Raw genomic sequence first — 1,119,058 nt, 5'->3', positions numbered from 1 at the left:
GCACTTTTATTCCCTGCTGCCAATTTCACCTTTGATAGGACCGTTTGGCTCCTCATGTTATCACAGAGAGCAAAATGGGGTTTCAATGTCACAGCACAAGTGTGAATCCCAAATCCTCAGTGACGGTCAAAACAGTTTATACCGTGACATCACTGTGGATGTTTACAGCAAAGTGGACAATAAGTAGAGTCTATGTGCAGTTATGAGGAGTGTGGTGTATGACTCTTGAAAAGGCATTTTGACTCTAGTGCTGGCCATTTTTTCGATGTTATGATGTATTTTAAAAATAGAATGTGTTTATTTTGGGGGTTTAGCAACACCGTCATTGATGTGCGTTGCTGGTAACTCAACTTAACCACCGACATGACACCCGTGCTTTGCTGACACAACAGTGCAAGTTTTGTCCACTAACAAATGTGCTAATGCTTTTTTTGTCCTGTGAATGCATCGAAACTTAGATAAATTATATCAGTTATACATTAGTCTTCGAAATGTGCACCTCAAACAAATATGATGCTATAGTTTTGGGGTAATTGGAGTCCGTTATTTTGTGTGGATGACAAAATACAAACATATCAAAGTTAGTTTGCAAATGAAGAGTTTACTCCTAAGTACTTTATTGTTGAATGTGATGCAGCTCAGCTGCCATCACAAAATGGACCGGAGTCGCTACTGTGTAATTCTAGGCATGTCCTAATCTCATTAGGCCAATTGCTTTCGAGATTATATTTGCATTTGTTGCTTCATGTTTATTATGAAGCAAAACCATCACGCGCCATGTTTTAAGTGTTGTTGGCTTTTGCTATATTAGGAATGCATAAAAATGGCAATAGAACGAGCCAGTTTATTGTTAAAAAGAATTGGGTGCGTACTTAGCGTAAACAAATTAATTTGGGTTCTGTTTTATTTTTGCAGCCATTTGCATTTTTCTTTCCCAGATTTAGTGCTTATATTTAAAACTTATAGAGAGAAGCTAATGGCTTGGGTTATCTTTTAATTAGATTTTTTTATTGTTTTTCATTCAACCGTGGTTCAAATTATGACTAGATAGAAGGGTTTGGTGGTTGTGGTGGGGGGGGTCACATTTTCATATCGGGAAATTCTGGGAAGTACGCACTGTAGGCATATATGGGGAACGTAATGTCTTAAATGAGTGAATATGAACAGCTCTCTTCAGACCACTTGTTCTCCTACAATAATGTAAATACAAACATCATTATTAAGAGACACACAGAAATGGTCGGGACGTGTATGTTTAACACGTCTTCATTCATGCTGACAGTGGTGTCCAATATAGATTAAATTTTGCTTTCTTGATGACTGTCACAGTCCCGCCTGCACTGAGAAAATGTCCTCCCTTGTGTAGCCATGATCTGTCCCTATTATACACACGTTTGCCCACATTACATTATGTATCAATTTAATGATTAACTACATCATTAGTGACCACTCTTCAGTTATATTTTCATCTTTTTACTACTGAACACATTTAGATTCTTCAGGTGTGGTACTGTGATAGATAGAACAACAGCTCAGTTTTTAGGAAATGAAATGGAATAGATTTATACTGTTTTTTGTCATGCATTAAAAACACATTCTTCTTTTGATAAGTCTTGCCTGATATAAGCAAGCATTAGAATAAAATAAAATTTGGGGGGTTAGATCAATCTAATAATACAGAATGTTTGAAATTGCCCAGGTTCAGTCATCAAAAAATGCCTATGAGAGTCAAAAAAGCCCTGGGAGACATCTATTGATGATTGATAGGGAACATAGAGTGACTTTAAAATTACATGTTCGTGGTCAGGCACAAATGAAGTTATGTGTGCTAGGGCCTACTGGTGATGTGAGTAGTTAAGCTCAATCAGTAAATTGGAAAACCCCCATGATGGCCATGAATGTACCAGAAAGCAAGGCTGCAAAGCTAACAACCACAAATGCAAACATATAAATCAAGCATGAGCTGCATCCAAGCACCTGACCTGGCCTCGACAAAACTCAAACGGAGGTGGAAGATGCAGCAGTGGAAGACAGCAGAGGAGCAGAGAGTCAGACGGGTTCTGCCTTGTTGATCCGGTATGACATTGATAGACAGCAGCTGAAGGAAAGCTGCTAACCATGTTTGGCGTGGTGGTTTTTAAAGGACGTACGTGACTGCCGATCCAAAGTTGACTGAGCACGGATTCAGCAGGCAATCGCCCCAAGTGGTTGTGCCGAAGAAATGTGAAGAGGGAGACTTCCGCATGCAGTATGACTCGCTCCACTTGCCATCTTTTCCACTGGCGTTATTTTCTTCTTGAACCACCCCGTTAATGCCGCCCTAGTTCAGGTTGTCAGAAAAGACGAAATGTCAAAAGAATCCTGTTGGATCACCTCATGTAGCCTTTATATTGAGAAAAAAGATGTTCCATAAAAATGACATTGTTAGTCACTGCTGATTAATTCTGTTATAGTTTATTGCTGCATATCACCTCACGGCTGTTTCTGTCAATGGCAGGATTGTAAAAATAATTTTTGTATAGACTAAAATTTGCTCAGATAGGCTCCTCAAACATAAATGTTACCCAGACTCCCAACTCCAATAAATGAATGTGACCAGATGGAATTATCATTTCACCAATTCAAAAACTATTCCCTCAAAAAAACTCTTGAGACTTTCTGCTTGCTTTTATTCACAGTCTAAGAAAGGGTTTGCTCACTTAACATTGTGAACAAAAACAATATTGAATTCCATTAAATATCAGGCTACAGTAAGTCTGTGGTTTTTATGTGGTATGTGACTCTCTTTATGGGCTTAGCAACTGCTCGATTTCCAAACCAATCATCATCACGCCAATTACAAAAAAAAAAAGAAAAACTAAAAGCTCTTGACAAATGAATCTTAAATTGAGCTTGAGGGCCAGTAAAGTCATTGTGGTAAAAGTTTATACCCTTTGTTGCTGTCCAACTTTCTCTTTGAGTTCCATGTATTTGTCCTCTGCCAAGATAAAGATTATGTTTCACTTCTGTTTAGTAGACAGCCATCTTCCACACAATATCGCATTGTTGTTTTTGTCTGGGTAGGAGTGTTGGGGTGTATAATTCATTTACAGGAACTTAGAGAATTGAGCAGGCTTAGTTGTAGTTTGTGTGACTATTGAACACAAAGAGAGAGGGGGGGTGATTGTCATGTGATGATTCCAATCTCCTTCTTGCTTAATGTCGGCCTCGCATATATGTATCTTCTGACCGTTGCGTTAGAGAACTTAGGTCGGTTGATTTTAGGTTCTTATGATGTAATATATATTGAAATCATTTTCAGAGGACCAATGTGACCGTATCGCATTTATCTCATTGTGCAATTGTCCCTCTATTCATGTGCACACATACTGCAAAAATTTGTCTGCATTGACAGATACACACAAAATGCAAACATTTGTTTTCTCATATGCGCATCTGGCGTTTGTCTCACACACACACACACACACACGCACACACACGCACGCACACACACACACACACACACACACTCCTAATATAATTACCCATCTGTCTATTTGCTTTACTAAATGTACATAATACATATGTCAGTCCATTCACATCCACACATTAAGTACAAATATGTCCATTTACATGTATAATGAGTCATTCATTTATTTAAACTTGCTTTAATTGCAGCAAAAGCAACATAGAAGCATATACTGTACTCCGCTCTCTGTTTTCAGATGGAGCTTTTCATAATTAATCAAAAGCTACTATGTAGGGCTACTTCTTCGGATAACACTGCCTGCAGTGCTACTGTGTTCTCTGAGGACTTACACAATGGCAGGCCAATTGGCAGATTGATGATTTTGGGCCAACACGTAGATGTCAAGTGAGGGGCTGGGGGGGTGAAATTGAGACAGCTCACTACGTGAAATGTGGTTTCTCATTTTTGATGAGCCCTGAGTTGTTGAAGACTAATTAATTCAAGAACAAATGTCCCCAAAGGCTGCAATTAATGATAAACTTATTAGACTTGATGGTTGACGATGCCCATGAGGTCTGGTTCTCATGGCGGTGCCCAAGCTTCTGGTGGTGTTACTCAACCAGCTGTCACTTAAAATAAAATAAAAGAATAATGTGTGAGAGTGCTTGTGCAAGCTTTTAAATTCCATTTTTCAAGACACACAGTCAGCCTTAATGTAATCCCTCCCTCTAGTTCTTTCGCTTGACATTTGACACGTGTGTGCGTTAAGTTGTTATCGACACCGCTGAGGTGAAGGGATATAAATGTAACATATAGACTAAGGGTGCGTGTGCTTTCTAACGAGTCTGTCAAAACTGAAGTCTCAAGAGAATCGACCTCCTCCATGCTGGCTTATAGAGACTGTCAATGCTTAAAGAAATGAGGAGGGATTCAATGACCTCCTTTTTTGTTGTTTTTGCTCACTCTTTCAGTCTGAGAACATTTGCAATTTAGCTCTGAAACGTTCCCCTGAGCTCAGACACCCTGCACAGCCATACTAAGTAGCGTAAATGCATTGAGGGTGTGTGTGTGTGTGTGTGTGTGTGTATTATTTATTTTATTTTTTTGCAATTTCTATCTTTAAAACCAAATGAAAAACTGATGTCTTTTATTTTTCATTTCTATTTACTGCTGCTTTGCCGTATTGTAGTGAGTAGGCCAGGACGATGTGTACTCACGATGTTGCGATGCTAACACTGAATCACAATTGGTTCAATTCTCCAATTCTTATCTCACTTGTCCTGTTTACCCCTGCTGGTCCCCTTGTCTGGTTGCATCAACAACACTTGCAGGATAATATTCAAAATGCTCACTCAGCAAAACTCTTGCAAGATATGTTGAGATCTCAGCAACTTTTGAGATGTTTTGTCTTCTTGCAATATTATTATTGTACTTTCATAAAAGGATCACTACATTTTTTGGTATATAATGACAAATGATTTTTTTTTTTTGGTGTCCAACATAATCATGCAGAAACATTTTAGTAGGGATAGTGCTCAAACAGGTTTTTTTTTACTTTTGCACGTTAATCCTTGCAGCTGACATGCAACCACAGAGTCATCTGGCTTTGAAACTGCAGCCGGAATCCTATTCATGTGTGCACATCTATGCATGTGACATCATCCTCACACTTATGATCTCCTCCTACCAGATCACTCTGGTGGCCTTTCCAGAGGTTTCGCCTTCAATTCCTACCTCCTTGCTGGCTGGCTGGGGGGCTTGGGTCCTATTTTCATTGCTAAATCCTGCTAAATTAGAAGTTCGACTAGTTGTTGGAAAGAGGGATGTGGTTGTGGTAGATTCTACTGCTGCCAGAGTGTGTTAGAGCAATTTATTAGCTTGCTATGCAATACTTGTGTGTGTGGGTGAAAGTGTGTTCCCACCGTTTGGCAGCCTCGCACACTCGATGATTGAGGCACAGCTGCACCACAATTTTAATATGGACTCATAATGGCCATTCAATATGTTGTTTAAATTGATTTTCCAATTTTGCGTGTTATTTATTTATATGTAAGTTGCAAATTAAATGGGTCTGTTTGTTTAGTGTGCCTGTACTTGGAGTTATTTCCAAAATTTTTAAGGTTGTCTTTATTTATACGGTTTATCTGCCACTTTATTATGGACATATTGTGGTTTGTTTTATTCATTGAGTTGGTGGATTTACAAGGATGTAAAAATTGAAATTTTAATGTTAGTCCACGCACAATTATTTAACAAATAATCAGAGAATTTATATTTATGGTGCAAACTACGATTCAGGTGGAACTTTAGTTTATAAAAAAAATAAATAAAAAAAAAAAGGATCCTTTCTACATGCGCTCCACTCCTCCCGTGCACATTTGCTTTCTAGATAAGATTCCATGGCAACCTGCTCATGTCATCATCCATTACACAGTCAAGACAATGAGTCGGGAGTTAAGTGGAAATGAAGGCCACGGCCCATCACATAAACAAGATATATTACATACTTTTCTCCTCCAACTCAACACCTTCTTAGCTCCCCCTCCCTTCTCCCTTCCTTTGTCACAGTGCGTCATGCTGAGGATGACACGAGGCGCCTAAGTGCCACTTCTTGACCCCCCTCCTCGTGTCTTTGCTGCGTCACTTCCCTCAGCCGACACCCGTTCGACCTTCCACATGCGCGAGTCCTCAAATTTTGGTGTAATGTATTTTATTATTATATTGCTGCAAGATGGGATGTTTTTCCACATCCCACACGGTGCCCCTATTATAGGAGCATAGTTTGGGAGTTGCTTTTCCCCCCCCAACTCTTCCTCCCTCCTATGTTTGCACCCCTCGGGTTCGGTGTCATCATCTTTTTATGTCACTTGGGCAGATTGAAACTGGAAAAACGAATTTTGTTGCACTGTATTTGAGACATTTAATTTTCATTCCATTCCATCTTTTGCAGTTTCACATTAAAGGTCATTTTGTTGCTGGTTTGAATATATTGCTCAACAATGTCATTTTCAGTATGAGCAGGACGTTAAATGCAGCTTCTCGGTATTAAACTATAGATTGGTCCCACTGAGTGTATGTTAAAGTTGAAGTCCCAATGATTGTCACACACACATCTGGGTGTGGTGAAATTTGTCCACTGCATTTAACCCATCCCTGTGTGATTTTGATCCATCCCCTGGGGGAGAGGGGAGCAGTGAGCAGCAGCGGTGCCGCGCTCGGGAATCATTTGGTGATCTAACCCCCCAATTCCAACCCATGATGCTGAGTGCCAAGCAGGGAGGCAGTGGGTCCCATTTTTATAGTCTTTGGTATGACCCGGCCGGGGTTTGAATGTTACGAGGTTATTCTGTGTGCTCAGGTTTGCATGTGTGTGTGTGCACATATGCGTGTTTCTAATTAATTACCCCACCTCCCCTCGTATTCAGCTGTGTCACGAAACAAGTCTGATCACAGCTGTAACGGTGAAGCTAAGTCATAAGCTTTACATGCCGCCACCACCTGCTCCGCTCCCGGCTCCCTTCAGCTTTCAGCCGCCAAAAACGGTTGTCAAGGGACGCTGAGGCTGCAAAACGAAATCTGTTTGTTGTGTTTGGCTTGCAAAAAAAAAAAAAAGACCTGAACATGCACGGATATCATTTCCATCAGTCTGTTAACACCTGCAGGTTCTTTTCATATTGGAAGCTTTTAATATGACCACAGAGAAAGGAAACACCTGTAAGTGTGTTCATCTGGTCCCAATGAACAGCTGCTTCTAAAAGCAACTCAGCAATCATGTGGTGTTGTAATGAGGGAGTTTGGGGCAAATGGGACGCATGATTAGTTCGCATTTCTTACAACTAGTTTTTCTGCATAAAATGTGCTGTCAACAAATAGAGTGAGAAATAAGGCCAGACTTGGGGTCAGCGACCGTTTTGAAATTGAGAAGCTACAATTAATGCAAAGGCTACTAGTTTGAACGAATTTGCTCAAATTACATGTAGTAAATTTAAAAGATTTAATAAATGAATAGGAAAAATATTACCAGAAATACATAAAATACAGACTGATGTAATATTTTAGCCAAAACGCATGAAATATTTTTTGGACTAAAATATCATGGTAAAATGTTACAGAAATATAGAAAAATTGAAGAAGTTTTAGTAACTGATGATTCTCTTCTCAACCTCTTTTCATATTATCATCCTCCATCAACCATCCATTTTCTGAACCCCTTTTGTTGTGACATTTTCACATACATTTTCAAATGTATTTCTTTTGATCTGCTTCATTTTCAAAACCATTCCCCATTGTTAGAATTTTATTGTTGTAACCGTACATCTTCATTCAGTTCTCTTTTATTATTTTTTTTTCCTGATTTCTCTTGTAGCAAGGAAAAAGAAGTGATTCAAAGTAGTTTTCTTTGCCACATTTATAACATCCAAGAACCACACTTTTCTTGACAAAAGAACCCACATTTCATACAGGAGTTTTTTTTTTTATTATCTCCAGAGCTTTCAGTTAAGTATACTTTACTTTTGATGACAGCAGTTTAATTTAAATGTTTAGTCCCTCTCAGCATCCAACTAACCTTCACCCAACACAACATTACCAAGCTTCTTTTCTCCCCTGCTTGACATAGGTGAGCTAACTCAACAAAAGAAAGTGTGTAGGTGTGAGTGCGCACACACAGCTTTCCGTCGCGAGCACATATTGTGTGACCACCAGCCACTGTCAGGTTTTATGTTGCCCCAACAGTAACAATAAACATGGGATTTGATGGCTGGGTCCCTTACCCCCATAATTGATGAGTCCAATATTTACTCTGTTACCTGAGTGTTGTAAACATTTATTATTATTCCTTCCCTCTCTACCGAGTGCAAGAGAAGAATAGTGCGGCCTGCAGGGAGCAGCTGTCATTTTGACTAATGACACAAATGAATAAAACCTCGTGATTACTTTAGAAAAAAAGGAATATCCCTACCTTATCCTCGGTTAATATGCATTTTAATTTTTTTGTCAGGTTTATTAAATTCCAGGCCGCCTCCACCACCCAGCCCTTGTGTAATACAATACAGACACAGGCAAGTTCTCAAATATCAAATTTAATTTTCTATTCCCTATACAGGCTGCGTAATCAGGTTGGGGCATTATTGTGTTTTTATTGACATTAGCATTGTTATTATTCTGAACTTTGTAAATATCAGTAACTCAAGTTTGCCTGGCTGCTTATCTAGAAATATATTCATTTTGGTGTACAATAAAATGATATCTCATTATTAGATGTTCTCTGCAGATGCAATGATGCGCATTTTTTTTAATGTAAAAACCCCCCATTTCTAAATTAAATAGACTTCCTGGAGATTTTATGTTGGTTTTATTGTGACACCCTAAGCAGGTGACCTAGCAACCTGCTGTATGCTACACGAGCCTCGAAATAGGATATCAATGAGACACATCCGAATTGCTATTAGACCAAAAGGCACTGTGGCTTGGCACAGGCTTTTAGATCTTCTTGTAGCGAGTGTAATTGGATAAGTCTTCCATCGTGTGCATGTGTTTTCAAATCAGCACATTGCGGTTTGCGAGTCTCCGGAATAAGGCGGAGGCAGCGAAGGGAAGTGTAAAAGCTCTCAGCCAAATCAGGTATTCCAGATGGAGGGATATGGGGAAGATTAATGGTAGAAGTGAGAGAGAGAAACAAAGAGAAAGCAAGAGAGGAGCAACTTATGTGAGGATAGACAGCTGCGTGATGTACAGTAGGCTCTGCTTAGACAAGACGACTGACTCCTCTGTGCAATTAAGTGCACAAAAAGCAGACAACAGAGAATAATATGAAGAAGTAAAGGGCCCCTTTATTTAATGCGCTAATGTAGTGCATACTATTTGTAAAAAGAAATACATTTATCAATATTGGGACACCTGGCATTTATTGCTGCTTATAATGAAGTTGGAGAGTACCTTTCAGAATTTTTAATTGATGCTGGACTTAGATAGATAGAATTTGTTCTGTTGTATCTGTTCATGCTAAAAATAATTTCTGGAGTTCTCCCAGAGTATATTCAAGCATATTTTGATGGACATTTTTTGTACACTGCACTGGAAAATAGACAAAAAATGTAGAGTGGACTCAAAGTTTCAAGGCAACAGACTTTCATATTAAAAAAAAAAAAAAAAAGACGGGCAATTCAAAAGAATATTTAAAGTTTTGGAAGTGTGAAAAATTGCTTTCCTGCTTTTTGAACAAAAAATATATTAGTAAAAGCAACTCAGCAATTTTTGTTGTTGTAATCAACCTGCTTCTTGCCATGAATATCAATATTTTATGATGATGATTTTTTTAAAACGCTTAATTTTCACTGAACCTGTATTAATTTTATCATGAATATCGAGATACACGCAGAAAAAAAAATACTCTATTACACTTTACCACTGTTGCTCTCATGATCAGGGAATGCGTATTTTACAAATGATGGCATTTTTCGGATTGGCTGTTTAATCTGAAACATTTAACGACGTTCACCGGCAATTAAAATTTGAAATTGCTTGAATTGCATTAACTGTGGTGTAAACAATATGAGATAAAACTCCAGCCAACTTGATTCCTTTTGAGAATCTACACTCTAATGTACTTTGGGTATTCCCACAAAGAAGCATGTAAGGTGTCATGCATTTTGTGCTATGGAAGCAGGCAGTTGTGCGTGTCCATTTGTCTTGCTGTCATGTTAATTAGCAAACTGAAGATGAGAGTGAAATTACAAACACCTTGCACTTGGCACACAGGAGAACACACACTTGACATACACCGCCAGACGTAATGATGCAATCGCAAAAACTAATGTTGCATGTTTAACGAGGAAGGCCTCTGTCGGCATTTCCTTCAGCCCAACTCACCCACAAGATAATACTTGCTTCAAGTATGCAATGGTATTTATGTGATCCGAAAGGACAGCATTTAAAAAGAGCAAGCGAAATATTTTTCACGTATAATAAGTAAGCTGAAGTACCTTGAGCAGCGATGAGAATTTTCTCAAAAAGTGATAACTTGAGGAAAAAGGAAATGCAAATTGCTGAGCTGCAGACAACCTTTTACCTTTCCAAGTGACTCTCTTTGAGCATGTTTGAAGGTGAGCACAATTCAAATAAGCTTGCCTACAAGAGTTTTTATCCGAGCATATCTCATGCTCTCTATCCAACTTTAATGTGGCTTATCCTTTCTGATTAGAAGGATACGTGCTCATGAGGCAGCAGGGTTTTGAGGACAGCGTCGACAAAGGGTCTCGGCCTTAACAACAATTCTATAACTCTACTCCACATATCAGTGTAAAACTCATGTTCTGGTATTCCCATGAATGGTGGAGTAAGTGCATTGCTGTTACACATGATGTAGTTATTGATCCAGCAGTTTTGCAATTTGCCCCTTTGGGACAGAAATGTGCGGTGAGGCATGGTCCATGTAATATAAGTAGAGAATTAATTCAAAAAACAAAACGTGTTTTAAAATAATTTTTGGGGGATATTATTGAAACTAAAATGATTGAATGATGAAAAATCAAAATCTCTTACATACAACCCCTTTAAAAAACAATTAAATAAAACTGAAATGATCTCAAAAACTTAATTGGTTAGAAAAAAGTAAAGACGGGTTTTAAATCGGAATCCAAAATATGTTTAAAGGCACAGAAAGCCACCTCAAATTAACATTTGCTCTTGACCAGCCAGCCTGCTTTCATGAAGGACTACAGAAATCCGATAATTATTTTTATCGAGAGCCTCCAATTTGAGGATTTTTGACATTTTAATTTAAACAATGATAATCGATTAGATGCCGATTAATCAATGAATTTAATAAATACTACATTGATGGTGTTTGAACAATGAAAGTATACCTCTTAAAATATTCTTTCATTCTGGCTGGAATTTTACTTGGGATAGTGATTTGTTTACGGCTCTCAGAACACACTTCCCAGTTTGCGTTACCCTTGCTAAATTAGCATCTCACCCTCGTGAGGGTATTTTAAAAGTCACGGACTGCTTAGTTGAGATGTGACAGCCCCCAGCTGGACCGAGTTCTGCAAGGGTGGTCTTGGTGACATTACAGCAAGCGGCGCGTGACAAACCACCGGCACACCAGTCGTGACCCGCGAAATAATCTCCGACAGACGAGGACAAGGGCCAGCTCGACTCGCACTCTCACCTGATGCCCTTTTGGCTTGTCCTCTACCGCTGCTATAGAGTTAGCTAGGCGTAGGTGTGAGATGAACTGCCTGCATCGGCAAAAAGCTTCTTGTCAGGTGATGACAAGTAAATGGCAGGGGAGGAAAAAATTAAACACATCACCCTGAAGTTTTACCTCTCCTGCTGTCAATTAGTCTCAATCAACTGCATCGTTCCTGTTTAGGGATGTTATGACAATCTCGCTCTGTCTTGCCAATCTGTCAAGCTATGATAAACCTACACTATATGGTATCTCAACACTTCTGTCAGCCGTCAACAGCGGGAGCTTCCCCTAATTGTGTTGACACGCCGGACAAAATGGGCACTGAATCCTCTGATCGTGACTTTCAGAGAAACAAATACAATCTCTGACTTGTTCATCAAGACATTTTTTGCTAAAGTGAAAAAGTAATTTTCTGAAAAGTGATTGGCATTTGACGTCTCTCCTCTCGGCTATATTTCACAGAGGTGAAGTGGCGCTTATCAATGGAATGACTAGGCCCCGATGCATTATTAACAGGTGACTGCGCTCTGGCTTACTTGGCTAAAAAGGACTTAAGTGAAGTGGGAAGCAACACTGTCAATCTCAGCCTTCCTCTGAGAGTCAATTAGGAGATAAACAGGGCGACATGTCTTTGGAGATGCGGGGAGACGGCAGATAGGCTCTCCTGCGGATGTCCTGGGGCAAGGTAAACGGGCAGTATATAGCTCTGCTGAAAGCAATGCGCACCCGGGAGGTTACCCATGTTTTTAAGTCTACATGCATCGACTATGCGGTAAATACGATGTTTGCGTGTGTGTGTGTGTGCGTGCGTGCATGCGCGCAAGATGGTCCGCGTGTGCGTGTTGTGAGCTGAATGTCACCCTCATCTGTTCCAAGAGATGTCAATTTGGAGAGCAATGCTCTTGAAATTGATTTCACGTTGCTCTCGTTGCACGTCCTATATACGAGCGTGGGAAACATCTCATGCCTTCGTGTTTGAAAGTCATAATAGTTTCTTCATACAATATAATGAGCTATAGGGAATGTATTTTTTTTTTTTTTGCTAGTCTAACTTTCAGCCCAATTAAGATATGTATGACCTTTAACTGTATACACACACCATTTTATCATGATATTTATTTCTAATATTTATTCAGACAACAAACTCGGGAACCACTGGGGTGTGTAAATATAGGCGACAAATGGTGCCGCGTGATGTCATTGCTGTCAGTACAACAAGAGCGCCACCCATTCCTTTCTGTAAAATAGTGCTGCACATTCCGCTCGAAGGTACCAACCAATTTCCCAATCAACTGCTTGTTCACGATGTGTGACCTATTTAGCGTTAGATCTTGTAAAAGATAAAATAGCAAACATTGGCACTTGTTTGTCGACGCCGTCGCCTCGGGGTGAAAAAGATCCGTTATGCGGTGCCTACGGAGTGTGAAATGCGAGTGGCGTACGAGTGACACTGTCAGCTCATTTTCCCCCACCTTGTCTTCTAAGAGTTGGCTGTCAAGGGTTGGCTGTGGTTGGCTGACCCTGTGGAGGTCATTGTGTGTGGATGGAGAGATGTCTTGAGCAAAAAGGTCCCCCTGCTTACAGCTGTCAGATCCGCCCGAGCGGTGGACACAAGAGCTGTTCCACCCCAAAGACAGCAGACGGATAAGGATGGGCTACCAAGGGGCGGGCGAGGGATGCGCTGTCGGCCTGGCTCAGCACATTTGATGGGTGGCCACACCGAGCTTCTTACCAGGGGTCCCGGCACCCTGGCAGCTTTTTGTTTAACACATTGCTCTTGGCTATTCTTCACTCCTAATGCAGATTCCACGCACGACAGTGCAGAGCACGCAGCCTCAGCAGAGGCCCGGGACGCCGCCTTTGTTGACGTGTCAGTCGCCAACGCAGCGTCTCAGCATGCTTCACCAGTGGCCATGACAGGGGATGCAGAGCCCATGAAGGGGGATTAGTGCTGCACCTATTGTCTGAGGAGCATAGCAGTGTTGGATTCAAGGCTATTCAAATACTGTATTTCTTTTCTTTGGCACTTGACAGGGACGCTCAGTGGCCCCACTCTTGTATCAAAATGTGTAAATGTCATGCCCCCAGCCGAGGCCCTTATTATCTCAGTTGACATGACAAGCAAAGGTAAGATGGTGGATTCTGTTTTTGCTGTCTGCTGGCTGACCTACAGGTTAGGCTCTTTTTTTTTAAATGGGCTAGGTGGGAGCTTGTTCTTGTGTACAAATTATTCTTGACTCAGTTCAAGCTGAAAGGAAAGCGCTTTGACCTAGACATAACCTTCGAAGGTTTTTGGTTGGATTTGATGTTATGAATACTAAATTAAGGGATTTTTCTTTTTGGTTGGTTGTTGGTTTTGTTTTATTGACGCTGTATTATCATTCAAATTTGAAGCTACTTTGCATTTTCCAATATTCCGCTGGATAAAAAAGATAACCAAAAAAAGTCAGCTTCAAATGTATCGTGACAAACGAATTAATACGCCGTTTCTTTTTGATTGTTAAAATAACGCAACTTCTTTCTCTCGTCAAAATAACGTTCAAAATGTTCGTTTTGGTATTTTGATACAGTATGTTTACACCTGCTACCTACTTTCAGTGTATAGTATTTTTTTTAGAAGATGAAAAAAATGGACTGTGTAGTTACAGTTACGCATACAGAATTTTGGGGGAAAAAAGTATATTTTTTTTCATAAATAATTTTTAAGGAGCTAAGAATGGCCACAATTATAGTCTGAAAAGTCTTTGCGATATCATCATTCTGGCACTGCGCTGTTCATATAAACACTCTAAGTGACATGTTCTTTGCGTCATAACAGATCAAGTATGATGAAATTGTCTCATCACTCTTGATTCATAATTTCATACTATAACAAACAATGAGGCATCTGGAATCATTGTGGCGTTTCTATAGAGAAAAACACACGTGCATGTAAACAAATGATGAGATGTTATCATGCCTTTACTAGCATTGCCAAATATCTGGTGTTGATGATACACTGTAAACAAAATTCTTTTGTGAATTGATGTACAATTGCAGACATATGTTGAACATCCTGCTTGAAAATTGTTTTTCCTTTTCTGCTTTGTTTATTAAGACATTCCGCATAAGGTTAGGGTTTAAGTGGGTCAGGGTTAAGTCTAACATTTTATAAGAGAAAATCCGACAAAGTATTAAGCTCACTACCATGTAGTGGCCAAAAAAAAAAAAAACAACTTGCCTACAAGCTATTCCAAACATGCATCCTTCTTTAGGAGGTGAGAGGGAAACAGTGTGGAGCGAAAACCATCTTTGTTTTCCCTCCCCCGTCTTCCCTCTGGTGTTGATGTCAGCGAAAGGTGGGTAAGCGGGTCATGGTTAGCTAGAGTGTGTGTACTGGAGCTTTGACTGGCCTTGATCCCTGTCAGAGCGCCATAATGATGAGGTTTCCTTTCCTTCCAATCGGCTGGAAGTAACGGCCACCGTAAAGGCCTTGATTGCAGCTTCTGCACAACACTGCTCCACATGGCAGAGTGACTCTCTAGCCCCCTTCAATCAGCTGCTGTCTGGCTCACATACAGCTTGCCATCCTCTCACGACGTCTTTGCCGGTACATCACTTGCCGGCCCACCCCTTCTTCTATCACGGCAAGCTCACCGCATATAAATGGAAAAGTGCCCTCTTCACTCAACTAAGAACTAGGGTCTTAAAGTTGAACTTTTAAAGTTCAACTAATGTATTGGTTTTAATTGCTTTGTTGAATCAAACTCACTGTAAACGGGGTACGTTTTTGAATATGGTGTAGTAAGCAATAGACATTTGACAAAATTTCAAAAAGTAGTAAGTCCTGATTAAGTCGATTGACTTTACGTGATCAAAAAAAAGTTGACAAATTCAGATAATTCTTATTTATCCTTATTACAGAACACATGAAGCTTTGTATTTGTAATCAAGAAGACTGCACCATGGAGGCCAGCAGTGAACAAGCTAACGAAATAAAACAAAAAATATTTTATGACATAATAAAATTCATATTGCATACATTATCTGAACGGTTAAAACCAAATGAGCTTAACACATAAAATGGTTGCATTGCAGTTAGAACTTAGCGGCGTGTGTACACACACTAATCACAATTATGCTATCTACTTCGATTAACATGAAGAAATTTACATGTCTACTTTTGTAAATTAGGGTACCAGAGTGATTTTCATCCTGAATGATGTTTATTAATTTTAAATCTGTTTATTTATCCATAAATTCACCAATAAGTTATCAAACTATGTGAATGAAATTAAAACATGATAAATTCACTAAAACTAAAGCAGGCGCGGCTTGTGGTCTGGGAGGATAATATCAGTATGGCTTGGGAGGAATCTGGAAGAGGTGTCCTACTTTGTGTAGGTCACTTCCAATTTTCTGGATAACCATATTTGTTTAGAATCAGGTCCATAATTAAAGAGGAACCAACCCAGGAATTATCACAGTTAATTAGCAAGATGCTGCACAACAAGCTCAGCTCTGATTGAAGCGCACTGGCTGCACGTACCAGAGGATGGCTGCAGCCAAGAGAAACCAGAAGGCTTTGTGAATTGACCAACAAATTACACAATGCCTATTTGGCATCCATGTCAGGAGCAGAAAAATATAGCTCATATTTTGTTCTGTTTGTCGCCGCTCAGGCTTTAAGATAATTTACGGCGATCGAGTGGTAATTTGGTGGCTGTCCAAGTTTAATTTTTTGTTTTCACCCATGCAGGCAGTGGCACACAAAACAAGTCAAAACATGTAACCAACCATTAGCTTCCATGTTTTACTGGCTTTTTGTGTGCATGAATACAGTGAAACGTTTAAAACAGCAAATCTTTTTGAAACTTAGTTGGGGCAAAGGTTAACCTTTATCTCATTACAGAAAAAGTCTATGACTACTTGTTTTATTATGTTTATTATCAATTAACATGAGAGCACTTCATTTACAATGTAAATGTAAATTTTACATCGATGTACTACATTTAGCAATATACGAACATCGTATGTAATTCCCTTGCTATTGTTAGTACCTCTGAAAAATGCATTTTGGCTGGGCATAATTAAAATTAAAAATATATATCCATTACTTTCTAAAGGTGATGACAACATTAATACAATGCTAGTTCTATGAATGCATTAATGTATTTAAGCTGATTTTTACTTTATTTTTTTATATATAATATATATTTTGGAGTTAACAAAACTAACTTTATTTTGTATCCAGGGAAAACACATTTGGAAAAAAAAACAACATTACCAATTATAAATATAAAATTCATTATTCCACATTCTGTATGAATATATTTTAAATGTCAATGTTGCGGGGCCGTTGCCTCTCTTTGGCCCTGTCAAGCGGCTTGTGTCCTTGTGGATTCTTGGAGCATATCATGCAGATTGCCCAGTGGCATACGAGTTTGAAGCGACTTGATGTTTCTGGGAATTGCATCCAAGCAGGGATGCGGCACGAACATGGTTAGAATCTGGACCGATGGATTTTTGCAGGCAGCAGAGTGTGAAATGTACAGAAATTTTTGTGTTAGTATACAGCTGCTTCTGTGTTTGCACCTCCTTGCACCTCCTTACTGTCACACTCAAATTTGACAACTCGACAACTAGAAAGGCATTTTAGAAATTCATTATATATCATGGGATAATATATCCAGCCATACATTTTCTCTAGCACTTATCACAAGGGGCGCGTTGAACAAATCACATTTTGGGAATTTCACATGGACACACACACACACACAGCGAAAAACATTATAATATGAAATATTTTATTTATTTAGCGTGTTGCAGCACAGATAAAAGAAAGTGATTAAAGATTTTGGCAAAACTGTAGCCCTCAGACACTATTAAAATAAAATAGAAAATATTTTCCCATTACTTTTACCTACTTATCTTCATTTAAATGGTATTGAAGTGGAGCTACTCCAGCAGAGCTAATTTGCTGTACGGCCATGTTTTTTTTTTTATTTTATTTTTTAATATAAAACAATTCACTTGTCAATTAGTTTCCCTTTTCTGTTCCCAGAAAAAAAACACGTGTACACACACATACACATGCAGACATAAATAGATAAGATACTAGCGATGGCTGTAAGGTTATGTACTTTAATCCCCTCAGGTGATGAGCATGTGTCAGCAATCGAGGCAAACTCAACCCTCTTTTGTGTTTCTCCATTAAGCTTTCACTGTGCTCCCTGCACGCCCTGCTCTTTGGCTTCTTCCGGGCTCTTTGGGGGAGGAACTTAAAAAGAAAGGAGAAAAAAAATGTTAAGTTGACTAAAGTATTAACGTCAGTCATTCTTTTCCTTTTGATTATAATCTGTAGTGGCTCATGTTACACTCATTAAGGCGGCTGAGGCTTTGGTTGGAATTGGGTTGCGCTGAGTGATGGTTGAGATGTAGGTAGCAGGAGCAGGCTCAAAGCAGTTAAATAAATAAGGAACCACATTTGAAAGAAGAATTGCCAGTAATAATATGACAAACGCACAACAGGACATCCGGTGAATGCTTGTCTCTTCCTGCAGGAAGGTGATGGAAACCATCCTGTCATAATTATTTTTACCGCTGCAATCATTTCTCTGCACACTTTCAGGAATATAAAGAAGCAAATAAGTTACAAGTGTGTCATTGCAGTAAGTACAATGAAGGTACTGCATCTTTGTTTAGCATAGTATAGTCACACTGTGATCAGCTCCTCCAAAATGTTGTCACGTGTTATTTTGCAGCCAATCAAGGTGACAGGAAATTTTAAAGCAATATATTTTTAGATATTAAAAACTACATTGTGTTCATTTAGAAGATCATTCAGATCTGTGTTAATTTTAGATCACTGAACATGGGAAAAGTATACACCTCAAAGCTGACAAAGTTCATCAGAGAGAAAAAAAAAAAAAAGTCATGCGGTCCAACAGAGAATTTTGAGACAGTAGAAAAAGAAAAAAAACATCTACGCTGCAATTGTTGCTCTTGTGAGAAAGGAAGCCTTTATATGGTGGATTTTGGAACTCACAAGAAGGAACAGAACAGAAAGCAGTCTGGGTTTTCAAACCCTCAAGTTAAGTGAAAATGTTCTCAGATGTCTTTACTGCTCTATTATAGCAGATTGATTATCATTGTGTTGAAGCAAAATAAGACATTTATTAAAAAAAATCTGCCTTTACATTGGAATACAACAAATGACATTTTTGCATATTCTATTACATGGACCAACCCAGTAACTGTACATTTTCTATGTACACTGTCAGTTTAAATATGGGGAATTAAAGTTTTTTTTTTTTTAACCGTATTTATCGATTAATCAACCAAATAAGCAATTGATTAATCGATTATTAAAATGATTACTTGCAGTCCTAATTTGTTGTAATGTGAACAGCGTTATTAAACTCTGGTTCGGACTATGTTCAGTTGAGGATCTGCTAGAAAATAACCTTGATGTGATTTGGTCGTGGTCAGAAAGCAATCTGGCCTCAGTCCAATCGCACTGGATGTTTCAGTTTTGTTTTATTTTGGCAAAATGTGCACTTGGTTAACATTTTTGTTTAGCTACTAGACAATCCATACTTTATAATTATTGAGGTTTCACGTTGCGATAATGAGCACTGTGCCTACTCCAAGCCTTTTTCTTGGTTACAGTTTCAGTCTCACATGTTTTGTCGTGACCTATTTTGGCATGATTGGGGAGTTTTTTTAGCATGTGGAAAGAAACTGACCCAGTGGGCAAATGAACACTTCACAAAAATAATATCGTGCTTTGTACCAGAAAAAAAAAAAAATTCTATCTGTAAAAAAACAAAACAAAAACATTTTCCAGGGTTATTTTGTAAATGCATACTGCAAGATTAAATTCTATGCGCCGGATTGCAATCTGTAAATTAAACGAAAATACCCACACAAAATACAACGTGCAGTCCACAATATAGTTCGTATACATATATTTAAATTAAAGCTGCCTTTGGTGCATTGTTACCTCCCCCTCAAAATGTTGATGGCCCCTTTGTGCCTCAGCGGCGCAACACTGAATCTAAAAGAGATGGCAGAAAAGTGTCATCTGACAAATGTGAATTTCTTCCATGTTGTCTGAATCACTTTAATCACCAGCGCAGTTCACACTTTTCACTGTGTACCATTGCTGCATGTCCCCAGTGATCTGGTTGGGATAACTAATTAAAAAAAAAAAAAAACACACACACATAACAATATTATGAGCTGACCTAACGCTTCTCTGGGTGGTGATGAGTGAGGGCAAAGTTATTATTCTTTTGAACTCCTGCAGTGTTGGGGGAAGACGGCACACATTCAAAGCAGCATGACGTTGGCTGTTTGTTTCTTTTGTAATTTTTTAATTCCTGGCCTGCTGATTTATGGCTTGATAAGCTCGTTTAATTGTATTTTTTTCCCAAATAGGGAATAATTTACATATACTTAAAAGGCAGACAGTGCTTTTTCCAAGTCTACTTTTCTTTCCCTCCACTTTTATTTCAGCCAAAGCTTTGCTTCACAATCCACAGAGGATGTGAAATGTTTTACATGCTGAGACGCTTTGACACGTTTTATTTAAATCCAAATACTTTGAAAGTAGAGGCTCAAAAAGGAACACTTTCTCTCATGTGTTCAATGTTTTAAGTCTCGTTCAAAAGCTCGTGTCATCCCGCAAACTGAAAGTCTGGTTTAGACTGGAGCTTTGAGAGAAGAGTAAATAAAACATGTCGAAGGCCAGACGCAAACATGCTTGAATTGAGCCCATTTCATCCAGTTCCCTCAGATTTTGAGTCCTTTGTCATAATTGTGTTTTGTTTTTTTTCCCAAGAAATTATTAATGGTGGGCGCACTTTCAATTTTTTTAAAGCAGAATATATTACGTATATGCATTGTACATCCTTCACCTCTGGCGGTAGTCTCTGCCAAGCTACCTTGTTCACTATTTGTTGCTTTTCCCTGTCAAGCATGAATGTTGGACAGCTCATCCATATCATTAAATCCCCCTTTAAGCAATTTGCTGAAGAAAATCAAATATTTCTATTGCTGATGCTCATATGTGGCATGTCAAGGTGTGAATGCGGGCAAGACAGCATCTCGCTCCCATTGTTCATTTGGGGAGAAAATTGGTCGAGATAGTTGGGTAGGTGATGGAGCTATCGCCCAATTTATTCTCTCAAGTGTCAGTTATGCAGACAAATATGTGCTGGTGCATTTTGGAGCAGTTACAGCCTGTCAACACTGAGAGAGTGCAGCACATTTTGATCAGAATGCAATGGGGCAATCCTTGACTTTTTCCTGTGATGGAAGGACAATGGACACTTGTGGTGGAGCTTATTCCACTAAGTTGGTTAGTCCAGCTAATGGCTATTTAGATGCCGGATAACACGGAGGCGTTTTGCTGAAAGATGCAGAGGCTATCGTGTTTTTATAGTTGCAGCTGCGTTGGAATTTTGAGATAATGTTTTGTACTATGTGTTATTTCCAGTTAAAGTTTGTGTTTGAAAATGCTTTGGCATGAATGCAGGTTTTTTTTTTTTTTTTACCGTCAAGCAGCTGCTGAAGGAGCAACAAGCCGACTTAAATGTGATAGGCTTTATGGCGTCACTCCATCAAAATAAAGTGCCACATCAAAGTGGAACACTTTTGTCTAGTGTTTGCAGAACTCTCACTGGAAATATATAATTAGCTGGCCACACAGGTTTTGGTTTTGGTAATTGTGGTGGATTTTCCCCATTGGTCACATGCTAGGACGAAAGAGTTTCTTGGGAACGTGCATGTACTTGTTTTCTTCTGTGATGCACATTAGAAAGTTGATTCAAGTGAAGCAGATGTTTTTTCATCATCAAGCAATGGCGATAATATGACATTTTATTGTTTTTATAATGAAAGTATTTCTAAAGGTTAGCCAATCCATGTGATAGGATGATTTCCCGGAACTTGCTATCGAGAAATGTTGGCACAATAAATCATACCATCGACCCTCCAAACAATTCAGTCGTTTAAGAACTTGGAATACAAAATATGTATATTTGAAGATGTTTTAAAAGGTGAATAAAAACTGTGCTCTAGAATGGATCACTGCATACTAGCTAAAATAATACAGTCCACACTCAACAGCATTGTAATACAATCTTATCGCCAAAATCTTTTGTCGACTTGAATATGAAGCTGCCAATTGTTAATAATTCAACAATTCAACGTGCATAGTGATCCCTCCACGACTGAAAGCAGTCAGCTCAATTAAAAACAGCCCGCACACAGCAATATTGGCAATATATTGGCTATATCAACATAATGCAATGTGATGAATTGTAAATACACAGAATCAGTTGGATTGAAATAAATGATAATGACACAATTGTAAGAGAAGTAGCACATGTTCATGTGGAAATGCCCTATTTGGTGTATTTTCTTAACTTGAATATGACCAAAAATATACAGAGAGAGGTCTTGTTAAGAGGTTCACATTCATCAAATGAAATGTTAAATGCACATACTTGTTTTCCCTAGTGTATGTAGGAGCGTGTATGATCCTCCAACCTCCACATTTCAATGGTGACCTGTGCACCACGAAGGCCATGGGGGCCCAGGCACACACATGAATCGGCGGTGGCTCGGCACCTACAATGTCACTCCACCCAGCAATTCACACACATTCACACTTGACGAGAACATCTGGTCTCCAGGATGACTCGTGAATGCAGACCTTTTGTACGGCCAGCCTGCTGGTGTTAATGACAAGGGCATTCCTCTGCTCCCATGATGCAAATGACCAGAGTTAGCAAAAGAGAGGTCCGACATTGCTTCTGAGGCTGTAACCTAATCCATTCAGCAGAAGCTGCATGTGTGTATGTGAATAATTGGCTGAAGGAGGTAAGCCTACAAAGGTCTTTGGGGTCAGAGAAGGCGACCATAGCACCCCGACCCATAGGTGCCAAGTTTGGCTTCCTCCCAAAAGTCTACAGGGGTCACAACAATTTCCCCAAGTCAGTAGTGGGTCAGGATCCCACTTCCCTTCTGCATCAGTCACTGGAAGGATGAAGAGGAAAGTTTGAGGAATGGTCCTAGTGGAATCATCCCAAGAACAAGACGTGAAGGGAAAGTTTGCAGTTGTTGGGCTTGAAGTTATGTATGGGGGAAGTCCCAAGTTAAGTCTTTATTTTTCACTCTGGAACAATTCATGTTATTATTCACTTTATAATTGGTGAGACATTCCCTTCCAGGTGTCATTAGCCTTCCTTGCTACTGGCACAGTCCTGCAATGCTTTCCATCAAGTTGCTCTTTAAAGTCAGCGCAACACCTCGCCTCATTTGGCTCCCATCACCGAACAGAGATGCTTCTCACTGGACCTGAAAGTGAATATATTTAGAGTCAAAGAACTGTAGAAAAACACATATTAATAACTTAAGACTCTTACATTGGAATGTATTATTGCTTGTCCCAACCCTGCTTGCCAGTCCTCATAAATTTCATTTGAATTCAAGTGAAATAAAAGAAGCACAGAGCACATTGCACTTCATTTCATTTGGCATGTTGCTTTGACTATGTTCCTAACAAAAATCAACAGCTTCAAACTATAACAGCTAGATTTGAACTTGACCCCTTACTTTCTGGTAAAGTGAAGTTCGGTGCAGAATATTTGAAAGCCATCAATAAGTGAAATTGTCACTATGCCCAGTCAGCATCATAAATAGTTTACTGTTGTTTTTCAGTTGCTATTGGCCCCAATGCAAAGGTGCAAACACCAACCTCCAATCCTGCAATGCTGCAGGCACTGAGAGATGCCTTAAATTAGTCATACTGGTTGCATGCACTATTATTTGTTTCAGTACCAGCTTGTTAATACAAGTTTCACCCCAAAGCTCAAACACAATCCATTGTGAGATGCACTTTTAGAACATATTTAGAAATGATCTCTCTCAAGGACAAACTCATTCAATCATGAAACATATACAAATTGTACAGGCGGTTTAAATAAAGCGAAACACTTCAAAACAAATCAAACCGCCAAGTAACGTTGGTAACAAGCTACAAATGGAGTCAGTGGATTTTCTTGTTTTTGCTGCAAAACTACTAGCCTCATGTAATTGATAGTATATTCTTCTCACATTTTTCTTCTCTTCCACCACTTTTTGAGGTTGGTCCTTCTTTTGGAATGTCACAAAAATGCCGCAAAAGCCAAAAACTTTTATGAGAAGCATATTTCCCCAGAAACATGTTAGTCTACCTCCGGATTCTACAAACTTGTTATGGAAATGATCAAAGGTGGGATCATGGACAAAAGGGCCATAGTTTCCCAGTGATGTCATAGCAACGCCACTGTGTTCCATCAAAACATAAATACTTTGGAAATTCTTTTGTACCACTGTACCCTTTCCAGACCAATAGCTCTGAACAATGAGATCACGCGGATGATTATGGAAGCTCTCTCTGGACCATGGCTTGTAGGATGTGACTACATGAATGTCTTGAAAAGCATACTTTATTTGGGGTGAATAACTTTTTTTTTCCCCCCAGTTGAATCATGCAGATTATACGTGGCATTTAAATTGAACCAAGGGATGAAATAATTTGTCATCGGCTCAATTTTTACTTCACAAAAGCCTGGCATTTGAACTCCGGCATGAAAACTGTGTGTACAGTTCACTGTAGTCATTAATTTGTTCCTTTTTTATTTGGCTTGAGGGGGCTGGAAAGGTAATCGGTCAGCATTCACACTAAATTCCTAAGGCAACTGGCCATTTTTGTATCTCATAAAAGTACTGCAGCTCCATGTGGGAATTCATATGTCCTGAACTTCTGGCCCAAGAGAGCTCAGTCAATGCTTTTTACTTGAACTGCTGTCACCCTGGAGGAGATCGTCCTAAAGACTAATGGAAGATGAAGGAGACAGTGCAGAGTACTGAATCTTACTCTTGTGATGCTCCCTTTTTATTTTATTTCAAAATAGAGTGTACTGAAATACATTTCAACACATGGTTGTTCCAAGAATCTCATAATTGTGAGGCAGATGTGATAGCCAGTATTGCTGCTAGTCAAACATTTTATTCCTAATTTCTATTTCCTAAATGATGCATCTATGCTCTTTAATATATTGCTATTAGAAGATAAAGTTGAAGTGATCCTTAAAACGTCAACAAAATGTTTTTCCCTCATTAAGTCTGTGTCCAATACTCAATTTTGGGAAAAAAACAATGCATTATATACCCGGGAGACTTTTTCATTGCGAAATAAACAGCAGAAGTAAAAGAGAGGCAGCATGTCGTTTCCTCCAATGGTCCATATTGCAGTGACACATTTCAGTGAGCACATGATTAAGTTCACCAGTGAAGGAAAGCGCCACAGCTAACAGGCCTCCCATGTTGTAATCGAGCCTTTGATAAGGGAAGCCATCTTCCTGTGCACCGCTAAGCAGTTACCACATGATTTTATGAGAGCCACGCTCATTTACGAGCGCAATCAGTTGTAACCCAACGCCCCGCAGGATGCCAGTGTTAGCGCCCCTCTTCGTCCTATGATGATGGACTGTCGGTTCAATGGCGTTATTGAAGCTCTAGTGCCTGTCCGGGGAGTAATACATTGATAACAATATCTGCTCATAAAGACGGGCTGGTGTGGAAAAGGTCATTCCCGTTGCTTGCCTGTGCATTATCTCTGACTTCCCCCTCTCCTCCAGCCTCCTACTCTTCTCTCTGTCAACCTCGGTGAATTTCTCCATCTCCCTGGCTTAGGGTGACGAAAGGCTGCCCCTCGGTGTGTAAGGAAGCCGGAATGTCATGTTTAAACTGGAGTTAGAGGTATGTTGACAGCCCAGACAGAGGGAACAGATGGCAGTGTGACATGCCCAAGGACATCTGGCCCGCCGCTGTCTGGACCGCTGCATTTAAAAGCTAACACTTTTTTTCTTTAATGCCCGCACCGCTTTTTCTTTTTGGAGGATTCTTTCAGTCACTTTGCTGCCATCTTTCATTGATGCCTTCACCTCTAACTCTCACCTTTTTAAAACACATTTGCCTTTCTTTCGTGCTATACTGATACAGCGGTTTTCTGTAGTGAGGCCCAGGGGGGGACGAGAGAAGACAAATTGAGGTCGCAATGCAGATTTAACAGATCAAATGTATTTTGTTGTGATGAAGATCATCATTTGAATTTTGTTGAAAGGCATGATACATACTTTCTCTTTTCATGTTTGGCAATTTGTAATACTGCTTCAATCGAATTCATGCAGATAAATGTTTGGATCATGGGTCTTGGATCATGGTCTACGGGTGTACAAAAAAAATCGTAAGTAACGTGTGCCATCACAGATTAGTTGACAACATGGTCGACAACACAATTAGCAGCTTCAGGCTGCTATCCAGTACCCATGGAGTTAGGTGCCATTCTCATTGGTACCCCATCTGTGAATCTGTAAAGTGATACAAATCCCTAATCTGGTCAAGGGAATCAAACCTGCTGCTCTTCAATCACAGCCACGGGCCAACAGTGACATTTGCCAGCTGAAAACAAAACAGAAAAACAATTAGCAGTGCGTCATCAAAGTGAAAAAGATTAATCCTGAGAAAACTACCTCAGTTCATGTAACTGCTTTTGTTCACTCATGGATGGACCCATTTCAACAACACAGCAACACTGCAGCTGAAAAACATACTATCGTTTAAAATGTGGAGTCTTATCACCCAAAAAATAAATTAGTTACTTGTGCTGTACTAAAGGTGACATTATGTGGAGACAGCATTCTCCAAGACGATTCACATTCCAGTTGAATGCGATGTTATCGCTACACTGTGTTTTTACGTCCATGTGTTAGTTCCTGTGAGAAACAGGACCAGTTTTTCACAAGTATCTGAGAACACACTAAAGGTGTCTCTTGTAGTTGCTGCTCTTCTACATCAGGAAACAATGCAATAGAACAAAATATAGATTTGGGATATAAACACACATTCTAAACAAGCATTTGTTTAAATGAAAACCCCAATAGTCACCGACCCCAATTGAGTCAATAACACCAGGAAATGCGATATATAAACTTTACGCTATAATAAACATCCATTCTGTTTCAATCCCTCTGTCATGCTTTTGTCAGTTTCCAATAAAAATGTCCCAGGTACACTTTGCCTCTGAAAGTCAAAAAGTCCTGCCAAGTCGTCCAGCTGACTTTTAATTACCCGTGCAGCCATGCCTGGAAGGCTCTGCATTGCAAATCCCAACTGGGCCAGAACAGTATGCGTGCCATGTCACATCACACAGCAGCTTTGTCTTGCGGCTAATTTCCACCCGGAAGTCAAAAAACAAAGTGGCAGAGATACTAGAAAAAGAGAAGCTATATTTGCTGCCATCTTTTCTGGCTGTTTGTTTTTCGGTCTTGTAACAATGGCTCAAGTCGGAAAGGGCAAAGAACAAAACATTCTCATCTAAGCAGAAAAAGTCACTGTCATGAAGGAGCTTGTTTTTTTTTTTTTAGATATCTCAAAAAGGAAAACTCGCAAAAGTAGCAAAGTCAACAGGTTCATCCAGCTACTATACCCACCTCTCCTTGGTTGCATTTTCAAACTCCTCACAGAAAGTTACACATTTGCATCCATCTCAAGTGAGGTATAGGCAAAGAGAAATTGTGACCTCGTTATAGCGGCAAGTTTGGCCCCTGAGACCCTGACTTGCATCGTTTACGAGCTCGTCACGCCAAGAGAGGTCTGACAAAGTGAGGCGAAGTGAGCAGAAGCCTCCTGAGGTGACTCCGGCAAACAAACACAAACTTGTATTTTAGAGGTCCACCCACTGCACAGCTCAACCCTCACCGCTCTCAAAGCCTGCGTGGTGTTCATTAGCATGTTTTTATTTGTCGACACTGACGCTGTTTGTCATTGCTGTTGCTCGGGCTCTGTGATTATGCCTGTTGTTGTTTTTTTTTCCCCCTGGCAGAGGGTGGTCTGAATATTAACAAGATCACAATGCTCAAGCTGATTAGTATTGAATGCGGTGTCGATGGCAGTTCTCTATCCGGTGCGATGCTGTTGTAAAATTGTGATGAAAGTGAGGGTGAAAGCATGAAGGAGGGCAGCGGGGAGTGAAAACATTCATCTCATCTACAAAGGTTATTTTCTGAATAGTAAGTCTTTCATAAAACCACGTTTTTCCTGAATAGAAATACGCCAAGCCACAAACAGTGGTACATATGGATGTATTTATGTCCCACTTTTGTTCTTGCACGGTTTGTTGTGTAATGTTGAGACTTTAGAATAGCTTATTTTACATCTCCGCTTTTCATGAAAAGTGTTTTTTCCTCCGCAAGAATAGAATTACGAGTAAACCGACGTATTTGCGGTGTATACTCTTCACAAAGCTTATTCCTGCTCAATATGTTCACCACTTCCCAACATAAAGAATGGATTGTTGGCCAAATAAGAAGGGGTAGAATTGCTCACTGGGGAATGATGATTGGAAGTCAAAGTTGGAGTATGCATTGATGCTTTGCTGAGAAATTGTAGTTTGTGAACAACTCCAGAGTTGTTTCTCTAGTCATTCATCACGGGCCCGAGAGATGAAGACTGGCGGAGCAAAGGGCCTGCTTGGTGTCGCCACCACTGAATGAAAGGGAGAACCGATGTTTTCAAACAATAGGTGCCCCAACGTGACGGCATTATATTGTGTTGAATTTGTGGAGGGCAGGATACATTTTTGTATTGTGATACTGTGCGCGTGTGTGTGCGTGCGTGCGTGCGTGTTTTTATGTATGTGTATATATGTATATGTGGCCTTGGATGTCCTCGCTCTACTGAATGTTTTACCATGTGTTTGTGTTGTACTAATTTTATATACGTTTGCCATGCAAATTACATTCTAAGAGTATCTTATTTATTTTTCATGCACAGTGGATATAATGTTCCCTCTAAACTAACACGGCACGCATATTAAAGAGGGGAAAAACACAAGCTTGGAGAATTTGTCCTTACCTGTTTCAGCTGTAAATATTCACTATCGTGATACAAGTAGCTCAAGGTCTTATATTTTCTTCAAAATTATTTCCACTTTGGCTTCAAGCTACTGGTAGTTGTATCACTGTACACACAGATGTATACACAATCCCACTGCAACCATAAATTCCTCACCGGGCCACCCTCTGATCGCCAATTGTCTCCTGTGTCTGCTTTCATGTATGCATAGCCCCATTTTAATATGGCAGCAAGCCCCGAGATCCCAGAGTAACAATAAACTTTACTTTCAACTGTCAGCAGGTCTTAATCACCGGGATTACTGCTGCATTAAATGTTGGATTCACGTTAATGTTCCTGCTGGTAAAGAAAAAAAATAGACCCGGAGAGATAAATATCACCCACCCCTCAACAGAAATGTCTCATTTTCATCACTAGCAAATATGGCTGACTGTGTTTCCATGAATGTGGTCAATGACAATGAAATTCTTTATAAAACTGCTTAAACCACCCCCCAAAAAACAAATTGTTATTTGCTGTCCCGTCAGGCGCCATCTCTGGAGCTCAGCAAGGCAGTTAATGGAGTTTTAGAGGCCTGCAAATGGCACACTGCAGCCTCCATGGCCAAAATGAATTTAATAGCGCTTGATTTATCTAACCAGGAACCGAAATAAGGAAAGTAAAGCAAGACAAGATGAATATTTCTCATTTTATTTTCTCGATATTCTTAACACTCTGCTTTATTGGCCAGAATAATTAAAGTTCCTTTTCAATTAAAATAAATAAATAACATGTTGACTTTTATGTCTTTCATATTGATTAAATTATACATGCTTTTCAATTAAAAATTGAGGATTGTTGTGGTTGTATTTCATGTAATGGTGTTTAGCTGAACCGCTTTAAACCATTTTGATTCTCGCATGTTACATAAAATGAGTTTATTTTTTAAAATACACTTTGTGTCCAACTACAATTATTTAATCTATTTAGAACATTACTTGAACATTAGATAAACATTAGAAAACATTTACAAAACACTGTAGTTGTTTATATTTATGACAGAATAATAAATAATATACATCATAAATTGTTCTAAGATACCTCATTGGCTATATCAATCGTTTAAGCAATATTATTTTATCCATTGGAAGAATAAATATTGACAGTTTTTGTATTGAAGCTTGTTCGATTCTTCTGGTGTACCTAAAGTTGTAGCATATAATGTAATTCCTGTCAAGCTCCTTTTTTTCTGGCACAGTACACGAAATGAACAAAATTGGACAAAAGTCAGTATCATGTATAAATTCAGACCCTACCAAAAAATTGCGCTTAGTAGAGCAGCGTGCCGGTTCAGCTGCTCAATCCATGCTCGACTGCATCCAAAATGTTTTACCATAGCTTAGCCGGGCCCGCTCCCGTCAGTAGCATGCACCCCATTGGCCCTTCGGAGTGCTTTGAGAGCAGTAGTGGATTAGAGGCCTGTGCGTCGTGGCTGTAATGCTTGTGTCACGTTGTGGGAACAGTGGGTAAGAAAATGGGGAGCTTTAAACAATTCAAGCGTCTCCTCAGGGAGGGGAGGTTGGGCCAGCGAGCAAGTCTTCATGCATTTTCATCAACGCCGCTATCATTCCAAGAAAATGCCAGTCAGCTGGATGAATCCATGCAAGAACCAGGGGCAGCCATTTAATTTCACAGCACTGCATGATGTTTGCGTGTTTGCATCCTGGACTATGTTCCGTGTTGCAGCCTCAGTTATGGCAGCTGAAAACAAATCTGAATGGATGGATGATCACACTGCATGCTTGGCATGTCCAAAATGGAAACATATGTGGATTTTCAAGCGGGCCCTCACACAGTTGTCAGATTTTTTTTGTACTTAGATCCTGCAAGGTGATTCCAATATTCTGAGACAGGCACACTCGTCTTTTTAGATGATGAAATTGCCATGAATACTTGTATTACAACAACATGGATACGTGATGGCGGTCTTTATTTTAAATTTCATGGGTATTTAGGTGCTGAGTTGGACTTTTACCGCAAGAGCTGCAGAAGCACAGAGAAGGATGTGAGTCTGAAAGACAACATGAAATTGATGAGAAGAGCAGTGTGAGAGCACGTGTGTACCTGCAGGAGATTGGGAGTGTTTGTCAGTGTTTCCAGTTACTAAGGAGAGAGTGATTTGTTTTGTTTTACCCGTACGCGTGTCATCCAATTGTGTGATTATTTTTTTACACATGAACAATACCTAAATAATGGATAAATACACAACAAAACCATGGTAAATTTAATTGTTTCGAGACATTAGTGACACAAAGCTGTGAATATATATTTTATATATTTTATCTGAAATAATTTTGAAAAATAATTTTAGAACTGGGCACATTTCCAGCAATGTATTTTTAAAATATACAATATAAAATACAAAGCAATCCTTTGTATAGATAAATTATGATAATTAATCACAGTAAATCTTTGAAACTAATCTTGGTCTCGCATGGAGAAAATATTCTGTGAGTTACAGTTATGCATCGCTTACTTTTCTCAATTGACACAGTTCCCTATTTTATTTTTATCTCGCAGCACAGTTACGGAGCAATCACATTTGCAACACATCACTGCACAAACTTGCCATTTAAGTGCTTGTTGTAAAGTTGCCATTACAACACCGTGGCCAGTTGTAAGAGCCATTAAATGTAGCTCTCAAAGTGGGAAGGGAGGGATGCACCCCAAAACTGGGGCAAGGCGCCGCAGCCAATCAAGTCGGAATAGAAGGATGCCGTCTTCCTATCAGGATGCCGTTGCAGGTCGTGCTGACGAATCCCTCCAAATTGTTCACCCCTCCCTACTTATCTCAATGCTGGTCCAGCGTTGCATGGCCGCTTTAGCACAGTGTTGCTCGCACAATCTCTCCTCTCCCTTGAGAAACTATGGCCGACTCCTGAAAGAAAGCCTCTGGTGGCAGCTATTTATAGAGGACGACACACGGGCGCATTTGCATCTGGAGCTTATGAGAGTGAAAATGAGAGGGATGCGTGAAGCATATAGTAATTTTGTGGAAAATGAATTTATTTTAGTTTATCCTGTAACTAAAGTCATTTCGATGCAGGACAAATAAAGAAAGAGAGGATGTCCAGGTTTTCTCTCCTGATGGAAAAACACCTTAAGGGAAAACAGACATACCAAAATTAAATTAAGCTATTTGGTTTCTTCAGTGATAACATTAGTCTGCATCTTTTCAAAGCCCAAACCAGAGCCGATGCATCTAGTCTTTGAAATGCAGACGTTCCTTTTGTGCACTTGTGCTTCTCTTCCCGTAGAAACAGTGCCCACGCAGAGAATAAACGATGTCGATTAAGAGATGAAGGAAAGTGAGAGGGGAAGACACAGCTTAACACAGAGATGTATTTATTATTCAGGTTTGATTTCCAGCAAAGAAAATTGCAAGGAGGAAAACATCAACGCTCACTCTTTGAAGAGGTATGTGTGTGTGATGTGAAGTGTGCACAGCGAGCTTGTTCGATGTGAGATGGAGTGCACTTTTTCCCAGCGCTTACACTGTGTAAATGGCTGCTAAAGTGCAGCAAAAAGGCCTCTCAGACGTGATCACATGCCTGTACCTCGAACTGTCTCTATACATACCAGCGCCGGCCGGGGCTGTGCGGACTCAATAGGCAGCTTGGATTCGACGTCAGTCTATTGCGGAGGCTTTTAGATATACTATTACTTAAATGGGAGTTCAGTACACGCACACGCACACGCACACACACACACACACGTATGTAACGTATGTCACTGTCAAGTCTCATTCTATTGTGTTTTTTACGTGTGTGTGTGCGCGTGTGTGTGCGTGTGTGTCTATATATATATATATATATATATATATATATATATATATATATATATATATATATATATATATATATATATATATATATATATATACGTACATGATAACACATATGTATGTGTTTTTGAAATACCCCATTATTTATGGGTTTATAGCGTCACATGAAATACATTTTGTATTTGATTCATCAATTTAAACACAGGTTTTTTTAAACCAATTTAATTGAGACAATGTGTTTCATCAATGCTCATGCATGTAGTATGTCAAGGAGGTCAATACTGAACACTGATGGAGTGTGAGTTATTGTATACAAGGTTTTCAAATGCGTACATTACTGTTGGTTTTTGTATTTAATTGTGAAGGGTGGGCGGCTTGACATATAAATATGTTAATGCATGTTTACCCCCATTCACCGCAAGGCCACGGGTGGACCGAGTGTGGTGGAGTGAGGTGCAGAGGGTCTTAACAGGGGAGGCAATGAAGTGAGAGAAGCTGGGTGGGGTAAATGTGGGAGGGAGGATGGGCCGGAAAGAGGCAGTGGAGTGTGTGTGTGTGTGTGTGGGGGGGGGGGGTATACATTATTAACTACGACTTCATCACATGTTCCCAGTTTCTTGGGGACTTATTATTCCAAGGCGCTTTAATGAATACAAGAAGAGAGGGCACGGAGAGGGAGTGATGAAGCAAGTGCAGACACCGCCACCAACTGGCTGTCTCCGGTAATGCGCAATAAGGAGGGCACACAATGGCAACAAAAAGTGTGTGTTTGTGTGTGTGTGTGTGTATATGTGTGTGTGTGTGTGTGTGTGTGTGTGTGTGTGTGTGTGTGTGTGTGTGTATATGTGGGTGGGGGAAGATTAGCAGCTGGCGATGTCCCAGTCTGTCACCATGCATATAGATTGGGATTTGCTTTGTCAAGGTCACGTGCCAAGTGCACACCTGAATGTTTGAAACCTTGAACTGTGTGGGCGGGGACAACTTTGGACTCCCGCCGGGAGCAGTTGTTTGATGTTTGCATTAGAATGAGTCTTCATTGCATGCTCTTGTCTGCTGTATGATATATTATTAAGGCACACTCGCAGCTGAATTTCTTTTTATAGAGTGATGAAGTACCGGTTTGCCGTCTCTCACGGTCAGGAGATTAGAATTCAAATCTCTGTGAGGACTTTCCATGTTCTTCAAGTGCTTGTGAGGCTATTCAGTTTATTTTCCATAATACATGTTCAATCACTAATGTTATTTATGCAGTGCAGCGTAGTGAGGAGAGCAATGACCTCCACATTGTAGGGACCAGGCAGCCGTTGCACAGGCGCACGGTGCAACATCGAGTGGTTTCTTCGGGTGCGGAGTAAAGTGGTTCATTTGTGTCACAAGAACAAGGGAGACATGTTCTTTGAATGAATAGACACTTGATCAACTTCCTGAAGATACATTTTGGTCTGGTAATCTTAATTCTGGTCATCCAACATCAAATATGAAAAGCCAAAAGCAAATCAATGCACATCAAAGTTATAGTCTGTACTACAGTTGAATTTTGCTGCAATATATTTTGCTCCATTATATATTGTTTTGCTTCTAATCTTTTATCTTAATGGCAAACGTTTGTTATCCATCCATCCATCCATCTTCTTCCGCTTATCCGGGGTCGGGTCGCGGGGCCAGCAGCTTTAGGAGGGACTCCCAGACTTCCCTCTCCCCAGCCACTTCATCCAGCTCATCCCGGGGGATCCCAAGGCGTTCCCAGGCCAGCTGAGAGACATAGTCTCTCCAGCGCGTCCTGGGTCGTCCCCGGGGTCTCCTACCGGTGGGACATGCCCGGAACACCTCCCCAGGGAGGCGTCCAGGAGGCATCCTGATAAGATGCCCGAGCCACCTCATCTGGCTCTTCTCAACGTGGAGGAGTAGCGACTCTACTCCGAGTCTCTCCCGGATGACCGAGCTTCTTACCCTATCTCTAAGGGAGAGCCCGGACATCCTGCGGAGAAAACTCATTTCGGCCGCTTGTATCCGAGATCTCGTTCTTTCGGTCACGACAACGTTTGTTATTTAACATACAAATACGCGTCTGCATTATACGGAAGATGATTAGGGCCAGTGAAGAAAAAATAAAGGGGGGGTTCCGTAGCATTATTTGTATGGAATGCACATAATTGTAAATAATATGTTGAACTTGATTTGTTTATGCTAATTAGAAAACAAGGCCATATTTTTCAGAAGGATGACAACTAATTAGTGAAAGTAAAATATATTAAATATAATTGCTTCCAATGATTTTGAGACCTTTTCAGATGAGAAAAAAGTAGTTCTCTTATAAAAATAAAATATGGGATCTTTTACCAGTTGGGTTGTTTTCTTTTTATACAGCTTTTTACCTCCTGATGCCACTCGTGATTAGAAACTTTTCCTACATCAGATGTTAGTGAAAGGCGATGTCTTGTCAAAAGGGTTACAGCAGACTTTTTGCAATGGCAGAAAAAGTCTGACAGTCCCTCTCCCACAAATGACCACAGTCTGGCCTGGTCCTCGTCATCTTTATTTTGTAACCCAAAGCCCACGTGCAGCTGCTTTTACAAGCCTTTGATTCCCTCTATTCTCCTCAACCAGGAGGCCAACTGGCGCTGGCGGGCTGCTCCCCATCCTCTCTGATGTGTGACAGCTTAACAGTTTCTCTGCATGGTCAGGAGCGCCAGCGGGCAACTAGCAGGGATTCTGTCGGTGACTACCGGCAGCCGCAATTCATCGGCATGGTTGACCTTGTTTATCACACGGGGTCAGAGGTGACGCATCTCCTAATAGCCGCAGACGGAACACACCGTGGCGGCTAGCGGAAAAGAAAAAGTGGCGTCAGACAAGCACGGCTGTCGCTCCTGATTCCCCAAATGAAAAGAAGGCACACAGCGGTTAAATTGGACTGTGCAACTTTGGGGAGTTGGGAGGCTGCACACCTGTAACATGTCACTCAAAGCTTGTCATCACTAACCTGAGCCATTCATCATTTCTTTGAAATCATTAATCTCAACTCTGGTCATGAGCAACTGGCTACAGATGGGCTCCAGGCCCGTCTTGTTCCACTTGAGTCGTTAGGTCTTCGTATCCAAAGACGCTCACATCTGAGATGACACCTTAAAGCCTGTCGTCGCTCTTGTAAAAGTTCTCTGTCTGGTCCCAGGCTTGTCTATGAAATCTGTGACAAAGGGGTGTATCAGTGGATGCTGCAGGTAATGAAAACCATGATGAGTTTGCACGCTGCTTCTAGCCTCAATCATCTATCATGTCATATGAGACCTGACTGAAGGATCTCATAGAGAAATCAGCAGGTTTTAGTGTGAGCTGCTGTGGCGCTAATCCCCCCCAAGACTTTGTTTTATTACCTCCTCCAGTCCAATAATGATGCTAAGACTCAGAGCTGCCATGGTTTGTCATGCTTCAGCTCCACAGTCAACTTGCATAAGGAGAACAACACTGCATGACTGCGCTTAACTTTCCCATACTAAAAAGATGAAAAGATAACTAGCTTGATAACTAGAAAGAGGAAATAATTATTACCGCAATATATTCTATAGTATTTTTACTTTATTTTCACTATGGGCAGAGGTTGAATCGATTTGTATGACCGGTGCAACTCCCTCAACACACCACAAAACTCAGCTGTTTAGTTCCTTGAATCTTTTTCAAGGTGATCAACTACGTAGCCTTTAAAGATCCAAGAGATAACCGAGACTACCTGTTGCATCATCGTTTGTTGCCTGTTGCATTTGAACACTTGTTGAACTAACACGAATAAATTGTGAACACACGGGAGGGAATGACTCTTCACAGCAGCAGGTGACAGTTTTGTCAACAGTTTTGAAGAGCAGATGATGGATGTCTTCAGATGTATGAACAAACAAGATGTGTAGATCATGGAAAAAAAAATCAAGCGACATAACGCAATGGGTATTGGGTAACATCGTTTTACGCAACAGATGTGGAAAAATGTTTCACTTGAGTCGAATGAATTTGTAAGCTAAATGAAATGTTGTGTTGCCATTTGACTCTACCGAGACACCATATTTAATATACTACATCTTTTTTTTATTATTTAGAGATAATGTTTTCCCTTCTCTTTCTATCTTTTTTGCCATCTTTGTCCTCCATTCCTTTTGTGTGTTGTTTCTGGAATCTCCCCGTGTGGGACAAACAAAGGAACATCTTATCTTAAATATTGTCGGATGTCTGCAGACATTGTAGTTCTCTAAAAACCATGCCTTTTTAGTTTAATGAAACTTCTGTGGAAATGGAAACTCTGACTTGTATTAATTGAGTCACAATTTTGGCAAACTAGTTGATGAGGAGCAGATTATGATATGAATCTGAAAAATCCTCCAAATGATCACTTTGCATGATGTTACGCTAAACAAACACACAAGAGCATGTAGATGCAAACCAAATGTGAGCACAGCAACATGATTTGAAGTTAAAGTGAGCACAACACTGCATGAGATTCCGGATTCTTATTTCTTATGAGATTAAATAATAATGAAACAAACATATTTCTTATTTTAGGAAGCAGGATTTAGCATTCTATGTGCCCAATGATAATTAACAAAAACTGAAGTTGCAGTTTTTGTCAGGGTGGTCGCTTCTTTGTCTAAATTTCCCATGTCACACCAACTCATGCTCTTCAGTTGAGTTTGTAAGAGCGCTACATGAACACACACTCACACATAACATAAACAGTCCCAATTTGGGTTCAACAGTTCACATCGCCACCTTGTGAACTAGCGCTCAACCCCCATCAGCGATGCCTGGACCCTCCTGAGCAAAGGGAGGACTTAAATGAAATAATAAATATGCACGCTATGACTCCCACTTTCCCACTTTGACCCCTCTCAGGACCCGTTAAAGCAAGCAGGAAGAGCCAGTAAGGGGTATGGAGTGCGAGGATGTAAAGGGGAAGAGGTCTGTACATTGCACAGGTGACCCAGGAAATTCCTCATAAAGGAGGAGACCATTGAACTGCATCGATGGGGTTAGGAGAGTGGTGGTAAAAAACATTCAAAACATAAAAGTGGAATTTCCACTAAGCTGATATGAGCTACCCTAAGCTTGGCAGCTGGCAGAGGATGGGGGGGAAAAGCAAGGTGCTGATCCTGTATAAAAACACAAGGGAGGTGAGCTGTAAAATTAGAAAAGCAAGAGAGAATTGTATTTTCATAAACATAAGCTCTGAAGATCCACTAATACTTTGCAATATACGCTTTTTACACAATTGAGTTGGAGGAGGAGCTTGAGCGCCATCCCCTTGATATCTTCTTACATCGTCACTCTTTCACCCACTTCTTGTATATTATCTCAAACAAGTGATAGATGTCCTCTGCTTTTTGATCCTCCAGTGTGTCCTTGACCCAAAACAGGACGCCAAAAGGAGTGACGTCTGCAGGTCCAGATGCTGCGGCCTGTGAAAACACGGCGTGGGCGAGCCCCCGCTCTCTCTAGGCTGGAGTTCAGTGCTGTTATAACATTTGGAGGACAGGCTCGGCCGCTGAGGGTCTGCAGCTGTGGCACATGTGAGGGAGAAGGAGAGTGTAGAAAAGCTTGAAGGAACATTGATAAATGGAAGGATTAAAGGTCATTGTTGAGACTTTGTTGGCTCTATTTGCGTAACCTTTTATGCATACTGTAAATGTATGGTTGTGTGTGTAGATTTGTAGGAGCAACTGGAAGATTGCTGGAATTGAAAATATGCCTGTTATTATAGCAGAAAGGCCTCAGTCACCATAGTGTGAAAATAAATGAGTGTAAAAGCATGGTAGGAATGTACAGAGATTATGATGATATTCTCTGGGTGGAATAGGTTTGAGTTTGACAAGTTTTAGGTTTTGAATGGTTGAAAATGATGAATATATGACAAGCGGGATGGATGGATGGATGGATGGATGGATGGATGGATGGATGGATGGATGGATGGATGGATGGATGGATGGATGGATGGATGGATGGATGGATGGATGGATGGATGGATGGATGGATGGATGGATGGATGGATGGATGGATGGATGGATGGATGGATGGATGGATGGATGGATGGATGGATGGATGGATGGATGGATGGATGGATGGATGGATGGATGGATGGATGGATGGAAAAAAAACTGAGTTGTTTGCGATGACCACTTCAACCTGCTATACATATTTTAATGTTGGTCATTATAGCGGTAGTATTTTTTTAGATAATAATTGATGTAAAAACTTTGAGCACCACTGTTTTAGAATTACTTTAGAATAGGGTGAATTGTACTTATTTTTAATCAGCCTTCCTTAAAGCTTCAACCCTGCGGTGACATTTTAGCATTTATTGGATTGAGTGAACACAAACATCAGAACACCTCAAGTGAATGTTAAAACAAAACTACACTGTTTTAATGTAATCAGTCTGCTAGGTAGACGGACAAACAGTTTGATTACATTTATGGATAACTGTGCTTCACTGTACCTGCCTTTGCCTATAGCCGTCTCCAAAATAGGCTCTCTGGGACATGCTTCAGTACCCCGCGTAGTTTCCAAACAGCCTGGTATGGGGTTGCGAGGGGCATCGTTTGTTTTCGTGTCCCAGCAGGAGGGCAGATGGGTGTCAACCTGGGTCAGGGCATGGCAACGCTTTGTGGGAGTACTTTGACAGAAAGGCGTGGCCTCTCCAGACCCCACAGAATGCCGCTTCGATAAAGCCCAGTCAAACGCCAAACTGTGTTTGTATATCCTTTGTAGAGGACAGCCAAAACAAATATAGTTCAGATTGTTTGTGGTGTACTTTGAAAGGAGTGTCCCTCCATCCATCCAATTTCTTTAGTGCTTGTCCTCATTGGGGTTACGGGTGAACTGCAGCCAATCAGCTTGCTGGGAAAGAGGCAGGGTACACCACTGACTAAACAGCAGTTGTGACGTCAGATATCAAAACATTTTTAGAAAGGGTCATTTTTATTCCTTACATTTTAATGAATGACAAAAAATTGGACTCCAGCACCAAGGATACCTTTCCCAAAACGGAAATTGAGCACCACTAAGGGTTTATCTCTACACGTGCCAGTGAGTTGCCAAAAGGGTTATAATCTTATCTCTTCAATCCGCTATTTGGAATGTTAGTAAAGCAGGCTTAAAATGAGAAGCACAGGGGAAAAGAAAATCATTTACCATTCACGGGCCAAACGGGTTAAGATTTGCTGGAACAGAAAGAGGCTTCCCTCAAATCGTTGGGAGCAGAGAATTATCCGGAATGTCTCGGTCAGAGGAATTAAAGTTCAGACCATTCTAATCATTGTACTGAATAGAGGATGTATTATTTTATTTTTGTACATATTCTCTAAATTGATTGAGGAGACTTCCTCTTTTCTTCCTCAGACATGAAAAAGTGTACAAATATATTGTACATTTTAATGAGTATATCTCCAGAGGTCAGCTTTGTAACAGGACCTGTGATCACCCTCATATATATTTTTATAATTATATATGGCCCACTGTGCTAGTTCAGTCGGCCATAAAAGTATTTTTAATCACTTATGAGCTGTACTATACGACAAATATGACAGATGAGGAAAATCACATGGAACTTGTATCAGGAGAACTAAAAGGATATGAATAATATTCCTTGGGAGGAGAATGATCGCTAAGGATGTAATTAAATCTCATTATTTATGAGGTCTTGGCATTTATGGGGGTTAGATCAAGGCCAGTTTACTCGTCAGCCTTTAGGGGAACATAAGAGAACTTGGCTGAGATGGCTCTGGCAGATGCGACCATGTGTTTAAGTGTGACTTTAAAAAAGCGAATCTGAAATGTTATATTTATTTTCAGGAGGTGGCTATTCCACTATTGTCTCAGCAAGGCTCCTCAGGTAGAATTAAAGTGTGTGCCCGCAAATACGTGGCAAATGATTGGCAGCTCATTAATCATGCCTTCTATATCTGATCTGTTTATTTTTTCTTTAAAATCAAATTACACATAGTAAGTTGGGGCCTGAGCATTTCACAAATTGTTTTATACAGGTGATTCATACTGACAATTTTAACAAATATGACCAAAACAAGAGCAAAATATTAAAGTTCATTATTGGCGCCGATCTAAAGTTTAATAAAAAAGTGGTATGTAGTTTTAATAACATCCTGCTAAATGACAAAGTTGCATTAAGAAGAGAATACTATTCTTGTAAAAGTGAAAGAGGAGACCTTAGTGTCTCAGGCTCCCAGGCAGCATTAGAACTATTTGTCATGCCAAAGTGATGGAGACCCCAAAAAAAAACGATGATTCACTATGACAAGTGCAGTGTTTCAAACCACCTATTTCTGTCCGTCCCTGCCACAGTGTGTGTTTCTTAGTTTGACTGACACTGTCAACCAACACGGCACTGCACAAAATGACACCTGGCAGACGTCTTCCAGCTGGCATCAAAATCATAATCCTGTCACCTTGAGGAAAGTGGATGCAGTGTGAACGTTGCCATAGCAACTGCTAACATTTGGCATGGAGGACCGACATTTTTTTTTTTTTTCCCCTCGCTCTTCCTTTCCAGCGCCTAGTTGAGAATCACTCCAGGCTTTAGGTGCTCTGCCACACTAAGTCAAACATATTGTCCACATGTGCCATGCGAGGATTTGTTCACATAACACATTGGGAGTATTTTGCAGAAATAAAAAGTGTTCAAAAAGCAAATGAGATGTCGGCACCACTTGGCTACAGACTGGCCACAGTTTTACGTACACATGCACAACCCATTGAGATCTATTATGAGTTGTGTCATTAAAGACATCAGGTATTATTATTTATTTATTATTATTATTTAATTGTATTGGACTTCGGGAAAAGAATATTCTCTGGCACCCTTGGAGTGTGCTCACGTATTCCCTTTGTGTCTTTCACAAACTTTTGGTATTTGCCTCTAATTGTGATTCCATTCGCAAGGACAAAAGGAGATAATAGAGAAAAAGATTGGGGTTAATTAGCCCTCATTGCTTGCATTTGTTCATGTTCAAAGCCTCTTTCCCTTTTTTTTTCTTTTACTTTCCATCATCAAGGGGGTTTGTAGACCCACAGTTTAGATCATGCGGAATAGAAATGACGACTCATCTCAAATTCAAAAATGCTTCATCTCCACATTATGGACAATCATCCAATAATGACATTTTACTATGTAGGCCAAGTAGACTTGCATGCATTGAAGACTGAATTGAATGAGACAGGATACAAGAGATTTATTAAGGAAAAAAAAATGCTTTGGCCGAGCACCTGTTTCCTGTACAGTTCAGTGTGATCGTAATATATGCTGTCATCTGTGGGACAGGAATTTTAAACTGCAGAATTCTGCTGGATCTGCTATCCAAAATATAATCGCAATCAAAAACAGTGTGGCGTCACACACAGACACGTGTGATTGAGGTGGAAGGCTGTCTACATTTCCCCGCTTCAGATGTGTGCTCTCCCTGGCTAACATTACATCATTTTTCCATGGAGATCTGCTTGCAGTTCCTTTTAGACTTTTTGACAGTGTGCTTAGATTCCACCAAGCCAGTTTTTGCTTTTGGTGTGTTTCACTTGCTGATTTTGATGGGAATGCTGCAACTTTCTTCTTGTTGATTGAAATTAGAAATTTATTTATTTGGCATTTTTTAAGTTATTATTACTTCTCCTAAATCATTATTCTATTTATTCTAGTGCAAGTTTATTCTCATTTTTTTTTTTGCAAGATTATAACTTATTTTTATTCAAATATTTCTTCTTCTTGGCTCCTACCTGAAGATAAAATCGTTTTGTATTTAATCAAGAACATGTTTGAAAGCGTTGAGACATTCCCATTATATAATCGTGTAGACAAGCTGCAGCTATTGACCTCAAATGGCAACTCTCCAAATAAACAGTATAGGTCAAGGTCTGTCAAAAAAAAAAAAACATTCTGAGACGTTATCTTAAAGAACTTTGCAAGGTTTTGTGTGTGTTTTTTCCCCCTTCTACAGTGTAGGACAAGCGTCCTGATAATTTCTTTTCAGAAAGCGCGTGTGTGATGTAGCCGTTGGCATCAGGTTCAAGGATGAGTCTGTGCAAGGCTCGAGATGCAAATACACCCCATTCTGAGAGGCCAATTATTTCTCGACTCAAAGGCTGCAAGAATGTTCGTCTAATTATGGAGGAGCTCGCTCAGTCGTTCGGCAGGCTGAAAAGCTGCAGCTACTTGAAAACAATTTGCTCCTGTTGAGTACCTAAGTAATTAACGGCGGCCTTAGTATTGAGAGAAAGTTTGTTTTTTTAAGTCATTCAGTTGCTTGTCATGAGCTACTTTGATTCATCACCTCAACTTCAAGAGTGTTTGCAGCCGTAACGCAAGACAAGCTGAATTGTTGCTGAAGGAAACTTTTGAGGGACCTTGAGTGGCTCATCTTCCGTTTGCCGCATCTTAAAAAATGTCATCCTGAAAACAATTGGCTTCCTTCGACATAATGGTAGAAAGATAACAGCTATATTTACTGAAGTGTTTTCATGCATTACCGCACCGCCGATGAAACACAAACATCGATTTGCCTAAATACACAATGCACTGGGAAAACAACCACAGAAAAGAACACATTTACTTACAAAATAAAAGCATGTGACACACAGAAAATCTCTTCTTAATACTTACGCTTCACCTTTTTAGGCTTTCATAAAATTAATGCATTCAGATTGAGTTGGAGAGATCACATGGATGAAATCAGTCAACAATAAAAGTGGAATTTACAACAAATTCAGCATGGACCGTGACTGCAGATTAAGTTTACCTCCTCCTTTGGCCATTTGTAATACAGTTTTCCTTCTCTCGCCTCGAAGCCTGGACAGCCAAAGCAGAAAGGTCATCATCACTACTGACCTGTATCTGCCTTATTGTTGCTGGGTAATAAATGAGGCAAAATTGACCTCAACCGCCATAACAGACAGTCCGATAGCCAAATTGGAGCCACAAAGGAAAAGAAAGGATTACGGTCATATGAGAGGTAAAAAAAAAAAAGCTGCCAGGCACGGGGGGGTTCACAAGGTCATCGCGTTTAAATTCCTCTTGGTTTTTGATGAGGAATGAGGTCATAGCATCGAGATGACTGGCTCCAGAGACTGAGCTGTGGTTTTTCGTCAATATGCCTCTAACCTCCTCCGTGTAAGGGCAAAGACCAGCTCAGCCACAGGTTGCTCTCTGGGATTCATCACAGTTGAAGTGAAGATTGCTGATGAGACATTTGACAAGTTGGTATGGCAACAGCCCAGCGAGTGAAATAAAAGAGTATTGCTCCATAATGGCTTCGAATCGTTCACTGCAGCCTGCTGAATTATGTTCACTTGTGTGTTGTGAAGACATCGGGTCAATCTGATTGGATACGTGTTTTCCTCCGTTGTGTCGGTGCAGAAGTCCAACATTGGCGATCCAATGAGAGATTGAGGCTATTATTACTCAGCTTGCAAGAGGTGTGAAAATATAGGTCAGTGATTATGTGGCAAATATTTAAATACGTTTACTAATTCTTCATTCTAGTTGCTGTGATTCACAAACAGACTACCAGTCCGTCTGATTTGTGAGCTGAACAGGGAAAAGAACTCAAGCATTTGTTGTATCTTCCTGATAGAACATTTTATTCCAGAATAGTTCCTGTCCTTACTGATGCTTAGAGGTAGAATAAGCCCCTGACTTCTCCTCCTGTCTGCTGGGCTGCCCGGAGGGGTTGTATTGATAATATACCAGGCTGCGAGGTTCAATGCATCCCCTGGGCTCTCAGAACCAAATGTAGGAAGAGTCCCCGGACACTCTTTTTGCTCCATAGCCCCACTGCGCAGAAGAAAGGAAGCAGGTACACACACTCAACATGTTGCACACACCTCATTTATTCTCATTGCGAGTCGCCCTACTCTCACTCGCTGCAAGAGCAATGATCACAGGGTGAAAGGATGGACAGTCAGGTTGTCTCCCATCATATGTGATAATCCTGCCAGTGGAGGCAAAGCTCTGCTCTCGCCCCCAATCTTGTTAGGTGGACAGATGGAAGCGAAAGTGACTTCCCGCCATACGGTCTTTCACATTAATATCTTTGCTGCTTGCCTTTATTTGTCACATGCACGTGCACACACACACACATACAGTGAATGACAACCATATGCAGAGCTGTGCTCGTCTACAACCCCCTGCGGTTGGTGTGGTCTTTCGGTGTCAAGACTAAGGTCATTGTTTGAAAGTGATGCAGTTAAGTCTGATCCTTGAAGGTGGGGGTCAAAAACACCATTAAAGTCAGTCAAGTGAGTTTATAGGTGGAAAACTGACTCGTTGAAAGCTAAGTGTGTGTGGTTATAACATCTAGAGATCTAGAGTGAACGAATTAATTAATTATTTCTGGATACGAGCCGGCTGATATTTTTCCACAGAGGAAAGACAATTTGACTGACAAGCATTATGAGTTACAAGCGTGGTCATAGAACAAATTGATAAATTTAGACCTCATCATGGGGACAGGAGGCACTGGTCAGCATGTCTGCCTCACAGTTCAGAGAGTGCGGGTTCGATTCCACCTCTGGCCCTCCCTGTGTGGAGTTTGCATGTTCTCCCCGTGCCTGTGTGGGTTTTCTCCGGGTTTTCTTCCTTACACTCCCCCAAAAAAACATGCATGGCAGGCTGATTTAGCACTCCAAATTGCCCGTAGATGCGAGTGCGTTTGGTGGTTCGTCTCTGTGTGCCCTGTGATTGGCTGGCAACCGGTTCAGGGTGTCCCCCGTCTACTGCCCGATGACGGTTGGGATAGGTTCCAGCACGCCCATGACCCTAGTGGGGACCAAGCGGTACAGAAAATGGATGGATAGATCATAGGGACACATTGAATCCTATTATGAGAAGAATAGCAAAAATTTGAATAATAGACTTTAATAAACTTTATTTAATGATACTATTTTTTGATAGTATACTGCAAGTATGTTTAATGCACATTAATATAGTAAAAATGTTCATGTAAAATATTATGATTATAAACAAATAAATGATAATCAGTGGACTCGATGTCTTACCAAAGATCCCATCGTTTTGTTTACATTTGTCCGCAAATGTGTGCATTAAACAACTATTCAGTAATTATGGTTGGGCCTTATAAATATTTAAATTGAATATTAACAGCTAAACAAAAAAGGCATTCACTTGAATATTTCTCATATATCCTTGCATACATTTGCAATGCATATGGTAGAAAAGCGTTCTTGGTAAATAACCTGAGCTCCTGACTGAGAGAGTCTTGTGGCTCCTCAGCGTGCAAGTGTTTATGTGTTGGTTTATGTGTCAGTACGAAGCGGGACGCCCGCTGAGAGCAAAGATGCTTGTAAAACAGGCAACACATATAATTGAACTGCAGCGGGTGTCACTGAACGTGTCCCTTGGTGAATGCACATAAGGCACACAAATGTCAGCGCAGCCAAGCAGCAGGTTATGTGAAGCCTTAAAAAATACTAACTAGAATAGCACTCAGTGGAGCGCCTGCCTCTGCCAAGATTGAGCTCAACTTAACCAGAGTAATATTTAAAAAAAAAAAAAAAAAAAAAAAAATGAATCAAGTGCAGTGTGTTTGTCACTGCAACTTTATGCAGTATATAGCAATGATTTTTATTCTTCTCCATCCATCCATCCATCCACTCGAAAAGCAAAGGGGGAGGATGAATTTATTTTGCAGAAATGACGGAAAAATATGGAGGTCCAGTTTTTGGCGTTGTCTGTCCATGATGTGTAATGTTGACAGTACAAATCATTCACTTTCCCATGTTGTCATTTAGTTTTGCTCTGTTATTCTGTGACTTCCCTGTCTGCTAATTGTGTCTTTCTTGACAGTATGTTTGTCACCATTTTCTTTAAGTCGGTCTTGGATGCAATCTGCACAAACAGGATTAAAAAAAATAATACCACTGGGTCTAACTTTAAAGCTTCTCCCAAAGGAGAGAAAGAAAAAAATGTGTACTGAGGACTCCCTAAAATAAATTCAAGGACCTTCCTTAATCTCGAACATTCACCCCTCACACAGCTCGCAAGATGGAGAGGTTGGCTTAGGCCCCTAAAACTGGGTCAGGAGGGTCTTGGTTGAAAAAAAATATATATCAGTGGTGAGTTTGTCGGGGTAAAAAGAAAAACTGTAGTTAAAGCGATTTTGGTCCGTGGCTAGGGAGAGTGAGGAGCGAAAAGGTCAGGATGGAACAGTACGGCCCCATTGCTGGGGGACATAATTTTTGGGCAGCATGCCAGGCTCAAAGAACCAGACTGTCAGTCTCTGCTCTGCGCGGCTTTGAGAACCTCAAGGTTGTGGCCTGCACCTCTTCTTCAGACAGGAAGTGGAAACGTTGGCTTGGTCAAAAGGAATTGGATGCTTCTCTGCCATGCAGGTCTATGTCTTAGGGAACTGGTAATTGGTGTCAAGGAAGTACACTGACGTAGTGCATCTCAACTGTTCTATTAAATGTTATTGAAAATTATTCTTCTTGGTTTGCTTTGTGTCACAGTTGCGTTGTCTTGTCACTGTGGGTTTTTATCCATGTTCCCAGACATTTTCATAATTTTTGTTTACTTTGGCTCTTCTGATTTTTGACGATGTCAATCCTTTATTTTACTTTTTTTGTCTCCTTTTTATTAAACTACCAAACAAAAGCACTCATTGCTTGCTTCCCTGCACTTGGTTCCTCAATCATGTTGTAAAATAACAGCATAAGTGCAGAGAAATGTTCCTGCTTGAGAAGGAAAATATTAGTAATCAAAAATATATATATTTCAAGAATAAAATGTGAATTTATCAAAAACATCACTCTCCTTGATAAAAATCAGCAGAATATTTTTGACTCCAAGAGGTAAAACTGCATAACTGAGGCAACTGTGTTTAAACTTTTTATTGCTCCATAGCATTAAAAATCTCATTCCTCCATTGTAAAAGATGCCTTTAAAATAACACAAGTAAAATTGAGTAAATAAAAAAACATTGGCATTGTAAATTGATGTATAAGGGGAGGTTATTTTTTTGCAGTTTGAAATAACTAGTCTGTTCTTGTTTTTGGCACACCAAATTAGTCTGGACATTGTATATTATCTGATAGGTATGTGTACAGAGCCGCTAAACTACTTAACATTAAATACCACTCCTCTCCAAACATAATGCCTTTTTAAACTTCACTGTCCTTCACAAGTTCTATGGTGGTTTGTGAAATATTAATCTTAACATCATTGAAATAGATGAGCTTTTTACTAGCCCACCCATCCATGCTATCAGTGTTTGGGCTGAAGGTCCCAATCATTCAGTGAGCTATACACAAACAATTTTGACGTGATCGCAAAAGCACACCCTTGATCATCTTCATCTGTACTTACTAATGACATTTTAAAGGGAATTGTCCAAACAACCAACGCAACGTCAAGTGTTTCAATTCACTTCCTCGGACTTGCTGGCAAAAAAAAAAAAAAAAAAAAAAAACAAGCATGCAAACACTTTTGCGATGTGCACCCGTTCGCAAAGTTCTATTTAACGTGCAGTATTTGGAACTAAGTGTTCTGCAAGATGTTTGGCTGGCCGTGTTCTCTTCATGGCAATTCACTTACATTCTAAACCTTGTTTAAAAAGTCTGCACTTAATATTCCATAAAACATATTTTGTTGAATGGAGGGGCCACTTGTGTAAACTAGGTAATAAATTATTATAAACATAAATACTCTGACTGCAATTATAAAATAAGTTACTTATCTTTAAAATACAGAAAGAAAACATTTAAAACAGCCAACAAAAATAAGCTCTGTAGTTATCATTCCACAGCTGCATTCTGCGTCAACATTCGTTGTATTCATGGAATATCTGACAAAATAAATAAATAGATAAATAAAATCCTTGCATTGGTATTTTTTGTTTTGTTTTACAGTACCGTGAGATTTAGCTGGACAATGAGTTGGAATAGAGCAATTACAATGTGAGCGGCTGGACGAGTCCACTGTCTTCTGTTATGGGGGATGAAGGCAAAGTTGAGGAGGTTCTGATGGCAGCGTCAAAATTAATCAACGCGATGGCCGTCCCAATTCCCCTGTTGGTCGGACCTGGGGCAATAGGCCACGGTGGGTCTCCATCAGGTGTCCAGAGCTATTAAGAGTCATGAGCCTTATTGGGAGTTTGGCTGGAAGAAAGTCATAGGAGGCAGACTGAGGTCAAAAGGTGAAAGTCTTCAAAACCGGCATTGCCATGGTGACCTCAGAAGTGTCCCATCCTGGCGGCGTAAAGGCTGCGTGAGTGTGGCGCGACTGAGGAGAAGCGGCCAAAGCTGGACAAAGGCCACTTCATGATAAACTGGGAGGTCACTGGCAGGAGATACCTGGACAGACGGAGCCATGGAGGGACAAGGGGACAGGTTGCACATAATGAGAGGATTAGAGATACGAGGAGTCACGCTTTAGAGGTCAGGATGCTCAGCACTGACATCCAACCAAGTATTATTATTACGATACTCTCAATCTTCTTACTTTTGACACTATTTTGCTTACGTGCATTTGAAATTGAGAGGGCAATTTTAACTGGCACGCTTTATGAACGGAAGATCCTCACCTATCATTCTGCGGCACAGACGTCAGAACCTTTCTAAGACTCTTTTATGACACCTTCCACCGAGACAGAGCAGTGAGGCAGCTCCTGCTAACAGCGTTCCAGTACCTGAGAATGAGACCAGCGTCAGGTTGAGATAAGAGTCAGGAGGGCCTGAACCTTCCCGCTATCCTCCTCAGTTACTGGAAATGAGTCAGATATGGTTGTCAAAGCAATGTCAGATGAGATGATTAAATCCCGGCTATGGTTCGCTGAAGGTTATTCCAAATGTCAGGGTAATCAGACAAGATGACACAGTGGCAAGGTGGAATTCTTCCAGACGGATCATTTGGAAGAATGCCTCACATTTGATATCGCATTCGATATCTGTGACATAGCTGCATCATCCACAACTGAAGAACCTAAAAACCTCATGTAGTTAAAAAAAAAAAAAAAATACGATTCACGGTAGAGAAGGTTCAATCTGTCAGTCTAATCAAAGGGGAGTCGTTTAGGATTGTACTTTGAAGAAGAATGATCTTTTTTTTAAGCTGGTGAACAGAGAACAATTTTCTCTGACAGCTCTCTTTCTTTGGCAAATAGCTTTCAGACAAATTAGCTGGGCATCTTCTAATGTTGACCAGGGAAAAAAAGTATGTCTCTGAGGGTGTTCACTGCAGCCTCAGACCCAAGAGAGTTACCAGGGATTGAAATTAACTTCACTTGAAACATCGAGTGTCCTTGAAACGATTTCAAGTGGGCCGTAGGTATCCCTTCAGCACATCCTCTACTATGATTGGACTCCATGAACAGCAGTCTAGTTCATATGAAACGAAAAAAAGGCTTTTTTTGTGATTTAGTACACCTATGAACTGCTTGATGACCGTTGCTATAATTACTATTTCTTCTGAAATCCAACCTAGGCATGTCAATATGAAAAAAAAAAGGTCAAATATTGAATACCCATGGGGGTGAGTGTATTTTCACTGCTCCTCGTCTCCTATTCACTTTGAGCTTATTCTGCCCAGAGAAGGAATCACAGTATTGGCAGTCGTGCATATCTGACATCCATGCAGTCCTCTGTCACTGCTGGGTACATTTAATTGGAGCCTCATTCGTCATCTTCCAGGTCCATCCTCACTTTGATCATGAAGATCGTGGTAACAACGCTCTGCTGTCTCGAAAGCCGGGGGGAGGCTTGCTCATGCACTTCTGGTTTCATCTATCAGCTGAGACAGAAATCTACTCTTTCAGCTCCATATTTTACACTTACATTTAAACAGTAAGGACTGACAGACCTTCAACACCACTCCACGCAACTGCCATGCTGCGTTAAGAGGTCCAACGAACAGATTTACCGTCATGAAGGATAAATGGGGTGGCTGCTATGATAGCTGACGCAATCATAGGCCAAGTGGTACAAAGCAGCTTGAAGGTTATCTGCGGCACATATTCGACTCGACACCCCAATTAACCCTAATTACTTCTCAGACAGATGAAGGTTTCACAGAATCTGAAACTTTTGTCATCACAGTAAAACAAAATAGGGTAGTGGCATATAATTTGGGGTTTAACAAGGAAGTCATTAATGGATCCATTTGGCTCGTTCCTCTTATCTGCCCACACAGGCTGAAGGAGTTTTTATGTGGCTCACAAGCCTGATGACACACCTGGTCAGGGTACTTGCAGGAAAGGGTGCTTGAATGAGGAGGCAGGTGTGGTCAACAACAGACAACCTAAAGACCCTGGCAACAGAATCACTTGGCTGTGTGCCGACATTGGCTTAAATGCTTATTGGTGTGCATGTGTTCATGTGTTTGTGCGTGTACGTTTGTACACCAAAGATGACAACACATTCCCCATGTCTCGGATATTAATATACCGTATTTTCCACACTATAAGGCGCACCTAAAAACCTCCAATTTTCTCAAAAGCCAACAGTGCACCCTATAATCCGGTGCGCCTTATATATGGACCAATATGGACTCGTGGATGAGGACTAATTTATTAAAGTAAGCTTTACGTGTTTATTTTGTGTGTTGTGTGATATTAATGTTTGAGTAACGTTGAGTTATTGATATATTGTTATTGTTTTCACTATTCCGAGTGTTGCTATATTGTGAGTGCATTAACGTTTGAGCCATGTTGAGTTATTTATTCTATGCGCTTTATAATCCGGTGCGCCTTATATATGGACAAAGTTTTTAAATGGACCATTTATTGAAGGTGCGCCGTATAATCCGGTGCGCCTTATAGTGCAGAAAATACGGTAGTCTGAGAAAGGGATCTGCCGGGCGTTCTGAAACCAGGTCTAAATTGTGGTGCAGGTAATAGTAATTTATTGTAGAAGAAAGTTTAAAAGTCACGGTTGGCAGGATATACGTATGCAGTTGGTGCATTTTCATTTTGTTGTCTAATTCAGATTTTTATCCACACGAGAGGCTTGATTCCAAGATGATCATATACAATTTCATTTTTTTGTTGTGCTTTGTGCTGCCATGACATGTATAAAAATGGGCCCAATTGTGAGAACTTTTGGAATTGTGGAAATGTGGTTTGAATCTATCTTGAGTCCCTCCTCAGTCATAATTCTTTTTGTTTGCAAGACATTTTAGACAATTGTATACTTCGGTCTTGGTGGGAAGGCACTTTTTTTTCGTTCCAGTATGATTATGACCAATGCATGAAACTAAATCTTTCACAACAACACAAAAAGGAGGTTATCGTGACTGAAAATTAGGAGAAATATTTTTTTCCATCTTAACAGACTGCTCAGGCATCAGTCTCGCTGCCTTTTGGAATTCAATATGTTGTTTTCTGCAAGCCTTTCAAATACAGTGTCATCGCAATATGCGTCAGACAATCAACTTAAGTCAAACAACATGGAGCCAATATAAACTAAATACAGACGTGGCATTTATAAAAGATCTCAAACGAGATGTACCTCGCAAGTGTATGCTTGGCAAATCTAGTTGGAGGTCAGCCCAGTGACACAAACACTCTATTACTATTATTGATGTTGTGCAAAGTGAGGCTTTTATATAAAATGCACCCAGGCAAAGAAGCATTGAGTGAAACGCTGTGTTTTAACATGTGGCAGCAGGGTGACACACAGCAAGCCAGGCCTAAAGGTTGCATCATCGACAAACTCCAAACACAATCTCAATATGCCTTTCTCTCCTTCCCATCTAATATTGTGCATACAGATTTTGGAATTGATTTCGAAACATCTCACATTTCAAATAAATGCACAAGAAAGGAAGGAGAGGAAACCATGCTAGGCTACTGTTGGTGCTGAGCGGCAGGTGGGCCCAAGCGTCTAGCAGTGACAAGCAGAAGGCAGTGATCAAGGGACTGTGAGGGTTGGGGTTTAGCACATCTAAACCAAGCAGAGACCTGCATTGGGGGACGAAGAGACGGAGGAAGAGGAGGAAGAAGAAGCAGCAGTGACAGCAGCAGAGGTGGAGCCATGGGTAGAGACTGGTCCGGCAGCAAATGGAACGCTTTTTTTCCACATAAACATACAGAAGAAATCAGGAGAGACAAGCACATGCATGCTCGAATAGACTCTCAAGGTTACACCTACTGCAAAAACAGAAAAACACCAGCACGTTTTTTTCATGCTTGCATGAGTTACTAAATCCCATTAATCTGTTGATAACTTGTCTTTTTCGTCTATTCTTATGCAGAATTGACATGGAAAAAATGAGGCAGCGATATTTGGGTATTCACGCCCTCAGTGGTTGTATGATCCGTGGTATGAACACAAGGCTCACACAGTTCATGAGTTTTTACACTCTAGGTGCTAAGTGATAGCCTGTTAAAATATGTGTGAGTTATGAATCATGTAAAACGAGGCCCCGGGAAAAGAGAAGCTCTTGCTCTCATAGGGTCATTTGCTACACAGGCTCATCTGGGCTCTAATTGAATTAAGCAGGCCTCAGGGGGGGCTCGGGCTAACCTGAGCACTAATCTGTGGACCATTTTTTCCTATTAACAACACACTCACCCTCCCCACTCCCAACTCTCTCCTGTGTGCTGGCCCAAAGCATATGCACTTTAAAAGTTCACTCACTAAACCTGCTGCTTTCCTGCAGGGAGGGATCAGTCTGAGAAAGAAAAGAGGATGATATTTGGTGCCCTGTATTAAAATTGGGATTGGCTTGGAGGCTCTTTGAACAAGAAGGTTGTGGGGAAATTAAAACGTTCAACATTCTCACTCAAGTTTGGCTTAAGGTGGACAATGCTTTTTTATGCATTGAGCGATGGTCTTTCCAAAAGTAAAGCTTTAACATCTTGTGCCAGGATTTTCGCAACCTGAGACCAACTAGTAGATTAGATTTCTTAAATCCTGTCCTATCGAATGTATCCTTTACTATTATCGGGCCACCCAGATGGCTAAATTACTCCACTGCATTGGAAACATTATACAATAATAAAGAAACTTCACAGGGATGGTTTCACAGCAAGGCTTTTTTTTACCCCCTCACCTGGTGTCGTCCCATTCCGGACTGAGCCCGGTCAAAGAGCCCCGGGACTCCGAGACAAACTTGTAGACGACTAATAAACAGTCTCGGCACAGCTGCACCAGCCTGCGGCAGCATTGAAGCTCCTGAGGCGAAACCACCTCACTGCTCTTACTGAAGATGCTCTCCCATGATGAACTAGGAACAAACAAATAAACACAGTTTAGTTAACAGCTATTACTTTATTATTTATTTATTATTTTCAGAATTCCAGAAATTACATTTCTGGGACTGTCAGTTTCAAAAAGGTCGGTGACCCCCCCGGTCTACAGTTGAGTATGTATGTACTTTGTGAGCGACTGGAAACCAGTTCAGTGTGTACACTCAGAGGGTCAACTGGGATATGTTCCAGTTCATCCGATAAGTGGGTCGGTCTGACAGGGATGGCCCATTTTGTCACAGCATTCCAGTGCACAAAGCTAGGTTGGTGTGGAAGGCCCAAATCAAAAACAACTTGAATGTAAATTGTGATTTCCACCGACACAATCCCCTATCTTGTGAAAAGTCTGTGCAGGTTCATAAAGTTTGAAAGGGAGACCTTACTCCAAGCCTCTTTTTCCACTTCCAAATATGGTATAATGGACAGCTGTCCCACTACTTTTGTCCAAATAGTTTTTGGAGTATAAGGCCTGTATTTTCACCCCATGCAGATGCAAAGGAAGGCAGGGAGACACAAAAAGAGGAAGGTTGAAATAAATCTGAGTACAGTTAACCCCCTTTAAACCCCGGACATACCCCTGACTGAGAGAGAACTTCGGCAACGGCGCTACACAACCCTGGGTGGTACGTTTGATGTCAGCCTTCTTTCACTCCTTTGGGGGGTGGGAGCTGCCTCTTCTGAAAGGCTTCAAAACTGTTCCATTCCCCACCTCTTAAACAATTTCAAAGCCTGTTGAATTCATCGCCCACAATGCAGCTGGCCTGTTTGAATGTTGCTAAGTCCCTAAGATAAAGTATCAAACAACAGAAGAAGAGCAGGGTGGAGGGGTTGCACTTGGATTTGGAACAGGCTTTTGTGGTGCTCTTCTTTACTGTAGCTACGTGACACCAGGGCCCCCTGGCGAGTCCAACCATGTCGGGACCATGACCTACTGTTTGGAGATGCTGCAAAGACAATATGCACGTAAGCTAGCTGGATCAAGCAAAACATGCTGTGATCACACAAAAGCTCTATGAGAAGCAGCTGGTGGTGGTAGCTGAGGCTAAGCTAATCCTTGTGGGCCGCTGAGTGGAAAAATGTCTTTTGACCATTTTTTTATGATGTCTCACTCCTAGTGATACAGTCAGGGTATTGAATTTGCTTGCTACCTTCCTCGGTCTTGCAAAATCTGTGACGTGGGATACTCTGGTGGAGTTATGATTTTATTTTATTTTTCTGGGGGGGGGATAGAATATCTCAAGGAGTCTGTGAAACAAACAGACAAAAAAAATTTCTTCAGAAAGCGCTGATAGTCACTGTGTGTTCCTTATGAAGGACAGGTGAAAATGTGTAAAAACCTTCTGCAAAAAAAGGAAAATAATTACCGGAATAAACAATATGGAGTTTATTTATTAACTGAAGTCTTTAGCTGTTCTAGAACTCTGAGAAAATCGTGTTTTACAACAATGTTTGTAAACATACCCCAAGTTAGACTCTTTGTGCACCAAGTGTCAAAGTAAACACGTCTTGAGAATTCTCCATTTCATTTTTCACGAGAAGGAGTTGTGAGATCAGCATGTTGTTTAGAAGAGCTAACATGAAGGCAAACCTCTACTGCGTCTACTATATCTGTGCACATCTCGTTTTCCCACTTCACACACAAAGGATATGAACCTGTCCTTGCAGTGACTCTACGCTATGTCAAAGCAACAAAGATGATATAAATATCTTTTAAGAAAAACATTTCAGTAGACCATCAAAGCTCCCGATAAGCTTGAGCAAAGGAAGTAAAAAGCAATCAATCACTCTGTTTCCACATAAAACATTGGATTATTTTTTTTTACGCTCACCTGTGAAAGTCTCCCAAGCCATAGACCTTAATTTGCACTCCATCTCCACAGAGTTCTATGTTTGTTTCATTGCCAGAAGTTTTTTTTTTAAAGGAATACAGTTGGGTTTGCTGAGATTTGTCACTCACCTTCTGCCAGCTTGTGTTGTTCCATAAACAAGTTGGAAAAAAATCGACTGATGCTGCCGTAAATAAAGCTTGAGCATAATAAAGCATAACTATAGCTGTGTATCGGGTGTCATCCGTTCAGCCATGATAACCAACATTGGGGTTCTGAAGCATTTGAATCCAAGGTAACATATACAGACTGGACAAAAGCGGTCCAAGGACTGACCCGGTGGGACCCCACGTCATTGCCATGGGATCAGATTCAAAACTTCCAATGGTTACAAAATAACTCCAAGTAGGACCTGAACTAATTTAGGACAGCTCCAGTCAATCCCACACTGGTTTCCAACCTATTCAACAGTACCAACCTTCTCCACTGATTCCTCAGTTTAGATGGGCAACAGAAAGAGTCGTGGTGTTAGTAACTTCTTTCATTTGGATGGTTGATGGTGTGCTCAGTGTAACTTTCAAAGGCGCATATATTTTTCCGTAACCTTCCCCAGATTTGTGCTTCGACTCAATCCTGTCCATTAAATTTGAGTTGAGTTGTTTGCTATTTGTCAAATTGCAACCAGGAAAGGCAGAAAAGAGATAATGATTGAAAAAAAACCCTCTCTCATCAGTCAAATGTTTGCCCGTAACCCGGAACAAAAGACTCTCCCTTGTGACACCTCATAAGACATTCGGTACCTCTGCACTGGCCGGGCACACTTACCCAGAATTGGAAAAGCAGTTCCAGAGCCCTTGGCCATGACTCCAGAGTAGTCGATTGAAGACACGATTAAAGAGGCGGTACAAGTGAAGGCTTTCCAAATCTGGCTCTTTCCAAATCCGCTGTAGTGCTGAGCGCACATTGGTCCTCACAATGTCCAAAACCTGCGAGGGAAAAAAAAAAAACGGTGAAATATTTTTTCATGTAAACTTTGCAATAACGAAACCTATTGGAGACACTAGTTAAAACGGAGTTGAACAATCAGTCCTTAAGTTGTATGTTCAAGGTGAGAGATATAGAATATACACAGTACATATTTGTGGTGTGTGGGGGTTAATGGAGAAAAAGTACAGCGAAGTAGTGGCGAACATTGGCCAAAACTAATTGCTAGAACCACGTCAATCCTTGACAGAATGTGTCAAAATGTGAGGCGCTCGGTCCACCCTTCCATCTTCCCTTCCAACGTACACCTTTTCTTGTCCTCTCTCTTTCTTCCTTTTTTTTCCCTCCAAATCCTATCACAGAGCAGTGTGGCTTTTTGGACTTTTGATTCCTTGCTCCTCATTACTGACGCGCCTGTCAGATTGTACGCGCATGCATGTGTGTTTGGGACACGATGAGAGAAGATTTGCCTTCAGCAACACGACGCGAGCCAGACATGCTTACAGGCTGTCAGACAAACTGATAGATGAGTACACACACACGCACGCACGCACAGACATGTTTTGGTATGGTAATCAGATGGCAGAGCGGTGGGCGCTTCATTCCTGACCTCTGCCTGCTTCTCATTAGGCTGCTCCACTCCAAATCAAACATCAGCGTCACCGCAAAGCCGAGCACAGTAGGGGAGAAGGCGGCGACTGAGAGATGGCATCATTAGGGGCATGCTTACAGGGTGTCATTTCAAAAGTTGCCCCCTCTTCTAGTTTGTTTACATCCTGTTTCCATTCCTGAATCCCTTAATGGCGAGGTAATGAGCCTGAGCTTGCCTAGGTTTTCATCCCCTCAAATGATTGTAAATGCAAGTTTCATGATGTAAATTTAAAATAAATACTGTTAAAAGCACATCTGTGTACCTTGAAGGTGTGCAATAATTTTGGTAGATACATACCTTTCATTTTTTCAGCCTTTGATTACCTTCAGTCCAATAATCATTCATAAAGAATCATCAAGCATCCTTGTTACCTGGATTGATTGTTTGCTTACCTTCCGTTGTTTTGTGGAGTCCAATTTTACAAGCCAGTAGGAGGCTACCTTTGGTTTATGGTATTTCCAGTTGTCAAGGATCTGTGGACAAAACATTAAAAATATTATTATAATAATAATACATTTTATTCATAAGGCGCCTTTCAAGGCACTCAAGGTCGTCGTACAAACATAAAATAGCATACACAATTTAAAGAAAAACAAAAATGCTAAAAAATATTACATTAAATCATTAATAATATTTAATCAATCAAATGTAATTTGAATTCTGCAGTTTTGCAGCTTGATAATTAACTGAAGCTCATGTGAGAAAATGTGTACCTACTGATCGTAAACTGAAATACATTTCATGTTTAAATATGCATGCTCGGTTGTATTTTTTAAGTATTTATAGAACACAGTACATTTGCTTGCTCTGCTTTTCCTCCCATTGTGAACTGTTTGAGTCTTTTCTGGTTAGCTGTATCCTCATTTGTCACAGTTATGATAATATGTACACAAATTACCCTCAATTAAAACATAAAAACGCACTTGATGTAGTGCACCTTTCAGTGGTTTCAACTGCTACAAAAAAAGCTAATTTTGAGCTTGTGATAAAGGAGGCCATTAGTCTAACATGCTGACATTATGAGTGCAATATGCTTCTCACTTGAAACCATAACAGACATCAAATGCCAAAGACTGTTTTCATTTTAACTGAAGATGTATTCTTTCCTGAGGCTCCGCTGCTCTCATTAGGGTTTGTTAACATTACAGGTGTAGTGCTAATTGTCTAACATTCCCATTTCACAAACACACATACACACACAAATTGTTTATTTCATTGTGAGGACATTGTTTGGGCATACACTGTTGTGTGGTTATAGTACTACTGTATTTTGTGATATTTCTTTCTGGTTGCATGAAACCATACTTGAATAACCTTCATTTTGTGAATTCATAGAATTTGATGTAATCGGGGCTACTGGATGCAGAATGGTGGAGTAAATCTACACTTTTCTGGAGAAGTTGCACAAAAGCAAAAACATCCTTAGAATACACAGTGTTTGTTTGAACATCATTCAACAGTGGCAATTAAAAAATACTCTATACTTGGAGACACTTTTTTCAAATGTGGTTGTTTCCCATCACAAACTTTGTGGGTACATGTCAGAGTGGAAAAAAAATACAAAATGTTTTATTAAAACAGGTTTCGAGTTTTGGAGTTATAAAATTAATACAAGACATTAATAATAAAATTGTTAATTGTAACAAACAATCACTGATATTAACTCACTGCATACCTAGTATCTCCCGGCCTGCTAACCAAAGCTTCCCAAGGAAACAAAGCATTATTGACCCTACAGTTTGACCCTGATAGCGACAATTAAGAGTGGGTGATTTTTTTTTTTTATTGCTTCCATTTATGAATTGTTTTACGGCTATTCTGCTAGTCGGGGTTAAAGAGAGTCCGACGTCCGTCTGTCTTTTGAGCACTATGGGGACTTTGGTGCTGAGCGGACAGCTGGTTCTGAGGACAGCCATGGCTTTTAAAAGCGTCTGAGTCAGAAAATTAGACAGATGGGTGCTTTCATCAGACTCACGGGCATATTCATTGGACTGAGGTGCCGTTGCTTCACATGGAAATTCAAGGTGAAACTCTGCCTTGAATGGGTGACAAAAAGTGTGTGCATGCACGATTGTGTCTCGACTCAATGCTTCTATGCTTTTATTTCTTACAACCTCCGATATAGAAATAAAAATGATTACAAGTTTATGCAGGAGCAAAGTTTGACTATATTAATTGTCATAGCATGTTTCAGAAGTTACAATGGATTAACCCTGAGATGTTGCCAAAGATGTTGAATGGAGCAGCAGAAAATAGCGAGGGGCTACAAACATGTCATTGGGGTCCTGTGAAAGATGATGAGAAGCTAGCCAAGAGAGGAAATTCTATTGTGCGGGGAAGGGAGAGGTTCCACCAAGTTAGGCCATGATGGCTTCACAGAAGGGTCTCTAGCAGAAAAAAGTGGATCTCACATTTGTACCTCTTCACTGCTGCGCTCATTTTGTTCCTTAACACAAATATAAATAGGACCAGAACCCTGTTGCAAATATCATGGTATGATTTAAACTGTAAATATGTAGTAGCAGTTTTTGCAACATCGATGTAAAAAATAAATGACGGAAAGTTCTATTAACAACAAGTTTCAGTCAAGATGTTACACTTCAACTTGACATTTACTCGTACATCCTGTGCATCTTCCCTTCGGCCATAAGTAATTGTTAAAGTTGTACACGTGAAAATATACAAGTAGATGTGGCCCACTTACCTCATCCAGCACGGCCTCTGCCTCCTCCTCTGTTTTTCCAGGAAATCGGATCCTCATTGCAGTGAGCGCAGTTAGTGTTTGCCGTATAAGCTCCGCCTCTTGTTCTTTATTCCTTAGGTTAATTAGTGGATCACCCTAAACACATCCAAGAAGATTTTTTTACAATAAAATAACTGTTTCTATATAATTAAACTGATGACATAATAGCATTTTACATGATAATCATCTTTGCCATAAGTTCCAACTTTACGCTGTTCATTTTTAGCATTAATCCATTTTTTATATTTGATTTGTTGTGTGTTTGTGAGCTTACAATGTGAGAGTGGATAGTGCCCAGGCTGTTACTGTGAGGCACACGATGGGCAGAACCACTGCGGCTTAGCGAATGCGAGCGTAGTGTGGCGGAACTCGGCCGAACGAGGGTCGTGATGACAGGGACGTTAGGGGAGACCCGAGTAGACAGAACCCGCAGTTCATTGGGCGACGATAGGGAAGCGATGGACCGAGGACAGGAGATGGAGCGTCTGATTGGGCCGGAGTGAGTCGGAGAAACTGAAGGTGCCAGATTGGTTTTGATAGGCTTGACCGTTGGTTTCCAATGCATCCGACCTATAAAGACCAGAAAGAAAGGAGACTTGTAGAATATAAATTATATAAATTGTCATTTAGTCACATGGGCTGTCAGCTCCCCAACTACTTACTCTTCTTTTCCTTACTTATATTAGCAGCACGGTCTACTACTAATTGGCCAGTTTTGACAAAAAAATACGATGCCTTGACAAGGACTGACCTTTTTGGGGTGGCAAAATGCAATTTCCTAGTATAAATATGTCCATGTTATTAAGCATTTCACAGACTACATATGTCAAAGCATATGCTGACTCTCTTCATCACCCATGAAACTCCTTCAGCTGCTCTTGTCGTCAGTGTACTTGCATCTTGGCGATATATTTACTATGTGTGTCTGCATCACGTGTTTATGAATGTGTGGCTGCTGAAGAATCCCTGCTTTGAATGCCAAATGAGAGCTTTATGGGGCTTAGTCATCCAGCTCTTTGATGGCTTGGTGTGGAGTGGGTCTTGGCAGGGTTGCTGTCTTGCTCTGTACACACATCCACTCACAAACTCAGTCACAGTCCAAATGTTTCACAGCTTTGTCCGTTATTTCATTGCAAACGCAGTGAGCTCATATAAGGATCCTCTTTTACCCCTACTTGGGTGTTTTTTGTTCTATCCAGCAAGGTCGTCACATGGACAGTGATGAAAGGTGCTGTCTTTACTTGAAATGAATGAAAGTTTAGATGTTATTGAGGCATATACGGTACATATATCAAAAATATGCCCCAAAAACAACTTTACCTGAGCGTTCAGCCAAGTTCTTCTCCTTGCTCCCGAGGTCGTAAGAGACTTTTTTCTCCCTCTTTTCTCCACTTCTACTTCCCCCGTTTGCTTTTCTCCTCTCTTCCTCCTCTTCGTCTGAGGATGAGCAAGAGTTCTCAGCGCTGCTACCACTGGTGAAGTCGGCCAGATAGTCTGGCCGTTGACGGCGTGATGTCTGGCTGCACTCTGGCATGGTGGTCAAGGGCTGGCAGGGATGAACACGTTTAGACATGAGTTGTAGTAAAAAATACATAAAAATAATAATGTAGTGCATAAATATGTATTTGTAACAGTTTAGAAACAATGCAACTCCCCAATGGAATTTGATCGAATTTTCAAGGAAAATAAAGTCACGGAAAAATCCAGAGTTTAAATCCCGGTCGTTAATGATGGAAAGCTACCTCAATAAATCTCACAAAACTTCACAATATTTTGACTGAATGCAGAGCAACTCCATTTCCCAAAATGAAAAATGAAGACTAAAGAACTAGAAATTGATTGTAAATTTCTATAGCTCACCCAATATACAAGAAGCCTTCAAGGTCCCATCTGCCACTAGCTAAACTAAATAAATTCTGCACAAACTTTAACAAAAAAAGGGACATTGATCAAATCATGTCTATCTACCATCCTGAACGGTGACAAATTGATTAATAAAGCATGTCTACATTTGTTAGAGTATTACTATTAGCATGTCAACGCTGCCATACCAACCAAACTAATGGGCAGGATGTGATCAGGAGGGCTTACACAGTCACCGAAGGCTAGTTGTGTGGGTGATTGATGGAGGAGGATGAAGACGGTAAGAGATTAAGCTCACGAGGAGACAATAAAGGGGAAGATAAGAGCATCAGGTTAATAGAGAGAGAAATTAGGAGGAGGGCCCACAGAGAATTAAGTGCGACTGGACTGCGCTTTAAAAACCCGAAGCTATTTAGCGTATCACCATCTGCATTAAAAAAGCAACATGTGTTCAGGTAATACGTCTAAAAAGGTCGAAGCCTTCTAGATGACAATGGCAAAGCTTGGCCTGATATGACTGGGATTTCTCAACAGTGTCTGGACTTATGAACAGCGGCTTTCAATTATTTCCAGATGGATTTGTGAAGCCCTTGGAAGCGGATGAAGCTATGAAAAAGACCATATGGCTTGTCAAGTTGATGTAACCCTAGAAAAACAGATCAATGAAAGCAAGAGAAAGAGGAGAGATGCAGGACTGATGAAGTTGTGGTGGAGTCACATCCAAACTTGGAAAAAGTCTTACACAAGCAAGTGAAAATGAAACTTCACATCCTTTCTGTCTTGTGTCCTTCCTTCTCAAAAATCCTGTCTCCAATCACTATTTCTCACTCTCTATTCTAGCTTTTGGTTCAATTTTCACCAGATGGCGTGTTAGCACGACACCCCATGGAGTAAATTTACCCGTCACATCTCTTTCTTTCCCCGGCTCTGAATGTTCCCCTCCGCACGTTCGGCACCAGCAAAAGTGATGCCATCCAAATGAACTTGGACAACAGTGATTGTGTCTAAACAAGTCCTTATTCTAGCTAATGCGTCACTGAACTGCCCTGTCGAATGAGTGTTCCAGCCAATTTAGCCCTCAAGTGGGGAATGGATGTAGATGTGCGAGGAGGGGAAACGAGTTTGGGTGGGGGGGTGTATGTTGAAAGGAGGTGAGGGAAGCAAGGTGATGGAGGGAGTAATGTGCTGTCAAGGGAAATCTGGGGGGCGTGGAGGGGCATGTGACAGAGAAAGAGGGCGATAGAAAGATAGTGTGGCGAGAAAAAGCGGCGGTCTGACAGCTGTCCCCTCGAGGCACTCGGGTCCTTTCTTTGGGCCATTCCAATTCTTTCCTCTTGAGCCTAACACAGTACTCGGAATCACATCCGCTGTGGGCATTAGATCCACGCACCTGCCTACCATCCCCAACTCCCCATCGTTGTACTTTTACTTGGGGTCCCTGGAGGCAAGTGGCCTCTATTCTCCCTCGTCTTTCCCAGTTTGTACATCTCCTTCTCTCGCTAAAGCACCTTAGGGCCACGTTGCCTTGAGGATTTGCCCATCAGCTTCTCGTCATCCAGTTCGCATTGCTCCAACAGATCCAAGATGTCCTCTTCCTATATGCCGACACACACAAAAAAAACATCAGATAGATGATAAATAAAGGTATGATCTTAATTTCTATGCACAAGAAAAAACATCAAGGATCTAGGAAACATTTAAAAGAAAGTGGATACAGTATAATCAACACATTGGCCTTGTAGAGGAAAAGTGGCCTTAGGGACATTTAGCGCTATGATTATTCTGATAAAGATTAACTTTTAAAAAAGTGGTTCACAACCCTCATGGGTATACTCGGCCTTTTGCCTTTGCAAAGGTGGTTGTGATGTTATTTCACAGTTAAGAGCATGAAAAGATCTCATTTGCCACTCAAAGATTGAAACACGTCAAATTTAAAATGCACTTTCGGGTCTGTTGAAAAGACTTCAGGTTTCTGTTTTGTGTGGGTGTGTGGGTGTGCGTGCGTGCGTGCATGCGTGCATGCGTGTGTGTGAAACTTGTGTGTTTTCTCTAATTATTATGGTTTTTTCTCACGGGCATCATTTGGAAACATATACACCCAATAAACTGTGACTGTTTGGGTACAGTGTGCACACTTCAAAATCTAAAATACAGATTTCAGGTAATTATTGCCAGTATTATTCCACAGAGGAACGATAATGGGTGAACAAAATGGTGAAAGAAAATGCTGCAAGCCTAATATGGGATAATATTCTACAATATTTAGCAGTTTTTATTACAAACATAAAACACCGGGCACAATATTGTGTACACCTGTGCAATCTAAAATTAATTTAAATAATATTTTCTTTCATAGATGGCCATTCGCAGATCAAAATGGTTTGTGTGTTAGAGGGATAACAAAAATAATTTATTATCCTGCATCCAATTCTTACACCAAAAGAGCAAGTGTGCAATTCAATTCTGTTTGGAGCAAACTTTTTTGCTTGTTGAGGTTTGTTGAAAGAGCAGTATTTTATATCTGTTCTTGGCCGCTTCTACCGTGACATTCTCTGCCTTCCACAATCTGGCCTCCACATTGACACAGGACATTAATTTCTCCATTTATTTCCACTATAATAAAACTTGGATTACTGCTGGCGGTTGTATTCCAGCCAGTCAAGTTGTGGCTTCTGCAGTATATAACATGTCATGTCAGGATTTTAAGGGAATTTTTCAAATAATGTAATATAACCTTTCTGTTTCTGTGTTATGGTGTGCTTATGGCCACTAAATTGTTACCTTGGGGAAATGCTGTGTTGTTTCTTCTTCTAAGTTATATCAAAATATAATAAAAAAATATATATTTTTTAAAAAAAACATTTGAGCTACTGGGATTTTAATACTTTCACTTCAAAATTGTAATCCATCAATCCAATCGGTATTGGCCAAAAATGCTACGATGGTAAGGAAAACTTTGACAACAAAAATATTTTTTTTAAGGTGTAATATTCTGATCATGAATATTGGCACAATCACCTTACGGTATGATGGGCTTCTGAAACAACACAAACCCAAAAAAAAGATTCGGAAAAAGACAAAAAGTGATCTAGCAAAACAATTGATTAAGTGATGTGCTGAATATTTGCATCAAGATCAGATATAATTTTTTCTGATTATAACCTTCTAAAATTCACATTTCTCAAGATGTCCCTCCTTACAGCACGGCCTTGTTGTCACATTGTGACACTGTTATCTGACTGCAGAGCCTCATTTGTTCTTCTCAACTCGTCTCCATCCTTTCACACTTTGAACAAGATCGCATCTCTGTGTGTTGACTAAAAGTGCACGTTTCCTCTGCTTGCTCTTGATTGGCATCTGAACAAAAAAAACAAAACTTGAATCTGCTGAGATTCCGCCTTCAAACACAATACCATTGTAAAACACAAAATGTGACGAGCAAGAGGTGGATGTCTCAACAAAAGCTGCAATAGTTGCACATGACATCTCTGTCAAGTCCTTTCAGATTACTTTGTGTGGTGTCAGTCCAACTGTCAGACAAATGCTTTTCACCATTCACTCCCACCGTTAACTATTAGTTATCAACTTTGAAGCCTTTTCACTAACATACAAAAAGGAGGAAACGGGAAGAAAGGGAATCATGATATATGGAACCCAAATTGTGTCTCCCTGGCTTTAAAAGCTTACAGACATACTGCATGGGGATGGAGTGAATTGAAAAAGTGTCAGCTAAAAAAAGGGCAAAGGAAAAACCACAATTTTGACATTACTTGCAGATGACTTTTTCAGAACCCTAACAAAATGTTTGCTTGTGCAATTGCTGTTTGCATATTATGTGTGTGCGTGCGTGCGTGCGTGCGTGCGTGCGTGCGTGCGTGCGTGCGTGCGTGCGTGCGTGCGTGCGTGCGTGCGTGCGTGCGTGCGTGCGTGCGTGCGTGCGTGTGTCTGTGTGTGTCTATGTGTGAGAGCACGCATTTGACAGTCAGTCAGCCACCAAGATACGTGCCTTCATTTGTTTCAGAGGATTATTCATTTCCTTCTGAAGCGAGGCTGCTCGCCCAGCGAGGAAGGTCTGAAAGGCGGAAGAGAGCAGGCTTTCATACTTCTCCAACAGCAGCTTGTCATCTGGGGGGTAAATACGTCTGTTGGCCACAGAGACACATACACAAAGACAGAGAAGAGCACGGATAGTGAGGGTGGAGTGCAGCAAAAGGGAGAAAGAAGGGTCATCAATGCAGGGGAGAAAGAAAGGTGAAAACTGAAAAAGAAACAACTTCTGAAATTCTGAGCAGTTCACAAAGATGTGGGGAAAGAAGGGGGAACAACAAAGATGACAGGAGAGGCTTGCGAGGGCTTATAAAAAACGATGGAGTACAACCATAGGACTCTCAGGTTATAATACATCAGGTGAGCCGGAAAGAAAAGAGCCACAAGAAGTGGAAAACAAATTCATTTCAAGAATACAATGTAAACAAATGAAGAGGCTGAAGAAATGTAAGTAGCACAAAAAAGCAAACAAGTGGAAACCTCAAGATAAGGAACGGTATAAATGTCAGTCACTCTTACTCGCATATCTTCACTGTGACGGGCGCCAAAACCTCAAGACTAAACTAACAGCGCTAAGAGTTTTTGTTAGGCCTGCGGGGATTAGAGAGAATGTATAAACCACAGCCTGCTTATCCTGGGACTGCATCTCACAATGTGTCCGAAATCATCAGTTTAGCCATCAAATCAAAAGCTAATGATTGAGCAAGGATGGCGAGTGTCCATATGTGTCAACTGGAGCTGGTCATAAATACAAGACATCCTGAAAGCAAAAAAGATGTAATATCAACACAGCAACAGGTGTGACAATTTAATATAATGTTTTTTGGAAATTTATCTCCATGAGAGATGCAGGAGGGGCCATGATTTAAAAACAAGGATTCCTTGATTGTCACAGTTTGTACGTAAACCTCTAAATTTTAAGCCCCCGTAGTGCAACTCCAATTTTGTACCAGGACACTGTTTGAATACACCAAAATGTCTCAAATTGCAAATTATCTTCAATTGTCTGTTGATAAATATTTTAAATTTCCTGCAAAAGATGACAAATACCACACACAAAAAAAAGTTGATCTCTTTTAGACATTATTTAAATTGTTGTCTTGTGAATTTCTGTCCATTCATCCGGTGTATTAAACAAATTTAGAAGCATAAACCATAAAGTAAGAACAAAGCTTATAAATAAATGTTGGAACTTCAACTTGGGGCTAATGTGTGCATGCCACATCTTTGAGTAAATTCAGACAAAATTACTTCAACAGAAATTATTTTGTTTTTAGGATCACAGTATCAGTTCTGGCACAATATAATTTTTTTACAGCTCTGTGTTAAAAGGGTATTTAAAAAAAACATTGATCTGGGGGGAGCACAAGTAAAATAAGTATATAAATAAAGTATGAGGAGTCCAGATTTGAAGCATCAAAATATTTAGCAACATTTCATTGAAACCAATATTGCTGGAAGTTAAAGACCGTCAAACATCATTATCAAAAAAACAAACTCAAGCTTTTGTTTAGCTCGTGAAAATGTTGCTAACTGAACAGCCGGTGTGACAGAAAGACACAGAAGCAGAAATGCTTTACAAGGTCCTAAGCTGTACGTACATCATAACTTGTTTTTGAGACTTGTTGAGAGGTGGATCTGATCTATCTATGCGGTAGCTCTTTAGAGCTTGCACATTGTCTTCCAAGGTCTCACCGAGTTAACGGAGAATACAATGCAGGTGCGGGGGAGAACGGATGAATTGCAGCAAGAAAGTAAAGCACACATTGCGTCCTATTTCATGTTGCAAAGCAAAGAAACTTGCTGTTAATGTCGTACGTTTTTTGGCAATTTACATAAAGTTAACTTGTACAAATGCAGTATAATTCTTGTGTCAATGTGTGCATTACCGTTTCTGATTGGTCGCTCTGGTGCAGCATGATTTTTTTTTTTAGAGTAATCTATCGTATTTTCCGGATGATAAGGCACACCTAAAAACCTAAAATTTTCTCAAAAGCCGACAGTGCGCCTTATAGTCCGGTGCGCCTCATACTATATGGACCAAATTCCTAAATTTAAACTGCCCCGAAGCATTGTGTCATGAAATCAATCAAGTGGCCCGTTGAAGACTATGAATCATGAATCAAAAAGACTATGGATTATTATTTTGTGATTATAAAGTAATTTGTTTTGTCTGAAGTTGAAATAAAAAAGATAAAATGGAGAATGATTTGATTTGGATTAAAAATCTGACATGATGCATTAATGGTGCGCCTTATAGTCCAGTGTGCCTTACGTATATAAGGACAAAGTTTTAAAATGGGCTATTCATTGAAGGTGCGCCTTATAGTCTGGTGCGACTTATAGTTCGGAAAATACGGTAATAAATCAGCTGGAGCATATATTAATATTATGGGAGGAAAAGTCCTTGCCTGTAGTTGCCCAGATGTTGTTTTTCGTGCGCCTCCCTGTAGATCTGCTTGCGGACCTGCGCCAGTCGTTCTTTCTAGGAAAGGAGAAAGCCAAAAAGATTCATTCAGGTGCAATTCTGCCTCATAGTATAAGTCACCTATTTTCTTAATATAGGTATTTTTAGTGAAGGGAGGAATAGTTGGCACCAATAACAGTGAGAACTAAGTGGAAATGCGACACCCGAATGCGTACTTCAGACACGTCCCTTTTTAAATATAGGACACTCTTTCATACTACACACTGATTACGGTTGTGGCACATTCAAATGCAAATCCAAGAGGGTGCGAGGCGTGAAGTAATAGTAGCTATAGATGAGGAAAGCGGCCTGATTGAAATCTAATTGAATGGTATACACTTCTCTTGGAAAAATTGGGCTTTCAGTCTATTTGTGTGTGTAATGACCGGTTGTGCATTGAAATGTGATTAAATAATGTCCCTGACAAAACCTTGGAAATCATACTGACAGGTGCCGGTGATGGAACAATCTAGAGTTGGATTTGTGCAATGTGAACATTTTTGAATAGCTTTTAAAATTTGTTTGACCTCAGTTGAACAGCAGATGTTCCATATTAGCATGTGGCCAATAATGTAGAGAAAAACATATGAGGTGTGTCAGGAAAGATTCTTATTGAAAATTCAACTCAGAACTATCAGTTTTCCTCTTCAATGTGGGCCTGCACGTCTTCAAAGAGATGCTGTGGCGTTTATTTATTTTATTTACTGTGAAGGATCCCACAAGACTCTTTTCATGAAGAGAAGGCTCAGAAAAATGCCTTGGACTACGGGGATATTATTTTGAAATTGAAGCATATTTTGAGACACTATGTAGTCCGGCAACTCTTATGAAACATGTAATTCTCAGATTGCTAAATAAAAGCTTTCAACTACTTATAAATGTAAATTAAATCATGGTTTTTTGTAACTTACAAGCTCTTCTCGCCTTCGCTCCAGGGTGTGACGCTGTCGCTCCCAGTCTGATGAAGCAGCCGAGAGTTTCTTTACGGAACCATGCCCATAGAGTCGCCTCTGGGCCTCGGCTTTTTGCTGTGCCAGGTTGCGTTTCTTATCGCTGGCTCTACATCAATGCAAGCAAATACAAACTCAATGCAATGTTGATTTCAAAAACAAATGAAGTATTTGTTCAACAACACAATGGATTGATAGATTGATTGATATACCTTTATTTCGAACATATTTAAAACATGAAAATAGGGTAAAAAATAAAAAACAAAAGTGCCATATCTAAGTCCATGAAACAAACAAATAAACAAAAAAAACAAAACAACAAACTGAAAAAAGAAAAATACACAACAAAGAATGCTCGAAAAATATTTTGCAAGAATAGGCCAAAGATTATTTTTAAACAAATTTCTTTATTTGGAAATCGTTTTTTTCTTTAATAATTATACCTAATTATTATCATATAATTATATATAAATAATATTATATAATTATATTAGCCGTAATCAGTTGAATGGCGAGTCCTAAATTTGCCCACTCAAGATTATGTTATATTTGTTTGTTCTTAGAAAACGTAACTAGAAAGAAAAAAAAAAAGGAAAAAAAAACGAACACCACAATCAACTACGCCACAAAGACGTAAACAAAACCACTTATAGAAGATAAGCATGACCAGACATCTAATTTAAGTAGGCTGTTGCTGTCCGGAAGAAAGGGCAATTCATTTTAGTCAAACGCTGGCCCTTTGAATTGGATATTGAGTGCCGTTAGGGTGGGGACAGAGGTTTATCAATGTCCATGGCCGGCTGGGTCGGAATTGATCACACATTAATACAGTTGGTGTTGCGAGAGCACTTGGGGACCACAAGCAGGAACTGAAGCCTTTACTATATGAGGCAGGATCGAGCGAGTGAGAACAAAGACCACTGTTACGTCAGCACGGACATGAACATGTGGTCAAATGGTAAAGATCTCGTTCACCGCTACCACCACATTTTACATTTCCAACAATTCATGAAATAATCTGCAGTCCCAAAATAAATCATGAGATTATTTTGCTTTAGAGAAAATTTTGATTAGACATGTGTTTGGACCTGTTGAGCTGAGGAAGGAAGTGCTTTCTTTTTCTGTCTTGTGGGATCGCTGCAACCCTCACTTGAGCTAACCCTACTCGATCTATTTCACATGCAATTAATAGTGTGTTTGTGACTTTAGACCTCTAGAGCAAATGATCAATTTATGGGCAAGATCATGACCAGAAGTAGGAATAGAAGGAAACTTCTTCGATTGTCTATGGGGGAAATTAATTTAGCGATTTTTAGCATGTTCTACGTTTGAATCACAGCTTGGACCTTTTGTGTGGCGTTTGTATGTTTTCTTTGGGTTGTCCTGAAGTACTTTGGTTTATTCACACATTCCAAAAACTAATTAAAGACTGTAAATGTTTTTTTGTGTATAAGTTGAACAGTGTGTCCAGTATTAAGCTTGTACATCTAAACCTTCACAACATAAAGTTAGAAATTAGCTTTGCACTTGAAGCAAAATGGATCTGTGTCAGAGAACATTACCTTATGTTGAGTAGTTTCAGAGCGTTGAGCAAAACCCCTCTCTTGACATCAAAATCAATCTTCTGATCCGTCCCAAAGCTTGGGGCTCGATTGATCTGTTAGAGAGAGTCGGAGTGAATATATATTTTTTCTACTTCACCTACTTTTGTCATTGAGGTCATTGTAATCATCATCTTGCTTTTTTTTCTCAAATTAAATTGGCAGGCATTGTAGCAAATTGCAAAGGGCTGGTCTCAAAAGGGAAGAAACTTTTCTTGTGAAGTAAAGCAAGTGTAATGGAAAGGAAAAGAACAGTGCCTTGAAAAAAAATCCCTTCAACATTTCCACATTTTGCCAACTTACAATCAAAAAGTTAAATTTTATTAAATTTGATACTAAAGTGAATACAAATTCACACTACCACAATTTTTAGATTTGCCTAAAATTCTAAAAACTATGGATCACACTGAAATGTCTCTTTTTAGAAAATTACTAAATTATACAATCAAGCAACCCAAACACAATGGCCCAGTTAGATGGCAGAAAGACAAAAGTTTTGTTTCTATTCAAGCTCTCGCTAAATTAATAGCCAGACAAGGAACAAGGCTTTAAAGTGCCGATAGGAAAGAGGCTGACTGGCTGTGATCCCAGAAACGGTTGTCTCGTTACTTCTCTTTATTTCTTAGTTTGATTTCTGGTGTCAAGCTGTCAAGGTAGACTGGCATGGCAGGTCTTGCTGTGCCTTTCTTTGCTCTCGCGCGGTCTTACACTCAGCCTGCCGCACTCGTTTAGTTTCTCCAACTTCACTGCTTCTAACGGTCTTTCAGTGCAGTTCTGCCCACTGTCTGGTTGTGCTACCTTAGTTATGTCTCCTTCTGTATTTCTCTGTTTCCCTTTCCCTGGCAGAGGGAGTCTGTCTGGCCAGTCTGGTTCTAATGAACCCCTGCTGGCTCCCAAAGCCCCCACTCTGATTTCCTTAAATGACTCTGGCAGGATCTTAGAGGAGCCCTTGGTTGCTCCAAGACGCATTCAATAAAAATGTCAGATGAAAAGATTAGACGTTCCTTTTACCTCAGCTTTGATTCCTTTTAGCATCGGCACGGCATCAGTGTAACCAAATATCACTTAGTCGAACAGCAATGTAAGCATGCGGCAAAATGTCTAACTTTTTTACAGGACAGCTTTATCCTCTTATGATAACCTAATTGTCCATGACAACATCAGAGGCTGAGCTTCAAATTGTTAAAATTCCACATACTGTATGTTGTTCTGACATTCTGCACCCAGAGAATAATGACCTTAAGTATCTTGATCTCCACAGTAAGCGAGGTTTAATGCATTCAGTTGTCATATTTATGAATGAAATGTATGACCACACTGAGCTTAGAATCTGGCTGCCTGCACCTGGTTCAAATCCTACCCGAATCATATTACACTACCTACGCCATAACTTAGACTTGCTTCTAGTTGGTCTAAAATGTAATCTACTTTTAGTTGTAGAATTGTCAGGTGCACTGAGATGTGTAAAAGAAAACGGTCAGCTAGAATGTCCAGTATGGTGCAGCGCTGTGATTGCTATTTCAAACTTCTAATAACTACGTTCATAATTTACCCGAGTAACCCTTGTCAGTGATAATGACTTAATCCTTAAAAAGAAAACTATAGTAGACATCGATTTAGCATATGTGCCCTATAAAAACATAGCCACAGTGATGGCTCAACACCAATCAGCTAGCTGCCTTCTTTTCCAAAACAAATCTCCATAAATTCTGTCAGGAAGAGTCGTCAAACAAGTGCAAGGTCTCCTCTTGATTAATCAGCTCGGTAAAATTCCTCCCTCTTATTATTCTAAGCAGTCTGTAAACAACCGCTGCTTTGACAAGGCTCCCTTTCTGCCACGCACAATGGAGGGCATCGGCACGGTCCGACCACTGCCAGAATGAAATGTTTGTTGCAGAGCAAGAGTGGAAGGAAGGAAGGAAGGAAGGAATGAGAGAGATGAAGCAGAAGAGCAACTACACAATAGACAGACATCCTGTTACAGGGACTATTATAAGTCTACACACCCTTATGTAAATTTCTTCCAAATTGACTTGGGCCTCATTCCCAGCTGAAGAAATGTATCCACTTTCTATATCCCGTAAATCATTGTCTTGTTTTAGCCATCTTATCAATCACTGTTGTGTTCTTTCTTACTGTGGTGCCAAGCATACTAGGTTGCTGGTAAAGGTCCTGTGAGTATTCAAATTGATGCTTGACTTGAAATGTTACACTTATCTTCTAAAAAGTCAGCACACACAACGGTCAACTATAAGATATATCAAGATTGTAATATTAATTATAATAGGGACAAAATATATGTTTCTTCCAAACACAGAATACATTCACACATAACGCCGTGTGCTATTTCCTATCTCTGTGCAGTATTTATCTTCTGTATTTATGACGTGCATACACACAGTCATACCTACAATGGCATTGTTACACATGATGATAAATGACTAAATGCTGAGGTGTGTTTTCAAGTGTTCCATATTATAAGGTATGCGCAGCCCTAATTTGATACTTATTCTATGAAATAGTTATCTTAGAGGAAAATGGTTGTGGATAGATGCAGACAGTCCCATACATCATTCTAATTATTCCTTAATAAACCTCTTCATGAGCTACAGCCTGGCTTGTAAGTATCTACTGCCATCTACAGTTTGCCGGGGGGAGAGAAAAAAAAACGCCTCGGAGCCTGGGACAAAATCAATGAGCATTTAAATAAGAATGAACCCCACTAAGTGCAGCAGATTAATCAAAGGCAGAAAGAAAATTAAAAATGGAAGGAGGTATTAAAGGAAGAAAATTAAGAATGTAAAACGGTATGTGTTCACTGTCATTTGTCACCCTTACAGTTCAATAAATTGAATGAGGAGAGCATACTGTAAGTAGCAACTAAATCATTATTGCTATGAAGGTTGGATAATGGGGGCTATGGGAAAGGTTAGAAAATATCTTTAATGCTGCCAAAGCTCTAAATCCTACTTCCAAAAATTCATTGTTACGCTTGTTATGCTGTTCAAATTTACGGCTATAGGAACACAAACCTCATCGTGGATTCACTGCACAGACCAAAAAAAGCTTGATTCCAGTGGCCACAAAAGTAAGAGACTATTGGTTTTGTCCGGGAAATTAACTGCTACATACTAGTTACATTTCAATTGCGGTGCATGTTTGTATATGTTGGGATGTGAACGAGAATAAAACATCCATGTGTGGGTTTTTGTGTACGTGAGTATTGCGGCATCTGTTTACACTTGCCAATGCAGATTAGTTCCCGCAAACACACACATACACATTTGCACTCAAAAGTAAAGGAAGTCTGGATTATGTTGGCTCTGAGGGATGGACGGTTAAACCAAACTCATCTTGAAGCAATCGGCTAGAGCGTACTAAAAGAGAGGAAAGTTGCAGAAAGGGAGGGAGCGAGTGGTTGAATTATCAGCGCCTTTGGGGAAGCTGTCCAGCTGCAGTCTGTCGGTCTGTTGTCGTTATGCCAATTCACACACAACCGCACGCACACACTCACACTGAGACACAAACATCCCATGCCACGGTTGACCTAACCATGCCCGCCTCATTAGTTGCCAATCACTCTGCACAACCCTTCTCGAGCAGCAGGGGGGATAGAAAATGGGAAGGAATGGATGGAGAGATGTAATCACAACCATCAATAATCACGCTGCCTGCACTGCAGCGTGTACTGGCATCTCTGGGGTTCCAGTGACTATAATGAGGCTGGACCTCAATCTATTTGTCTTTTGTGGAGGTTCGCGGACATCTTCTGGAACCTTGCGAAAATGATAAATGATAGCTTATGCTGTGTTTATTCACTGCTTACATGCGGTTTTGCTAGCCCCCTTCAAAATAAGTCCTCATCAACTTGAACAGAGAACACAAATAAAGATGTCCCTAGATTTACCCTAGATAGGATTTGTCATAGACTTGAGTGAATTTTCATTCTTTGTTCCGATGCAACATATAAGACCTTTGAGTTGTTACAAAGACTTTCTCCAAAAATTCCTGCTTTTGGTCTGTCTTTAGTGGGGAAGATATGAGAGGAAGACATGTTCCTTTTCAATCACCGGCCCCCTACATACTCTCAGAAAATGACATGATTTTAAGCTCCAATGCAACAGAAAGGGCTAATTTAATTTGACAGCATCTTCTATGTGATACCATCGAGCACTCAGCTATCCACCTGGCTTTGAGTTTACACAGGTTGGAGTTCCATTTCCTGTCTGCAAGTCTGCATGTCTGACAACCAATTTTGACATTTGAAGGACTAAAAGAGGATGACAGTGTCTGAACGGCGTACCGGGTAAAGCAGCAAGCAGGCGTGGCATGGATAATTCACAATGACACCAACAGTGAAACCTGAGAGGTTACATCTATACAAATTAAAAACAAACCTGGGAAGAGGAGATTGTGTTTCAATTCCCAAAATGCCACATTTTGTAAGTAAAGAAAAGTTGATGATTAGGAGTAGTAAAATGGTTTGAAATTGGTTTAATTAACCTGAGACTTTAGCAAAGTAATCTTCCAATAAATTAAATTCAAGCTTGAGGGCTTGCCGAAGGGCGCAGTTTTCAGAAAGCTTGTCCTTGCCGCCTTTAACATCCCAATTGAATAGCAATGCACATCAACAGGCTACAGATGTAATAAAGTTATTTTCAGACTTGACAGCCTGCGCAGAGAGCATTTAAGAAAGGCTCTTGATTGTCAAAATTGTCCCCTGACTAATCATTTAGAGTTTTGGGGCAATAAATGTCTCTTGCTGTAAATGTTGCATGAAAGAGAAGTAGGTGTATGTGTGAAGGATGTTAATTGATGAACGTTATAGAGAGCTGATCGTCGCACAGGGGGGATCATTACTGCTGGAGTGGAACAACTGCAATCATGGCTTTGTACCGCACACACACACACACACACACACACAGTCACAATGAAACAGTAGCAACACTATCGTGCACCCTTAGTCATGATATATAACCGGGTAACAAAATTATGACTGAAACTGAGTAAAAAAAATAAAGTAAAAGATAATATCTAAGAATTAAATAATACAGTCACTCTTGAATATGCAATATTACATCACAGAATATGTTGGGCCATAAACAGGTCATGTTTTTTCGCGACTTGCTAATAATTTATTGTAATGCCGAGAGAAAGACTTTGTGTGTTCTGATTTAAAGTAAATCAAACATATGATGTAGAATTACAACATCTCCCTTTCAGCATTACGTTTTTGTAAAATTAAGGAATCAATTGTCAGATTTTACTTCCCATCTTAGAATATTGCGACTTGCAATAATAACTTTATTGTGTCTTTATTCAATATTTTTTTTCCAGCATGGCCATGGTAGTCACAAGTCCTACGACTTGGTAAAATCATGTACGTATTAATACTGATTCTCAATTATCCTTTTAGGTGGCGTAATGCCAACAACTTGACAAAAAAATTCCCGAGCATTCGCATGCTTTAGTTCATTTTGGGGGAGCAAGGAATGGAAGTAGGGAGATGGTGGTGGGGGTGTTGCTCAGCCAGGTTTAAGGATTTAGGTCAGCCTTTAACTGACTGGTTGACATGAAAATGGTACGCCACAAATCCTGGAGTGGATTCAGAAATTGAAGCCCACTCTGCAGTGAGTGACACTTGAGATTGATGTTGAATTGGAGGCGTGTTTCTTACTACCATGACCTATATATATTATGTGTATGTCCATATGTTTGTGTGCACAGAAAAGCATGTCTTGCTTTCCGTGCATTTATTCTTATACCTACCTACATCGTACGTGAGTGAATGTGAGTGTGTGCATGCAGTAAACAGTCCTTTAAATGTCCGAGGAAATGTTTTACATTCTAGGGTGTACATGTATACATATTAGAGGCCATGTGGGTGTGTCTCAGCATTTCTGTGCAGCGTGTACAAGCAAATCAGTGTGTGTTTATGCTATTCTGTCAGAGTGAGGCACCGTTGCCCTTTCCACTGCTTGATGGAACAGTGCTTCACTTCAGAAGCTACTGACACTTTGGTGAGACTCCACAGACTGCAGTCCTTTCTGAATCACACACACAGTATCAAATACCTCTTTTGATCGCAGTGTGGCAACTCAATTTTCATCCATTTTCTATAGTGCTTGACCTCATTTGGATTGTGAGTGAGCTGGAGCATCGCCTATATTAACTTTGGGTATATAATCGTTTGGTAGCCAGTCAATAAAGGGGTTTCAAACCGCTTAATCATTTAAATTGTGTGTAGAATCAGAGCCAACAAATATTGATATTAACGTGAAGGAATTTCTTTCAAAGCGGTCAATGACACTGTTCTAGAAAACAATGGAAATGTACCTCCAGGAGCCAAGGTTTGAGCTTGCGGTCCAGGATTATGTCAAAGCCCAGCACCTCAAAGCAGACACTGTCGCTCCCTGGTGGTTGGCCTGGCCTGCACATGCGATATGCGTGCAGCACGTGGGGCTCTGCCACTATTAATGTCTTTACCACCAATTCCTGTCATGACATACAAAAAGATATAGACACAAATGAAGTTGATAGAGCAAAAAAAATCAGTGAAATGTTAATATAGGAATAAAATGTACATACAACAAAGTTATACCATAATAAATAGGTCACATTTTTCAAGTTGAAAGCCACAGACAGAAAGTATTAAAATAATTTGTGAGTTTACAAATGGCTTTTGCTGTCTTGGACTCACACACACACACACACACACACACACACACTTTTTACACAAATCTTTCTCTCTCCAGTTAAGTCCCATGCAGTGTTGCTGCCCCATACAGACTGTTCAGACCACACAGACTGTTGGGTGTAAGAGGGGGTTGCAATGTTCTGGCCTTGGACTGATAAGGCAAAAGCCCCACCGTCTGTCCCACACACAGGTCCATGCAAGTGTCCAAACCACAGGCTGCCCGGTACAAACACCTGCTCCCGCTACACTTTATGCCAGACGACCGTGTGTGTGTGTGCATGTGCGTGCATGTCAGCCACTGAACAATATCACATTCCTGAGTGCATGTTTTGTGTGAATGTGTAGAGCTGCTTTATATGTTTCTCACTAGCATACTTTGTCTAAGGGGAATCAAATGTACTCGTACTTTCAGAGCACCATTACAATACTTGACAAATAGCACAAAAACTTGCAATGGGGTTGAAAGCACTGCATTTTACAAACATGTACTACAGGTACGAGAATATTCTCTGGCTTTCTTATTATGCTCCTTCCAAGAAATAAAAGTGCCTGGTACCTGCTCTGTATGCATCAAAGTGTAAGCACAAAGATGAAAAGCGAAGAATGGTGGGCAGAGAGCAGTAGCAAAGTGCAGCTTCAGATAAAATAGCAGGGGGGGTGGATGAGAGAGCAAGAGAGGTGGAGGACATCTGGCTGAGTCAGTGGGTGACAATTTGGTGTGTCACCAAGGGATGGGAAAAACACAGCATAAAGGTCCAATAGACAAAAATCACATTTTTCTATCTTCGCTTTGCTTACCACTGCATTACATTGAAATATATTTATATAATAACTTCTTTTTCAACAAAGTGACAGTTTTACAAACAAAGAAGGAGGATGTTGATAAAGTAAAACAGTAAGTGGAAAGAAAAGCAAAAGCATAGAGGTGTTTAGATGAGCTGGGAGCAGTGCCAGACTGGGCGAGCTCACCCTCCAGGAATGATATTTTGACCGGGTTCTTCCAGTCAGTTAAACAAGATTCTAAAGCTGACTGAATATCTGTCAAAACACATCTTGTCAAACCTTTGCTGGTCCACTTTCTCTCACAAGGCAGCTTGTGTACTGTATATGTGAGCGTCCGCTTCCAGATGTTAGCAAGCATGTAAAATTTGTAAAAAGTCGGCTAAGCACGTACAGAGACGTCACCCCAGAATTTGGCCACGTCGTAATCATTGCTGCGCAGGAACTCTGTGAACCAACTGATGGATCTTTTGCTGCCTTTGTCCACCGTCTCATCCCGCTCAAAGTTCTCGTTGTGTTTGTTGACTGAGTAGTTTGTAAGATGCATGTAGAGCTGGCTCTGAGGAGATAAGTTTGAAATAGAAGCGTGGCATAGTTTGATAAAAATTTACAATCATAATAACAATGAAAAAGAAAAATTAGGCTAAAAATACTCACCAGTTATTTTTTTCACCACCATCAATTTCATTTTAACGAGTTTAATGTCGTATACATATTAAGGACAGATCATTATCTGAAATATAGTATGCTGATACTCCAACCAGGCAAAGTTAGCATGTCAACCACACCTTCACGCTATGAATTGATCAAAGAAAATTGTTGAAAAGCCCCTCCCTAATCCATAGACGCAATAATATCTAATATAATATAATAGAATCTTCTCTTTGGGATCCTCCCAGAAGGGGGTCACTACAGCGAATCATGTTTCTAACTTGATTGACTAACCTGATTTCTGGATCAGTTTTAACGCCGGATGGCCTTCCTGACGTAACTCGCCCAATTATCCCGCACTGGAGATATCCAGTAGCTGGGCGTGGGGGAGCCTGTCTGGAAAAATGGGGAACAACCCAACTACTCGGCCTTATAAAAGGCAGCAAATAAACTTTCCCTGGCAATGACCAAAATGCGAAAAAAAAGTCACCATTATGATTAATTATTATTTAACTCTGAGTGCATTGATTCTGAGAAAACAGGAGAGTAAATTGACTCACTACAGTTTCAAGCTTCCTGCGAATGTATAAACTTTGTAGCTTCCTGTAGCATCCGGAGTTGTTGAAAATATACAAAGTGCCAGGTCGGAGACTTTTTGTGTATGAGAGCTGCGGCTTTGAGTCAATGCCATATACAGTAAACAAAAGTGAATCAAATAAGAGTGATAAGAGTTATAGAGGCCCATAGCTCTCTGAGAACATGCCTGGGATGCATCCCTGAGTGGCTGCCTATTAGTGGCCTTGTTGCACCCCTCTCTTTATAATGCACCCACGTTCTTCGCTACAAGGTAATAACACTGTGACCGCAGGCCACTCTACCTCCTGATGGCTGTCTGGCAGCCACTCTCTGTGGAATTGGACATCCATCTCCATGGCATGCTTGATTCTATCATGTGTCACAGACTTGGTAAGACAATACGCACTGTGTTGATATGCATCGAGCTTGATAGAAAGAAGTATGTGGGGGTGTTTGTGGATGTGCACAGCACAATAGACTTAGTTGGTGCACAACTAATGGCTCGATATCACAACACGTGTGACATTTAGATGTGTGTAAACGCTGGACCTCTACCTTCTACGAAACTATGTACCGTATTTTCTGGACTATAAGGCGTACCTAAAAACCTAAAAGTCGACAGTGCGCGTTATAGTCCGGTGCGCCTTATATATGGACCAAATTCCTAAATTTTAACTGGCCCGAAGCATTGTATCATGAAATCAATCATAAGTGGCCCGCTGAAGACTATGAATCATGAATCAAAAAGACTGGATCATTATTTTGTGATTATGAAGTAATTTGTTGCGTCTGAAGTTGAAATAAAAAAGATAAAATGGAGAGTGATTTGATTTGGATTAAAAATCTGACATAATGCATATATAAGGACAAAGTTTTAAAATGGGCCATTCATCGAAGGTGCGCCTTATAGTCCGGTGCGCCTTATAGTCCGGAAAATGCGGTAGTTGCATATGTGTGTGTGTGTGTGTGTGTGCGTGTGTGTGTGTGTGTGTAAATGTTGTAGATGTTGGAATAAAATAAAATAAAAGCTGACCAGCGGCGGAGAACGGACAGTATTCGACTGAAGGTTCCCTAATGTGTGTGTGGGCAAATGACTCACCAGGTTGGCCTCACTGGGTGCGTGGTACTTCTCTGTGCCCATGCGCACCAGGCCGTCATTGTAGAGGAAAATGCGAAGCGGGTCACAGGAAGTGACAAGGATGTAGATGCGCAGATCGAACTTGTAGCCCTCCATTAGGAAAGGTTTGTCCAAGTACTCCTGAACAATAAAATGCTCCTGGGCAGGCAGCTTCTCACAGTTACGGATAAGTGAGATCCTGGATAGACAGAAGCCTTTATTAATCCTCTGGGGGGAAATTGGAGTGTCGTCAGCAGAATAATAAAATATGGCAGACAAAAAGATAATTAGAAAAGTGATAGATGATGGCAAAGAAGCGACCGTGAACACTGACTGATGACATTGGCACTGTCGTATGTGTTAGATAAAAATGGAGCTTAACTGTAAACACATTTCACGGCTTTAAACGTAGTATTCATTTAAAATTGCTAATGGTTACAGGCATATAACTCAGATGCAACATTTGGCTATGCCAGTATTTTTAAATTTAGCCCTGAAATTACCCTCCTTATTGCTATTCAAATCAATTGATGCAATCTGTTCCAAGGAAACAAAATAGCTTGTAAAAGTATATTTTTTTAATGTGGAGAACTTTGTGTATTTACATTAAAGTTGCCAAACCTTTAGGTGCAAAAAGATTGGAAGCACGGTGCCCCGGTGGTATTCATATGACCTTCTACTGCTGCATAACCTACCATGAAAATGTTTAAATATGTGCCCTTGCTGTGATTTATGATACGTTTAAGAGCGATGACTTATTTGGCACTGAGCCTTCCAAACTCTTTTTATTAACTGGCCCTTTAAAAAAAATAAAAATAAATCAGTGTTAAAAAAACACATCTGGTTTTGTGGCAACGTCTAAGAACGTAATTATTTGAACAAAGCCTCATCAGAGACCACTGCTGGTGAATGAAGTAAATACGAGCAGGCATTTCTACATTACATTCCTTCTAATTCAATTTCCTTTGGTCTCATGTCACTGGCTTTATATAGTACACAGACGTGAACTGAGTTTTTATGCATGCATTCATGCAGCTGAGTGTGCACGGCATCGTGTGTGTCTGTCCGTGTATATATGTATGTGAGCTGGTGGCTTGAGGGATCATTGTTAAACAGACTCCCAGCGTCACTGAGCTACATCCACATCACCCATAGTTAGAGCCGACCGAGACTAAATTGGTTGCATGGAGAACCTTGAAGGTTCCCTTATGTAAGGAGGGACTATACACACACGACAGAAATTTAAAGACTCAGTTTTGTGATTTTTTTTTTTTTTTTTTTTTTAAAGCGTTGAGGTATCCGAGCAAACCCAATTATTTAATCACATGCACTGTGAACAATGCATAGTGCATCGTGGAGCTGCACTTTTAACCAAATGAAAATCAACAAGTGAGAACTTCCAGTCATTATAAAGTAACCATGTCTTCACTTTCAGATTAGACAGAAATGTGATGTTTTTACTTTCCTCTATCAATCACACCACATTAGTGTTCGCTCCAACCGAAACTGCTGCGTTAAAAAGCAGCGCTTCATCTGCCCACTTATCAGCAGTCTTGAGCTGAACCGAACAGGGACAAGTTGATAGAAGCCTGACCAATAATGTGAGTAGCCCTAAATGGCAGACAGCAACTGATTGATGAAGACAAGGTTAACAGTGTTAGTTAGTCGAGGAGGAGAAGACGACATGATTGATGAGCCAGCGTGTCACATAATCATAGCCCACTCTCCCTTGCCTATTTAATTTGGCACCAGTGAGGCTCTCTTCTTTTTAAGCTTTGTGCACACTTTGATTTTGTTGTATAACTTCACACACACACACACACAATACCTTCGTTTAGTGGGGCGCCAGCAAAATAAATTACGGGGGTAGGTATAACTTAATTTCCTGCTGCGGCATAACATGCAAAAAAACAGAGCTCTAATTTTGTGAGCCTTGTGCTGTTGAGAATTTGAGCTAAGCTCAGCATTTTTTGTATTACAAATGTATGGCAGTATTTCAGTGTTAGCTGTGTTTTATTCTTTAACAAATGAAAACTTTTGAGTAATGCTCGCATCATACTGGACAGGACAAATGAAAAGAGAATTAAAGGAAGAGGTAAGCACACTGATTTATTCGCACTTTCTATGATGAATGCAAGTACCGTAAAATACATATTACATGCAACTCCTGCCAAAAACATGTTTGTAATCACTATAAAAAGGTACAAATTATAAGAGTTAAAACAAAAACTTTGCTGTAACTTTTTTTGCTGACTGAAATGAAGTCATATTTCGAAATCCTATACCTCTATCCAGTGCTCACATTTCAAGATACTAGCTAGATTTGGTTCTCTAAATACTTCATGGCTTTCATTTTCAGAACAGAAAAAAAGAAACAACAGTGAAAGTTGGAGGTTTGCGTTTTCTATCCTTTAATAACCCCGGAGACTTTACGAATGAAAAATGTATTTAATTCTGTAGTCTCCCCATCTTATAACACGAGATGCTTTTGAGTTTCCCCATATTCCGGTCCATTTTCCAGTCTGCTTGGTGTGTGCTGATGGTTCCCCATAAAGGAATCCAATATTCATATTCACAAACCTTCAGGGGAGAAGCTACAGTAAGTGCCAGGGACGAGTGTGTGTGTTTTGTGTGCGCGTGTGTGTGTGTCATCTAGCCACGATAAGCTCTGATTTATGGTGATTGTGACCATGGAGGACAAAAAGGCCAACAATGAGATTTAGCACATCCTCTCAGCCCACATAATCAATCGGAGCCCCGCCATTATGCTATTTCCATGCCGGGGTCAAACACCCCTCTGAGTCTTGTTTTCTTGTGCTTGTCCTTTATTTGCTCCCCCTTTCAACGTTCTCTCTCAGTCACACTGCTCTTGTCTATCTTGTCATTAAATCGTTCTTTTTTGCCGGCTCACAGTCCCCCAATAGGTGCGTTATTTTTTTTTCGATTGTTTTGGAGGACTGGTTCTCGCCTATGACCTACCCGTGACCCATGGCTCCATTGGCTGGTTTGACGATAAAAGTCTTCTGCTTACGTTTCCGCCGCAGCTCCTTGACGTAATTTTGGAACTGCGTGTACTCGGCGGGGAAGATCCATGTTTTGGGTACAAAGCCGTACTCTTGGGATTGGCACTTGATCATTCTGGGTACACAAAAAATAGTTGCACTATATTACAGCGGAAATTCTAGTGTGCATTTATTTTTATTTATTTTCTATGTTCACGAGGATTTTGATGTTAATCTCATGGACGCACTTTTTAAATGCTGAGACTTTGAAGAAAGAAACTTACTTTGACATGTTTCTTGCTAAGCAGTCTTTGCGGCAAATTTCACCCATACCCGGAAAATGGTTAATTCTCTGCAGAGGGACAGACAGACATAATCACATTGTTAAGGCCATTAGACTACTCAATTCCAGCCCGCCCCTTCCGGAAAACGAGCACATTAGAGGCAGCAACCTGAAGTGAGCTTACAATGTTCTGACATTTATGCCCAATTACGAACTTAAAACAAAAAGGTGACGCTGAGACCTTTTGCAACCCTTATTTAGTTTACAATGTTTTTCAGACTTTAAAGGTTGGGGAGGGAAGAGGCAAGCAAAAAAAAAAGATCAATCTCAACTCTGAGGGGCCGAGGTAATTGGTTCTGCATCGTAAGCTCCTGCAGTGACAGCTGAATGAATTGCTTTAAATGTGCCAAAAGCGGGGGTGCGGTGGGTATAAGAAAATCTTTGGGTTTTTTGTATTCTTTGACTAAATGAGCCTGAACAGGGGCGTTAATTAGGCTCGCATGAACTTAAACTTGACAGCAAACTCCCATAGTACATTACTGTTTTGGGGGGAGGGGGCGTAAAAAAGAAAAGAATGCAGTGTAAAAAGAATATGTAATTATTATCCCATTGAGACAGATGTAATTAGGCATTGGGAAGAAATTGCGCAGTTATGCCAAATCTGCAGATCGATGCAGTTTGTGAGAGGAAATCAAAACCAATTGTGGAGGGACTTGACTTTTTTTAACTGAACAACAATCATGTGAAGCACCACAACAAAAAGAGTGATAATAATTTACAGCATATTCTACAGTAAGTACTGTGTGATTCATAAACCACATAGCAATGAACTGTAGTTTGCCCCACAGAAACTTTTCTGCCCACACTATAAGCCAATTGATCATTTAATGATCCAGCTCAACAGAATAAGAGAGGTCAAACGCCATGTTTATCTACCCCTTCTTGTTCGGGCAGGTGACAACAAAAACAAGTCAGTCTTCCTGTCAGCCTATCTCCATCCTAAGATTTCATGTTCCTTTATCGCACGAGATAGTGTGCTCATTTATTTATGTTTTTTTATTTTTCCAGTCAAGTCCCTTCACACACCCCTCAGTTGATTAGTGGCTTGGCTTCCCGTGCAGTCCAAAATTAATTTGAATATTTTGTTGATAACTTATGGGTCACTCCTGGACCAACAAGAATAAATTAAAACAATACCGTGTCAAAAAAAGAGGACTACAATAAAAGGAATAAGGCAGAAAATCATTTAATTAAGTCTCCTAACACGGAGAAAAATATAAAACCGCAGCTTTGCTCCTTCTAAGTGATTACTTCTGGGGTTTCATTGTAAACAAATCTCTTCCAGCTCAACTTAGAGTTGCAAATAATTGTAAAGTTTAATAGCTCTTAATATTTTGCTTGTGATAATTGGTTTTATAGTATTACGTACGTATATGTTTGCTTTACCACTTAATCGATAAATAAAAGTAAAAGTATATTTCTCCTTGTAATAGCTTCAGCCCAGGACCTCCCAGCCCCCATGATGTGCTGAGTTGACAAGGTAGCCATGTGAAGTACCTGATAATTCCTGAGCTCCGCAATTTTCTCATGCTGTACAGCCGAGTCGTTCCAGATGAGATTGGCAGTCTCGTCTTCGTCTCGTGCTTTCAGAAAGTCCATCTCATTGATGACTATGCGAACTAGACATTTACATTGAAATGGAGTAGAATAGACAAAAACGCATTTCAGTAGAGTTTCAATACAAGAATATTTGATGGTTTGTTTGAGGAATATCTAATGAAATAAGACATAAAATGGAGAAAATTGTTTTAGTAAAATGCTTCGACAGAAAGAGCTCCTTCAAGGTGATTGAAAAGATCAATACCTTCCAGCAATGTTTACTCTCTATGAAATGGTTGCACATCAATATATATATTAATGATACTTCCCCAACAAATATATATGAATGATACTTCATTCAAATCCCACAGGAAAGCCAGTAGTATGAGAGATAGGTGGCGAACCCATTTGGACATTAATCCAGCAACTATTCATTATTCAGTGAGTAATGAAAGATTCAGATGCCCAAACAAAATGGCATTTTAATTAATTTCTTGAAACTCAACACAAACCTGATGCCATCTTGCCTAATGTTGCATGATAGCGCTTGAATGGGAAAACTGCGTTTCCAATGTGACTTCATCAATCTGTTCACGCTGGTGGATGTTAACTGTGTTTTGATAACTTTAACCGAGAGCATTTACATCGCAGCGGGGCTGTGCTGACAGTTACCATTAAATTCCAGAAGACCCAGGTTATAATTAATTTGGTCTATGCCGTCTCGCTAAACATGTCCTGAGGCCCGGAGTATACATAAACACTTCTATGTGGCTATAAAGAAAACAACAACACTATCTCTGATCTATTCTATTCCCTAAAATGTTGCTTTTGTTACTCTATCCTGAACATATTGCATAGCTCTTCTCTCAAAAGGGCCAGTGTGAGGATCTCTTCACAGCGAGAAAAATGATTCACAGCTTGAGTCCCATCTACATGCTGGATTCCGACTGCCCCTGATTTCTCCTACACTGCTGCTGACGCCTTAGTTTCAAAGGTTGTAGTTCACCCCTGAGAGCTTTGACGCCACGCAATATAGCCAGCATGTTAGGAGTGCTTACTGCGCTCTTTTAGCTTGTCTCAAAAAACACTGACTGCCACGTTAGATTACCTCAATAAATATTTTTTCTTTTTTGCAAGGATTTCCTCCACACAAGCAGTTTCACCAGGCTGAAACTCGTATCGCTTTCCTTTAAGATGTTATATGTCACTCCAGTTTTGAAACTTTATGCCAAGTAACCCTAAAAATAAACTGTGATCTCCGTGTGTCATCTTCATCATAACATAAAATACAGTAGTAATAAGTCAATTTTAAAAAATTAAAGGTTTATGCCTTAAAAGTTATGAAAATTATACACATACATAGTTGTATGTTATTATTATTATTATTATTATTATTATTATTATTATTATTATTATTATTATTATTATCTTCCCTCTCTAGGACCATCATATACAATATCAAAATAAATTCCATCGATTTTGAGCTAGGTTTTCCAAATGACTCAGGACAGCCTTTTTGGCTTGTGCAAAACCTTAGTATTGGTGTTAAAATTGCAACTTCCCCATTTAACAAAGATCCAATAATTGATTGGGAAAAAGAAGCTTAAGACATTGTAACACAGCTTGAACATACTCAACTTGGGTCTTTTTTTTATAATCTGTCAGAAAATTTTCTTCAACTGTGCCTAAAAAGACTTCAAAGCTCATACAAGGCGTCAGTCTAACTTCGTACCAATCTCGTATTTGGTGCCAGCAACATTGGCACTGATGATACCCTTCTTCTTTTTGGTGTGCACCTTCCTTTTGCCATGGCCATGGTAGGAGCCCACAGATGGCAAGTTCACGGGGGATGCGCCTCGATCCTCTAGAGGTAGAGACAGAACACATCAAAACAAGCCTCCATGATGTTGTCAGCGTGCATAGAAAAAGTGGGCAGGGCGCCTCATTTCTGCAGGGAATTGTACTGGCTGGTGTGGTCCAACATCTCGCATATGTGCTGCACAATAGGGAGAAGGAATGAAATAAATAAGTCAAACTGGGGAATTCTGAAGTGCTGGGAATGGTTCGATAAGTATGAAATCTTATGAATCAAAATGCATATCTTCTCTATGTAGCTTTGTTTCTATGCATGAGAGAACAGCAGTTGTATGTGTGTACGTTTTTTGTACAAAAATCTTTTCAACTCACCTCCGTCATTGGGAGGCGAGGGCATCTCCGATGCTGGAGGTGTGATGAGAGATGCTAAGCTTTCTGCAAGACGAGGCAGGCGGGCCCCGCAGGGTACTCACGGTACCCTCCGAGGACACTCTCACACCAAATAGTTGTCACGGTATTGGGCTGCGTAGACAGTATGGTTCAGAACCAGTGTGCAGATTATCTGAGTATCTTCCAGGTGCCTTCCAGCCGGAGTGTGGGGGAGACTAATGATTGTTGGGATGGGGAAAGGATAGGGGGTGCTCTTTAAAATCTACACAGGGCCATCTTATTTACAGCCCCGTGTGGAAAAATGGTGGTGTATATAAGGATGGATAGGAAGACATGCAAAAGAGAAAAGAAAATCATGGTGTCAGTCAAACACTTCCAGTAATCTCTGTTACATACTAACACACTATATATGACAACCACTAAAACATGAAACAAGAATGGATGTCATAGAACACCACTGAGAAAGCCACTGCTGTTTCTCCCAAAATATTGCGACAGGTTTGAAGATTGCAATAACCGCATGAGTCAAACAATTGTGTGTACAAATAAAACCCAAGTTGTCTGGAAGGAACACACAATGTGCATTGAGAAAAAGACACAGCAAGCCACCATCAAAACCCAACTGTGAAATATAGTATAGTGGAGACTGTCTATGACTGTAGTGTACGTAGTTGTATTTAATTTCCATAAACTCTCATATATTCCCTTTTATTGACATAATGGATTTCCAATTCATTTGCAATTTGCAACAATATAGTTCCTTTATGTCCAATATATATAATTTGTTTTCTCATGAAAACTTCACAAATGTGATCATTCGTAAAATTGTGTTACTTTAGCTCTGTTACTGCAGAAATAAAACCGTCTAAAGCTGTGTGACGACTACTCGACTAAATAGTATTTGGTGGAACCCTAATACAAATTTGTATCTCATGCTTGTGCCAGTTGGATTTCATTGTATAGCTGAGAGGTCATCTCATTCAAGCAGATGGCACTTTCACAGTAGTTTGTAAAATGGACGCTTCAGGCAATGAACAATGTGAGGAATTAACACCAGTCAGCATGCCAAATTCTGTTATTCTTTGGCTAAGGCCTGTGAGTGGGCTGACATGCCATTCTTTTTTTCTTTTCTCAGTTATCAACCATTGTTGAGATGTTCTATCACTTAATTATTCTGTTGGCTCAGAGAGCATTGTGACTTGTGCTCATCCTGTTGGTCCAAATTATTCCATTTGCAGAGACAAGCACAAAGGGCATCCCAAACTGTCCACAGGTGCAAACTACAATGAACTTTCACAATGTTAAAGTAATAGCGTAATGTAGGCCTTGCACCATAACTAATTTCTTATAATCTTTATCTTTAGATATGTACACAAAAAAAAAAAAACAACTAAATTATGTCTTGGAAGAAGATGATAATACGGATCTCTCATTTTGTTGTACGTTGGATGAATTATACGCAAGCTATATCAGTTTTTTTAAACCGAATTTAATATATAAATCATAAAAAAATGAGAAATACAGAGCTCACACGTTTTAAATGCCACAGAAGCTCCACTTACAAAAGATTATTGTCCTCGTTCTGACTTCCATACAGAGACCAACAGTGCCCTCTAGCGGTCAGAATGCCCCTCTTGCAATTTACTGAGCACACATTCTTATCTATTTACACATATAAGAGAATATATATATATATATATATATATATATATTCTCTTATATATACATACACACACACACACACACACCACCTCCTATTGAATCAATGAGTATTCACTGAACAAATTAAAATAGGGAAACGATCAAAGTACATTATTCCATCACTCAGTAGAGGTTTATGTTTTTCTGGTTGTCTTTTTGACCGAGTGGAGCATCGATTCCAGGGAAGGCAGAGACTGGAATGAGTTTAGCAGAGAGTGAAACAACAACAGTCTGAGTGATGAAGTGATGCAAGCTGTGCTGTTGACAAGAATACCCGCCCACCTCCCACCACTGTCCTGGACAGTCAGCAGGGAAGGAACATTGACTCGAGAAAACTACCGGACCTTGGTGTCATGTAGATGCCCTCAGGAACAGGCCTAATGTGACTGCCACATAATACAAGGACCTAAAGAATCGGACAACTGGAACACACAGTCCTCTCTTCGCCGTCAAAGGAAAAGGACAAAATTGCCATACTCGGAGAGCAGAGTAGTAGTAATAATAGTTAGTTAGTTAGTTAGTTGGTTAGTTGGTTAGTTGGTTAGTTGGTTAGTTAGTTAGTTGGTTGGTTGGTTGGTTGGTTGGTTGGTTGGTTGGTTGGTTGGTTAGTTAGTTAGTTAGTTAGTTAGTTAGTTAGTTAGTTAGTTAGTTAGTTAGTTAGTTAGTTAGTTTGTTTGTTTGTTTGTTTGTTTGTTTGTTTGTTTGTTTGTTTGTTTGTTTGTTTGTTTGTTTGTTTGTTTGTTTGTTTGTTTGTTAGTTTGTTAGTTAGTTACAAAGACAGTGAAAACTGTCAATTAAAACATATTAATCTACACCAATATAAATAAGATAAAGTTTACAACTGGCAAAACTGAGAGAGAAAATCTGTCACCAGTTTGCGCAGTTCGTACAATTTATTTGGATAGGCAGGGTCGGGTTATATATATGATCAATGTGCAGTTTCAATATGAATCATTTCAATATGAATTATTCAGATTGGGAGGTATCCCAGAAAATGGGAAAATATAGCAGGTATTATTGCTGTAAGATTAATATTCTGACGTGTCATTGCAGACTACAGCCGCGTAATAATATCAGAGGATATCAACATTGAGCCACTACTACTGTAGTAGAACAGAAAATGATGCAGTAGCTAAATTTGAACAAGAGAGGGAGCAAAAGGACCACAGACATAGAGTACAGTGACAAGAAGCCGGATTCTGAGCTCATGCACACTCTCCGCGACCACACAGACGCTTTATTGTTAAAGGCTGTCACCTCATGCTGCCATGAGCATCACTCCGTGTTCCACAGGCCATGACATATCCATTACAAATAAATGTTTGTTTTACAGGGTGTTGTGACGCTGAGCTGTTTGCTTTGCACGAGATGGGAATTCAATCCCATTGTGTACTGCTGCACCACAGTATTTGTATTGTCTGCAGGATAGATGCTTCATTAAAATTTAAATTTATATAAGGAGTGTGTTAAGATCCGAAACATCATATGGTAGTGGCAAACATTTGTGACTATCAAAAGCAGCTTCATAAAAGGCACCTCAAGAAGCACTGGACAGAAAGTGTTACAGAGAAAAAGCGGGAGTGAAGTAGTCCACCGAGCTCTTTCAGTAGTGCAGTCTCTTCAAGGATGAGCGGGACAGCCCTGAGGGGTTTGTTTAATGTTTTCCTCAACTCACAAGAAATTACATCTCAGCAGTGAGCTTCCAACAAGAGAGACAAAAAATGAGGCTTGGTGAAAACACCACTTAGCTTTGTGTCATGGTACAAACGATGTTCTTCAGTTCACTAGACCTCAGTGTGTGTGTATTCAGAAGCTATTCAATAGGTGCTAGGAATAGACCAAAATCTCTAATGGCCATCCAATTTGGAATATGCCTTAACATTTCATAGGAAAGATGACCCTAAAGAAATGAAAACCTTATCAAACTCTGGACATGTTTTGATTATTTTTCTGTGGCTTTTTCGAAAAGATAAGCTAAACTCAAGAGGTATTAAAAGTGTTCCAATACTTTTGTCCAGCATCACCATAAGTGTTGTCACAATTAAAGTACATGTTTATGGAACAATAGTTAACATGTACACTTGTTTTATTTCCATGATTTCCTAAATTTTGTTATAAATCCAAACACTTCAGACTTCAACATGGAACAAATATAACAGTTTGATCAAAACTTTATTTTTATTGCACATGCTTGACTGAATGCAAACCAAATATTTTTGCTCAAATCAAATAATTATGAATTGTTTACTACCTCTGCAGATGTTAATATGGCCGGGTTTTTTTTGTGGATGTTAATAAACGGGATTTAACAGCTTTAAACTACTTAACCAATTCCCATGACACTTTGCAGAGCAACATGGGCTGGATACATTGATCCGGTTAAAGGTTAACAACCAGAATTTTTTTTTTAATTCTTTTTTCCAGCTTTTCTTTGCTTTCACAATGAATACTGCACATAGTATACTAAAAACAGATGCAGGAGAGGGGAAACTGTCTTAAGATGGTTACAATAAATGTCTAATCACCTCAAATCAAACCATCTCAAATAAAATGCTGAGTTTGTTAGTTATCTTGCAAGAAGAGAGAACTACTGTACTGCACTTTGTGCCTTCTACATACAAGCCAAAACAAGTGTGGGAGCTCTCAGCCCACAAGGCACTGAAATACTCCACCAGACACCTGAATACAATACCATCAACTAGAAATATGGACAAGACGCAAGTTGTTGTTTTTTCTATACTGTAATTTTAAGTAAAGTCTATAAACCAAACAATTAAAATGCAAACTGCATAATTAATAAAGTAAAGCCTGCCACTAAGATTAACCCCACAAAAAACTATTCTGAAGCCTTAGAGCATATTACATAATTCTAAAAATGTAATGACCATGACATGCATGAATAGGCAAATCCCGTTTTAAATGTTTTCAACATTCAGATATAATTTAAAATTCCATCAAAATACAAGCTGCAAGCACAATACTGCAAGAAATTACATAATAGTGAATGCACAACTGAATCAGTTGGAAACGCTCGTCTGCCTAAAAATTCATCAGCACAAATAAATGCCTTTGGACACTTGGAAGTTTCTGCAAAGGAGTCAATAAATCCTACTGCATGGGAGCAAGAGGGAATACAATTATAAAGCACACATAATCTAGGGGGTGGGGGGGTTACAAATATATCCTACGACAGACTGTTTATGTCGTCATGACATGTCTGCAATGCACACGTTATCCTGTAAAGAAATTCTATAAATAAAGAAGGGGGCTCATCTTGCAGTTCACTTTAAGGGTCCTCCCAAGCAAGCTACGAGCTAAGCTAACGAGAACACCGTTAAGGATTGTGCCTGTCACAACAACTACTGAGGGCCATGCCCTTTTATACTCTTTCAAAATAAAAATCCTCACTGTATCTTTCTGTGCACGGGCAATCCGCGTTTCTCCAAATGCAATGCCGCACAACCTTTGCAGGTGCACTGAGAAATAGAGTACTATTTGACTGGTGCGGGTCCGGTTGGGGGTTCTCGTTGTAAGACACAACTAGGCAGTGCTTGCTATCAAACAGCATAGCTGGTACGCCAAAAATGAAGCGTCACTGTTTTCATTTAGCGACCTCACAACGATAAAACTCGCAAATAAATGCTGTGCATCTATCTGATGTTGCAGAAAAGATAACCAGGATGAATAATTAGCTCGGTCTTAATATTTTCTTAAGGAAGAATTGAGGTGCGAAGAAGCTCGTTACCTTATTAATTCCACTCACTGGTAGCGCAGCTCCTTAGCTTGGTTGCGTCCCAACGAATGTGCAGACAAATCGACCGGTACCGAGAGCATTTGCACGTGCGCATCAGTGTTTGTGTTGTGCAGAAAAACACAAAATATTAGTTGACATACACGCGATAAGATAAAAAACAAATCTGTGTCTTGGAAGTCTGCGGTTGTGTGCACTGAGCGCTGGAGCGAATCCATGGGCAAAACCATTCACGGTGAGAATGGGGGTGAAGATACCTGAACTGCTGAAGTTTGACAAACGCAATTTTGCTTTCCCCGGTTAGAAAAAAACGCGTCTTTTAGTTTAAAAATAATTGAAAAATCTTGTCAAGCATGTTTGTTGCAATTTACTAGCGGTGACTATTTTATTACGGGGAGTGTCATCGCTTCGACAGCTAAATGCAAACACTGGAAGCTACCTAGCAACAGTGTCGCTGACCGTGGTACTAGAAATCAAACCTGCTGTCATGGGCGCGTCCTACTCAGAGGTCATTAACGTGTCATTCGCATCTTAACACTATTGTCTCTCTGCAGCCATCGTTAGTTCAACTTACATTGATATTGTGTAACTAATTTCACTTTGTGCCAGGCATATGTATTTTTATTTAAATGTATGTAATTACATACATTCAAAGAACAGTTAAGCAAAGAAGAAGATGTCTATTAGTGTGAATGGCGTTCAAGTGTGACTGTGTGTTTGTCTATTGTGCCCTACTACTGACCGTCAACCAGTCTTTGTATGGATGGATGGGTGGGTAGATGAATGGATGGATGGGTTGATTTGCACAATAATATAGATCATCTTTATTGGTCAAACCAAATATGCTGAAATCATAAGGAATTTGATTTCTCTTTAGGACATGCACAGGTGTCTAAAGTAAAGAGAGTCCTTCAACAAAAGTCTATAACGTGTGCATATTAATGTGTAAAAAATGCAATTTCTGGAGAAATTGCGTGTGAAGGCGAAGACTTTGAATCACTTCTTGGGGAATGATGGCGAATGATGTTGAAATGAGTTGAATTTCTTGAGAAATGTGGAAAATAGAAGTGTAATACTAAATTTTGGAGAATTTGGTTGAATTTCAAATTTGAAGTTTGGAATTTGTGGTAAGTGGGAGGTTGTGGAATAGGTAGGCAAAAGATGAACAGTTGAATGTTGGAACGGGTTGAATCGGTTAAAAAATGTAGACGTGAGAGCAAATGTTGAATCTCCATAGAGAATGAATGGGAATCAAAAGAAAAAGCAATTGCGCCAAAATATTTTGAAATTTGGAACAAAACGAAAATAAATAGCTTCAGGAGGTTCACTTTTGGAGTTAAAATGTTGAAATGGGTTCAATCGGACAAAAAATGCAAAAGTTAGCGACTAATGTAGCTATTTAGGGCAGTTAATGTTGAAATAAGGTCACTTCCGGGGTGATTTGGGTCACTTCCGGTCTATTTGGGTCACTTCCGGTTTGAGTAGAGGCACTTCCGGTCTAGCCGAGGTCACTTCCGGTTTATTTGGGGTCACTTCCGGTTTAAAAAAGTCACTTCCGGTTTAAAAAGGTCACTTCCGGTTTGATTTGGGGTCACTTCCGGTTTACCTAAGGTCACTTCCTGTTTACCTAAGGTCACTTGCGGTTTGATATGGGGCACTTCCGGTACATTCTGGGTTCATTGGGGGCACTTCCGGGTCAATCCAAGATGGCTGCCACACTGGAAGTGTGGGTGAAGGAGGTGAATATGGTAAGCATAAGGTAAACAAAGTGAATAAAGTTGGAATGGGTTGAATCGGTTGAAAAATGTGGAAAAAAGAGTAGAAAAACGAAATTGTAGAGAATTTTTGGTAAGTGGAAAGTTGTGGAATAGGCAGGCAAAGGATGAACAGTTGAATGTTGGAACGGGTTGAATCGGTTAAAAAATGTAGAAGTGAGAGCAAATGTTGAATCCCCATAGAGAATGAATGGGAATTAAAAGAAAAAGCAATTGCGCCAAAATATTTTGAAATTTGGAACAAAACGTAAAAAAACAGCTTCAGGAGGTTCGCTTTTGGGGTTAAAATGTTGAAACGGGTTCAATCGGACAAAAAATGCAAAAGTTAGCGCCTAATGTAGCTATTTATGGCAGTTAATGTTGAAATAAGTTCACTTCCGGGTTGATTTGGGTCATTACGGTCTATTTGGGTCACTTCCGGTCTGATTAGAGGCACTTCCGGTCTAGCTGAGGTCACTTCCGGTTTATTTGGGGTCACTTCCGGTTTAAAAAGGTCACTTCCGGTTTAAAAAGGTCACTTCCGGTTTGATTTGGGGTCACTTCCGGTTTACCTGAGGTCACTTCCTGTTTACCTAAGGTCACTTCCGGTTTTATTTGGGGCACTTCCGGTTCATTCTAGGTTCATTGGGAGCACTTCAGGGTCAATCCAAGATGGCCGCCATACTGGAAGTGGGGGTCAAGGGTTGAATTGTGTAAGCATAGTGGAAGTGGGGGTGAAGGGGTGAATATGGTAAGGATGAGGTGACCAAAGTGAATAAAGTTGGAATGGGTTGAATCGGTTGAAAAATGTAGAAATTAGAGTGGAAAAACGAAATTTTGTAGAATTTGGTGTGAATTTCAAAATTGAAAATTTGGAAATTTTGGTAAGTGGGAAGGTGTGGAATAGGTAGGAAAAAGATGAACAGTTGAAAGTTGGAATGGGTTGAATCGGTCAAAAATTGTAGAAATTAGAGGTGAAAAACGGAATTTTGTGAAATTTTGTCGAAATTTTTAACGTGAAAACGTGAAATTTTTGAATTTGGGAATTTTGGGAATGTCGAGAATCATTCCGAATGTGGTTTGAATGTGCTGAATGAGGTGAATTTAAAAGGGGAATGACGTAAATGTGAAATGTCGAATCTGCCATTGAGAATGAATGGGGAAAAATTTGTCGTAAATTCGCGAATTTTGCGAAATCGGAAAATTTTCGGAACGAGAAAAATGGAAGCGCTCATCTCGTGAATATTTGGAATACGTCAAAAGTGGAACGGAGTGAATCGGATGAATTATGTGGAAGAAGAAGCGGGACAAAAAAGTGTGGAGAATAAAATATAATAATAATAATAATAATAGAGAATGGTGTAGAATAACATATGTGTGAAGGCCATCGCCTTCACACAATACAACAACAGAATTGTGGAAATGATGCAAAGTGGCAGATCTTACAAGGAAATTGTCCTAATTTGGTGAGTGTACTTTAAATAAAGCTGCCACATATTAACCTAACGGCTGGATATAAAATTATTTTAAAAGTATACACGCTTTTCTACCAAACACGAAGGCAGCATTTCACCCGTCAAGTTGGTTCACGCGGCTATTCCTATTCCTACACGACCTGAACGCAGCATATAACGACAGCAGGCAGGGGTAAAAAGTCTGGATCATGTTTTCATTCCAGCGAAGGCCTACTTGAATGCAAACAGACATTTTGTCTAATAAGACGACAGCTGTTTGCAGAGCACATCAATCGGTCTTCTGTTGACAACAAGAGGAAATTGATGTTGTGGCTCAGAGAGCTGGTTGAAATCTGTTAGCTAGCTAACGGAGGAGGAGGAGCTGCTAGCTGGCGAGCTAGCCACACCATCAACCACCATCGTCGCTCGTAGCCAGCTGTGCATCGCGCCCCGTCTTACCGCGATGGGGAACTCAGCAACTGCCAAGAAAGGCAATGAGCAAGAAAGCGGTAAGCATCGTCCACTCAGCGCTGCCTGTAATGGTTGCTGACGTTTTGGTGTTTTTCAACGTTACTGCGCCTGCTGTACTGGAATATTATTCGTGCAATGTGCAGCCTTCTGCAGTTTGTTGTCCAGTGTTAGCTGATGATGCACTGCTCTTATCATTGCAGTCCAGACGGGTACTGTATACCGGTTTAGGCAGGGCATTGGCATGTTTACGTGGTAGATAGTCTCTAGTCGTTTATTTATGCTATACTAATAGGAAAATTGTGGGTAATCATTCTACTTATTCTAATTGTTTTAATTGTGCACCAGTGCATTCAATTAGTACTGTGCAGCCACAGGAATCATCTTGTGTGGTTCCCTCTACAAAATTCATCAATGGGTGAATTTGCATGTTTTTCCCAACCTTTATTGAGTCATAATTTGGATCTTTGCAATTTGCAATGTCACAAACAGTATACCAGAGGTCACCAAGCTTTTTCTAACAGAGCTAGTACGTTCTTCTTGGGTAGGTACTGTTTCATGCTAAGGAAATAAGTTTGTTACACACTACATATTACTATTTTACAACATGCTAAATATGAGTATTAATGTGCAGCACTGTATTTCTGTAAATCTCTGCAAGTGTTTCAAATGATGACTTCTGCAACCTTACTATGAAATGACAATGTCCAAACATTGGTGTACTATTTTTACTCAACTACGTTTTATTTGTTTATTGTGATTTCATAAAACTCACAGCTGTACCTAAATATTGAATTGAAATTACCATATTCTCTGGGTTATAAATCGCTCCGGAGTACAAGTCGCACCAGCACCAAATTCATAAGAAGGAAAGGACATATACTATAAATTTAGAAATTTATTTGATAAAATCCAAAACACTAAGGTGGAAATCGCTGAATTACAGTATCGTTTTTAAATGACAACTACATGGTTAGCAAAAAATTAAGACACGTCTTTTGATGCCTGGTAATCTTATCTTTCATTTGCCATCTATGGAAGCCACACTGCAAGGTCTTATTACAGATAACATAATAACCAAAGTAAATTTAAAGTTCAAGAATTTCTGCTAAGGCTGAACCAGCACTGAAACAAATGAAGATAAATGTATTTCAAGGTTGTTGTTTTTTCCTGCAGGGCCATCACTCACTTAAGTGGTTCAAATTAGTATGTAATAAAACATCATTGTAATAGATCTGTTTAAGCCAATCGTAAGTGCCTTCCACTAAATGTGGCAAAGGGCTGTCGGTTTTCATATATGTATGTTTTCCAAACTAATCCACTCGATTGGACCACGCTTCTGGTCTACAAAGAAAGCAGTGATCTTGACCTGCTTTCTGACTGGCAGTAATCCATGCAGTTTCACAGGCTTCTTCTTGAAAACACCAGTCGGTCCTGTTTGGCAGCTCTGACTGTTGTGTATAAATGATATACTGATACTGTTATGTAAACAACACACACCATCAAAGTATGTTTACATTAAGAATGAGGCCAACAGTGCGGGAGTTGTCTGGAAGGACTTGGCTCAAGGACAGGCTCTCTAAACGCAAGTGTTTCTTGGTGATAAAGGATCACGTAAATAAAAATTGACTTTTTAGCTAAGTTTAAGTTAAGTAGATCGATTTTTTTTTTCTCAGGTGAACTACTCAAGATGTATTTTTCTAATGAAGTTGTATTCAAGTCAGCAATTCAGCATTGAATGAAACTACCTTGCATTTGTACTGCCATATGATAATTTGTCTGTGTTTGCCGATGGGTGTTGGAAAACTGGAAAGATTTTCACATACTTGTATTCCTCTATCAGACAAGTGACCATATTTGGTAACTTGAGTGGGTCTTAAAAAATGGGATTCTAGGCCTCGCAGTGATGCAGTGGATCCATGTGATCCCTCAGAGCCAATCAATGAGGAAAAACAATGAAAGCAATAATAATATTTTATTATTATTATTGTTGTTATTGTGTTTATTTTATTTTTTAAATTATTATATGCTTGATGAAACTACATCTGAAAAAGAAATTACAATAGCCGCAGGAGAAATTATTAATCCCTGAATCTGTGTTAAATTGATCACTTAGCCGTTGGATTCATAAAAAAAATGCTGATGCTGATAATCAGGAACATGCCAAATACTGGCCCCAATAGTCAACCTGGACGATAATTGGTCATTCACTTAAGTCTGACTTGGAGCAAATGATATCAAAATGTACTTTGCAAATTCAGTACGTAGGACTCCGTGTAGCATAAAAAACATGCATGGGGATGATCACTGAAACTAAAGTGCAGTGCTTGAACAGGAAGCTTAACTTTATGTGGTTAGCCAAATGTTGCAGAGTACTTCACTTAATACCGGAAGTTGCTATTTCTCGTTTAGTCCGCTGTCTGGAAAGTGTGTATTTCGCCTGTGAGTCTCTTTTATTACGCATAGAAAAAAAAATCTAAATGGCACAGGGAAAGGATCATTCGTTCGCCAGCCGCTTTTTTCACAGATGTCGTAAAAGTAACCAAGAACAGAGAGGACAAGATTGTGAGATGCAGCACGTCTCTGAATTCACCGTCATGTGGGATAAGTTCAGTAAGTGCTCTGCAGCTCACTTGTCAGAGAAATCCTTTGCAGCATTTCAAGATGCGAGCTGGATCCGTTTTTTCTAAACTTTCTTGCTTGTGTGAGGAGGAAATTTAATTTAGGAGTGGTTCGATTCACAGCTGTTTTTAGATTTTGTTTTGATAATTTTTTCAATTGTTTTACATTTTTGGGTAGGCAATGTTGCAAAGTGTTTTTTTTTTTTTGTGGAAAATGCATTAGAGTGGTATATAAACATTTTTGTTCCAGATCATGGTATCTCGTTTGTCTTCATAACTAACTGTATTATAAATATGGTTGGGGTTTTTTTGTGTCCGCTGTTTCACCTAATGTTTTTTTTTCCAGTGTAATCTGATAAGAGCCCGACCTAATTCAACCTAAATATTAAACACCCTCTTGGCCGAAATATTCAACTGTTGTAATGTGGAAACAATGAAGCAGTAATTGTTCCCACATTATATAAAATACTCTGGATGATATTTTATAATAGTTGTTCCTAGTGACCTTGGGGGGCGGGAAATAGTCTTTTCCGGTCTTGTCAAGTAGGAAATGTACTGTGTTTAGTATCTTCTCTCATATACTGTATGTCATTCCGTTTTGTGTTACATGGAATCCACTTGAATCACAAATGCTGCTGTTTCAGACACTTTATGAATGTTTCTCCTTCTCTTTTTCTTCCTCATCATTTCCATCCATGTGGCTCAATGTTCCTGAAAACACCTTTGGCGATCTTATAGAGACTTTTGGTATGCCCATTTTTCCTCTGAGATATCCTCAGTCACAGAGTGGGATTCCTGGTTTGTTCACTTGAACCTTGTAGATCAAATGTAGTGTGTTACACTCTTGATTGGCAGCGCTTGAGTGACTCTGTGACTCTGGATTTCTCATGTCTGATCTGACCTTTCATAATGTACTTTCAAATGCCTGCGCTCTGCATTTTGTCTCTCTTTCCCAGCCTGCCCCGTTATTATTAACACTCGACTCTTTCCCAAAGAGATGCAGAACAGCTTCACTTTAAATTTGGCCAATCTTTTCAAGCCTACTAAAGCTATTTGCATCACTTAAATTTCCTGTTGAGCTGCTGTGTGGTTTTGCTCAGGGTTTTCTTTTCTTGTTTTGTCGCGTAGTCATTCCTCCTCAGTACCTGAAACGTGCCTGACCTTAAAATGTACTTTACCCTAAATGTTGTTTGATTTTTTTTTTTTTTTTTTAAACTAGCATCGTGTGGAGGTGTTTAATGTCAACATTTTGTTTTTGTGCTGTCTTTTTGTAGTGAAAGAGTTCTTAGCTAAAGCCAAAGAAGATTTTTTAAGAAAATGGGAGTGTCCGCCACAGGTAAGATATAACTTTATCAGATTAACATTTCTCTTGCATCATCAGTCTTAGCTAGCTTGAGAGATAGTACATATCTACTTCCTGATGTGCAAATATCACCATAAATGAATGCAAGCAGATTGGATCATTTGACTAGGGTGTAAAAATGTATGTACCGATCAGTTTATACGTGACTCACACTGTCCTCGAATGTGAGCATTTCATCTCACCCGTTTCTTCAGAGCACAACGTGCCTGGACGACTTCGATAGGTTCAAGACTTTGGGAACTGGCTCATTTGGCCGAGTATTGCTGGTAAAGCATAAAGGAACAAACCAGTTCTACGCCATGAAGGTCTTGGACAAACAAAAAGTAGGTGAATTGATTCCTAAAAACAACTTTGACAGGATCTTGATGCTTTTATTATAATTTCCCATAAAAGGCAATGCTTACAAAGATGTGATAATCATCCCAATGACTAGTTTTGTTTGATATTTTATCATTTCATGATCAATTTGTGGAGTGATGCACAGCCAAAGAGAATTGTAGCAATGGAAATCAACTTTTGCTTTCATGATGTTCATTGCTTCTGTTTGATTTTTGGATCATGCTCCGAAAATATTTGGTTGAATTTCAATAAATTTGCCTTAATGTTTGAGGGACACTGTAAACATTTTGAGTACAGCAATAATTTATTTTATTGGTAAAACGTAACACAGCTGATAGACAACCGAAATAAAATACTAATGAGCTATATGAACTCGAAAAGCAACTGTGGATGGTAGTTTGAGAAGCGATGCAAGTGCAACACGTGTGTGCCAGAAAAAGCAATGTGTGACGTTGCCTCTTGGTGTGGCAGGTGGTGAAATTGAAACAGATAGAACACACACTGAATGAAAAGAGAATACTGCAGGCCGTCTCCTTCCCATTCCTCGTCAGATTGGAGTACGCTTTCAAGGTGGGTGCAAGTGTTTATATAGCCTGCTTGTCTGTGACATTGTTGATGCTATAAGACTGTTAAATAAAACCTTTTGGCACCAACTTTTCTCTCTTTGGTCAACAGGACAACTCAAACCTCTACATGGTAATGGAATACGTGCCGGGCGGAGAGATGTTTTCACACCTCAGACGCATCGGAAGGTTCAGGTGCGGAATTTTGAGAGTAAAGTAAATGAAGAGTTGGGTTGAATGCATTATTCAGGATAAACTCACCCAACTATCTGTCATTCCTTCTTTCAGTGAACACCATGCACGATTTTATGCAGCTCAGATAGTGCTCACCTTTGAGTACCTCCACTCCTTAGACCTCATCTACAGAGACCTGAAGCCCGAAAACCTGCTCATTGATCAACATGGATACATTCAGGTAAGCCATTTCTGGGAATATGAATATTGTTATTCAAGAGCATCATGCACGCTTGCTGTGGACTCCATTGCGTTTCTGTTGTTCCGCCTTAAGGTCACAGACTTTGGCTTTGCCAAAAGAGTAAAAGGCAGAACCTGGACATTGTGTGGAACGCCAGAGTACTTGGCTCCAGAGATCATCCTCAGCAAGGTAAACTGTTTAGAAAACTTTTGTTTGTCAAAAAAACAAGCAATTTGTGATGTTGAGAGGCTTTAAGTTTCTTCACATTTTCAAAATTAAACAGGATCCAACAAGAATAAAAGAGGTCCGATACTTAATCAACAACTAATAGGTTCTATTTTTAAGTTGCACCTGAGTATAAATTGCAAGACCATGGTCCCGCAACTGCAGCCAAACTATGAAATTTGAGTGAAATACGAATACGATCGTTCTATGAGTGATTATTTTCTTCCTCCTCCAGGGCTACAACAAAGCTGTGGACTGGTGGGCACTCGGAGTCCTTATCTATGAGATGGCTGCGGGTTACCCTCCATTTTTTGCTGATCAGCCCATTCAGATCTATGAGAAGATTGTTTCTGGCAAGGTGCAAGAATTGAATATCACATCAACTTGACTATTGTAAAAAAAAAAAAAAAAAAACATCTGTGTTTGACATTCAGAGGTGCTCACTGTGTTCACTCCTGTAGGTACGATTCCCCTCACACTTCAGCTCCGACCTGAAGGATCTGCTGAGAAATTTGCTTCAGGTGGACTTGACAAAGCGATTTGGAAATCTTAAAAATGGCGTTAATGACATCAAAAATCACAAGTGGTTCTCCGCAACAGACTGGATTGCCATTTATGAGAGAAAGGTAAGAAGTTTAATTATCTCCCTCATTTGTTTCATGAAATTAGTATCTATGCATTTTTAGTCAACGTAAACTTCTCTCTTAGGTTGAAGCGCCCTTCTTACCCAAATGCAGAGGACCAGGAGACACAAGCAACTTTGACGACTATGAAGAGGAAGACATTCGTGTGTCACAAACAGAAAAATGTGCAAAAGAGTTTGCTGAATTCTAGTCAGTGGATGAGAGTCCCGTCGGGGCTCACGTGTTTGGGGATATTTGCACTCTCCTGGGAGGTTAAGGTGGAATTGTGTCCAAAACAAATGCTCTGTTCTTTTGTTACACACGGCTGATTCGAGGTCCTTTATGCCATGATCTTATGTGCTGTTCAGAACACAAGCCCGCACACAGGTACATTATGCAGGCACACCCTTGTGACCCACCTCTCAGCTTTAGTCCCCTTGTTTTTCTTGAAATTTCATTTTCAGTTAGGATTTTTATTTTTGCAAATAACATGAATTTCAGAATTATTCCTAAGTGTCACTGTTGATGATACATGGTAGCATCTGATATTGCACGTATTTTCTGTTATTCACCGTCTTGTTGGCTTGTGTAGAAATCTTATGGGAAATGTCTTTCTTATTGGTTTAATTTGAAAATGTGTTATTTGCTAGTGAGCTGAGTTGACACCGAAAGCTGATAAGGCAATCCATCATTGATCTTCATACGCAGCTAAGTTATCGGCGAGACAGATATTTTTTATCATTCGCTAAATTAATTATATAAATGTATATTGAATTTTTGACATAAACATTGGCCAGAAGTACACACATATAGGATTCTTGGGCATTGTCAGCTGGGGAACGGGCCCTAGAAAATTGTATTTTTAAATGGTGAGGTGAAATCTTTTACTGTCTCAGTGAGCAGGCAATAAGTGAAGGCAGACCCTCATACTGACAGCAGTCAACAAAAAAAAAAAATCCTCACAAAAACATGCTTGCAATTGAGCACCCCAAATTGCCCCTAGGTGTGAGTGCGAGTGCGGATGGTTGTTCGTCCCTGCAATCGGCTGGTAACCAGTTCAGGGTGTCCCCCGCCTACTGCCCAATGACTGCTGGAATAGGCTCCAGCACGCCCGCGACCCCCGTGGGGACAAGCGGTATAGACAATGGATGGATGGATGGATATTTTGTGCTGTCCCATTAGTCTAAACACGGTATTTTGATGAATATAGCCATTTTTGCAATATGAATTAAGGAGTGCTCACTCTGTAGGTTCATGTTGTTTCCGATAACTTCTTTTGGCGTCAATAATATGTTGTTGCTGACTGTCAAACAACTCAAGAGGAAAGTTACAAGTTTCAACTTTCCGTACACTTGGAATGTTCATGCTAAAAAAACAAACAAACAAACAAAAAAAAAAACAATGTGCTTCCCTTATCTTCTGTGCCTTTATCTCTACCGAAAAAAAGAGAGAGCGAGAGAGAGAGTGAGCGAGAGGGAGCAAGAGAGACCTGTATGTATACGCTACTCACAAAAGGTTATGGCTTTTGGGTATAATTTTGGGGTCAACCTGAATCACACTCTAACCTTTACAGATGAACATAATTTTTCAACTGTTCAATATTTCAGTACTTTTTGCTGCTCTCCAACAAGGAACCGATTGACGGGTATTTGATCCATGAAAATTTCCAATAACGGTACCATAGGTCAGTTGTTGGGTAAAGTCTTGGGCTCATGATGCCAAAATGTATTTTGGTCAATTTATGGCTCTAACACCAGTTGGACATTTAAAAGTTTCACGGTCACCTGTAATGGTTGATAAATTGAAGGTAATCCTGAAAGTTCTCTCAAAGAGCCAACTATCCCTAGTTTTGTGAGTAGTGTATACTCACATAATCAATGATTTTAGCGCAGGTGCAGAGCGGAGTAAACTCGCTAGAAAATCTCATCGTAACTCAACTCTATGTGACAATGCTGACAAAATTTCAATTGACTGTCAAATGACCAGTCAGGAGCTTCCAATCATTCCTTGAATACTGCACGACTGAAATCGAAATCAGCAACAGGCTTCTTGTGGGTGTTATATTAAGTTGACACCACAGCAGTTTCACGGGACATCATTTTAATGACCGCTGAGACACGATGAGGCTGTCAACTGCAATGGAAATGTTTTTCTTAAATAAGATGGAATTGAACTAATAACATAACTGGGACTGACTGCGTGAACGGCTCAAGGTAGCACTTTTTTTTTTCCCAAACAATCCAAGCAGTCAAGAGCTACCCATGCATTTTGCCGTTTGTTGTAGCTTTGATCATTATACACAAGCACATTTGACAAGATCATTCCACATATAATGTGTATTGTAGGTTAATCATATTGGACGTTGGAATCAAGTTTATCACCCAAAAAAAAACGGCCATATGTGAGGTGATGTGAGCTCAAGGTACATGCCTCAGTGTGATTGGGTTGCTGTTTATTTATTATCATTAACCATTCAACACTTCCAACATTGTCTTCTTTGGGCATATAAATGTGTATTTTTGAATGCAGTTCACTTACGTTTTTTGGGAAATTACAGGATGGCAAAATCATTTTTGACGAGGCAAGACGCCGTTTGTGACATTATTGTTTTTATTATGTTTTTTTTTTTTTTTTTTGCACTGGTCCTTGTTAAAGCAAATAAATGGGCATTGAAGTATTAATATGAAGCTAAGTCTTGCCATTGATGTTATTATAGTGCATCATTTGTAGCATTGTTACAACCATATCCATTTATTGGACATGTCCTGGAACTGTACCTCAGACCGGATGTATTTAATGACAGAAGGGGCTTGTGATTTTCCACACATGCAGAAAAATTCCAAATGCTATAATTTTGAATTTTTCTGAATGTTGAAGAATGAACATTTTGTTCTTTTTGCTTTGGGTTTGAATGCTAATTTTGCTTGAGCATATAATGTCACTGCCATACTTGCTTTGATTGCTTTTTGTATGTTGTATCCGACCCTGTTTTTTGTTATGTATTTGTTATGTTTGTGCAACAGTGTCAAGGTACAGTACCCCCAAGCTGTTCCTATCATTATTATATGGTATTATTTGTTTTATTTTAGAGCAGAATGTATTTTTATTGGTGTGGCATTTTCCTGCATCATCACCACATAACAGCAAATTTTAATTAACCACAAATGCAACAGCAAATCAAACATTCTCATTCTTCTGATTCTGCTAATCATGCGTAGTATTTGCATCTTTGTTCGTCAAGTTGTACACAGTTTTCTTTTTTGCAAATTGTCTAAGATGGTTCATGTCTGTGAAAAACATGAATACAGTTTTGACCACAGTTTGGGGGCAGCAACTCACAATTGTTTCCATAAGCGGCTGTTTATGTCGAACTATTATTCTTCTCATAATTACATGACAAATTATTATCATTAATTATATCTCATCACTGTTGCTGATTTGTAATTTTGAAATTTTTGCCTCTGCAGTGCACACACCTCCCACCAGAGTGACTCAAGTCAACATTGTAGCTATGCAAAGTGTTTCATACCAATGTCTATCCGTTTAACTTTCATGCAGTAACGTGTCTATTAAGCCTTGGAAGTCCTTTGAGAGGTTTGGCTTTGTCTTGCAAGGCAATTTTTCCTCCAGGTCAAACAGTCAGGTGTGGAGAAATGTTATTTTATTTTATTCACACTTTGTTGGAAGAATTTAAATAACTGTCAGCATCTTCCTCACCTTAGTTCGCCAATAAAAAAAAAGTTTTATGATCTGGTGCTCAATGCCCTGGAAAGGTAATTGGTATGTTCATGTCAATTTTATTCTAATCTTATTTCATTTTCAACCTTATGTTTCTTCTGCTCTTAGTTGCTCAAAGCAATGATTCATATTTAAGATCCATTTCAATAAGATAATTTCCCTGAAGACTTATATTGACACGTTTCAGAACTTATTGCACAGCAATGCCTCTCACAACAGTGGGGGAAAAAAACTTTTCCCATTTTAATAATTGCTTTACTTTTATGTGTGTGTGTTTGGCACAAAGGGTTACGCGGAATATTGTTGTGTGTCCATGATAGTTACATAAGGAAAATGTCTGCTAATCAACACCTTGATCTTGAGCATGTTTCAATCCAAACTGCCTGTGTGTCAATCCTGCCACAAACTATTTTTGTGTGAAATCCACAACTCTTTTTAGTGTCATTAAGAACCTGCGTGTAATGATGTTTGTCATATGTGATGTAAACAATGGCACTTTCTCCCTCCGGGCCTCTTCACTCCTGAATAACCAAGTTAGATTTGGTTCTCTCTGTAGTTTGTCACATATGCCAGTATGGGCTCTATATTCTTTGTATTTAGTTTGTGGGACGTTTTGCACATCATTTAAATGGCTGACACGTTTTTCCTCATCTAACTTTATTTGTGTTTGTAAGGGGAATATTATTTGCTGTAGCAGATTTTATGTAACAAAGAATATGTCACAATAAATCCTTTTTATTAGGAAAAAAATGTTGATTTATTGTCACAGTGAGTGCAACAACAAAAAAAAATCAAACCATGAAATAAACTTCACTTCCCATGATTCTCCAGTGACGTGGGCATGGGAAGCTGTGACGATAAGCAGCTAGTTGGCTTTGATTAATTTGTGATATTATCAAATGAATATCTTGCGTTTTTTGCTGGTGAAACACCACGGGGAGTCGGGAACTTTTTGTCGTCACCCGTAAGTTGTTTAACTTGGACGACGCGTTATTGACAAAAAAGGCGTCATTCAAAATGTGTTCGATTTTGTATTAGCAAAGCCAGCTAACTGTCCATGTTAGCTTGATAAATACGAAAAGGCAGTATTTGACTTTCGCTTTCTAGTTATTGTGATCGTCTTATCATTTGAGCTGCGTTGTATTTTGCTATTAAAATTACTCGACACTAATGGAAAAGCGTTAGGGTTTCCGTGTGTCTATTTTATCATTATTTTCAATTCAACCATCATTATGAAATGTGAATTTTAAGGGCGTCATTTTCACACTCTACAGTTGTTCCGATGGTCGAAACTTACATAATAGCAGCTTTGTTAATACTCTTCCCGATCCATTTGCATGTCTTTACTTTTGACATTTATCACCTGAACACTTGTTCCCTTCTCGTTTTTTTTTTTTTTTTATTCTAACAGAAACGTCGAGCAAGACTAAGAAAGGAGGATGTTTATCCTGCCAACCCTACTTTAAGATCAACACACACTAAAAACAATCTGATGAAAATTCATTGCAACGTTACTGATTGTAAGTCCAGTGCATTCATGTTGCTGCGTAATAGTTTATAATTGCTCAATAATGGCTGAATGTCTTTCGCTTCTGCCTGCATACTGTGACAACGAAGTGTGGACTTATTGTTTGAGGCGTATGCAAAATAATTTAAAGTTTGAGAGTACGTAGGGGTTGACTGATATTTCACAATGTATGTATCCTATGTTTTGTTGCAGCCGTCATGGAAGACAAGGCAAATGGTTCTGTTGACACCAAAAGGTACAGTCTCAGATAACTGAGAAGAAAGAGTGCTTGTTTTGTAGTCAGACGTGTGGCTTGACTTGAGTAAATGTAAAAAGTAATTGCTCTGATATTTACAACCTGAGTATTCATTGGAAAATTTCAATACTGTGTATGTAATGCATATTTTAAAACATATTTTTAATGGCACAGAAATTGTCAAATGAACAAAAATATGGAGAGGAAAAAAGCTAATTCAAATATTGCACAACAATATCACTTTATAACAATATTTTTAAATAGCTGTTTTTTAAATAACTAAAGCAAATTCAACCATGAGAAATGGTCTGAGGTGAACTTTGTGTTGGCTTAGACCTGATTTAGGGAAGAGAACCTTTTCTGTATAAACATTTAATACACTAAGATAAAAAACAGCTTTAACCTATAACCAGATTTTTTTTTTACGTAAAATAAGTCTTTCACCCTTCCACCCTGTAAAAAAAATTATGTTTTGCATTTGAACTCTGCTGTGCAAGTCAAGGCACTACTCGATTTTAATTTTCCAGAGCACTCGCAGAGAGTACTGAAACCTTAATTTGTGTACATTTCTGTTTTTTATATTTTGCACAGTTCTGTCTTTAATGATGATTCACTTGTCTGCATGTTTTTCAGAGTATGTTAAGTCTTGAATCTTGTAATGAAAAATATAGTCTCTCTGCAGCCCAGTAGAGAATGGCCAGCTTCCAGATCCAGCCAACTGGGCGGTCGCTGATGTGGTCAATTACTTCAAAGCGACAGGGTTCGAGGAGCAGGCCACAGCATTCCAAGATCAGGTTGAACTTGCCGATCGCCTCCCTTTTGACTTCAAGACAACTAACTTGAGTGGCAATGAAAATAAAATGTCTTCACTTGTTGACAGGAAATCGATGGCAAGTCATTGCTCCTGATGACACGTAATGATGTGTTGACGGGCCTGTCGATAAAGCTGGGCCCAGCCCTAAAGATTTATGAGTATCACGTGAAGCCGCTGCAAACCCAACACCTAAAGAGCAACGCCTGTTAGCACGTCACCAGGAGCTCGATATTCTCCCACCTCAGTGACAATCGACGACTCCCAACCAGCTATCCGTTGGCAGAGACTCCTCTGGCCGTATGGCACCTTAAAACTGGATCAGTTTCACAATGTTTTTTTCGAAGTGTGCAGGACCCCAAACACGGATATGGGGTCTAATGAGCTGTTTAGCTGTTTTTATTTCTGCTGCTTCAGATTTGTATTTTAATTTTTATTCGTCATGTTTTATTTAAGATATGAATTCTTATTGAGGATGGTTTAACATCTAATTTGTTTGTGTAGATTGTGTTATGTTTGTGTGAGTGTCATGAACTTGTGATGGTTTTAAAAATTGTACATAAGATGATATATGATTGAAAACACTTTGATATGGCAGAAATTACAGATGTGGTATTGTTGAATATGTCCTAAGAAAAAGAAAAAAAAGTCACATGCATGCTCTACAATGCGCTGAGTCCATGCCTTGCCACTTGGCTGGAAATATGCAGTTTTATATTTTCCCCAGATACAACAAGACAAACTCAAAAGGTCCTGCTCGGTTCTTTGGAAATAGAAATGTGTGTATAATGATGATGTCCCTACTTGCCTGTGGTGCTTCAACTTGTTTGAAAAAAAAAAAAAGACTAATCAGGTGTGCGTGTGGTTTTGACCTTGTGCAACACTGGATGGAGTTTGAATATTTCACTCAAAGACTTGCAATAAACGGTGCTCTTTTCTCACCAAAGAACAACACGTTTATTAGTGGTTGTTACTGAGACTATAAATCATCAATGCCGCCAGCATATTATGTATTTGTGCTTATGTCTTCACAGCCTGGCGTGCTTCCTACGCAGTGTCCCTGTGATGTTGCCCGAGGGGTTGTCAAGAGGAAGAAGAACCTGTGTCTGTAAAAAAAAATTAAAAAAATCTCAGCTAACGAATTAAATCACAATTGACCACAACCAAACTCACTTACTTCACCCTTATTCTCAATGCCCATTCTTGTCATGTCGATTGTGAAGTAATGTTTGTTGGGCATGATAATCTCAATTTCCTCCACCTGTAAGTGGATACACACATGAGGCGGGAGACAGTGACTGACAGTGATCTTTGGTTTTTTTCTTACAGGCACTTGTGTCTCTATAAAGTGGCAGAACCATGTGATTTCGTCAAAGAAAGGTAATGATAAAACAGCCAGCAATGTATAATGAACACTAAAGGGCAGAGGGCACAAAGAATGTGGAAATAGCAGAAATATTCTTTATTGGTAGTATTGTTATATTTAAAAATTTATTCAAAAGTCTAGGTTCTAAAAGTTTATTTTTGTTTCGTGCTCTATAATTTGTGAAATGTGGCCTTACCTCAGGAGTCCGAGTGAGGACCAGGACTTGTGTATCATAAAGGGTCTTCTGCACAGAAGGCGAGAACTCTCCATGGTCAAAGGGGCCTGCAAACTTCTCAATGATCGTATCTTTGACACATTTCCTATCACAAGAAGGCTGAATTTAGATGACATATCAAAGCAGTACATTGCTTCATGTATGTAATGATCCAGAATTGGATAATTTTATTACCATACAGCATTAAAGTTGACATCTTGAACCTTGTTGTAGCGCCACCTAGCACAGACAGTGGTGCAGAAACACCTGTCCGTGGCCTCTTGCAGTGTGGTAAAGCGGTCACGGAGGAAACCCACAAAACCAGATTGAGTGGTTTTCAGCACCTTCATGTCCTTGAGTCCACCGTGGACCACCGGAATGCCTGAATAGGGGATAGTGAGAGAGTGAGTGAGGGGAGTGCCAATCACAATAATAGGAAATAAAACAGAAAAGTTAATTACCATTGAGATGTTGTTCGATATCGCAGAAGCGGATGGCTTCCGGGCTGTTAATGAAGGCGTGGACATGTTCAACTCCATTCTAAAAGAGGGAAACAAAAATTTTGACTTGATTTGCAAGTTTCTTGATTTTCCATTTTGTTTCACTTTCATGTTTATTACAATGACAAGTGTGCAACTCTCCACCCTCTGTGTTGTCTTTGTGTTAAAATAGTACCCAAGTATACAGCACAATTACTCAACAAACCTTTATTGGTCTGTTGCCATAAAGATTTGTTCATGATTATTCTGAGAACGATGCTCAAATCATTTATCTCAAAAGTTAATCAATGTGGGTTTTTGATAATACCAGAGTTATTCATTGAAAAAAAAGTGGCTTTAGATCGTGATGACAGCAGAATAAAAACACTGAAGAAAACCAATGAGTTAACCATAATTATTTTGTTTCCCTCACCTTTTCCAGCCTTCTCCATGGTGCCTCCTCCATGTAAATTTTGGCCCTCAACACATGGTTGAAAGAAGTCAAGAAATGGTGACAAAGATCCAAAGAAAACTGCTCAATAGTCTTCACCTTAACACAAAACACAATGTGAGGTAGGTCATATTTTTACACAGTACACATTTACTCCCAAAACCACAACCACAAATTAATAATCTGATTTAATATTCTTTGTGGGGACAAAGCGGTAGAGAAAATGGATGGATGCTTGTATAATTGAATAAATACATAATGCCATTAAATACAATGTTACAACAGTATACTACTAGTAAAAGTACAAGACTCAATCAATTCTACATATGTGTTCATTTTTGGGAAAATGTACATTTGGTAGGGTTTGTGGTTACAGGTTCTACCCCCCCATAGAGAAATGGCTCTAGAATGCACCCATAATTTTTTTCAAAGTTCAGTTCTTAAAGTCAGTTTCACCAAGCAACCTGAAATTAGTGTGAATCCGCAAAAGTCAAGAAAGAATGGTGGGTTGCGATGGTTCACCTACCTCCTTCAGTTTGGCCAAGGCATGGACGGTGTTTTTGATAGTGTCAGTAGGTATGATGTCCGAGTTGTCTCCAGTGAGATAATCCTTACGTGACTTGAGAGTGAGCTCCACATCTGCCTTGAGCTCGATGATATCATGTTGGTCCCCCTGTCTCCTGATGCACAGCACCTTCACGGTGTTCTTGCCGTAGCCCGTCCGCACAAATTCAACATTCTGCCACATGTGAACATTGTCATTGAGTCCAGGGATGGTTTCTACCTTGGAAATTGTCTTAGCTTCTTGAAGGTTGCAGGATAGTCTAATGAAAATGTGTATAGAATGGTTACCTGATTGGCAGAACTTGCCATGTTGTCTTCCCTTCAGCTGATCGTCAACCAGTGGCACGGTTTTAGCAAACAAAAAAAACTTGCTTGACAGGGAGAGGAGGTTTTGAAGAGGAGGAGTCTTCATCTTTGCCCCCTGGACATCAGAACATTCTTGAGTTCCTCTTAACTGTCATTCACACACTGCACAAATAAAGTCCCATCCAGAAATGTTGGAACGACGAGGTCAATTCTTTGTTGTTTACTGAAGATATCTGAGTTCCAGATCAAAAAATGAATATCGGACAAAGGTTTAAAATTTCAGATTTCCATCCATTTTCTATACCGCTTGTTCACGGGCGTGCTGGAGCCCACCCCAGTAGGGGACATCCTGAATCGGTTGCAGGGCACACAAAGATGAACCGCTCTCACACTCCCAACTTGGGGCAATTTGGAGTGTCCTACCATGCATGTTTTTTGGGATGTGGGAGGAAACCGGAGTGCCCGGAGAAAGCCCACACAAGCACGGGGAGAACATGCAAACTGCGCTCAGGGCGGGCCGTAGGTGGAATCCAACATGCACCGTCCTAACTGTGAGGCGGCTGTTCTAACCACTGATCCGCCATTTTCAGATTTCATTTCTTGGTATTTACAACTCAACGTGTTACATCACTCCACGTGCTAAAACAAAAGAAGAAAGAGAGCACTTTTTGTTTGGAGTCACCCATTTTTCAAATGACCACATGTTTTCATGTGAATAACATTTATTTTTTGTTGGCATAACCCTTACTTGCAATAAATGCATCAAGCCTGTGACCCTTTGACTGTGGCATTCATTATTAGAAATGCTTTTCCAGACCTTTACTGCAGCCTTTTTCAGTTCTTATTTGTTCTGGGGTTTCCCATATAGAATGAAGTATTGTAAACACCTCCCAAAGTATTATAATTACTACAGAGTCAGCCAAACTTGGGTCATGGGACTCATCCGCTTCAGTTCCCCTTTTGCATTGTGTTGGAGCTGTGCAGTAACCACTTGCAAAATGGTTTTCTCATCGGCCATAGGTGCAGAGGAGGTTTAAATTTGTGTTGCGGGGGGAGTCGACTCTGCTGAAAACCCCAAGAGGTCACAATGGCACCAACATCAAGTATTTTTATGCTTCTGGCCCTCGCTGTGTGTGATGCTGCTATTTCCTGCCAGAATGAAGACGGCCAGCCTGTCGATTGGTGAGGCAATTCATGCATTAATAATATCCTCACTCAGTCTTAATCGATACATTTCTTGTTTTGTATATTCTGAACATTTGAGTATATTTTGTCATGAAACCACTGTCTAATCTGCTGCAGGTTCATCATCTACAAGCTGCCAAAATACAAAATTGGCGAGGTGGGTAGCGGGGTAGACTACATGTACCTGGACCCCTCCTTAGACACCTGGCAACTTAGTAAATTCATGGTTAACACTAGTCAAGGAGCCATCAGCAACACCCTCAACCAGCTTTACAGCAAAGCCATTAACAAGGTGATGTTCTTTTTTTCCTTCATTCTTCTGTATTATACACTCAAGAACCACTTTTACATCTTAGAGGAAGCATTCACTTTTTTTAACAGGGAACTGTAGCTTCTGCTATAAAATGCTAATAATAGCACTTCTTTATACCATTAACACTGTAATGAAATATCTATCTAAATAGACAGGAATGGGACTTTTATATTTCGACATCCTGAAAATGTGCTGTATTTTCTGCAGTCTAGCGGCTTTGTTTATGCCTTCTACAATGATTCACCACCTCTACTCAAATACATGCGAGGATATGGACATACAAAAGGTACAGTAGACAAGAAGCTATGATTTTCTTGGGTGGGTATCCGAGTGGTTGGTGTTAAATAGTCAATGTGAAGAGGAAATTTCTGCAGTACCTTGGATCATTCGGAGGATTATTATGTTTTCCAGACACAGAAATAAGCTTCTAAATTTCGTTCTGGGGTAAAACTGTAAATCATCTATAACGTTTTGAAAAATAGGTTTTTAATTATGGCTGTTCCAGGAGGATTATATAAGACATGACAGCATTGTAGAACTTTTGAAAGAAATTTTGAAATATGTCTTTTGAAAGACATATTGGCTTTGATTACTGATGGTTCAGTTCATTCAAGGTAAATGGCATGCAGTTTTGTAACTGTCAGATTTTCTAACGTTAATGTTTGATTATGTTTTTGTTACCCAAGCTAAATGTTAAGCTATTTGGCTTGTTATCTAACCAACTATAACATCACCTTTTTTTTTTTAACCTCTAAAATTTGTATCCACGAATGCAGCTCTCCGTTTTTCAGTTTTTCCTGAACAGGAATGGGACATTCAAAGTTTTTTTTTTTTCTTGCTTCCAACAGGTGTACTGCTATTTGACTCTTCCCAGGGCTTCTTGCTGTCTCACAGCATTCCCCATTTCCCTTCATTCCCAGAGATGGGATACCTCTACCCATCCTCTGGCAAAGTCAATGGCCAAACAGCTTTGTGTGTTAGCCTCCACTATGACCAATTCGTCCATGTCAGTGAGTGAACACCGAAGAAAGAAAAGACCTTTTGCACGTCATGCTAAACAAGGAATGTACCCCACCTCCACACATACATTCTTAATGTTTTCTATTATCTTATCTGGACATCTAATTAGCCAATATGAATATTTGTTAAAGCTGGTTCTCTTTGATTTTTCCCAATGATAGCACAGCACCTGGTGTATCTTTTCCCACGATTCTACAACTGCTCCGTCCCTCCTGCATTTGCTAGCAAACTGCCTCAATTGGCCCAGTTATGTGCAGGCCAAAGGCCAGAAGCGCCTTCGGACAAGAGAACGGACCAACTCCTTTCTTTACAAGGAGAGAAGTTTTTCACTTTTGCCAAATCCGACCATTTTGTGGATGGTAAGTTACATTTCTTGGTCAGCGTTATGTACACTAATATCAGACAAATGTATCTGTACTATGCTTTGTTTTGTTTTGTTACCAAAACATTGATTTCTGCCTTCCATCCAGACATCTATACTGGCTGGGTGGCGCAGGTCCTAAAAGCGGACTTGATGACTGAGACCTGGCAGAGACCAGACCACGAACTGCCTTCCAATTGCTCCTTGCCCAATCACGTCATGAACATTAAGAGGATCCGTCTTCCCAAATCTGCCCCATTCCATTCCAAGTACGACCACTCCAAGTGGTGCGTGTCGTGGGCTTATGAGAAGCAATTGACCTGCTTGGGAGACCTGAACAGGGAGGTACTTCAAATGTGGCGAGGTGGGGGACTAATGTGCTCCAACAACACATTGATTTACAAGTCTTTTAGACCTGTGGTGGACTGGTACATTGGATGCTGATTTGAAGGCCATCCTTGTATTGTTTTGATTGTTAGGGTCAATGTCTTTGATTGTCTCTAGGAACCATGATCTATGAGCTTTAAGTTAATCAATCTGTCAGGTTCCTACTGTTGTTAATTGATCAATTGATTTTTAATATTTTTTTCAGGGAGGCAAATTCTCTAAATGTCACCTCCTGCATTCATGAAATTATGGTACAATTATAATTTTCTCCAAGACGTGATTCATCAACAATCAATTCACCCAATCGACAATGTACTTTTAAAATGAATAATAAATTATAATTGTGTCTAGGCCCAGTATCGTTATACTGTTTTGTGTTATTTTAGAATCAAATTAATTTGGTGAACCTGCTTCACCCCCATAGTTCAGTTCAGGCCGATGCATTTTTAGAACCTCCTCGCCACTAGGAGTCGTACATGTTCAACAAGGGAGCAAAGTTTGTGATCCGGATGTGAACGGAAGTTGCGGAAGCAGCTTCCGCAGCACGCCAGCATCCACGCGCGTGAAGAATATTCCCCGTCTCCGTAAACATTGCTCGGCCAATATGGATATCACTGAAGTTCCTGTGACGCGGAAAGGCAAAAGCAAGAAAAAGAAGGATACAAATGAAAAGGCGAACAGTGCGGAACAGACAGACAAGATGCAAACCGACGTCGTCGAAGTGAAAGAAGAGAAGACCGAGGCAACCATCGCCTTCCCACCTATGTTCAGTTTGTCTGAAATCAAGAATAAACAGCGAAGACACTTAATGTTTATAAAACACAAGCAAGAGAAAAGAAAGGTAAAGTCTGGGATTGCTACGTGTAAATAAGCATTCAATGAAAAGTCAAAATAAATTGTAATCTCCGACTTCTATGCGAGAAGCATAAAACCTTGAATGTGACTATACATGTCAATTTTCGAATAACACCAAACTAACATTCACAACTTTTCGCTGTTTGTTTACATTCTGTCGTCCTTTTGATTATCTTACCGATGTCAGTGCAAACAATGTTTCTCTTTGTATTTCAGCTAAAGCTCGAGCTGAAGAAGAAGAGGAAAAGACAAGAAAAACTATTGGGTAACAAGGTGAGTTTTCTCAGTTTTGGTATTCATAATAGTGAAATAATTCAGTGGCATTTCAGAGGTGTATAGTTGCTTGAATATTCTTGATACTGGGAAAAGTGTTAGGATTGACAAATTATTTTGATCGTATGTTGGAATGTTGACTATAATTATTAACTTTGTTAAAAGCTTCCACCTTACTTTGACTGGTTGAAATGTTCCACCTCTGAAGTTGTTGAAACTTTCCAAATGATGTGCAAACATTCTTGCTTAGTTAGTTATCTAAAATGCGCCACTAGTATCTGTTTCCACAACCTTGTAAAACAAAGAGCTGAATACTGATTAACCAGTTTGCACCCCCAAAACCTGGTCACTCTCTCCCTCTCGATTAATATTCCCTTGCAAGAGTTGAAAGTTAGACGGCTCTCAAGCACCTCTGTACCACACAGGGTGCTGATGGCTTTCTCCACTTGCAAGTGTAAAATGGGCAAACTCTCTCGTGTGGTTCTTGCATAAAAGGTAGAGTGGGGGAAAACTCATCAAATTGTAAATATATAACAATCAACATGTTATAATAGTAGGTTCATTTATGTTTGGTAGTCATTTAGATTGTTTCACACTCTTTTGAAGGCACCACCTAAACAGGTCCCCAAGACAATAGAAAACCAGAGAGTCTACGACGAAACAACAGTTGACCCGGAAGATGAAGAGGTATAATCATTCGTCATGCTCCCTTTAGTCTTCTCAGGTCATGTGATGAATTTGAGTTCATTTCTGTTATTTTGTTTCTTGTTTAGGTTGCATTTGATGAGGGAACAGATGAATTTTCTGCCTACTTCAACGGCTTAACGAACCCCAAAGTGCTAATCACAACGTCAGACAGACCTAGAGGGGTGAGCCCATTTCTGTCCTTCATGCGAACACTAATTGTGTTTTTCCCAAATTCTGAACGCCATCCCCGTGTTTCTCGTAGAGGACAGTAAAGTTCTGCCACCAGCTGGCAACCGTGATCCCAAACGCGTACGTCTACTACAGAAGAGGCTTGGCTCTCAAGAAAGTTATTCCCCAGTGCGTTGCCAGGGACTTCACGTTCCTTGTCGTCGTCAACGAGGACCGCCAAGTGCCGAGTATCCTTTTGCCGGAGAAGTGTTTGCCGTGTGCTTACGATGCACAATGGATAACACTGTTATGTGATTTCCGCGAATCTTTATTATTCTATTCAAGAGGTTACTGTCACGTTTCTTGCCAGATATTGTTCTGGCATGCATATTCTAATGCTTCACTCATTTTCCAGGTTCATTTGGCTGTTTTATAGCTTTTACAAATGGCGTGGTTAAAAATATATTACGATTTAACGTCATTAGCATACAATGAGGCACCATAATAAAAACAAAACACAAAGTATTTTATGTGCCTTAACTCTAACTCTAAGATGGTTTGGTTCTTTGTCACCTGCCTGAAGGACCCACTGCACACTTCAAGGTCAGCAGTGTTCGACTACGAAAGGAAATGAAGGCAAGTTTATTTTTCAGCATTTCAAGCGGTCATATCGTCTTTATTGCAGAGAGAGTTTCTAGAAATAGTTAAATCTTTTGTGAAATGGCCATGTTGTCCTTTTGCCAACACACGAGTGTGCTGTTGTGCATCTATAGAGACGAGGTAAGGAGCCAACAGAGCATCACCCAGAGGTGATCTTGAACAACTTCACCACACGTTTGGGCCACACCATCGGCCGGATGTTTGCTGCCCTTTTCCCCCAAAAGCCCAATTTTGTGGGTCGCCAAGTGGCCACCTTCCACAACCAAAGAGACTTCATATTTTTCCGATTTCACAGGTGAACGTCCGATGAGCAACTACACACTCTGTCCCTCGATTGGTGTGATTTCATGAACGCTTACCCTCTGATTATTGTGTATCTCAAGATACATCTTCAAAAATGAGAAGAAGGCCGGCATTCAGGAGCTGGGTCCTCGATTCACGCTTAAGCTTCGCTCTCTGCAGAAAGGCACCTTTGATTCCAAGTTTGGCGAGTATGAGTGGGTCCTCAAGGTAAGAGCGCACGTGTTTCATCTTAAAAAGTAGATGTTGGATTCATTATGGCAGTTCTGTGTTTCTATATTTGCACATACTTGACTTGGTCGCAAAGTTCAAAGGCCTCATCACGTGTTTTCCTTTTGTTTGTAGCGCCATGAAATGGATGCCTCCAGGCGCAAATTTCAACTGTGAAAACAAAATCATCTCTCCTCTGGTTATTACGCAAGGACTGATCCGTTGATCCCACAATTGTTTGCTTTTATTCAAAATGACTACATTGTGCTTATCATGGATTTTTTAAACTTATTGGCCAAACTGCTGACGCAGTTACCCGATACAGACAAACAGATGCTCTGCGTTTTCGTCACTCTCACTTGAACGATCATAAATACCGAAATTGGGTTAACTATTTGATGAGTTTTCTGATTGGTTTGTTGCAAAACAAAAACATTTATGAAAAGATAATTTTCAGAGAGCAAGAGGGAAATGTGTGAACATTTATTTTAAGTCAGCAATGGCCACCGCACAACAAGGCATGTTTGGGGGGTATATGGTTAGTTGTTATTTCTTATTACGCACAGAAAGGCCACAATTGACGATGCACACAACATAATGGCGTTTCTGGGTTAGAATCGGCGAAGCAGCAAAAGAATATCAGCGGCATAGAGGCTCACTTTGTTAGTTTTATAGTTGATGTGGGTTTTTTTTAATTTCTGACCTAGGAGTCTTTGATATAACGTCATAATTATCACATTGTGAGTTTACAAATGGGATGTGCAGTGGCATAACAATAGCCGCACAAAGCCTGTTATGTTACCATTGTAATTGAAATGGGTAATTTATTTATAGCCTGGAAATGTTTTCCAAACAAATATTTACTGTAATTATAACTGCACGACAGCGTACGTTCTGACTTGGACACATGTGAAAACAAAGGACTCCCCAACTCCTTATAAGTTGTTAATCATGCATAAAACTTGTCTTGTAAGTACCTGAAGATGTGTACTATTGTTTTTTCAGTTTTTTTTTTTTTTAACAAAGGTTAAGAATATATTTAGTTGCAAATTTCCCTAACACTCTTGAGGTGATTCCAGCCCATCTTCAAGACGCACCACACTCTAAAGACCTGTAGAAAATTTGCAAACGTGAAATCTTAGAAAAGAATTATCAATGTTGTTGAAAATGAAAAAACTGAGCGGGACTCACAGGGCCCAAGGCGTCGCCGTTATAGGAAGGAGCAGACTTTCTGAGGTCTGAACGGGTTATTACTGGAGGACATACCAGTGAGCAGCGGATCGTGCTGGGCGTTCTGGAGACAAAACTGCTGGAGGTCATTCGCGGCCAGGGACACCTGGTGATAACCCAAGATGAGCATTTACTTGATATCTTCAGAACAACCGAATCTATTAAATTCCAAAGTCGATAAAAGCACATTTAGTCGAACCTAAACACTGGAGAAACGCCCTGACTACCATTCGGCGTAGTTTTTACCTTTACTCGGCTCATTCCCGCTTCAAAACGTAGCTGTTGTACAATTTTCTTCATTGCTACGATGGTGGATGACCCCGACATTTTCGTTTTTATTTTATCGGATCGGTTTTAGTTTCTGGAAAATGAGTAAAAGTTAAGTTGCAAAAACTTGTTGACAAGGGAGTGACAAATCCGCTTCCGGTTTTCTGGGAGGTGTGTTTTGTAGTGGCGCCTTCAATGTCATGCAATACTGTTGGATACTGAATACTGAGTTCTGCTAAACAAATCGCTGGAAAAAAAATACGATTCACTAAGATGCTGATTCGATTTGTGTAATATATTATTATTATTTTCACAATGATGGTGTAGTTGAAACAATTCAGAGATTTATTGTAGTTTTTGAAGAGGAATGTATGCGTCGCTATAATTTCAGGCATTTTTGAACGCCACACTTGAACGTGGAAACTACAATAGCTCCCTCTAGTGGCGCAAATTATGACAATTGCACAAAAAATGCAGTGCAACTGAGCTCACCCTTCACTGTATATTAACAAAATAGGAAATAAATTGAGAAACGTGCAGTATTTATTCTTGTTTTGATACACTTGAAACGAGACAAATGTCCTTTTCCTTCAGTTTGTAACAACAACAAGACAGTGGTGGGAAGTACAACTACATTGCTGTTGCCTGTACTTAAATATATTTTTCATATATTTGTACTTAAAGGTATTTATTTTTATTCCCTTTTTTTACGTTTACCCTGAGCATTTGAAAACGCTGTATTAGAAAGTACACTCCTATTTTTCTGTGATTTATAAAATAAGACTAAGGGAAATCAAATCAAAACTTTCCTCACTAATGTGACCTTTTAACAGAAGTATCTTTTAAGTACAAGAGTGTGAACAGTTTTGCTAACTCTGCAACCAGAGCAACCGATGCTGGCACTCTCATAAAAGAATCTCTAGTGTGTGTGGAAAGCCACTCTTATGTCAAGTCAACCAACAAGAGGCCCACGCCTCCGTCGGGTCAAACACATCCTAAAAACTCTGTGTGAGGAGCTCAGTTGTGCATGACTGGCCGGATGAAGATGGAGCTGCCGTGTGAATCTGATAAGAGACCAATCAGTTGCAAGGTATGTTCATAATTGACGAAAGATAAATGATGTCATACTATACTCTGAACACTTCTCCAATGTTTAGTTTGGTTTGTGTGTGTATATGTTCAGTTTGTGGAGCTCCATGTTCTCTACGTACCAGACGATCAATGGAATGTGAAGCTGAATAAAGTTCCTTCAGAAGCCACGGAGAGTTTCATATCTGCAGGCTTCATCAGGTCACATTTTTTGTATTTTGGGGTTTAGGATGGAATCAATAGAAAATAAAATTGAAAAAGTTACGTTACACAAATTTTGCTTGTTTAGGGTTTACCCTGAGGTCACCCTGAAAGCTCTGAGAAGTGAGCTGGGGGAGCTTCTGGGCACAGACAGGAACATGGACAAATTTTCCTTCTTGAAATGCGTGGGCCGAAGCTTGGCTATGGTGAGTGTGTCTGATGTCACATGATGCAAGAGTGGTTACAGGTAAGCGTGTTTGGGGTGTAACGTCATATTTAACCTTTTGCTTTTTTTTGCTGTGTGCCAGGTCAAAAGCAAGCAGGAGAAGGATATAAAAGCCAAAACGTTCGCTCCACCGTATGTATGTAAAACATGATGAGTCATATTCCCATTTATTTATTTATCTATTTATTTATTTATTTATTCATTCATTTTTTAATATATTTTATTTTTTCAATAACCCCTGATTGATATTATTACCTACGCCAAGCACATGGTTGTTTTTTTTTGGTCTTACTACTATTACTACTTGTATTACTACTATTTTTTCTAACTTTGGGTATCCTTAGTAAATATTTGCTAAGAAAAAATAGATTGAAATCTTCTGAAGCAGGAGTCTATAAAGGCTGTAATGCCAACCAAGTTAAAAAAAAAGAGTTAAATAACAATAAAGAAAATCTTGATTTCTTTTCATTCTATTTTATGTTATGACTGTATACATGTTTCCAGGCCGCCCAGCCAGAGCTTTACCTGTTGCCCACAATGGAGAACCAGAGCAGCCTTTCCTCCCATTCGCTCAGCCCAGACACCAGCAGCAGCTCCCCAGACCCGCCAACCTACTACCCCCACAAGACGTGGGGCTCGCCAGCCGAGACAAAAGAGCCTGTGAAGTTCCCCCACATCCCCCAATCTTCCCACCAGCTTGTTCCCTCTTCTAGCTTGGAGGAGGAGGAAGAGCATGATGAAGAGCAGGGTTACAGTTCCTCAGAGGGAGGACATGGTGGGGAGGAAGAAGGTAATAAGATTGAGTGGCATGAGATGGGGGAGCGTGACAAGAGAAAGTCCAACAATCAACCTCAAAATAAAGGTGAGTCAAACATTAGGAGTAAAACAGTAGTCATCAAGTCACAGTAAACATTTGTATTGTTGCTCCCCCAAAAAAAAAAATGTAAAAAGGCGGCTTGGCTCAGGTGAAGGAGCATCCCCAAGAGGAAGAACCAACATGCAGAAAGAAGAAACTTCATCAGCAAGGAAGCAGAGCAGCCAAAGATTCAGGAGCCGTGGAGTCGGTGGAGGATGGAGATTCAGACAGGCAGTGAGCTGAGCCCTCACCTCACTGTACACTGCACTTCTATAGAGATCCATAAACACCTTCTGCTCTTCTATCGTAGTCTCGGAAAATCACGAGATTTGTTCACATTTCAGTCGTTCAGGAGTAAAACAACCAGTGGGGTAAGAAATTCATCTTTTGTTTTGGTCATGCAACTGTATAAAAATTCTTTTTTTTTTTTTCTTTGTTGTTAAGGTGGCAGAAAGCCCAGTTGTGCTATCCCGACCTATCCACTGCACCTCCCCACCACCTGGTTTAGACTTGACCATGACAACCCACAAACCCATTATTTCCGCCGTCATCCCGTCTAATAGTAAGTTGTCGTGTCGGAAAAACATATTAGGTCACATTTGAAAGAGTGTTTGTCTCTTCTAGGAGAAGAACTTATAGAGGAAATCAAGTTGGTGAAGGAGGAAAGGAAACAATTAGAATGGAAAAGACAGGAGTTGCTCAGGAAAGGCAAAGATTTGTTGGCCCAGAACAGGCACCGCAGGAACCAAGGTGGTGGAAAACTTAAGAAGATAACCAAAAGGCAACAAACATGCACAGTCAACTTCTGTTTTGTTCTCTTCCACTGATTTTCAAGCCTGTGACAGCTGGAAAAAAAAGTATTTTGATACCAAGAAGGCCACTGGACCTTTGGAAGATGCGCTGAGGAATGTCAGGCAAGAACTGGAGACATTCTACGACAAGATCCTGCAACAGCTCCATGCCAGAGACAACAGAAGCAAGCCGCAAAAGCAAGGACAAGCCTCTGAAAAGGTACGCTGAAATTGATTGCAACAAACGTTACAATCTATGTAGTACAGTACAGTACATCGTAAATGTAGTTTATTTTGTTACTAAGTTGGCAACACGTGTGTTTAGAATGAGCTCATCATTCAGATCCTGACAGAGACCCACGACATCGACAACCTGAAAAGGATGGTGGAAGATGCCAAGATGAAGCTGGTGACTGAGATAAAGGTAAATCTTCAAGTAAAAAATGCTTCATATAGTGAAACATCAGTGGTCCTTCACTGAATGTTATGTCAACAAATGTTTCCGTAGCTGAGGAAACAGGCTGCCACTGAACTGAGGGCACTGAAGGCGGAGCTGGCCCAGAAGAAGAGTCAGTTAGTCCGTCAGGGGCCTGTGACGTCGCTAAGCTTTGTGAACAGCACTCGAGACAAAACAAAAGTCCAAAACAGCTCCAACTGAGGAGGGCTTTTTTTTAAATTTTATTTTTTACATGGCATAAAAAGTGAACACAGCTGGAATGTTTGACACCAAATGACATTTAGCAAAAAAAAAAAAAAAAAAAAGCAACAATAAAGCCTGCAGTGCAAGTATTCGTCTGAGGACTGAAAATGTTTTACGGCCACAAAGGTTCACATAGTAACAACGCAGCCGCTCGAAATGTCTAGAGCCCGTAAACTTTGGCCCAACTAGCATCCAAAGAGAGCATTCCACATCAATGCGCTCTGCTGCCTAGCAACCGGATCGTCGCTGTAGTCCAAAATGTTGCCATTCCACATGCCCACTCCTCTCAAACCTTTAGATTTCACAAACTCCGTCTTGAGGCAAATACTCTCTGGGTCATCATATCGAACTTGGTGAAACTTTCCTTCTGGGTCCTGCAAAGTGAGGGCAAAAAGCTGAGGTTGACTTTAAGATGAAGGTTTGACCGCTGTTTATAAAGCAGAGTACTAATCGGACAGAAAAAAAAAATCTGGGAATCTGGATTTTCTGTGGCACCATGCTGCCTTTTACTGGTCAATTTTGGTACTACAAAAGACTTTGGAGTTGCAGGAGGAGACTTGCTATTGTTAGTGAAGTTATGGTTATTAGGGTAAGTTATGTCCTCCTGTGTTGAAGTACCTGTAAGAGCAGGTACATGCTCCCCTTGGTCATGTGTGGAGTGGTTTGAAATGAAAACACCTTAAAGCAAAACCAATGCATACCCAGTAATTGAAATAGGGTGCTTTCTGCTTGTCGTCCCACAACCGTCCTGACAACGAGCTGCCGACCTGCGTCATGATCCATCTGTAGGTTTTCTGTTTTCCAGCAGCATCGCTACATGGAGCGCCACGGAACGGCACTTTGGCAATAGAACAGATGCCATCCTGGTGCACGGAAAGATTGTACATTTGCACTTGAAGAGGGCAGTCTTTAGCAAAAGCACCTTCTAAAGTCTAAAACAATGAAATATAATGCTAGGCATTTTTAAATATAAATATATTGCTAAATAATCATTGGGCAACACTAGTTTAATGACTCCTACCTGTGAAAGGTTGAGACAAGGGTAGTCATAGCCGTACCATGGCACACCCATCACTAACTTCTGCGGAGCTATCTTCAAATTTAAATATTGATCATAGGCTGGAGAGAGACAGACGATAATTAATGAGTTAAGTTCAACCTTGACACTCAAGTGCACCACAAACCATTAATAGTTTGGTTAAGGGGGGCGTTGGCCATGGCGATGCAGTCCCCGAGTATTTGGCTCTGTTCGTCGTAGGACATTACAAAAAGCAAATCGCAGGATTCTGCAATGGTGACGTAGTCATAGCAGCGCTTGTCGATACATTGGGGTGACCAGGCAACATCGAAGGACACCTAAAGAACAGAATTTGGTCAGCAGTGGAGGTTACCGGTGTATCACGGGGAACAGTAACATGGTCACCTGAGAACCGGGAATTTCCCTGTGGAAAGCCTCAGTGGTTTCTTTGACCAGGTCTGTTAGGGCATAGTACTCAGACGACCCTTCGTCCACTGCTTGTTCAATGTCGATGTTGATTCCATCCATGAACTGACATTTGGCCAAGTTGACCTTCTCAGTTATCCAATCTGTCCTGTTCTTTTGGTCCACAATGTAAGCGAGCCGAACGTCACCTTTATGAAAGTTGGCGCTAATGAGCACTGAACCGGAATTGCGACTTTACACTGGAAATAAATTGTTAGCTTACTAGCATAATTGCCAAAGGGCCATTCTACTAGTGATGAGAAAATGAAACTTCAAATGTGAACCACTTGTATTTTATGAATCCTTGAGATGACACTGTTGGTTTAAATACAAAGGTTTGAGACATGGCAAGTCAGTGTATTTTACGCCGAATGTTGAACAGAGTGCCAATTAGAAGAGTTAAAAAAAATGCAACAACTGGTTCATGAGGCACATTTGAAGCTTCATTTATCTATCACTGCTTTCTACCAAATTGGGCACATTTGCAGCCCCATGAAATGCAATAAATAGATGTGTGATAAAAAACTGTAAAATATTCCTTTTCTTTTAATCAAGTTAAGTCTATTGCACATTGAACTAATTGCATATTTAATTAATATTAAAAGATTAATTCCTATTTTCAAAATGTATTTTAGGCTAACAATGTGTAAATAAATACCTTTAAGTACGACCCGTGCTCCTTTCGAATGAGCGTGACACATGAGCTCCGCGTCGTATTTCCCAAATGTTGCCACTGTCGTCACCACGCTCCAGTTATATGATTTCCAAGTCTTTCCGCCCACGTCGAACACAAACACCTGAGAGCACACACACCAAAATGTCTTTTGTACAAAATTATTTATATTTATTTATGGATAGTAAATTATGCATATTTAGAACACCTCTTCTGAGTTGAACTTGTTTTCCTCAATCAATACCACGGGATCATCTTTTGGGTGAATCAGGAAGTGAAAGCCCCTCAAAAAGCTGAGTTTTAATGTTTGATATTTATTACGCTTGTATGTAAAAGGGATTTAAAAGTATGGTGGCACAGAGAACTACACATCTGCCTCCTAGTTCTGCAGTTGGGAATTCAAATACCAGCTCAGGCATTCATGTGTAGGGTTTGCATGTTCTCCTTGTGCTAGTATAGATTGTAATGATAATAAGTGGTATAGAAAATGGATGGGTGGAAATTACACAGGTGGCTTTATATCTCCCAAGCCACGCTTATTTTTTTAAAATCTTTTTTTTATATAGCACATTGGGTTATTGAGCTGTTTTATTTTTTTGTTTTTAAATTTGACCTATACAAGCTTCTGCAATTCAGATTATTACCATGCATAGTAATGTATAGCTAGGACGCTTCAAGGGAAAAAAAAAAAATCAAAATCCACGTAATATGCAATTTATTACATATTAGTTACATAATAATTACTTATTGTGAGAACCATTTTGTGACCACGTTTGTGTAACGTTCTCAGGCGTACACCAAGAACTTCCTTTTTTTTTTTTCCTATGCAAAAATTGTGTACAATATTAATCACGCTTGGAAAAATAGACATTAAAACAACATTAACGTTTTGAAAACTGGATGAATATGACATTTTCATACAAACGTTTGATACACTGCTGCGATCAGATTTGATCCGATTTTGATATCGGGAAAAACAACTACGACTAAGTAAATATATCTCATCAAGGCAATGAACAACACCGTTTACAAAGCAGAAAAACTCTCTCTAACGCGCATGTTTTATTCGAACTATTTGTCACGATAGAGGACATCGTAATCTCGCTGTAAGGGATTCTGTGAGGGGATTATCACAGGAATTGATCATTTGATCAGGATATTCTTGAGAGTTTTAAGGGTCCAGCAAAAGTACCTCGAAATCTCTCTTGTCGCGTATCTGATGGCATAATTCGGCTTTCTCACACGGACACGGACAGGCGTCTGCCAAACCCAGCAAGTTTATTGACGATAAAAACACAAGTACGAAGGGTGACATTTTAAATCAAACTTCCGATAAAAGCCGAGACACACTCGGAAGAGTTCGTGCCCTATGGTGGCTGATGAGGGACAAACTTTTATCCAGCGTATTCCTGTACAAAACAAGACTCTTGATAGACAAAAAGTATGTACTATACTTATTTTTTTTTTTAGCCTAACTTTCACCACTTATATGTAAGCCGGCTACAGTTAAATTTTGTCTTAGGAAAACAAAACTGTCACAAGTACATGTTTGTGAGACATAAAACGTCTACACAGCGACATCTTGTGGTCACCACTGGGTAAGATTTTTGCCCAAAAGAGGCTCGCTGATTGGGGAGTTGACGATCCATACGATCTCTTGGAGATTACAGCTGATGGCTGTCAGATTGATGGGCATGCGTGGCGGCGTGCGACTGACGTGATCTGTCTGCCGGTCCAACATGGAGCTCTTGACTCGCTATCTCGATAGGAGCAATTCCGTAAGGTGAGTTTTATATCGGAAGTGTTTTCTGACTCACCATATTGCCATTATAATAGTCTCACTATTTTCACGTTTTAATATTAAAAAGCGTCGTGTGATTAAGAACAAATAATAAATAATACTATTTTTTGCAACCTAATGACGATGGCGGTGCAAGTTAAAAATTGTTTCTAAAACTTCTTTTTTTTTAAATAAACATAGACGGTAAATATTGAACTTCCTGCATGAGAACGTTAAACTCCGGCTACTGCCATGAAAGTAACTGTCTTGTTCTCCGTTCAGAAGTTTGAAGCGTCTTGAAAAATAATTTGTATAAAATGCTCATGCAATTTTTAAAACAATATTTCGTCCCTTAGTTCTACCACAACTCAAGACTTAATCAAGGAGGAGAACCTTAGGGATGACCTGCGGTTCTACTTTATGAGCCCATGTGAGAAGTACCGGGCCCGAAGGCACGTCCCCTGGAAATTGGGGGTGCAGATCCTCAAGATAATCATGATTACCACACAAGTATGTACCTCACATTGCAAAGTGCATGCTCTTAAGAGAATGAGAATATATTTTTTCATCTGTCACTTATAGTTGAATAAGCATACATGATAAATTCACATTAAGGTCCTATGATGTGGTAATAGTGTGTGATGATATACTAAGTGCGCCATATTTGCACATGTGAACCTTGGTCACTTTGCTGCTGACAGTGTTTAAATCATTGCAACATTTCGAGGAAATGGAGGGGACCCGTTTGTTCCGGTGGAACCGAAAGCAAAAATCTTCAGCAGAACTGCAGTTGCTCAGTCAATGTGTTTACAGAGTCAAGTCAAACAATCAAACTTCTTAGGCTGCTGTCCATAGTTTGAACTCATTTAATTGCCAAGTATGGTTTGGTATTAACAACACGATCACTTTGTTGAAATCAACACTTGGTGCGTTTATGCAACAAACAGCTAGTTGGTTGATGGGGCATGCTCCATAATGATGACAATGTGTAGATGGTAAACAAAGACAGCTTCTGGCTAGATTTTTTGCAGACATCTAGGTAATTTAATTCATGTTGTTTGGCTGTGATAGAATTAGAATATTTATTATGACGGTAACTGTAACTATGAAGTGGCTCATGATTTAAAAAAAACAAAAAAGCCCAAATAAAGCCAGTGAAAAATAGAACAGATGTTTTTGCATTGAATTTTGGGGAAAATATTCACCACCAGCAGAATAACATGCTTTTTCTTGTTGTTGTTGCTGTTGTTGTTTTTGTGTGGAATCCCCCAAACTCTGTAGCAGCCTGGAGTTCCCCCCGGGACTTCAGTGTCTCAGCAATATGTGACGTGTCAACCATATTAAGAGGAGAATATTTTGTACTTTCAGCTGGTCTTGTTTGGCCTCAACAACCTGCTTGTGGTGTCCTACAAGGAGGAGAATGCTATGGCCCTGAAAAACCTGTTCCTGAAGGACTACAATGGTGTGGATGAGGATGACTACTGCGTTGCGGTCTACTCGCAACAAAGTGTCTATGACAGCTTGTTTCATGTTATGGATCAGGCAGGTTAAACCAGTCATCATTATTAAAACAGTTGAATGCCAAATGACATTTCAAAGTAGGATAGATGTTTAAAATGATAGTTTGTTTGAGCAAATCTTATGTTTGTGTGCAATTTCACCTGGATCAGTGCATTCATGTGACGCTGTCGGTGTTTACAGTACAGCCAGCTGGGCCGGCTCGCTGTGAGTCCCATCAGTTATGCTGAGGATGAAGGTGGTGGCTTGTTGCCTCTGGTCATCTGCAAGACCCTTTACAGGAGAGGCAGTGTCGAGCCTTCGGAGGAAGCCTATGACATAGATGCCCAGTTGGAGACAGGTGAACATTTCTACTTCAAATCTCAGTGAACAAAGCAAGAAAATAGGTCACACTAAAATGCTCTGTTTTTAATTTAATACCCTTAAAAAATGCAAAATTAGCTTGGCTTGCTTTCAATTGAAAGTTCTAAGAATGAAGAGTTGAGCCTCGATAAATTGCTCTGAGCTGGCAGCTATCAGGTTGTGAAATTTATTGTTATTACTTGCTTCAAGATAAACTGAAACATTACCTCATTTACTTAAATTATCATTTAAACTTGAGATCGATGATGAGCCTTACAAGCAACAAAACTTGCACTCAGAAGACTTGGAGACATTAAAAAAAGCTACTGGTTAGTACTCGATTTTTAATATTGTATCGTGTTTTATTTTATTTATTTCCTCTTTCCCTCAGTTTGCTTATCGCTTGATCCAAAGACCGCATACCAATGGAAAACCAATAATGCGTCCTTTTTCAACCTGGATTTTTACAGGTATTCTATCATGACACCTTTCAGTAGGGACGGGCAAGTATCAATACCAGGTATAGGTATCGGTCCCAATACCAGCCTTATTTCACGGTATCGGTACTTGCGATGTTGACTGATACCAGTATCAGCCGCTCTGTTATACCCGTTTTACAATCAGGAAGTAAAAATAGAAGAACAGAAAATTGCCATTGATTTAATGCATTTTTTAAGGAAAAAGTGCTACATTTATACAATTGTCAGTGATCAGTCATTGTTTTGGAAGGACATTTTTTGTATCAAAAAGTACTATTGGTATCGGTGCTTGGCATCGGTATAATGAACGACTCAAAAATGTAGTACTCGTACTGGTATCAGTCTGAAAAAAATGGTATCGATCATCCCTACTTTATAGTGTGGCACACATTTTTATACCTAAATACATGAAAGTAATCATATCCTCATTTTCAGGTTGGTGGATGTGAAAGTAACGTTCACTTTAAAAGGGATCAACCTGCAAACAGTGCGGTCGCGGGAGATGCCTGACTGTTACTCATTTTCTATCGCGGTATGTATGGCTTCGACTTATTCACTCACTCTCTCTCTCATGAGAAAAAAAAAACTTGAAAGGTATAGCACAAGCATTGCAAAACAAAAAAAATGACTGCAAGAGTTGTCAGCAGAACTTGGTCTGCTGGACATAAGCTGTATAAAATGGATGGATGAAGTTGTGATAGTTAATAATTAACTTTTTTGTAGCAGTTACATGACAGTTGTTAAAGTTGAAATCTAACAATGTTGCTCATAAAGATTTTATAATAGGATAGTTTGACCCTTGAGTGGATTTTTTTTAAATTCCCATAACTGCCAATTGAAAAAAAAGCTTATTCCAAATCCGAACAGATTCTGTTAACCTATTTATATATTATATAAGGTTGCAATTTATAGACAAACATTCAACGGCACAAACTACACTAACTCTCCAAGATTACAATATTGTTTAATTGGTCTTTGCATGTGTTTCCCCCCCCCCCCAGATAATGTTTGATAACCAACGTCACAGTGGAAAGGTCAAACTATTCCTCGACATCGATGCACAGAGTAGTGCATGCCGAGACTGGAAGATATCTGGAACAGGTAATGACGCTGCTGCACAGTTGTCGTAGTTCAAGTTCGATAACACATGAACATTACATACATTGGAGTACTGCGGTTTTTCTGCAGAAGTGTAAACAAACTCTTGCTCTTAAGGAGTTTGACTGTTGTGCACACAGAGGCGGTTTCCTTTGCACTTATCGGTCACAATTGTGGTGCACTCATTTAAGAGATTAATGTTCTCCTCTGCGCTATCTCTGTCTTTCAGCTCAGAAAAACACCCACTATCTCCTGGTGTTCGACGGCTTTGTCATTGTGGTTTGCCTCACGTCGGCTGTGCTGTGCACCCGCTCCATAGTGCTGGCTGTCAGGTTACTTCGGGTCAGCATGTTTATTGGCATACCTTTAAGTTCATATCCGTCGCAATTCAAGCAAACTTGTACATATCATTTCTGTGTGCCCCTGTGCGTTTCAGAGATTCTCCAGGTTCCTCCATGAAAATTACAACCGAAAAGTATGTGAGGATGACCAAGGGGAGTTCCTGAATGGTTGGTACGTGCTGGTCATTGTCAGCGACCTCCTGACCATAGTTGGGTCAATACTGAAGATGCAAATTCAAGCAAAGGTAAACTAAATAGCCTTGAGATGATGCTCAACTTTCACATTTCAAATTTTCCCCTTTTGTGGCCCACAGAGTTTAACCAGCTATGACGTGTGCAGTATATTTCTGGGAACATCAACGTTATTGGTGTGGGTCGGTGTGATCCGCTATCTGGGCTACTTCCAGAAATACAATGTGAGTCTTTAATATTTTGTATGAGCTTTATCTTCACAAGAGCGGAGTAAAAAGTTCCAGGACTGGTATCACAAATGATATTTTTCAAAACCAAACTATATGATTTTATCATAAGAGTGGATCAGAGGATCCATCGTTTGGATTGGAGACACGTGTGATGCCTATCCTGTAATCTTTCTGACATTCTCATATATGGCGCTCTCTTTGTACAAGTTATGCATGCATTTCATTGTTATCTGTAGGTGCTGATTTTGACCATGAAGGCAGCCTTCCCCAAGGTGTTGCGTTTCTGCTGCTGTGCTGGCATGATCTACCTTGGCTACACCTTCTGCGGGTGGATCGTGCTGGGGCCTTACCACGAAAAGGTAAAATGTGTATTATAAACGAGAATGTCTAGCAACCTTCAGAGTCAAACGAAATTAAAACAACTAGGCAAGTAAACCTTCAACTTTTGGCCACTAGATGTCAGTGTTGACTAGTGTACCTTTCCTTCATCGTCCTGAAGACTTAATAATTCTCTGTAACGTCTCTAAACGCTTCCTATTACTGAACATATACAGTACATAGAATAGGGTATTTTAAAATAAGTTTGGATAGAAATTGACAATATTCCTCTGTATTGTTTTTGTTGCACTAAATGTTTTCCCTTTCCATTTCTCCCAGTTTGAAGGCCTGAGCCTGGTGGCAGAGTGTCTGTTTTCCTTGCTGAACGGCGACGACATGTTCACCACCTTTGCCCAGTTGAAGGACAAGAACACGCTGGTTTGGCTCTTCAGTCGGGCGTACCTCTACTCCTTCATTTCACTCTTCATCTACATGGTGCTATCCCTCTTCATCGCCCTCATCACAGACGCTTACGAGACCATTAAGGTATTTCCTTATGAGCTGTCTCTAAAACCTTGCCCTTTAGGAGGTATACATTAACAGTAAACAAATAACCTCCCTCCGTATATCACATTGATGTATTTGGAGTTATTTTTTTTTCACCAGTTTCTTCAAATTAACCTTACTTTACTCTAAAAGCAATAAAAAGCACACTGATTTATTTATTTTTCTTTTACATTTTGGCCTGCCTTTAATCACAGAATTACCAGAAGGATGGATTCCCGCTGACGGACCTGCAAAAGTTCCTCAGAGATCAGAAGGATTTTATATCCTCGGAGGAGAACAGACCGCCAGACCTCTACACCAGCTACTCGTTGTTCTGCTGCTGTGAAAGGTACGTTACATGCATCGTTGGATCAGCGCTTGTGACTGTGCAAACACAGCGGGTTAAGCTATAATCAGTGCTACAATGCTCACTAGCAAAGCAAAAGAAGCTAAGTGAACTGTTGAATTTTGTATGAATGCCAATCATCTGTTATGATATATCTCGCACAATTTAATGACGGCTTCGATTAAGTACTGAGCACCTGAGTTAATAAGAGTAACATTTTGAGGTTCCTCAAATGTGTAGTTTGTATAAAGAAGCCCTTTCCTATGTCGCAATGCATTATTAAATTTGCGCATCACCAAAAACAAACAAAAAAAAAAAACCTCTGAATTGACTAACAAGAACTTTCAAATTTGCTGACCATTGACTCATTACAGCAAACATGAACTGACGGTCGGAAGATATGTGCCTGCTTGACAATTAAAATTATTTTTTGCTTCACAGCTTTTCACTGATTCAAATGTAAACCTGTAAACCATTTTGGTTCCCCATTTTACTGTTTACTCCAGATGCAGTATTTTGCTTATACTTTGTTGCTCCAGCAACAGTTAATTTTCCGAAGGACTTTTTTTCTTTTTTCTTTTTTTCTTCTCATTCCTTTTCAATGAGCCAATCCCTATCATCAGCTAGTGGCAGACTGGAGCGGGGTTCCCTCCACTCTTGGGGTTTGGCGTGGACTCCTCTGCTCTGACAACATTGAAATTTATTTGCTGGCTACACCCAGCAATGGCTAGTTTGAGGCTATGCAGTACACTGGGAATGTCCACCAGCCTGGCTTCACAGCCATGGCTCCGTGCCTCTGAGATAAACACACCATAATTGGCACTCGACTGCAACATTTGAGCTAGGAAAATGAAAACCCAGTGGTTAGCGAGGCAGAGGTTTTAAATTGCAGTTAGCTGAAGAAAATGCTAGCAGTGCATTTAGACAAAGTCATCGCACTAGGTGAGTACAACATAAGACCATTTGAATAATGTCATTATCTTATGAATTTAATTCCAACAGAATCTCTGAAAGTGATGACATTGCACTCATCAGCTGACAAATGATGCCCCTCCCGTTTGAAGCAATCTGGGAAGAGAGCAACAGGAAGAGGACTTCACACGTCTGACACAAACTTGTGACAACTCCTCATTCAGACTCCTGCTGTCATTCAGGAAGGTACACACAGTGCCTAGTGCAATTGAAAGACAATGTGAGCATAAGACTGAACTATGACCTCACACAGTATTTCTTGAAGGTGTGTGTGTGTTTTTTTTTTTTTTTTTTTTAAATACAGTGAGCGTGGTGGACGTAATAAAATTGTATAGGAATATTCCCATACATGCTGGTGCTTTATAGCATAATGTGATGAGCCAATCCCTATCATCATGATGTGATAAAATGAAATTAGCTATTTTTTTTATTACATACTATGAGATGTTGCAAAGGAAAGAAAAAGCTACCTGTCGTCTTTATACATCTCTGTTCAAAAATACATTGATGTTTAATGCACACAAATAAAATGCATTACCAGACTTGAAATTGGCGATCATTTGTGTGAATAGAAGCATATATTTGGTTTTGTAGATTACAATTACACAGGTTGAGCCTCACACAAAAAGCTGCAAGTCAGCCATAAATCCCCCTTGCTAAATTTGACTAGATTTCCTCATTTTAAGGACGCCCTAAATCTGATTTGTGCATTGATTTTGATGTTGACAATTTTTTTTTTATTTTTTTTTTTTTTTTTACATGTAGCACATCTTTAGAACACTTATTTTAATGCTCTAAACTCCCATTTCCCATGTCTGTATATTGCACAAAATACACAGAGGTCAGCCTGGCGGTCGACCTCCGTGAATGTGATTTTGTTGTTTTTTTTATTACGACAGCGACCTCTGCTGGTTCTTATCATTTGTTGCAATCCACTCGGCCTCGAGTAGAAGCATGCAGTAAAACTGTGGAAGCTATTTTTACATGAACGATGCCCTTTGACTTTACTGTTTTAGTAGGTTCTCAGTCTGCCTTTATGATGTTCTTGTTTCAGTTTGTTCATAAATTTAAGCCATGATGACATTTTATTACATAAATGATAAGGCAATACATACACGTTTATTTGCCATGTAGAATAACATTTAATTGTTTTTTCCTCGCTATAAATTGCTGGCATTGATTTCTGACAAATTAAGCAAAATTGTTTAGTTTCCCACAATACTCCTGGTGATCCTTCATGGCACACACCACGGTACCCTGGTCGGGGAATCACGCTTCCAGAACACAAAACAGACCACTTATACTCTACTCCTATTTAACAGGAAATGAAAGTATCATCAGTGGTCACTAAACTAGTAATCATGTCATGCTTGACTCACCCACAAAGTGTATAAGTGTATTTACTGAAGGAATAAACAGAGGATGCTGCTGCACTTGGCATCCCACACGTACTCAGGTTCAGCATTCAGAATCCATAGTTGTCCTGTGCTAGGATTTTGTTTCTAAATGCTGTATGAAGAAAGATTTTCATTTCTTTTGCTCCATAATTCTTATCTTTCGTTGTACTGTGTTACCATAATGAGTGGGGAGACATCAGAATGATATTTGTTAATTGGTTGAGCAATATTGATTTTTAAAAATGTATTTCTTCAAGGGGCGCCAACCAGTTCAGGGTGTCACCTGCCTATTGCCCGATGACAGCTGGGATAGGCTCCAGCATGGCCGCAACCCCTGTGGGAGTAAGCGGTACAGATAATGGATGGATGGATATTCCTTCCAGGATGTATCGGTCTTTTATTTGATTCTGTATGTAATGTGATCCAAATGTAAAACTTGTTTGTTCCTCTCATTTACTAAAATGCATTACATGCGGTTGTTGTCTTTTATTGCTTGCTTGAATAATTTACCACTGTATGAAATTTGCTTTGAGTGCACTTATTCTGAAGAACTGAGTTTTACTCAGTATCTGGCCTTATCATCTACTTTACAGTAAATGACTCAATTTACAAAATGACTGAAGATAAATGAAGGAAGACTTGGGAAAATGTAATCTGACTTGCTTGGTGAGTCACCTCCTTCTGAGCATTGTTTGGTTGATTTGTAGTTTGTTTGCTTATACTTCCCTGCTATGGGGAAACACTAAGTTTCATCTGATGAGCCTATTCCCGAGCAGCATATTGGAGATCCCTCCACTCTGAGGTTTGGTGTGGACTCCACAGCTCTGACAACATTGAAATTAGGGACACACCCAGTGATGGCTGATTAGAGGCTATACAGTCGGAATGTCTCCCCCCAACCCATCCCACAAAGGTTTCTTAAATGTTTAGATACAGCATATCCTCAATTGACTTCAATTTGTTTTCTCCAGAATTCTCTCCTATCTAGCAAACATCCCAGTACTTGTAGCACGTACACAAATGTTAACATTTCAAAATCCTCCTCTTCCTCTTTTTCCTATGCCATTGCAGATGATTCAATTATTTGGAAGGAAATGCTGCCTCGATTACGTTTAGTCATTATTTAATAGTGCAGCCTAATGCAAAAAAATAAATGTCCATCCAGCATCCTATTGGACTAAACAGCTTTGTCATTGGCATGGTCAAGTTTCTCACTAGGAAGTCATTTGCAACGTCTGGCTTTGGAAAATGTCATTTTGATGTTGAAATGAAATTATCATGTTTGCCAAATGTCCTTTTGGGTGAAAATACAATTTGCTGCTGTTCTATGCTCACTTTCTTCAACTTTGCTAACTTGATAAGACAGATGTCTAATCACCATCTAAAAAATAACAGAATTTAAATGAATCTGTTCCCAGGTCAATCTTCTGCCATCATAAAATCTGTATTCAAGACTGCTAAATGGTGCAAATTGGATTGTCCCAAGCATGAATATACATTTAACTGTGCCACAGTGTCTAACATAAGGAAATTACTGGTTGTACTTGGAAGGTGAGTCTCTTTAGATAAAGACCAAACCTACATCCTGGTGTACATTCTGTACATTTTTTATTGTTAGTCAACGTGCGTTTCACTTATATAGCAGAGACGCACTTATCGCAAGTTCCAGTCATCAAATGTTCATTTTGATCATCACACCATCCCACATTACATTTATGTAGCTTTGAAGGTAGATTTGTCCTGATAATTTGGGTCAACTTCAGAGTTGTTATTCACTTGTTGCCAATCAGTCATGGCTTGCTGTGAGTATTTTAGGGTCGTGTTCAGCAAAACAATCACAGATCTTGTAAGTATAATTGAGATTGTTTATTCTTCTAAATTCATCATGTCACTTGCTCCACATATTTTAATGACACATTGTCTATGTAATCCACTTTAAGTGGTTAATTATAATTAAGTATACTTAGCTAAACTTACCTGGGTGAATCTATCCTGTTTTTCCCTAATTCTGAGTAACTCAGTAATCCACATATTACTTAAAGTTTAATTTATGCAGCTTTGTATTTTTTTAAAAACTATTTGATCACTTATTTTTTGAATAATTTTGTTCAACATTTGTTTGTCGTGTCTTGATGGATTCAGTGGCAACTTGGAAACGTGTTACACAATCAAAACGAAATGACGTGAGTCCTGCAGCCATCTCTGCGAGTTTTAATTTAGAATTGGAGACAATTAACTCGGCGTAAGTGCGCGCACGCGCGTTTTGACGGGAGTGTGCGCAGAGGAATTCAGTCATGCTGCTGGCGCACAGCGCACACGCCCTGCTGCGTCATCTGGTCGAAGGCTCACTCACTTCTGGACGCACAATCTCTGTCTTCCCTGATTTCGTTCCACTCGCCGCTGTTGCCTCCCTCCGTCCACGGCTGCGTGGGCGCTTGGCTGGAGGGGCTGGAGGGACCGGAGGGGGGGAAATGGTCGCGTACCCGGAGAGGAACCTTTCCGCTCTCTCGGTGTGGTGACGCAACCATTTACCTGAGGTAAGCACACCTTGCTGAGTTTTTTCACTTTATTTAATGGTCCTGTGTCAACACTGCAATCAAAGCTTCCTTTGTCCCTGTTAACAAGCCGAGTAGAGCAGGTTGTAAAGTTTGGTCGAACTTGTTTGGAGAAAAATGTGCTCTCACGAAAGGTTTATTTTTTCACTTTTTAATCTGTAAGGCTTCAATGAATGCCATGTGAATGCTGGTGTAGTACTCTTTTTCGGAGCTTGGGTGCATTTATTGTATTTATATGTAATGTTTTGACCATGACGTATTGCTAGGACAAACAAAAACCACAAAAATTATATTTTTAAAATTTAATTTACTGGTGTTATTTCACAATAAGTATCTCAGGTTAAAAATTTACAAGTATTATATTTACTCTACTATATAACTCTACACCCTTGGACTGCCATCAGTCACCTATGCACATTTATGGCAAGCCATTTATTCTATATGTTTGATGTCTTAAAGTCAATCTACCTTCCTTATCATCATGTGCAAGGCAATATTGAAACAATTTCCAAACAGCTGTGTGCCAAGCCGTTTGAGCATTTGTTTGCAACCCACTGGCATTTGAAGACTACAAATATGCAAGCATTAATATTTACAGAAAATACTACACCACATTTTAGTGTATATATGATACGTCTCTTAAATTGACAATGCCTGCCAGGGTGGCGTGTGAGTGGGCGAATCTGCATTTGATTGTCTGCATGGGCGTGAACTGTAGCAAGCCCCTGCGTGAGTGCGCCCATTGTGTTTCTCTTTTATTATTCTCCTGGCGTTTAATAAATGGCTGAATAAAGTACATCCGAAACCATGGCTGTGTTTTTCACATGCCATGGTATTACACTAAGGACACTATAGAGTACAGTGGTGCTGTTTCTCAGTTGTTTTTGTTTTTTTTAATTGTAAGCACAGATTTGAGATACAAGCGCACTGTATGGTAGCCGTGAACTCAATCAAACTGACCTCACAACAAGTTTGATAGATTGATTCCAAAAAAAGAGGCTATGGCTATTTAATGCTGATTCTAGTTGAAAATGATATTTGAACACAAACCGTGGAGCAGCACATGTAGACAGACAATATAACAAATCTCATAGACAAAAAAAATGTAACCCCTCATTTTTTTTCATTGTGTTTCTATAATTAATATTATTGTTGTGGTTTTCACTGTCCAATTGAATACCAAATCTTGACCATATTTTGTTTTGTGTAGAAAAAATGGCTCTGCAAAACCTCACGTGCCATTACGATGAGCCCATGAGCTTTTTCTACAACAACAGCGGCGCTGACGACAAATGGGACAAGACCCAGCTCATTCTGGTTCAGGTGGTGGGCTCACTTTTTTGCTTTTTCATCCTGCTCTCCAACGCCATGGTCATCGCTGCTGTCATCACTAACAAGAGGTTCCACTACCCGTTCTACTATCTGCTCTCCAACCTCGCTGCCTCGGACTTCCTGGCGGGCATCGCGTATGTGTACCTCATGTTTAACACGGGTGAGGTCTCACGGAAACTGACAGTGAAAGGATACTTTATCCGCCAAGGTCTTCTGGACATCAGCCTGTCTGCCTCGCTGGCCAACCTGCTGGTCATCGCGCTGGAGCGTTACATCTCTATCATGAACTTTAAAGTGCACAGTAACCTGACAAAGAGGAGGGTGACCTTGCTCATCGTGCTGGTGTGGGGTATCTCCATCCTCATGGGTGCCGTGCCCAGTCTGGGCTGGAATTGCATCTGCAACCTGAATGACTGTTCCCAGCTGGCCCCCGTTTTCAGCAGGAGCTACCTGGTCTTCTGGTCTGTGTCTAACCTGGTCGTGTTTCTGGTCATGGTGGTCATTTACCTGAGGATCTACACCTACGTTAAGAAGAAGACCTCATTGCTTACTCCGCACACCAGTGGCTCCATTAACCGCAAGCGGATGCCTATCAAGCTCATCAAAACTGTCATGGTGGTGCTGGGTAAGTAATTTTCCAAGTAGTTTTGTAATGATTCATACTTTTTTCTACAACGTCAATCTTGTGGGTTTCTAAATAACCTTAGATTACAGGAAATGTAGTCATTGCTGAATAACTTCCTGATAAGAAGGACGCCCAAAATTTTGAGCAACAAGAAACCATTTTTATTATCACATCCACTATTTTTCTTAGATCAAGTTATTTGAACTTAAGCGCTTTACTTTCTCCTGCCTTAGAAGGAGAAATGGTAGATGTCATAACGGTCACATAGGCACAAAAGCAAAATGTTCTTGTTATTCTTGCTGCCCAGAACAATATAGCTGAAGAAACAACACGTTTGTAATGCATCAATAAACAAAGAGGAACATTTTCCTATCCTGTTTCCTGCCTTTCCCTGAACATTTTGCTTCTCTTGTGCATAATCAAAGGGCGATGAGAATATTACTGTATTCAGTGTCTATATTAATTAGTTTTTCTAGGCAGTTAAATTAGTTTTTCTGTACATACAGGTAGCAATTAAGAATCAATTCAAATGAATACTTCTTGTGGGAGATTTTCACATGGGGGTTGCCGGAGGTCACCAATTGTCCTGAACAACCTGAAATGTTCCATTGTTGTAGTTGTTCCTAATCCCACTGTACATCCTTAACATGATGCAACACCAAACCAGGAATTCAGGTGAGGCTGGGACTGGAACATTTGCCTTTTAGGCATGTTTTTATTCATTCACTCCACCCAGATAAAAAAAAAAAAAAAAAACATGTATGGGAGTCTTTCTAGATATCATGTGTCATCTGTTCTTTGTCTACACGCGATCTGTTTGTCCATCCAGAAGGCTCGATTACTGTATGTGTACACGAAGTCGTCCAAACCGCTGTGTAATTATCTGATCCTGCAAGGACTCTGGCTCCTCTGCAAGTGCTATGTGCTGTCCGCTAAACGCACAGCGTGTCCTCATTCAGCCAAGAAAAACAGGAAAACACAAGACAAACATACACAGTGCACATTACCGCTGACTGTGATATGCGTTGCAAGCCTCACAAAGTAGCTTATCGTTTAGAATTTTCGACCCCATTCCTTCAATACATTTCCAGTTCTGGCTTGATATTCATGTAATGTTTTGGTTTCTATCTACTTGTCGAAGTGTAGACAAGGTGAGATTGTGTAAAGTACACAACCAGGGTTCAAGGGTATGATTTATGTTAGGCATTTTAACTGTTAACTCTTACTCCAGTTTGCTGGGCGGAAGTGAAAACTGGATCAACCAGTTCTGAGGCATCTGCATGCAGCTTTTGGGGTCCAGTTAGAATAGGTGATTGTTTTTCAAATGTTGTTGGGTGGGTACAGTAATAGCACAGTAGACATACGGCCTATCTTTACATTGGAGAAAATAAAATAGGTCAGCATAACTAAAAAGGCAAATGGCGATTTTAATCATTCTGTCTAACAATAGTTTTGGATTCTGCTTTGTTCACGCTTCCTCTAACCAGGATACAAGTTGAGTGCTTGTCATTCCTGTGTACTATAAGTGCTGGCAGACAATCGGGATGTGTCTGAGAGTGCCGATGCCTGTTTTTCTAACACATCCCACTTCACATGCTGCTTTTATTTGTCTTATTGTCGCACCAACACAGTTAAGGAATGAGTAAGAGTAAGGCACTGACAGAAAGGAATGAAAGTCTTTATACTATTAAAGACAATCTCAAAGAATGTCCAAATTGTTTAAGCCTTGAGAGAAAAACATGTTTGTTTTGTCAGTAGACTTGCTGAAGGTAAAGACGAATATTGCTGGTGGAGACAAGTTGAAGCTTGTGGTTTCATTTAGAGCCAAAAATCTCTTTACCGGCTCTGTTGTGTGCCCGGACATGTTAGGCTAGAGTTACTCTGCGTGGTTCAGGCGGCCTAATCTTTTTTTTTTTTCCTGTTTTTCAATCTCAAGTGTCACGATTCTGAAGTGCATTATTGCAGCATAGATGCGAGCAAAAAAGATATGGAATGCAATGGGGGGGGGGGGGACGGTTCAACTCACATTATCAGATGTCTTCCAAACGTGGATAAAATTCTAATATGTAACATTTAATAATTGCCATATTTATTTCTGTGTTTATTGTTACTCTCTTGTGTTGTCACTGTAAAAGTATATTGCTATAGATGTGTTAGAATGGAAGACTTGGAAGAGTTATATCAAAAGTCAAAGTCAAAGTCAAAGTCAGCTTTATTGTCAATTTCTCCACATGCCAAAGACACACAAAGAAACCGAAATTTCGTTCCCCCCTATCCCACGGTGACAAGACATGGCTCACAACAGACAAACAAGTAAACAAGTATAACAAAAGCGTGCTGAATACATAATGAATAAATAACACAACAATAAATAAATAAATAAATAAATAAAAAGGAGGAGCAGAAAAAAAAAAAAAGGAGCAAGTGCGCGTACAGCAGACATTCCCGAAAGTAGCGCAACAGTGCCGCACGCTACGCAGAAGGGGGTAGCGAGTTCAGGGCCCTAACAGCCTGGAGAAAGAAGCTGTTGGCGAGTCTGGTGGTGCGGGAGCGCAGCAATGTCATCCTGTTTTAACATTGAGCCAAAGCCGAAAGTCCCAACATCAAACGTTCCGTGTTGAATCCTAGAGAAGACACTTAAGCTACAAATATAAACTGGTTTCACTACTCAAGCAAAATCACGTCATGGAGTACAGCATGGCTAACAAAGCACAGCGCCTCGCAGCTGCTCATGTGCACCTTTACGTAAGCGTTAAATCAACAGCGCCTTGCAGAGTTGAGCCGTCGTGCTTTTATTGTTTGGCCTTTTTAAGCCACCCTTAAAACTGCTGGGTCAAAAATTAGACCAACCCAGGAAGTTGGGTAAATTTGACCCAACAACCCAATTTGTTGCTGACACATTGTACTTGTCACTTTTGAATGTGAAAAGATCAGAAACTTTTACAAAGTCTGTTTACTGAATCAGTTTGTCATCGTAGGAGCTTTTGTGATCTGCTGGACTCCCGGCCTGGTGGTTCTACTGCTGGACGGCCTCAACTGCACCCGCTGCAACGTCATGAAACTAAAGCGCTGGCTTCTGCTCCTGGCTGTACTAAACTCTGTCATGAACCCGTGCATTTACTCCTACAAGGACGAGGAAATGTGGACCACCTTCAAGAACCTCTTGCGATGCATAGGCAACGGTACTCGGCGGCAGCGCTCCACGAGAGCCAACGCCCGACCGCTAAGCTCCACCCAGGACACGGGCAACAGCCAGCCTCCATCCGAAGAGACAAAAAATGGCGATCAGGATATCTTCCAGACCTGAGATTAAGATTATCTTTCCTGAACTTTGACAAATGTCTGTTCAGTTGAAGATGAAAATGCTTCATGAAGATAACGCGTAGACTGGAGTCAACAGTTCTCTTATCTTCAAAGAAAATTTTGTCCGGTGTGGAGCACCAGTGTAAGCTTAAGTGTCAGTCAAAAGCTGAAGGTTTTTTGTTGCGGTGAGAAGACATAACACCCTGTTGGTGTAACAAACACAACACGACACTTGTTTCCACTTGCTGGAATTTCATCATTTTGCAAGTAATCTCTAAAGAGAGATTCCAGTCTTATTTCTGTTTCTGTTAGGTATGGCTGAAAAGAAACACTAAGAAGGTCGCCCTGGTCCATTTTTTTCTATTAAATTCTAGAACGTAAATAATATACCATGTGATGCGACTGTCTTGTTTGCGTCTAGTTGGTCATTATGATGTAGTTTGATATCGTGAGGAGTAGATCGTTTTAAGGACTATGTTCTAACTAGTACTGTTGCTCTGCATTATGTTACATACTGCAAGAAATGAACAATACTGTAAACAGAAGCCACTCTGGCCACTACATTAGGTACACTTGCTATATGCTCATGTGGTGACTGCAAACTACGTACACACATTTTGAAATGATTACCTCTGTCAACCATACATCTGTTACCCAAGGCAAAACATTTGGTATTTGGATCGGTTTCAATTTTACAAGTGCATTTAATCAAATCTCGGGGGATGGATTTCAAATTTATGATAGCTTGCTGCCTCATCTCTCTTTTTTTGTTTCTCCACTTGCAGTCTTTGCCTTTGGCTAAAGATAATAGTCACTCAAACCTACAGCTGCTGATTGAGGCAAACTTGTTCTCCCTGTAGCATTTCCCCACTTCCGCTTCAGTTCTTTTTAATGGCTGCTGCTGCTCTAGTGAAACAAAGGCAAGAGGCTTGTAAAGGGGAAAAAAATGTCATAACACACTGGATTCCTGGTTTGTCACACAATAGTTTACCTGCAGGAAGTAAGGAGGATATGACTGACGTTAGACTACAACACTCCTTCAATGCTCGTGCTATAAATAGCTGATAGGTTTGACACATGTGGCTTTGGCCTGCCGACACTATGTATGACGGTTCAACATTCCCAGACTAACGCTATTTCATGTTTTGTCTTTGACTACTTGTTTATGTATAGTGCATCGCACGGAATGCATGAGCCTTTTTACAAATTACGTTGAGAAAATTGAATTTTATAAAAAGACAAATATGACAACTGCCTTGTTGATTTGTGATGTGTAATGAATGCATTTAAATGAAAAATGGTAACTGAGCGTGACTTGAGATGGGCAAACGGAAGTCTTGAATATACTCAAACTCACCACGCCGCTTTGTCGAAATTGACAAAGCGTACGAAACAACTTGAATAGACAATAACTTTAAAAGTACAACAGAGTCCCTTTAAAATCATTTATTGTAGTGCTCGGTCAATTTTGTGTGACCTTTTGCTTCCACTCTGTGGGGTCCACAAGCTCTTAAATGGGAGCAATACGAACCACCTCCAAATTGAATTTAAACAAATGGCCTAAACCTGTACAGTAAAACGGTTTACTGGACTTCCTTGCAAAGTGCTTATAAGAAATAACTCGCTGTAAAATAGTATAAACCACTTTGTTTAACCCTCTGAACTAAACATGCATCCTCAAAAACCAGCGATTAAAGTTTTTTTGCTTAGTTTACAAGTAAAAAGACCTCATTAATGTGGAGTGGTTTCCATTCACGGGATGCCGCAGGAGAAGAGTAAGGACGGTTCATTCTCAACTTCCAGCACGGCTGTTTGTTGCCACTTGCATTTTTTGCAAAGCCAGAAACATCTACACTACTTCAAAGTGTGTGGTGGCGAGCCTTTTTATTGCCACTGTCCTGTCATTATGTAGTCTCAGAAGGGCAAAAACTGAATTCTGCCCATTTTCTGGGACACTGTGTTTTCATTTGCTGTTAATCTCACGAAAAAGTGCATATTGGTATAAATACATAGATGAAGGAACTCTAAAAGCCTCTCTACTGTGAAGTAAAAGTGCTAACTACAAGGTCACCATGCCTGCCCAGCCCAAAACCACTGAGTAACATAATTTGTAATAATGACCAAGCGTAGTAACGTCACATTTTGCTTCATTTCATCATAATGATGCTCAGAGAACAAGATGAAATAAGCTCTGGTAAGAAAAAGGCTACTCCCACCTTCTACAACATGTAGTGCTACATTATATTTACTATTTACTAAAAGTTAATACAGATGGATGCTTAAGCTTTGTTCTGATTGAAGTTGATTATAGACAACTCACACAAACACACAAACACACTTCATAACTCAAGTTGATGACTGAATGTTGATTGGAGAGCCACTTATTCTGATTGGACAATTGCGGGCGTGAAATAGGTGGGTGCATATGGAGAAGGTCATGCACGCAAACGTAAGGTCACTACCTCAGTCAGTTATCTAATGGTCCATAAAGACTCCAGACTTGACCATGGCTCTGTGGACAGCAGCATCCGTCTTCCTGGCTTTCTTTTTGGTGAGTCCTCACTCTGTGCAGAATTTGTTGGATCAGCACTTTTAATATTGTTTAGTGGATTTTTTATTCGATTGTATACCTTTTCTCACATTCAAACTCGCGCTTAATTGGAGTCAGCACACACCTACTGGCGGTCAATCTCAACTGGATGAAGTCTGCTTTTTTTGCAAATGTCAGCAACGATAGACTTTGGATGAACGGTGTTGAAAATTGATTCATGGTTTTATTGCCTCACGGTAGTTGTCCATTTTCTTTTAAATGAGCAGAGATGGTTCCTTGCCCTATAAAGGTGATGTCTTGCTGTGTCGCACATATAAAATTGTATAAAATTGTTTGCACAGAGTGTTCATTGCTGGCATGATCTGGACAACACAGAGTACGACTGCTGGCCAAGCAACAATCCAAATGATTACAACATGATAAGCTGCGGTGGTATGTGTTATTTATGAATATTATTTTGATGTACCAACTTTTGTCAGAACAAAGTCAGGCAGCCACACACAGTAGAAAGGACTTAAATGCAACAAATAAGCCACATTAAAGGTATGTATTTATCACATGTAGGTCTGGAGATGGCTTGGGTGCAGCGCCCCCCGGAGAAAGTCACCAATGGGGAGGAATTCAATGTTTCGTATACAGTCACAGCCTCAGATTCTTTCTACGACTATGCCGTTAGCAACAAGATTTTCCAGTTCAGGTGAGTGGAACATTTGGAATCTTGAATGTCTGCCGTGCCCAGATTGTTCACATTCATATACACACACGTACACCCTCATGCAGGGGCACACCGCAAAGGTCAGAGATTAGGGTTTTTTTCTCATAGGGAATTTTTGAATGTACGTAGGTTGAATTAACTCGAATGTCTTAAGTCAAGTACAACATGAAGGTGATTGACATGCCAGGTCATAGTTTGTAATATTATTTTAAATGTAAAAAGCAGGTAACCACGGTGAAATGTAAAGTAATAAAATACTTATTTGAATTGGCACTCAGCATTCTGTGGTTTAATGCATTCATGTGAAGGGGGCTGATAGCATTAGTCTCATTGTTTTTTTTATTCTTTTTTAATACAATATTTAATGCAAAGTACTGATTCAGTAGAAATTATAGTATATAAATGAAATGGGTGGACGGATGGACGGATGGATAGATGCATAGATGGATGCATAGATGATGAGAAGCCCAGTCCTTGACATGGTGAAGGAAAGAACTAACCCTTACACTACCTGCACAAGTAATTAGGCTTGATTGATGAAGTTGAGTCAACTCTCAGTCACCAGTCAGTCAGATGTGCTGGGCGCATGTCAACCGAAAGGCCCTGTTACGCCAGACTGCCCACCAAGTCTCAGAGAAGTCTGCCAAATTGCCAAACAGGCAAAACAAGGTTAGCGTGTGGAACTGGCACGAAAATCCAGATGTGCCAGTTTGTATGCTCGTTGCGCCATCTACGACTATCGAGCCTGAGACGTGACCAGGAAGATGATTCAAAGTAATTCACATCGCCTTTCATTTCAATTGTGATGGTTTACAATTACCGGTTTGTGTTGTGACGTTGCAGTCAGAATGAAAGGTGATTGATTGATTGATTGATTGATTGATTGATTGATTGATTGATTGATTGATTGATTGATTGATTGATTGATTCTCCCTTCAAATCCAGTGATGCTGCAGAGGCGAAGAGGTTCTGTCATGAGCATGAGTGTCCATCCAACTGGAACAACGCAAATGAACTCAATTGTTGCGTGCATCACGCCAACATCCACTCGTGTCCTCTGGGTCTCATGGTCAGTGTTGCACAATACAACCTTTAGTGCCAAGTTCAAGATTCAAGAATTTTTATTCGCCATGTTTGGGCGTGCCAAACAAGGAATTTGACTTCAGTACATCACATTTAGGTGACTAACAACACTCAGGATGTGTGAAAAATGACAAGCATTTTCAGACATCCCCTTATCTTAAACTCCCAGGAGGGCAAGGAAAAACTCAAAGTTGTTCTTTTTATTTCACTCATGGAAATTTCAGAGCTGGTAAAATAATCTGTCAGATGCAGCAAAGTTATAAAACATTTATTAAAACATTGAATTGAAATTAAAACTGATTGAAGCTGTTGCTTTACAGAAACAAGGTGGGATCTGTGGGCCGTGGATTCCACATGATGGAAAAATAGTCACTCATACGGTGTCCAAAGCTGGCAAGATAAGCCAGAAGTACTGGACGTCAAAGGTGAGAATTCACGACTGTTTTGATTATATGGGAGAGTTTTTTGCCATTGATACAATTTCCATGCAGGTGGTGCTGATCCACGTGGGCGTCACTTCAGTTATTGCTCATATCAAAATAGGACAAATGCACGCGGCATTGGAATCCAAAGTGCTTGTTGTTAGTGCTCAAGGTCAGTTCTGCATTGTGCTATGTGCTTGCTAATACTTCTGCATTGCAGCCTTGATCAGATAAATGCATATTTACACCAAAGTACAAACCTGATAAACCAACTGGAATGCAATCTCTTACAATGGAATAATCAAGATTCCAGTAATACTGATGATTCAGCTTGTTCATTTACGTCAATGCATCTGAATGTTCCAGTGTGTGGGGATGATGTCTGCGAGTTGGAGGAGAACTGTCTCAACTGTCCTGCAGACTGCGGCATCTGCCCCATGTCCATGGCCATCAAGTTGTCCATAGGTCTCCCTGTTGCACTTTTTAGCGCCGGATTTATCTTAACCATGGTGGTGAGTGTGAATGTGTGTGTCTGAATGACTCCCACACAGATGTTTACACACAGATTTGCAAAGCCTTAATATGTATTTGTCTTCATTTCCTTCCCTGCAGTGGCTTCAGTACCAGAAACAGAAGATGTTTTGGGATGAAAGCTGGATCATTGACTACAAGAGTATAATATTTGGTAAAAATGCCACAAACAAGGTGTAAAAGTGTATAAAATGAGCAAGTAGTTATAACCGAAACTAATTATATTGCAGGCAGAGTGTGCGGTACAGACTTTGGCAGCACAGCCAGCCCCCAGCATGTGAAGAGCACTTCAAATATCAGTCAGTTGACTGACATAACCATATGCACTGGCGTCAACACCTTCTTCAAGCAGGGCTTCATCCAGCCTGGCATCTAGTAAGACAATGAGGATAGCACTCAGTACAGGGTAGACCTCCACCAAAGATGAACCTGGAGCCAGACTGACAGTCACTTGGTAGCGACTGAGTCAGATGGATGTATCACTACACTATCAGTGACCAAGTTAACTTCAAGTGCAACATAGTAATAATAATAATAAAAAAAAAACATACAATTAAATATCAACTCAAAACCAAACCCAACCTCTGTAGGTTATATTGATTTTTTTTTTTTTTTTTTTTGGCTTTTACCAGCTTCACATGGCTCAAGACAGGTTTCTATCATTTGCATTCAGAATGGAAAGCCAAAAGAGAAATTTAATTCCTCAATCTTTTTTATGTAGTTTTATTTTTGGTAACCAATCATCAAAGCGATACCTCTCACCCACACGCCTTTGTACATTGAAGTGGTAATTAAATATGGTTTAATTCATTTTAATGAGGTTTCGTGACAACAATTGAAAAAGAAGCCAGCACCTTTTTTTTTTTTTTTTTTAGCTAATTCAACTTCCTTCTTATTTTACAAAAAAGATACATGTAAAGTTAATCGAAGACTACAAGTTGTCCAAAAATGTGAATGTTTTTTTGTCTATATGTTGGTTGGAAATGATTTTAATGTAGGAGACATTTTTATTCCATGCAAACTGCACTCATGCTTGACAAGTAATCCTATTTTTCCCCAATATTTTCCCATTAGTGATGGCAGAACAGTTGCAGTGAAACACATCCAAAAGAAACACTTTACTCTGTCTAAAGGTATCAGGAAGGAGGTGAAAGAGGTCAGGTGAGGGATATCACCTGTGACATAATGAATCTGGATTTATTTTTCCAATTAGCAACACACAAAAGGTTTATTCATCCCTTTGTAGACAACTGGACCATCCAAATCTCTGCAAGTTCATTGGGGGCTCCATTGAGGTTCCGTATGTGAGCATCATCACGGAACACTGCCCCAAAGGAAGCCTGTCTGATGTCCTACTAAATGATGATATTCCAATCAACTGGGGCTTTAGGTAAGGAACCCTCACATGTATGTCTCCTCAAAAAAGAAACATCAGATGATAATCTATCCGACAATACAACAAAATACCCCCCAAAAAAGACAGATTTCAGAGCAGATAGTGCCCCCGTGGCCCCCACTCTAGCGCCACCAATGTCCAAGAACTGTAACTAATATTTACCTATCTTGTTTTGCGTAAAAAAATAAGCAACTGAAATGCAATCATAGCACAATACACTGCCAACCACAACAGAAATATTTGCAAACTGAGAATTATGTTGATAATGAATACAGCACTTGACACTATATATGTAATGCAATGCTTCACAGACTGTCCTTTGCCACCGACATTGCCCGTGGGATGTCCTACCTGCACCAACACAAGATGTTTCATGGTAGACTTCACTCCAGAAACTGTGTTATTGATGACCGCTGGGTCTGCAAGATCTCCGGTAAAATTGACCACAAACAAAATATAATAGTGTAATATGAGAACTAATTTCATGTTCTTCCTGTCTAGATTACGGTCTTACACTTTATAGAAAGGAGGACTTTGATGCCGTCAGTAATGGGTTCACTTGTGGCGATGTCAACCGCATCTACTGTGCTCCAGAGGTTCTTCTGGGAAGTAGCTCGACTATGACCCCAGCAGCAGACGTCTACAGGTTACTGCTTGACTTTAAGCATGCACTCTGGGTCAACGCTAACCCAACGCTGGGTTCAAAACGGCCCAAGCCAAAGCTAGGCCATTATCAGCAATTTTTTGACAGGTTGTAATGTTGAAATGAGACTTCCATGTAGTTCATAAATAATTTATGATGGAAACATTTGATCATGAATTAGTTCCATTTCCATTATTCTCTACGAATGAAACTGTATTTCCCTTTTCTGTCCTTCTTTTCAGTTATGCCATGATCCTGGTTGAGATAGCTACTCGCTCTGACCTTATTTCAGTGAGTATATGGTGGATCCGTGTTTTTTTCTTTGGATTATGACCTTGATTTTTAATGAGCAGTTGTCTTGATGATAACAGGACCAGACGGAGGGAACCACGATGGACATCATATGGCGTCCTTCTCTACCTGAACTCAAAGCAGGAAAAAACGATGTGGACTGCCCCAGTCAAGAAGACTACTGTGAGGTGTGTTATTGCCTTACACCAGAGCACTCTCACTTTTTTGGAGCTTTGAGTGAAAGTATCAGGAGCCAAATCCATGAAATCAACTGTGCAAGTGTACCTAATGCCGTGTCCTTTGACAACAGAAACTGGTTTAACTCTTTTGCAGCTTATCAAAAAGTGTTGGTCTCACAACCTCACCACAAGGCCCACGTTTGAGCAAGTCAAGAAGATGCTCGACAAGATGAACCCGCATAAAGTCAGCCCTGTGGACATGATGATGAGCCTGGTATGTTACCCTTCACGTTGATGAATAAAATTTCATTTAAATCGGCTAAACATTATGCCATCAATGTTCATAATCTGTAGATGGAGAAGTATAGCAAACATCTGGAAGCTATAGTAGCTGAGAGAACACAGGACCTTCTTCAAGAGAAACAGAAAACTGATCGTTTGTTATACAGTAAGTGCATAAGCATTCCAATCAACCCAAATCACAGACACTCTTCAAGTTCCAACATCATTTCTTACCTCTGTAGGCATGTTACCAAAGCCAATTGCCGATGACCTTCGCCAAGGCCAAACTGCAGAGGCGCAGAGCTTCTCAAATGCTACTGTCTACTTCAGGTTGGTTGTAAATGTTCTATTCGGTGTTTTTTCTCGAGGGAGCTTACTGCATGTACCTATGGTTCTTTGTGACAGTGACATTGTAGGCTTCACCCAACTGTCGGGGGCCAGCACACCCCATCAGGTTGTGAACTTCCTCAACCAGCTCTACACCACCTTTGATGACATAATTGACAATTATGACGTCTACAAAGTGGAGACCATTGGCGACGCTTGTAAGTGATGAATCACCAAAGTATAAAAGAAAAAAACATCTAAAGCACAATGAGGTTGTCATTTGGTAGTAATGTTTTTATATCTTTGACTCGGGATGCACAAATGATCTCCTACTCTACACTTGTCTCTCAAATGTGAGACGTAAATGCAGCATTTGAAAAAATATATCTATAAATAATATTTTCCTTTCTATTCTTTTACTGTCCCTCACAATGGCTGGCTGACCCAGACATGGTGGTCTCAGGGGTTCCCCAAGAAAATGGCATAAATCACGCTGGGGAGATAGCCAGCATGGGCTTGGATCTGGTCAGTGTTTGCCACACGTTCAAGATTCCCCACAAGCCCGACACACAGCTGAAGATACGTGCAGGCATCCACTCGGGTACTTTTTACACGCAACTACCTCTACTGTATTATTGTACAAAATACAAAGCTTATAGTGTGGGTGTTTGTTCTTTCAGGACCTGTCGTAGCTGGTGTGGTTGGTACCAAAATGCCTCGTTACTGCCTATTTGGAGACACCGTCAACACAGCATCGCGGATGGAATCAACAAGTGAAGGTACAGAAGGATTAAGAAGATAAAAAGCTTTTCATATTTGAACCACAAACAGTATTGTTGGATAAGAGAAGCACCTTAAAGGGGACATTTTTTTCCCAAATCACAGTTTAAAACAGTTCCCAGGCATTCTGATGACACGTCTGACCTTTCCATCAAAGGTCTCCAAGGCATGCTATCTCTTGTCTTTAATTATCCTGTTTGAGAGGGTGGGCCAGTCTCATGCAAATAAACTAAACTAAACACCCTGTCCTAATACTGATGGGCCAAAGGTAAGTATGGATTTTATTTACGTGATCAGAGGTGGAAATTGGGGATATAACAGGCAAACTTGCAGCTTCTATTTGCAAAACTGGTCCCCAGAGTGTAGAAACACAGTTTGTCGACTGATCGTCTAAGAACCGCCACAGAAATTGCATACAACTTTGCTCTCCCCACCCCCTTTATTTTAGTTTATCCGGATACAGCAGCTGCATTTACATTGTTCTATGTGCTCAAACAGATGCATGTTTTTTTGTCCTATTTGAAAAAGCTTTGAAGATCCAAGTGAGTGGGGCCACAGCTGACCTGCTTCACATGTTGAAAGGATACATTCTAACCTGCAGAGGGACACTGAATGTGAAGGTAATAAGGGTGCTTGAAATTCTGAATTAAATAAATAAATAAATAAATAAATAAATAAATAAATAAATAAATAAATAAATAAAGTCAAATTTGAAGGTATCAACGTGTCTATTTTGGAAGCAAAAAAAATAGATTTTGTAAATTCATTGTGATGAGATAATAAATGTTGGGTGTGTCCTTCATCTCCTATGCTCGTAATCTTAGAGCCGAGGGGGAGGGGTCTTCTCTATTCACTGATGTTTTAGCTCAGACATGACCTCAGCTGCTTGCTGCATGCTCCCCACCCCTTTCCAGCTTGCCTTCATTAAGAGAATTGCTTTATTTAAAATTCAGAGGTACATACTGCTCATGCATCCTCTCAGAACTTGTCATATTTTTTATTTTATCAGGGCAAAGGTGAGATGAAAACCTGGTGGCTCGAGGCCAAACAAGACAAGTGCGCGGATCCACTGCTTAGCGCATCAGAGTTGACAGGAGGTCCCGCGCCAGTTAGTGACTGAAGCTGGCCAACATTTCGAAGATGTGAACCATGTGCAGTGATGTTGTGTTGTGCAAATAGCTGTGTCAGAAATGATCTACAATTATGCTCATTTAACAAGATGTTCATTATTATAGACTGATTGTGATTTCCTGCACTGCATCATACATTAATGATGAGAGTAATAATATAGACATATGAATATATAGCCTCCTATTTATCTGCTGCATTACTGAACAAGTGTTACCAATGTTGTAGCATTGGTCTCGGTTGCCAGGTTAGTACACTACTACCACGACAAAGTAATTAACACAATGTTGAATTAAAAACTCCTGTTACGTCAGGATTGCAAAATATATGGGATTTTGATTGCTTCTTTTGCAATGGCAAAAATGGTTGAGCTGGTGAATTTGTAGTTCTGTTTTATTGAAGTGAATTAATTTGTGACATGTATAATCCTGTGTACAGCAGTTTAAAAACAGTTTAGATAATGTTGAACACAATTCTACAATTATTTAGTACTTGTATATATGTATGTATGTATGTATGTATGTATGTATGTATGTATGTATGTATGTATGTATGTATGTATGTATGTATGTATGTATGTATGTATGTATGTATGTATGTATGTATGTATGTATGTATGTATGTATGTATGTATGTATTTATTTATTTATTTGTATTTATTTTAACAGCTGTATATCATACATCTTACATACTTTATAACGTTATTGGGGTTCAGAGATATTTTATTACAATAGTCAATTTAGATCTGATGTCCTGTCTTTGTGGTGTGTAGTAGTAGTAATAATAATAATAATAATAATAATAATAATAATAATAATAATAATAATAAAAGACCATTTGTACCATTCAGGGATCCTCGGTTTACGGCAAGTTGTAACGTGTCAGGGTTTTTTTTTATTTTATTTTTTTTAATTGCACAGTTGTTTTTTCACACCAATATATACCTTAAATATGACTTTGGTACCGTGTTGGGCTGTGTGTTCGTGAGATTTACGTAGTCATTCGAGTTACGCCGCTGCCGTGTTACGAGATTTCCGTCGTAACTGAGGATCCTGCATGGTCACACACAATATCGGTCCATTTTCACCTTGGCGTAGTTTATTTGTTCATACACCACCTTGAATTATTTAGAGTCTAAATAATCACGGAAACGTGATTTTAAAATTGTATTTATTTTTATAGTGGCTCTGCTGAAGGCTCAATCCACGAGCCAATCCAAACAGTTGTTGTACGTTGCTAAGCGACATTTCAGCCAATCCGCGTGTTTTATTGCTTTTCGTGCTATTATTTGGAGACACTTTTCTGCTGGGCTGTTGAAGTGTAGCATTGAGCGAGAGAAAATTGGCATTTCGTAAGTATATCACCCTGATTTGATTTGTTTTCTCGCGGTTAAAACATTTATAATAAGCGTCAGATTGAATCAATATCGAATTACGTTTATAAAACGTCGAGAAATTGGGCCAATCGTACCCGACGCGACACCGACACCTGCCCACACGACCTCACTCAAATTACCCTTAAAAGTTACAAATAAACACAACTTGTGATGATTGCCCAAAGATGAGTGGTTACCTCATGTTTGTTCCCTCGTAAAGCACGTCATGGTTATGACACAGTCTGATTCAACAGATTGCGTTGCATTTGTTACCTTTATCGTAGTTTCATCTTTACAAGTTCACGATTGTAAATGAGAATAAACAACATTCAGTTGACTTATAAGGTAAATGTAAAAACTGTACTCTGTGCTGTTGTTTGGATTGCTGTGTATTTATAATACTTCACAGTTTAACATTGTCTTCCTGAAATATGAATTAACCTACAGTGACCCCCTCGCTGTGAATTATTGAGCAATTGTAGAGATTTTGTTTTCCAGAAAGGACACCTGACAAATATAATTGACAGATGAAACGAAGCTTTAGTGAGTGGGAATTATTGAGTGTGTTGTTGTGCAGATAAGTCACCATACTGCCTGTCTGGGATTAGCCTTATCAGCTAAACAAAAGAGCATTGAGATAAGATGCTTCTCCCAACCTGCGAGTTGTTAAATCGTTCACCTGCATTGACAATGCTCTCAAAAACAATTTAAAAATTGCTTTCCTATGTGATTTTGATTGCTTCTTTTGCAATGGCAAAAATGGTTGAGCTGGTGAATTTGTAGTTCTGTTTTATCCCTCCTGACCACCAGACGCAGTGCTTCAATCTCTGGATTGTCACTCTTGTGATCATCTTGACTAGCTGTAAGTTAGAATCATCAAATTGTGTAGTAATTTTTTTTTTGCATGAAACTACTGTTGAATTTATGAGCTCTGGTAAATTCTGTATGACAGTATGAAGCTTTCAAACTAAAGTTAACATCAAACAGCAGCTTTTGAAGTCTTTGTTGCATTGTTTTACATATATTGTATTGTTTTACATAAATTTGTGTCACTAAATGCAATTTACAAGACGTGAAAAGAAGAAGTTTGTTTCCACGCTACTGTCATGGATTACGATGCGTCATAATCAGCCCACCAATAAATTAATGTGGATCAGTCACCTCGATTGTGTCAACCGCTTTCATGTGCTTCTTTTCTAGCCAAAAGCCAATTATAGGCTGTTAAGTCTATTATTAGCCTGTGTGTGCGTCTACATTTGCCAGCAGTAACCTCAATTGCTTCAACAATGGAACTTATCACGGAAACAATATATGTTCTGTAATGTTCTGTAAACCAGTTTTGTTCAGATCTATAAACAGCTTTTAATTTTCTCAGACAAAATAATGATCACAGGAAACTGTTTAAATTATTTTAAGTACCAATTCAAGCTATTCTGAAACTTGCTTCGCATGCACGCTATGTATCTAACAGACATTGTTTCTTCAGATGTCAATGACGTTTGCAGCAGCCCTGTCAGATGTCAAACACCTTCCTTGATGGGCCAATTGGACCAGTCACCGTTGCCTCTGCACAGAAAGTCCCAAATGTTTACGAACTTCTGCACTGAGCACAACGTGCCAGAATGTGTAACACATATCAATCAGGTTGGTGACATCTGATCGAGATGAGCAAAAAGACTGTGCATTGGGATTAGCTTCTTACATTTTCACCAATTGTTGTATAGCAGTGTAAGATTATTTTGGCTTCCTCCATTTCACAGGAGTTGTTATCACTGGGACTTCCACCAGTGTGGGCGCAGTCGGGCAGCAGCACGGACGTGAACATCGTCTTGGTACTCAACTGCATGTACGACCTGCTTCAGCTGCATCGCAGAGACCTCCAAACCGTGGAGAACATGGAGATGGAGCAGTTGAAATCCAGCAATAATGTGGACTCACTGCAGCTCACCATCACGCGGTTAAAGGTGATTCTTAAACCTAAAATAGGTCCCCGCCTACTCTCTGCTGGTGGTTTAGCGTAGTAGCACGCCTCGAGCTCTACACCTCCCAATGAAAAAAAAAAAAAAATTCATCAAACTACAAAACACATCCTTGACATTGACTGTTTTAACTCACAAAATTTGTGCTTATTGCTTTATTTTTGGATATCCTAATTATTTATGTCAACTGTTCATGTTTTTGAATGGAATTCTCAATTCCATATGTTGAAGCGTCACTATTCATGTCTGTTCTTCTGAAGTGCACACACTTTTGCCAAAAACTGTGCTAGGACTGTATTTAACCATGTTAGAATTCACAACTTTGCTTTCAATTTACTCTCTTAATGCTATGTTGTTTTTATAGGAGCAGCTTGAAGTTGCCAAAAGAGAAAACACCGGGCTTCATGAGCGGGAACGACAGCTCCAGCTGAAAGTGAAGACTTTGCAGAATGGCTTGAAAAACGACAAGGAAGAGGTGCTTTAAGACTCGACATATGCAGCCGTCTGAACAAAACACAACGCTCAAGTCTTGTAAATCCCTTCTGTAGTGTATTTGCTACCAGTTATGCAGCACCGAATGTAAAAGCCAGAAAGTACATTACAAGTCACATGGCAAATCACACCTGTTGACCACGTCCAACTTGTATGTTCCAGATTCACAAGCTGCAGAACATCGTCTCCAGTCGGGCCAGCCAGTACAATCACGAGACGAAGAGGAAAGAGAGGGAGTTTAACAAACTGAAAGAGAGACTCAATCAGCTCCTGGTAGACAAAAAGGAGAAGAGACTTGGTTAGATATCTTCATTTGCACCATCACTGTGTAAATAAGCAATGTGCAGAATATGACGTTGTGTCGCTTTTAGCTATTGATGTATCAAACAAACTCGAAAGAACTGATGGCAGGCGGAGCCTTTGGAAGACCGAGAAGACGCAAGCAAAGTAAGTTGCATTGTTAACACCAGACAACCAGTCAAATATCTTGCATTTGATGAGTTGTGTGGTTCACTGCAGGCACGAGGGGGAGATGTACAAAACTCTGCTAAAGGACTACGAGAGCAGGCAGCGGGATCTACTGCTAGAAAATGCTGAATTGAGAAAGGTTTTGAAGCAGATGAAAAATGAAATGATGGGCATTCTCACTTCCAGGAGGTCAACTGACAAAGGTGACAAACAGGACAATGGTACTTTAGAAGTAAGTAAAAAAAAATGTAACTTTATTTTTATGGCACTTTTCACAACAAAGAATGATGATAATAATACAAACAATGAAAGCAGTATATTAAAGAAACTAATTATTGATACTACCACCTATACATAATTGTTCTTTATTGTACGTGAGTCTGGAATGAATCCCCACAATTAACTGGTACACTGTCTAATGAGCACTAAACTGGATTGACGGAAGAGCATGGTTTTGTTTCTACAGGTGGACTCAGATGTGGAAGAAGGGATTGATTCCTGTCAGGAGAGTGTGGAGCCGTTTAGTATTCAGACCCGGGAGAAGCTGACCAACAGTGTTGGACGTCAGTGGAGAAGACTAAAGAACCACATGGAGAGACTGGACAGCCGAGGTAGTTGCAGTCTTCTTGACTGTTTTAACAAAGTTCCTAGTTGGGCACTGTAAACGCTGACTTCAAGCAAGCCAAAAGCAAAGGCATCAGTATCAAAAGTGACTTCATCAGAATCTGACCATGAAAATGCAGCTCCCCTTCTTTGCATACTGTTTTTCTTTAAAATAGAGAGGCTGTTAAAAGATTTGGGTTCAAGTAGCACAACTGAGCATCTTTTGTCATTGGCTTCGACAGATTACAGCGAAGACATTGATAATGGTCCTCAGGAAACATCAAATGAAATGGACAAACTAAGACTTGTGGTTCGGCAGTGTAAAGACTACATTCAGGAACAGCAGCACCTCCTGCAGGTAAGACATGACACTGTGTGTTGCGGGATTGTCAAACGCTCTCTGTAATTGTTTCCTCTGGTAGCAAAAACTCGGCGCTTACTGTGTGGAGTCGTCTATGCTGAGCGACTGTCACATGTTCCAAGAGAAGGATAGTCTCCGAGACGAGTGGAAGAACTTGGAGGACCAAAAGAAGAACTTTGAGAGGGAGAGGAGGAATTTCACAGAGGCAGCAATTCGACTGAGTCAAGAGGTGATTACAAGAAGTGGCACCAAAATGCATATTGATGTTGAATCATGCTGAGCACGTTTATTTATCTTGTGCTCTCAGAGAAAGACTTTTGAGGAAGATCGTGCCATGTGGCTCAAACAACAGATTTTAAACTTGAGCCCTTTTGCTGACTCCAAGAAACCACAGAGGTCAAAGTCGCAATGCGCCTTTCAGATATGTGAGTTTCTTTTGTATTCACTGCACATGTTGCTGATTACTCTGGTGTGCATGTGGTGTGTGCGTATGTATATGTATGTACGTATACGAGTACGTGTATGAATGTATGCATATATATTTATATGTACGTATATGTTTATGTACGTATATGCATAGGTACGTATAGGTGTATATTTATATGCATGGATAAAACCAAAAATTTGATGGTATATAATATTTGGAACTTTGATTTTCCAAAATCATTGTCACCCCTGCTATGCTCACCTTTTCAAATGGGACCAATAAGGCAATTTCATAGTGAGAGTCAATATTTTTTCCTGATCTCTTCATTAGCTGAAACAGAATCCAGTAGAGCATTGCTTCCAGAAAGGTCCAGCACCTCCCCCACCCTTGGACACGCACCAAGTGTAGCATCCTCCACATCAGACCTGCTTCACACACTAAGCTTCATTTGTGAAAACAGGTAAACCTGATGCAGATTTTAATATTGGATGGTAGAATCTCCCCAAGTGAGTGGCTTGTGATGGTCGATGGTCTGACTTTCAGCTCGACCAAACCCAAGAAAAGTGAAGATACGGGTGACACCAGCTTCTTAGCGGCGAAGCACAAATGGTGGATCAGCGGTGGCGACCATAGCAACCTCGCGCTCTCATGGGAGCATGGCTCAATCTGAGAAGTTAATCAATAAAGATCAATTACAATGTTCACTCACTGACTCGTGTCAGTGAGTGAACATTGTAGGTGAGTCTCTTAGCTACAATGAATTCCAAAGTATTTACTCCTAGGGGAACATGTATGTATGTACGTGTACGTGCGTGTATTGATTTCAAAGGAATTTTGTAGGACTTGGTTAGCTTTTTTCCCCACATTCAGATTATTCCTGTATAGATTTTATAGAGAAATGTTTTCTTTTGTAATTGTACTAAGTTCATTTTGTTTTTCCTTTTTTAATCACTTCACTGGTTTCTTTTATATTATATTATTGAAATGACACTCGTTAACACAGAATTCTTTCTTGGACTGTGCACCTCCTTGGGAGTCAGGGCTTTGATATCCTAACACAAAAGTACAAAAGAAAACACTTCACTGGTTTCTTTTATATCAAACAAATTGTTTTAGGTTCTTTACCTGACATGTTTCGGCGGTTTCTTCCGCCTTCATCAAAGTCAAAGTCAGCTTTATTGTCAATTTCTCCACATGCCAAAGACACACAAAGAAACCGAAATTTCGTTCCCCCCTATCCCACGGTGACAAGACATGGGTCACAACACACAAACAAGTAAACAAGTATAACAAAAGCGTGCTGAATAAATAATGTATAAATAACACAACAATAAATAAATAAGAGGAGCAGAAAAAAAAGGAGCAAGTGCGCGTACAGCAGACATTCCCGAAAATAGCGCAACAGTGCCGCACGCTACGCAGAAGGGGGTAGCGAGTTCAGGGCCCTAACAGCCTGGAGAAAGAAGCTGTTGGCGAGTCTGGTGGTGCGGGAGCGCAGGCTCCTGTACCTCTTCCCAGAGGGCAGAAGGTCAAACAAAGAGTGAGCCGGGTGACTCACATCTCTGGCAATCGAGGTTGCCTTGCGGGCGAGATGGGAGGTGTAAATGTCCTTCAGGGAGGGGAGCGAAGCACCAATAATCTTACCAGCCGTATTCACTATGCGCTGCAGGGCCTTCAAGTTCTGTTCAGTGCAGTTACCACCCCAGACAGCGATGCAACTGGTGAGGACGCTCTCAATGGTGCCACGGTAGAATGTAGACAGGACTGCCTGAGGAGCACGTGCACGCCTGAGCTTCCGCAGGAAGTACAAGCGGCGCTGATCTTTCTTTGCCAGTAACGAGGTGTTTGCGGACCAGGAGAGGTCCTCACTGATGTGCACCCCCAGGAACTTGGTGCAGCTCACCCTCTCCACCACAGCACCGTCGATGATCAGCGGCAGGTGTGTTGTGTGACCCTTCCGGAAGTCAATGATTTCCTTGGTCTTATTGACGTTCAGCAGGAGGTTGTTGTCCCTGCACCACGTGGTCAGAAGGTCAACTTCCGACCTGTACCGAGTCTCGCCCTTCGTGATGAGACCCACCAGAGTCGTGTCGTCAGCAAACTTCACTATGCGGTTGTCGCTGTAGGTCGCAGTGCAGTCATGCGTCAGCAGGGTGAAGAGCAATGGACTGAGCACGCAGCCCTGGGGGGCCCCCGTGCTCAGCGTGATGCTGGCGGAGATTTTGTCGCCAACACGCACCACCTGAGGCCTCTGACAGAGGAAGTCCAGTAGCCAGTTGCAGAGGGAGGTACTGAGGCCCAGCTCGTCGAGTTTGCAGATGAGTCGCCAATCCTTCCTCCGGTAGACCGCCAAGGAGCATTGTCTCATATTTGTACACATAAGTCTTACCGGCAGCAAAGTCAGGGGCTAAAAAAAGTCAACATCAATGCATGCAATAAATGTTTTGGAGATGACAGGCATGACCTATTGTTTGTGAAAATTGTCAAACTTACTGAAGTTATGCTGACAGGCTAAAAGGAATAGAACACAAATGCACAATTAATTATATAGTTAATCAAAATTTACTATTGGTCTAGAAATGCAACAACAACAAAAAGTGTTAATATTAAATTTGGAAACAAAATAGAAATTAAATATACTAGGAAACTCTGAGTTAGAACATCCCCTGGTACAATGATAAAATATAAAAAAGAAATAACAGCATTCTTAAAAGAGAATGGAGAATCCACTGCTTAGCGCATCAGAGTTGACAGGAGGTCCCGCCGGGCCAGTTAGTGACTGAAGCTGGCCAACATTTCGAAGATGTGAACCATGTGCAGTGATGTTGTGTTGTGCAAATAGCTGTGTCAGAAATGCTCTACAATTATGCTCATTTAACAAGATGTTCATTATTGTAGACTGATTGTGATTTCCTGCACTGCATCATACATTAATGATGAGAGTAATTATATAGACATATGAATATATAGCCTCCTATTTATCTGCTGCGTTACTGAACAAGTGTTACCAATGTTGTAGCATTGGTCTCGGTTGCCAGGTTAGTGCACTACTACCACGACAAAGTAATTAACACAATGTTGAATTAAAAACTCCTGTTACGTCAGGATTGCAAAATATTTATTGAAGTGAATTAATTTGTGACATGTATAATCCTGTGTACAGCAATTTAAAAACAGTTTAGATAATGTTGAACACAATTCTACAATTATTTAGTACTTATGTATGTATGGATGGATGGATGGATGTATTTATTTATGTTTTTATTTATTTTAACAGCTGTATATCTTTATAACGTTATTGGGGGGTTCAGAAATATTTTATTACAATAGTCAATTTAGATCTGATGTCCTGTCTTTGTGGTGTGTAGTAGTAGTAATAATAATAATAGTAATAATAATAATAACAATAATAATAATAATAATAGTAAAAGACCATTTGTACCATTCAGGGATCCTCGGTTTACGGCAAGTTGTAACGTGTCAGGTTTTTTTTTTATTTTATTTTATTTAATTGCACAGTTGTTTTTTCCCACACCTGCTCGACGCCTCTCACCGTGGGCAACTCCAGAGTGGAAGAGAGTCCAGCCCCTCTCGAGAGGGCTTGTACCGGAGCTCAAACTGTGCGTGGAGGCTAGTCCGACTGTATCTAGTCGGAATTGTTCTGCCTCGCACACCAGCTCGGGCTCCTTTCCAGCCAGAGAGGTGACATTCCGTGTCCCAAGAGCCAGCTTCTGCAGCCGGGGATCAGACCGCCAAGGTCCCTGCCTTTGGCTGCCGCCCAGCTCACATTGCACCCGACCCCTTCGGCCCCTCCCACAGGTGGTGAGCCCACGGGAAGGGGGACCCACGTTTCCTTTTCGGGCTATGCCCGGCCGGTCCCCATGGGCGAAGGCCCGGCCACCGGACGCTCGCCTTCGAGCCCCGCCTCCAGGCCTGGCTCCAGAGGGAGGCCCTGGTGACCCGCGTCCGGGCGAGGGAAAACTAAGTCCATTTGTGTTTTTCGTCATACGGGGCTTGGGTGAGCCGTGCTTTGTCTGACCCCTCACCTAGGACCCGTTTGCCATGGGTGACCCTACCAGGGGCATGAAGCCCCCGACAACATGGCTCCTAGGATCATAGGGGCACGCAAACCCCTCCACCACGATAAGGTGACGACTCACGGAGGGGGTTTCTGTGTTGTTGTCCAGGGCATACCGGTGTTTGAATTGTTCCGTCAGCCGCTGTAGTTCATCGTTGTTGAGTTTGTTGGTTGTGCAGCGTATCCGTTCTTTGACCAGAGTCATCCGCACTCTTCTGATAATCCTTTCCGCGTTCCTGGTCGGGATTGGGTTCTTGATTGTCAGGCTGGCCGGCGTTACCTCTTCGTCTCGGCAGCGTAGATTGAACCTCGGGCGGTTCCTGTAGCGGGCTCGTTTTTTCGTCAGCATGCAAATCATGCAATAAATCATAGGGAGGAACTTCATCACAAGAAAAATAGAACACAAGAAGGAGTGTGAGAAGGAGACGGACGGCAACAAGACAAACAAGAGCAATAAAACTACAAGCAGAACAGGAGCACAAGTCAGCCATAACCGATCACTGTAAAAGAGAAAAGCACATCATGGACTGGGAAAAGGCCAGAGTCATCCGCACTGAAGAAAATAAACATCAGCGTTGCATCAGGGAGGCCATTGAGATCCGCAAGCGGGGCCCGAGGACCATCAACAGGGATGAGGGAGCCTATATGCTCTCTACAACCTGGAACAGCATTCCGGAGAGGCAAATGGACAGCAGAGGGCGTGGCTTACCTGTCAAATCTGACAGGTGAGCCACGCCTTCATCCATCAGCTGATAAAGACTGACGCGTCACTATCACATCTGTGACACTCTGATGAAGGCGGAAGAAACCGCCGAAACATGTCAGGTAAAGAACCTAAAACAATTTGTTTGATATAAAAGAAACCAGTGAAGTGTTTTCTTTTGTACTTTTGTGTTAGGATTTTACTTGGACTGTGCACCTTTTTCTTTTTCATTTCAAAAAGAAAGTTTATATGGTGGCTCAAAAGCTGATAGCGGCTAGTTGGATTCTCGGGGACCAATTCAAGATGAAGAAACTGCAGCTCAACCTCCTTGAAGACACTGCCAGGACAATCGAGGGCACCTCCGACATCCATTTTTTTTCATTGATTTTCATATTATGTATTACTTGTGCCCTCTCTGCATCCATTACAACCTGGTGATCCTGAAAGGGGGATCCTTCCATCTGTGGTCCCTTCTCAAGGTTTCTCATTTTCCCCTAGCAGGGTTTTTTTTTTAGTTTTTCCTTGCCCTTTTGGAAGCTTAAGATCAGGGGATGCTTTGAGAATAATTGTCAATTTTGGCTATGTGAAGCCCTTTGAGACTGTTTGTGATTTAGGGCTATACAAATAAACTTGACTTGACTATATCAAGCGGATGCTGATGTTGCAGATTTCCGGAGTGGAATGTAGATATAATGATTATTTTATGTTTCATTTAGTCCAATTAAGGATTGAACACCCTCGACTTGCTAACTTTTTTTTTTAACACTATTTTTCATCATCAGATATTTGACTAAAAATATGTGGGGTTAAAAAGCTATGCAAGTTTCAAAGCAATGGCTAACAAAATGTCTATGGCTAAGATATAGATATCATAAGAGTACATCGGAAACTAAATTAGGAAAAAATAAGATATGCTTTGAGAACACGTGATCAGGTTGTTTCACCCAAAATGGATGCAAAAGGAAAAGTCAACCATAAGACTGCAGCATTTTATTTTTTTCATTTTGGGTGAAACAACCTGCTGCAGTCTTATGGTTGACTTTTCCTTTTGCATCCAGTGATTGGCACTAATTGGTATACATGAATGAGGTATTTATTAGTTTATATAGTTATATCATTTATATTGTTTTTTTGAATTAACTTCTAACCCTGAGCCTAGTTAAGTCAAAGTCAAAGTCCCAATGATCATCGTCACACACACATCTGGGTGTGGTGAAATTTGTCCTCTGCATTTAACCCATCCCCATTTGATTTTAATCCATCCCCTGGGGGAGAGGGGAGCAGTGAGCAGCAGCGGTGCCGCGCTCGGGAATCATTTGGTGATCTAACCCCCCAATTCCAACCCTTAATGCTGAGTGCCAAGCAGGGAGGCAATGGGTCCCATTTTTATAGTCTTTGGTATGACCCGGCCGGGGTTTGAACCCACAACCTTCCAGTTTTGAAATACAAATGGTCGTCATTAAATAACAATGAAATAAGTACTTGTGAATTTAGATGCTACATAATACCAGGCAGGATATGATACCCCTTGTAGTGTGATTTCCTTTTTGTAAAATGTGTGCAGTGTTTTCTTCAGACTATCTTCATACCTTGTTTTGTATTACATGTCTTGTTTGGTATTAATTCAGCTCATTGTTGAAAGAGTTAGATATTGCATTTATGAAACCATGTTTGCAATTGAATAACTCCACAGCAGCAAGATCGTTTTGAGATGCAGTTTATTTAATATTACATTTAAAACTTCGAGACGAAGTGAGAGACTAAAGATTTTTATGCGCACTGAGTGCAGCTGCAAGCAAGGTGGGCTTGGGTTGTCTCCCTCCTATCCACGCTGTAGTTGTAGAAGTCCTGGGGGATCCTGCTGCGGTCTGTGTACACAAGATGAGAACATTATGAGAAAATGCTTTATTCTTCTGCGGCTTCATCATTTGTTAAGTACTCACCAGATGGCTGACAGTGGAATCCAACGGTGACGGTTGTGGTCTTGACCGGGGAGCAGCCATCCAGACAACGCAGTACAGGCTCAACAGAGAAACATCTGCTCTCCTGACCCTGGACATTTATAAGCTTGTCCAGCTGCACAGACTTAAGCTTCATGCGACACTCTGGAAAGAAGTGAAAGTTCCAAAGTAAGGCAAATTCCTTTCTTTCCAATGGAATGTTTTATGTATTGTATCTTACGTGTGGTGTCCTGGCAGCTTTCGGCTGGCAGAACCCAGGAATGAGCAAAGCTGGTGGGGTTCTTTGTCACACGTCCGTTGGAATTGCGGTATTCCTGTCTTCGCTCCCCATCAGCCTTTCCACAAAGTCCACAAGTCTGTCCCTTAATCCAGTCCACAACTTTAATCTGCATGGAAACATGGAATGAAGCATTCAATCACCTGGAAAACAAATCTGGTGATCATCAATTAAAGGTGAACCTTTTAAGAGTTTTACCTTCCAAGAATCCTTGTTATAGAATACTTCCTGCAGTCCCATGCCTGGGGCGTAGACAGAGATGCCATCTTCATTCGGTCTGATCACAATCTTGGCTGAAAAAAAAAAAAAATGTCTTTGTGTTGAAAGGACTTTTACAGCAGTGTGACATGACACATTTAAGGGTAATGATGGTGAGTAACCTGTTGGGTGCTGATACGGCAGATTGCTGGTGGGCACCTCTCTTCCGTTAACCTTCACGACCACTTCGCTGTCCTTCAGGTACAGGTCGATATCACTGAAAAGGTAGAGTCATGTTTTTTTTTATTTTTTGCATTATGATCGAAGTTCGACGTCTTCTTGTTTCAACTTACATGTCAGCGATTTTAACGTTAATGTGGTTGCGCACATTGTCATCTTTCCTCAGCAAGACCATGAACTTCATCTCCTCACTGCAGTCCTGAGCCAGAACTTGGTAGCAATACTGAGGCATCTCAATCTTGAACGTCCTGTCGTTGAAGGTGGTCACCGTGTCTCCGCTCAAGCTACATTCAGCTGGAACAGAAGAAGAAAACAGTTGAGTGCATAATGAATTAATTGCGGCTCAAGTGTTTTAGTTGCTGTCTACTACCTGCGCCAGCCTTGGAGACCAAATAACGGACTTTATCAGCCAGGTCATCAAAAGGTGTGAGTCCCGTTATCTCCTCCAGCGGCAGAGCAAGGGGGAGACGCCAAGCCAGTTTATAGATGCTGCGCTGTAAGCAGAATCGTCAAATGGTTAGGAATGGTCTTTTGAAACAAGTCCAGAACTGTATTGTTCATACTCTTGGTGTCTTGAAGATCAGATCCAAGGTTCTTTCAGATGTGGCAGCCACTGTGAATGACAACTGCTTGACGCTGTTCTCGTCCTTTTCTCGAATGAAGCTGTCCATTACGTAATCAGGAATGTATTCATATGCTCTGTGTTGGAAGATTTGAGTACCGTTAACACAACATTCAGCTGTTGTGTTGCAATTGAGCTTGCGTACCTCTTGGCATAGCGTTGGAATTTAGATGGTAGTTCATTCCATGTCATTCTGAGGCGAGCTGCTGGGCTTGGACCAAGAAGACCGGTTTCAGCGGTGACTGTCATGTCATACTCTTTGCATGCCTCACCCCAAGACAGTTTGGCCTTTTGAGACACATAGATAGATATCATGTAGCAGTTGATGAAGATTTTTGAATTGGAAAGGTGGGAATGCTAGGTAAATTGTCTCTCACTGTGACTTTGTGCTTGCTGAGCACAACACCATCAGCGCAGAACCTCCAGTTGTTCTCAGCAGCCAGGGTAGCCAGGATAATCTGAAGTCGAGCATTAGCCTTGTCTGCGTAGCCAGTGATTTGGTATCCCTGGAGCTTGCCGTCGGTCCTCACAGCTTGCAGGATGACAACAAAGGCAGGAGCGGTGTCACTGCCGAGGAATTTGTTCTAGAAGAAGAAAAACAAAAGATTAGCCAAAAGATTTGAATGAAGTATGATCGATCGTTACGGTCGAAAAGATCTAGTTGCAACCGTGTTGTAGACGGCCTCAAAGCTGGAGGCGCTGCTTCTGCTCTTCTGAGAAAATCCATTATCTTGGGACTGCAACAACATGAGAATGTAAAAATGAATTCTGCACCTTCATCAACGTGACCAAGCACCATGCGAACATACCTTCTTGTGGTTCCTCTCGAAGGTGCGCTTGAGGTTAACTCGCTGCAAAGAAGATAATTCAGAGACTCTGTAGTTGTCCGCCCAAACCAAAAAGTCTGTTTTGGGATACTTACTGCCGAGACGTGACGACTGGAACGGGAGGAACTAGAGCTTGCGCTGAAGAGGGATTCCAGACTAGACGCAGAGCTGCTTCGAGTAAACCCGCTGTGTCTGCTGTTCCTTCTGCTGGTGCTGTGGACGTTGTGTTTCCTGCCGTGGCGGCGGCTTCTGCCGCTGCTGCTGCTGTCGTCGCTGCGGCTGCTGTCGTCGCTGCGGCTGCTGCTGCCGCTGCTGCCGCTGCTGCGACTGTTTCTGCTGCTGCTGCTGCTACTGGATCTGCTATCGGATCTGCTGTTGCTGCTGCTGCTCTTTGAAGATGAGGAGGACTTGCTTGAAGAAGAGGAGGAAGACGTGCCATTCAGAATTTTTTGGAGCCTCATCAAGACTGGTTTTCCAGCATCGGTGTCGTCATCTTCAATCAGACTGATCTTCTTGATGATCTTCTCTGCGGCCTTTGGTCCAACTTGAACCAGCATCTCCAGTCTTTCAATGGATTCCTCTTCATCTGAGATGAACATGAAATGAGTTCATTTTTTCCAAATCCATTCTTTTTGAGAATTCTTTCACTTACTGCGCTTGACTGACAGTGAGGCAGAATGTTTTCCAGCCAATCTGTACAACATAATGTCCCTGATAAACCCAGCATTGGCCGTGGCAACCTTGACACAGCCCTTCAGTCCAGTTCCGTAAGCTTGGAAGCAGTACTTTTTCGAAAATGCACGGCTTCTGAAGGGTCTGAAATCTTCCATGTCATCTGGAAGGACCTCTGAAGATGCACGCTATTGAAAGGAAGACAGACAGGTAAATGGTAGTCTGTTTCAGTAGATGCGTGTTCCTGTCTGGTATTTGAAAGCTTACCACGTTATCAGACCAAGGGGATGTGTTTGAGGTGAGGATCTCCCTTGAGTCTGGTCTCACGTAGTCGGTAGGAATAAGCGGAGTCCTTCTGGCATTAGGAATATCTTCAACGTTTCTCACCACAGCAATGCTCTCAACCCTGTCAAAGGATCACAATCTTGGTTCTGTCAAATTGAAGACTGGACTGTGTTTAAAATGAAAGTCAATTCTTACTCGACAGCCACAATCTCTTCAGGTGCAGGAACAGGGAGAGCCGCAAATTTAAATTGACCCTCGTTGATGTCGAGTCTGGTTGAAATGGAGGCTGGTACAATGGCGTCGATCTTGGCTCTTGAGTAGACAGTAGCCTGGAGAATTTCGGTGTTCACTCCGATCACGGCAAACACGTTTGCAACAACGCTAGAAGGAGAAGACGCAATTCAAATGTGATGATTGATCCAAAGGATGACTGACGTTTGACTTCATTGTCAGATTGGTATGAACCTTGGTTTGATTTCAGCCATCAACTCAATCTTGGTCTTCAGGAGCTGGCGGAACTGGATGGGCTCCGGCAGAGCTGGAGTTACGGTTGCCCTCACTGCAAAAAAGTCATTTTGTTTTTTTCTCTTGGGTTGTAACTTCATCATCGACATCAACAGAAGTCGAGTTTGAAAGGTAGTACATACGTTTGAAAGAGGCAGCAGCCACAGCAGCAGTGTACAGGCTGAGCTCCATTGGGAATCCAGCAGTTGTTGGCATGATGCGCCTCACTTCGGTTGCCAGCACGGGCTTAGCCGCGCGGAAAGAAACACCTGACAGCAGAGATTTGATAGCATCCCGACCAAGCTCCTGAACATACGGTCCATTGGCCAGCTGGGCAGAAAGAATGCATCTCAATGCAAAGTCATTCATTGTAAGTCATTTGAGACTCGGTTCACTACTTACCGCGGTAGCCTGTTTAACCAATTCCTGGTTGATGTCGGCAAAAGCAATTTCTTGTCCGAAGAACCTGACATAGACGGAGGCCAGTGGCTTGCTGTTGGGCATGGCCCTCCAGTCAACCAGCTGTTGCAGCCAAAATAAAACCCAACTTAGGACAGATCTTCATTGTATGGTATCTATACTATCTGAACGATATTGACGGCTTACAGCTTTGATGACACGCTTCATTTTAGTGATTCTGTTCACATCATCAGCCAAGGCATGGTTTTTCAGAAGAGCCTCCTGGAGTCCCTCAGTTCTTACTCCAACCTAGCAAATTGTCAATACTGTCAATCTGAATTTTTATTCTAGTCATTCACATTTTAGAATATTACTTCAAGAACATCAGCAGCAGCTCCAGCAATGTAGGCACTGGTCTTAGCCACAATGGTTCTCGGCAAAACGGTGGCAGCATCATTGATGTAGAAAGTACTGGCAACAGCTCCAAGCATCCAGGGGTCTGGGTAAATGCGTTTAGTTAGCAGCAATAAGCAAATTGTTGGCACATAAAATACTGTATGGCGCTTACTGCTGTAAAATCCCATCTGAATGGCCCTGCTGAAGCGGAAGCTCAGTCTGTCCAGTTTCCTGCCCAAAATTTTGACTCCGACGTTGCAAGCAGAGGCGCTGTAATAGAATTGCTAACATTAGTTTGTGCAAGACAAATCACATCATGTGTGTCTCGAGACGGCTTTTACATGGCAGCGTGGTTGGGGGCGGTGCTTCTGGTCAGGGACTTCATGTGAGAGTAGGTGAAGCTGGCCACTTGCAAGTTTTCCTCCATCTTCACAAGGTTAGCGAGACTTGTCACCAAGCCCACCGGAGGTCGGGTCTCGAAGATAACGATGCACGAAAGCATGCGGAGCTCAGGGTGAAGAGACTTGTCCATGTAGAGCTGAAGAGCCAGTTCCTGGACCTAATTTAGGGTCGGGAGGTTTAAGTGGTTAGTTTGGATAATGACAAAACCTCCAGAGATGACCTCAGCGCAGGAATGTATGTGTTTGAAGCGTTGCAGATATACCATGCGTGGTTCCTTCTTGGCGATGTTCCTCAATGCCATGATTGCTTCAGCGTGAACTCTGGTGGGTAGGCTTTTAGCTGGCGTGCCATGAATGGGAAGGACCTTGGTGATTGGCTTCAGGCTCATTGGATGCCCAGCGTTACTCAACACCTTCAAAATGGAAATGATTTGCCATTTGTCGCTCTTGGAGATAGCCTCCGTAAGACGGTCGTGGATGGGCTGTTTGAGAAAAGGACAGGATTGATTTATCCCTCATTTGGAAATAGAATTAACCAGACCAAAAAAAAAATGCTAGGTCATTTCACCTTGACCAGCTCAACAGGGCAGACAGTTCTGTTGGAACAATATTTTGAAATCATGGTACCATAGCCGAGCCATACAATCTCAGTCAGAGCTGGGTTCTTCCTGATTTTGATGTTGTCTCTCAAGCTCTGGAAGAAAGCAGATCTTGGAATGTTTCTTATTCAATCAAAACACAACATTACGAGTGTGGGGGGCGGTTTTACTCACCTGGTACATCTCAATGACTTCATCGCTGGCGGTCACCATATGAACAGAGGCAATCAAAGCTTGAGCAACCTCATAAAGTCTGAGTTCATCAGACTCAAATTTCTGAATGATGAATCTCAGAGCAACAGGAGTTCCAACGGAAGGAAGCGCGTCCAAGATCCACTGCCTGGAAGATAATCATAGGTCAATTCCCGTTTGCCTTTTTTATTTTTATTATTTATTCAAATGTACCTGTATTCAGGTTTTGTCTTGTGCTGGCTCCAGAGCATTTGGATATCTTCAAGTTTGGCCATACGAAGGAGTTGAATGAGCTCCAAAAATTTGAGAGGGGCATCGTCATGGACCCTCTCGACATTGTTAGTGACGAGATGGTTCAGAACCTCGGCGATCTATAAAGAAATGAATGCACATGCTAGGAATCCAATTTCTCCTTGTAGACTTTGTTGATCTCCCCCAAATGTTTAATGACGTACCTGAGCTTGAAGGTTGGTGATTTTCACAAGCTGAAGGGGTGTTTGCAGCATCTCTCTGGAGAACTCGTACTGGAGGGATCCACGTTGACGATACTCGGTTTTCACGGGCACGATGGGACTATTCTGGACCTCGACGAAAACCAAACGTTGCCTTGGGAAGAGTGAGATTAAAAAAAAAAAATTATTCACTGCTTGGTAGTTTTCTATTTTTTTGATAAAGATCTTTTTTTTTCATACTTGGTCTCCATCTGAGCAGCTCCATTCATCTCTTTGAAAGGCGTGAACTCAATCAGCTCATTGACAGATGCTTCCATGATCATGACACCATTGGGAACGGACTTCAGAACATAGTTGTATGCAGCTCCTCCTTTGAAGTTCTTGGAATCCTGGAGGACAAATAGTTCCTTAGCACATCACCGTATTTCTCTACCTATAGTTATTATAAAGATTGATTATAGTTACCCGCTGACACTTGTCACACGTCTCAGTGTAGGCCAACCCGATGTCTCGCTGGATCCTTTCCTGACATTGACTCAGATCCCTGGTCTTTGTCAGGAGGATGCGTTCAGCCTTTTCATCTTCATTGATGGCATAGAAAGTCTTGCACACACCCTGAGCTCCGGCCTTGGAACAAAAAAAGGCATTTTATAATCTGCTGTGATATGAGACATAAGCAACGTAAGTATGTTTACCTCCTGCATCTCGTAGACATTTGTTGTCTTTTTCACGTTGAGTTGCAGGACGTTCAGGATACCTCTGTAGATGTTCAGCACCATAACTGGGACTCCTTCGGGTGCAAACATCTTGCCGACAACACCGTTGGAGTACTCAAACTTGATGGGGATCATAAGCTGAGGCGCCAGGACTGAAGTCAGCTTGGCGGCCGGCGTGAAAGCATCCTTGGGCCAAACACCGCTGTACTCGAAGAACTCGGGTTCAGCAAGCTGCAGTTTCAGACACAGGGGTAAACCGTTCTGCTTTTCTCTCGAAGGTATTGCTTGACTATCACACTGCTCGATTGTACTTCACCTTCAGCATGAACATGTTCTGGTCAGTGGCGCTGATCAAGACTTTGCTGCTCACTTTAAGTCCAGCTCTCGCCAATCCTTCCTCCGGTAGACCGCCAAGGAGCATTGTCTCATATTTGTACACATAGGTCTTACCGGCAGCAAAGTCAGGGGCTAAAAAAAGTCAACATCAATGCATGCAATAAATGTTTTGGAGATGACAGGCATGACCTATTGTTTGTGAAAATTGTCAAACTTACCGAAGTTATGCTGACAGGCTAAAAGGAATAGAACACAAATGCACAATTAATTATATAGTTAATCAAAATTTACTATTGGTCTAGAAATGCAACAAAAAAAAAGTGTTAATATTAAATTTGGAAACAAAATAGAAATTAAATATACTAAGAAACTCTGAGTTAGAACATCCCCTGATACAATGATAAAATATAAAAAAGAAATAACAGCATTCTTAAAAGAGAATGGAGAATAGGAATCAGACTTACCCGCAAGGGCCAGAGTCAGGGCAAGCACAACCACTCTCATGGCTGATGGGTCGTACTGATCTGCACTCACAAGTAGCCTTTTATAGCAAAAAATTGTGCTGGTCAGCTATTTACTTGGTCAAAGTCAAGCATCATTTGTAAATATTTGCTGTCTTCTTGATAATGTGCCATCAGAAGAAAATGCCGCATTCATCCTTCCATCTGTTATCTGAACCGCTTATCCTCACGAGTGTCGCGGGGCACAAATAATAATTATAGTTACATTTATTCATGCCCAAGCTGAATTTTGATTAAAGCTCAATCTTATTTATTAGACATCAATTATCGTCTTCACAGATTAGATGTATAACGTATAATTCAATCTAATTATACATTATACTTTTTTAATTGTTTTTATTGTATTTTGTTTTGCTAAATAATTCTCTCAATTTGTTTATTTTTTAATAGCGTATGAATAGACGAATTGTGTCAGTTTTAATTTGATTATTAATATAATTTTTGCTTTACACACAAATACACAAACTCAAAAGATTTTTTGTCTATTATTTAAAGCAATGTAAAAAAAAATAAAAAATCCAACAGCTCCCTAAACAGGGATAATTTATGACAGAGGCGTAAGAACATATTGTAACCTTTGCATTCATTGGATGATAACATGAGTTTGATGAACCAAATGGAATTAAGCACCACTCTTTATTTGATTTAACTAAAAATATTGTCTTCACACTGAGGTTTTATTAATGAATTTGTAGTAGTAGTCTTAACAAATTAAAATGTGTCTATCATGTCTGTGTCACATAGTTAAAATTTGGTTTCAAAGTTCACACCAACAGGGCACAATGACTATGGTTGTTTGCTCGCTTTATTTGATTGTGGTCAGTGTGACCGTGGGTGACATGACATTTCAACAATTGTCAAAGTAGTGCACAAGATACAGTATTTAAAAAAAGACAAACTTTGACCAGGAGAATCTCTCATATTATTTTTCCTTATAAAGTTTAATTTACCACTTGTTGCGAGGCAGCAGTTGATTCATTTGTAGTCAAATTTACTTTAAAACTTGGGGAAGTACACATGCAAAAAGGTTCGGGAGATTAAGCAGGAATAGAAATTTAGACAAATAAGCAAATAAAGCAATACGTCTATGCACATTCTCAGTCATCCAGGTCATGATAATCTGTAAAGGTTGTGTCAAAGTAACTCAACAAGGGGAGTCGGATTGTCTTGATTCAACCTTTGCTTAACTCACTAAAGAAATCATACACAATATCAATTGCAACACAAATGCATTAGTAAAAATAGTAAGCCAACACGTTAGAGTTGTTATTGTGCTTTGCTATACAATACATTAGTTTGTAAACCTTTCATATGTGGCTTTGTAGACAGACATAGTATAAAATTAAAATTTTAATGAGAATTATACAAATGTTTAACAGCATGTAATATCACACAGATGTTCACCTTGAGATTTAAAAATAGTTTCAATAAATGCAAACAAGCAAAATATAAATCAAATAATTCAGATCCTATTTTCAGTTTTTGGTGCAAGATATGTCTGTCCTTCACTGTGTGATTTTTATTTAGTTTTTTGCCTTGAGATTTATTAAATTTGCAGTCTGTGATTACTGAATCACGTTAACAAGAGTGATAATAACCAACAAACCAACTTACATAATGTTTGATTCAAACTTCAATATATTAATCGCTTAAAATAAAGTGTGTTATTTGTACCATAAAACCACATTAATGGCACTTACTACATAATGTCAGTATACAATGGTGATTTTTCTGCATGTCTTTTTCTTGTGTACTGTTCAAAGGTGGCACAGTGCTCCACTGGTTAACACGTCCACCTTCGAGTGCTCAGGTGGTGGATTCGATTCCACCTCCGGCCCTCCATGTGTGGAATTTGTTCAAGCTGTCCCCTGCCTACTGTCCGATGATGGCTGGGTGGCTCCAGCACCCCCGTGACCCCCGTCAGGACAGGATGGATGGATGGATGGACGGACTCTACATACATTTAATACAGACTGTACATTCACATGTACGTTAACAAGAGTGCTTACAATGATAACATTGACAGTGATAATAACCAACAAATCAACTTACATAATGTTTGATTCAAACTTCAATATATTAATCGCTTAAAATAAAGTGTGTTATTTGTACCATGAAACCACATTAATGGCACTTACTACATAATGTAAAGAATCTGTTTGCTTGTTGGTAGTGGTGGTTTGTTTATACTATTTATGCTCTTGTATGAGATAAAATATGTTTTGCTCAATGTCTTGAAGACTTCAGATACCTCAAGAATAATAATTTGAGGTTCGGACTTGAACACAGTCACCATGAGCTTGGACATAATGTTAAGGATATCACTCCAGAAAGAATAAATCCTTGGGCGTGTTTCAAAACAGTGTTGGGAAAATTTATTTTCTACACTAACTTCTTCAAAGTTCAGTTCACAACTTTAAAAATGAACTTTTTCATTTCATAGTTCATAAATGGAATTTTATTAACTAATTTCATTGTTCCAAAAATGAAAAGTTTTTTTTCTGCCTCCAAAAAATAAAAAGATTGCTGCAAGCTGTTAAATGCATGTTGGTCTTTTCTCATTGTTTTCACCCATGATTTTTCCCTAATGAATTGGCCTGTTATTAGGAACACCTAAAAATGGCGGTGTACCTAATGGAGTGTCCGAGTGATGTCACAGATCAACCAGCCAATCAGAAAGTGGGGGTGAGGGCGGGTGTGGCACTTTTCACTTAAACCAGGGGTGTCGACCTCCAGTCCTCGAGGGGCCGCGTTCCAATATGTTTTCCAAGTTACCCTCGTTAAGCGCACCTGCGTGAAAAGTTTTAGCCACTTTCACGTTCCACAGAAGCTAAAACTTTTCACGCAGGTGCACTTAACGAGGGAATCTTGGAAAACATGTTGGAATGCGGCCCAAAGGACTAGAGCTTGACACCTGTGACCTTTGACCATGATAGTTCCCTAATAAAGTGGCCTGTTACTAGGATCACTTGAAAATGGCAGTGTACCTAATGGAGTGTCCGTGTGATTCCCTCGTTAAGTCCACCTGCGTGAAAAGTTTTAGCTCCTTCAGAACGTGAAAATGACCAAAAACTTTTCGCGCAGGTGTGTTTAACGAGGGTAATTTGGAAAACATATTGGAACGCGGCCCCGAGGACTAGAGCTTGACACTTGTGACCTTTGACCATGATAGTTCCCTAATAAAGTGGCCTGTTATTAGGTACACTTGAAAATGGCGGTGTACCTAATGGAGTGTCCGTGTGATTCCCTCGTTAAGCGCACCTGCGTGAAAAGTTTTAGCTCCTGCGGAACGTGAAAGTGGCTAAAACTTTTCACGCAGGTGCGCTTAACGAGGGTAACTTGGAAAACATGTTGGAATGCGGCCCCCGAAGACTGGAGTGCTTAAGTGTTAACCTTGTAGATCAGCTTGACACCCCTGATGTAAAACTGACAAATAACTCGTATTCAAATCAGATGAGTAAAAACTGGTCAAATATAAAAAAATAATAATAATTAAAAAAAAAAAAAGGTATTATTAAAAGTGAAGACAATTTGGAATTCTAGTAATGACACAAATTTGATGCACAATTAGTCTTGGCGGGCCACATAAAATGATGTGCTGGGTCGTATCTGGCCCCCGGGCCTTATGTGTGACACGTGATATAGAGGATACATCTTATTAATTAGTATGTAATCTGTCCTCTGTCAAATGGGCCACGTGTAGCACTGTAATGAATAACGTTTGTATTGTTCAAAAACAGCACATGACATGAATTCCACACATCACACAGGTCTGCGTGTTTAAAAGTTTACACTTTATTGTGATTGGAAGTAATGGTGTTGATGGAAATAAACATTAGACTGATTAAGCGCACTGAGGGGTGCAACGGCAGGCTATGTGGGCTTCGGTTGTTTCTCTCAGATCCACGCTCTTGGAGAAAATGCTATCAGCACGGTTCAGACGGGTATCTGCAACAGAATAAAGGTTGTCAGCAGTCGATTCGGAATTTTAGCGCACCATCTTGTGCGCATTTTGTAGACTCACCAGCAGGCAGGCAGTGGAAGCCAATGGAGACGGTAGTGGTTCTCAGCGGCACGCAACCAGCCAAGCAACGCAGCACAGGCTCTACAGAGTAGCACTTCGACTCTTGGCCGTGGACGACCATCTGCTTCTCCAGCTTCACTGACTCAAGCTTCATGTAACACTCTGGAAGAGGTTGGCACGCAATTGTTAGTAGTTGGTTAGTGGACAAGTCAGACGTAATGGCTTTACCTGAGTTGTCCCGGCAGCTCTCAGCAGGCAGAACCCAGGAATGAGCATAGCTGACTGCGTTCTTGGCCAGGCGAGTATTAGGTGTGCGGAACTCCTGTCTGATCTCCCCATCGGCCTTTCCGCAGATTCCAGCCATCTGTCCTCTCATCCAGTCCACAACTCTAACCTAGACAAATGAACAGCAGCGTTAGCTTCTTTGTCGCTACACTTGACTTTGAACCAATTACCTTCTGGACGTTGACGTCAAAATACACTTCCTGAAGACCTTGACTTTGGGCGGTGAGAGAGATGCCCTCATCGCTCTTTCTGATCTGAATGTCAGCTGAAATAAACCGATTGTTCGTTAAGCGTTCACTTGCAATGTTTGAAGGATGGTATCAAGAGGAAGAAAAAGAAAGCAAACCTGTAGGATGATGGTATGGCAGTCTATTGACAGGGATTTCTTCTTTGTTAACCCTCACCATGGGAACACGGTCCTTTTGATACAGCTCCACATCACTGTTGAAAAACAAATGAGACTCTTTGGCTTTCTGTGTCACTTTTTGGTGACATGAATACTCCCTTACATATCTGCGATCTTCACAATGAGCATGTTCTGATCGTGTTCTTGGTCTCTCTTCAGCAGAACAATGAATTTAGCCTCGTTGGTGCTATCCTGAGCCAAAACCAGAGAGCAGGAGTGAGGCAACTCTGCCTTGAACTTCCTGTTGTTGAACGTGACCACTGTGTCCTTGATGACTTTGCACTCAGCTGGACAGAATAAAATAAAAAATATATAAATAAATATAAATATATATAATATAATATATAATATAAAAATATATAAATAATGTTAAAAAAACAGTTTTGGCTGAATTTTATGTTTAAGATTTTTTTTTCTTTTTTTTTTTTCATTTCTTTGCAGATTGGTTGATATTAATCAGTAACATCCAGTTCAATTTTGTTTTCAATTAGAAAGAGAATGTTTTTACCTGCATTGGCCTTGCCGACCATGTAGGCAATACTGTCAACCCAGCTGTCCTGGTACAGCTGCAGCTCTGATGCAGTTTTTCCAATGGGCAGAGAAATGGGGAGACGCATGTCTTCTTTGTAGATAGTCCTCTGTAAATATAAGAAATATTGTGATATGCAATCTAAGTGAGAAGGATAAAGCATGATTTTTTTTTTTTTTTTTTACCGATGGTGTTTTGAAGACAATGTTCAGGCTTTGCTCTGAAACAACCGCCACTGTCAGTTTAAGCTCATTTGAAGGATTCCTGTCCCTCATCTGTTCAATTCCAGTCAGAAGAGCGTATCTTGAAATGTACTCAGACACCCTGTACATGATCCTTAAAAACAGCAACAAAACACGATCATGTGATTCCACCATAAACAAATATATTTGAAATATGTAAGCAGGCAGTGACTCTTACTGCTTTGCATAGTACTTCATGTTGCTTGGAAGTTTCTCCCAAGTCAGCTTCATACGGAATGCTGGCTGTTTGTCAACAATGCCGGCCTCAGCCTTGAACTCAGTCTTGTATTGTTTGCACTCAATACCCCAGGCAATCTTGGCCTAAAAATGTTATAGCCACAGTTAGCACTAGATCAAAGTCATGGATGAATACTATAAACAATGTTGAACTGTTACCATCAGCTTGTGGTTGCTCAGCTTCACACCATCAGCACAGATTCTCCAGTTGTTCTTCTCAGCCAGGTTGACAAGAATGATCTGCAGTCTGGAAGTTGCTTTGTCGAAGTAAGCTGCAATCTGGTATCCTTGTTCCTTGTGGTCGGCTCTCACGGCACGGATAAGGATGGTCACAGATGGGGTGACTTTACGAGAGAGGTACATATCCTAAAAAAAAAAAAAAAAACATTTAAGAATGATTTTTCCCAAATGAATGCATGTGACTAGTATTGGAATGTGACTCACCTTATTGTAGATGTCCTCAAAACTCTGGGCACTGCTCTTGCTATCCTGACGAGTTGAAGAAGGCGCATGCTGCAAACAAGAAAAGGAGAAATTTAATTAGATCAAGGAATATGTTTTTTTTATGTGCAACAGAAATTACCTTGTGGATGTGGTTCTTGATGAAATTCATGTTGTAACGATGGTGCTGAAGTGGTGAAATATAAGTTAATTTTTTTTCAAGACTTGATGTGGTGTCTTTAGTATTTTGTGGCTCACCTTTGACTTAGACTTGGACCGAGAGCTGCTGCTGCTGCTGCTGCTGCTACGGCTGCTGCTGCTGTCGCTACGGCTGTTCCTGCTGCTGCTGCTGCCGCTGCTACTGGATCTGCTGTTGGAGGATTTGCTGGATCTGCTGCTGCTGGAGGATTTTCTAGAGGCTTTCTGTAACCTGGATGTCTTGGAATTGGGGTCAAGAGTGTCAGCCACCTGGCTCGTTCTTCGAGAGGAACTTGAAGAGCTCTTGGAGGAGCTAGAATCGCTTGAGCGGCTGGAAGAACGGGAGCTGCTGGAGCTGGAGGAAGTGAGGTTCTTCAGACCAGGAGCAAGGATCTTCTTCAGTTTCAACAGGACATTCCTGTCCTCAGGGGTCTCGTCATCTTGACTCAGTTCAATGACTTTGATGATTTTTTCTGCTGCTTTCTCTCCAACCTGAATCTCAATTTCAACCTTCTCGATTTCTGGTCCAGAAACTAGAACCAAAGACAGATTTTTTTTATATAACCGCCATTTATACCATTATTTATTCCAGTGACTTCATCCATCTCACTTGCCTGGTGTAACCTCAACAAAAGCTGAATGTTTCCCAATCACATGATACAGTGGAACGTCTCGAATGAAAGCCGCGCTGCGAGATTCCATCACAACGCATGCCTTGATTCCAAAGGTTTCCATTTTTTCACACAGCGTTTTCTCAAAGATCTTAAAGAGTTTGTTCGTTTTGCCAGATGGGTCTATGACAAGCTCAGATGGCATTGACTGAAACAACATAACAGAAGGAACAATATAACTTTGCAAAAAGGTTGGGCAACACAGTCGACTGGAACTCAAACTCACCTTGTCATCATTCATAGAGGACGCCATCCTGGGATACATGGATGAGCTCGTTTGGGACTGTGGTGAATAGTCGGCTGGAATCATTGGCGTTATCTTAGCAGCGGCAAGATCTTCCACATTTCGTGCAACGGCATAAGTGTCAATACTGTGGGGATGCAGAAAATATGAAAAAATTGCAAACATAATGTCACGAGAAGATGCCAGAAAAATGTACGTACAGTACAGATGCAATCTTATTGACTCCTGGAACAGGAAGGAAGTCAAACTTGAAGTTGCCCTTGATCATGTCGAGTCTTGCTTCCATTTTTGCTGGGACAATAGTGTGAATTTTGCTTCTTGAAACCACGACTGCTTGGGCCATGGGCGTATTCACACCCATGACTGCATAAGTATGCATGGAAACACTGCAAACCACAGAAATATAAAAAAAAAATTATGTTAGTGGCATTCGGTATGGAGTTGTTTAGGTTTTTGTAGATTGATAAACAGGTGAACTCAAGTATCAGTTCACCTCGGAGTAAATGTAGCCTTCATGCTGATGTCAGATTTAAGAAGTTGGGAAGGACGGAAGTCCTGACCTATAGGTGGTGACACAGTGGCTTGGACTGTGGAAAAGAGACAGGGTCAAACGATGTCAATTAATTTTCACATCAATGTTATTTAAGCAGAGGTCCAGCTTACGTTCAACGGCGGCAGTCATCACAGAAGAAGTATAGAAACTGAGTTCCATTGGCAGACCGACGGTAGTGGGCAGGATGCGACGAACCTCAGCAACCAGCAGTGGCTGAGCATAGTTAAATTTCACACCAGCCAGCACCTGATCCAAAGCCCTCCTTCCGTAAGCCTGAACTTCAGGTCCGGTGACAAGCTGTGGACAAAATATGAGACCAAGACTTGAGGCTTTGTGTTTCAACCATCTTGCAATAGTTGAAGACACGTACCGCGGTTATCTGATCGATGAATGGTTTGTCAATGTTGGCAAAGGCAATCTCCTGTCCGAAAAACTTCACATGTGCCGAGGCAAGGGGCTTCTTTGAAGGCTGGGCCCTCCATTCAGCAATCTGGGGATGGGATGCATAAACATAAATGGATGCCATAGAGAAGAGAAATATCAAATACAAAATCACATATGAACTTACAGCCTTGAGAACTCTTTTCATCTTGGTGATCCTATCCATGTCGTCAGGAAGATCTCCGACCTTCAGAAGGGCTTCCTGGATTCCCTCAGTTCTCACTCCAATCTGAAATATTGCACAGGTGAATATTCTTGATGAGAAATGCTTTGATTTGTCTTCATACCTCAATGACATCAGCATAAGCTCCTGCCAAATAGGAGCGAGTTTTGGCCAGGATGGATCTTGGCAAAACTGTTGCAGCATCGTTCACATAGAAGGCACTGGCAGCAGCACCAACCATCCAGGGGTCTGTAGAAACAAGGTGGGAACCATCAACTGACCAATCTTATACCTCTTCATGTCTATATTGATATTTTGTCAAGGTCTTACTGTAATAGCCATCAACAAGGAGAGCTCTGCTATAGCGATAGCTCAATCTGTTAAGTTTGGGGCTGAGGATTCTCACAGCAACATTGCAGGCTGCAGCACTGCAAATGGAAGAAAATGTATCAATAAGTCAGTGACATCAATGAACCGTAACTGCTTCGAAGATACTTACACAGAGACAAAATCGGGAGTGGTAGATCTTGTCATTGCCTTCATGTAAGAGTAGACCAAGCTGGACACTTGGAGGTTTTCTTCTTTCAAGAGTGCGTCAGCAAGCGTAGTCACCAGACCCATGGGTAGTTTGGTCTCAAACAGAACAATGGCGGCGACCATACGGAGCTCTGGGTGAAGAGCTCTATCCATAAACAGCTGAACGGCAACATCCTGGACCTGAAGCAGAAAATCACAACATGTAACAAAATGGCTTCCAAGAATTGTAGTTATTGGAATCAGAGCATCAATTTTCACCATTTTTGGCTCTCTCTTTGCAATATTCCTCAGGGCCAGAACACCTTCGATCTGAACTTCCAGTGGCAGATTAGCAGCAGCGCTCCCAAAGTTAGGTAAGACCTTCAAGATTGGCTTGAGGCTGCTAGGATGTCCTGCATTGCCCAGAACTTTGAGAGTGAGAATTATTTCTTTAACATCCCCCTTGGAAACAGCCTTGGTAGTCCAGTCGTGGATAGGCTGTGGAGGAAAATAAAAACATAATGTTACTACTATAACAGATTCAGTTGTACAAAAGCTAAAGGACAAAGCCATCATACCCTGACCAAATCCACTGGGCAATTCGGGTTCTCCACGCAGTATTTCCAAACCAGGCTGCCATAGCCCAAATCAGCAACTTCTCTCAAAACCGGACTTTCCATAACCTTTTGGTGTTCGGCAAACTCCTAAAATGAGTCAATACATAGAAATATGTCACAAGTTTTGATTCTTTTTTTTGTCGCCATGACAATTTGACTTGCCTGGAGGAGTTTGAGGGCTTCCGTGTCAGCAGTCACCGTGTGGACGGCTGCCACCAAAGACCGAGTTGCTTCAGCAAAGGTAATCTCACCAGCAATGAATTTTTCCTTGATGAACCTCAGTGTAACATGAGTCCCAATGGCAGGGATAGTATTCAGGATCCATTCTCTGAAAGTGAGGAATACCATCTAAGTTATTATTTGGGTCAAGAGTGATTTTTTATTTTTTTTTTAATCAAGCTTGCAATTACCTATGAGCCGTACGCGATTTGAACTGCGACCAGAGGGCCTCGATACTCTCGTACTTGGCCAAACGCAACAACTGGATGAGCTCGATGAACTTCAAAGGTGCATCTTCATGGACTTTGACCACATTGTTGCTCACCAGGTGGTTCAGAATCTCAACAATCTGTTAACCAAAAAAGGTGAAGTGGTGAAAATGAAAATGGTTTGGAGTAATCATTGAAGTACCTGAGCCTCAGCATTGGTAATCCTCAGAAGCTGGATGGGTGTCTGAAGCAGCTCACTGCCAAACTCATACTGCAGGCTACCACGTTGGAGATATTCGCCTTTGATGGGCTCCACTGGAGATTTCTGGATCTCCTCGAATTTCAACCATTGCCTGAGGACCGACACTGTTTATTGAATGACCTCTCTTTTTGTGAGACACCTTTAAAAAAAAAAAATGGAGCACATACTTAGCCTCCATCTGGGCAGCACCGTTCAGGAAGTTCATGGGAGAGAAGTGAATCAGCTCAACCGAGGACACCTCCAGGATTAGAGCACCTGTTTCTGATGGTTTCATGACATAGTCGTATGCTGCAGTTCCCATCAGGGCTTTGCCTCTCTACATAAAAAACAAGAAAAAGATGTTAAGATGCTATCAAACATCACAATGTGGGTGACAAGTGACAATCGGCGCCTACCGTTTTACACTCAGGACATTTCTCAGTGTAAGCCGTGCCGATATCCTTGATAATTCTCTCCTGGCAGTGGTCCAGGTCCTTGGTCTTGGTCAAAAAGAATCGCTCAGCCTTGGCATCCTCGGTGATCACGTACTGGGTCTTGCACACGCCTTGTACGCCGGGCTATTCCACCACAATCAAAACATACATGTCAGCTAAATTTGCAATTGTTATAATGAAAGAGATTAGTCGTACCTCCTGAAGCTCGTAGACGTTTGTCGTCTTCTTGATGTTCATTTGGAGCATGTTGAGGATTCCCCTCACAATGTTCAGCACAGAGGCAGAGACGCCAGCCGGGGCAAAGATTTTTCCTACGACGCCATTAGCATACTCAAATTTGAGCGGTGTCATGAGTTGAGCTGATAGAGCCGAGGTGAGCTTGTTGGCTGGAATGAAATCATCCTTGGGCCAGATACCGCTGTACTCAAACAGTTCTGGATCCAGGAGCTACGAGGGAAAGAGAACGAGTAGTCATTATTTGAACATCCATCTGAAAATGTCTTTCTGCTGTCACAAGAATGATCGCTACCTTCAATATGAAATTGTCAGCGCTCAATGCACTGATAAGAACTTTGGTCCTTATTTTGGATCCTGCACGAGCCAAACCCTCCTCGGGAAGTCCGCCCAAAAGAATTGCTTCATATTTGTAGCTGTATGTCTTTCCAACGGCAAACTCTGGAGCTGCAACAAGACACAGTTAATTTGAGTATGAATCAAAAACATTGACTTTTTTTTTTGTAAGAATTTACTCACCAACTTTGACCTGATCGGCAGCTGAATGAATAGTGAAAATAGGAATAAAGAGTTATTTTACATTCAAAATCCACCAGAAATTGTAAAACAATGTAAAAGCAAGAAGACATACCCACGAGGGCCACAGCCAAGGCAAGCACGAGCACCCTCATAGCGATGGATGTGACTGATCCATGTCAGATGCTTCTTTATAAAGGCACTTCGCTGTTGGGCAAATGCCCAAAAATCAAGTATGATTAACCAGGCATCTCTTTGTCAATGGTGTTATCTTGCCCCGGCCATAGCGGTTAGGTAAACAAAAAATAATAGATGTCACAAATAAAACAAGTCAACCCAACCTGACTTTTGCCTTTTGAAGTTCTCTTATTCCGGTTGCCATCACTGTGTTTTTGATTCTTTGCTTTAGTTTGAAATAATATTCACCTAGAAGTGGCAATAAGATGGCTTGAAGCAAGCACTTTACATTTTTTGTGTTTTCTATGTTCATTGACTTCTGTGTTTTGTGACATATTTTTCTTCTGCAAGTAAAAGTAAAACAAACATTTTCAGAAAAATAACTCTTAAATGTGAAGATTTTATAAAACTGTTAAGAATTGATTTTTTTCCCACCATTAACACAATTTATTGTTAAATTTTTGCATCACAGTTTTTTATTTTTATTTTAGTTGTATTTATAATGGAAAACAACACCGATCCTATTGCAATGCTGAGGTCATGTTTAAAGCAAAATTACAGTAAAATAAAATGATCATTACTGTAGTAGCAGTTTGGAGGAGTGTAAAAATGTACCGCATCAGAATATTAGTCACACCTTTAATAAAATGGAAGTTCAGTTGTAAACCACTGCAAACTGAAATCACACAAATAAACACATTGCGGTTTGAGCACCTAAAATCTCTCAATTTACTTTTTGACCATATCCATCAATAATTGTGGCTCACGTGTAATTTTCTCATCCCTTGACTTTTTGAATATTATCATTTAAAAAAGCAAATTACAATTAGACATGAGGAATTTATTGTGAGGAATAAACACGCAACTGTGGAAGGCCGGTTTCACTAATAGGTTTTAATGTCATTCCAACCTGACCTAAAATGTTGTCACAAACTCCTCCATGACCTGTAAACTTTCCAGTGCCAAAAATCAAAGATAACTTCACTGCTTTTCCTAATACCTCATTACTACTTACAATAAATATTTTCTCATGTTATGCCAGCAGCGGCTTCATGGCGAAATCTGCGGCCCCTCCCATCTGATGTGTGTGTGACATAGTATAATCACAAACAAAAAATTGACAGACATTTTACCAGCTGGAATGGAGTGTGGAATGAGTTCACAGGGGCCCCTGACAAACATCAATTTTAGTTTCATGAGCCCACCTTTAGTGTTTCAGTGCGTTTCTTATTATTTTGTTTAGTTTGAAATTATTTATTCATCTGTGGGTGACAATCAAATGGCTCGAAAAGTGTTCAATATGTTCTTTAAATTCTGCGTGTTGGAACATTAGCTGCCACAATTCCCTCCCCACACAAAAAAAATTGAAAGATTTCAAAATTTATTTAGAATTGTTTATATAAATAGGTTTAATTGTAAATACACAACCCCAAACACGTAAATATCATTGTTAATTCGTTTGACATTACCCTAACAGAAACGACCCACAAATGGTATCTTTTGATAGTGGGGTAAAAATATATGATGATGATGTTAGAACTTTATATACCCCACAGTGGGGAAATTTACTTGACATAGCAGCGTACAAGAGTGCAAGAATACGCTGCTGTGACAAGTAAATTTCCCCGATGTGGGATAAATAAAGTTCCATCATCATCATAAATCAAAGGTTGGGTGCTGGGTTTGCTTTCTCTCAGGCAAATATCTCCGATTATTTAGGCTTTAATGCCCTCTTGTGGCTTCTCAGGGCTTAGAGGGCATGAAAATATGTCAGTCCGTAAAGCGCTTTTACAGAAACAGCTGGAGCACTCTATAAAGTTGTTTCATTTTTGATACTGCTGAACCACAATTCAAAAGCAATTTCTGGTTTTCAAGTGCTAAGTTGCATTACGTTTTTAATTTTATTACATTTTTGTCTTTATTTTATATTTCTTTCATTGACAGGGAGGCAGTACCAACAATTTTCTCCTTGGGAGTAGTTAGTGCTTATGAATTTAAAATTTAGAATGTTGAAGCCCAAAACCGCCATCAAGTTCAAGCACAATGACACTGAAGCATCAGTCTCGAAATCATTAAATGACCAGTGTTAAAGGGTTAAAAAAAAAATTGCAAAACAATATTATGTAAAATAAGTCCCCAGTGAAGGTGTGGGTACAAAATGTACGGCAAATCACTGTTCTGGACTGATGAGACATTATAGACAGATGAGCATCCCACTACATCAGGCATAAAAATAACAGGTAGATTTCCCCAGTTCCAATTCTAATCCATTCTCACACCCTCATGCTGAGCAGCAATCTACAAATGCAAGCTCCCTGTTAAACTTTGGGTCTCATGCGACCGCATCGATAAAAAGATAAGAAAATAATGCCTAAGCATCCACCTTTAAGACTTAAAATACAATTCTAAAAGTACAAAAACAAATGTATTCACATAAAAAAAAATTGGACACCATTCCTGATTCAAATTTTGCTTTAAAATGGCATCAACTGACACTTCCCATTTTGCCAAACAGTGCACTGTAACCAAAAAAGATATAAAAAAAATTCCTTCTGAGCACCACAAGTTCTCTTCAACGTGCTTAAAGTGCTTACGTGTTCGCCGGCAGTTCATACAGAGTATTGACGTCTCTACCTGAAGAGCATTTACTGCAACAGCAAGTAGCTGTTAAAGCTAAGGGCTACTCAGCCTCCAACTATGCAGAGAAGATCATTTTGGCACTGTGACATCCACCGGTGAAACCACAAGCTCCAAATGTAGTTTCATCCTGTCTCTTGAAAAGGCCTGCCGAGCGTTTCCACACTTGTCAGTGAGACAGGCGGCGTCGAGTTTCCAGTTGAGGCCTTTGGGTCCTGCAGGGACAGGTATTGCAATATAACATTGGAAGTGTTGAGACCTTTCAGTCCTCCAGAGACAGGTATTGCAATGTAACATTGGAAGTGTTGTCCAATTCCTACTGTCAGTTTCAGGTCCGGAAAGTTTTGTCCAAAAATAGTCACGTTGACCACTCCAGAGGTATTACAATTTAAAATTCGACCAGGAATCTCTCTCAAAGATCCAAAGAAACTTGTTCAAATCAGCTGCAAGTCATGTGGGACTTCAGTTGAGTGAACCTCTGAAGGTTAAACCCCAGAAGTCTGTTTTGCTTTGTCTGTGGCTTATTTGTGACGCACAACAGAATAGCACATAGCGGTGATGTAACGATAACCCAAAAACAGGAACTAACACATACCTGAGCTTTTATCTGCACATTATCTTTAGGTAGAGTTTCTGGAGGTCCAGATGGCTTCCTCTCTTTGGTGTCGTGGTCTTTTGGATGTTCGGACTGAGAGTCTGTGCCTTTAGTTTTTTTACTTTTGGCGTCAACCTGTGACAGCAAAACACCAGTGGCACCTCTTCGCTCCTCCTCTGCCTCTGCATAGTTGTCAGAGTCAGAGTCCGTTTGAGGATCGGCCTCGTCCCCCTGCCCTGCCTCGACGCGTCTCGCACACCTTCTCCCATCTACGTGGGAGGACGCGGCGGTGCGCAAAGTCTCCACAAACACCCGAGCTGGCCCTTCTCTGGCATTGTTAGGCCGGGACCTGCATAACTGATTCCTGTGCAATGGCGCTTCATTTGAATCGCGTCGTGGACGAGGCTGCGCCATGTCCCCTGCTTCCATGTGGCCACGGTCCTCGATTTCTTGGAGACGAGGCTGCTCCGGTGGCGGTATGGCGGGATCCCTTCTGTCACGGCGTAGAGGTGCAGTGATGCCGTACTGGAAAACTGCCTGCACACTTCCATACATGAATACCTAAAAAGAACAATTTGTCTTTTAGTAACCTTGATTTTTCTTGACTTGATGACCTTCTCCGACTGCAATACTTGGAGGACAATGCACGACTCGACATGCTAACGATTCAAGTGACTTTACCACAATGGCAAGCACAATCGTGAGGAGAACAGGAATCTGTAGGGTGATCGGAAGATCTTTGAGGAGCGCTCTCAGAAACTCGCTGATCCCCAGGCCGACGTGCTTCAGTGGCTCTGTGATGAAGGTGGTGATCGTAACCGAGATTGCCTTCACAGAAGGAAATGTTCACATAACTCCACTGCGACTTAGTCATTTCTCTTTTCACCCACTTTAAGCACTTGTTAAAGTAGTGAACTTACTAAAAAGCAATATTTTAATCATTCCGCAAAAAATGCATGTTAGATTTACTAAATATCTGAAATCACTGATGAGTGTGAAAGGCTGTTTGTCGACTTGTATCTTGAGAATGAGGATTTGCCCCACCTCTTGCTCAAAGTCCACCGAGATATGACTCAGCTGACCCGCAGGCAGAATGACGTCAATAGTTGCTGATATTTCTTATCCGTATTCAATGTTATTTGGCGGCACGTACCTTGGTGGGAGGTACTAACAGAACAGGATTGACCATGAGGACTTCATAGTATCTCTTGCAAGGGTCATCCTGCAGAGTTAACGTGCTTCTGAACCACTCTGCAAGGATGCAAAGCAAGTTATTTCTTTTAATCTGCATCATCACATGAATTGTATCTATACTTCTTGTAAGTAGCGTGTGCCGTTGTTTCAACATACCTTTCAAACTATCGCGCCAGTCAATCGTCTTTACTCCAGTGCATTTGTCGTTGATGCTATTCATCGTCGCAATGTTCCTTTGGTGCTCAGCAAAAGCAATCTGACAAAAACAAAGTCTTAAAACCAGTGTCTCGAAAGGAAGTCTATGTTTCAAGTATCCCAACTCACCTTGTACAGATATAACCAATTCCAGACAACACTGACAAAGAAGCAGATGGCGAACAGGCGTTTGAACTGCACTAGCCAGGAGATGCAAGACCACAGCTGAGTGCAGATGATGACCGTGAAAACCAAAACACATAGGGCCAACTAGCAGAAAACATAGGAAAGAAAGAAAACATGCATCGTCATGACAAAATGTCAATAGATTGGCAGTTTGATCATTTTAATAACCGATCGGTCAATCTGACTTATAAAACAAAGTTATGATTTGCATTCCTGTATATAAAATTGGATATTATTTCAAATTTTGAGTGTAGAAAATACACGTCTTCAGGACCTCCCCCTTTCTTACCTTCAAAAGTGTGTCCAGCTCGACACCAAAGGTATCTTCAAAGCGCCACTTCCAAGCCTCGTAGTCATGTCGTCGAAGGTCCACTAGTAGCTGACTGATGGCGTGGTCCAGAGCGCCTGATCTGCAGCCGTCTTCCCCATCAAGAAAGGTCTGAATCTCGGCCATGGCTTGGCCGGACAGTCGAATTGTGGCATCGTAGTTTACGGAGTCTTGGGGCTGTACAAGTGTGTGTGGGGAGGGAGGGGGGCAGAAGGTTTCTTTCTATCTCTTCCAGTTCAGTGTCAAATATATTGTCAGGTAAATGCTATTGTAACATCCTCGTACAGAGAGGATGACATACATACAAGATTGTGGCATCAGTACATATGTATTACATACTGGACTTAGACTTTTGAGAATGCCTGATCTACAATAACTATGATAACATACGTACGTGGCTGACTGTAGAAGTGAATTATGAAAACATATTAAATTGACAACATTTCGAAGCACGTTGACACTACACCAACAACAAGCAAAGACAACGTACCTCTTCAATTCTTTGTATGTCCTTCAGGAGTCTGCTCAGGAGTCTTTTAAAAACAGGATTACATGTGGCCTGCTGCAGGTTGCGTCTCATACTAGTCATTTGGGCTTCAACCTGAAGAGAAGCAAAATGCAAATACTGTTTCTGTACACAGCGTTTCTATAAAAGTATGCAACCACTCACCTGAGTTTGTAAATCAGACAACTGTTGGTTGCAGACCTTCAGTTCACCTTGCCCCCAGTCGTCGGGCCCTTTTCTTGAGATTGGGACATCTAAATCCCTTACTGGTTTCTACGAAGAATGTGGTTAAATAAATTGATATCAGCAAGCAGTCCATCATATTTCATTTGCATTTATAGACATAAAGATAGCAATTATTTAGTCAGGTAGGAATATTAATGAATATCTCTACCTCAGCGGGCTTCCTCATGGTTTTAGTGGAAGCGTCGTAGTTGAGCAAGTCGTATGGGTCAACCCAGTCCTCATCCAGCTGTTGACCAGAGGCCAGAATCAGGTAACCGAACAGGACGACAAGGAGCATCGTGACGACTCTATCACTTCACGGCCACCTCTCAATCTAGTTAAATGCTGCTAGTCACGATTATTGCTGAGATAACGCATTTAGTTTCCTGGGCAGGGGAATTCTGGAGTGGACGTGTCGCGTATTTATTGCGTCGTCAACAACTGTCGCGTATTTACTGAGTCATCGTGTACACGCAAAGCATTCACGGAAGTGAGCGCACTAGTATCCAAATCATACGTCAGACGGCCGCCATCTTTTGACAGTAACGCGTTGGAGTAGTAGTAACTCACAGCTGTTATGTTGGTTCATATGTCATGATTGCGTGATGTTAACACTAGTTATTAAATATTTTTAAGAACTTCAATTCATATATTTAAATGTTTGTAAACTAAAAATGGTCAGTTTCACGTAATATGTGGTGTCAAACGCTGTTCACATGTTACACAAAGTTCAGTATTCCACAATCACATCAAAACCAATTTATTGCAAATATGTCTATCTTATTTACAAAAAATAATGGCTACATTTCTTAATGACAGACCTTTTCCACTTTCTGCAATTGAGAGTTCAGACAAACCACTGTTCTTAGAAAAGCAAACACATTTTACTACTCCCATGCCTCCAAAACAATATTTGATTACAGCTCTTTCAATCAAACAGAAAAAAAAAATATTCATGGACCTAGTTCTCATTTATGTTCCTTTTCGCCCTTTATTTGTCTTCCACCCTTTTTTGTTACCTTTTGCCTGTTTTCCTTTTCCTTTGCCACCCTTTGTTTTCTGTTCTTTCCTTTGCATCCCACGCATATCTTTCTTCATGCGACTGTCCACCACTCTGAAGACGCCTTTGACGCCAGCAGGCCGCTTCACTTTCCTCCCAGCTCCCTTTTTGGCCACGACATACGTCACTTCTCGCTTCTCTTTTCCCACGCCGGCTTTCTTGTAGATACTGATAGAAATAATATCAACGAGAAGACAATTAGCCAAATGGGCATTGTTGCATTTATCCCATATGGTGAAAAACCAAACCTCTTAAGCTGAGCCATCTTCTCCCTCTCAGAAATGTCCACTGTGTTCACAACTGCCTCTGCTTTCTTCTTAGCCTGCTCCATCTTCTTCAGCATCTGATGAGAAAAAAAACAAATGTTTTTTACAAACTACAACAACAAAAATGTGTAGTGATGCCAAAGACCCAATTCACTTGATCTTACCCTCCTCTTCTTCCTGGCCTTGGCCTCAGCGACTTTCTTTATTGGCCGGGCGTTGATCTCCTTCCACTTCTGTTTATACTCCTCCACCATCTCCGTGGTGACCGGCACTGGCTTCTTCCTGTGTTTGACCTCGTCTTTCAGGAACCATTCAGGTACCTCCCAAGGCTGGTCAGAGGATGCAAATCTGCAAAAGCATGAACTTGTGCTGTTTTCCTCCACTCCTTTCATCTTTACTTTTATATAACAATACAAGAACCTCACACAAATATTGTTGTCATTAAATTATTATTATTTTTTTTTTAATTACAATTTTAGCATTGTTTTGTCATACTGCACAGACTGTATACAACCGTCTTATTGGCCGTTTGTATTTGGCGTAACCACGCACCTGTGGAAGGAGTTGTCCACCAGGTCTTTGGTTTTCTTCCGAGATGTGGCAATCTGACAACCAAGGGCAAGGCCTTCAGCATCCAAAATGCGTGCTTTCTTACCTTAGTGGGCAGAGCACAATAACACATGTAAAGTGAAAAGCAATTAACCAGAATCAGATTCTTCACACATTTCCTAAAGGCGTATTTTACTCACTGGTCCTTTCCACTCGAACGACCTGGAAGTCGTCGTCATCGTCGTCATCCAGACCTTTCCCAGTGGCACCCTTTGCCTGCTTCAACTTCTTAATGTGTCTAGAAGAAGCAGTCAACTTGTTCTTATTTATTAATACCTTGATTATAAATGTAATGTTATTGCTTATTTATGTAAAACATGCCATCCCTCTGCAACACTAGCACCATTTTAGTATGGTAAAATTGAAATCAATTTAATTACTCTTCATCATCGCTGTCATCTGAGTCGCTGTCACTGTCTTCCACAGCTTCTTTTGAAGGCTCCACCTCTTCCTCGACTATTGGAGCAGCCTCCTCCTCCTCCTCCTCCTCCTCCTCCTTCTTTTCCTCTACTTCTTCCGCTTTCCTCTTTATGCCTTTTCCTTTAAAAGAAAAAAAAAGAAATATTGCAATAACAGATTATTGTCAAAATTAGATCAAAGCTATTTTTCCAAGGTCAAATTTAACACTTTCATTTTCAAAACATTTCACGATTTCCAAAATGTTACAATATGCCTTTTTTCAATGTTACAAGTTCATGAACATAACGTCAATTATAATCAGGTGCATAAATAATTTCAAATTGCTGTCAGATTTTAGGAAGACAAACTTTTTTAACATCTGTTTGATTAAATTAATGTTCATTAAAGAAATAAGTATAATATTTTAAGAAATTTTGTGTCATTTTTCAAACGCGTATTGCACTTGAAAAAAAGCACCACTGCTGGTTAATGGTTTTCCTTATTCACAGATAAAAAAATGCTAGTTACAATTTAAAGTTCTTTATCCAAAATACAAGCATGAGCCAAATACAAACTAGCACTTTTATGATTCTTTCTCAATGTTACCTAGTTGCTGGTTTTGGAGCCACTGTGCCTGTCTGATCTCACTTTCAGCATCTCCTTCCATCTCAATCTCAGAAAAAATATCCTACAAAACCACACAAATCACATGGCTCATCTACAGGTGGAAAAGAAAGGGTCATTTGATGGATTGCCTTGTGAGGTAAACGCATGGTGACACCTTGCTGAACCACAAATTGGTTTGACGCTCTCTCTTCTCATCTTTTTCTTCAAGTTCCACCAGTAAGCCACCCTCTTCTTTGTCGTCATCCACCTCCTCTTCCTCAGCGAACGTCACTCTGAAGACAGGCAAACTGTACATTAGCCTACATCGGATTTTCATCATTTCTATAAGCATCATGATTCAAAACAGGCAGAATGAAATTGGACAATTTATTGCAGACAAGCTCCACTTTGCTCAAATCGCTCACTCACTTCTTTTTTTTTTTCTCCAGCTCCTTCTGTCTAAGTTCCACTTCCTCCATGTCATCGTCGTCCAAGTCAGAGGCCAGGGACATGTTATCTGCTTGGTCCTCATCTTCATCGGAGAGCGAGAAGTCATCCTCCCCCTCTGCTAGCGAGTCTGCTGCTTGCATGTCCCCCTTGGAAATATCAGCCAGCGCCTGATAGGTGGGAGGAAAGAAGAACTTTCTCAACCAGTGATCAGCCAACCACCAAAGGGCAAGCAGATGGTTAAGACTTAATTTAGGCACATACGTAAATATTAAGCAAGCACACGCTGCTAAGTTAGGATAACAGATAAAATGTGTGTCCATCCATGTCTGTATGTGTGCGCATGTTAGTGCCCTCACTTGTTTCTTCTTGATGGTGGCGAGGGAGAACATGCTGACGTCCTCATTGTCAGCAATGGAGACACCTGGCAGATCCATTTTGAGCTCCACCCTCTCCCTCTGCTTTCTGCGCTCTTTCAGCAACTTCCTCTTCTTCCTGACAGCACAAATACTCAAATATTATAATCAAACAGAATTCAATGCTTCCATCAGTGGAGAGAAATCTCCTGTCAAAGTATTCCTCCGCTTATCTGTGGAAATTCGCTAGTTGAGGCAGTTTGCTGTAGAATTGTATTTTAAGCTAGTCTGGGAAATTTTCTTTTAGCACCAGGACTTATTCAGCAGTGGTCCAGCAGGTAGTAAGTAAAGGGAAAAGCTACCGAGTTTGATACGCACTTCTGAAATTAATTTGATTCAACAAGAAACCAGATAAATGTCAATGTGTAAGACATTATTTCTATATTAGGATGAGAGCATTTAACCAAGAGTCGTACCTCTTGAGATCCGCCACCTCCTCTGCTTTCAGCTCAGCTAGTTTATTCTCAATTTCCTCTTCTTCATCACCCTCCTCCTCCTCCCCTTTCTCTTTCTTCTTCTTTGGCTCGCCATCCGAATCGTCTCCCTCTTCATCAGAGCTTAGCCTAACGAAGAAAGAGAAACGATTGGCATTCAACACGCTCGGGCAGAAACGGTGCACCATCGTGGCAGTTTGTACTTGATGTCCTGGTCAAGCTTCTTGGCCTCATCCTTCAATTGCTTGGCCAGGTATCTCCTCAGCTTGGTCCTCCAGTTCAGCAACGTGCTGGGTTTGAACAATGGAAAATGTCAGTACCTTGGAGCTTGTAAATAATGGCACTCGGGGATAGGAACGTTTTTACCGAAGTTCTTTGCGGCCCAAAACTTTTATGTCACGACAACACTCCTTTATCTCATCTGTGGTGGAGCTGTGAGCCTCCAAGATTGGGTTGTCAAAAGTAATCTACAATAAAGAACGGAGTAAAATATGATCATTTTAAAAATAATGCTTAACATTGTTTTGCAGAAGCTCAAAGTGCGCAGCTAAAACTGTAGCTTGACTCCTTACCTCACTGGCTTTGGCCAAAAAGTCCACAGGGTTTTCAGCTTTAACAAAAGCCATCACAGTGTAACTGTGGAAAAGTGTCAGGTCGCCATCACTGTATCCCTCTGCCTGAGGCACAAGAAGACCATCTGGGTCAGTAGAAGACTTCTACAGGCATTAGAGCCATGGAGTTTTGCATTGTGTATTAAATGTTCTAAAAGCTATGTGGTTGTTTTAAATACACAACATAATTTTGATAGACCCACCCCCATACAGCAATCAGATACACATTTATGCTCACAAAAAAAAAAAAAAAAATTAAGTCTTGTAAACACAAAAATGCTTGGACACATTCTTTTCCACTCTAGGTCCTGTTTTTTTTGTCCCGATTCGCCCCACACATACCGTACCTTTGGCTTCTTTTCCACAACAAGTTCTCTCACAGTTTTGGCCTGCACCTCCACCTCTTTGAATGCATATTTGGGGTCAAAGAACTTGGGGTCAATTTTGTCTGGAGCTAGAAAACCTGTGTATAAATGCATAGAATGATTAGTTTACCATTACAAATGCAGATGTTATTGCGGTGCAAATCTGCTACTGACCCTGGCAAATAACAAATATCTCAGCTGACTCATTCCTAGATGCTTGGGGCTTGGTGGCTTGAACCTTCTTGAAGAACTGCTGGAAGATCCAGAGTAGAGGCTGGTAGTCTTTAGAGCGGAATACCTTTGTGACAAAAGTGCCCCCTTTTGTCAAGAACTCAGCGGCCAGTTTCAAGGCCATGAGAGTCAAGTGGGCTAGTAGTAAAAGAACACAAATGGCATTAGAGAGGTTGGCTGACACAATAACTAATTACTCTTATGAAGTAATTTGCCTAACATTGCTGATTTAGACAAGTGTCACATACCCTGGGAGAATGCATCGTGCTGCCAGTTGGCTCCTACATTTGGAGCGCCATCGTTTAGCACAACGTCAACCTTCCAGGTATGTAGTTCCTTTTTGAGGGCCTGCATGGAGGTAATAAAATTATCCAAATGGAGGTAGAACAATTTGATGATGATGATGACATCGTCCAGCGTTCAACATTTCACCTTCCAGGCAAGACTTACCTGTCTGCATTTCTCAGTGGTGATGTCTTCTTGAAGGGTCACTACATTGGGGATGGGCTTGATAGGCACCAGGTCAACACCTGCAAGGAGCATATGTACACTTGAAAAAAAAATATTCTAATTTACTAGGTCATGGTAGAAGTGCACTCACCAATAACAAGGCTAGAAATAGGCATAAATTTGGACGCCACTTGCAACCTGTAAAGACATGTCACGTCAGCAAAACCAGTCTATATTATCATGACATTTCTCGTTTTGTTTTTAAATGTTTCCCATACACGTTATGGACTTGATGATTTATAACACATTATTTAAAATTGGACTTTCAACTTTTATATTCTTCAATCTACAATCCACAAAGATGAATTGAAATCACATCAGGTGAGGTGACTAACCATCCTCCAGGGGCAGCGCATAGATCCACCAAAGCTCTAGCTTTCTGTAGAAACTGGTATTTACGGTTAAGTTGGATGAGTTTGAATGACGAACGAGAACGATAACCTGAAAAGGACAAGACAAATAGGAATTAGGTACCATGTTACATTTGGCAGTCTTTGTCGCTGGCTAGCATGGCAGAAGTGCTATTGCTAAAATAAAAATGAAATATTATATAAGCTTGTTTCGCTACCTGTTTCTTTGGCTAAGTGGTAGAATTTATCTTTTCTGGTCTTTCCAACTTTGAGTTTCTTCCCCATAGTTGTGGTTTTAGCGTGTTTACGCTTGAATTTAACACAGATATCACTTCCAAGAAGGAAAAAAAGTCACAAGCATATAATGAAAACAACACGTGTGAGATTCGGTGCGCACACATTGTACGTCACGCGTTACGTCTTCTTCGTCTGCTGCTGAAGAGCCGCGCTGACGCATTACAGCGCCACTTGCTGGCTTTACCTGCTTACTGCATCAACACTTAAAGTACAAAATATTGTCCTCTTATTTTGTACGTACTGATACGTGGGTCAAGAAGACACTGGTATAAGTATATTTAACTTTAAAAACAAAAAATGAATACATATTACTACGACAAGGTTGAAAAAGAATTCATTTAAAATGCATTGAAGATAAAAATTAAAATAACTTACACGCAGCCCTGTGATATGTTTCTTTTTATTCATGATTCTTTTCACCAGCAACCTATAATGGCTGCTGACTTTCCGTAGGAAATGTCTTAAACCGCACCAGCTGCACAGGAGCTGTCAGAAGGGCCTGTTTCTGGATCGAGTGTTAATCAGTCCCAGGACAGAGAAGGCACTTGCTGCTGCTGTGACCAAACTGATGGCCCCAATAGCTCTTGTAGCCTGCCAACACAAAAAAGAAGGCAGAGCAAAGGGAGGCTAAGAGAAACCTGTTACCACAAAAGTCAGCTTTTCTATTTACAAACTGTCTGCATTAGAAACAGTGGAGATGCAAAAATATCTCAGGACATTCCTCATAATTACTTACGTCCAACATTAATAATAGGACACCATTTTCAAGTGCAACGGCTACATGTCCCAATCCTTATATCTAAAAATGCTGAGGACAAGCACGACAGGAGATGGGTGGCTCGAGTATAGTAAGTCACCTGTTCAGAGACTCCCTCTCCATAGCGCAGCAAGGTGACAAAGTGCTCGCAGTTGCTCCCCAATAGGTCGTAGGACACCTCCTGACCAATCAGGACTTGTGCTCGCTGGATGATCTCACAGACTGGTAGGGGTGTGTGGTTGTGGTCGTACTTATTGTTGACACGATACGAGTCACTTCCCACCACCTCCTTCAGCAGCTGCATGCGGACCACTGCCTTGCGGCTGAAGACGGACTTCACGCTGGACATGGCGGCCGCCTGGCTTTCATCTGGAGACAAGCGCCAATGCAGTGATAATGAGAGAGAAAAAATGACAGTCTGCAGAGTGTTCAAATCACACTTTTGATATTAGGGGTGAATTCTTCATGCAGTTATTTTTCTCGATCTAGTTAAACTGTGCCAGTAGCTCTAATTTTGTGTCTGCTTAGTGTGTGTGGTCACAGATTAGCACTGACCAACAGGAGTCAAGTTGATGATATAGCCATCTCCCAGGTAGAGCGCCCAATGCTGATAGGCTGGTCTGAAGATCTCAATGAGGTCCCCTGGTTGGGGGTCGCCAGAGGGATCAGCAGGGTCATTAGAGGCCATCTACACACAAAATGTAGATAGTTGTGTATTTGTACTTGAAACACAGTGCTTTAAAAACGTTTGATGCCATTGATAGAACTGTTCAAATACATCTCAGTAAATATGAATATTGAAGAAAATGTCATTTCTATTTAAAAATATAGATATAAAATACAATGGAATTATTAAACACTGAGTAGTTTCCAGGTTTTAATTTTGAGGACATAGCTATAAAGACAGTCTCAAATTCACCATCTCAAGAAATTACAACTCTAAGTCAGAAACGATAAAAAAAGATTTGTACAAAATATAGAAATTAAATACGTAGTTATTGGTTTCTGAAAAGTATTTTTCCATTGTGATGAATCCTAATTTATTACAATGCACCTGTAAATAGTTGGTGAAGATGTTTCAAATCACGTTCAAAGACGTGATTTCGTGTGAATTGCAACTTACACTAGAGCTTTGTTGTTGTCTATCCATCCCACAACATGCTTCCACAAGTTCTGATGAGGGGAAAAAAATGAATACGTCAGTCAACTGTCATCTGATGCTCCAAAAATATATTCAAGTGCCGGTAAGAAAATATTATGTTGATAGTTGTTTCAACAATTTTACAGTGAGTATTTCATGACATACAGGGAATATAAAAAGTCTACACACCCCTGTTGAAATGTACGGTATGTATAGAATTCTTGTGGTCATGAATGATAAAACCAAACACAATGTTTTCACAGCCTTATCAAGATCTTCACCGAAATGTAATTAAGGAACATATCTAGTGGTGGCCCAAGTATAATGGGCTTCTAAGAAATAGTGGGCAGAGAATGCTAGATGGGGTTGCACACCATGTAAAGGTCACTCGTACATAGCCTACACACCACACAATACCACTCAGCTCTCACACATACAAACAAACAGACACACACAATTCACACAACTCGCTGCTACAATAGCACTGACACAATGCGGAAGCTGACAGAAAAATACTTTGAGTCCATTTTATGTTTCAAGAAAAACACTTCCATATGCAAAAGAAGAAAAATTGTTAACTTCAGGGTGGATGATGCTGACACCTTTACAGGGGAGCAGGTTCATTGCTAATGAATATGTGATGATGAAACCTTGATGACGGGAGAAAGACACGTCATTTTGCTGAATGGCATTAGTGGCATCAAAACACCCTATAATTCATATCTCCCATCACAAATGACAATAAAAAGAAAATATTTAATATAAACAGTAAATCAATCAAATAAATCAACAGTGGAGTTTCCCAAATATTGGCCCAAAATGAGCCTGTTCGGACTGACCTCTATTAGGCACAAAGTTTCTTGCCAATAAATATTGTGAATCGTGTTTGTTGTAAGAAAAACATATTTGTAGTATTCCTAATTATTAATTCATGTGCAGAGGAACATTTTTCTAATTAGTCTTTTGAGCTGGAAAATTTGGGACACCCTGCTGTCACAGTGGCATACAGTTGAAGAACACAACAGGAGGAATACTTACTCAAACACAAGCAGTTTTTTCTTTCTCACCATTTTAATTCTCCATAATAAGTCCAAAAATGACCATAAAATAAAACCAAGCAGAAAGAGTAAACAGAAAGGGATTAATTCCAAGTTCTTGTGATAACAAGTTTGAAGTTAGTTGAAGTCCCAAAGCCAAAAGAGAAGCTGGACGTGTGTGTTCAGTGTCTCTGACAGATGACTGTACTATAGGTCCCACACACTCACAAAGACACATAGAAAAAACACAAACGCGAGTACAAAGAGGCGTTTCCTCTCCTAGTGCCCTCTCGAGCACCCAATAAAAGCAAAATGGATTTTGAATGACATCCAGGAGAAAAAGTGTATTGAAATCTTTGAGGGAGTTGAAAACATGAATAAAACATTTTCTTGCACTTAATATGGGTTTTCTGTTCAGCAGTTTTGTGCCATCTTTGAACGGAAATTATGCAAAAGCACATTTTTGTTTGCTTCAGCACCTTTGTAGTTGAGGAGTAGATCTTTTACAGTATATATGTGCATTTGAGTATTACTATTGTGTGCATAAATAAACAAAACATACATGCACATCTTGTTAGGGAGGTGCGCTGTGTTTGTGGCGATCCAGCAACGCTGATGAAAAATTGTATGGCATAGCAATCTACAAATTTTGGAGACAGACTTTTGGTTGTAGTTTTCAATATAGAAACCTATTTATTTGTAACTACCCACTAATACAGTTAAGTGCAATTATTAAACAGAAAAAAATAGTAATACGATACGTGTTGGCATCATTCAGGTGAGCCATTCCATTATTAAACTGTTGTCATAACCTCTGGCTCCTCCCCCTTAAGGGACATAGAGGGGGTCGGATGAAATTCTTTGCTCTGATTGGCTATTACCACCGTGTCGTTTTACTATGTAGCGCTGACTGTTGTGTCAAGTTAATTTAGCACGACAAAAATCGGAAAATCTTTGTTAGATGTTTCACAATAATTCTGTGTGTGACATAATTCAAATTACAATAATTTAGTGGCAGGGAGAACATATTTCATAAAGTACTGTGCAGTAAATTAATTTTACGTTTTGTAATATTTGTAAATAATTTTTGACTTTTTTTTTGTAGTGAAAGCACGCGCCTCAAGCTCAATTACTTTTATTTTGAACATTCTTCTTCTATTTCCGGAAAAAATAAATTACAACGAGTGAAGATAACCGAAGGTTAACGATTGGCAGCAAGTGTGATCTAATGCACGCAGGGATTAACAACACTGTCATAGAGGAGCAATTTGTGTGTTTATTTTGAGAAGACGGCCCTGGCTGTTTTAGGACTGTGGTAATAACATCATTAACGCAAAGTTCGCTACATTAATGTTTTGATGACTGCTCGTTGTTTGCAGCAGCGAGCTAGCAACTAACTGGCTAGCTAGTCCAGGTACGAAGGTGTCAGATTATCTAAACCTTTTTAATCCATTCATTCAATTAATTGATGCTTAAGACGCCAAAATATTGTGGTTTGATCATCCGATTTCAATTGATGAAGTTTGCATGAGCTGATCTTGTTTACATCTACTGGGTCTCCCCTTGGTAACCGATCTAAATAAAGTAACAAGTCGCTCTCATTCTCAACGTGGGTTAGCGTCATGCATGCTCTGAATACTGTATTCACTAAAATGTAAGAGTTGGATTACACACGTAACACAATAGATCGATCTCACGTTGCTATCCAATCTTACTGTTATTGTGTACTCACTTTGACCTTTTTGTGACCACTGTGATTTTCCAGTCACAATGGCCGTGGCCCCAACACTTCGACGCACCGATTCTGCCAGAGGAGAGTTTTCCCCACTGAAACACTTTGTGGTGGCCAAGAAAACCATAAGTGACCTTTTTGAGCAGCTTCTAAATTACGTGACAGAGGCTTGCGAGTTTGTGGAAGGTAGGATGGGTCATCTGCCAATTTAAGTCCCTCCAAAAACTAACGGTCAATCAGTTCTGACATTAGTATATAGCCTTGTGGAACACCACCAGTCTATTTAAATGGTGTCCTCAATTTTTGATGGGAGTTCCAGTCCTAAAATGCATGTTACAAATCTATACTAATGCAGCTGTAAAGTCATATTTACTATAATTATATGTATGAAAAACAGTTGTAGGTCACCAATCCAAAACAAGCAAATGAAAAATAGTAAATATTGTTGTAAACAAGCAAGCCCCCGTGGGCCACATGACATTGTTATGCGTACCACCTTATCCTGAGGGGCAGTGGAGGGGTCTATTTGTGGTATGGTACTTATTTGTTGACCACACACTCAGCTATCAATTGCTGCTTGCGTTTGTTGGAGTGAATGCCAGGGTTTGAGCATACAAAAAGTTCATGTATATAAAAAAAAAAAAAAATACCAGTAATGAAATTAATCGATTAATTACATCAGTGTTGTCTTTTCTAAGGTGATTGTATTCTCAACAGTGTTTATTTTGTTGTGCACTTTCCATTCCTGTGCACTTTGGGATTAAATCATTTTAAGAATGGCAGCGGTATTCATCCAAAGATTTTTTTTTGTTTTTGTTTTGATCTGTATTAGATAACATTTTTATATGTTAAACCTGTTGATATGTTGTCATTGATCTTATCATATAGTGTAGGACATTGTTGCAACATTCTTATTCTAGATTATAACCCTAGATTACTTTTGTGTCAATATTGTTTGTTGCTTGTTGAACAGAAACATGCAGCGATAAAGCGATGGGGAAAATAGCAAGTCTGGATCAAAAATTGGAGATCCAGGCTTATGCAGATAAACTTGCTATCATCAAGGAGGTGCTGGCTCGCAGACACATGAAAGTGGCATTTTTTGGAAGGTAAACACAAATGGGACTATAAATCTTGTCATTTTATGGATATCTCACAAAGATTTTTTTGTTTTGATGTTTATATTCAAGAGAAATTTTGCTTTTTACTTTTAATCCTTAAATACTTGGTGTGACTGTGTTGCAATACCTCTTGTAAGTTAAATTTTTAGAACCCATTTTTTGGAGATTCACAGAAACATGCCTGAAGCATTTCTCACTAGCGTGAATAAGGTCCATTTGTTGTCAATCGTTTGCTTGTAGGACAAGTAACGGTAAAAGCACAGTGGTTAACGCTATGCTGAGGGACCGCGTGCTACCCAGTGGTATCGGTCACACCACTAACTGCTTCCTGAGTGTGGAGGGGACTGATGAGGATAAGGCCTACCTCAAAACTGAGGGCTCGGAGGAGGAGAAAAGTATCAAGGTCAGTAGTTATGGTATTTTATTCCCAAACATTTAAATGCACCTAATCAAAAAAAAATCATCTGAATTATGTTTCTTCACAGAAATGGGACAAATGTTCCAAAAGTCTACAGCTACCTTAGTTTCCTCACACATTCCAAAATACGCATGTCAGAAATATGTTGAAAGTTTTCTTTGAACCATTAAATTTTCATCACGCAAAGAGGATCCCAGTTCTTATAGTAAATGTCTTGAATGTGTGTTTGCAAAATCTGCAGACCGTAAACCAGCTGGCTCACGCCCTGCACATGGATGAGAGTTTGGATGCCGGTTGTCTCGTTCGTGTATTTTGGCCAAAGACCAAGTGTGCCCTCCTTCGGGATGACCTGGTGCTGGTAGACAGGTAGACAATAATACAGAATGCAATTTTTTCACCATTTAAAACTGATTAAAATGCATGCAAAATGAGTTCATGTTTTATAAATTTGTTCTTTGCCCTATTAAATAACTGCTGTGACATTCACCAGCCCGGGCACAGATGTCACATCAGAGTTGGACAGTTGGATAGACAAGTTTTGCTTGGATGCTGATGTCTTTGTGCTGGTTGCCAACTCTGAATCCACGCTCATGAACACGGTAATGACACCTTTGCTGCGGTCTTATTATGAATACCTAATTTGCTGGAGAAAATTACCCGATAGGCAAACTGGAGGGGGTCAAGCAGGGGGCCCGTGACCGATCAAACCTGCAGTAGAACCTGTTTAGCTGGTTAGCAAGCCTTGGGCTCTCCACAGGACGGGGGGTTCGTTTCTTGAAGCCCGTGATGCTCTGCAGACCTTTCCACACTGTTGAGGGATCAGGATTGGCAGAGAGGTGTCTCTCCAGGCTCTCCCCGTAACACCTCCTGGCTTTCCTGACCTTTCGGTTCAGTGTGTTTCTGGTCTGCTTGAACAGGTTCCGGTCACCGCTCCTGTAGGCCTCCTCCTTGACTTTGCGCAGCCTCCTGAGGTTCGGTGTAAACCAAGGTTTGTCGTTGTTGTACGTGCAGAAGGTCTTAGTCTGCACACACAGATCCTCACAAAAACTGATGTATGATGTGACAGTGTCAGTGAGTTCATGCAGGTCTGAAGTTGCAGCTTCAAAAACCTGCCTTGACTCCACTGTCCACTTCCTCACAGTCCTCACCACAGGCTTAGAAGTTTTTAGTTTTTGTCTGTAGGCCGGGATCAGATGAACTAGACAATGGTCCGAGAGTCCTAAAGCTGCTCGAGCCACAGAGTGGTATGCATCCTTAATTACGGTGTAGCAGTGGTCCAGTGTCTGTGCCCCTCTGGTGGGACACATTATGTGCTGTCTGTATCTGGGGAGTTCGTGTGCGAGGTTTGCCCTGTTAAGATCACCCAGAACAATGATTAGTGAATTTGCTTCTCAGAATATAAATGTTGTATAATGTATTTGATCCAAACATCTAGGAGAAGCACTTTTTCCACAAAGTCAACGAACGGTTGTCAAAGCCCAACATCTTCATTCTCAACAATCGCTGGGATGCTTCGGCCAATGAACCGGAATACATGGAAGATGTGAGTTGGGACACACAGATTGCTAAGTGTACAGTATTTGACTCACAGTACTAAGGTTGTGGGTTCCAATCCAGGCTCTTTTCTTCCCGCTCTTATGCTCCAGGTGAGAAAGCAGCACACAGATCGTTGCGTGAACTTCCTCGTGGAAGAGCTGAAGGTCGTGGACCATGAGCAGGCACCCAACCGCATTTTCTTCATCTCCGCCAAAGAGGTGCTAAACTCCCGTATGCAGCGGGCGCAGGGCATGCCCGAGACAGGTAACCAGGAGAGAGTGATTGATTCCTCTTTATTTTTTTTATTTACACATCCACCGCTTTTTTTTTTTTTCCTGATCTGCTTTTCGGTTCAATTAACATCTTGACTGAGTGCGAAAGTCAGACTGGTCGCCACACAATCACTCAGTAATTTTGAATGGCGATTGCATCATTCTATTCACCAGGTGCTGCCCTGGCTGAGGGCTTCCAGGAGAGACTCAAAGAGTTCCAGAACTTTGAAAGGAGGTTTGAGGTGTGTATGCATGATTTTTAGTTTTACCTCAGCATCGTAGCAGAAGATAAAAATTGATATTCTGCTCAAAGTGGGAAGCTGCCGTTGTGAAAAGGTCCAGCTGGTGTAGTGAAGTCGAAGGTGGTCACTCTCAGGAATTAAGACGGAACCGGTGTCATTTCCCAGCATCTTAACATGAGTCCCTGTTAGCTTCTTCTATCAGGCACCTCTTCAAACAGGCCCCCATGATCTTCTTCTAGAAGCAGCCACTGTGCTTTTTCCATCAAAATGCGTCTTCATTGTTGAAGTCTAGATTCACTAAGGCGAGGGCATTTACTTTGCATTTGGATATGTTTCTGTTTTTAATATTTCAAAATTGATTTTGCCCCTTATTGAGTTGTTTTTACAGAACAAGTAGCTTATTTGATTTTGGATCATATAATGTGAAAGCTACATAGTCAAACACCTCAAAAGCATCACACACACTAAAAATCCCACTGTATTATGTTGACCACATTTTTTATGTCCCTTTTCATTTACTGTATGTTTGTATTCATTTATAATTTTGCTGATGCTTCACCGCCACCTTACTGTGACTTTTGATTAGTTGGGGGCCTCGGGATGTGAGATGCACACTCTGCTGCTGTCGTTGACACGCTTTCATTTGCCTCTTTTGTTTTAAGTTAAAAAGCAGCAGATGTGCGTCTCATCCTCTTTTCACCCTCCATCATCAGCCCCGACAAATGTCACAGTAACGCACGCGTGTGTTATGGCCTCGCAGGAGTGTATCTCGCAGTCAGCAGTGAAAACAAAGTTTGAGCAGCACACTATCAGGGCCAAGCAGATCACAGAAAAAGTCCAGTGCATCATGGATGCCATCAACATCGAAGCCGCAGAGAAGAGGTGAGTCGCACGTGTCACGTGGATTTTCAAGCTGTGGCTTGCGAGAAATGTGAGGAGGAGGTAGGAGTTGTCCGATTTTGCCTTTCCACTCCAAGACGAGTGTCTGAAATGGCTGCCTGTTGCACGGGGATTTAGAGTAGCAGCACTGGAGGAAAGGGAATATCTAAAAGACCGGCTGGACTTTGTGAAGAATCAGCTCAGACTGCTGATTGACGACATCAATAAGAAGATCAAGGCCATCAGTGAGGATGTGGAGTCAAAGGTAAAATGCGTTTAAAGTCCTTTTTCAACATGAATGACTGTTTCTATAAACATTCCTGGTTGTGGGAAGATGTGCTGTGTTGACTTTGTTCTCCTTTGAGGTGTCCAACGCCATGAGTGAAGAAATCTGCCGTCTTCACGTGATTGTGGAAGAGTTCCATGCGGACTTCCACCCATCGCCCCACGTCCTCAAGCTCTATAAGTCTGTAAGTAGAAGCGCTGTGTTTTTCTTCCTCTCAGTACTCTGGTTTTAAATGAATGGCAATTTTTTTTTCAATGCCAGGATTTGCTGTCTCATGTGGAAGAGGGGATGGGCAAGAACCTGGCTTTCCGCTGCTCAGATGCCGTCAACGCCTCCGTCCAGTCGACTCAGAGGTTTATGACAGGTAGTTAAACCCCTACATATTTGTGGCTCAGCATTTGCAAAATTTGCAAGTATGTAACAGACAGATGGTGCCCCCGCCCACTCTGTGTCCTCTCCCATCTCCAGAGAGTATGCTCCCTTTGCTGCCCTCTGCCAACCAGAGCCAAATCCACATGCTGATGCCCAACAGGAAGCTGGACCTGAGTTACGACCTCAACTGTGCCTCGCTGTGTAGTGACTTCCAGGAGGACATTGAGTTTCGCTTTTCCTTTGGCTGGACGGCGCTAGTGCACCGTTTCCTGGGATCAGTCAATGCCGAGAGAGCCCTCAAATTGGTGGACCAGAAATTGCAGGTATGGCCTAGAGCGATGATTCAGTAGAATTATACGTTGATACCCAATTTTGTTTTAAAATCACTGCAGATATTTTCTCAGACTGTAAAAGGTTTACAGTGGAAATAAATAAGGTGATCAGAGTGTATCTGACATTCATGCTCACGAATATCACTTCCATGTCCATCAGGCATCTCTACCTGCACTGCCCTCGGCCACAACGCCCTCCTCGGGACCCCCGTCCACTGTCGCGCTACCCAACCACGGGACGGCCGTCATGAGCCAGGAAGACCTGATGGTCGCCATGGCAACCAACGCAGCATCCCTCACCTCCCGTACATCTATGAGCGCTATTGTCGTTGGAGGAGTGGTATGTCCTTTCGGAAAAAAAGTTTTATATGGATCTAAACTGTGAGCCCCCATTTTACCTCAAATTAGTTTCATAATACTATTGTGTTATCTGCGTGTTAAGGTATGGAAGACAGTGGGGTGGAGGCTGATCGGCATGATGGCCTCCCTCTACGGTTTGCTGTACCTGTACGAGCGCCTGACGTGGACCACCAAGGCCAAGGAACGCACCCTGAAACGCCAGTTTGTGGATTACGCCACAGACAAGCTGCAGCTCATCGTCAGCTTCACCAGCACCAACTGTAGCCACCAAGTGCAGCAGTAAGTGACTGCACACAGTGGTTATCAAATGTCTACACGCTGGTTTAAATGATAGCTTTTTGTGGCGTAAAAAATTGAGAGCACAATAATCATGTCAATGCTCTTTCCATCATTAATGTGATGGAAAGTTGGAACAAAAAAACTGAAGGACCCACCGAATTAGTAGAATTAAACAAGCGTTCTCTGCGTTACCAGGGAGATGGCGACCACCTTCGCTCGGCTCTGTCATCTGGTGGAGCAGACCCAGGAGGAACTCGAGGCAGAAATTCGCCGACTGAGCGCCAACATTAATCAGCTGGAAAGCGTCCAACTGCGCTCCAAGAGGTTGCGGTAAGTCTGTAACAATGTATCATTAGAAAATTAATCAAGTCATAAAGTTGATTATTTACAAGAAAAAAAAAAAAAAAAAAGACTTTCCACGCCGGAAAACATTTGTTTTTTCTTATTCCGCTAAAAGAACATATCCTTAATATGACCTTACACTCCTAATGCAAACAATATTTTTGTAGCTATAACATTGCCCCCCCTTGTTAATTCACTGTGTTGTGTGTGACCTTCAGGCACAAAGCTAGTGAGATGGAAAAACTGTTGGAGACATTTACAAAGCAGTACCTGCAGCCTCAACAATAAAGACAATCCTCCCAACTTTCTTCTTCCACTGAAAGGCACAAACAATCCAAGAGCAAAAGCATTTTTTTGAATCCTTACAGCCATATCTATGATTCTGTTGTCTATTTTTTTAGTTCCATTATGAATTGATTAATATTGAGAGTAAACTACTAATTTGTCATGAACTTGTCCACTCCATGTAATGTCATGAAATACTAACCATCTAACTAATGGGGTGCTATATTTGTATACTAATGTACTTCACACTGTGAATACGACTTTTTTTTTTTTTCGGGGGGGGGGGGAGGGCAAACCTTTGTGAAACTAATTTGTTGTGTCTGTCAGACTGTACATGCATTTTAGCAAGACAAATACATTTACTAATGAAACATATTTGTGGTCTTTTGTTTTTAGGATCCATGTCAATAAATCTGCACAAAAATGAACACAAAACAACTTCCATCTCACCGCACATAACATATACTGTTGTTTGCCGCCTCTTTTCACAGCATTAGTCAAACGTTTTTTGTCAAAAGCGTTTTTTTTATTGATGACAATAACTCATGGCAACATATCACCAAGCCACTGTACAAATACCAAAAACAAAAAAAGATCTGGTGTGAAAGACTATAAAAATTATTCTATTTGATTATTTCACACACTAGCACTGTAAAAGAATTATCATGGCACCGAGTCCCTGGTCATTACTGGCTGAGGCGAGGAAACAGGAAATAAAGCAAGGTAGAGTCAAAAAGGCAGTGCATCATTTGTGATAGTGCGGTGGACATGGTGGTTAAATGGCACTGTCTGCATGTGTATGTCCTGTTGAATAACTCCAAAATTACAATGTATGTTGGCACTGAGGTTGACACGTGTAGAAAACGACAGCATTGTTTAGGCCGTGGGTCCGATCAAACAAAATGTTGAGAACATACAAAACATTCATACAAAAGTATGAAATTAAATCAAAGCAGCACCTTTTGTTGTTTTCATGCGTACAGTTGTGTGCTCCGATGGTTGTTGGCTTTCTTAATAATCACAGGCAAGGGGAAAAAATGAGTCCATTTGTTCAGAAAAGTCTAATTTCATTTAAGATAAAGTCCAGGTGGAAGTAAAGCCAAAAAGGAAATTGACTAGGGTCATTTTACTCTCCTGATATTTTCTTGGTGCTATCACCGTCGGCGTAAATGAGCTGGTGAATTTAGCTGTGCTAGTAAATTAGTTACATTACAACCAAATTGAATAATTGACCTCAAATGCCCAACACCCACAAAGTGCAACCAAAGCAAGTAATTTTGATAACCATAGAAAAGGTAATGGAATAAATTGCGCCATCAGAAAGGGTATGACTGCTAATGATTAGCATGAAGCTGTTCGTGTTCCATCATATTCAACAAAATTTGACTTGTAGTTTAAAAAAAAAAATCAAATGGAAACGACTTGAGCGACTGTGAAGGTTTCACCGCGAGACATTCATTTGTTTTAGAGGCGCTGGGGTGAAAGGCTGTTTTGTGCTAAGCTAGGCTAATTGGCTACAAGTTAACGGCCATACCATGTCCTTCCCAAAAACAATTCTTTCAAACCAGTGATTCCCGAAATGTCTCGCAAGATATCAAAACATATTTAAATGTATCTTTGTTCAACTATTTGAGCCAGCAACATACTATATAGCAGAATAAGAAGGTGAAATGACGCTGCATGCCCACTTTTTATGACAGTGTTGTTTGGTAAAGCGCCCCAAAAAAAATTTCAGATGTTAAATGTGTACCTAGGTTTAATAAATGTTGGGAAACACTGCTTTAATCTGTTAGCTAGTTAGCACTCTGCACCAAATGACAATTCAGGGTCCATGAAAATGAGTTTTTAGCACGCACACAGACACACACACTTACATATATCTGACACAGCTCAGAGATTCCCAAGATTAATATTCTGTTCAAATCAATGCAGCGATCCTCAACGTGTGGCAGACAACAATCACTGCCTCAGTACAACTCAGTTGTATTTAACTTAGAATGATTCTTATTAGGAACACAACCTCTGTTAATAATGGTCGCGATGGCGGTATTAGCAAAGTATTGTTTTTTTACATGGTAGTGTAAAAAAAACTTTTGAGAACCACTGCATTTATTTTAAGAAAAAGGTGGCTATAGAATCCTTATACGTCTATGGACTGAACCTTGGAGCAGAGTATTGTACCAAAAAGTTGAAGAACTCGAATGATTCTGCACAGGCTCGTGTTTGTCGACATTAAGTGCGCCTTAGTGTTCACAAGTATAACCGTGCGCTTCAAGTGGAAAAGTACAAGTGTCTCGATTCAAGATTTTTGTTTTGTGGTGACGATGCAAGTTGATGTAAGGCAGAGTGTCTAATGTTTGGACACAGGCACCTGAGATGACACATGATAGGTCTAGCAACTCAACATCAAGTTTCTGTTTATTATTCCTCTTGTTTTCCCCCCACAAGACAGAAGTGCTTCTCAACTCGTGGCTTAAAAATTAAAATGAAACCTATTGATATGAAATTCAAATATGCATTAGGTATGAACAATTTTAATTACATTCAAGATAAATAACATGGGATTTTTAACTATTATTAAAACGGACACAAAGTCAAGAGTTAATTTAAAGTATTAACTCTTGACTTTTTTCCGATTTTTTCCGATCTAATCGAAGCAGCAGCCTGTAGTGATAGGAACAACAAAATGCTCTTCTAGAAGATGGCTAACCTGACTAACATGTGACCTGTTGTCATTCAACTATGTTGTTGCACTAACAGGAGTAGATTTCACTCAGAATTTGAGGTTGTGACTTGTAAATGTAAAACCAGAGGGAGACCAGTTGAGAAGCCCTGCTGTAGAGGAGCCACGAGGAAGCAAAAAAAAAAAAAAGGAGGAACATTTGTGTAAATCAGGGGTGAGGAACCTCTTTCCTATTATAATCCTCTGAGGGTCATAGCAAATTTGATAAAATGATGCCGCCATGATGTTTATTATAAGCATTTGAGGGTTTAATTTTCTATTTTAGTAGTCCCTCTGAGGTTGTTGCCTTAGCCAGGTTGCCCAGCCCTGTTGGAAGTGGAGTCACATGTGCTCAGTTGTTGAATTGCAGTTTGAGTGCATTCCTAGGGTTTCTCTTCAACATGTTGTCCACTAGCAGTAGTAACAGTTCACAAAGTTGTATTTTTTTTTTGGTGAAGAAACTAAACAAAGCACAGAAAGTGTTCAAAGTTTTTTTTTTGTTTGGCCCGTGACTTCAGGTCCATGCAGTTCACACCAGGACAGTTCCTTCATTTGCTTTCTTTGAAAAAGTCAAAAAGAGTCAGTGTAGTCCTTTGGTGGTGGTGGTGGTCCACATCACTGTGTGCTCCACAGGGAAAGCTTTCCCCGCACACACAATCTAACTAGGATGATATTCCTCAACTGTGGCTGTGTGTGGACTTGAGTGACAAAAGCACCATTTCCTGGAGCAGGCTTTCTCAAACTATGCATTGAGTTGGAATTGTCAGAAAGAATGCTGAAAGCGGTGTTACTTTTTTTTTTTTAATATTCGGTTACGATCCAGTAAGTTCTTTTTCGTGTTTATTTTTTGTGCAGTACTCTTTCAGCTTTGCTCCCGTCACATTGTTTTCCCTTGCTCTATAAAACTGAGTTGAGACTATCGTGAATCGAGATTTTCGTCCTACTGCAGCTCTGGTTCGTGTGTCAACTCTTATATAGCTGACACTTAAATGTGATCGCAGTACTCTCCACAATTATTCAAGTGCACCAAAAGATACTAAATCTGTTATGGCTGGTTTATTGGCAATTCCCACCCCTACTATACTGTGCCTTCATGTTATGGCAATAAATTATTTTAAATGTTGACAATGTTTGGGAAAGCCTGTTCCTGAATCTGGACACCTAATTTAGGATCCACCTGAGCTCTCCATCGACAAAATTGCAAACTCCTTCTAAACATGCGTGACGAGCAGAGGTCCTCTTCCTCGAAACATTTGCAGAGGGGCACACGTGATGCCCGCTGCAACTGATTATCGTGTTTTCTAGGGAGTGCGTCTTTCTGCCACATGGCTGTGTCGTAATGGGAATAAGTAAAAAGCAAACACGAAAGCCTAAAGTGATTAAGAAAAAAAATTGGGAAATTAAAAGTAGAAAAAAATATATATGCATATATGATGCATATATATGTACACACGCGCGCACACACACAATGCTATACATATATACTGTCTTTTTATATATAAATTTACACGCATACTTATAGAATTAGATGTTTTAGTCATTCATCCCTTGACTATTTTTGATTGGACTGCTTGGAAATTTTCAGGTTGCTGTGTAGGGGGAACAAAAAGTATAAAGAATTTAGAGGGCTGACACCATGTATACTCCCTTCAGCTCCAGCCCTCCTGAATGAGTCATGTTACGGTGTGTGTGTGTGTATGTGTGTGTGTGAGTGCGTGTGTGTGTGTTGGGTGGTCAGGCGCTGATGAAGAACAGCCCAGAGGAGGTTGGCTTTTAGTTCCAGATCCGGAGGAAACTGTCCCAGGAGCCGGTGCCCACAGCCATGCCGTCCTCCGTCACGCCCAAGCAGCTCACCCTGTTGTCGTGGCCTGCGAGCACACCTGCGTGAACGGAAGTGGGGAGTCAAACACAAACAGGAGGCACCTTACTCGCAAGTTGCTTATTGTGAAGACACGCATCCATTTTCCGGTCACTCGCTGCCATCTTGTGACACCATCGTGATATTACACAGAGCATTACACTCGTTTCGCCCATAATAATTAGGCAGCACATTTTATAGTATCTAAACTTGGTATGCTAGATATAAATATACAGCGTGATTAACTGCCCTTACTCTGCATGTCAGATTGATATTCATTTGTTCATTCTGTTGGTCCGACCAATAAGGCCTCACGTACCCGCCCGTTCGCCTTTCAGAGTGTCCCAGACGTTGCAGTTGAAGTCGTCGTAGCCGGCCAGCAGCAGGCGGCCGCTCTTGGAGAACGCCACGGATGTGATGCCGCAGATGATGTTGTCATGGCTGTACATCATCAGCTCCTGGTCGGCACGCAGGTCAAACAACCTGCAGGTGGCGTCATCTGAGCCTGTGCCGAAGGCATTGCCATTGGGGAAAAACTACAGTGGGGAAAAAAGGAAAACAAAATGGTCATTCTGGTAAAGCAAGTATTGCAACTATAATACACCCAGCTTTATAAATACACAATTTAGAAATCTTAAACCTAAATCAGAAATAACTGAACCATTGAGTTGTGAATTTCCGACACTAACGCGTGTGCGTGACTCACAGTGACAGCGTTGATGTCAGAAACATGGCCAGTGAAAGACTGCCTACACATGGCGTCACGAATGTCCCACAGCTTGGAGGTGGCGTCACAGGCTCCAGACACAAAGGTCTTGTAGTCCGGGCTGAGCGACAAGCTCATCACATCACCCGTGTGGCCGGAGAAGGTTGTGGCCTGCTGGCCCGTCTCTATGTCCCACAATGCGCTGGAAGGGAGAGGAGTGCTCATGATGACAATTAAGCACTGTGCAGTGACTAAAGCAATCTTCTCAAGAGGTATGAAATGGGTGAATCTTTATAGTGGATCCAACTATTTATATTTATAAATTGAATTTGACATTTGGTGCCGCTCACTGTTAATTTATGTGACAGCTCATCACACTGTATGGGCTGAACAATTGTTAAAATTAAACATACGACATACAGATCGTACATAATACATATCGTTTCTCTGTTTTGCTCGGAGCCTCATTCCTACGGCGATGACCCACAACCAGAACACAAATCGTAAAGCGCCCGAGTCTATCATCAACCTAAATAAGACAGTAGTGAAGTCCTAGCTACACGACACATTTGCATTGAAACACTTTTTCACATTGTCTATTGGTATCATTTTATAGTATGGATATATATACATTTAGTATAAACAGTAAATGATGCACTATATTTACAGCAACTCTAATTCAATTCTCAATTGTATGATTTCCCTTTTATTTCACTTTGTAGCTGGAAGCTAATATATGTAGTATATATTTAGGTTAATCCCTTGATGCCTTAATTTCTCTCATGAAAATCTGTCTAGCTATAAATAATGCAAGGCAAGAGATATGGCAGCTTCATCCACAAGATGTTGGGGAATTACCAAGCACTTTGTAACATGCAATGCGGAGCGGGAGTGTTTTACCGCACACCATATTTGGCTGTTTTGCGCGCCCTTCCATTAACAGTCGATTTGCGAGTTGAACTTTAGAAAGAAGATGCACACTCACCAGGTGGTATCTCCAGAGCTGGTCAGTATCTGGTTGTCATCCAAGAAACGACAACAGGACAAATACCCTGAAAGAAGACAGATTCATGAATCACTTACAGGAATTATTTGACCTAACCCATGATTACATTGCTATTACTACACTTAGGTGAACAATGTGTGTATAATTATGTGCAAAATAAATCCAAAGACCCAGTGTGTTAACATTTCTGTGGTCTGGCTTGCTCATCAGACAACATATCAGTAATTCAGGAAGGGTTTCTAGCTGACCTCAAATCAGGATACTGTAATTTCTTTTGACCCTAGATCAGATCAGATTGACTGATTTCTAACACTACTACACAAGGCAATTGTTATACCCCACCTGTATGACCCGGTAGCTCCCGGGTGACACGCACACTGCCCTCGCGGGTCTTCAGGCTGTATATGGAGCAGATGTTGTCCAGGCCACCACAGGCCACATAGTTCCCAGAGGGAGCATAGGCGCACGTCATCACCCAGGAAGAGCGCAGTGGGATGGCATGCATCTGCGGATACCAATCGCAATTTTAATATCAACACCCGCCGAGAAGTTATTGAAGGCGCAAACTATTCGAGGTAGTTTAAGGGTGCTCCAGATTCGAAGAACGGTTTACTGCCACGGGAGAGTTTTCTGACCTTATTTGTGGTGTAACTGTCCCAGATGATTAGCTTTCCATCTTGCGAGGCACTGACGAGAAGCCTGGAAAAGAATCGAGAGAAAAAAAGATGAGGCAAGGTGTGGATGTATCGTAGGAACATTGTACTACGGTGCATGCTTGTGGTGCTTTCAAAGCGATGACAGGCAGCCACCGTGCGTGCTCTGTGTAGATAAATTGAAGATCTACTAATAGAAGACATGAAATCTCCCTTCTTGCTCAGTCTCGTATTGCTCTGCTTCGTGTACGGTAATATTCGGAAGCATGTATTGTCAAGTGAGAGGTGGGGGAAACCTTGATGTGTGAGGGAAAAACAAAGCAACTGCAAATATGAGAAATCTCAAGGAGAAAGAAAATGAGAATGGCCAGGAGAGAACGGGAGGAGACAGAGCGATGCCTAAGTAGCGCAAATGCGGAAACACCCCGACCGACCGCATGTTTCCTGCTCTCTAGGGACAGGAAGCAGGGAGGCACCAAGCACAAATGTCAGTAGCTGTGTACAAAATAAACTCCCCTGCTGTATCACACAGAGGGTGTGCACATGCTGGTTAAATTGTCATTGCACCCATTCAAGTGATGTTAAAAATAGTTAGTACATTTTCTTTCATAAAAAGGTTGTGGAATTCCCCCGGAATGCACATCACATAAATAGAAAGCCACTGGAGGGACTGCATGCATATGTAAAAAAAGAACCATCCTTGGTGCAACTGTTAAAAACGCAGTTTGAACCTTTTTTTTTTGTGTAGCTAATGCGAGTATGCAGCCATAGTGACCATCTCTGAATCATTCAAGTATTCCAATAGTACTCAAACTGCATCTTTAAGGTGATATTAAACAAGCAGTGTTTAATGCCGCTGTCTGTACACTGCAAATATCATCCATGTCATCGTAATGGGAGGGTAAGTTCGTGCCAATACGCAATAAGTAGAAGTGCCGGTGCCAGTGTCATTCATTCCTAATGGTATTAGTCATATTAGTAGAAGTAGTGGTGGTAGCAGCTGTATCGAGCCCCACACCTGGGACTGCCGTCACTGGCCCGGTGCATTGCATTAGGAGACAGACGGACAGAGAGAAAGATTTAAAACACATAAAATATTGATACACATCGAAACTTGATTACACACCCAATATATCCATGTAATATACTAAAGTTAAAATGGACTGTGCATACACACAAAGCTAATATTTGCTCTGTCTGAGGAAGAACTACATTACCTGGAGTCACTCCCCCAGTGCATTGCATAGATCTTGGCCAGGTGCCCCCTGAGAGTGCGCCGCGTCCGCATCTGTATCCGGCCCACTGAGTCCAGACCAGCTGTGATCTGCCAAAACACAGGAAGGAGTGTCAGTGCTTACATGCACATATCACAACACACACCACTGGATAGTAGAAGTAGTGCGTGTTTCTGTTCACTAAAAGAAGAAAAAAAAATGTTTACCACAAGTCAGACATTGTCAGACAGCAGAATCGCCCAAGTCATTTTTCAATATTTTGGGAAGGCGGCAAAAAATTCAGTTTTTAACATTTACAGTACCAAAATTATTACTGATATTAATACATTGGCTAAACATACAGCATGAGTGATTTTTTTTTTCTAGACTGCCCCTTACCTGTGACAAAGTAGAGTCACTGCACGCTTTTCTGGCATCCTGCAATGAACAAACAAAAATGACATTTTAAACAGCAACACGTGCAAAAAAGGGGGGGAGACAAACATGTGGCATGCGTCACTGTCTCACCCAAAAGTGTTTTTGCGTCACAGCTTACAGTGAGCCGACAGTCGCTCACGTGTGATGATCGCACATGCGCGTCAACTCGACACAATGTTGTCTTACCCGGATCTGATTGCGTAGCTGATCTGCCTCCTGCCGCAACTGTTCCAGCTCACTCATCGTGCCTCAGATGTGTTCAGGTCACAGCCCACACCAAATGCTGACTGAGCGAGGAATATGCACGTGACTGAATGCACGCACTCTGGCGTACACACTCGCGCGCACACACACACTAACACACGCACACCCTCACACTCTCGCTTGTTGACACCTGCAAGAAAAAGAAGAGTGAAACGTAATTAAATTCAGCACACAGATGGGAAGTTACAAACACTTCCATCAAACAAATGCACTGTATCCTGTTTTGGGAGCAGCAAAGGGTGGAGCTCGGCTGAGGCCGAGAGGGGGGTCTGGCTCTTCAAACACCCCCAGCGTGGTTCAAAAAGGCCATCTGTGCCACACTGACCTTTAACACACACTGAACGTTTTTGTTGTCGCATTGTATTGGCATATCCAAGATTGCCGGCAACATCCTAAGCCCTTTGACATGATTTGTAAAAGTAGGCATTTTTCAGCCCATTTGCATCAAACTGAACATTGCCAATCTGGCAAATTTTCTCTGTCTCACAGTTGTAGCAGAGGTGGTGCGACGCCTGTGTGGAAGGATGGAAAAATGAATTGGTTGTCTCCGTTTATGAGGCCTTATACTGTTTGTGCCATGGCTAGTTACATCATGAAGCAGAATTATGCAAAAACTATCTAAATGATTTCCAGTAAACTTGATGGGTGAAGACGAGCCATTAAATTAGGAGTGTACAACTGGATTTGGTCCAAATACAGATAGTTGTGAATAGGCTAGGATGGAGCTCGGTCTTCTTTTAGTTTCACTATTTCTAGTGTCAGTCTACTCATCTTTATGTGGTTTTACCTTGGGGAGCCCGAATATAGGTCACGCAGCACTTAGTGCCCCACCTACTACAAGACAACTCTGAGATTAAATTTTCAGTTCCTCTTTCTATAATTTAATAATTACAGTCTTTCCCTTCTTGGCCTTCTTTGCAGGAAATCAAGCAAATGTCAAGAGAGGGTGGAAGTTTGTTGCTTTGGATTCAAAATGTTAGCTCTGAGAGGAGCCAAGTTTTTGTCACACAAGATGCATTTGAAGATCCATAACTTGCTCTTTGAGAGTATGAGCGGCTTTTCTCAGCTCAAGAGGTATCAGACTGTAATGACGCATCAGTGTGGCCAAGCAATGAAATTGTTTCAGCTGTCCAGGAAAGACGTCACACGGTACACTGGCTGACGCAACTCCCCTGAAGAGAGGCTCTCGCCGCAAACCTGTGACGCGCAATCCCTCAATGAATGTCATACAAAGTAACATTTTAGGCACAAACACCTTGCAGTGACATGAAATGACCAGACAAGGAACTCAACCAACATAAGTGAAAATCTCATTTTGACCAGCATAGTACAAGTCAACAGAGGTGTGGCTATGGAACTGTCATTTTTTTTTTTTTTTTTTTTTTTTTTTTTAGCAAGTAGCTGCCAGCCACAGGGAATAGTGCTGCTTGACAGAACTAAAAGGCCTTCTCGGCCCCATGATGGTGTGGCCACTGGCCAGTGTCAGTCCATCCAGCCAAGCACTCACTAAGACTAATATTTAAATAAACACAATGGCTGCAATGTGCACACAGGTCTTTGGAAGCTTCGTTGAAATGCACTTGTACAAATAATATAATTCATTCGTGACTCACAAGAAACAGAGCAATAATATGGATACTACAGTAAAAATAATGTAAATAAAGACTATAATGGTCTTAAGTGGTAGGGGGGAGTCGTGTTGGCCTACCTGAAAGAGTTCAGAGAACCAAAGTTCATGAACCCGTTTAGATTTTGAGCGAACGGTGTATTTCTTCCAGATGAACGTTTTTGTGCTCATTCTGGTGCCTGCGAAAGGCTTTTGGATGACCGTTCATTCTTCTTCTTGGAGAAAACCCGGCTCATCGCACTTTAAACCAGCTATCACTTTAAACACTTTCCTTGGCATCTCATGACATCAATGTCTCAGTGGTTTGTTTGAGAACGAAAGTGAACCACAGAATCATGAAAAACCTGAAGACTCGCCAGGCAGGTCAAGGGATAAAGTTCTGCCAAAATTTGAAGCGGGGATAGGTTATAAAACAAAAGCATCCCTAGCTTTGAACATTAAGGAGCGCAATTTAAGCCATCATCTAAAAATGCAAAAAAGTATGGCACAGATGTGATCCTACCAAGACACGTCGCATCCACCTCAACTGACAGCAAGGGAGATGAGGGACGCAATCGAACATTACACTGGTTGAAACCTACCGCATACCTAGAGTATTTATGCAGAACAGAAACACGGCAAAGAGGCAGTAGAACTCGGGGTTTCAAAGGCACTGTGGAAGAGGTAATTACGTAAAAGGTAATTACGGCCACCTAGTGGCACCACCTGATATTTGCTTTCCTGAAAATAGTAGGTGCGGTAGACGGCAATTAATTGTTGCACGCCGACTGCTAGAGCAGAAGGGCTTACTGTTTTAAACAGGTAGTCAAGTTCAAATAAACTCTTTACAATATGTCCTCAAAGAAGTCTAGCACAACTGCTTTACAGCGTTTGTTCTATTATTCATAACAAGATTGGATGGTCCAAAAACATATTCTTGAATTTTGCGAGCGATTCTTTTCCTCAGAAGCAACATCAGGTTCTTTGTGTCTGGCCCAACTCCTTAGTAGCATTTCACAAATGGCAAAGGATGAGTCAGTAAAAACTGGTGACACGAGTACAAATAAATCAGATGTATACAGATATTTTCAAATAACATATTCGTGACTAGTTCAGACAGCCAGAGAATGAAAGAAATGCTTGGTGTGCTACCAGAGAGTAAATTTTCCGGTATGGCGGGTTCCCATTTCTCATAAGCCATTATATGCTTGTATACTTTTCGGCACGTAAAGTCAACACACCTTCTATATTGCTTAAAATCACTGTATATTTAATTGAAATAGAAAGTGTATCTATTTATTTAGCCATTTGTTTTAATTTCATTTCATGTTCTTTATTTAATTTGGGGTACAAGACCATGCATGCCGATTAATCGTCTTAAAAACAAATGGAATATGATAGTGTCACATGAAGTAAAGATTAACAGTGACTTGATTTATTACTTTTGTAAAATATTTTATCAGAGGAAGTTTGTTTTGCGGTAATGATTTTTTTCCCAATGGCAGCATGAATGTCTTAAATGAAGCAGGCACATACTGTGCGTGTTGATCAATTTATCCTGTCATTATTGTTATCCAACAACATGATTGCCATTTGGATTATCAATGCACATGCATGCAGAGCATTGATTGGCAGGGATGCAAAGACAACGGACATGCGTGGGTCACATACCTATTTTATGATTGGAACAGCGTGCAAATCCACAGCAGCCGGCATACGCACAATGTGGAAATTCTGGATCTGAAATGTGATGAAAAAAACTGAAAATTGTGGCTAGTTACCTGGCTGCGGCATTTCAGGGAGAGAAATTTAATGAACTGTGAATTCTGCTGTTGATACCCAGAACATACAGGTAAAGATGAAATTTGTTGATGCTGGCACGAGTTCACAGTATGCACAGTGTGTACATTTACTGTAGAAGTATTTAGCACAAATATAGTGAAAATGTGAATATTTACTTCAAAAGACTATTGAAAAATTGTGTGCCTAAAAGCTCTTCTGGTGATGAAAATTGTCATCTGTGTCAGGGTTGGAAAAGGGCGGAGAAGACTTCACCAGGTCTTATTTCATCATTAAGCAGGGAAAGTAACAAAAAACAAATAATCAGCGGACGGCAACTAAGTATATAGGCGTGCGGAAGCTTATGAACTGCTTAGACCCTTGGGAATTTGATCGATGCAAGCAGCTAGTAATTGATCAAAGCATTTGTCATGTTTAATCTACTACAAGGTGTGTCACAAAAGAGATAAAAGATGAGAGATAATTAAATTTTCTAAGTAGAAGTGATGTATGTGCTGGCAGACAAACACACTATTAACTACTACTACAAAATAGCCTGCAGATAGTCGGTAAAGTTTGTTAAATACATAAATATTACACTACTAATAGATTTTGTGCTCAAAGAATTGAATAATGTATAAACATTTGATGATGAAAAACACTTTCATTTAGTAGTTTGTGTTTAGATTTAGTTATGAGACTATTTTCTGTGAGTCTTGAAAAGTGTTTACATATAGTTATAAAACAATTTTCTCTGGAAAATTTATCTGGAAAGGTCAATCAGAAAGCTCTAAAATGACTGGCACTCAGGAGGGTCTCTTTTTTTTTTTTAATGGCAGGCACTGAAAGAGTTCATGTGTGGCTAGAACGAATTAATGGAGTTTCTATTCATTTCAATGGAGAAGAATGATTTGACAAGTGTTTTGCACCTGAGCGAGGTCACGGAACAAATTCAACTTGTAACTCAAAGCACCCCTGCACATGCTTTTTTTTTTCTTTGCCGGTTGTCCACAACCCACTTGTTGAGAATAGCAAAACAATTCAGAACGATAAACTGCGCCCTCAGAGCACAGTTATTGAATTTCTCCATTGAGCAACTAGTCAAAAATTTGAAAACTGCTGATCAAGGGAACCATAAACAGCATTCGAATAAAGGATCTTTCTGTACTAATGCATCAATCAAAATTAATCATTAGAAGTTAATAATCCGTGCAGTACATTGTTTTTTTCCGCTTTTTTTTTTTTTTTTTTTGCAATGACACAAAACGAAAAATCTCCGCCACGCTAGCAGTGGCCGTTTTTATGGATGAAGGCGGCCTCGGCGGTATATTGAACAGATATGGATAAGAAAAGGGACGCGAGGTGTTAAGGTAGTAGAAAAGAAAATCTGGTATGTGTCACTAGCACAAAATGATCAGTACGTGTCTACTGTTGAGTTTTAGTTCCACAAGAGTGTCATTTGACAGGCAAGAATTGGGCCGCCTGGAAGGTAGTAGACGATCGTCAATTCGCCCAAAAACATACGTACACAGTATACGTGTAGTTAAAAGCCGCTTTGTTTCGTTTTATGACAAAATGAAAGTATTGCGTCCAAAAAGCAGGAAATAAGCACGGCGTTCCGAGACAATCGAGACATCACGTCCTTACCTGAAAAACGCCTTTTTCTTCCCTCCTATCGTCTTGGCCGTTCTTTAATGTCCGCGTCACGCGATGATCATAGTTCCAGCTGTGAGGGGGGGGGGGAAAAATGCGAAGAATGTCGGTTTGAACAAATTTCAGAGGTTTTCCGACTCCCGTGCTGGTGCCGCTGTGGTCAGATTTGTCAAATTTTTCTCCAAGCAAGCTAATCACCACACCCATGAAAGTGGGAACATGGCAACAGTCTATGCCGAAGGGGTACCGTTGGGTTGAATTGTATGTCGGGATATTCCTAAATAAAAATTACAGATTATTAATCGAAATTACTCGCAATCATTCGAGTAATTACTCCTTCAACGTGGTGTAATTTCTTAAAAATCAATTCTTATAGGGCAGGAAAATAGCTTGACAAATACAAGCATACCCTATTCGCAAATGGTACAGTCTGTCAGTTCCACTAGTGAAAAGGGAAGCGGCCAGGATACGGGAAACAAATATTAAATCTACTAAACTGGTTTTAACACGGACTCACGTTTAAGCACGGATTTATTTAAATACCGAGCGTTTGCTAAAATCATTGACTCAATCAGAGTTGAAAAAAGTGCGATACCTTTTCTTTCAATGATCAAAATTGTCCCAAAAGACTCAAAATATAAGCAACAAATCGGCCCAGTGTGCAACAGTGATAAGCAATAACTGATTTTTAGAGATGGAATGACTAAAACAAGTTATCTGCCGTAATACATCTGTCACCCCAAACAAATTCAGGTTCAGAAGATATTTGGTCAAATACTTGGATTGGCCTGTGCTCTGAGACATCTGTGCCAAATTTCACAATGGCACATCACGGCTGAACTGTATCTGGTTCATTGAAAAGGATCCCTTTCCATTAGGATGAATTTTTAATGGGGCCAATGAAAGGGAGCAGTGCAGTAGGCTTTTCCATATCTCTGCGCGAGCTATAATCAATTGGAGGAAGATGAAAGTTGCCCAGCGTTTGGTTTCCTTTCGAAGTGGCATGGGGTCAGATTAAGTCTAATTAAATTCACACTCAGCAGTAGTTTAGGTGTGTCAAAATGATTTGTCTCCAAGCACGTAATGATTCAAAATAGTGAGATACCATGTTGTTTGTTTGTTATATATATATATGCTTTAATTCTACAGACATTAATGATTAATTATGGTTACATAACAAAATGCAATAAAAATGTATTATCCCCAAATATTGATGATCACTAATTCTGAGCCTGTGGGCATGCACAATGATGAAACCAAGCAAAGCAGAATCCTTTTAAGACTATTTTCCCATCATTTCATTCCACTCAATCAGGCCTGAAGTTGCACAACATAAGAATGATGTATGTGATGCAATCACAGTTTGCCAGTAAAACAATTATTGTGGTGCAACAGCCTTGCATATTTCTCACTCAAAAATAATCCAAGGAAAAAAATAAAGCACAGATGAACTCTTCTGCTGTTATTTATTTATCACTGGTGAAAGGTGTATGGATTTATCAACCAGATGCGATTCAGAGTCAGTCTTAAGGCACATTTTTGCCCAATCAGGTCCCCCGGTCCATTGCTTGGCAACCAAAAGGGGAGGGGGCAGATTGTAACTATAAAAATAGAACAGCAATAGCTCTATGCTGAGAAAAAAAGGAAAGACACACATGTTGGTTAGGGTATAAATAGAATCTGGGAGCCTGGACAGGTTATGTTGTACAGTAGCTCATTTGTCTTGACATAATATATGACAGAATGAAGCAGAGTAACGGTGTAGGATTTGAATATGTGGCAGTTTTAGGATTCTGGATGAAATAATATGATTTGACTTTACAACCCTTCCTATTTATTAAGCAAAAACTGAGAAAGGCTTTGGGTGAATGAGTATAATGTACTTCCTCTTATTGTATTGTATAGTGGTTTGTATGAAGGCAAATTATTTAGTCATCTCATACAATGAATTTGAATGCATCCCACCAATCAATGTGGACAGTCATGTAAGCATTCTGTTATGTATTTAAAAATACTCTGTGACTAAAAGATAAAAAATATAATTATAAAAACCAAATACGCAAGCTATTCAGCTGCAAAGATTGGACAGAATTTTGAATGAGTACTAAATTCATTTTTTGAAAATTTTATTAGAGATGTTGTCCCACGTGCGGTGCCAGACCCAAATGACCGGCATTTAATAATTTCACAGTATCAAAAGCAATTAAAAGGTGTAGCAACAGCAGGACCTTAAAAGGCTTTATCAGGGCTGTCTTATCCACCAGACATCGCCCGGGGAGGCTGGCCGTTGCCACGGCAACCCTCACAAATGGCTACTGACGTCAAGAAGGTAGGAGAAATATCAGGGAGAGCCAGAGCTTCTATGCATAATGGATTATTGAGAGGGGGGGGGGGGGGGGGGGGAGAGAGAACTTGTCTTGAAGAGTGTGGAGTGACTTAAAATACGCACGTGCTTGACTCACTGCTTCTTTCTGAGGTAAATTAAGGTTGACAGTTTAAAGCATTAACTTGTTGGCTGGCAAACATGAAATGAACCATATTCATTCAAGCACTGTGGCGCACGTTATAATTCCGAGAATAAGGAATCCTTCGAGCCGCCAGTAAGTACATAATTGTAAACACTGCAAATTATGTGCAACATGAATTTGTGGAACGGTAACTACAGTTAAGATGCTTTAGAAATAGTTTAAATTTTTTTTATTCAACTATTATTATTCTAAACTTGGAAATCCAGGCATAAATATTATTGCTGTTGTTTTGCTATACAATGCTCAAGAATACATTGCACCAAAAGTTTGAATTTTTTGACAACACACTATACATCCATGGCTCCAGCACCACTTAACATGGTAGACTTGGACAAGATATGCTTGCTTATGCAGAAGCATGTTATGTGTTGCATAAAATAAATAAATAAATAAAAATACAGACTAAACTAAAATAAATAAAGTTTTGCGTTTGAGTGATTGCATACGTAAACATGCATGAGTATGGATGAGTGCTGAAGAGAGAACTGAAGTGCAGTACAGGACATGGACCAATATTAAGACAGCATTGACATCATTGTCTTTTGCATTCATTGCCATTTACTTCCTTGTTATTGTCAGAACTCAAGCTACTGATTGCGTAAACACCCGCTTGCCCTAACGCGGTCAGGCCAAAAAAAAAAAAAAAAAATCCACAATTTATTCTACCGAGCGAGTTCACAATGCCCATTCATTCAGGTTTCGATTCGACAGTTTACTGTATGTTGTCTCCCTTTGACAGCTTCTTGTCTAATCTCAGTTCTATTGTTGGCACACGGGAGACTGTCCGAGTAAAGGTTTAGTGAAGTGCCCTCATCATTTCTGTGATAATGTCGCTCGTGATGTGTTGGAATTACAAGATTGGCGAGCTGGATGCCAATTGTGGTGTCAGGGTCGCTGTTTGCAGAAGGCCCAACAGAAGAAAGAAAATGTATAAGTGTTTAATGTCTATCCAACAATAAATATATTTAGGTTATCCAAATAATAGTATGCATATCATACACTTGGAAAGGGATAAATGCAAAGTGAAAGAAAAACATATGGAGGGATTCTCCTGTCTTTGCTAAATCATTCATGTCAAAGCACCGAAGAATTGTCAAGTGAATGTTTTGTGGGGAATTTCCAACACTTCTGCTATCACAGTTGCAACAAACGACATTAAACATGAATCAACATGCTCTTATGTTTCCACAGAAGTGAATCACAATTAGGAAGGAAGTATTGAGCAACGCAGATGTAATCATGTCACCCTCTTCAAATAGCTCTTGCTACGTATGGCTACACCACAATGTGGCTATATTATCATTCATTCATGATTTTGATCTCATTGTTTGACTTGACCTTTGAATCTAGCACAAGTTCAAAACATGACAAGTATGATCAGTAAGGACAGATATTCATCCATCTTGGTAGATTTGTACCATATACTTTTCTGACTCGCAATAATTATATGTATCTTGTACGTGAAGCTATAAATGGAAAAAAAAACAGCACAGAATTAACAAGAAATAAAACAATAATGAGGTTTCCTACCTACTGCATGAAGAACCGCACAGGAAGAGGGTGTTTTCTGTGTAGCTCCTTAATGGGGTGGACTCGAAAGCGTGCTGTGGTTTTGGTTCTTTCTTTTGCCGACCTGTGGAGGCTTCAGGGAGGAGCAGTAAATGGAGAGTGAGTGAGAGAGGCAGAGCTAGAGTATGAGGCTGCTGAGTGAGAGAGTGAGTGAGCATATGGGAGGCACCACAGATGGGAGATGGAGTAATATTTTTGTTAAAGGCACAGTGTTTTGCTTTTGAAATTTGTCGTGCTTCTGCATTAATGAAGCAATTCCCTAATCCCTAATTCAATTTGATGGTTCAAATGTCATTATTATTATTGCCTTAAATTATTTGACTTTTGAGGGAATCTTGAATGAAGCACTTCTGGAAAAAAAACTCATACCAATGCAGGCTTTTTTTTCCTGTTAGAACTTGCGAGAGGATTTTGCAGTACAGCAATGATGGTGCGGTGGTAGTTAAAAAAAGTATTTCAAATTTTTCAAATCTAAAATAAAACATTTGTGTTGACTTAATGCAGTGATGAGAAATTGTGACTGTATAAATATTATATTTTTAACAAACTTTTTCCTTGTTAGCAATCTTGTCATCTTGATTATTCCATATTATAGCAAATCATGATGATTATGTCCATGTCCACTTACCACTCTATTTTTTGGCGTATTGTGTAAGCGTGTACAATAAAATGTTTAAATATTTTGGTGTCAACTGGCAAAGCTATTGTTTACCCAAGGTTACGGAACGAAACTAACAAATTAGACCTGCATAGAATTGTTTGAAAATGATCATGCCAACATTTTAGGAGTGACGAGTCAATAACTACGATGATACTCATGTACTGTACACTTTTATTTTCTATGCGATAGAAACTAATAACATAACCCATTCCATTGTTTCTGCCAGAAAAGGTTGATTTTTTTGTATTTTAATAGAATTAAGTATCTGATACATTCAACTTGATTTCTAAGTGCTTATACAAAACTGCTAAATCAATTTCATTAATTAAACACCTTCGTCAGGGTTGGAAAGTGTTAAACTTTGAACTCCTGATACATATCTAACCCCTTCTGTGCAATCTATGAGCATATTTTTCCCATAAGTGTTTATAAAGTTGACCTTTTCTAATTCACAGACGCGATATCAAGGGATGATGTCGTGATATTCATTGCTGAACAGGTGTCACTCAAACTTGATTCCTTGTGCAAGAGGAAGATCCTTGCTGTAGTTGATGGTGCAGGTTGAGCGCCTCATGTACTGCTTCCAGGAGTCGCTTCCGGACTCTCTGCCTCCTCCTGTGTGTTTCTCTCCACCGAAGGCGCCTCCGATTTCAGCACCGCTCGTTGGAATGTTGACATTCACGATGCCACAGTCGGACCCTTTCGGGCCGAGCCAGCGGAAAATCCGCCCGAGATCTTTGGTAAAGATGCTGCTGGACAGGCCCTGCTTCACCTCGTTGTTCCACGCAAATGCCTCCTCCTCGGTTTTGAACTTGAGCACGTAGAGAATGGGGACAAACGTTTCGGTGTGGACGATCGAAGCGTCATGAGCCAGTCCGGTGATGATGGTGGGCTCCACATAGTTTCCAGGACGGTCCATCACTTTCCCTCCGCAGACGATTGTGCCGCCTTGCTGCTTGGCCTTCTCAATTGCTGACAGATACTGCTCCACCGCTTGTTTGGTGTGCAGAGGCCCATAGAGGGTGGCGGGATCCCACGGATCTCCAATGCGAACTTGCTTGTAGGCTTTGGTGATCCTCTCAATCACTGCGTCATGGACGCTCTCGTGCAGCATTAACCTTCTCGTGGTAGTGCAGCGTTGGCCAGCGGTTCCAACAGAAGCGAACACCGCAGAGGGGACGACCAAATTAAGATCGGCGTCCTCAAACACAATGATGGCGTTGTTCCCGCCGAGCTCCAGTAGCTTACGGCCGAACCGTTCTTGGACCATCATGCCCACCATCTTACCAACGTGCGTGCTACCAGTGAAAGACAACAGATCCACACGCTCGTCTTTGGCCATGGCTGTGCCAATATCAGCCCCTCCGCAGGTCATGGAGCAGATGGCACCTGGGAGGTTGTTCTGCTCCAGCACCTCAGCTACGATCTTTGTTACAGCCACGCTTGTAAGAGGTGTGGATGGCGCTCCTTTCCACAGGCAAACATTGCCACACGTTAGAGCAAGGGCGTTGTTCCAGCCATAAACGGCCACAGGAAAGTTGAAGGCAGTGATGATACCAACGAGACCAACTGGGTTCCACTGTTCGATCAGGGCATGGCCTGGTCTTTCTGATGGCAGGACGGGCCCACCAATCATTCTTGACAGACCAACAGCGTAATCACACACATCAACATATTCCTGAACTTCTCCCACCCCTTCAACATAGATTTTTCCCATTTCTAGAGATACTAAGCTCCCGAGAACCTTGATTTTCTTTCTCAGCCCATCTCCAATCTGCCTGACGATCTCCCCCCTTTTTGGAGCAGGAATATCAGCCCACAACTTCCAGGCTTCCTTTGACTTCTGGACAGTTTCTTCATACTCCCCCATCGTAGCTTGGGTTACTCTGGCAATTGGCTGATTGTTGGCAGGGCAGTAGGAGGTGATAACTTCACCACTGCCTCCCCAGCTGCCATTGTAAACACCGGGGTTGTCTTCAGAGAGACCCAGCTCCTTCAGCCAAGCGTATTTGGGTTGGCTAATAAGAAGACCTGACATGGCTGCTGATTGGTGAACAAATGGCAATTTATTCTTCAAGAAGAGCCTGCTGTATCGGGCAATGGTCAAGTTGAGGCAGTGCTGCATGAGTGCTGCAAAAAGTAACAACAATAAAAATGCATGATTAAACAGGTCGTTTGCAAACAACCACAACTTCTTCACATATTGCACACTTAAATGAAATTGTGATAGTTTTTTCAATGATTTTCTTTGGAGGTAGCTCAAACATCATGAAATCGATCATTAGCTAAGTTTATATTAGTAAAATTTGTGCAATTTTAACAGATTTCACAACTTTTAAAGTCCAAAAAGTGCGTGCTCGTCATGTGACCTCTTTCTAATTCTGTTTTCTACAAGTGTCATGGTCGCCAGGTCCGTGCCACGCTATCGAATCGACCGTGGCTCAAGGTCTTGCCTTTAAAGTTCAGTGACAAACATAGACGTGTAACTATGCAGTAGCGACTCGTTTAAATTTCCCCTCCAATTTCGTACATTTTTTAAAACGAGCACCTTGCAGCTTTTTCACTTACTTTGCTGTGTAGTACGCAGAGCCACGTCCGCTATCGAGCATGGAGCTGTATCGTCGCGTGATTTATTCGTCACCACCTTCCGCGGTTGAGCTGCTCTCTCATTGGACGATACCTATGACGCACAAGTGGCGCCCTCTTCGTTACGGATCAATGCTAACTACTGCGGCTCTTTTGTTGTGATTAGCCGGGTAGCGGTTGTGATTCTGCAATAATAGCGCACATTATCACATAAACGCTCTGCTGTGGAACATTACAAGATGAGCGGCGGAGTGTACGGGGGTGGTGAGTGGTATTAAACGTCCTAAAAAGGCGTTGCGTTCCCGTATTGTCCCTTTGTAGTTTTGTGCATAGTCGGCTAACTGCGCTAGCCAGGCTACGTGTTAGCCGTACGGTTGGTTATTTATTACATCGTATCAGATGCATGAATTTTGAAGATTTGCGTTTACATTTAGTTATTTACGCCAATATGTTTATTTTTGTAGCAGTTCCACACCGTTAAGATCACCTTGAATTGTACCGTTTTAGCGCAATGAAATGAATGAAAGTGGGCAGGACGAAACGTAGAAACGTATCTAAAACAGTAGTTGCTAATGTAATGAGACTACGCGTTAAATAACATAATGGTTTTTGGGCATTTACAATTATTTTTTTAATTACTAGATTTAGCTTTAGAAAAAATGCTGTTGCAATCAGCATGATCACAAATTTCATTCATTATAATCTAATGTATATAGTAATGTATGTTTGTATTTTGTAGGTCGAATTATATTTGGTAATTTGAGAAGATGGTTTAATGTAAAATTGTAACTATCTTTTTATTGTTGTAAACTTGACAACAATTGTAGAAATGAACACGCAGATTTTCAATGTCACATTGATTTTGACAAAGCATTAATACTAACTGAGTATACTCCCTATGGAAAGCTACCTTTGCTTGACTGTCAGTGGTGTGTGTGCGTACATATGTATATATTTTAACTCAGTAGGTTAAAGAAAAATATTAATTCTGAAGGGAAACTACAGTATTGCTATCTTTTCCACAGATGAGGTTGGAGCTTTGGTGTTCGACATTGGCTCATACACGGTCAGAGCTGGCTACGCAGGAGAAGATTGTCCAAAGGTAAGAAGACCTCTCAAATAACTTGATTCAACGTGCCCCCCCCCCCCCCCCCCCCCCCCCCCCTCCTTTGATTCTTCATCATTTCTCTGGGGTATGTTGATGATGTCAAGAAATTAAGTTAGTTGTGGACGACTTGCTTGTTTTTGATTTTTATGAATGGTCAACCTCCAATCTGTTACGGACATGTCAGTGCTAATATAAAAGAGTTACATGAGAAAAAAGCTGATTATGCTCTGGCAGTGAGAAATGAGACAGTATTGCATACAGTCTACTGAAATCTTGAAACCTAAAGGAGTTTATGATTTTTTCTTCTCTTTCCAAGGCCGACTTCCCCACGGTGATCGGTGTGACCCTTGACCGTGAGGATGGCACCACTCCCATGGAGACGGATGGCGACAAAGGCAAGCAGAGTGGCACCACTTATTACATCGACACCAACCAGCTGAGGGTCCCGAGGGAGAGCATGGAGGTCATGTCTCCACTCAAGAATGGCATGAGTGAGTTTTTTTTTTTTTTTTACATGCATGCCGCTTTTACGAATGTTAAAAATAATATGTGGGTGAGGCATATCTGTAAATGTGAGTGACCTTCACAGTACAGCTCTCTTATTATCACGGTAAAAAAAATTTGTAGCGGCTTTATCACCTGTTCCTTAAATCAGGTGCGTGATATGACAGGAATCCAGCTAAGCTGCAGCAGTCAAGAATTATAGAGCCCACAAATAAAAAGTATGCCGACCCAGCTGATGATGCTCATCAGGATGAGGATGAAAGTATTTCAAGGCCATTGTGACACCAATCTTAATTGCAGAAAAGCGGCAGTGTGGGACCGTAGCCTCCCTTAGAGGGCTGGCCTGGAACATTGGTGCACGCAGCTCAAATTATGATCTAAAAAAAACTCACCGCTGCTCTATTTTTCACGACGGAACTGATCTAGTGGCGGTGATGAAACAATCCTGGTTTTTGTTCGTAGCTGTCCTTGAATTTTGTCATTAGTATTTTGTTATAGCTCGGTTTGAACAGAGACAAAGGAAAAAATGTGGCAAGCTTTTGTGATCCACATAAAAGGACGAGGTGTCCCTGACCCTTTTTGTTTTATTTTGTGCCACCAACATAGTTGAAGACTGGGACAGTTTCCAAGCCATTTTGGATCACACCTACAGGATGCACTTCAAGTCAGAACCAAGCCTGCATCCCGTACTTATGTCTGAAGCATCAGTAAGTTAGTCTCTCTACAAAGAATCAATGACAATGTTTTTTTCTCTTGTCAAATGATGTTTATTTTTTTCCTGTCTATAGTGGAACACACGAGCAAAACGAGAGAAACTGACCGAATTGATGTTTGAACACTATAACATTCCTGCCTTCTTTCTTTGCAAATCAGCCGTACTGTCCGCGTATCCTTTCTGCACTTCCTTTTAAATAATACTGCTAATAATGTACTCAGCATTGTGTGAAGGTTGCATGCTCTGCTAGTTCTTGTATGAGGATTCTGTGTGTGGTCCGGCTTCCTCCATATTCCAAAAACATGCACATTAGGTTCATTGAAGAGTCTAAATCGTCCTTCGCTTTGAATGGTTCTGTGAGCCTTTTGATTGGTTGACAACCAGGACATGATGTACCCTTGTGTTGCTACAATTCCTTTACTCTGAGAAGCTTTGCCAACGGCCGGTCGACGGGCTTGGTCCTGGACAGCGGAGCCACACACACCACAGCCATACCGGTGCATGATGGCTATGTCCTCCAGCAAGGTAACTCATAATCATTCCTTTTATTTTTTTTTTCACAGATTAATTTCATTTGATTCAAGTTTGACCTGTAAACATGGAAAATGTGAGCACAAATCACAACACCAATTGTATTATTATTTTTTTATTTTTTTTATTTTTATTTTATAGTTCCCCTGTGCTGCGTAGTGTTAATGCAACTTTCATTTTCTGTGACAGGCATTGTCAAGTCACCCCTGGCTGGAGACTTCATGAGCATGCAGTGTCGAGAACTCTTCCAAGAGTTAAATGTTGAAATAATTCCACCTTACATGATTTCATCAAAGGTGAACCTCCCATTTCTCATTTTTGGGTTTGACGCTCTTGACGTACGTAATGTTAATGATCAGATACGCAGTGGTTCACTTTTCTAAACTCTTATGTACATTTCAATCACTTTGAAATAAGGAATCAAATGTACATGCACAATCTTAAGTAGAAATTTACATCACTATCATGACAGGATGCAGTGCGAGAGGGGTCGCCGGCCAGCTGGAAGAAAAAGGAGAAACTACCTCAAGTCACCCGCTCATGGCACAATTATATGTGCAATGTCAGTACTAGCCGCAAACCAAGACACAATTCTATGCTATGTACTTATACAGCATGTATCATTTTTGTGATTACAGTGTGTCATCCAAGATTTCCAGGCATCCGTGCTACAGGTGTCTGATTCGCCATACGACGAACAGTAAGAAAGTCCAATTTTTCACCATCATGTTTATTTTTCCACGTAGACAATAATGTTTTATTTTTAAGGGAAATGTGTTGTTACTAATAATTAGTTGGTCATAATGTAGAGCGACAATCATGCGTTACCATCTTCTTCCTTCAGGGTTGCTGCCCAGATGCCGACAGTGCACTATGAGCTTCCCAATGGCTACAACTGTGACTTTGGAGCGGAGAGGTTGAAAATACCCGAGGGCCTTTTTGATCCCTCTAACGCCAAGGTAGGCTTGACCTCTTTTTGCAGTATATGGAGCATGTTAATCAGTGAACGCCACACTGCTGTAAAGGTTTTGGGTGGACTAACAATGTCTCATGATCCACTACCAGGGCTTGTCGGGAAACACGATGTTAGGAGTCGGCCACGTGGTGACAACCAGCGTGGGAATGTGCGACATTGACATTCGGCCGGTGAATATCAACAGTTGCTAAGGCAGTGACTGTGATCATGCTTATTGGTGCTCTAAAACCTTAAGATGACATTTGTGGTTAAAAATCACTCGTTGAGGCTGGTCTTTGTTTTCCGTGCCAGGGTCTGTATGGCAGCGTAGTGGTGACGGGAGGAAACACGCTCATTCAGGGCTTCACTGACCGACTCAACAGAGAGCTGTCCCAGAAAACGCCACCGGTATGATCTCAGCTGCCTCTTCTATTGTCTTTTGGAGAAAGAGTTTTAGTTCAAAACAATAAACGGACATGTTTTTTTACTTACAGAGCATGCGACTGAAGCTTATAGCCAACAACACAACAGTCGAGCGCAGGTTCAGCGCTTGGATCGGAGGCTCCATCCTTGCATCACTTGTAAGCTCGCGCAAAATGCTACTAACATTTCTGAGTAGCCTCACCAAATAATTCCCTTGTCTTCCAGGGAACCTTCCAGCAAATGTGGATCTCCAAACAAGAGTATGAGGAGGGAGGAAAGCAGTGCGTGGACAGAAAGTGCCCTTGATTGATGAAAAAAAAACAAATCTCATTTTGTATTTTTTTTTTTAAGCAGTTTGTCCACATACCATGTTTGTGAATGTGTTGTAGCAGCATACACATTCACAATTAAGTCTATCACTTTGTTGAAGTGAAATTAAATTTCTTTGCCATAATATTCAGTGTGCTGCCTTATCTTCAAGTGGGAAGTGGTTCACAAAACCCTGACGGCAACTAAATTTGCATTTTTAAATTTTTTTATAATAGCAATACTTATGAGGTACCCATGAAAGTGTTTTGTTAGAAAGTATGTGGTGCATAAACTGTACAAAGAGAAATAACTCATCATTGACAAAGGCTTCGTTTCCCAAGTTGGAGTTTCAACTCATTAAAATTATTTGTTTATTATTGTTCAGTGGGTCCAACTTATTGAGATCTTAGAAACACATAAAAAGAAGTCACAAATGCACAATAATAGTTTATAGTACATGATCATAGTTGTGATGTTTTGACAACAGTTTCCATATCTACAAGGAAGTGATTGACAGCGACTTGTATAGGACAAGAATGAAGTGAACGTTTTCATGAAGCCGGAACTTTCATCTGGGGGAACCTTTCTTGAAGTTGGGCCAGCTTTTTCTTCTCCATATTTCCTTTCCTGTACTTCGCCCTTAAGTACTTTTCAATGCGTAATCTACAAAACAACGGGGACATTTAATGTACAACACGCAGTTTTCCAACAAGACGCTGCCTGTGTATCGTATCCTACCTGATGTGTGGTTCAACAAACTTGGGCGTGTAAAACTTCTTTCTCTTGTATCTTTTATTCATATACCAAGGAATGGCATACTCTTTGAATCGATACCTAGATCAAGGGGGGAAAAAGGTTAAGCTGAGCGAAGGAACATCAACACTTTGTTGGAAAATTTAAATGTGTTAATGTACAAGTGCTCACCAATAGGTATATCCAAACAAGTTCCTCCTCCAGGCCCCTGGTCTACCCTTCTCTTGGCCCGTTTGGAGCAAACGCAGTGAAGTCTCTCTCTCGGTCACCACAGTCTCTAACCTGATCATTGACCGCTCAATCTGGGTAAAACAAGAAAATATATTATCAAAAAGATCATGCCTGTGATTTTTGAAGAGGCCATTCTAGCATGGTAACAACCTTCCGTAGTCTCTCCGGACTCGGCATAGGAACCCTTTGCCTTTTTGCTTCCTGCTCAAGTGTGAGCAGCATGTTCTTTTCTTTCAACAGCACATACCTGAAAAAAGATAAACGCTTTAAACCCTGTCCCTCCCAAAAACAAATTTTCATCAAATTTAATCTATGCAATATTACCAGAGTTTGTGCAAGTCCTCATTGCTCTTGGTTCTCAGTTGCTTGGCAGTCCATGGTGCACCTGTGACATGATGAGCCCCAAAAAATAAACAGTAATGAGGAATAAAAATGGTTTACCATCTGAAAGTGCTTCTGTTTTACCTGATTTCACCTTGCTTTCTCCCCAGTTCTCAGGAAGGTCAAAGAACTCATCCAGTCCCCTTCTGTAGATACTTGTGTGCAAGGCGTGAGACTGAACCAAAGAGGTGCTGTGTCTGTTCCAGCACTGGGCAACAAGGGATAACTTTTGCCTGATGGAAGCAAATCATGTTTAGTTTACCTTCTCGTGCAGCCCATAAATGAAACATATGGCTGTTTGATATTTAAGTTTAATCACACTCATTTCAACCTGCCATGTGCCTTGAGGTCAGAAGAAAAATCTTGGGTTAGCCCTAAGCTAATGATGAACCAGCACAAATTCGTATACATAAAACAGATAATTACCTGCAAAGATAAGGATTGAGATTCATCAAATTAGCAGAACATTGTTGAATATTTATCTGCGACGACAATCGACAAACATTCTGCAGCTGTTTGCAAAGACTCAAAATACGACCTGAGGAGGAGGACGTCGCCATCTTTGCGACACATACGTCATCCTCACTTTACCCAGCATGCATTTCTGTATAATTTTATTTTAATACATATATCTATTGTGCATGAGGGTAAATATTGTTAAAGAGGGTCATTCTACTATTATAAACAACGCTGAGGTACTGTAAAATTAAAATAAATTTTAAGACCAGCTAAAAGTATTTGCCCCTACCAATTATGGCGGTTCTCGCTTCATGCCGACCAACAGCCAATCACAGCTCGTTTTGTTGGGTCGCCATCCCACAGTAGCCATGGTGGGAATGAGTCTACTCAGGTCTGCTGCTGCTATCGCAGCCAGACTGAGTCCACTGAAATCTGGAAATGCGGCGACAAATTTACTCGCTCGAACAATACCGCGGACAGATAAGGGTAGGTGACACTACGACTGAGTCTACCGTAGGAATTTTGTAAGAGAAAATTGAAGTTCCTTCTTGTGACCTTGCTAAAGGTTTTGTTAGCATGCTAATGATAGCTCGCTGATACAGTTTGCATTGCAGGAAATATGAACACTTAATCAACTACATATTTATTATTTACGTAAATGCACCTGAAACCTTTCTGTGGCCTTAAATGATGACATGATATGTCGAAGTTTTCTAAATCTGTAAAACTGCACCAATTACATTACAAAAAATACCTCTTAAAAAAAAAACTAAACAAATCAAAATTTCAAACATTGTTGGAGCTCACTTTACTATTCCCCCCACATCCACTCATCAATTTTCTAAAGTTCCTACATTACTTAAACTATTGTGTTTTTTAGTGGCTGTCCGTTGGGGAGGTCATGGCAAGAACCTGTTCGTCATCAAACCAACTGAATTCTATGACAAGAGATTTCTACGTCTGTTGGTGAGTCTAGAGGAGGCATTTTATCCTTTTTAAAAAAAAAAAAAAAAAAAAAAAAATTAAAACACTTTACAGGATCATTAATAATAGGTCCCTGGCATTTTTGCACCAAAATACACACAGGGTAAATAATCTCAGTACGTAGTAAGTTTGCAAATGTTCAGTTACCATGATGACCAAAGCGAAGCTAGAACATGCAACGAAGTGTTTAATGTTGATAAAATGGGAACTTTTAAATTCATACTTATACTAAAGACAACAACGGACTCTTTCTGCTTTTCCACCCAGCGTTTCTACATCCTGCTGACTGGTATTCCAGTGGCTATCATTATCACATCAGTGAATCTCTTCATCGGTGAGTGAGTGATCCAACACCTTGAATTCAGCTCAACTTTGATTCTGAACTTCAATTATGCGTCCTCTTGTTGTGAAGGTGAAGCGGAGCTGGTGGAAACCCCTGAGGGTTATGAACCTGAGTACTGGGAATACTACAAGGTATGTATCTGCTTCCCCGACATAATCAATCATATTGATCAACATTTTTTTTACTAAATATTTGAATCAGAGATCCAAATTAATCAGAATGAAAATCAGTTATTAATATTACTACCACAAGATGGCACCAAAGCCCACTAAGTAGAAAAGCAAATATCCTTGCTTTATTTCAAAATCAAATAATCTCTATATCCTTTATGTTTAAGGTTAGTGTAAGATGAGTATGATATGATGATAACATATTCTTGCATGAATATATTAATGTTTAGATGCCAATTATATGTAGATTTTTGCTATTTGTGACAGCGCCGTGACTGTTAATCATTAAATTATTACAAGAGAAAGCTGCAATAATCCATTCAATCAAAATTTTGCAGCACCCCATCACTAGGTGGATTGCTCGGAATGTGTATGACTCTCCGGTGAAGGACTATGAAAAAATGATGGCTCTAATCCAAATAGAAAAAGAGAAGGCAGACATGAGGTAAGTGGAAGCACTATTTTGTCTTTTACTGTTTCTCAATATTTTGCTCTTTTGAAAGTAGCTATTTGTCTTTTTTTTTTTATCCCATGAATTTTCACTGTATTGTCAATGACTGTTCATTGGGTGAATATTCTGTCTGTGGTCAATAGGCTGGCACAGCTTGAGGTGCGCAAACACATGAGAGCGAGAGGTGATGGCCCCTGGTACCAGATGGAGACCCTCAATAAGGATCTCATCGACTCCAGTCCCAAGGCAACACCCGATAACTGAACCAGACTGTTGTCAGTACACTGTGCTGATCTGGTCCACTATTTGTACATTTTTTTCCCCCACTTCACGCTTAAATAAAATATCTATGTGTACCTTTTGTGTGTTAAAATGGTTTCATTATAGCTTCATTGATTTATGAGGACTAAAACCACATCTGGGCCAAAACAAGATTTCTCGTCATCATGCCGAGATTTAAAGTCATCATGATGAGAGCAACTATTGATTATAGTGACTATTGAACGTTCCCCTATGTTTACAACAATGACATTTTGCATTCCAAATCATTCAATGCCTTGTTTAGAAACACATTGGAATTTAAACATGACAAATGTCATAAACCACAGACGTAAAACCGGTTGAGATTGAGAAATTGAGCGATAATCCTGTCCATCTATTGTTGTAATAACACGGATGGCCACTACGGGGCAGGGTCGAGCTGCATGAATTTATCGGCGTACAAAACAGTATTACCTTTATTTATGTCGTTTGCAAAATATTGTTTTTAGTAGATTGATTTATAGTTTACACAGATGGAGTGATAGTGTTTTTATCCTTGCACCGTGTAAATCGCATCCTTCCAGGGTTGGTGGTCACGCGGTGTCGTAGTAAGCGTGGGCGTCTGCACGAATCACCTCCAGACGTGGGAGTGGCTCCTGTGCAGAAATGTTCCCACGCGATGCTATGTCACGCTGGAAAACAAACATACGTTGAAGCCTCCGTGTCTTTAGCATATAATTCCGCCTCCTATATGATTTTGGTCATTTACAGTATCAGCATCACGCCCCCGCCGCCGCTGTTCTCTTTCACCCTCTCTCCAATGGCCGGAGGAATGTAGTCTTGGTTGGCCACTTTAAAAATAGCACATCTCGCCTCTGAGAGCGCGCGGCTCCGGTGGCTGCCCTGCACTGTGCTGCGAGGAGTGGGGATGCCAACATGGCTACAGACCTCGGCGAATTGCTGGTCCCCTACATGCCTACCATCAGAGTGCCCAAGACCGGAGACAGAGTATTCAAAAGCGAGTGCGCCTTCTCCTTCGACTCCCCGGTAGGTGTGCGCTTTATTCCGTGGGGAGGTAAAGGTGAACCTGGAACGTATTTATTATTGAAGCTAAATGGATGTTTACATGTGAGGAGATGAAGACAGGTGAATGGATCCGGAGGGGTTTTCCTTGTCTTTGTCAGGCCGCACATGAGCGCATCAGGCCCCGTTGCGGACTGGTGCAATCTAGCCGCACCTGCTTAGTTGCCGTTTTAGTTGAGATTCATCAATTTGATCTAAATTGTATTCAATTAAACAGCAACCTAATCTGAAGTTAAGGTGTATCACGCAAATTTGTTATTGGTGAAAAACACTTGTAGGCCATCAATATAAAACAGCCATATATATTTTTTTTTAAGTATGGAGGTATTTGTGCGCTTTTATCACGTGATTACATATTCTACCAATTTTGTGGAACAACTTCAATATCTCTAGTCAAATGTTGGGTAAAGGCCAACCTGTATCGATCAGTGTTATGATGATACTGAAATTGATAGCTCACGATGAGACTGATGGATACAGATGAGGTTCTCATCTGTATAATGTAAAACCTGTGGCCCTTGCATAGAGCCTTGGGGAACACTACCGGTAGCTATCGCCTCAGTTTACAACATTCAGATTCTGCAAAAATGACCTGTTACTTGAATTTCTCAGAAGGAGCCACAGTCTTCCAATGAATTTGGTACAAAACACTTCCAAAGCCGTAAATATAAAATAATGTAATGCAAAGGAAACCGGTAAGTAAATGAGCATGCCTTTTTGTGCCGTATGACAGGGTATTCCATTCTTAAACTCCAGACAAGACTGAACATCCTTTTTATTTTTTCCCAATAATTTTCAATGAGCGTAGAGTACTACCTGTCCTCCGAAAAAACATCCTTGACGACAACACGTTCAAAGCTCGCTCAACTGTTTTTAAAGGTGACTCAGCTGTCTGGAGTTCATCATGTTAGCTCGAGGATGGCTTTATTTTTAGCCTTGCGCTGTTCAAGCTCATATGTCACTTTAGGCCACTTAAAGGTTTATCACACTGGTCCTTTACTTGTTTCACATTTGGGATATTTTGGAGTTTTTTTTTTTTTTTGATTGGAGAAAACAGTATGAGGATAAATGACGGTGTTTTAAAAACATACTTGAATATGAGTGACAGCTAATTGTAGACTTGTCTACAGGGATATGATATGTATTTCTATATATTTTAAAGTTGAATGATTTTATATTTTATGCATCCACAAGACTGAGAGAAACATGAGAGATTTACACACTTCTATAAATTAAATTATTTTCCCCCACCGTCAAGCAAGAAAATGTAGTCAAATAATTTTGTCTGCTGATGTCTCATTACTTTTTCCCTCCTTTTGTGTGTTTGTGTGTGAATGTGAATGTGCAGGAATCTGAGGGAGGCCTGTATGTGTGCATGAACACATTCCTGGGCTTTGGACGAGAACACGTGGAGAGACACTATCGCAAAACAGGCCAGAGTGTTTACATGCACCTCAAGCGACACATCAAGGAAGTGAGTATATTCCTTGTGAGTCAAAGGTCATCCAAATTTCTGCTGTCCATACGACCCTTTTGTCACTGCTTCATCAATATAATGTTGATAAAAAAAAAAACAAAGCAAATGGTGGTTGTTTTTAAAGTGCTTTATAAATACAGTTGAGTTGACTTAAGATGCTCATTAGTGAAGTATTGCATATTTTTATAATTTAGCATTGTTTTGCTATCTCAACCTAGATTAACTCAAAAGTTACAGTAGTTGAAAATTAAATGTTAATGAAGATGAAATGGTGAGTGGAGAATGTTTAATTTTAGTTGGGCGATTTTTATTTTATTTTATTGCATATTATAAATATGTTACATTTGACCTGAAAGGTCACTGACTTCATAGAGTCCAATGTTGAATTCTGGGATCGTTGATGTTGCATGTGTTAATAATTGTAAAAATCTAATTGCTCTTATTGGCCTTGGACCCAAACTGAACCTTCTCATCCCGTGTTTCTCTTGACGAGTCTATAGTGGGCACCAGGGGTCTAAGCTTCCGCTGTTTTTTCTCACTGGCTCTAATTGCTCCCAGATAAGCTGTGCTTTGTAAAGAGCTGCTATTTTCATGCCTGGATGTGGAAACAGAAACAGCTGTTCACATTCTGCAGGCTCCCATGTCTGCTTTTTTTTTTTCTCCTCTCATGATTACTTTTTTTGTCACAAGTGTGTCAGCATTCTCTTGGTTTGTTTGTGTCCATCCTGTTTAATGAACCGACCAACACGTTAACATGTCTTGGCCTGATGTAAAACAAACTGGTGCCTCTTTTAATTCACGCATTGAGGGTCAGACCTATGCAACCAATAAAACAAAACAACTGTGGACCACCTATATTCAAAAACAATGGGCCTGCCTGTCATTGTGCACAGGAGGAAATGGAGTTGAATAAAAAAAATAAAAATGAATAAAGTTCGAGAGGAAAATATATAAGAAAGAACAGGACATCTAATGTCTATTATTTCTATATTAGTAAGAGTGTTTGACCATTTTTTTATGCATGGCATAGGGGTTTTCCCCTAAGCTTGTAAACTGACCTCACCCCCGGACAGGCCAGCATCTATTTCCAACTACAAAGTAACAGTGTCAAAATCTAAGATCTTTAGCAAACAATACTACCTCACATGTTGATTTAATGAAGTGTGTGATATAATAGTTATTTGTTCTTTTCCCCCCTCAGAAATCCACAGGAGCTGCAGGAGGTGCAATTCCCAGGCGACGGAATGGAAAAGTATTTTTAGGTAAGTTGTATTTGTGTTACAAGCTTTGCTTGAGGAATCTCGGTCGTTAGGTCATGAAGCACAACATCAACACAACTCGGAATTTATAATTATTCAACCAGCTTTGATATATCAGAGCACTGCAATATCATCAATGTCACCGTTACTCATTATGAACTGATGAGCATTTCCTTTCATTCCATATACAGAAATATGAAATGATGATTTAAGAGAGAAAGATAATTTAAAGATCTTTAGTTAACCAATTGAAGGATTCCTTCACACTGAGTAATTTAACTGACCTGATGAGTGGTTTTCATATCTGCTTCATAGTCAAGAGGTTCTGGGTTTGAATCTAGGCTCCGGCCTTCCTGTGTGTAGCTCTGTGTGGCTCCGTGTTTTGCAGATAGTTTGGCTTCACCTTTCATTCCAAAAACAAAAATGTTAATTTTATTATTATTATTATTATTATTATTATTATTAAATGATCAAATATGTGATCAATTTACTAAAATACAACAGCAGGATATGTACTGTATGTTAACAGTCTATGGTTAATTTTTGTACATTATTATTATTATTATTATTACTATTATTATTATTAAATGATCAAATATGTCATCAATTTACTAAAATACAACAGCAGGTTATGTACTGTATGTTTACAGTCTATGGTTAATTTTTTGTATATTATTATTATTATTTATTATTATTATTATTATTAAATGATCAAATATGTGATCTATTTACTAAAATACAACAGCAGGTTATGTACTGTATGTTTACAGTCCATGGTATCATAGCTGAAAATATTTTTGTTCCACCACACATTTGCTATAATTTCAGTGGTCTGATCAGAAGTGCCAGTGAAGTCATTGTTTGTCGCTGAAGGCGTGAGATATTTGCCCTAATCAGACTCCTCCTCTCCCTCTCGCATTCTAAATATAGGCCGTTTATGTGAGGTTAGTAACTGTTCTAAATCAAAGTGCCACATGCGCAGCCATTGCTAAAGGGTAGTAGGTTTACAGTGGGGCCGCCTCGTGTCTCTTGCTAGTTCTTCAGCTGCCGCCACCTGTCAACCCACCCTTCCTCCCCCTCGAGGCTGACACACTTCTATTGCCGCTATGACGTTGCTTGGCAAAGACCCTGAGTCTAGCCCCCCCTCATCCTCTCCGCTGGAGGAGGAATTCCTTCCATTCAGCCCAAAGGCCTCGATGTTGACTGACATCTTAAGTTCTTGTACGCTCATCAGCGCCCTCACAAATAGTCATTCTTTGCTCATCCTCCTTTAAGTATTAATGTTGTCATCCAGTTTATTTACGTATGTATGGTAATGACCTGCCCCATACCAGTCCTCTGAGCCAATCCATCCTTTTGTTGCTTCTCTGAGAAGTTTCCATGATCTCGTTGGCCATGAGTCATTACACAACTTTAGGCTGCTCTGTGGTGAAAGGTGAAAATGTTAAGAACAAAATCACTGTATGATTTAAAGGGTGACTAAAGCAGATTGACTGAACATTTGCTTCCTCCTTTTTGAAGATTTAGAGCTAAACCGGGATTTTAACGGTGAGGACTATGAGTACGAGGACGAGGCCAAGCTTGTAATATTTCCAGACCACTTTGAGATCGCCTTACCAAATATTGAGGAGTTACCCGCTCTGGTCAGTGAGTTTGGTGTGTTTTGCATGCATGTCAACAAGAAGGGTGCACTCAGTAGATACCCCCCCCCCTCCCCACACTCACACACACATACTCATCGAGTGTCCATTCTAAAATGTACACACTGTTATTGTATTACAATCTTTATAGGCTGCCTTGTGTGGCACATACTCTTGGTGGCCATAATATTTGGTACACCCGCTCTGTGCTTACGCATCCAATACAAGCGTAGTAGAAAGAATTTTGCCTTTGCAGATTTCATTTTAAATGTTTTGAATGACGGCTTTTAAAAAGGTGTACCACAAGGTCTGTTTTGTTTCTTTTCATGCATGGTAAATAAATTATGATTTCCCTTTAATTTGAATGTCTTGCATGTTTTGGTTCTTGGTCCAAATCATTTGTTTTTGCTGCTTTTATCCTTCAAGACATCTTTTTTTTGTGTGCTTTCATGTTTTGCTATTTCTCACTGGAGCAAAATCTCAAAATGAAAAATCAGCTGATGTGTGACTGGGCGTCACCTCTCTTCCGATCCATCCAGGTAACCATCGCCTGTGATGCAGTGCTCAATGCGCCGTCAGCCTACAAAAAACAAGAGCCAGAATCCTGGGAGGAGGAGATCCAAGTATCCAGACACGCCAGAATCCTCAGACAGCTGGACAACGGAGTCAGAATCCCCCCCAGGTAGGACAACCATCAAGTCACATTGAGGGACTGATGGGATCTTCTCGATCTTCATTTGAGCCCTCATATTTTCCAAAATGTTGCCTTTTTTCTTTTTTTTTTTTTTATCGGGAAGAATATAAGTATCGTGAATCAGAATTGACGTTTCATGAAGCCCCACCTGAGAAGTAAATGAAGAAGTTTGGCTATGATGAAGGTCTCAATAGAGTGCTACTAAAGTCATGACATGGTTGTTTATTCCAAGATGAAAATGTGAATTTTAGAAAATGGAAGGATGGATGGATAGATATTGATGTACTTTTCTGCCAGTTTGAATTTACAGAGGGCTTTTATTCGCAAGTTTTTTTTTTTAACAACCATGTCTCCGCTTAATTAAATGGCAACACAACAGTGACCGTATTGTTGTTCCCTGCTGGCAGTGGCTGGAAGTGTCAGAAGTGCGAGATGAGAGAGAACCTGTGGCTGAACCTGACGGATGGCACCATTCTCTGCGGGAAGTGGTTCTTTGATGGCAGCGGTGGGAACGGCCACGCTCTGGACCACTACAAAGAGACCAAACACCCGCTGGCTGTCAAACTGGACACCATCACCCCAGATGGAGCAGGTTTGATCTCTCATCCAATCCAGAAGAAAGCTTGTCTGTCATCTCGTGTGAAGCAAACCGTTTTTAATGTCTATTAGGTGAATGTTTGTTAAACGTTTTACATCAAGGTCTAGCTAAAAAATTATTAAGCGCTCGTAAAGTAACACCATCATGACCATCATTAAAATACAGTCGTGCAGTAGGACCAAGTGTTCATTGAAAATGATTCATATTTAAAAAGTGCATTATACTATTTTACCCCATTCAAAAGTGGGTAACTTTTTTCATTGTCTGAAAAAAAAAAAAGAAAGAAAAATCCCACCAATTTACTCTTCTGTAATGCAGCACTGACACAGAATGGCAGAGATGAAATCAATTTTGTATTTTATTTGATGTTGTACGAGTTTGGAAATTCCACCATCTTGACTAAGAAAACTCCTGGTTTCAGATGTTTATTCGTTTGAGGAAGAGGAAGCCGTGTTAGACCCACAATTATCGGATCACCTCTCCCACTTTGGAATAGACATGCTACAGATGCAAAAAAAAGTAAGTCATGGTTGTGATACACGTCACATTTTGTCCGCATTTGAAAAGTCCTGAAATGTGGTGCCTTCACTGCCCCCTCAGACAGAGAATGGCCACCACACAGACAATAATGCCCGGCCACGCGTCAGCGAGTGGGAAGTGATCCAAGAGTCGGGCATGAAACTGAAAGCGGTGTACGGTTCCGGTTACACGGGCATCAAAAACCTCGGCAACAGCTGCTACCTTAGCACAGTCCTGCAGGTTCTCTTCAGCATCCCAGACTTCCAGAGGATGTGAGTTGCCTCCAAACAAGAAGTGTGTTATTGTTGTGGATTCTTCAAAGTCGAACACAATCCAGACACTGGCCCAAGTTGTTTCGTTGAAATTAGAAATGGTATTTATCATATATTTGGGTCTATAGGTATGTTGGGAACCTTCAGAGGATATTTGACTATTCACCTCTCGACCCCACACAGGACTTTGCCACACAAATGTAAGTGACTGCAGTTTTTTTAGAATTAACAGGATGGATAAATCAAAAATTGAAATGAAAAACAAATACATTGCAAAACTCTAATATTAGGCTCATCAAATTGAAGCCGTTGGATGCATTCAAATACAAAACGGGGGCGTGACACTGGTTAAATTGAGTTCAGATGTTATATACCACAATTAAACACAAATTGATTTTCTGACAAGTGAAGACATCATGTAAAAATAGAACAAAGAGTAATTTTATGCTGTTCTATTTTGAACTGTGTTTTTGTCCAACAGGGCTAAAGTGGGCCATGGGCTCCTCTCAGGCCAATACTCCAAACCACCCATGAAATCTGAACTCATTGAACAGGTGATGAAAGAAGAATACAAGGTATTAAACCGGGTATGTTCAGCTCCACAACTAGCATACTACTAGCCAATGTCAGCCAACAAAGCAGCAAAACACTTTGACAGAAATGCTATGTAAGATATGTGTCAACGAGTCTCTTTAGCAATTCATGCAGTTTAATTTTTGCCACACAAAGATGGACAAACGATTTCATGCTTTTAAGAATGTGCTGGGACTGTCTTTCTCTCGCTCTGAAAATAGCTGTTGGCCACCATGCCACATTTGCAGCTCCAAGCGCTTCTGTAGACAGCTGTCACGGTTCCACTTGCACCTTATTTTATTTTGCTTTATTTATTTTGTTTTTTTTTGTTTCTGTCATTGCGCTGTTCCTTCTCTTTCTACTTGCTAGCTCCCTGCTTCCATTGTGTCCTCTTTTGACATGGAAGACAAAGTTGAGCCAGTACTGTGTCGTAGAAACACTTTTAGAACACTTGTTACAAGTGTTTTTAACAATCTTTCCACTTTTGCACACTTATTATTTTACCTTATCTTTCCAAACACATTTTTCTTGGCTGTCAGAATGTGAAAAAACATTTAATCATTATAAAAGCCAGTGAGCCGGGAAGTGAATTTGAATTTGAAGTGAATTTCGGCATTGGCCATTCAAATGTAAAATTACTATTCATCTTTTTTTTGAACATCTTTTGAACATCACTTCTGCCAGTTAGCACTTCTCTTATTAATGTGATTGCTCATTTCAAATGACCCCCATTTCTGAGCGCAACCAATCAGGATTGGCGTGTGGTCTTGTTCAGTCACTGCGTCTAAATGCTGATTTTTTTTTTTTTTTCTTCCAGCACCAACAGAAAGGCATCTCCCCCCGGATGCTGAAGTCTCTGGTTAGCCGGGGACATCCAGAGTTTTCCTCCAACAGGCAACAAGACGCACAAGAATTCTTCCTGCATATGATCAACTTGGTGGAGGTGAGTTGCATTTAATCTCCGCGTTAACCTATTGCTGATAAATACTCTCAAGATCAAAACAGACCTTCCCTGTAGTAATTCATAATTATCAGTAGTGAAGTTAATAAACTGAAAGACATGAACGCCATTGTCACCAACTGTATATCTGCAGAGAAACAGCACGAGCTCAGAGAATCCAAGCGATGCCTTCCGTTTCCTGATGGAGGAGCGAGTCCAGTGCTGCCAGTCACGCCGGGTTCGATACACTCAGCGGGTGGACTACTGCATCCAGCTGCCAGCCCCCGTCGAGGCCGCAACCAATCGAGGTAAATTCTAGATTCATAGGGCCCAGAATTAAAGTATTACATTGGTGTCTTTAGATCCAATGTTTAATTTGTTCCACTACCATGCTCATAACTCAAAATACTCACGCCTGTTGGTATTGTCAAATTACCTGTCTATGGGTGTTGCTGCAACCTTTTTGTTCCGATATCAGTATTTACAGTATTATCAGACAGTTTTAAAGCTGCTAAAATTTTTCTTTTGGTACTACCAGAGGAGCTGTTGGCATACGAGGCCAAGCGGAGGGAAGCCGAGGAGAACATGCGAGCCCCCCCTGAGCCGGTGAGGGCTCGCATCCCTTTCACCGCCTGCCTGCAGGCCTTCACTGAGCCTGAGAACGTGCCAGACTTCTGGAGTTCGGCGCTGCAGGCAAAGTCAGCCGGAGTCAAGTAAGCTACCGGCGTAATATTTCTATCTTCGATTTAATATGCTTTAATTTCCTGTCATTTTTCCCCCCCCCCAAGAACATCCCGCTTTGCCTCATTTCCCGAATATCTGGCAGTCCAAATAAAGAAGTTCACATTTGGAGTTGACTGGGTGCCCAAGAAACTAGGTAACTGTTTGAAGGTTTATTTGTTCACACTAACGTATTTAGGACCAGATTTGCATGAGGATGAACTTTCACTGAAGTCTTAAGGACTTACCGTTGTGTACAATAGCAATGTTCTAATGCGGTGATTCCTTGCGAGTGGGTAAAGTTAGATATGTGTGCTGTGGAAAATTAATCATTTTCACCCATTTGGTCTGAAAAATGTTTTATTTACTCCAAACAATTTATCTATGTCCTGCCAGTGACAGGCCGAACAATTAAATGCATTGTGTAAATCGTCCAACAGAGGGCAGCACTAAGCTATGAGTCTGCACATCATACTGAGGAATTGAGGAGATACTTAGATATTTGGTTCGATTTAAGAATATAAGAAATATGTAACATCAGAAAAACAAGATGCGCTTATGGTTAGCATATTAAGTCAAAAAGTTCCTTTATGGACTTGGAATGTTGTTCTTGTGCTTGTGTGGGTTTTTTCTTCAGGTAATCTGGTTTACTCCCACATCCCCAAAATATTTTAGGTTCATTTGAGACTCTAAATTGTCCATAAATTGGTGGGAAAGTGAGAAAATGCAAAGTCTATCTATGTCACAGGGTCGACTCTGCCTCTCACCAAAAGTCAGCTAATCAACAAAAGCAGTCTAACATTTTTAAAAAAATCACCTGTATTTACCATTATCAACAAGAAAGATGGTTTTATTTATAATTAAAACAATTCAACTTTGTGTGTAGATTTGGGCATTGACGTACCAGACTTCCTGGATCTGAGCCGTCTGAGGGCCACAGGGCTGCAATCAGGTGAAGAGGAGCTTCCTGACCTCATGCCGCCCATTGTGCTGCCTGAAGACACCAGAGGTATTCAAATACACATATTGTATACATTATGTTTGATGCCACTACTCTTCTTGAATTTGATAAACGATTAGTCATCAATTAATCGATTGCACATCTTGTGAGAACATCAAGTTTCGTTGGCGTTTTAAGGCTTATTTTCAGAGGAAATTTTGGTTGACCTCGTTCCACTATGGAGGTTCTATTGTGTTTTCGCATCACTTGCAATAATCTGCTCAAAGGCATAGTTGCTGTTGCCTGCTGTATGATTAGATTTTTTTGGGGCAAAATATTTGCGCACTGTCGGTTTCCAGATTGACGCTGCTTTATCTGCTTGCAAACGTGCCCCCGATGCTTTCCACGGGTTGTGATTTTAATAACGGTATTGTTCCTGGAGTCGCTCGAAAAGTTCAGCCACATCTCCCGCTCAACGTCCAAATAAATATTTTAGAAGGCACAGCGTGTTGAGAATGTTCTCACTCGCTGAACACTATCTCCAAGAAGGAGCAGTGAAAACGTGCAGCAGCTTGTCTTTTGTGTACAAAATCATATGCTGCACAAGTTTGCGTTCATGTTTTGTTTGACAGCAACACATTCATTTAAAAGGACCAAATCATAAAAAAAACTGCAATATAATTTTTTATTCTATTTTATTCTGAACTGACATACCAAATAGTGCTTGTCAAATAGTGAGCCCACTACTTGGCTTATTTCATTTATTTAGTTCTGTACAAATCAACCTTTCATAAAGATACCCCACAAAATGATGCACTCCTTTTGGAGCTTCACTCTCTCTCTTTTTCCACAGAATTTTGTTAATGTGGTTTGAGCAATGAGACAAGAAATAGTTTAGAGAGAACAAAATGTTCTTTTTCAGCACTTTGGCTGACTTATTTAATCCCCATTTGTATGATGACTTATGTCTGCTGCAAATGATCCACTGGCCCCATTGTCCTCATGCTGGCACGAGCAGTGATTAATCATGTTGACCCTACTGTCTCTCCCGCTCCCCGAGACTTTCGCGCCTCATTGAGCGCAAATGTTTGCCTTATAACCTGTTTTATACACATTTCTTCCTGGTAATGGCCAATTAAAACTAGCAGTGAGGTGAAGTATTTTTTTTCTATATTTTCCCAATAATAAATGTATTAATGTAATAAGACAAAAGTTACTGCAGGTGATCACATCGATGTCAGTGAAGAAGGGCAAACTTGATGTTTTTGACTTTATTGTTTTCATTGTATTGTCCTAAATCAATCTCAGCATTAGAATATTAATGGTAGCTAGTTAATTAGGCTGTGATAGTAGCATTGCAAGCTGTGCAGCATTGTTTTCATATTCATTTATTCAAGCCATGTATTTGTAATCACTTGATCAACAAAGGCATGCAAGCGCATACGTATACGGAAACGGTGTGTGATTCATCCTTTTCCCCTCTGTTCCAGATAACTCCATGAGCTCCTTAGATTGTGAGTAAATTGCCTCGCCTCTCATTAACACGAACACACAATGAGCCAAAGCACTGAGCATGCATGCCTGAGCAAGTGCACAACACTTTTGTTTTTTTGTTTGCGTACGTGCTCCATGATGGATCGTTGCGCGCTGAAGAAACATCCCCGGGGCTCATTGTCTTCCGGTCTTTTTGCTTAATGAGGCCCAAAGAGAGAGAGAGAGTGAGCGAAAGAGAGAGAGGCCGGTTGCTATGACGCCAGCAACTGTGAATGAGCAACCGTATGTGTGTGTGTGTTGTAAGTTATTGATGGCGGCACTCCGTTGTGTCCCTTAGCTCCGGAAATAGATGAGGCAGCAGTAATGCAGCTGGCAGAGATGGGCTTCCCGCTAGAAGCCTGCAGAAAGGCCGTCTACTATACTGGCAACATGGGTCCCGAGATGGCTTTCAACTGGATCATAGCCCATATGGAGGAGCCTGGTAAGAATCTTGGTTATTGCACTCAAAGTGGTGAATAATTGCAAACATGAAGCTCTGCAAAATTTCAACAAGACAAACTTTGTGTAGTACAATTGTGATCACTTTACTCAAAAATGTTAGTCATTTTAAAAAGTACATTTCGAAAAGCAATCATTTTTGGACCCAATTAATCAAAATTAGATCATTTCCTACGACCTTGCAAGAACAGCAAACTCCCATCTGTGCATTTTGTCAGACTTTCATTCATTTGAATTTAAATGAAGTGACACCAGAGGTTACATATCATAATTTCATAGCCTTTCTATAGCCAGTAAATGTCAAAGTTGCTCTTTTTTTGGGGGTGGGGGGGAAAGTGTCACCACAGTTCTGCCAAAAGCACTTGTGCTGCAACTGTGTCAGCTCTTCCACCTCCTCCAGAATTCAGGCGTGAGGAAGAAACACACAGAGACAAGGCACGTTTATTGGTATGGGGCCTTTTAAACTCAAAGGTAATTCAAAGTGAGAGACGAGTCAAATCTTCGCCGGATCAGGACAGCTTTTGTGTACTCTGCTTGTTTATCGGGGCGTGTGTGTCCGTGACAACACCATCAAGTCTGTCAGTGCTTTTGCAGCCGTGATGTTCCTGCGAGGCCTGAAGTTAAGTCACTTTTATTACCTTTGGTGCAGGGTAAAAGGCCTCAAGAGTGTGCAGAAATGAGAACAGCCTCTTGCTTTTAAAGTTGAAAGGAAAGCGATGCAAAATGGTCTGCTTAAAGACTAAACAATGTCATTGGAGGTGGTGTAATATATTTGGGGATAATTTGCGGGTTTAAGATGCGACTGTGGCCAGGTTGACCCGTTTTCAACTATCTTGTATTTTCAATTGTTTTGGAGAAATCAACAAATAACAAACTACTCTTGTTACGCCTCTTTCTGCTCTGCAGTCCAGACACAGCTAAAATTAGTGCTGTGTCATTTTGCGGGGGTATTTTTACGGCAGACATCAATTTTAAGTACAGAACTATAAAAGAAGTGCCAATGTTTGCGTCATTCCTGGCTTCCTTCAATCTCAATTGCCTACAAAAAGTAATGAGCGGAGAAGCCCCAAGGTACTTTGAGTGGAGCTTGGTAATCTTTTCAACCAAAACAAGTTTTGGCGATTGAATCACACGGGAATCGTTCGTAATGACAAAATAATAATGACAAAAATGATTGCAGATTTGGAAAGTATTTGTCCTTATCTTTAATCAGACGCATTACTCTATAAAAACTTGACTTAGTTACTATTCATCACTATGACCTATTGCTACTAAAAATTAAATTATGAAGGTATTTTTGACCATTATTTCATTCTATGAGGATATATTGACAAAATCAATGGAACATCCTCATCAAAATCTATGATTTGATGCAGATTTGTATTTTTTTTTGCCAAGCCAAAAACCCGGCTACCATGTGTACATTGTAATCAATGCTGTGAAATATGCACGTTAAGGCAGAAGGGTTTCATCAGAAGTTGAGTGGAAACGAGCAGTTTAACAGCCATTTAACTACTCTTGCAAACATGAGCCATTTATTTATTCACCTCTTACGTTTTCTGGCAGCTCGACAACACGTTGAGTGGCTACGGAAAGCAAGCGAAACAGGGAGATAAAGGCATTAGCGGGTAGATAAGGAGTTTGCCTTTTTCTTTTATGGCAGCAAGATTAATGAAGGCTGTTTATGGCCCTTCGTAATTACAGTTGCAGTGTCCTTGCTGAAGGGCCACTTCACTTTGATTTTAGTCTTGTGCACAAATGCCACATACATAAAGAAAGAAATAATTCACTTTTGCGTTTGAAGATGCTTTATTTACAAGTTCATTAATGTACACACTGTACTGAAGTATTCGGACTCTATATTGTGCTACCATGCTTCCTTTATATTGCATTTATTTGTTTTTGCTAATTTGCATATTTTTTAAATGATCATTTTTGATGGGGTTTTACACTATCTTGACTTACGAGTGTCTCCCAACTTGACTTAAGCCGTGAACCCTACTTGTGCTCACCAAATCATCGACTTCTCATTTTCTCCAGACTTTGCCGAGCCTCTCACGTTGCCCTCCATGTTGGGTCAGGACCCTTTCAGCAGTGCAGATAGTCCCATGGGCGCCACCCCGCTGGACAACTCTCCCCCCGAGGAGAGCATTGCCATCCTCACTTCAATGGGCTTCCCTCGCTCTCACACCATCCAGGCGCTCAAAGCCACGGTCAGTCAGGTGTCCACTTTCACATGCAAATGCAATCTAATTTTCTCATTTAAAAGTACTACTTGGCACCAACTTGTGACAAGGGATTATGTTGAAGTGAATTGAGGAGCTTTAGCCAGTGCTTTGCTACCATCTTGTGGTATCTATGGCGGTAATGAACATTTTTGGAGGCGCACCAATTACTTGCAGCAGGCCAACTGGCTCGAGGATGTCATATTTTTTTGGCAGTATGTCAAACTCATTTCAAATGGGGTTTAAAAATATACAGTATGCGTGTGTTATTAGAAGCTATTAGCGAGCAGGCTAACAAATAAGTTGATTTAAGCAGGACAAGAAATAGAGTGTTACCTTTAAAGCGTTCGACTTTGGAGGTTCTTCTATAATAATAATAATAATAGTAGTGGGGTTGTTATTAAAGCACGGAAATAGAGCCAAAGCATACTGGACTTGTTTGGCTTCTTGCGCTCCCAGTATGAGCGCACAAATAAACACATATTGCTTTTAATTAATGTGAAGCTGGAGGGGGGCTCTCGCCACTGAGGTTATTATTAGCCCTAAATAAGGAGGAGGTACTTTTTTTTCTTTTTTTTCTTCCCTCAGCCTCAATGACCTGACTAAGCCATCTAACACTTCTCCCTCATGCACTTCGTGGATGCACATCTCCAGGAATCATGGGTCTATTTTGGATCCCTTAAAAACACCCTCATGAGTGCCACTGCAAATATTTAGAGTGGGTCCATTTTGTAAGGGGTCTACCTGAAAATGGGTGGAAGAAACCCATTTCATTTGATCATGCCTTTGATGATAACGCCTTAGAATGTTAATGCTTAGTATTGTGGTTTGAGTTTACACTGCTGAGAAATTGCACGCCATCATAATGTGATATTCGAGTTTGATAACATATATTGAGCTAAAATTGTACAATTAGATGTCAGTGATTAGCATGCCTCCTTTACATGTTAAAAAAAAGTAAGTAGAGGTATTTTAAATGTATTATTTGTGTTTTTATTTTGAAGAATAACAACCTTGAAAGAGCGCTGGACTGGATCTTCACCCACCCAGAGGAGGAGGAGAGCGACGCCCTTTCCAACATGGCTGACACGGAGCCCAATGACAACGCTTTCTCCAATGCAAACTCACACAGCGACTCCACATTGTCTCCAGACAGGGACACGTCGGGACCACGTGTCAAAGACGGACCGGGACGTGAGTCGATGACTTTCTTTGGTCTCCATTCATTTTGTATGAAAAATATTTTGCACACGTCTGGAATTAGCTAAATATACCTTCGCATTCATATTATGGAGTATACCAAGTGAACTAATGGAAGTAGTTGTGTGTGCCTTTGCTTTTTGCTTCCATTTATTGCAATGCGTGTCAAATTTTCTCACCTCAGGTTATGAGCTCTTCGCCGTCATCAGTCACATGGGAGCATCCACAATGTCTGGACACTATGTTTGTCACATTAAAAAAGAAGGCCGGTAAGTTCAGAGATCATACAGTTTTTCAAATATATTTGTAGTTATTATTTTATTTGGATTTACTTTTCAAAATAAGACCCTATCCGTTTTTTTTTTACCAGTCTTCTACGGCTAATGGCTTTGCAATTATTTGAAACTCTTATTTCTTAACTTATAATAATTTATTATCGCTCTTTGCTATCTGATCAAAATAATGAAAGGAGACTTTAATGCTCACAATCTGGATTTTATCTACAAGACTCCGCTTCAGAGGTAACGATTCACTGTGTTTGGAAAAGGTTAACCAATCGTTGAGGCACAACAAAGTTCCATCTGTGACGAAAAAAAAAAAAATAGTCCACCTAAGATATTGTCATAATATGATGACACGTATCCCTCTCTCCCCAGGTGGGTGATCTACAACGACCACAAAGTGTGTTTATCAGAAAGGCCTCCAAAAGACTTGGGCTACATCTACTTTTACCATCGACTATCAAGCAGTTAAGGTGATCATCCATCATCTCCCTTTAAACCAATGAACCACAATCATCCACCTGGGAGAATGGCTCCCAACAGTACCCACAACCTCAGTGGTAACCATGGAACCACCACCTCACACCATCTACCCGCCTTAACCATGAGGTCAGTGAGGAGCAACTCTGTTCACAAAGGGAAAGTCATGTGCTCTTATACTAGCGTTTTGTTCTGTTGAGTTTCAATGTGCTTGTTGTTGTCTACAGTCACAACAGAGGGACATGTGCAATGTTTGGTGCCCAAAACGCAATGCAACATCTCATCCCACTGGTACCTCTGCTTTCAGATAATGTCAGTATTTTCCAAAAGGTACATTTTGTATATGTAAAGATACTGCCAGAGCTTTAACGTCAACACGTTTTGAGATGTCAAAAATGTGCAATTAGATCATTTCTTTAGTTTATTTCGGAATCGGAATATACAGTGTATTTTTTCCCCCGACTTTGAAATTGATATATATTCAGACACTGGACAAAGAATTCCTTCTTTGTAGATTTATAATAGCTCAACGCTAACCCAATTTAATTTGCTATTGTATCACGTTTAGTAACAAAAACTCAGCACTGTAAGAGTTTTCAAAATTGAAGTATTTTTCACCACTGAAAGCACTTTTTTGTAACAAAAATATTTTGCACCCCAAACACAAGCAGAGTCGGAAGTGAATGTAAAATAAAATATCAGCTCCAGTCCAAGAGAGAAACTATAAGTGATGTTGAGCTCCTTGCAACGCCACTTTAGGTCCTTTGTAACGGATTAAGCCAATGCCACTGCAGTACACAAAAAAGATATTTGATTCATCTATGCATATCATCATCAGTGTTTATGTCGAAAGACATATGCAGTACAACCAAACCTACTGGATTGTATAGACCTGAATGTAAAAATTCAAACAATAACTCAAAACATCTGTTGGCTTTAATACGCTCAAGGTAAGACTCGAAAAGATTGGACGCCCTATACCAAAACGGTTTGTAATTACCTATTGATGCCACAAGGTGGCAGCAAAGCATGATTCATGTAAAAAAAAAAACTCCTCAACTAACTCCGATGGTAATTTTCCAGGCTGAACCATGATTATGTGGGGGTTCACTATACACCGACCGTATTTCCTCCGCTTGAGTTTGACTTTCCGATTTTCCAGGAATTTGTGGGGGAGCATACAGTCATTTTTTTTCTCACCGTTTTTTTCAAGATTTTGCAAGATTTGTTAAAAAAAAAAGTGTTGTCCTTGGCCCCCTCAAGGAAAGTGTCTCATCCTTAAAGCGAGTTCTGCTGATTTTTAGCCTCCAGTCATATTCAAAACTTGATATTCATATTTCCCAAGAGGAAAGCCAATTATCACAATATCAGTCAGTATAGCATCTCAGGTTACTGACATCTCTCCTTCAGGGCCAATATAAGATTTCAGCAGTGCTTCCCTTCAATAAAGCCGTGCCTACAAAGTCCATGAGCAAGTTTAAATGCAGTCCATCTCAACGTAAAAATCTGGGTAATTCCCCCGGCAGTGAGGAACTGATCAAGCATCTCTATGCAAGTCTGGCATTTCCCACTCACTGTGTCATATGGTTGGTTGTCACGTGGATCAGTGGCCGCCCGGTGACGTCATCTCCAAGGTGTCGAGTGATGAATGTCTTCTTAGCTTCTGTCGTCATGTAATATTCTGTTAATCTCCAAGCAGCCGATTATGTTAACGTGCGTGTACATTCTGTCTGAGCTTTCCCTTCCAGCTGTTGTTCAAAATAGGGTTTAGTTCATCTCCACTGTTAGCATGTGCACTAATCATTTTAGTTATTTGCATTGTAAGATTATACTTTACTGGGCTTTCTTTTCATGTAACTAAATGTTCAAGTGGTTCTCTGTTGCCTTTTTTTTGGAAACAGATTTGTGCCAATTCAGTTTTCCTTAAGAGATTGTTTTACCTTGACTTTTGAAATGTATGCATTTATCCAGATATGGCTTAGCCGTATGTGAATAGTCATGCCAATATGTTCATTGGCACTATTTACTTACGATGTTTGGGTAATTTAATAAACAACACTTTGTCCACTCTTGTCCTTTGTTGGCCAGTGTTTGACATAAATTTGCATGAAAACAAGTGAGTTGAATATTGATCAACTCTCACCCCAATCGCTTATTTGCAATTTTTTCTTCAAGAACACAAAGGCACATCCGTATGGAATTTGTATCACAACAGTTTATTTTGAAAAGATTACTTTCATAATGTTCATTTTAAAGGTTCTAATGCGGTCATTGTGATTATACAGGGAGAGTAATATGCATTACAGTGTTGAACTAAATGGATTGTTTAAAGCGTATTATTGATTAAAGCGTATCATTTCAATGTCCTTCATACATGTCAGATGCATAGCTCAACAAAATACAAAAATGACTTTTGTACACTTCAGTGAAGTAAAAAATACCGATAAGTCTTACAAACCCCAACCATTTATACCTTTGACAAAAACTTAGAAGAACTTGAAAGATGTTGAGGCACATTTATAGTTTTATTTTGATAATCATAAGGCAAGATAATGATTATTGAATTAAATCTAGCCCAATAATTTGGTGACTAATTCATCACATGGGTAAATGGGTCAGTGAGATAAAATGGTTGTGAAATTGAATCAATTTTGCAACAATATCAAATTGCACATCTAATGGTAATGAAAGGAGGACAAAAAAAATAAAGGATTTGGATTCATACCCAAATGAAATATTTGGGCCAAATTGCAAGAGTTTACTTATTAATTAATAATCATGAATAATTTCAAGGATTAAAACATATTTGAGGAGATACTATGTCGCTCTAATGGTTGGGGTTCGTAAAAAACTACCAGTAGTCAAGTCATACGGTAATTCTAAAATTCCCTAACAACACATCTGTGATGTAATAACATACTAGTGAGCTTCATAGTGTTTTGTTTTGTTCACTAGCTGTTTCATTCTAACCAAAGCATTTTACAGTATATAGATGTATGTATATGCACTTTTTTGTCAAGGGTGCAGTTTTTAAATTGCAAACATATCTCAATGAAATGTCATATATGCTGTTACTCGGACTAAAAGAAAGCAGTTCCACGTTGCCCATGCATACAAACTCAATGTAAAAGAATCCGGCATGCGCTCAAGCTCGTTTTGTTTCTCAGGAGCATGCTTTATGATAATTCACCTGAGAGGCTTCAACGAGTCGCTTCTACCGACACTCAATGCAATACAGTATGCCATCGAAGGTTTCTTTAAAAAAATAATTTCTTCATTTCAAGCAAAAACAGTAGAGGCCTGCAAACCTCTATCAGAAAACTAGATTTAGGATTTTGTACATTTGGAAACCGACATCATTGTTTTAGTTTTGATACACAGTTGCATGAACAGGTGGTGTTTCTAAATGACTACTGTCTATTGAAGAAAAAAAAGTTATTTGGAGGCTTGTACCGGTCCTGCTTTGTCCAACAAGCCTGGCGGTCGTGTGGGCACCTGGCAATGTCAGCATTTAGGACAGTGTGGAGGAGGCCAGTGAAAACAAACAGATCTGGTGGCCAGCTGTGACGCAGAGGCACAAAAGACTCATCCAAAGCCATTCTGCCATGTGGCCTCATTTAAGTGTAACATTGAAGTAACAAGGACAGTGGGTGGAAAAAAAACATGACAAAATATTTTTGGGGGATCATAAAACCCTCTCTGGTGGTCTCGCCTGACCATCATTTTTTTTTCTTCACACACAAACTACTTTCCGCACCTGACTTGTTTTGGCTGTATATGCTGTAGCAGCATGCACAGAATATATGGCGTGTCCTCAAGTTAGTAAAGTCAGAATTGAAATACTTTAAAATAGTTTTATTAAAACCACCTCAGCACTAATAAATAAATAGATAAATAAATAAATAAATAACATTGGCAATTACACGAAAGCCCACGGCATCATGGGAAAAATATGTTGCAATATGGGGAAAAAAGTTTTAGCTTTTAGTCTATGTTATACCAATACGCTTGAATGGCTTTATCAAATACGTTCAGAGAACTTTATCAATCTACTCCAATGACTTTATCTGTATGTTCAAAAGACTATTATTACGTACGTTCAAACGCAGCTGCACAACAAAACTAGTTTAAGTGAATTTGCAGGATGTAGAAAAAATGTTCACTCAACATTGGCAGTGAGGGCTGGCGTCGCTGCATCAAAAAAAAGTAAAGTTAAACATTTTAAGAAGCAAAACAGATATTTAGGTTTTAATTTTTAGTTCAATGTTGAGCAAAGAAGCTGGTGCGAGCAAAAAAAAACAAAACACAGGCGTCACTTTTTACTGCCATGAAAGTTAACTGATGTTATTATTACAATGTTATTAGTGAAATTTCCTGTTCTTTGACAAAAGGTAGCCCGCATGATTTCAAACAGAAAATCAGCAGTACGGTTGTGACGTAATTCTGATATTTTTGGTGCAAACAAGGACAAAGATGACACTGCCATGTAACACAACGTGGCACTACAAAATAAATTGTGTTGCGTTTATCTTCCGATTTGGGTTTATCTCCTGTCGTTGTCTCGCACCGATTTCCTAATGAAATCCTTGTCCTTATTCAACCCACGACCACACTGCTGTATGATTGGAAAGAATAATAACTGGGCTCTGGCTTCCCCTGATACTAGCATTCTTAGCATTTTTCTAAGGTCTGATAAACATGAAATATGACCTTTTGCATAGAATCAGACGTCCACATCTTCAGCTTGGCAGGGTCGCTGCCACGCCTGTTAAATAGCCAAGTGTTGGGCTAAACGTAAAGGAAGGCAGATGGAAGGTTATTATTTAGTCCATTTGATTGAAAATAAAAGTCACAGAGTGACTTTCAAACAATAGTGCTGCAGAGGACATGGAATGTCGGGTATATGACTTTTCTGGATTCATAACCATGCTATTTTTTTTAACTAAAATGATTCCCACCAAGCAGTTCCACCTCCAAACCTAAACCTGAACTGCACTGCTTGGAAAGGTTGGATGATGCCTGAAGATAAAGACAAAGTTTAAAGGTTTAGAAGCTGAAACACAGAATTTTTTTTCCTCCAAATTTGATGCTCAGCAGAAAAGTTCTTAGGATCATCATTACATTAAATTGAGCAAAGATTAAAAAAAAAAAAAAAAAAAAGTTTCAGGCAAATGAGAAAGACAGAATCCAAGTCAGAAGATAGCAATAAATCAAAGAAAGTGAAACTGGTCTGGTAATATAATATATAGGATCCAATGGCTTAGTGTTTTTGTGTTGCCATAAAAATAGTATCAATAAATCTTGTCGGCATGCTTTTGAGTAAGGCTTAACACAACCTGGCTTGCACATTCCACTTGGACTGAGGAGGTTACCGGTTTGTCTCAAGTGCAAAAAGGGAAACATTTTGAAAAGTCATGCGGGAGCATTATTCCAAGCCGGCAAGAGAAATGTGAACTTCAGGATATATGGTGCAGTTGTTTTCATTTGCTCACTGAATCCACCCGTGAGTCTTTCTGAGCGAAAGCTTTGTTTTCCCAAAATCTCGTCAGTTGTGTGCAAACAGCAAACTGTACATGACGTTCCTTCTGTGAGATCACTCCCGGTTCAGCTCTGTTCCAATGACTGAGCCCGTTTTTAATTGACAAAATTCTCTAAGGCATTGCTCGTACAATCTTCGCCCACCCTTGTGCTCTTCGGGGTGCTGTGCAAATCCGTCACAAAGCAGTCACTTGGAAGAACCTGTCCTCAGAACAGCTCCAAGTTAATTGGGGTGGACGACGTGCATAAAAAGAAACGGAAAATCTCCAGCCTTACATCTGATGCATTCTGATGTGTCCGCTTTGGGCTTTGAGCTACTGGCTAGACGAAAGAGGAGGAACTGCAGTTGTCACTACCTTACTATTCCTCATATGTCTAAGTTAAAGGCTTTCATGAGAAGATCCAGGTCACCGATGTTTGCAGCCTGGAAGAGTTCAGGCTGGTCCATCATGGACAAAGCTATCCTGAGAGCGGCCCAGATGTTTCCGGACATGACCTGGTGGGACTGCTGTCGACTCTGGCTTTTCCGTTGAAGGCTGAGGGCCGTCAGGAAGTTGCTGGCCGCTTCTCTGGGGAAATAAATGCATTCACTCTAGTTTAATTGGGCTGTCTCAACATGATGACGTTTGATTCTCCAAGCCATAACGTGGTCAATATTATCTGCGTCTATGTTTTTATTGTTCTGTTGGGCTGGACCTTCAGTGTGGTCACTCCTGAGTCTGTGTTGTGTTTTTAATAACGATCTGAACATATAGTCGATGAGTGTGGTCATATTTGATTACTTCTATAGAAGTTGTCTCATTTGAACTCCCCCCAACCCCCCGAAATAGTAATTGCACTCACTCACCTGTGTGCTCCGAGGTTAATGCAGCTGATTCCCAGGTTATAGCGAGACCTGATAAATCCTGGCTGCAGCTCCAAAGCTCTTGTATACGCCTCCACCGCCTCCTCGCTTCGGTCTCCATTTGCCAGAGTGGCCCCTAGCCGGTTCCACAGCAAGTAATCCTGGGTCAAATAAAAATCTTTTAAGCTCTTAGAACTGAATTATCTGCTTTGCAACAAAATAAGTGGCCTGTTTTTTTGCGATGAAAAAGTGACAAAATGTGAACTTCAGCTCCTGGCTCAACTAACAAGGGTAATTTAAGGAGAGCTCAGTTACATCACTCAGGGTGTCCTTGTGCTTGTTTGCCACCTGGAGGCACGCACACACACACACGCACACACACACATGTATGCATGCAGAGGTCATGGTCAACGGCAGTACAGGGGCCCTTTATCTAAGGTTGAGCCTTGCAGTGGGGATATAATTATCTTCCTTTGTGTTCAGTTAGTTTTGCAGCAGGGGGGCAGATATTACCAAGTCAAATTTGGGAGGTTGGATTTAACGGTGAGTAATGTTCATGCCGACCTGGGACATGGTAGGGGAGGACAGATGCTCATTTGCATCAAGGGGATACAGAGACATCGATAAAGTTTGCGAATCGTCACACACATTGATGTTTTTGTCTCTGTTTTAGTATGTGAATGAGAGATGAACACTTTGTGTCACATGCTGTAAGAATTATGCTGATTTAATGCTTTGATGACATCTTCACCTTTGTGTGAACATGACATTTTACCTTTGCATGTGTATGTGTACAAAAGTGAGAGAGGAGTTCTCTCTATAGATGCTTCTGTGCAAATCATTTTCTTTTGTAGTTTGAAGGTCAGCTTTTCAAATATCTGCTTCCATGTTTGCGAGAGTCTCTCTGAAAATGTTCACTTTCTAAATGGAAATACTCAGCTTCTTTCCGTCTAATCTCTGGCATCATCTTGATGCCCTGATATTCTAACAACATTTGAAAACAAAACAAAAAATGTGTGACTGTAGAGGGGGTGCTTTGAATACATTGTTGACTACCGTATTTTCCACACTATAAGGCGCACCGTATTATAAGGCGCACCTTCAATGAATGGCCCATTTTAAAACTTTGTCCATATATAAGATATATACATTTGACGTGCAGGCCGGACTTTGGACACGCCTGCTGTAGTGGCTCAATATTGATCCACATATAAGGCGCACCTGATTATAAGGCGCACCGTCGACTTTCTACAATATTGAAGGTTTTTAGGTGCGCCTTAAAGTGCAAAAAATACGGTAATACTAAACCTTACAAATAAATTCCAATAATGTATTCTGAGTGGAGACATTGAATTTAACATAAAAAGCCAAATATGGGCTAGAGTAGCACCTATCTAAAGTCACATTTCTGTCTTTCCTCAAGTGACTGAGTTTGTGTAGCGGCAATACCTCAGGCCGCACTGACAAGGCCCTGTTGAAAGCATCCACCGCCTTGTTGAACTCGCTGCTGAGGTTGTAAAGCACCCCGAGGCCCGTCTGCAAGTCCGGGTCAACGGTGTCCGAGTTGTGCTGGACTGCCTCCAAGAAGAGTTCCTTGACCTCGGGTAGCACGGAGCTGTGGTCATGTTTACATCAGCGTTAGGGCGGCAGTGACAGTGTTGTTGGAAGAAAACAAATAATCCCTTCTTGTCATTGAAGGTCATTTTTTTTCCCAGATGAGGTCGGGCATTACAAATGCTTGGGAGATGGAGTGGATAATTGCCAAGAGCGGTTAACCAGCAGGGTTAAAGGAGAAAGATGGAGTGAGCAGAAGAAAAAAGAGAATAGGGAAGATTCCACATGGATTAGCGGGAACATCACAGTAATTGGGAGGTACCTGTATCTCTTCACTTTGACTAGATGATTAATGATTTGATAGAGTGTTTCTTTTCCTCGGGAGAAGAATTAAGCCTTTTTTTATCTGATGTTCAAAGCTTAAAACCTTCATTTTAAAAGCTTACGATAGAAGCGTCTCCCCCTAAAGCAGGGATTGAGAGTGGTCTGGCGAAGAGGGCACACTTGTCAAGATAGTGAAAGAATGCCAGCACCAGCCCTGGCTCACAGAGCTGGCGAGTTCTAGTGCTTTGAAGCACTTAATGAATGTCAGAGTAAAATAAATGAGCTTGTAGAACACGTGATAAAAAAAAAAACATTAAAAAGTGAACCTACACTCCAAAACATAACAGCCCATCATTTTGTTTACCTTTCATGCCTGCCAACGTTGGGCGCATGGGACATCCTGCGCTGGGAGTTTGGGGATCCCGCAAGTTGGTTTTTGCCTTTCAGGAGGTGTTTGTATTTCGGATTGTGCCGCAGCCAGCGGAGCAAAGCCTCGCAGGCTTCGTAACGCATACCCGTGTTGGTCAGACTCACCGCCAAGGCCATGAGGGCCGTGAGATTGTTGGGGTGGAGCTCCAAACACCTGAATGAAGACAGGAAGCGGGTGAAATTGCATGCGTAGATCTATTTTTGGATTAGCGTGCATAGAAAGTGTTGTTGTTTGTGACAGAGTAAAACAGATAAAGCAGAGTTGTTTTGGATGTACGTCATGGATTAGTTTAGAATAAGAGAGAAGCCAAAACTAAGATTTAGCAAGATAAACTCATGTGCCAGTCTTAATCTCTGTTAATCTCATAGTAAATTATTTCCCCCCAGTGTGTTAAAGGTGAGGGTTACATAAAATTGAAGTCAGAACACTCAAATCCCCTTGCACACAAATTATCTTTTTTTTTTAATAATAAGTACAGAAACAAATTTAATTGCTTTGAAGTAAATTTAAAAATGTACAAACAGAATAATTATTTTATGTGTAGCATCCAAAGTGCTGCCAGTGGGGGCTCCAACAGGACTAAAGCCAGGTAAAATATCTAATCTGACTTCATACCAAAATATTGCGCAGACAGATGGCAGTTGTTATGTAACAACACAATGTGGACTGAAGCGACTCATATTTGACTAATAACTGTCTGCGAGATTAAGTGCAAAAACAGTCTCTTGAGTAATCACGTTTACTTGGGAAAGTAAAATTTTTTTGGTGTTCGATTGCAAAGAAAAGTTTACACTGAATGAAATATTTGAACTGTGTTGCTAATTTTACTTCGACACTATTAACAGATGCATCGTTTATTTTATTTCTTTCTTTATTTGTTTATTTATTTACCTCTGTAGAGAGACAATCGCTGCCTGCTCATTCTCATTTTCGGCCTGAGTGGTCCCGAGCACTTGCCAAGCCTGCAGAGAAGCAATAAGGAGAGAATATAATAATGAGGAGAACCCTAAAGTCTACCAATACTTTGTCATTCTGCCCCAAAAACCTTGATTATAGATACAAACTTTGAATATGTGCTATACAGTATTCAGTAAGTTTCCCAAATAAACACTAGAGGGCAGACTGATTAATTTTAAATCCATAAAGTGAGATTATAAAATTCTCTCTGTAAAACCTCATGTTATAACCAGTTAATACTAAAACTAATCTCTGCGCATGTCTTTTTTTTTTTTTTTTTTGGTCCTGCTGTCTTAAATAAGGAGAGAAATAATTTCTCAGAGGTTTTAGGAGTGAGGCAACGAGCGACTAAGCACCCCAGGTGGAATTTTGGAATCGTATTAGTTCCATACACAGAGGGATTATCCTTCCTCTGTAAAAATTGGCACATTTCTGTATATTCTTGGGGATACCAAAAGGGCTTTATGCAAAGGCTTTGCTCTTTCAACCTGCAAAGAGGTCACTCCTAACTGTATGAAAAGATGAAGGCGAATAAAATGAAATGACCAAAGATTTTCCTCACTGGTCAAATGGAAATTGTCAGTACAGGCAAGTACCCGTATTTTCTGGACTATAAGGCGCACCGGACTATAAGGCGCACCTTCAATGAAGGGCCCGTTTTAAAACTTTGTCCTTATATAAGGCGCACCGGACTATAAGGCGCACCATTAATGCATCATGTAAGATTTTTAATCCAAATCAAATCATTCTCCATTTTATCTTTTTTATTTCAACTTCAGACTTAACAAATTACTTTATAATCACAAAATAATGACCCATAGTCTAGATTCATGATTCATAGACTTCAGTGGGCCACTTATGATTGATTTCATGACATAATAGTTCAGGCCAGTTTAAATTTAGGAATTTGGTCCATATATAAGGCGCACCGGACTATAAGGCGCAGTCGGCTTTTGAGAAAATTTTAAGTTTTTTTTTGGTGCGCCTTATAGTCCAGAAAATATGGTAGGCCTTTTTGTTACAGTAAACAATTCAAGAAGGTGGAGGAAATTCTAGGCAATCAGCGTTCAAGCCCGTGTCCTCTGAGAACAAAATCTGCCTCGCACAGCTGGTTGCCACTGAGGCATTTTTGTCTTTATGGTTTCTCTCAGCACGAGTCGGAGCTTTTTGTTCGCACTTGCCACAGTCCAGTTGACCTGTGCAATCATCATTGTAAAGCATAAATATGATAGATTATTTCATTATTTCTCAAAATCGTTCAGCCTCAATGCGTGTTTTCATGACTGCATTCACCTCGGAATCGTGAGGGTCTTGCAAGACAGCTGCTTCCAGCATAAGCACCGCATTTGGCAAGTCTCCTTCTCGAGACTTCTTCAACCCCTCATCAAACGCATTAGGCAAGTCCTTATAAGGATTATCCGTGTGGAAGTAGTAACCCTGTCAGCAAAAACAACAACAACAAAAAAAACACAACAGAAAACAAGTTCAGTGGTGACGTCAGTGGCCCTCGGATGCAAGGAATCGATCGTTAACACTTGGCGGACTGGGCTCCCTGAGGTTTTTTCCCCCCGTTCTCTTTAAATGTTAAACTTTGAATTATCCAACTGTGATTACCCCAGCGTGTTTACGGCTGCCTCAGAGCAAGATGACTTTGAAAGAACTTGCTCTGCGCTGGGATCAATCAAGAGGTCCCGCAAGTCGGCTCTCTAAAGACTTCCCCGTATGGGAAGGTCAACTCATGGGTGATGAGCTGTGCCGAGAAACATATTCGCTTGTATTATTTATACCACACAGATGCTCAGGTGGCATTTTGGAATATACAGCATAATGATTGGATTGAGGAACACAGTAAAATTCAGTTGTGTAAACTTCTGTTGAAAACTTTAGCCCACAGAAATCACAGACAAGAAGAAATCACTTTTTTACTTATGACCCTAATCTTTCATTGCTGATTAGAAAAGTTGATATAGTTCTACCATTTCATAGTGAGGCATGCCGCATCAATTTTCAGTCCAAATGTGAGGTTACAAATATGTTTCTTTTACCTTGTCAAAGACTGCACAAATATTCCAAAGGATAGCAAAAGGTGATGTTTACAAATTATGCAGCACAGTTTTTTTTTTCTACTCTGTTTTTCCCTGAAACTTCAAGTCTCAAATGTTGACTTGTGTGTAAAGGAAAGCACACACAGGTTAAGAAACATTGTAGTGAGGTGATTTGAAAATCAGAAACGGAAAGTTGAGGTTCTGCAAGCCAAGGTAATGGATCTATTCAACACAAACAATTTCCATGAATAAATTCCAATGTGTTTCTCTTCAAACAGAAGCAAACAGAAGTTTGTGTTGAATAGACGGCATAAAAAATAGAATCATTTTGGACCCACTTTGCACAAACTTATATTGTTATGAATTGTGTGCATACTTTATTGCACACTTAATTGCTTGCGCAAATGCTGATGATTATATTAATATCGCAATAAATGCGAAAACCTCTCGTGGAAAATTCCTCACTGCTTTGTTTAATCTGTCAGTATTATTAATAAAAAATGTCATATTTCCTACACTTATTGATCTGAGCCTGACTACAAATCAGAGACAATATTGACCTTCTCATGAGGAGAGACCGTGGAGGGAATCTGGGCTTGCTCATTCTCCGTCAGCCAGTTTCGCCGAGCCAGTTCCTCCCACTCTGCTTGCATCTTATCCCAGAACTCCGTATCCGACTACGGAAACAGCGAGGGAGGGGGGGAGGAATGGGAGATCAGGATGAAGCAAAGGGGGAGGAGTCAAGGAAGGGAGAGAAACAGAGGTGAAAGAATGACTAGTGCACATGACATAATTTCAAGTGACATTTGCGTTTCACTTTCGCTGACCAAATACCGAAAGGTTGCAATGGATGAAATATGTAATACGTGTTCACTTGCTTCTTCTACAGAGCACGTTCGTGTCTTTTGGTTTATGTGGGCGCTCCATTCATCACACTGTCCATGATTCTTGGCCAAGCTGGAATGAATGATGCCAATCAGAGTGGAACAACCGTCTGCGTCTCACTTATGGGCTCGTCCATTGTCAGAAACACACGAGATGAAAGATGGGGCCAAAGTCCTCTCTTTCATGTCTGTGACTGTGTCTACTGACAATCTAGACGGGATCACGGTCGAGATCATAGGTCTTCTCATCTCCTCTCTTCAGAGGCTGCCGAATGACACCAAGGCCATTGTGGCTCCTGACGAGCAAGCCACGGCAGGTAATTGGCGGCTGCTGACACTCCAAGCCAAATTGCCTCAAGGTGATTGTCATGGTTGCCACTTCCTGAGGGCCCTTTTCACATATCACATTTCAAATATGATCTGATTGGAGCCACACCGTGCGGATATCGCACATCTAAATTCTCTACAAATTAAAACAATTCTCAAGTATCTTGCTGAAATGTCTATGACATGCTTCCATCCCTTTTTTTTTTTTTTGCACATTCCTAAAATCGGTTTGTTGTGATGTGGTTTTCCAATCCAAAATGATCAAGCCAATGTTGGGTTATTTATACCCAGTGCATTGGGTTAAGGATTTGACTCAGCAAGATTTTGATCCAACAGTTTTTACCCTTTCCTGAGTCTACCTAGCTATTTTCTAATTGGGATGGGCTATGTCCAGGTTATCTGGACACTGGCCGGGAATCAAACCCACCACCTCTCGTTTACACAAATTCTGCTTAAGAAAGAAACGCCATCTGATGTATAGATTATCCATCACCACACTCCAACAAATGCTTCTAAAATATTACACAGAGAGGAGTGTTTTTCCCCCCAATTTTTAAAAAATTAAATAATTCTGTGCTTGCCAGTTTAATTATGTGAAACAAGGCGAGGCAATTTACAACCCATGTAGTATTGAAGAGAGCTGTTATGAATACAAATGTTACGTGGGAATGAACAGCAGGATGCATGTTTGATATAAAAATGAATGGGCCATGACATAAATGCATGTTGACAACACCGATGCTGACAATGTCAACGTGTAGAGAGCTTATGCAAAGCCAAACAAATGTTTGCCTCAAGGGTAATTTACAAGCAGTCATTCAGGATTGCACATGAGGGAATAGTTGTAAATGATGATTATGAATTCCAGATAAAATAAGAAGCATAGTGTACATATGAGCAGTAGACATTAAAGGCTGTAAAAGCTAGACGAGTATACTTTTAGAAAAAAAAAAAAAGGAATGAAAGGGGTGAGCCATCTTGACCCTACATCACCGAAAGTTTAATTACTTATCAGTGACACAAGAAACCTCACCCCCAGCGTTTCCAGAGCCGGGCCGCCCTGGCCTTTCAATGCTAACAAGCCCCCCGACAGCTCTGCCCGGCCAGTCCTTGCTCAGCCGGACCAAAATAGAAAGCCGGCGACCCGATAATGGAATAACACACATTTATCGGACATAGTGCCCCGCTTGTATTTTGCTAGAATGCAATTACCCATGATGTGAATGTCTGTGATAACACATAGTTCAGCACATGCAGTTTTTTGGTTCTGTCGGCTTAAATAAAAGGCAAGTTACTAGGGCAGCAACTTCCATCAGGCTCTTTGTCAGCAAAGATTGATGTTCAATTTGATTTACAGTTAGAATTCATTGATTGGAGTGAGATGCAGCCATTGCAAATAATTACAATAAAATACAATGAAAAATTCGTTGAACTTTTTCAAAATTAGACACATAATTGTACTATAAATGAGCCTACAAATTACTGCAGGATAAATTTTCAGCTGTGCAATAAAAATTAGGAATATCACATCCATCTCTCAGACAGATTTAACTGTCTTGCAGGCTGTAATTGGTGGTGCAGTCCAATTGCTTTTAGTTATCCAGAGATAATAATCGAAGAGTCATTCCACCAGAATAGAAGGAACTTTTATTATATATTAGATTTCCCAAAACCTTTTAGGGGGGCGTAAAGCCATTAACATTTGAGAGCGCACCAGTGTCTGTTTGCACAAAAGCTAACCACCAAATTGCTGCCAATCATTTTGACCAAAACTTTGCTCTCATTGAACTGTTTTAACCTAAATTGAAAGAAGCCAGTTAAGAGGGTAACTGCATTATTTCTCCCCATTTATATGTGGATTGAGAGCAAAATCTAACAAACAACTCACTCAGCATCTGATAAAAACAAGAAGGCATCGGGCTGATGTCGCAGAAGATAATAGGTAATAATAGAGTGCGCACATCCTGCTGTTGTTTTAATCAAGGAAATGCCATGCTGCAGAAAACCGAGTCTATGTTTTATTTCCACTCAGGGAGTCCTATTTCTTATTCATCACAACCAAAACAAGTCCCAATTTATTCTGCATTATCCAAGCGAAGCATAACAATACCATATGGCCAAAGTAATTGAAACTGTCCTAATGTCACATGAAGAGTCACAAACCCACCGAGAAAATGTTTCATCATATTCCTTTAAAGCCGTTTTTCCATTCCTCATTTCATCCTCTTATCTGTAAAGCCGTAAAAGGCTACATTTACTATCATCAGTGGCAATTTAGCAAAATGGATGAAATTTGGGCCGCTTTCACGTCGACTCCCTCTGAGGGTTCTACTTTTTTTGTCTACCTTATCAAATGGAATAGCAGAAAGCCTACATGCTGGATTGACATCCTCTTGGTGTTACGCTAGTTGTGTCCCTATTGTGTATATACAGCAACTGAGATGATCTGATTGTGGATATTGATGAAATATGAACCTCAAATGGCTGACCACTGGCATGAAAATTCATCCTCAATGGAAGACTGCGCTCATTCCAAGCCGGGAGGTTATGTTACTGATCGATGAGTCGTGCTCTAAAGCACATCTATCTCCAAATCTCTTCGCTAACCTGCCCTGCAGCTGATCCCAAGACAAATATTTTGAGGGCTTACGGCTTACACAACCTGTGACATCAGGGCTAATTTTAGGATGGAACCCCCCAAGTGGGCGCATGCGGTGCTCTTCTACTGCTCCTCACACTTTCTGACCATTTTTGCTGTCCTTGCTCTATTATTCATCAGCAAAGTATAAAACAACATGTAGTCTTTGGTTCAAGAAAGACTACATGTTCTAGTTCCAGAAGGAATTAGAAAAATCCTGAAAAGAATTTGTACGACTCAGGCTGACATGACCTTGAAAAATGGCAAAGTCAAACTCAATGTGCACACATAAGTGACATGAGCAGATTTGATGTGAATTGATTTATGTTTTGGGAAGTGGTTTGTACATCTGCCTCACAGTTCTGAGGTTTGGGTTCGATTGTCCATTCCGGACATCTTACCATGCTTGCGTGGTATTACTCTGGCTTCCTCCCACATCTTTTACATACCTTGATAGCATGTTTGGATTTAGCCATGTGACTCCATTAGACATAGAAGTACTTTCTGTACCTCCCCCAAGGCTGAGCGACAATCTGCCTACCTCCACAGCAGCCTTGGCTCGCTCAAACTCTTCTTCTAGAGACTGATGTCTGGAAAGGAGGGCGCTGCCCCACCGCTGATCCTTGGTTAGACGAGCCTGTCACGCACACAAATGCACAATTCATTGGACAGGATATACGTATATGCAGAAACGCAGTTCATTAATCATCCACATACAGCCCATTATGCACACACACACAATCAGCCAGAGGGAGACAGGCAGGGAGAGTGTGCAGGGGTCAGCCTTCTCTGCTTTCTCAGGGACGAGTGAATATCTCCTCCTCAACAAAGCTTCTGACATGCTTTAGCTCAATCACTCGTGTCAGCATCTCAGCCCAACCCTCGCCATGCTATACTCAGCCAACCTTTCTGGGGTTCAACCCCAACCCGCCCCGCCGTCCACTTTTGTGCACCTGCACATGCAATCCAACACCTCACAATATGCTGACGGCCGCACAGGTGTAACTTCAAACATCCTGTAACTAAATTTAACACAGACCCGGTCAGCAAAACTTCAGTTATATCTATACATTAGTCCAGGGTAGGTTAAACGATTTCACAATAAGGAGTGTGATTTATTGCAATGACTATATAGACTCAACAGAATAAAACGTTAGGTCATCAAATCTATTCCAGACACTGAAGAACTAACGGGCCCATGTGGAGTGAGTGATGTCCCCTTGAATGGGTAGCATAATCTCAGTATTGATGGATGGATGGATAAAAGTAGACTTAAAATTGCCTTTTTTCTTTTATGCTTCTTTATGAAACTCATATATGTACAATACGTTCACTTAGTCAAGGAAAATTCTCCCCAAAAACCTATAAACACATTTGTGCCCATATCGAGGGCAACTCATTTATGGATGAAATGACTCTTCATCATCCTGGAAAACACTTGATTATTCCAGGGGTTGATTTTTCCATAGACTGGTTTTGCAAACTACACACAAAACAAATCTTCAGTTTTTGCACGAGTATTTTGGATACCTACAAAATAGCAGGAGACTGCTCCTGTCTGTGAACTGTGCAACTTTTGAGCCCAAATATTTGGAATGTTTGTCTGTGAATAACTTCCATCCATCCTATCTTTACTACTAAATCAATTATTAATAGGGGTAGTGAAAAGGTGAAATATGTTTAGCTAGCTCAGTGAGATCAACACTAATGCGCTCAGAGTAAGACGGCTCAATAATTCATAGGCGATTAATCCAATAATGGCATCAGAAATAAGACCCCAACGCAGACCTGTAGACATCCAGCCAGCAAGAAAGCGCTTCACATTTGGACCATGTAGCACTACCAAAGACCAAAAGCACCACCTGTCAGCTTCAAGTCAAGCCACTCATTTTGGAAGTCAAATTTCATGACATGGTGCGATGCTGTTTTGGCGGTGCAAATGTTTTAGTCTTTCCATATGAAATGAAAGGATGCATAGGGAGGCTTACATGTCTTCCACTAATATACTGCCTGTTGAGCTGAAATGGAAGAATTGTAGGTGTTAGGACAAATGACGGCAAAACAATCACACACAACTTGAAGGGTTAACATGCAATAGTGGTTTGTTCCAGGGTATAATGTATGTTAATGTAATATTTTCTGTATTACTTTTAAATGATATCGACATCAAATGCAGAGAGTGTATACAATAAAGATGATTACTCCCAATTTGTAATCACACAGACCGAGCACTTACTTGAGATGCAAGGGCAGACTCGGGTTCTGCTTTGGTGTTTGCTTCCACGCAGTTTTTATTCAAAGGCTCTAATTGGGTTTTAGAGTCAATGGACCTGGAAAAGTGACGGAAATTAGCACTAACAATCCAAGTTTTTATTGGACATTATACTAAATCTGTACAACACTGATTCTAAAGAAATATAAACATATACAATAGTATATAATACGCATATAAAAAGACAACAGATCCACATTTAAGTGACAATTTTTTAGACTGAGTCCTAAAATGAAAAGGGCGCCTGTTCAAGGACAACAGAACGGAAGGGATATGCAGCAAAGTCCTGAACAAATTGAAGACAGTCTAATGAAATTTTGTTGAGACAGCTGAAGAGCAAGTCTGGAACAGTAAAAGAATGTATTAACCATGGCAAGGCCTGATCCAATATGAGCCCAAGATTTCTTAAGATGTGGTGCATATTTTTTGAAAATGACCCTAAATTGATGGCAACCTGAGGAATTAATTCTGAGGTCTACTGCTTGCAAGTGGTATGATTTGCTGATGTCATCTCTGAAAAGGAGCATGTGAAGCGCAAAGAAGATGGGCCCTTAAATTGACCCCTGTGGAACACCACAGAAAAGGGAGACAGACTCCGACTTGCCTAAGAATTCTGAACACTGCCTACACTATTTTGACACATGACGTGGTATGTATCTGTGCAGGACAGTGCTTACCATAGAAATTCATTTGAAGAGTTTTTTGATGAACGCCGTCTCTCCAATTTCCACTTCCTGTTACCGTTTCTCTCAGGGTTGGGGTTCAACTCTTCCCATTTATCCAACGGTGAACCAATGATAGCTGCACTCAAAGATAAGAGTTAACGAATTGGCATAGGAGGTGTCTAAAATAAAGTTGTTGTTTGAAATAATGTATTTTTGGACTCTCAAACTACTAAGGGTCTGAAAGGTTAAACAAAGTGGAAAAACTGACAATTAGTACTGAGAGTGCTCTAAAAATAACATCTATTGGCAGTTCAGACATATTTTCTTTTTTTGAAACATCAGGGAAATACTTGCTGCCATGAATTATTCACTTCACTGCTGTTTAACATACAGCCTAATTAGTTCCCAATGAACATTCCATTCCGCTGAAAGTGTTTTGACAGTTTCTTCATAATATTTGCACAGTGTCCATACCAGAGTCCAGTGATGCTCTCTCTGTTGTCCGCATGCTCTGTTCCAGCTCCACCTGGATCAGCTCTGTCTCTGCGTTTTTTTTCCTGTGCGGGCTTTTTTGCTTGTCGCTACGGGATGCACGAGGACTCTTCTTGTCTTTGTTGTTTCTCTGCTCGCTTGGCTCGCTGAGATCCAGTAGGTCCAATGTTGACGAGAGAACTGCCAAGACAGCACTTTTTATTGGAGCTTTCACGCTGTGTAAATCTAAATTTGTTTGGCAGTTTTATCATTTCAAAACCTGGCTTCAATTGGAGTGTGATGCCCAGATGGGATAAAAAAAAAAAAAGTAATTTTAATTTCATATTTTCCCATGATAGCAAGTAAATTGGCCATTAAAACAGTTGCAAAATAAATCATAGTAATGTATCTTATTATCAACAGACACATTTTAATGTCAGTTGAGGAAACCTTTTAGTAAAAACAAATTCTCTCACCCATTAAATTCCTTTTTTTTTGTTAATAATATTTCTCATTTGAAAAATTTCTTTCAGATGAAAGACTATGTTGGTCTGAAAAAAATGTGGGTGATTCAGTATCTAATATATGGGCCTTTTTAAAAAAAAAAAATCCAAATACATATGTGAAGCCAATAAAGAGGAGCATCTTTCTACTTAATGGACTTTTATGATGCATTTTATGACTTCAGGATAGAAGGCCAACAACATCAGTGTGTGATTCCTTGTCTTGTCTTCTTTCTATTTTAAATTTACTGCAACCTTTTCTAACACAATTAGACACGTTACAGTTTAATAAAAAATAATCGCCAATACCCGAGATAAAAAGACGTAAAAATCACACAGTGGTAGTTTTTAATTTCTTTTACAATTTTCTGAATAGCTATATCCTACTGTTTTGTTTCATCAGTGCCATTCACATACACTCTTAATGGTTTCTCCTGATTGCCGCTAATTTTTCTATACACTGGGTGGTAGCTATTAAAACTCACATTTGTAGAACCTCAGTCAAAATCGTGAGCCACTCTGTGATTCTTTGCCCCATGTAAGAAGAGCTCAAAGCTGTAGAAAAATGACGAGATAATTGGCGTACTGCTGTTTCATGATAACCAGCTGAGAGCGTTTGTTGACTGAAATCTAAGCGTAATCAGAGCTTGTCGCCCGTGACTTGTGCTATTTAGATGACAAGCGCAATTACAAATATGGGAGGGTAGGGTGCACTCAAGGAAAGAGCTTTCCTGAAGAGGTTTTAGTATCAAAAAGAAACAAAAAGGCATTCAAAATGTTTTGACATGGTTGAGTTTACATTCATAAGACTGGCAAGACAATTGCTCAGATTGTGAGGTTTTATCTATACATGGGATTTTTTTAAGCTGCTTGGAAGGATGTTTTGTGGTTAACATAATACCATATGTTCCGGACTATAAGGCGCACCTAAAAACCTAAAATTTTCTCAAAAGCCGACAGTGCGCTTTATATAAAGACCAAATTCCTAAATTTAAGCTGGCCCGAAACATTGTGTCATGAAATCAATCATATGTGGCCCGCTGAAGACTATGAATCATGAATCAAAAAGACTATGGATCATTATTTTGTGATTATAAAGTAATTTGTTGCGTTTGAAGTTGAAATAAAAAAGATAAAATGGAGAATGATTTGATTTGAATTAAAAATCTGACATGATGCATTAATGGTGCGTCTTATAGTCCGGCGCGCCTTATATAAGGACAAAGTTTTTGAATGGGCCATTCATTGAAGGTGTGCCTTATAGTCTGGTGTGCCTTATAGTCCGGAAAATACGGTACATAAAATAAAATGTGTTATGTGTTAGTATGACTACATATTTATTGATTTTAAAAAGTTGATTTACAAAAATTGGGTTTCTTTATTTCCTTTTTTCCCCCCGTGGAATTTTTTGGGAAAATATGGCAGCTGGTTTAATTAGACCAGCATAAATTTGCTCTTTTATTTAAATTTTTTCTTGCTTGTATTATGAGAGACAGACTTTCATAAGCTCTGAGCTGCAAGGTTTCAGGCATGCAAATGTGTCTGGGCATCCCTGCTTTGAATTTCCACCCCAAGCCTAGACAAAAGTATGCACAGACCTCCTGACTACCCAGAAATGAACTGAACTAAATCCAATAGAGAACGATGACAACTATTTTTTTTGTCAAACAGCAATACAAGTCTTGACATAATGAATTTAGTTTTATTGAATTATGGTCTGCTCTTACGCTAATACCACATACGCATGACATCTGAAGCAGGAAAGTGCTGACAAGAGGACAGAATATATGAGGGTGAGTATCATGGAGAGAGGATAAAGGATGATGAGAAGCTTCTCTTGAATAAATCACTTTAAGGAAACAGACATGCACAGCATTCAGGAGCTTTGTTTATATGACATTGGCTCCTCCCAGGACAAGATGACTGTCCATCCATCTATCTCTTGCTCATGCTTGCAGTTAAGATGAAGCCAATTTTTGTGCGGCTGACTGAGCAAAGAGCTGACTGCAATCTGGATCGAGCGCAGACACTAACTTGAACGATGCATGACAGTCAGCTTCATGAACCACTACGTAATCAGTGACCCATGAAGCTAAACTTGAAATTTCTCCAGCACCTATAAAAGGAAAAAAAGAAACACGCAAGAGATCCGCTTGTGGATTTGCATACATATATCTGAGCTTGTAATTAAAATTCTGCATTGCTTTTCTTCGCTTGCTTACTCCTGCTCAGCATTATTCACTGCTTCTTCAGTCCATCACTTTGTGTGACAGGTTGACAAAGGATCACACCTAAATCCAATCCACTGGCACATATCAAAACTGTGGGAGGATGCCAGTTTTGCATAATAGGATAGAAAACAGTTTGGTGCCCAAGATCTTTTTAAATCCATGAAAAAATACTTTACAATCTACTGTCCATTCTATGTGCACTATTGATATTAGAAAAAAAAAAGTATTCCTGACAGGAGCTACATCACGTTGCTGCTTTTTAAAAAATTATATTTTGTGCATGACACATTTAAATAGTTGGTTAATTTCATTTGGACACCCCTGATAAGTGTTGTTTTATTATTATTTTTTCCAAAAAATAAATAAAAATGAATGTTGTGTGTTGTACCTGCTGTGTTGGAAGTAACTGGGCGAGAAAGCCCATCACACTTGGTCTCGCAGAGAAAATCGTCAATGGATGGACTCAGTAGCGGGCGACTTTCTTGTTGCTCACTCACCAACTGGAAGGACAAAACAAAAACAGGCTAAAGAATCAACTGCTGTGACGAGAAGCGGAAAGTAATTTAATATTTCATCGTAAATTGTTCTGGAACATTTCTTTGAATTTTTTTTACAGGAACTGGTATTCAAAGCTAATACAATATTAATATTTTATTCGAAGCCATTTTTGCACTCATATTAATTTATTCAGGTTGAAATTATTTTTATTGATTCTGATGAATGAGTAGTTTACCACAAACAGAATCTTGCCTTTAGGAAAAAATCTGTTGAATAATACAAGAGTTTAATATCGTTACATTGTTGCAAGAAAAGTAATGAAAACCTTTAATCACAGTTCACTACTGTTTGACCTCAAATCTGTTTGTTGTATAAAAACAAAGCAACAAAGAGGAAGAAGCAGCAGTACAAGAATTAAGTAGAAGAAAATGTCAAGAGGAGATTTTAGCAATTACTCTAAAAGCAACATGGAAGGGAAATTAATCTAATCACTCTTAAATGAAAAAAGTTAGAGAGAAACTGAGGTTCAAATGTAAATCTTCACTCCTGAAATTCACAAAAATATAAATAACAGTCTCTGGATATTTTTTGTGTTGTAAAAGTCAACATTCGCCAATCTCCAATCAGCTTTTAACGACACGTATTATGCACACACTAGTTGCCCCTAAGAGCCAAACGAGCTTGGCTTTATCAGAGCCGCTGGATGTGCCCCAAACAAGAACCCAACATTGCTCCTCTCTCTTCCTAAACCATATAAATGCAAATCATTTTTTTTCCCACCAGTCTTGTAGAATCGTTCCAATGCTTTGGACGCTCCAAGGCTGAATCGGCGCCTCATAATTTGGAAGCTAAGAGACAATTGTGTCCTGGAGGAAAGGTAAGCAGCATTGGTGTCTAGCATTGTGTGTTTGGCAGCAAGGAAATTTGACATTTGCTGTGTTGATGCCCTCAGGGCTGCATTTGAATGTGGAATTTTAATTAAATGGGTGGCCGTTTTTACATGACACCTAATATTGTGAATCTTGACAATTAGTTTTATGCACATTTGAAGAGCGAGCTTTTGGTGCTTGGAAAATTCCAATATGATTATTTTTTGTGCTGCAAACCTGCTAAGCCAGCACAAGTAATTTCACTTTGTGCTGTGTTAGAACAAAACTTTTATTTTGCGGGATGTCTCATGTGCAAATTGTGATGCAATTAACAAAGGGTTGTTGTGCTCCATGTTTATTGACTGACTAAAAGTTTGTTTGGCTATGTTTAATTGAATGTGACTGCAGGTTAGGCTATTAATAATTGAATATTGACCTTTTACGAAAACAGTGAGTCATTCCAAAGCGTATCAGGCTTAATTAAATGTGATCGTAGCAAGAATAATCCAACGGCTACATTATAATGAGTGGGTAGTATTAATGTGGTAGGCCAAGTTTTTCCAGTGAAGCTTTTTTTGTTAAAGAAAATAAATGGAGCGGGGGGGAAAAAAACATCAGTAGAACTCTAATTGTCTTTATGTGTGGTAATAATTGCTCAGAGGTATGGCTCCCCAAGCTGTGGTCTATTTATGCTGGTTAATTTAAACTCGCTGTGAATCTGAGCTGGTTGTTAGCTCTTTGACAGTAGCAGTAGGTAAAATAAGCAGTTGTAAATAAACAACTAAATGAGGTGTGTTGCCAGTGATGACAGAACTACTTTTGCTGGACCCTCCATTATTTTATTTTTTTTGCTCCCCCACCCCTTTCTTTTTTGTCCCCTGGTAATGTAAATACGTTTGTATATGTCGGTTTGCCTGCTGTCAGAGTGATGTTTACAGTGTTGTGACTGTTTGAAGGTCAGCAAAAGAGCCTCATGCAGACATTTCCATTCTCACCATCAGTTTTGATTTGGACAATATTGAGATGTTGACAGATGCTACAGTTTCTATCTACAGTATGTGATGCAGGACCTATCAGTCTCCATGGCTGTCTGGGGAAAAAAAAAAAAAATAGTACCGGTCATTCCCTCTAGCTATACATCTGGAAAATGAGGAGAGAAGTTTGTCCATATTAGTCTGGGGAGTTCTTTTGTGCACAAGTTTCATACAAACACCAATTAAAAGTTGTAAGCACCCCACTATCGCTACATGGAGATTAGTATTTACTATTGTTGCATTTTCATGGTGTATGTCTTTGTGTCTCTATGCAAAGCAATTAGTCGACAAGAACTTTAAGGAGTGATCTAGTAAATTATGTAATGGCAAACTTCTACTAATTGAATCGCTCGGGCTTTACTCAAGAGATCCTTTTAGATGTTGCTGTCAAGGGAATGGCATGAACTTTGTCAGATCCTTCAAGGTGAGCTTGGAATAGGTTACATAAAAGGAAACTTCAGTAAAGACGTAAAGCTATTGGGTGGAACTTGGAGGCTTTTACAGCCGGTTTCATTCAGTTGTTTTATCTTTAGCTTGTATTTAATAATTCAGTCTTTAGAATGGCTTAAAATCGGTCATCTTTAAACTCCAGTGGGTTGTAGCCAATCCTGATTATTCATTTTATGCCTTAATACAACTTAATGGGATTTAGTTTTCACTTTATATTCATTTTTCATATATTTTTTTTTTTTTTAAACCAGCTTTGGAATGAATTATCTGTTTGAGACTGAAAAGGCCTCGGTAGTAACACAGCTCAGCTGGCGGTCCGGATACCTGCTGGTGTGACCTTTTTAGATGTCTGTTGGCCTAGTTCGTATATTATTGATATACATCGTGCAAACAATTCTCCAAAGCCTTAACTCTTGGAGGAATTCATTTCGGGGGAAAAAATGCCTTGAATGTTGCAGAGTTTGACCATGTTAAGGATTCTTAATGACGTGTATCATAACAATTCGATTCTTCTACCCCTTCTTCTTTTCATTTTTATGTGTTTGTGTACCTCACATAAGGGAGTGCTTTAATTATGAAATAGTATTGACATATCTTTTTATTTTGTTGCAATTCCCGCAGGCTTGGATCTGTGTGCACCATTTAAGGAGAGGAGAATCGTGATTAGCTTCTTCGCTAATCACGATTCTCAGCTAATCGATGCTTGTCACTTGTGATCAAATGTTTGAGTGGTATATTAATGTTTTTGTGACCTGTAAAGCCATATAATGGTTGTAATGTAACATTTCATGTGAGACAGTTTATGTAACCTTGCCGCCAAATTTAATGACGTGTTTTTTCTCAAATACAAGCAAAGGCTTTCTGGGAGGTTGTGTCCGAGGATCTCACCCCTGACTCAGTAAAATCCAGCGAGATCTACACAGTAATGCGCTTTTCAAATAGACTTGACTTGACCTGACATGTGGCGCGAGGAGCCTTAGCCTGTCACTTAGCTTCTGTCATTTGTTAAGTGACATCACACCAGGACACGATGCCCTTTCAAAATGAAACATTGGAACGTCATCATTATTTTTTCAGACATTTGTAAGAAAAAAATATTTAGTGGATCTCGCATGCATTCCTATTGTGTATTGGTGTGTGTCTGTGGTGTGTGCGTTTTAAAGACCTTTAAAAAAAAATTGCACCGCCAAGCCAAGAAGAAATACAAACAACGTAATTGTTTTTTCGTGCTAGCCTTGGTTCAAGTTTAAATTATTAACCAACTGCTCTCTGACACACAATACTGTCTTGAAACAACTGCTTCATTCAGCATGAATGGGAAACTAAGCAAAGGCGGTATACTGCATTGTATATAAAAAGAGACATATTTGGTTTGAAAGGTTTTGCACAAATTGTCATTTAAGAATAATTTACTTTTCCATATTTTTCAACCAATTCAAACCATTCAAACAAAACAATCACTTGGGACATTTACACTTTAACATACTTATGTTGTCAAAGTATTTTGCAATATGTTATAACTTTTTGCATTTTTATCAATTCTCATTAGACCTGAATAATAATTTATTTCCCATTTGGTAGCATACCAACTGCTGGCATGTAAACATTTTAGGCTTCAGTGGTGACACCCAAAGCAATCGAATGAGATTTATGCATCCTTCAGCAACAATGCAGAGCCATATGTTAATCTTTTTCTCTTGAGTAGCATCATTATCTTGGTTGTGACAGCTGATCAATGAAAAATTACATTAGGAAATCAATTGACTATAAATCAGGTTATTGAATCAGACAGAAATACAAGATGACATGAAGCAGCGTGCAAACTTTTTTTTTTTTTAAACAATCAGGGAGAGAAGCAGCAGGATACAATGAGCCCCGTCAGTACAGGTGTATGTGTGTGTGTGTGTTCGCGAAGACTTTTTGATGCACTTCTCATGAGATGTTAAAAGTTAATGAGGAGGTTTATCAGACTTGATTAGCGAGATGAAATGCATCTTGACCCCGTTGGTAATCCCTCCTGGAAACAGGCTAAGAAGATATTGACATAAAGGACTGCAGCATTTTTTTGTTCGAGATGCCTAAATTTAGTACCGGAGACTTCAGAATAAAAACCAGTGATGCGGCTTATTTGCATATTTTCCAAAACCATGTTTACTGTTCAGTTTTCATAGAAAAATATGAGTAATCGATGAGTCAGCAATTTTGCATGAGAAGGCACCCGGAATGAGCTAAAAATATTCATGACGTCATCAATTAATCTAAGTCCACGTGATTATCATCACCTTAACGATGACTACAACAGACCAGAAGTCATTCAACCTTCTACATGGAGGAGAATACAAGAATTTAACCTTAAAATTATTAAGTAGAGATCCTCAGCACCAGCATCTAAATCACAACAATCATTTTTTTTTTTTTGCATCCGTACAACCAACACAGGAGTACAATTCACTCAGAGCGCATGTTCTGAAATGGTTCTGCCCACCTTGGTAGTCACCGTGAGGAGGGGCTTGCCTTCTGAAGACGCCTTACTTGGTATCTCCTTCAGGACCATGGCAACAGTCTTATCTGCAGCCCTAGAGTCTTTGCCCTACAACAGTGAAATCAACAATGACTTGTGTCAGGACAGTTCAGGTTTGACAACTCAATGCATCGCCCTCATCCGGGGCATCTTACATATAAGACTTTATCTTATGATGATGGAAATACCAGAGCGCGTGAGACGCTCCACAGGAACGAGACATCCACAAGACTATGACGATGAAAAGTCGCTGCACAATGTGTTGACTTGAGACTGTGATAAGCGTGATTATCCACACCAGTACTTAACACCACTATGATGGCAACGTATCACATGGCGATAACTGATTTTGTATTGACAGATGACACTGCATGGCTTTGGGGTGTGTGTGTGTGATGTTGGCAAGCACTCCATATGATAATAAGCCTCCATGTTTACACATCAGCCAGTGACGCTTCATACCAAAAGAAAGCAGTGCAGTAAAGAGCAGACGGCTCCTTTGGATTGCTCACTTAGGACTTATATTATGTTGGATAAACTCAAATTTTCCGACACTAAATATTGGCTCAACAAACAATATGTTCCGCTAATCAGTAAAGTAACAAATCGCCATTCTTATGGGAGCATTATCAATGCCCCGGCTTCACAACAACCTATTTAGAAAGGAGCAAATGTGATAGCTGCCAAGGCCACCTTGCATAACTGTAGAAGTTTCAAGTGTAAGTCGTGAAATTGATTTTGGCTGCTTATATACCACAATTTCCACCTGAACTTTTTAATCACAGTACCTCGGGTACTCCTTGACATTGAATTTGCCCACAGCAAGAAGCTGCCTCTATTGGCGCGGTCGCAGTTAGACTCACAGATGTTCACTGGAGCTACAAACTTCTGCAGGCCATTAAATTTGATCACCAAACAGGGACAAAGCCCTTTTTTGAAGTGACTTTAAGCAGAAAGCCCTAGTGGGATCATCCTAAAAAAAAAAAAACAACTTTAGAGCCCGAGTTTGACTTGTGAGATACTATGTATTTGTGCCATTCTTCCATGAGTCCAATGCCGTTCGCTGTTGTGCTGTTTTTGTGACCTTAACAATAACCTGAGTTGTCCCCATGAAGGATGCAAGCTTATCCAGTGAGAAGGGATTAGTCCAGCCTTCATCACGAAGGGCTGAAATCTTTGTCCCTGGTGTATTACTTTCTTACTTCCCTCCCTTTAAAACGTAATAACAGATGGAGGCAACTGCGTTTACTAAATTTGTGAAATTCAGTTGTATTTAACTTGCAACTTTGTTTGTTTTCAAATATTTATTTAGGTACAATTTTTATTAAACTTTCATGTGCAGAAATTTTTAATCAAATCATCATTTGAGAACTTTTTTTTAATTCTCCCACGTTTAAGTGTAAAGTGCATAATGTCATAGTGGCTTGCAGTAATATTAAACAAGTTTTTGGTTTCACACTTTTAAGGTTACAGATAGGCATAAATAAGTTTGATGTTTGCACAAACTACAACATAAAATGTTGTGCAGTTAGTCTCCTTAAATCCAATGCGGTATCTCATTGACTGTTAAATATGTGTGTAGCTTGTCTATCTGCTTGCTGCACAGACGATGAACCTTCCTGATTTATTCATGCAAGCTCTGCGAGCCTCACTCGGGCACAGCTGCAGTTGTTTGCTGGCTGTGCAGATGCAGCATTTATGTATTTTTGCATCCACATCCCTGCGATCAATGCCCCATCTGTGCCCTCCACTGTCTGTGACCTCACTCTTTGAAGCCAAGGGAGACTGCAGGAGGCAAGGGGTCAAAGTTCGAACAGGAGTACAGGGAGAGGCATCAAAAAAGAGGCACACTGCATTATCCTGGCATCAGATGAAGCCTAAGGAAAACATTTGGTAACTAACAACTTTAGTTATATTTTCAATTTACATGTACACACTGATGTTGGGAAATCATTTTTTCCCCCTCATTCTAAAGTCATTTTTTATGCATCAGTGGTGGGTTGTTAGAGCCAGCAAGGCTATCAAAACCAATGACATTTACAACTTGTAAATGTCTAATTTATTCTATGAAAGTGTTGCTAACGATCTCGTCTCTTTATTTCATTGGATTTTACTTGATTGCAGTTCTCACACAATTTAATGTACCGCATTTTCCGCACTATAAGGCGCACCGGATTATAAGGCGCACCTTCAATGAATGGCCCATTTTAAAACTTTGTCCATATATAAGGCGCACTGGATTATAAGGCGCATAGAATAAATAACTCAACGTTGCTCAAACGTTAACGCAATCACAATATAGCAACACTCGAAATAGTGAAAACAGTAACAATATATCAATAACTCAACGTTGCTCAAACGTTAATATCACACAACACACAAACACGTAAAGCTTACTTTAATAAATTAGTACTCATCCACAAATCCATATTGGTCCATATATAAGGCGCACCGAATTATAAGGCGCACTGCTATGAAGAAAATTTGAGGATTTTAGGTGCGCCTTATAGTGCGGAAAATACAGTATTTTTTTAAACAAGTGTTACAAGAACTGTCCATCCATCCATCCATTTTGTATACCGCTTGTTCAATATGACTATTTTCAATGCTGTAGCAGTGTCACTCCGATTATCTGGCCAATTCTATTTTTGATCATCATGACACCGTAAATGTATATATCTAGCCTTTTTGCAAAAACACAAGTAACTACTAAAACACGGCAAATAAAAATGATTCAGATTCTTCTGCTCAGCAGACAGAAAGCTAGAAGAGTGGTACTCGAATAGTCACTCATTAGGGCGAGAGTGTTTCCAATTAAACACACACTCTCGCTGTGTGAGTCTTATACAGTATTACAGCCAATAATTGACATCCAGCAGGGCTTCGGGATAAGCCTTGCTGATATTTATAAATGTTGTCTTCATTTTATTGCAGTCATTTCATATCCAATGAAACCACTAATGAGATTTTTTTTTTTTTTTTTTTTTTTCCTCACTGTGACATTTCCTGCCACTGTTAATTGCCTTTCATGAACTTGATGAGGATCGCGTCTTGCAATGAATGGAGAATCTTGGTGGCACGCGTAATGTGTGAGTGAAAATTACACCCTGACCTGGTGTTGAGGAGTGATATAATGAGGATTTGCTGCGTTTGCGACACGGCTCATACATCACTGTCACGAAGGGTTGGCCCGTGCTGAGACGAGTTTCGAAGGGAGGCTGTCGACAAATTAAGAAAATTTATTTCTTTGCCAATGATTGGCAAATGCCAATCATGTGTCATACTAGCCTGACGTAATTTCTCACTAAAACAAGCATCTGCTACAATTTTACACGAGCTTATTGCTGACTAAATACAGCAGCCTGAGTTTGAAAAGCTCACATTATTCATGATCCCAACTGTTTTTGTCATGAGCAACATTCTTTTGTACTTAAAGCGCAAATGACCTCATTTCATTGTAGCTGTTCTAGCATTTCATTGTGATCCTCCCATCTGTGCACATAATTGCAAGCGTGAGACATAGCATGATGGGTTCGTTGCTCTTCGCTAATCAGTTCCTTTTGAATCTTATTTAATCTGTAAAGCCCGTAGCTCACTGAGCCGTGGGTGTTTGCACATGTAGTGATTGTTGGTATTTTGTCAGGGTTCCTAAAATGTTGCAAACTGTCAGTTTTTCTTGATGCAAAGAAATTTTGGATGTGTTCAAATTTTCTGTTAGCCAGCTTGTGTTTTATGTGCATTTAAAGTGTTTCTTTTTCTTCTTCTAATCATTATTATTATTATGGGTTGATTTCATTTTATAGTTGAGACAGTTACTGTTATGAAATATAGATATGCAAGTCAAATGAACATGGCAATATTCATAACCCCTCCTCACTAATCATAAAGCTAAGAGTTTATTTTTATTTTTGTATACTTTTAATTTGAATAATTGCTATAAGTGCCCGCGACCCCCGTGGGGACTAAGCGGTTCAGAAGATGGATGGATAATTGCTATAAGTCAAAGCTACAGAAAATATTGCCTGATGCTTTGGACATCCTACCAGTCAACTCGCTACTCATGAAGTATGTACCAGTGACTCATTAAATAATTAATCCTTACCAATGTGTCTGATGACCCGGTAATTAAAAATAAATTAAATGACGGTCACAGTAGTGAGCTTACCGAGGATGTTGCATTTATAACTCCATAAATAAAAACTAATCGGCTTTCTCGCTATGTTTTCAATCTATGTATTCATTTATTTATTTCGGTGCCTGAGGGTTGTGTTCAAGTGAATCATTCCACTCATAAATTGCTTGGACTGTAGCACTGTACTTATCTTCAGGTTACCAGGGTGTTTGCTTGGCAGGGAGCTTTCTTTTATGCCAACAAACACCTGGTTTACACAAAAGGTTTCAGTGGTATTTTATATGCTTTTTATTATTATTAGAAATGATTAGAACATTTTCAGGCACTGGCATTAATTCAGGAGGGCTTACAATATATGCAGTGCTCAGAGTGAATATGGGAAATACCACAAGCAAAAGTGACTAACTTGTAATATTCATTATTTCAACATGAACAACAATGACAGTGGACCTAAAGGATCAGAAATGGAATCTTGAATTGAAAGTACTTTTATTTTAATAGGACCGCAGTAACTTGGTCTTTGGAAACAGCAATGAAAGTCTGGCTTGTTGGGAAAGAAAAACTATTATCTAACCCCACACACTTTACCACATAGAGCTTATGCCGCTTATCTTTATATTGAGCACACATTCATTAACTGAGGAATAATTAAGCGCAATTTCATCCACCACACAAGTTCTAATTGTCCCCCTATTAGATTTAGAAGGAGAAAAATTACACACACAATTTCCTATGAGCCTTGTTTCAGCACAGCAGTTTGTGATTTGGGTAGATGGCGACAAAAGGACCCTTGCGGTGTTCAGGCGGCTGTTTTGTGGGCCAGCTGAGCAAATACGTACAAACAGATATTAGGGGAGGGGGGGGGGGGGGAGGCTCTGATTCCCACTGTGTGCCAAACTAAAATGGCCAAACAGCCAGTTTGGGTTTGTAGTGGCATCTTGCTGAGCAGTTTGTTTGCCAGAGCGTGTTGCCACTGTTGTCATTGCATTTCCGAGGTGATTGCTTTTTGAAGTTTAATGATAATTTAACATCTCTGAACACTGAAAATTGAAGACAGTATCACTTTAGGCATGCATTAGTAGTTCTTCCTTGACATAACAGTGGCCCATGAGGCCAAAACTCCTCCAGCATTATATAGCACATCACAAATACAACTACTGATATTATCAAGCACAAAACTTGGTTGCTCTACTTTTAATTAATTTGATTCCCTAACTTAACACTCGGAAACGTTCCAACCTTGATGGGAAAATTATGTTTGGAATCTGTGTAGACCTCAGAGACATACACTGAAACGCGAAACACCGGGCGCGTCTCATTAAATATTAACATGGGATCACAGAGCATGTAAAAAGCATGTCAGTTTCAACTTGTACTGGACACACACTCGCCTTAGGGCAACTGGCATCCTACACCAGGTGATGTATGTTTCATTCATGAATATGGATACACTGGTATCCAGTGGCTGAAAAGAATTGGTGGACTATAGCTAGGAAGTGTTGACATCAGTGTAGGATGTAGCCCGCAGTGTTAAACACAGTGTTGGCTCCTCCCCCCCTCCCACTTGTGTTACTCCTGTGGATAGCTTTTGACTAATGATTTTTTAAAAATTTTTGTTAATGAGGTTGTTATTTGGTAGGATTTTGCTGATGTTTCCACTCTGCTTACTTGCGCATTTATTTGCAGTGCATAATTTAGTTCTAATTATGACCATGTATTTTTGTGTCTTGTTACGAAATCAAAGTATCTGGCTTATTTCGGAGTGCACTGCACATGCGATTCCACCAGTCAGCTAGAAATGCATTTTATCATCGATGTCAGTCTTAGTGGGTAATCAATGGCGGACACATAAATCAAGCTTTCGATTACAGTAGGAGTAACAGATGTTTTGGTGAGCGTCCATATGGTTTGAATTTGCATGTTTGAGTTGCATTTCATTTGGCTCCCTTGTCTCTGATTGTGACACGTTGGAGGCGGGTGTTAACGTGCTCTCGCGGCCTCTCCAAGGGTCGAGCGATACCCTTTGCGGTGTGTGCAGCTCTTTTCAACAGCCTCTCGTCTCACCTCGCTTCCTCTCAAGCTCCATGGAACCTCTTGAGACTTCTGAGCTATTAGATAACATGGCGCCAAATGATAGCCTTGTTTTTCTGCTCATTTTTTGTGTCTTTTCTACTTGTAATAGAATTGGAGCAGTGAAAAGTGTTCAATTCAAGGTAAACTTGTAAACATGCAGGATTAGATGAACTATTATTAGCAGCAAGGTCAGACTGAAACAAGCAATTACAGTATAGTGAGACCATATAGAAATGTTGGACTCTTGTATTGTTCCATTTTCCAAAGCCACCGTAATTGCAACTGCATGTAATCAATAACAGAAAAGAAATATAAACACTAAACAAACCTTACTTTGCTCAGTTTGTCAATAAATGTCACTTTTCACAAATAAAACTGGACTCTTTAAAAGAAAATAAGACCATAACTGTCGTGGAGAGGCAGAGAGATATTTCTTCATTATGACAGTGACTATTTCAGGTCTTGTTGCTTTCAGGGTTTTGTAAATAACTCAAGGGATGAATTCCAAAGGGAAGGAGAAGCCAATTCAATCTATTACACCCTTCAGCTATAGCTTCATCAAAAGGTCACATTTTTTAATGGGGGAAATACTTTTTCATGGCCTCTTCAGTTCCAGATTTATGTAGTTGACTCTTACAGCAGATTAAAAGAAGCTGATTTAGCCCTTGATGAGGTTCTCTTACTATTCACATCATAAAGAATGAAGCAATCCTGTTATGATGCAAAATGAATATGTAGCATTCAATATCAAAGCTGCATGTTGAATTGTTAATGCCCTTAAAACATTTTCTAACCATACAGCCAAGTAACATTTTAATGTTTCTAACTTTCAGACACAAAACTAAAATAAGATAACACAAAGACATAACAGGACTCATTTATGTCAGTTTGTGCCAGTCATTAGCTTTTATTTTTTTGCATTAAATTTAATTTGTGGCTCTATGCTTGACAAAAAAAGCAAAACTTGTATGCCGTTAATCCTTCAGATGCTCATTTTAGTCTCGAGATATTTTGGATAGACTCCAAATTGTTTGGCGCTTCGGAGGATCCAGTATAAAGCTGGAGATTTTTTTTTTGTACTGACATCTTGTTTAATTTTCCCCACTGTGTATAAGCCAAATCTCATCCTCCTTTCTCCCGGACAGCACACACACTTGTTCAGTTTGAGTGACTTCAAGAGCTTAAAGGGGAGACCATGATGGCCTGGCACAGAGGAAATGAAAGCCAATGGAGGGTGGCCGCTAACACCGAGGTGGAATTCCACTTCAGCCACCTTCCTCTTTACTAACTCGTCACCTCTTGACAGAACAAAAGCTGTCTCCCGGCTCCCGTGGCCAATTTCCTCTTTGCCCATTACCTTCCCATTAAGGAAAACTGGCAAGCAAGGACACAAAGGCCCTCTTGCAGCCTGCCCGAGTCATTACTTACACTATAGCCATGTTGCCCGCAGCTTGGCCTGCAGCCGCTAATGATGAGGGATGGCAGCAAAAGCAAGAAGATCTCCTCCGAGCACGAAGCGAGCGTAACCTGATTACTAGCGACTTGCTCGGAAAACGGCAATACATTCTCACTTTCCTTTCTCACTCCCAGTTTCCTGCCGCTGCCCTCCATGCAGGACATCTTCGGATGACTTTATAACTGTGCTTGGTAAGCAGCCGTTGCAAATTACGCCTTTCTTACCCCTTGTGTGTTTCGCCTCTCGTTTTGATTTAATCACCCTCTCGCACCAAGGGATGCGGATCTAGCCTCCATTCAATTACAAAGACATTAGCCGCAGTGTGCCGTCGGGGATTATAACTGAGAAGTGGACAGCACTAACCATTTAAAACACCAGTCCGTATTACGCAATTTTGGAGTTGGTAGCTTGTCTCAAAGCGATCGTTGAGTTGACTTCAAGCAGAAAATGTGCCTTTTATCATTTGGATAGGCACCTAAAAATTCACTCCAAGATTTTTTCGTTTGCTTGATCTCAAGAGTCCTGTTGTACTAAAATAGATTGTAAGCTATTTATGGCACGACAGAAGGAGAGAGGGGAGAAAAGTGATGGCGTCTTCTAGACAACCAGGAGTTAATAAAATGCTGTCGTTATTTTTTTTTTTTCCTTCCGTAGCCTCGATTTACAAAGATGGACATCGACTATTATAAGACATCAATTACTGTAAACCTTGAGTGCACTCATACAAGCATTTTATGACAGATTATTATTGATATAAAAACATCCTTTTTTTTAGCCATGACAAATGATGACTTCAATGCCAAACACATATGCGCGCCTAGACACACAAATAAACACACACACCAAGTAATCAGGTTCTCAGACACCAGCCCATGAGGCATTTTTTTTTTTTCCTTGGGTGACTGGCCAATTAAGAGCTTTGGAAGCGTCAGCAGCAAGGAGAGCGAAATAGGAGCAGGATGAGGAAGGGTGTTGTCAAGTCGCTATGAACAAGGATCAGAGTGAATCTATAAATCTTAAATTATTGCCATTACAGCCAATGGAGTTTCTGTTGAGATTTTCTATCATAAGTTGATAGGCATTTTCAAGACTCCACTGAGACTTCAAAATGGTAAAGTTTATTGATACTGTAAAACATGTTATGCCTCCTGTGTTATCTGTCATTTTGATGCAATATTAACCAGGTTAAATTGTTGAAAAATAGTTGGAGAACAAATTAATGAATGCTCAATTGTCCGACGAGTGTTGTAAAGCTCAAATTCAAAGAAGAAACTGGTCAGCCCTGAAGGTCTGCCCATGCAGATCCATTTTCGCCTATTAAATTTCTTAGCTCATTGTTTTATTTACTACATCGCTCAGAAGAGTTTAGGTTTAGGAAGATGATGTAACCAACTCTTGTGGGTTTTTTTCTTCTATGAAGATTTAAAGGCTTTTCAATATCATATTTCTAACCCAAAGTTATTTGTTAGTGTCTGTTCCATGTGGGTCGGTTGCCTCAATTTCTTATGATTTAATTTCTGCAGTAGATAAACAAAATCTAATTCCAACAATTTATGTAGAATATGATGCAATACACACTATTAATATATTTTAGCCCCGATGTTTGATTGTCATGTTGGAAATGCTTTTATAACTGCATAATGGGTGTGAGGTTTTTTTTTTTTTCCTTCAGACATGCATTGCTAAGCATATCACTGAAAATCCTAGGTCAAGTGTAGGTCTCCTGAAATGATGTTCCACTTGCCCGCCTTGATTAAAACCATGCGCACTGCCTCTCTTGGAGCCTTGACACTCAACTCCTCCTCCATGCTGTTGTATCAGCCTGCCTCTTGTTCACCAATCCTTCGCTGGGGCGGATCGGCAGCCCCACAGGCCTAACGAGATGGGCTGCTAGTGAGGGCTTATTGTTCCAAGATCCTCTCTCATGCCGAGAGAGGAAATTAACACTCTCTCTCGATTCATTTCGCAAAAAAGACCGAAGGGTGTAACGGTTTGGGCGAAAGCAATTACTGTGGAATCTCGGAATTTGACGGGAGGTTGAACAGTTTTCATAAGTAAAGACTTCAGGACACCCCATAAGAGCTCTGGACATGAGGAAATAAAATATTCTGATAAAAGGAGATGTAATAACGGATGGATGCCCCAAAAAAAATCCACTTACCAACACTGATATTAGATGAATATTTTGTGTGAGATTGAAGTACATATAAGAGCAAAGGATCCTATTCAGTGGCCATTTGCTGGCATTACCGAAATTAATATCATTTGTCATAAATGTTTTTGTTCAGCAAAAATTCCAAGGAGCTGTCAAAATCCTAAATGAACATGCGTAATTTACAGCATCGCTTCCCCGGGGGACCGTTATGAAGCAATCATGCACTTAGCAAATCATTTGTACTTGTAAAAGCTTTTACTGGATGTGCTCTGTGAAACCAGTCAAAGCGAGAGTTTTACTTTATCCACATGACCTCTCGTGTCATAAAAATGCTGACACGTGCATTTTCTTGTAAAGCAAGAAATGACATTGTCCCCTTCCACAGTGTGCCCAACCTTCATAAACCATCTCGAGTTACATGTCTTTGAAAAGTCATTACAGCAGATGCCGGCTTCACGAACAATTTTCCATCCAATGTGTCATCCAACTATTATTTTCAGTCATCGTTATTCTGTGTAATAGCTCAGATCAAACCGTCCTTTTATTTCTGATGATGTTTACACTTAGTTGCATATCTCTTTTGCCTGTTTACTGCACAACGATGTGGAATTCAATGCATGGCTAAAGATAGGCATGTCAATCAGGGCGGTTCGTGACGATAAAAGCCGATGATGCATCTGTGCTGCTTTACATCTGATGAAAAGGATGCATATGCACCCATCTATCTTTGTGTGCATTTTAGTGGGAAAAAAAAATACACGCAGATTTATGCATTTGGCGTAGGGGCTGAATTCATTGTAGATTTGAACTGAATTAATTAGTAGACCTGAAAAGTGCTTCAATAGATTTTCATCAAACCAACTTGGGTGGCTGTTGCCAGTGCAAGTGAAAATTAGGTGTGAAATTATAACCACAACAAAAAGACGTGCAGCCTTACTTGTGCTGTGAATGGTAACTGTAACTTCCGTGAAATGTCGCATTTAATTGGAACGCGAAGAGCCACTTTGAATAGCAGCAAACTAAGTTGTCTGTGTTCACACCCAGAATGGCGCACGCACCCCTTTTTGGAATAGGCCTTCTTGCGTGCATCTTCGAAATCGCCAACAGCCAGTCAGTCTAACACGCCACAGATTTATGTCCCGTGCTCCGCCAGATTTGGTCAAATAGTGCCCTCGGTCTATCTAAACAAAATCAGCAGCACTGAATGTGATGCCTATACTTTTAAACGGATCACATAGACTTAGGAATCAAAATACCTTCACTATCAACAGTGAAGTGCTAACTATACATAAATAAATGTGACGGCCGGGTTGAGCGAGTTCCGCTCTATTCCTATCTCCTCCTTTAAACTCAATAATTCTTCCAACTGCCAATGGGTTAGGCTGTCCAGATATATTTTACTGCATGTAAAAATGAGGGATCAAAAAGTATCTGTGGCAGGATTTCCTTCTTGAGCCATTTATCTGAGGAAGCCTAATGTGCTGATAGGACAGCTCTCACTAAGCCAAACACAGCTACAGCAGCTTTCTGAGACACCAGGAGACTCCACAATGAGAAACATAGACACCAACTAGCATGTTCTCAATATTGCACCGAATTCCTTTTAAAGACCTGCGGTGTTGTCACTTATCACTAATCCACACCGCTGCTGTTCCCAAAAATATGACATTTGTCTAATCTGCTATCATTAAGATTTAATCTGCTTCAATTTGTTCCTTTGTTCTCTGAATGGAGGCTCATATCCACTGAGGCAGTCCTCATTTCAAAATCCCAGAGTTAAAGTTTTCAAAGCGAATCTTTTTGAAATGTGATCTATTTGTCATAAGGTTAGTGCTGCATAATTGAACCTGCTACGCTCGTACGATGTCATTCAGCTGAACATACTGAAAAGCATGTGAACGACCCATCAAATGTTAAACGTTCAGCAGCGTGAATGAAATTCAGCACGACCATTTTCTCACGCCAGGTCACTTGAGTCTCACGCGGTGCACACACGCCAGAGTCTCCTTTTCAGAATAAATCTCCATACTGAGGAGCCATCAAAGGGCAATTTCTCCACTGATCATCCACAGTGCCACTATATGTATGTGTGTGTGTATCATGGGTGCCCCTCATACATGATTAGATGCAAGTGGTGGTGCTGATTACACAAGGAGCTTCCAAGGTGCAGATAGTCACGTCTTCTAGCTTAGTTTATTAGCATCTCTCAGTGCTGCCAGCCTGCGACTGGATGCTTTTTGAAAACTTCATGAGGCAAAAAAAAAAAAAAATGCTGAGAGGATCGCAATACAATCATGGAAATGCTAATGGTTTGTAGATTTTTTTTTTTTTTAGGCCCACTTGTAGTGATTGAAGTCTGAGCTGATAGTCATAACAGTACAAGAATGCATTAGCTCGCTATTCAAAGTATTGAGCCTTTCGGATTTGCATTTCTACAATGAGAATGATGCTATGTAACATTGAACGGGGGGGGGGGGGGGGACTTGGAACATGTTGCTCATTATGCATGTATGAGTTGCAGATGGGAATTTAACTATAGACATTTACATAAGTCAAATCTGCCATCTATATATCTTTAATAGATGAGCAACAATTTTAGTGGAATTGTTTGAAATTGGAAATATTGGAAATAGTCATATACTCGAACTGTCATCAATGAGTCAGTCCGTCATGCGTCATCAGGTTAGTACACAAATTTAGGAATTTTTAGAATGTTATGGAAAACTCGTCAGTTTGACTCTCTAACTTTTGAATTCCATTTTCATCACTATATAAAAACATTGAAACAACACAAGAGAAGCATCATCCAAGCGTTTCATGACATAGTTCCTTTTTGAATCTAAAGCGGCGATTGTGCCACTGAAGCGCTAAGGAGTCATAGATCACACTCCAATTTTCCCCTCAAGTTCTTCACTCTGCAAAGGCGAGGCACTGTAGCGTGAAAGGAAGTCATTTTTCAGTCACTACACAAAGCTTGAGATCGGGTGTGGGCTGGACAAAAGTCTTGGGACAGCCCTTAATTCTTTCTGAATATTTGGACAAGTCCCTCTAGTTTTGAGAAGGCTATTTTCTATTCCGGCATGACCGCACCCAAGGCACAAAGCAAGGTAGATTACTCTGACTGGATGAGTTTGGCTTTGAACGACCAGAGAGCACTGACCTCAATCCCATTAAGCACCCATGGGATGAACGACAACAGATTGGGAGAACAAAACGGAAAATGCGTGCGATAATTTGTCGTATGTTGTTTTTAGGTCAAACATTCCAACATTACTCCTTATATATCTATTTCTTGCCACACCATCATTAAAACCTGACCTTTTCTATGGAAGTCGGTCTTCCCACCCTAGGGGTACTGTACAGTATATGATGTCTTCGAGATCAACTTTAATTGACATGCGAGCGTTCCTGAGGTTAGGGCGGCATGAGAGCGAGGAGCAGGAAATGGAATGTGAAAAGCAGAAAGGCTTGAGTGCTTCTGCTCAAGGTTGAGCATGCCTCTTCACCAGTTTGGATGACAACAATGACAAAGGAGATGGATCTTGTTCTTCCCTTAACAGTGCCAAGCCTGGATGATGCTAAAAAAAGGCTCAAAGTGAATGTTGGTGACTTTTAGATGTACTGACAACTTTGAATGAGTGGCATTTTACTGACTATACTAGTGAGTGTTCTTTATGACCTTTTTTATAAGATTTTTGGGGGGTATATTCATACTGTGGCTAATCCAGACATTTTTTGCTTCTTAAGGTCTTAAATTTTTGTCCTCACCTTAACTAAGGGGCCCAAACACGCACAAAAAAAAAAGCTTCACCAGCCCAAAATAGCAACAAACTGTGGTATCTGTTATTCAACTGAGACATCACTTGGGTAGCAAAGCTCTTAATGGCACACAAGCCTCAGTGCAGTGATACAAACAGTGTCATGGACACGCAGACACTCATTGCCTCTGGCATTGATGGATTACACACAGAAGGGAATGAATTGGAAGATACAAAAGAACAATGTTTGGCTTGTCACACCTTTAAACAATGTGATGGGTCTGTGGTTTTTGGTGACCCTGTTTTTTTTTGTGATCCCAGGAACCTTGTCACATTTGACCAAATGACAAAAGCTACCCTTGCATGGTCATTGACATGTTTGTTCCATTTATTATTATTATCAAATAGTTCCTGTGCCCACGTCAACGATTTTGCAGAATATTCAACTATTGGCTAATCACCAGAACACAATGCTGTTGTTAGTTAATGCAAATTTGTGCAATTCTGCTTACCTTTTGAGTTTGACATCATAGTCCCTGAAGTCCATCTCTTTATATTGGCCGAGCCTAGTTGCAAAGTTATAGACTGAGAAACTGGATTTGAGGTGGTACTGTTAATTTAGTTACAATTTCAAAGTAAATTTTTCATACTATAACCCCTATTAGCATCTATTCCTTTTGCCACATATCATGTGTAGATTTTAAGATACTTAGCCAAATTCAGGAAATGTGATCTCCTTGTAACAAGACATCTTTGAACACTCAGGTTTTTTTTCTGTTGCACTTTTGTTATGCATGCAAGCATTTCTAACATTTGTCATGCGCGATTAGTTGCAGTGATTTTTTTGTGGTTAATTTTATTTGCCATATTGCTAATAATAATCAGAATAATCTTATTAAGAAGATGCAAGGAATTTATTCTGGTGTAGTTTGAACTGCTCTAATCCATTAACACACAAACCATAGTGGCACATTTGGTTTATGCAGTCTGACTGGTTGTGGCACAGGCTAGACACAACCACCAACAGCTCAAACTTGGCATGCCCTTTGACCCTTTCATCAGCAGGCTGGTGACCATGCTGTCTTATAGGTAAATATGAATCACACGTCTGTGTCTTCTCTCATTAGTTCTAATTGTGTGAGCATGACTGCTTGTGGGCAAACAGATGCACGGATGCATTTAGAAAATGTGATCTTTACTTGTGAGCCGTGCCTATAAACACATAATATAAACTTTGAGTTGGATCACAGCCTGCGGGATGGCTCCAGGAGAGCGATCGTGTCTTGGTTGCGAAACCTGCCTGCCTTTGCGTCCGCTCAGCTGGTGTACCCTTGAACTCAGCATACATACCATCTGCACGCCACAATCCACCCCGCAGGCCAGCCCTCAACTTTTGCCAGGGAATTCATTACCCGTATGGTATTTGGATTCGTGAGGCGCCTGGCCGTCACTCACGGAGTGATGCACGCAAGCATCCCAAACAGCCGCTAACATAAACGTTGTTTGGAAATGCACAAAGGTTGCTTTTCGAGCGCTGTCTCACAACAGCAATTGCTTACTGTGTTGAATTCATCTGACCAGACAGTTCTCATCAATTCCCCCATATGCAATATCACAACCTCACATCTCTGACTCTGCGCTTCCTATCTGACTTTCACACGGCCCCCCCGGGGAGGTGTGACTGACAGTTCGAACAGGCTGGATTGGAACAACAGCTGCTGTGAATTTGTTTTGGCAAAACATGGTCGATTGTCACACTGATTTAGCTAAAGTGTTAAGCGGCATATGTTCTTTAACCTAGTCAGCATTGAGCAATATCGACGCGGCAAACAACTCAATAGAAAAATTTCTTTCACGTGTGCGCCTTCATGATATGAAAGCTGCCTTTTGTTGCCATTAATTGCACGACTGCATATACACATACTATGCATTGTTTTTTTGTTTTTTTTTACAGAGTATCTTCTTCCGTTTGTATGACAAGCACATAGAAAGAAAAGACCTTTTGTCTGGAGGTGCAATGTTAGGAGTCGGCATATCAAAAGATGAGCCTTGCTCAAGGCGCATAAAGCAGATTCTCTCAGCAAAAAAGCTGGGCCGAGTCGACCTCAGCTGAGAAGAAGACAAAGGTGATGTTTTCAAAGCAGGTTTTTGAATGTGTGAATCTGATCCAGTTCTCTTACTGCAATTTTTGCGCTCGACGATAAATTAAATGTGCATTTGTTAACAAATAAAGTATTATCCCTCACTGTTTAGTTTAGCAAGCAGAAAATGAATTCAGTATGTGCTGAGTTAATCCTGAATCTTCTCATCCTAATTTTTGGTTTTTCGCCTAACGGGAAGTTGTGAACTGAATGAATAAAAAGTAAGTCAGCCCCTTCTAGCAGGTTCATTGTCAGGGCAAAATTCAGATAAAGGTTCAGAGGTCTGACGAGAAAGGTTGTAACTGTATCCGGGAGACTTTAAATCATAAAATAATGTATTTTCTTGACAGTTGAAAATAATAGTCCCTCTTGTTCACCCTTTAAATAGCAAGTCTCCTTTTAGAACATCTAGTCGGAATTCAGTGTGAAAAAAAAGAAACGTGAAAATCTCTTGGTTTGTGGTGGGCGGAGCTAACTTTAACTCCAAAGTGTGTTGAACAAGTCAAACCGTTGGAAAATAACTTTCTGTGGACTATCACAACCACAGATTGACAGTCTCATCTGTCTGACCATTCACGTAAACACAATACAGACATCTTGTGTTCCACAGGGTTCAATTCTGGAACTGCTGCTGTTTTCATTGAATCTGCTGTCCTTGGATTCCATTTTACGGAAACATGGCATTTTCTACCCTTTTTTTCTTCCCAAATTGCACTCTTTGCAGTTTGGTGCCTACCCATTAACGGCAAGACAACTCAATCCTTGCACACAGACTGCTCTTTTGACTGCACTCCAAAATATGTGGTGTGATTATAGTTCAACTCATATAATCACATCCGTTTACCTTCTTTAATGTCTTTGTTGTGTAGCTATCAAAACGAAGAAAAATATATAAATATATGTTCGAGTTCCCTCCCTCTTAGTAATAAAATCTCCACAAGTTGATAAGATTCACCCAGTGGCTATAAATGTCAGCACCAAATCTTACACCCTTGAACTTCCATCCCCGTGAATCCAAGTTAAGGACTTTCTGTGTTATCGTGAGCACATTATCATTCAAACTACCACTGTGGAAAAGGAAGTCTGTTTATCTGTGAAAAGCTGTTGGAGGAAAAAGGATGAGTGCTTTCATAACAAGGTGCGACAACATGATTTTTATGCCATATTAGACAAGCAATCATTTTCCCCAAGAGATAAAGTACAGTATATGACGATCCTGTTCACATCTGCCACACTGAAGCACATATTTGTTTATCAAGTGCTCTCGTCAGCAATCTTCGGAGGACCAAATACATGGCGCCTCAACTTGAGCGCTGAGACTCCTGGTTTCTGGAGCAAATTAATTCCCTGCTGAAGAATGACTGTTATGAATGGCTTGGGAAGAAGAGAGAGATAGATGGGCCACCTATTCTTTTGCACGGCCTTCTGCTCCGAGTTACAAAGATGCTGAGGCGTGTCCTACTTTTGTGAGGGGAAAAAATGGGGCTTTGTACAGTAACTCTGGGGACTTGCCATGTGGGGCTCGCAGGGCTGCTGTGTTCACGCGCTTGGAAACAAGACAGAGGGAATCTACTATGGGTCAAATTGATTTATCACCAGTGCATTTGAGTCTTTTTAATTTATTACACGGAGTCTCAATTGCAGGCAGAAGAGGGGGGTGCTGTGTTGAGAAAATCTATAAACGGACATTTTTTTAGTTAAAAATTAGATTAGTCACAAATTGTGTTGCGTTAACTTTTAGCTACATAAAGAAAGCAGATAACAATGGATATAGTTCGGAATTTTTCTTTTTGGGGCAGGGGTCTTTAATGTAAGACTGAAATTCTGAATTTTACAAGAATTTGGATCTTCAGACCAGCATTTGTATTGGTTTCAGTTAAAATAAACGCAAGTACTGTAATTTCACTTGGTATGTTTGGCAAAGTACAATCTGAACCCTGGTTCACACTAAACAAGTAAAATGAGACAACAAAGCTTTTTAAAATGACATTTCAGAAGCTGTTTATGACATCTCAGCTGGTAAAAATTGCTAATAAAAACAGCTTACAGACGATGTCTCCTACTTACGTTGCGGATGACAACACAAAATCCTCCAGGCTGATTATGTGGAAATTCTTCTCATATCCAGGAATGCTTTTTAATAACAATGTGGGGAACAACGCTAAGTCTTTGTCTGCAGAGTAAATGTGTTTGTTGTATCTTCCATGTTTGTGTCAGACTTGTCATGGCTTTTGGTACTAAAACAACTGAGTCAGAGGATACGTCTCCCTTACAAACAAGCAGCTACCACATTACTCAATCATTTTATGCGTTTTTCCGTTTTGTTTCATTTTTATTTTATTTTAATTTGCTTCATTTTTGCCATAAATTCACAAAACTAACCTGCTGTAACTTGACCTAATTTGTCATGATGAGGCCTGCTCCATTTTAGAAATCTAGTGTGAAGTTACGTATAATACATTGACAAAAGTATTGGGACACCTGACTATATAGGCAGGAAATTAAAAATTTAATAAACTCAGGATTACAAAGTCTTCCACACATCTAGTGACAGTTCCTTCTTTTTTACCATCTCTGAGAGAAGCTCTGCCTGTGGAGCTTTCGTTCCAGTCGGGGAGCACCTGATTTCTCTCATTATTCTGGCTCCTGAACTAGGCAGGCCTATTAAATAGCTTTTAATCAAGACCACGGTTCATTACGTCAAGGAGACTTTAAGCTGACTCGATAAAAATAGCTTGCCAGACCTCAGTCCACGCACCTTTAGTTGTCCAGCTCAGCCGTAGTAGAATTCTTGATGGAAATGTCTTCCTTCATATGACAGTAAGTGAAGGGGTCTCAGTAAAGAAAGAAAACTTAGTTGGTGGACTATGCAAATGAATCCTTTTTAATGATGAAAGGCACAGGCTTGCTAAATCCTCCACTGAAGCACTTGATCAACATTTGTGTCAAGCATTAGGTTACTGACTATTATTTCAACTAGATAGACAAACAGTCAAAAGTAAGACCATATATATACACTATATAATAAATATAGATTAAGAATTAGATCCAGCCTAATGTGCGACTCTCAAAACAAATAATTCCTCTTGTTCAGAAAACATTACATTTTCCCATTTACCATCTAAATACGAATTGTTTTTAAACTAGAGTCTGTAGAGACTTGATCCACTTCTGATCAGTGATAAACTCCCCCAAGATCTTCCCTGCGGGGACTTGCATTATGGCAATCAAATTATGTAATCATGTTCTGCTTAACAGAGCAAACAACCAAAGGCCTTGTAGTATCTCTTCCATTAATCCAATATCTATTTTGCGCCCATAATAGAACCACTCTCGTAATTAAATTTACTCTAAATATAAATACTGTGGGGGGAAAACCATAACAAAAATTACACCGCAAACTGTAAAGTCACGATTTGTCAGACCAAGAATGATGACACAATCCAGTACTTACTAAAAAGGTACACCAGATTGCTTAATTTTTTTGCAGTTTTTTTTCTTCTTAAAGTTACTTAGGGTATGCTGTCACATTTCTTGTCCGGGATATTTTTACGCCAGAGGAAAGATGAGCGAAACAGAAGTCTGCAGTCTAGAATTGTTTTCCGATCAAGCTCTGCTCACAATTCTATTGTTTGCCTGCCAAGTTGTCACGAGTCTAACCTGAGATATAGCCAAGACATTCGATCCACCTGATATTATATTATCATGTTCGGATTCACAGAGACACTGCAACCGCAATTGTGTACAGTCGAAGCATCCGCCATCCTTGTGCAGACATTCAGAATTAGACGGTCGAAAATGAAATATGATGACTAGGACTGGCTTCCTTACAGAATGCAATAAAACACTCTGACAGACAGTGATGGTAAGACGGATTTCCATGTCGAGAAGGAAATCTGATATCTCTTGTTAAGAGTAACTGACTTATGGCGCACTGCTCTTTAAAGTACAGCAAAGTAAGTTCATTAAGACACAGGTCTCATTTGGCAATGAATAATGACAAAAGCTCACTTTGGGTTTTACTTTGTGGTTGCCATTTGCAGTTGTGGAGTACTGAGAACTGTGTCTAACATTTTTCATTAAAATTTTTTACTGTGATCATTACTATTGGAGTCCAGACTTGCATGAGAAATCGGGTTGCCTTATTGTGGGCACAGAAGTAAATGCTCAGTAATATGTGATACAAGTGAAAGGAGAATTTTTCCTACTACTTCTAAAAGCCAATGTCACATGCTTCTGTAAAACGCCATCAACAGCACACAATTTTGCGTAAACTTCTCCAAAGTCCACACAGTTCACATTATTCTTATACTCATCCGTAATATGTACACAATTGATAGTCCAATGGAACAATATCAAAATCAAACATAATGCATGCGATTGCAAACATGAAAAAAAGATCTATTTCATCAAATGAAGTAGCTGCTTTACGTTTAAAGAATTTGCTAAATACATTTTATCTTAACGGTATGGGAAAGGAAACTAAAAATATCAGAGCACATGACATGAATTAAAACATCAGATGGATATGTGGAACATTTGGTTACATCCCATTCGTCACAAAACAAGGATTTCATTTGGGCTGTTACAAATAAGTCTCCAAAAATCAGACGTGAGCTGTCGAGCGCCTTTTCATGCATTTTCAATGAACACTGCATGCTTGAGTAATACGTCATAAAATATTCAAGTTTGGTCTTTAATGCTCTTGAATGACTGGAGTGTTTTATTACGTAATGAGAGCGCAAAGTATCTTTTTTACTTTGCAAACTTGCATCAAAAATAGACCACACCACCAGAAGCTGAATTTCAAACTTAAAAAATATATTAATAATATGAAAAAAAAAGGTTACACTACAGCATTTTCCCACCACTATTCAGTCTGCAATGGTGATGTAATAAATTATTCTGCTGTCTGCAAATTGACGTCCGATTGGGTGACGTCACGCGGGTAGCTTGCATGTTGGAAAATCGTGGTGTGATTCCCACTTGCATGTTGGAAAATCGGAGTGTGATTCCCACTTGGCAGAGGTGTTGACACGTGACATGCACCTGCATCTTCCTTGAGCTCCCTTGTGTATGTTGTCTGCGTTTGTGCGTTTGTTTGTGCGTGCGTGCGCGCGTGCATGCACGCACGAATGTGTGTGTTTCTTCAATCCATCATAATTTGGCTCCGGTATCATTAAAAACATGTTTTCAGTTTATGACGGTCTCAACATGCGAGGTTTCGAATTACAAACGGGTCTGTTTATGACAAGTGTTTTAATAGGAAAATATTGACTATAAATATGACGTTGGCGGCATTTCGATTCGTTTGGAACTTGGTCGGATGACATATAATTTTGCCAACAGCAAATTTTCCATGACTCAAATCAAACTAAAAATGAATGTAAGGCAAACCATGATAATAATAGCACAAGTAATAAAAGCGGCTCTTACCTGTAAATGCCCCTGGTACATATTGAGGCGTCACGGATGTCTCCGTCACTGACTGTCGGGACTTGTTCCAGACTTCTCGAGGCTCAAAGTAGAATTGATGACATTGGGGTCAAGTAAAAGGACGAGGATGGTGATGAGGCAGGAAACAGACCGCTCAGGTGTTCAATGTGACACTTTGAATAAGCAGCAGCTCCGCCCGGCCACTTGAAACTCGCCCGGTCGTCCCTCCCTCTCTCTCGCACTGGGCGCTCACGCCGCAGCCTCAAAATAAGTCATCCTGATCGCTCTTCTCTCTCTCTCTCTTCTTAGTTCATTGCTCTCTCTCGCTCTCCTCATCTCTTCGTCATCGTCGAGTCTGCTGTGTGAACGCTGTCCCGGGGTCGCTTGTCTTCTTATAGCGCGCTCCTCCTCATCCTGGTTCGGATGCGCTCCCTCCGAGGCAGCCCTGTGGTGGGTGCCTCCCTCCCTGCTGACGTATGAGCGCCTCTCTCACGCCATCAGTAATGCCTCCTTAAAAGTTCTATATTCATACATTTGAATTGTCAAAACCCTTTTTTTTTTTTTAAGAATTCCATGTACATAGTACAAATATTTTCTAGCTTATATCTGGTGCTCGAAATAAGAAGGCCAAACTTTATGGGTTATTTTTCTTCCAGGCTTTATCCACAAGTGTAAAAGACTCCATTTGTTTTTGTGTTTCACCAATTTTAATTTAGCTGGAAAAAAACTATTTGGGGAGCAAAATAATACCATGACATGTAAACAAAGCAGCTTGAAACTACATGGCAGGGACTTTTTAAATATCTGAAGGCAATTTAGAAAGTATAATCACCAAGAACACAATGGTACCACACTTCAGCGTAATGGACTGAAATCTTGCAGTGCAAGTAAAAATGACTAAATGAAGTGGAGGTTTGCAACATCCTTGTGAATGACCATTTCAATTACAGTGGAGCTCAACTATTCTGTTTTGAGCAACTGGCGTTCCATTAGAAGGCCTGTAAGACTTTTCTTTATATTATCTCCTGACGATGCATCCGCAACGTTGCTCAGGCGAAGCCTTGCAAAGAAGCTCATTATCGGCATGTTGACGAACGTTTCTAATTTTAACTTGTGGCGTAGCATGCATTATGTTGTTCCTTGTGCAAAATAAAACCCAAGCACCATTCAGTTACCTGGGACACTTGAAGAGTCACAAGAGGTATGATTCATGATAATTATGATAAATATTTGATGATTAGGCATGACATTCGCATAGAAGCATAATGGCAATATGGTTGATGAATTCATGATGCACCTCCACATCATTTTATTCATTTGGATGGCAGGTGGCAGTGCCCATTAGTGAAATTGATTTTCAGAGACAAATCTGTGATGGTACACGTAATACAGAGTAAAAATGATGAATGAAGGTAGTGGTTCAAAATAGACAGGGGTGGTATATTTGGCAAGGCCATTAAGCGGACATAGACCACATGTCTATCTGACAAAGCGTGTGATTAAAAATTAAGATTTTAATTTTATACCATGCCTCTCATCCCCTGGCCATAATGGGATGTGATGTTTCAAAAATATCATAAGTGACATGGCCTTCTCAGAAAGAATGTGCATAATATCAGGGTTGAACACTTCCACATGTTCTCATTAAACACATTGTTCATACATTCATTATTTAGAGTTCCGGTACATATTGATTACCGTATTTTACGAACTATAAGGCGCACCTAAAAACCTAAAATTTTCTCAAACGCCAACAGTGCGCCTTATAGTCCAGTGCGCCTTATATATGGACCAAATTCCTAAATTTAAACTGGCCCGAAGCATTGTGCCATGATAGCAATCATAAGTGGCCCGCTGAAGACTATGAATCATGAATCGAAAAGACTCTGGATCATTATTTTGTGATTATAAAGTAATTTGTTGCATCTGAAGTTGAAATAAAAAAGATAAAATGGAGAATGATTTGATTTGGATTAAAAATCTGGCATAATGCATTAATGGTGCGCCTTATAGTCCGGTGCGCCTTATATAAGGACAAAGTTTTAAAATTGGCCATTCATTGAAGGTGCGCCTTATAGTCCGGAAAATACGGTATGTATAACTAGTTTTGAACAATCAAGTCAAGTACAGTGGGCCAAATCTGGTAGTGGGTCTTTATTTTAACACCTGTGTTCTTGTGAAAATAAAATAAACTGAAATAAAATAAAATCCTACCACAAAAAATAACTGTTCAGAAAAATGGCATAATCTGTAGGTACGAAAATGATCAATGCGTCCCAATTATCGTGATGTGTGTAGCCAAGTTGAGCTACTCATCCACCCGAGTTGGTTGCATCTTTGAGTGAATGTTTACATGATCTCACGGTGTACTGCATATTTGATGGACGGCTAGGACTGACTTCCCTTTACCCGCGAGACATGTGCGGAACACAGTTGAAGTATACGTATCCGAAAGCTGACTTGGCAAAAGGTTGACAGATAGTTTGAATGATTTAGCACTAGCGGGACCTTTCAATGGAGTATCAGTGTCTGCGGGCATCCGACTCCATGTCAGAGTTTGATTAAAGCCTCTTGGTTAACAATGATGCATTGAACAGCATGGAATAATCTCACCAGGCATCTTTTTTTCTCTCCCCCCAAGGCTGAATATCATGAGCTTGTGCACTAAAACCACCAAAACACCACGATTGAACTTCTATGGTGTTGTTGTACTAAAACAGGTCAAAGCCAAATCTCCTAATTTTGGAGGAGATTGTTCTGAGACTAAACTAAGAGAGTGATTCATCAAAACGACACGCGGGCCATCCGTCAAGCGGCTGCTGCTCCCTTTCCGTTATAATTAAAACTGTCTGAATGTGATGTCATCTAATATTGAACATTCTTGTTTTACATGTACAATAAAACACATTGTCAGCGGTTTAGTGGTTGCTGACTGACTAGTCAGTTATTCAGCACAGTCGTTCATATCTTTTGACGGAACCTGTGAACGTTTCCAAACAGTGAGGCTTCATACGTACATCGAGCAAAAATCTAATCAGTGACAAAGAAAAAGAGAAAATTTAAAAAAAATGACACAAATAATTCCCCTGCATGTAATCTGCTTTACTTTAGATAACCTTTTTTTTTTTTTTTTGCTTGAGTTATATCAGTCGTATTTTTTTGCAATTCAAGAAGTTTGATGCTTTTTTTTTTATTCCATATATAAATAAATGTTTTTGTTTGAAATATTATCAGCAAATAAATTCTTTGGATTTATTTGAATCTCAAAGTTTACAAGGTCACTATTGTTCATAAAAACTTTTGAGGTTAAAATCGGCTCCTTTTAGTGGCCCGGATTATGGATGAGGGCAACATTAAGTCAGTCATCCATAATATGAACTATTTCATATTATTTTACCATTTTTGTTTTGTTGTAGACACTGGAACAATTCAGTCTGTTGTCCACACACTGAAAGTGCACTTCTGCATGCACACAGTCCATTATGATGTATGGATTGTTCCGATGAAAATTGCTTTTACCATCCTGCTAGGCTCTTGTATATTTTGCAGCCAAGGCAGTAATGCTTCCATACGCCTTCTCATTAAGTCAGCCTCCCCCGTTCAGCTCTGATTCCTTCCATGACAGGGGATAATAGTGTCCTGAAAATAGTGCCCACCCTACCCATCACTGCTAATGTTGGCAATCACGAGGCCTAAATGTTTAATGTCCACATGACGTGTTGACAAAGGAAGGTCCGTCTAGTTGTTCTGCCTTTTTTTATTACTGCTGTTGTCTGTGCACGACAAGGGATTCATAATTCATATTTCTCAAATATTCCCTCAGATGTATGCAGAAATCTGGTTCATCTGCACTGCAAACACATAAATGTAATGCTGACTGAAGTGCTCCAGATTAACCCGAGCTTGCATTAATTACATAAAAAGTATTTGAGCATTTCCCAGTAAAGACAGGATTTCCACAATCAAGGCTTCTTTGATTAGCGCTACCTACTGATGATTGCTGACAGGCTGTTTAGAATGCAAATATAAGTGCATGCTGGCTGACAAAAGGTTTTTGCAGCCACATGTTCATCAGACTGACCCTCTGGTCGCTCTTCTTTTATCCGTGCACTTTATTACATGTGGCAGGGTCAATTAGTGCACCAGCAGAGGTTATGAATATCAAATGAAGCATTCTCAAAACATACGTTGGTAAATTGACATTTTCTTTTAAAAATGTCACAAAAAATGAATTTCTGTATTTCTCTATGAATATGACGGTTGGCCTGATAATTACATGGACACTTAATGGACCATTTGAATGTTTCCAATTGTTCACCTTTCTTGAATGTTCCAACAGGATCTATCATGTCCATCATACCAATGAGTATGGAAAGCGATGAGTCATCTGCTCATTTGAGCGCTCACTTTGTTGCTCTCTCGCTTGGCCAGTTTGGCAGACGTGGAATCTTCATTACAAAGGCATAGTGAAATGCTAGTACGGTGGCGAGTGTGTGGCCAGAGGGTGGTTAATTTCTGTGCGTGTTGATAATTATCTCAGTTTTCTAACAATCCTAATTAGACATCCCGTTCGCCACAAGGCGTCCACTTACTCAACCGTCTCTACAGGAAGTCCTTTTGGGGCTTACAAATGTTATTGCCAAATGTCTGGAGAAATAACAGTGGTGATTCAAAAGCACAAGTCCGACCGGCAAATAGGGACCTTGAAAGTATTTACTAAGTACCAAATCAAATAACAGATATTCAGTTGCCCTCCAGGAATGAGCACGGGGTTTCTTCTTATTGGTATTTTCATAGAGAGGCGCAAGCAGAAATGGGTGTTTGCGCCGTTGTGGGACTAAACATGACTCCCGGCCAATCCAAGTGGCTCCCTTTACAGGAGAGGCACATAATCAACATGACGTAAGCCCAACAGGACGCGCTGGAGTCCCTGCAGATCGGTATACACAAAGTACATTTTTAAGATCTCCACTTATGGATGATATCATGTTGATCACTGTGAAGTGAGTGGAGATCATATTTAACTCCTGATCATTCATCTGTGCGTGATCGCCAGATAGGCCCCACGCTGTCAGGATGAAGTGCGTGTCTCATGTTAGAAGCAAATGATACACTGATATTCTTAGATTTGCCCTGCATGACAAAAAACGATTTCACTTGCCTCATGAAAGGTGAGTCATCATTGCTTTCCTGCTGTGTAAATCCTATCAAAGCGGATTGAATTCCCTATTCGTGTGCGTGTGTTTGTGGCACAGAGATGGTACGATCTTCTCTCACTGCTGCTTTGCTGTCGCTGGTGACAGCCAGTAACCCCTTTATGACCTCTCTCCAAACAACAGGACAGTGATATAATTAGTCGGATAGGCTTACGGAACAGTGGTGCTCATCATGTGGATTGTTTGCTAGATGATGTTGCTTCTGTCTTTGCATTCCATTCTGCAGTCATTTAGGGATTCATGGAAATTTCATTGATCGGGCATTCTAACACCACTTGAACATTTTTATGATTCTCATAGCATTGGCAGCAGATAGCAGAGGAAAAATAAAGAAACAGTAAAAGCAAACATAAATACATTGGAAACTAACTGTACAGTGTGATACACTGGGGACAAAAAAAGTTTAAAGAAGCTTAAGTAGTATGGAAGGCTAGATGGATGATTGATTTATTTGTTCACTACTCTTGATGCGAGGCTTTGTTATAAGTGATGAAATGGATTATGATCATGTTGTATTGTGGCAGGTGTCAAACTTGTTTTCCTGATCAGTATCAACCCTAATGAGGGTTTTTTTTTTGTAGAAATTTTCAAATAGATTCATCAAAAACAATGAAGAGGAAAAAAAAAAAACATCTGGCACCAACTGCCAAGTTTGTCTCAGACTTTTCTTTTGTACAGACTTCATTAATTAGATTTGGCAGCATTTAGTCTTGACAGCCAGTCCATTAAAGTCACCTTTCGCCGATGGCTGAGACTTCACATCATTGATTTTGGGGGAAAGCCTTGTAATCTTATCAAGGTTCACACCTCGGGGGTCGCTCGGAGTTACTTTATCTTTTCATCTTGGAACGTGACTTGAGTGGCAGGGATGAATTACCTGGAGCCGATGTCAAGGTTTGTCAACAGGGACAACGTTTCATCAACATGTCAGCATCGATCGGAGCGGCCTCCAAGTAATGAACAAGCAAAAGCTTACAGGAACATAACATCATTTATTCTATTTTACAAGCGCGCTTTGTTCTATAACAAGACGGTAACTCCTCCAATCATTAGTTTTCCTTCGATGTTTGGGATCATGGTGCACGTTTCGGGCCATTTGCGCTGTAAATTAGTCAGGGATCTTGTCTGACCCAACTGTGCACTTTCCTTCAGATTGACAATTGACAAGAGGGATTATAATAGTTTGTATATACTGCCTGCCTCTATTTAAGGGACCAAAGGCCTTATAAGCCAATTTGAACTAGCTTTGATTTTTTTCAGATCTAAAACAACAGATGGTTGGGGATAATACAGCTTTAAAAATCTACTCACTTTTATCTAGTGAAATCGCGGCAATGATGGATGTGCAATGTCCTATTTTATTTTTTTATTTTATTTTAAGTGTTGATGCATTCCCACAGGGCTGTTTTAGAGTCATCAAAATTGCCAGTAGTGCCAACAGAACAAGTGTGAATTTTATTTCAAGTTATCTGTATTTTCACTAAAAGTGATTTAAAATGTGTTTTTCCCATGGCTCTATTTAGTTTATGTAAAACAAACATGATTGTTATTATAATTAATATTAGAATGAGCAACACTACATTTTAACAATAAGAACAACAATTACAAACAAAACAATTACTTCTCTGAGGGAAGAATCCATTTGGAGGATTACGTCCTCGCTAGCAACAAAAGTAATTTGTGCAAGCGTTATCATAATTCCTTATCTGCAAACATATATTGTTTCAATGCAGGCTTCCCCAACTCATTCAAATTTGCATTTAAATTGCCAAAACAAGGTCATAGTCGCTTGCCGTTGGGTTAATCCAGGTTAGGTTAACACTGCATGGATTTTGGATTTTTGTACCACATGTATCTCAAGGTCTTCATGGTTAAAAAAAAAAATAGAGGTGTTTATATTTTCAAAGCACTTGAACAACATTTCTCGGAAGTGATCTATTTTTAGAACAGGTCTGTAAGTTACTTGTGGTGCTTGGCGACTATGCCTCATAAAAACAACCCAAGCCGAGCCCAGAATCTTTTGACTGACAAGAAGACATGAAAACCACATGTACAACGTGCTTGCTGTCTTATCAATTATGACGTAGGATGTGAAATTGCAATTATCCTCAAAGCTTTCCACATTTTTTAACCCATAATTTAGTCAACCCTGTGGGATAATAGAACAGAGGAGACAGAACCACTTTAATTGCAAATGGCCAATTAGGAGCCAAATGTCTCATCCCTGAATGTGGACATTAGTGTTCTTTTTTTTGTTGTGTACATTGGCGAATGTCTCATCATCAACTTGGGGTAAAGCAAAGGTGACATTTCTCATTAGGGCAATGACACTTATCTATCACTCACTCACTCACTCACTCACTCACTCACTCACTCACTCACTCACTCACTCACTCACTCACTCACTCACTCACTCACTCACTCACTCACTCACTCACTCACTCACTCACTCACTCACTCACTCACTCACTCACTCACTCACTCACTCTGTGCTTATTCTTTTGTACAGCTGTTTTCATTCATTTTACAGAACAAAAGGAAAACATGGGTTGGAGGAAGATGCTGTTATATTTTATTCAAACTTTTTTTCCCAGGAACAAATATACTTGGTCAATGTACAAACTTCCCTACATTTTCTCAAAAATCTTAAACACTCATTCAAAAAGTCTAATTACATTTACAAAACTAGACTCTTCCTGAGAAACTACATCACTGCATCCAAACAGACCTTTCACAACAAAAGTGTGATCAAATTTAGTGAGTGGGTTCAATACACTGCGAATTTGGTTCAGACAATATATTTTTTTTGTTTATTAGCTGGTGGGAAATACTATAGGAGTTTAAAGGTATAGATATTAGTTCTCTAGCTCCCCTTGCTGTAAGTAGCCAAGTGGTGCACTTCATAGGATTTCCTCAGCTTCATTTTCTCTTGGAAATAGTCATGCCCACCTACAGTCATTTTCAAAAACACATCAGCAGGTCAAATCATAAGTCTTGCGTATTTTTAATTCACTATCAATATTTACGTAAAAGTGTGGTTTGTAGCCTTTATATTTACTATATAAAATGTATGAACAATGCAACTATCAGTGTCTATGATTCTACATTATCAGCATTTGTCGGTTAGGATGTTTATAACCTTTCATGTGAGGTTTGTGTTTCATAATTTCCAAGTGGGTTGGATCAAATGTTCTCAAAGTTTTGGTTTCCCACCCCAGCTTTAGATATTATTGCAAATTGCAAATAAAAGTGTCCATAGTTCAATTATTTTGATACCTAATGAGGAGATCTGATCAATTTGAAATTCCTTAAATAGTCTGTGTCCTACAAAGGCCTCAAGGTTACTTCTTTTCTGTAGGAGAAGCGGGTGAGTTTCACCTCATGCTTCATCCTCTCCCTGCCCAGCAGCAGGCGGTACAAAGACACGAGGTACTTAGCCAGCACTAATGTGCAGGTTACCTCCACCAGCAGAAGCGTGACATACACGAGCGCCTGAGATTTGCACCGCCATGCTGCTTTTGTGTCCTCGTATGATAACAAACTGGGTGAGCTCTCGAGATGGGGCTGTATGGGACAGGTGAAAACGAGCGGGGGTGTGGATTTAGGAAGGGGTGTTGTCTTCTGAGTGGTGGTCAGCTGGGTTGTGGGTGTACTTGTGGTCGTTGTTGATTGTGTCGTTGCGATTGTGGGTGATGTAGTTGCTGCCGGTGTAATAATGGGTGTTGTCAAAATGGTTGTGGGTGATGTGGTTGGGGCTGTAGTTGCTGCCGGTGTAATAATGGGTGTTGTTGTCAAAATGGTTGTGGGTGAAGCTTTTGACATTGTGCTTGTTTGTAGAGTTGTGATGGCTGGCGTAGTGGTAGCTGGTGTGGTTGTAGTTATCATTGTTGTGGGCGTGGTTGCTGGCAATGTTACAGTAGGTGTAGCTGTTGTTATTAAAATGGTTGTAGTTGTTTGTAGAGTTGACGTCGCAGTGCTAGCTAGTGCGGTTGTGATCGCAATGGTTGTCTGTACGGTTGTTACGTGTGCACTTGTTGTAACTGATGTAGTCGGGATGGTCGCTGGTGCTGTTTGCTGCGTTGTTGTTTTCAAGTCAGTCGTCGTTTCTTCAGCTTTAGTTGTGGTAGGTGAAGGTGTAGTTGATGTAGGCGTGGGTGGGCAAGTAGTAGTTGCAATTGCTGTTGTGGTGGGAGTGGTTCGTTGTAGAGTTGTGAGAACAGTCGTAGGCAACGTAGTGGTTGTGAACGCAAGAGTAGGGCATATAAATTGCTCCTCTACCAATGACTTGATCTCCTGTTCTTTTAGATCTTCTGGATACCGACAGACAACTGGCTTAAGAACGATTGCAGAGTTTGCTTTTATCCAGTGATGGAGGGATTTAAGGTTGCAGTCACAATTCCAGGGGTTGTCATGGAGATAAACTTTACTGAGACGTGTTAAAGGTTCAAAAATATCCCGAGGGAGTGTTTCAAGATTGTTGCCCGACATGTCCAGGGAGGTCAGCGTCGGAATCTTTTCAAAAACATCTGAACCCAAAGAGTCTATCTTGTTGTTTCGGATATTCAAAGTGGTGAGTCTCTGGAGTCCTTCAAAGTAGTCAGCCGAGAGAGTAACAAAGTGATTGTTGGATAGATCGAGCTTGGAAAGCCTACTCAAAGGACTGAGAATTGCTTTTGGCAGGTCGCTCAGTTCGTTTTGAGCGAAACTTAAATCTGTCATTTTGGTTAGTTCACCAAAAAGTACAGGTGGAAGACTTGATAATTTATTGTTGAACACGGTCAATGTTTTGAGATTTGGGAAACCGACGAAGAATTCTTCTGGAAAATTTGTAAAGAGATTGTCCTCCAAGGCAATCTTTGTGAGTTTGTCTTTATATGGAAACTGATTGGCTGATAACGCTGTTAATTTGTTGCTTTTCAAAGAAATTTCTTTTAAATTTGGTAAATTATGAAAAATGTCTTCTGGAAGAGCAGTTAGTTGATTTTCATAAAGCCGCAACGTGGCCAGTTTGCTTAGCTTGGAGAACAAGTCGGTTGTTACAGCAGTGAGGCGATTTTTAGCCAGATGGAGTACCATGAGGTTCTCAAGGCTATCAAAAGTCCCATCTTCAATGGCTGCAATCTCATTTCCATGTAAATGGAGCTCTCTTACCTTTTTGAGACCATCAAACAACCCTCGCTCAAGATTACGGAGCTTGTTTGACTTTAGAATAATTTTCTCCAAGTTGCTAAGGCCTGCAAAGACTCCTACAGGAATGGACGTCAGAGGCGTGTTGGAAATCTCAATGTCCTTCATATTCACCAGACCTTCAAAAGCTCCCGGCTCAATAGCGGAGATGTTTGTGTTCATGAAATCCACCATTTCCAAGTGGGGGTTTTCCACAAAGGCTCCTTTGGGGATTGTTTTGAGGTTGCTGTTCAAAAAGACGACTTTGATCACACCTGGGCTTAGACTGCGAGGGATTTCTGTTGCAGCCTTAAGGACTACTTGGTCTTGAGTCAATAAGGAATCCAAAATTGAAAAGAGAAAAAAAAGGATGACGTGTTGATTCTCCATGCTTATTTACTAGAACATAAAGAAAGATTTTGTAACTACATTGACAACCTCATCAAACTTAAATACTATAAAAGGCAAATACTTCGCCTACCTGAATATTTTCCGCGAAAAGATGCTGAACGAAGGAAATGCACACAGATGCGGTCTTAGAAATTCTTGTCTATCAATGTTGCCAGTGACCCTCAAGGGTGCGGCCCAACACGTTCCTGTGACTGGAGATAAGGGCGTAGAAGGAAGTTGTTTTTTTCAAACTAATTACAGCACAGGGCTGCAGCATAAAAAAAAGGTTATATTGTGACTTTTGTCAAATCAAATCGATAGTATTGAGGTACATTATATTACTCCAGAATTGTAGGACAAATTGGGCAACATCTTTTTAAATTGGCCCATATCAATATACTAAACCATTTATTTGAATGTTTTCAATAAAACACAAGAAATTGTCATACAATTTTATTCGTCCATCTCAGCCTGCAATAAAACATTTTATTTGCATTTCCCACAACCCTGTTACATTGCTGGATAAAATCATTTTCTAAATTTATGAAAGATACATTTTATCCAAATATTGATTTTAGTATTATTCTTACAGTGACAGGGGCGCAAGCAACAAATGCTAACATACATTTGCCATTTTTTTCTAAAGAGTACATGCAAGTTGTTAGTTGCTATGCCAACAAGCTTTCAGTAGCTATAGAAAAAACATAATTGTATAATAAAAAATAAAGTCGTTGCTATTATTTTCCTGATACCAGTAATGTTTGTTTGAATGACACACTCCATTGTTACGCTTGAAGGAATTGAATTCTAGTTCAATATGCTCCCAGAATAATAAATAACACAGGGGTGATTGTTTCAAAACAGCGCTTTACTTTCAGTGCATAACATTTCTCCAAACATGGAAGTATTTCTTCCTTTCAAATGTAAAAAAACTGCAGAAGCATATTTCATTCACTTCAAATGTGTTAAAATTTGTATGCTGAGTATAAATGTAGTTAGGCGGTACCAGCAGCAGATGTCAGTGTTGCAGTAATGAACAGTCAGTGAGATAAATACAGCAGTAAAACCTTTAAAACCACAAACATGTGTTCTCCTTTACAGTTAGATTTGTGATGTAACAACACGGTTCAATATTTGTGAATGAATATGACCTTTTGATGTTTCATAACTGTTCAGGACTATGCATCAAATATGAAAATGTGAAGGCTCCTTAGGTGCTAGCTCATGGCCATCATAGATACTATTCTTGATTTTGATGCATTTATATTTGTATATTGTACATTGTGTATATATTATGTGTATCAGAGTAAGAAAATCCTTTACCAACCTGCAATTATTTTTTTATTGATTGTTTTCTTTGTCCTAAATGGGTGTTTCATACACATTTCATCTAGAGCACAGAGTTCCTGCTCCTGTGGCCTATATGTGCCCGTCCTTTCTTGTTCCTCTTCCAGCATAGACAGCCAATGATGGCAGCACTTATAATGGCCGTAGCAATGACTGCGGATACAATGAGGATGATGGAAGTATGGTTTGGAACGTGACCTTCCTCTCCCTGTCCGCTGCTTGTGACTTCATACTTTGAGGGAGAAGTTGTCTTGACGACAGGTGAATTTGGTTTGCTTCTCCTCTCTGTTGAGGTCATCGGTGTCTGCTGCGTGGAACTCAGCCCCAAGTTCTCTTCTGTCAACCATCTTATCATCATTTTATTCAGATTAAGGGGTGTGTCACACACCACGAGTGTGTGGTTGGCCTTGGATGGGTGCTTTTTCAGCCACTTGCTCAGAGGCAGAATGTCCTTGTCACACCTCCAGGGGTTCTGCTCAAGACGTAGCTCATCTGCCACTGAAATGGCATCTAGATCTCGCTGTGGCAGGTTTGCAAGGGTGTTATTTCTTAGGTCAATCTCTCCCAGGTGACTTAGACCTTGGAGGAAACCAACAGGCAGAGGATTGATGAAATTGTTCTCCAGAGAAATGTTTACCAGGCTGGGGAGACCTTGGAATGTCCCGGCTTGTAATGTTTTCAGCAGATTGGTGTGAAGTGATACTTCACCGAGGTGTTCCAACCCTCGGAAGGCTCCGGTAGATACGTCGCTGATCCGGTTGTGACTGAGCACCAGGAGACGCAACTGAGTGAGATTTTTAAAGGTGTCGTCTTCGATACGACTCAGTTTGTTGTCGTAGAGCCACAACTCTTGCAAGGCCATGGGACCAAAAACCCCTGGACCAAAGCTTTCCAGCTGGTTTTCATACAAGGAGATCTGGGCTAGCAGGGGAATGTGCAAGAAGAGACCTTGTGGAAGTGTCCTCAGTTGGTTGTTGGAGAGGAACAGCTTTGTGAGTTTTGGGGTTTTGGAGAATAAGTCATGTTGGAGATGAGTAATACGATTGTCCTGCAGGGAAAGTTCCTCCAAGTTTCCCAGGTCATCGAAACTTCCACTGGGTATTTCTTGGAGGACATTTTTATTTAGTCGAAGATATTTCAGCTTGGAAAGACCTTTGAATGTCCCGCTCGATAACTGACTGATATTATTTCTCGAGAGCAACAGGTACTCCAGCTCAGTAAGCGGATGAAAAGTTTCCATGGGTATCAAGCTCAGTTGATTCTGAGTAAGATCAAGAGCCGTGAGAACTTTGATCTGGGAGAACCACTTTGGACGCAGTGCCACTAGCTTGTTTGTATTCAGATTCAAAGTCTCAAGTGTCTGAAGATTTTGAAACAAGGCTTCTGGTAGATCTTTCAATTCTAATCCAGTCATTTTTAAGGCCGTTAAGTTCACAAGGGAATCAAACGTGCCAGGTTGAATCTCCTCCAAAACGGTGTCATCAATACCAAGCCGTGTTGTGTGAGTGACAGAAGAAAGGTCCTCTGCTTTCAAAGAGCTGATGTTGCATTTTGAGAGGTAAAGAGACGTTGTGGATGACGGCAAAGGAGGAATTTTTGAGATACCGATGCATAACGCTTCGACTCCTTTGCATTGGCATCCAATTGGACACGCCCAAACAGCAATGTTGAAGGAGCAGAGAAATAGGAGCACTAGTAAGAGGAGAGGACGACCCATTATGTTCCTACAAAAAAGACAGAAATGTTGGATTATCTGCATTTTTTAATGTATCCACCAATGCTACTCATGAGATTCTCTTTAATTAGGACGTTTAAACACTGAATTGTCAAAAAAGCCGATTTCTTTGGTCAATCATTTTTGGAATTGTTGTGAACATAAAATGGTTGCACACTATATAATCCCAGACCTGCAAATCATTGGTTGTGACTTTGATGACTGTTTTGACAGAAAGTCTCCAAACTGTTGTTCACAGGAACCGATTTCATCATATAAATCAATTTCATCATGTTCTCACAATCGGCGGGTGAGACAATCAATGTCTTTCATGGTCAAGGAAAGATATGCCAACATTAAATGCTGACTCAGTGGTAGACTGTGATTCCTATTCCCAACCACGAAATGCAGTGTTAATAATATTTATTTTTCTTCTTTCTTTCTTCTGCATTTAATTCTTTTGTTGTGCTCCCATGAGCAACCCCGCAATTTTATAGTACATTGTCCAAGTAGTTTCCTTGTTTTCTTTTTAAGCGGAAGACTGGTGAGACAAGCATAACATCTCCTTTCAAAAAAAGCTACATTTTATAATCAGGCTACTGGACAAAAAAAAAAAGTTCCTGCATGGGTGTGATGGATGGGAGCGTGTGCCAAAAGTGGCTGAAGCATATCTACTCTAGCATGAAGTGCTTTGATTTGTTTTATTTCCTGTATGACTTTTTAACAGTCTATTAATATGTATGTAACGGAAAAAACAAACTCATTGATCTCATTGTGTAGAGATTTAGTAATAATTCATCTTTTCACATCAGAACGTGTTACTTTTTAAGAGCGAGCTTATTCATTTGGAATAGTTTCGGCAAGTATGTAACACACACAAATGTATTTCTTACCTTGGATGGTTAGTAGATGATTGAACACACACGGGGAGTTTGGCGTTATCTCCGATGCGCACACTGCTTTCCTCTTAAGCTTGTGAAATTCTTCGCTAAAAATGTCACACTGTCACATTTTCCTGGTTTTCATCATCATATGAATTCCTCCTTCTGTCAGTTTTCTTTGGTCCTCTTATGAAATCTGTAGCTGGTCATCATCGTCCTAGTTTGCAAAACTGTCCTGAATGTTTCTGCTGCAGGTTTTTGTTAAATGAGGGCAATTGGGTAAGGGGGGGGGGTGAGAGTCCCCACCCTCTGTGGCGTCAGAACTGGTTTGAATGCACATCTCGAGGCCTTGGAGAATCCATGTGGTTGTAATTATTGAATGTTTGCAACAACTGTGTGTGAGAATAGTTTTCTTCTAGGAAACAGATGCTGCATTTAAGATTGAGGTAATGTGAAGAGGAAATGTAGTTTGTTATTTGAAAAGAAATTGTTGTGTGTATGACATTGTTGTCTCATGTAATGGCTCTTTCCTTTTATGGAATGCCCAGATGCTCTACATTTCAATGCAAGGAAATGCCCTTTGTACTAGATTAAACAGCACATTCATAGCATCCTTAGAATGTAGAATTTGTAATAACAACATGACGTGTCCATTTTTGTGGCTGCAATGTGGAAATATAACATTTGGTCCACAGTAAATCATCAGGGGAGGCTGGATGGTATGTTTGAAGCTAAACAAACTGCCTCTTTACCACAAAATCCAGATAGTGAGGGTGGAACCACATAACGCACAGACCCTATCGGTCAACACACTACATATAGGAAAATGTTTCTAAAGTCACTATGGGGTGAAATTCAGAAATGAGTTGTGATAATTTGTGAAATTTGCATCCTCTTATCACATTAACTTTACACGTTGTGATACTTTATACTACAAGAGTGTATTAGTGCCACAATAATACAATAGAAATTATAACAGTACAATAGGAATACATTTTTATCACAAGAAAAAAGCCCAGCACACAGCTAGTGTACCATATTAAATAGGAATGAAAGGATTCCCTTTGATTGGTCATGTTAAATTTAGCTGTGACAACTCCCACTGTTGCAGGTCTCCCTCTCCTCGATCCAACGACTTGCACTCGTCCAACATTACTACAATTGGGTCTCCATGTGGATTTATTCCATACGGCACAAAACACACAAGGCATTTTTTAAACACTTCTGAAAATTTAAAAAAAAAATCACTTTATATCCAGGATCATGCTGCGTGCATTACTTTTATGTATGTAATTCTCAATTCTAATTATTCGAAAACTGAACCTGTAAGATGTCAGTGGTAAAAATTACCAAACGTACTTTTTGAAAAAATATTGTTGCTTAAAAGTGATTTATTAATGTCTGTCTCAATGTAAAAACCTCAGTGGCCGGACATTCTGTAGAACAAGTTCTACTAAGTGATGCTCAGAGGGCTTACAAAAATAAAAAACGCCTTACTTGATTGTTCTGAAATTATTGTACTTTTTCCCTCTAAAACTCACATCCCATGAGTCACTGTTATTTTGCAATCTTTCCGCTTGTTTTCAACTGCACCATTTCCTGTGTGTATGTGTGTGTGTGTGTGTGTGTGTGTGTGTGTGTGTGCGCGCGCGTGCGCGTGTGTGTGTGCGTGTGTGCGTGTGTCTGTGTGTGTGTTATGGGAGCTGGTTTATACCTCCTGTTGTGTAAAACCAGCCTACTGGAAAGTCCTAATCACCCGTTGTCATGGCAACGAACTTGGGAGCAGCTCACTAACTCATCCTCCTATTGTTAGTGGTTTGTTTTAAAGTTATGGAATTTGTGGCATCTGCAGTCATTATGTAAAAGTTGAAATATTTTCAAAGACCATAGCTAATGGGCTTGATTGTTTTTCTGGAAACTATCTCATACCACTGCTGCACTTACACAGCCGTTATCATCATTAGAAATTATGTTTAAAAAAAAAAACGAGTTGGCGCTTTGGCTTTTTGCTTGCCTGTAAGTTTCTATTGGGAGAAATCCGCTCTCTGTCTTTCTCATTGAAAGAGGAAGTGTGATAGTCATATCATAGCCAGAAATGCACTGTAAAACCTCCGAGAGCAGCTTTTTTCATATCACTAGTACACACACCCACACACACACACACATGCATGGACACACACATATACCATAAGGTCACTAATAATAGCAAAGCTACATAAATTACAAGGGTGAACATACACAACTGACTATATTTGCACATTTATTTTCTGCAATGTAAACATTACAGACAGGACAAATATATATATATATTGGAAAGACCTTTGAGTATCTCCCCCTAAAATTGGTCTTATTTAGTAATACAAATGTGAGGCTTTACAAATACAGAGGGAAAAAAATACATATGCATTGCTGGCTATAATTTTAAGCTGCAGTATAGTAAAAGAACAAGATGTGAATAAAGCATATTGAATTAATTATTAATATTTTTTAAAGCTACTATTACGTATGACCCCTTAAATGCGTGCAAATTGTTCCTTTATCTCGTTTGCCCTCTTGCAAAGAAGATGCATAGCATACATGTTAGCAAGGATGAGAAACACGCCTGCGGCCACAAGAAGGATATGAGAAAACATGAGGAAGCCTGCCAAGACTGCTTTTGAGGGCAAAAACCACACATACACCCAACCACTGTGATAGTTGTGGTGGACAAAGTCATGTCCCTCTTCGACAACTATGATGTCATGAAATGGTGGCGAAATGTCGTAGGTGGAGGAAATCTCATCTGGTTTGACATTTGGTCGGGGTGAGGAAGCTGCTTCGGTAGCTGTTGGAGTTGTCCAAGATGACTCTTGAGTTGTTTCCTGTGTCCGAGTGCAACTCGGAGTGACCGTTGTCATGTTGCAATTGTTCAGTTCCTCATCATGTAAAGAGTCAAGGGTACGGAGTATTTGGTATTGCGGACTGTGACACATGACATCGTCACTTTCAAGAACCGCGTGCTTATTATGTTTTATCCATTTTACCAAAGCTTTGATGCTGCAGGTACAGTCCCACGGGTTGGCACTCAAGATGACTGTTACAACTGTATTGGACTTGAAAATATCTTCTGGGAGGTTTTTCAGTTGGTTGCCATGCAAATCCAACATCGTGAGTTGTTCAAGCTCCTGAAATATATTTTTGGGTAGATTCTTGAGGGTGTTGTTATTGAGGAGTAATATTTCCAGTTTGTTTAATCTGGAAAAATGTTTGGGATGCAGCTGTTGAAGGTTGTTCGATTTCAGCGAGAGCTTCTGAAGTTCAGGAAGACAGCAAAACAGATCTGGAGGCAAGTCACTTAGCCTGTCGTTAAAATGAAGGTTTAGGGTCTGCAGCCCAGACATGTTGCTAAATAGATTTCCAGGCACTGTGATGAGATTCGTGTCATATAGGTAAAATTCTGGCATTTCAGGCATGTGACCCATCAACTCATCCGGAAGTGACAAAAGTGGATTATTGTAAATAGTCAGTTTAAAAAGTTTGGGCATGTTGTAGAAGCTCCTCTCAGGGATATATTGAAGTTTGTTTGAAGATAAAGTGAGATTCTTCAACTTCTTCAGTGGCCAGAATACCTCCGGAGGAATAGTGGCTATCTTGTTGGAGTGAATTTGGAGATACTGAAGGTTCACTAGTCCATCAAACATTCCAGGTTCTAACTTCTTCAATTGATTTTTATGAATACTGAGCTGGTTAAGTTTGATCAAGGAGCGAAAGGTAGTAGGGGAGAGAGTTGTTAAGTAATTATTGCCAATGTCTAAGATTTCAAGGTTTACCAGTTTGCTGAAAGCTTCTGAAGGAACACTGGACAATTTGTTGTAACTCAAATCTAGATATTCCAAAGCAACAAGTTCTTCAAACATGTCGGCAGTAATTGCCTCCAGTTGGTTTCTATCTAAATAAAGTTCCTCCAGAGCGACAAGTGGGCTAAAAACTCTCGCATGAAGTGTTGAAAGATCGTTGCGTGTCAGCATGAGAGACTTGAGCTGTGGAACAAAATGGAAAGCCTGGGGATGGATCGTATGGAGGTGACTATAGACTAGACTGAAACGTGTCATCAGCTTCATTTTCTTCAAGCTCTGCTCCCTTATGACGTGCATGTTTGTTTTGAACAAATTCAGTTTGTAGGTATGAATGGGCAGCTGTGTCGGTGTATCCGTAATGGTATCACCTATGCACGTGACGAAGCCGTTGGAAAGACACTTGCAGAGGCTCGGGCAGGCTGCATTGCTGGTGAAGAAAGTCAGCATGGAGAGGAATAATATCCACATCAATTCTGCACAGAAACGTGTTAGTATGGTTATTAATGTGATTCCATTTGTGTTGTATTCAAGCAGGACAATAGTAAAAACCATCAGATCTTTTGTTTTTTCAAATAACGACATCAAACATTCCACTCACCTGATAAAAAATAATCCATCTTCTCCAATGGTATTATTTATATCGTTATTAAGCCCAAATTGATTTGGAGCACTACATAAGCACAACTATTGGTGTCCCTGTCCAAAAGTCCAAAGTTAGGAGTCCTCTTCAATGTGTTGTCAGTGATAACCAGTCAAGAGTGGCACGCAGGAATGCTAGATCATTTCCCTGTACTAATACTGACCGGTGACGCAACATAATGTAGCTCAGCTATCTGAGCTGACAATGATATCGTTACCAACAGCAATATGAAAAAAAATTACAATTATACCGTATTGACCTGAATATAAGACGACCCTGATTATAAGACGACCCCCTGTTTTTGAAGACTCAAGTTTGAATAAAGACTTTTTGAACACCAAATTAAATTTTTATACAGAAAATAATTACAGTACATCTGAAACAAATGATTATAACAATACATTTGAGAAGAAGCATGTTATTTTGCCTCATTCAAATCATGCAAAAATTGTCTATCACATTTTAATATCTTTGTGCTACCGCTATTTTTCTTTTTCTTCTTCGTGACAGGGGTTCGCTTTGTCCTGGGGACTTAAGTTCAACATTCGCTTTAAAGATATCTGGCGCCATCTAGCGTTGTGAATGGGTATAATGTCTTGACCCCGAATGTAAGACGACCCCCACTTTTTCAGTCTTATTTCAATGCAAAAATACCGTCTTATATTTGGGCCAATACGGTACTTTCTACTGGACTACTGCTACAAGCAATAATGTTCCTGCACGAACTTTGGTGTGTTATTAACTGTTGTATAATAGTGTCTGCGGCCTCTCCCTGCCTAACTGGTACCAGGCTGTAATGACACACGGTATGTGTTCAGTTCTCACACACACGAGGATACTCCCAGATTCCAAAGAGTTCGTTGGAGAGTCCCATGTTTTATGGCGTTGGTTGCTAAACTTTCTCCTGCTCAAATATGTGAAAGCTGTTTTTTGACACCTGGTAACAACAGAAAAATATTACGTTGTTATTTTTAGTTACTTTGTATTTCATATGGCCACATGATAAAATGCTGTGCAATTAAGATTACTAGCTTTATTTTTTACAGCGTATTTTATAGTCCATTACTAGTCAAACTAGTTAATCCACTACCGTTCAAAAGTTTGGGGTCACTTAGAAATGTCCTTATTTTTTAAATAAAATTGCTATTTTTTTCAATGAGGATAATACTAAACTAATCAGAAATACAGTCTATACATTGTTAATGTAATAAATAATGATTCTAGCTGCAAACATCTGGTTTTTAATGCATGACACCTCATGGTCCGTTGCTTGCTAATTATGTTAAAAAGCTAATGGAGCATTACAAAATCCTTAAACCCTTGTGCAAATATGTTCATTTTCATGGAAAACATTAAATTGTGTGGGTGACCCCAAACTTTTGAATGGTAGTGTATATTGCTTTTTTGCAAGGAGAAATCACGTAGCTATGGCCATTCATTATGTTATTCATTTTGAATTTAGTTACCAAATAAATTGATCCTTGTCCTGAAAATAAATCTAAACACATTATGCTGTATTGTTTTTATTTATCGGCATTTATGTTTTTTTAAAAATGCAAATTACCAGATTTTAAGGGGACAGCTATGTTTTCAGTCTGCTTTTGCCGAGCCCGCCACTGTTCACGCTGGTGTGTGGGATTGAGGTCTTTTCACAACAGCTCTCCCATTATTCCGGCAAAGCCCAGTGACTCAGCTATGTCACGCTCTTCTAAAACCTCACTGCACATGAATTCACCTGTCACTGTGGAGGCTACACTACATGTCGGATCCCTTTTACTCAAACACACAGGTCCAGTGTTTCCAAAAGCTTGACCCTGTTTCATAGTTCAAGTCCGAAGATTCTCATTAAAATATATTATGTCCTTTCTGTGTCACATAAGATCTCTTAAATCATACAAAACACATCTTTACATTGACATTTTATTATTTTTTTTAAAAGGAACAATCTATTTCTATTACAATGCTTTCTGGCAATGTACAAAAAATGTTATGCTCCATTTTGCCACAAGAGAGCAACATGAAGACACACTAAAGCGGGAGGCAAATAACTGGTCTTAAACCGGCGGTCGCTTGATGGGAGCACCTCGAAGCGACGATTTCTTGAGGACGCAGATTAATCATGATGTTGAAATAAACAGTATTCACATAAGTGATGTTGTGGGTTCTTAAGGCTATGCTGGGCGTTGCAGCAAGATTTCACATCGATCCTGATTTCCGTGGAGTCCCATGTCACACACAGTACTTCCAGAAACAAGCTGCAGACAAAAGAGAATTTGTGAACTTAAACGGGACATGACTAAACTTAAATCTAGAAGCAAGCATGCAAATGAATTCAGAGATATCAAAGGTGACCTACGTTCACCCCTCTTCCTTGTTATTGGTTTGTCTACTAAATTAGCTGCGATTTCCTTCTCCAGTTCCAGATCGTCCCTCAGTGACTCCAACTTAAAGAAGAAACTGGTATTAGATCAGTAAGACTTTTCAAACTGACCACATTTGTTATTGAATCTTTACCTCTTCTAAATCAGCCAATTTATCCACCAATTCAAGCCCTAGCAACAAGAAAAAAAAAAAAAACCTCAACATCCCATTGGTTTAATTTCCTTAATTTTTTTTCATTTGCAAATGTCTCACCTGGAGCGTCATTCTTTTCAAGAGGAACTAGACTTTTGTGGAGAAGCAGCGATAGAATTTTACTCTGGATATCTATGTCATCTTTTGGATTCAAAACATGGTTACCTGTAGACAAAAAGAAGCATGGAAGACAACAAACCAAATCATCATCTGACCCGTTGCATTTCAAACACTGAATCAGAAACTCAATGAACATACCTGCATTAAATAAGTTCCTTCCTTGCACATCTATCACACCCTGCAGGAGTAACAAACTCAGAAGTCCCAAGATGTAGTTGACAACTCTAACCCTATCCATGACACTCAATAGCTGGTCCCAGATGCTTCGCTGTGTGAACTCCTCAAGCCGACGATTCTCTTCCTTGGGTCCATCCCTTCGATATATGTATCGTTTCCGAGCCAGGGGGCGGAGCCAGTCAGCCACTTACGTATTAAATCAATAACCTGTCACTGTTTGTGTCGTCAGTAGTCGACCATTTCACTGGGGCTATTTTGTAGCTGACGGAAATATGACGTTATAGGCAAGGCCAGTAACTCTATATCACTGTGACATCAACAAATCAGGCTTAGAGAGCAAGTCATTAATCAGCTTGATGGTTATGAGAGAACTGAATTACATTTTTTGGCACTTGCAGGTCTTTTTTCTTTTATATTAATTAATTCCTTGAGTAGCTTCATAGGATTGTGTTGGTACAAGGAAGCCGGGCTAAGTAAATTGATTCTTTCCCAAAGTGCATTATCGCAAAAGATGAGCTCCACAGTCTTGGCTACGAGACTCATTTGGAGGTGAGGGAGCATTTATCATGGCGGCCGAGCCAACTAACCAGCGTCTCACTATATCACTATAGTTTGTGCGTCAATGAAGCGCTGCCAGAAAGCAGGTATCGTGCGGGCGTGGTGTTAAGGAAATGAGCTGGCAGGCATCAGATGAATTTGGCTGGCCAGGCTATCATAAAAGTTCCTCCGTGCCTTTCAATCGAGGCCCTGTTGACGTCTTACATCTCTCGTCCAAGCACTTTTTTTTTTTTTTTTGCGAATCCATCACTTAAGTTCTTCTGCTACTGAATTTGAATGTGGCACTGGGACGCAATGAAGAGTGAAGTGCTGTTGAGCTAAATTTAAGGTCAGAGCTGGCTCTTTGGGATTGAATTACCAAAGCTTGTGCTGTGAAAAACTTTCATTTGCGATGAACTCAGGATGCGGTTGGTCTGATCCAATTATTGATTGATGGAGTCAAATGCTGTTTGTATTGTCCTTTAGTGTATTAGACTAAACTGTTGTCATTGAGATCCACAGTGGTCTTGGGGTTGGTCTTAAAACCACTTTCAGGGGTTTTGTTCTTATCTCAGATTTGGACATCGAGAAATGAAGATTTATTCTCAAGGCCAAAACAGTTGCAGGCTGTTCTTTTCCCACGCGTTTCTTAAATAGACAACAAGCATTCATTTAATAAGTAACTATAACAATTAGATTTCATAGTGTTGAACATTAAAACTAAAATAAAGCAGACTTATCAACAAAAATAGCATTTAATTCCTGGGCCTTCAGATTGAATTTTTGGGTCGGATTGAATTTTACAAAGTACAGAAAGAAGCCACAAAAGCTTTGGAAGGATGTTTGGACTTATGATTGACAAAAGTGATGGAAAGGTCAAAGTATGAAGAAAATCTATGCTCATGAACAAATATCTTTCCTTCATTGCAGTTCAAGTCATTATAGCGATCATCTTGGCTTTCTGCTTTTTTTTTTTTTTTTGCACTTACAGCAATTGGCCAGTCAAAGGCAGTGTGGAATGGCACGCAAGCGTTCATAATAGCAGTAAGGTCATTTATGAGTAACCATGATTATATTTTATTTTTATATTTTATTAAAAAACATTTATCAGCTTGGGCGGCTCGGTGGCACACTGGGTAGCACGTCCGCCTCACAGTTAGGAGGGTGCGGGTTCAATTCCACCTCCGGCCCTCCCTGTGTGGAGTTTGCATGTTCTCCCCGGGCCCGCGTGGGTTTTCTCCGGGCACTCCGGTTTCCTCCCACATTCCAAAAACATGTTTGGTAGGCCGATTGAAGACTCCAAATTGTCCCTAGGTGAGAGTGTGAGTGCGATTGGTTGTCTGTCTCTGTGTGCCCTGCGATTGGCTGGCAACCAGTTCAGGGTGTCCCCCGCCTACTGCCCGATGACGGCTGGGATAGGCTCCAGCACGCCCGCGACCCCCGTGGGGACTAAGCAGTTCAGAAAATGGATGGATGGATTTATCAGCTTCATGTTTCTTTTCTCTTGCACTGCTTCAAATACATGCACATATGGATGGTAAAAAAAATTATAGTCTATGTGTGGATAAAAGACAAAAACAAGAAATGAAATATTTCAGAAAGTGGGGGGACAGATTGGTGCTGCTACAAGGACAAAACTCGTAACTTCCAAGTTCGTCTTGCAAAACGTGTCCGCAGCAATCTGCACATAGTACTATTTATACAAGTTATCCCTTTCACACAGAAGCTCATTTGTGAAATATGTACACCAGACCTCAGCGTAGGCCATAGAAGTGGGGGACAGTTATGAGAAAACTGCAGCAATGCTGGCATCATTCTGGTTTTAATCAGTTTATTGAGCACTAATGAAAATGGCCTAGGTCATGTTGGCCTAAATACTTGTTCATGTCAACGTAAAATAATTCCAACCACTGCATGAATAAGAATTGGCACTGTCTGTATTATTGATTGTCTTGTAAATGGGACCTAATGGTAGTGTTATTATTAATATGACTGATAGGCTGTTGGGCACTTCAAGAAACGTAATGGCCGACACTAGAGGGAGTCGTTCCATTAGCATTGTGGTCAGCATGGTGTGGTGTGTAATGATTCCGTGTGTTGTGCATATGTGAGCTTTTCTCTACTGTCTCCTCGTGCATGTGTGTTTATATTCTAAATTTAGGGGCAAAGTCCAGTCCGTAAAATATTATTCATGTGGATCATCTGGATCGCTGCGGGGAGGTGCGTTTTCTTTCAATTCGTGGTGCGTCTACAGACGGTTCAGCGCCACAGCGCCTAGTCAAAAGTACAATTTATAAGGAGGGTTATGACGGAAGTCAAAACGTAGCTCTTCAAAGTAAAAATAATATAATAACCAGCTGTTTAAATCTTTGTTGTGAAATCACGTCTTGACCAAAGCCAAATTTATGAGACAGTTATATTTAAGTGCATGGAAAGACTAACCTTTATAAGGAGGATTTAGTACGTCCTGACACTTCGTTACTTTATTGCGACATGTGAAACCAGAAATTGTGGCAACGCACAGTTGAAATTGGTAGGCGTGGGACAAGAAAGAGATGCTTGTCAAACACGCTAACCGCGGCAGGGTTGTTACCATCGAGAAAGAGAGAGAGAGAGAGAAAAAAAAGTGAGAGAGCGAGAGGGTGGCCACCGAAACCAATCAGGGACCGTCCAGCACCTGAACCGTCCATTGGGTTTATGAGTTAAGGCGATCAATCAGCCGGTCGGCGGTTGAAACATTGATAAAAACGCAATTTACACTCATCGGCTCCTTACTGGTGACAACATGGCTGAGTGTAACGTCAGCATCGACCATGAGAAACTACCTGGAGTGAAAGAGGGTAACGTCCAGAACACACTTGTCACGTCTAAACATATTTACACAGGTAGTACAGACGATGCTAATGCTAAAAGTTAGCAAACACAGGTGTTTTCTACTGCGGTTCTTTTTACGCTTAGCATAGATAGCTAGCAGATGCTAGCACCTTTGGCTCAAATCTGAGCTCTAACTAGTATTTAGTCGAGTCGTCCTGTATCATTTAACGTGTCTGCGTTAAGGAATGCTACCTGTCACGTAGGAAGTTTGGGATGGGGGAAAATGTTTGAACTGTGGGAAGGAGTATTGTGTCTTCAAGTTGAAAAATGATTTATATGAGACCTGTATCATTTGATTTTTTATAACTAGTGGAATTGCACTATAAGCAACAAAAATCAGGGGCTCGACACTTTTAACAAGTTTCATACAATTGTTAATATTCAACTGATTTTCAAAAGACGCGTGCTAAACTCAGCAAGGTTCAAAGTAATCAATTCATAATGATTATGTTTGACTGATGTTTGATTGTTGGTTGTAAGTTTGTATAAAGAGGGTGACTTTCATTTTGAAATTAAAGCCATTCGAATACAGCACTGGCCCCAGTCCTGATCTCACCTGACCCAGGTGAGGTGGCTTGTTGAGAGGGGAGCTATATGGCAATTTGGGATGTTGCGGATGTGGCAAGCAGCAGCTGCTCACTTGGATGTTTGTTATTCTGGTCACAGAGACAAGCATGGCTTAGTCTGCAGAGGGACGTTGACAAAAAATGCAGGCGAAAGGATCCGGTTCACTCGTAATGTGGTTCAAATCGCTTCTTAACATCCACACCAAGCAACAGTTGTCTTTTGTGACTTTGACTTGTAATGCCAATCAAATACGACAATAATTATGCTATTTTTAGGTGCACTATTCAACTGTGTGCTCCTGGTCTGCATAGATTTATCAGCAAAAATGCATTGTGGGTGTCCTGGTTAAGAAGATTAAGCATATGGTAGGAACAAGTTAATCGAATCCCACCATGCCCGTTGAGTCACTAAGGGCTTTGATCATTCAAGCATCCACCAAAGCAGGAGGTGAAAATGTTGGTGACATATGTTGCCTTTGTTTGGTGTCAATACAGGTTGCTTTTTGTGTTTTAGTACAATCGATGTTCCAGGGTTGACGAAAAATCTGAGCTTTTGCCGTACCACTTTTTTGGAACCAGATGGTTGCAGAATCTAAAAATGGTGCTGCCAAGGTATCTTTGAGCCAAGGCACTGCCCCCACATCACCAGTTTATGAAATGCAGCACTAATTGCGTAGCAGTTTTATATATTGTCATGTCTCCTTGAATGTCTGCATCTGTATTATATGGTTTTGTGTTTGTGGTGAGCATCGCTAAATGAACAGCAGAGTTTAAGACGAATTGTTGAAAAATGCAAAAAGAAAAACAGTTTAGGGTGACTTAAGTTGCTGTCAATGAACATTGCATGTTGTATTATTCTCATTCTTGGTATATTGACTGTGAGAGATGTCAGACGGGTGGCATTTCGGTATAAAACACTGCTTAACTTGAGAACACTCTCTTTTAAAGCAGAACTCCTGCTCCTGGATGTTTCCACAATAAATACCGCCAGCAAAAACACTCAAAATTTCAAGCCTGAAATGAAAACTGAGCTGCTGCCGTTTTTAGGCACAACAGACTTATTCTAAGTATAAGCTTGTAAAATGGGGAAGCCACGGAGAGGAAACCACACTGTTACTTTTTAAAATTTGAGATGCAAATAAGCCAAAAGACAGCTAGCTGCCGGGCAGCTTTTCTTTTTTTTTCTTTTTTATGCCTGGAAGGAACGTCGTCTTCAGCAGTAAGGAAAAAAATAGTATGTTTACCTTAGGTCAGTTCCAATGCAGCAGTAGTGTAGCATTACTGTTCTTTTTGTCACCTGAAGCAAAACAAAACACTTGTGGAGCTTAAAGTTGTCAACAAAGGTGTTTTTATGGGACATTGTCCAAATTTTCCAACTGTTCCAATACGTTTGAAATTTAGTGGTTCTATTCTTTTATTTGTGACACTGTACAGAGATATTATAAAAGAATGTACACAAACACACACACACATGCGCACACGCACAGAGTTTAGTTGTCTAACATTGTTCTTTTTCTCCCAGTGTGCAGAGACTTTGCTGTGTTGGAAGACCACTGTCTCGCCTACAACCTCCAGGAACAAGAGAGTAAGCAACTTTTTTCATTCGTTCTCCTGTTTGCTCATCCAACTGTGAACAACAACAAAAAAAATCATTCTCTGGCTCTAAATTGTTAACCAGGAAGCTAAGCTACTTTGGTCTCCCTCTTCTGTTTAAACACTCACTTCCTGCACTTCCCATCAAGACATAACGTCACTTGACTATTTTCGAAAAGCCGCCCGGCAACAATCCTAGGCCACCCTTGTGTTTTCTTTCCAAAACGATGACCGATGTATTTAAAGTATGACAGCGCAAATAGAGATTTTTCTTTGGACATAGTGTCAAGCCAAACTGGGTAAACTACAATAAGCCTTGGTTGCTGCGGGAAGAGTGCTCAAAGGAGCATTTTCAGTGGTTTATGAGGTTTGTTGTATTCATTCATGATTATTGTCACTGTGAGTGCAATTCAATATTTCTTTTTACCCATATGAAAATAGTGCACCCTACATTTAAACTGCTGGGCCTGAATCAATTTAGTGCCTGTTAGGGATGCACTACAATTAATCAATCACTCCAGGTCAGTTCTGAATTTTGCCCAAAATCTATCTACCGAAGCGCGGAGCAAACATATTTGACACAGACATTAACAAACCTGGGAACAACTTTAAATTCTGAGAAAAGAAATTAAGCAGAAGGGACTTCCCAATTTTAAGACTCTTTCACATTTCTGGTCAATGTGACACTGTTGCTGTTTCAGATGATAAGGTTCGGCCTTGACCAAATAGCCCACACTATTGTATCGCGTTCTCACCAAGCTTGTGCGAAAACAGCCCGAGTAAAGAGCGAGAAGCCAGAAGGCCATACGTCACACAGCAGTTTTGTTTGCGTCTGTAGGTGCACCTGTCTCTCTTCAAGGTCTTAGATGTGACAGAGATTTGAGTCACGGGCTCCTCGACTCAACGTTTTCAAATATTTCATGCATTATGTGCTGTGAATAATTGATCAGATGGGAAGGGGAAAAAAAACAACTTGATCAATACCTGATAATCATTTGCTCAATTTTCAGGAGCAGTGACTCATCATGCTTGTTTGACCTCGGCAGCCCGCGAGCTGCCTTATGTAGCCTTGCGCGAGTAAATTGCGAGATGTAATTTGGGGCCGTTCACAAGGAAGCTGGCTACAAGATGGATCGTCAGGTGAAATAGATCTGAGTGAAGGAGTTGAGTGATGCCATCCACGCTTGCCGAGCGCTACGAGTGCGTCAGGCAGTAAGATTTATCTTCTGTTATGGCCGCAAAGTGCATTCCGCTAACCTTGGAATGGCACCGGGACCGCAAGCATTCATTTCTCAAGTGTCTTTTGAGTTTATCACCAGAGAATGACGTGTCCGTCTCCTGGCCGTTTATCTTCTTCCCAACAGGCAATCCAAACAATACAAGCCGAGGATCAGTAAATATGTCTCGTACCATTCGTTGTGTGACGATGCCACTTTTTCAGAGTGTGTCATGTGTGTTGCAGTTGAGAGCCACTTGGCGTCCAACGTCCACAAGAGCCGGCTGGTGCAGCAGGACCTGCAGGTGGCCAAGAAGCTGCAGGAGGAGGAGGATGAGATTGCGAAGGTCGTGATCAAGAAGCAGCACGTTGCCATGTGGGTGTCTCTCACACGATGACACACTCAGCCTTGTTTACATTTAAACCAGCACCTGCGTTTACCAGTGTGGTACGTTTTGGTAGCCTACATACGTAGCTTGCAATTTGTTAGGTACACAAGCTTGAGTTCCCAAATCGTGGTAAAATGATTTTCATTTCATTTTCAATTTTCATGTAATTGATATTTAATTGCGCCAGTCAGTTTTACATCTTGTTTTCTGGCTATAAATGGCACGTTAGTTTAAGTTTTGGCTCAGTTAAAAACTACCAAGTGGGTGTGAGCGATGTGGCACGACTCAGCAAGTACCAATTGCGGGTTTGTCCTCAGGTTTTGCAGCAGCGCCCCACCTAGCGTTGGTGTCATTTGGACAGCCCGGGACCACATTTGGCCTTTTGCCATTTCACACTGCCTCACCTACAAGGAGTAAAAATCACACTGCGCTCTGCATTCTAATGGGACAAACTGAGTCATAGTTCGGTGCTGTCACGAAAAACAGGTCCTTGCCTTGTGAGTAGAAGAGCAGTATGACGGACTTGTTTACGTCCGCTCACCAACACGTAATAAGAATTTTCGAAACATTTGGTGTGCATTCCTGGACTAGTTACTAACTCCCTGCCTACCCTCCCTAAATGCACCTCCCTTTTGTTAGCGCAGAATGTTTAGAACACAGTATATACCTGCAGGAGATTGTTGTGAACTTCTCTGGAACACAAAGTTCACAGAACACATAAACCAACCACACATACAGACAGTATGCAATCTGGAGACTGTACTGCGAAGCAAGATGGACATGGGCCAATTGTCTTATTTCACTTACTAAGGTGACATTGTCCTCTCTCTCTCTCCTCCCTGCGCTCACACACCAACTCGCGCAAAACACCAGAGAGCGCCAAGATAACGAAATTGCCCACGAAATTCAGGATCAACTGGTTCGACAGGCTGAGCAACAACGACGACAGCAGGAGGAGAAGGATGCGGTAAGGAGGTGCACGCATGCATGCACGTACACACACAAACACACACACATGCACAAGTTAGACTTTCATGCCTCACCTGTTTGTTAAAAAAAAAAAGCATTCCCCATAGCATACTTTTGAAGCTTCTCAAGTTTGCACCATATTAAGCTGCCTTTAAAATTTTGACAGATGTCATTTATGATGCAGAAAAGGATCAAAAATTTGAAAATGAAATGACAACGTCAACAAAAACAACATGACAAATTTGATGAAAGAAAATGAAAGAGGAGATATTGATTTTATATTTAGTGAATGAGAGGTGGCCACATGTGCCTTCCTTAAACCTGTGGACACCCTGTATGTCAGAGGACGTCATTAAGATCCAATGATTTATAAAAATAAAAAATAAATAAAAGGAGTACCATTCATTCCCCTCTGCAACTTTATTGTGGCCTGTGTGTGTTTGCAGGCTATTGCTCGTAAGATCCATGAGAAGGAGATGAAAGAGGAACGGCGACGACAGAAACACCAGGATGAAGAATACTATGAGGATCCAGGAGGTGAGGAGAGAATACAGCTGCTTTGTATTTTCCAAGTATTAGTCTGGACTGTCAGTTAACACGTGTTATTCAGAGAAACATGAAAAAGAAAGTCGAGAATTAAAATTGCAGCAACCCACTTGCGCGGCAGATATGTGAATTACATAACTGTGAAACAAGCATTGGCACGAAGCAAATTCGATGACTTAGAAGTTTCCCTTTTTAGAATGTGAAACTTTGATGTTGCCAAATAGTGGAATCAAGTTACAAATTTTTTGAGAATGGGAAAATTTTCCATACAAAAAGTAAAAGTAAAAGTAGCATGCATGTTGCTTGTGCTAAAACTCCCCTGCAGGCTCACTGTAGTCTGGAATGTGTTTAGTAACACATTAGACAATTCTATGGATGACACTGTAATGCTAGGAAACAGAAGCGTATCCAAGGAAACAAGTTCTTATTTTTATCCTAATCCAGGAGATTAGTGTTGTACACAACAACCCAGCATGTGGTGAGACAGTCTCTGAAGTCAGTCAATGGAGTGGGAAGAATAGTGAGCGCCTAATAACGGGGGAGGGGTGGGAGGGAAGTGAACGCTTTGACCTTTTTGGCTCACACTCAGGCACTTTTTATCAGCAGAATTATTTTTGTTCATAGTCAGCAATGTCCTGTTCATCAACCTAACAAAAAAGAGGTTCTGAGTTGTGGGCTTTGCGGCTTCAAGGTGCTTCTTGCCTTCTAGTTTATTTATTTATTTTTTTTATTCTGTTGTACCTCGCATCACCATTATTGAGCACCTCCAATATGTATTACTTTATATTTTAAAGTACATTATTACTTCCTACTTAGTCATTTGAACGTTATTAGTCATATTAGAATATTACTGTCTGTGATTTGTAATATGATGCACTACTACGGTCAACACCAGTGATGCTGACTTAATGACGGACATCTATTTCCGACCAACGGTGGTAGTATACGGTAAATAGAAATAGAATACTTAATGGACCAAAAAGTGGATTTACCAGGACCTGGCTGAAATTCATGTTACAGACTGTAAAGGATGAAATAATATTCGTAATACCTTAAAAGTGGAAGGTACTGCAATTGCCGTTCTAGCATCATGTCAGTCCTCAGTTAAATTGACCTCCTTTTTAAGCCATTCGTTCTTGTGATAATGTGGTTTTTGTGAGCTTTGATGTTTATTTTTTGGGGGTGGGGTGCACATTTTCACTGCCTTCATCGCCTCTTTGTATTTGAGATTACTAACCACCACCATGTTGTTTACACCTGTTTCTGCCTTGGCAGGTGCGGCCATTACGTTACTAACAGAAATTCATATTTTATTACTGTGACTTTTCGCATTTCCATGCTGCCATGAAACATCATTATTTTTTTTATTTTTTTATTGTCTTCTTCCAAAATTCCCTCATCTCCTCCCGCTCAGTTGTGAGACAGCCGCTTGACCTGGACAAGCCTACACGTCACACATCTGGCTCCCCAGGCCCTTATGATGTGCATTCTCCAGTGACATCCCAACGTGATCATTCGCCAGATTATAATTCGGTAGAGCCACAAAGGAGCAGGCACCCGAAACAGGATCCGCCCAGCCGTTCTAGGTACCCCGAGCATCTCCCGGTAGCGGAGGACGGTCGGGGAAGACATGCAGATCACCTGTTGTCCCCCAAAGGCAAGAGTAGGGACAGGTACCCTGATTATGAACCTGTAGAATCTAGAAGAGCACGTGACATAATGGGAGAGGACCCTGATAGAGCGATGAGAAGAAAGGAGAGGCCGGCTCATCCTCCACTGAGTCCCAAGGGCTGGGACAGAGAGAGGGACACGAGACATGACAGAGATGTAGAGCAGGAGCATTATTTGAGAAAACACCAAAGGTCAGACAGGGAGCAGGAAATGAGAACGACAAAAGGCGGAAGAGACGGGGAGCGCTCCAGAGATCGAGGACATGATCAGGACAGGCCTGAAGTGAGAGACAAGCAGACGCACAAAGGCAAGGACGGACAACGAGCAAGGGCCAGGAGCAGGGAAAGGGCGCTTGACGATGATTTAATTGAGCTGAGGGGGGACAGAGTATCCCGGGAGGAAAATGAGGACGACGCAGAGGGGATGAGGAGGGCCAGGGGCCGCCAGCAGGTTCAATCGGGCCCCGATGATGTGTTTGAAGAGCACAGGAACAACAAAGGGAGAGGTGACAACAGGGAGTTGTGGGAACCTTCCGGCAAGCGTACGCCCTCCAGCGGCGAGACAGGTACCACCCTGAGCCCCCCGTCAAGGTTCTCTGGAAATTCGCTTTGGTGTGCTGTTCGCTGTTTGATGCTTTGGCAATCGCAGGTGGAGGGCTGATCAAACCAAGGTCATCGATTTTGATTTTGTGATTTGATGGCTTGGAGTGATTGTATGTGCTTCTTTTGTGCTGTGGTGTCATCTCCCTTTTATTGTGATCATTTTAACATTGCTGAAAATTAGGTGGGTGAATCTAGGTTTGTGGAGAAAATAATATAGCCAAACCTTTCTAGGGGAAATGCAAGACTGTGATTTGCTAAAAGAACCTCAGGGCTGCACGGCAAATTGCCTATTCTGTGTCATCACAAAAATAAAATGCCGAGTATGAGCACACACTGAAGCTGCCCTTAAAGGTACTTTTATAGCTGCATAGTCTGCAATCAATCTTTTTTGTTTTCATCAAAGTGATCGTCTTTGGTTTAACAATCAGTTATTGACATTTTCTACCTCTCTCGTAGCTCAAATGATCAGATAATTTATATTTAGATCAAGCTAGTACTGTGCTGTTTTTAATAACCATTTATGTTCACTTACACAGGTCGAATTGTGCTCAAAGGGAGTGGAGCATTTGTAGAAGGGGAGTACGGAGTCGGCGAGGCCACCAGGGACCTGACCAAGCTGGATCTGCGTGAGCAGGAACTCAAGGACTTGGAAGTGGCCAGAAGAATGCAGGAGGAAGAAGTCAAGGTGAATGTGTGAATAAATACAACACAGAGCAGCCACATGATTGGAACACTTTGTATTTGGGAGTGTACTTTGCGTACTGGACTATATCTGCAAGATCACTATCTTGTGCAAGTGGTCATAATGTTGCAGGAGATCAGTTTATGTATAAATCAAGCATCACTCGCAAGCTGTACATGTACACAACACTATTACAGTGGAGAAGGCTTCATTCCCATTAAACTGCCAGGCAATGCGGAGGGATCCTAAAACTGTCTCCTGTGCGGACTCGAGACGTTCGTGATAAACAACGACATCATCAGCCAATGATTCAGTATTTGACACATTTTACTATGTGTAATATTTATCTTCGTTGTTTTTATCTCCCAGTTTGCAGAGGTAGCACTTAACCCCCTGTGTTCAGGCATGATTTTTCACCCAGATATTTGTCCCGTTTTGAATACTTTAAAAAACAAAAAAAAAAACCACACACATTGTGATCTGTTGGGTAGTAATTATAGAAATATAGCGTATAGCTGTATACGTCTATATCTGTTCATTTAATGATAGCAAATGTTTTTATCTGTTTCAGGCAAGCAAGAGCCATGTGCGTGCAGCCCAAGTTGCACAAGATGAGGTGTGCGGGGGTCAATATTTTTCTTGTCTTTTCATGGCCTGTAATATTGTTCAGCAAACGTTCCATTACAAAATGATGAATCACATCTCCCCCATTTCAAGAGTGTTGAAAATTGATTTATTTCTTCTCAACGAACGGGCTGATAGTATTTTTCCCTGTAAAAGAAAACATCACTGTTTTAACTGTGGCAGGAGATTGCCCGGCTGCTAATGGAACAAGAGAAGAGGGAGTACAGAAAACATCGAGAGCGGGAGAAGGACCGGGAGGAGAAGGAACGAGAAAGGGAGAAGGAGCGCTTGGCAATGGAGAAGATGGCGGTGGACAGGAGGCGAGCAGAAGGGGACTACAGGGTACGTTGCAAGCGAAGCAAATACTTTTCCGTTGAATTAGGTTTGCAAGCTTGCGGTATTGAATCTTATTAGATCCTGTAGGCGTACCTACTGAATGGCCATTGACTGTATTTGGTTTCCAGTCAAATTCCGAGGATGTTGTGCGACCTCGAACCCGAGATGAGCATCATGAGCACCAGAAGCAAAGGAACCACCACAAGCCTTCCAGGTAACGAAGCACTTCTTCACCCAGCCAAGAAGACGAAATGTCATTTAAAATTTTTGTGTGTGTGGTTTATAATATTATTGCCATTGGCTGTCAATGTTACCACCACAGGCCGCCTCATCCTCGCACCCACGAGTATGAGAACGCAAACCCGGGTTACGGATACGGTGACCATGCTGCTCCCCAACGGGCACCCACCAGACCCGAAGCGGCGCACAAAGGTCCTTTGTTGCCTTCACTTAACACACAAAATGCAGCATAATACTAAATTTCATCAAACCTAGACATCTTACGAGGCATGAGCTCAATGAGAAATTTTAACTGCATAAATGTGGTGTAGTGTGATAATGACCCAAGAGGAGGAAATTGTTGTCCCCCCCCCCAAGTTTCAATATATTCAAGTGCAATGCATGGACTGCCTTAAGAAGCCTTTAGCAAAGTTTTTTTCCTTTGCAGTTTTTTTATGTTATATACAGAAGGTCTTCAATTTATGGCAATTACTTTCATATGGCCTCGACGTGACCCCAAGACGGAATGAGTCAGTCTATCACTTACCTTTGCCAGCTCAATAACAAAGTCCTATGAAAAACACTTCCAGGCCATAAATGTGAAACAATCAAATTAAGGGCAGCGGAAATCGAGCATTTCACCACCGGATGGTTTTTAAAATAAAGAAATACATGCGCTGTGTCCCAAAAATATTCCAGGAAAACATAGTTTGACAATAAGAGTAAATTTTTGCAATGGAATTGTGTGAGCTTCCAGGTATCGCTCTTCTCACTTTAATCAAACCGCTCTTGACTGGCACACATTACGAGCAAGAAAAGCAGTCGGGAGAAATGATGCCAGTTGTAATAAAAGAAAAATGATTTCTGGAACAACTTCAACGCCAGTTATGTGCGTCTTCTGATGGATGTCGTCTACTTTTACAGGTGCCTATTACAAGCGGTGACTCAGGCTCCAGACAGGCCGTCAGTCCTCCTCTGTCTTTGTCGTCTCCTCTATTTATCCTTTTGTCTTCAACCATTCACACTCTGCAGACCAAAAGCCTTGGGACAATCTAATGAGTTGGCAATGGATTTTTTTTTTTAATTGGTCAGCATCCCTGCCATCCCACCGAGAAGAAAAAGTGCTGGAATCTCACTCTTTTCAAACCCTCCTCTTTTTTTTTTTTATATTTATTTTTTATTTTACGGTGTTTGTAAATTTAAATTCTCAAGCAGCCTCACCTCATGTAGTCACTCCCAAAATACCTTGCGGTCAATACAGAGGCTGCGTTAACGGCGACATGTCATCCATCACAAGGGCTCCAAGCCTCTGACCCGCGCTACTCGTCAGCTTGCTTTCCCTGACATTGTATTTTGTTTATAAACGGGACGTGCCTGCTCAGTCCGATGTGGCCTCAACATTTGGCAGCCGCTTCCTCCACCTTAAAAGCTGTCGTCGCCATATCGTGCAACAAAAACGCAAAAGAGCCTTTTTCATTTATTTTTTCAATAATCAAGATGCTGGTAGTTGTCCTTTCACTCATCCACCAACCTTAAAGTTGACGCACTGCAGAGGTGCTGACTGTATAGGATGTCATTGGCAATTTGGCACTTACAATTCCCCCCCTCCTCCAATCGACCTTACACTGATAGCCACCGGATAATATTCAGAATGACTCAATGTTCCTTCTTGCAAGCTTAATGAACGATTTAAAGCACTACATGTCTTTCAAGTGCCACGTTAAATAAATGGGTGGGGAACTGATGGCCGGCCATTAGGCCCGCTGTAGGGGTCGAAAACTTGATCAAACCGTTACGTAGCACGCAATTTTTTATGAAACATCACGCTCGGTGATTTAGTGAGATTTGATTTTTGCATCACGTTTGATTTTGCAAGTCTATCATGGCACTCTGATGGCTATATGAAATGGCCTTTAATAAGAATCACCCAACTAAACGCTGAACCTGCCTAATCATCATTTTGGGCTTAAAAGAAACACCAGTAAGATTGAATGTGTGATTAGTGTGTCAATATTTATTTTTTTCCATGTTACAACCAAATTGGCCAAGAATGGGAACAAAAACATAATTTTTCATCTTTTATTTATATCCAGTTTAAAAAGGGAGGCCTTTAAGGTCATCTACAGGTCTTTCCTCTGTTTATTTGGTTGGAAGCACACTTGAAACAAGGGAAATCCATCCAAACAAAAACACATATCCATTGTCAAAGGGACATTCTTCCTTGTTTTTTTGCTGGTCCATGTTCTGATCTTTTCATATTGAATAAGTAGAGCGTGCAGTAACCTAATTTCTTTTTTGGGGGAGAAAGATACCACCCTCCCTCTTGTATCATCAATTTTGTCATGTGTGAATCGGTGGTGTGCATTTGTAATGTGCGTAGTTGCTATTCTCAGAATGGGTTATGTGCCATATTTGTCATTTTCCAAGCACTTGTAAGTGGGCCTCCAAAATCTAGTGGTTGGTGAGAGCACCACCTTGTGGGCTGGTTGAGTACGTTGATTTGTTGATCTCTGAACTTAGACTGGGACAAATGTTGAAAACTGCTCAGGATGTGTACGTACTGGTGTTGCTTGGCGTGTTGTATATTCGACTCGTGTCCAATATTGAGCAGGTTATTTTCTGCTTTTTTTTTGTGTTATTTCGTTTTTATAGCTTATATGCAATCTCTTAAATCAACATGTGCTGGAACATGCTGTAAATGTTTTTTTTATTATTATTATTTTTAATTTACGTTACAATGAAATGATTTATTTTACTTATTTCATCTCAAATTGTAATAAAGCAACTTTCGGAGTCAGTGACGAGTTGTTTTAGCCCTTCACTTAACAAGTATGACAACTAAAACAGATGTTAATGTTTCATTCTAACCTCTCCTTAGGATCTAAGGAAATCTGAATGGCAAATAAAACCGAAAATATTGACACATTTGCATTTTGAGACAAATTCTGTGTCTTTTATATTGTTTCATGTGTCTCCAGCGTGTCTGTCTGCCCCTCTCCTAGTCAACACGAAATGGATGTGAAACCAGTTGGTGGGAAAAACCTGTTTTTAAATACATGCAGACCTTCAGGTGTGTGCATACGCAAATACAAACCGCAATTATGCTGTAAAAGTGATCACGGTTTCTGAGTTTGAGCTGCGGGTGCATCACAACGGATTAGAACATGGTAGTAAAGCTCATAGCTGTAGCTCAGTTCCAAAAGTGAAACAGAAAGATTCACGTAATACCGGAAAATACTTTTGTATTTAAATTTTAAAATTTCCTCAATTTTTATTTATCACTCATGTCTCGAACATTTATTTCGGCACCAGAGCAATAGTCCTGAATGCAATCAATTTCCAGAATAAAAATGGATTGATTATGGGTATATGTTCCAGACCTCTACGGGCTAATGAAAAGAAAAAACTACTATCCATTAAATGCATTAACATGATTAAAACACTTACCCGATTCCCTTGACCTTTTGTCACTCTTGCTCTCTGGAAATGAGAGCCTTGTAGGGAAGTTTACCATAAAACTAACAAAAGAATCAAACATTGTAATTATATTTAATGCACGCAATATTCAACCAACTCATTGTTTCATCAAACCAAAATCTGCTATGAATCTGCTAATATGAACGTAAAACTCTTGATTACGCTAATTATAAACCTTAACACAAGGCAAAGACGTTCTCAACTTTGTGGGAACAAGAAATACCGAAGTGATGATATCCGATACTCTATTAAACTTAATAGGCGTTCTCCTCGATGTTAATTACGCTTCATCTCCAGTATACCTCAAATAATTCTAAATTTCAACTTGCTTGTATCCTAAAACACATTAAAGATCACTTTAAACTCCGTAATGTAGTGTGAGTTTGCTATAATATCTTGTCAATATAAACATCTCGCATGCACATGTTAGGTACGCCAGTACAATCACAAGATCAGTGAAGACCTGCTTCACAAATGTTAAAAATAAAACATGCAATATTACAATGCCAACTTTTGCAAATTTTATATTAATAATGGAGTTATATCCAAGCTTCTTATTGATTGACAAGGAAGACGAACAAAATAAATACTACATTTAACATCTATTAAACTAAAAATAGCGAAACTGCCCTATATTTTAGTGTTGCTCAACTTCCTACATGAGCTTCCTGGGAGTATTTTAAATGTAATTATTTGGCTATTACTGTTCGACTGAATAGAAGTGTTAGCAGTCGTTTGGGAAAAGCTCAAACTGATATTAAAACGTTACCTTTTTTTTTTTTAAAATACTAAATTAAAATGGATCATTTTCAGATAAGTGAACAACAACAAACCCATTCTAAAAACAAAGTAAATTACAAACTAACAATAAAAATCCCAAACTCTTAAGTCTGCTCTTTAATTAACAACATTGTCACAAAATCAGGCCTCTGTAAAAGGAAAAGGTTACACCCATCATCATCATCATTAAGTTGAGCTGGTTCACCAACATACCACACATACTCACGAGCGGTTTGCATGTGGCAACACCACAACCATACCCACTGTGCCCTTATGTATGTCACCACTGAAGCGCTAGCTTAGATTTTCAAACAAGGAAAATATTTGGTCAGAGTAGTCCATTTCGATGTACTTGGCAATCATTGCATCCCAACCTGAAAGCTTCTGTTTGTTTACAAACAACCAAAAATCCACTTTTTCTGCAGGCTTGGATGCACGTTGCACACACGACCAGAAACAATGACTGAAATGTTACAGGCGATAAATTCCCAGGCAAAGTTTCTAGCGGTGCGGGCAACAGAACAGCTGTGAAAACTACCTGTGGACACAAAACAAATACACAAAGGTTAGAATGTCAAATCATCTAACTCTATCGAGGGCTCTCCGACACTCACCTGATGACCGAGAAGAAGTCGGTAGACAGACAGACGGTCGGCGGTGAGTGCTTTTCACTCGTGTGTCTCACCTTGGCAGCTCAGGTGCGAGTGCAGCTGTCTATCAACTCGAGCATGCCATGTTGAGACACGACAGATGACACACCCACTGGAGGTGCACCCCCCCCTTTCCTGTCCTTGTCTTTCACGCCATCCAGAAATTATGTAAATGCACTTTGAAAAGAAAAGAAAAAATTGCTCTGTGTACTTACTAGATGCCTTTAATTTGATGCAAGTTTTTTTTTTCTTCAGCTATGAGGTGCAAAAAAGACCTGAGGCACCTCACTTCAGGAAGAACCGGTAAGGAGTCAGGGAGGTCACAAGGAAATCATTTAAGCCAGTTCAAGCTTAAATGTCAAAGAACCGTTCACACGTGCTCAGTTTCAAGATTTTACTCTTTAAACACAGTTTTTCAACCCCTCATAGTGGGCCACACCCTTCCGCAGACATGAATAAATTGGATTTATCTCACTTTTTTTCCCCCAGAATAGATCCAGGAAGTGTTTTCATTTTGGATGTAGCCAAAAAAAAAAAAACCTGATCTCCTTGGGAGTCTTCAAAAGCAAGATGTGCCGTTTAGCCAGGGGGCACTTAGCTCACCGTGCCTGATGTAGGAATGATATCTGACTGGTTGGAGCAGCAGGCAAGCCAAAATGCACAGGGAGTCAACCTTGGATGCATGACAAGACAATTAAAGTGCTTTGTTTAAGCTTGCACAAAGGACGGTGCAGCCTCATTTATTTTTAGGGCTAGGCCATCGATCCCATGCTAGACTTTCAATGGCATGATGAAAGTTTGAAGATGACAATAAGACCATGTTCTTTTAAATTATTCAGCCTTTTAGGACTACAGATTGATAATCTTTGTACCAAAGCAAGAAAAAAAAACAAATGATACAATTGTGGACATTTTAATTGTTTTCTACCGCGGAAACGGGTCGAACATAACGTTCCCAAAAAACAGAAAATGTTGCAAACGGCACAATCCATCAAATTGGTGCCTTTTGCATTTTCAGGAAATTAAATGTAAACTGTAATTTATTATTATTACTCAGGAAAAATCCATGTTGATCTGGTTTCATATTGAAAAACAATTTTTAAGAAATGTATGTAAACTACCTTGAACACTCAAAAAGGAGAATTTGTTGCCTGCCCCCATATACAAAACCACCATGAAATATCATTACATTGTGACAGAAGTGAGGAACACGTCTTCATTCCATGACTGTCTGCCAACATCTATGGCTAGAGACAATTCATCAAATCAACAAAAAGCAGGACATCACAAAGACAAACATATCACCCCAGCTTTAACTGTAGGCCTTCATGGTGAGAGTCCTTGTACTGAGGTCCGCCACAACATAAATTTAGGTGAAAGGCCTGGTACTGAGGTCTACCACAACATAAATGTATGTATTTACTTCTTTTTGCCATTATACATTATGTTAAACCCCCCCCCCACCCCCTACTTCAACATATAATATTCTACAAGTCACATGGTCCACAGGAAGTTGCAATATTCAAGGCAAAAAATAACTCGTTTTCCTGTAAATATGATGATATTTGAATATTTCAACTGTAGGCGTGGATGCTATTTAAAACATACTGTAGTGAATGCTGCGAGGACTCTATAGTTTTCAATTTTTTCAGACAAACAGGAATCCCAAGTTTTCTTGGCAATGGGTACTGTTTTCTGACATACTAGACACCCTAGACGTTTCTCAGAGTAGACTGTGCTTTAAAAAAAAATGTGTACAGTATTTAAAGACACGCATGGAAAATGGAAGGTTTTTGTGATTTTTTTAAAACATTTTTATGAATTAATGTGACCTCCGATAACCTCCCCAACTCAACTAGGAACAAATAAATATCTTAAAAAGGAAAGTAGGACAGGTGTACACTCTTATGCAAACCCATTAGGTCATCCCTTTGTTTTACATCCCGTCTAGAAAAGATTTCTGGTCTCGTTTTTTTTTTTTTTTTATATTACAAAAGCCTGGCCTTTGAACAGGGGTGTGTAGACTTTTGATCTCAATTTATTTTCTTGTGCTGTATATCAACCATCATCTTCTTTAAGATTACAAAGGAACCAGATCCGGTTCTGCAAAATATAAATAATATTCCCGATTAACGCTGATAATTCTCAGTTTTGATTGATGCTATCAGAAAGGGAGAGTAATTTAAGGCAGGAAGTGATCTGGACTAACAAGAGCAACAATCAGGACCTACCTGTCTTTGCACTTTTCTTAACACACGCTAGAGGGCGTCGTCCTGACATGCTCTCTTGCTCAACCTGTTTGCAGGAGCGGTTGTCTCACTTAAGAGGTGGAGCAGGATTAAAACAAAAATGTTAATCAAGTTTGTTTAGTCTGTCTCGGGTTTCACATCAATAATCCTTTAGTCATGGTGTCATACGTTATTATTGTTCTTGTGCCATAGTCCAGCAAATACATATTTTTCTAATGAGCCTTGTTTTTTTTTTTACAATGAAAGATATTTCAGATTAAATAAAATCATTGAGTCCTAAAAGTGAAAGCAAATCCAAACATCCATTTTCTGTACCGCTTTGTCCCCCCGGGGGTCGCGGGTGTGCTGGAGCCTATCCCAGCTGTCATCAGACAGTAGGTGGAGGACACCCTGAACCGGTTGCCAGCCAATCGCAGGGCACACAGAGACGAACAACCATCCGCACTCACTCCTACAGGCGATTTGCACGATCAGCTTACCATGCTTGTTTTTGGGAAGTGGGAGGAAACCGGAGTGCCTGGAGAAAACTCACGCAGGCACGGGGAGAACATGCAAACTCCACACAGGGAGGGGCAGAGGCCGACTCAAACCCGCACCCTCTGAACTGTGAGGCGGGCATGCTAACCAGTGCCCTGCCGTGAAAGCAAATGTTTTTTTCGTAATTAAAGTTCAAAAGAAAAAAATCTGAAAAATGAAAGTTTCAAATGGTCTTTTGCTGATGAAAAAATAAATTTAAATGTTTTTGTTTTAAAAAAAATCACAAAAACAGAATAAAATAGTTTTTTGCAACTTCTCTTTTAAATAAAATAAACATAGATATTTTAATCCGATTATGTGCTGTTTTTTTTTCTCCAAAAAACCCCACACGCACACTGTAATACAGTTCAACTTTTGTGTGAGGTTTGCCCTCTGAATGACATTCTAGTTAAAGATCAGATCTGATTTTATCGTTATTCTGTGAACCTTTGATTTTTCTTCATTTCATGTAAACCCTTATCTTAGCTCCTTGATATACAATGCATTTAGGTTTTTTTGTTCTTTTCCTCTTAGCTGAGAACAAGCATTTTTGTGTCACATGTTGGAGATTTCATCAGAAATAAAATTCACATGCTAAAAATGAATTGGTTTAAATTAGACTATTACATTAAAAACAGGAGGTGTACACACTTAACGATAAGGTTTTTTTTCATTATTTTTTTCTTTTCCTGCAGAAATAATGTTGATGATGAGCACATTTTTTGCAATATAATCATATAACAAGACTGAACATAAACACACATATATATTCTAGAGCCTAGAATTCCATTTTCTTGGTCAAATGTGGTGAAAATAAATAATGTGTATGACAGAGGAGCATCTTTTAGTTTGAAGCTTATTGCAGGAAAGGGTGGAAGCTGATGCAATCTTAGCAAATTTAGTCTGTTTACAAACTGGCATCCCCTTCTCCAAACATGCTCAAATGGTTTGCTTTAATTATCTGTGTGACAAGAATACAAAGTTAATTCTTGTAAAAAAAATTTTTGCAGTACACGACAGAGGATAAGAAGCATAATTGAGTATTTTCACCATCAATTATTTAGTGGATTTATTAGACCTCCTACTCTATTATTTGTTTTGGTGGTGACCCATGATATGATATGATATGATATGATATATGATATGATATGATATGATTGATATGATATGATATGATATGATATGATATATGATATGATATACATGCCAAATGTACGTTTGCACCTCCTTTTTTAAAAAAAATCTGATTGATTAAAGAAACAGTCCAATTTCTTCTTTGCTTTGAATAACATCAGCAGAACTGATTGTGAAGGCTCGGGATAGTTTACATTGTCATGGTAGCGTAAAGAGGCTAAAATCTGATGGAAAAATAAAATGTATCAAAAGCAGCGAGCCAAAAGGAATTTTATGATACAAATATTAAAATGTAAATTTTAGTTGTAGGTCTGAAGAGAAGGCCTTGTTGGGCCCTCATTGACAAATACGCAATATACATATGTCGTGTTGGGTCAAATGTGTGTCAAAGTTCAACACATTCAAATGTGTTGTTTTCATCACTCATCAGATAAAGAAAAGGACTTCCCATCAGATGGAGACCTCTCGTGCGTCACCAATGGCATAAATAGAGGCTACAGCACACAGCATGACAACACTCTGAACAAGCATCCACACTAACATCAACAAAGTTTTCCAATTAGAGTAGAATTTTTTTTGTTTTCTTTTTGCATCCTGCTTACTCTTCTCTCTCTGGATGCCATGGCCAGCTCACCGATGCAGCTGCTCGGCTTCATCCTGGCACTGATTGGAGCGTTATCCACAGTGACCGCCACCATCATGGTGGAGTGGAAGATGCACGGCCATTCGCATCGCATCTACGAAGGCCTGTGGATGACCTGCAGTGTCGGCCACAGGACCACTTGTGAATTTCACAACTCCCTCATCAAATTGTCAGGTAAGTAACACTGATATTTGACACACAATGTATATTTTAGTCAATTCATTGATTTATGCCCACTACCAGATCAGGTCCAGATAACTAGGGGAATTCTGCTGTTGAGTCTCTTCCTGTCAGCCGTGGCGTTGATGGTCTCCACGATCGGAATGAAATGCACCCGCTTTATGGAAGGCAGGGCCAACGCCAAAGGCGCAGTGGCTCGGATTGGAGGAATTATGTTAATGGCAGCAGGTATGACTTACCATCCTTATTTTGCTGTTTTGTCTCAAAAATATGCTGCAGAAGTGAAGCGAGTTATGTCATTCTTAATTGCAAAGGAGTCTCATCGGGCTTCACAGTTCTCAACAATCAATGAGATCCTTTTTTCAACCAGGGTCTAATTAATAGTCGTACAGATTTTTCGATAGACCAAAGGTCAGGGGGTGAGGCAAGACAAGTCAAGTTGCATACTATGTGTAATCTAAGCAAACGAGAAAGTGAAGAACTAGGTCTTCAGTTAAGATATACACATTTCTTGAGGAAGCCGCTTTTGAGGGTAAAGTAATATAAAGTATCGGAGGCAGATTTTTAATATCTGAGAGACCCCCAAAAAATGACGAAAATTCTTGCTTTGTGTTCTTACTGCTGTTACAATATGTGATGTTTAAGAATGATTCTTCCCTCATTGATCTGCACGGAGAATATTTGGGGCTGACAATCGTAATGACTACTAACATAAGCCAAATAACCATAAAGTGAAATCATCATTTCCATTCTCAGTATTTCATTATACATGGCAAATTATGGACCTATATATATGTGGCTCACACGTCAAACACCAATACCCTCATGTTGGGCAAGACATTAGTGTGTCAGTTATTAGAGGCTATGGATAAAGCTGTTAAATAAATAAGAATGATAAATAAATTATAATAAAAATCTGCCACTGCAGCTCTGCTTACTTTAGGGCTTACTTGATGTGTTGCTGGAAATAGCTGAGAAACTGTTATGTAAATATGAGTTGTCACAATTTAGCACAGCTCACCTAAAATAATAATTAAAAGGTAGAAAATAACATTTGATATATTACTGTATGTACACGTTGATTTCTCACCAGGTTTCAATTTGAACTGATGTCAATTGGTAAAACTTAGAAATGTTTGATACCACTTTTTTTTGAGAATGAGTACTCATATCTATGTGTGCTGATATCAACTAGTATCTCATAAATACCCCCCAATATGGCAGTTTTCATAAAAATGGCATAAAAATAATGGCAATATTTAATTTCTAATACCTGATTGTAACAAGGCCACAAAAGGGCAGCCAACTGATATCAAGACAGGCTAGTACCATCCCGAGAAATTTATTTTTGGGAGACAGAAGTCAACAAACATTGCGTCCAACTTTATGGAGAATTTTTTTTTTCAATCTGCCACTCTTCAATAGAAATTTAACAATGCCTTTTTTTATTCCTGTTTTCTGTTATCAACACCTTTCATTTTTTTTTATTCCTGTTTGTCACTAGATGTTGAATTTTGACTCAAAGGGACAAATGGGTGACATTCACTGTGTACGTATTGTGCAGGGTTAATGACGTTCATCATAACCACCCTGTATGTCAAGAAGGTCGTAGCCGACTTCCATCATGCTCATCACCTCCACAGGTAACCCAGTTCTCCAGAATGGATTCTGTTTTAAAATGGTGCTTCAATTCACTTATCTTTTGTGTAGCTTTGAGTTTGGTAATGCCGTGTTTGTGAGTTGGGCCGGTGGCTTCCTCACGACATTCGGCGGAGCGTTCCTGACCTGTCAGAGGTGCTCGAGGTCATCGTCATCCAGGTCTATAAGTTCCAACGCCATGCTGCAAAGCAGCAAGTCCAACAGCAACTATGTTTAGTCACCAGGGAGTATCCACAATAATGGGCGTTGTCGACTGATAAATTGCTGTAAGCCTACGTTGTCCTCAAACGACTCGTACTGACTTTGCACTGGCGTTGTGCAAAGTGGAACCTCCAAAGTTGAACAAGCTACATTTTCTCATATATGCCTCAAAAGTCAAACTTTCATCATGTGGCAGTTCAGAAACTTCAGACATAAAGTGGAACAATGAGAATGGGGAGTAGTTTTACTTTTAGTATTATAATTATAGTGCTTAATGTCGGATCACAATCACACAACAGATGACGTTCAAATTTGGAGGTTCTGCTGATTCTCATAAATAGTTAAATGTACTCGCTTGTAGAATTCTTTTTTGTATATCTTGTTTTTATAGTACTATAGTCGAGTTTGTGTACAGTATTTTATAAGAAAAATAAAAAGTATGTTTATCTTTAGTTTGAGTTTACTTACAGTGGAGTGTAATTTATTGGCAAAGGGAGTGGTGGTTTCCGGATAAGATGTCCCTGCACTTCTGGGGATAGAACGGAGCAATTAGCATGTGACAAAACGCAATCAGATTGGAGAGCGTGATTAGACCATGCTAGGGGGAAATGAAATGTTCTCCTCTGCGGAAATTCAACACTAATCTCTCATTCCTTCCTGCTTTGAAATGAAATGAAAAGACATTCTGTATAAAATTGTCAGCTTGCTCCTGTGTTGTTTATATATATTTTTTTTACTTGTGGATATTTTATGTATGCAAATAATTTGTTTTGGACAATATTAAGTAACTTGGTATAGAATTGTAGTTTGAATACTTAATGATAACAAATGTATAAGACTTACATAAGAGCGTTTAATAGAAATGTCTGCAATCAAGAAGCACTCTGTAATTACCTGAAAAGTATCTGAAATGAATTAAATTAATTACCTGAAAGTATCTGGGCAAGTTGTCGTGACTTGTGAGTAAACACTGCAGCTCGCAAATGCCTCCAAGCGGCTTGTAAGTAGTAGGTACATGGAAAATGCCAGAGCAATCTGCTTGGACTCCCCCTTCTTTTGTTTGTTTCTTTTGTTTGTTTGGTTTGGTTTGTTTGTTTGTTTTGTTTGTGTTTTTTTGTTTGTTGTGTGTAAGTAAGTAGTATGACCTTTCACTAATCTTCTGCGGGATTAAAAATACAATTGTAGAATTTGGCAAATAGTAAAGCTATATAGGATTCCTTGTAAACTCAAGTGACTTTTTGTACTATATATAAGCCTATATTTTACGAGCCAAAAAGTGTCAAAATATTTCATTGTTGTAAACTTTACAATATATTTATCTACATTATATTTTGTCTTACTAAAGCTTTCTACATTTTTTTGTATTAAAAATCAATTAATCAATTGAATATAATTAATGTCATTTAAGATCCCCGTACAAGTGATAAAAAAAAAAGAAAATTTTTCATTCACAGAGGCCGATGATTGTGTGAATGCTGAAAAAAAAATACTTGTACTAAGTGCAAACTACCACAAGAGAGAGACAATGTACTTCAAATAGAAGTATGAAGATTTGGTGTAAAGGTCTAGAAAAAGGTGGGGTAAAATAGTCACACAAGATAGTTTATTGTTTGTTGAGAATTATATTAATATTAATATATTAAAACAATTACTATGATTTGTGCTGTTAAACTGACTGTTTTGCAAGTGTTACTTTCTATAAATACTGCGTTATTATTTTGGGAGGCACTCAAGACTTGCTGAAGACCCCCAGTGGAGGAGAGAAGTGGGCTGTGATTGTTGTCCATTCATTTGAAGGAGGAGGAGGAGGAGCAGGAGGAGTCACCGGAACCAGACGAGGGGGCCCGGCCACTACAAAAAAAAAAAAAAAAAAGTGTGTCCCTGAAGGAAAGAACCTTACGCTCATCGTCCTCCGCCCCAGCATGCCGCGTGACACCTCCAGAGTCTTTAAATGGACAAGTCAAGGTTGACAGCCTTGTGTTGACTGACACTTCCGATCTCACTCGCAATCAGGATGGACGCCAGCTTCTTAGTCGTCTTCTCCGCTGTCCTGCTCACTTCCGTCCCGCTGTCTTCGTCCTCCTTGGAGCCTTACGACCTGTTATACACGGACGCTTTGCGGGCGTTCAACAGCGGCGACTATGACAGCGTGGTGCGCACCATGGAGAAAGCGCTCAGCAGCTACACCACAGTGAAACGCTCCAGAGTCCGCTGCCGGCTGAGATGTCAAGACCAGCATCCGTTCTCGGACACCGTCTCCGACCTGGCCTTTTTTGATGTGGTGCTGCGCAGAGCGTCGTGCATGGACGATTGCATCGAGCAAGACATCGGCGTGCAGTCAATGCATAAAATCAGCGAGGATGTCGTGGAGGACTTCCGCAGGCGGTCCCCTTACAACTATCTCCAACTGGCTTATGTCAAGGTAGGAACGGATGGTGGGGGTTGTAAAGCAGTCTTGAAAGGACACCATTGTTGTCTCCTCAGCAGGGGTTAGTTTGTGCCCCTGCTGCTTGGCTCCTAATCCTTCAACATCATCATGAGTTACTGCCAGGTGATGTGATGTGAAGTTGCAGGGAGGTGATTGGACTTTACTCTGCTGGGATAAACACAATCAGAAGCACTAACTTTTAAATTTAAAACCCAAGTGATAGTGGTACCAAATGCACTGACTGCCACTTTACAGGAAACATTCACATTGCACACATGCAAGGTGCATGACAATACGGTGATCCCTCGCTACTTCGCGTTTCGTTTATCGCTGCTTCACGACATCGCACATTTTTTTTTCGCAAAATTTAAAAACAATTTGAAAGTCAAAATAAAACTTCTAAATTGAGGAAACATGTGTCTAACCTTTAGGACAATGTACTATTGCTCCAAATGTTCCTTTACATTCCTTTAGAAGTCCGTCCTCGCGTGTTAGCACGATCGTGAATTAGTATCTTTCCGCTAACTCGTTAACCTGCCCAGTACTTCTAGTTGGTGACCGTACTTCACGGATTTCACTTATCGCGGGTGGTTTTTGGTATCCACGATAAATGAGGGATTACTGTACATGCACAATCCAAGGAGGGTACCGGGTTCAAATTTTGACCTTTTCTTTTTTTTAATTCAATTCATGAGGACTCTGGAGATTCGAAAAAAACTAAAATGGCCCCAATAGAAAAAAAGGCTTCCCACCCGTGTGCTGGTTGTACCTAATCAAGTATCCAATGTGTACAGACTTGTATCATTTTCTACATTAAATCCAGAAACATCTTGAAGGTATCATGTTGAACATACTGTTTTGATTAATGGTACAGAAAATACACCATAAATGTCCAGTCAGGACACAGCAGGGTTTCATATACTTTACCAGCACAAGAGCCAAAACATGCTCCCAAGACTATGAGCAACCACGACATAAAATTTCATAATTGATGACAACAAACATAAATCAAAAATCCTTCAGCCAAGAGTTTAGATGACAGCTTGATGTAGGAATAAAATTGTATTCTAATTATGCAAATGTTGCATAAAAAAAGTCACCTGATTTCTTCACATCTTTTCTTTCAACTTCTTTTAATTTTTTTTTTAAGCTTTGTCTGCAGATTCCTTTCCCTCTGTGTATCTCGAATTTATCGTCGTGCCAAAAGTGTGTACGCGCAGGTGTTTTTGTCCAGAATGCTTCACCGCAAGTTGTGTCATCGCATTGGACGTTGAGGTTATTTGTTCTGCATTCTTCACATTTCCTGAGCTTTATTTCCCCATGAGATCCATCTATTTGGTTGGGATGTTGTTAATCACTTTGTGTGGGAACAATCCAACGTAAGAGGAGTAAGTCACTTGGTTGTAACTTGAAATGCAGACCTTACGAGTCTGAACATTGTGTCAAACTCAGCAAGGGCAGCTGACTTTTACATCATTGTGAGGTAGCTGTACAAGCAATCTGAATCTTGAAGACATGTCACAGACATGAATGTGGTTTCCCCATGAAGTAGCTGAACATTGCTTGACAATAGGAGCAGGTGAAAAGTCAATTATGAGCAGATTTGTAGCTATTTATAGATGGCTACAATATACGATTTTTACAATGATGTCATTCCAAAGTATCGTATTTTCCGGACTATAAGGCACACCTAAAAACCTAAAATTTTCTCAAAGGCCGACCGTCCGCCTTATAGTCCGGTGCACCTTATATATGGACCAAATTCCTAAATTTAAACTGGCCCGAAGCAATGTGTCATGAAATCAATCATAAGTTGCCCACTGAAGACTATGAATCATGAATCAAAATGACTATGGATCATTATTTTGTGATTATAAAGTAATTTGTTGCATCTGAAGTTGAAATAAAAAAGATAAAATAGAGAATGATTTGATTTGGATTAAAAATCTGACATGATGCATTAATGGTGCACTTTATAGTCAGGTGCGCCTTACATAAGGACAAAGTTTTAAAATGGGTCCTTCATTGAAGGTGCGCCTTATAGTCCGGAAAATACGGTACCGTTGTTTTTCAGTTTTACATAAAACTGCTTCAAAATATTAGTTAAAAAAAATCAATGAATCATTTTAATTGATTATTATCACCAATATTGTATGCCAATGGAAATATTTAGTCATTATTACCAGCTTTATCCGTCGTCATTTTGTTTGTGGTATCTAATAGTTTGCAAATAAGTCTTAACCACAGACTCAGGCTGTCCACTTTCCACATTGTCGTCTACTTAGTGCTCAGATGAGATGCTGGCGGCAGCTCCTTAAAGGGGAGCAGAGAGCCAGTCGTCTGACGGAGTAGCTCCGCACGCCCGCTGATGACACACAACTTCCATGCTCACATTTGGTGGGAAGTTGTTCGACCCCAAGCTGTCTGGTTTGGACATTTCCTTTTGAATCGGCAGACATTGATTCATTCCTTAAGTGCTGATCTCGCTTCAACATCATTTTTTAGATGTGCTTTTAAACTCACGTGTACTTTAGTGGCACTCAGTGGTATTTGTGAAAATAAATAAGATTCCTGCAGCATTCCGCCTTTACACGTCTTGTGTCAGTACAATGTGGCCTTTCGGACCCTTTTTGAAGAGGCTCCCACAGGCTCCGGACTGTTCCACTCGCTCAGTGCTGCGTATGTTCCAATCTTTTAGTGCTCGCAAATATTTTATTTTCCTGTTGTGGTCTGTTTGCTTTGCTTTAAAAAAAGAGTGGCAGACTGTGGCAGCGACTGGGCTTGAACCTCGGGGCCCCCACGGGTTTCTGGGACTGACCGCGGAGTGATCAAAGGGCCCAAGCGTCACTGCTCCTGATTTTATCAGCAACTGCTGGGCTCGCAATCAAACACTGCTGATTATTGTTCTTAGTTTCAGTCGATCCAAATGTGAGAGGTCATTCAATGAGTTGGATATACACAAATATTTGTGCAAAGTAATTGAGACATTGATGAATTAATTTCAGTTTAGGAGATTGCATTCTCTGCTTTAGGTTTTCATTGTGTGATCCAAACACAAGGCTGTGCAATTGATTGAAATTCGATTACAATTATTACACTCAATTTACTTGTTTTGGAAAATGAATGATTGTGATTTCAATTATTACTAAAATAATAATGATTAATATATTTTCATAATCCAGCAGCTCTACTAAAATTCTCTTGTTTCAACCTACTGTGGAATTTATTTACTGTGAAGCTTGCTGGTGTTTAGACTCATCATGTGATTCATTCATGACGTGCTCAGGTTGAATGTTTTGACTTAATTGCAGCACAACAGGGAGGTTAAAGCTAGAGGCAACATGGAAAATGGAACTCTCCACGTGTGATCGACTGCTGTATTTCATTCTTCTTGCAGTCCATTCATTTATTTATTTTAATAAACTAAATCTAAGAAAATAAATTAATTATGAGAGGATCTTTCTGCCCAGACAGCCAGACATTGTGGAACTTGGCCGTGCCAAAGGTCTCCTGCATGACTGGACTTGAGCTGGTAGCACCCGGTAGGAATGTACGCGCCCACTGCGGCGCAGTTCACCGATATTGTTCATTGAATGCCTGCCGATTAATGAGGTAATGAGGAGGAGTCTGTTGGCTAGGTGAGCTTAATGTGAGTCAGGAGGTTCAAAAAGAAGAATCGTTTGGATTCCATTTCTTTTCAAGCCATAAAAATGCATTTACAATCCAAACTCAAAAGCAGTCGTTAACGGAATAGCTTAACATTCCGTAATTGACTGCACATAGCAGCTGGCCATGCAGGTTTTACACAGTATATAAATTTCCATGTGTGGGGTGTGTCTCCACACGTACACACAGATGTTTCTCATGGGTGTATTGCGCTATGATTGAGGTAATAATCGGTCTGACCAAAAAACTTTTTCCTTACTTGTCTTGAATGATTTATCGATGACTGTCCACAAGTAGACAAGGAAAGCACTGCTACCTGTCTTATCTCCTTAACCTGAAATGAAAACAAATGCCTAAAATCTACGTAATAAACATTCAGGAGATGTCAAACCCGTTGTAAGAAATATTACAAATGCACTGTGTATGTTCTGTCATTTGTTTCACTTGTTATCACACAAGACATCGCTTAAACAACAGTATGTTGTTGTAAATTATACAAGTATTTGCCCAGTGGTGACAAGCTATCAGTTTCTTAGAGCAGCCTGTTTTGCCTTTTTGACCCCACAGTTCATTTGACCCTGTTTGTTTGTGCATTGCTATGTATTCCTAAGATAGTATGTGTCCGAGGTTCAAGAATCTTTTGGGCCCTAAAGTAGATCCCTGAGGCCAAACAGGTAGCATGGCACCTTATTTAGAGGACAGAAGAGTGCTTAACTTGATCCTTGGCCACGACTGACCCTGCTGGGTCTCCACATCTGCTTCAAATCTCATGACGTTAGACACCAGGAGCCATTAACAAAGCCGCTTGTCCTTCAGGAATAGTGAAGAGAAAGTGGAATGTGCTTATTTCAACTGCAGCTCACGTCATCTCCAGGCCAATGAGGAATCCTTCCCAGTTAGCTCATGGCTTTCCAAAAATGCTAGCCTCAGCACCGCTTCACTTTTATGGAGTTCTCAATAAAACACAGTAGCTTTTATCGGCCAAACTGCTTCTACGGCGATTAAAATGATAATCAATTCTTCAAAACGACCTTACTAAAACGCCTGGAGATCGCCAAAAGTAGCTCCAACACGTGGTTTTAGATCTGCTGGCCTCTGGAGACTGTGGGATTCCATCATCAGGCACTCCATCCAAAGATTCATTGCTGTTAAAGTTCCAAGCACTGCAAGATGAAGTTTAATATATCAAGGAAGAAAGTGAAGTCACCTTTGCATCATCTCCTGGTTCCCCAAACTCATTTGAACGACAAACTGAACGGAGTAAAAAGTGAGACAGACGAATTACTCAAGATGGAAAATCCTTGACAAGTTTTTGCTTCATTATCGTTCCTGAAGTCCAAACAAATTTATCACGATGTGGTTAGGGATGTTCGCTGGACAAAATTTTTTCAAGTCTTGCTAATGCACTCAAGACACGGGTAGAAATATCTTAACATGTCATGGCAAACTTTGCATTTTAAAGTTAATGAATAGAAGTTAATCTTTTGGTCCCCTTTCTTAAAATAGTGTTTTAATTTTCAGAATTGCGTAACAGTTTTGCAGCAACAGTCCATTTGAGCATCAATTTCATGCAGTGTCTGACTGGGTATAACTCAAAAGATCTCAGACTATAAAATTGTCACCATCAATTCAATTCAGACTAAAAAAATGTCATTACCTCAGAAAAAATATGCACAACATTGAACCTGAATTTCTATTTCCAAGTTAAAGGCCCATTTATAATGTAAATTGCCAACTGGATGTTGGAACAGAATTCTGCTCATGCTTTGGCCAGCTTCACTGTTTATGATACATTCTACTTGCATGTTTACTTCAGAGTTCAGAGTTGGATGTATAATATAAGAGACCTTCACTGAAAGTAAACTTTTTGGGGGTAAATAACCTCGGACGTGATACTTCAAGTCGACGTCTTACCTCACATGTTTCCATTAAAAGGAAGAAGACATTCATCTTCTACAATGTACACACTGAGCAAATTGTCGTTGCACACATGTTGCTATCATAAGCACTTGTCTGACATGGCCAATTCTCGAGACTAGTCGAGATCTTAGTGACTGAGTGGTATCCAATCTCACACTTCAGGAATGGAAACAGGTTTAAATTTTATAAATTCCATTTTGACAACAGTATTTTTCCTCTGGTTGGCTTTTCTTTTTTAAGAAGATTGTTATCAGGATCATTATAAATATTGAAAGAACCATTTAAACAAGCTTGACAAGTTTAAAAATGGATCTTGGCAAGCCCAGCTATGGCTTGACATTGAAAGTAAAACATTAGTAACTCAACCCTTGTTAACCCCAAAAAGACATTTTAAATTCCCAATGTAATACTAAGCATTAAAAATTCAAATTTTGTGGCCCTTTTGTGGATTTTATTACCTTAGAGCCCATAACATCTGTCAAGCATCATCAATAACTGCCATTCAGTAGCAAGTTATTTATTTTTCTCAAGCTGCTGCGCCTCCGTTGAAGTCCTCTGCACCCCCAAGAGAGGCTCACCTCTTTGAAAACTGCTGACCCAGTAGAGTCAACATTGACCCCCCGCACGCCCTCCCAGATCTTACAAATATAGCTGCTGTTGAAAACCTCACTGGCAAAGCAGCTTCTCTTCAATGAACTAATTTCCCCAGTTTCCGTCAACCTCCTCACGAGAGTTAACAGTCTTCCATGTCGACATTTTATTGCTAATGTAATAAAAATCCACAAACTCTAAATATCTCCTTTTATGCCTCTTTACTGGGAAAACCCAAACTCAAGAAAGCTCAACTTTTTTTTTAATAGTCTAAATAAAGTTGCACGGAGTAACTCAAGTGGTTTTAGTTAATTATAGGTGTGACGGTGAATGAGAACTTGCATGCTTGTAGCACGTGTTTGCTTCTTGATTCAATTTAAATACTTCTCAGACATTGTAAACTACATAATCCCCCTATACATAAACATAACCATGTAACATTAAGACTCAAATCCACTGGGCAATAGTTTAGAAGAAGAACTTCTGTTACAAATTACAAAGGGGCTACACCTACTTATTAACGGGAAGCCTTGCAAGGGGCTCACCTTGTGGGCTGGTTACCAAGCAACGGGGACACAAACAAGGCTAATAAGAGGGATGTATTTCTGTATGATTTACAGTATCTTCTCATCTGTTAGAAATTTTGTCTTGGATTGGGATGGGATTGAGATCTTGTCATTAAATTAATATTAGATAGGACCTTCTGAGACTAAAGCGTCACATCAGATGTTGGGCATTAAACAGAATCGACAGGTCATGGTCTGACCCTTCATTTTTTAATCTTTGATTTAAAAAAAAAAAATTCATTCAAACAGCTTTTACAACACAGTATGATTAACTTTCTCGCTGTAATTTTCTCTTTAGGAACTTCATCTTCACTCCCATGTGGGTCTTCACTAAAGACAGCCAAGAATAACGTGCTGTTGGGTGCCGCCGTGTGGTTTTCTGTGATGTGCTGGCATGTCGTTTGCACTTTCATGTTTTCCCACGTGCTGCTTACTTATGTACAGTACAGCCCGGGTGTGGGTTTTGGTCAAGACGTTCATGTTTTAGTCGGCTGTCAGCTTGTTGGAGGCCTCAGCTCACACTGTACGTGCAGTGCCAGAGGCATAGCCAAGAGGTTCTGTCATGGGACACAGGCTTAGTGTCATCTCAATTGTAGGGTGATCTCATTTGAGTTTGCAGAGCAACAGGAGAAATTAAAGGCAAAATTGACTTGACACACATTCTGCCGCCTTATCCAATCAACAATTTTCCAGTGTCGCTCAATCATATTTGACAACCGTTTATAGTTAGATCACCGTACCATTTGGTTTTGATGTTTCTCAGAATATTCTTTTTAATTGAATATGCTTTTTAATGACTGAATCCCATCTCGCCTTGTCAGATTCTTTTTCAAGTAAAGATTGCAAATCATTCCGCTGTGTAACATGAGGTCAATGAAAAAGCATACTGATCATAAATGTTTAAGGATGTGAGGTTTTTTTTTTGTCAGTGTGAGTACATCAGTGTGGTATTATTAATAGAGCAGAACAAAATTCAAACCGTGGGTATCCACAAGTAGACTTCATCAGCTATTTAAAGTCATGACTCACACAATGACAATGCTGTTTTCCACTTTTGTCATTTTTTTTTTTTTTTTAAAAACCCTCTGTAATTTTCATCTTGTTTCTAGCTAATACGTCGTAAACGCAGTACCACGCATTGAAGATGACAATTTTTCCTGGCAGCAAAGTCTGCTAACAACCCAAACAAAAACTTCTGCGGTTATTCATCTCAAGGAGTAAATGGAGACAGCAGTTGTGATTGGGAAGCTGTGCGGTTTGACGCTTTCCGATATAGGAACATATGCTGGCTTTTCAATTTGGCTCAGTGGGAGGCTGAAGGGAGGATATGAGCTCACCAGGGAGTTTGATCCCATCCTTTTGTTTCAATACAGGATGATGGCATAATAGAAGAAATTAATCTCATTTAACTAGCGGCCACCTGGTTTTATTTTCAATGGCGGTGTTCATTTTTAAAAAAGGAGAGCTTTGTTTTGATACGTCTGGTGGTGTTTTTCCTCGCCAGATTGTTGGGGATTTCCTCTCGTACCCTGGAGACTTCCTGTTATCTAAGCCATGACTCAGTGACTGAAAAGATTTCTTCCACTAGTCTTTTTTTTTTTCTCCGCCTCTGATTTCTACATTTGATTGATTTTTGGCAAACAATCTTATCTAACCCTGCTTCAAGTGTTTGTCTTATGATACACTGAGCTGCAAATCCCTCCTGTAACTTTAGCAGCTGTGGGTTGACTCAAATTCTATAGTATTTTAAATTAACGACGTGCACTTGACTCCTGCTATGGGAAGAAAAAGTTGAGTGACTACGATAAAGATGATTCCTGTATAGCAAGAAAATCGAGAAAGTTATTTTTTCCAAGAACCACTTAAGAGAGGCCATAAGACAAGCCTGAACTATAGAGAGACGGTTTTAGTATACCAACTCATATTAGTTTTTGGGTCTACCGTATTTTCCGGACTATAAGGCGCACTGGACTATAAGGCGCACCTTCAATGAATGGCCCATTTTAAAACGTTGTCCTTATATAAGGCGCATCGGACCATAAGGCACACCATTAATGCATCATGGCAGATTTTTAATCCAAGTCAAATCATTCTCCATTTTATCTTTTTTATTTCAACTTCAGACGCAACAAATTACTTTATAATCACGAAATAATGATCCATAGTCTTTTTGATTCATGATTCATAGTCTTCAGCGGGCCACTTATGATTGATTTCATGACACAATGCTTCGGGCCAGTTTAAATTTAGGAATTTGGCCCATATATAAGGCGCATTAGGTGCGCCTTATAGTCCAGAAAATACGGTAATTTGGCTTTGTGGAATATTTCAATAATGCAAGAAGCAGTTGTAGGCTCCTGTGAAAACTAAACTGTGGTGTAGACATTCCAGTTGATGTCAGCTGACATATTACAAACTGCCCCCTTGTGATATGATGTCAGATCTGAATTCGGGCCCGAATCAATCTGACTATTTTCCTTGACAAGTTAAACCAAAGACCAAACACCCCTTGGGCACTCTACCTCCACTTTTGGGTTTAATTACAACAATTTCATGGCAACAGTTTTCTCACTTATGTCACACACGAGTTCTCCAAAGACTGATTAACATGAGGACACGTTGTAAAGTTGAGCGAGGGCAACCGAGTGAGATATAGGCCAATTGTGCCCGAGGGCCTCTCGTCAAAACAGCTGGGTTGGGTGAACTTTGACCTTGCTGGCCTACACTTGTTAACATTTGTCATCCCCCCCCCCCCTCCCAGAAAGATTTGTCAGTGATTTTCCTTAACAAAAACAAAGCTAGGTTGTGTAGGCACAATGGTAATTCGCACCTCTGATTTTTTTTCATTCAAGACATAGTAAGAGTGTCCGCAGTTTCCTAGTAGTGTCTGGATTTGACATTTATGTCTAATTTTTAGAATGACTCTTTAAGTCACCACCCTGTAACCTCTTAAAGCTGTAACCACTTTGACCCCAGTGCCATGTCGAGTTGGTACCATAAAGTAAAAAAAGTGGAATTAGTTCCAGCTGGTTTCTATTTCTTTATGTGCTCGGCTATTTCCCCACAGTAGTACAATGAGTAAAATTTTTGGTAATTCCCATGGCCTCTGAAGTAGCCATTTTTACTGGCAGCTGGCATTCATTCCTGCCAAAGTCAAAGCCTTGACATTACATGGAGCAAAGTGTCAGAGCTGCCAGACCGAATGTTCTGGATTCTTGGAAGAGCAGATACAACAGAACACATACCGTAGCTTGTGTTGTGTTATTTGGCTGTCGAGAAGCAGAACCATGGCGCAATACTGCCGAGGTTTGCTGAAAATCTAGAGCCAAGATTTAACAGCATCTGCGCCGTTGCTCAAGTGTTGGAGCTGGTCATTGTTCATTCTTCTCGTGGTGTCTTTTAAACACGTGTTCATGCATGTGTGCAAAGATCAAAAAAGAAATGAAACAACAACAGAAGGGAATCCCATGCAGGTGAGACAACAACAAGCAATATGTGAGCATTTATCCTCTGACCCCCATACATCATTTCCTTCTTCTCTACAGCTCAAGTTGTTCTCACTCTGACTTCTGTGTAACCTCAACAACAGAGAGCAGCACATGTTTTTATTTCCCAAGCAGCTCTTAAGAGACGAGGCTGGTATTTTGAACGTATAGTAGAATGGGTGCTGATTTTATTGCCTGCGGTCATGCTGGGCCACGGGAGAAACTATTGCCAGGTGGTTCGTTTCTACCATGCTGGCTGAGAGAAATTGATGGATATCTCGGTCTGAAATTTTCAGGATTGGCTCAGGGGAAGGCATGACACTCCAGTCAGTCTTTCACGTATACAGAAACATTTATTCCACATGGAGTCAGCTGCAAGTAATGGTTTTGAGTTTATGTCGGAATGAATCATGCGCTATTGCGCAGTCACTTGGCAGTCCGCTCAGTCTGTCAGACTTTGCTTGGGATTTTAGTAGTTCTTCTTTATTTAATTTAATGGCTCACTTAGAATCAACCAACCGTAACAAAGCATAAAGGGAAAAAATAGGCAATAATAGGAACACTTAAACCTTACCCCAAGAGTCATTCAAGGTTCATTATTTAGACGAAAAAGTTACATTGTGTTACTGCTTTCTTAATATTTCCAAGTGTCAATTTCAAATAATAATGAAAAAGTGTCTGCTAACTTAGCAAAATTAGTGTGATATTATGCTTGGGCTTCTATGAATGTTCTGAACTCCATGCCAGTATTCTACCGGGTGGCTGATGGTTACCCGAAGGAGCCACGCTGGATGAACACCTTATGTCATCTTGTTCTTCTTCAGGCCACAAACTCGTGGATATGCCTAGATAATGCTACAATTGACACCACACGAGTTTACGTCTGGGACAGTGGTGAAAAAAAAAAACGTTTTCGTATGACATGTGCTCCAACGGGCATAACAACCAGGGAAAAACTGTCAACCATTTCCAAACTACAATAAACTCAGGATAGAAAGTCATAGGTCCTAAAATGGCAATGTGTAATGTCAACAATTTAGAGCACGTAGTGCCACATCCGTATGAGCCTCTCATGGGTGGCCGTGCAAGATTGACTGCGAAAGGATATGGAATCTGAAAAATGTTATCATCAATGAAGCAAACATTGTGAAGTAGTCCGTTTTGGCTCTGGATTCATCTCTGCATCAGGAATAAATCCAAATCTGGAATGAGTAGGCTGTGTGGTTTTTAAGAGCTCATTTTCTCTAAATAGTTCAATCACTGAAACAAAGTCTTGTATTCTGTTTTTAATTCAGCATGAAATATAAGCGGCCATTCATAGTGTTTGGCCATTGTGCCTCCGTCAGTAGAAACATGAGCATTTTATTTACTGCCAGGTCCAAGTGTTTTTGTGTGCCTCATGTGTTGTGATTTAAAAAAGAAGTCATAACGTATCTTATAAATTCATACGTAATCAAACACCTAAACTAAGCTGTTTCCTAAGATTACCTAATCTAGACAACATTACCTAATCTGAAAGATGTCTTGAGAATGCGAGGCATGCCGGGTGCTGAGAAATCTCACTAAAGGGTCACCTGCATGCCACTTATTACGACCCACCCCCAACCCTATACAAAAATACCCTCACACATTCCCTTCATGTTCAAACGCTCTCAAGTCAACCACAGAAGAAGGATGTAGACAAACTGGTGATCAAGAAATTAAGGTTTTAAAATTTTCAAAAATCCTGCAGTTTAAGTAATGGCTCAGGTTGACTATCAGCCACTTCAGAAAACTATTTGCAGCCCTACACAGTGTGTGACCGTTCCATTGGGTTCAACTGCATTATTTGGTGTGTGGCTCAAGTATGCGTATTTGTGTGCCCGAATTCCTGTTAGCATGCTGTGTGTCAAGGAAGCTACTTTTGTGTAATGCGACAGCAGCAACAGGAGACACGTTCATGAAAAGACCAAACCGAGACCTTTTAGAGGCCCCTGATGAGGCTAAAAACAATCTTTACCTGTTGACCAATCCGTAAATTTCAGATAGTTGCTATTATTTCTGTGTGACAAAGTCAATATGTTAACTGAAGTCGTTAAACTAGGCTTACGACTATTAATACTTTTAAAGACGATTTCCCACGTGGTAATTAACCTCTTTGTGAGAAACAGCTCACCTCACATTAGTATGTGCGTTTCTATAGATTTATATCCACTCACTCTCACGCCAGCTGCAAAGCATGTTACTTTATGACCCCAAACTAAGAACTCCCTGAGTTTGTGTAAAACTCGAGACATCTCAACCTCCCCCTTGACAGCACTCCCAAATATTATTATGACTGAAGTGTTCAACTCTTTAAATCAGTTTTTTTTTTTTTTACTGTCTCATCCAAACAAGCTATGCTTGAACATGACGTGCCCTCCTTTCTCACTGTTCACTGTTTGACCCTAAACTCTTCTCTGTTTTTACACAACATACTCTAACATTGTTTTCTGAATTGATGGCACAATATTATTTAAAGTTAAGTCAGTGAATGTGGAGGTCAGTCTTAAAACAATTATGGATTTACTCTGAAATTACAAGGAAATAAGCAAAATAATCAAATTTACTGGTGGACTGATCCTATCATCTCCCGCAGTCTGAGGAGCAAATTAAAAAATAATGAAAATAAGCAACATGCATTTTTTATATTGCTTTGATAGTTGTGAGGGATTTCAAAAAGACAAACATAATAATAATAATAATAATAATAATAATAATTAATCATCATCATCATAATCATAATACAAAATACTGTATATGTATTCTCAGTTTTTTTTTTTTTTTTTTTGAGTAGATGGAAAAACACTATTTTGTGTCCAATGCAAATTAGTCTAAATGTGAGCATTGGTGGAATTTTCTTCCATTTGGTATCTTCACAGACAAGCACTATTAGAAACAGGCGCTTCCGCCGTTGTGGGTGTGAACACAGCCAACTTATTTCCTGGCCATTTGCTTTAAATACCGGAGTTCATTCAGGAGATCAACGTATGCAAAGTATTTTTGTAGGAAACTGTAAGATCTCCACTTGTGAATAGGCTTCACGACTCGTTCGCCTCTCGTATTAGCATTTTCTCTTTGTTGGTCACCTCAATGGTTCGGGGTTTTCCAAAGATACAGTGTAGTCCCCAAATTTTAATGCCGTAGAAACAGAAGAAATAGAATAAGTCATGTCAACTAATGTCTGACTTCTTCCCTAGCAAGCTCGCTAGTTTACCATCTGACATTGGCCACAACAATGTTGAGTTTCTATTTGTGTTTGGGGCGTGGGGGCCGCAGTGGGTGAGAGCTGCAACTGTATGAATGCTGGCATTGTCTGCACATTGACTGACCCCACACACACATTGGCAGTGTCGTTTTTGCTCCTGGTTGCGTGCATTTGTCTACTTAAGAATGAACATTGACACACTATCGTACTGGTGTGGCTTGCGGATAGGCTTAGTAAGTCCTCACTCATGTGAGACTTGTGACCTCGATCTGGGAGACCAGTGCTCATTGTCTCTGGTGCTTTTTGGTGAAAACAAAAAGGGCCTTAGTTTCCTGACGTTAACCTTTATGCCTTTTTCCTTCTCTTCTGTAGACAGTTTGAGACATACAATATACATAATGTCTTACCTCCAACAAAACCGTAGTATTGATTTAGTTTGAGCAAAGGGTGGAAAAAATGTGAATTACCCTAAATGTCAAACTTTTCTTTATGTTTAGCTCAATAGAAGTTCCTGTTTGCAAATATTTGCGGGTTTTCATGCGTGGGCAACAGTATAGACCTTTGACAAACACATTCAAGGTGACAACTGTGTGTGTCGTACTATTTTCATTTCCAGTCTAGGAACAGACACCTTTATGCGAAAGGAAACAGTTGTAGACCAGCAAATAAGAAAATAGACGCCAGGCTAACCGATTCTGTTTTTAGTACTTTGGAGAAAAAGAGTGTGCGTTACAATTTTCTAGGAGAGAATGTGAGAAGTTTGGAGGGGGGTGGAAGACATTATGGCCTATTTTCCACCCTGTCTGCATTTCTTTAAACATTCACACACCTTTTTGAGGTTTCCAACACAAAGCTGCCCTTTAAGGTTCGCAACCTGGCCAGGAAGCTCAATCAGACATGGTTAAGACTCTGATGCTTGACTAGGGCTACAGTAGCTGATGTGGTGTCAGTTTGCTTTGGGAAAGAGTAACATTTTCTCCCAGAGTGAGAACTCCCTCGCTGTTGAAATGAGCTGTCACTGGAGATGGAAAGGAAGCGGCCATTTCCCCCTACTCCAAATGATGTCAGCGACAAGGCAGACATGGCTGAAACAATTGTCTTATTTAAAGAGGCTTGACGCAGATTGGCTCAGAATGGTTGTGAACTAATATTTGGGATCATGTTCAAGTATATTACACGAACAAAAGTATTGACACATTTTTTTCTACTGACCGCTTCAAACTGGTCTTGGAAAAGACTTGAGCCTGTGGGATACTTTTGTCCATTTATCCCGAACATTTGTCAGATGTCCTGGCTCACACTGTCATAGCCCATCTTGAAATTGTTTAATGTGGTTGAAGTCAGGGTTCTTAAGTTCTTACCAAATGCGTCCAAGCTTTGATTTATAGTCTTTGCTTTGTACAATGGAGCAGAAGCTTCTCACTAAAAAATATAATCATATAGTTGTAAAGTATTTAAAATGTATTTTGGCGAAGGTTTGAAAAACACATTTTATTTCCTTTGATTAGTTTCTTACTTTTAAGGTTGGGTACTATGTATTTGTATAGTTTTGTTCTTACAATCAGGCGGGTGCTTTTGGTGTCTTTTTGTAGAAGCTCATTTAGAAGTTAAGAGTGACTCATCACCTCATCTATCATCATCATCATTATCATCTTTTCATGGACAGTGAGTCATAAAGGCTCTTCGGCTATGCTATTAGGACGGATTGTTCATTCGTGTTTGGCTAATGGTGACTAATTACCATCTAAATTCATTTATAAAGTCCCTCCGGTTTGTTTTGTATCCACCAATAAGTTCAATCTCAACATATAGTGCATGCTTTTCATTTTTTTTCCCCCTTAATAAAAGCCAGACGTTCTTGCGTCTGTTGTCTGACACATAATTCATTGGACAGCTTGTACGTAGGCTTGTCTGCCAACCAGGGATTCAAAGGAAGGCTAAACGATTGAACCCACTGATGGAAGGAGCGTGGGCTCGCCATGGCCTCGTGTGTCTTCCCGAGCTCATGAAAGAGGCTTTCTGGTGGCGGCGGCAGCGGTGAGGCCTTTTCCAGAAATTCCTTAGGCATGACCTTATAGGAGGAACGCTGTGGTCCAGGGTGGGGACAAGACGTACAGAAAGAGGCCACTGTGCGGAGCTGTCAGTGGTAATGGAGAGATTAGAGGAAAAGGCGGTGTGATGGGAGGACACGTGGGCTGCGTTCACCCATGACATCACCAACAGGTTTTTTTTTTCCCCCTCCCCATGTGCATAGAATCTGTTTACTCACGTGGATGGAAGACATATGTTCACGTTGATATAGTAGTAGAAGAAAAACAACCGGCGTGTTTGGCCTGAGATTAGAGGAGATGTCTACATAATTGGAGTAAATCCAAGAGATGTTAGTAAAGAAAGCATGCATGAAAGCAGTTCAAATGTGCTTTATATTTTCCATTCTTGAAGCAAGGGCTAAAGTGCTCATTGTGTGCATTCAAAATGTGAGACAGTGAAGCATTCAGCAGCCATTTAGACAAACGTTCCTTTCGTATGACCTTCATACCACATACTGCTGCCAAGTATTTGTGCCAAGCATAGCTGCTACTGTACTGCCCTGCAACATTAAACCACATGAAACCTGAGTTAATGATGTCAAACATTTACGTGTCTTTTCATTTAAAAAAAAAAAAAAAAAAAAACAGATCTCAGTCACCAGACAAAATGGGCCTCAGTGGTAGAAACCAAACAAAGACTCCATTCTAATATTGAGTTTCATACAGGTGTGCAATATCATTCAAATTGTGGCTTAAGTATTTTTTTACGTTGAGAACTAATGCCTGTTCGACTTGACCCAAATAAAATAGGTTAAAAATTGTTAGACCTAGTAGATGAATTAAAGAGAAGTTTTTTTCCCTGTAAAACTAAAAATATGTTTTCCTGGCATAACAATAGACAAAGGTTTGAACAGGATAATTGATAATGCTAATAATCAGAGCGATGAAAAGGTTTGCACCCATACAATTTGTGGTTTGGGGTGTGCCTCCAACCTAAAACTTCAACTTTGTTTTCCACGCCTTGTTGCACGAATTGATAAAGCCTTCTCGGATGAGATGTGAAATATCTTCAAGGACAACCAAAACATTCAATTCAATCTACTTTGCTTTGTGTTGCCTTCTGGTACAAGAAGCTGCTTTAATATTGTACCATATACTGTAATTATCAGTTTAAAAAAACAACAACTTAAAAGTCCCTGCCCCCTCTTTCACTTTCTAATCCTAAATGTCACCTGCTGTTGTCTATAAAAGTTGGAATGTGTGAACTTCAAATACATCTACAGTCAGAGTTCAGCCTCCAGCCATACACTGGTATTATGTCATTCACATGCCTATTTGGAGGTTAGCACCTAGTGACAATTTCTCCTCATCGTGGCCCTATCAGATTAGCAAATATTAGTATAGCTGCATGAAATCCCTTATAAAAGAGCAAATATTTTTCCCTTTATAACAACCCAAGTAGCTCCAAATGTTTTGTTCAGCTGCTGATTGGTTGGGATTTACTTGCTGTATTTTGTCTGTTTATAAATTGGTTTAAGTGTTTGTTTAAAATGGCATCCTGCTACTTGGGAGCAAAAGTTGCATGCTAAGCTCTCAGTAAATATTTAGTTTTGCTACAGAGTAATGGTCTAAATAATTTTGGTTTTATCTCCTAAATGCTTCTGTCTAACAATTTGTTCAAAAACGGGTGTCTGCATCTGCACTAATAAGCAGGTTTGCTGCTGCAATGTGAACATTCTTCGGTAGAACATTCCTCAAAGGCTGAATCAACCTACTCTCTGGCCTTATAAACCATCATGAGCCGAGCTCACAGATGTTTTCTGCTATATTGCATGTAATATTTCCATAGGATTGTAGACCAGGGGTATCAAATTCATTTTTGTTGCCGGAAAATTGTAGTTATGATTTCCCTCATGGGGCCAATAATGACTTAAATAGAAATGGATGGGCCACTCATCACATACACACAACATAATCCAGTACAAAAAAGTTCAACAATGTAAATGTTTTTATTTATTTTATTTTTTTAAAGTGGGATTGTAACAAACATCATTGTAATATCTCACTGTTATTAAAAGAGAAGGCAATTTACAGTCTTGGTATTTTAACAAGAAACATTGAGTTGACACACATTATTTGCCTTTGCGGGCCACATAAAATGATCTGGCCCCCGGGCCTCAGGCTTGAGTTCTACTTAAAAGGTTTGATTTAAATCTAAAAGTTATGCTGGTGGCATTTGATTGGCTTGTAGATTATTCCCTTCCTGCAAAAGCACAGGCATTGCGTGCATTTTCTATATCGCTAATCTTTGTCAGGATCAGGGCAGAAGCTGGCGTCTTTCCCTGTTGAATCCACCTTGGGCTGATTGCCACTTAGTTACAGTTGCATTGATACCACAGCACCTGCCTGACAGTCAAGATACTGGAATTATCATCATAAAAATAGTCATCATGAGTTGTTAATAAATGAACCGGCTGTAGGCCTGCGAGTAATGACTTCTTGGCGTTAAGCAGACAAGTGCTGTGCCAGGAATATGCTAATGTGTTTAGACCTGTCCCAGAATGTCTGAGATACTGTTCAGGACAAAATGTGATATGCTTTAATCTTCACGTCTCATTCTGATGTGTTGCATCACATATAAAAGTTATGCTGGTGGCATTTGATTGGCCTGTACAAGTTCTGAACCCTTGATCTAACAGATTCAGAATTTTGCATCCATGGTTTTGGTTGCAATGTGATCATCAGGTCATTGGTGTTAGTCCAGATGTGTTTGTATAGCTCTGAGTTAAGCGGGAGCACCGTGGAGTTTGGCAGAACAGTTGTCCCACATCAAGAGTTTGTTTATCATCTGATGCAGGGCGGTCCGGCACTTCTGGCACAGGTTGACGTTTTTGGAGGGGAGCAAACTGAGAACTAAGTGGAACCTCTTGGTACTCCTTTCAAATTTAGGTAAAGGAAAAAAGTATGCTCAAAGTTTTGTTTTCATTTATTAGTGGAATCCTTCGTAACATAAAAATTATTTTCCAATTTGAAAGATCTGCTACTTTTATAACTGTTCCTCCTTGAAGTGTTCTTGTGACGATGTGACATTCCGTTCTACAACCACAAACAAATAGCCAAACCAAATCTCCAGTCTAGCACCATAAGCCTCCAGAATTACTGTCTCTTGAATACCATGCATTCCAAACATAATTTCTGCCCAAAAGTAAGCTCCAATATCAGATATGAGAATTGGTCCTTAGCCTTAAGCCAGGTGGTCTTTGAGGAGTTTAGGAAGAAGAGGTGAGTAACCTCCTCACTTGTGTCTTTATCACATGTAGGGAAATGATCTCTGTTTTGTCTCCAGGGCTCTGCGCAAAACATGTAAACAGATGACTAGATAGTGGTGTCGGGTTATGGAGTCATCAGGCTTGCAGCAACGCACCAAAGGCTGTTTTCTTGAGGTTTAAAAACTGCGAGGAGGATCTTATCTGTTCGTCCTGCACCTTTGATGGTACATCAACAAGCTCCCTTAAGGCCGGGAATGCAGCTGACACCATCTTGAGCCTTTCAAGGCCGACCGACCGAGCATATCCAACCGAGGTTTTATTTCCCACAGTCATCAATAAGAGCTTGAATGTCTGTGGGGAGAATGTTAAGTACTTTACTCAACTGTCACTCCACATAAATTACAAAGACCTTTTACTTTTGTACACAAAACTATTAGACTCCTGTGGATTTCTTACCAATGTAGTTTTGAACCATCCTGTTATTTTGATTTGAGCTCAGCTGTCAGATGAGCAGATGAGAAAATAGTCAATCTGTTTTAGGTTTGCACCTGTCATCAACTTGAAGGATTTAAACAGATGGAATTAGGTGTCCCTGCAATGGAGCCAAACTGTTAGTGTGCTCAATCATGTCTGCTTCTGTCCATGTGTAATCTTTTATATGATGACAGAATCTAATGTTTTAACATGATTAAAAAAATTAATTAGGTCAAAATTTTTCTCGTTTGTCAAGTCACTGGGGACAATGTCGCAGGGTGGTTCAACGTGTTTAAAATCAGGTTCCATTGATTTTTATTTGTTGACATTTTTAGGGTCTAAATCTGGTCCCCATGACTAATATAACTTCAAGCTTGGCATTAGATAAATGTACATTGTTTAAATTTTTAAGAGATGAAATATCCCCTCAAGCTCTAAGATTCTAATAAATCTATTCGGATCAGACTGGGTGTTACAGATTTACTCTCTGCTGGGAGCAGATGTTTTGCGTTGCCATAAAATTTAAGTGTAGGCCTGTTTTACAATTGCAATGAGGCGGAAAAAATACATCGTACCATTTTTTTCAGCGACGGACTAAAACAGATGCCAAGAAAAATGTTTGTGTTTGTCGCAGAGATGGTCGCCATGTCTGTTTCTCTTTACAGTTTAAAAAAAAGGTGCTGCTCAATGACAACATACTTTTTCATGGAATGACAAACTGTTTTCTGTTTTCCTCCAGCTGAAGCAGCCTGACAAAGCAGCGGCTGCAGCCCATACCTACTTCCAGGCCAATCCAGAACATGTGGAGATGAGTCAGAACCTGGAGCAGTACAAAGATCGACAGGGGGTCAAAAAAGAACACTTTGTTGACCGTGAAGCTCGGCCTCACCAGGTAATGGAGAAGATAGATTGATCATTTTTTTTCCCCTCCAATTCGTCGGGGAGTATCTATCGTAAACAAAGACCCCTTTATTATGAGTATAGTGAACCCTGAATATTTCCAATTCAGCTTTTGCTAATTTGCCTCCTCAGATTTTCTTTTGTGTGTGCGCTCAGGCAAATGAAATAACAATAGTGCTTCGGCGCCATGTTGTAGTATCTTGGTGCCAAGGAACTGTTGAAGTAAGTTGAGTATCCTCATTAGGACAAAAGTAGTCCTTTGCCACCATTTTGTGGCATCTATAGGCAATTAGAAACACTTTGTTATGGAAAATGGAACACTCTAAAGTGAGTGCAGTGGAAAAGCACGTCGCTACATGTATATTTGCTTTGTGGTTGCACATATTGGCTAATTTCACTTATTGCAACACTTGGCTAGCTGTCACTGTGATTCCTGATCATTGTTTTTCTTCTTCACGCTTCACATAAAGAGAAAAGTAGGTGGAGGTATGAAAGGCTCTTTATGTTACTGGCCGTTCAATGACTGGAAACTCCTTTAGTGCCGTTTGTGGTTAAGTTCTGCACACTTATTGCATTGCTCCACTGAGAATCTTTTAGCCTCTCTTACACCACTGTTTTTTGTTTCTTGTCATATGTTCTACCTCAGCTACAAGCTACTCAAATCTGTCATTCAAACTGGTTTCAATTGCTTTTACTCTCCAACTCACCTTGCCAGTGTAAACAGATCTTCTCTGAGCCATTACATGCTACATTATTATTTTAAAACAGTGCTTATTTCTGTCTGCTTTGGCTTACTTCCCCCCAAAACTCTGTTTCTGATCATTTAAAATGGGTAAACGTGTTTTTATTACGTACCGTTTTTCTGTTTTCTTTCATTGCAGCAATCCTTTAATGGAGCTATGAACTTGTACGAACAAGGCGACTACGCGGAGGCCAGCCGTCTCTTCGAGGAGGCGCTAGTGGAGTACTACAAAGCCGACATGGATTGCCGAGCCTTGTGTCAGGGGCCACATGAATTTGAGGGCCACAGTCACCTTGATTACCCTTACAGCCTCTATGAAGTTATTTCAGGTAGCCACCAACGCCTGCACAGCATTTATTTCAAACTTTTCAAATTAGATTTTGGCCATAGGTTGTTTCATTGTCACGATTTTTGTCTTCACCAAATAAAAACTGATATCCTTTTGAAATGGTAAACACACACAGACCTGCTGAACCATTCCGGATGTCTACTCTAGATGAAATTGAAAAGTGTTTTCCTTTTATGACATCCTGCAACGTCAGTGGCCGGATGTCATCTTCGAAGACAAATTGTGTTTACAATAGTGGTTTTATAAATTTGTTTGTCCCTTAGACAGCAGTTTCCAAAGCGATGAGTCTTTATCTACCATGAAAGCAGTAAAACTTGAGTTGGAACTGAAAGCATTTTTTTTTTTTTTTTTATCAACCTATCGTGACTGTTCTGTTTGGCCCTAAGCCTGAGCAAGGCTATGTCGTGCTGAAAGAGACCCGGGAGGCTCAGACGAGGCCAAACAACGCTCTTTGTGCTCACTGGGTGATCAAATCTGCCTGGCAGTGGCTTGGCTCTGAATGTCATTTGGCGTCGAGTCAAAGGGCGAAAGACAGTAATGTGATCTCAGTGCTCTGCACAACGCACTCTATTTGCATAATGAAAATTACATTTCAAAGTTTGGAATAATATTGAATTAGAAAATATACACTTCAAGGGCGCAGCACTAAAGCACATTCGAATGAGATCCATCGCATTTTGTTAAAAGGCTAAGCAGACTTGGTCATCTTTCTTTTGAGTTTGTCTGTGTTTGATTCTCTCAATTTATCGGCCGTTTTGGTTGACAGTGTAAAACACCCCTGCATACAATACAGCTACAGTTTGAGAGCTATCAAAACACGCTGCTTGTAAAAAATATAATCAGAGCGAAAAGTCGCTGGGTGTTGTTTGTGTTGAGAGCAATCAGTGGAAAAGTTGGTGGCTTGTGTGCAGTAGCGCCTGCTTAATCACTGGCGAGCGTTTCTTGTTTTGAATACGAGGCCCTAAACAACGGCTAATTAACGTTGGATAGGCTTTGTTTGACTTATAATCAGAAGATTATTTTCAATTCCACTCTTGGAGGAAGACGATGTTTATTTTATGGTGTGATTTTGGATTGTAATATTGTGCAATCTGGTCTTGAAATTTTGAGAAAGACAGATTTTTTATTTATTTTTGTTGTTGTGACTCAGAAAGTGAGGTTCTTAATAATTGCTGCACGTTTTTTGGACACGGCTTCTGAGACTGAACAGACCGCAACAAAGGGGAGGAAATTAGTGTTGCAGATGTGCTGGGGTGATGTCAGTGATCATTCACAACACGGAAGGCAACGGGCCGCTGCGCTGCTTTTCCTCTCAGGTCTTAACCTGAGGAAGTGATATAGTTGCTATCTTCCCAAAAAGGTCAAGAAGCAAGTTTGCCATCACCACACTCAGTAACTCTCTTTGTCAAGACAGGAATCTTATGAAAGTGCAGCTCAAGTTGTGGCCAGTTATGTTTACCTTCACTAAATGCGCTACATGACCGACTAACTGGCTTCCATCCAAGTTGTCTCATTCCCATGCTATTATCTGTTTTACCCTTTTTATCTTCACCTCCCACTCCTCAAACATATCAAATGCCTCCTGGCCAATTTCATTGAGGGTGATGACTCTGTTTTTCAGAGTATCAAGCTCAGTTTTCCATTGTGAATGTAAACAAGCAATTAATCATTTTGGGCTTGTGTGTTTTATGAGATGTGCTGACATCACATAGATGATCTCAGCAGTGTTAATGGCTGTGGGGGGAACTTAATTAACCAAAGGACCACCCGGCAGTGTCACTTGCAACTGTGATGGAAACACCATAATATTTGTTGACGTTTTTTTCCATTGTCGAGACTGATTCCAGTTATTTTGTTATTACAGACCACTTCACTCAGGTACTGCACTGCAAGCATGAGTGCGTCAGAGATCTCGCTACCCGGCCAGGCCGCTTGTCACCTATGGAAAACTACTTGCCACTGCACTATGACTACCTCCAGTTTGCCTACTACAACAGTGAGTCCTTTAGCTTTCTCTATACAAAAAGGCAATTATTATTGTTGTTGAACTGGCTAAAAAACCCAAGATGCCACATCTGACATCAGTGCGAGAATAAGGTTGACCTTATTAAATTTGGGTACACCAGAAAGATGCTTTCAAGATTTTTTTTTTTTTATCCTCCTACATGTGTAGTTTGTCCCTGAGCCAAATTTAATGGCCTATGTAAATTTGTTTCACCTCTTCTAGAAATATCAAATAGTTTATGAAATGTTTGAAGGGGTTTAATAAAATCACTGTAATGAATTAAAATATATATATTTTGTTTTATAATGCATTCAGTTACATAAGCAATGAAATCTCTCACACAAGAGTCAAACTGTATCTATAATGTAAGTGCATTACGTGCACCACTTAGTGTGTTTTGTTTTAGCTTTTTAATCAGCTTATTAAAGCCCAACCTATTAATTACTTAATAACCAAGCAAGAGGCTTATTATCATGCCCAGCGAATGTCTTGCACTCAGCGTTGTCTTATTGTTCCCCAGCATGGGTGGAATTGTATTTAAAGTCCCAATGATCATCGTCACACACACATCTGGGTGTGGTGAAATTTGTCCTCTGCATTTAACCCATGTTATTTTGATCCATCCCCTGGGGGGGAGGGGAGAGGGGAGCAGTGAGCAGCAGCGGTGCCGCGCTCGGGAATCATTTGGTGATCTAACCCCCCAATTCCAACCCTTAATGCTGAGTGCCAAGCAGGGAGGCAATGGGTCCCATTTTTATAGTCTTTGGTATGACCCGGCCGGGGTTTGAATCCACGACCTTCCAGTCTCAGGGCGGACACTCTACTACTAGGCTACTGAGCTGGCCTTTTACTTTTTTTTTCTTTTACTATTTCTTATTCTTACTTTTATTTCTGTATCCGCACAAAGGTGGAAATGGGCGTTTGCGGCGTTATGGGAATGAACACAGCTGGGTTTTTCTTGATTAATGAAATTGGCTCCTCTCATTAACATTAAATTCAGCGTACGACAGACACGTCTACATGGTGGAAGTAGACATGAGTCTATGCAGATCTGTGCACGTCTGCCAAACTCAGAATCTTTTTGTCTGTGCCTTGATCACCAAAATCGTGTTTCACCACTTGTGTCATAACTGTCATGCTTTTAGCTGGTCCAAGTTTTAAATGTCAAGTATGACGGGGCGTATAATAGAAAACACCCTGGAACACCCAGTGCGGCATAACACTTGACACAATTAGCAAATACGTTAATGCTGACTTGCCACTGTTAGGTTACGGATTCTAGTTATTGATCTGACTCCAAATTGCGATCAACACTTAACACATAAATTGCTATGTCCTAATCCACACACTGGCGCACCTAACAATTTTGCGAGTTCGTTCTGTCAAAGAGAAGACCAGTAGATCAATCAGACCAAATTTACCAATTATTTATTCCTGACAAAGCGCACTAATACAGGCCTGGGTCCCGGGTCCCTCACACTAAAACTCGTGCGTTTTTGTGACCACCAAAAGACGACACATTCTTCCGGGTTGCCCAGTTTTAAAGAAACACAATATGAATATTAAAGCATGCAAAATATTGTGAGATGATTGGTCGATGGCCATCTCCTCCCCGGTCCAGGTGTCGCTGAGGTCAGACAGTTGGGTTTTTCCCTCGAAGGCCGGTCTCATAGACGTGCTGTTGTTCTTGTTCCTAACCGACCTTGAGATGGTCTCCTCCGGTACTCCCTATCCGGGCCTATTCCACAACACTTTGAAGAAAACAAGTTCATGCAGTTTGTCTGCACATTCCTCGCCCCCCACCAATCCACACGAGCACTCTAATACTAGATATTAATATGATTATAAGTTTAACGCAACCTTAAAACATATGTTTGCAAACTGCCGAAAGCACATTTTCCTTTATTCCCTCTCATGACCTCATTTATGAGGTCATCACCCGTTACTTTAGCAAACAGCTACCAGCGCGCTGTCGATCCTTCCTTCCCCCCGCTGCTCATGTTGAGTCACCAGGGCATATTGGCCCATCGGTGGCAACGGGCCGACGGTTTTCTCGATCAACCGGACAGTGAGTGACCTAATACATGGAATACAACAACAATCGCGTAAAATCATAATTGTAATAAAAATAGCTACAGCAACAAGCACAGACATGATGAGGCCTTTCCAGCTTCCGAACGTTTTCATCCAATCAGACCAAATATCGGTGTGTACGCCTGAATGATCTTTCATCTTTTTGTTCAGTGTCCTTAGTCCTTCCAACGCCCTGGTCAGTCGGCCTCCTGGTGCCGTGTTGTTTGGGATGAAAGTACAACATGCATCACCAAACATTCCACACACACCATGTTCCTTAGCCAATAGCATGTCCAACGCAATTCTATTTTGGAACGCCATTAACGACGTTGCAGCCAATTGTTCATGAACTGCGGCAAATGATTCAGCTGTATAATTACCCAGTCGTTGGACATTGTAATGAACGTAATTAATACGGTCTACATTTTTACTGGGGGTGATCCATAGGAAGATACTTTCGAATCCCGAGGACACTTGATTAACGAGTTTATACTTATCTGGCACACCCCGGGGCACTCCTATAGTGTCAATATATGTTGGATGGTCGTCGCTCAACCACGGGGGCAAAATGTCTCTTTTGGCTTGCTTCAGGAGCCCCGCCAGTGGGGACTCCAGGTTCCAATTGAGATTCTGTATTTCAATGGGGACAACCACCACAGGCATTATCAACGACACGAGGGCACAGATACCTGATGCATTCTTCGGCAAGCGATCCTATAATTTGTCATCTCCACACCACAACCAGATGTCACTGGTCTTCCTCTGCTCCTTCCATCATTGCTGGGTGAATTCTGGCATGTCCTGTTAAAGCTTGAAAGCAAGTGAATTTGGAAAAAAAATTTGTATATCACAATTACAAATTGAAACCTACTCACCCATTTCTATTTTACCACTCTCCCCCTTTGACACATTCACCCAATGTGTCATTACGTATCAAAAGGAACCTGCAAAGCGTCCCCTCTCATCACCACACTCATTGTAGCCAGGCCCGCGGAACCTCTAGTTACCATCTGGGCCCCGGGACCATCACCCCAAGTCCTTGAAACTTGACTGTCCACCACACACACTCGGCAACACAAACAAAAATCATCGCACTCCTGTCAGTGAGCTTATAGCCCGGCTGACAGCGGACATTTGTACACACAAAAACAGACATCAAGTATCAAAATTAAAACAGTCATAAAATGAATCCTGGCGCCCGCGGATCATGTCCTGAAAACCACGTCATCAACAAGTTCATCATAAAAACCAAAAGGGCAAGGGTTAACATATTCTTGTAAATCCAACACAAACTTTCCACGAATGCAATCGACAACCTGCAAGAATGAAAACAAGTTACGCAAGCAACGCGCAATCCGTTCCTTGGCTGGTGGCTGATGCTGCAAAAAAAAAAATAAAAAATCAAGTCACACAGAAAAACAAAGCAGAGCGTGCTATTGTCGCAAACACGTTCAAGCGTCAAACAATTGGTCACTGTCCACCTAGTCCGTCACCCCGTCGGGTGAGCTCAAAGTCGTCACACGTCAAATCGTCCAAAGTCTTGCTGTTCGATACTAGTTCTGTCTTGTCTGACCATATCACTGAAATGGGCCTTCTCCATCACATCGTTTTGTTGTCGATGGTGCCCCTGATTTGATCATTGAGCCATGGTTCCGGTCAGAACTCATCACTTACCAGTTCCAGACCCTCCAGTCTGTACCACCCCTTCAGGTGAGAGGAATTTTATCCTCAATTGCAAACACATCACCCCAACTTCAGACCTCTCTGGCCAATCATATTGCGCACACACAGTCATAGATGATCACATGCGCACGCACCCATCCACACACTCGCAGACACACACATCCGTCTCTATCACTCAGCTCTCCTCCCACACTAAGCAAAGTTAGTATGTTAGTGTGCAGGCAAACATTGACTCCTAATAGTAACTCTTCACATTTGGACATACTTGTCAACATGACCTATTGTAAAATCTCCAATTCAATTTTCCATAAACTCGCCCATCAGATTCATCTCAAATTGTCATATATGTCTATCTGGGGGGAGACGACTGTGGGACCCGCGTGTCAGGGGAGCCTCCATAACCTCAGATTGCTCCTACAAACTCGATCTCTATTAATTGTCCTAATTAAATTCAATAAAGATGGGTCCGACTATTCCCTCTGGATTTTTACATCATCATTTGGCTCTCCCCCTTTTTCCTGTTGTCTAGCTCAAATATGTTTCTCAGTCTGCTTCTCTTTATTGCCCCTCTTGGCGAGTCTAACTCGCCCCTTTTTCTCTTCCTAAAAATCCTGCCTGTCACACCATTCAGCACCTCTCCCTAGAATGGGCAGTTTTTAATGTAATTTACGTCATTGCTGTCCAGATCTTCTATCCTCAATCTCCCTTGCTGTCAATCCCTGTTAAAATGCCAAAATGCCCCTGTTCCTCTTGACCGAATCCACTTTAGTCCAAATGTCCTATTCTAAAATGTATCTAACTCGACTTCTACTTCTTAAGCCTGACGAGCCAAAATATCAGATCTCGCTCTTGTTTCTTACCGTTTTAGCTTATTTGTTTTATCCAAATCTGTTCAATCTCTGACTATGATGCTTTTCTCTGTAGCTCTACGCATTATTCAATTTTTATCAAATCTCCTCAGTTCTGTCAAACTCAGTGCACAATGAAGCTCCTGTCCACCTTGACCCGAGCTCCACCCAGTTTGGTAACGCCACAGCAAGGAGTGCGATTTGGCCGTCGGACACTTCCAACACCCCTGCGTCCCAGAGGCCACACAGAGTGTCTTCCATGCCTTGGTCCGCCTCTTTCGGCCAACGATATTGAGGCCGTTTGATAGGCTGCGTCTCATCCATTTGGAGATCAATAGGGGCCACCGAATGACAAAACCCGACATCAAATGGACCCTGGGACCAAAGTGTGTCGGGCAAGGCCGCCAGCATTACTTCAGCGTCCTCATGATCAGTTAACTCCCTACCGTGTGTGCGGGACACCATAATCTCCTCCAGCAATCCTGTGTCTGCCATGGGTTGTTTAATTTGGTATGCATTCTGAGACTCAGACCAGTACAAATTAGGAATGTGAGTTTTCCGCCAATCAGTCTGTTGCAACAACTGCTTGACCATTGAGCCCAATTGTCTGGCCTCGTGTCCTGGGGCAAGAGCCAGCGAAATGTGTGGCACCCCTTTCTCTGTCATTTTGAACCACTGCATTTGTTCATATGTCAATTCAGTTGCCGCTGCGACTCCCTCTTTACCAATCAAAATGCACGATGAAGTTAAATCCCACATGTGCCCTTCAATTTCTTCAAACAAATCCCGATATACATCATCACTTTTTCGGTCATAAAATAGAGTGCAATGCAAAGGATCAACAGGTGGGTGGTATGGCGCCAGTGAGCAGATCCAGGCTTCCACAGTAGGTAGGTCGAGAACACACCGCCACCAGCAGGGGTCTCTGGCTCCAGCCTGGCCCAGTAGATGGTTGCAGTTTCTGCTTCTGCCGGTAGGGGCGCCATCAGCCACTGACCATGTTGTTGTAGCTGCTGTGAGCACTGGATGCTGATGCCATCTGGAAATTGAATAATCACTCCCTTTGGCCCACACAGAATTCTGGCTTGAACGGCTGACAGCAAGTCCCTTCCCATCAAATTGATCGGAGTGTCTGTGGAATGGATGTATTTGTACCACAGTCTACACCCTGTCCGGGTGATCACAGTTTCAAGTGGTTTGGTAAAAGGCAGAGTACGTGGTTGTCCCGAGAAGCCGACTAAAGTTGTTGTTTTCTTTGACAGTGAGGATACAGGAAGGGCAGTGTTTATTGATGAATAAGTTGCTCCTGTGTCCACCAGCATCTTCACAGGTTTTTCTTTCCACTGTCACATGAAGCATTGGCTCCGCCGGGCCACTGCTTTCCTGGCTCCCTGGGCAGCCCTATTCAAATTGTCCACACCAGAGATCATCATGTTGGTAGTACTGACCTCCGTGCGTTTGTGGGCGGGTGGCTCCGCGCGGTCGATACTGTGGGCATTCTTTTGCCCAGTGGTCGGTTTCGCCGCAGATGAAACATGCGTTGGGCGAATGGGGTTTGTATGCTGCCCTCCCCGGGTAAGCAGGTGCACTCCCTCTGTATCCGCCCCGGAACTGGCCCCTTCCGCGCCCCACCACCTGAAGAGCCTGTGACATTTGCATTTCCTTTTTCTGTGATTTAGACTGTTTAGCTTCACCATGCATTTTTGCCAACTGTAATTTCAACAACTGTTTAGATAATGCGTCTGTCTCGTTTTCAACTTTAGCTTGTGACTCAGTGAACATTCTGCAGTGATGCAAAAGATGACGTTTAAATCGTTCTTCGGCACAAACCAGAATGTCAGGATCTGACATTAGCTGCTTCTTCACATCTGGCGGAAGTCCATCCAGCAGCGCCGTTCGGAAGAGCACCTCTGCCTCGTGCGTGAGAGCCGGATGTCGACCTGTGGTTTCAATCCAACTCTCCACACATGTTACATAATGTTGTGCAGGTGACATTTTCACATCATAAGGAAACATAGTGGGGGCCAGATCGGTGGGTTGTGGGAAAGTCAATTTAATGTTTTCAAACAGGGGCGCTGCTACTTGTGGCAAGGGCACCTCCCTCCCCAGTCTCGCTGTGCCTGCTGCTTCCTCAGTTGCCTGCAGTTGCACCAGGGAGCATGCTCCTGCCAACATCTGGCGCATGTCACCGAGTGTACAGCTCTGCCCACTCATCAGAGCCAAAAATTTGTTCAGCCACACCTTGCCTCCTCTGTGAAGTGGGGGCATATTTTCCATTATCGTGGTCACATCACGGAGCACCATGGGCTCGTAGTGCTGACCGCCCGATGTGGTCACCAGCGGACACATCAATTCATTTTTCTGCACCTCGGCCTGTGTCATCTGTCCCTGACCACTCCGCAAATTATATTTTCTCCGTGTCTCTCTCTCTCTCTCTCTCTCTCTCTCTCTCTCTCTCTCTCTCTCTCTGTTGCCCATTTTAACATCTGCGCTTCCTGTCTACGCTGCTCATCGGCTTGATCAATTTTCTTTTTTAGCTCCTCATTCTCGGCAGTAAGTCTATGCCAGCTTTCTCCTTTTGTCACATTGGACGGTTGAGGGCTCGGACCGGGGGTGGAGGTGTCCACGCGGGATGTGTCCACGCGGGATGTGTCCCCCTCCCGGGCCCGTCGCCTCTCTTTATTTACTGCTTGTTCAATCAACTGTACAATACTCTGATCCGCCCTTTCGCCTTCGCCCTCGACATCCACTACCATCCTACCACCCAACGTCACCACGGGATCCATTACTCCGGGGTCGCCGTACGGCGGCGGTCCAACATAGCTCACTCCGAGTTTCGGGGCACTCGGGTGTGTCACATCATGCAAAGATGGATAAATGCCCTTGTATTCATTTCTTTCCTTGTCTATTTTCACCGCTTTCTCTACCCTTCTTTCTCATGCTCTTGTTAGCCTGCCATTGTCCAAATCAAAAATGTTTTTTTTCTTTTAACTGTCTTTCTTTTGAACCTCTAAATCGCTCGTGTTGCTAACCTAACCTAACCTTAAAGAAAGGACAAACAGATTACTCCCAATAGCTCCTCATTATTTACGAGTTAGCCCCCCCTTTCTTGAACATTCTCTGATCCATGCCGTCTTCCTCCTCACACTGTGTGGATGCAGCACACAGGGTGTGCACATAAACGCACACACCGAGCGCGCACACAACCGCACGTACACACACACACACACACACACGCATACGCACGCACGCACGCACGCACGCACAATCCATCTCTCATGTAGCTTCTTTGCCACTTTCTATCGGTCAATACCACTCACAATTTGCGCTTCCACATCAGCATATACATTCCTTCAATCTCACTGCTTCAAACATTCACTGAGAAACTCACACTGTCCCTGCCTCGCCCGGGCTATAGCACCCCCCGTGCGAGAGGGTCGCGGCATCAATGTTGACTGGTTACAGGCTGGCCATTTCCTGCAACAATCATGATGCCGGCCCACCGCCCGCGCGAGCATAGCACAGGCCCACGCGTACAGCCCAGACCCGCGACTACGCGCGAGTGCAGGCTCGCCCATCAGTCTCAACCTCTCAAAGGGCAGGCCAACTTTGCTGTTGCGCCCTTCATCATGTTCACATTCGACATCTTTCAATGTCTTCTACACAACATTTGTTGTCTCTTATTCTCATCCTATCAAGCCACCGTTCTAGTAACTTTCTGTCACACACCTTATTTTCTCTACTGCCACACCTTGCTCATCTTAGTTTCTCTAACCAACTTAACTTAAACACACCATTCTTCCATAGAACAAACATCACTCACACACACTCATATACACACCCACTCATGAGGATCCTCTGCGCGCACACTCTCTCTCCCCCCAATTTGGTTCATTTTGGATGTTTTAGCGGTCTGATCTCTCACAGGAGGAACTGTTACCACCGGATATTTTTTGAGGAGGCCTCACTTCCCCTCGGGGATCTCTTTATTAACCCCAGCTATTTGAATACGATCGTCACCGCACCCTTGTCCGCCACGACGAAGCACTAGGTCCCTGACCTATCAGTAGTACGCGTAAGTCCCTGACTTTACCGTACACGTTACACACGTAAGTTCCAAACTTATTCACCGTATGTATCTTAACTTCATGCACACCTTATTTGATCTGAACGACAGTCTCCTCTTAAATTTCCTCTTTCAATTTGCAGCATTTCGACTTATAGTAGGTATTCTGCTTACCTTATCGGTGATGAGCTCAGGGTTTAGGAAACGTCGTACCAGCTCAACGTTGTGCGCTTATTCCAAACGGTTCGCCGACCGGGAGACAGTGTCCCTGACACTGTCCGGTGTCTTGGCTAAAGACCACGAGTTGTCAATTACCCTTCTCTTGACATCACGTCCGCGGTCACCAAGAAATTGTTAGGTTACGGATTCTAGTTATTGATCTGACTCCAAATTGCGATCAACACTTAACACATAAATTGCTATGTCCTAATCCACACACTGGCGCACCTAACAATTTTGCGAGTTCGTTCTGTCAAAGAGAAGACCAGTAGATCAATCAGACCAAATTTACCAATTATTTATTCCTGACAAAGCGCACTAATACAGGCCTGGGTCCCGGGTCCCTCACACTAAAACTCGTGCGTTTTTGTGACCACCAAAAGACGACACATTCTTCCGGGTTGCCCAGTTTTAAAGAAACACAATATGAATATTAAAGCATGCAAAATATTGTGAGATGATTGGTCGATGGCCATCTCCTCCCCGGTCCAGGTGTCGCTGAGGTCAGACAGTTGGGTTTTTCCCTCGAAGGCCGGTCTCATAGACGTGCTGTTGTTCTTGTTCCTAACCGACCTTGAGATGGTCTCCTCCGGTACTCCCTATCCGGGCCTATTCCACAACACTTTGAAGAAAACAAGTTCATGCAGTTTGTCTGCACATTCCTCGCCCCCCACCAATCCACACGAGCACTCTAATACTAGATATTAATATGATTATAAGTTTAACGCAACCTTAAAACATATGTTTGCAAACTGCCGAAAGCACATTTTCCTTTACCACGTACTTATTAATGAATCTGTAACACTATTTTAAATTTGGTCGCTACACATCACATTAGATCACAAGTGTCCAACTCAAGGCCCGGGGGCCCAGATACGACCCGCCACATCATTTTATGTGGCCCGCGAAGACAAATTGTGCATCAAATTTGTGTGTCATTACTAGAATTACAAATTGTCTTTTTTTTATTTTTTATATTTGACCAGTTTTTACTCGTCTGATTTGAAAACGAGTTATTTGTCAGTTTGTTTTGTAGCTTTTACTGTATAATATGAGGTGCTCATACATTTATTTGGGTTGACAGTCATAATGGCCCTCCAAAAGAAGCTATGACTACATTGCAGCCCGCGAAAAAAATGAGTTTGACACCCCTGCATTAGATGCTTACTCATTTGATGTAAAAATGCAATAAGAAGAAGCAAAAAAAAGCAAAAGCCAAATAGTTACTTTTCCATTATAGTAATAAAGTCACTCAACAACTCCGTGGCTTGCTTTACACCCCACACTGGCTCTATGTTTGCCATCACTCGGCAGCCTCTTGTGTTTTCATTCCCTTGGTGAAACCTTCTGCGAGGTTTTTCTGACCGACTGATCTCATATTTCCCGTCTGTTACTGAGGCGAGAAGGCACAACAGCAGATGCACCGTGTCAACCCAGACAGGAAGCCTCTGGTTAACCTCACGCCTTTACAAGCTTGGAAAGAATGTGATCGTGAGCGCACTGATGAGCAGAAGGTGCAAGTCTTTGTGGTCTAACGTCAGCGTGACTTGACTCTGCGGTCAAGTGCCCTTTGGTTCACTCTCTCAAGCACTGATGGTTTGGAAATGTCAATCAGCTGGAGTCAACATGGATTTCCTCTCCTATTAATGAGGGATCCAGCATAGATTTTTCCAAAACAGTTCTTGCTGTTTCTGTCTTTGCAGTGGGAAAAGTGGAAGAGGCGCTGCAGTGTGCACTCACGTACCTTTTATTCCACGAGGGGGATGAGTTCATGACGGACAATGTTGACTTCTACGCAGAGCTGCTGGGATACAGCGGTGCACCACGAGAGGTCAGATTCTGTTGTGTCATTGTATGATGGATTCGTGCCTACGCAGTTCAGTTCAGTCATAAACTGTTTTTTTTTAACTTCATAAGAAATACAACTGCATGTACTGTAACCAACTGAAGATTTATTTTAACAAAAAGTATAATAATCCTAACCACTTAGATGGACTACTGTATTAAAATCCAATTCATCTTCTCTACAATGTGCTGCATAACGAAAATTTTAATAGTTAATGATTATATAAACAGTCATTGAGTTTTAGCAATGTAGATCAGCAAAATTACTTGGACCTGTTTTTTCCTGGTTGAGTCACACATTTATGACTACTTGTTGCTAGGCAGAATTCCACTGGGCTTTTTTTAATGACAGACAAGGGGCTGCCCTTGGTCTGAGAGCCAGCAGGAATAGGAAGTGATACAGACACACACTTGGGAAATTGTTCCCCTAAAAATATTTTAACTACAGCCAGACATAGAGTTTTTTTATTGCCTCACTACTTTGTATTTGATATTGTTTATTATTAAATTTCACAATTAACAAACAGCGCCGGCTCCCGGATCTGGTTAGGCACTGTCCCATTTGTCATAAATGCAGATTTGACAAGTCGGGGTACAAATATGGAAAAGCTAGATTAGCTTCAACATGATATGGCAGAGATTGGCATCCAGTCAGTTTTCCACACAGCTTAACAGCAAAACACCTGCAAACGCTTCCTGTTTTTCTTCAAATCAAACTGCAGACAAATGTTGGCACACAAGGACTCAGCCATGTGCTTCTTTCCGAACTGAATTAAAGGCTCAGAGCAGTGCTTCAGGTTTTGAATTAAATACAGGTCTGACCATCTGATCTGGGATGTGGGCATTGAAATCAGATCCTCAGCAGTGGAGAGCCAGACCTCAAAGGAAAAGTGTGGATATGAGGACGAGGGAGATGACAGCAGTCAGGAGTGCATTAGTTGTATTTCTTGGACCGGGTTTGTACTAACCATCTGGCAGTAGTTTCCTTTTTAGATTTTGTTTTTCACTTGTGTCGTAGATTTTTCTTCCAGCTGGAAGAATTTGCCATTTTTGTATATCAATGAAATTAAGACAACATATTTCTGGCTCACAGTAGAGAAGCATCCGATTCCATGTCCTCAACAATTAGAGGCCAAATGTAAGCATAATATACATTCAGCTTTTATTCATTTCACCACTTCTGATTTAAAACTGATGAGCTGCTTCAGTAAGTCAAATTATGTCTCCTTTAAGTCAAAATTATGCAATATTCTTTTCCTAGAAAGCTTGCTTCTATTAGTGTGCATGCATGAGTGCGTACATGGCTGTCATTGTTATATTCTGCAAAGTCCTTCCAGTCACAAAGTCCCAAAACCAGAGACCCCCTTTCCAGCCTCAGGGAGGTCCCCTTCAAGGCTCAAGATGTCGATGCCAGGCCTGAGTTGCCTCCCTTTCACATAATGCTGCCTTTCAGGCTTTTACCATTAGGGGGAAAGTTAGAGTCAAACCCGCAGACGTCCCTGGCAAAATAAAAGAGCTACTTCTATGAAAATTTAAAATAGCTTCAAAGAAGAAAGCTTCTGGTTGCCCTTGTTTCATGCTAGTTACCATGGTTGTTTTAATCAACTTGAGAAAGTTCATCTCCAGGAGAAAATATGCCAAACTTATTTGTGAATCTCACAAATGGTATCAGCCGGCCGGCCGGCTTCCCTGCTGGTGCAGCATGTGTGTGTAAAGAGCAAAAGCAAACAGTCTTCCTCCTTTAAGTCTCCACCCTGTCGCAATCCGCATGAATGAAAAGTCAACATCAGCAGCCGGGGAAGCAGCATGATGCTCTTCTTTCTTACAGGGTGGAAATCCCGTCAGAAAATAGGAATAAAATAGATGCTGATAAGAAAGTTTTCCCTATAATGACATCACTGATGTGTGTGTCCGCAGGAGGCTGCGAGGTACCTGAGGAGGCACAAACAAGAGCTGGAGCTTCTTCTGATTGGAAGTAAAACCATGGGAGTGGACTTCATTGAAGGGGTATGCAACTGCTTGCAACATCAAACACATGAAAGAAAACTAGAATTATTTGTTTTGGGTGTTCAGAGTTGCCATCAAATGCAAAGAGCACGTATATGTGAACGGGCAGGGCTTTTTTTTGTATACAAAGAAGTCATGCACGTATTATCCCTGCTAGAACTGACTCAGACTAGGCTGGCAGGTTTCTGGCACGAGCAACAGCAATCTTTGCTTTTTTTTAAGTGAAAGGCGACACCTGCTGGTCGTTCTAACTTTTAATGAAAAGAAGTTTATAATTTTATCGTTCTCATAATTAACACTTATTGGTCATTGCAGAATTACTGGAGAAGTTCAGGTGGGAGAGCTGACTCCACCAGGTAGTTACTTGTTTACATCTTATTCTATAATGCTTGCTTATGGTCACAATATTAGGTACACCTGCACAATCTAAAAGATGTTACTTGAATGGATGATAGTGACAAATATTTAACCAATAATTGATTAATTTTCTTGTTATATTACCAGTTACTTGTAAAGTTACATATTTACATATTAGACATTTATTTACATAATATATTTATTACAAAAATATTTCAATTACAATATAATAGTATATACATATGATAGCTTTATAGTAAACAATATTTTTTTTATCCATTTTATAAATATTAACATTTTGTTAAAAAATATTAAAAATGTTGATGTGTGATTCAACATAAAATTTAACTTGCGGTTCTTGTGCAGTATTCCCTCTGGCACGGACGGTGAGATGGAGTATGTTCACGTCACACAGAAGAAGAATGTCAGTGTGGCCCCATCACAGCAACTTCAAGAAGGTCACATTTCTCTTCACATATTTTCCAGCCTGTAATGATGAGCTTTTGACAAAAATAGCTCGGTGCTGTGTGCAGGTGGGTCGTTGTTGCACGACGGTGTGAAGCTTGTGCACAACTCGGCCGACATGAACGGGACTCAGCGAGTGTTGCTGGATGAAGTTTTAAACGAAGACGAATGCTCAGAGCTCCGACAGCTGGCGCAGGTAAGGACTCAAGAACAGGGGCGGAGCTATGTGGTGGCCAGTGGTGGCCCCATGATTAACGCTGGATAATTAGTTCCGTCTTCCTAACATTTCCACACAGATTTTTGGGTCACAAGCAAAAATATTATGAACTATTTCACTATATGATGTGGGCAGCAAGATGTAAATGGATGTTGTAACTTTTCTGTCTTTTAGACGGTCACACTGGCTGGCGACGGCTACAACGGCAGGCAGTCTCCTCACACCCCCAATGAGAAGTTCGAAGGAGCCACGGTGCTCAAAACCCTGCAGGTACATATACGGCACTGAAACACAATTGAAATTCAGCCTTCGCCATCATTGAAGAGTTCATTACCGCATGTCTTCTTTCAGTATGGCCACGAGGGCAGGGTGCCCATGAATAGTGCCCGCCTCTTCTACGACTCCAGCGAGCGAGTAAGAAACATTGTTGCGTCCTACTTCAAGCTCAACTCCACTCTGCACTTTTCCTACACTCACCTGGTGTGCCGCACGGCCATTGAAGGTGAGTCGTTTTCAACATATGAGAAATTGAAAAAATGGTTGCTCTCCAGAAAAGCCTGCTTACAAAAATGCTAATTGGTTCAGAGCTACTTTTAATGGGTTGTAGAAAAAAACATTTGGGTCTCGTCACTATAGCCAATGTCATTTTTAAACCCGAGGAAAGGCTGTACATGTTTTTGCGTCGGATTTTGACAGGTCAGCAGGACCTCAGGAATGACCTGAGCCATCCCATCCATGGTGACAACTGTCTGCTGGACCCCGAGGCCAATGAATGCTGGAAAGAGCCCCCCGCGTACACACATAGGGACTACAGGTTAGTCTTGTCACCACAATAAAATTCTCACTTCAGTACTATAGCTGCATAAAGTATTTTGGTATCGGTACTAAAACATTACCATGACTGAGATATCCATTAAAGCAGTGTGTGTGACTCTAGCATTGTCTGTTTCTTTCAGTGCACTATTATACCTTAATGGAGACTTTGAAGGCGGCGAGTTCATCTTTACGCAGATGGACGCCAAAACAGTTACTGTAAGTTGATTTCCGTTTTCCAAAAATATCCAGGGATATAATACCCACCTATAAAAAGCCTGAATAAATGACAGCCATTGAAATACATTGTGGGATTTTTTTTTTTTTTCCCATCACACCCAAAATAAAGAAATAATATAAATCACTAATAAATATTGTATTGCGTTTTCCCCCCAAAAATGTTAATTTCATGTTGCAATGTAAGGCAAACATTTTGAGTGTTTTGTCATTGTTTTCTTGCGCCTCCTCTCTAGGCAACAGTGAAGCCGAAGTGTGGCAGGATGGTGGCGTTCTCCTCCGGCGGGGAGAATCCACACGGCGTCAAAGCCGTCACTAATGGGCGAAGGTGTGCTGTGGCTCTGTGGTTCACCTTGGACCCGCACTTCAGGGAAATGGTATGTACATCTTTCTTTTTTGAAATTCTTTTCCTTGTATGTACATGTTCTGCTCAAGAATTTGACATATCCAAAGAGAAAGCTGTTCCGCTTGCTTTGCTTCCTGAAAGGAGACAGACACTGATTGTGCGCTTGTTGATTATGCAGGAGAGACTGCAGGCAGATGAGGTGATCCAATCCTTGGTCACGAAGTCCGTGTTGACTCAGGGCCTCGACATCAACCCCAAAGATGAATTGTAGTTGTAGCCTCCACCTCATCCGTTTGTCGATGACAGTTATTTATTGTGGAATTTATCTTGGAATCAGAAACAGATTTATTTTTGTACTATTGTAATTGCAGGTTTGGGAATATTTGTGGGTGGGTTTTTTTTTTTTTTTTGTGAGTCTGCACACCAATTGCTGGAGTGTGTTCTTGCTGTTTGTTTGTCTTCTTCTATGTCTCACTGATCTGTGAAAGTGTCAAAGGGGAGAATTTTTTTTCTGCTCCAGGTTGTTACTTTTGAGTTCAACATATTGGTTTTAAGGAGGAGAAACACTATGTGGAGTACATCATTACATCAAAAGTTACTTACTTATAGGTCGGTAATACTTGACAAGTTGTCGGTACTTCCCATGTCCAAAATAGTTTTGTTTTGTATTATTTCCATGCCAATAATTGTTGTCCTCAAAGTAGACAGTGCACTGTTTTCTCTTTTAGATTGTTTTATCTAGCACTATTTTAAAGAGATGTGTTTTGAATATTTATAATAATCATGCACTCGGTACTTCAATCTGTCAATTTTGGGGAAATGTATCAGTATTTTATGTCGTCTTTTTAATTTATATTTTAAGACGTTGACAGCTGCTGTCTGCGTTTGTTATGGGAAGCTTTTTTGTCTTAAAAGATCAATTTTTCCTGTTTCAAGGAATTTGATGTTTTAGGTTTTTATTGATATACAGGTGATAAGACAGAGTCATGCACTGTAAATTCAATGGGGAGGGGGGGGGATTTATCTATTGTCTGTTCTGCAGAGATTCAGAGCTTTAATCCGAACGGGTGAGGTTCTACACTTTTGTTTTCACTGATATTTAATGATGAAATGCACAAAACTGTATGTTTTCGGGACCTAATAAATTATAGACAGTTAGGGTAGATGGGCGTTTTTTTCTCTCACATGCAGAATCACGTTATTGTGCTTCAACACAAACCATAAATTGCTCCGATAGATTCACATACAATATAGTCAGTGATGTGTTTGTGAATACAAGATGTCAACATGTCACCTTTTTAAGATGCACAGCATTGTTGTTTTGTCCAAGTTGAAAATGTAATGCAGAGAGGTCACTGTGGTGAATGTGCTTTGGGAAAATAGCAGAGCAAAACCAGAACGTATGAAAAAAAATCTCCAAGAGAGCAAGAGCATACATTTAAAATGTAAATTGAATTTTCCATGATGAGCCACGTATAATCCTTTTTGTGAACATCCCAGCAATTTACGTACAAACAAATCTTTTGTAAGACCAAAGTATTGAAATCCATATCATTCATTTTGCTGGAGAGGAAAAACAAGCAGGAGGGTCGCACCAAATATATGGGCTCGGATAATAGATCATGACATATATTTAAAAAAAAAAACAACTAAGTATGGTGCTTCAGAAGTGACAGGTCATCTGATCCGTGAATCGGAACGTATTGGTGTCGCTGGCCGTGCACAGCAGGTCACGCATGCGCCGCGCCCGCCGTTCCTCCAGGACAAACCTGCGTGACCGCTCCCGAGCCGCCCGTTGCTCCGCCTTCTTCTCCGCCCGCTTGCGAGTCAGCCACCTGAGGGAACACGTGCAGGTTAAGTGTGTGTCTATGTATGCGAAAAAGACGGTGATGATCTCACAGTTTGAAGGCACGTTCGCACTCCTCCCGGCTGTGTAGGAAATAACCGCTGTCCTCCTCCAACCTCTTCAGGTGTACCAACTGCCTCTCTCGCTGTTGCTGCTCATGTTTCCTTTGCAGCCACAGCCGGAAGGCATCCTCTGGTTCACTAGAGTCCTTCTGCAGCAAAAAAAACACATTTTTTAACAAAGTTCTAGCGAGACTTTTAAATTGCTCCTGACCGGGCGTTATTGCGTTTTGTCTCCCTCTTGTGGTGATTACCTGTGAATTCATCCTTTCCATTTCCTGTGCTTTGTGGATTCTCTTCTCCTGCAGCAGCTGCTCTCTCTTCCTCACGAGCCACGCTTTGAAAGCCAGCTCGTTCTCCTGTCTCTTCTGCTCCGCATCCTCCAGCTTCCTCTGCTCGGCCTGACACCATTCAGTACATGAATTCAAATGCACTTTAAATCAATCCTGAAATGTCACGTAAAATTGACAAAGCCAAAAACTAAAGATTTTTGCTATAATTATAATTAGTGTGGTTACCTCTCTGGCCATTTTCTCCTTCCTCTCCTGGACCTTTTGCAGCAGTTCCTTCTGCTGAGGTGAGAGCTTGAACGTGGCCTGGGAGGGCGTCCCATTGGCCGACTGCACCCGCCTCTTAATTCCTCTCCTCTGGACTCCTCTTTGGCTGTGACAGGCCGAGCTGGGCCTTGCCGGAGGTCGGGGTGCCCGTAGGCGATCGGAAGAAGTTCCAGCTGGGGTACGAGGTGCGGGGACGGAAGTAGGACTCTTCCTGGGGTTCCCTATGTGCTCTGGTGCAATTGGAGGAAGGAGGCCTTGATGTTCCACCTCTTTGAGGCTGACAAGGTCAAACCTGCCATCTTTTTCCACAAGGACCCTACCCTCCTTGGGACATTCGTCTCTCTTCCAACCATGATGCTCCTCTCGAGGGGAGAGTTTCAGCTCAGACAGCCTCCCTGAAACTTCCATCTCCGTGTCGCTGGCCTCTCCGGGGTCATGCTCCAACTGCAGCGGAGGCACCACCAAGGTAACCAGCGTCTCTTTAAACTGAAGCCGTCGTCTTCGGCTCAAATTCGGAGCTTCCTGATCCTGCAGCTCCTTGTTGGCTTGTTGGATTTTCTCCATGATGTACTTCTCCTCATCTGTCCGTTGCGGTGGCGTATGAAAAGCCTTGCTGGAGCCGTCTCCGTCTGGATCGTACTCAAGTGGGTCCATTGGTGAGGGCCACCTTTCTTCATCGTCCGCCTCCTCCCCCGAATTGCTGATTTTGTCCTTTGCTTTATGTTTTTTCTCATCCTCAGCCAGTTCTTTGTCAATGTCCGCTTCAATGTCCTCGTAGTCAGGAGCCTGTGTGGTGGAAATATGCATGTAGCGCAGGAGTGGGCAAGGTTCTCTGCAACAGCTCCCTTGATTCAATTCATTATCCCAGAACAGGGACAGAAATGAAACAGACTTGGAGTGCAAGCTAAAAAGCACGCCTATGTGCCGGCCATGTTGGAAGGGGCAACATTCCCATTAAATGCAATGTTTGTACCAATGTGGTGGAGTTAGTATAGGGATTGGAAAGCAAGGACATTAGCTTAGCATCTCCGTAACCGCAAAAGAAATTAGTCGTGTCTATCTATATGGCTGTTTCTTCTCCCAATTATTCTTTTAAATCTGGGTTTCTCTGTATTACAAATTGTATAACTTTAGTTGTTCCACTGTTTTCCGTTGGCACGGCAGTGATGCAATGTGTGTCAAATGTGCTCATGAATATTGCAGCACAGTGAAAGGAAGATATTACTGTAGTACAGTATGTCAGCACCTGGGTTTCACTTACTTGCTCTTCGCTCCGACTTTCCTCACTGATCAGCCAGTCCAGATCCTTCTCAAAGTCATCCTCATACACCTCCTGAGATTTTGTGCAAACCACCTCACTCATGATCTGCCAGGGAAAGCGATAAGATGCATTTCATTTTTTGTATGTATTATCTATTTTAAAAGGAAAATCAAATAACCAGTGGTTTTCCTAGTTTTAACCTCTCCCATCATTTAACATCTGCTTCCAAATGAAATATACAATGACCAAAAGACACAAGACTAATACTTATAGGTGTATAAATATCTGACATACATGTTAGTAGTTTAAAAAGTTTGAAGATTTTTTTGCGGATTGAAATTTGAAATACATTTTAGAGAAATAAAACCACAACAGAAACCATTGCTAGGCATTATTTTGTAATCATACAGTTTTTTCCAGGATAACATTTTCATTTAATTATTTATACGGTTTCATTGTTTGGTTTATTACTGCTTAAAGAAAATCTGCTTTTTCTTGGTTAAACAAGCATTGAGTCAGCCGTATCTAAAATACAAAACAAATGTTCATTGATTTATATCCTGAATTAAATTAGTATGAAAATGACACAACATTAATAACGTATTTGACAAACAATTTAACATACAATTATGCTATCTTGGTCAGACAATTAACCAGAATTGCTGCAAACAGTATTGAAGCCTGTTTAACATTTTATTTCTAATAGCTTTGCTTCGTTTGAATTCAATGAACAACAGGCTATTAAAAGTTCACCCGTGGGCCTTCTAAGGATTTCACGCGAAATCCAATCAATTCAAAAGAAATGTTTGTCAACTCACCATCGGTTTGTGCGTTAATTGTCCTGAGGAGTGAAAACGTGAAACATGCAAACGTGCAGCCTATCCCACCTCACCATCTAAGTGTGTCACATACAGACACTGAGCCTGTCAGTCTGCTGGGCGACACTTGTCAACATAATCTCTTGCCGTCTACAACCCTAAAAGCATTAGCTGTCCCGTCGCCATAGAGACTGACAACATTTACACTCACGCATGCGCACAGACGACAATAATAGCCCACTTGCTTGAGCCGTCTCCACAAGGAAACGGTCTCTAAATTTGTAATATGTCTAGAGTTTGGGGAATTTTATGACTTGTAATATATGTAGAGTTTGGGGAATTTTATGGCATAATTGAATAATAAAGTTCGGAAATTGAATAATAAAGTTCGGAGTGTTTTAAATGGTGTTCAAAACCCAACCAAAAGTACAGTACATATATAGATATTCAAGGCAAAAATTGGTCCATACAAAATATCAAAATTAAAGATATCAATTAAACTAGTCCAGGTAAATGCATTCATTATACTCAATATTTTAAAACATTAAAAATAAAACAAGGACATTCCTTGCGTGAACGCAATGTAAACTGGGACTTTTAGTTCGCCTACAGGCGAAGGCTGCGCTTTAAGTGGCTGTGTAAACTACATTACCCAAGATGCCCCTCTCACTAACGCGGAAGTATACGCTACCTGACGTCTGTCAAACTGTTATCAGGAATACGCAAGTTGTGATAGTGTTTTGTTACTTAGTGCGTGCATAGTAACGCGCCCAAAAGTCGAGTACGGACGTGTGAAAATGGCCACTCTAGTATTCGTTAAGAATACAACAAAGGTTACGACGAGGCAATGTTTTATTTCAAATTTAAAGGGGCTTTTGAGAGCCGGAGAGTGCCATTCGTCTCGTTCGCCGCGAATTAGTTCATGGTCGTCCAGGACTACTGGCGTACGGTTCATGTCCCAAGGGACCGCAGGCAGAACGTCAGCCGGCGGACGGAGCAGCAGACGGGGAGCTCTGGCGCTGAGCGGGGCTGCTGCAGTCACTGCAACCGCTGCAGTCGCTGGCTTATTGGCCAACGTCAACCACTTCCAGCGGGCTGAGATGGCGACTGTGGTACCACGAGCTGCAGAGGAGGACAAGAACCAGGAGCAGGGGGACATCTTGGAGAGGTGTCGGGGATTCATGTCTCCTCCGGTCACTGACGTCGCCGTGCTGCAGGCGAGGAAAGGCGAGATGTGCACCAGGATGGAGATGCTCATCATGGAGACGCAGGCAGAGTTCTGCAAAGCTTTGGAGGCGGTGGACGGTGGGACGTTCACGGTGGATCGTTGGGAAAGAAAAGAAGGTGGGAGTCACTGTTGGATGATGAAGAGCACTCACTATTTTTGTATATATGTTTGTTTATTATTAGGCCACTGTTAAATTTTCTGATTGTCACATTTCCTACATTTTCCGCATCAGCTTTACAGCATACTACAGACAATTTCTGTAGCAGTTCTCCCTTTCTTGTGTTGTGTTTTAGGTGGTGGTGGGATCAGCTGCGTGATGCAGGATGGCGAAGTGTTTGAGAAAGCCGGAGTCAATGTGTCGGTGGTGTTCGGAAACTTGACTGAAGAGGCGGCCAAGCAGATGAGGAGCAGGGGCAAGGTCCTCAAAGGGAAAGACGGTAAGCATCGTCGGTTCACCATTATTTGGCAAATATTTGAACATTTCTGAGTGTCTAGCGAGAAGAAATACATAGAAGTTCGGGCAAAAGTAAAATAAAGTTAAAGTACTTGAAGTCTGACAGGCATGGAGAACATGAAAATGATATGTGATTTGTTTTTCTCAGGCAAGCTGCCATTCTGTGCTATGGGCGTGAGCTCCGTGATCCACCCCAAGAACCCGCACATCCCCACCGTGCACTTCAACTATAGATATTTCGAGATTGAGGAGGAAGACGGTAAGGGTGCCATTGTCTGCTCTTTGACGTCAGCAACCGTGTCTTCGTGTCTGTGACTCCATTCAGCTCATGAAAGAATCATCACCCTTGTATCCTCCCGCCCGTGCATGCATGTTGTAGGCTCCAAACAGTGGTGGTTTGGTGGCGGCACAGACCTGACTCCAATCTACGTCAATAAAGAAGATGCATTTCACTTCCATAACACACTAAAGGAGGCCTGTGACAAGCACCACTCGCAATACTACCCCGACTTCAAGAAATGGTACAAAGAGATGCACGTCTGAGGGTGTGATGTCATCTCCGGGGATGCACAGGGTGTTCCTTGACTGCATGATGCTGATAAGACAACAGTGTAGGAAAAGACCGTTATGAACGTGGCTATCTCATACACTTCAATGGGCGGCTCTTGTCGAGTAACATCAATATTTCATGGCCATTTTATTTTGAGCACTTCTGAAATAGAATGAGATACAAAAACAAGAGCTGCATCAAGAATGTCAAATCTCAATACGATATAGTCCTATTATTTCATGGTTCACTTGCCTTTACCATCTTGCCAATGTCTGGTCTTCCAGGTGTGACAGATACTTCTACGTCCGCCACAGAGGAGAGACTCGAGGCATCGGGGGGATCTTCTTCGACGACTTGGACGGCCCCAGTCAGGAGGAGGCTTTCGGTTTCGTCAAGAGCTGCGCTCGCACTGTGGTCCCCTGCTACCTGCCCATAGTTTACAAACATCTCCATGATCCTTTCACCGATGAGGAAAAGGACTGGCAGCAAGTGCGACGAGGAAGGTGAGCGTGTTGTGGGTCCCGTGGTGTTTGAGCCCAGTGAGTCAGTTTTAGGACCACCTGGAAAAGAAAGAAGATAAAATTATTATATTAATATTTTTAGGTTGAAAAGGTTCAAGTAATATGTTTGTAATTTTGCATTTTCAAGATAAAAAAATCTATAGTTTTTAGATTAACAAAATAACATTGTAAGGATAGTCATATTTTTATGACAACATTTATATATTTTTTTTAGATTAAAAGAATAAAGTCTAATTCTCAAGATAAGTATTTCTGCTTCAGGTACGTGGAATTCAACTTGGTGTACGACAGGGGAGTGAAGTTCGGCTTAGCCACGCCGGGATCCCGAATTGAGAGCATCCTCATGTCCCTTCCCCTCACCGCCAGGTAAACGGCGCAGCAGCGTCAAAACCACCGACCGTGTCGCTGGTGTCGCTCAGTTGACCGATTCAACCTTCCTCATCAGGTGGGAGTACATGCACGAGCCCGCCGTCGGAACCCGAGAGGCCGAGATGCTGGAGGTGTTACGAAACCCAAAAGAGTGGCTGTGAGTCATTACATGTCAACATGGACACAACATCCATGTTGTGTGCTTGGTAACAGTGCTGTTTCCACAGGAGGTTCCTTGACATCACTCCAAATTGACACATCCCTTTGTGTTGCGCTAAATAGCTCACCTTACTTGAAGCCTTTTTCTTTTTTACGTATATAATATCCCGTATGCGCCTCACGTACAATAAGTGCATTTCCTTAGTATGAATGTGTCAATATTTTAAGTTTCACTTGTTTTTCTGGTCTTTGGCTGATTACTCAATATTTGGCTTCTTTAACCGTCAGATAAATATTTACCGTTGGGATCATGTTGCGTGCAAAGTTGGAAGGTCGATGCCCAAGGACAAATATTACAAATCTCACATTTAGCTGCTTGTTTGAAATAATTTAAACTAGAGGACGCAATTTCTGAGAATTTGCGTGTGAAGGCGAAGACGGTGAATAAAATACCTGGGGAATGTTATGGAAGATCAGTAGGCATAAACTAAATATAATTTATAGGTGGAACGGTTTGAATCTGTCAAAATATAGAAATTAGAAGGGTAAAATTAAATTTTATAAAAGAATTGTCTAAATTTTAAAGGTGAAAATGTGAATTTTTTTTAAACTTGGCAATTTTAGGAATGTTGAAAATCCTCACCAATGTGAATTGAATGAGCTGAATTATGTGAATTTCAAATGGGAATAATGTAAATGTGCCATTAAGAATGAATGGTGAAAATTTGGTTGAAAATATAAACATAAATGGTTTGCATAAAAGGTACAAGGTTATAGTTTGAAGTTGACTTTTTTTTTATTACAAACCATTTCACACATTTTTACATAATAATAAAGACTTCTTATAGGTTCCCTTACATTTTGTATTTCCTCATTTTAGCTAAGGCATTGTGTAACCTGTGTGAGTTTAATAAACACAACTCACTTCAAGGTTATATAAAGTCGTGAGTGCTGAGTTTCATAGGTCAATTCACTTTTAAGAAAATAAAAGTAATCAGTGCTCAGTGTGTAAATATATTTTAGAATAAATTGCATTTCATGTATGTGACAAAATTGCATAAGTGTGCCTGGGTCTAACAACTATTGTTCAGTCAGGGGTGTCATACTCAGTTATGGTTTGACTGAAAACCATATAAATATAATTACCACAATTTTATTTCAAATTCATATTTACATCTGCATTTATTATTTTTATTTATAAAAAAACAAATTTGATTTTGAAATAAGTCGAGCAAAAATTTTAGTGGACTGTTAAATTAAAAGAAGGGATTTGGCAAAATTAATTCCTTGACTAGCCATTTTTTTTACTTTATCAATCAAGAAAAACAATTCCAGTTAGCATGAAAATAACACTATTTTTTTAATTGGCTGCATAAAACAAATGAATCTTGAGTTTGACACCCATGATTGAAACTCTTTCCTTACATTCAGGCGAACATTTTAGCCTTAAGGCAAATTCCTCTCAATGGACCATTGTGTGATCACAACAGGCGGAAAAAAAAAGAACATAACTTTGACCTTCAAATTGACAAAGTCCAAAAACTTTCTGAAGAGCTCATTGTGAGCTTTGATACAAGTGCCTTCATTTAGTTCTCAGCTACATTAGTATCAATACAAAGCAACCTTACTTTAATTTGACACAGACCGTATATACAGTAAGTGAAACCTCTACTTAGGAACTTAATTCACTCTGTGATTGTGTTGTAAAATTAATGGTCCTTTTGAATCAGATGTGTTGCAACAGGAAGAAATAGAAAACATGCAGGACACCGCCCTCGAGGACCGGAGTTGCCTACCCATGGTCTCAAGACAATAAGAAAATGGGTAAACGCACACACGTCACGTCAGCACACACGCTCTGATAGGAAAGTCGAATTTGTTCAAAAGAAGAGGCAAAACAAATTTGAGACGCCAATTCGTATCTCGGAATGTTCTCAAGTATAGTCATTCCTAAGCAGAGGTTACACTATATTTTTATACATACACATATACATTACACATGCTTGACATGGTCCATTGTGGCATTAAATACGCAATCTTCCGTGAGATGCTTTTCCCCAAAGCCTCATTTTCTGGGCGCCTTCAACCTACGAGGGAGGCTTTGGGCACAAGGAAGATTTTCACAGTTGAGTGTAGCTTCAAAACAACTCGTCAAAAGCGGAACAAGGTGGGTCAACAACACATAACAGGCAAGTTGTATATGACAAACAGATTCCTTAAAAACTGCACAAAACATAATTATGAACTGTATGGGAAGCCATGAGAACATTTTTTGCATATCTTTGCTGCCCAAAGATTATGATTCCAAACAAACGCTCAAATGGCTTTCCATCAACACCCACACGTGGAATTGTGATGCTGCATGTACAAATGAGCTCAAGCTGCTGCTTTCCTGATGAGCGCGGCTTCATTGAGTCGATGAAGTCTCCCGTTTTGCTCTCTCTGAACCGTGCCACCAAAGTAGTAGTGTGAAATATTTGGCAAAGTAAAGCACGGATGAGTCTCATAGCATTGAGAAAAATCCTTATGTGTGACAATTCCAAAAACTTTTTTCCTACTTTGTCCAGGTGATCGGTTGGACTTGCATGACAGCACGGATTTGCTGCATTCCCTTGCTTGGCGGTCCTCCCCAGAGGTTAGTGCAAATGTCGAGTGCTGGCAGACTGTGCACGGTGATGAGACGGCGGTGCGTTTACTTCCTGCGGTTTCCGCTGGTGTTGATGATGTCCTCGTACTGCGGCGGGGGCTCCGTCTCCACGCGGATGTCGGTATGGCCCACCGCCTCCTCGTACGACGGCGGACGGTCGGCGGCGCTCCCTCGAATGGACGCCGCCTCCGAGCCCGGGTAGCCCAAGGGGCTGCTGTGGACGCTGAGTTCTGACTGGTCGCCGTGGTGATAATCCCGCCCCCAGTGGTCCGTGGACACCACTGACAGGACATGGTCATGGTGAGAGTGGACCAGGCTAGGGCTGGGCTGCGTGCGCTTGCGGGAGTGACAGCAAAACACGACGACGGCCACGGCCACCACGATGAACACCACCGTCAGCAGCGGCACGATCAGATAGAGGGAATGCACGCCGCCCACCACCGACTCCAGACCTCCAGAAGGGCTGCTCTCGCGCACGTACTCCTCCCAGAATCGCCTCTGTCCACAATCACAACAGGAGGAATTTACAATTTATTCATCAGACGTTATTGGGTGTTTATTCAATTCGAGGGAACACAAGGTGACAGAAATTCAAAGAGGTTAATGCAACATGTGTCACTTCTTAAATACTTTGCGTCTGAATCACTACAGCACAATATAGGAGACAACAATCCCCTCAAGTGACGTCACGTAACCAACACAACTGTGTGCGTGACGTAACTCACCAGCTGCCAACAATAGTTGAGAGCAAAAACAAGCCCCCCACCCCCCCACATGCACCTGGTTGTTCTTCCTACTGACATTAATCTCTTCCTGGAAAAACACATGCACATTCAAACAGTATGAATGGTGGTGTTGGATTCCATCTCATGTGAAGGTGCTTAATTGCAGATCAGGGTTCAGACATTTCCAGTAGAGCTGCTGTATTTGTTGATATGCAACTATATTAGGAATTTGTAGAAAACCATTTAAAATAATTATTTGTATATTATTTTTAATACATATTGTTAGTCTGTTATATTCTGTATTATCATATTTTTATTTCAAAAGTGTTTATCAAATTGGTAGCCCTTTGCGCTGATGCATGAAATCTTTCATAAAGGTTGGTGACCCCTGTTATGAAAGAAGACAAAAATACTAATTTTACCACATAGGCCAAAAAAATAGCAAAATCAGAGAAATTACAAATTTTTCCCAAACTATGTCAGGCATTTTGTGTCCTACTTTCTCACTTGAGAGTGACTATATCGGGAGGAGGCACTGTAGTTCGGATGGGAAGCGACATCAACATCATCAAATCTCACCGTTTTCTCGTCGTTTTCAAAAGCCTCACGGGCCTCCTCGTAGGTGCAGATCTCCTCGCGGCACTCCCGTTGAATGTTGCCCTGTTTCATCTCTTCCAGGAGGTAGTTGGCCCTGGGCAGCCGCCGCAGCACCGAGTGCGCCGCGTCCGCCGGCAGGAACACTGGGGTCACGGTGGGAGGGAGAGAGCCGGAAAACTTTAGAATTTGTGAGAAAATGCAAGTCGGGGAAAAAGCGGCGGTTGGGAAAAGACGACCCGGCGAGAGGCAACAGAGGGGAAGAGAACGAGAACAAATTAAGCAAAGAAAGTGTTTTCATAGAAAGAAGAGTGGGGCTCACATAGAACAAAAAGAGGAAGAGGGACACGGTTGCTGACGGAAACAAAGCCTATCCGGTGCCCACTTTTTTTTTTTTGCATACTAACAAAAGCATCTTTACATTTGGGCATCCTGCCATCTTGGGTTAAACTGTTAGGAGGAACTTGATGTGATAGCACTGCTCTGTTTCTCACATCTTGATAAAAACACCACATGCTTTGCCCGGTGTGTTACTTTTTAAACAAGTAATGACAACCATGTGACTTCAAGCTATGATCTCAAAACAAACTCATGATACATAAATGTCATGAGAGGGAGTAGGAGATCTATGTATTGAATGAAAACAACAACAACAACCAGAAAGAACCAGCAGTATGTTTGAAAACTGACACATTAGAAAATAAAAAGACACAAAGAAGGGGGATCAAAGAAAATATAAAATATGGAATTGTGGGGATTAAAAGCAGAGTGTAAAACAAGAGCAAACTTACCACTCCCCATGCTTCCTGTCAGTCTCCCCCGGGTGATTTATCTGCAAAAAAGTAAACACATTTTTAACTTGCTGATAATCGTCAGACAATAATTAACTGTGCCTCCCAAGAAAAATAACATTCTCTAACTCTTTGGCATATTTTTATTCTCCACAAAGTCATTTAAACTAGATTAGGTGACCCTGAAGTAGTTTGTTGCAACCGATACAACAAATAGCAAATTAAAGTAACCCGCAATCCTAAAGAGGACAATCGATTTGTACAATGGATAAAATAATGATACTGTAAAATAATTTCGATAAAAGCAACGTCACAGTCAGCCTGGTGAGACATCTCTCGTCCCAGTGTGAGTGACCAATGGCGGCTACTGTCCACGCTTACTCATGGGCGGTTTCTGGGAATCGCACAAAACAGCCACTAGCAGCAGGATTACGAAAACAAAAGCCTCCCGTAATGCGACTACAACTACATCACGTTTTCTTTTAAAGTTGGCACTGAAAAAATCTGATAGGCTAAGCGCCGTTACATGCTGTCGGTGTCGTCCCCAATTCTGCATCGCAAAGCGGGGTTGAAGCTAGTTTGCGCCCCGTACGTGACAACCAACTGGGGGATGATTTCGGAAGCGTCAACGATTCAAAAAGTCAATACCCGTTATTCGCAAACTGGTTCTTTTGTCAATAAATATTACGCGAGTACAACAGACCGACTCGCTTACCTTCTCCGCTCCCCAGAATGCGCATTTACGATTGCCTCATCTCCGCTGCGGCCCCCCCAGCCCGACTGTTGCTATGCTCACTGCGCATGCGCACAATTGTATGCGCTCAAGAGAACAAGACTCGGCTCATTAAAGTGACAGAAAGGAGACTAAAAAATAAAAACGCGGACAATATAACGACTGTCAGTTGTATCCATGTAAACGCCCATGTGAAAAACAGTAATTTACATAAGAAAAAATAATTAAGACAAATCGAATAAACAAAACAAAAAACATCAACAGAAGCGGTGCATCTTAAGAGACACACTGCAAAATTAAATCAAAAGACTATTTGAAATAAATGCATACAATTTCACAGAATATTGATGGGGAGCAATTCTGCCCCTGAGTAGGACCACACTCAATAATAGACTTTTTATTAAATGAAGTGTGTGTTCGTCAGTTTAACATAAAAGCAATCGTTTGAAAAGCTTTTTAAAAGCCAAACTCTTGCAATGGTGTGTTGTTTTTTTCTTGCACTGAGCAATTTGGTACTTTGGCTGCTTTATATGATGCTTACAGTGCTTGCTGATTGACTGAAGTAGCATTCACAAAGTGGGATGATTATTGGCAATATTCAGCCCGTTTTCGCTGAAAAACCTCAAGCATCTTATCAGCGTGATTGGGGTGCAATAACTTTATAAGTGCCGCCTTGGCTCGTGAGTGAACGATTCGTTCAAGAGACCGAATCCTTTCAGTCAACGAGAGTGAACGAATCACTTCCTAAAGTGATTCGTTCATTTTTCAGTTCATATGACTTCAACCAGTAGGTGTCGGTAATGCGCATTGAAGCTGGTGCCACCTCGCCGTAAAAAAACGAAGAAGAAAATGACGTACCTTCCCGTTCACGAACGAGTCGTGAATTGCATTTCCTGTTCACCAACTGAACGGATTTGTGTGTGAACGAGTCAGTGAGTGAGTTATTTGCATTTCCAGTTCATCGCGAGAACGGATCAGTGAGGGAACAAGTCCTGACTTTCCCGTTCACGAACGAGTCAATGGGTGAACTGCCTTCCTTCCCGTGCATCAACGGATCAGTCAGTGAACGTGTTGCGGCTCCCTCCTGGCGTGAACTATGTAAGCCAGAATGTAGATTTACGGTTTGCGAAGGAAACAGCACTTCTTTTAAGCACGTTTTCTCCAGGCTAACGGCTAACTTTATTGCATGAAGGGTTGCGCCGTTATGCAAAAACGGGGAGATCATGCTTCTCTTTGGGTAATCTTTATTTCATAACGCTTATAGTAGTTTTTAATTAACGTGTATGCTTATATACGCCTAAATATTGTTATCCGATATATCTACTGCAATTTCACATTAAATTGCTGGTTTGAAATTTACTATTAATATATTTTTTAAATAAATATTTATGTTGTTACTTGTCTGTTGTTTTATTCCTTGTTTTTATATTCGCCAATTAAAACAAAACATTTGGTTAATGTCTGCTTTTATATGACAATATGTGTTTTACGTTTATGAGTTGGTGTCCCCCAAAATAAGAAACGTCGGCATAACGGATTTTTTTTTCAACCTTTTATTCAAACACAAACACATTTGGTATAATAACACCATCAACTACAATCCAACAAATACAAAATTAAAACATCAATGTCAGATTGTTGTAATACACTGAGTGCCAAAAGTCCCAATGATCGTGAGCAGCAGGGGGGGCCCCATTTCAACCCCTTACACTGAGTGCCAAGCAGGGAAGAAATGGGTACCATTGTTATAGTCACTGGTATGACTCGGCAGGGGTTTGAACCCACAACCTCCCAATCTCAGGGCGGACACTCTCCTCTTAGGCCACTGAGCTGGTAAACACTTGTATCGTAGTATAACACTTGTAGTGGTTTTTAAATAACGCCTAAATATTGTTATCCAATATATCTACTGCAATTTCACATTAGATTGCTGGTTTGAAATTTGCTTTTAATATTATTATTTTTAATACAAAAACATTTATGTTAAAACTTGTCTGGCGTCTTATTCCTTGTTTTTATATTCGCTAATTAAAACATAAAAATCTGACATTTGGTTAACTGCTTTATATGACAATATGTGTAGGTACACTAAACGAGGTTAAAAAAAAGAGAATAAATAAATAAAGGGTTAATTGCACAACAAAAGCATATCCTCGCACCAATGTTTCTTTATTCGCCAATTAAAACATAAAAATCAGCTTAATCATGCTTTATATGACAATATGTGTAGGTACACTACACAAGGTTTTAAAAAAAAGAATAAATAAATAAAGGCTTAATTGCACAACAAAAGAACATCAAGATAAATTCTCGCACCTGGGATCGAACCAAGTTCTTGCCGAGCAAGAGATCGAGTCACTAACCAGTCGGCTAATTCAACTGGTAGTATACAATCGCTTGCACTGTTTTGTACTACTAATGTGCATTCGAGTTCCCAAGTGAACTGAATCTTTAGAATCGGTTCACTCAAAATATTTGTTCAAAAGAATCGTTCACCAAATCGTTCGCTACACTTTCTTATTTATTTAATATTATTTTTTTTACCTCGTGTAGTGTACCAAAATATCCCATAATTATCTGCCTAAATAATTGTGACTAATTTAAAACTATTCTACTTGTTAATACCTACAAAATAACATATTCTAACCGGAGATTGCATTGACCTAATTTTCACATGGTCCTTGTTTACATTTTGCATTTGACACTGACAGCTGTCAAGTGCCACGTTAGGGCTCTTCTTGTGTAAGTTTTATTTATTATGAGTTTTCTTTTGTAAGTTTAACTTTGGGTACTTCGAAAGTGTCATTTTAAATTGTACTTTGCTAGGTGTTCGTGTACACAACATGTTGTGATGACATCTGCTGTGGAGTCTTCATCTAGTCGCTTGTGAGCTGCTCCATAAAACCATACATGTTCCATAGCCTGAGAGCCAGGCTTCCATAGGGTAGCGGTTAGTGCTCTGGGCTGTTACCCCAGTGACCTGGGTTCGAATCTCAGTGGGACCCAAAAATATTTTCACTGATCTAGTATTCTTGTGAGCTGGTCCATAAAACCATACATGTTCCATGGCCTGAGAGCAAGGCTTCCATAGGGTAGTGGTTAGTGCTCTGGGCTTTCACCCCAGTGACCCGGGTTCGAATCTCAGCGGGACCAAAAATCATAGATTATCATAAAAAATTTGCAACACAGTTGCTAGTGTAACCATATAACGATACACTTCCTTCGAGCTAGGGTTAGGTTTAAAGTTAGGGTTAGAGCTAGGGTTAGAGCTAAGGCTAGGGTTAGGGGTAGGGTTAGAGCTTGGGCTAGGGCTAGGGTTAGGGTTGGGTTTAGAGCTAGGGTTAGGGTTAGAGCTTGGTTTAGGGTTAGAGCTAGGGTTAGGGTTTGAGCTAGGGTTAGCGGTAGGGTTAGGGTTAGAGTTAGTGCGAGGGTTAGGGTTAGAGCTAGGGTTAGGGCTAGGGTTAGGGTTTGAGCTAGGGTTAGGGCTAGGGTGGAGCGGTAGGGTTAGGGTTAGAGTTAGAGCTAGGGTTAGAGTTAGTGTGAGGGTTAGGGTTAGAGCTAGGGTTAGGGTTAGCGGTAGGGTTAGGGTTAGAGTTAGCGGTAGGGTTAGGGTTAGAGTTAGAGCTAGGGTTAGGGTTAGGGCTAGGGTTAGGGTTTGAGCTAGGGTTAGGGTTAGAGTTAGAACTAGGGTTAGAGTTAGTGTGAGGGTTAGGGTTAGAGCTAGGGTTAGGGTTTGAGCTAGGGTTAGCGGTAGGGTTAGGGTTAGAGTTAGCGGTAGGGTTAGAGTTAGTGCGAGGATTAGGGTTAGAGCTAGGGTTAGGGTTAGAGGTAGGGTTAGCGGTAGGGTTAGGGTTAGAGTTAGAGCTAGGGTTAGAGTTAGTGCGAGGGTTAGGGTTAGAGCTAGGGTTAGGGTTAGAGCTAGGGTTAGGGTTAGAGCTAGGGTTAGGGTTTGAGCTAGGGTTAGCGGTAGGGTTAGGGTTAGAGTTAGAGCTAGGGTTAGAGTTAGTGCGAGGGTTAGGGTTAGAGCTAGGGTTAGGGTTAGAGCTAGGGTTAGGGTTTGAGCTACGGTTAGGGCTAGGGTTAGCGGTAGGGTTAGGGTTAGAGTTAGAGCTAGGGTTAGAGTTAGTGCGAGGGTTAGGGTTAGAGCTAGGGTTAGGGTTAGAGCTAGGGTTAGGGTTTGAGCTAGGGTTAGCGGTAGGGTTAGGGTTAGAGTTAGAGCTAGGGTTAGGGTTAGAGCTAGGCTTAGGGTTAGGGTTAGAGTTAGAGCTAGGGTTAGGGTTAGAGCTAGGGTTAGGGTTAGAATTAGAGTGAGGGTTAGGGTTAGAGCTAGGGTTAGGGTTAGAGCTAGGCTTAGGGTTAGAGTTAGAGCTAGGGTTAGGGTTTGAGCTAGGGTTAGCGGTAGGGTTAGGGTTAGAGTTAGAGCTAGGGTTAGAGTTAGTGCGAGGGTTAGGGTTAGAGCTAGGGTTAGGGTTAGAGCTAGGGTTAGGGTTAGAGCTAGGGTGAGGGTTGGGGTTAGCGTTAGGGTTAGGGTTTGAGCTAGGGTTAGGGTTAGAGTTAGAGCTAGGGTTAGAGTTAGTGTGAGGGTTAGGGTTAGGGTTAGAGCTAGGGTTAGGGTTTGAGCTAGGGTTAGCGGTAGGGTTAGGGTTAGAGTTAGAGCTAGGGTTAGAGTTAGTGCGAGGGTTAGGGTTAGAGCTAGGGTTAGGGTTAGAGCTAGGGTTAGGGTTTGAGCTAGGGTTAGCGGTAGGGTTAGGGTTAGAGTTAGAGCTAGGGTTAGAGTTAGTGCGAGGGTTAGGGTTAGAGCTAGGGTTAGGGTTAGAGCTAGGGTTAGAGCTAGGGTTAGGGTTAGAGCTAGGGTTAGGGCTAGGGTTAGCGGTAGGGTTAGGGTTAGAGTTAGAGCTAGGGTTAGAGTTAGTGCGAGGGTTAGGGTTAGAGCTAGGGTTAGGGTTAGGGTTAGAACTAGGGTTAGGGTTTGAGCTAGGGTTAGCGGTAGGGTTAGGGTTAGAGTTAGAGCTAGGGTTAGAGTTAGTGCGAGGGTTAGGGTTAGAGCTAGGGTTAGGGTTAGAGCTAGGGTTAGGGTTTGAGCTAGGGCTAGGGTTAGCGGTAGGGTTAGGGTTAGAGTTAGAGCTAGGGTTAGAGTTAGTGCGAGGGTTAGGGTTAGAGCTAGGGTTAGGGTTAGAGCTAGGCTTAGGGTTAGGGTTAGAGTTAGAGCTAGGGTTAGGGTTAGAGCTAGGGTTAGGGTTAGAATTAGAGTGAGGGTTAGGGTTAGAGCTAGGGTTAGGGTTAGAGCTAGGCTTAGGGTTAGAGTTAGAGCTAGGGTTAGGGTTAGAGCTAGGGTTAGGGTTAGTGCGAGGGTTAGGGTTAGAGCTGGGCTTAGGGTTAGAGTTAGAGCGAGGGTTAGGGTTAGAGCTAGGGTTAGGGTTAGAGCTAGGGTTAGAATTAGAGTGAGGGTTAGCGCTAGAGTTCGAGCTAGGGTTAGGGTTAGAGCTCTTTTTTTTTTTTTTTTTTTTTTTTTTTTTTTTTTTTTTTTTTCCCAAAAAAAAACTACCATACACGGTAGTTTTTTTTTTAAACTACCATTTATGGTAGTTTTTTTTAAACTACCATGTATGGTATTTTTATTTTATTTTTTTTTCCCCCCCCAAAAAAACTAACATACATGGTAGTTTTTTTTTAAACTACCATTTATGGTAGTTTTTTTTAAACTACCATGTATGGCAGTTTTTTTTTTCTCAAAAAAAAAAAAAAAAGAAAACGCTTTATTTTCAAGAAAAAAACTACCATACACGGTAGTTTTTTTTAAACTACCATTTATGGTAGTTTTTTTTTAAACTACCATGTATGGTAGTTTTTTTTTTTAAAAATAAAGCGTTTTCTTTTTTTTTTTTTCTCCCCAAAAAAACTACCATACATGGTAGTTTAAAAAAAAACTACCGTGTATGGTATTTAAAAAAAAAAAAAAAAAAAAAAAAAAAAAACTACCATACACGGTAGTTTAAAAAAAAACTACCGTGTATGGTAGGTTTAAAAAAAAAAAAAAAAAAAAAAAAAAAAAAAAACGAGCTCTAACCCTAACCCTAGCTCTAACTCTAGCCCTAACCCTAACACTCACTCTAATTCTAACCCTAACCCTAGCTTTAACCCTAACCCTAGCTCAAACCCTAACCCTCGCTCTAACTCTAACCCTAACCCTAAGCCTAGCTCTAACCCTAACCCTCGCACTAACTCTAACCCTAACCCTAGCGCTAACCCTAACCCTAGCTCTGACTCTAACCCTAACCCTAAGCGTAGTTCTAACCCTAACCCTAGCTCTAACCCTAACCCTCACTCTAATTCTAACCCTAGCTCTAACCCTAACCCTAGTTCTAACTCTAACCCTAACCCTAACCCTAGCTCTAACCCTAACCCTCGCTCTAACTCTAACCCTAAGCCTAGCTCTAACCCTAGCTCTAACCCTAACCCTCGCACTAACTCTAACCCTAGCTCTAACTCTAACCCTAGCCCTAACCCTAGCTCAAACCCTAACCCTAGCTCTAACCCTAACCCTCGCACTAACTCTAACCCTAGCTCTAACTCTAACCCTAATCCTACCGCTAACCCTAGCCCTAACCCTAGCTCTAACCCCAACCCTAACCCTAGCTCTAACCCTAACCCTAGCTCTAACCCTAACCCAAGCTCTAACCCTAGCTCTAACCCTAACCCTAGCTCTAACCTTAACCCTACCCTAACCCTAGCTCAAGCTCTAACCCTAACCCTAGCTCTAACCCTAACCCTCGCACTAACTCTAACCCTAGCTCTAACTGTAACCCTAACCCTACCGCTAACCCTAGCCCTAACCCTAACCCCAACCCTAACCCTAGCTCTAACCCTAGCTCTAACCCTAACCCTAGCTCTAACCTTAACCCTACCCTAACCCTAGCTCTAACCCTAGCTCAAGCTCTAACCCTAACCCCAACCCAAGCTCTAACACCAACTCTACCTCTAACCCTAACCCAAGCTCTAACCCTAACCCCAACCCTAGCTCTAACCCTAACCCTAGCTCTAACCCTACCTCTAACCCTAGCTCTAACCCTAACCCTACCCCTAGCTCTAACCCTACCTCTAACCCTAACCCAAGCTCTAACCCTAACACCAACCCAACCTCTAACCCTAACACCAACCCTACCTCTAACCCTAACCCCAACCCTAGCTCTAACCCTAACCCTAGCTCTAACTCTAGCCCTAACCCTAGCTCTAACACCAACCCTACCTCAAGCTCTAACCCTAACCCCAACCCTAGCTCTAACCCTAACCCTAGCTCTAACCCTACGTCTAACCCATAACTACCATTAAATGGTAGTTTAAAAAAAAAACTACCGTGTATGGTAGGTTTAAAAAAAAAAAAAAAAAAAAAAAAAACGAGCTCTAACCCTAACCCTAGCTCTAACTCTAGCCCTAACCCTAACCCTCACTCTAATTCTAACCCTAACCCTAGCTCTAACCCTAACCCTAGCTCTAACTCTAACCCTAACCCTAAGCCTAGCTCTAACCCTAACCCTAGCTCTAACCCTAACCCTCGCACTAACTCTAACCCTAGCTCTAACTCTAACCCTAACCCTACCGCTAACCCTAGCCCTAGCTCAAACCCTAACCCTAGCTCTAACCCTAACCCTAGCTCTAACCCTAACCCTCGCACTAACCCTAACCCTAGCTCTAACCCTAACCCTCGCACTAACTCTAACCCTAGCTCTAACTCTAACCCTAACCCTACCGCTAACCCTAGCTCAAACCCTAACCCTAGCTCTAACCCTAACCCTAGCTCTAACCCTAACCCTCGCACTAACTCTAACCCTAGCTCTAACTCTAACCCTAACCCTACCGCTAACCCTAGCCCTAACCCTAGCTCAAACCCTAACCCTAGCTCTAACCCTAGCTCTAACCCTAACCCTAGCTCTAACCCTAACCCTCGCACTAACTCTAACCCTAGCTCTAACTCTAACCCTAACCCTACCGCTAACCCTAGCTCAAACCCTAACCCTAGCTCTAACCCTAACCCTAGCTCTAACCCTAACCCTCACACTAACTCTAACCCTAGCTCTAACTCTAACCCTAACCCTAGCTCAAACCCTAACCCTAGCCCTAACCCTAGCTCTAACCCTAACCCTCGCACTAACTCTAACCCTAGCTCTAACTCTAACCCTACCGCTAACCCTAGCTCAAACCCTAACCCTAGCTCTAACCTTAACCCTCACACTAACTCTAACCCTAGCTCTAACTCTAACCCTAACCCTACCGCTCCACCCTAGCCCTAACCCTAGCTCAAACCCTAACCCTAGCCCTAACCCTCGCACTAACTCTAACCCTAACCCTACCGCTAACCCTAGCTCAAACCCTAACCCTAGCTCTAACCCTAACCCTAGCTCTAACCCTAAACCAAGCTCTAACCCTAACCCTAGCTCTAAACCCAACCCTAACCCTAACCCTAGCTCTAACCCTAAACCAAGCTCTAACCCTAACCCTAGCTCTAAACCCAACCCTAACCCTAGCTCTAACCCTAACCCTAGCCCTAGCCCTAGCCCTAGCCCTAACCCTAGCTCTAACCCTACCCCTAACCCAAGCCCTAACCCTACCCCTAACCCCAACCCCAACCCTAACCCTAGCACTAACCCTAACTTTAAACCTAACCCTAGCTCGAAGGAAGTGTATCGTTATATGGTTACACTAGCAACTGTGTTGCAAATTTTCTATGATAATCTATGATTTTTGGTCCCGCTGAGATTCGAACCCGGGTCACTGGGGTGAAAGCCCAGAGCACTAACCACTACCCTATGGAAGCCTTGCTCTCAGGCCATGGAACATGTATGGTTTTATGGAACAGCTCACAAGAATACTAGATCAGTGAAAATATTTTTGGTCGCACTGAGATTCGAACCCAGGTCGCTGGGGCGAAAGCCCAGAGGACTAACCACTACCCTATGGAAGCCTTGCTCTCAGTACATGGAACATGTATGGTTTTATGGAGCAGCTCACAAGAAGACTAGATCCGTGAAAATTTTTTTGGGTCCCACTGAGATTCGAACCCAGGTCACTGGGGTGACAGCCCAGAGCACTAACCGCTACCCTATGGAAGCCTTGCTCTCAGGCCATGGAACATGTATGTTTTTATGGAGCAGCTCACAAGCGACTAGATCAGTGAAAATTTTTTGGGTCGCACTGAGATTCAAACCCAGGTCGCTGGGGTGAAAGCCCAGAGGACTAACCACTGCCTTGCTCTCAGTACATGGAACATGTTTGGTTTTATGGTTACACGAGCAAATGTGTTGCAAATTTTCTATGCTAAAACATTTTGGGCTCCCACTGAGATTCGAACCCAGGTCGCTAGGGTGAAAGCCCAGAGCACTAACCACTACCCTATGGAAGCCTTGCTCTCTTGCACATCGCTCGTACAAAACAGTGCATTACAGACTGCAGGGCGAAATAGCCGACTGGTTAGTGATTCGGGCTCTTGCTCGGCAATAGCTTGGTTCGATCCCAGGTGCAAGGAAATGCTTTTGTTGTCCAATTAACCCTCTAAGTATTCTCTCTTTTTTTTTTAACCTCGTGTAGTGTACCTACACATATTGTCATATAAAGCAGTTAACCAAATGTCTGATTTTTATGTTTTAATTGGCGAATATAAAACCAAGGAATAAGACGCCAGACAAGTTTTAACATAAATGTTTATTAAAAATAATAATATTAAAAGCAAATTTCAAACCAGCAATCTAATGTGAAATTGCAGTAGATATATTGGATAACAATATTTAGGTGTATATAGGTATACACGTTATTTAAAAACGACTATAAGTGTTATACTACGATACAAGTGTTTACCAGCTCAGTGGCCTAAGAGGAGAGTGTCCGCCCTGAGATTGGGAGGTTGTGGGTTCAAACCCCTGCCGAGTCATACCAGTGACTATAACAATGGTACCCATTTCTTCCCTGCTTGGCACTCAGTGTAAGGGGTTGAAATGGGGCCCCCCCTGCTGCTCACGATCATTGGGACTTTTGGCACTCAGTGTCAAGTGGCCCACACTTTCGTGGGGTTAAACTGCACTCCCCACTTGAGGCGCTTGGACAAAAGGACTTGAACTGGACTTCACTCAGTGATCATGACTGGTTTTTCTTCCTTGTCTTTGTTTTATTTTTGATTATCTTCACCCAAACACACCCAAACAGCCAAACACAGCCAAACACAGATAGATGGTCAAACTCTAAACCATAATTAAGCAATATAACCCAAAATCAAATACTTAATTTTTAAATACTAAGTCAGGATGACTTAGCCAAACAGCTTTCAACCCTACACACAAACATTTTGCCCGATTTCTTTTTTAGCTTTTACTTTTTAAAATACACCACATAATTTACCACAATTTCACTATAATGTGTAGCATAACCATGACCCATATCAATTTTACAATTAATAAGCAGCACATCCACATATGAATTTCCAAAGCCACCCAGATGTGAGCTGTAGCCCCATATTCAAATGTCCAAAGGTTCACCGGCTCCTTCTTTTGTTTCGTTTACCAAGCTTTCCGCTGCAGTCCTGCCCTTTGGAAATGCTGCCTTGTCCAAATCATAGCAGGGTACCGTGAGCTCCAACACTCTCCCTCTTAATTAACCCCACCTGGTGCTCTCAACAGCCTGCCTCCTTCTGTGTGGCTGAGACACACCCAGGCAGAGAGGGTGCGGCTTGCAACTCATCTCAATACTCAGTGTCGAGAAAAATGTGTGCGTTGCCGTTGTCGACATTACCGTGTGTTTACTTGATTGTTTTTTGTCTGGTGTATTGCTTAGTTGTGTGTGTTATTGAAGTATTAAAAAAAAAAAAACGGATCAATGTGTGTGTGTGGGGGGAGGACGATTCGTTTGAACGAATGTTTTGAGTGAACAGATTCTAAAGATTCAGTTCACTTACCAGAACTGGAATGCACATCACTACACCCCAGCTCGACTGTTGCTATGCACACTGCGCATGCGCACAACTGTATGCGCTCAAGAGAACAAGACTCGGCTCATCAAAGTGACAGAAAGGAGACGCTGACAATATAACGACCGTCAGTTGTATTCATGTAAACGTTAATGTGAAAAAAAGTAAATCTCATAAGAAAAAAGAAATCAGAAAAATCTAATAAACAAAACAAAAAACATCAAACATTTATATTTAACAGAAGCGGTGCATTTTGAGAGACACTGCAAAATTAAATCAAAAGACTATTTGGAATAAATTCATACAACTTCACAGAATATTGTCTACAAAACCCCTGATGGGGAGCAATTCTGCCCCTGAATAGGACCACACCCAATAATAGACTTTTTATTAAATTAAGTCAATCATTAGAAAAGCGTTTTAGAAGATAAACTCTGAATTGGCCCTCATTAACTTCGCCGGTTTACTTAATGTTGACTTTATACGTGTGGTATGACATTGACGATACCATTGGGTAATTTCAATTTTATGATAATTTATGCTCTATTACACCACATCACTTATACCAACAAATCAATCAGAATTAGTATTATTATTCAAATTTCGTATTATCTTTATGGCTTAGTGCATAACACATGATATCTAGTAGGTATAGTATAGTGTTTAAGTCATCTAAGCTAATTACAGCAACCAATATAGGAGAAGAGCAGGTATGTCATGAAATATGGTTACCACGGCAACCACAGTCAGTCACAGTCAGTGGAATTTTGACAAGTGGTCTAGAGTCTGGCTCTATATGTCTAAGTGTCAGTGCACTTTCCTTTCTGAAAGTCTATTTCAGGAAAATTAGCCAAGCCCTTCGGCAGGTCGGTAATATCACCTTGAAAAAAATTGATATTGTTTTGAAATTTGATGAGACACAACAATGACAGTTTTTAACATTTCTAAACACAATGTAGTAAAAATGTCCATCTTATTATGTTTACAGCCAACCTAGGCCCCTCTCAACAACCTCTATAAATACACTGCCCCACATCTCACCTTTGCTTTTCCCCTTTCACATTAACTAACTACTGAGCTGTGGCTCTTTATTGACTGCTGCGGAAAAGCCAAGAGTTGCTAGTTTGCACCCTAACGATATATCTTTTGCTTAATGTTCTGTGTCAGTCAAAGGAAATGGAAATGGGATTCTTTCCCAGCAGTGACAATTTGGACCAACCACAAACAAGTGTAGACAAATGTATGATAGCATCCTGTCTATGTGTGGTTTGGTTATGCAATTACAGATTTTCTTTTATAACGCAATTTCCAGTCTTCCCCAAAACAAATTAATCGCAGATCACATAGCTAACATTTTCAATCCAGCTGTAATAGGCTGTTGTACAATCGACGGGCCATCAATCAAAATCACATCATTATTCCTTCATAAATTTTAATGTCTTGGGTGATAAACAAGTCAGCATTAATATTTCACAACACTGAAATAGCTACTATGTTATGGGACTTTAATGGTGGAAAGGGCTTTGGAATTATTTATCTATCCACAAGCCCTTAAACAGGGGTGTGCAGACTTTTTATAGCCCGTGTGAGGTGGGCACTAGGACCTAGCGGGGGCACCGCGCATGTTATTTCAGCGCTTTCATTCTCCTCAGTCAGGAACAGAAGCGGCACGGGAGTCCTCCGGAGTTGGAACAGCAGCGACTGAGCATCTTCCCATCACAACAAACTGTATAGAGGGCGTAACACCCCGAGTTAAACTCGTTTATGTGCTCCAAGTGAACACGGCGAGCACCCTTGTGCTCTTTTTGAATGACCCAAAGACACCTTTAGGTATGTCTTCATCCGTGAGCGGGACAGAGGAGGTGCGCGTGTCGGCGTTGACGCCCCTGAAGTTGGTGGGGCTGCTTTGCGTCTTCCTCGCCTTGTGCCTGGACGCGGGTGCCGTGTTGAGCCCGGCGTGGGTCACGGCGGACGATCAGTACTACCTATCCCTCTGGGACTCCTGTTGGAAGCCCGTCAGCTCGGCGGAGTGGTCCTGCAATAGCACGCTGGCCACGGGTGAGAAGCACATTAAAAACACTTGGTTGTTTTAAAGAAAGTGAAATCAATGCGCTATTCATATTTAAATGATGCAAGAGTGCAAGGATAACAAAGAGACTGGAAAATGTGCAGATGGTTTTCTGGGGTGGTGACAATTAGGGAAGATCGGCCATGAGAGACTTGAAATAATTTTCCAGTTAATTTAAATTGTTTGCACATGAAAGATGAAAGAGAAGAGTGAACAATAGACTGCTCACGTGGGAAATAAACTTTTTTTTTTTAATAGAGTGAAATCAAAGTCTGGTGAGAGTGGGACACCTTTCTATTTAAATGTAGGCTAAGCTTTTCTTTAAATATTTGTCTTGGAAATGATGTGGGAATTTATCAGCGCCATGGAGCGCTCCAGCTGGGGTTTCATTTGGCCTATTGTTACTCGCAAAATGAGCCTTTTGTGCGTCTCCTCACTGGCCCACAAGCGAGGGCAACTCCGAGTCTGAGGACTCCCCCGAGAGATCCAGATGCCTGGAGATTAGTAACCTGGGAAACAAGTGCAGCGCTGTAGAAATGCCCATTTTCCCACTGTTAAGGAAGCCACGATATGGAGCTGTCACTTGAAATTCAATGCGTGAAGGGATGGCCCAGCATGTTAGAATGGTACTTGTCAGGTTTTATCAGGTCTGTAGTGTGGCTATCTATATCATTTACAGGATGCAGCTGTAAAACTAACTTCTTATTAAAGGCAGGCTGTGCTGTTTAGAACTAGAGCGGTCAAAATTAATCAGTTCATCGACAACCAATTGATTATCAAATTAATCACCTTATATTTTGATAATCGCCATTTTTGACTACTGATTGCCCAAACCTTCTGATTTTAGACATTTGCAAACTTCTGCCTTTACAATGGAAACAATGACCATCAATCATTCCTGTCTGCTATTGTTGATCTGTTGTTTAGTTTTTTTTTTTTTATCACTAAGTAATATAAAATAAATAAAAATAATTGCTTAATAAACGGTAATTGGGAAAAATATGTTAATACACTAATGCAAATATAATACCCTATGTAGAAGCAAATCTTGGCTTGTTTGTCTTTAAATATATTGAAATACATAAATATATAAATATATATTGAAATTATGAACAAAAAAGAATGTAATGTTTTTCCTTTGTTATAAAATCTGGCTGATCGTTCTGTGTTGGAATCAAAACTGGAACTCAAGTTAGCTTGGTTAGAAAAATAAATTTACTGATGTCGTTTATGCCAGAAACGGGGTAATTCAAATTCTAATTTAATTCCAACTTATTGTGTTCATATTTGGAGGTTGTACTGTGTCCAAACGTATCTGGAATTCTTTTCAATAGTTTTTGCTTATGTTTGGACTTTTGAGGCGAGCCATGAACAATGTCTTTGTTCCCCTGACAAACTGTTGTCTTCCTGTTGAAGAGTTGACTAACTGTGGGTCAGGCAGGCCACCACCTTTCTCTTCTCCGGTGCAGACAAGTGCTCTATGGTGCCATATAAAGACATGTAGCCTCCGCATACCAACAACAAAGTCAACCGGCCATTTCCTCTGGCTGCCGAACATCCACCGGATTATTATATATACATACTATATATATATATATATATATATATATATATATATATATATATATATATATATATATATATTATATTTTTATATATTTATATATTTTTATATATGGATAATACATACATATGGACTAAATATAAATAAATAGATACATATAAAATATATACATACTTATACGTATATACACACACATATATATATGGACTAAATATAAATAAATAGATACATATAAAATATATTCATACTTATATGTATTTACACATATACATACATACATACATACACACACACACACACATATGTATACATAAATACATACATACATACATATAAAAAAATCAGAAGTACTTAATCGAATGTTTGCCCACGCCTGCTTTAGACACAAGGAGGAATGTGTGACGCTCATGTAAGCGAGTACTGTGTGTGTGAGGATATCAAGTGGGTGTGACCTGAGCGAATGAATGTGGATATGATGTGTGAGCAGGTCCAGCGTGTCATTGTTTTGCTTCTGTATTTGGGAGATTGCATTATCGCAGCTATCTAGAAGGGATAAGGGTTCAGTGTGTGCTGCTTTGCTTAAATGAACAACTTCCTGTTTATTGTGTGGTTTGCATGTGTGTGTGCGTGTGTGCGTGTGTGTGTGACAGTCAGACTTGAGGCTCTTCAATAACACGCATCTTTGCCTGTTTTTGTAAGAAAAACACTAAATTGGCGCCCAAGAGGACTTTTTGCCTATAAGTCAATGCTCTGATTGGCTCTTGAGTGGAGTATCTCCTTTTGCATCTGTCATCAGACCAGCTATAGATTAATGCTTTGGCACTTTCCCACTTGTCAAGCCTTTAAGCACTCGAGCTCTTGCTGTGTGGTTCTGTTCCAAATCCGAAATGAGAGCATCCTGCACACTGATAAGGCTTTCGCTTGACGTTGCAGTCTGAAGACATGATGGAGCTGTAGGCACCAAACTGACCCAGAGAGGAGGATGCTTGAGATGAGCAAAAGTATTGGGACAACTGGCAGGAATTGGAAGATTGACAATTTACTGCTATGTGTGTTGTTTTTAATCTTTTTTATACAATGTATTACTTTTTTTTGCTTAGCCTCAAATTTATTTTGAGTGTAATTCCAATATCACTCACTAGATGGCAAATAATTTAAGATCAGCCTAGTTTTCGCTGGCAATTATTAAAGGTGAAATTCTCATTAATCCCACTTTGTACACCTATAAAAAGTGATGGCTGTTCATTTTATAAATTCATGGGTGGATGTTTTCCTTTTATACCATAATGTCATCAACATTTTCAGTAAAAATACTCCAAAACCAAACAGCTTCAGCGCATAAGAATAGAGTTTCAATAACTTCATATTGCACCTTTCAAGAAAGCCGAGGATGCTTTTAAATGGAATAGACAACTAAACTATAAATAGCAAGACAGCACTTCTTGCTAAAAAAAAACCCTGCAATAAATAATTTACAACTGTTCCTTAACTCTGTTCATATAATTCAGAGGGTCATAACACCTCAGGGTCGAGCCACTTAGACCTTTACAGTGATAGGGCTGCTCCATCTGTAGTGGGGCCTCATGTTATTGTAAACCAGAGGGAACGATTGCTCTGCTTTTTGTGGGCTTACATCCTGTGGTGACAAGGTCCATTATAAACATAAAATCCTGAACCATATTTGGTCAGAAGTAGTTAGTGTTTGTTTATATTTCAGCTGCTTGGCCCCCGGTTCCCCTCCGACAAGAGTGGGAACTCCTTAAGCAGCTTACGTTCCATCAATTTGCTGGTGGAGTTTTTTTTTAATCATTTTCTGCCTGAGAAGAACAGATATATTCTTTGGAACAACTCCCCGACTTCCATAGCAAACAATGAAAGTTGCTATCAAGTCTTTCATGAGGCTTGCAAGACACTTTGGCTTCCTGCACCTGTTTACATGCAGCTCTTCTCTTTCTGCAATGCAGGCCAAGGCTGTTATCGGAGTCTTCCTCTACAGTTAACAAGCCATGGATAATTAGGCCTGTAAAGCAGCACCTAGTGGACACTTTGCCTCTATAACATGGCCAACATACTATATATACTTAAAGGCAACAGCATTGGAAACACTACTTAACGCGACTACTGTGTGGTTTTATTTCAAGTCATTTGAGGATGTTTTTCTTTTACTGAAGTGATACATAAACAAGCACTTGAGAGTTTATTGAATATTTATCCCCTGGCAAAGGTCGTCTCCTCATCTCAAACTAACATTTTTGTTTTTCACAAACAAGCATCAAGTGAAGGCTTCAGTGACAACACTCAAAATGTCCCTGCCTGGCAACAAGCCATCTTTGCTTTTCACACAGAACCCAGCCAACAGGGATATTGCACTACTTGGATAATTAGATGGATAATTACACAACTTTGTGTGTCGAGTGTGTCCAAAATTCACAGACAAACTCTGTCCTGGCTTTGCTCGTACTTTTGACAGGCAGAATATTAACAGGCGACCTCATGTCCGGTGAGATTGTTTCCCATTTAGAAAGGACAGGAAGCGGGAGTGAAATGTCAGGTTATCTTCCCCTCCCTGAAAAAAATGCTGAGAATGCTGCTGAGCTGGCATCTGTCAACTGGGATGGATACTCATTATCCGAGTCACCTCAAAGATACTTTTTTTTTTCTTTCTTTGCCGCCCATATTGGCGTCCTGCACCGAAGCGGTAAAAGTAGTACGTTGACATTCTCGTTATAACCACAAATAGTTTTATCAAAGCTGTGGTTATGAATAAGCGGGCGGAGTCATTTCACTTTAGTGTGATACTCCTTCTTACTTGATGTGATCTCCGTGTGCCTCACCTCTCTTGATCCAACCCGTTTCTCTCATATCCTTGTGCAGACTGGCAGATCGCCACGCTGGCCTTGCTGTTGGGAGGAGCTGCACTCACTATGCTCTCCTTCCTGGTGGCCCTTGCGGCCTTGTGCTGCAGTTCCAGGAGTCGCTGCTACAAGCCGGTGGCTATCATGCTCTTCTCTGCAGGTACTGGAATGTGGAAAAATGTGGAAAAAAAAGCACGACAAAAAGTCATTTTGTGACAAATAAATAAATTATGTGACCTGTGTGTTGTCATGTAAATAATGGCGCTTTCCCACTTACCTTTGAAGTGGTCCTCCAGACATGCAGCCTTGTCTTGTTCCCCATCAAGTTCATCGAGGCGGTCACTCTGAGGGTGTACCACGAGTTCAACTGGGGCTACGGCCTGGGCTGGGGATCCACCATCTTCTCCTTCGGAGGGGCCATACTCTATTGCCTCAATTCCAGGAACTATGAAGACTACTATTAGAACACGGAAGAAGAGGAACATGATGCCGGCTTGAACTTTGGTCACACAGCATGACTACGGGGCTGAATAACAGCAAAAACAAAATATTTGAAACACAGCCTAGGGCTCCAGACTGCACCTAAATGACGATGATGGCATTTTGCCTCTAAAATTTAAGACAGTGCATTTTTGCATTTGCTCGCAGGTGTGTGTCCAATAAATTGATTTATTTTTTATTCTTGAAAAAAAATCTATGTATATATACATACATACATACACACACATATTAAAAGAAAAAATTAATTAAATAAAAAAAAATATATATATATATTAAAAGCTCAGCGGTCTGGAGCCCTGTAGTCAGATGCATGAGAATCGTGTTAATTACAAAGAATATATACTGACACATTCCATCTTTGTGATTTTGAATAAACGGTGGGGGGAAAGAATCCAGAATCTGACATAGGGTAGATAGCATCACTCAGGTACACTACATGGTGTGATTCTATCTATCTTGTTTGTGATAAGTTCCTTCCTTAAACTGTTTCCACAAGACCACTAATTCGAACTGAAGCACCAAGTCCAACTCCTGATTGATAAACTGAGTAAGAAGTGTGAGTGGCTATTTTTTGTCTACATAGTGTTTGTTTCCTTCCCCTGGAACGCCAATAAGAATTAGGTGGGCAATCTGTGCAGAACAGATGGATCCATTGACCCCATGTGAAGATGAATGTGTGGATTGAATCAACCAATCAGAGCCAAGATGGGAAAATACAAGCAGAAAATCAACTCAATTCCCTAATCAGGGAAGTAATGACTGCAGGAAGGAAAATGTCCTATTGAGATGACATCCTGCGGACGTGACAAATAAAAGGGAGCCTTAGTCAAAACACGGCACTCCCAAGGAAACGTTACATTCCTTTTGGTCTTCTCACAAACTGTTCGGCAGCATATCCTTATGACGGTGGTGTATTTGAACATATCAAAATCTGAACCGGTGGGAAGGAAGATGATCATGCGTGCAGGATTTTCCAATTACGCACCTCCTCATGTGATGCCGTTGGTCAAAGGGGATCATTGTAGTTAGTGTACTGTCGTAGTGTACTGTGTATAGCTGTTGATCTATGATGCACTGCTACTGTATATGAGATGCTTTGAGCAATGCTCCATTCCGTGCATGACCATTATGTAAATGAGCAATAAACTGGAAAACTATGCTTACAATGGGAGGCTTTCCATGAGGATTAATGATCATGTTGAAGTTGACAAACATAAAGAAAATGTTGCTTTAACATAAGCAGTTTGATGGGACTGCAGATAAAAAAAAAAAAAGGATTTTTTGGGGGGTCTGATTTCAATCATACAAGGTTAATTTCCCAAATACAAAACATGATACAAAAATTCGCTTTATTCCTATTGTCCATTTATTATATTCTTGTTGATCCACATGGAAAGCAACCTATTGTCAGTGCTGGATATGTCATTATTTTCCAGTGCGAAGCAGATGACAGTTATTTAAAAAATAAAACATTTTTGCCGCTGTGACATTTGTGACTTGACCTTGTGCAACATAGTTTGTTTTAAGTAAGTTTCTTGTTGTGTTCCCGAGTCAAGTCACATAGCATCCGCTCCTTTTATTAAGTACAGCAAGTTGAGGCATTTGCACAGGAAATCGACATCTTTTCTTTACCACGTATACAAGGCGACATAATATGCATAAAAGTACCGGGAATATACTTGAATGCATGTACTTTAGTGTTCTTTTTTTCCCCCCCCCAGCTCTAACGCAGAGCTAAATACAGTGTAAAGTCTACATTTGCATGAGTCAGACCTTTTATAACATTGCTTCCATTATTCCATTGTCATCGAGAGAGAAATCGAGACGATTCCTGGATTTAAGAGCATTCTGAGTTTGGGAATGGATCCGGTTGTGTAAACAGGGCAGTCCCTCTTTTCGTGTGGAATGTTTGCAGGTAAACCGCAACCTCATGTCACTCCTCATTTGCTTTGACCTTTCAGAACAGCCACTGCCGCAGTCTGAGTTTGTAGGTCCTTTTTTTTGTTTTGTTATTAGCCATAGGAATCGCCATCTCCCCTGAAAAACAGTTTTTAAAATCAAAGTGCACAGGAGTAGCAGATAAAAGCAGGACGAGTGAGTGGGGAGGTATGATGGCTCTTCCTCAGCAGGTAAAAGGGTCTTAAATATTTTATGATTGAGGTGGGATCCTCTGGCCAGGCGCAAAAAAAAACCAAAAAAAAAACTTAAAACCCTGCAGATTCTAGAGGGGTGGACCAAAGGATTGACAGGGGATGTGATGCGGACGGAGCACGGCCTTAAGCTCAGGTGTAACGTGGCATCTCGCACTGTTCACAGCGGTTGAGAGCAGGGTGGTTGAGGAACGTGCAGCTGTCGCAGCTCCACTGGGCACCTTCAAAGTCCTCGTCCCTCTGTGGCCCCGGCACTGGTTTGGGGCAGTGGTCCCCTTTGGACGCGTAGAGACACATCAGTCAAGTGCTGCGTTACAGCATATGTGTGTGTGTCTATTTTAAAATGTAAATATTATATAGATATTGAATGCACTGAACCTCGCTCACCTTTCTTTTCTGGTTTGGGTGGCACCACTGGGCCAGGCTGAATGTTGTCATAGAAGTTGTTCATCGCTTGTGGATCGAACTTCCCTGTGGCGTGAGAAGATTTCCAAGAAAAGTTTGTATGCATTCTTTATCATACACAAACATCACAAGTCATGTGACATGTTGAAACAAGTCTTGGGTATTTTAAATAGGGACATCTATCGAGATCAGGTACAGGCAAGCTTTTACCTCAAGGGCCGTTACAGGTTTTCTTTTTTGAAGACATGTATCAGGCCCCAAGTTAGCAGCATCATATTTTGCTCTCCAACATATCAGTGAAGGTCGTTTCAATTGGACAGAAGGGGAAATAATATGAATAAATGATGTTGAAATAAAAAATGACTGCCTGCGAGGGAATTAATACTAGGAAATATATGAAGGAAACTCATTAATCATATTTAGGTGGGCTGTTCCTCACACAAAACAGCTGTTATTTCTACATCATGGGGTTACGAGAGTACGGAGGGAGTGGTGACGCACAGCAGCCACATGCTGGTCACTGACCCAGTAAGCAATCACCAGACTAATTCTGATCATCGAAACACTTTAGTACGCTGAAGCTTCGTCCATCACACAGTTGTACGCTTCAGGGCTTGGCTGTTTAAACGTCAACGCTTTCAAATTAATCAGTGTTGTTGTTCAGGGTTATGGGGACTTTTGCACATATTGTTTTGTGTCGCTGTGCACGTGTGCACGTACCTCTGGACTGCAGCAAATCTGTCTCCTTCAGGGTGCAGTCGATATCAATCTGAAGCTGTCTGTTAAGACTTCGCAATCGAGTCATCTCCTCAGGCTGCGGCAGATAATGCAAAGACAGGAGCACAAATAGAAATAAATTATACTGAAACATTCCGTCTCCATATCACGGAAGCTCCTCGACAAAAGAATAAGGTTGGCAAGCACTCACTCTGGGGATAAAGCTGGTCGAGCTGACTCGTCGGAAGCGTCTTTGTAGAGCGTCGTATTCCATGTTGTTGACGTCCGACTTGAGCTGCTCTAGTTTTTGCCTCTCGAGCAGTAGCTCCTTCAGAAGGCGTTCCATCCTGGCTCGTTGGTGGAGCAAGAGAGCTGGAGGTAAACAATTTGATGAGAAGGCGATAATGAAGTGGAGGGACAGGAAAAAAATGTGTTAAACCATCCGACGCCATCTATTCAATCATCTAGTTCTATTGCTTCATCTTTTATACAGCTGAGCTAACTAATACCTGCAAGTCCCATACCTTGAGTGTAGGCATAGTCATCTGAGCCTGAGCTCGAAGGTCGCGGCATTTGTTGCAAATGACAAGCTATGTTCCCTGGTAGAGCCGAGATGGGGAGGATGGGCGGCGGGGCGGCGCTGCTGGCCCCGAGGTCCACGATGTTGAGCAAAGATTCCGCATCTGCCACGGGAGGCGAGCCGGGTGGTCGCTGGGCCTGTCCCCCGGGGGAGACTTTGATTTTGAAGGTGTAGGCCGACTGGCCCGGCTGAGGTGAGGAGCTTGGACGGGGCCTTACTGGGCCATGATGCGGCAGGTATATCCCGGGGTGGAAAGGTGATGCCGCCGCAGGTACGGTCATTGACACGCCCCTCGAAGGGGAGCCGGGTGATGTACTGGTGGCCATATAAAGTGCGCCCTGGGGGTGGGGGGTGTGCACGGGGGAGTTGCTGCGAGGCCGTGGGCCCTCCAGAGTAATCTCAATCTGGTTCTTAAGGGAGCTTTTCGGGTGATAAGGTCTGTAAACGGGAGTCTGCGGCTGGTGATGGTAGGGCATGCTGGGAAGAGTTGGCGAGGTAATGGGGTGGAAGACATATTGCTGGTGCTGGGATGTCGGCTGGGGCTGGGGCTGATGCTGAGGGGAGCCGTAAGGCGAGCCATAATTAGGAGACTGGTGATAAACAGACGTGCCCGAGGACGACCACGGCGACGGCTGCGGGCTTTGGGAGGGTGAAGGTCTAATATAAAGGGTGGTATTGCTGCTATTAGCATAGTGCCCAGGGGTTATCTGCAAAGCCTGCGGGGCATTGGGTATACTTTGCGAAAGCGTGACTGTGATAGGGTTCATAGTATACCGTGAGACCGGGGAGAAGGTAGGAGACATACCCTGAATTGTCGGTGGAGGAGTGGGAGTGCTGGCTGAACGGCTGTGGTCATTGATGAAAAAAGGATTGTAACTCGGGGAAGGGGCCATCGTGGCAGGTGCCGACATCGGCTCAGGATAACTGGGTCTCTGGGGGTCAATGTGACTGTCACTCGTGCTGTGGGCAAGAGAGCGCCCCGCTCCGCCATTTGTTTTGCTTGCTTCTGAGCCCGGGTAGCCCAAGCTTATGTGGAGCATGTGATTTCGACCCAGGCGCCCCTCCTCCGGACTGTGATGGAACTCTCCATAGAGGTATCGATTACTCTCCTGGGCCAGCAGGTGGCAGCAGAGATCAATGTTATTGTTGTTCTAAAACAGACAGCACAATTTCAACCACGTGTTAGAATCTGCATCAATGTTTACTACAGCGGGGTACTTATGAAACATTTTCCTCCTATTATTTTAATAACCCAACAAATGCATCACCAAACTAATATTAGAGGGTGATGTGCAACTCATAGGTATTGGAATATTTACTGCATGGCCAATAGTTGATACTAATTCCAATAGTAACTCCACCCTTGTATTTCGTCAAGAGAGTGCAGATACTCCTGTTTGTAAAATAACAAATGACTAATGGTAACTGCCTCCTATTAACAATAAAACATCATCCTTGTAATGCCACCTATTATTCCCAGCAATGCCACCTATTATTCCCATGTGGCACACTCACTGGCCAGTAACTTAGGTACGGCTGCAAAATCTAATGAGGTCTTGTATCTTTGAGATAAAGCAAATTCAGAAGTGTAAACCAGTTATTTTAGAAACACCCCTCAGTGTGATGCAATGGAGTTCTACCCAGCTGTTCATGCAAATGATAATATACGTAATGAAAGTCTTTCTCTGATAGTGTCAATGAAAAAATAGCATTGCCATCTTTACAAAGGCAACTTAGTATAAAGGTGTCCCTTAACATGCTCCAAAGCTGGTTTGCTTCATTGTTTCATTTGCACAAAGCCTTGATGGAGCATGAAAAACGAGTCAGTCCTTGATCAGAACGTAAAACACGCAAGGGATCCATGCAGTCAAAACGTGCCAAGCCTGCCGAGACAGGAACATAATGTAAGCATAGTATTACTTCCGTGTTGTCACTCCCCGGTGTTCACACTTGTGGATTTATTTCTGTGCAATTTGTGCTTCTGCACATGCACGTGTTTTTGTCTTTTGCCAATGTAAACATACCGTATCTGATGTGTTATTTGAAATGCACATGGGAGAAAAATAGTCCCCCCACCAAAATTAGCTTGAAATTTTGCAGGTGAAACTAATGAAGTGTTCAATGAGGCCATGCCGTCCGGAATTATGGAAAGATGCCAAATTAGAATGATCAAAGTTGAGGGAGAAATTGACATGGCACCAAAAAAAAAAAAAAAAAAAAAAAAAAAAAAAAAAAAAAGCTAAATCAAGAAAAATGGGCAGGGATACGTGACTTGTTCACTTGTGCAGGGTGTAGGCATGTACCTGCAGAAGGCATTGCGACACCACTCCTTCTGGGATCTCGGGGAAGCGCTGCTTGAGGTCCTGCAGGATGTGATAATCAAGCTGAGAGCCCCCCTGCGCCATCCTCACCCAAAACACCCGCCAAGCCACGGATCCCACAGCCGCAGACACTCAAATGGCCAATATCCTCTCATCCCCTAAGGAGGCTAAAAAGGGGAACAAAAGACAAACGCTGTCACTGGGAGTGCGCGCAGACATCATATTAAAACGAAATGCCTGTCAAATGTTGGGCCAGAGTCAGTGAGTCAGCTGAGACTGTGCAGATCAGACAACTTAGAAAGCCAAAAAGCAGGTCTTAAATTATTTCACTCTCGAAAAGGAGTGGTTTACACATGATCACACAATTCTAATAAATTGTACCTAAAGTCAGCTTGTTTATCGTTTCACTTACTCTGTTGCACCAAGACACATGCCACGGCTTGCTAACTAGCTAGTGATCAACACAAATAAAAGTGCGATACAAAATCCCCACGCATGTGATCATCTTCCTGCAACAAGCGAAAACGTAAAATGCATCGTTTTTCCTCAGCAGTCAAAGCATGACGAATGAGCTTTGCCCACTTCTTGTCTTGGTTTCGTGCTAACGCCCCGAATGCTACCACTCGCTCGGTGTGTTGCTCAGCTGTCAAACGATCGGCTTGTTGATAAACTGGCTAAGCTACAAGCTAATAGTAGCCAGCGCTAGCTAGTGATTACATCGTGAAACTTACCATTTTTAGAGAGGTTCTCTAATATGTCAAAACATGGCATGAGTTTCGAGGGCAGTTGTGGTGTCTTGAAAAGAGTGCCTCTGGTGTTGTCAAAAATTAGAGGATGCAATACAACTTGTAGTTTCACATTCCACTAGGCCCGTGCCACTGGACTGCATTGCACGCGAGGACACTATCCTCTCGCGATAACTGATTTTCCCGGACCAGGAAGTTGTTCAAAATGCTCGTTGTCAAGTGTACGCATGCGTGACATTTGACAAGCACAGTCGTTGCTTGTTCAAAGTGATAAAGTGATGGGAGCAAGTCAAAGATGTGCAAATAACAAGTGGATCAAGTTTCATGTCGTAACATTCAATTTTCAAGCATCCCAAGTTATTGTGTGTGATTGTGCTTGGTAATAAGAGTTTTCTGCGATTTTAGGAGATACCTGTTGAGCGGCTGAACTGTTCTGCTTAAATTGAGCTGAGCCGGATAAATACATTTTTCACCTGTCACAGAAATATTTATATTCCAAAAAATCCATTGTTTCTTATCTCTGGTGGTTTGCCAGCTCAAATCAAGAACCGTTCCAAAATGTTTTTTTTGTGGTTGAAAAACACAATAACCAGAAAACACTATTGTGTAATCTGTTCCGATAAAACAAACATTTTTTATATATATTGACAAACGTAACACACTGAATACATGCAATTAGCATTAAAAAGGTGGATATTTTTATTACTTGGTGATGACCAAGCCTTCCATCAATTACTATAAAACGCAAAACATTTTATAGTGTTTGATTCCTCTTTCTTACTGTAACATGCACAAATGTTTATTAACACGTCTGGTGTGTCCATCCCTATAAGAACCTATATCCCTATAGGTTGGCTGCACCCCCCAAAAAATGCTGTTGGTGTTCTCCTCCAGCAGCTGAGAGGAAGATCCCAGTCTGACTCAGTTTAACTGTCCTTCCAGTGCTGATCAGTTTCCACAGCTGTGCTGCTATTTAAAGCCGCAGCCTCCCTAATGCCCCACACGACTCCAAACAGTGGAAGACGGAGCCAAGCGTGAACTTTTATATACACCAGGGAAAACCTCAAGAGAAAAACCTTCTGCCTGTCAGTCAGTGCATTGAATTTAAATAACACCATTATAGAATACATTAACGAATATAATTCATGTTCTCACTGTTGCGTTTTTGTGATTTCCCTAAGTACACATTAGCTGGAGCTTTGACCGGCTGGGGTTCCCCAGACCACAACATTTTAATGAACGGAATGAATGAACCAATAGGAATGTTTAGCTCATGTATCTCACCATGAGATTTTAATGAGGTTCATGGTTCAAATCTGGGCTATGACATTGCAGCAGTGGTTGCATTTTGTCACTGGTTTTCTTTGGGGCCTCCAGCTTCCTCCAACATTAAAAAAAAAAACATCCATGAGAGATTGACTGATGATTTTTGGGTCAATATTGCTTCTGTCACCATATAGTAGAAAATAACAATAATATTTACATTAGGGCAGGCAGGCTGGTGTTCCTCTCAACTGATTAATGAGGAATCCTGGATGGAGCAGGCCAAGTGGGAGATAGTGGTGCTTGAGGGTCAAATTTTCCACAATGGTGTATTCAAAACACAACAAGCCACAATGAAGTGAATTTGTAATAGTCTTTTGGGGCAATTAAGGCAATATTCCAATATTCCTAAAAATCCGTTTATGTGGACTTTGGGTATATTTGCATAAGTTACTGGGGTCACTTGGAAAGGATGTCACTGCTTCTTAAGCATATATGGAATCCTATAAAAAACGTAATGAAATCTATGTGGCTAAAGATAATGATGCGTAGTGTCAGTGACGTCAGGAATACATTCATTTCCTATGTTAATTGATGTGATTATTTAACTTTTTAACCGTGAACCAAATATGAACAACATATAACGTAAGGACGCATGTTCATCTATTTTGTATTTTAGGCTCGACGTATTTTTACAGCTGCGAGCGCAGACCATCCGGACAAGCGTCTTCCGCGTGCACGCGCGCGCAACAGCTGAAGCGGGACCGAGCGTGGAATGCGTGTCCACGAGAAAGTCACCAACTTTTTTATGGAAAGCGCACGTCACCAACAGCGACCGCCATTCCTCTTTGCACCACCAGACTGGACGCCTTTGGCTCCACACGAGCGTGTTCTGGGGATTATTTATTTAATTTTCTTCTTGAAAAGAAAAACACCCACTAGAGGTAATTACCTTATTTTATCTTATTCCAAGTGTGTTGCAAGCTACATGTGGGACATTTATTTGAGCAATTACGGTAAATATGTTATTCAGCTACTTTTATGTTATTACTGAGAGGAATAAAATTCAAAAGTTGTGTAAATTTGAAAAAAAAGGCCAATTATTCATAATCAAGTCTCAGTAAAAAACATTTTAGCTTGTTGTTGTACTTGTTTTGCATTAGAGCTATTGTAGAGTTCTGCTACAATAAGTTATTTTCTCAATTCAAAATAATACATGTTTGAGTGTACACAAGTGGATGCTATACAAAATCAAAATATTTGACCCTGTATAGGACAATGAGTAATATTGATAGCTCACAAATGGATTCCATAGGCCTCACAATATTGATAACCATATGAATGACCTTATCCAATCAGTGATTATAATTTAAAAAATATATATTTTTATTTATAAATCTGTCCAACTGCTTGGAATATATACAATAGTGCTTTAAAAATTTAGGCTCTAACTTTACGGTCACAATGGTTTTCTGTTTATGTTGAATCTTACCACATAAAGTATTTAAGTGCACCTTTAAACAGTGACAGTTTTAGCGTTGGCTGATTAACTGTCCTCAATCATGGTGTTGTTTGGCCCTTTGTCTGGTCATTTTGTCAAAGGCCTGTGGGCCGACGTGGAGGCCATTGTGAACTCTGCGCAACTGCCTATCTCTCATCAGAAATAGCCATGATCACATGTCTCCCCCCCCAACTCCTAAAATGTGCTATAAATAGCAGCCAGCACCACGGTACTATTGAAGTCTTCCCCAACATACTGCGGAATAGTGCATTTGCTAAAATGGTGGTGAAGTCATGAAAAAATATGCTCCATGATAAATCCTGGAACACAAATACGATTATAGACAAAATGAAATACCTTATATTTTGAAGTCCTTACCGTTTTTGTCCTTTTGTTATGCAGCTCAAATTAAAACCAACTTGCCACTTTGATTTAAACATGGCTGAGGTGGCGCAGGTTGAAGCAGTGGTCAAAACAGAAGATGTCCCAAGTAAAAAGGAACATGTGAGCAACGCAGATGAGAAGACAAAGGAGGCACCTGATGCACAGAAGAAAAAGTCTGGTGAGACACACGTGAACGGCGTGGAACACAAGGGGAAAGATAAAACTAGTGTCGATAAGAATAGAAGAAAGAAAACCACAAAGGTTGTTGAGGAGGAAGCGCCACTTGACGCAACGGAAGAGAAGAATATTTCTGATGTTATGCTCAAAAAAGAGGTGAGGCGGCCGGAGAAGTTATCACCGTTTACATTAACCAATCACTTACTAGCTTCTCATCTTTTCACTGTTAAATGACAGAGACTGCTCCAAACCAGAAAACCCGTAGCCAGAAGCTATGTGCCCAACACGAACAAAGACAAGAATGACGTGACAGGAAAGTTTGAAGCAATGCAGAAGGCCAGAGAGGAGCGCAGCAGGCAGAGGAACAAAAATGAGCAGCAGAAGAGAAAGGACCAGTACATCAAGGAGAGGGAGTGGAACCGCAGGAAGCAGCAGGTCAAAGCCGATTAAGCCCACTAACCTGCGAGTGTGCCCCGCATGGTGTGATGGATGAGGCACGGCCCACCAACCACTCTCCGTGAGACCCTGCAACATATAACACATGCTTTCTCTTAACATTGTAATGTGTTTCCATTTTAGTTTGATGACAATAATCGTACAGGGTGTCCTAAAAGTCACCATACACTTGCTATTTCTCATGTCGGTCTGAATATTATGTAACAAAAAAGAAAAAGGGGAAGTGTATTGTGCCTTGTGGGACACCCATTATGGTATGAGTTTTGAACACACACAGAGTGCATGATGAATTGCTCAGATCTTGAGTACAATCCATATCACAATTGTTAAAAAAAAAAAAAAATCCAGGCATCCATTTTCTATAGCGCTCATCCTCATTCACATTCACTTAGCTAGAGCCGGACTAGCAAATGCATGGATAATTTCTGGCATAATAAATGTGCATATGATGATGAATAAGAATTTTCTAGACTCAAAATTAAAATCCCAAAGATTAGGATGTCCAGTTGAGACAAACTGTGCCCGAGAAGTACAATGGTGAAATAGAAACATTAATACACTGGGATTATTAGTGATACTCGAGCAGAACTAAAGTCCAAGTCCCCTGCCCTTGACTAACTGGCCTCACTGCACACACATAGTATGCTCATCTGCTCTCCATGCAACAGCCCAATCAAAATCCAACCTGCAGGTCACATGACCCACTTATTATCAGGGATTAGGCCTATGTTCTTGCAGAGCATGGTGGCTCCCGAGCGATCGAGGAGATGATCCCGTCTAAAGTGTAAACACTCACTCCTTCTCCAACTGACACTTTATAGATAAAAGAACTTCTTGCTTCCAGCGATGAGGAGGAAGAGGTGAAGCCGGCAAAAGTGGAGAAATCCTACGTCCCCAAAATCACAGGTGAGCCACTTGACTACCAAAAGAAGTGGAAGGTGAAAGATATGAGTTTGTGTTGTTGAATCCTCAGGTAGTGTGAAGGGGAAGTTTGCCGAAATGGAGAAGCAGAGGCAAGAGGGGGAGAGGAAGAAGATGGAAGGTGAGAGAAGAAGGAGGGAAACTCAAGACAACTTGGAAAAAGACAAAATCAAAAGAGAATTGGCCAAGAAGGCAGCTGAGGTAAGTACGAATACGATTCAAATTAAAAACATGACTCAGCTACAATAAAAAGCAAATGGATTTTCAGTAAAAGCAAATTAAATATTTGTGGGTATTTATACCTTCAGAAAGTCTGCAGACGTTATGTAATGGTGCCAGACAGGTGATTACAAGCCATTGAGCATAGCTATCCTTTTTTTCCTCTCATTATCACCTACAGTTTGTTTCTTCATTTTTTTTTCAAAAGGCACCCAAAATAATTTTTAGGACGTTAAAGGACAGGCTTGAGATTGCTCTTCACATGGACTGTTTTGTCTCTCCAATTTTAGCGTGCCCTATTATTGTCTCGTGTTTGTCCTGCTTAGAGTTGACCTGGTCATTGAGAAACAAGCTGCCAGGTGTAGACAGCATATGACTGGCAACTGTTTCCCACACCTCCTGGTGAGCGTAGACCTCCTCAATGTGCCACCAAAATTAGACTGCGTTATCTGTAACAGACGTTCATGCTGACACAAACGCAAACGGCCACAGAGTGACATTCTTAGCCTTGCAACTGGCAATAGACCTGGTGAAAATTCAGGCAAGCACATTTCGAGATTTGAATTTCCTCCAACGTTGCTGACAGAAAAAATGTGGAATTACAGGAAGGAGATGACAGCATCTTGGTTTGTGTGGTTCCCACCAAGCCATCACGAGCTCCAGGCAGAATCAAAGTGAACTTTGAGGATATGGAGAAGAATCGAGAAGAGGAGTTGAAGAAGTCAGCGGAGGAAGAGAAGAAGAGACGCTATGATGAAAACAGACGATCTTTCAGGGAGGCCAAGCGACGCTCCATTGTCCCTGAGGTCGGAACATGAAAACAAATTCATATGCAAGCTTTATTTTTACAGCTAGCATTGAATCCTCCTTTTATTTCTGATAGGATGAAGAGGAGACCGCAGAGAAGGTGCAGGTGACTCCAGGAAAGTTGAAAATGACGTTTGAGGAACTGGAGAAGGAAAGGCAGGAGCAGAGAAAAAAGCAAGCTGAGGAGAAAGCCAAACGTCGCCTCCAACAAGAGAAGAAAGCTTTTGAGGAGGCCCGACTGGGATTGGTAAATGTTTCCAAATGAATTCACTTTTTTTTTTTTTGGCCTGAGCGATTGTTTCAAGATCTCGTAAGTGGGTGTGCCTAATGTTGTGACCAGTTAGTAACCCTGTTAGTAATCCTGCGTCTTTCCAGGATGAAGATGAGGAAGGCACTCAAACAACATCCCCGGACGACAAGGAAGACTTCCGACCCGGAAAACTGAGGTTGAGCTTTGAAGAACTTGAGAGGCAACGAGTCGAGGAGGAGCGCAAGAAGGCAGAGGAAGAAGCCAAAAGACGAATGGAGGAGGAAAGAAGAGCTTTTGCTGAAGCCAGAAAGAGCATGGTAAATATTGATTGATAGAGTACTGTAGAGTAATCAATTAAAAAATATGTCCCAATACTTTTGTCCATCAGTTGTAGACTAAAGACTTGTGTTGTCACACAGCTTGTCGACGAAGACGACGAGGCTCTGATGGCCTTACTGAACCTGGAGGGCAGCGAACCTGGAAAGATCTGCGCCAGTTTTGAGGAGCTGGAGCGCCAGAGAAGAGAGGAAGAGCAGAAGAAGGCGGAGGAGGAGGCCAAGAAGAGATTGGAAGAGGAGAAGAGGCTCTTTGCCGAAGCACGCAAAAGCATGGTAAGTCCTCACCACCAAAGACTCCAACTGTTTTGAATCCGTCTCACTTTCTCTATTTTCTTAATGTGTGTAGGTTTTGGATGACGAGGGTGATTTATTGAGGACGGAATCGCAGGAGGCGCTACACCCAGGGAAACTGGAGATGAACTTTGAGGAGCTGCTGAAGGAGAAGGAGGAAGCCGAAAGGAGACGCAAGGCAGATGAGCGCAAACAGAAACTGGAGAAGGAGAAGCAGGAGTTTGAACAGCTACGGCAAGAGATGGGCGAGGTTAACCGCTATGAGAGTTGGAAATATACTACATATTTTTCCCCCCGTCCCAATACTTTCGTCCAAACAAGACTTCCTTTCTCTATTTCACAGGAAGAAGTGAATGAAAGTTCCAACATTGTAAATAATGAGTACGAAGAGTTGACCAAACTCAAGAGGACGGGCTCCATCCAAGCCAAGAACCTCAAGTCCAAGTTTGAGAAGATCAAGCAGTTGACTGAAGAGGAGATTCAGAAAAAGATTGACATGGAAAGAGCTCGGAGGAAGGCTGCCGATGATGAAATTAAAGAGAGAGAAGCTGAACGCTTCCAAGAGGTATGATCTGAAATACCATAGCTTGCTACAAATTATGGTTGTGTGAGGTCACCAAAACCTCGTACAGAGATGGAGACAATTGTCCCATTTGCTGTTTTTAGGAGGATGACGAAAGCCAAATGACTTCGGCGAGAGGTGAGGAGTCTCCGTTCAAACAGAAGGTGGACATGCGAGCTAGGTTTGAACAAATGGCCAAAGCTAGAGAGGATGAGGAGAAAAGGAGGATAGAGGAGCAGAAGCTACAGAGAATGCAGTTTGAACAACAGGAGATCGACGCTGCCCTCCAAAAGGTACCTTTGCAGGAAGTCTTCGCGGGCTACATAAAATGATGTGGCGGGCCGTATCTGGTCCCCAGGCCTTGAATTTGACAAAAATTTTCATCCACTTGTAGAAAAAGGACGACGACGTCGAGGACGAGGCAAGCATCGTCAACGGCTCCTACGAGGACGACGAAGATCAAGCCAGGTCGGGCGCTCCATGGTTTAAGAAACCTCTTAAAAACCAGTCTGTGGTGGACTCGGAGCCCGTCCGCTTCACCGTTAAGATCACCGGAGAGCCAAAGCCGGAGGTAACCTGGTGGTTTGAAGGCGAGATGCTCCAAGACTGCGAAGACTATCAGTACATCGAGAGAGGGGAGACGTACTGCCTCTACCTGCCCGAGACCTTCCCCGAAGACGAGGGCGAGTATATGTGCAAGGCGGTGAACAGCCGAGGCACTGCGGCGAGCACCTGCATCCTCACGATAGAAAGTAAGAGCACCCTGGTGTGACCGACCGCATGCCTGCATGAAACATCTAAGCGGACTGCATGCTCCTCTTCTTCGGTAAATGAGCCACAGGTAACAGCGCCTCTGTCTTTCTTTTACAGCTTATGACTACTGAGGTTCTTCCGACTGCTGGGAAATTTCCCTGTTGTCAATTTCATTTGTCCCTCAAGAGGGAAGCAAGTGGAAGTATGCTCGGCATTCCTAAGGGAGGCATACACAGAAAATACATAGAGGCAGAATGTTTACTTGTCAATTGGTTGTAAAGTTGAACTTAATAATGAAGGGCGTGACCTGTGCCAAAACAATAACGAGATTTTTGTTTAGTCGCATACAGGTTTGCAATTTGACATGAATCTTCTGCCATGATTTCAAATCATTTAATCAATCATGTGGATGTAACTTTTTGTTTTTCAACATACCAGCAAATGTTGTTGTGATGCTCACCTGAAGTGACACTGACATGGTATAACTTTCTTTCGTTTAATTTAAAACTTAATTTGAATACATCATACTAAATCAATTTTTTGAGCTTTTAGCCATGTCAAAATGTAAAGTGAAGAGCCACTCCCATTTTGCCCCTGCCAAAAAAAAAAAAAAAAAAAAAAAAAAAAACCCACGACCATTTACACAGAGCAGCTGTCCCTGCAACTTGATTTTGGTGCATCAAATAAATATGACAATATTTTTCCACGTACCATCTGCAATGCAATTAGATCACCATTGTGCCAAAGGTAACATATAGTCATATAAAAGGTGAAAAAAAAAGGTCAAACACCTAAAATAACATGATACAGTAGTGAGTCTCTTGACAACGGCTCTGTCATATTGTAAAAAAACAAAAACTGAGCATCATCATTTTAATTAAAATTGTTTGATTATGTAATCATCCTCTGAAATGCCCTTTTGTTCTTTTAAGTTATTTTTACTTGTATTGCTCTTGTTACATTTGATATGCAGTTGTGCTGGACGGTAGTTAACTATTTCATGGTGTGACAAAGAAAGCATAGGCTTGTGTTCTTATTTGTCATACATTTTAGGAGAAAATGTTTTAATAAAATGATGAATAATAGCTGCACTTGGTGTCCTTTATTACATGGACAAGGCCTGCAGACTTGGTGTGTGCATTTTACCTTTAGACAAGCGCTGGAGATCCACACCTAAAATTAAAAATACAGCATCAATGAGATTTTTCAAGATGCACACAAAAAGTACAGCAATCTACAGTAACACATTTAATGTTTTTTATATGTTGGGCATTCTGTGTGGCTTTGGATCTAAGTAAAATCACTTTTTTCACCTAAGATTAAAAAAATAAAAATGAAAATGTATTGGCGGGTGTTAAATAAAGCACTTAATATCTTATTTTTTTTGCAGGTGTATCAATGCGACCACACTGATTTTCATTTACAAGATATGGCTGCTGCCTTGTTTGTATCATCACCATGGTAACGTGCGTGGGCGCGCTTTAACCGGACGGAGCAGGATTGCGCTCGCTTAAAAGCAAAACAGCATTTATTTTAGTATTGGAATACATTACATAATAATGTAATTCTTATACTCACACTTATATATAATATTTGAACATTTTTAATTTTTCAAATTTCGGAAAAGCAAAGCGCAGCAGAGCCAACAAGGACGCGCACGTACTAAAACGTAACACGTATGCCTACGTCATCACAAGACCCCGCCCTCTCGCGACTTATCCAAATACTGTTTATGTACTGTATGTTTTTTATTTTGGTTTTAAAGAGTTATTTCGTGGATGTTTTCTCTATTCTAGTAAAATACGTTCACTCGTGCGTGCGCGTGCGTGATTTAGCAGATCACACTGGCAGTGAACGCTAAGCAAGTCGGCCGCTTCTTGTGTGCTAGATCGTTGCAAAGCTGGCTCAGTTTTCTCCACAGCGATGGTCATTTGTGTGGAGGAGGTGTCCGCGTCCCTCGTGCGGGAATATCTGAGCAGAAAGGTACGTTGAATGACGAGTTGAGAGGGAGAAAAACATTCTAGTCTGTGCTCGCCTTTCCCCTTTTCTATCTCGAGAGCAGACTGCAAGCTTTGATCACGCACCCAAAAATGGAAGGCTTCAAAAATTTCGTGTCGCTTGATCATCCTACACATGCATGCTACAAATGTCAAACATTTTCAGAAATTTCCAGTTAACAAAGGCAAACACCATCGGATAATATCTTGATGCTCACCTGTAATCAACGTGCAGGGACTCAAGAAGACGATCGCGTGCATGGATGAAGAGCGTCCACGCACACAGTCCAGCATCAACAACAGATCCCACTTGAGACAAGTTCTGCACATTGAGGATCTGTACAGAGCAAATAAGGTCAAGATCTTCAAAAATTTCCACACAGCACATATTACACATTTATGTACTATCTTTACCTTCTAATAACATTCATGTTACTATAGGCTCGGAGTTCACCTTTGAGGACTTTACTGGAAATCATTGTCAAGCATCACATTGAAGGTCACAAAGATGACCCGATAGCCTGTGAAGGCAATGACAGTCTTCTTCCTGCAAAAACTCCGTCGCAGATGAACGAAAGCAACTCAGATCACAGCACAGCGTCTTTTGTTTCTGGTGATCACATCAAATTAAGGTAGTCAATAAATAAGTTTATGACTAAGTTATATTGTTTTCCCAAAAACTAAACGGAATGTCCCTCACAGGTCACATGACAAGGAAGCATCCTCACCTCCACGGGTGGTATTGTCACTTGATAGACAGGGAATTATTAACCACAGTGCAACTCGGACGTGGTTGAATGCCTCAGTAGATGAAACCCACCAGTGTAAGATGACGTCTCAACATGATCACGATCGCCTTACTGAAGCTGTAAACAACTCTCCCATTAATGAAGTCAGTCAAAGGAGCCGACCCAGTCGGGTTCGACGCGGTATCTTGGCGGGACCGATATCTAGCACCCTTCAGGTACAAACCTGGTTGGCGCTTCTAAGAAAGACACCTTGAATCATCTCACTGTCGTGTTTCAGGAGTCAACCAAACAACGGCAGAGTCGAAAAGTTGTTACCCCTCAGCTGCCGTTCAGGAGAGAAGAGGAGCCCAGACAGTCTTGGGATGGACTGTCAGGGAAGAGTTTCCAACAAAAAGTCCTGAAAAAATCCCAAAGTGATGCTACAGAGGGAGTGAAGAGCTTGGAGGGAGAGGGAGAAGGCAGATATGACAGAAAAATGTAAAGCCCTTTTATTTAATTGAACGTCAAACTATTTTTGTGCTCATGATTCCGTGTCCTCTCTTGTAGAGTGAAGTCTAAGACGCAGCCAAACGTGAGAGATTTGTCTGAGTTGGTGTTAGGTAAGTTTTTGTTTTAATCTTTTTCAGGGGCAGCACGTGTCTCACAGATGAAAGGTTCTGGGTTTGACGGCTTTGTGTGTGGAATTGATTTAATTTCTCCAATATATTGCAATTTGAATGGATGAATCTTCTTGAGACACCTTTTGATCTGACATAGCTGAGGATGCGTTTGATTTATTTTGTTCAGATGACATTGATGACGAACTGCCAGAATTCCCCAAAATTTCCATCAAGAACACAGCAACTGCAGCGAGCAGCCACACAGTCCGTCCAATGGACCAACACACCGCCTCGGTTGTTGTTGATTTACACCATGGGGGGGTTCAAATAAAGACCAAAGATATATTTATTTTTGCTTTTGCTGTACCCAGGAATTGAAATCAATTCTCCTTGGCTCAAGTCTGAAATGTTTCACCGTCGAATGGCGAAATCAGGGCTTTGCGTTCTCCGACACGCATGACTTGAGATATGGAGTGGTGCAGAAAAAGGTAGCTGTAATTTATTACTTCAGGGGTGTCAAACTCGTTTTTCTCGTGGGCCGCATCGTACTCATAATTTCCCTCGGAGGGCTATTATGATTGTCAACGTCTTCTATATACAGTATAGGCTACAAAACAAACTGATGAATAACCAGTTTTAAAATCAGGTCAAATATTTAAAAAAAACATATGGTAATAAAAATTGCAAGCAAAAACAAGCAATTTTAGTAATGACACAAAGTGCAAAATTTGTTTTCGTGGGCCACATAAAATGATGTGATGGGCCTTATCTGGGCCCCGGGCCTTCAGTTTGACACCTATGTAGTACTTTAACTGTCACAAAAATATATTTTTTCTGTGCGCTTAATATGTCATGTGTTTATTTCCTAGGGTGGTCCTTGTGGGGTTCTAGCTTCCATCCAAGCTTTCGTTTTAAAGAAACTTCTCTTTGAAAACATAGACAGTAGTTACACAAGACTTCAGTATGTTGTACTTTCCTTCCATATGTTGCATTATTCACTATTGCACATCATATTACGTCTAAATCAAGCTTTTCCGTGCTTCTTCACTTTGTAGCCACTTGACCTCCATACACAACTTTTGTTCTCAGGCGTTTAAGGCCAACAAATGCAACCAGAAGAAAATGTCTGGTTTTAGCCGTGGCTGAAGTTCTGTGGAGGGCCGGCGACGAGAAACAAGCCACAGTAGCAATGTAAGAGTTTTGAATCCTCTTTAATTGCAGCCTGTGCCTTCTTTCCAGTATTGCAAATGATGATATACGTGTTCAATAAACTTACATTCTCTTTTGTTTTAAAACAGAAACTCGGGAAGAATGCTTTTCACTCCAAGCGGACATTACAAATCTGAAGGAGTGCTTGAAAAGGTATAAACATGTTTGTGAACATCTCATTAAGTACAAATTGTGGAACCTTTTAAGTTCAACAAAATGCAAGGCTAGAAATAATTATCTCAGATGTTTTGCTCATCAATTGAGTAGTAATGTACACATTTTGACTAATATTTTGATTCTTTCATTCTTGCTTGTTTTAGATAAACTGTTTCACAGTGGACAGCATTAAAAACCTGCATTCGCTACTGGAGCAAAACATTGAGCAGGTGGGTGAGCTCCTGTGTTGTCTCCTAATAAAAATAGACATTATTACCTCCAAATATGGCCGCTCATTTTAGGAACAGGCAAATAAGAAAAACATTAACTTTGTGGGCAGTCTCAACTTCAAATAATATATGCTAATGTACCTTTACTGCTCTGTATCATTTATCCAGTTTGAGACAGGGGAGTTGGGATGTCTACTGCTGACCATATCTGCCGTCCTGTCTCGATCTATTGATAAGTATGGAACATAAAAAGACAATTTTCAATAAAACAAAGTAGACAAATCACTGGTTTTTTTTTGTTTGTTTTTTAAATAAAGACTGAAAGAAGATATGGACGTGGCCACCACCGCGCTCATTGGCGCTCATGGCTACTGCACTCAAGTATGCAAACAATATACTTTTTTTTTTTTTTCAAACAAAGTTGCATATACTTCTGTATTTTTTTTTTTCAAACATGGTGCTGTAATACTTTGTTTATCCCATTACCTTTTGTATTTGTGTCGACCAGGAGCTTGTCAACCTTCTGCTGGTGGGACGAGCAGTTTCAAACGTCTTTGACGGCAATGTGGAGCTGGACTCGGGCAACGGCAACTCTACGCTGCTCAAGGGCATTAAATCTCACTGCAATATTGGCCTTCTGTCTCTGTTCGAACATTATAACATCTTTAAGGTGAGACACATTTTTTCCATTTTTTCACAGTTACAAACACAAGTACTTAACATTATAATAATAAAAAAAAAGCCATTTGATAATCGTACATCCGACCACTTTCTCTTTTTTGAGCTTCAGATATAAAACTCAAAGCCTACCATAATTGTCTTCAAAGAAAAATGTGAATGTGTTCCTGTTATTATTGCCTCGACGCAATCAAGCAGAGAACGATGCCAAAATGCATTTTGCGATAACTTCAGATAATTGTAATCAAGACTGTGATTGCTGTAATGTTCCCTTAAAAGGTTGCCTAAGGGCAGCCCTTTTGAAGTACTCATCTTTTTAACAGTCTGTTTAATTTCTTTTAGGTTGGAGACTTTCTGAAGAACCCCCTTTTCCCCATTTGGGTTGTGTGCAGTGAAAGCCACTTCAGTGTGCTGTTTGGCCTGCAGGAGGAGCTGTTGACAAGTCAGGATAAAAGTGCAGAGTTCGACCTGTACTATTATGACGGCTTGGCCAATCAGCAGGAAGAGATCCGCCTCACTGTCTGTGAGTCAACTTTTTTTTCCAATTCTTGGTGTAATTAAAATGTATGTTTTAGTAAAAAAAAAAAAAAAAAATCACAACATTTTAATTTTTTTTTAGCTGTCGGCAAATCAGATTTGAGCTGTCAAGATGCTGATTTAATTCCTCCCTTGGAACTCTGCATTCGAACAAGGTGAGCCTGTTTGCTTTTAAAGCAGTTTTTAAAATTAGTGAGATACAATTGCCATCATGAATGAAGTAACATAGTTGATCAAATAGACTACAGTAGCAATGATTGTCGGCTTCAGTTTAGTAGCGGTGGAATCATCGAAAGCTCCAAAATAGTAGATTGTGGAACTATAGGCAGAATCTAATTTGCATATTTTGTCGTTTTCAGGTGGAAAGATGCATTTGTGAGTTGGAATGACACAGAGCCAATTCTATGAATCCGTGGATGATTTTATAATACTTTTCTAAAATGATAAGTATCAGTACATTTCTTATCTATTTTTTCTCAGCATACATTCTAAGTTTGACACGTTGATGCCTGTACTTTTTCCCTCACTCAATGCGGAATGCTGATGGTTATGATTCATCATATGACTATAGCTCAAATACTTGATGTGGTTGATTAGAAGACGCCTTAAAAAACATTTTTTTTTTTTCAAGCATTATTGACATTCAGGATACAAATGCGTATTCATAATCACATTTTTTATATTTATTAAAAAAGCATAGTATATTAAAAAACAAATACACATTTTATTTTGTTCCATTTTTATTATTATTTAAATAATTGATTTACCACAGAGGCCTTTAGCTCGTCAACACGCCCAGATAGTTGTTTATATTTTTTAATCGAGGTGAGATGCATTCTACTTCTTAGACTAGTTGGTAAAAAAAAAAAAAAATCACATCTTAATGTTTAATATTTTTCACTGTCTTAATGTACGAATGTACTGAATCGAGGACAGAGAACAAAAGTGAAGTGTTCTAGAATGATGATGTTCTGACTTATCTTTATTTTTATTTCACTCATCTGGAATGTATACTGTAATAAAATGATTTATTCACATAATGATGCTTATGCATTTCCATTCTTGCTCTATCTCCCAAAATAATACATTAAAAAAACAATATCCAAATGCAATTGGGAATTATTCTTCAATGAGAGTGTTTCGCATACAGTTATAGCTAAATATAAAATATTATACAGTAGATGAGTCACTGTTTAAAATCCTTGCAACGCACACCTACCAGACACCTACACAAGCTAATGTGATATGAAGAGCTGTATCAGGAATTCACCCTTTTCATAATTCTCATTCTTGATTGACACGACCAGAGAAAGTAGAATACGTCAAAATGTATGACTATATTTACTGTAATGCAGAGCATCATGCAGATTGTCTATATTTTTCTTCCTTATTGTTGACGTTCTGTCTCCCTCTAGTGGTTATTGTTTTTGACTAGCTTTTGGGTGCGTTGTAGCTGTTAAGTGACTTTTTTTCCCTCGGGCGTTGTGGCATGTTTAGTGACAAAAAAACAGATTCAATTAGGGTTCTTAATAATTTTCAAGACATGCATTTTAAATATCCATCACAATTATTGATAAGGAAGAATCATTCAAATGTACCGTCCAGACAAAATAAAATAACAAAATGCAATATATTTAATAGAACTCTTGCACTGATTCTCATTAGATTGCACAAGTGCTCCTAAGTGGCATTGTGAAGTCATTTTCAACATTTGGGGGAAATAATTTCCAAAGAGAATTAACTGACTATGCACAGATGCTGACTGCGTGTGTCATGGTGGGGTATTCAGGGGGTGGTGTGAAGAACTTGTACCAACACCTCCAGCTCTTGGGATCAAAGGCAGTGGCACAGCTGGCACATACATGCATGCATGTTTTTTTTCTTCTCAGTACTTCACTAGTGCATTTGAAATGACAAAAGCTGCTTCTCATCTATTTTCATGAAAAAATAAGACATCTTATTTGAAACAGATAGTAATGTTGAGTGATAGTATGTTATTGGTGAGTCACAGACGTTTTTTGTGCTATGAGTTATTGAGAAAATGCTGTATATCAATGAAGATGCTATAATGACTTTACAGCCATCAAAGCTGTAATGTGATTGCTATAAATAAAGCTGACATGCTCGAAGGAAGCCTTGGGCACTATTAAATTGGATTAAAATGTTCAGCTTTGCCAAAGAATTTCTGGTGCATATTACAGGGAGTGGAATATACGTCATAAGGAGCCATGTTTAGGTTTGAGGTCATGCTAGTCATAATCTTGCCAGAAACGTTGGCGTGGGAAGTGTTTTAGTGAGAGCCAAAAAGGTTGACCAAATTACAAATGTTTATATGCTATGGAAGCCACTTGACGATGAGGTTTAATTCATGAGGAGATGCTTTTACAAATTGAAATTGTCTCACACTCAACACCTGCACACATGCATCCAAGGGGTGGGACTGATACCTGATTTAGTTCCAGGCCATAGAGACTACACACAAAAAAAAAACTGGATTAATCAGCGATTTATAGAAGTTTGATTTTGAAAAACAGGTTCATCCAACTGTCCCTCAATAAACACGTCAGACCGATATCTCAAAGTAAAGCCACAAGCTCGCAAAAAAATCAATAAAAAAATTCTCTCAAGAGCCTTGATACAGAATAAGCCAACAACTTCCAAGCAAACAGAGCTGCAGTTAAAGGACAATATCAGCACTCCTTGAAATAGTATCAATGAACCAAAATACTGAAAACCTTGTGAAGACTTGCAGAAAAAGTTTGACCTCTGACATTGCCAACAAAGTGTATATAACAAAGTATTGATATAAACTTTTGATATTGATCAAATACTTATATACACATTCACATATACATACATACACGTATATGTGAAGATGTATATACTATGTATACACATATATATATGTATACAAGTATAGGCGTACGTATATGCGTATAGTATACCGTATTTTCCGCACTATAAGGCGCACCAGATTATAAGGCGCACCTTCAAAGAATGACCCATTTTAAAACTTTGTCCACATATAAAGCGCACTGGATTATAAGGCGCATAGAATAAATAACTCAACGTTGCTCAAACGTGAATGCAATCACAATATATAACACTCGAAATAGTGAAAACAATAACAATATATCAATAACTCAACGTTGCTCAAACGTTAATATCACACAACACACAAAATAAACACGTAAAGCTTACTTTAATATGTTAGTCCTCATCCACGAATCCGTATTGGTCCATATATAAGGCACACCGGATTATAAGGCGCACTGTCGGCTTTTGAGAAAATTGGAGGTTTTTAGGTGCGCCTTATAGTGCGGAAAATACGGTATATAGATATATATCAATCACAAAAATAAGCTGTCTTGAATGAAATGACATGCATGCTTTTAGAGCATTGGAAGTCCAAGGAGCAAAATGCATGAGTAAATCAATGAAAAAATGTTGGTGCGAGGGGTGAGCAAGGGGGATAAAGATTTGGTGTAGCATGGTGCAGGCTGACAGGAAGCAAATGGTTTCTGCGGACAATTTATTGCGGTGGTATTTCTCAGTGGTAGCAGAGGAGGTTTGGTGCTTGTGTGTAATTGTGTTACAGCCCTCCCACATGCCGTCCCAAGCGCATCTTCTGTCTCCTCTCTCAATCTAGGCTGTTTGTCTCCAGATAAGCGATATCCTCTTCAGATTACCGACGTGCATCCGTGCCCCGGCCACCCAGAGGCGAAAGGGATCCCGAATGTGTCCCCCTGAGGAGCATGCTGTATTTTTAGCTGGCTAATCCTTTTATAGCTGGAGCGGAAGCCACCGCCACTGCTTGCCTATGGTTCAAGTAATTATCACGTGTCAGGGAAAAGCTTTGATGGAGATTAAAGTTGGGGAATATAGTTAAAACTTTGCCAATTGATGCACTGCACAATGGTGGAAAAATAATACCGTATTTTCCGGACTATAAGGCGCACCTAAAAACCTAAAATTTTCTCAAAAGCCGACAGTGTGCCTTATAGTCCGGTGCACCTTATATATGGACCAAATTCCTAAAATTAAACTGGCCCGAAGCATTGTTTCATGAAATCAATCATAAGTGGCCCGCTGAAGACTATGAATCATGAATCAAAAAGACTATGGATCATTATTTTGTGATTATAAAGTAATTTATTGCGTCTAAAGTTGAAATAAAAAAGATAAAATGGAGAATGATTTGATTTGGATTAACAATCTGACATGATGCATTAATGGTGCGCCTTATAGTCCGGTGCGCCTTATATAAGGACAAAGTTTTAAAATGGGCCATTCATTGAAGGTGCACCTTATAGTCCGGAAAATACGGTACTCCTGGAAATGATTATTACATTTTGATGCTATATTGTACATTAGATGTACTAGTGCGTCTTGAGCAAGGGTTCTCAAACTTTTTGCACCAATTTCCAAGTAAAGTGGTGTAAAAGTTCTGTTTATCAAAAACAAAACATTTAATATTTTTGAAGCTAGGCTTACATTACAGTTTGAACTTTAACACCTAAATCAACGGAAAAAAACTGTAAATAATGATCTGATTAAAACACATTTATATTAAACAAAAAAATAATCTTTGAGGACAGGCACTATATAGAAAATGGAAAAATTTTAAATAAACTGTAACTTCAAAAAGCCATTAAAACACACCTGCATGAGAAGTGAGCTGCTGTTATCTTTGGCTAAGCCTGTTTCTTTCTCACTTTCTGTCAGTACCCAGAGGAAAATCCTATTTGCTAAATATTTTTGTTGTGAACTCCCCCCACCCATTAAATTGCCGCTAACTGTTCCCGAGGCGCGGCTCTGAAGACAGGACAGATGGATGGGATGGACAACGGCAGATCCTGTTTTCCTGCTTTTGTCGAATTTTGTCACAATGAGATACTGTGAGGACATTGTCTAAATTCCCTACTGAGATGGTCTCTTTTAGATTTGGATTGAACGCGCAAGCCTTGCTCTGTTCAACTTTCGGGAAGCTTTGAAAACAAACATGCAGGATTTCGGATGAGTGGAAATGAGCAATTTTCACATTTGGCACAAATTGAAGAAATCCACTTCCAGTTTTTTCTTTCTTTCTAGGTTTGTTTTGATAGTTGTCAGATTTAAACTGTGTAATGCTAGACTCATGCCAGTAATTGCAGGACTCTGATGAGTGAGAAGAAACATGTTCAGATTTTCATCATCCTAAATCAAAACAATATCTGAATGAGATACACAAAAAAAGTGCAGTGGAATAGTTCACCTCAGGTTCGTTGTTTGAAAATATTTTTTCCCGGTGTATTATATAGGCAATGTTGTACTTAAATTTTATACAAAAGGAAAAAATACGTTCAACAATAGACGCCATGTGAGGTGAGACAGGAATCTCCACCGACCATGATGTTACCAGATAACATTGTGATCTGTAGTGAGAGTAGGAACCAGGTGGAAGGAAATCTAGAGAGGTGGACGTATGCCCTGAAAAGGAGGGGAATGAAGATTAACCAAAAGAAGACAGAATACGTGTGTAAATGAGAGGGATCCAAGTGGAATGGTGAGGCTAGAGGGAGTAGAGATCCAGAAGGTAAATTATTTTAAGTACTTAGGGTCAACAGTCCAGAGCAATGGAAAGTGTGGAAAAGAGGTGAAGAAGTGCATCCAAGCAGGGTGGAACGGAAAAGTATTAGGGGTGATGTGTGATCAAAGAGTATCGGCAAAAATTTAAGGGAAAAGTGGATAAGACAGAAGGCAGAGATGGAGGTAGCGGAGATGAAGATGCTGAGATTCTCTTTGGGAATGACGTGGTTGGATAAGATCAGGAACGAGTGCATCAGAGGGACAGGGCGTGTTAGGTGTTTCGGAGATAAAGCCAGACTGGGTTGGTTCGGACATGTTCAGAGGAGGGATAGTGAATCTATTGGTAGAAGGATGCTGAGGATAGAACCACCCGGCATGAGGTCAAGAGGAGATTTATGGATGAAGTGAAAGAGGATGAAGTTAGTTAGGATTCACAGGATTGGGTGAGATGGAAACAGATGGTTCGCTGTGGCGACCCCTGAGGGGAAAAAACGAAAGGAAAAGATGAAGAAGAAGATTTTTGTTGGAAAAAAGATTTGAAATGATTTATTGTGGTGTTATATTTTAATATTACATAACTAGATATTTGAACATGGGTGTGTAAACTTTTATATCCGCTGTTTATCTTGGTACAACATTGGATTGAGATGTCCAGCCAAGTTGCAGATTTATCAATCAATAAAGATTGGGTGTCTTAATATTTCAGAATACGCCAACAACGTGTTTGCTCCTTTTCAAAGAGTTTCCTTATCCAAGTTTCAGCACAAGCCGTATTGCTCAACCACGTTTAATCTCAACAAGTTCAGAGTGGCTGACATCGAGTACTGCAATCTCTGCCAACGATAACAACACATCTGCTAACACGTTTGCAATGATGCAGTGGTTCTGTTTTGGGTAACGCCTTATCCGGCAGATTCCTGGAAAAGCAAAAGTCTTGCATTGTGATCATGTTTAAAGGTTGCACACTAACACTGCTGAGCCGAGATCTCTTATTGAGATCTATGTAAATGGCTTAAAATACAACATGCTCTTTGTAGAATTTTTAATTTCATCTAGATTTCATTTGAAGAGAATCTCAATGCATTGTTTATGCTCTGCTTCAATAGTCTTTATTGTTCAATAGTGCAGTGTTATCAATTTTGTTGTCATTCTCCAGGTTCTCATAGTGAGCAATCACTCAAGTGCCAAATAAAAAGTGATGAAGAGAAGAGTATGACAAATGATACAAGGCAGAATTATAGTAACAATAATAGGGGATTTCAGTCATAAGCAGAAAGGAAAAACCTTTCTCTTTGCCATCATAAGCAAAATAATTCAACTCTGGTGGAAAATGTATACAGCACACACCTTCCTAATATGTCAAATATTAAATTAATATAACACATAATAATTAATATTGCAGTCAATGTGCTAGTATATGAAATACTGAGGAAAAAAAATCCATGTGAAATTATTCAACATGTCAAATAGCATTTATGGTAATGTCAAGTAGTAGTAGCAAAATAAAAACATTAGCAGTAGCAAAAGAAAACATTATTAACAGCAACAATGTTCGGGTATATTTGAAGGCACTTTCTTGGCAAAACGTTCCTCCACCATGTTGGGACCTGGCGGGAAAAGAATACAATCTATTCAAGTACTTCTAAATATGCAGTCGCACATTTCATCCTTGGTCTTTCTCGGCAGAGGATTGTTTATGACTAATTTCATTCACAAAAGATGAGTCAAACGCACATTATTTAAAAATGTGATATACGTTTATACAAATTTGTACAGAAGAATGTGGAGGGCACCTCATTACGTGATTCATCAAAAAGATGTGTCAGCCCTCTCAATTTGCTCATCACAGTTCCATTACACAAGAGAAACATTTTTGAAAAATAAAATAAAAAAGTGAAGTACTGAGTGGATGAAGTCTGTTAAAGCAATCACTCAGCAGTGGCTCCTAATTGCATCCTCTGAGAGCACTTAATTGAGTCACGACGGATTGAGGACCAGACTGCAGTCATCACACATGGCTTCAAAAAAAAAGAACTGACCAGATTCTGATTTATTCTTCTTGCTCCCAAGCTTTTGGGTGAGAGGCATAGTGTCCTTGAGCAAGGCACAAAATCCTTTTTAAAAGCTGCTCCTTTTCTGTTCCAGTGTATGCTACTCGGATTGGTTAAATGCAGGGGACACACACATTGTGAAAATGTACAATGTGTAAAATAAAACTGAGATGCAAGGAATTTTTAAGTGGCAGCACAGTGGTCTAAGTTTAACATGTCTGACGTCAGAGCTGACGTCTTGGGATGGAATCTCTGCCTTCCTGAGTGGCGTTTACATGTTCTCCTATTGCTTAGTTGGGTTTCCTCCAAGTACTCATTCAGGCTTCCTCTCATATTCCCAAATAATGCCTGTTAGGTTAATTTAAAGTTCAAGTCAGTCTATCGGATTGAGTGTAATTGTGTGTGAATGGTCACAAATCACTCACTAATAAAAGTTAAATTGACGAAGAGAAAATTTGATTGATCACTTGATTCTCTTATAATTGACCTCATTATGTAAGACAATAAAATTGGCTGTTTTAACTTACATATCTAGGATTGTGCGCAGAGTGGACTCATTGCTAATCGTGTCAGCAATCTGGCGCATCTTTTATAATCTGAAAAAAAAAGGGACAAAGGTCATGAGTAAAGAGCACATTTATAGCTACGATATACATATATAGTATATATATATATTAAAATACATTAAAATAGAATAAAATTAAATTAAAAATTTCAATACATATAAAAATATGCAATAATAATTACACAAAATATCAATCTGACATCAATAATCTGATATTATTGATATTTTATCACATGTAGTTTAGAATTATTTAATCTATTAATCAAGATGTGATTGTCTCTAAGGACGACACAGTATTTACTGTATGTATTGTTCATATTAAATGAATAAATTTGGGAAACACATTCTAATAATGTGTTGGGAGTTTAAAAGGCTGATTTATATTGCGGCCTGTGGTTTTGGTTGCAATTTTACAGAAAAAAAAACAAGTTAACCAACATTGTTTCTTTTTTTAGATGAGGCAAAAAAAGACAGGAATACATACATGCTGGTCTTGAGCAATCTCTTGTGTTGTGATAAAGTCTGTCAAAATGTGTTCTACATTCCGATGAGAACTTGACTGGTCCTGCTTGATAGAAAAGGTCTCATCAGCCAAAACAAATCAAGCTTCTGAGCCTCATAATTTATTTTTATTACAAAAACTAAAAGGCTCACATTCCAAGCTAGGGTGACTCTCTTCACTCACAGGAAAAAAAAAGTGGCACTAACAGCTTAGGTGAATGAAAAAATCGAGTCGACATTTACAATCGAAATTCCATTTGAGATTACGGATTTTCACACCACTAATGAAGTCTATCCAGGTCCTGAGACAAATAATCATCTTAACCTCGTGTCGCTGTTCACTTAAATCGCTCAGCTTTAGACCATGTGCCGTTTTTCTACATCGCTGCCTTGTAAGCCTCAACCCCACAGCAGCTCGATTATTTTTTTTTTCCTTAATCAGTTTGTTGGCTTAGAGAGGAATACAAATTATTTCTTAAATGCTCCAGGCTATTCTTGCATGAGAAAAGAGCCATGTACGCGCCGCTTGATCTGTGTGCCAAACAAAATAACCTTACAATGTTTTAAAAGGCAGCTGTGTGCTTTAATCAAGCATGGAATCAAACTATTTGGTTCTTACCTGTGAAGTGCTGAATGAACTTGTGTTTCATGTTTAGATCTCGGGGAACAATTTCTGGAAAGAAAATTTGAATTTATTACTTCATTTATCACTGTCTACTTTATCACAGCTGAAGCTGTGGCGAAATGTGCAATATAAATACACTTGTTTTGTATTGTTTTATTGGACTGAAGTCAGATGTTTTCACTGCCACAGCGGCGCGCCCTCCTTCATTCAGATCTTTCATTCTAATTCAAACAGAGGACAATGGTAAGGTCTAACCACCTGAATGGGTATTAAAAAAAAAAAAAAATACGCCAGGTAACTCCAAGCCTAGTGTAGATGCTTCACTACCCCCCAAAAACGGCTATGGTCCCACCCAAACTCTTATGTTGCCTATCGATCATATCAGGGACACATGGGATTTTTTTTTCCAGTGTTGATATTTCACTGGGTGTTGACTCTTGAACTCCCAAGACCTGTTGTAATTTTGCACAGTGGACACATTAGAGTAATCCACAAAATTTTATGAGTCACCCGTGACTCCTCACTGACCCACCACGTGTCTGGATTTTGGCCAAGGGGTCGCTCAAGTTCATTGGGGAAGGTGAAAGGATTGACCTTTTCAGCTTTGAAATTTGGGGATTAATTCATTAAAGTAAGAATGGAGAATGTGGAGTAATCTGTTAAAATCTGTTGTGAAATATTGTTCATCTTGAATATGAATATCAGACGCTATTAAGACTAGACACCACAACCGTCTGTATAAGCAGGTCTCTTATAACACACAGTACATGCTAACAGGCTAAAGAGCTTACTGTATGGGAATTTAATACTCATCAGAATAAGTCCGTCCAAGTAGGCATGTGGCCTAACAACTAGACTCAGCCCCGGACCCAAGAACACACTGTACGGGAGTGTGGATTAAACATATGGCAACCACAGTTAATTTCTTTTTATTCGGCAGTAAACTTGCTCTAGATTGATTTCAATAATGAAGACAAGCAAACATTTAAAATGAAAATACTTTACATGTAAGTGAGGAACCGTCTGTAAACTTGCTCTAGATTTATTTCAATAATGAACACAAAATATAAAATGAAAATGCTGTCCAAGCAAGTGAGGGACTGTTACAGCATAGAGTAAAAACAATAGCACAGTCACAATTAATTTGTGATATTATAATGCAAAAGTGATTCATGTCGGAGTTGCACCTCAAGCATTTCACGCACTTGATACAAGTGTAAAATGTTAAGCCCAGTAAAACCCTTTGATTGGCAAAAGCTAATCTTTTGTTTGGGTTGCCGGAAAGGGATATTGTGCCTACGAATAATACGCTTCTGAAGAAGCCAGGTCAATCTTACGGGACTGGGAAAAAAATTATGGGCTATTCTGTGTATCCGCAACCCAAGGTTCATTATTTGAATCTTAAGCTGAATCAAGACTTTTTGAGTCGGAATCTCCATTAGCCTGGATCCTATGAGCGCTCAAGCTGGCCGCTGTTACGTACACAAAGCGAATTAGCAGACGCAAAGCAAACAGAATAGAATCCGATGTATCTCTAAATGCTTACGGACTTTAATTCGTGGTACCACCAGAGACACAGCATACTAAATATATTCACTTACTCACAAATCACTTTAACAAATGATCCAAAGTAACCTGAGTCCATCAAATGCAGACTTTATTTCCATTACTTATTATTAATTTTTGAAAGAAGGGGAAAAAAATCATATGATTTTGATGTTTGCTAATCTGAAGACATATTAGGCGAAGTGATGCGGACTCTTCATGTCGCACTAAAGAAGGAGTTGAATGGTGAAGGTCTTAACGCTCTATCTACTGGTTTTCCTCAAATGGACAAAAACTTTAGACAAGGACAAACCAATATTAAAGTCTTAAGTCACATGCTACTGCCAAGACTGGCTAGATCCTTACAGTGGATTACTTTCCATCAAGGCAATGCAACTTCATCTAATCACATTACTGTTTGATTTCTCTTTGCCCTCTCAATGTGTTCAAAACATCTATCATTGCGTGACCACTGTACTTTGGTAGCGTCTCACGCATCATTTGCTGATATGCTTTATTTTGTATCCTCAAAAGATAAATTCCATCCACCCACTGGTCTGAGAAAGGTGCTTTTCCGATTGCACAGGCTGATGTGAGACTGGGCTGAGAAACACCTCTCCAACATGAGAAGACTCACTGGCATGTTGAGGAGAATCTCAGCAGCAGGCAAAGTGGATTATTTCCATTTAATCAGGTCCTACTGCACATACTTTACCGTTGAGGATTTACCATCGTCTCTCAGGGGATATTCGTCTATGGTTGTAATTTATATTTTGAAATGTCTACTCGATCATCCAAGCATTCAATATTACGGTGTTTCACAGCGACGTTAAATTAGCTTAGCAATTAGCATGGCTTCTTCTTTATTTCCCTGTGTAATTACTTCTCATAATCCCTTAGTGAGACCAATATTTTTCAAATCTATATCTTGTTCGCGGTCATGGTGTCGAAGATTACTGACTAACATCAAAGTGTGTATGAAGCAGTGAAGCATACAGTGGCATCAAGAATCAAAATCACTTTTCTAAAAAATTGGCAAAGACATTTAGATCCAAATGGTATGAGTTTGCTTTGGAATATCAAATGCCTAAAATGGAAGTGCTTTTATATAGCAGGTGCTTTGAGGCTAAGACTCCAAGCTTGAAACATTTTCAGAGAAAATTGTACTGGATTTCAAACCCTGCTTGCGGGGGTTCCAAATGTGTACATTAGGTTCTATAAAGACTTTAAATTGTGAATTTGAGAATGGATAATTCTTTCTTTAAGTACCCCGAACCAGTTCAGGGTATACATAACACCTATCATCCAAATGAGAGATAGACGCCACGATCCAAAATCAGTGTGATTGATAAAAAATATACAGGTTGGTTTTAATAAAATAAAAGATAATGCTATAATAGTATTTTTGGGGTGTGTGCAAACACTCCCTTTTTTTTTGGGGTGTCATAACAGAGGTCAACAGTCTTTTTGTCATCGTGGAGCGATGGTCACCATTCATGCTTTTGGATTCCTCAATGAATCATTAAATGAGTCATTCATGTTTGGCACAGTGACGCCTCTCCTTGGTGAATTTAGTCTTCCTATCTTTGCTCTCTGCAGCCATCCATCACTAAAGCACAACTGGAATGGGGCTAAAATTTTCCACTTACAGCGAGTGGAAAGTTAGGCTATGCAAACAAAAATATTTTTTGGGCTTCAAGTGCAACGGATCAATTCTATCATGTATTGTACAGTACAAGAGATGTTATCCATGTCCAATAATACGCAAGCTTCCAAATAAGTCAAACTTACTCAGACTTTTAAAACTAAGTCGGACAATTCAGACGCCGACAATGACAGATGTCTCCCACGCTAAAATGACGGATTATGCTTTGATCATCACATGCTAAAAATAAATCTTATCAGCTTACCTATGAGTTTACTGTTATCCAGCCTGGGAACGTACAGAGGCTTTTCACGGGGGGACAACCTCAAGTCTTGAAGGGACGTGAAGAGTTCCCCACTGCAACGCCTGGAAATGTGTTTGTTCCATTGCTGTCTGTATCTGATCACCTGTAGGATTAAATCCAACAGGGCTCTTCTCTCCTGCTTGACCTCCTTGTTGTCCACACATTGGCCGGAGGTGATGAGCAGAAGGAGGAAAGTCAAGAGTATGTGCCATTTCCTCTCCACCTGCATGACTAACAAACCAACAAAAACAAGTCCATTGAAAACTAAAGGCAAACAATTCTATCTCATGATTGAATCCAGAAAATGTTGACTTAAAATGTGCAAAACTTGCATGCTTGTTAGAGTGTTGCAAAGAGAAACAAGTGTTACACTTACTACAGTGTTGAGTGGACACAGCTGACTTCCTCGAATAAACTTGGTCCTGGTTGCAGCGAGCTCGATCTTCTTGTTCAACACCAGCTTTGGAGCAATATTCTCCCGTCTCTATTTATATGTGGAGCAGTCGGCTTCTTGGGGGTAATACAATCGATTTCGTGTGGGTGGCAAAGCAAGGTTGACATCCTTGGTGCCGTTTCATCCCGCGGCGTTCGCTCACTTGGGCACGCTGCGCCCCTCCTTTGCGCACAGCGCAACTTACTTAACTCATGCACATGTTTTTTTTTTTTTTTACCCCAAAAGCATCCCATGCATGAATGTCTTATGATGCCACGATATTAATATTTCAACTCGAGAAAGTAAGCAATCCAGAGCCAAACACCCGCTAAAACAAGTTGCGGTTGTTTTCTTTTTCTTTTCCCAGAGGAAGAAAGTTGGACGTCGTCCCGAGCAGTACGCGTGATGCTTCACGGGCTCGTCAACATGTGGGATGTTTTTGCACCCGTGTCAGAGGTCTGGTGACCGCCTTACCAGAATTGTTTTTTTCCCTCCCTGGCGGCGTACCCTTGTTTCATCGATTTAATGATATGATCAGGAATCGCTGGAATAAATAATCCGTTGATGCCCTTCTCTTGTATTCCCCGTTGTATTGTAAAGACAAAATAAATGAGGAATGGCCGTGTTAGTTCACTTTTCTTCACTTGCTTCGAGGTAAATTGCTGCTGACTCACCTGTTGCTTACCAGCGTCTACAAAATTCACATCACACATAATAAAAATAAGAACCAACTATCTGCTGTATACAGTCGGAATAAATAGACACAAATACAAATGCTACTACGTATTTCAATGAAATATGATAATTGGGAGAAACATGCTTTTAGTTTTATTGCTTTTGCATATTTTCTGGGGATTTAAGCAAAACTTATACTGTATTTCAAAATAATCAAGGACAAAGTACAAAATAAGGCAAACGGGGCCATGATCTTAATTCCCTCCATTACGGGTTTTTTATTTGTCTGTGTTTATTTTATTTTATTTTATTTTAATTTAGTTCAATTTTAGAACATAACTATATTTTGTTAATTACGTTTTGGACAAGATCGATTGAATAAGCATTTCATGATATAATTACGATACAACGTCATGGATGTTTTTGTTTATTTGTTTGTTTAAAAAAAAAAAAAAAACTTTTTTGTTAGAGGCGCCACATTGAAATATTACATTCCGGTTCAGTAGGTGGCAGTGTGACGCCTTTACGCTCGTTGCAAAACCTAAACTCACGTTCTGACATTGTTTTCCGTTTCCATGGCAACCAACTTCATCTCGAGGTACGTGTTTTGACGATTGACTTTATAAAATAACGTCATACCTAATTGTTATTTTTTTTACCACAAATTACACTTAAAGTGATGTAATCAATCATTTTTCATTAATTAATTTCCTTTGCGTGGATGATCGTAGTTACTCTTAAATGTAATTAAGCAACCATTGCGGGTGTTTATACTCAAGTTTGGATGAAATTGGCGATCATAGTCATTTTCAGTGTTAATAAAAATAATTACATTGGAATTCAGGGGAATTTAGCAGCGCTCGTGGTGTAAAATGGATAAAATCACACGTCATTAGTTATTTGCGTAATAAAACATGAGCTCAGAGTGGATGCGTCATGATAGTGACCTAAGTACGGCAATTGAAGGGGCGGCGATCAAAATTAATATTGTGAGTTTTTTTCTTCTGCACATTCTACAATTAACATCCATGCTGGTGTAGAAAGAAGAAAACATGGCGAAATAAATTAATCCCATTTGACCATCCATCATGGGCGGGGATTTGAATCACCGCACTCGCATGATGTGCAAAAAATAGAGGTGAGGTTGCATTGCAAGTAAGTGATGAAAAATGTTTTTGTTTTTTTTCATACATTACGTACATCTGGTTAGGGTAGTAGTCTCTCAGTTTGTAAGGGCTCAACTGTTAGCATTGCTCAGGAGTCAAAGGAATGAGGATTACTGCCACCATGTTTAACTTGTTTCACTCAGATTGTGCACAGGGGTAAAACTCAAGGCAAAGGTTCAAATTAAATGTGGTATAGCAAATAATGTGTTTACTTCTATATTTCTCTCTTAAAATCTGCACCAAAATTTAAGAAATTTCATCACATATGTCAATATATTCCAAGCAGTTTTGGAAGTTATGAAAATCCTTACTAAAAATGAACAAGAAATTAGCATTTCTTTGACTTATAATCTCAAAATAATAGTCTTTTGTGTATTTCTAATACTATGGAATGAATTGTTTACATTTATATGTTTTCATTCGCAACAGTTATCTGAGAGAAACGCAACTACGAGTTTGACACCCCTGCCTGCTTACATTCAAATGTGGCCTGTGTGAACATAGACTCATAATATAACTATTGTTATATATTATTCATATATCTAAAAAAGAGTGTAAATCAAATTGTCCCTCTAGGGAACAATTAAATGTTGTTGTGTTCACATCACAGTTTTTAATTGCTTTTTTACAGCTTCCACCCACAGGAGACTTGACTAAGAGTTATCCCACCTCTGTTCCAAAAAAGAAATGTCACAAAGGTAAAAGTTCCCAGCGGTCACAGTAGTTAAGCTAACGTATTATTAAAATTTTTACTCCAAGTTCCACCTAAAATTGTTGTTCTATGTACCAATATCATGATCAACATTAAAATACAGTAGCATAGACGGCCTAAGTGTTCATGTCTTTTTTTTTATCCCCCACTAATGACTTAATTACCTTCCCAGGACATACAACGAGCTGTGGGCAGAGGCCCAAGTGGAGTTGAGTCGTCTTTTAGTCGATGAAGTTCCCCCTCAGCCTATTCCGCCAGAAAAGGACAGAGTATTATTCTTCCAGAGAGTGGCCATGCTGTACGTGCGCTATCTGCAGATTTTCAGACAACTAGAGAAGGTCTACGATCAGGTGGTGCAGCCTCAGAAGAGGCGACTTATTCTGTATACCCTCGAAAGTGTAATGGGTCGAGTCTTAGAGTTGAGGAATGAAATGGTGGAAAAAGAGTTATGCGAGTATCATTACATGGATGATGTCCTACACGACCTAAAGCTCACACCTGTAAGTTGGAGTCCTGACAACTAGATTTAATAAAATCAAGTTGATTTGACTCCTGCCAACACTTCTCTCACCAGGCTGATCTTGAGATTCCCATCCCGCACTATTTTTTGAGTGAACGCAGCCAAGCAACTGAAGAGAACGCAACAATGCTTACAAATATCCTTCAAGCAGTGGAGACAACTGGAATGCAAAAAGTCAGTGAGACGTCTTACTGATGGTGGGCTGATACCGGGTTTATTTTTGGGGATCATGGAGACTGATAATATAAGCCGCTGATACTTAAGATTTAGCATTGTGTTAAATTAAATTGTATTTATCAAAAGTACTTTAAGTCTCGGTACTTGGTATCGTAAGTACATAAAGAGTGAATTGTACTTGAAAAAAAAAAACTGGTATCGAACATCATTCAAAAATACATTAGACTGCACAAGTGTATCTAATGAAAGCTCGTATTGTGTATTTTTCCACGGGCATATTAGCGTGCAATAAAGGGCATGAGTCAAGATGAGGCCATCCGAATTATTCAAGTGGCAGAGAGGGCACGCCAAGGTCGCCTGAGGGCCGCCTTGAATGAAGCCAGTCGCAGATTGAGCAAGATACCCATGGCTGAGGCGCCCGAGCCCGCTGACATGGACCGAGCTGCAATCCGCATCCAGAAGGTTCTTTGTTGTCAATAATCCCCCAAATGTTTTTCTTTAGTTTCACCAATTTTGTTGATTTTAATTTGAAGGTTTGGAGGGGCTATGTAGAGAGGAAGAAAACAAAGGCTGCTCGCATTGAAGATATGACTTTTCTGGGAATGGTAATTGAAGTTGTGCAAATTCTACTTTATTCACAAAACTGCTGTCTGTTATTTTATATTGCAAACTTTTCTGTCAGATCCCACATCCAAAATACCAGGCACCATGTGAGGCCATAATCACTGCCCGAGCCAACGAAATGGCCATCCGACAGAGGCAGAAGGAACATCAGGATGATTACCAAAAGGCTGTGATGGAAATCACAAGCCAATTGATTGAGGTGGAGGGTCAAGACATAGGCAATAACCTGAAGGAACAAATCAGGCAGTGGTTTATTGAATGTCGGTCAGTTGGACACAAAGCTCTTGTTTTGATTTGTGTTTAAATTGTTGAGCAACTTATTCAAGGTATTTCTTTTTTTTTCAGTAACCTAACTGGAGTATTCCCAGACTTTCCAGATGAGGATGAGGGAGGATCAGCCATACTTTTTGCTGAAAAGGATTATCAGCTGGTAAGACACATTTAGAAAAGTTGATTTACAGGCATGATGTTTGTTGTTTTAAATTTTTTTTTTAGGTAGTGAAAGAAATGGAAGAAAATGAAGAGGATGACAAAAATAAAAAAGGAAAGGGCAATGACAAGAAAGATGCAAAAAAATCCAAGGAGAAGGATGCGGTAAAATTCATTCGTCTCTTGAATTGATGAAATGGGAATAATTACCGTCCAACAAACTAAATCCATCATGTAATATGAATGATCACACAGGAAGAAGAGGATGGCTTGGTGATGTTACCATCGGCTTTTTTGGCAGATTTGGAAATGTGCAATAAAACCTATGCCGGTAATTCAACTTTAAGCCGTTAAGCCGAGACAATCGCTCACAATGGGAGTTTCTCCACAGATTTCTGGGAAACCCGCACCGAATCTCGAAATTTTAACCAGCGGCACGAGGTGGAGCTGATCAAGGAGGAGAAAAGGGTGGACATTTTGTCAGAGATTCGGATAAAGGTGATGATTTAGGGATGTAAAAGATAAGTTAAAGAAAAGTCAGTATGCCAACATCAATATTGTTTTCTTTCTCAGGTGGATGAGGATATGAGACAGGAACTGGCAGACTGGAGGCTTGCTGTTGAAAAAACCCCAGCTAAAGTTTACAAAAAAGTGTGTATTGTGTTGAGTAAAGACAAAAACAAAATCTATGCTTCAGCGATACTTGGCCGCTTTGCTTGAATTCCCGTCAACTGTGTCACTATTTGCAGAAAAAAGCTGGCAAGCGTGATAAGAAGAAAAAGAAAAAAGGGGAAAAAGATTTGACACCCGATAGGTGAGACATATTTGCAATGTATTTTGGCGCCAGTTAGTGGAATAACAATACACTCATTGGATATGAAAAGCCTACAATATTTAAGATGTTTTTTTTTTTTTACTTTTAGAAGTTATAGGTCACATCAATAGTGGATTAAATTAATATTGGTCTCTTGATTTTTACTTCAGCTCTAGAAAAGATTAAATTGAATCAATTGGGTACAAATTATAGGTCACATTAATAGTAGATTAAAAACAAATAAATAAATAAATAAATAAATAAATAAATAAATAAATAAATAAATAAATAAATAAATAAATAAATAATCTTGGTCTCTTTTATTCATATTGCACAAATCTTGTATCTGAACAAGGGTGTGTAGACTTTTTCTATCTTCTGCAGTTAACTCATGTCTTGTAGGACTCTTGCATCTCTATGTCAAGAGATGGTGGAGGAGGGTTTGTTGAGGCAAGTCAAACCTGTGCAAATGCAGGACTACATTGGTAAGTCATGGCAATTATTTTTCTCCAATAAATAAAACTTGATTTATCCTTTATTATGTGGATTTTTTTTTTTTTATATGGTTCTTGGAGTGGCTCTAATTCGGTCGACCTAATGTGACCAATGAGTGTATTTTTATTATTTTACAGTAATGTGCTGCCCTCTTCTGGTGTGAGTTGATAACTCCAAGCTCATGCTGATCAGAAGATACAGAGTAATCAATTTCTTTTTTTTTTTTTTTTTAAGGTGACTTCAACTATCTTGGAACCACACTGAGACGGAATGACATCGAACCCATGCCTTCAATGGCGGACGTGCGACAAATCGTATCTCTCTATGGAATTCTACCTTTAGGTAAGACAGAATAGAAACAAATTGTTTAGAGTGATCATGAGTTGTTTATCATTTGCAGGTTCTCAGGTAGTCCACCAGAAGGCCCCCTTTATAAAGGCCATTCTACTAGCCGGCCCACCAGGAGTTGGTAAGAAGATGTTGGTCCATGCAGTCTGCCAGGAGACTGGCGCCACCCTATTTGACCTTTCCCCTCTCAACATTGCTGGGAAGTATCCCGGTAAGAGTGGCCTGACAATGATGCTCCATTTGGTGTTTAAGGTTTGCTTACATTTCAAGTTACCAACACTCCTTAAATGGTCATGACAAAGAAAAAAAATGCTAATTCTTACATGATCATTCACAGGTCGCAAGATTGATGCAGCCTGCAGTCATATTGATTGATGGTGCAGAGAAAATGTTCTACAAGAAAGTTCCCAAGGAGGAAAAGGCGGTATGTCTGAATATGTATATAAAAAAAAAAAAAAAACGCATATAATTTCATCAATCTTTTCTAACTAAAAATGCTCCACACATGTCCAGTTAGAACCGAAACGCTTGAAGAAAGATTTGCCCAAAGCACTCAAGCTGATCAAAGAAGAAGATCGTGTTCTTGTCATAGGAACAAGTAAAGATCCCATAAGTGCGGACATCAAGTCCATGTGTAAGATGTACACAAAGGTTATCCTCATCCCAAGGCCGGACTACGGATCCAGATTCAGTAAGAAAAGACACACTAACGCTGAACTCGAACAAGTTTGTATTAAAATGAATGTATTACAGTTTTGTGGAAGCAGCTGATCGAAAAACACGGAGGGAAGATAACGTCAGCGTTGGACCTCAGCTCCTTGTCAAAAATTTCGGATGGCTACACCCCGGGTTTCATGATCCAGGCAATCCAGCAAGTTATTACCAAGAGACGACTCCTTCTGCAAGATAAGAGGCCTTTGACCGCTATTGAATTTGTGGCACCATTAGCCAAGTTCACACCCGTGTTTCAGGATCAGGAAGAAGCCTTAAAAGTACTTTTTTTTAAATTTCATGCAACGATTATCAAGATATTATTTGAGAAAATATAAAGCAACTTTAATTGTATTTGTGTGTACGCTTGTGTGTCCAGAAATGGTATGCAAAGACTCCCTTGGGAAAGAAGCGAGCTAAGGCGGCTGCAGAAAGGGAAGAAGCACTGCAGGCGCTAAATAAAACGAAAGCTGCCCCGAAGAAAGGAAAAGGAAAAGGAAAAGGAAAGAAATAATTTACAATGTCAAGAAATGTGTTTTAACATGTATGACTGATTATAAAATATATTATTTGAAGTAAACTGCGATGTTTTACAAGTTTAATCAGTTTTTTTTCTGAAAGGTGCAACTTAGATTTACCACAAGAGGGCGACAAAAACGCTTGTAGCTAGTGGCAATTATCCTTTTTAGCACCAATTAAGACAGAAAATAAAATCATTTTGAAGGTTGGTCAGAATAAGAACAAACTATCTTTTTTTTGGAGAGGTGAAATGAATGGTTAGTGTTTTAACTAGTTGTCATCTTGTAGGCTGTGCTGTAATTAGACGTGCGGGACTGTTGACAAGGCTTTAGTCAAGGACATCTAATGTTATTCTGCATGATGCAGCTGCCTGAGTATGGCATACTGCAAAGTATGTTATTACACCCACCTACAGGAAATGACTTTTAGGCCAGCTTAACAATTGAGTTGAAATATTTTTTGAATATATCGGCAAGTGACGATATTACAGTTGCTATGTTAAAGGAAATGTTACATGTGAGTCTTTGAAGGATTTGTTTGTAGTCTTTTTCTGTTACATAATTCTGGACCTCTACTTTCTATTCAAAAATAAAACAAATTTCTCACTTAACAAAATGAACCTTTGTGATAAATGACGCAATGGAACTTTGGAAAGCGAGAGCGGTTTGTAGGCCACCATTCCACCCTTGCTGACGACAAGTTGTTTTTTTGTGCCGCCGCAGGACTGCGTGGAGATTACCGTGTCGATAGAGTTTCACTGGATTAAGGAGTGCTCAGTTCCACATGGGGCTGTCTATCAAGCCCAGCAAACACAATGCTGGGCCGTCCTGTGTTTGTGTTCTGTCTGCTTGTCTAAATTAGGAAACACATTTAAATCGGTTGTACATCTTACTTTTTAATTAGATGTCTGTTGAGGTGCTATTATCTTTAGTTTGAACATCATTCAAAGGTAATCTTGTTTATCCTATGGAAACCATGCAAAGCATGTGGAAGTGTTTTTTGGGAATGATGACCCAGTGAAATGTGAGAGCTCATTATTGCCCAATCTCTTCATGACCTTTCAACTGTGACGGTGGAGGAGGTTCCCCGAATGACGGCACACGTGAACATTACGGTCAATGACATGTTGCTTAACGAGCAGATTTAAACAGTCTTCATTCCTATTCAATTGAGTTCATAATGGAGATTACCATTCCTTATGAAATTGAGGTGAATGCTTATAAAATGCTGTCAGTAAAATTCCAGAGAACAAAATAAAATAAATGTGGCAAACTGTAAACATTTCAGCTAGCATGTTCGCCCTTCAGTCAAAAGTTCTGGGTTCAAATCTCTGCTCAGAGTTTGTATGCTCGGCCAGTACTTTAAATTTCCTCTTCCCATATACCCAGAAATTACATCAAATTGAAAAATAGAAGAATTTAAGTGGTACAAAATGAATAGATGTATACAAGTCGAGCGAGATGTCAGAAGACTATCATAAATTTCTCGGCCTGTTATCTCATCAATATTGCAACATTTTATTTGATTGCGCTGATTCTATTGATGCATTCTGCTTCACACGATTGAAGCTATCTTTGCCCGCATACTGACAGAGAGCTATTTGGAGGTCAGTATGTGGGGAGGGATGTGTCAGCTGTTCACTAAATCGCTCCATCACAGCAGCAAGAGGAAAAAAAAAGTACCGGAGGCTGTCTCCTTCGGGGGAGTGCGACTCATATTCCCAATGTATGCATGCTGACTTGTTAATATAGTAAGCTTTGTTGAAAAGGATGTTTGTATTTTTGTTGTGATGGTGTTATTTTATGCATTTAAGAAAAATAGATTTTGTTTTCCACCATGCCCAGCCAGTGTAAGGATGGATTTCTTTTAGACTACATCTGAGTTAAAGGTGCGTACACTACTGGTGTTTTGTTTCTTGGCATGTGTCTTGATCTGTTTTGTGGATGGCTATTTGTGAATTATATATTGGGCGTATGACATTTGTTTGGCCTAAATGTTAAGTTGAGCTATATTAAATTTGAATCCAGTGGTTTGTCAAGATGCTGTCCGAGTTATTCTGCAGCTGAAGCTATTTAGAGAGTCTTGTAAACATCTTTGTTTTACTGATATTTGTATAGGCTCCAACTTCTTAGATTTGATATCAATCTATTCTCAATTTTTTTTAGCTTGCCTTTCTCATTTGAGTGTGGTAGAGACAGCATCGCAGCTGAGTCTATATTGGTGGTGATGAGCTAAGTCAAGCGAGGTGACAGAGATTAAACTCCTCGTCACTACAGGGGAGGTCGAGCATACCACCGTTGGGATCCACCGTATGGTAGTGATGCCATGTTTACTGACTTTTACACGGCCATCTTGGATTTTGTAACACTTTCTTAGCTGAGTTGATACCATCATAAGATGCTTTTGAGACATCCCCATTTCAAAAAGTTATGATTGTCTATTGAATAATATTTCTTCTTCTATCGGTAGCTGTTTTACCGTTAGAAAAGTATAGAGGCCAAACATGATTTTAGTCTATATATTAACTGCAAGCACAAACAGACAATGCACATGCAAATGGAAAAATACTATATGTGATCTTGCTGACAGGATGGACAATATTGTCATGTGTGCTTGAATACTGAAATTCATTTTTAGAAACACTTCTACAGCATTGCAGTTTCCAACTTTGCAAACTACAAAGCAAACGATACGATATAACATTTATGGGTGACTCGACTGAGATCCGAAAATAGCCGTCTTGCAAGTGAATGGCTTTGAGCCCAGGTTTCCCCTTTAAGTTTGGTCAATATTACCAAAATGTAAATCAGACTCAAGCATGATTATTTTTGCTAAAGGTTCTGTACTGGATCTAATCAAAGTACATCATGCAAATCAGATGTTCATCATTGCCAATAAAGAACTCCAGAAATAATTTCTATTGTGTAGTACAATTCAGGATAATTTGTTCATTAAAACATGGTAGCTAATTCAGCAAACAGCTAAAGGCAAACATACAATCAATGTGCAGTAGCACATATAAGTTCCCCGTCATCCAAAGACTTACCTTTAGCTCATGTGTTTCCATTTCTGGACTGAAAGGTTTCAATCAATCCGAAGCAAGAAGTATGGCAGACAATATCCCTGGAGGAATAGTAGCAGCCGCAAGTAAGTTCTTCACTTGATTCAATTGCCCATATTGATTGCTGAGTGCATACACAAACCTTTTTGTCTTCATGGTTCAGAGAACCGTCTGCAGGTGGTTAGAGGCTTGGAGGATGTACAAGTGTCGGAATGTGAGAGCTGCTCCTTTGAGGTGACCCTCAACTTGTCATACATTGAGGGAGTGTGGACCAGGGATGGGATGCGGCTCAAGTCCAAGCCCAACTGCCGCATCAGCACACACGGGAAATCGCATTCCCTCGTTTTAAACAGAGTGGCGTTGGCAGATGTGGGCTTGATCTCTTTCCAGGCAAATGGCATTCAGACCTCTGGGAGACTCACGGTTAGAGGTAGGCTTGGAAAACCAGCTAAGACCTTGAGAGTCCAAAACAAGTTCAAGATTCAGGTTTCATTGAGACTGTCTAATGGAACATGGAGCATTCATGAAAACGTAATTGTTCTAACTTGTTTATTTAATTTCCTACCAGCTAGGGACATCTATATTGTCCAGGAACTTCAGGATGTTGATACTATGGAGCGTCAATCAGTCAGCTTCATGTGTGAAGTAAACCAAGTGGATGTAGATGGTCGGTGGTACAGAGATGACTGTAGGATCAGACCTGGGGACAACATCAAGATCAGACATCAGGGTGAATGAGCTACATAATTTACATAATGTAAACATATTTGTTTAAATGTCCTGGATGAAGGCATAATGGTATTCTATCTGTTCTGAAACTGGTTTCAGGTAAAACCCACACTCTGTCTTTTAAGTCAGTCAGACCAGAACACGCTGGAGAGATCCGATTCACTGCGGAACGTGTCTCGTCTTACGCAACTCTTACAGTAAAAGGTGAGTCTAAAAAATGTTACCATTACGTTATAGGGATTTAATTTAATTGTTTGTGTACCTGTGTATGTGCAAATCAAATGGTCACAAACTGTCATGGTACATTTTGCATTATAGATTTACTAAGCAGATTGGCTGACTTATTTATACAGAAGTCTAAGGACAAAACACACAAAAAAAAATAAAACCAAAAATTCTCAAGGTTTTAGAACCATTGCATTTTCTTCTGATTTTCAGAGCTGCCAGTCCAAATAGTACGTCCCTTGAGAGTCAAGATAGCCATGTATCACCACAGAGGCCTGCTGGAGTGCCAAGTTTCTCGAGCTAACGCACAAGTCAAATGGTACAAGAACACAAAGGAGCTCGTGTCCAGCAAAAAGTACCAACTGGTCAGCCAAGACGTTTACAGACAGCTTACCATTGATGACGTCTGCTCGTCAGATGAAGACACCTACACTTGTGACGCAGGAGATGACAAAACCAGTTGTCAGCTTCTAGTTGAGGGTGAGATATATGCTTGCACTCCATACACAAAATAACAGAAATCCTAAAACACAATTTATGAGTCACTAATAGAAGTGTGCTGCATGTTATGACTGTCCATGCAGAGCAGGCTATGAGCATCGTTCGGGGCATGAGCTCAGTGGAAGTGACAGAACCTGAGTCAGCGCTTTTTCAAGTGGAAACCAGCTTGAAGTCAGGAAGACCGCCCAGATGGACCTTGAAAGGGAATGTGTTGGAGCCCAGCGAAAACGTGGATATCTATAGAGAGGGTACCATCCACAGCCTCTGTCTCATTTCCACAGACAGCTCCATGTCGGGGCCTGTGGTTTTTGTCGCTGGCAAGAGCCGTTCTTCTGCGGAACTTACGGTAAAAGGTGGGTGAACCATCCCTCCCCCAAGTCCATCCCCCTCTGTGATCATTCAAAGGGTGTAGGTATCGCTTTCAGTCAGTGAAGTATCTCTCCCCGTAGAGCGGCCCCTCCAAGTTGTCCGCAATTTGGAAGATGTGGACGCCAAGGAGAACAGCTCTGTGACTCTGAGCTGTGAGTTTGCCCCCTCCCCCAGAGTGGTGAGGTGGTTTAAAGGTCGTACAGCTCTGAAGACTTCAAACAAGTACAGCATGAGGAGAGATAGGAAACGTGCAGAGCTGACAATCCATGGCTTGGTCGGGATGGATGCAGGGCAGTATCGCTGCACGGCGGGGGGTACACAGAGTGCGGCACATGTTAAGGTCGAAGGTATGTAGGCTAAATATGATTCATCGAGCTCAGACCTGATCTATATTTGCCACTTGTATTGGATTCACTTTCTTTTTTTTTGTCATAGTGCGAAAACTAAAGCTGGTCAAACACCTTGAACCAGTGGAACTTGAAGAAGACGGTGTTGCCAGTTTCGCTTGTGAGCTCAACTATGTGGTTGCCAACGTAGAGTGGCTCCTCAACAATGTCCGCCTCTATTCCAATGCCATAAACAGGATCCAACACATGGGTACCATGCACAGCCTCTTCATTAAGAAGCTGAGACCCCAGAACAGCAGAATCACCTTTAAAGCTGGTCTTCTTTCCGAGACAACAACTTTAAAAGTCAAAGGTCAGCTAAAATAAGAAGTCTTCTGATATTTATTCCAGAGAAATTTCCCATCAATTCCAAAATCATGTTTTCTATTGCCTTTAGAGCGCCCTGCGGTCTTCCTAAGACCTCTGGAAGATGCAGTTGGGGAAGAACAAGGGGAAGTCTGCCTCCAGTGTGAAATTTCCAAAGAATCTGTAGTCCCAGTCTGGAGAAAGAATGGCATTGTCCTGACACCTGATGATAAACATGAGTTGTGCCAGTATGGGAGGTCCATGGCACTGATTATTCACTGCTTGAGTAAAGATGACGCTGGACAGTACACCTGTGACCTTGGCACCAGCCAGACCAAGGCTAAAGTTACTGTTCATGGTTGGTTGAAGAGAAGTCCAAATTAAATATACCTGGACACTGCAAATTCAAATGCTCTTTATCTGATCTATTTACAGATTTACACATCACTATCATCCAGCGCTTGAAGACAACCTCCATATTGGAGGGTGAAAGCTGCACTTTTGCATGTCAACTTTCTCACGTTCTTAGTGATGAGCCTTTCTGGACCATTAACGGTCAAGTGGTTGTCTCCAATGGCCACTTCCAGATCATCAACAATGGGCGCAAGTACAAGTTGAGGATTAAAGATGCAGTTTTGTCCGACGCTGGAGAAGTGATCTTTGCGATTAATGACTTAAGCTGCAGGACCATGCTCTTTGTCCAAGGTGAACATCCAGTTTTAGAATCAATGAAAGATTAATTTGCCCTAATATGTTGGATGTACTGTGATTTTAGAAAGGCCAGTGCACATTTTTAGGGATCTGCTGAATGTCAAGACTGTGCCAGGTGAGGATGCCGAGCTGAGTTGTGAGATCACCAAACCAGAGGTCAGCATCCACTGGCTGAAAAATGGCCATCAAATCAGGCAGAGTCACAAATACAAGATGAGTGTGGAAAAGAACCTGGCAAAGCTGATAGTCAAGAACACCACGATCAGAGATTCAGGAGAGTACTGCTGTCAGGCTGATGGGGTTGCCTCCCGTGCCAAGCTAGAGGTCCGGGGTAAGTACTTGAGAAAAATGTCGGTCTGGATTATCACATTTTTCTTCAAGAAGATTCAGGAAAGATCATTGAGAGAAAACAACAACATACTACAAGTTCTAAAATGTGTATCATTCCAGAATTGCAGCACTCATTTGCACGAGAGTTAAAGGACAGCCAAGCAGAGGAAAAAGCTAAAGTGACTTTGGAGTGCGAGACCAGACAGCCAGCCAAGCGAGTGACCTGGTTGAAGGGCATGATGGAGCTGAGATCTAGTAGGAAGTATGTCATGAGGCAGAAGGGTGTGGTGCTGTCACTCACCATCACTTTTTTGGAGAAGTCGGACACAGATATCTACACGTGTGATGTTGGAACCATGCAGAGTCGTGCACAGCTGACTGTGCAGGGTGAGGAAAACCTTGGATACTCATTCAGTTAATTCTTCTCTGTTAACATGGCATTCCTTGTCCATTTTATATGTCAGGCCAGAGGGTGGTGATCCTGGAAGAACTTGAGGACATAGAGTGCCTTGAAGGGGACACGGTCACATTCAAGTGTCAAATCTGTCCCAGTGACTACACGGTGGTGAAGTGGTACCTGGATGAGACTCTCCTCTACAATAATCAGCTTAATGAAATTCAAATGCTAGCGGGAGGATACCACACGCTGACATTTAGACAGCTAGCGCGCAAAGACACCGGTACCATTTCATTTTCAGCCGGTGATAAACGATCGTATGCGTCACTGTTGGTCAGAGGTAAGGTTTTGTCTTTGTTTCTTATTTTCTATTTCCATTTCATTCCGTCTTTAGTTGCTTTGACTTGTTCACATTGCCAGAGAGACGTCCAACCATTTGTAAAGCGCTCGAGGACTGTGAGGCGATTGAAGGAGGGGGCCTAGTTTTATCCTGTGTGACCTCAAAGCCTTGTCACATCCTGTGGTACAAAGATTGTTGCTTGATGTGGAACTCGTCAAGGTATTACGCAACTCGTTCAGGATGTGAGGCTCGGCTGGCGATTCGGGAGGTCTGCCAAGGTGATGCTGGGGTGTATGAGTGCAGTGCTGGATCTGTTTCAACGAGGGCTGTTGTAACCGTCAAAGGTATCAAGGGGGATTCTCCAACAAAATATTGTCAAACAATATTTTGCCTTACACTTCGACTCATGTTGCTATCTCCTTTTAGCGATCCCAGCTGAGTTCACAAAGCCTCTTCAGAACGTAGAGTCCCGAGAGGGTGAGACTGCGACCCTGACTTGTGAGTACTCTCTGCCGGGAGTCCAGTTCCAGTGGAGAAAAGGCATTGAGAGCCTCAGGCCTGGAGACAAGTATGTGATGAAACAGAAACAGACTGTCATTTCACTCATAATCCGATCTCTGAAGCCAGAGGACTCTGGGGAATACACTTGTCAGTGCAGAGGCCACCACACAACAGCAAGGCTCAAAGTCCAAGGTGAAGCCATGTCACTCATCTTGTTCTTCATAGGGTTAGGGTTATTCAAAATTGACCATTACTTTCTTTTCCTTATTTGTCTCTTGCTTTCCAGACATTCCGATTACATTCATCCAGCATCTGAAGAACATACATGCCGAGGAAGGGAACAATGTCATATTGCGATGTGAACTCTCCAAATCTGGAATACCGATAGAATGGATGAGAAGCCAAGAAGTGCTGAAGAACGGGGTGAAGTACCAGATGAGAAGATGGGAGACAACACTAGAACTTTTGATCTGGAAAGCTGTTCCTGAAGACAGTGGGTTTTACAAATGTGTGTGTGCTGATCAGGTGACATCCGCCACAGTCAAAATCAAAGGTAGCAAGTATTTCTATCACCAAAGTAACTTATAATCGTGATTTATCGGTGCTAAATATTCCTGAACTCTCCTCAGCTCTCCCGCTGACCTTCAAGCAGAAACTGCGCAATGTAACCTTTGAGGAGGGAAACACAGCAATTTTACGGTGTGAGATTTCCAAAGCATCTGCTTTTGTGGAGTGGCAAAAGGGAGGGGATGAGCTCATCAAGAATGGCGACAAATATCACATTCGCCAAAGGGACACGCTGATTGAACTGAGGATCCTGGATGTGACGCCGGAAGATAGCGATATCTACACGTGCATTTGCGGGAACGTGGAGACCACAGCGACCCTCACTGTGAACGGTACAGTAGTTGTAGTAAAAAGTATCAACATTCATTATTCGTACATTTTAAAGACATTTTCTGCTGTTATGTGTTAATGTTTAGTGAAGATACTCATAATTCCATGTTGCTTTTCAGCGCTCCCAATCACCTTCAAGCAGAAGCTGAAGAACCTTCAAGTGGAAGAAGGACACAACATCACGCTCTCTTGTGAGATCTCGAAGCCTGGCGTCGCAGTGGAGTGGAGGCTGGCTGGTGAGCTTCTAGAAGATGGAGAGAAATTCCAGATGAAGCAGAGAGGCTCCATGCTGGAGCTGACCATCAGCGATGCCTTGCCGGAGGACAGCGGCGTCTACACTTGTGTCTGCAGAGACCAGAAGACCAAGGCCACAGTTAAAGTCATTGGTATGTTACGTAAAATACAAAAGGTGTTGTGACTAGTTTGAAACACGTTTTTGAGTTTAAGTATGGTCTTAAGTGCATAATGCAGAACACCCTAAAATTTTATAGATTGAAATGTGAGAGCATCTCCAGATATTTGAATCAAATGCAGTTTTTTGTCGATGTAGCAGATCATCTTTCATCAGAGCTTTATTAACTATATGCCACGAACTGGAACATCTTCTTTGTTCTTTGAAGCTGTTCCCGCCACGTTTAAAGGAAGTCTGAAAAACCAGGAGGCAGAGGAGGGCAATAGCGTGACGCTCCGCTGCGAAGTGTCTAAAACAGATGCCCTGGTAGAGTGGCAGAAAGACGGGAAGGTTCTGTCTGAGGAGATGTCGGGACGAAAGTATCACTTGAAACTTGAAAGGAAAACAGCTGAGTTGACAATTGTGAACGTTCAAGAGGAAGATGCCGGGAGGTACAGCTGTATTACCGGAGATGAAAAAACTACGGCAGAGCTAAAAGTAAAACGTAAGTAAAATAGGATAGTTAAAATATATTGCTAGGAAATTTCAGTGTAAATGACTTAAATATTTTCCGCCAATCAGCACTTCCTGTCACATTCAAACGTGAGCTCAAGAATTTGGAGGTAAAGGAAGGTGACAGTGGGCTTTTCTGCTGCGAGCTCTCCAAACCTGGAGCTCCGGTGGAGTGGCGGAGAGGTCGTGTGCTTCTGAGCAGTGGAAGCAAGTATGAGATGAAGCAGGAAGGACCTTACACAAAGATGATTGTCAACAACGTGCAAGATGGAGACGCTGGCAAATACATTTGCAAAACCAAGGATACCCAATCAACTGCAGTGCTGTCAGTCCTGGGTGAGTTGGCATTTGAAAACATATTGCTTTACCGTATTTTCCGCACTATAAGGCGCACTGGATTATAAAGCGCACCTTCAACGAATAGCCCATTTTGAAACCTTGTCCATATATAAGGCGGACCTTCAATGAATGGCCCATTTTAAAACTTTGTCCATATATAAGATACATATATTCGACCCAAGGCCGGACTTTGGACACGCCTGCTGTAGTGGCTCAATATTGGTCCATATATAAGGCGCACCTGATTATAAGGCGCACTGTCGGCTTTTGAGAAAATTGGAGGTTTTTAGGTGCGCCTTATAGTGCGGAAAATACGGAACCTTTGGTAACTCCAATAAATATCATTTTCACTGATATAGAGGGCCCAAAATTCCTGTCCTCAGTGATTTTCATTCCTTTATTTTCCTGCCTGACAGGTTTACCACCACGTTTCACGCTCATGCTCGCCAACCAGGAGGTGATTGAAGGCAACAGTGTGTTTCTTCGCTGTGAGCTGAACAAACCTGCCCAGTCAGTGGAGTGGAGGAGAGGAGGGCTGGTGTTGAGGCAAGGAAATAAGTACCAGATGAGGAAGAAAGATTTACAGCTGGAAATGACTATTAATGAAGTCACACTCGAGGACGCTGGTGATTACGCCTGTATTTGTGGCGAAGAAACTACGACAGCTTTTCTTTCAGTGAATGGTCAGTACAAAAAGGATACTACCAAGAATAATAATCATAACGAAATATAATTGAAATAATATTCCCTCTAGAACGACCTGTCAAATTCCTCCGTGAACTGAGTAATATTGAAGTGCAAGAGGGCAACGGGGTAACACTTAGCTGCCAGCTCTCCAAAGCAGGGCTCACTGCTCAGTGGATGAAGGGAGACAATGAGATAATCAACGATGAACGGTATCAACTCAAGCAGAGAGGCTCTACACTGGAGCTGATCATCAGAAAGAGTCAGCCTGAAGATAGTGGCGTTTATAGCTGCATTTGCGAAGATATTAAAAGTACTGCTACGATTATAATCACTGGTGAGACTTACATGCATTTTACTGCATTAGCTGAATCACAAATTATTCCATTATTATTATATTTTTATATTTCCTGTTGTAGTCAATAAGTGTACATCCCTCTACAGCAATTCCAGTGACGTTCAAGCAAAAGTTGAAAGACCAAGAAACAGTGGAGGAGAGTAGTTTGATACTCCACTGCGAGCTCTCCAAACAAGGAGTCCCAGTTGAGTGGAGAAAGGATGCTCACCTCCTGGTGGAGGGAGACAAATATCAGATGAAGCAAGAAGGCAGGGTGTGTGAGATGCTGATCACGGATCTAACGCTTAAAGATACTGGCGAATATAGCTGCTCCGTTGGAACAGCTGTGACTTCGGCTGATATCAAAGTAAGAGGTAGGCTTCCCTCAAGAGAACCAGAAGAATCAGAGTTGCTAGTTTATCCAATTAAATGACCTGTCACAATCATAAATCTGATTTTTTTCCCCCCAGTTCTTCCTATTACATTTAAGCAAGAAGTTCAGAATTTGGAGCTTAAAGAAGGTGACAGTGGAGTGTTTTGTTGTGAACTGTCCAAACCTGGAGCTCCAGTGGACTGGAGGAAAGGAAGAGTGATCTTGAAGCCCGGCTACAAATACGAAATGAAACAGGACGGGAGTCTCACCAAACTGTTTGTCAACAATGTAGAAGAGAGTGATGCTGGGAAGTACACTTGCAAGACGAAGGACAGCCAATCCACTGCTGAGCTCATTGTGAAAGGTGGATGATTACTCACATTACCAATAATAAACCCAGCTGTCCGATCCAAATGTTCACAATGACATGTATTTCCAGCACCTCCCATCACATTCAAAACCAAGTTAAAGAACCTGCAAGTGGAGGAGGAAAACAGCATGACGTTGACATGCGAATTATCCAAACCTGGTCTTTCTGTTGAATGGAGGAAAGGCCAGGAGCTGTTGAAAAATAATTTCAAGTATCAGATAAGAAATCGAAATGGCATGATGGAGCTGACCATCAAAAATACTCAACTGGAGGACAGTGGAGTCTACAGCTGTAGCTATGGCGATAGCAAGACCGTAGCCAACATCACTGTCACCCGTAAGCCACGATTGCCAAAGTCTGTGTGTTTCAAAATCGTACAAATTTTCTCTATTCCACATCCACAGCTATTCCCCTCACCTTTAAGATGGGTTTAAAGAACCAGGAGGCCGCTGAGGGAGGCAACGTGACCCTACGATGTGAACTGTCCAGGACGGGGGTATCTGTCCAGTGGTGGAAGGGAGAGGACCAGCTCTCTCCAGGTGGGAGGTATCAGATGACTCTCAAGGAGACCATAGCTGAGATGAGCATCAGAAACGTCCAGCCAGAGGACGTTGGGGAGTACAGTTGTGTCTTTGGCGAGCAGAAGACGACGGCGGAAGTGAACGTTAGAGGTATTCGTTGCTTTTTGTTTGTTTCTTCAGAATCTCATACCTGGGAGCAGTGCAATTGTTTCCATAGTTTGTCTTGCCAAGTAGAATATATTTTTCTCCATGCTAGCGGCAGCATCAGTGTTCTTTGAGAAGGAACTGGAGAGCCAAGCGGTGATGGAGGGCAAATCGGTGTTGCTGTCATGTGAAGTGTCCAGTGCTAATGTCCCTGTCACTTGGAAGAAGGACAACATTGCCATTAAAGAAGGGGAACGAGTAATTATTACAAAAACAGGACCTACACATATGCTGGAGATCAAGCAGCTGAACCTGGAAGATGCTGGCGAATACTGTTGCATCACCAGGGGCAAGAAGACCACCGCTAAGTTGGTTGTGAGGGGTATGTGGTAACGCAAGAATCTCCTCCTATGTTTGCCTTCTCCATTGCTACAAAGGTGTTCTTTCTCCTGCACAGAGCGAGTGCGAATAGTTACAGAACTTAAAGACATCACCGTGACTGCCGGGGAGGACGCCATGTTTGTGTGCGAGCTTAGCCACGCCAATGTGAATGAGGGTGTGTGGTGGCTGGGCTCCAGTCCACTGCAGAGGAACGAAATGAACCAGATGACATACCAAGGTCGCACACATCGACTTGTCCTCACCATGACAACACCTGAGGAAACAGGCATTGTGGCATTTGTGGTCGGGGAGGAAAAGACATCGGCAAGTCTTCTTGTGGTGCCAAAGCCCAAAGGTATGGAGAGATGTAGCTATGTGAAGATTTGTTGATCTAAAGAGATGTTTTCATTTTCAGTTTTGTTTGAGGAGAAGCCTCAAGATGTTCAAATCTTGGAAGGAGAAATTGCTACTTTGTCCTGCACAACTTCTGACTTCACCACCCCTGTTACCTGGAGGCGCAACCACATCCCTCTTCGAAATGGCGATAAATTTGAGATACGAAGGGAGGGAAAAGTCAATTTACTGATCATCCATGCAGTGGAACCAATGGATGCTGGAGTTTACTCTTGTGATACAGGCGACGCACAAGCCAGTGCCAAGCTTACTGTGAGAGGTAATATAGGAAGTAGTGTGCTTTACGAAGAGAAGGTTGTGTCCATTTGTGCCTCTTTGCTTCTCCAGAGCTCCCACCATTCTTCCAGGAAGAGTTGCAAAATGTTGAGACTGAGGAGGGAAGCTCAGCAGTCCTTTACTGTGAACTCTCCAAATTGGGGCTGCCGGTACAATGGAAGAAGAACAGGTTGCCACTTAGGGCTGGCAGGAAGTACGAGATGAAGCAAGATGGCTGCTTCCTCCAGCTTCATATCAAGGAGCTTAAACTTGAGGACAGTGGTAGCTACACGTGTCAAGCAGGAAATGTAGAAACTACTGCAACTGTTACAGTCAAAGGTAAGGTCAAGGTCATATTGCAATTGAGGACATGCACTATATAGACAAAAGCATCATTATATTAATATTTTGGTAACGTGATGTCCATTATTGCCCAGAGCTACCGCCATTCTTCAAGAAAGATTTGAGAAATGTGCGGATGGATGAGGGAGGTTCAGTTACCTTGAGCTGTGAGCTGTCTAAACCTAGTGCGCCAGTGCAGTGGAAGAAGAACCAGCTGCCTCTGAGGGCTAATAGGAATTATGAGATGAAGCAAGATGGCTGTCTTCTCCAGCTTAGCATTGTGGACCTTAAACCTGAAGACAGTGGCAGCTACTCATGTCACGTAGGAAGTGTAGAATCATCTGCAACTTTAACAGTGAAAGGTAAGTACAGTGTCTTCTTATATTCTCTTCACAGTCCTATTCTCATCCTTGAATATTTTTTTTCCTAGAACTTCCGCCATTTTTCAAAGTAAACTTACAGAATGTAAAGGCTGAGGAGGGAGGTATTGTCTCCCTGCGCTGTCAGGTATCGAAGCCAGACACGGCAATACAATGGAAGAAGAATAAGTTGCCATTAAGAGCCAGCAACAAGTATGAGATGAAGCAGGAGGGTTGCCTCCTCCAGCTTGACATCAAGGAGGTCAAACCTGAAGACAGTGGAAGTTACACATGTCAAGCAGGAAGTACAGAGACCACTGCAACCGTGTCAGTAAAAGGTACTGTTCTTGTACCTTTAAAACTTCATTGCTCCAAAAGATGATACAGTCCCCTTAACCAAATGCTGTGATGAATTTCCCCAGAGCTGCCTCCATTTTTCGTTACAAAGTTACAAAATATTGAGGTGGAGGAGGAAGGTTCGATCGTACTGTCCTGTGAGTTGTCCAAACCTGGAGCGTCAGTGCAATGGACGAAAAATAGGCTGCCTCTCAGGGGCAACAGGAAATATGAAATAAAACAAGATGGATGCGTCGTTCAGCTCAAAATCAATGACCTCAAACCTGAGGATGGTGGGACCTACATATGTGAAACAGGAAACGCAGAGACTGTTGCAACTGTTTCTGTAAAAGGTAACGTCCACTTGACAATTTTGTGAGCTCATATCCCTAAGCATATTTGTATCGTCCTTTTCTAGAAATCCCAGTCGCATTCAAAGCTGACTTGCAAAGTACGGAGGCAGAGGAAGGAGATACAGCGGTCCTATCCTGTGAGCTGTCTAAACCTGGATTGGCGGTGCAATGGAAAAAGAACAAGTTACCTCTGAGGGCAAATAGGAAGTATGTGATCAAACAAGATGGCTGCCTTCATCAGCTTAACATTATGGACCTTAATTCTGAAGATAGTGGTACCTACACATGTCAAGCAGGAAGTACAGAGAGTTCTGCAGCTGTGACTGTGAAGGGTATGTATTTTTCTGCAATATACAGTTAGTTCTCATGAAGTTTAATCAATGATCTGCCCAATAGAGTTCCCATTATTCTTCAAAGAAGAACTAGTAAGTGTGGAGACAGAGGAGGGCGGCTCACTATCTCTGCGCTGTGAACTGTCCAAACCTGGAGTGCCAGTGCAATGGAAAAAGAACCGACTGCCTCTGAAGGCCAACAGGAAGTTTCAGATGAAACAAGATGGAAGCCTCCTGCAGCTCAACATCAGTGACCTCAAGCCTGAGGATGGTGGAAGCTATATATGCCAAGCTGGCAGTGTAGAAACCATTGCAACGGTGTCTGTAAGAGGTGCGTCCATTTCAGGAAAAACATTTTATATCACCCTAATTGTGTATAATGATGTTTTACTAAACCTCCTCTAGAACGCCCGGTTTCATTCAAAGTTGAGTTGCAAAGTATGGAGCTAGAGGAAGGATTAACAGCTGTCCTGTCCTGTGAGGCGTCCAAACCTGGAGTGGGAGTGCAATGGAAAAAGAACAAACAACTTCTGAGGGACAACAAGAAGTATGAGATGAGACAAAATGGTTGCCTTATCCAACTCACCATCAAGGACCTCAAATCTGAAGACAGCGGAAGCTATACATGTCATGCAGGAAGTGCAGAGACTTCTGCAACTGTAGCTGTCAGAGGTAATTTCTCATTTTTAGACACAGAATCATCGACATATTAAGTTAAATTTGTCAAAGACTTTATATATTCAACATAAATTTCTCCTGTTCTGTTTATAACCCAAACATCTAAGTACGATCAATTATACGCCCATTTTTTTTTAGAACTCCCATTATTCTTCAAAGAAAAATTAGAAAATGTGGAGACAGAGGAGGGAGGTTCAATCTCTCTATGTTGTGAGCTGTCTAAACCTGGAATGCCAGTGCAATGGAAGAAGAACAAAGTGACTCTGAGGGCCAACAGAACGTATGAAATGAAACAAGATGGCTGCCTCCTCCAACTCAACATCAAGGACCTCAAAATTGAGGACAGTGGTAGTTATTCGTGTCATGCTGGAAGTGCCGAGACTGCAGCAACATTGTCAGTGAAAGGTGTGTATCTATTTTAGCGTTTGGTTGGTTCACTCATAGCATGTTACCAAATCTCGCCAGTCATCTTCTTACCATCTTTTGAAATTTAATTTCCCCAGAGCTGCCACTGAGGTTTGTGACAGACCTACAAAGTATAGAGGTAGACGAGGGCGTCTCAATCTCTCTGAAATGCGAGCTGTCTAAATCTGGATTGCCAGCGCAATGGAAGAAGAACAAGCTACCTCTTAGGGCCAACAAGAAGTATGAGATGGAGCAAGATGGCTGCCTTCTCCAGCTCAACATCAAGGAGCTCAAACCCGAGGATAGTGGTAGCTACACGTGTCAAGCAGGGGGTGCAGAAACCACAGCAACTGTTTTTGTCAAAGGTGTGTGTATAAACAAATTCTATAGTACCATTCTCATTTAAGTTATTGTATTGGATCTGAATTGATTGGGCAGGTGAGTATGTTATTTAAAATTTTGATGACTTCTTTTCCTAATACCTTCTAGAATTACCTTGCGTTTTCAAGAAAGAATTACAAAACACAGAGACAAAAGAGGGAGCTACAGTCGTTTTGTGCTGCGAACTGTCCACACTTGGGGTGTCAGTACAATGGAAAAAAAACAGAATGCCACTAAGAGCAAGCAGGAAGTATTCGATGAACCAAGATGGCAGTTTGCTGGAACTTCATATCAAGGAGCTAACTTCAGAAGACAGTGGAATTTATTCGTGTCAAGCAAGAAGTGCCGAGACCTCTGCAATGGTGTCTGTAAAAGGTTGGTACATCTACTGTGTATGTATAAAATAAATGTACAGCAACAGGATGTAGTAATCTGGTATATTTTCCCTCACCTTGAAACTCCTCACTCTAGCATCTGAGACCATTTTGCCAGATGAGGAACCTCCCATGATATTACCTCAAACAAGGAGTACCACTTCCAAACCTGAGAATGTGAATCTTCCCGATGTTCACCCAATCCCTCCAGAACCCAAGAAAAGGACATTGCGCAAAGCATCAATCACCACTTTAGAATCTGATTCAGAGCCCATGTTTAACATAAAACAGCCCGTTCAGTCTTTGCAAATACAAACTAAAGACCAGAAGGAGATCCAGACTGAAATACCTGACAAGAAAGACTTTGAAAATGCTCAGGATTCATCCAAACCTGAGAGTGTGAATCTTCCCATAGTTCACCCAATCCCTCCAGAACCCAAGAAAAGAACATTGCGCAAAGCATCAATCTCCACTTTAGAATCTGATTCAGAGCCCATGTATAACATAAAACAGCCCATTCAGTCTTTGCAAATACAAACTAAAGACCAGAAGGAGATCCAGACTGAAATACCTGACAAGAAAGACTTTGAAAATGCTCAGGATTCATCCAAACCTGAGAGTGTGAATCTTCCCATAGTTCACCCAATCCCTCCAGAACCCAAGAAAAGGACATTGCGCAAAGCATCAATCACCACTTTAGAATCTGATTCAGAGCCCATGTTTAACATAAAACAGCCCGTTCAGTCTTTGCAAATAGAAACTAAAGACCAGAAGGAGATCCAGACTGAAATACCTGTCAAGACAGACTTTGAAAATGTTCAGGGTTCATCCAAACCTGAGAGTGTGAACCTTCCTATAGTTCACCCAATCCCTCCAGAACCCCAAAAAAGGCGCAAAGCATCAATTACTGCTTTAGACCGGGATACAGAGCCCATGTTTAATATAAAACAGCCCACTCAGTCTTTGCAAATAGAAACTAAAGACCAGAAGGGGATCCAGACTGAAAAATCTATAGACACCGACTTTGAAAATGCTCAGAATTCATCCAAACCTGAGAATCTGAATCCTCCCATTGCTCACCCAATCCCTCCAGAACCCAAGACGAGGACACTGCGCAAAGCATCTATCACTGCTTTAGAACGGGATGCAGAGCCGATGTTGAACATAAAAAAGCCCATTCAGTCTTTGCAAATAGAAACTAAAGACCAGAAGGAGATCAAAATGGAAAAATCCATCAAGACAGATTTTGAAAAAGCTCAGGATTCAAACCAACAGAAGGACAAAACGGAGGTTTACAAAGGACCAGCAATGTTAGTTGAGAAGGAGCTTCTGATTGAAAATGTTGAGACAGAGAAAATGCAACCAGCAAAGCAACAAATTAGGCCAGAAGTGAGTCAGCCAGGCATGATTCCTGAAGACAAGCTAAAAGAAAAACCTTGCGAAAAAGTCGGAGAAGTTGAAAAACTGGATGACCACTCAGAGACAACATTGTGGAAGAGACTCGAGAAGGAGAAAAAGGATGTAAAACCATCAGTAACATCCATTGGAAGCAAAATATTACAAGAAGCAACGTCTACTATTAAGGATGGTGAAGTGGGGAAGGCAGAAGAGGTTGTGAAACCCCCTTTGAGGTCAAAAGTAAAAGCAGCAGGAGAAAGAGAACCAACGGAATATGTCAGAAAAGAATCTGAAGATCTCATTATACAGTCATCAAATGCTACAGTCAATGATTCTAGCGAAGGAAATACAGAGAGAATTCCCATAAAACAAATCAAGACCATAGAGAGAGTAGAGGAGCAAGTGCCATCAATAAATCAGCTGGAGAGTCAATCTGTAAAAAGAAAAGAGCCGCCTCAAGAGATAACGACTGAAATATTTCTCCCAAGGCCACCTGTTAGGTCAAAAAGTAAAACAAGGACACCGATGGAAAAGCAAACGTCAAGAGACGCTGAGACAGATCAAGATGAACAACCGGTGACAACATCCAGAGAACAACGACTAAAAGAGAGAGCAGCATCTATGAAAGATGAAGAATCAAGACTTGAGATGAAACAGTCAGTACTTGCAGATGCTGATCTGGTAGAGACGTCGGTTGTCCCCAAACAGCTGATTAAACATCCAGTAAGACCGATGAGAAAAGAACCTGAAACGGACAAAGAAATAGCTGCCGGATCTTTGGAAAGGAAGGACGAACAAGAAGAAGTGCGAATGACAGAAGAAATTCCTCTCCTCTACATCTCTGAAGATGAAACTTTCTCAGAAGCTTTGACCGAGATCCCACCTGACCACAGCATAGTTCAACCTGCTGGCTTCTTTGAAGAACCATCACCTCAACCTTACACCGCGCCTACCATTCTGGTTCTCCAGAAGACAGTCCAGGATACTACAACGATTTACATGAGTGCTGAAGATGAACCACAAATGCAAGAGACTAATGGCAAGATCCAGATTCCCTTCAAAGACTACAATACCGACAAAGATACACGACCAGTGTTGAAAGAGGTCTTTGGGAACCAGTGTGTAGATGTTGATGGTACCATCAGTCTCGTGTGTACTGTAGAAGGACAGTACGAGAGCGTGCGTTGGCTTAAAAATGGTCAACCAATCAGTAATGACGAACGACATCGTATTAAGACGGCAGAGGGAGGGGTATGCTCTCTTGTTATCACTGAACTGACCCTTAGTGACGGTGGCATCTACACTTGTGAGGTGGTCAATAAGTTTGGTACTACGTCCTACAACGGAAACATAACGGTGGTTGCACCCCAACAACCTGCTCAAACACTCCACAGGCAAGTGCATCCACCTCTTGCCGCAATTACTCCACTGCAGTTGGCTTCACTGAAGCCGGAGGAAAAAACACAGATTCAAGATCAACCAACTTCAGGGACTGATCCTGATAACTATGTCGAGAATATAGACGTCTCTTTGTGGGAAGCTTACAACCTGACAGAGCAGCAGATTCCGTTGAGCCTTCACGAGAGGAGAACATCGTCTCTCATCGCCACCAGCTCGAGTGAGTAATACTCTACGTGTAGTTTATCCTGAACACATTTTTAGTTTTCTGCATTGAATTGTCTTTTTGTAACAGTGTCAAGTCCATCTGATTATGACACTGCACCAGATGTGATGGAACCTGTGGAAATTAAGACCTCAAGGTAATGAAGCAGAGGTTTTGTTATTTCAGGTGTGTCTAATCCCAGTTCAGGACTCTGCCGCAGTGGCTTATCAACCAAGCTATCGGGTAAACAAGTGCTAGCTTGTTTATCAGTCGCTTGATTAGAAGCAATTGAAGCCAAACTGTGGCTGGGATTCAAATTTCTGGACCTGGATTTGACACATCTTATTTATTTTCATTGTTACAACTTGGTGTTTCATGTATATCGCTACAGGGAGCTTCCTAAGGTATCAGACCAAAAGCCTCCAAAGGATTTGGATCAACACTTTTTACAAGTCAAAGGTCAGCAGTGATCCTACTAGACCTAGTTTGTTCCAGGTTTTTATCAATTATTACTTTGGTATCACTCTCATTTATAGGCACTAAAGAGGAACAGATGAGAACCCCATCTCCTAAACACCATAGAGCCCACACACCTTTAGCCAGCACTGTCTCTGGATCAGAATCTGAAGGGGAAGAGGATCACCACGAGGTTTGGGCTTTCAATGGCTAAAGTGCAATTGTCCATTTTATTGCTAAACCTCTAACTTTTTAATTCCTTTAGACATTTGAAATGTATGTGGCCCGAGCAGACTGCAACCCAAACAGTGGAAGCAAAGACAGTTTTTTACTGAAGGAGGGTCAGTTCGTCGAGGTCCTAGACTCCGTCCATCCAGGCAAATGGCTCGTAAGAACCAAACCCACCAAAACCAATCCTGCTCGACAAGGATGGGTGTGTCCAGCCTACCTGGAGAAAAAGAGAAAGGTTAGATGTTCATTCTAGCTGTTTGTAAAATGAAGAGCTAATGAAGAGAAATGAGAGCACTGTTATGTTTTGTTTGTGTTTTAACAGGAGGCCTTCACACAATTGCGGGCACCTCAAGAGGATCTAGATGAGATTGGTACCACAGGAGAAGAGTATAGAAGGGCTTTGAGGTTTGTTCACATTACAGAGCACTGTTCGAATTGTCTATTACTAACTAAAATTTTGTTTTCTTCAGCCAACTGATCCAAGGTCTGATTGATGGTGAAGAGGAGTTTGTCAAAGAGATGAAGATGTTTATTTCTCATCCATTAAATTATTTGGACTCAAGTCGCCATGTTCCCATCAATATCATCAACCAGAAAGATATCATTTTCAGAAATATAAAGGACATAGTCCTTCTTCATGAAAAGTATGCAACATTTAGAGAAATGTTGTACATTTTAACAATAGACAGCAGATTTTGATATGAGCTACGGTTTCAGGTCTATTCTCCCTGGACTGAGAGAGTGTACAACAGACGATGATGTCGCCATGCATTTGATCCATCACGTTGAAGATCTTGAAGAGTATGTTCACTACATGTTCGGGCAATCACAAGCAGAGGCTTGCATTGCTGATAAAGCTACCCAACAATATCTCAAAGTAAGATTGTCCAATGATAATCTATCTGAGTAAACAATGTAACAGACGACAAATTTTAAGGGCATTTCTTGCTATTCTGTTTTACAGGAGCTTCCAGGCTCTGGTAGACCTGAAGCTCCAGTCATAGATACTTTGACCTTCCTCCAAAGACCAGTTGAAAGGATTCAGACATATCAAGCATTGCTGAAGGTCAATGATGAATAATTTATACCTTTTCAAACATTGCATAATTGTCCACAAGGTGTCAACTCGGATTTGAATTTCCCTTCAGGAGTTAATTAAGAACAAGGCTAAAAGTGGTCAGAGTTGCTGTCTGTTGGAGGATGCCTACTCCCTTGTGTCCTGTCTACCCTGGAGATCTGACAACCTGCACCAAGTCTCCCTCATTGAAAACTACCCCGCCCCTTTGACTGCCTTGGGCGAGCCTGTGCGGCAGGTTAGATCAACCACATCTTGGAGATTTCTCTCTAGGAAGTAAGAGTTGTGAATGAGAAACATGTTGGTATTTCTGTTTTTCTCCAAGGGAGCCTTCACAGTATGGGATGAATCTCCAGAAACAAAAAAGACCTCCAGAGGGCATCAGAGACAAATCTTCCTATTCAAGGAATGCATTGTCCTGTGCAAACTAAAAAGAGATGCCAATAAGAACTGTGATACGTTCACCTTCAAGAATAAAATGAAGGTAAATAAAATATCCATTGGTGGACGCTTGTTGATATAAATATTCATGTTCACATTTTGTCTCTATCAACCTCAGTTGAATGATGTAGAGCTAAAGGAAACAATGGGAAGTGATGAGAAGACTTGGGAGCTTTGGCATGAGCACAGGGGCTCAGTGCGGAGATATACTCTGCAGGGCCGCTCACCACTGGTGAAACTTTCCTGGCTGAAAGATCTGAAGGAGCTTCAGCAACGAGCCATCCTGCCCACTAACAGTAGGTCTTCCATGTGCCAAATCTCAATTTTTAAATATGTTTATCTAAATGTCTTTGTTTATGTCTATCAATCAATTAGACCCCCCTGTGTTTACATCACTACTGTCGGACAACACGGCAAAGATCGGACAGACCGTCAAACTGTGTTGCAAGGTTACGGGATTGCCTAAGCCTGTGATCACTTGGCTCAAAGGTCAGAATAATAAGAAAAAAATGACTCGCACTGCATCGGTTGACACGATGTCTTCTCCTCAGATGGGCTTGTGTTGGAGGATGATCCTCGGCACATTATCACAGCAGATAAGTCAGGCGCGTGCATTTTGATCTTGGACAGTTTGACCACTGAAGACTCTGGACAATATGTGTGCTATGCTACCAGCAGCATGGGCAGCACTGGTACTATGGCTACCATTGTCGTGCAGGGTGAGTCTCGTATCGAGTCTCAATATCATTCGAATGACACTTTGTATTTTCAACCTACAAAAGCTTTACTGTTTCATCCACCAGCGCCACCCAGATTTGTTAGTCGTCTGGAAAGTACTTGTCTGATTGAGAGTGAAGACATTCACTTCACTTGTTCCACTCGTACCACTCCTTTGCCCAGAATCAGGTCAGTATGCATTTTTCCCCCCAAAATCTCTGATACAAAGCATTTTTATCCCACTACAAATTACAAGCCAAATAATAAGATTTCCAGAATTCCTTCAACTCTCTTATATTGCACATTGAAGGCAATCAAGTCAAGTTAAGTCAAGTCAAGTCAAGTTTATTTGTATAGCCCTAAATCACAAGCAGTCTCAAAGGGCTTCACATAGACAAACAATTGACAATTATTCTCAAAGCATCCCCTGATCTTAAGCTACCAAAAGGGCAAGGAAAAACTCAAAAAAACCCTACCAGGGGAAAAATGAGAAACCTTGAGAAGGGACCACAGATGGAAGGATCCCCCTTTCAGGATCACCAGGCTGCAATGGATGCAGAGAGGGCACATAAAATACGTAATATGAAAATCAATGAAAAAGTGGATGTCCAAGTCAGAGCGAAGAGCTGTCGGAGGTGCCCTCGATTGAATCAGCTTTTTAACCTTTGCAGGTGGATGAAGGATGGCAAAGAGTTGACTGACAAGCAAAAATATTCAGTCTTGAATGACTCCCGAAGTGGAATATTGTCTCTAACAGTCATCAGTGCAACCGAGGCAGACATTGGACTGTATGAGTGTGAGGTATGATGAACTCATATGTACGACGTCAATAAATCGTCACTGATGCTTGCTCCTTGAAGACATCGGAACATTTATTTCACTGCAGCTTTCGAATGAGTTTGGTTGTGTCAAATGCAAGGCCGGACTGTGCCCCTCCTATGTCGCCCCGAATGAATCTGAGAGTGACCAGGCACAAGACTTACCTCCTAAAGGTAGGACAGTTCGAGCTATACAAGGTAATTATGCTTTACAGAACAAAGCGGTCATTAGGGGACTTTTTTAGGGACATACTTTCATTTCTTCTACATGGAGGAAGTAAGCACATGCCATCGTTCACCACAGTTCATGTCTGTTCCCATTATAATGCCACTTGACAGTCCTGTGGGACAATTCATCCATTCTGTCAGACATTTACTTACTTTTCCTTTCATCCACTTCACTTGCCTACATCTGGAGTTGGGTCACCTAGGTAGGATACCAATTGCAGTTTAGTAAGCAAAACACGGATGAAAGAGAAATCGTCATTTATATTCATTCATCTGTTTTTCACTGTGAGTTATTGTCAATAGATTGAGGTCACACTTACCGTACGTAAATAAATTCAACCAGTTGAGAGTTGTTGGAGATACTATTTATGCTAACAAAACAAAAACTATGACTATACAGAGGAACTGCGAGCTAGACTACAAAATAAAAAAATCAATTTGTTTGTATGTAAAAAAGTCTGTTAAATTTGTGCCTCTGACAATGTAAATTGTTTTTACTAGTATGTATTATCAACTCATGTACGTTCTTAAAGATTGTGTTCCACTGTTTTTCCTGTATTTTACCATTTCATTCTCTATAACCTTCATGATTTCCATCTTCCCCCTACTCGTCCAAAAGCAGAGGTTTCCTCATGCGGACCGCTCCATGTAAGTCATCATTGTCACGATAACATATAACCCGATCAGTGTTTCCCGTTTTTTCCCTTCCCGTCAACGCATGCCCAGCTAACTCTTCGTCACCACAAATACAAGATGGCCATGTGCTGGGCAGATTTTCTTATACAGGAGTGGGCACATGTCTTATTGATGTGGTGGATACTTTACTGTAGTTTCACTAAAGCCTGAAGCCAGCAGGTAAGACACGGTTGTGTTTTCTGTGTCATCTCAGGTAATGTACGTTTTACTCATGACTGTTAAATCATTCCAGTCATTAACAGAATGTTATTTTGCATTTTTTCTAGATGCAGACTCAGAGGACTGGTCATCTGCTTTTGTGAAGAAATGGCTGCAAACAGATTTTACTCCCTCCTCGGTTGCTCAGTTACCATCCATTCATGAACAGTGAGCATTTCATTAATACAAATGAAAATGTCATTTAAATTTTGGGGGGTAAGAGAAGAGATTATGTATGTAGGATTAGGGTTCGAACACCCACTTAATTATCTCATTCATTGCCATTGGATGTCAAAGATCCATTTTAACTGGGGTGGCAGAACACTTGAACAATTAAAACACTAACCTCTTAATTGATTTTTGCTCTCCAGATCTGAGTCTAGTCTTGCAGAAGTTACTCAGCTAGCAGGAACGGATCAGCCAGCACAACAGCAGCCTGCGTATTACTTGGAGGAAGAAGAAGAGGAAATTTATATCTCAGAGCAAATGCAGGAAATTACAGATGGTAATCCTTTTCTTCTGTATTAATAAAATAAAGAATCACTCTTTTATAACTTATTTGCTGTCCTGTTCAGTTGCTCCCTTCATCCAAGTACCTCCTGAAGACGTTTGTGTTGAACCAGGACAATCAGCCACATTTACCGCCATCATTACTGGAAGGCCAATACCGCAGATACAGTGGTACAAGGTAAGGAGTCCTGTATGAGTGAAGCAAAAGATTCACTAAGAAGTTTAGTTCTTTGTATTTTTGATTCATTTGCTTTATTGGAACCCTTTTGTTTTTACTTGCATTGTAATGATGTCAAATGGGGCTTACAATAAGAAAGATTAGTGTTGTCACAGTTGTTTGGGTGTTGAGGTTTGATCCACTTTTTATTCTGAAGGACGGCGAAGAACTTAGAGCCAGTGACAATGTGGAGATTGTCCAGCATGCCGCCCGCTGCTCAGTGACCATAGTATGCCCAGAAAGTCAAGACAGCGGCATTTACACCTGCTTGTCTTACAATGAATCTGGCCACGTGTCATGTCAAGCTCAGCTCTTAGTGGAGGAAGGTGAGACAATAGATCATTCCAATTCTTGGTACTGTGAGGAAAAGTAAATATTTTCAGTTATTTAATGGTACCGCTGTTTCTTTTTAGGTTCATTAGGGTCTCAGGAGAGAGAGGTGGAGTTGGGGAAGAGAAGGAAGCTATTCACCGTATATGATGTCGGTGAAGAAATTGGAAGGTGAGTCTATATTGTTCTGCTTCATCTCTGTTGAGATTCATCTAAGTTTTTTTTATCCCTAGGGGAACATTTGGGGTAGTGAAGCGTGTGATCCACAGAGGGACAAGCGAAGTTTTTGCTGCCAAATTCTTACCACTGCGAAGTAGCACCCGCACCCGGGCCTTCCAGGAGAGGGATTTGCTCTCCCGTCTGGCACATCCAAGGGTGGCTTGCCTACTGGACTTCTTCTGCACCCGGCGCACACTGGTGCTCATTACGGAAATGTATCCCTTTTTAAAAAAAATACGATAAACCCGTTTTGGCCTAGCAGATAAACTTCTTTAACAACTCACTAGCTGCTGTTCTCATGGCCTTGTAGACCATTTGTTACTCAGAGGGTTAGTCTCGGAGAAAGAGGTAAGAGATGTTTTTCTTCTTTCAAATTCTCTTACAATGTATATTGTCCTTGTGAATTTTGCTATAATTACATTATTTGTGATTCCAGGTCCAGTCATATATTCAGCAAATTCTTGAAGGTGTTGGACATATTCACAGCATGAACATTTTGCATCTGGACATTAAAGTGAGATTTTGGCTCAATTACAAAACTGGCAAAAATTGATACAATATTCATGCTGATTTATGTATAACCCCTCAGCCAGAGAATATCCTGATGGTATATCCACCCAGAGATGAAATCAAGATCTGTGACTTTGGCTTCTGCCAGGAAGTAGACACATCCAGACATCAGTACAGCATGTTTGGTACGCCGGAGTTTGTTGCACCCGAAATTGTTCATCAAGAACCTGTCAGTGCGGGCACAGATATTTGGTGAGTCGAAATCCAAATTTGACATTACAATAAAAAAATCACAATATTTTAGCTGTGTGTTGTGTGACAAAAGAGAATTTCTATTTGTAACAGGTCAGTGGGTGTGATGGCGTATTTATGGTAAGTCTCACCAGGCAACAAACAGAACTACACATCTATCCATTATCGTAAACACATTTTTTTTGCTATTCCTTTCTTTGCTAGTCTATTATGTCGTTGCCCCTTCGTGGGTGAAACGGACCGTGCTACACTACTGAGAGTGGGAGAAGGGACCTTAAACTGGGATGCCCCCGATGTCATGAGTAGAAGTCCTGAGGCCCGGGCCTTTCTTCGCTATCTTCTTCAACCAGACCCTGAGTAAGCCTTGTTCCATTCTTTCTTCTATCACTGTGCAAAATATTTTAATTCCTGTCTACACTGTATAGGAAGCGGCCATCTGCCTTTGAGTGTTTGAGCCATGAATGGCTCCAGGTAAGACCTAAACTGTTCTGCAGTTTTTCAACTTGAAAATGAAAATCAACCAAAATTTAACTGTGATCAGGATGAAAATGCAGGGGAAGACACGGATGAAATCAACACAAAGGGTTTAAAGGTTTTCATCTCAAAAAGAAAATGGCAGGTGAGTTATGAATAATTCACGAAACTTGTGGAAATATGAAATTCTGCGATTTGTCTTCAGCTTTGTCTTTTGCTTCTTTGCCCCCAGCGTTCCTTGACTTGTGTTGGTTCCGTGCTCACCTTAAGGCCAATTCCGGAACTCCTAGATGCTCCTCTCAGATATACCGCGGTGACTGTTCCCCGGGAACACCAGGAGAACAGCAGCACCTCTGTGAGCAGTGGTTCATCATCCGAGTACGATGAGGCTGACTCTTGGGACTTCTTCCAGCACTGCAGCCCAACTGAAGAGGAAGAGGAAGAAACAGAAGATGACTATGACCCCTTGAGCGAGCGAGCACGGATCCCGAAACCCTTTACCGAACTTCATCAAGGTCTATATGAGGAGGAAGACGTGACATTTGGGGAGGAGGATGATGATGACGAACTGGTCGGTCGGAGGAGCATGCTAGAACGGAGTGTAAGCAGGCAGTCCGCTGCGTCATCAGATGTTTCGTACCTCCAAACTCCTCAGAATGAAAGAAGGTTCAACAAGGGCAGTAGTCCGTCTCTCAACCTTTCCGATGGTGACGAAGGTTCAGGGAGCGATGCGGGCCGAATCCCTCGAGGCAGCGTGATCCGTAGCACTTTCTACAGTTCATCTCATCAGCTTTCACCCATGTCTGCCAGACACATGACATTACGAGACAAGTTTCAGGCCAAGAAGCAGGAAAGAGGTCGCAAGCCACTCCGGAGGAGCATGTCGGGGCGCCTCAATGAACCTCTCATAGAATACGTGGAGGATGACATGGAAGTCAACCGAAGCCAGAGACGGGGTTCCACCCAGCCAACCATGCACAAATCTACTTCCTTTGACGGCAGCGTGACCCGTACCAATCCTCCACCCCAGAGAAGGAGCAGGTCTCTCGATGAGTACTCTCGGCGATCTCCCAGCTCACCCAAGCCCTCAAAGTCAGGTGACGAAGAAGGTACTCAAAGTATGAAGGAGGATTTCACAGACGATGAAGTGAGAGGAAGGAAACTGCTGGTGGTTCCGAAACCTCGGAGACCCATAAGAAGGAGGGGTTCAACTGTTCCTGCACAGGGCACCGCCGCATCGGGCGGTAGATCTGCTCCATTAAACCTCCTTGTGGGTAACAGAATCAGCCACGGGACGGATCATGAGCAATCAGAGGGTGACGCCTTCACTGGTTCCCAGGGCTCCTTGGCTGAATCGTTTATTTTGGAACACGGTGGTTCCGAGTCCTCCAGTAGACTTGGTTCATATGAGGAGCTCAGAGGGAGGTACAGATCAGAAGAGAGCGAAGGGTATGATGACCCAAGGGAGCCTATGATTTCATCATCCTCTCGGTCATTTCAAGAACTCAAACCCAGAGGCCAGTTTCCCCAAGCTCCACCACGTAACCGTACCCGCTCCAACCCCAACATATGTCGCTTGCAGATGTCATCAACACCTAGTCCGAGTCCTAGCCTCTCCTCTCTCCAGGCTCCTGAAAGACCTCCCAGGGCAAAAGATAAGAAAGAAAGCCACGGCCTGCAAAGACATGCATCTGCACCAGCTCTCGAACTTCAGCCACCTGCAGGAAAATCCCCAAAGCTGGGCCTCCTGAATATCTTTCGAAGGCAATCCTGGGCTAGCCATTCCTACTCGCAACTGGATAGCGCAGAGTTAGGACCAACACTTGGAGAGATCATGAAGCCAGATACACCTACCATGTCGCTCAGAAAGAAAATGAGAGCTTCAGCGTCAAGTTTGACCAAGCTGTTTTCGAGATCATCCAGTAAAGAAGATCTAAGTAAACGAGGTGAACTATTTTCTTTTATTGCTACACTGGTGGCCGATTAAAGAACTTTATTTCAATGTTACAGGGCCAATTGTTAAGGGCTCAATGCAACCTGAAAGGGAGCATGGCCTTGAGAGTCCAAAAAAGAGGACCTCCAAGCGTTTGCCAACTTTCAAGATACCAGCATTCAAAAAATCAAAGGGTATCAAATTAGCCTTATGTAATTTGTCTGTTGCTCACAAAACACTCTTGATAATTTTGCTATATTTCATTTTATTAGATCTTCTAGTCCGTCCCAACAAGGCTGATGTGTTTCATTTGGACGGAGGTGGAGTACTGCTGGTGTGGAAGCCTGTTCAGTCTAGTGACCCGGTTAAATACTGTGTGCAGTACTGTACAGATGGTTGGTTCCCAGTCGAAACACATCTTTTGTAGGCTACATCATGTCGTCTTCTAAAAGAATGCTACATTGCTCCTCAGGTGGCGACTGGACAGTCCTCTCAGAAGATGTGACTGATAGCAGCTATGTGGCAAAGGATCTCCCCAGAGGACCTTCTTATGTTTTCAGGGTCGGCTGCATCACTAAAACAGGAGCAGGACCTTTCAGCGATGCTTCCGCCCCAGTTGTTATAGCAACTCACCATGAAGGTGAGGGCAAGAAACTTTCAAAAGAACCCTTCATCGAGTGATGCATTTTCTGTTGTTGCACAGATGCAAACATTCCTCTCATCCAGACTGAGTGCCTTGGTTCAAAGGTGGCTGGCTCAGAAGGTCAAGCAACACAGAGGAATTACAACTTCCTCTCAGAGATCAACAGGTTAGGCTTTTAGGAAGTTCTTGAAGCTTGCATTAGAAAAAAGCTACGTCCTTGTGCTCCATGCCAGATTATTTCTTGTTATCTTGGCCTCAGGGGTCGTTTCAGCGTGGTCAACTTATGTCGTGATGCTGAGACCAGCCAAGTGTTTGCTGCCAAGATCACACCTTACCGGGTGGAGCAGAGACAGTTGGTCCTGAGGGAATATCAACTCTTGAGGAGGCTTCACCATCCCCACCTGGTAAAACTGCACAGTGCTTACATCACTTCCTGCTACCTGGTGCTGGTGGAAGAGCTCTGTCCTGGCAAAGAGTTGCTCTACAACCTAGCTGCGAGGTGAGAGATGTTTGAAACCACCACAGCACTAAAAAGTACGAACACAGTGGGCCAGTATTGAAATGTCTCCTCGTTTTGATTCAAACGATCATCACATTAGAAAGCTTTGCAGGATTCTGGTAACGATCCTGATCATCAAGGACCAGAGTTAGACACCATGCCGTAGTGAGTTTATATTTCTTGTTGGCCACCGCACTGACAACCTTCCAGCTCCGCCCCTGACCGTCTTTACCGCCATGGTTTGAAGTTCCTTGTGCCAATCTAAGCTGTGTTACATATTTGTTGTTTTGCAGAGATGTGTATTCAGAGGCTAATGTGGCGGAGCTGCTTGGTCAAATTCTGAGTGCAGTCGACTACCTTCACGGCCGGCGAGTGGTCCACTTAGACCTCAAGTCTGACAACATGCTAGTAGACGACGGAAACCACCTGAAGATTGTTGACTTTGGCTCGGCTCTGTCTTTCACACCTGGTCAGCCTCTCCACACTGAGCATCTGCAGGGTCTGTCGGAGAGTAAAGGTGACTATGAGTCCATGGTTTGACCTTGTGTCGTGTTGTTAATTCTCTAATATACTAAACCTTTGACTGTCATGGCCTTCAACAGAGCACCGCAGCAAAGGTACACTTTCTTTACTGGAGGCTGGATGGATGGATGAGTGGCAATAACATCCATAAGCACAACAACCAATTTTCTCATCATTTTGTTTCCAGTATTCCTTACTGATTTAAATTTTAAATAACCCACAATGTATCATGCACGTGAACTTGCCAGTGCCAATAACTGCACAATATTTTATGAACACCATCATGTTTCTGTCTGTTTTGTCAGTTTATATTGTCCTCCCTAAAGCTCCGGAAATCCTAGAGGGCCAAGGTGTTGGGCCTGAGACTGATGTTTGGGCCATCGGAGTTCTCTTGTTTATTATGTAAGCACATAAATAAACTCACCGTTTGGAATAGTTTGTCTTCTTCTTCCTTGACGTTTGTAATTGCTGTCTGGCAGGTTGAGTGCTGACAGCCCATTTCATGCAGAACTGAGCTGGGAACAAGACAAAAACATCAAGAAAGGGAAAATCCAGTTTGGACGATGTTATCCCGGTTTATCCGAAGGAGCCCTGAACTTGATGAAGAGCAGCCTGAATAACAAATCCTGGTGAGCATCTCAGCGAGAGACAATGAATGTCTGGATTCTTAAAAGACAAAAAAATACATCTTTGGCATTGAATGAGTTTTAATCCAGATATCGAGATTTGGGTTGTCTCAATGGATTTTTATTTTTAAGGGCAAGACCCACGGCGGCAGAGTGTCTCCAGAATCCTTGGCTACGTGCCCATCGTGCTCCCCACCGATCACGCCACTCCAAGGTGTGCTTCTCTACTGATAAACTCAAAGCGTACCTCATACAGAAGGAAGAGAAGAGAGACCAAGTACGCACCAAGCTTCAGGGTCCTTTCTTCCAGTAGTGAACCAACTGAGAAAAACAATGGAAGGGTACAGCATGGTGTTAACAAAGTTGTGTGTCAATCAGTTGTTCTTTGAGGAAACTGTGATGCGTCTTAAAAAGCTGCGTATCCCTTTATTTTAGCATTGCGGCAAGAGTGTTCTATGTGGTTTGGTTCTGGTTTAAACGCAAACATATCAGGGATAATGTTCAGTGAGCTAATTTGGACATCATGTTTCTCTGTGCATGTCACATCTGAATTCAAATATAACATTGTTCAACTTTTTGTTTTCACGTGTAAATGAGAATTTATTTTTAGGTTGGATATCTGAGTCGTAATTTATTGTGTCAACCACCGGCTTGGATGAGTTTTCGGATGACGGGTGAAATAAATGGAATTAGATTGACCAGTAATTGCCATCATGTTATTTATCCAACTTTACTTTTAATCTTTTTCTTCTGGGCATAAAAGACAACATTTCTCCAGCACAGACTTTATTGTTTGCTGTGTTTACAGGCAATGACAAAGATGGACTTTGCGATGCAGACGAATTTCCTGTTTGTTTTTTTTAGGATTTTGTCTCTTGAACCTTTTGGATTTCCTGTACACAGAGAAAAAGAGATTTAGATTTTAGTGGAAGCATTTGAAAATCAGAAGATTCAATATGCATTTTGACTCACATCATTAAGGATGGCCTTCAGCTCATCGTAAGCTCGTTCTAAGTCGTCGTTTATGATGACGACGTCAAACACTCCTGGCTCCTTACCTGACGAGAAATAATTCTTGGTATCTCTTCAATTTTGAGCTTTCAAAACCTGTCTAAACTTACTGAGCTCCATGTCGATGCGAGCTGCCTCCAGACGTTTTTGTAAACTGTCCTCGGACTCTGTCTGTCGGTCTCTCAGGCGCTTTTCCTAAAAAATAAAAAATTATTATATATCAGAATATACAGGTCTATCTAATATTGTGGACACAAAATTGATCATTTACCAGAATCTCCATCGATGGAGGCTGGATGGAGATGTAGATGGGGTTCAGGTCCGTCTCTTTAATCCTGCGCACACCTTGGATGTCCACATCCAGGATGCAGATGAGATTCTTGGCCCGCACATCTTCTATGGCAGCTTTACTATCAAACACATACACACACTTGTTTACATGAAGTGAGCAAGCTAAGAGGATCGCCGCACTGATCTGAGCCGCTAACACTTTCTGCGCCTACCTCGCAATAAGAAGGTGAGATTGAATGTGACACACACACACACTTGTGTCGGAGCATCATGGGGTTAAAGCTCCATCTGTCTCGAGATGTTTAATATCCTCTTGATCCTCTTGAACCACGTGGAATAGTTTTAAATGGCACTCTGTGTTAAAGTTGGCTATTTATAGGATGGTTGACGAGATAGGAACACATTGACACTGGTCGGAAATAACGACCGTATTTTCCGTATTAAAAGCCGCACCTCAATATAAACCCCCCCAGCTCAAATGATGGGAAAATCATTTTTGCAATATTATAAAAATCATGAAAAATTCATATATAAGCCAGTTCAAAGGTTGGGCATAAAAACACAGTTTATCGTACGAAAATTACGATAAATTCAAATAGTTGATTGGTGTACTTAAGATTTTTTTCAGGTAACCTACAGGTATTCTGATTCTGTAAAACGGAGTTTTACTTTTTTAAGTTGAAGTCAGCTGACTTGATTTTCAGAGATGACGGATCGGATGTTTACCTTGTTCCGTAGAGGTTTCCAGAAAACTCGGCGTTCTCAATAAAGTCGCCGCGTTGGATTCCCTCCTGCATAGCCTCTCGAGTGGTGTAATGATAATCTGCGTGAAGGGATCATATATAGATTAAAACCGGCACAATGGAAACACATGGGACATGTTCCATGCAATCTGACGGCTTCTATATGAACATCACGCGTGTTTCTTTGTTCCCTAAAGAAACACCTATCACAAAACACTCAATCATTAGCATGAGAGGAAATTATGACGTACCAAGAAAACTTCAAGAAATGAAGATATATTGATCTTTCCTTTAATGCTAATGATTGTTTGCAGGTTGTTTACACACTATTGCAGTTTTTTGTGGACAATCCTCCACAAAACAGGACGGGACAAGAGGAGACACTACGGAGGCATCACGGTGGGCTATTTTCAAAAGCGTTTTACTCCAAAGTGTACTTATGTTTTAAACGTGATTCCCAAAATATTCCTCTCTTTTATTTTTCATATCCAAAGAGCGCTTCCTATATATCCAAAGAGAGCGTTCCAGGGTGATGAAAGTAACCCCCGTCACTCTGCCTTAAGATTTACGCGTATGGAATCACACCAACGGTCACCTTCATGTGTGGTGTCTGATTCATTTGGACACAAAAATGACGTGTCTAAGTCTTCTGAGGAAAAGACGTCTGCTACGGGCAGTAAAGTAGCCCCCAGAAGCATGGGGAGTGCGTTGAGGCCTACGGAGAAAGCAGAACAGGAACACACCCGCACACACACACATGCACAGGTTTATCCCGGTCTAGAGGAAGGGAAACAGTGTGAGGTAACGGACAAAACCGTTTTTGCAGTTCACTTGGGAGTAAGAAATAATGCAGGAGTCCTGAGGTAAGCTGGGAGAGGTGGAAAGTTCTATTTTTTTTTTTAAATTAGGTGCAAATTTGTGTCCAGGGTTGTTACTACAGTTCAGGTGCTAAAACATTCACCATGCCACAGATGTGATCCCTGACTCAGCAGTACCTTTGCCGTTTTCCTCTCCAGGGCGAGGGTTCCTTGTTGTGTCTGTGTGGAGATCAGCAAATCATTAATAATATCATTTTTTCTATTGCAATTGATGCAAATGATAGATTCTTTTGGTTGACTTTCATGCAATCAAGATGGAATTGTACCTAAGTGTGGAAGGAAAATTTGTGTACATGTCCTGTAATTGACAAATGTTCTTTGCAATAGAAAAAAAAATCAAAGACCATCAGATAGAGAAAAACCTAATACATTTTTTCCTCCACTGGTTTGAAGCTAACTGGAAGAGTTTGTCCCACTTACGTGACACGCTGAATCCAAACACTCCTTCGTGGTCATTCATGAGCCTTTTCATCAATGTGCTCTTGCCCGCTCCAGATGGGCCACTTAGCACCACAGGTCTCGGTCCTGACATTGTCTAACAGAAACACACACACACACACACACACACACGAGTGATGAGTGATCAACATAAGTACGTACGTACGTACATACGTATGTACATGGGACTTTACTGTACTCCATTTGCAACTGAAATGTTACTAAACCGGAAGTCCTGTTAAGTTATCTGTGCTAATCTTTTGATCCCTGCTGCTTCTCTTATCCACCTCACCGCCACACACGCATTAAGACAGACGGACAAACACACATTTACGTACACACTAGTTTCAAAGTGTTTGTGTAAATTTTTTTCATTAAACAACACTAAATATAAATGTAGTTGATTAAGTTTTTTTTTTTCTCCTCGTTTTCTCTTATATTAATAATTGTTCACATCTCACTTGGAAGTGGCCATCCAATCAGAAACTGGATTTTCTTTTCGCATTCACTCCCACACACTTATTAATGGCTATATATTAAACATATAAATTATTTCTATAATAGGCATTCTATATCTTATCCTAACAAATATAGTACAAATACACATAATATCATTAGTTTAACTTATTCCAAAATTGACAGTTCCCCAAATGAGTTCATTTTAAGGTATTTTGCTTACCTTTCTGGACTCTTGAGGAGACACGGAGTGGAGCACACAGTCAAGCGTGATGTTGACTGAGGCATTCGCTGATCAGCTCACTGTCAACCTCAATTACTGCCGTCTCCTCGACGCAACATCCGCGGACCAATCACACGTCTGCATGCTGGGCCGGCTTGTTTATATCAAGTCAATCCACACCTGAAAAGGACTACAGGTTTGGTGTATTGACAGTTGACATACATTTATTTACATATTGGGAAGTGGGACTGTAATCTCTGTAAAGAACTAATCTGATATGATATAAATATGAATTGTTGTTACCTGTGTAATCTTTCCATGTAAAAGCACAGAATTGCACAAGCGAGGCTCCTTTGGTTCCACTTGAGCCATGCCTGGGCTCGACCCGGCTAATCCTACAGCGACCTATTTCTTTAAGGTCGACACATTGACTCATCACAAGAGTGAGCCTTTCATAATGCACTGGGAAGCCCCGCTTTTTTTTTTTTGGGTCACAACTTTTATTATAGTAACATTGACTAAAGACAAAAAGTGAGGAGGTTGTATGAGAAGGAGTCAAACAAACATTTAAAACAAACTCTGTACAGTATAGGTTGTTCTAATCAACATCATATACAAACACTGATCCAAACACAAAACTATATACATGTGCTTAACAAGAAAACAGACAAAAAATTGTTATAAAATCGATAAATATTGTCCCAAGTAGAGTTATTCGGGTGTTTCCACCAAACAGGAATTCACAATAGTTCATGTTAAAATGTCGCTTTGGAGCTGTTCTCCAAATAGTCAGTGGATTATTATTATGTTTTTTTTTTTTTTTTGAGTGGATCTGCTGACTAAAAATTAGGTCCAAGATGAGGTGAGATTGGGAAGAGGGTGGGAGTCAGGCCAGCTGCTCACAAGTCCACCCCTTTATGACAGGGCTTGGCGTCACAGATAGACCCTCCGCAAGTCGCCGGGCGAGGTGATGGTGTTGCACTGAGGGCACAATTTCTTTGCTCCCTAATGAAGAAAATGACACCATTCAAAATGTTACATGGGATATCATTTTCTTTAGGGGGGGGGGGGGGGGGGGGGGCATAAAGGAAACATACCAGTGTTCGGAGCCAACACTCCTCACAGTGAACATGCCAGCATTGGATGGAAGTCAGTGGGGTTGAATAAGTGTCCTGGAGGATGACACGCAGGTCAAAAGTTTGGATTTGTAATAGCCAAGCTCGCCACTAGATGTCCACAAATAACCTACTCTTCTGCGATTCAACTTGATTGTTGTTGAGGAATTTGCTATGATAATGAAGACAGGTATCATTCACACATTGGCTAATTATTACATCTCAGGGATTTACTAAATGAAAGAAAAAATATATCTCAAATTTATCATTCTATGTACTTTTAAGATTTTTCCAAAAATATTTAATATAAATATATTAAAATTGTAATTTGGGGTCTAACGTTCAATTAAAATATTTTATTCATTTTATTTTTGGAATAAACAAAAAAACAAAAATAATTCATTTTGTTGGTCAGTGACAAAACATAATAATAGTAATAATAATAATAATAATAATGCATCTGATTTATAATTTGAACTAAATTAAATGTAAAGAAAACCTCTTTGGAATTGAGAAAAAGCATTTGAGATACAAACACATGGATAAAAATGAAGACGTACACTCACCATGCAGATGAGGCATTTAAATCTGTCTCCTTTACACAACTGTTTTTCCAGATCCCGTATCCGAGATTTAAGAGCATCCAGGGATGTCAACGCAGAGTCTTCAGGGAGTCTTCACACAGACACAGGAAAGAAGAAAGACTGCAAGTTAGAAGTTGTTTGTAGTAAATGGAAGACATATGAAATTATTAGCTGGGCAACATGTACGGTGAATATGAAATTTAGCAGCAATCACATTGATTGGATGTCATTTATCATAAAATGAGTATTGGCTGAGGGGAGACTGAGATTTGGGAATTTGCATTAATATTAAACGAGCCGACAGAGTTTGCTGTTGATCTTTCTTTTTTAATGAAAAAAAAACTGGATTGCCGCATATAATGGGTTGACGGTCGGCAGGATCATATAGGTCACTCTTGGTGGTCTTTCAATACATACTGTATGCAACAACTTCAACAGGATTTGTAAAATTTTATGCAAAAAAGAAAAAAGCTGTGTCACTTACATGTCGATGTCATTGTTTTTGCAGGTTTTGGGAAGAACAGCTGTGCTTGCATCGATTTTATCTCCACTGCTGGTGGACGGACTCTCTACACAGACATGAATCAACACAAACATACTTTTTGAGAAGCAGTTAATCACCTGTAGTTCTAATAATTCTTATGACCTCCTTGTACCTTCATTTGACCATTTGGAAATTTCCCGGTGTACTCCAGAATCGGGCAATGTTCCACCACTGCTGCATAACAATAATTAAACATAATGCTCAGCGGCAACAATTGTTACAAAGCGATCTTGAGATTTAAAGAAACATACTTAGCTGTCGTCTCCTTGTTGTTTTCCCCGGAACACATGATTACATCTGTCTCTGTGTATCTAAAGTGAAAGCTAAGGATAAAGAGCTCAAAATGTAGAAAAACATTGTGTGAATGCAAATTTATAAATCTACCAAGGATTTATTTAGATTTCTACTTTAATAGGATTAACAACAAAAAAAATCGTCAGGGAATTCACATAAAATAAAAAGCAAGGGAGTTGCGGCCAATGAAAGATAAAAACTAGTTTAAGATGTAAGGGATACTGGACTCGGCCGTACTCTAAGGTGTCGTCTCCATCCACGTCGAGGTCTGCATCGCTGTCCCGACCTTCTTTAGACGTGCTGCTCACCAACATTGAACCTGAGGAGCAATTTTCACAATAATAGGGATGCAAATACAAATAAAATGTCGACAAATATAAAAATATTGCACAAGCCAAAATTGATTTTAAATTGGTGTCAATTTTTCAAGCATCCTTATTTTTTTTTTGCCTTGTGACATGTTTGCATGTCAGAGTCCCGTCATTGCGTGGACGCTTAACCTTCAAGGCATGCTCTTCTTCTGTAATGTGTATTGAAAAGTTCAGTGCTTTTCCAACAACTGCCACTCTGTCATGTTATTACCGTCCAATGCACAGCATGGCACGCACGCACCGGCAAATACAAACACAAACGTACCTTTGAACCCTCCGACGAGCGACATCATCTGTATCTTCCGCCTTTCGTTCCACTCATCCTCTGATGGTGTTGTGTCTGCAGGGACCTCCTAGACAAATACACACATAAAGACGAGCACATTTACACACACGCTAGGATGATTGTCTTTCGGCTTCTTGTAGCCTCTGGCGGCGTTTTCATAACAAGTGAAGTGTTTTCACATGAATACACGTTGACATGACAGTGATGCTGATGCCGCATGGATGCGCTGATATTTGTATCTCTCCAATGATAATAAAAATGTCACAATGTATGGTTTCATCTGTCTTTTACTTGATAGGGGGGGTAAAAAAAAAAGATCAACTCAACCGTACCTGACCCTCGTCTGGTTTCCTCCGCTTCATTTTGCTGATCCTGACTGAGGAGACAAGACAAAGACAAAGTTGAAGCTATAGCGACTGTTATTGGTTCTGATTCATATTCATATTTGATTAATTTCATGCACGATATTTGGTTGTTTTTCTGATTTAGGTAAGTTTTCACATTATTTAATTTTATATTAAAAAACAACAAAGCCATTTAAACTTTTTTTTTTTTTTTTTACAGCCTTCTATTGTGTCGTTCAAAGTTAGAAAAAAAATTAAACAGATATAGTAAATAATCAATGTGAATTTAAAATGAGGTACATGGTCATAGATGTCCACAGTTTGAGGAAGGAATATAAAATAAAATGTTAATCATCTTTAAAATTGAATCATTGACAGAAAAAAAGATCAAGACTTTATCAAAATTTTAGAAACATCTAAAACTCCCATATACTGTTACAAGCACTGAATTTAAACACGATCCAAATAAAACTGTGACCTGTGTTCTGGATCTAAAAAAAAATATCCTACAGACAGAAGATGCAACATAAGTAAATCCTTCCCTTGTGGACACTATCAACAATTACATAACATAAAGATACTGAAGCAAATTACATACAGTAAGAGCATGCCAAAAATCCCAGAGACTAAAATCACTGTGTGTCACTGCACCTCCACTTTCCCCTGTGATATAAAAGTTAACATGGCAGAACAACAGCAGCCCCTCCTTCCCCATTGGGACCACACTGACTGTGGATTGCAAGCAAGGGACATTAGCTTTTAGGACCTCCTTAATTTCTGCATGACAGTGGCTCTGACAGTGGGGTGACGGAGGCTGGTGCTACGCACACACAAGTACAGCCACACACACATTGGGGCCAGTGGCCGTGACCCCGAGCGCCACCATGCCAGGAAATATAATGAGGGTTAAAGAGGCAAGTCGTAGATGAGGCAGAGCTCATCAAATGGGAAAGAAGAAGAGAGAAGGAAAGTGAGAGGTTGATTAATCAACACAAGACACTCACACACATAGGCTCAAACACACTCTTCTTCCCCCTGACGTGTATTTAGAAGCTCATTATGGCATCCTGTTATAAGGCCAATAAAGGCTAACAGACCTAGACAGCATTGGCAGTTTGAAGAGTCAGCTCCAAGCTGGAAAAAAAAAGCTTGGCAATTCTTTGATGTGAGAATTATTCTTTTAAATCGTTTATTATCACTGTTTTGGAAATACATGTTATGGCTCATAAAGCACATCTATATATGTTTTGCTGGCAGATTATGAAAATGTGTTGCTTCTGAAACACCAATTTACGTTGTTTTTTTTTAAATTGTATTTGAAATTTTCTTCATACACTGTGTGACAATAAATCACACACACAATTCAATTTCATTTTATACGGATGTACATAAAAATGCCCCAAGGAACTATTTTAAGGTCAATTATTTCTTATGATGTATTAAATGTATATTATTGTTAATGACTGCTGGCAAAGATGCTTTTAGTAGTAGCTCATTAATTATATTTTTAAAAAGTATATACATAACAGAATATGTATTTCTGGTGTCTTTTTAGCATTATATGTACATATATATTTATATATCTATACGTGTATATATACACATTTATACACACACACACATATATGTGCATATAAGTATACATACGTATATATACATTAAGTTGTATATTGTACATTAAATGTAACTTTTTTTGTAAAAAAAAAAAAAAAAAAAAAAAAATCAAATGTATTTTCCAATTTACATCTGCATTGTGTCTTACCAGCTTGTGTGCAGTCTAGGTGGGCTCCTGTGCTGTGTGGGCGTAATGGGGCAGATTTGACGTAGCACCTGCACCAGCAGAGGTCGTCGACTGTTAACATATCAAGAGGTCAAAGTTGAAAGGTTAATAACTCCTCTGCTCGTGTGGGCGCTAGGCCAGTGTAGGGGGTGGCGGTAGGGGCGGGCGCGTGTGGAGAAAAGGGCTGATGTGTGCACGCAACGCAACACGACACAATGGCCACAACTAAAAGGGGAAGACTGCTAAAGCCAAGTAAGTTTCCCTCCACTCACGACTCACTTTTTATTGTCAGACTGAGTCAGCAGCAATGGAAGAAAATATTTGCTTTTGTAAGCATGCATCAGCTTACCGTTTAGTCGTGTGTGTCTGTTGGCCCGCACACGCAGAAAAGTCTGTATCAAAGAAAAATAACATGTCATACTACATGACTGGAAATTATAGTTATTTGTAATAAAACCCCTTTACTGTATGGTTTTTGATTTTTTTTTTTTGCACATCATGGCCTATTTTTACTTTTGTATAAAAAATGATATAACCCTGTTATGAATTTGGACTAAATGAAACATGCATAGTCACAAACCGGTAATCTTAATAAGAGAGGAAGTGAGAGCACATTGTGACATCTGCATTTGATTTCTTCCATTTCCTAACAGTTACTCTGTTCGGAGCTAACTGGTACCGCCGATGAACATATTATTTGTGAGTGTTGGCTGCGGCGTGTGATCAACTCTGAGCTCATAAAACTGCTGAGTCACTGGCACCACATCAAGACCGGCAACAATGTTTATGATGTCGCTAACTACTAGCTGAGCCACCTTTTTTTTCTTTTTTTTTTTTTTGCATTAATGATGAACAGAACATTTGGAGGCAATGCCAGTAAAATCAATGAACCCTCTTGGCTGCACACTCTCTGGCCACATTACATACTCTTGAATGTAATGAGTTCTAATACTAATAAATAAATAAAAAATATGCCTTTATGAAGCAATAATGGCAGATATTACAGTGCTTAAAGTTGAGTTTATAATTTTATTTACTTATTTATTTACTTATTTCTTTTGGGTTACCTTTACCTGGTAACGGTCAGAATGGATGTCATCAGCCGGTCGAGGAGGTGAGCTCGGATGACCTCCTTCGCGTTTGATATGCAGAGAGAATGAAAGAGACTAAAAAGAAAAGAAGAGACACGGGAGCGTTGAGGAGTATCAGATTCAATGCAAATCATGACGGTATCGTATATTTATGTTACCTTTGGCGTCCTCATGAGGTGGTCGTGCTGCACCGAAGTGACACTTGTGAGAAGAAAGGTAAATAATACATGAGCACCCATGCAAATAAACAATATACAAACAAATCCAGCATTCTGGAAAAACAAACGCAATATGGTTCTATAAACATCAACTCGTGAACAGCCAGCTGTATCTTGTGGAAATTTGCATGTGCTCTAAGCGGGTGTATAACCTGCTTTCAAATCTTTTCACTCAATCTTTCTCACACACACAGGGACACACGTACATTACACGGTCTTTATATTTATCTACACACAGACACACACACAGACACATGCAGCGTCCCTGTGGGCCAAGTCCAATTTGAAACCATTACTGTCCACCAAGTGGTCTTTAAGCAGATTTGGACTGTAATGTCTTTATTGGAGAGATCCTTCTTATGGTCAAAGCAGCAGTGTGTTTCTTTCTGTGTGTGCATAAGCGAGCATGTTAGCCTCCAAGCATCTATTAGTGGGACATTATTTGCCCGCTGTATGATTTGTCGCCTGGAGGCTGAAGTCTGCAAAATGAAATATGTAGGTAACAATGAGGAGGCCTGTAAACATTGCACATAGAAGATGGGACATACCAATTGAGGAAAGTGCTGGGGTGTGGAGACTATAGATTATTGTTTGGTTTAATTATCAGGATAACAGAGGAGAATGAAGATAATGGAATTTGGATGGGTATGTCATAAACAAAATGGCAACACTTTTTTTTTTTTTTTTATAGTGCTACCTGATTTGAATCTGGCTGAGTTTGGCTAATTCCTGCTCCATATGTTCTTGCAGCTCCCCTGGTCGCAGAACGCTCTGACACACTGGACACACTGGAGCTCCGGCGTCGTAGAGCACCTTCACTTTGCCACCTGCATATATTAGAGAGGTTAATTTAGAGCCAAAATACTCTTTTTATGAACATCCTCTTCCTCAAGACGGCTTCACGTGAATGGAGAAATAATTACTGCTTTATAAATTTACTCATCCAGGAATACTGACAGATACAAAACTAAAATATTAGTTAAAAAAAAATACTAAAGCATTTTTAAAGTGTATGTTGTAAATCTAATCTAATTATTGATGAGTGTTTGGCAGGAAATTGAACTAAATAATAAATAAATAAATACATAAATAAATAAATACATAAATAAATAAATAAATAAATAAATAAATAAATAAATAAATAAAACTAAATCACATTATTATTTATTCAGGTCAAATATTTTTTATAGGATAATATATTTCATTTTATAGTTCACTGAATATACGTCAAAATATTACGGATATTTGTTACGAAGTTCAGACAGAGATAGTTCCCCTGTGTGGTTGTGTGTGTTCTGTAGACCGATGTATCCTATTGACAGATAGTGGCGGAGAGAGTGAAACGGACACACACACACACACACACACACACAAACCTGCCGTCAGTGTGTCGACATCATAGGCTGTCAATAGGAACATTACCCAGGAGGACCACTCGGCCCATTGGGCCCCACTGATGGATTACTGCCATAAGCAGCCAGCTGGGATCCCAAGGAGCTCCACTATATCAAGATTTTACCTAGTAGATGAGGTGATTTACTCCTGAAAGCCATCAATCACCGGGCGCTAGTAGGCAAGACGTAGCTAATTTGCCGTCTCAGTACAGAGCCAATGTTTATAGTTTTTACACTAGATTATAAAAGGGCGGGTTTGGACAGTTTTGTGGAGAGGAAGCAGCAGATTATCACTTTTGTCCGAATAAAATGTGTTAGTAAGCGGCCAACCTACACGGCTAAATAGGACAAAATGGCCTCTAAATAAAACATGGAGTGGAAAATAGAAAGTGGTGTCCTTGGGAGAGTGACGGTTCTCCTTGCGTCCCCGCCTTCCCCCATCACACCTTTTTTGCATCCCCTTGTGGAAGCCTAAATGACTTTTCCCGACACGCATCGAACGTTCCTGCGCTCCGCCGCTCGGAACATGTCGGCATCAGTAAACAATGAAATCTCGGTGCTGAAATTGAATTTATAACCACATTACCTGCGCAGATAACGTCTCTGAATGGCGCCGCGATAAGAGCAATGGGATTTGATTTTCGGGGTGTTTTATTGGTCCACTTTTGGGATTCGGCTCCCCAAAGCCCCTCCGACCGCATCCTTCACCTCTGATCCACACCAGCATCAGATTAAACGTGCGTGTTTGCCGAGTCGTTGCCCGTACGTTAAGTGACAGTAGCCGATTCACGACCATCATTCTTTTTTTCCAACCCCCTTGCCCACATAAACGCTGTCAGTTTCAGTCAGACTCAGACCCTTTTCAGCCTGGGGGGTCTCAGACACACAACGGGGGGCTGTAAAACTGACTTGCCGGGCTTGTAAACCGTTCCCTCACTACAGCAACCAGCTCGGATGGATTGTTGGCGCGTTGTTGTTGGGTCCTGCCCAGTTTGAAGGGCCCATCATCTAATGGATTCACCGCCTTAGTGTCTCTGATTGTTTCCTTTCTCTCTACCGAGAGGTGTCTCGCCAGTTTAGAACCTCCTTTTTTGGCTGTCTAGGATGCAGTGTGTCCTTCATTTGTTCACCTCAAGTGTCATGCCTATAAACGTCATGTGCATCACAATGAAAAGTCCTAATTTTTCCGATGTGTTTGTAGCACCTCATAGAATTAAGTGCGTCGTTAAAGCAAAGCTGCATTCCAGGGTGATTTCAAGTCGAACATAAGCAAAACCATGGAGTGTTTGCTAGTGATAGATGAATTAGCACAATGCAGAAAGTGCAATCAACTGATTAATTGAGTTTTAAATTGCATGTCAATTGTATGGAACCAATGGTTGCGTAGTATTGGAGTCTGTAAATTGTGGCTGATGACATTCCCATAAACGTTGCCTGGATGGAAATTTGAAATTGAGTTTTCCGGAATGCTAGATCAACTGGCCAAGTCTCAGATCAGTGACATTATAAAATGAAGTTAATCTTTGATCCCATATTTTTCTCCCCTTGTGAAACTAAACAGCTTCATAATGTCCAAGTACTCAGCCCTGCAGCAACAAGATCAAAATCCCACAAAAAAAGAAATCCTCAAAACATCACGTACCCTCCCCTGAGGGCCTCGGTAATGGCCGATGCCAGCGCCCATATGACGGCTGCCACTTCAGCAAATGCAGATGGAGCAGAGATGCCTAACGTGACCTTTAGTGAATGCCACATCACATCAGGCCGGGATGTCACCCGTTGACATTATGCTAGGGCATGAAAAGGCTGTTCTACATTGTGACGAACAACCCTCGCCCCACCGGCCCCTTCCCAGCCATTCCTCCTGGCTACAAACCTGTGGACGCGATATAATTTTGATTGACGTGACGTCGAACAGACGGCTTTGAATGGCAGGAGACACGCAAGCAAGGAAAGACACCGCGCTTACGTTGCGCAAGCTAGCTTTTTCACTGGCGATAAACTGCTGAGACAAGTCAGTCAGAGCGGCACCGTGATCCCAATCATCAAACAATTCCTTTAAGCACATCAGAAAAAAAATCTATAAAAGCAGTAACAAGCACACAGACTCTATATAAGCAGTAGGCATGCTGTGATTTGGGTGGAGGGTGTTCAATTAGCGCCTGATGTCGAACTCTGGACCGGTTGGTGAATAGGCAAGTCCTTGGCACACTTTCAGAGGAGACCAAGGCCTATAAAAGCCACTGGCTCCTGCAGCACCTGTGCCACACCCTACGAGACCGCCTGCTTCCAATTTAAAAGCATCACGCAGGATATTAGTCAGGACTTTTTGCCGTCTGTGAGGCAGAGCTAAGCTCTACACAGAAGGGGGAGGGGGGAGCACGCAGGCCGCCATTTGTTTTTTATTGGGGAAATAATGGCCTATTGAGAAGTTTGGAATTTAATGAGCAACATAATGAGCCCTGTAGTAACACATCTGCTAGCAGCTCAGTCATTTCTGCTACTTTCAAAGCTGCTTTGAAACACAACGTCCACTTGCCTTTGACGCGGTATTTATCGAGATATCCCTGTTCCGTTAATTGCGCAACAGTGCTGTTTCGAGAACAAAGGAGAAGAATTTTTTTCTCCCCAAGGCTTGACCCCAGATTGTCTCTTTCTGTCCAATCTGATTTCAGCATCCTTCAAAAAGATCCCTCCGACCGAACAATCTATTGCATTTAACGTGTTAAAGACACTTGCCACAACCACGGCGACCTTTGCCCCTTACGTAAATCAATGCCTCGTTAGATCGCTAATGATCATTCATTGACTAATAAGATCTGTATCAACCCCTTGTAGGGCATTGATTGGCCTTTGCCCTCGCTACTTCTTTGCCGAACCGCCACATGTGATGGCAGCTGCAAGTCCTCGGGAATCAGATGATGAAAAAGCTCCTGGTGGGAATGGAGAGGAATCCTAAACCTCAAATGAACTCATTCTGAGGCACCTCAGGCAAAATCCCTTTTTCTCTCCTGACCTACAGATCAATGGACATAACCTCTCTGACCACGGGTCAATCAGCACACAACCTCAAATTTATCTCAGTTTCCCTCTCGCCCTTCCTCTCTCTCATCTTCTCCATTAGTCACCACAATTGTTCAATCAGCTGCGGGTGTGGCCCGGCATGCATGAGTCCAATCAAGTCGTTGATGGAGAGCGGACCGGGTAGCCGCTAAACTCTGCGGCCACGTTTGCCTTCCCGGTACTGGAGGGCGAAGGATCGAACCCTGCCTGTGCACTGTTCCGGCCAATCAATCTGGCCCTCATTGAGATGCATGGCTCAATGATCTGTGATAGTGAATTACAGATTGGCGAGAGCGAGTGCAAGTCAGGAGCTGTCCTTGGCCATTTGCAGTGATATAAAGCTACTTATGTGCTCACTCACAGTAGCTTGAAGACTTTACCTCAGATTTAAAAATATTAGAATAATGACCAGACAACTGAAACTAATGGGAATCAGTCACTAATTAGTAAATAAATAAATGAAATTGCCAATATGACATTGATCTCCGATATTCTTACATAACCTTGTCTCAGGACAACATTGAAGGTCAAAAAGAGCAGTTTTGAAGTGACTGGCTAGTCTAGAGAACCAGATACAGACTTTAGGTGCATCTGAGTCATGCATCAAATTTTTTCATTCTTCTTTTTTTCCCAGCATGAGATGCAATGACGCTCTTACTAGAGGCAATAAAATGCCAAATTCCACCTTTCACCAATCCATTTGCCGTGTCGTCAGTCTGACGGGATCAAAAAAGGAAGAGAAAAGAGAAAGAGCAGTTCACCGGTGGCTTGTCACTCATTGTGATGTCATCCACCGGCACTCGCTCGGAAATAAACTGTCACATTGGATCACAGTAGCAATTCTCGAATCTGTCTCAACACAATCAGATAGCATGTTTTCTTTGAGCTAAAATAAAGTTGAGATTCTCCCTGCCTACCTTTCCTTCATTCTTCCTTCAGTGTACCATTCCTTAACCCAACTTTCCAACAAAAGTAAAGTTTAGATTGAGTTTACGTGTGAAATGCCCGAATGTAGAACCACTACCCGAACAAAACCTTGCTTTCCCCCTCTGACACAAAGCTAGCCAGCCCTCATCCATGAAGTGCAGGTGATGACATCAGATATTAAGACGCAACACTCCACAGGTGAGTTAAAAGCTCTTTAAAACCACCAGCATACTCCAAAAAAGCAAATAAAACCATCTTAGCTTTTGTAAAGGGCACGTGACCACAAAATGACCCGCATCCGTCTCTCAGAACTTTTCAGAATTGCAGAACAACGTCATTTTCAACGGCTGCACCGAAAGACATTATTAGACATAAGCTGCTACTTATCTCCTCCCCCGCCCGCCACTTCACCAGATAACATCTGATACTGTCCAAAAACATAGTGAACTTCTGTTGGTACCTCAAGAGAACATGCACCTGGCACCTGTGTTTGGGTTTGTCACACTTCCTAAAGGATCCTATTGCGTCTGTCTGGATGATCAAACACATGATGGGTCTTATCTTCACTAAGACTCTGTAAAATAAATTTAACAGGAAGTGGTTAAGAGTCATGTGGAGGATGAGATGACCTGATATTACCTCAAATATATGATATAATGGCAGTTACTATTTCTATATGATATTTTGTATGTTATGTTATATTTTCTTTCTTTTGTATTTGTAAATATGTATATATATATTTATACTTTCTTTCTTTTGTATTGGCCTGCCTGGGGACTACAGAAAAAAACTGTAGCTATAAATCCAGCATATTGACTTTTTTAAAAAAAAAAATATTGTGATGTTCCTTAATGTGCATTGTCACTAATCAAATAAATTAAAAATACATAATATTAAACAAATAATATCAACTAAATAATAAATGTATACTGTATTTTACTTTATTTAGTTAAATAAGCAGAACAAAATGGGCACTATTTGCATTGAAACAATCCACACTGTGTGCATCCCATAATCATTCAATGATTGATTCGTAATTTCACTAATAGAGTTACGGCTGAGACAATAGGATGTGTGAAACGGACTCTGCGCTGTGACCCAGCCCGGCGGCCTCACAGCAGGCCTGCCAAGCTTCTGCCTGTGTGGTCCATGGGGACAATTAGCACAATCTCCATACTAATGGCAAGCTTGTCATGGACACTGCTGAGACTATGAGTGTGTGTGCATGTGTGTGTGTGTGTGCATATGCGCATATCTTTCAATGTAAATATGCATACTCTCTGATGTGCGTCGGTGCACCGAGTTCCTGTGTATGAATTTATATGAGTGGTCAGTCAGCAGTATTTTAGCCAAGTGAGCAACACTCTCCCTTCCCCTCCACCCTGTTGGCTTGCAGCTCCAACCCTGATGCCTGGCCACTCATTAGCACCATAATAAAGAGTTGAGACGACACATAAAAGGTTATATACTGCTGGACGGCTGTTTTCCTACCAATTATAAAGCATTTGATTTATGGCCCAGACTCAATGCTATTCTCTCAGGAAGAATGGGGGGATGGATTGTTGATAGCCTTTACACGACGGGGTCGATCCTGGTCAACTTTGACCTTTAAGGCAGGAGGGGTGATTTGAGGATGTGACATTTAGGGGTGCTTAGCCCACAGTTAGAATGTCAAGCAAACTGCTGTGTTACAATTAGTGCATTGATAAAATAATCATACTGTACTTAAAGGTACATTTTGAAAATGGAAATAGTTTTGCATAATGCAAAATTATTAAGCAGCATTTAACAATTCTGAAATAACCATAAATATCAAGTGTTAATAAAATGTAAATATTCAATGTATTTCATTTGTGTTTTCTGTTTGTTAGTCTGATTTACCCTGTGAGTCCGAGTGCTAAAATCTGATTTATGTTTATATCTACATTTTTGGATTGTTTCTTTCAATTGTTTAGATGACCTAAAACGAACTTTTCCTTGTGTCAAATTTGAAGAGTTCTGTTCAAATATCATTTTCTACACATATACGTACATCTTGACATGCCACTTCATTTTTTTTGATAAAATACTTTTTTTTTTTTTCAAAATGCAAACAATGGCTTAAAGTCACAGACTGATTGTTCACTGGAGGAGGTAAAGCCATCAAGCTTGGCATGCCTTTTTGACACACTTGTCTTTTGTCAAGCTTCTCTACAGCTGGAAGACTCACAAAAAAAAAAAAAGCACAAGTGACATGCTGTAATGAGGTCTGTCTGTGACACAAAGTGAAGACACTCTCGAACACACACACACTGACACACACGGAGCGAGCAGCATGTGTTTAACCTCAACGTTTGCCCTCTCTGACATGTCGATGGGCCCGACACTGATTTGTTGGGCTCGGGGGACGATGCGAAGGATGTTGTGTGCGTGCGGCGTGCCACTTCTGAGGAACACGCGATTCGATCTCCAGAAATCCCCTTTTCACCGCTACCTACTTCCTATGCATGCATGCACATCGTATGTGCGGCGGACCTTTTGATGCCAGATGGGAAGCAGCTGCAATGCAGTTGATCAGGTACTTGGACAGAGAGCTGGAAAGCGGGAGAAAAGAGAGAGAAGAAAAAGGAAAGGCAGCCCATGTTAAAACGAGGGTGTTGTTTTAAAGACCCCTGGGTCGTGGACTCATTATGACCACCACCCCGCCTCCGTCTCTGCCGAGCCCATCACAGCGAGACACGGAAGCAGATGCAGTGACGACAAGATGTGTTATGACTCGTGATGATCTAACAGGTGCTGATGGTCACCACAAAAAGACCTCAGTGCACACAAACACACATAAACACACACACGTGTCCCCCTGCTACTGTAAAAGCCTCCTTCTAGACTTATAGAGATCCTGTCTGCCTCCGGCAAGCCGTGTGGTCCACATCCGGACACACACACTTTTGGATAACACAATCAAGACGCCAAATGCCTGCAGTAACATTCATAAAGAAAGAAAATATGAACAGTTGCTTGTGCTCAGCCTTTCAAAATATATAGTGAGGGAAACCTGACTCAAGAAAATGAAGGCCATGCAAGGCCATTAAAAAGTTTATTACAGCAGAACCTTTCACGAGGCATCAAATAAAGTTGGTCAACCTCTGATTTGCTATGATATGGAAACATTTCCAAAATAAAATGCCAAACTGTTTTATTGTTTTAATCTATCATATGACAAAAAATTACAAAATTAGTTGCTGTACAACAGAGCGCTTTTGCTAACATGACAGAGCGCTTCCCAATCAGAGTGATCATACAATAAAAACTAAAAGAATTACAAAAAAAAAAGTTTGCCCAAAAAGTTGCACACTGTGCGACCACACAATTGGCCGGGTCTAAATCCAAATACATGACAAGTAAAATTCCATTCTCCCACTCACTGGCCCTGATGGAAAGGATGAAGGGAAGGAGAAGGGGGGAAAAAAGCACTGAAGAGTTCCCCCTCCTGCCAAGATGAAAGCCTCTTTTACTTGGGAGAACATTAGGAGAACAAACTACCATCACTACAGGAGGGGAAACAGTCAACACATCAAACACAAGCAAGCATTAATATTGTAATTCTTGCTCCTGGAGCGTTTGAAACGCACAAGAAGACTACCAGTGTGGTCAGCCACAAACGCTGCTTGAAAAACCACTTTTGGCTATGTGCAAGCTTTTGTTTTGCCCTTAAGCAGAATCCAACAATCTTGTTTGCATTCAGAGTAGTGACATAGCAACAAGGCAAACTCAGCCATACCTTAAATAAGCATTGGCTTGGGTGTTGCGTGGAGTGCAGATGAGGAGGTGAGTGCATCCAGGGAATACGAGATGTATATGCATGAGAATTGAGTGGCTGCTATCGATCCCCTTGCGGTCCGCCAGTGGGATGTAAACACCGTGTCTTTCAACGGGAAGCTTCAGTCAATACGAGCGGACAGTCGACGACAAAACGCTTCTTTTTAGCACGAACTATGGAGCTTGCATTTATATGTCAAGAAGCCAAACTCATTTTTTAGATTGACAAACAAGCATGCATTGAGAGTGCATGACAATTATGGGTGGATTTTGAGACTCTTAATACCTCAAGCTGGCTTTGTTCACTATGGAAAACTTGACATTCTCAAGATGAAGTCAAGAGAAGATGCGCACACACACACACACACACACACGCGCGAACACACTTTTGGGCTCGTTTAAGCTGTCATGTCTGCAGCCAGCTTAAGGTATCAAGCTTCACCGTGACCAATGATTAAATCTACGGGACAAATCCAACATGGAACTACGTGATATTGATTCTGTTTTCAATGAGACAAAACACCTCTTTTCTATTAACCTTCTAAAAAAAAATTGTTCTGAACTCAGGCATTTTGTTTTAATAGATGCTTAGCTAGTCCAATACTTGGAGTTATTGTTATATCACTCAAGGTCTATCTGTGACATACAAATGAATGATTATTTCTTTTTTTTTTTTTTTAATCTGGGTGTTATTTCTTAAATTTGTCATATTTTATGTAAACTAGGGGTGATATTAAATTTCAATAGATTTAAAAAAAAAAAAATCCTCAAATTTTCATTTTGACAACTTTTGTACGTGATTGAGAACACAAAATGTTTTTGTGTGTTGCAAGTATGGAAAAAGTCAGTTTATATTAAACATAGTCTCTAAAATCTCCTAAGAAAATGAAACTTAAGTAACATTTGCTTTGCGGTAAGCTTCAGTGCTCTAACAAAAGTGCTGTCAAGTTTGATGTCGCGTTTTTCTGGGTTGGTAAATTTTGAACATCTGGGAAAAGAATGACAACTGTTACAAGTATTTAACGTACAAACATATACTAAATTGTTGAGTTTAAGTTTCTTAATAGTTTTGTATGTACAAAGCCTTTAAACATTTGACTCTCAAACAGCTTTGGCACCCTAACGACACGCCTAACCCGTCAGACCTGGCCACTGACTTCCAGTTTCCCTACTTTTGTTCCCGGTAAAGGGCCATTTGGGTTCCAACTCGGCCCGGCAGCAGAGAGCATCTCCCTGAGGAAAATAAGCACGACTCGCTCGGCTGCAAGCATCTGCCCTTTGAAAGGCTGCGAGACTGTTTGAACAGCTGTCGGCGCACGCCAAGCATCTCAGACCTTAACTGATAAAACTGAGGAAACTCTGGAAGGGAAAAATCAACAGAGGGAAGTCACTGGCAGGGCAGATGGAGGTGTCCTGCCACCCTGATGCACTGGCCAGATGAGAAGATTCATCCTTGCCAGATGTGGACACTGACCAGAGACGTCTGCAATATTTGGTATGGAATGCAATATATTATATATAATTATGTTTTGGTCGTCTTCCCTGCATGATCTGGAGAGGTCATACTAACTATATAAACTTACATAAATGCAACACAGCTTTTCAGATAAAGAACATTAGTCAAACATGGTGGCAATAACTTTATATTCTGGGGCTGCTTTGGTATTCCAGCACCTGGACAAATTGTTCTAATTGATGAAACTGTAATTCTGTTGTTTACCAGAAAGTCTCAAAGGAGAATATTAAGTCATCAGACCTCTAGTTGAAGCAAGTCCCGAGCAAGTCTAGTTGAAAAAAGCAACATGAAGGTTTTTGGAGGGGCCTCGTCAAAATCGTCCTTCAAAAAAAGGTTTACTTGGGTTATCTTTGTCCATTGTTTACATTTGATGATATTAAACATTAAAGTGGGACCGTAAATGTATCGAAGAGTAACTGTGGAAATAATTGTCTATTGCAATGGGATTCCTCCTAAAAATAAAGCAGTTCGATGGTTCTTTTTCCGTCTTGGATACAAGCAAGAAACATTGCCAATGAGACGAATCGGGCCAATGAGGAAAAGTTTGACTCGCTCGTATATAGCTTGTTCTGGTTTGCATGTCGAGGGTTTGTCTAGTCTGGAACCTGCGCATTTTCCCAGCCCGGGAAATTTCCAGGCTTAACACTTAAGACTTGAGGTCCTGAAGTGACTGTCTGTTAGTCAGTCAAGAGGAACAAGTGCATGTCAGACTTGAAGCAAGTGCTGGGAGCTCAATTGCATTAAAGCTCTTAAGTTTGCCTTCACTCCAGACTAATTGGATCAAGTTGGAAAAGCAGATTCTAATTTTTGTCCGCCGCCAAACTTGCACCCACCCCTCCTTTCCCTTCCATCTTTTGTCCTTGTCAACATTCAGGTAAACGAGATTCCCCAAAACCAGGAGGTGAGCGGATGGCGCATGCACGGCTGCACCGAGCAAACACTGTCAAGCAGGCAGACACGCCTCTCGCGCCAGCACGCCGGCTGCCATCGCTTCGCGTTCCCCTTTCCCGTCCTTATTAAAATTCCATATTGAGATTCCTTCCCGCCGCTCCGCCTCCCAGGCCCTGTCACTCAACACAAGATCGGCAAGTTTCAACAAAAAGACGCATACATGCAAAAACTTTTCTTAAGACAACTTGTTCCTGCTCCTTGTCCTTTGTGTGGGATGAAAGTTTCCTTTAGGTGTATGTGTACCCCTCACGCCCTCAAACCCCCTCCTTCTGCCCCCCTCTCTTTTTTTTTCCCATTGTCATTATTTTGATAGTGTCCCCTCTGATCTGACGAGCCTTTGGATGCTCTCTTCCTTCTGTCTTTCTGTGTACACTTTGAAGTGTCAGACGCTCCCCGTGGCGGCCGCCGCCGAGGAGGGTTTGATTTCCCATCATGCCTAGCATTGTACCCCCCTCCTCACCCTGACTCCCTCGAGTTTCTACCTCTCCCTCCGTTGTTCGGTGCCCCCGCGTGGTTGGGCAATTATCCCCGGGAGTAATGAGGAGCGTCTCTTCCTTCCCCTGCATACTGACTGACACCTCTCCCACTCATTTGTCAACAAATCAGACGTCTGGTGTGGGCGGTCATATTTGCACTGAGGGTTTTTTGCGCGTGGAAACTCGGGTTGATGCGCTTTACTCTCTCTCGCACTTTCTCCCTCTCTCATTTTCTCCATCCTCCTCCATCCCTTCCTCTATCTCTGCCACCTCGTTATCGCTGACAGGATGTCATTCCTTTTCCGACGCGCACTCCTCCGACGTCTGCCCGCCATACGGTCTTGTGTATCTCGGCTGCTCAAGGAAAGTCTGACTACCAATAGGCCTAATGGTCATATGTGGCTAATGATCACTGAGCTAAACAAGTGCAGCTGTTCACATGATTTGTGTCAAAGTTGTTCACATGCAGGCGTAGAGAGCAAAAGGGAAAATAAAAGCAGATACACCGTGTGGGCAAACAGGACGATTAATTAATCAATCAATCAGGTATTAGCTTGGGCTTCTTAACTTAATTATTCATATTACTGTGGCATTTCGGAAAATGTTCGAACAGTTTTTATTTTTCTATCCCAGCTTTGCTGTGACCCAACGTACCACCGAAAATCCACACAAACGATGTGTGGATGACTTTGGTGTGGATGAATGGATGTTCAAACACCTTTGGAAAGAACTAGAAATGAAATTATGAGCCACACAGACCAACTACAATATTTTGAAGAAAGTCTTTCCAGAGCAGTAAAAGTGCAAGCCAAAAAAGAGGGGGGAGACTAGCTACAAAATTTATTTTATATAAACTTCCATATTTGTCATGAAAAGTGTCCAAATATGTTTTTCTTTTCATTGCTGTCCAATAATAAGCACCTCGTACCTTCAAATTTGTTTTTTATCCATCCTCCTATCTACTTTCTTGAGTGCTTACTTGTCCTCATTAGGGTCATGGTGAGCTGGAGCATGTCGGCGGGGTGAGAGGCGGTGTGTGTGTGTTTTATGCATATATATATATATATATATATATATATATATATATATATATATATATATACAAACAATTAACCACAGAAAATGTGGAGACATATACTATAATGTAAAAATACGTACAAATTTTCTCTTTTGAACTGAATCATCAACTCGACCCATCAAATACAGCAAAATCTCTAAAGCTGTCCAACGAGAGATAGAGATGCATAAATCGTGTGATTGTATACTCACTGTGCTCTCTGCGCTCCTCCGGGCTGGATGATGCCTCACCATCGGAAAGCAGGCCAGACATGGAGAACAGCTTCCTCGCCGAATCTTCTCCACTTTTGATGGAGCCTCCGGGAGAGCCAAAGTCAAAGTCTTTACCCTCCGCCTCCGAGAAGCAACTTTTCAGCCTCTTTGCGGGCGTGAAGGCCGAGTGGTAACCGATCGACTCCCTCTCGTCGTGCGGTGATGAGAAAGGCCGAAAGGCGCCGCCGACCCCGCTGTGGTGGAGCATGCCCAGGGTGGAGCAGTCCAGGTTGGGTGGGGTGAACTGGGGGTGCAGGTGCAGCAGGGAGGCCGGGAAGTCTCGGCCAGGAAAGGGGCCTGACACCGGTCCCTGGCGCTGATACATGGAGGCGAAGGTGTAGGACGCCGAGGGGAAGGGCAGGTGGAGGTCTTTCTCCACCGAAACGGGGATCCCAAAGGGCCTGGGAGCCTGGCAGGGGACGGACGCATCTCGACCAGCCTCAGCGGTGGAGGCGAGGACCATGAGAGCGGGGGAAGCGAGGGGAGCTGGCATGTAGGAGGAGCTGTCCATCTTGAAGGGGCGATGGAGGTCCATTCACCTCCTTGTGAGCGAAGCTGTATGTGAAGGAATAAACAAGAGAGTTCTTGATGCAAAGTGAAAAGGCTGAGAAATAATATAAAGACTTTTAATTTACAGCCTCTAAAATTCATACATCACTGTAATATTAAATTCAGTAATTAATTAAGTAACGTTTTGCTGGAAATGTGGGTGCAATTCTTTTACAATCAGTTTTAGATTTATTTTAAAGGGGTGCAAATTGCTATTTAAATGTTTATTTAAATAAATGTGAATACATTTAGCAGGATATGCGATTAAGAAAACGGATGAATGGATATATTTTGTGTAAAAATGTACATTTAATAAAATAACACTCTGATTCCGAAAACACTACATTTAATACTGCAGTATGATCAAATAGATTTTACAAAGATTATATGATGGCAAACATTTAAAATTATAATATTGAGTGGATGATTATACAATTTCATAAGATTTTTTTTCAGTTTTTGATGTAAAGTATACTTTAAAAGAAGCTGCTCAACATCGTTTTTATATAATCTAATCAAACTAAACAATAATAGTTAAACTGTATAATCAGAAAAATCAGAAATCAGAAAACCTTTATTGTCATTCTACATAATCCATAAAATTGAAATGCATCTACTTCATTAAATGAGAACAGGTGGTGTATGAAAACATTGAAATAAAACTTTATTGGTCTTTCGCAAATAAACTAGTTGAAAGTTTTTGAACCAATCAGACTTAATTGACAAGCGCAAACTTCACATGGTGCATATTGGAACTGCACAAAAAAAGCTTTTTATTTGTTGCGCTATATAAATCATAAAACAAACTGTAAATTAAATACGCAGCAGTTTTTCAAGAAGTTGACACCTTTACAACTGAATGCGCAAACGTTTTACGCGCACAACTAACGCGCCGTTTAAACACTCAATATCGCCAATTGAACGCAATTAAACCAACTTAAGCGGTAATGCACGGAGACGCACACTCACTGTGATGAACTCGGGGGGGGGGACGATCTGTACTCCACTCAACTTCCAACACTTCCCGAACGCGACACTTTCCACGGGCGAGCGCAGTGAAGAACGTGGAAGCGTCCTCCTTGCTCGCTCCACACTCCAGGATGCTCCTGCAAGACTTCCCCGGTGGCCGTAGATGTGACCGGGATGAGTACACCAGTGGGCCGGCTGAGTGTCTGCCCGTGTCTCCCTCCTCGGTGTGTGTGACACCCCCTCCTCCCCTCTCTGCTTCTTTTCCAGCCCCTCTTTCCACCACGTACCCCCCACCACCCCACCTCGCGCCCTCCTCGGACACTTTCAATTTCTCCCCTCATGCTAAAGACAAGTCAAGCAAATCAGAACATTATTGTCAATATCATTGAAATTTAGTCACAAAATAACATCCCCTGGTACTTTTCATATGGAAATGGTTTGGGACCACATGCAGAGAGCCAAAAGAGCTTAATATTTGCAATAATTATGGGAAGTGTGGCATGGAGGAATTTGTCTTTAACAGGAAGTAATAAATGATTTTTCTTTTTTTTAAGTAGATTGCAATAAAGAGCCTATATCGGATTTGATAGATTGTCTATTTCGGCACTATATCAAGTAAGTAGCACGGTGGGCTAGTGATTAACATATTTGTCTCGCAGAATGGTATTGACACACATCGGGTGCAACTTTGCATAAACATCCAAATAACTGTTCACGTCAAAGAAAATGCCCCTAAAATAAAGAGAGGAAAAACAATGTTATTTATTTTATGGTCTATGCCCCATGCAGCATGATACAATGTGCCGTGAAAGATTATCAGGTGTGCCACAGAAAATTATCTAATTTTGCCTAATTAGTTTGAAAATATATATTTATTATAAATAATGTTGCATCTGTTGATCCATTTCAACGTAGGACAGTTAAATGCTAAGTTGGTGTGTAAACTGAGTGGGAATCTTTTTTTTTTTTCAAGTTTTATGCACTAAGGGTGTGTTGCTTTGGTAGATGCTATTGATCAGTATCTCGCACAGGTGACAGGCTCACATCGATAGGTTATATCTAACCTATTCGTTTACACTACAGTCGCAATCCCCGAAGATTCAGTGTGGGATGGCCCATAAGCCTTAAAAGAAAGTTTTAGGGGGATTTGAGATGACGCATTCACGTGAAGGTGATTCCTTTCTCCGAAGCTGATATCATTTGAATAGCCTTTGTCATCATACAATATTTGTGATATATGATTGTCAAGTCAAGTCAAGTTGACTTGACTTGATATATGATTGAAGAGATCATGCTTTGGCACCATCTTACAGCGTCTTAGCAGCAGCTATGTTGAACTGAGTTGATGAGCTTTGTTTAGACAAAAGTAGTGCTCTACTGCCATCTTATGGTATCTATAGGCAATTATAAAAAATATGCAGTGGGCATGTCTGACATTTGCAGATTTTGCTATTAGCAGCATGGCTCTGTCCCTGTAACACTTAATTAACAGATGAGATAACAGTTATCTTAGGTTCTATTTCTTCTTCTACTGCTTTCTATTAGTCTGCATGACCTGTGGCACCAAGATGCCTTCCGTAGGTCAGTTTTGGTACTACAACAGACAGATGAGGAGGCTTGTGATTGTCTATGGCGATGGTTATGTTCACACAATATAAGACCAGTCATAAAACAATTAGTTAAACTTGCTATTAGTACAAACGGCTTCAGGAGATCAAATAAATGTTGTACTCAGAGGTTTAACCCAGTCAACAAGTGCAGGTATGACTTGGTGTCAGTGTATCTGTGCTGATGGAGTCATCCGTTCCTCTGTGACGCTCTGAGGCAGCACAGTCTGCAGCCTGTCGGGTGACTGACACTCTAGAACATTCCCATTTGATGAGAGACAATGCACACCGACGGTATTATTTGTCAAACGTAATCTGCTTTCAACAGCAGCACGTTACAGACGCTTGTAATAGCGACATAATTCATATCCGATTCCAAGCAAATTGTCAGAAAGCACGGCTGTGAGCGCCGCAAATCAGCCCAAATCACTCTTAATTTGTTTTTATTGGTATTGGTATTGCTTAAAGACTTTTTGAAATAATGTAATTGAAATAATTCTTTATTCCCTCGAGCCAATCCAGGGGCTTTACACTGCTAATCTAATGTGACACGCAATTTCCGTCTCTCAGACGATTGCTTCCCCTCAGGTCCCTGTCTTTAATGAACAGCCATTTGGCTGTGAGCCTGCACTGTGACTGTGTGTGTGTGTGTGCGTGTGTGTGTGTGTGCCTGTGTGTGTATGTGTGAGTGTGTGAGATCAGTGGGCAAGTTCTGAGACGGGAAATGAGTGAATGGGGAATACATGCGCCCATGTGAAAAGTCTGACCAGTGAGAATAAACCGGATTGTTGCTATATAAAAATAAATGGTTCTCATAAGTTTTCTCACCGCAATGTTGTGTTCACATGGCAAACTTCCCCATGCATGGTCATCATCACACCTCATGACAGCTGCAGGCATGCAGCAGGTGCAGCCCTTAAAAAGGGCCACATAAAACCAGACGGACCCAGACCGACCACCCTGGCCTCCGAGCAACATGTAACATGTCTGTCTGCGACAAGACAAGGTCATCACACATTGTTTGGGGGGGTTAGTCAGTGTGAGTGAAAATTCCTATGCAGGACTGAATTAGGTTTAAAGTAGGTGCCAATTTCTTCATATGAGGGTTTTTTGTCACAGCCTCATCTGCTGGACCTGATGGGTGACTGCACCCCTTGGTTCAATTAGGAGACGAAAGTAAAAGGGAAATTTTGGGGATATTCCACGATGAACGTTTCCAGATTTTTCCCAAAATATGAAAGGTTCTCTCGTAAACAAGTTTAGTTTTTGTTTTTGCTCATTTAAGCAACAGTGAGACTGTGAAATAAACACAAGCAGTGATGCAAAGTGACACTTTGTTGTCAAATTATCATCTCCAACAATTTTATGCTAACGAGAATTTTTTTTAACACACAAAAAAAACCCCAATACTATTTCAATACTGTTAGTATTATTTTCAATCCTTTGTTTTTGTTTCAATGCCAGTCATTCAAAATCTAAAGCTAACCGTAACATGAAAACGGTTGCGAAAAAGTTTGGTGGCCGACGCACATTTTATACTGTAAATTTTGTAAGTATCCTTTTACATTGCAATTGAGTTATTCTTTGCAGCATTATTAATTTTTGCAATTGGAATGCTTTGATTTTTACGAAGTTACCACAGAACTATGGCCACGAAAGATTCAGAATATGAACTATTAAGTCAAATCCATTATATATACTGCATTACATACATTTTAGAAAAATTGTATATTAATATACGGGGCCATTATTGGTTCTAGCAGAGCCATCACATGGCTCATGGTGTCTTGACATGGCAACCACTCGTACAGACTTAGCGCAGGACCCCGCACAACGGTCGCATTGTAGTGACTTCCCGCTAACCAACCAAGGTCCTCTATCACAACGCGGCCTCTCTTCATCCATTTTTTGCACTTGGCAGAAATAACAAGCGGGAGACACGAGTGAGCAAACATGGCTGGAGTGTCCTCATTTGCAAGCTGATGAACGGGCATACGTCTTCCTCCATGTCGTGGTGGGTGCGCGGTGGATGATGCTTGTGTGTCCTGCAGCTAGGCCCACTGAAGTGTTAATGATGTCTCCGCTCCCTCAGCCAGGTTATGGCACAGGGGCCGTCAGCCGCCGTGGGTAAACTGCGAGGCTCCCAGAATAAATTGCCACCCGGAGCCACGCAGGTTGGTCAGCCAGCCAATTACAGGCCTGCCCACTCAACTGAGAATGATGGGAAGCGATGTTAATTGTACGTCTTCATTTTCTGGCAGGAGGTGAGTCACTTGGCTGTCTTGGTGACTGTCACAAGCACGCACACACGCCGTCACAATTCGTGCGACTTGAGCTCGGAGTTGTCTGTCGTCGTCTTTGTTTCATTATGTCTACTTCAGTCGCACCCAACGGTCAAGTTGTGCGTTTGTTTGTGTGTGTGATCCAGACGTGGTAGAATGTCCACACATAACCTTTGTTATTTTTTTTCCCCCAAGAGTTCCACAGCTTTATGTCAAGACACAAACTGCATTTTAGGTCAGTGAAATATGACTTTTTGGAAAAATACAGAAAAAATGAATGCCAAATTTAAATTTTGGGATTTGAATAAAATCATTGAATATTGTTGCAAGCACATCATATGTGAAGATGGCAGTGAACTCACAACATATGTATGTCACACATTACCTTATTTTCCGGACTATAAGGCACACCTAAAAACCTTAAATTTTCTCAAAAGTCGACAGTGCGCCTTATAGTCCGGTGCGCATTATATATGGGCCAAATTCCTAAATTTAAACTGGCCCGAAGGATTGTGTCATGAAATCAATCATAAGTGGCCCACTGAAGACTATGAATCATGAATCAAAAAGACTATGGATCATTAGTCTTTTGTGATTATAAAGTAATTTGTTGCGTCTGAAGTTGAAATAAAAAAGATAAAATGGAGAATGATTTGATTTGGATTAGAAATCTGACATGATGCATTAATGGTGCGCCTTATAGTCCGGCGCGCCTTATACGTATAAGGACAAAGTTTTAAAATGGGCCATTTGTTGAAGGTGCGCCTTATAGTCCGGTGCGCATTATAGTCCGGAAAATACGGTAGTTGCCATAACAATTTCTTCGTATTATTTTTGGGGAAGTTGACAAATACTTTTACATACAGACCAACGCCTATTCATGCAAACTAACACGGAAGGTAAGATTCAAAATCCAACACTGCTTGACGAGTCTCTTAACATACTCATGTAATTATTCTCATAAGCACTAAATAGTCTTTAGTATTATTTTCTTTTCTTTTTTTCTCTTTCTAACTCACTCATCCCCACTTAATGCATCAGAGGCTGGAGTCAATGTAGCTGTAATTATTTCCACAGACCAATTAGTGATAATTGCCACTTGCTACAGGACCCTCAATCTTTTATCACTGCTGATTGCCTTCAAATTTACTCTTTGCTCTCTCATAAAAAGTGAAATATATGCAAATAAAAGCTTTGTTAAGCAAGCTCCCTTCCGCTTGTGTTTACCAGACTGCGGTAGGAGGAAATTTCCGAAGAGTTCTTTCAGTGTGTCAACATTGAGACTGTCTATATGGTAGCAGTGCTGTGGGAGTGGGGGGAGGGGGGGGGGTCTAGTGGTCTACTTTATTAACATAGGGAGAGCCTGAGCCAGAGCGGCAAGAGAGGCCATCGACCAGACAGCTCCAAGATGGAGTAGAGGGCTACGTGTGAGAGATGAGTTGTCGAACATGTGACAACGTGTGTGTCTATGTGTGTGCGTGTGTGTGACAGCTCCCCAAAGCGGCCAGCCAGCGTGAATGTGAGGAGGAATACAGAGAGGTGCATTATGGTCTCAATCATTGATCGCTTCCTCCCAAGGGAGCCGCTGACTGCCCCCTTCGCTGCACAAAAGCCCGTATCCAACCTTCCACATTCACAACACACACACAGATGGGCTTGTATTGTTTTCATGTATGTACTCCACTTAAAGTCTAGAACAGTGACAGGATGTATTCGCAAATCAACGCACATCAACAAAACACTGCCCAGCGCCAAACATCACACCATATCCCTCCCCTCGCTCATTCCACTTCCTCCCAGCCAGTCGGCCGGCCGGGGTCGTCGTCCTCGCTGCTCTTTCACCGCCACAAGGCTGACACTAATGTGACACTCTGGAAAATAATTACCAACAAACGCACTGCTGACTGCAAACAGCTCGCTCCCCTCAGTGGACTGTCACCAGTCATTAGTCTGAGCCCTGAGAGAGAACCGGGCCATGGGGAAGAGGGGGTGGACCATGGCAAAGACTATACCATGTAGAGGGGGTGAAATGAAGTGGAGCACAAGAGCCTTGACAGGTGTATTAGGAATGACCTTTTTTTTTTTTATACTTGTAAAACATGCAGAAACAAAAAACGCAGCTGTTGCACTCGGGCTGCCTTCAACATTGGCCTCCTGTGGTTGTTTACATCATAATAACAATAGTGAAAGCCACCAGATCCACTTTATCAAAATCAATACTGAAGACAAGAGACTCAAGAAAAACCTCTCCAGGTAAGCAAAAAAAAAAGTAAAACGAGGACAATTTGTTTGAAGTAGCAACAATTTCAACACAATTATCCAAATGCTGCAGGGTGCATCAATTCTGTGACCCCCCCTCCCTTCTTTCTTCCTGGAGACTTTAATTTGAGTTGCCCTGAGGGCTTCACTCGTGTCGGTGAGAGATTAACATTTTTAGAGCTCCCACAACGGCCAATATTAAAATGTCTTAATACATCTGCCCGGCTAGTTTGATTGCTAACTTAACCCCTGACTCTTGAGCAAAAAAGCAGCCTGTTCTCTGAAGTACTGTCAGCAGGCAAGGGTCTAATTCTTCTATGATTCCGGCTAATGAGCTGGTAATAGGTCTCCGCTTTGAGATGAGGAAGATATTACAATGTAGAGGAGGAGGGCAAAGGGACGGAGGGTTGTCATTGCTCAATAATGGAGGCACGAGGTTTAATCTGTGAGCTAGAGCTTGTGTGAGTTTGCTTTCCTGCCCACTGAAATTCTCAGCCAATACTCCGTAAAGGGCTTTGCTTGTTTTGACGTTATTTAAACAAAAGTATTGGGACACTTGATTCTTATAACTACATAAGGTGAAACTGAAGAAAAAATGGAATTTGAACAGTTTCCCTTCTCCTTGCTGATGCCTTCCTTTTATATTTTTATTGTAATTTTGAAGTATGAATGGGACATTCCAATTCATTTTAAATATGCCTGATGGGGTTCAGGATCCACATAGAAATCCTCCAACCAATCCAAAGGAGCCAATGTCACTATGCTGGAAACATTGAATAGCAAAAATTGTAAAATCCTTCTAGGTGGCGCTATTAAAATATAAATATATAATAAATAAAGGAATAAATAAATAATCATAAATATATTAAAATAAGGGGGTCTTCAGCGGTATAGACCCAACAGTTTGAGTTTTTCTATAACTGCTGCTCTTTCATTTTTATATTTTGTTGACAATATATTTGCCCTGTGGCACCATGCTGCCTCTCACAGGTCAGTCTTGGTATTACAACAAAAATGATTTGGGGGAGTGACCTTTGCACATTTTTATTTTTCGTCATTATATGTCGAGTCCTTCACAATTAAACAAGGGGTGCACGTATCTCACACTTAAATCAATAAACCCAGTTTTTACCAGTTCCAATAAAATCCTTATGTTGCAGTTTCAACAGATGGAGCACATTGAGATACCTTCTCTCTTTTTTTAGGTCAAAACAGCAAGAGTGCAAAAAGTCAAGACGTTTGCGAGAAACTGTATGCGTGTCATCCAGCCAATGGCTTTATCCAGCCTTATCCTGAAGCATGAAACCACAGTGCATGACACCCTTCTATGCTCTGCACAGATACGCCGATTCACTGTTAGCACAGAGATTTGACAAGCCAGACTGCACTCACTCACCAGTGCGGGTCAAACGGATGACTGTCACAATCTTTTTTTCTCTTGTCTAGTCTGTCACTGACATTCTTTTGCTCTTTCCCTCAAAGTTTGACAATTTAATACAAATTCAACAGTGACAAAAGAATACATGAGAGTAAGAGTGAAAGAAGAGACATCCGAAAGGGAATCGTCTTTACGGAACGATACACATGGATGGATGCTTGCGATGTGACAGCGAATAAAATCATTGTTATTCCTAAATGTAAACTTTCACGTCCAATAGTGAGTTTTGTACTTTTGGTGAAAATGGACATCAATTCAAGCTTCATATTTTTTGTTGCATGACATCAACTAGTGCCTAATATTCTCTTTGTCTTTACTACTCTTACAGTGTCACCTCTATCAATCTCTAAGCCTCTCGAGACCTTCTCCCCGCAGCTTGTGGTTTTCCGTGTGTCAAATGTCTAACCACAACCCCCCCCCCCCCAATCCCCCTTGTAGTCTATTGGTGTTCAGTCAGGTAAAGGTCTCATAGTTGTGCACTGTGAGTGGCCTCTGTTCAAACAGATCAATAGACACTGGCACGTCCCCGCACCAACTAAGGGAAAACAATTAAAATCTATCGATCCTATGCCAGGCTCTTTGATGAATATGCATGTGTCCTTGACCTTCCCTGAAAAGGGGAGAAGGGAGACGGATAGACTGACAGACCGGTGAGAGCATTCACCCTACTCGCTCATAATGTAAACAAAAGGGTGTGACTAGAGGTATGATTACGAAAGAAACCCAAAAATGATATTACATATTATTATCAAGCTGCCTTGTCCATAGTCACATCCAACATAACCTCGAGCTCGCGTCAGGCAAATCGGCTCATTGTGAACCAGTTGCTCTTTTATGAGCCCATTTTAGGCGCCGATTGCTCTTTCGAGAACATGGACGGGGTGCTGCGACAACAGCTGTCCCCTGGAGCCTACCTCTTTTCTAATTACAGACTTGTGACATGCACATGGAGACGTCTCCGTGTTAGCACATCACTGTGCCTGTCCTGACACATCCCTCGGTCACAAGAGCAGAGCGGCTGCAGGGGACAGCCCTGCCCTGTCCCCCGTCACCGGGGATTAGCATTAGCATGCTAACAGAAACCCCCCGGAGGGAGAGCCGTGCTAAGGGTCAGGATCACAACTGTCAACAGCCTGCTTTAATTAGCCGAGCTTGGTTATCAAGGCTGATATTAAAGAGCTGCTGAACGGGAAAACAAACAGGCTTAGAAGGTAAATTATCACTTTAACCTTTTATTGGAGGGGAAGAAATAAACAGCTGTATATAAAACTATGATTGCAGCCCTCTCGTTTGAAGCAATCCATCATTCATCACTCATGCACTCCTTTACATCAGTGTGTTGCTTTTATATTGTGTGTGCATGTACTATGTGTGTGTGAGCATGTCACACTGGCCGCCCCCTAACTTGACAGTATCAATGTGGCATTGTCATAGGCTCGCAGACAAGGTGAGAAGCAAAGCGGGTGAGAGGTAGAGTGTATTGTCACTCAGACAGTGCATTACCCAGCTGTTCTGTGGCTGTCTACTTTTTCCTTTAGCAGCATAATGGGAGCGTCACAGACCCCAAGACAGTTGGAGTCTCACTATTCAAGCTGAGAGACCACATCTGCACACAAACACACATACTGACTGCCTAGTCCTGTCCTGACCTACAATGACTGTCAGTGGCAACCTGGGGGTCGGCAAGCGTGACTGTCACACACTGGTCTCCGAGCATTTACCTGCTGACAGGTTTGCAATTAGTCAGAGGAATGTTGTTACTGCGAGAAAGGAGGAGGACAGGCATGAGGGGGGGTCAGTTTAAATGGAGAGTGAGAGGTGGGTAGATAAAGAGGGGAGAAGGTTTGTTTGGGGGTGGCGGGTGCAAGTGAGGGGAGATGTGGAGACAGCAGCAATGGAGAGTGAGAGGTGAGTGGCTGGAGGAAGGAAACAAGTGGAAGTAGGCGTGAAAGATTTCATCATGGAATCTATCAGATGTTAAGGCCATGACACATTTATGGAGTGGTACAAGCTGACTTAACAGAATCCTGCAAAGTTAGGATGATTTCAAGTCTGTAGCATGTCCACCATATAGTAGGAAACACAGCTACTGTATTTGTAACTTTATTGTTGGGGGGAAATTTAAAATTTTAAACATATAATGCTTAATTTTGATGACTATCTACAGTAACACACATGCAAGTCACCGGTGAGATCATAATTAAGGTGCAGACATACTAACGTCTTGAACCGCGTAAAGAAATTCATTTCAGCACCATGGACAGCTCATGGCTACTGCTCTATGACCTGCAGTGCTTTTGAATCCGGATTTGCTCAATCAGCGTGAAGATTTGGGGAGAAATAACGGTGGCTGGTCTTTCCTGTGACATGGCTATATAAAAGCCACCTCTACTCTTGGTGGATGGAACTCATCACCATCCTCTAATGACGTCTCTCCCTTTCTCTACAAGCAAGTAACCGTCCCCTCCTCGGCTTTCATTCCCCATCTCGCTCTGTGTGCGAGTGTGCTCTCGGACTGATAAGAGAGTAGCCCGGGCTCCTCTCCTGGCCCGAAGGGAGTGACAGAGCGTGACCGAAACTGTAGTCCCAAACCAAACACAAGTGGAAATTGGTCTATGGAGCAGGATCAATAGTGAATTAGCCAGTGCGCTGCTTCTACGGGCTGCTCACTCAGCTCCGAGCCGATGATCCATTAAAAAGGCCATGAGTGGTTCCAAGAGTGGCCTCTACAGCTTTGTGTGAGCTACTCACAAAGTACCAAGGAACTGAGGAAGTCCTGACAACTTCACAAGCTGATATTTTGGAATGGGCCATACATAGGTTGATATAAATAGGGTATCATTTTAGTAAGCTTTTAAAAAGTGTGACTACAATGATCAAATTATGAAATGACAAATGATCACTGATATCTCCCGATCTGATCCAGATGATTAAATTAATGGTTAAAGTCTATCAGGGATGTCCTCTAGCAAGGCACTTAACCATACACTCCATATAGGTTCCATTTTAAAAGCTGAATAAACAAATTGTGCTTGACCTTAGCGCTGCCGCCGTACTTGTAGTGTGTGACTAATCGTATTCTTCTTAGAGACATACGGGAGTGAGAGGGGCAGTGGTTAGGGAGTTCCTCATGTCTTAAGATGTGATGTATTCTCTAGTGTTGAGATCTTCTCTCTGGTGCAGGTGTGAGAGCTCAACTAAACTAACCCCACTCTCCGTCCCGACTCCAGGTGTGTGTGTTTGCGTGTGTGTGTGGTGATTAATGAGCAGCAGGCCCTGATGGATTGTCCTGATCAGAGAAGGGACAGTGAACTCTAGACACACACACACGTACACGCAAAGCATGAGGGTATAGATTGCTAAGGAATGCAAGATCACATGTAAACACACAGATCTAAATGGAAACACGTGCAAACTCAAGCATCCACATACGTGCAGACATGCATGAAGTATACGCCCACATATATATTCACACTTGCTGCAGACACACATGCAGCTCAGTCCATTATATTAAGAAGCGTCATCTCAAGCACCACTCTCCACCTGCTCCCCCCCACACACACACACATTCACACACACTGACTTGCACACCTGGTCTAGCAGAAAGAGCACAAGTGACCCCCGTGGGCCGGCACCATCATCATCTCATCTCTCTTTTGAAAGTTGTAATCAAGAGATGAAAGGTATCTGGGTAGCTGCAGGTGAGGCGCACACACACACATCTATACACACACACACACACGTGCATGCAAGGTCAAACTGGTTTGTGGGTTCAGACGTTGGGTCACTGTCATGACTATTGCGTTGCACTTTGCCATGTCGATTGTTTGACTGAGTTCTTAAGGAGATTTACGTCGACTGAGCCGGGGCTCGCTAGGCTCCGGTGCATCACATTTTGAATGTCCCATTTTGCAACGCAAACACATGCAAAAGTATGGATGTACACACACGAATACACCCCCCCCCACCGGTCCCGCACCGAGCAGACTGATAAGGCTTGCTTATCGGAAAAGAAAGGGGAGGGGGGAAGTTGAGGGGTCGCCGTGTGATAATGGCTTTCACCAAATCCCTCCTCTGTCACAGATTAAAATGCCTTGCTTGGAGAGCATTAGGAATCTCTCTTTTCATCTGTCTCCCCTTTTTTTTTTTCTCGTCACTGTGCCGCCGAGTGCCATCGGATTTCTGAGCCAATCTATTGTTACAGGCCTGCCACACATACAAGGAGAAGTCAACCTCAATCTGATAGGCCATTGTCTTATTCTCCCCATCGCTGATTCCTGCTCATGGTATTGATCGTGACGCTGCACCCCCCCACACACACACACATCGTCCTGTGTGAAGGAGTGAGTTTGTCTGCGAACGGATATTTGAACTTGAGTCAATCCGTTTAATCCAAACAACATATATTAAACATGAAAAATAAGCATACTATAATAAGCTACAGAAAAAAGACGGATGAAAAAAAATATCTTGAAAAGTTTACTCTGATAAAAAATATTGCAGTCTAAAGAATAATTTCTGGAAAAAAAAATTATTCGGCAGAGATTTGCACTGTACTGAATACCGTTCAAGTTGTCTTCGTAGAGGCCGATTCTTGGTGTAGCTCTCATTACACTGTGTGGGTATACCTAATAAAGTGACCGGTGAGTGCCACTACTCTACCACTAGTGCTTCCTTCTACCCTTTTTCCTCCCCTCCGCCATGCCTCACAGGTCCGTCTGTCAGCCCTCTATAATTATGAGGAGTGAGAGTAATGTGTTGCAGTATGAATAGGATTGTCGGCCTGATTGTGATGTATCGGCTTTCATTACCATGTCCAGGGCTGTGGCCTTCGCCATGTAGGAAATCCTATTTAGGCCCTAATTTAGGAGCCTCCCCCCGACCGTCCCGCCTGATAGCAATCACGCACAGTAATTGTGTGCTGGGGCAAATGACAAGAGTGGAGACTCAGACGTGGAGGGAGGGGGAGGATGGAGGGTCCTGACAATGATATATCTGCATAGTTTTATACTCAAGTTATTCTGTGCCCAATATTTTTGTTTGCCATGCACTTGGGTGGTTTGTCCGTACGATAATAATTTAGGGGCCATGTACGACTTTGATGTGACGTTATGATGGACAATGTCTCAACAATAGCACTAATTGGTAGGAGGGATTGCACTAACTCAATAATTATGATTTATGGGATAATCTGTTGGGAATATCTCATTATTCCCTGATTTGACAACATCATGTCGCCAGCCCTGGAGCAATCAATATTTACACATTTCCCATGTCCAAGTATCAAAATATTTCATTAGTTCCTGTTTAGGCGGCACTTATTTTCTGTGATAACATTGAAGTAGGTCTGACTCTACTTATCGGCGAGGAGATAATCAACGTCTAATTGACTCATTTAAATACTGTTTGCCTGCAGGAAGGCCTTTGCGTTAAATGTTTGATTGCCCTCTTATTATCTGTCATTAATCCCCTCTGCTCTTAATAAGGACTTTATGGGGCTTTTTTTCTGGTGGGGGGGGTTTATCTACCTCAATAGTCACTTTGCATAATTAAGTAGAATATTCAAAAATATGGAAAGGAAGAGGCACTCAGGATTTGACTAATGGTCTTTGTGGCAAAGAATTCCAATTATGGGCAAGCTTTTGCATTTTATGTTCTGAATCGGGTCATGATTCATTAGTTTGGGTCAATGTGGGTTGAAGCCGTTGGCTCTTTTGTCTATTTTTTTTATACGACACCTCCACCACGATATTGGTATTATTATTTTTTTTACACCTGTTGTGTTTGAGAATCGAGGGACATCCGCACTTCACCGTGCGCTTTGGAAGATATACTGCACAGCAAACTTTAGCCATCCGTTACAAAGTGTCAACGAGGCCGACAGGGTGAGACAAAAACTTGTCTGTGTTTATTGCTATTATTTTAGATTCCTGTAGACTGAGCTCTGCCCTAATCTCTGTTGGGAACTTACTGGGCGAGCATGACAAATGGGCGGCAGAGACTCAGGCAAGCGTTGGCTCCTTGGAGAGGCTCAGGATGGAAGTCTCACTAAGCTCAGTTCACCCTGGATTGTCTTGGCTATGGCCGACACTAACTCCACAAGTAGAGAGGCTACAAGCAAATAAGTAGAAGTCCCTATAAATTCCTTGCAAGGGTATGCCACATATCATTTGCTATACCAAAACAATCCAAGATCCAAGACAGGAGTGGTATAAAAAATACAAAACATAAAAATAACTATTTGCTGACTTGCCTCATGTTGCTCATTGCTACAAGCTAGCGCCAATAATTTATTTTTAACCTTTTGGATTAAGTTTGAAACAACAAACAAGAGTCTATTTGTTACCTTGTCCTGGAGGACAGAAAATGCATGTAAAATTTCAGGCCATATTTAATCGTGGAATGGTGTTTACATGTAATTATATTTCTTCTTTTTGAACACAGGCAACAGTGACTTTATGGTTAGCGCATCTGCCTCACAGTTGAGGGCGTTTGGGTTCTCCTGTGATTTTCTGGGTACTCTGGTAAATTCAGGTAGGCTTTAAATCACCCAAATAAGTCCAATGATTAGAAAGTAGTTACTGGATATAATTCTGAATATTTGTATTTCATTAGATGGTACACTTAATGAAGTGGCCCGTGTGTGACACACAAAAAGCCTTTCCTATTTCCAATTTGCCCTAACAATCCAGGTCAGATCGACGAGTTGACGCCTTGCCAGCTCTACTTTAGTCTACGGCATGAATACGAGCACATATAAATGACTTCAGTATAATGGGGTGGTCGTGTGGATGTACTCTGAGCCATGACAGTGACAGCGCATGGGAATAGAACGCATGGAAGCCTGCAAACACCTCTCCATCCCCTTTGTGCTCTATGCTCCTCTGCGCCCCGCTGCCTCTCAGCCACGGGATCAGCTGCAGACGCTAATGAAACGTCAGTCAGGTAATTGAGGTTCTGGCGGTGGCGGGCCAACCAGGGCGATGACACGAGAACGCCGACAGAACCCAGCGATACTCCCCGCCCCCCCCATGGTGGCTGCTCCGGAAGCAGCAGGGTGTAAAATATTGGGTTTAAGCTGACTTTTCTCCATCTCTTCCTTTTTGGGCACAATATTGTTAACCACATGTTGCACTAGCAGTGGCGGAGTCAAAGGTTAAAATATTTTGTTATGGCGCCTCAGAGTGATGTTGCCAGATCTGTCGCTTACTGACCTGCACGGTGAGTTATGGGTAATGTTTAATTCTCTTGCCGTGACAGCTGTGAATCCACATGGCAAATTGGATTTCTTACTCTTTGTTGAGATTGTGTTTGAGCAGGTAAGGAGATGAATGAAAGACATTGGCTGCACCGCTCGGCTGAGGTCCGTCATATTTGACGCTCTCGCTCACAAATCAAGTTTCTTTCTGACTGTCGTCGCTTGACCTCAGGTGGAGCTGTTTTATCCGAGTGGGTAATCACACGTCTGAACTAGGCGGGATGCTTTGTGACACCTTTGCTGACTTCATCACGTAGTACATGCAATCATTGAAAAGTCAGATATGTGGACAAGGTGAATAACGTATAGTTCACAATTGTTTTTGACCACCGGCTTGAAATATGCTTGGTTGCCCTAGGTGCCAGACCAGATAATTAAATTCTTGATGTTGTTTGATTTTTCTGGGATTTGATTCAACATTTTCAGTCATCCCTGATATGTAACATGTACAGAATAATTCTCAGCATTTTATGATTTTGGAAGGTTGGTAAAATTTTCGGTTGTTTTTTTTGAGGACCTTCTGAGTTAACCTTAGCACGCCTCCCTCCAAGAAAAAAAAACATTCGAGCTCTGCCAGTGTTTTGTCACCCAAATTAATATATCATGTCAAATGAAATAAAATAAATCATCCATGTTGTTTAATTGTTTTTATCTAATGATCAAAATTAGATCAACGCGGTATGTGTTTCCATCCATAACAATGTAGGTGAGTTTGAAGGACAACGGTTGACCTGAGAATAGAAATGGGGAATAGGAAGTCTCGATTTAGTCCAGTCTCTGTCCTCCATTCCTACACTACACTCAGCTCTTCCTCCCCAAGGCTTTAACGGAAAAGAGGGACAGTGAGGTTAATGCTTGGCTGTAAGCACTGCTTAGTACTAGTGATTGGGTTGCAGAACTTCCCCCACAAGCAAGCAAAAAAAAAAAAAAATCCAGTGCAAATGACTTCCACTGTCCAACCCTGTGGGCACTTGTGATTTTCAACTCCTCTTCTTCCCACCCTTTGCTATAGCTTTGCGTCCCACAGAGGTCATAGGTGAATTTGATGTGATGATTAAAAGTTTTCCCCCTCAAGGTGACCTCAATACCGGTGGAGGTGACAGTCAAAGTCGGTGACGTGAAGATGAGAGACGGACATGTGGGTGACAATTTTTTCAGGGCGCATACATGCACTACACAGGATGCTCGGGTTATGCCCCGCCCCCTTTTGTTGCAATCAATGATTGTATGTGACATGATAGGTATAAAGTGGCGAACCTCGGCAAGGAAGCATCGACAATCTAATCATTGTCACATCAATGATTACCACAAGGCGTGATGCATTTGAAGAGGCCTCTATCACATCTGCAATTACCTGCCTCTTCCTACATTAAGCCCGTCGCTACACGGGCTCCCTCCTAACTGCATGTTCAATCACTCGTACCGGCGCCAGCCTATCGGTACGGCCGAGCGACCCCTTCCGCCCGACACTGACGTATGCTCGCGATTAGCTTGGATACAGTTCAATTATGATAAACAACCCGTGCACCTCTTAGGCCGTGATTAAAGCTTTCAGCTGGGCCTTGATAAAGAGCTCTCATCAACACCACGTACCACACGCCACACTTTTCACGTCGGTGTTGCGAAACACACCGAAAAACCCGCATCGAGATCTTCTTTATCATTCACACGCGACTGGTGAAGCAATACGCACTGGCGCCCTCCGAGTTTTAATTTAGCCTATAGTATTTATTAATAATCTCCACCTTCTCAAAGTCTAACTTACACGATACACCCGCCGCCTCGGCCGTATGACTTAAGATAGGTTTAGATATTGAGAGATAAGAGGGAGAGCGGTTTTGATGAATAGATGAGCAGTGATGAAGAGGAGATATCAGAAAGAGAGGAGCATTAATCCAGCATCGGGCCGTGGCAATGGAGCTTGGGGGGGGGGGGGGGGGGGAAAGGAGGGGGCAAAAGAAAGATAGCCTCTTGGCTGTGTTCTGTCAAGGGAGAAATTACACATTTACGGAGGTTTTTTCAAGCAACGACGGGCACCATAGATCAAACCGCTGGATTTATGAGCCAATTTTCAACATGAAATATAGACACAGAGAATCAATTTTACCCATGTTTACTTGCCTTCTTTTTTCTTTCTTTCTCTCTAAATCAAATGACACACGAGACAAGAGTTTGGAACCCTAATAGCGTGGAAATCCAATTTAACTACATTATTGGGTGTTGTTAAAAGGAAAAGTGATCGAACAAAATTCATCAAAATTATTACAATTGTTAGTTATTTACATTTTACTCAATGCCTCAATTTCTTTGGAACACACAAAATCACTGGGTTAAGAATTTGACAGATCCAGGACGTTTTTGAGATTGTTTTGTACAAAAACTGGGTTATTTTGTAGAAAACAACCCAAGATGTTAATTTGACCCAACTTCCAATTTTTTAACCCAAACTGGTTGTTTTTGACACAACAGAGTGAATTGGAGTTTACACTATATAAATCCGAAAATCCAAAATTATATTTTAACAAACTATTCAGTAAGACTAATATTTTTTTCAAAAAGAAATTACAAGTTAAAGCACTTGACACTTTTACTGTGTTTTAAGACTGACGTTGAAGCATTTCCCAGCATTCACGGGACCCCAGTTAACAATATTGGTGTGTATGTAATTAAACATACGCAGTGATCTCCACTTCCGGGCCAACATGTTAACAATTTGCATAGAAATGATGTCAACATAGGTTAAATGACACCATTGACACGCAATTAGCGGAATTATCAGGAGGGAAACTAATTACATCCCAATGACTGTGCCAACACACTGATGGCTGCTTAATTATGGTGGTAATGAAGTCTTTAGTTGTCACTTAACGTAAATGACACATAAAGCAAAGGAGTCATGCATCTACATTCTCCCTGGCAAATGTGTATTCAGATGTAATTTTCCTAACATTAAAGTCTCTGACAAGGGTGCCTGGAATGTTTAAAAAAAATAACAGGGGTACAAGCAACTGAAAAAACACAATGAGGTTTATTGAACATTAACTCAAGACTCATCAAGGTCACCCGAGGACAAACAAGAAAAACAAGTCCACGGTGATGAAACAGAGCTCATCAGAGTATACAAACATCTCCGCTCAACATTGCCACGTTATTAGAACACAAAAAAAAGGGTGTCTCGAGAGCTTTGCGGATTGTGGTCTTCTTACTCCAGAGCCGTCTCTTTCATTCCCATTCATTTCAATTACAAAGTCATCCCCATCTTCTTCCCCATGTTTCGATTAGCTCAACCTGGCAATTTACAGTTGATCTTGCTCTCATCTAAGGCGGAACATTGGCGAAAGTAGGTAGAAGAGCAGTAATGGAATGAAATGTCACTCAGATGTTGCCTTTGTCCCAATGATGGTGAGCAGACTGAGCCTGGATGGTTCAGGCGAGTGCCATTTAGTAGTAGTTGAGAAGATGCGTTTGTGACTGTAGGTGTGTGTGTGTGTTTGTTTGTGCGCTTGCGTGTGGCATCTTGCCGCGTCTCTCGCATGTTCACCGGTCACATTTTCTTAAGGCGGGCCCTCATTCCCGTCCCCACCTTGTCCCAGTCTACATCAGGGTTTCTTCACCTTCTTCACTGATGAAGAACTGGATGCTGATTCTCTCCGCTTGCGCTGGAATGCGATAAATGGTACAACGACGTCAAGACCAATTCAGGAGTAACTCCACTTAACTCCCTCTCAAATTGTAAGATTCCATTTTCCTTGAATGACCATTGTCGTTATTGTGCCTTTTTCCACAAAGGACTTTCTTCAAGCTTCTTCTGATTGGCTTATTAGACAGAGTTGACAAGGCTGAGAATTTATCTTCATATGAGGGAAAAACAATGGTGGGGACAGTGTTTTTTTGTAAAAACAGATTGTTCTATTTAAAATTAAATACAATGTATTTCCTCATACCGATATATATAGATCACGTACATACGTATATACATACGTGTATATATGTACGTATATATATGCACGTGTATATACGTACACATATACATATACATATATACACACACATATACATATATATATATATAAAAATATAGAAAACTGTGTATATACGTATATATGTATATGTATACGTATGTATGTATATATATATATTTATATATACGTATACACTATATATATATAAAACTGTGTATATACGTACATATATACATGTATATATGTACACATATATGCACATAGTATACACTACATACCTGTATATATTTTTGTATACCCATTTGTGTTTAAACATATATTCATATGCATATGTACTATATATATTTTCTCTATATATATATACACATACACTATACACAACCTTTGACCCATATTATTTAAGAGACAATACATTTTAAATTAGTTGATTTAAAAAATATATATATTGACCCAGTGGAAATGACAAGATCAGCGATAAAGCATGTACACAACATAAAACATGATTACCTACCCCCGGATGTCAATTACTGTTGACAGACAGCAAACTCACCGAGTTGGGGGTCAGTGGAGCTCCCACCACATCAATGATCTGCTCCTTGGCTTCAACCTTGATGTCATCAGTGCCAGGCCACACTTGGCCTTCACCCACCGGAGTGGAAGCGGTCATGCTGTTGGTGGCAGCGGGTTCTACGCTTTGCAGTGTAGACGTGGCCATAATCCCGCACGCTCCTCCATTTCCGACCTTCAGCAGAGCTTCGTAGCGGTGTCGCAGCATCTGTTGTTCGTACTCACAATTGCTGTGTGCCTGCTTCAGCTCATAGAGGAGCACCAGATCGCTTCGCAGCTCGTTGAACATCTGCACAATTTCTTCTGTCGGCATTGGGTTGAGATCTTGGGTACAAAAACAACAATGTTAAAAAGATCAAATTAATTTAAAGATGAGGTAAAAACGGGTCAAAATTGGCTCAATCAATTGAACAAATATTTAAAGACATTTATAATGCAAATGGTTAGTGCACCACAAACCTACAAAGTTGAGATATAATGATCAAAATTGGCTCAATCAATTGAACAAATATTTAAAGACATTTATAATGTAAATGGTTAGTGCACCACAAACCTACAAAGTTGAGATCTAATGATCCTATAAATGTATTAATTGCCAACAAAAGGCAAACTTCCATGCGGTGTGTCTGTAATGGGAGGAAAAAAACTCACACTCACCCACTCCTTGATCCACCAGAATCTGCTCAATTGCCTTGATCTTCTTCTGGCCCACCGAGCCTGGCAGTTTCATCTTTAAATAACACAAAAACACAGCGTGTGAGCGAGACACACACACAAATATATGATTGAAGGTAGGCAAGGCGTATGATGAGAAATAAATAAGGCTCTTTAATTCATATGAAATGCACTTCAGCGGGCCAGATCAAAATGTTTTCATTCACTGATCTCTGTCTGACTGATTAGCAGGAGGAAAACTTCACTCCATACTTCATCAGTCTTGGAAGATGAATAAGGCTCCAACCATTGCTCTTACAAATACCAATACTAACATGTCAGCAGCAAAATTAATCATTGCGGTGCTAATGAGGGATAGGAAGCAGAAGTTAAAACGTTCTGGCTGGAGTGTCTTGTTGATGTTAAAACTTAAATAAACTGGTACAACGTTTAGGTGTTTGGTTCCTGAAAGGTGATGCAAGGATTCTGCTTGATGTCAGCAATATGTTGGAAGCAGGTGAAATACTATAAAAAATAAATGTGTTGGAGTAGTGGTACTTACCCTCTGGCTGCGCAGAGAAACTCCAGAAGATTTAAAATCTGGAAATTTGATGCCTGCTGTCTCTGGAACAGCCTAAAGTAAAAAAAAAAAAAAGTGAGTTTTATTGACAGTGTCAGAGAGGTTTAAGATACAATAATAAAAATTGAACCACATTTAAGATGATTATGTTAATGCTTGAGTGCTTACAGGTTTTTCCGTTTCTCTTTTTTGTGGAAGCTTCTTTTTGGAAACTCTCTTTTCGGCACGTCTCAACTCTGTGGTTGTGTCGGCCGCTTTTATGAGCTTCTGCAGATCTTGAGCGTTTCTCTCCCGCTCCTTCTTCCGCGTTTCAATCTTTCTCAACTCTTGGATCAGATATTCTTCTTCTGCCACCTGTAGGCAAAACAACAGAAGCACAAGTGACTTTAGCAGAGCGGACAAACTTAGAGAAATTCTCCTCCAGAACACTTTCTTTTCATTTTTTAACATTTTGCCAAAAACAAGCTATATATTATGTAAATTTGATAAAATGATTTTGCTTAGTGTGCAATTGCACAACTTAAATAGTGTACTATAACAATTAACGAATTATAGAAAAGCAAGGTTTCTCACTTGTTCAGGGGTACGATTAAAGAGTTTGTCCAGTTGCTCTTTGCGTCGCCTTTCATGACCAGCATCAAAGATGTAGATCTTGGGGTCAGTCCCTGAAGGCGCACGGACCTTGGTCAGCTTCCCGCAAATACCATAGTAGCGCTCTTTGAGATCTTCTACAGACCGTTTCTGCAAGTATGGACAGAGAACTTTGTTATTACTGAGAATAAAATGAGTACTTGTTGGCTCTAATTCTGTAATCTTTAATGTACAATAATGCGATGAAGGAAGGGTTGCTTACTCTGTACTGCTGGTGATCATAGCGGTCATGAACTACTATAAAACGCAGGTCAAAGCGTTTGCAAAGGTCAAACAGGTGGTCCGTCTCCGCTTTGGTCCAGCTGTCATCGTGGAGATGCAGCTGGTATTCCTGCTCCGAGTACACAGGTACCTGTACTGTCTGTTCGGGAAAAACAGGAATATGGTGAGAATGTATACATATTAGAAAGAAATGTCTTCTGGCCACAGGGAGTTCTCAATTAGCACCTTGTTGAAGCGAGCAAAAGGATAGTCTTTGCCTTCTTCTGCCACCCGTCGCCAGTGGTGGAATATGGCACCATCCCTTCGAGCAGGATTACTGAAGGACATCCACTTCCAGGGACGAACCTTTTTACAGCCCAATTTGGCTTTAACTGTTCTGTAACCCTGGGTGGTGTCACTGGGAAGTAGTGGGGGCGCATCCCTGCAGAATGTCAAAACCAAACACTTTTATTATTTTATATATACAAAAAAAATGATGTGTGTAAGGAATAAGAGAATGAAAATAGTTAAAATGTTAGGATTTTGTTATGGTGGGAATTCAAAAGTGTCATGAAATTAAGTAGTGTGGACTAATTGAATCCAACAATGGACACATGACACATAAAGCACTCATTGAATGTTAATTCAATCTTAAACAGGACAAACAAACACTTAACTGAAAAAGACATACTTTTTATCAGAATACAGCAGCGCATAGACCTCTCTGTGCATTCCCTCTGGCCTCTTGAAGGTCAATGTTTCAGTTGTTTTCTTGGACTTTTTCTGGTATGGATAAAGAAATTGATTACCTATCAACCAACCACACCTTTCACATATGGACTCTTCTTACAACTTCTTACTAGTTGTAATAAGTACTGTTTAACGCTCACCTTGTCGGAATTGATGAGGTCTTTCTTGCTGATCGGGCCATCGTTATCCCCTCCCGTCAACTCCAAAATGTCCCTCACATCAGCACCGGTAGCCATGATGCTAAGCTATATACTGACGCTCCACTCAACTCCTAAATATAGCGTATTCATGTACCAGCGCTTTTTTATTGACGTCTACAGAACGCGTTGCGCGGCGCAAACTAAGGCTAACGCTGTCATTTCTGCTGTCTGTTTCCACAGAATCGCACAGGACCACGATGTGCACGAGACCTATTTTGTTAAGTGATTTAGTAGATGGAGTTAAGATGAAGGTTTATCGTAACGATTACAATTATTTGGTTTTATATCCTTTGCTATTGTTCTGGTTAGCTAACAGATAGCTTGTATTATTTCCGGCTCCCTCGCCGGCGTCTTCTTCGTTGTCTAACATAGGTCGCGATTATACGAAATGGCGCCACCAACAGGAATGGATGGCTTTATGTACCTACGGTGCGCAGCGAATAAATATGTGTACTGCTTTTCTAATTGTAGCGTCTGGAGCTCTGATTTTGTTCTAAATTCAATCAATTGTCTGGTACCAAAAATTGAAATATAGGTGGATCACACATAGCCCATTTTCGCTTGCAAGTGATAAAATTAATATAAAACATATTACTGAAGCCGTCCCACCCTCTACTGTTCATTCATTTGAAGCGCAATTTAGTCAAGTATGTTTTATAAACAGTGGCAAAACTATTCCGGAAGTGTGTTTGACACTAAATAAAAGATTGCAAATATATCGTTGAAATACTATTTCGAAAATATTTTATATTATATTTTTCATGAAACTGACATGCATTCATATATTTTGCTATCAAAATAATTGCACAAAAAACGTTTAACAAACACACTCGTCGCAATTATTCAGGAAATCCGAGGTCAGCTGATGTTGAGACAAAATATGAAGTACAAGTACTTTTATTTTGAAAGGAATGAACGTAAGTTTGTAGTGCTTTAAAATTTGAAACATCTACATCCGCCCCTCACGAATTTTTTCTCCGCCATTTTCAGACCGTCTTGCGCACTCTTCCGCTTGGTCAACTGCAGTCTGCGTGCTTATTTTTAAGAGAAGAACGCATTCATCATTTGCAATCAACCTATCGTCAAACACCATGTCCAACGAGCAGAGCGAAAATACTTCGGACACGGCTGTGGAGCAGCAGCAACTGCAGCAGCAGCAGTCGCCGCCGCAACAAGGGTAAGGTCCACGCTTCAACCCTTTCCTTTGTTAGCCCTAGCTAAGCTAACTAGCTAGCTCGGTGGCATACACGATTGTGACGATTTTGGAACATCATGGAAACATCATGCTAAATAGAAGTTTTTCGTAGATGTTGACAGTGACGGCATCCAAGTAAATGTTATTTTTAATGAACTCGGTCTGCCTTATTCCTGGTTTTATCGGTATTTATTTGCTCGCTAGGGACGCGCGGCCATTTTACTTTGAACTGCTGATCGACTCCGCGTCAGCAACCTGTAAAATGAAATATCAAAGTTTTAAATTATGTTTTTATTTAAATAACAATTGTGCATCTTTCACGCTGATGTAACTTGAATACAGTCGTTTTGATCACTTGGTTTCATAGTAGTGATCATCCCCCTGTTGTAGCATGTCTTAATCAACCGCCATTGCCTCTTAACTAAAATGTAGGTTGACATAAACTACTTAAGTAATGGATTATATATGTTTTTCTTTCTTTCTCCCTTTCAGAGACATGAACGGGAAGGTCAAACAAGAGGCCAATACGAGCCGGAAGGAGAGGCCCCAGAAGAGAGGTGGAGGTGGACGCTTTGAACCCTACGGAAGTGTGAACAAGAGATACCGAGTTTTTGTTAGCAACATCCCCTATGATGTGAAATGGCAAGCCCTTAAAGACCTGATGAAAGAAAAAGGTAAGTTTTCTGGATTATGAGGTTTATTCAGTCCACATGATTGAAGTGGAGTGTGGTAGTTTCGGGTCTTTGATTGGACTACTTGAGTTGGGATTTTTCAGTTGCACATGCTCTTTGGAGAAATTGTGTTGTTTGGAATAATGTAGTTTTGTGGTCAGCTAATGATTTGCAGTAGGTTTGCACGGAGGCTGTCGGTCAGACAGAATGACCATTTCTATTTGATATATATATATATCTATTTAATTTGTCCAAAAAAAAAAGTCCAGTGGTTTTTGAGAAGTCTGTTTAATTCCTGATGCCGTATTACAAATAATAGTCTACGGCATGTGCTAAATGAGATGATTTTAACTTCAATGACTTGCATTACAGATAATCTGTCTTGCTCTCATTTGGCAATAAAACTTCACCCCTACATAATGTGAAAAGTTTTTAGACGGGGCTGGGAAATCCCCTTTCCAATGTACATGATGAATTTTGGTCTAGTCTACCATTGTGAGTTTTCCACAATCCTTGTCTTTTAAAAAAAATAATAATAATTCAAAGTAATTCAGCATCTCTGAGCTTGTAAAAGCATATTTTATAATGCCTATAGAGGACCCTTTAGGAAGGGCTAACTGGTATTTATCTGACTGTGGAGTTAAATCTCATTTTCTTCTTTTAGGTGTGTCCTTGACAAGCAAAATGTTTTCTCAGCAGGTCTCCATGTTGTGCCAATCGAAGACGTGTGTTGGGATTGTTTGGGGTACAGGTCTACAAAATGAAACAACTTCTTACGTCACACTGTCCTTGTCTTTAGAGGTTTGGTCCATATTGTTGACTAGGCGCCGTATCAGGAGTGAAGGCTGTGGTCGATGCTCAATCTAAATTGTACTTTATAAAACGGTGCATTAAGAAATCACCTTTTCTCACTCTTGTGCTCATAAATATCATCGCTGTAACCGAGGTTATGGTAGTAGGCTATTTTCCATAGGATTAGACAGACTCAGCTGTTTGATATTCATGCATTGACCGGAGGTTTATGATGGTGTCTCTGCACACAGGTTAGCAATGAAGCGAGTCATGGTTTTGAACAGGGTTTGAATACTCTCTAAAACAATTTGTCAATCTCCAAGTAGGTGTTTTATTTCCAAATGGGAAGACTTATGGCAAAACTTTGCATAGCCAGAGTCCTTTGGTCTGGTGCTTTGGGAGAATCCTTTAAAAGGACAGGACAGGGCTAAGGAGTACATTTTTGGTTAAGAAAAAGTTTGCTTTTTGTAGACCTGTACCATATTGTGCTGCGACAGAGGTGCTGGAGGAAGGCTCGACCGGGACTGCCGGTGTGAGCTCGCCGGCCACCTTTCTTGTTTCTACTCTAAACCCCAATTGTTCTCTCGGCTTCTCTCCCTTGGTGTGTGTCGTCTGGGATCTGATTTGTAGTGGGTGAGGTAACGTACGTGGAACACTTAATGGACGCAGAAGGCAAATCAAGGGTAAGTGCAAATACATACAAATACACCATTTTTGAACTATCCTTGACAAACTTGTGTTTGTCAGCTGTAGTCTCTTTTTATCGTTGGGCGATTGTCAGACTCCGAAACGTGATGGAGTGGATGAGATTGTGACATGTCGGAGACATGTCCTTTGTGTCCTTGACGTGAGGTCATTTTTGGGTTGATGCTCTATAAGGACTTCAGCTTTCTCCGATGTGAGATAGTCCTAGTCACACACAAGCGTACCTATTTGGTTGCTGGAATTTCTTCTAATGAGTCTGCAAGTGGCGGTCGAAGGTTCCTAATGATGGTTGTGTAATCCCAAAATATTTTTCCAAAGTAGAATCTCTTTGCTGGAATAGTAACCTCCAATATCTCTGTATTGAGGAATCCAATTTCTTTGTGAATTTCCTCTTTTGGATGTTGGAAAGACAAAAATAAGCACAGTTTTGTGTTATTGCCGAGAGTTTTGTTACGTAATTGAATAGTTGTGGCACCTGTTGTGGCCGAGGATTTAAGCCTGTGGTCATGTATGTTTTGATGTGCATGATCTTTACTTTGTGTTTAGTAAAAAGGCCTTGTGAAATCTAGTTACGATTTTTCTAACTTGAATCCACTTTTTCATTCTGGGTTGTTCCGTGGTCTTCAATCAACAAAGGGTTGTGCGTAAGTAACGTTTTTTTTTTTTTTTTAACTTAAATCACTGTCATTTCAATACTGTACTTTGTATGACATTGCCATAACCGATTGTTTCTGGTTTGCTAGTGTGGTTGAGTTCAGGACTGAGGAGCTCATGAGGAAAGCAGTGGAGAAGGTCAACAAGTACAACCTCAATGGCCGTCCCCTGAAAGTGAAAGATGTAATCCACCGAAACGATTCATGTGATTAATCTCCCTCTCCCCCCTCTCCCAAATGCTCACCAATGATTATTTTTGCCTAGGACCCTGACGGTATGATTGCTCAGAGGGAAATCAACAGGTCACAAGGGGTTGGAGGCCCCCACGGTGGAATGGGTGGAATGGATCGCATGAATATGGAGAGAATGGGCCCCGGACCGAATGGCCCCATGATAAACATCCCTCCTAGCCTGATGAACAACCCGACTATACCCATCGAGGTCATCCATGGCCTGCAATCGGGCAGAATTGGCAACACAGTCTTCGTCGCAAATGTGAGACTTTTTAATATTATGGTGATGAAAACTAGGAATGTATGGAAAATTGAATGCTATGTCTGTTTCTTCAGCTGGACTACAAAGTGGGTTGGAAGAAGCTGAAGGAGGTGTTCGGCATGGCTGGCATAGTGGTGAGGGCTGACATCCTTGAGGACAAAGACGGAAAGAGCAGAGGGATGGGCACCGTGACCTTCGACATGCCCATCGAAGCGGTTCAAGCTGTGTGTATCCTTACAAAATGACCACTTCTCATTTAGTAGTCGGAATCTTTTTGGGGAAAATCTCAAAGACTTCCGGTCGACGACTTTCCCTTAACGACTTTGCAGCCATGTTGAATGGACAGCTGTTGTTCAACCGAATCATGCACGTCAAATTGGTATGTTGCCCACGTACCCCGACAGGACATCTTATTTGCGTTTATGATTTAATAATTTTTTCTCTTTTTTAGGATGAGAAGTCCATCCCCAAAGATTTTGGGCCACCCGACAGAAGTGTATCTCTTCCACGTAAGCAAACAAATGCACCACAGTAGCATTCTTAATTTCTGTCATACCTGTGAAACCAAAAAAAAATCATCAAATCTGATGTCACTTTTTTTATTCCATTCCAGGTGGGCTGAGTGGTGTTGGTTTGGGTTTGGGGCCTGGTGGGCAGCCTATTGATGCTACCCAACTGAACAGAGGCGGCGGAGGAATGGGCAACATGGGCATCGGAGGTTATTAATTACTGCCAAGTTCTTCTTTAAAAGAGAGCAAGGCTACATCCGGATACTCATTGTTCCCCTGTCTTCTCACTTAGGAATGGATGGAATGGGCTTTGGCAACATGGCGAACCGTATGGGAGGTGTGTCCCAGAACCGAAATATTTCTTCACAGGATTTTATGATGTTCATGTTCCAGGACTTGTGTGCTCTTGTGTGGTCTGAGATTTAGGAATGGACAACTTTGGAGGAGGAGTGAACAACATGGATCGCTTTGGCTCTGCTGGAATGGGCAGAATGAACGGTAAGCAGATTTGATAGATGGAACTCTTTAACTGTAAGGCTTGCTTGAGATCCAATTGTTGCATCTCTTGCGATTTTAGAGATGGACCGAGGCATCGGTGGTGGGTTTGACCGGGAGTTTGGTCGAAATGAAATGGGCATGGCACGCAATAATTTTGGAGATTCCTTTGATAGAGGTATGGGCTGATGTTCTCTGAATGACTTACAAAAAGCCGTACCAGACTGCTCATGGAAGTCTTTTCTATTTTGACTCTTCCATATCTAGGAAATTCCATGGGTATGGACCGCATGAATTCTGGGATGGACCGTCTAGGAACAAACATGGATCGCATTGGAGGGATGGATCGGATGGGCATGGATAGGATTGACCGGGTGCCTGACCTGGATAGGATGGGTTCTGGCTTTGACCGCCTGGGTTCCGGAATGGACCGACTGGGGCCCAATATCGACAGGCTCGGAGGTGGCCTCGACCGTATGAGCTCCAGTCTGGATCGACTCGGCCCAACTGGTTTCGACCGCTTGGGCCCATCCAATTTGGATCGCATGGGCTCTAATCTGGAATTTGGCACCCCTATGAGCATGGATCGCATGGGCAACACCGGGCTTGACAGGATGTCCAGCAATTTTGACCGCATGGGCTCTACTGGAGGTCTCGATCGCTTTCAGTCTGGTGGCCTCGATCGTATGAACTCTGGAATGGACCGGATGGGGTCCGGCAATGTTGGCGGTCAGTTTGATCGTTCTTCTGATTTGGATCGTGGCTTCGGTGGAAATTCCTTTGGAGCTGGAGCGGGAGGCTCTGGAAGTGGAGTGGGAAATATCCGAAAGGGATGCCAGATTTTTGTCCGCAATGTACGTTTCTCATCTTGTGGAGGGTTAGTGCTACTACGGAGACTTATTCATATGATTAACTTTGGCATTTTCTTTTGCAGCTGCCATTTGACTTCACATGGAAGATGCTGAAGGATACCTTCAATACGTGTGGTAAGGTTGATAATGGTCAACCACATCATTGTTTATAATTCGTTGCATATTTAATCTGATTTTTTTTCCTTTGCATTTCTTTGCAGGCATGGTGCAGTATGCTGATATCAAGATGGAGAATGGCAAGTCCAAGGGCTGTGGTGTGGTTCGCTTTGACAACCCTGAGACCGCTGATCGTGCTTGCCGTACCATGAATGGCTATCGTCTGAATGGAAGAGAAATCGATGTTAGAATTGACCGAAATGCATAGATTGTTCTAACTATTGTCTAAATATGCCACACACTCTTTTCATATTCTCTTGGTTTGGCATTTGTTATTGTGATATTGTTTTAGTGGACTGTTTTTAGTTTGCAAAAGATGTTTTTAGTTTGTTAAAGCCATTTTTTTCTGCCATGCTTACTTTGACCACTTTGTATTTCAAGGTGTTTTGATAATAAACTCAAACCATTAATCTTTGACTGTTTTTCTCTTTGCTTTTCACACATGAGGATAAGCAGTACAGATTGACGGAGGTTCATTTTTAGCCAAGTATGGTTGACTTGTGTATTTTGTGATATTGCTACACAAAGTTTGGTCATTTTTTAATGGCTGTAGAAATCCAACTCATGCACGCATTCATACCTATGTTTACCTAGTTTAGAAATTTGCATTTGGAATCTGGGTGAGTTGGAGAAATGTCACGCCAACACCGCGCAGGGCGATTGGAAGTTCCAAACCACGCCCCCAGGCCAGGTTAGCCAATGAAAAGAGAAGCTCCTCCCCAAATTGCGTGACCGCTCTACTCGATACCGGAAGAAGGTCAACGGTCCCCAGATTCAAGATGGCGGCCCCCTTGTGTCAGTGTTATCAGGTGAGGGTTTGGGGCATTTGGCGTTCAATGGACACTTGTAACTCAAAAGTATTGCCGGATCTTCGTTATTGTGACTTATATAGGTCGTGTGCATCTGTTAACCGGTTTACCTGTCGCTTGTATTATTTTTTCTTCGATTAAGAGGCTGTGTGGATCGTAACTAGAATGTCAACTCATCTCGCTACTTGTTCCGCCGTCATTGTACCATACTGTAGTCAAAATACACTACGGACAAAACTGACTAAACTGTGAAATTAACACAAATTCATGTTCTAAACTATTATGAAATGTAACATGTGCTCCAATGCACTATTACGATGCATATTTATCATGCGATCAGTGTTGTATAAATAAAATTTTGGCTATTGTCATCAGGTATGTTTGAAAAAATACTCTTTGGCATTCCCTTCATCCTTCCTGCTGCTGCACAACAGAGCAAATGTCTTCAGAATACGGAGCGTTCTCACAAGGACTTCGCAGGTAGGAGTCCCCAAATGACACGTGCAGCCTCCAACAAGACTGCACAACTGTCCTGCTGTCTTATATTTATTTAATTCCTGTGTTATGTCTCTACTATATCTATAGGTCCCTCAGTCCTCACTTCTCCAGGCTCGATATTTGTCAGGGGAGAGAGGCGGAGGAAGAAAAGGCTTCTTCGGTGAATTCCTGGATAACTTGAAGCAGGAGATGAGCAAAAACAAGGAAATGAAAGAAAACATAAAAAAGTTCCGGGACGAGGCAAAAAAACTTGAAGAGTCTGAAGCATTGAGGCAAGCGCGTCGGAAATATGTTAGTATCTGACCACTTATTGCATATGTGCCCATTTATGTCATCCATTTGGTAAAACATTATAATTTTCCTAGAAAACAATTGAGTCAGAAACAGTAAAGACTTCTGAAGTTTTCAAAAAGAAGTTGGGGACCCTCTCAGACACAGTGAAGGAGGTAAACGTCAAAAGCATCTCAGTCACTCCGTTTATCTTCTTACAATTAATATTTGGTTCAAGTTGACTGTTTTATTTGTGTGTGTGTGTGTTTTTGGGTGAGTAGGGGCTAGAGGAGGTCAGTCGGTCAGAAATTGGAAAGAAAATCAAAGAGGGAATGGAAGAGGCTGCCAAGACGGCAAAGACATCAGCAGAGAGCGTCTCTAAGAGTGGAGAGATGTTGGGAAAGACCGGCGCATTCAAAGCTATATCACAGGTTTGAATCTGGTGATGCTCTGAGAACATCTACAAATGTTGAGAATTTCACCAGTTACTTTGTGGACATGTTTTCAGGGTATGGAGAGTGTAAAGAAAGAGATCGGTGATCTGGGCCACACTGGTCCATACCGGCCCCCTCCTCGGCTCAGGAAGAGGACGGAATTTTCCTCTAAGGGGTCATCAGATGGCAACAAGGTCTTTGAAGCCAATGAGTACGTGAGTGAGTGGCCCACCTGCTTTGCTCTCATGCTGAGAGGGGCCACGTTCTCCTCTCCAGACCAGCGTGTTGAATTAAACACAGTGACAAGATTCCTTTTTTCTTGTTTTTTTGTTTTTTAGGGAAGCCATGGGTATGGTGCTTCACAAGGACTCCAAATGGTACCAGCAGTGGAAGGACTTTAAAGACAATAATGCAGTCTTCAATAGTAAGTGGGAAAAAAATTGTTTTTGTGATTAAAAAAAACAAGCAAGACCAAGATAAATCATTGCAACAGGCAATAACTATTTTGAATGCCTTGGAAATTCTTCTGTACTCTTCTCCTGACATACTTTTTAGCAATGAGATTGTACAAGCTCTTTGCAAGCCACGCTGAAGGACGTGACTACAAAAATGTCAGGAACGACTAGAAGAGCAGAACTTTATCTGGGGTTTAATCAAAGGCACTTTAATTGATGTCTGAAGTATCCCAGTTTAATTTGACTTATCTTTGGAAAAATGTAATTTCCTTTCAAGTGAGTTATAGATCACATTCATGGTGGAAAAGATTATAAAAGGATTTTTCTTGGTCTAATTTTGTATTTTTTTTTTGCAAAACCTGGCATTTGAAGAGGAACTATGGGAAGCCCCATTTTTACGTTTAACCTGATTCATACATTTACAATTATACGCTCATCTTTTCTCTCTTCAGGGTTCTTTGAAATGAAGATGAAGTATGACGAAAGTGACAACGCTTTCATCAGAGCATCGCGGGCAGTCACTGACAAAATGACCGACCTCATAGGTGTGTGAGACTCATTCAAGCCGATAAAGAAAAAACAACAGTAGAACTGCTGATTAAAAAAAAAATAATAATAATAATCTTATTGTTAAAGTTTGCATTATTCAGTAATTTTAGTCAAATGTACATATTGACCATGTGTTGAGCCAGTCTGCTGTTGTTTTTGCTTCTAAATGCTTTATTGTGTTCCACCATCACCCACATCCAGGCGGACTTTTCTCCAAGACGGAAATGTCTGAGGTACTGACGGAAATCTTGAAGTCGGACCCATCCTTTGACAAAGATTCTTTCCTCAAGCAGTGCGAGCATGACATCATCCCTAATGTTCTCGAGGTACGCAGCAAACGGCGAAGGCGTGATTGTGGAGTTTTGTTTCAATTCAGTCAAACACACAAATCTTGTTCTTTGTTCATGCAGGCGATGATCAGAGGGGAACTGGAGGTGTTGAAGGACTGGTGTTATGAAGCGGTAAAATCTTTCTCTTACACACATGGTGGTCATGAATGTTAAGTTTTGCTTTAACTTTTGTTTTTTTTTGTTTTTTTCCCCCCCCCCATCACATGCAGACATACAGCCAACTAGCACACCCGATCCAACAAGCCAAGGCCATGGGATTTCAATTCCACTCAAAGATCCTGGACATCGACAGCATTGATGTGAGGTTCTGCCAACATTTCACCAAATTTAGAAGATGTGAAACAAACAGCAGCTTGCAGGGAAGCCATCCCTAATGGCGGCCCCCAAATCTCTGACAGATGGTTGACTCACTTTACTCACTGTGTATGTGTGTGTCGTCTTCTACAGCTGGCCATGGGGAAGATGATGGATCAGGGTCCCGTATTGATCATCACCTTCCAAGCTCAGTTAGTGATGGTAATACGAAATACCAAAGGAGAAGTAGTGGAAGGTGACCCTGTAAGTGACACACACACAAAATATCACACACACCTTTTTTTCAAGGTCAGACGATACATATTATTATATTTAATGTAAATTATTTGTAATTTTGACATGACTATTACTACATTTGGTGCCAAATGATAAATGTGTACTCACAGGGGACATAAATTGGCCAATTGTGACACTTTTAGCCGCAGTTATTTATACCCGTAACCCGCAACAACAACTACTTCATGAGCTGTAAATCAGCTCAATTGTCTATTCTAGTGCCTCAGGGACATGCGGTGCTTTTATGGAGCTCAGAGCATCCATTAAAAAAAAAAAAAAAAAAAAGACTCCCTCTCACAATTCATCACATATTGAACGTCTCACATTGGGGATGTTTATCATCCTCAACAGGGTTCACATCAGGCCAATTATTCTGAGCAAAAGGAATGGATTGGATTGAGAGTCGTAATTATATTTTATTATATTGTTTGCAATAAACAATCTAATATTGCGCCCCTCGTGTTGTATAATCACTCAGATCATCCGGGGATACCTAATAATGTTCCGTCCCATTCTCGTTTTCTCTCTTGCTAGGATAAAGTTCTGAGGATGATGTATGTGTGGGCCCTCTGTCGAGACCAAGAGGAGCTTAACCCGCATGCTGCCTGGAGACTACTTGACATCTCTGCCTCAAGCACCGAACAGATCCTTTAAGACTCTTTGACATCTGCAGAAGCAACACTCGCCCACCCGGAGGAGTGAACATTCTCTATCTGAACACTGTGTAATCAAATGGGGGGCAAACCGAGAGCCAGCTCACTGCAGAAATTGTTTCTGCTTCATTATGGTGTTTTTTTTACATCTCACACAAGGGGGCGGTAGAGTACCAATACTGCTCATGCACCTGAAACCAAGTCTGAAAGAGTCAGTTCAGGTAATGTGTGGAAACCAATACAAAAAAAAAAAATGCCACAATTTTTTCCCCAATCATATTTGTTATTCCCCATTATGACTGGGTATCTCACCCCGATTCCTTGTTAATCATCCATTGCCATTGTCAAACTGTCAAAAAATCCATATTTATTCTGAAAAATAAATATAAGCCCCCGCCCCTTACACACACACACGCACGCACACTAGTAGATATTTTTGGAAATAAATGTCATGTTGATAAGAATCAAATGTACAGTCCAAGCAATTTTTACGGTTTCCTTCCTGGGTGTTAACAATGTCTGCACACAAGTCATTATTTTTAGATTAAAATTCAGTCTAAATTGTGAAAGCTGATGTGTTTCTTCCTTTAGACCTAAATGCTGAGTTGCAGTGTGAAGTCATTAAAACACCACCAAACATTCATAATTGTCCTTGGCAGGAAATAGTGATCAGTGTCAACATATTTTTAAATGATTTCCTTTTTGCTTTAAATGAAGTTTATATTAGAATTAGCTCGACCCCTGAGTGCCTTCGTTCTATAACATTAATCGGATGGAATTTGTACTAGAATGTTTTGCTCAATGTGATTGCTTTAATGAAAAACCTTGAGTGTTTTGTTATTAGATGTATGTCAGCAATTCAAAAAAACTCTTCGTTGCAGTCAGTACATAAAGATTATACAAGGAGAGTTTCTGGGAAAAACTATATAACTCAAATTCTAATTACCTATTTTGTGGACTTAATTTTTTTAAATCAACTTTGTGGACTAAACAGCATTCTTTTTTTTTTTAAACCATGGTAGAGTATTTATTCAGTCCCTTGGATCAGTAATTTTAATATGACTGGAAAAAATAACGTTAGATTAGAAATAAAATTCAATAAGTGATGTGTAACTGTTTCAATGTTAAGCATAATCTCACCTGTGTAAATATCTACTGTACCTCTCAGTGCTATATAGTCAAAGATTGCGTGTTTGTATTCACGGAAGAGTGCGTTAAGATGAGACCTGACCCCCCCCCCCCAAGGAAAAGAGCTGCTCTTTATTCAAACTGTGAGGCTGTGCATCTCAGCTGAGTTCAGGTGCACATGGATGGCTCACATAGTTCATGGCTTGAGGCAGCTATCTGACAGCCAGGTCCCAACGGTAGCCAGAAGAGCACGATGCAACGTTGCATACATTTGCACATGTTCCATTGATTACAGAAGCCTTGAGTGTGAGTTTTTGAGGAGGAGGCCTTCAAACGTGCTTGTGTGGGTGGAGGACCAGCATCTCCCCCGCTCCTGAGACCGGCCCTTCATGATGGATCCTCCTTGTTGCTGAGGTGTGCTGAGGTTGCATCTTCAATGTCGTGCTCATCGCTCTAAATGCCTCCCCCCCCCCCAACCTAACTCGACCACCACAATCTCTACTCGGTGATATTCACAGGAGCAACCCCGGAGGATGCACACACTGGAGATTGGTCAACTTGATCTGATTAGAGATGCACTGAACAAGAAAGTAGCTGACACAAATGTGTGTGTGTTTGTGTGTGTGTGTGTGTGTGTGTGTGTATACCAGCAGTCTCCCTGTTTTTTGTACGTATAATTAGAAGGTTTTTAAAAATGTAAAGAGGAGCTGGATTTAGCTGAGTGATGCAAATGGAATAATGTGGTCCCCACTCATGATGGTGGCCTGTAAGACAATCGGGGCTTTGCATACATGACTCCATGGAGGGTTGGCCCTGGGTCGTGTCCCATGGAAGTGGGACACAAGTGTCACGTTGACTATCTCACTTGACGGCTGAGTGCAAACGTCATGCTGAGGCTTGGAATCTAAGTTGGCAGATGCAAGCAGGGATGACAGGCTGAGTGACACCAGCTTGGAAAATACAAAATGCAAAGGGAAAAAATGCACCATCAAACATATTGAAGCTTCAGTATGGAAGAAAGTACTTTGAATGTGAAAAGCTCCACTTGTGACATTTTGTGCCGTGTCCCTAACAATTGTTATAGTCATTTTCTATCCCAAATAATACTTAATACATGTTTTAAGCAGCTGCCCTCATTTTCATCTGCTGTCATTTTTGTCTGCTCCCATGACACTTGGCCTCCTTTGGGACAATCTAACTGAGATTGAAGCTCCTTTTTTTTTATATGTCCTCATTATCTCTCCTTTGCCCAAAACAAAAAGTCTTTTGCATCGACCGTTACCGATAATGAGAATTTATTTGGCGTAGTTCAAGTGAACACAAACTGCTACAATGATTCTGATAGACGGGAAGTTTTGGAAAGAGCTTGATGAAGGTCACAGATGTACGCGTGGGCGTTTTTTTTTTTTTTTTTTATTACGCGTGGGTGCTCTATCTGACCCAGATTTGGCAGTGCACAGAGGCCCTGTGCCAACATGACTCACACACACGAACACACACATGAACACACACACCAGAAAAAGTGCACTTCTGTCAAAGCACTGGGCCAGGATGGAATTTCTGTATTTTCTCATGGGAGTGTCTTTTCTTGACGAGGCTGCTCCTTTTGGTGTCACAAAGAGGCCAAAGTGTTAATCCTTTCATGTTTGCTGATCTTGCATTATGACGGTGTCATGTCATGCACAGCAGGGGGTTTCAGATCTAAAAAAGTTTTTGTGCAACCTTAGGTAATTTTTTTCATTTATTTTATTTTTTTTTTTTTTACATTGTGTGCTTTGCCTTCAGAGTTCAGTAATTCCCAACTTGGTAGACGACACTATTGTCATCACAGGGAAATAGGCTTACCAAATATGTCCCAAATTAAAAAAAAAAAAAAAAATCATCAATCAATTATAGTGATGTAGAGGCAGAATGAATAATTAACTCATCCACCTGTTGCTATTCAGACCAAGTCATGGCTTTGTGTTCAATCAGATTTCACACAGTCAGTAAAAAACTAAATTAAATTAATGCAAGATCAGCATTATTTCAGTCCTTTTTATTTCATTTGTTTGCTGGTGTGCCATGAGATTTTTGTAATAAAATTCATTAGATCGAGAAACACTGCAGCATGTGAAGCTTTTCCCTTCATTTGCTGAGACTCTTATTTTATTTTACCAAAGCTTATCTGTGTCATCTTTTTCATAAAGCCTTCCGTTGTTATTGCAAGTGTAACCATGTTCACCATCTAATAATATTCAATAGCTGGTTGTTTTTCATGGAAAGTCATATGTTCTTATCTCAGAGGTCCCATAAGATCTGCCAGTGATATCAGAGAGAAGGTTATTAACAGAAACAACCTCATTTTTAATAAAAAATGCCGCGGAACGAGAGAAGAGGCAGATCCAATAGAAGAACCTCAGCATTGCAGACAAGTGGCAAAGCTTGCATTTAATTTATGCAGGGCTGGAGGTGGTGCTCATGCAGTAATAGGCTCTGAGTGTACTCTGATCCACACCGTGTCTGTCCCACCATGCACGTCCACGGGCTGCTGAGACGTGGAAGACGTGCTGCGACTCCCAGGAATCACATTACAGTGCAAATGTTGGATGATGGCTCCTACGGTACGTGTGTCACTGTGTGTGGCTTTGCATGCTTTGAAGCAGACAGACTGCTCACTACACAGGTCATCAAATTGTCACATCTCGGTGGGGTCTTTTATTCACATTTGACATCCAATTTTCCACCATGATTGCTGTCACAAAGACACAAGCAGTAATCATGTATGGTGGTCTCTATAATAAATAAACTACATATGCATTGAATATGTGGAGAAAGCATAGTTGTGTGCAAATTAGGCAACAACAACAAACAATATTCACAGACGCACTTCATTTCTACACTACTAGTTTGCAGTGTCACTACTAGCTTCACTTCACTAACCCCTCCCGTGCATGAGTAGAATTTTCCTTCTTTTGGTATTTGGTATCTTCCTTCTTTTGGACAAATGAAATTACAAAATGGATGTTTGCGCCGTTGTGGGTGTGAAGACAGCCCGACATTTGGTGTCTTAAACATTCTAGTGGTACAAGATAGGGCCACAGGGATATCTTTAATCAGATTGAATCAATAAGACAAAAAATTATTATTATTATTATTATTATTAGTAGTAGTAGTAGTAGTATTCCGTAATTCTACAGAATGGTAACTTTTTTTCTTTTTGACCATTTAAAATATATTTTTTCCCCCGAGGGACACAATTTACCTAAATTTCACTCCCATTATCGTCACTCCTGTCTATCTTAAATCAAATCCTCTCTCCAAACTCGTGACGCCATCAGCTTGCTCATTCTAATTGCAGGGAGCAGATCCTTTATGAGAAAAGTGATTCTGCTGAGAGGAGGCAAAACAATGGATGCAAATGCTGTTTCTATTGATCGGCTTCTGTCTCTGCTCCCCCCAAGCAGTTGGGGTTGTGTTTACCTTTCCCGTCCAGAGGTCTGATATGTCGTAAGATTTAGTGGCCCTAGTGCCCATATTAGCCACAGCAGGAGAACTCTGAGTACACCGGCATGATGGGAGCATGGCTGGCTGTAAATACACATGGAGCTCCTCTGCAGACACACTGCTTCATAAGTCGCCTGGAAGAGTGTCAAACAAGGCCATTAACTTTTTGGCCCACAGTTGGGCCCACACAGGCGGACAGAGAAAAATAGGGAGAGACATTTATCATGTATATAAGAGCTCTAACAAAAAAAGGTCCTGGTCCTTTGTTGACTTCTGATTGAGTACTACAAGCCAGTACTGGTCTTTGCTGAACATTGTGTAATCCTTAGCGGAGGTCTCGACTCCTGTGTGCAAATGAGACAGCTGACCTGAACCACAATGGCGTTTAATCCATAGGCCAGAATCAAGTTGGGACTTGGAGGGCCTAAGGATAAGCCGGGTGGGTTACAGGTTATATCCTGCTGCTCTACTTAGCTCTCTGCTCGCTACCGCCTATCAATAAGCCTAATGATGATGAAGGCACTGTTAGATTAACGTTCCACGCTAGTACCAAGTCCTATCGGTCACTGGGGCTTGTGTGCATTAGCATAAAGAAAATTGTTGTTAATCATGAAAAAGGAATGTTCTGGGAGTCTCCTGAGAAATTACAGGTCAGAGTGCAAATCTACAGATTTGTGTTGGGACTGATTAGTTCCCCCTTAACTCTGATCGTGTTCGCACATCAGTTTGACAGGTAGTGTAGATGAGCTTGCGAATGAATAGTTCCTTCCTCTCATCAATAGTTATTAAGGTCAGGGTCAGAATGGTAGAGGAGGTAAGTTGATTCATGAATGGAGGCAGAAGGCGGAACGAGAATAAGGACAAGGGGGGGAAAGATGAGGACTCATAACATGGATGAATAAAAACTGAGCTGGGAACATTAGAGATGAGAGTGAGGGCAAAGTAACCACGGCAAGTGTGCAGTGCTGTAAATAGCAGCGGGGGAGGAGTCATTAAAAAAATTGCATTTATTCCCAAGGGGCAGCATGGTTGGGTAGTTTTGGATTTGAACCTTTGCTCTTTTCTTCTACACTAATGTTCTCCCTGTGCTTGTGTGGGTTTGCTTTCTTTTGCATATAAAAGCAAGTGAAGAATCTAAATTGTCTATAAATGTGAGTGCCAATAAGCGTTTGTCTATACGTCCCCTACTTTGATGAGGTTGACCCCGCTTCTCACATGAAGTCAGCTGGGATAACCTACAGCTCACCTATGCCGCTCATGAGAAAAAGCAAAATGCAGCAAATCATAATAAACAAACAGCAATAATTCTAATAAATAAATAAATCGCTGCAGACAACTGCTTTAGCAGAGAAAATAATCATAAATTTTTATCTTATGCCATTTATGCCCTTAATAAAATTCTACATCTTGTGCAGTAATCATTAAACAGCATCTTTTCATTAAGCGTCATTAAGCTACGCAGGAATTTTGATGACCTGTGATAAGCAGCAGTTAAGTACTCCTGAAATGAGCTTGAAACGAGTCTATACTTTTTCCACTAAAGTTTGCTTGATCCCATGATTTTTGTATTATAAAAAGGACGTTTAAAGGTCACAATAAAAATGAAAAATCCACACAGAAAAAAAAAAAAAAAAAAACAGGTAGGGATATGGGTGTGTACCGATACCAAGTACACCAGCCATATTTCAAGGTATTGGTACTTAAGTCAGCGGCCGATAAATTAAAGTATTGTGATTTCTGGAATGTAAGCCGCACCTGAATATAAGCCGCACCAGCTAAAATTAGGAGAGAATCCTGTTCTGTTCATATATAAGCCATACTGGACTATAAGTCACAGGTGTTTTAATGTTTAATTTTTTTTGGGGGGGGCAAATTTATGAATCAAATGTATCAGTACTTGGTACGTATCAATATTAGTGACTATTCGAGAATTGAGTACTGGTATCGGTCTGAAAAAAAAAAGACATATCAAACATCCCTAATTACAAATAATATGTTATTGGCTGTGTTTGACAATCATTCAGAATTGTTTTTTTTTTTAATAAATATGTGTTGATTATAGTATATGGCAGCTCTTATGTATATCAAGACTTTTTTTTAATACTTTTGTTGTGTCCAAAACCTCGTTGCTACCCCGCAAAGCCTGGTAACAAAAGTTACAACACACTTGAATGTTCTTCAACGTTCAACGTTTCCTTTCTTACAATCCCCTACCGAATTACACTAATGTCGAACTGACACATTTAATCCACTGCACAGTCCTCTCGAGAATCCCTGCTAGGCTAATCATGCTTCAAGGAATAATTGCAGTCATTTTAAAGCGATGCATGAATGGTACTTGATAATGTGACTTCATTGTCCCCACAGACTTTTATTTCCCGGTGAACCTCCGCATCCTACTTAGCGGCAAAGTCTCCATTAGAGCCCCTTAATTCCTGTTTATATTATTCTACTCGCGTTGGCATTATCACACTAGCTGTATTATTGTGATTAAGTTGCAAAATGTGATTATATAGTCAGCAAGCATTAGCGATATACGTGTCAAGAGTCAGTCTGCCAATTACATCCATCCATCCATAGAGACAAAGATATGTTTACCAAGAAACGGCTTGTGGGTCCATAAAGGGCGTGACACAATCGGGCCTGTGACGGATTGTACCTGACCCGCCTGCCGGACTAAATAGAGGCATTAGCGGTTCTATTGCCGAGGCTTACTGGCCTATGAAATGTGCAGCAAGGCAATGTCCTGGGCCTCGGCACAGAGTGATGAATGGCTTATATTCCTGTGTAAAGCATATTAAAGTCAAATGGCATGATGGATAGAGGCCAGGAGACAGCAATGGAGGGAGGAAGTAAGATGAGGGGGGGAGATTAAGGAGGGAGGTGAGGGGTCTTTTTGATAAAATATGCAAAGAGCGGAAATTAAAACCTGAGATGAAAATATCTAAAAGTGGTCACTCATCTCTGTTTTTGCATTTCTACAGCAAGCTGATGAAGAGGCAATTTTGAATTTTTAATGTGTTCCCTTCAGGCTTCAACACAACGTCTGGCGCTTGTAAGCCTCCCACCCTTCGCGGAAACTTAACGCAGTTTGAGTGGGCTCCCAAAGACAACATTTTCATTCTACCTCATAAATTGACGAATAACTGAGCATTATGTTGAGCTGAGTTGTGAACGGATAGAATATGTCACTTTTTTTCACGTTTGTGTTGGCTTGCTCTCTTTTATGATGCAATGTTGATGGCTGAACAAAATATGCTGATGTCAGCAATATGCATTTTGTTATTTTTGTTTAAAATTAGTGTTTTGTTGCTGATATCATGATGATATTATATTTCAAATACAGGGTAGTATTGTCAAAAGAATGATTTGCTTCCAAAAAAGTTCAATGCCTTGTCAAATTCTGATGACCTCATGTCTGTCCACAGCGAATTTCTATTTGTGCATGCATTTTTAACTGTTATAAGGTGTTTAACTTTGAGCTAACAAGACAAAGAGGGAACAATTAAATGCTTTTCCCATCCGAGTCCACCTCGTTCAGCTTGTAGCAAAGCGCCAGGGAAATAAAAAGCTTTCCTCTCAATGACCCTGACAGCAGAGGACACACATGTACACTCAAAAAAGGAAAACCGGCACAGAGGGAGTTCAGTCCTGCAAAGGTTTGCATTCATGTGCACACGGCACAGACAAATGTACTGATTCAGCTCGGCATCCCCTGCAGAATTAATTGAATGTTAGACTAACCTAAACCTTCAATTGGAGGACTGACACTATACAATTCAGCAAGGTTTCTCTGTGCTCCATCAGCCGAAACCTTGCACAGTAAATTACACACACGCACGCACAAAACACACACACGGAATGGACAAAGACCTACAAGGTCAGTGGTGACAAACCAGCTCGAATCCCCAGCAGGTTTTGATGACTTTCACGTACAGTCAGCTCACTTTGCCTCAATCACGTTGAAGGCCAATGCGTTGTTCTCTTCATGTTTTTCTCGTGATCCATTTGCCAGCTCTCACCAAGGGATGGATTACAGCCTTCAGGGATATGGAGCCTCAGGGAAGAGTGAGGAGATTTCAAGCTTCCAGTGCCCCCCACTCCCTCCACATACTACATAAAACACACTCACGTCCATGCATGTCCGTGTTCATTCATGTAATCATGCCTATGTGTGTATGCAACCACTTGCTACCAGTCAAAATCGTACTGCAACACCTTTCTGAAAATGTACTACCGTATTTTCCGCACTATAAGACGCACCTAAAAACCTCAAATTTTCTCAAAAGCCGACAGTGCGCCTTATTATCCGGTGCGCCTTATGAATGGACCAATATTGAGCCACTACAGCAGGCGTGTCCAAATATATGGACATATATATATATGGACAAAGTTTTTAAATGGGCCATTCATTGAAGGTGCGCCTTAAAATCCGGCGCGCCTTATTGTGCGGAAAATATGGTACACATGGTTATTGTACGTATAATGGATCTACAAATTTGTAGGTGTGATGCATTTTAATAGCACACTTCTTTGGTGAGGATCTGATGACCAGGTTAGTGTTAGAATATATATACATATATTTTACAAAAATTAAATTAAATATATTTGATGACGTATTATTTTTATAAAGTATCCCTATTTTAAAACACATTGATGCATCAAAAGGATATCGTGATTCATGTAAGCACACACAAAAAATCTTTGGCAGAAAGGTAAATGGTGTTTTGTCATTGTTGTATTGGCTGGAAAGGGTAATGATGTCAGGTTCTCTCATAGGACAACGGTGCTCTTTACGGAAGACAAGCCCTTGCGAGCCCGAGGGCCCGCCATAACGACACCCCCTTAGATCTCATTATCAGGCTTATTGATTGGTTATGCCCCCTCCACTACTACACACACACACATTCAAATTGGCAAAAGACAAATGTTTGGATGCAGGATAAAACACAAACACATAAAAAGACATACATCATAAATATATGCTATAAGGTTAATAAGCTGGGAAATGTTATTCAACAAATAAGATTAGGGTCTAAATGGAACCTCTTACAGAAAACAATCTCATGGAGACACACATTATCTGTGATGTAATTTTAAATACACACACACACACACACACACGCTTAGAGTCGTTCTACTCATACCCTCAAGAGCATTTCTAGTCCCTAATGTGCTGCCAATTTGTTCCAAGAGGAAATTGCTTTAATTAAAAGTACCATGTTATTAGATGTAAGTTCATTTGGGTGCTTTAAGGTTTGACGCCCACACGCACAATCACGTTCATCACAAACTTCCTGGATTGTGTTTGCCTGCACAGATGGAAGGCATGAGATTGAAAATGATTTACGTGTTTTTATCTTTTAATTAAAAGACAAATGTAAAAATAACAACCCCTGCAAACAGGGAAAAACTTATCAGTTATTTCTTTTGCTAAAGTGGAGGTCGTACCTCACGATCCAAAAGGCCACCGTCCTAAATCTAATCAAGGCTACACCACATGCTCGACTGGTCCTCCTTGTAATTGTCTCCCGCCTGGGAACGCATAAACAATTTCCCAGCACCGAGCCACTGTACCTGGAACCCATACTAGGTGATCGTGCCAGCAGCGACTGGCGTCACGAGGAAGCACGGCAGCAGGCGGCACAGATTGCACAGATGTCATTACGTCTCCCGCAGGAACAGGGACAGAAGAGGAGAGGAGAGTACAAATGGTTTGAAAGTTTTGGTTAAACCAAAATATCATCAGAGAGCAGAAATTTGTAGATTGTCTGCTGAGCAGGTATTAAATGATGAGTCAGGTCACAATGGCATCGGTAACCTTTATACTTGGCCCTTGCAAGATTGCACATTAACACTTTGTAATTAATTGATTTTTTGTAACAGGCATAAAAAAGAACTTTTTATTAGATTTTTTTTAATTCTCCCCAATGCACAGCAGAAGCTCAATGGAGACCTGCAGAAATTTTACAACAGTCTAGTGTGGTCTGAAGCGTGCCAATAGACATTTCAAGGACACACAGGGGTGTTAACACTGCACAATAATACATCTAGTAGGTCTATTAAATGTCATTTTACGGTAGCGAACGAGCACCAACGTATTAATGGTGCGTCTGAATAGAACAATTTGGAGATATTTACAGATTGTGGTGTCCCAATCAGGTTTTGCATTTTGTGATGATTGTGCACATCGCTGGACTGACGTCTTATCTGTCTTGCGCTTGCCACAACATTAAACCTTTGCCCTTCCAATCACTAAAACTGCATTAAAAGTTTAGATGGGGGGAAAAGTGCGGGTTTTTTTTTTGCTACATTAACATCCAGTATCAAAATGTGTATTTATAATAAACTATTTTCTTTATCATCTTTGACACAAGATTAAAATTTGGTTCAGCAGTAGCGCAGTTTCCTTTCTATAGTCGAATAAAATAAAGCCATTTTGAAAGGTCTAATTTGCATTGTATCTCATTAATATCAATGCACCTGATGATCTTGCATAAGGAGAAAAATCACCAGCTTTTGGGTGTCATTAATTTCTAGCATTGTTACAAGCAGGTAGAAAAAAAATCCTAACCTTGATTGGATGCTGACTCGATGTGGGTGTGGCTTGAAACAAGCGGCTGCTTTTTTGCAGGGAGTCTCCAGTCTGTGCAAAAGCACCGCTGAGCAGCAGCAAGAGAGGCGGAGGCGGAGGAGGTGGGATAGGAGGTGGAGGAGGACAGTAACAGCATCACAAAGTTTGAGGCTGCCGCTGAGGAACCTCGCGTAGCATCAGGTTTGTGCAGCAATTTATGTTCTGTTTAAAAGGTTTGCTTATTGGATGGATCTCAGTTTTATTAGGCTGATTGATTAAAAACAAAGTTGCATTTTTTGCAATGTGAGCTTTGCTTCAGCTCAGCATGCCATATAATTTTGCTTGCGGACCAACCTTTATATGTGTGTACTGTATAAAAGTATAAGATTACAATATATGCATGAAGTTTTGAACCAAAGTTTATGGTTTGAAAAAAAAAAGGAAAATTGAAAAAAAAAACATTTCACGGCACACCATCAAGCAAAAATGAATGAATGAATAAACAAACAAACAAATAAATAAATAAATAAATAAATAAATAAATAAATAAATAAATAAATCTACCTTATTCCATCTATTTCAATAGGAATTAATTATTATGCCTGACAATATAATTAGCTGGGATGAATGGATAAGCAAAGATATGTTTCTTACTGTAGTTTTTAAATACTATAATAGTTTTTCTCTTACAGCAAAATATGCGTTGCAATGTGTTTTAGAAAGTACTGTCCAAAATTCATTCTTTGAAAAAAAAAAAAAAATAATTATTTAATTTGATATTTCTTAACCTAACATCTTGCCAGTATTTCAACCACACCTGATTACTTGAATTTATTTGCAACCTTGTCGGCAACATCATGATGCTGCTTGTGTAGAATCCCTATTTCGCCAGGAGCAAGACACCTTGAGGTTATTGAATTTCCCAGCCGGAAAGATTCTTTATTATTTTGCAGGAAGCTCTGTTGTGGCTCATTAGGATTGAACATGTTCCTCATCAGTCATCCATTTGCATGACTCTTCAATTAAAAAGTGTTACTAAGAAAAGTGAGTCTCACTTTTCTATTCATCATCATGTCACAGTTTTGAAAATCAATGCGTATGATATCATGAACTAAATCACATGATTATAGGTGTGCAAGGCCAGGAAATCAGGGCCTTGCGTGAATAATTAAATAGCTGAATAATTGCCATCTTGCTAATGGTAATTAGCATTTGTTACATGACTTCACTGATGTCACATAACGGTATCTCATCACATATTTTATTTGTGTTCTGTGGGAACAACTAGTACTGGAGCTCAGTTGAATCTTGGGACCTTCTCTGCCTCTTCTTCTTGCTTCTAATTATGCTCAATCTCTTCCAGTCGACCTCAGTGCTGCCTGGCATGTTGTGGCGCATTGTGGTACTACACTGAAAGTGCGTAACTCTACATCCAGACTTCTCTGTACACTATAATAATAACCATAAAAACAATTTTGAGAATCGGCAATACAAAGGGTCAAAAGAGGTGAACCGTGATATGATGAGGGAACACTTTACTGTGAGCGTAAATAAGAGAAGTCATTACTGCCCCCCCTTGGAAGTATTTTTTTTCATGGTCCGACCCTATAGGCAACATATATACAGTAGTCGGGGGGTACTTTGCCTTCCATGTGCACTCTCAGCTTACCATTGGTGGTAACTAGAAAACAACAGCCGAGGTAATGCTGATCTCCGGGAAGCGCTCGCCAACGTGTCCCGTAATGACTTGTAACTGGAGGAGAGTGGCCGCAGAAAATAAAAACCATGGTGGGTTTGCCTCGCAAGCCCACCTGAGGTTTACCAGGAGGATGTACAATGAAAAAAAAAGCACATTAGTGAATCAGCACACACACTGTGCTACATCCTGTCTGCATTATTAGCTGCCATATCATTTATTCTTCATCGCCCACCAAGGCGGCATCTTCCTGATGCTGTCAGGTCTTTCTTAAAGACACCAAATTGTCTTTGGCTCCTTGTTTTGACAGCCGTAATTTAAATGCTATAATACGCTTCAGTTCTAAAACGGCTTTTTAAAGTGGCTCTGTGGGGAAAATGACCCGTATGTCTATATATTTTTTCATATCTCAGTTTATTACCCCTGAAATAATAGCAATGTCACACTGAGTGTAATTCAATTTGGCTGTATGTAATGTGGCTGTGTAGCACACAAGGTCATAAACAACCCATTTGGTGTCATTTAAAGACACCCCCCGCCAACAAGCCAGTCTCCCACCCTTCATGCTTAGCTCCCAGGGAGAGTCTATTAACTGGGATAACAAAAAAAAAAAACCTGAGGACATGTGTCAATGAAAAGTGCTGATGGTCCGCAAAGTGTGCAGATAATCTTTCCCATTTTTTCCAGCCCAGATGTGTTTGGCCTCTTGCGGTGCACGAGGCTTTCCAACCCAGCGCCCCCAATCTCTGCTCGGCCGTAAACTCAATAATGTAATCAGCTACACAGACGGCCTTCACTTCAGCAAGGTGATATGTCCGTGTCTTTGTTATGTCTTTTCTTAAGCGCTTCTTACAAGTCCAACTGGTGACTTCTTTTGTCACAAGGTGATCAGGGCAGGTAGCGGGGTCTTGCTGAGCTTTTATGGGTGAAATTAGCGATTTACCACCAAAGTGCATTTCATGGACTCGATTTACATAAGCAGTTTAGATGCCAAATTTGTGACAGTGTTTCCCATTATTTATTGAACTAAGATTAATAAGCTTAAGCTTAAACTTAAGCCTATTGAGCTATTCATGCTTGTTAGTTTATTGCTTTCACCTGGTCTCTTGTGTCAACCAATCAGCTCCCTCCAGCCACATGTGTCCAGGTGTATGTCATTGTGTCATCACTGCTAGTATTTAATACCTTGGGCTCTTTCGGCCATTTTTGGTGTTGCTGTCATGCAACGCTCTTCATGTTATGCTTATTTTTGTCTTGAGTTCAGTTCATTCTGACTTTTGCCGTTACTTTGAAACCTGCTTTTAAAAAAGCCTTAATTTTCTTTTCACAAGTCTACACACTTTAGTTACCCTTTTTGTTCTTTTGAAAGTAATTCTTCATTGAAATTGAAATTGCTCCCTGGTCTTGCCTTCCTGCTTCCTTGTACTTGAATCCACCCTTTTCCTCCATGCTCCTTCGCACAAAGCCAGCAGTGTGACAGAAGGCAACCGTTTTATTTATTTGATTAGAATGGCTGGTAAACAAAACCGGCAACCCACCCCAAGTCAACTCGAGAAAAATCTCATGGCATACACCAAATAAAAACATCACAGCAAACAAGAGAGGACCACTTCACTTGAAATTTCATTTTGTTTCCTCCCCCAAAGAGAATTGATAATAAAACAACCACTATCAATAATAGAATCAGAGTTGCAAACTTCTTATCAATCCTCACCTCTTCTTTCATCAGACCCAAAAAACATTGTTCCACTTCTCGACTAATCATCTGCATTCTCGGGAATTCGGCCACAAAAAAAGTTCCTGCTGAGTGTTGTGTTGTGTGGGGAGAACATGTAATCTCGAGTATATGGCCTCGGTCGTGGACCGGAATGATGGGTTGGCACCGCGTCCGTTCTGTCCCGGTAGGTTTGATAGACGGGCTGCCTGATGGAAGGGAAGTGCTGTTTTCAGATTTTAAGAGTGCTGACAACTCCATATTGCAGCGCTTCTCATCTTCCTTTACTTTTATTTTCCTCTCCTCCTTGCTTGTTCTCCCCATTCCAGAAAATAAATTTGATATTTTTACATTTTGGAAAATTCACAATGATTCTTAGCTGTGAAAAAATACCGAAAGAATATTTACCAATATTCAACTCATGCAAATGTTAGATCTATTTCTGCTTGACCTGTTTGTTACCAGTTGTGGACCTGTCCGAGTCCTCCTCTTATGAATATTTCATGTGTTGGATTTGTGAATTAAATATAGGATGTAGGTGGGGGTGATTGGTCTGACGTTTATTAACTCTGACTGGAGGGACCGGGGGCTTTAGAGAGTAGGGTGATAAGGGCAATTTTATAAAGCGACTCAAGTGACAACACTGCAGAGTGTTGAGAGGGACTGGATGGAAGTGATGGTCAGATATGACGCACATGATTGAAGTGTGCCGCAATTGCTGGTGGACAAGAGTGATAAAGTGACTGTGTCTGTGGGTTTTTTTGATTGCTGTAAATTTCCCAGCAAATTTGAGAGTTTGGAAGTAATTTGACAGATATGTCGAAATCTGGTTTACAATCGTCTCTCTACAAAAGCCAATGACAGATATTTTTTAGAAAGGCTTATATATCCCAATATAGCATTTCCCCTTCAAATCGCATGAAACAAATTACAATTTTTTACAAATTACAGGAAACCAATTTTCTAAGGTTTCTTACATTTTCATTCCTCTACTAAGTATATTATACTTAGAGAAATTGCATCTTCCTGGGAAAACATCAATATGAATTCCCAATTGTCAAACAGATACAAGATGGCGGTTGGTACTGGTATTGACTATAACCTTGAGTACCGATTCGTTGAAATACCCCAAAACTTCAAATTATTATTTTTTATTTTTAAAAACAGCATATCTGTTGTGGTGATGCAGGGATATCAAATGATTATTGACCAGTGACCGAGTCAACCCGTATCTAAGGACGTCAGATTTAAACTGGGGCTTCATGCTGTCAGGGACAGTGACATAAACAACCAGAGGAGATGACACGACGAGCCGGAGGCCACGTCTGGAAATCCGATCCTGCTTGACGTCTTCGAAGAAGCACACACACACACGGACACATCCACACCATACACACGACACGACGCTGACATCCCCGCCCGACCTCTGTATTCAAATCGGCCTTATTTAATGCGTCAGAAACGTACAAAACGAGCTGTGATGTGAAATCTTGAGAACTGTGAATAGTAAAATGGAAGTAACCTTGAAAGCCTTTAAAATTGCTGATAGAGGAAATAGACTTCATGTTCTTTTGAGCGGTGGCTAAAATGATAGATGGTGGGGCAGGTTCCCAGATGGAATTGCTTGCTGTTGTTGAGAATCACAAAGAGCTTGTTCTTTTCCCCTTGCTCCTTCATCTGTGTACACTTCCATTTGTCTTGCCCTCAATAGCGCTCGCTCATTTGTCTGCTTTGCCACAATGTCAAGTTAGTTTCTCCGTGAGCTGATTGGAACGCTTTCCAACAGGAGCGGACCACTTTTTCTCTTTACTAGTCGCCATTTATCACCCTGATGAGGGTAAAGTGTTGGGGGAGTACATTTTTATTTTATTTTTTTTACATGACCTCATATAGAGCACGCGTCGATATAAAGTGGAACCCAAAAGCTCAAAACACACCAAAAATTATGAACTAATTAATAATTAATTATGAACATAATAGCTGCTTCCTACTTGAACGAGTGCCATCTGAAGTGTTAATTCAAAATGGTCTGCCTTTTCTTTGGTAACATTTAGTTTTAAAAGGTCAGCAGTCTTAAGTGCTCCTCATTTGCATGCACACAGGCTGAAAGAACATTTCGCTCGCCCTCCGAGTGTCTGTTTGTCTTTCTACGGGCATCTCGCACGCAAATGCCCTCCTTCTGCTGCTTGTCCAAGCGCAACCTTACGACTGTGAGGAGAGGGAGAAACAATAGAGGATTTAATTGTCAAACTTTATCATCCTTATTGTAGCTAGCGCCTGTCTGCCAGGCGAATTACGACGCGTGAGGAGACGTCTGGCGGTGAGCTAAGAGTGCAAAGAGAAATGACTCCTCAGACACTTGGTCTAAAAATATCTCAGAGGCTGGACTTTTCTTTTTCAATGTGCATACTTGCGGGTTAATTTATAGACCTTGGACTTTTATTTTATTTTTACTCCCTCTGTTTTTCTTTTGTGCTCAAGGTGACCTACATGCTAACTTGTTCATTAGCAGCACTCCACAGGTAGCAGCTCGGTCCCTTAGGTGATGAATGAACTCAAGGACTCATGAATAGTCACATCAAGTCAATATCAATGACACGTTTATGTCAAGCAGTACAGTTCAGTTTGGATACGGCGGTGATGTGTTTACTGTTTCCGTCAACGGCAATGGTTAACAGGGCCGCCTCACAGTTCAGAAGTGCAGGGTTTGATTCCAATTTAATTAATGCAAGCATAATGTCTAGTCGGGTTATAAATAACAAATGACAGTTTCAACACCAGTGAGTCAGTGTGCCCTTCTTAAATGAATACGTCACAGACACATAGGTGTACCTAATGAAATGACTTGCAGTTGTAATGCCAACCAATAAATCAAAATAAAGATTTAGCCTTTTGCTCAAGGGCACGTCAGCATTGTACAAAATGACAACTTTGTTTATAAGACAACCAACCCAACCCATCCCATCATAGTAATAACGTCCTTGAAAGGACTTCTAAGGTTTTATAACCTATTTTTGGCTTTTTCTTACTCAGACACACGGGAACACACACACACTGGCACCGTTGTATCTTTCCTTCCCGGCTTCCAGACTCAGTCAGTACAACAAGCACCCTGGAGACAACCACAGATCGGAAACATTGACAGACAGATTGGTTAGTGGGCGAAAAAAAACAAACAAACAGAAAAAAACCATATCACTTCCCCCGCTAATCAATCACCGTGGCAACATGTGTCCTCCCTATCCATCACCTCCTCTATTCATCTTCATAAATTCATTGTTCATCACACACAACGGGTGTGTCACGTGTCTTCAGTGATTTGAAACCCAGTCAGTCACAAGAGATGAGTGATTTTAGATTATTGATGAGGCTCCACTTTGTCTCCCCTCCTGTCACCGTTCGAGATGAATGAGGGTACCCAATGCGTGTCCGTGTAACCGTGCACTGACAAACGAGGCTTGATGTAATCCCATCCCGGTGACTATAATCACTATTCATTTCAGCTAATGTGGCCATCATCAGCTTCATTACCTGGTAGGTGTGCACAGATGGGGCAACATCACTGTCACTTATTACTTATTAAGGCTACTAATGAAAGCAATATGGTGGAAGGATGAAACGAAGCAGGTGTGACTTAACGTTATTGCTGCCATGTTCGTTACAATTCGACTTGTAATTCGTTGCTGACATCTCAGAAAAAAAAACTCAATTCATAAATATATATGTACATTTTCTTTCAGGTGTCGAGTAAATTGGAGCTGCACTAACTGCTGACGTCATGTCGGCAAAGGACGTCACCTCGAGCAGATTCTAAAGACGATTGGACTCGTTTTAAATGAAAGAATTTCACACCTTTGACAGACTCACACTGGCTATTTTCTACCTCCTGTTGCTTTGCCATTAGACAGATTTTTTTTTTCCATGTGTGTGTTTAGTGCTCATCCCTAAGGAAAATGGTGAGAAGAACTCCTCGGAACACTTGACGTCTCAAACCCACTTATCGCTCTTTATTCTTGCTACGCAGACTTTTTTGTAACACACTGTTTGCTATTTTTGCATTATTTGTCCACCAAGCAAGACTGTAGAAAAAAGCATTGGTGACCTGACGCCCTTACACCGTTCTGGTCAGCTCTTCCTGTTTCTTAATTAGCACCGTACCAGCTCCCGGAACATTGACCTTGGCTTGCCGTGACATCCTGTCTTCTCTGATTATTTCCTTAAAAATAATATTGCCCCAAGGCGGTCACTGCTGTGCAATTTCCCTCATAAATAGTCTGGCTTAATCTAAGTGTGTGGCTCGTTGTCACATCAGATTAGGAGCACAGTTGGCAGTTGAAACGGCACCGGAGGAAAACAATCTGGAAATAGCTCAAAGCGAAACACGATATTTGGTTTAAACACCAAATAAAAGTTAGACCACAATCAGTCGCTCATGAACACCTTCCCTTCCTTCTCCTCACCTCCTATCAACACACACACCATCCAGTCGGTGTGCAAACCCTGCCTCCGGGCCCCGTGGAGGATGAGCGATGGGCCCACGCTCGACTACGAGTTGCTGCTGTCCCCGGCCAGCTCTCCCCTCCCCGGCGGCGCTGGCGGCGGTGGCAGCAGCAGCCCACCGCTGGCCTTGGTCGGGGTGGACGCCGAGCAGCGCACGGCTTTGGCCTTTGTGGGCCTCCTTATGCTCTTCCTGGTCTTCCTGCTGGTCAGGTGCTTCAGGATCCTGCTGGACCCCTACAGTCGCATGCCCGCATCATCCTGGACTGACCACAAGGAGGGGCTGGAAAGGGGTCAGTTTGATTACGCGCTGGTGTAAAAGGGGTTCAAGAAGGGTAACATTGCACATGGATACAATCTTTCAGAAGCTTTGAAATCTACACGTGGACAATGAATCATATTGTGAACACACTCAAGGGGTATTTTTTTGTAAATGTTCGTGTAAAGTCCTGGTTTTAGATGTGGTAGTGTAAATATGAGGCGTATCATGACTGCACTCATACAGACCAGCAGGACCACAAAAAGCCAAAATAATGAAGCTGCCTTAATCTGACCTGTTGTGCTATCTTGACAGCACACAGCACAGCATCACGTGAGCAAAATAGAAATACACGAATCCGTTATCGTCATATTCACACATTTATTGCAGGGTCTTTCAAACGCGGGATAGTAAGAGAATGTAAAACAGCGAAATGGAACAATAGTTATGAAAATCTATGAAGATTTACCGTAAATTTCGGACTATAAACCGCGACTTTTTTCGCGAATTTTTAACCCGGAATAATGAGTTTTAGCTGGTGTGGCTTATAGTCCGGTGCGGCTTATAGACGAAAAATTACGGTATGTGAAATGTCATGCCATGTGAAAGCGCTCCAAATTTTCAAGTTAATTAAAGTCAAGGAAAGAGCAAATCAGAAATTTTAAACAGATCATTTTAAAAAAAAATCTATCATGTAAATTCGATACGATTCAAGGATGTAACGATTCGATTCAAAAACGATTCAAAAACGATTTTGTCATTCAACCGTTTTTTTTGAACACCTTTAATACGTACGTAGACACAATTTTTTCCACTCAAGCTGCTTCCCCTCCACTTTGAAAGCTGCTGATCTAAGGTTTACATTTGGAAAGCTGACATCAGAACGTGCCACTAACACACAGGCAAAAATGGCGAGTTTACACTTAAGCAAAGGGCCCTTTAATTAATCACAGCCATTACAAAGCATCCATTAGTTATGTGCTCATCAAGGATTGCACATGCTCACATTTTTTTTTTTTTTGTGCTGATGGCATTTATAAACGTTGATCCCTTGAGTAGCACTGCAACTTCAGATGCTTTTTCAAGCCACAGCAGGTAGTTTGTGTCTCCGTCAATTCTTCTCAGTGTCGTGTGTTTTTGTGTCTATAACTTGACAAGCCATATTGATCCAATATATACAGATATAATCTCTTACTGCAACTTTAGTTAATCATTTTATTTGCCTGACAAGTGTGGTAATGAAGCTAAAGCAACCTTTAGGTAAAATACGGCTTTATTTTTCTAATCTTGACTCAAGTTTGAGAGTCTCCTTTTTGCTATCTTCTCGTCCTTCCTGATTATGTAAAACTGCACTGTCGATATTTGAAAGGAGTGACTCAGCCGTGTCTTTGAGGGAGGCAAAGCTGATTGCTTTTCTTTGTCTTTCTGTTTTGTAATAACATCTTTTTCAAACTTTTTTGCTTTGGTTTTGATACACTGAGTATGATCGGTCAAAAGGAATAATTAAAAAAAAATCTTCTTCATTTGAGTATGTGCTGTTCATTTTGTGCCATAATTACAACCCCCAAAAATATGTGCAGTTTATATCAACCTGGTTGATAGTCGCTCAAATTTTATCCATTCATTTTCTATCCTGAAATGGGAAAAGATAGCCAGGAAGAAACACTTAAAAATCCAACCCACAATACTTTATTGCAAATTGTCACTGGACAGACAGAAGTTTACAATATAAGGTGTTCTCACCAAATTCCAACGACAGAGTGTCTTTGTCTTTCCACATAAACGAGGATCAGAATATTAAAATCAATGTTGTTTATTGATCTTTGACAAATAAACGTGCTGTGTACGGGATGATTGTCACGTTAGCGTTCTCTTTAAAAAGGCCAAGTTGTTCTGGCAAATTAGCACATCATAATTCAGTGCATGTGGGCGATGATGGCACTATTCAAGTTTGGCACTGAAATGTCAAAAAACAAACAAACAAAACAACGAATAAGAGACACAAGGACACTATTAAGATACAAAGTCTTACAAAGGTTTCCAGGTTAGAAATAGACAAAATGGTTATGTGTGATAAACATGGCCCGGGCTGTCGGCCCAGTGTGGCAACTTTGAATGCTCAAAACATTTAGCACCATTATGAGCCGAGCTGGAGGTGGTCAACTTTGCATTGACGCTTATCCAAAAGACTGTGATCCCCTTATGCTGACATCAGAATGTTGATCTAGTTAAATCTCTGAGACTTCCTATGAGAACAACAAATCGATAGCATTAAAAGGCCTTCAATCTACAGTTTACTTTGGCTGTTGACATTAAAAAAAAAAATTAAAATGCTTAAAATTATAGAATATCAAGAAGCATAGTTGATACGTTTTTTTTTCAGCACTGAGACAAAAAAAACACAACAATAATAAAGCCTGGCACAAAATTAATAACAAATGTCACTTTTTGCAATCCAGATTCAAGACTGCGTTTCTTTGTACAGCAGACGGGATTATCGATAGCACCTTTTTTTTTCTTTCTAGAGAGAAAAAAAAAATCTGAGAAATGAAGAGTATGACCTGATGGATTTTTTTTTTTTGCATGTATACATTGAGACTGTAATCCTTATATTTTAATTTACAGCTTGTCAAGACTGGTACTTTTTGGTGCTGTAGTGTAAACACGCCTTGGCCCAGATTAAGATCACTATTCTGGTCAGGTGACATCAGTTGACATCTATCCACCTTAAAATCCCTTGAAAGGGAAGTAATACAAAAATGACCTGAACCAGGTTCTTTGGGAAAAAGCTGCTTCGTGTAGAATTCCCTGCTCGTGACGATAGCACCCTCTTTGGTTTGCATGTCAGCATCGCACTGAGATAACAAGCGCTAATTCCACATTTGGTGAACCTGAAATGTTGCGTTACAGTTGCAAAGGGCCTCATGACATGACACAAAACAGTAGCATGAAGTGAGATGGTTTGAAATGAATATCCCAGAGAGGTGCCATGAAGATGCCTCATTCCTTGTCAGTCATCACTGGATTAAACTTCAACTGCAGAAAGACACCTATGGCAACTCTCAGCACTTTTATTTTCCTCATCATAAATCCCCTTTTTTGTGCATTTTTTTTTTTTTTTTTTGCCTGCCTACAAAAGTGCTTCATGGACTTGTGTGCCATTATATCCTTTACAAGTGCACCTCAATAAACTGGAATAGAAAATTGGAATGCTTTATTTATTTCATTAGTTCAATTCAGAATGTTAATGTCATATATTACTCAGCTCTCTTTTGTAATATACTCAAGATGGGAGTTTGCTTTTTTTTTTTGGTGTGCGATTCAATTCACGTTATGAATTGAAATATTTAAATAAATGACATTTCATTCATATTCCAGTTTATTGAGATGCTCCTGTATTAGGGGGGGCTTTACGCACCTTGCTGTGATCTGCTCCACAGGAGTGCTAATTGTGGAAGAGAAGAATGGACACAAGTATAATTATGGTAAAAAAAAAAAAAGGGAAATCTAAATCACACAAAACACAAAATAACATGAACAGTAACAAAGTGGTGGTAGAGTTAGGCTGATTGCCGTAGTCTTTCATAGCCCTTGGTTAACCCTCTTCTGGATACAAGGGCGGGTTAAAACGCAAAGGTTCAGGCTTTGAAGGGGGGGGGGGTCAGTCCCGGGGCGGGGCTTGCGAGGGCATTCAGTGCAGATGGATGTGAAGCTTAATGCGCAGGGCGTCCCCAATCTCCCCTTGTAGGTAGTCCTTGTCATGCTGCTCCTCCAGCTGGTTTCGTCTCCGGGGCCCGAACAGGGGCAGGCTGGCGATGTCGAGTCGGTAGGACCCGGCGGGAGGTGGCCTCTTGCCCAGCCTCAGCACGCTCTTTCCGTCGCGGCGCTCCAGCAGGCGGAAGTGTTCGTTGGCGTTGCCGTGTGTGATGACGTAACGCACGTGGTGCTCCAGCGGCTGCAGGGCGGGCAGCAGCTCCAGCAGAGGTTCCTTGTTGAGGAGCGAGGCCAGTGAAAGGTTCATGGGGATGGCGGATTCCGTGTCCACGCTGGCCAGACTCACTGGCTCCTGTAATGGATCGCAAATTCAATTTGATGTCATCATCGTGTACAGACTGTAGGACAAATCACCATGACCTCGCCTAATCTTGATGATAGCGGAAAAAGCAGAGCCTTGAGACCCTAGCCTACAACTGAATGATTATTGATGTGATTAGATTTGTGAGTTATAGCAACGAATGAGGCGATTTAAGCAGCCTCACCAGCAGCTGAGCCCCACTCAAAGTCCTGGTTTATTTCTGTCTTGCTCGTCAAAATTGTCAGGCAAGAAAACAAACAATTGCTAGGAATCGAATTGCTGGGAAGCAGCTTTTAAAAATAACAAAATCTCAGTTTGTACCTTTAGAATTAGCAAAAGTCCACTTGCCTTATCCACCACCCAATATTTCTACTTGATTTATTTTTGAAGTACCGTATTTCCCACACTATAAGGCGCACCGGATTATAAGGCGCACCTTCAATGAATGGCCCATTTTAAAACTTTGTCCATATATAAGATATATACATTTGGTCCGCGGGCCAGACTTTGGACACGCCTGCTGTAGTGGCTCAATATTGGTCCATATATAAGGCGCACCTGATTATAAGGCGCGCTGTCGGCTTTTGAGAAAATTGGAGGTTTTTAGGTGCGCCTTATAGTGCGTAAAATACGGTAAATATATTTGACAGCACAACTCAAAAGGTCAGCAGTGGTCATCCACATTCTATCTGTATTCCATCAATAGTCTTGCTAGAGGACTTACATGATCGAGCTCATTTTCATTTGCGTTGCGTTTGTGTCGTCCGTTCTTTCCTCCTCCGTTGATCTTACACTCGTAGCAGGCCTCAGGAGACAGACTGTCATCGTCCTCGCCTTCCACGCCCAATTGGCTTGGGAAGCCTGAGCCTGATATACAGTGACTGCAAAACACAGACAACATGTTCAAAAATATGACAACTGTGTCCAACAATAGAGGTTCTCCTTATAACTCACCCTTGTCCAGCCCTGTAGAAACCTCCAGGGCATCCACACAAGTATCCTCCATCTGTGTTGGAGCAGCCGTACGAACACGGATTGCCTCCCGCGGCGCACTCGTTCACATCTTGGCAGCCGCCAGCAGACGTTTCAAAGTCAAAACCGGAGGGGCACACGCATTTGTAGCTGCCCAACGTGTTATAGCAGGAAGCCGAGCCGCACATTGAGCCCGACTGGCATTCGTTTTCATCTGCATAGAAATGGACAGAATAGTCATCATTCTAAGAACAAGACGTAAAGACGTAAAGAATCCGACTCACCGACACATTGGTTCCACTGGTAGTGCTGCACGTAACCTTGAGGACAGCCGCAGCGGAAACCTCCCATCATGTTCTGGCAGCCATGTTGACAACGGTGGTTACTGCTACATTCGTCCACATCTGACAACCCGGAAGAGTGTTTTAAGGTTTTGACACATCAAAACATATTATCCTGGTTTGGTCCCCATGTCTCACTTACCCTCACACTCCACGCCTGTGCTGTCCAAGGAGAAGCCTTTAGCACACTCACAGTTGAAGCTACCAGGAGTGTTGACACAAGAAGCCTGAGAACCGCACGCAGTGTTCTGACCCATGCACTCGTTGTTGTCTGAAAAGTCAGAATTGTTTAATTCGATGCTCACAAAGACGATTAACACTGAGTGGACGCGATCTCCCACCCACCAATGCAGGCTGTTTGATGCTGAGTGAAGCCAGGAGGACACTTGCAAGTGAAGCCCCCAATGGTGTTGACACAAAGGAACTGGCAGTTGTGTTGCTTGGTGGAACACTCATCCAGATCTTAGCAATAGAGAAGAAACGTTGCATTAAAGCCATCCGGGACTTGGAATCTCGTGTAAAAATGATCATTTCCCACCATTTCGTTTATGTCATACATTGAAAATACGGTTTGCCTGCGTTAAATTCCTGAAAAATACCAACTGGAAATGTTTTGGGGGGGATTTTGTTCAAATCATAAAACTGAATTTATGTCAGTGTGGGAATTTTGACTCCCACTCACTAAAAGATGTTTTTATGGATGGATGAATAATTTAAGACGTTTCCCTCTTTCAAAAATGTGTTATTGTCATAAAATGACATGAAATTTTTTTTATCCAGATTCCAGAATTATTTTTTATACTGTCCATAAATCTGGTCATCGCATAGTGAACTTTATTAGAAAAATAACTGACAATAAATAAAATAAAATCTTGCTTCATGACAAACTGAACTGATAGTAGTTCATAATTTTTAGAGATTCTCAGAGGGAAAATAAAAAAAAATTATCCGTATGCTAGTCTTTGTACCTTTGCAGGTCTTTCCGTCAGGCTGCAGGCTGTATCCTCTTGGACAGGAACACAGGTAGCTACCCTCCGTGTTTTTACAGATAAAGTTACACGGCTTGGGAGAGAGTGAGCACTCATCCGTGTCTGTAACCAAATAAAACATAAACGAGGTTTAGGAAACAGGAAAGCTAAAGCATCCCCCAAACCACAAACGGTTTATTCTAGAAAGAATCAACCTTACCGACACATGAGGTAGCGGTAAAGTCGGTCTTGTATCCGACGTTGCAATGGCATCGGTAGGATCCGATAGTGTTGATGCACTGACCGTTTTGACAAAGATTAGGCATCACCTGGCACTCGTTGATATCTGGATACAAATTGAAAAATTCAGCTTTGGTTTCCTTCGGCAAGATCGTTCAGTGCTCGGCTACTCACCCCTGCCATCCGTGGTGTACCCGGGCCCAAGAGGGCACATCTTCTTGTACTGGACGGTGCCAGGCAGCGGACAGAGCTCACACTGCGAGCCCCAGCCTCGACCCGTGTTGCAGCAGCACTCGGATTTGGTCACGCTGTTCCTGTTGGTGGATGACTGCTGGCACATGGTTTGCAAGGCTTCCATGTAACAGAAGCCCTTGCGGTTGTCTGGGGGAAAAAAAATACGAATGACTCGTGCTTTTTGTGGCTTTCAAGTCAATTTAATTACGATTACAGCGTATTCCAGTAGGTAATCAATGTCTTACCGATACACTCAGTTCCAGTGGAGCTGGGCTCGAAGCCATCGTTGCACTCGCAGCGGTAACTTCCCACAGTGTTGACGCAACGGCCGTTCTTACAAATGCCAGGCTTGGCTCTGCATTCATTCAAGTCTGCAAGTACACAGACAAGGGACATGTCTCATTTCATAGTCTCCCAATGTGAATATGACGCACTTGATGTTTGAAGCATGTTTACTCACCCATACATCCCTCTCCATCAGGCCGGCGCTGCATGCCAACCGGGCAAATACACATGAAGGTTCCGATGAGGTTCTTACACGTCATACCCTTGGACTCACAGTCATCCAAACCCTCTGAGCACTCATCCTGGTCTGGACATTGACAAAAGGCCGATAGGTAATTAATCAACCATGTTTTTGAAATAAGTACATTTTTGACAATCTTACCTCGACACATGCGCTGGTCATCTCGCAGCACGTAGCCGGTAGGGCACATGCACTCGTAGGAGCCAAAGGTGTTCACGCAGCGGAAGGCACATAGCAGAGGATTCTTGGAGCACTCGTTGATGTCTGCAGATCGAAACGAACAACGGAGGATTTCAGTTTAAAGCAAATCAGAAGATATCGTCATCATGATCGTGGACGGCTGACCTTCACATGTCATCATCGGTCCGGGTTCAAAGCCCTCTTGGCAAGAACATTCAAAACCTCCCACCACATTGGTGCAAGTTCCGTTTCCACACGGGTTTCCAATGGAGCACTCGTCCGTGTCTGTGGAGGATAAGCGTGGCGACAATTCAATACAGTTTCAGTTGCGCTTTATTTGGCATGGAATCAGATTTGGTTCATATAAGTAGATATTCAAATTAGACGTAATGCTTCACTTACCAACACAATTAACTCCAGTGTAGTCCAGGTTGTATCCAAAGGGGCATTCACAGCGGAATGAACCATCCGTGTTGATGCAGATGCCATTCTGGCAAATGCCCGGGTTATCCAAACATTCGTTCATATCTAAAGGAAGGAAAAAAGCCATCTCTTATAGACATATATGTTCCCTTATTTTTTTAATTGAGTCCTCTGACGTTTCACGCACCCTGGCGAGCACCACCACCAGGTCCGGGCAGCGCTCCGTGGCCGTAGGGACACAAAGCGTTGAAAGCAGCTGGAAAACACATAGGAAAAGGTCAGTTTCATTATTTTACAAATGTCATCATGCACATAAATTCATTAAGCTTCGTCACGTATTTCCTAAGGTTACTTAGAAAAACAAATCTACAATGTTTGGTATTGTCTAACCTTCACATCCAAGCTGCTTTGAAAAAAAAAAATGCAAAATAGCATTTCAGTGCAAACACCATGAGGATCTTGTCAAATGTAAAATCTGGTTTACGTAATTTTGGACTATGAGAGCACATAATTTGAATATGTTACACACCTTCAGTCTCTTGGGGACACAGCTCGCAGGGAAGCCCCCAGCCTTCTCCAGGCATCTTACTGCAGCAGCACTTGGCTTTGGTGGTGTTGAAAGCTTTTGGGACAGAACACTTTCCTACCTCGAATTTGGTGAAACAGAAACTCTCTCGGGTGTCTGTTGGAAAAGAGAATAGAATGACTAGATTGTTCCTTGATAAAATAAACAATTGTGCATATTTTTTAATCTAGCAATGACAAGGTCCATTTGTCCATTTTTAAAAATCAATCTGCCAACCCCTGAGCTCCGCCCACTAATGACAACGACGAGTGTCTCACCATAGCAGCGCCGCTTGTTGTCAGAAAGCTCAAAGCCCGGTTCGCAGGTACACTGAAAGCTCCCGGGGGTGTTGGTACAGGTGCCATCCTGGCACAGGTTTGGTTCCACCTCACACTCGTTGATATCTGGAAAGTCGGATTTAAGATTATTTTGTGCCCTTTACTAAGTGTCCATGCACTGCGTCTTACCAATGCACTGGTCATTCTGCACCTCATAACCCGGAGGGCAAATACATCTGAAGGATCCATCCAAATTCTGACAAGTTCCCGGGGAACACGTTCCAGGCAAACTCACGCACTCGTTAATATCTGTAAGGGGAGGAAAAATGTGTTTGAAGATGATAATGTTACAAACTGCATTAAACTCATGACTTACCGACACAGTTTTTCCCATCAGGTGTATTCTCGTAACCTTCGTGGCAGAAGCATTGGAAGGAACCTATGCCGTTGATGCATTGGCCATTTCTGCACACTTGACCCTGCAGGGCGCTGCACTCATCGATGTCTGCCAGGTGAACAGTTAACATTAGACTTTGATAACTATTCCACATATTTTAGTTTTGCTAAATCAGCTGAGTGCAAAATGAGGGCGTCCATATTCAACCGTGTCAATGATTCCATACCCATGCAGTCATTATTGTGGGTGAGCTCGAAGCCAGGGAAGCACAGGCAGTTGTAGGACCCCACGGTATTTTTACAGGTCCCGTTGCCGCACGGCTGTCGATCACACTCATCAATGTCTAAAAATACACAAAATGTTAAACTGAGCAGAAGGAAAATAAAACCGTCAGCCATGGATCGTCCTTCTCACCCATGCACATGGTCTGGTCTGCCGTGGCCTTGAAGCCGTTGTGGCAGAGACAGCGGTAGCTGCCTTGGGTGTCGATACACTCTCCGTGGCTGCACACATTAGGAATCTCCTGGCACTCGTTGCGGTCTGACACAATGACGAATAGGATGAGATGAGTTATGTCATATTGAGGGATGAGCATGGGGACAATGGTAGAAGAAAAGGCAAAAAAAAAGAAATGTTATATTTGAACAATTGTGAGAATTTCCTTTTAATCAATGAACATAATCAAAGACTGACCCAAGCAGGCCCCAGTGGGGGACAATTTGAATCCCGGTGAACACTCGCAGCGATAACTGCCGGGAATGTTGATACACTTGGCGTTGCGTTGGCACAGGTTGTCCCCGCTGTTACACTCATCAATATCTGCGCGGGACATCGATAAAACATCAAACACAGGTTCCATTTGACTGCCGGTTATTTTATAAGGGGTTTACCTTCGCAAATGAGCAGGATGTTGTTGTAGCTGAAGCCCATCGGACATTCACAACGGAAGCTCCCTATTTGGTTGATACATACGCCATTGGCACAGATGCCAGGAATCTCCCGGCACTCATCGATATCTGCATAGGAAGAATAGATGGATGTCAACGCATTTGATTATAAGACATTTTTGACATTCAACAATACGACAAAGTGACGGCGCACAATGATGACCTCACCGATTGGCTTGCCGGTATGGATGTCAATAATGAAGCCAGGGGCCTGGTTACCACAAAGTAACTGATACTCAGCTGAAACACAAAAGGACAGAAATGTATTATTATTCTTTCCCAGTGAGGCGTTTTTATTGACTGGGTGACACTCACAGGTAGCAGGAGTTGGGCAGGCTTCACACGGCTTGTTCCAGGCCTTGCCGACGTTGTAGGCACAGCAGCACATCTTCTTGGTCATGTTGAAGGACAGCTCGTTCTCGCACGTGTCGTTGAAGTTGCGGTAGCACACGCTTTTCCTCATGTCTGGATTTCACGTACGGAGCGGAATCAGCATCAAAGTTCCGTTCCAAAAAAATAAAAATCTTATCCTGCTTACCCATGCAATTGTTGCCTCCATTGACTTGCATGTACTCAGGAGGACACACGCATGTGTAGTTGCCCAAAGTGTTGTAGCAGGTACCGGGTCCACAGATCCCAATGTGGGTGGTGCATTCATCGATGTCTACATATTTACAAAGGAGTTAGTAGAATTACTATAAATAAGAAACACATTGCTGTCGTTATTGGTTATGATTTTTCTTACCCTCACAGATGCGTGTCTCCTCGTTGAGATAATAACCTGCTGGGCACTCACACTGGAAGCTACCAAAGGTGTTGACGCAATTTCCACCCTGGCAGAGGCCTGGAAGCTCCTGGCACTCATCGATATCTAGAGAAAGAACCCAAATACGTTATTGTAGTTCCGGTAGAGCTACGAGACCTGAATGGTTTACCTTCTAGAATGACAGTAATGGGGTTGGGTCTGAAGCCTTCCCCTCCGGGACAAAGAGTCCGATATTCAGCTGATGACAGAACAAAGATGGTTATTTACGGATAAAATCCAGATTGGCTAAATGGGAGATCGGGTTGTCGTGCATACTAGAGTTGGGGGCAGGGCATAGTTCGCAAGGGTTGCCCCAGGCGCCTCTGAGCGAGCAGCAACAGGAAGCTCTGGTCACACCCACTCCGATCTCAGCGCTGCAGGAGATCCCGCCGTCGCCCCGCGTGAGGATGTCCAGGAAGCAGTTCCCCACACGAGTATCTGAGTAAGCCATAATATGTCAAAAATACGTATAACGAATATCGCTTAGCATATCTTACTCATTGAATTAGTCTATTATAATATTCTGCCTCACCTACACAACCAACACCGGTAGGATTGAGCTCAAAGTCAGGTGGGCAGTTACAAAGGTAACTTCCTGGCGTGTTCACACACAGCCCGTTGATGCAGTTTACCGGGTCAGCACACTCATTGCTGTCTGTGGAACACAGTGGCACAAATAAGATTCTTTGTGTGCAATCTCAATTTGAGATTAAAAAACAACAACAACAAAAACGCCCTGACGCTCACCTGTGCAGTTTCCTCCACTACGGTCCAGTTCATAACCATCATCGCAGACACAGCGGAACATCCCCGGAAGATTCTGACACGTTCCAAACACGCAAATGTTCTGGAAATTACACTCGTCGATATCTGCGGTAAAACATTTGGGAAAAAATCTTTAGATGAATGTAAACCAAATAAAGTGGGTCAAGTTGGCAGATGTGCGTACCTTGACAGGCTTTGCTGTCTTCTGTCGGGGTGAAGCCCATCTCACACTCGCAGCGGTATCCTCCGGGAGCATTCAGGCACTGGCCGTTTTCACAAAGGTTGACATTGTCTGCGCACTCGTCCATGTCTGAGGCCCAATAAGGTGGCGCACAATTAGTGACAACAACTTTGAGAAGTTGGACAACCACATTTTGGAGTCTTACCAGAGCAGGAAAAGCCGTCCCCATTGAAGCCCTCCTTGCACGTGCATCTGTAGGATCCCGGCGTATTGAGACAATCCGCGTTGGGGTTGCAGTTGTGGTCCTCTGCCGAGCACTCATCCTCATCTAACACAAAGATCAATCACTTTTCATGCCAATATAAATGTGACCAGATTTAGATGAAACTAGAAATATACTCACCAATGCACTTAATGCCATCTCCAGCCCAGCCGTCCCGACAACGACACTTGAAGCTTCCGGGAACGTTGATGCATGCGGCGTGCATGTCGCAGTTATGAGCGCCGATCTCACATTCATCAATATCTGAAAAATATATTCAATATTTATACTCGTATGTGTGTGTGTGTGTGTGTGTGTGTGTGTGTGCGTGAGTGTGTGTGCATACCTGTGCATCCGGTTGATCCCTTCTTGACAAAGTACCCAAGCTGACAGTGACAAATGAAGGAACCTTTGGTGTTCTCACAATCACCGTGGAGACAGATGTTGGGGTTCAAATCACACTCGTTCACATCTGTGTGTGTATAAACGGACACAAAAAAAACATGTGTGATTCTGGCACAGAAAAGATGACTAAAATAGAACCACAGCCTGAGAAACATTTTTCTTCTTCTCACCGATGCAGGTCCTCATGTCCATAGAAGCCATAAAGCCGTCATAGCACAGGCAGCGGTATTCCCCTGGAATGTTTGTACACTGGCCTCCATCGCAGATGTCTGGCGTCTCCTCACACTCATCAATGTCTAACCAAAACACGAGAGAGTTTAAAAATCTTCAAATAATGTTGCCGGGTTTGCGTTTGTTTACCTGAACACGTCCTGAGGTCAGGCATGAGGGCGTAGCCTTCGCTGCAGCTGCACTCGTAGCTGCCTTCGGAGTTGGTGCAGTGGGTCTCACAGCCTCCGTTCATGATGGTGCACTCGTCAATATCTAAATTATCGATTAGATATAAATTGCCGGCGTGCTCAGGGAATGTTTACCATATTGCAGACAGGTGCGCACTCACCAACGCAGCCCTGTCGGTCTGGTGTGGCCTGGTAGCCGGTGTCACATGAACACTGGTAAGTTCCCGGCATGTTGACGCACTGGCCGTTCTTACATAAATTGTCACTCAGCTGGCACTCATTCACATCTGTTGAGGAAAAAAAAATTGTGTTATAGTATTTGGGACTTCACAATCCACAGTTGGTTGGTGTAACTTAACAGAGATTGTTTCTTTAACCAATCAGATCTCAAATTTGTTGCCAAAACTTCAACGAGCTGGCCTCCGATGACATTGGCGTTTTTCCCGTTCCCTGATTGGTTGCTCAGGGGAAAACGTGTTACAGCCCACTTTGACTAGCAAAACGTGTCACGATATTATTACGATTAATCGTCAGCATGTCCCTCTGGTGTAGCTAAATAAGATAAACATAAACTCAGAAATCTTAAAAACAAACTTGTCCATTATTCTAATTTGGTTACCAATTCAACACACTGGCATGTTGTGAGTTAAACTGAATGCAATTGGAAGAAAACGTTATATTTATTTTATTTTGTTATTACGATATTGAAATCTACACCTGAAATACAAACATCGTGAATCAGTACTGAGCTTTATTACTCCCAGTCAAGGTCGATAATGTTTTCATTGTTTGTTTTTGTATTCTGGCCGTAAAAAAACTTCTCAACTGATTTCCACTAAGATGCCAAGAAACAAGATTGTAAAATGTTGCTATAAATTCAGAATAATTTGCAACATTGTCCTTAAAGTCCCCCTAGATGATCGTCTACTAAATCTCGTAAAAATACTTTACTTATTTTACAAGATACAAGATTGGATTTCATTAAATTGGGTTGGTGTCATAATATTGCTGTAATGATGTGATGGCCTCCGAAGTGATTTTTTTTTTTTTTTCATAGAGTAGCAAATCCGCTTCAGCACTATGTCTGACGCGTTCCGTACCTTCACAAGCCGATCCATCGGAGCTGAGCGTGTGTCCCGGGGGACATTCACACTCGTAACTGCCTTCAGTGTTGAGACAAGTCCCGCCGCGACACAGCAGGGGGTTTCGCTCGCACTCGTCAAAGTCTGCCGGCCACCGGGAAGACAAAAGGGATTGAAGTGAAGGATGAAAATGGGAGAGGTGACATACTGTTTTCTTAATGTGCGCCACTTACCCATACAGTTCTTCATCATCATGAAGCCGCTCTCATAACCTTCGAAGCATTCACACTCAAAGCTGCCGGGAGTGTTGACACATGTACCATGACCGCACAGATCCGGGGAGATGCGACACTCGTCGATGTCTAACGTACAAAAACGGGATCAAGAGGAGCTGAATAACTTCCTTCCGATAATATATTCATTCTTTTGTCTTCGTGTACCTGTGCAGTTTCTCTCCTCGGCCGTCAGAGCAAAACCGCTGTTGCAGCGACACTTGAAACTTCCGATGGTGTTCCGGCATGTTCCGTGAGTACACAGACCATTGAAGACCTTACATTCATTCACATCTGGGGAAAAATGTCAATATTTTAGCATAGAATAAAACAGTTGTGTCTGGCGTAAACGATTTTCGTGACTATGGTTCTCGATCTACCTTTGTAGAAGGGCCTGCCAGTCAAGATGTCCCTGTTGGCAAAACCGTGTCCTCTTGGACAGATGGCCTTGTACTCAGGTGAGCTGGGTTTGGGGCACTCTTCACAGTCCACACCCCAGGCGGCGCCCACAGAGCAGCAACACATGTCCACTCGGTACCGTCCGGGCAATGGTTCGCCACACTCGTCCTCGTGCCACTTCATGTAGCACTGCTCGCTGCGCATATCTTACGAAAAAATGCGGATGTTAGGATTTTAGCGAGAAGGTTCTTGTGTCATGATTTGTCTTACCCACGCACGTGCGCCCGGTACTGTCCAAAGTGAGACCCTCGGCACACTCGCAGCGGAAGGAGCCTTGTGTGTTCACACAGCGGCCATTGGTACACACTCCGGGGAACACCTCACACTCGTTAATGTCTACAGAGAAGAAAATCGAGATGCGTTTAAGTACATGGAGGTTATTTGATTATCCACTAATTGGGTGGTCTTACCTTCACAGACGAGGCCCTTCATGCGAGCGAATCCTCGTGAACAGGCCGTGTCTAACAACATATATGAGAAATTTAGCTTGATATAGCTCAGCATTAATTTGAGTTTCTTCTTCATCGTATTGACTGACCGATCTCGCAGGGTTCGCAGGGGCTTCCCCAGGCTGCTCCTAATGTAGAGCAGCACTCGGACTTGAGCGTGGCCCCGTTGATGTTCACCTCACAGCGGTTGTCTTGGATGGTCAGCCAACAAGTACTCTTCATGCTATCTGTGGGGGCAAAGCGGTCAAAACATGAAGCACATGTGAAGATTTTTATATTGCTTTTTGTATTTTGAGCAGCCAAAATATAATCGATGGACCCACCCAAACAGCAAACCACAATTTAATTTCCACTTAAGCTTTCCGGTTGAGTGATGAGCCCTCAAATTAAAAACAGATATGAACTAAAGGCGGCAGCATTTATAGCTCTCTGACAGTGGCAGCTTTTGCAAATCTTGGGATTTATTCGATGCCTAATTATACCTTCCACTTCCAGCAGCGGCAAGCAATTTTCCAAAAGTAACAAACTACCAAACAACCAAAGACTATTAATAGCAGAGAAAATGTAGTGCATGTCAACTTGTAGCTTTGGCTGACTGTATAATGTAAATTAATATGTGCAGCTGAACCAAGACCATGCATGCAAATACATATCCAATAAATCATCTTACAGAACTCTAGGGTGTATACTAGGAGTCTTACCAAAAAATAAAATCAACACTATTATACTCTATAAAACTGATTAATGGATAAAACAAATAAAAGTTGAGAATGATGTATCACTTTTTGTCATTTTTTAAATAAAATAAAATAAATAAAAATAAAATCAACACTATTATACTGCATAAAACTAATTAATGGATAAAACAAAAATAATTTGAGAATGATGTATCACTTTTTTTCTTTTTTTTTCCATATACACTGTTTTTTTTATTAATCTGTCCATTTCAAAAATAAGTAAAATGTGCCCACCCCGGTTTTAAAGTGCAGGACCTCATAGCGGTAGGATTGCTTACCCACGCAGATGGTGTTGGTAGAGTCCAGCTTGCTCCCATGGGTGCACTCACAGTTGAAGGATCCGATCACATTGCGACAGACCCCGTTGACACACGGACTGGACTCGCATTCATTGATATCTGGAACACAAACACGCAAAACTTAAGTTAGGGATGAAGTCGACATATTTACAACAAAAACTAGGTCACCTCATTTTGACCTTTTGTCATAAACAGATGTGTGTGTGTGTTGGTGGGTGTCTTCACCTTCACATGTCTCTGAGTCTGGCTTGAAGACAAAACCTTTCGGGCAGGAACATGTGTATGACCCAGGCGTGTTTCTGCACAGGCCATTGTCACATAGCTGTCGGTTGACCAGGCACTCATTGATGTCTGAAAAAAAGTAATGATGATCACATATTAAGAATATGCTATATTGTTTTAGATGTTATTTTGTTTGAGAAGGAGAGAATGTAGTACTGATAATTTGCATAAGGTCATTTCCATCGTCTTCACACCCTTCCAACATCATTTTATTTGATATACTACTATTGCATCTCATTTGAAGATGACGTTGATGATTTGAGCATTAAAATTCATACTCAGTTTTGAAAAAATACACACTAAGTCTTCTAAAAAGTCTCACTTTGACATGTTATGATGTATTAAAAAAAAAAAAAAAAAAAAAGACTCACCAACGCAGTTTTTGCCGCTGGTGTCTGACTCATAGCCGATATTACAGATGCAGCGATAACTTCCTCTTAGATTCTCACAAATGCCGTTTTGACAAATGTCCGGATCCAGGGCGCACTCATTAATGTCTGGAAGCAAGTTGATCATTTTTTTTAAGGTTACAGAAGCAGCAGCATGTTTTTTTTTAGCAAGACTGATGACCGTCTCACTGACCTCTGCCATCAGCTGTGATACCAATGCCACTGCTGCACACGGCCTGAAACTCAGCTGAAAAAGCACACGGACAGTTGAAATTGACAGTCTCGTTAATGAAAAAAAAAAAAAAAAACAGAAGCCCACTTGAGAATTCTACCTGAATTCCGGGAGGGACAGGGGTTACAGGGTTCTCCAAATCCATGTTCAGCGTTGGCACAACAGCACTCGGACTTTGTCACGGCTCCTGGGAAGGGCCGCGAGCACGTGCCCATCTTTATGGCTCCGTAACAAGTGGTCCTCATGTGCGTATCCACGCACACTCTTCCATCGACATCAATAGCCAGGCCCGGTGGGCACTCACAACGGAAGGAACCCTCAGAGTTGATGCAACGGCCGTTCATGCAAATTCCAGGGGTCAGACACTCATCGATGTCTAAAGGAGAGAGGGAAGGAATCAATATGCATTTTGTTCTGTATCAACCTGAGTCTTAGAATTTATTAAATTTTTAAACCTACCTGTGCAGTAGCGTCCATTTGGCGCGAGGGCAAAGCCAGGCTTGCAGATACACTTAAAGCTGCCATCCTCATTGATGCACATGCCATTCAGACACATGTTGGTGGTGGCACATTCATCATGATCTGGATTGGGAGGAGACCACAAAGCTTAAATTAAGAAGACAAGGAACTAGCTTTGACTATTTTCCTTTCCTTAATTTGAACATACTGATATTTTCCAGATCATAATATAATATGAGCAGTGCATCTCCTTACCAATGCAATTTTTGCCATCAGGTGTGAGTTCAAATCCAGCATTGCAGATACACTGGAAGCTTCCCTCGGTGTTGACGCAGCGGCCATTACGACACTTCACCCCGTTGACAATACACTCGTCAATATCTTGACACAAGAAATAAAATTATTAACGTGTTTAAAGTTGAATTAAGATATTTTCTTCCTGACATACCAATACAAGCTTGCTTGGTGGGTGTGCCCTGGAAGCCATCATGACACTTGCAGTGATATGAGCCGGGTGTGTTGACGCAGTCGCCGTTGATGCATGGATTACTCACACATTCATCAACATCTGCAATGAAAAGACAAAACAAACTGATTTGCAGTTGATTCTACTTCCTGATGCTGCAGGTAAGTTAAGTTAGAGAAACTGACAGAAGGTGGCAGTACAATGCCGTGGTGTGAACATGATGCATGCGATGGCGTGTGGGCATGTTACTCACCAATGCATTCCCCTCGTACATCCTGCTTGTAGCCCATGTTGCACTCGCAACGATAGCTTGGGGGTTTGGGAATGCAGCGGCCATTCAGACACAGATTGGTAAAGTGCTTGCAGATGTCAGTGGTGTCGTTCACAGTCACGGTGCCTAATCAGAAAAAAAACAGAAGAAGAAATGCAATGTTAAAAATGATTGAGCTGGATGAATAGTTTATTTTTCTTAATAGTATTATTATTGTTACCACTCCAACTCACCTATTTGATGATGGGTCATAAGTCCCCCTCCGTTCCCTCCAAAGCTTCCTCCATTGCCGCCAAAGCCACCTCCATTCCCTCCAAAACCTCCACCGTTTCCGCCGAAGCTTCCGCCGTTACCTCCGAAAGCGCCTCCGCCATTCCCCCCATTGCCATTGGGAATACTGGGAAACTTGGGTCCGTAGCCATTATTGTTAGGGAAGTATCCGTTGGGGTAGCCGTTGGGGAGGCCATGTCCCTGAGGAATCCCCACTATACATAAACGACGGAACTCGTCTATGGGATAGAGAAGAGAGAGGGTGAATATAATATGTGGATTTGTTGTTAAAACAAACACACACAATTCCCTTTTTGGGCTACACTTTTCATTTTAAGTAGAATGTAAAGGATATTATTGTTAATGTGTGTGTTTCTACCCACCAGAGCCCCTCACTGGGCACATCTCGGGAATCTGTCCCAACGCCCAGCAGCGACCGGTGTCACAGCAACATTGCATCTTGGTGTATTGGCCATTCAACTCAGCAGCACATCGGCCGTTAGCCAGTGCAGAAAAACACGTACCCGCACGCTGGTCTGCAGTAGGAATGAACATATAAACAATTTCATCAAATTATGTTTTTAGTATACCGTAAATTTCGGACTATAAGCCACGACTTTTTTCGCAAATTTTGAACTCGGAATCACGAGTTTTAGCTGGTGCGGCTTATAGTCCAGTGCGGCTTATAGTCCGAAAATTATGTGAATTACTTGGATAGTGTGAATAAAAGTGACACTGAGGTGAAGCAAAACAAATTTTAGACACAGCTTGTAATTTTAAACAGGAGTGTTTAACAGGAAGAATGACTTAATGACCTCAGCCCTTTGCTGGTTATGATTCCAGGTGTCTAAAAGTATGTCTGGAGTGTACGAAAAAAACGACATCAATAGCGGGTGTGGTCAGAGATTTAACAGACTGCATACTTCAATTAGAAGGGCCACTATGTTGTTAAACCTCAGCTAATAAAATAAACTTTTTTTTCCGCCCCAGCCATGCCACTGTATGACACGTTAAAAGTTTCCAGGTAATAGCTGCTCTGAGCTAACTGCCAGCAACCAAGTGCTCCAAAAAAGAAGACGGTTTTTATTTGTAACAGTCTGACGGGTTGAGGTCATTGGGCCAAGAGTTTAAAGAGCAAGTAGGGAGGGGATAGCAGGCAATTCGTGGAAATCTCTCGATTTACAAGAAAGCAATGTTCATACTGTACATCTCGTGTCGACTAAAGGAGAAGAAGAAAAAGTTAGGCATTATCGAAGGAGGGGGAAGGGTACAGGTTAGGGGCCCTCATGTCGATTATCTCACTAATGAGCCAACATTCTGGAATTAATCAGTTCCATGTGGAGCAATTCTTGCCAATTAGATCAGAACATTAGTGAGGCTCTGCAGCGTGTGGGAAGATTTGAATTCCACACACACACACACACACACACACACACGAGCATTTGATACAGATATGCATTCCCGTTGCTTTCATCATACGTACAAAGTCCGACACATGTGAGTTAAAACCTGTTAACATCCCACAGGACAAAGCGAGCCGGGCGACTCGGATGGGATTTGCTGAGGAAGATGACGAAGACTTTTAATTGGAAGCAGACGGCGGTTTGCATTGCGCCACGACGCCAGCATATGCTTTCATTTCATGAGAGGTGTTTATAGAGCCTAACTGACTGGACGGATCTTTTTTCCCCGGCTTCCACAGTGTGACAGGGCATTAGGCTCTGATTACTGTCACGCCCTCCCGCCAGACCCTCGCTGGCCTCGTCTATCAAGGCATCCATGCCAGACGTCCAGTCAGTTTGCCTTCTTATCGTAGCCATGAATTCTCGAATTGGCTTTTTTATACGGTGAAACAAATGGTTGGGTATACATATCGGTAGAAGATACGATTTTGAAATTTAAGAAGTGTTTTGTTCAAGCAGGGGTTGAATTAAACCCAATTTGGAAGTGGGACCTGAGAATACAGACTTTAGATATCAATTGGATACGAAGGCGGTTCTGGCTTCCTTTATCAGTCTCCTCCACGTCTTGTCTGGTCCAATTTGGAATTGGGACAAAGGTCTAGGAGGAATGTACGGGGGTTGAGTCTGGCACCTATTTCATTTGTTCTTATTCTGTTTTTTCCCTTCAGACTGATTGAGAGGCCTTCAGACATATCAGCCATCCTTAATTATTTTATCTAAATTTTTTTAGGGGTGGTGGGTTGATTTGAAAAAGAAAACATAGGTTCAAATTAAGGTCGGGTGACTTCACCTTGTGACCAAGCTCAAGCAGACATCTCCGAGGCTTTGTTTCATGGCCCTATGCTTCCACTTAGGCGAGATAGCTACTCCATACTTGACTGTTGGAAGGCTAGTTGTTGCTGGGCATGACAATGCTCCAATGTAAGCATCACATTTTCAAAGTTTGGTGAGGGGAAAAAAATAAAAAATAGCCTCCATGAGGGAGCCAATCTCAAGCCTGGCAGACAAGCGTTATTGCGCAACACTAGTCTTGCTGCAAAAAGACTGCAGACGCCTCTCTACGTCTGGTCAAAGACAGGCGTTTATTTTTTTTGTATATTCCTGACAATGTTTATAAATTATATTCTGACATCTCTGGCTCCAGTGAAAATTTGTGGTATTGTAAACTGCTTTTGATTTCCATTCCTCTCTAACGTGTTTTCACTCTAATTGGTTTAAATCTGATAGCTTAAAGCTCCTACATTAGATATATGTCTGTATCGATAAAACACTAAGTCAATATATCATTTTGATCAGGATCTGGATAAAAATAGGGAGGCTTGTAAATAAACATTTTCTGTTCTCGTGTTCCCAGCTTTTGCAGTACATGACACGCATGAAGTATTTTCCAACCTGGACTTAATGTTCTGAAGTTAACACCTGGTTATGTTTGCTATGATAGACTTTAAGAATACATTAACACCTGGTAATGTTTGATGGGGCGCATCAGTGAGGTATGCTGTGTATCTCTGTCCCACCATGTGTAAATGAATGCTGTGGAAGCCAAAGTGTGTTTGTCCGCAGGCCAGGCTGACTCATGGCATGCCCGTTCGGATGCGCCAGCCAATGATCCAACGGGAATGTTGCGCGGGCATCTGGTGACACTCACCCACGCATCTGGAACCATCTGTGCTGGACATGTATCCTCGTGGGCAGGTGCACACGTAACTTCCAGCCGTGTTGGTGCACTCGCCTCCATCGCACACGCCAGGTATGGTGCTGCATTCGTCAATGTCTGAAATATATTGTGGAGTGAATTTCTTTTGTTTTCCAAAAATGCTAAAAAAAAAAAAAAATATGCTGTTAGGGCCTAATAGCATAGTTAGCAAATTGATAGGCTAAAAGGATAATACTTTGGATTGTCAATTATAACCACTTGAGAATAAAAGAATTTGCTCATACAAAAAAATCACATTTGTCACATTAATTCAAACAACATGACAGTATTTAAATTTAACAATCAATTTAATTTAATTTAATTTAATTTAAACAACCAATTCAAAAATAAAATAATAGTGGGATAAGCACAGAGTATGAAAAAATTCAAATAAAATTTTAATAATTTTGTTTTAATTTCTATTAAATAATAAAACTGCACCTGACTAGTCAGCGAATCTTACACACACTTTTGAGCTGAGTTTAAATTTAGGCTGCGGCCTTCCCCGTGTGGAGTTTGCATCTTCTTCCCATATCATGCATGTTTTTTTTTTTCTCACTACTTTGGGCCCCTCCCACATTCCAAAACACATACCTGAAAATTCTAAATTATCCGTAGGGTGAATTGTTACTTGTCTATATGTGTCCTGTAATTCTGGGTGTACCTCGCTTCTCGCCTAAAATCAGTTGAGATACCCTCGTCAGGATAAGACGAACAGAGATTGGAATGGAAAACATTTTATAGTGACATGTCTGAGACAGCATTAATCCAGACTATCATCTTAATCTTCATAAAGGCAGAATTAATTCCATTCAGGACAATTCGACTCATTCCACACCACATTTCCATATTGCTCAGCAGAACCAAATAATCACTCACTTATTCAAGTCAACAATCAGTGCATGATATCATCCAAGCAATTATGTCTTTATTCTTCAAGAGGGATTAGAGCTGCAAACACAAGCCTCTTCCAATATACAGCTGCTAATTCAATTATGTTCTATATAGCGGGAGAGAAGAACTCAATAAACCCCAAATGAAATGGCAATGACCTCTGAGAGTACCAAAGGGGGCCCACCTATGTGCGCTATGCTTTATGACACCACATTAAATGACTGTTATTCACTTGGGCTTGGATTTGAAGAGTTCTCGTGAGGGGGAAGCCCAAAGTGAAGTTCCACGCTGTATCAGATTTTTATGATGTGTGCCACTTATTTATATGCATGTGCAATTACTGTAGCGCTGTGGGGCATAATTACAGCTTAAGTGCCCGTGCGGTTCATATGGCCTGCGTCTGTATGTGCTTTCCCGTCGGTGCATTTTGCAAGGACTATTTACTGTAATCTACAAAAGTGGGGAAAAGTGCCAAAGTAAACCTAAATAATGAATTAAACCACCAAAGCATGAACGAGACTCCTCATCACACTGCAACATTTAAGACGATTGAATGCTTCGAAATTTGTGAGAAACTTTAAGATAAGGCTTTTTTTTTTCCCAGCGTGATTTTGTCCAACTGTGTAAAGCAAGAGGGACATGCCAGAGTAGTTTCAATGCCGTATAACTCTTACTTGAGTACCAGTAACTATTTTTCCTGCTCTATTCACCTCACAAACTGTCTAAAAAAAAAAAACATTTTAGAACTTTGAAGATTGGAAACTGTTAGCCACTAAATCACAGGTGTCAAACTCAAGGCCGGGGGGCAGATACGGCCCGCCACATCATTTTATGTGGCCCGTGAAGACAAATTGTGCATCAAATTCGTGTGTCATTACTAGAATTGCAAATTATCTTCACTTTTAATAATATCTTTTTTTTTATATATATTTGACCAGTTTTTACTCATCTGATTTGAAAATGAGTTATTTCTCAGTTTGTTTTGTAGCTTTTATTGTATATAATATAAGGTGCTCATACATTTATTTGGGTTGACAGTCATAATGGCCGTCCGAAAGAAGCTATGACTCCAATGTGGCCCGCGAAAAAAAATGAGTTTGACACCCCTGCTGTAGGTGTAATGTGTATGTATGTACAAATGTAAGTAAAGCATGTAAGCGAAAACCTTTATTTAACCATTACGCCTCGATTCATCTAATCTAAATACCTAGGCAGTAAGGAATCTGAGAGTGACGGGAGTGTGTAACTTAAACATTCCGAAAGTGTTCCTTTGTTGGGAAAGCAACAGCTGGTTGGCAGCCAAAAGACTGTACTTACGGCGGGGAAAATGGAAGGGCAAGTTTTCCAAAAAGAACAGACTCAAGTAAAAGCAGACCATAAAAACCAGGTGCCATGTTGAGCCAAAAACAATCAGACACCCACATCTTACATCTTAACTGCACTTTATCTAAATTGCCTCAAAACCTCAGTCAGGCTCTCAGCTTGTGCTAAGAAAAGCAGAAATGTGATGATTTGACCTCGAAGGACTCATGCTGATTATTTCTACTCAGATCATAAAGATCCTGGTAGTGCCTGTCACATTTTAATTTTCTTTTCTTTTCTTTTTATTTTTTATTATTATTATTTTATTTTTATTATTTTATTAAGAATTTGACAACTACTGTATTTCATACAGTATAAGACACTTTTTTTTATGTGGGAGAAAGCCGGAGAGAAGCCGCAAATTCCACACAGGTAGGCTGGATCTGAGATTCCAATTGGCAACCTCAGAACTATGAACCAGATATGCTAACAATCATATTATTCATATTTTTAAATGTGTTGATAATTTTCAATTTGCCATGCAGAAAGAAACATTTGATTAAACATTCCCAATTATAAAAGTGATCCTATAAAGCAGAGGTGTCAAACTCAAGGCCCGGGGGCCGGATCCGGCCCGCCAAATTATTTTATGTGGCCCTCAAAGGCAACTCATGTGTCAACTCAATGTTTCTTGTAAAAATAGAGAAATTAAAAAAGATCTTCGAATGAGATATTGCAAAGAAAAAATTTAAAACTCCACTGTGAAATTAAATTAGAAAACTTTTTCTGTGATAATATACATAAGATATTCAGTAATGGCCCCACGAGGAAAAGCATAACTACGATGTGGCCCGCAACAAAAAATGAGTTTGACATCCCTGCTATAAAGGCTCGACTTACCTTCACATTTGTGGCTCTTTTCACTTTGACGGTGGCCAGCGGGACATTTGCACTCATAGGATCCCACCGTGTTGATGCAGTTACCTCCAGCACAAAGACCTGGTATAGCTTGACACTCGTCCACATCTACCAGCAAACAAGATCAAAACTAGTCAGAACAAGGCTAAACTTTCAAACACATCCAGAATGTGATTCAGGTGGCCATTTTGTCAGACTTTTTAATGGCTTATTAAAAGATTTTGCAATCGAAGTGTTAGCACAATGAGCCGTAGCTTCCAGCGAGATGAGCTCGTTTGAGCAGGAAATAGTTTTAATAAATGTAAAGTTAGTTTTCCCAGAATTCAAAGTGAGTCACATTTTCCCAGTATTGCTGATATGTCAGTAGGCGGGCTCCTTGGGAAATGAGTGTAACGGCACACATACACGTTTTTCATAAAACTGATTTATTTCCCCCTCGATGTTCTTCAGAATCCAAAAAGGGCACGTGTAGTGGAGAGACTGTTTTCAATCTCCTGAACACATTCAACCTCTGCTCCACTTGAACACAACGCTGTCTGCTCTTCTGTGCGAGACACAAAGTAAGCATGGAGCCAGCCGCCAACACCACATTTGGATTCATGGTCACGTGCACTTTGTAGAAGTTCCAGCAAGAAGTCACTCAAGGCTCTGCTGATTTGGTGACTTCAGCATATGTATTAGGGGGCAATAAATACGGATCTGTTTAACCTACAGCAAGATTTTGCCAAAGTTTGTGTGTAATTCTGGGCGGGCTGAGTCGTTCTAAAATTTGATTCCCGTCTGATGATCTCTATGAGACATTAGATTTCCAACCTTGAGTCAAAACCTCAATGTTGAAAATATCTATGGTTACAATAACTATAATAACGGACAGATTGTACGTTTCCCAAGATTTACGCATCCAGCCTGCTGAACACAATTAAACGGGCCTCCGACTTGTTGACAATACCCTGGAGATGCTGCTGGGCATTAAGTGGAGGTGATGACACATAATGAGTAATGTAAGGAACATCTGACCTTGGCAGGCTCCGGTGCGGATGTTGGGGATGAAGCCTCGTCTGCACGGGTGCGGCTGGGCGGGGCACTGCTCGCACGGGTGTCCCCAGGCTCGGCCAATGGTGGCGCAGCAAAGTGTCTTGGTGCACACGATTCCGCTGAGCTGGCCTTGACACAACTGGTTTTTCACCTGCGTGAAACACGGCCCTGTCCTGTAATCTGTTGTGGCGAGAGCAGAACCAGTCGGTTAATCGGGGACATTCGATTGAATCATGATAACACTCTGAGTCAGTCCGCTGACCACATCTGGTTCTGCAAAAGAGGATTATTTTACGAGTTTGAGTCATTGATATTTGGCAGAGCATCACAGCATGGTTTCAATCGAATGACTCATTGAAGTTGAAACTAATTCTCACTTTTATTGTTTTAAACTACTTCGGATCAGGTGCGGACATAAAAATAGAAGCATTTACAAGTAGCGGCTTTCACCAAGATTTAACAAGAACAATATTGGCGCTGGTAGATTAAGACCAGTTAGCCACTGTCACGCGTGGCTAAATAACATTCCATCGTCGTTTCCAATCTAGAATCGAACAGTGGTCGCATCTATTTAAATAACAACAACCTGTCACCGTGGCCGCATGATGTCCAGCCATTTAAATGTCACAATGGGGCAATTGAGTTCATTCGAGTCATGACAACACACTCACACGCTCCATTCGACAAATGTCAGACACGTGTGCGTGCGTATCTGTCCGACAGGAAGACGAGTCAGACGACAACATCAACAGTGGAGATAAAGTGCATTAAGACAAAGTGATCTCAGACGCAAACCATTTTTAAACCCTTGAAAGGAAAAAATTGCAACCGGGCAGCCAGATAAAACACAACCTACATTTTAAAACAACTGCTTTGACACAGTAGATAGCAAAGCGAGACTGCACGGTCGGCAGTTTGGCTAGTCAAACTACTACTCCGGTGTGACCCACAGAATGAGATGAAGCGATAAATCAGCGTGGCGTCCTGTTGGAGTCAACACACTGATTGCCCGTAGCAGCTCCTGGTGCTACATGAAAAGTGGTCACATATGTGAGAAACGTACAGAAAGAAAAGAAAAGTAGGTCAAAGTGAACATGGCTCCTGCAATGTTTTATTTTTCATCCACCTGTCTTGATTTAGTCCACTTTGGGAATTCCTGCCTTTCCCATTGGCCTCTATTTAATCTTCCCAAAGCTTTTTTATTCCATTGTGCTTGTTGTTACAAGGCTTTAGTAGGATTTCATTTAAAAATTATTCACTGATATTAATGTAAGCCATTTATCCATGTTCTTTAATGGTTATCCTGGTCCAAGGGCATGCAAAGCAGAAAATCACAGACTGCAATTAGCTTTAGAAAATAGCTATTTTATTTGAGACCCCCAACCATGGTATTATTTTGAAAGTGGGTTTGTTCATAGAAAATAACAGGGGGACTATTTTCACTGGTAGATTCATACACTGAAAGCCAAATATGCTAATTGGTAACAGATAATAGCTAAACATCAGATGACAATAATATCATCGTAATGAAGCCAAGGGGATAAAAAAGAAACTAAACCTTGAGTTGTCTCAGAATCTCACCATTGATGACATCAGTGTTTAATAACTTGCTCAAGGACATTTCCAACCACTCCTTCTTTTAAACTAAGCCACTTGTCTCCTCAGTTATTAGTGGAATAAAATGATGAAAAAGTGAAGAAAAGAAGCAAGTTTGTGCCTTATATGTTAGCGTGGTAGGTCAGGGACACATTTATGAAGCGCATCGCAATCCCATCTGGACGTATGTTAATTCAGCGGACGCTTAGAAGAATGAGCTCAGGCATTTCAGGACATGAGAGAAATCCAACATGGGGAAGCAATTTTGTCTCGTTTGCGTTTTGTTAGTCTAAAATACTCTCCAGACTTTCTCTCATCAGTTTCGAACATCCATGAGGTTTTTATTTAACACTTTCTCACAAAATGCCATTTCTAAACAACCCCAAAGTTTGCTTCAGGCAGCTGTTGCTATATTGGTGAACTTTGACCTAGATTACTTTGGCTGAATTAGCCAACCAGTCATAGCTGGTGATATTAATCTGATATGATCTTTTACATACATCCAGAAGATGTGCGTGCTTGCGAAAGCCAGTGGCTCGAATGTTTTGATGGATGTTGGCGCAAAGCAAGATAAAACTATCTCAAGGTTGAAGTGAGAAAAAAATCATTCTGTCTGGAACTAAAATCTTGAGCAGCACTTTCCCAGCAATGCTGTCCAGTTGTGGGATCGTAAAGACTGACTAGGGCACTGACCCAAGCAGTTGGAGGAAGAAAAAGAGAAGCAGTGAGAGAAAAAGAGGGGAAAATGTCCATATCAGACTCATTAATAATGCCAGAGACATTTCTAAAACTCCCGAGAGGTGAATTGTAATGATACAAAACTAAAAAAAAATTGATGAATTGAATTGTAATGAAGGCATTATCATTCATACAGACGTGGCAAAGAAAGGTCAATAAGTCAGATGGATTTCAAACCGGAGACTTTGTACAGCTGGTAATTTGATTTTAGCCCAAATGTAATGTAACACGCCTGTTTTGTGCATATGTGTGTGTCCCACATCTTGCAATCTGATTGCATCATTTTGTTTCTTCCCACTGACAAACAACTCCAATGTGCACATGTATTTGCATATGTGTGTCTTTTGTATATTTCTTCCAACCACAACACGGTTTCTGGGTCTTATCACGGCCATTATAAACAGGCCTGAACGATCTCCGTTGCTTACATGAAGTGTAATGTTGTGTGCTAAAGTGAAGCTCAGATGAGAGAAGCCGTCAACGGTGCACTGAACTCAAACAGGAAACATGGATCAACACAAACGCTAATCGGCCCTTTCATCTAGTCAATGTTCGCATTGTATACTGTACTTTGAAACAAGAAATGGCATTGTGTCTGTAAATGGAGCTATTGTGCAGGGAAAAAAATATCCATCTCTGCTTTGACGTTTATTTTATTTTTAACGTGCCCTCACAATGGCACCAAGTCAAGGAACATAAACATGGCAACACTATTGATAACAGGCAAGCGTCCATTATTCAGTGTGTTTTCTTTTTGAGAAAACTGCCTCATTTTACATTTGATTGGAATTAATTAGATATTTAGCCTAGACATTCCATCGCCATGACTTCTGTAAATGTTTGGTTATTGTCATTTTCTTTGATGGATAACAGCAATTGGTATCACATCATAGTGCAGTTTTATATACGCCATGTAAATGATGAAAAAAATCTCTGAGGCATGTTCAAGGCTATTCACAGTTGTCACATATTGAAACTCTGAGCTCTAAAACTCACCTTACAAAGAAAATATTTAAATATGCTTACATTTTCCCTGAGCGTCTCCAAAACAGCTCTTTCAGGAAAAGTATCTACAAATCGACAAATTTACCGTTCCCACATTAGTCACACACATTTGGTGAGAATTTTATACTTGTATTGAATCAAACTTTACGAGAGAATGGTATTTTATATGACATTGTGTTTTATGACTTGTCTAAAGCGATGAAAGTTGACAGAATGTGATTTATTCGGTTTTCCTTGTGAGTGCAGCTTCTTTTTTTTTTTTTTGCGACAATTGTACATTCATGTCGTTTAAAATTGAGTCCCTGGAAATAAATAGGTAGAGATGTGAAATAAAATCCCATTAAGATCTCATAATTTGAGTGATAGCCCAGAAGTGATGCAAAATATTTGGAAAACCCTTTAACGGGGAAATTAGCATTGCTTTTGTTTTGGTTCTCGTCGATTTTGTTGATATACCCAATTTTGTGTTTACCTTACATGCATCAATGAGAGTAATGGGGAGTCGGTCGTAAAAGTCCAATTCTTTCAGTGGGACTTTTGGGCACCAAAAACACACAAGCAAAGACTTTACAATGTTGCCCTCCAATATGAAGGGTGCTTGCTTCCACTCAGTTTTGTGGACACAGCTGGGGAGGCCATTTTTATTTGTGCCTCTCTTCCTTCCCTTCCTCCCTCCTTCCTTCTTTTCTCCCCTTCCTTACATCAGGAAATGTCCACGAGCACTACGCAGTCAGTCCTGTGGGAAGGGGCAGAATTATTTTTTGCCAGATGTCTTTAAGGCTCCTTCCAATATACTCAACTCCCTAAATGTGTTTTGCAAGAAAACACAACCATGCTGTTTCACGGGGGGGGTGAAAAAAGTGGAATGCCAAAGACACAAAAGGTAGACATGATGAAGTGGTAACACAAGTTGGTGGAAACACAATAAACGAAACAGGACAAGCGAAAAGGAGGGCAAATGGCGAGGGGAGCTAACTAAAACAAACGTCTGGCTGTGTGGAAGAATTTACACATAGATGTGTGCAAAAAGGAAGAAAGAAAAGATGGAAGAGGAGAACACCTTTTGGTCACGGCAGAAAGACAATGAATGAAAATATCTGTGACTAAACCAAGACTTTAGTAATGGCTCCATCACGAAAACTTGGATTGGCTAAAAAGGCAATAGCGGGATTCTCTTAAAGCTAAATGGAACGGAACCACTCCTAAATCCTGCACTCTTTTTATGAATCTCAAAATGACTATTACGAAAAGGGTAATTAAAGCAACCCAAGTTAGCGGTTGACTTTTGCACAATAAAATCTTCCCACAATCTACTTGAGGATGACTGCCCAGCCCTTCCGACCGAAAATGCTGAAACATCTCACGGGTTCCCACTCCTGTTGCCTTTCATGTCGCGAAAGACTCCATCCATCCATCCCTCCCTCTCCCTCCATCACTTGCAGCCACATGCTTCCACTCAAAGCGCAGGAGACAAACAGCCTCTGTCTGTTTGCGCCACATGAAGTCATCTGCCTCAGAATGCTAACCAGGCACTGAAGTCATCATTTCTAGAATAAATCTAGGCTGATAAGTCCACTACACATGACCACTTTAAAGTCTTGAACTGATTTGGGAAGGAAAAAAAAGGACATAAAAGCTTCTAAGTGCTTGGTGTCTCTTCCAGCTATTACTCCCTGTTAAGCACTTGATGTCAAAGTTTTTTTCCCTGGAGTCTGTTTACAAAAACAAAAGTAAACACGTGTTTACCGAAGTCTTTTCAAATATTATTATACAAATGTATTCATTCATTCATTTCCAATTCTTTAACATTCAACAATTATTTCTTGTGAGATTTTTTTACGCACTTCCATTAAATCTATTTTTTTTTATTTATTGCTGTCATTTTTCTTCACAAAGTAGAAAATAAATACAACAAATATTCAATAAATAAAATGAAAAATAAATTGACTTATGAGCTAAATTTTTTTGGGTGATCACGCTCCCGACTCACCTCTCTCGCACCCAGGGCCGGTGAATCCATACACACAGGCACATCTGTTGGGGCCGATGCAGCGTCCACCATTTTGGCAGCCATTTTCACACACAGCTTTAAAAAGAATATAGACTTGTCATTATATGACTCACTGAGCAGTATACTCTAATATTCTATTGAGCAGGTTTCATAATAAAGAATAAAAAACCCATCAAATTAGATGTGCAGGGGTTCCTAATATTATGGACAGTGAGTGTAAATGTAGATCGTTTGTCTTTATACTCACGTTGACCACAGTGGTTGCCCGTGAAGCCTTTCGGGCAGCTGCAGGAATCCTCAGCACAACTGCCTCCGTTCATGCACCTGACATTGCATGACTGAACTGTAAAAGGAAATAGAAAAAAAATTGTATGATGAAAGCATATTCTTTTCAACTAAGTGAACATTTTGTGAGTCAGTCATGTTTTTAAACCCTCCCAAAAAAAATGGTAAATTACCCAATGAAGGTTTTGCATAAAAAAAAAATATCGTATAAATATGAAAAATATATTTTAAAATATTTTTAAATTATGACAAAAGAAATGGGTTAATTGTATGATAAGCTATTGTATCCCTCCAGGTATAAAATTGTTCAATGAACCCTCTGAACTCAAATGGTATGTCAAGAATTCGGGAAGGGGGGCGGGGGGGTCTCAAGAAATCCAGAATGAAACAGTTTCTTTCTGCAATTTCTGCAGCCGATGTATTTTTCTTTTCTTAGTATCATTTAACATTATAGTTACACTGTTTCTAATTCACATGAAGAGTTTTTTTTTTCTTTAACAGGGAAAACATGGATGCCTTCGGGCTACATTCTACCAAGCAGACCAGAAGTCAGCAATAAGAAGATCCTACTGCATCCAGCAGTTACTAAGGAATTTACACCAGGAGGGAGGATGACTTGTGTAGTTAAAAAAAAAAATGGGAGAAGGCATTGATATTGATCATTACCAAAGAAGCACTGCTGAATTTCAAAAATGTTGATGATCCCTACTATGCTAAACTTTAAAAAAATTCATTCTCTTCAATGCTACCTTCCGCCTTTTATGTTGGCTTAACTGGATGACAGCCGGTTGTCCTTTAGTCCTCACATGTTTGCTTTCCTTTCTTTCTCCACATTCCAGCAGTCACCCTCATGCTTTCAAAATCCTAATCGCAAGTTCAACATTAATTTCCTCTTTCTCTCTCCACATGTATCGTCTTTTTTTCCCACCATCTGTTTATGTCTCTTGCTTCAACATTTCTGGCTTGCCGAGGCCTTGCAGCAGCAGAAGGGAAGTGGCCGGGCATCTCCAGCCGACATCACCCCACCCCTCCTTGGTTTAATGAGATCTTCCGCAAAGAGTCTGCCAAGTCCAGGTATTGCAAGCCATCCACTCGTCGGACCAGACTGAAACCAAATATGCTAAAGCTTGTAAGAAAAGGTGTGATTCCCTGTCAACAAAGCTCTCAGGACTTCTTGTATTTATTTTTTTAGGAAGAGCCCTCACGTGCAAAACACTTGGCAAAAGCTTCTTCGGTCTGGTTTGTGTCTCGTGACAACAAGGCGATAAATTAAAGCAAACAGCGTCAGACTGGGGCTGGCTGCCTTTTTAGTTGAGTGTGCAATTGTCTTTTTCTTTTTTGCGGTTCAGCTCATCTCAAGGGAGACTAAGTCAGGTTTTCCTCTCATGGTAGGAACACCAGCCATGTTGAAGGCATTGATGTCCAAGGTCTATTGACTTATCTCAGGCCAAGATGTGCAACATGAAACATGATGGCACGAAGAGATAACAAATTGTGTGGAAAATTGTTCTGATGTGCGCCAACTGCTAAGTGTTGGGTAAGATCTAAGACCCAGTCTCGATCTTTACCAGGATGTGGAACTGATCTTTTTTTCCAATATAAACATGACTTGCGAGATGGCGTCTGAGAGAGCTGGCGCATGTGTCATGTTTTTGTTGTCATAGGAGCTGGAAGGGAGGAGTACAAAGAGGAGCGGGAAGAAGCAAACAAGCCCATTTGGCGACAAGAGAAGATGATCTCACTGGCTAACTTTGCACCTCCTCCTCCTCGTGCCTTTGCATCTTTTGCAGGTTGAGAGAGAGAAGGAGTGAGGCGGTTCACCCCAATGACCCCGTGTGCTTGGAAAGTTGCACGTGCACAGCAAGGGGCTGTTGGGGGATGTGCATACGTGTTAAGGTCTTTGCTGTGGAGCACCACAATGCACCTCTGTCTTCGAGCAAGCGTTGTCGCTCAGCTGCTCACATCTGGGTGCTTTTTACGAGAGGCTGCGAAACACAGGAAGTCAACTTCGTGTGTGTGTGTGTGTGCGTGTGTCTGTGTGATGGAAAACTAGCTTTATTGCTGTTTTGCACTTTGATTAGCACAGCACACAGAAACTGGTGACGAGGCAGAATACATTTTTAGATTGTATACTGTTCATCGGTACTTTAAGATGAATGTTGTCAAAATGCTAATTGTTTCGGGGTTTTTTTGTCATCATACTAAGACAAATTAGTCTTGCTGACTGTTTCCAAAACTGCTTTTTGTGTTTTTTTTATTTGTGTTGACAGTGTTGTCTTTCGCTCGGACGGCAACACCCCTACATTACCGTAATGTCTGTCACCTGCTCCATCTTATTGTATCATTTATTTAAGCCCTGCCCGTGTGTTTCTCCTTGTCGGTGTCTACTGTTGTCTCCCGTCTGTGCCTGCGCCTGCTGTTCCTGTTCTGCTCGTCCAGTTTCCCCCCAGTCTTGCGTGGAGGCTCACGGTCAGATTCTGGACTTCTATTTGCCTGTCTGCTGGCTGTGAGTCTCTGTCCCGTCTATGTCTTTGTTTGCCCACTTCCCTTCCTTTCAATAAACGCTGGTCCAAGCTGCATTTGGTCGCCCTGCTCCACTCATTTCATGACATTATCATGATGATCCCTGGTTGCACTCAGCCCATATAAAAAATACACCATTGGCAGTAATTGGTACCAGTATGTAAGCCATAATAAATGCAAATAGCTATTTTAATGTTAAAACTTTTAGGAAGAGATTTGGCCACACTTTTGATAGTGATCCTGGGCCTTCTCTCAATCCACAAATGTTCCTCTGGACAAATTGGCTAACATTGTCTTTAGCTTGACCACTAAGTATCATTCAAACTGCTTGATAAGATAATATGACCATGCTACACAGACCACGACCACAGACAAATTCAATTGGCTCCCATCGTACCGACATCTCTGTATTTTCCCCTTGGCTCGCCGCAATGCCAATAAAATGGCTCCATAAATCACAGCGCAGGCACCGCGAGGACTCACTATGAGTGAGTGACAGTTCAGTGAAGCTCTTCTAAGCTTTCATTTATCTTTCTGCGCCCTTTGACCAATTCTGGAACATGACTTCATAGCGCTTGCCAAAAGCACTGACGCTGCAAAGAGATCAGTGCGCATCCTGCTGTACAGGTCAGAGGTTACCCCCACCCCATCCTCCACGGCCTTCCTCTTCAGGGGACATCACCTTTACTTTCCAACTCATTGTGTGTGTTTCCAGCTAGCTTTTTTTTTTTTTTTTTTTTGAATTAACGTAATATAAGATTCAACGCACATCCATGTTGGGCGTTTGCGTGTTTGACACGGAATGTAAGCATGTGTGTGTCTGGCAAGAGGCCAGGAATGACTGATGAGCTGATTTTGGCCTACTAAAGCAGCGAGGCTGAACACATTGCACGCATCCACACGAGTTAAAGTATTTGCTAACACCCTTCTCATTTCACTATGACTTGAATCCTGAATTAATTCCCTTAAGACTATTTTGACTCCATGTACGTAGCTCACCACATACATCTACTCCGCAACTGGAATTGATCAACTGAAGTGCTGGCGAGAGACTCACACGATAGGAGCAATGTGTCCAGTGGGAAATAAAATCTAGGGTTAAAAAGAGTCTTATTGTATAAGTAGCTGGGTCGGTTTGAATTGCATGAATAAAAATCCTGGGAAAATTCGTTTCTAAAACGGAATACCGTATTGGCCCGAATATAAGACGGTGGGGTTTTTTTTGCATTGAAATAAGTCTAGACATTATACCCATTCACAACGCAAGATGGCGTCAGATATCTTTAAAACGAATTCTGAACTTAACTCCCCAGGCCAAAGCGAACCCCAGTCACGAAGAATGAAAATAAAAATAGCAGTAGCACGAAGAAGAAAAATTAAAAAATAGCAGTAAGAAAGATAACAGAAAATGGAAAAACCAGAAGCCATTCATTTACAAATGTGATTGTACTTTAGTTTACATATTTCAATGTTCAGATATGTGATGGACAGTTTTTGCATGATTTGAATTAGGCAAAATAACATGCTTTTTCTCTTAAATATATTGTTATAATCATTTGTTTCAGATGTACTGTAATTATTTTCTGTAGAAACATTAAATTTTGTGTTCAAAAAGTCTTTTTTCAAAGTTGAGTCATGAAAAAGAGGGGGTCGTCTTATAATCAGGGTTGTCTTATATTTGGGCCATTACGGTAAAAGATAAATAAAAATCCCAGAATGCATTTGGCTCACATGTTGGAAAATACCAAACACTGAATTCAATTAGGGAGGGTAAGAATCATCTGATTGGTGTACTTTTCACGGGCTGGTGTTTCTTAGTGTTTTTGTGATAAGTGGGAGGTCAACTCACCTCCTCCTCCTGCTCCACAGCTGGAAGAGAGCTGCCCGTTTGAACAGGTGCACATGTTGGGTCTGGAACAGAAGCCATCCCCGCAGGAGTTCCTGCAAATTGCTATTGGGTCAAAAAGACAAAGGGTGAGTCTTTTTGAAACTTTTAAGCAAAGCAGCAAAATAGAAATGTTATTTTCTTCTCGTGGAACTTACGGACAATGCACTGATTCCCGCCTGGCAGAGTTTTCCACCCAGGGCAGCAGTATGAATGGAAACGAGAACCACAAACGTTTGGTCTGAAACACAAAAATAAAAAAAAAGGCATATTTTGAGAGAATCCTTGAAACAATTGATTGGACTAGCCAAACAAAAAAAAAAAATTCAATCTGAATGTGCTCAATTGACAGATGTAACAGTCATCGTAGCCTATGGAGCGTTTGATTGGTCTCGGCCACAAGCTTTCCTCTCAGGAAACAGCTAAACCGCATTTGCAAATGACTGACATTACTCACACACACACATTGAGGCTTTACAAACCAATAAGAGGAGGACTCTTTATCATACATATCATAAAAATCTCCCTCATGCATCAACTTTAAAACCCAATTCCAGTCGGAATACAGAAGTAAATGCAGCGTAGCAATCTGAAAAGATTCCGGCAGTGTGGTTGTACTAATGATATGTGCAGTCGTGTTTTGTGAAGCATGTGACGGATAATGTGTACATTTCTAGTAATACAGTTTAGATTGAAACCTTTCCTGTCTGTTAACATCATCCCTATAAAAGCGTATCTTGCAAATATTTATATAGAGCTAAAGTCAATAGTGGTGACATCATCACAATGACTTTTAGAGCGTTTGGCTGAGTTTTTACAAGTTACTTCATCTAAACTGACCATTTGTGTTTATTGTGAAAATGGTGGTGAGGAGTGAGGTTGAAGTTCTTTCTTTTTCAACAATAAAAAATAAACGCTTCTATGACTCTTTCCAAGCTCATTTAAGCTGTTTTATTTATGATTTGGGAGCTGAGATGATAGATAAATAAATCACATTGTGTAGGATAAATGAATCAATTTGCTTATTCTCCTTCCACAGAAAACTTTCGAAAACCCGACCTTTAATATTCGGAAAGGGTCTGCTAAATCTTAAAGTTTTTTTCTCCGTATCAAGTCCAAATGTGCTTCTCAAGTTCCACTTATATGTGAAACGATGTGACAATGACAGGTGGGAAATTGTGGTAGGACAAACAGATGGACGGTCCAGAAGAAGAATTTACATCGCGGTAAAAAGGAGAACCTTAGAATCTATGAATTCTTCAGTAAAATTAGCAAAACTAAAATTAAAATGACCAATTAATTAAAATTAACATCAAAATTAAAATTGAAATTAAAACCGTACGAAAGTGTGAAGACTAAAATTAAAATTAAGATTACCAATAAGAAAGTGTGAAGACCTACACAGCGACACGGATCGGGCTGGGGGTAGGACATGACGGTGGGAAAGGAAAAGGAACAGGGGATAAGAGGGAGGGAAAGCAAAACAAGTTAATGTTGAGAAGAGGAGGAAGCCGCAGGAGGAGTGGAAAACTAAGATAGGGAAAGGAGAGGCCAGGGCAGAGTCTTGGTGATGGGTCAACTTTCTGGGGCACAAACTAAACATTCTGTTAGGGTTCAAAAATACCTCAGCAATGCATTCCACCGCTTAATGAGCGGCTGATTTCATCCCTCCTCTGGTTTCAGCAGAGTGCTGAAACTCTTCCACTGTTACAGTTAGGCAAGGAGGATGTTAATATATGACGGATTATATGCGGCTGAGCCTGAGGTGTTCACGTTTGTTATTCTTCCTCTGCCCCTCGATCCAAGTCTTTCCTGTAGGTCAGCGCCTGCTCTCTCAAGAGCTTTAGCCGACCGACTCCAGTCTAACAGAATGAAAGACAGACATGAAGAAAAAAACTTCAAACCACCAGGGGGTTTCCTCAATATTGAAATGTCCCACTGTTCTCAGGGCTCAATCTAAAGGAGATTAGCTCTTGTGCGTCCACGTTGTGACCTTTGCAGCTGCCTCCAGGCCCGTAAATCGCTCGTTAACTGCCGTTAATGGTAATAAAAAGAAAATGGCCGCCACCTCATCCAAGAGAAAATGGGAAGCGTTGATGACGCACGGAACACTAATTCGAATAAACTTAAGCTGAGCGGCTCTCTTTTGCCGAGACAAGCTACGTGTGGATTATTACGATGCTGATCAGACAGCATGATTTTTGCAGAGGTGCGCTTGAGGCTGGCAACAATAAAAGGCAACTCGAACACAGGGTGGTCTTTTATTGCACCTATGCAATATTTATGTTGCCGAATCAGCATCTCAGAATGCCACATCTGAGAGGTGGATGGATTATCTCAGCAATGAAGTGCTCACTAATAAACATTTACCAACTGCCTCATTATGCAAACTGCTGATTGCAGAATGTTTTGCTCGTGACAATATGGACGATCTAGCAAAAAAAAAAAAGAGTCCTTTATTTTATGGTCCACTGATTGCTGTTCTGGTTGTAAACGTCGACTGGTTCTGATCTTCAACAACCATCGTTCTCTGGTCTCGTGAAGCACCGATGAAGTTCCTGTGAGTTTCCAGCAAACTGTTACAGAATTAGAAAGTGCAACGTCAACACAGCCTGAGGGTCGGTCAACTCATGCAGGAATCCAAAGGGTCAAAGATTAAAGTAGTTAAGAGCAGCCCGTTCGTTCGACCGGCAATGAAAGGGCCTACATGGAGAATGAGCACAGACAGTTTCCATGAAAACAAAGAAGAGCAGAAGTTTAGGTCAGGTGCTTGTGTAGACTGTGTCTGTTAGGGTCAAAGATCAAAAGTCATCAGTCTGGTATTTGGAGCAAGTATAGCTGCCTCAAGCAAGACTTGTGAGGAGGTTTGAGAAATGTATAAAAAAATCTAAGAAGTAAAAAAATAAGACTCCAATTAGGCCCAACCCTAATTGGACTAGTTTTCAAATCGTCTCCCTTCGGCAAGGTTTGGTAAAGCTGGGTTGAGTTTACAAGATGGTTGCCAAGTGTGAAGTGGAATTTTGCGTCGCTAGCATAAAAACTGAGTTTTAAAGAGAAAATGTGGCACTTTTTTTATGAGCTTTTTTGGTCTACGTTGAAGGTAATTGCGGTAAAGCTGTAAATCCTTCGCTATGTGTAATATTGATCAAGAAATAGCTACCGTGTGTATTCCAGACGTGAGTTTATTCTTTTCACATGTGCGGTGACATCACTGTTCTAACTATGGGACATCAGCATGGAGTTCTCGTTCCGGCTTTTTGATATTGAGCAGTCTGAGCCAGAACTTTCAAGGTTATGTGATGATTTTATGGATATAGAATTTCTCTAAGCAGCAAATAACATATCCTGTTATTATAATAATTATCATCATTTAATCTCACTGATGCGAGTAACCGGTTTTGTTTGGCATGTTTTATTACAAGAGACAGATTGTGAATTAATTGTTGACAAAAAAAAAAATTATAAAACATTTACTGCACACCGTTGTGCTGACGCTGACTCAATCAGGAGCCGACCCCAGCAGGGAAACTTTATTTGACTCTGCAGGGGATACAAATGTGCTGCCTGGCAACCACGTTTCAAACGTAGAAAAACATAAGGGACATTATCAGAATGTGACTGGCCAATTGGAAATGTCTGAACCAAACCAGTAAATAGATAGAAAGATGATAGTGAGAAAACTTAGCAAGGCCTGATTGGATAATGGAGCCAAAAAAATGGCAACAAAAAAACCTCAGCGTGTTGTTTCAGGCATACTCAATTTCCGTGGCCAGTTTTTCGGTGTAATTGGAGTCTTTAAGGTTTGCGCCATCGTTTAAGATTCCATCCACAGTCTGCAATGGTTCTGCTCGGATTTAATGGCTTCAATCAGCCCTATTTACCATCATCACTAATTTAACAATAAAATATATGAAATCTTTCCTTGACATTATAAACGATCCGTTGTTGTTTTTTACGATGCATGCGAGGCAGCATTCAACTTTTAAACATGTTCAGCCTTTCCCACAAGCAAAAATCTTACTTCAATTAAAGCCTTCAAGGCAGCAAGCCAAAAGTCTGATCAGATACAAAGCTGAACGGACTGATACCAAACAGCAGTGTGTTGTGGGAAGCTTGTGAGTCACAACTAGTCAGCATCAGCACTAGCGGCCATACCAGGGACAGATTTGTGGATATAGAATTCTCGCCAGCAAATAAACACTGCACGTTAGCCCAAGGCCGGCATAATGGCCATCATTACGCTAACCACCCTCTATCCGCCACACGCACAGTTACTGACAGTTAGTTGTGAATGGTGCAACGCATTTGGATGCATTGCAGGGTCTTGAATGTATCACATATCGTTACACTTTGAGCTGAATCGCTGATCTTCACTAGTTTTCCCTACCACGCTGTTCAAAGTTCCCCAAACATGGAAAAAAAAATTGGTTACAGAAACAGTGGAAGGATAAAAAAACTTTGGCTCAGAAATCTTGGATCCTAATTTTTGTGGGACAGTTTTGCAAAGTGCATAAAAGTGAATCCTGACTCAAACATAACAGAACAACCGTTGACTTCACAAATGTTCTTTTGGATGAATGGACACAAAAAAAAAAAAAAATCCACACATTTAAATGTCCTAGAATATAGAATGTCATTTCCTTCAGCTATTAAAACCAGGTGTGCCAATACTTTGTCAAATTTTCTCAAAATGTAGCTCACACTTCACATTTTAAATTATTAAAAAATAGTTTTCAGCCAAACTGTAATGGAAAATAAAATAGACATGTATTTGCTTTGGCCAGCTCTCGTAACTTCAGCTCCTGGGGAAAGTAAAAAGTCTGCAGGTTATAGATGCCAGCTAACATTAAAATTAACAGTTGAATTTCATGTCCCAAAAAAACTTTGTGGGGGTACATTGTAGACTTTTTATTCCTGGGAAATATCTGCAGTTAATTCATTCAGCACATTAAAAAAAAACAAAAAAAAATCCTTGCAGGAGACTTTCATCCCAATCACTGCTAAGTCTCCACATGTTCACGTTTTGTATCGGAAAATTCCTCAGCCTTTGATTGTTCTCATTGTTCTCTTAAAAAAAACATTTGATTTGATTAATATGAAATTGCACAATCGCTTCCCTTTGTTTCTAATCACTCAATAGACAAACAGATTATTCCTTTGTAATGTCATATATTAGATTTGGGTACTAGAATACCCCTTCAAATGTTAACCAATAAAATGTTGAGATATTTTCAAGAAACATAACCCAGGTGATGAACAGTTCAAAACAAAGTCAGCCATTTCAAACACACTCATTTATACTTTCTTACAGCATTCCCGTTTGAGAAATATTAAACAAGCAATATGTCAATCCTAGTTCCTAGGTCGGTTCATCGTCGGTGAAACAATCGTCCCTTTTTATTGGTCCTTCGAGTAATAGGACTACCTCATTTCCTCTGACTTGCTTAGCACAAGGGCAACCATATGCCATGATTGGAATAACCGATTTTGACAACGGGGCCCAACAAAACATGCCTTGTTTTTTTTTTTTTTTCTCTTCGATGTGTAGTAGCAAAATATAGTATTGCCCCGCTCCACAAAGTAAGAGTTTGAATATGACGGCGTGGTGGGGGTCGAGAGCTCATATGACCTTTTAGGTTCATTACACTGACAATCAAATAGAGTTTGAAAACATGCATACATACAAGTACATGGTACAGCCAAGAGAAATATAGAAAAAAATGTAGGTCAATGCTTGCCCACCCACTTTTTTCATCTTATAAGCATTACACATGAGAATCTGGGTCAGATCATCATCATCATCACCACATGGGATGTATAGAAGGCTGCTTTTCCCCGATCTTTTCCCATGAAATGTCAATTTGCTGTAAATACACGTGGTGAGTTCAGCACGCCAGGCAGCTTGTTAAGGTCAAACATGTGCTGTTTGTGTGTGTGTGGGGGGGGGACAATGCACTAGTATTCCACAAGCATAATTTGATATAAGGCGGTCTGGCCTCTCACCAGAAAGCGCAGCAGTTGAAAGGGCGCTGCCAGGAAATCAGAGGGGGTATAAAGTCATTTATGGGTTTAAGCCTCACCAGATACAATGGTTCCACAAAGGTCTCAAGTATGCGAAACTGGAGTGGATGCACTTTTCCATTCTTCTGCTAATGAAGCTGTTTTAAGAGAATGTTCCACATTACCGTAGTGAAACAAAAAAATGGCTTTACAATGGCTATTTAAGTCAGAATTTGAGTTTTAAGAAATAGTGACAAGCTGAGAATCATTGGCCACACCCCATTGTGTTAAAATTGTCACTGTTGTGGTGATGTCATCACACACCTATCTAATGGTGCAACTTGCATCTCCAAACAGACAAAATTGTGCCTACCCTCTCAGTGTCTCCTGGCCACGGCGTCGAACCCGTTGAGCTTCTCTCTGGTCCGTGGTGGCCGTGAAGCGGCTAGCCTGGACCGGTCCATTCCCATTGGCAGTCTGACCGTACGCCACCTGGACTGGCGCAAGGCACAGCGCCACCCATCCCAGTAGCACCTGGGCCAGCTTCCCTGATCCCATTGGTCCGGCCGGCGATCCCTCCGAATGAAACACAAGCCTTTTACGATTCCTTCTCAGACTCTGCGGTCACTGTTTGAACCCAGGCTGAGTAGAACAATCTAGACCTGGATCCAGACCAAGTCCTGGTGTGCACTCCAAAGTCAGGACTGTAAAGAAAACAGAATTGAGATAAAAGTTAAGAAAAACAGAAAACAGACATTTATTCAGCATGTCTCCCACATTGACATACTTTGTGTTTTATTATTAATTACTTGGCCCATTTCGACCGCATAGAGGGCGCCAAAGAGTTGTTGGGCTTAAGCTAAAAACCACCGCTGACCTAAACTTTGTTCCTCAAAAAATAGTATATGTCAGACCATTCAATAGTTGAGGACAAATTACTCGCCCTATACCGATTATGTTCATTATGTAATTGAGATAAGCGGCAATATTTCGAATCATTCCATTTTGTATGAGCTGACCTCATACAAGAGCTATATCGACTTTCCATTTGTGATTTTTTGGGGGTACGTTACAGTTGAAAAACACCCATCCCATGTTCCGACTGGATTGGACAGCCTTGAGGTTTATTTTCTCTTCACCACCTCATTATAGACCACAGTTTGAAGAAAGAACTGTGGGGCCCTGGTCAGACTCTACCAACCACAGGATACACAGTGTAAATAAGACTGGACAAAGATATCTGACACACTTGAGGAAAAAAAAAAATGTTTTTGTGAGAATGATGAGCAGTCAAAGATGATGACATGACAATATTTGGCTGTGATGAAAGAATGCGTGCCAATCAGTATGTGTGTGTGCGTGTGTGTGTGTGTCGCTGCATTGTACTACTTTTCCACTGAGGTAAAATGAGCTCCTTGTAATAAGTGAGTCGGGCAGCATGGCGGCACAAAAGATTCTTGTGCTTGATCCATTATAGTACATAGCGGCTGATCAGAGCACATAACATCGAAATAAAACTGGGTCAAGCGTTTTGTTATATATTTTAAATCCATACCAGCGTGACAAAATCTGCAAAAGTGCTTAAGCAGAACAAGAGACTAAAACCAAACCAAAACATAGCTGCAGCATATCTCAGCTGATTTGGGGCAAGATGCTAGGTATACCTAGGACTGGTCGCAAGCCAATGTCAGAGCACACATAGACGAACAATCTTTCACATTTACAACAATATAATCTAGATTAAAAATCATCAATGAAACTAACAATCATGTTTTTTATATTATTAGTAGAAGTCAGACCATCGAAGAGCATGCAGACGCTACACTGAGATTCGAACATAAAAGTTCACAACTGTGAGGCAAAAGTGCTAACCACTTGTCCACTGTGCTGCCTTTTCATGCATCATGCCAAAAATAATGAAAGATTTAGTATGCTCCAAATTAAGAATATTTGCTGGAGTGAAAAAAACAAATACAAAAAGTGAATCTGTTCCTCACCAATTTTTTTTCCAAACAAACAATCCCTAACTAAGAATATGCAACCGTATAAAAATCAAAACTATAATTTTTCATGCCCAAGTCGGATGCATACAGTATATTTCACACCACAAAGCTGCAGCAGTGGGTCCTCGCAGAAACTTTATGAATGGAAATAAACGCATCAGCCTCTGCGCGCTTCATTAAACGTGACGTGAACCAAAAGTGCCACAAATACTAAAGCGTCAAGAATCAAGCGAAAACGACATAGTATTTTTTTCTAAATACGCACAAGGCAATGAAAAACGATGCCAAACTTTTGCACCAATTTGCCGCATCTCCTCCGTGAACGAGTTAATCTGCCGTGAAACGCACACTGGGTCTCTAACAATAGTCACCCGCTCGAAGTCATTGAATAAGTCACATTACACTCTTGTCATGAGACTATTATTAAGCATGCTCGCAATACCTTGGAACAATTGGAGTGCCTTGCGTCGAGCAGCCCGCTGTTGGAATTAAGAGGCAGGAATATATGCGCACCAAGGATGGAATATTCAACTACTGTAGGCTTGTGAGTGGGGGGAAAATAGAGGAGAAAAGTTAAGGAATTGCCCCGATTGGGATAAGGGGAGGGGAGTTTAAAAAAAGGAGGGGGTGAGGGGGGGTAGTAACGGTCTACAGGACAAACCCACATTCCTCAAGAAGACTCCTGGAGTTGTTCTAACAGAGGCCAGCAGCGCTCAAACGTCACTATCATCCCTCCTCCGGGGCAACAGGACCCTACACATGTGATAAGATGCATTTGCATTCACATCTGCTTGTGGAAAAAGAGCACACTTTATCAACAAAAGAAGGTGAAGGGGGTCATAATGGAGTTCGATCTGGCTTTGACAGTGCATAAATATACTCCAAGGCAGAGAAAATGTTAGTTTAAACGCTCACATTGCAGCAGTTCTATATCTGTTTATACAGGAGGTCCACTTACAAAGTATATTTGCTTGTTAAAAATCTACAGGTGAAGTTTACATTAAGTGCTTAGTTGATTATTTTGGGTTCCAATTTGGCGGCTCTTGCTGTCATTGATTGTTTTAATTCAATTCTGTCTTGGGTTGCATTAACTTGTGGTGTAATTTCACTGTTGGCCACAAGATGGTGACACTGTGTGCATTTGAAAGTACACTGAAAGCAGCAAGAATGCTGACGGTTTGTCAATATCAGACTAATTTGTGATGATTTACAAATTGCTGGGCAACAATTATACGCAGATTTGCATTATTTGCAGGAGATGGGGACGGTCAACTCTGTAATCCAAATGAACTCAAGTATGCAGACCTTGTGATTGACACATCCTTGTGCTTTGTTGCCACAAGTGCTGATAGGAAGTTAGCACCGAAAGGGGAGAGACCATCTGGTCGGTAAATTGGTGGGGACAGCTGAGCGCATCTTAAAAGCGCTGATGTCAGCACTATTTGTCTAAAACAACTTGATCAATCCAACGTCATACAATTTTGCCTTCAGGGAGGTACTGATTTAGCAATATGTTTATTATTGTGGTTGCCCTTATGCTAAAAGAACACCCAGATGTTTCATATAATCATATGTCAACAGGTAAAAGAGAAACCGCAAAGAGTCTCTAGATGATGAACATGAATTCCAACATCTGCCGTGGCCTTCAATTTAGTCGGCTCATATGACCACAGATCATTTTGAGGAATATTTTCCATCCATCTGGGAATCTTTGAGCCACTGACAAGGAGATCCGTAGCCAGTTACTCACCTCAACATAGCTTTACATCTTGATAAAACCACTAACAAGTGTTGCGCTATCACGTCTCTCTTAATGCAAGTCAGTTTAGTCAAAGATGTTAAGCACATAAAGGGGCACTAAATTCTGTAATGGTGATACATTTTTGTTTAATTATTTTCTCCAGTGCCTTATGACAAACCCAAGAAGGGCAAGGATGTTTTTGTTGTTGGCGCAATAAATAAAAAAAGAAAAAACAGCATTAAGTCAGGAAAGTTACGTAATTACAACCATAAAACATTTGGTCTCAGCGGGAGTCAGTATGATCTAAATCCAACAAGCGGAAAGCAGTGCAATTAGATTTCCGGAGATACGTTTTATTGTCAGGATGTGCTTGAGGTTTGTCTTTGAAACGTGACACATGTTGTTAATCAGTAAATACGTAGTCGATTTGGTTGCCATCAAGTGATTCAAATGATGATGAAACGTACATTGAGATTATCATAAAATACGGTAAATTATTGGTATTAAATAAGCAAATCATTTTTTAGATAATTTAAGAAATCAATCTGTAACCAAGATCGTAAATCAATATATATATATAGTATATAGTATATATGTATATAATAAATGTTCATTTATTGGTCCCTCAAAAGAATACCGTGATATGAAATAATATGTGGATTTTCTGAAAGCTGTACATAACTAGTGAACACGTTTTGACAACAGACAGCAGGATGGGCCTTCAAGATTCCTTGAAGAGCAACTGTGGCATGTTGCAGAAGCTCTTGTAGAACTCAAACTGACATCAGGCGCATACTTTTACCAGGTTCTCCCTTTGACCCCCCCTTGTCTCCCTTTTTCCCAGCACACACATTTGTTTACACGTATGTAAACACTCACACGCACAGGCACACCATATGTCGACGGAGAGTAAAGTCTCCCTCAGCCACCAAAAAGCGGCAACGTTTTTTTTTTTTCCCCTATTGGAGTCAAATGGAAATTTTATTTCCATTGCATTCAAGTGAAGAGGTTGAGCAAACACGCAACTTGAGCATGTGCTAGCAAGACAAGTTGCTATTGTCAGCTTTAATTGGGTTATTCCATTAAAGATGGTATTAGTCACACTTGTTTTGGGCGTTGTGATGTCTAGTCATTGACAAAAGCGAGCTGTTTTTTTGTACTCACAGCAGACTGTATAGTTGATACGTTGCCCGAGAGAACAAAATAAGAAGCTTGTTTGTTGGTGTTGCCCACGTCATAAGATAATTGAAAAGTTTTGGTGGGGGGTAAATAAATCATGTGCTCTCATGGATGCCCATAAAGGCTCTTGTCAAATTTAGGAGGATTGGCAACGATGCGTGTTTGTCGCTGTGGTGACAAAAAAAACTCCCAAAACTAAGGAAAACGTACAGAGCCAACACATCGGTCACATTTTAAGAGCTATTTTTAAAAATACAATATGTATTTTCTTTACTCCGGGTCAAACCAGTGCCATTTCAAACAAACTCGGTTGACATTCACAGACTGTCAAGCTGTTGAGAAGGCTGATTTATACATTTCTGTATCCATGTGCAGAAAGGTTTATATATTTAGAACCTGGAATTTTGCTATAAAAACTTTCCGCTGCAAACATTTTTCCATTTGTGCCTGGCAACACCACGTGACTTCCTGATTGGCTATTGCTTTGTTTCAGGGAATTCCTAAATTATTGCATATTTTGTGGTAAAATGTGTCTTTGAGTATATACAACGATCTGTTTTTTTACACTATTAACTGCATGTTGCATTTTTGTAGTCATGCTGACAGGCGAGAGACCACCAGAGGCTTGTGGAGATTTCCAGAATGTTTTTGGCCCATCAAGGGATAAAAGCTTACTGCCAAATTCACTTCCACCAAAGTTTCTCAGCAGGAGAAGATTAATGACCAGGATTAGTCATACTGTACTGCTTGCCCAGTGGGGTGAACCAGTGCATATGTAGGTCACATTAGCCCAAAAACCATGCAGGTGAAAAAAAAAGGCAAATCAGTGAATGCAAATGGGAATTGATGATTACTGTTTGTTTCAAAGTACTTAAACCTAATCCGGTTTATTTTTCGTGAGACACCTGCCAAGTGATTTTAGGTGAGAGGCATGGTACACCCCTGGACTGGTTGCCAGCCAATCCAAAGACAAATAAGCATTCATACTCTAATTCACATCTGTGGACAATAAAGAATCTTCAATTGACCTATCGTGCATGTTTTGAAATGTGGCGGGGGGGGGGGGGGGGGGGGGGCGTGAGTATACAAGAAAACCCACCCAAGAATAGTGAGAAAACAAAAAGGCCCAGAGATCCCACACCCAAACCACTAAACACAAAAGCGTCATTCCAACCACCAAGTCACGACACATCATGCAATCGAGGAGTTGCCAGACATGGGTACAGTTAATCAATTAAATGAAGGTTTCGCCTTTTCTTTGATTTTTGAAGCATTCCACGCTGAGATTTATTGTGATTTCTTTTACAAGTCTTCCATTTTGTGATCATGCATTTTATATTTCCGGGGTCTTAGCATGGTTAACAAGGTGGAGTCAATGTATTTGTTTTTCATGGAAGCTTTTCCTGTATAAATAGTTTATCCTAAAATCATGGAATATTTAAACATCATGATATGAAGTCAGCACATTGCGATTTTGAGTCATGCTTATCCAGTCACACTATTTGTGGTCATTCCTACTTTTCACATTGCGATTATAAATGATGCTAACTGTTAGCTTATCTGGTCACAAAATTTTTTACCTACTTTTTAGTGAGCAAAAGTATTAAGACCAATTTTTTAATATTTGTTGGCCTGTGACTTCACCAGACTGTTTGAATGCTGTTCCAGGTCAACCTCTTTCAGTTTTTGTTTGTTTCTGGCAACTTCTCCCTTCAGTGTTGATTTGATTGTACTGTTTGGAGGAAGTTATCGAATTTAGTCTGATTATCGTTGTGTGTGTGTGCTCCTTTAGTGACTGCAGTGTCACCCTACACATATGTTTTCAAAGGTAAAGTTGGAAAAGACCTTTTTGAAGCATTCGAAACATGAGTCACCTTTGCTTTACACCCTCAGTCACCATCATGTCATCATCATTAGATTTTATTGTCCTGCTTATGTCTACTGGTTTTATCTCCCATGCCTCTGTATTTCTTTCCATTATTTGCCTAAAGCACAGACATTCGTTGCCTCACCAAACCCGTTCACCAACGCTTGGCTCTGTCAAGAACGGACGGGCTTCGTGCAGCTGTGGAGTCTAAGTGATGCAGTAAGACTGGAATGCAGAACTTCAAAGTAGAACGAGAGTGCAGACAAAGAATGGCGGGGTTCGGGGGGCGGGCGGATGCGAATATGTGATCTCATAAAACAGTGCGCAAACACATGCATTGGTACGTCGAAGTCCCCTGGCTGCTTTGTGGCGAAGAGATGCTCATGCACGTAATGTGCTTCCCCAGTGATATTGTAAATTTGACCACAGGGAAGTGAATGTGAAAACGTACACAAGAGTGATGGAGGCTCATGAGTCCGACATGACCCAAGACTGAGATGAGTGGAAAAGTTTCTGGAGCAGATTTTTGACTTAAGTAAGCCTTGTTGCTTAAAAAGAGAAAGAGGTCGAAAGCGGTCAGATGAGAAATAAGGCAAAAAAAAGTGATGTAGCGATATGCCAAGAGAGCGGAAAGAATCCACCGAGTGCTTGCTAACAGTTTGAGGGCCTAATGGCTTTCAGATGTGCCTTTTTTTTTTCTTTTTGACATTTTCAAAGGCGCATAAAACATTCCCTCAAAGAGGAATCCAAACAACGGATGGAATTGACGGTGTGAACATTTAACAAGGAAATGTTGCTCATGTTAAGAGCCTTAAGTATTTGACATTAACGGGTTTGTTTCAGTATTTGAAAATCTTTTATTTCTTGGGTTCTGTAGACTTTGATGTCTTTCTTTTGGGGCGAGCTGGGTGCAACCGAGCTGGGTGGGGGTGGTGCTCTCCCGTATTTCCTGTCCAGACCTTGGGGGTGCTGGGACTTGGAAGGGGTGAGGTCATCTTTTGCTCCATATGTATGTAAAGTTGACTCAAGCAAGAGAGAGAGAGATTTTGCCACATGCATATCACATCTGTCGGACAGCAGATAAGCTTTAACATGCATTTTGTATTATATTAAAGTGGTGTTGGACTTTTAATGTAGTCCCACAATATCTGCTTGGAAATCCCTTGCCTACTTTAACACAATATATTTCGACATTTCAACTCAGATTAGTTTTTCAATCAATGTTTAAATTTCTAATTTAACCTCCTAATTGGTAAATTTCTATTCACTTGGAATACCTTTGTTTAAACTTTAACACAGAGCCAGACATTTAAAGTCAAAACTCAAATACAAACATTTTACTCACAATAAATTGTATCGGAAGTCCTAATTTACTTGACAACCAGTTTTAATTAAATTATTTAGTTACCCTTTGAAGTGACACCAAGTAAGAGCATTTATATTTATTTTTAATTATGGGTTCAAAGTCAAATTCTTTCAAACTTGATCATCATTAAGAGTTTAAATGTCAGTTTACAATTTGCCTTTGCAGTTAATTTGTAAGATTTTGCAAAACCAATCAATCAATCAATCAAATATTTGATTGATTGATTGATTGATTGATTGATTGATTGATTGATTGATTGATTGATTGATTGATTGATTGATTGATTGATTGACTCATTCATTATTCTGTAGTTTTGTTTTTGTTTTTTTGTCTCAGACATTTCCTCGCAGTCCATTTCGGTACATGGCAGTCAAAGCCAAACTAAACAACAGCTGATTCCCTCGAAGCAATCGGAAATTAAAAGCATCCCAAACCATTTTGTGATGTCTACCTCACTTCGTCTGACATCAATGACAATGCATTTTTGTGCATGTGTGTGTGTGTGTGTGTGAGAGAGAGTTGGAAAAGTCACAAAAAGATTTTATGAGTATTAAAAGTCTAGTAAAGCAGGTGCACTTGGGACAAATGGAAGAACAGGATGTGCGGCGGACAGATACCCCGCTGCCTAGCCTGATCCGCTCGTGGTGATCATTACAGGTTCGGATAACAGATGCTGAGATCTTCAGAACATCTTCTTAACCTACCTGCCTATCGGCATTCCAGTCACTTTTTCATGTCTCTCTTTGACTCCTCCCACTCACACCTCTGTATTTGAGATGGCAGCTGTTCTCATAGGAAATAGGAAGCAGGAAAAAATGTTGGAGTTTTGTCTTCTCAAGCAAAGCTGTGATTTTGTGAAGCAATTAAACACAAACAAAAAAAACAAATCCAAAAAGCTGCTTGATTCTCGCTAGCTCAGTGATGGGAAACTGGATTTACTTCTTGCTATCCATACAAACAAATCCTGTTGTTCCTTGCAACTGTCTACGACACATTTGTTTAGGGTCAAACATCGAATGGCGTAAGGTTCGCATGTGCCCGGAGGCGTTCAGCAATGGACCACCCAAGAGTCTTAGACAAAACAAAAAAGGGAAGGCGTTTTGTCTGGAGCGGGACATATGTAGTGTCAAGAGTGGAGATCTAAAAGACTTGATGAGTCAATTTTCACACTCTGAATTGTTAATATACACAAATACTTATTTGTACACAAACCACACACAATGCTGCGCGATAATAGTTTACAATAATAAGTTCATAATAATAGATCCTTTACTCAAGCTATGTGATAGCGGCAAAGCTCCTGGAAATAAATTTTGATGACAAATGAGAGAAGGCCTCACACGTCGAATTGGACTTTGGTGTCAATTTTAACACAGTGATGAACAAATGGCCTGAGCACAATCACAAGCACTCACCAACTTAATTTTTTACATTTGTTCCATGATTTATATTTTTGTCATATTGTCATGTTTACTCTAATCTGAACCGTTCCTGATGTTGTACACGGCAGAGTTGAGTGACATTATTGGCGGCATTAAAAAGCTAGATTAAAGTACGTGTGTGTGTTTGGGGGGAAAGGAAATATTGTTTAACAGAAAGCTGGTGCTGTAGCAGTCCAGCTGTGGGGTGTGCCAGCAAGACCCGAATGAGTCAATATTTGTTATTGTGCTTTGAGTGTCTTCTTTGATAGCTCGCATGAACTCCTCAGGCGTCCTCTGAGGTCACCCAGATGCCACATCATCATCTTTAAGATCTTTGCCCTCACACCCTTAATATTACGTCAGCTCGGTCATGCATTTATCGTGACTTCTTCTGAAGTGGCTTTAAAACGAAATGTCTTAGCATTGATGACTTTTATGGTTCTACTGGGGAAACCTTTCTGTCACGTTGTCTTCGGCATCTGCTGCTTGTTGGAGGCTGGCATGTAACTGTGAACATCCCCCGCGCTGTTTGTTGTGTTTCACTCAATTGTTCTTCTCAATTCTGAGTCAGTGAATCAAGTCAAGCGGAGGAACTGTTAGAAATATGAAGCAGACCCCGAATAAAACATAAAAGAAGACTAGCCGCCTCTTTTCATTCAACACTCACTCAAGGCTGACATTTTCTTTGTGACTAAGCGTGATTTTACTCCCAAAAGAGGAATCTCAACATAGTTCAACATAAAACATTGTATGGGAATTGGATAAACTTCTCTGTAATCAGACAACTGGCCTCAGGAATGCAACTCCCACTGTCAGTTTCCACTCCAGCCGTCCGTCTTTGTTACGGTCATTCCAAAATGCTCGTCATGTGATTTACAGCTGCAGGCTCTGCTGATGTAGGGCAAATTCCTCAGCGGCATCAGTCAACTTTCATATACACACACCGGGAGCTGGAAGAAATGGGTGGTTGATGATTAGATTCTGCAATTAGGATGAAGCTGCTATAAGGAGAAAAAAAAAAAGCTGAGTAAGCGAATGTATTTGAAGTATCAATTATGTGGTTTGGATGTTGATGCCTGTCTTAGACAAGACTTGAGCTATGTTCACATTCTGAAGCCAGGCTCTGGTTGTACCACTCAAGCAGGCAGAACAGGAAGCTATTGCAACCCCACCCTCTTGCGAACATATATTATAACGTGTAGCGGGAAACACAATATAATGGTACATTCCCAGCTGTCAATGCTAGTGACAGATAAGGCTGCTCAGTGACCATTGCAATCGTGAGCGGCCATTATGTAGCGTGTTGGCAGCACGTGAAATAATGCCGCAGATTTGGGAAGTTCGCCATCATCAGACAGAGAGGTGAGGCTTAATGTCTGAACGCCAGGTGGAAGATCTGCTCATAGTCTTTCATTTAGGCACATTTTGCTGAACATTCCCCAACAAGTCAGTGCGATCATTTGTAAAAATATACTCCTTCAACCCGCCCTTTCCCTTGCCGAGCCAAAGAGTCAGCCAAATATGATGCAGTCCGAGATTAGACTCTAATGGCGGCACGATAATGATAATCATTACTTGAAATGACGATGACAGATGTTGATGGTGTACGTAATTCGATGATGTCAGACAAAGACAATGACAAGATTTGGTGGTGGTCAGAGGAGTTAGGTGGAGGGGGCACGCGTTTCCACCTGTAAAGCGACCCGACACACAGCTGGGATGAAGGAGAACCGCAGACGGGCTCATTGAAGGGTAGCGCTATGGATGAGCTTTAATTTGGTCTTTTTATTTATCTATCACTAGTATGTCTGTAGCTTTGTTCTCTGTGAAGACAAGATGCAGAACATGTGGAAAAACTTTCCAAAACCCTTTGAAATGCTGGCATGAGCAACTTTGGCTGCTCCCTCTTGTAAATATCTAATCAGAGTCATTCATTTCCTGTCCTGAGGTTCGACTCTATCAGTCTGATTAAGGGTGCATTAATAAGAATATGGAAGTATCTCACGTTGATGACTTCATGGATCACATTGAATTGTGTGTTTTAATAAAAAAAAATTACAATGAAGCATGAGAATAATGATTTTTATACCCGTGGAAAATCCACTGTGTTCTCATCGGCATTCATTTGGGAGTTGTATGAAAAATTGGCCAAAATAACCAAAACTTACACGCAGTTGGGGTATGTTAATAATAAAAAAGTTGTCACCACTGTTCGAGCTAGAGGAGGGGCCGCAGGGGCACTGGTCCTCCCCCCCTGCAATATTCTTCAACCCTTCACCTCTAGATGCCAGGACAGATAATTAACTTAGGGGTGTTTTTTTTTTTTTTTTTTTTCAATAGTTCTTTTACAATTAATCAATATGAATATTTAATTATTTTAGAATCTTTACTAGCATTTTTGGGAGAATTTTTTGGGTTTGTTGATTTTGCTGGTTGGTTGGTTGGTTGGTTGGTTGCTTGGTTGGTTGGTTGGTCGGTCGGTCGGTTAGTTAGTTCCAATCAAGCAAATGCCAGTTGATCCACGTGAAATCTACTTTACTTTTTACCGTATGACCTCAGAGTCTTCAAATACTTTCAGGGTGAAGCCATGAGATATTTCATAGCTCCCGCCTGACTTGAAGTTTACCCAGGTTGTAAACATGTGCATGAGGGAGGCTTAGTTGCTGACTTTTGACTTGATAATCAAAAGTCTTCACTTGCAGTATAACAGTGTTTGCATTTTCTGCTCCCCTACCAAGGATGAGAATTTGCCTTTGACCAAGTACACAAACACATGTCTACCGCCACACAATGTGAGCGGACCTCACAGCTGGTTGTTGCATGAGGCAACTTCTTTTGTTGCTTCCCCAGCAGGAATCTATCTAACAACTATTATTATCTTGGCGCACCTAAAAAAAAATACCTCCAGGAAATAACTTTTGCAGTTGTCGGTAGGGAAAACATGTGGGGCTTGCAGGAATTCAATGGAAAATGAAAGTGAATGCATGCAAGGAAGCTAATTAAAACCATATTTTGCAATAGTCTGCTACATATTTTTATAATATTGGATGGAATACATTTTGAATTTAGTTCAACTGTAAATTAAGTTAAATGTGTACCTCTGGATAAGAATCAAATATGTCCTGTTATTACTCCAGTGTGGATTCTCATCATGCATCAACATCTGGCGCCCCCTACTGCTAGAAATTGATAGTTATGCTCAGAAAGGAGGCCAAAGAAAGAGCGACCCAGTTACTCCGACAAGCAAAATTTTTACTGTACGCCTCCAGTTATTGTGAAAGCCTGATCTTGGATATTGTGTGTTAAGAAGAGGGGGGACTGTTGTCTTAACTTAGAGCTGGAGAGTTCACCGACTCCTCACTTGAGGGTCTGCAGGAGCGTTGATGCCAAGCACAACAGACAAAAGAAAGAGGAATAACAGCAAAGCCGGCGGAAGAGTGCAGAGGAATGAAGAAGAGGGGAAAAGAAGGCGCATCCACGTGAGGGCTTGCCAAGTTTTGGCAGCTGCTGGGAGCCCAGAAAGCACCTGGCAGAGTGAGGAAGAGGATGCCGAGAAGCATCACAGGGAAGATGGGGGTCAACAACTCCATGCTTGCAAGGTTATAATGAGAAAACCAGGTACAGGAAAAGCATTGTGTGTCAGTTAAAAATACACTGCATGTACAAAAAAAAAATGGATTTAAATGGGCCAATATATATGAAAACACATTTGTGGGTGTAAAAAAGCTAAACGACTTTGAGTGAGTTGAGTTTTGTCAGGGAAAAAAAATGCACAAATGATTTATTGCAATGGAAAATTTAATGTTTTTAAGAGTCTTGATTGACACTAATCTAGAGTGATGGGCATTTTAGGGTAAGAAGAGAGATGGAGGTGATGCAGTTATGTTTAGTGCCGACAAATTGTGTCGGTGCTCTAATCTGCACTTGCTTCAGTTGGTCTACAGTTCTCCATGTTCCCTAAAAATGAGGCCATCTGGCTGACTGAATCTACAAAATGAGCAGGTTTTTCCATGAATGTTTTTTTTTCTCTCCCCGCTTCTCTGACGAGGGGAGCGCATTCCAAGATGACAATAGCTGCATTCATGAGGCTCAAATAGTGAAAGAATGCTTTGGAAAGCATGAGACATCATTTTCACACATGGCTTGACCACCTCAAAGTCCAAATTTGGACACCATTGAAACCTTTCCAATGGGAAGGCTTTACAAAGTGGTCCGATTCTCTCACCATCGAGACAAGAGCCACCCGTTCGTTTTCGAGAATTAATTTGTTTTATTCCTCAGCAGCAGCTCAGGAGCTGGAGGACACCACCCCTGTGTAGTCAGCCAGCTGCTTTCCTGAACTTATTTCCCACCTCCCCGGCCATGTTGTTATTGGCAGAGTGGAGCAGACGACCGCAAACTAGGGGCCTCCATGCTCGCTGGTGCCGTAAGGGCCATGGGCTGCGAGTGGATGGACAGTACATGCCATCACTCAAAATGAAATATTGAGGCCGTTCCATAGCTTGCCATGATACGTGAGTGCTAACACTTCCAGAGTTCTCCTCTAGCACCACCTTGAGGAACATGTCATCTTCTTGGTAGCAACAAATATATGTCACAATCAGAGATGAGAAATCCAGGTAAAGAGAGTAAAATGACCGCCACAGATGTTTCCACTCAAGCAGGTCAAGGAGCATGTGCAGTTTACTTGCTGGTTAAGCATTTGTTCCTAAAGCTAAACTGGACCAGTTCTGGACCAGGGTTTCCCATCTCTAGGCAAAATTAATGGAATCATCTAGGAAGCGTTCTGCATTTTGATGGTTGGGTGAACAGTAAGTAGCCTGTTGTTTTGTTTTTGTTGGTTTTTTTTTTCCAGCACTGTAAACAAAGTGTAAAACCACATGAAAATAGCAAAACAGGAAGGATTCAACAAAGAAAGTACAAGGTGGAGGTACAGAAATACATTTTTATGGGCCCTATTTTTGCATGAACTTTGCACTTGGGTGGAGTTTTCTTTCTTTTGGTATTTTTATAAATGGGTGCAGTTAGAAAGGGGCATCTGCGCTATTGTGGGAGTGAGCACAGCCAACTTGTTTCATGGCCAATGGCTTATTGTGACTGCTCTGAGTCCACTATGATGTGATTTGCTTTTATTTTGCATAGGGTTGGGCGTGTCTTCCTGTCTTTCAGCATATGAACTCTGGTTGCTGTGTCACTGGGTGACTTTTGGTCAGATTTATGCATATAAGGATTTTGCCACTTTGACATTTAAACCAACTACCTGCAACAGAAAATTGCAACACCCTAAATGTCTTTTAAGATACAACATTGTTAAGCTCTACATAATGTATTCCATGACTTTTTTTTTAATTGAAGCACAAACAACATGGTGTCAAGGAAGAAGTAGATTGCCGAGGGCACTGTAGGTATAATACAAAGAGGAAACGGCAATGTTATTCTGTATGCAGCAGGTCTAAAACAAAAACAAAAATGTGCAGTTTTTGTGTCTATGTACAAACAACTTTTGCTGAACACATTATTGCCATTCAAGCTAGCAAAAGCAATGGCCTTGTAGGATATCTGCTTTAAAAAGAAAACTTATTTGGCTTTACAGCACTTACGCACATTTTTTTGGAGACTGGCTGTCTAGCAGGAAACAAACTCACTTGACTGTCTCAACAATTATTTAGCACTTACTTAGGCAACTCACACCCACATGCCCGTCAAAGTCAGAGTAAACCTCTAGGCCAATCTTTTGAATAAGCTATCATACAGAAGTGGGGCATTCACTGGTTTATGGGTGTGGGAATGTATTGATTCTACGCTGATTCAATCATTTACTTCATCATTATTATAGCTTATAAATTCCTTTTAAATTGTGCCAGAAAGTGCTGGATAGTCTATTTTAACCTAAAAAAAAAAAAAGCTTCTACGAAGTGACCTGCTTTTATTCCAGACAGCCCACATTCCTTCTCTGGCGTTATTACCGTAACACACAGTGTCACTGTTTCCTTTCCGTCTTGGAAATGAATGATCTTGCCTGAAATTAGGCTGGTTACATATTGAAAAGGCTGTATTCATTTAATTAATTTTCAACAGTAGTTATGCGTTACTTTAGGGTTTGTATGAAGATTATCTGAGAAAATCCCGAGAATGCTCTTTTTAGCTGCATTAAATCTTCTTAATTGCTTACGAGACCTGTCACATTCTCACAATTTTGAGAATTCCCACCTGCTACCGCAAATAAATCATTCCATCTCTCTTATCATTCTGCATGTGTCATGTGTTGCGTTTGTCTCAAGGTTCACACGTCAAGAGATAGACAAGCCTCACTTGGGGGGGGGGGGGGGGGGGGGGGCATTTTTGAGTTCGAGTCAACAATTTGTAAATAAGACAGTGAGTACCCTGGGAAGTGTTGATCCCCTCTGTTTGGTAGACTCACACACATCTACAGTTACTCTGACTGACTATGTTTCTCAGGCACTTTGACTGGGTTCAAGATGGTAGCAGTCACGATGAATAGACAGGTGCGCCTCAATAAATTAGAACAGTGATTCTCAAAGTGTGGTAAGGGTATCACACGTGTTTAGAATGGCTCCCTCTAGTGGTACGCGAGGAATCACCAAAATACTAAATGTATAGTTCAGTTGTGTTTAGCTTTTAAGTGCAATATATTTTCATTTAGTATTTTACAACTTTTTTATTTTCAAACATGTATTGGGTGTTCTAATATCATAGAAAAGTTCATTTATTTCAGTAGTTCGATTCAAAAAACAGCACAGAATGAAATGTTTTTGTTTCATCATTATTATAGGTTATTGCAAACACCCAAGAAAATCATCATCTCAAGAGTATAAGACAAGAAAAAAATCTTTTTAATCAGAAATTAGGTAGCAACTGGCTTTTGGAAAAGTATTTTCACATTTGTATGTCTTAATAAAATCTTACTTCAAACGTTGGGTGCACATTTAATTAAGGTTTTATGATGGAAATTCTTTATGAGCTCGGGGTATTTTTTGTGCATTTGTGTTTTAATCACACTATATTTAGGATTCCAGAACTAAATTTGTAGTCAATTGTGTCACACGGTGCTCGGAAGATTGAACAAAAATAGCAGATAGTGTATATCCTGTTTTGTGTTATGGTGCTGCAGGGAAGGAAAAGGTTTGTATCGCTTATCTACATTCTGGGCAGAATGTTCCTCTTGTGTTTTTTTTTTTTTTTTCTATTGTTAGAATATGACTGGTATGAAAAGCAGCATCATGTGAGCACAGTTTGAAATCTTATCGGTCTAACCACAAACTGATGAAGGATATCAATGTCAGTTAAATACCCGAACATGTGCAGTTTTAAAGTGACAAACAAATATTATGGTAGTCCAATGGTAAATATCACTGAGGCAAATCATGAAATAAATTGCTTGGATGTCTGTCAGGAACAATTTGGGATTATATTTTCAGTTGTCAAGCATTGCTAACTGTATTGGTTTACAATGGCATTCCATTCTGGCGCCAACGTGACCCAAATTTTTATGCAAGAATGTCAATAATGTACCTAATGCATTTTCATTTTTTTATTGCATATTAAGTCTATAAAAAGAAAAGTATGATGTAATCAAATGAAAAACCTTAAGTATAAATGACATGCTGGGACTGTAAAAAGTAAACAGACTACCCACTTTAAATGTAAACTCTTAATGTCAATCATTTAAAACTGAGCATTGTTATTCTTGTTTTTTTTTTGTTTGTTTTTTTTTTTTTGCGACCATTATGTTCCTCTTATCGCCTCCTCCAGTGGCTGAATTGTACTTCCCGATGACGCCCCCCACCCCCCAACGATGTGACGCTGTTGACGTTTTAGCTCCGCCCCTGGCTGGAGCAAGCCGCGTCTGAAGGCTCCTCCTGTGTCAATTTGACGCTCTGCGCTTGTCATCTTCCTCACAGCAGCGCGAGCAGGTGAGACATTTTGCGTTTTATCGTTAGCTTTTCAATGCATTTCATAAAATACGCATGCTCGTTTTAAAATAACAAAACGAAAGAAGCAAAAAGGCGTGATTGTTTACATGGCTTTGTGTGTGTGCGTCGTACCTGTGTGGGTGGGTGGGGGCGATTCTGATTTTTTCTAGCGTTCTTGACATTTTTCATAATTAATATTAGCATGTAATGTCCTTTCAATACAATATAATTGGTGTGTGTGATATGGGGGATGTATAGTGGGGATTCCCTGCATCATCAACGCGTCAATCAATCAATGTGACTGTCAGAATCTATTACAACTCAACTCACCAGCATGTGCGTGCCTTCATTTTTGGTTTTTTGCGAAAGACTAATGCTGAGTGTGATGTAAGCAGATTAAGCGTATGATCGACATCTGCTTAAACGGGGTCACATGTCATTTCCCTCCTCCAGGATGGAAGCCCTGCTAAATGAGTGGCTGTGGCAGGACAGGTACTGGCTGCCCCCTGGCATCCACTGGCAGGACATGGATACGAGTGAAGGTCACTATCCGAAACCCAGAGATCTCGTCTACACCTTGCCGGTGGCCTTTGCTTTCATAGCCTTGAGATATGTTTTTGAGAGGTGAGTGCTTGGATTTGACTTTTTTTTTTTCAGCACAGTCCAATCTGCAGACATTCCTATATATGCACCTGTTAGTTAGCTTTGGGTTAGCATCTTCATAATTGCACCCTTCAACAAAAAGTCGATACATGTTAGGGTTTATGGGAATAGCTCACACACCCACAAAAAAAAAAAAAATATTGAAGATGCGTCATGATCAATGTAAAGACAAATTATTTGATGCAGCTCTTCTATTGGATCCCATTAAATGCGGTGTTGCGGTCGCTAGGTGTATAATTATGGGGGTGTCGAGTTCTTCCTTCCTCTTGTGCCCGTCACGCTGGCTGGTTTGCTGCATTAGAGTGAGAGTGGTTCGGGGGGTGTTCTTCAGACGTGTAGGGGGGTAGGCTTAACATCGTGAGTAGACACTTTTAGCTGCTGACTGCATGTTCTGCTCTAAAAGCATCTGACCATATGAAACATAAAGTGGGTGCAGTGTTAAGTCAGTAAAAGCTGAGGTTGTGGGTTTTTTTTCTTCTGCAGATGCTTAAATCAATCGTGGCTAATTGTTCTGTGCTGATCCACCGCAAGCTTATATCCCCAGTTGTGCTAATTACACAATTCCCAGTGGAGCAAGAAACAACAAAGGCAGACAATGCCGTGGTGATGACAAGAGGGAATTTGATGACATAATGAACTTTGAGAAAATTCTATACTTTTCAATCCCTGTGTTTACATAGTAGGGCTTATAAAGGTGATGAATTTTTTAAGGAGCTGTAACATTTAGCTTGCGAGTCATTCAGCAAAATATTAAAAAAAAAAAAAGCTTTTGAAAGAGGATTACAATTGACAATGACGACCGTTCTCAGCGGCATGTCAAATATTTCTAGTTAGTGCCATTTCACTGCTTATAGACGAAGTGTTTAACAAGCAAGGGAAATAACAGACGGATCATTTTAAGGTCTCAAATGCGCTCTCAGCGTCATAACTACTGTTGTGCGAGAATTATAGACTATTAAATAGAAGATCCGGAGTCACCATGACGACGGTGAAGAAGCTATTCTCTGATTCTTCTGGCTGCACAGAGAGGCTGAAATCTGCTTAGAGACATCTATGATGATGATAAAATGTTGGGAATAAAAACAAAATACAATTTCATTTATTTATAAATTAGGTTGTAAATGTAGATCATTGCATGTTGTAGTGTTTTTAGGTCCACACAACTGTGTAACAAAGCACACGCTGTCTAATTGGGTGGTATTTTCTTTTGGTATTTTCATAGACTTAATAGAAAATATAATAGAAAGGGTCGTTTGCGCCATAGTGGGAGTGAAAATAGGCCAATGGAAGAGATTCCTCCCATTACCTTTAAATTCCGAAGCAGAAACAAACTAGGTGGAGTCTATGCTCAAAAAGGTTTACGAGGAACTGCAAGCCGGTGGATGATATGTAGTTGACCAAGGTGATCTGCACCTCTACATCTTTTTTCAAAGTACAGTGGTTCAGGAAAAGGTTATGGCGCACACTCGACTGGTTCGGCTGGCTGACAGCTTGTCAACAATAAGTCAACAGTGACAGCAAGCTAGCGTAGTGACGTGACGATCAACAGATATGAAGCCTGTTTGACATGCCTTATCTCAGAGAGCATTTTATCGACCTTAACACTGAGCATTAGTACAATCCCTCGTTTACTCCAGATTGTCATGTGCCCATTTTGTATTGGCATGTATCAGCATATGCCTTCATAGTTTTTGCAGTGCCTCAGTACATGTATGCTGATAATTAGCATGATGGGTGAATATAATAAACTTGAGTTAATTGCTTTATGTGTGTGTGTGTGGTGGTGGGATCGCCCGGCCTTTTTCCGACCTCTTGATCCCGTCTGCTTGTTTCAGGATGATTATTTCGGAGATAGTGTTACACGCACGGGACGTAATCAAGATCTCTTGTGAATACAACAACATTGTTCTTTTTCTTCCACGTCACCGTGCGGGACATACGCATGCGGATCAAGTGTCGACTTGATGCCGTATCGGCAAAGACAAAGTCACAATGTGTCGCAAGGGAGCAGCATAATGGCCGATCGGGTTGCCGCTACAAGTTACAAGTTGATGTGGTGTCGCGTTGAACAGCTGTTGATGGCTTTAATATTGAATGTGGTTGAGTAATTTATCCCATTGGATTCTCTTTCTGTCTTCAACAGGGTTGTGGCTGTCCCCTTAAGTAAACATTTAGGTGTGAAGGACCGGATTAGGATTCAAGCCGCCCCTATTGCAAAACTGGAGAACTTCTACAAACAGAACAACCGTCAGCCGTCACAAGTACGTGATTGTTTTTTGTTTGTTTGATTCAGATAGCGAGCTCGTGCAAAAGGGCAAAGGCAGCTAAATGGGATGTTCCGATTGACCTTTACGCTCTAAATTGGATTCTCGGAAAGGTCACGGTGGGAATTAATTTGGTGGTGTGTTTTACTTAGCGCTGCTGCATCATAATAGCCTCGGAGGTTCCTTGCTTCACCAGCTCTAGAAAATGGTTTGTGAGCATTTTGTCTATGGACATTGATTTCCATGACCAGGCCTCAGCCATGCCATGGAAAACTACTACGTCACGAAATATCATCTGCAAATATCCACTTTCACCTCAAAGCAATTAAATTCCACGTGAAGCTCATTTTGCCATTCATACAACAAAATGAATCATGGCTTCCTGCGAGGATGCCAACTTTTTGTTCAATATTTCACAATTAGTATCTAAATAGTAAATTGAGATCGTCATTATTTTTGTATCCATACTTTCTGTGATATTTTTCTTTGGTGGTAAGAATTAAGAAACACTGAATTAAAGAATGTAATCATTATTAATATACTGAATTAATAATAGAAATACTTTAAGTATGTCCACTGTCTTGTTTATACAGATAAAAAAAATTTGACCTGGTGGAAAATGATCAAATGGATAAACATGCTAAGCACTTCTATATATTATTCTAAAGCTATCTATTGTTTTTTTTTAAATATTGTATGTGAGGCGAGATTGTGTAACAACTGGCGGTTGCACTGCAACCTTTTTTTGATGACTACTTGGCACCTGTTTCACAACAAGGAACTGTCTGAAAAGGTTCCCGTGAGACGAGCCATGATGACTGCCGTGCCGCCACAGCTTTGCTATAACTTCTAGAATGATTTTGGTGGACTTACAGAACATAAAGCCTAAAAAATGTCAGTAAACAAACACAGTTTAAAAAAAATAATAACTTTACAGAGCTTTTTATTACTGTAAAATTGGCGTCGTTAAACCGAGACTATTTTTTCCTTCATCATTGGTGAACAGACGAGTTTTAGACAGGTTCATCATACCTTGGCCCTCATCTTTAGTTTCGTCTGATGTTTTGTCATCAGCGTACATGTGTAGACAAGTTGGGTTTTGCGCCCATTAAATTTGTTTGTGCGCACTTTAGTCGCATGCTTGCAAATACAGGAAACCACAGCAGGTTGAATAAACACCACGAGCTAATTTGCATTTCTTTAAAAAAAAAATGCCGACTGAAATGTCAGCCAGCAAGATTGGACAAATGCTTCCTCTTACGCAGAGAGAGCCTGCAGCGGTTGTTTGAATGCTATCTTTGTCTTTCCCTTAGAATGAATTGGCGAGCCTGGGAAAGCTTTGTGGACTTTCCCAGTCAAAAATCCAAAGCTGGTTCAGGCACAGAAGAAACCAGGACCGACCCACCAACACTAAGAAGTTCTGCGAGGCCTCGTGAGTCTCAAACAAACTATTATGTGCAAAACCGCCACAAGGCAAAATCATAACAATTCTGACAATGTCTGAAAACTTTGGTTTCCTTTTCATGTGTTGCAGTTGGCGCTTTGTCTTCTACCTCGCAGCGTTCGCAGCAGGGCTTGGCTCTTTGCTCCATGTAAGTCTGTTTATTTTTCATCATCATTCAAAATAAACAATAGTACTTGTTCATTTTAATATGGTCTAATTTATGTGATTTCCACTTAGCTAACATAAATAATATACAGTATTGTTGAACTGTATTAAAACTGATGTCAAGACTAAGGTCATGTTTTTCATGATCTTCCAGGCTCCATGGTTTTGGGATCCCAGAGAGTGTTGGCAGGGTTTTCCTAAGCAGGTAAGAAAGTAAAGTGAGATTATGAAACAGATTTCCCTGCATTTTATTATTTCTCCTAGTCATCCCTTTTAGTTGGTTTTTTTTTTATGCGATTTATTTTTTCTATAAATTTTGTTGGACTGCTTTGACTCAGAACAGGATTGTGAATGCAGAAAATCACCATTTTTAAAAATAGTATTACCACTTTTGTATGAACCCAATACTTCAGTAAAATACTATTATCTAAAAGGAAAAAATATTTTTTAGAGTACGTATTACTTTGCTTGACGTATCTGACATTTGGCAAGTAATTTTGTAGAATTTAATTTACTAAAGTATTGGAAGTAGAATATAATCATGGGAAAAGTGTTGTGTCAAATTTATTTACATTTTATTTTATTTACATAGTTTGCGTAGTAGTGAAAAGTGTTATGTTAAATGAATTTTCTTTTATATAAATGGTTTACGTAGTACTGTAGTTGAAGATGTGTGTTGGTGCATACGCCGAGTTAGCTTCACTATTACGTGACGTTGACATCTCTTATCCTCAAGCCGAGCAGAACGACAGAGAGGAAGAGACAGACACGCACGCACACACACAAACAGTGCACCCATATAAATACTTGCTAAATACCTGCCTATCATTTTCATGACCTCTTGTATCGGTATCCGAATTGCATCAGTGCTGGCAGGACTATTCTTCTGCCTTATTTTGTAGTAATGAGTCATCAGAGTTCATTTTATTCAGTAGTGAAAGCAATGAATAGGACAAAGTCAAGCACATTATGTGATAATTGTATTTAAGCAGTGATGTCAATGAACAAATTTTCAAAACCACCGCCCACCTACTCACGCTAGCACCAGTTTGGAAAGCTATTAACTCGGATGACAGTTAGGCATGCCTGCAAGTCGGCATTCCTTTTACGAAGCCAAACTTCCCTTTAGGGTTCATAGCCTCAAACTGACATCAACAATAGTTCCTGGCTGAATGGTGTGTTGCTATGTTCCCGCTCATATCGTTGCCGCTTTTCCTTTCTGGGGTTCTGTGGGCTTCCTTTCATTGTCTTGAGTGCTGCACGGTTTGCAAGAGGTGTTTTCATTCCAAGGCTCTTTTGGAGATTTAAGAGCAGGTTGGAATGTAGCATATATCATACACATGATAACGTATAATTGGCTTTTTCAGGTTGTCACCAGTGCCCATAGCTGGTATTACACCTTTGAAATGGGCTTCTATCTCTCCCTCCTTCTCTGTGTCTCTGTGGACGTGAAACGAAAAGTAAGTGGATATACTAAATATAATCACACGCTCTAATTGTGCACATACTTAGTCAAAGTAGCAAAAAACACTTTTTACATCTGCTGTAAATGTGTCATTTAATATTCTAAGATGGATAATACCGGAGTGGCATCTGTGTAAATCTTCCACACGCTGCATAATCTTTTCAATATGCATGTGCTTCAGGATTTCAAGGAGCAGGTCATTCATCACATCGCCACCATATTTCTCATCGGTTTCTCCTACTGCGCCAACTACGTGAGGATCGGCACGCTTGTGATGCTGGTGCACGACTCGTCTGACTTCCTGCTCGAGGTACAACTTCCGTTTATTTGTTTTTTAAAGGAGGCACGTGAATGAGGCTTGTTTTGATTGGCCATGCATTATCTTTTCTAAATATAACTTTTTATGGTGATGTTACCTACCTAAATGTCTGATTTAACCGTAAACAAAAGACCTGAAAGCTTCATAATACTAAACTACTAATAGATTTTTTGTTTCATTAACCTTTTTCACAACAATTGTTTTATACTAATTACAAAGACGGGTGATACCATTTTTTTTTTTTAGTCGGCCAAGATGCTTCACTACGCTAAGTGGACAAAGACATGTGACTCGCTGTTTGTCGTCTTTTCTCTGGTCTTCCTGATTACACGGCTGGTAGTGTTTCCTTGCAGGTAGGTCAGCGTCGTGTTACTTTGTTTTTGGAGTACGGCGCTGCCTTGGGACTGAGTTGCCATTATGCAAAACGGTTTGTTTTCCCAGAATCATCCACACAACATTGGTGTTATCGCTCGACTTCTTCGAGCCCTTTTTTGGTTATTACTTCTTCAACGCTCTCCTGTTAGTGCTGCAAGCTCTGCACATCTTCTGGGCCTACCTTATCGTGCGGATGATCTGCAAGTTTATGTTCAAGGGAAAGGTGAGACCGTGTTTGGTTAAGTTTGTGTGTATTCATTACCATATCAATTTGCAATGATTATAAATGAACAATAATTGCTCAATTTTTGTTTACAGGTGGAGCGGGATGAGCGTAGTGATGAGGAGAGCGAGGCGGACGAGGAAGAGGAACCTGAGGAAGAAGACGAGAGCAACTGGGAGCAGAGGAAGGGTGCCATCAACTCTAAACTGGCGTCGCTAGCAAACAACTGTGTGCTCAACAACCTGACCAACCAGAGGAATCTCAACAGCAGATTACCCAAAGCCAGATAGAGTCCGGAGTTTGGCATTATGGACAAATGTACCTTACAACGGTCCATTGATGATTTCACATCACCGTCAGCCTGCGTTTTGCTTTTCGTCATTCGACAAAAAGAGGTAGCACAAAAAAAAAAAGCACAAATGATTGTAAATCTAAACACCCAGCGTCACTTTGGAAGGAAACGCCATCACTCGTCGTCGTGTCACCGTTCATTTTATATTTATGATGTTTTTTGTCAATGTTTTGTACATGAGATATTTTAATTGATCTGTTACAATGGTGTTTCCCACCCTTTATTGAGCCAAGGCTTTCCATTTTTATAGTACAAATATCTTGCACACACCGCCAAAAAAAATGCCACAAAAGGTCTGAATACTGAAATATAATCCCGTCTCAATTGATTTACTCTGTGTGAAATATGGGCCTGTTAAATTGAACACAAAGTTGATACACTCGAAGGAAGCCATGATTTAATCTAGTGTATGGATGGCTACAGGTTTATCGTACTTTCTGGGAAATTTGTTATTTAACTGCTCCAGCAGCTTTGTTGTTCATATTCAACTACATTAAGGAGAAAAACTATTCTTCCAATAATGCAACTTTTATTTCCAGGGTGACTCTACTTTGTACAAATGTGTTGCAAGAACATCATGTGACAAGGTATAAACTTTTTTTTTGTGACAGCAAGTGATCGGGTGACGCCCCAAAATATCACAACAGAAATCTAACGCCCCCTGGCGGATAATGAAGAACATATCCTTGTATATATTCCCTCCCAATGTCAAAATATTGACATTCCTTTTAAGAGTACATAATCCTATTAGTTTTGCTGTTACTTTAAAAATCATATGACATTTTCTGTTGTGATTTTCTGTACAGCACTTTTGGTTTATGCCTTAGCTTTACTGTTTTTACACTACCCTAGGATTAACTTTACAAACTGTGACTGGAAGTGAATCCAGCTGATCATTGTATGTACACTAATGGGCATTACTGAAAATCTACAGAGGTAAACATCTGGACTCTTTAAGAGCAAAATAGTTGATCAAATACCATCATGAGTATGAATTTGGGGTTACCAGCAGTATAGAACAGAGAACCCAAGTGTGCTTGATCATCATGGTAAACAACAATATGGAACACTTAAAGGGCTGAACCATGATTCATTCTATGCCATAGAATCTATGGTCATATTTCTTTTTCATTAAAAGTGGCTAGAAACCTCCCTGCAAAGATTTCGATCATGTTTTCAGATGTCATGGATATTTCATTGCTTTCATTACTCACATTCATGTTAGCACTTTAATTGTGACACACCCTCTGAGTGGAACAGGACATGGTATGGCATTCTCTACTTTGATGCAAGTGTCCACATAAGGGTCAAACAAAACCATATTGGGGAGTGCTTTGTTAGACTTTTTCTCACACAACAGGAAGATCTGGCCATTAGCTGTGCTGCAGCCGCAGAAGAACTTTTTCTCCAGCCATTCCTCCTGCACAACAGTCCACTCATCCGTCTCCACGTCAAAACGCAACGCTTGCCCTCCGAACAGATAGATGGCGCCATTGAGTTCAGTGGCAACCAGGTCATATCTAAGGAATGGTGCAGATTATCCCCCAATGGATTATTGCTGGAAAGACCATGCCTAAAAAAATGGACTCACCGTGGAAAGGGGGAATAAGAGACGACATCCCAGTGGTTCTTCCTGGTGTCGTACCGCTGTATTCCACCAAACGCCTCTCCATTTTCATCCAGCCCACACGCAACATAGATACACTGGCCCAGAGTGGCTACGGCTGCCCTTTCCACCGCCCGGTCCATGTGGCTGACGCTTTCCCAAGCCTCGTCTGACTCAAGAATCAGTCTTTCAACATCAGCCACCAGCCCTTCATCCATGCTGCCCCCCAAGACATACAGAGTGGAATCCAGCGCAATGGAGCAGTGACTGTGCCTGGACTTCTGCAAAGCAGGGCCATCCGACCACCGCTGGATCCTACAGTCGTATCTTCTGACCCAGTCCACGCTGAACCAGAGCACGTCACGGAAGTAGCCACCTGTCACAACAACACTGTCTCCTACATATAATGAGGGAATACATCAAAATGTCAGATCTCTCTAAAGGATTATTTTCAGGCTGTCACTATCGAATATTTTAAAAATAGGTCATCAATATTGCGACCGACCATTACCTACTGCTGCTACCGAGTATTGTGTAAGGTTCTTCCTCTGCAGTGGTGCACAGTTTTGCCATCTTCCAGTGAGTGGCTGAAACTGATAGGACGCCTGTTGTTCCTGATCATGAGGTCCTCCCACTACAAAAAGAGTTTCTTTGGTCCTTTGCAGGGACCTCCCCATTAACCAGGAAATTGGGAAATGTTCATTCAGCATGCAGATGAGTTTGGTTCTCGGGTTAGAACTGTTTGTCATCGTGTCCAAAAGTTTAGAGATGAATGTCAATGATAGAGACTCGGGCCTCACCAGCTCAATGAGCTCCAGGAAGTGTTCCTCTCTTTTTTTATCAAATGACACCCAGCGTAGGGCCGCCTCTAGTGCCAAATCCTCTCTATGGATGGCAAGGTCATCGCTGGCGAGGAGGTGTGCCACGGTCTCCTTAGGCAAAAACAGGAAGTCCTCTTCCGAGACAACATCAGAGAAGTGTGTGAGAGCAACCTGCCTTGCTGCATTGAAGAGTTGAGCACAGCCTCGTTGCCAAGCATAAGCCATCATTCCCAAACAATTGCAGAGGTGGAGCTCACGTTCAAGGAACTTGCAGCACAGCAGCTTGGCTTGCTCCAGCTGGAGGAAATCCGCAGTCTCAAGGATCCCCAAAACATTTTCCCTGTCCAGAGTGAGAATGGAAGTCTGGCTATGGTGCATTAACACTTTGAAATACTGCAAGCGGAGTCCTCTAAGCTTTATTTTCCTTTTCGTGCTTTCAATACCGCAGCCAAAAAAGAGAGCCCGGAAGTATGGGCTATGAAGTGCAAGGTGACGACGGTTGACGTAAAATGACTCTTCATCCACTTGAAGCATGACATCAGGCTGTAAAATGGAGTCATCTTCTTCCTGTTGGTTTGTCCGCTCGGACAGAACGCTGTTTTTTCTGCAGGCCATGTCACAACAAACAGCGGAGCCTAATGACCTTTGGGTTACAGCCTACCCACTGGTGATATTAATAGACTCCTTGACATCCTCGTGACTAACTGCTGGTCCAGTGTAACATGGAGAAATAGTTTGAAATCAAATCCTGAATCATAAACATAGTCTGCTTTATTTTATTTAGCAAATGGAATTAGCAGGTTTTAAATTTAATTATAATACTGTTGTTCACTCCCAAACAGAGCAATGAAAATATGTCCAACGTATCTGTTTCATCAGGGTTCACACAGTTTGCCCAGTGTGGTATGAATTTATATAGTAGATTACGTCACAGAAGTTGTATAATCACAAATAATATTTATTCGGATATAAACAGGGCAGTAATAAAGTTTTAGAAAAGAAAAGAAAAAATAAATCTAATAAATCGGTATTCAAACTCTGACGTCAGTCCCTCCATTTTGTGCGCAACACAATTTGATTGGCGGAGCCTCGTTGAGGTCAAAGTTTGACTTCCGGGATCCAAAACCAACATGGCGGTAAGTTCGTGCAATTTTCATTTTCATTCAAATTCCATACACTTTATATAATCAACCTCCACACAAACATTCACGAGTGGCATGCTGTCTTCTCTTACTATCTTTTGAGATGTACATCAAGTGTTTCTTTGAGGGTTTTAGTCATTTTACAAGCTGCTAATTCATATGCCCGCTTCAGGTAGCCTGGTGCTAAACTACCATTAAGTTGTGTGCTGCACGCTACAAAATAACATCATTCCACCGTGCTTGTTAGGATAAAGAAAAGAAGAAGAAGGAAAGTATCTTTGACTTGTCTAAGTACATCGACAAGCCAATTCGGGTTAAGTTTCAAGGAGGACGAGAAGGTGGGTACATCCATGTCCCATCGATATGGCGTGATAAAACAAATTGGATTTATTTATGGGTTCCTTTCCAGCGAGTGGTGTCCTTAAAGGGTTCGACCCTCTATTGAACCTTGTATTGGACGGTACCATCGAGTATATGCGTGGTGAGTTGTGTATTTATATTTCTTTGTCTTGATGAGATGTATTCTGATTGCCCATAACATTAAGGACACCTGCTGGGAGTTTTTGTTTAATGTAAAATATGTGCTTTGGCACTAACTCTATCATTCTTTGATACTAAAATTACAATCTTATCAATGAACATTGTTGAAGCTGACATCTGAAGTGATTTGGTCAGTATTTTTTCCTCGTGCATTTATTTTGAACATGTCTGTCCAGATCCTGATGACCAGCTCAAACTGACAGAAGACACCAGGCAACTGGGTCTGGTGGTCTGCAGGGGGACCTCAGTGGTGCTCATTTGTCCACAGGATGGCATGGAAGCTATTCCAAATCCTTTCATACAGCAGCAGGATGGCTAACAAAGCACTTATTGTGCACATCAGAATATTTTGAAAGTATTTTTTATGTTTTTCATTTTAAACTCTTAGTAGCTGTCACTTTTTCTTTTTTTTTTAATATGTAACTTGGTCAGCTAAAAAAAACTTGCAAGCGCTTCACTCTGCCATGTGTGAATTTCAGTTGAGGCTTGGATAGTATCGGTGTTTTCATTGTCAAGAATCATCAACCCATTGGTTAGCATTTGTTCTTGGTTTTGATAAAAAAAATAAAGCTTGTTTGAGTTTTGTATTTACATGTTGTTTATGAACTTTTATTATTCGGCGAAACCTTATTGAGTAATTCAAGTAAATATATGCTCACTAATTTAGATTAACCTCTGAAAACATGATGTACCATACTGATCAATTTATCAATAAATTATATATATATATATATATATATATATATATATATATATATATATATATATATATATACACACACACGCACACACACACGCCTAACTTTGAACATAGCCATAAATCTTTAGATGGAAACACCTTGTTCTTATGAGACTACCTCCTATTGTTTATTTGGCTGAATACATTGCAAAGACGATCCCGTGTACACACCAGCAAAGACTCCTTTTGGGATTAACTGCTTTGAGCAAAAAGTTGGGCTGATGGGTGCAACTCCGCAAGCAACCCGACGCTCTTGTTGGGCCCGTACATTTAATACTAAACAATGTGCGAACAGATTCAACAATTTGACCACTGTGAACTTTTCCTGGTGATGTGATCCTGCATGGAAAAAGAATTCCAGCCTTCATAGCTCCTCCTCTTTGTCCAGTCAGCGTGTCCATGGAGCACATAGCTGCAGGTTTTCCACACACAGGGAGAACAAGGAGGCTCTTCAGAACAGCTTTAAGTTATCCTTATAGATGTTGACATGAGGTTTTTTTTTTGTGCAGATAATGCAGGGTGTGACTTTGAACAAAGTGCACGTTTAAGCCCGGAGAAGGATCTATGTCGTTGGGAGGAGAACGTAAAAGGGATTTGGGATGAAGCATCACTTTGCTAAAGTAAACGGAAAAAGGTGAGTTACCTGTGGGACACGCCCCCCTGCTCAGGTGAAACAAATAGCATCTCTTTCACAGCTTTCACCATTCACTCACATCTTGTCGTGTGAGATGTTGTAAATGTCACATGGCCAAGGAATGAGGGAATGAGGCGACGAGGGTGAGGTTTTTTTTTTTTACTGTAGTATTTTATACACATCCACAAAGTCATTGCAGCAGATTTCTTTTTTTTTGGTATTTTCTTGATTGCTGATGTGCCAGTCTCAATATGTACAGTGTGTATTGTTATTGACAGCTTTGGATTTCACCTGCCATGTGAATAGCCCGCTGTTGTAAATCCAACAAGGACATGGCGAATGATGGAGGAGGTTCGTGGTCTGCTCCAGGACCCTCACCTGCTCCCTCCAGCACCGGCTGCCATAGAAGTGCCCTCATAATCTGCCTCATCTTCTTCCTTGCCGTTGGAGTTTTTGTTGGATTGCTGATCGGTGATGATTTTCTTTCATACCAACATTTCATACAACGATTTTTTTTTTTTTTATGTCTTCATTTGTTGTGTTCTGTTTGAATGTGTGTGCAGCGTATCTGATACAGGAGCAGCATTACTTCATGGAGACAGTTGAGCTGAAGGGTCTCAAGCATGAGCCATCGTTACAGGATCCAAACTCAGGCTTCTCCTTAGTACTGACATCTGTGCTAATTTCAAAGGTACACTGTAAAAAAAATTTAAAAAACACGTTGTGGTTTGGGTGCTGAACAGGAATTTTCACATTAGCAAAATGTAAAAGATTTTGTTGAATTGCACAATGTAAAATTTTACCTCACTTAACTTTTTTTTTTTTGCTAAATTGTTCCTATTTACTTTCACAGATCAGAAATATTTTTGCTTCCTCGTCAGTATCACATCACTATGTTGACTGTAACATTATTGCCTTTGGGTAAGTTCATCAACAAAAAAAAATCACAATCTTTTCTTATTGTCGAGAGATGGGAATGTTGCATTTCCCCCTATTTTTTTTCCCTTCTCAGTAACACGAACGGTAACGTGATGGCAACATTAAGACTGGTCTTCACGGTCTCCAAATTCCAGCAGTATTCCGAGAACTTCATTCAGGACCTGCTGAGGGCAGGGTTCACCTTGGTGATGCAGGGCAATCCGCTGGAGGTCCCTGAGTTTGGAGACATCAACGCTATCGTCTTACTAGGTTGGAAACAATAGTCGACTGTTAGCTCTCTGAAACATCTCACGTGGATTTAATCCTTCTACTTTATACTCAGGTGCCAGTGGGAAATCATTTTACAGTATTGGAGATGATACACTGGGTAATGGTGAGTTCACATATATGATGTTAGCATTTCTGTAACCAAATGCATACTCATTGATGATGCAAGACACCAATTTTTATCCAAGTACAGATTTAATCCAAAGTGATGAATTCAAGGTTTAAGACAAACTCTGATTGATTTAAGTGGTGCGGTCACATACAGAGTCTGTCCTCCGATTCTCTTAGACAGTTGTCCCGAAAGAGCCTTCACGTGTGACAATGGCGAGTGTATCACCAAATTGAACCCAGAGTGCGACTTTGTATCGGATTGTGCAGATGGGTCTGATGAAGCTCGTTGTGGTAAACCGCTCTTTTCTTTCCCTCTATTTGTTGTTGTTGTTGTTATTGTTGGTGATGTTGATGAAATCTTATTTTTACCTTTTAGACTGTGGCATGCGAAGCGCCACGGGGAATCGTATCGTGGGTGGCGAAGATGCCCGACAAGGAGAGTTGCCATGGCAGGTCAGTCTCAGGCTGAATGGACAGCACACGTGCGGCGCCTCCATCGTTAACCAAAAGTGGCTGGTCAGTGCCGCTCACTGCTTCGAAACGTAGGTGCTTCAACTACTTCAGCCTAGTAAAAAAAAAAAAAAATTGACCTGCTTGTTTCTAGAAGCACTTGAAAAAAATATCCTCCGCTTTATTTTGTAGTGCCAAGAACCCCAAAGAGTGGACAGCCCTAGTGGGAGCCAGTCTGATGAGCGGGGAAGAATCAGAGTCCAAAACAATGAATATCAAAACAGTGACGGTGTCTCCGGACTACAACCACATAACCACCGACATGGACGTGGCCGTGCTGGAACTGGAGAGTCCTCTCACCTTCAGCCCATACGTCCAACCTGCCTGCCTGCCAGCCCCATCTCACGTCTTCGCTCCCGGTCAGAAATGCGTGGTGTCGGGATGGGGAGCTCTGCACCAGTATAGTTGTGAGTCACGCAGCAGGGCTCCACCTTTGCAACATTTGTGATGTCGAAAAATGCTCTCAACTGTCTTTCAGATGAGATGCCTTCCACACTGCAGAAGGCCTTGGTGAAAATCATCGACTCCAAGGTGTGCGATAAACTGCCTGTGTATAAAGGCTCGATCTCTTCCAACATGATGTGTGCTGGATTCCTGCAGGGCAAGGTGGATTCCTGCCAGGTCGGTGCTTGTGAAGAATGTTTTTTTTTTCCTTCATTTCTACAACGCAGCTTTTTTTGGTTAGCTGAAACTGGACTAAGACGACTTTTTGTCTTTTATTTCCAGGGTGATTCCGGGGGGCCTTTGGTGTGCGAGGGGGCACCAGGGAGGTTTTTCCTGGCAGGGGTGGTGAGTTGGGGCGTTGGCTGTGCCCAGATCTACAGGCCTGGGGTTTACTCGCGGGTCACCAAGCTCCAGAGGTGGATTCTTAGTCAAGTGAACCCCAGCTTGGTTCATTATTCGCCCAAGCATGAGCTCACTCTGCCGGTCACTGCTCCAGCCGTAAGTGCTTCTATTTCTGCAGTCGCCATGGATGTGGAATACGCCCCAATGCTTCCTGGTACCGACCAAATGAACAATAGCAAATGTTTCATGCTTTATTGTTTTATTTCTAAACACACTTCTATCATGCCTTCTAGTCTCACACTGCAGTGGAAGCTTCCAATGCAGTCCCACTTCCTGTATCGACAAGTTAAATCCAGAATGCGACGGCATCCCCGACTGCCCAAACCAGGCTGATGAAAGAAATTGCGGTCTGTTGAAATATTTCAAGCGGACTGAGTTACGGGAAAGCAGCTAAGGTGATTTTAATTTGACTTTTCAGACTGCGGTGAGCGTCCCGCGTTGGGCGGCAATCGGATTGTGGGCGGCGTCACGGCTCGCAGAGGGGAGTGGCCTTGGATCGGCAGCCTTCAGTACCAGAGACTCCACCATTGCGGCGCTACTCTCGTTCACAGCAAATGGTTACTGACTGCCGCGCACTGCTTCAAAAGGTGAGAAATTTGCATAGTACACTGCACTTTTGTGAAGGAATATGGATTAATCACAAAATAATTGGTTTAATTAATTAATTAACCAATTAATTAGACACATTTCGTCACACTTGTCACACTTATGATGAACTGTACTTGGCTCCTCACAGGGGATAAAGAATGTAAGACCGTATATTCAAAGTCTAAATGTGTTGCTGTACCATTTGTGTTCAAATTTCAGTTCCTTAAAGCGTTATACTTTACATGTTAGCATTAGCATTACCTTTGTAGATGTAATATTTGGAATACAGCTCTTGCAATGGATCTTAATTGATTCTGTAAAAGTTTACAAAAACAAAACAATATAGATTTTGTACTGTTCATATAAAACAAAGTGAAAGACCAAATGGAGTATCATTATTTTTGTTGAGGCTGGACTTTTGTTGTAAATTTGATTAGATTGTTCAGGTCTTCCTAATAGTATACAAAGATGGTATGCACTTTGACTAACTTTATCTCCCACCCACAGTGATAGAAGCCCCGTCCACTGGGCAGTGAGCTTGGGCTCTGTGCTGCGCTCCGGTGTGGGAGCCGTGATCATCCCCATCCAGAGGGTCATCATCCACCCAGATTTTAATGGCACCAGTATGGACCACGATGTGGCCCTGTTAGAGCTGCTCATCCCGGCCCCCATGTCACACACCATCCAGTCCGTCTGTCTCCCTTCCCCAGCGCACCGCTTCTTGCAAGACGCTGAGTGCTACATCTCAGGATGGGGATCCATCAGGGAAGGGGGTAAGAAAACATTTTCACCATTAAGTCTTGTCACAACGATATGAACACGCAACTTTCAGTCTCAACAAAATGGCAAATTTCTCATGACGTCTTTCTGTGACTCCTCCAGTCTCTTGATTGAATTATTTTTCAACTTTATTGCTGTGCAAAAGACCTTCACATATGCTTCTTACTTGGAAGGTTCACCCACCAACCTGCTGCAAAAAGCACCGGTGAGCACCATTGAGCAGGAAGACTGCCGGCAGTCGTACGGAGACAACCTGACTCCTCATATGATGTGTGCTGGTTACATGGAAGGAGGCAGGGACACTTGTTTGGTAAGATATTTACCTCAAAGGCCTTCTTATAACGTGTGTAATAAAATCATTGTACGTTCAAAACGATTCTTCATCCAGGGAGACTCCGGGGGTCCTCTAACCTGTCGCGAAGGCTTCGGCCAATGGTTCGTCGCCGGGGTAACCAGCTGGGGACACGGATGTGGACGAGTAGGTTTTCCGGGGATTTACACCCGAGTGACTTCTGTACGGAATTGGATCTCATCATACTTGCCTTTCTGAAGCGAGTGAGGCAAAAATACAGCAGTGGACGTGATGACATTTTTGATCAGGTCAGGTCGCTTTACTTGTTGTTACATCAATCTCAGTCACAGCAGTATTGACTTGCGTGGCCTTGGTCACGGGTGCTGTTTTTATGCAATCGTCTCAACTTCATTGGGCCATTCTCTCTTTTAACATGTGCTGAAGATCCGAGGCTAATCTTCAACTATTGCTCACAGACAGTAGTAGGAAAGCAAACTATCGTGTTTGAATGTCTTTATTTAAATCCAACCCAAACTGAGACGCAGACTTGCTGACCACTTTGCTGCCCATTGCAGCAAACGTGATCCTCAGTAATAAAAAAAAAAAAAAAAAAAAGGTTTATATAGTTCTCGTACCCACTGCAGCTTAAAGCAGAGCCTGCCGGAACAAGCCAGCTACTGTAGGGAGGGAGGAGATAGTGTGACAGCTGGAAAGCCAGACAAAACTGGGTTTTGTTCTCCGAGTTTGGAGGCCTGCGAACCTTGGTGCTTCTTAAACTAAAAATTCTATGACTTGAATGACTACGTATCTTCCAAATGTTTATGATACTGTAGCCCAGCAGAACGTTTAATGAAACAATCATCCAATGTTAAGCTCACAGTTTTCTTGGCCTACGATGACCAGCCACAATTTTCTATTACAAAATGAATGTAATCCATATAGAGCCTATTTTCTTCCCACCCCCCCAAAAAAAATTGTTGCAACGCCACACAATAACAGGACTGGTATTTGTATGTGTTCTTATATGATTCCTATTTATTTTGAGAAACCTAAATGACACACGCCAACCTCAATGCGGTTGTGCTGAATAGTATGTCAAGTCAATCATGGCTACTTATCACGCACACGTACCCTTTACAGAAATATTGGGACACATACATGGTCCGGCGCAAAACTTCTTTTCAACCACAATACCAGCATATGAAAAACATACCATTAAAAAAAAAAACATTTACTGAATTGACGTTGTCCACACTGCTATGGCTGCAGTCGGCAAACTGTGCCAGCCTGCTAGAGGCATTGGTAGCGGAGAAAAAAAAGAAGTTGTGACGGTACAGCATCCATGAGGAACATCTCGTGACCTCAGACTCCATAGGTGAGCAGTGGTCAAAGGGGGGAAGGAAGAAAAAAATGAATAGGGAAAGGATGCCCTTTCACATGCGAGCTCTTTCCTTCTGTAGTCTGGAGTTATACGTTCGGGAAACGGTATTCCAAGCGTCCATATACCGGTCCATGCACATGGCGATGCATTTCTGTAAGAAAAAAATAAGACAAATGTATTTAGAGGAGCATGACAATTAGAATGTTTTTAAATATAAGTGTGTGAAAAATGACTAACTCCTAATAAACTTTGCATGATGTGAACATACCTGCTCTGAGTTGTCCAATGTACTTCCAGGTTTTCCTATACATTTCTTGAAGCATTTATCTGTCATTCTCTGAAATTCACAGGAAAAAAGTCACGATCATTAATCATGCAAGCACATTTTGCTGACAAAAATAACGTGATATGTAACAAAAGAATGGTTGCTGGACGATTTTACAAAATATGATGTCTTGGATGAGCTAGCTTTAGCTTTCATTGCTTTTACCTGCAGCAGCTCCTGTGCGTTTGCCACCGCGATTTGGACTTTAACCTGCTCCATGATCGTGCCGGTGTCCATTTTACCACCAGCCCCACCTGCTGAAAAGTCCGAACCGAAGCTCTCCATCGCTGGAAAAACTGTTTAATATTTTAGTCGTTAAAAGTCCGCCAGGAAACACACGTGCAGGACAGCTACTGTGAGTTTAGCTAAGATCCCGGTGCCCTTGACAGCAACGGAAGCCGGTTGGCGTCTTTTCCGGTAAGATTGCGTCAGCGATGGGAATTGTAGTTTTTGATGGATGTGTAACACATGAGGCCACTAGGTGGAAACGTAAAACAGAGGGACGGTAGCGTACACACTGATCCGTTTTTTTTTTTTTACTTCAATAACACACACAACTAAGCAATACACCTCACAATACACCAGACAAGAAAACAATCAAGTAAACACACGGTAATGTCTACAACTGCAACGCACACATTTTTCTCTTTATTACAACATCCTGTGGAAACAACTCATATACATCAAACACTACAACTACACATCTCACAAGCCAAACATACAGTAAACATGCTATCTATTACTCGTATAAACATTATGTCCCAGTGATCGTGAGCAGTAGGGGGGGCCCCATTTCAACCCCTTACACTGAGTGCCAAGCAGGGAAGAAATGGGTACCATTGTTATAGTCACTGGTATGACTCGGCAGGGGTTTGAACCCACCACCTCCCAATCTCAGGGCGGACACTCTCCTCTTAGGCCACTGAGCTGGTAAACTCTTGTATCGTAGTGTAACACTTATAGTCGTTTTTAAATAACGTGTATACCTATATACACCTAAATATTGTTATCCAATATATCTACTGCAATTTCACATTAGATTGCTCGTTTGAAATTTGCTTTTAATATTATTATTTTTAATGTTAAAACTTGTCTGGCGTCTTATTCCTTGTTTTTATATTCGCCAATTAAAACATAAAAATCAGACATTTGGTCAACTGCGTTATATGACAATATGTGTAGGGACACTACACGAGGTTTAAAAAAAAAAGAGAATAAATAAAGGGTTAATTGCACAACGAAAGAATATCCTCGCACCTGGGATCGAACCAAGCATTTGCCGAGAAAGAGCCCGAGTTCGAAAGTGTCATTTTAAATTGTACTTTGCTAGGTGTTCGTGTACACAACGTGTTGTGATGACATCTGCTGTGGAGTCTTCACTGGGCTAGTCGCTTGTGAGCTGCTCCATAAAACCATACATGTTCCATAGCCTGAAAGCAAGGCTTCCATAGGGTAGTGGTTAGTACTCTGGGCTTTCACCCCAGCGACCTGGATTCGAATCTCAACGGGATGAAAAAAAATTTCACTTTAGTCTTTTTGTGATCTGCTCCATAAAACCATACATGTTCCATGGCCTGAGAGCAAGGCTTCCATAGGGTAGTGGTTAGTGCTTTCGGCTTTCCCCCCAGCAACCTGGGTTCGAATCTCAGTGCGACCACAAAACTTTTCACTGATCTAGTCGCTTGTGAGCTGCTCCATAAAACCATACATGTTCGATAGCCTGAGAGCAAGGTTTCCATAGGGTAGTGGTTAGTGCTCTGGGCTTTCACCCCAGCGACCTGGATTCGAATCTCAGTGGGACCAAAAAAATGTTCACTTATCCAGTCTTTTTGTGAGCTGCTCCATAAAACCGTACATGTTCCATGGCCTGAGAGCAACGCTTCCATAGGGTAGTGGTTAGTCCTCTGGGCTTTCGCCCCAGCGACCCGGGTTCGAATCTCGGTGGGATCAAAAAAATTTTCATTGATCTAGTCGCTTGTGAGCTGCTCCATAAAACCATACATGTTCCATGTACTGAGAGCAAGGCTTCCATAGGGTAGTGGTTAGTCCTCTGGGCTTTCACCCCAGCGACCCGGGTTTGAATCTCAGTGGGACCAAAAAAATATAACGATACACTTCCTTCGAGCTAGGGTTAGGTTTAAAGTTAGGGTTAGAGCTAGTGTTAGGGTTAGAGCTTGGGTTTGAGCTAGGGTTAGAGCTAGGGTTAGGGTTAGTGCTAGGGTTAGGGTTTGAGCTAGGGTTAGAGCTTGGGTTAGGGTTAGAGCAAGGGTTAGGGTAGGGTTAGAGCTAGGGTTAGGGTTAGAGCTAGGGTTAGGGTAGGGTTAGAGCTAGGGTTAGGGTTAGAGCTAGGGTTAGGGTAGGGTTAGGGTTAGAGCTTGGGTTAGGGTTAGAGCTCGGGTTAGGGTAGGGTTAGGGTTAGAGCTAGGGTTAGAGCTTGGGTTAGGGTTAGAGCTAGGGTTAGGGTTAGAGCTAGGGTTAGAGCTAGGGTTAGAGCTTGGGCTAGGGTTAGAGCTAGGGTTAGGGTAGGGTTAGGGTTAGAGCTAGGGTTAGGGTTAGAGCTAGGGTGAGGGTTGGGGTTAGCGGTAGGGTTAGAGTTAGAGCTAGGGTTAGAGTTAGTGCGAGGGTTAGGGTTAGAGCTAGGGTTAGGGTTTGAGCTAGGGTTAGGGCTGGGGTTAGCGGTAGGGTTAGGGCTAGAGCTAAGGTTAGAGTTAGTGCGAGGGTTAGGGTGAGAGCTAGGGTTAGGGTTTGAGCTAGGGTTAGGGCTAGGGTTAGAGTTAGAGCTAGGGTTAGTGCGAGGGTTAGGGTTAGAGCTAGGCTTAGGGTTAGGGTTAGAGCGAGGGTTAGGGTTAGAGCTAGGGTTAGGGTTAGAGCTTGGGTTAGGGTAGGGTTAGGGTTAGAGCTAGGGTTAGAGCTAGGGTTAGAGCTTGGGTTAGGGTTAGAGCTAGGGTTAGGGTAGGGTTAGGGTAGGGTTAGGGTTAGAGCTAGGGTTAGAGCTAGGGCTAGAGCTTGGGCTAGGGTTAGAGCTAGGGTTAGGGTTAGAGATAGGGTTAGGGTTAGAGCTAGGGTGAGGGTTGGGGTTAGCGGTAGGGTTAGGGTTAGAGTTAGAGCTACGGTTAGAGTTAGTGCGAGGGTTAGAGCTAGGGTGAGGGTTGGGGTTAGAGCTAGGGTTAGGGTTAGAGCTAGGGTTAGGGTTTGAGCTAGGGTTAGGGCTGGGGTTAGCGGTAGGGTTAGGGTTAGTGCGAGGGTTAGGGTTAGAGCTAGGGTTAGGGTTAGAGCTAGGGTTAGAGCTTGGGTTAGGGTTAGAGCTAGGGTTAGGGTAGGGTTAGAGCTAGGGTTAGAGCTAGGGTTAGAGCTTGGGCTAGGGTTAGAGCTAGGGTTAGGGTAGGGTTAGAGATAGGGTTAGGGTTAGAGCTAGGGTGAGGGTTGGGGTTAGCGGTAGGGTTAGGGTTAGAGTTAGAGCTACGGTTAGAGTTAGTGCGAGGGTTAGGGTTAGAGCTAGGGTGAGGGTTGGGGTTAGAGCTAGGGTTAGGGTTAGAGCTAGGGTTAGGGTTTGAGCTAGGGTTAGGGCTGGGGTTAGCGGTAGGGTTAGGGTTAGAGTTAGTGCGAGGGTTAGGGTTAGAGCTAGGGTTAGGGTTAGTGCTAGGGTTAGGGTTTGAGCTAGGGTTAGGGCTAGGGTTAGAGTTAGAGCTAGGGTTAGAGTTAGTGCGAGGGTTAGGGTTAGAGCTAGGGTTAGGGTTAGAGCTAGGCTTAGGGTTAGGGTTAGAGCGAGGGTTAGGGTTAGAGCTAGGGTTAGGGTTAGAGCTAGGGTTAGAATTAGAGTGACGGTTAGGGTTAGAGCTAGGGTAAGGGTTAGAACTAGGCTTAGGGTTAGGGTTAGAGCTAGGGTTAGGGTTAGAGTTAGGGTTAGAGTTAGTGCGAGGGTTAGGGTTAGAGCTAGGTTTAGGGTTAGGGTTAGAGTTAGAGCGAGGGTTAGGGGTTGAGCTAGGGTTAGAGCTAGGGTTAGGGTTAGAATTAGAGTGAAGGTTAGGGCTAGAGTTAGAGCTAGGGTTAGGGTTAGAGCTCTTTTTTTTTTTTTTTTTTTTTTTCCAAAAAAAAACCTACCATACACGGTAGTTTTTTTTTAAACTACCATTTAATGGTAGTTTTTTTTAAACTACCATTTAATGGTAGTTTTTTTTTTACACGGTAGTTTTTTTTAAACTACCATTTATGGTAGTTTTTTTTTTTAAACTACCATTTATGGTAGTTTTTTTTTAAACTACCATGTATGGTAGTTTTTTTAGAGGAGAAAAGAAAAAAAAAAGAAAACGCTTTATTTTAAAAAAAAAAAACTACCATACATGGTAGTTTAAAAAAAACTACCATAAATGGTAGTTTAAAAAAAAAACTACCATGTATGGTAGTTTTTTTTTTGGAAAAAAAAAAAAAAACTGCCATACATGGTAGTTTAAAAAAAAAAACTACCGTGTATGGTAGTTTTTTTGGGGGGGGGGGGGGGGGGAATTAAAAATACCATACATGGTAGTTTAAAAAAAAACTACCATTAAATGGTAGTTTAAAAAACAAACTACCGTATGGTAGTTTTTTTTTTACACGGTAGTTTTTTTTTTAACTACCATTTATGGTAGTTTTTTTTTTAAACTACCATGTATGGTAGTTTTGTAGTTTTTTTAAAAAAAAATAAAGCGTTTTCTTTTTGGTAGTTTAAAAAAAAACTACCATAAATGGTAGTTTAAAAAAAACTACCCTGTATGGTAGTTTGTTTTTTTTTTGAAAAAAAAAAAAGAGCTCTAACTCTAACCCTAACCCTAAGCATAGCTCTAATCCTAACCCTAGCTCTAACCCTAACCCTCGCTCTAATCCTAACCCTAGCTCTAACCCTAACCCTCGCACTAACTCTAACCCTAGCTCTAACTCTAACCCTAACCCTAGCTCAAACCCTAACCCTAGCTCTAACCCTAACCCTAGCTCTAACCCTAACCCTCGCACTAACTCTAACCCTAGCTCTAACTCTAACCCTAACCCTACCGCTAACCCTAGCCCTAACCCTAGCTCTAACCCTAACCCTACCCTAACCTGAGCTCTAACCCTAGCTCTAACCCTAAACCAAGCTCCAACCCTAACCCTAGCTCTAACCCCAACCCTAACTCTAGCTCTAACCCTAGCTCTAACCCTACCCTAAATCTAACCCTAACCCTACCCTAACCCTAGCTCTAACCCTAGCTCTAACCCTACCTCTAACCCTAACCCTAGCTCTAACCCTAGCTCTATCCCTAGCTCTAACCCTACCTCTAACCCTAACCCAAGCGCTAACCCTAGCGCTAACCCTAACCCTAGCTCTAACCCAAGCTCTAACCCTAACACCAACCCTACCTCTAACCCTAACCCAAGCTCTAACCCTAACCCCAACCCTAGCTCTAACCCTAGCTCTAAGCCTAACCCTAACCCTAGCTCTAACCCTAACACTAACCCTAACCCTAGCTCTAACCCTAACCCTAGCTCTAACCCTAGCTCTAACCCTAGCCCTAACCCTACCTCTAACCCTAACCCAAGCGCTAACCCTAGCTCTAACCCTAACCCTAGCTCTAACCCTAACTCTAACCCAAGCTCTAACCCTAACACCAACCCTACCTCTAACCCTAACCCCAACCCTAGCTCTAACCCTAGCTCTAACCCTAACCATAACCCTAGCCCTAACCCTAGCCTTAGCTCTAACCCTAGCTCTAACCCTAACACTAACCCTAACCCTAACCCTAGCTCTAACCCTTACTCTAACCCAAGCTCTAACCCAAGCTCTAACCCTACCTCTAACCTTAACCCAAGCTCTAACCTAAGCCTAACCCTAACCCTAGCCCTAACCCTAGCCTTAGCTCTAACCCTAGCTCTAACCCTAACACTAACCCTAGCTCTAACCCCAACCCTCACCCTAGCTCTAACCCTTGCTCTAACCCTAACCCAAGCGCTAACCCTAGCTCTAACCCTAACCCTAGCCCTAGCTCTAACCCTAACCCAAGCTCTAACCCTAACCCTAGCTCTAACCCAAGCTCTAACCCTACCTCTAACCCTAACCCTAGCTCTAACCCTAACCCTAACCCTAGCTCTAACCCTAACCCTAGCTCAAACTTTAAACCTAACCCTAGCTCGAAGGAAGTGTATGGTTACACTAGCAACTGTGTTGCAAATTTTCTATGATAATCTATGATTCTTTGGTCCCACTGAGATTCGAACCCGGGTCGCTGGGGTGAAAGCCCAGAGCACTAACCACTACCCTATGGAAGCCTTGCTCTCAGACCATGGAACATGTATGGTTTTATGGAGCAGCTCACAAGCGACTAGATAAGTGAAAATTTTTTTGGTCCCACTGAGATTCGAACCCAGGTCGCTGGGATGAAAGCCCAGAGCATTAACCACTACCCTATGGAAGCCTTGCTCTCAGGCCATCGAACATGTATGGTTTTATGGAGCAGCTCACAAGCGACTAGATCAGTGAAAATATTTGTGGCCGCACTGAGATTCGAACCCAGGTCGCTGGGGTGAAAGCCCAGAGCACTAACCACTACCCTATGGAAGCCTTGCTCTCAGGCCATGGAACATGTATGGTTTTATGGAGCAGCTCACAAAAAGACAAATTTTTTTTGGTCCCACTGAGATTCGAATTCTTTTGTTGTGCAATTAACCCTTTATTTATTTATTCTCACTTTTTTTTTTAAACCTCGTGTAGTGTCCCTACCCATATTGTCATATAAAGCAGTTAACCAAATGTCTGATTTTTATGTTTTAATTGGCAAATATAAAAACAAGGAATAAGACGCCAGACAAGTTTTAACATAAATGTTTATTAAAAATAATAATATTAAAAGCAAATTTCAAACCAGCAATCTAATGTGAAATTGCAGTAGATATATTGGATAACAATATTTAGGCGTATTTAGGTATACACGTTATTTAAAAACGACTATAAGTGTTATACTACGATACAAGTGTTTACCAGCTCAGTGGCCTGAGAGGAGAGTGTCCGCCCTGAGATTGGGAGGTGGTGGGTTCAAACCCCTGCCGAGTCATACCAGTGACTATAACAATGGTACCCATTTCTTCCCTGCTTGGCACTCAGTGTAAGGGGTTGAAATGGGGCCCCCCCTGCTGCTCACGATCATTGGGACTTTTGGCACTCAGTGTAAGAAGTAAGGTTTCAAAAGAGGCTTTTATTTTGAAAATGACCACGTACAGTAAGTTTTCAATTTTGAAAATGACCATGTATTGTAATAAGTAGGGCTTTATTTTGAAAATGTAATAATATAAATAAACTCTGTTTTGTAATTTTTAAATAAAAGCCTTACAATACATAGTATTTTTTTCTTACAAATGAACTATTAAGGTTAGGACACAAAGCTGGAAGTTACATCAGTAATAGTCTAGGTTAAATTAAAAACATGCACAACCACATACATGAATTGTGATCTTTTTCCCTCAAGTGTGAACAAACAACAAAGCAAAACACATTTGCATATGTGCTGAAAAAGACCATGTGGTCGCCATCTTTTTTCTCTCGTGCACTGACCTGTCAGATCTAAACCAACCTTCTTCTCCTTTTTGAATCGCTTTTTTCACACTAGCCACTAAGTGGCGTGGCATGATGACTCTTTTAGCTTACCCTGGAAACTCATTAAGTCGTTCATCTGCTGTACCACTTATCCTCGCGCGGATCGTGGGTGTGCTCTATTGTAAGTAATATGCAAAGTATTTTTCTTCCTAATGCCTGTCTCAAATGCATACAGCATCGTCGTAAAACTAAAAGTGAAAGCAACTGAAATAGAAAGCCACTGGAGCCTCAGCATTGTTTTTAGTCTCGAGTCCTGACCATGAGATTGACCCCCCTCCCGCGCCCTCCTTATGTTTCAGACAGTATGACCTCACTGAGCAGACCACCTGCCTTGGCTGAGAAAATAAGTGTACAGTGAGTGTGCAGGCCAACAATAGAGTGACGGTTACTCTCATCTAAACATGGTCACTAAGGGAATTGTTGCATTGCTGTAGGCAATGAGGAAAAACCATGGGGGTCTGATTAGTGGTGTGCCTGCCTCCGAGTAATTAATGACCAGTTGCACAGTGGACACACATGCACACACCCCTAAAACACACATGGACACAGTTTGGCTTCAAGCCATAAGACTGTGTGGACAGGATGGGGGTGAGAAGGGGTTAAAGTGCATCAAAATAAATTAACCCTAGATTACGATCATGAGTTCATTAAATCGTCTTAAATTCTTAATCTGCTTTGAGCACACTTGTGTGCATGAAAACATTTGGCCCTGTCAGATGAGAGGAAGGTGCAAAGCAGCACTGACAACGATGGGAAAATGTAAGTTGAAAGATAAAGAGATGCATATTTTTTTCAGTTGCCGCAAGCAAGATAGATACATTTAGGCTAAGATTTGGAATTAGTATATTGAAACCTCTTGAGGAAAAAAAACATGCTGGCTTCCTTTTTATTTGCTCATACATAAAGCGGAGAAGCAGCAGCAGCTTTTTAATCTCCCCAAAAAAGCAGCTGCTGAGTGTCAGCAGGCTGCAGGATGAAACCTGAGTAGCAGCAACAGCAGCAGATCTTGTAGTGTTAGAAGATTAGCTGATAGCTGTTCTGGGGAAGGCCCACCACCCCCACACCACGACCTTAAATGTGACAATACAGCAAGTCTGAATTGACCTGAATCAGTGCATTTTGTTATATATTATTATTTATGTATTTATTTTTTAAATTATGCTTTGCTTTGATACAGCCATGCTATGCCTGAGACTGTCAGGTTGAAATGTAAATATTGACTTAATTACCCTGTCAGACATGTTAGGACATGCTCACACTTCTTCCTCCTTTCCGTCGAGCTTTCATCCATCAGACTTATCAACACCAAAAGAAAAGAATCTTAAATTACCGATTTATCCGAATCATAGGCAGGAACAGTAACATTATTTAGGGTTCCTTTTTGTTTCGATTTATGCTGTGGTGCAATTTGTTGCTTGCTGTAATTTTCTATTTATTTGGATTTCTTGTGTTTTTGTTCATTTCTATTTGTACTACAGTAGTATGGCAGTATTACACTGCATAAACATTGCTTGGGGAGTTAAAAATGTCACCCGTATGATTGCTGAAGGTTTTATTACATGAGGAAAGCGTGTTTTGAATTTAAGTGGGAAGTCAACTGGCATCACAGAACAAAATGTCTTTTGAGATTGTCTGACACAGTCAACAACTATGTATCCCAGCACTTGCTTATAAACTACTTTAATGATGGCCTTGGATTGTTGCAGTATGTGTAAAAGTGACAACCGTGACCTTACATGTTGATAGGCAATTCTTTATAGAAATTTACACTATTAAAAGCAGCCTCTAAAAGTACGTGCATGTTGATGCTGCATCCACCTTAACATGACGGCCGCCTTGGAACTTTCACAGAGCTCGCAAGCATTTCAATTGTTCGGAGAATGCGAGGAATTCTGCCTGAGAAACAATCTCATGGTTCACAGCGGTGCTTGAACTTGCCATCATATGATCATTAAAGACTTCTGGTTATGTGGAGCTGGCACAAGAGCAAGGACAAGGTTAATCCCGGACATGCTGATAGTTAGGAATTCCAGAGAGTTATGGCGACGGACAGGCGGACGGTGGGAGGGAGGTTACTGATTTCATAGCAAGTTTTTTAGTTTGTTCAAATGATCAGGTTTTTGTGAGGTTAAAAAGGAAACCGGGGGAAACTACAGTAATCTCTCGTTTATCGCGTATAAGTGGTTCCAAAAACCACCCGCGATAAGTGAAATCCGTGAAGTACGGCCACCAACAAGTACTGGGCAGGCTAACGAGTTAGCGGAAAGATAATAATTTGCAATCATGCTAACATGCGAAAACGGACTTCTAAAGGAATGTAAATGAATATTTAGAGCAATACTACATTGTCCTAAAGGTTAAACACATGTTTCCTCAATTTAGAAGTTTTATTTTGACTTTTAAATGTTTTTTTAATTTGGAAAAAATATCCACGATGTAGTGAATCCGCGATAAACGAAACGCGAAGTAGCGAGGGATCACTTTATTGCAAGTGTCGTAATCCACCATTAATGTGGGCCATAATCTATAAACCCTAAATCTAATTTAAAACCCTACTCTGAAACCCTAAACTTAGTTTGCAACCCTACTTCAAAACCATAACCCCAGTTTGAAACCATATCTGATGAAACTATCCCAGCTCACGCCAATCGCTGGGCACACAGAGACCAAAAATCATCCACACCGTCACTGAGCGCTAACTAATCCCATACTGATCCCACTCAGTTATTGTTTAACATTAGACTCGCCATGACACTTGCTAGCCGGAAGCTATACTGCATTGAGTTTGTTTAGTGTACCTAATTCAGTGGCCCTGTGGGGGTTGTGAAGAGTGGAGCACAGAATAATAGGCATCTCGATTCTTGAATGTGATTGGTCAAAAGCTCCAAAGAGGGGAGGAGCTAAAAAACACCGCAGACTGCTGCTGTGCGCTCCTCCTTTTTCTCTTCATTTATTCAACGCTTGCTGTGGTGGATACTGACTAGCTCCCTAACTTTTTCTCCTCTCCGAAACTTTCGTCGGGTTTGTGACAAATGGCTGACAAGCATTCCGACTTTTTAACTCACAGATTAGTCTTAAACTGGGAAAGCTGGTTTGCTTGAATAGCGATCAAAAGAACACGAAGAACTTTTGCGTGGAGTCGTGAAAGTCGACACTAAAAATCCGGAGACGCGTCGCGGCCATCTGTTTAAAGGTAAGTTTGTGTCCACGAAGTGTTTACTTGACTTTCCTGCATGCTTGACAAGTTGTATCGTCCGCACACGCACACATTCCCGTCCTTATGAGCGGAATTTCATTTTGGGGGGGTTGCACAAAACCCAATTGGATTTCACGCCGAGTCCGTCCACGCAAAGCCCGCACAGTCCAGTGAAATTCAAAAGACGACTTAATGTGATCCGGCGTGGAACAAAAGATAGAATGGAGGCGAGTGAAGCGCTCGGTGCCATGCAGAGTTTATTACTACTTTACGACTTTCGGGTTGGTTTGTAATTACAACGAGCAGAAATGGGTTTAAAATTGTCAAAATGGGCCAGTTTTTGAAGACTGCTTGCATAAGAATGTCACTCTTAAAGCGGTGGTTTGAAAGGTTCTTTTGTAGTAGTCTTGCCGTTTGACTTATTGTTCGCATGTGTCACAATTTCATGACTCACCAAGTAAACTAACCAAAATAAACATTTGTAATTATCACCAAACAGTGTTATTTTACTACATCAATTATTTTAAAGAGAACTACACATTTATTCTATTCTATGTTTACTTTTGGTGGCTGAATATAATGATTGGGAGCAGCACAGTGGAATAGATGGTTTGATGATTTTAGAATGTATCACATTCAAAAGTCAGCTGGAACAGGCTCCAGATCACTCACAATACTAATGAGCATAAGCGTAATATAAATAGAAAATGGATGGATTATTATTTCTTGATTAAGATGACAATTTTTTGTGATTAACATGCATTCCTGAACAGAAAAAGTTGAATGTTATTCTTGAGAGTAGTGCAGTGGGTATGTGTAATAGCTATCCGCCTCACAATTTGAACAAGAGTTTGAATCGCTACTCCATATTTCCCGTGTGGCAATGAAAGATATTTGCAGAGCAACACTGAAAGGTGTATCGGGATACCAGTATTGTTAATATTGTGACCGATGTTGTTAAAAATGATCGGATCTTATGCTTGATTGATGAAAAGGTGAATTAAGTTTGAAAATTCATCAGAGTGGGGGAAAAGGTGAAGAGCTCACTGAAACTGAGAAGGTCTGAGAAGGCCTACAGTGATGACATGATATGACATGACAGGTGGCCTCATACATTTTTACTGAACAACCTTTGGGAAACCCTGGTGCTTCTACATTTTTAGAAGAACATACGTTAATGCAACATACCTGTAAAATTATGGTCCTGAAAAAGGTGGGGCAAAAAAAGATACCTTGGAGTCTAATAATTAGCCCAGTTATTGGACTGCTCTGTGAAAGGAGAGGAATTGACGGCCATCTATTTCTGACAGGTTTTGAAACACTGCCTGCAGTTCCACAGCCAGCAGGGTAATTTATTGGCTGTCACAGTGGCTGGATTTCACTCGCAGCCTTGAAATGTTTATAGGGGTGGAAAAATGTGATATAAGGAGGCACACCGGTGTCATTACTAACAAGTGTGTGTGTGTAGGCTAGTTGTATGGGCATTCTCCAGGGTTTATTGATATTGCCTGTGGAAGCGTGCTGTCGGCTTACCTTTTAACTCCTTAAAGTCTAAAGTTCATTTCCGTAACTACGCATCAGAGTTTTATCACTGCCCAACAAACTGTTGTTGGCAACTACCCTGTTTAGTCAGGAAGGAAAGGGAGTGTTTCTCCCATCAATAAATAAATATAATAAAACTGGACACTGTTGTAAACCAAGGCCCTTGTGTGCTAATTTCTTCTTTTTTTGTTTCTTGCCAGCTTGAAATTCAAAATGTCCGTCACTAGCCACGAAAACCGAAAGTCTCGCTCCAGTTCCGGCTCTATGAACATCCAACTGTTCCACAAGACGTCACATGCCGACAGCCTCTTGACACAGCTCAACTTACTTCGCAAGCGTAAAGTCTTCACAGATGTCGTCCTGAAAGCCGGAAACCAGGCCTTCCCCTGCCACCGGGCCGTCCTGGCATCCTGCAGTCGATACTTTGAGGCCATGTTCAGTGGTGGACTGAGGGAGAGCCGTGACGCCGAAGTCAACTTCCACGATTCTCTCCATCCGGAGGTGCTGGAACTGCTGCTCGACTACGCCTACTCGGCCCGAATCATCATCAATGAGGAAAATGCAGAGTCCCTGCTCGAGGCCGGAGATATGCTTCAGTTCCATGACATCAGAGATGCGGCGTCGGAGTTTCTAGAAAAGAATCTCCATCAGTCCAACTGTCTGGGGATGATGTTGCTGTCAGACGCCCACCAGTGCCAGAGACTGTACGAGCTGTCGTGGAGCATGTGTCTGGGAAATTTCGCGACCCTTTACAAAACCGAGGACTTCCTGAACCTTCCCAGAGACAAAGTGCACGAGCTGATCCTCAGCGAAGAGCTGGAGGTAGAGGACGAGAGCCTGGTGTACGAAGCTGTCATTGATTGGGTCAAGGCCGACATGGAGCAGAGACACAGCGAACTGCCAGAGTTACTGCGCTGTGTCCGTCTGGCGCTTCTACCCGAGACGTACCTCCTCAACAACGTGGCTTCAGAAGAGCTGGTCATGTGTCACAAGGTGGGCCGAGAGATTGTCGAAGACGCCGTGCGGTGCAAGATGAGGATCCTCCAGAACGATGGCATCGTGACGGGATTCTGCGCCCGGCCCCGAAAGGTTAGCCAGGCCTTGTTGCTGCTTGGAGGACAAACCTTCATGTGCGACAAAGTCTATGTGATTGACAACAAGACCAAAGAGATCACGCCCAAAACTGACATCCCGAGTCCCAGAAAGGAATGCAGCGCCTGTGCCATCGGTTGTAAGGTAAGCACGTCGTTAAAGATACCTGAACATCTGAGACCTTGAAGAATGGTCCTTGAAGTCCGGTTCCTTGTGTTGCAGGTATATGTCACTGGAGGGCGTGGCTCTGAGAACGGGGCCTCCAAAGATGTCTGGACCTATGACACATTGCATGATGAGTGGTCCAAAGCGGCACCCATGCTAGTTGCCAGATTCGGACATGGCTCAGCAGAGTTGGACCACATACTTTATGTTGTGGGAGGACACACTTCTCTTGCAGGATCCTTTCCCGCCTCCCCGTCAGTGTCACTAAAACAGGTGGAGCAGTATGACCCACAGACCAACAAATGGACGCTGGTGGCTCCGCTCAGAGAAGGCGTGAGCAACGCCGCTGTTGTCGGTGCTAAAAACAAGCTGTTTGCCTTCGGAGGAACCAGCGTCAACAGAGACAAATATCCCAAGGTTCAGTGCTTTGACCCTTGCCAGAACCGATGGTCTGTTCCAGCGGCGTGTCCGCAGCTTTGGCGCTACACGGCAGCGGCGGTGGTCGGAAACCATGTCGTCGTGATCGGGGGCGACACTGAATTCTCGGCCAGCTCGGCGTACCGCTTCAACAGCGAGACGTACCAGTGGTCGAAGTTTGGCGACGTGACTGCCAAACGAATCAGCTGTCATGCCGTGGCATCGGGAAACAGACTATACGTGGTCGGGGGGTACTTTGGGGCTCAGAGATGCAAGACCCTAGACTGCTATGATCCATCTTCAGACTCTTGGGACAGCGTGACCAGCGTTCCTTACTCACTCATTCCCACGGCCTTCGTCAGTACATGGAAGTATCTGTCGGCCTAGAAACGCACGAGTGCGTTAAGCCTCCTACGGTGAGTAATTCTAGCCTCCGGAACACCTCGCACCGGCTCAGGTGAATGTCAGTTTGAGCCGGACTAGGCCGGTTTCCAAGCCTGCACTCATGCCAGTGTTGCTACTGGTTACAGTTACACATTATCTAGCCACTGTGGTGACCGGGTGTTGGATAAACACGCCGGTCTGCAGAGCTGGAGGAATGTCAACGCGTTGCTAATTACAGAGCAGAGCGCCGCAACACAGGACCTCTGTCATTGGATCGGGCCTCTAGTCGTAGTGCCAGGTTGATGAATGAGACCGTGCCATCAAGTCAGGAGTCAGCAGCGTCCAGAGATCTGCAGTTAAGATGAGCACAATGTTTAGGGCGTAGAGATCCAACCACAGTGGGTGAAAATCTGTGATACCGAGGTATTACGTTATGTTGAAAAATATGGAAAAAAAGGTTCTCCAAATAAGAGACAAAGTGTGCTCGCTTCAAGTTGAACTGATATTTTGAACAAAGACGAGCATTGTATTTTCTAACGCCACAATGTTCAAACTATACAATTTTGTCTGAGAGGTTGAAAGGGAAGTCAAGTCAAAAAAAAATCTTTACGGCGAGGGAAAACTGAGCAACTCGCCAAAGTCACATTCAAAAGTCTGCCGTTTGTTTTTATTGTTGGTTGGCGGTTTGTTTTTATTGATCATTTTCGTCGAACGTAAACTCGGGGTGGGGTTTTCGAATGACGACGAGAGTCGTTCAGCTGCACGCGTGTGCACTTAACGTTTATGTGCTGTTGATTCATTGGTTTTGAGGGATTGCTTTATTTTGATCACAGCCCGTAATTTTTTCTATCCCTCTTTTTTAACTAAAATACAGTTTCTTTTATGTGCGTAAAGAAGCTTTGATCTCTATAAGTGCAGTGTATAGAATGTGAATAACAATTCCCTCAGTGTTGTGCCTTTCCTATAGGCATGTTATTTTCACTTTGACAGATCGTTTTTGGGGACTTGACAAAAACCACATTTTTTTTTTTAGTCCGGTAAACAACATTGTAACTTCCCTATGGGCGTGATGTGCAATGCCAAGACGATTACGTATAGCTGAGGGCGTCTGCTGTCCACAGCTGGTTGGGGTATGAGCTGGGGGAGGGGCAGAGCAAGGACCACTGCATCTGTGGCACGCATTTTGGTTTTTGGGGACATGGTTGGAGACAGACAGGCTGGCTTAGGAAAGATCAAGGCACCGCATCCCTCTGCAGTTACCGTGGCGACCGCCCCCAATGCCTTTGTTTAATTACAGCAGAGAAGGGGTAAGAAGAAGCCGTGATCTGCAGAGGCAGGAGAATAGTAGTTGTCTTTTTTATCTTGTGGCATCAAAATAAAATAAAACTCCACGCACATGCAGAGTTGCAAGTGCAGCGCAAGACCAGAAGAAGCAAAGCTATATTTTGCCCATTTTGGCAGCCGAAACTAATGCCTGCCTAAAAATACTTAGCTCCAGAGGCTGTCAACTTTCAGCTGGGGTCAGAGAGGCAAAATAATAGTGTGCGTGTGTTTCATTTCATGTTTATGGCAGGGTTGAAAACCTCCACTCAGCTGTTTTTGCCGATCAATTTTCCTCCCCCTCACTCTCACATATGTACGCAGAGATGGTGACGCACAGAAATATACACAGCTGCATTGCTGACATTGCCTGTCCTGAAAAATAAGCCATCCAACCTTCCTCTAATTTGGGAGGAATGAAGGTGTGGCTTGCATTCTTAATAGTAAAGATGTGTGAATGCTGCTTGTAGTTAGTTGGTGAGAATAGTTAAGAAATAGCGCCTAAACGTCTATGCTACATATGTATTCGAATAGCACTAAATGCAACAATGTTGCAGTCTTTTGTTTTGGCTCCAAAACGTTTGTTGTGTCATTTCCATCCAACTGTTTGTCGCCATTAGTGCGTCAAGTGAGCTGGAGCCTCTCAAAGCTGACTTTTGGCACATTTAAATGATTTTAGAACCTCACAGCGTGTTTCGGGAATGTAGGTGGGAGGCCGCGTCCCTGGAGACAACTGACGCAAACAAGGAGAGTACTATTCAAAACAGGAAGTTGACTGTCAACAAGCCAGAAACGCTAACAACTATGGCACCATGCTGACCAATGTTTGAAGGAAAATAGACAGCAGTAACTGTAGATTATTTTTTTGAAGAGGAGCCTGAGGTTAGTCTTGTGAAAAAATAAAGTATTACAAAGGCAAAATGATTGCATACTCTTGCTTAAGGCGCCGTGAGGGTGGGACAACTAAAGAGCAGATTTGAACTACAAGCTGGACTGGGAATAAGCAAACATTTAAAAATTAGTCTCAAAGTGGTACTTCATGAAAAACAACACTGTAAATGTTGAAACTGGCCATCTGAAAAAACAAGACGTTTGGAAGAGTTCAGCGTGCGCATGAGTCATAACCAAAACAAACTATGGAGGAGGACTATGTTGCCTTCAGGAAAGTTCACATTTACCATACAATGCTGAAGTCACATCTTCAACTAGTTTTTTTTTTTGTACAATCTCAATTTGTGCCTTTGAGCAGACAGGGTGGAACCAGACCTCTGTGCGTAAAGTTCAACACAATGCCCCCCGCCCTTGAAACCAGTCAAGTGCGACAACCTCACAAATGACTGTTATCTATGCTTCGGCCTTTTGTCTCTTGACCATACGCCCGCCCCTCCTCATCACTCCCCACTCATCGCCTCTCGTCACATCAAAATCACAAACATAAGCGCCACTCTAACGGCTTCAACCGAAGCCGTGTGATGGACTACACCTGGCGGGGCCAGGGGTCGCCCAGGGGGAGTCGTCGGCGAGCTCGTGGCGTCCCGAGACAGCTGCTGTAAAACGGAAAGGTCACAGTGGGATCAGGGAGGAGTGCCGAGGCCCCCCGTTCACTCAATACTAATGTTTTATTAATGCCGCGTCGCGAGTGCCACCAGGAGCCCAAAGTGAATGAGGCTTTTATAATTGCATCTGTGTACCTCACGCCACCCAGCTTCCACACGCACACAGTTATTAGCACGTGCACACACACACACACACACACACACACACACACACACACTTGGTGTCCAGTCGTCCCTTGAGTGCTGATTTGCATAATTCTAATGGACTTTTTATGAGGCTTTTCTCTGTGCTGTAAGTTAAGAGAAAGCAGAGAAGATGCTTCCAATGGCTGAATAATCGGCCGCGCTAATTTGATTAGGCCCTCAAAAAGCAACGAGCCATCATAGAGTTCCAGAGGCCTCTTTGGGGAAGCCAGCTGGCATGAGCCAAAGTGTGTCTGTGTCTGGTAATTAATCTTGAATTACGTAATATTGGCGCCTATGAAGTGCTACCCAAGTGGCACGTTTGGAGTTACACAGGCCCTCTTTTGTTCCAGTCTTTTACCTCAAAAGATGCCCCATTCTGCTCTGCAGCTGCACCAAGAAGCTGCTCCCGCCACTTTTATACAGCACAAACAATGCTAATGATTCACGTGAAGGTCAATACAGTGGAATGCAGGTCATTAGTAAACGTGGCACGCTGGACACGGACGGGAGGCACACAGAATAAAGATATGGTGGCCGTGTGAGGAATTGGGAAGACGCAGCTGTTATCTTAATAAATATGGAGATGCGGTGTCATTATATGCACATGCTATTTGCTGGATAAATACGAGTTGTACGTTAGGTAATTGTTGGGGATTACTTCATATTGTCCATAGATGTCAGGGTGAATGGTTGTGCCCTGTGATTGGCTGGCCAGCAATATGTACCCTAAGTGAGCTGTGACGGGTTCCAGGTCACTCGAGACTTTAATCAAGACGAATGCTATAGGAAACTTTTTGGGTGTTTCTGATTGGCTAACACGGTCTTGCCAATGAAACTTGTTGCTTTGGCGTAAATGTTCCTGTCTGACTCTGTTCTACACAGAGAACATACAAATGACACACAGGAGACCCTGAGTCCAGATTCAAACCCAGAACATTTTGACTGTGAGGCAGACATGGTAACCGCTAGGACTTAAACCATGCTAGAAAAAAATTAAATGCCGTCCAAACGTTCTAAAGGAGTGCTTAAACGCACATGTAGATGCACATGCAGTCCCTACAAAGCCTTTAACAGTTTCTACAAGCAATGTTTTTTCCTCTGAATTAGGCTTGAACTACTTCCCATAATAAGCCTAAGAAGTTAGGTAATGCTTTTAATTCTAATTAGCTTTCTATTTAGGAGGGTTCACGGGGGCCATTCCGAGGATCGCGGCACTGATACACACTCTGGCATGTTTTTAGTGTGTAGTGTTTGTTGTTTTTTAGACCAGAAAATAAGATAAGATTGAATATAGTACACAAGTAATGACTCTGATAAAACTCCAATTATTACTCAGTAAAGAATTTAGAATCGAAAACAGACATAAGACCATGTCGACATTGTTAGGCCAGACAGCTAGACGGTGAAAGCTGAGTATAAAAAAGCAATGAAGCTTATTATTAAAAAGTAATGATGGCCGTCACTCAGTAAAGTACAAACAAGTGGGAGCAGCTTTGTCATCATTCCCACTTGAGAAAGATTAAAGACGTTGAAGCACTCGACAAGCGCAGGCATTAACCTGTGCACCGGCAGACAGTGGTTACTTAAGTAGATTATTCCGCTAACTGTACTTGAGTATTTTCCACGTTTCTACGCTATCAGCACTTTCTAATCTTTATGAGGCTTTCACACTGGATGTGCTTTGCATGGCATTTATCGAAGGGATGATGGCGACCCAGCTCAAGCTTGCCATATTGCTCACTGGTTGCTAGGCGACCGAACAGTAAGTGGCCTGGTGCCTCGACATTAGAACATGGCAATATGAATTTGTCACCCCTAAAAAGCCATAGTTAATCCCAGGCTCATCTCTGAGCAGCAATGTGTGAACAGCAGTAGCATTATAGCATGGTTTAGCTACTCGGTCTTCATCAGCCAAACAAAGCGACCACAGTCAAACAGGTCGAGATGAGAGAGCAAGCGCTCATCCGCTGACAAACGACGATAATTAGGGGTAAACATTGCGTTCCTCCCTCTGAATATCCAGTGGAACATTCCATGCTAACTGCAGGGCACTCAACTATCTGCGGTGGCAGCTGGAGATCAGAGATGCCAAATATTTAACAAGAGTTGTCAAAATGGTGCTCAACTGCTGCAGGAATGTTAACACGCTTCCAAGAGGGAGGCCTTCGTGCTTTGGCCAGTTGCAGCAGATCATTTTCACAGAACATCATTACTGCCTCCAAGGACTGCGTTAGCAGGATTGTGTAAAAATCCATTTGATTTTGGAGACACGTGCAGATCTACTTTTTTTTTTTACGTATTATTGACAATTTCTAGCAATTTGCTGATTTTCAAAAATAGGTTCTAGGTCCCAACGGCCCTCAACAGGATAAACGGTCCAGAAAATGACAGATTACGTTTCATTGTTCTTGGCATTCCACATGCCTTGACACCGCCAATCTTCATGTTTTTTAAAGTCGGTACTATGATTCTTCTACGAGATTCCATATGGATGATGTAAGCCACTGCTGATCACTCACTGGCAAAGCAGATTATCATAGTACGGATAATTCAATGTCAAGGAAGTATGTTGAAGTGATAAATCTGAGAAAAAAAAGCTTTGTTGGCGAGGAGTTTAGCCGGGCGACTTAATCGCACATTCCTTGAGGGAAGCGGGTCGGTGGCGCCGTAGACGCTACGCCTTAGCTAAGCCGTATAGAATGTCTCTTTGACAAGCTGTCGGGAGACCTGGAGGCCTCGGCGCATTCTTGTGTGGTCATGTACCCTCGCTGGGTCGTCACCGGACCGGAACATTAATCTCCTTCTTTCACCTTCTCTCCACAGCAACGAGGATGAAGGGCCCGTGTGTGTTCCCCGCTGGCGTTCCCGCTATCGTCAACATTGGACTGGCTCGATTCCTGGAAAGTGAAGACTGAAAGAGCGTCTTCATCGCCTCCTACCCACCGGATGTGTTTACCCAGAACATCTTGTGTGACTTTCCCATGTAGCCCCTAAGCCGGTGCGGTTGCCATGCGCTCTTTGGAACACGTCAAGCACAGCCGGGGGAGGCCCAGGGGGCAGAAAGCTCCGTAACTTAACGCCTGATGTTTGACTGAAGTCCTGCAACATTTAGCCAAAAGCAAGTCTTTCCTTCCTCCTCTTCCTCGTCACACTGGGCTTTCCCTCAGGTGTACAGTAACGTATCGAGCTGCTGACTGACCATTGAAACTCCATCGAGTGTACAAGCTCTATTTTTAAACATTGGACTTGGTCTTCCCTCAAGTTTAGCCAGCTTTAAATTGTATCTTCCTCCTGACATGAAAATACAAACTGGCAAAGCCCCATTACAGCTGAAGAAGTTACTTATTTTTGTGTGTGTCTCAGGGTTATGTATATTTTTTTACTGCATGAAGAGGCGCCATGAACTGTACTCGCTCCAGATTGGTGACCTCTTTATTGTCTGTTTTTAACAATGCTCTCTTCTTTGTGTGAATGTACAAGTTTCATGACAAAGGTTTTCTAGGTGACATCTGCAGTGTTTTTTCCCACCTGAAAGTTCTAAAGCGTGCTTCTTAAAAGTGACAAAACCTGACTAGTAAAACTTTGCGACATTTCCATTGACAGATGTGTACCGAGTTATTTATAGCTACTGTATCATGTTTTTGTTTTTCATTGGAGCATTTTAAATAGACTGACAAATAGTTTTTATATTTTCTTAATAAGTGATCATTTCTTTTTGATTTGCACAGTTTGTATGAGCTCTCTTCGTGGTCTTAACTTTATTAGTCTTAACCTTTTTGAATCAAGCTAACTTAAGTTGATCAGACATGCTGAAAGACTGTCTGTTACTTCTCTTCCTCTTAAATGTCAATAAAGTAATATCCTGTTCAAAGCAGCATCTATTTTGTCTGTGTTGTCTGTTTTCCAGGGGATGCTTGGAATTACGCAGCGCAAACAAAATATGCTCCACACATATTCAGACAATTAGTTTCCATCGTGGATTTGAAATAAACCACTCTAAATGTGAGCTTGTTATTTTAAGAGAAAGAATATATGAAATTCTCTCCAGTTCAAATGGTTTTCAAGTTGTGCACAAGGCGGTATGAATATTAAATGGAAATTTTCTGTGCGCTGTTAAAACATGCTCTAAATATTTAAACAGCAACGGAAATGCAACTCACTTAAAAAGGCGCCGATATGTTCTACCCAATGGAATGTGAATTCACAAAGTTTAAGGCTTATAACTGGAACGGTGTGATGCAAGTTAAATGTTTTTCAAGATTGGCGCTATTAATTGGATGTAAACAAGTGGCGGCTCCAGAAATCCCCCAGTGAGGCGAGGCTGTGGCACTCAGTGAAACATGTGGACACGTCTGCATGGATCAATGTTGCAAACTCATTTTCCAAGGATGTTGCAAAAGGCGGCTCAGCTCTATTTGTTGCTAAAATGATGTTATTGTATGAAAAATGTTATAAGTGGAACATTACATAGATTTAGTGTTCGGTTAATTATGCCAAATTCACAATTGCAAGAGGGTGTGCACACTTATGCAACTAAATTATATTTAATACATCTCTAAATTAGGATTTTCAAATATATTTCTACATAAATGGTGGGAAAAGCTAACTAAGGAAAATCTTTGACAAAAAAATGTTTGCTACATCAGAAAAAAAAAGTCATTTGAACAGGGGTGTGTAAACTTTTTACAATCAGTATTGGTGTTATGTAATGAAAAGTTTGCTTTTCAGATTGCTAAACGTTTCCAAATCAATTTTAAAGGTAGCTAAATTCATTGCTGGGTTGCTAGGGCTGTCCAAAAAGTTGCCAAACCTAGCTAATAAAGTACAAACTTGGCATCAACAGGTGCAACCACTCATCAAAGCTTCATTTATGGATTCTTAAAGACAATGCAGAAGAAGATGAAACACGGCTGTTTGAAAAGAAGACTGGGGGGTATAGTTGGCGGTCAGCGGGTACACAACTGAAGGTCCACTCAATGGCTCCTATTGTAATGCAAAATGCGCAAAGGCGAGCAATTTCAAACGCAACGCGCCGACAACGCCATTAACCGACGTGAAGAAATTTTTCATTTGAACGTCGGCTGCAGACAAAAGAACATCAGAGGCCGCCAAAACAAAAAACAGATTAGGCGAGGGGGGACTAACTGCCGAAACAATCTGTGCATATGGAGGGGGATTTTGTGCATGTATAAGGTGGGAGGAGCGTTGTTTGGACTTCTTGTTAAAGGAAGCATTGAGGTGGAACGGACAGAGACTTTTGCACATCCAAATATTGGTGTGTGTCTGCTGGCCTGAGACCCCCAGCTGGGGCCCCCCGCCTGTCTCGCAAAGACACAAAGACGCCTCTTGATGAGGCTACAATCAACGTCCCTTTGCAGTCCCTAGAGGGGAGAAGGGGGGGGGGGGTGTCATGGGACGCGTCCGCCATTGATCAATGTGCACCTTCTGGCCAAAAGCAGATTGGGTGTCTGATGTCTTCTAACTTTGAGGCAACAGTAGTTCAATCTGTTTGCTGACAAGAAGGTCAAGCAAAATATGGAAATTTGGGCCCATGGTGGAATATTTATTTTTCTGGATAGTTTCTAACTATAGTGGAACATCTAAGATTAAACACAAGTTTTAAATCAAGCAAGGCCAATTTTGTGGCTATATTATGACATTTGTGGAACGTTTTTTTTTTTTTTAATTTTGTTTTGTCTAACCTTAAATGGACGTCGAGCGTATTATTAAAAGCACATGGCCCGGGCACGTGTGTGGTAAGACCACAAGTGGTACAGTATAGAATCGGCTCCACTCGCCTGAGTTTGTTGTGGTCGATTTTCCATTTCAGGAAATTGCAAAAACCACTCCGCATTGAATGCATCGGTTGGAACTAGACTCAACAACGACATGAATGGAGGAGATTCTGGCTCGAAGAACAAATAATATTACTGCCGTACTGAGAAGCTAAGCTAAAGTACAGTACGGTTTAGCCAAAATTTCAAATATCAGAATCGGAATTAATCCGCTGTGCTGCTGACGTAGGATATTAAATCCTAAACTTTTGTTTAAAAACTGCAGCAAGACAAATCCCATCAACACAATCAATACCACCGATCATCATTAGACAATCATTTTAAAAGACTAAAAAGCTTAAGGGCAATTATCCTCTTCCTAATGACACATTATAACAGGATGACCCTGAACCGTACTGAGAGCCGCACTGCAGAAGGATATTTCTGAGCCAACATTTGCTCAAATTTACTCCCCCCACCCCCACCCCCCTGTGCTGAGGTCTCCCAGTGGAGTCATGAGGAGCAAACAGAGTGAGACAGACAGACTGTCAGCAGTGCAACCGCTGGAGCAAAAGAAGACTACTTGTCTTGTGTCTGCTGTGCATGCGTGCCACAAAGCCATTGAGTGTGAAAAAAGGGTCCAGTTGTTGAAATGTTTCTAGGATCAAAACATGCCTCTTAGCAAAAGTCAAAAACAAATGCTAAACCAAATGTTACTATTTTAGTGTATAATGGTCTTTTCATTGCACATTAAAGCATCTTAAATGGATTTTTGTGGATAGTTTCCTACAAGACTGGAACGTCAAAGGATAAATGCGATGGGGGAGTAGCCTTTATCTTTCGTGAAAACATTTTTTTTTTTTGTCCATGCAATTGAATGGGCATCTATAATTCATGGCTTTTCACTATTTGTGGTCCAGCGTGGTCCCTATCTGCCAATATAAAAAACGCTGACTTTGACAATGAGAGATGATGGTGCTTCATTATTTTTCCAAATATGTACTCATAATTGGTGTTAGAATCTCAGTAAACAAAGAAAATCTTTTTTTTTTTTCTTAACACATATTGTAGATTTTTTTTGTTAATTTTTAAGCATCAAACTGTTGGTATATAACCATTTTTTATTTAGTTAGCCCAATTTAAAATTCAAAGTTGCATGTTAAAAGGCATATTTTTCAACTCCTATTTTTACTTTTATTATTACATTTCCTTGCACAATAGATTCATTAGCCAGCAGTCTAAAGCTGGGAGGGGGCGAGAGGCCCCCGGTGAATTGTGACTCCAAAATGCAAATCGCAACTATTTTCACATTTGCCTTCCGATTCAAATCCCACTGAGTAAAATCTCTATTGTTGCAACAACAAACAATTTGATGAATGTGGGTCATCCTTTTGTCTTCCCTCCAGGTGGGAGGACCATCACTGGATGAGAACATGCGAGCACACAAAAGCTCCCATCCACATAAAACAGCTGATGAGCAACAAACGCGAGTTGGTGGACATTCCCGGCGAGGCCGACATACTTTGATTTATGCGCTTTGTTTACAAGACTCCGTTTCTCTTCCCCACAAAGCCCTTTGTTACGCTCACACTTTGCTGGCTTAATCGACACTTCCGCTTATTCTCATTAATAAAACATAGCGACACGCTCCCAGCCGGGGTGGAAGAGCGCAATAGTCGGATTTGATATGTTGCCTGAGGTGACACGCGCACATGCATTTGAATACAAACACACGTTCCGTCAATCAAAGGAAGCTCGGCTTTTGCCACTTGCAGTTAATAAAACTTCACAAGTGTGACGCAACCCCCACCGACACGCCAAACTGAATTTTCCAGATAACACGGAGTGTGTGTGTGTGAGCATGTGTCATCATGTCCGGTTGACCACCTCAGATGGGATGTGACACAGGATGAATAATACAATAGAGAGACATCCGTATGTGTCCACAGCATCTGCTCCTGTCTGGGGGGGGTTGACGTGTGCCCCACCCCACAAACCACATTCACAAACTAATGAAGCTGACACGTGCTGGATTAGACATACAAACACACTCGGGGGGGCAATTGGAGGGTCTGACCTTTAGGGTTTTACAGCCCTCTCTTTCTCAATTTATGATGAGAATAACATTTCAAGATAAAAATGGTAACTTCAATTCTCTGGAAAGTTTGTGTCCAACTTGAATAAAACTGCAACATAACGTCTCCAAAATGTGCATTCTATCTCTTTCATATGGGAACAAGAATCTGAGCTATAAGAATATATGGCCTCTGGCAAAATAAGAAATTTAACGGAGGTCTAAGACCTTTGGCGCTCGGCTTACTCTGCTTTTGATATTCTAAATGAAAACGAAAAAGATGAAGGCTCAGCTGAGGCTTGATCCAAACAATGAATGATTTATGGGTTGGAAAGCAGTCTGGGAGCGGGGCAAAGGTTTGTTGCTATTTCTGATCTAGCCGACGCCACCTCTGTTGTCTAAGTCCTGACGGACTGACAAAGGAATGATGGAATCAAAAAAGAAGAAATAGAAAAGTATGGGGAGGAGAAGGAAACGGATGCAGCCGGCAACAATGGAGCCGTCTGGCTCGGTGGTGGAACAGGTTTTTCCAAGGCCGCGGTGCTTTTCATGGGACTTGGTGACACATAATTGAGTCAATCTACTTGATCCACACCTAAAAGCGGCAGAAGATGACCAATAGATTCAAACGTGAGTCACCATTCATTTAGCTTCTCCTTAGTGGACTCGACGTCATGAAGGAGCGCTGACTCAGCAAGTTACACAGTACGAATCACGAGTGACAGCTGAATATATTTTCGAGCAAATACCTCTCTGACAGTGTTAGTCAGGTAGCAGCGGATTAAAAAAACACCCAGAACCTGGAGTCGGTGTGAGATTTACAATAATTTGGCACTTGGATAACAAACTGGAATTTAGGGGGAACATAATTCTTCGGATTTATGCTTCTTGGCTCTGAAAAGTAGCCAGCAAATGTGGAAAGACATACTCTGGAAAATTTGCTATGAGAGTGTAAAGGTGAGAAACTGGATATTTATACTAAAACATTTACTGTTTCCATGACAACTTACTTTTAGAGCATAAAATATTTCAGCCTAAAATCGCGCCATTTCCAGGCAGTCTGAAATGTCTTCAACTTAGCGGTTGGCTAGGGTGGTTGTCTCCTAAAATGAAGGTTGCGAGTCGGCCCGCCAGGTTCCCGTTGACTATTTTGAAATATTAGCCACTGTATTGGAAACAATGCGAGGTGAATTTAGACATTTCTTTCCTTCAATACATTCAACGTTTTGGTTCTTATGAATGTGCATTTCTGATTTTGTGCTCACCACAATTTCAAAACCAATTCTACAAAACAAATGTGGATCGTAAACATGGCGGCCAGTTGCCAGTCACGTGGAACAAAAGGTACGATCCAATACAGACGTAAATCAGGAAATAAAAGCTGAAATGTTGCTCCTTGGTGGCAAAACCAAACGTTTTCAGTCTACAAAAGCCTTTATAAGGAACTCACAGCTGGCCTGGGAACACCTCAGTAACGCCAAAGGCACCCCCGCTAAGACGGCTGCCCCGTGACTTGGAGCGGAGTGGATGAAAAAGGATGGATGGATGGATGGATAAAGGCGTACTGTACTGAATTGTACCCAACCTGACTGCCGAGTGAAAAGTGCTCTTTTTGTTCTTTGGTTTGGTCCTTCCTCCTCCCCTTAATAAAGCAACAAGAGAGTCATTGAGCATTGCCAGCGCTGCTTCTAAATCAGAGTGCGCTTTCAGTCCTCCCGAACGGGTCCGCATCCACCGTGGCACAAAAGAAGGAAGTGCCGAGGAGGCTGCGCACAGTCACGCTCACTGTTTGTCCAGTTTACTGCTCAATTTGGATCTTTATGGTTTTGGCGTCCTGTTTACACTCTGTTCTTCTTTAGCCAACAAAAAAAATAAAAGGCAGCAACAAAAGCGTGCCTTCGGGTTCAGAACCTAAGCATAAGCACCTGCACCTTAAGCGTCACTCTCGTAAAAAGAATAAGTCCTCCTCGCCGAGGGCACCTTTGATTGCAGCGAGTAAATAAAAAATGCATCAGCTTTACTTCCCCGCAGGCCTTTTCTTCTCTTTTGCTCCACATGCATTCCTCCCAAAAAGTGACACACACACAAATGTGACACAAAAACATTGCACAAATGCCGCTTCTTTTAGGGTCCTTTCCCAACACTAGCTTGCCCCCATCTTCAGTTTCTCACTTGGGGAAGATTTTCCACACACAATGCCAGCAGGCTATTTGACTTGGCACCACTTATGTGTTTGGCTTTCAATACCAAAAATGTGTGTATGAGAGTCGTTTTGGAAAACGCCACATAGACCTCCCACACAGAGTGGTGAAACACAGATGGAAAATGCTTCAAACTGCCGACAGCCGGCTTAACCAGACAACACGGTGGTTGCGCTAATTGTTTTAGAGCTTTGACAGCAGTCAACAGTTACTTACCAAAATGAATTGAAAAGACGCTCAAGGTTTTCATGCTTCCAGAAATGTCAGTCGTCCACCATTTGCATAGCGTAGGGTGGAAAGACAAATCAAAAACATGAGGATCCTTTTTTCTTTGTTATTGAAAGGCCATGATGATATCATAAATCATTTAAATCTTAAATAAACCGAATTGTAGCACTTTGGAGGGATTATAAACTAAAGCGCGGAATCACGTTTATCAACAACAATCATCTTTGTTATTTCTTCCCTTTTGCCCGGCTTCTTTCGTAGATACGACATAAAAGATAAGCAAAGAACTTCAATCATGCCGACTTGAACTAAGAATCAATGAACCAGACCACACTGTCATAAAACGAGACACATTAACGTGTAACACCGATTGAACCATAAAAAAAAAAAAAGAAGTGGTTGTATGTCAAAAGACTCTGGCTAAGAAGAATGAGGTTACATAAGGAGTGTCTCCGAAGGTTGCTTATCTTTGTGGCATCACCTTGGATTTTAGAGGAGAGGACACATTGTGCACGCTCGGAAGAAAAGCCAGCTTTGTGTTTGAGTGTGGCAACAACCCTGAGATAAAACATCCATCCAGAACATTCCTTCATAACCTAGCTTGATCAATTAGTCAAGAATGCTCAGCCTGGGGCCAAAATAAACATGAGTGATAAAGCACATCTGTCAGAAGGTAATACATTTGGATTTTTTTCATAAACAAAGCGGTGGGTGGAACGTTTTCTCCCAAGGCGCTTTATCTCTTCACTCCACAATCTTCGATTTTGAGGTATCATCGAAAGTGCTTCATCGGCCTAATTTTTATTTAAGTATTTTTTTATTTTTATAAGGTATGTCAATGAGTCCATTAACATGATCAGATATTTATACAGTGCAGGTGTGGGTTGAATTTTGGGACGCTAACCTGGGGTCATCAAGTGCGACCTTGGGAATTATGACTTCAATTCTGGAATTCAAATGATTAGAAAATGTCTCCTCCAAGAGCTGCTCTAATCTCATTAGATCAAATTGCAATTAAGATTGTTTTGTATCCTATTACATATATATGGACTTTGGATCCTAAAGAAATTCAAAATCCAGCTTCTTATTTTTCAGATGCTAATTTGACAGCCTTGGTGTCTGACAACTCTTGTATTTGTACTAATAAGTAAGATAATGATCGTTATGTTTTGCTACGGAGTCAAACTAAAGAATACTTCAAAAAACAGACTCCTAAAAGCTAAGAAACCAAATTAAAACCAAGTGTAGGCCAAAAAAATGAGATGTGTGTGTGTTTTTGAGGCCTTCAGGGAGGTTTTGCGTGTACACGTGTCTCTGTGGAGCATCTGTTTGTTTAACTTTGCGGCCAGAGGAGGATCAGGCGTGGAATAACTCCCAGTTTGCCGTATGACATTAAATTCCTCGGAATCCTATAGTGGTTTTCTGGGAAGGTTTGATGTGAGGAGGTAAGGCTGCCCTGAGGGTCCAAATACTTCCGATTGTGGAGAGAGTGTCATGCCTGAAAATATAATTTCAAGTTGGGCCAGATGCTGGTTGTTTTTACACCACCTGAAAAAATACTCAGGTCTCCAAGTATCACCACTAGGATCAGGAATAAAATACAGTAGCGTAGTTGGTTTTATTCCTAAAAAAAATATTTAATATTATTGTAGATTCAGAAGCATATTTTTCTTATTAATCTGGTCTAAGTAAATGAAGCTCCTCCGCTAATTTTAAAATAGCTTCTTAGCTATAAAATGCAGAAGATAGCACCAAAGCAATAGTTTTATATTTGACATAGTTCACTGTATTGCATAAATACAGGATGTTTTCTCAAGTAAATGTTGAACAGGTAAGGCAAGACAAAAGTGCATACCTGGACTCAAAAGATTCCAACATGAGGAGAAATCATTTCTTTGGGCATCATGTCTTTGTGCAATTACTGTGATTGCTTTGCCAGTTGCTTTCTTGAAAGAAGGAGCGGCCTAAACAATGGTTAAGAGAAAAATGTGAGATGAAGCAAGCAGATATATTCTCACCAAAAACATCACTTACTGTTTATGCTTTTTTTTTTTTTTTTTTTTTCTTATTTTTCCACTTGCATAATGGTTGAAAATCTTGTAATGTCATTAGGTTCCCCTTCAGCGAAACGTTTCAACCCATCCTTCCGTTTAAGGCCATCACATGAAAGGCTTAGTGTGTTTTGTTATTTAGTGAACTATTTAGCTGGACGTCGCCTGAGCGTAGAGACGTGGAGACTGGACGTAATGGTCCAAACAGCCCGAGAGAGACAGCAAGGAATTTGCTGCTTCCCTTAAGGGAGGAAACAGCCTGGAATAATGATAGTTGGGAGGAGACGAGAGGAAAGCCACTAATCATAGCAGACAATACAAAACATTATAATGAAAAAAAATAAAACAAGCCATTGCTAGTTACTTAACATTGTTGGGGAAAACAAGACCAACACAACAACACAAGTGTTCCAGCACTTTTTTTTGGTTTTAATACTAAAACTTGTCTAAGGCAGCAGTCAGTGTCCATAATTCTAAACTCTTGCAGTGAATAAAACAAAACAAAAAATACAAAAACTCTTTTGTTGTGCACTACTAGCGCCATTAGACAGCTGTTGGTAAATAGAAACTCACAATCATAATAAAAATAAGCCTGATAAGAATCATTCGTTTTCCCCTTCAAGTATGCTACTATTCAAAGTGACTAGTGTAAAAATTGGCAGAGGAAATACAATTATTCACACATAAAGATCCCGAAATGAGAATTGGGAAGAAAAAAAAAGTGTGTTGTTGGTGAGCAACTGTACAGTGATGCGACTGATTGGCTTAACAGTTAAAAAAAAGGTCAGCGTTTAAGACTTGCAAGACAACTTCAGTGCTTTTTTTTCCTGCCCTCATGGAAAAAGTCATCTTATGTCATGTGAGTACCTGTGGCCTTCTTGTACCAAAAAAAATAAAATAAAATATGTTGGCCTTCAAATGTCTGTATGATTTCATTGCGTCATAGAATAAAAGTCATATTCATTACAGTCTGTTTTCGAGATCATTTAAAAGGAATTTGTACCAAAGTGTACCGTCAAATATATTAAGCTGCACAATATAAGCTTTGTTCAAACTTCATTTTGGTTTGTTTGTCTACTTCACGGCAACAAACCAGTTTCCTCTATTGACTTCAACATATGTTTGTTGGCCACTAATTTTATTCAAGAGAAGACAGATGGCACACGGCAACAACTGTGGATATAATATTGCAAATCCAGACTAAGACACGGTAAGTCTATAATGTGTTTACTTGTATTTCTAGACATGTAGCCTCAAATGTTATAACAGCGCCATGATGACTAATTTGCCCGACCAATGAGGGACAAGCAGCTAGGAGAACCTGGTAAGTCACACATCGTACTTTTATTGGGTAGCATTTCCATGCCGTTGAGCCCAAATCCGTAATTTATTTGTTATTTTCTAACTCATTGCTTTCTTCCACGCTTTTGTAACTGTCACTTTCACGAAAAATAGGGCCAGGTTTTAAAACATTTTGGGCTTCACTGGATGTTTTATGTGGCAAGATTGAACAACCACTGCCAAGCCAGTCGTCCTTGCCAGTAGACATTTGTTAGCCGAACCATCAACAATGCTGATGATGGATGTCGAAAAAAAAATACTGCTTGATCAGCAGTTTTAGAGAGCGCTCGCACACTGATCGGCCTCAGATGATTTCTGTTTTTTGGCAAATGTAAAATTGCGTTTTTAGAGAACAGTAAGAGAGCAAACTACTTGAGCGAGAGTCAGTGTGAACATCTCTTTGGTTGCGTGAAACAAGTGGATTATTGCTAGATCCTCTTAGCGACACATCACCAAAAATGGCGGCGATCGGACAGGTGCACCTAAACTTCAATGCTACATGAACACAAAACAAATTAAATCACTTTTTACATTATTAAAAACAAAAGTGGTTCGTCCGACCGTCTTAACGCAATATCAAATAAAGTCTGTACCTAACATAAAAATGAGAACCAAAGCGCATGTACACAAATCGACAAAATATACACAAATAGTACCTATGAAGGGATTCAGAGACATTTTCGGATTGCCGTGGGATGAACATCTCCACGGTTCCTCAGTCACATTCGAGACTGACATCAGCTTTCTGCCACGTCATCAGCAATGAGTCACGTTTGGTACCTTGGGCTTGAAATAAATGTGTCATGTTCCAACATATATCTAATAGATGATATAGATGTGACCCCATTGTGACAGAATAATGATCAGCGGGCCAAGACATGAACGTGTGATTCCGTCCCTGCGTCAAAGAAGAGGAAGCGCAAAAGTGGGAGGAAATGAGGAATGTGTTCAAACAGCTTCAAGCTTGTCCGCAGTAATGACCTTCAGGCTTTGTCCTGCGAGTCTCAGCATGACAGTACAGTACAGAAAAGTAGTTGTCCTTAAAGCGGCAGGCCCTAAATATTAATCACTGTCATGGCAATAAGGTATATATTATATATTATGATTTGATGTCGGTTCAGATGTCTTCGGAACAGTTTTAAAAGGGGCTTTTACTTATGAAATTGATTGACAGGTGATTAGGTCAGGGTGTGCCGCACGAGTCAGATGGGTTGGGCTCTCTATACAGAACAAAAAAAAAAAAAAGGGATAAATAGGGGAAAGAATGCATATTTTAAGAAATGAATTCCAAATGAGTCAAGGTGTGGTGAACAGCTAATTTCTGGGCCTGTCCAAGCTGGAAAACAGCACCTGACTGCAAATAAAAGACTCCATGAACGCATAATTAAAGACAGATGTAAGTAAATTATCCAGAGTAGGAATCTGACATCTGTACAAACCGTTAAAAAAAAAAAAAAGAGCCAGAAAGGCTCATTCAAGAGTCAGGAATGGAATATTTACACTGTGCAAATGAACCATCAGGCAGACGGCGTTCCATCACTTCGGACTTCCTGCTTGGCGCCTCCCTTCTTCGACGCTTCGGCACCGAGCTGTCTCGTCTTCAAATCGCTGGCTGCCGTCTTTGGATCGGTGTAAAAAGTAGACAACCGGTTTTAAAATGGAGTTTCAGCTGAGTTTAGAAGAAGATGACGTCTTCCTTGTTGAGGTCTTCTGTGTTGATGTTGTAGGGCGGCGGCGGCGAAGGGAGCGGCACGCTGTGGCCGAGGCCCTGCACGAGCACGTGGGGGTTCGGGCCGAGACCTTGCGGCTGCACCTGGGCAAGGAAGTGGGGCGACGCGGTGGAATGCGAGTGGGGCGCGATGGCGGGAGTCTGCACAGAAGACTGCAGAGAGGGTTTGGCAGGCGGCACGGGGGGCTTCTGGATAGTTCCTGGTTGGCTGCCGCTAATCCCGGTGGATTGAGAATCCGGTCCGAAAGCATCCAAAGGGTTTTGCTGATGATCTAATGGTTTGATTTGACAAAGGTAATAATTAGAGTTGATATTCAGAGGACTTTGTCTACTGCCATCATCAGACTATAACGCGCCGTGGAGCAGCAAAATGGCCATCCCACAAGAGGAACACAGTTTTCCTCAATTTTTGTATTATAGTGGAGTACAAAATATTTCAAGTCGTTCATTCCTTAACGATTTTTTTTTTAAATTGGCTGGTAATAGCGTTAGAGTGTTCAAATGTGGATGTCAGACTGTGTAGAATGTGATACTGAAAGATGTTTACACAGGGAGAGGCTGGGAGAAGAACAAAGATGGGTGGGGTCGGTGCATGCGTGTGTGAACTTCATTCGGCTATGTTTGTGTGTGTGTACCTCCAAGATGATGGAAGGAGGGAGGGAGAGGAGACACAGACAGCGGTGCTTGCTGGTGGGGGCTGACCGAGCACTTAGCTTTGAAGGTGCTGTCGTCACGCGCCGAGAGCTTGAGGGGGAGAATCTGCTTCATGTCCACTGAGGCTGAGGGAGAAGATTAAGAGGGTCGTTTCATTGTGAAATTGGATTCAAACACTAAATTGGAGCAGCTTAGTTTCTCTCATTATTTGATAAACCACAGGACCGACCCAATTCGGAGCACTAACGTGATTCTAACGAGCCACTTATTTGATAATGAGCTCTGACACAGTTTGGTTATCTCTCTTACAAGCAATGGAAGAATTTTTTTTTTTTTTTTTTATGTAACCAAAGCAATTCATTTGAAATATATAAAAACTATGACGGGCTGTAAATCAAAAATGGCTTGCCGAGTAATTAAGAACAAAACAACAAAAAACACTTAAGATCTCAACAAAGCATCTCTATGTGCAGATGATGTTGGCACATTTTGTCTCTAAATCAAATCAGGCGCTGTCTGCAACGTAATTCTCCAAATTGCTTTTCATTTTCTTTCCCTTTTGATGTTTTTGTCCCTTCTTTCCACATCTTTTAGTGTAATTACTATAACAGCAAACATTACGCCCAGACAGGACTTGTTGTAACGCTGCAGTGGAGCACAGTGTCTCTATTTATCTGCAGACTTGGAATCAAAAGCAAATTTTCTGAAGCCATGTCTGGCGAAACTGGGCACAGGAACAAAAATCTATGATGTACTAGCAAACCGGCAAAATAAACATTGCTTGATTAATTATTTAGTGGGTCTCTTCACAAAGACCTTGCAGGTGTTCCTCATGTTGTGACTGGCAATCACATACAGTATGAAGAGGGAATTTCATTTTGTATGGATAGATGGGTTGCATTTTTTTTTTTCTTTTCTTCAAGAGTCAGGTCCTTTAGATGTGTGCGTACTTAAGTTGCTTCGGACACTTTTATTACGGGAAGACGAGCGTGTCCCAAAATAAACCTCATATTTCACCGACCTTCTGGGAAAAAGCCTGTGAGAATGTTAACGTCCTTCCAGAGAGCCTGGCTGACATAAGCAGGTTCCCGCGGCAAATTCCTTATCAGGAGATGTCCTGTGGCTCACCTTGCCACGTGCTGATTGCATCAAAATGGCGCTTGGCTGCTTACCAGTGCTGTCAGTGCGCTGCGAGGCTTTTCCGCCTTTCACTCCTTTGCCTTTGCCGCTGCTGAGGGCGGCCAGCTTGGTGGGGATCTGCTGCTGCACCCCCACTAGTTTGTGCTGCTGGTTGGTGGTGCTGAAGAGATGCAGTGGCACCTCCGTCTTCAGCGGCAGGGTGGAGGAGCTGGCGTCTCGTCGCAACGGCACCTCGGGCCGTTCCGAGTAGTCGGCCGGCGCCACCGACATGCTGCCACGCACCAGGGACTTCGGGGGCAGGGGTTTGTCTGAGAGGCCGGGAGAGCTGCTGAGGCCAGAAGATAAGAGGAGCTCCCCATTTAGACTGCCGGACATGGGCGCCACCTGGAAGGGAAATGAGAGGATACAATTTAAAAAAAATACCAAACAGTCAAATGGGGGGGGGGGATTTCTCCCCATCTGTGGTTAAGTTCTGTTAGAAAGCAGAGGCGCTTGAGAGCAGACATGACACACGTGTATTGTAAAGCGTCTGCGTGGCTCGGTGCCATCAGTGAAACGCAATCTGGAAAGCAGAAGGCGCATTTATGGGCCGCGGAGAGAATCAGAAACACATGCTGCTCTTTCTGCTGAGCGCACACTCGGCTAAGTTTGCCGCTCGAGCTTTTGATGTGTTCTTAAGACGCTCAAGGAGGACACGCACAAATGGACAATCGCCCAAAATGAGAGAACACAATACCCTTAATGGTCTCTGTGTACATAGAGGCGTGTCGGCCTAAAAAGGCCGTTTAGACACGCAGGGGGAACATGTAAATATCTGCCGGGACAAACAGTCCATTGTACACTGAACTACAAGAGAGAGTGAAAGGTGATCTGCACATGACAACTTTATCGTCTAATCTACATTGACCTCCGGCAAAAGAGAAAACAACCTCCTTCCACTATATTTACTATCTGTGTTATTACAGTAGAAGCTCTCATGACTTTGTGTTTGCAGTTTAAATGACTTTTTTAGTCCCGTAGGAAATACCCATTGTTTTATTTTCTCATTAGGGTCGCAGGTGAGCAAGCATAAATCTCAGCTGACTGTTTTGGGATTTTGAGAGGAAGCCAGAGAATCCAATGAAAATCCACAGAAGCAAAAGGGAGAACATGAAAACTCTAAAGGAAGGGCAGAGATGAAACTAACGCCAAACCTCAGAAACCAAAAACCTCAGAACTGTACAGGCAGTTTTTGAAGTAACACTTTGTATGGAACTACAGTCAAGTCTATAAAAATTGGGACATTGGCACAATTCTCATTTGATTGACTCGAAATGGTAATAGTAAGTAATAGAAATAAAAATCTTCTTTGTGAAAAGTGCTTTGACAACTTTTGTTGAGCCGGATAAAATTATTTTGATATTAACAGTAACTGGCAGATTTGTTTATTCTTATATTAAATTTTCCGCAGAGCTTGAGTCCTTTGATGGTGTTTTGCACGGTGACATAAAAATATTTCCTGTTAGTTTAGAATATCCATTGCATCTTTGCAATATTAAATGTTTGGCTGAACCACAGACAAACTTTTATTGCACCTAAATTGATGACCTCCACATGGAAAATTCAGTTTCTTTGTTGTGATTTGTGTCTTTTGCTTTTTGATTTTCTTTCTTTTATACTGATTCCAGTCAGTTTTTGTGCAGTCAAACACACATTGCCCAAAAATGGTTACTAAATAATAGTCACTATAAAAAAAACGTCACTGCCAGTGGCTAAAGGCCAAATAAATGTCGAAGTGTTTTAAACGGGCCGTTTTACAGAGCAAATGTGGGCACCCGAATATGTCAGACTGACACCGACCGGCGTTAATGTCAACCTCAGCTTTTTAAATGTGACGCAAAGGGCACAGCATGAAGAACGATGGAGAATACATCCTGTGGAGATAGGGAACACTCGAAGAGTCTTTTACAGGGCGAGGAGGGCAAATCCAATAGACTGTGACTGTGTCTGGAGCCCAGCTCAAACAGCTGAGCATGATGGGAAGCCCTGAGGCACAGAGAGGCCCTTCAGTGGGAAAAGTCGGCAAAAGTCCCTTGTTCCAGACTGCTCCCTCCTTCTTCTTTGCCTCCATCAGTCTTCCCCCAATGAACACTAGCTCGTCTTAACACATAGACCTTCCATTGTTCCCTCTACAAGGTGACTGGCACGGAGCAGAAGAGGCGGCAGGTTTCCAGAGCAGGAAACTGCGCGGAAGCAAGGGGAAACATAAACAGCCCTGACTGACAGCGCACAAACAATTAGCACTGGCGCTCTTCCAGAGGGTTCTGCTAATGACAGGCTTGCGCTAGCTAATTATACAGCCGGGTTCCTCTCATCCTGAAAACCGCTCGGATACTCCCAAATCACGCGGAGCCCGACGAGTGGCCTCGGCTAACACTCCACAATGGATTCTCTTGAGGAGGGTGAAGGTGGCTGACCTGCACTAGGTGATCTGAGGTAACATGATCACCTGAGAATAAGCTGCCGGGCGAGCCATGGCTGAGTATAACCGTGTAAATATGGGCACAAAACTGAATCATACTAGCATTCAAGCATGTATGATGTTCACAAATAGTCAATTTAATCAAAACATTCGGTTCTCTTGTGTCTGTGCAGTTGGTAAGTTACCACAAAGACCTTGCCCTCGCTCAGAATTTGCTCGCGGCTGATTGTTGAGGAAAGCAGTCAGGTATGTAGGTAGGTGGAGGTGGTGAGATTACTCATGGGGCTTTTTCAGCCTACAGGATACACACTCAAGTAACATCATACAACAGCCTGGAGACAAGAGTTGACCGTGATTGAATTTATAATTCCAAAGTGTAAAATGCAAAACTATAGGTCATTGTTTAACACGTGACCTTGGGCTATTGTTGTGTTTATGAGCACAAGCGCTTATAGAATTTCTCCAGCAGCAAAGCATATATTTACTAGGTTACATTTGTGCCCCCGAGAGTCACATTATCCACCTATGATCACATATAACATGTCTCAAGAGATTTTTGAAGGCGTGAACGGTGATCATTTTGATACCATTGTATTGCAAGCAAATACTTTCACAAGGCCATTTGTTGTTGTTATGTAAATGTACCCTTAGGTTCCAAAGGATTTCTACTGTACTGTTATATGAGCTGCCATGAAACATTTTCAGGCGTTGCACAATCTACACATGCTGGGTTATGAGCCAACGGAAAACTTGTCTGTATCCAAGGCCGTCCTAATCAAAAGGGCCTACCCTGATCCGATGAGATAACGCATGAAACAAGTTCCTCTGAAGTCTTCACATGTTGCGACTCGCTAGGTCCTCCCTCACCCTTACATATACTCGACTTCAGAGCTACACAAACACGCGCAGAGGCGTGCCTTTATGAGGTCTAATTATAGCGCTACGCTTTGCTGATGACTCCTAATGTTTGGTGGTTGACAATAAATGGCTGCTGATATCAAGCTGGCCTGGAGCCTGGAACACAAAACCAGGGTCGTGGCCCATGAAAAGGCTGTTGAATGTGTTTTTGATGAAGCCAGGGTGTGTCGGGAGTGAGGGGGAGACAAACCACTTGTAAATTTCCCATTGAAGCAACCGAGAAAGTCCCACGGCGCAGCCAGCGAGATACAGTACAAACCCCGATGTGCGTGTGTACAAAACACACAACATATGCGGAATGACAACAAATAGTGCGGGGATGATGTCAGTGGGCGCCAAGTGCTGACATGGCCATGTATCTCTGGCTCCAAGTCTCATCTTGCAGTATAATCTCACAAACAAACAAATGGCACGTTTGTGCACACGGCTGGCTGTTTCACTCAAAAGTCATGGCTTGTAATTACAAGGTTGCTGACTCATCACAGGTCCATCCAGGACAACTATCCTTCTCACGATCGCATGCCATGCTTGGAAAGACGTACAACCCTCCATCACTAAAAGGATGAAAAGAGCGATCGTGTAGTACAGAAACTTTACCGTTTAGTCACTTGACTCGAGCTTCTTTCCACAGCACCAGGCATGAAATGCAGCCAAAGCTTTCCATGAAACTAACAAAGTCGAACATTGTTGTGTAAGAAAGGAAAGAGGATGGCAGTGTGGAAATAGAGGCAGAGAAAGATTTACGTAAAACATGGAAAGAGACCTGCACTAAGTAGGTAGATTACTGTCTTGGGCTGAAGTAGTTAGAAATGTGCACATTTATGATTACACAATGCTGCAGGGTTGGAAACAACAATCTTTTCGACTAGCAGGATTTGTTTTTCTTCAAGACATTAATTTTCCCAAGTCTGTATATATAATTGGTTAATAATTTACAATTATTTGAGATTGACTAAATTTTAACAGCATGATTATTACTACTATTATTATTTTATTAGTTGCGGGTCTCCACAATATAACATGGGATACGTTTTATGAAGATTCAGTTTAAGACCAACGTAAGAGAGTTTTTCATTGGTCCACTCGGACATGTTGTGCAATTTCATTGGTCAGATGTGACAAAACCTTTGGTAACTATATTGGCGGCATGAGGCTTGTTTGTAAAAATCCATAAACTCACCGCATCACATTTAAAGCCGCAGGGTTCAAAGCGTGGGGAAAATAATTGCAGGTTTTAGTCCGGAAATTATGGTAGTTGAAATGGAGCCGCAGTCCATTTCATGATATTACTTTAAAAATTGTGGTGTATCATGTATGGATTAAAATATGCCCTTGAGCTCATACTTGTCAGAATTTGTGAAAAATATTCCTCTGAAGTTACTTTAGTCGTTTGCCCAAGACCACAACACACCTCAGTACTGTCACCACATCAAAACGTTTATAAATATGAACACCAGGGGTCACAGTTTTTCTGTTGCGTGTTCGCACCTCAATGGTTTTCCTCTTGATCTTCTTCTGGTGTTCCAGGCGTTCCTTCTCTTTCTCTACTGCCCGAGTGGACTCTCTGAGCCTCTCCAGGTCTTGTTGGTACGTCTCCCTTTGCCTCTCCAACTCCACCCTCTCTTCTGCCAGCCGCTCCTGTCTCCAATTTTTCAATGGTTAAGGTCCAAGTCACACAAACATCACAACTGTCAGGTAGGTCTGACCACTGTACCTCCAGCCGCCTGCATTCCTCCTCCCTTTGCCGCAACCTGGCCTCTGTGGCCTCCACAAGCTGGCGGTGCTTCCCTCGCTCCTTCTCCCAGCGCTGCTGTTCCTGGCGATGTTGAGACTGCAGTTTGTGGAAGCTGGCGAGCTCCTCTCGCTGCAGGGCCAGCGTGCGCTGCTTCTCCTGCTCCAGGAGCACGTTCCCGCGGTGGCGCCCAGGCAGTGAGGCGCGCTCCGTTAGTGAGACACGTTGCAGCTCAATGTGGCTGTCCTGCTGAGCTATGATGGCCTGGCCGTGCAGACACAAGAAAATTGATACTTTGTTCCCATAATAACGTTCAAAATGCGACAACCATTTTGAAGCCTGAAATGTTATCAACATTGGATTCACCTGGGTCTAAGTTTATATATATATATATATATATATATATATATATATATATATATATATATATATATATATATATATATATATATATATATATATATATATATATATATATATATATATATATATATATATATATATATATATATATATATATATATATTATTTGTTTATTTTTATTCTTATTTATATATTTTCATCCTTATTATTTTTTTTATAATTTATTTATATATTTTTTAATGACGCCACAGTATCAGAGCAGTTATTAGTTTAACAACGGGTTAAATATTGTGGTTGTCGTTTCTTGACGTGTAGAACGAAACGACATTACCAAGAAGTGTTTCTCATATACTGCGGTGCAGTTCTACACACTGCAAAGTACAATTACAAAATGACATATGGATTAATAATGATGTGCGAGTATCGGATTTCATTTGATTCTTCACGTGGTGTGCCGGTCTATACGCACACGCCTTCATTAGTCGACATTTGACTCTGTAAAGCTGATGTGCAAATATAAACAAAACATAATGAGCGGAGCAAGGCAAGGCATCACATTACCTGCAGACTGTAGAGCCTTTGGGAAAGCATTAATACTTTGTCAAAGAACTGGAATGGGGAAAAAGAGAAGGGTGTTATAAATACGACACGTACAATCAGAATAACAACATCCACAGGCTCATTTACAGGAATACACCCGATCCTGCAATGTTATACAAAAGCAAGTAACAGATTAAAGAGGTAGCACAAACCTCTGCCTCAGGGAAAGAATTGGACCAGATCCGGTTCCATCTTGCCGGTGTGTTGCAAGTCTCATCAACCTGGGCAACGCCAGATAAAACATTTTTTTTTGTTGTGCAAATACCTCGAAATAATCTACTGAAATCACCAAGAAATTACTATATGGCAGACAGTGACAACTTTTTTATACAACTGGTCATCCTCAAGGAGTGTATTTATTTATCTGCTCATTGTTTATATGAAGTCTACCATTTAAATGTTTGTCTGATGACGGCTTGTATGTCTGCGACAGTAACTATCAATACAAGAAAATCTCAAGGCCTGTTTGTTTGTACATGAAGCAAATAAATCATCCCAAGGTTTTCACGCTGTGTGATTTTTGTTGTGTTTCAAGTGCGTTTTTGTGCGTCAGACCTACCGTCTGCTCCAGAGTTTGGCTGCCACAAAGATCTTTGAGCTGAGGGTCAGAGCTGGCCCGCTGGCTTCGGTCTCTGTTTCTGGACTCGCCAGTAAAGTTCTTCTTCAAATTGCCATCTGGCAAAGGAACACCCAGCCACAGACACAAACAATGACACAAAAATAACAGTGAGACCAAACAGACCAGAAAACAGATACATTAACAACCACAAAATGCAAACAAGGACAACAAATGGAGACGTGTCATACTATGATTGTGAATATCATGCTTATTTAAATTTACCATAAATAATTTCAAACAGCAAAAGAAAGACAAAACCATTTTATTAATAATTCACAAGTTATGCATCGCACAAAAAAACACAAGCCATTAGATAGGAGGTTCCCTCAAGGCATGAAGTATACCAGACTCACTCTTAGTGAGGATGGTGGGGTTGCTGTCGTAGCCCCCAAAGGTGCCTGCTCTCCTGGGCAGGAGTCCAGAGCTGCTCCCTTCATCTTGTTGTGATGACAGATTGTCACCCCTCACTCCAGACTGGAGCAAATTCTGGAGGTTTTCCACTAAATTGGTAAAGAAAGCAAGTTATAATTCACATGCTACCACAACAACAACAACCCCACACTCAAGGAATTGAAGTGTGTATTTTGTTGACTCAATGCTATGAAGACTTCCGTCCTACCCTCAGTGATGGCTCCTTTGAGCAAGGTCTCCCCCTGCTGCAGATCCGAGGCATCACCTCGTAAAAGAAGCTTGGGGCGGGAAGCTGTGTCCTCCAGACCTACAACAGACTCTGCCATGTCTGCAAAAAGTTGGAGCTTCTCAGAGAGTGCCTGGACAATCACGGCATCCTTCTGGCTCAGACGTTCTAAAGTGGGGAAAAAGATCATTCCATCAACGCCGAACTGTAAAAAGGCAAGTGCAGACGTCAGTACCTTGAAATTCTTTCAACCTTGAAGCTCGAGCTTCCTCCTCTTCACTGAAGAGCCTCTCCTCTGTATGAGGACAGCTAAGAGCAACAGGACAGAAGCCGTTAATTGTCGTTCTCGGAATATTCTTCATCTACATTGTAATGCACGGCAGCTACCTTTCGACAGCTTGCCGTATTTGTGTCATCCAAGTGTTTCTTTCTTCCTTGGAGGTGGTGTGGATCTCATACATTTCCGGCTCATTAGAGGAAGCACAGATCAGAAACATGGCTCTCTCAGCATGGGCCACCTCCCGAACTATTAACTTCTGAAGGGAGATGACTGATGGCTTGTTGTCCTAGAGGGAAGAAAATAAGATAAGAAAGAAGAATGAATCAGGCAACATCTAACAGTGTTCTTTGACCTCAGTCTGTGAGGGAAATTAAGACAACCTCAGGTGCTAATGCGGCACCAAGTCAACATAAATCTTAATTGAATTAAGTAAACTAATAATTACTCACCACCGCTGCAAATACATATCGCTGATCCTTCTCTTGTAGCAGCAGGAGCACATCAGAAAGGAGAACTGCAAGAATATCTGTGAGGACCAAATAACAGAAAGGTTACTTCTTCAAAATGTAGTTTTAGTTTTTGCAGCACAGTCCTTACCTTTGAGTCTGCCAGAGGCAGCTTTCCAGTTGACAGTACCCTCGTGCAGAAGACGTCTTCGACCCTGCGCCAAGTCTTCGCGGCGAAACACTCGGCCATCTTTGATTTTGCCCAGTGCTTTTGGCTCCATTTTGCCGTGGATGTCACGAAGGCGACACGTCTTCTCGTGCAGATTAACCAAAGCGTCCACTTGGGCAATAGTGTATTTAATTAAGCTTAGTGCGCGGTTCAGCTCTGTGTGTTCTTCAGTCCCCTCTGAGAGAGAAAAAAAAAAGATTCAAAAGAATTTCAATGAACATGGAAGTGTTTTTGCTCAATAAGCGTACGGGAGATTTAGTAGGCACAAAATGAACACTGCAGGACCTTGAGTGCTGTGCAGAATACGCTCGACTAGTGCCGGGTACTTGGTAATGCGCTGTGTCACCAACAGAATACATTCAGGCACTCCCAGCCTCCGCACGATGGACAGGTTGTTGATTTTCTGAGACAACAGTCAAAGTACAAAACGGAACAAAGACGAATTGGTAAAAAGATGCTTGCTGGTCTCACCCGTACGATGCTATGGAATCTTTTGTTTGTTTGCATTTGTTCTTTGTAGTAGTTGACAGCTTCGGTGTGGTGACTGCAGAAATCACCGTAGCTGTCCTTCATCTTCTCACCTACATCCCCTGAAAACTACACGATACAAAATACATGACTAAAGTACAAAAGAAAAACTTGCTAAGTTGGTTATTTGTGTTTACCTTTTCCTTACCTGGGCAATGAGTATGTCTGCTATTCTGTCCACCGTGTAGTTGCACTCAGTGGGCGAAACAATGCTTTCTCGCCTGCGTTCTCTGAGACAGGATAAGAAATGCGTGTGGAGCTCGAGGAGGGTTTCCACGCGTGGGAAGAGGCATTCAAGTCTGCTGGAATCCATCTGGAGGTTATCCTTCAACTCTCGGATGTAAACACGGAGCATTATCTTCAGTGTCCGTACGTGGTGCATTTCCGTCTGCATCAGTTCTGTTGAACGTAGATTGCAATCACTCAAAGTTTTTTTTGTTTGTTTTTAAATGTTATCAGACTTTGTTTTGACGTGTGCCGATTGACACTCCATATGGTTTATATCCAGGCCCAATTCACGGGGACAAACATGACAATGAGAAATATTTATTTGCAAAAACTAGTTCTCATCTAAATTAACTTTCAAGTTGCGAGTATATCCAGAAGCCTACATTGTTATTGTAATGATCTAATAGTAATATGTTTTGTTTGGTTTAAAAGGCAACGTTAAACAAAGAGCATCCATACAAATGTACTAACTAACCATATATGACATCTTGCCTCTTCACGGCCTCTTTAGAGTGTCTCTTAACAAACTGTTGGTCAACCGCCAAACTCCAAGACTCTGCTTCCAGATCTTGAGCATCACACTCCAGATCAGCTCGCACTGCAGCATAGTGAGCTTCTGAAAAAAAAACGAAGGAGCAAACCATATAACAAATTTCATACTGCTTACAAGTCACCTCAAGTGTACTGCTATCTGGCAAGCGTTGGCGAGATTATTAATTAGACTAAACAGAAAGAAGTAAAACACTCGAATACGATAAATTAGAATATTGAATGACTCTCAGGAGGACGCTCGTTCCAAAAGTTCAGCTTTCTAATTGTAAAGGTCACGTAGGACTTCATTAAACACACATCTTTAAAAGAAAAAATTGACAAAACCAATATCTACTATACTCAGCTTGGAATAAGGTGGACGTGCAACAAACTGACATAAATTAAACAAAATGTCTAATTGAGTCACCTTACCTTCTACTATGATAGACTCCGTAGTAGATGCAACGAGTGAGATTGCGTCATCATTGCAGCGCTTCAGGCGAAGAGTGTCCGTTTCATCCATCTCCCCGAGGAGAGATCTAGGGTTAAAAAGAATATATATAGTTTATATTGTGTGTTACAATTCATACTCTAATATTGTCTCTTTAGCGCCATCCATACAATTCCTGGTCTCCTTCACTTAAAGGCCTTTCAGAAAATATGTACAAGCCAAAATAAAATAAGAGACTGAGGTACTGGCCCCGAGCTGCTGTGATGGCGTAGGCTGGGGCCGGGGTTGAAAGCAGGAGTTCCAGAAGAGGCGATGTTATGTGTTCCAATCAGTTGGTTACTTGATCCCCGAGGGATGATGGTCATGCCAAGGGAGCTGAGAAAAGCCGCATGGCCATTGAGGATCTGTGGTGACTGTTCCTGCTCTCTCTGGCGCTCTTTTGCTGCTGAGGAACAAGCGGGACAATGGTGAGAGAAGTGGAAGAAATGACAAGATAGTAGGTTTAGCCCATCTGAGACTCTGGTAAGATTTATTTTGTTTTAAAATTGTCAGGTGGTGTCTCGCGGTGTTCCTCCTCCTCAACCCATCAAGCAGAGGCAAATGGCTGTCCCACACTGAGCCTTGAAAATGAACTGAATCATGCCTACCAAGATAAGGCGATCCAGACGGGCCTGTTCTTGATAAAGAATCTCTCTGTTTGGGAATAAAAAGACAGAATGTGTTATTTTTAAGGCCATTTCATCAAACACTTATTAGGTAATAAAATGATTACTTTGGCTGTCTGTTAAATATTCTGAGTGTGACCGTCATTGTCTTTGTCCATCCATCCATCCATTTTCTGAACCGCTTAGTCCCCACGGGGGTCGCGGACGTGCTGGAGCCTATCCCAGCCGTCATCGGGCAGTAGGCGGGGGACACCCTGAACTGGTTGCCAGCCAATCGCAGGGCACACAGAGACAGACAACCAATCGCACTCACACTCACACCTAGGGACAATTTGGAGTCTTCAATCGGCCTACCAAGCATGTTTTTGGAATGTGGGAGGAAACCGGAGTGCCCGGAGAAAACCCACGCGGGCCCGGGGAGAACATGCAAACTCCACACTGTCTTTGTACTTTTTTAAATTCGATTCTGTGCATCAAAATTTTGCTTGGTCATTTTGAGCAGTGTTTTAAAAAAGAAAAAAAGGGAGGGGATGCTTGGGGCAACTTCACTCTACTCCATGTTCCAGTGGAGTGTTTACCTTGTTCTTGATGCTGGTGCACTCACTGAGCAGAGACTTGCAGCTCCTGTGAACATTCACAGCACAATCTGAAAAAAACAGTATCCAATTGTCAATTTGAGTTCATATGCAGCGGACAGTACTGTTTTATCCTCAGTTGAATGAAGCAACAATGTTATTTACTCCATATTTACTATATTGAATTGGAATGCTTAAGTTTCACATAAACCATAAATGTTTTCACTCAACTTCTAATCATGTATTCCGTTAAAAATCCAACTGAGATGAGTGCATCTTTTTTTTTAATCAACATTCCAGTAAAAGTAATGTTCAGTAGGACGTGGAAAAAAAAACACACAAAAGGTACAGCAAGACAAAGTCCCCTTACTACTCAGCAACAACAAATCCAATCATTGCTATGCAACCTGTGACTCCGGCAAAGTAAAGACGGGTGACATGGCCGAGGCGCACACACAAATTCCCAACTATTAAAATTAAGTTGAACATATCATATATTGCTGCCGGGAAGTGGTGCACAAGTCAAACAAAAAAAGCTTAAAACACAAACACACATGGCCCCACTGGCGGGCGGTAAAGATGGAAATAAACACTGTCCAACCTGCTTACACATACATACAGTAGAGAAGAAAAGCCTGAAGCAGAATCATCACATTGTTTAAATGTGCTCGCATAGCCGTGTCAAAGGAAGCATTCCTGTCAAACACAAGAGTAATACTAGCAACTTCCACTACGAGAAAGGCTTCTGAACAATGTGGCTCCCTTCTGTGTGCCACAATGAAAACAAAACTAAACTTGGTTTATATTAAAAGCAAGCATGCTGTGACAGCAGCACATATTGGACTGTTTTCATTTACAATTTTAGCTTCAAACCGCACCAAAACCTTCTATTTTTGTTTCTCCAAATTGCTACTGAAATCCTGTTTCTTTGGTAACTTATGAACATTTTGTGCTAAATGAAAAGTCAACAGTAACTGGCTTCTGAATAAGGCTCAGAAGCAGAGTCATGACCTTTTTTTTCTAAATTGGTCCGGCATTACTCAGCTGGCACACTGCAAGACAGGCCATAAAAGTAAATCAGCGATGATTATGAGCATGACAATTAAGACTACTGCTTTGGCTCAGACATCAGAGAAGATTTTCTTTTTACCTGTAACGGAGAATTTCAATAGTAATCCAGCAGTAAAAAAACAAAAATAAAAACACAAGTCGTCGTTCAGTCCACCATAGCAGTCTTACTCAAAGCTCAAACACACTAATGAAACCAGTCAGTCAATAATAGCAAAGGCCACTGTTTAAAAAAAAAAAAAAAAGATAAGAAGACCTTGACAGGCAAGCAGATCTTCACAAACTATCAAGTCATTCATTCAGCGTCATCAGTGAAGAGCCCAAACGCAAGCTAAATCCTTTCAGGAAACAGAGCCGATGGTACGCAAACTGCAATGACAAGAATTCTGTTTGGTAGAGGTAAAAGATTAGCCAAAGATAAACAAGGACGGGGTGTTTTTCTGATTGCTGATATCACAGCTCTTATCAGCACTCTAACCACCTCAAAGTCTGGCAATTGCATGCTCAGAGATTCCCCACGCAGGAAACACAGCTGGCTAAGAAGAAAGATTGTAGCGGTACGTCGAAAAAGTGATCCTGCAAGAAAACATGCTCCAAGGTGTAGCACCGATGAATGCAAGAAAAAGGTGCTGTGCAAAACAAGGTATTATGGCTGATGAGGGTTCTGTTCTGCTCTGATGGACCTGCCAAGCACAATCAGAACCATGTGACCCACTCCGTAAGACAGCCAAAAAATGTCCCCCCTTATTTCATTCCAGTGGGTCACTGGAGGAGCGTAAGGGCAGCAACCTGCTCTGGTTGAGGAATGAGAACAATTTTGACACACCAGGAAACATGTTCAGCACGTCAGGGATTAGGTGGTCCAATAATCACAAATGACTACATTTCTAATCTTACATTCATTCCTGTCCGAGTCAATCAGTCACATTAGCACAGCATGGACCAAGGAAAATTAGAGACAAATTAAGAATGAATGGGAATTAGGAAGTCAATGTTGCTTTTTGCCTCCATCTCAGTGGTTCCAAAAATAGTGTAATAAAAAGAACAGGTGAGGGGAGTTTCTCCATTTCACCCAATTGAATAAAATTTTAATAATAATAGTGAAATTATTATCTATTTAGCACAAGTAACCTTGTTAATCAGTACGTAACAGAACAATCAAATGCTCTTCCACTACCACTGCACATTATAAATCATCATTTATTTATATAGCGCTCTACAAAAACATACCACATTGGAAATAATACAAACATAATAACAATCCCTCCACATTTTAATCATAATTTAACAGATCACATACAAACATTTTTCGACTTTTTTGTTACAAAACGCTCTCACGTAGCTTTAATACACTAAGAAACTATAAGTCACCTGTTGAGCCATCGGCTAAAACCCACAAAGTTGCACCTATATGACGTTTAGGTTTAATTTTGAAAAAGCACCACCATTAATGCCATTATCGGAATATATAAACCGAGTGCTATTTGACGTGAACTACATTTGCTTTACATTTTAAAGCGCTTTTGGTGCACGCTAACTTGCTAGCATCAAGATGCTATCGTTAGCTAGCCATACTAGACGCGAAACGACTAACTGTGATTTCCAACCAATAAATAAATAAACTTTGGTTCATCTAGTTAATGCAAACACAATGCGAACATAAAGGAAAAAAAATATCGCCTGTAGTTAGCATAAGGCTAAGTAGCTAACAACTTAAGTGCCTACAAAAGTCCACTGAAGGAAACAACGGGAATGATCCACCTGATCCCGCTACAGGAGCCGCTTCTTACCGTTATTAGCAGCGAAACTGCGGTTTGGTTCGGATGCTTACGCCGGAAACAACAACAGCGGATCGGTTGGAGAAGCACATCATTGACGTGGATGGTAGCGTTGTTTTTGGTTGTTTTTGTTTTGTTCCACTTTAGTTAGCGGCTCTCTCGAGTGGGAACAATCTGTGGCATACAAACGGTGCATTCCACAGGCTCAATCCCCGCACGGCCACTTGGCTCCAATTAAAGGGACACTACACTTGTTTGTTTTCGACTGAGCACACCAAAAGTAAAACGATTAATAATTTCCAATCGCATTTAATGGGCGATTAATCAATCATATGGATTAATTTAGGTCAAATTAACTGTGTGCACATTTGAACTTTCATTGCATCTCCAGACTTGCAGACTTGTGGTTTTCTGTTAGTTTTGTTGATACATACTGTATAAAGTTAAGGAGTGTGGTTCTTGATCTTTTTAAATCTTTAAGAAAACTTCTATGAAGTGCAAAGTACTTCCAAACATTTTGGGTTTACTACAGGTGGAATTCCAGGATGAAAAAAATGTTTAACCACAGCAAAAATAGATAATCAATAACTTGTACCTTCCGCCATCTTGTGGATCAGCACTTAATTGTTCTAAATGTCAGTATAAGTCGTTGGCATAAATAGATGACCAAAAATACTGTACATTTTGTGGAAAATAGATACAAAAAAAATTGGACCAATCAAGTGAAATTGCATAATTTCCTACAGCATGAGCTTTTGTTGACTCCTAAAATAGACTTCATTAGTTACAGCACAATATATTGAGATTGAATAGAAAATCTCAGCTTTGATTGATACCCAAGTTAAGGTTGTTTCGGTGGGCGTGGCTAGGATGAACTAATTTCCCTCAACATTCTTATGAACCTTGCCAAGCAACAAACAGAAACCTGAAGTTACCAGGAAAGAGAATCTAACTGATTATGTGGATCTCGGTTGCTAGTAACAATGAAGCAAAACATACTTAGATCATAATTCCACAGCTCTCATCACTACGTGAACGCCCTCCATGAGTTACACACTTCTTTCGTTATTCATTGCCACTTTTATCAGCGACGAGGAAGTACATAGTGTTGAAATGCCCTTTGCAGGCGGTCTGCTTGTTGTGGCTGCTTACACACAACGCATGAGCTCACATAATGCTGTAAAATATAAAGAACCAAACTATGTAGAAGCAGAAAGTGCTAAATATGCACTGTAGGTTTTAGGTAATCAAGAATTCAGCGCTGATGGATGAGATGACCCGCCCAAACAGAATCAAGCCTTGCGCAATGCAAAGCAGTGGAACAAAATACAGATGCACCGCTGCAGATGATGTTCTTGGAAACACTTCTCAAATATGGGAGGAAAGACACGAAACAGCAACAGTGGTTGCTTTCCAGAACATTAAGCAAAGCCTTAGTGAGGATGACGGCAGATGAATTATCTGTAATCATCTGCTCCGAGATCAGTGCCAAAAAATATGACATAAGCTTGTATTCACTCCACTTCAATTTCAGAGGAAAGTCAACCTTCATGTTTTCTTTTGTTCTGGTCAAGCTTGTGCAGGTTGCTTCATGCGATTGTTTTGGTGAGCAGGTGCGCAAGCCAAAAGTTTGCATGTGAGCGGAGCACCTGCGTTTCAGGTGTGTGTGCGTGTGTGAGAGAGAGAGACAAGCGTGAATGGCGTGCGTGCACCCGCCGTGTACTCACTCATGCACTGCAAGCTGTGATTCTTCTGCAGAGTCTTGCCGCACAGAGAGCAGCTGGCACAGCTGGAAAAAGTGCCCAGCACTAAAAGATGCCCGTTGCTCTGACTGAACTCGCTTTTCTTGGCCTCCTTCCCCTTCTCCTTACCCCTTTGCTGCTCTTTCTCTCGGTTCTTACCCTGCGGGGACACAAGGGTGGTTGGGTTAAGCATCATTGGGGAAAAAGTGTGCCGCACTTTTGGTTCAATTGATCCAGAAACATGATCGCTATTTTGAGAAAACAATGCGATAGCACTTTTAAAAATGTAAATTTTTTTGGGGGGGACATTTGTCAATTCCACAATGAGCCCAGGATCTAGGAAAGGTAATTATTTACTTAGTGAGTAATGGGATTATAATCGTAAAATATCATTTCTAGTTATATGAAGTTATTTTTGAAAAAATATTAAACATATAAATAAATATTATCTAAAATGTCTGCCTACCTTATCTTTATTGAAGGAGCCAGTCACCCTGTTCCTCAATGAGCTGAGCGTCCTCTTTACCTTGGTTCCTTTTTCTACCTTTTCACTTCGGTCATCCTCTTCTTCATTCCTGGTGGATGAAGAAGAACAGTCACCTCACAAACATCAACTCACATCGTATGCAATTTGCTGACTATAATATTTATTGAGTGGCGGATATAATTATTTAATCACACAAATTTGTTCACTATGGCTCCACTTTTTAATGCTTATTGTAGGTTAATTAAAATAATGTAAATTATTTCTCCCACTGTTGTTACAATAAGATGCAGCAGAGGTCACTGTTGTGCGTAGTTTTAAAATGATTTTTTTTAGATAAACTGGGCTTTGTATATTCATAATAAAAGTTCAACTACTACTCCTACAATGAAGTTTAAAACAGTGGAAAATAAGAAGCACACAAATAATTGCATCTAGCTCCATGTCTGCCTTATCAAACTGTAATAAAGCAGCATGATGAAAGGAACTTACTCTTTAGAGAGGAACTCGTACCACGTTACATTTTCTGAGTCCTTGACATTGGATTTGTTGTTCCTCCGCTTGGCTCTGCGGAACATAATATTTTATCATGAGGAGCCTATTGGTGAACATGTCAGTAGGGATGGCAAACACAAAACATGCGGAATACCGTGATCGTCTTTTGATGGTCAAGGATGGGTAAAATTTCATAAGAGCAACTTTGATTGGTCGTCAAAACAGCAGATTCATAATGTGCAATGAGCAAAACAGAACGCAAGAGATTGCAGGTATGAATGTGTTGGAGATTATTGTGTGACATCATTTCCTCACATAAAGCATTTCCTCAAATAGTGGCTCTTAGTCACAGGTTGTGTTTTTCTCTTCAGGGAAATACAAATCAATGTTTTTTTCACACATTGCAGATTTCTGGGACAAAGCAATAGATGCCTTCCATTTAAAAAAATAAAATAAAAAATCCGCAATGTTGCAAGGTGAAGCACAAAAATGAAATATACCCTTAGCCACTATATGAGCAAATATGGCATTTCTGTAGTGTGACAACCTGGTGACATGCACACACACAAAGTGCCCGAGAACTGGTCCCACACTGCTTCCTTGCTCCTCGTTTCGAGCAGCGGCCTGTTTACTTACCCGTGGTACAACTTTAGCTCCTGCAGAACTTTCTGTACCATCAGCCTAAGACAAACAAGACATTGGGGCTGAGTTGGAGCAAAGCAAAGCAAAGAAAAGGAAAGCAACACACGACACACACACATATACACACACACATACCATCTAAGGGGATGGTGGGAGAGAGGACAGTAGTGGGAGGAGGAGGTTGCAAGCACATGACATGGAGCAGAGATGTCAGCAGAGAATGGGGAAAGCCCCTCGCTGATGTGTTCTGTGGGAGGAGCTGTCTGTTTGTATGAGAACATAACAAGTCGCACATGCAGGGGACACTGTGTGCACTTGTGCACATCAGCACTCAATCACAACACAAGTGCATATGCATTATCTACCTTTAGTATTGCAACTCCAAGATCAGTGGTGACTTGAGTTAATGGGACATTTGGACTTGTGTGTGTGTGTGTATGTCTTTTGGGATGGTTGAGGATAAGCGCTATATGAGAAATAGCTAGATGGATGACGTGTAGGTTGAATGAACCATGGGAGACAATGTTGGTCTTTTCCTGACAGTGTACAGTATCAGTTACTCCCGCGGGATCAGAGCAGAAAACCAGAAGAGTCGTCTTTTCAAGCTTCGTTAAGCCCGAGCAGATGGAGTCATGTAGTCATGAACTGTAAAGCTCTCTGACCTCACTCGAGAGGGTTTAAGCACACTTCAGTGACGCCGGTGTCGACTTACATATGGCTCTGCCCCTCATTGGAGTGGAGGTGTTCCTCAGGGTCAAACTCCTCGGCTACACGAGAGGAAGAGAGAACGGCATGATTGGCTTATTTTATGGCTGCTAGATTGGTTGGACCTCATTTTGCAAACCCACCTCCTGCTGCCCTCGCTGCCTCTTTGGAGGTCTGCACAATTCGAGAGACGTGCGCTGCACGAGAACATTCGTCCGTGGCGAGGATGTCCGCTCGGGAATACACTTGCTTTCCGGGAACACCATCAGTCTAAAAAAATTTGCAAACATAAACGGCGATAGATCTGAGTTGCGGATTTATGCACGCTTAAGGTGTCTCTTGAAAAAGCTTTTCCCAAGAAACACAGTCACACAGATTCAGACTCTGTACCTTGGTAACGAGACAGGAGAGCCTCTCTTTGAGACCGTCTGTTTCATCCAGTGGACAGTTTTCAGTTTTCTGCTCGTTGGACTGGAAGACCTCATTGTGCTCTGCTTCGTCCTCATCTCCATCGCTGTCCAAGGGCATCGTGTCGAGACTCAATCTGACAAAGTATTGACACATTCACTCTAACATATATTTGATTAATAAAGTATAGATAATAAATAAAAATAAATAAATAAATAAATATATAAATAAATATAAAAACTCAATCTAACGAAGTATATACACACACTCACTATAACTCATATTTGATTGATAAATTATAGATAATAAATGATGATCCATACCTCTTTCCCAGGTTGATGGGTGCAACGGGGACACCCCAGCTGTGTCTTCGTGAGGTCGACATGGATCTCACTAAATTAGGAAAACTGTCAACCTCAAGATCTCCATTTAAATGCACTGTGTTTCCCTGGTTACACGATCCTGTTTCAGTGGGCGTTGTTTCCATCGATCCCAACAGTCCGTCCAGATCAATGGTCAGGCTAAGAGAGACCCCCGAGGAGTCGTGGCTGTCAATCACACAGCTTGGGAAGACGTTGGGGCTCAGCTTGGTGACCACGAGGTTGCCGGGCGCTTCCTCGGATGAGGCTAGCTCAGTCAGATTGGGCACTGTGGTCAGGGAGTTCAGGTCTGGACTGATGGCTTTCAAAGGCTCGTCAAGATTCACCTCCAGGTCTCTGAAGTAGTCCGAGTCCCAAAGGGAAGAGCCGAGGCCTTGCAGGTTGTCCGCGCTGCTGCTTACCTCCACACCTTTCACCTCAGAGTCACTCACTACAAAGGATGCATCCTGCAAAAATGAATTTCATAGATAAGATTTTTGTCCACACCCTCAGTATTAAATATAAAATACCTGATCCTCATTGGTGCCCCCAAAAAAGACATCTTCTGTGATGGAGGGCGGCGATGGAGAGGGTGAAGATGTTCCCCTCGGTAGCTGAACATGCTGTTGTCCGCTTGAATGTCCACTCGCTTGTTTAGCAGCATGTCCACTTGTTTGTTCGATTGGCTCGCTATATGACTTGCACTCAGAGGCTGAAAAATAATGGACATAAATAGATAGATAGGATCATATAGCCACTTTGCCTGTCAATCATACTAATGACCATTAATAAATTTATATTGTTTTGATAGAGCTTATATATTAATGGATGGATAAAAGGTGGCCAGCCTTTTTTTTTTTTTTTGAGCCTGAAGACTTTGTATGGGCGTCATGTCTCGGTTACCATGGCGACTCCGGCCACACCGTCAGCAGAGGGAAATGCTACAGTTCTGACAGCTTACGTAAGTCTTATTTCATAAGAGCGTTTCCTGTGAAGCCGAGACTAAGACTAAGCCGGTCTGGCTCCAAACTTCTTGAATGTAGCTGACCGGCCTGTTTATTTTCTCCTCAAAAGGTCATATAACACTTAATAATGTGGAAAAAAAACGGAAAGATGCTCATGTCAAATACAGTAAATGACATATTGAAGTTGAGAGGCTGTTTAGCTAATGCGGTTTGTAGTTTCTATTTGGTGTTTACACACCATGTATCTTTTTTTTCACATGAATACATATATATTTTAATTAATTTTTGTAGTTTGTATTTTTTCTCAAAATAGTTTGCTTTTTCAATTATTATTAAAAATGTATTCTGTTTTTCTTTCATTACGGTTTTATTTGTACAAAAATAAAACATGTTCTGGTAATACGCTTTTTTTTCTTTTGCTTGTAAACGCAAATTCTTCTCATAATATATAAGCTATTTTAATTTATTTTATATTATTTTTTTCAGTGCAGTAACAAATGGAAAAAAACGATAATCACAGAAAACACAAGCTAACCAATCAATCTACAACTGCCACAGAAATTCACTTTGCACTGCACTTTGTTACATTAATATTGACTTCATCATCCGTACTGTCTTTTTTTGTCCCCGTGTGCTATTAATGTACAGTAACTTAATCAGAGCAAACTTCATTATATAAAATCTAATGCAGACTTCACAACAAACCCGAAACATGGCAGCCAGAAAGACGCCGCCATGTAAACACAGTAGCAGACACATTGACAGTGTACTGTACATCGACTCTAATTTCTATAAGACTAAATCACAAGCATTTATAAACATGGAAGCTTGCAAAAGGCCTTTTATGGTTGCCCATGCGTAATGGATAACACATCACACCGCGATCTATCCGTGTGTGTGCGTGTGTGTGTGTGTGTGGGTGAGTGTGGGTGTGTGTGTGTGGGCTTGTTATTGTCGGCGGAGTCTCCACCGCACTGGAAGTGATCTGCTGCTGAATTCAATGTCATCAATAATAAATCACTTTTACAAAGTCTCCTGAGACAACACATTGAATGGTGGATTCTGCCATTTAACTTTTACAAGTTTATCTAGTTTATCTTTTGTATAAACTTAAGCAGTTTTGCTCATACTATGTTGTTGTGAGTTGGAAACTGAGGCTTTCATGTTAATGTTTAAGGTAGCAACAAATAAGAGCAAAAAAATAACGAAAAATAAATCAAAATCGACAATTAATCAATTGATGTTATACAGTAGTGAAAGCAAAAGAACAAAAGGGGAATAACAGGCGGAATGTTCATTGGTGTGTGAAGCAGCATGGCAATCACAAGAGGAACTTGATGGTCATCATATGATTAAAACGTGATCACTTGATAGTTACCTGCACCAATGACTTTTATTTAAATTCAAGTACAAACATCCTGATGAATCACAGATTTATGCAGCCATTGAGCACAAATTTAAAAATACGCATCGTCAGGGAATGGGGCCCATTGTGAACACAAGATGATGTATGGAAAATACTGTAGTTAGGAACTGTTTTGTTTAAGTGTGTGTTGTTGTTTTTTTAATTAAAAGTTTTTGGGGGATAGCAATAGAATCTTGAACATTGTGATCAGACATATTTTGAACAAGCCACATGCAAGTCTGCGTGCACGCTCACAGTCAAGCAACTTAGGATCATATTTTATATCATAATGCCTTCAAATTTGACATCCATCACGATAATGCAGACTCATTTTTGTCAAAAGACACATTTTAGTTATGTTTTCCTTAGGAGAACCTTTATGACTGTGAACCCAAAGAAATGTATGATCACCTAATATACATATAACAACAAATTGATGAATAATTAGTTTTGAAATCAAGGGGCAGTAAAAACAGTTTTTTAATATCTTTACATTTATGTTGACAACATAAAAAATGCTTTTAATTTCAGAAAGTTTTTGAAAGATTTCTTTTTGCGACCACATAAAAGGATGTGGTGGGCCAGATCAGGCCCCCGGGCCCTGAGTTTGATACACTATATGCTATCATGGTTAATGTCAAAGTGGCTGACATTTTCAACTCTGGTTGTGGGTGTGTGTACGTGTGAGATGCATCATAAAATTAAGAGCGAGGCTTTCAAAACAGCTTCAAAGCACACCTCACATTTCCTGTTTGCTTCTAAGCAGCCATATTGCTGTGATGGTAACATATAGCAACAATGACATGCATTTGATTTGTTTTTGTGAAAGAAGTGTGTTTGCATGCTTCATTGATGCCAATTGATTGTATTTCCCTCAACACAGTCCACAAAAGCAAAATAGTCAAGAAAAGGGATCAAAGTTGGGACACATACCTCTCTTGAGGGAGAAGCGCTTCATCCATTGCTTGGAGATGGATGGCCAGGAGTTGTTGAGCGGAGTGTCTGCCATGTGAGCGATGCGCTGTGGAGGTCAGCAGGAACTGTGGCACGCTGCGGCTGTGAAAGAGGAGGATGAAGTAGAAGAAGACGAGAAGGAGGAGTGAGCGTGAGGGGAGGAGGAGATCATGAGGGGTTTTGCTGCTGCTCAGGGATTGCCTCAAAGTAACTAACTAACACACAGAAATAACCATAACAAAACAAAACAAAAAATACCCACTGCTGTTGAGTAATAAATGAAGCACATAAAAGTCTTGACTTTTAAAAAAAATCATAAACAATGAAGCTCCCAACCCACAGTTTGTAAACCCTGTTGCATTTCAGTGCCTTTAACTCCAAAGAAGATTTAGGGTGTTTCTTTAGACTAAAAAAAATAAATAAATAAATTTAAAAAAAGACATTCCAACTTTAAAGATGACAGTTTTAGTAAAAGACAAAAGAAAAAAGGAAGTGAGCATTCTGAGAGGTTATAGAGCAGTCTATTCTGTACAAGGGGAAAAAAAAACATTGTTGGTATCTTTTCAACAAAGCTGTGCTTATCGGATATATTTTTAAACTGGCAAATAAATGGTCACCACCTTTCTTGTGTAATAATCAGGATGAGTGTCAAGTTGAGTAGGTAGCACATCAAGTGGAAAAAGTCTTAGCACTTTCCCACCAAAACATCATTCTCACATACACGACTCCAAATTTTAATTACTCCAAACACAGAAATGGACACAGAATAACTCGCACTTACTTAATTCTAGATGTCTTCTGAATTTGTCCTCACACTGACTGACGTTGACCGGCAGCAGAGACTGAGTGCAGTTTCCTCTTTGTGTCGCTCTGCACTGAAACACAACAAATTGTCTTCAATGCATGCATGCATGCGCACACACGCATGCACACACACGATCACGTCTGACATACAACTTGCGGCTTTATGCACATCCGCTTGTGCAATATTTTTTGCAAGATAGACTACATTGTGTACAAATTAAACTACAGTGCACTACTACTACTGAAGTAGTTTTGAAATTCAAAAAGGACCTGCCTACTACCCAAAGAATCCTGGGGTAGGCTTCAGCATGCCCGTTGTGCTGATGAAGTGGTTTGGAAAATGTAAGCATGGATATTTGGTCATAATGCCCTGTTCATTCTTTGAGCTAGCCAAGAGGTTAATTATTAATATCAATAACAATAATTGTTATCAGTAAGCATGAAAAGTGTTACTGTGTAGTTGTCTACATACTTGGCTTTTCTGGGATCAAAATATTGTCGCTTTGAAATTATGGGAGTGTCAATTATGCGCAGACTTATATAAAAAACAATAAGCAAAAGTATCATTCGATTAAAGCCTTTGGATTAATATGCACTGAATTTTATAATGTAAACAAAACTACACATGCTTATGTGTTCAAAATGCCTTTTAGAGCATCTTATGAAGAAATTGACGATGACAGCTGCATAAAAAAACGCAACCTTTTTCCTATGATAAATTGACATCTCTGCCAAGAAGTGAGAGGAAAGACATTCTCCAATAATTTTATTCATAATTTTAATATAAACAGTTAATTGTTGAATAATTTACACACAGCAAGATTTGTATTTTCATATCATTGCAACATTTTCTGTACATGTCACTACTTGGCTCTCCTTTTGAAACCATAGAAAAAATAAATTGTCAAGCGTTTCATTTAGTCATGGCACATTTTTTGTCTTTTTTTTTTTTTTTGATCCTGTACAATATGCATCGTGTAATTCTGAGTGTGTGTGTGTGTGTGTGTGTGTGTGTGTTGATAAATGCGATACATAAAGATAATGGCACATTTGGATCCAGTGTGAGGGATGAAGCGATCTGGGTTTTGGACAACATACGCACACATACACTGACAACAGGAACGTATATGCGACCCCCCCTCCCCCCAAAAAAAGAACACATCAGCATGAACAAAAGACAAACAACCTGCTCGATGACAACACAGCATGGCGGCCACTACAAGCGACTGTATGTGCACCGGAGACAACACGCTAAACTAAAAGTACTACTGTGTGAAACTGGAGCAGACCACTGGACAGACACCCATCTGTCCATAACTAATAAGATAAATATGAAATATCATCTCACCACTCATCAGCAGTACTTTTTTGTTTTCCATATTCATTCATCGCCTGAAGAAGAAACTTGGGGACTGGGGAGGGGGAAAAAAAAAATGGTGGTTGAACCATCTTTATAGCTTATTTCATCACACGTCTTGGATGTGCAGTGGTCTCGTCCAGTTTACACATTATTTAGCCCCAATAAAATAAAAACAACACAAACTAAACGCGCCTCAGTGATGCGTTTGGGCCTGTCGGGCTCACATTGGGAAGAACATGCATGGGGTTGATTGAAAGTCGGTCAAAGGTCGAGCGGTGTGTGTTTTCACAGGCTGATTTCCTGTGTTGTGTAAGTGGGCTGTGTCATCATCATCAACAACAGAAAATATCCTCTCAATTTAGAAAACAACAAAAAAGGAAGTTATATATACACAATAACAAATTCATAATGTACAAGAGTAGTAAAAGTTTACAGTAAGAAACAAAAAAGGTCATTGTTTGCCCTCCCTACTTTGGCTAAAAAAATAAAATAAAACAATCAACAGCTCTCTAATAGGTAATACTTATTTCTTTAAAACAACGAGAAAGAATACATACAACAAATGCTTTGTTCTCAACCCAAACTGAAATATGAGCAGGTTTGTAAAATCAACGCAGGGATTTTTCAATTGGGACACTTTCAATGGGAATTAATGGGAAAATTTACAGGAAGTGGAAACCTGCCGGGGCTTTTCTGTAGCGGGAATGTGTGTGCGTGTGGATGTACAGTGTGTGTAAACATACACACATGCACAATACACATCCATACAGTATTAGGCTCATAACAACCGGTATGAATCCGTAAATCTGATTTGAAAATTTAAAAAAAAAGTGAGTTGTAGCATATGAAATCAAATCAGCCTGAATAGAACCGCATCATTTCACTTTAAAATGAACCGTCCTTAAATTGTATCACCCCCAACTATGAATGACTCTTCTACGCAAATACTAATTTTTAAAATATTGCCTAATTCCCAGTTAATTCCCATTAATCCTCACAAAAAATGTCTGAGCGAACATTCTCACTAAACTAAGTTCCAAAAGTTTCTCATGTCACTTGCTAACCTCTTTGAAAGGAAGCTATTTTTTTTTTTCCTTGTAAGGTCATGAACAGAGCAAAGTTCCCTAAATTAAGTGCTTTCAATTTCCGGGCAAAAGAGAAGGGGGATCCACTGCTATTTACAGTTATGAGTTACTTAATCAGCTTATTTTTCTGAATGTTGGGATGCACTTCAGCAAGAATGGAAATTTTCACATTGGGACATGTTTGAAGGGTACTGGCATTTCTTTTCTTTTAAAGGTCACATGAAGAAGCTATACGCTGGTATGCATCATTCCTTTTTCCATGCATGAAGCAATCTTAGCAGAGCAGGCAAAAGTTCCATTTGTGGTAAAAAGAATAATCCTAAATGATGATATTATCTCATTAAACTGATTAATTTACACAGAACTGGATTAGAAAATCATATTTCTTGGGGTATTCTTTTCATATTTGGAGGTCCTCTCGAGGTTTTTACTGGATTCAAAGCAAGGCACTACTGTATTGGTGGGTTGGTTTGCTTTGCAATGCTCCCATCCAGCCACTAGAGGTCAGTCAAAGCCACTTGACTTTAGAGTGAGCTTCGGGTTTTCCTGATTGTCTCCAAAATCAGAGAGGATGGGGAAAAGATGGGATCATCTGTGGGTCGAGGGGCTTTTAACGTCTATATTTGCAAGGATGCTTTGTATTTTTTCTTCAGTCACAACTGATATAAAAGGTAGCTAAGGTGTATCTCTTCTTCTGAGCATCATCAGGTCGCCTCCCTGAGACTAAAACTAGGTTACAATTGAAATTTTGTTCATCTGTTTTGAGTTTGCATGCCACACAAGATTGTCCCAGTCCTGCTTGATTTAACCCAAAAGGGAGAAAGTTCATTAGGGGGCAGGGGCGGGGGGGATTTGGTGCTGCCTACTTGTTCTCCTTTAAAACCAGCCCGCATCCGCACAAAGTTAATATTCTCGATTTTCACAGTAGAACACTCAGAACACATTGGACAAAAAAAAATAAAACACAACAAGTCCATTGAGATGTCCCTCTGGATCCTACTTAGAGAAGCGCCTTTCCTGTCCCAATGGATGGGAGAATTATTTCCGACCTCACAAAGATCCAAAAATTCCCTCAGAGGTTTCATTTTATCTGTTTTAGTGTCCCAATACTTTGGTCCATGGTAAATTTCTAGGGAAAGAGGACTTAAATAAGGAGCTTTGGGGTGGGGCAACGTAACTGAATGGAAAGACCCCAAAAATGTGTATAAGGCAGGAAGCAGACAGAAGGAGGCCACACATGTGAGCAGTGTTAGAAAAAATTGGCTGTCGGGCGAGCGTCTGGTGTGATTCCTCTGTGTGCACTGAGGTAGACTCCGGCCAAGACAACAACAAACACAACAACGATGATGAGAAACGACAAACAAGGAGTCCGGCATCGCTCCATCCTCACACACCTATTTTTTTTTTTTTAACGCTCCACTCGGATGCTAACCGCTTCATCTTAACAAAATAAATATCTACAAGTATCTTGATGAGGAATTGCATATGCCACGAGAGCTGTCCAAGCCGTTTTCACTTTTTCTTACTGGCCAGCTCGGGAGCCGCTTGTGTTCACAGTGACTTGCAAGGTGTTGTAAAGCCAAACAGCGCTGCAGTGATTTCCAACCGCTACACCTAATTTCAATTAATTGGGGTTAGAATGACTTAGGAAATATAATCTTTGATCATCTCTCCTCCATTAGATGGCAGAAGCGACACATAACCTGTGTATCAACCTGTTGCTATTCATACAACAAAGTCATCCTTATTTCAGTATACAGTATTTTTAAGTGATTTTTAAGTGTGTGTGTGTGTGTGTGGGGGGGGGGGGGTCCTAATTAGTCCACCATGCTACTGTCATGCATCAAATCCTTTTTTTTTTTCTCTCAACATCAAATATAACAGTCCAAGATTCATCTCAGCTCTCTACATGACCCCGATGATGGTTCGCAACTCCAAGTTGGAGAAGGCACTGGTATAAAACAGAAGGGCTTCCAAAAGATTGGGACAAGCTTGCCCAACGCTACCGGGCCCAAGTTGTCGGGTGGCACACTCATAGACTGATATGGGTGATAATGCTCCTTAAAAGGGTGAAGTGATCAAATAAATTAAAAAAAAATAATGTTGAGTAGAAGCTATGGGCTTTAGCGGAAGGCAGGAGAGGAACACGAGTAAATTGCTACGACACTGTCAGACCTGAGTGGACTTGTGATGCTTTTCCACTGCTTGGCTCTACTCGCCTCCGCTGGGTTTTCTACTGCGGCAGATAAGCTTCAGCGTCCCTTTTTTTCTTTCTCCCTTTTTTTCCAGAGGAGACTGAGGACACGCTGCAGCAAAGTGGAAACTGTGGAGTATAATACAGCAGTGTCTGTAGCTAAGGCACTGCAATGGGGTAAGCAGAGGTTAACCCTCAAAAATCCTCAACCAATGAGCAAGCAGCAGCGCTTTACGTTACCGGCGCTAGGAAAGCATCAAGCGGGAGCCCGGGCAGTGGAAAAAGGCGCCGTAGACAACCACAATGCATACTGCTGGATATCTTTGGGATTTTCACAATCGGGGCAGTGTTGCTTAACCTAGTGGGGAAGTTGCTGAATTACAGTTTCAATAATATTTTAGATCAAATTCTAAGCCAGCATTGAGTGATGTTGCAATTGGAAAAACACAAAGTGGAGAAAACTGATGTGTCTACACCGCCTGCTGGAACTTTGTGGCCGTTGCTTGCGAGGTGGGAAGGGAACAAGCGGGTGGAAAGGATCGGGGAAGTGTTAGAAGCAAGGAGAAACATGCGGAGGCAAACCCAACGCGGCTGTCATCTCACTGACACTGGAGTTTGTAGATTCTGACAAGTTCTGCTCGTTAAGTGGACAAGGAGGATCGAAAACCATCTCAGGACCTTCCTACATGACAAGTGTTGCCATTAAAAGGGAAGTACATTCATCGGGCCGCCCTCGGACTGAAATCCGATCAGATGTCATGTGACCTCATCCAAGCGTTTTGTGTGTGTTTTATCGTTGTAAAAAAAAAAAAAAAAAGTCTCATCTTCATACAGACAGAAGGTCCAGGGGGGGGTTGCTTAATAACAAGAAAGGGAGGAAAAAAGAGAAATGATTCAGTGGGTTGAAGTAATTTCCCATCTAGGTGGTCACAATAGGAGAGGAGAGAGCACTGATGGCAGATTAGTGAGAGATCTGGGGCTATAAAAATAAAAACATTTCAAGGAAAAACATTGGCAAAAAAATAAAATCTAGATACTAACAAAGCTTTTGATGAAAAATATTACAAATATGAACTATATACAAAAACATCAATGTCATATATTATATATATAAAATGTTGGTACTTTCATACCAATATTCCATATATACTATATATATTATATAAATTCATATATTTCTATACCTAGTAAAATATATCAAAGCAGCAGCTATTGGTCAGTCTGAGGAACTCCTTTGTCCAATTCTTAACTGTTTAAATATCCTTCAGCCATATAAGTGAGGACACAGATAGAAAAGAGAGAAAACGAAGATAAAAGCAAATAAATTAAAACTATTCACCCGATGAATATGTGTGTTGTTTTGGAATTCTGCAGAGCCGGAAAGGAAAAAAAAAAAAAAAACAAAGCAAAACAAACGCAAAAACGACCCAACGTTCCTCTATGATCAGATGTTTGTTCTATGATTGTGTCATCCCACCGTTTCCAAGCTAGACATGAAATTGTCGTCAAAAGGAACACGAGCGCAGAGAGACACGTCTCTTTCTGTATAGGCCACATATCCAAAGGCCACTATCTGAGTAAAAAGACGGAGTCAGGAGAAGAAACGTAAATGCAAAGAAACGCCCCGTGGAAGGCGGAGCCACGTCTTTCAAGAGGTTGAGCAGAAGAGCAGCCTTGTGGTTGTCTAAGGTTCCTTGTGTTCACAGTCCCCCCACCCCCTCCATGGAAACGACAGCAAGAAACAAAAAGACGACACCAGAAAGACCCATGTGCTGTTTGCATCCTTTGCTAGCCTGTGTTTGTTTGGCAGTCATGAGGAAGAAAAAGTCCTGAGAACTGTGTATGTGTGTTGTTGAGAAGGTCTTCTCCAAGAATAAGAAAAGGATTCCCGGAGGATTGCGGGAGAAAAGAAGGAAAGTTGGGCCAGTTCAACAAGTTCTTTCGGGACAAGAGAAAATGTTAGGAAGGGCTGGATCGGGGCAACGATAAGATTCGTCCGTTTTTCTTGCCGCCGTTCATGTGTGTGTAGGGGACGTGCTCCTCATAGTTCCCCCTCAGGGCCACAGAGGGCCCGCTGTCCCTGCCTAAGCCCTCCTCTCTCTGGGAGTACGAGGACGGGTCCAGGGGGATGCTCTCCATGTTGTCCAGGTCCAAATCAAATTCCTCGCTCTCGGGGACTTTGTTTTCCTCACTGTAGAAGAAGGAGACCTCCTGAAAAGACGGGTGCAGGTCCTCCCGCAGCATCTCGATGATCTCGTGGAACATCGGACGCATTTTAGGGTTGTACTGCCAGCACATCTGCATTAAGTTGTGCCTGCGTGATTGAAACAGGAAACTCGCTAATGAGAAAGCTGCATGACGCAAAAATCAACAAGAGCTGCAGCTAATAATAATAAACACAACTCACATTCTTTCGGGACAGTTGTCCGGGCGGTCCAGGTATCCTCCGTCCATGACAAATTTGAGAACTTGCTCATTGGACAGACCCTGGTACGGCTGCTCCGCTAGCGTGTTGATCTCCCACAGCACAACGCCGAACGACCTGCGAGAGCAAGAAAAAGGCCTCAGAATGCATCGATGGGAGCTGTGAGATGTGCGCGTGGGTGGGCCCGCTCGCCTACCAGCAGTCCGAGTGGGCAGTGAAGACTCCGTCCTTCAGAGACTCCGGAGCCATCCACCTGACGGGAAGCAGACCCTTCCCTCCTTTACGGTAGTAGTCAGTCTCGTAGATGTCTCGCGTCATACCAAAGTCTGAGATGGACGGAAAGGTGGAAATTGAGCGCAGTGAGCTATTAGGTAATGTAACAGTCACATTATTAGGTACACCTGGATATCCAATACAATACAACTGAAGTTTTGTTGCCTTATTTAGATGCGTAGACAATTTCGGTTTAAATAGAAAAAAAAAAATGTGCATCAGTACCTCCAATCTTGACGGTGAAATCATCCGCTACCATGCAGTTTCTGGCTGCCAGGTCCCTGTGCACAAACTTCTTGGCGTTGAGGTAGGCCATGCCGTCTGCGATTTCCGCAGCCATCTGGATCATCTCCTTCAGGGTAGGTGGAGGACGGCCGGTCGGGTTGTTCTGACACGCATACACAGGAATCCGATTTTTTACCGATGTGGTGGACTGTTTGTATCGGCTAATCGTTTGCAAACAGTGCCAACCTCAGAGTCTGGCCTGAGACCTCGCAGATAGCTCTTGAGATCACCGTGTGTCATTAGCTCCATCACCACGAGGGTGGGCTGACCCTTGGACACAACACCTAAGAGGCGTACCTATTTTTCAAAAAAACAAATCATAAAAAAAAAATCACATATTAAAAACAACTCTTCAATCATGAACCTCGGACCTGATTATCTGAGCCAACAGTAGTAAAGATATAGAAGAACGTCAGGACATATGGCAAGGCAGTAAAACCGCTATTACAAGTGGGAATGTTTGTTTTGCAAGTCAAACTGTGAGTCAGTATGGTAGCGTCAACACAACAAGCCAGTCATGAATCTCTGAGGAATGAGTGCTTATGCTGGTCGGAAAGCGTGGGGGTTATTACCACATGGTGACAGCTGAAGGCCTTCATGACGGACGCCTCGTTGAGGAACTCAATTCTCTCTCGCAGGCTGGCCGATTCGTTGACCGTCTTGACGGCCACGCGGGTGTCCGGGTCACCTTTGACGATGTCCTTGGCGATTCCTTCGTAGACCATGCCGAAGGAGCCCTGGCCCAGTTCCCCGAGCACTGTGATCTTCTCCCGCGGTACTTCCCACTCATCCGGAACATAAACTACACAAAATGGTGGAGTTGTGAGGACCCATCTAACCCAGTTTGTTATGATGCTTCTTACCGTCATTGGCACTGAGGTACTCCGGGTTTGAGGAGGCAATGAGAGGTCCAGTTGGGCCTTCTGTCTGCCTGTAACAGATCCAAACACAGCAGTGTCACACACTGAGAGTTTTTTTGGAGATGTTGCGCAACACTGCCTCAATGAACAGCATGTCCTAAGGTCCTAAAGCTACTGCAACACTTACTTTTTCTTAAAGACCACAAAGACGGCCCCTCCCACGATCAACAGCAGGATGAAGCAGATGATTGGGCCGATGACGACCCCAATTATACCCGGATCCTCTGTAAATCACATACAAGGCTTTGGTCAGGTCAAAGCAACTGAAGGCAAATTTCGGCTAATAAAAGTTTTGCTCTCTGGGGCAGTAAAATAGTCACATAAAATGAACCCATTCAAATAATTTAGTGGGTTACATTTCACCCAATCTCCGGTCAAGAGCAAATTTCACATCATAGTATTTCACCTTAACGCGGATATACAGAAAATCAATAAAAGCATTTCGGAACATCCCCAGTGCATGGCAGGATTTTAATTCAGCCTTACTGTTGGGCATGACGAAGTAGGCGGTTTCTGTGAAAGAGCCGTTTCCTGCCAAGGAGGTGGCGCGGACCCTCACGCTGTAGTTCCCAGGGTGTACGAGCGACAGCTTGGTACCGCCGGACTTGAGGTACGCGGGCCGAGAAACGCAAGCTGTGTGGACCTAGAGTAACAAAAAGTCAGGAAATTAAAATATGTACGGTTGTGTGGTGAGGTTTTATCGGTGCAGCACATCTTTTAATTTCATCACGGGCCACCATTGTGTAAAAAAAATAAAAACAATAATAATTTTACAGGTGTGAGATGCATTGCAGTGTGCAGTGCAGGTGAGATGCCTATCCATTGCTTTGCCTGCATTCTAGTCTTCCTTCCTGCCTCTGTCGCTATGGTAACAGCAGCGACTGGCTCCTGCACTCACGCGGTGGCACCATGAATAGCAATGCAAGTAGAATTCACACATTTACGCCACACAAATAAATATATGCAATCCTGCGGTTTTATGAACAAATATTTTTTTGTTCCTGCCTCTGCTTGGAGGATTTTCTAGTTCTTGCTATCTGCGGGGCATTGTAACACAAGATAGGCCCGGTGGTACTGACCTCGGTCTCCCCAACCTTGCGGTAAAAGACTTCATAGAGGATGATGAGACCGTTTGGAGAGACGGGAGCCTTCCACTTAATAAACACAGAGGCAGGCTCGCCGTTCATTAACTCGTGGGACACCAGGCTTGGGATGTCATCTGCTTTCTCTGTCAGACCATGAAGAAGAAAACAGATTATATTCCTTGCATGCTTTGGAAGCCGCCTGCTGATCATGTCTGTAAAACGGCTTGTTTGTATTTAAACGAAGATGGATTCACCTTCCGGCATGGTTCTCGCACTGATGTAAGTCGCCATGCTGCAGCGCTTGAGGTCTGTGGGATGGTTGCAAGCCATGATCTCAATCTTATAACTGGTAAAGTGTTGCAGATTGGAGATGACGGTTGATTCTTTCGAAAAGACTTTCAGTTCAACCTGTGCAAAATTCAAGGGTGACCATTATTACAAAGTCACTTTATTTTCTTTAGCAAACAGTGAAAGGCAGCGTTTGAGACCTTAGCTCCCTCTTCGTCCTCGTCTTTCGATGTGCCTTTAGAACCGTTAGGAACACTGGCGAGTGTTGGAAGAAGGAAAGGCATTTCGGTGGCGTTGGCCACGCCCACTGAACGTCGCCGACGAGCAGGTCTGGGAGAAAGAAAAAAAAACAGACAGAGCACTTACAAACTACCTCCACTAGGTGGTATTCATGAGCCAACATCCACTTCCCGACTGAACCCTTTGAGCAAGACCTTTTCGCAGCGGTGGACTGACTTCTACTAAAGCATCATTGACTATTCTGTACTTTTCTTGCCAAGAGTTCAGAGCTGCAAGGTTGAGTTAAAAGCTGCTCAAGTGGGAGAAAAACATCCTGCATCGCCTTGCGTGATGAAAAAGGGAAACACGGAGAGGTCTTTGCGCACCGTGTTGCATGACACTGACCTATTACAGTCCCGCTGAGGTGTGTGTTAGCTTCACTGACTGTGTGTGTCCGAATAGCCGTTTGCATGACTGCACGCCTGACTGGCGTGAATGATAATGGCCGCACTAATCATCTCCGTAGGGAATCCGCAATGGAGTGTGTGTGTGTGTTTCAAGTGGATGGGTTCGATGCACTTGGGCCTTCAAAATCAGCACCTCCCACCTACTGTCCGACCCGGAACAAAAAAGTCCACACTGTCAACACTTGTGAAATGTACCTGCTCTCAAACACTTCATTGTGCAGGTAGTTCTCAAAGGTCTTGCGATACTCAATCTCCTCTTGTTCCTTCTTGAGCTGGATGTCCGTCTTGGGGCAAGCGCAACACTTGACCCCTATGTTGGGCTCGTCCGTGTGGTTCCACTTCTGCTCGCCGTCGCTATCCAAGTGGGTCGGGGTCCGGGACGGCAGCTTCATTCCTGTCCAAGGACCGAAGATGTTTAGAAGAGTGGAAAAAAACTAAACGGATTTGTCAAGAAATGCCAACGTGGTCGGATAGCGACCTTGCAGACAGTAGTCGAACTTGTAGAGGTCGCTGTCCTCGGGTTGCTTGCGGCAGATGACCCGGTAGTGGGTGATGTTGCCGTTGGGATTGGTGGGAGGCTTCCACTTGAGGATGATTTGGGAGGAGGAGTTGGAGGAGGAGATGGGATCCAGAGGGACTGACGGCTCTGAGGAAGATTGATGGAGACAAATGTTAGGGCACGACATTCTAGAAACGTCCGGCTCGATCAGTCATTGATTTTTTTTTGCCCCTCTGTTATTGCTGTACAAAGGTAACCTGCCGGGTTTTTGTCCACTAACGTCACTATGGAGCAATGATTTGAATGAGTCAGTCTTTTGTTTGCACATTTGTGTGCAAATGACGATAGTGGCATTTCTGCCAAGTGTTCCACTCGGTTCGACTGATCAGCAGTCGGCCGTGGACACAGTAGCCGTTAAAATGTTGCAAGAAAACATCCTGCTACAACGAGAGATGTTGCGCAATCACAATTCCTGATCATTTTGACTCATTTTCAAGTCAGCATTTTTTTTTGTTGTGCTTGAAGTTCACTCATCGATTTCAAATTTGTGCGTAGCTCGAAAGTAACTCACTGGCGGCATCGGTGCGGACATAGATGATCTCACTCTTGGCCCCGTGAACCTGGTGCTCGTCAGATGCGGACAGTTGGGTTTTCACCATGATGGCGTACTGGGTCCACGGCTTGAGGGGTCGGATCAAATGACCCGGCTCGCTCTGCTCCTTGTTGTCGGGAACGCGGGCTGGCGGGTCAACGTCGGCGATCACCCAGCTGTTAGAACCGCACGCGTCTTGCCCGTCGAACTCTGTCACGTTCTTATACGGCCTACAAGACACGAGGAAGCAACATGACGGAAACGTCCTTCGCGAATGATCAAAATTAGCTTTGTGTCAGATGCTTACGCTTCTTTGTAGAGAACCATAAAGCCCAACAAGTCTCTGAAATCTAACGGCCAAAATGGCTCCCACTTGACTAAAATCTTGTTTGACGCCGCTTTGATGAACGTGAATTTCAGCAGCTTGGTTTCACCTGGAAGAGATAAAGCAGCATGTATCTTTGATTTAAAAAACTAAGAAATTCCTAATTCGTGACATATTTCTGCGTGTATCTGCACAAACACGGCCTAATAAAAAAAATCCTGCAAACTCACAGGAGGCTTGGTCCCCATTGGTGCGCACTGCAATGTCATTTTTCTGGTTGCGCTTGATGGTGCCAGTCACCTCCTCCATTTTACTGATTTCGGACATGCACAGTTTAGAGTTATAGTGGAAGAAAGTGCGGCCGCGTTGGATGGTCAGGTTATGCTTGGACCAGTCCCACAGCTCACGCAGATTTTGGTTGTCCAGTGCATAGAAGGCATAAATGCTGGAAAAGATGCACAGATGGATGAGTTACAGTGGAGGGAGGTGGGGAGGAAAAAACCGGGAAGACTTACTCTCCCTCGAGATGCTCCCCCCTGATGGTGTGTAGTTTACGGAGGAAGAAGAGGGACACAAGAGCGTAGGCTCTGCGAACCGTTAGGTAGCCTGTGATCTCCTCAATCTGGCCCAAACTAGCTTCCAGCTCAGCCGCTATGTTATCTGCAGAGTCAAAAAAAAAAGATGGCGATCAGCCACTGAGCTCCTAAACAATATTTTTTAAAACCAGTGAAATTGTGTACTCACGCCCGCCGCGAATCTTGATGATCATGTTGCCTTGGAGAACGGTACAGCCTTTCAAAGCCTGGGCGGAGGTGACGGAGTCGATGGTTTTATTCCCCACGCAAAGTTTGGGACAAAGGCCTGCGCACGGCGAGCATGTCAACCTGCGTAGAGTGAGAGGAGCGTCAATAAAAACATCAGCATCCTAATGAGGGCAGCACTTACTGACATGATAGCGCTCGATAGCGATCAATATGGACAAGCAAGGACGTTTTGTGCATTTCCTCCAAAATGGATTACTGTGCTCGATACTTTTCAGAGCTGCCATTTGGGCATTTAGGCCACAATTATTGCAAAAGGAGGACCAGACTAAAAATGAAATGTTGAGAGAAAAATGTGGGCAATGTTTCAGTCTGGAACAAATCAATTCGAACTACCTCCTATGGGAAAATAGTTTTGTGAAGCTAACTAAAATGTTAGCCAGTGTTGTACCTCAAAAGTTCTATTTTGGTATCCATTCCTAACTTTTGATTAAAACGAATCTATTAGCATACCATTGCCGAGCTGAACTGCGCTTTTGTTTTAGAAAAGGAATGGAATGACAGTCAACGTGACTGGATTAGTGTTAGCATAATTTTTTTTTTTTTTAAATGTTGCGCCTGAGGTCGACAAAACAACTAAGCTGTTTTTTGAACACTGAAAGCAAAAACCACAAATGCCCAAAGTGTGCAGACTGATTGGACATAGAATGGGAGATGACCAAACGGAATGAAGCAGGAATGTGTTGGAAGCGGCAATGACACAGCACTTCCATCACAACAAGGCCCAGAGTGTACAGAGCTATTCAAAGCACCTTTTTTTTTAACTGCCTGTAAAAGACAGAAATGTTCCATCTTTAATAATATGGAATAGGTAGTAGTAGTAGTTTACATGTCCACTTTAATTTAAAATACATTTCAAATGTGCAATTATACTGAAAACATTTTCCACTTAAATTGCATAGAAAACCGTGCAGGTGATTTTGTCATTAATCCCTCTCTGTTCTTTATTCAGCATTCAGATTTTTGTTAATATTTCTTTTTTAAATATTTCATTAATACTTTGCTGCAGTTGTGCTTTCTAAGCAAAGCTGAGTTGATGTATTAGTGAAGCTGTGTTTATTTTTTTCTCACATAAGTATGTCATTAAAAGATGGTTAAATAATTCACTATAAATTAGAATAAAAACAGCAATGTGAAGAATTTATTTTAAAAAAATCCTTCATTTCCTGTATTTAATTTATTAAATAATTGGTTAATTGAATTATTGTAGTAAGCAAAATCTACAATTTGCTTTTAAAAACTATTTGAATTTTTGACAAATTATTAGTTAATTTAATTTTTAATTTTTTTTAAATTCAACTTTTTTAACTTCATTCAGTCATGAGTGACATGGCCCTTATGTCCATTAAAAAAATCACAGGGCAGAGGTTAGTTGAACAAGATATAACCAAAATACACCGAACAAAATGATTAATTAATATGGTAAATATTTAAAGGTCAATATACCGCATGAGACTGTTTTGGTTTTCTTGAACAGTGAAGGATACAGGAGTGATGCTCCTCATCCTCCACACACACAAACACAAACACATATGGATGCAGAAACAAAACAAAGTGAGACACAATCTCAAGTCCCCAACGGACATTTAGTTTCACTGAGATGTGCGAGCGACGTTCTCTCACTGCAGACACGTCCTTCCGTACGTAATCACATACACGCGCATGCCTTGGGAAAGGAGGTCTTCATAATGCCTCCTTTCAGGAAACCCATTCACAAAAGGCAAGCTTCATCGAAGGACACACACACACACACGCGCGTGCGTGCATGCATGCACAACCGCACAGAGGATAACGTTTCATTCACAAATGAGCTCTCTCAAAAGAAACATAATCCTGCTCTTTAATTCTGACTAAACACTTGACAGCTTTACCTCTAAAGTTCTGCCTCGAATCGAAACTGCAGTATTTTAAACTTCTACCACCAGACTGCAATCTCCAGTAATGACCTTTGCTCTTATAAATGTAACAAGTCTCGCCATAAAAATGAGAGATGCTGCTTACGGCGAACAAAGGATGCTAAGGGCTTTTTAAGGAATGTGGACGCTAATTGCCATTTAATATTATGTTCATGCAAATGTTATTAGCAAGTCATTTCCCTGGGAAGCACACAGAAGAAGACAAAATTCAATGGGACGATGGAAGTCATGTGGGGATCATCCCCGAGTGGCTCAAATGGCCCATTATAGTTTCATGAATCCTTAAAAAAGGAATTTCCACCACTGTTTCCGCTCATGACTTATTAGTAAGTGGAAACACTATGTAATAATTGCGACTAAACAACGGTAGGAGGCCAATCTCCGGTATTTTCTTCCACCCTCCCCTTTCCACACGGAAAATCATATATTCAGCTCCTTCAGAAGTAACGCTCTAGTTGCGATGTAGAAAGAGAAAACGTTTTGGCCCGTCGTAGTGAAAAACACAGACACACAGGCAGACAGCAAGCTCGGGCCGGAGAGCGCCTCTTAAAGGGCCAGTGTTTATCTGTCCGGTTGAACCCGGTGACTTGGGCAACGGTGTCTGGTGGAAGCATCTGGAAAAGTGCATGCAGGTCTGGCGGAAGCAGATGATTTCAATGTTATTTTTCAATTGCACTGGTTGACTTTTATCGAGCGAGTGCTGGAGGTGTACGAGCAACGGAGCTCTAAAAAAGAAGTAAGAGAAAAAAGCAGGGAAGCATTTAAAGCAGTCAGCGCAATTGCGCGGTCTCAAAAACGTTTGGCCAACTGTTCCGGTGTCATGCTAGTCAGGAAGAATCGCCAGTGGCCATAAGGATGACGGGTAGCCTGCGTTAAGTCATGTTTAATGCTGTCATTTTGGTTGCTTTCTTCTCCCTGTTTTCCCGACCGCTATTGACCAATTTTTTTTTTTGTGAACAAAGCACTCTGACTGGATTCTTCCGTGACTGGTGTTGTGGATTTGGGTCACACGGGTTTGTGCTGGTCTCCACAAAAAAAAAGCAGAGGGAGGATAAGAAGCCAACCGTAAAATGTGTACATTATATTGAAAAAAATATAACATTTTTGTCATAAAAAAAGGGGACAGGAATAAAACGGTATAATAAAGTAAGAGGGACTCTTAATGCAAAATAAATCGCCCACTCTCCTACACACATGGTGAAAAAAGTCATTATAGGGGGTTTGAAATGTCCTTAGCAGTTTTCATTGGCCGTACTAAAAGCTCAGAGTGTTTTGTTTTCATTCAGCAAATAAAAATGTTTATGTCAACACACAACTGTGGAAAATTGTAGAAGTGCTTGCACATGGGTAATATCTTTAATTATTTAGCCACATGATAGAGATACAACACAAATACAAAGCGCTGTCCTTTGAATTCCCCTCTTCCATCTCTCCTCCTTTTCCACACCCCACTTATTTCTCTGCACGGACAAAAAAAATAAATAAAATCACTTCTCTTCCCACTAAAGACTCATCTTGGCCTGCCACTTGCTGCATGTCAAATTTTCCGAGCCACAAAGGGACAACTGGAGGACTTTACCCAATATGTTTTCGTATTCCTCTCCAAACCTGTGTGAATGTTTTGGAACAATTCTCCTCTTTTAGTGGCTATTCCAAATAGAAAATCCACTGATGTGCTCTTCAAAACATGCAGAATAACTAATGTCAGATCTTTTTAACGATGCAATTTGCCTATGCGCTCACTTTTCTCCAAAGAATGTACAATAAATTGGACTACATCTGCATCGCTTATGCTGACCACAGCAACCGTCAACTCTGATTAAATCCAAAATAATGAAGAAAAAAAATAATAATAATGTCAACCCTTTATACTTTTGCTTCACATGAAATAATCACACTTAAGCCGCCTAAGTGAACTGGTTCCAAGTCATTGAGTAATCTTTCAAACAGGAAATTAATCAGTTATTGGCAGCAAAATGACTCTGGCAGCTTCCAAAGTAAGCAAAGCTTGGCCAAAAACTACAAATGTTAACACGAGGTAATTTACATTTACTAGCTAGTTGAGAGACTTTTAACTACTTTAACTGGGAGTGGTTACTTTCACTACATGCTCACATTAAAAACAACTTGTCACTGTTAGAAGATCTCATTTACACGTGTGATTGATTCCCAATGATGATTATGTTGGTAATGGTGCGTTTATGGCGGCAATAATTTGAAGTTAAAGTGACAAACTTTTGGTTATGGCTTTTGCCAACTCTGCGGCCATCATGTCACCCTAATTAAGATGACACAATATTCAATATTTAAAAAAAAATACTACTAAACACTTCCAGACAGAATAAAAATCACTGGAAATAATTGGCGGTATTATACGTAATTAGCTGTCTGAAGTAAAGATTGGTGGAGAGGCAAACATGAGGGTGATGATTTGGCCTTTACTTTTTTGACATTATTAAATTTCCTTATAATGATTTCGAGTAAACGCTCCACAAAATTAAGGGGGGGGATCGGCCTTTGTGTTTGATCAGCTTCTAAATGTCATCACTGCTTGTGTGCGAATGGGAGGGAGTGTGGCACCTGCATGAGTTGCTGGTGTTGGGCAACTGATATCATGTGCCAGTCGCCACTATCAATAAAGTTGATGGTGGCGTGTGCATGCGTGCGTGTGTGTGTGTGTGTCACACATACATGGAGGAGTTTATAGGGGTGTATCCAGAAGGACACTCTTGAATGCAGGCGCCATTGTGGATGACGTATTCATAGCAACCAGAGTCCCGGCCCGGGTTCAACCTCTTGGTCTCCTTGCATTGGTTGTGGAGCGCCTGTGAGGAGCAGCAAATATTGTTCATCTGGAAGGAAGTGCATCAGGGCTACATGGGTGAGATAGCAACAACCAACCTGACAGAAGGAGAAGCTGACACATCGCCATCCCCGAAAGACGTAGTATCCAGGGGGGCATTTTTCCAGACAGGTGTTGCCGTGCTGGAGGTTCCTGCAGGCCACACAGCTGCTGGCATTCCCGGGCTCCGAGCAGCTGCCCAAGCACTGGTCGTGGCAGCATTGGCCCTGGAGGTTACATGCGCCGTGCTTACAGCGGTCCAGGCACACTAAAAAGAAGCAGAGGGGGAGAAAGAAAAAAGTGGTTGGACACTCGTAAGATTGAGTTTTGTATCTGCACTGCACTCAGATATTATGGTTACCAAAAATGTCCCAAATGTATTACACGCTAAAACTAATTATTTGGACCAGCTACAATTTGCATGCAAACATGCAATTGAATGACCACTAGATTGCTCACAGCCTTGGGTGTGCATGCAGCGCCATGGAGACAACTTTAATTGCCAATGGCCTGAACATTATATGTCATCGGCTTGTGTCAAGTTTCATTTGACCTATCGGGAAACGGCGTTTGGTCCGAGAGCCAACGTGTCAATGTGATTGGATTAGCCTTCAGGTTCAACCAGTGCCCTGTAATGATCTAATAAACGGGCGGTCATTGCCTCATCTGCGGATCAATCCAGACTCATTACATCTCATACTGGCCGCTGACCTTTCTACCAAATGTGCATACTGACTGGCTGGGAACAAAATAAGGATGCTAAGGAAATGACAACAAGGGAAGCAAGGCTCCATTTTATTCAGGTAACAAAGCACCAACAATAAACTTGGCAAAGTTTTGGAACTTTACATATCAGCATTCATTTATTGTTCCTACAAGACGCTTAACATTTGTTGCTGGTACTTTTGAGTTTGGACAAAGAAGTCATGAAAAATGTCTACACTTCCAAGATCTAAGTCATATCAAGAGAATAATATTTGCTGTTAGATGCTGTGCAAAGAAAAACTCTGCCTCTAAGGCCCAGGGATGGTCCCAACTTTCAATATTTTTATCTTCAGAAAAGAATGGAGGTAAAAGTCAAAAGAGAAGAAACAAATCCAACAATTTGTCAGTTTAATTTTTGTTTTGTTTCTACTCCCCGTTTCCATTTTCCATTTCCCCTTGGCTTGCTAAACTTGGACGTTAGCCAGTTTTGACTGGGACAAAGGATTGAATCATAACTGACTGGTGTGGTTCATTTCAGCACTACTCAGGTGAAAAGATCGTGGTTGACCTTTGAGGTCACAATTCATCCTATAGAATTTGAAAACATTTGAACAAAAAAAAAGCTTGTTTAGGAGTGCGTAACACAGTAAATGAGCTATAGCACAATAGTGGCAGTGTATGCTCGCGAGCCTCTGTGGGATGCCAACTCATTGTGGCTCACATGAGCACTCATTGCCAAAGATACAGTTAGGACTCCCCCCCCCCCTCCCCTCCCTCTACCACACGGGAGGGCTGCCTGTTGTGCTGCCTGTGCAAAAGCAAAGGACAGATGGGGTCATGGCAGGGGAGAGAAGGCTAGAGTAAAAAAACAACAATGAGAAAAGGAATGGGTGGCGAAGCGGAACCACGGAGCGTCTGCTGAAGTTTAAAGCAGGGGTCGCTGCATTTTTTTTTTCTCTTCCTCAGCTACAAAAGCCGCAACTTGTGCTAGACTGAGAAAAATGCTGCGCCCTCCCCGTCCCTACTGTCTGCAGTACTTGTGTACAAGCTGCGTTTCGCAATCCGGCTCCAGTTGGGACTCCATGCCGGAGTACTGCTCGAGCCCTAGATCCACCCTCAGTCTTAGCCAATGTGTTTGCTGGATGGGGGAGGCAGCTATTCAATGGCCCCTTCCATGTCAGGCAGGAGAGACGCCCAGGGTTAACCCTGGCCTTGCTCTGGCAGGCAGGGGGCAGCGGAGTCAACAAGCTTGCAGAGACCCCCGCCGCTCATGAGCAATTCAAACGTTACAAGACTCGGTTTTCCTTCGAATTCATTCATGTAAGGTCATGAAATGTGTTGTCGTCTCCTGCGATATGTTAAAATCTAGACCCACCACGCACTCCTGCCGAGCTACACAAGCTCGCTGCTATGCCAAACATGCTCCGTTCAATTCAACTCGCTCATTCATTCCGGGCCTCCTCCTCTCTGCCACAGCCTTACCCTGCACCACTATCTAACTCTCTATCTGCCTGCCTTTCTAGGCCAGTCAACCCCTCCCACTTTCATTCATACGCCTCGTTTTGTTTTTATGCTGCCTCGGATGGGGGATGGAGCGGAGAGGGAACGGATGGGTGAATGCTTTCGCAACACTGAAGTAGGGATTTCCAAGGGGAGCTTTGTTGCTCATTATGGTAAACAAACATACACGTGTAAATCTGGGTGTCACGCGCTAATTTATCCACGTGCAATTCCAGTAAAGGTTTTAAACTCAAAGCTTGATCAAAGGTTTATGGTGTTTACCTTTCATCAGGCTGGCGGCAGTAAAGAGCCCCGGCTGCTCAGTCAACAGAACATGGGAAAGGCCGGACAGCCAATAGCAAGCGGCCACACACGGCAACACTTCCTGCTCTTAACATATAAAACCGCCCCTTTAATTGGCAGTGTTGTCTGCAGGCGAAGAGCTGGGAACAATAACTAACACGTTTTTGCCCAAGAGCCATTTACTCTGGAAAACACAAGCAAATGGCTGTCCGCATACACAAAGCTGCTGGATTCACGTTGACTATATTTGGCCACGGTGGGAGTCCTAAGCTTTAAAAGCTTTGCTATAAATGCTTTGGAGACTTGATGTAAGATGTTCGCCGGGAGAGTGCGGAGAGAGACGGTGTAAACAAAAACATCTCAGGGAGGGGGGAGCGGGGTATACCCTCCTTGCCGAGTCTATAGAAGCATTATCAAACAAAATAAGACTCGAACAAGCGCCTCTCTTGAATAACTAGTGCTTAGCATTCCCCCAAAAATTACAGTTACACCCACGCTCCACTTTCTTACGCACAACTCCCAAACACGTGTCAGTCAGATGTCATCCTATTTGTCAGCAAGTTTAACCACTATCTATGTATCATCTAGTTTATTGTCCCTAGACCAAAACAACCACATTCCCTGCATGGAGAGCCTCGCCTGCATTCAAATGGAAAAGCGCGACTCTTTTCCCAGCGTAGCGGCCACTCCCTCGCTCAGGGTTATTGACACACAAAGAGTGACTATTATGCAAGCGACCTTCCAAACAAGGCGTCCTAAGTGGTTCACGAATGGTGTGTGTCAAAGTTTCAATCTGTTTGAGCAGTAAAGCAAAGAAAAACAGTTGTGTAGGAAATACAAAGGGAATTTGATGAGTTACAATATTCTTGATTCTTGCTTTTTTGTTTAATTGAACTGTGCGGAATTAATTTATTATGCTGAATTATTTCGACATTCAACATTACCACATTTATCTGTCACATTAATCCAAAAACCACTGCAGGCAGTATCAGAAGAAAAAATGTTCACATTAGGAATAAAAAGCCCTTCATGGATGTATTTAGTTATGAATAGTTTCGTTTTTCGCTTTTATATTTGGCACACAATTCGTCCGCATAACTGCATTCATGCCGCGACCTGCCGAGTTGTTAACCTTCGTGAACACTAGCGACTCATTTCTCTGCGTTGATGCTAAATCTTCCCGTTACGTACGCCGTGTCATTTGTATAATGGAAAGCAGCAACATTTGGCTCACAAGTTTAACCTCAAGCCAATGTGCAAACAATAGCGCACACTTCAAAAGGCAGATCGGTCTGACCTGGTGAAATAAACCGTGTGTGATAAGAGACGCTATCAAAGTGAGGTGCAGCTTAATGGAGCGTGGCTTTTTGCTTGGCTTTGTCTGTGTGTTCATTGATTTCCTTTTCTGTGTCTTCCTGCACACTGGTCGGCCCCGCCGGCCCATCTTGTTACCATGGAGATGATTCCAGACACAGACTGTCTGCAGTAATTAGCTATCTGCTCTCAACCTGCATTTGCTTAGATTTCCCCCTCGTCATAATGTTCGTCTTGAAAGCATCCCAAAGCTCTCTACTCCTTTAGCGTGCTGTATTTCCTTCACTCGCATCCTCCCCCTCCCTCTTGACCAACCTCCCACCGCCCCGCTCAGCTGTAGTGTCTTGCCGCAGGTGACAAATCTGCTCTTCCAGAAAACCACAGCCGCTAGATCTCATTACAGACGCTAAGGGTAGAGGTAAAATCGATGTGCCGCAATGATGGCCCTCCTCGCCACTCCCTTATTCTCCTCGACCCCGACACACATTTGTCGTTGCTAACCCGCCCTCGTCATTTCTTTCCAAAACTCCCAACCTCCCGTAGAAGTGCAATCAACACCATATTTTGTCTCACAAGAAAACAGAAAAGGGAATTTCGGAATACCGAGATGTAAAGATTAACGCTCACTCCTTCTGACCTTCTTGGCCAAGTATTGTAAACAATTGCGCCAATATCTCATTACACTATCGTAAAAGTAGTCCGATGAAGCTATTTTGAGTGAAAGAAGCTGGTCTGAAAGAACCTGCAATGCAGCGCCTAGCTGATCTATTTTATATTCACAACACCATACCGAGCAGATTTACAGAGGGAAACATAAACTGACGCGCATGTGCGTTTATGAACACTGAGCTGAGCAGGTGATGCTGAGAGACTGTAGTGTTGGAACCATTAAGGAGTTGCAGAACGGAACATAAAAAGCCTGTGAATGATGGGATAATCCCAAAGAGAGCAATCAAACTTTCCTCAAAAGGAAAAAAAAAACGGATTCCCAAGCATTCGAGCAGACAGATTTGTCTCCTTCCTCCATTCACCTCCAGGAAGTTCTCAGGAAGGCCGTTTATTGTCAGAGGCAGGAGGGAAACTTACCGCCATAACACAGAGAAACAATAACAAAAGGTGCTGTATATATTTCACATGTGACGCTTGAGAATCTTTGTTTTGGGCTATAGCAGGAAACCACACACTCACACACCCTTAACCTGTGACCCCAAGACCACCACGGTAAGCCCTAAGGCCAAGAACATTCATGCCTTGTAAAGCATTTAAAGCGTCACTTGAAATGGGGGAGACATTTTGGTGATCTGGAAAAATCGAGAGAATTTGGCTTCGTTGTTCTAAGTTTGACATCCCTAACCCGTATCATAGTCATAGTTTGCCTCAAAGGGCCATTAAAATTGTCAACCCAAATAAATGTATGAACGTCTCATATTGTATACATAGTATAGGCTACATAACAAACTGCTGAATAAGTAGTTTTCAAAACAGAAACTAATAAAAATTGTTAAAATATTTAAAAATGAAATATTGAAATCAAATATTTAGAATTAAAAATTATTTTAAAAAAATGAATGGTAACAAAAATTGCTAACAATATCTCTATTTTTTAAAAGGGAAAATAATTTGAAATTGACATGAATTCGATGCACAATTTGTGTGGCGGGCCGTATCGGGTCCCCGAGCCTTGCCTTTGACAGCTGTGTTCTAGATCAACCCTCAAACAAATGGTAATATAGTTGAACCCCAAGTCTAGCTTAATAATTTTGTGGACAGAAAACACAGCAAGGTTCTCTTTGTTGTTAATTTGACAGGACGGATGTGGCTGCAGGATGCCGACTCGTGCCATGCTGCCATTCCGCCCCTCAAACAAGCCTTTGTTGATCATGCTAATGCAGCGTGCGCTGATCTAAAACCCTTCCCTAATTAAAATCTTAATTCCAATAACTGTCGGACTAAGGAGATTTGCCGCAAGCACAATGTATGAACTGCCAACAGAGAGTAAAAGGGAGATGTTTGTCTCCTTTGCGGTGCATAAACAGCAAGGCTGCACTTGACGGATTTCAGCACCTCTCTCTCTTGCCGTCACATTGAGAGCACAATGATGCCTCTATGAAAGACAGACGGTCAGTGATGCAGGGCAGAGGTGATTCACAAGAGAATACAGAAGTATTGAGCTTGAGGGTAGGGAGAGGGTGAGGAACCTCGGGGGAGAGGGACGAGGGCAGCAATAATTGCGCAGATCAGGCTTATCAATCTGATGTCCCATCTCGCATTGCAAAGTATTAATAACACTGATCACTGTTTATTAAACAATTATTTTTGTTTATTTGGTATTGTTTAGTGATTAAGAAACAACAGCTCAGGAATATCGCGCTGGAAGGATTGCTGGTCATTGTTTTCCAAAGTAAAAGCAGATGTTTGCAAATGTCTTATTAGGATTAAAGACAAAAGATAAATCAGTCTGATTTGATGAAAGACTTAAGAAATCAGATCATTCTTACTTTTGAGAGCCTGAAATCAGAAGATTTGGAGAATCTTTAGTTAGAAATGATTCGACAATTACACGATTAGTAAGATACGAGTCGATTAATTGCTGTGTGGTCGATTAATGGATTAGTCATTTTGACATCTGCTTAAAAATTAATTTTCTCAAACGTGCGCCTTATAATCAGGTGCGCTAACAAAGTTAGCCTTATCTGCTGTGCTGGTTTGTTTCCGTTAATTTTGCAATAATGCCCCTTCGAACACTTTGAGTTCAACTAGCGACAACATCGGCAAAGTTACCAGCACACAATGAGTCAGTAATGCCTTGCTAACACAATTCAGCTTCCAATACTTAACAGTCATAGCAGGAGTTGCTGTAAAAAATGTAACCAGTGTCTTCTTTTCATCCTCTTCCAACTTCATGTTTTTGTCCAAGTGGGTTAATAAAAATTAAAAACAGATGAAAACAGACACCCTCGTGTGTCTCGATGAACGAAGTGCAATTTTAGTGTGAGAGGCAATGGTGGATAATGTGGACTTTGGAAGGCGACGGGGTTAGCAGCGGGCCGGGCCCTCAATCAGCCTTCGTGCCAGACTCGGGCACATGGCATCCCCCCGGGGGCCTGATTGAAAAACAAACCCCGGCTGAGGGATTTACGCAGCGGGGTGACTGCTGGAGGAGAAGAGTCCGAGCACAAAGGACAACCCGGTTGTACTGGTGTGTGTGTGTGTGTGTACATACATAATACATGGACACGGGGACATTGGGACAATAGACTTAAGGAACACAGCACATGCGTAAGGAACGGGGGGGGTGGGGGGGTCAGGAGAGTGAAGAGGTCTTGCTTATCCTTTAGGGCTCAGGCGTCAACAGGCACGCAACGTCGATGGAAGCCTAGCTAGCTGTGTGGCGTACAAAGAAAAAGCCGTTCATTGAAACACAGTAGCCAAAGGTTAAGCAGGACCTTTTGCCTCGAGGCAAGCTTTTCCTTACTGTGATGTTTCCAACAATTTCGAATATTTTATATTCCCTACGAAGAGAATATTGGAATTTTCCGAAAGTTACCCCGACAGGTGTTGAAAAACGATTCAGGTGGGATGGATGACGTTTGAGGTTGGGTTGTTTTATTTAGCGCACCATTTGTATCGCAGATGTCATTCATCGCCACACCGCATTGAACAGCCGCAGGTAAACAGCCGTGCGCGTGTGTGTGTGTGTGTGTGTCTGTGTAATAAGATTTGAAAAAGTCCAAATGAGGTTGAAATCGAATCAGTGTGGACAAGAGAGGCCGGGTGGCCCCGGGGGAGAGCAGTTAACAGGAGACGACGGTAAACAGGTAGATGTGATGGATACTATCAGCAGTCGCGGCGGGTGGCCGAGAGGCTTCGTGACATTTCCGAACGTCACTGCTTTTGTTTTTCAATGGCTGTATTTTTATACGAGCGCAAAGATTTGCAGTTCTCTCCTACATGGTGAACACCTGCAGAAGTACTAGCAAGGATTTTTTAATCACAGTGCGCTTGATCATTTTTACACCTTTTGTCAATGTTGAAAACAATATGTGGCAAATTAGCGACTGATATTTGAGATCTTAATCGAAGTCCGCGATTATTTTTAATTCGCTTCAAGACTTCAATGGCAATGTTAACTCATTCATTGCCATGGATCGTCTATAGCCGTCAACGGGAGTGAACGACTTAAAGAGTCTCCTTGCATTTTTCTTGGACGGGTTTTATGACGGCAACCGCAAATTGATCTTAAGATAATCAGTGGCTGCTTGATTGATTGTGTTTGACTTTAGAGGTTTTAACACGAGGTTGTTTAACTTTCATTTTTTTTCTAACCTTGATCGTAAATTCAACATGTGTTCAACTTCAAGTATTTCTAAACCACTAGGCTGAAGCAGGTGGAAAAAAAAAAAACGATCACTCGGCTAATAAAAGCAGATCCCGTCCTGTATTCAACCCCGGTAATTAAACTCCAACTCCGAATTTATAGCCTCGAGTGCCAGACAGTGCCCTCTTCCATGTAAATGTTCTGGCAAAGGAAACTGAGAGAGGAGTGTGGATTTTTTTTTTTTTTTTTAAACAAATAAAACCTCTGATAATGTTAACCCTTCAACTACGGATAACACCTCCTTCCAATAAAAGACACACCTGCGTCTCCGCACTCCTTTTAGCCGCAAGCCTTTTCGGCCAATTAGGGAACACTCGTCTCTTTGCGGCGTCTACATGGATTAACTGAAAAGACATCCATCTGGACATTTACATTCTTGCAAAGAACACAACACGTGAATTGGTATCGCAATCGTGGTCACACACAAGAACGTCTAATATATTTCAGTTTTTTTTTTTTTTTGGACATGGCTTGATGATTTGTGATCTCAATTCTTCCGCCAAGATAATTAATATAAACCTCCACAGGGATAGTCGGCATTGTGAGTCCAGTATGTGTGGTTGACGTGCATCAAAATCTTTTTTAGTTGCAACAATGCCATCACAAGACTCGAGTCAGGCCCTGGAGAGAGCAGGCATGAGAAATATTAGCTTGGCTGGACGTCATTCTGTCTGGTGATGCACGGACACACACACACACACACACTTGTAAGGGAATAGCTTGCTTAGCTCATAGCCTATTTAAGGGCTCAGCTTCGATGCCATTCACTGTCATCTCCGATCCATATTAGGAGGTGCAAACATGACATTCCGACCGAGTGCCGCTTCCTAAAACAATTAGTCATACGGAGAGACCCTTCGTTAGAATTGAATTCCACTAGCGTCGTAAAATTCATCGATTAATCGACAACTTTTTTCATAATCGAGTAATTGTTAATCAAGTTTTGTAGTTTGTAACCATTTCACACATGTAAAAACACAACAGGATGTTTTTCAAACATCTTAGACATGATTAAATAAAAATCATTAGCTTGGGATTTTTTTTTTAAATATGTCAATTATCTATTGAAGAAGCTATTGAAGAGTTTTAGATAAATAATGACTTGGTATTTTCTGCCATGTATTACTGTACATATTAACATCCAATAAAAACGTCTGGTCTACTATTCGCCCAGGGTCTTTCCTCATTTTGGCTAAAAATATTTGACCAATTTTTTCTTGCAAGACAAGAAAATTGAATGCAATCAAATCCAAAGTTTAGTTTGCTTCTACAGCATAATCATTTTATCACAATATTGCTTCTCCTACGTTCAGTCCTTTCCAATGACCCACATTGAAAGTAGTAAGTCAAAGACTTACATGTGAAATGTGTGTCTTAAGCAAACACAAAAGCTGAAAATCATACTTTTTGTCAGCAAGCTTAAGCTCTATGTTCATTGGTTAGGACCAATCACATGGATCGGAGCTCCCTGCGCACCAATCACAGGAAGCCAGAGCAAATGCAGCCATCTTTAGTAACAGGAGCCAGGGCTGACAAGTTTGGTCTATCATTTTGAGGCCCAGAAATTCCTGCATGTCTGCATACCACAGCGTGCGAGGGGAAGGACAGGGGGGGAGAAAGAGCAAAAGAAAGAGAGAGCACAAAGTGAAGGGACAGATGGGGGGAGAAAAAAAAGGGGGAAAGTGCAAAAAAGGGAGGATCATTCCCAGAAGGTGGAGCCACGGGGAAGAGAAATGGAGCCGCGAAAAAAAAAAAGACAATGACGGGCATTTCATTCTTCATCTTCCTGTTTAGTGTGACCCGTTCTTCCAGACGGCTGGACGCTCCAAGTTTGTTGGTGCGCTAATTAGCAGCGCCATCTCCTCATAAGGGCAACGGGATGTCAAAGGCAGTACAGGGGAAGGCTTCACTACCACCATGACTGCAGCCTTGTCCTGTGCTACGAGCGCAGCTCGAGAACTGCAACCACCATTTTTACTGCAGTCTTATAACTGTCACAGCTCCCCTACCCTCCGCGCACATACACATGGATGCATTTAGGAAAGTATTTATCACTGCACCTTTTATATCTGTCTTCCAACTTGTTGAGAGAGGGGGTGGAGGAGATGTCACAAGCGGCAGCCAGTGGAATTTGTAGAATTTATGATTTGACATTAGTTTTCAGCCATGGGAGCACTCCGGTAGAGGGAGAGCATGCGGCTGGCTGCCTCCTCAAACCTCTCAAGTGCTAGTTTACATTCACAATATATGCAGTCAAGGCTCGACCGACAGAAAATGATGAAGAAGGTACTTCTTCAAGTGGACGCTTCATCAAAGAGGTGCAGCAGAGAGACCAAAGGTTCCAATTGGAAAAAGAAAATGGACATTTTTCTTCAGTGGTACAACGGAGCACATCTAACATACGTTTTATATTGGTCCATCGCTTATGTCGCAATTCTAATGTGCCGGGCGCTACGCTAACACTGAATCAATAATGAATGATGGTTAATAAATGGTAACCGCAATGATTATTGTTACTTTGTGGTTAATGTTTAGATCGTGTGTAAATACATCGCTGCTAGAGGACAATGGATTTGAACAACACTGCATTACAATGTAAAATCGAACAGAGTACAATCATTGAAAACTGGTGGCGCTTTAAAATCATTTTTAATATCTGTAGATATTAATGTTTGATTTTCTTTTTACTGTATTTATTTTATCGTGCTTTATTTATCTTAGTGTTCTCTAAAATATGCGGGTTTTTTTTAAAATAAATTGCAAATTGATTTGAAAAAAAAATCTAATTTATTTTCCATGCATATATACCGGATATATAGTATACTTTTTTATATGAAATAAAATGACACCTCTTTTCTATTAAAACACTATTTTTATGTCTTAGTATCAACAGCAATTATATTTTAATTATCATGACTCAACAAAAAAAAAATCAAATTTTCTATGGGAAAATAAATCAGAATGAGGAGCATAATAATAATAATAATAATAATAATAAATATATACATAAAAAAAGTAAGACTGATTCTTTGTGAATTGATGCCATAAATGTAAGCCAAAGGCAGACAAGTCAGCAGACTTAAAAATAAATAACACATTTGAAATAAACTACTGGGGTTACAAGGACACATGGTGAGGTTGTTATTTTTATGATATAGACGGCAGTGAAATCTGGCATGTTTTGTGTGTTTTAGTTATATATTGCTGCATAAATATGATTTGCTGTCATCATTAGTTATCAGCAGGTCTAACCTTGAATGAAGACATTATTTCTTCCAGTCTGTCAAAACACACACACACACGCATACACACACACGCTTCAGTGGTGCAAACGAAGGTCCCATTCTCCTTCTAACACTTCTCGGTATCTGTCCTTCCCACCACCCGCATCCCAAAATGCATGAGACAAATAAGGATTGAAATGAACAGAATTGTCGGTGTGTAGCATTAGAGCCAAGGGTGAATGACTCAGTGTACTGCGAATTCTATTTATTCCTTAGACATATTCCGAGTAGGCCTGAGCTCCTTGATAAGTGCTAAGTGAGAAAAACATGTTCAATGGTTCAAGGGGAAGAAGCGTTTCTTGGACATGACTTTCATTGAAGTGAGTTGGGTTTGGAAAGAGAAGTGTGGAAAAAAAAATTCCGGCTTGGATGGAACTTCAAATAAGGAGAGGTCACATGAGGATTCAATTGAGGAAAATCAAATTTAGAAATGTCGATTTCCAGCGCTGCCTTTTGAGTGCTCACGTAAGATTTTAGTTTATGCTGGGTTGTTAAGGAATTAGGTTTACAATGTTAAAAAAAAAAAGAAAGAAAGAAGAGACGATTCCATCCATCTTGTTAAAAATGATACGAGTAGTAAATTCACCGATGCACGTTTTTCCGCGCATGTTGTGCCGATGTCGAAGCCGGAAGGAGGTGGTCATCTGATCCGACCAAACACCTGAAAAACAATCCCCTTCACTTGATCGGCGGGAGTCTCGTGTTATATTCCTTTCCAACACACAAACGCCATCTCTCCCCTCATCAAATGTGAATAGTTGGATTTTCAGACAACTTCAGGGTTTGGGTGAAGCTAGATCCCCGGGGTCAACGTTTCCGCCGGCGCGTTTTGTGAATGGGCTCCTGCAAACGAGTTGTCTTTCCTTTCACCGTCTCTCATAGCATGTAAGTAATATCCCAGCGCCTTGCTCTCTCTCGCTCTCTCTCTGCCCATTAGCCTCCCCCCAGGGCCCAGTTGTACAGCTCAGCAGTAGGATGTGCTCTGGACAAAGGCAGGAAGTAATGAGGAAGTCCTCTCAGACAGCCCACGCCATAGCAGGCACTTGGCTGCCGACAAGCTTTTTCCTGAACAGCTCAGACATTTACACAGATGAACAGAGAAGCGTGTGAACATAAATAAACCATCACTGGCGTGAACGTAGGAAAACAAACGACGGCGCTCGTTAGGGAACGATATTTAACGTCCGTCTCCAGATGTAGCGTGTGCCAAACGGGTGTCACTTCAAAACCAAGGCGGCTTTCCCTCTTGTTCCGACACTTTGTATCCTCAGATGCTCTCATCCTCTCGACACGATAGGCTACTTAGATGGCCGCAAGCGGCCAATCGTCTGTCAGGATAGTGGGCAGCGGCGTCAGCGAGAGTGCTCTACTTCAGCTTGTGTGAACGTTTGTGTTCCACTTGGCTCAGTGTGCCAGTGTGGAGCGCTGCTCTCCGTGTCTACGCACACGTACACTGAGCAGGATGTGGAAGTGCCAGTCCATTGATGAGCTGGAGGAGAGTTTTCCAGAACCCCTGAGGGTTAGAGTGGGCGGGGTGCAAACTACACTCCAACAAGGATGCGCCTACATAAATCGATGTCGGCTTATCAAAGTTCATTGAGAGTTTTTGTCTGCATGGAGACAATTTGACAATAAAGTGTTTCATGTTTGTGAGTAGTTGTTGTTTGTCTTTTCAGCTGCTTGCGCTTGGTGGCAATGTGTGGGTGTGTAGTCGCTGCATCCGTGGAAGCCAAAGTTCAAAGTTTATTTTTGCTTTGCTCAAACCTGAAACAACCCCCGTCCTGGCCCCAAGTCTTTTTTCCACAATGTCCGGCTAGTTTAATTTGATAGCAGCGAACACTTAATGAGGTGCCACATTGAAGATAAGTTTCATTACCAAAGGTGAATGCCAGCAGAGGCCATCCAGAACACAAAAGGAAAAATTGAACTGCAATATATCAGTCCGTGGAGAGGTCAGAATAAGGAGTTGCAAATTTGGCTAACCGAAGCATCCTCGCTTTGTCACATCTCAGCAGTTTTTGAACCAGACAAAACAGCCCAAAAAAACAGATTGCCAGAATGTGGTTAGCGGCTATTAAGGGCACTGCGATTTTTTTTCATTAATGGACTCCGAGTACTTCCTGCGCTGCTCCGTTGCCGTTCGCTCGATATGAGCAGCTTGTTGTGAACAAAAGAATTTTGACTTGGCTTTTCTGTGTCTGTTGTCACAGCTATTTTACTGCCAACTAAGACTCTAAATTAGGAATCTGAGACAAATTATTCCCAATATAATTGATCGCATTGTTACCTTTCAATTCGATGTTGACCTGGATCAAAAAAGAAATTGTGGTTGACTGTGGTAAATCATATATAAGCTATGAACTAGCCTTGTTTGTTGTGACAACACTGGATAAAATATGAACCAAAATCTTTCAAGACAAAACTGTATCATTAATCAGACACTCGAAAAGCCAGCTTCCACGAAATTACAGGAGGGATGCAAAAGTACTTCTTTAAATGAACAGTGTGAACTTCTAGGCTAACACTTTCTATTAGCTTCATGTGAGTATGTGGAGAGCTTCTTCGGGTCGGATTCAAGAGACCATCTTGACAGAGTGTCACTTTGAAGAGGGTGACTGTGTGTGTGTGTGCGAGAGAGAGAGAGAGAGAGAGTGCGGCTGTGAGTGATGGAAAACAATCACAGCGGGCAACAAAGCACGTAGGCACAGACAAAGTTCACTTTGACCTGTAACACATTCTCTCCTCCTGCTTGTGCGTGTGTTATTGAGTTGTGCAAGCAGAACATGTTGTGCCAGGCTTTAGCAACACACAAAGTTTGATCCAAACAGCAGTCTGACTGTGATGTCTTATCTCGGAGTAATTTGTTCATTCATCTGTTGGTGTGTATCTATCGTCAGTCCAGTAGTACACTGGCAGCAAATCCTGTTTACATAGCCCAATTATTCTGTGAGCCTTCCACGAAATGTATACATAGAAATCAGTCAAATTACACATGGCAACCATTACTAAAATCAAATTTATCTAACCTAACTCTCGTTCCAAATTAAATTTTTGGATTCACAGTGATGTATTTACACAGTACGCCGTGGTTTTTCTGCATGTGCAAGATCAGAGGAACGTAGGCTCTCCCCGTTTCTCACCTAAGGCAACTTAAAACACTGTAAAAAAAAAAAAAAAAAAAAAACAACCCCACATTTTCCACCCTCACAAACTTTAATGTTGCATCTAATGTTCATCTGTCCTGCACCTGTGCGCAGTAAAATAAAACGTTTTCAAAGCGACTGAGGCGAAACGGCGGCACTTGAGAATGACACACAACGTTTGTTTCATTTAACGCAAACACCTCAAATGTGTGTGTAAGTTATTATCACTCTCCCTCTCGCATACATTGTGCCCTTCCTTACATCGTGTTCTCAAAATGGCTCCAGCTTTGACTACGCCGGTGTCTATCCATCACACGACGCCCATCATACCTCCTCTCCCGGCCAATCCGAGGCAAAGGAGACATGAACGCACATGCACAGACATTTCTTGACGTACCATAAACACGCTTGTGTTTATCAGTCGACATTCGCCCCTCTTAACCGCCATCCTTCCCTTCTCCTTCAGTCGTCACGGCTATTTGTTTTTAAAACCCATTTGAGTTCGACATGTAAACTGTCTACACAGTAACGACGCAGGAGGCGCACGCGCAGACACAAGGTCACTTCCTGTATTGCTTCCTCTCCAGAACCTTCTGAAAGGAGAGCGAAGAAGCCAACGTAAATGCGGGCCGCGACAGTTGAAGTTCAAGTATAAACACGGCCGCGGTCGTTACGCTTTGAACACCAAACTCTCCGTCAGACACAGAGGCGGACGAGAGAAAAAAAACAACACAAGCTATAATCGCTCTCCAAAAATAATAAGCATTCTCTCCGAGCGTCTTACAATAGACGCCATTCTCTGTGTTTATGGTAGGAGAGGAAAGACTGACTGGCCAGGCCGGACCTCTGGCGGGCCGACGGGCAGCAGCGAGGAGAAAAGCCGCAGTTCTTTTTTGGACTAAAGGCAGAAAAGAAAATACCAACAAACATGTGTACTATACTGTTTATGCGCACTAGCCTTTCCCGCTGTCCTCTTCTCCTATAATGCCTACCTTGGACTGCGCAGTTCCCTGACTCAACAATAAGGCCTGAGTCATTTGGGACTTCAAGAAGATCGCCAGCCTGTAATTATGAATCACTTCCTCTGACACACATGCTCCAGTTAAAGAATGCTAATCAGAGGGCTTTTTTTTTTTTTGGGCCGTGGATATCAGGAATAATGAAAATCAAGATTTCGATATTTGGAGTTTCACTTACTTCTCTGGCAGTGGTTCTGGGACCAGCATCTTCCCCTGAAGTGGCCGTTGATGGTATTCTGCGGACAAATGATCTGACCTTGCGCCGTGCCGGGACACACGTCGCCGCACTCACGGTCGTTCTTGTTCTCCACGATGTAATTGTCTTCGACCGAGTCCAGGATCTTGGACCAGTCCAGAGTGGCCAGGTAACAAAGATCTGGGTTCTTCTCAATCCTCACAGCCCCTCTGGTGATGTTCATGAGGCTGTGAAGGCCCACCTCCTTCAGTTGCAGCATCTCGTAAATCACCAGGGCATAGTTGAAGAAGAGGTTGTTGCCACGGATCACCGTCAGATTCGGGAAGAGATCGGTGATGGAATCGAGGCCGTAGACCCGGAAGAGAAGCATGTAATCGGTCACCACTTGCAGTTTGGGGAAACTGAGGCCTCGAAAGTCCTCGGTTTTGGTCTTGAACATAAGCAGGATCTTCAGGTGGCCTTCAATGATGGTGCAGTTCTCCAGTGACTGGAGGTTGGTCACATTGTTGCGGATGTCTTTGCTTTGACAAACTGCAAAAACAGAAATGACACGAGTTACCATTTTTGTTGCAGGTTCCAAGAACTGGCATAACATTTATTTTTGTTTAACGACCATGTGATCTTTTCTTGAAAGAGATCTCGTATTACGCAACGGGAAATCTTAAGTTGGTCTTATCAGAGAACATTAATGATCGCTCATAATTCACTGTATTAGAACTGTAGTGTGGAGAAAAAAAATCTTGATCAAACATCGACATTCACAAACTCATTATCAAGACATGCTGTTTTTTTTAAAATACTTTAATGGGATGGGAGTCGTTGCGTTGTTTCAATGACAGCCAGAATTATAGTGATGCCCGGGAGGGTCGTGCCATCAGCAAGGCCGCAGCTCATAAATTATTATCATAAAAATTTAAAATTTATTTGTCACTGATCAGCACACAAATTTGCTTCACGGCATCTTAAATTAAGTATGGCAAAACTATAAGGCATTAAAATTCAATGGTGCACATTTTGTCCAGTGAAAAAAATATTACTGTATGACATGAATCTGAATGACACAGCAGCCATGAGAGGGTTAACTGAAGCGTAGCCCGGAAGCTAAATGCTTATCCACGCTTATTCATATTTTCTTTCAGCTGTAGTGTACTCACACCGACACACAAACCCACATTTGTTTTGACAAACGCATCGCGTTAGAGGAGGAGCAATTTCATTAGCAGTCGTTACTGCACTTAGGGAGATGCACGGAAGCTGCTGTTTCTTCACTTTTCCAAAATCATAAATAAAAAATTAGCTTCAAAAACAGCAGCAAAAAAAAAAATTAAAATCTTCCACTTTACACAAAACTTTATTTAAAAAAAAATAAATCACGAAAAACATAAAAACAGTCGGAACTGTACAGCTTGTAGTTGTGGCTCACATTATTCGTCATGAGGAAGCTACCTATTAACTTCCCATTCTGTTAATGGTTAGCCAAACAAACATGTCAACAGCCCAAGTACAAACTTTGACCGGCAGCATATAAATGGACTGGTTTAAGAGACTTCGAAATGGATTGGAGCCAGCAAAGCCCGTAATCACTCGACTGTCAAATAAAAGCAGGTTGTTTACAACAACAACATGCTGCCATGACTCATTTCAGACTTGTATTTTGTCACTGTGCAGAAAGTTCAAAGTTAGACCTCAAAAAGTTACAGCACTTTCTGGTAGCTACGAAATGGGAGCAGCCATGGTTATGAGTGACCTCTTTTGTCATCTGGGGGTGCATGTGAATGGAGGAAATGTATAAAATGTGCAAAAAGCTCTGTGATGTCCGCCTTGCAAGTTGGCCTCTTGCCCTGTGCTGGACCGCCTTGTCCCTCTGGGTTGCCAGGTCAGAAATCATCCAGTCATGTTTTGACAGTAAAACCTAACTATTCATGACTCAAAAATACTGCAATATTTCTCGTAAAAGTCAAATGATTCAAAGGACTGAGTAAGTCACAACTCCCTTGCGTCCCTTTTCCTGAAGACTTTTAAAACTTGAAAAAAAATCTATCCTTTTAGTCTTTTGACTGAATCCAATTTGTAGTTCTATATTTCAAAGAGTATCTTCTATACAAGGTGTCTGTGCTTCGACTTAAGTACGAGTAGTTCTACCCCGTCGGTTTATTTATAGTTCCAAACAACACTAGTAATCCTAAACCACACGCGCCTTGGTCAGATGCTTACTGCAAAAGGAAGCAAAAGACACAGAAAAACAAAACCACTTCCTTGCAGCAGTTGGCGTTATTCCCAGCGATAATGGCAACATTACACCTCGGTGCACCTCCTGCCTTATCACCCAGACACATCAAACAGGCCTTGGGTCCAAGCACTCGCTGTCAGCCTGCAGCAGCTAATTGGATACCCGTTGAGCAACACAACAAGCAACTGCACAACATCTGCAGGGCCAGAGTGAAAAACACCCTGTGCCTCAAAGTGGTCTTCAAAACACACCATGGCTCAATGCAGGAAGGAATATGAGGCAGATCTACATTTGAGGAATATTTTTTGGGCCATGGTACTGCTGGGGTGTGCCACAAAATGAAGTTTTGTTTGTGAGTAACAGGAGAAAGAGATAACACACATTCTATAAATTGATTTAGGCATTATCCCCTTATGTGAGACAAGATTACCCTGCCGTTGTTGTTAGTCAATTAGAAAGGCCAGAAGTGAAAGACATTATCAAGTGCTTACATTTAAATGAACAATAATTACAAATATAAAAAAAAAAAAAATGGGGTGTGATCAATCAGATCCAACAGATGGAGCTGCAGTGAATAAACTGTATGGTTGTTGTCCACTGTAATTTGCACGACTGCCACCTACAGGATGGGAGTGAAACCAATCCGATGAGCAAGTCAACTTTACATTGAAATGAATGTACATAGTAACTTGATGTAATTTCCCATTTTTCTTATTTAAACCTACTTGTCACGAGTACTGTATTGGTATTAATTCCACAGTGATGCTGTCTGATGTTTTTATTAACCAATTCCAAGAAGTAGTTGAAGTAGTCTACAAACTATTTCGAGACTTTCTAAAACGGTAATTGGCATGAAAAAAGTTTTTTTTTTTTGTTTCACACAAGAGTGAGGAAGACATTGAGTGGTGGAGGAGAAGGGTGGCTGGCAAAAGGGGAAAAGAGCAGGAGAAACTAGGAGGGGGCCCTGAGAGGACTGGAGGGGGCCCGGAGAGGAGTGAACGGGGTGAAAGTGTAACTCGAGCCCGAGCAGGAACGCAGTATGACGTAAGGGACCTACAGGACGGTTGGTGATCACATGCATGAATGGAGGGCCGCTGTGGATCACCGTTACATGAGCGTCGATGAATGCGGGCACACAAACGGCCTCACAGAGGGCACAAGGGGAGGGGAGGGGGGGTGGGGAGCTTGTCAGCTAACTTACCGGACCTAAATGGTCAAATTGAATATGCGTTCCAAATGTAAAACAGACATACGCACTTTTTCTTACCCCGCTTGCAAACGCTGTCATTTTACAGCCATTTTTAAACGTGTCGCTAATCTGTTTGGATTGCACAGGCTCAGAAAATAGAAGCAAAGATGCAAAACATAAAAAAAAAAAAGTACTGCTAGCATGAACTCATGCTGTTATTCCCCGATGAACTCCGGTAACCCCGTTACGTGCAGGTGGAGAAGCATGCAGTGGTGGGTGGGCGTTTGGTTTGTTGGACAGTGACCGTGACCCCCTTTATCGCCCACCCTCCCACTGAGACCGCTCTCACTGGCCACACAAGAGCTCTTAATTACAATAACAACCCAATCAGCCTCTAATGAGCCTTGGGGATGGGGAGGGGCTGGGGGGGGGGGGCACAGAGACACGGACGGGGCTTGTTTTGCCGTAGAGAATGGACTAACAGAACAGAGGAGTGCAGACTGGAACATACTGTACCACACTGCAGACCTCCAGGAGAGATTTGCGCAACTGGCCCGGATGTAAGGGAAATGAATTTCACGGACGTACAGAGGCGACCCGAAATAACCCAAACCTACCTTTTGTATTTAAATCCGTCTACAAGTGTATCTTATGTTCTTTGGCTTAATTCAATGAGCCCCCACAGGTGCAGCCTAGCGGGGTGTAGCTGCAATTTCAGACAGATTCTTCTCTTATTTTTAAACTTGTGCGCCCTACTGAGAATTTAATCTGCAAGCAACACAGTAGTTTGGCTGGCAGAGAGAAAGTAGATCCAGGCAGTTTTACAGGGTAAGACCGGAGTCTTCTGCGGCCCGAGTTCACCTCGGCCTCTCACAAGCAAAGGGCAGCCCACATGTTAGCTTAGTGTGAAACCAGACCTGTGTAGCATGAAACCAGGTGGCTGTCTAACTCTGGACTGTGACAAGTTTCCTCTCCCTGACATCTTGGCCGCATGTTGTCTCACATGAGGTGATCTGCTGATTATAGATTTGCCCACAGCGCAGTCGCCGAACTAACCCCGGGAGAAAAAAATATGTGGCAGCGGTTCTGAGCTGCCCGGCGGCAGAAAAATGCTCGTTTGTTAATATAGCTGTGGAAAGTCTTGAGACGTTAAGCCAGCTGCCAATGCGAGCCATGCCAAGTTGCGGCTTTCGCAGTGTAAAGTGATGCTAAGAAATTGCATGGGAGGCATTTTGATCAACACCTACCAACTTGCATTTCCAAAACAAAGATCTGAGAACCAAAATAACAGAAACGGGTTCCAGAGGTCTAAGAGGCTCGTATGGCTCGAGGAAATTTGTTCCGCAAACAGAAAATAAAACACGGCAATGGCACAAGGTGGATGTGGATCCCCGCCAAGGATGCAATACTCATTTGGAGCAGCACCAACTTGTACACCTTCATTCAAACCAACCTTGAAGGCAGACAAAAGGAAATAATGGGTGAATTTCCCGGCTTTTTTGCAAATCCGTGCAGAAATGAAAATGAGTTTGTGATTGAGTTGTACATATGAGGACATGGCAAGAAGGGGAGGACTGAGAAGGTTGAGAGGGAGTTTGTGGGTCGGAGCACCTGTTCCTCCGCTGGCCAGGCCTGCTATTGGGCAGCATGACAAGCGGAGCTGACCCAGCCTATTTATAAACAAATGTCGGGTCCCGTTACAGCCCGTGGCACGGGGCCAGGCTGTGGCAGATTGAAGCGGGTAAAAAAGAGCAACATTCGGACCCCCGTGCCAAAAGGGAGTGAGGCCCAAACCAAATCGCACTGCTGGTGACTTTGGCTCAAGTGCTTCTTTCTACCTTCTGAGTCTAAAGATGTCAGACTAAAGTGAGTAATGAGGGGAGTGCGAGGGGGTGATGAGTCATCAAAACTTGTTTTTAAAAACAATGACTCACTATTTTCTTGGTTCAGGTTGACCCTTGGAATGGAGGTTGGTACTGATGACCCCAACAGGTTACCTAATAGGAACTGATCCAGCAAAAATCCCAAATGTTCAATTTGTGCCTCTTATAACCAAATTGAATAGCAACACTGCTCCGCAATAACAAAAAAAGATCATTTCAAGTCTTGAATTTGTATCCTAAGACTTAATCGTGGTTTGACAAAACACTTTTTATGAGCAGTATTGGGTTTGGGTCAGGATGTTAGGGTTGACATTTTTCTTTGGGGAGTCGGCTGCAATAGTGGTATGATTTGCTTTTGTCCTAGGCTAAATATGCCGCTGTAAATTGCTTGGTTAACACGGAGTATATAATCACTCAATCACACGTCTTTGTTGGCAATGGAATACGAGTTGTGAGTAGAAAACAAAAACAAAATAGCACCATTAAAAAAAAAAACATGAAAGCGTAAATGGCGCTTTTTGTTAAATTGATTACACACATACGTATTTACGGCTAAAAATTCTGCAATTTCATTATCACGCCTAGATGAGCTGCCGCCGAAATACGAACCTGCAAAGGATTTACTGATCTAAAATCTCATGTGGCGAATCTAAATGAACCGGATAACCTGGAGGAAACAAGGCTCAAGTGACGTAAAGTAATTCAAGATGTGGTCAGGAATCTGTGCTTAAATTGTTCTGAAAGCTATTATTGAAGAAAAAAAAATTGCTTGCTACACAGACATCATTCCACATTTTTTTTCAACAATCTCATTAAGCAGCTTTATTTGATTGCCTGTTTCTTGGTATGCTGCACTGTGTCCTACGTTTGTTCTGACACTGAGAAGACGAAGAATTCAATCCATATGTGCGGCAGATAGGTTGGTCATTGTCTTTGCGTCCGAGGTTTTATTTTCCTCGCTTCGCGGATCCTCGTTCCGTTTTTTTTCTGTCTATCTTCCGCACACGCTTCAAACCCTCACAATGAGAAGTCTAGGCATGGCGGAAGACTTTGTCTTCCGTTAGCTTGATGTCACAACATGTGAGTGGAAAGACACTGTTTGCTGTTTATTTGAGCTCGCCCGTGGAAAAAAACAGAATTGGACTGCTTGTCGCGCTGCAAACCAAAGACAGAAAAATCCCAAAAATTCCGCCTCCGCTAGACGAAACGGCCAAACCAGGTGGTGCTTGACATGTTGGGGGGGAGAGCAACATTCCTGACATATTCAACACATTTGGAGAAGAAACTGGAAAAGGTAATCAACTATGGGCGAGACTGTGCTTGGAATACAGTGAAAGGAGCAGACAACACGAACACACAAATCGACACGCATGTGTGTGTGTATTACTCACGCAGTGTGAGTAATACAGAAAACATCTGATGTTCTTTTCATCTTCCCACGTTAGCAAGCGGAGCGCGCGGCGCAGTCTTGGTGTGGTGAACCTCGGCCCGAGAGGGAGGCCGTCGGGCCCCAGTTGGCCTGCTTGACTTGCAGCCACACGGCAGCAGCTGCACGGTCAGGCCACACCAACGCTCCGAGCCGCAAACCAGAGCGACATGACTCGGAGCTACGCCTGCTTGCCTGATCGCTATGTCCTATTAGCTTCTTCCGTCCTATTATATGGTTTATGAACCTGTCCGTCTACTTACCCAATGGTGTCGACATTTAAAAAGGGGAATTAATATCACGGATGGGCTCTTAAACTTTAATGTAGTTTGCATTTGAAGTAAACGTTGATATGAATACAAAAAATGGCTACAGTAAGGTGTGATGGGACAGCTAATGCTAAATGCTAACATGCCATATCCTGTGTTGTAAATGTATAAGTGACATAATTCAAAATGTATTTGAATCTATAACTGCAATTCTACTAGCCTTGAGCTACAAACTGGAAAAAAAAAACGCAAACTAGCAAAATAGTTACAATCACACCAGCATATTTTTATGCTCTTTCATTAGTTAGTAAGTGTGAGACATTTCTGTTCTCTTGGGATTCCGCATGTAATAAAAACTGAAAAAAGTTCCCAAAGCAAGACGAGATGTGAAAAGAACACCAACATAAGATGACATTAGCGGCATGCAGTTTATGTTCGGGTGTGTTGTCTTAGTTAGAGTAGAAGGACGAGGCAAAAACATGTTCCTCCATTTTCCCATGAATAATGCATTCGACCAAACAAAACAAAAAATATTTATTTATACAGGTAGGTGCATATATATTTGAAACTGATCCAAATTAGGATTGTAGACCTTTACTCAAACCGCAAAGAATGAGACAAGGAATAAGACAAAATGGACTGGGAAGGGGAAGAAGAAGAAAGGTAGAAAAAAACTTTGGAAGCCACGAGGGCTAAGGAAGAAAATGGACAAATGGAGAGAGAAAAGAGGGAGCCAGTGAGGGGATAGCGTAGCGGGCAGAGGGATTGAGAGCCCAAGGGCCAGGTCAGTTTAATGGCCCGTTTGTCTGTGCTGATCAACCACCAACTCTCACCGGTTGCAGCCGGAAAATCACACGCACGCGCGCACACACACGAGCCGCTCTTTCCATATCTCTTCGTCCCGCTACCTTTTCCATTGCGCACCCGTTGCACAATCTACACTATACCTTTATACTATCTTTACCCCTGACCGAGAAGTCCCTGGAGTGGAGGGTGTGTAAATGAAATCCATTCATTATCCGTAAGATATGGTTTAATACGGAGCTGATAAACGCTAAGTGAATTAGAAACGTTTGATGCAGGGGAGGAAAGTGAGTGCAATTGACTTGCCGTGTCTCCATTCATTCACAATTAGCATCTCGCATTGCCTTGACTCGTCCTTAAATAATCTTTCTTCAGAGCAGGTCACGGCCGAAGCGTCTGATCTGGTGACCGGTTAAACATTACAGCGGCTAGAGGCATGTGACAAAAACACACATGCCGACTAAGACGTTAGAACATCTAAATTGATGCTTTGGCAAATACCATTCGCGAAAATCGTTTTATTAATTTTCTCGTAAAATATTTGCTTGTGATAGGTAGAAATGGTCCAAATAATTCCAAGTTCCAATTTCGGGTCGGTATTGGTGATTTATATATATCATGTGGAAATTAATAGTTGATTTGATTAAACAAAGTAACACGTTAGCCTAATAACATTGATAGCTAAGTCATTTTAAAACATTTATGGACAACAAGAGAATATGCTATGCGTAAATTCACGCTCTGAGGGTATATTGGTCCATGCTTGTGTGGTAGGTCGTTTTTTTTTATAGTTCTAAGAAAGTCTGGAGGCTAAGTACTGTTTTTGGGCTAAGTGCAGTAAAACAAGGAACATTCTTAGTTCCTAGAACAGCGCCTTGAGGAAAAATCTTATCCCTCCTTCTTCAGGGATGTTACTTAGTGAGCAGAAGAGGATTCCAGAGTGACGTTAACTGTAAATTGGTGGAAGGCACAAGAAAACGCCGCACTGTACACTTTGTTTTTCACCATGTAAAATGATCACCGTGAACCCCAAGTGCTGTTAAATCATAAATGTGGCAAAAGTTATTTTACACGCATGCACACCAAAAAATTATAACTTTGCCTCGCGTCAGCGTGTATGAAAATTGTATTAATATTTGAACTGGCTACCACATGCGCTCTTGAATGTTGTGCATGTAATGTGCCAAATACAATGCTCCCTTTTGAAAGGCACGGTGATGGAGTTTAAGAGGTTGTGGTTTGAAGTAGCATTTAAATGGAGGTGTCACTATCATTTTTGGCCCAAAATGCTTTCCATAGTTAAAGCAGTGTTAGTATACATAACTCAAGGCGAGTCGTTTGTCATTACAGTATGTTAAATATTCCGAGGTTAATCGGGATAAAGCATGCGAAACTTCGGCACGGCATTTTCAGTCACCTTGGCAACCCATCTGAAAGGCTAGTTCACAAGGACACAAACACACCCTCGGCCCCAACTGACACGCACGTCGTCCGCGAGGACATTAACAAACAAACACACGCAGAGATGAGGTGCTACATAATCAGAAAGCCCGTGGAAGCGAGCGCGACTGTGGGTCAGGTGCAGGTGGTGTACGTGGTCGCCGTCACTTGGGTCCAGATGGTGCAAAAAGGGCAGAAACAAAAAAAATAAAAATAAAGGGGGGGTGATAAGAAGTGTGAACCAGGATTGAAAGAGAAGTGGTGTATGTGCGTTGTGCGGGCTGGCTGTATCTGCAGTGTGAAAGAAAAACAAATCAGAGGATAACAATGAACTCTCTTACCCCCATCAGCAGAAGGGGGGGGTGGGTGAGGGACGACGTGGCATGGGCGTGGTGAGAGGGGGAATAACACATTTACAATGAGGGCAGAAAGACACTGCAAGATCAATATTTAACCTGCGCCAGCATTTTATGAGCAGACCTGTTACAGATACTGTGTCAGGCATGTCATGGAAAAAAACGCGCACCATGATAGCAAAGCGGAAACGTGTCATGATCGCAGTACCGGATTCGGAATGTGGCTCTGTCCTGGGGACTTGGTATAATAATAGCAGCTGGAGCGTCCCCAAAGACAATTGATGAGCATTACGTATTTGATTTGGTTACAATACAGAGCTGTGTAAATCCATCCAATTAACCAATACGATTGTTTACACTTAACCGATTGTCTCCTAAACTAAAACGAGATGAAGAGCTTTATATATCCCCCTCTATTTAATAAAAGTCAAACTCCCAGATTTTCGTTGTTCTGGTCAAAACACAATGTTCTGATTAACGTTTAGTTTATGGAATATGAATTAAACAGGCATAATCCACCTGTTTTTACCCATCTCATGATGCGGCCATTTTGCTACTTGCTGTCGACTGAAAATGACATCACAGTCGCCAGGTGGCAAAATGGCCGCCAACTGAGATGGAGAAAAATGGGTGATTTTTGCTGCTTACTTCATATCCCACGAACACAATATTAATCAGAATGCGTTTTTTAGACTAGTGGTGGCACATACAACATATTACTGGAGAGAAACTTTGGGGTTTGACTTCCCTGTAAAGGACAAAAACAGCAGTATTACACCATAAATCATTGCAACATAAGTCTAACGTCACAGTTAAGTCAGTATTTACGGGAAGGGTAATATTTATGATCATGGGAGGATTTATAGGTAACGCCATCAGAAAATTCATTCTTGTCAAAATAAAGTGGAAGCGCGCAAGTGTGAGCATGTTGATGTGTTGGCAGTTTGTCATTGGGTTGTGTGTCAGACGACCACTTCTCAGTCATATGACAGTCCTCAAAATAAATTGAATGCATCAGGTTCAGTTACATGGCATCCAGAACACAGTCAACAAAAACACACACATTTATTTTTGACACTATTTAAAAATGTCTTTTCTTTGTTTTTCGCATGAGGTATTTTCATTTTTTGTTTTTACGTGTAATTTAAAGTTTAGCTTTTGGGGAAAACCTAACCTAACCCTTAATTCATAAAGATTACTAAATATCAGGGATGGATGAATATCAATACATAGTCGAGTACTTGCAAAGTATGGCAATACCAGCCACCGATGGGTAAAGCAAAACGCTTTTCTAGCTGGCTAAAAGAAATGCTACTTGCTATGTGAAGAGTTTGGTTATGTGTGGGGACGAAAAGAGACGTGACTTGTGTACAGTACACTGGTACTTAAACTTACGAGCTCTAAATGGAAGAAAAGGTTTGACTTGGAAATTACTCACATTAGGACAAAGCCACAGTCTAAGTGTCTGGTCCTGCAACGGCCTCAAAGGGATTCTTTGGCTCATCCGCACATACCAGCGTTGGCTCTTGGATTTAACAGCGGAAAGCCACCAACGGTTTCAATAGGGCCAAAGTGAACGGCAACGAGGACTATCGAATCGGATTGTTGCGGCGTGGCGTAACGGCGCACTCTCTTCGCCTGCATGCGCAATTCCCCGCCCCCCCCACTCCGACGCAGACCACATTTCTGTGCAGTGAGCAGGGGTTTACATAAACAGCCATGGCTTCTCCGTTGAGGAATGAAAGTCGGGGCCCGATGGCATCAGATAAGGTCTGAATTAAAACAAACAGGGCCGCTGTTAAAGACACGTGTACGTGTTGTGACCGCCGCCTCCATTCACAGTTTGACGTGATGCCGGGAAGGACACTCGGGAATCCTTTCATGTGAGCGCTCTGAAGGCAGAAATGGCAAGATAGTGACAAATCAGAAGCCCATCTTAAACATTTCCCTTGCCATTTCCACGGGTGGTCCGAAGAGCGGGAACTGTACTCGAGTGCACATTATTCACATTCTTTCACGATCATGCTATTTTGTTTAAAACTCAGTCCCAAAGACATCTGCTGTTTCCCATATTGAAGTGGAAGTTAAAGTAAAAAATGGTGTTTGAATTCCATCTTGCTTCTTGTATTGCCATTGGCAGTCTGTGATAAACTGCTCACAAACAAGGAAACAAATTGCCAAATTAGTTGAAGTTGAAAAGGGAACTTGGTCAGATAAGAGCAGTGGCGGAAGCGTTTAAGAAAGAACCCCGACTTCCTTTCGGGCAGGGGTCGCCACCATGGTGCTTGCTAACACCAGGTCGCTTTCAAGCCCACCAACCTTTTCTAAAAATAGCTCACCAGTAAAGGGACATTGTGATTTCCGAGGAATGATATAAAATGATCATTTTATATTATTTACATATCGATTACTTTGATACCTTGTTATTAAATTATAATGGTCCAGAAAGTGAACATATGGAAGAGTTGCTACTCGTCTCGGGCTCGATTAAAGCAGTCTGACCTTTAAGGGGGCTCGGCTATGTACGTTTCGCTGTTAGGCGGTTCCTACAAATTTGGCTGCGGCTCTGCGACATGGTACACACTGTTCCCGTGCATAACTGCCTCTTCCAAACACACACGCAGTTCACATACGTTGGCTGGAAGTGAACCGATCGAGAGCTTTGGAGATGAGATCCAGCAGACGGCAGCGAGTGACGGGGGTGCATACTGATTGGCGTGCACACAACACGCACACACGCTGACAATAGCACAGGCATGGTGGGCCACTTCAAACGCATTCCACAACGTGCACGGCATTGCCGGAAAATGCCACTGTGCTCTTCAGCACCGACAAACACAAGCGCTCGGAGGGGACCGTCTTCCTTAAATGTGTGTTTTCAACCAGCTTGGTGTTAGCAAAAAAAAAATAAAATCAAAATTCAACTTCCTTATTGTCGCTACTGCTTCCACACTCCAGCTTCCACACTCCAGCTTCCTCATTTAGAAACCAGCCACAGCCAGTATAAACTAATGTTATTAACCAACACCAATGGGCTAATAACCACTGGTGGTTTGGTTTTGTTAGGATCAAAGCGACGTAAACGCACCACGGGAGGGGCCGTTTGAAAATATTCATTCATAATTGGACTGGGCACAAAAGAGGACCATTTGGGTATTCCCCCAATTTTTTCCTCTGATTTTTAAGAACTGATAGAAGAAAAAATCTGACAGTCTAATTTTGAGCTGTGTCGATATTTGAAGAACATTGCCTAGTAATCATCTTTGTTAGATATTGAATTCATTATCCCAAGTTGTCATCACCCGGTTTATTTAAAAAAACAAAAAACAATGGGCTTTTGACGAGATGGTCTTTGGAGGATTTTTCTTTGACCAAATCAAAATGACTGTATCAAGAAGCCAAACCAAAAACACCCACATAATAAAAGCTGTTGACATAAATTGACAATACGGAGATTCGCATTGTAGTCAAAGTCCAATTTGTCATAGCGAGAAGTGCGCATCGACATAGTCTGTCTTTGCGAGGTAGAGCAATGTTGATCCCGTCACTTGTTTTTCCTCAACAGATAAGACCTCAACGAATATTTCATTGATTGACAGCCGTCACGGCGAGAGCTGTCTGCCTTTGCTATGCAAGCGGACAGAGGCGGTTACAGAAAGTCAGGCGGTGGAAAACATACGTAACATCACATGCATAAATACACACTGGCTGAGGGGAACAAGAAGGGGGCCAGGCTCCGGGTTGCACAACTTGTTTTTCACAAGTTCGGCCAGGAGACAGCTCAGCAGTTACTTCAGAAAACCGTTTGCTGATAACTATGACAAACAAGCCCATCGAAATCTATTAAAAACAGCCTGCAAAAAAAACAAAAAAAAAAAAAACATCTTTACGACATTATCTAGGACCCGGGCTCATCGACGCCGTGACGTGGTGAATTTATCAATTCGGCTTCTCCTTATACCAAGAGTGACGTTGAGCTACCAGAAGGAAGCATTCTTAGAACGGCATATTCCGAGTATTTTGGTTGTTGACCCCCGCACCCGCTTAAGCGTCAACATCTCAAGAGTGCCAAATATGGTCACTAAGCGGAGAATTGAGTAAATAAGGCGCCAGAAGCAGCCAATGGCATGTACCCCGCTCCCCTAGAGGGACACACAGAAAGAGAAAGAAAGAATGAGGAAGGAGGGGTACAAGTAGCCCGCCCGGTCTCATAAGACCCCTTTCAGGGGCCTCTGCGCTGTCTGCATACATGACCTGTGTGGAGTGTCCACAGCATTTGCTTTGAACCTGGCCAGAGGAAGCAGCCATTTTAAGAAATGCAGGGCACGGTCTCAATCGCAACACTTGGCTGAAACAGGCACGCACTTGTCACATTATTGTGGTTCGCTTTAACTGTACGTGTGAGCTTTAGGTTCGCGTCAATTTGTTGTGGACTTGCGCAACACCCTTTGGAAACTATCTCTAATGAGGCACTTTCTAACTTGGAATATTACAAACACGTTAATAAACTAAATATAAAGAAAATAATCAAATATACTATAAATATTCAAAATTAATAGACAGAGGACTGTTTGACTTGCCAGGCAATTCTATACACAAGTAGAACCTTGGAGGAATTGCTACAAAAATAATCACATTATGATGAAGACATTCAATTTGATAACAGAATTTTCGATGATCAAAGCAAGCCTTTGATGGGAATTTACCAATATTAAGCAACACATCAATGTTAAATCCGTTTTATAGATTCAGCAGCGCCAATTCTTAATTGCAGTTGTCCCCAGGCACTTAACATTTGGTGCATGTTTACAATCGAGCTTTCAGGATAAATACAGTTAGTCTAAATTGAATAACTGTTACTATTTCAAAAAAATGTATACCAATTTGCTTTCTAAAAACTGTTTTTTTCTCCACGTACTGTTGATGATTTTCAGTCATCGAGGCCATGGTAACCAAAGACTGAATTGAGAGGAATTTACTTCTTGTTTGCTGATTTTTTTTCCTCAAAAATGTGTAAATATGACTTTAATTGCGCTATCACGCCAGTTCAACAAACAAGAGTTCATTAAATTTTCTTGATTCAACTATATCTGGATGATTTCGAAGATAGACAGACATAAAGAAAACAATATTTAGCAAGACAATTAGTATCTTTTTAAATCAACACCGTCACAGTAAATTAAAAATGACTTTGAAAATTATGCTATTAGCCCAACAATTGATATTTTGTCATTATAAATTGTGTTGAGTAACAATTTTATGTATATGTATTGATGGCATGCCAAGAGAATTTGAACATGAGGTTCGTTCCATGTTCTTTATGAAAGAACATCAAGGTGTCACGTGTGTAATTTTTTTTTTTTTTTTAGATCCACCAAATAGGTTGAGAAATAGCTGTAGCACGTTACACCACATTCACAGAAAGGTTGTTATCGCCGCACGGTTCAGATTAGAAATCGTTTTACTCCGATCAACTCCTCACCCTCAAATTCATTGATAAAAACAACACATGTCCTCGGTGGTTTGCGGGAGAGGGGGGGTTGTTCCCCGCCCAAGTGTTTTCATCCTAGGATGGTGGATAATCCGCCGCTTCTCGTGCGTAATGTGTTTACGTCGTGGCTGTTGCGGGAGCGTGCATGCGCGCGCGTCGCCATGGAAGGGCCTAGCTGCAGCGCACGCAGGCCCGCATCTTGCTACTCCCACTTCGAACCCGTCGGAGCGGCCCACCGCAGGGAGGACGCTTCGACGCGACCGCCTTAGCGGGGACAACAGACCGCGTGGGTGGAGTGGCGCGTCCGTGTCGTATTTCTCCGAAGGTTTACGCAAGAATAGCAATTATTGGCGCGCAGCCACGCGCAACATAGGGGGGAAACAAACATAACCTTTTGCGCATGCGCCATGCATATCAACACGGCTTGATCAATGTCGATAGAATGCAGTAAGTCTATAATCGCTGTAAAACATTCGTCGTGTAATAAAATTAGATATCATAAGATGATTGTTTTTAAACATTTCTGGTATTTTTAAATAAAACTACTTTATATTTTTCAAACATACTTTATGATTATTCTATCGCCGTTTCAATTTTATTAGGAAGCCAACTATTTTTTTTAAATTATGGTTCACTTATTTTAAACGGAAGTACATTATTTCGATTTTTTACACGTCTATTAAAATTAAGTCACATTTCGGAAATGGACAATCTAATAAAATACTAAAGCACAAAAAGAGCGTGTACTTACTTTCTCCCTTAATAAGTCCAGGCTGGCATATGATGCAAACGATCCACAGCACAAGTTGTGCACCCAGTTCAAGCGTCCACCGCCTCATTTTGACGCGTCAAACTCAAAAACTTCAATGTGGACACCTCAAAAAAAAAAAAAAAAAACCTTAACCGATCACTTCAACCAAGGGCCCACTCGGCCCGGTAATAAACGGATACCCCCTGGTCCGAAGTCGTGGTGCGTTCCCTAAAAACGGTGCTTTATGCTTCTGGTGACAAACGTTTGTGTCGAAATGTTCATTTTCCATAAGTGAAGGCGACAGTCCACCGTCATGTGCTCTCCTCAAGATCCTTTATTCTATGAATCGCAAGAAATAAAGTCCTTCCACGGGCGTAGAGAGCACATTCCAGCGAGATCAAACTTCCTTTGGGCAGTTACGTGCAGGAAAAACGTGCCTGGATGTGGAGCTGCGACTATCCCGTGAACTCCTTCACCCCCTCTGAGGCAGCAGCAGCCAACGCCGTAAAAAAATAAAACGTCCAAGACGGCGCTGGGAGCAGGGAGAGGGGGGAGGGGGTCTCTAAAAGGGCAAACGTGGAAGCTAATTGTCTCTAGTTCCACTTGGAAAAGAATGACGGCGACGTGTAGCCTAGAGTGGGGAAAAAGTCGTACCACGCTGCCCGTTTCCTTTCCTTAGATTAGCCGATGGAAGGGAGGAAGGAAGGAGGAGGTCGAGAAGGAGGAGCGGTGTAGCTAAAGCTAGCTAGCTAGCCAGCTAATCCAAAACAAACCAGCTTTCCGCGTCGGCGCCGGAGTTGCAGTAGAAAGAAAACACGTCGAACGCGCGTCTCGATTTCGGCGCTGATCACAGACAAAATGAGAAAAAGGAAAAATAGTTTAGAATACAAAAAAATAAAAAGACGGGTTAGATGTAAAAGTTCCCGTCTGTGGCTGTGGTTGGTTTTCTCTCCGTCAGGTTGCCCCTCTTTCCGTGTCTCCTTGCTCGAGGATCTCGCCCAGTAAACAACTCCTGCCACTCACTCCAGCTGGGCCAAACGCGAGGGAGGTCCTCAAAACGCGGAACGGACTCTGTTCCCTGAATGGGGCTGAGCCGCAGTTCGGATCTGGAGCGTCTGAATCGGAGGGAATAACTCCGGTGGTCTTTTGTCAAGAAGCAAAACAAATACGAGGATCTTTTTTTTTTTTTTTTTTTTTTTTTATAAGGTGGCAGAGTAATTTGCGGTGGAATTAATTTTAAAAGTGTCAAGCATTTTGAGTTACATGAAGCACTCTACAAATTAAAGTTTGGCTGATTAGTTGATATAGATGCCGGTGGCAAAGTACTATTTTTGTCCAAATAAAGCTCACTTCAACTTACCTGCATTTACTTTGGCAAAATAGCGCACCACTTTCTAGATGAAGCTCCTCGACTCACTTCAATGTTGTTGTTTTTTGTCACCAAAATGTCCCCAAATGGTAGCAAAATACTCTATTGGTTGAAATAACATGCTTCAACACACCTCAACATAGCGTCACAAGATTGCGGCAAAATTGCTTTTGTCTAAAAGTTCTTCAACTCCCACTAACATTGTTCCTTGGCACCAAAATACCACAAGTTGATGGAAAAGCACTACTTTTGCCTAAAGGTTCTTCAACTCCCTTTAACACAGTCTCTTAGTCATAGTCATCTTTCAACTAGTTTATAGCCAGTTGTTGATGTCCTGCCAAGTAGAAGAATAAAAGTGACAAATAAAACATCCCCCTATTTTTTGTGCTATGATTGCTTCTAGATTGTGGACAAAACAAATTGGCAGTACAAACATTGCCTGCCGCCTTGGCCTTGCAGCCAGGAAATGGAACACCTGCCTGAAGCCAGGAAGGTGCACACTATGTTCCTTTTAGATTTGCATAGCAAATATTCAATTGTAATGAAACCTGTCCTAGCCAAGAAGCTTATGTCATCACAACAAAACCAAATTTTCCTTTCTGACGCGCTGGGCCAATCAGGTGAACCTACCGTATTTTCCGGACTATAAGTCGCTCCGGAGTATAAGTCGCACCAGCCATAAAATGCCCCAAAAAGTGAAATAAAACATATATAAGTCGCTCCGGAGTATAAGTCGCATTTTGGGGGCAATTTATTCGACAAAATCCCACACCAAAAACAGTCATGAACGAGCAACAACAGGCTAAACGATAGCAACAACAGGCTAAACGATAGGTATGCTAACGTGACAAACACAAACAAAGAGCTAAGAACGGGCCTGACGTAACATATAGAGTGATTAAGGACAACTATTGCATGAATAACATGTTTATAAATCCATCAGTGTCACTCCAATTCATTAAATAGCAACAACAGGCTAAACAATAGGTATGCTAACGTGACAAACTCAAACAAAGAGCTGAGAACGGGCCTGACGTAACATATAGAGTGATTAAGGACAACTATTACATGAATAACATGTTTATAAAACCATCGGTGTCACTCCAATTCATTAAATAGCAACAACAGGTTAAACGATAGGTATGCTAACGTGACAAACACAAACAAAGAGCTGAGAACGGGCCTGACGTAACATATAGAGTGATTAAGGACAACTATTACATGAATAACATGTTTATAAAACCATCGGTGTCACTCCAATTCATTAAATCCATCGATCGTTCTTTGTCAACAATGGGTGCGCACGGCTGAGGGCGCTTGCGCTTCAAAATATTCCACAGGCTCATATAACGATAGATAAACTATATTTTAAATAACTATAATACAAGCCAATAATATTATCAAACCATCCGTGCACTTTAATTCCATTAAATCCATCGATCAAATTCCTCGTCCTTTGTCAACATCGCCGCGCGTGCGCCCTGACGTCAGCCTCGTCTTTATTCCACAGATCTACTATATAACTATATTGTAGCGTTAACAAAGTACAAGGATCGACGTAGGTTTGGTAAACGGCTCTTTATTAAACAAAACAAACTTCCAAGCGTGTGGCGGCGTGGACTTCCAGACAGACCGGGCGTGCGTAATGGCCATGTCCGAGCCCCGCGCACCGTTCGCGGACAGCCACTCGGCCGAGCGTCGGCCCCCGACTCAGTAGAGACCGGGCGTGCGTAAAAGCCATAATAGTTTTTCAAACCTTCTATGTCACTCCAAATCCTTAATTCCTTCAAACTCTTTGTCCTCCGTGTCACTTAGAAATGATCACCGCTAATGATGGTAGTCCTTGTGTGGGCACGTTTGTATGTAAACAACCGGCGCGCCGCGCTACTGACGTCACTTGAAATAGTAATCCATTGGTACATCACGGTTCTCCAAACTTTCTTTCTGCTGCTCGATTACTGTTTTCAGCTGCATATTTTACAACTTGAAGTTTGTAACCTGCAAAATATGAGTTTCTTTTTGGTGCCATTTTTCTTAAGCCCACCCAGTTGATGAGTCACGGCCAACGGTAAAATTTAGAGCGCCCTCATCCAGTTTCGTCTGAAAATATAATTTTTTTTGGTTGTTTTATCAAATTCAAAGTCTGCTTTATCGTCGATATATTTTTTTATATACTAAGACACACAAAGAGATAGAAATTACATTTCCACTATCCCTCGGTGAGATAGTACACATATGCATACAAGCAACACAAAAAAAACCAAGAAGGCACTAACAATGAATAAATAAGAGTATTGAATAAATGATAAATAAACAAATAATAATAAATAATAATAATAAATATAAGAGGAGCAAAAATGGAGCAAGTGTACATACAGCAGACAGTGGACTTGGATATGGTGCTTTAAAGTGTTAATTGCTTTATTTGATGTTTTCTCTATTTTTTATGTTTTGAATATGTTCAAGATAAAGAAATAAAAGCATGTGAAGTGATCAACTATACTAAAAATAACATGGGAAGTGGTCAACTATACTTGTAAGTGATGTCTTAATGATCAAGTAAAAATTTGTGAAAAAAAAAACATATATAAGTCGCTCCTGAGTATAAGTCGCCCCCCCACCCAAACTATGAAAAAAACCGCGACTTATAGTCCGGAAATTACGGTACGTAAGAATCGATGTGAAAATATGAACAGAACATCGACTCCTTCCCACTCACATAGTAGGGGTGCTGTTTGTGTGCACGGATGGTTACACGCTGGCCTCGGCCCGCCGAGAGCTTGTGGAGCGGGGCTTGTTGTTTATCTGAGGAATGTTGTTACCCAGTGAACAGAGTAAATGAGGTCTTAGAGAGATTAAATGTCACGGGTCTGAAGGACTAAGGCCAATGGAATCTAGTCAAAACACATCGCTTTACGCTCACCGTGCTGTCTGACGCCTACACTCAGATACACACGGCTCTTCTTTGCACGATACACAGGTACTACTTGCAATCAAATAACTTGGAGGAGATTAATCCACTGCAATGCTCTCTTGGAGGTGGCTCTAAAAATAAACGCATTCAGTAGATTGGATTTTCGGTCCAACTGAATATTTTGTCTTCAAGGCAAGTCGAATGTGTCTATGAAAGTTCAACATCAGAGCAAACGGGATTATGTACAGTTAGCGGTTAGCTTGTTTGATTCACAGTGGCGAGGTTCTGGGTTCGAGTCTCAGCATCGAGATTGCATGTTCGATGACTGAGAATTTTTTTTTTTTGCCTTGGTTGACGTGGAAGGCTCAGGAATGAGGTCAGAAGTAGTGTTAGGCTAATAAGGGTGAGCTACAACATGTCCGACAAAGATGATCCTAAACAGACAAAGTTCTTCTGGATTATCCTCTTCAAAGGTCTCCCTTGTTTAAGTGCTTTACATCGCCAGCTTCCTGTATAGGTACATCGTCAACAGATCTCTTCGAGCTGCATACTGTATACGACCCCCACAAAAAAAAAAAAAAAAGAATGACTGTGAAATGATCCTCTTAGCGCGTGTGTTATTTATTGGTTTTGACCCCTCGGTAAACTAATCACATTGTAGAATTTGACCCCTGATCTTAAAGCCTTAAAGATTAGTGACCTAGGTGTATTATAGCTTAAGTATAAGCCCCCCTTCAAGGCAAGAAGTGTTCTGATGTTTCCGATAACAATAAAGACAGCTTTGTAAAAATCCTGTCAGTTGACCAATTTACTGTGTGGCTGTAAGTGCCGAAAATATTTTAAATACTGATTAAACAAATTATACTCTTGTGTTTCTATAATTGCAACAACGGGAAAGACACAGAAATGGTACACATGTCAAAAATAACACTGTAGCTGTCTGCTATTTTGTGAATACAAACTGGCTGCCTCCTCCGGGCATTTGAACTCGCATATCCCCCTGGTGTATTGCAACAACATAATGAGGCTCTCCCCCAGTGGCATTAACTATAAAAACAGCGTGAGTGACAAGGAGAAAAGAGTGACATTTGTTTAAATTTAAAAAAATAATAAAAAAATAATAATAATGAAAAGAAACTCGCAAATATAGTTTTCATGGAAAAGGCATACTAAGCAATAGGACAAAAAAAATCCTCATCAAAAAATGGAATTAGAATCTCCTGAAAAGATAACAGATGAATGAAATTAATTGATTTTCAACACAATAATAAAATATAATATCACAATTACAAATAAAATACATTTAAATGAATGAAGAAATATATACAATGACAGATAGAGTATATTGGAAGTGATAACATTAAACATTGGTGTGAAAGTTGATAGCACTAACGTGACAAACACGACTATCTCAACACAGAAGCTCGTTTGGGACCTGTCGTTTCTTTTGGCCGCGTACTTTGTGTCAATGCTGACAAGTGCATTGTGCAGCCGCTTCCATGATAAAGTCACGAGATGTACAGCAGAGTTTTTTTCAAAAGTAGGGCCTGTTCTATCTCTGTCACTCTTCTGCATGTCGTGTGTCCCCTGTCTGCACGCACACACACACAGTAACGTTCTCGACACACACACTCACACAACAGTACTGTCAAGGTCATCTTTTTGACCTCTTTATGAAAACATAAACCAAACGACCCGTGGTGGCTCGTCAGGCGATGGCGCCAGGGCGCCGCCCTAGCGACCAGCCAAGTTATTGTACATAAATATTGATTAAAATTAAATAATAAAATTAATATTTTTAAGAAAACACTGATAAATATATGATTAACACAAACAAAATAAATCGATACATTTGTAAAATGCTCAGTGGCTCCTCATGCAATACACACCTATTGAGCATTGTGGTGCCAGTAACGATTAATCGACTAAAGCCAACATTTTTTCCTGTCTGGCCCCAGTGGCTCTTTCTTTCAACTGGAACTTGCCCCAACCAATATGGCCGCCAAAACTACTTGGCAGCCATATTGGTTGTGGCTCAGCCAGGATCCTATAGTTTATCTAGTGAAGTAACTTCCAAATATTTTAAGAGGACAACCCAGGCCACATGGCAAGAACAGATATTGTAGATTTATGGACTTAATCGTAGCTGCCTCACCCATACAGTTTTGATGATTCTCCTAAAAAGAATAATATTTTATTTTGACTCCTTCATTTTTAACATTAATTCTCAGGGATGAGAATTCCGCCGGCTGTTCTTTCTCACACGCTGATAGGAGCTCCCCGAGGCCAAGTACTGAAGGGCCAAGAGATCCGTTTTTATCACAACTAAGGACATGGCCCAGCCAGCTAGAACCTCAACGTCCTTCCTCGCCGGGAGGATATGTCAGTGACAGCTTTATCCATGTATTGTCACAGCGACGCATTGGAGGCGGCGTGAATACACACGGTCAAGGTCAAATCAATGTCGCTGGTTCCTCAGAGGCGCTGACTTGGGGTGGAGGCAGAGGAAGGTAAACACCATGTATGTGTGTGCTGCGTTACATCAAACCTTTCCCCACTCAGTGGCAAAACAAGGACACACTTGTTTGGTTGCTTCCTTTCACACGCATGCACACGCTCCTATGGTGATTTTGCATTAGGCGGGCAATCCCCCCCCCCCCGCCTCAAACCCATAAGATGGGGCTATGGTAACTTTTTATAAATTCACTGATTTGCAATAGTTCATTTTTCAGCTTGACGTGACCTGTTTGCTAGCTCTCCCTGGCTTTTCTCCGCTATTAAATTCTTATAAATTATCATTATTGGTAGATGTAATTCAATTCGTTCCGTGACACTGAGCACGCTCGTAACTCAAAAGACACGTATTAAATCAAATCATCTTTCTCCAGTGAAGTAAATGGAAATTCCATTAATCTGTTCCGGCCTTGGAAAAAACACCAAAATACCTGCGTGGATTTTCTCTGGCAACTCTAGTGAGGTAATAGAAAATATATAAAAAGAGCTGCAAAGTTAGAAAACTACAAAAGATGAATGATGGTTTATGTCTTTCTCCTGGCTTTATGTGAAATTGTAAAAGGTCACTCTGAGAGCATGTAATGAAAAAAAAAATCCCATGATTCCTATGCCACACTGACATCCCTGACCTCGGCCGTGCCCTCTCTGAAATGTGACGTGCTCCAGTGATCTCAAAAGAAACGTTATTAAGCTATTTTATGAGGGTCAATCATATTTCATTGCAGCAAAACTTTATGCTCGCAGAAAGGTTTTCAAAAGGGCGCATCGCTCACGTCAGACGTGACCTTCATTTGCGCTTTTTTTAACTTACTTGCTTATTCACACTTTATTTAATAATAGAGACACACAAAATGAGACCAAGTGCAAGAAATAATCACTTAAATGTAGACTAAATTATCTTTAGCATGGATTACCGATCTGAATCTTAAGGGCTTGTCAGCTGTTTGACAAACGGCCTCCAGTTCATGTTTGTGTATGCGAGTGCGACCTGTTCTTTTCCGTAGCGGAGGATCCCAAGTGCGGGAAATCCAAGTGTGCATCAAGTCCTTTTTCCAGCCACACTATTTCAACTTCCTGCTTCTGCTGACTTTACGACAACCTTGCTCCGTGACCCCGCTCCTTCATCGGATCCTGAAACTTCCCACAACGAACATAATAAATCGAGTGTTTGTTGACATTCTCACACAGAGTGGGAAGCTGTGGATGGAAGCAAAGTTCACCGTGGGGTCCGGAAGGCCGCAGACAATTATTTCCCAATAGAATTGAATGGAAAGAAATACAGGGTCAAACAGGTGCCATTGTCTTTTGTTCTTTATGCTTTGAGTAATATTTTAAATAATGACGTCACTCACTTGGCAAGGTCTAAATGTGTGATCAATCTAGCATGTGGCTCTGGGTAATCTGAAAAGTACAAGCAGTAAAGAAAATGAATGACTTCATAGACATTGGAAATGTAAAGGTTCTAGCCAGGTGTTTTGCATACATAAAAGAAAGAAGAAAAAAAAAAAGAGTAGCTGTAAGCAGTATTTGTGACGCTCATGCTGTTTTTCGGACCAGCTCAGCTCTACTCTGGTCTGAGGTTTGGGGCAGTCAGTTTTCCACATCAAAATAGGACCGCAGGAAACGACAAAAACCATGGCGCATTCAACTCACCGCACCGAATGAAAGGTCCTGGAAAAAAACAACAATAGAGGCCAAGTTTTTTGTAGTTTAAGTAAGGAGGAAATATCAAGAAGTATAACAAATATTATTGTATGTCCGTAGTTTGGTCAGCGGTGCATTCTAAAAATGTTCAAAATCTAAAATCTGTTCAAGGAAGACTATTTGGAAGAAATAGAGGGATGACCTGTCCTGTTAGCCGATGTTTCGGAAATGCTCCAAGATGCCACAAGATGGTGCCAGAGCGCTTCGTAATCAGGAAAGTAGTACAGTAATTGGGAAAAGAAAGTATGCTGAAGGGATATTTTGACTGAAAGGCGAGTGTGGTAGGTCAGAGATGAAAAATCAATCTAATACTTAAACCAATCAAAACAAAACAAAGCATTTTCAAGAAAATAAAAACAACAGGATAATCAACAAAAGTAAAAACTGACTAGAATGAAAGGGGCTGAAATGGAGTCATTTTATTTTAATTATTTTCTATATGTGTACAAGTGAGTTATGTTATATGACAGAAAAAAAATAAACTTGTACAACTACAGTATTCGCAGAAGATTACTTGACATCTTTAAACAATATATAATTTATCTTTATGTCTCTATAAATTTCTGGGACATCACATTGAGACTTTAAAGTTGCTTGTGACCTTGGAGAACTTTCTCTTTCTATTTTAAATCAAAATGTAAGATTTTTTTTTTTATTTTACACTTGATGAAAATCATGGACCATCTGGTTGGCCTTGACATTCCATTTCCGTGGAGCAAACATCAGACGAATGACGTTGAAGCTCCCCTTGAAAAAAACCTTGGCCACAAAGATCCTCACAAATAACAGCCCGGGAGCCAAGGATGTGGCCCTTTTTATAAACACACAGACACACACACACACACACACACACACACACACACACACACACACGCACACACACACGAAAATACACTAATATATTTTATTCAAAAAAGGATTGAAACCAACCTGTTATTCCTGTAAAATGCATTTTTTGTAAATTTAATCCAATAAAAACTTCACTTTTTTTTTGTTTATAGGCACCAATAGAGTATTTAATTTTCCCACATTTTTTATGACGCCTTTTATCAAGTTTTGCACAAAAACTCCAACTAAATTTTGAGTATACTACTATATCCATCCATCCATCCATTTTCTGAACCGCTTAGTCCCCACGGGGGTCGCGGGCGTGCTGGAGCCTATCCCAGCCGTCATCGGGCAGTAGGCGGGGGACACCCTGAACTGGTTGCCAGCCAATCGCAGGGCACACAGAGACAGACAACCAATCGCACTCACACTCACACCTAGGGACAATTTGGAGTCTTCAATCGGCCTACCAAGCATGTTTTTGGAATGTGGGAGGAAACCGGAGTGCCCGGAGAAAACCCACGCGGGCCCGGGGAGAACATGCAAACTCCACACAGGGAGGGCCGGAGGTGGAATCGAACCCGCACCCTCCTAACTGTGAGGCGGACGTGCTACCCAGTGCACCACCGAGCCGCCCTATACTACTATATATTTTTTATATTTATATTATATTTAAATATAAAAATATTTGCATGTTTTTGATCATACTCTATTTTTATATCTATGTTAAATTTAAATATAAAAAATATATATTTATTTATTACACTATATTTTTAGATTTACATGATATCTACAGAGGAATATGAGCATTCCACAAACGGAATACATATGCAATCTTTTTTTATTTTTCCCACAAGCTTTTATTACCTTTTTTTTTCCAAAACCTTATCAAGTATTTGGCATAGATTCTTGATAAAACTTCAAGGAGTGTTTCTTCAACGTCCCAACAATTCCTTTAAGGCCAACTACAAAGAAACATGATCTTATTTTCCCAGCTTGAAGCCTGGTTAGAGGACCCCGTCCACCCTCCCGCTGGGAAAGTCCCAATCACTACAAGGTGAAGGAGCAAAAAAAAAATAAAAGTACCAAATTAAACCTCTCAGCGGTGCCCCGTGAGCTCCATGTATCAAACATGTCGGCTTTGCCCTCTCTGGGGACTTTTTGAGCAACGCAATAGTGGCTGACAAATAGGTTCAGCGTATTAACCCTTGTGTTGACACCGGCTGAGAACACAACATGGTGTGGGGGGGGGGGGGGGGGGGGGGACTTATGGCTCAGGTCTTAGGAGTGCAGTAAACATACGTGTACACTCAGGCATTACACAATCACACCTTTTTTTTGTCCGGTGGTGTCATGGCAGCCATCGTAAAGAAGCCTCTGCAGTAACAATGTTACTGTAACATCTGTACTGAGCCCTCATTAAGGTGCAACGGTTGAGGACAAGCCACAGACACAATACAACCACCCACACACACACACACACACACACACACACACACACACACACACACACACACACACACACACACACACACAGACGCACATTCAGCACATAGCGTCGAGGGAAAGCATAACTGGGAAATGAAAACAAAAACAGCACCTGTGGAGATGAGACATGGAAGAAGGGCGCCCTAGTTTGCCCCACAAGTTCTACCACGACGTGTCTGTTGAAATGCTGCTTTGGTGCTTTGCTCAAGGGCACCGCGAGAATCCATGGGAAGTAATCAGTTATCCCACCAGCACTTCCAAGCTCTAACCATCCAGTTCCAGAGCCGACTCCAAATCATTAACTGTGATGCCGGGACAACTGGACCAAGCCAGGTATTTATTTCAGGAAGTCTTGAACCTGCAGCTGTGTGCCACACTAGAATCTTACCAGCAACAAATCCAACTTTTATATTTTGGTCTGCGCCGGGTCTCGAATTAACAACCTCAAGCCAAGTTCTTGGAGGATGAGCCACCACTGCAAAACATTCAGTTGCTCATGGGCACCTCAGAACTGTTCTGGAAGTCAACAGAACTTTCTTGCTACCAGTGCCAGATTCCTTCTGGTCTCTGAGCCAGGTCCTTAAGGAAGAGTGACTATGGCAGGTGTGTGTGTGTGTGTGTGTTTGCACATTAACTGCAGGCTTTTATACCCAAATTCAGTCATTAACATTCTACAGTGTGTGAAACTTGAATGAAATTGAGTGAAATGAAAACTACATTTACTCTCTTGTAAAGTAAAGGGCGTTGTGAGGAAACAATCCCAGTCTCTGTTGGAATCCCAAATTGTGAGTGAGGCCAAAAACGAAATTAAAACGACCGGCGACATGGGCAGCTCCCCTCTTGCTTAACAATGTGTCGCGGGATAAAACTTATTAGATTAGATGAATACTCAAAAGGGCACACGGTCCACACTAAGGAGCTACAGGCCCTCGAATAGAACGATAAGTAGAAAGCAAGTTATGTTACACGATGACTAATGCCCACCATTAAAATGACAGCCTTCTCAAGTATTGGATTTCATTACATCAGGACGTGTGTATATTTAAACAATGCAGTGCCGTCATTTATTAAATATCACTTGGCTATTTGTTACCACCATAATAAATAAGGATATCTTCTCAGAAGATGGCTCGGATTATAGGGACTACAAATTTAGGAAGCGCAATTATGTTGTACAAATAAGGGCACGGAACAAGAGGCAAAATTGAATGGTTATCAAGAATAAGGTTATGATATAATTAGAGAATTAAGTCACTGGCAGACTATGAGATGCTTTAAAAATGCTTCAAGAAAAAAAAAGTGATAAGCGTTATGATACTTTAAATTGCTTTCTTGCAGTAGTATTAGTGTTTTGGATTATACTTACAATATTGTAAAATAACCGATTATTCGGTCTAGTCAGCGAATAAATAGCTGAATTTAGGAATTAAAGAATTTAAATTAAATAAAAAAAAATGAAATACATTTATGTCACAATAATGTTACTACCAAAAAATAAAATATGGAAAATAATCTTTAAAATTAAACAAAAAAAACGTTATTTATTGGATAAATTAATTGCAACCAAAAGTTTGTTCATCCATTCAATAATTGTTAAAACACTTAAGAGTTGCATAAATTTCTTGTAATATTTTGTCTTGATCATATTTGATTATCATTTTAGTAGTATTGTCAATACCTTTTTTATTACTGTACTCTACTTTGCAATTTTGGAAGTGAGAAGACAAGACGTAAGCATGACGCATGTCAAATGACTCGCTGAATCAAAGAGGTGATGCAGGGGCATCCCTGACTGTGTGGCCAAAATAAGGAGTGTGTTGGAGCTAATGGGATGACCTGAATGTTGATGATGATCCTCTGCAGTCACACCATCTCTTTGGGCCTTCATAGCTGGGCTCCTCGCAGGAAAAACACCCTCCGGGGTTCTTAAAATACACGGTGAGAGGTCCAAGTCGAGGCCCAGCCAAGCGTGAGGTAAGTGAGGAGGAGAGGAGGGGGGCTCACTGCAAGCCTGGACAAGCTACAGTCAAGTCACACAGTCCTGATGACACTGACAACAGGAAGGGAAGCAGGAATGTTCACCTTCTGGAAGCTTTTCCAGCACGTTATGCCTGCAAAGAAAAAAAAAGCGTGGTTTTTCCTGCCTCTTAAAAGGGAACAAAGCGCACATGTGCTTTGTGGGCCAGCTGCCTTTATTTAGCCATACCTCAAGCCTCAGATCACTTCCAAATGAGAGTTTGGTTTGGGATGCGTGGTGGAGGTCACTGAGGTTATTTATCTGTCATTAGTCAGAGACCACGCCTGACGTATGCCGGCCGCCATACTTATTGTGATGCACAAACAATGCACTCAAGATGTGACATCATTCTGAAGAGAGATTCACTCACACAACCTGAGAGGAGCACTCATGTAATAAACCAGCAATAATATATACATGGACTGACATACTGTATAAACCGTAATCCACTTAAAATGTGTAGCAAAATGTCAGCTTTTAAAAAGATTACTAGTTTGGTCTGCCACAAAAAAAAAAAAGTTAGGGGTCCCCCCTCCTCTCGCTCTGCCAGTGGTAAGGACTGATTATTGGCTTGGGCTGATTTTAAAATCTGACTGCCCTTAAGCGCATTTGAAAGGCTGAACTTTAATCAGAAGTTATGGCAGGTATGTGTTTCAATTGTTAATTCTTCAAAACTGCCATAATGACATATGACTGGTTTTTATTTTCACTTCTCAAAAAAATTGCAATTCTTTTTTCCAATTGTGTTTTACAAGTGATGTAAATAGTGCGAAAAAGAAAGACATGTATAACAAATCCTGGCAATCAAGTAAGGGTGTGTAGACTTTTTATATTCACTGAATGTGTGTCTATGTAATGTGTTCGAGCCAATCGCTTCTGCTTGTTGAAAAATGATGATGGCAGAGCAAAAGAATTGTATTACCACTGCTCCATCTGCTGGATGTGGTGACTCAATGCCTGACCAACCTGCACATCTTGTTTAAATAATCAACAAAATGAAACGGGTTCTTCGTCTGCCAACATCTCACCTTATTATAAGTGTCCATGTACGATGCCTGTTAGTAGACATGATGATGAGAATGAACATCCAACCATACTGTAGCCCTATGGGCCTATTGATGATTGCTTTCGAGCAACAAATACAGAAGTTAGACTTCAAGTCTACTAAAAGGGAGCGCTTGACCTGAGGTGATATTACATTGCATCACCCATACAGATCTATGGAGAACTTTGAAGTCTTTGGAGGGGGGGGGGCTTCATCATCTGAGCCTGGGGAAGAGTCTGATGAAGAGAATCATGCTGATAAAGGTGAAGGAGACCAGGATGAGCATGAGCCACAGGAGCCAGTTGACTGACTTCTTGGCGTGCTGCTCCAGACGCTCCGACTCTGTTTTCAGCTTCTCAAAGTTGACGTCAGCTTGATGCATCGACTGGCCCAAAGTCTGCAAGATGGAAGGGAAGGAACACACCATTCAGTGAGCCACCCATCGGCACTGTTTGTCAAGAGCAACCCAGTAGCTGGATAATAGTATTTCTGAACTATTAATTTGAAATAATGTTTTTATTTAATGAATGAATAGAAATTTTGATAGAATGTTTTTACGTTTGATTGATTGGGTAATCGAAAAATAAACTGAACCCACTTTAGATTAGAGGCCAGATTGTTGTTCTCAGCGTAAGAAAATAGTTACTTGTGTTGTACTGCCCCCTAGTGTCAGAAGCAGATACTGAATAATTCACTACTTTGCTTAATGTACCTGATTGTCCTGCTTGATGATGCTCTGTGCAGCCAGAGTGTTGTTTTTCAAGTTCCTGGCAAGGTTGAGCATGTCCTCAGCGATCTTCTCCTGCAGGTTGTGCTGGTGCTGCAAGATGGCGTCCAGCTCAGCAGCCGACTGCTGCTCGTCCAGAGGCACACCTCTGAGGCACAAGCAAACGTTGAGTTTCTCTTTTTCATTCTAATGGGGCTGATCTAAAACTGTAGAAGCCTAATGAAATCATTTACCTTCTGTTTCTTAAATCAGTTTCTGTGGAAACATAACAGCGATGTGTAAGGGGGTGTTTTATAATCAAAATAGTGTTTAAAGTAATTCAGTTGATATAACATAAATGTGAAGCTGAATTTCATTTGAAATTAAGACTTACCTTTGAGTGAAAGGCCCTGTAATGACAAAGAGGTCATAATAGTGGCCGTGTTAGAAGATCAATCCCAACAAAAAACAAAATGGTGGACAGACAGGAACATTACCCACTACATAGTCGTTCCTACCGTGCCAAGCAGCTCATCTCTCATTTCTCCCGTACATCGGGCCTTGGTCTGCATGTGAACAGTTTTAGTCGCAGCCATCCTCTCGTTGGCTATTGTGGGTGTTCGTCCCGGAGCGAGGAATTGATTAGCTAGAGCCTTTTCCGTTGGGGATGACTGTGAAGCAGAACAGAAGAGTCATGAATTCTGAATATGGATGGAGTAAAAAAAAAAAAAAGCAGACAGCCATTTCGAGAGGTGAAAGGGTGATAAATTTGTGGAACGGTGTCACTGACCAGCTTCTCTGCTTCTAGAAGGCCTTTGAGAAAATCCACCTTTCTTGTGTATTCTGTGAGCACCTCTGGAGTGGGTTTGCTGAGTAAACAATATTGATAAAAAGAACAATATTTGTTAAATATTGAAAGACTCCTGTAAATATTTGAGGAAAACAATGAGCATTTAAATGTGCAAATTAACATGATTTATAATGAATAAATCAGACTGCAATATGATTATGTTACCTCATGCTTTTTCTCATAGCCACCAACATCTCTTCCAAGGCACCAACATACTGAGAACAAACAGCAATTAATAGACTTTTATTTATATTTGTGTGTGGAGGTGTACCTAATAACATGTCCAATTAGTGTATGCAATTGTGATAGAAATGTGCTTTATTCTAATATTATGAACAGGAATGACAACTGGAAAAAGATGCCTTGAGTACGGAATTATTTAGGTATACACCACCAGAGGGGTGAGGGGTTACAAGTAAAAGTAAGGGGATAAATTAATAACCAGAAGTGAAAGGTTGCTCAAGTCCAATGGCATTGATGACAGTGACGACGTGGCTAGCAGAGGCTAAAAGCTAACGACATGCTAAATTTTGCAAACGACAGCGTAAAACAAAGCACAAAATATTTTCTTTCTCCGCCCCTTGTTGTGTGACTTTACCTTCTCCAACCTCCATTCAGTCTCGCCCCGTTTTTCCGAAGCCATTGACTCACAGCGAGACAATAACCGGACGAAGTTGATTTCTAATCTGGAAGACATGGTAGAAGGCAACTGGGCGTCGCGCTAAAATGACGTCACACATATGCGTCGTCGTCAACCTTTCTTAAACAGGTGTACTGTAAAATGTAAACACGATTCAACAATCATGTAATACATGATCAAATTTAAATATAATAATAATACATATCAATATAAATTATAATATATAAAATATATTTGATTGTTGTGTAAGCTGTTTTGTCATGTTCATTTAATCTGTATTTAGTATTGATATGCACCATACCATTATAACATCTTCCCATTTAGTGTGAAAGAGAGGTGTCTGCCAAGGGTAAATAGTTTTTATTTACATTAATTTTTATTAACATTTAAAAAATACTGTAACTAGCCTTGTGTATAAATAAATAAGCCTTATGTATAAATCTGGTCCAGAGGGTTCGCTGCTTCTACTTACCTCAGCTAAACGTGAAAGTTGATGGTAGTTGACTAAATATGCAAACTTGATTGCTGGTCTGTGTGTCTGGTGACAGTCTCCACCTAATAATCAGTTTTTTTTTTTATATATAGTGCAATGACAACTAACCCAATCAAAACATACAACAGCACTGGCAGATGTTACAAGCATCATGTTCTGTATTTTCATGTTAATACTAATAACCGTTACACTTGATGCCATTCAGTCTCAACCATACACTCTCTGTTAACAAACATCATTCAACAGCAGTCAGAGAGGAACATTAGTATTAAAACAAAGTTGGCCAATGCAACATTGCGGCAGAACATTTCTCATTCTCAAGTGGACCAACGTATATTGTAGAAAAGTGAAGTCAAAGATACCATGGCGTGGTTCTTTCCCCTTGGCGTGGTTTGTGTTTTTTTTTCCTTTTCCATTTTAAAGACAAAAGTGGCATGTGCTGCTCACGTCTCCTGTTGCTACATGAGGGCAACAACTTCCTATCTGATGTTTGTTGTCCAGCAGTTCGAGTAGACGATGTGACAAACACCTGAACAATCGGTCACAACGTGAACACAATTCCAGAATTTGTACAAAGCAAAATGCACAACTTTAAACAAAACAGGTGAGGAACCTTTTTCCCTTTCGGGCCCATTCAAAGAACATGGAGAGGCAACCATTCACAATCAGCCGGTACATTATCTGTGACTCCTTATTGGGGCTTTCTTTCCTTTTTTTTTTTTTTTTTAATAATGTCTTATATGGGACCTGCTGTGTTGTTGTTGTTGTTTTTTTAAAATGTGCTATAAAGATGGCAAAAATGTTTAAGTATTAGGAGCATTTGTTTGTTAAATGTTTTCTGGCTTTTAATTATGTTTTTAGAATTGCACACTCAAGTTCTCTTGTGGAAAATTATTCCCCACACCTGCATTAACAAAACAATAAAAACAGAAGTTTTGTATTATTAAGGCACAAACTAGTATATTTCAGTGAACATGTTGGCTTCACTTTTTCATTCGGAGAACTACGAAATGACAAAGTGCAACAGGGAGCTTAAATTAGCACAAATGATTAAGGGAGGGGTGGGGGCAAAGACATTTGCTCGTCCACCATTAGGAAGCTACACAACTTCTGTCCTGGCTGAACTATAAGTACACAAAAAAAAAAGTTACAAAAAGGTGCATGGCAACATGTCCAGTTGTGTTTACTGTAAATTAGTCTCCACAGGTTTGTAATCTGTGTAACTCCCAAATCAACAAAGTTCTCCTCCTGCCTCAGACATGTCCATGTAAAGTATGTGTGGGTCAGAAGAGTGACTATGGTCCTCCAAGACTGGCGTCTTGTTGCTCCGGTGGCGAGGACACTACCGCCGTGGAGAGGGATGAGGAAGAGGAGGAAGCGGAAGGCGGGCAGGAGGAAAAATGGGTCAACAGGTCACACTCGGGCCTGTCGAAGTAGAGCGACTGAGTGCTGTCTTTTCTGCGGCCTGGTTGCTCCCTTCTTCTCACCAAATGATGAAAAGAACGCTTTTCGTGTGGGCAGGAAGCCCGTCTTGGACCCGAGCTCGCGGGCTGGGCGAGGACACCAGGAGGCAGTTTCACCGTGTCCGGGATGACTGGATTGCGACGTTGAAGCTGGTGCCTGCAGGTAGCGTTGGAGGATTCGGACATTGAGGAGGAGCTGGACACAGAAGAGGAGGAGCCAGAAGGGTTGATTTCTCGTAGACAAACACGTCCACCAGGGAATGATGATCTCTGTGCCAGGGGGGATGGCTTGGCTGGGTGCACTGGCCTGCAGCTCCTCTGCTGAGGGCCAACTCCTACCGGAAAAGAGGGAAGACTGAGAATAAAGAAGGATTCTTTAAAAATACTTGCTACAACATGAGATATAATGACATCAAGGGTGCTCAGGATCATGCAATCAATCATGGTTCATGCAAAGGCTCATTATGGAAAATATTTGACATGCAAAGCAGTTTATTATTGGACAAAATCTATTATCAGACGCTTTATTAGGTACATCAACATTAAAATAAATACAATATAAATAAAAATACCACACACTTATAATACAATACATATTTTCTCAAAATAATTGAGCAAGTGATGCAGCCAAAGTAGTACTATGGCCAAGCGGAACAGGAAAAATATGATCACACAAAGTCATACAGGACAAACAGGGGGAATCTGTAGTATATATTTTTTTCACATTGAAAGTGGGAATATTAGTAAAATGATCTGTGGGGGAAAAAAAAGTCATCCCTCTCCGGCCCTATCTCGTAACTTGATTTTTTTAGAAAGCACCACACCGAAGAAGAATAACCCATCAGAGAGAGGCAGAAAGCCACCACACACAAGCAAAACTTTCCTCATCATGTTGGAGGAGATGCAAAGATAGCGGAACAAACAAGAAGCTTCAAAATATGGGTACTATTAATACAGACACATTTCTCCATTGCATTATTTTCCTGGGAGAAATCTTTGCATGTTTGTTTTGTGCCAGACATGCATACACACAAACAAATGCTGGTGGGCGAACCTGCTTTGCTATAGAGCAGACGGCACCGCTCCCATCACCATCACTGGTCCAGACCTGCACCAAAAAAGACAGGAAGGGCCCACCCCAGCGGCCCAGAGGTCTGGTCAGAAACCCAGAGGCAAGAGAGAGGGAGCGAGAGAGAGAGAGAGCAAGAGAGACTTGACAGGACAGAAGAACTCGACGCTGACAAAGAACTAACCTTCGAGCTCAGAGTTTTGTGCAGAAGAACGCTGCTGCTCTTCCAAGAGGCTTTCAGAACTCAATGAGGCTTCTGAGTCCAAGTTCTCCTGATCTGAACCGGGCTGCTCCATCTCTGGTAACCGACAGGCCAGATCCTCTCTGGAAAAGAATTCACACGTTAAAGAATCTAAGGACACACAAAGACTGAAAAAAGCCATGGGCCGATATCACTAAGAGGGAGCTTCTGGTGTTTTCTGTCACCATCCAGCTGTCGCAGAATCATATTTGAAGTGGTCACACGTAGCAGGACAATAGGGCTCTTAAAATGTTCTTCCTCCATTTGACTGTATATATAAAGTCTCAAAAGTGATCTTAACAGTGATAAAAAAATCGAGCAAAAATAAAGCTTACTTCTCCTGTTTGATGGACTTGATACGTTCCACCAAGTTCTTCTCAGCCTCCGAGTCCGAGTCTAAAGGCTCGTTCTCTGGGACAGCTTGGAGGTCTGTACTCGCCTTTTCGTGCACCTGTCAGAGCAACACGGCACAATTATTCAACAAATATTCAAACCAACTCAGCACACAGTATGGCCTGCTAAGTATAATTCAGCCAAATGAGCATTTGTAGAGTCCTGGTGGAAAAAAAGATCAATATTAAATGAACTTTTTTTTTCTTGAACATGCATAAAGTCAACCAACCACATGGTACCATGACCCAAATGTGAAACAGAGATACTGAAATAATGTTAGTAAAGAAACACGCCGGTTCCTACATTCCTACATAATAAACTTACAACCAATCAAAACCACCAGAACACATGCACCTTTTAAGAAAGATGAGAGAAGATGAACAATATGCAAGCAACCCCTTCCAGAGCTTTAAGGAGTGCTATAACATGCATGACAGTCCATCCATCAACTTCGGCAAGGCACAGCAACGTCACAACGACTACAATCCTTTCCCTCATAGAGCAGCAACGGCACCTTAGGACAACCAACTACCAGAAACATGCAAACTACAACCAGTTAGTATGGAAGAGGAGGATTCTGGAGTGGGGTGAGTTGAAAGCAGATGACTAAGAAAAAAGCGGGCGGAACGTCACCCGCATCTATCATGCTGTGCTTTAGCATGGCAAACAAAGTAGCGTACCACACGGCTACGTCTGCTAGATCTACTTGACCGGGAGAACTGGATGATACGTACCACCACTCCTTTGTAAGGAGCTGAGAACCTGAGGGGTAAATGCCAGCACTAAGGAGAGACAGGGAACATGACCTTTATTAAGCATACACCCGTGGAACAGCGGTACCCGGTGTTCTTTGAGAGTCAAAAGGGTGACTAATTAGTTGGGGAGATGTTAACACTCTTTTTCAGAATACACGGAAGGTAAAAGGGCATTGAGATTAAGTTTCATCGCCTCACCGTGTTCTTTCTCTTGAGTTTGAGCTGGTTGACAGCCAGAGCCTCGGCGTACTCCAGCTGCTCGATCTCCTCCATCTTTTCATTGTAGCGTCTAATCTGCTCACTGATCAGCATCTCCACACACCTTTGAGGAAACAGCAAAGAGCATGTGGGTGAGCTCAAACCATATTAAAAAGAAATCTTCCGTGTATCGTGGTCTTACGTGGTGGTCTTGGCGACGTCTTTCATGCTAAGAAGTGGGTCAGCGCCATCTGGGCAGCGGAGGATGCACGGTGCAAAAACGATAGCCAGGGAGTTTGGAGACATGCGGTTGTGAGCCTCCTCTTTGCAAACCCTGCAAAGACATGTGGAAAAAGATCAATATGTAGATGACCTCAAAAACAGTTTCAAACAAATGATGGGAGTGAATTTAGACCTGACGAGGTGGAAGACAAGCCTCTCCAGTGTGTTGAAGTTTGCTGTTGGAAGCTCCTCCAGCACTTTGTAGATGGCGTAGAGCTGCTCCTGCTTATCTGGCAGCTCTGAATTAAAAATAAGGCAATGAAACGGTATCCTGTAATAAACGTGTACCAGCGATATACATTTGGCCACAAATGGACAACTCATTACATCCTACTTTTTCATAAATTTTATTGTGGGCATCAGAGAACTGAAATGGTAGTAAAATGGTCATCCCCCTTCTCACCTACTGCATGCAGGAACTCATTATAATGTATGAAGGTCATCAGTGGGTCGGGCAGTTCCCTCAGCCACTGTTTCACCAGGCCTGTAACTGTGTGAATGGGGTAGTCTTCAAGGCACACGAGGTGGGGATCTTAAAAAAGAAAAGACGAATTCAAGCTAACACCACTTTTCTTATCGCATATTTTTATTAGCACCACAGTTGCACAGCGTGAAAGTCACTTTACCGTTCTCCAGCCGCTGGTGCAGCTCTTTCATGCGGTTAGCTGACCCAGATTTGCGGTAGATGCCTTCCGTATAGAGGCCCTGCATCTCCACGTGCTCCAGCATCATCTCCAGAACCATGGGAACTGGGTTCTTCTCACTCACCAGGAGACCCACACGCACCCCAAAGTGCTGACCGCCAGACTCCTCGTCACTCTGTTGGAGTCACCCCGACATTTGATTAAAGCCCAGCCCCCACTTCACCCCAAGCTCCTCCCTATTTTGAAACAAACCTTTTTGGCGCAGAACGTGGAGCAGTCGGTGACTATTTTACACAGGCACTTTTTGTGGCACACCATCTTACAATCTATAAAAAAGAATTCATTTTAGTTTTGTTACTCTGCAAGATTTCCTACAATTAATTATAAATGAATACTCACAGCTACACATGTAGGCTTTCTCCATCCCCCAGATATAAGAAGTACACTGGTCACATGACTGCATGATGTTGACCTGATAGTTGACGAACACGTGATCCAAGGGACTCTCCATCTTTCGAGACAAATAGAACCTCAATAACAAATCATGTCACATAACAAAACGGATGCACAACTTTGTAGACTTACGCTTTTATCTTTCTTCCGTCGCTTCTTCCGAGCTTTCGCGGGCTGAAATAAAATCCCAATGAGTCAATAAGACAATACGGGTGAGGGCAAAGTTTGCGTTTTATCACCTTGGTGGGCTCGGCTTCCTCTTTCTTCATCTCCCCTCTGATGAAGCCATCCAGCACTGACTGAAAGAGGTTGACGACGAGCTGGACTTCCCCTTTTTGCTTGTCACCGGCCAAGTGGATGACTTTGTTCTGGTAGCCTGTCATCAGACCTTTGTAGCCGATTGTTGGTTTCTAGTTGGGATGAACAGGAGAGCCGTTGAGGAAGACAAAAGGTGGTGAGGGGAAAAATAATAACGACTTACGGGGAGAGAATACATGGCTTTAATAGTCTCTCTGAACTGCATTGTAGCTGTTACAAAGATGGCCTCTGTGGCCGACAACGATTTCCCCCTGGAGCGGAAATCGTTGACCTAAAAAGGAGGCACAAACAAAACAGAACATATTTTAGTAATAATACGCAGTAAATTCCAAATGAAGCAAGCGTCATTTATTTTTATTTTTTTTGTACCTGGTTCCCTAGAAACTCATCAAGGTGCCGCAGCTCATTGGCGTTGGTGATCTCTCGATCCAGCGAGGCGTTCCACTGCTCAGAAACGCGCGTGGCACGGCTAATCTTGATGGTGGGGTTACGGCCCAAACTTTTATTGGCACGATCTCCTTGGGACTGGGAGACAGGTCTCGGCGAGTATCCATACGTTGGGGCTAAACGATGGAAAGAATGTTGATATATTTGTCGTTATAGAAAGCGATCAATTGTGTGTTGAAAAGATCCCGTCTAAATTCTCAAGCTCAATCCGGGACTCTTGGAGAAAACCTCATCTGTTTTCACTAGGCCTGCTGCTAAAATGGTCAATGTTTTCTCAGAAAGCAAGCAGGAGGATTAGTTAAGACCCCACGAAGAATAATGATAATACATCTGTGTTTTCTTTCTCACTTCATGAAGTGTGAGTGAAGTGAATGGCAGCGGTCCGGCAGAAAGACGACTCAAAAATCAGTGGAAATATATTTGAAGCCCCAGAAATTTTTGAACACGTCTGCATGACGTTATTATTATTTTTTTTTATCAACACAAGGCTGCTTTATGAGAATAACCACAGAACCGCAAATTGAATTTATTGTGGCGGAGAAAATGTCCTTGCTGCCGAGTCCAATATGCCACTTGTTAGTAAATTTAAAGACCTTGTGAAGTGACTTTCGAGATAATTGCTGAAAATGTGGAAAATCTGCAAACTATGTAGTTGCACAAGATACAGTTAAGCTATTTTACTGATTATTAGGAGCTTGGCTTTAACGGCGCTGTCAATGTGCTGTAATATCTATCATCTTCATTTGCCACATTTGTAGCAAACGACCTTGTAAAGTCTCACGTCTGATAAAAAAAAAATGACAAAGAAGATGAAAATGATGGAGACTTGCAAATAAATCATTTACCTTCTCCTCCTATTGACTTTTCGTTGAGAACCTGCGCAAATGTCAAGTCTCCATTGTCGGGGGTATGAGGCTCCTTGTGTGGTCGCTTTTTCAAGATCTTGCTGAAGAAACCACCGGGCCTAAAGGATTGACATCAGATTCTTTGTTAGAAATGCCTTTGTGTGCTTAGCGAGGATTTCCAGTTACCTGTCTGGCGTGGACGGGGTGGAGAGAGTTGAGTCCTCCTGGGTTCTCCTCCTGATGGAGCTTCCTTTCGAGCTCTCTGGAGACAAAATAATCTGTGGAACAGGACAAAGAAGATTTCAAAAGCTATAGAGAGGAACATACTTGTAGAATTATTTGAAAATACCTCTCTGGTTAAAAGAGCACCGGCGCCCTCGGAAGACGGAGACAAACTATCAAATGAGGAGGAGGCTGTCTGACTTCTGCAAATGAAGAAAAAAAAAAGCTTAATATGTTATGGAGACATTTTATATAACACGTCGCAACGTCAGCAAACGTACAGCGGCTGCTTGGACCTTCTCTCTTCTTTATTGTGAGTCGGAGGCGAATGTTCCCCATCAACGCTCTTTCCCTTCAACTTCTCCGACTTGGCTTTGATTGGTCCGTGGCTGCGCTGCAGGCTCAAAGCTGCGCCGTCCGCCACGGTTTTCTCATGCGGAGAGTCAGCTGGTTGAAGTGCCAAAGTAGTTGGACGAACGACGTCGGACTTTGAAGACATTTTGGTGTCCTTCTTCCCCGCTTTTTCTTCCTTCATCTTCCACGGCACGAAGGTATACTGATCGAGCTCCTTGCTGTCGCCCCGTTCTCTCTGCCTTGACGCGTCGGGCGTTTTGCTCTTTGGAGGTGATGTTTGTTCCACACTAGTCGCTGAGGTTGAAGCGGCTCGTAAAGTCTCTCTCTGGTTGTGCTCCAACCCCCTCCTTCTCCTCTGCTCTCTCTTCTCTTGATTTTTCAATACCTGTTTTTTGGCTACGGGATGGACAAGTTTCTGTTCCGCATTGGAGGTGGTATTGCTGGAGGTCTGTTCCGAATCAGAAGAAATGGAGACCCCAGTGGATGACAAAGTTTGTTTTGTATCCTCCTCCTTTTCATCTGGCTGGGGACCAGCCTCAGCCAAAGTACCGTTGGTCTCCAAACCAGACCTGAGAGGTAGGTGGTCACAATTGCTTGGTTGTGTCTCGGGTAGCCAGTCGTCGTCGTCCTCACCCTGTTCCTCTTCTGTGTGGGAGCTTGATGCCACCTCCTCCCCATCGTCCTCTCCTCTGTCCTCATCCAGCATCTCCTCTGTGACCAGTTCTATATCTGGATCCTCTCTGGTTTGAGGCTCCTTTGCTGGTTTCTCCCCTCCCTGTTCTATTTCTTTGACCTGGGTTGCTTCCAACGCCGCCTTAGCTTCCAGTGCTTTTACGATTGCCTCCTCCTCCTCTTTTTTCCTCCTCGTTTCCTCCTCTTCAGCCTTTCTTCTTTCCTCCTCTTTCTCCATTCTTAACCTCATTTCCTCTTCTTCCTGTCGCCTCCGTTCCTCCTCTTCCTCCCGGCGCCTCCTTTCCTCTTCTGCCTTTTTTAATTCTTCTTCTTTTCTGCGGCGATCCTCACGCATAGAGTGGCATCTGGAATAATGACGTTACAATGTTTGATTCATGTTTCCTCCAGAAAGTGAAATGAGTATCCCTTACCTCCTTCGTGCCGAGTGCCCCCTGACAAGGGCTTGTATCTTGGTGGCACCTTGTCTTTGGCGATGATATGTTGATCTTTGTCGGTGCCCCCTCCAGACGGCCTGGATTAGAGTGGCAGCCCGCCGCCTTTGTTCCTCTTTGCAGTACCGACGCCATGAACGCTAACAGGAAGAACAAATCAGGGTTACAATTAGATTTTTTATTATGGTTATTTTTATTTTTTTTTATTTACCTGGATAACGACGGCCGACTGTTTCATGTCCAGAAACTCCTTCCTCTGCAGGCGAGCTCTGAACCAGCGCTGCAAGAAGATGATCTTGCGCATCACATCCTTGTGCAGAGTGTCCTGCAGCTGTTGACGCTCGAGTTCTTTCAAAAACACCTGAACAGATAGCAAAAAAATAATAATTTGCACGCATAGTATATTTTAAACAAACAAGCAGGCAAAGATGAACTCAACACGTACCTTTGTTTTGCCTATCTGGTACGTGGTGTGATCCAAGCCCATCTTCTTGTCAAGCAAAGCAGAAATGTCTTCCTTACAAGCAGTGGAGTTCTTTGGAAGCAAAACCCTGAACTGCTCTAAGAATTCCTACGGATGACAAGACAGACATTTATGAAGATACTATTTTACAAACATTGTCAAGACACGCCTGACAAAAAGGAAACTTGACGTTACCTGGAATGTGTATTTAGCTCCATAGCCAGACCTCCTGATTCGAACGGTTTCCAGCATTCCGGTGTAACGTAGCTGCTGGAGCACCAAGGCCTCATCGAGATACATCTCCTTCTGCTCATATGCAAGCAGAGGAGGGAAGGGACAATAAAGGATATATAGGCATTAAGGGTGTGGATTGATTGAGAAATATAAAGATTTCAGTGAAAGACTCAGCCATAATAGAAATGGCGGATTTTAACAATAGGATTTGAATGTTACCACAATTAATTTGTTGTACCTTTTCGGCATTGGAGCGGATACAGCGGATGAAGAAAGGCTCTGCTCTGTTCAGAGTCTCCAAGAGTTTGGTCAGAGATGTCTATTAGAGAAAAAAAAATATATATATATATTTTAATTTGGATGCCTTAGATTGACTTTGCGCGCACAATATTACCTGGAACTGAGCACTGATGCTGGGGGGCTTCTTCTTTTTGTGCAGATGGAGAAGCGACTTGGTGGTGCGGTCATGTAAGGTTAAGCTTACAATGAACTTCAGGGAGCGAGAATCCAACAGGTTCTGCGCAGTGAGAGAAAACGTTTTCTCAAAAATCGTGATCAAAGCTAAAAGACTCAAGTCAGTTTTTTCTTTTCTACCTTGGGGATGATCTGTTTCTGTTTAGTTCCTTTGTTTTTCCTGCGGAAAAAGTCAACAGAAGATTTAAGGATGAGAGCAAGAGGTGCGGAGTGGGAGTGACTGGAGTCAGGTTAGTAGAAACTCCATGCGCTCTCAAGTCAGTGATGAAATGCAGGCTTGCACCTGACGGGATTAATAAGAGCTGGAATGGATGAATGCAAGAATGATAGCAAGGGAGAAGATGTCGTTAGTTCCCAGCGACAGATGGGATGTCAAATTTACCCTCGGCATACACAGACAGACATGCTGGCTTGCTACCGGTGCTACATATGCACAACGTTTTCATCTTCAGTGTCAGGTTTCTAGAACTGACTTGACATGCTGAAGGGCCTCTGCTTCTCACATGCCTTTTGATGATTATCCATGCCGTTTATGCAACCTTCACACTATCTGAGATCAAACAGGATGCTTGTTGACGTTTTGATGTTTGTATTATGCAGTCTATTTTCCTGAGCTGACTGCACTGAGTTTGGCGAGCTGCGACACCACCCAGTCTGTCTGCAGACTCACTGGAGGACGTGTCGAGGGAAGCGGAGACGACCCCAGGACTGCAGAAGCTTGCGGGGGTCCTCAGAATCCAGCTGCAAGTTCTTAATGGAGCTGATCATCTGCGCATGCATGTCTCTGATCACACGACACACACAAAGATACACAGTGTGGACGAGGGGAAATGGGAAAGCCAGGTAAAAGAAAAAAAAATGGATGACAACCCAAAAAAACCAACCCAGATTGGACACCTCAGAGGAAAACACACCAACAGTTACCCAAGATAGGAACACGCAGGGCAGGATAGTTGGGGGTCTGACAAACTCTGCTCATCCGTGAAGAATAACTCACAGACAGCATACTCCCACTGTCCATGTTTATTTACAAGGAGAGCACAAAGCATACTGAACCACCCAACCATGTTGCCATATCCCCTTTTACGAACACACACACACACAAAGAACCAAGAGGGAATGGAGCTCGGTGGGGTATAATTCACACCCATGTTGCTGTAAATGTGCTGGTAGTCAACATGCATATGGCCGCCTAACCGGTTCCATGCTGGAGGGACTGTAAGTTATTTGTGCTGATTCAATCCAAATGATTGGGCTCACTGCTGAATTGTGAGGTTAATTAACACTGAGACTTATCGCACAGCTGGTTCATGCAGGATTTTTCTATACTTACCCATGCGTGAGCATAAAAGCAGGAGACAGGCAGGAATGGAATGGGCAACCTAAAAATCTGACTAGATGGTGAACCTAACCTCTTCGATGTTGCAATGACAGATCAGAACAGGCCTGACTGATTTAATCAGTTACAATGAACTGTGAAGATCTGAAACCCAGATGTAAAATATAAAATAACAAAAAATATAAATTTAATAAAATAATAATAATATGAAATATAAAATAATAAAATATTCCATAAAATATTCCACATTTTGTTTCTTATATTATATTAATATTATTAATATTATGTGTAAGAAGGAATACACTGGCAATAACAATGATGTTGGAGGAAAATTTGCTATACTACCTTTCATATTCTTTCATTATGGCTTCTAATGCATTTTAGTAATTTATTTGGCTTTTGAAATGAAAGCAAATTCAGAGAAGGAAACAAACCAGTCTATCTATTGCCCAACATGCGCGTTTGCTTTCCTTCCTGCCCGTCTGCCTGCTTGGCATCACGCGTTCAACCACTTCTCCTGTCCACTCTTCCTTCACTTACTTTTTATTCTCATAGCTAGCAAAGATGTCTTCGAAGGCCTCTAGAGGGCGCTCCTCTGAGTGATCAAAGTAGAAATCGAGCATAGAAGCTCTTCTGCGGAAGGGAGAGGAGAAAGCCACACACACACTGGTCACCAAAAGGTGTCGAGAGGGAAAGGAGAGGGCGGGTTTGTGAAATGGTTCCTCTTCAGTTCTTCCCATAGCAGAGAGTAAATAAAAAGGCAACATACAGCATCAAACAGAAACAATGCTTTCATGAAGGCTGAATTTTGTTGTATGCTCAGGGATACTTTTGACTCTGAAGGGGGGGGGGGGAAAAGGCAAAGACCCTAACGCCACATCCGCAGTTAGTTACTCAGCTGTCCCCCATAGGGAAAAGATTGGACAGTTAGAAAACCAGTTTGACCACAACCAAAAAGGTGATATGATCATACTCCGTTTGTAATTTGAATAATGGTACATCTGTCCTTACTTGTACATTCGCTCTATTGGAGCGTTGGCCCGCTGAATCTCTCCCAAAGGAGTTCTGGAGGTTGGACGCACAACGCCTGCAACAAAGAAGGGGGAGGGGACGGAAAAAAAAAAAAAATACAGGTGGATGAAAGCCTTGTGACTGCAGCAATTTTGCTTCTTCTAAACTTCATTTAATCCGTTAATCCAGTTTAAAAGGTTTGTACGTCAGTGGGCTAACAATGGCACCAGAGTAGTGCAGAGGATTGCGCATTTGGAGGAAAATGTCAGAAATCTGCTCGGGTCTCACGTTTGTGGCTTTAATATATTCTCTATGTGCTGACCCCAACGGCTTAGTGGAGAATTCTAAAGCTTTGTGCATGAGTTGTTTAAAGGTCTACAACACGGCTAACGTGCAACGCTTTTCTTCCTCTGTAGGAATGACAATGTTTTGATTGCAATTCAGATCCACTGATTATTTCAGACCAAAGCTACCTGATAGTTACACCACACCTACCTGCAGTTTTGGCGGCCCACGAGCGCCCGGCTTCATTGAAGGCAGCCATGCCTCTGATGGTGGCGCGCAAGATGCCCCAACGAAACATGGCCACGGGGTCCATGCCGATGAGCTGCCGCACGTACGCTCGGTCGCTGCTCCGCAATAACGCCACAATGTCCGGACGCATGTGATCTGTGTTTTTTTCACGGAAATCCTGCGAGTCAAAGATAAAAATATCCTCAATATCAAGAAATTGGTGAGTTACTGGGTGATTTTTCCGCCTTACCTTGATCTGATATTTGACTTTCCCAGCAAAGTGTTGAATGACGAAAGCAGGCTCCATGACAGGTGTGGACAGAAAGTATTTATTCCCCTGATGCTGCTGCTTGAATTTGGCTAATAGTGTCTCATCTGTGGCATGGGGGAAGCTGGAGTGCAGAAAATAAGTGAGGAAGTGAAACAAGTAGATGACACCAAACAAAAGCAATGTTGTCTTCCTTACTTGCTCTCCTCATCCAGCAGGTAAAGCAGGCCGGTGGGCTTCTTGCTGATTAAATGGATGCAGCCCACATTGTCTTTGTAGTCAATGTTATGCCAAGTGATCCCCTCTGCTTGGTATTCCTCCTGCAGAATAAAACAATTCCAGATAACAGTTCTTAAAGAACCAATTCATTCATTCATTCACTTAAAATTGTGTGTTTCAGTCAATGTGATAATAAAACAAAAATCCGCCACTCACCTGCTCCAGATTGAATATATGGTTATTGAAATAATACTGCAGCTGCTCATTTGCATAATTGATGCAAAACTGTTCAAAGCTGTTGGTCTCAAAGTCTTCAAAGCCAAATATGTCCAGAACACCGATGGACAAGCGCTACGGAAAAGATACAAGGTCAAGACTGCACCGCTCATTTGGAGTGTGTTTTGTATCTCACCGGGACCGACACCTCCATGTCTTTTTTGTTAAGCAGGGCGTGATTAATGCGTAGGACAATCCAGTCAAATAAGGCGCTGTATAGCGATTTGGCCATGGAGTCTCTGGCTGTGATCGCCTGAGGTGACAAGAACGCAAAGAAAGAACAATGAGAGGTTGTCTGTGGTTCCTTCGGAAGTCAATCTCAAACAAATAAGATGCCCCATCAGATACCTCCGAGTGGCTATAGGAGAGAATCAGCTTGTCATTGACTGTCACCGTTTTCCGCTTTGTCAGCGCTTCAACCAGCAGCTCCTCTTTGACCTGAGGGAGACCACCATGTTGAGTGCTTGCACACAGCTGACCAAACATAATCCCCAAACACACACTAGGGTTACCTTCAGAAGGTCAGAGAGAGTGGCCAAGACCTCCGGCGGCCCCACCTCCAAGCCCTCGTCTCGCCCATTTGACTTTCTCTGGTAGGTCACGTTGCCGAGGTACAAGATGGCCGAAAGCACGGAAAAAATCCTGCGATACAGACACTTGATATCAAATACACAATGTGATACATGACCCTTGATACTTGACTCGATGTAGCTTTTGTGAAATTGAAAAGGAAAAGGTTTTGAGGAGTCGTAAGAATAAATCCAGAACAAAACCGACTATTAAACTGCACCATAACGCTGAGCAGACACTTACTGTTTCTTGGTAGCTGGAAGGAACCCAACCATCTCCATGGCCTGCTGTAGCCTTTCAAAGTCATGATGCAGGTCCTCCTCATCTTCAATCTTAAAGTTTTCCTACGGAGAACAGACAGAAGGGGAGTGTGAAAACACAAAGGTGTTGCTAGAAACCGGTTTTAATGTAATTATATGGTTGGGATGAAATTCCTTTTCTTCCTACCTGCTTGAGGTAGAAGTAGTCTTCAGGTGGCAACAACTTGAACTCTTTCCTTTCCTCCTCGGAAGCTCCCAACAACAGGTAGTAAAACACGTGGTAGTTTCTAGAACACAACACATCGTCGATGAAGGTCCGACATCATGAAGCTTGTTTACAAAAAGGCCGCAAAGGTCAGACTGAGGGAGGGAAAGCAGTCAAGACCCTGTGTGTCCTCACCTCTCGTTCTTCTCTCTGGAGACTAGACGCGACTTCTCCAGAAGATACTTCTCCACAACGGCACTGCATGAAAGACAGAAGATTGGTGAGAAAGACAATTTACATGAATCATTTTACACTAAAGGTCACTGTGTGTTTAAGTCATGTAAGAATGGACTCGTAAAAAAAAAAAAAAGGAGGAGACGTCAGGGGGGATGGTTGAAGCAATTACCCTTCCGATTGGATTATAGATCATAATTACTTTGTGGCATAAATGGAAAATGCCTTGATGGGATTGAAGGCAATTTATCACGTCTTCAACAAAAAGTGAATGGGCAAGGTGTGTGGGCTGATGTCAGAATGTTGTCTAAAGCGTTTTCCCATTCTTGCATGATTGCATTGACATCTGTTGTCAGATGTTTTGAGCAGCCCACTGTAAATGAGGAAGTGACGTGTACACCCAAACTTTGGTGGTGCGCCTTAACCGGAGGCTGAGGTCTGAGAAAAAAGAAGTAGCTGATAGTGGCTGGAAGTTTAAGCCCCCACACAAGCACTTGTAAAAAATAAAAATAAAAAAAAGAGAATGCACATGACCGTTCAAAGGGGATGTAATTAATTACTCACCCTCTCACCACTCCGGTTTCCAGGTAGTTAACCTGGATGAATTTACCAAAACGGCTGGAGTTATTATTGTGGGCTGTCTTGGCGTTTCCAAAGGCCTGAGAAAAGAGAAAAAAAACCCACAAGAATTAGTTCAAGGAAGGTGACATTATTTTGAAATCCCCCAAAAGTCAAGTCCCTGAAACAACCATAGCAGAAGTTTGCATCACTGCGTCCGATTCAAAACCTCATTATACTCAATCGTATGGAATTTCAAACCATAAATGAAAATGCGAGTATTAAAAGAATGTCTGGCTCACATTAAATCACTGCCACCAAAGATACTCCATAGAGCAGGGGTTACATCTTGTTTTGAAACAGCAGCCCAGACCACTGACGTGGGTGGTATCATGTTCACGGCACTCTGTGTGTGTGTGTGTGTGTGTGTGTGTGTGTGTGTGTGTGTGCGTCGCGGGGGCCAAGCATCTGCAACTCATTGCCCCCACTCTCCATCTGCCTCCTTCAAAATCTTATCACTCATTTCCCCTGTTCAGTCTGTGCGAGTGTGTGGATGTGTGTGTACGTGTGTGTGCATTATAGGTCAGTTGTGATAAATGAAAATGGAAGTGCCACCAATGTCAGCCTGATGTGGCTCGAGCAAAATGAACCCAGCCATCGGGAATCACTGAGGGGGCCTCTGGTTTCAAGCACTGATATGGTAACCGAATAGCACTCTCTCTCGCTGTCTTTTTTATTTAATGATGCTCACATGGTTACAGATACACACACAAGTACAACAAAAGGCCACGGAGAGGGAAGTCGACTCTGTGCATGTTAAATAGGAACCACATTGTGTGCTCCCAAGCAGGGGCAGGCTTAATTTGTTACAGTGGTGTCTTCCTTTAGAGTCCATAGATTAAACTGGTGACCCATTTCTGTTGTTTCAGTCATTTTGCATTCACAAAAATCACAATTTCAACTACAGGTGAGATTTATCGCCAAATTGTGCGTTTTTTTCTTGACTCTGATTTCTTTCCATTGACCCAATTCTGGATTTTGTGTTAATATGCCCAGTTTGCTAGGCTTCTTGGCAGAGTAACCAAATATGTATGGAAACGAATGCCATAATCAAGCCTTGATCTTATCAAAGTCAAAGTCAGCTTTATTGTCAATTTCTCCACATGCCAAAGACACACAAAGAAACCGAAATTTCGTTCCCCCCTATCCCACGTGGACAAGACATGGCTCACAACAGACAAACAAGGAAACAAGTATAACAAAAGCGTGCTGAATAAATAATGAATAAATAACACAACAATAAATAAAAGAGAGGAGCAGAAAAAAAAAAAAGTGGATTAAAATCAGATATGATGACTCATATCGACCAGTGGCACCAGACAGACTGGAATTTCTCAAATGAAATGTGACAATGAGAGACTTTCTTGCAATATTCTGAATGTGGCTAATTAGTTGCGTTTGTGCACAAAAGAAGCAAATTCTTGTACTGTATAATAGTTGAATTCTACAGACTGTACTATCACTCCCATTTGAATATTCTTTTAAAGCCACATTTATTTCACTTGAGAATATCTTTTATCACAGAGCTATTCAGATTGACCTGATCTGGCAACCTTGGAGGCAAGTGCGCAAAACCCTGGGAAAGCTCAGCAAACTGGAGGCCTCAGTGCCGCCCAGTGAATACTAAACATGTCACAGCATCATCACAGCAGGCAAACATGCCCATGAGGGGGAGCTGTGATTGGCTCCTAGGCACAGCAGGTATGAGGAAGTAAATTGACACATTGTCAAAACCACGTTGAACTTTACGAGTGGGATTGACATTTTTAACAAAATTACAGTTTCAGACTTTAAGGGAAAAAAACAACAGAAACACCAAACACAGTGTTGGTATGCATACGCGAGGTTGTCTTGTGTTCTGTGAGCCGGATTTTTTTTGGGTGCCAGCTATCCAGTACATTTCCACTTGAGCGCAGCCAAAGTGACCAGAATGAAGGCTCACATCCCGACTGAGCCACACACGAAGTTCTTGGAATTCAAACTAGGGGAGCTCTTCCACAAACACTTTGTAATTTATTTCTCTTGCACAACAATCAGCCCAACTTTTATAAAGTCACTCAAATAAGTCAAGTTTAAGATGCAAAAGGAGGTTTGAGCAATTTAGACAATGGCTGAATATTAAGCCTTATTATTTGTAACCCTGGGGGAGTATTGCATCCTCTCAAGTGTGACCTTTAACGCTCAAGCTTGATTTAAGCAGCTCGGGGATTGCTGCCAAGGTTGTGACACTCACACCTCTCTGCAGACTGCATTGTCCAAGTGTCACCGATTCCCCCATTCACAAAGCATCGGCAGGCTCTAATGGCAAAAGCGGGCCAAATCATGTGGTCAGTCTCGTTTCCTTTCATTTGAACGGATAATCTCTTCAAATGCCAGTTTAACTTTACATGCAAGTATTGCAGTATGTAAATAAACGGTCACGCAAAGCTGAATAGCTACGAGTAGAAAGCTACTTTGGAAAAATCTGCTTTGTTGGGGGTCATAGTCATTTTTTGTTTTGTCTCCAAATATAAAAATGGCACTTCAGCAATTCCACACTGTTGGCTTATAAGCCACATATGCATCATGCGTAAAATGCTGAGTGGTGTGACCGCTGATAAGTGACTGGCCAGCTGAGCCTTAGCTACAGTGAACAAGGGCACTTATCAAGATGGCCTCGCTTGAACATAATAATGCAGAAATGTTTCCAACTGAATTATTTTTGGGTTTTTATCCATCACTGTTTTGGGGAGAAATTATATGCATGAAAAGTATTTGTGATATCGGTACTTGGTATCAGCATCAAGAATCGAGTATCGAATATCACCACCTGCAATCACAGGTACTTCTCTGTCCTGTGCCTTCAGATGGTTTGGGTTTTCCCCAAAAAAAAAAAACTGAATGAAGTTTTCAAGGCCTAGTTTTGGTCCTCTTGTGGTGTATCGTTTTACCAGAAGAGCCATTTCAAGCAACCCCACCCATGTCTTCTTGCGTGGGCACCACATCAATCTTCAGCTTATGCTGTGGTCAAAGTACCACAAATAGGTCCCGAAGATTATTGCAGCATGTTGCTCCATGTAAGCTGGGTTGCTACAAGAACTAACTTGTCCCGCACGTCACCTTGTTTCTTAATACAGCGATTGCATTGTTTTTCTCGTGTATGGCTCAAGTGACGTGTCAGCCTAAAACTAAATAAAGCCAGTTATTTCCATTCCTATTCTCAATCCCACCCAGCCAGCTCAAAGAAAGATAGGAATAAGTGAAACACATAAAGTAACTCGAAGATAAACAATGGATCTGCAGACAGAATGGCCGGCCAGCTTCTCCACTTCACTTCCTGAACCGTATAATACAATACTCTGGTCTATCCACACCCCCGTAAGGGTCCTGGCAAAAGCTAAGGAGAACTACTGCCGTAACTTCCCATGTTGTCGTCGCTTCCTGTTAAATAAGGTTCCGGATGATAGGAACTCCCCGTGAAGTTATGTCTGAGTCTTATGGCAAGGGCTGCATGAAGGAAGCATGACTAAATTTATGATGCAGATTCTTCAGTTAATCTTTATGGAACAGCTGACCTGTCTTATTTGTGTCCTCCAATGATGTGAAAAAGGGGCGGAGCTTTAATGTGCTTTAAAGGAGACCAGTCGGACCAGTTCGAAAAGATATACAGTGCTCATTGAGTGTGAGTCAAAAGAGCAGTTTAGAAGGTTCCGAGAAGACCATATTCATCAAATGAATGAAGAAAAGAAAGATTAAAATTTGCCGTTGACCAGTATTGGAGCTCGGCATGTAAAAGCAAACAGCACCAAAGTCGGACGGCTGCTTTGCAAAGTTCTTTCAGCTTCGAGGCCATTGAGTCCAGCGGCACATATAATGATCTCACCTCCTCAAAATGTGACCCGGGTCTGTAGAGCAAGCCAGCTCCCCCTTGTAGCTGCAGGGTAGACACGTAAAACGCTCTTTGCATTTTCAACAAATCTAATCGGATCAGTATCAAGTACAAAAACGTACTTGAGGAAGGTTGGAGGTTCTTTTGCAGCAATAAACCTGCTGAAAGAAACTCTCGGTCTCTTTAAATCTCAATTCCAAGTTGTCATCCTAGTTGAGTGGGGAGAAACTGCAGGGAACGTACTTAAAGGAGTTATTGCTTCCTCTGTAAAGAGTCTTCAGGTTCCCGTTAGCTGTGTTATTAGTTTGCTACAAAAGCTGCGAGATGGTGTCAAAGTCGACGTTCTTTTTTCCAAATAAATCTCTTCTTGGTAGAGCATGTGGAGAAACGTCAAAAGCACTCCACTTCTGGGTGAGAGGGAACTATTCATGTCATGTTGCTGCAGTTGTTCACGAGCCAGGATGATTGACAAAACTGGAACCCGATCTCACAAAGCTCCAGCCCGTCTCCTTGTCTCCCTTTGCAACCACAGATCTGGACAGGACTGAAACAAGACTGCATTCTGGGAACGCAACGGCGGCCAATGGCAGCGGAACTCTGCTGATGGAAGGGAAAAATTTCTCCATCGGACTGACGCACATTAAGGGACCGAGGCTAAACTTACTCGGCTGCATCTTAAAGTCGCAGCACTTTTTTTTTTTTTTTTGCGAGTGCCTTTTGAGTGCTGAGTCAAGAAGGTCAAGGGACAAAAGTCATGAGGCGAATGACAGATGGCTGACTCGTGCCTTTAAGCGACCTCTCTTTTTTTTTTTCGTATTTACTTCTTTTCTCCAATTGTATTGCGGTGTAATTCACTTAACTTACTTTTACAGCTCTGGCCTTCTCTTCCACATTCCACACATGGCTTTTCTGGATAAAGGAGTATTTTTAGCTCCGTTCCTGCGCGATATAAAACTGAAAATATGTGGCGATTTACTTTCAGCTTAGCACTAAGAGCATTTTGAGAATCACAATGCTGGATTGGACTGAATGAAATAAAGTCGTGTTGAACTGAAGTCAGACGTTTGAGTCCCATCTGTCCTCAGATTTTTTTTTTTTTAACTCTACTTCTGTGCTTCTAAAATAAACATTCATCCGGATCGCTGGGCTCAAAGGAAGCTCAAACTATATTGGGATCCATTAACATACACGCACAACACCGTTTATAGCGCAACAAAAGTCCACAATAAAGAAAAACGCAGCAAAAGTTTCATCACTGTAGCGCTAAACAATGACTACTTTGTGAATGCTGACAATTATTTCAAAATCTTCTATCATTAACATTGACTAAGACTGTTTCTTATTATAGGCAGGGGGAAAAAAATATACAAAATAAAGCCTACATATTCTTCGCCAAGTAGATAAAACGGAATAATAATAGGGCAGTCCTTTTTTGTAAAAGCAGAGACAGATGTTTACAAATGTCTTCTTGCCTTACAGATTTATTCAGAGAATTTGTTCATTTGACTCCAACAGAAATAGAGGACAGAGTCACGTGAGGGGTTAAAAAAAGAAGAAGCATTCCAATTTTTTTTTTTTTTGCAGAGGGAGGCCATAGTTTTCATGGTAAAGCATTTAATGCTCCACGCCAGTGATCATATGTCCGTCCGGCCCGTAGCTGCAGCTTGAAAAGACATTTCCTTCTTTTTCAGTGGGGGGATTTTCTAACCAGCGTAACCATCAAACTAAACATAATTATTATACCATCAAATCATCTAAAACACAAGTAGTCTTATTCCATCTTAGGTTTCAGTCTGCAATGGAAGCAAGTGTGACTTTGGAGGAAGCATGTTTTTGACAATAAATGAATGAGAGCGATTCAAGCCCGTGTGTGACATAAGGCTTCCTTACGCTTGATGAGGCAAACAGATGAGCAGATCTTCCTTCATGACAGTCTTTCTCTACCTACCGAGTGAGTGATGCACAGCCAGCGTGTCGTGCTCTTACCTCCAAGACTGGTCCGGCGCCAAGTATGGTCCTCTCCACACCGCTGGCGTATCCTTTCTGGCTGAGTGCAGTCAGACAGTGGATGAGAAAGTTGGTGCTTTGAGTCTTGCCCGAGCCGCTTTCTCCGGAGATGACAATACACTGGTTGACCTTCTTCCTGAGCATGGCATAGTAAGCCACGTCGGCAATGGCGAAAATGTGCGGCTCCAGTTTGCCCAGTTGGTGGTTTTCGTAGAGTTTGACATATTTGGGGTTGTAGATGGGTAGAAACTTGAAGGGGTTGATGGCAATGAGTATGCTGCCTGCGTAGGTGTAGATTTTTTTCTTGTAGAAGCGTGTGCGCAGATTATTTAGGATGCTGTCCTCGTTGAGTTTGGGGAGGTTGCAGAGGTCGGCAAAGTCATCCTGTGGAGGTGGGAGGAAGCCCCTGGCGGCGAGCCGCTGTGCCTCCTGCTCTTTGGACAGCGGTGGGAGGTGGACATAATGGATAGAGCCGTCATTGTTCCTCTCCTGGATCGCAAACAGAAGATACAAGTCTTTACTTTTCGAGATTTTCAGAACTCTCTGAATAATTTCTCGAATTATTTAAATACGATTCGTTGAATGCCCATTACGATTTTCCATGTACCAACACATTGATTTGTCAAAATTGTCGTTGAGATCATGGTGCAATAAATGTGCATGAGGACAACTCCATGAGAGACCTGAAGTAAGAAGTAAAAGCCGAGGCTCTGCGGGTGCTGCTCCTGGGCTTTCCGAGGCCACAGCAGGAACCTCTGCACTGGAAGATCTCCGGCCTCCAGCACCCACTCTTCCCCTCCACTCTCCTTCACCTCTGCCAGCACATACAGGCGGCCAGGGTCCAGCCCCAGTGCCACGGCAGCGTCCGAGATCACAGAAGCTGCTGTAGCATCCTTCTGCACTCTGATTGGTTAAGAAAAAATAATTAATTGTGTGAAGGGGGGAAATGACTGATGACATTTATGACGGTAGTCCACCTCAGGTTGCAGCAGGTGGATGACTCAGCAGCGAGCCGCGGGTAGATCTGGAGCAGGTACGAGCGCCCGTTGTGATCGTTGGTGCTCGTCAGCAGACCTCCTCCCCCCTTAACTCCGCCCGCACTCGTTGCCATGGCAGCGCTGCCATCTCTGACATTCATCCTGAGTCAGGGGGAGTTGCCTCAGCATGCCGCAGCCACCGCCTCCTTCTCGCTACAAAGCACCTGCAAGAAAATAAATCACACTGTAATCAACAATAATTTACACAGTGACATACACGTCGTCGACCGAAAATGATTATCATTATTAGATGAAAGTAATATGTTCCTTTTGGTAGAGCTATTACAATTTAATTAATTTAATTTAGTTTTATCTTATCATATAAAATATTGGTGTGTGATCGCATCTAATTGACAATGCCTGTTTTTTTTTTTTAGATGCTAAAAATACACATTACAGATGACACTTTAACCTCAGTTCCTGCTGCTGATGCAGCAAACAAGTCACTGAAGTGAGCTACTGCACAAAAGCAACCGTGAAACAACACACAAGCAAAACCCCAAAATGGCGCAATGACGCCACAATATCGGTACTCATTTTGGTGGCCGGAATAAAAATGAAGCCTAATTTTACCACAGCAATTACGATTAAGCATCTTCTGGCAACACAATGACTAAAAATGAGGTCCTGTTTTGGAATTATTAAATTATGCTTGTCCAAACAAAATCTACCAAGCGTTTAATCAGAACAAAATGACCCCGATAAAGCCCACCCAAAAAATACTGCATGGCTACATCACTGTCATGTTTTCTTTAAGGGCACCATTTGTCAAGTGTACCCTATATAGTTCAAGAGCCATAGCACAAATTTAGCATGACAGCAGCTGGGTAGAGTCTTGCGATGTATCGTGTAGCATGACCCCCGTATTAATAATGAATGCTTGGTAAACTGTAAGCCACCCTTGGGGAAACAGGAAACTGCTTTAAATCACAGCCCTGTGAGATATGGCGGGCCGACTACGCCGCTTGAGTAACCCGAGATCCATCCGGTAAGTACAAGGACTGATAGTTTATCACTTTTCCCCATCTGAAGAGAGACTGTTTATTTTGTCAACCTGAAAAACAAGATGTTATAAACCAAGAGAAAAATGATACCGTAAATAGATGGGAGTCATTCACTTTCCAATGATTGATCGCAATCTTACTAGCGTTTCTAAAAATATTCTAAGCAGCTGTTGGATCACTTCTGTATATACAGAATTTGCTTAATTCAGGGAAATATATTTTTAGCTCTTTCGCTGACCTAATGTGATGTGCAGTTTTTAAATATTAATAACGATTGCAGCTCGTGCGGAAAGTTTTAAGAGTAGACTTTTAACAAGTAGTGATAGGTCTTGGACACGCATCAACAGATTGTGTAATTGATTATTGGGAGCATTAGACCCAAAATAGAATTTTACGGTCACGAGATTTTGCATTTTTCCAGGCCACAAGTCAGTCGCATGCAAGCTTTTTCCAAATAATAAGGCATGCAAAACTGCAGAGACCACAAAAGACAGCATAAGCATTATGCTCCATTACGAGATCAGACTGTTTTGAAGACATTACTTTAGCTCCGGGCTGCTTCCTCGATTAGACTCCAAAAAGTATTAAAGTTGAATCAATATCCGACAAATTGTACTATTTGGTTGATACAAGAACACTCAAATGACCATAAAAGTCAGGAGACAAAAAAAAACGACAACAAATATTTTCAAGTGAAACCAAAAAGAGAGACAACCCTTTGGGACAATCAAGAGCGCCTTTGAGATAATACGGCCTCCTCCCTGCAAAGGAGATCCTCCGCGAGGATACCCAGCATTCCACAGATAAGACCCCCGGGTTGTCTGCTTGGCCGGGCTTAGCTCGTCTTTTTAGCTGCTTACGACGGGATGGGGAAAGACATCGGAGTGCGGGACTACAGCTCAGACAGGGACTCTTCAGCTGCTTACTGTGAGCTTTAACCTCTAAGAAGCTCCTTAGATCAGACATATTCAAGGGGGTCCCCTGGACTCATCAACCTTTTCCAACCTGCACTTGAGAGTTTAATCTTGAAACAATGTCTGTGTTAATATTAAAATAAATATAAATAACAAGCGGTACAGATAATGGATTGATGGTTGGATAAATAAATGTATTTATTTATTAATTTAAAAAAATCATAAATAATAAAAATAAACACATTAATTAATAAAAAAATAATATTAAATAATTTCACAAGTTTTTTTTGTGGTTAAACTGAAAAAGACCAATCCTCATGACAAACCTGCCATATGTACACAATAAAAGGGACTGCCACAGGAAATGAAGGAAACTTGGAACGACCCCATATTTGGCGGTGAAGCCGAACCGGGTGACTCATTGGCACATATGTAATAAGATGAATAGCTCTTGTTCTAATTCATTCCACATAAACAAAATGGATATTTATAAAGGAGTTCATAGTCACCCATTGAAGTGTAAGAACGCCTTAGCTGTTTTATTCTTAGTTTGAGTTCCAGACACCACAATGAGAACGTAAAACGGGTCCACTCAAGACTACGAGTGAAGCCGGAGACACCATCAGCTGACTGTATGATGTGGCAGGAAGTGAATGACCCAGTGACAGAGAGTCAATGAACGGAACGCTCGCTCTCTTTCTCACCACCGAGCCCCGCCCCATACCCGCTCCCCTTGCCCTCATAAATTAAATTCAGTGATGAAGCAAGCCATGATGTCAACAGTGTATATGTGCAGGAAGATACAGTGACTCCCTGGATTCCATTTGCTTTGGCGAGTAAATGTCATGAGTCAGCGCAGAGCTCCTTCGATGTTGCTAAGAGGCATTGCCATAGCAGTGGAGACTCGAAATGCCCAAAGTCGGACATTATTTACTCAACAGCTTACAACAACAAAACTCCAGTTAGCTTGTGTAACAGTGCAACACTATTACAGCGATTTAAATGTAACACAATATTTTGATAATTGTCCAGAGATCTTCCTCCACCCCTTCCGGTGTCAGTCTGCAACCCAAAGCTTATTTCTTCTCCCTGGGGAAAGTGGAACTCCAGCCACTCAAGTATCCTCCAGCATTAGAATTCTCACTAACATGACCTAATGGATATGAGAGGGGCTGGCCCGTTGCCAACACTCAGCTGCATTGTCTACTCGGCACAAAGAGACAGAAGCAAAGGAAGTCAAGATTCAATATGTGTGTGTTTTGGCCTTTACGTCTTGTCTGTACTCTTGGGGATTTATAAACCCGTGCAGGTCTGGCGATGGTGAGCGATTGCACCTCATGCCTGCTGAGTGGTGCTAATCAGCCTGGAGGGCTTGTGCAGTGCACATGCATCCAAAATGGCTGTCTGCCATGTGTGCTATCCCCCCCCCCAAAAAAAACGCAGTCCTTTGTTTAATCAGAACGATACCTCTTGCAGGGAATCAACCAGCCAGCAGACCCCGACTGGGCTCCTAATCACAAATGCAGATATGGAACCCAGTGAAGAATGAGTCAAGGGTAAAGGGCACTTTGAGCTCATACCCTTCCCCCCAGTCTAAAAAAAAAAAAAACACAAGAGATGAGGAGCATCTGCTGCCTGCATCGAAAGGAGACAAGGAGCCTTTGACTTGTTGATATAACCGCATTCAGTCGTCACTGAAGCTCAAAGTTCCTGCAAGAGAAGTCCCGTGATCAGTCTTTTGTTTGGATGGCAGCAGCTATGACAGCGAGACAAACACTGCGACACAATTCCATTACAGCATGTACTGCGCCAACTATGTACACAACGAAAACAAACCGGACAGGTGTGTTGACAGTTCGTGTAAACAAGATGAACAACTTTAAATCCGCCATTGTTGCGATACAAAGTATTCTGAATGAGCCTATTTGTTTTCACACGGATGTCGGACATGTTTTCTTTTTTAACAAACAATTCTACACACAATTGCATGTGAAATTAAGCAAGCAATTGCATGGTAGATTTTTTTTTTTTTTTTTTTTAACTCAGGGAAGTAAAATTACCAGACCGGCAACAGACAGTGCTAATCAATGGAAATACAGTTATCTCAGGGGGCCTGCATTGATCTGCCACTCCCATTGTCACGTGTCGAAGTCAAGTATTGACAAACTAAAGCCGGCCGTGCCATCAGACAGCCCTCGAGGGGGGAGAGGAAAAATATGACCCCCTTATCACACACGTTGGTTGAAAACATCCAAAGGTAGTTTGACCTTGAGGCAATCTAACGTCAGCTTTATGAACTTCCACTTGCTGTACATTTCGCAGCAGGGCACAAAGCCTAACGCCACCTTTGCTTTTTATGCATCTGTTCCCCCCCCCCTTCTTCAGGTCTTCCACTTTCTACCACAAAATCAGCTTCTCTTTTAGCTCCTTCAGCCCCGCCCCCCCCTTTTCTCCCCACCACAGATCATTTGGCACCATTTCTTCTAACTCACTCCAGATGCCAGTTTGCACTAAAGCGAGCGGAGGAGCCTTGAATTGAATGTTTTCTCCCCCAAAAAGCAGCTTTGTTGTTTTAATTTTCTACATGGTCTCGACATTGGCCAACAAGAAAATATCGAATATTAATGCTTACAAGTAAATTCTGACCATATTAGGTCTGTCTTTCATTCACACGTCAAAGGCGACATTTTCAATCACCACGATGAGCCAAAACCGTGAAATCAAAGCAGTAGCATGACGTACAAGAATCCGAGGAGACCTTAGCATGTTGGACTTAATGGCATCCAGAAGGCACGGTGTGGTTGCTTTGGAATTCCATGTCGGCTGCTGGTGATGTGATGATGAAACTTTTCCAAGTCACTCTAGTTGAATGGAAAGACTACAAAATTGAAATTACGAATAGAGTCATTAGAACGCCTTTAAAGGCTCGTGTGGTAAATATTGACGTGACACCACTTCCATCCGGTCCCGCTCGACAAAGAAACAGGATCCCAGAAGAAATGAGGAGCACCTGCAGGCCCAACTCAGGAAAAGCGGGAAAAGGAAGAGGATTATTGTACTGCCTCACTCGTGCGGGCTATTATACATTTAAAAACACTTCCGACACACAATGTGCTGGTCACAGCATGCAAAGTCTGCATCAACTGTAAGATGCAGAAGTTTGATTTCAACACAATACAAAAAAAAGCCAGTAAATTGTTTCATAAGAATAACGATAAATGAATTGTGTTTTTGATTTTAGTCGCACAAGCAACAAAACAAATCAATGAGTCTGCTACTTGATTTCAATGTGGTTGCCTCCTGCACACATTGCTCACATCTTGTCACCAGTCTCTCTCAGCTAAGCCAGACATCCTGTAGACTTTCTGACAAATGAGTTATTCATCAGTGACCTGAGACTACACAGTAAAAAAAAAAAAAAACAGCAAAGACAAACAGAACAGAGTCCAATGGAAGCCGAACCTCTGTTCCTATTCCATCTCTTGAAAAAACCTCCGCTGATCTCACCTATATTTTCCCCCCCATCTGTGCTTTCTGTCTGCTCTTGTGTTTGGTCACCCTCCACAGCCCGTCAGGCATTCATAAAGAAAAACAAAGACGGTTCAAATTTTGAACACCCGTCCAACAAAAGGTCTTTAAAAACAAACATGGGAATCGAATCACCTTCCTTCTCGGGGGAGTTTAATGCAAACCAGGTCCTCGATTTTAGCTATTAGTTGAACCGACAAATTATGTCACGTCTACGGTTCGACGACAGAGAGGTGAAGCTCGACACGAATGTTATCATCTCATTGGAGTTGGAAACCTGCATCCCTGATAAATCATTACAGTGCGGGGAAAAGAGCAATCCTAGCCCGAGGGTGGTCCCCCCCTGCCCGCCTGCCTCTCTGCTCATAATCCTGAGCCAAGGGACAAGATCAATGACAGCAACGAGGGTGGAGGGGGGGATGGAACAACTCTCACCGCAGCCATGTTTGGTACAGTACGCCATGTTTCCACCAAGTGGTGAAGTTCATCATATTTTGGAAGATTTAGGGTTAATTAAAGATAGTCGCAAAGGCGGTTGTATCCGTGTGAAACTGCTTAAATGGTATGTTAGTCATCCGGTGCTTACAACATGGACAGTGAAGAGGCTTGAGGACATTCCAAGCTCCGCTGGTTGCCATAACAGTCTCTTCCTGTTTGAATCATTTGAAATCATCCAAAATACAAAAATTCAACAGCTCCAGCCACGACCAAAAACGATTACGAAAAAGAAAACAATTATTTCGCTTACGTTCCATTTTGGCATTTGTGTCTTTTACTGTAGAGCAAGTTTAATAAAAACATAGTGTATTAAAGAACCAATTGGCACATTTGATCCGAAATACTTTATGAAATCCAAATGTTGGCCGTCTTAAAGTGGTTCCATTTTGTGTTCCATTACACAGACAGACCAGTTTCACTTCTCTGGAAAGTTTTTTTTTTTTCCTATCTCTGCTTAGATTACCACCGTGCCCGTAATCACCGTCTAAACAAGCCGCCGTGGGAAGATCGGCGTGATCGCGATCATCTTGACCTGATGTGTGCTAAAGCGAGTGAAGAACGAGGCGCTCTAAGTAGGCCATCGTCAAACAGTCGGCCTTTTTCCTCACTTCCACCCTATCATTACAGCCGAGTCTATTTATAAAGCCCATAAATTTGGTTGGCCGCACTGACGGCGCCAAGTTACCAAGGAGTTTGAGGAATTGATGACTTTACAGCCTCAGCAATCTCCCTCATCATCTTCATGCAGTCATTTTTGCTCTCCATCTGCTCCAGTGTATAAAGAAGAACAGGTCATGGCACCCTCTCCATTTACGTTTTTTTTTTTTATGCAAAGTGAAAGGCCTTTTCTTCCATAGAAGAAAGGCGGACCCTGGAGTGCACACAAAAGCGCACACCGGTGGCACATTTCTCCTCCCCGACCTCCATTTTTCCGTTCATCTGCTCAACACATTTTTGGTACAGCGTCAACAAGCGTCATTATTTATGAATCACACTCGATGACCTATTAGAGTTCTGTTGAAGAAGAAATATTGGATTGAAATTATCAACACATGAGATTTGGGATGATGTCTTCTGCTGATGCGCAGCGTGAGGTCGAACAAGAAAATCCCTGCGAGGAGACGGTTTGTATTGCTGTAATCCAAATATCTTCCTCATGAGCACATTGGCAAAAAAAGAGAAAATAAAAACACGTCGCAACACGCCAAACATATTTGGCCAAGTTCCTTCCCTTCACTTTGTGAGGTAAAAATAATCTTTATCGTCATGTCGCTTTTGTTCTGCCAACTTCTTTTGTATTCATCCCAGACAAAAAAAAAATATTTACCTGAACCAGAAAAGTCAAACACCACAATGCATCACTTTCTTCTAATGATGAGGATTGTGTTTTCGTCAACGAGGCTAACCTACAAAAAGCTTAGCCCAGCACAGCAGCTGAACAAAAGCGAGAAAACCCGCTGTTAAGGGACCAATTAGAAATCACAGTGCGGCTGCTAACCCGCTCTGCCGTCCTTGTTCGGACAAAAAGCTTGATGTAGTGACTAAAAACAATTAATCAAAACCGCCGATGTCTCAAAGTCTTTTGTTGTCGTGTTAACTTCACGTTTTGCTTACAAAAGCGGAAGAGTCACTTCCATGTGTATTTCTGGCACCTATTTTTTTTTCAACATGGCAGTCAGCAAAGCGTGCCCAATCAGCTGATCCTGCGCATACACTGAGCATAAGCATATTCAGAAACCAGTGACAAGTGACCCAATTTCCTCAATTGAACTAGCCAATGTTTCATGTTTTGGACCATATCCGACATCCCAAACAGTCCGAGCTTAACACTCAAGGGAAAACACAAAGCTATTGGTTTGATATATAACATCAATGATATGCCAGGGGGAAGGAAATATACACGAGTCAGTTCAAATCATGTGAAGAAGCTCAGCATATCTGTGGCTTCTGACCCATTATCTAGTCATCCACAGCAAGACAGAATTGTATCCACCAGGATGTGAGGACCAACTGCGAGCGCCCTCCCCCCATCTCTTCGGCAGCCCACCCTCGACCATTTCTGCAGCCAGAAGCCACCATTAATAGCAGCGCACCATATGGGCTCTTTTCGATTCAAGACATGACAAAATAGCTGTTTGGTGGACTGCCCGAGTGAAAAGAAGCGCTTTAAAGATATGGTGTGGAAAGAGGAAAGGCTGCTTGAAATCGCAAAGGTTAGAATGTGTTGCAATGCGAGTCTTCAGTGGGGGTGGAGCAATTGATAGATTTTTTTACAAGCAAAATGTCTAGTGCGTGAGGAATGAGATTCTCATGCAGGGGAACCTCCAAAGTCTTATACAGTAATCGTTTCTATAAAGCTAATTAGATGCTACTTACGTTAGCATTGTGATAAAAATGGTTGCAGCCTGACCCTATTTGTAATCAGTTCATTTTCTATTCTGTGGCTATTCTTACACTGCCAGCACTGATGATTTGTGAGTCAAATATTTTCCAAAGAATTAGCCCATGTCAGGCGTTCCATCTTAAGAAAACCCTTTAATTACGACAACCTTCATTTTTAAATCTTGTGTGAGCTTAGCAACCCCAAATCAAGCCTACAAATACATGTGAAAACGCTATTTTGGACAAGACTAAATCAAAGCAATGGAAAAGACATTGTGAGATGCTCTAGCAAAGCAAGGAGCATTATGTGTGTGTGTAATTGTAATGTTCCTGCTTATGATTTCTTTTTTCCACCATCAGGACATTAGTCATCATAAGAGTACTTGGTCCTGCAGCTTGCAATATATTGAACCATTTGTTTTGGCCTGTTCTGCTTCTTAGAATCAAAGGCGTTTGTGGGGAATTGCAACTGTTTCACCCTGAATGCAAATAAAGAACCTGGGATAAAGGTAGTGTAAGCAGGGGAAGGGTAATCATTTCACATCTCAGTGGAAATGACTTTTAAATCAATCGAAACATGAGCATGGTTCAACTGAGTCATGTTAAGACACTTTTAAGCCTAGGCATGAATATCAATGCCAGCAGTTTAACCACTTTCTTTTCATTTAGAACACATGGAGCATAACCATGACTAGTGCACATCAATAATAAATGTCTTCTGACACAATAAAATGAATCAAAGCCTGAAAATAGCTTGAGAGCAAATCCATCAATTCTTTTGGACATGGTAAAGAAAAATTGGGATTTTTATTCACCCAAAATCGCCCAATGCTTCAAGTGCCATAGAAATTGAATGGATAAATATTGTGTTTCTTCTATGAACACTGAAGTGGTTTAAATATTCAGATATTTAGTGCAAAATGGTGATCTTTGATCATCTATCTAGGGCCAAGATGTTTAAATGAAAGGTAAAGCAATCACACTGTCTTTCAGGATCATTTCTTTCTCTGTGACACTTTCATGTGGAGGTGTGGCGTGAGATTTTTACCAAGTGTGCAAGGTTGGGAAACACTTTATCGGTGTGTTAGTCATTTTTATTTGGAGAGGGGGGAAAGTCTGGGAACGTTGATGAGCAACAAGTTGAGACAGACAACTCATGCAAACATTACAAAGATGCTAGCATTCGTGTCAGTCGACAAACAAGTTATTTCTCTTGACACTTTTAACAAAGTTAACAAACCTTCACAGGAGCCAGTTCACTCTCATAGGCTGCATTTATTACTTCCCTTCTCTGCTCTTGTCACTACACTAACCGAGAGCCATTGGGAAATATCCATATGCTTCCAAATTATTCCGTGTGTAGCTGTCTTAAAAAAAAACTTTTGTCCCAAACAATGTGTCACACCGAGCTAATATGGAATAAAACATGAACGTACCTTTTTTCGCTGCTTGTTCCATTGTGTTGCTCTTCACAGTAGCTCCCACTAATAAAGCTAAGCTACTGATAAAAATAAAAAAGCAGCGACCAACTTGCTGGTATATCCGTGTCTTGTTTGTATGAGGATTGCTTCAAACCTGTCTTGGCAGTCTAGAAGGAGGGGGGCTAACAACACCGGAGACGGACAAAGATGCGACAACGAGAATCAAACCGGCGCGGAAACCAAAAATAAAATGACGGACAAAAAAAAGTAGCTTCCTCGTACGCCTTAGTGAAACAAAGAAGAGGCGTCCCTTGGCTAAAAAGGTGTTCAAAAGCACATTTGACGCAGGGAAAATGAACTGCTTACTGGCCGGCTAACCAGCTAGCCTGTCGCCACTTCCTATCTTTTCTGCCTTAATAACAGCAGCCAGGCTGAAAGAAGCCGCGGAAGGGGGGAAAAAAAAAAAAGTTGAGTGAAAAAAAAAAGGTTGCCTTCAACGAGGGCGCGCTGTTGCATTCAAAAGTACTTTTCTGGGACAACAGTGCCCCCTACAGTATTTGCATTGGTGGTGCGGGATATAAGTAACTGGTATGAGTAACAGCGCCCCCTTTAGCTTTAAAATAGAAAGTGTCGAATTTTACACGCAAGTTATGAAACGTATTTTTGTGCAGTTGTTTGATATTTGGATCGAGGTCGATGTACCGAAATGCTCGTGATAAAAATTATTTTCAAACAATAACTAGTACAAAAACCAATAAACGAACTAAAAATGAATATTTAATCACTCTCCACAATTGATCTTTAATTACTGTTAAAAGTACATCCACATTTTGTATAACAGTATTTTGTTTTTTTCAGCACCGCATTGCTTATTTGATGGAGATACACATTTTTTATTTTCAAGCAAAACATTGTAATTCTACTTTCTGTCCACAAGATGTCGACTTCTTCACGCTGATAGATATTACACGTCACTGTGTCATTTGAATGAGTCAGCTGCATTGTCCACCAACATAACCACACTGGCCAACAACTTACACAAACATCACAGAAGTTTTTTTTTTTTTTTTTTTTTGTAAGCCTGCTGAGATTCTGCAGATTTGTCAAATGATGCAGTATAATTTACAAAATAGACTGAGCCACTACACCCTAACCTTGAATGCACTGCTTTTATGGAACAAAAAAAATGAGTGTAGCACCAAAAACATTTTTGCACACTTCTCAGCCTGATATGAATGACTGGCACGTTGAAGACACAGGTAGAGGTTGAGGTGACTTTTGTGGTTGAAGTGCTGTCTGAAGTTATACGTTGAGAATGAGGGCGTTTTCAACCGTCAACAGGGTGTTGTTCGCACATCGTTGCAGTTGCTTGTTTGTTTTCCTCATTCCATTTCCACCACCAGCCTCAACGCAGAACTGTTATGACATTTAGAGTAAAGCACTTGCAATATCATAGTATCATTATCGTACTTTGGTTTATATTTACCAAAAACTTCATATACCTGCACAATTTAACAATTGCCGCTGCTTAGTAATGAGAAGTTTGTCAAAATATTGGGGGAAAAAATGCAATTTAAAATGTAAAAGATGCACGTCATGATGTGTCGAGTGAATTCAGATGTCATTTTTGTTTTAAAACTCAAAAAAGCAGAACTGATATCCAAAGTAAAAGACTTTCATGGGCGAGGCCCATGAATGTCATGCCTCATTAGCTACAAATGTAGGTCAAATAAGTATGTCATTCGCTTCACATACCGTAGCGATGGTGAGGAAGTGCATTCTTGCTTTGCAATGTATCTCAATTGTCTTTCACAACGACAGAAAAAAAGACAAAAGAACATCTATGAAAGGTTAAGATGGACAATAACAAGCTTGAGCTTTGGGTCAGCGTGAGGGTGAATTATGGCTGATAGCAGCTCTTGAATGAATTATGTCACTTCAACCTCATGGTGTAAATCCAACCTTGCAGACCTCCACTAAGGCCCAGGAGTGCTCAGCATGTTTATGATTTAACTGGGGAAAAATTTGTGAAATGTCAGGTGATACCGTTCAGCTGCTGTAGGTAGAAGTCGCACCTTTCATGCAAGCATACCCTAACGGCAATAAGAGGTGAAAAAAAAAGAAAAGATGAATCGATCTGCACCTTTATTTGGATCAGCACTAAAATCTAATAGCTTCTTCCTTGTCCCATTCACCACCCCTCTAAAAAAGTACGATTCTAAAATGCAATTGGACATAAAATAAAGGGCAGACTGTTGCACTCCAGTGCTGTAGGTGGCAGTAATGTACATTAAAAAAAGTGAAATAAAATACCACAAATACACAAGTATTTTTTTCACAGCAGTATATTAATAGTCCAATTGGCCCTGAAGCAAGCAGACTGCAATGATCAAACCAAAAATAAACAAACAACTCACACATTTATTTAAAGCTTCAGTAAAATGTAAAGTTTACTAAGTAATTATAATATAATCAATTGTCAGCTTTTTGTATGACGAATACACGTTAAGGGAGGTCAAATAATAATTGGTGACGAGAGAGCTCATGACAATCCAATCCAATTCCATAATGTTAATGGTTTCAACTTTATTGCTTGTTTTTGAATGTAATAAAATAACAAGTTTGAATGTTGCACTTGTTCAAAAAGTGTGCACCTTTCATCACCTTCATCATATGGTGCAAGAAATGTGGTGGCAATCTGTGTTGCATATCGCACGCGTGTGATGGGTGTGAACGCTTTCTGGGTTACTTCCCCATCAAAGATGGGCTGAAAAAAACAGTAGTCAGCGGCAAGTGCATCTCATGCACTCTGCATCATCATCAGAAACAGCCACAGTAAGTACTCATTGGCATTGCACTCTTTTTTTCTGTCTAATAATTATTTGTGATTCATTATTAAATAGCATAAAATCCACTTTTTATTTCATTTTGATTGAATAGATTTTGATTTATGAAATAACCCGTTTGTATTCAGAGAGATATCATTTTCTCAAGTTTCGTGAGGATCAATAAAAGCTTTTGGTGCCCTCAGACAAAAATTTGAGAAATTGATTTTAGGCTGAGCGATACAGATTTCCGAGAAAAGAGATGGTATTAATTCTCAAGATTTGATACTGCAGATTTATTTTTGTTTTTCTGCCGACACTTTGTACTTGCATTTAATTTGCTTTAGGAGAAATGGTTCAAATGCATCCTGCTGCGATTTAAATACCCTCAGCATCTGCTTCTGGTCCATACTGTGTTCACCACATGAGTGAGGCATTTAAATGATGCCTTTTAAATTGGCAAACCTCCAGTGAGGAAGTAGATGGCACGTTTGATCGCGCCAGAATTATTTGCAGTTCAAATTAAATGATTATTAAATCAAGGTTTTATTGATATTGAAAGTAATGGCTGCATAATTAAAATGATATATTCTTTATGCTTTGTAAGACTATTTTTTTCCAACCTTTCAGATTATAAAAGAGAAATATATGGAGTTGGTATGCATCCTCTAAACTCTGCAATGCAATTAAAAGATACTGAATGCATATTTTCATCAAAAGGGACATGCTCAATACATATATTTACATAACCCTGCAAACTAACCCAAACTTACTTGAATAATTCAGTAAAAGTCAGATATACTTACAATGTGTAGCTTCCTGGTAAACACAACTGAACTTATGTAAGTTAATTAAAGTTTTTACGATTGTTGTAGTTTGTCAATATACTCAAAGTATACTCAAATGACTGAATAAGCCTATTTAAGAAAAATGTAGAGGTACTGTGACTATACACGTATCTTAAAATGACTTTAAAAAAACACAAGTATTTTGGAACATATTTGTTTCTTATTGAGAAAAAAATTATATATGCTCTGCATATAGACTATCCTGCATAACCTTCTCCTTTTCTTTTTTCTTCTTCTTTGTCTTATTATATTTGTCGTCTTCTCGTCTTCTTTTCTTCTTCTTCTGAGCGATTTGATCGTGGTGGGATATTGTAATGTTTGCTAGTGCCCTCTAGCGGCGGGAACATAAAGCACACAAAGCATAAGTCAAGGCACTCGTATTTCAAGGTATCACTGTGATTAATACATGAATTATGATCAGGGTGTAAAAAGTAGACTGTAAGCACGTTTTTGCTATTTTTCCGTTTGAAATAACCGTAAATTCGGCTTGCCCTCTTCCTGCAGTGATGTTTATTTTGCTCTCTGTCTTGTCAGGTGTGTGTTGTCCAGTTTCAAATTCACCCCCCGGCAGCTAAACCCAACCTGGTTCTGGTCCTCATCCTCCCATCTGAGAAGCAGCCATGGATCTTTCCATCTCCCTCAGCACCTCATCCTCCTGCCCTCACTTGTATCATTCATCCATTACTTTCCTTGGCAACGACTCCCTCACGAACATCTCCGATATCAACCACGTGATCCTGCGTCATTACAACCACACGGGCCGTCTGAGGAACAGAACGATTTCAAATTCTCAGAACATCAGCGTCACCATGATCATCTTCCTCATTGTAAGCATTCTCATCATCCTGGAGAATTCTCTGGTGTTGGTGGCTGTCATTTCTCGCATCTGCCGCAGTTGGCGTTGGGTGTACGTGTGCATTGCCAACATCACCCTCAGTGACCTTCTAACCGGTGTGGCCTACCTGGTTAACATCTGCATGTCCGGTAGTCGGACTTTCCAGTTGACGCCTGCGCTTTGGCTTTTCCGTGAGGGCTTGCTGTTTGTCGCCCTGGCCGCATCGATTTTTAGTTTGTTATTAATTGCAGTGGAGCGTTACGTGACGATAATGACGCCACTGCCTCAGAAGTCAACCAGGAGCACCTACTACAGGATTTACGGCCTGGTGGCCCTCTGCTGGGTTTTGGCTCTGGTGATTGGCTTCCTTCCCTTATTGGGCTGGAACTGTGTGTGCAGTCTCGAGGGATGCTCCACCCTCCTCCCACTCTACTCCAAGACCTACATCTTGTTCTCCCTCATCATCTTCATCATCATCCTCCTGGCTATCGGCATGCTCTACGGCGCCATCTACAGTCACGTACACAAAAGCGCGCAGCAGCGATGCCGCAAGCGCTCCCTCGCTCTGCTTAAAACAGTCATCACCATCGTGGGGGTCTTCATGCTCTGCTGGGGGCCGCTATTCCTGCTGCTGCTGGTGGACTTCTTCTGCAAGTCCCGGCAGTGCGCGCCGCTCTTCAGCGCCGATGTCTTCATCTCCCTGGCTGTCCTCAATTCAGGCCTCAATCCTATCATCTACGCGCTGGGCAGCGGCGACATGAGGAGAGCAATGGCTAAGCTCCTGTGTCACTGCTGCTTGAAGGCCGGCCTGTGTCGCCCCGAGCAGTTGACCTCCAAGGAGACCAGCAGCACCTCGGAGAGCAGGCAGGATAACCTAAGGAACAATTTGAACAAGATCAGGAACCTGAGCATCGCCTCGCCTCCACTAACTCTGAAAAAGTCTCGTAAGGCGTCGAAGAAATGGAGGTTGAGCTCCACCAGCAGCTGCCTTTCGGTTTCGAGTGGTTAGACCACAATGTGTGCCCCTCCCATGTAAACAGGACCTGAGAGACGTGCTACACTTAAGTAGTAACTATTTCCTCCGATTTTTTATTTGGCATCATGTAAACACAACGTCAAACTCTTAATTAGATCTGTATATTTTCCTAATATGTTTTATAAGAAAATTATATTTTTATACCTTCATATATGTACAAAAACATGCTGTATTTGCATTTTTTTGCCTTCAAAGTTAATAAATATTCCACAATATTCAGTAACAGGACCTGAGAGAGGTGCTATACCTAAGTAGTAACTATTTCCCCAGATTTTTTTATTTGGCATCATGTAAACACAACATCAAACTCTTAATTATATCTGTATATTTTCCTAATATGTTTTCTAAGAGAATAATATTTTTATACCTTCATGTATGTACAAAAACATGCTGTATTTGCATTTTTTTGCCTTCAAAGTTAATAAATATTCCACAATATTCAGTATGCTACCGCTTCCTTTTCTCTAAAGGGGAATATGTCATTGAAACCTTGACAGGCTCCATAAGACTCAAAATGATTCATGAACGTGAGATCCCATTAACATCAAGTCCACAAAGTCAAGTTTTAAATAATACCTTCAAGGTGTCATCGTTCACATCAATCTCAAACTGTTCAATGTTAATCAAAAGTGAGCTTTATTGGCTGTTCATGCATTAGAGCACAGACCTCCACCAAGGCAAACAGATTAAAAATGAAGACATACCTCCCAAAATTTTTTTGTCATTGACTGTGTGTGACTTCCTTTCTGCCCTTCCCCTGAATTCCTTCAACTTTGCAGTTGAGGGCAAGGATAAGCGTCGCTCATCCCGACGCTGGCATCAATCCAGCCCTCTCAGCGACATGATGAAACAGCAACTGCAAATTCCAGCCGTTATTAACAGCGCGCTCACACACATTTGTTCGATCCCGTTTGACATTTCACCGGCTCGTCACCAATTCTCACGCTCTCTCTCTGCTACAACAACGAGGGGCCTTTCTGTACTCCAATTGAAGCACGACGGGTTAATGATGGTTGCGTGCAGACGTAATTACCTCGCTGGCTTCGCCTCCAGGTGTTAAGCAGACAGCCGTCTCGTATGAAGTCTACAGAGGCCTGGAGGTTGACATGGCAGCAGAATGACATCACCCATTTGCTTCAAAAGGGAACAAAAAAATATATAATTTTATTTTATTATTATTATTTTCATTTTCATTTTCAATTTCAATTTTTTTATTTTATTTTATTTTATTTTATTTTGTTTTATTTTATATTATTTTATTTTATTATTTTTATTATTTTTATTTTATCTTATTTTATACTTACTGCAGACATTGAGGGTCACCACACAAGTTCCCTGACATGGTCCCTACAACCTTGAGCCGAGATCTATACACCTCTGAAGGAGAATGAACCAACTATGGATTGCCGCAAGTCAAGTCTCTTTATCTGGAGGGAGCAGAGAGACGAGATAAAGTGTGTTCTTTGTTTGTCCGAGCTGCGGCGTCTCATCAAACCTCAAACTGTCACAGCTCTCCTCCTGTTGGGATTTACCTTGCTGGCCACTTGCTAGCTTGGCAATTTTCTTTTATTAAATGACAGCGGTCTTCGGCATGACTTGAGATTCCCTTGATGCCTTTTTATGTTGGTGTCCTGTTTGCACCAAATGAAATGGGGCATCTGTAGTTGCTCGAAACAAGTACTCGAGTACCAGACCAGGAAAAGTTGGAAGCTACGTTGCAGACTCATTTATCAGTAAGTACATGGGCTGGGTTAAAAAAAAAAAAACGGCGTAATCATGCTCCATTACGAGAGATTAACGATACAGATGAAAGCCGCCCCACCAATCACAGATCGTCATTCCTCCGGTGCAAATCTTCCGACGTGCACGTGGGAAAAAAAGTCTGAGCGAGCGGGAATTATTATTTCACAACACAGACACAACAACCAGGTTATCTGTCGTGTTTTTCCCGTGTTCTGTTCATGTTTATGCGTCCTGACTGTGCAAATGTTTTTTTTCCAATTATAGCCAATCAGTCAAAGATCCCTCATGGGATTCTGACATCATTTAAAGGCCAATAAGGTCAAAGAAAAAAAAAAAAAGGCATACTTGGTCCACGTCCATATGAAAGGAAATCGAACATCTGCCTACAAGAGCTTTTTCTTCTTGCTTTGTTTGTTTCCAATGAGAACCTGATTGAGGAATCTCTCGTGAGTTGACCCAATCCGGCTGTGTCCTTTCAGTAGAACTGAAAGGTCGGCTGCCGTGCTCGCCAAAGCGTCTCGAGAGGAGTATTTGAGAAAAGTGCTTTTCTTTCCGCATGATTTATGACCTCATCAACATTTTTCTAACCCTTTTCGCTCCATTCAAGACAGGATAATAGTGGCCTGAAGTATTGTTGCGCAACAGAGGCTAACAATTTAGTACTTCGCACAACTTTTGAAGTTGTGCATAATGAGCACATGCCAAATTTAATTCCTGTTATACGGCATTTGCGAGGGAACAGGACAGGACATATTTTATTTGATGATGTGGAATGTGCTGTTAGAGCATCTCGCATTGGATTCTTAATAAGGGGATTAGTTGATATGTATTGTGAAACTTGTATGGACACATGCGGAGGAGGTTGGGAGTGACACGGCCTCCACTTTGGAATGTGAACAAGAGGGACTACTTTCTACCACTTTTGTCTTTGTATCGAAGCACTTGATGTAAACTACAGTATTGGCCAGCCACAAATGTGGTTTGAGGATGGTACCAGAGTCACCGTTGACGTCTTGTCCGGACCGCCGGTGCTGAGATGTCGACGTCTGAAATACAAAAATGAAGATGCACTTAACCAGCCTGGCCTTAAGTCTCGGACAAATGTTAACCTGGGTTACACCAACACGCGAAAACGGACTTCTAAAGGAATGTAAATGAACATTTGGAGCAATACTACATTGTCCTATAGGTTAGACCTCAATTTAGAAGTTTAATTTTGACTTTTAAATGTTTTTTTAACTTGGAAAAAAAATCCGCGATGTAGTGAAGCCGCGATAAACGAAAACGCGAAATAGCAGGGATCACTGTACTGTTCAGTCGATGGAAAGGAGTTAAGTGAAGTTTCCGGAATGCTTCATTCGATACTCCATATTCAGTTTAAAGCTTGTCCTCATTTAGTCGTAGTTGAGCTGGCGCTTTCCCCTGCAGACTGGGTGCCAGCCAATGGCGGTTATTAACTTTATTGTTTCATAAAAATATCAATCAGAAGTTCCAACATGCTGAAAATTGCTCTTGGCATCCTAAAATGTTTTTTTTGGAGGACAATTACCGTGGAAATCTCTACGAAGGCTGGATGTCGGCCATTTTTACTGACTGTGCCTTGTTAAAATACTGTACTCGAATGCTCTTCCTTCCTTTTTTTCGCTTTTTTCCCCTTTTGTGTGTGCAAGCGCGAGCGTTCAGGCATGAGATTCCGAATGAGGATGCAGCTGTTCGCTGAGAATATCTTTGCAGTGATCTGGAGCCCAGCAGGGGACATATTAAGCGAAATAACACAGACGAGCATTATTTTACAAGGCACAACTGGAGGACACAGATTGGCTTGGATTTTCATTCCCACACCATTTAAAGCTCATTAGGTGAGAACAGATATAAGAGCCTGACCCCCCCCAAGATGCTGATTGAACAGAAGAACAGAAGACGAGAGACTCAATAAAGCAACCCCATATGGTGAAATCTGGTCAGCCTTTGAAGGCCTGAAGATGAAACGGCCTGTGACATCACCTCAGAGACCAAAAGGAGAAAACCACGGGTGTGCATGTGTGTGTTTGCATGAAAACAAGAGGCCTCTTGTCGACATGTTTTTGATGACACAGAGAGGAAATTTAAAAGGCACGCACGGAAAACAAGCTTTTGTTTATTTCCTCGGCTCTTTAGTGGATTCACTTTTTCGGACACAAAGCTCCCCGCATTTGCTATTAAATGTCTTTTTCCTCACGATAAAGCTTCACAGACTAGCTCATAACCTGTATTGGCAATTGCCCCGCCCCCTTTAAACAATCTACTGAATAAAAACAATGACATTTTTTTTCCTTCCGAAAACATTCTGACTTTATTTCATATAGTTTCAAATGCAACACTGATACTAAATACAATTCAACATGGCTGTCAGACTTAGCTGTCAATCTTAGTGATGCTTTCCAGACAAATTCAAATGACACTAACGTAAAATGGATGGAATTATATTTTTAATTTTTCAATGCACTGAGCATTCATGTTGTCCTCAGGCTGGTCATAATGTTGGTTAATACATCACAGCATGTCATGGCAACCTCTGAAGTCATCGTAACATCAGCAGTTCAATTTGATTTTAATATCAATTATGATCAACTTTGTTTTTACGTCACTACACTATCATAGAACTTTTGCAAATCCAACCAGGCCTATTCTGTCCCTGGAGGCATCAGATCAATCTGTTTGGCTGCTTCCAAATTGCTAAATGATCTTTGGGCAATGCCATGACATCATTGCTTTCCCAGCCATAATCTCGTCCTTAATCTTAATAACTCGTTTGTGATGATGCTACCTCAGCGACCGACGCCGTTGTGCCGTCGCCATGATAAAAGATAATAACATCTCAGGCACACTGCATGGGGAGGCAGGATAAGCACATATTCATCTTTACTGCTAATGACTTTTCAGTTTCCTGCGGGTTATAAAATCAAGATGGGGTCCTTTCCATCGGCGGCGGCGACTTATCTCACGAGCCGAGCGGAAACAGCGGAGATGCGTTTCCCCGGCCAGTCGTGATGGACTGTTGGGTGGCATGAATTACAAAGACATCGCAGACATTCCGTTTGAATTACCTCGCCATGATTTCAGTCTGTGCCTTTGACGTTTTGGAACAGGGTGATTCTAAAACCACCTCAAAAAACGAATACATAGGTTTTTGTGATTAATCCGTTCCATAAAGCCTGACTGAAACTAAACAGTGTGAAAACTAAAGCTGAATTATTTTACAAAAAAATGCCATGGGTGACTGCATTTTAATGTGATAATATTCACACAAGCAGATGCTACCTATCAAGCAACAAAATGTTCATCTCATGAAACATTCATAGCTGTGACAGTCATCTGCAGCTGCAACAGCCTTGTGAACACTTGTGGGCCCCGCTGCTGTCATCATGGGCCCGATCAGTGCCAAAAAACTTGTGACGGAGTGCGATGTGATGGTTGGGAACTCCAAACACTGATTGTCTGGCTCGTCAGATGCTGGTGAGGTCACTCGAAATTAGGCTCCACTCCTGTTCCTGCTGAACTGAGCCAGTTTTGAGGTGAAACACTGATACCAGTTCAGTAGGCACGGGAGGGCACAGCCCGCACAGCGCTTTGGTGCTGCCAATGTTACACTTGCTAGGATTGGATAAGATTTAAATAATGCAGTCAAATATTGAACAATAAAAAACAACCAACATGAGAAAAGTGCTTTTTATTGTCCGCTCTGTTACATGAATGCTGAAGCACTGACAAGATTTTGTTGCATTGGTTGGCAGGAGTGCCCTACCCATATTAATTTAATTAGTTTGAAATTTTCACAAAAAACAACCAAAACTCACTTTTGGCACAAGTAAAAATGGTGTAAAAGAAAAAATAAACAACTTTTTTTGCGATAAATGAATAACCCCGAACGTCAAATAAATAATAAGTGAGTATTTATTCAAAAGCAGGGTTTGAAATTTTTACACCAAAAAATGTTAAACAAAAAATAAACAACTTCTGGGAAAAATAAATAGCCTAAAAAGTTGTGCCAAATAATATCAATAAATTATTTATTTATTCGACCCAATCTTTTGGGTTAAATGGATAACACAAAAAAAAGTCGGGTCAACTTGACCCAAGTGCAATCACTTTCTTTTTTAAAATTCCAATTTCCCTTTTTAATACCACAACTATCACATCACGATTATAGAAACTCATTCATTCATAATATTAAAAACATAATGCAATATAGTGAACAATGATTCGCACATTCACCCCACAGAGGTTGCAATAAAACAAATATAATTTTAGCGGTACATAGGTATAATAATATAATCTCTCATGGCAGGACAGTGGTTGAAATTCACCGAGATATCTTAACCACCGCCATGTCCTCGACTGATTCCTTTCTTTTGACATTTTGGTAGGATGACAACATCTCAGTATTCCTTTCAACGTGAACTGCCATGTCAGGTTACATGTAATACTGGAAATATCATCAAGTATTGATTTTCTAAAGCCAGGCAGAATGCAGGAACAATGGCTCCACGGATGAAGCAACTGTCTCAGGTTGACCTTTTTATTGTTTATCACTGTGAGCCAATGCTATCAGCGTTACCCAACATTCCACCAACATTACGACATATGTTCTTGTGGTAGAGCGGAGCGGATTTTTAAGCCTCGAGCAGCTGGCGGCAAAGATGCCTTACGGGGTGGAGGGGGGGTCGAGTAACCGTATCGATTTTAGCACAAGAAAAGAAAACATCGAAATCAAAGGAGCCTTCGCTAAAGTTCTAGGCTCTCAAGTGCACGAAATAATTGATGAGCCCGTGGATACGATGCTAAAACTCTGACAGCCTCGATGTGATTGAATTAAATAACTAATGCAATCTTTTTTTTTCCCCTAATCTTTCTTTATATTTGCTCGCCTGATTGAATTATCGCAGAATTGGAACATGCCGGTATCCTGTTCATTGGAGACTTGCGTGTGGCAACTTAATACTGGCACAGCTGCCCAGAGACATCCGTCTCGCAGGAACATAAACATGCCCAGACAAGTCCAACGATCAGTACCACATTCCTCCAACCGTGAAAGCATTTGTCTTTTTTTTTTTTCTTCTATCCATCATCCTGAAAACGTGTGATGATTTTTTTGGGTCAGATTTATGCAGAAACGCTGTGCAGTCACATTTAAATCAAGTCCAGTTCCGACTTTGGATCACTTCCTTCCTTTGGTCTCACTCCACCTCCTTCCTCCTCCTGACTTCATATCTGAGATCATCAAGTTCTTTCCATTCAGTGGAACAAATCCTCTGAGTCGAATCAACTATTTCACCTCAGGCACTGAACTTAGCCACTGTGAACAACACATAGCAGGGATCAATGCTCACCAATTAGCTAAGCTCTGTGCCTTTAGCAAGTGGCTGCTTGGGCCTCACACGACATTCTTCAAATTCTTTTCACAAGTCAAAATAGTCCCGCTTTTTTTTTTGATTGAACATATATTAATGGGACGCAACATTAGGTACATCTGCACAAGCAAAGAGCTGTATCGAAAAGTCTGCCATAAATCAAATTCTTACAGTGCAATGGCATTTGTGAAGCCAAGTTTATAATACTCAACTCCAGTCCTGTAGGTGGCAGTACTGCATCATCACGAGAGCTCGTATATTTCGTTCCAACGGAAATGATTAATGCATGAATGTAATTTTTGGCATTTCTGAAGACTTTTTCATACAGCTCGTGTTGGCTTGTGCAGGTGTAGCTAACTTTTCCGTGCCACCTAACCAAATGGTCCTCGTCCACTGAGCCGTGAGAGAGTGGAAATCCCTGGCAATGTGATTTTTATTTGTCTTTCTGCATCAAATCACGATGCCAGGAACCCTCCCCACCACGGCCGTTCCGTCTGCTGTCGATCCTCCTGAGCTTCTCGTGCTCCATCCAACAGCTGTGACCTGGAAAACAGACACAGGAGACAGCTCGGACTTTGCTTGAAAGTGGATCTGGTGATTTCATGTGAGGGGAAAAGTAGTAGGAGCAGGAAGTTACATCATGTTGGATCGTGCACAGGAAGCCACCTGCTCAGATTGAAATCTAAACCAAAATAACTGAGAAAATTAAACATGAAATACAAGTCACGGATGGCCAAATTTTTATATATTTAATATTGGAATTTAACTATAGAAGGGTTTATGAAACCATTGTGTTCCACTTTAAAAGTTCCGCTTCATGGTTGACCCCATTTTAAGAGCGTTGACATTTTGGGAAGAGCCAGTAAGAGCAGGCATAGAAAATTCCATCTTTTAACATAACATCCTGTGAGTAAGATTAGAGAATGTGTTATGATAAGTTGTTTATTTAGTTTTGAGAGAAAATTCCCCCGGCCCACCCTGCTCAAGCGAGGTATTAACAGTCGGTGATAAGCAGACCCATATCCAGTTTTCAGGATTGCGGGCTGATGAGGGGGTAAAATAGGGACTTAGGAATTTGGCCAAAATAAAAATAAGATAATGTCAAGTATTTGCAATGCATCATCTTTCCATATGTATATATATGTATATATATATATATATATATATATATATATATATATATATATATATATATACGGAATTTTCGGGAGTCCAAATGATCACACATGGATGATCACATTATATATCTTATATATTATATATAAGTCTTTGGTATTGTTTTTAAAATTTAAAATGACACAACAAATATTAGTTAAGGTTGGACCTGGAAACGTATTAAAATATTTTGAGCCTAATTATCTACTCGTCGATTCTGTTGAATGACTCAATAGCAGTCGTTTGAAACGCAAGTTCAAAGTGTGAATAACAGATCTAATCTAAAAGTGCTGTCGTTAAAGCCTTGTGAAATAATGATAATTGAACTGAACGTTAATTTAGAAGCCATAACTCAACTGTTGACTGAGTACCTGCGGCTACATTAGAACACAAAAAAAAGGTTAAGTGTGTATGTGTGCGTGTTGAAACTAATAAGAAAAAGATTGCATTTGAACAAAGGGAGTTGTTCTGTCGTTTCACGTCTGTAATTTAAATGTTGGTTTGCTGAGTGTGAACGCTTGATTGTGGTAAGCGTGATGGCCGACGTTATAAATTATATTCACGACCACGTTGTTTAAAATATGATTGACTATTTCTGTCTATGGATTAAAGCGATATATTGGAGTAAACCATTTCAAAAACCGTCAATTCTAACCATAATAATTGCTTCATAATTTTAAAGCGTGGGCCTGACAACAGCGGTGCTTTGGTTTCAAATAAATGGCAGAAAAATTACATTTAATTTGATTGTAATCAAACTAAAATATTTTTTTCAGAATGTATATCTGTGGTCAAATGAAATGTTCACATTTTGCCGTTCTATTTATAAACTTCAAGACAGGTTTCTATTTGGTCTCAGTAAAGTAATTTGCATTCTAATGGAACCTGAAGTTGGCATGAAGTGTGAATAAATGACGTGATTTGAGGAAGTGCAGCCAGTGCAAAATAGAGTCAATCTAACATGTGTGGTGACAAGCGGCTTTAAAACATGTCAAAAATGGACCTAATCCATCTAAGTGTGGTAGTGTGTGGCTTTCTTTGCACTCCAATGACTTCCCTTTATTTATTTCCGCCTCCTTAAATGACAACTAGCAACTTTCTCAAGTAATTTAACACCTCGGCCTCAATTTTGTTGATCAGCAAGCGATTATTTCAAAGATACGTATTTAATAAAAGGGTGGCTTGCGTCAATGTGGGTGTGAACACATCTGACTCCCTTCTTAATCAAAACAACTCATTTCAATACATTTAAATGTCTCGTATGGAAATATTTCTGTGTAGTAAAGATGCACTGCCGCTGCAGATATGACAACTGACAACGTAAGTGGGTACCCAGAGCCTCTTCGATTGACGTCACCGGGCATGTCACACTGCTCTAAGTACGCTATGTCAGCTTGGTCTCGCAAGTGTTGAGATGGAAGGAAAATAAAAAGGCCTTGTTCAAACCTGCCCGGATAATAAAAAGTGTGAACGCGTCAAAAGCTGTAAAAAAAAAAAGCCTGGAGTTTAACACCTGTGGTTTAATGTTTTTGTTTTTACACTTAAGAAATGATATGCTGCAAAAATAAAGACAAGAAAGTTATAATGTCTAAAAAATAAAATTCCTACTATTGAGACAAATCTGAGCGAGAACATAAAACATAACGTTCAATATTGACAACAAGTTTTAAGATATTACAAAAACGTAATCACATAACCCTAACCCTAACCCTAATCCTCCTTCCAGGGTCCTTTCGTCAAATCTTATGTCCACTGCACATTACAATAATCATTAATAAATGTGCCCTTCTGTAGACAACATTATGAGATCTCGCCTCATTATTTAAAAAGACGTTGCCCAGTTTTACAAGACAATTGTGTTACATCGTCATTACAGTTGTTTTGGAGAGTCACGACTTCATTATTTAGCTCATTAGCTCTCCCGGCCTGCATTCACATGAGACTGATGAAGGGAGCAGCCATTTTCACATTAACAATAATCCACTTTGCCATGACTTAATGCAATTTGCCCTTCGTGTCATTTCATGCAAAAATCGAAGAATAAGCCATTGTGAGCCTAAGCGGATTTGAGTCGGCTTTGTGGATTTTGTCGGAAAAAGTAGCCCCCCCCATAGCTCAATCATCTTTTCCGGTCTCACCTTTCGTTTTAAGAACAATGACGATATGAAAAAAAATGATCCGGCTTTAGTGCTCGGATAGAAATCGATGATGATGCACTCGAGGAAGAGGCAGCGATGCACTGAAGCTTGCTATGAGCTTATCTCCTTGCAAATCTGATCGCGGTGGATGGATCGGCTATTAGCTAATGGCTCGAACCCGAGAAGGCCGAGAAGGCAGGCCACTGGGGAAGAAGGAGCGAGAAAGAAGGATGAAAGAGATTATGTTTGTTTGTTTGCAAGTCGTTTTAGGTGACGTAAGAATGCAGGAAAGCAACAACAGCATCTATCACCGAGTTCATCCCAGGACAGCTGGACATCATTTTTTGGAAGGCGTCCGTGGAAATTTATGTCAAAAATGTGTTTGATGCGGCGCAGTTCTTCCACACCAAACTCTTCCAAGCATTCCTTTGTTTAAAGCAACCACATCATTTCACTAGCTTAATACACAATGGGAAAAGTCATAAAATAGCTATAGTGATAGCTAATGAATCGCAGCTATGTTACCGTATTAAACGATGGCTACTTGCACGCCAATGGTGGAGCAACACATGTAGACAATTCAATAATATTCACATACATATATTCTTTATCCTCTGCAAAAAAGGGACTAATATCTTATACTGCCCCTCCAATTGAATTGAAGCAAAAATGATGGCAAACATGTTTTATTTTATTTTTTTTACATTCTATTTAATTGTCATAAGTGTATGTTTTTAATAAAGCACTGTACTTTATTACAGAGTGCTATTTTTTAGTTTTGGGGGAGGTTAAAAATCGATAAACAGCATTATATTAAAGTATCAAAAATATCAGTGGTAGTTTTACTACTATTTTTGGAATTTCTTGTAACAACTTGATATTTATGCATTTACGCACACCCTGTCCAATATGATGAAGATAATCAATTTTTGTTTGCCAAAAGTCCTCAGGTTAAATATATACCTACAAAAAAGTGAGACAGAAGCGATCGAATGTTGAGATCATTTGTGTTCATGGCGTACTACGTAAGTGAGGAAGTCAAGGGCGCGTCACATTGTGACCTCGGTGGCCGACACACAGGCTCCCTCCCTCCCACTCCAAGCATGCCATCTCTCCACAAACTGAGGCTTGTTCCCCCCCCCCCCCCCCCCCCCCCCCACACACACACACACATGGCTCCAATTGGCCACCACCACTGCTGTCTGCCGCTCCCACAAAAACAAAACAAAAACAGCTCGGCTTAGCTCGACAAACCTGATTATGACATTAGCAAACGGATGTTTGATGCGGCCTTTGCAAGCAGGAAGACTTTTTTTTTTTAATCATTCCTCTTCATATAAATGTGAGCCACATTGAAAAGGTGTCGCTCCCGCAGTGACGAGGCGAGCTGTTTACGATTTGGTTGCTTGTAAAAAGTAAATATGCACCAGTTGGGGTCTATCAAAGGCCCCTTCATTTGGATCTTGGCTCCTAAGGCTGTTGGATGAGTACTGTAATTGCTTTTGCCTCTGATTAAAATTCTCCACAGAGGACGCTCAGGAGGATTGGAAAGTCCCGCAAACCCAAAACTTTATCACTGTTATGTCACCCTGGGATCGGGATTTTACTAGTGTCCTTGAAGACACAATTCACTTTTACAAGAATGAAGAAAAGAAAATACAAAAAGAGCTTTTATCATATTGTGAAACATAACTACAAATTCAAAATGGAGGACCTTTTTGAGAAATTGGAAATAACAACCCAGACTAAACTTAGCCCCTCCCCTTACTTAAGAAAGCTTATCTTTCAATCAGCACGACAATAAACCAATTAAAATTTTTGACCAATTGCCCTGATGATTCTTTTATCATCATCTGCAGCCCGCTACCCACCCAGAATGATTCCACTTTTGGATCCTGACTCACTGACTCCTGACCCCCCCCCCCGATCGAAGGACAGAAAGAGAAAACGTGAAAAAGGCCATAAACAACAAAGCGGTGGGTGGAATCATGCAGGTGCATTGGCCAAGGAACACATGAAGCTCAACTTGATTGATGACAAGCAAATTAGCGGCCCTAATAACAAGCATGTGTCTTCACTCTCCTTGAGACAACGCCCTCGTCCACATCTGCAACATTAACACACTTTTAAGAATTTTTTTTTTTTTTTTAGGCCAAAAATCACACACTAGCAAAACAGTGCAACATGATCCTAATATGCCTTCCAGGATGAATTATTGCTCGAGTCAAAACGGCTTAGTGATTTGAAATAATAAAAACGTCAGACTGATTATCATTTGTTTTCCAGTTTAATGGGTCTTCCTTGTGCAATGGGACCCTTTCACATGGGAACAACAGTGATTTCATAGCAGAGCCAGATACAGCCTTGGAGTGTGCTCAAATATTTCAAGTATTTGTTTAAGCGGGAAAAAAAAAAGAAAAGGTTCTGTGCAATTGACTTTTTGAGTTTGGCAAAGTAAAACTCCTTTCACAAAACGAAAAATAAAGATGACACAAATGATGATGCAGGTGTAAGGTGCACGTCAGTGGAGTTAAAGTACAATTTTGATTGTTGACATGAATTAATTGGATTTTTCTAAATTACAAAGTGTTGGCTATGCTTATACGGTTGGGCACTGAAATATACAACATTTAATATTGTTACATTATAGTATTGATTTCTGGTTCCAAATGTGTTAATTACATTTATGTCAGTGAAATAAAATAGCATTCGTGAACAAAATAAACTTGGCTGTAAACTTCTTTTATTTATGTGCTACATATTAACAATTCATCACTCATTGGGATATATTACAGGACCATTTAACTTTTGCATCCTTTTATCACACGTCTAATTAGAATATTTTTATTCATAATATTCCTTACAATTCCTTATCATTATATTTTGTTGTGAGCCGTTTTGATGATTGGTGTGGAGAAATGAAAGTGCCACATAGTGAGCCATGCTGAACTCCGACCAAAGCTCACCTTAAATGGCTGCAGGCAACTTTACATTACTAACATGCCTAGTGTTATGTGATTTTTTTTTTCCATTTCATTTTGAGGGTTCACAAAAGGACATTTTTTCCTTCCGCGTCATCACAAGTCAAGACGTGACTTTTACAACTCGAGATTCCAACAGTAAGCCTTGTGTTTGCATGAACCCGACGCCACTGCTTTGACAAGACATTTTTGAAGTCAATTAAATAGACACACCCGAAGTAAGAAGCAAAAGGTCACTTACCGTGCGAGCGGGTCGCTCCACTTTGGATTTCAGCTACAGATGTGTACCAAGCGGACCCTTGAGCGTCTCACTAACCTTCCCGACTATCTCTGATGACAGACGAGTGCCACTTGACATCCAGGAGTTCAAGTCAAGCTCCACATGTTTTGTCCAGTTCCTCCAGAACGCTCCCCCCAAAAATAATAATAAAAATGTTCTCCTCCCCAGCCCCCCTTGTTGCCATATTCTGTAGGGAGGGGAGTTTGCTGTCATCTCATAGAGTTCTGAAGTGGCGTCAAAGCACACAGAAGCAGCCGGTTGGGAAGTGAACAGTGCCTGTCTGCCACGGGTGTCATCCGCCTCCCTGTGCCTCACTCTCTCCTCCCTTCAAGCCTGATGAATTTCACGCACACGCATGCGCACACGCACACGCACACACACACACACAGCCAGAGTGAGACTTTCAAGCACTCGCCCCAAGAGAACCACTGGCCATATGAGAGTCTGGAGGCGTATTCCTCCCTCCTTGCCTGCCTATCCTCTTTCATTCCACTCCCTTGTTGTTGTTTTTTTTTTTTCCCCCACTGTCTCCACTGAGACACCTTTATTGTGGCAATTGCATTAGCCTCCACTGAGCCAGCAGCAGTGGCTAATGCAATGTTGACTCTCACGCTCTCTCTCGCTGGCTGTCTTTGTCTCTCTTCCACCTTATCTCTCTCTCAGTGTCTGTCACTTTGACATCCACATGCCCACCTTGCTTTTTTTTCCCTGCGGCCAGTCGCGCCTTAAAGGGCTAGTTTTTTTGTTTTGTTGCAAATCTCCTTGAGGGAGCGCTTGATCACGTTTCAGCAGCATGATTCGACTCGACTAATGGCTCGCGCTATTGATTCAAACAACATAAAACGGATACATGCAAAGCAATTTTCAACCTCTTAACCGATTTGTAAAAATCCGAGAAACACAAAGAAGCTCTACGGGCTTGCTTTTCAAGCATCTCTTTGTTTTTGCAGATAGAAAGGGGCGAACAGCATTTAACATTTCACAAACTGAAATAGACTCCATGGAGACGATCGAAGAGCGCAAAGTACAGAGTAGGACTGCCAAATTCCCAAATACCATAAACTAGACATTCCCTGGCACAAAAGTGATGATGCGGCACTTTTTACGCCAAGTGCCTATTGAAATATAGCCCGGGCCTATACGTTAAACTGTACGTGTTAAACAAACGGTTAAGTGACAACACATTGAAGAACATGATGCAAAACATCGCAATGTGTCAAGACCATGGAAGAAATATCCACCCACATGTGATGACACTTGATTCCAATGTGCATACAATCATTGTTAATAATGCAATAAAATGTGATTTGTGAGCTATCACATTAGTATGTGACAGTAAAATCGGGCTGTCAACAAACACAGCAGAGTGTGTGTCAGTGTTTTATCAGTTTGGGACTTGGCCTTTAAATTTGAACATCTTGGAGAGTCACAGAGGGGCCCAATGGAGGGAATGTCTTATATGAGATATTAGTCACTCTGAAGTTTCCTTAAAACTAGTCAGAATTTTCTACTGTACTGTTTGGATGGCAGTGAAAGCCTTGGGTATGTAAAATAATTCATACGGCTGAAAAAAAAAAAATTCTGACTAAATTTAAGAATTTTATTTTGTAATATTAAAGCTACCTAAGTGCTGGTGTCCATTTTTTGCACCACTGGATTCAACAGCGGCAGAATATGACGGCGGCGTTGGGGCTGCGCTCGAAACACGGCAGCCGGTGGCTCCAACTGTTCCCTACCGTAAATCCAAAATGATTAGAGGACAGGAGTGAAGATTAGAGCGTATTTCAACCACCATTACATGGCCAGACATAACATTCATTAATTAAACTCTTGTGCTCTCGTTGAATCAAGATAATATCTTACAAAAGCAGTTTGGAACAGCAGAAGTGCAGCCCCTGCAATGTTCCCCGGGGGCTTTCATAACTCACCGCCGTCCGTTCTTTTTCGTGTCTCGTATTCTTTCGCTGGGTTTGTTTTGTGCGCCAATAGCAAAGAAGGCTGAATGAGTTTCTGCTTATAAAATGAAGGTGAGTGGGGAGGTGTGGGGGGATTCTTACGGGAGGTCGTAGTGACTTCTAAGAGAATTTCCAGCCTCTCTCTTTTGGCTGCTGATTAGCGGGAAGTTTGTAGTATTTACTTGGAATAAAATGATGCCTGCCTGCCATCATGTCATTTATTCCCTCTGCCAAGGAAGATTATGTTGATCTGGCGCCGCTTTGTTTGTCTGCTGGCAGGATAGCGCAAAAGGCGACGCTTTACATGAAACTCAGCAGAGGGATGGTGTTGAATTACATCGAGTAAGCCAAAGACGACTGACTCCATTAGCTCCTTATTGTTAGCCTAATAGCATAATTGCCATTCTTGAACATGTATTGAATGGAAACATGGCCAGTGGTTGGGAAAACCCATGACAGGTTGCTAAGTGACCCATGTTTTCAGAACAGATGTTAATATCATTGCTCTAGAGTGGATATCACAAATCTTCGCCGGGAGATGCACTAAAAACTGTCAGAAATGTATTTAACTGCAGCTGCAGTATATTATTGCTGATGTAGTTTGCAGTGCTGGTTTTTAATATTTTGTCTGTCGAGTGTCAGTGAGTTTAAAATAACATTGGACCAAGGCACACACACACACCTGAAGGAGGAACACCCAAAAATGTGGAAAAATTTGTTCATTTTCTTAAAGTACTACCTATTTATTCCATTACTGTACTAAAGTACAGGTTTATAGATTGCAGTTTCTCTTATTTAAAAACATTTGACAACAATTTTGCTGGTGTTATTTGGAAAGATGGAACGGATTAATGGCATTTCCATTCATTTCAATGGAGATAGATGATTTGAGACATGTTGTGAGCAAACTGCATGTTCATGAAACAAATTAAACTTGAAATAAAGAAAACTTTCAACCAACTGCTAAATCTAGTGGGGCGCTTGACAGCATTGATGGCCACAATTTTGGACTAAAGTGGCCAAACTGCCTGTTTGCATGCAGGTTGCCTCTTCCAGGGTGGGCCTAAGAAGGAGCCTGCGGGCACGCCATGCAGAGTTCCGGGAAAAGAAGAAGCCTACGCACAGATGGGTGCGGGAACACACACACACACATCGTTGTGCACAAATTGGCACGTGCTTTCCACACAAGCTTTTCATTGCTGGGGCATTCAATGCAAATCTACACAACAATGAGACTGGCACAGGTTTGATGTGATACTAGCTTGAAACCAACCACTTGTACTCACATGGCTTATACAAATGAGTTCCAGAGGTTTGATGGCATGTGGCAGATGCCCAGTTTTCCTACCCACATCCTGTTTCCACACTGAACCACAGCTCGCCTCCTCCCACTTGGCAGCAGTGTAACTGTTGAGGAGAAAACAGAGAGGTGAGACCTCCAGACATTTTCTTGTTTTGCTTATACAGAAAACATTAATTTACTGTTTTTCGGAACTATTGTGGTACATATTATTAACACATTACCAAGGGACGTTGCCAATTAGAGGCCTAGTATGCATGTCACAGTGTGTTAAGCTTTTTGGAAAGCCATGAAAAACTTTGCTGTTTGTATTAGGAGGTTGTGGTGGAAACTAAACAAGTGTGGAATTTTATCATTGCAGATGACCCCAATTTGGGGTCGGTAAGACATGAAATTTTTTTAAGAGGATGGAGAAAAAAATTAGCCACTGAAGACTAAGACTTTTGAAGTAAGCCGTAAAATCCGTCTATTCTGTCTGTTCTGTTGTGTGTTGCCTTGATTAAAAACAAAAATACATGAGCAATTATTTTTCGAAACTTGAAAGAGTGTGATTCCGATCTAGGACAAAAACATTTTATTTTAATGCAGATGCAACTACAAATCAATCCATAGTCAAACAGCAACCGGGGATTATTTTTGGGCTACAGTGCACACTTCTGCCACCTACAGGACTGGAGTGGGACACTACTGGCTAGCTTGAAATTTATCGAGCGCTGCGCTCTATTCTCATAGGAAATGCTGGCCTATCCTGATTTTTGTGCAGGCGCAAGACTCACTGTCAATGTTTGCTAATATGGCAGATGACCTTGAAAGCATTATTGCGTTATCATTATTAAATTATATCATATCAAATTAAAATTAAAACATGATATCGTGAGGGAACACTGCACACGCGTCGAGATCCATCACCAGGTTTAGTCCGTGGCAACACGACAAGCAGAGGCGAAACTAACGACATTTACAAAGGCCCAGTTCAATTTCATTGTGTCAGTGAGCCAAGGAGGCCCTCGAGGCCTTGCCAATGTTATTCATTACACCTGCGCTTTTCATTCTATTACATTATACAAGTCTTGTTGCAGGAGCCGGCATCCTTTTAAAAATAAATAAATAAATACATGAATAAATAAATCTCTAAATGCTACCATACTTTAAGTTCCAGAGGGTCGGAAAAGACTGTGGTCAACATGAAGAAAATTAACGACAAACACAAAGGGAAAAAAAAATTAATATATTAATGTGATGCAGCACAGATTTGTACGTGATAACGACATCTGGCAGCGGGCAAGCTCCGGGAGGGTGAATAAAAGATGAAGGATAAAAATAATGCAAGTTAACAGACGAATAGTGAACAAGGAAAAAGGGGCTATAGGGAAGGGATACCTCAGGGGAGTAAATGAACTCTTCCCCCCTCTTGTGCCACATCTGGATAACACACACACATCAACATAGAGCATCAAACGGAAGCGTGGAGAAGAAGGGCCAGAGGGCAGGTGGCATGGCGACTTTTAGATGTGCACTCACAAGACGCTTGATTTCGTACACTGGTGGAAGTCAACGTAAGAACAGATACATTTTGGAGACGATTGATCTCCGTATTTGGATTAGGCCATGTTACGATTTACATTATGCGTTTGAGACCTTGGCACGATTACAGTATTGCAAATATTACATTGGGGTCGGCAACTAAAGCACGCCCCCTGAGGGCAACCATAACAACAATTTCCCCCATGATGAAAACATGTTTGGCATGTTGGCCTAAACATTTATGACTTCTTTTTCACATGCCTCCTTAATTTAGTAGCAGTGTGACCTCTCCAGCAAACAAAATGTATGACATAACTGTGAGCTGTCACTTCTGACAAAGGGCATAACCACCTGAGGCTCTTCTGATTACAATGTCAATGCAGCAGACCAAATCCAATAAAAACAAATTCTGCTGTTGAGATGACATTAATCAACATTGTCTTACGCCTACTGATAAATGATGGAATATGTCACAAACATGTGGAACGGACATGGGTTGGGTCTTGTGCGTGTGCGTGTGTGCGTGAATTGTAGTGGTAGGAAGTGACAAAGTACAAATACTTTGTAAGCGACTCCCTTGAACTGAGCCGTCCCATATTGAATCGACCTGAGTCAAACCGATTCGAATCGTTCAAATCGATTTTTCATCTCACATATGAAAACTACATCAAATCATCTTTTGAGGAGCGAAGCAGACCCCTAATATACACATAATAAATTAATCATTTCTAATTCTAATTTTAATAATTATTACGTAATTTTTAGGACTATAAAAACGAATTTGCCTTTAAATACAGTAGATACAGTTTGTGACGGTTTTGAACTTCCCTCTTGTCTTTCCTCATACTTTCTCCACTTCCTGTATGTCAGAGCAGATAACATTAGCAGTGTATGCGGTCTGGAAGATGCAGACTATTTCCTGGTACAAGGGAACCTTTGAAAGTGAACACAATCTGTCCCTCTAATTTGCTAAGGACAATTTCTTGTGGTGGTGGTGGTGGGGGGGACTACATTGTCGATTTAAATGAGAGATGAAATAGGGTGAGTCAATTTTACAGAAATGCATCGCCTCTCTTATCACAAATTCTTCTCTCTCCTCTTTCTCATACATCTGGCCAATATTTATATTCATAACAAGAGGGAATGATATTAAATAAGTGAGGCAGTGCTATAAGGCGGCTGCCTCCTATAATAAACTTCCAGCGGGCTGGATGGATTGCAGACACCTCCACCAGCCTGCAGCGCTCTGCTCAGCATCATCAGCATCATCATCTTTGGGCTGGATTCTTTTCTCACCAATTTATATGACTCTATTTTTCTTGTGGAACTGTTGTATATATGAATATGGCGAGAAGGAATGGCTGTCATACAAACACTATTGTATGATGGAGTTATTTTATATTATGGCTAGCCTAGCAGATTTGATTAGCATGCGCTGGTGGATAACATGCAATCTAATGAAAAGTTAGCTTAGCGTAGCATAATGACTGAAAACAGATGGAAGTGCTTGTCAAAAACCTCTCCAAATAGCACAAGTGAAGCCCAAAAGAGTACATGCCAAAAGTAGTCATGGCGCACATCCTGACATTAAGCTCCCAAATACATTAAGCCCCCTTCATAATTTGCAGCCATGCGAACTAACCAAAGATTGGCAGGCAATCAGTGAGCAATCAAGCCAATCAAGGCTGCAAACAAGCAAAAACAAACAGCAGGAGGGTGAGCGATGGCAAGACGGCGCTCCCGTCGGCCCCGCCTGACCTCGGGATGTGGCGGCCCCCCATGACAAATAAGCTCAATCACACTCAGCGCACTTCCTACATCCTACTCCTCAACAAACGCTTCTATTCTCTCAATCCAGCTCCCATTTTTCTCCTCCCTCCCCCCCCCTTCCAGTCCATCTGCCCGGGCAGGCAGGAGGCATCGTGGGAGTTTTAATTGCCTTGCATTTCCATGAAGCCAACTTCATTACATTAGTCGCTGCGGCCCACGCTGCATACTTGTAACCTGCTGCAATGTGTTGTCTTTATTTACACGCTCAGTTAGGGAGGGGGGGGGGGGGGGGCGTCATCACTAGGGCCAGTGTGAGGGAAAAGGTCAAAGGGAGCATAGATGTCCATTGTCAGTGGGCTGGGACGTGGGGGGACACACGCTAAAGATTCCAAAGGCTGGGATCAGAACTTATAATTTAGTTAAAGGCAAGGAAATATCTGAGTTTGCACAATCCGGTTACTTATTTCTGCTATTTTCGTCTGTTTGATATTCTGTGATTTTAAATATGAATCAGAAGTTGCAATGGTTTTTCAATAAATATTAGTTTTTGGCTACCCATTACTTTTGTTTCCGTGCATTTCTAATTCTACAGGGCTAGCATGTTACTTCACCGCAAATCAACATGACAAGAATCTTCCTCACCACAGCCTCATTTTTGTCTTCCTGTCATCCCATTGCTCCATATGTACTAAACACACTCTTACGCATGTACCACATGTGTCCATTCATGAATTTACTCCACTAGATGTACAGTTCACAACCCGGTCCTGACAGTCAGGCATTACGTGCGCTCCTCTTTCGCAAGTTCCCACTCGGCCGCTCTTGCACAAATCCTCTCGCCATTGTTATCAAAGACGATACAGTTTGTACTCCGACTTATGCAATGGAATAAAAAGGAGGAAAGAAAAGACTATTTCCAGAGGGGAGAGCTATTTTGAAATGTAATAGCGGTTAAGAGAGACAATAGCGGTAGATGTGGAAAAGAACCGGCCGCAATGAGCGAATGTCTGTGGAAGTAAATATGAAGGCAGAGGAGGCACGCCAATGTCCTCAGAGCATATTAACGAAACTTAATGGACAGACTGGCTCCAGGAGACCTCGCCATCCATTATCTGGCTGTTGCCCCGCGCAACCAGATAGCCTTTTTTGGCTTGTCATACGCTATCTTCTATTTTTCTCCTTGTCTTATTTCCACCGGCCATACTGTAATGAATCGCTAAATCAATTGGCTGCTTTACGTAAAGTAGTGGACCCCAGGACACAGTGTAAAAAGACGGAGAGAGATTACTAGAAGTGAAAAGCTGAAAATGACGTTCATGTCTGGAAATCACATCATTTTCTTATTTACCAGGACACAGCATTGAATTTGAATATAATGTCTTATACTATGAGAAATAGTAATAGCTGCACATTGGCTAAAACTTGCATATCTTTCTGTTATGACAAATTTCTGACAAGAATTGGTGAAAGTGTTGATGCAATCGATTATGTAATTTCCTCACTATTTAGAGAAACGCGTAAGATGTCCTGAGGGATACGCTGTGGTTGACAATAAAATCGGATTGGATGACTAACTAGAGTCACTTATGTCACACATTTATCCATGAAGAAAGTTAGGACAGGTTGCAGCTATCTGCTCATCAACAAGGGAATTAAATGGACTAAGCATTGCTTCTTGCATTATATCTTCAGGATTGCGTCACATGATGTGTTTTGGCACAAGTGGTGAGAAAATGACAAAACCCTTAGAGAATTTAAGGGAGGATTTAATTTTTTTTTTAAAAATGAATGGGCGGCGTGTTTACTTAAAACAGGAGTGGCCCTGAAAAATGATTGCTTACTGCTCAGTGGCTAATCTCTCATTAATCTGCAGCATTTACCCACGCCTGATCAGCATTTCTCAATTGTGCAAAATTATTACAAGTGACAGTTTCAACGTGCGCCCCAAATTGGTTTTGTGCTTTGTTGACCGCCTCCCCTCTCACCAACCTGCATGGATTACTCATACAACAGGAAACCGTGACGCCAAGCTCCATTAAGTGGGATGGAAGGACATCATATCAGCATTAATCTTCCACTTAGCAGAGCAGCCTGAGGACAGACAGAGAGATGGAGAAGGAGAAAATGTGATTCTCAGCTCTTCCCAACCGGACTCGGGCTTTTGACTTTTATGACTTTCTCGCTAGGCTATAAAACATGTGAAGGTCTCGTCGGGTCACGAACAAATTCACTTTGGTGTTCTCGTGAACTTTGATCAAGATCAGGCCAGATTGTGTGCACTCTGTGCACCAAGCGGCGCGTATCACCGTTCCTACTTTTCTCCCTGCAATTGCCATCAAGTGGTTTCATTTGATTGGATAAACTAAGATCTCTGCCTTTGAGGCCAGGAGACAATCGGAGAATTTGGTTTAGTTTGCAGGAAATACAAGGGGAATCTTTGTATACAGATAAATTATATCTGACATTTAATGCACCACCAGGCCAAACTGGCAACATCAGCAAGAATGTGACCGTACAGAAGTTTCCTTGTTGCTGTGTTCGCACAGTTCCACAAAAAAAAAAAAAAAAACATTGCAACATTTATTGTACAAAACAGCCTGTCTCTGTAGTCTGGTTAAAACAAATGGGAAAAACTGGTTAGCCCCCCCAAAAAACAAAATGTGAACTGAAAATGAACTGATGACCTTCCCTACTGAATTTTCCACTGTACTGGATGGATTTGTCTTAATAAAAATGACGCTATAACCGTATTTATTTATTCTTGCTGTTACAAATTATGCTTGTTTCCGAAACGTGGAGAACGGAGAAATAACATTCACCGAAGGAGGAAATAACATTCACATCATTCAGCCTATTATTAAACTGGCTATATTGACACAAATACAAAATGAAATCACTCACAAGTGTTCAGGTGTTCACAGGTGTTCACACAAAACCTGCTCCAGCGCCGGATGTTACTGATTTGGGAGAAACCCGTGATGGTACACACCAACACAAGAAAAACCCAGATAGTAAAGTAATTGAACTGTATAAAAACAGGTTTTTTTCCTTGCAGTTAAAAAAAACAAAGTATTATCGCAGTTTAAACTCGGCCACCCGACGCAGTGCTTTCGTTTGTCATTAGCAGTGCACTAGCGCCCCTTAGTGGCAAATGTATAGTAACAGAGCAGCGGATTGGGGCTGTCCTAGATATGCCTGACGAGCTTTCGCTAAAATTCCTTTTTAATTTAAATAGGAAATAAATCCTCGTTTTAATTTTGTTTGTATCTCTTTTCATCAAGATTATTTCCATTGTACAGAATTATTGGACAATCCTTAAATTAGAACATGTAATTTACCATGCCTGATTAAAATTGACCGACTGTCAGTGACTGGGTACGCTGCGAGCTGTCAGACAGCAAGCAGGGACGGCGGACCACAATATTTCATTCTCATCAGTGATCCGATTGCAATCGCCAACATGTTCGAAGAGGCTAGCGAAGTGTTCGATAACATGTTTAAATCTTCATTTCCCCTCACCTTCATTGTATTTATCCCAGCGGTGCTCATCCTGGTGTCACCGCTCCATGCCGAAGCCGCACATGAGTTCACGGTATATCGCATGCAGCAGTATGACCTGCAGGGACAGCCCTACGGTAAGTCCCGCAATGCCTTTGACGGTCAGTTACCCTCTTGAAATGTCCTATTTTTGGACACGAAAACTACAACGATCAGAAACTAATCGTAGCCTTCAGTTGATGTTCGATCTCGTATCAATGTTGCTTAGAAATCACGGCATGGAATGGGTTTGCATATGTTAGCTTGTGGCTAATGTAGCTCGCGATGCTACTAGGCTAGTTGTCAGCAACTTTTAAAAAATGAATGTCGTTGAATGACTTCATTTAACAGAATTTTCTCATAAAGACAACAGACGAATGTTCTTCATTATGTAAACCGAAAGCACGTCATCTTCTCAGGGTTTCAATCTTGGCTAGCTTTCCTGTGTGGAGTTTGCATGATTTTACCTCTGCTTTCATGTTTATCAAGATCTAGACACGCCCTGTGGAAGGTGGATGGATGAGAATGTGAAACTGATCCTCATTTAGATCAGCTGAATTTGCACAGGAGGTGCATTTGTAAATTTTGCTATGTCAATTTGGGAGCAAGCCAAAGAACCTGAAGACAAACCACACAAGCATGAGAGAAACTCTACACAGTGCTGAGATTTGAACCCTGACCTTCAGAACTGTGAAGCAGTCGTGTTAACCATTAGTGGTGGTGTGTTTTTAATAAGACTGAACAGTAACAACTAAACATGTCTGCGGCATTCCTCAGGTACCAGAAACGCTATCCTGAACACCGAAGCTCGTACTGTGGAGGCGGAGGTGTTAAGTCGTCGCTGTGTCATCATGCGGCTAGCAGATTTCTCCTATGACAAGTATCAGAAAGCCTTACGCCAGTCTGCAGGGGCCGTGGTCATCATCCTGCCCCAAAACATGTCCACTATGCCCCAGGACATAGTGCAGGTACTCAGAATTTTGATGCCGATTGCAAAATTGACACACCATTGGTTTCACTTCTCCATTTTTAGGAACATTGCATTAGTTGTGACTAATTAAGATTTGTCATTTGTCTCTTCCAAATGTAACATTTTTGGTAGCAATTCATGGAGCTGGAGCCGGAGATGTTGTCCACAGAGACCATCGTCCCCGTCTACTTTGCCATGGAGGATGACGAGCTGCTGTCCATTTACACTCAAACCCTGACCTCCTCCTCCTCCCAGGGAGCCTTGTCTGCAGCGGAAGGTAAAAAGACTCACAGTTGAGGTTTTGACATTTTGAATTGCCCTTGAACATAAAAACGACACCACGGTCAATTCAATACGTCAAGCAGTCCTTGTTGTTGTCATTCTGTAGTATTGGTGCATACGGCCACTGCTAATGGCTTCCAAATGGTCACCAGTGGTGCTCAGAGCAAAGCCATGAGTGACTGGGCCATCACCAGTCTGGAGGTGAGTGACTGATTTCACACGAGTCTGCCTCGATTTTCATCACTCATCAATTAATAAGGTAATATAATTTTTCAGGGACGCCTGACTGGTGTCGGAGGAGAGGACCTACCCACAATCGTGTTGGTGGCTCATTACGACTCCTTTGGAGTTGCTCCGGTATGGCGGCCATTTTTTTCGGGGGAGAACCTGTAATATTGTAATAAGGATAATCATACCGGTTTGTATTGCGCGTCCAGTGGCTGTCATATGGCGCCGACTCAAATGGAAGCGGGGTGTCCATGTTACTGGAGCTGGCCCGTCTCTTCTCCAAACTTTACACTTATAAGAGGACGCATGCTGGGTGAGCACATGTTCAAGCAGATTAAATATACTCCAAGGTCATTTTATTAGGCACACCTGCACTGTCAAGCACTAGAAATTTTTCATATTTACCATTTGTTTAATTTTCAGATACAACTTGCTGTTCTTTGTTTCTGGTGGGGGCAAGTTCAACTACCAGGGCACCAAACGCTGGCTCGAAGACAATCTGGACCACACAGGTCCATTCCTCCGTCAACTTTTCTTATTTTCGAAACTTCCTGGCTTACATCTATTTTTCTCTGCAGACTCAAGTCTTCTCCAAGACAACGTTGCTTTTGTGTTGTGTCTCGATACTTTGGGTAACGGAGACGCTTTGCACCTGCACGTGTCCAAACCTCCCAAAGAGGGAACTCCTCAGTATGCTTTGCTCAAGGAGCTGGAAATGGTGAGATGTTTCTCACGTTGCCTTAATGAAAGCGCTAATGCACGTTGACGGTTAGCGAACAAGTGCACAGCAAGATAATCCTACAATTTTGACCACCCGCTTCGACTCCCAGGTGGCGGCCAGCCAGTACCCAGGGATGAAGTTCTCCATGGTCCACAAGAAAATCAACCTGGCCGACGACATGCTGGCGTGGGAGCACGAGCGCTTCGGGATCCGCCGCTTGCCAGCCTTCACGCTCTCGCACCTGCCCTCGCACCGCCTGGCGCAACGCTCCAGCATCATGGACGTGCGGTCAGTGTCCCCCTCCCCTCGCTACGGAGCGGGAGAGCCCCCTGCTGGGTGGGTTCACTACTGCACAAATTCTATGTGAACACAATGTGAAGTTGGCACATTTGCTCACTGCCTCCGTTTTACTTGCCCTTCACATTGTGGACATTGTCTTACTGTGCGTTCCAGGCCACACGTAGACATTGAGAAGCTCAGCAGGAACACAAAGGTGGTGGCTGAGGCTCTAGCCCGAGTCATTTACAACCTCACTGAAAAGGTGAGACTCCTCTAAATGAGTCATCGTTTTACGAGTGAATGTTTTTGTAGCCTGTCAAGTCACTGGTGGCTTTTTATGTCCTCTCAGGGAGCCCCCAGCGACTTGCACATCTTCACCGAACAAATGGTGAGCTAATCGCTACTCCGCATGATAAAAATGATTTCTTTTTTTGGGTTCTGGATGTATATGACGTGTTCATACTTTCCGTCCAGCAGGTACAAGAGGAACACCTGTCCGCCATGGTGGACTGGCTGACAGCACAGCCGCGGGCCGCCCAGCTGGTGGACAAGGACAGCAGCGTGGTGTCCACCTTGGAGTACCACCTGGGACGCTACCTCAAGGACGTCAAGAAACATTACGTCAAAGCAGACAAGCGGTAAACATGACCATGTGATTTCTGTCTTAAATAATATTGATTCTGATGTTTAGTTCTTTCACACACAGTGATTTTTAATGTAAAAATATATTTGTGTCTTCCAGGGATCCAGAGTTTGTCTTCTACGACCAGCTCAAGCAGACCATGAATGCTTACAGGTGATTGTTTGATACCAAGGAAAATTGAATCAAGTGTAATAAAAATGATTTACTCACAAAACTAATGTTCTCCATAATTTTGTTTTGGACGGTCCTCCCGATTAGAGTCAAGCCGGCCATCTTTGACTTGTTGCTGGCCGTCTGCATCGCTGCCTACCTTGGCGCCATGTATCTTGCCATCCAAGTAAGCCCCATCCATATTGAAATCTGAAATCAATGAAAGCTAGAAATATGAATTGACGTGTTTTTTTTCCCCTCCAAACAGAATTTTGGAGTTTTATACAGCATGGCACGAAGAGTCACCCAACCCAAAGTGAAGGCCCACTAAAGCCAACCGAGACAACCTTCCAACCCCCATAAACCCGTTTCTTGTTTTTGACACTCTCTCAGGGTGCTTTTCAAAGCCGCCCCAGTCATTCCCATCATCCTCTGCCATACGACTATGTGGTCACTTCCTGTGCTCGCTGCCTACTTGAAATTTGCATGCAGACAGAAGTAGTTTCATCCCCCCCACACACACACACCCCACGCTCGTCTTCACCAATGCACTGATGTCACTGGCAGCTGGAGGGACGCAAATCTGTCTTACTGTAAAATATTTTTTTTTCTATTCTTCAGAACCTCTTTGAAATAATAAGCAATCTTTTTAAGTGAAACAACTTTTAATAGGTTGGATGTTTTTACTTTATCCACCTCATAATATGTGGGCCACATGGTTGGCTTACGAGCCAGTAATGGGAAAAATGTTAATGATTGAAAAGTACCAGAAAGTCCCGACTAATTACTTGGCACTAACTAAATCATTCACTTTTGAATCCAAACAAGCCATGTATTAAAAACAGAAGCCCAAGTGAAGTATTGTTAACCAATCAAGTTAATGTGTAGTAGTATGTAGGTAACCTTTAATGTTAAAGCAAGATGTTCACTCTACTTTGTCCCACTTTAAAAGAAAAGTAAGATATAGTAGAGCTTAGTTGAAATGGAACCCTGAAAAGTGATTCTAATCACGTGTGTGTGCATGTATGTGACTTAATGTGTCTTATTCTGACCTTCCCAATGTCCTGTGTTTGAACGCAGCAAAAGGCAAAAGCCTCAAGTCCATTTTCTTGTCTAATCACACCTTTGTGTGTAAAAGTACATCTGCAACTTGATAAATTACATTTTTTTTTGTTATCACTATGTTGCCATGACCTTTTGCTGATTGCGGCTAACTTCTAAGTTCACACGTGGAAAGTGGGCACAAGCACACAAAGTGGGAGGCTGGGGTTTTAGTCTTAAATGCACCGCTGACTGCTGAAAAGCTAAATCTTGAGTTTTTTTTTTTTTTTTTTAAACTGTGACCTACAAGTGTGGTTTTTTTTGCGTGTTTGTTTCTGCATGACTTGTTCTTTCACAAATCAAAAGCCCCACTTTCATGACAATTAATTTATTGAACATTGGTGGAACTTGAATAATGATCTTTGCAAAAAAGAAAAAAAGTGATTAAAAAAATAAATGATGAAATAACGTGTTGTTTTTCTACTGACTAAGACGAAAAAAATCGAGATGAAAAGGTACATATTGATATGAACTATTTCTTTTTAAATATTAAGCATTTTAGAGTATGTTACCAAATTAGGCTTTAAAGCCTGAATTGGACATTTAAATGAAGGTAGTACTTCAACTTTAATTACAATTTATTGGTCATTGGTGCACCCAAATAATCTTCGCAAAATAAATGACTAAATAACTGAGTTTTTTTTTCTTACTTGACACCTTTTTATTTTAGGGAATAAACCAAAAAACAAATTAGAATGCTCTATAAAAGAGAAAGTGGTTGCATTGCGGGCAATTAAGTTTTCCATGGTCTGTGTATCAGTCATCCAAAAATGAATGATTAAAATACAATGTTTCATCCCAACATCATAAAAGGCTCTTAAAAATACCCTAATTCACCCTTCCCTTTTCTACTATCGATCTAACTAAAAAACATTAAAAATGCTAATAAATTACAGTGCAATTATTTTTTTTTTTGTAAAACAACAAAGACCTTGCATGGCTTTCAGCCTGACATGCAACCTTCCCATTTCTGATTAGTCATTATTACAAGTGGACATTTTGGCACAATCAAAGCTTTGATTTCAATCAGTTGGAGTCAAAAGAAAAAGAAATCACCGCTGCTCGGGTACCGAATACATTATCCGCCTTTTCCTTCCCGTCAACCATTTTCTGTGCCGCATATCTCGACTTAGTGGACGAACATTAAGTGTTTTGGACTCTCATAACCACTTTCACTTGATTGAATGTATCTACTGTATAGGAACAAAAATAATAATAAAAAAAAAAAAATCCTGTAATCAATCATTTCAAGTAGTTATGTCACTTCCTGGGCTAATTCCTTCAAGGAGTTGTTAACTGTTTTACTAGTTGAATTAATTACATGCACAAAACAAAACCCCAAAATATGTATAAGCTAATACTGCCACAAGATGCCTCACATATTTCTAACACTGCAGCCTGAGAAGCTGACATGTCAGTTACAGAATATGACACAGTAGTGTCAACTTGAGAAAAGGATGAGGTGACATGGTGGTTGTATCTAGACAGTGGATTCGAGAGAACAAAAAAAAATAAGTCAGCTTTCTCTGGTCCCTCTTGTATCTGATTACATCAGACTGTCCAACAAAAGACAGGAAAGAATAATACAATACAATAAAATAATAGAATAAGAACAGTGTGCTCAGAGGGAAAAAAAGAGAGAAATTAAACAGCAGCAGTTCAAATATCCCCCCCCCCCCAAAAAATACTAAAACACTGACTACTCACCCAAAATTTGGGAGATATTTGGCTTTCGGGTAAAATTTTGGGTTGAACTTAAAATGCATGAGAACCTCTACAGGTTAACTTCATTTGCTTTTCTCTAGCAGGACATTGGGATAGTAAAATTCACATTTAAGATTTCACCTAGAAGCCGAATACTCCCCAAACGTTTTGAGTAGCGTACGTGGAATGATGGAGACAAGGTAAGATGACAACAAAGTGTGCGCCCCGTTCCAGCACTACAAACATGCTGAGTTTTCAAAACAAGAGCCCAAAGTTGATCGACAAGGTCGGAGGTACCGAGGCACCTTTTTTTTTTTTTTTTTTCCTTCCTACTCTGTATTGTGTGCAAATTGCATGCAGGAGCGTTCACTCCTTTCCAAAGAAAAAATGGGATTACATAGCGAGAAGATCCCGCGTTAGTTATAAAAACAAATCCATTGCATGTTCCCAAAATCATTCCAATGTCATGCGTTCCTGAATACGTGTGCATACTTTTGTTTTCTTAAATAATATTGATTCTGAGTTTCAGTTCTTCTGTGGGTCCCTTTCACACACACGAAAAAAATTCAACGATTTAAAAACCCCAAGTCAATCACTTCCAGCTAGTTGCCGTCATTAAAGCAGCAGTCAGCTTGTTGGCCTTCATATCAGTGCAACACACACACATGCACACACACATTGATGGAGAGAGAGGGTGGGGGGGTTAACAAGTTAAATTGAGGTGAAGTGTTGTAAAAAGAACAAGCTGCATCCATTCGCTCGCCGTTCATTCACTACTCTCACACACTACTAATGATGCTAATGGAGGCAGGAGGCCACGGTGGACCTGTGTGATGAGAGTGAAATCAATAAGCGAGGTTTTGGATGAGGGGATACATGTGACACCTCCTACAGTCTGTTTCTCACTGCTTCAACGAGATAACATTCACAGTGCTTGAATAAAAACAACATGGAAATACTTTAAAATGTTTTGTGTGTGCATGTGTATTAGGAGGCGGTGGTGTTCCTCCTTCCTGGTGGGGGCGCCGCAGCTCTGTTCATAAATGCTTCTCCTTAGCGATGCCGTTCTGAACGTGCTTCCTGTGGGTACAGAGTAGCGGAAGAGAGTTGGCAAAAGATGATATCGGAGATTCAAGGCTATCCAGATAAAAGGGGAAGTCGACTTAATAGTTTTGATGATAAAATTATCGAGGCTAGTCCAAATAGGGTATTGTGAAACGTAGCCGAGATGCTAACAGCAGTGACAAATTTGTGCGGAATGAACCTAAACTAACACAGTTACAGTAAATATTTGTACTAATTTCAAGGCCATAAATATCAACTGAATAACAAACATTACGTACCGTGTCACAGCACAGATTTAACTTCTTTGAAAATAAAACACCACCATTGGACCGTAGTAACAGCTCACAATAATTTTACTTTTGAGTGCAAAAGTCAAAGGTAGAAGATAATGGAGTCAAAGTATGATATATATTGTGATAACAGAATATACGCACACTTTTTTTTTTCCTGTTTAAAGCTCACCAAGTTATCATGTATAGATTGTATGACACTGCACACATGCATCTTTATGATGCCACAATTGATCAGTTGTGAGACTTTTGTGGTCAAGGTCCACATTTGACTTTTAAAATGAGTAGATAAACCTGGACATATATGTCAAATACCTTTTGTCCTTTTCTAATACTCATTTCCTGCTCATCCATAATTAATCAAAAATACGATACATACAATAGAAGCGCATGTGTTTTCTAAGAGGTCAAGTGCAAAGTATCGACTCACCCCTCGTCAGAGTTGTGATGTCCAGCATCATCATCGCGGTGATCACCGCCGTGATTCATGGCCGCCGCCGCCGCCTGAGGCTTTCGGAGCAGGCCCGCTGCTGCATTGGCGCCTTCCTCCTCCTCGTACTCCCGGACGTCATTCACCTCCTTCACCTTCAGCACTTTCACTACGAAGATGACGATGAACTGGTGGTGGGAAAATAACGAGACTCAAATTATTTCCAGGCCCACCTGGCATTGGTGAACATTTTGCTGTACTAGTTGTGCCTGGTCGAGTGGCATGTGACGTTGACCAGTCCGGGTGTGAGTGTCTTGGTGTGAGCTGTGGTCGACAACAGCTTTTGAGTAAGTGTGTTCATGTGCTGCTGTAAAGTGTCAGGGCAAGTGTGAATCATTTTAATACAGACGAGGGTATGACGTACCGTAAACTAAAAACTCGTGAAGAAAAATTCAATCATTATAAATCACAGATTTCCATTTAAGGACCGTAGGTATTTGTGTGTGCTCTTACCAAGAACCAGTAGATGTTCATGAGCAGCAAAGCGAGGAGCAGAGTGTTGAAGAAGAAGTAGAATGGAATGTTGGGGACTGACACGCAGGTGGCATACAGTACTTTCAGGGGAAACCAGTACAGGCGGAACCAGAACCTGAGGGACAAAGAGGTCTGGAATTAAACAAACGATACGATCCCCGACAAATTTAGACCAAATTATTCTGTGATGGTATTGCAGGGCAAAGTGTAAAATGATCATACCAACTGTTAACATATTAGCAATAACTGCAATATCCACGATGACATTGTAGGTTGACCCCAAACTTGTTAGATACCTACCATGTGATGCTGAAGCTAACCGAGCCCATATTGGCGAGCACGTCGTTCAGCAGGTAGTAGCCGCCTCCTCGGGATTTCAGGTAGATGTTGAGCTTGGTGAACTCCAGCTGGATGTCGTTGATGTCATGCAGGAACAACACCAGGATGCCCACATTGTGGTACCTAGCAAGATTCACAAATTTTTTTGTGACTGCACATGAACACGTCAAATCGTAATGGCAACAAAACACTACCTGAAGGCGTAGGAGAAGCAGATAAGTGCCAAGGTGATGATGTGATGCACCACCATGACAGCAGAGTCCTTCCTCCAGGCGTCCATGTAGACAGTGGCATAGATGGAGTGACCGTAGAAGCTGCCCTGGATCAGGTAGGCAATGGCAATGTCGATAGGCACTGGCATTCCACTCTTCCAGTCTGGAAAAATGGAAGAGGAGGGATCAAATTCTGAAGCTAGCTCCAGCTTACCCGCGACCGGAAATGGATGTATGGATAGACACTTGTGTGTTTTGGTCGATACTGCCAACAGATATTACTGTCACGTAATCTCTGTGCCCCGAGAGAGTGATTTCAATCACATCCGCGTAATAAAAAGGGATTTAGGTGGAATCCCGACAAGCAGCTCTGCCCACTGTGAACACTGCGGCGGCGGTTGTCACACTAGCTCAACATCTGCCAACTACAATGGAGGTAATACGATCAGCGTGCTTCAAGTGCATTGATGACAAATCTCCCGCATACCAGGATTGGAAATGACGTACATGTGGTACGAATGTTTATGAAGAAAAAAAAAACCAATAGTTTAATTCAGTCAACTTTAGCATAACATTCAAATTACTATTACCGTATTTTCCGGACTATAAGGCGCACCTTCAATGAATGGCCCATTTTAAAACTTTGTCCTTATATAAGGCACACCGGACTATAAGGCGCACAATTAATGCATCATGTCAGATTTTTAATTTAAATCAAATCATTCTCCATTTTATCTTTTTTATTTCAATTTCAGACGCAACAATTTTATAATCACAAAATAATGATCCATAGTCTTTTTGATTCATGATTCATAGTCTTCAGTGGGCCACTTTTGATTGATTTCATGACACAATGCTTCGGGCCAGTTTAAATGTAGGAATTTGGTCCATATATAAGGCGCACTCGACTATAAGGCGCACTATCAGCTTTTGAGAAAATTTTAGATTTTTAGGTGCGCCTTATAGTCCGGAAAATACGGTAATTAAAATCATATGCGCTAAAATTGCGGGCCTGTAGCATTTACGGTATACAATCGTGTAGTCAGTCTAGTTTGCACACTCAATAGTTAATAAATAAGATAATCAGGTTCTGACAAAATCATGATCACGATTAAAATTTGATTAACTGTGTTGCCATGGGGGAAACCCATTGTGGTGAGGTCTGGCCATTGTGCTTGAAATTTAACTGACCTTTGTCTCTCAATCCATCTATGGGCGTAGTACCCGTATATTTCACACAAAACACAGTGCAGCCCTAATTTAATCATGTACAGGCAAAATGGTGTTATTTGTATAAGAAGGCAGCAAAGTGGCAACAGGCCAGGCTACTTGCTGCTGCTTCATCCACGCAAAACGTCTGCAGCTTCAGCAACCTGTCGGGGGCAGACGGACGGCTGGCCGCCCACAGGCCTCTCCTACCCTGTTTATGTGGCCCACCAATACTGCTCCCGGGCAAAAGATGGAAATAATGATGTTGCCGCTGAGATATGCAAGCTTTTTTTTTTTCATGCTGGTCAAATACTGGAAAACTGTCTTGACTTTGCTACCTCGAGCACTTACGTAAGAGACGGGGCTCAGTAACATTGCGATTAAATATGCATTCTCTCTGTGCAACTCTAAACTGAATTTGACTCTTCACTAGAAACACCTTTGGAGTCTAAAGAGATACGATACTAGAGCGCCGAGAACAATCCGTTTAATCGCTTCAATTTAGGTTCAGATTAGCAATGTAAATACAGAACCCAGTTCTCCAAACACTTCTCGACTTACTGTAGAAGACAGACGGTGGGTTGTCGAAAAAGGGGTAGGAGGTGAAGAAGAGCAGGTAGGTGCTGTAGGACCACGACATGGTGTAGAAGACCAGCTTCCACGCGCTCTCCGGCATCTTGGCGGCATCTTTGGGCAGCAAGCTGCACCACTGTGCCAGAGGCTGCAGAGAACATCAGACATTGTTTTTAACATCAACATTGAAGTAATGATTCAATTCAATCTAATGCACATTCGTCCATTTTTAAAGCCACATGTCTCACTGAGAAGCAGAAATAGAGGAAGTGGAGGCGAGGCCTGCTGACATCCTGATGTAGCGTGATAGAAAGGCACCACCTCCTCGCTGGCGGGGACAGTGACCTCCTTCCCACTTACCAACATTACAACCTCCCCTGTAGATTTTCTTTCCGGAGAACTTCATAACGATCCTCGCGTAGATGACGAAAGCTCACTCAGAGTGTGACAGCATAAGAGTCAGGATGTTTATTGAGTGTTTTAACTCAAAGACAGTTTTGTGACAGCCTCTTAAATAATATTCCAGCTGGCTCATGCCTCAGTCCATCTGCTTTAGTTGTTGGCAAAAAAGTCAACAGGATATGATTCATTTGATAAGGCTCTGATTATACCCGGACAATGACTACATGTAAATAAACCATGCATCCTCTGAAGGTCACAAGCAAAGGATTCCGTTATTCACGTCACATTCAATTCCGAAAGATGAAATGGAACGTCTGGGTGTGTTGAATTTTGAAATGAATGATATGAAATACTGTAGATTTGGCGATTGCGTGACCCCGCAAGTGTGAAGTAAGACGAGAAAGGAAGCCGACAGGCCTGTTTACGACATTCTTCGAGTCGTGCGGTTGTGACAAACAGGAATCAAAAAAATGTAAGAAAAAAAACAATTGCATGCAGAGAGCACGTGACTCATTGGCATGCGTGCTTCAGAAGAAGCGGACGGAAGACTCGAGCACATCTGTCAGCCCCCCCTTCCTTCACTCTCAGCCCAACTCCAGGGTTCCTTCTTCCCTCTTAGTCCGCCCCCCCTGCCTGCGACATTTATTTATAGAAGCCAGCTGTCAGCATGCCCCCTCAGTCGTGCTCTACATCGCTCCAAACCCCCCCGACACAAAACCCAGCATGCTCTCTGAAGCCGGTGCTGAAACACAAATAAATTGCGATTTTTATTTTCCTCCCCTCAATATTGCAATTTAATATAAGTTCAAGGGTTTCCTCCCATTTTTTTAACACAACCAATAAATGTATATTATTACAATAAATACTATTAACTATATTATTATGTAAAACATTTTATCAACTTATTTAAGACCTTGACCTGGAGTCTTTTACGCGCTCACTACAACAACGCCGCTAAACGAGTGCCATTTATGACAGTAGATGAAGGACACTGAGATAATCCCACTGGACCTGTGTCACATAAGTGGCCATGATCGGACCTTTGACCGATCAACCCTCTCAGAAAGACCCTCATTGGATTTCATATAACAGTCCTTCTTGAACTCTATCAACCAGGTGAGGTGACTCAACTTGAGTCAGACTTAGGTTAGTAATTTTATGATTTTGGGACTTGCTTGGCTAAAACTTTTGAAAGACTAGATTTGGACTCGGTACTCAAGTGTCACAGAGGGAGCTCTAAAGATGATTACATTTTGATTCAATGCTCAAAGATTGAGTTTTAAAAATAACATTATAAATAACAAAAAATAACATTAATCTTCATCTGACACTATTCAACCAATAGACAGGGAAGCTAGGCTAATTAGCCTCCATAGCTTAGCTCACCAACAGCTGGTCAAACATTCAGCAATAAATATGATGCATTATTAATTATGTCTTATTTTTTTTTTGAAGAGGAGGAAACTGAAGAGGAAAAAATGTGAATTTTGTGTGAAGGAGACCTAATGACAAGTGGTTCCCTTGGCTCATGCTTCCACTTCTTCCTCATTCTTTGTCATTTCCTTTCGTTCTCTGCTGGCATGTGGCTGCTCTAATTACTGAACCTTCTATGTTCTTACAGGAAGTGGAAGTGATGAGAGATGATAGAGTATGGACGGACTTCATTGGCCTCTTGTATAAGGAGATAAAGTCAACCCATAAATCAGTTTGACATATTTTATTCAGAAATGATCGTCATAAATCTGCATTTTGGCTAGAAGGATGTTTCCTGTTCTATTTGTTTCCGTTTTGTTTTCTTTGTAGAGTGCAATCAAAGGGTTTGACCTGAATTTGCCCTTGGCTATCAACATACGTCCAAAATTCAAACAAAGATTAGCAAATAAAGTGATGAAAGAGAACTGCATGTATTGTGAGGTTGAAACTGCACACTGAGTTTGTGTTGCTTTACCTTGTGCATGTCACAAGGAGGAGTAATTTTAATTCATTAATAGTATTTTTATTATTATTTTCCTTTCTCTTTTGGTATTCATTTCACATTGAATGCAGTGACAGATGGATGCTCTTTGCGGGGGAAAAAGCATTTAACAGAATGGATGGAAAGATAATGACCGGAGAAAGAAAAGTTGGCCCCGTTCCTGAGCTAGACCATAAGAATAATGATAGTTCAGCACCATTAACTCTTTGCTCACCTTCCTCTTCAAGGTAAAGGGAAAAGCCTAACAAGAAATAAAACAATAACAAAGGCGCATGAATAAAATGTGATGATGGGAAAAATCGGTAATTACGATCTTTTGCTTCTCAATCGCAGCCACTCAGACACACGCTACGCTCTCTGGGTCATTTAAGTTAAATCATCCATTCTATGCTCACTGGAGCCACTAAGTTGCAGCGGTCCGTTGAGCATCTCAAGATGGGTCAGCTGCATTTTTTTTTTTTTTTTTTTTTTTTTATGAGACTAAACAATAAAGAATTGGACCTGCATGAATGACCTCAGGATGATGATCATGTTGGTGAAAAATGTAGAGGTAAAAACAGACGAGGAAACATGAGGTAATCAAACACGTGGATTCGTTTAAATGCACAGCTCGGTCGGTCGAAACGGAGAAATGAACGCTTGTTTCAAGGGATGGGAAAAAAGTGGGATCCTTTGGAAAAATAGGTTCAACAGCGCGGACACGTTTCCATTCCATCAAACAGCAAAGAGCCTCTTCATGCACAAAGTAATGAGGACGGCTAAATGAAGCTGGCCTAACCCGGGATCAAACCTGTTTCCTTTCTGCCAAGTCCCATCCTGCCAAGAAAACTCGCATTTCTCAGAGGGGGCCGCTACGACACTACCAAAATGCTGATTATCAAACACAAGCTTGATTTAAATACACTTTGTGTTGATTTAGTTAAGGATCTTCTGTCACGACACAACCTCGCCCATTAGATGTATTTTTTTAAATCACTAAACCCTAATTTTGGGATTGTGAAATGAATCTAAAAAAAGAAAATCATTCAACAGTGTCCATCTTGTGGAATAGAATCAACACGTCTTATGGGATATCAGACACGGCTGACTCAGCTGCATTTTGGCTACACAACTGTCAGAGGTTAGCGCCAAAATAGAGTGGAAGAGGAACCTAACTGCTTTTTCTGATCATGTAGTGTCAAGTTTTTGGAAACGAGGCTTGTGTATGACTTACATCCTGAATTAATTTACTCTCAAGTTTCTCAATCCTATGTAATGCCGCAACTTTATAAGTCAAGTCAAGTCAAGTTTATTTATATAGCCCAAAATCACAAGCAGTCTCAAAGGGCTTCACATATACAAAACAAATGGACAATTATTCTCAAAGCATCCCCTGATCTGAAGCTCCCAATAATAGTATATAATAGTTTCAACTCTTGCATTGTAAAATGGAAGAACTAATTCAATATTGACAATTGAGTCGTGTGTGTCTGGGTGCTAATGTAGTACAATCATGTGCGCTTCATTAATTTTAGCACTTAAATATATAATCCCTTAATTGGTATGACAAATGTAGAAAGGAACAAATTGTGCACAATAATTGAATTGAACCCTTCATTAAAAGCAACATTTACGTCATTCCCGACTCATTTTTAAACGACTCCGTCTCGCTAGCCTATTAGCGAGACATACGGCTGTCATTCATAATGCAGTGGTCGTGCCACAGATAGCTTGGGGAGAAAAGAGGCATTAGTGTGTGTCTTCCACAGACAATGGAGTCATTCAAGAACAACAAAGCTCTCTGAAGAACACACTTTAAAGTGGGTTAAATGTACTGTACGTTGTGGCTCATTTTTTTAATGGGGTTAATGAATGTCACAACGGCTAGCGGTTAGCGTGTCCAGCTGTCACAGTTCTGAATTTCATAGAGTTTGCCCATTCTATTATTATAGTACTAGTTTTGCTATCAAAATGAAAATGTTTTGTTCAGTATTGGCCATGAAACACTTGTCAAGCTGTTCCAATTAGAGAAAGGCCATTCATGTAAGAATCTAAATGGAAGTGTCCAAGCAGATTGGGTCCCTGGCCAGCGCTAATGCTATTAACGCTGCTTAGGAGGGAGGTCACATGACACTACAGCTGTGTGCAAATGTGTGTGTGTGTCACGTGTGTGTTTCCAATAACCCCGCTTCTCTATTAGCTGAACAAGATTTACACAGGCTGATGATTATATACAGTAGCTGTCACATTGCAACTAGTCCGACACCTCTCTTGCAGCAATTATTAAAAAAAAATTGCCCTGTCATGCTGCCTTATTTTCACATCAGTGTGTGAATTAAAAGAAAGGCACTCCAGAGATAAGTGTGAAAAATCCAAAGCTGCTGTTGAGTGTGCACGATATAATTTCAATGTGATTAAAAAAATAAGCACCGTAATGAACAGTAAACTAATACTTGACCTTCACTGCGTGTTCTTGATTTCTCCGACATTAAATGTAGTGTTCAATCAATGTAACTATTTTCTAGTATCGTGCGGGATAACACATATTGAATAATGCATGATGGTTATGGAATCAATTAGCGGATTAAAAATTCTGTTGATTGCGTGGATTGTTGATGTATCGCATCCTGAAGCGATGGAGACAAAATAGAGTGCACTGCTTGGCTGCAACTAGCAGAAAAAGTTGTCGATTCAGGATAAGTAATTTGCTCACTAAAATTCATGTTTATATTTAATAAAATTTTCTTGAAATAATTATATGTAGCGAAATCCAATACACCTTTATATTAACTTTACTATAAAATATATTTAGTATTTATATTGGGAAAAAAATAACTCAATAGGTTGCTAATTTCCCTAAAAGTCACCAGAAGAAATCCTTGACCCTTGACCTTTTGGACAATTTCCTACTAACAATAAATGCTAAAAATGGAGCTATAACATGAATAGTTACCTCAAGTCAGGGGACAAATGACTAAAAATCCATCAAAATATACATGTAAATCTGTAAAATAAATCATGATACACGGAGCCAGAATGAAGTTGAAATTCCACTGACTGCTGCAGTAATGGAGTGGCCTGATTGCAAACTTGTAGTGAGTAGGGTTAAATAAGGGCAACAGAAAGGGAAAATCAGTTAGCGGCTGGCCACAGGAACTCTGGGATGGTCAAGGCCGCATGGCGCATTCCAGCTGCCCAAAAGAGTGCGGGACCATTACAGTAAGCAAACAATGGTGATTCATGAGACTGCATTGTGGAGGGGGGAAAATATGGCTGCTTAGTGATTCACCACGTTGGCAAGCCTGCAGTCACTCTTCCTTGGTTTTTTCCTTTATTCAAACACCTTCTTGCTGAATTGGATTCGCAAAGATACCAAGGCAGATTTTAAAATGCCTGTTGTACAATATGTAGTCCACACATGGTCATCGGTGTTTCTAGCCATCTGCTAAAAGATTTATTTTTTTTCCCTCCTCATCAACGAGGCAACACTATGGCACTTGAGCCGGCAAGCTCGTCGCTTGCTCACTGTTTGCTGTTAAGTGCTGAGTAGGTGGTGCTCGCTCGGTAAGTGGGCCGTAAGAGCTGTTTGTTGTTTGTTGATGTGCATCGCAAGCGAGAGTGACAACGCAGGTACGGGAATTTTAAAACAGCTTTCGGGAAGAATCTACAGTTTCGGGTTGGCACTTGTGTTTTCTTCGCTAAAGTGGAACAATTAATCTTATGACTAACCTATCTATGAAATCAAAATGTCTGTATTATAAATTTATTGTTTGTGTTTATTTAAAAAAAAAAACATATTAAATCACAATATTAAAGAGGGGAGTAGAACACAATTAGATTATTTTTCCATTTTGTTCAGCCCAAGTCCAAAATCAGATGGGATAGACTCCAACTCACTTTCAACGCTAATGAGGACAAGCACTACAGAAAATTAAAGGATGGAAGATACGCTGAAGCACCCAAAAAAAAAAAACTGCTGTTGCAACAAAAGATGCATTCACATGAAAACATTTTCATTATTGGACTTCCAAATCTAATTTAGCCATTTTATTTCTATCACTTGAATGACATTGCCCTCAGTGGTTCCAATCACTTGATAGAAAGTCTATACACATCTATAGAAGATCCTATATGGATACAATTCAAAGAGAGGAGATGAAGTCGACACCCGACGGCGGATACGCTGTCGGACAAGGATCGCATGTCACGTGCTGTTTAGGTTGATGGAATTAAATGACAGTATCACTGGCAATACATGCAACTAACAATAGCTGAACTTCATTCAAGGGTCGGAATTCCAAGACGTCCACCTGAGTGAGCACTTTTGGCCCAACGGACAAGCACTTTCCCTGACCGCAATTCAAGTGTCAGGTTTCTCCTTGCGGCTCTAATGCAATATCAATGAGTCGGACGAGAAAGGCGGATCGTGTATCTTGCGGTCGAGGAAACTTGCTCAACGCTTTCACTTTGAGGTCCAGGGAGGCATGTTCGTTGCTCTTGGGCTCTGCTCGGGGAGATAAGCGCTGCGGCGCTGGTAAAGCGCACTGCAGAGTTTGCAGTTCAGCGTACAACAACACGTGTGCGAGTCTTGGCTGATATTTACGAGAGCGGTTATTAACTGCCGTACTGCTGCTGCTGCTGATAGATTTCGACCCACGCATGCTTTGGTTGCCACTACATGCGTTAATAATGCGCTAGCCTGCACATGATGACAGTTGCATGGTGCTCGAGTGATTCTTGGACCACCAACATGGGCTGGCCTGAGTATGCACGCTATTGTGTTAATGATTGGTCGTTGTCTGCTGACTCAGCAGCGGGCCTTACTTCTGGCCTCTGTTCCTTCCGCTCTCTACTCTCTCTTCCCTCTTCTGACCGTGCTTCTGTGTGAACAAACATCCTCTCTCAATGCTTTCATTAACAGGGGAATAGGAAATACAGTGGATATCAGTGGTTGCAAAAGTCTACACACCCCTGTCCAACTCCCAGGATTTTATGGTATTAAAAAAAATAATAAGAGCAATTATTTTATAACTTTTTTTTCAACTATTAACAGCATACGTAGAAATCGCATACCATAGTATATCAAACTATCAGTCTGCAATTCGAACCCAGTGACACCAGCTCAAAAGTGGCTTAGCGGCTTACTGTTTGCTTAGTTTAGGCTTTAGAACAACAAACCATCTGTAAAAGTCAAACCCTAGGGGCTGTCCATATTTGGGTTTGAGGGAGTGTGCTTACAGTAATACTGAATCATTTATAGATTGACATCTATATTTGATTGGGTAGTGGAAGCCAATTTGCCTCTAGGGTGCAACTGGTACCCCACCGGGCTTGGGATGCGACTTACTGAGGCTAGCAGTCACAACCATGCCCGCATTTTGACGTGTACACAGAAATTGGTAAATTAAGGGTCAATAGTTCAAATTAGTTTGTCTCGCTTCGGTTCCTTTTAAAAATTTATCGATTGACTGTTAATTTTTCCTCAACAGTCATCAAGGAGATTCAGTCTCACAACCATTTCCTAATAAAAACACAAGAGTGCCACAATTGTTCTGTCACTCTTTGAGATCCCATTACTGAAGTCTTTATAACGGCAACGGCACATTTAATATTTCCCAGTTAATTGATTACCAATTTTGCCCACTGACAGAAACACTTAATTCTGGCCAAAAGCGGGCTCAACGATTTCCCTAGAATCACAGCTCATGGAGATTCTGTACTTATATAATTGAATCATTACTGACATGTTAATAAAAGGTGACTTAATATAGTTTCAATCAAACAATTTCTTCAGCCCAGCGTCAATTTAAGTGCGGTTGGAATCATCTGACAACCCACAGCAGACTTCCAGAACCTCACAGCAATACTTTGGCTGCATTAGCCTCGAGCGCACAAACTAACACAGAGCCAATCCTACATATTAGGCATGCCCGACATAATCAAAAGCACAATGATTCATTCCTACAAACATTGTTTTGCATCATTTATGGAAGCACATAAAATGTAAAACAGTCACGGCTTTCTCTGGTCACATCTGGAGTTTTGCATGAAGCCCCAAGCTAGGAGTTTTGCATCATTCATAGCATCTAATACAAATGCAATCGGCCAGAGGCCACAATGAGAAGGGTAAAAGCAACAGGATGAAGCCACAGAAAGTGTGGGGGGAGGGGGGGGGGGCAAGAGAAGCAGCCATCGAGCCTTTTTACCTAAGTGCGCATATCCTTAAGCACCTGACCTCAACAAGGGCGCCAACTCAATGGCAAAAAAAAAAACAACCACCGCTTAAAAGCAGTCAGTGAGTGAAATTGCGAAATTGAGAATGTTCTTAAGTGTGATGCAACATTTCTGCTTAGTGGTAATCCATTTGAAAACTTATTTGTGCATGCTGTGTGGCGGTTGTGTTAGCCAAAAATAGACGTTGAGTGATAATGCTAACTTTATTTATCTATGGAGCACTTAAAGAAATAACCACGGCTGTAAAATAGTGTTAAGGGTGCTATAAATAAGATACATTTTCTATGTGTGAAATCTAGGTATGGGCCTTTGAATAGACCGGTGCTGGGTCAGCTAGCCTAAACACTATTGCAAGCATTGACCTACATTTCACTGGCTTATCTGGAGACCTCAAGAATGGCAAGTTTCTTTTCAGCTATTAACATTACTATTATTTTCAACACTTCAGGTGTAAAAATAACACCCACATACGTGGACTGACCAATAGACCGACCAATTGAAAAATACTGTTAGCATTCGGATTCTTGTTTAAAAACATTCCTTTATTCTCTGATGACTTGCGTTCCAATTGCACAGACCATTTATAAAAATCAGAATAAAACATTATTTGCATAATAACTTGGAAGACAATAACAGAAACATGCTAACCGATGCAAAGATGGACAAAGTAATTGGTCAGCTATTGATTAACTTAATGTTAAGGGTGATAACATCTAAAAACTCATCACCATGACAGCAACGGACACAATCACACCGGGGTCAGAGGATCCATAATTTACAAGTGGGAGGATTAATTTGAACAGAAGCAGATCAACCAAACCTTTGCTTCTGACCATATGGCCAATACACTCAGTGGACACTTTATTAGGTACACTAACACAATCCGTTCATCCAGTTCCTATAGTGTTTTTTTTCATTAGGCTGATTGTGGGTGAGCTGAAGCCGATCCTAGCTGATTGGCCAATAGATGCTATGAATAAAACTATGGACACCAAAAGAGTCTTCAATGTGATTGCATTTGCAAGGCCTGCTTTTAGGGTTTGATGTGCACACTTCCTATTGTCATTTTGTGACTGTGAGCACATCCATTTGTATTATTTCCAGCCAACACTTGCTCTCCTCTCTGCTCACACCTGTTGTGTCTTTCTTGCCTATGGGGAGCAATTAATACCTCAATTATGGATGCTGCGGAATGGGTTGGAGGTCGTGCATGTGTCTCACCTACCTTGAACAGACATTCTGTCAGCCCTCGCCTGATTTGCGTCCACAAAAAGGCGCAAAAGAAGAATAGGGCAATCTCGGTCCAGGTGATGTATGCGTGATCAAGGAGAGTCCGTGTTGTGAGCTCCAGCCCACACTGGCTACAGTCTCTCCACGATTTCAGCATGACGTGAGAGGCTCGGCTGACGAGCTCCAAATATCCCGGCATGGGCTCGACATCCCCGGTCTGAGCGCCCATCATAGCGCGGCGCTTCGGAGCGGGGGGGGAAAGAACAAAAATAGAAAAATAACAAAAAGCACTGGGAAAGGGGGGGTGGGTACTCCAAATGAGGGATGAAGAGATCCCTCTCGCGTCCGGGCCGTGTGGCTAATCCACTAACAAGCTTGCTAGCTGTCTTAAAATAAAAATAAAAAAAAGCTTGATCTGACACCCCGCTGTCTCGCTCCGGTCGCTTTATTCTTTGTTGTCCATATTTTACAGCATGTGCCCGCTCATTCTCCGCCCGGGATAATTTCTTAAAGGGTCTCGGCAAAAACACGAGCGACAATCATTGTAAAAATGTTAACGGGAGCCATGGAGCACAGCGTGCATGTTTCCTCTCACCATCACCATCGTCATCATCATTCCGCTGCGCACGCGGCCAATTCACCGGCAAAAGCGCGGCGTGTAGCTGGCTAGCTGTCGAGCTAACTTCAAATGACTCCACAGCAGAGAGATCTGCATTGGCAGTGGATCCCGAGCCGGCTAAGTCACTCCGATCGCCAAATAAATGTCAAGTGAGCTTCATAAATCGTAGCGGTGTGGCCGAGACAACACGCGACTATTGTGCCGTTCAGCTACGTCACGTCTCAACCCTTGCCCTTTATTCCGCTAAAACGGATCTTTTAAATTTAAAGACAAAAAACGACAAATAAATAGGAATACCCCAACTTAACCGATGGTCGACCTTAAAATGTGAAGCATCTCCACGGTTGATGTACGACGCTTGAAGGACGACAGCCACGTTTATTCAAAAAAGGAGGTAATAAAAAAAAAACTCAGGGTGGAGGCGAGGCTCGTGACGTAGACCTTTTATCTACATGCTGTGAAAACACAGCAACACGTTTAAAAAAATAAATCCGGCAGCACGTCCTCCTATAAATACAAGCTTTCATCCGCCCCTTCCCCCCCCTAAAAAAAAATCCGTTAAACACACGTGACCTTTTATTAACGTTACCATGGAATGTTACGACAAAGTGACTTTAATCACAAATGTTTTACGCAAGTGCATAAAACGTACGCATAATGAGATCTAAAGGCATCCAAGTGTGCTGTGATTTAAACAATGCTTATTGATGTGGTTGTGGTTTGCAGTGGTGTTCTTATTAAGAGCAGTTTTCCAACATTGTTGTACCAGCTCAATGGCTAAAATCAGATAACCCAACCAAATAAAGTACAGCTCTTACCCCACATCCCTAAATCCCTACCAACATCACTGCAAACTGCAATTCCAATATAAATAATACTTAATACCTCCCTTCAGTGACCAATTGCTATCTTTAGAAGACTTTAATATGTTGGATGACCAGTTATTGTATGTAGAAATAATACAGGGATTTCCACTCGTCTGGGGGGGTTTCATTTCAACACATTGTCTTCATATAAAACATCAAAATAAGGTTTTCAGATTAATCACATGGGGGAAAGTAGAAAGTTAACTTGAGGACCATCGAGAGCCATTATGCTGTGGCGGTGGGCGCATACTGCATTGCTAGCCTGTCAAACTCATTCTCCTGCGGGGGGGGGGGGGGGGGGGGGTAACAAGGGAAAAAAGAAAGTTAAGCAACAGCTGTGCATAGCATGAATTGTTAGGTAATGTGTGGATAATCCAATGTTTATGTACATCTGCGCTATTGTGCAACTATATGTGTGACAAAGGCCAAAGACTTGGAGTACCCTTTGGCAGGGCTCCCGGAACACCTGCCGCACTAAAAAACAAAAAAAAAGTCTCCCCGATCTGCTCAGAACATGGTGGAGAGCTCTTTTATATTTCGGCATGATAATTTAAAAAATTTGTTTAGATGTAAAAAAAAAATTGGCGTGTGTGTACTACAATCTGAGTGCTAATAAGACAAAACAGTAGGTCACCTTGGACAAATAGACTTTGAGGAACAGATGGGCCCGGTGTGCATCTTTGAGTTGAGAGAGGTACCGATTGGTCACCTGGGGACAAATTTGATAAAGTTGAAGATGATATGACAAAAAAAATGGGCTATTAATATAACACTGGTGTAATTTGCAATAATGCAACAAAGTGAAATATTTTCAAAGGTTTTGGTTACCTCATTAGGCTTTAGGAATCAAAATAGTCACAATACACATGCCAATATACTTAGATACATCTCTCGTACTGGCTCTCAAATGATTGTGCTAGTGTACCTAATGAAGTGTCCGGTAAGTATTGCACAAAGCTTTAACCTTGTAAAAGATGTAATCAGTAATTATCTCAGTGTAGCAATGGTCATTACTATCTAGTCTTTATCTTGTGAATGTTTGTAAGAGTGCAAAGCACGGACGCAGCACTAAAAACAAAGATATGATTAGACAACGCCTTGTATGGTAGGAAGAAAATACCATCGGGGGAAAATGCACGGCTAAATGTTCCTGGAAGAAAATGACACAATGATGTAACCAAAACGGAGGGAACCCATTCAGAGTATAAGTGAGCATGTGTTCATCAATAGGAAATGACAAAACGTGTGCCTGGTTTAGAGCTTAAGGTCCAAAGTCTAACCTCTGGGGCTTTTCCGAGGTGCTGAGTCAGCACAACCAGGTTGATCAACGTCTCAGGGTGGCTGCTGTCCTGTTAATGAGGATTAACACAAAAAAAAAAAAGCCACATTGTGCGATTAGTATTCTACCAGGAAAGTGATTGCATTGCATTTTGCTCCGTTTAGTGCAACATAACACTGCAAAATATTAACCACTGAGGTAATAACCTCCATCAACATCTGCCAGTCATGGCATCATAAACCCGGAGTCTTATTTATTATTACCATACAGCACAATTATTGCATGAACCAATTAATAAAGGTCTTATCCAGGGTTTACAATCAAAGGTAACTTGACCTGAAATGTCAACCACAAATGGGCAATTGTGCATCCTTAACAATGTCCATTAGTCAACTTGCCACTGGAATTAATGAAAAACTATTTGACGCCCTCTGCTGATCGGATGGCTACATAACCTTTTGAACACATAACTATGGGAGGGGAATCTTTTTTCAAGAAACTAAAGTCTAACAAACGTAGCATTTCCATCTCACTTTGTCGAGAGCTTCCTGTAGCACTCCCTCGGCCTCCTCCCACTTGTTCTGCGCCATGTAGCAGGCTGCCTGCCCATTGAGAAGCAGCACCGTCGAGGAGTACTTGTCGGACATCTCCTGGAAAATGTAGTAGGCGTCTTGTAGCTTCTCTCCACCCTGGGAAAACACAAGAGGGGCATCAACAATGTGCGAGTAAAAGTGTGAACGCGCACTGTGGGATTTATCTGCTTACCACAGCCAAATTAACCCAAGCGGTGGCGAGCTGGGTTAGCGTTGCATCCTCATCTTGTTCCAGCATCTTCTTCAGCTCCTTCCTGCCAGAGAATAAAGGCATGATTAGAGGAAGTAGTAATCTAACATTCAAGGATGCCTGCAAAAGCTACAAGTCATTGCTGGCCATTGCTCTCTTTAACGAGTTCTATCACTTCTTACCTTGCTAAGTCAACACGATCCAGACTCAGCAGCACCTGAATTGTCATGGCCATGCTGAAAAGCAAACAAGTGTTATTAATTCGATTTAATATTCTGAAATTAAACAGAAATTTATGCAAAATTTATTTTTCATGTAAAATATATTTTATTACTTGATTGCATCAAGTGCAAACTTAATGAATCTGGCAACGAGAAAGTATGTTTTTAATCCCTACTTACCACTCCAGGCTTTCTCCTTGATGCAGAGTCCTGAGAGCAGCATCAGTGTTCGCCGCATGGTGGTAGATAGAAGCAGCCATGAGGAGGAACGTGGTGTTGGCAGCATCCACGCTTTTTGCCATTTTCTTGTCCAGATCATCCACTATTGCATCCCTGCAGTGGAAACAGCATTTAATTTTTCAACATCTTGCACTTCAATCACTAAATTATCAGTTTTCTGTTACACTTTTGGCAAACAATAATTAACTTCAATTAAAAGTGGATAGACTCATAATGTATAATCCCTCTAGGATGTGAATAAACAGTTTTTACATAATATTTACCGTTTGCTTTCACTTGAGAGATACTCAGCAAACATCCTGACAGCTTGGAGCTCAGGAGCAGAGTTAGCCTTGATGTCATCCATGACAACTGCATACTTTCTCTATCAAACACAATATGAACGGTTAACATCACTAAGCTTATCGATATTGATTGTCACACAACAAATACGCTACTCACCTGGGCAATGTATGCTCTGTACAAGAACGTGTCCCTTTCCGTCTCTTTCTCTGGTGTTGAATTCTACAGTAGAAAAAAATTAAGGCAGTTTAATCTTTTCAATTGAACACCCCCGTTTTACAGTTTGCATTTTAGTTGCTAATGTTCGGTTCGATTAGGTTGACCAGAGAGGATTCCTAAGGCGCAATTGATCGTACGTTATACTGTTAAACCATTCACAAAACATGACCTACCTTCAATTTTTGAGATTCGTTGATACATTGTTGATAACTGCCGATGTAAAAGGCATTTTTCACATCGAAAAGCTCGTCAACATCAGTCTGTTGCGCCGCCATGTTGAAAACAACAGTGCTTCCTGACACGTCGCTTAATGACGTCATTTCCTTCCCGTGAATGTGCGTGTAGGATGGCGTTTGAACAATTAAATATCTTGTACCATGATATTATTATTATAATTTGCATATTCAATTTAAATTAAATAGCCAAATAAAAAAATCTAACTATATCAATTTTAAAAAAATGATTCCTCGTGTCGCGCGTTGAACTTTTTCTTTCAGTAATGTAACCAACCAGTAGAGGGCAGGCTAAATCAATTTTAACACCATCTCTTTAACACTACGTCAGTCACCTTAATGCTGATGAGTGACATTTGAATGTGGGCGATCTGTTTTTCTTGAAATTGTCCCTTTTCGTCGCAAACGTTTTTCTTCACTGCATATTTTGAAAAAGACAAGACTGGTTGATACGATATATCCTTCCACTTGCTGTTACTTTACAATTACGTTTCACTAAAAGCTGTCATGAGCCTAAGCTATAATAGCCAATCAGTGATTTAAAAGAAACTGGGAAAAAACACTTATACACATACACACACAAAACGTCCAAGACTAAGACACCACCAAAAATATGGGTGCTGCACTTAACATTAAACTTTGCCATCAAGTACGGGGCCGCAAAATATCATCCTGCAGGCCGCAACTGGCCCCTGGGCCATGAGTTTGAAACCACTGGTCAATAGACACAGAGGTCTACAGTATAATTGACAATTTTACTGAGGTACAGTTCAGAGTCTGTTTATTTTTTTTTTTACTTTTATATAATTAAAAGAGTTAGAGCTGAACTTCTGTTAAATACTGTGAGTACTTTGCCACCTCTGATTATAGAAACTAACAATGGAAAGGACATAACTTGTTACTGTACACTTGGGTGGTGATGACATTCTGATTGGTGGAATGTCGTTAAGTGAGACCATGTCACAGTTGGCAGCTATTCTTTGACCGCCAGGGATGGCGCTAAGGGGGAGCTAGAGCTCCGTCAACCTCCATATATATCAGTCCAGCCCCTCTTCAGCCCCGAGAGGATAACAACCCTGAGGTTGCCCTGTTGGTTGCACAGAACATTTTCTACCCAAATAAATGCTTAAATATGCTTCAATTAAAATGATTTGCACGTAAGAATTAAGCAAAAATGGTGCCTTTGGGGTTGTTAAAGATTAAATGCACAAATACTGTAAAAGTTAAATACAACTGAAAGTACTTTGGTAGTAATTCCTTCCAGTGACACAAAATATTAAAAATATATATGATGAATAAGAAGGGTAGTTATGGTTATTCCCATGAAGGGAAAAGCCCCTTTGGGTTCCTGCTCATTGTTCCCTTTGCCCCGTTTCCTTTGGGAAATTTCCAGCCTTGGGACCCGGATAATTGCTGGAAACCTCCAAGGGGGCAGGGAATCAGCTTGACCGTCAATGCTCCTTTCTTTTGGGCCTGATTGGGCCATGCAAGCGGCTTTGTTGAGCCTCTATTGGCCCAAAACCACATCAATCTGCCCATTTCCAGGTCTCCCCTCAAGTTTGAAACTTTTTTTTTTTTTTTTTCAAGCAGGAATCGGGTTACAACTAAACGAGCTCTGGCAACCGAGCTCATTCGCGGCCGAGGGAAGAAAACACTCTTTGAATAATTCACGCATCTGTGCTTGGCACACGATTATACAGAGAGCAAGACAAGGAGCACCCGAGACGACGTCAAAGCGAGAGGCAACAAGAAAAAGACGGGGAAACATGCTGTGAAACACCGTTCCCCGCCTCGCCGGGAGGGATGAAGACCAGATCTTGATAGAGACCTTAGATAAGTTTGTCTTGTGTCCCACTGACCGCTCCTGTGTGGAGAGAGCAAGGTGAGCCCCTCTCGTCTCGAGCATTTAATGGTCGAGCGCCTTTTAATGAAACATGAAAAGCCTTGGCTTTGTTGGTTGGGGTCGTCAAAAGTCATCCGCTGTCAAATAAAGCCCACCCTTGACACGGTCGAACAATTTAAACAGGGGAGTTGTTGTGTTTCGTGATTTTTTTTTTAATGGTCGTTTCTAAGCATGTAAGCCAAGTGCGACTGAAAGTGTCACTCATGTTTTACTGCACTCCAGACGCGAAGGTCATGTTCGACTGTAGAGATGCAAACATTTACGCTCCATTGATTGCACGCCAAAACCTCCCAAGGAAAAAAAAAATATGAATACTGAAAAAGCTTCCGCGTTAGTTTGTATTTTGATTGAGCCGAGCTCTGACGTCATAGTTGCGAGTCCAAAACTTTTAAGGATGACAGTCAAGCTTTAGTTCAAGCGTTAGTAGTTCACTTCAAGCTTTATTCTTCTTCAAATTTTGTTTCATTGTGTCATTTACCACTTTCGCACCAGTCCTTTAGTTTCAACGTGTTTCAAATTAATCTGTATCGAACTATGAGGTGAAAGTTGCATTCGCAATTCGCATCACGTCCAGTCGTTGTTGTGTGGTGAGAGCCAAGCATTCATTAATTCTTGTCCTTTTCAATTTGTTTTTACGCAAAAACATTTCTGGAGTAGATGAAAGCATTTTTCCTTCGTTTGCATTGCATAAGCTTTCATAGACTTCAAAGAATTTATGTTTGGCAAGATCTTGGTGAAGGACTCAAAGTGATCAGATGAGAAAATGTCGTCACAATGCTCAGAGGCATCTTTGCGGAACTACAACATATTGTTCCAAATTCAATATTTTTATTTTCCTTTGGGCTGCTCATTTTTCAGCATTTGCATGTAATTTCGGAAGGAGTTGCATATCCAAGGGAGATTCTAAGATTTGTTTATGTTCACAGCTCAGAACGGCTAATAAGTGTGTGGTAGTCTTGATATATAGGTTTAGATAGAGAGAGCTGTTTTTTGTATTATTGGGAAATAAACAAACTGCCATTAACTATTTATTTTTGTTGACTTTGAGCTTGATGATCGGCCGACTTTCTTATATTAGTTGTTTATCAAAACCGAACATCACGTCATTGTCGAATGGTTTGTCGTATTTCACGTTTAGCACAAGCTTGGAGCAGACAATAGATGAGTCAGACTGTCTAAATTGAATAGCACAGAGAAAAGATGCATATTTTGTATTGCACAAGGACATTGTTTCACGTTGCGAGGCGCTCACAGGAAGTGGAGGAAATGCAGAAAAAGAGCCGTTTTGGAAAAACACAAACCCTCACTGCAGTCGCAAGCTGGTAAATTTACTGCGTGTCTACTAAGACTAAAAGGCTGAGACATGTGTTTTGGAAACACTGATATGTTTTGTAACACATTGCAGTGTTTACAATGTAAAGCTTTGCTCCAGAACAAGGCTCAAGTGTGGATGAATGACTGCACTGTGCAGCCTCAGGGGTGCAGCCCACGATATCTTGCGCAGCCTACACAGACATATTTGATGAATGATGACTTAAAATTGAGGTTTAGGATTTTTGTTTTACTGGCATCAGAGGTTGAAAGAGCAAGGAGAGTTCTCTTGAAGTTTGGCAGGCTTTCTTTTCTCAGGCTTTATTTGCTGTAATGGCCAAGAAGCCACAAGGTGGAACACAATGTTATGAAAGTTCGAGAAACGTGTTTCAGCATCTGAAAATAATGACTTAAATATGAGTCAACAATTTCAAAGCAGTCACGGGGGGAGAAATGCCCAAAATCGTGTTCCAATCCTCTAGTTTTAGTTTTGTTTTGAGGGTTCATTTAATTGCTAAGCTTCGGCAGAACATCTAATCAATCGATATTTAGGAATTGATTGTTGATTGAACAAGTCTTGGAACATCCATGATTTTATTTTTTTTTCCCATGCTGCTTTTGTTAACTGAAGGAAAATGGAATGCACTTCTAGACTGCAACCAGTAGAGGCGCTGTTGTTTCAGTGTCAACAACTAAGTTATTGTGAAAAGAAACCCAAGACATAATTGAAATTGCAGTGAGGGATTCTCCCGTTCCATTAAGTTCCTAATCGTAAAACAGCCACGAGAAAGCGGACGATACTTGAATCGACCTCTATCGTGAGTACCGATCCTTTGAAATAAAGCATCCGATACTTTTATTGGTACTCGCCTATCCCTAAACATTATAAGCATGATCTAATGAAAGGGCTTTGAGCTGTTAGCTTGTGTGTTTTTTTGTTTGTTTAGTTTTCATAAGCCAATGTTGTTACTTAATTAAAGGGACCATGCTATAATAAAATAGTGTCAAGTTTCCCATTACTCCATGACACTTTAAATTGATAAAAGCAGAGTAGAGTTCAGCAGAAGTGAATTTAATATGTTTATTTTAGATTTCATCCATGGTCGCTTTTAATGAGCTTTTTCTTTACCGATATTAATCTTAGATTTGTGCTCATGGTTGAGGCATAACATCACTCCGGAAAGACGATAAATAATGACGTGCAATAATGAGCCATTAAGTCTAAACAGAAGCCGCTTGGTGGCTCTTCTCTGAATCATAGAGTCTCCCCTCCGAGCATCTTTAGGAACAAGACAATAAAGTCACACCACCATACTGTCCCCATGTGGTGTTGTTATTATCATTAAAAGCAAAAGCGTGAAAGTGCAGCGCAAGTAACACTTGAGAAATTGTCGTTTTAGCAAGTACAATCCAAGATAACTTATTGACCGGACAAGTTGAGGTGTCTGACCCAGTTTAACCAGCTTGCAAAGTTCAGCAGCTGGCTCCCAGTTTCCTTGGAAACTCATAATACGCCCTCACACCAACAGCCGTTGCATTGTTTGGAAAAGAACGAGCAAGAGATGGCGGGCAGTCGGTCCTCCATCACGCCGCCCTGCTCGGTTAGACAAAAGTATCAAAATGACGCCCTGGCTCGTGTTCAAACATGACCTCTTGTAAGATAGTTTTCACAACAGTGGTGTTTTAATGAGATGGTTCTACTGGTTCTAGCTGTCCCCAGTGACGCAGCAGGAGTGTTAACAGAAGCCATCATTTCCATTTATTTGCTCGTCACAGCCATTTTAAACTAACAATTGATTATTTATTTTAAGTGAGTCTTTTGTATCGGCTGGTTTGCATATCTTTTAATCAAGACATTGTTTAATTCCGATAAAACCGCTGCCATGAAAATATCCACTTTAATCCCTTTGAAGGGATTTGTTTGGCAGCCAATCACAGCAATCGTTATCGGGGGTGTCGACTGATCTAGTCATCGGTTTGAAACTTTGAAAAGTGATATTTTTCTAATTTCATGGCTGTAGGACAGCAAATCCAGCTGTCTTGTTGGTTTTATGTCAAGGCACTTAAGGACAAGTTTCCTGAATGGATTATCCAAGGTGTAATTATCAGTAAATCTCTTTTTGTAATGATATTTTCTCATGGCTTTGAATACCAATGTCTTTTTACTCCATGAAATCTTTCTTCCAAGGAGAAATGATATTCCAACAGTCATTTGAACAAATAAACATTTATTGCCTGATTTAAACCGAAGAAAAATAGTGGCGCTCATAAAAGCAGTGCAGCCTGAGGCTCTGAGTTTAGCCCTGATATGTTCAAATTTAAAAGAATGCTAGCATAATAATAATTTCACTTAAACTTACCAGTGCACGCCATCATGCTTGATGTTTAATCTGAATTTGCACCTTTTGTCAGATCAAAAATGTGAGTATATCACAATCGATTAATCATGCCAGTGGCTGATTTATACAGATTGAAGAGGCATAACAGCAGTGTGACCTTTCTGTCCCGCTCGTGTAAAAGCACTCCTTGCTTTTCTATTAACCAACTTAACAAATTAGTCTGTGTGGGCTGGAGGTGAGGTAAAATTAGTCATTATGTGACTGGCTTCTACAGTGGCCTTAATTAAAATGTCAATGGCCCCGAACATCAATCATTACTCCAGCACCGGTATGAATTCAATTAATTGTAGAGCGGCCATTTTTGGCCTATTGTAATGTCAATAACGTGTTATTCGAATTTGCTAGTCAAAGAAGAGAGAATGTGTTTAGAACAAATTAGCCCAGAGTGTGCGTTTTAAAAGCAAGGACAAATGTCAGCGCGTGTTGTTTTGACCCTCGGCTATTGCTGTTTATTATACACCATATGCATATTAGTCATTTTTATTGCGTGTTTGCATTTTTTTTGGATCAACCTGTTGCAGTGGACCTTACTCGCCCTTGGCTCTATTTTGGATCGCCTGTCTGAATTATTAACCAGGGGAGCCATTATATGGCTTTGTTTTAATTATTAATTGATCACAGAAATGTGTCAGATGGCGAAAAACGGGGGTCTGGCGGTGATTAAGAGGTTGGCGGGTGGTAGAGAAGACTTGACAGACGGCGTGGGAAGATGAGAAAGAGGCGCGTGCTGCATTCAAAATGATGCATGTGCTTTTCATGAATGTTGCACGCATGTTTAGCATTTAGCCTCCGCGGGGGAAACCTGTGACAAAAGTTGACGAGATGAAATTTCAAGCTGCTTTTTATTCTCACGTCCTGCTGCCGGCGACGCTCATTTGAGTGCTGAACACAAAGTACGGATGCACCTTTTATATAACTAGCACAATTGTTTATTGTTTCTCTCCGAGGCGAGGGGGGGAGGGATTATGTCATGCAGCTGGGGCCGAATCTTCCGGATGGAAGTTTTTCCTCATTCGGGATTTCTCAGTTGAACCTTAATCACGGTCAAACATTCAGGCTCGCTCTCAGCGCTTCGAATCATTATAGCTACTTATCCCTCTGAGTAATCCATCGATTTGAATTCAAAAGTTTAGCCGAGTTGGCTCTTCATTCAATAGAGCCGAAATGTCCATTTTTACGATTCATTCAACTCAAGCTGTAATCCATAACCATTCAACGTCATTGTCCTATTCCTTAATTATATTTTCGACTATCTTTAAGTAACACTTGCCTGACTCACTGGACGCTGGGTAAATTTACTTGGCAGACTATGAAGAAAATTAACAATCAATCTTCAAGCAATTAATTTAAATGGGGTGGGTGAATCGCTCTGATTTCTTGTTTCGTTGCCAGTGTGTATTGAGCGCCATAATGTCGCCCTTGTGGATGGAGCTCAGGCGTCTATAAAATTATTCTTAAAACAGCAAATTAGTTGATATTGAATTAAATGCGGCATTGCGGGTTAGTCGTACACTCGCATTGTTTTCCTGAAAAATCGACATCACAATCAGCAAAATTCTTTTGTTCATATAATGCGATGCCCTTTTCTTCTTAGAAATCAATCGAGCTGCCAACAATTCATTTATTACCTCATGTTTTCCGAGCCAGCCCCCGTCGAAGCGTTTCCCCGAGGGTTTTGATATTTAAATTTAATAATCAACATGGAAATATTGCGCCTTCGCAAAAAGCCTGCCTCAGCTCTCCCCGTTGATTGCAATTGAGCGTCGGGTGAGTTTGTTGACATTCTGCTATTTTGTATTTATAATGCTGTCGGCGCCAATGTTTCGTAATGTTTTCCAAAAGATGCCCAACAAAGGGAGGAGTGATTTTATTTTGATACACCTGGGGATGAGAAAACAAGATTTCAGATGACCTTAATATGCTGAATTTATCCGTTAGCGGGGGAAAAAAACGGTTGCTGTCAGCAGCCGGTTATCAGCTTGTTTGTGTTTATGGAGTGCATAATTCTGAAATGATTTATGACTCTTGAGGATGTTGTAGCAGTAAATCCCGCTTAATACAATATTCCCTGTTTCAAGGACTGATGTCTCTTTCGTTCAGGGTCACGGCGCCCTGATCCACGTGACTAGACTTCTCCGAGTTCCCCCAAGAGCGTGCGAGTCGTGACATTTTCTGCTGCCATCAACCAAATCGCTCGTAGCACCAAAACGTCATGGAAAGTCCTTCGATCCCTTGTTTGTCGTGGCAAGAGGGAAAACCTTTATTTATTTTGTCCTCATGCTGGTCGGTTTTGAGCTGCCCTTTTGTCACCTCTGGAGATGTCTGAATGACAAGCAAGCACGTCTGACGTAAATAGAAGATGCCTGTTTGAAAATCTGAGCTTTTTTTTTTTTTTTTATTGTTGCTTTTTGGTTTTCCCCTTTCTTGTCTTGCCTCACTTAACCGGTAAGCCCGGCTTTTCTCACAGCCTTATCTGTACGGGGGCCATGACCTGGTTTTTCTGCACTATCACAAAACAACCTTCCTCACGTGGGAGGAGCTCAGGTATCACTTCCGTGACGTTGTCCACAAAAGCTAAGGAAAATTTTTGTTTGTATAATGTGAAGAAATCATGGGGACCGTTTGCTCATCTACTGCATCGAGTTTCATCACAGTGTAGACAATGTGGATACAATGGAGACCAGGGACATAATGGTTGCTCTGTAGCAACATTATGGGGACGCTGTGGAGATCTTGTGGCGACGCCGTCGAGATAAAGTGTAAACATTATTAGGACACTGTTGAGCCATTGTGATGGCATAATGGAGACTGGAGCTCTTGTTGGGACTTTGTTGATACACTTTTCGGGGACATCGTGGATAGGATGTCTGAATTTGGTCTTAGGCATGCTGCAGTAAGTCACCAGAAAAGCCTTTTCATCATTCTGAGCGCTTGTCCCATGAGGGATTGTTGTTTTTTTTTCCTCCCCCATGACGTCTTCATATTATCTTGCCATAGGGTGATAGATGAAAGGACGTGAAAGCCATATTGGATGCAACCTGACATATAACACTCTTAGGTTGTAAGTGTTTGTATTTGTGGCTATGAAAGTGCCTCCCTTCCTCATCCTTTTTCATTTTCCTCATCAACAACCTACACCAAGTTGACACTTTAGGTGATGGCGGTCCCCGGCGAAGACTCTTTAAACGTGAATCTTGTGCAAACATGATCCATTATCGTGCTTTCGGACACGGTGAGTCATCTTCCCCGATAAGGTTCGTACTTAGTCTAAGTGTGCCGAATAAGCGAAGAAGAGTGACGGTGACTTTATCACATATAATGAAAGCAATTTTTTTTTTTTTCTTTTTGTTAGTCACCGCATGAGCTTCCTCCTTGTGTGTTTCACACACATTGCATCAGTGTAGGATATCCGGTAACAAGTGCTGTCTGATGCAGAGGTGCTTGATGATCTTTGAACACCACATACAAAGAGAAAGGAGAGATTTGAAAATTGATTCAGCTCAGCGGGAGACTGTATATGAATGACCCCCTCATTCAACACATCATGCTGGCTGAGAATTGATATGTCGCACCTGACCCCACCGGCAATACCGTTCAAGCCTTCCTGTAGCTATCTCCCCCCCCCCCCCCCCCCACCCCTCCCTCCCACCTCCCTTCGTGCCTTCTTCCCTGGGAAGCATCCTCCGACACTCTCCAAGGAGTCTTATTGATATTCTTGGAGAGGCATTGCAGTGAGAGATAGGGAATGAAAGTCAAACTGAAGCGGTACCTTCTAGTACGAACCATGTGAGTTAGAAACACACACGCTCATTTTGTAATATGAGTCATGGACGGAGGATTTGCCCGTCGTACAAACATGGAGGCTTTCGAATGACATTATTGTGTATGATTCCAATATTGCTGCTTCCATCCACAAAATATTATTTCGCATGTCACGGATGTATCAGGCATATTTAGATCTGAGCCTGTTCTACATTTTGGGCCCCAGGGAGGCCGAGGATGTTTCTTGCGCTTCTTTGCCTTTGCTGCTTGTCTTTGGCGTTGCACGCAAAGCTGCAACACTTTGCCTCAGTGCCTTGCTTCGAAGGATTTCCTGTCAAGTTCAGGATTTTCTGATGTGAGCACAAGCTTGTAACTCATTTTAGCCATATCTGGAATTGCGAAATACTGGGCAGATGTTGTAGTGCTCGCTGCTGCCATCTAGCGGCAGTGTATCTGAAATGCACGCACATTTCCGAATTTTGGACCGCAACACAAAAACGAAATGTTGAGCGTTTGTTGCGGGACCGCTACTTGCTGTCGACTGAAGTTAACGTCAACGAGCTAACCTTGCGAACACTATTGTTTACCTCACTTTACCGGGTTTGGTCATGTGACGTAAAATTGTTAGCTTTGTAACGTCATGTGGTGGTATGATTATTGTCCAGATCCTGAAAATAAATTTATTTTGTGTCCAACTGAAGTCAGTATCACACTTCCACATACAGTAGAATTTCCACCACACCTTTGTTTTGTTCATTCTCTTTTCGTGCTAACATTGAAAAGCCCTTGGGGGAAAAAGTCTTTTTGGTTGCCTATTTATTTTCGTGTACTATCCGCAGAGATTTGTGAGGGTTATAGAAGGAGTTCACAGGGAAACACATTCATTTTGTTTTTCACAAACAAAATGTACAAACCTTGAAGGGCTGACCGGCTGTACGCTTTTGAGTCGCAGCTGCCTGGATGATGAGTGCTGCAGACTCATTTGATTTGGGAGATGGCGAGGAAAGGGAGGGGAGGGGCGAGTACTGTGGATGCTGGCAGACACACTGACCCTCACAATTTCCCGAGCCTGGCTATTTTTGAGCTGCCGCCGTGTGTACCATCGCTGAAGTCACATCATACATAAATCAGGCAATAGAGAAAGAGTGACGCGTATGTCTCCCGCTAAGTCTCAGGCCTCGGAGTGCGGCGAGGAGATGAGACGTCCACATGCATTATGATTCCTTCTTCTCTAACTAGCTTGTAGGCCATGAGCCAGAAGGTGGCGGGGTCTCATTTGAAAGCTGTCACCGCTCATTATCTTATAAAGACGAAAGATTTTTGGCCGGGCACTTTATGCGGCGTGTTATTTGCCTCACTCTCACACTGCAATTGTCAAGATCAATTTCTGGCACGGAACACAGTTCCGATTTTCTTCGCTATGATCGCGTTTCTATTCAGGGATTTTTTTTTGAGGACTTTGAGGGAAATTATTGAGAAGCTGCTTTTCAAAATATTTTTGATTTTATTATTATTTAATAATTTATGTTAGTTTCAGATGGCACCATTATTCTCTACTAATTCTGTGTTTTTAAATGTTTTAGTGAACTTAGAAAACTCTTTTGTTCTGCATATTTTTATAACAGCAAGGTTAAAACGACATGTTCTTGTTACTTCGAGCCATCTCAATTGTGCCTTTGCATCAGTCAGACTTTATTCAGCAGAAACACACTTTCCGTTGCCAACCGTTTGCTAAAAACACAACATTCATTATCCAAGGTTCTTGGCGCTTATTTAAAAACAAAAGATGAATTATCGGAGGAAATCAACATGTTCTGCACTTCTGTGCACTAAAAAAAACAACTTATAATTTGATTTTCGATGAAAGTTGAGTATTAAACTGCACTATAACCTTTACAAAGGAATTTACTCATCTAAAAAAACTTACGAATCACATTTTAGAAAATGTAGTAACCATTTTTCTTTCTCATCTCGTCTAGAGTCAACCATGGACTCTTTCAGCACAAAAAGCTTGGCCCTCCAGGCACAAAAGAAACTAATGAGCAAGATGGCTACCAAGAGCATGGCTAACCTTTTCATCGACGACACCAGCAGCGAAGTGTTGGACGAGCTCTACCGGGTCACTAAGGAGTACACTCGCAACCGTAAAGAGTCCCAGAAGATCATCAAGAACCTGATCAAGATGGTTGTGAAGTTGGGCGTGCTTTATAGGAACAATCAGTTCAGTGGTGAGGAGTTGATCCTTGTGGAGAACTTCAGGTGAGTTAGAAATGCATTTATGAGTCTGGGTCACCATTTTGGTTATTGAACAGGGACGATACAAAATGTACGGCCAAGCAGAAGCAGCAAAAAAAATACCCGAACATGGAAATGGTTTATTGTGCAATCAGTTATGACAAAAGAGCCAATTTTTCCAGACGTAATCTTGACCCGGTCTTGAACTGGTCTTTTGAGACCTTATCAAAATCTGCAAGCCACTAGCGATACCCCAGTGGATTTATCTGTAAATAGAGCAGGAAAAGCACCGATAGCATGTTCTGTGTTGCCGTTTTTGTAAATTGCACAAATTTAACAGAAAGCCAAAGATAACAGTTCTGTCAACTGCCACAGTGTAAATTTTCATCTGTATACTTATTTGTTTATTTTATTTTGTGTGAAAGGATGTTAAGCCTTGCCAAAGAATGGATTGTGCTGTTTTTGCCTGACTTCATCATTTAATCAAACAGGAAACCATACCCCCTACCCAAAATGTAATCAACTGTTTGTGCAGCAAGTCAGGACACCTAAAGATATCTAATTGTTCCCGTGCTATATCGCTATTTTTATTTTTTTTAAGTACACTTGTTCCATGTGGGAAAGTAGAGCCACGGTTTCAGATGCACTTTTGCTGTGAAAAATTAACTTCTTCATGCAGAAGCTGCTGTTGGACTAGCTAAATCTAGACACGGAGGCAGAATAAATCCTATTGGATTCCAAAGTTCGATCAAGAAAAGAACAAGGCAGCACTTTCTATTTATAACCAAGTGAAGTGCCTGTGTCAGGACCGGAGACTGACAGCCAAGTCTTGTCTTGCCGTCTCACAGGAAGAAAGTCCACACTCTGGCCATGACGGCGGTCAGTTTCCACCAAATCGACTTCACCTTTGACCGCCGTGTCATGAGCGCCTTGTTGAACGACTGCCGCGAACTGCTGCACCAGGCCATCAAACGTCACCTGACGGCCAAGAGCCACTCGCGCGTCAACCACGTCTTCAATCATTTTGCCGACTGCGACTTCCTGGCCGCTCTCTACGGGCCCTCCGAGGTTTATCGAGCTCACCTGCAAAGGATCTGCAGCGGCGTCAACAAGATGCTCGACGAGGGAAACCTTTGACCTCTGCTTGAGTCCCCTCCCATCTTTAAAGGATATTTTGAGTTCAAGGTGACAATCGTGAACTTTTCTCCACGTATTTGGTGTTTTTATGTGTGCCTCAAAAATTATCATAACACTGAAGTGCTCTTTTTTTAACCCTGTCTTTATATTTTTTTTCTCTTTTGCTTTTTTTTGTCTCAAAGCAAACAAATCCCATACAAGTGAATGTAAAACAAAACCGTATAGAAACCTTCCAACTCGTTCCAAGGGCACAATGCTTGAGAAGTGAATCCCTAAACAGGCAGTTTTATCTTAGTAAACAATGACTTGCAGTGGAAACAAATGTCTTTACCATTTCCAAATAGACAGAAAAGCTTTTTTATATATATATTTTTAAACTACTATTGCACTCAAGCCTGAATAAGCGCTGTACTGTACTTTTTTTTCCTGCATCGATGCAACTATGTGAACCAGAGCAGATTAATCCTGCTTAGCTTGCATTTCAAATATCTAAACATCTTAACGTCATAGTGAGGCTGGGCTTTTTGTTCCAAAGTCATCAATAAAGCTGCTGCTTTTTTAATATATATTTTTTTTATATAACAGTCTGGTTCCTCGCCAGCACAACAACGAAGTATTTGGGTCATAAGGGACCTGGAATTTAGGTGTTTATCGGTGTTTATGTTGTCTATGGGCTGACTCGCATGTTTTTAAGTGAGTCAACACTAAGCGACTCCATGACGACACTATCTTCACTTTTGCTACCTGCGTTGGCTAATGTAAAATCATAATAATAACAAAAGGCAAAATTCTTGTTAATCAATTTTAATGAGTCTAAATAAAGGTGAATACTACTTACTTTTTCCAAAACAATATTCTCTTAACGGTCGTAGCTAAACACAAATTCTCCTGTCAGACTGATTTGCTAACCATGCTAAATTTGCATGTTTGTTGAATGCTCTCAAGGCATACTGTTAAAAAAATAATTAAAAAAATCATAAATGAGTGACGAACTGCTCTCTGGCTGAAAACACGTATTTCATCCAATGTATGATGAGGCTTGCTAGTGTACCATTTTGCTAACTGTGCTAAAAGTGCATTTCTTTTGGTTGGTTGCTATAGAAACATACTAGCAGTTTTATGTGGGGTGTTTGATCTGAAGTGCACAGATGTAATCATGAATTGTGGCGACAAGCACTTAGCTTAAAAGCAAACCTAGAAATTGTTTGCTAGCTTAGCAAAATAGCAAACGATAACGGCAACCTGATCCAATTATGACATATTTTTGGCTAGCTTAGCAAAATAGCTAACGATAACGGCAACCTGATCCAATTATGACATATTTTTGGTCCCCAATCTACATTTAGCAATACAGGTGGAAAAAGTGAAGAAGTAGTGGTCTGACGCATGTCGTCATGGCATCATAGCGACAGCGCCGCATGATATCTGATGCGAAGCTTGGAAGCATGCAGCCTAATGAAGATAATGGACCCGCCACGATTCCAAAGAAATGAGCCGAGAGGAAAGCTGCGTGATGAAAAGGCTGGTTGAAAAAAAAAAAAAAAGAATTGAGGCTATAAGGCTGCATGTAAAGATTAGCCGCTCAACACTGCGCCTGATTGTACTGCTTCACTGTAATTATAGCTCAGCACTCTGGGCTTGTTGAAATGGCCTTAGCACCAGCCACTCCATTTCCACAAACGGCGGCCTCGCCTCCAACTCTGTTGTTTGCGCAGCACGTCACATAATGCAGTCAAAGGACATTTGTTGTTTGTCTTGCACAAAGGAGCTTCGGCTATTCCGTAACAGCCCGTCTTTGTTTTTCCATCAACCCAGTCTGTACATGAGATTGCTCTCCTCGCCTCGGCCTAATTTCGTATTCCACGTGTGAGCATGTGCGTGCGTACCTGTGACAGAATTGGAAATTGAGCCGTGTAATAAGCGCCCTACGTTTTCCCAGATAGGATTGCGGAAACTTTAACTTCCTTCTAACTCAGCCGCTCTCCCGAAGAGGAGGAGGAGAAGTCGAAGCGCTGCTGTTATTTGGCACGTCGTCTCTTCCCGGGAAAGCGTTCACAAAACAGTATGCACTTGATTATCATAACACTCAATGATGAAGACGTGCGGGACTTGAATTTTCAGCTCTTCTTTTTTTTATTGAGGCCATCTCAGGGTTCTCTGTTTATCAAACCAGGATGGAAATGACGTATTTTACTGAAGCTCTTCTAGATGCATTTTTACTGCTCTTGTGAACTGTTTTTAATTGTATAATATTTTTTGTGTGTTCTTGTATTGTATCCAAACACGGCAAATATATTACTTTTCTTAACTCTGACTTTTCTTTTTGAAATCAACATGCAAAGGCGGAAGCCTAGATTCAAACCCCAACCATAGAACAGTGAGGCAGATGTGCTATCCACTACTCCACCGTGTTGCTAATCAAGTTTCCGTCATTAATATGTTGGAACGTTTCCACCCAAATCAAGGCGCTAATCGGACAGTCTGACCTGGATTTAGTCACTAAAATCCCCCCCTCTCGTTTCCCCTTCCCCTCCCACTCCCAGCATTGTGAGGAAGCCATGAAAATAAACACAAACCCATCTGACTCACAAGCAATTCAAGTTTAGGTCATTTCTTTCCACTTCCTTCAGGGCCCACGCAGCAGTAGATTGCAAGCACAGGAAATTAGTCAGTCAGACACTTGCTTCTGTTTCTGGGATATTTAAATTAATCACTGCACCACGTTTATGAATGCAGTGTGAAGTTTAATCTGTCATTGACACGCTATGGACTACGGAGAGATAATTTGGCCCGTAGCGTGTCTGAAGATGGTCCCAGCGGCTCGTTTTGAAAGACTTTCGGCTGGTCCCAGCGCCCAATTATCCTCTAATGGTCATTATCTCTGCTTGTGCGTTTTGCGGCGACTCCACTCTCGGCTTCTGTTGGCTGTCAACTGACTTGAGGGAGCTTCTCTTCCGTCACGTCTCATTGTTTCGCCATGTACTTCTTCCTCTTGATTTTTTTTTTTTTTTTAACCTTACAGTGAAGCCAAAAAAAGCTTAAGCGTCCTGACACGCCTTCTTTTATTTAGCTGCTAAGCCAAAAGGCAACATTTGCTTTGGGGACTTGTTTGCAAATGTGATTTCCGACTGTGTCTTTCCATAGCCAATATTTTTTCCAGCACATTTTTCTTGAACCCTGTCGTCAAAAGAAAAAAAACTTTAGAGCAAAATTCCAAAAAGTGTACTAACACGCAAGTCACAAACTAATCTTTTTGGAATCGATTAATCGGCATTGCAAAGCAAATCCTCAGAGTATGCTTGAAAAAGATTTCAATATTTACATCTCGCCATACTTGTGCAATATTTATGCTAAGTTTGCTAATAATGACTGCAGCTTACTGTCCATGATACGGTTTAATGTTGTCTGCGTAACCATGTAAAGATGTTTCGCCATTATCCAACTTTTTATTCAACATTTATCATTTTCTTCCTTGCCCCTTGACAAAGTGACTTTTTGTAGAATTTTTTTCCCCTAAATCCAAATGTCAACCATACATAAACCCTTTCCTCACACAGCTAGCGGTTATTAAAAATGTAGAAAACTCTGTTCGGCATTTTAGACTCGATAAGCAGCGAGAGAGAAGGCATTACGCTTTGGAGGTAACAAACCTCCGCTGGGGCGTAATTATCATTCCCCATAATGAAGTGACTGCAGTGAAGCTGCCCCGCATCCTTCGAAAGAGAACGCTGATAAAGACGAGGCCTGCGGAGGATCCATTAGCATCCCTGCCTGTGTTACTGGCGCATCTTTTTCATTTAGGAATTCCTCACCTGAACAAAACAGCATTTGTAATATCATGCCCCTCTGCGGGATCAAGGATGACATCCCCGGCTTGCTTGTTTGGCTGCGTGCACACACAAAAACAGAGCCGCTAGTGTGGGACAAACCGAGCAGGATTTTCACGCCGCATCCCCGAGAGGATAGTTGATTTTGGCATACCGCCGCAAAGTCGGAGCAGCTGTCAATCTGAGTGCAAACAAAAAGCTGCATGTTTTGAGTTGTGGGTGGTGCAAAAACAAACCAGAGGCCATTGTGTTGGAAACCAGACCTTTTGGAAACAAAAGTTTTTTTTATCCTAAGAAGAATCCTGCTGCTAGTTACTACATACATATACCCCAATGCCATAGGAAACCTTTTGTGAAAAAAAAACTACTAGCACAAAAAAGTGAATTTTTATTACGACAGCAAAATATTTTGTCACTTTAGTGTGTATTACTTATTTACATGTTTAAAAAAAAATTACTTTATAAGAGTAAAATGTTAAAATTGTGTACTTGAGAAGCATAAAATGATAGCTATAAAGTTAAAAAATATTTAAAATAAATACTATTTAAAATAAATGAATATATAGTTTTTGAGATGTATTTAATTCACTGTTTTTTTCCACAGACCAGAAATAGTACTCATACCACACTTTGAGAATTATTACTCTAAAATACATATTTTTTTCCAATTCTTGAAAAAAAGAAAAGCCTATTCCACCATTAATGCTTTTTGCTCCCCAAAAATGCAGACCTCAAACGAACAGACATATGATAATACATTCCAATCATATCAGCACTTTTAATTGGCCCTAAGCTAAGGTAGGGAGTAGTAAATGTTTTATGATAGCCTATTTGCTTTATTGCCGCTCCAGTCCCCAGTAGGTTTGCACATTCTCTCAGTGATAGAACATCATATTATTCAAATTATTCTGCCGACCCCCAAGCTACGACTCGCGGACCCCCATGGGTGCAGGGACCTCGGTTTTAGGACCGCTGTTGTAAAAGCAGCACCCGTTTGCTTCCACAGTTCTAGATTGGCTTTTATCACCAATTACAATTCCCTTTAGGCCCAATGACTGTAAATGACGCAGCGGGGAAGGATTTTTTTTTCTTCAGGGCTCGTCCTACAATTGTGAAATGCTAATTAGCTCAAATCGAAATGGACAACAGTAAACTTTCTTTTTGTTTAGCAGCTGTGAACTTTAGTGCGATTGTGCGGTGTGTCTGAAATGGACTGTATCCATTTGCCAATGTAGGGAATTGAACCCGTGCTTTTAGGTTGCAGGCCACATTCTTAACCACTTACGCACAGCGGCCTCAGTTGATACAATGTCGGCCAGAAGATGAGTCGAACGCGCTGCACCAAATATGAAATGCGATAAAAATGAAGTTTAATTTAACGTGGAACATTTTGTCACTATTTGATGTCGTCCGCTTATAGCCTCTTTTTTTTTTTGGTCCTCGTTTGTACTTCATTTCTATGCAAATCCCGATGTCAAGGCTGACATCTCAGTCGGTGCAGCCAGGCTTTCTCCGAAATTCTTTTTTTCCAGGCTGTTGGGTGCTGACCTCCTGTGCACTTTCCAAATGTTCCTCAACAGCGACCCAAAGAAGGTGAGCTGCCCCTGCAGAGTCAACGTGAGCGCTGCTCATTTATGTATTACGTTGCTTTTGTAGTCGCTCCACATCATTTCTCATCCCGTATGCTTAAAGGTGCTCTCTCCCCTCTGGCAAGCACAGCGACGGCAATCTGCTTGCAACTTAAAAGTCTTTGAAAACTCCTTTTTTTTTTTCTTTTCTTCCTCCACGCTCTCCCTCTCTTTCTTTTTTGGTGTCCCCCACGTCTTTGGCTTTACCTCTCTCCAGTGAGTCCTCAGAGAGAACCTGACTGACGTGTTCAAAAATGAAAAGCGCGGCAGGGATGAGGAGGGGAGTCGTGGTGGGGGGGGGGATCCCAAATGCAAACAACACTAAAATATTTGAGGGGACAGCAAAGACACTACGTGAGTGTGTGTGTCTTTGTGAATGCAGTACCGAGCCGAGGAGGATTATCAACAGTGCCACACTGGACACGTTAGGGAAGACAGCATCTGTTCAATTCCATTTTTAATGCTGCAAAACAGAACTTTTGTGTTCCTTGTGTTGCCTGAGCCAAAGCCAGCGGTGTAACCCACTGAGGCCATCCAGCCGTCACCAACGGCTTCTTTAATAAATGTTAAATGGACTTCAAAATGGCTACCATCTTCAGCCTTTTAAATCCGTGAAGGTAAAAGAATTTTTTGGGGCCACAAATTTAGTGAGTCTGCCCCATGAATTTGTCCAAATATGAAAAGGCTGCATTGATTTGTCATGAGGGAGAGAAAAAAAAAAAGTCTTTGAAGCTCTGCTTGTGAGCTCATTAAAAGTTTTACGGTGCATCAAGGGGAGACTATTTCATATCTGTGTGGTTTCCCCGCTGTCATATTTTTTGTGTTATGTCGCTTTATAAAATGTCAATGTCACATCATGGATCTCTTCGTGTCATCACAACATAGCAATATAAAAAAATATATATATTCCTTTCACTTCTTTCCAAGTTCACCGAGGTGCTCGCTCACACTGTGACTAAAAGGCATTTTTCACACCAAATGTAGTCAGACATGCTACCTTTGCCCTTCAAAGCTTTGCTTGTGTAAAGTTTTTTTTTTTTTTCCCACAGTGCCCTTGTCTGCTTAGCCCTCTCTCGACCTCCCTCCGTCTGCTCACAGGAAGTCGAGGAAGAATCTTTTTGCAGTTGCACCAACACACATGCGACGCTGCCTCGAGGAGAAAGTGGACAAGGTGACGACGACAAAGCTCCAGTGTTCCCAAGCTCCTGCTGGGAACTGAAAGGTATATTATGGTCGGTCATAACAATTGGGGCTTGTGCATAAAAGCAGAGCAGGAATTTTGCACACTTTTTGCAGATGTTTATTTGATCGTGGCCTAAAGACACATTCTTTATTTATTTTTCTAATTTAAAAAAAATCACTTAAAAGTGGCATTGTTACCGAAAATGATCCCTGTTCACAAAGATAAAAAATAAATAAATAAATAAATATAATTAAAATTAAATAAATAAACAACTAATATTTATGCCTGTCCAGTAGTAGGCGACAGTGACATGCTGATTCCTCTGGATTATAAAAAAATATATATGAACAAAAAAATAAATGATTAGCCTATATTTCAATTTGACCTTTAAAACGTCTCTAACTCCAAATTTAATGTTTGAAAAATTTGGTTTCAAAGCTTTTAATTATGCTTCCCTGAAAAATATTTAACGAAAGGTCAAGTTCACTGTAATAATTTCCCCTGCTCTTTTATTTAATGTTAAAATTAAAATGTATAAAATGACCAACATGTGTGCTATTAAAACCACATAAAAATTCATTTTCTGAGCCACTAATCCAGATGAGTCACAAGCCAAACTTTTTCCACTGTGTCATTAAGGTGTGTAGAAATTTGTGAGGAAAAAAAACAATTATCCCATTTTGGGATAAGATGAATATAACTTGTAAAAGTGTGTGAATACATTGCAGATACACTGAGACACCTGATATCAAATATTTACATTTTCACGCTGGAAAACACAATAACAAAACCGATAAAGTTTTCAAAATTTGTTTCAGTTTGAAAGCTTTATTGTGTCAACGGCCCGCTCAGTCACATACATTTACATAATAGAAGGACGGGAGGCAATGTGAGTTACTAGTGGGGCTGCTCAGCCAACCTGAAATGAACTGCAAGTGAGACAGCTACCTATTATTCCCATGATTGTGTCTTTCGCCACTCTGTTATTTATGGACCTCATCCAAGAGGCTCGCTGATTGGAGGAAAATAGAGCCTTTTAAGAGACATAAATTCAAGGTCTTTAAAAAGAGCAATAAATATAAAGTGCTGTGCAAAAAAAGTCTTTGGCCATCACTAGCTTTCTTGTTTTACTGACGAGTCATTTTGACACATAGCATGACTTATACAATTACCAATAATATCCAAAACCCAGGGGGGGGTACGACAAAAGCCTTTCAACAAAAGCCAACTCTAGCTCACCAGTGACCTTAATGAGGAAAAGCACTAAAGAAAATGGATGGAGGGAACTTTTTAACTGATGTTTATATTGAGTGCTGACTTCATTCAGGGCAGTTTTGTTCTCAAGTTTGGTTTCAGTGGTTCCTTCCAGATACATACTCGACCTTGGCTTGCAGGTTTTTCAAGATATATCGATATTTTATTGTACAAAAGTACTGTAAAAACTCATCAATCTAAACCATTGGTGTCAAACTCAAGGCATGGGGGCCAGATATGGACCGCCACATCATTTTATGTTGCCCGCAAAGACAAATTGTGCATCAAATTCGTGTGTCATTACTAGAATTGCAAATTGTGTTCACTTTTAATATCTTTTTTTTTAAATATTTGACCAGTTTTTACTTGTCTGATTTGAAAACGAGTTATTTGTCGGTTTGTTTTGTAGCTTTTACTGTATATAATATGAGGTGCTCATACATTTATTTGGGTTGACAGTCATAAAAAAAAGAAGCTATGACTACAATGCAGCCCGCGAAAAAAATAAGTTTGACACCCCTGAATTCTAAGCCATTTGTGTCAAACTCAAGGCATGAGGACCAGATACAGGCCGCCATATCATTTTTTTGTGGCCCGCGAAAACAAATTGTGTATCGACTACAAATTGTCTTCACTTAAAAAAATTGCGATATTGCTAGCAATCATTTTAAAATATTTGAATAATTTTTACTAGTCTGATTTCAAAGCTAGTTATTCATCAGTTCGTTCTATTAGTCTATAGTGTGTATAAAATAAGATACATTGATATTGGCCCTCCGAGGGAAACTACGGCTACGATGCGGCTGTGTCAAAAATGAGTTTGACACCCCTGAATTAAAACGCAACCACAATTTTTACTATACTGCGGCATCGTTGTTATTATTAATGATCCGTCCTAATTTTAACTTGTTTATCGATGTGCTATGCATTGCATCAATAATAGAGTAGCTGTCTCATCTTGTCTCCCTCCACCCTCAACCACAATCATAAAACAATTTTGCTTCACTATTGAGGAAAAGTGACCATTATTATAGTTGACAAATTAAAGCAGAATTTATGCTACAACTTCTGTATTAAATCTTATAATATTCATTTTATGCTTTTTCATTCACGACAGAGCATCCTGATAATTACACAGAGGCAGACTTTGTGCACAGTCTGCATGCCGTGCAGAGCAAGAAAGCTCCACAGGATTAAGAGAAGCCGCTCTATTACTCTTTATTGTTTTTTGATCCAGACTAGTGGTCCTTACTGGCCGACAGCAGTCTGTCGACATGTAGGCGGGAATCTTCTTAGCTTGCAGATTATACGGTACCGCTCCTGAGCTGATATCCCCCTCCCCTTCATGTACCTGTGCATGTCAGAGGAGTGTCAGCATATCAACAGGGCATTGTCAGAAGAATACATTGGAGTGCTGAGTCGAGGAATGACGTGCTCTTTGAGATGCTCGTTGCTGAGTGACAGCAAAACTGCTGCTGTCTTTCCATGAGAGCGGGAGGGACCCCGAGCATCCGCATGAATCGCGAGGAGGGTACCTGGGAGGCATCCCCGGACTTGTCAAATACGAGAAATCTCATCCAAGCTGCCAAGATTTACTACACGAGCTGAAAATAGCACTTGTCTGCATTATTGGAACAAATGAAAGTTGCTTTGCAGAAGAAAAAAAAAAAAGGGGGGCGGGGGGTGTACGGGTTAATGTGACAGTTTTTCCCACTCTGCAGCTGGGCAGCTTATAGTTTCTGTCAAACTGCTGATGCCTGATGTTGTAGCTTACAATTATTTGCCCTTTTTCCACCTCTCGCATCCCTCCCCTAAAACCTCCTCTTAGCCAAAGCAGCATTTAATTGTGGAAGGGCTGAGCCGGGGGTAAGGAGTAATCAGATGAGGATGCAGGCAGGGGGAGTCACGTGGGCACATACCGGCTAACCAGGGATTAATAACACTGGCATCTTGATTGGAGTTCAGCTGCTCTCTCTCCTGGAAGCCGGAGGGTGGGTGGCGGCGGCCGGCTTACGAAAAGCTGAGGGAAAAGAGGAGACGAACGGGACAGTTGCGATGACAGGATAAAGGACTGACAGTGGAGAGATGAGGGCAGTGAGTTAGAATTGTGAGAGGGAGTGGGAGGAAGAAAGAGTGGGAATTGGAGGCAGTGCAGTGCGCTGCAGAGCAAAAAGGGGGGGGTGCTGGGAAGAGAGAGCGAGCGAGAGAGCTGTAGAGACGAGAAACCTCTGCTGTTGTGAGCCAGTGAGTCGCTGGAGGGCTGGAAGAGGAGACGCAGGTTCAAAAGCCGGCTTGAGAGGCTCCAGAGACACGAGTGAGGGAGAGAAGGTAGAAAGGAGGAGGCAGGGTGATGAGATCAAAACCACAAAACGAGGCTCGGATGATTTGAGAATGAGTTGCAAGTAGGAGAAAATTGGATAAAAGTTGAAGAGAAAAAAAAAGGGCAGGAGCGGGAAGACGTGACAGATTGAGGAGATACTGCCGAAGTTGATGGCAAAAGTGGGAGGAGATTTATGGCAAAAGAGAAGGAAGCTCTCGCCGTCTCAGGAGTCCGTCCTCCCCGTGTTTCTCGTGGACATCATCCATCAGCATGTTCTCTGACAGCAGGGCTCCGGTGGCCAAGGAGCACAGAGCCTTCAAGACTCATGCTCCTCACTTCATCCCGTGGCTGCGCAACAGTCTCAAGTCCCAGCAAAGCGCTGACCTGGGGCTCAACGGGCCCTACAAATCCAACCCCGAGCTCCATGACAACCTGACCCCTCTGGAGAGAACCAAAGGGATCGGAATCTTCTCCATCCCGGGCAAGAACAAGGCGAAGAAGAGCGAGCTGCGTTGCAATGGCGTGGGAATGGCCAGGATGCTGCCTGTGGTGTTGAGGGGCCACCATATCTTGGGCAAGCAGAAGGACGGCAGTCCTGCAAAGTCCAAACAGTCCTCAGACGTGGAACTAGATCCCATTAGCCACCCGAGCCTCGGGGACACTCCCATGTCCGGCTCCCCGGTCGCTAAATACGGGCCTCACGAGGGAACCCCCCCGGTTCCTACTCCAGCTCTTCTAATCGAAGGTTCAAACTCTAAGGTTGGCGTCTGCTTGGAAGAGAGCCGGGAGGACGTTTGGGACTACACCAGCCACGTTATTCATCAGAGAGATCTGCAGTCATCCGTCTGGCTGAGTTCAAACCCTCAGGGATCATCAAAAGATGGACAGCGTGGCTTCAGATCTAGTTTCAGCTACATCAGGAGGAACTGTCAGAGCCAAAGAGACCTCAGTATGCTTCGAGAAACACCTGTGGAAGGCGCTAATGGAGTCATCTTTTCCAATGATGCTCCTTACAAAGGTTTGGGCTTTACCACCACTCTGCGAGGTCCAGGGAAACACGGCAAACGTATTCCGGGATTGGCCACCAGCCAGACCAGGTGGGTCCGGCACAAACCAAAGAGCGAGGAGGAACCACCCAGGATGGACTGTAATAGAAAAACGGTTCGGAACCAGCTCAAGCGGGTGGTGGATAACCTGGAGCATGTTCTGACTGCACTGAGGGATGTTCAGGAGGAAATGAAAGAGGTAAAGAGATTTTGTTTTCATTCTGCGCAAGTGCTTCGGGGTTTGCCTCTCAGGTATTTCCTGTATGGAGTTGGCAGGTTCTTCTCCTGTTTTTTTTTCCTCCCACATGGCATGAAAGTACGTCAGATTCATTGCAGACTTGATATCAGAGGTGTCAAACTTCTTTATGTCGCAGGGCCACATTGTTGTTTTAGTTGCCCTCAGAGCTCCTTTGTGACCACTCACCCGAAACCTCAATAAGTGGTAGAGAAGATGAATGGATGGATATTTTAGAGTTTCATCCATAGCCTGGAATCCACTTAAACTCCTGTCTGGGAGTTGATAAATCAGTTAATAAGGAGTTTATACCTTGCTTTCCCATTTATTTACTGTTTATTTCTTTACATCCAATTTGATTGTTTTAAGATGTTTGTCAAATGTTTGTCTTAATTGTCACCTTAAATTTAAATAGCTTCTTATTCACACTAAAACCATAACTGTGAAGGTAAAATGCTGAATAGTTCCTATCCATCTAGAAAGAGAGAAATAGGTGGAAGTGCTGCTAAGCCATCTAGTGGTGAATTGTGTTATTGCAACTTAAAACTGGCGTGGTAGAGAAAGCGTTTTTGTTCGGTAGCTCATTACGTAACTATGTAGCCTTTGTGAAAAAAGTAAGGGTCCTCATGTGGATCCTTGCGGGACCTCTAGTATCAATTTCTCTGGCCGTCTCTCATGGGGCCCCCCTGAGAACTCCAGCCTGCAACATTCCTGTCTTTAGAAATCTTTTTTATGACTTTGCATACTCAAACTGTACGCCTTCAGCAGAATTAAATATGCATGAGGGAGTCAGCATTTGGGTTGGGTGCATCCAACACATTCTGCAAATTATTCCCACTCTTGCTCACACTCCCATTTTTCGTGTCCTAGTGCAGTGTTTGCTCTCAAGTCATACGTAATTTTTTATTTTTTTTTTATTTTTTAATGAGATGAGAGTCACGCCTCATTTGCCACACGTGTTCACGGGCTTCCCGAAATGATGCGTTGTGACAGTAAGCGAAACGTCCACCTGCTTCTCTGTCTTCCTCCTGTGCCCCATCATCATCATCTCTTATCCTCCAAACTCTTCTTCCTCCTGGACAGATGTTGTTCAAAGCTCAGTTGGACCGCTTTTCACTATCCATTTATTCTCGTGCCCACCTCACGTTTCACATTATCCGCATTTCATCCGCATCCAACCGGTCAGTGATAAAGCTCAGGCATTAACCTTGTCATCCGAGGTCGGAAGGAAACTCTTGTGTTGAAACATCACCGAGCAGGTTGGCGACGTTTATGGAAGACGGAAAAAAAAATCCCCAATTTTCGTAAACGAGACAATACATGAAAGGCAGAAAAAGCACGGAAGAGCTTTTGTCATATTTTTGTATTTCAAAGACCTGTTATATCATTCTGTTGCGTTCTGTTTGATTTAGGAACCAATTACTGGTAGAATTCTAATGATCACACAGTTGCTTTTAAGTTAAACCCAGTTGACAGCTGTTACAAACAGTAGAGCAAAAGTAGAAAGACGATGTTTTGCTACGACGTTTACCGGATTACTGTCTGATCATTAGCATAACAGTCATGTCGACTGACAGGCTCCAGAGTTGTCGCAAATTAACATTGTGTATCTTAAACCAAATTTGCTACTTAACTTTTAAACTAGCTATTCCAGTACTTGTATTTTCACTCATCGTGACAGCACTTCATTTATTCGGTACACTCTGTCGCTAAGGTTGAATAATTAATTGGATTCAAATCGAAAACAAATCGTAGAATTTTCAATAACAACAAAAAACTTAATTTCGGTGGGATGGTAGGCTTTATTTTTTTCAGATAAGATTTTTTTCTGTTCAGTACATGCGTAGGAAGTGCTGTCCCCATTTTTACATATTTTATTTTTCATGAAAAATGGAAGTAAATTTTTTTGTTTAATTTCACACTTAATGGAGAGCAACACACAACGACAGTCAATTTTCCATAATGTGTCAAAAATTAATTCTCGTACATAACTTCAGTTTTCCATAATGTGTCAAAAATTGATTCGAGTACATAACTAACAAATTTCCTGCAATATTAATTGACCATATCGGGAATCATTCAAAGCGCATCATTAATCGCCGCTTGTGCAAAACGAATCCAAAATGTTAGAACGTGCTATGCGGTTCCTTGCCACCACAACAATGATTGTTTATAATCAACACACTTGGGAGGAGCAGTAGCAACAACAACAACAGCACTAAATCAGCGTCCTGCACTCTTTTATCTCTTGTGATTCCTGACATTATAACAAGCTGCTAGCCCTGCGTCACATCCACACAAACATGCACTCTGCACTTCAAAGAAAAACCAAACGCCTCCGCCACAAAGCTAGATGAGGGGGGGGGGGGGGGGGTGGAAAACAGGTCATCCTTTGACATCAACAAGGATAGGTTTTTTGGAACATATAAAAAAAAAATTGTAATAATAAAAAAAAAAGAAATAATTCTGTTTCAACTCAGGATTTATCCATGCACAGGTGGAGGGAGAGGTCAAATATTTTCCCTGGAGTAATTTTCTCCCATCATAACAACTGTCGTAATTTTACGCTAGTGTGTGTGTGTTGTGTGTGTGTTGGTGCCAAACAAAAACACTAGATCCATGACTGCTGCATATAAATAAATATACATGGTCTGCTGTTTGCAATCGTTATCTTACTTCCTGTCAAATCTTGTATTTGCCTCCCAACCTTTATTGCGGCAAAGCACATATTTTACATTAAAAAAAAAAATCTCATGCCACTCTTTCGACCGTATTAAATTGGATTATTTGCTGTGGTACAGTAATTTACTACATGTCTATGCAGGAGAAATTAGAATGTAATCAAATTAACTTCACACGACAGTAAAATAAAAACTGCAGTGTTATTCTGTACTTGCAAGGGGGAAAAAACTGCACAATTGATTTTCATAATTGCATATTGACTTTCCCCTTTATAAATGTCAAACATCAAACGTCCTACAATTGAATGTTCTGCGGCTTTATCTGTTTATGAAATTAAATGTTGACCAACTTGAGAAAAAAGTTTATTGAATTTTTTTTTTCTTCACTCAACCCTGTGTGTTGTTGTTCAGGTGGTGCATCAGATCGACTATCTGACCTCCTGCATCGACTTGGATGAAGAAGAGCAGCATCAAGCAGCAGGAGGCGAGAGCTGTTCCTCTTCTGGCTCCAACGAAGTGACGGTGATAAGAGCCCATCCGAGGCCCTCGGTGTCACGAGATCACCGAGGAACCACCTACACCCTGAAAAGAGACCATCCAAGTGGGAGGAGATCACCTCCAGTTGAGTTGCCATGCCAACTGAGCACAGAGTTGACCAGAGCGCTTCGATTTGGAAGTTCTCCGCGACGCGGAGGGTTGCTAACGGTCAATAATTCGGATTCTTCCGTTCAGCCGCAACCCACGTTGTCGCCTCAGAGAAGTCTCCTCGTCCGACCACCCACGCCCGGACTCTCTCCGCTGACAGTCAACCTCCCGAAATCTCCTCCATCCTCCCCGGGAGGCTCGTCATCTGTCATGATCAGCCCCATCTCCCCGGTGTCCCCAAAATGTCTTCCGACCGCCGTGCTCGGCCCATCTGTCATTATCGAGCCGCCGCGGAACGACCACCCGGCGACCGTGCGCTTCTGTCTGTCTGCGACTTCTCGACACCCGTCCGCCAGCTGCCCGCCCGCAGACTCTGAGACGCCGACCCACGCCGACAGAGAGAGGCGAGCGTCTTCGGCGGGGCCGCCTCTCGCGGGAGCCGCCAAACCGCCGCCATCTGGGCAAGGCCGCAGAGGTCGCAAACCTCCACCTTACCCTCACAACAGACTCTCAGACCCCGCCAAGACATCGCAGGATCCCCGCAAAGCTCCTCCGTACCCTGAAAAAAGAAAACTGCTTTCAACCACCGTGTGAGACTGCGGCCCCTCCAAGGCCAAGTATGTCATTCAATTTTATTTATATGTAGCACTTTTCTCAGAAACTTCTTCACAAAAGTTGTGTTTTCAAATCACACGTCTTAAACACTATCTTAATTTATGAGCTTGATTTATTGCACAACTACACTCATAACTCGAATATGTCGTATCTCAAATCAATTTTCCCATTGAAATGAAAGAAAGCCGGCGGCCATCTTACGTTGCCACTAGCTAACTTGAAAGCATTGATATCTCTGCGACGTTTTCATGATATTTTCTGTCTCTACGGCAGACATATCATCATGTATGACCTTGGGTGAGAAGCACCACATGCACCTTTCATCTGTAAGAATGTTATTTTAATTTTTGGGAGAATCTAATCAGTATATACTGCCTTTAACGTGTCTTACATGCTTGGTCACTCCAAAGTCAAATAAACCCCATGATGCATTTTGCTGACACAAATGATTTTTAGTTTCTGTTATGCTCAACCTAATCATATATATACGTATATACGTATATATATTTTTTTTTAACCAAAAGTCTTCAAGCTTAAGCTAATATATAGATAGTAATTATGAATCTCCGTAGGTTATTTTAATGAAAATTAGCAGACAGCAGATGTTATGGTACCTTAACAAGCATTTGAGACAGTCTAGTGATGTATCTTTTTTTTTTTGTGACGAAAAGTGAAAAGAAATTGCAATAGTCACAATGTGAGCAGGCCAAGGCAATAATTTCTCAATCATTTCTACTCAACAGGAGCGTTTGAAGGCCGGGCCGTAATGAGTTGAGTCGGAGCAGGTTTCCAAGGTGACAGACGTCAATGTGGGGTGAGTAAGGAAAGAACAGCTTGTCTACAAATCTTCTTGGTCCTTAGACTCAACACACACAGGCCATCATAACATCTGTCTGCTTTAATGTTCTGGTAACAAGAGCCCCTGTGCAGATGCTCGCTGTGCACCCACAGATTGCACTTTTTGGGCTTGATGATCCCAAAGTGTAGCTTCTAAATTGCATCTTCACTCTAACAGATTGCAGTCTCTTTTGCTTGTCATGTGACGCTTGAAATGTGCAAAAGTGGTGGAGACCGCTGTATTTAAAAGCTGATTGTGTGCTTTAGCTCTCACTAGTGGTTTCAGAATGGAACATTTTGGAGAGCGGCACAAGCGCAACAAATTGAAGCGATGGAATTGGAAGAGGCAAACAGAGTTACAGCGGGAAAAAAAAGACTAATTCTGTAATTTGAATAATAAATAAATAATAATAAATAATTAAATGAAACAATAAATAAATAAATATGCTAAATTCCTCTATTTACATCTACTCCTCCGAGTATACACTTATTTAAATCAGCTTTTGTTTGTCCCCATTCTTTACATCAGCAACTCTTAAAGGAGACCAGAAAAGGGTCCAATTAGAGAATTTAAAGGAGTGCCGTAATTGCAAAAATGACAAGCAACAACTCCTGAGCGCATTACGACCTTGGGGGGTTGCATAAATGCCACCCGGCCTTGGGATATAATGGGAACTAATTGCAGCTCAGACTACTTTGGCTCAGTGGAGCACAAAAGTACATGTAGCAAGGGGGGGGGGGGGTGATAAATCGTATCTAGGGCTGATAAGACTAGAGCGGAGTGTAACAGCTCTGAGCTGACAGGGTCAACGTACCCTCGACAGGGGGCAGCTGGCCATCGGTTGAGTCCTTCAAAGACCCCTGGTGTTAGAAAAATCCTATTGCCTTTGCTGCCTATGGTTTGACTGACCCGGGCCACAATCTCCATCTGTTCCCTTCTAAATATCGGGAGATGCAAAGTAGAAAAGGGGGGTGGGTGGAGTCGTGGGCAGGTGTGTGTTAGAGGAGACTGGAATGCAGTTCTTGTTCATTACAGCACAGCAACGCCATGTTTTATTCATTGAGGTCACTCAAACGCGAGGTGTTTGTGTGGTTTATTTTGAGCAGGTTCTTAAAAAAAAAAAAAAAAAGATAAGATTGCTTGGTGACTTGAGCATCACTTAAGCCTGTTTGGTCATGCTGAAGAAGATAGTGGGTTTGCCAACGACAAAACACCATCTGGGATTTAGAGTTTGAAGTAAAAAGGAAACTAACAATAGTATAAATAAAACACCATTTGGTAGATTCATAGTTTAAGTCTATGGAAATTATCTGTTATGAATGGATATCATCTGCTGGGGGATTCATCCAAACTAAAAATGATTTTTAAAATATTATTCGTAAAAAAACTAGGGAATATTCAGCACCAGAACTCAAAGTCAAAGTCAAAGTCTGCTTTATTGTCAATTTCTTCACATGCCAAGACATACAAAGAGATCGAAATTACGTTCCCACTATCCCACGGTGACAAGACATAGTTCACAATGTACATACAAGTAAACAACACAAGAAAATAAAACAAGAAGGCGCAAACAATGAATAAATAAGAGTGATGAATAAATAATAAATAAACAAATAATACAATAAATAAGTACAGGACGCTACGCAGAAGGGGGAAGAGAGTTCAGGATCCTAACAGCCTGGAGAATGAAGCTGTTGGTGAGTCTGGCGGTGCGGGAGCGCAGGCTCCTGTACCTCTTCCCAGAGGGCAGAAGATCAAGATCGTGGGATAGTGGGAACGTAATTTCGATCTCTTTGTGTGTCTTGGCATGTGAAGAAATTGACAATAAAGCAGACTTTGACTTTGCAACCATTTGTTCGATGCACAGGTTGAAAACAGCACAGTGACGCATTATCATTCCAAACTGTTAATAGTTGTTTTTTGGGTGGTCGGTACGTGGCATTAGCATGAGTCGATATATTTAAACCGTAACTTGAATTGGTAGTCTCTTTATTGAATTGGTTGCCTCAGACCCATTTGTGGTTATCGCTTCTCGGCCTTTTGGCTAAGATCAAGTGTAGTATCTGTTCTTATCAGTTTAATATCTGATACGTCCTCTATCCGGGGACCATTTATTAAATTGATTTTTGGAACAGGGAGATGGAATAGGGGCTTGCTCCGTCCACTCCACGCATCGACCTGGTATTGCAGTACCTCCAGGAACGGTGCACCCCCCTCTCCTGGTCAAATCAAGAGTAGTATTCTTCGGAAAGTCGCTGCAACCCGTTGTCCTCATTCTCACAGGTTAAAGCAGTAAGTAATGTCTTAGGGATTTGATTTAAGTCCATGACGACTCGACTTGAGAGGCAGCAAGAATTTACGTAGCCGTTCTAAAATATAATTAAAGTGTGTTTCTTTGCTTGAGATTTTCCTATCATTGTTCCAGGAATTTTTAGTACAATTCTTATTCTCAATTTTTTAAGAAAATTTCATTTTCAAAACTGGTTCAGAAAAAGAAATAGGTATATTTTTCTGCGGTAATGTTGGAGATTTTCAATAAATACAAATTCATACCGTTTTAGGGTTCTCAGGTGAAAAGAGGCAATGCATGATGGGCATGTTTTTACTTCATTTATTATGGTTTATTATGGTTGGTGCCATCACCACTAGATGACGACTCTAAGAAAAAGGAGGTGAACAGAGGCAGTAGAAACAGAAGCAAAGTATGATAATAATGTTTTTTAATAAATTTTTTACGTAATTAATAATGCTTTGGTTTTGTAATGACTAAAGGTACTATGTTAACAGTTCTATGAATGCTGTCTCGTCCACTGGATATGTGTGCTCACACATTTGTAGCAAATTAGCCTCTGACTGAAGATAGTGTGTGCGGTAAAGACTTCGGCCCCGGCGACTTGTACAACTCATACTTACCTGGCAGGGGAGACACCATGATCAAGAAGGTGGTTCACCCAGGGTGAGGCTCAGCCATTGCACTCCGGTTGTGCTGACCCCTGCGAATTCCCCAAATGTGGGAATCTCGACTGCATAATTTCTGGTAGTGGGGGACTGCGTTCGCGCTCTCCCCTGATTTTCTTGTGTAATACAAAATCATGGCAGAAGTGTGCTTACGCGAAACTTAAAACTACAGTGACGGGACACACTGAGCGTTTTGGAGCATTAACTGTGCTTTTACTTGCCGAGTTTCATTAAACAAATTAGTAAGTGCAAAATAAAATGAAATAACTACGTTCCCGACTTGTTACATGATACGAACGTATGTTTTTGTAAAAATAAAAATAATAGACCTTGATATAACTTCCACATAACCTGCTTTCTGGAATACCCCCACAGATCATTTTCCGTTCTCAATTTACCTACACTATAAAGAAAAACTAATGGCCAAAAGGTACGTGGACCCAGACAACTGATTTTACTTGCAGTACTCACACTAAAAAAAAAAAATAGTCGCCCAATCGATAGGCGACGCTGACACTGGGGTCATCGTGTACCCACAATCCTTTGCGCTGACATCGTTTACAACGACGAACTACATTTCTAAACACCAAATACTTGTTTGAACTATACGTCTTGGTTAGGCGTTAGGTCATCCTAAATATAGCCAATATAGCAAGGTCTATTATTTTTATTTTTTTTTTAAAATTGTTGTTACAACATGAGTGTGACACCGCCTGCTAATTTGGTGAGACCAGCAATGGGATGGCCTGTTTCGACGTCTTTAGGTAGTTTACTCTTGTTTCTCTTCAAATCGTTTAAATCTTTCGCCTTTTACTAAAGATTTCCGTGGGGAGGAACAACAAGAGTCTATCTCAATTTTTTGATGCTCTGCGAAAGCGGAGCCTCCTCTCTCTGTCTAAAAGTATATATAATCGCAATGGCTACCTGCCCAAGCCCACCTGTGTGAAAAGTTTTGGCTCCTGCAGGACTTGAAAATGACCAAAATCTTTTCACGCAGGTGCGCTTAACGAGGGAATCACACGGACACTCCATTAGGTACACCGCCATTTTCAAGTGTACCTAATAACAGTCCACTTTTAGGGAAATATCATGGTCAAAGGTGTCAAGCTCTCAATCTTGGAAAATATGTTGGAATGATATTGGTCATTTTCAAGTTCTGCTGGAGCTAAAACTTTTCACGCAGGTGCTCTTAACGAGAGAATCACACGGACACTCCATTAGGTACACCGCCATTTTTCAAGTTCCCTCGTTATGTGCACCCGCGTAAAAAGTTTTAGCTCCTGCAGACCATGAAAAGACCAAAAACTTTTCACGCAGGTGCGCTTACGCAGTTTAGCGTCATGAATAAAGCGAAAATATGTACATTTATAATGTAAGTGAAAACCCACACAAGCGCAGGATTGCGAACCTTGTTGAATTAAAATCCACAAAGAAGTATTCGGGCTGCACTTTAACGGAAAAAAAAATACAATGAGAATATTAGATGAGGATAATCTTACATTATAAATGGAATGAATACAAACACGTCATAAATTCCGAAGAAAATGTTCTAATTAATCTCTAATTAATGATTATAAGCATGCACAGATTAGCGAACAAGGAGGCACAATACTGTCTCCTATCTGCAGTTTGTAGGTACTACATTGATCATTACGTTAATAATTCATATTTAACTTTCCGATTGCTTTAAGTATGTATACTATTTATATTAAAGTTTTTTGGTTGGGGAATTAAATATGAGGTTTTAAGCACAGTAAAAATATTTTTCCACATATTCAGGAAAACATACCTATTCGCTGTTTATGTGTTCGGCTACTATAAAGGAAAATCCTTTGTTGCATGTTAATGCCAAGCAATTTAATTAGAATGTCAACAGCACATTTATTTTAGTTGCCCTCTACATTGCACCACTTTAGGGGGGGGCATTTAATTTGGAACGCTGCACAGTTTGAGGCAAATGAGTAGAAGCGAGCTTTTTTTAGCGCAGCCAATCCGCCGCTTTGACCTTTGACTCTTAACTCCAAAGTCAAGTTGAGCTCATCAAAAGTGGAACATGAAAGCATTTACAACATCTCATGACAGCCTTTATCAGATGGCTGCCGAGATATTATGGAGGAAGCAAGAGCAGAGCGGCGAACCAGCTGGCGAACAAAGTCGTGCCTGCCCAGCAGCAACATCATGAGTGGACTTTTATAGCACGCCATCACAATCTGCCTTGCTTCTTGCCAGCATGGATTGTATTTAGAACAAAAAAAAAAGGGATTTTTATATTCTGTTCATGGAGCAGGGGGGTGTTAGAAGTGCAAAAGAGTGGCGATGTCAACATAAAGGCCGCCTGGAGTATCATAAAAAGGACACGAGTGAAGTGATACCGAGATACAGAGCGCTCGAAAAGCTTTGATGCTTTTATTACACCGAGGATGCCTCGTGGGTGTCATGCCTGTAGTCAACATCAACTGGTCAAGTACGACGGGTCAATGTGACATTTATTAGATGTATTTAAACATCTTTCGGTTTCAATCGAGATGAGTTGCTTGCTGTAGGCTTAACATCAAATGAATTAATCCCTCCTGACGTTTCTATAGAATGCATGAGACTACAGAGTCGTATAAATTCCCACGTGTACTGCAGGATTTAGTCCATCCCCCTGCAAAGCCGTTCCCGCATGAAATGAAGAGGCAACAATGAAAAGCTCTTTATCTCATGTATCCCGGGACGATACATGCTAATGGAGCAAAATGCATTTTAGAAACATTTATTTTAATAGAGTCGTGTTTGCTGAGCAAGCGTTCCGCGTTGTTGCATCAGAGTAGAGATTAAATTAAGATTATTTGTGTGTAAAATGAGGTTATCTTGGGCATGACAAAAAGATTTGACAGTGCTTCACTCGCAGGCATAATTTTCATGAAAAATTGAATTCACAATAATTCAACCAGTGTGTTTATAGCGTTTAATGAGCTGAGGCACTTATTTTACGTTGGGAAAATCTGATGGCATTCCAAAAGATTTCACAAAATATACAACAGTGTAATGGACTCATCTGAATTCACTTGCATGTTTAGTTAATTTTGAAATATGGCCTTGTTTAGTTGAACATGCTCTGTTTTGGTTAAAATGCTCCTTGGCTCAATAGAGGTTAAAAAATGCTGCACTTGACTACTGTGCACTAAAACGATTGAGAATCATTGATCTAGTCATGAAAATTCTGAACATTTTTCATGCATTGACTGAGAAATGGATCAAAAAGCTTACTTTTTCAAAGAAGGTGAACTGATCTTGAGTTGTAGCAGCACATCAAAAACAGTTGTCAAACGTCAAAACAAATCAAGATGATGTCCCCCCCCCCCCCCCATCTGTGGGCTCAAACGGCAAACAACAAAGGGTAAACATAAGAATATTATATTTTTGCACATGTGAGCGTGCAACAATAGCCATTATCGCAATAACTTGTTCAATTATTTTTGTTCATGCACAGTGAAGGAAAAACATTTGTCATAAGTCACTTCAACTCATGAATGTGTGAGGTTCACCAACATAAAAAAAAAGAGAATTTTCAGTGTCAGCTCAAATTTATTGGATCAGAAATTACAAGTGTAGAAAAAAAGCCTCTTTGTTAAAAAAAAAAAAAAAAAAAAAAACCCAGAATCAACATCTTATTTGTTTCCCCAGCTATCACCTAGATGTGTTGGGACCACCGAGGATCCCTTGACCGATGGCAAAAACAAAAGTCCCAACCAAAATCGTTTCCTCAACCCACACGGACGGCCGCTCCAGCGAGAGAGGACACAGAAAGTAAACAAGGTATACACCCATCACAACTGTGTTTTTTTTTTTTATCTTAATTTGTATTCACCAAACAAGCGAGGGATGAGGATTTATGGAAATGTTGCCTCTGGGGGTAAAAGAAGCATCAGATTAGAGAACATGATGGTGTCTTGCTTCAGGACAAACAGCACCCAAAAATATTAAAAATGAAGAGAGAAGAAAAATAGTCGTGTAAAAACTAAAAAGGATCTTGTTGGTTTTATTTATCATCAAATGTTATGTAGTTGTCGTCATCCTCGACGCAGAGTGACGTCCGAGCACCGAGTTCTCACAGCTCTGTGTGTCTCGTGTATCCGATCGCCATCACCTTGGCCAGTTGAGACTTGAACTTTCCTTCTGTGTGGGTAACTGGGAGTCACAAGGGACAGATTAGAAATAGAAAAGTGGGTCAGATGTTCCTAGCAAGTCAGTGTCCTTATATTGCAGTTCATCCATCACAGAATTTGAAACAATCCTTTTTTACGGGTTTTTCAAATCATATTTACTGTGATGACCTCACATGGGAGGGAGCGGGGCTCAATGATCAGACTTACACACAAGCTGCTGTCGACCACAGCTCACATGCAGACACTCACGTATTTAAATATTTGCAGGAAGTGGCCATCCCGAAACAGATCAGACTTTTTTTAATTACCTGACATTATGGACAGCACATAATCCAAAAATGAAATGAATATGAATGTAGTCTGGCCACGAGAGGTAGAGGTGACCTAGACACAACAAGCACTGGGAGATGCTAAAAGCTCACCTGCAGACTCTTGAACGGTGAATTCCTCTGGATTTAGATTCGTGTCACTCTGTCCTGCTGCGACTGCCACCTGCGACTGGAAATACAAAAACACACGAATATGATTGAAAGAATGGTTAGAAGGTTAAACAACAAGGTCAAGGGAATGCTGTGTACTCATTTGGTAAGATTATTTCTTTGTTTGTGTGTGAAGCAGGTGGAGGGAACGCCAAGAGAATGTCCTTATTGGTGCAAGGAGGCGTGGCCACAACAATCACTCAGGAAGCCGGTCCAAATCTTTCCCTCCATGAAACCCAAATGAAGTTTCAACCTTTTTTCCCCTCATTTCCCCTCAGCCAGATTTCAATTTTTTGTTTGGGCTGTACGGTAGCTACAACCGAGGGAGATAAAACAGGTTTCCATGGAGACAAGTGGTGAAAGATAAGTCACAAAATGAAACAATAAATCAAAGAGAAAGCAAAAAGGTGGTGGTGATAATGTGCGTCATTCAATTCGCCTCAGCAATGTAAGGCCAAGTAATTGGTGGCTTCGTCTTATCGCGCCTCAGAAATTAATTACAAAAAACATGGTGGCTTACAAATAGTGAATCTCAGGTTACAAACGGAATCTGTTTACCTGCATATCATTTAGCTTTTTTTTGTACAGTCCACATTAATGAAAATATCTTGCTGTGTTAAAATAAAATAAAATTGTAAGGCAGTGTCAATCAACTTTAGCATTAAAGTGTACTTTCTTTCTAGATATTGTGAGCTGTATGAAAAGCAAAAACATCCTGAGCCTTGTTGTACTGCCAAGCCGGAGGCATCCTTATTTACGAACTACACCAAGTAATATAAAAGAAAAAAGGTTTGTCCTCTGTGACGCTTTGCTTTGATTACGTGACGTTTATGCCGACTCTGTACTTTCCAGACCTCCTCAGAGTGTGGGGAAGCACTTTGATCAGCACAATGCTGGGGGTGCATACGGAGAACATAATAGCGAGTCGAAACTGTCACCGGGGCTTGTGTCTTTTGCGATGGCGCTGAACTGGTGTCAGCTTTTTGCTGTCCAACACCAGTGCAGTGCCAACTGATCACTCGGTGTCAGGAGAAACGCTGAGGAAGCGCAAACTTCAGAATGTAACTATAACATTCGCCAGGTGGTGGTGCACTTTGGCATATCATTTCAGAGGATTTATATTTGTGGACTTAAAGGTGAAGTCAACCTCACCAATTTTTCTTGTACTGAGTCATGACTGGTTGTGATCTGACACCCAGCAATTGTGATGTCATTTTTAATCGACAGCAAGTGGCAAAATGGCAGCATCGTGAGATGGATATCAGTGCAAAGGAAATTTTGGGGTTGACTTCACCTTTTAAGAGCCAATATTGATGACACAAAATGGTTTATTTATACTTACCAATGCATTTGCATATTCAAGTTTGGTTCCCTTCAACTCCATTTTGAATGTGGTGAAAAACAAGTATGATTTCCCTGTGGGCCTTTGTGGAGAAAACAAACTGATTAGTTGTCATGCATATTAATTAATTTGCATACATTCATTCCTTTAACTAGGGATGGACATTGTAATCGATTAATTGATCGTTATTTAGTCGCCCATGTGGAATTGTTTGGTGATTAATGGTATCTTGATGGCAAAATGAAGCGCACTACTTTGAAGACTAAAGTTGAATGACTTGTCTCTAAGGCCTACATCAAACAGACTTACATTTTAACTTCTGAGGGTTTCCTGCCTCTATTAACCAGGACATAGCATGCGACCAACTACTTTGGTGCTCGCTATTGACCTTATTACCTGCATCATTGGAGGAGGTAACATTTTTTACCAGTGACTTTGTATGGAAGTGAAAGGACATATGACATTACTGCCACCTAGAGGACAATCACTGTATGCTACCGTTGCTTGTTTCTTAATTTTTCCAATTACAACTAAATTCCTAATACAATGCATCGAGTGCATACGTGTGCGCGTGTTGGTCTCACCTCCACACAGAGCAGGAAAAAAGCTTGTTGTCTTCACTAAGGCCCATAGTCATGAGCCAGTTCTAGAAACAAAGCATAACATAACTCAACATTATAGAAAATCAGTCTGTTGTCTGGAATTGACCACAATGAACGCGCCCTCACTTGGACACATGTGGTACTACATTTGCAATGTTGTGCATGTTGCAATGCAGGTGCCACCCCTGCTGTCACAGATAACATTCCACATTCTGACAGCAAGTGACAAACCGCAAGCGTGTCTTGGTGATTTATTTTGCAGGAAAGGTGTTGTGACACGAACCTCATTGGTTCCTCCTTGTGCACTGGAAGAGAACGAGCATTCGTACCCCCTCTGAAAAAAACAAATGAATGTTAACATGCATTCAGCTACATTTTTAGGTGTGTTTATGCTCAGTACTACAACGTGAGTAGGCCTCATATATTTTGGGGCAAATATCAAATGATACACATGACAAAAATAGCATCTCGATTTGATTTTGGTTAAAGAGTGGAGAAAATTAAAACTTGCACTTAATTTTGGTTTCTTGTTCAACCGTTTTGTGCCATTATTTAATGGTAATTTTTATGCACCGAGGGAAAAAAATACACTGATTATTTTGTTTTCTTCAAACAGTTTTGTATATATATATATTTTTTATAAAGCGCATATTGATTCCTATTTCTCAGCCAATGAATGGCAGCCAGCAACGTGTCCGTCGTTCACAGGCTATGGCGTCATCAAAAAGCGACACAATCTCGTCTGATACCGCGTTCATGTAGAAAAAGAAAAATCGAAACTTGTAAACGCCGACTTTAAAACATTCCAGTTGAAAGAAAAAAACATGCCTGAAACGCTTGATGGGGGCGTTATTTAGCATCATAAAACACATTAAAGTATCATGCAGAAAACTAGCCAAGATGTATGCATATTAACACAAACGTCCGTGCTTTCTGGAATGCAACACTTCCCTTACGTTAAGCAAACCAATCAAGAAAACTGCACGACGTCTAATAAATGCCTTGTGCACAGTAGCTGTTGTCACGTGGCGGCGACAACACAAGGAAATTGGCATCGTTTCAAATGACATTTTAATAAACATTACAGCAAGATAATTTTTCAAGCAAATGGACGCTTTGCGATGAAGTCAGTCTTAAACATACATACAATGGACTCGGTGAAGGTGTACAACGTTCCTCCCGGTCTCACGTCAAACTCCACCGTTTTCGTTTGTTCGTCGGAAGCCTGAACCAGATGACGTGCCAGGAGCACCATGAACAGAAGAAAAGCAGTTAAGTGAGTAACCCGAAACTTCATTGTCGTTGCCATCTTTAAGTGTATATTTAGACAGTGATAGAGAAACTAGTTAGTCCATGTTATGAGTGGCTTCTTCTGTTGTTTCTCGTAAGCGGCTGGTAAAGTCTTTTGCTGCGCATTGTCGCCACCTATTGATTAGAAATGTGAACTGCATTTGTCTTTTTTCAGTCCCTTTGTCAGTGGTGTCAAAACTAGTTTTTAATCGCGGGCCTGGGAACCCAAATGTTTGATGGCCTCGCATTTTATTTATTTTTTTACAAGTGAAGGCAATTTGCAATTTGGGTATTTTAATGCGAAAACATGAAGCCTATACAGTTGCAAAAGGTAGAAGCTATAGTACCTGTAGGAAGCACAGGGAGAACATGCAAACTCAACACAGTCTGGAGCCAAATTGTGAACCGCAAACCTCAGAACTGTGAGCCAGACATGCTAACCCCGCGGTCACTGTCTGAATAACATTTGTCTCCAAACAAGACTAAGTTATGCCAACTTATATGTAACATTGTTTGCTGTACTAATACTGCACTCACATGTTTGCACAGTAAAGCAAAACAAGAGACAAAAATAAACGCTGTCCTGTCACCATTCGGGCATCTCAGCAAGTGTGTGTATTTTTACACATATGTCTTTAGAGCCATAAAGCATCCTCCCAGCAAAGTGTGACAGATGAACATATGTTTGGCCCGAATCGACAAACATCAACATGGTCTGGCAGCCATGTGTGAAAGATGTAAATGCAGCAGGAAAAAAAAAAATGTCTGTACAGAAAAGTGGCCTCCTCAAATGCTCAGCTGGTGCCTCTCTGTCCATCACACCTCATGGACCAAAATATAACAATAAAAGAAGTCATTGGGCAGAGACCTCCACTTATAAATGTATGAAATAAAAAGTGAAAAGCAACAGTTTGCATATCTATCTATCTATCTATCTATCTATCTATCTATCTATCTATCTATCTATCTATCTATCTATCTATCTATCTATCTATCTATCTATCTATCTATCATAGACAAAATCTGATTTTTTTTAGGTTAGACGAGCTAAAAATGAAACTGCGCTCTGGTATGTTGCCTTAAATCATTTTTTGTGCTATGTTTTTCACACAGAGGCTTTTTGGAGAAAACACCAAGGTCAGTGGGCACAGGTTCTATTTTAAACAGGGAACAACAACATGTCAGGCCACTGACATGAATAAGTGGTCCATGCGAATGGTTTCCTCTCGCAGGATGTAGTAGGCAGGGAAATATATTTGTTCATTCGCTGCACACTAGCTTCTTCTCACGACTGCAAACAAACCATTTGGCTTGGGCAAATACATGCAGTTCTTTCAGACGGAGCAACAGAGCCTTTCACTAATGACGCTCATTTCCCAGACTTTGAGCACACACTTGGGGATGTGAACCAAATGTCAGCATGTCTGTGTGGTTATGTGTCAGCACATTCAGCTACTTAAATAGTTGTAAACAGCATCAGAGAAAGGAAACTTTTCATTTACAGTCGTGACTGACCAACCATCCATCTTCTAAAGACTATATAGCTTATTCTCACTCTGGTCGTCTCCCTGGACTGGTTGCCAGCCAATCACGTATAGAAATTAAAATTCAAAAGCGGCACAAAACTGCTGAACCAACGTTACAAGGATTAATTTTCTAAATTTTTTCCACACAAATCAACTCACTTGTAATTTTAATATTATTGAGGTTTGTTCTGCATATCCTTCCAAATGCCCCCCCCCCCAAAAAAAAATATTAGGCCTACTCACATTGTATAGGGCCGTATTCGCAATTTGGCATCGGTAATTTTGAATTGAAATATATTTGCATTTTTTTTCTTTTCCCGCGATTTTTGTGTGTGCAATTTTTCCCTTATTTTCGCGAAAGATGAAGAATTTTTCTCTCATAGTGGTGAGTTGTTAAATAACAAATCACGAACGATAAGGAAACCATTGTGAACCGTTTTCATTGCATGTTAATTAAAATAAATGTTTATTGCTGCATGTACAAGTTGATATTAATATCCGCCTCCAAACACATTTATATTTCAATTTTCATAATCTGTAAAGAGTTCATTTTGGCTTTAGCGATGATTATCTGATTTCGACTCCTATCAGCATTAACTTTAACAACATCTCATTCATGTCAGATCTCCTTGTCTATTTTATCTGCATCTGCTTTTGCAAGCAAATTTCCCTCCTCAGGTACAGTGAGGATTTCCAAAATTGTTGCGTCATCGTTGGCTCTGACACTTGTTGACTGCGAGGCTCTCGCACACGTCAAGATAAGAACAGTGTGCTGACGTACATATTTCAATGCTGCCTTCCTTCTTGGCTTGCGGCTCTGTGAAATGTCTCTCCCTCTTGCCATATGGGGTGGAGAAGGAATGCTGACGGGCAGCTCTGTTCGTCTCGCACGCCCCGCAGGCCTAACACGACGACCTGCCCTCAGCAAATAGTCGCTTGAGGGGAAAAAGAGGAGGAGGAGAAGGCTGTGTCCAAGTCTTTTCCGATTCACCCTTCCACAAGGAGTTCAATCGTGGTCCACTCAGGCCCAGAAGTATTTGGGCAATGACAGAATTTTTACTATTTTGCCTTAATCATTGTATGGTGGCACACAGCTTTTCTGCAAGCAGAATTCTGACCGAATAATCAGGACATGAGCAAATCAAAGCAATATAGGAAAACCTGCTAAATTAGCGAATAAAAACAAAAGATAAAAAATGACATTATGTGGTGAATAAAAACTAAAGAAAAAAATCACATTATGTGGTTTTTCAAATTATCAGATACTTAATTGGAAAAATTGGTACAAGTTATCTATCATGCGTGGAAAATTATTGCTGAAAGGTGAACAATGAAATTTTATTTATGAGGGATTGCGCAATCTGTGGTGAATTTTAAATATGTCTGTTATGCTGGGACTTCTTAAAATGAAGAGGACGGCAGAATGGCACACTGTTAAATTCTTTATTAAATACATAGGAACAGTTCATACATTAAAAAGCACTTTTATAAATACACACTTGTCAGGGTAAAAAAAGACATCTTAATACATCCAATATTTTTTTTTTTTAACACAGCACTTGCATTTTCTTTGCTATTCCATTCTAATCCGTTTGAGTTTTATTTCTTACACCATAGAAAACATCCTCAGAAAAAAACAAATAATTTAAAATTTCACCGCAACATTTTTAAAGAACTAGTTCAGCAGCAGGACGTGCCATTGTGCTGTCACTCAGGTCAGCTCCTGTTAAACAAGAAATTCGTCTTTTAATAGTTCATGTTGGAATGTCTACAATATTTTCCTCAAGTAAACAAAAAGCAACTCACTTTGCAATCCTGCAGTTTGTCGCTTGCACGTAGCTTCCCGTGTAGCGGATGTCACACTTGGCCACGTTGTTGGAGAAATCCGACTCCTCGACGAGTTTATAGGGGTTCACAGTCACCTGAGGGAAAAATGTAGAAACATTGAGCATAAGAAATTTCATGGGTCGTTTTCCATTTGCGTTACTTGGAGCGTGTAGTTTCCAGGTGGAACATCAGTGATATCAATCCACTGGCAGTCGATGTTGGCGTGATAGGTGTCAAAGCAACCAGGACTAAGCCCCTGATGTTGGTTAAAAGAAATACAGATTAGTTTCATCCATGATTGATTATGACATGCTTCTAATTCCTCTTCAAGCGGACCTGTGTGTGAGCCGTGCAGGCAAATCGTCTCCGCACACCACGTTCACATGACGTGTCCTCCAGGCAGAAACTAGCTTTGTGGCCCTCGGCCACTTTGCGTCCATTGGAGGTATCCAGCAGGTCATAGTTACTAAAAGCCTCCATGCTATGGTAGTGCCTGCAGCAGGAAGACGGAATAAACATACAATGCACAATATGGGAATGAATTAAATGAGCAGTGAAGTTACCGATGGCAGCTGTGCCATTCCCACTGGTGTCTGGGTTTCTTTGGGAGGAAGTCCACTGTTCCTTGGTTCTTCACACGCTGGGGGAATCTGAGAAGAACCCTGTAATCCAGGTCTCTCACACTCGGGTGGTACGCAGACCTGCATGTCGTAAAATGTCAGTAGATGCGACTTAATTTCAAATATGATGCAATGCATAATATTTTATGCTTTGGCGGTTTTGCGTGCTGCATTCATCTCCTTTGTTTTACTTGGCAAGGAAATGTTTGGCGTGTGCCAGCTGGTGTGCCACTCAGCCGCCAAGTGGGCAACAGGCCAGCACACATCCTAATGTTGCGCAACTCAAAGGGGACACCATGTTTCCTCCCTTTCATACGCATCAGCAGCATTAAATTGGATGAAATGATCCAAGGTGGTAAAGTGCCAGAAGTGATGCGGTTCATCCTTGGTTTCATCAGAACATAACATATTTTTTTTACATGTGTTTGAGGATTTTGTTATGGCCCAATGAAACCAAAGTTGGACTTTTTAACCATAATTCCAAAAGTTGTGTTTTGGTGCAAACACAGAAATGGTCAACACCAATACTACGTAGAAGTGTTGTGGAAGCAGCATCTACTGTGGCTGTTTTTTTTTTTTCTTCCCCCAGATGGACCTGAGATCTAGGTGGAGGGAATTATGAACCGTTCCGAATAGCAGTCAGGATTAGCACAAATCTTTTAGGCTGCCTTTTATTTGGAATGTGATTAGTGAATTTGGAAAACAGCCACATCCCAGTTGAGAGGGTGTGCACACTTATGCAACAACACGCTCTCAATTTTTTATTTTTAAAAGATTTTCAAAGATTCATTGCTGAACTTATAGGTCACATTGTTTGGAACCATTTGAAATTATTTATCTTGGCCTCTTTTTTTTAATATAAAAAAATATGGTATTTGAATAGGGGTGTGTAAACTTTATATAACTGCTATGTTCTTCTCATCTCACAAATCATAATATATAATATAAATATAGTGTACCTGGATAGGCAGTTCTCCTCAGCAGCACAGTGGAGTGCAAACATTTGCACTCGCTGGATGTATGACGCAGCTTGGATGTAGTACGGGTCAGGAATCAAGTCTGGGAGACCTGTGGAAGAAAAATACATGTGAAGTACAGTAGAATCTCTACTTAATTAATCAAGTCTGTTAATGTTCCTGCATGTTCTCCGGCTACTTCTGCTTCTTCTGACATTCAGAAACATGCATGTTCGTTCACTGAAGAATAAATTGTCCCATGATTTATTGTGCTCAATGCGTCGTACCGTTATGGAAGAAGTTGGTATTGTGGCCCGGTCCTGGTTGAACCGGTCGTGCAGGGACCCTGTTCCTTTGGTCCGGAGGGTAAACGTTGTAGAAAACGGAGTTCCTATGCTGGGTGCCGTTTGGATCCCGCCTTGGCTCGGTCGCGTTGGTGCGGATCGGATCGTTCCTCTGTTGAGTGTAATGTACCTCGACTACGTTTCTGGACAGTATCACCGGGGCTTCAGTGGCTTCTGGTTCTGCTCTCTGCTGTGTGTTTGGAGCTCTTTCATCATTATTGGCCATCGTGGGGCGAGGCCTCGGGTTTGAGGTTTGGGGTCTGTGCGTAAGATCCAAAGACGGCTGCGTGGTTGCACCGGTGTTGCCGGAAGAGGAGCTTGGTCCTCCACCGGAGAACTCCTGATTGGTAAAGGCCACTCTGCTGCTGGGTGACCACGCTTGGTCCCTTGGGATTAAATTCTGATCTGCATCGGCAGCGTTCACCTGACCCAGATTTCCGGGTGTTCTTCTCGACGGAGGCGGGAGTTGACCTCGGTTCATGGTGGTCAACAGGACCTGGGTTCGGCCCCTGGACTGCGCAGGGGCTCGGTACTGCGTCCCCGTGCTCAGCAAGCTGTAGACCCTGCCGTTGTTCTCCCACTCGAACCTGTGCTTCCACGGGTTGAGTCGTGCGCGCGAAGGATGGCGATGCTGCGCGTTACTCAGGCGCACCACAACATCCAGGAGGCAAAGGAGCAGAAAGGCAAATTTCTTCATCTCAAACTTCTTCTGTTGACTTCGATGAGGTCCAGTACAGTGCTGCACAAACCTGTAAGTGGCAGTGGGCTGCAATAGGCTCCTGTTATAAACACACAAGCCATTCTGTCACAGGTCCGTGACACATTTTGGGCAAATGTTTGTCTTGAGACTATTATGAGTCACTTGACAGCACACAGTCAACAAGCGCAGACCTCCGCTAAGGAGGGTCAGTGATTTAGAACAGGGGGTAGGCAAAGTTTTTTTGCTCAATGAAGGGCCCCATTTTTAAAAGTAACAAATGAGCCTGGTTAATGGAAAAGGTTTAAAACATATATATATTTTTAAATAAATAAACGTCAAAGCCAAATAATTTATCTTAATTATTTAATTATTAATTTATTATTTATAATTAATGTATTCATAGTTATGTAACCACTAACCTAATCTAAAATATTTTTGGTGTATTTTGCTAATATGTTTAATTGTATTATTTACAATAACCAAACCTTTTATGGATTCGATATGTAGCGTCGCCAAAAGAAATAAATTAAGAAAAAAAGGATGCTGACACATCCTGTACATGTTTTGGATGTGATGAAGAGAAAGTGCAGGGCAATAAGAAACGGGCAACATCACAAGCAGTGTTGTTTTTTGGCAGGTGGCCGCAAAGGAGAACTTGTTAAGTGTGGTTTAATAGTTTGCTGTTGGTCAATGCGTCACTCATTAACGTTTGTGTGGTACATTTGCGCCCCCTTGTGGAGTTACTATGTATATAAGAGATGGAGGTTGGAGAGAATATAACTGGCTCTTTTTTATCAGTTCTTGCATTCTTATTTGTTTATCATTCACTTTAAAGTCCACTCCAGTGTGTCTTTCGTGTGTGCGCGTGTGTGAAAGTGTGTTTGTTTTGGTGGTGGGGAGGATGGCGTCAAAGGGGTTTCTCAAACAAGGCATTCATTCAAACTCGGACAACCACTGATCAGAAGCAGGCAGGCAGGGACTGGAGCAGAATCAAGAGGGGAAGGGGAAGTAGGGAGGCCAAGACTGTCATGGAGAAGATCGGTCAGAGTAAAGTCAAGAAAAACAGACAAACATGGGCCCAGAGGAAGAAATATTAAAATCCGAATCCGTCGGACCAGTCTTAAATAGTTGGTTGTAGTTGCCATATTTTATAAACCTCCTCAATGTGTGAATTTTAATAAATAATACAATAGTTGGGCACAAGTGAAAATGTCTTGATACATCTCCAAATACTGTTATATAGCTTTTTTTTTTAGAAACGTCCAAAAATCTTTACTGACTTTGATGGCAAATAGCTCGAGCGTGTCTTCAACAAGCTACAATGGGATGTTTCCACCACATGGTGGCAGTAGACGCCCACAAAAATCAATAACAGCGTTCATATTGCTAGACAATACAAGACTGTATCAATAATTGTTTTTACTACTCTCGCTGTTGCTTGGCGTTTTCGAAGAGATTACTAAATGTAGCAATTTAACATTAATTAATTTAATTAATTCAGCGTTTATTTAGTTTGTTATTCACTGCATTGTTCTGGCCACTTTGTCGTATATTCTGATATGATTAGTAGTTAGTAGTGGTCATCAATTCATCACTAACATTAGAATAATATAATTAAGGTGGAAGTTAAGTTGGAGCCTATTCCTGTTGAGTTAGGTAGAGCAGTTGTGGACACCCTGGACCAACTCATTCACTAATTAATCTTTGTGACTTTGAGAAGCCAAAAAAGGCCTAGACCTCCAGGGTCCTTTTTTCCACCAGCACCACAAAAGCATGTCTAAATATAGAAACACATGGTGTCAAGCACTCACAGCCTCTAAACAATTTGTAAATATAAATCCACTAAGTTTGAGCAATGCAGATACTCTAGCAGGATTGAATCACAAGGTCCAGACCGACAGTGGTCTTGTGGAAGTCTGGAACCACATGAGCACGATTCCTCCGCTATGTCGGAATGCTTCTCATAGTCCCGTATTGTACTCACCCTTAGCTCTCATAACCTCTTGGCTGACGTGACGTTTCCCGGCACGTATCACGCAGGGCAATGTGATGCCGTCAATGAGTGAGCCTCAAACTCACTCTGGGGATTGAAAGGTCATGCTTTTGAAAAGGCCAAATGGAAACTAAATTAATTCCTAATCATTCTGAAGGTCAGACTACAATCTTGTTCTGAACATGTTTTAATAGATCTTTCGTTTCAAATACGGTGTGCGGACTTCTTGCATTGATTTTTATTCCCAGTTTCACAATAAAATAAAATAAAATAAGATAAAATAAATGCTTCCAATCCCCATTCTTTGAATAGTAAACACAGTTTAAAAGATTAATGCGGCTCTTTATAAATGTGCTTTCATCCACTCACTAGTGTAACAAGGAAAGTCTGTTCAGGAAAAAAAAACGTCTAGACAGAATTTGTTTTCACTGTAAAGCAGCTTGGGATAATGTAGCCATTGTGCTCACATTCTCCTCCCGTTAGTTTTAGTAGCTATTCTACTCACAGGAGCACACGCAGATGACTGACACCATAGACTGCGACCTTGATGACTCTTTAACATGGTTTACGTGTACTTGATGAGGGGATTTTAAATGTGAGCGTGTGCTCGTCTGCAGGTTTGACTCACTCACACCGCTGTCACTTTTAGCACCGGGAAGCCAAGCCAGCGCCTTTTCCGACCACGTCCACCTGTTAGGTCGTCACAACAATCTCCTTGTCACTCCCGTTTCCACAAGACATTTATATGTCACATTGCGCAAAGCCGCAGCTGATGTCAAGAATACTGTTTCAATAATAAGTGACGACAATAAACAGATAAATGACACCTATTTGAGGTGAACTGCAGCATTGATTCCGTACAAGGTGACGTTAGCGATGGGAAGTTGTGCCATAGTCGCAACTTTAACACTGGCATGAAAATAGGAGTTTAGAACATAATAAATGTATAGATAGATGTCCACTAATTAAATTACCACCTTGCAATGACTCATAATGAAAATACAGACCATGTATGAGGGGCTATGTTGACCTTAGAGTAGAAAAAAAAAAAAAAAGTAGTCTATTTTTATAATATGAACAATGTCAACACGTGTCTTATAACCTCACGTGTTGGCAATCAGCTGGTAATATGCTAAATCTCGTTGTGACTCACGCCGGCATTCCACTCGAGGTTAAACACGGTGGTATTTAAAAGCGGGTGTGAAAAAGATTTATCCAAGGCAACGAAGTGAGTAGGTGAAGCTCTCAAAACATACTAGGAGTCAATGTGCTGGAAAGGAAAACAGTGACAACTTTATTTCAGCTAGCTGTGCTATGAAGGTCTAGCTATAATCGGGATAAACAAATGGCACCGATTCTACAAGCCATGAGAGAAGTAGGACAGAGTTAAAATCACCTTTTAATAATTCTCCTGAGGATGAAATGACTGTATGCGGACCTACTGCAGTGTATTGTTTTGATGCCATCAGGTCAGAGGTCGGGAAGTACACTATCAATCTGGAATGACTTCTCTAATAGACATATTAGGAAAATTATTAGAAACTTTTGTAGAGGCAGTCTGAAAGTTATAGTGAAAATGAAAAAAAAGACAATTTTAGGCATTATTTGTTGACGCAAAAAAAAAAAAAGATTAGGATTAGTGCTGTAGAAGCTAAAAAGATGACTCAGATGCTTGATGTTCATAGCCAACGTGAATACATTTTTATTGATGGAAGAAGAATGTGATTAACTTGCAAAGGGTCCAGTGTAAATTTCAGATCGGTTCAACCATGACTTTGACCAAACAAAAGCAAACAAAAATTATGATAAGTTAAAACATTTATGTATAAAAAAAATAATTAAAGAAATCCTTGGCGCTATATACAAGTATTTGTGCAGCACTGAAGTGCGCTTTCTTGATGCTGCAAGAAAACAGAAAAACAAAATGTTAGACAGTTGGTCATGTAAAAACAGCTTTTAAATTGTTTCCTCAATCTTCTTCATCCACCATAAAAGATAGTCCTAGTCTCACCTATAAACGATTAAGCAGGTTGTTCTGAATGTCCTCATACACTTGGTTGTAGATGTCTTCTTTGCTTTTCAAGCCATCCAGATACTCTGTGAAACAAAGAAAACCTTCCGTTAAAAATATAACTTCAACGAGTTGTGAAATACTGGTGATTTTTTATAATTTTTTACTAAATGTACCAATATCTAAGCAGCTGTCTTCCATTTCCCTGCGGTGCTTGAGGTACATCGGCCAAACGTGGCCGTCAAACAGGCCAGGAGGATCTGGGATCGTGTATTGTCTTGTACTGAAAACAAGGAAGACATTTTGTTTGACAGGGTACATTTATCAGGACAGGACGTTTGACCTACAATTGCGTTGTAGTTGAAATTTCAGGAAAACAAATTACCTTCTCCTTTTCTTGCATTCTTCATAAGGAATGGTGATGCAATAACACTTGTCAAAAACATCCAGCAGCCTTCTGCAGGGGCACACGTGAGAAGGCGATTAGATGCGTGCACGTGAGCATGCGTCTGCACTGCTTATCGTTGCTTTTATAGTGAATAGCCTTTCCCTCTAACCGCTTATCTCTAGCTGCAGGAGCACACATAGTACACTCGATGTGCATAGATAGGTCACATGACTTCAGTCATGGTCTTCACGTCCCTAAATAACCCCAAGGTCAGCTCGGGTAAATAAACATAGCACTTCTATTTGAATATTTTTTATCAGGATAAAAATATAAAAATAAGAAGCAAACCACAAATAGGTTATCTCATCTTGACTGCACTTACGGATCATTGTAGAGCAGGAAGCCCTCCACAATCAGAATGTGGATCTGCTCATCTGGGTTGGCAACGTCGGAGGAAGCCGACAACGGGACACCGTGCGAGCGGGCAAACTTCACTGGATTCTCTATCCAGCCTTTGACGGTGTTGATCATGGCATCCATATCCAAAGCTGTGATCACTGCGGAGCAACATTACAGAAACAGAAAGGGCAGAACATTAGCAAAGACAAAACAAGAATTGTGGAGTAAACGTAATTATTTTGGCAATGTCCAAATGAGGGGACTCTTTTTGAGGTTTAAAAGAGGGGCTGGCGGTCTTCAGTGAGGTCTTACCATCCCATTGTCTAAAGCCGTCCTCCCCGACTTCTATCTGATCAGGTTTCTGAAATAACAGTCACCAATAAAACATTGCTGCAACTTCACAGCCATCTAAACACGCGAAGAGGGTTGGGAACAGTAAGAGAGATGAAGAAGATGTTTTGGGCCATTAAGTTAATTGCGCACACTGTTCCTCCACTATATTGTGAGTTCATCATGTTGTAGTGAATACAGGCAAGTTTGTTTTAATATTTGTTGTTACTATACTAAAATAATGGAGAGGGTAAAAAAAAAATATATATATATATATATATATATATATATATATATATATATATATATATATATATATATATATATATATATATATATATATATATATATATATATATATAAAAATAAAGTAAACTATCTGGAAGATGTGTTGGTTCTGCAACATATTCCCGCGATAAATGAAGTATGGCTGAAGCATTTACAAAGATAAGCAGATGTTGGCATGGCTATGAGGTGGGTGGGGGGATGAACATATCCTTTTTTTTCATTAGATTTCATACAACAACACTAAATAAACTTCTGCTTCCTAAAACTCACCTTGAAAAAGTCATCCTGATGCACCACACAGCAGTTAGGCAACGTCTTCATCAACTTATCAGTCAAGGTGGTTTTGCCACCATTTGTGACTCTGCATAACAGAAGAAAATGTACAACCATGTAAAACTTGGTAATGGTTGTTGGTAGTGCAGGACAAAAAGTGGGAAGATGTGACTAAACCTTGAGCGGGACATTTGAATTGTGAGTTATCTAAAATATGGAGGGAGATTCAAACAACCTTTGACCAAAATTGTAAAGGGCAGTAAACTTTCATTTTCCTTTCATGCATGTGTTTCATCATCTTTGAGAGATCTTTTATGAAAAATAATTTTAGAAGTGGCCCCAAACTTTTGGGTAGTAGAGTTTCCATTCAGTCATTGGACTACATTTACTTATGATAAAATAATTTTTCAACGACATTGAGTTGTAAATGTAAACATGGCGCCACGTGTTCTACGACTACGACCACAACTACTATTAGACAATGCAAGACTGCTAAAATATATTCAAAGCACAAATGTTTTTAGTAAACGTAAATACAAATACGTTTCCGCCATGTCAAATGATAAATGTCGATAGGTCTGAGCCGTTCAGTCAAAGTTAGTGTTTTGAATCTCCCTCCATTTTGGGGTGAAATCTCGCGATAACATTTGAAACATGCCGCTCATTTCAACGTGATGAACCATAGATGCTGGACGTGAATTTAAACGGGGCAGAGTTTGAACCAAATATACGTCATATTTTGGTAATGTAAGCGAGACATAAATAAGTTAATTTAATGATCAAATTAACAAATAAAGTTGGCAATACAATTCCAAAGACTTACCCGCCAATTCCTATTACGTATTTCATCTTTTCGTCTCTTCTCAGATGTCCTCAAATGAAGAAAATCAAATCTTGTTGTTTTCAAACAAACCCCAAAATACTGTTATATTTTTTTCCTTCTTTAGGTTAGACGTTCTATCCCTAATCTTACTACTTCATTGAAGTTGAGCCTGAGCCGCTTCAATTTATATCGTCTTGAATATGCGTGACGTCACAGCTGACGTCGATGAGCTTGCGCCTGATTTTCCTAGTGGAGATACGTCAGTGCACCTCGGCCAATCAGGTGATCCTGAGCCGTAACCTCCAGCCAATCAAAACCAGCGAATTGTCATGCATTTCCATATTTCTTTACACCTGTTTATATCCATCATTCTTGGTCAGTCCTGTAATATTCCTCTCCATTGGGTCCCTATAGTGACACTGATGTAACAGCAGTGTGGAAAACTCCCGTTAAATAAGTCAAAAAGTTGTGTTTAATTGTTTCATTATTTCATTATTAATTATCAGTCATGTAATACACTTTATTTAGCTTTAAAAGATCACTTTTTGGACCCAGTCAAACACTTGAGTAACTTATTATTTTTTGTGATTAAATCGAAATTAAATATAGTAAAATATTAGCACTTACAAATTATATCAAAATAATTTAATTATTTTATCATGACCAGTTATACATCAGCTTGAATATCTTATTACTTATTACTTGTTACATGAACTGTAACTTTATGAAGTATGTGCTATAAAGTCAGGTGATGATAAATGTGGTAAAAATTGTTTGTTTGTTTTTCCTTGTCAATATTCCTAAGCCAACTAAGTCCTTAAGCAAATAAAATGGCAGCTCACTCTAATGAGGATAGTATAATCATTTAATTTGTAAAAAAAAAAAAAATCTTTAGAATTGCCATAGTAATCCAAGGTAATTCTGAAATATTTTATAAAATTGACAGAAAGAGGTAAAAATAAAAGGGAGTACAGGACAAAGAATAACATTTGACACATTTCTCTTCACTTTTAGCTTTTACCTCTCACCTATGAACACCATGTTTCTATTTGTGTCTGTGTCTGAGTGTGAATTCTGTCACACTCATGAGGGTCAAGGGTCAGCTGTTGGAGGGCGTCTCCCTCATAAGTATGCTGGAGAGAAGTGTGTGATATGTGTCTCATGTTACCATGTGATATCACATGCATCCGTCTTATCTAAGAAAAAAACTCATTTTGAAGTCCCAAATCAAATTTCCCCTAGTAACACCTCATTTCATGGTATATTCACTCAATAAAATTCACTTTTTATGTTGAAAAAATGAAGTAAAATACCAAATGGATTTTAGGGAGGGACTATTTATTCAGTTCTATTCACAAAGCAGATATACGTATTTATTCAACTATGAACAACAAAAAAAACAACACGTATTGCAATCAAAATACACACACAAAAAAAAAAGCCAGTGTCTGTCTGTATATTGTGCTTTTATGGTCAAAAGGACAATCATTTTGGAAAGTTCATGTTTGTCTACATGTCATAGAGATAACAGAGTTTTGCTACATATGACAAGTCTATATGACTAATTGTCATATTTTGTTATTTTTATCAATGAGTTCAAGATCAGGCACTCAAATAAAAAAAAATCCAAATGTTTGAAAGTGATGGAGCAATAATGCAGCACTCATAGAAAAATAATGTTGTCCTGCTAGCATAACTATTGCATCAATGGAAGACAAGAGAGAGGGAGAGCAAAAAGAAAACAACGCCTCGCCATAAAAAGGGAAAAAATAGTCGATGTTGAACTGACAAAATACAATTATGTTGAACAGGTTGAAATAAAATGATGAAGTCTACTTTTTGTGTATGTGCATTCCTCTTAGAATCTACTCTAGCAAGAGGACCTTTTAGTTTGTTTAGAAAAATAAAACCGTGCAAAACGTGTACGTAGCTTTGAAAAGTAGTGCAAAATGTACAGTATGCAAAATACAGCAAAACTAAGTGATACCTAAACTAATCATATATTTTACATTTAATCTTATTGTATGATAAACATGCTATAAAGAAGAAAGGAATCACTAATTCATTCATGTCTTCAAATTAAGATTATTCTCTTTTCAGTGATATCTGTTTATATTTTAGCAAGATTATTCAAAACAAAAGTGGTTTGCCCGAGTGTCATTCTATGTCGTTATTTGAAGCCAAAAAGGAGGAAATAGTTACAAAATAGGAATGCAGTAATTTTATATGAGCATGTGCAAATAGTTCTCATATTTCTGCATTTTAAACTCAAGAGACAGAGGCACATGGTTTAAGTATAGATGGAGATCAGGGAGAACAACCTTGTCGGTTTTAGCATAATGGACAATGACATTTTCAAACTAAAAAACTTGAAAAGGCTTTATGATATAACAGCATGGAGCAAAATCAAAAACATTCTAGTGCAGTATTTACATCAAAAATAGCTTCGGGATGAGAAACATTCCTTCATTTGTTCCAACATTAAAGTGCAAGCGTAAAGTCCATGGAACAACAAACTCCTTTGCACAAATGTTCAATTTGTGAATGAACCCTCTCATCAAAAGAGAGGAAAAAAATGTGATGTTGCACTTGCAGCTGTATCGTGATCAAAAAATGATGAGTCCACAAAGAAGCGTGTGTCGTCCTTGAGGCTTCCGTGAATAGATTGATGCTCCAAGTGGCACACTGCAGCAAAAGAAACTGCAGGTGAATTAAAAACAAACCAAGAAATATTTTACTGCATAGTATGAATGAGCAACCTTGCTCTATTTTATTTATTTTATTTTTTATTATATTGCTCTAATGGCACTTAATGTCAGAATTACAAAGTGTGAGATAATTAAATTTGTTGACTCAGCATAAGTATAGATGTGATTGACATGCACAATTTAATTTAATGCAAAATTTTTAAAAATTTAAAAAACTCTTCCTTAATGAGAATAATAATGCTTTAAAGTGTATTATTGTTTGTTTGAATTGCTGTAGAACCTCATTGCAGCATTCTTATTTGGCCCCTTAAATGCAAAATATTAGAAACACTTCCTAGCACAGTTTTAGTTAAATTAGTAACACTGATTGTTTTGAGCAAAGTGTATTTTTTTAGATAGATACAGCTGATACACGTATATCGAATATTATATTGCGCGTGATCGGTCATACCTATTTAATCGGCGAAGTCTTCCCTTTTTATAATCCTTGCTCTACAATCATTGACTTTGGCCTGGAAAGAGAAAAAAATGCAGTGAGGATATTTTAATATGGTTAATTGTTGGCCCTCAGTAACACTTTGGACCAGTACCTCTCTGACTTTTTGTTGACCGGTTCCTTTTGCTCCACCTGCTGCTTTTGCTCTTGTTCCATTCTACACACATTAAAACTGAGCTGAAGTAATAGGGAGACACAAAATTATGATTCAAAACTCACCTTTCTCTGCGGGCTTTAATCCTCTCTTCGTCAAACCTGCAATGAATACAAATGTTTTATATTTTTAGTTAATTTTCAGCAATTACAAAAAAAAAGGTTTGTTTACAATATGGCCGACAGACCTACGCCTGATTTGAACTTACTGTAAAACACATTCTGGGACATGTACGTGCTCCATAGGGACCATTAGGGCCAATTCATCCAGGCTGTGAACATACTGGATCTTATTCATGAACTTCACACTGTAAATGGCAGCAAGTGGATGATATCGTCAATACAATAAAGGAATATAAAATATATGGTTTGGTATACATTTAACTTCTGGGTCTTACCTGATAAAGGGCCTGGATATTGCCAGTACAGTGCGTATGAACCAAGTAGGATGAGCAATGACCAGAGACTTCAAATTCTTCCTCAACCTGGCGTCAAAACACAGAAAAAAAATCGGACATAAAAAAAATATAAACAATAATACGTAGTAATTTTCCCCTTTGTGTAGATCAACAAGGTAACAAAAATATTGCTTTGCAAAAATATGGATGCTGAGATTTTTTTTTCCCACCTTCTGTCAATCATCTGGTAGCATTTCTTGAGCCAGCTAATTCCAGGCATTTTACTCCTGGGTGTGGCTCCGTTCATGTAGATGATCAGGTAGTCTTCAGCTACCAGCATCTCCAGACTGCTCACCACGTACCTGGAGGAGTAAGAGAGTATACTTCGTTATATTGATCAGCGACGATTACTATGATAAATAAATACTGAATAACCCGTAGACTCACAGGAAGAGGTTCTCCATGATGTAATGGTATTCTGGGATGCTGCTGTCAGGCAGGTAGCATGCAGAGAATACGATGATAGCATTCAGGCCCTCCCCAAAATAACCTGAGGAGAGAGTTTGAATTTTGTGACGACATAAATATTTTGAACGCAAAGTTGATGATTCACCTCCATGGGTGATGACTTTTTGGTACGGTCGGATGATCTGCATGTCGATTCTGTGCTCTTGTTCTCCGATGATCACCGTCCTCCACAGGCGTCCATTGTTGGGGTTTCCCTCCTCGTCTAAGTCTCCCGTACCACCAGTTGAACCTGCTTTGGCCGAGGCCACTGGAGTGTCATCTGGAATGACACAGTGATGTTTATTATTTATTGCTAATGGCTCCACCCAAAGAGGAAATCCTCTTACCTTCCCACTCCAGGTCATTGCCATTGGTGATGAACTCCAGTGAGTCCGTCTCATCCGGCGTATCCATGTCGTCCACGTTGATGTCCAGGTCGTCGGGCGTGTCCAGAAAGTCATCTGACAGCAGAGACCCCTCGCTTTTATCCAAGGACAGATTCATCTCCGGGGCAACCAGGGTACGCCGTGTACGACGCGAGGACGCCACGCCAGCGCCACCTCCAGGTGGGCTCACATTCAGGGAGTTGGGAGGAGCTAAGAAGTGAAGAGGGGAGATGATGCAACTTCGTTCCAAAAAATCAAGAGGTCCTCAATGATATTTGTCTTACAGGTTCTGTTGTCTGTGAGGCCACAAGAGGAGTCCATGTCTCCGTACTCGGGTAAGAGTCTGAGTGACAAATGACAGATCATTCATGTTAATAATGAGTAGTAAAATAAAATTAAATTAAATTAAATTAAATTAAATTAAATTAAATTAAATTAAATTAAATTAAATTAAATTAAATTAAATTGTTGAATAAAACTGAGCATTAAAACCTTGGCAATTGGGAGATTTTGATTGCATTAATTCTCAGTAAACTGTGGCGATGTACCTATACAAGATGTATCTTGTGACTGTATGCAAATCCTGTTCAACACTGTTGAGAAAACACTATAATAACCTCACACCAGAAGCATCACACAAAAGATGATTCCAATCAGTATAATGTCCAATGGGCCATTTAAAACAATAGCTTTGCCACTAATCCATTTTAACACTGAAAATGGCAGCCCAAAGAATAGGACGGCAATTAACATCTCTCCGTAGACAGATGAAGATTACGAGGCTGCCAGGCAACATGAGGCAGAGCAGAGGAGGAAACAGGAGAACAGAAAATGCGGGTGAGGGCACGATATGCTTTGTTTGTGTACCGTGAGTTTGCAGAACCAACCGAAGCATTTCATCATTTGTACACACAAAGCATATTATGAAGACAAACACAAAGTGCAAGTGATACAGGGAGCTACACTGCAGTGTGTTTTCCCAGCTGACGTGCTCTTAGAACGTCTCCACATGTGCTGCTGCATTCCTGCGTATGCTTTATCATCTCTTCTGCAGGAAAATAACCAGCACCCCCCGCCGAGTCACAGATAAACAACCTGAGACTCTCCCTCAAGGACCCTCACTTAAAAAAAACAGCCACCAATATGAATATGAAGCAAAGCTTACCTTACAAAAAATGAGGTCAAACCAATATTTGGGCTATACACGTGTCTTTATCTTCCTCAATATTCTTATTCATCCCCCTGTCTTCCCTTCATTGGTTTCACCCAGAGCATCTTTCAGAGGCCACGTTAGCAGAGCTTCTGCTGCAGCTTATATTCCTCCTCCTCTTTTTCTTCACCAGCAAAAACCTGACACCATTTCAGCAAACGGCGATATTGTGTTTTGGAATCGGTGACTGCCGCTGCATCACATGACCATTCCCCACGCCATTCACAAAGAGAGTGCCGCACCTGCTCTCTGCTTGAGGGAGGAGGGAGGAGGAGCACGCTGTGTCATCATCATTTCACAGTCAGACGGGTTTACATTTTTTGTATGATCACAACATTAGGTGTTCCATCGCAATTAAGAGTTATTATTTATTTACATTTGTCTGTTGCTTGTAATCTTATATAATCGAAGGTTTTGGTGTGAGAGTGAGAAAGCAGACCTTGTTCCTCTCTCGTTGATATGCTATCAGTTTTTTTGCATGACAAAACAAGATGTCTGTGGTTGGGGGGAGGGAGCAGGGGGTGGGGGGTGCCGGCTGTATGGGGAAAGGAGGAAAAGGAGCCAAGCTCCACCAGCCATCAGGTTGGATTTGGACTTTCTCCTTGCGTACATATTCTCAAAAGTGCTTGTTTTGTCTCTTGTCTACTAAAGGGTTCATATTTTTCCCTTGATATTGGAAATGAGTAAACTTGACTGCAACACAAGATCAGAAGATGTGATGTCAAGCCGTAAAGGTAAATCCCAGTTTTGATATTTTCAGATCTTTTTTTGCTGGTGATTGTTTCCTCACATTCATTCACATGCTTAAACCTTGAATGATGTCTCTTTTAAACTAAGATTGGGCTTGTTGTAGAATTGCTATTTAGCGATACATGTTGAAAATGCTTCTCAGTTTAAGCCATTGCCTTTTATGTTGATAGATACAATTTAATAGCCATTAAGAACATGCTGGAATAACAACAAAGCTCATTGTGTCATATTGTTTAGAACCACTTGGTGTGAAAGTAGCCTGCGAGTCGACAAACGTGGGTCCAAATGTCAACATACGGAATAAGTGAGAGGATTCTAACCAGTACAAAAGTAGCTGCTTTATCTCACCTAGGGAAGTCTTCATCTTGCCACTCGTCTTTCACTTCCATGTTGTCCATTCTTAGAGTCGCTTCTGTGGTGCCCATCCCTCAGCGAGGAGAGCAGGGGCCTGACACATATTTGTCAAAACAAAAACTGTGATTCAATGTTAAAAATGGAAAAAGGAAAAAGTTTTCTTTTCGGGAGTGGATTCAATCCAACCACGCACCACTTGAGGGTGATATTTTGGGGTTGAAAGCACCATGGGTCACACTGTTCTTCCATACCCCTGCACACTGGATATCATCATGTGAGAGGCATGTGATGAAGCCTATTTTTGTGGATCAAGTCTGATATTATACAAAATTCCTCCTCCTGAGTGCAACTCAAGAGGCTATTTTTGAGAATGATGTGCACGGTTTTATGCATTTTCGCAGTAAGAATTGATGCAGAATATTACACCCACTGAAAAAAAATATTTTTGTTGATGCTGGATTTGAGAGTGAAGATTAAGATTTATGTAGTATTTATTATCTGGAGACAAAATATTAGGTATACGTGCACAATATGATACAGTAATCGAGTATGCTTTGTTGCTAAGTAAGCTAACCAAAATAGCAATACCTCCCAAAGCTGCAAACTAAAACCACAACAATAAATGAAATGATTTGAGGTTAGAATCTCAGCAAAGAACACATTGTGTTTTTGATACAGTCAAGGTTAGCAAACAACATTTTAAGGATGTCTGCATGGAGCAAAGGGCATGCAATAGATAGAAATAGAAATTCAACTCAAATGTTGTGGCGAAAACTGCACATTATAATCATAAACAGTGAGATGGCCTGATTGCATTTCAAGGGTGACCCAGAATAGTTGAATTTCATTTGATGTCAGCTCAGCATCTGGAATGATGTCAATGACTGTACTCACATGAGATGATGGCGATCTCCCTCAAATTCTTCAGATGGTCTATCTGTGTGCTGTATTTCTCCTTCTTCTCCTCACTCACAGGAGCAAAGAAATTGTGTTGACCCTCCAAACTGACACAAATGCATATGTCTTCTCCTCCCCTACTTCACATGCATACATACACTCACGCACAGACACACAGATAGTGTCCTCAATGTCAGTCGCTAGCCAGCAGCAGGTGCTTGAGGACAGGGGGCACCTCTGTGCTGGAACCCCCACCCTCCTCGTTTCCTTTCCTTCGCCTCTGTCCACCTTTGTTGGGAAAAGACTGGCCGTGAAGAGCAAGCTGACAGGCTGTCTCTTAGCCCTGATGTCCGCACCGAATTTCTTCAGTCAGAGCGCATCGGCTGTAGCATCATCATCACTTCTCCCATACAGTCCCTTTTTCCTAATCCGGTTTTTATTGCCTATCTGGATTCCTCAATGGGAAAATCTTTTTTTAATCCTGCTGCAACTTGGGGAAACGAAGTACTGATGATTCCTGGAATAATCCTGCGGCTGTTGTCAGTGGTTCTCGGTGTAGCCAGTGTTCCCTGGCAACAGCATCCCTTTTCTCCCCTCCCACCCATGTCTCTTTCACACCCACCGCCCCATCTCTCAAATCCCCTCTACATGCATCCATTATTCAAGATTTTTGCTTCAAAGGTACTCAGCCAATCAGGTCACTTCTGGACCGATTGCATCTGACTGTGAAGTCCGTCCATCCTCAACTTTAACCCCCTAACCTTGGGTGTAAGGAACATATAAAGACAGACAACTATTTACTCACACTATCAACTTCAGGTTACTGAACCCACGTTGCTTTCCGCCGCACCATTGATATGGAATTTTTTCTAAATATTATTAATTTTACAGTATATTGTCAAGAATATGGTATCACGTTCGTATAATAAAATATGGAATATTTTTATTATTTGTATTATACTTAATATTTGCAGGCAGAAATAACGTTGTCGTTTCGGTGTTACGTTCAACTCCATTCGGAGGGGGAACTGTCTTGTGTTCTGTGTTTCAGTGACTCTTTGATGACTGGCACCACTGTACTGTACCGGAGAAGCCAAGATGGCTGCAAGCAATTATTTTGGCTTTACGCATGCAACCGGTCCCCAGTACAGGTAATTCAAATGATGCAAGCTCGCGTGAAACTAATATCGGAGTTATTATAACAGGTCGTCGTCGTGATTCGAGTTGTTTGTTGAAGTTTCCACTTGCGACGCTCTGCTGACACAAGCTATCTTCAGCTGCTAAGCTAAGCTGCGTAGGGCTAGCCGAGTTCATGTGCCTGCTTCCCTGCCATCAAGCATGCTGACTTGATTAAATGTCACATTGAAAAAAATCCAAAATGTCAATCCGATAAAGTCACTTGTTGACGGGAAAGAAGCGAATTAGTGGCTAAATTGGTGAGACCTGACTTCACCGGAGAGTTAAAACAGTGTTGGAGTAATAATGAACACGATAACGACACGGCAGCTGTGGATTTCTGTTCTTTGTGTTTGACCACGTAAATGCTGATGAAAGTAATTAATTTGAGGTCAGTGCGGCTCAGTCAGCCATGTAATGTTCCAACAATAGATGAGGATTGCAGGATCCATTATGAGCTCTTCCCTGATGACTGTGCCTGCTTTACATTTTTTATTAAAGCCATTAATTACAATGAAGACGATTTGTTGAAATGTGTTCTGATTATAGTTCAATTACCTTCCACTTTAAAGTGTCTGCTTGATTTTCCTCACTTTTCTCAATGGGCCATTCAAACCTACTGAGTACTGAGGAACTAGAAAATGGATGGATGGAGGACTGAAGTAAATATTGCAAAGTCGTGACCCATGTGTTTCTCTCAGTACCCAGCCTCCCCCGGTATACTCGCATCCCTCAACGGTCACCTACAGCGTCCAGCAGGCTCCCGCTGTGCTTCATGCCGTCACCGCCTCTTACGCGCCGGCCACAGTGCAGGCAGCCCAGCCTGTCGTCAGCGCTCCCTACACCGGCTATCAGACCCAACAGCCCCTTCCAGATTACACCTACAGGCCGCCGGCCCCCCCGGTAGCCCCGGCAGCCCCGATTCCCACCACCACGCCACAAACGTATCAGGTTTACGCCAACACGGTAAGTGCTGTTTCCTGCATTGCTTTGTGTCTGTCCTTTAAGGCTTTAGGTAGTTATCTTTTGACAGATGGTAAATCTTATGTCATTAACTTTCATATTGAAATCTTATTTCTAGCAAAACAACTACAACTATGCCCGCCCTGCTGTTGTGACCACCTATGACAATAAACAGTACTACCAGACAAGTATTGTTTCAGCCCAGAGCGGTGCAACTGACAATTACTACCAGACCGGTGAGACATTTATGCACTTGAAAGGAGCTCACTTAGATTTTTGAAATGTTCATATTCACACTCTTGTTAATGCAATTTTAAGTCACATGATACACGGTGGTCAAAATTTTGACAGGAAGTCCCGGAAGATCCACTGGGCGTATCCGATGTCCCATCGCCCTTCTCACTGCCCCCTTTGCTCTTTCAGTCGGAGTGAAGAGCGCTTATACTCCAGCCCCCACCACTGTGTACAGCCACCCGCCTCCTCCCCAGAGGCAGGTAACAACGCTGACGCCAAGCAGCTCGGTATCCACCAGCTACAACATCTACCCGGTGTCCAGCAGCGCACAGCAACCGCAAACACCGATTTCGTCCTACACCCTCGGCTCCACCTTCAGTTCGCCCACTTCAGTCGCCTCCTACTCAGGTAAGAAACGACCCTCATTGGACAAGGTTAAAATGAAAACATGACTGATTATTTTCTTAATTTTTAATCTGCAAAAAAGAAGATTTTGGCGAATGTGATTGGCAACTCACTTTCTATGTCAGGCTTTCTCCAGGTTCAGTTTAAGCTTCTGGTGAAGTAAATGTTGATTTAGTGCCTTCTAAAATTCATTCTTGTGCTTCTTGCTTACCCTCAGGCCTCAGCTACCCTAGCTATGACTCAACTGGCTACACCTGCTCATCCGCCACCTCTTATTATCAGTCGGCCCAGCAGACTTTGTCCCAACCTCAGCAGCCGCAGCAGCAGCCGCCGCCGCCGCCTCCGCCCCCACCCCGCCAGCCTCCAAAACCGCAGCCATCCAAGCAACTGACAAGCGCTTCCTGGAGCAATCCCGGCAGCAACATGGCGACGAGCTCTGTGGGGAGCGCCTACAAAAAGCCCACATTTCAACAGAACAAGCTGCAGAGGCCCAGAGGCCCTCCCAAGCAGCCCCAGCTTCATTACTGTGACATTTGTAAAATAAGCTGTGCAGGTCCTCAGGTGAGATACTCAAATGCCACTTCTTTTGGGAAAAATAAATAAATAAATAATAATAATTTTAATGCATGTAAGTTTAAATGCGTGTGAGCGGTAAAACTATTTTATTTTATACAGTCTGTATCACAGATTTTTTTTTGGGGTAGGGATTCACTGCATTTTTTTTATTTTCATTGATGATGGTCTTGCGCTAAGTTTCTTTTTTTTTTTTTCCCCCCCAACCCCCTGATCTTATTGAATCAGACATACCGGGAGCACCTGGAGGGCCAGAAACATAAGAAAAAAGAAGCTGCTCTGAAAACTGGCGGTCAGACAGCAGCCTGCAATGGGCCCAGAGGAGTCCGTACTCATTTACGATGCGAGTTGTGTGACGTCTCGTGCAATGGGGTGGATGCCTACGCTGCACACATCCGTGGCTCCAAACACCAGAAGGTTGGTGCAGCTTTACAATTCTTTGAGTATTTGTTGTTTTGTTCTAATTCTGTCTTTGTAAAGGTGGTAAAACTGCACACTAAGCTCGGCAAGCCAATCCCATCCACTGAGCCTGTGTTGGTGAACCCCGCAGCAGTCGTAACAACATCGACGGCTGCCTCCACCGCTGACGTGGCCTCTGTCACAAGCACTTCAACGACGAGCGCTGCACCTAAACCAGCTGTAAACACTGCCGCTAAAACAGCATCAGCAGTCAAGAAACTAGTTCCATCCAAAACAGTTTTCACTTGTAAGTTGTGATGCCATTTGGCATTTATTATGAGTCTGTGTTCTTTTCGGTTGCTCTTATGGTCAAATTCCATCATTCCATCCTTACAGCCAGTAAACCAGCCAGTGCTCCTGCAACTGCAGCGCCCCCTGTGGCGACAGCAGCAAAAGTAGAGCAGAGCATGAAACAAGTGCCAGAGGAGGATTGCATCAAGGCTGTGGGCCAGGGGGACATCCAGCCAATTGGCCATGACTATGTGGAGAAGGTGAGTGGGGAAAATCACTGTAATCTTTGCTTGTAAATGGTTGCTGGGGTTTTTTCTGCAGCAATTAACTATCAATATGTTTTTCAGGTGCTTAACGGTGATGGCAAAGTAATTCGCTTCCACTGTAAGTTATGCGAGTGCAGCTTCAATGACCCAAATGCTAAAGACATGCACTTGAAGGGAAGAAGGCACAGACTACAGTACAAGGTAGCAAAGTTACGAGTTGCATTTTGAAAATAATTCCTTACATGTCTTTAATGGTCTTTTTGCTCTCTTTCCACAGCGGAAAGTGAACCCGGAGCTCCCAGTGGAGATCAAACCTAGTAACCGAACCAGAAAGCTGCAGGAGAGCAAACTGAAGAAGGAGAAGACGCTGATGAGACAGCAAGATGATGAGCAGCACTGGCACATGGAGAGGAGGTTAGGATGGTTCTTCAAATTAGTCTGTGATTGGGAATATTGAGATCTGTGTCATGTTTTTCGCTCACAGTCCTCCCCGCTTGTGTAGGCGATATGAGGAGGACATGTACTGGAGAAGAATGGAGGATGAGCAAATGTACTGGGGGGAGCAGAGACGCAGGATGGCTCCTCCACCACTCATGAGCCACCCTGGTATGCCAGTGCCCCCTTTGCTGGTGAGTTTAGTTATTGCAACGCTTTCTTTCACTTTGCCATATCGATAAGCTTTATTTTCGCCCCATCGTGTAAGTCGTGCGTGCGGCGGCCCGACTCACCTGACGACCGCCTTGTGATGGCCAAACATGCCACCATTTACCCGGGGGAGGAAGAGCTGCAGGCTGTTCAGAGGATCGTCTCCCACTCTGAGCGAGCCCTGAAGTTGGTATCAGACAATCTGCTTGAGAAGAACAGCACGACTGCTGATACTGAGAGCGGGGACTTGAAAAGGTATGAATGTGGACACAATTTCAGGTTATGGGGTCCACGCTGATGGTATTGAAGTGAATATTATGTCAACAAAATAAAAGTGTACAAAATTGCAGAAATCCAAAGGACTTTCAGTCTAATGAGGTTTTGCCTTTGTCGTTCTCTGGATAGCACTGCGAGCGCAGCCCGGCTCTTAAGAGGTGTGATGCGGGTGGGCATCCTCGCCAAAGGCTTACTACTTCGGGGCGACACGAACGTTCAACTCATCCTGCTCACTTCTAAAAAACCCACCGTCTCTTTACTCAAGAACATTGCCAAGCAGTTGCCCAAGGAACTGGCGGTAAGAAAATGGCACGCATGTATCACCGCACTTCATGTGTGACACCTCTGAACATGGATCCTGACATGAAGGAGAAAATGTTCACCCTAGCCTCCATTTTTGCAGGATGACGTTTTTTTTCTGTTGTCAGGTGCCTTAGCATTTCAAAATAATTATAGCATTATATTTTTCAGGTTTTGTCATCAACATTGTGCCAAAGCAGCGAGATCGTCAAAAATAAGCTTTGTTTACTGTCCTGCTTCTTTCAGAATGGGTTCCTCTCTTATCCCAGAGTGGTATTTATCTCTCACACCAAGTAACGAAATGTATCGACTGTATACGAATCTCTAAATTGAGCCACCTCTTGGCTTAAGAGAGAAACCCAGGTTCTGTCTGAATGTCCGTCAGGAGACAGAAAGTGGGGAAACGACGACTTGAATGTTAAAAAGATACCCGTCATGCTGTATGTGTAATGTTTAATCCACTGATCTTTAGATGCACTGCCTGGTTATGACACCTGAATCCTACAGAGCAAGAGATGGGGTTGCATAAAGTGTTCACGTCCCTCCCCTAAATATTATTTTTCAACTATATTGTCAACTGTATTTGCAGTAGTCTTGGAAAAAATAATAATATTAATTGCCCCCTACTTTTGCCTTATAAGGCGCATTGCCCCCCACATATTTACCCCACCTCCTCTGTAGTGAGTAATTCTAAGTGTCCTTTGAACCGGCAGACATTTTCTGAAGATCAGTATGAGGTGCAGGCTCACCCAGAGGAGGCCAGCGTCGTCATATTATCGAGCAAGGAGCCCATAATGCAGGTGACCGTTTCTCTCACCTCGCCGCTCATGAGGGACGACCCTGCTGCCGAGAAGGACATGCAGGCAGGAGGAAAAGCGGCTGAGAAAGGTTAGAGAAGCCAAAGCTTTCAGTAGCGGAGAAGCACATGTTGGCGCTGTGTCTAATACACTTACAGTATATGCCCCGCCCACTTTTGCACCCACTAGTCGCCCCCAAATTTGAGCTGGATTGGATGTGATTTACTTTTGTTTTAACTCGGAAACCCTAAAACAGAAAGAACCCCCATACTAATTTATCCCAATATTTTATATTTCCTCCTTTTTTTTCCCCCCCCTTACAGCCACACTAAGCCCCTCCCAAATGTTTTGTTTAATTTCCACATCACGAGACTCAAAAGCCGGGCTCTCCGACCTTTCTGTGCCACGAGGGTGTATGTTTTGTGATCCGAGCACCCGGATACACAAGATCAAGAAACCGCCTGGATTGAGGATCACTGTTCAGAAATAGTCGGGGAGGGGGAGAAGAGTATGAACTCTGAAATTGACAAAAGTATTGGGCCACGCTTTGAATTCAGGCCTTTCAGTCAATTTACATGACAGAACAGAGATGTGAGTTCAAAAAGAGACAAAATACCCACTCGCACTTCAAAATGTGACAAAATGACAACCAAAATCATATTAATGGGATGTCCGTGGCCAAATATTTCTGTCCATTGTGAGCAGTATTTCTAGTTTGGTGGCATTACTGCGTTTTAACCGTGAGACGAGCTTTATTGAGGTGACTTTTTCATTGTTTTCCTCCAGCTGTCATAATGTTGCGTTCTGAGCCAAAAGGAGCTTGAGTGTTTTCCTCACAATTATCTGAATTCTTTCAATCACCACATTTGGACATCAGTCAAGAAAGCCTTTACCTTTGCTGCCCCTCCCATCGGGCATTGTTATGAATGCCAAAATGACGGTGGTGCAAACATTCCTGCTCCAAATACTCAGCATTTCTTTGCTTGTTTCTCATTGAGAATGCATGGTGGTGATGTTTTCTATGGCTTGCCATCATCCATTTTCTGTTGCTGATCAGGTATAGGTAATTGTTTATCGGCTGACCTAGTCGTAGCACTGAGCATGGGGAAATGAACGTGGCTCATATTTAATGAGCTTTGTGGAGCAGCAACACAGATTAGTGGCGTAGATTACACTTTTTTTTTTTTTTTTTAAAAAAGAAAAGGTGCCTTCAATTTGTCATCAAGCTCTATTCATCATATCCTTCCTACTCACCAAACACTTAGCATGTTCTTCTTTTCTTACAACCGACTATTTTATTATTACTAATTGTGTCCATTGATTTCCCCAATATTTTTGTTTCGTCTCACATAAAGGCATGAATGGAGGAAAGCATCCTCGCTCTCGTAACTTTCTTTATAAAAAGCAGGGAAGACACAGGAAGATCAAACGCTGTACGAGGCGTGACACCAATTTTTCATGACATCTGTGCCTTTGTTTTAAAATTGTCTGGAGATGAATAATCGGGAGACACCGCCATCTACAAACGCACTTTTCAAGTTCTAAGGACGATTAAAGTGCATGTTTCAATTGTGTCATTTTTCAGAGGCAGAAAAAGTTTGTCTGCATCGTATGAAATGACAAAAACATTGAAATGTTAAAAGTGCATCTAATTTTTGATAAACGCTTTCACGATGTGCTGTACTGGGCTGACGACAATATGAATCGTGCCTAAGTCCCATTTAAAGAACCAATGTGTCGGACATGAGGGGAAACAATTCTGGCAATATTCTTAATCGAATCAATTGACATCCAATCCATGAAATGTCATCAATTCTGTCACTTTCAGTCATTACCTTTATTAGAATCTATTGTGCATCATACTGAGATCTTTGCCTAATATTTCGCCCTCCCTCTCCTTTATCTAAAGGCCAAGTAAATAATAGTGATTCCTTTCAATGTGATCTTCATTTTCACCACTAGATGTCACTAAATCCTTCACATTGGTCCTTCAAAGTTTCCCAGAATTTTCTCCAGAAATGTTGAAGTTTTTGTTTGTTTGTTTGTTTGTTTGTTTGTTTGTTTGTTTGTTTGCATGTACCTTTTTGTTGTTCTTTTCTTTCTCTCACCCAGAAAAAAAGCATAAGACAGTGTAGCTTCTTCTTTGACTTTTATACTTTCTGACCCACCTTCTGTTTCTCTCTCACTAACTAAATGAAGTAAGCACATTTTAAAGGAGCGGAAAGACAATTGGGTCATGCGTGATAAATGCTTCCACTACACATTTGATTTATCAACAAAACACCTACTGCTTGCGGTTTATTTATTGCCATCATCGAGTGTTTTTATTTTCTCTGTCAGATGATGCTGAGAATGACCCACCCGATCCTCTGAATAAGAAAACATGTTTAGAACACTTGGCCGCACTTCGTCATGCCAAATGGTTTCAGGTAAAAGTTTTGCATGCATCTTAAGTGGCATTTTTACTCTATCGGTTTTGTGGATGTAATCAGCTCATCTCTGTGAATGCTTCCACTGAAGGCTCGTGCCAATGGACTGCAGTCCTGTGTCATCGTCATTCGAGTCTTAAGAGATTTATGTCAGCGGGTGCCCGTCTGGGGGAAGGTTCCAAGCTGGGTAAGTAGGTTTCTATGTAAAAAAAATAAAGTTAATAAAGATTAGCTTGTTTTTTGCGGATGAGCAATAATCTCCATTCCTGGTCCATATTAATTTATTCATTCATTCATTTATTAATTAATTATTATCCTGTTGTTTTAGGCAATTGAGCTGTTGGTGGAGAAAGTCATCAGCAGTGCGACAGGCCCGCTTAGCCCAGGAGAAGCCTTACGCAGGGTGTTGGAGTCCATGGCCACGGGAATTCTGCTACCAGGTACAGGGTTCTTTGTTCACGCCATATATTTTTTTAAACAGTTGGGTCTTTAATTTGGTTTCCTCCCCTTTTCTCAGATGGGTCAGGGTTGTTGGACCCTTGCGAGAAACATCCAACAGATGTCTTGGAGAGAATGGATCTTCAAGACAGGGAGGACGTAACTGCCAGCGCACAGGTAAGCTATGAAAATGTCCTCCCAAGGATGCTTATGATTGACAAGCAATCCTGATGACCTCGTTTCCTTCACTCCAGCACGCGCTACGGCTGCTGGCCTTCCGTCAGATTCACCAGGTCCTTGGCATGGATTCCATGCTCGCGACCAAGGCCGCCGTTCGCAACCGTAAACGCCTACGGGACGTTAGCGACACGAGCGAAGGCGAGGGGGAAGGCGAAGTCAAAAAGGAAAAGAAGGAAGAGGCCGTGAGTGCTTGACATCCAGAAGGACAGCTCGCCAGTTTAGTATCAGCTCAAATGTCACCATTTTACAAAAAACAGAACTAAATCGAGTCGAAAAGGGTGACTTCTTGAAAAAAACTGTCTAAAAATGGCGACTCCTTTTCCCCTCATGATTATTACGCACCCATGTATAGAGATGTTAGACGAGTGTGAACAGTAAAAAGCTATAGAGTGACTGATTGCATCATTCCATTTCATTTTAACTGCAGCAATGTTGAGTCACAGTTGACAAACCACAGCTGCCAACCCCTTTAAAAAACAAAAACAGACAATATTTGGAGGAAACATGAACATGGAAATTAAATATTTAAGGGAAAGCGGTAAATAGAACCTAACGAATCAGTGGGACATCCAGATGAAGACTGTCTTTGAGAACTGCCATGTTGCACTCTCAGTTGTCCGCAAAGCGACGACGAAATGCCTAAGAAGGGAACTTTACTGAACTATCAGTAATAAGCAGAAGAGATGACTGAATTTTGTGGTTTGAGCTTTTGTGCCTGCATGACGGTGCAGGCTGCAGTACACTGAAGACAGGAGGAAGAAATATGACATCCTAAGGGGTGATTGCGCAACACTTTTCTTTAGAAGTTCTCACGGAGTGCTTTTGTCTAAAGTGCAACTGTTTTTAGTTTGAAACTACGGAATATGTTACTGTTGTTTTTTTTTGGACCATAATTTTAGTCATGTTATCTAAATTGAGTTTGTGTTGTCTATGGTTTTATGCCATTGTAAATAAAAAAAAAAGATGTGGAGTAGAAGCTCCAAATTCCATGTGACTATTTGCGTCATATGTCAGGAGAAACACATTTAAGCAAAGATTGAGGAAGTGCTGTGACAGAAACACTGGAATGCGTCTTTGGCCACTTGTGATGGACAATATCGCTACACAATGAGATGAAATGCTGCAAAACATTTTATTCCTGAACAAGCTGTCTGTCCACATCAGGTAATGTAACATTTAGAAACATATATATAAAAAAATCTGACTCTTACTGGTAATTAATTTTCCCTTTTTGTCAGGTATTGAACATATCTTCCAAACTTTCTGACCTGCTCATGGCAAAGGTAGCTGCTTCTTTTTATTTGCATGCTGTGAACAAAATATCCAATCCAAAGTAGCCTAATCGTCAATATATTTGAAAAAGTTGAATATTTCTAGCTCTTGACATCAGAGTTGTGCCAACACTTCCAGATGAGCTGGACCACCGGTACTCAATGTGTTGCCAAGGTTGACCACAGGAAACCCAAACCTGGGGAGCTGTTGTATCACAAAGGAGACATTCTCACTATTGTTGCCATGACTACGGTAAAAAAAAAGTCCTAATCAAGTTTTGTAGTCAAACTTAGAAACCCTCCGCCTATATTTTCTTACAGAGTAAGAAACGCTACAAGGCCAAACACAATTCCACTGGAGACGAGGGGATCATAAATGTCGCCGACGTGCGGGAAAGAGAAGCTCTTCGAGTGGATCCAAGCCTCAGCCTCATGCCGTACGTAAGCCGCTGTGTGGGATGCAACAGAGTGACACATTTCTTTCTCACAGGGGAATTCTTGTAAGCCCTTGCGGGAATCATTCAAGAAGTTTATCATGTCATGTCATGATCCTTCCTCTATTGTTAAAACCTTAAATCTGATCTTTTGGAGTTGCGGCCAGTCCTAGATTGAAAGGTCAAATTCAAATGTAGGGGCTTTTTCCAGCAACTTGGAACCAGAGGAAGAAAGTCACACGACTTGAATCAGCCTTAAGTCTTAAATACCATCCATCTGTCCTCCATTAGATGGTTTCACGGGAAGATTTCGGGCGCAGAGGCAGTTCGCAAGCTGCAACCAGCTCAGGACGGCCTGTTCCTGGTGCGCGAGTCAATCCGACACCCTGGCGACTACGTGCTGTGCGTCAGCGCCTGCGGGGAAGTCATGCACTACCGAGTGATGTATCAAGACGGCAAAGTGACTATTGACAACAAGCAGCACTTTTACAACCTCATTGACATGATTGAGGTAGACACTTTTATTTCATTTCCTTATTTGTATTCATGCTATTTTTTTATTTTATTATTTTTATTTTATTTCATTTTATTTTTATTGATGCTACTTTATTTTTGTTTATTCCACAAATGGATGATAAAGAACCAGCACCTAAAAAATTTTCAATATTACTAACATCAACATGGTGTGGTCGCCCATTATTTGACCATCTTACGTAATGAGGCTTATTTCTAACCTCAAAATGAGGAACACAAAACAGCGGAGCCTAAAGAGGAATATTACAATGTGATTTTCATGCGCTGCACGTGAATCACCTTTTGACAGTGTTTTGTTTCCCTCTTCACAGTTCTACTCAAAAAACAAGGGTGCCCTTGCTCAAACACTACTGAAGCCGAAACCAAAACACGGAGCAAAGTCAGCCGAGATGGAGCTGACAAAAGGTAGTGAGGATTATTTGGAATTTATTTTCCAAGTCATCACATGTCTGTCCACTTTGTAGCTGGATGGCTGCTGGACATCAGCGCACTGAAGCTGGGCCACACCATTGGGGAGGGGGAGTTTGGCGGTGAGTTTCTCTTATTCAGATAAAGCCATTTGTAATCCCAATTCATTTCTTGAATTTTCCTAATTATTCAGATATTGAGAGTTTGCTAATTAAATTCTTTATATGTCCTCCAGCTGTGTTCGAAGGTGAATATTTGCACCAGAAGGTGGCGGTAAAGACCATTAAGTGTGATGTCACAGCTCAGGCTTTCCTGCAGGAGACCACAGTGATGACGTGAGACATCCATTCTTATTCCAATCAAACACTTCCAACTTCATATTAAATTCACAGGAGTGTATTCATAACCACATGGAAATTCCTTCTTGTCTTAATTTGCCTCCTAGGAAGCTCCAACATAAAAACTTGGTACGCTTGCTGGGAGTCATTTTGCACAAAGGCCTTCTTATTGTCACAGAGCTCATGACTAAGGTATATGAATAATTACCAGCATGTAGAATAATGACTCTTACCAGATAATTTGTGTTGCAGGGAAATCTGTCAAACTTTCTGAGGACAAGAGGACGTTCACACATTAGCTCCGTGCAGCTACTTCGCTTTGCACTGTAAGTTGTGCCTGTGTGCAAAGATGCCTTTTAAAAGTCGTTTTATATACGGTGCGTGTGCAGCGACGTGTGTCAGGGAATGGAGTACCTGGAATCCAAGAAGCTGGTCCACAGAGACCTGGCGGCTCGCAACATCCTGATCTCTGACGACGACGTGGCTAAGGTTGGCGACTTCGGGCTGACTCGGGCGGCCTCGAGGGTGTCGGATAAGCAATGTGCCAAACTGCCCGTCCGCTGGAGTGCCCCTGAAGCTCTGACGAAACAGGTTACTGACTCCAGTATTATAAATACATAGTTATACTAGTAAACAGATTCCTGTAGAAAAACTAAAGCATCTTAAATACATTTCCATTTTTCCGAATGTGTAGAAATACTCCACAAAATCAGATGTTTGGAGTTATGGAGTTCTTCTCTGGGAAATCTTCTCCTATGGCCGTCAACCATACCCAAAGATGGTATAATTTGTAATAAACACAATATTTCACTTTTCCTCTACACACAAATGTATTAACTGAACAGATGATTACTATTTGTCAACATTATATTGTACCGTATTTTAGTCTTTAATTTCTTTGGGTCTCCAATCAGGCCAATACCCCCTTGACCCCTTATTGCCTTTGTAAATTTATTTAACTTATCAAAGTGCTTAAAGAATGATTCCTCTCCTCCATGTGTGTCTTTGATGCGGCAGGCTTTGAAGGAAGTGACTGAGCGAGTGGAGGGTGGCTATCGTATGGAGGCACCGCGGGACTGTCTCCCCGCTGTTTACGCCCTCATGACCCTTTGCTGGGCCAAGGAACCTCGCAGAAGGCCCGCTTTCCATAAAATGAGGGAGAAATTAGAAGAAGAGATGGCCAAACGCAGCCCGGGTTACGAGTCGTTACATCAAAGTGGAGTCGGGCGTGCAACTGGATGTGGAGGTGGATATGCCAATCACAGTGTTTAATTTGCATCTATTGGATGGTTCTCACCCACTTAAGACTTCTTTATGAATATTTTGGACGACAGAACATTCAAGCTTAAGGTACACCTACAAATGAGATCCGAAATATTAGATGAGTGCATGTAATGAAATGTTATTTGGAGCAATTTCACTTGAGGAGTCAGCAGAAAATGAAGTCGCGTCTTTTGCTGGATTGTTGTCACATCGGATGAGCGCATTGAGGAGATTTAAGTCAGCGTAAGCTCGGTATTTGTCTCCGTCCCGCGAGACGAGAACCCAAATTGAAGCTTGAGCCTCATCGCCAAATGAACCAGCGTACAGCATTGCTTCAATCTGCTCCCTGGTTTTTTTTTTCTTTTTTTTTTTTTTCTCAAGACCCATAATGGGGATGAGCTGCAATTTCCTCCACAAGGATTTACTGCAAAACCAAATGTAGAAAATGATGATAATAATAATAATAGAAGATTGGATGGGGTTGCGTGAAGGATTTACTTTTGCTTGCCGTGTACTGGGCTGTGTTTTTGTGTCACAGGACACACTGGTGCTTTTATCCCATTGGCCATATGTTAATCGGGCATCTAATACCTTCCAAGGTGGGCTTTCTGTTTGACTGACAGACAACAAGCTGTTTAATGGCCATTAAGTCACGGAGAGCATTGAAACCTTTTCACTAGCACTTAATTTCCTTCACAGTCCATTTTTATCGCTATTTATCTGTTATTAGAGCATTTCAAAATCCATCAATCACTTATTGTGCATTTTAAAAATTATTTTGTACTTTCCAAGTAATGATTATTTACTATGTGACATACTATTTATTAGATTTTAAAGTTTCAAATCCGCATGTGCACTCATTTGAATCATTTTGTTTCCACTGACCGGATATACAGTAGGTGGCTTTTAACTTGAGTCGTTTAGATCGTTTGAGTGGAGCAGTTGCATAGATTACCTGTCAACTAGCCACAATCCCGCTAAGAACTTGTGTGTTTAGCCTTTTAGTGCCAATAATTAGGTCGTGCTCAAGCTTGAGATGCTGAATTTATTCGGCAATGATTCTATTTCTATTTGAAAGCACTTGGTAAATAAATAAGTTGCAATTAATTCCGTATTCAGTATCAAAAACATGTTTTTACCAATTGTTATGAAGTGGTCTTGGTATTCCGACAGTATTCATAATAACAAAGACCAAAATTCAGTATTATGAAAATAGTGAGGAATTTCCCAAAAGAAAAAAAAAGTATTCTCCTCATTATACAACAAGTCTTGATATTACAAGAAAAGTTACATTAGGAAAGTTGTATAAGACTTCATTATATATAAAAAAAAGTCTTGATATTTCAAGAAAAGTTACATTAGCTAAGTTGTATAAGAATTTCATACACCAATTAATAAAACAATATGATTCTTTGGTTATATCAAAACAATTGATGTCGTAACAGTTAGACCAAAAAAAAAAGTAATTTAATATATGAATAAAAATACAATGCAACTTATTAAATACAGTACTATGTAGATAATTGAATGGGCCATTTTGTACAGGAAAAAATTAGCCCCTAGAGGTCAAGGAGTTTAAGAACATCTGATTCAAAGAAGCGTTCTTTGCTTTTCAGTACATTATGCGTGTCTTATGTTAAAAGCAGTGCATCTTTGCTGTTTAGTACATTATGCATGTCTTAAAAGCATCACATGAACATCACCTTCGCTACCTCACTCTTCCCTCCTCTTCCTTGGTGCGCCATCTCCACACAACCTGTCTGTGCACCACTCGGGGTAAGCTGACACTGCGCATTTACACGTTAGCTGCTTTTACCTTTAATAGGATCAGGGCGTCTTAAGTTGTCATTTGATAAAACCAAGCAGCTTGAAAACTACACTGCTGCCCCCTTAACCAATTTATGCGCGGGATAACAGGCAAATAGTTGAACAGTAGAAGGGCAGAGATTTGCAAGAGCAAAATTGAAGCAGGATAATCGCCGCAATCTTGTTGCGACTAAGAGAGTTGAAGTTTAACTTGTAAATATTGTGGTTCGTTCTTTATTGGTGAATGGAAGACTGTGTTGAGAAAATGTCCCCTTGAAGAGGGAGATACAAAAATGTTCAAGTTTTTTTTTTGACACATTTTTGTATGTTAACAACACAAGACAGTTAAACATCCTCTGAAAGAAATTGGTTGAATTTTTTTTTTTTAATCAAAATTTCACTCTGCTCCAAAGGTAAGCAAACAGAAACCAAAAACAAAATGTAAAACTGTTTTGCCTGTAATCGGTTAATTAATCAATTTGCAATTTTATTCTACCAAATAATCAGTGGGGCTTATAATCTTCGTAAACATTTGAAAATAAACAATGCAGCAACACTTGTAGACAGACAATGGCAAAATACCCACAGGCATGTTTTCTTTATCCACTTACAGAGTTGCTTAGTTCTGAAACACTTTGTGAATCATGTCTATATTCTAAAAACCATGGTGGTATGGTGAAAACGCGAGAAGAACAATTAAATCATGAACTTGTAATGGACCAGAACTTTTAAGCAACTGATTAAACACAAATGGTGTGGCAACGTATGAAGACAGATAATTAAAAAAAATAATTAAAACAACTTTTTGATTTTGTTATTCAGCCTCAACTTGTTTTCCGTCTCAAGAAAGACCGACAACAGGCTACTTTTATTATGACCGTGCCAAGGTCACAAGAGTTCAGAACATTCAAAGCAAACTTCTCTGATCCCAATATGTGTTGTCGGGCGTAGAAAACAAATCCTTAATGAGGTTAACGGAAAGTACATCATACACAGGAGGATGCTTTTAACTCACTTGTTGATCTAACTTAATAAAGACAATCACAAACACCGTCTTTCTCACTTGGCACCATCCATAGTTTTTACTTTAACATTTGTCCGGCCGTCCGAGTAACCACGGAGACAGTCACCCCTCGTAAATGTTCTCTCTTTAACTTTATCTTTAGATTTGTTTGAGGTCACAGGAAATCTCTTTAGTGTCTTTAGAGTCGTGGCTGATTTCTAGGACACTAAGCTGGCATCAGCTTCTTCAACTCTGTGTCCTCCCCTTGTTTAAAGCAGACACTTTTTACTAAGGCATCATATAGGCCAGGCTGCATGCAGTCTGGAACCAAACTGGGTGGCCCCTTGAACTGGGTGACCCCAAAAAAATGTGAGGGAAATTATAATTGTTTTCTCTACTACAGTGGGTAGATTTTTCTTGACTACAGATTCACCGTACTGTGGAGATTTTTTAATTTTTTTTCCCATTTTTGTTTTTAAACTTTGGGTTTAGAATTCTCTAATCAAATATTCATATCACAAGCCCACCGAGGTACTGACTATGGAATTGACCACACATACCTGACTGCCATCATTCAGGAGGATCTCGGCACGTCTTTCTGAATAGACGTCGTGAAATACGTCACGTCTTCTGAATAGACGTCGTCGTTAAATACGTCACTGAAGAGCTTAGATAGAAAATACAGTCTTCCATGTTGAAATCTGAAAAGCTCTCAGGTCGGCTGCTTTAAGATTACCGGCTGTTCTCCGGGGTTTAAACTAAATATGGCGAAGCTGACGTGAGCCACTATCTGGCCCAAATTGGGAACAGAGGAAAGACAGGAAACACACTTGACAATTAAGGATTACATTTTTTTTAACAGAATTGACACAATTGAAAGGGGAATTTTAAAGTCATTGTAGTGATACAAAATATCATCAAAGAATTTAAAACAATATGTTACTTAGATTCTATTTTGTTGTATCAATACAAGTGTTCTAATGTCAAAGTTTCCTTTCCCTCGCCGTTTAACACAATGACGTCCGGTTGTGCCAAGTGAAAACTTTCATCGTATCTTTTGTCCCAAAGACAAAGAATTTCTCCAAAGAAAGTCTTCATTAGGCAAGGCCTCGTCCCGTGGCCGTGAATGAAATTGACATTTAATAGAATTAGTTGAGCAGAAAACAGCTGCCAATCACTCTTAAAGGGGAAGGATTCCAATTAATAACCCCTCCTCGTTAATCCCCTTGTTTCACCTCCCACCAGCCTTGTCCACCTCTCGTCTCCTCCTCCCACCTCTCCTTTGCGTTTTCTCTGCAGTGCACGCTGACTGAACTCCACTCCCAAAACTTTTTTTCGCACTCGACTACGAGCGTCTGGCTGATTTGCATGTTACATATATATATATATGTATTTTTTTTTCTCAAAAGGAATGCAAGGTGAATACAGGCTACAGAGTGAGAGTGCACGGTGGATCCCGGAGGAGAGGAGCATCAGTAACTGAGCAACACGTTTACTTGTAACAGCAGGTAAGCGCTCATGGGATTCATTTGGACTGTTACTTTTTTTCTCGCCTCTTAGCTTCTAGTGAGCATGCAAGGACATATCATTAGAGTATTTCGTGAGTGTACTTTCATTCTGATCACATATTTAGTTGAGAAATGTATTTATATTTTATTATTTGCTCCTTAACTACTGTACTGTACTGTTCTGCCAGACCACTGGGAAGCATAATTGCTTTTAATGAAAAAAATTGTAAAAGAAAAAAAAGAAATACATACATCATTTTGATATCAGGTATGCAAAGCAAAAGCGACCATTTTTTTCAAATTTTGAATAATATTTTAATCAAATATATACACATTTTTAAGTATATTTTAACTAATTCAAAATATTTAAATACATCAAATGAAGTCTGTAAAATAAAATGAAACATCAACACTTTATTGCAGATAGTTTGTATTCAATGCTACACAAATATGTGTGAAATGTTAGTAAAAACAATTTTAAAAAGTTCTTTTAAAGCAAACAAAATACTGCCAATTTATTCATGTATAAAAAATGAAATTGATAGTATTCAAGTACATACCAATTTATACAGCAAAATAGTTTTAAGAAGTTATAGGTTATAGAATAAAGCCTAAAACTTTGATGGCGGGATGATGGATGATAGATTAGATTAAATTGCATTAGGAAATCTACAATTTTTGCCAGAATCTGCTCTGACAACACTTAAAAAAGAATGATTAATAGATACTCATAAAATATGCAAAAGTTATATTCATAATATTATATTACGCTAAGTAAAATATCGGTCTAAATAAAAGACGTATGGATGGACATTTGAGAATTACTCTCCTGTGTGTAACAACACCATTGTTTCTAATTCAGTTTGGTGGGACATTCTCAATATTAGATTGTGTAGGTGGACAGATTTCTGGCTGCAGTCGCTTCAATTTATAAGCTAAAAGTCACCGGTGAGGAGTTTGTGTCCTCTTAATGGGCCAAACTTTGAAAGTAGAGGGGATAGACTTTAGGACCCCCCGCCACAGCTAAGCGGGTTTAGACGCACGTCAGGCTTCCTTCGAGGTAACGAGGTGATCTCTGACCTTCCTATTTGCACGGCGTCGCTCAATTAGGCCTCCTCCCCTCTGGCCGCAGGAGCCGCTGAGGGGCCCACACGCTCGGATGCATTTATCACTGGATACCATGAGCATGGTGGACGACAGCTGCCTCTCGCCTAGCAACTTCCACGACCTGGCCAAAGGTGGAGGCGTCACGGTGGGGGGCCACGTCCACAGCATCGACGTCATTCTGGGATTCAGTAAAGACCAGGATTCCCTGCTCGGCCCCGCTGGGGTCCCGGGGCCTCAGAAGGTGGACGTTGAGGACTTGGTGAATTCCGGGAAGCAGCTCGAGTCCCACCCGTCCTTCAGTGGTCACCTTGGGCCACTTCAGGATGATAGCTCAGAGCAACAGCACCAGTTTCAGGGTGAGTAGAGTTTCACACAGTGTGGAGCGTATCAGACGCTCACTGAGACAGGAAGTCAGTCTTTACTGCTTGTTGTAATTGAATATATTTTTTAAAACCAAAGGATGACTTCAAACTCCCTGAAAAAACATCACCAATGTTGACACTGGGCAGATTTTAAGTCAATGTGTTTCGTCGAGTTAGCATGTCCAGAGCATTGCAATAAATGAGCTGTGTGGGGTGAGATTGCGAGATAAATCACAGAACAAGATGGTATTGGGGCTTTATGACCCTGAAGTCCAATCCCATCTCCCTGTGGAATTCCCCCCTAATCTTGTGTTGAGCACAGATTAGAATGGACGGGTCGTCGTTCTGTTGTCATCGTGATGTTATGTTGACATCTAATCTGAAGCTGTCTTCACATTTGACAGGTGGTTGATGACTTTGTGGCGCAGACATGACAAATATTAATTTCCCAAGAATTTAAGAGGAATACATACATATGAACGATGATCAGAATTCTAATTCAAGCTTTATCCACCATTGTTTTTAAAAATATGTTTTTCCTCAGTGACGGGTTTGTTGTCCAGTTGAACAGGTGGCGGTTTCATCTGTGATGCAAAGGCCGTTCTAACCAATCAGAAGACACTATAGCAACCAATGTTATTTGGTACTTTAGGCAAAATAAATGCCAAGGTCAAACAATTTAAGTGAACATGTATGTCTGACTCGTCCTGATTGTGCGCCTCCAATTCAGTCCTGTGGGTGGCAGTAAAGTGCATTATTTTCACTGACGCCTAGCCGAAGCTTCATCTGCTGGTTCACTGCCCATTTGGCTGCAATGCAAGCAAATCGTAACGTAATTCACCCCTTGATTGCGTATCTATCCCGAGTGCCCCCAAAAATTAATTAGCAATTGCTTATGTAGTTTTTGCTCGCCAACCCACTTTGCTGAACAAACTAAACTACCAAACAGTACTAAAAGAAAATATAGGTGACCATTTGGAAAGAATGCCCACCCATGGAGGCGATATCGCTTGATTTTATGTAACTGTGCTGTGATGTTGTTGCACTCCACACCTGTAGGTGGCAGTAATCTGCATTGCTAAGTGGAAGCAAACTGCCACACTCAACAAGCTTACATTTAAGTATATTCATACAAAAAGTTACGAATAATTTTAAAAATGATCAACAAAATAATGTATCTTTTATGCTACCCAAAGAGTATTTAGACGTAAATTGCACATTTTCAAAACTAGTCCATGAGGCCAGTTGCAATGACATCACTTCTTTATACAGTATGTAACTGTCCCATCAAGTCAGGCCACTTCCCCTTGGATGAGCAACTTTTCCCAAGTTGGGTGTCATTTGCCCCCGCCCCAGAACTCCCCACTTGCCCTCCCTTGTGTGCTGGCTGCTAAACAGTGGGCACCCTTCAGACTCGCGGCTGTGATGGGCTGACAGGCACAAGAGCTGGTCGCTGAACCACACCCGACCTCAGGCCTTTGTCCCAGCTCGGCCTTTGTCATGGCTGCTTAATGAGAGCTCGATAAAGCAAGCTCCGCATCCAGCATTGTCGCCGGGCGCGCTCCAGCTCGCCACTTGAAAGAGCACCACGACCCCTCCTTTATGTGCCATCGGCGCGTCTCATTCACCGAAAAACAAGCCGGCTGCTACATGGCCCACTCGTTTGCTCTTTCCAAACAATGATGTCATACAGGCTACCAAGTGGAACGTTGGAAATGAATGCAATCAACAGTTTTACATTCGATATAGCAATGTGACAAGTGGCCACCATCTTTGCAGAAGTCTCATTGTGACCTAAATTGAGCGGCCAATTCAACTGTAGATGGGGGAGGAGCATTTTTTGAATATTTTCACACAATTATTTCAGTATATGTGAAGAGAAACTGACGTTTAAAACAAGCAAAAAATAAGCGTCTCTGTGCTCCTGTTTTGGTTAGCAACTGAATTCATATGACCTCTTTGATGCTCGGCTATGAACTGAGACTGTCTGTCTGTAACGACACCGACTTTTTTTCAAGTCTTGCTGCAGTGTGATAATAGTTTGCTTCCCGACTACTCCCGAGGTGCTCTTGAGCAAGGCCCGTGTTCTGCTTCTGTGTCTGACACTGCAATTTACACCCATCAGTGTTGTTGAAAGTATTTCCAGTAGAATGTGAGATAATTCTGTTTCATAATCTTGTATGTACAATGTTTACAATCCAGGCCGCAGCATTTCATTTCGTTACTTCAGGAGCAGATAAAGAGTGGAAACATGTTTAACAAATCCGATTAGCAGTGTTTACGAGCCTCATTGAGGTTGAGAGGATTGATGGCTTCACTCATGTTCAGTAGCTTAATGATGCATGTGTCCAACTAATGGCCGCTTGTTCGGAATGTGCACATTACTTTCTTTAGTTCTACTAGATGTGTATTTATGTAAATGTTAGTTACACTCGGCAAACAAAACTAGCAATTTAGCAAACTCGCAAAACACAAATGTATATGAAAACAATATAAAAATATGGTCATATACTGTATAAAAACATATTCTATGTACTATATATTATGCTGCCCCCTGGTGGCCAGGCCTATGAAAAATAAAGTAGTTATCCTTGTGTTTTTGTGCAGATGCCGACCTGTTTACCAACAAGTGCGATGAGGAACTGAGAAAGAGCGTCGAGAGCGATGAAGGCAAGTCACCCGAGCCGTGCAAGGACAATCAGCCCAAGAAGAAGCACCGACGCAACCGCACCACCTTCACCACCTACCAGCTGCACGAGCTGGAGCGTGCCTTCGAGAAGTCCCATTACCCTGACGTGTACAGCCGCGAGGAGCTGGCCATGAAGGTCAACCTACCTGAAGTTCGGGTTCAGGTAGGATCAGTCTTCCTCAATTCAAACTTTATAACGTCCGGTTAAGCGCAAATTCTTCCACTGATTTACATATAATATATATGTAAATCAGTCCCAACTCATTACTGACCTGAAAAATCACTACTTTTAATTTACAAATAGCAACTAGCAGGAATAGATGTACCTGTAGTTCTATAATAATAGTTTTCAAATATTTTCAGCCGGGGACCCATGTTCATGTATGTATTATTAAAACCTGACCTGGGATCCTAACCCTGAGCATCATGCCAACAAGTCTTCGGCCTTGCTTGCCAAGTCAAGTGATTACACCAGATAATTGCAAGTCGCAGCGTGTGTGTGTCCAAACATACTAGCCCTTAAGAGATTCCAGTGTCTCCAGTTGCTCTGATCCTATCACATCGAGACGTCATATCCGAGTCGGCATATTCTGACAACAGTAGACTGATAATTAAAATCCAACTGGAAAATAATTCTAGACTGTTGGGGAGAAATTAATACAATGTCTTCAATCTCCAGGTGTGGTTTCAGAACCGAAGAGCCAAATGGAGACGTCAAGAGAAAATGGACGCCAGCACCATGAAGCTCCACGACGCGCCGATGTTGTCTTTCAATCGATCGGCGCCGGTCCACACCGCCATGGGACCCATGAGTAACTCCCTCCCATTGGACCCTTGGCTGACCTCCCCCTTGTCCAGCGCCACGTCGGTCCACAGCATCCCGGGCTTCATAGGCCCGGCTCAGGGCCTTCAGCCCAACTACCCCGGCCACGGCTTCCTCAATTCCAGCCCTCATCCGTCCATGGGTCAGGGAATGCAGAGTATGGCGGCGCCGCCCCCTTACCAGTGTCCGGCGCCGTACCCCGACAAGTTTCCGCTGGAGGACATGGACCAGCGCAGCTCAAGTATTGCTGCACTGAGGATGAAAGCCAAGGAACACATCCAGTCCATGGATAAAACCTGGCTACCCATGTGATTTACTCCGTGGCTCCTCACAATGCTGACATGATGGCAGGGACCTTACCCACAATGCAAAGGAAAATGATTCTAAACTGAGGATCGAGGGACTTTCTTTTTACACTTTTCTTATTTCTCTCTCTCTCTTTTTTTTTTTTTTTTTTTACATCTCTAGGACATCAAGTGGATGAGTGATGTGTTTTGAAACTGCCCTTTTTGAATGTGCGGCCATACTTTCCATAACCATTTATCCATCTTCAATACGTCATAGGTTATCTACTATGTCATATTTCTGCTGGTTGTTTCTTACTTTTACCACCTTGCTTTCCTTTGTTCCTAAAGTGTTTTTTTTTAATCAAATTAAATCAAATTTCCTATTTGTGAATAGGCTAATTGGAGTGTAAAGTACAAAAGAGTATTAGGGCCGCACTGAGAAGACTAGTTCTGCTGAAAATTTTGGACATTGACTAAATTATCAAGATCAAAATTTAAAATACTTTTTTCCCCCACTTAATATTACAACTTTTACTTCTCATACATTTCAATGTTGTTTCTGTGAAACTACAAATATACATCTTAAAAAAATATACCTTTTTCCCCTCATAAAATTATTCAAATAAAAATTCTCTTTATTGGAATTTTTGGAGGATTTTGGCTTTTTCATAACCCCTCCCCCACATTAAAAAAATCTCATGTAATTCAATTTTTGTTTCTCGAAAAAGCTCATTTCAATCTCAGTTTAACAATTTAATTGTCATAAAATAAATTACAAATGTATGCCTTTTTCAAACTCATTTTATTTTCCGTGTGCTCTGATACTCTTTTATAGGTTTATCTCGAGGACGGTTTAAAAGTTTTTTTTTTTTTTTAACTCTAACTTTTACAGTTGAGGAAGATACCCATACTTTTATGGTCCTGGCAAAGGCCCACCAATTACTTGTAAGTTGAATCATGAGTGTAGGTGGTACCAAGAGTGGCAGAAATAGATCACTAGTGTAACTAAGTACATTTAAACCAGCAGGTCAAGGCTGGCAAAAAAAATACCCTTCATAAAAAAAAAAAAAAAAATTGACTGTAAAGCCAATAATTGCTCAAAGGGCAGCAATCTGAGGTAAGACGGCACCTTCTAAGTGCGAATATACCAAAAAATAATCATGCACAGTTGCTTTGTTGGTGTGCTGTCATGCTTTAACGAGGGAGGGACGGAATGTAGCAAGTTATAAAGAAAAAAAAAACAATTGTTTTGCTTCATTTCTTGTGCTTGAGTGGCTTTTGGAGGAGAAAGCCTGTTGGCAGCTCAGTGTTGGGTGGCTGAGCGTACGTGCGGGGTAGCACCGTGTGATGCGTCACCCTGCATAGTTCAGCCTTTGTTGAGCACAATTGATCCAAGTGCGTTGTCTTTGTCTGCACTTGCTGGATGGGCGTCGGGGGGGTGGGGGGGGGGTCTCGGGCAGAACTAAATAGGCCCTTGTAACCATTTGTGTTTCTTTCTCAATCAAAGGAGGGGAGGCATCGATCGGAGCTGCTATGATAAGCGGTGACACTATATTGGTCTCGTCCATCTGTCCTTGAGTTCGTCACTGAAGTAAAGACGCTCGAATTTAATGGTCGGAATATATCGATCAATCAGCTGCTCATTTCTGCTTTGTAAAGTGTTATTTTTTTTGTAATGCGGGTTGTTATTTAGACATCTGATTGGACCTCAAACTGTGGACAAATGTGGATTACCTTGCACAAATAGAGCTTTCAACATGCGTGATTTGGGACTATGAATAAGCCAAAGGTTATGAACGAAACTGCACTAGATGTTTTTTTTTTTTTTTTTTTCAAATGGCACAGGGTTTCTTTATTTAACCCTGTGATGCTGTTTCTAGAAATACATGTCGTAGAATTAGTCATGTCTTTCCTTTTGTCTGGAACATGGAGGTGTGTATTCCGGAAAGATGTGAACCAAGATCTACTGGAAATAAATATAGTTTGATAGAGCATGTGTCACTGCTTTCTCACTTTCATGTTGACCCATGTGCCCATTCCCACCGTTTTTTTTTTCTTCTTCCCCCTTTCAGCCCAGTAAGTCTAAAGAGCAATCCAAGATTACAAGAGAATAATCGTTATCATCTGACATACATGCGCAGAGACGTTTTTCTTTCTTTTTCCTTGTGCTTGTCACTTGTGCTCCAACTCCCTCTGTGTGTCTCTCTTTTTTTTCTCCCCTCCACCCCTCCCAATCCTCCATAGATGGCAGAGTGCCAGCCCGTTAGGAAGATGAGACTCCAATCAATCAGGGCTTCCCAGGGGGGCCTCTGACCACAGGGCCCAGCTCCCTAATTGCCCCCAAGCAAGCCAGCGAACGGGCGAGCAGGCAAGGAGGACTGCAGGCTGAGCCGCTGCGACACATGTTGGCGTATGAGGTGCATCACTTTCTTGGACAGATGGACGGACATATGCACGTACGTAGGCGCGTGGATAAACAGGAAGAGGATAATGTTGACATGTTTCTGTTAACATCTCGCAGAAGTTACACAAGGGCTAGTTATTGCGTTGATTAGCTGTAAAGGCATTTTCCACAAGTGCTGCTTGTTTTGCTTAAAAGGGTAAAAGTTGTGTCGTTATAATTTGTTTAGCTGAGAGAGAGAGAGAGCGAGAGAGAGAGAGAGATATGTTGGGGGGGGGCTGCTCATCGGAATTAATGATGGAGAAAATCCCCCAATTAGAGCGTTTTCCTGTGTTGCAGGATGAGTTCAGCGCGGGGTCCTTTGACAGGCCCGGGGATTAGTACCCAGGCCGAACCGAGCCGGGCCAGGCCTGAACGGGCACCGACTAGCCGGACAACTTGGCACTGCTCAGTTGGGGCCCGCTCGGGGCCGTGGTCCCAGCCAGGGGCTGAGGTAGGCATGCGTTGAGCCGCAGTTAGTAGCACAAAGGAAAGCATGGGAAAAGAGCAACAACACTAAAAAGGAATTACATCCGATTTAACCCTTACATATAATGCTGTTCGGGTCAAATCGGACCTGATTTGACAGCAAGGAAAAAAAAAACATGAGTGTGGTTCTGACCCTAAAATACACAAAAAGGCAATTATTTAAAACAACATTGTTTTACATATGCGACTTTAAAGTTTGTGCAGCGCTGAAGAAGGTGCTGAGTTCTGAGAACTGTCTGTGTTTCCACCACAGTTGCACAAGTATGCAACTGTTGCTCTGTTGACCTCTCCAAAAGAGGTCACAGGGTGCATTAACATAGACACAAGTACTAGTAGCGTCTGAGACCTTATTTGAGGATGATCAAATGTCAGCCAGGCTATTAATATATTTTAAAAAAAGATTTGTCGTTCATAATTTGATGTAGGCAGTTATGATCATATTCTTGGTCAAAACATTGTATAGAATATAAAAAAACAGTAGCTATGTAAGGGTTAAAAAAAAAGTTTTTTTTCTTGCTTCCATTGCATTCATTATTAGCTGTTGCATCAATCACAGGCATCTTGCTCCTTCCTCCAAAACAATAACTAATCCGATCTGCACAATGGCGCTGATGAGAGAATCAATTTATTGGCTTCTTGAGTCTTCCCATGCGCAAACTGACTTTGACTGGCCATTAGCGAATGACTTTTTCAACACAAAGTAGCTTTTGCAGGGTTACACAATGACACAGATGATGTATCCGGCCTTCTGTCACAACAACTAAGGCTCTGGTGAGGAGATTTCTTTTGACCTTGACGATGCACGTGCGAGGAACAACATAAGGCCTGCAAGGTTACATCGGCCACCATATGGCACATAGGCATACACTAGCTGGTCACTACATTAGGTACAATAATGTCAACATTAAAAATAATGTTGAACTTACCTCTAAAATCTCAAAAAGTTTGAATTATGTTGTATTGTTTTTACTGTAAACACAAAGCATTAGCCGTTGCGACTTATTGCCAGTTTATTATAATAATTCAATTTTCACACTTTCCAGTCTAAATGTGAAGTTGATGGCAATTAGAGTTAAATCTTGTTGACTAAAATGTAAATAGGACAGCCACAAACTAATCCCCACAATGCACAACAGTCCTTGTGTCCATCAAGAACAACAGTCGCTAATTACTAATTGATTAATTGTGCAATCCATTATTTCACTCCGCTGCCCGAGCAGATCTGAAAAGGCCGCGGCTGGAGTTAACAGTCTTATTGGGAAGACGTGTTCCTCGCTGAGGATAATAAGGGAAAATAGCGGAATTAATTGGGTTTGATTAAGAGAGCTTTTCAATGGGACAGCTTTTTCGCATGACATAATTATAGGTCACTGGGGGGAGTTGAAGGTGTTGGGAGGGGGGTATTTGCTGGTTGGCGCCAGTGTTGCCTGGGTGTGTCTATGAGTGAGTGGGACAGACAGAGAGGAGGAGGTGCATCATTCACACTTGTGGATCTGTGTGCATTTTCTATAGGCGCACTCACCATAAAACATATAGTGAAGTTCATTGGGTCAATTTGGGGGGGTCGTTGTGCAATTATTATCAGTGCCACCACTCAAGGTGCAGTCATATGTGTATGTATCAGAGTTGAGTATAGTAACATATTGCATTTATTCTGCCGAGTGACTTTTTGTGATAATTTAGTAGTTGGCTGAGTAATTTTAATGGAACATACTTTTCATTCCATTATACCTTTATTTTCATTTTACTGGCTGATGTAACTCAAGTTATAATAGCATTGGGATTGTTTTATTCATTTTCACTTGATACAAAATAGAATTAACATTATACAGAGGCATCTTTTTATCATGAAACATCAACCAGACGCTCCTCTAATAACTATAATAGGATGTGGATCTTGAGAACTAATCACTCTTGTGGAAACCACATAATGGAGACAGTTAGGTTAGCACGCCACCTATGTGTAGATAAGAGAAACGACATGCTCACCTTTGAAAGAAAACACTCATGAGAAATTACTGGGAGAAAATGCGCATAAATGCATGTAATCTGATTACAGAACACTAAACGGAAAATATTTGCAAGAGTAAATTTTAAATGCAATGGTAGTGTTAATGGTATGAAACACACACAGCTTTTACCTTCATACAAAGTTTTGTATTATTACGCAACAGTGGCCAGTGCTGTGACAGGAAACTGTGACTAACATACACAGACAACATATTATGCTTTATAAGCGACAGAGTTGAAAAACAAATTCGATAGTTTATGGAAAATAACTTTATGGAACGTACATGGATGTTCCCGGAAGTAACACACTTCCGTGTTTACGTCACGTGGGTAATATCCCATAATGCAACTGCGCGTATCTCGCCGCACTTGTTGACATACAGTTCTGTACTGTATATCTTCCGCATTTGGATTTTCCGAGGTAATATTTGTCTTTTGGTTGGTAGTATCGAAGTGTAACTAGGTCTAGAATGGTTAAATGGTTAGCTAATTGCTGTATTTAAGCTAAGGTCAGCATGAATATTTTTGCTATTGTTACACTTGCCTCTACCATAACGATCTATTGTAGTGTATGTCTAAACATGGGCGTTTCTCACGTTAAGATAAAGACATGTTTTCACCGCGCGTCACGTGACCCGATTTAGTGATCGGCAAACAAATACATGTATAACACTGATGCGATCTAACAATTCCTAGGTTTTTCTTGAACTTCAAAATGGATCCACAATATGAATTCCGTCTACTGCGCCAAATCAACCATCAAAATGACAAGAGTCCTGCTGTGAGTTTCCTTGCATTTATTCCACTTGATTGAGTGACAATTACTGCACTTTTCACACATCCCTTATATACTGTTTACAGAAACCTGCTGCTTCTCCAATATTGTCACCCAGTAAGCTCGGAGACAGGTTCATTCCCACTCGAGCAGGAGCCAACTGGGACATCAACTTCCACAGGCTCGGTGTATGTACATACTCTGCTACAAAACTACAAATCAGAATCATGAGAGTGTAGCAGCATGTTTCGTTTATAGGGTATTGGTTGGTTTTTATTAAAAAAGCAAATTCATAAGTTGTAATCAATGATGAGTGTCTTTGGTTTTCAAATAGGAAAATGAAAAGTCAGCAAATCAAAACAAGAAAGCCAAGGAACCATCTTCCGATATTGTTAAAGGTGAATATGATTTTCTCTTTTCTATATGCTATAGCAAACAATTCCAAACCTCAATTTTCCTTAGATTACATTGAATATTAAATATTGAAATAGCAAGATATCTGACCTTCTAATTTGTTTCCACTTGCAGTTAATTTTCCCATAAGAAATATTAGACATAGAAATACATTGTACTAGGTACTTATTGTGTTTTTACAATGTGTTTAGCATAAATACAGTTGATGGCTGTCGATTTCTGTTTGTATCAAATTCTAATTGTGTGTGCTTTTAGCAGATGGTTTGACGTACACTACTCTGCTGAAAAATGAGCTCCTGGGAGCAGGAATCGAAAAGATCCAGGACCCTCAGACGGAAGACAGTCATTTGCAATTATTGACACCTGAAAAACAAAGACTCTTCACTGTATGATTATTTTAAATTAATTAAAAAAAAAGAAAGGAAATATGAACACTTGTCATACACTAAAGAGAAACCTTCCTCCTATGTTTTTTTTTTTTGCAGTACACACTTGAGCTCAAAAGAGGATCACCAGCCAGTGAAACTAACATCTCTCCATACTCATTGTCACCCGTCAGTAACAAAAGGTAAATGTCTTTATTTTGTTTCAAATGTAACATTTTAAGTTGTAGCTTCCCTGGAGGCTTCAACATTTCCGACTTTCCTTCTTGCAGTCAGAAACTGCTGCGATCGCCTAGAAAGCCAACCAGAAAAATTCCTAAAATCCCTTTCAAAGTTTTGGATGCACCGGAGCTCCAGGATGACTTTTACCTTAATTTGGTGGACTGGTCGTCTCTTAATGTGCTCAGCGTTGGCTTGGGAACGTGCGTCTACTTGTGGAGTGCCTGTACCAGCCAGGTATACCTGCCATTCAATTATCGCTATCACCATAATGTGTAACTTTTGTTGTGGTTCTCTTCGTGACGTTATCAATGTATTCATTATTTTTTGCATTGTTTTTTTTCCTTAGGTAACAAGGCTGTGTGATCTATCCGTGGAGGGGGACTCGGTCACATCAGTCGGATGGTCTGAAAGGGTAAGTGCTTACTTGGGTGGGTGGAGAAGAGTGGATGAGTTGGGAATGTTTTGCTAAAAGGATTCTTCGTATGCTAAGGGCAACCTGGTAGCGGTGGGGACTCAGAAGGGCTACGTTCAGATTTGGGATGCTGGCGGCGGGAAGAAACTCTCCACCCTGGAAGGACACTCAGCCAGAGTCGGTTAGAATGTTTGCAGTAAAATGAAATGATAAGGGGTGTACGAAGGCTGGACAATAACACTTTTGATTTAAATGAGGGTAACCTTTACTTTATTCAACTGGCCACTGTCGGGAATTATTTTAATAACGGGTATACATTGAGTCAATGGAGTAGTTGTCACTGACTTGGTGTCTGTGCTCAGGAGCGCTAGCATGGAATGCCGACCAACTTTCCTCGGGCAGCCGCGATCGCATGATTCTTCAGAGGGACATTCGAACTCCTCCACTTCAGTCAGAGAGACGGCTGCAGGGACACAGGCAGGAAGTGTGCGGCTTGAAGTGGAGCACCGACCATCAGCTGCTCGCTTCGGGCGGCAACGACAACAAGGTCTTTGTTTACTACGTCACTTTTGACAAATGCTGGTTTATTTATATCATCTATTTTATATATACAGAATATCATTTTAATATACTGTAATTATCGAGAGTGAGAAGTCCATTCTGTATCTCTGCCACATATTATCGCTCAGCCTGAGCATTCGCTCACTCAATGCTTCATTTCAGTTGCTGGTTTGGAATCACTCCTCACTGAGCCCAGCACAAGCTTACACAAATCATCTGGCTGCAGTGAAGGCCATCGCCTGGTCACCGCACCAGCATGGCCTACTGGCCTCTGGGGGCGGCACGGCTGACCGTTGTATTCGTTTCTGGAATACGCTGACATCGCAGCCGCTGCAGTGTGTGGACACGGGCTCACAGGTCTGCAACCTGGCGTGGTCCAAGCATACAAATGAGCTGGTAAGTGACTCCGGATATTAGGTTTTTTTTTGTTTGTTTGAAATTAGTTGAAGTTAAGGAATTATATTATCAATTTCAAACAAATAATTGTTATCTAGCATGCTTTATTCATTTTCGAGTAACTGTCCAACGTGAATTGTCAGGTCAGTCAAAAAGTACATTTATAATTAATTAATTATAATAGGAATTCAAATTATTTTCTTCTCCTAGGTAAGCACTCATGGCTACTCTCAAAACCAGATCTTGGTGTGGAAATATCCAGCGCTCACTCAAGTAGCCAAACTCACTGGGCACACCTACAGAGTTCTCTACCTCGTTAGTTCTTTTTATTCTGTTCTTAATATGACTTTTGATGTATATCATTTATGTCATTTTATCAAAGTTTATTAATGTTTTTTTCTTGTGAAATGTCAGGCGATGTCCCCGGACGGTGAAGCGATTGTTACGGGAGCTGGAGATGAAACGTTACGCTTTTGGAACGTGTTCAGTAAAACAAGATCCACAAAGGTTGGTGAAGCTTGTGGAACAGATTATCTTCCTATCCGACAGATTATTCACTTATTCATTGTTCATTTTCTTTCAGGAATCTGTGTCGGTACTTAATCTGTTTACCAGGATTCGGTGACATTGAACAACGAAGCGTGATTATCATTGCTACGTTTCTGCAACTTAATTATTATTATTCAGGCAAGCTAGGTTTTGTAGATGTAGTTCAAGAAAAGACCATGTATCATAATGAAAGGCTTTATATTTTATTTTCTAAGTGTATATTGTTGGTATTGAGTTGTTTTCACAATTGTGAATCAAAGAGGGAACTTTTTGATTTTGTAAACACTAGTCTACTTTATTTAACGCACTTGAAATATGACATTGCTTGACGTTAACACTTATCATGGTTTCTGCAGTTTGAGCGTTAATGTTCCCAAGTTGCTGGTCTGAGTTCAGTTTGTCTAATGCTGTGCATTTAAATCATTACCACATAGTTGACTCTATGTAGTAAATTAATAAAATATATATGATTCACAGTATCTAGTGGGGCCTTTTCAAGCTGCAATTTAATGAAATGCAATGAAAATTTTAATTGCATAAGAATTATTTCAAAAATGCTACATTGCCAGCTTAGTGTGTTTGAAGCAAAATGGTATATGGTGGCCTAATCTCTTATTTTTTTAAATTTTGTTATTCATTTATACAAATGAAACTGATAATATACTATGTAGACACAGTACTTACATACAATATTTTAGGTACATTAGGTAAATTATTAAATATTAAATTAAGTAAATAAAAACCAATAAACGAATTTAAAAAAAGCTAAATTAAAGCAACAAATATGACATTATGAATATTACACGGTTGCCGTATGTGGCCCAAGGAAAGAGAGTGTTTTATTATTTTTAACACTATTGCTAAAATTATTAATAAAAGTGAAATAAACTAATCGATTCATAGGTTGTAAACTAAAATGCTCTTCAATAAAGTTGTTAATAAAAGTGAGGATAGGCGGGGCATTCTAGTCACGTGACCACAACGTTTCCCCGTCTGTTGACGGGCGGGAAATTAGAAGTCCAGGGAGTGTTTTGTATATTGTCTACGAACGTTCTAACGCCACAGTCAACCAGTTTAGTACAACAAGTAACTACGAATAACTAGTCGATAGTTAGTTTATGTATCCAGCTAGCTAGTTAGCTAGCTAGCGAGAATTCCATTTCGACGTCAAGCAGGATGGCGGCCAAACAGCTTGTGCGGGATTTGAAACTTTGGACGACAGAGTTCAATCTTTCCCCGGAGAGTCTGCCGCCTGACAACTATCTTAAAACGTCAGTGTCATTATTGTGTTATTATTGCTTATTGTCACAGGCTAACGGATGTAAACACAACACCGCTTAACCATTATGCTAATTGTTTCCCCTCCAGGCTGTGTGTTGGGAGAAGAGCTTCCATTTGGAAGTATATCATCAACCACGTTTTCCAACAAAGGTTTGTCTTAAACATTTAAAGTGGTCACCGATGTTGCTGTTATATGCAGGGTAGACCTAAAATATGTGTAAACGTTTTTTCAATTTCATTTATTACAATTATACATAGGTATACACTAGGTAATGAACTTTTTCTTTTTTGTATGACAGCAATGCACTTTCATAGTTTACAACTGAACTCTAACGTTTTTGTCCTTTCTAGAACTGTGAAGCTCAGGCGAGGCAATCTTCAGTGGTATCCTTTTGTTTCTGAATAACTTCTTGACTGTGTCACTATATTGACCACTAGATGTTATTTGTGTTATATTTTTAACGTAATCTACTTATGAGAATGACTTTTTGTCAGCAACAGGACTGAAACCCTAAATCTCCTATAGCATATTTGTTGTTTGGATATTTTTTCTTTGACAATATCAACAAGGTACAAAGTTCTTCAAGATAAAGAGGTACTAGGTTACAATATATTTAAAAACTCCATTTGTTGTTATTGCCGAAAGACCAATTCAAAAGTTCATTTCCATGTTTTGCATGCTCAGGCAAAGCAGCGCGAGTGTCTGAGCGTGGCCACTCAAAAGAGCGAGCTTCAGAAGAAGATTGAGCAGCTCAAAAGTGACATTGGTCATCTGGACTCTGACATCAGAGCAACTGAGGAACAACTAGCCACACAAGGTCAGTACATTACAACAACACCAAAGTGTATCTCGGTGTGAAGAACTTAAGTTTGTCATTCTTGCTTTTTTTCTTACCCCTTCTTTCACAGAGCGGGCCAGCAGTTCCATCAAGGCTCAGGTGGAGGACTGTCAACAAAGGAATTTGCTTCTCCAGGCCTTCAAGCAGAAGTGCACGTCACATCGCAAGATGCTGTTAAGTGACATTCAAGAGATCAATGTCTACTGTCAGGCTCTGGACCAGATGGCCAAGTAAGGCAGAAACAGCCTTCAGAATCATGGCGTCTTTGAAAGATTAATTTTCATTACTCTACATTGCAGGAAAGCAGAAGTTGATGTGCTGTTTGAGGATCAGCTTTCCAGCTACTGTGATGTTGATGCGCTCCTCTTCAAAGCTCCAGTGGAGGCACAAGTCTTGGTAAGAACCGATGAACAAGTCATTATTTGTTCAAAATTGATTTAGGAATTTAAGATAAAAAAAAAATCTAAATAAGACGTTTCTGCTTGTTAATGAATAACATTTTCCTCTTATACTATTGCTGGTCCAATAAAGATTGACCCAAGTTTGGGAAAATCAGATTTACATAGAAACAACAACTAAAAGCAGTCTATTAATAGTTTCTGCTTATTGATGTTCTTTTTTAACTGTTTTTATATAGCCTGGCAACATATCAACTAATGGCATCATGTCTTTCACTAGAGTTACGTGAGAAAACTGCGTGACGACCGGGTCCATTTTTATCAGTCTTTACAAGAGAGTGAATTGAAAACGTCAGACTGTGGACGGTAGGAGCCTCACGTTTTATTGCTCATAAAAAATTCTGTATTTCCAACTGCTTTTTACGACTTGGTTAATTTTTTTTTTTTCTTCTCGTCCCAGTATGACTAGCGAGCAAAGGACGGCTGTGTTTCAGGACTGGTTAAGTGCTGTGGAGGTTGGTCTTTTAAAATGATGCAATACGTTATTATGTAAAAATGTTAACATTAAACCAAATAAGTTTCTGTTTATTTTATGTGTAGAACCTGGTGGATGTTTACCCCCCAAATCACATCCTCGCTTCATTGCAACATTTGGCCACCGAAAAGCAGAAGGCATTGGAGGCGAGCGTGTGCTCTCTGGATGTTACTCAGAACGCAAAAACTCTTGGGTAGGAAAAGCAAGAAGTTCATTTGAAAGTGTTTTCTGTTGTGGATTCATTGTTTTGTTTTTATTATAGGATGGATTATGAAAGGAATCAACTCCTGGACTTATTGGCAAAAGAGGATGACGACTTGCCGTCTGTTGAGGGACTCTTACAGGTTGTTCTTACAAACACATGATTAATCCAGTGTTTGTTTTTATTTTTTACATCTGCAACAAATTACATTACGAGCACTGTAGCTATTGTGGTAGCAAACTAAAACAAGCAGCAGGTTTGGCAGATCTTGAACAATTCTTCAAACAATACAAAAAGATCTACCTGGTGTGTTAACGTAGATATCTTCACGTATTGTCTATTTATATGATTGCAGGCTGCATGGCAAGAAGTAAAGGAGCGTTCTGATGAATTATCCCAGTGTCGCTCCAGAGTTACGCAACTTCAGAACCAGCTGGTGGCTTGTAGGAAGCAAGCTGAACAGAATTTGGCGTGCTTCGACGACGACCACCACAATGACCCATTGGCACTGTAAGTTCTGTATGCAGAATTCTTCTCAAACCACCACAGTGGCCAAGTTAAGTGAATGTTCATTTTTCTGGTTATTTTATATAGGTCAGTTTTAGATTTGGAGCTCGAGTGTGTGATGAAGGCTGCAGCCAGGGATCATATTAAAAAATGGTGGATCGAACTTGACCAGCATGCCCGAAGTCAGCAGGAGGCGCACAGCAATCTTTGCATTCAGTGGCAGAACATTGTGGACGTCAGCAAACTAGTGGTGAGCCTTGCTGGGCAACATTGTGTTTTGCCCTGTTGGATATCACTCAACTTGTGTTGCTGCATCTGCTCAGGTACTCAGACAGGAACAGATTAGAGGTCTGGTCAAGGAGATTTCATCAACTAAAACGGAATTGATCCAGATGCACAATGAGGTGTCTTCTCCATCTTTGATGCCTCGCTTTACATCATCCAAATTTTCAAAAATTCATCAGTGATCAATCTGACTGTCTTTGTTTCAGCTACAGGACTTTGTAAAGGGCAAGGTGGTGCCACAGTGCCATGATGTCGCCAGTGCTGCCGACAGTATGAGGAACTCCATCTCAAAGGAGGTTAAACAGATGGGCACTGTTTCGATTCAAGCTCTGGACCGGAGGACTGTTGATGGGTAAGAACATGTACATAACATGCATCGTTTGGAAATTTGTGAAGCGTCCACACAGAAAGGCCCTAGCGCAAAGATTCTGATTCCTCAGAATTGTGAGGCAAACGTGCTGAACACTAGACTGCTGCATTCAAATTCTCTGGATATTTCTCACTTCAGAATGCAGAGAATTCCGACATCATGGCTGTCCATCAATCGGTTGCAGTCGCCAACCTTCAGCAGCCTCTGTCAGAGCATGCCGTTCCCGCTCTACAGGGTGAGTGTATAAATCACTTTCAGCTGTTGTGACCAAAGTGCGGCCAACGTTTTGTTCTCAAGCAGCACAGCGTTTTGTCGTTTGGAGTCACAAGTCAGCAGTTAACAATATGACGGAAAAAGAAAAACTTGTGGTGTCGTGGCCCCGCCACTAGTTTGTCTCGAGTGCTGAATGTCGAATTCATTTGGCTGCACAGATGAACATACACAGACCCCCCCAAACCAGAAGACACTTTTTCTCTAATTCCATTTCATCATTTTTAATGAAGGCTCCTGAAGAGTTGTGCGCCCAGGTGTACCGCAACAAGCTCGAGTGGCGGTTTCTCTCTCTGTTACTACAACTTTACTCTACCACCCTGCGGAAATCCAAGGAGGAGGTGGCGCAGCTGCTTGTATCTGATCACAAAGGTAATCGAGCATTGATAGTTTTCTTGAGGCGTGTACAGTTCACGCGAAAATACTTCTTAACTGCATTCTAATGATTCTTTGCTGTCTTGTATTTTTAAGTCTTGCTGGCCAGAGTCAAAGAGGAAGATGAAAAACTGCTGGAGTCGTTGGTACCAAGGGCCAGGATTCTTGTGCAAAAATGCGCAAAAGGTTTTTCTAATGTAGAGAAAGTTCAAATGGCCATCAGTGACTGGTGAGACGCATTGCTAGACACTTACTGAATACTCCGGAAAAGAAACTTAGATTTGTTTTCTGCAATTATTTCACAGTTCAGTAAATGAATATAGACTGACAGAGAAACTGTTTAATGGGGAAACACGGTTAAAATCATTTAGAATGATTAACTGCTTTAGGCTGTAACTTGATTCATCGTGGAGTGAAGTGTTTGATTTAAAAATCAATGTATGAATCATAATAATATGCATTTCTTGGCATTGTATTTTGTCATTGCGTGTGTTTGCTGCATTTGATAGTTAACTTATTTGTTTGTCTTTGTGTGGGTTCACACCCGTAGGTGGGATCAGCCGGCTCAGCATGTCCTACCTGATGTCCGTAAAGGAGGATTGACTTTTCGGCAGTGGCTGGATAGGTGGAAACTAGCTGCCGAAGTCTAGATGAGACGAGTAAACCTGTACAAGTGGCAAAACTGGCTTTTGTTACATTCGATTTGTTTAATTGTTGAAAGTTCTGCTATGTGGTAAAAATAATAACACAATGATCGTTTTATCTTGTCTTTCTTGGAATGAATAAAGTGGACTTGCTGTTTTGTGGGCCATTTCAAACGTTTATTATTCAGGCATACGAAGTTTATTATTGCTGCTTATTGTAAACTACCGGTCAATGTGTGATCGGGTTATTGATAAACATGATAGTTGTGCTTTTAAATATAATGTATACGCTGTGATTTCTCATGAAGCAACACTGCTCCTTTGTAGCAGTGTAGGGGGAGTGGAGCTTTCTCATTCTTGTGAATTCAGCTCCTCCCATCGTTGCGCATGCGCAATAGAGTTCTTCACTCCCTTTTTTTTTCTCACTTGACTCTGGCTTCCGGACGCCGAAAAACAGCGCTGCCGCCGAATTTAAAGAGACAGGCAATAGTTATTTTAAACACGATAAACGGCAACCATTGTCCCTCAGCTTTCTTCCTCTCCTCAAATGCGTCTTGACTCCGCTCGTTCCATTCGACGATGTTTCGCCAAAGTCAGGTTGAGTAGCAGCCTGTCCGTCATCTGCCTCCACTCGATTGGATTTTCCGTTTGTTAGCGCCGTGCCGAGTGAGACTGTCCGAGCCAGGCAAAGTAGGACTGCTTGGCTCGCTGGTGGCAGGCTGGCTCCCCGACCGAGGGGGCGCTTTGTCGGCTAGCCAACCCGCCGAAGCGACACTGAAGCTTCCCTCGCAAGTTGGGCTCCAGCAGCCTCCCGTCGCCGGGCTCATGGCGAAGATCCAGGCGCACAGCACGGCGAAACAAATCAACCAAATTCAAGACAAGCCTTTCGTTATAACACAAAAGCAAGTGCAGCAGCAGCAGCAACAACAGCAGCAGCAGCACTTCCAGAAGCTCAAGGTAAGAAGACAACAGAAAAGGGGGAGGAAAAGTCCCCTCAGAGTCACAACCATTTTGTTTTATTACACCGGGCTTGCCTTGTTTGAGACATCGAACGTCGAGACGAGTGAGAGCGTTGTTGGCTCAGCCCACGGAGCTCACTGGCCTATGAAAAGTAATTCGTTTCTCAACATTGAGATTTAAGCGTCGATGTGGGAAGTGTATTTATTTTATATGAAAGGGCGTCACAAGTGACAGCCGAGTGACACAGTTTGCGCTACTTTCTCATTTCACTGTCATTGGCGGCCACAGAGCAAATGTGAACTCGAGAGAGAAAAAAAAAAAAAAAAAGCTCGCTTGTGGGAAGTTCCTCCGTGTTCCCTTTTTCAACCACCCTGAACAAAGTGGAGGACGTCAGTCAGGCTAGCCGAGAAAGGCTACCCTACTTGATTAGCAGCTTCTTAACACGTTTATTCGTATCGCAGTGTTCGCATTTTCCCCCCTCACCGTGAGGTGGTTAAAATGGGCGACGAATAAATCTCGAGTGGCAAAATGTGCATGCGTGTGTAGGTGTTCGAGGAGTTATTATCGTCATTTGCCTGGCTAATGCTAACACGAGTAACCCTGCAAAGATCTCCGACAATGCTTTGTTTGAACATACACAATTTGATCGTAACCTAATCCCAAACTTGCTCTTAGCGAATCCAAAAAGACACCAAGCAGTGAACAAAAGCCTTCTGGCGTGTTTTGGTAGCCACGCATTCATTCATTCATTTATTTATTTATTTACTTGCTGTACACCGCGTACATCTGTTTACTTCAGTATTTCTTCATAAAGATTTTGCATTGGAGCGTGAAAATAAATGTCGTGTTCGAAACATTTAACAAGTACCATTGCTGAAATTCCGCTGTGCATTTGTGTGCGTTAGCGTACAATTTGTCGCGGTCATTTGTTTATTGAGCTAAATACGAAGCGTACGCTGTTGAGCTGCAGCAGAGCTGATTCAGCATCCTGCTTCGTTTGTTATTTGACCATTCAAAAATGCCTCTGTGGTCTGCTTAATACTTCAAATGTTCTCGACGTGTGTTGCAGGTTGAAGATGCCTTGTCATACCTGGACCAGGTTAAAATACGTTTTGCAAACGACCCTGGCATATACAACAAGTTTCTCGACATCATGAAAGAGTTCAAGTCACAGAGGTATCAACTTAAAATGCAAGGACAAGATTATGTTTGTCTGCAAGACTTTATTGAGATGCTTAAATTTGAGTTACCTCAACATGTAAGCATTTTTCTATCACTGATTTGCGTGATCTTTTTTTCTTACCTATGTTCTCTTCTGCAGCATTGACACTCCAGGAGTAATAAACAGAGTGTCACAACTTTTCCATGGACACCCCGACCTAGTATTGGGCTTCAATGCCTTTCTCCCGCCGGGGTATCGGATAGAGGTCCCAAAAAATGGAATTGCGTTCCTTCAGTCACCTTTCTCCACACAGGTGAGAAACACGTATGACTCACTTTCACACAGCATTCCCGGTAAATTAGCCCTCCATAGGCTATAATTAGATGTGTGGCCACGTCAGTGGGACAGTGACAATCGGTTTCTACACAAGTGGTGTGTTTAGTGAGAGTTAGCCAAACTCACTTTCTTTCTGCACAAAAAATAAATTGGTCTGGACCGCCCGGGTCCTCTGCCGCAACTTGGCCTGGTTCAAAACCAACCGTGCACTCAAATTTGTTCATTTGCTGTGACGTATTCGTCGTGAGCAACGTCACTTTGACACCCGGCAGGTACAATAGTTTGTTTGATTCAGCATTAAACTCAGTGTTAAAGGTTTGACCAGAAGTACTTAGCCATTAAAACCCCAGCAGCTGACAACACTGGAAGTATTTATTTCAAAATGTTTTTTTTTTTTCCCCCTTGTCCACTCTTTGCTGATTGGTTCATTTCACTGTCCGTTTGCTCGGGTTTGCCCTTCCTCAGAAATGTGCTTGATTAGACTGTGACGAGACTCAATCGCCTTGAGTCTGGATTTGCAGGCTAAGTGAGTCCATCCATCCATTCATTTTTTTCTATGGCTTATCCTCTTCAAAGTTACGGGGTTCTAAACTGGTTGCCAGTCAGTCACTCGTTAGAGACAGACACTAATTTGTAACTGAACCTGCAAGTAAATCAAACAAATTTATCAATATAACATGACTGCTATGGACAGTGAGTTGTGGGTCCTGAACTTCATACGCATTGAAAAACAAAACATTTATGAAAAAAGTTGGAACATATTCAAACACGTACAGATTTTCTAACTGGTTCTAACTGTTGAGTATGTCCGCAAGTTTTTTTTTTTTTTTAATTTCCTCAAATTCATGCTGCACATGTTTGTCTGTTTATGAGCATACTCCAACATACAAAATGCCAAACAGCCTTACCTCAATAGACCCCTGGGACTTGCTGTAAATAAATAAATCTCTATATTCAGAAATGCCATCACCATCTTGATATTTTTCATTCATCACTGAATTTGTTTGATTTCATATCAGATTTGCAGTGGGACTTCCACATGTAAACATGGGCATTCTCTGATCCAATAGACTGAACATATGAATTTTTTTTTTCTTCTCCATTTATTCCAGCAAACATTTGCTTTCATACTCTCCAGAAAGTTGCAGAGGCAAACTCCTTGTATCTTTGGGATTCATTTTATTCTCTGTTTTGTACTGCCTGCTCGTCTTTGACTTGTGAAGGACATTTTAGGCTCTTGAGCTGCTCAGTGAACCAATTGGGTTGTTTGCCGTGGTGAGACTGCATTGGTGGCATTTTTTAGAGAATAGTTGAAACCACTGATGTCGAAAAGTACGCTCTAAGTCGTGAAAAAAAGCAGTAAGGCTAAATGTTAATTCTCAACCACATGATAGGGCTCTTTATCCGCAACCATAATAACATAACACATTGTTTGGTTCATTATAATAATGAATTGGCTTTTTGGTGACAAAACAAGCATGATGGTTGTACCTACTAACTAAGTTGATTAAATGACATTGGCACTTTGACTTGAATTTGTCTTCTATTCAGGTGTCGCCAGGCCAACAGGGGAAGATTGTCACTGCCTCCACTATGACGTCGACCTCCGGTGTCGCGTCCGCCACCACCTCTGAAGCCGGACCAGCTCACCCCGGTGACTCGAAGCCGTCCTCGGCAGAGTCCCTTTCCTCCTCGACTTCTTCAGCCGGGCCCCCGGAAAATCCCAGCAGACTGTCGCTTCCGTTGGCAAGCAGAGAGAGTCAGAATCAGGCCGCCACCTCGTCAGGGTCCCCGCCCGCCTCAGAGACCAGCCCAGTGGAGTTTGACAGTGCCATCAGCTACGTAAATAAGATAAAAAACCGCTTTTTGGACCACCCAGAGATCTACAGAGCCTTCCTAGAGATTCTTCACACGTATCAGGTACCACTGTTTGAGAGCTGTTTGAGTTGCTAGTCATGGCTATGCCGTGGCCTTTTCCTCTATCGCTCTAATGCCTATTGTGATAATACTTTGACTACCTTCCATCTCCCAGAAGGAGCAACTGGAGGTAAAGGAAAGCCGGGGCAGTCGAGGTACCAGCGGGATGACTGAAGACGAAGTCTTTTCCAAAGTTGCCAGTCTTTTTAAGGGACAAGAAGACCTCCTGGCTGAGTTTGGTCAATTCTTGCCTGATGCCAAGAGATCGCTGGTCAGTAGAGGCCCTCCCTTACTTTGCAAAATGTCATGCTGATAAGCTTATCGTAAAAATGAGTTTCGCCGGTAGCATTCATATTGTAGTGCATTGACATCCAGCCCAGTGAGACATGATCCAATGTGTTATCAATAGTTCACCGGAAACTCGCTGACGGGAGCAAAAGAGCAGTTGAAAAGGCCAGAGGATGACGACCTGTTAACCAAACAGAACAAAAAGAGGCCCAGACCCATACTCCTGCCGCACATGTCTCCGCTACTCAAGGTAGTGCACTGGAGTAGTTGATTACTTTTTGAATGTCAATCAATGTATGTCCGTCCTTAAGAGTATTTCAACATGACTGGTTTTCCCCATTTAAGAAAAAAATGAAGTATTCCTGTACCAAAGACCAATCCATCGCTTCTGTTGGCAAACATGGAGTCCTGCGAGAGTTCTCCTTTTTTGATAAGGTGAGAAATCTTCCATGGCAGATAAGCGCTGTGTTATGGCACATGGCCTATAATGTTGCTGTCGATGTAATTTTCCCCTCAGGTTCGCCGCCTGTTTAAAAGCCAGGAAGTGTATGAGAACTTCCTGCGCTGCATTGCCTTGTTCAACCAGGAGGTGGTATCGGGAGCTGAGCTACTCCAGCTCGTCACTCCTTTCCTGGGGTGAGTAGGGACTGGAAAATAACCCGTGTAGGGCAATCTACTTCAGAAATGTCATGTATCCCTCCATTAATCTATGTTGAAAGTGTCTAGGTATGTTGTAGAATGAAACACTACATGTTAAATGCTGAAACACAATTTGCCACAGCTCATCATACATGATGCACAAAATGAGATGATATTTTTTTCTCTATTTGCTGCGGTCTCAAACCTGAAATTTTAAATCTAAGATTTCACTCATTGACTTCTAGTGTTCTGTGAACAAACAGTAGAAGTAAACATTGTCCGATATTTGTCACTCACCATTGAATCCAAATGCTTTCCAGGAAGTTTCCTGAAGTGTACACACAGTTCAAATCCTTTTTGGGAGACAAAGAGCTCTCTCATGCCATGTCGGGGCTGTCAGATCGCTACATGGAGGGAGGAGGAGGCAGGGAAGTAGATTATGCCTCTTGCAAACGCCTGGGCTCCAGCTACAGAGCGCTGCCCAAGACCTACCAGCAGCCTAAATGCAGCGGGCGCACGGCCTTATGCAAAGAGGTGTGTCCGATGTTACAACATCATGTAATTGACAGATAAAGGCACGGTATCCACAAACCACTCTCTTCATAGCGAAAGCTGCCACTGATCCTTTGTACCGATGTGTTTAGGTGTTAAATGACACCTGGGTGTCATTCCCCTCCTGGTCAGAGGACTCCACCTTCGTCAGCTCCAAAAAGACTCCTTATGAGGAGCAGCTGCACCGTTGTGAGGATGAAAGATTTGAGGTACTACAGTGATGGTCTTAATTTTGAATCGTGGGAACCCTTACAGATGATTATGAAGTGTAAACTATTTACATGCACAGGCAACGCTGGTTCTCGGTGGTCAGGGCTCTAGTGGCTATCACAAAAATTTTAGATGAATGCATTCTCTCCTCTAAAATGTTTGACAATTCAATACGTTCATTTCTAAATTGCCCCATTAGTTGGATGTTGTTCTGGAAACCAACCTGGCCACCATCCGAGTGCTGGAGAGCGTACAGAAGAAGCTGTCGCGCCTCTCGCCCGAGGACCAGGATCGCTTCCGGCTAGACGACTGCCTGGGCGGCACCTCTGAGGTCATTCAGCGCCGCGCCGTGTACCGAATCTATGGCGACAAGGCTCCCGAGATCATCGAGGGGCTGAAGAGGAGTCCGGCCACGGCAGTACCCGTGGTGCTCAAGAGGTCAGAGATGCTTTTTTTTCCACGTCTTCATTCCTACATATAATCGAAACAGCTGTGTGGAAAAATCATTTTGCAGTCAATGATCACAGCATCTCAGTCATGTACCTTATACTGTAGCAGTACTGAAATTGATACTCAGTTTTGATTGGTCCTTTAGGAAAGCTATTCCATGGCAGTCAACAACATACAATATATTGAACCTGCATTGTGGTTAATAGGTTGAAAGCCAAGGAAGAAGAGTGGAGAGAGGCCCAGCAGGGTTTCAACAAGATCTGGAGGGAGCAGTATGAGAAGGCCTACCTCAAGTCCCTGGACCACCAAGGAGTCAACTTCAAACAAAATGACATGAAGGCTCTGCGCTCAAAGAGTCTCCTCAATGAGATAGAAAGTGTCTATGATGAGGTAAATCATTTGTTTCTGCTACGGGTATAATACATGAAACATGTTAATGTTTGTTTCATGTCTATTACTTCCATTCACAGTGCTTTCAGAGGCCATTAGCATAATTTTCCTCAAAGTGATTTTGAAATTTTGTATGGGTATTTTTGTGTGTGTGTGAACCATTTGAAGCAGCTGCTATTTGTTTGACCAAACAGAGAATCCCATCCCTAGAGACCACTGGTTCCTTCATCTTTGCATAATCGGCACAGAACAGAGAAGAATAGAATGAGTCTTTTCCGATTGTCATAATGTCCCGCTTTTTAACAGCAAATGGACTGTGGCAGCACACAGAAATAATGATAAACCGCAAATAAACTTCTCTTTCCTTACACTTCTGCTGTACGACATAGCTTCACAAAATGCTAATTGAAGGACAAATATTTCTGTGAGGCTGTTTGCGGCATATTTAAAGCTCTTCTTGGCGCTTGTGTTTTAGCGACAGGAACAGAGCACAGAAGAGGGCGGTGTTGGCCAGCAGGCTCGCAACGGCTCCGGCGCAGCATCGGCCAGCGAGCCTCACATGGTGTTTACGTATGAGGACAAGCAAGTCTTGGAGGATGCCGCCGCGCTCATCATCTACCACGTCAAACGCCAGCCCACCATTCACAAAGACGACAAGGACCACATCAAGCGCATCATCCAGCACTTTGTGCCCGACCTGTTCTTCTCGCGCCGCGGTGAGCTCAGCGACACGGAGGATTGGACTGATGAGGAGGCGGAGCCAGAGGAGGGAGGAGAACGAGGAGTGAGCGCAGCAGCAGCAACAACGGCACCACCACCACCACCGACAACAACAACAGGAGTGAATGCCAATACTTCTGATGGAGCAGAAGCAACGGCAACGAATAGTCCGTCTCAACCTCAACCAGCCCAAGGTCAGGGGCCGGCCCAAAGCCAGCAGCAACTAAACAATGAATCCAGAAGGAGGCGCTGCAGCCCACCCCAACCACCAGAGAGCGAGGCTTGCAGTACTCCTGGTAGCACCAGCCAAACGGTGACCACAACCACCACATCTATCCCCGGAGGCACGCCTATGGAGACCAGTTCAGGCGCCACTGCTGAGAAGGTAGACCTGCGTGACCCTGAAGCAGAGCACCAGAAGGAGCTGGACGACGTCTACAACCTGTTCTACGTCAACAACAACTGGTACTTCTTCCTGCGGCTGCACCAGACTCTGTGCTCGCGATTGCTGCGAGTGTATCGACAGGCCGAGCGGCAGCTGCTGGAGCACCGCGCCGAGCAGAGCAGGGAGCGGCTGCTCGTGGCCGAAGGCAGGCGGGAAAAGGCATGCGACCTCGCCATGGAGCTGCGCCTCAAACAGCCAAGTAGGTTGCATGGATAAATCACTTGGATTTAAAAAATGCGCCGATGTCATACGTGTTATGTTTGTGTGTGCGTGCAGGTGAGGTGGAGTTAGAAGAGTACTATCCAGCCTTCCTGGACATGGTGCGCAGCCTGCTGGACGGCAACCTTGACTCGACTCAATACGAGGACACACTGCGAGAGATGTTCACCATTCACGCTTACATCGGCTTCACCATCGACAAGGTCATCCACAACATCATCCGGCAGGTCGGCCCCCGTCACGCTGCACTATTAACACCGATGTGATGCTCCTCAAGTCCTAACTTAAACTTTTGGCGTGACTCTAGCTCCAGCACCTGGTGAGCGACGAGGTGTGTCTGCAGGTGGTGGATCTGTATCTGGCCGAGAGGAAGAGGGGGGCTGCCGGGGGAAACCTCACTTCTCAGTGCGTGCGAGCCGCCTGGGAGACGAGCTACCAGTGGAAGGCTGAGAGAGCCATGGCTGAGGAGAACTGTTTCAAGGTCAGAGTTCATCTGAATGTAATAAATTGTTGAATATGTGCTCAATGTTTATATTTTATAGAATTGTTTTAAATTTTTATATCTGCCTTTTATTTCATCAGGTGATGTTTATTCAAAACAAAGGTCAAGTGACAATGACTATTGAGCTGCAGGACACTGAGGAGGCCCAGGCTGATGACCCCTTAGACATTCAGGTAAATTCAGTAGATAATAGTTTCAAACATCAAATTGTGTGATTGGTCCAATTAACATTTATGTCATTTCAGTGCTTGTCCAGCTACATGGAGCAATTTGTTGGAACTGAGTCTAGTCTGTGTTCACAAGCAGACGGCTACTTTTTTAAACCGGTCTTTCTTCCACGGTAAGCGAGTTCAACTCACGCCTGTTTTGTACTCAGTGAAATGTATTACACAATCTGTTCCTCTATGGCTGATTTTGCATGCATTTGTTTTATCTTTGTTTGATATTGTCGCCTATGCTCGTTACTCCCCTTTAGTGCCATAATGCCTTGAAACTGTTCTGGTGTTGACTTGCCCATATAATAATGCGCGTTGCTCTTGTATAGGAACCTTCGTCGTTTCCGGCGTTGGCAAGTGCGTCAGGTGGAGGCGATGCGCTGCCGGCGAGAGTGGCACCGGCAACTGGGTGTGGAGAACGCCGGCAGCCTGGACTGTCGCTTCAAGCTTAACACTCACAAGATGGTGTTTGTGATGAACTCCGAGGACTACATGTACCGCAGAGGAGCGCTGGTCAAGGCCAGGAAGGTACGCTTTTGATGTGATCTTCTAACTGGGCGCACACGGCAATGCGTATATACATTTTATTGTCTGTGTGAACCAAGGCCGAAATAACACACAACTACTATTTGAGATGGGACTGCTTTTAACCATGCTGCCCGTCTTTCCTTTTCCCAGTCTCAGCACCAAGTGGCGGCAAACCAGCACGAGCGCTTGGCCAAGTGGCACCGGGGCTGGCGGGCAGAGCACGTGACGCCCTCGGCCGAGCGCAGCGTGCACAAGTGGCTGATGGGAGAGGACGAGGAGGACATGATCCCCTGCAAGACCACCTGCCTGTCCACGGAGCTCAAGGGCCAGGCAGTTAACAGATACCGCGTTCATTACAGCGGTAGCAAAGCCCCCGCCTCGCCTTAAGAGGACATTCGCGCGCATCTCCCCGCGCACACACAGCTGGTTACATGCATGGACATCCCTACACTAAACAGTGCAGTACTTGTGTACCTTCACCTTTCATGTTCACTCCCTCGTGCAGAGTGAGCGTGTTGGAAGAGCAAGTCATACACGAGTGTGGACTTAGGGGAGGCCACAACTGCCCCCCCATCCTTTTCACTCAGCATCAGCAGTATCATCTGGCACTAAAAGTCAACACGATTTGACCACATAATGGAAATAGTTTCAGAAATGTGAATGTCTGTTTTATTTTCTTTCTTTCTTTCTTTTTTTCTTTTTTTAAATGAAAGTCTTGTGTAGTTTTTAGCTTGTAAAGCCAAATAGCCTTCTGCTTGTTGGTGGATTTAATGCGCGTGTCTACAAAGGAGATCATGGTATAAACGCGTGTATGTATGTTTGTGTAACCTGTACTTCATTCTGACAAGTATGTGCATATGTATTTTTTCTATATACACCATTTGAAGATCATGTGGTTCTTTACAGTGTTTGCTGTTGGCCAACTCTTGATGTTTGCATCAATTACTTTACCCCACATTTTGTATCGTAGCTAAACACATTATAAGAGGGCCACTAAACACATTATAAGCGGGCCAACAAAGAGTCCTACAAGTTGATTGGTTTAATACTGAAGAAATTATGTATCATAATCTTGATTTCACTGAATGTTTTCTTTGTGGTTGGTTCCCCCCCCCCCCCCCCCCCCAGCCCCCCCATCCATTTTTCATTTTGCATACTGACATTGAAAATAAAAGCAAAAATATCAGTGTTAAAATAGAATGTATAACATTTATCCTGTATCAGTTATCATAAAATAAACAACCTAGTTGTGACCTTCTTAGATGTTGATGGTGGACACATCTCGTCTGAAGCACAATTTAATTAAGTCAATACAAATCTCTATGGTAGTGATTCGTTAACATTTGCTGCTGCCTGAGCTTCTTGGCTTGTGGTGGAATTTATTCTCCCTATGCTTGTGTTGGCTTCCTCCCACTTTCGAAATAACATACAAGCTTGGTTAATTGTCTCTAGATGTGGTGTGTATGAATGTTTTTTTTTTTTTTTTTTTTGTCTACATGTTTCCTGCGACCAGTTCAAGCTAAACTCTCGTCCACAGTTTATTGAGATTAGTTGCTCACCCCTGAAGCCTATGAGGATTGAGGACAAGTCGTATAGAAAATAGATGGATAGAAAATGTCCTAATTTTCTAATGAGTCATTTGATTGAGGACGAGCCTTATAGAAAATAGCTAGATAGATGTCCTAATTCTGGAGTCGTTCAAGAGAATTACGCCTTACTTACACACGCGCGCATATATATATATATATATATATATATATATATATATATATATATATATATATATATATATATATATATATATATATATATTATATTATATATATATATATATATATATATATATATATATATATATATATATATATATATATATATAATTGAATATAAAAATAAATACGTTTAATTGTTACAGTTTTTCTGCCAGGTTAATTAGCCCGTTTATTAAATTATTAATTAAATGATGTAACAGTTCGCAATTTGTTTGGCGCATGCGCAAAGGACTCTTATGTAACCGATTTTACTCAAGGATAGCGGACTCTACCAAGATTTTCTCAACTAACTTTTTAATTTGGAGTCATGAGGAGTTAATGTGTTTCATTGTTCCGTGTGCAGTAAAGTGGTAAGTTATTATTCGCCGAATAACATGCATACAACAAATAGTACCTCATGAGCCAGCGAGGTTTGTACTACGGGCGTTAATGTTAATGCTAGCGTTGCTAATTACACAATTACTTTGTGTGTGTACCGTTTCTATTGTACTTTCATCGAGTTGCGCTTGTTGTTGCTTGTGCGTAAGAAAGCGTCACTGCAATAGCTTTGTCCATTTATACTAAAGCAGTAATAAACAATTAGAACGCTAATTGGGTAAAGACTGGTCAACTGGTCGTAAATTCAAAAGGCTGCCCCCAAGTGGCACAGAAGCTAACTGCAAGTTAAGCCCGGCGCTCGAATTGCCATGAGGAAAGTTAAATTGTGTCTCCAATTTTACATTGAAAGTCATATTATGTTTCTTTTAAGCGTTGCTGAGTTGTGTAATTTGTATATTTTGGTTTTGGGTGGTAAACGTCTTTGATTGGAATTACACTTATAATACATGTACTTGACTGATGCGGAACCTTTCTCCTTTCCGACGTTTTGCCGGAACTTTATAACAGACGTACGGCGGTGTTGCTTCTTTCACGTATAAACAAAATTCAACCACTGGTAAACACAAACGCGTGATAATCTTATCATTTTTATTTTTATTTTTTTGTTTTTATGTTTTTCTTAAAAAATACGCATTTTGTTTTAAAAACAAATAAAAGCAAAACAGATCTCGCAAAGCATGCTGGGACTAGAAAACTGGTAAATTTATCTACATCTAAACTATTTTAAATCGTCTTAACCAGTCTTGAATTTTTCTCTAATTTGTCGTTTTACTTGTCGTAGTGTAGTGCAATTGGACAAAAGTACACACTCGGTTGCCCTCTGGGTACAAATGGTACCCTCGCAGATGACTTCCCGCCGCGGCCCATGATTGAGTTAAGACTATACTTTCAGGGATCATTTCTATAGTTTTTAACTTGAGAAATGTTTTTCTAAAGTGACGGTTTTGCTAACTACGATGACGAGACTTGATGTTCCTTCCTGAGCGTGAAGCTGGCGTAGGATAATGATTTATCATATGTCCTTCACCTTTGATGAACGTTCTTTACTTCCTTGTGGAGTATTGAGGGAAGGAACATGATCAGAGTAGTTCTTATCAAGATGTTAAAACAAATTGCCATCTAATATGCAGGTAATTACTGCATTGTTTCAATCGCGACGTTGTGGCGTTGTTAGTCGGTAACAGCGTCAGCTTCCTTTGTGACAAGAATAGTTTAATATTTATAACCTACATTAACATATACTGTGCTAAGTACACGAATTAACAACCTTCTTTGTAAACGCGGCTCATAATACTTGCCGTTAGTTTCTGTGCCACTTGAAGACAACCTTCTGATGCTTAGTAATTGATGCATTACCAAAGTTCGATGGATCATTCAATGGCTAAAAGTTTCTTGTATCCTCTCATCAGTTAAAAGAAGGATCTTAGAACCAATACCTTTTTCTCGGCTGGAGGTCTGTCTGTCTTTGTAAAGAATACATCCGATCGTTGTATCCCCAAAACATTTTTTTCCACTCCTCAAAGCATAATTGACAGGTCTGTCTTTATAAAGAATTACTCCAATTGCTGTTATATATTTCTCGAAAACCAAAAATTGACATTTATATTCTGATGAGTGGTCAATTTTATTGAAAATGTAACTAGATACCGTTAGATGAATCTGCTGAACGTAGTTAGTGGCAGATGATGGTAGTTTTGTTTCCACAGTACTAGGAAGCTCCGCTTTCGCAGAGCATCAAAAAATTGAGATAGACTCTTGTTGTTCCTCCCCACGGAAATCTTTAGTAAAAGGCGAAAGATTTATACGATCTGAAGAGAAACAAGAGTGAACTGAGAATCCAGGTCCAAACGAGCCACCCCATTGCTGGTCTCACCAAATTAACGGGCGGTCTCACGCTCAAATTACAGCAACCATTCCTTCTAATACAAACAAGAGACATTCGTAGATTTCCTATACTTAGAAGGACTCAACCTAAATAGACAGTTTAAACGAGTATTTTGTGTTCATTAATGTGTTTTTTCCTATAAACATAGTTGGCGCATAGGATTGTGGGTATCTGATTCACGACGTTGGCGCTCGTTATTTCAAACAGCGTCACCTATCGATTGGGCGACTATTCTGAGTGTGAGTATTGAACGTAAAAACAGTTGTATGTCTTGGTCCGTGTACTTTTGGTATGAGAGAACGGGAGATGGTCCGATTTCCGTATTCTATTTTCAAATTTGTAATTTCATATTTTTATTCAACACAAATCGGGAAACAAAATACGATCGTAATTTCTCAAATGAGTGTTAATAAATGCTGGCATAGATTGGAGTGCAATTCACCTCCACTGCGATGGTGGCGTTCGAGGGTTAATGTAATTTGCCACAGCAGGAAATAGGAAGCAGTTTGGCGAAGTCGGCCGCGTGTTTTTTTGCGGCGTGTTTTTTTTTTTTTTTTTTTTTTTTTGTCGTCAAAATGTTCATCAAACAGCTATTGTGCTTTCGGTTCCGAAATGTATCCAAACATCAGATTGTTTTTGGCGAATGACTAATTCGTTTGGTTGGTCATTAAAAGCTATTCCCATCAGGAGCTCAGTTCATCGTTATTCTATTGGGTCAACGTGAACCACGTGACACTAAACCTACGCGAACACACGAAAATCTGCAACCATTTGTTCGATGCACAGGTTGAAAACAGCACAGTGACGCATTATCATTCCAAACTGTTAATAGTTGTTGTTTGGGTGGTCGGTATGTGGCATTAGCATGAGTCGATATATTTAAACCGTAACTTGAATTGGTAGTCTTTTTATTGAAGTGGTTGCCTCAGACCTATTTCGTGTTATCGCTTCTCGGCCTTTTGGCTAAGATCAAGTGTAGTATCTGTTCTTATCAGTTTAATATCTGATACGTCCCCTATCCGGGGACCATATATTAAATTGATTTTTGGAACAGGGAGATGGAATAGGGGCTTGCTCCGTCCACTCCACGCATCGACCTGGTATTGCAGTACCTCCAGGAACGGTGCACCCCCCCTCTACTGGTTAAATCAGGAGTTGTCTACTCCGACAGCCGTTGCAATCTGGTTAGATTTAAGTCGATGACGGCTCCATTTAAGCGGCAATAAATTCTTTGCGTTTCTTTGCTTCAGATTTGCCGTCGTTGTTCCAGGAATTTTTAGTACAATTGTTATTCTCAAGTTTTTAAGAAAATGTCATTTTCAAAACTTGCTCAGAAAAAGAAATAGATATATTTTTCTGCGGTAATGTTGGAGATTTTCAATAGATACAAATTCATACCGTTTTAGGGTTCTCAGGTGAAAAGAGGCAATGCACGATGGGCATGTTTTTACTTCATTTATTATGGTTTATTATGGTTGCTGCCATCACCACTAGATGGCGACTCTGAGAAAAAGGAGGTGAACAAAGGCGTGGAGGCAATAGAAACAGAAGCAAAGTATGATGGTAATGTTTTTTAATCTATTTTTTTACGTAATTAATAATGCTTTGGTTTTGTAATGACTAAAGGTACTATGTTAACAGTTCTATGAATGCTGTCTCGTCCACTGAATATGTGTGCTCACACATTTGTAGCAAATTAGCCTCTGACTGAAGATGGTGTGCGCGGTAAAGACCTCGGCCCCGGCGACTTGTACAACTCATACTTACCTGGCAGGGGAGACACCATGATCAAGAAGGTGGTTCACCCAGGGTGAGGCTCAGCCATTGCACTTCGGTTGTGCTGACCTCTGCGAATTCCCCAAATGTGGGAATCTCGACTGCATAATTTGTGGTAGTGGGGGACTGCGTTCGCGCTCTCCCCTGATCAAAATGTGAATGGTAACCAAGTCATGATCAACAATTGTGTTTCAGCCAAATCAAAACGTGTCGTTGTGAGTCCAGGCTTGCTCTGCTGCTCATAGAGTTTGGTTCCAACTCTCTTCCCGGACCTGTTTGTTTGCATTGTGCACGTTCTCCACTCTGGTTTCCTTCCATTTCCCCAAAACATGCATGATAGGCCCATTGAGCGCTCCAAATTGCGCGTAGGTGCGAGTGCGGACGTTTTTTCGTCTCTGTGTGCCCTGCGATTGGCTGGCAAACGTTTCAAGGTGTCCCCCGCCTACTGCCCGATGACTGCTGGGATTGGCTCCAGCACGCCCGCGACCCCCCGTGGGGACAAGCGGTACAGAAAATGGATCGATGGACAATTCGTCATCAGTGCTCACGGCCGGTGGATGAACTGAAACGTGTCAACAATGTAAAGTTGATTGTTTGGCTACTATAGGCATTTTTAAAAGCCTCATGATGTTATTTTTCAATGACGTCGACGCTCAATCTAATCTAACATAGTCCTTTACTAGTCGTGGTGTAGTGAATTTGGACAGAGGTTGCCCTCTGGGTAAAAATGCTACTCTCGCAGATAGATGACTTCCCGCCGCCGCCCGTGATGGAGTTAAGACTATACTCTCAGGGATCATTTCTATAGTTCTTAACTTGAGGAATGCTTTTCTGAAGTTACGGTCTGGCTAACTGCGATGACGAGAATTGATGTTCCTTCCCGAGCGTGAAGCTGGCGGAGAATAATGATATTACCATAGATTTTCCGCTCTTGATGAACGTTCTTTGCTTCCTCGTGGAGCATTGAGGGAGGGAACATGGTCAGAGTAGTACTTTAAAGTTGGTTAAAACAAAACGTAAGCCATGTGTAATGATGTGCTCCTAATGTTTCTCCCGACGTGATTTTAACCGTGTTGTTGAATTCAAATAACAATGGCAGCAACCTGTCATGTTTTTTTGAAGTCCTTATACCTCGTAACTATAGTTTACATGGTGTTGGATTTTGTCCACCGTTTAAGGAGCGCGCGATCTGCGCCTCACGGCAAAAGCCATTGCCAATCACCTGTTATCCAATTTACTCACTGCGTGCTCGTTTGATTTCTTCAGATTTAGGAAATTGCTAGGACACTGAAGCAGAAATTAGACTTACACAGGTTGGTTGAGTTCAATCACAATTCTTGTTCAGAAAGTTCTGTTTTCAGGAAAGTACAATACAGCGCTGGGCCTTTCAAGAGCAGAAAGTCTCCATTCAGAAAAGGCAATGTTCAAGGTTCTTTGATCAGCTTATATTCTTCAGTTGCACATTGTGGGCCGAGATTGATGAGTCTTTGGGGTGGGGCAAGTTCGCCATGGGAGTGGGTGCTGGTTATGGGCGATTCGGTGTGTGTGGGGGGCTGTTGTCTTCCATCCCGTCTTTCGGCCTTGGCGATCATCTTTGGCCGAGTCCTTGGCTGGCTCCCTCTGGCACCTGCTGGTTTTATCTCCACGTGACCTTCCTGTGAACATTCTTCACCAATCTTGGACATACACTGGCGTACCTCATTCTTTCGATTTTGTCATTTTGTACGAAATTATGTTAGCTTTTGGCTGTGACACCATTAATCTATTGCTGTTCCCTGACTATGTAAAGTTTGTTCTTTTGATACTTCATGTCTTTGCTTACGTCATTATATTCTTAGTTTAATCATGCTTCCAACCATATCTTTTCTTTGTTAGGCAAAATATTTCCCTCTGTGCAGAGCGTTCAGTAGTAATCAAAAACTGGCGTCTCGCATTAGTCAAAACATAAGATACAATCAAGTACTGAACGGTCAAGACGACTCTGGCCGTGTCCATGATTTAGAGAAAAACATCAGGCATGCATTACACAGTTCCTTAAGGGTCATTAAGCTATTTAGGCAATATATCCAAAGTCATTTGTTATTTCAAAGTGCTCAGAAATATATATATCAGATCATAAAGTTATAAAAACCTTTCTCATTACCACTTATCAAAAATGTCTAGTTATGTCTTCTTTATTGATTTGGTGTGTAGGTATAATTATATGCTTAAAATGTTTCTTTTATTTATTTAATATGTGAATATACTTGTCTGCTTATGTACTTTATTCAATGAGGTTTGAGCATATCTGTTTTTGTATTTCGACCCCATTCCTTTGTACTATGTGTCCTCTCTGCATCCATTGCAGCCTGGTCATCCTAGAAGAGGGACCCTCCCATCTGTGGTCTCTTCTCAAGGTTTCTCATTTCCCCTAGCTGGAGTTTTGAGTTTTTCCTTGCCCTCTTGGGAGTTTAAGATCAGGGGATGTTTGAGAATATCTGCCATTTTTCACATGTCCTGAGTATTGTTGTTAGTCACCTAAATGTTGAACAGAGGCTGTGATTTACCAAAGTCAAATTCCTTGTTTGGCCCGCTCAAACATGGCGAATAAAAACTCTTGAATTAGTACTCTTGAATTCTTGAATTCAACGGCTTAATTTTTTACAACTTCAACATCGACACATTATACTGTGCTAAAAAGACGACTTTAACTTTTAACTTGACTTAACCATCTTTTAAATGCTGGTTATACTTGCAGTTAGCTTCCGTGCCACAGGAGGGCAACTTTTTGATTCTTAGTAATTAATTTCCCCTCTGTTAGGGCCTAACAGGTCACTTAGGTGGGGTGAAGTCCCACTTAGTAAGGAAGGAAGTAATATTTCAAAAAATGTATTTTATTAAATTTTTGCCTTTGCACTTTAGTGTATGATCCTGTATTTACTCTTGCAAATGTGGATTTTCCTGGATTGGCCTTTCTAAACCTGTTTTGTTAAAGTGTATATGCCGTTACACCGCTAGATGGCAGCAGCATTGATTTCCGCGCCTGACCACAAAAAGAAACAAGAATCACGTGACGCGCAGGAAAAGAACCAATGCATGTTGGGAATTACAGATGTATGTTGTTTTTGTTGTTGTTGTTCCTATTTACATTGATATGGTCAATGACTAAAGGTACTAAGTTAACAGGTCGACGAATGCTGTCTCATCCACTGAGTATGTGTGCTCATACTTTTGTAGGAAATTAGCCTCTGACTGAAGATGGTGTGCGCCGTAAAGACTTGGGCCCCGGCGACGTGTACAACTCATACTTACCTGGCAGGGGAGATACCATGATCAAGAAGGTGGTTCACCCAGGGTGAGGCTCAGCCATTGCACTCCGGTTGTGCTGACCCCTGCGAATTCCCCAAATGTGGGAATCTCGACTGCATAATTTCTGGTAGTGGGGGACTGCGTTCGCGCTCTCCCCTGATCTTACTGTTTAATGCAAAAGTAGATATGACAGAAAAAACGGTGCTTACACGAAGCTTAAATTTGCTTTGACATGATACTTTGTGTACTTTGGAACGTTAACTGATTTCTGCCACTGTGCATTTACTTGCCGAACTTCACTAAACAAATTAGTAAGTGCAAAATAAAATGTAGTAACTACGTTCCCGAGTCGTTACATGATACGAACGTACTGATGCATTACTGGTAAGCTATTCCCACCAGGAGCTCAGTTCATCGTTATTCTATTGGGTCAACGTGAACCACGTGACACTAAACCTACGCGAACACACGAAAATCTGCAACCATTTGCTCGATGCACAGGCTGAAAACAGCACAGTGACGCATTATCATTCCAAACTGTTAATAGTTGTTGTTTGAGTGGTCGGTATGTGGCATTAGCATGAGTCGATATATTTAAACCGTAACTTGAATTGGTAGTCTCTTTATTGAAGTGGTTGCCTCAAACCCATCAGTGGTTATCGCTTCTCGGCCTTTTGGCTAAGATCAAGTGTAGTATCTGTTCTTATCAGTTTAATATCTGATACGTCCCCTATCCGGGGACCATATATTAAATTGATTTTTGGAACAGGGAGATGGAATAGGGGCTTGCTCCGTCCACTCCACGCATCGACCTGGTATTGCAGTACCTCCAGGAACGGTGCACCCCCCTCTACTGGTCAAATCAAGATAAGTAAATTTCAGAAAGCCGTTGCGATCCGCTAGCTTCATTCCCGCAGGATGAAAAAGTAAGCCATGTCTTGTTGGGGTTTGATTTAGGTTCATGACGGCTCGACTTGAGCGGCAGCAAGAATTTACGTAGCCCTTGTAAAATATAATTAAAATGTGTTTCTTTGTTTGAGATTTTCCTATCATTGTTCCACGAATTTTTAATACAATTTTTATTTTCATTTTTTTAAGAAAATGTCAGTTTCAAAACTTGTTCAGAAAAAGAAATATATATATTTTCTCTGCGGTAATGTTGGAGATTTTCAATAAATACAAATTCATACCGTTTTAGGGTTCTCGGGTGAAAAGAGGCAATGCATGATGGGCATGTTTTTACTTCATTTATTATGGTTTATTATGGTTGCTGCCATCACCACTAGTTGGCGACTCTAAGAAAAAGGAGGTGAACAAAGGCGTGGAGGCAGTAGAAAAAGAAGCAAAGTATGATGGTAATATTTTTTAATCTATTTTTTTAAGTAATTAATAATGCTTTGGTTTTGTAATGACTAAAGGTACTATGTTAACAGTTCTATGAATGCTGTCTCATCCACTGAATATGTGTGCTCACACATTTGTTTCAAATTTGCCTCTGACTGAAGATGGTGTGCGCCGTAAAGACGTCGACCCCGGCGACTTGTGCAACTCATACTTACCTGGCAGGGGAGATACCATGATCAAGAAGGTGGTTCACCCAGGGTGAGGCCCAGCCATTGCACTCCGGTTGTGCTGACCCCTGCGAATTCTCCAAATGTGGGAATCTCGACTGCATAATTTCTGGTAGTGGGGGACTGCGTTCGCGCTCTCCCCTGATATTTCTGTGTAATACAGTAACATGGCAGAAGGGCGCTTAAATGATGCTTAAATTTACAGCGACGGGACACACTGAGCGCTGTTTTCTGTAAATGTGCATTTACTTGCCGAACTTCATTAAACACATTAGTAAGTTCAAAATAAAATGTAATAATTACGTCCCCGACTTGTTACATGATACGAACGTATTGATGCATTACTGGTAAACTATTCCCATCTGGAGCTCATTTCATCGTTATTCTATTGGGTCAACGTGAACCACGTGACACTAAACCTACGTGAACACACGAAAATCTGCAACCATTTGTTCGAGGCACAGGTTGAAAACAGCACAGTGACGCATTATCATTCCAAACTGTTAATAGTTGTTTTTTGGGTGGTCGGTACGTGGCATTAGCATGAGTCGATATATTTAAACCGTAACTTGAATTGGTAGTCTCTTTATTGAAGTGGTTGCCTGAGACCGGCTTCTGCTTATCGCTTCTCGGCCTTTTGGCTAAGATCAAGTGTAGTATCTGTTCTTATCAGTTTAATATCTGATACGTCCCCTATCCGGGGACCAAATATTAAATTGATTTTTGGAGCAGGGAGATGGAATAGGGGCTTGCTCCGTCCACTCCACGCATCGACCTGGTATTGCAGTATCTCCAGGAACGGTGCACCCCCCTCTACTGGTCAAATTAATATTATAAATCCTCATTAAGCCATTGCAACCCGTTAGTTTCAATCTAACGGGATAAAACAGTTTAGACATGTCTTGTTAGAGTTTGATTTAAGTTCATGACGGCTCGACTTGAGCGGCAGCAAGAATTTACGTAGCCCTTGTAAATTATAATTAAAATGTGTTTCTTTGCTTGAGATTTTCCTATCGTTGTTCCAGGAATTTTTAGTACAATTCTTATTCTCAAATTTTTAAGAAAATGTCATTTTCAAAACTTGTTCAGAAAAAGAAATACATATTTTTTTCTGCGGTAATGTTGGAGATTTTCAATAAATACACATTCATACCGTTTTAAGGTTATCAGGTGAAAAGAGTCAACGCATGATGGGCATGTTTTTACTTCATTTATTATGGTTGCTGCCATCACCACTAGTTAGCGACTCTAAGAAAAAGGAGGTGAACAAAGGCGTGGAGGCAGTAGAAACAGAAGCAAAGTATGATGGTAATGTTTTTTAATCTATTTTGTACGTAATTAATAATGCTTTGGTTTTGTAATGACTAAAGGTACTATGTTAACAGTTCTATGAATGCTGTCTCATCCAGTGAATATGTGTGCTCACACATTTGTAGCGAATTAGCCTCTGACTGAAGATGGTGTGCGCGGTAAAGACTTGGGCCCCGGCGACTTGTACAACTCATACTTACCTGGCAGGGGAGATACCATGATCAAGAAGGTGGTTCACCCAGGGTGAGGCTCAGCCATTGCACTCCGGTTGTGCTGACTCCAGCGAATTCCCCAAATGTGGGAATCTCGACTGCATAATTTATGCTCGTGGGGGACTGCGTTCGCGCTCTCCCCTGTTTTACCTGTGTAATACAACAACATGATAGATGGACGCTTTCAGCGACGGGACGCACTGAGCGCTTTGGAGCATTAACTGTTTTCTGGATATGTCCATTTACTTGCCTAACTTCATTAAACAAATTAGCAAAATAAAATGTAGTAAGTAACTACGTTACCGACTCGTTACATGATACGAACGTATTGATACATTACTGGTAAACTATTCCCATCAGGAGCTCATTTCATCGTTATTCTATTGGGTCAACGTGAACCACGTGACACTAAACCTACGCTAACACACGAAACTCTGCAACCATTTGTTCAATGCACAGGTTGAAAACAGCACAGTGACGCATTATCATTCCAAACTGTTAATAGTTGTTGTTTGGGTGGTCGATATATGATACAAAATCATGGCAGAAGTGTGCTTACACGAAGCTTAAATTTGCAGCGACGGGACACACTAAGCGTTTTGGAGCCTTAACTGTGCATGTAGTTGCCGGACAAATTCGTAAGTGCAAAATAAAAATAAAATAGCTACGTTCCCGACTTGTTGCATGACACGAACGTATGTTTTTGTAAAAATAAAAATAATAGACCTTGATATAACTTTCACATGACCTGCTTTCTGGAATACCCCCACGCATCATTTCCCGTTCTCAGTTTACCTACACTATAAAGAAAAACTAATGGCCAAAAGGTACGTGAACCCAGATACACAACTGATTTTACTTGCAGTACTCACACTAAAAAAATAGTCGCCCAATCGACAGGCGACGCTGTCATAAAAAAAAAAAAAAAGTACTTACGTCATCGTGTACCCACAATCCTTTGCGCTGACATCGTTTACGACGACGAACTACATTTCTAAACACCAAATACTTATTTGAACTATACGTCTTGGTTAGGCGTTAGGTCATCCTAAATATAGCCAGTATATCAAGGTGTATCAATTTTATTTAAAAAATATATATATTGTTACAACATGAGTGTGACACCGCCTGCTAACTTGGTGAGACCAGCAATGGGGTGGCCCGTGTCGACGCTTTCAGTTAGTTCACTCTTGTTTCTCTTCAGATCGTATAAATCTTTCGCCTTTTACTAAAGATTTCCGTGGGGAGGAACAACAAGAGTCTATCTCAATTTTTTGATGCTCTGCGAAAGCGGAGCTTCCTCTTTTTGTCTAAAAATACTATTCAATCGTAATGGCCACCTGCCCAATTTGAACGCTGTGCGACTCGTTTATCTACGCAGCTTCTATTCAGGTGGTACCAATTTGAATCATTCAAACATTTGGTCAACTGCTTTATGTGACTGTATGTTTTACGTTGTTATATGAGTTGGTGTCCCCCAAAATAACACATATCGGCATAAGGGATTACTTTTTCAATCTTTTATTCAAACACATTCGGTATAGTAACACCATCAACTACAATCCAATCAATGTTGGAATGATTTTAGCTCCTGCAGAACTTGAAAATGACCAAAATCATTCCAACATATTTTCCAAGATTGAGAGCTTAACACCTTTGATTTTTGACCATGATATTTCCCTAAAAGTGATAACAATTTACACTTGAAAATGGCGGTATACCTAATGGAGTGTCTGTGTGATTCCCTCGTCAAGCGCACCTGCGTTAAAAGATTTTGGCCATTTGAAGTTCTGCAGGAGCGAAAACTTTTCACGCAGGTGCGCTTAACGAGGGAACCACACGGACACTCCATTAGGTACACCGCCATTTTCAAGTGTAGCTAATAACAGGCCACTTTATTAGGGAAATATCATGACTCAAGAATTGTCTCTGTGCAACGGTGTGGTGTTTCTTAACAACTGAATTGAAAATGAGTCCACGGAAGCACTGCAACGGCCGCAGAATTTTTGAAAGAACAATTCATTTTAGGATGAACTATCGATACAAATATTTTCATTTGATTGATGGCAATGGCGTTAACCACTCGACCAGAGCCTGCTCGGAAACAAAAGGAGATTTGGTCATATTGATAGGGTATCCTCCATCCAAACATGTTGGGTGTTCAAAGTTTCAACGGATAGTCCGAAGCAACCCTTTCCACAGTAGTCACCATGACAGGCGACCACCTGGTGGCGTCAGTGTGCCGAGCGCCGTTGGACGATCAGGAGAAGAAGATTTGAATCGACGGAGGGGACGTCAGGGCTTTAGGTCAATTGAAGACATGTGTGCTCGCTCAAGGGGAGTTATCATATGCAGGTGCGCGTGGCGGCGGACGGTTTCTCAGGTAAGCGAGCATGCTAGCAAATGTTTGTCGTCTCCTGCCGTTTTTCACGACGGACGCCGTGTTTGTTGCACGATTGGCACGCTCTGTTGCCTTTTCTCACAAGCCTTTTTTTGTTTGATTTGTTTGTCGCAGGATTGTCGTACTCTCGTGACTCGGCCACGTCACGTCCACCGCGACGGTGGGCCTGGAGGTAAATCGTAGGCCGCAGGCCATTTAGCCCGTGAGCAAATGTTTGCAGTTTCTTACGATGCCATTTATTATTTCTTGCAGGATTTTCGCTGTCTAGGGAGTGCTTGAGGTTTGAGCACGGCACGCCACAATCGACTTTGCGTCGCGTCGTTGCGCGTTTTGGTGGTATTTTAAATTTCTTTCGCGGGTTTTTTTTTTTTTTTTTAATGCTGGCCCGCATTTTTTCATTCGTTTGTTCGTAAATGACGCCGCCGATAAACGCGTGTTTGTCTGACTATAGGAAATGTTAGTTTGACTCGGGTCAACTAAACCATTTTTTAATTATTTTATATTATGCGTGTCATGCAAACTGGTGAATGTAACGAATATGTTACGTCATGTCCAAATCGGACCAAAGCCATTCAAAGATGGCGCCCGCCCGCTCTCGTTCCGTTACGCAACAAACATTTGCGCGGGTTATTTTCTCCCGTTTTGGACGCCGCCAACCTGGATCATCTGTCCTATGTGAGGTGAGTTGTAGATGATGAAATTAAAACATGAATTATAAACTTGAATAATTCTCATAATTTACTACAATGTAATGATATATTTTTTCAAATGTAAAACTCTACTTCGAATATCTAAAATTAAAATATTAACTATAATTTTGATAAATTATCATAACTTACTACAATATGATATTTTTTTTTTAATGGAAAACTCCTAGTATGTATAATTGTTGGTAAAAAAAAATCATGCCATTGGCACTCTACTCAATGTCTATTTTTGTTGCAATAATTTGCTTGTCTTTTGTCGCACTAAAAAAGGCCGCCCAGCCAGCATCCTTCTATACAAAGCAAGCAGGAGGCTCTTGAGGAGCCCTTTCAGTGATGTTGAGGACACTGAGGAAGAGTAGTCCTAAATCGGGTGAAAAACCTGTTTTTGTCAAGTGTCAGCTTCCCAACACACAATGGTTGTCGAGTTTTAGCTTCCCAGCACACAATTAATGGCTGTCTGTGTTATTGTAGGCTGCAAGAGGAGCCGGATGGGATAAGTAATTCCACATGAAAAGGCGCAATGGCCTATCCAAGGGCGCAATGGCCTATCCAAAGACGCCATGGCCTATCCAAAGGAGCCATGGCCTATCCAAAGGAGCCATGGCCTATCCAAAGGAGCCATGGCCTATCCAAAGGAGCCATGGCCTATCCAAAGGAGCCATGGCCTATCCAAAGGAGCCATGGCCTATCCAAAGGAGCCATGGCCTATCCAAAGGAGCCATGCCACATCCATAGGAGCAATGCCACATCCATAGGAGCCATAGCCTATCCATAGGACCAATGACCTGTCCAAAGGAGCAATGACCTGTCCAAAGGAGCAATGACCTGTCCAAAGGAGCAATGCCATATCCAAAGGAGCAATGCCATATCCAAAGGAGCAATGCCATATCCAAAGGAGCAATGCCATATCCAAAGGAGCAATGCCATATCCAAAGGAGCAATGCCATATCCAAAGGAGCAATGCTATATCAAGTCAAGAATCAAGCAGTGCGCTGCAAAAGGCGACGTGTGCCGATTATGTGCCCAGGAGGGGGCAGTGTAGTTGCCTTTGGTTATGGGTGCACGACGGAAAGGTTGCAGGTGTGGCCAGTGTTTGGGGGTCTGGCGGTTGGTCTTGCTTAAGAGGTTGTGGCTTATCTGGATCCAGTGGTGTCTTGCGCTTGGTTGCCATTGACGGCTCGCTTGGGGGAGGACGTGGTGACTTGGATGGAGACAAAACTGAACTTTGACGCAGAGCCCAATGTCCAAGCTTGCCATATGACTTGTACCATTTTGTCTTTTTCTAACCTGCCACTGTCGTACTTGCTGCGTTCTTTGTTCTCCCCCATCGGTGTAGGGCGGCGTTGGAGCGAGCCGATCCCGAATGTCCAATTTTGCAATTTGACATTTTCTTTTTCTAACCTACCACTGTTGCACTTCATCTAAGCCTAACCTACCACCACTGTGGTACTTGCGTTCTTTGTTCTCCCCTAGGTGTTGGAGCGAGACAGTCACATTGTGTGTCTTTTTCTAACCTACCACTGTCGTGCTCGATCGAAGCCTAACCTACCACTGTGCGTCCTTTGTTCTCTAGGTGTAGGGGGCGGTGTTTGGGCGAGCCGGTCCACGAGGAAGACGTAATGATGCGAGCAGCGCCCAACTCATTGCATGTTCTGCCATTTGCAGGCCGGAAGCAAAAGGGGGGGTGGCGCACGGCCCGATCCGACCCGGCGACGATCACCAAAAACAGCTAGTCCCTGTGATCAAGTAAGCAAGTGACCGACGACTTGGGGTGCTCTTTGAGTTTCTAACATGTTTCTGTTTCTGCAGATGGCGACTGGGACGTGACACAATCTGATCAGAAGTGGACTGACTGCTGTGGCATTGATCTGAAGTCGCCGAGATCTGAGGGAGACCTGCTTCCCTGGAGGCGTCGACCTGCGCAGCTTGAACGTGTGAAATGGATTTTTTAAATTTTTTTTTAAATTACACCAGCGGTGTCCCAATGTCTGCTTGAGGGCTGCATACTGAAACAAATTCAGAATTCTTTGACACCAATTCATTAAATCAATCACGAAATGTTGCCATTGACATTTTGCGCTACAAAGCAGTGTTGCGTTCATTCGTGTGGTGTGTAGATCAAGTTGCCCAGAGGCTGCCATTTGGACACCAATGGTGACATGTGTGTAGGGCTGCACGTGTATTGGAAAACTGCCATATGGTGGTCTAGGTTATTGACATGCACTTTAAGACAGCAAAGATTTGTTTTTTCGTATCTCAAATGAAACGTGTCTTCTTGCCTAACTATTTGTAATGAGTTAAGACGATAAGTCATTGATGTAAGTTAAAGTTAACTAATCTAACTGATCTCATTGCGATCAAATAGTTAACCTCCATCCAAGAATTTTGCACAACTTGCCTCAATGCAGTGGTCTGGCCCAATACTGCCATATCATTGATTTTCCAAAATGTTGTGCAGCCCTCATTGAGTGCCAAACGCGCAGCGACGGCAAGCGCAAGCGACCGCGCAGCGACGGCATGCGCAAGCGACCGCGCAGCGACGGCATGCGCAAGCGACCGCGCAGCGACGGCAAGCGCAAGCGACCGCGCAGCGACGGCAAGCGACCGCGCAAGCGACCGCGCAAGCGACCGCGCAAGCGACCGCGCAAGCGACCGCGCAAGCGACCGCGCAAGCGACCGCGCAAGCGAGACTTTTGTGCTTGTCTTGCAAGGTGGAAGAGACGATGTATGAAACGAAGAGCCGGTGGACGGAGGCCACCAGACCCGCGATTGGTGAGCGGGTTGCAAAGGAACGAATCACCCAAAGAAAGCAGTCGCCAAGTGTTGAAGAGGAGACCGATGCATGACTGGCCAAGGCTGGCCAGAGGCGGTGACATGGCAATCCAATATGCAACGCACATGTTTTTAATTTGATTTCCTTATTTGTCTGCCGTTCAGGGTTGCCGGGGCGGCCGACGGGACGAGCGCCAGCCTGCACCGAGAGGGACTGGGCTGCACCCACAAGACCAGGGAGGGGGCAGGTAATGAGTACGTTGACAGAAGTGAGCCGCATGCAACTGAGTGCCGTTTGTCTTTATGCACTTGTGCGAGGCGGAAGACGAGTCCAACACCGGCCGGAGCAGACCCGGACCTTGGCCCGTGACGAGCGGCCCACACGAGACTGATGGGTGCAGATGCAGCCAGCGTTTCGGGGGGAGTATGACTTGGTTTTTTTCTTTTGAGCTTTCCCTACCCCTGTCTGTTTGAATAGGGTAACTAGTAGCACGCACAGGCATTTGGGTTGCTGTGACCCTCTAGATACGAATTGGCAAAGTAGACACCCCCTCCCTCCCTCCCTCCCCCTCCCTCTCTCTCTCTCGCTCTCTTTCTCCAATGCGCCCGGCAGTACCTGCATGGCCTGGTGCACTCAGGGTGGAACGTGGCTATACCTTGCCCTTTGTGGAATACCAGGGTATAATGTCTGCCAGTCTGGGTCCCAGTGTCGTCGACGGTGTCGAGGACAAGGAGATTCTCCGTGACGCTCTCCGTGACGTCACGTTTTCCTCTTTTTTTTTTTTCTCCTCTCGGGGCCAAGCCAGCTCTACTCAGGGGGAACTGGCCGGTTGCGCTTAAGTGCGCACCAAAGCCTCTTCTCATCTCCTCTCGCTTTCTCCCTCGCTCTCTCCCTCCCTCCCTCCCTCCCTTTTTGTAAGGGGTTAAACATTTCATAACCCGCATCGCTCCAATGCGGGAGGGCCGTATGAGACATGTGCCAGCCCGTGCGTGCCGCTAGTTACCTGATTCAAACTTACCTTAGTCAAGGTTTGGGGGGAATGCTAGTGAAAATGTTCCCCTTGCCAAAACCACCACAATATGTCTGCCTTTCAGGATTGCTGGGCGCAGTGGATCAGACGAGTGCCTGCACAGAAAGGGACTGGACAGGACCGCGAGACCAGAGGGTAATAATAAAAAACTTTATTTGTAGAGCACCTTTCATACAAGAAATGCAGCTCAAAGCACTTTACAACAAAGAAATAAATTATAAATATTGAATTCTTCATATAGGAACAGACATAAAAAAACAAAAACATTCATGTACGCATACGCAATTAATAAAGGGAGTTTAAAATAGGAGCAAGCTTTAATAGACAGGTACTGAGTACGTCCACAGAAGTAAACCGCATGCCACAGAGTGCCGTTTTTCTTTTCGCAGTGGCACGAGGCGGAGGATGAGTCCAAACGTCGAATACCGGCCGGGGGGGGGAGCCGACCTTCGCCCGTGATGAGCGGCCGACACGAGGCGGACGGGTGCGGATGCGGCGAGGGCAAAGCGCCCAGCCAGCATTTAAGGAGAGTATGACTGTTTTTCCTTTTGTGCTTTCATTCTTTCCCTCCCTCCACTTTTTCACTGGGTGTGCACACTGGCCGTCTGCATGAGGCCTCTCTCTTTCCCAGCGCTGCGTCATTTTGCAATATTGTTTTTATTATTGTGTTTTTTTTTAAATACATGAAGTGAACTCTTTGTACTGTAATTGTGTGTGCATGTACCTCTGAACCTGAATTAAACTGTGAACTGAATTCAAGTGGTCCATTTTAAACATTGGCATCGTGCATACAAACTGGAATCATTTGAGACGTTCTCAATGACGAGACATTTGTAAAGTTAGTCTCAAACCAAATTGTCTTGTTAAATATGCCTTTTATTTTTTTTTAACTACACAAAGAAAAGCTGCATGCATTCTAAATTGTTGACAAAAGCCAAGTAGCCAGACACCCATGGATGCAAACTACAAGCGTACAAACGGTGTCTGTTGCGATCAATAAGTCATCTTTGGCAACCCTGCTTTGAAATGGCCACCGAACTCAGAATCTTGCAGAATGTTGGTACATTTTTCTGTATGAGTTAAAGCTGGTATTTTAATCTAGTCAGCCATTTTTTGGTTTGTTTTGAATCATGCATCGTGTGGGCGTTCTTGTGAATAAAATCAACAGTTTTCTTCCTGTTGGTGGTCTTGTAAATAAAGTCAACTTTGGTGTCAGTCATCATTCGCGATGAGCCTCAATTGAAGCTGCATCTCTTGAATGTGAAACTTCTTGCATGTTTTGTTGCAGGGCTGGACGTCCCCATTGGCTGTCTGACTACAAAGAAGGCTGTTTCTGTACAGTCCAGGTTGTTGCTGAGGTCAATTGAATTTATAAATATAGCGTGTAACGTTTAGGACCTTGGCTTTCAATTCGAAGCACAGTTTCTTAACTACACGGCCAGCCTCGGTACATGTACTGGGTGGTACCACCCAGTTCAGAGTAAAGTAAAGGCCAGAGTGGTCGTCTTAATACCAGCATCCTCATGAAATTGACCATGTCAGACAGGCTAGATCAGGGGTGTCAAACTCATTTTGTTTCGCGGGCCGCATTGTTATCATAGCTTCTGTCGGAGGGCCATTATGACTGTCAACCCAAATGTACGAGCACCTCATATTATATACAGTAAAAGCTACAAAACAAATTGACAAATCATTTTCAAATCAGATGAGTAAAAAAAAAAAAAGATATTAATAGTGAAGACCATTTGCAAATCTGGTAATGACACACGAATTTGATGCACAGTTAGTCTTCGCGGGCCACATAAAATGAAGTGGCGGGCCGTATCTGCCCCCCCCCCGGGCCCTGAGTTTGACACCTGTCGGCTAAATGAATTCCAAGTGCTACCACTGGGTGGCAGCATATTTGCCTCAAGCTGTCTGGTGCTGGGTCAATGCGATGCGTCTTTCGTTGTTTTGCCCAAAGCAACCTAATACACAATATTTGCCTCAAGCTGTCTGACGCTCCATTGAACTGTATGCAATAATTTTTAACTTGAAACAACTACATTACAAATGATAGGCGCCCTAATGAGACAGCTGGGTCAATGTTACCCGTCTTTTGCGGTTTGTTTTGCCCAAAGCAACCTAACAAATACGCATAGGTACTGCCGCTATCTCGCCAATGTGCATGTCTCTAAAATGTACAAAGCAAATTCATTTGCATAGTAAACTTCCAAACCACATGCTAAAAAATATTCATGTGATGCAGAAAGTCTTCTTCTGTAGCTTGCTAAGATTTGCCAATTTGAGCAATGCCGTATCTGAACCCGACGCTGGGGGTTGCCCGTCCATGTGCCTAATCGCTCGGCCATTGATACATCAGCAATGCTTCTTTTTATGTCTCCTCATGTCCTCAGCACTGCAAACCTTTGTGCCGGTACACCATATGAAGTAAATGACGGAATGTTTTTTTTTTTTTACACCTCCTCTAATGTGTATCAACCATACCAGATGGTGTTTTAGAACAGCCTAGAATAGTAAATTACAAAAGGTAAAAAAAAAAAAAAAAACTTGTAAAGTCCTAAAAAGTTATTAATCGCTGTAAGTGGGAAGTACAGGTAAATGTCTGTCTATTCATAGCTATGGCTTTGTGGAATATCGCAGCGCGGCGTGTGCGGTAGGTGGCGCAGGCGGCGTGTAGCGCAGGCGGCGTAGAGCGCAGGCGGCGTGGAGCGCAGGCGGCGTGGAGCGCAGGCGGCGCAAGCAGCATGGGGCGCAAGCAGCAAGGGTGGGGAATCGAACCCTGGATCTCAGGTGTTCAAGCGCAGCGACGGAGCCACTCGCCAAGCGTGGCGAGCTCGGCAGTGACCCCGCTTTCACTTCGAGTCATTCTTACACGTTTAGTATTGCGCTCCGCGCGCGATGGGTAAGTACAAAAGGGAGCTGACGGCCGCCAGCTGCCAGGTCACACTGGCCGACCGGTTAGTGACACGGCCTCATACCCCGTACAATGCTGGTTCGATCCCAGTGGTGGGAGCGTTCTCCAGCCCACTTTTGTAAGTGTCTGAATGCATGCATATAGACTGCATGTCTACGCATTTATTTATGTGTAAATACCCAGTGCGGCCCCGCCCGCAAGTGGGCGGAGCGATCCAGCGGGCCCCGCCCCCACCGGGATGGCCCCGCCCCTGGCCCCGCCCCCATCGAAATGGCCCCGCCCCCTGCCCTACAAAAAGACAGTAGGGTAGGGGGCGGGGCGAAGCCCCGCCCCCTGCCCTACAAAAGACAATTGAAAGTGTATTGAAAGACAGTAGGGTAGGGGGCGGGGCGAAGCCCCGCCCCCTGCCCTACTAAATGACAGTAGGGTAGGGGGCGGGGCGAAGCCCCGCCCCCTGCCCTACAAAAAGACAGTAGGGTAGGGGGCGGGGCGAAGCCCCGCCCCCTGCCCTACAAAAGACAATTGAAAGTGTATTGAAAGACAGTAGGGTAGGGGGCGGGGCGAAGCCCCGCCCCCTACCCTACTGTCTTTCAATACACTATTAAAAGACAGTAGGGTAGGGGGCGGGGCTTCGCCCCGCCCCCTACCCTACTGTCTTTTAATAGTGCTTAATTCAATACACTATAAAAAGACAGTAGGGTAGGGGGCGGGGCTTCGCCCCGCCCCCTACCCTACTGTCTTTTAATAGTGTATTGAAAGACAGTAGGGTAGGGGGCGGGGCGAAGCCCCGCCCCCTACCCTACTGTACACTTTCAATACACTTTCAATTGCCTTTTGTAGGGCAGGGGGCGGGGCTTCGCCCCGCCCCCTACCCTACTGTCTTTTTGTAGGGCAGGGGGCGGGGCGTCGCCCCGCCCCCTACCCTACTGTCTTTTTGTAGGGCAGGGGGCGGGGCGTCGCCCCGCCCCCTACCCTACTGTCATTTAGTAGGGCAGGGGGCGGGGCTTCGCCCCGCCCCCTGCCCTACTGTCTTTTTGTAGGGCAGGGGGCGGGGCCATTTCGATGGGGGCGGGGCCAGGGGCGGGGCCATCCCGGTGGGGGCGGGGCCCGCTGGATCGCTCCGCCCACTTGCGGGCGGGGCCGCACTGGGTATTTACACATAAATAAATGCGTAGACATGCAGTCTATATGCATGTATTCAGACACTTACAAAAGTGGGCTGGAGAACGCTCCCACCACTGGGATCGAACCAGCATTGTACGGGGTATGAGGCCGTGTCACTAACCGGTCGGCCAGTGTGACCTGGCAGCTGGCGGCCGTCAGCTCCCTTTTGTACTTACCCATCGCGCGCGGAGCGCAATACTAAACGTGTAAGAATGACTCGAAGTGAAAGCGGGGTCACTGCCGAGCTCGCCACGCTTGGCGAGTGGCTCCGTCGCTGCGCTTGAACACCTGAGATCCAGGGTTCGATTCCCCACCCTTGCTGCTTGCGCCCCATGCTGCTTGCGCCGCCTGCGCTCCACGCCGCCTGCGCTCTACGCCGCCTGCGCTACACGCCGCCTGCGCCACCTACCGCACACGCCGCGCTGCGATATTCCACAAAGCCATAGCTATGAATAGACAGACATTTACCTGTACTTCCCACTTACAGCGATTAATAACTTTTTAGGACTTTACAAGTTTTTTTTTTTTTTTTTACCTTTTGTAATTTACTATTCTAGGCTGTTCTAAAACACCATCTGGTATGGTTGATACACATTAGAGGAGGTGTAAAAAAAAAAAACATTCCGTCATTTACTTCATATGGTGTACCGGCACAAAGGTTTGCAGTGCTGAGGACATGAGGAGACATAAAAAGAAGCATTGCTGATGTATCAATGGCCGAGCGATTAGGCACATGGACGGGCAACCCCCAGTCTCGGGTCCGGATACGTCATTGCTCAAATTGGCAAATCATAGCAAGCTACAGAAGACTTTCTGCATCACATGAATTATTTTAGCGTGTGGTTTAGAAGTGTATTATACAAATGAACTTGTTTGCTTTGTACTTTTGAGAGACATGCACATTGTCGAGATGGCGGCAGTGCTTATGTGTATTTGTTAGGTTGCTTTGGGCAGAACAAACCGCAAAAGACGGGTCACATTGACCCAGCTGTCTAATTGGGGCGCCTATCATTTGTCATCATCATCATCATCAGGTGTCTTGCCTGGAAAAGGCATTGACGGCCACGGCCCTCCAGTGTTCTGTCATCCAAAGAATTGAATGTCTTTCCATGGCTTTCTGTCCGAGCAGTGCCCATACTGGGCGGCTGTCCTGACCATTGTACCTAAGGGTATCCTCTGCTCAGCACGACGAAGTCCAAAACCAGTAACAAAGATACTCTCTGGCTGCCTTCAAATTTCATCCACCACCTGCTTCCCGTGGCTTCATCGTGACCCTGACAAGGGGGGGGGGGGGGCTTAATGGGTACTCAGTCTAGCCCAAGGACCTCCCATAGGCTAGCGGAGGGAAGGAGCGCCTTACACTTCCTTTGTCAAAGCAAGCTCTGACCCGCCACCCAACCATTTGTAACGTACTTAATTAAAATGATTAAAATTGTTAAAAATGATCACGTAGAGTTACATAGAGCATCAGACAGGTTGAGGCAAATATCTAGCATGTGGTCTATCATGCAAATGAGTGTTTTGTACTTTTAACACACATGCACATTGGCAGTACTTCTTTATTTCTTAGGTTGTTTTGGGCAAAACAACGAAAGGTGCATCGCATTGAGCCAGCATCAGACAGGTTGAGGCAAATATGCTGCTACTCAGTGGCAGCACTTGGAATTCATCTAGCCTTTCTGATATGGTCAATTTCATAAGGATGCCGGTATGAATAAGACCACTCTGGCCTTTACTTTACTCTGAACTGGGTGCTACCACCCAGTACATGTGCCCAGGCTGGCCGTGTAGTTACGAAACTCTGCTTTGAATTGAAAGCTAAGGTCCCGGAAGTTACACGCTATGTTTATAAATTCAATTGACTAGCAGCAACCTGGACTGTACAGCAACAGCCTTTTTTGTAGTCAGACAGCCAATGAAGACATCAAGCCCTGTAATAAAACATGCAAGTTTCACATTCAAGAGAAGCAACATCGATTGAGGCACATCGCGAATGATGACTGACACCAAAGTTGACTTTATTTACAAGACCACCAACAGGAAGCAAACACCACAGTTGATTTTATTCACAAGAATGCCCGCATGATGCATGACGATTCAAAAGAAACCAAAAAAAAACGGCTCTGACTACATTAAAATAACAGCTTTTATTCATACAGAAAAATGTACCAACATTCTGCAAGATTCTGAGTTTGGTGGCCATTTTAAAGCAGGGTTGCCAAAGATGACTTACTGATCGCAACAGAGACTGTACGCTTGTCGTTTGCATCTATGGGTGTCTGGCTACTTGGCTTTTGTCAACAATTTAGAATGCATCCAGCTTTTCTTTGTGTAGTTAAAATAAATAAAGAGCCTGACACTGCATATTTAACAAGTCAATTTTGTTTCAGCCTAACTTTACAATTGTCTTGTCATTGAGAATGTCTGAAATGATTCCAGTTCGTATGCAAGATAGACTGCCAATGCCAATGTTTAAAATGGACCACTTGAATTCAGTTCAGTTTAATTGCAGTTCAGTGGTACATAGACACACACAATTACAGTACAAACAGTTCATTTCATGATTTAAAAAAAACAACAACAGTAAAACAACAATATTGCAAAATGACGCAGCGCTGAGAGAGAAAGAAAGAGGCATCATGCAGACAGCCAGTGTGCACACCCAGTGAAAAAGTGGAGGGAGGGAGGGAAAGAAAGAAAGGACAAAAGAACCAACGAAGTCATACTCTCCTTAAACGCTGGCTGGGCGCTTTGCCCTCGCCGCATCCGCACCCGTCCGTCTCGTGTCGGCCGCTCATCACGGGCGAAGGTCGGCCGATGGTTGGCTCCTCCCCGCCCGGCCGGTATTCGACGTTTGGACTCATCCTCCGCCTCGTGCCACTGCAAAAAGAAAAATGGCACTCTGTTGCATGCGGTTCACTTCTGTGGACGTACTCATTACCTGTCTATTAAAGCTTGCTACCATTTTAAGCTCCCTTTATTAATTGCGTAGGCATACATGAATGTTTGTTTTCTTTTTGTCTGTTCCTATATGAAGAATTCAATGCTTATAATTTCTTTCTTTGTTGTAAAGTGCTTTGAGCTGCATTTCTTGTATGAAAGGTGCTCTACAAATAAAGTTTTTTATTATTACCCTCTGGTCTCGCGGTCCTGCCCAGTCCCTCTCTGTGCAGGGACTCGTCCGATCCACTGCCCCAGCAATCCTGAAAGGCAGACATTGTGGTGGTTTCGGCAAGGGGAAAATTTCCACTAGCCCCATCCGCTGCCAGCTGAAAGGCAGAAAAATAAGGAAATCAAATTAAAACCAACAAGTGTGTACACTACGCTTGCCGATTGGATTGCCATGTCACCGCCTCTGGCCAGCCTTGGCCAGTCATGCATCGGTCTCCTCTTCAACACTTGGCGACTGCTTTCTTTGGGTGATTCGTTCCTTTGCAACCCGCTCACCAATCGCGGGTCTGGTGGCCTCCGTCCACCGGCTCTTCGTTTCATACATCGTCTCTTCCACCTTGCAAGACAAGCACAAAAGTCTCGCTTGCGCGGTCGCTTGCGCGGTCGCTTGCGCGGTCGCTTGCGCGGTCGCTTGCGCGGTCGCTTGCGCGGTCGCTTGCGCGGTCGCTTGCGCGGTCGCTTGCCGTCGCTGCGCGGTCGCTTGCGCTTGCCGTCGCTGCGCGGTCGCTTGCGCATGCCGTCGCTGCGCGGTCGCTTGCGCTTGCCGTCGCTGCGCGTTTGGCACTCAATGAGGGCTGCACAACATTTTGGAAAATCAATGATATGGCAGTATTGGGCCAGACCACTGCATTGAGGCAAGTTGTGCAAAATTCTTGGATGGAGGTTAACTATTTGATCGCAATGAGATCAGTTAGATTAGTTAACTTTAACTTACATCAATGACTTATCGTCTTAACTCATTACAAATAGTTAGGCAAGAAGACACGTTTCATTTGAGATACGAAAAAACAAATCTTTGCTGTCTTAAAGTGCATGTCAATAACCTAGACCACCATATGGCAGTTTTCCAATACACGTGCAGCCCTACACACATGTCACCATTGGTGTCCAAATGGCAGCCTCTGGGCAACTTGATCTACACACCACACGAATGAACGCAACACTGCTTTGTAGCGCAAAATGTCAATGGCAACATTTCGTGATTGATTTAATGAATTGGTGTCAAAGAATTCTGAATTTGTTTCAGTATGCAGCCCTCAAGCAGACATTGGGACACCGCTGGTGTAATTTAAAAAAAAATTAAAAAAATCCATTTCACACGTTCAAGCTGCGCAGGTCGACGCCTCCAGGGAAGCAGGTCTCCCTCAGATCTCGGCGACTTCAGATCAATGCCACAGCAGTCAGTCCACTTCTGATCAGATTGTGTCACGTCCCAGTCGCCATCTGCAGAAACAGAAACATGTTAGAAACTCAAAGAGCACCCCAAGTCGTCGGTCACTTGCTTACTTGATCACAGGGACTAGCTGTTTTTGGTGATCGTCGCCGGGTCGGATCGGGCCGTGCGCCACCCCCCCTTTTGCTTCCGGCCTGCAAATGGCAGAACATGCAATGAGTTGGGCGCTGCTCGCATCATTACGTCTTCCTCGTGGACCGGCTCGCCCAAACACCGCCCCCTACACCTAGAGAACAAAGGACGCACAGTGGTAGGTTAGGCTTCGATCGAGCACGACAGTGGTAGGTTAGAAAAAGACACACAATGTGACTGTCTCGCTCCAACACCTAGGGGAGAACAAAGAACGCAAGTACCACAGTGGTGGTAGGTTAGGCTTAGATGAAGTGCAACAGTGGTAGGTTAGAAAAAGAAAATGTCAAATTGCAAAATTGGACATTCGGGATCGGCTCGCTCCAACGCCGCCCTACACCGATGGGGGAGAACAAAGAACGCAGCAAGTACGACAGTGGCAGGTTAGAAAAAGACAAAATGGTACAAGTCATATGGCAAGCTTGGACATTGGGCTCTGCGTCAAAGTTCAGTTTTGTCTCCATCCAAGTCACCACGTCCTCCCCCAAGCGAGCCGTCAATGGCAACCAAGCGCAAGACACCGCTGGATCCAGATAAGCCACAACCTCTTAAGCAAGACCAACCGCCAGACCCCCAAACACTGGCCACACCTGCAACCTTTCCGTCGTGCACCCATAACCAAAGGCAACTACACTGCCCCCTCCTGGGCACATAATCGGCACACGTCACCTTTTGCAGCGCACTGCTTGATTCTTGACTTGATATAGCATTGCTCCTTTGGATATGGCATTGCTCCTTTGGATATGGCATTGCTCCTTTGGATATGGCATTGCTCCTTTGGATATGGCATTGCTCCTTTGGATATGGCATTGCTCCTTTGGATATGGCATTGCTCCTTTGGATATGGCATTGCTCCTTTGGATATGGCATTGCTCCTTTGGACAGGTCATTGCTCCTTTGGACAGGTCATTGCTCCTTTGGACAGGTCATTGGTCCTATGGATAGGCTATGGCTCCTATGGATGTGGCATTGCTCCTATGGATGTGGCATGGCTCCTTTGGATAGGCCATGGCTCCTTTGGATAGGCCATGGCTCCTTTGGATAGGCCATGGCTCCTTTGGATAGGCCATGGCTCCTTTGGATAGGCCATGGCTCCTTTGGATAGGCCATGGCTCCTTTGGATAGGCCATGGCTCCTTTGGATAGGCCATGGCGTCTTTGGATAGGCCATTGCGCCCTTGGATAGGCCATTGCGCCTTTTCATGTGGAATTACTTATCCCATCCGGCTCCTCTTGCAGCCTACAATAACACAGACAGCCATTAATTGTGTGCTGGGAAGCTAAAACTCGACAACCATTGTGTGTTGGGAAGCTGACACTTGACAAAAACAGGTTTTTCACCCGATTTAGGACTACTCTTCCTCAGTGTCCTCAACATCACTGAAAGGGCTCCTCAAGAGCCTCCTGCTTGCTTTGTATAGAAGGATGCTGGCTGGGCGGCCTTTTTTAGTGCGACAAAAGACAAGCAAATTATTGCAACAAAAATAGACATTGAGTAGAGTGCCAATGGCATGATTTTTTTTTACCAACAATTATACATACTAGGAGTTTTCCATTAAAAAAAAAATATCATATTGTAGTAAGTTATGATAATTTATCAAAATTATAGTTAATATTTTAATTTTAGATATTCGAAGTAGAGTTTTACATTTGAAAAAATATATCATTACATTGTAGTAAATTATGAGAATTATTCAAGTTTATAATTCATGTTTTAATTTCATCATCTACAACTCACCTCACATAGGACAGATGATCCAGGTTGGCGGCGTCCAAAACGGGAGAAAATAACCCGCGCAAATGTTTGTTGCGTAACGGAACGAGAGCGGGCGGGCGCCATCTTTGAATGGCTTTGGTCCGATTTGGACATGACGTAACATATTCGTTACATTCACCAGTTTGCATGACACGCATAATATAAAATAATTAAAAAATGGTTTAGTTGACCCGAGTCAAACTAACATTTCCTATAGTCAGACAAACACGCGTTTATCGGCGGCGTCATTTACGAACAAACGAATGAAAAAATGCGGGCCAGCATTAAAAAAAAAAAAAAAAACCCGCGAAAGAAATTTAAAATACCACCAAAACGCGCAACGACGCGACGCAAAGTCGATTGTGGCGTGCCGTGCTCAAACCTCAAGCACTCCCTAGACAGCGAAAATCCTGCAAGAAATAATAAATGGCATCGTAAGAAACTGCAAACATTTGCTCACGGGCTAAATGGCCTGCGGCCTACGATTTACCTCCAGGCCCACCGTCGCGGTGGACGTGACGTGGCCGAGTCACGAGAGTACGACAATCCTGCGACAAACAAATCAAACAAAAAAAGGCTTGTGAGAAAAGGCAACAGAGCGTGCCAATCGTGCAACAAACACGGCGTCCGTCGTGAAAAACGGCAGGAGACGACAAACATTTGCTAGCATGCTCGCTTACCTGAGAAACCGTCCGCCGCCACGCGCACCTGCATATGATAACTCCCCTTGAGCGAGCACACATGTCTTCAATTGACCTAAAGCCCTGACGTCCCCTCCGTCGATTCAAATCTTCTTCTCCTGATCGTCCAACGGCGCTCGGCACACTGACGCCACCAGGTGGTCGCCTGTCATGGTGACTACTGTGGAAAGGGTTGCTTCGGACTATCCGTTGAAACTTTGAACACCCAACATGTTTGGATGGAGGATACCCTATCAATATGACCAAATCTCCTTTTGTTTCCGAGCAGGCTCTGGTCGAGTGGTTAACGCCATTGCCATCAATCAAATGAAAATATTTGTATCGATAGTTCATCCTAAAATGAATTGTTCTTTCAAAAATTCTGCGGCCGTTGCAGTGCTTCCGTGGACTCATTTTCAATTCAGTTGTTAAGAAACACCACACCGTTGCACAGAGACAATTCTTGAGTCATGATATTTCCCTAATAAAGTGGCCTGTTATTAGCTACACTTGAAAATGGCGGTGTACCTAATGGAGTGTCCGTGTGGTTCCCTCGTTAAGCGCACCTGCGTGAAAAGTTTTCGCTCCTGCAGAACTTCAAATGGCCAAAATCTTTTAACGCAGGTGCGCTTGACGAGGGAATCACACAGACACTCCATTAGGTATACCGCCATTTTCAAGTGTAAATTGTTATCACTTTTAGGGAAATATCATGGTCAAAAATCAAAGGTGTTAAGCTCTCAATCTTGGAAAATATGTTGGAATGATTTTGGTCATTTTCAAGTTCTGCAGGAGCTAAAATCATTCCAACATTGATTGGATTGTAGTTGATGGTGTTACTATACCGAATGTGTTTGAATAAAAGATTGAAAAAGTAATCCCTTATGCCGATATGTGTTATTTTGGGGGACACCAACTCATATAACAACGTAAAACATACAGTCACATAAAGCAGTTGACCAAATGTTTGAATGATTCAAATTGGTACCACCTGAATAGAAGCTGCGTAGATAAACGAGTCGCACAGCGTTCAAATTGGGCAGGTGGCCATTACGATTGAATAGTATTTTTAGACAAAAAGAGGAAGCTCCGCTTTCGCAGAGCATCAAAAAATTGAGATAGACTCTTGTTGTTCCTCCCCACGGAAATCTTTAGTAAAAGGCGAAAGATTTATACGATCTGAAGAGAAACAAGAGTGAACTAACTGAAAGCGTCGACACGGGCCACCCCATTGCTGGTCTCACCAAGTTAGCAGGCGGTGTCACACTCATGTTGTAACAATATATATATTTTTTAAATAAAATTGATACACCTTGATATATTGGCTATATTTAGGATGACCTAACGCCTAACCAAGACGTATAGTTCAAATAAGTATTTGGTGTTTAGAAATGTAGTTCGTCGTCGTAAACGATGTCAGCGCAAAGGATTGTGGGTACACGATGACGTAAGTACTTTTTTTTTTTTTTTATGACAGCGTCGCCTGTCGATTGGGCGACTATTTTTTTAGTGTGAGTACTGCAAGTAAAATCAGTTGTGTATCTGGGTTCACGTACCTTTTGGCCATTAGTTTTTCTTTATAGTGTAGGTAAACTGAGAACGGGAAATGATGCGTGGGGGTATTCCAGAAAGCAGGTCATGTGAAAGTTATATCAAGGTCTATTATTTTTATTTTTACAAAAACATACGTTCGTGTCATGCAACAAGTCGGGAACGTAGCTATTTTATTTTTATTTTGCACTTACGAATTTGTCCGGCAACTACATGCACAGTTAAGGCTCCAAAACGCTTAGTGTGTCCCGTCGCTGCAAATTTAAGCTTCGTGTAAGCACACTTCTGCCATGATTTTGTATCATATATCGACCACCCAAACAACAACTATTAACAGTTTGGAATGATAATGCGTCACTGTGCTGTTTTCAACCTGTGCATTGAACAAATGGTTGCAGAGTTTCGTGTGTTAGCGTAGGTTTAGTGTCACGTGGTTCACGTTGACCCAATAGAATAACGATGAAATGAGCTCCTGATGGGAATAGTTTACCAGTAATGTATCAATACGTTCGTATCATGTAACGAGTCGGTAACGTAGTTACTTACTACATTTTATTTTGCTAATTTGTTTAATGAAGTTAGGCAAGTAAATGGACATATCCAGAAAACAGTTAATGCTCCAAAGCGCTCAGTGCGTCCCGTCGCTGAAAGCGTCCATCTGTCATGTTGTTGTATTACACAGGTAAATCAGGGGAGAGCGCGAACGCAGTCCCCCACGAGCATAAATTATGCAGTCGAGATTCCCACATTTGGGGAATTCGCAGGAGTCAGCACAACCGGAGTGCAATGGCTGAGCCTCACCCTGGGTGAACCACCTTCTTGATCATGGTATCTCCCCTGCCAGGTAAGTATGAGTTGTACAAGTCGCCGGGGCCCAAGTCTTTACCGCGCACACCATCTTCAGTCAGAGGCTAATTCGCTACAAATGTGTGAGCACACATATTCACTAGATGAGACAGCATTCATAGAACTGTTAACATAGTACCTTTAGTCATTACAAAACCAAAGCATTATTAATTACGTACAAAATAGATTAAAAAACATTACCATCATACTTTGCTTCTGTTTCTACTGCCTCCACGCCTTTGTTCACCTCCTTTTTCTTAGAGACGCTAACTAGTGGTGATGGCAGCAACCATAATAAATGAAGTAAAAACATGCCCATCATGCGTTGACTCTTTTCACCTGATAACCTTAAAACGGTATGAATGTGTATTTATTGAAAATCTCCAACATTACCGCAGAAAAAAATATGTATTTCTTTTTCTGAACAAGTTTTGAAAATGACATTTTCTTAAAAATTTGAGAATAAGAATTGTACTAAAAATTCCTGGAACAACGATAGGAAAATCTCAAGCAAAGAAACACATTTTAATTATAATTTACAAGGGCTACGTAAATTCTTGCTGCCGCTCAAGTCGAGCCGTCATGAACTTAAACTCCAACAAGACATGTCTAAACTGTTTTATCCCGTTAGATTGAAACTAACGGGTTGCAATGGCTTAATGAGGATTTATAATATTAATTTGACCAGTAGAGGGGGGTGCACCGTTCCTGGAGATACTGCAATACCAGGTCGATGCGTGGAGTGGACGGAGCAAGCCCCTATTCCATCTCCCTGCTCCAAAAATCAATTTAATATATGGTCCCCGGATAGGGGACGTATCAGATATTAAACTGATAAGAACAGATACTACACTTGATCTTAGCCAAAAGGCCGAGAAGCGATAACACGAAATAGGTCTCAGGCAACCACTTCAATAAAGAGAATACCAATTCAAGTTACGGTTTAAATATATCGACTCATGCTAATGCCACGTACCGACCACCCAAAAAACAACTATTAACAGTTTGGAATGATAATGCGTCACTGTGCTGTTTTCAACCTGTGCCTCGAACAAATGGTTGCAGATTTTCGTGTGTTCACGTAGGTTTAGTGTCACGTGGTTCACGTTGACCCAATAGAATAACGATGAAATGAGCTCCAGATGGGAATAGTTTACCAGTAATGCATCAATACGTTCGTATCATGTAACAAGTCGGGGACGTAATTATTACATTTTATTTTGAACTTACTAATGTGTTTAATTAAGTTCGGCAAGTAAATGCACATTTACAGAAAACAGTTAATGCTCCAAAGCGCTCAGTGTGTCCCGTCGCTGTAAATTTGAGCATCATTTAAGCGCCCTTCTGTCATGTTACTGTATTACACAGAAATATCAGGGGAGAGCGCGAACGCAGTCCCCCACTACCATAAATTATGCAGTCGAGATTCCCACATTTGGAGAATTCGCAGGGGTCAGCACAACCGGAGTGCAATGGCTGGGCCTCACCCTGGGTGAACCACCTTCTTGATCATGGTATCTCCCCTGCCAGGTAAGTATGAGTTGCATGAGTCGCCGGGGTCGACGTCTTTACGGCGCACACCATCTTCAGTCAGAGGCAAATTTGAAACAAATGTGTGAGCACACATATTCAGTGGATGAGACAGCATTCATAGAACTGTTAACATAGTACCTTTAGTCATTACAAAACCAAAGCATTATTAATTACTTAAAAAAATAGATTAAAAAACATTACCATCATACTTTGCTTCTTTTTCTACTGCCTCCACGCCTTTGTTCACCTCCTTTTTCTTAGAGTCGCCAACTAGTGGTGATGGCAGCAACCATAATAAACCATAATAAATGAAGTAAAAACATGCCCATCATGCATTGCCTCTTTTCACCCGAGAACCCTAAAACGGTATGAATTTGTATTTATTGAAAATCTCCAACATTACCGCAGAGAAAATATATATATTTCTTTTTCTGAACAAGTTTTGAAACTGACATTTTCTTAAAAAATTGAAAATAAAAATTGTATTAAAAATTCCTGGAACAATGATAGGAAAATCTCAAGCAAAGAAACACATTTTAATTATATTTTACAAGGGCTACGTAAATGCTTGCTGCCGCTCAAGTCGAGCCGTCCTGAACTTAGATCAAACCCCAACAAGACATGGCTTACTTTTTCATCCTGCGGGAATCAAGATAACGGATTGCAACGGATTTCTGAAAATAGCTTGTCTTGATTTGACCAGTAGAGGGGGGTGCACCGTTCCTGGAGGTACTGCAATACCAGGTCGATGCGTGGAGTGGACGGAGCAAGCCCCTATTCCATCTCCCTGTTCCAAAAATCAATTTAATATATGGTCCCCGGATAGGGGACGTATCAGATATTAAACTGATAAGAACAGATACTACACTTGATCTTAGCCAAAAGGCCGAGAAGCGATAACCAGAAGCCGGTCTCAGGCAACCACTTCAATAAAGAGACTACCAATTCAAGTTACGGTTTAAATATATCGACTCATGCTAATGCCACATACCGACCACTCAGACAACAACTCTTAACAGTTTGGAATGATAATGCGTCACTGTGCCATTTTCAATCTGTGCATCGAGCAAATGGTTGCAGATTTTCGTGTGTTCGCGTAGGTTTAGTGTCACGTGGTTCACGTTGACCCAATAGAATAACGATGAACTGAGCTCCTGGTGGGAATAGTTTACCAGTAATGCATCAGTACGTTCGTATCATGTAACGAGTCGGGAACGTAGTTACTACATTTTATTTTGCACTTACTAATTTGTTTAGTGAAGTTCGGCAAGTAAATGCACAGTGGCAGAAATCAGTTAACGCTCCAAAGCATCATGTCAAAGCAAATTTAAGCTTCGTGTAAGCACCGTTTTTTCTGTCATAGCTACTTTTGCATTAAACAGTAAGATCAGGGGAGAGCGCGAACGCAGTCCCCCACTACCAGAAATTATGCAGTCGAGATTCCCACATTTGGGGAATTCGCAGGGGTCAGCACAACCGGAGTGCAATGGCTGAGCCTCACCCTGGGTGAACCACCTTCTTGATCATGGTATCTCCCCTGCCAGGTAAGTATGAGTTGTACACGTCGCCGGGGCCGACGTCTTTACGGCGCACACCATCTTCAGTCAGAGTCTAATTTCCTACAAAAGTGTGAGCACACATACTCAGTGGATGAGACAGCATTCGTCGACCTGTTAACTTAGTACCTTTAGTCATTGACCAAATCAATGTAAATAGGAACAACAACAACAAAAACAACATACATCTGTAATTCCCAACATGCATTGGTTCTTTTCCTGCGCGTCACGTGATTCTTGTTTCTTTTTGTGGTCAGGCGCGGAAATCAATGCTGCTGCCATCTAGCGGTGTAACGGCATATACACTTTAACAAAACAGGTTTAGAAAGGCCAATCCAGGAAAATCCACATTTGCAAGAGTAAATACAGGATCATACACTAAAGTGCAAAGGCAAAAATTTAATAAAATACATTTTTTGAAATATTACTTCCTTCCTTACTAAGTGGGACTTCACCCCACCTAAGTGACCTGTTAGGCCCTAACAGAGGGGAAATTAATTACTAAGAATCAAAAAGTTGCCCTCCTGTGGCACGGAAGCTAACTGCAAGTATAACCAGCATTTAAAAGATGGTTAAGTCGTCTTTTTAGCACAGTATAATGTGTCGATGTTGAAGTTGTAAAAAATTAAGCCGTTGAATTCAAGAATTCAAGAGTACTAATTCAAGAGTTTTTATTCGCCATGTTTGAGCGGGCCAAACAAGGAATTTGACTTTGGTAAATCACAGCCTCTGTTCAACATTTAGGTGACTAACAACAATACTCAGGACATGTGAAAAATGGCAGATATTCTCAAACATCCCCTGATCTTAAACTCCCAAGAGGGCAAGGAAAAACTCAAAACTCCAGCTAGGGGAAATGGGAAACCTTGAGAAGAGACCACAGATGGGAGGGTCCCTCTTCTAGGATGACCAGGCTGCAATGGATGCAGAGAGGACACATAGTACAAAGGAATGGGGTCGAAATACAAAAACAGATATGCTCAAACCTCATTGAATAAAGTACATAAGCAGACAAGTATATTCACATATTAAATAAATAAAAGAAACATTTTAAGCATATAATTATACCTACACACCAAATCAATAAAGAAGACATAACTAGACATTTTTGATAAGTGGTAATGAGAAAGGTTTTTATAACTTTATGATCTGATATATATATTTCTGAGCACTTTGAAATAACAAATGACTTTGGATATATTGCCTAAATAGCTTAATGACCCTTAAGGAACTGTGTAATGCATGCCTGATGTTTTTCTCTAAATCATGGACACGGCCAGAGTCGTCTTGACCGTTCAGTACTTGATTGTATCTTATGTTTTGGCTAATGCGAGACGCCAGTTTTTGATTACTACTGAACGCTCTGCACAGAGGGAAATATTTTGCCTAACAAAGAAAAGATATGGTTGGAAGCATGATTAAACTAAGAATATAATGACGTAAGCAAAGACATGAAGTATCAAAAGAACAAACTTTACATAGTCAGGGAACAGCAATAGATTAATGGTGTCACAGCCAAAAGCTAACATAATTTCGTACAAAATGACAAAATCGAAAGAATGAGGTACGCCAGTGTATGTCCAAGATTGGTGAAGAATGTTCACAGGAAGGTCACGTGGAGATAAAACCAGCAGGTGCCAGAGGGAGCCAGCCAAGGACTCGGCCAAAGATGATCGCCAAGGCCGAAAGACGGGATGGAAGACAACAGCCCCCCACACACACCGAATCGCCCATAACCAGCACCCACTCCCATGGCGAACTTGCCCCACCCCAAAGACTCATCAATCTCGGCCCACAATGTGCAACTGAAGAATAGAAGCTGATCAAAGAACCTTGAACATTGCCTTTTCTGAATGGAGACTTTCTGCTCTTGAAAGGCCCAGCGCTGTATTGTACTTTCCTGAAAACAGAACTTTCTGAACAAGAATTGTGATTGAACTCAACCAACCTGTGTAAGTCTAATTTCTGCTTCAGTGTCCTAGCAATTTCCTAAATCTGAAGAAATCAAACGAGCACGCAGTGAGTAAATTGGATAACAGGTGATTGGCAATGGCTTTTGCCGTGAGGCGCAGATAGCGCGCTCCTTAAACTGTGGACAAAATCCAACACCATGTAAACTATAGTTACGAGGTATAAGGACTTCAAAAAACATGACAGGTTGCTGCCATTGTTATTTGAATTCAACAACACGGTTAAAATCACGTCGGGAGAAACATTAGGAGCACATCATTACACATGGCTTACGTTTTGTTTTAACCAACTTTAAAGTACTACTCTGACCATGTTCCCTCCCTCAATGCTCCACGAGGAAGCAAAGAACGTTCATCAAGAGCGGAAAATCTATGATAATATCATTATTCTCCGCCAGCTTCACGCTCGGGAAGGAACATCAATTCTCGTCATCGCAGTTAGCCAGACCGTAACTTCAGAAAAGCATTCCTCAAGTTAAGAACTATAGAAATGATCCCTGAGAGTATAGTCTTAACTCCATCACGGGCGGCGGCGGGAAGTCATCTATCTGCGAGAGTAGCATTTTTACCCAGAGGGGAACCTCTGTCCAAATTCACTACACCACGACTAGTAAAGGACTATGTTAGATTAGATTGAGCGTCGACGTCATTGAAAAATAACATCATGAGGCTTTTAAAAATGCCTATAGTAGCCAAACAATCAACTTTACATTGTTGACACGTTTCAGTTCATCCACCGGCCGTGAGCACTGATGACGAATTGTCCATCGATCCATTTTCTGTACCGCTTGTCCCCACGGGGGGTCGCGGGCGTGCTGGAGCCAATCCCAGCAGTCATCGGGCAGTAGGCGGGGGACAACTTGAAACGTTTGCCAGCCAATCGCAGGGCACACAGAGACGAAAAAACGTCCGCACTCGCACCTACGCGCAATTTGGAGCGCTCAATGGGCCTATCATGCATGTTTTGGGGAAATGGAAGGAAACCAGAGTGGAGAACGTGCACAATGCAAACAAACAGGTCCGGGAAGAGAGTTGGAACCGAACTCTATGAGCAGCAGAGCAAGCCTGGACTCACAACGACACGTTTTAAGTGTAAGCATTACCATGGAATCACCATCTAGTGGTGCGTTTTAGATTTGGCTGAAACACAATTGTTGATCATGACTTGGTTACCATTCACATTTTGATCAGGGGAGAGCGCGAACGCAGTCCCCCACTACCACAAATTATGCAGTCGAGATTCCCACATTTGGGGAATTCGCAGAGGTCAGCACAACCGAAGTGCAATGGCTGAGCCTCACCCTGGGTGAACCACCTTCTTGATCATGGTGTCTCCCCTGCCAGGTAAGTATGAGTTGTACAAGTCGCCGGGGCCGAGGTCTTTACCGCGCACACCATCTTCAGTCAGAGGCTAATTTGCTACAAATGTGTGAGCACACATATTCAGTGGACGAGACAGCATTCATAGAACTGTTAACATAGTAACCTTTAGTCATTACAAAACCAAAGCATTATTAATTACGTAAAAAAATAGATTAAAAAACATTACCATCATACTTTGCTTCTGTTTCTATTGCCTCCACGCCTTTGTTCACCTCCTTTTTCTCAGAGTCGCCATCTAGTGGTGATGGCAGCAACCATAATAAACCATAATAAATGAAGTAAAAACATGCCCATCGTGCATTGCCTCTTTTCACCTGAGAACCCTAAAACGGTATGAATTTGTATCTATTGAAAATCTCCAACATTACCGCAGAAAAATATATCTATTTCTTTTTCTGAGCAAGTTTTGAAAATGACATTTTCTTAAAAACTTGAGAATAACAATTGTACTAAAAATTCCTGGAACAAAGATGGCAAATCTGAAGCAAAGAAACGCAAAGAATTTATTGCCGCTTAAATGGAGCCGTCATGGACTTAAATCTAACCAGATTGCAACGGCTGTCGGAGTAGACAACTCCTGATTTAACCAGTAGAGGGGGGGTGCACCGTTCCTGGAGGTACTGCAATACCAGGTCGATGCGTGGAGTGGACGGAGCAAGCCCCTATTCCATCTCCCTGTTCCAAAAATCAATTTAATATATGGTCCCCGGATAGGGGACGTATCAGATATTAAACTGATAAGAACAGATACTACACTTGATCTTAGCCAAAAGGCCGAGAAGCGATAACACAAAATGGGTCTGAGGCAACCAATTCAATAAAGAGACTACCAATTCAAGTTACGGTTTAAATATATCGACTCATGCTAATTCCACATACCGACCACTCAAACAACAACTATTAACAGTTTGGAATGATAATGCGTCACTGTGCTGTTTTCAGCCTGTGCATCGAGCAAATGGTTGCAGATTTTCGTGTGTTCGCGTAGGTTTAGTGTCACGTGGTTCACGTTGACCCAATAGAATAACGATGAACTGAGCTCCTGATGGGAATAGCTTTTAATGACCAACCAAACGAATTAGTCATTCGCCAAAAACAATCTGATGTTTGGATACATTTCGGAACCGAAAGCACAATAGCTGTTTGATGAACATTTTGACGACAAAAAAAAAAAAAAAAAAAAACACGCCGCAAAAAAACACGCGGCCGACTTCGCCAAACTGCTTCCTATTTCCTGCTGTGGCAAATTACATTAACCCTCGAACGCCACCATCGCAGTGGAGGTGAATTGCACTCCAATCTATGCCAGCATTTATTAACACTCATTTGAGAAATTACGATCGTATTTTGTTTCCCGATTTGTGTTGAATAAAAATATGAAATTACAAATTTGAAAATAGAATACGGAAATCGGACCATCTCCCGTTCTCTCATACCAAAAGTACACGGACCAAGACATACAACTGTTTTTACGTTCAATACTCACACTCAGAATAGTCGCCCAATCGATAGGTGACGCTGTTTGAAATAACGAGCGCCAACGTCGTGAATCAGATACCCATAATCCTATGCGCCAACTATGTTTATAGGAAAAAACACATTAATGAACACAAAATACTCGTTTAAACTGTCTATTTAGGTTGAGTCCTTCTAAGTATAGTAAATCTACGAATGTCTCTTGTTTGTATTAGAAGGAATGGTTGCTGTAATTTGAGCGTGAGACCGCCCGTTAATTTGGTGAGACCAGCAATGGGGTGGCTCGTTTGGACCTAGATTCTCAGTTCACTCTTGTTTCTCTTCAGATCGTATAAATCTTTCGCCTTTTACTAAAGATTTCCGTGGGGAGGAACAACAAGAGTCTATCTCAATTTTTTGATGCTCTGCGAAAGCGGAGCTTCCTAGTACTGTGGAAACAAAACTACCATCATCTGCCACTACCTACATTCAGCAGATTCATCTAACGGTATCTAGTTACATTTTCAATAAAATTGACCACTCATCAGAATATAAATGTCGTCAATTTTTGGTTTTCGAGAAATATATAACAGCAATTGGAGTAATTCTTTAGAAAGACAGACCTGTCAATTATGCTTTGAGGAGTGGAAAAAAATGTTTTGGGGATACAACGATCGGATGTATTCTTTACAAAGACAGACAGACCTCCAGCCGAGAAAAAGGTATTGGTTCTAAGATCCTTCTTTTAACTGATGAGAGGATACAAGAAACTTTTAGCCATTGAATGATCCATCGAACTTTGGTAATGCATCAATTACTAAGCATCAGAAGGTTGTCTTCAAGTGGCACAGAAACAAAACGGCAAGTATTATGAGCCGCGTTTACAAAGAAGGTTGTTAATTCGTGTACTTAGCACAGTATATGTTAATGTAGGTTATAAATATTAAACTATTCTTGTCACAAAGGAAGCTGACGCTGTTACCGACTAACAACGACACAACGTCGCGATTGAAACAATGCAGCAATTACCTACATATTAGATGGCAATTTGTTTTAACATCTTGATAAGAACTACTCTGATCATGTTCCTTCCCTCAATACTCCACAAGGAAGTAAAGAACGTTCATCAAAGGTGAAGGACATATGATAAATCATTATCCTACGCCAGCTTCACGCTCAGGAAGGAACATCAAGTCTCGTCATCGTAGTTAGCAAAACCGTCACTTTAGAAAAACATTTCTCAAGTTAAAAACTATAGAAATGATCCCTGAAAGTATAGTCTTAACTCAATCATGGGCCGCGGCGGGAAGTCATCTGCGAGGGTACCATTTGTACCCAGAGGGCAACCGAGTGTGTACTTTTGTCCAATTGCACTACACTACGACAAGTAAAACGACAAATTAGAGAAAAATTCAAGACTGGTTAAGACGATTTAAAATAGTTTAGATGTAGATAAATTTGCCAGTTTTCTAGTCCCAGCATGCTTTGCGAGATCTGTTTTGCTTTTATTTGTTTTTAAAACAAAATGCGTATTTTTATAAGAAAAACATAAAAAAAAAAAAAAAAAAAAACAATGATAAGATTATCACGCGTTTGTGTTTACCAGTGGTTGAATTTTGTTTATACGTGAAAGAAGCAACACCGCCGTACGTCTGTTATAAAGTTCCGGCAAAACGTCGGAAAGGAGAAAGGTTCCGCATTAGTCAAGTACATGTATTATAAGTGTAATTCCAATCAAAGACGTTTACCACCCAAAACCAAAATATACAAATTACACAACTCAGCAACGCTTAAAAGAAACATAATATGACTTTCAATGTAAAATTGGAGACACAATTTAACTTTCCTCATGGCAATTCGAGCGCCGGGCTTGACTTGCAGTTAGCTTCTGTGCCACTTGGGGGCAGCCTTTTGAATTTACGACCAGTTGACCAGTCTTTACCTAATTAGCGTTCTAATTGTTTATTACTGCTTTAGTATAAATGGACAGAGCTATTGCAGTGACGCTTTCTTACGCACAAGCAACAACAAGCGCAACACGATGAATGAACAGGAAGAAAGTACAATAGAAACGGTACACACACAAAGTAATTGTGTAATTAGCAACGCTAGCATTAACATTAACGCCCGTAGTACAAACCTCGCTGGCTCATGAGGTACTATTTGTTGTATGCATGTTATTCGGCGAATAATAACTTACCACTTTACTGCACACGGAACAATGAAACACATTAACTCGTCATGACTCCAAATTAAAAAGTTAGTTGAGAAAATCTTGGTAGAGTCCGCTATCCTTGAGTAAAATCGGTTACATAAGAGTCCTTTGCGCATGCGCCAAACAAATTGCGACCTGTTACATCATTTAATTAATAATTTTATAAACGGGCTAATTAACCTGGCAGAAAAACTGTAACAATTAAACGTATTTATTTTTATATTCAATTATATATACGTATATATATGCGTGTGTAAGTAAGGCGTAATTCTCTTGAACGACTCCAGAATTAGGACATCTATCTAGCCATCTATTTTCTGTTAAGAATTTTTCTTACTCGTTCCAGACAACAAACAAGAATATCAAGCTGTCTTTTGTGTATTCATTTTAAAACAAAAATCAAATAACCAGTCATTTTTCTACTTTTAATAGCTGCTTCCAAATGAAAAATCCAATGAGCCCCAGTACATTGTTCAGTTAAGTATGTTTCAACAAGAAAAAAAGAGAGGCGAGGCAGAGCGAGCTTTCAAAATAACATTGGTTTATAAAACCCAGATATGACAGAATCACCAAAGTGTGTACAGAACTACAAATACATCAGAGAGAGAGAAAACAGTGTTATTTATACACTCAACATATACAAACTACTCAATTGAAGGAAGATGATCTACAAGGAGACATTCTTTATCTTTTCATCTTACTTTAACATCACTTTTAGCCACAACTTAGGTTTCTTATCAATGTAGAACATCCATCTAACATCACATTCAGCTAGTCTACAAGGGAACATTACAACAGGGAAGATGATCAACTATGAAGCACTTGAACGTCACGAGTGAAGCAAAAACTGTGTCAGAGAAACACATCTTGGAGGCGTGCCACAGGCTTTTCAGCAGTTTCCTCTTCCCTCTGGTGGGTCCGATTGCATCCATCTACAACAACTCATGCCACAGCCACGATAGCTTCATGCACATTCACTAATGTACACTTAAAAACAAAATCATTCACATTTTTTTTTAAATAGGTTCACATGAAAAAGAGCAGGATTAGAACAAACACGTACGCAAACAGAACCAAACAAAGCTACAAAATACTGCTTGTCCAAAATGGCAACATCAATCATGGCTGCTAATATAAATAGACACACCAGGAACAATAAATTAACTTGTATGTATGTACATTGTTGAATGAAAAGCAGCATGCAAGCAAGGCAACTCTGTACAAAAACGTTGTGTTGAGGGAAGCGATGTCTCGTGTATTGGGGGGGGGGGGACGTGACTTTCACTCGAAAGCACATTGCTTCTTGGCCTTTTGGAGTTGACTAATAGTGCACACTTTTGCCTATTAAAACTATTGTCCTACTACTATGTAGAAATGTCATACAATAGTAGAAAACCGTCACTAGTAACACCAGTTGGCCTTCGTCACTCCACTAGTGCACTGAATGGTTTTACTAGAGAAGACAAAGAGTCTACTAGTACATGGAGACCTTAAGATGACTATCAAGGATATGGAATACATTCCTTTTGCACAGATTGGTTTTGGGTCTGACAAGAAATTGAGTAGAAACGTTAGTCCAAAGATTAGAAAAAACATCATTGAGTGGATGCTCACTTAACGAGTAGAAACAAGACATTACCGCAACGACGACATTACAGTATTAATGCACATCAAAGTATTATATTACAAAGCAACATCCCTCGTTGTGTAAAAGTAGTTTGTATATTAAATGCACTTTTCCTGCAAGTGCCTCCAGTGTTGCGACAGCACTTGTTGAATTTCAACTAAGAACAAAATGACAAACAAAAACAGAAAGAAAAGAAGTATAAAATAATCTTCATCGAGGTCAAAGTAGTTGACGTGACTTGATATGCTGCGTGTTAAGAGTTCTTCCTCTGGGTTGTTGATTTTTTTTTTTTTTTTTGTCGTTGTCCCTGTTGATCCTGCAAGTAGTCTAAAAAGGCATGTAAACAGTCGTCGGTGTAACTTGATTAGAAATCAAGCAAAACGTCGCCCGTGCAAGCAACAACAAAAAATATTCACCTCCAATTTGTTTTCATTTTCATACAAACAGAAAAAAATGCCGTTTTTAAGGCTTCAAATGAACACAATAGTTTGGAGATGCTTGCTTTTTTTGTTGCACAGAAAAATGAAAGGATAGAGAAAAGGAAGATAAAGTATGGCAGCTTGGTAGGTTAGGTTTTTTTATAAGATGAGTTTAAAACTATGTTTGTGCTTCAACAATTTGTATCGCCACATTATAGTGTGTTTGTGTGTGTGTGCGTGTTTACATGAGGATGAGGGAACGAGGTCCTCTTTCTGAGTCACTCATTGATTTAGTCACTGAGCAACGAAGCGAATATCTCCAATTTTGTAGCTGTTTAAATTGAACAGAAACACTGAAGACATAAAAAAACACGTATCTCCAAATTTTGTGAAATAAAAATAAATGCATTGTTTTGCGTTGAATTTACTTTTACTTTTAAAACACAACTATTGGATATTTTTGTTACCTTTTAGAAGGGGAAAAATGGGACTACATTCTGGTCAACATCTTTTTTGTTTAAAAAAATCCACGAATGTGAAAATACATTCTTGGTAATATTTGTTTGTATAAAAAAAAAAAAAAACAACATTCAGGAATACATTCTCTTCAGTATTTTGGTTTTTAAGTTTAAAAAAATCCATGAAATGTTGACATGCTATACATTTTTCTAAATATTTGTTTAAAGCTGAAAACAAAATAAAATCCACAAATTTGGAAATATATTATTTTTATATGCCACAACAAAAAATCCACAAAAGTTGGAGATCCATGCATTTTTCATTTGTTTTTGCTCTTTGTAGATAAAAAGATACTCCTATTGTTTCCATGTTTTAAAATTAAGTTTGGACGCTTTCGATAAAGATGGAGATACATGCTTTTCATTGCCAAGTGACATTTTTTGAAAAGGTTATTTTTAAACTTTTAGACTAAAGGTTAAAATGGTGAAGAGCGTCTATCCCTGTGCGTGTGTGCGTGTTTGTGTGTAGACAATGTTGCTGCTTGCTGGTGATTCAGCTGAAGGCTTCATCATCCGTATCTTCAATTAGAACCTTGGTGTCCTTTTTGGATCTACAAAACAAAAAGAATATGAGTCTACTTTTGCAGTCTCTCATAACAGTCACTGAGTTTTCTCTTCTTACTGAGAAGACAGCAAGGGGCGCCGCAGCGTGAGGCTGTAGGACCTCTTCCAGGTCTTCTTGCCCGAGCGGTTCCGGACACCATCCTCTTGGTCCATCATCTGCTCCAGCAGCGTCTGGTCGTCCGCGTTGAGCGGCGCCACGGAAATATCTCGCACAGCTCGGAACTCGCCACAGTTGTTTAAGTGCTCGTTCTCCAGGCGAAAGAAGTTCCACACAAAACGCCTGCAGAGACGAAGGACAATGGCGTATGTCGGGACAGCTGTGAACGTAGGAGTCCCTCTGTGAGGAGAAAGCCTACCTGAAGACCTCAAGAGGAGCCAGCACGGTGGCCACGATGTCGCCCACCGAGTGAATCTTAGTCATAGTGGTCAAAGAGAGAGAAATTGTCCAGGCAAAACGCAGGATCACATCTTCTAAAATGGCACAGTAGTAGTAGGCCTACAAACAAAAAGGGGTTTGGATTAGACTCATTGTAACGAAACCAGCTCAATATTTATCAATAGTGTAGAAACGTTATTTGTCATTTCAAAATGAGGTTGGAGAAGATGTGAATTTTTTTCCCCTCACGCATTTAATTCATCTGTATGAGTGGTGGCAACTTTTGAATTGAATGACTGAACCAACTGTTTTCCAAAATAGTCACATAGAAGGCCTAAATGTTCATCAAACACACAAAAAAATTCCACTAAAAACTAAATTTCCCATTAATATTTTGCAGTTTGTGTCCTCAGGGCAGCCATTCTTCTGCCACTAGAGGGCGCCTGCATACCGCCAGTAACTGACTTAGTCAATTATGCTATTAGGCTGACTAAGTCAATTATGCTGTTAAGATAATGATGTGTGCGCCTAAGTTTACCTTGTGCGGGTAAACAATCTCTTCTCTGAGGAAGGTGTTTTCTCCAGCCCCTCGGTCAAACAGTCCCCAGTCCATGCGCAGATCCCAGATCAGCGTGTAGAACGAGCTTATGGTGGAGAAGATGATCAGCAGGTAGAAGAACGTGTCGGCGTCAGTGTGGCCTTGCTCTGGAACACACACGAGAGGTACAGTGACCAATCTTTTGTGTCATATACCTAATAAGAAGCTCCTTCCCGCTCTTCAAAATAGTTTTTGGGAAATGAAAATACCACATGATGGAGCCAAAGTTCTACTTTTCAATTGGACTTCACTGTTTTGTTGTTCCACTAACAAGCCGCCATAGAGACGGAGGCCCTCTGCTCCACCGCTGACACTTTCCAGCCCCTGGAGAAGATCGTCTGATGTGATTTGTTCCTTCCTGCCACATGCAAGGCATTTAACCCTTTGCTTTCGATTAAAAGGTTACATAAGCTGAAACGGACAATGATTGCATGTGCAATAGTGACTAAGGGTGGTCAGAGTCAGGGGCAGGGAAATGAAAGGTTAATAAAAAGTGACAGTGAGAGAGCGTGTTGCAGTTCCTCCAGTAACTCAGCAACTTCATAGCATCAATCTGTCACCGCTAATGGAATCATCTGTTTCTATGGCAACCCACAGCCACCACAAAGACAATTAAAAAAAAAAAAAAAAAAGGTCATACATATCATCAACTATATTAATTCAGGCACTTTCCAGCAAAGTAGTATGTAGATTACTGACAGCACCATAAAACATCTTCATGGGCCGAGTGTGGCTCTGGATTATTAATTTTAGTCAGATGGTCTTCTCAGTGCTCCGTTAAAGCGTCTTTCATCTTTATTAGTTAACATGCATTTTGAGTGTGCTGTTACACGTTCTCATCACTGACAAGGGCTCAGCGCATGAAATGAAGTTGTAAAAGCTGTCAACGCAGGCCTCGGTGCTACTCGTGTTCAACCTCGGGCGGACCTCTTTTCTTCCTCTCCTGTTTAACAGCGCATTCAATAAAAATTGACTTCTTATAGCATAATATAGGAAGTGATGGCAAGTCTAAAAAGCGCTGTCTCTGTAACTGACATGTTACAAATCATTTAATGGAAAATGTAGAAAAACACGTCCTCTACTTAGCTGGTTGTGGGAAATTTGCGTTAAAAATATTCATGTCAAACTGAGAACAACTTCTGCATTATGTTTCTTACGCATAGGACATGAGCATGCAATCTGGAAATTCCCATTCCATGCAGCATCCTGGCTCGGACAAGAGAACCTTTAAATTAAGACTTGTAATTAGGACAGTTTTGAATTCTGTGTGAAATTTCTAAATGGTTTGGTTTAAATACATCCTACATTTATTTGGTTAGATCTTGTGAGAGCAGCATCTAATAAAAAGGGGTCAATCTCATTTAACACAGAGACTATCATTTTTATTTGTCCCTTGATGCTTTCCCGGAGATAAAGGCGAGCCATTTCAGGAAGGAGCGAGGTGATGAAGTGACACACAAACACCGTCCGTGTGGGCTTTATCGATGATAGTGACACGTCCTACAGACGAGCTGGTAATAAATGAATAGCGGAGACCGAGCCGACGTTACAAACTCAACTCTCTGACACTTACGTCTTTTTTATATGTATCAATGTAGCAATATTGTTTAACTAGTCCAGAAACACAATATCAATATATTGTTAAATAACACCACTCGAAGACTGTGTGTTTTTTGTGTGAATTTCCCCACCGTCGGCCATGAACGAAGCAGCCAGAGGTCCATGCCTCCATGATTGTGTGGGATGAAAGACAGCTTCATAGAGAATAAGACATGAAGGGAGGCCATTAGTCGACGGGCTTCAGACCAGAAGAAGGGGGAGGATGTGACTTAATGGACACCTTTGGTTCCTGGTAGCCTGTCTCAGCGTCTTCCTCCTCATAGGAGGAATTAAAAGCAATAATTGAAAATAGCTCTGAGTATGATACAGTGCAGTGCCGCAAAAATAACATCATTCGACTTTGATGAGGACAAACGTTACAGGAAGGATGAATAATGCTTGCCACAAGTTTTCCCATCATCACTTCAGTTACATATAAATTGTGATGTAGCAACCTTGCCTCAGCTTTTAAAAAAACAAACAAAAGGGTCGCAATGTTTCTGCAGTGAGTTGCTATTGTACAAGCGTTCAACCCCCGGTGTGTTGCTGAGTGTATTTTTTTTCACAACTGTCCAGTCACTTGGTGTGCGGCGAGCCTTCATTTCCGACGCCCACCACTTCAATCTTCAACCACAATACTAAATGCATTGCTAAATCAATATTTCTCAGACAGCCTACCGGTAAACCTAAACTGAACATTTTTATCTTTGTAAAGGAAGAATTTGCGAGTGTACCTAATGCGCTAGCAAATGTGTGTTTAAGGGAAACTAAAGTGGGAAATCACATTTTCTCAAAAGGGGAAGAGCTGAGCTTAGCCTGGGGAAAAAAAAATCTATAAACTGACATCTGAGCAGAAGAAGGGGGGAAAAGGGGATGCTTTGAAATAAGCCAAGCGGAATCAGAATATGCGATGGACTATTTCGACACAAAAGTGCTGAAAAGAAGCTTTTGAGCGTCAACTCCTTTGTGATTGGCCTCCTCGATGAAAATAATTGCAGGCTGATTGCGAGGCTGTCAGATTGAGAGTGAGCGGACTTTTAATGGAGCACAAACCCTCCCATTTCAATTCTATCAATATTGTTTTTCTTGCTTCTTCTCTTGCACTCTCTCTTTTCTTTCTTTCCAGTCTGTCTCTTTATCTCTTTCACCTTTGTGACCCCGCACACTGAACACAGATCAACATCTTGTTTACTTGTAGATGCTTTTGACAACCCTTTTCCATTTCTGCTGCCGGCAATGGGAGCCCAACGAGGGTCAACTTCTGGCATTCATATGCTCAAGGTCACCTTTGCTTCCAACACCTCAGTACAAAGCCTGTGTGCTTAAATTAAAGTGCAGAGGTGTGTGTGTGTTACCTCTGTGTGTTGCGTAGAGTGCGGCGAAGGTGACCACAAAGAAGGTGGTGGAATATTTGCCAGCATTCACCAGGTGGGGGAAGGCTCTCTTGGTGTCTCTGTAACGCCGCAGGCACTGGATGAAACGCAGCCAGGCGGGCAGACACTGGATGATGGCGCGCAGACCGTACGAGTAACTGTGGCACATGAAACTACTCGACTCTGCCAGGGAAAATAAAATGAATTCAATGTTATACTATTTTCCTAGACCAGATTAAAGATGTGTCAGATGTAATTAAGATAGAATGAGGCACCGTTTGTTCTGGGCAAGAGCCCCTTGCTGTTGGTCCACTGCAGCTCAAAGATGTAGAAGCAGACGAGATACTCCAGGTCCATCAAGACCACCACCAGCGAGTTGAGTTGGTCGGCCAGCCAGAAATCAGCAAACTCAACTCGGTGAAACGGGGCCGTGAACACCCGGAACTGGAAATGAGAAGGGAAAGATGTCAAGATATGTACTCACTGGACGCTTCATTAGGTACACCTTCACAGGATCCAAATAAAAGAGCTGAAAAGGAAACGGCCATTTTTAAAGATGATGTATTTAACAACATATTTATTATTCTAGTTGTGATACAATGCTGTGATAGCGAGACGGTTTTAATTGCTTTGTTTAACTACTTCTGGGATATACTGTATGATTGTCATCCTATTGCTGGGAGCTAAACGGCAATTTGGGACAGTCAACAATGAATCAGCGCATAATTGTTTGTTGTTAAGAGTGTGCTAAGCCGTTAACAACCGCACTTAATGGTTTTGTAGCACGCACATGGCAGAAGGCCTCATTAGCACGCCACAGGACACGCAGAATGAGGATGAAATGGTGTCAGATAATCAGGTAGTTTTTATACTGGGTCGAAATTATTATTGAATGTCGGGTCGAGGTGGTGAGTGTATTTGCGACATGGCTTTAGCCTGAGGAGCATTCTTAAACCTTTTGTAAAATGCTTCAACCCGCCATTCACTTCCACCCTTAGGCCACATATGACATTTAGTTGTGACGCTACATTTCCCATGCAGTGTACAACCTCAATCCTAAAACACACACAATCAATATGCGCACACACACAGTGAAAATGTCAAAGAATACATAAGCAATATAACCTGTCAATCACAGTGTGTATTGATCGAGACAACACAAGGCTGCCGGCTCATCGCTTCAGCAAACAATAATAATCTAGTTGAAGTTTGTCCTCTAATGAAATGTTTGTACTTTGTCTCGTCTTGGACGCATTCACACCTGGCTTAGACGGGAACGCACTCTAACGTTTGTTTGCGTGAATAGTATCTAATAATACTCCATGGCAAGCACATCTCAAAGGTCCTCAAATTATGTGTTAATTAGTATGATCGCGCGTAACCAATTGAGATTGTAGATAGTTCGTAAGACCGCAGGGAGACTTGATGTAAAGGACAAGGATATGACAAGGGGTGAGGGGAGGGAGAAGCAGAGAGGTGGGAGGGAAAGGAGGAGCTCAGCCATTCAGCATACTGATGGATCTATGCTGGTAATGATTGCACAGTCACAGCGTCCATCTCCCCTGGGATCAGAATGCATTCTATTATCTATCAGCACACACACACACACGAAGATAAAACACACACACACAAGCACACTGCGGCCATGTAGCCCAGCTCAGACAAAGAGCAAAGCAAGACAGAAGGGTTTTGTTAACATAAGAATCAAGATAGTACGTGTCTGAGATGTACACAGTATTCATCTTTGTGACAGACACACACACATACACACACACGCACACAAGAAAAAAAAATAAAGGAATAAGTGCCACAGAGTGCCATGTTTGCTGTAATTCGAACCATCCAATATAAAAAAATAAAACACGTCATGGATAAAAATGCAGTCTTTGTTAAAAGACGGAGGTGAAGGTCTACTGACCAGCAGCTTGAGCAGCCAGAACCGTGACTTGTAGTAGCATGTCTTGAGGGGGTTGATGAGGAAGAGCAGCATGAAGCCGTAGAGGACGAGGGGGTAGATTTGCATGGGGAAGTAGAGGTACTCCGAGTAGAGACACGACAAGATGCTGAGACACCATAACACGCCCAGGAACCCGGCGATCTTCAAAAAAAAAAAAAAAGAACCAACACAAATATTGATTAATTACGAACCAGAACACTTCCATTAACTGGACGTGTCTCCATCTGACCTCAAAGAGGTGCTGGTGTGAGAGGTTGTTGCGAGGATTGATCTCAAAGATGAGCACGTGGTTGACTCCAGCCTGCCTCCAGCCGTACGTGTTAATGCCCAGCAGGAACAGGAATTGGATCAAGAGAAACCCGCCCCGGTAGATTCGCACCAGAGGCCACACATTCACATAGCGGATGAACACTGCACCTGGATCAACGTACAAAACAACAAGTTGAGGAAAGGCCTTGTCAAATTTTGGACATTAAAAAAATCAAGGTCAGAAAATGTTACCTGTTAGGACAAAGGCGACAGCGAGGATAATGAAGATGCCACAGTAAAGACCCACACGGAAGGTCGTCCAGGCCAAAGCAGGCTGAGGCAACACAGATAAACATTATAAAAAATTATGAAATAAAAAAAAGAATTAAATAGAAAAAACAAATTTCAGAAAAATAATGAGTTTACCATTCTATTTATTGTGTCTAGACACCATTATCTTTTTTTCTAGACTGAACCAGCCAGTGAATGAGTTATCAGGTTAGGGTAAATAAAAAAAAAATCCTCAAAATAAATAGCAAAAAGCAACAACTCAAATTAAATTCATGATTCCAGACGATGTCCAGTGTAATACAACGGTTCAATACTTGTTTCGGAATGCTTACTAGCATGATTAGGTTTTTACGATTCATTGTCACGAATGTCGAAAAGGCCATTCTGACCTGAGCGGCCCCAAGCGGAGGAACACGTAACCTCTTCATCGCCCGCTGACGATCTCCCCCCTCCAGCTCTGTGGTCACCAACGTCTGGATGCACAAACACGCATCAAAGATTGAAGACATGTTTTTGCCATGTTTTCAGACAGTTTGTATGTGCGCACTTCAGTCTCGGTGATGAGCTGTGTGATCTTCTTGCAGGTGTAGAATGGTGCCACCTCAACGTGAGCCACACGCCAGTCGGCTCCCCGAGAGGTATCCAGAATCTTATCATGTTTCTTCAGGATCTTACGGAAACCGGTGAAGTTTAAATTCTGTGGACACAAAAAAAACAAATACACTCCTGAATATTGTTTTAAATCCATGGATTTGTTTTACAGCAAGCTGTCCTGGTTCTGGGGTGGCAAAGCAGCCCCAGAAAACTTTCTTTGCAACATTTAGTAGCCTCCATCACTTTGACAGGTATTATTTAAATAATTCCTTCTACAATCCGGTGTGACCATTGAAAGTGAACTGCATTTTTCCCCAAGTGTGCTGACATTGATACCTGGTAGTTCTGCAGCAGGATGAGGCTCAGGTAGAACTCACTAAAGGCAAGCTTTAGATCCTTGATGTTGTGGTGTTTGCATCGCTCCTCCTGCGAGAGGTGGAACACGGTCTTGCGTTTACGCAGACCGGGCGGAGCGTTGCTTTCGCGCTGGGCGTCCAGAGAAGACTGCAGCTCATTCTGCAAGGTGGCAAAGCGGCGCTGGGCTTCCGCAAGCTTTTCTGCAGAGAGGGAAGACAAATCAAGGTGTTAGGTTGACAGTATTTCAGCCAGGCTTCAACACTGGATGGATTTATTACAAAGGATGGTATGAATACAATAGTAGGATAGAAAAAGTAAAATAATGCTTCAGGTTGACAGCAGTGATCTTGATGTACTACAAACTCCTGCTTTTATAATAAAGTAAGCATGAAAAAAAATCCTTCTATATATCCTGTCCGCATTCAGTCTATCTGTTCCAGGAAGCTGGAGTGCGGGGAATATTAGTCTACCCTGAAACGATATGTGAGAGGAATCATTATGTGGGTCAGAGATAGGTTAGCGCGTGCAGATCGAGAGATAAATGAGGTGAATCCTACGGGGTGGGGATAATAAATGGTATTGAATCAACTGCCCTATGCATTTAGCCTAATGTAAATCCATCCATCCATTTTCTGTACCGCTTTTATTCTTCTTCTTCATACTAATACTAATACTACTATTAATAACAGCAAAAGGAGCAGAACAATGTCCATTGACTTGAAGCAAAAATGTTATTTCTTAAGATTCTAGATGAGATTTGATTGTGTGTGGCACATGCTGGCATTGCGCATTATCTGATCCTTTTGTCGCACACTCTACATTTCACGTTACTGGCTTATCCTTGGAGAGTAATGATGGGATGTGTGGAGTCAGCATCAGCATGTGACGGTAGTAAGAGGCGTGAGAAAGTCAAAGTCGATGCTGTGATGTGCTGTGGGAAAGTAGAATTCACAACAGCTGACCATGCAGGGACGGGTTAAAAGAACCTAAACAAACAGGAGGAGATGAGTTCTCTTTCCACAATGGAAATTTATCAAGAAGAAAAAAAAAAAGTCTCAAAATAGACAGGATTTTCTTTGCAGTATTTTCAGCCAGTTGTGCATGTTACAGGCGGGGATTTGAGTGCAGTAAAGCGCAAAAGCTTAAAAGAGGCCAAGACCCCTTTCACAGAGGCGAGAACGTTATGTGAAGTCAGCGCACAATTTATCTCCATGGCTCCACTGCTGAGACTCACAGCCACCTAACTGGCATCAGATAAAGTAGCTCATCTGACTTTTCAATTGATCCCTTCTGTGCTGAGAGGAAACCGTCACAGCATTCAATCAAAACTCCGGCCAAATAAGAAAGCAAACTGCCGGCCGTCAAAGCAAATATGCCTTTTGAAAAAAAAAATATTTTCTAGGGTGACCTTGCATATCTATTCATTCATCTGTGAATAATCTCCTGATGTGGGAACTTCAGTTGAGTAAATCAACCTTATCCTCTTGATGACCTGTAGAGTCTACAAAAGTCTCTAGAGGGAACACCGTGTGTCCTCCTCCCCAGCTCAGGTTCATTTACAAAAGTCCAGCTACCAGAATATATTACGGTCGACGTCTCACATGACAGCGTGCTCCCTGAAATACTCACTAGTCTGGACGAGCTCATCAGAATATTCAGGACCTGGGTAAACATGTGGTGCTTTCCAAATGGATTCAGCAAGCTTGATGAAGTATTTTAATGTAGACTCACATTCTATCGTTTTGAATAGTAAAGTCAAATTTACAGGTTCATGAGGTCACTGTGTAAATTACCTGAATAAAAAGTGTTGATTTTCAACAGCTCCTTCTCGCAGGTCTGGAAAAACCTCTCTTCAAATTTAGCGTAGTACCTCTTCACGGTGTCCTCATCTGTGACTGGAAGGTAAAAAGAAAAAGTTAATTAGCTCTGTTCCCTTTTACACAAGAATTATTTTTAAAGGCAATTGTTTTTTTTATAAATGTCTTCTCTAATTCATTTTGACCAACTAATCAATTTTCTTTCAAGAGGCATGTAAAATGAAGGCTGGGTTGAAATGTACTCTCCAGGAGAAGCTTTCCACAGGATAAAATGGCAGCAGCATTCGATCTGATGATAATGTCACCTCATAAACACTTGCCTCATAAACATCGGCTATAATAGAACGACTGCTAGAAAAAGTGGCTTTCTATTTTACCGAGTAATAAGAAAGACATGCCCTGGGCAATAGACCGTCAATACCCCTGCATGCACCCATACAACTCACGGAAAACCTGATGAAAACATCTAAAACCAAACAACGTCCGGACACAGTTTTAGAAGAAAAGAAAAAAAAAACAATTAGATTCCGCCTTCAATCCTGTATAATAAGCTACACGCTGCAAGAACAAACACTCCATTACAGAAGGTCAAATCTAATAGGAAAGGGAAAAGGAAGTTCATGCAGCAGTTGTAATACAAATTAATCTTTACCCTGTTATGAGCTGTATTCTTGGAGAGAGAAAGTGGCAATCATTAGTGGGATGAGAACAAATGTAAAATACAAAGTAGAAGGAAGGAGCAGCGGTTTTCACAGAGATGAACCGTGACCATAGAGACCAGATACTGGCTAACAGTTAGCAGCTAACTGCGAACCTGAGCCACGACGATAGACAAAGCGAAATTAGAATGATCTCTGATAGTGTTAAAATTGCACATTATTAATTTGAAAGCATGCACGCGGCACTCGGTCATATCAGCGCCAGCATCAACAATTCCACTCGCTGACCTTTTTGCCCAGCTGATGGGCCTGATGAATTACTGAGTAGCTGGCGGAGTCAATATGCCACAATGGAATGACTAATGGGCCAACATGCTATTTTGCATTAGGCTTCATCTGCGTTGCCATTCCAAAGTTTTGAATGAAGGTTTCTTCTGCTAATTGGCACTTAGGAGGAACGGCCATTAAGCACTCAAATTCAGATGAATTAAAAAAAGAAAAAAAAAGTAGTACAGGAGAAAAAATAATTGTTGTGTTTAAACTGATAAGCAGGGATGCCTTGCAATGAGATGATAAGATGATTTATTTTCTATATTGCTTATCTTGGTCATCAGTAACCTTAAAATAAATTTAAGTAGGGGAGTGAAATTTACAGATTGTCACAAACTGCCCATTTATTAATTACAAATATTGTATATGTTCTACTGGATTGCAGAAGGTACATTACTTCCTGCGATGACATCATCTTTACGTTCATTAAACAGGCACAGATTTCACGAGAGCATTAAATCAACATTAACATGTTTTATGACTCCTATTTTTTTGTTTGGTGGTGCGCCGCGAAGTTTTTGAATGTCATCGGGGTGCCTTAACTCAATAAAGGTTGGGAAAGACCGCTTTAGTACAACCTTCAAAACTGCTGAATTGATTTTTAAGGAAAGGCCATGTGGCCTTTGCTCCTGCAGACCTGCAGAATAATAAGAACACATGACCTGACATTTAATGGCAGAATGTTACAGTTAGCTACATATATATTTGTATTTGTTAATATTTTGGGGGGAATTTATAGATTTCCTACCACCATGCTACATAAAAGCTATTCAAGCGTGAGTGAAGAAATGGAGGATGAAAGCTTCATCCCTCTGTTCCCCTGCTGACCCAGGACACACAGTGTTTGCCAGGTGTGTGTGTTATGTGTGTGTGCACGTGTACATTTGACTTCAGTCTCAAACGCACGTGACTTGAAAGAACAAAAGACGCCCGTCGTCTTTGAATCCCGCACGCCGGTCCTCGGTTACGGTCTTGCTATCATCGCCTCAGTTGCTGCCTGAGCACGCATGAGCATCGCTTCATTACATCGTCTCCGGTAAATCCAATGAAAGCCAATCAGCTAAATTTTCAAAATTCGTGCAATGATTATAATGCGCTTTAATTGAATCGACCGAGTGTTTCGTGTAAATGTCACAGCTTCTATTTCGGCTGCGCACCATGGCTCCTTATTAAAGCTCCTCGGGCTAGATGAGAGATTTATTTCAACATCCTACACCGGATGGAGGCAGACAATTTGGATGATACTGAATTTATTCTGAAACAAATACAATAAAATGTAATAAGAACCAACATATTACCAAATAATCTAATGGTCAGTGATATAAAGGTGCATCTCATTACATTGGAATATAGTTCATTTATATCTGTAGTTTGATTATAAAAGTGAAACTCAGTTTACTCATCTATAATATATTTTGTTTGACTGACTACAACATTCAAGAGGACTTCTCTGTCCTCGCCACTAGCCATCGTTGAAATGCTCTATGCACTCCTGAATTCCGTGGCATTTGTTTCCCTGGTGTGTGTGTGTCACACAACGATGATAGAGCGCCTCAGAGGGGAACGATAATGGTTGTGTCCCTCAAAGGCTTTATTGTGACGTACGTCTTAAGCACACACACATACACTCTGTATGACGGCCGCAATGCGTTCATGTATGTTTGTGTGACATAGCCCTAAATTTGGATCAACAATCCCCAGATTAATAACAGAAGGATTCTTTTTCTATGACCCCCCCCCCCCCCCCCCTCCGACTACTTGATGATTCATAAATCAACAATTATATAAGCAGAATTTACAATTGCTGCAGCCGCATGTTATGGTAATGATGTTTACCAAAACACACAAATAAAGTACATTATATATTAATATAAATTACATTTAGGAATGCATTATAAAAAACTAATTTTATTTTAGGTTTTTGCTTTTGTTTTTAATCATAATAATAATAGTGATGCATCTTTATTTTTCAATACCAAAACATAAGACAGTACCTAAATTATGTCCATTTGTATTATTTATATAAAGTTGAATTGCAGCATGCAGGCAGATGCACACACAAAGAATTGTGCTGGTAGCCAGAAAAAAAACAACCTCTTGACTTGACCTACAGTATTCCCAAAGCGATCCAGTAGTAGACGGCATCGGCCTCCCCTTCCAGCCCCCTCGCTCGCTCACCCCGTCTTGTGTAGATTGTATAAATAAATGATGAGCTAGCTTCCCCTGAACCAAACTGCCCCCCACACTACCCACGAAAAAAAACAACACTTTATCCCCAGGTTCTTATATTTCCATACAGGAATTCTGTCACATGACTCTAGCAAATAAATCCTTAATGGAGATACTAACCTCACATTAGTAATATGATTTACTTCAATATCTTTGGCGCATTTTGAACGTTGTGGAAAATGAAAAAAAATACCATTTAAATTATATAATAGATTTCTTCCACTTGCCATTATTTATTTGCCATTAGCGGCATTTTTTGCAAATTTTTCTTTCCACCCCACATAAATGAAAATATTTGGTGTTTAATATTTCAGATACCTTTTGTCATTTTATGATGGGTGGGGAATCTCAGTCCTGCAAAAATAAACGGCCGCGCAAGGCATGCACAATTGCACACATGTACAAATTGTATGTCTCACCCCCATTTACTGCATTTTATGACATCTCACTATTCCCTGATAGGAATTCCGTCCTGTCGCCAAGGAGCCCATTCCATTATCATTGCCACGGCTAATCTCTAGCCTCCCTGCACATGCACAAGCAAAAGATAAACAGTGCTATAACAAAGAGCAGGACACATTTATCTTTAGTCTAATATTAACCTACTAAGTGCATAATACATGAAAATATATTTAACTTTGCTTCCTCCATTGCCGGCATGGAGGAAGAAACAAACACAACACAGAATCCGCCACAGCCTTATTCTTTCATCTCATCTTTTTTTTTTTTTTTTTTTTTTTTTTAAACCAGGAACTCCCGTTCGGCCCTGCAGCCACAATTAAATCTCCCAATCACGTCTGTGGTGCAGGCCAGGGGAACATTAGGAATGCACACTCACAGCAGACGGGTAAGACCGCAGGCAGGCCGCGTCCCCCGGTTCTTCTTATTGTGTACTTTTTTTTTTTTTTTTATAGCAGACTGCAAGCTCAGCAGGTCCCAAATATCAAACGGTAAAAAGGAGAGCATACACTTATCGAACTGTTGTTGTGGTCGAACGGTTAAGGCGATGGAGTCGGGATCACCGGCCCGCTTCACAATCTTATTCCGTTTAACAAAAATAATTTAGATTCTCTATGATGAGTTTGTCTTTGATTGCGCGGCTGTACCTAATGTTGAGTCCACTTGAGGTATTTGCGCAATATATATGCGAGTGAGTCTGCTGCCACAATATGGCGGAACAGATCTCAGGAGGCCACATAGCAGGTTGTTCTCAGCTAATTATGCGTCGGTTCACCGAGCTGGAAAAATGACGCTTATAGGAAAGGAAATCAAATTACTCAATTAGAGGAAATGTACAGGAAGAAATAGAGCTGAGCTGGGATATGAGGAGGGAGGAGAGTCTCCGGGTCGAGAGAGCAAGGTGCAGGTCAGGGTGTGAAGTCACAGCCCACAGATTTTTTTTGCAAATTCTACAGAAATACAAATAAAATATTCAATCAAATACAATTTTACTATATCATCTTTTGGTGTCTTTAGCATCTATCTGCTTTTTGTCACACATGATCCACTTCGCTGCCTCCTCTTTTCACTCCCTCTCTCAACTCTCCGGGTGCTTCCGCTTCAACGAGGTTGGTAAAATGAACCACGAGCGACCAAGTGGAAGCGATCAGGTCGCTGCGCTCGACCCACTGCAGTCACACGGAAAATAACAGGAGCCCGTCGATGCCGATAGGCCACAGATGAAGTTGTCAAGGTCACCTGACTCCGGTTCACTTGCATTGCTACAGCAACGTTTCAAGAATTTACCAATATTTCTCTCCTGTACTGTAGCTGCAACTTCTATCGAATGTGCAACGCCTTGTGGCGTCCATTAAAAAAATGTGTGAACAAGTACACAAGAGACGAGACGAGGCCGTGCTGTTGATTTTGCACAGGCTTGCATCATCTCTATTTGCTCCGATCATCACTCTGAACGCTTTTGATATGCTAAGAGTCATTTTCAAACAAAGATAGTGGCTACGGCTTTTGATGAATGGAAAAAGGATATTAACTGTCTGGTTTTAAAAAAAAAAAAAAAAAAAAAAGGGGGGGGGGCTCATTGAACACTGGAGTAGACTTAATGAAAAGGGTACACTGGCCCCTCTACTAGAATGAAATTTATGAATGTGATAAAAGCAGAAGACAAATGCACAAATAGTGTCAGAAAAGTCTGTCCTTGCTAACCTTCGGAATGAAATGAATATTTAAGGGAAATGAATGTGTTGAAGAAAATTGGCTCTTCAAGCAAGGAGAAAATCACAAATGCACCTTGCTGCTTTTTGACGGACACAACAGACAACCCCCTGGTAGGAAGAAAATTGTAGCGCACCATTTTCGGCAAAAACGATTGTGTACGTGTGAGTGTCCTTTTCTCTTTTTAGCGGGCTGGTTGGCTGGGAGTGACATTGTCATTATCGACACCCACCACCCCCCTCCTCGCTCGCTTGGATCCCGTAGCCATTAGCAACCAACTACGGGAGTTGGCCCGTCCACTGCGGCAGCCGATCGCTGCCACATCGCTGAGTGGCTGTGCGCTCGCATGGCAATGAGCAGGTGTCCCCGCCCGCGTCTGTCTGGACACGACACTTTGATCAAAACATGATTGAATGTGTTTGTGCTGATTACGGCATCAGATGCGGGCTCACTGATAAAGGCTGTGAGATTCAATCAAATCGCGGCGGTGACAAAACAACAGCGTGAAACGTGACACTTGTGATAGCAGACATGCTGAGCACAAAAACTGCAGACCGGCCGGAAAAAAAGCGGTCAGTGCGGAGTAATCAATAGCCGTTGATTAAGCCTGCTCAACGTATTGCATGGCAATGGCGCTTTTTTGTGTGCTTACAAATCAATATTCAGCTTTCTGGTTGGGCCTGTGTGTGTTTGACAGTCCCTGAATATCAAACATCCCTTCAAAATCACTATGGCGACCGACTGAACTATTTTGATGAGGTAGCCGCACTCAACAATAATGTTGCAATGCAAAAGAGTATTTTCTTTTACCATAATTGTAAAATGAAAGAACAGCACATGAGCTTTCAGTGGGGACTTAGTAAACTAAATCCACCTCCTAATACCACCACCATCATAGGACGTTGCATTTATAGAAAAAACAGATAAACAGCACTGAGTGTGACAGCTCAATTATGCTAATGAGGCTTTGCCTTATTCCATGTGATGGTGCCCATATGCATTCAGGAACACCTACGGGAAAGTGCGTGAGTGTGTCCCTCCATCCAGCCCTGTATGTGTAATACATCACATCTAATAGCTACATTACAAGCGAGTGGGTGAATTTAATCAGGTCCATAATAAAAGCATGGTGGACTGATGGAGAAGTGCCCCATGGGAGTCACACCCCTCAAAGCACCACAGACCAGTACAACCTGTCACCTAACACGCCCCCTTCCCCACCTCATCCCGTATCGCATCTCATCCGTCATTAACGGGTGAAACCTTGTTGTAATCCCCGCTAATGTCCCAGAGACCAATCCACACATGGTCACACTTGGCGGACATGGGACCCCCCCCCAAAACTGTCCACTCTCTGTCACCTGTCCCCTACTAGGGCTTGGGAGGGGCACTTTGGGACTGAGCAGCAGATGATGGATATGACAAAGAGGGCCCTTCTGGCGGCTTGTATATCCTCCGCAAAGCTGATGTGTTATTCATTACGCTAGGCTGGAAATGTCCTTTAAGGACCCTAAATTGTCACACTGCTGAGCTCCGTATAAATGACTTTATTGTGATGGATGAGGGCGGGCTCTGCTTGTCAACAGGTATCAGCCTCCAGGGGGAGTTGTACACCAGTATGCATGGTATTGTAACGGAATGCACCATAAAGAGAATTTATGAATCATCCACTGTTAGAAAACTTAGCAAGAACCAACAAACCTTACACGGTATGTAGACTAAAATGATCAAAATTCTAAGGTGTAATTGGAGTCGGGCAAACAGACTGCCCTGACCGCTGGGAACTTAGTGTTTTGCCCTTTAAAACAAGAATTACAACCTCCACCAAGGCTGACAGAGAAGGGTATGTTTGTGCTGGCCATATCAACACGTCAAATCTTCTGACTCATTGTTGTGATCACCATCTCCAAAATTGTACACCAAGGCAAGTTTGCTTGTCGTTAAATATACGGCTGTTGTTATTTTGGGGGGGGTCTTGTAAGACACTTCCTTGTTTTGGGTTACTGCTGTGTATTATAAGACCTAATGTTATGACTTAAAAAAATTCAATTGACTTAATTTTATATTTTAATAACTATTATTTGAATTTTGATGATGATTTTTTTTTTACACAGCTTTCACTTGAGTGTTTTTTTTTTTTTTTTTACACAAATAAAAATTTTATGACTTCAAAATAACCTGGTAGTCATCTTTATCTGCTGTTGAATGTTGTGACAAACTGTGTTAGTCTGGCCAATGGCGGCGCTAACAGTACCCTGAGGGCTCTGCTCTGTTAATGTTTCACATGGCAAAGACATTGCCGACTCACACGGGGTCATTGCTGGGGCACCCTTGTATGAGTAAACCTCAACTTAAGTGTGCCACCTTGACAGAGCGTATAAAACTGTTGGTGTGCAAGTTGCTTTCGGACAAAACTTTGAGGGCAACGCCGCCAGAAAGCATGTTTCTTCATGCTTTCTGCCTGTGAACATTGTGGGGCCAACTTGCTCCTAATGTCATCTAGCTGAGCAAACAGAGGGCAGTGACGGTGCAAAATTCCTGAGTTGGCAATCAGGCTTAGGGAAAAGTGATTACAGCTGAAAAGATTGTGGCCTGAAGGCCTGCTGAAGGTGCACTGAAGCCAGAAAAAAAAAAAGAAGGTCTATACACCATTTGAAGGGTAGGTCCTGTAGAATTCTATTGTGTCCTGTCACAGAAGGATCCTTCAGTTATTTCTCAATTAATTACACCGAAAAAATCCACCTATTCCCTACATCATTATTATGTTGCATTTTGTAAATTTTTGAGACGTCGACACACACACACACACACACACACACAGCTCTTCCTTGCGCCTGTTTGTTCAAACTCCATAATTTAGATGGAAGTTGATGCAATATTCAGGTCGATTTTATGCATCCGTAAATGCACACTGCTCAGACATAGGACAAAACAATCTTGTGGAAAAAAAAAAACAAGGTTAGGGAGCAAAATGAAAATAACATACATGTTGTGGAAAAAAAAAACTGATAGTCCAGAAGCACTTTATCTGAAAGTTAATACTTTATCTGAAAGTTAATACTTTGTAACAATTGAGGACAATGTATTCTCTATAGAATATGAAAAGTGGAACCAGAGTGTTTAGTCTGCAGAAAAAAATAAAACCACTTTGCTTTGACATGATTTACATAATTGCAGCACTTATCACGCCATTACTGGGAGTCTGAGCGGTGCCACGCCTCGTGAGAGAAAAAAAGCTAGTTGTCAAGGTAACCGAGCGAGGGTTCAGCAGGTGCGTGTCACCGGCCTTGAGAGACAATTATGGCGGGAAGAATAGGTGGAAGCGGAGGAGTCGTCGTGAAACGGTTGATGGGAAATCATTCTGATTAGTTTGGTGTGGAGTGAAGGACAGGTGGAGTCACATGACTCAGAGAAAATAAAAAATAAAAAAAAGGATGTCGTAATTTAACCAGGGTCCGGTTGAGGTCGACTTCGTTTGTTTACGCTCTTCTGGCTACTCAACTGCCCACTGAGAGCATCAATTTTAACAACTTAATCAATTTGTGCTTCCACAGGACATTATAAATCTGCCTTTTCCCCGTTTTCTGTCCTCATTTCACATCGATGTTGTTTCTTCTATCATCTCGGCAACAGACAATGCTGGGAAAAGTGTCCCACCATAATGTGAAGTCCTAAACTTACCCCAAAAAAAACCCTAGCAGGCGGTGTGCTTGGCAGGAAGTCTGAAGTGCAGCCCGACCATGAGTCATGGAAGAAGGAAGCGTCAAGCCAAACAAAAGTTCCGCGTCTATTATTACTTGAGTTGAGGCCTGTACGGCGAGGTGACAAAGCCATAAAAAATGACATCATGTGCACCACATTCCAGAGTTTCACAAAAAAATCACGATAACTTGCTTGTGAATTCCCTGTAAAGACCGAAGGGACATCTTACAATGCAAATGCATTCACTGAGAAAAAAAAAAAAGGAAACACTTTGAACAAGCAGAGCACTTACGCCGTCCGTCACTTTGCCAAGGCCACTGAGCGATAGCTGTATCCACGGCAACCGGTAAGCATCAGCATCTATTGCCATCCCTCATCAACCAATCACAAGCAATCGTCTCCTACCTTAGCCAGACACGATAAGATGTTTTTATCACAGTGACCATCTGAATGCGCATCTGCACACCTCCTTAGTTTACTTTCCCGACTCCAATTCCGTCGATGTTATGAGATACTGAGAGCTTATTTCTGAACCATTAAACTTAATTTTATGAATTCTATGTCCCCCTTCAACAGTTGCCTCGAAGACTGAGGCAGATGCCATTTATATGACCTCTCCCTGTGGAAAAATAATCAAAATAACCTCATAGCAGTGAAGTGTGAAATGGCATGAAAATAAAAACAATACGCAAAGTAACATTTCCACGTTGCTCCAGTGGGAGTCAGCAGTCAGAACGGAATCATAACACAAGTTGATGGCTGGTCATGCAAAGTATCTCATACCGAATACCAATCTGTTAGCCTAACTATGTCTGGCGGCTCGCGATGTTCCGCTCCCCCAAAGCGTTTGATCCTGCAGGTACGCAGGAAGCAAATCCTCTTGGGATTTCTCACGTATTCGTTCTCAATTTGCCTCACTATGATCACATACAAAACTACTCGTTGTTTTACTGAGGTTGTGTGTGTGACCGATTACACACGTGTGCCTCAAAGGTTTACAGATAGAAGCCTGTAGACTCATAAAAGCGAGATAAGTGCTGTGTCAATAGTCCAAACTGGAGCCATTAATCTAAGAGGAATGAATGCCCGCGTGATGTTCGTGTAACTACACAAGACACGGTGGAAGAAATTCAGAACATCCATTAACTCAAATGGTGGCCGGGCCATTAGCATAGAAGGCCAAAGAGGTAACGTTAGTTCAGGCTCCTAATTAGCATTCAAAAATTCTGCTAATTCCTTCACCATATGACATCGCTGCTTCTATTCAGCCATGATTTAGCTGTTGTGTTGCATGCGTTTGGCTCGGTGGAGGAGAATCAAGGTGTGTGAACTTATTTAGTGAGTGTGAAAGTGAAGACGCCCCTCAAGGCCGCCACAGCAGCAGCTGCAGGCTCTCGATAAGAGTCGCACTAAACAACTTCATTTTCAGGACAAAATTGAAATCTGAGAAGAAACGGATGTCTGGAAAATGTGGCATTTCTTTAGAAGATCACGGATTAGCAGACACGAAACGAGACGTTTTCCTCAAGAGAGGAGAAGAATTTGCCTATTGAGTATTTTTAGAATGGTGTCTTGCAGCTCTTTAGAACACTGCTGAATGCATTTTCGCAACACAACAGCTCTGAAAGGTCACGCTAACATTGCATTTTACAACATGCTGGGGACAAATTGGACATGTGCTTTGTGTGAGGAAAGATAATTTGGGATTAAAGAGGATTTAATAAGAGGACATTTTTTTCAGTGTTTTAAAGCTTTGTAATAAAAAAAAAGAAACCCTAACAAATAATTGACAATTACACACTGTTTTTAATCAACCCACATAATTTAAAAGTCCGCTATCTTAATGCTAACATACAATTCAAAATGACAGAATGAAAACTAGCATTAACGTTTAGGGAATTAATATAAAAACACTAACGGTGCACAACACATGTAGACAGACAATCTAAAAATACTCAATAGGCATATATTCTTTATCCTCTGTAAAAAAAAAAAATATTGCAACGTACTGGGACACTTAATTGTAATTTTTTTTGTGTATTATGTACAGCATGTGTGTATTTTACTGCAATTAGAATTACATTAATCGGCATTGAACTCAGTGCACAAACAATTTCATTCTTTACATTTAATGTCATTATTATTACTGTATATTTTTAAGTATGTTTATAAGTATTTAAATATATAATAACTAAGCAAGTCCAAGTTTTCATTTGCATTGTATAACAGGATGAACTAAATACGCAGCATCATCATACCGTGTCCATCTTACCTTTATTGTTCAGGCAATGCACGAGGCAATCCAATACGTGACATTATTAGATCAGGAGCAATTTCCTGACCCAATCCTATTAGGAGCATATTGACCATGTGCTGCTTTAGAATAATGTTATTACTGTGATTTACATGAGCAGGAAGAAGTATTTTTAACAAAGCTCCCATATTCTGGAACTTTTCAAACAATTACAATTACATTGTGTGATTTCTTCATTCAGTTCCAAGTATTGTGAATTCATTGGAATTATTCTGAGTTGAATAAATTGCGCTAAACGTGTCAACAAGTGTCTGAAAGCATAATTTGACAAGCAGCCTCGTTATTGTGCGTCCTGCTGTTTTGACGCCATCCTGCTAAAGGACATGCAGTGTGTGTGTGAGTGTGTGTCTCAGCGGTGTGAGGTAGACAACAGACAGAGCTTCAAGGGGAGCATGCAGCGAGAAGACACAAACACAGTCGATCAACCCACAGGCAGCAGCCTCGCTGCCAGCTCCCATTCATCGTTTGGACCCAGGCTTGGTACAAACACACCGACAAATCATGCAGATTTGTGTACGCTTGTGTGTGTGTGAGAACGAATTAACCAAACTAACTGAGCCTCCTTAAGTTTGCAGCACAGTGGATGGGACTCACAAACCATTCAATACTGAACTGTTCCATAAATTTCAAAACGCAGATTCCAATACCGATCATTTATGGTCCGATTTATTGACCGATGCCTATTCCGATTATGTGCACAATATATTTTTTTTTTTTTTGTACAGTTTTTGACATACGCTGGGATCTAATAAAGTCTGTGGATAAAAACATGCATTTCGACCTAACCTCTTTTCAGTGGTATCGAACTCAATTGTATCATTGTGAGAGATTTCTAATATTTCACCCTTCTGAAAAACTGTAACTGAATTGGCTAGTGACCTGTTTGTTTAGATATATTACTTTTGGGGATGGTTATAAAAGAAAATATATGGGATGCGTCTTATGAACACGGAGTAGTCTAATATGTCCAGTATCCTCTGGTGAACTCTGACAAAATTGAACAGCAACGACCAACACTCAATATCTCCAAGTGATTGAAAATGCTAGCAGACACTTCAGGCAGGTTGGAGGCAGAAATCATATACAGCGCACCGATCAATGTACTCATTCAATGCGTATTTGAAAAAGCAATCAGTCATGATGATCACTTTCTATTTATACAGATTTACACTCACCTGCACAATCGAATGAGATTTAATAGTAGAACAGAATATTTTTTTTTCTATAAATTTTATTATACGATTCTAATTTAACGATTAAAACATCATTATCGAATATAGAGATTTTCTACATGGCTAGTAATATATTTTTAAAATGAATACCAAATCAGCAATGTCAATAAGAAATTTGAATTTAGTCTTACGAGTTCACAAATTTTATTGTAATACTAAGCTATTGTATGTCCGGGCTATTCAAATTCCCCTGAGTAAACCAGCCTCGACTGCTCCAAGACCTACAAGCATCGCATTCGCCTCTCGAATACCAAAAGAACCAAACAAGGCTCACATGACTCCATTTCCTTTCTTTGGTGCCATGGTAACTGTGATGGATAAAGTTCAGCTCTGCTTTTATGTGAAAGATATAATAAAAGAAACCAACAGTGAGCTCCTAATGGAAAGCTTCCTGCACTAACATGCGCTACACAAAAAAATCCCCAACAAGATTTTAACAATAATCTTCTTACAAAAGGCTGCAGTTCTTTGCCGGGGGAACAATACGCAGTTCTCCGCTCAATTGAGCTGCATACTAATAGGGTGATTATGAGGTCTAATTATCGGATAGCACTTGTCAAGGGGAAGCTGTGCAGTTTGCCCCCAGGACAATATGCAAAACTGAGACAACTGTTGTTCCACTCAAAAGACACTTTAGGACCAGATTTGACCCTTAGAGCGAGTCTCATTGAAGTCATTGCCACATCGCAGTATTATAAATACATGTTGAGTGGTAGATGAAATATGTATATTCTCTGAGGCGGAACAGAGCAGCTGGATGAGAGAGGAATTTACCGGAAGGATATACTTGCCAAAGTCATGTCGGGAAATATGAGTGCGATTCCAGGAGAGGTTGTGAGAGGTGCTCCGATTTCCACGCAAAATTAATCAAATGCTTCTTTCAGCTGTAGCTTCGGGAGGGGGGGGGGGGGGGGGGGGATCCTCCATATTGTCAATCTTATACACTTAATAATTCAACATTTAATATAGAAACAGAGAGGCAGCAATAAATTATTGATTTGTCTCACTAATCTCGTCCTTGGATAAGAAGACAGTGACAAAGGAAAATAGGGATGCTTCGTATTTTTCTTGGCTCTTGAGAAGCTTCAATTAATTTCGGGAATTTATTGCTATCTTTGGAAATTGGTTAAATATGCACTCGGGCAAAATGGGAGCCGACAGCCGGAGCTTCTTAAGATTTTTTTTTTTTCTCTTTCTATTTTCACTTCTCCTACGATGTATTGAAAGGTTGGGGGGGAAGAGACCCCCTTGAGGCTTTTGTCTCCTGCCCTCCAATTACCACCAATCTCACCTCGCTTCTTTTCCCCCGTGTCTGTCATCATTAGATATCTACTACCACTAACCAGAGCATATAATAATCCACGTCTAGTAAAATACATCCAATTAATTTGGTGCCAGGTGAAAAAAAGATATGTACAGTCATCTGTTCCTTATGACCGGTACATTTTCACACCATTTTCCTGACTGCCAGCCAATGCGAAGAAGGTTCTGGCAGCCTACCAGGAATGCCGCAGTGAAGGACACCATCAATGACAAAGAGATGCTCTGATTCAAAGATATAAAAGAAATGATTGGTCAAACTCATTTCAAGAGCTAAAATCAGAGAGTGGCAGAATAGTATGGTGACTATTTAAATATCTTTTCTCTTTTAATGGTTGACTCTAATTGCAGAGGCAAAAACAGCAAATATCTTAGCATATGGTACCGCTGTCATCGCCTATAGTTCACAATCACACCCACGCCTTTAGTAGCACACAGCGTGTCTGTGTGTGTGTGTGTGTGTGTGCAACCACAGTATGAAAAGATAAAAAAAAAAAAAAAAAGGTGGCACGTTTTTCATTATTATTATTATTATTATTCTCTTGCATTCTCACATTGTTTAATTGCTCATTTGGGGTGAACATAGAAACTGCTACTATATTTGTAACAAAAATTTATAGAAACTGTTGCATTTGTGAGAAAATATAAATTTGCACTGGATTCTGAAAGGGCAGCGTGCATGTGTAAACGGTATCTAGTACACGTGGAGCCTGCTGATATGAACTACTGAAAACAAAACCAGCAGTACAATTTTAAAAATAGAATCGTTAAAGGATCCAGAGAAAAGCACAATCTGTGTCCACTCATTTTTTTTTGCATCTCTGAAGCCCCTGACTTGACTGCTCCTAACCATTGCATGGTGTGAACTGAACTGCCAAGTACAAATGTGGCTGCAGGCAATCTGTGCCATGCTTGAGCCCACTTGACACCTTGAGTCATGGACAATTGGCTCGTCGTGTATGATGAACTGATGGAAAACCTAAAAGGAGGAACCGAATGCAGTGTGAGTATGCCCTTGGTGATTGTGGACCAAATAATCGTTTATGACCTTTCTAAACACTTAAAGCGAAGCTAAATTCAACTGACACACATATGGGAAACGAGCCTTCAAGTGGGCTATGCTAATTCTGGGCGGTCTCTGATTGATGGGTCAGACGCAACAGAATCTGGTTCAACTACTGGCGGGCAGCCAACAATCTTTCATCTCAATTATATTGAAAAAAAAAAATTGCTTCATTAAAGAGGTTGATCTCATACTTGGAGAAATTTGCAATGCTGAACAAACAGACCTCCGAGAGTTCCAACTCCACCAGATCATTCAGATTGTCTCCTGTTGTTGTGTAACTGGCAAACAGCCAGTTTGGAGGATTTATATTCTATTTATTCAACCTTTCCAGGATTGTTTTTCTTCATTGGAGCCACGACGTGGGGCTTTGATTTGTCTAGAGCATTAAAGTTCATCTTTGAAGAGATCAGCAGTCTGCCATAAGATGAAATGTTCATAAAGGTGGCAAGAAGGTTAAGTAGGTCATAACCAAGGCTGAGATGTAAATACACAAGGCTCCAATAATCATACACTTGCCTTCAATCTTAATAACCTTTCAGGGGCCTACATAAAAAGACGAGGTATGATCTTGACCTTCTGAGGTAGACCTCTCTTTAACCCCCTTTCCTATATAATCTCCAAACTCATCGACACCATCACTGCGTGATAGCACACCTGCCCTTCACTGAATATTTTTACTCCAGTGCAAATCTTTCCCCCATTCCTGACAAATGCCTTCATTCCAGAGCAAAGTCTCTGTCCTTAAGGATCGAAGCCAACCATGGCTCTCCAACTACGCCCCCGCCCTTCGCCCAATCTTCTCCTCCACTTCATTCGGGCGAGATCTAATTCACTGATGAATAATGGATTGCTGGAAGGATAGATATAAGACTGTGAAGGTTCTCTTTGCTTCTCAAGCAGGATGGCTGTAGTGCTAATGCAGGGCAACATGCATTGGAGATGAGCCCAGGGACCTCCCACTCACTCTGTCTGTCTGTCTGTCTGACGCCCGGAGCATCTCTCTCCACTATTCTTTCTTGGTTGAATGGTCATTGACAAGCTACGATATTCATTTAGGATTTCTCTCTGTTTCGTTTCTTGCTCCATTTTGTCCATAACTGTCACATCCGACAGGGATAAGTTGAGTGCCGGGCAGCTTTTTGACCAATTACCTCACACCCTTTCATCGTTCATTACCTCCATTCGATTCGTTCCTGACCTTGGGAGAGCAATCCCGGGCTTGCATTGACCCTGACCCTCTCGTGCTCGCCTCCTCTCTTAATACCCGTAGAAGCCTCATCAAAGAGACAGCTGCATCAAACAAGCCCCTCGTCCTTGTTGGATCTATCTACCATGGCACCTAAAACCCGCTCTGGTACAGCTGAAGCCATCCTTCAAAAGAAAAGTTTTTGCAAGAGAAAAGTCTTGAGGCTAATTACAGTCCATTATTCCATTCATCTTATTATGTAATGATACCAGGATGTTGAGGAAATATACCAAAGGCAACAATTAGCATTGGGAAGTAAGAATGGCATCAATAATGCAGCCTGATCCTGGCTGCTCTGAAACTGTCTTGCTAAGCACTCCAATCTGTCTATTTGATTGGCAGCCTTTATGTCCGGCTATCTCACTACATACCTCCAACTGTCCACCAACTGTCTTCATGACACACAGTCGCTCATCAAAAAGACAAAAACACTCTACCCTGATCAGATGCGCCAAATGCAGGAAAATGGATTTTATTTTCCACGGGAGGCACGATAAGCTTCAGAGTGTCGCTGCGATGCTAACAACAGAAATTCCATCATATACGCCTGCAGAATACCAATCAGCCTTAAACTAGGTTCTCGTCGTTTTGATCAACAGCGGGAGACAAAATGGCAGGCGAGCAACAATAGAGTAGCAGAAATTCAAATATTGATTCGGGCTGGATAATTCGACTTTAAAATTCATTATTTTTCAAATTATCAGTCACCCATCCTGCTCAACAAAAACTTCAGATAGAGATGATAGAGTCATATAAAGCAACATAAATTTACAGTAAACATCTTTTACTCTAAATAATAAAGCCAAATAATAGTCACAGCCACATTGCAATATGAGCATTCTATTTTTAACCCCTGGCTCCACTCTTTTATAGCATTATTGATTTGGGCTGCTTAAACCATGAAAAGCCCTGCAGGAATATTGCAGACAGAAGAGCCACAGGAGGGCAGTCAAAAGACAGCAAGGTTTACGACTCTTATTTTTAACTTACCACACTCGCTACAATCTGGTTTTAGCTTGGCCTGGTTCATTCAATCTCATCGAATCAAGGGCTTTTCATTCATCCCTTTCATAGACAACGTGTATGTGTGCAATCATCATCATCATATGTCACGACATGGGAGAGCGACTCCACAATGAATAACGAGAGCAATGAGTCAGAGGGTGACTTAAAAGATTAGAAAACGCTTCATAAATACAAGAAGAGGCAGGTTCCAGTTAAAGACTGGTTTTAATTATGCAACGCTATTGGTCTCGGCTTGGAAATAGTCAGCGGGGCTAATTGAATTAGACCGAGGCATAACTCATGCTAACGGTTTCCAAAAGGAGGAACCGGCGATCCAAGCAGCTGTTGGTGTCTTCATCTGACTTGCCTGCCACACAACATGTGGGACAGGGTTGTATTAATTTCAACCACACAAAAAAGCAATAAAGGAACAAGGCCAAAATGATCTTCATGAGGGGCGAGAGGATCAAACAGCAGATTAGAGATGCCGTAAATGACATGTGCTTGTCTGTGTCAGTTTGCGACAAGCTTAACGACTTATTAATTACTGCACATTCTCTGAGTTATTAATGTGCTTCAAGAGGATAACATATTTTTTTTTGCAGTGTAAACATTTTGACCCAGTGTCCCAAAAATTGATTAAGTCTACTATATAACAAAACCTACATATATTCTATTTGTCTATTTCATCCTATTACTGCTTGCTACAGGCCAATATGCCCTCACTGAACTTAAATCATGTTTGACAAATTCTATCTGGTGTATGAAAAAAGAAAATGTTTCTGCAATATTTAATTAAGTTTGTCTTCAGGAGCAATATGTTAGTCAGAGAAGAATTTGCTCGGTACAAGTCAATAACAACAGTGGTGGACGCCACTGCTGATTAGATTACACGACTTCTCTATTTACGGTAAGAATAACAACAGATACATCATAAAAATATCTTCGACAATAAATAACACTGTTGATACTCCAGCGTGTGTATTCTTGTGCAAACATTCTGACTTGAAAGGAAGCTTAAAACATGATCATAATAAAAGTGATTGACTGTCAATTATTCATCTCGTGACAGATTTAAAGTGATAAATTTATCGACCCATAATTGGAGCGGCAACTTGAGATTGGAAGTCATCTATCATAGTTCGCAGAATGAAAATATAGAAATGTGCGCTGGAGACTATCCCAGCTGACCTTTGGACGAGAGACAGGGTACAGACGGAGAGACCTAAAATTAAAACAAATGCTTTACATTCTGGCAGTCTAGTGGCAAATATTAATTACATCCATTTCATCGCTCACAAGCAGTGTCAGTTTTTGCACTTTATTGTGACATGCCGACTTACCAGGACTTGGCCTTTAGGTTTTCTGGTCGTCATTTTGAGCCACTTTTTCGTGTAGGGTTAACAGTGGAATTTACTTTTCAATTCAAATAAAGACACAGTGATGATCTGCGAAGCTTCAGGTTGCTTGAGTGTCGATTGGCACTATTTTTAGCGAGCAGGTTATTTGGGGGATCCTCAAAACTGTCCCATAATGGGGCACTGGGCACATGTTTGTTTACAACAGGAAATCTTCTTACCTTCTGTAGATGGGGCCTGGTCCTGGGCTGCATACAGCATATCCTTGAATGCCTAATGATGGAGGAGAAAAAAAAGAAAAACAGATCTTCAACTGTCTGCAAACATTGATTTCCTCTTGACGCCAGAATTATATTAAGTAAAAAGCTTATTCATACCACAGATTTGGCACACACTAAACATTAAAGGGAGAGGCTGAACGTCAAAGATAATGGATGAATGAAAATGGATATAATTGATGGTGACTCCTGTCAACAGATCAGTGAAAATTGGAGGACTACAACTGCATCATGATTCTTATCAATAATGTCAAGCTCTTCAACTTTCACGTTCCTGGCGCAGGCAAATGTAGAACAAATCAAAAAGATTGAAAACCTGTCTCGTCAGATGTAATCGCAGCACTCAAAATCCACAGCGCGCCGTGATTCTCGCATAGAAGTCGAATTTTGTGTGTTAATGGCAAATTGGATGGTCGGCCCAAAAATTCTGCTGTGAACCACACTAGCAATTCATCAATGGAGCTTGACCCATTCCCGATACTAATTGGAGGAAAATAGATACTCAAATCCATTCAGGGTTGGTGGAGGTGTTCATTAAGGAGGCATTGCCATGGTGATGGTAGTGATGGAAAATTTCAATGGCTGGAGCCCTTTGGGAAATTGGGATAAACCTGCAGGCTTGCCAGTAATCGGTATTGAAACCTTTACGCAATAATTAATCCAAGCGTGATGGGGCGGTACCTCTAAATGTACTCTAATGCGTACTTGATGGTAGTGGATACTAGATACTTGAGCAAGTGCCAAACACTATGCTCTCCTCCGGTGGATGGAATCTCATAGACTCCTTTTAATCCTCTGTGATATGTTAAGTGGCCAACAAATTTTAGTGGCAAACAATAAAACCACTTGGATGTTCGAGGTCCTGCTTGAGGAAATGAGACCGTTCGGCAGCTCGGAAATACTCAGTCTAGTGATTCCCGAGAAGTCAGGGAAAGAGGAGGAGATGGAGGAGAAGGAGGGGGGAGAAAGGGCAGGTCTGGGACCAGATGTCCTCCCAGTGGGGGAGGACTAGGTGAGGATGGAAAGAGGGAGGCTGCTTGGAAAGAGGGGGGAGGTTCTCAGTGGTTGCCTTGCCAATGCCTGTTGTCCACATCATGTTCAGATTGTTCCAACACGCTGATAAATCACACTTGCATGAAGAGTGATGTACGTTTTTACTGCAATTACATCCGGGGTGGGAGAAGCAGCTAAAGAACACAAACTGGAATCACACAAGCACCTGTTTTAAATCCAAATATCATCACTCTGCTAGTTTGAATTGTAAATGGGAGCCTTCATATCCACTCTAGTCCTCCTCATCATCATTGCCATTATGGAAGGGCACGAAGTAATTACACCGCAGAGGTAAATGCCTTACTCGCCCACACATATATAAGGTCTGTTTGAAACAATATGGAGTTATACAACCTGCACGTCAGATGAGAATTTTAATCAAATTCTTTAAGTGAGTCAACAGACAATCAAGCAGATGTTTTTATGAATATATTTTACGTATAACGTTTGATGGTAGAAGAACTATAAAGATGACGTGGCGTGTTGTGTTGTTGGTAGACGTGTATAGTGATGCCTTCACTTACATCTGTAATTTATTCCGTGATCAAATTCACCAGGAAGCCACCAGGAGGGCTACAGTAGTATTTTTTACCCCAGAGAATAAAGAACATATGGTTCTGAGTATTGTTAAATTTTCTGTCCATTTGTGTTGCTGCACCGTTTGTATTCAAATATCAAAGGATTATACACCGCAACACTGATGCTATTCATAAACCTATTTTGCATTGTGTGTTAGGATTAATTTTGCGAACTTTCCTAAGGCAAAATGATGTGCTTATTTTTAAATACACAACCTGGAAAAACGGCAATAAACAGCCTGAAGCATGCACTTGGCCTCTTTTTGGAAGACTTGTTCATGATATACCAAACTTCTTCTTGTTGTGAAGTTTTCTAACTTAATTTTTTTGCTCCCAATTTAAAGCCAAAAAAAAATGGGCCAAACGACTTATTTTGTAAAACTTGCAAGTACCGAATGTCCTTTTTTGTACCTAATGAGGTATCCAATTAATGGATATTGTTATTCCAGTCATTATTTTGGATTATAGCCAAGAACTGAAGGTTATTGACTTCACATCTGCATTTCTGTTACGCCAGAGTGGCCTTTGTGTGCACACCCTCCATACCAAGCAAGATTTTCGCATCTACCTAAAATCCCTCAGGATAGCGCTCACACCTAATTAGGCCATCACTCAATAGACTTGTCAATGCTTTTGCGCTCAGACACAGTGCCGTGCTAACTTAAAACTGTGAAATTTCCTGGAACATTCACTTTACTGCAGCCTTCTTATCTTCACCACAGACTGTCTGAATAGACACAATAGTGAGGAGGAGATTGAAAACTGGGTCACAGGTTAATTAATCCAACTGACACTAAAGGAAGACATTAAAACTGACTTTCAATCACTCCGTGTCGATGCAGAAAGATGCTTTCACGCAAAGTGCTGACTCTGGCATTGCTGATTTAAAAGTGGGAACTATAGTTACGGGTAAAATGACTCGTTCAGCTGGAATAATGAGTCACTGCATAGGCATAAGCATGCGGACTGCAGAGCATGAGCACAATGACACATTTTGGAGTGAGCCATACACACTGTTTAGACTTGTTGCATTGCTTGTATCCTGCATGGAAGCTGATGGATTGCTTATTTATATTGTATTGTCATATAATGTTAAATAAGTTTTGAGGTGGTGCAGGCTAATCCATGGACGACTGCAAAAGCCAGACAGTTTTTTTACATAAGTCAACAGCTCGTCATACTGAACATGATATCTGGATGGATCTAATTGGATGGATCGTTGATTTTATGCTTATATTATAAATGTCATTCATCATAAGTAATATGAGGGGTGTAATGTACAAGATTAATAACTAAGGGAAAAATGACCAAAAAAAAAAAGAAAAAATATATATAAATTTGTCCATCGCTATCAATCTCACGAGAGTGACAAGATGGAGAGCGTAGGTGTAAAATGGCTGCATGTCCCTTGGCTCAGGTATAGACTACAAGATATTACACAGATCACAAATAAAAATTTTACATACAACAGCAGCACTAATATAGGTGTTGTTGTTTTTTTTTTTTTTTTATCCCAGTGCTTTCAACACATATAAACCATCTTCACACCTGTCGCCAAAACATGCTTTTTCTCACTGTGACTATACAACATCCACATGAAGACACGGATTCATCTATGCAACTCAATGATAGGGTGGTGTTTCCAAAATAAAACAAGTGCAAAAAGGTTTTTCCTCTTGGCCACTGAGGCGGACAGAGGTGAGCAGGGTCTTTGTCTATAATTCATACGGTTAAATGGAATGGTGCTGTCACTGCACGTTTGCACCAAAGCTCCAGATAAACAACTGGCAAGAAGCAGCGTGCACATGATAAAATATGTCTTAATAAAAATATAACATATAACAAAGACCATGTGTGAAAACATCACATGTCAGCAGCACCAGACAGAAGCTTTATAGTCACTGCAACACCCTTTGAATAAATCTGGATCTCTCAATATTGCTCAGTACAAACAAAGGGAAGCGTGTGTGTGGATTTAAAAAAACAAAATCCACAATTCTTGACAAATATTTTGTGTTCAGGGAGGGGAAAAAGTATAAATGACTATTGGGCTAAAACAAAGGAAAATAAGAGGGGAATAAAAGTAAATTTTAATCATATTTGAAACAATAGTTCATATTTTAGAAAACACAAAAAGATAATAAGATTAATTATTCATAGTGCACAGTGCAAACCTATAAATCATTTAAGTAAAGACCATTAGTTGTTGGTGGTTAATTCAGCTGTTAAAGTTATTAAATTAACGAATGCTGTAAACCAACAGCAATAAAGCCAAATGATAAGTCAAATACCCTTTCATTAAGGAGTTATCTTAATGACTTATAGGGAGATAATTATTTATTTCTGTTGACAACTGCCTATTTAACAAAAATAGTTATAAATATCGTGTTTTGAGAGCCCCAAATTTATATGTCAACAAAATATACGTCTTAAAAAAATAAATCAACGTTACCTCATATTGAAGGTACTGTTTTCTCCACTCTGGAGTGATGTGGGACGAAAGGTGCTCGGCGAATTTCATAGTTGCAGGAATGAAGATTCCGCGAAGTGATATTAAATCCGAGCCCGGCTCTTCTTCTTCTCCTCCGCCTCGACGCCACTTTTATGTCCGTCAACTTGCTGGCTCAACATGCGGCGAGCACGTCAGCCCGAGGCGGCCCGCTTCACTCCACTTCTGCTCGCCGGTCCGGTCCCGTCCCGTCCCACATGCTACTAAACTACTGTACGACTGCTACCGGTCTCACCCGGTTAGGTTCGCGTTCAGTCCCGCAGGAGTTGGATCAATTGGCTTGCGAGAATGGCTCTCGGTGACTTTGCTCCGTCCCTCGGCGAGTGTTGTGTGTTTATGGGCTAGTGCGCTGTCCGCCATCAGTGACGTATTTGCGTCACAGAGCGCGAGCTGTCAGCTGCCACTGTTTGGGACCTCTCGCTGCTACTTCCGTCTGTTGCACCGTATCCGCTAACACAAGTTGTTGTCCTTTGAGAACGTTTACGTGTATTACATCAACTTGTCTGACAACGTTAATATATTTATTTTAATTACATTATTTTTTAGATTACTGTACTGTAATTGCTAGGAGTTTGACTTCCGGTTTTCTGCGCCGTTATCCCAGTTTGGTGGGCGTGGTTAACAATTTTTTTTTTGATTGGCCAATTGGGCGGTTTTGATTGAAAATCATTTATTCTGCCTAGCAACTCTGGCTAATAAGACATTAAACAAACATTTGGATTTGACATTCGTAAGGGAAGGGGTCACCAAACATTTTGTAATTGAAAGCAATTCCATTGGTACAGATTTTTACTACATTTTTTAAAACAGAGATGCAAGTGAACTTTCCCAACACACACATCAAGACACCTATTTTGCACAAGAAAAATCTCACAATACCCAATAAAGCAAAAATACTGAAACAATGATTATCCTGTTACAAACTTTTTGTGTTTATACAACACAAGCTATGGTAATCCCAGTGAATAATTGCATTCTCCACTACAATTTGTCTCAGGTATATTAAAACAATAACTATCAACTGGCTTTCTTACATGTCCAATAGTTTTTGAATGGTCACGAGTTCAAAACAAGTGATGCGGGTGAAGGGGCAGACCATCGTTGAATCAATAGCAGCATCTAGCGGACATCTTGGGTATGGCACTTCCCTACTGGAGGGTTGTCGTAGTTGGCACGATTGACACGATATCATAATTAATAGTGTTTTGCAAGCTAATATTAAGAACACATGCATGCGTATATAGTTATTATTATTTTTCCTGTTGAAGTGACACCACAAAATCGTACATTAACAGAGCAAAAGTTAGGGCGGAACCATATAAACCACTCTCTGTTCTAGTCAGTGCCGTTAGTTAAACGTACCTATGACGGACCGAACGCGGAAATCAGTCCGACTGTCAACATTCCTAATTCTAACAGTTATTAAACAAGAGAGCTGATCGTACATTCCACAAAAATCCTCCGGATCGCTACTTTGCGTCATCATTTTACAATTCTCCCACATTTCTAAGCCGCACGTCGTCGGTAACGGTTCGCTAACACCAAGAAAAACAATGGCTTCCAGGTCACCGTCATCCTCTCCGGACACTGCGACGGGTTCAGGTACCGACCCGGCCCGGCCTGACACTGGAGAGCCTCTCGGTGGAGCGGGTTCGGATTCGGACTCGGACTTGGGTTTGGGTAAATTTGACTACGGTGCTGTGGAGGCTGGAGACCGCCTGGAGGGTGCTGAACTAGTACAGGAGTTCGAGTCTGCCGCTGATCGTGTTGGTGGTCTGGTCCAAACGGCCAGCAGAGACCAGCTACTGTATCTCTATGCGCGGTACAAACAGGTGAGTACAGGCTTCTGTGACCCGTAGCCATCTTTCATTAGCAGCATGCATGAACCAAACACTGAATTATCACTCATTATTAAGTTAGCAGGTGATCAATATAAATGTTGTTTTAGGTCAAAGTGGGAAAATGCAATACACAAAAACCAGGTTTCTTCGACTTCGAAGGACAGAGGAAATGGTATGTTGCTTCTTTCAACACAATCCCTCAGTCCAAACACACACTTGGTTTTGGTTCTGTTTCTACATCCTCCAACCATTGTCACCTAATTCCTTGCCCATGTGGCATTTTGTTAGTATTTTATTTGCTACTTCATGAGCATAAATGATAAATCATAATGATCAAAGATGACAATGTGAATGTTTTCGTTTTCAGGCAAGCCTGGAAACAACTTGGGGACATGGAGCCGGAGCAGGCAATGCAAGAATACATTTCCTGTGTTAACGCTTTAGACCCTGAAGGCAGTCGGAGGGTAATAATATTAACCACTAATCAAATTACACACACTCTAAAGATCCTTGCTTTTTGTTCCAATTTAGGATTCAGTTCAATTTCAATTCATTTGATCCAAACTGCAGATATAGTCTAATCAGTCTTGGAAATCATTTCAAATTAAAAAAAGTAATATCATAAATAAACATAGCTTAGATTCCTGACCGCATCAACATAAAATGCTGTCAAATCTTATTAACTGGGACACCATTTGGACTTAAAGGGAAATTGTTTAAATCAAATATGGGTGAGTCAAGTGGATTTCACAAATTGAAAGGGGTGACATCCAATAAATCAGTCACTGATAATATAGGTAGTCAGTGCAGTCAACGAGGGTTCAATTCCCACTTAGACCTTGAGCAAGTTTGAACAAGTTGTATGTCACGCTATGTATCCTTTGATTGACTGAACAGTCTGGAGTGTAATTCAGTATTCTTGCCGTTAGAGGTCAGTCTCGCTCCATTGAGGTTCCTTCAGACCACCTTCACTTTAGTTTTTTAATCTGTTATAAATTGTCATAGACCGTGTCTGATTTTATTGTGACACATCCAAGACTGTCGATGTACTTGCGTTGCCACCGAGAGACATTTTGGGGGGGCAACTGCAGACATCTTCAGTCTCAGCAACAACATGGCACCATGAGCATCCCTTTGGAACACTGCTCATGTAGAAATAAATGAGGAAGAAAATAACAAAAAGCCCCAGGCCTATTGTTATTTGTACTGTGCAGTAGCCAACAGCAGTCAAGTGGGACTTCAATGTTGTTGTATATTTTGGGGAGTATTAGCAAAGGAATCCTCACAAGGATGCCTTTGGGAAAATAATTGTTTATTCCTTCAAAACCCTTCCTGACCTTGTGCACAGTGTCCGTTTATCACTAGTTCTCCTTTTTTGTTCCCTCCATGTACAAAACCTCTTCCCGTTAATGTAGCCCTGCCCTCCTCTTTAACCCTCCACTCATTGTTTGCTCTTCTTCCCTATTTATGTCACTTTAATGACGTCACACGACCGCGCTTGACACGTTCTTTTCTCCTCGGCGGGGAGAGCGAGAGGGAATAATTGCCGACTGTGGCCCATCGCCACACAATGCCAGCGAGGCGGTCGAGAGCGCCGCCTGCAAACGCACCAACTTGAAAAGAAGCTGATTGTATTACGGCGGCATGGCTATTATTTTGGAAGCGCCGTTAAATAAGGAGTGTATAGACAGAGATACAAGGCCGAGAATAATAGCCAGAAGTCGACCTTTGTTCCCGCTTCAATTGTTGAGGAGCTACCGGTTTGATATTAGATTATACTGCAGGAAAGCAGCGAATATTCTGTTTCACAAGTGGATTAGTTTGTCCCAAAAGTGCATACGCCATGCTTTCCCTTGTCATGTTTTCCCCCCATTTTTTTTTTTCATTTTTATAAAATCAGATTTGTGTAGGCTTCTTTGTAAGCCAAGTTTATCCAGTGAAGAATAGGCCGGGGTCAGAAGAAAAAAACTAATGAGGAATTCCATTTAAATTTAATGTGGTGGGCACAGAGCTCCTCAAGGCCAATTGTTGGATTACAACCTTTGTACACTCCTCATACATGACAATGATTTTTTTTTAAGGATGCATGCATTATTTACTGAGACAATAGAAACATAGCAGCACAATAACTGCACCTTTACCAGCCCAAATTTTGCCTGATCTGTGCCTGACAGGAGAGCCGAGGAGCAGAGAAGAGAATGGGCTTCGGTGGAGCAGCGGTCAGCTCTTTGTACCAAGAGGAAACGATCAGGTAGTAGAATTACAAATCCACGAAAAGGCTTTCTGAAAGCTTCTGTTCTTTGACAAAAGAAAGTAAAAAGTCAGGAGGATTGTGACGTTGCTCACATCGCCCTGCTCCTTAGCTTGGCTCTGTTTAATTACATTCAACAGAGCGGAACATACACTCCTGATTTATGTTAATGGAATATTTTCTCCCATTTCCTCATGCCTGGCAGACTTACTGAAGCTTAAAGACCTCATCTTCCTTCCAAATGAAAAAAAAAAGAGCTCTTTTACCAATTGAAATGAGATGTTAGAATCCTGCAGGTTTTCACGCTTTATAATTAGTATGCACAGTCTTTGGAGACATCGGCCAGTGTCTTACCTTTTTAATTATGTGAGCATTGAAGGAAGGGGCCGGGTGAAGATGTGGTGGGCACAGCAGAGGCACAACCCCCTCTATGCCCCCTTGTGCCCAAACGTACACGCATTTGCACTCGAATCCATGCAGAACTTGCCGGAACTGTCACATTGACTGCTCCGCTGCATTCCAATTTCATCTTTGAATACAAACACAAAAAAAAAAAAAAAAACACCCTTCAATATTCAACAGCTACACACCTGTCAGAGTTAATTGCATTGATCCCCCCCCACTCTCAAGATGTACGTTTGTGGGTATTGATAAAAGCGCCATTGATTTGCAATACCACCCACGTTACCGAGCTGATCAGTGTGTGATTGAGGAGCGCCATGTTTTGTAATCCCCTCGACAAAACATGCTGATCAACACAAGGAGCTTTGTTGCCCGGACCCTCTGACGGAAGCAGGCGCTGAGTTATTTCTCTTCTCATTGCTTCTTTATTGCGTGTGTGTGTGTGCTCCACCACTGTGGCCAGTTTGGTCTGATGGATGAAGGACATATCTTCTAGTACATCGGACTGGTCACACACACACACGCATACACACACGGCGCACATGAGCAGCTTTTTTTGATGACAGGGTAGCTGGTGACCTTCCCAGCATGCATTGCTGCGGCGTCGATGTCACACCGCTTGCAGGAGCCGCATTAATCATTTGTTTGTTCTGTGTGCCGTCTACTAACACAGCGTAGATTACAGGAACACACCATACAGATGTTTTGCAATATATAAAAACCTTATTTTATCTTTGGCACTAAAGTGCACAATATAAGCGTCCCTGTTTGATCAAAAGACAGATGAGCTGGCCTATTGATTAGTTGCCGTGGGAGACGGATGGTGGCCACACATCAGAAGCAACCGGGGTCACCGTGAACGTCGGGAAAAGGAAGGCAGTGGGCGTGTCTGAGCGGGAAAATCATGAATATACATTGCGGCGGTAATCAGGAATATGCAAATGCATGAGCTCATACAAAACGTTGCGGTGATAAAAGTGTAATGAGTTATTCATGATTCATCATAGGCTGATGGGCAGGGAGCCGAGGAAGGAAAGGGGGGAGAGAACATGTTGATAAAATAAAATAGCTTCACACAAAATGACTAAATTGTGGGCAGTCAAATGTCAATCCAAATTTTATTTTCAATAAGTAACTAAAGCAAACTTTGCTCCCGGGTGCAAATAAGTTTTTAGGACGTTTAGTAGCTGCTGTGTTGCATCGCTCGAGGTGGGTCAAGCACAGAAAAGGGTGTTGGGGATGGTAGTGGGGGGGGGGGCTGGCAAGGTTTTGGCCTTGGGGATCCAGCAGCCGTACAGCGGCGGGTGCGTGGGCTGTCTGTCACACAATAGAGCACTAAATTCAATTAATTTGAATGGCCAGCATGAGTAAGAGGGAGGAGAAGGCGTAAAGCTCTAAATGAGATTTCGCCCACCACTACCACAACAGCAGCCCCCCCCCACACACACACACACACACCAGCACTCACACTTGTCCCCATTGCCAGCAGGTGATTAGAGATTCCGAGATATAATCAGAGGCGGGATGGTGCCACGACGTGTGTTTGTGTACCCGATGTGCGTCGGCCTTCCCATGGGAGGTGGCATGTGGTTGTTGCTTGTGCGCGAGGCAGACAGAGGTTGTGTTATCTGTCTGGGTGCGTTTGATATGATCTTTAAAGTGGGGAGAACAACCTATACGTTTATTTACCACAGTTGTTTTGCTAACATTTGTCAATTAATCGATAAAGTAGTCAACAAATTCGGCCCAAAATATTCCACCAATGAGCAAGTTTAACTTTTGGCATGCAGGCAATTCCTTGATAAGCTATTTGACTCGGGGCCTCTTTCTTCTTCTATTTTTCTCAGAGAAGAGGATAAGAACATCTTTGATTACTGTCGAGAAAACAACATCGAGCAAATCAGCAAGGCCATCAGCTCCCAGAAAGTGGACATCAACTCCAAAGACGAAGAGGTAATAAAAAGATGCACAACATGGAGGACATCTCCTTGCTCCTAACAGCCGTTCCTCATGAGGAGTTTGAACTCAAACCTAACCGCAGTACTGCTTGTTCAACAGCAGAGGACAGTAGTGAAGTTTCACATAAGGCAACAAACTGACGAGAGGTAGAGGACCTGTGACCATTCCCCCTTTGTGGGCCTCAACATGGGAGAAATATTTCTAGGAGACATCCAACTTGTCAGTTTAATGATCTCGCAAATTAATCTTTAATCATTTTTTAAAGGTTATTTTGTGATCGTTACAAACAGCCCTTTTAATACAGAGGACACCATAGCACTAATGCAGGTTTAATTTTATACATGAATGTGATTGAGGAGGAAAAAAAATGCAAGACACTTTTTCAAAGTCATGCAATTTTCTGTGGAATACTTTCTAAATGATTCTCAAAACGCCTTTTGAAAAGGTTCCTTTTCAAGTGGCTTAATCTGGAATGAGTTAATCATTCATTTAAGGTACTGGATGCGGGAAACGACTTAATTCTGTTTTAAGTGATGGTGCAAGCATCACCTGAGGGGTGCAGAGGAATGACGATTGAGGGGCCAGCCAATTGGTATTCTGGCCTGTTTCATAAGTATTCATTCTAACATGCAGCATGCGGTGATCAATATGATTTAAGCGGCAGAATTGGACTCGGAGAGTTTGTTTTACCTAATTGCCCCCACTGAAAAATGAACTTGATCTGGGACCAAAGGAGATGCCCATTTGTGTGTATGTGTGTGTGTGTTTCAATAGAGTTAGGGCTGCTGATCTATGGAGTATGGACACCCACACACACACACTCATCCCAATCAATCAGGCCGACAGACTTACTGCTTTTCGTTGTGGTTGCCTCATTCTCCACTTTTAAAGAATACAAACGTATTTTTCCTCTGTGAGTGAAAAGACATTTTCAATTGATCTTGGTCATCATCATGGTGTTCACAGCCTACCCAAACAAGCTCAACAAACATCCTTAACTCGTTCACTGCCAGCCCAGTTAAAATGCATCTTTAACGTCTATAGCCGTCATTGGTAATGAATGAGTTAAGTCCAACCCAACTGTTACTTTTCACGTAGTTTGAACAAATTCCCGTACTGACTGGTCTGTGTGGTTGCAGGGTCGAGCTCTCCTACATTGGGCTTGTGACAGAGGCCACAAAGAGCTGGTTTCATTTCTCCTTCAGCAAAAAGCCGATATCAACAGCCAGGTAGGCACTTTTATTTTTTTTTCCTTCAAATGACAGCGTCGCTTTCTATGTTGGTTTTCCCAAAAGAAATTCCCTGAGTGTAAATCAAGATATTTTATAGAATGTACCTATGCAAAAATTATATTCCGTATGTTCAGAACAATATTTATCTTTTTTTACCCTTGTCTGACGGTCACCTTTAATTCACGTTGAGCCATAGACAAATACTCCAGAGCTTTATCAAAAAAAGGTGACTAGTCTCTAGCGTAGCCTTTAGCCTCCCTAAGGTTTAGCAACATCCAGGAGGGGGGCTTTAGCTCGGACCGTAAGCTGGCTCAGCTGCACATCGGAGAAATTAGTCCTCTGTCTGCCCAGAAGGCACGACGCAGCTACCAGGTTGCACACCGAGGCTTTAACCGTAAGGCCGAATCAATTGGAAGTAATCAGGCAAATTGTTTTACGTCGCACAAGCCACATAATCAGGACATTTCACAAATGACTTTGTGTGGTCATATGTGGCCTTTTTGTTTTCACTGATGCGGGGAGGAGGAGTGGGGGGATTTGCTGGGAAGGGTTCATAAAGGACTTAACTGAAGGATAGCTATAAAAAAAAAAAAAGATATAAAGCATTATGAAGATGCAACAGTAGATAAAGGCTTCGGTCCCTTTCGGAAAAGGAAGCATACATATTTTTTGTTTTTGGCACAGGAATCTAATTGTGGATCACTCAGTCAAAGTCAGAAATATTCATCTTCGTCGTGCATGAGTTTGAGCAGAATAATTTGCATTCTTCTTGCACTTGGCAGACAGCAGTTGATGCTGATGTCGAAGCTTTCAGATAAGTGGCGATGAATTGAAAATTAAGCAATCCATCACAAAATACTGTACATGCATCCTCGGCATAAATTGGCTTGTCTTAGATTTTGAAGTTCACTATGTTGTTAGCAATCATCCAGTTTTGGCTCTTATAAGTTTGGCATCAAGTTTCTGTAATTGTTTTATTTATTTTTAGTTTGTGTAAATAAGTCGCTATCTCCTCAATGCTCACCAGTTGCTAAAAAGCTGTCAGAAACCTCATTAACTTCAAATAGTCTGGATTTGAGCAAAAAACTTTTTTTTTTTTTTTTGGCGCTACGATTCAGCCGCTGAAAATTAGCTGATCAGAGCGGCAGTCAAACTCACAAGCGTTTTGGAGCGCGATGTCTCATTAGAGAAAGATTCCGGAAATTAGACAAGCAGTGTTATTGGAAGCAGATTTATGAGGTGGCTGAGAGAAAAATATAGTTGTTTAAATCATACCACTCCCTCACAATGCCAAATTATCTCATTATTTAAAGCTTGTGGAACGATGCCCTTCTTATTAGAACTTGCTTCAACCCCTTTTTTGTCGCTTTCCTTCTAATCAGAGAAGAGCTAATGAGAATCTGTCCTTTGTGGCCAAAAGACTGTGACGGAAGAAAAAAAATATATAAGCAAAATGGAGGAATGTTTGTTTGGCGCTATGGGTAATCTCTCTTGACCTCCACCAACTGCTGAGCAACCAGTAAATAAAGATCAAACATGATTTATGCTTAATTTGTTGATTAAAAACGGTGGGCGGAGGGGGGGGGGGGGGGGCTTTCGAGTTAAACAAAAAGTATTATTTGCCTGGCTGAGGAAGGAAATCGTTTGAAATTAATCAACTGATTGTTTTAGTGAATTGTTCCCAAAGCCCGGTAACCTGCATTAAGGGCTCGTTTGATAGTTAATCCTGGATCAAGCTTGGGGGGGGTGTGGTGCGTTACAATAGATCGGGGTGCGTGCTGATGTGTGTGTGTGAGTGCGTTTCAATACACAGATCACGACTCTGCCACCTGCCAACCGTAGATCAGAGCTCATCATCACAATGCTGCCACAAGCCCAGTAAAAGTGGGACAGGCACACAGTGTGGGGAAGTCCACATTAAATTTGATGTAATCATGGAAATTAAAGCTTAACAACTGTACTCAAATGTATTTAAGAGCCTGAATTGAGACTGAAGCTTAAATTCAGTTAAGGTATTCCATCATAATATCACAAGTGGAGTGATAACAGATCAGACTGTCAATTTCATTAGTAATTAGCAGCACTTCCCCCTCGGATTTGCTACACACTGTAATTTGATTTGTTTGATTTTATTTCTGTATTTGAGTCATTATATTGTCAATATATTGCTCATTTGAAATAATCGTAGAAAGTTGATAGCGTTGGTTAAAGATCCCAATTACATTTATAAATATCATGAGCCATATTGATAAATATAATGATCAACTTTTTCAATTCACTGTAGGCAGAAATTACTGAAAATACTAGCAATGTTCTTGCCGCAAAGAATAGAGCATAATAATGTAAAAATAGCAATTGGTGATTTTTTTTTCTTTTTCCTCCGTGGTGTTTGTGTTCAACTCTGGTAAAATGCACAGTCAGAAAAGAGAAGTTATTAAAAAAAAACTTGAGACAGACAAAACAAGAGTTTGAGCGAATGAAAACATGAGCAGTTGTCTTTTTTTTTTTTTTTTTCTTCCTCAGAGGCAATGGTCTCCCACACATTTGAGACAGTGACTGTTTATGTTTTCAATGCTTTGCTGACCCTCAGCGATATTCAACACCTGCGCCTGTGTGGTCATTTTCAGTCCGTCATCCCACACATAGCCAACTTTTGTTTTCAGGTTCAAATTCCAGCCCCCCCTCCACTAAAACATCCCAATAAGCCAGACCGTTACCATGGAAACATGCAGTTATTCATGGGAACTCGAGTCAGATGTTTCGGAGGCGCTGCAGACAGACGGTCACAAAGGTCGTGAACAGCCCGGAGTGTATTTACACAATGTGGTACTTGGAGTGTGATTAGTGGGAGTAAGTGTCCGAGGCGTGGAAGGAAAGTTGGGATTAACCCGACAAAGTGCAGGTTAACACCACGCAAAGACAACGGCAGGAAGGAGACATTGTTCACGGCACGCTGAGAGGAAGCGAGCGGAAGACGAGGCGGAGCAGGTGTCACATGCTCATGTGCGACTGTCTCACTCACTCACATTGTATTTTAAAACAAGATGATCCATGAGGCGGAAAGGGCGACTCGCAGCACCGCTAATTCTAATTAATCCAGCGTGCTAGGACGGCCGCGGCGGGACCCAAGTGCTCCCAGTCTATCAGATAGAAATTCATAACTTAATTGAGGTCAGGTTCCAGAGCTGACAGAACAAAAGTCTCCAGCCGGGACCAACTAGATCAATAGTAATAAATATCCGACTGCAGGGATGGCCCGCAATTGGCGGCCGGGGAACGCAAAATAACAAAGTTGACGTGATGCTAGTGTCGTGGCTACTGCTTACACAATTGGATACTCTTGGTTTATGGATTTAATGGAGGAAGGGCTTTACCCTTAAGATTTATGACGTCAAACAAGAACAAACCACCAACAATGTCATCTCTCTCTTTTTTTTTTTACTTTTTTTTTAACCTATACTGCTATCAGTAGTACTCCCTAGGTTTTTTTTTTTTGTATGTGAAACTACAGTTGTCTATCAAATCTATTTTATATTTTTGGGTATCTGAATCAAATCAATTACATTATTTCTATCAGAAATGAGTCTTCAATTCATGATTCAGTTTTAGTGAGACTTTTTGGTACAGATTAATCACACACAAAAAACAAGGTTACACTGTATTTGGAGGGGGGGTCTTTCTTCTGTTCAGCATCTGTTGCAGCTCACGCAATTCCACACAAACACACACTCGGCTGATCGAAAGTCAATGTTGGAGGTATTGTTAGAGGTTGCCTTCGCTCCCCTTTCCCAGCAATATTGTCGAGAACTAATGGTGCAGTCATAACAAATACTCAATAAGATCCATCATAATCGTGTGTGTTGTGTATACGTGTGCAGGTGTAAATGTGTAACGTTTCCCGCATACGATCAGTAACTACAAAAAGGACTAAAATTGGAAATGCACTCATGAGAAACTGAATTAATATAAATTCACTTTTTTCATTCTGAAAGTCAAATGAGCAAATTTGTGCTCCCTCTGTGGCTGGACGGATTACCGCTGAGCTCGGCTGTAGTTTGCTTCATATACTGTACGCATATTTAAGAGCACTCCCTCCGACTGCCTTTTTATAATACACCCAATGACAGCATTACTGTAAAATATTACTCTCGTCTTTACAAGTTTTTCCGCCTGCTCACTTTTCCTCTCTTATAACTTTATAGCGTTATTGCCTCCGATAAGGTCTGCAGAGGATTTTTTTTTTTTTTTTAACGTCGGTTCAAAATTTTCGTCTAGGAGACGCTTTTCTAGGATCCATGTTAAGTAGTCGCCCCAGCGCTTGACTTAATGAAATGAGAGCTGTTGCCGCTTAGACATTCACACACTTTTGAATGTATAATGTGAGCACTCAGAGGAGGCCAGCTTGTCACTTGACAGTAATGCTATCGTCGATGGGGAGCCCTTGCAGCAGGTAACGCTCGTCTTTGCCTTCATCAGCTCTTGTTTCTTTCTTATTGGCCACTCACTGGGCCTCGCCTACATCCTACTATTTGATTTCCATCGTTCTTAACCATCCACATAAATTGTCAGGAGCATTAAAGCTGTCCTCGACCGCTTCAGACAGAAAAGGAGAGGGGGGGGTGTAAGAGCTGGAAACATAGTGGGTGGAGGGAAAAAGGGGTGAGGGGGGGTGAGGAGAGAGAATAAACAAAGTGTTTTGCCTTCCATCAGTCTCCCGCAGTACTCAGCTTTATGAGCCCCCCCACCATCCCGACTCCCGCCGCAGCCCCCGCTCGCCCGGCCATTGATTTTCATATTACACTCTTTTTTGCATTTATTTATTATATATATTTCTTTTTAAACATCATCGATGAGCTGCAGGAGGACAGACGGACCCCCACCCCCTCCCTAGCCATGTTAACTCCGAGCTTCAACCCTATCCTTCTCTCTGATGGCCGTAATGGAGGCTAAGGCGTCCCATGGGAACAAGCATGCTTGGTGACGCCAAGAGGGGAGGGGGGGGCTGCGCCTGGGTAGGAGACGATGGATTTACAAACAACCAAAGCACTTTTTGTTCTCTTAACTGCGAAAACCAAGCAAACTGAACCTTTTGCACGTGAGCTTTTTGTACTCGTTGAATTAACTGTAGTGTAAAAATAGTAAAAAAAAAAAAAATATTCCTGCAATATTTACTGGTACTATGACGTAGGCGTGAGGATGGGTGAGGGGGAGCACCTGAAGGACACTCCCCGGCGATGCGAAGGGCGGCGAGTTAGGCATCGGGCTAATTTGACCGCGGGTGGCAGTCCTCACACGCTGAGTGGCAAGGTTGCGGCTCAGAAAGGAGGCTCAGATTCAATTAAGGATGCCCCCTCCTGAGTAGATCCTTTTAACACCGGGGCCTTCCCAGTACACACATGCACCTCACACACACACACACACACACATCTGATTTGTCATTTGGAATTCCAAGACACACAAACAACCGTTTGCCCAAAGAAATCAAGGTAACTATTGAGGAAATTGAATTTACACTGGATTCAGTCCTGCAAGAAAATGCAATGAGCAAAAATAGAAGTTTAAAAAGATTCTAATGTTGGTTTTGTTATTAATCATATAAAAGTGAAAGTGATCTGTCATTGCTTATTCCTCGTACCTACTCGTGCATCTCACGGGGTCTTTGCAATCCATCCAAGACCTCACTTGGTATGTCCTGCACTTTGTAGTCATTCATCATAAAATCTTTAAAAAGTCTATGAAGCTTGAGGTTTTCGGGGGCCCACAGTTACACTAGATGGGCCCCCGACAAAGTGACCGGCATCTTCATCTCTTCCATCTTGCTACTTTTTGATTAATGGCACCTGCTCTTCATAATGCGATCTGCCGGAATCTGCATGCCAATGATTCCAGTCGATCGATTTCCCCAACACACGCTCGGGTTCCCTCCCGGTGGCTGTCATTATAAAAGTCAGAAGCTGCTGCATGCATTGATCATAAATTATAATTGCTTGTCCATTTTTTTTTCCTCCTCACTTGTTTAATGTTTCTGTCAGGGGGTGGACGGGAAATGGGAGAGTCTGAAAAAGACTCACCTGGTTCTGCTTCTGTATATATACATATATATATATATATATATATATATATATATATATATATATATATATATATATATATATATATATATATATATATTTTTTTTTTTTTAAGTTATAACTATTCACCTAGGTTTTATGTTAACAGTAGCGACCAAAACACATCTCATTCAAAGTTCAGACACACAATCGGAATGAAATGCTGCTGGAGTGCGCCGTACACTCCAGGGACGTCTCCGCTCTATTTGTATCCCCAAACCAAGTTATGTTTTATGCCCTTGAAGCCACCACTTAATGCCGCTGTAAACAGTTTAGGCTCAACATTTGGACTATTCTTGTCCCGGCCCGGCGGCAAGAGATTTGTAGAAGCCGATCCATGCGTAAAACCAGTTCAGTCACTTTCCATGAATGACATTTGTGACAGTCGCTCTGTTTGAGTTGCGGTACAACGGAGGGTTTTACTACTTCCTGTTTGACGGATTCATCTGACATTCCTTCACTCTCAGACAGATGACAGTTTACAAGTTTACCCAAAAATGTAAATACGCCATCTAATCATTTCTTTGGACCTAAAGCTTAAAAAAAAATCAAAAGTGCCTGACATTTTCTTTTCTCAATCTTCATTCTCTTACCTCACCTCGCTTAGAAATGATAGATGGGTGTGACTTAGATCCAGCAGCACTGCAATTGTACTAATAGGTCAATCCCTATTCATGCTGCACCTAAGCATATTGGTCCGGCCCATTAGGGTGATCCACTGCTCGGTGCCGGGGGGCTAGCGCTATTGTGCAAGCAGCTGCTTTATTGAACACTCTTGCTGACGTTTCTGCACCGCAAGGGGAAACTTTGGATGACATGCAAAAGCACAGGTTTGGTGCAACATGTCTCTGTAATGGGATGGGAACAGGGGTGCACCCGAGCGGGGCGGGGCGGAGGGGGGTTAAAGGGAGCTGGTGTCTCTTCGGAGCTACTTCCAAAGCAAATGGAAGACAATCCAATTTCCTGTGATTCCATCAAGCCTGGGTTCTGGATCCAGGGGCATTAGGGAACGCTGAGAGGACAGGCCACTGACCCCCTTCACATGTAGCCGACACACACACACACACACACACTACACACTCCATCTAAAAACACTGTCTACCTTCACTGCACCATCGAATTTTAAATACTGCATTTTTTTACTGTACCAAGTTGAGTATGCTTAGTGAGCGTTGTATCTAGTAAAGCTTGACTCCGATATGTTTTTCACTCACTAGTGGAGATTTGCATCTGTGTTTGAGATCCACCCAGAGGGAATAGAAAGCTCTAATCCAATCAGAGGGTCCTCAAAGTGCCACCCCCCTGAGACCGAGACAGAAAGTGAGTGAAGGAGAAAGAGAGAGAGAGAGAGAGAGAGAGAGAGAGAGAGAGAGAGAGAGAGAGAGAGAGAGAGAGAGAGAGAGAGAGAGAGAGAGAGAGAGAGAGAGAGAGAGAGAGAGAGAGAGAGGATAACAATAGGATCACCATGCACTAAGGAGAGAAGGAGAGAGGGAAATTAAGATGAAAAAAATAGAGGGAATGAAAGAAAAGGAATTATGATGGAGAATGGGAGAGAGGGAAAAGTGGTAATGACAGCAGAGAGTGGCAGGAAAGAAAAGGAAGATATGTTCCCGTTCAAACACCCAAGGTGGAAAAGCTAACACACACTTTCATCATCACTGCAGAGCATGAAATGTCACCAAGCCTGCCGCCTTTTAATCCGCTTCCAATCACGTGAACCCGTTGGACTTTTGTTCTGAAGGCGCCGGCGGCACTTTGGCCATTCATCATCATTACGAGGCGCAAAGGCAGGCTGGAGCAGTGATTAAGAACTGAATCTTCTGTCGATGATGCCTGTCATAGATTGGCTCTTATACCGACACACACAACTCCAGCCCTGTCCTCAAGCCAAAATATACCTCTCCCATTGACCCCTTTAACCTGAGCTACCATTTGTACCGTTCACACACACACGTTTACAGACTGCCCCTGATTCTTCACGGTCATCTCTTTGTTGTCCCTGAACTGATGTGTGTCAGGGTTACTAAGCTACTGAGTTAAATTCAATAAACATATATTTGAATAAAATAAATAAATGACGGATGACACTTTGATTGCTTATCTAATAGATCCGCTACTTAAAAAAACCTGTCTAGTTGATCAAGAGAATGTGTCTCCCCCTAGTTGAAATACATATTTTTGACTGCATCACACAAAAAAGTCAGATCATGATCACATTTGAGTCACGTGTTTCCCCAAATCAATACCTCATCTCCTCGACACACCCCCCCCCCCCCCCCCCCCCCCCCCCGAATCCCGCTAAGCCCACCCACAACAAACCAACAAGTAGCCACTGATTGGTATGCTAACAGGTGAATTTTGCAGCATTTGACGGCTGCAAATTTATCTCCATTATCACAACTCGCCGCTGATTTATTTCTCGCCTGTCACAAGTCTCTTGAACATTGTCTTTGCCTTTCACAGGATAATGAAGGACAGACGGCGCTACATTATGGTAAGAAGGCAGCTGTTGATGTGGGTGTCTTAACTTTTTAATGCATCTTCACTCTGATGGAAATGTGTTGTTCCTGTTCCTGTCCTCCTTTTCCATCTTAATGAGGCTTTCCTGTTCCTGTTGTGTGCATGTGCTTTGGCATCTTTGTATCTATGCTTGTGTAGAGATTCTGGTTTGGGTCAGTGTATGTGTATGTGTGGGTTTGCTTAATAATCACCAGGCCTCCCCGAGGAAATCAGCAGCGGTCCTCAGACTCCCCCTGACCCTCTCATGGCCCAACACACATGTCCCTGAGGGGCGGTTCCCTTGTCCTTCTGAGCCTGCCTGTGTGTGGTTGCACCATCTGTCCTCTGCGGTAGTTTGGTGGCGGCCATATTGCGTCACCCCGCTGGCGCGTGCATCCACCAACCCCGAAAGGTGGCATGTAAAAAGATGACTAATAAACATAAGCGATGAACTCCGAGAGACAAATAGCAGAGAATGAAAATTCATTTCCACCTCTCTTTGCACAGGGCCATGGCGGCTGGCAAGTGATTAATTGAGGGTTTACTGCTCACCATAAATTGTTCTCCTCCTCCATGGCTCCCTAGAGGGCCAGCTACTTTTTTTTTTTCTCAACTCAAGGCCCAGGCGAGACGTTGACCGCGTGCCGCACGCGCCGCGGCGGCTAAATAAAACGCTCATCAAGTGCATGGCTCACTCCGAAAAAAACCCCGCTAATCTCGAGCGGCTTTCACACATGCGCGTGGATACGCTGGCGTTTCCGACGTATCATCACATCTCGCATACACTCTTGGAGGTTAAGAGGCCCTGGCTGTCAATCACTGCTGCTGCTGACATCAGCGATCAAGGCTGAGCACGTAGCCCAGTGTTTAAAAGCAGCAATTGATAGACACTGACAGAGAAGAGCACTCACATAGCGAGAGGGAGGGGAGGGGAGTGGGGGAGGAACTCAGGTACCAGCAAAGATGTTCTAACTAAAGATGTACACATTTCCTCTTTCTGATCTAATCGTTTTCTTCTTCATGCAGCATCGGCATGCGAGTTTGGCGACATCGTGGAGCTCCTGCTGAGCACCGGTGCTGATCCGTCCATCAAAGACATGGAAGGCTCGCTTCCCGAGGAGGTCACAGAGTCCGGCGCCATCTCTTCACTCTTGCGCCAGTACACTGCTCCTAAAGGCTAGAGCAACCATGTTGGCTCTCAACTCCAGATCCCCCCCTCCCCAGGTCGTCATCTCATCATCCCAGACTTCCCAGCATCCCTCACTTCCCTGATGAGAGACTGTCTAACCACAGCAGTTTGCGTTTGATTTGTTGTTGCCATTATTATGTTTTGGCTCCTAAATACTTGAGATTAGTTGGCTCAACCGTGTTTCTTTTTCATATGAAACCATTTATTTTGACCTTTACTCACTAAGTTTGGCTGGCATGGTACTGGATCGAAGAGATTAATTGATCAGCACTGTCAGGTATTTAAATCATTTGATGAGGCAAAAGACTTATTCAGATTTATTTTCAACGACCACTGAAAACGTTTCTGACCACTGTTGCGGGTTGATTCACTTCTGTTGTTTATCAGCATTAAAATCTTGAAAAAATATATTATTGTTTTTTATGAACAGCAATTTACAAATATACTGACTCCAATTTAATTCGTTTGAATGTGAACATTAAGTCTCAACACATGCACAACCTCTTGTCTAAGAGGGTGTGTACACTTTTGCAACCAGCTTATCTCAATTGTTTATTTTTACTTCTGATTCAGGTTGTGGGTCAAAAATTGCTCTTGGTCACAAAAACCTGGGTGTGGTAAAGAAACAAACAAAACTTTAATATCATATAGGAGCCATCCAGATGTTCTTCAGAAATAACCAACACATGGTGCACATCCAAATCTGCTTTACTTGTCAAGCTGCTCTGATCAGTCCAACACACACACACACGCAAACACACACACACACTGACAGATGAGAATAGGCTAAATCTGGATTGCGGTTCTTAACTACAGCTTCCTGATGAAGACACAGATACACAATATGTACAGTAGCGAGGGAGGGCACAGCTTAATCCTCCTCTCTCTAGCACGCCGTCATGCGTCTCACCCTTGCCCCTCGTCTGTGGTGTTTAACTCAACTGTCAATCTGGCCTGATTGGAGGTGTTAGATAACAGTCCCAACATGGACTCTGTCACTCACCCTCATGGCCTGCGTTTGCGTTCCTATCACGTTCGATATTCGTCTTGCCAAACCCGGGAGAATTTAGATGTCATTATCTGGCGTGCGTGCGCCATGACCTCCGCTTCTCAGAACCTTACAGAAGTAGCCTGGAGAGTCTCGCCCCGCTCTAGAAATACTCCGAATGTGATGTCGCTTTTGTGAAATCTGATGGCGAAACGATGATAGGGGACTCACGTGAGTTGAAAGCTTCTCAGTATTCTGAGACATGATTGGTTACACTCCCACAGAGTCTCAGTCATTATTTAGGTGGGGGCCGGGAGGGGGCTTCTTGTGCCTTCCTCAAGCATATAATACCATCTTGAATTAAGAGAGGGTGACGGCAGCCACGCAGCTCCCCTCGGCCCGTCTGCAAGACTCTGACACTAAGCCCATTATGTTTCCATTATGGGCCTTCAATTTTCCTCTCAGCTTCTTTTTTTTTGGCAGTGCAGCTCCCTCCCTCTCCACACTACCTGTATTTTGTTAAAACACATTTAACTTTTTGTCTATATAACCGCATTTTTGCTTCCGAAAACACTCAGTGATGCTTTTGAATGCCAATGCTCGTTTACCTAACTACATTTAGAAAACAGCAAAATAGTCAATGGGATGCTTGAAAGTCATTTGAGTGAAACTTTTTGCATCATACTTTTTTTCCCTTTTGATAATGATTCATGTCTAGGGACAACTCTGTTGTTATCATTTGAAAATATAGTTCCTTTACGATTGGTTTTATTAATCAAATATTAATTTCTGAATTTGAGGGATGCAGTCATTTGTACCTCAATCCCAATTTATTTTTGAATTGGCAAATGCCAGTTGCTTAATATTTCCACTGCCTCATTGAACAGGCAACTAAGTCTCACCAATAAACACAAACACACACACACTGTATACTGTATTATCATTCCTTTAGTATTTATCATGTTTTCCTCACTCTCGTAGCCCCGCCTCCTCTGCCGACTTGTCACGTTGCTAATATTATTGAGTAGAAAAGAGCCAGTTTCACATTAAAACAGCTCGAAGCTCAGCTCACAACCTTGAGGGTGTCATTGAGAGGCCCCAGTTTGACTGCGGCTCCTCTCTAAGACTCACTCCATCACTCTGAACATCATTGTTCACTCGAGGGAGGAGGAAAAAAAACAGAAAGGTCCAGTCTCGGAGCTGCTAGACTGACTCTTAGGCCAAAACAAATCATGTCCGTTTTGCATGTTAATTTATTCATTAGTTAAAAATAAATAAATAAAAAAGTCTTTCCTTTAGAAAGTTAGTAATAAAAGCCTGGCGATCGATGATAATGGCATTTGTGCTTGTGTTTGTCATCTCAAAAGCAACGGTGGTGGATTTGCCGCAGATTTATTTGTATACGAGTGCTGTAAGTGGCGTGTAAATTATCCTAACTGTCCGTGTGCCTTTTTGTCTTTGTAAGGCGCTCCTATTAGAGCCCATCCATTAATGCTGGCCAATCATTGCTTGAATAAAAATCAGCTCCATTTGTAACATTTTATGCAAACTTCAACTCGGCTGACTTTACGTTTTTGGTTGTTATTGTTGTTGTTTGTAGCATGCAACAGGGATCGCTGAAACACAGCAAATCAATATCACTTAGCTTTGCGTTTGCTTTGGCCCACCCTCAGGCTAATGCTGCACATTGCAGCATACAGATGAGCTTACAATGCATGCTCGGGGGTAATTTCATTGTGTTTCCATACGTAGATAGAATCCGTTTTAAAAAGAAAACAGATTTTTTATTTTGGCGCTTACAGCCATGACAGTCATGAAGCTCAACTTTTGAGCTCAACTTTTATTTTATGAAGCTTAACTCAATTTCTTGTTTCATCAAACCAATATACTTCACTTCCAATTCACTTTAAATACTCTATGTTGCTGACCTTTCGTAACAACTGGACTTTAGAATGATCACAATTATAACACAATACCCCAATAAAAACACATGTTTAATGATATCAAAGTAAACACAAATTGTCCACACAATACACACAATCCTAATATAAGGGCCCGATCAATGTTACCTCCTGCCAGCAATCACTCAACAGCAATATACCCCAATGACGGTCAACTTTGCTGGCCAGATCGATGTTTGTGTAAATAGTAGCCTAAAACAAAGGTACCTTAATTTCAGTGATGCGAGTTCACTCCGGTTGTCCTGACAGCAAGGATGGAGAAAGCAAGATGGGCGGGTCCAACGTCCACCAGGCGATGTCAGCAAAGCACTCCTAGTTGACACATGATAGTCCTCCAAAACAGTCCACTTCATTGGGTTCCTTCTCTTCCTTTGCACTTCGTTTCTCCACAAATGTCTTACTTGTTGTGTTAGCTTGTCGCTAGCTGCTTAGTAAAGTCCATAGGTTAGCATTAGCTTCTGTATTAGCGGCAAATTCTACTCACTGATGTCTTCTACTGAGTAGTGTTTGGGCCCTTGAAAAGCACTATATAAATTAAATGAATTATTATTATTAGTAGTAATAGTTCACTCAACCCACCAACTCTATCCCAGTTAAGGTCAAAAGCGTCCTTACCAAAGTTCCAATTTCTGTACTCACTTGAATGTCTCTCTGTTGTCTACCTGGACGTCGGCGTCGTCCATCTTTCTTACCTCACTTCTGACCTCTCACCCCGGAAGTGATTAAGGCAATTAAAAAATTACGCAACATAAATGTATTATCTTGTCCCTCTTTTTTATGTAAATTTTCATGTATACAAACACATTCAAACAAAAATTGCGCCAAAAAAGTATTTGCCATTCAATGACATCACTCAATATTCAACCTTCTTGCACTGAAATACATTTTAACTTAATTGCTGATAACTATATTTTATCTTTTAACACTTTTGTATGCACTTCTTGAACTTATATACTTAAAAATATTGTAAGATTTTTAACTTAGTTACATGTTTACAAATCATCCTGCCTAGCGAAATTATTACCACATATTTCACAAAGCGCTACACAATTAGTTAACAGCATGGGGATTAAAGTGAGCTGGAACAATCCGCTGCAGTCTAACACTGACAGGATCAGGCAGCTGTTTCTCCACTTGTTTTTTTTTTCTCGTCACGTCATGCGTCTTTGTGGTCGCCCCCACCCTGCGAGCGCATCAATCACTGTTAACTGACCCACCACTGTCTGCTGCTTCTGCTAAATGGATCTCCACAATTGAATCGAGGTCTAAGTGTGTGGTAAATGCTCTCAATGGCTAAATGAATTTGCGGGTTAACTCTCTCTAAAGAGCGTTTCTGCAGAGTAAAAAAAATAAAAAATACAAACACCTACAGCGCGCATATTTTGATTTATAGTGCAGTGATGAGAAAGCAGCCGATTTTAACCCAAAGACAATCCATCTTTATTTTCCTCATATAGATTTGACTGTACACAGTTCATACCATTACACAGAAGGCATAAATGAATTAATTCAGTGCTCTCCTTTACATCTTTTTCAAAGACACATGGCAATAATAAATAGCACTCATGAAACAAGACGATAAACATGTTGTTAAACTGTACACAATTTACAACAATTAAGATGCAAACATTTGAGGCAACGCATACAGAAAAGCGGTTGTGATGTTTTCCAAGTGTTTGTTACGAAGAAGGGAAAGAACAATAGGGATTATTTGATTAATCTCTTCAGTCGACAAAAAAGCAAAACGCGTAAAAGATCAAATGCAGAAAATGTGTTCGACGGGCCAAACTAAAGTTAACATTTCAGTTTCCCCATTGTAAAATAAACTTTCAAATTCCAAAGGCTATGGGCAGCACAGGATTGACAGCGTTTGACTTTTCAGCCAGAAATTTTCAAATTTTACAAATCAGGTGTACCAATAATAACAATAATATTCATTATAATCCGACATATTGTGTGCTCACTTCACGGCATGGACACACTAGCAATTTTTGATGCACATTGGGGTTAATCCTCATCTCTCAGCATTCACCCATCTATTGCTCCTCTTCCACTAGAATGATTGCACTCAAAAAAACAACAACAAAAAAACGACTTTCGAAGCTCCAAACTGGACTGTAAGATATCTCAGCCTTGCCACCATTTTACTAATCCCTGTGACACGGAAGCCAGACCATTGGAGAACAGGCGGCCTAACATCTGGCCTCAGTAAGTAGGATGATAGCGGGCATGGCCCGATGGAGCAGATCGAGCCCCAACGGACTGAGTAGATTACCAAGAGAAGCCCGGATCAGACGGAGGGAAGTACACAGCCAAAGTTTTGTCACATCCACATCATCATCCGAATGAAACCTAATTATGAATATATGTTATCATGACATTATGATGTAATTCTTCTCATATTTTAGTATTATGACTTCATTCTCATATTGAGGGTTTTTCCGCTTTTTTTGCAAGTTAAAGAAAAAAATCCCCCAATGTCAAGGTTGTAAATTCTGGGCGATTGTGCCACTGACCTCAGATTAATTAGCCGGAGTTAATTTTATTGATTGGAGGCATTGATTGTTGATGAATTGGGTCTTTAATCAATGAAAGTAAAGCTGAGGGCACTTCTTTGGAGTGCTGCTGATTTAGTCATTAGTTTGCTGTGTGAAAAAAAGTTAACTGAAGTTAAGGTAAAGTGGATATAAAATTTGACACACCCTTGTTCAATTGCCTGTGTTTTGTGATATAAAATATCAGTGATATTTAAAAAAAACAGCTTGACCCGTAACCTGTGCAACTCAATAGACTTAATATTTTCTTCGAGGTAAATTCTGACAGAAAGACAAACGTAAGATAAAAAAACAAAACGATTATTAATCATTAATTTCACCAGAATTAATCGAGGCAATGTGGTCAAAAGGTAATCCTTCAAATTGGGTGACAATAACACGATCAGAGCATACGAAGGTTTTGCACGTGTAAAATATGAAAAGATGGGCATGTCTGGGAAAAAAAAAAAAAATCCATTGCAGCCGTGCATTTTGAAATGTTTTGTGGTCATTTCAAAGTTTTCTGGACTCTCTTGAACATCAAACACTCAAGAGCACACTGCGTTACACAGACGAGAACAAGTCAAGCAGCTACAGATTCACAAGTTTGAAAACATCAGTGTCCCGCGTCCCCCCCCCGTAGAAAAAAAAAAAACTTCCACGTGGGTTTTCGAAATAAACACTTGTGCCACAGTGCTTGTAAAATTCTCTCGATGCGACACTCTTGTGCATACACCTCTCCTCCCATTCTTCTTTTCCTCCTCAAAGCGGCGAGGAGATTAAAGTGCATATAAAAGGCTCGGGACGTTCCGTTAGAAACATGCGGGCGCCTCCGGACTGACGCTCTCCATCAGAGCCTGGTTGTGTTTTTGTCGTCAGTCACGTTTTGGAGAAGTTCAGGATGAGCAAGATGCACTGTTGGGCTTCAGTGCTGACCTGTTTGCCACACGCCACCACTTATGGAAATCCCTAAATTCCACATCCTTGATATCCTTGATAAATTCTATACACAAAATGGGTGTATGTACTCAAAATTTCAAGTTTCGATAAAATTTTAACACAATTTATGCTAATGTGATAATTGGCTTTCCTGCATTTTTAACGAAGATTTTACAGAACTAATCGTCCCTGGAATCGTCTCCCAATTTTGGAATCGAGGAGATCGAACAAAGGCTTTCCATAACTGCCAGCGTGATGGAAACAAAAAGTCTTGCCTGTGTTTTGTCCTCAGAACTGAGACTGGTCCATCTCATCCAGCCAGGAGGCGGGACTAGTGGGGAAGTCGGGGTAGCCCGTACTGCTGCCCGTGGACAGGTCTGAGGTAGGGCCGCCTGCCATGGCCCTCAGAGCTTGACCCACGCCGCCGGGCCCGCCCTGCGCCCCCAGAGCGTCCATGGTGAAGGCCAGGTTGTTGAGCAAAGGGGTATGGCCGGGCAGGGAAGCGATAGAGGAGGGCGACTGCGGGAGACCGTAGGGGCTTCCCACGCGGATGTCGTGGTACGGTTGGCCCGCCGCGTCCACCGAGAAGCCGCCGTTCAGCACTGCGCCGCTCGTCATGTCGCCGACGCTCCCGTACAGCCCGTTGCCGTGGCCCAGATCTGACACAACCTGGTCGTCTGCCAACCAGAGACGCTAGCGTCACTTATTTTTTCACTTTTCAAATACTTGGGCACAGTTCAGTTGTATTTAACTTAAGTACATACAATACTGACGATTAATTGATTAATAGAAACGATTAATTCAATTTAAATTGACAGAGCAGAATGTAATTTTCAAATCACCAAAGGAGCTCTTTACCTCTGAAGCTCAGCTCGCTGTCACTGAGTCCCGCATCGTCCGCTGAGCTTTCCTTCTCCACCTTTGACCCTCCTCGGCTACGTTTCACACTTTTGTAAAACTGAGTCCAGCGATGCCGCCCTGCATCTTTTTTTAGACGTTTTTCTTTTGCTCTGCGGTTCTGGAACCAAACCTGACAAGAGGATTGAAAATCAAGCGAAAGATTATTTTATTATTAAAACAACCATCCGCAAATAAAATACAGGTACTCTATCACAGTCCAAATCTTTGAAGTACAATAAAGTGCAATGCACAATAGCGCTTCTGAAGTTAGATGTATCGCAACTCTAAGGTCCTAAATAAAACGTGGACAGTCTTGCTTGTTTGCCAAGTTGCCAACTTCTAAAGTGGATTTGTGGCTTGAATTCCTGTTGAGAAGTATTCCACACATAGCCACTTGCTTTTATCTGTGATAGATGGAGAGATAGCGAGATAGCTAGCATTGTGCCAATTCAAATCGAAATGACCTCAGATATCATTTGGCATGATCACAGTCGGCCATCTTTGTTCTTGTGCCATCTCAATCAAAATACGTTTTACTTTCCACATGCAGTGATGTCTACCTGCACGACTCGCATGTCGAGGCCCGTCTCGGAGGAAAGCTGCTCTCTGACGTGTCGTGCCGGTTTGGGGGAGTTCTTGTAGGCACTTTTGAGGGTCTCTAGCTGCTTGGCCGTGATGGTGGTCCTCGGTCGCTTGGTCCCCGCCTCGGAATCATCTAACATACATCAGCAGAACAAAAAGTATGTTTAGATACACATGATATCACTTTTGATATCTGTTTTTATGCTGACCGTTTTGTTTGGCCGTCTCATAGTCCACCTTGCACACCAGCCTGCCATCTTCCATGAGGTAGAACTCATCCCCGGTGGCCAGCTGCCTGCTGCACATAATGCAGGCAAAGCAGTGCAGGTGATACACAAAGTCCTGCGCCTTCCGCACCACCTGCGTGGGAGGGATCCCCTGTTGGCACGATGCACATTTTGTCCCGAAGCGCCTGCAGGGGAGCAAAGAAGAAAGATTTCAGCCAAGCGCCACAACGATGGAGACTAGCTGAGATTAAAGCAGTTTCCCATACTAAGATGGCTACGATATGTATTTTCCTCTCAACTGCAGTCAAGAGTGATGGTGCACCGCCTGTGTTAATAGAAGCTCCAGCTGTTGAAGCGAGAGAAAAAAAATCAGCACTGGAATGCATTTCTGTTAACGATAGACCTGTCTGCAACTTGATGGATGGAGAAGATCAATGCACTGCGGCCACTGTGTGTGTCTGTGCGTGTGTGTGTGTTTATGTGTTTGTAGAAGAAGTACAGGGGATGAAGAAGAAGAGGAGGAGGAGGAGGAGGAGGAGGAGAAAAGAGAGAAGGGTGCTCCAAGTAAACACACCCTCAGGAGGACCAATAAAACACTGACTCAGGAGAGGCTCTAAATCACGCCAGCGAGCCTGAGACAGTAAAAGAGCAAGGTGAAGCCGACACACACGCGCACACAAAGGCCACAATATTAGGTACGCCTGTACAAAGAGCTGAAACGAAAATGTGGCCAGCATAAAGATAATAATGCTCATAGACAAATAAGTGTTCATTTGTTTAGTATAATAAACATATGGTTAAATGAACTATAATTATATTAAGATTAATTTTGTTGTAGTTTGCAGTGCTCCCACATCAGATTGTTGGCTAGCTGTATGTAGCTACATGAGAGAGTTTAAGAAACAGCTTTGCTATGCAATTGTACATTAAGCAAATTGAACTGAGCATTTTTATATTTTTAAAGGTGCAGTTTTTTTTTCCACCAGGGCCATTCAACTGAATCGGTGCCCTTTGCATCCCTATAAATGCGCCATAAAATTAACTATAAAAAATCTTTTATCAAGCGGTGTCCTGTACAGTGCTCAACAATCTACAAAATGCAATTTAAAAGATTCATTAACTGCTTTAGAAATTTTATTTTTACTGTTATATCTTTTTTTACATATTTCTCAACTAAACTTTAAGTTTATTGTCTTAAAAAAAAGATTCTTAACCTACCACAATATCACGTCTAAAATATTTGGAATATTCCAAAAACCTAACATATTGCATTAATTAGAGATTCTGCAAACCCACAAACATAAGTTCATCCATTTCCTTTCATATTTCAATTATAAAATGGTGACTGAACTCTGTCACCTAAACTATTTTGGATGTTAAATGTTTCTTTTTAAAATACACGTCAACATACTATTAACGTGAATGCCATGTGACTATACTACATCTATTGGCATATTTTTATGATCAAAAACTCACTCATGAGTTCCAGCAACATGTTGCCTGAGATGGGCCAATACATTTTTTGAGTAGTTCAGATGCAGGTGTACCTAATGTTGTGTCTGGTTACCTGTAATATGTGCAACTGCTTTTCCACAATGCAAAACAAAATAAATCAAAGTACAGAAAATAATTATTTTTGATCATTGCATTGTATTTTTCCTGCATTTAGTGCATTCCTAGGATGGTTTTCGCATACTAAAATTGCCCCTGATCAGAAAAAAAGGTTCCACGCATATTAACCCAAAGCGCAATAATTAGCATTACATAAGAAAGCTAAACTGAACTCCCTCATCTTATTTGAGGAAGCTTCTCTGAAAACATATGGGTTAGCAGGTCATGAGAAAGGTGAAAGGGCAAAGGAGAGACTGACTTAAAGAAATCCTCCTTGCAGTAGACGCTGCCGGCCCTGGAGAAGCACTTGTCGGCCAGCGGCGTGTGGCAGTCGGCGCACTTGAGGCACTTGGAGTGCCAATGTCTGTCCAGGACCTTCAGGATGAACTTGTCCACGATGTGCTGACTGCAGCCCGCACACTGAGGGATCTCTGCCAGGTGGGGAACACACACATTGTCATCCATTTCAATGTCTACAATGTAAATGTTGACAAAGCAGACAACCATTAGTAACAAAGATGGTTGTTGTAAATTGGGGGGGGGCTGTGATCATATATGCAATATTAAAAATGTTAACACAAAAATATCTAAAGCACTAAGACTTAAAATATATATACCTATAAATATTTATTTGATTGTTAAATACTTTTTGCAGATGTAAGCTACAAGGTCAAAGTCACGTGTGTTAAACTCAAGGCTGGAGGGCCAAAATCTGGTCCACTGTATTATTTGATGTGTGGATCAAATTCTTGTTCTTGTCATTTTGGCAATAAATAAATAAAGTTGGACTGAAAATTGCATTTTACTTCACTTGAACCACATCACCACAGTTGGAAAGAAAGAAAGAAAGAAAGAAAGAAAGAAAGAAAGAAAGAAAGAAAGAAAGAAAGAAAGAAATACAAGTACAGCTAAATGCATTGACGTTATCGTCTTAACAAAATAAAAAAATGCAAAATGTCATGCCAGCAAACGTCAGGATTGAAATGCATACATTTTATGAGTCTCATATAAATCACGTGTCCAATTTGAGTATATTATTACTGTATTTTCAAAACGCTTTATTAACACGTTGATCTTCCCTATTTAATTAGCCTTTAATTGTGATTAAAAACACATTCTCCGGGATGAATTGGCACTTGCATGTCTCTGTCCATGGTGCTGACGGTTTTGATCATTTTACACAGCTCAATACGGTGGTCGTACACACTTTGTAATTATGACGACATTTTGTAAACGAAAAACATACATTTTATATCTAGCGACCGTGATACTATAGCCGCGTGCAATCGGCTGCTATGACAAATATTTAAATGAAACAATAAATAAATAAAAACAGCAAATACTATGTTAGTCAACACGATGTTTGACAACAATTGCTTTTTTTTAACTCACAGATACACGCCCATTTTTGTCGTCAATTTCAGCATGCACACTATTGACTGGCTCGCATAACCTCAACAACGTTTCTTCCTCATCCAAACAGCAGAAAAAAATCTTACCTTCTATTTTGCTGCCGATATTTTTTTTAACGCCACCGTATCATCTACCCAAGCGACCAAAAACAGTCAAAATGCGCAAAACATTTCAAAATGGCTCAGCCTTAAAATATTCGTTTAAATGCGTTCAATTTGGTTTAATATTATTATGAGTTGAGTGCATGATTCAATTTTTCTTGATTTATTTGTTTGTGTGACAACAACCAAATATAAATGATTTACTACAACAAACTGTATTTAAAATAAGCATTTTAAAAAAAGAAAGAAAAATGATGGCGTGATACTGTATCTCATGGTATCGGTTGCCATGACTCCCCTCCCCATCATCACATTAAACCTCATCATCTTCATCACCTCAACTGTGCAAGAGGTCACGCACATGCAATGAATCCATTTTCTGCCGTTTCCATTTTCCTTTTTAGTTCGTTGGTCTAATTTTCCACGCACGATACGGAAAAAAATCTCTATTATTCCTAGAAACAAAAAAATGCAGATTTTAAATCCACGCAGGATGTTGCCACTCCAGGGGGGCTGAGTGGCAGGATCTTTGTCCAATCTTTTAATCTGCCTCGAATTATAACATTAAATAGCATCATCCCACATATATGGTCTGTTTGAAAAATCTAGCACAATTAAAAAGATTTATTGACATTTTTATTTTCTATTAGATTCTGGTGGATTAATTTCTTTAGACTGTATGCCAGAAATGATCGATCTTTCCGGAATTAGGTCACAACCGAATTATTTACCGTTGCAATCACATTATGTGCTATTATAATAAATGAAAAAGAGATTTGCATGCCTACACAACTACACATTAAGGTTTTCTCTATATTTCGCTCTCAACGGGACAAAATCTTGTGCAACATGAAACGGGGGGCGCACGCTAAGGCCTTTTAAAAAACACAATGGACGAGCCGGGCTTGCATTATAGAGACGGGCAGTCTTCGTTTTGGCATTTAAATACTTTGTTTTTAAAATTAAGCCAACTGAAAACTAAGGTGCTTGCAGATTTACATCGGTGTTTTTTTTTTTTTTTTTTACAAATAAAACCAAACAAGACGAACGAATATGCAAATGCATTTCCCTGTAGTTGCGTGAAGAAAAAAAATACACCGCACAGCTAAGACAGCGTCCTCGTGCAGCACTCGTAACACGAATCTAATAAATTCGAAAATCAAAACATATATTAATATAAACAGGAGAAATCGGTGCATGTCCTTACGTTGCAATGGCACTCCTAGGATGTCCGGTAAACTCTTAACGGGACTCTCTGTGGGAAGGACCGCCGCACTTTGCATCATCGTGATCCGACACGCGCACGCACATACACCCGCAACACACGGTGGGCGCGCTCCCCCCCTCTCGTGCCGTGTGAATGTTAAAAAGAAAAAAAAGGAGAGGGGAAAAAAAAGGGAGCAAAATAGGCTTGCTGCTGTTGCTACCCTCTCGTTATGTCCAACAAGCGATGGCGTCCGCGCTTGTGCCGGGCCGTGTCGAGCTCTTTTTTGGACAGGATCAAGACAGGCTCCTGAGTCCTGCAGGGGTGGCGGGCCGTGACGTCAACGCGGCGCAGACTCACCGAGGGCCAATGAGAGCGCTCCTCCGACATCACCCCCCCTTCTCCTCCTCCATCCTCTCCTCCTCCTCCTGAGCATCCAAGGGAGGTGGAGAAAAGAAGCAGAGGCGGGTCATGAGCCGCTGGAGCCCATAAATAGCTCACTGCAGCGTGAGTGTCCCCCCTGAGGAACCCCGGGACCCCGCAAATAAGAATTTGAGCCCTGGTGTCATTTTAAACAATAATCCGGATGATGTGGCGTTCTAATCATTTTCTGTTCGCATAAAAGCAGGAATAGTGGTTGACGCTATACGATAGATGAGTAGAAATTGTTCAAAACTATTTTCTTATATTTAAGTAAAAACATAAGGTTGGATTTTTCCCCACGATCAATCCAATGTGCATGAAAGTGGCATACTGCTATAAAAACAATTTTATTGTTGAATTTTATACTGAAGCAAAAACAAGTGGCTTTAGGTGGGATTCACACAACTAATCACGTTATATTCAATCATTTACTATTAGTTGTGTTTTCTTATAAATCATAATAAGCACAGATGCATGATGTTGAACTGCACGATCAACCTTCAAGCAAAAAGTAGGTCGTGGTCATTTTGACACGATTCTATACACACTAATTTTCTCATGTCAAAAATACAGATGCGATGCCGACAGCCATTTATTTGAACTAAACAATCAAGTATAACGATGAAATGACAATTTTCCCATTATGTACGTGATGGAAACGAGATAATAATACTGCAGAAGAAGCTTATACAGACTCGAAATTCATAAATTTAGATATGAATGTAATGCAGACATTTTACTATGCGTCCTTATTTTCCTGAGATCATAATTACAAGAAGTTCAATGCAGATGGGATGCTACACAATCTATTTTCTTAAGCAATATTCGCAGGATAATACACTATAGCCATTTGTTTTTTTAATAACTCACCACCTGCACACTATATCATTCATATATTTTAGCAAAAAAAAATTCTTCACAATGTACTACAATAATAATAATAATAATAATAATAATAATAATAATAATAATAATAATAATAATTTGGTTTCAATTTTGTTCAGGGTTGAGGAAAGAAAAGAAAAAAGCAATGCGTTTCTTGGAATATGGCGCAATGACGTGTCACTTCGACGTGCACGTGAGTGGTCCGAGAAGACATTGCAATCGCTCTGACACAACTCATTGGAGCTTTCAAGTGTTCTCCTATACAGGCTTGGGACTGCGAGTTCAAACTAGATGAACTCCGTTGTCGCTTCCAATTGACTTCAAGACACACAAACACAACACGAGCCACTGACAACCACCTGAACGGCTCACATATGGGCGCCAACGAACATACGTGAAATACTGATGAGTACAACATGTACAAATAAATAAATACATACCAAAAATCATATTAAAAAAATAATTTTCCTTTCAACAAATTCCTCCAAAATATTATAAGAACTACATGAATATTAAGCATTTTTAAAAATGTCAACATGATACAAGAAACATGATGTTTTGAGAATATTTAAAGAACAGTTTTAAAAAGTAGTAATAATGGAAACAATAACATGCAATGCAGCAAATCATCTTATAGAAAAAAATATCCACCAAAATTACTAAATTCCATCATTAAATCTATACACTGAAAAAAGATGGTGTTGAATTAATTCACATCTATCTATCTATCTATCTATCTATCTATCTATCTATCTATCTATCTATCTATCTATCTATCTATCTATCTATCTATCTATCTATCTATCTATCTATCTATCTATCTATCTATCTCGAATTGTATTTAATGCAAACGTGAGGCGAGCAGTTTCTGTCATCCAATAATGTCCACAAGCAATTCTAATTTTCAAAATCCCCATGCACTAACTCCTACCCCCAAAATGTCGTCTTTTGTCAACAAGCAATGCACCGAAACACACCCGTTTAAAATATCCATGTATGTTCAAAGTTGTGATTTTTCGAAAGAATCGAATGCAACCTAAGGAGGAAGCAGTAATTCACTGCGAGGGCGACTCCTTTGCCATGGCCATTGACCCGCCACCTCTTAATTAGAGCTCATCTTTCACTTTATTGACATCTGCACGCGCACACACTCACAGGCACAAGACGTCATCTTTTGCGATGATTCTCCCCAAAACGCGTCAAATCCACCACTTTCATGCATTCACGAAATACAACTTTATGTTGCATTTTGTTTGCATTTACAACAATGAAGAAATATTCCTTGATCGTGCAAACCTACCTCACCTCCGCTCCTCCTCCTCCTCTTCTTCTTCACCTTCCTCCGCCTCACCTTTCCGCACGGCGTGCTGCATCCTGCAGGTTAAACCCGGAAAAAGAGTCCCCATGTACCTCAGCCAGTCTTGGTGACGATGCACCGTGGAAGTCAGGAGAGGAGCTGAAGAAGCACCCGCGTACAGGGGAGGAGAAGAACCGAAGAGAGGGAGAGCAGGGCAGAGAGGCAGGCGGCAAGCCTCCTGCGGAAGAGAAAATTAAATTGCACTTGGGGGGCAAATTGTATTAGGGAATAGTTATTGTCTCCTGACAGCTCCTGTCCATTTGGGTAATTAGTCGCCCAGATTGGTCCAACTGTCAGAAATGATATTTTCCCCATTCCCCGATTGAACCTGACCCTCTACTGTACACCATTATACCGCACGCGCGCACGCGCGCGGACGAGGCGTTAATAGGCTCATTGCACGCGCTAATAACTGCAAAGTTCAGCCAACTTGTCGACCACTCACTGCTTACTAATCATCCATCCTGACCACTGCTTTTGATTTTTATTACAGACACGTCTCGTTATTATTATTATTGTAGTCATTAATTTGAACAATTACAAGTGTAATTTATATATATATATATATATATATATATATATTTTTTTTTTTTTTTTTCTCCCAGGTTCAAATCAGGCCTATATGTTGCAAATCTGCAAGGGTTCAAAAGCAACCCTTTTGCTGGGTACCACACCCTCGTGTGCCACTAAAATGAGCACTGGCCAACATGTTGATGGAGAGGAAGGAAGTGAAAAGCAAGTTTGGGTGGGGGGTGTACGAGAGCAGTAAAAGCCGACGGATGTGACCCTAGTTGACTCCTGCCTTTAAAAGGCGGAATATTAAAACTGAGGGGGGCCTGGGCTTATATTTGAATGTGATATATACCAATACAATATATTAACCTCCTTTTCTTCATAATGTATTCACCCAGCAGCCTCTCTTCCTCAGCCTCCTCCTCCACGCTGGCCACAGCGGGAAGCTTTATAGTCGTATTAAAGTCAGAAAGAGAGATGACAGAAAAATGCATCAAGGTTCCCTCCTGCATGCTAATATCAATAGCAGCGGGGTAATAAACACGGTGCTGAGGAGCTACTATAAAAGCTTACATCTTCTAATTTATGGAAGACAACAACAGGCCGGCAAGGTGACATTTTTACCCTTCACTGCGTTTGGGGGATATTTGCTTGAAATGTAAAGAAAACTTTAGGCAACTTTTTCTCAGGTTATCCTGCCTCGTTCAAAAAACATTCACGTTAGGTTGAGACAAAGTAGTGTAGCAAAGTAAGGCAACCTAAACTTCCTTGTGACTCCACAAAGCTGAATAAACAAATAAAAAATCCAAAACAAAACCTCGTTTTGAACAGCGTGTCCTCAGAGTGAACCGAGCCGCCCTCAGACTTGGCAGCGGCGTCGAGCCATTACAGTGCACGACTGCCAGCGTCGTCATTAGGAATCATTAGTTTGCAGCTCAATGAGGCTCAAGTGTGCAGTGGGGCGAAAAAAACAGGTAACGTTTAAACAGATTAACAGATCACTCGCCTGGAACAAACGTGCTCAAGGACGAATCTTGTTGAATTTGTGACGTAACGTGAGCGACCCATCCATCCATCCATCCATCCATCCATCCATCCATCCATCCATCCATCCATCCATCCATCCATCCATCCATCCATCCATCCATCCATCCATCCATCCATCCATCCATCCATCCATCCATCCATCCATCCATCCATCCATCCATCCATCCATCCATCCATCCATCCATCCATCCATCCATCCATCCATCCATCCATCCATCCATCCATCCATCCATCGCACATTTGCTTCAGTGATGCTTCAAAGCGCCGTTATTAATCAGCCCGCCACTCATGTGGACTATTTCAGCAGCCGGAGCCGTCACGCTGCTCACACCCAAGAAGTGGATGAGGAGATGAGAGTGTTTGTTTTCACTGAGAGCATGAAGAGAATTCAATCCAATGTTCCAGGAAACACAAAGATCAAGATCACAAGCGTCCCCCTCAGATGAGTCCGTCGTAATCCCGACGACATTGGACCTCCATCCATATATCCCTCGGGTGCGCTTTCATCCAGTTCGACCCCTTCTCCACCCACCAAGAGGGAGTCCACCTTCAAGTGTATGTGAGGGGAAGAAGGCCCGTGAAAGCCGATTGCGTTTTAATAAAGTTTATTATCTGCGGGGAGCTAATCCTCACGGGTAATCTCTCCCCCTAAAGGAAAGCTGGATTACTCACTTGCTTTAATCCCAATGAAATTGTTAGGATTCAGCCTGTGCTGTGTAGCAGATGGCAACAGGCTTTTTCCTTCAACCTTGAGATGATTTAACCCCCCTCACCTCCCACCACTCCGCATTTCAAAATGCAACACCCCGTCTGCGTCTGCAAAACAATAACAACAAACGTGAAAAGTTACCGAAACACTCTTTAATGTCACAGATAATGAAGACGTTTCACCTCTGGACATTGAAAATAAGACGGAAAAACACAAAACCTTTTTTTCCACCATGAACACAATGACATTAGTCTGTGCACTCTTCATGAACCCAAGCATCCGTCTTGACGACTCAGCACAGTGACGTAATCATTCGATGTGCTGCGAAACAATTCAACTAATTCTGATTGTATTGTAACCATCATACAGTATGTGATACCATTAAGTTACGGAATTAAAATAAACATTTTCCCACTGACTGGATATCAATATGAAATTAAAGGACAGTGGAAAGGAATTGGGAGTCAAGAACATATCGAACATTTTATTAGCTACACTGACACAATCATTGACTTCCTTTCATGAAAACAGAGTTTAGAAAAAAAAAAAAAAGGACTAGTCTGCCATGAAAGCTAATCAGGTATAATTAGTCAATTTCAATTGTCTGATTTTTAATTAATTACTACAAATAATGTACATATATGGCAAATGGTGGTTCACTTTCTGAATTGCTTATCCTGACAAAAGTCCATCGACCTGATCAGATTTTTGGCTATTTGCAGCATGGCTTGATCCCTACACCTTTTGGAACGTTTTCGATTTTTTTTTTTTTTTGTTTAGTGGTGTGTTGTGAAGTTTTTGTAAAACGTGCTTTGGCGCAATAAAGTTTGGGGATCACTGCAGTAGATTGCACTGGTACACCTAATGTGGTACAAAGTGGAACTTACAGTAGAGGTCCAAAAATCACAACTAAAACATGCACAAACTAAAAAGCATTAAAAAAAAATCCTTGAAATCACAGTAGAGGAATATTGAGTCGTTGCATTGACTGCTGATGCGTTAAAATGTCCTTCATAGCATAATCAAAAAAAAAAAAAGGTCCTTCATTCACCCCATCATTCCATTGATGAAAATAAACATCCATATGCACAAAGTTGCCATCGTAAGGCGTGTTTGCTGAAATGCTTTCAACCAGTGGAAGGAACCAGAAGCACCTTGAAGCACAGAACCAGACCATCAGGGAAAGGGTGATGCAGTTAAGTGGGCTGGTCTAATCTGGACACATCCACTTAGGCCAATTTTTGGATTTGGTCGGACCACACTTTGGCTCAGGGCAGTGACACTTTTGCCCGCCGTGAACGGAGGCGGGTTTTGAAGAAGAGGTACATAGCCAGGAGACACATGGAGGACAGGAAGTAGAGGATGACACACAGGCTGACGTCAACTTTGGAGAAGCCGATGCTCAGCATGGACATCCAGCGGCCCCTCCGGCTCAACCCGCCGTTGTCGTCAATCAAGCGCCGGGCCGAAAGTTCTCGTTTCTTCATGCGCGTCCCGTCGTCGGAACCCAAGTCTGACTCCGGGCCTGTCATGCTGACCTTAGCGCCCAGGCCGAAAACAGGCCCGGAGTCACGCTCCTCGCGGTTCCTTTGCAGGGTGCGTTGTTTGACTCGGCTGGAGGTGGCCACCTGCACGGCTTTGGCTTTGTAGTGCTGGTTGACCAACGAGTCCAGGTCCACGATGTCCTCTTGCGCGTCTCGCACTTTCATCCCAACGATGCTCGGCCTCCGGACGTCCATTCGACGATCCGAGCCCAATCTGGTTTCCCCTCCTGCCCACGGTGTCGGTTCAAGGTTCTTACTTTCCACTTGGGCGGCTGCTGCTGCTCCTCCGTTGTCCTCTTCATCTGCCACCTCTTCTTCTTCCTCCTCCTCTTCCACATGAGCTTGCGTTGGAGGATGATGCTTGGAAGGGTCCATGGCCTCTTTGGCTTCTCTTTCAGTACGCTTCTGAGCCTCCGACATTTGCAGTAGGTTGGCTCGTTTTACCTTCTGCTTGGCCAGAACTTCACTTTCGTCTTCCAAGTAGTCTGTTGGGGAAAACGAGAAACATTTTGTTTTTACGTCATTCATAAAAGAGTACAAACGTGATGTTAAAAAAAATATATATATATATCGTGTCAAGACGAGCACCTGTGAGGATGCGTTCGGAAGCGTAGTGCTCCTGAAGGAAGGACAGAACCTGCTGGGGGTCCCACTTGTGGTCCTTGTTGGGTTTTACTGTGTGACAATCTGGACACACTTCAGGTGGAGGCCACTGGAGCTTTGGGAAGTTGGGGTCCTCGCTCAAAGCACCTGAAAGGCAAGAACAAGAATATTATGAAAAGAAAACTTGATTTGGGTCCATAGGCAGCGTAGCAAAGTTGTCATTTTATTTTCAAGAAAGCATCCGACAAGGTCGCGCCAAGTTGTTGCACGCTATCACGTTGGCATGTTTGATTTGAGGACACGAGTGCTTCGAGGATTGGATGCAATCTGTGTTGAGGCCATTTCATCTTGTCACGGACCGTCATAAATCTTTTGGCTCTATATGCATATGTGCATGGGGGTCTTTTAAGAGTGTCTATGTAAATCAGATGTCTGCGTTTGTGTGCATGTAATCTACGGATTGATATTGTTGTGTGCATGTGTGTGTGCGCGTCTAACATTGATCAATGGGCTTCGGGGATGTCCCACTGGGAGGGGTGGTGAGATAATAGATGTGACCAAAGTGGACAGCTTCCCCACTCCTACACACACACACACACACACACACACACACACACACACACACACACACACACGCTCGTAGGCAGCAGCAGCTCTGACTAAGGCAGACCACCTGTCTGGTTCCTTTGAAAGCGAAGGCCAATCTTCAAATTGAACATGAGAGGAACGGAAGCCTCGGAGGGGACAGATGCATCTAATGAATTAAAAAGTATTTTCTTTCTTTTCTTTTTATCTGACTGTGAGCTTCACGCTACTCACAATTTGACATAAACTGCTATTCGTGTGTATTGACAAAAATTTAGACTATTTTCCACACTTTTACATATCATTAAAAAAATGTTATTCCTTTTCCACAAATGTCACATTTTTTATTTTAACCACAAAAAACATGACAGTCACATTCAAAACAAGTTGTGCTACTTTAAAATGTTTTAAACCATTTTTTAAAAGATTTTTCCCAAGGCAAATTTTGCATGGAAGCACATACGCCGGTTAAAACTTATTTCTATAAATCGCTGAGAAATAAATACTGGATGCGTCAAAAAGTTGTTAAATAACACACTAACACAATCTGCAGCCATGTTGTTAGTGAAAACAGATCACATCAGAAATGACACACTTTCAACTAACCTGATTCTCCTGACCAATAAAAAATAAAAATGATAATTTGCTAATTTAAATAAAAACACACACACCAAATCTGCAGAAATTTGACTAAACACATCACCACAAATGCCCGCAAGGACACACACACGCACAAATACACACACTTCAGAATCTAGTAATAAATTGCTTGTTGTCACCGACAAAGTATTGTGCGTGTGTGTGTGTGTGAGCGCACAGCAGCTCTGTCACTTTACGACGCTGTCAATTTAGCCCCCCCCCTTCCCTATGCTGCTCAACGTGAATCTCATTGCTATGTGTGTGTGTAGTGTACTTCAGACTCTGCATATGGCACTTTACATAAAAGATACATTCATTTTACTCTGTCTGTCCGTGAGCGGCCCATGGGAGGGGGGGCTTTTATACATTTCAGCAGGTGGATGGGACACACATGCACGCTCCCCTAATTCTAATCATACTGGCCAGGTTTGTGGCCAGGGTGACTTTAGCCATAGCAGTCATATCGAGATTGCCACCATAGCCCAGCGCTGGGATGTCATCACAACGAGCGCATACATATTCATTAGGTAGAAATATGGATTGTTCAGCAAGTCCAACCAGCTTCCTCAGCACTGACTCCGTTTAGAGGGAAGGGGGGGGATCACCTACTATCCGCCCGTCGGGTGAATACAGCTGATGTTAGTAATTTAGTTGGAAAAAAAAAAAATGCAACATGGTAAATTTTATATTGCACAGTCGAGTAAATAAAAAAAAAAAAAAAAAACATATTTTTGGGGGTTTTAAAAATGTATTTCCTAAATGTACAAATGCTTCAGTTAGTGCCAAATAAAAAGTATGATGTCACTTTTCTTCGGATGATGCAATGCATTTGTACAAACACAAATGCTGGTGCTGTGCGGTCTGTAAAAATGTGTCTCCGCCTGTTGACAAGCAGCAACAGGACTGAGCTGCCGCCGCTCTTAATGCGGCTCGTGCGAAGCAGGCGTCACAGGGCCCTGGGGCCTCTTTGTTGCCAGCTAAATTAATTGTTCAGCCGCTTTACAAATAGCTCCTCTTTCATGCATGGCCGCTCCTGAAAGGCGGCGGACGGCTGAACAGCTCCACTTTGGCGTATAAAAAAAAAAAGGAGGAAAAGCAGATGAGGGGTTGCGTGGGTGAGAAAGCGGAACGGAGCGCATCTTTGCTTTTGATTCACTACACTGATCCCCAGTGGAAACAAGTTATATGGCAACGCCCCCCCTAGCACACGCCACAACCTGTGCACGCGTGTGTGTGTGTGGGGGCTGGACTGGAGGATGGGTCGGATTGTGTGGCTTGGTGCTTGTGTCCTGATGTTTGCCACCTGCCGCCGCACAGCACCTTGGGATTTGTGTGTGTGTAGCACTGGTTCCTGGGGGAGCCATCCTACCAGGGTGCTTTGCTATCACTTGTCAAGCGGAGGTTACGAGTCCCAGGGGATCGCAATGAGGGGGGTCTACTCGCAACGGAGAGAGGGACAAGACACAGGATGAGAGGGAAGACGGATTGAGGCGCTGTGTAGTGCTCTGGGGGGGTCTGAATAGTGTTTAAGTGTCTGGGGAGTAGACACACGCAAAGGCGGGTGTCCCGCTCGCCCCTGCTGTTCAGGGGACAAGCTGTCCCAGTGATAGAAGAGGGGGGCGGTCTGCACAAACAAAAGATAGTGATTTAACAAAGTGGGCTGTTAATGACAGCGCTGGGCCTAATAACATCATTGGAACAAAGACGAGGGAGGAGGGTTTTGCGCTTTTTAAGAGTAATATACTTTACTTATACAGTTAAACAAGAGGGGAAAGTGTTTTTTTTTCAGGGGGCGGCATCACAGGGCTCACGAGAGTTGAGACTATCCTCACAAATATTTTTTTTACCCACTCCAAGTTAATTAAATTACAGTCCAAACCAACAGAAATAAGCAACAGGTGATGCAAAAAATAAAAACCTTTTCACCAATCAGAAGCCTGAAAAAATTATATATATATATATATATATATAAAAAAAAACCAGATAAAATTAATTAACATAAAATTATATAAAAATTACCAGTGTCTGTGTGTATGACCCAAATAAAAAGTATCAATTAGGTGATTCTGATTCTTCAAAATTCCCTATTACGGAGAGAAAATTCTCAAAATCCCACAAAAGCAGAAGCCTATATGGGAGGGGCAAAATAAATGAGGAAGAGAGACAAATGAAAAAATGGGCAAGCGATTGTGACGATGTATGAGTGGGACGGAAAGGTTGGATGGGAGAAAATGTGACACAGAGACCGATGATACTCGAAGAGGTGGTGGGGGCAGGGGGTGGTCTAAGACGCAATGACAGCTGGTGTCTGATCTGAGGATCGTCCTTGCACCGTCTCTAGTCGTATTAACACGGCCCACTGACCATGTGAGGAGGCTGGAGCCTAAATCTCAGTGAAGTAACTGCAAAGGTCAGCCGAGGGAGGGCCAAGTACAACTCGTATGTGAGGTGGACCGCGATATATTCAATCCATTAAAAACATTAGAAGTGAAGATTTTTTTCTTTTACCTGCTATTCTGTTGTTGACCCGGTTGTGTCGAGACCAAAGCCAGAGGATGGCGTCAGTAAAGGTTTTCACCTCCGAGAGGCCCTCTTTGGCCATGTTCTCAAAGTGTTCGGCACAATGTCTGCAGCCAAAGAAATTGCTGATGTAGCCTGCCATGGCGCTCAGCACCTCCTTGGGATCTGGAAGGGATTGCAGAAAAATAAAATTTTGGTTGGATTCTTATTTTCTCTCTCGAAAATGAATTGCTCCCTGGATTCCCACGCTTTGTGGGCCAGGAGTCACAGGGAGCTGGGTCAACCCCATATTGACGTGAATAATCTACACCCAATCTGGAGATTAAAGGAAGTTAACCCTCTGTGTGAATGGTGGCCAGGTTGTCATCTCAGGAGCTCGACAGTCCACAAACATATTTTCCCGGCAGTAGTTTGCTTTTGTTCTTGGCTTAGCGGCCCCGCCGGGTTATAAACCGCGCAGCCGCTCGGAGAGTGCGGAAGGACAATGGGAAGCGTCCCACACCTGTGATACGGCTTTCAGCGTGTGAGTTCATGCATGAAGTTTATATCGTATTCAGGGGTAGTATTGCGAGTATCTGTCCTGTGAGAAACACGGTGGCCCGTGGGGTACCAGATGGACGCCCCTTTTCGCCATTCCATCTGCAGGGTCACATGACGGTCCATAAACCTCGGGATTAACCCCTGTGTATGTGCGTGTGTGTGTGTGTTGGAAGAGGGAGATTAACATGCCTGCTCCAAGTGGAGTTTCCAGTCATCTGCCTTGTTTTATTAACCGCTCACATTCCGCTAATCTAACATAATCTCTTTTCACACAGTCACAATTAGGCTCAATGCAGCTGTGAACAAAAAGTTGGGGAGCGTCGTTAAGTTGGTACCGAAGTCGAGTTATATGTTTGGATCTGTTTTGTGCGAATTTAAATTAGGTCACTGTGAAAAGAGGCTAATTTGTGGAACCCCGTGAACGCTAAATGATCCGAAGGAACAAAGTATGCGTGAGTTGTGTGCACCTGGGCCGCCTGCCTTCTTGGCTTGGACCGTCAGGAGATGGAAGAGCGTCCACACGCCACAAGGATAACGTCGGAAGTGGGGTTGCGAGCCTTGGCAACCTACCCATCTCACGCCCTCGGGCAAGGCAGCATCTGGAACCTGTGTGAGAGAAAAAGATACAACTGAACATTTCCCGCATCTCCAAACCTGTTAATGAAAGCTGCTGCGTGTAGTTTTCTTGATCAATGAGAAGTCAATCTCAGGTTAATGGCTCAACCCTGCGCTAATGAACAGAGGCAGTCCGGATATCTAAGCTTCAGCCGCGGCTGAATCCGACAACATATTCCCTCTGACACAAAGTCGTTTCTCTCGCCGCCCTCTATTGCCGCGGCTGCCGTGATTGACAGGGTTACTCATGTCAATAGTAAAGATTTTGGGACAGCGCGAAGTCCATTTCCTCGGGAGTGAAGTCAATTCATACCTTCTCATCGATTCATTGATCCATTGATCGGGTGGCTAAAAGCTAATGATCCGAGTAAGTGACTCTTTCAATTTGCAAAGGGGCTTTATTCCAGACAATAGGATCTTTATACATTTGGAAAAGTCTTAATTGAATAGGTGCATCATTTGGTACACCTAAATAATGAAATTTATTAAGGTCTTCAGCATTTAAATTGCCAATGCCTGAATTAAATGATTGTGTAGGTGTGCCAAATGTTGGATTAAAATTACTTTACATCAAATTACCTTACAGATGTTTGTGTGTCAAACTCACCTGTGTGGAATTCTCCAGGATTTGACTGAAAGCTCTATATGAAATTTGGTCCCCGGTCTGGTTTTGGAGCCATGAACTGAGCGTCTTCAACAGGTTCGTCACCATGGGGCGGCCTGGGAAGTACTGCAGCGAACACAGACAATACGCAATTGTAAGAGAACTTTTAGGCCATGGATTTGTATTATCTGCTTCATCCCAGTATTGCAAAATTTCACAACACTTTAATGTTTATTTACTCAAACTCAAAAAGGCCCTCGAGTAAAAAGCAAGGTCACATTGCCAAGACACCTCCAATATTGGCGTGTCAGCAACAAGATTTATACAGCAAAGAGCAATGGACAAAAGTACTACACACTAAAAACATGACCTTGTTTTTATGTTTACCTGATTATCTAATTTTGCAAATCTACAAAATGTCCCCTGCAATGAACTGTGCTGACAGAAAATATCATCAAAATGTCCAGTATGTTCAAATTATTGACCAAGAAAGAAGATATTCAAGGTTCACCGCAGCAATGAAAAATGTTACATTTCTTATTAAAATATTCTTTTAAAAATGTGGAATTGATGTTGAGGCTATTATTTTAGAAGAAAATGTCAACCTTTAAGCCTTTAAAGGCTAGAAAATGTAATTAATGTAATGTAGTCATGCCCCTGTTTTATAATGTGGATCTATAAATATAAAATAAATGTAAGTTCAGCAGGTCCATTTGAATTCAAGTTATAGATGCTAAATAGAGTTAAGGATTACGTGAAAATCTAATGCATAAATAGAAATAAAAGGGTAAGAAGAAGCATCTTCCTCATCCATCCTATTCAGAAGTGATGCATACAAATTATACTCAATCAGCACTGTAATGCTGTAGCTTGATTAATAGTTGGCCCCCCACCCAAAAAAAAAAATCCCTGACCATGTTGTTCTTAACATTTATGAGCTGCACTTGAGTTATGGCCTGAGTGTTTTTCCATCTCAGCAACTTCCAAAAGAATTCCACCTATAAGCTACATCCATTTCCTAAGTCGCTAACAACCACCGAACGACTTTTACCCAAGGTGTGTTTTCAAATCGTTGCTACCATGGTGATACGCCGTGAATGAAAGACGATATAGTAGCTAGCGAAACGTCGCGGAGGAGGAAATCCATCTGATGGGCCTTAGAGAGTAGTGATGACAGCCTAAATGCAAACACACACACAAGCTCGTCATTCCATTTAAGACACTGACAAAAGGACTCACTTTAGGTTTTAATAAATGTCTGCTTCCTGTTCTCACATTCAACCTTGGAATGGGTATATTGCTGACAAATAATCACAAGCTTTTTCGAAGAAACCGCTGCCATGGTAACCTCAGCTGTAATTGCTCCAACTCTTAGGCAGGAATTATTTCATCTCAGGTATTTTAAAATCAAAGTTACTAGCGCGAGCGCTTGCCAAGAGCAAACCGACCGCCGCTACGAGTCTCAGAGGAGATTTAGAAAACGTCATCCAAAAATGTACTCCTTTTTATTTGTCGCCGCCATCTGTTCACCTAAGTGCACCTGCATATGGGGGACAATCCCCGCGCTTCGATTCATCACGCTTTAACGGGATCTGGAAGTCACACCACTTAGCTTAACCCTCTCAGGCTGTTTGGTGTGCCACATTTTGTTGACAGTTTTATACATGCAAGAGAAATTCAAGATATTGGAACGTTTGGAGGACTGCAAAAAAAAATTTCTGTTGGCCAATATAAATTTTCCAAACGATGCCACAATCATACAAACAGCACACACTAAAGACTCCTGGCGTGTCAAGGACACGCCTAGCGTCCCCTATATTTGCTTCTGGGAAAGTGACCTAATGGGTTTAGGTGTGGATCGTAGGTCTGAATAACAACCAGTCACAAAAGCTCATTAAACAGTCATATGAATTTAAGCAGAAGAGACGAGGCAGGTGTTTGCCAGTAATGGGCTTAGGGCTGCATCACCAAAGCAACACTATTCATGTCTCCATGCTCCTGGTGATCCAATCACAATCTCACCATGTTCCACTGCTGGGTCATGCTGCTGAACCCCTTACGTCATGTGACCGTATAAATATTATTATTGATTTGGGGAGAATTTGAACAAAAAAGCTGTACACTGAAGAATATCAATTAGAGACTATAACAGAATTCCAGTTTTGGATCAGACGAGGAGAAGCTTGGATCCTTTTAGCTGGCCGGTCTCTTTTCAATTGTTGCCCTGTTGGCTTCTTTCAAGAAAAACAAGTTGGTGGTGTAATCCCTAAAACCCTCCCTTTAATGCTCTCATGCATCCCAAGATCCACTTTTTTTTTAATCCCCATATACATGTAGAGAGGATTCATAAATCCGGCTTCGGTCCGACAAGACAGTAAATCTAGTAAAATATTATGAGCGTGCGCAAATAGGAAGAGCAAGCCAATGCGGACGTGCTTGGATGGAAATGCAATAAAGGTTTGACGGTGAATAACAAAGAAACATTTTACAGAATTCTTGGACAAAGGGGGATTAGCATAAAACGGTGACAAATCATCTAAACACAATTTTGACGGTAGCAAAATATGTCACAGTAAGCCGCGCTTACACAAAAACATCTTCAGACACCCAAAAACACTTCTGCAATTTGTTTTTGGGGCAAATGTTTTCTTCTTTTTTCTATACATTACCGGGATTTAGTGTTTTTTAAATTTTTTTATTTCAACAGTCTTTTCTATTTTTGTTATTTTGGGTATTGTTTGTTTTTTGCTTGTTTGTCTATAATGTGTGTAAGAAGGTTATTTTTTTATTTAAAAAAAAGTGTAATAATTGTGATTAGTAAAAGCAATAATAATATATTGTCGTGTTTTATATATATTAAGTACTTTAAATACTGCTGTAAATTTCGCTTAGGTCCACATTTATTTTGGTATAAAAAAAGATTTTAAACATGATTTATATTTTGCAAAAAATGCTAAAAATATGTTACACGAGAGGTCAATTCCATCTGAAGTCCTATGCGACAAAAGTTTATATTAGAATCCAACATTCAGTGATTTTGGAGGTGTGATCCAGTACACTGTCTAAATTTCATTTAGCTTTTCCTAAAAAATAAATGAATACTTTTAGAATGAATAAAGTTGCTTGAATCAGAATGTGTGTTAGCATTGGAACGATGACTGCGCCCCCCTCGCCTCTCTCCACATCGGAATAAAACACCATGAGTCACTTTTAATCTAATCACATGACTCACATAGTGAGCTAAGGTGTCCCATTTTTACATATTGTGTCATTTATCCAATCTTTGTCACCTCCATGCAAATTTCAATTACCCTAATCAATTCAGTTAAAATTTTACACCACGTAAGGAGCGGGCAGTGTTTGTTGAGCCTGATCACAACCAACACCCCCGCTTGTCTTACATTAACTACGCCTAACAAGGTAACTGGATGAATGGATTGTCTTTGTTGTAAGAGTGCTCAGTCAAACGTCAACAAGGGTCCTCACAAGTGGCAACCATGACAGCCGGCTTAGCCGCACAAAGCCCTGACCGGCGGCCGGGGCCACTCTGTTTGGGGAGGGGGTGGCAGGCTAAAAATACCACTGGGACCCGCTGCTATTGACTAAACAAACGGGAGCTAATGGGAGGCCACGGCGCGTGGCCCGCCCGCAGCAGCCACACACACACATCAGCTTGCTACAAGGCCTCCCTAGAGAATGAGATATAATCAGGGAGATTGGTGGCAGTGAGACAGCCAATGGCCAATAGGGACGAGGCTAGCGGGTCAGACCTCATCATCGCAACATGTTTGGCTGGCTGGCGCACTTTTAGGACGGAAGGAGAGAGTCAGAGCGGCAAAGAGAAATTGTATTCATAAAATCCCCCAAGAGGATTCCAGGAAAAAAAAAAGGAGTCAGAGGATGATAACTCTAACGGGAAGACGCGTGGGCAGGTAAAGCGGTCAAAAGTATCAAATGAGCGAGTGCATTGGGAGGACGGGAAGGGCGCCGGGGGAATCGTAGAGAGGTTCTGCTTCTAATGAGGCAGCATCAATGCAAAGCTTGTGGACAGTGGCCACGCTTTAATACCCCAGGGAGCCAAAATCAAGAGGGTCAACAATCCCCATGAGAGTCTTTACGCTCCCCTCACAGTATCAATATACCACCAAATTTCAACTTTGCAATCAATGAATGAATAAATAAATGAATAAGGCCTGTGCATTGATTCAATAAAATACGATTCCTTATGTATCTCAATTCAAGGGGAGTTTTGATTCATTCGGAATACGATGCGGAGCATATTTATTTCAAGTAGTTCAATTGAAAAGTGAAACTCTGTTTATAAATTAATTATATACATTGATCTCCTTCATAGAAGGCTCATAAAAAAACATGTTTTTATGTGATATTCTAAAAAAATTTATGTGGTGAATGTAGTGTTTTTTTATTACCTCAAAGATATAATGAGCAAAATTAGAAAATACATCGTGAAATAGTTCATTGTGTTTTGAACGTATTCGAATTTCACTCTGAATTGAACAGCAGTATGGTGCTGCAAAGGATTTTGTACTATATTCCTATTTTTGTGACACATATATATGTTTACTATTTATTATTATACATTTACAGTGTGTTGGACCATTTGTAATATTAACTTGAGCTGAATTTTTGATGCAGTAGTTGGCGTCCACCAAATCCCTCACATTTTGCTGTCTCACTCTCCATCTAGTGGTGACCTGCTTAAACTACACTATCATCCTACATGAAGCAGATTTTCTGAAAGATACAAATTCCCACAGAAAAAAAAAACGCAGGTTGGGAAAGAAAAAATATATATATAATCAAGGAATAAATGCATCTCAAACTGTGTAGACGTTTCGGAGAGTTAAGGGAAATCAAAGTTTGTCAACCTGTTTTCACTTCAGGTGATCTTCCTGGAATTAGGTTTGACTAATATTTCTAAATTAGATTTCAACTTGCATTAAATATTTAAAAGTGAAATACAGATTCGGAATAAATTTGTGTGTGTGGCTCTGTGTTCACTCTCTCTCTCCCACCTTTGCCAAGACTGAGATGTACTTTCGGAGAGAAGTCAGCGCCTCTCCTGTGATGACAGGATGAGCGGCCAGCTCCACCCGCAGCGAGTAGTGCAGCATCGACTCCAGGTCGGCCATGTACACCCTGGATCTGTGCAAATATCAAACGCAGTTGAAGGCACGGCGACAAGACGGAGAATCCATTTGTTTCATGCCTGTTGAATGGTCTCCAGATCTCCACTGCGTGCGTGCTGATGTGCTCTGTGGCGGCCGGTTGAGACTTCCCTGAACGCACCACGCCTGGAAGCCCCTGAAGGGCGTAGGCGTAGAAAGTACGGGCCTCGATATTCCTGCGGGAGGAGGGAGGAACAGGTTGGACAACTTTGAGTCAAATGAGGAAAATTAAAAGCAAGGACCTCATCACGCCACTCTAGCGCCCGACCCTTGCCAAGGATCGGTCGGAAAGAGAGTGACTCCCAGATGGGTCGAGACGTTTACAAGCAACACATTTGGCAACGTGCTGCTTATTAGCCAAGCAGGGATCGAGCAACAAAATGCACTGGACTCTTTTTGTTTTCAAGTCTAGCGTTATAAAAATGCTTTATAGCCCCCTTACGCTTTTTGTGGCCGTATATTTTGCACACTTACTGGAAAACATTTGCGACGATGGGGCAGATGGTGCCAGGCTAGCACGCGGACGGGAGAGCTAAAACGCCGCAGCCTCGGCCATTACCGCGCTTTGCTCGTTCGCTTTCAGTCCTGCACACCCTCATTGACTTTCTCCCCTTGTGCGTGACGAGGAAAAGACAGAGCGTCGTAAAACTGGAAGGGGATGGTAATAAGGTGGATGGATGCTAAAAGGAGGCCTGTGCTCACTCACACCAGCTTGGGACTCAATTACACCTGTGGGCCTGGTGGGAGTGTTGCACATTTATCCAGTCATCCCCTTGGACATCCACCTGGGATCGGCACGTATTACACGCATGACGGATGTGCGCATTCTTACACAGACACACACAACTGCGTCCCTCCCAGGATCAATCAGACATTCAAGGCGTGATGGGATGCCATCTGCCGCTGTGCAGGTGAAGCCAGAAAAGCAATGGCATTGTTTTCATGCAAGAAATTAACACCCCCCCACCCTTGTACAGTGATGGAGATGAGGGGCGGGGGAGAGCATAAAGGAGGGTGAATAAATAAATCGGCAATAAATCATTTCCTCTTTGCATTTGTCAACTAAAAAGAGTCCCCCTTTGCATGCCAAGTTATTGAAAGCGCCAAACAAAGAGGCACAAGCGGCAGATGGATTTGCTAGGTGAGGAACGATGGGCGCCGCTTTATGATGGTGAATAATGGGAGCAATTTTGATGCTCTGATCCCATTAAAAGGGGCCAGATGTTTAGAAGTAGTCTCATGAATAGGGTTCAGATAATGAGGATGCAAACTTGCTGTGTGCTAAACAATTCCAAATGCAACCAGTAACCGTTGTTGCTAGTTTGCAGAATATGACAATTTATTGGCCTCCTCTCGTGATGAACGTAAAGTTGCAAACAGGAGGAAGTTGCAGCTGGAACTTGGCCAGATAATGCATTCCTGCGGCGTTGATTTATGAGCTCAAACGTTTACTACATGACAATCCTTCATAACAATTTTTTTTTTTGCAGCCGCTGTCCGATCGATTAGTGCTGAAAGAGACATCCCACTATGAATCAAGTTTGGGGAACGACCTAAAACTGTTGTGTGCCCTTGACATTTGAATAAATGATGAGGTTGCAAGCAGAGGTGCTCTTCCTCAAGAGATTGTCATCAAAAATCCCAAGGTCATAAAGGTGGAGTGAAGATACACCAGATTAGATGAGGTAGGTTACGATGCTGATACTGTTGTGACAATTTTCAGACCCGTTGTACATATATATGATTTATTTATTATTTTTATTTTCTTATTTATTTATAGATCTAGTGCTGTGTCTGAATAACTCACACTTTGAGTCTGGTGAAGTTGCCTCCTGGATGATAAAGGTAGCAGGAGGGGAACTCAGTCACTCCCAATTTGGTTACAAGGCCTTCCTCAGTATTCAGGACCCTCCGCACTGCAATGTTCTCAAACTGCAACAAGTCCAAGGTCACCTAATGCACACAGGGAATTTGGGCTTAGAGAGTGTGGGGGATGCCAAATCTTGATTTTTTTTTTTTTTTTTTTATGTATACCTCTCTGCCGATGTAGGAACTCGCATCCTCAAAGATCAGGGCAAGGTGTCGAACGTTGTTGGTCTCCAAGAAGATATCGATTTCAGCTTGGCTAGGGATAAAAATTTTAGTTGCGTTTTGCTCTTGAGGAAACATTCTACATCTTTGTGAATGTTACAGGATGAAATTCATCTTTTCATTACATAACTAAGGTGAAGAAAAATAGTTACTCAATCTCACGTCCTGTTTCCCATTTGCTCAGCGTGTCAACATTCAAATCCGCATGTCACAGTTATCTGTGTAAATACGTACAAGGCAGCCTTAAGGCACTCTTAAGATTTTTTTAATGAACTTGTGTCAATATTTAAATCGGCATGTCACAGTTATCTGTGTAAATATGTACAAGGCAGCCTTAAGGCACCCTTAAGATTTTTTTCATGAGCTTGATAACAGTTTATAATTTTCTGGCAGTGGAAAGCGGACATGGAGGATTATTATAATTTTATTTTAATTTCTCGGAGGGATATTTTTTTCGCACAGCATTTTAACAATAAATGCTTTTTTTTCTACCTGGTGGGTTCTAGTGGTGGGCAGGCTGGTGGCCACGGGTCCTGGTGCTTTTCCATTAGCTCCACAATGCGGTGACGGAAGGCTTGGGGGTCGTGCCCCAAACCTGGACGTCAGTGAAAATCAAATATTGCACATTACTGTTTGTTTTGAGACAGTGTCGGCGGTTATAAAGTGAGCCTCAAATAACGCGACATTAATATTTAATTTACATCGGATTAGCTGATGGTAACTAAGGCCATCAAAATTTGGGTCATCTATTTTGCCACATGCATTATAATGGAGTTTCTTAAAATTATCTTCAGAAAATAATTAACATAAATAAATAATATAGTAAAAATAAGTGAAATTAAAATAAATAATAAATAAATAAATAATGGGGAAAATAATGAAAAGAAATCAGCCAATTTACTTGCAGAGTCTCAAACATTATGGGTGAAATGTGACAACCTGGAGTCTGCAATCTGGACCCTGAACCCCAACCACAATAATAAATGTGGTTTTGGATGTCTTTATATTTTGCAGGTGTATCTAATGACACAGCCAGTTCAACGGAACCTTGAATAGGCTCTGTGTGCACTCGAATACCTGTTAAAGTCTCTCCAGCAGAATCCTCACGGCTGTAGGCATGGAAGAACTGTGAGGTGAAACAAGAGAGTTTTGGGTTACACTGAGAGCCGAGGAGGCAGAGATCAAATCGGCCGGTCCTCACACAGCCATGAGAGAAGCAAAGTGACGTTGTGTAAAGTTTGGCTGGCACACAGCCACCCCCCCTTTCACTCTACCTGGCTTGACCTCTAAATCCCAAATGTCTAAAAAGACTTGCAGATGAAATGGGAAAGAAGGAGCCCTTTGTCCATTCAAGTTCACCGGCGCACAGTAGCGAGGAGGTGCACGGCTAAGGTTTTGAGGTTTCGATTTTTTTCCGAGGTGCTAGCAAATCGAAATAATCAACCGTTGGATCTGAAAAATGTCAAAATCACAAAAATGTATGTCTCCTGAGTGCCCTCTACAGTTATGATGTGTAATAGATTTTTAAGACAATGTACCATCAAAATTGTGGTCAAAAAATGTTTGTACTAAGAAACTTTAAAATTAGACTATAATCTATATAATAAAGTAAATTTATTAAATTAAAATAGGAATAAAAAAAATGAAAATGGATTAAAAATAAAGCTTCACTCTCCGATACGATGAAGTCATGGTTTCTATCAATGAGCTCACATGCATAATAATAAATATTTTCCTAGACCATGTCTTGGTCCATATTTGTGGCATGACTTAAAATGTTTGATAGTAGTGTGAAGTGGAAACTTGATGCTTCACTTTCTGATATTGTGAGAAAAGGGTTGCCACCCATGACACTACAAAAAATATTTTTTTTAAAAAACACATCTGCTTAATTGTAACGTAACGAGAGCTGTGCATCGAGGCGGAAGTCATGACTTCAACCTTTAAGATTGGAACTTTACTAGCAACTTTGCAGGGGGACACTAAGATATTACCTTTACAGTTGGATATCCCCTGATGTTGTAGCTTATGCACACTTTCCGGTTATTCTCATCAGCACAGTCGAGGGCTGCCAGGTCAACAGCGGGCTTCCATTCTGAAAGACAAAACATCAAATGACATTATATTATTAGCATTCACAAGTCAAAAAGATTGTATTTCCCCAGGCACTCCCCAAATGTTGATGATCCTGGAAATAAAAGGTGAGGAACCTTTTTCGATCAGGAGCCATTGAACAAAACAAAAAAAGTGTATTGCCAGCAGTCTTTTACTCAAACGTCAGCTCATTAGCTACCTCAAGGAAGTCATTAAACATAACTAAACACTCCATGCTTGTAAAAAGTTTTGTTTGCGCTAACTTAAAATGTCTTTCTGTAGTCCTTAATGAATCAATCTATGAATCAAAATAAAATTTACAAACATGGTTTTACTATAGAATACAACTAGCAACATTTTCTGAATCATAATCAGTTATGGAAAGAATATATGAAAAGAATCCTTATTTACAGCTGTATTATGAACGTCCTGCAATTTGCATGTTGCCAAATGGAAGCTTTTGCGATTAGAAAATTGAACATTAGTCAATTTAAATTTGTTCAGCCATACAATGACGGTGTACGATATAATACGAGGGTGTTACGATATAAGATACAACAACATAAATCATAACAAACGATGAGATAAGATACACAAACATAACATATGGCAAGATGTGACAACATAAACAATCAGCTGAGATAACACAACACAACAAACGATCAGAGGAAGTAAAATACACAACAATCTATAAAAATAGATACGATAAAACAACGATAACATACGATAAACTGATGCGATACATTGGTTGTCGTTCAGAGCTAGTATGGTACCAACCTTTCATATCTCTCGCCAGGCGTTTATAGACGGGCGAGAATGAGATGCAGTGTCCACACCACGATGCGTAGAACTCCACCACTATCGCCGAACTAGAATTGACCAAAACCGATTTAACATTGTCCGGAGTGAGGGTGACGATTTGATCAGACGCCGTGTACAGTCCGGCCTCCGCCGCCGAGAACAGCAGGAGCAGACAAGAAGTCAAGTAGAGCATGGCGACGTGTCGAGGGTATTTGTTGATTTCTCCGCTGAAACGGGACGTGGCACGGTTATAGTGCCACGCCATCTTCCCTGGTTGTGTCACTCGAACGCAAAGTTGACCACCGAAGCCGGAAACTTTAACACAACAGCAAATTGCTACACCCTTTCATTATTAATGTATTCGTGTTTTACGGAAATACACAGGCAGCCATATTTGGGTTTCAAAATAAGAACGCGGAAACTACACGGAACATTTCAAAATAAAAGCTATTGTTCGGATTTTTAACTTGAATTTTATTCTTTTAAATACTATATTATCATGGTATTTTATTTATTTATCACAATCAAATGCAACATTATGGACAATTTGAATGTTAACACTGAAAAAAAAAAGGAACACGCTCTTTGATAATGATGAAAATGATTCATTCAAATATATTCCACGTTCAAGTTGAATATAAATTGTAACTAAAAGTCTTCAAAAATAAACAGCTCTTAAAACCTTAACTGCAAATGTGGTGTATTAAAAAGTTGAATACAACTGAACAGCCACTGTCACATAATTGTGTGAACTGTGTTATACAGGTTAGTGAGTCCCAAAGATTATTAGGGAGAATATTGACAGTATTCCGAGTTGCTTTCTATACCTATATTTTATTTAGTGATTTATTCGAGGCAAGTTTATTTGTATTTGCACAGTTGATTAAAAACAAGATTAAAAATCTAAAAAAAAAAAAAATACAGCACACACACGATAACAACCCCCTGGGAATGGTCAAAGGTGTTTTGTGAGGTGAAAATGCAACCTATTTTTTTTTATTATTTGTATGCGATCAAGGTTATCAAGTACAGACCGTGATAAGACAGCTTCACAAACAAGTGGTTTATTTGTTGACATGTGCACTATTGCTGCAACACCATGTACCAGCAGCTCTGGACATTTTCCACCAGTCTTTTAATAACATCAATTTGGTTTTATAAAATTGGAAAGCTGATGAAGACCAGCAATGACAAATTGTGTCCCCCAACCAGTCATCTTCACTTCAAGGTTGTCGTGTGTGTAGGCTATATTATGTCAACGGTAGAAAGTCTACACACCCTAGATTCAATTGCCTGTTTTGTGATAAATGTCAGAGTTTTCCCTCCCATCAATGTGACGTACAACCTGTGCAATTCAGTTGATAAAAATAAATGCTGACTCCCATGTAACAAAAGTTTGAGTGTGACTGGTACATACTGAACACAGCCACATCCCAAATTGCAAATGGGTGTGCACTTGTGGAACCACATTATTCCTGTAATTAGTTTTACCTTTCCTCTTAGAACAAATGAAAACAAATTATACAAAACAAAAGAAAACAAAACAAAACAACCGTCTGTATATTTTTTCTTCAAATATATTGTACAGGTTGTTGGTCAAAAAAGTTTTGAAATGATTGATCATATACTGTATCACAAAAATTGGCATTAGTACAAGGAAGGGTGTGTGGACTTTCTATATCCACTGAATTTAATATTTTCAAAAATAACATAGTACTCACTTTGTCGCTAGAATCCTGGATTGTTTTGTGGAAAGAATTTATCTAAAAAAAAAAAGGCAGAGTATTTTTAAATCATGGCATTCAGAGCCCTCTAGTGGTAAAAAATATTTTCGTTCCAATATAAATGGGCAATGTAGTAGTCATAAAATAGCACCTCCCCTTAAAAAGATCTAATTTACATTTACTCAGTAATAATTAAGTACATTTTCTAATCTTTGCACACATATTTCCATGTCTAATAATATCCAATCCACGTTTTTTTTCCTTTATCAAATAATATCCAATCCACATATTTTTTAATTAAACAGTGCAACAGAGCGTTGCTTTACAAACAAAGCTTTATTTACAATTCCAAAGTCTACAAATATTATGTACATGCTTGCAAAGTAAACCGTTCATTCGCCAACAATCACTGAGAAGCCAGTAAAAGTGGGTCTGATGGACTTACTGGATATTTACACCCAATAAAAGTATTATACAAGCCAAGTGCACTTGGTGCACACTCACAGAACAATAATATAAATATTTATTGACATTTCCAAAAAATAAAAAGGGGGGGAAATTAGCAGGATGGAGTTAACTTAACTCTTACCAGGACCAGATATTACATGATCTTCTGCTTCAGAGAAGAAAAGTTTTCCCTCTACACCAAGATGATCGTAGATCTAAAAAAAGTTGTTCAGTCTACGACAAGAAGCACTGCATAGTTACAACAGAGAAGGTTATTTTCTCCAATATACAATCGATTTAAGAAGACAATCTGGGAGGGTTGTGTTTTGCATCACATTTTTGGTACATTATCTAACCAGCGACTATATAAAAAGAAAACATTGAAGGTATAAACAGGTTTAAGTTAAGGTCACTTCAGCTTAAAATGTCAGAAAGTAAAGAGCTCTCTTACTCATAATGAGCTAGAAAAAGACTACTGGATCACGAGTGGCGGGAGACGGTGTGCTCATTCTGTACGGTCATAGTAACCGCTCAACTGTGTTTACATACATCGGGCCGAGGCACAGGAACATAAGAAGGTTAAAAAAACAAACAGTGACATATCGGGAGTGATAAGGCCAAAACTGAAGTCGACGAGGCTGTACTTGGTAAACCGGTTAAGAGTAGGAGAATTTCAAAAGGAGCGTTTACAGCAGTTGGAAAATAGGACATTCAAGGGAGGTGGAAAATACGCTGAGCCATCAAACACAGTTGTTAAAACGTAAAGGAGGCACTTGAACTGAATGTTGACCGTTGTCACCTGTTCTCGGCAGCTATTGGTTAAATGTTTCGCAGCACTGAGGATGAGGAGTGAACCGAACGTTCACTTTCGCTTTGCGAAAAGCAGGTGTCGTAGAAAGGGGGGGAGAAAAAACCGCAAGGCTCAAATCCAGCATTTCAGTACCGTAGTACAGTACGTAATTTTTTTTTTGGTGTCCCACTTTCACACTGTATGCTAATATGTAGTGCACTTGAGAGCACCATACACCTGCTGTAGAGAAGTAAACAAAAGCAACTAAGAATCAACCGCCTAAAAAGGATATCAGTAGTATTTTACTTGCAGGCTGTATGGATAGTTACAATCAACACAAAGCATAAAAGTGGGACACTTTTATCATTACCGTGAGTTTTAAATACTAAAAATGTTCTTTTCTTTCTCTTAAATCTCTGACAGTCTATTGCCACACTCATAATTGTGCTTTTATAATTTTCTTTGAAAAAAAATTAAAATTCTCCTTTTTATATATCTTGACAGGATAATATACAATTGCAGACTATAATTTCTATTCAATTATTATTATTTTTTTAAGAATATAAATAAAATACTTTAGATCATTTCTGTGCTGTCCCGATTGAGAGCAGTCGACATCTTTCAGTTCAGTGACATTTCAGTTGCTGAAATTAAAAGTATGTTAAAATGTTTTGAGTCCAACGTTTGGTTGCTATATATACACACTTTTTTTTTGGTCTATCAGCAACCCTATTACGCTTTTCACCCATGTACATATTTAAATAGGATTACATTCAACTGATGGCGGCCCTCTTGGTGATGAGACGGAGCGAGTTTGCCGTGTCCTTCAGCAACAAGTCGAAGATGCTGTCCGCCAGTTGCATCTTGACTGACAGCTCGTCTTCTTCGTAGCAGACCCACTGAGCCTCCTCCTCGTGGAGATCCTTTACCTGCACGCGGAATACACAGAGCAGAAGTTCAAGGAGGTGTTGGTGTGGACACATATGACATATGAACGTTTGTAAGATGTTCTCACTTGAGCGCAAAACTTTTAAGAGCTGTACGCATGTGACGTAAAACTTCCGTGGTGCTGTAATGTAATTGTGTGTCCTTACCAGTAGTTGATCCACTCGGTCTCGTTTCTTTCGGCCAAATTTCAACATCTTCTGCCAGTCTGACTTTTTACTCTTGTTTTTGGCCAAACCGTAAAGTTTCAGAACTTCTTCTGTGACAAATTCCTAAACAACAGACATGATTAGATATTTGATTTTTGGGAGCAACAATGTCTTCGAGTGTGTGGTGGTGATTTGGAGACATTCAAATCATACCTGCACTTTACTGATGTCTCCAGGTGTCTTGACTCTGTGGGAAAAGGCGGGCCTGATTCGTTGCGGCTTAACCCACTCAGGCTGGTTGGCGTTGGGGTCTTCAGCATAGATGTCCTGGAGGATCTCCCATGTCAGGTCATACACAGCCTTTTGGAATGCATATGTTTTGGTTATCTATTTGTTGTTTGATTGAACCTATTCTAAAGTGTTAGCTGCATCTGCCCATAAACCATTTAAAACTTTTACGCGTGTTCTCACCATTTTGTAGCTGCGGATGGCGATGGCCTCCGTGTCGTCGGTGATGTCCTCGACATTGAAAAACTCTCGGGAAGGTTTGGGGCGGGTCGTGTGTGATAGTGTAACGTTTCCTTCCTTTGTAAGGCCACAGCTCTCCCAGATCTCCTGAATGGCAGCATGGACCATCTTTTCGACCTCGCCGACTGAGTGGGGCACCACCATGACAGGTTGTTCTGGCACTTTAGGGGGTAGTGGAAGAGGGAGTGCGGGTCTTGGTGGTGTCTTTGCTGATTGGTCTCCATCTGGGTGCGATGCCAATCCTCTTAGGGTATCTTCAGCCGAGGAGGCAGACCTTCCCGCGCCGAGGTTTGTCTCTTTGTCCCTGTGCTTCTGTTGGAGTCTCTGCTGTTCCCTACGTGAGCTGAGGCCAAAGTCCTCATCAAACCAATCCTGATCGTCGCCTAGCTCGTCCAGCAGATCACGGTTCAGTTCCAGCTCAGCAAGTCGCTTAACAAGCTCTTCTTGCCCACTAGCCCCCAAAATTGGACTTTCCTGTTGGAAAAGAAAATTACTTTTAAACATTCATCTATTTTTTTTCCAGCTGAATTAGATACAGGATTGTCGGGATAACACTGGATTTTGGTTGGAGGGAAAAATTAATTGAAGAATTGGACTCACCGGTCGATTACAAAACTCTGGCGAGGACGGCTCGGAAGATAGTCCATCATGAGCTTCCAAGAATGAAATACGCCCTTGTTCCTCTGGATCCAAGACGATGTCTTCACTGATCTGATTGGAAGCTTCAATTTTCTGCTCTTTGGCCTTTTTAATCTGAACTAAATGCTGAACGGTGTCAATCACAAAGTTATTCAGTAGTTTGTCGGCTAAAGTGACTGAAGAAATTCTCTCCTTCTGCACATCCTTGTGATCACCAGCTTCCTGGGAAAGCTCAGAAACTATCAACTGGTTATCTGCGCTCACCTCTTCTTTCTCTGCTGCTGCAGAAATCTCCTGACTGTTTGTTGATGTGGACTGGTCAAGAGACTCGTCCTTCTCGACTATATCAAATTCCGGACTACTTGGTGGCAAGTACTGGTCAAGCACATTTTCTTTCTGGAGTGTGTCCCTTATCTCCTGTTCATTCTGTGGCGTGGACTGGTTGTTATTTTCGAGGTGAGTTTCAGCTTTTGGTTCTTCCTGGTCATTGAGGTTTAGTTCCGGGTTAACTATCAAGTCTACAATGACATCATTTTGAGAGGTTTCTTCACTTGTTTCCAGAATTTCTATCTTTTCTGAAACATCCTCGTCACTTTTATGTTCATCCTCACGCGGCTCTGATGCATCATTTGAGTGCAAGTCGTCGTGTCCTGCGGCGTCTGAGATGATCTCAACCTCAGCAGACAGATGGCTGATCTTTTCAGGAGGAGCAAAGATCCCATGACGTTCTTGGCACTCAAAGTATACGACTCCATTGTAGGTGCCACAATTGCTCCCCTCAGACTTGTCTAACTCCACACCGGCCCAAAAACCTCCAGCAAAGCTGGTTGAACCTTTGAATCTTAGTGTCCCAGGTTGGACGTTACCGACGAGAACACGGTCTCCGACGTTGAAACTTGGCATTTTATCGATAATCGGAGGGATCGGGATGTGAGATTGAGCAATGGGTGCTGGGGAGATAGAATGAATGCTCTGATTATCATTGTTGGAGTCTTCAGTTTTCTGAAGATCAAGTAGTCGTCCAGATTCCTGGCTTTCGCCACTAGCAACTGAAGAGTGACTCAAGTCTTCAGCAATCTCCTCTTCAATCTCTTCATCTTGACTGCTATCCCTGATTTCAGAATGGCAAACAGAGTCCGGCTTGGAAATGTGCTGCTCTTTTCTAGGTGACGAAAGTGCTGATTCAAAGTCATCTTGGTAATCTGTCAGAGGAGAAGAAGCCTGGACATCCTTTATCGTTGCCTCCTTTGCAGAGAAAATGACATCCAAGTCTAGCCTACAGGAGTGATCTGATGGGGGCTTATCATTGGTGTGAGCGATGAGGTCCGCTGCAGCAGAATGCGATTCCAAAACAGTGTCATCCTTCTCAGACTCTATTATTTGGGACTTGGTAGAAGGTCTTAAAGTAGAGTCTGGTGAGTGAAACCTGTCGTGACCCGAGGTCAGGAAATCAGGGCCGTCACGTACAGGGGAAGGAGACACCACTTCAACATTGAGCTCTTCAGGTGCCGAGGTAGATCTGCTAAGATCTAAATAAAGGAGAGACGCTTGGAGTCAAAATACTTCGTATGGCATCAAAAGAAAATTACGAGCGGAGAAAAACGTACTTTGGTGGAGTGATGAATCGCTGGCTGGCCCCACAGTAGGTACTTCACTCGTTTCAGACCTGAAAATATTATGATTTTAGTTTCTCACAGGTGACTAATAATCAATTATAATTTCGTAGTACCTTTTGATAGGAGACAAGGGCCCGGATTGATCTGCAGCTAAGGTGGGATCTTTCTTCTGAGACTTGCTATGAGGTGATGGCACAGGTTCTTTGTTGAGCTCTGCCTTAGTTTTTCCAATGTAGTTGTCATAGGTCTGAAAATAAAAAAAGAGAAGACACAATAAGAAAACCACAAATGGCAAAAACCAGAAGAAAATGTCCAATGTTTACCTCCAGTTGTTTCAGCAGGCTGGCCTCTTGTGCCTTCAGGCGTTCCTTCTGCCTCATCTTCTGCTCCCTTTTGAGCTGACTCGCCATTGACTTGCGCTTCCTCAGCTCCTCTTTCAGGGCCTTGATACGGCTCTCTATGTCACTCTGGTCTGAAATGGGCTCTGAAAAAGCAAACGGAAGGGAAAAGAAATACATCACAGAATGTGTGAGCAAAATTAGACCTCTGTGATTAGCAACGTGTAATCCAACTTGGGCACACTCAAAGTTAAACCCAATTATTTGGGGATTTAGTTTATGTTTTCTTTATGTCTAAAGTTCACTTTTAAGCGGCTTATCAAATAACACGTACAATAGAAACTCATTTAGGGTTTCTTTATAAATTGAATTTGTTTACCCTCTTCCTACTTCACGACAGTAAAGCTCTCATATTGGGCTCCGCTTGCAATTCTAACACAACTGAGTTGTGTTGTTATCAAACTCACCGGTCTGTGAAGCCATAGGTGTTTCCGTGCCTTTATTTGCGGCCTGCTTGGATATTTGGTGTGAAGAGTGAGGCTGCATCTTGCTCGCACTCTTGATATCAGAGGGAGAGGCATGATTGTGGCTGCCTTTGATTGGAGAAGACTAAAAAGAGGATATGACAATTTAGTTTATTATTTTAAGATGACAATATCAGTGAGCTGCAACTGTGAGTAACTACTTTTTTATGGACCATCTTAGAGTAGCGACATTTGTGCAAACCTGTTTGCTGAGTGTGAGTGAAGCAGCAAAGTCCTCAATGTAATTTGTAGGGCTGCTCGGGTCCGAGGCAAGCGTCATTTCAGCCACTGATGCAGGTGGTGCTGAGGATGGACTTCTTGATTCCTGCAAGTGGCCTTCTGTGTGGATGCTGCACTCGGATGCTGCTGAGGAATAATCATCCTCAGTCACATAACCTGAAAATAAAGCCACATCAATGATATTAGTAAAAAGTCATTTATTTCATAATTAAAGACTTTGATCACCTTTCTCACCGATCGCTTTTGGTTCCGAGTTTCGATGGTGACTGGACTTGGGGATAATTTCAGAGATTGTCTTGCTCCGACTTTCCGATGTGACACCGCCAGCTCCCCAACTAGCCAGGGCCTCTTTTTCTATCCTCCGGACCTCTGCCTCCTCTTGATCGAGCCGCTTTTTCCACTGCAGCAGCTCTTCAGCGTGATGACGCCGCTGCATCAACTGCTGCTCCCGCTTAGTCAGGAATCTAATAGGTGGATGGTGGGAATAATGCAAAAGAACAATGCAGAGAAGAAGCGTGTGTGGAGGGGGAGGGAAAGAAAGGAGAAAAATTCAGATGTGATTAAAGACAGAAGAAAAATGCAAGGTAGTGTTGCCAAACCAGGAAAAACAGTAATGGTTCAAGTAGGAGAAAGACGTTTAGCATAGCAAAAAAAATTCCAAGCAGGCAGATTCAAATCACCGTTTTCACCGCAAATTCACTTCAGACATGCGTTACGTTATCTACTGGTATTTCTCGGACTAATCAGTCATACAAGCGAGGAAGACCCGTTTACCAAAGGGGATTAGATCAGACACTGAAGAATCATCAATGTACTGTTTTACAGAAAATGGCGTTGTGTTCATTATATTAGCCCTATTGCCAATTTATTGTTACCCAATAAAAAGGGACAATTAAAATGTATTGGGGTTCATTAACGAGACATGTGACTTAATCATATTAAGTCCACGCATTCAATATTGTGGCTTGTTTTTAAATTTTTGTATTAATGACCGCCACAATTAGTACGCGAAGAAACTGAATCTGCAGCTCTTGTAAACCTGTAAGCCGAAAAGAAACAGAGATGTTCGAGACCAGTGAAAATATGCATAACTTTTGAACTTCTCAAATCGGCCACTGCCCAAAATTAAAATGACTATTTTGTGTCCTGGTAAACATTTTAAATCCTGTGTGAAGCTGTCAACACACATTATTTCAACACATCTTTCCTTGGACATTTAAAACGTCCCTCACTGCAAATGCCATCCTGCAAAGGGAGGAAAACTCAGAAATCCATCAAACTCCCAGAGTGAAAGTGTTGATCACAAGCATTTCCATTGAGAGGGGGAGTAGAGAGAATGTGAGTTGTGGGAGGGGGGCCAAGGCAAGGTGCAAGTGCGGCGGAAGATGTAGGGAGAACTGCACAGTACCTGTCCAACTGGTTGTAGATAAAGAGCTGGAATTTAGGGTGAAGGTTGGGAAGACAAACAATAAGGGAGGCCCAGTGCTGGGCCGTGAACACAGAGAAGAAGCAGTGGACGGGAGAACAGTGTCTACAACACACAAACGTGCAACAAAACAAATCAAAACACACAGACGTGAAATGTCGAAGAAACAGAATGTGACGGGAAATGACAACAAAGAAAAACAGGTAAACAAAGGTAAGAAAACAAGTAAAGAGAGAGAGGGAGAGAAAAGAACGACATGAGCGTATGTTTTGGGTGTCCCTTTGGAACAGTCAGCTGCCCGCTGGAATTTAGTTAATATTCAAACATGGAGGCATGCAATAATCAGAAATGTGTATTGTTCACAAAAGGGGGCCGCCATGCCAGTTTCAGGACGGTGTGTATTTGAAACCGGGATACGTGACTGTTAGTGTGTTATTGTTTGCACAATTGCGAGAAAGACTATGAGCAAACGCAGGGCTAGCAGTCATAAATAGATAATAAATAATACTGAAAAGATTGTGGGCAACAAAAAAGCTCCCCGATAAAAGCCTGATCAATATCACTAATGTTTATCTGTTAATTTCCAAACATATAGTAAATATTAATTACCATTCAGGTAAGTAAATGTTGTAATTGCAAAGCTAATATCACCTTGCCAAAAGAGCCATCATGACACAAGTGTGATGGGACGAGAAAAACAAACCAAACTGTTTTTAACAACTCTGTTGTGAAAGGCTCTGCAATCACATGACCTAAAAAGCCTTATTAATTCCAATCACATGCGGCTACTGGTCAACAAAAACAAGTAGGAACAGAAAGAGAAGAAGGGATCCAGCGATATTGCTATTCAGACCACGTACAAATATTTATGTTTGAGTACTCGATACCAACTACAGATATTTAATAATGCCATTAAGTCTTGTATTTGTGATGGAAATTGGCGCCTATTTTTTCCTTTTTAAAAAAGCAAATATTTTTCAAAATCACAAACCTTTCTTAAAAATGGCATTTTTACCCATACTGACATTTGTATTAGTGTATCCCAAAATAAAATAATTTAAAATCAGAAAATCTATTCTATAATACACAGTATTATGTGATTAAATTGGGAGGTGCATACTGTGAAAGCCAGCCAAGTCTAAAAGGGGAACATGGAGCATGCACAGCAAGAAAATTACTATGCAATTGAATAATTGTTAGTCTGACTTTGTTTAGTTAGTAAGCAGATTTGAGCTCTCCAAACTCAGCACTGATAATTTACAACAAGGGCAAGGGAGGTTCCCAAAAGCTAATTCAGTAAAACTGTATTGATGAAGAAGAGCATTTACTTTTCATCCATGCGAGAACGCATCTTCTTGAGCTTCTGCATGATGCTGCTGGTCTCACTTGCAGACATGGACGGAGATGGCGATGGGGTGCGGCTGTCATCGGTAGGTCTCATGCTAGAAGGCGCGGCTTCTGAAACCGGCGTTTCGGACATTGGAGACTCCTGCGGAACAGACAGATTATTTTTTTAAATTTCTTATTCAAGGTTAAAAATTCGGTTAACTTTTTTCTTGATTCGTCTGTGGCTGATTTACTGTTGTACCACTTACAGGCAGCGCTTCTGCCCCAGCAGATTTAAGACGCTCTTTTAGTCTCAGTGTTGAGGTCCTCATTCGCTCAATCTCCTCTTGCTGCTTCAGCAACAGCTGTTTTTCTTTCCTTGCTACTTTATTTGCTTCTTGAAGACGCTTGATCTCAGCCTGAAGTTACAAGATATTCAAAACAACATAAGCTTTAAAGTGTGTGTGCTGCCAGATTAGGATATATGTGTAGTATTAACTGTCAAGTACCTGCTCCTCCTGAAGTCTTAACAAAAGGCCCTTCTGCTTCTTCCTGAGAGGCGGCAATTTATCATCTTCACCTTTGTTCCTAAAGTGCTTTTTCTGGTGCTCCAGCCACGCCAGCTCAGTTCTGATTTTTTCCTTGACGGCTTTCTGACGTAGCCGCAGCAGAGCATTCTGATGCTGCAATCGCAGGTCCTCGTCTTTCATGTGCTGACGCACCATGTCCATGGTGAACCGTGAGAAGCTGTCTTTTCCTCCAGAAAAGGATATATTCGGATTCTCGTGCTAAGGGAGAAAAAGCCAGATAATTTATGTGGCCACACAAAACTGTGTGCCAGAACAAGCCTCTTACCTTTGAAACATGATGTGAGCCTGAGACTAAGGTTCTGCTTTCATCTATAGCTTCATCCTCTGAATCCTCGTGGTGGTGGTGGTGTGGCCTGTTCTCCAAAGAGCTACGACGGTGCACCTTGGACGGCAGCAGAGAGCTGAAGGAGCGCTCTTCCACCTCATCCTCTGTTCTCGATGAGTCAAACTTGAAAGAGTACTCTGCGAAATGGGGATCCCGTTACAATTGGTGGTGGACTACAAGACAGTGTTGTGAGTTTCAACTGTGCTTTTTTGTGGTACCCTTGTCATCAGCTACAGAGGGGATGCTTTGGCTGCAAAGGGAATCGTCCGCAGTGGGACATTCCTCCTCGATTGAATTGCTGCCCGCTTCCCTGTCTGCCCGCTTGTCATCATCTTTCTTCCATTCCAATTCGGTTTCTTCTTTGTTCATCTCCTGTATATGTTCTGAAGGTGTGTGTGAGGGGCTGTTGGGACCGCTTTTGTCTGCAGCACTGGAAAAAAAAAAAAAAGAGGGGGGTGTTCCTCACGTCCACTGATTCAATGAGACTGGTGTCATGTAAAAAAGTAGAACAAGTACTTGGGTCTTTGTACAGGTCGCGAGTCAGTATGACTGAGGCTTCGACTTGATTCTTCTCTCTGGAAGCTGGAAGCAGAATTAAATCCAACATAATGTTAGGGTTTGCTTGTGTAAAGTAACAATGTAGTTAATATATTAGTGAGCTAGGACATTTTTAAGAAAGGTCTTACCTGTCGGAATCTGATTTGCTCTGTTTTTTCTGATGATGCTTGGTCAGAACCGAAGGCTCAGGCGCAAAAGCAGACACAGCCAGAGCTCCTTCGATTTGAGTCCGTGCCAGATCTGTCAGCTGGAAGACAAAATTTCACTTAGCGCTGACATTTTGGGCGTTTTTGTCTACATTGGGAAACATGCTTTTCTCGTGATAACCGAACAAGCAATCGGCCGTTTCGCACCTCTTTGATGTGACGTGCTGCTTCAGCTGTCTCTTTTTGAGTTAACACCAGTTTTTCCAGCAATTCCTCATGAGCCTGGCCAAAAACATACAGGCACTTGAAACATGAATCTCTTCATAACTGGAAAAAAAATTTGCTGGGGAGAAAATAACACATCAGCTGTGGAGTGTTTTTTGTGAATTCGTACCCGGGCCGTCCTCTCACGGTCTTCTTCCCGCTGCAGCTGGGCCTCCAAAGCCTTTCTTTCAGCCTGGATCTTCTGCTCATAAAGGTCATTCTCATATTTCTGCTGCTTGGCCTGTGACGATCAAATGTACAACAAAAATGAAAGTATAAAAAAAATGTTAACATCATTGCTGTGTGCTTATTTTATCAAATCAAAAGCCAAGGCCTTGCGCCACCTTGAGTATTTGAGCCATTGAAGCACTTTCCTGCTGGGCTATGGACACACCCATCATCCTCTCCAGATCCCCGAGATGTCTCAAGGACTCATCAATGGACTCCTGGTACTGAAGCTCTGCCGTCACATGTTGATGCAGGGCGGCAGGAGAATAGTGAAGATTACCTGGGAGAAGGATTAGAAGAAAAAAACTAATAAATGACTAATTTACTATTAATAAAAAGTCCTGCCAAAAGGTTTTACTATATTTCATCTTTTGTAAATGTTTGCAAGATGTGATTATTTACCCGCGGGCCTGCTGCTGTTACTGGGCCCGACACCATTTCTAGGGGGTTCAGAGAGAAAATCTGCGGCTGGAGAAGCGTCCAGAAAGCCAGAAGGAGAGGTCATTCGTTGTCTTGACGGTGGAGACGTTTGCTGTTCGGCCTGCAATGATTAGGGAACCCAAAGGTAATCAATGTGCACATCCAAAATGATCTCAAGTGAAGAATACAGCACACAATGCAAATAGTAATAAATTCATAATTAAAGCAAACTCTGTACTAACCTGCGGATCAATAGGCAGACCCATCAGTCTCTCCACATCCCCGAGCTGTCTCAGTGATTGTTCTATGGACTCCTGGTATTTGAGCTCTGCTGCCATATACTGCTGCAGGGCACTAGGTGAATAATGGAGTTTCCCTGAAAAGAAAGGTAGAGGACGAGACAGTTCATGTAAATAAACAATGTCAAATAAAAACACCATTGTAAAAAACTTTAGCCTGTGGCTGAGATCTGTACCGTTTTTCCGAATATCATTCTTGAGAGAGGCTGTGGCTTGAGTCAAACCCAAATCGGGAAAGGCCAAAGGAGAAGCCAGTCTTCCTCGGGATGGTGGAGACTTTTTACTGTCCATTGCCATACTAAAAAATACAACGCACAAATCAGTGACTTCTCTGCTGCACTCACTTAACCAATAAAAGGCCAAAAGGAAATCCGAAAACTCATGAAACTGAACAATATTCAGTATCATCAAGAGTTTCTAATAAATAAATGCCACCTGCTGGTCAATTTTAAAAGTAAAGATTTATTCAATCACCTGTGTGGACTGGAACTGTTCTTTGACTGTTGGCTACTATGAAACGACACAAAGTCATCTTCATAGGCCGCTGCGTCTTTGTGGGAATCTCCGGATTGAAAAGAGTCAACAGCTGGAGAATTCCTGTCACTCACTGTGAGAGAAAGACGAGAGAAATGTTTGTCTACATTCCAAGTATTATTCTTATTCTGAGTCAACTCACCTTTAACATTGAGGTTCTTTAAGTAAATGTTGATTACACTGTAAGGGTCTCCCTTGCTCAACTCCTCCCAGGGCATTTTGGGTCTTTTCTGAGGCATTAATGGTGACGTGAGGGCCAAGCATTTGGCAGCCTCCTTCTGAAAGTCAGTGAGGCGCTGTACTTCTATTCTTTGAACAGTTGTTTCATTGTAGCCACCTGTCAATTTGGGAACATGATTGTTGGGAGGTTGTGGAGGGCTCATTTCATCCTTACTGAAGCTCCCCTCACTCAGTATGGTACCCTCACTGATCGAACCGCCACTTGAGTCATGTAGCTTCTCCTTGTTGTCCTCAGCTGCTCGAGAGGGTCTAAAAGGAGGCGCGTCATCTGTTCTCTCTAAGCCATTGACTGGGTTCCTTTCTAGTCCATCAGCAGGAATTTCTTGTGGTTGCCCTTTGAAGGCGTGCAAATTCCCAGCTCCCGGAAGAGAGGCACTATGGCATGGACTAAGACCTGCGCTTGTTATAAGTCTCTGAATTCTCAATGTCAAATCATCACTTTTGAATGTGCCAGGCCGGGGCGCCATGGCTCTTTCATCGAGATCAGCCCGAGTGGACATTGGAGCCAAAATATCAGCGTCCAATGAAGTTGCTTCCCCAAAGTTGATTCCCACCCGGGCAATCTGCCGGGCTTCGCTCTCTATGCGATTAGAGAGCGAGATGGCTGTGGCCTTGAGGGCGTCGAAGCGGGACTTTCTTGACTGAGACCAGGTGGCGGGTTCTGTGATGGTGGGCTTGACATCACCAGCTACCATTGAGTTCTCTGGCCTCACAGGTTGAGAAAGGTGAGGGTCGTAATTTGCATACCCAAGAGCACCTGCGCTGGACTGAACAGATGGATTAAGTCGAGATGGAACTCCACCATCCAAATCACCCCTAAAAAAAGAAAAACAGATGTAAGCTGTCGAATTTATTGTGTGCCGAGTGCACTAAAATACAACAAGTAAAAAAATAAAATTTTAAAGTGAATGTTTATATTAGAAGCTGTGTTGAATTAATCCTTTTTTAAAAGGCTAAAATCTGTTATTTAATTTGCTATTTGAAAAATCATTAATGTAATGAGAGCGAGTCATCTTGCATACGTCTACCTTGTTAATTGAGGAGATAGCTGATCGTTGGTCAAAGACCTGTCACTGCTCGAGGGGCTCTGTGGTACTTCCAACCTCTTATTTTCTTTATCAGACTCGCCAGAGGGTTGATAAAGTGGTCTCTGTGGTGCAAAGTTGAAACAAGAGTAAGGCAATCGTGTCATGATATTTTCCGCAATGCAACAAAAGAGTTGGAAGAAATACCAGTTGATGTGACACAGCAGAAGACTGCATCTGCATGACCTCGCCAAGATGACTCTCATCCATCCAGTTGTAGGTCTCGTCCCTAAATCGTTTCTGCCAAGGCGTTGTTGAAGTTGCCTCGGTGGGAGTGACTACAGTTTTCGCCATTTCCTTTTGCCTCCTGTAGAGCTCCTGAAGCCGCTGGTTTCTCCTCTCCGACTCTTCTTGTAAAGATTTCTTTTCTTCTGCCTGTCGTCTTTTTCTGTCCTCTTTTTGCTTAACCATGTACTGACGGATTTTGTCTGAATCGTAGTGGCGCTTCTTCAACTGAGTTTCAGCCTCATTTGTGGACCCTTGTCGATGTGGGGAGGGGTTGGCACTACGGCTGCCTTTTGAGGGGACATGTGTTGGCACAGTGCTTCCCCAGAAGGAGAGCGGAGTCCTTGTTTGAGACAATGACCTTGCTTTCCCACGCTGACCACCTTTACCTCGTCCAGACAATGGCCGAGATCGATCCTCCTCTTCCTCGGCTGTTTTGCACTCAAGTCGTGGGTCATCAAATATAGCCCGGATATCAGCTGACAAGCGGTCTTTGCCTAAAGGCACTGGACAAGCGGCTGAGGGGCTCGACGTGGATCTGGAGTAGCTTTTGGACTGAGCGTGCAATTCACTGTGACTTCTGTCTGTGCTTCTTGAGCGACGGAGGTGGTTTGCTTCAGAGCTTTTGTCAACGTAGGACCGCCGATGGGAAGCTGTAAACATTTAAATGATGAATACATGAAAAAAATTCCTTTTCATGATTTATGTGTCATATTTCTTTCCAAGGAGAAAACACTTTACTGTCTTCCTGTTCTTGGCCTAGCATGTAAATACATCACATGGAAGTAACGGGGGCTTGCCAAGACAAAGTTAATCGCTTAAATAGAAAACCACAGAGTAGATTTTAAAGAATCTAATCCAGACAGTTGCTGTGTTGAGCCGAGCTTCACCGAATGCCAATCCTACTCCGCTCTAAGGGTCCTTAGCTCATCATCAAATCGGGCCACGAATCATTGTTCACTCAGCCAAAACAGCCAGTCGACCTCAATTCCTTCCGGTCAATGGCAGTCGGTCGAGTGAAAGTTAATAAGGCAACGGTGGGGGAGCTGACAATATAAAGTCAGTTATCGACTAAAAAACTTTTATTTATAAAACCTGCGCTCCCTCCGTGTCTAAGTATGTCATGCATGTAGACCTTCTACTATCATAAAAGACTAGAAGTATTTAATGATTTAAATATTTAACAACTTTGCTTCCATGGATTTTTTTTTTTTTGGACAGATAACCTCCAACCTCTTACGAGGGAGCCTATCCCGAGTAAAAATGTTTTACCATTGGAACGTAAAATGGAGTGTAGTGAGGACAAAAAAACTATAAAATGAGAACACTCTTCTCGGCAGTGAAGCCTCGTCGGACACTTTGCGGACGTAAATAACAAAGGCATATTTATGACATCAGAGTGGCACATTCCGAGTTGCCGTTCAAAGCACTCCACCATTTATCACCTTTTTTTATCTCTGCATTCTTTTTAGCGCTTGACACTGCATAATAATAGTCTGCCAAGAGGTGCAAGGAGATCATTTGAGAAACAGCAAAGATGGCAAGATTACAGTTGGGCTGAGTCAGCTGTCTATACTGCCTGATGACTTGATGTGTGTTGAGAAAAAAATAAAAACAGATGCCTTGTGGCATAATGTATGGACCGAAGCGCTCATTGACCTGTTTGTTGCCGTTTGTCATCGAGATGGTGCCTCTTCTCCCTGCTTTGCTTAGGAGCTGCACCAAGTACCTGGTTTACCAGCTTCAAGCCCTCCCGCCAGGAAGCAGGCGTAATCACTGCGAGAAATAGATGAGGTTAATACTCTACTCGCTTGTCTACAGATAGGCGCTGAAAGAGCTCATTTAAAAGCGCACAGACATTTTCAAGCACTTCATGGTAATCCAAATACACATGGACAAACAA

At 41.3% G+C, this 1,119,058-nt stretch overlaps 80 protein-coding genes, 14 long non-coding RNA genes and 25 other non-coding genes across 187 annotated transcripts in view; 61 read left to right on the top strand and 58 right to left on the bottom strand.

Moving 5' to 3' along the window:
- LOC125969947 (uncharacterized) overlaps window positions 1-38,074 on the top strand; it is a 44,276-nt gene extending 6,202 nt beyond the window's left edge. Inside the window, exons 3-4 of one of the 2 annotated variants that reach the window (XR_007481862.2) lie at window positions 31,991-32,051; window positions 37,797-38,074. This is a non-coding gene — a long non-coding RNA (uncharacterized lncRNA). The remainder of the gene's footprint in view (window positions 1-31,990; window positions 32,052-37,796) is intronic. The other variant, XR_007481856.2, reaches the window with a different exon arrangement.
- Window positions 38,075-47,295: 9,221 nt separating this feature from the next.
- ttll7 (tubulin tyrosine ligase-like family, member 7) lies at window positions 47,296-93,402 on the bottom strand. Of its 4 annotated transcripts, none has more exons than XM_049721466.1 (23): window positions 93,153-93,402; window positions 87,689-87,982; window positions 87,234-87,365; window positions 85,460-85,581; window positions 83,904-83,971; window positions 83,597-83,755; window positions 80,600-80,816; window positions 78,668-78,832; window positions 77,133-77,291; window positions 70,758-70,852; window positions 69,157-69,304; window positions 68,190-68,263; window positions 65,734-65,873; window positions 63,240-63,322; window positions 61,189-61,414; window positions 60,143-60,438; window positions 59,830-59,964; window positions 57,518-57,598; window positions 56,315-56,475; window positions 53,468-53,641; window positions 52,374-52,480; window positions 49,002-49,106; window positions 47,296-48,771 (listed from the first exon to the last, which is right to left on the bottom strand). In XM_049721466.1, exons 2-22 carry the CDS (start codon window positions 87,711-87,713, stop codon window positions 49,024-49,026), a joined length of 2,850 nt encoding a protein of 949 aa, XP_049577423.1. In that variant the 5' UTR covers window positions 87,714-87,982; window positions 93,153-93,402; the 3' UTR covers window positions 47,296-48,771; window positions 49,002-49,023. The 4 variants fall into 4 exon arrangements, with proteins under 4 accessions (XP_049577423.1, XP_049577427.1, XP_049577438.1 ...); XM_049721470.1 differs by having other exon boundaries at window positions 87,689-87,838; XM_049721481.1 differs by lacking the exon at window positions 52,374-52,480 and having other exon boundaries at window positions 93,153-93,401.
- Window positions 93,403-96,528: 3,126 nt separating this feature from the next.
- Window positions 96,529-107,471, top strand: prkacba (protein kinase, cAMP-dependent, catalytic, beta a). 2 transcript variants are annotated; one of them, XM_049721916.2, is made up of 10 exons: window positions 96,529-96,875; window positions 100,730-100,791; window positions 101,013-101,141; window positions 101,629-101,727; window positions 101,833-101,915; window positions 102,009-102,135; window positions 102,229-102,324; window positions 102,596-102,718; window positions 102,822-102,986; window positions 103,069-107,471. In XM_049721916.2, exons 1-10 carry the CDS (start codon window positions 96,830-96,832, stop codon window positions 103,192-103,194), a joined length of 1,056 nt encoding a protein of 351 aa, XP_049577873.1. In that variant the 5' UTR covers window positions 96,529-96,829; the 3' UTR covers window positions 103,195-107,471. The 2 variants fall into 2 exon arrangements, with proteins under 2 accessions (XP_049577873.1, XP_049577862.1); XM_049721905.2 differs by lacking the exon at window positions 96,529-96,875 and adding an exon at window positions 98,058-99,447.
- A 58-nt stretch (window positions 107,472-107,529) lies between these two features.
- Window positions 107,530-110,247, top strand: samd13 (sterile alpha motif domain containing 13). Its single transcript, XM_049721958.1, has 5 exons — window positions 107,530-107,685; window positions 108,133-108,241; window positions 108,442-108,484; window positions 109,167-109,278; window positions 109,365-110,247. Exons 2-5 carry the CDS (start codon window positions 108,214-108,216, stop codon window positions 109,506-109,508), a joined length of 327 nt encoding a protein of 108 aa, XP_049577915.1. The 5' UTR covers window positions 107,530-107,685; window positions 108,133-108,213; the 3' UTR covers window positions 109,509-110,247.
- On the bottom strand, window positions 110,227-112,811 carry uox (urate oxidase). The gene is made up of 8 exons (XM_049721936.1): window positions 112,658-112,811; window positions 112,332-112,544; window positions 111,788-111,904; window positions 111,337-111,415; window positions 111,071-111,257; window positions 110,858-110,981; window positions 110,473-110,556; window positions 110,227-110,401 (listed from the first exon to the last, which is right to left on the bottom strand). Exons 1-8 carry the CDS (start codon window positions 112,676-112,678, stop codon window positions 110,324-110,326), a joined length of 903 nt encoding a protein of 300 aa, XP_049577893.1. The 5' UTR covers window positions 112,679-112,811; the 3' UTR covers window positions 110,227-110,323.
- An 814-nt stretch (window positions 112,812-113,625) lies between these two features.
- dnase2b (deoxyribonuclease II beta) lies at window positions 113,626-116,298 on the top strand. The gene is made up of 6 exons (XM_049721930.2): window positions 113,626-113,857; window positions 113,978-114,152; window positions 114,381-114,459; window positions 115,022-115,183; window positions 115,355-115,552; window positions 115,664-116,298. The coding sequence occupies exons 1-6, from the start codon at window positions 113,763-113,765 to the stop codon at window positions 115,996-115,998; spliced, it is 1,044 nt and encodes a 347-aa protein (XP_049577887.1). The 5' UTR covers window positions 113,626-113,762; the 3' UTR covers window positions 115,999-116,298.
- Window positions 116,299-116,446: 148 nt separating this feature from the next.
- Window positions 116,447-120,076, top strand: rpf1 (ribosome production factor 1 homolog). The gene is made up of 9 exons (XM_049721923.2): window positions 116,447-116,782; window positions 117,013-117,069; window positions 117,676-117,756; window positions 117,843-117,938; window positions 118,019-118,172; window positions 118,478-118,560; window positions 118,698-118,879; window positions 118,968-119,094; window positions 119,230-120,076. The coding sequence occupies exons 1-9, from the start codon at window positions 116,546-116,548 to the stop codon at window positions 119,269-119,271; spliced, it is 1,059 nt and encodes a 352-aa protein (XP_049577880.1). The 5' UTR covers window positions 116,447-116,545; the 3' UTR covers window positions 119,272-120,076.
- LOC125969888 (guanine nucleotide-binding protein G(I)/G(S)/G(O) subunit gamma-5) lies at window positions 119,557-120,785 on the bottom strand. The gene is made up of 3 exons (XM_049721959.2): window positions 120,571-120,785; window positions 120,286-120,430; window positions 119,557-120,205 (listed from the first exon to the last, which is right to left on the bottom strand). Exons 1-2 carry the CDS (start codon window positions 120,649-120,651, stop codon window positions 120,305-120,307), a joined length of 207 nt encoding a protein of 68 aa, XP_049577916.1. The 5' UTR covers window positions 120,652-120,785; the 3' UTR covers window positions 119,557-120,205; window positions 120,286-120,304.
- Window positions 120,786-121,618: 833 nt separating this feature from the next.
- On the top strand, window positions 121,619-124,412 carry spata1 (spermatogenesis associated 1). The gene is made up of 12 exons (XM_049721821.2): window positions 121,619-121,681; window positions 121,775-121,881; window positions 121,970-122,087; window positions 122,190-122,243; window positions 122,612-122,969; window positions 123,059-123,197; window positions 123,274-123,334; window positions 123,408-123,525; window positions 123,588-123,713; window positions 123,799-123,974; window positions 124,080-124,178; window positions 124,263-124,412. Exons 1-12 carry the CDS (start codon window positions 121,619-121,621, stop codon window positions 124,410-124,412), a joined length of 1,569 nt encoding a protein of 522 aa, XP_049577778.1.
- On the bottom strand, window positions 124,410-127,973 carry ctbs (chitobiase, di-N-acetyl-). The gene is made up of 7 exons (XM_049721921.2): window positions 127,803-127,973; window positions 126,596-126,734; window positions 125,878-126,086; window positions 125,639-125,810; window positions 125,476-125,573; window positions 125,156-125,317; window positions 124,410-124,828 (listed from the first exon to the last, which is right to left on the bottom strand). Exons 1-7 carry the CDS (start codon window positions 127,923-127,925, stop codon window positions 124,640-124,642), a joined length of 1,092 nt encoding a protein of 363 aa, XP_049577878.1. The 5' UTR covers window positions 127,926-127,973; the 3' UTR covers window positions 124,410-124,639.
- A 267-nt stretch (window positions 127,974-128,240) lies between these two features.
- On the top strand, window positions 128,241-136,644 carry mcoln2 (mucolipin TRP cation channel 2). Its single transcript, XM_049721798.1, has 14 exons — window positions 128,241-128,393; window positions 128,747-128,900; window positions 129,759-129,932; window positions 130,092-130,248; window positions 130,642-130,720; window positions 131,165-131,261; window positions 131,731-131,830; window positions 132,057-132,169; window positions 132,264-132,413; window positions 132,483-132,584; window positions 132,827-132,949; window positions 133,248-133,454; window positions 133,670-133,803; window positions 134,803-136,644. The coding sequence occupies exons 1-14, from the start codon at window positions 128,350-128,352 to the stop codon at window positions 134,837-134,839; spliced, it is 1,671 nt and encodes a 556-aa protein (XP_049577755.1). The 5' UTR covers window positions 128,241-128,349; the 3' UTR covers window positions 134,840-136,644.
- Window positions 136,645-138,439: 1,795 nt separating this feature from the next.
- lpar3 (lysophosphatidic acid receptor 3) lies at window positions 138,440-145,235 on the top strand. The gene is made up of 3 exons (XM_049721922.1): window positions 138,440-138,706; window positions 139,935-140,681; window positions 143,660-145,235. Exons 2-3 carry the CDS (start codon window positions 139,940-139,942, stop codon window positions 143,986-143,988), a joined length of 1,071 nt encoding a protein of 356 aa, XP_049577879.1. The 5' UTR covers window positions 138,440-138,706; window positions 139,935-139,939; the 3' UTR covers window positions 143,989-145,235.
- A 159-nt stretch (window positions 145,236-145,394) lies between these two features.
- LOC125969446 (atrial natriuretic peptide receptor 2) lies at window positions 145,395-154,638 on the top strand. Its single transcript, XM_049721520.1, has 23 exons — window positions 145,395-146,535; window positions 146,877-146,967; window positions 147,100-147,232; window positions 148,196-148,319; window positions 148,654-148,758; window positions 148,825-148,927; window positions 149,122-149,267; window positions 149,368-149,440; window positions 149,517-149,661; window positions 150,361-150,447; window positions 150,533-150,676; window positions 150,994-151,115; window positions 151,184-151,328; window positions 151,568-151,616; window positions 151,697-151,804; window positions 151,950-152,069; window positions 152,150-152,243; window positions 152,320-152,407; window positions 152,483-152,622; window positions 152,853-153,005; window positions 153,085-153,183; window positions 153,713-153,804; window positions 154,194-154,638. Exons 1-23 carry the CDS (start codon window positions 146,491-146,493, stop codon window positions 154,302-154,304), a joined length of 2,517 nt encoding a protein of 838 aa, XP_049577477.1. The 5' UTR covers window positions 145,395-146,490; the 3' UTR covers window positions 154,305-154,638.
- Window positions 154,639-155,520: 882 nt separating this feature from the next.
- Window positions 155,521-163,134, top strand: LOC125969522 (afadin- and alpha-actinin-binding protein). Of its 3 annotated transcripts, none has more exons than XM_049721710.1 (14): window positions 155,578-155,663; window positions 156,498-156,549; window positions 157,174-157,331; window positions 157,448-157,651; window positions 158,031-158,141; window positions 158,321-158,456; window positions 158,530-158,605; window positions 158,678-158,858; window positions 159,093-159,237; window positions 159,472-159,587; window positions 159,652-159,819; window positions 159,898-160,015; window positions 160,348-160,477; window positions 160,561-163,134. In XM_049721710.1, exons 3-14 carry the CDS (start codon window positions 157,224-157,226, stop codon window positions 160,685-160,687), a joined length of 1,620 nt encoding a protein of 539 aa, XP_049577667.1. In that variant the 5' UTR covers window positions 155,578-155,663; window positions 156,498-156,549; window positions 157,174-157,223; the 3' UTR covers window positions 160,688-163,134. The 3 variants fall into 3 exon arrangements, with proteins under 3 accessions (XP_049577662.1, XP_049577667.1, XP_049577659.1); XM_049721702.2 differs by lacking the exon at window positions 155,578-155,663 and adding an exon at window positions 155,985-156,032; XM_049721705.1 differs by lacking the exon at window positions 156,498-156,549 and having other exon boundaries at window positions 155,521-155,663.
- A 3,365-nt stretch (window positions 163,135-166,499) lies between these two features.
- On the bottom strand, window positions 166,500-174,396 carry LOC137840687 (vitellogenin-1-like). 2 transcript variants are annotated; one of them, XM_068652180.1, is made up of 34 exons: window positions 174,340-174,396; window positions 174,094-174,111; window positions 173,856-174,007; window positions 173,519-173,770; window positions 173,289-173,450; window positions 173,064-173,212; window positions 172,827-172,977; window positions 172,585-172,742; window positions 172,354-172,519; window positions 172,149-172,274; window positions 171,844-172,062; window positions 171,521-171,738; window positions 171,352-171,449; window positions 171,158-171,282; window positions 170,991-171,092; window positions 170,787-170,906; window positions 170,528-170,714; window positions 170,346-170,439; window positions 170,076-170,261; window positions 169,863-170,001; window positions 169,576-169,783; window positions 169,019-169,509; window positions 168,906-168,947; window positions 168,765-168,833; window positions 168,474-168,680; window positions 168,242-168,384; window positions 168,038-168,173; window positions 167,845-167,968; window positions 167,588-167,768; window positions 167,417-167,511; window positions 167,235-167,329; window positions 166,980-167,145; window positions 166,742-166,903; window positions 166,500-166,666 (listed from the first exon to the last, which is right to left on the bottom strand). In XM_068652180.1, exons 1-34 carry the CDS (start codon window positions 174,377-174,379, stop codon window positions 166,569-166,571), a joined length of 5,079 nt encoding a protein of 1,692 aa, XP_068508281.1. In that variant the 5' UTR covers window positions 174,380-174,396; the 3' UTR covers window positions 166,500-166,568. The 2 variants fall into 2 exon arrangements, with proteins under 2 accessions (XP_068508281.1, XP_068508280.1); XM_068652179.1 differs by having other exon boundaries at window positions 171,158-171,449.
- On the top strand, window positions 167,064-176,941 carry LOC125969936 (uncharacterized). Its single transcript, XR_007481845.1, has 3 exons — window positions 167,064-167,212; window positions 167,364-173,790; window positions 176,160-176,941. It is a non-coding gene; the product is annotated as an uncharacterized lncRNA (long non-coding RNA).
- Window positions 176,942-178,169: 1,228 nt separating this feature from the next.
- vtg2 (vitellogenin 2) lies at window positions 178,170-186,090 on the bottom strand. Of its 2 annotated transcripts, XM_049721356.1 has the most exons (34): window positions 185,953-186,090; window positions 185,841-185,861; window positions 185,617-185,768; window positions 185,283-185,534; window positions 185,049-185,210; window positions 184,821-184,969; window positions 184,594-184,744; window positions 184,374-184,531; window positions 184,126-184,291; window positions 183,925-184,050; window positions 183,626-183,844; window positions 183,330-183,547; window positions 183,161-183,258; window positions 182,955-183,079; window positions 182,795-182,896; window positions 182,597-182,716; window positions 182,337-182,523; window positions 182,167-182,260; window positions 181,874-182,059; window positions 181,656-181,800; window positions 181,373-181,577; window positions 180,819-181,291; window positions 180,703-180,747; window positions 180,564-180,632; window positions 180,279-180,485; window positions 180,061-180,203; window positions 179,826-179,976; window positions 179,620-179,749; window positions 179,215-179,398; window positions 179,052-179,146; window positions 178,876-178,970; window positions 178,649-178,814; window positions 178,421-178,582; window positions 178,170-178,344 (listed from the first exon to the last, which is right to left on the bottom strand). In XM_049721356.1, exons 1-34 carry the CDS (start codon window positions 185,990-185,992, stop codon window positions 178,241-178,243), a joined length of 5,100 nt encoding a protein of 1,699 aa, XP_049577313.1. In that variant the 5' UTR covers window positions 185,993-186,090; the 3' UTR covers window positions 178,170-178,240. The 2 variants fall into 2 exon arrangements, with proteins under 2 accessions (XP_049577313.1, XP_049577303.1); XM_049721346.1 differs by having other exon boundaries at window positions 181,373-181,800.
- A 798-nt stretch (window positions 186,091-186,888) lies between these two features.
- Window positions 186,889-192,310, bottom strand: clcc1 (chloride channel CLIC-like 1). The gene is made up of 10 exons (XM_049721721.2): window positions 192,049-192,310; window positions 191,820-191,927; window positions 191,640-191,750; window positions 191,111-191,326; window positions 190,765-190,905; window positions 190,597-190,696; window positions 190,400-190,497; window positions 189,928-190,074; window positions 189,247-189,807; window positions 186,889-188,866 (listed from the first exon to the last, which is right to left on the bottom strand). The coding sequence occupies exons 1-10, from the start codon at window positions 192,175-192,177 to the stop codon at window positions 188,777-188,779; spliced, it is 1,701 nt and encodes a 566-aa protein (XP_049577678.1). The 5' UTR covers window positions 192,178-192,310; the 3' UTR covers window positions 186,889-188,776.
- A 313-nt stretch (window positions 192,311-192,623) lies between these two features.
- ftsj3 (FtsJ RNA 2'-O-methyltransferase 3) lies at window positions 192,624-198,600 on the bottom strand. The gene is made up of 21 exons (XM_049721511.2): window positions 198,402-198,600; window positions 198,169-198,274; window positions 197,925-197,971; window positions 197,774-197,853; window positions 197,572-197,671; window positions 197,267-197,461; window positions 197,075-197,190; window positions 196,689-196,793; window positions 196,483-196,583; window positions 196,320-196,406; window positions 196,099-196,245; window positions 195,626-195,761; window positions 195,249-195,436; window positions 194,995-195,112; window positions 194,820-194,901; window positions 194,195-194,354; window positions 193,955-194,052; window positions 193,758-193,860; window positions 193,370-193,553; window positions 193,188-193,282; window positions 192,624-193,107 (listed from the first exon to the last, which is right to left on the bottom strand). Exons 1-21 carry the CDS (start codon window positions 198,466-198,468, stop codon window positions 192,852-192,854), a joined length of 2,571 nt encoding a protein of 856 aa, XP_049577468.1. The 5' UTR covers window positions 198,469-198,600; the 3' UTR covers window positions 192,624-192,851.
- A 262-nt stretch (window positions 198,601-198,862) lies between these two features.
- Window positions 198,863-203,678, bottom strand: plaat1 (phospholipase A and acyltransferase 1). 4 transcript variants are annotated; one of them, XM_049721947.1, is made up of 5 exons: window positions 203,641-203,678; window positions 200,361-200,410; window positions 199,793-199,925; window positions 199,338-199,606; window positions 198,863-199,071 (listed from the first exon to the last, which is right to left on the bottom strand). In XM_049721947.1, exons 2-5 carry the CDS (start codon window positions 200,385-200,387, stop codon window positions 198,970-198,972), a joined length of 531 nt encoding a protein of 176 aa, XP_049577904.1. In that variant the 5' UTR covers window positions 200,388-200,410; window positions 203,641-203,678; the 3' UTR covers window positions 198,863-198,969. The 4 variants fall into 4 exon arrangements, with proteins under 4 accessions (XP_049577904.1, XP_049577903.1, XP_049577906.1 ...); XM_049721946.2 differs by lacking the exon at window positions 203,641-203,678 and adding an exon at window positions 203,131-203,256; XM_049721949.2 differs by lacking the exon at window positions 203,641-203,678 and adding an exon at window positions 201,978-202,220.
- mfn1b (mitofusin 1b) lies at window positions 203,186-210,246 on the top strand. Its single transcript, XM_049721588.2, has 17 exons — window positions 203,186-203,333; window positions 204,121-204,256; window positions 204,509-204,671; window positions 204,928-205,052; window positions 205,177-205,285; window positions 206,122-206,229; window positions 206,333-206,486; window positions 206,669-206,736; window positions 207,497-207,618; window positions 207,754-207,880; window positions 207,981-208,085; window positions 208,163-208,265; window positions 208,370-208,596; window positions 208,766-208,945; window positions 209,048-209,244; window positions 209,440-209,574; window positions 209,805-210,246. Exons 1-17 carry the CDS (start codon window positions 203,186-203,188, stop codon window positions 209,872-209,874), a joined length of 2,277 nt encoding a protein of 758 aa, XP_049577545.1. The 3' UTR covers window positions 209,875-210,246.
- A 2,025-nt stretch (window positions 210,247-212,271) lies between these two features.
- On the bottom strand, window positions 212,272-227,998 carry LOC125969642 (guanine nucleotide-binding protein subunit beta-4). Its single transcript, XM_049721935.1, has 12 exons — window positions 227,829-227,998; window positions 223,765-223,843; window positions 222,010-222,078; window positions 218,655-218,862; window positions 218,430-218,468; window positions 218,034-218,140; window positions 216,799-216,862; window positions 216,506-216,668; window positions 216,143-216,209; window positions 215,158-215,359; window positions 214,771-214,987; window positions 212,272-214,473 (listed from the first exon to the last, which is right to left on the bottom strand). The coding sequence occupies exons 4-12, from the start codon at window positions 218,709-218,711 to the stop codon at window positions 214,367-214,369; spliced, it is 1,023 nt and encodes a 340-aa protein (XP_049577892.1). The 5' UTR covers window positions 218,712-218,862; window positions 222,010-222,078; window positions 223,765-223,843; window positions 227,829-227,998; the 3' UTR covers window positions 212,272-214,366.
- A 684-nt stretch (window positions 227,999-228,682) lies between these two features.
- On the bottom strand, window positions 228,683-231,236 carry aldh7a1 (aldehyde dehydrogenase 7 family, member A1). Its single transcript, XM_049721808.2, has 2 exons — window positions 231,097-231,236; window positions 228,683-230,658 (listed from the first exon to the last, which is right to left on the bottom strand). Exon 2 carries the CDS (start codon window positions 230,651-230,653, stop codon window positions 229,031-229,033), a length of 1,623 nt encoding a protein of 540 aa, XP_049577765.1. The 5' UTR covers window positions 230,654-230,658; window positions 231,097-231,236; the 3' UTR covers window positions 228,683-229,030.
- actl6a (actin-like 6A) lies at window positions 231,230-235,804 on the top strand. Its single transcript, XM_049721900.1, has 14 exons — window positions 231,230-231,378; window positions 232,140-232,216; window positions 232,539-232,713; window positions 233,333-233,433; window positions 233,515-233,612; window positions 233,872-233,966; window positions 234,162-234,268; window positions 234,445-234,534; window positions 234,611-234,672; window positions 234,817-234,931; window positions 235,038-235,118; window positions 235,240-235,335; window positions 235,422-235,508; window positions 235,576-235,804. The coding sequence occupies exons 1-14, from the start codon at window positions 231,354-231,356 to the stop codon at window positions 235,654-235,656; spliced, it is 1,290 nt and encodes a 429-aa protein (XP_049577857.1). The 5' UTR covers window positions 231,230-231,353; the 3' UTR covers window positions 235,657-235,804.
- A 183-nt stretch (window positions 235,805-235,987) lies between these two features.
- mrpl47 (mitochondrial ribosomal protein L47) lies at window positions 235,988-237,620 on the bottom strand. The gene is made up of 7 exons (XM_049721937.2): window positions 237,451-237,620; window positions 237,109-237,257; window positions 236,968-237,028; window positions 236,794-236,890; window positions 236,584-236,714; window positions 236,398-236,493; window positions 235,988-236,322 (listed from the first exon to the last, which is right to left on the bottom strand). Exons 1-7 carry the CDS (start codon window positions 237,582-237,584, stop codon window positions 236,211-236,213), a joined length of 780 nt encoding a protein of 259 aa, XP_049577894.1. The 5' UTR covers window positions 237,585-237,620; the 3' UTR covers window positions 235,988-236,210.
- A 159-nt stretch (window positions 237,621-237,779) lies between these two features.
- Window positions 237,780-239,787, top strand: ndufb5 (NADH:ubiquinone oxidoreductase subunit B5). The gene is made up of 6 exons (XM_049721943.1): window positions 237,780-237,969; window positions 238,364-238,449; window positions 238,735-238,801; window positions 238,880-238,941; window positions 239,319-239,425; window positions 239,575-239,787. Exons 1-6 carry the CDS (start codon window positions 237,795-237,797, stop codon window positions 239,693-239,695), a joined length of 618 nt encoding a protein of 205 aa, XP_049577900.1. The 5' UTR covers window positions 237,780-237,794; the 3' UTR covers window positions 239,696-239,787.
- LOC125969964 (uncharacterized) lies at window positions 239,607-241,677 on the bottom strand. Its single transcript, XR_007481873.2, has 2 exons — window positions 241,592-241,677; window positions 239,607-240,384 (listed from the first exon to the last, which is right to left on the bottom strand). It is a non-coding gene; the product is annotated as an uncharacterized lncRNA (long non-coding RNA).
- On the top strand, window positions 240,381-257,306 carry usp13 (ubiquitin specific peptidase 13). 2 transcript variants are annotated; one of them, XM_049721505.2, is made up of 21 exons: window positions 240,381-240,739; window positions 242,124-242,249; window positions 243,454-243,514; window positions 245,033-245,154; window positions 245,691-245,833; window positions 246,253-246,437; window positions 246,865-246,962; window positions 247,044-247,234; window positions 247,363-247,434; window positions 247,716-247,809; window positions 248,625-248,750; window positions 248,902-249,055; window positions 249,286-249,460; window positions 249,536-249,624; window positions 250,354-250,476; window positions 251,898-251,921; window positions 252,239-252,382; window positions 254,440-254,612; window positions 255,629-255,818; window positions 256,009-256,093; window positions 256,481-257,306. In XM_049721505.2, the coding sequence occupies exons 1-21, from the start codon at window positions 240,629-240,631 to the stop codon at window positions 256,575-256,577; spliced, it is 2,583 nt and encodes an 860-aa protein (XP_049577462.1). In that variant the 5' UTR covers window positions 240,381-240,628; the 3' UTR covers window positions 256,578-257,306. The 2 variants fall into 2 exon arrangements, with proteins under 2 accessions (XP_049577462.1, XP_049577454.1); XM_049721497.2 differs by having other exon boundaries at window positions 247,716-247,821.
- Window positions 257,307-258,780: 1,474 nt separating this feature from the next.
- Window positions 258,781-305,290, bottom strand: pex5la (peroxisomal biogenesis factor 5-like a). 3 transcript variants are annotated; one of them, XM_049721650.2, is made up of 15 exons: window positions 304,792-305,290; window positions 283,605-283,709; window positions 278,657-278,768; window positions 275,538-275,735; window positions 275,076-275,199; window positions 274,363-274,456; window positions 274,115-274,144; window positions 272,668-272,763; window positions 268,838-268,954; window positions 267,526-267,669; window positions 266,167-266,237; window positions 265,210-265,428; window positions 264,417-264,582; window positions 262,971-263,128; window positions 258,781-262,692 (listed from the first exon to the last, which is right to left on the bottom strand). In XM_049721650.2, the coding sequence occupies exons 1-15, from the start codon at window positions 304,810-304,812 to the stop codon at window positions 262,491-262,493; spliced, it is 1,857 nt and encodes a 618-aa protein (XP_049577607.1). In that variant the 5' UTR covers window positions 304,813-305,290; the 3' UTR covers window positions 258,781-262,490. The 3 variants fall into 3 exon arrangements, with proteins under 3 accessions (XP_049577607.1, XP_049577616.1, XP_049577626.1); XM_049721659.2 differs by lacking the exon at window positions 274,115-274,144 and having other exon boundaries at window positions 304,792-305,272; XM_049721669.2 differs by lacking the exon at window positions 283,605-283,709 and having other exon boundaries at window positions 304,792-305,272.
- Window positions 305,291-312,825: 7,535 nt separating this feature from the next.
- On the bottom strand, window positions 312,826-319,811 carry LOC125972523 (slit homolog 1 protein). Its single transcript, XM_068652220.1, has 3 exons — window positions 319,518-319,811; window positions 316,956-318,634; window positions 312,826-315,568 (listed from the first exon to the last, which is right to left on the bottom strand). Exons 2-3 carry the CDS (start codon window positions 318,625-318,627, stop codon window positions 313,332-313,334), a joined length of 3,909 nt encoding a protein of 1,302 aa, XP_068508321.1. The 5' UTR covers window positions 318,628-318,634; window positions 319,518-319,811; the 3' UTR covers window positions 312,826-313,331.
- A 1,941-nt stretch (window positions 319,812-321,752) lies between these two features.
- Window positions 321,753-324,145, bottom strand: LOC137840683 (platelet glycoprotein V). The gene is made up of 2 exons (XM_068652171.1): window positions 323,940-324,145; window positions 321,753-323,814 (listed from the first exon to the last, which is right to left on the bottom strand). The coding sequence occupies exons 1-2, from the start codon at window positions 323,956-323,958 to the stop codon at window positions 322,019-322,021; spliced, it is 1,815 nt and encodes a 604-aa protein (XP_068508272.1). The 5' UTR covers window positions 323,959-324,145; the 3' UTR covers window positions 321,753-322,018.
- Window positions 324,146-325,887: 1,742 nt separating this feature from the next.
- uts2d (urotensin 2 domain containing) lies at window positions 325,888-326,985 on the bottom strand. The gene is made up of 5 exons (XM_049721957.1): window positions 326,814-326,985; window positions 326,616-326,720; window positions 326,496-326,533; window positions 326,338-326,425; window positions 325,888-326,236 (listed from the first exon to the last, which is right to left on the bottom strand). The coding sequence occupies exons 1-5, from the start codon at window positions 326,911-326,913 to the stop codon at window positions 326,211-326,213; spliced, it is 357 nt and encodes a 118-aa protein (XP_049577914.1). The 5' UTR covers window positions 326,914-326,985; the 3' UTR covers window positions 325,888-326,210.
- A 2,943-nt stretch (window positions 326,986-329,928) lies between these two features.
- ccdc50a (coiled-coil domain containing 50a) lies at window positions 329,929-343,931 on the top strand. Of its 3 annotated transcripts, none has more exons than XM_049721613.2 (12): window positions 329,929-330,274; window positions 332,352-332,414; window positions 333,885-334,014; window positions 334,901-334,994; window positions 335,443-335,533; window positions 336,957-337,778; window positions 338,352-338,500; window positions 339,069-339,113; window positions 339,305-339,463; window positions 339,586-339,671; window positions 339,780-339,889; window positions 340,601-343,931. In XM_049721613.2, exons 1-12 carry the CDS (start codon window positions 330,175-330,177, stop codon window positions 340,618-340,620), a joined length of 1,869 nt encoding a protein of 622 aa, XP_049577570.1. In that variant the 5' UTR covers window positions 329,929-330,174; the 3' UTR covers window positions 340,621-343,931. The 3 variants fall into 3 exon arrangements, with proteins under 3 accessions (XP_049577570.1, XP_049577581.1, XP_049577591.1); XM_049721624.2 differs by having other exon boundaries at window positions 329,931-330,229; XM_049721634.2 differs by lacking the exon at window positions 336,957-337,778 and having other exon boundaries at window positions 329,935-330,274.
- Window positions 343,932-344,037: 106 nt separating this feature from the next.
- LOC125969904 (uncharacterized) lies at window positions 344,038-352,172 on the bottom strand. 2 transcript variants are annotated; one of them, XR_007481813.2, is made up of 6 exons: window positions 352,094-352,172; window positions 351,634-351,694; window positions 349,085-351,145; window positions 346,815-346,902; window positions 344,548-346,686; window positions 344,038-344,471 (listed from the first exon to the last, which is right to left on the bottom strand). It is a non-coding gene; the product is annotated as an uncharacterized lncRNA (long non-coding RNA). The 2 variants fall into 2 exon arrangements; XR_011087647.1 differs by having other exon boundaries at window positions 349,117-351,145.
- LOC125969761 (claudin-1) lies at window positions 349,104-352,102 on the top strand. The gene is made up of 4 exons (XM_049721944.1): window positions 349,104-349,299; window positions 349,369-349,533; window positions 350,870-350,948; window positions 351,016-352,102. The coding sequence occupies exons 1-4, from the start codon at window positions 349,104-349,106 to the stop codon at window positions 351,179-351,181; spliced, it is 606 nt and encodes a 201-aa protein (XP_049577901.1). The 3' UTR covers window positions 351,182-352,102.
- An 853-nt stretch (window positions 352,173-353,025) lies between the features above and the next one.
- p3h2 (prolyl 3-hydroxylase 2) lies at window positions 353,026-393,155 on the top strand. Its single transcript, XM_049721592.2, has 15 exons — window positions 353,026-353,587; window positions 373,560-373,712; window positions 374,602-374,791; window positions 376,676-376,807; window positions 387,409-387,536; window positions 389,468-389,557; window positions 389,873-389,913; window positions 390,281-390,372; window positions 390,448-390,575; window positions 390,771-390,866; window positions 390,948-391,098; window positions 391,293-391,410; window positions 391,553-391,628; window positions 391,883-392,023; window positions 392,171-393,155. Exons 1-15 carry the CDS (start codon window positions 353,180-353,182, stop codon window positions 392,261-392,263), a joined length of 2,037 nt encoding a protein of 678 aa, XP_049577549.1. The 5' UTR covers window positions 353,026-353,179; the 3' UTR covers window positions 392,264-393,155.
- Window positions 392,375-396,719, bottom strand: ccdc181 (coiled-coil domain containing 181). The gene is made up of 6 exons (XM_049721874.1): window positions 396,534-396,719; window positions 395,716-395,820; window positions 394,416-395,240; window positions 394,152-394,298; window positions 393,892-394,049; window positions 392,375-393,827 (listed from the first exon to the last, which is right to left on the bottom strand). Exons 1-6 carry the CDS (start codon window positions 396,534-396,536, stop codon window positions 393,656-393,658), a joined length of 1,410 nt encoding a protein of 469 aa, XP_049577831.1. The 5' UTR covers window positions 396,537-396,719; the 3' UTR covers window positions 392,375-393,655.
- Window positions 396,720-397,202: 483 nt separating this feature from the next.
- On the top strand, window positions 397,203-400,671 carry cpox (coproporphyrinogen oxidase). The gene is made up of 7 exons (XM_049721896.1): window positions 397,203-397,877; window positions 398,055-398,198; window positions 398,364-398,474; window positions 398,595-398,736; window positions 399,050-399,268; window positions 399,548-399,652; window positions 399,732-400,671. Exons 1-7 carry the CDS (start codon window positions 397,331-397,333, stop codon window positions 399,814-399,816), a joined length of 1,353 nt encoding a protein of 450 aa, XP_049577853.1. The 5' UTR covers window positions 397,203-397,330; the 3' UTR covers window positions 399,817-400,671.
- On the bottom strand, window positions 400,592-405,425 carry prrg1 (proline rich Gla (G-carboxyglutamic acid) 1). Its single transcript, XM_049721941.2, has 4 exons — window positions 405,287-405,425; window positions 404,572-404,612; window positions 403,766-403,926; window positions 400,592-402,959 (listed from the first exon to the last, which is right to left on the bottom strand). Exons 2-4 carry the CDS (start codon window positions 404,579-404,581, stop codon window positions 402,507-402,509), a joined length of 624 nt encoding a protein of 207 aa, XP_049577898.1. The 5' UTR covers window positions 404,582-404,612; window positions 405,287-405,425; the 3' UTR covers window positions 400,592-402,506.
- A 12,467-nt stretch (window positions 405,426-417,892) lies between these two features.
- tmem47 (transmembrane protein 47) lies at window positions 417,893-424,730 on the top strand. The gene is made up of 3 exons (XM_049721938.2): window positions 417,893-418,313; window positions 422,762-422,902; window positions 423,028-424,730. The coding sequence occupies exons 1-3, from the start codon at window positions 418,088-418,090 to the stop codon at window positions 423,204-423,206; spliced, it is 546 nt and encodes a 181-aa protein (XP_049577895.1). The 5' UTR covers window positions 417,893-418,087; the 3' UTR covers window positions 423,207-424,730.
- Window positions 424,731-424,794: 64 nt separating this feature from the next.
- tab3 (TGF-beta activated kinase 1 (MAP3K7) binding protein 3) lies at window positions 424,795-430,337 on the bottom strand. 2 transcript variants are annotated; one of them, XM_049721683.2, is made up of 7 exons: window positions 430,148-430,337; window positions 429,399-429,583; window positions 427,040-428,246; window positions 426,727-426,887; window positions 426,519-426,612; window positions 425,781-425,864; window positions 424,795-425,668 (listed from the first exon to the last, which is right to left on the bottom strand). In XM_049721683.2, exons 2-7 carry the CDS (start codon window positions 429,498-429,500, stop codon window positions 425,526-425,528), a joined length of 1,791 nt encoding a protein of 596 aa, XP_049577640.1. In that variant the 5' UTR covers window positions 429,501-429,583; window positions 430,148-430,337; the 3' UTR covers window positions 424,795-425,525. The 2 variants fall into 2 exon arrangements, with proteins under 2 accessions (XP_049577640.1, XP_049577648.1); XM_049721691.2 differs by lacking the exon at window positions 430,148-430,337 and adding an exon at window positions 429,829-430,063.
- Window positions 430,338-432,364: 2,027 nt separating this feature from the next.
- Window positions 432,365-440,401, bottom strand: LOC125969975 (uncharacterized). The gene is made up of 3 exons (XR_007481883.2): window positions 440,300-440,401; window positions 439,231-439,257; window positions 432,365-434,012 (listed from the first exon to the last, which is right to left on the bottom strand). It is a non-coding gene; the product is annotated as an uncharacterized lncRNA (long non-coding RNA).
- On the top strand, window positions 433,365-439,169 carry nexn (nexilin (F actin binding protein)). 2 transcript variants are annotated; one of them, XM_049721562.2, is made up of 13 exons: window positions 433,365-433,643; window positions 433,725-433,922; window positions 434,765-434,849; window positions 434,917-435,065; window positions 435,689-435,889; window positions 435,967-436,137; window positions 436,266-436,457; window positions 436,560-436,751; window positions 436,825-437,019; window positions 437,113-437,334; window positions 437,436-437,624; window positions 437,726-438,083; window positions 438,202-439,169. In XM_049721562.2, exons 1-13 carry the CDS (start codon window positions 433,365-433,367, stop codon window positions 438,213-438,215), a joined length of 2,445 nt encoding a protein of 814 aa, XP_049577519.1. In that variant the 3' UTR covers window positions 438,216-439,169. The 2 variants fall into 2 exon arrangements, with proteins under 2 accessions (XP_049577519.1, XP_049577514.1); XM_049721557.2 differs by lacking the exon at window positions 438,202-439,169 and having other exon boundaries at window positions 437,726-438,118.
- mindy4 (MINDY lysine 48 deubiquitinase 4) lies at window positions 439,767-445,279 on the top strand. Its single transcript, XM_049721597.1, has 18 exons — window positions 439,767-440,067; window positions 440,317-440,436; window positions 440,523-440,713; window positions 440,784-441,045; window positions 441,108-441,307; window positions 441,377-441,429; window positions 441,617-441,723; window positions 441,801-441,917; window positions 442,299-442,390; window positions 442,519-442,620; window positions 442,728-442,791; window positions 442,959-443,024; window positions 443,193-443,260; window positions 443,342-443,405; window positions 443,533-443,694; window positions 444,045-444,225; window positions 444,322-444,394; window positions 444,599-445,279. Exons 1-18 carry the CDS (start codon window positions 440,008-440,010, stop codon window positions 444,645-444,647), a joined length of 2,031 nt encoding a protein of 676 aa, XP_049577554.1. The 5' UTR covers window positions 439,767-440,007; the 3' UTR covers window positions 444,648-445,279.
- Window positions 445,280-450,900: 5,621 nt separating this feature from the next.
- On the bottom strand, window positions 450,901-458,130 carry alkal1 (ALK and LTK ligand 1). Of its 2 annotated transcripts, none has more exons than XM_049721950.2 (6): window positions 457,420-458,130; window positions 457,005-457,274; window positions 453,544-453,597; window positions 452,908-452,991; window positions 452,386-452,454; window positions 450,901-451,414 (listed from the first exon to the last, which is right to left on the bottom strand). In XM_049721950.2, exons 2-5 carry the CDS (start codon window positions 457,270-457,272, stop codon window positions 452,390-452,392), a joined length of 471 nt encoding a protein of 156 aa, XP_049577907.1. In that variant the 5' UTR covers window positions 457,273-457,274; window positions 457,420-458,130; the 3' UTR covers window positions 450,901-451,414; window positions 452,386-452,389. The 2 variants fall into 2 exon arrangements, with proteins under 2 accessions (XP_049577907.1, XP_049577908.1); XM_049721951.2 differs by having other exon boundaries at window positions 452,908-452,988; window positions 457,420-458,120.
- Window positions 458,131-458,701: 571 nt separating this feature from the next.
- zgc:153738 (uncharacterized protein LOC558115 homolog) lies at window positions 458,702-464,809 on the top strand. 4 transcript variants are annotated; one of them, XM_049721535.1, is made up of 21 exons: window positions 458,714-458,749; window positions 459,192-459,289; window positions 459,949-460,015; window positions 460,202-460,529; window positions 460,604-460,723; window positions 461,009-461,188; window positions 461,260-461,331; window positions 461,409-461,614; window positions 461,696-461,780; window positions 461,846-461,944; window positions 462,035-462,110; window positions 462,171-462,277; window positions 462,353-462,430; window positions 462,529-462,593; window positions 462,996-463,078; window positions 463,323-463,430; window positions 463,489-463,688; window positions 463,774-463,860; window positions 463,950-464,127; window positions 464,190-464,428; window positions 464,527-464,809. In XM_049721535.1, the coding sequence occupies exons 3-21, from the start codon at window positions 460,005-460,007 to the stop codon at window positions 464,659-464,661; spliced, it is 2,457 nt and encodes an 818-aa protein (XP_049577492.1). In that variant the 5' UTR covers window positions 458,714-458,749; window positions 459,192-459,289; window positions 459,949-460,004; the 3' UTR covers window positions 464,662-464,809. The 4 variants fall into 4 exon arrangements, with proteins under 4 accessions (XP_049577502.1, XP_049577492.1, XP_049577505.1 ...); XM_049721545.1 differs by lacking the exon at window positions 459,192-459,289 and having other exon boundaries at window positions 458,702-458,749; XM_049721526.2 differs by lacking the exon at window positions 458,714-458,749 and having other exon boundaries at window positions 458,960-459,289.
- Window positions 464,810-466,352: 1,543 nt separating this feature from the next.
- obscna (obscurin, cytoskeletal calmodulin and titin-interacting RhoGEF a) lies at window positions 466,353-496,995 on the top strand. 5 transcript variants are annotated; one of them, XM_049721295.2, is made up of 81 exons: window positions 466,353-466,554; window positions 467,748-467,813; window positions 467,891-468,157; window positions 468,296-468,457; window positions 468,556-468,660; window positions 468,895-469,161; window positions 469,266-469,535; window positions 469,632-469,898; window positions 469,987-470,250; window positions 470,335-470,601; window positions 470,679-470,948; window positions 471,019-471,285; window positions 471,405-471,671; window positions 471,749-472,021; window positions 472,102-472,365; window positions 472,448-472,714; window positions 472,809-473,075; window positions 473,152-473,421; window positions 473,539-473,805; window positions 474,040-474,315; window positions 474,393-474,659; window positions 475,079-475,345; window positions 475,417-475,683; window positions 475,791-476,057; window positions 476,154-476,420; window positions 476,496-476,762; window positions 476,831-477,097; window positions 477,204-477,473; window positions 477,549-477,827; window positions 477,888-478,145; window positions 478,214-478,480; window positions 478,579-478,845; window positions 478,914-479,180; window positions 479,265-479,531; window positions 479,597-479,863; window positions 479,928-480,194; window positions 480,269-480,535; window positions 480,680-480,946; window positions 481,045-481,311; window positions 481,436-481,702; window positions 481,799-484,717; window positions 484,793-484,859; window positions 485,094-485,161; window positions 485,239-485,351; window positions 485,424-485,624; window positions 485,712-485,794; window positions 485,860-486,033; window positions 486,107-486,266; window positions 486,354-486,455; window positions 486,538-486,702; window positions 486,790-486,948; window positions 487,024-487,201; window positions 487,281-487,394; window positions 487,457-487,624; window positions 487,709-487,811; window positions 488,294-488,423; window positions 488,509-488,614; window positions 489,631-489,730; window positions 489,934-490,067; window positions 490,138-490,250; window positions 490,447-490,615; window positions 490,703-490,790; window positions 490,853-491,053; window positions 491,126-491,186; window positions 491,275-491,352; window positions 491,428-491,600; window positions 491,694-491,720; window positions 491,805-491,957; window positions 492,026-492,071; window positions 492,142-492,219; window positions 492,307-494,020; window positions 494,085-494,201; window positions 494,280-494,402; window positions 494,480-494,647; window positions 494,711-494,816; window positions 494,910-495,149; window positions 495,443-495,666; window positions 495,752-495,766; window positions 495,998-496,073; window positions 496,151-496,300; window positions 496,430-496,995. In XM_049721295.2, the coding sequence occupies exons 2-81, from the start codon at window positions 467,774-467,776 to the stop codon at window positions 496,608-496,610; spliced, it is 19,488 nt and encodes a 6,495-aa protein (XP_049577252.1). In that variant the 5' UTR covers window positions 466,353-466,554; window positions 467,748-467,773; the 3' UTR covers window positions 496,611-496,995. The 5 variants fall into 5 exon arrangements, with proteins under 5 accessions (XP_049577252.1, XP_049577263.1, XP_049577245.1 ...); XM_049721281.2 differs by having other exon boundaries at window positions 466,354-466,554; window positions 495,977-496,073; XM_049721306.2 differs by lacking the exon at window positions 495,752-495,766.
- Window positions 496,996-497,066: 71 nt separating this feature from the next.
- Window positions 497,067-500,503, bottom strand: guk1b (guanylate kinase 1b). Of its 2 annotated transcripts, XM_049721939.1 has the most exons (9): window positions 500,338-500,503; window positions 499,641-499,755; window positions 499,338-499,379; window positions 498,938-499,057; window positions 498,326-498,422; window positions 497,580-497,718; window positions 497,419-497,503; window positions 497,270-497,355; window positions 497,067-497,190 (listed from the first exon to the last, which is right to left on the bottom strand). In XM_049721939.1, the coding sequence occupies exons 2-9, from the start codon at window positions 499,750-499,752 to the stop codon at window positions 497,158-497,160; spliced, it is 714 nt and encodes a 237-aa protein (XP_049577896.1). In that variant the 5' UTR covers window positions 499,753-499,755; window positions 500,338-500,503; the 3' UTR covers window positions 497,067-497,157. The 2 variants fall into 2 exon arrangements, with proteins under 2 accessions (XP_049577896.1, XP_049577897.1); XM_049721940.1 differs by lacking the exon at window positions 498,938-499,057 and having other exon boundaries at window positions 500,338-500,502.
- A 617-nt stretch (window positions 500,504-501,120) lies between these two features.
- Window positions 501,121-525,242, bottom strand: rnf220b (ring finger protein 220b). 4 transcript variants are annotated; one of them, XM_049721768.1, is made up of 16 exons: window positions 521,931-525,242; window positions 520,359-520,973; window positions 507,662-507,791; window positions 506,905-506,947; window positions 506,729-506,821; window positions 506,005-506,047; window positions 505,638-505,727; window positions 503,864-503,907; window positions 503,511-503,598; window positions 503,097-503,193; window positions 502,832-502,891; window positions 502,693-502,754; window positions 502,521-502,605; window positions 502,019-502,127; window positions 501,435-501,509; window positions 501,121-501,342 (listed from the first exon to the last, which is right to left on the bottom strand). In XM_049721768.1, exons 2-16 carry the CDS (start codon window positions 520,951-520,953, stop codon window positions 501,271-501,273), a joined length of 1,686 nt encoding a protein of 561 aa, XP_049577725.1. In that variant the 5' UTR covers window positions 520,954-520,973; window positions 521,931-525,242; the 3' UTR covers window positions 501,121-501,270. The 4 variants fall into 4 exon arrangements, with proteins under 4 accessions (XP_049577725.1, XP_049577714.1, XP_049577734.1 ...); XM_049721757.1 differs by having other exon boundaries at window positions 521,937-525,242; XM_049721777.2 differs by having other exon boundaries at window positions 502,693-502,751; window positions 521,937-525,242.
- Window positions 525,243-539,789: 14,547 nt separating this feature from the next.
- Window positions 539,790-544,734, bottom strand: dmap1 (DNA methyltransferase 1 associated protein 1). Of its 2 annotated transcripts, none has more exons than XM_049721850.2 (10): window positions 544,286-544,734; window positions 544,087-544,178; window positions 543,642-543,837; window positions 543,397-543,555; window positions 543,117-543,284; window positions 542,712-542,897; window positions 542,526-542,597; window positions 541,961-542,039; window positions 541,293-541,633; window positions 539,790-540,439 (listed from the first exon to the last, which is right to left on the bottom strand). In XM_049721850.2, the coding sequence occupies exons 1-10, from the start codon at window positions 544,379-544,381 to the stop codon at window positions 540,380-540,382; spliced, it is 1,449 nt and encodes a 482-aa protein (XP_049577807.1). In that variant the 5' UTR covers window positions 544,382-544,734; the 3' UTR covers window positions 539,790-540,379. The 2 variants fall into 2 exon arrangements, with proteins under 2 accessions (XP_049577807.1, XP_049577816.1); XM_049721859.2 differs by having other exon boundaries at window positions 541,967-542,039; window positions 544,286-544,733.
- Window positions 544,735-545,298: 564 nt separating this feature from the next.
- On the top strand, window positions 545,299-551,304 carry hnrnpm (heterogeneous nuclear ribonucleoprotein M). 2 transcript variants are annotated; one of them, XM_049721744.2, is made up of 16 exons: window positions 545,299-545,522; window positions 546,033-546,214; window positions 547,634-547,686; window positions 548,345-548,352; window positions 548,452-548,545; window positions 548,627-548,857; window positions 548,932-549,085; window positions 549,187-549,236; window positions 549,309-549,366; window positions 549,471-549,575; window positions 549,659-549,703; window positions 549,793-549,864; window positions 549,944-550,039; window positions 550,129-550,715; window positions 550,796-550,847; window positions 550,934-551,304. In XM_049721744.2, exons 1-16 carry the CDS (start codon window positions 545,437-545,439, stop codon window positions 551,095-551,097), a joined length of 2,037 nt encoding a protein of 678 aa, XP_049577701.1. In that variant the 5' UTR covers window positions 545,299-545,436; the 3' UTR covers window positions 551,098-551,304. The 2 variants fall into 2 exon arrangements, with proteins under 2 accessions (XP_049577701.1, XP_049577692.1); XM_049721735.2 differs by lacking the exons at window positions 545,299-545,522; window positions 546,033-546,214; window positions 547,634-547,686 and having other exon boundaries at window positions 547,816-548,352; window positions 549,787-549,864.
- Window positions 551,305-551,635: 331 nt separating this feature from the next.
- On the top strand, window positions 551,636-556,067 carry timm44 (translocase of inner mitochondrial membrane 44 homolog (yeast)). The gene is made up of 13 exons (XM_049721885.1): window positions 551,636-551,698; window positions 552,074-552,178; window positions 552,284-552,487; window positions 552,562-552,642; window positions 552,748-552,897; window positions 552,975-553,111; window positions 553,239-553,324; window positions 553,808-553,900; window positions 554,106-554,230; window positions 554,315-554,365; window positions 554,464-554,553; window positions 554,702-554,812; window positions 555,380-556,067. Exons 1-13 carry the CDS (start codon window positions 551,669-551,671, stop codon window positions 555,497-555,499), a joined length of 1,383 nt encoding a protein of 460 aa, XP_049577842.1. The 5' UTR covers window positions 551,636-551,668; the 3' UTR covers window positions 555,500-556,067.
- A 10,697-nt stretch (window positions 556,068-566,764) lies between these two features.
- LOC125969847 (cortexin-1) lies at window positions 566,765-576,375 on the top strand. The gene is made up of 3 exons (XM_049721954.2): window positions 566,765-566,887; window positions 569,070-569,188; window positions 573,837-576,375. The coding sequence occupies exon 3, from the start codon at window positions 574,529-574,531 to the stop codon at window positions 574,910-574,912; it is 384 nt and encodes a 127-aa protein (XP_049577911.1). The 5' UTR covers window positions 566,765-566,887; window positions 569,070-569,188; window positions 573,837-574,528; the 3' UTR covers window positions 574,913-576,375.
- A 143-nt stretch (window positions 576,376-576,518) lies between these two features.
- Window positions 576,519-617,390, bottom strand: fbn2b (fibrillin 2b). Of its 2 annotated transcripts, XM_049721328.1 has the most exons (64): window positions 617,206-617,390; window positions 610,991-611,073; window positions 610,797-610,898; window positions 606,387-606,482; window positions 606,119-606,214; window positions 600,772-600,969; window positions 599,737-599,862; window positions 596,593-596,718; window positions 593,865-594,017; window positions 593,445-593,720; window positions 593,194-593,337; window positions 592,923-593,042; window positions 592,730-592,855; window positions 592,475-592,597; window positions 592,116-592,391; window positions 591,977-592,030; window positions 591,766-591,891; window positions 591,338-591,463; window positions 591,092-591,211; window positions 590,166-590,303; window positions 590,038-590,088; window positions 589,838-589,963; window positions 589,549-589,773; window positions 589,337-589,462; window positions 589,130-589,258; window positions 588,915-589,040; window positions 587,976-588,101; window positions 587,777-587,899; window positions 587,587-587,712; window positions 587,358-587,483; window positions 587,153-587,275; window positions 586,955-587,077; window positions 586,753-586,878; window positions 586,551-586,673; window positions 586,336-586,458; window positions 586,080-586,241; window positions 585,934-586,002; window positions 585,744-585,869; window positions 585,537-585,662; window positions 585,314-585,463; window positions 585,167-585,238; window positions 584,942-585,067; window positions 584,745-584,870; window positions 584,466-584,591; window positions 584,278-584,394; window positions 584,031-584,159; window positions 583,844-583,963; window positions 583,655-583,780; window positions 583,341-583,493; window positions 582,999-583,067; window positions 582,791-582,916; window positions 582,554-582,673; window positions 582,350-582,472; window positions 582,143-582,274; window positions 581,928-582,053; window positions 581,623-581,829; window positions 581,429-581,554; window positions 581,209-581,331; window positions 580,586-580,702; window positions 580,383-580,511; window positions 580,184-580,303; window positions 579,882-580,113; window positions 579,652-579,808; window positions 576,519-578,918 (listed from the first exon to the last, which is right to left on the bottom strand). In XM_049721328.1, exons 1-64 carry the CDS (start codon window positions 617,388-617,390, stop codon window positions 578,544-578,546), a joined length of 8,706 nt encoding a protein of 2,901 aa, XP_049577285.1. In that variant the 3' UTR covers window positions 576,519-578,543. The 2 variants fall into 2 exon arrangements, with proteins under 2 accessions (XP_049577285.1, XP_049577294.1); XM_049721337.1 differs by lacking the exons at window positions 581,429-581,554; window positions 581,623-581,829; window positions 581,928-582,053; ... (1 more) ...; window positions 582,350-582,472; window positions 582,554-582,673.
- On the top strand, window positions 596,559-622,782 carry LOC125969915 (uncharacterized). Of its 4 annotated transcripts, none has more exons than XR_011087547.1 (7): window positions 596,603-596,694; window positions 606,926-607,498; window positions 607,617-607,734; window positions 607,817-607,961; window positions 608,089-608,930; window positions 610,817-610,921; window positions 622,350-622,782. It is a non-coding gene; the product is annotated as an uncharacterized lncRNA (long non-coding RNA). The 4 variants fall into 4 exon arrangements; XR_007481834.2 differs by lacking the exon at window positions 622,350-622,782 and adding an exon at window positions 617,190-617,327; XR_011087548.1 differs by lacking the exon at window positions 622,350-622,782 and having other exon boundaries at window positions 596,559-596,694; window positions 607,396-607,498; window positions 610,817-611,767.
- Window positions 622,783-634,200: 11,418 nt separating this feature from the next.
- cers4a (ceramide synthase 4a) lies at window positions 634,201-642,765 on the top strand. Its single transcript, XM_049727584.1, has 11 exons — window positions 634,201-634,343; window positions 634,797-634,967; window positions 637,150-637,267; window positions 638,584-638,702; window positions 638,805-638,862; window positions 639,034-639,084; window positions 640,247-640,339; window positions 640,526-640,654; window positions 640,910-641,016; window positions 641,105-641,261; window positions 641,357-642,765. Exons 2-11 carry the CDS (start codon window positions 634,798-634,800, stop codon window positions 641,549-641,551), a joined length of 1,197 nt encoding a protein of 398 aa, XP_049583541.1. The 5' UTR covers window positions 634,201-634,343; window position 634,797; the 3' UTR covers window positions 641,552-642,765.
- Window positions 642,141-644,713, bottom strand: LOC125973426 (kelch-like protein 23). Its single transcript, XM_049727579.2, has 3 exons — window positions 643,731-644,713; window positions 643,205-643,616; window positions 642,141-643,133 (listed from the first exon to the last, which is right to left on the bottom strand). The coding sequence occupies exons 1-3, from the start codon at window positions 644,653-644,655 to the stop codon at window positions 642,830-642,832; spliced, it is 1,641 nt and encodes a 546-aa protein (XP_049583536.1). The 5' UTR covers window positions 644,656-644,713; the 3' UTR covers window positions 642,141-642,829.
- A 378-nt stretch (window positions 644,714-645,091) lies between these two features.
- lsm7 (LSM7 homolog, U6 small nuclear RNA and mRNA degradation associated) lies at window positions 645,092-646,313 on the top strand. The gene is made up of 4 exons (XM_049727591.1): window positions 645,092-645,176; window positions 645,430-645,520; window positions 645,592-645,663; window positions 645,899-646,313. The coding sequence occupies exons 1-4, from the start codon at window positions 645,171-645,173 to the stop codon at window positions 646,039-646,041; spliced, it is 312 nt and encodes a 103-aa protein (XP_049583548.1). The 5' UTR covers window positions 645,092-645,170; the 3' UTR covers window positions 646,042-646,313.
- Window positions 646,314-646,483: 170 nt separating this feature from the next.
- On the top strand, window positions 646,484-653,076 carry tmprss9 (transmembrane serine protease 9). The gene is made up of 15 exons (XM_049727554.2): window positions 646,484-647,566; window positions 647,659-647,786; window positions 647,949-648,016; window positions 648,108-648,283; window positions 648,357-648,407; window positions 648,590-648,703; window positions 648,789-648,954; window positions 649,055-649,329; window positions 649,401-649,543; window positions 649,649-649,922; window positions 650,002-650,115; window positions 650,187-650,355; window positions 650,864-651,129; window positions 651,310-651,446; window positions 651,525-653,076. The coding sequence occupies exons 1-15, from the start codon at window positions 647,428-647,430 to the stop codon at window positions 651,684-651,686; spliced, it is 2,382 nt and encodes a 793-aa protein (XP_049583511.1). The 5' UTR covers window positions 646,484-647,427; the 3' UTR covers window positions 651,687-653,076.
- On the bottom strand, window positions 652,436-653,546 carry timm13 (translocase of inner mitochondrial membrane 13 homolog (yeast)). Its single transcript, XM_049727605.2, has 3 exons — window positions 653,300-653,546; window positions 653,078-653,146; window positions 652,436-652,960 (listed from the first exon to the last, which is right to left on the bottom strand). The coding sequence occupies exons 1-3, from the start codon at window positions 653,417-653,419 to the stop codon at window positions 652,862-652,864; spliced, it is 288 nt and encodes a 95-aa protein (XP_049583562.1). The 5' UTR covers window positions 653,420-653,546; the 3' UTR covers window positions 652,436-652,861.
- Window positions 653,547-663,673: 10,127 nt separating this feature from the next.
- enc3 (ectodermal-neural cortex 3) lies at window positions 663,674-674,467 on the top strand. Its single transcript, XM_049727573.2, has 4 exons — window positions 663,674-663,927; window positions 665,673-666,708; window positions 666,787-667,562; window positions 673,416-674,467. The coding sequence occupies exons 2-3, from the start codon at window positions 665,686-665,688 to the stop codon at window positions 667,531-667,533; spliced, it is 1,770 nt and encodes a 589-aa protein (XP_049583530.1). The 5' UTR covers window positions 663,674-663,927; window positions 665,673-665,685; the 3' UTR covers window positions 667,534-667,562; window positions 673,416-674,467.
- Window positions 674,468-683,328: 8,861 nt separating this feature from the next.
- arhgef18b (rho/rac guanine nucleotide exchange factor (GEF) 18b) lies at window positions 683,329-710,963 on the bottom strand. Of its 2 annotated transcripts, none has more exons than XM_049727518.2 (32): window positions 710,834-710,963; window positions 710,032-710,154; window positions 707,259-707,440; window positions 706,693-707,195; window positions 706,352-706,505; window positions 706,105-706,231; window positions 705,969-706,023; window positions 704,612-704,686; window positions 704,102-704,210; window positions 703,621-703,795; window positions 699,051-699,118; window positions 698,455-698,500; window positions 698,057-698,252; window positions 697,789-697,895; window positions 697,301-697,441; window positions 696,746-696,996; window positions 696,541-696,666; window positions 696,355-696,472; window positions 695,992-696,246; window positions 695,844-695,920; window positions 695,502-695,680; window positions 695,350-695,423; window positions 695,097-695,282; window positions 694,831-694,977; window positions 694,418-694,533; window positions 694,011-694,079; window positions 693,820-693,867; window positions 692,878-693,159; window positions 692,652-692,801; window positions 687,817-688,168; window positions 686,626-686,769; window positions 683,329-686,262 (listed from the first exon to the last, which is right to left on the bottom strand). In XM_049727518.2, exons 2-32 carry the CDS (start codon window positions 710,105-710,107, stop codon window positions 685,937-685,939), a joined length of 4,914 nt encoding a protein of 1,637 aa, XP_049583475.1. In that variant the 5' UTR covers window positions 710,108-710,154; window positions 710,834-710,963; the 3' UTR covers window positions 683,329-685,936. The 2 variants fall into 2 exon arrangements, with proteins under 2 accessions (XP_049583475.1, XP_049583485.1); XM_049727528.2 differs by having other exon boundaries at window positions 698,057-698,249.
- Window positions 710,964-711,605: 642 nt separating this feature from the next.
- Window positions 711,606-761,153, bottom strand: insrb (insulin receptor b). The gene is made up of 23 exons (XM_049727540.2): window positions 760,134-761,153; window positions 744,277-744,825; window positions 728,512-728,720; window positions 728,302-728,435; window positions 723,618-723,757; window positions 723,389-723,533; window positions 723,104-723,318; window positions 722,856-722,982; window positions 722,528-722,778; window positions 721,936-722,103; window positions 721,653-721,851; window positions 720,972-721,101; window positions 720,738-720,891; window positions 720,478-720,626; window positions 719,885-720,041; window positions 719,526-719,622; window positions 719,342-719,409; window positions 719,051-719,280; window positions 718,665-718,775; window positions 718,419-718,581; window positions 718,117-718,246; window positions 717,903-718,037; window positions 711,606-717,809 (listed from the first exon to the last, which is right to left on the bottom strand). Exons 1-23 carry the CDS (start codon window positions 760,219-760,221, stop codon window positions 717,455-717,457), a joined length of 4,104 nt encoding a protein of 1,367 aa, XP_049583497.1. The 5' UTR covers window positions 760,222-761,153; the 3' UTR covers window positions 711,606-717,454.
- A 12,190-nt stretch (window positions 761,154-773,343) lies between these two features.
- On the bottom strand, window positions 773,344-776,325 carry use1 (unconventional SNARE in the ER 1 homolog (S. cerevisiae)). The gene is made up of 7 exons (XM_068652214.1): window positions 776,167-776,325; window positions 775,734-775,783; window positions 775,509-775,587; window positions 775,238-775,389; window positions 774,973-775,014; window positions 774,725-774,887; window positions 773,344-774,409 (listed from the first exon to the last, which is right to left on the bottom strand). Exons 1-7 carry the CDS (start codon window positions 776,263-776,265, stop codon window positions 774,227-774,229), a joined length of 768 nt encoding a protein of 255 aa, XP_068508315.1. The 5' UTR covers window positions 776,266-776,325; the 3' UTR covers window positions 773,344-774,226.
- Window positions 776,326-776,841: 516 nt separating this feature from the next.
- On the bottom strand, window positions 776,842-809,307 carry LOC125974178 (myosin IXB). 7 transcript variants are annotated; one of them, XM_049729143.2, is made up of 45 exons: window positions 808,868-809,307; window positions 799,046-799,269; window positions 798,752-798,971; window positions 798,048-798,557; window positions 792,140-792,234; window positions 791,537-791,599; window positions 791,324-791,423; window positions 791,120-791,220; window positions 790,819-790,948; window positions 790,655-790,744; window positions 790,443-790,559; window positions 790,247-790,381; window positions 790,010-790,131; window positions 789,794-789,935; window positions 789,526-789,721; window positions 789,031-789,106; window positions 788,560-788,652; window positions 787,351-787,464; window positions 786,801-786,840; window positions 786,601-786,723; window positions 786,445-786,525; window positions 786,168-786,278; window positions 785,955-786,080; window positions 785,721-785,870; window positions 785,489-785,649; window positions 784,313-785,422; window positions 784,159-784,234; window positions 783,996-784,087; window positions 783,810-783,928; window positions 782,887-783,080; window positions 782,681-782,788; window positions 782,439-782,609; window positions 782,332-782,373; window positions 782,146-782,257; window positions 781,999-782,072; window positions 781,729-781,921; window positions 781,506-781,634; window positions 781,236-781,341; window positions 781,023-781,154; window positions 780,821-780,944; window positions 780,602-780,649; window positions 779,810-779,925; window positions 779,418-779,557; window positions 779,219-779,272; window positions 778,352-778,499 (listed from the first exon to the last, which is right to left on the bottom strand). In XM_049729143.2, exons 2-44 carry the CDS (start codon window positions 799,204-799,206, stop codon window positions 779,259-779,261), a joined length of 6,357 nt encoding a protein of 2,118 aa, XP_049585100.1. In that variant the 5' UTR covers window positions 799,207-799,269; window positions 808,868-809,307; the 3' UTR covers window positions 778,352-778,499; window positions 779,219-779,258. The 7 variants fall into 7 exon arrangements, with proteins under 7 accessions (XP_049585086.1, XP_049585087.1, XP_049585090.1 ...); XM_049729129.1 differs by lacking the exon at window positions 779,219-779,272 and having other exon boundaries at window positions 776,842-778,499; window positions 808,868-809,306; XM_049729130.2 differs by lacking the exons at window positions 779,219-779,272; window positions 780,602-780,649 and having other exon boundaries at window positions 776,842-778,499.
- LOC137840696 (uncharacterized) lies at window positions 792,637-793,477 on the top strand. Its single transcript, XR_011087609.1, has 2 exons — window positions 792,637-792,833; window positions 792,895-793,477. It is a non-coding gene; the product is annotated as an uncharacterized lncRNA (long non-coding RNA).
- Window positions 809,308-811,546: 2,239 nt separating the features above from the next.
- s1pr4 (sphingosine-1-phosphate receptor 4) lies at window positions 811,547-814,838 on the top strand. The gene is made up of 2 exons (XM_049729180.2): window positions 811,547-811,687; window positions 813,060-814,838. The coding sequence occupies exon 2, from the start codon at window positions 813,146-813,148 to the stop codon at window positions 814,367-814,369; it is 1,224 nt and encodes a 407-aa protein (XP_049585137.1). The 5' UTR covers window positions 811,547-811,687; window positions 813,060-813,145; the 3' UTR covers window positions 814,370-814,838.
- Window positions 814,839-819,386: 4,548 nt separating this feature from the next.
- Window positions 819,387-837,777, bottom strand: LOC125974241 (uncharacterized). The gene is made up of 5 exons (XR_011087608.1): window positions 837,534-837,777; window positions 836,622-836,723; window positions 831,325-831,445; window positions 828,045-831,153; window positions 819,387-822,072 (listed from the first exon to the last, which is right to left on the bottom strand). It is a non-coding gene; the product is annotated as an uncharacterized lncRNA (long non-coding RNA).
- A 209-nt stretch (window positions 837,778-837,986) lies between these two features.
- Window positions 837,987-844,218, top strand: ncln (nicalin). Of its 4 annotated transcripts, none has more exons than XM_049729175.2 (15): window positions 837,987-838,267; window positions 838,947-839,137; window positions 839,272-839,416; window positions 839,528-839,622; window positions 839,698-839,778; window positions 839,859-839,962; window positions 840,073-840,161; window positions 840,228-840,367; window positions 840,480-840,658; window positions 840,824-840,911; window positions 840,999-841,037; window positions 841,127-841,287; window positions 841,392-841,445; window positions 841,551-841,629; window positions 841,711-844,218. In XM_049729175.2, exons 1-15 carry the CDS (start codon window positions 838,093-838,095, stop codon window positions 841,771-841,773), a joined length of 1,683 nt encoding a protein of 560 aa, XP_049585132.1. In that variant the 5' UTR covers window positions 837,987-838,092; the 3' UTR covers window positions 841,774-844,218. The 4 variants fall into 4 exon arrangements, with proteins under 4 accessions (XP_049585132.1, XP_049585130.1, XP_049585121.1 ...); XM_049729173.2 differs by having other exon boundaries at window positions 841,124-841,287; XM_049729164.2 differs by having other exon boundaries at window positions 840,480-840,706.
- cers1 (ceramide synthase 1) lies at window positions 843,180-859,760 on the bottom strand. 2 transcript variants are annotated; one of them, XM_049729202.2, is made up of 8 exons: window positions 859,636-859,760; window positions 858,715-858,960; window positions 848,888-849,047; window positions 847,100-847,280; window positions 846,867-847,028; window positions 846,546-846,681; window positions 846,033-846,220; window positions 843,180-845,327 (listed from the first exon to the last, which is right to left on the bottom strand). In XM_049729202.2, exons 2-8 carry the CDS (start codon window positions 858,949-858,951, stop codon window positions 845,285-845,287), a joined length of 1,107 nt encoding a protein of 368 aa, XP_049585159.1. In that variant the 5' UTR covers window positions 858,952-858,960; window positions 859,636-859,760; the 3' UTR covers window positions 843,180-845,284. The 2 variants fall into 2 exon arrangements, with proteins under 2 accessions (XP_049585159.1, XP_049585151.1); XM_049729194.2 differs by having other exon boundaries at window positions 858,715-859,760.
- Window positions 859,761-859,901: 141 nt separating this feature from the next.
- On the bottom strand, window positions 859,902-863,548 carry cope (COPI coat complex subunit epsilon). The gene is made up of 10 exons (XM_049729215.2): window positions 863,402-863,548; window positions 863,169-863,231; window positions 862,991-863,091; window positions 862,668-862,820; window positions 862,449-862,502; window positions 862,249-862,330; window positions 862,017-862,172; window positions 861,485-861,553; window positions 860,839-860,913; window positions 859,902-860,483 (listed from the first exon to the last, which is right to left on the bottom strand). Exons 1-10 carry the CDS (start codon window positions 863,546-863,548, stop codon window positions 860,430-860,432), a joined length of 954 nt encoding a protein of 317 aa, XP_049585172.1. The 3' UTR covers window positions 859,902-860,429.
- A 1,452-nt stretch (window positions 863,549-865,000) lies between these two features.
- Window positions 865,001-878,516, top strand: tnfaip8l1 (tumor necrosis factor, alpha-induced protein 8-like 1). 4 transcript variants are annotated; one of them, XM_049731957.2, is made up of 4 exons: window positions 871,642-871,967; window positions 872,072-872,306; window positions 874,816-875,095; window positions 875,920-878,516. In XM_049731957.2, the coding sequence occupies exons 2-4, from the start codon at window positions 872,279-872,281 to the stop codon at window positions 876,206-876,208; spliced, it is 597 nt and encodes a 198-aa protein (XP_049587914.1). In that variant the 5' UTR covers window positions 871,642-871,967; window positions 872,072-872,278; the 3' UTR covers window positions 876,209-878,516. The 4 variants fall into 4 exon arrangements, with proteins under 4 accessions (XP_049587915.1, XP_049587916.1, XP_049587914.1 ...); XM_049731958.2 differs by lacking the exons at window positions 871,642-871,967; window positions 872,072-872,306 and adding an exon at window positions 865,001-865,343; XM_049731959.2 differs by lacking the exon at window positions 872,072-872,306 and having other exon boundaries at window positions 871,638-871,967.
- A 6,324-nt stretch (window positions 878,517-884,840) lies between these two features.
- On the top strand, window positions 884,841-900,721 carry LOC125976085 (uncharacterized). 3 transcript variants are annotated; one of them, XM_049731942.2, is made up of 5 exons: window positions 884,841-887,665; window positions 890,794-891,644; window positions 891,916-891,968; window positions 892,386-892,456; window positions 899,108-899,448. In XM_049731942.2, the coding sequence occupies exons 1-2, from the start codon at window positions 886,691-886,693 to the stop codon at window positions 891,619-891,621; spliced, it is 1,803 nt and encodes a 600-aa protein (XP_049587899.1). In that variant the 5' UTR covers window positions 884,841-886,690; the 3' UTR covers window positions 891,622-891,644; window positions 891,916-891,968; window positions 892,386-892,456; window positions 899,108-899,448. The 3 variants fall into 3 exon arrangements, with proteins under 3 accessions (XP_049587899.1, XP_049587898.1, XP_049587897.1); XM_049731941.2 differs by lacking the exon at window positions 891,916-891,968 and adding an exon at window positions 900,205-900,721 and having other exon boundaries at window positions 884,843-887,665; window positions 899,108-899,239; XM_049731940.2 differs by lacking the exon at window positions 891,916-891,968 and having other exon boundaries at window positions 884,843-887,665.
- Window positions 894,505-894,695, top strand: LOC125976441 (U2 spliceosomal RNA). Its single transcript, XR_007484328.1, has one exon. It is a non-coding gene; the product is annotated as a U2 spliceosomal RNA (small nuclear RNA).
- Window positions 895,386-895,549, top strand: LOC125976404 (U1 spliceosomal RNA). The gene has a single exon (XR_007484295.1). It is a non-coding gene; the product is annotated as a U1 spliceosomal RNA (small nuclear RNA).
- On the top strand, window positions 896,208-896,321 carry LOC125976500 (U5 spliceosomal RNA). Its single transcript, XR_007484380.1, has one exon. It is a non-coding gene; the product is annotated as a U5 spliceosomal RNA (small nuclear RNA).
- mydgf (myeloid-derived growth factor) lies at window positions 898,989-903,411 on the bottom strand. The gene is made up of 6 exons (XM_049731960.1): window positions 903,160-903,411; window positions 902,296-902,346; window positions 901,995-902,056; window positions 901,411-901,492; window positions 900,012-900,087; window positions 898,989-899,611 (listed from the first exon to the last, which is right to left on the bottom strand). Exons 1-6 carry the CDS (start codon window positions 903,319-903,321, stop codon window positions 899,532-899,534), a joined length of 513 nt encoding a protein of 170 aa, XP_049587917.1. The 5' UTR covers window positions 903,322-903,411; the 3' UTR covers window positions 898,989-899,531.
- A 2,856-nt stretch (window positions 903,412-906,267) lies between these two features.
- Window positions 906,268-909,368, bottom strand: loxl5a (lysyl oxidase-like 5a). The gene is made up of 7 exons (XM_049731948.1): window positions 908,519-909,368; window positions 908,235-908,343; window positions 907,219-907,356; window positions 906,992-907,148; window positions 906,816-906,911; window positions 906,635-906,750; window positions 906,268-906,551 (listed from the first exon to the last, which is right to left on the bottom strand). The coding sequence occupies exons 1-7, from the start codon at window positions 909,270-909,272 to the stop codon at window positions 906,545-906,547; spliced, it is 1,377 nt and encodes a 458-aa protein (XP_049587905.1). The 5' UTR covers window positions 909,273-909,368; the 3' UTR covers window positions 906,268-906,544.
- Window positions 909,369-912,946: 3,578 nt separating this feature from the next.
- Window positions 912,947-915,943, bottom strand: mibp (muscle-specific beta 1 integrin binding protein). Of its 2 annotated transcripts, XM_049731955.2 has the most exons (8): window positions 915,781-915,943; window positions 914,955-915,045; window positions 914,379-914,427; window positions 914,050-914,224; window positions 913,665-913,736; window positions 913,456-913,562; window positions 913,280-913,365; window positions 912,947-913,169 (listed from the first exon to the last, which is right to left on the bottom strand). In XM_049731955.2, exons 1-7 carry the CDS (start codon window positions 915,804-915,806, stop codon window positions 913,280-913,282), a joined length of 606 nt encoding a protein of 201 aa, XP_049587912.1. In that variant the 5' UTR covers window positions 915,807-915,943; the 3' UTR covers window positions 912,947-913,169. The 2 variants fall into 2 exon arrangements, with proteins under 2 accessions (XP_049587912.1, XP_049587913.1); XM_049731956.1 differs by lacking the exon at window positions 914,379-914,427 and having other exon boundaries at window positions 915,781-915,831.
- A 1,158-nt stretch (window positions 915,944-917,101) lies between these two features.
- On the bottom strand, window positions 917,102-924,226 carry atcaya (ATCAY kinesin light chain interacting caytaxin a). 3 transcript variants are annotated; one of them, XM_049731950.2, is made up of 13 exons: window positions 923,637-924,226; window positions 922,737-922,836; window positions 920,713-920,771; window positions 920,390-920,638; window positions 920,149-920,322; window positions 919,983-920,085; window positions 919,766-919,897; window positions 919,536-919,622; window positions 919,347-919,445; window positions 919,204-919,239; window positions 919,079-919,141; window positions 918,940-919,000; window positions 917,102-918,480 (listed from the first exon to the last, which is right to left on the bottom strand). In XM_049731950.2, the coding sequence occupies exons 2-12, from the start codon at window positions 922,811-922,813 to the stop codon at window positions 918,967-918,969; spliced, it is 1,113 nt and encodes a 370-aa protein (XP_049587907.1). In that variant the 5' UTR covers window positions 922,814-922,836; window positions 923,637-924,226; the 3' UTR covers window positions 917,102-918,480; window positions 918,940-918,966. The 3 variants fall into 3 exon arrangements, with proteins under 3 accessions (XP_049587907.1, XP_049587906.1, XP_049587908.1); XM_049731949.2 differs by having other exon boundaries at window positions 917,102-918,465; XM_049731951.1 differs by lacking the exons at window positions 922,737-922,836; window positions 923,637-924,226 and adding an exon at window positions 921,594-921,683 and having other exon boundaries at window positions 917,102-918,465.
- LOC137840705 (uncharacterized) lies at window positions 920,465-921,910 on the top strand. Its single transcript, XR_011087625.1, has 3 exons — window positions 920,465-920,608; window positions 920,715-920,763; window positions 921,772-921,910. It is a non-coding gene; the product is annotated as an uncharacterized lncRNA (long non-coding RNA).
- Window positions 922,284-934,065, top strand: zfr2 (zinc finger RNA binding protein 2). Of its 2 annotated transcripts, none has more exons than XM_049731937.1 (20): window positions 922,284-922,372; window positions 924,691-924,790; window positions 925,517-925,781; window positions 925,897-926,014; window positions 926,202-926,420; window positions 926,635-926,978; window positions 927,219-927,407; window positions 927,471-927,696; window positions 927,786-927,940; window positions 928,028-928,147; window positions 928,224-928,360; window positions 928,449-928,575; window positions 928,650-928,846; window positions 928,997-929,165; window positions 929,881-930,055; window positions 932,305-932,393; window positions 932,485-932,580; window positions 932,722-932,833; window positions 932,911-933,008; window positions 933,086-934,065. In XM_049731937.1, exons 2-20 carry the CDS (start codon window positions 924,738-924,740, stop codon window positions 933,263-933,265), a joined length of 3,069 nt encoding a protein of 1,022 aa, XP_049587894.1. In that variant the 5' UTR covers window positions 922,284-922,372; window positions 924,691-924,737; the 3' UTR covers window positions 933,266-934,065. The 2 variants fall into 2 exon arrangements, with proteins under 2 accessions (XP_049587894.1, XP_049587893.1); XM_049731936.1 differs by having other exon boundaries at window positions 928,431-928,575.
- Window positions 934,066-934,119: 54 nt separating this feature from the next.
- Window positions 934,120-942,816, top strand: matk (megakaryocyte-associated tyrosine kinase). 2 transcript variants are annotated; one of them, XM_049731943.1, is made up of 15 exons: window positions 934,120-934,235; window positions 934,310-934,354; window positions 934,482-934,595; window positions 934,664-934,779; window positions 935,068-935,287; window positions 935,622-935,715; window positions 935,775-935,840; window positions 935,954-936,053; window positions 936,164-936,248; window positions 936,309-936,382; window positions 936,446-936,647; window positions 936,751-936,837; window positions 937,074-937,302; window positions 941,538-941,636; window positions 942,769-942,816. In XM_049731943.1, exons 2-14 carry the CDS (start codon window positions 934,346-934,348, stop codon window positions 941,609-941,611), a joined length of 1,470 nt encoding a protein of 489 aa, XP_049587900.1. In that variant the 5' UTR covers window positions 934,120-934,235; window positions 934,310-934,345; the 3' UTR covers window positions 941,612-941,636; window positions 942,769-942,816. The 2 variants fall into 2 exon arrangements, with proteins under 2 accessions (XP_049587900.1, XP_049587901.1); XM_049731944.1 differs by lacking the exons at window positions 941,538-941,636; window positions 942,769-942,816 and having other exon boundaries at window positions 937,074-937,795.
- Window positions 942,796-948,896, top strand: rx1 (retinal homeobox gene 1). Its single transcript, XM_049731954.1, has 3 exons — window positions 942,796-943,099; window positions 945,713-945,957; window positions 946,474-948,896. Exons 1-3 carry the CDS (start codon window positions 942,796-942,798, stop codon window positions 946,927-946,929), a joined length of 1,005 nt encoding a protein of 334 aa, XP_049587911.1. The 3' UTR covers window positions 946,930-948,896.
- Window positions 948,897-949,648: 752 nt separating this feature from the next.
- On the top strand, window positions 949,649-956,031 carry LOC125976087 (fizzy-related protein homolog). Of its 3 annotated transcripts, none has more exons than XM_049731946.2 (14): window positions 949,649-949,798; window positions 952,540-952,624; window positions 952,705-952,806; window positions 952,953-953,016; window positions 953,288-953,418; window positions 953,518-953,600; window positions 953,688-953,871; window positions 953,984-954,049; window positions 954,128-954,230; window positions 954,412-954,596; window positions 954,773-955,006; window positions 955,217-955,321; window positions 955,421-955,513; window positions 955,590-956,031. In XM_049731946.2, the coding sequence occupies exons 2-14, from the start codon at window positions 952,559-952,561 to the stop codon at window positions 955,629-955,631; spliced, it is 1,458 nt and encodes a 485-aa protein (XP_049587903.1). In that variant the 5' UTR covers window positions 949,649-949,798; window positions 952,540-952,558; the 3' UTR covers window positions 955,632-956,031. The 3 variants fall into 3 exon arrangements, with proteins under 3 accessions (XP_049587903.1, XP_049587904.1, XP_049587902.1); XM_049731947.1 differs by lacking the exon at window positions 949,649-949,798 and adding an exon at window positions 952,128-952,264 and having other exon boundaries at window positions 953,291-953,418; XM_049731945.1 differs by lacking the exon at window positions 949,649-949,798 and adding an exon at window positions 952,128-952,264.
- A 148-nt stretch (window positions 956,032-956,179) lies between these two features.
- On the top strand, window positions 956,180-961,419 carry haus5 (HAUS augmin-like complex, subunit 5). The gene is made up of 19 exons (XM_049731938.1): window positions 956,180-956,826; window positions 956,924-956,986; window positions 957,188-957,220; window positions 957,407-957,431; window positions 957,522-957,654; window positions 957,746-957,905; window positions 957,975-958,071; window positions 958,354-958,439; window positions 958,534-958,588; window positions 958,674-958,801; window positions 958,871-958,952; window positions 959,166-959,320; window positions 959,405-959,567; window positions 959,641-959,721; window positions 959,809-959,954; window positions 960,111-960,207; window positions 960,476-960,614; window positions 960,714-960,846; window positions 961,168-961,419. The coding sequence occupies exons 1-19, from the start codon at window positions 956,732-956,734 to the stop codon at window positions 961,265-961,267; spliced, it is 1,971 nt and encodes a 656-aa protein (XP_049587895.1). The 5' UTR covers window positions 956,180-956,731; the 3' UTR covers window positions 961,268-961,419.
- Window positions 961,420-961,669: 250 nt separating this feature from the next.
- sin3b (SIN3 transcription regulator family member B) lies at window positions 961,670-972,052 on the top strand. The gene is made up of 19 exons (XM_049731935.1): window positions 961,670-962,218; window positions 963,291-963,397; window positions 963,543-963,696; window positions 965,271-965,639; window positions 965,752-965,907; window positions 966,046-966,174; window positions 966,270-966,359; window positions 966,442-966,560; window positions 966,884-967,097; window positions 967,208-967,324; window positions 967,525-967,763; window positions 967,982-968,165; window positions 968,641-969,529; window positions 969,607-969,776; window positions 969,857-970,030; window positions 970,132-970,224; window positions 970,297-970,391; window positions 970,596-970,794; window positions 970,945-972,052. Exons 1-19 carry the CDS (start codon window positions 962,087-962,089, stop codon window positions 971,179-971,181), a joined length of 3,867 nt encoding a protein of 1,288 aa, XP_049587892.1. The 5' UTR covers window positions 961,670-962,086; the 3' UTR covers window positions 971,182-972,052.
- A 1,768-nt stretch (window positions 972,053-973,820) lies between these two features.
- LOC125976481 (small nucleolar RNA U3) lies at window positions 973,821-974,033 on the top strand. The gene has a single exon (XR_007484361.1). It is a non-coding gene; the product is annotated as a small nucleolar RNA U3 (small nucleolar RNA).
- A 625-nt stretch (window positions 974,034-974,658) lies between these two features.
- Window positions 974,659-974,772, bottom strand: LOC125976489 (U5 spliceosomal RNA). The gene has a single exon (XR_007484369.1). It is a non-coding gene; the product is annotated as a U5 spliceosomal RNA (small nuclear RNA).
- A 1,000-nt stretch (window positions 974,773-975,772) lies between these two features.
- Window positions 975,773-975,963, top strand: LOC125976438 (U2 spliceosomal RNA). Its single transcript, XR_007484325.1, has one exon. It is a non-coding gene; the product is annotated as a U2 spliceosomal RNA (small nuclear RNA).
- A 625-nt stretch (window positions 975,964-976,588) lies between these two features.
- LOC125976407 (U1 spliceosomal RNA) lies at window positions 976,589-976,752 on the top strand. Its single transcript, XR_007484298.1, has one exon. It is a non-coding gene; the product is annotated as a U1 spliceosomal RNA (small nuclear RNA).
- A 630-nt stretch (window positions 976,753-977,382) lies between these two features.
- On the top strand, window positions 977,383-977,596 carry LOC125976484 (small nucleolar RNA U3). The gene has a single exon (XR_007484364.1). It is a non-coding gene; the product is annotated as a small nucleolar RNA U3 (small nucleolar RNA).
- A 1,727-nt stretch (window positions 977,597-979,323) lies between these two features.
- Window positions 979,324-984,286, top strand: LOC125971050 (uncharacterized). The gene is made up of 3 exons (XR_007482336.2): window positions 979,324-979,698; window positions 979,822-981,248; window positions 981,399-984,286. It is a non-coding gene; the product is annotated as an uncharacterized lncRNA (long non-coding RNA).
- Window positions 979,889-980,052, top strand: LOC125976396 (U1 spliceosomal RNA). The gene has a single exon (XR_007484287.1). It is a non-coding gene; the product is annotated as a U1 spliceosomal RNA (small nuclear RNA).
- On the top strand, window positions 980,552-980,742 carry LOC125976437 (U2 spliceosomal RNA). Its single transcript, XR_007484324.1, has one exon. It is a non-coding gene; the product is annotated as a U2 spliceosomal RNA (small nuclear RNA).
- Window positions 981,445-981,608, top strand: LOC125976418 (U1 spliceosomal RNA). The gene has a single exon (XR_007484309.1). It is a non-coding gene; the product is annotated as a U1 spliceosomal RNA (small nuclear RNA).
- LOC125976440 (U2 spliceosomal RNA) lies at window positions 982,086-982,276 on the top strand. Its single transcript, XR_007484327.1, has one exon. It is a non-coding gene; the product is annotated as a U2 spliceosomal RNA (small nuclear RNA).
- LOC125976423 (U1 spliceosomal RNA) lies at window positions 982,968-983,131 on the top strand. Its single transcript, XR_007484314.1, has one exon. It is a non-coding gene; the product is annotated as a U1 spliceosomal RNA (small nuclear RNA).
- Window positions 984,172-984,285, top strand: LOC125976488 (U5 spliceosomal RNA). Its single transcript, XR_007484368.1, has one exon. It is a non-coding gene; the product is annotated as a U5 spliceosomal RNA (small nuclear RNA).
- Window positions 984,287-984,823: 537 nt separating the features above from the next.
- LOC125971040 (uncharacterized) lies at window positions 984,824-991,117 on the top strand. 2 transcript variants are annotated; one of them, XR_007482334.2, is made up of 8 exons: window positions 984,824-985,370; window positions 985,503-985,560; window positions 985,641-986,068; window positions 986,366-986,465; window positions 986,567-987,841; window positions 987,905-989,115; window positions 989,186-990,033; window positions 990,288-991,117. It is a non-coding gene; the product is annotated as an uncharacterized lncRNA (long non-coding RNA). The 2 variants fall into 2 exon arrangements; XR_007482333.2 differs by having other exon boundaries at window positions 985,641-986,465.
- Window positions 991,118-995,971: 4,854 nt separating this feature from the next.
- LOC125971012 (uncharacterized) lies at window positions 995,972-1,001,490 on the bottom strand. 3 transcript variants are annotated; one of them, XR_007482327.2, is made up of 7 exons: window positions 1,000,949-1,001,490; window positions 1,000,759-1,000,816; window positions 999,854-1,000,678; window positions 998,438-999,752; window positions 997,330-998,374; window positions 997,113-997,248; window positions 995,972-996,859 (listed from the first exon to the last, which is right to left on the bottom strand). It is a non-coding gene; the product is annotated as an uncharacterized lncRNA (long non-coding RNA). The 3 variants fall into 3 exon arrangements; XR_007482328.2 differs by having other exon boundaries at window positions 997,113-998,374; window positions 999,854-999,953; window positions 1,000,251-1,000,678; XR_007482324.2 differs by having other exon boundaries at window positions 997,113-998,374.
- Window positions 1,001,491-1,002,032: 542 nt separating this feature from the next.
- On the bottom strand, window positions 1,002,033-1,013,634 carry LOC137840689 (uncharacterized). Its single transcript, XR_011087594.1, has 3 exons — window positions 1,013,443-1,013,634; window positions 1,006,621-1,006,716; window positions 1,002,033-1,006,497 (listed from the first exon to the last, which is right to left on the bottom strand). It is a non-coding gene; the product is annotated as an uncharacterized lncRNA (long non-coding RNA).
- On the bottom strand, window positions 1,002,034-1,002,147 carry LOC125976487 (U5 spliceosomal RNA). Its single transcript, XR_007484367.1, has one exon. It is a non-coding gene; the product is annotated as a U5 spliceosomal RNA (small nuclear RNA).
- On the bottom strand, window positions 1,003,188-1,003,351 carry LOC125976421 (U1 spliceosomal RNA). Its single transcript, XR_007484312.1, has one exon. It is a non-coding gene; the product is annotated as a U1 spliceosomal RNA (small nuclear RNA).
- Window positions 1,004,038-1,004,228, bottom strand: LOC125976439 (U2 spliceosomal RNA). Its single transcript, XR_007484326.1, has one exon. It is a non-coding gene; the product is annotated as a U2 spliceosomal RNA (small nuclear RNA).
- Window positions 1,004,720-1,004,883, bottom strand: LOC125976419 (U1 spliceosomal RNA). The gene has a single exon (XR_007484310.1). It is a non-coding gene; the product is annotated as a U1 spliceosomal RNA (small nuclear RNA).
- LOC125976436 (U2 spliceosomal RNA) lies at window positions 1,005,586-1,005,776 on the bottom strand. Its single transcript, XR_007484323.1, has one exon. It is a non-coding gene; the product is annotated as a U2 spliceosomal RNA (small nuclear RNA).
- Window positions 1,006,267-1,006,430, bottom strand: LOC125976395 (U1 spliceosomal RNA). Its single transcript, XR_007484286.1, has one exon. It is a non-coding gene; the product is annotated as a U1 spliceosomal RNA (small nuclear RNA).
- On the bottom strand, window positions 1,008,704-1,008,917 carry LOC125976483 (small nucleolar RNA U3). Its single transcript, XR_007484363.1, has one exon. It is a non-coding gene; the product is annotated as a small nucleolar RNA U3 (small nucleolar RNA).
- Window positions 1,009,593-1,009,756, bottom strand: LOC125976406 (U1 spliceosomal RNA). Its single transcript, XR_007484297.1, has one exon. It is a non-coding gene; the product is annotated as a U1 spliceosomal RNA (small nuclear RNA).
- On the bottom strand, window positions 1,010,383-1,010,573 carry LOC125976435 (U2 spliceosomal RNA). Its single transcript, XR_007484322.1, has one exon. It is a non-coding gene; the product is annotated as a U2 spliceosomal RNA (small nuclear RNA).
- On the top strand, window positions 1,011,570-1,011,683 carry LOC125976486 (U5 spliceosomal RNA). Its single transcript, XR_007484366.1, has one exon. It is a non-coding gene; the product is annotated as a U5 spliceosomal RNA (small nuclear RNA).
- Window positions 1,012,313-1,012,525, bottom strand: LOC125976479 (small nucleolar RNA U3). Its single transcript, XR_007484359.1, has one exon. It is a non-coding gene; the product is annotated as a small nucleolar RNA U3 (small nucleolar RNA).
- A 343-nt stretch (window positions 1,013,635-1,013,977) lies between the features above and the next one.
- xpr1a (xenotropic and polytropic retrovirus receptor 1a) lies at window positions 1,013,978-1,049,290 on the bottom strand. Its single transcript, XM_049717603.2, has 15 exons — window positions 1,048,791-1,049,290; window positions 1,044,651-1,044,702; window positions 1,025,773-1,025,874; window positions 1,023,959-1,024,179; window positions 1,023,576-1,023,725; window positions 1,023,418-1,023,501; window positions 1,022,990-1,023,071; window positions 1,022,718-1,022,905; window positions 1,022,450-1,022,629; window positions 1,020,807-1,020,975; window positions 1,020,514-1,020,714; window positions 1,017,500-1,017,666; window positions 1,016,942-1,017,081; window positions 1,016,644-1,016,865; window positions 1,013,978-1,016,572 (listed from the first exon to the last, which is right to left on the bottom strand). The coding sequence occupies exons 1-15, from the start codon at window positions 1,048,857-1,048,859 to the stop codon at window positions 1,016,515-1,016,517; spliced, it is 2,085 nt and encodes a 694-aa protein (XP_049573560.1). The 5' UTR covers window positions 1,048,860-1,049,290; the 3' UTR covers window positions 1,013,978-1,016,514.
- Window positions 1,049,291-1,050,183: 893 nt separating this feature from the next.
- On the top strand, window positions 1,050,184-1,066,738 carry acbd6 (acyl-CoA binding domain containing 6). The gene is made up of 8 exons (XM_049717632.2): window positions 1,050,184-1,050,679; window positions 1,050,796-1,050,860; window positions 1,051,056-1,051,152; window positions 1,052,863-1,052,939; window positions 1,055,189-1,055,294; window positions 1,056,440-1,056,529; window positions 1,065,106-1,065,136; window positions 1,066,168-1,066,738. Exons 1-8 carry the CDS (start codon window positions 1,050,401-1,050,403, stop codon window positions 1,066,320-1,066,322), a joined length of 900 nt encoding a protein of 299 aa, XP_049573589.1. The 5' UTR covers window positions 1,050,184-1,050,400; the 3' UTR covers window positions 1,066,323-1,066,738.
- On the bottom strand, window positions 1,052,661-1,069,990 carry LOC125966990 (uncharacterized). 2 transcript variants are annotated; one of them, XR_007480631.2, is made up of 4 exons: window positions 1,069,895-1,069,990; window positions 1,069,487-1,069,804; window positions 1,053,294-1,053,468; window positions 1,052,661-1,053,173 (listed from the first exon to the last, which is right to left on the bottom strand). It is a non-coding gene; the product is annotated as an uncharacterized lncRNA (long non-coding RNA). The 2 variants fall into 2 exon arrangements; XR_007480630.2 differs by having other exon boundaries at window positions 1,052,661-1,052,981.
- Window positions 1,069,991-1,072,148: 2,158 nt separating this feature from the next.
- Window positions 1,072,149-1,079,202, bottom strand: lhx4 (LIM homeobox 4). The gene is made up of 6 exons (XM_049717618.2): window positions 1,078,794-1,079,202; window positions 1,076,332-1,076,503; window positions 1,074,444-1,074,646; window positions 1,074,213-1,074,367; window positions 1,073,611-1,073,782; window positions 1,072,149-1,073,429 (listed from the first exon to the last, which is right to left on the bottom strand). The coding sequence occupies exons 1-6, from the start codon at window positions 1,078,870-1,078,872 to the stop codon at window positions 1,073,041-1,073,043; spliced, it is 1,170 nt and encodes a 389-aa protein (XP_049573575.1). The 5' UTR covers window positions 1,078,873-1,079,202; the 3' UTR covers window positions 1,072,149-1,073,040.
- Window positions 1,079,203-1,083,856: 4,654 nt separating this feature from the next.
- Window positions 1,083,857-1,101,953, bottom strand: qsox1 (quiescin Q6 sulfhydryl oxidase 1). The gene is made up of 13 exons (XM_049732174.1): window positions 1,101,526-1,101,953; window positions 1,100,649-1,100,749; window positions 1,099,732-1,099,780; window positions 1,099,147-1,099,249; window positions 1,098,598-1,098,688; window positions 1,098,371-1,098,516; window positions 1,096,605-1,096,739; window positions 1,096,411-1,096,540; window positions 1,091,378-1,091,500; window positions 1,090,623-1,090,761; window positions 1,089,604-1,089,780; window positions 1,085,857-1,086,018; window positions 1,083,857-1,085,753 (listed from the first exon to the last, which is right to left on the bottom strand). The coding sequence occupies exons 1-13, from the start codon at window positions 1,101,812-1,101,814 to the stop codon at window positions 1,084,993-1,084,995; spliced, it is 2,406 nt and encodes an 801-aa protein (XP_049588131.1). The 5' UTR covers window positions 1,101,815-1,101,953; the 3' UTR covers window positions 1,083,857-1,084,992.
- Window positions 1,101,954-1,104,605: 2,652 nt separating this feature from the next.
- Window positions 1,104,606-1,119,058, bottom strand: part of cep350 (centrosomal protein 350) — an 18,589-nt gene continuing 4,136 nt past the window's right edge. The window contains exons 9-38 of one of the 4 annotated variants that reach the window (XM_049732163.1): window positions 1,118,815-1,118,931; window positions 1,117,078-1,117,808; window positions 1,116,874-1,116,995; window positions 1,115,748-1,116,661; window positions 1,115,546-1,115,678; window positions 1,115,248-1,115,369; window positions 1,115,015-1,115,148; window positions 1,114,755-1,114,893; window positions 1,114,469-1,114,632; window positions 1,114,255-1,114,365; window positions 1,114,068-1,114,142; window positions 1,113,843-1,113,961; window positions 1,113,673-1,113,738; window positions 1,113,375-1,113,586; window positions 1,113,097-1,113,293; window positions 1,112,751-1,113,029; window positions 1,112,511-1,112,660; window positions 1,112,244-1,112,404; window positions 1,110,898-1,111,020; window positions 1,109,715-1,109,953; window positions 1,109,452-1,109,645; window positions 1,109,193-1,109,334; window positions 1,108,711-1,108,871; window positions 1,108,501-1,108,634; window positions 1,108,379-1,108,437; window positions 1,106,733-1,108,300; window positions 1,106,076-1,106,606; window positions 1,105,818-1,105,964; window positions 1,105,605-1,105,727; window positions 1,104,606-1,105,439 (exon numbers count right to left, since the gene is read on the bottom strand). In XM_049732163.1, the coding sequence (XP_049588120.1) occupies window positions 1,105,284-1,105,439; window positions 1,105,605-1,105,727; window positions 1,105,818-1,105,964; window positions 1,106,076-1,106,606; window positions 1,106,733-1,108,300; window positions 1,108,379-1,108,437; window positions 1,108,501-1,108,634; window positions 1,108,711-1,108,871; window positions 1,109,193-1,109,334; window positions 1,109,452-1,109,645; window positions 1,109,715-1,109,953; window positions 1,110,898-1,111,020; window positions 1,112,244-1,112,404; window positions 1,112,511-1,112,660; window positions 1,112,751-1,113,029; window positions 1,113,097-1,113,293; window positions 1,113,375-1,113,586; window positions 1,113,673-1,113,738; window positions 1,113,843-1,113,961; window positions 1,114,068-1,114,142; window positions 1,114,255-1,114,365; window positions 1,114,469-1,114,632; window positions 1,114,755-1,114,893; window positions 1,115,015-1,115,148; window positions 1,115,248-1,115,369; window positions 1,115,546-1,115,678; window positions 1,115,748-1,116,661; window positions 1,116,874-1,116,995; window positions 1,117,078-1,117,808; window positions 1,118,815-1,118,931 (7,523 nt within the window). In that variant the 3' untranslated portion in view covers window positions 1,104,606-1,105,283. Of the gene's footprint in view, window positions 1,105,440-1,105,604; window positions 1,105,728-1,105,817; window positions 1,105,965-1,106,075; window positions 1,106,607-1,106,732; window positions 1,108,301-1,108,378; window positions 1,108,438-1,108,500; window positions 1,108,635-1,108,710; window positions 1,108,872-1,109,192; window positions 1,109,335-1,109,451; window positions 1,109,646-1,109,714; window positions 1,109,954-1,110,897; window positions 1,111,021-1,112,243; window positions 1,112,405-1,112,510; window positions 1,112,661-1,112,750; window positions 1,113,030-1,113,096; window positions 1,113,294-1,113,374; window positions 1,113,587-1,113,672; window positions 1,113,739-1,113,842; window positions 1,113,962-1,114,067; window positions 1,114,143-1,114,254; window positions 1,114,369-1,114,468; window positions 1,114,633-1,114,754; window positions 1,114,894-1,115,014; window positions 1,115,149-1,115,247; window positions 1,115,370-1,115,545; window positions 1,115,679-1,115,747; window positions 1,116,662-1,116,873; window positions 1,116,996-1,117,077; window positions 1,117,809-1,118,814; window positions 1,118,932-1,119,058 lie in introns of all 4 variants that reach the window. The other 3 variants (XM_049732164.1, XM_049732165.1, XM_049732166.1) reach the window with 3 other exon arrangements.

This window comes from Syngnathus scovelli, chromosome 10 (genome assembly GCF_024217435.2).
Source record: "Syngnathus scovelli strain Florida chromosome 10, RoL_Ssco_1.2, whole genome shotgun sequence".
Taxonomy (NCBI): domain Eukaryota; kingdom Metazoa; phylum Chordata; class Actinopteri; order Syngnathiformes; family Syngnathidae; genus Syngnathus; species Syngnathus scovelli.
The sequence above is the reverse complement of the archived record's forward strand: the minus strand, read 5'-3'. Positions and strand labels throughout refer to the sequence as shown.

What these genes read in the sequence shown, in the direction of transcription:
- ttll7 (XM_049721466.1), bottom strand. Translation starts at nt 87,713, where the DNA reads ATGCCCTCGCCTCCCAATGACGGAG. An exon ending in TTAGCAAGAAACATGTCAAA is followed by an intron (nt 83,756 to 83,903) that starts GTAAGTTTCTTT and finishes TTGTGTACCCAG; the next exon opens with AATGATCAAGTGCCAATCCC. An exon ending in CAACATCTGGGCAACTACAG is followed by an intron (nt 65,874 to 68,189) that starts GCAAGGACTTTT and finishes TGTGGCCAACAG; the next exon opens with ACGTATTTACCCCCCAGATG.
- prkacba (XM_049721905.2), top strand. Translation starts at nt 99,315, where the DNA reads ATGGCACAGGGAAAGGATCATTCGTTCGCCAGCCGCTTTTTTCACAGA. An exon ending in AATGGGAGTGTCCGCCACAG is followed by an intron (nt 100,792 to 101,012) that starts GTAAGATATAAC and finishes CCGTTTCTTCAG; the next exon opens with AGCACAACGTGCCTGGACGA. An exon ending in AGACGCATCGGAAGGTTCAG is followed by an intron (nt 101,916 to 102,008) that starts GTGCGGAATTTT and finishes TCCTTCTTTCAG; the next exon opens with TGAACACCATGCACGATTTT.
- samd13 (XM_049721958.1), top strand. Translation starts at nt 108,214, where the DNA reads ATGAAAATTCATTGCAACGTTACTGATT. An exon ending in GGTTCTGTTGACACCAAAAG is followed by an intron (nt 108,485 to 109,166) that starts GTACAGTCTCAG and finishes GTCTCTCTGCAG; the next exon opens with CCCAGTAGAGAATGGCCAGC. An exon ending in CCACAGCATTCCAAGATCAG is followed by an intron (nt 109,279 to 109,364) that starts GTTGAACTTGCC and finishes ACTTGTTGACAG; the next exon opens with GAAATCGATGGCAAGTCATT.
- uox (XM_049721936.1), bottom strand. Translation starts at nt 112,678, where the DNA reads ATGGCAAGTTCTGCCAATCAG. An exon ending in CATGGAGAAGGCTGGAAAAG is followed by an intron (nt 111,416 to 111,787) that starts GTGAGGGAAACA and finishes TCCCTCTTTTAG; the next exon opens with AATGGAGTTGAACATGTCCA. An exon ending in GCATTGAGAATAAGGGTGAA is followed by an intron (nt 110,402 to 110,472) that starts GTAAGTGAGTTT and finishes TTTTTTTTACAG; the next exon opens with ACACAGGTTCTTCTTCCTCT.
- dnase2b (XM_049721930.2), top strand. Translation starts at nt 113,763, where the DNA reads ATGGCACCAACATCAAGTATTTTTATGCTTCTGGCCCTCGCTGTGTGT. An exon ending in ACAGCAAAGCCATTAACAAG is followed by an intron (nt 114,153 to 114,380) that starts GTGATGTTCTTT and finishes TATTTTCTGCAG; the next exon opens with TCTAGCGGCTTTGTTTATGC. An exon ending in ATCCGACCATTTTGTGGATG is followed by an intron (nt 115,553 to 115,663) that starts GTAAGTTACATT and finishes CCTTCCATCCAG; the next exon opens with ACATCTATACTGGCTGGGTG.
- rpf1 (XM_049721923.2), top strand. Translation starts at nt 116,546, where the DNA reads ATGGATATCACTGAAGTTCCTGTGACGCGGAAAGGCAAAAGCAAGAAA. An exon ending in ACAAGCAAGAGAAAAGAAAG is followed by an intron (nt 116,783 to 117,012) that starts GTAAAGTCTGGG and finishes TTTGTATTTCAG; the next exon opens with CTAAAGCTCGAGCTGAAGAA. An exon ending in CGTCAGACAGACCTAGAGGG is followed by an intron (nt 117,939 to 118,018) that starts GTGAGCCCATTT and finishes TGTTTCTCGTAG; the next exon opens with AGGACAGTAAAGTTCTGCCA.
- LOC125969888 (XM_049721959.2), bottom strand. Translation starts at nt 120,651, where the DNA reads ATGTCGGGGTCATCCACCATCGTAGCAATGAAGAAAATTGTACAACAG. An exon ending in CGGGAATGAGCCGAGTAAAG is followed by an intron (nt 120,431 to 120,570) that starts GTAAAAACTACG and finishes GGTTATCACCAG; the next exon opens with GTGTCCCTGGCCGCGAATGA.
- spata1 (XM_049721821.2), top strand. Translation starts at nt 121,619, where the DNA reads ATGACTGGCCGGATGAAGATGGAGCTGCCGTGTGAATCTGATAAGAGA. An exon ending in TGGGCCGAAGCTTGGCTATG is followed by an intron (nt 122,088 to 122,189) that starts GTGAGTGTGTCT and finishes GCTGTGTGCCAG; the next exon opens with GTCAAAAGCAAGCAGGAGAA. An exon ending in AGCTGGTGACTGAGATAAAG is followed by an intron (nt 124,179 to 124,262) that starts GTAAATCTTCAA and finishes ATGTTTCCGTAG; the next exon opens with CTGAGGAAACAGGCTGCCAC.
- ctbs (XM_049721921.2), bottom strand. Translation starts at nt 127,925, where the DNA reads ATGTCACCCTTCGTACTTGTGTTTTTATCGTCAATAAACTTGCTGGGT. An exon ending in GCGACAAGAGAGATTTCGAG is followed by an intron (nt 126,735 to 127,802) that starts GTACTTTTGCTG and finishes GTGTGCTCTCAG; the next exon opens with GTGTTTGTGTTCGACGTGGG. An exon ending in CCTTAACCAAACTATTAATG is followed by an intron (nt 125,574 to 125,638) that starts GTTTGTGGTGCA and finishes GTCTCTCTCCAG; the next exon opens with CCTATGATCAATATTTAAAT.
- mcoln2 (XM_049721798.1), top strand. Translation starts at nt 128,350, where the DNA reads ATGGAGCTCTTGACTCGCTATCTCGATAGGAGCAATTCCGTAAG. An exon ending in GTTACTCATTTTCTATCGCG is followed by an intron (nt 131,262 to 131,730) that starts GTATGTATGGCT and finishes CCCCCCCCCCAG; the next exon opens with ATAATGTTTGATAACCAACG. An exon ending in ACGCTTACGAGACCATTAAG is followed by an intron (nt 133,455 to 133,669) that starts GTATTTCCTTAT and finishes CTTTAATCACAG; the next exon opens with AATTACCAGAAGGATGGATT.
- lpar3 (XM_049721922.1), top strand. Translation starts at nt 139,940, where the DNA reads ATGGCTCTGCAAAACCTCACGTGCCATTACGATGAGCCCATGAGCTTT. An exon ending in AACTGTCATGGTGGTGCTGG is followed by an intron (nt 140,682 to 143,659) that starts GTAAGTAATTTT and finishes TTGTCATCGTAG; the next exon opens with GAGCTTTTGTGATCTGCTGG.
- LOC125969446 (XM_049721520.1), top strand. Translation starts at nt 146,491, where the DNA reads ATGGCTCTGTGGACAGCAGCATCCGTCTTCCTGGCTTTCTTTTTG. An exon ending in AGAAGTACTGGACGTCAAAG is followed by an intron (nt 148,759 to 148,824) that starts GTGAGAATTCAC and finishes ATTTCCATGCAG; the next exon opens with GTGGTGCTGATCCACGTGGG. An exon ending in GATGGAATCAACAAGTGAAG is followed by an intron (nt 153,184 to 153,712) that starts GTACAGAAGGAT and finishes TATTTGAAAAAG; the next exon opens with CTTTGAAGATCCAAGTGAGT.
- LOC125969522 (XM_049721702.2), top strand. Translation starts at nt 156,000, where the DNA reads ATGAGAATAAACAACATTCAGTTGACTTATAAG. An exon ending in TCACCATCACGCGGTTAAAG is followed by an intron (nt 157,652 to 158,030) that starts GTGATTCTTAAA and finishes TTGTTTTTATAG; the next exon opens with GAGCAGCTTGAAGTTGCCAA. An exon ending in AACAGCAGCACCTCCTGCAG is followed by an intron (nt 159,588 to 159,651) that starts GTAAGACATGAC and finishes TTCCTCTGGTAG; the next exon opens with CAAAAACTCGGCGCTTACTG.
- LOC137840687 (XM_068652179.1), bottom strand. Translation starts at nt 174,379, where the DNA reads ATGAGAGTGGTTGTGCTTGCCCTGACTCTGGCCCTTGCGG. An exon ending in GCCCCCAACCACGCTGCCAT is followed by an intron (nt 171,450 to 171,520) that starts GTAAAAGCCGTC and finishes ATTCTATTACAG; the next exon opens with CGCCTCTGCTTGCAACGTCG. An exon ending in TGAAGCGTGTCATCAAAGCT is followed by an intron (nt 170,907 to 170,990) that starts GTAAGCCGTCAA and finishes TGGCTGCAACAG; the next exon opens with CTGGTTGACTGGAGGGCCAT.
- vtg2 (XM_049721346.1), bottom strand. Translation starts at nt 185,992, where the DNA reads ATGAGGGTGCTCGTGCTTGCCTTGGCTGTGGCCCTCGTGG. An exon ending in TTACCAATGCTGAGGCTCAG is followed by an intron (nt 184,532 to 184,593) that starts GTACTTCAATGA and finishes TTTGGTTAACAG; the next exon opens with ATTGTTGAGATTCTGAACCA. An exon ending in ATTGTGAAGATCGCAGATAT is followed by an intron (nt 179,147 to 179,214) that starts GTAAGGGAGTAT and finishes GTTTTTCAACAG; the next exon opens with TGATGTGGAGCTGTATCAAA.
- clcc1 (XM_049721721.2), bottom strand. Translation starts at nt 192,177, where the DNA reads ATGCTCCTTGTCGTCCTGTTCGGTTACCTGATTCTGGCCTCTGGTCAA. An exon ending in ATTGGTTATATCTGTACAAG is followed by an intron (nt 190,697 to 190,764) that starts GTGAGTTGGGAT and finishes TGTTTTTGTCAG; the next exon opens with ATTGCTTTTGCTGAGCACCA. An exon ending in CTGGCGCGATAGTTTGAAAG is followed by an intron (nt 190,498 to 190,596) that starts GTATGTTGAAAC and finishes GCATCCTTGCAG; the next exon opens with AGTGGTTCAGAAGCACGTTA.
- ftsj3 (XM_049721511.2), bottom strand. Translation starts at nt 198,468, where the DNA reads ATGGGGAAGAAACTCAAAGTTGGAAAGACCAGAAAAGATAAATTCTAC. An exon ending in TTGTGGAAAAGAAGCCAAAG is followed by an intron (nt 196,794 to 197,074) that starts GTACGGTATGTG and finishes CTTGTGCCTCAG; the next exon opens with GCAGAGGGATACAGTGATGG. An exon ending in AAGATGGCTCAGCTTAAGAG is followed by an intron (nt 193,108 to 193,187) that starts GTTTGGTTTTTC and finishes TATTTCTATCAG; the next exon opens with TATCTACAAGAAAGCCGGCG.
- plaat1 (XM_049721947.1), bottom strand. Translation starts at nt 200,387, where the DNA reads ATGGATAGACAACAACAAAGCTCTAGT. An exon ending in GACAACAACAAAGCTCTAGT is followed by an intron (nt 199,926 to 200,360) that starts GTAAGTTGCAAT and finishes TTTTGTGTGTAG; the next exon opens with ATGGCCTCTAATGACCCTGC. An exon ending in CATCAACTTGACTCCTGTTG is followed by an intron (nt 199,607 to 199,792) that starts GTCAGTGCTAAT and finishes GCTTGTCTCCAG; the next exon opens with ATGAAAGCCAGGCGGCCGCC.
- mfn1b (XM_049721588.2), top strand. Translation starts at nt 203,186, where the DNA reads ATGGCCGTGGCCCCAACACTTCGACGCACCGATTCTGCCAGAGGAGAG. An exon ending in GCAGGGCATGCCCGAGACAG is followed by an intron (nt 206,487 to 206,668) that starts GTAACCAGGAGA and finishes TCTATTCACCAG; the next exon opens with GTGCTGCCCTGGCTGAGGGC. An exon ending in CTGCGCTCCAAGAGGTTGCG is followed by an intron (nt 209,575 to 209,804) that starts GTAAGTCTGTAA and finishes TGTGACCTTCAG; the next exon opens with GCACAAAGCTAGTGAGATGG.
- LOC125969642 (XM_049721935.1), bottom strand. Translation starts at nt 218,711, where the DNA reads ATGAGTGAGCTGGAACAGTTGCGGCAGGAGGCAGATCAGCTACGCAAT. An exon ending in CTGACATCAACGCTGTCACT is followed by an intron (nt 214,988 to 215,157) that starts GTGAGTCACGCA and finishes TCCCCACTGTAG; the next exon opens with TTTTTCCCCAATGGCAATGC. An exon ending in TCTGAAAGGCGAACGGGCGG is followed by an intron (nt 214,474 to 214,770) that starts GTACGTGAGGCC and finishes CCGTTCACGCAG; the next exon opens with GTGTGCTCGCAGGCCACGAC.
- aldh7a1 (XM_049721808.2), bottom strand. Translation starts at nt 230,653, where the DNA reads ATGCAGCACTGCCTCAACTTGACCATTGCCCGATACAGCAGGCTCTTC.
- actl6a (XM_049721900.1), top strand. Translation starts at nt 231,354, where the DNA reads ATGAGCGGCGGAGTGTACGGGGGTG. An exon ending in CGGCGGAGTGTACGGGGGTG is followed by an intron (nt 231,379 to 232,139) that starts GTGAGTGGTATT and finishes TCTTTTCCACAG; the next exon opens with ATGAGGTTGGAGCTTTGGTG. An exon ending in GGCACAATTATATGTGCAAT is followed by an intron (nt 234,535 to 234,610) that starts GTCAGTACTAGC and finishes TTGTGATTACAG; the next exon opens with TGTGTCATCCAAGATTTCCA.
- mrpl47 (XM_049721937.2), bottom strand. Translation starts at nt 237,584, where the DNA reads ATGGCGACGTCCTCCTCCTCAGGTCGTATTTTGAGTCTTTGCAAACAG. An exon ending in AGAAAGCAAGGTGAAATCAG is followed by an intron (nt 237,029 to 237,108) that starts GTAAAACAGAAG and finishes ATCATGTCACAG; the next exon opens with GTGCACCATGGACTGCCAAG. An exon ending in TTGTTTGGATATACCTATTG is followed by an intron (nt 236,494 to 236,583) that starts GTGAGCACTTGT and finishes CCCTTGATCTAG; the next exon opens with GTATCGATTCAAAGAGTATG.
- ndufb5 (XM_049721943.1), top strand. Translation starts at nt 237,795, where the DNA reads ATGCCGACCAACAGCCAATCACAGCTCGTTTTGTTGGGTCGCCATCCC. An exon ending in AATACCGCGGACAGATAAGG is followed by an intron (nt 237,970 to 238,363) that starts GTAGGTGACACT and finishes TGTGTTTTTTAG; the next exon opens with TGGCTGTCCGTTGGGGAGGT. An exon ending in AAAGAGAAGGCAGACATGAG is followed by an intron (nt 239,426 to 239,574) that starts GTAAGTGGAAGC and finishes TGTGGTCAATAG; the next exon opens with GCTGGCACAGCTTGAGGTGC.
- usp13 (XM_049721497.2), top strand. Translation starts at nt 240,629, where the DNA reads ATGGCTACAGACCTCGGCGAATTGCTGGTCCCCTACATGCCTACCATC. An exon ending in ATATGATCAACTTGGTGGAG is followed by an intron (nt 248,751 to 248,901) that starts GTGAGTTGCATT and finishes GTATATCTGCAG; the next exon opens with AGAAACAGCACGAGCTCAGA. An exon ending in CACATTAAAAAAGAAGGCCG is followed by an intron (nt 256,094 to 256,480) that starts GTAAGTTCAGAG and finishes CTCTCTCCCCAG; the next exon opens with GTGGGTGATCTACAACGACC.
- pex5la (XM_049721650.2), bottom strand. Translation starts at nt 304,812, where the DNA reads ATGTACCAGGGGCATTTACAG. An exon ending in AGTTACTTCCAACACAGCAG is followed by an intron (nt 275,736 to 278,656) that starts GTACAACACACA and finishes CTGTCTTGGCAG; the next exon opens with TTCTCTCGTCAACATTGGAC. An exon ending in GCGATTGTCTCTCTACAGAG is followed by an intron (nt 265,429 to 266,166) that starts GTAAATAAATAA and finishes GTCTTCATTCAG; the next exon opens with GTGTTTGGAGCTCCACCCCA.
- LOC125972523 (XM_068652220.1), bottom strand. Translation starts at nt 318,627, where the DNA reads ATGGGTCGTCCTCTCCTCTTACTAGTGCTCCTATTTCTCTGCTCCTTC. An exon ending in GAGCAGGAACTCTGTGCTCT is followed by an intron (nt 315,569 to 316,955) that starts AGATGAAATGTG and finishes TGTTCTAGTAAA; the next exon opens with TAAGCATGGAGAATCAACAC.
- uts2d (XM_049721957.1), bottom strand. Translation starts at nt 326,913, where the DNA reads ATGGATAGGGTTAGAGTTGTCAACTACATCTTGGGACTTCTGAGTTTG. An exon ending in AAGGAACTTATTTAATGCAG is followed by an intron (nt 326,721 to 326,813) that starts GTATGTTCATTG and finishes TTTTGTCTACAG; the next exon opens with GTAACCATGTTTTGAATCCA. An exon ending in AATTGGCTGATTTAGAAGAG is followed by an intron (nt 326,426 to 326,495) that starts GTAAAGATTCAA and finishes TTCTTCTTTAAG; the next exon opens with TTGGAGTCACTGAGGGACGA.
- ccdc50a (XM_049721613.2), top strand. Translation starts at nt 330,175, where the DNA reads ATGGCTGAGTGTAACGTCAGCATCGACCATGAGAAACTACCTGGAGTG. An exon ending in CAACCTCCAGGAACAAGAGA is followed by an intron (nt 332,415 to 333,884) that starts GTAAGCAACTTT and finishes TGTGTGTTGCAG; the next exon opens with TTGAGAGCCACTTGGCGTCC. An exon ending in GCCCTCCAGCGGCGAGACAG is followed by an intron (nt 337,779 to 338,351) that starts GTACCACCCTGA and finishes TCACTTACACAG; the next exon opens with GTCGAATTGTGCTCAAAGGG.
- LOC125969761 (XM_049721944.1), top strand. Translation starts at nt 349,104, where the DNA reads ATGGCCAGCTCACCGATGCAGCTGCTCGGCTTCATCCTGGCACTGATT. An exon ending in CTCCCTCATCAAATTGTCAG is followed by an intron (nt 349,300 to 349,368) that starts GTAAGTAACACT and finishes GCCCACTACCAG; the next exon opens with ATCAGGTCCAGATAACTAGG. An exon ending in CATGCTCATCACCTCCACAG is followed by an intron (nt 350,949 to 351,015) that starts GTAACCCAGTTC and finishes TCTTTTGTGTAG; the next exon opens with CTTTGAGTTTGGTAATGCCG.
- p3h2 (XM_049721592.2), top strand. Translation starts at nt 353,180, where the DNA reads ATGGACGCCAGCTTCTTAGTCGTCTTCTCCGCTGTCCTGCTCACTTCC. An exon ending in ATCACAGCAACTTCAAGAAG is followed by an intron (nt 390,373 to 390,447) that starts GTCACATTTCTC and finishes TGCTGTGTGCAG; the next exon opens with GTGGGTCGTTGTTGCACGAC. An exon ending in ACCCGCACTTCAGGGAAATG is followed by an intron (nt 392,024 to 392,170) that starts GTATGTACATCT and finishes TTGATTATGCAG; the next exon opens with GAGAGACTGCAGGCAGATGA.
- ccdc181 (XM_049721874.1), bottom strand. An exon ending in AAAGTCGGAGCGAAGAGCAA is followed by an intron (nt 395,241 to 395,715) that starts GTAAGTGAAACC and finishes TCCACCACACAG; the next exon opens with GCTCCTGACTACGAGGACAT. An exon ending in AGGAGAAAATGGCCAGAGAG is followed by an intron (nt 394,299 to 394,415) that starts GTAACCACACTA and finishes GAATGGTGTCAG; the next exon opens with GCCGAGCAGAGGAAGCTGGA.
- cpox (XM_049721896.1), top strand. Translation starts at nt 397,331, where the DNA reads ATGGCCACTCTAGTATTCGTTAAGAATACAACAAAGGTTACGACGAGG. An exon ending in TCGTTGGGAAAGAAAAGAAG is followed by an intron (nt 397,878 to 398,054) that starts GTGGGAGTCACT and finishes GTTGTGTTTTAG; the next exon opens with GTGGTGGTGGGATCAGCTGC. An exon ending in CAGCAAGTGCGACGAGGAAG is followed by an intron (nt 399,269 to 399,547) that starts GTGAGCGTGTTG and finishes TTTCTGCTTCAG; the next exon opens with GTACGTGGAATTCAACTTGG.
- prrg1 (XM_049721941.2), bottom strand. An exon ending in TTGAAAACGACGAGAAAACG is followed by an intron (nt 402,960 to 403,765) that starts GTGAGATTTGAT and finishes GATTGTGGACAG; the next exon opens with AGGCGATTCTGGGAGGAGTA.
- tmem47 (XM_049721938.2), top strand. Translation starts at nt 418,088, where the DNA reads ATGTCTTCATCCGTGAGCGGGACAGAGGAGGTGCGCGTGTCGGCGTTG. An exon ending in CAATAGCACGCTGGCCACGG is followed by an intron (nt 418,314 to 422,761) that starts GTGAGAAGCACA and finishes ATCCTTGTGCAG; the next exon opens with ACTGGCAGATCGCCACGCTG. An exon ending in TATCATGCTCTTCTCTGCAG is followed by an intron (nt 422,903 to 423,027) that starts GTACTGGAATGT and finishes TTACCTTTGAAG; the next exon opens with TGGTCCTCCAGACATGCAGC.
- tab3 (XM_049721683.2), bottom strand. Translation starts at nt 429,500, where the DNA reads ATGGCGCAGGGGGGCTCTCAGCTTGATTATCACATCCTGCAGGACCTC. An exon ending in CGACCAGCTTTATCCCCAGA is followed by an intron (nt 426,613 to 426,726) that starts GTGAGTGCTTGC and finishes TATCTGCCGCAG; the next exon opens with CCTGAGGAGATGACTCGATT. An exon ending in ACCCAAACCAGAAAAGAAAG is followed by an intron (nt 425,669 to 425,780) that starts GTGAGCGAGGTT and finishes ACGCGTCCAAAG; the next exon opens with GGGACCACTGCCCCAAACCA.
- nexn (XM_049721557.2), top strand. Translation starts at nt 433,365, where the DNA reads ATGGCTGAGGTGGCGCAGGTTGAAGCAGTGGTCAAAACAGAAGATGTC. An exon ending in CTGAAGCCAGAAAGAGCATG is followed by an intron (nt 436,458 to 436,559) that starts GTAAATATTGAT and finishes GTTGTCACACAG; the next exon opens with CTTGTCGACGAAGACGACGA. An exon ending in TCGACGCTGCCCTCCAAAAG is followed by an intron (nt 437,625 to 437,725) that starts GTACCTTTGCAG and finishes ATCCACTTGTAG; the next exon opens with AAAAAGGACGACGACGTCGA.
- mindy4 (XM_049721597.1), top strand. Translation starts at nt 440,008, where the DNA reads ATGGTCATTTGTGTGGAGGAGGTGTCCGCGTCCCTCGTGCGGGAATAT. An exon ending in TGGACCAACACACCGCCTCG is followed by an intron (nt 441,724 to 441,800) that starts GTTGTTGTTGAT and finishes TGCTGTACCCAG; the next exon opens with GAATTGAAATCAATTCTCCT. An exon ending in GAACTCTGCATTCGAACAAG is followed by an intron (nt 444,395 to 444,598) that starts GTGAGCCTGTTT and finishes TGTCGTTTTCAG; the next exon opens with GTGGAAAGATGCATTTGTGA.
- alkal1 (XM_049721950.2), bottom strand. Translation starts at nt 457,272, where the DNA reads ATGCAGGTGGAGAGGAAATGGCACATACTCTTGACTTTCCTCCTTCTG. An exon ending in GGATAACAGTAAACTCATAG is followed by an intron (nt 453,598 to 457,004) that starts GTAAGCTGATAA and finishes TTTTCTTTCCAG; the next exon opens with AAATTGTTCCCCGAGATCTA. An exon ending in AGATTGCTCAAGACCAGCAT is followed by an intron (nt 452,455 to 452,907) that starts GTATGTATTCCT and finishes TTTTTTTTTCAG; the next exon opens with ATTATAAAAGATGCGCCAGA.
- zgc:153738 (XM_049721545.1), top strand. An exon ending in CAGTGGTTTATTGAATGTCG is followed by an intron (nt 461,615 to 461,695) that starts GTCAGTTGGACA and finishes TTTTTTTTTCAG; the next exon opens with TAACCTAACTGGAGTATTCC. An exon ending in GCAAATGCAGGACTACATTG is followed by an intron (nt 463,079 to 463,322) that starts GTAAGTCATGGC and finishes TTTTTTTTTAAG; the next exon opens with GTGACTTCAACTATCTTGGA.
- obscna (XM_049721281.2), top strand. Translation starts at nt 467,774, where the DNA reads ATGGCAGACAATATCCCTGGAGGAATAGTAGCAGCCGCAA. An exon ending in CGCTAAGTTGGTTGTGAGGG is followed by an intron (nt 477,474 to 477,548) that starts GTATGTGGTAAC and finishes TCTCCTGCACAG; the next exon opens with AGCGAGTGCGAATAGTTACA. An exon ending in TGCAATGGTGTCTGTAAAAG is followed by an intron (nt 481,703 to 481,798) that starts GTTGGTACATCT and finishes TCCTCACTCTAG; the next exon opens with CATCTGAGACCATTTTGCCA.
- guk1b (XM_049721939.1), bottom strand. Translation starts at nt 499,752, where the DNA reads ATGTCAGGACCGAGACCTGTGGTGCTAAGTGGCCCATCTGGAGCGGGC. An exon ending in GTTTGGATTCAGCGTGTCAC is followed by an intron (nt 499,380 to 499,640) that starts GTAAGTGGGACA and finishes ATCTCCACACAG; the next exon opens with ACACAACAAGGAACCCTCGC. An exon ending in TGGAGAGGAAAACGGCAAAG is followed by an intron (nt 499,058 to 499,337) that starts GTACTGCTGAGT and finishes CTTTCTCCGTAG; the next exon opens with GCCTCAACGCACTCCCCATG.
- rnf220b (XM_049721768.1), bottom strand. Translation starts at nt 520,953, where the DNA reads ATGGACCTCCATCGCCCCTTCAAGATGGACAGCTCCTCCTACATGCCA. An exon ending in CAGACACACACGACTAAACG is followed by an intron (nt 505,728 to 506,004) that starts GTAAGCTGATGC and finishes ATATGTTAACAG; the next exon opens with TCGACGACCTCTGCTGGTGC. An exon ending in AAAAACAATGACATCGACAT is followed by an intron (nt 502,128 to 502,520) that starts GTAAGTGACACA and finishes GTCTGTGTGAAG; the next exon opens with ACTCCCTGAAGACTCTGCGT.
- dmap1 (XM_049721850.2), bottom strand. Translation starts at nt 544,381, where the DNA reads ATGGCTACCGGTGCTGATGTGAGGGACATTTTGGAGTTGACGGGAGGG. An exon ending in CTGCTGTATTCTGATAAAAA is followed by an intron (nt 543,838 to 544,086) that starts GTATGTCTTTTT and finishes GACATTCTGCAG; the next exon opens with GGATGCGCCCCCACTACTTC. An exon ending in CTTTTGCTCGCTTCAACAAG is followed by an intron (nt 543,556 to 543,641) that starts GTGCTAATTGAG and finishes TTTCCCGAACAG; the next exon opens with ACAGTACAGGTACCTGTGTA.
- hnrnpm (XM_049721744.2), top strand. Translation starts at nt 545,437, where the DNA reads ATGTCCAACGAGCAGAGCGAAAATACTTCGGACACGGCTGTGGAGCAG. An exon ending in CAGTCGCCGCCGCAACAAGG is followed by an intron (nt 545,523 to 546,032) that starts GTAAGGTCCACG and finishes TCTCCCTTTCAG; the next exon opens with AGACATGAACGGGAAGGTCA. An exon ending in AGACCTGATGAAAGAAAAAG is followed by an intron (nt 546,215 to 547,633) that starts GTAAGTTTTCTG and finishes TCTGATTTGTAG; the next exon opens with TGGGTGAGGTAACGTACGTG.
- timm44 (XM_049721885.1), top strand. Translation starts at nt 551,669, where the DNA reads ATGGCGGCCCCCTTGTGTCAGTGTTATCAG. An exon ending in CCTTGTGTCAGTGTTATCAG is followed by an intron (nt 551,699 to 552,073) that starts GTGAGGGTTTGG and finishes TATTGTCATCAG; the next exon opens with GTATGTTTGAAAAAATACTC. An exon ending in GGCAAGCGCGTCGGAAATAT is followed by an intron (nt 552,488 to 552,561) that starts GTTAGTATCTGA and finishes TAATTTTCCTAG; the next exon opens with AAAACAATTGAGTCAGAAAC.
- LOC125969847 (XM_049721954.2), top strand. Translation starts at nt 574,529, where the DNA reads ATGAACACCTTCCCTTCCTTCTCCTCACCTCCTATCAACACACACACC.
- fbn2b (XM_049721328.1), bottom strand. Translation starts at nt 617,390, where the DNA reads ATGGGATCAGGGAAGCTGGCCCAGGTGCTACTGGGATGGGTGGCGCTG. An exon ending in GGGCAACCACTGTGGTCAAC is followed by an intron (nt 606,215 to 606,386) that starts GTGAGTATAAAG and finishes TTCTTTTTAAAG; the next exon opens with CTGTGTGTGAAAATGGCTGC. An exon ending in GGGATCAACCGGATGCACAG is followed by an intron (nt 587,276 to 587,357) that starts GTATGCACACAC and finishes TATATTTTTCAG; the next exon opens with ATATTGATGAATGTGAGATC.
- cers4a (XM_049727584.1), top strand. Translation starts at nt 634,798, where the DNA reads ATGGAAGCCCTGCTAAATGAGTGGCTGTGGCAGGACAGGTACTGGCTG. An exon ending in AAGAAGTTCTGCGAGGCCTC is followed by an intron (nt 638,703 to 638,804) that starts GTGAGTCTCAAA and finishes CATGTGTTGCAG; the next exon opens with TTGGCGCTTTGTCTTCTACC. An exon ending in CTGGTAGTGTTTCCTTGCAG is followed by an intron (nt 641,017 to 641,104) that starts GTAGGTCAGCGT and finishes TTGTTTTCCCAG; the next exon opens with AATCATCCACACAACATTGG.
- LOC125973426 (XM_049727579.2), bottom strand. Translation starts at nt 644,655, where the DNA reads ATGGCCTGCAGAAAAAACAGCGTTCTGTCCGAGCGGACAAACCAACAG. An exon ending in ATACTCGGTAGCAGCAGTAG is followed by an intron (nt 643,617 to 643,730) that starts GTAATGGTCGGT and finishes CATTATATGTAG; the next exon opens with GAGACAGTGTTGTTGTGACA. An exon ending in TCTTATTCCCCCTTTCCACG is followed by an intron (nt 643,134 to 643,204) that starts GTGAGTCCATTT and finishes ACCATTCCTTAG; the next exon opens with ATATGACCTGGTTGCCACTG.
- lsm7 (XM_049727591.1), top strand. An exon ending in GTTTCAAGGAGGACGAGAAG is followed by an intron (nt 645,521 to 645,591) that starts GTGGGTACATCC and finishes GTTCCTTTCCAG; the next exon opens with CGAGTGGTGTCCTTAAAGGG. An exon ending in TACCATCGAGTATATGCGTG is followed by an intron (nt 645,664 to 645,898) that starts GTGAGTTGTGTA and finishes ATGTCTGTCCAG; the next exon opens with ATCCTGATGACCAGCTCAAA.
- tmprss9 (XM_049727554.2), top strand. Translation starts at nt 647,428, where the DNA reads ATGGCGAATGATGGAGGAGGTTCGTGGTCTGCTCCAGGACCCTCACCT. An exon ending in GTCTGATGAAGCTCGTTGTG is followed by an intron (nt 648,704 to 648,788) that starts GTAAACCGCTCT and finishes TTTACCTTTTAG; the next exon opens with ACTGTGGCATGCGAAGCGCC. An exon ending in GGCTGATGAAAGAAATTGCG is followed by an intron (nt 650,116 to 650,186) that starts GTCTGTTGAAAT and finishes TTGACTTTTCAG; the next exon opens with ACTGCGGTGAGCGTCCCGCG.
- timm13 (XM_049727605.2), bottom strand. Translation starts at nt 653,419, where the DNA reads ATGGAGAGCTTCGGTTCGGACTTTTCAGCAGGTGGGGCTGGTGGTAAA. An exon ending in ACGCACAGGAGCTGCTGCAG is followed by an intron (nt 653,147 to 653,299) that starts GTAAAAGCAATG and finishes TGTGAATTTCAG; the next exon opens with AGAATGACAGATAAATGCTT. An exon ending in CATTGGACAACTCAGAGCAG is followed by an intron (nt 652,961 to 653,077) that starts GTATGTTCACAT and finishes TTTTTCTTACAG; the next exon opens with AAATGCATCGCCATGTGCAT.
- enc3 (XM_049727573.2), top strand. Translation starts at nt 665,686, where the DNA reads ATGTCCGTCACTAGCCACGAAAACCGAAAGTCTCGCTCCAGTTCCGGC. An exon ending in CCTGTGCCATCGGTTGTAAG is followed by an intron (nt 666,709 to 666,786) that starts GTAAGCACGTCG and finishes CTTGTGTTGCAG; the next exon opens with GTATATGTCACTGGAGGGCG.
- arhgef18b (XM_049727518.2), bottom strand. Translation starts at nt 710,107, where the DNA reads ATGGCAGACACTCCGCTCAACAACTCCTGGCCATCCATCTCCAAGCAA. An exon ending in GGGGCACCAATGAGGATCAG is followed by an intron (nt 707,196 to 707,258) that starts GTATTTTATATT and finishes TCATTTTTGCAG; the next exon opens with GATGCATCCTTTGTAGTGAG. An exon ending in GAGGCAAGATGTCATATATG is followed by an intron (nt 696,997 to 697,300) that starts GTTAGTTAGTAC and finishes TACGTTCAACAG; the next exon opens with AACTGATGCAGACGGAAATG.
- insrb (XM_049727540.2), bottom strand. Translation starts at nt 760,221, where the DNA reads ATGAGGCGGTGGACGCTTGAACTGGGTGCACAACTTGTGCTGTGGATC. An exon ending in CTACTTCGTCATGCCCAACA is followed by an intron (nt 719,623 to 719,884) that starts GTAAGGCTGAAT and finishes TGTGATTTACAG; the next exon opens with AGGATCCGGGTATAATTGGG. An exon ending in ACTGCCCACTCGGACTGCTG is followed by an intron (nt 718,038 to 718,116) that starts GTAGGCGAGCGG and finishes TTGCTCTCGCAG; the next exon opens with GTCGTTCGGCGTTGTGCTGT.
- use1 (XM_068652214.1), bottom strand. Translation starts at nt 776,265, where the DNA reads ATGTCTTCCAGATTAGAAATCAACTTCGTCCGGTTATTGTCTCGCTGT. An exon ending in GCTATGAGAAAAAGCATGAG is followed by an intron (nt 775,588 to 775,733) that starts GTAACATAATCA and finishes TTGTTTACTCAG; the next exon opens with CAAACCCACTCCAGAGGTGC. An exon ending in AGAGATGAGCTGCTTGGCAC is followed by an intron (nt 775,015 to 775,237) that starts GGTAGGAACGAC and finishes CCCCCTTACACA; the next exon opens with TCGCTGTTATGTTTCCACAG.
- LOC125974178 (XM_049729129.1), bottom strand. Translation starts at nt 799,206, where the DNA reads ATGAATGTCAGAGATGGCAGCGCTGCCATGGCAACGAGTGCGGGCGGA. An exon ending in CCACGTTCTGCGCCAAAAAG is followed by an intron (nt 781,922 to 781,998) that starts GTTTGTTTCAAA and finishes TGACTCCAACAG; the next exon opens with AGTGACGAGGAGTCTGGCGG. An exon ending in CTCCTTACAAAGGAGTGGTG is followed by an intron (nt 779,926 to 780,601) that starts GTACGTATCATC and finishes TTGCTCTGACAG; the next exon opens with GTGCACGAAAAGGCGAGTAC.
- s1pr4 (XM_049729180.2), top strand. Translation starts at nt 813,146, where the DNA reads ATGGATCTTTCCATCTCCCTCAGCACCTCATCCTCCTGCCCTCACTTG.
- ncln (XM_049729158.2), top strand. Translation starts at nt 838,093, where the DNA reads ATGTTCGAAGAGGCTAGCGAAGTGTTCGATAACATGTTTAAATCTTCA. An exon ending in TATAAGAGGACGCATGCTGG is followed by an intron (nt 839,963 to 840,072) that starts GTGAGCACATGT and finishes TTTAATTTTCAG; the next exon opens with ATACAACTTGCTGTTCTTTG. An exon ending in CAGACCATGAATGCTTACAG is followed by an intron (nt 841,446 to 841,550) that starts GTGATTGTTTGA and finishes CCTCCCGATTAG; the next exon opens with AGTCAAGCCGGCCATCTTTG.
- cers1 (XM_049729194.2), bottom strand. Translation starts at nt 858,951, where the DNA reads ATGATGGGCGCTCAGACCGGGGATGTCGAGCCCATGCCGGGATATTTG. An exon ending in TGCTTCTCCTACGCCTTCAG is followed by an intron (nt 847,029 to 847,099) that starts GTAGTGTTTTGT and finishes GAATCTTGCTAG; the next exon opens with GTACCACAATGTGGGCATCC. An exon ending in GTTAGCTTCAGCATCACATG is followed by an intron (nt 846,682 to 846,866) that starts GTAGGTATCTAA and finishes TTTGTCCCTCAG; the next exon opens with GTTCTGGTTCCGCCTGTACT.
- cope (XM_049729215.2), bottom strand. Translation starts at nt 863,548, where the DNA reads ATGACGTCATTAAGCGACGTGTCAGGAAGCACTGTTGTTTTCAACATG. An exon ending in GATCGTGTTGACTTAGCAAG is followed by an intron (nt 862,331 to 862,448) that starts GTAAGAAGTGAT and finishes ATTCTCTGGCAG; the next exon opens with GAAGGAGCTGAAGAAGATGC. An exon ending in TACAGGAAGCTCTCGACAAA is followed by an intron (nt 861,554 to 862,016) that starts GTGAGATGGAAA and finishes CCTCATTAACAG; the next exon opens with GACAGCAGCCACCCTGAGAC.
- tnfaip8l1 (XM_049731957.2), top strand. Translation starts at nt 872,279, where the DNA reads ATGATCCATTATCGTGCTTTCGGACACG. An exon ending in TTATCGTGCTTTCGGACACG is followed by an intron (nt 872,307 to 874,815) that starts GTGAGTCATCTT and finishes CATCTCGTCTAG; the next exon opens with AGTCAACCATGGACTCTTTC. An exon ending in ATCCTTGTGGAGAACTTCAG is followed by an intron (nt 875,096 to 875,919) that starts GTGAGTTAGAAA and finishes GCCGTCTCACAG; the next exon opens with GAAGAAAGTCCACACTCTGG.
- LOC125976085 (XM_049731941.2), top strand. Translation starts at nt 886,691, where the DNA reads ATGTTCTCTGACAGCAGGGCTCCGGTGGCCAAGGAGCACAGAGCCTTC. An exon ending in TTCAGGAGGAAATGAAAGAG is followed by an intron (nt 887,666 to 890,793) that starts GTAAAGAGATTT and finishes GTTGTTGTTCAG; the next exon opens with GTGGTGCATCAGATCGACTA.
- mydgf (XM_049731960.1), bottom strand. Translation starts at nt 903,321, where the DNA reads ATGGCAACGACAATGAAGTTTCGGGTTACTCACTTAACTGCTTTTCTT. An exon ending in TTGAATATGCAAATGCATTG is followed by an intron (nt 900,088 to 901,410) that starts GTAAGTATAAAT and finishes TTGTATTTCCAG; the next exon opens with TCGCAGGTGGCAGTCGCAGC. An exon ending in CACCGTTCAAGAGTCTGCAG is followed by an intron (nt 899,612 to 900,011) that starts GTGAGCTTTTAG and finishes TGTGACTCCCAG; the next exon opens with TTACCCACACAGAAGGAAAG.
- loxl5a (XM_049731948.1), bottom strand. Translation starts at nt 909,272, where the DNA reads ATGAAGAAATTTGCCTTTCTGCTCCTTTGCCTCCTGGATGTTGTGGTG. An exon ending in GAATGGCACAGCTGCCATCG is followed by an intron (nt 907,149 to 907,218) that starts GTAACTTCACTG and finishes TTCCTGCTGCAG; the next exon opens with GCACTACCATAGCATGGAGG. An exon ending in CCTGCACGGCTCACACACAG is followed by an intron (nt 906,912 to 906,991) that starts GTCCGCTTGAAG and finishes AACCAACATCAG; the next exon opens with GGGCTTAGTCCTGGTTGCTT.
- mibp (XM_049731955.2), bottom strand. Translation starts at nt 915,806, where the DNA reads ATGAAATACGTAATAGGAATTGGCGG. An exon ending in TACGTAATAGGAATTGGCGG is followed by an intron (nt 915,046 to 915,780) that starts GTAAGTCTTTGG and finishes TCTGTTATGCAG; the next exon opens with AGTCACAAATGGTGGCAAAA. An exon ending in AGACAGCTGCTTAGATATTG is followed by an intron (nt 913,366 to 913,455) that starts GTACATTTAGTA and finishes TTTGTTTCACAG; the next exon opens with AGTATCTGGATGGCTTGAAA.
- atcaya (XM_049731950.2), bottom strand. Translation starts at nt 922,813, where the DNA reads ATGGGCACCACAGAAGCGACTCTAAGAATGGACAACATGGAAGTGAAA. An exon ending in AAAAGTCATCACCCATGGAG is followed by an intron (nt 920,086 to 920,148) that starts GTGAATCATCAA and finishes CTCTCTCCTCAG; the next exon opens with GTTATTTTGGGGAGGGCCTG. An exon ending in TACCAGATGATTGACAGAAG is followed by an intron (nt 919,623 to 919,765) that starts GTGGGAAAAAAA and finishes TTTTGACGCCAG; the next exon opens with GTTGAGGAAGAATTTGAAGT.
- zfr2 (XM_049731936.1), top strand. Translation starts at nt 924,738, where the DNA reads ATGGCTGCAAGCAATTATTTTGGCTTTACGCATGCAACCGGTCCCCAG. An exon ending in TAAGCTGTGCAGGTCCTCAG is followed by an intron (nt 926,979 to 927,218) that starts GTGAGATACTCA and finishes TTATTGAATCAG; the next exon opens with ACATACCGGGAGCACCTGGA. An exon ending in ACGTAACTGCCAGCGCACAG is followed by an intron (nt 933,009 to 933,085) that starts GTAAGCTATGAA and finishes CCTTCACTCCAG; the next exon opens with CACGCGCTACGGCTGCTGGC.
- matk (XM_049731943.1), top strand. An exon ending in ACCTCATTGACATGATTGAG is followed by an intron (nt 935,288 to 935,621) that starts GTAGACACTTTT and finishes CCCTCTTCACAG; the next exon opens with TTCTACTCAAAAAACAAGGG. An exon ending in TCACAGAGCTCATGACTAAG is followed by an intron (nt 936,249 to 936,308) that starts GTATATGAATAA and finishes TTTGTGTTGCAG; the next exon opens with GGAAATCTGTCAAACTTTCT.
- rx1 (XM_049731954.1), top strand. Translation starts at nt 942,796, where the DNA reads ATGCATTTATCACTGGATACCATGAGCATGGTGGACGACAGCTGCCTC. An exon ending in GCAACAGCACCAGTTTCAGG is followed by an intron (nt 943,100 to 945,712) that starts GTGAGTAGAGTT and finishes GTTTTTGTGCAG; the next exon opens with ATGCCGACCTGTTTACCAAC. An exon ending in TACCTGAAGTTCGGGTTCAG is followed by an intron (nt 945,958 to 946,473) that starts GTAGGATCAGTC and finishes TTCAATCTCCAG; the next exon opens with GTGTGGTTTCAGAACCGAAG.
- LOC125976087 (XM_049731946.2), top strand. Translation starts at nt 952,559, where the DNA reads ATGGATCCACAATATGAATTCCGTCTACTGCGCCAAATCAACCATCAA. An exon ending in TCAACTTCCACAGGCTCGGT is followed by an intron (nt 952,807 to 952,952) that starts GTATGTACATAC and finishes GTTTTCAAATAG; the next exon opens with GAAAATGAAAAGTCAGCAAA. An exon ending in ATCTTCCGATATTGTTAAAG is followed by an intron (nt 953,017 to 953,287) that starts GTGAATATGATT and finishes GTGTGCTTTTAG; the next exon opens with CAGATGGTTTGACGTACACT.
- haus5 (XM_049731938.1), top strand. Translation starts at nt 956,732, where the DNA reads ATGGCGGCCAAACAGCTTGTGCGGGATTTGAAACTTTGGACGACAGAG. An exon ending in GGAACAACTAGCCACACAAG is followed by an intron (nt 957,655 to 957,745) that starts GTCAGTACATTA and finishes CTTCTTTCACAG; the next exon opens with AGCGGGCCAGCAGTTCCATC. An exon ending in GACCGGAGGACTGTTGATGG is followed by an intron (nt 959,955 to 960,110) that starts GTAAGAACATGT and finishes TTCTCACTTCAG; the next exon opens with AATGCAGAGAATTCCGACAT.
- sin3b (XM_049731935.1), top strand. Translation starts at nt 962,087, where the DNA reads ATGGCGAAGATCCAGGCGCACAGCACGGCGAAACAAATCAACCAAATT. An exon ending in AGTCACCTTTCTCCACACAG is followed by an intron (nt 963,697 to 965,270) that starts GTGAGAAACACG and finishes TCTTCTATTCAG; the next exon opens with GTGTCGCCAGGCCAACAGGG. An exon ending in AAACCGGTCTTTCTTCCACG is followed by an intron (nt 970,392 to 970,595) that starts GTAAGCGAGTTC and finishes GCTCTTGTATAG; the next exon opens with GAACCTTCGTCGTTTCCGGC.
- xpr1a (XM_049717603.2), bottom strand. Translation starts at nt 1,048,859, where the DNA reads ATGAAATTCGCCGAGCACCTTTCGTCCCACATCACTCCAGAGTGGAGA. An exon ending in CACACCAGCACCTCTTTGAG is followed by an intron (nt 1,022,630 to 1,022,717) that starts GTCAGATGGAGA and finishes TTTTTTTTGAAG; the next exon opens with ATCGCCGGGTTCCTGGGCGT. An exon ending in CGCCCCTTGCTGTCTTCTCA is followed by an intron (nt 1,016,573 to 1,016,643) that starts GTAAGAAGAGAA and finishes TTTGTTTTGTAG; the next exon opens with ATCCAAAAAGGACACCAAGG.
- acbd6 (XM_049717632.2), top strand. Translation starts at nt 1,050,401, where the DNA reads ATGGCTTCCAGGTCACCGTCATCCTCTCCGGACACTGCGACGGGTTCA. An exon ending in TCTATGCGCGGTACAAACAG is followed by an intron (nt 1,050,680 to 1,050,795) that starts GTGAGTACAGGC and finishes ATGTTGTTTTAG; the next exon opens with GTCAAAGTGGGAAAATGCAA. An exon ending in TCAACTCCAAAGACGAAGAG is followed by an intron (nt 1,055,295 to 1,056,439) that starts GTAATAAAAAGA and finishes GTGTGGTTGCAG; the next exon opens with GGTCGAGCTCTCCTACATTG.
- lhx4 (XM_049717618.2), bottom strand. Translation starts at nt 1,078,872, where the DNA reads ATGATGCAAAGTGCGGCGGTCCTTCCCACAGAGAGTCCCGTTAAGAGT. An exon ending in TGCAAGGAGGATTTCTTTAA is followed by an intron (nt 1,074,647 to 1,076,331) that starts GTCAGTCTCTCC and finishes GCTCCCCTGCAG; the next exon opens with GCGCTTCGGGACAAAATGTG. An exon ending in TGAGACGGCCAAACAAAACG is followed by an intron (nt 1,074,368 to 1,074,443) that starts GTCAGCATAAAA and finishes GATGTATGTTAG; the next exon opens with ATGATTCCGAGGCGGGGACC.
- qsox1 (XM_049732174.1), bottom strand. Translation starts at nt 1,101,814, where the DNA reads ATGGCGTGGCACTATAACCGTGCCACGTCCCGTTTCAGCGGAGAAATC. An exon ending in GTTCCTACATCGGCAGAGAG is followed by an intron (nt 1,098,517 to 1,098,597) that starts GTATACATAAAA and finishes TGTGTGCATTAG; the next exon opens with GTGACCTTGGACTTGTTGCA. An exon ending in GGTCAACAACAGAATAGCAG is followed by an intron (nt 1,086,019 to 1,089,603) that starts GTAAAAGAAAAA and finishes CTTGCCTTTCAG; the next exon opens with GTGCTTTGAGCGAGGACCCC.